The 1153433-nt window shown below is 35.2% G+C and overlaps 1 protein-coding gene, 1 long non-coding RNA gene and 1 pseudogene across 3 annotated transcripts; 1 reads left to right on the top strand and 2 right to left on the bottom strand.

The window, feature by feature from the left end:
* Positions 1 to 279847: 279847 nt before the first annotated feature.
* On the bottom strand, positions 279848 to 282910 carry LOC144334514 (uncharacterized). The gene is made up of 3 exons (XR_013404474.1): positions 282859 to 282910; positions 282159 to 282224; positions 279848 to 280685 (listed from the first exon to the last, which is right to left on the bottom strand). It is a non-coding gene; the product is annotated as an uncharacterized LOC144334514 (long non-coding RNA).
* Positions 282911 to 503133: 220223 nt separating this feature from the next.
* LUZP2 (leucine zipper protein 2) lies at positions 503134 to 1080887 on the top strand. Of its 2 annotated transcripts, none has more exons than XM_015114623.3 (12): positions 503134 to 503462; positions 747037 to 747150; positions 749130 to 749200; positions 755230 to 755311; positions 780274 to 780336; positions 913233 to 913295; positions 923099 to 923161; positions 984592 to 984666; positions 990011 to 990178; positions 1050400 to 1050492; positions 1075877 to 1075954; positions 1076780 to 1080887. In XM_015114623.3, the coding sequence occupies exons 4-12, from the start codon at positions 755237 to 755239 to the stop codon at positions 1076882 to 1076884; spliced, it is 783 nt and encodes a 260-aa protein (XP_014970109.2). In that variant the 5' UTR covers positions 503134 to 503462; positions 747037 to 747150; positions 749130 to 749200; positions 755230 to 755236; the 3' UTR covers positions 1076885 to 1080887. The 2 variants fall into 2 exon arrangements, with proteins under 2 accessions (XP_014970109.2, XP_014970108.3); XM_015114622.3 differs by having other exon boundaries at positions 747033 to 747150.
* A 65051-nt stretch (positions 1080888 to 1145938) lies between these two features.
* Positions 1145939 to 1146805, bottom strand: LOC702785 (N-acylneuraminate-9-phosphatase pseudogene; annotated as a pseudogene).
* Between the last annotated feature and the right edge of the window lie 6628 nt (positions 1146806 to 1153433).

The raw sequence follows: 1153433 nt of genomic DNA, 5'->3' as shown, positions 1-1153433 counted from the left end.
CCATGAAAGAACATATCTCAATATAATTACAGCCATATACAACAAATCCACAGCCAACATCATACTAAATAGGCAAAAGCTGGAAGCATTCCCGTTGAGAACAGGAACAAGATATAGATGCTCAGTCTAATCACAACTCTTTCACTACTTCCAGTCCTAGCCAGAGCCATTGGGCAAAAGAAGGAAATAAAAGGCCTTCAAATAGGAAGAGAGAATGTCAAGCTATCTCTCTTCACAGATGATATAATTCTATAACTAGGAAACTTCATAGTCTCTGCCCAAAGTCTCCTAGAATCAATAAACAACTTCAGCATGTTTCAGAATACAAAATCAATAACAATTCTATAGAATAATAATGATCAAGACAAGAGCAAAATCAAGAATGCAATCCCATTCACAATAGCTACAAAAGAAAAAAATACCAGGAATACCTAGGAATATAGCTATACCAGTCCATTTTCATACTACTATAAAGAAATACATGAGACTGGGTAATTTATAAAGTAAAAGAGGTTTAATAGACTCACAGTTCCATACGGCTAAGGAGGCCTCACATTCATAGTGGAAGGCAAAGGAAGAACAAAGGCACGTCTTACATGGTGGCAGGCAAGAAACCATGTGTAGGGGAACCGCCCTTTATTAAACCATCAGAACTCGTGAAACTTACTCACTATCATAAGAACAGCATGAGAAAACTCCACCCACATAATTCAATTACATACCACCAGGTCACTCCCACAACACATGGGGATTATGAGAGCTACATTTCAGGATGAGATTTCGGTGAAGACACAGCCAAACCACATAATTACACCTCAGTCCCTCCCAAATCTCATATTCTCACATTTCAAAACCAATCATGCCTTCCCAACAGTCCCACAAAGTCTTAACTCATTTCAGCATTAACCCAAAAGTCCAAGTTCAATGTCTCATATGAGACAAGGCAAGTCTCTTCCACCTATGAGACTGAAAAATCAAATGCAAGTTAGTTACTTCCTAGATACTATGGGGGTGCCAGCATTGGGTAAATAGACCCATTTGAAATGGTAGAAATTGGCCAAAACCAAGGTGCTACAGGGCCCATGCAAGTCAACAGGACAGTCAAATCTTAAAGTTTCAAAATGATCTCCTTTGACTCCATGCCTCATGTTCAGCTCATGCTGATGCAAGAGGTGGGTTCCCATGGTCTTGGGCAGCTCCACCCCTGTGGCTTTGTAGAGTACAGCCCTCCTCCTCACTGCTATCACAGGCTGGCACTGAGTGTCTGCAGCTTTTCCAGATGCACGGTGCAAGCTGTCAGTGGATCTAAAATTCTCAGGTCTGGAGGATGGTGGCCCTCTTCCCATAGCTCCACTAGGCAGTGCCCCAGTGGGGCTCTGTGTGACTACTCCCACCTCACATTTCCCTTCTGAACTTCCCTAGCAGAGCTTCTCCATGAGGGTCCTGCCACCGCAGCCAACTTCTGCCTGGTCATCCAGGCATTTTCATACATCCTCTGAAAACTAGGCAGAGGTTCCCAAACCTCAATTTTTGACCTCTGTGTACCCACAGGCCCAACACTATTAGTAAGCTGCCAAGGCTCGGGGCTTGTAACTTCTGAAACAATGGCCTGAGCTGTACCTTGACTCATTTTAGCCATGACTGGGACACAGGGCACCAAGTCCTGAGACTGCGCAAATAAGCAAGGCCCTGGATCCGCCCATGAAACCATTTTTTCCACTGAGGTCTTTAGGCCTGTAATGAGAGGGGCTGCTGTGAATATTTCTGACATGCCCTGGAGATATTTTCTCATTGCCTTGGTGGTTAACATTTGGCTGCTCGTTACTTATGCAAATTTCTGCAGCTGGCTTTAACTTCTCCTCAGAAAATGGGTTTTTCTTTTCTATCACATTGTCAGGCTGCACATTTTTTGAACTTTCATGCTCTGCTTCCCTTTTAAATATAAGTTTCAATTCCAAACCATATCTTTGTGAATACATAAAACTGAATGCTTTTAGGAGCACCCAAGTTATATCTTGAATGTTTTGCTGCTTACACATTTATTTTTTCACTAGATGCCCTAAATCATCTCTCTCAAGTTCAAAGTTCCACAGATCTCTAAGACAGGGGCAAAATGTCACCAGTCTCTTTACTAAAGCATATTGAGAATCACCTTTGCTTCAGTTCCCTATAAATTCCTCATCTCCTACTGAGACCACCTCAGCCTGGACTATTTGGTCAAATTATTCAACAAGTCTCTTGGAAGCTCCAAACTTTATGACATCTTATTGTCTTCTTCTGAACCCTCCAAACCATTCCAACCTCTTCCTCTTACTGAGTTCCAAAGTCACTTTCACATTTTCAGGTTACTTAATAGCAGTATCCCAGTCTACTGGTACCAATTTGCTGTATTAATCCATTTTCATACTGCTATAAAAAATGCTCGAGACTGGGTTATTCACAAAGAAAAAGAGGTTTAATGGACTCACAGTTCCACATGGCTAAGGAGGCTTCAAAATCTTGTTGGAAGGGGAAGGAGGAGCAAAGACACATCTTATATGGTGGCAGCCAAGAGAACATGTGCAAACATGTGCAGAGAAACTGCCCTTTATGAAACCATGAGATCCCATGAGACTTATTAACTATCATGAGAACAGCATGGGAAAACTCCACTCCCATCATTAAATTACCTCCCACCCCATCACTCCCATGACACATTCAAATTATGGGAGCTATAATTCAAGATGAGATTAGGGTGGGGACACAACCAAACCATATCAACAGCTAACCTGGGGGATGAAAGAGCTCTGTGAGAAGAATTATGAAACACTGCTGAAAGAAATCAGACACAAACAAATCGAAAAACATTCCATGGTCATGGATAGAAAGAATCAGTATTTTAAAAATGGCCATACTACCCAAAGTAATTTACCAGTTCAATGCTATTTCTATCAAAATACTGTCATTTTTCACATATGTAGAAAAACTGTTCTAAAATTTATGATGAATCAAATAAGTACCCCAATAGCCAAAGGAATCCTAATCAAAGAGAAGAAACCCAGATGCATCGCATTACCTGACTTTGAACTACACTTTAAGTCCACAGTACCAAAACATGATGCTGGTCCAAAAACAGATACATAGACAAATGGAACAAAATAGTACACTGAGAAATAAAGCTGCACACCTACAAAAATCTTATCTGCAACAAAGCCAACAATAAATAAAGATATGGAGAGGACTCTCTGTACGATAAATCGTGCTGGAATAACTGACTAGCCATATGCAGAAAATTGAAACTGAACTCCTTTATTTTTTCATATGCAAAAATTAACTCAAGATAGTTTAAAAACATAAACAAAAACCTAAAACTTTAAAAATTATAGAAGAAAACCTAGCAAATACCATTCTGGACTTGGCTATGGTAAATATTTCATGATGAAAATTCCAAAAAGAATAGCAACAAAATCAAAAATTGACAAGTGGGACCTAATGAAACTGAAAAACTTTTGCAAAGCAGGTATCAGCAAAGTAAACAGGACCAACAGAATGGGAGGAAAAAAACTTACAAACGATGCAACTGAGAAAGGTCTAATATCCAGAATCTATAAGAAACTTGAGCAAATTAACAGACAAAAAACAAAGAACCCTGTTAAAATACAGGCAAAGAATATGAAAAGACACTAAACCTAAAACAAAGTTAGAAAAAAAAAAGAAAACCGAAAAAAGAAAATATCAATGTTAAGACATTGATTTTCCTCAAACTGATCTATAAAGTCACTCTAATCTCAATTAAAATTTCATCAATGTTTGGTAAATATCAACAATCCGATTTTAAAATCTACATGGAAAGGGAAAGAAACTAGAATAGTTTAAATAGCTTTTAAAGGAAGATATATGAAGGATTTGTACTGATTGCTTGCAAGGTTCACTCTAAAGTTACAGAAATCAAGACTATGGGTAATTGGTGAAATGCTAGACATATTAATCAAAGAAAAATAAAAGAACGTACAGAAACAGATTCACAAAAACATGAACATGTAATTTTGACAAGCATGAAGAGGCAATTCAATAGAGAAAAGATTAAAAAAACACACATGGCATTTGGACTAATGGATATACATATGCAAAATTAAAAACTTTGTCACATATTGATATGATTTGGCTATGTCCCCACCTAAATCTCATCTTGATATGTAGCTCCCATAAGTCTCACATGTTGCAGGAGGGACCCAGTGGGAGATAACTGAATCATGAGGGCAGTTTCCCCCATACTGTTTTCATGGTAGTGAATAAGTCTCATGAGATCTGATGGTTTTTTAAGGGAAAACCTTTTTCGCTTGATTCTCATTTTCTCTCTTGCCTTCTGCCATGTAAGACGTGCCTTCTGCCATGATTTTGAGGCCTCCCCAGCCACATGGAACTGAGTCCATTAAACCTCTTATTATTTATAAATTACCCAGCCTCGAGTATGTCTTTATCAGCAGTATGAAAACAGACTAATACACATATAAAACTTAACTCAAAATCAATTATAAGCCTAAATGTAAAAAGTGTATAACATCTCACATCCATTATGATTGCTACTTTAAAAAAAAACAAGCAAAAAATTACACAAGAAACACAAACAGAAAACTGAGCAATAATGAAAACAACCAGAAGATAGCAAGTATTGAAGATGATGTAGAAAATTTAGAACCCTTGTATACTGTTGGTGGGAATGTAAAATTGTATAGCCACCGTGGAAAACATTAGGGTGGTTCCTTGAGAAATTAAAAATACAATTACCATATGACCCAGCAATTCCACTTCTAATTATATACCTCAAATAATTAAAACCAGGGTCTCAAAGAGATGTTTCTACACCCGTGTTCATAGAAGCATTATTCACAATAGACAAAAGGAAGAGGAAATCAGGTGTATATGGACAGGTGAATGGAGTAACAAAGTGTGGTATACGCATACATACAGGCAATGTAAAACTGCCTTAACAAGGAAGGAAATTCTGACATATACTACAATATGGAGGAATCCTGACATTTTTCTGAGTGGAATTTCAGACACAAATTACACTATAGGATTCTATTTGTATGAGGTGCTTGGATTAATCAAATTTATAGAGACAAAAAGGAAAATGGTGACTTTCAGGAACTTTTGGAATGGGAAATGGGGAGTCACCATTTAATGAATACAGAGTTTCAATATTGCAAGAGGAGGAAAGATTTCTGGAGATGGATGAATGCTACTGTGGATGGTTGCACAACATTGTGAAGGTATTTTTTTGCACTTAATTGTACACTTACAAATAATTAAAATTGTGATATTTGTGTTATGTATATTTTACCACGACTAAAAAAATTAGAAAAGTTAAGAAACAGAAATTGTAAAATTTCCTGAAGAAGGTATAGGAGAACATTTTTGTGACCTTGAGCAAAATGTTCTTACGTTCTTAGATATGATATTGAAAGCACAATTTATACATTTAAAAAGATAATTTATATTTATTTAAAATTAAAACTTTAAAATTAAAATTAAAATTTCCTGAAGAAGGTGTAGGAGAACATTTTTGTGATCCTAAGAAAAATGTTCTTATGCTCTTAGATATGATATTGAAAGCACAATTTATACATTAAAAAATATAATTTGTATTTATTTAAAATTAAAACTTCAGTCATGCATAAGATATACTGAAATAATATTTTCCCAGAACTTATGAGAATAGTTTTTTTTTCACTCCTGGCAAAGAAAATCTATGCAGAATATAAAAAGAACTCTCAAAAACTTAATAACAACAACAACAAAAAAAACAATATAACATTAGGATTCCTGGGAGACTTCAGGGGTAGGAAATAAACAATAGTCATTTTTGTAGCTCACACTTTTTTGCCAATTGTCTGACTTACCTCCATTAGCATAAAGCAGCAACTGAGTTTGCAAAGGCCCTTGCCTGTCCCCTGATGCTCCTTGAACTTCCCTGAATCTTCAGCCAGATATATGTATTTGGCTTTAACAAATGGTGCCAACTTCTGCAAGATAGCTTTGCCACCAAGAACACACAATAAAAAGTAACATGAGTTTCAGTTTGTTGTGGAATTTCAGGTCATGCTTATGGTTTCTAGCATGGCCTTGATCTCCTCAGCTTTGCCTCTGTAGTTCACTCCTGATTGGCTGCTCTGTGAACTTCAAGCTCCAGCATCAGATAAAAGCCCTGCGGTGACTTCTTAGCTCCCACAATTGCAGGGAGCCAATTTCTATAACTAAACTGGCTTTCCAATTTGCTTTCACATATTCAACTCTGCCCTATTTACACAACAGATGCTTTGCACATCTGTCTTGACAATGATACATTTCTAAACACTAAACCATGACAAATAAAAGTTCTCAAAGAAAGTGAAAAAATAACTTCACTTTGGTGAATTAATTTATCATAATGAACCCTCATCTCTGTGTGCAGTTCTGGTCATCTTCAGTTCACTAATTATCATATGTCCTTTGGAATAAATTGATACCAGTTGCCCTTAATAAAGAGAAGCGCATACCTGGGTCTTTTTATATCAGTGACACATGACAAAATCCATTTCCACCATTATGTTGGCTTTGTCCCATCATCTGGCCTTGAATAAAATGCTGTCATGACTTTTCTTATTATTGAGCTGGATAGAGTAACATGAAAGCAAAAGTACACAGCCAGAAATCTAATCGTGAAAGTACTTCTACCATAATGGATAGGTGTTTCATCAGCAATTTCTGAGCCTTTCTAATATGAGCAAAAAAGACCTGCTAATAGAACAAGCAAGACAAATAACAAAGAAGGAATGATGTTCAAACCTCATTAACACTGTGAAAGACTCTTAGCTGCTCAGGCACCAAAAGCGGTAATTAGTTCACACTTTTCTACTTAAACTTCTTCACATTTTCTGTAAACATGATGGTCAAAAGTTTCCTTAAGTTAACTGGGTCATTTGCATGAGTGTCCTTGTTCTAAAGAGACACAGAGCTCTGGGATCCCTAGAGGCAAGAGAACTTAATAAAGGCTAAAGTGTAAAACATCTTGACAGTTACCACTGCAGAATCAACTGTGAGTGTTCAGATTCCCAGGGATAATACACCACCCTCTTCAGCTCAATTACCTAAATGCATTTTGAGGGTTTGTAATTTTCCTGGAGTGTAATTTTATATTGGCAGACTTTGGTACTCGCCTCAGTTCTGCAATTTATCACCTATGCAAACTTTGGTATGTTATTTCACCTCAAGTTTCAGTTCCCTTCTCTTTAAAGCAGTTTTAACTGCTTGACTACCTACTGAACTGATTTATTATAAAATTTCATAAAGATAATACACTTTTAAAGTAATTTATAGACATTCAATGATAAGCAATTATGAAGGATTGTATTATTCCTAGAAGAGATCTATGGGGTTTTGATAGATGCCAAATTGAGGCACAGGAAGAATATAAGGATCAAAATGTTTGCTGTTATAATTGAACTGCAGAACATGAAATGACTCAGGGGCAGAATGGACTTTTGACAGCTTCTCTGAATTGAAATTGTATTCCCATTCACACGTAAGACAGCAGAAGAAATTGCTAGCTCCTGCTGTGAGAAACTCCCAGTGGACTTATTTCATGGACCATCAAAAATAATTTCAGGTTGAAAAATAGGATGATCCCAAAAGATACACTCTAAAGTAGGCTACACTATCACTTTTTCCCACGGATTTAATAATCAGATAAATACAAGTGATAAAGTTAAAAAAAAAAAAAAAGATAGAAGCGCTCTTCTCAATGTTACCAAGAGGATGGAAGTTTACATTTTTTAACCAAGGTACAAATTCAAGGAAAGAGAATAAAATGCCCTAAGCCCTGACCAACATGGTATATTTTAGAACTGATTACAATTTTAATAATGCAAAAGTGATAGATTGTGTCAGTGAATTGATAAAGGGAACAAGCTACCCTTATTTTATAGAATATGACTAATTTTCTTTGATTAAAGGAAACCTGATTGAAATTATAAACATAAAATATAAATGGAGGATATAAAATTTGTGCATGTAACTCTCTAGGAATCAGGTTTGCTCATGAATTCAAATAATTTACTGTAAAAAAGGCTTTAGTTTCAGAATATAAAACAAGACTAATAGATAAGTGAGTGTGAAAACAAGAAAGAGAGAAGAACAAGGAAGGGAAGAAAGAATGAAGGAGAGAGAGGTCAGTTGATCTGGAGACTCAATAGGTATTTTTTAAATATAAGTATCTTAGTGGTTAAGGGGAGGATAAACATAGACAAGAAAATTAGGTGTATTTAAAGCCAACTACTATTAAAGATAGAAATAAGAAAGTGGATGCTAATTGAACTGCCCCTGGGTTACTGAGAGTCAAAGTTATTAAATGGAGGAAAATTGGTAGGAATTTAAAAACCAAATTGAATGCTTTTTTTTTCCTGAGGAAAACTCATAACCAGGAAGATATTGAAAATTTGCCCTCTTAAAACTAAGGAATTAATAATAGAAGTAACTGAGATGGCTGGAATGGCAACATTCTATTGTTACAGAAAACTTTGTCAATTTTGAAAGGAAAGATTAAATTAAACATATCACACTTTATCAGATCAAATTCAAGGTGATTGTTATTTCTGCTAGTGTTTAGGTAAGGCAATTATACAAAATTCTTCTCCAGTACTTACATCAAGTTAAATATCTAAGGAAAACTCAGGAAAGATAAGTCATATGAAAGAAATAAAAAGGCTTACTGAGAAATAGAAATCAACGAAGATATTTCCTGGGTAGAATTATGGTACTTGAGACGGTGGTGAGTCAAATTTGTATGAACAGATGAACTCTCATTTACTTCATTTTTCTTGCACTTGAGAATACTCATAAATCTGAATGTGAGAAAAGTACGTTATCAAAACAAATAGTTTGGCCTTAAGGAAAACAAACAAACAAAATGCAAAATGAATGAAGGCGCACCACTCTAATTCAATCGGTAATGATAATGCTAAATGAAGTAAGAGAGTCAGCATAAACAGCAGGCTAAAATGTTAGAAACGAAATAGAGCTACCAGAATAGGAGTAGAAGTTAAAAATAGAGAGAAATGAAAAAATAGGCCCACATTCCATAGCTTCACGGAAATATGTGGCAGAAAGCGATGCTTTTAATGACCTCAAGGTAGTAGTATTGCTTACAGAAAGAAACTATATTGGTCTTCATCGGGACCCTTGAGAATAAACAAAAATTTTGCAGGTGTAGAATGTGGAGATTACAAGCTAAGACACATTGACATTTCAGACATCTCAGTTATTCTCCACATTCTGCACCTCCAAAGTTCTTGCTCAGTCTTCAGGGGCCCAGTAAAGACCAATACACTTTCTTTCAGTAATCAATACTACCTTGAAGTCATTAAATGCACTGCTTTCTGCCACATTGCTTTCTGCCATATATATATATATATATATATATATATATATATATGAAATATATTAATATATATTATGCTATATATAATAAATATATTAAAAATATATATTATATATAATTGGAAGGAGTTACAATTATTAGAGAGAACACTCATTAATTTTAGAATTAAAACAGATTAACTAAGACAAGGAACAAATAACAAAATGGTGCTTCTAGTTGTTTAGCAAATGTATGTTCAGATAAACCATTTCTAATACAGCATCTCTAAAAAAGCAACATATAATAGGAAGCATTGCTTTTTAAATGCACTAAGATGGCATTCCAAGAAAGGCAAATTTCACAAAATAGATTTCATCTAGAGGTACAAGTCAAACTGGATCCAGCTTTTGGCTTTGGGGCCTTCACTGATCCTAGAGTCTGAATGTTTCCAAAAGACACTTTAACACAGTGATGGGCACTTACTGTGGATGAGCCCCTGAACCCAGGCTGCTTATAATGCAGGCAGGAGAGCCTGTGCCTGTAGGTAGAAAGACACAAAATCTGAGGCTAAAAAGATGGTGGTCAGATTCGAGAAAACTATATAAAGTGGAGATGGATAATACAGTGATATCCATAGTGGATATAACAGAGAAGAAGGAGAAGGCGAAGAAAGAAAAGTAAAAGAGGAGAGGGAGAAGGGAGAGCTACTTGAAGGTCCCTAAATTCAGACCTTCCCTCAAGTAGGTTTCGGTGAAGAATTCATGTCATCTTTGTACCCTCCCTTTCCTCCATCAATAAAATAAAATAAAATAAAATAAGCAGAAAACTAAGTTAACCTTGCATAGATAGTTAATGTTGTAGAAGCACAATAGAAACAAATATGCTTTCTCTCTAATACATTGGGTTAAAATAATTCCACAGCAATGATATTACAGAATAATTTCATTAAACCCTGAAAGGAACAAGTCATGAGAGGCAGCAAAACCAAAAAACTACTGAACCAGACCAGCAAAATGGATGACTTTACCTCATCAGTTATCAAACTTAAATACATTGGCCAGGCACGGTGGCTCATGCCTGTAATCCCAGCACTTTGGGAGGCTGAGGCTGGTGGATCATGAGGTCAGGAGATGAAGACTAGCCTGACCAATGTGGTGAAACCCTGTCTCTACTAAAAATACAAAAATTAGCTGGGCTTGGTGGCACGAGCCTATAGTCCCAGCTACTCAGGAGGCTAAGGCAGGAGAATCGTTGAACCTGGGAGACAGAGGTTGCAGTGAGTCCAGATTGCGCCACTGCACTCCAGCCTGGGCAACAGAGTGAGACTCTGTCTCAAAAAAAAAAAAAAAAAAAAAAATACATTTAATATGAATAAGAAATAAAGGAGTAGAAAGTATTATGAAATAATATGAAATCATTACAATTGAAGAGAAATATAAAGCTGGGCATGGTGGGTCATGCCTGTAATCTCAGCATTTTGTGAGGCTGAAGCAGGTGGATCACTTGAGCTCAGGCTAGACTTACAGATGAATACAACAAAATAGAGAACCAAAAATACAAAAAAAGATACTTTTGAATTGTGCACTTCAAAAAGAAGGGTAATGACTCAAGAAGAAAGGTTTTAGGTAAAATCTTTGACGATAATACGTGACTTGGAAAATTAGATGTATAGTATATTGTAGTTTTGAAAAATGTCTCAGCAATATTTTTGGTCCTTTATGCTTTTTGAGAATTTTGCCACTTCCTAATCAAGAGATAGTACCTATAATACCTATTTATAATGCCAATTTCTCTTTGTATTGCACGTGGACAGGCCTTATGACTGCTTCAACAAATAGAATGTGATGGAAATGATGTTTTTTATGCCTTTTGATATTAGGGTGTAAAAACTGATGTAGTTTCTGTCTGGCTTTGAAGAGACTATACAAAAAGACCAGATAAAGCCAGAAAGAAGTGCACAAGAAGTCCCAGTTATTCCTGTCCTCAACTGTTTGAGTTTCTAAGTTTAGGCAATTGATGGGTAATTCAGAGAGACTTCAGAAGATTTAAGGCATGGCCATGGTATCACTGTAACTGCCTGAGAGAATTTAAGCAAGAATCACCTAGCTAAACCAACCAGTTCTTAGAACGATGACAGGTAATAAATATGTATTTGTTTTGCACTAAGTTCTGTGGTGGTGTTACACAGCAATAATAACTGGAAAATATCTTGATATCTGACAGAGGAGTAATGCCATAACAAAAACATAAACATGTAGAAGTAATGTTAGGACAAGGAAGCAGAGAAAAATTAGAAGGGCCTTGAAGAAACTATTAGCAAAAGCTTGATGACCCTTGAGGAAACTGTCAATGGAAGCTTAAAGAAAACTGAAGAAAAAGGTACTAGAAGCTATTGGAAATAGATTCTTGTCCTACAGAGACAAAAAGTTTAGCTACATTGTTACCTGCAGTGACACGGAAAATAGAATAGAAATGTACCTATTAACCTAAGTGGTCTCAGGAAAGAGATAATCAGACAGACTGTTGAAGGTGTTGGTTGTCTTCTTCTTGTCTATAATAAAATATGAGAGAGGAGAAATAAACTAGTGAGATAGCTGCTAATTTTAAAGGTGCAAGAATCTTCATAAATCTAATATAAAATTGAGTATTATTTTGATTATCTTTTTCCTGATGGTAAAATTGATAAACGGTATCTGGCCAGAAACAAAATCCAGAGTGTGGTGAAGAAAAATGGTTTAAACATGGTGTGGGACAAGTGTACAACTATATAATCTTTTGTTAATATCCCATAAAGATTTAAACAAGTGGCACAAACAGACAGATCTCCATCTCAGGATCTTACGGGCATGCCTTGCAAATATTCTCTCCTAAAACCATAGAAATGTACAAGTCTTAAGGACATTGTTTCATAGCAACTTTATATAAAACCTAAGACTGAAAAGGCTTATTTTGGAGAGATTTGTGGATGTCTAATTGAGAGAATCACAATGTTCAAGGGAATCACCCTTGTTTTAAAAAATTGTATTGGCAAAGCAGAAGTAGAACAAAAAATCACAGAGGAAGTATGAAAGTCAGAAAAAAACTTTTGAATCCTAGATTTATTTTTGGCAAGAACTGGCTCAGCTTCATACGCTTGTTCATACTCTTGCTACTTTTTGTGGAAAAGAAAGGATGGCTCAGCGAGAAGAACCTGGAGTCCAGAGAGTGAAGCCAAGAACCATTACAAATCATTCCCAAGTATGAGTCTGAGCTCTAATTAAGAAAATGTTTAAATGATGCATTTCAAATTACTATACATGAGTGACTTCTAGTACTGCTTTTTTTTTTTTTTTTCTATTTTGAGTAGAATGGTCTATACTTGTTATGACTGTTCCATTATGTGTCTGTTTTTATGACAATATTATCCTGTTTTGGTTACAACTGCTGTGTAGCATATTTTGAAGTCACATAATGTAATATCTCCAGCTTTGTTCCTTCTGCTCAGTGATCTAAAGACCAGTGTACAAAACATAAGTTATTTTCGCCCTGCAGTTAGCCCCAACATACAACAGTGGATATATAGCTAAAGGAAATGAAATCAGTATGTTGAAGAGATATCTGCACTCTCATGTTCATTGCAGCACTATTTACAATAGCAAAGATATGAAATCAACCCATGTTCCTTAACAAATAAATGGATTTGAAAAGATATAATCTATTTAGGATGAAATAATAAAATTCTACCACTTGTGACAACATGAATGAATCTTGAGGACACTGTGATAAGTGAAATAAATCAAGCAGAGAAGGACACTAATAAAGTTTGGATATTTGTCCTTATCCACATCTCATGCTGAAATGTAATCTCCAGTGTTGAAGGTAGGGCCTGGTGGGAGGTTTTTGGGTTATGCAAATGGATTCTTCATGGATTGGTGCCATGCTCTCAATAGTGAGTTCTCACAAGATCTGGTTGTTTAATGTGTAAGGCATCTCCCCAACTCTCTCTTGCTCCTGCTTTCACCATGTGATATGACTGTCACTACTTTACCTTATGCCATGAATAAAAGTACCCTGAGGCCTCTCCAGAAGCTGAGAAGATGTCAAACCATGTTTATAAAGCTTACAGAACTATGAGGCCTCAAGCCTAAAGACCAATAAGTCAATTAAACCTCTTTTCTTTATAAAGTACCCAGTCTCAGGCATTCCTGTAGAGCAATGTGAGAATGGCCAAATACAGAAAATTTGTACTGGGAGTGGAGTATTTATATGAAGATACCTGAAAATGTGGAAGAAGCTTTGGAACTGGATAAGAAGAAGAGTTTGGAAAAATTTGGAGGTCTCAGAAGAAGACAGAATGAAGAGTGAATGTTTGGAACTCCTTAGAGACTTGTTAAGTGGTTATGACCAAAATGCTGATAGTGATACGGACAGTGAAGTCCTGGCTGATGAAGTCTCAAATGAAATTCCGGAGATTATTGAAAACTGGGGCAAAGGTCATGCATGTTGTGCCTTAGCAAAGAACTTGGCTGCATTGTGCCCCTGCTCTAGGGATCTGTGGAAGTTTGAACTTCAGAGTTATGATTTAGGTATCTGGAAGAAGAAATTTCTAACTGCTGCTGCGTCTGACAACCTATGTTCAGATATGGGAGAAAAGGAATGACTTAAATTTGGAATTTACATTTAAGCAGGAAGCAGAGCATACAGGCTTAGAAAATTTGCAGCCTGGCCATGTGGCAGAGAAACAAAAAGTTTTTTGGGGGAAGAGGAATTCAGATGAGCTATAGAACAACCACTTGCTAGAGAAAATTGCATAACTAAAAGGGAGCTGATTGCTAATATCCAAGACAATGGGCAAAAGGTCTGAAAAGAATTTCAGAAGTCTTCTAGGCTGCTCCTCCCATTTCAGTGCCAGAGGCCTATGAGAAAAAAAAAATGATTTTATGGGCCAGATCCAGAATGCCAAAACCCTGTACCACCTCAGGTTGGTGAGGTGCTTCCAGCTTCCCCACTGCTTCAACTCCAGCCATGGCTCAAAGGAGCCCAGTTACAGCTTGGGCTACTGCTCCAGAGGACACAAGCCATAAGCCTTGGTGGTCTCCACATGGTGTTAAGCCTTGCATGAATGCAAGGTGGAAGAGCAAAAGAGGCTTGGCAGCTTTCACCTAGAATTGAGAGGATGTAGATATGAGAAAGCCTGGGTGCCCTGGCAGAAGCTTGCCACAGTGGTGGAGCCCTGACAGAGAATCTCTACTGGGGAAATGCCAAAAGGAAATATGGAGTAGGAGACCCCACATGGAGTCTTCACTGAGGCCCTTCCTAGTGGAGACATGGGAAGGGCCTACTGTCCTCCAGACCCTAGAATGGTAGATCCACAAAGAGCTTGCATCTTGTGCCTGAAAAAGTCTTAGGCACTCAACTTCAACCCAAGAGAGAGCAGCCACATGGTCTGTGCCTCGGAAAGCCACAGATGTGGGGCTGCCCAAGGCCTTGAAAGCCCACACCTCACACCAGGATGCCAGACATGGAGCCAAGGATTATTTTGGAGCTTTGAGATTTAATGATTGCCCTGCTGGGTTTTGAACTTCCATGGGGCCTGTGTAGCCTCTTTCTTTTGACTCATTTCTCCCTTTTATAATGAGAATGTTTACCTTGCCTATATTCCCATTGTATCTTGGAAGTAGATAACTCGTTTTTGATTTTACAGGCTCATAGGTGGAAGGAACTCATCTTCAGATGAGACTTTTGAATTAGACCTGGGACATTTGAGTTAATGCTGAAATTAGTTAAGATTTTGGTGGAGTATTGGGAAGGCATAATTGTATTTTGTGACGTGAGAGGGATATGAGACTTGGGAGGGGGCAGGTGCAAAATGATGTAGTTAATATATTCGTCCCCAACCAAATCTCATGTTGAATTGTAATCTCCAGTGTTCAAGGTGAGGCCTGGTGGGAGGCATTTGAGTCATGGAGGCAGATCCCTCATGGCTTGATGCTATCCTCCCAATAGTGAGTTCTCACAAGATCTGGCTGTTCATAGTATATGGTACTTCCCCCATTCTCACTTTTCTCTGCTGTTGCCCATGTGCCTGCCCCCATTTCATGTTCTCCCATGAGTAAAAGCTCCCTAAGGCCTCCCCCAAAGCTGAGCAGATGCCAACACCATGCATATACAGCCTAAAGACCCATGAGCCAATTAAAACTCTTTTCTTTATAAATTACCCAGTCTCAGGTGTTCCTTTATAGCAATGGAAGAATGACTTAATCCAGACACCTACAGCATGAACTCACTAATATAAAATCTAAAAGAGTGCGTCTTATAGAAGTAGACAGTTGAATATTGGTTACCACAGGCTGAGGAAGATAAGGGGCACTGGGTGGTTGGGGATAGGTTAGTCTATAGTCAACCAGTACAAAATTACAGCTAGATTAGAAGGAATAAGTTCTGGTGTTCTATTAACAGCAGGATGACTATAGCTTACAATAATGTAGTACATATTTCAAAACAGCTAGAAGAGAGGATTTTGAGTATTCTCATCACAAAGAAATGACAAATATTTGAAGTAATGAATGAGCTAATTACTCTGATTTGATTATATAATGTATACACATGTATCAAAACATCATAGTATATCCCACAAATATATAAAGTTATTATGTGTCAAGTAAAAACAAAATGAAACTTTAAAAAAATGAACCATTGATCTAAATGTAAAAACTAACACTAGAAAACTTTTAGAAGAAACCTAGGAGTAAAGCTTTGTGACCTTGGGTTAAGCACTTTCTTCAACACTGAAGCTCAAGTGTCAAAATTTAAAAATAGATAAGTTTCATTTCATCAAAATAACATACTTTTCTGCATCAAAGAACATTGTCAAAGAGCAAAAAGATTGCCGAAAGAATAAGAGAAACTGTTTGCCAATCACATATCAAAATAGATATTTGTACCTCAGGTATATAAAAAACTATTCCACGTAAGTTAGATCAGTAACCCAATTTAATACATGAACAAGGCATATTTACAGAAATTTCTTTAAAGAAGGTATAAAAATGACCAACATGCACATGAAATGATATGTATTATCATTATCCATTTGGAAAATGCCACCACATCACACTCATTAGAATATAATAAAAAAGAAAATAACAAGTGTTGGCAAAGATATCGAGAAACCGAAAGTCTTATTCATTCCTGTCTGGAATGTAAAACAGTGCAGTCTCTTTGGAAAATAATTGGGAGGTTCTTTAAATTGTTAAACATAGACCTCCCATATGACCCAGCCATTCCACTTGTAGGTATATAGCCAAGAATAAGGAAATTCATAAACATACTTGGATAAAAATTTCTATAGAAATGTTATTTATATGAGCTCAAAAGTAAAAAAAATACACATCTCCATCAACTGATGGATGCATAAATAAAATGTAGTGTATCCTTACAATGTAATATGATTTTGCAGTACAAGGGAATGAAGTATTGACACACGCTATGATAGATAAACCTTGAAAACATGCTAAATGAAAGAAACCACAGGCTGTATGACTCCATTTATATTAGTTGTCCAAAACAGGCAAATTTATAGAGACAAAGAAGGTTCATTGTATCCCAGGACTGGTGGCAGAATGGTTATGGAAGAAATTGGGGAATCACAGCTAATAGTTATAGGGTTTCTCTTTGCTGAAATTAAAGTGATCTAAAATTGGTTGTGGTGATGATGTGTGAATATACTAGAAACTATTGAATTGTGTACTTTAAATATGTCTTTTTTTTTTTTTTTTTTTTTGCTGTGTGAATTATATGCCAATAAAGATATTTTTAAATGTCAAATAAAAAATTAAAACAAACTGTGATGGTGTTCAATTCATTAAGCTTGTTGAAGGATGCAGATTCTTTAAACATTTTATAAATGTTTTATTTACACCTTTTGATGTGTACAGCATTCCATAATTAGAATATAAAAACATTTTAAAAGTAGAAATCCTATGCAAAACAAAAATCTCAGTTAAAAAAAAAAGATAGGTGCCACCTATCTCTTTGGATTAGAGTAGGTGGGCTGCTCATGCAAGAGAGATAAATCCTCATATGTCATGCCAGACAGCCAACACAGAATATCAAAATCTCCAACATAAATAATTTAAGAAAGAACATTGTCATAATTCTACCAAAGAAATAGTTATAATCTGCAAAAAGGTGGAAGCCTTTGAAATAGAAATGTATGTGGTATTAAGAAGTGGGACAGAAATTTTCATAAGCTCTTTTGCATAATTCAAATATTTAATATTCATTATATTATTCTAATAGTACTATAGAGAATAAATATTAATTTTAAAAGGGGAAAGTAGAAATTAATGTACATTAAAAAAGGGGGATTTCAATAAAATTGGAGTGTGGATTTGAGCATAGCAATGTTTAGAATTTGAGGAAAACAAAATTTGTCTCAAGTACTATTCTGTCAAAGGAAGCTCTCTGAATAATTGTATTGTTGACCTGAATACAGTAAATATAACACAACAATCGATCTCTCATTCAAAATTTTCTATTTAGTTTAGTTTCATAAGTAAAAATAACAAAAAGTTGGAATTTAAGTTAAAATTACAAATTTGGAATTCTAGAAAGCTATCAAAGGCTTATTATCTCATGTCTTGGCAAGGATTATCTAAGAAATTCTATTTCTATTCCTATGATTTTGCTGAATATGTTCTACCGTCAGATACATCAAGCCTACATACAGTATTTGATATTCAAAACATAGTAACATAATTCTAAATTACTGTATGTTTGAGGTTTTGGAAACATCATTTTCTTGGAAAAACTGTATTAGGGGTTGAAGATGTGCCTGTTTGTGTTTGGCTTTCTTTTAATAAAAATATCTTATTGTGACACAGACTCATTTAAAAGATGAGAGAAGCTTTTACATACGATGGAAATTCTTGGATTAGAACATAGCATGCATGACAGATAATTTTTTAAAATCTGTTGGGAAAATAATGGATTTTTTTATATTCTGTGCTGATTGAGATTATCACGTGGTTTCTTTTATTCTATTAATATCATGTGTTATATTAATTAAGCTTTAGATGTAAAACATACATTTTATTCCTAGAGTAAACTTCATTTGGTTATGAGCAGAAAGATGCAATGTTGCTGGCTTTGACATGAGGAGAAGGACTGCTAGCCGACGAACGTGGGCATCTTCTAGAGTCTGGAAAAAGCAAGTAAATGGGTTTTGTCTTATACTGTCCAATAAGGAACTCAGCCAGGCTGGCAACTTGATTTTACTTCATGAGACTTATGTCAGACTTTGACCTGAAAAACAGTAAGATTAGAAATTCTTGTTTTTAGCCACTAAGTTTGTGCTAATGTTACAGAAGCATAGAAAATAGGCTGAGTGTGGTGGTTCACGCCTGCAATCCAGCACTTTGGGAGTCCAAGATGGGAGGACTGTTTGAGCTCAGGAGTTTGAGAACAGCATGAGTAATAGCAAGACCTTGTCTCTACAAAAGAGATTTAAAAATTAGCTGGGCATGGTGGCATATGTCTGTGGTCCCAGCTAGTCAGGAGATTGAGGTGAGAGGACCCCTTGAGCCCAGGAGGTCAAGACTGCAGAAAACAGTAAATACACCACTGCACTCTACTCTAGGTGACAGGGAGGAATACCTGGCTAAAAAAAAAAAAAAAAAAGAAGAGGAAAGACAACATTTCTGAGATATTCCCCAGGAAATGGCAATGATATAAAGTTATAATACCCCTATAAAAGGGGAAATAAAGTGATAAAAACTATCTTGCCTAAATGCAGCATTTTTTCATGGCAATTTAGATGCGCTCTCACTGGGAAATTGATAATGGTCTTTATGCATGATTACCTTGAAAAGTATAACTGCAAGCACATTACTGTTTATACCTTTTTAGTTTCTACTTTATTCACTTGGCTTTAAGCTTCTATTCTGAGTCTACATAAGGATCAAATCCAAGTTTATCCTCAGCAATTTATAAAGCACCATGACATAGGCATTTTAAACATTATAATTTAGTAGAGCCCGACTTAAGGGCATTTCTCTCACTTTTCTTTAGCCTGTTACAAGATAATATTATCAAAGATTAGAAAATCAATGTGCCAAATTTAAGGAATACATATTGCAGTGTACATTTCCAGTAAATCTATTCTTATAAGAACAATGTTAGGAAGGCACAGAGTAAATCACAGTGGTATGCCCCTTATATTTAAAATAGTTACTGAACTCTTACTGTGTGCTAGAACTTGCATGTACAAAAATGAATAAGATAAAGTCCTAACCATTAAGTAAATCACAGACTGGTCTAGCAACTTAGAGAAATCTAGATAAATGAAGTTTATTGTGATAGTGTATATAGAGCATGTAAACATATACTGGATGGGAATAACAAGGGAGTAGTGTAGGCAGCAAAAGGAAACGTGACAAGAACTAAAGCAGGTTAGGTAGTCCAATTATGAGATAAGGTTATGAATTACCTTGCATCCTATGCCACTAGGCTTGGGCTTTACCACGAAAAGTGTATTTCCCAAGTGTTGATCATTTATATGTTGTTCTCAGGATTTGTATCATTTCCACACATCTACTAGGAAGAAGCTCTTATTCCATGATCTCTCTGTAGGATGTACATAATGGAGCTATCTACTTCTGTCCCATTGCAAATAAAAATAATCATGGGTTCATATATCACACACATACATTGTAAACACACGTGCACACACATATGCACACACATGCATGCTGAGTGAGATTTTATTACATGCTTTTATGTGTTTAAGTAACAATTCAGACATCATTATTATTCTGGTTCTATTTTAACATTTGCCCCCATCTATTTTTTTATATTATTGTAATATATGTGTATTTTGTTATCTTCCTAAAGTTATTTTATAAATAAAATTGAAAAATTGACTGAAAGTGCAGCTCTTGTTCTTCCACTTACCACACTAGTGAGATAGTGATGAGGACATAAGGGCTGAAAGTTAGGAAACCGAAACACTGAGATTAAGTTTTCTGAGCAAAGATGGCAGACAAATGATGTTCTGGGATTGCTGTTGGAGGAAAGAAATAGGATGGCATAGACACAGAAGGTTAATAACCTATTCAGAAAAATGAAGAAGCTAAGGGCCGGGACCCGTATGTAAGACCTAGGATTATCTATGGTCAGGAAGAACATTGCTTAGAAGTGAATGAGGGTTTCATCACACATAAATCCCCTTACTTCAGGTCTGAGAATAATTGTAAAATTTTCTTAATAAAATTGAATACAAAAATGAAGGAAAAAAAGCCTGGCCAATGTCCAATTACAATTGATCCAGTGAAAGTGGCCATTTGACCTAAAAATATTAACACCACCATGGAAGCAACAGAAGTGAAAGTGGTAAGGCAGAAAATTGACTGCAAAAGAGGAAACAATGCTTGCGGAAAAGTGGAGAAAAGATGCCCCCAGGATGTTGAGATATGACAGTAGGACTAGACAGTTAACAAAGTGGCACTTGCTCAATACCACCACTTAAAAGAGATAAGATCTGGCAAAGACACATTTAGAATAGATAGATTATAGAATGGGCAAAATACATCTCATGGTAGAATGTTTCTGTACCAGGTTAAGAATATTGATGTGATCTGGATTCAAATCTCTGCTGTTTTTCTGCATACAAGCTATGAGATCGCCTATACATTGTATAATCTCTCAAATTTTATTTTTTTTCCTTTAACCTATAAAGTGGTCACATTAATTACATAGATCTCAAATATAACAATGCAGATTAAACAAGTTATACATTTAAAGCAGCTAGCACAATTTTTGTGACATAGCCAATAGTAAATGTCAGGGATAATTGATGATGATGATTTGATGATGAGGTTGATGATGGTAATTAAAAACAATGATTATAATGACAGAGGGGCGTTTACTTGATTGGGTTGGTAAGCACAAAATCCCAGAATAAGAAGTATTGATAATACATCATGAGACTGTTCTAAGTCTCGGGTAGTATTTGATTTTTTTATGTATATTAACTCTTTTAACCCATAGAACACCTTTGTAGTAGTTGCCATTGTGGTACTTAAGAATTTGAGTAGCTGAAAGTTGCAGCTAGGTTTCATATCCAGGCACTCTGTTTACAGAATTCACATACCCATTCATGATGGTGAATTGCCTTCACAGAGTCAATGTTGAGTGAGAACTTAAACATTCTGGTGATCATTACTCAAGAACCTTAATCATGATGAGTCTTGAAGAAACAAGGGTTATAAAAAGTTTCCAAGGAAAGTAGTCATTTCTCTTTAATGTGAAGTAAAGTGGTCAAGTTTTCAAAAATCAAACTTTTGCAAAAGAAACAAACAAACAAACAAAAACTTTACACAGTTAAATAGATTATCTATTATAAATCCATCAACATTATCCATAGCATCCAGCTAATGACACTATACCTATTAAATAATTTATTCTCCTGAGACACAGAACATGACCTAATTTTAAAATAAAATGAAAATCCCTGATTGATAAAAATTCTCATATACGGAGCTAAAATGAGCAGACCCTTATTTTATCAAGACTTTCATATTTTTTTCATTTTTCATGTATCATTCTCAGAAGATACAACTTAAGCGTAAAAAGTATAGAGGTGTAATTTTAGCATCAATTTTCACATAGGAAAATTAATGAATTGGGTCTCCAAAGAACATTTCCTCCCTATTTCTGTGAAGTAAATGTCTGTCTTTTTAAAAAGCCTGTAAAAATAAGGAGAGAAGGCCTTAATTCAAACATATATCATCCCCAAATCTAAACTTATTGTATTTCTCCACATATATTTTTTCTGAAAGTAATTTTGTTCTAATAAGTCTAGGTTTACATCAGCTGCTAGAAATAAAACTCTTCACTTAAATACAATTTTACGAAACTTTCTATTGTACCAAAAAAAAAAAAAAAAATCTATAGGTGTGGCTTCCCTAATTAAAGTAGTGGTATGAATTCTGAATTCCTGCCTCCTACACGCATAGGATGACCTACTGTCATCCAGTAGGTCACAGGATAAGAACACAGATGGGAGTTTCAAACCCATCAAGATACTATTAAAATAAATGTAATAGAATTATGTGGTCTGACATACAGGTTACTTGAAACATTTAAAAGAAAAATACATTTTGCATAAGAATATATATAATATGTGCTTTAAAATAGCAAGATTATACGTGAAGGTTTATTTGTGCATGTGTGCCCTGGAAAATGTCTGGAAAAACATTAACTATAATGGTAACGGTGACTCAAGAAAGTAACATACAGAGTTAGTAGGGCACACTTCTGTATTGCTTCAGCTGTTTACAGTGGAAAATAAATTATTTTTACAATAAATACATATTTAAAAATGAAAACAATGCTCCATTATGTCACAGTGAAAACTTTAAAATCTAGAATTTCTTGTATTTTTGTTCAATATAAGTGAAACTAAAATAACCATGAAGTCTTAGTGAGAAATGTTGTGTAGATTCCAGTCGTGCCTAATGCCCTGCCTTTTTAGATAATAGTGTTGAAAATCTAGGTTCAGCTCTGTTTGACCTAAGAGATAAGACTTTTGGTGCTGATGACAATTTCTGAGATCAATCATAATCATTTTTCTCATGTGGAGAACAGCATCCTTCAGACACACATGAATTACATGAACAGCTGCAATTTGTTGCTGTCAGCCCTCATCAGACATTTTCCAGAACAATATCTTTCTCTCTGCCAGTTTAGGATGAACTTAGTAATAACAAGATAAATAGCTAATAAAATAGTAAATTTAAGAAAATGGTAACAGACCACATTTAAGTAAGAGTTGGAATGTTATAAAAACACTTTTGTGGTTTTTAGTTTTTCTTCTTTCAACTTTTAAGTTCAGTGGCATATGTGCAGCATGTACAGGTTTGTTACATAGGTAAAGCTGTGCCATGGTGGTTTACTGTGCAGACCATGCCATCACCAGGTATTAAGCCCAGCATCCATAAGCTATACTTCCTGATATTTTCCCTCTCCCGATGCCTTCTGACAGGTGCTCAGTGTGTGTTGTTTACCCCCACTTGTCTATGTGTTCTCATCAATCAGCTCCCACTTATAAGTGAGAACATGTGGTATTTGTTTTCCTGTTACTGTGTTAGTTTGCTAAGAATAATGCTTTCCAACTTCACCCATGTCACTGCAAAGGACATGATCTTATTCCTTTTTATGGCTTCATAGTATTCCATGGTATATATGTATCACATTTTCTTTATCCAATCTATCATTGATGGGCACTTAGGTTGATCCAATGACTTTGCTATTGCAAATGGTGCTGCAATGAACATACACATGCATGTATCTTTATAATAGAATGATTTATATTCTTTTGAGTATATACCCAGTAACAGGATTTCTGAGTCAAATGATAGTTCTGCTTCTAGGTCTTTGAGGAATCACCACACCATCTTCTGCAATGGTTGAACTAATTTACACTCTCAACAACAGTGTAAAAGTGTCATTTTTTTTTTCCCCACAACCTCACCAGCATCTGTTGTTTTTTGACTTTTAAATAATAGCCATTCTGATCAGTGTGAGATGGTATCTCATTATGGGTTTGATTTACATTTCTCTGATGATCAGTGATGTTGAGCTTTTTAAAATATTTTTTTGGCTGAACATATGTCTTATTTTGAGAAGTGTCTGTTCATGTTCTTTGCCCACTTATTAATGAGGTTGCTTGGGTTTTTTTCTTGTAAATTTAAATTCCTTATCGAGTCTGGATACTTGGCCAATGTCAGATAAATAGATTGCAAATTTTTTCTCCCATTGTCTAGGTTGTCTGTTTATTCTGATTAACATTTATTTCACTGTGCAGAAGCTCTTTCGTTTAATTAAATCCCAAATGTCAATTTTTGTTTGTGTTGCAATTGCTTTGGCGTTTTTGTCATGAGATCTTTGCCCTGCCCATGCCTATATCCTTAATGGTATCGCCTAGATTTTCTTCTAGGGTTTTTATAGTTTGGAGTTTTACATTTCAGTTTTTAACCTGTCTTGAGTTGATTTTTGTATATGGTGTAAGGAAGTGTTCCAGTTTCAATTTTCTGCATGTTGCTAGCTGGTTCTCCCAGAACCATTTATTAAATAGAGAATCCTTTCCCCATTGCTTGCTTTTATCAGGTTTGTCAAAGATCAGATGGCCATAGGTGTGAGGTCTTATTTCTGGCTTCTCTATTCTGTCATGTGTCTGTTTTGTACTAGTATCATCCTGTTTTGATTACTTTAGCCTTGGTATGAAGTCAGGTAGTATGATGGCTCCAACTTTGTTCTTTTTGCTTAGAATTGACTTTGCTATTCAGTCTTTCATTTTTTCCATTTCGATTTTTAAAGTGTTTTTTTTTTTTTTTTTTTTTTTTTTTTTTTTTAATTCTGTGAAGAATGTAAGTGGTAGTTTAATGGGAATAGCATTGAATCTATAAATTACTTTGGTCAGTACGGCCACTTTCACAATGTTGATTTTTCCTATCCATGAACATGGAATGTGTCTCCATTTGTCTGCATCTTCTCTAATTTCCTTCAGCAGTGATTTGTAGTTCTCCTTAAAGAGGCCCTTCACTTTCCTTGTTAGCTGTATTCCCATGTATTTTATTCTTTTTGTAGCCATTGTGAATGGGAGTCCATTCATGATTTGGCTCTCTGTGTGCCTGTTGTTGATGAATAGGAATGCTAGTGATTTTGGCAAATTGAGTTTATATCTTGAGATTTTGCTGAAGTTCCTTATCAGCTTAAGAAGTTTTTAGGTTGAGATGATGGGATTTTCTAGATATAAGATGATATCATCTGCATACAAAGATAATTTGACTTCCTCTCTTCTCATTTCAATACCCTTTAACCTTCCTCTTGCCACATCGCCCTGGCCAAGATTTCTAGCTAGCATCATGATGACAGGATCAAATTCACAAATGGCAATATTTACCTTAAATATAAATGGGCTAAATGCCCCAATTAAAAGACACAGAATGGCAAGCTGGATAAATACTCAAGGCCCATCAGTATGCTGTCTTCAAGAGAACCATCTCACATGCAAAGACACACATAGGCTACCAAGCAAATGGAAAACAGAATAAAGCAGGCAGGGATAGCAATTCTAGTTTCTGACAAAACACACTTTAAACCAACAAAGCTAAAAAATGACAAAGAAGGGCATTACATAATAGTAAATGGTTCAATTCATTAAGAAGCGCTGGCCAAGCATGGTGGCTCATGCCTGTAGACCCAGCACTTTGGGAGGCCGAGGCAGGGGGATCACGAGTTCAGGAGATTGAGACCATCCTGGCGAACAAGGTGAAACTCTGTCTCTACTAAAAAATGCAAAAACAGCCGAGCATGGTGGCAGGCACCTATAGTCCCAGCTACTCAGGAGGCTGAGGCAGGAGAATGGTGTGAACCTGGGAGGCGGAGCTTGCAGCGAGCTGAGATCACACCACTGCACTCCAGCCTGGGTGACAGAGTGAGACTCCATCTCAAATAAAAAAAAAAAAGGTGCTAACTATCCTAAATATATATATGTGCATCCAATACAAGAGCACTCAGATTTATAAAGCAAGTTCTTAGAGAACTACAAAGAGATTTAGACTCCCACACAATAATAGTGGGAGACCTTAGCACCCCTTAGACAATATTAGATCATTAAGACTGAAAATTAGCAAAGATATTCAGGACCTGAACTCAGCTCTGGATCAAGTGGACCGGATAGATCTACAGAACTCTTCACTCAAAAACAACAGAATATACATTCTTCTCATCACCACACAATACTTACTCTAAAATTGATAGCATAATAGGAAATACAACACTCCTCAGCAAATGCAATCGAATTGAAATTATAAAAAAAGAGCTCTCAGACCACAGCACAATCAAATTAGAACTCAGGTTTAAGAATTAACTCAAAACCACACAACTACATGGAAGTTGAACAACCTACTCCTGAATGACTCTTGGTTAATTATGAAATTAAGGCAGAAATCAAGAAGTTCCTTTAAACTAATGTAAACAAAGAGACAACATATCAGAATCTCTGGGACATGGCTAAAGCAGTGTTAAGAGGGAAATTGATAACACTAACTCTCCACAGCAAAAAGCTGGAAACAACTCAATTTACCAACCTAGTGTCTCAACTGAAAGAACTAGAGAAACAAAAGCAAACAAACCCTAAAGCTAGAAAAAGACAGGAAATAGCCAATATCAGAGCCAAGCTGAAGGAAACAGAGGGAGGGAAAAAAAAAAAAAAAAAAACCTTCAAAAAATCAACAAATCCAGGAGCTGGCATTTTGGAAAAAAAAGATAAAATAGATTGCTAACTAGACAAGTAAAGAAGAAAAGAGAGATGTATCAAATGGACACAGTCAGAAATGATAAGGGGGATATAACCACTGACCCCACAGAAATAAAAACAACCATCAGAGAATACTATAAACACCTCTATGCACATAAACTAGAAAATCTAGAAGAAATGGACAATTTCCTGGACAAATACATACCCTTCCAAGGCTGAACCAGGAAAAAAATGAATCCCTGAAGAGACCAATAATATGTTCTGAAATTGAGGCAATAATAAATTACCTACCAACCAAAATAAGCTCAGGACGAGACCAATTTACAGCTGAATTTTACCAGTGCTACAAAGAAGAGGTGGTACCACTTCTACTGAAACTATTCCACACAACTGTAAAGGAGGGACTCCTCCCCTACTCATTTTATGAGACCAGCATCATCCTGATATCAAAACCTGCAGAGATACAACAAAATAGAAAACTTCAGGCCAACATCCCTAATGAACATCAGTGCAAAAATCCTCTATAAAGTACTAGCAAATCAAATCCAGCAGCACATCAAAAAACTTATCTACCATCATCAAATTGGCTTCATCCCTGGGATGTAAGGTTGGTTCAACATATGCAAATCAATAAATATAATCCATCACATAAACAGAACTAAAGATGAAAATCACATGATTATCTCAATAGTTGCAGAAAAGACCTTTGATAAAATTCAGCATTGCTTCATATTTAAAACTCTCAATAAACTAAGTATTGAAGGAACATACCTCAAAATAGTATAAGCTATATACAACAAACTCACAGCCAATACCATACTGAATGGGCAAAAGCTGGAAGGACTCCCCTTCAAGGAGAAGCATTCCCCTTGGAAACTGCACAAGACAAAGATGCCCTCTTTCACCACTCCTATTCAACATAACTTTTTGGGGTTTTTTAAACTTTAAATATTTAATTTTTATGAATACATAGTTGTACATATTTATGGGGTGCATGTGATATTTTGATACAAGTATACAATTTATAATGACCAAACATGGGTAATTAGTATTTCTGTCACCTCAACTATTTATCATTTCTTTGTGTTGGGAACATTTCAATTCTACTGTTCTAGTAATTTTGAAATGTACAACAAATTATTGTCAAGTATAGTTGCTCTATTTTGCTACCAAACACTAAACCTCATTCCTTCTATCTAACTATACTTTTTGTACCCATTAGCCAACTCCTCTGTATCCCACCTCCCAACTATATTTCCAGGTTCTGGTAACCATAATTCTCTCTACCTCCATAAAATTAAGTTTTTATCTCCCACATATGAGAGAAAACAGACAATATTTGTCTTTCTGTGCCTGGTTTATTTCACCTAATATAATGTTTTCTAGTCCCATTTATGTTGTTGCAAATAACAGGATTTCATTTTTTATGGCTGGGTAATATTGCATTGTGTATATGTACCAAATTTTCTTTATTAATTCATCAACTTACAGACACTTAGTTTGGAACAGGAATTAAAAGAAATTAAAAAATGTATAAGCAAAAACTCAGTTGTATGTAAGAAAAACCAATTCCCCCTGAGGAAGAGAAAGAGCTGAAGTCCTTTAAAAATTGACTGTCTGTTTTTCTGTGGCTAGTGAGCCTTATCGCTCCCTTTCCCAGGCGTTGTGAAGACTCTGCTTCTCTAGCTGTGCAGCTGCAAGGTCACTAAACAGATAATCTCAAGTCATAAGACATGTTGTTCCTTGAAAAGTAAGAAATAATGTAATGCATGTCTTAATTGAATAACTGCCTTTGTTTCTCGCTTCTGTAATACGCTTCCCCCTGCACAAATCTCCCCTCGCCCCACAAAAAGCTTAAAAGGTAGCTTGACTCTTTGTTCCGGGCTCAGTCCTGTGGGTGTTAATCCTACTGTGTCGGTGCGCCTAAATAATTAAATAATCCCTCCTCAACTCCTCGGTTTCTGATTCCTTAATTATTCCACTGCAAGGTTGATTCCATATTTTTAGTTATTGTGAACAGTGCTGCAATTACATGAAAGAGCAGGTATCTCTTCATTACATAGATTTTCTTTATTATTATTATTATTATTATTATTATTATTATACTTTAAGTTCTAGGGTACATGTGCATAACATGCAGGTTTGTTACATATGTATACTTGTGCCATGTTGGTGTGCTGCATCCATCAACTCGTCAGCAGCCATCAACTCGTCATTTACATCAGGTATAACTCCCAATGCAATCCCTCCCCCCTCCCCCCTCCCCATGATAGGCCCCGGTGTGTGATGTTCCCCTTCCTGTGTCCAAGTGATCTCATTGTTCAGTTCCCACCTATGAGTGAGAACATGCAGTGTTTGGTTTTCTGTTCTTGTGATAGTTTGCTGAGAATGATGGTTTCCAGCTGCCTCTATGTCCCTACAAAGGACACAAACTCATCCTTTTTGATGGCTGCATAGTATTCCATGGTGTATATGTGCCACATTTTCTTAATCCAATCTGTCACTGATGGACATTTGGGTTGATTCCAAGTCTTTCCTATTGTGCATAGTGCTGCAATAAACATATGTGTGCATGTTTCTTTATAGCAGCATGATTTATAATCCTTTGGGTATATACCCAGTAATGGGATGGCTGGGTCATAAGGTACTTCTAGTTCTAGATCCTTGAGGAATCGCCATACTGTTTTCCATAATGGTTGAGCTAGTTTACAATCCTACCAACAGTGTAAAAGTGTTCCTATTTCTCCACATCCTCCCCAGCACCTGTTGTTTCCTGACTTTTTAATGATTGCTATTCTAACTGGTGTGAGATGGTATCTCATTGTGGTTTTGATTTGCATTTCTCTGATGGCCAGTGATGATGAGCATTTTTTCATGTGTCTGTTGGCTGTATGAATGTCTTCTTTTGAGAAGTGTCTGTTCATATCCTTTGCCCACTTTTTGATGGGGTTGTTTGTTTTCTTCTTGTAAATTTGTTTGAGTTCTTTGTAGGTTCTAGATATTAGCCCTTTGTCAGATGAGTAGATTGCAAAAATTTTCTCCCATTTTGTAGGTTGCCTGTTCACTCTGATGGTAGTTCTTTTGCTGTGCAGAAGCTCTTTAGTTTAATGAGATCCCCTTTGTCAATTTTGGCTTTTGTTGCCGTTGCTTTTGGTGTTTTATACATGAAGTCCTTGCCCATGCCTATGTCCTGAATGGTATTACCTAGGTTTTCATCTAGGGTTTTTATGGTATTAGGTCTAACATTTAAGTCTCTAATCCATCTTGAATTAATAGGGATCTAGTTTTATTTTTCTGCATATGAATATGTGGTTTTCTGTAGGATCCAGCAGTTCCACTGATGGATGTATATTCACAAGAAAGAAAATCCATATAATTGAGCTTCAGGAACCAACTCGATTATATAGATTCTCTTTCTTGTGAATATACATCCATCAGTGGAACTGCTGGATCCTACAGAAAACCACACATTCATATGCAGAAAAATAAAACTAGATCCCTGTATCTCACAATATACAATATTAAATCAAAATGAATTGAAGAAGTAAATATATAATGTAAAACAATGAAACTACTAGATAAAAGCATCGACAAAATGTTCCAGGACATTGGGCAAAGGTTTCTTGATAGGACCTCAAAAGTACAGGCAATCAAAGGAAAAATGGAGAAATGGGATCAAATCAAGCAAAAAATCTTCTGTTCAAGAAAGGTAAAAGTTAACAAAATGAGCAGACCATCTAAAAAATGGGAGAATGCAAAGTATTCAATTGACAAGCAATTAATAACCAGAATATATAAGGAACTCAAATAACCCAATAGCAACAAAACCCAAAAAATCCACATTGAAAAAATGGGCAAATGATCTGCATGAACATTTCTCAAAATAAGACATGGCCAACAGATATGTGAAAAATGCCCAACATCACTAATCGTCAAAAAAATGCAAATCATAATCACAATGAGGTACCATCTCACCCCTACTAAAATGGCTTATGTCAAACAGATACAAAATAATGGATGCTGGTGAAGATGCAGAGAAAGGAAAATGCTCACACTGTTGGTGAGAGTGTATGTTTGTACAGCTACTATGGGGAAGAGTATGGAGGTTTCCCAAAATAACTTAAAATACTACTCTTATTTGATGATTTTACTTTCTAATTAGCAGCTTATGATATCTCTATGGGATACTTAACATAGAATATTACACAAAAATCCTGTTTATGTCTACATGTTCATTCTTCAGCTTCAAGTCACTATAATAAACCAATTCAAAAGAAGTGTGAGTACAACAATCTTACACTTACAAAAGCAATATATTTTATGTATGCCACAATCAGAATGTTAACTTTTTCCCTTTGAAATTATAGCTCTTAATTTACTAATAAATTCATAAATAGCACCCTTTCAACCTAGCTGCAAATTATTGTGTCTTCACAAAAGTAATATAAAATAAGACAGAAGTGTCACAACTAGTGAAACTGGCTAATTTTGATGCAAATCTACCAAAGTAAAACACATGGTCTAATTCACTAATTTGATGATTCATTTCTAATTATGCACCCACTAGATGGGATATATGCTATGCTATGCTAATTATTGTGTTTATCTGTGTGGTAGATGTCCACATGCAAAAATAACCTGGCTTTTTAATTTCTGTTTCCAGTAGCTAATATTGTTTCTAAGCTTTGTTATCTATTACACTATTTTATACTGTTGTGCCAAATTAAATTTAACGAAATGTATTTGAATAAAATGAATATGTCATAGCTACTGTCTCAGTTTGTTTGATATGCTATAATAAAGTGCCATAAACTGGGTAGCTTATAAACAGTAAAAATTTCTCACAGTTTTGAAGGCTAGGAAGTCTAAAATCAAGGAGCCAGAAGATTCTGTGTCTGGTAGGGTCCACTTTCTGATTCACAGAGTACACCCTTTTGCTGTGTCTTCACATGGTAGAAGGGACAAGGCAGACTTCTGGGCTCTTTTATAAAGGAACAAATATCAAAGGTTCCACCTCCGGATACCATCACCTTGGTGATTTCATGATTAGGTTTCAAGATATAAATTCTTAGCAGACACAAACATTCAGATCACAGCAGCTGCAGATCTTCAATATCTAAAAACTTAGAAAGTCAATAATATATTTAATGTAACAACTAGTAGTTTCAATTAAACATGTTTGGACACAAGATCTCAGAAAATCAGACTAGGATACTGATGACACCTTATTTATGTTGCCACCCTCTTAGACTAGATTATCATCAATTATTGCTCACACCTTTATTGCGGTTCCTGCCTCTTTATTTCTCAGTCTGTATAGTTAAGTAATTAGATGAAACCTACCACCTAAATTCATAGACCTCCTATGTAGCTAAAATTATGATTTATGTCTCTTTGCTTTAGCTCACAGGTTGTTTTCTTGGCCACTAAGTCTGAATTTCTGAGAGATGTCAAGCAGAGCCCAATCTCATATAAAAGTTCTGGTTGCATAGCTGTACCCACTATAATTATATTTCAAAATATGTATAGTATGATAGACTTGGGATTTGGAGGATAAAGGAGAAAGAATTTGGCAACCCCTCCATCAACACAACGAGAAATAATAAAGAGAAACACAAAAGGTAAGGTAATATTTTTTCTACATAGTCTGAAGGATTACTTTGAAGACAACTGGGTGCGGTGGCTCAAACCTGTAATCCCAACACTTTGGGAGGCTGAGGTGGGTGAATCACTTGAGGTCAGGAGTTTGAGACCAGCCTGGCCAATATGGTGAAACTCTGTCTCTATTTAAAATACAAAAAAATAGCTCAGTGTGGTGGCGGGCACCTGTAATCCCAGCTACTCAGGAGGCTGAGGCAGGATAATTCCTTGAACCTGGAAGGTAGAGGTTGCGGTGAGCTCATATGATTGCACCACTGAACTCCAGCCTGGGCAACCAGAGTGAAACTCTGTCTCAAAAAAAAAAAAAAGAAAAGAAAAGAAAAGAAAAGAAAAAGAAAAAGAAAAGAAAAAGATTACTTTGAAGCAGTCTAGAAAAGAAATATCATAACCGGAACCTAAAGAAGATAAACCAATAAAACTGTTTCTGAGATTCACTATAAACTGTGCTGTCATTTCAGGATGGCTTTACTCTATAGAGCAATATTTCTACGAGACACTTACAGCAGAGGCAGCAGCAGTTGTCACAGCTTGATGAGTAGACCAGAGGGAAAAAATGTGACTTGACTGTTTTTTGGCTTTTGTGATTCCAAGTCCATGGATTTTCCTGAGTGAACCAAGGAAAATGCTAACGATTATGATGGAGTAGGAAGGCTGAGGCCTGCCCTTAGCAGATGAGAGTTGTGTTCACGTGATCTAATCTTCATCATGAGCTAGAGCGCAGGGACATTTACCCACCTACTCCTGCTTCCTCTGCACATTAGCTATTCCTTATGTCTTAGCACATTTATTACATCATGTCCAGTTCCTGCTCATGTCTTTGCACATTTATTTTGAGCAAAAATATCCTTGGAAAAAATTTTAGAGAGGTTATTGGAAAAAAAAAAAGATTAATCAATTTCATTGCTCAGTAGTTTTGAGTCATCATTTATTTATATGCTGGGTTTTGTAATAAAAGGAAAATATAGAGCGTCCTTGGAGTACGCAGAAGCTTACACAGGTATTTAGGCCATTTGTAGATTATTAACTTTGCAAAATTCTGAGGATAAAATAGATTTCAGGTTGATAGAATACAAATGTTACAAGGGAAAGAACCATAACAAGCTTAGAAGTGGGTGTTCAGTCTGTTTATTTAGCCATTCTATTTTTCTTTATACTGAAAAAAACATAGAGACAATGAATCTACATGGGATAAAATCATATGTAACGATATAACATTCAGCACACCTAGGTTAGCTATTATGCTACATTTACAGATGATTCATTCATGCTATTCAAGAATGATTTGGGTGGCTATATTTTAGCCATGCCCATGGTAGAAGGAACAAAACAGATGTTCTCTTCTACACATGGAATTTATAATCTAAAGAGAGAGCTAAACTTCAAATAACCACACTTGAATTATCAATTAGAACTATGACTGTTTCAAAAAGCGATGATATATAATGCTCTGAGTTACAGGGAATTTGATTTATTTGTAGGGATAGGTTTATAAAAAGAATGTGATGCTACAGCTAAAATATAGGGGTACCTATTGCAGATAGTTGAAAAGGAGAAGAAAGAGCATCCTTGGCAGAGATCAGAATGTGCAGAGCCCCTGTGGATATAACCAAGACAGTTGACAAAAGAAAACTAGAATGCGAAAATTGAGACATTGATTCAGGGATTATTCTCCTGCCACTGATTGAGACTAGGGGAGCTGGTATTGTCAAAAAAAAGAGTAGATAATATCAATTTATCCTTCTGAGTTTCCTGGACACGTTTTGTGACATTGACAATGCCAGTAATCTTTTTGTCAACTTTTAATTTCACTCACAGCAAAAGTCCCATTATATCACAAACAGCAAAATAACCCCAAGGAGGAAAAATGTGAGTGCTTTTTCTCACTCATGAAATTTCTAAGAACCATATAAACAATAGAGCATGTCAGCTTTCAAGAACTTGAGGCATGTGCTCTCTCTGAAACCAGAAAAATAATTTGCATTATTTCTCATTGCACTATGAGAAAGATAACAATCTAGTCTGGGTGCATGGCCAGCACTGATTTGATTCCATGATGGTCACCTCCACAGTAAAGTGGGAAGCTTCCATTAGTGGTCATTCTCAGTATCACCAAATAGGTCGCCTTGGTGAATGCATTTTGATATTAAACCCACTATCTGAGACCTTTCTTATACATTTTACTAGTTTTTCTTATGATACTGGCTTTAAAAAGGTGTGTGAGGTTTTTGTTTAGTTTTGTTTTCTTGTTTATGTGTTTGACATGAGATATGACTACTCTTTCATGAATTTAACTTACCCCTGTAGGATTTCATTGACATGGTGGAATACCAGAATCTAACATAATCTAACTGTTAAACATAATCAAACACACATGTAGACTAACTAGTGGTCTTTTTCTTATACAAATGCCACGTTCTTTTTCTTGCTAATGATGATCCTTACATCTTCGATCACTTTTCTCTAACATAAACTGATCTTGGATTTTTCCCATCTGTCATGTCAATAACTGATTTGGTTTTATTTACATGCAAGCATATTTAAATATGTAAACTAAAGGCATGTAAAGCTAAAAATTAATTTCAAGGCTTTTTTCTTTTCAGTCCAAAGGGAAGGTACTGAAGGCCTAGAAAGTCACACCATTATCACACAGTAAGCAAGATCTCTGTCTCTACATAGATCTAGTCTTGAAACACACACACACACACACACACACACACACACAAACACACGACAAGAATCTTATGGAGCTATGAAAACTCTTACAGTATTTGAGACACACAGACAGAGAATGCCAGAGATTGATAGACCTTCATATATTGTCTAGTACAAGCTTGTGCAACCTGCACCCGCAGGCTGCATTGACCCAGAATGGCTTTCTTTTCTTTTCTCTTTCCTTTTCTTTTCTTTTCCTTTCTTTCTTCCTTTCTTCCTTCCTTTTTCTTCAACTTTTATTTTAATTTCCAGGGTACATGTGCAGGATGTAAAGGTTTATTACATAGTTAAATGTGTACCATGGTGGTTTACTGCTCAGATCAAACCATCACCTTGGTATTAAGCCCAGCATGCATTAGTTATTCTTCCTAGTGCTCCCCCTCCTCCACCTTCCCCTACAAAAGACCCCAGTATGTGTTGTCTGCGCCATGTGTTAACATGTTCTCATCAATAAGCTCCCACTTACAAGTGATAACTTTTGGTGTTTGGTTTTCTATTCCTGCATTAGTTTGCTGATGATAATGACTTCTAGCTCCATCCCTGTCTCTGCAAAGGACATGATCTTGTTCCATTTTATGGCTGCATAGAATTCCATGGTGTATTGTACCACATTTTCTTTATCCAGTCTATCACAGATGGGCATTTGGGTTGATTCCATGTCTTTACTATTGTAAATAGTGCTGAAATGAACATAAGTGTATAATTATATTTATAACAGAACAATCTATATTCCCTTGGATATATACCCAGTAATGGGGTTGCTGGATTGAATGGTATTTCTGCTTCTAGGTCTTTGAGAAATTACCACACCATCTTGCAAAATGTTTGAACTAACTTACACTCTCAGCAATGGTGTAAAAGTGTTCCTTTTCCTCTGCAACCTCATCAACATCTGTTGTTTCATGACTTTTTAATTATCACCATTCTGACTGGTGTGAGATGGCATCTCACCATGGTTTAGATTTGCATTTCTCTAATGAACCATAATACTGAGCTTTTCTTCATATGTTTGTTGGCAGCATAAATATCTTTTTTTTGAGATGTGTCTGTTAGTGACATTTGCCCACTTCTTAATGGGGTTGTCTCTTTTTTTCTTGTAAATGTGTTTAAGTTCCTTATATACTCTGGGTATTAGACCTTTGTCAGACAGATAGATTGCCAAAATTTTCTCCTATTCTTCAGGTTGTCTGTTCCCTTTGATGATAGTTCCTTTTGCTGTGTAAAAGCTCTTTTGTTAAATTAGATCCCATTTTTCAAGTCTTGCTTTTCTTGCAAATGCTTTTGATGTTTTCATGATGAAATTTTTGCCTGTGCCCATCACCTGAGTACTATTATTGTCTATATTTTCTTCTAGGATTTTTATTGTATTGAGCTATTCATTTAAATCTTTAATCAATTTAAAGTTTGTATAAGGTGTAAGGAATGGGTCCAGTCTTTTTTTTTTTTTTTGCATATGAATGGCCGGTTCACCCTGCATGATTTATCAAATAGGTAGTTCTTTTCCCATTGCATGTTTTGCAATGTTTGTTGAAGATCAGATGGTTGTAGGTGCATGGTTTTATTTCTGAGTTTTCTATTTTGTTTCATTGGTCTATTTGATTATTTTTGTACCAGTACCATGCTGTTTTGGTTACTGTAGCCTTGTTATACAGTTTGAAGTACAGTAGCATGATGCCTCCAGCTTTGTTCCTTTTGCATATGATTGTCTTCGCTGTTTGGGCTCTGTTTTCTGTTTGTTTTTTTTTTGGTTTTTTTTTTTGGTTTCATATGAAGTTTGAAATAGTTTTTCTAATACTGTGAAGAACATCAATGGTAGTTTAATGGGAATAGCATAAAATCTATAAATTACTTTGGGCAGTATGGCCATGATCACGATAGTGAATATAGATGAGCATGGACTATTTTTCCATTTGTTTGTGTCCTCTCTGATTTTTTTGAACAGTGGTTTACAGTTCTCCTTGAAGAGGTCCTTCTCTTCCCTTGCTAGCTGTATTCCTAGGTATTTTATTCTCTTTATAGCAATTGTGAATAGGAGTTCATTAATGATTTGGCTCTCTGGTTGCCTGTTGTTGGTGTATAGTAATGCAGCAATTTTTGCATGTTGATTTTTTTTTTTTTTATCCTGAGACTGTTGAAGTAGGTTACCAGGTTAAGAAGCTTTTGGGCTGAGATGATCAGGTTTTCTAGATGCAGGATCATGTCATCCTCAAACAAAGATAATTTGACTTCCTCTTATCCTATTTAAATACACTTTATTTCTTTCTCTTGCTGATTGCCTGGCCAGAACTTCTAACACTATGTTGAATGGGAGTGGTGAAAGAGGGCATCTTTGTCTTGTGCTGGTTTTCAAGGGGAATGCTTCCAGCTTTTGTCCATTCAGCCTGATACTGGCTGTGAGTTTTCCATATGTGTCTCTTATTATTTTGAGGTATGTTAATTTTTTCAGAAAACCAGCTCCTGGGTTTGTTGATTTTTTGGTGTGTTTTTTGTGTCTCTATCACCTTCAATTCTGCTCTGATCTTAGTTATTCCTTGTCTTTTGAGAGCTTTCAGATTAGTTTGCTCTTGCCTCTCTAGCTCTTTTCATTGTGATGTTAATGTGTTGATTTGAGGTCTTTCTAGCTTTCTGATACGAGCATTTAGTGCTATAAATTTCCCTCTTTACACTGCTATAGCTGTGTCCCAGGGATTCCGATGCATGGTCTCTTTTTTCTCATTGGTTTCAAAGAACTTCTTAGTTTCTATTTTAATTTCATATTTACCCAGGAGTCATTCAAGAGAAAGTTGTTCAATTTCCATGTAGTTGTGTAGTTTTGAGTGAGTTTCTTAATCTTGAGTACTAAATTGAATGCACTGAAGTCTGAGACACTTGATTGTTATGATTCCAGTTCTTTTTCATTTGCTGAAGAGTGTTTTACCTCCTATTATGTGATCAATTTTAGAATAAGTGCCATGTGGAGATAAGAAGAATGTACATTCTATTGGTTTGGGGTGAAGAGTTCCACAGATGTCTATCCAGTAAATATAATGCAGAGCTGAGTTCAGATCCTGAATATCTGTTATTTTTCTATCTTAATAATCTGTCTAATATTGTCAGAGGGGTGTTAAAGTCTCTCACTATTATTGTGTTGGACCCTAAGTGTCTTTGTAGCTTTCTAAGAATTTGCTTTATGAATCTGGGTACTCCTGTGTTGGGTGCATATGTATTTAGGATAGTTAAGATATTCTTGTTGAATGGAACCCTTTACCATTATATAATGCCCTTCTTTGTCTTTTTAAATTTTTTTTGGTTTAAAGTGTGTTTTGTCAGAAACTAGGATTGCTACCTACCCTTGCTTTATTCTGTTTTTTATTTGCTTGGTAAAGTTTCCTCCATCCCTTTATTTTGAGCCTTTATGTGTCTTTACACATGAGATAGGTCTTTTAAAGACAGCATATCAATGAGTCTTAGTTCTTTATCCAGTTTGCCATTCTGTGTCTTTTAATTGAGGCATTCAGCACATTTACGTTTAGGTTAGTATTGTTATGTGTGAATTTAATTCTGTCATCATGATGTTAGCTGGTTATTTTGTAGAATTGTTTATACGGTTGCTTCATAGAGTCACTGGTCTGTATTCTTCAGTGTGTTTTTGTAGTGGCTGATAATGGTTTTTCCTTTCCACATTTAGTGCTTCCTTCAGGAACTCTTGCAAGGCAGGCCTGGTGGTGATGAATTCCCTCAGCTTTGCTTGTCTGTAAAGGATCTTATTTCTCCTTTGTTTTTAAGCTTAGTTTGGCTGGATGTAAAAGTCTGGGTTAGAAATTCTCTTCTTTAATAATGTTCAATACTGGCCCCCAATCTCTTCTGGCTTGTAGGGTTTATGCTGGGAGGTCCACTGTTAGTCTAATGGGCTTCCCTTTGTAAGTGAACTGGTCTTTATCTCTGCCTGCTCTTAGCATTTTTTTTTCTTTTATATTGACCTTAGAGAAGCTGATGATTATGTGTCTTGGTGTAAATCTTCTCATGGAGTATCTTACTGTGGTTATCTGCATTTTTCGAATTTGAATGTTGGCCTGTCTTACTGTGTTTGGGAAGTAGTCCTGGATGATATCTTGAAGTATATTTTCCAACTTGATTTTGTCCTCCCCATCTCTTTAAGGTATCCCAATCAGCCACAGGTTTATCCTTTTTACACAATCCCGCATTTCTCAGAGGGATTGTTTATTCCTTTCCTTTCATTATTTATTGTCTATTCTTGTCTGTCTGTCTTATTTCAGAAAGATAGTCTTCAGGCTGATTTTTTTTTTCTTTTGTTTGGTCTATTGTGCTCTTGATACTTGTGATTGTACTCTGAAGTTCTCGTACTTTTAGCTCCAGCAGGTCATTTATTTTCCTTTCTAAACTGGCTATTGTGGTTATCAGCTCCTGCATTGCTTTACTATAAATCTTAGCTTCTTTGAATTGGGTTAGAACATACTCTTTTAGCGCAACAAAATTTGTTACTACCCAAATTCTGAAGTCCACTTTTGTCAATTCAGCCCTCTGAGTCTTAGCCCATTTCTGTGCCCTTGCTGGAGAGATGTTGTGGTGATTTGGTAGACAAGAGGCACTTTGACTTTTTGATTTTTCAATGTTTTTGCTTTGATTTCTTCTCATCTTTGCGGACTTATCTACCTTCGATCTTTGAGATTGTTGACCTTCGAATGGAATCTTTTTTGTTGACGTTGTCACTTTCTGTTTGTTTGTTTTTCTTTTAACAGACCACTCTTTCATAGGGCTGCAATTTGCTGGGAGTCTGCTTCAGACACTAGTCACCTGGGTCCCTCCTGTCATCACCCCTCCACCCCCACCCCCACTCTTCCTCATTCTTTGTGGGTTGAACTGTCCACCTAGTCAGTCCCAACGTGATAACCTTGATACCTCAGTGGAAAGTGCAGAATTCATTCACCATTTTCATTACTCTCTGTGAGAGCAGGTGACTGCAGTGGCTTCTAATTGGCAATCTTGCCCCACTCCCTCCTGTACAAATATAACCAGGATGGCTTCTAATGCAGCCCAATACAAATTCACTAACTTTCTCAAAACATTATAAGACTATTTTGGTGATTTTTAAAATCACCTGTGAAGGCTGTAAAACAGCAAAAATGACAGCTTGCTCCTTCCTTTGGGAGCTCTATCTCAGGGGGACACTGGCCTGATGTCTATTCAAACACTCCTGTAGAAAGTATCTGAAGACACCATTGGAAGATCTCACCCCATCAAGAGGAATGGGATCAGGGACCCACTTAAAGAAGCAGTCTGGTTCCCAGTCTCAGATTTGTCTTTAACAGCAGTGTGAAAACGAATTAATATGGGAAATTGGTACCAGTAGAGTGGGGCACTGTTGAAAAGATAACCAAAAATGTGGAAGCAACTTTGGAACTGGGTAACAGGTAGAGGTTGGAACAGTTTGGAGGGTTCAGAAGAAGACAGGAAAATGCGGGAAAGTTTGCAACTTTCTAGAAACTTGTTAAATGGTTTTAGTCAAAATGCTGATAATGACGTGGACAATGATATCCAGGATGAGATGGTCTCACATGGAGATAAGGAACTTGTTGGGAACTGGAGCAAAGTTAACTCTTGTTATATTTTTGCAAAGAGACTGATGGCATTTTACCTTTGCCCTAGAGGTTTTGGAATTTTCAACTTAAGATGATTTAGGGTATATGGTGGAAGAAATTTCTAAGCAGCAAAACATTCAAGTTACTTGGGTGCTGTTAAAAGCATTCAGTTTTATAAGGAAAGCAGAACATAAAAGTTCAGATAATTTGCAGCATGATGATGCTATAAAGAAGAAAAACCCATTTTTGGAGGAGAAATTTAAGTTGGCTGCAGAAATTTGCACAAGTAAAAGATGATGAACGTTAATCCCCAAGAAAATGGGAAAAATGTCTCCAGGGCATGTCAGGGGTCTTCACAGCAGCCTCTGCCATCATATGCCCAGAGGACTAGTAGGAAAAAATGGTTTTGTGGGTCATGTGCAGCCTAAACACTTGGTGCCCTGCATCCCAGAAGCTTTAGCCATGGCTGAAAGGGCCAATATAGCACTTGGAACATGGCTTCTGAGGGTGCAAGCCCCAAGCCTTGACAGCTTTCACATGGTGTTGAGCCTGTGAAGGTACAGAAGTCAAAAATTGAGGTTTGGGAACCTCCAGCTAGATTTCAGAAGATGAATGAATATGCCTGAATGCCCAGAGAGAAGTTTGCTGCAGAGGTAAGGTGCTCATGGAAAACCTCTGCTAGGGTCGTGCAGAAAACAAATGTGAGTTTGAAGTTGCCACGTAGAATCCTCATTGGGGCAACACCTAGTGGAATTGTGAAAGAAGGCCACCGTCCTCCAGACCCCAGAATGGCAGATCCACTAACAGCTTGTACCTTGTGCCTGGAAAAGCTACAATCAACGTCAGCCTGCGAGAAAAGCTGAGAGGAGGCTGTACCCTGCAAAGACACAAGGGTGAAGGTGCCCAAGACCATGGAACCCACCATTTGTATCAGTGTGACCTGGATGTGAGACATAGAGTAAAAGAAGATCATCTGGGGGCTTTAAGATTTGACTACTGCACTGAATGTTGGACATGAAAGGGGCCTGTAGCCCCTTTGTTTTTGCCAATTTCTCCCATTTGGAATGGCTATATTTACTCAATGCCTATACCCCCATTGTATCTAGGAAGTAACTAACTTGCTTTCAGTTTCACAGGCTCATAGGTGGAAGGGACTTGCTTGTCTCAGATGAGACTTTGGACTGTTGACTTTTGCGTTAATGCTAAAGTGAGTTAAGACTTTGCGGGAATGTTGGGAAGGCATGATTAGTTTTGAAATTTGAGGACATGAAATTTGATAGGGGCCAGGGGTGGAATGATATGGTTTGACTATGCCCCTACCCAAGTCTCATTTTGAATTGTAACTCCCACAATCCCTAAATGCTATGGGAGGGACCTGGTGGGAGGTAATTGAATCATGGTGATGGATCATTTCCGTGCTGTTCTCATGATATTGAATAAGTCTCATGAGCTCTGATGGCTTTAAAAAAGGAAATTTCCCTGCACAAGCTTTCTTTCTTTGCCTACTGCCATCCATGTAAGATGTGACTTGCTCCTCCTTGCCTTCTGCCATGATTGTGAGGCCTTCCCAGACATGTGGAACTGAAAGTTCATTGTGATGGTTAATATGATTGTCATATTGATTGGATTGAAGGATGAAAAGTATTGATCCTGGGTGTGTCTGTGAGGGTGCTCAAAGGAGATTAACATTTGAGTCAGTAGGCTGGATGAGGCAGACCCACACTTAATCTGTGTGGGCACAATCTAATCAGCTCCCACTGTGGCTAGGATAAAAGCAAGCAGAAGAATGTGTAAAGACTAGCTGGCTAGGCCTCTCAGCCTACATCTTTCTTCTGTGTTGGATGCTTCCTGCCCTCAAACATCAGACTCTGGGTACTTCAGCTTTGGGACTCAGACTGGCTTCCTTGCTCCTCAGCTTCCAGATGGCCCATTATGGGACTTTGTGATCATGTTAGTTAATACTCCTTAATAAACTCCTCTTTGTATACACATATCTATCCTCTTAGTTCTGTTCCTCTAGAGAATCCTAATACATTCATTAAACCTCTTTCTTTTGTAAATTGCCCAGTCTCAGGTATGTCTTTATCAGTAACATGAAAATGGACTAATACAACAGTGTTTCGTATCTATATTAGTCTGTTCTGCTACTACTATAAAGAAATACCTGAGACCAGGTGTATTAGTTTATTCTCACACTGCTAATAAAGACATACCCAAGACAATTGACTCACAGTTCAGCATGGCTGGTGAGGCCTCAGGAAACTTACAATCATGGTGGAAGGGGAAGTAAACACATCCTTTCTCACATGGCAACAGGAAGGAGAAGAATGAGCAAAGGGGGAAAAGCCTCTTACAAAACTATCAGATCTCATGAGGACTTAGTCCCTATCAGGAGATCAGCAGCATGGGGGTAACCACCCCCATGATTCAATTACCTACCACCAGGTCCCTCTCATTACATAAGGGGATTATGGGAACTAAAGTTAAAGATGAGATTTGGGTGGGAACACAGCCCAACCATATCACTAGGTAATTTATAAAGAAAAGAGATTTAATTGACTCAGTGAAGCGTAGCAGCTTCTTCTTCTGGGGAAGTCTCAGGAAATTTGCAATCATGGTGGAAGACTAAAGGAAAGTAGGCACATTTTATATGGCCAGAGCAGGAGCAAGAGAGAGAGGGTGGAGATGCCACACACTTTTAACCAACCAGATCTCAGGAGAATTCACTCACTATCAAGAGAAAAGCACCAAGAGGGGAGCCCACCCCCATGATCCTATCACCTCCCACCAGGCCCCATCTTCAGCACTGGAAATTATAATTTGACATGAGATTTGGGCAGGTACAAAAATCCAAACCATATAAATATTGAATTATGTATAGAGAAGAAATTAGAATGCTGGTCTCCTGTACAGAATCCTTTGCAACTTTTCAATATTCTAAAAAAGAAACAAAGTCTTAAAACTCATACTATTCTAAAAATTGCAGTATAAATTTTACAATTAGAAATATAAATCTGGGAAGAACATTTAACACTGGATGATCAGAGAGGCACAGAATAGATATAGGCCCAAATGAAATAAAAATTAGTATTAAAGTATATTCACATTTTAAAACTTCTCTTCATGAACAAATACTTGTGCTTATTTGCAAAAGAAAAGTATAACTTGCAGTTCTTATCATCATAATTACATATGGTTCTTAAAAGTGTGGTGTCATTAAATAGAATATCAATTGTAATAGACTTTTTATTTATTAGACATTTTAGGATAATCAATTAATTTTCATGATTAATTTTAAAAATTGAATTCTAAAAGCTGTAGCCAATGTGTAATGACTGACTTAATGGATATCTTAAGACAATAATTTACCCAGAATCAAACTCTGTGAAAATAAAGCAGTTGACATGCAATATATTGTTAAGTAAAAAGGTAATTAGTTTAGTGAGTATATAGAAATAATAGAAAAGAAAGAGAGGATAATTTAGACTACCAAGCTCGGAAGGTTTCTTTCAAATATCTGTGTCTCATGTACCTTATATTTTGAAAAGTATTTTATTGTTTTTTGTCTAGTTTCTCAGCTACTCTGGGCTCTAGTATGTCCTTAAATTTATCCTATATACCAATAAACCAAATATATTCTTCTTTCTTCACTATAAAACATGTTAATAATTTTCTAACACATTCTTGAATTTTTAAAGAGGGCACTATTTAACGAAAAGAAATACATCTATACTAGCAGAATTCCAACTCTGTGTCAGGTATTGGGGAGGAAGAAAAGGAACTAAGATTTTTGAGCATCTGATATATATAAATGACAATCTATGATGTATGTATGATATGTTTAAAATTTTAATTAAGTATTATAATAATTTTGTGAGTTAAGCATTATTAACCTGCTTTATAGGTGAGGATATTGAGATTTCAACTTATGTTACCTACACAAAGTCATGATCTGAAATCAAAATTCATGATATTCTCCATATGAGAAAACCTAAATTACTGAGACTGGGTAATTTTTAAAGAAGGTTTAATTGGCTCATATTTCCATGTGACTGGGAAGCCTCAGGAAACTTACAATCACAGCAGAAGGGGACGCAGGCAACTTCTTCACAGGGCAGCAGTAGAGACAGACAGAAGAGTGACCGTGCAAGAGAGAACAGGGAAAACTGCCTCATAAAAGCATCAGATCTCCTGAGAACTCACTCACATCATGAAAACAGCATGGGGAAACTGTCCCCAGGATCTAATCACCTCCCACCAGGTCTCTCTCTCAATACTTGGGGATTACAATTCAAAATGACATTTGGATGGGAACACAAAGCCTAACCATACCAAGCTTATATTTGAAATATGCAAAACAGAAATCATAAATGACTGGTATTTATAAAAATTATGTTCAATATAAACAGATAAAATAAGCAGGCAAACTCTTTAGATTATTATTTTTTATTATTTATTTTACTTATGATTTAAAAATCACTTATGTTCACTGTAAAGACATGGAAAACAAAGAAAATACAGTTTATACAATCTAGTTCTCTCCATGTTTCCAATGTTAGAAAATGACACCAGTCAGAAACGAGAAACCTAGAAGTCATTCTTATTTCCTCCCATCTGCATCTCCATTATTCAGTAGAAGTTTAGTACATGGATCTTTAAAATATGTCCATAACCTGTCAACTTGTTTTCTTCTCTATTGTTACCATCCTCTAAGCCAAATGAAACTGATATCTTTCTGATATCTGTCATGTCTCCTCTAGGCCACTGTGCTCTCATCAGCTAGTCAGCTAGATTCATATTTTTAGAAACACAAAACAATCTGGGTAATTTGCTAATAAGAAATGTTAGGTATTTGGTTAAAAAAAAATTGTGCTCTTATTTGAATTGCATATTAAAAATTACAATTATTTTGTTGTGGTTTTCAGGTTCCTATCAGTATTGGCAAATCTCTATAAACTTAAAACATTATTTTACATAACTTGAATAGCTAATGCATAACTAAAAATCTAGGTAACAATTTTTTTTTTTTTTTTTTTTTTTTTTTTTTTTTTTTTTTTTTTAGATGGAGTCTCACTCTATCGCCCAGGTTGGAGTACAATGGAACGAACTCAGCTCACTGCAACCTCCGCCTCCTGGGCTCAAGTGATTCTCTCACCTCAGCCTCCCGAGTAGCTGTAGCTGGGGTTATAGGGGCATACCATTACATCTGGCTAATTTTTGTATTTTTAGTAGAGACAGGGTTTTACCATGTTGTCCAGGCTGGTATTGAACTCCTGACCTCATGTGATCCACTCACCTTGGCCTCCCAAAATACTGGTATTAAACACAATTTTTTAATCCATTAAGTAGACTATTGTGCATTATACATGATAAAACAGGGAGGTTCCAACCATTGAAAATTTAAAAAACAGATATAAGGGGATTAGTTACATGCTAACTCCACTTCTATTGTTTTGTTTGATAGGTTTTAAGTTTTATTCACCATAGCAGTTAGCAATACAGGTTGAAAGTTGCTATAAATGTGGACAGTGTTTAAGAAGGGCAATGCTGAAGATAAAATAGCTTATGATAAAAAAAGAAAGTCCATTACTTGGGTAAAATGTAAAGAAATCAAGTATAATTCAGTGAAGGATGCCTTAACTTTGTTGTTATACATAGAAAACTACTACAAAAATTCAACTTTTTACAAAAATGTCTGCAGGAAAATATTGTTTTTGTAGAATAAAATCTGAATTGTCAAGCCCATAGCCCTGTACTTTCTCACTGAATTAGTTGTATTTAATAATATATATTTGCATAAAGTTAGGTATGTTAGGAATACAACTGTACTGTTAACAGCATATTGAGGTAGTTTTTGCATACCTTTTTAATAGTCTATACAGCATAAATATTATATTCACTTTAAAAGTTTGACAGAAGTCAGCATTAAAATCTTGTAGGGTTATAGTTGGCCATTACTGGATAATTCTTGATAAGTTTTAAAATAATTCCATATTGTGTTTTCTCCATAGCACTTTATTTCTTCATTTGGTAATTTATTTTTCTGGAAATATTAGATATTATTTCTGTTTAATTTTTTAAAATTATTCCTAATAGTATTTCTTCTTCCCTCTTTCTTCATAAAATGTACCATTATATATATTTAACCAGATTTATCACAATATTGTTCTGTTATTTTTCAAAATGTTAATTTGTTACTGTTTACTTTTAGCTCTGTAATATCACTCTGTATATACTTATTTTTTGAAGTTTTAAAATTGTTTATCTTCTATTTTAGGTTAATGTTTATTTCATTTTTTAAGAAGTAACTCAATATATATTGACAGATTTGCTTCTGTTAATCTTTGTGTCTGTCAATGAACATCTGTGTTTCATTTTCCATAATAATTTTCCACTGTAATTTAATTCTCTTCAGTTTTTGATCCAAGAAAGGAGGACTGGCATATAAGCAAATGGCACTCTTCAGACTTAATGTGAGTGAGTTTTTTTAACTTTGTTATTTTTAAAGAAGAAAAAGGAAAAGATAAGCAATTTATCCCCACCCCTGTAAGTTTGTTTTGGTTGTGGTAAAATTTCTATATACAGACTCTGATTAGTTCATATGTAAATTTCCAAGATGAATTCCCAATGAATAAGAAGCATTTGCTTAAAATTTCTGTACTAATTTATAGTATATCTTTTCTAAATGCCATCGTTTGCCCCCTCTAACTATTTGAACTATTTCTTGAAAGCCTGGAAAATTACAAACTGGCAAAGACAGAATCTTGCTCATGCCAACTAAAATCATTCATGAGACTCTCTTCTGCTTGGAAGAGGCTACATTTTCTGTTGTGCATGCCATCATATAGAGGACCCTTGACAATAATTTTCAAATAAAAGGATTATAGACATTTCTTCTCCAATTTTTTTTTTTGGTGAGGGTATATATTTTTCTCATATCTTTTGTACTCACAGCAAGAATATTGTTAATTTTAGCTTTAATGGACCTGGGACTAGCAAAATGTGTTTAACACATGAGACTCTAGTACTTCTTAAATGAGTTAATAAATGCATTAATGGGGGACAGAGCAAGATGGCCGAATAGGAACAGCTCCAGTCTCCAACTCCCAGCGCGAGCGACACAGAAGACCGGTGATTTCTGCATTTTCAACTGAGGTACTGGGTTCATCTCACTGGGGAGTGCCGAACGATCGGTGCTGGTCAGCTGCTGCAGCCCGACCAGCGAGCTGAAGCAGGGCGAGGCATTGCCTCACCTGGGAAGCGCAAGGGGGAAGGGAATCCGTTTTCCTAGCCAGGGGAACTGAGACACACAACACCTGGAAAATCGGGTAACTCCCACCCCAATACTGCGCTTTAAGCAAACAGGCACACCAGGAGATCATATCCCACACCTGGCCAGGAGGGTCCCACACCCACGGAGCCTCCCTCACTGCTAGCACAGCAGTCTGTGATCTACCGGCAAGGCAGCAGTGAGGCTGGGGGAGGGGCGCCCGCCATTGCTGAGGCTTAAGTAGGTAAACAAAGCTGCTGGGAAGCTCGAACTGGGTGGAGCTCACAGTAGCTCAAGGAAACCTGTCTGTCTCTGTAGACTCCACCTCTGGGGACAGGGCAGAGTAAACAATAACAAACGCAGCAGAAACCCCTGCAGACGCAAACGACTCTGTCTGACAGCTTTGAAGAGAGCAGTGGATCTCCCAACACGGAGGTTGAGATCTGAGAAGGGACAGACTCCCTGCTCAAGTGGGTCCCTGACCCCTGAGTAGCCTAACTGGGAGACATCCCCCAATAGGGGCAGTCTGACACCCCACACCTCACAGGGTGGAGTACACCCCTGAGAGGAAGCTTCCAAAGCAAGAATTAGACAGGTACACTCACTGTTCAGAAATATTCTATCTTCTGCAGCCTCTGCTGCTGATACCCAGGCAAACAGGGTCTGGAGTGGACCTCAAGCAATCCCCAACAGACCTACAGCTGAGGGTCCTGACTGTTAGAAGGAAAACTATCAAACAGGAAGGACACCTACACCAAAACCCCATCAGTACATCACCATCATCAAAGACCAGAGGCAGATAAAACCACAAAGATGGGGAAAAAGCAGGGCAGAAAAGCTGGAAATTCAAAAAATAAGAGCGCATCTCCCCCGGCAAAGGAGCGCAGCTCATCGCCAGCAACGGATCAAAGCTGGACGGAGAATGACTTTGACGAGATGAGAGAAGAAGGCTTCAGTCCATCAAATTTCTCAGAGCTAAAGGAGGAATTACGTACCCAGCACAAAGAAATTAAAAATCTTGAAAAAAAAGTGGAAGAATTGATGGCTAGAGTAATTAATGCAGAGAAGGTCCTAAACGAAATGAAAGAGATGAAAACCATGACACGAGAAATACGTGACAAATGCACAACCTTCAGTAACCGACTCGATCAACTGGAAGAAAGAGTATCAGCGATTGAGGATCAAATGAATGAAATGAAGCGAGAAGAGAAACCAAAAGAAAAAAGAAGAATAGGAAATGAACAAAGCCTGCAAGAAGTATGGGATTATGTAAAAAGACCAAATCTACGTCTGATTGGGGTGCCTGAAAGCGAGGGGGAAAATGGAACCAAGTTGGAAAACACTCCTCAGGATATCATCCAGGAGAACTTCCCCAACCTAGTAGGGCAGGCCCACATTCAAATCCAGGAAATACAGAGAACGCCACAAAGATACTCCTCAAGAAGAGCAACTCCAAGACACATAATTGCCAGATTCACCAAAGTTGAAATGAAGGAAAAAATCTTAAGGGCAGCCAGAGAGAAAGGTCGGGTTACCCACAAAGGGAAGCCCATCAGACTAACAGCAGATCTCTCGGCAGAAACTCTACAAGGCAGAAGAGAGTGGGGGCCAATATTCAACATTCTTAAAGAAAAGAATTTTCAAACCAGAATTTCATATCCAGCCAAACTAAGTTTCATAAGTGAAGGAGAAATAAAATCCTTTACAGATAAGCAAATGCTTAGAGATTTTGTCACCACAAGGCCTGCCTTACAAGAGACCCTGAAGGAAGCACTAAACATGGAAAGGAACAACCGGTACCAGCCATTGCAAAAACATGCCAAAATGTAAAGACCATCGAGGCTAGGAAGAAACTGCATCAACTAACGAGCAAAATAACCAGTTAATATCATAATGGCAGGATCAAGTTCACACATAACAATCTTAACCTTAAATGTAAATGGACTAAATGCTCCAGTTAAAGACACAGACTGGCAAACTGGATAAAGAGTCAAGACCCATCAGTCTGCTGTATTCAGGAGACCCATCTCACACGCAGAGACATACATAGGCTCAAAATAAAGGGATGGAGGAAGATTTACCAAGCAAATGGAGAACAAAAAAAAGCGGGGGTTGCAATACTAGTCTCTGATAAAACAGACTTTAAACCATCAAAGATCAAAAGAGACAAAGAAGGCCATTACATAATGGTAAAGGGATCAATTCAACAGGAAGAGCTAACTATCCTAAATATATATGCATCCAATACAGGAGCACCCAGATTCATAAAGCAAGTCCTTAGAGACTTACAAAGAGACTTAGACTCCCATACAATAATAATGGGAGACTTCAACACTCCACGGTCAACATTAGACAGATCAACGAGACAGAAAGTTAACAAGGATATCCAGGAATTGAACTCATCTCTGCAGCAAGCAGACCTAATAGACATCTATAGAACTCTCCACCCCAAATCAACAGAATATACATTCTTCTCAGCACCACATTGTACTTACTCCAAAATTGACCACGTAATTGGAAGTAAAGCACTCCTCAGCAAATGTACTAGAACAGAAATTATAACAAACTGTCTCTCAGACCACAGTGCAATCAAACTAGAAATCAGGACTAAGAAACTCAATCAAAACCACTCAATTACATGGAAACTGAACAACCTGCTCCTGAATGACTACTGGGTACAGAACGAAATGAAGGCAGAAATAAAGATGTTCTTTGAAACCAATGAGAACAAAGATACAACATACCAGAATCTCTGGGACACATTTAAAGCAGTGTGTAGAGGGAAATTTATAGCACTAAATGCCCACAAGAGAAAGCAGGAAAGATCTAAAATTGACACTCTAACATCGCAATTAAAAGAATTAGAGAAGCAAGAGCAAACACATTCGAAAGCTAGCAGAAGGCAAGAAATAACTAAGATCAGAGCAGAACTGAAGAAGATAGAGACACAAAAAAACCCTCCAAAAAATCAATGAATCCAGGAGTTGGTTTTTTGAAAAGATCAACAAAATTGACAGACCACTAGCAAGACTAATAAAGAAGAAAAGAGAGAAGAATCAAATCGACGCAATAAAAAATGATAAAGGGGATATCACCACCGACCCCACAGAAATACAAACTACCATCAGAGAATACTATAAACACCTCTACGCAAATAAACTGGAAAATCTAGAAGAAATGGATAATTTCCTGGACACTTACACTCTTCCAAGACTAAATCAGGAAGAAGTTGAATCCCTGAATAGACCAATAGCAGGCTCTGAAATTGAGGCAATAATTAATAGCCTACCAACCAAAAAAAGTCCAAGACCAGATGGATTCACAGCTGAATTCTACCAGAGGTACAAGGAGGAGTTGGTACCATTCCTTCTGAAACTATTCCAATCAATAGAAAAAGAAGGAATCCTCCCTAACTCATTTTATGAGGCCAACATCATCCTGATACCAAAGCCTGGCAGAGACACAACAAAAAAACAGAATTTTAGACCAATATCCCTGATGAACATCGATACAAAAATCCTCAATAAAATACTGGCAAACCGGATTCAGCAACACATCAAAAAGCTTATCCACCATGATCAAGTGGGCTTCATCCCTGGGATGCAAGGCTGGTTCAACATTCGCAAATCAATAAACATAATCCAGCATATAAACAGAACCAAAGACAAGAACCACATGATTATCTCAATAGATGCAGAAAAGGCTTTTGACAAAATTCAACATCCCTTCATGCTAAAAACGCTCAGTAAATTTGGTATTGATGTAACGTACCTCAAAATAATAAGAGCTATTTATGACAAACCCACAGCCAATATCATACTGAATGGGCAAAAACTGGAAAAATTCCCTTTGAAAACTGGCACAAGACAGGGATGCCCTCTCTCACCACTCCTATTCAACATAGTGTTGGAAGTTCTGGCTAGGGCAATTAGGCAAGAGAAAGAAATCAAGGGTATACAGTTAGGAAAAGAAGAAGTCAAATTGTCCCTGTTTGCAGATGACATGATTGTATATTTAGAAAACCCCATTGTCTCAGCCCAAAATCTCCTTAAGCTGATAAGCAACTTCAGCAAAGTCTCAGGATACAAAATTAATGTGCAAAAATCACAAGCATTCTTATACACCAGTAACAGACAAACAGAGAGCCAAATCAGGAATGAACTTCCATTCACAATTGCTTCAAAGAGAATAAAATACCTAGGAATCCAACTTACAAGGGATGTAAAGGACCTCTTCAAGGAGAACTACAAACCACTGCTCAGTGAAATAAAAGAGGACACAAACAAATGGAAGAACATACCATGCTCATGGATAGGAAGAATCAATATCGTGAAAATGGCCATACTGCCCAAGGTAATTTATAGATTCAATGCCATCCCCATCAAGCTACCAATGAGTTTCTTCACAGAATTGGAAAAAACTGCTTTAAAGTTCATATGGAACCAAAAAAGAGCCCGCATCTCCAAGACAATCCTAAGTCAAAAGAACAAAGCTGGAGGCATCACGCTACCTGACTTCAAACTATACTACAAGGCTACAGTAACCAAAACAGCATGGTACTGGTACCAGAACAGAACAGAGTCCTCAGAAATAATACCACACATCTACAGCCATCTGATCTTTGACAAACCTGAGAGAAACAAGAAATGGGGAAAGGATTCCCTATTTAATCAATGGTGCTGGGAAAATTGGCTAGCCATAAGTAGAAAGCTGAAACTGGATCCTTTCCTTACTCCTTATACGAAAATTAATTCAAGATGGATTAGAGACTTAAATGTTAGACGTAATACCATAAAAATCCTAGAGGAAAACCTAGGTAGTACCATTCAGGACATAGGCATGGGCAAAGACTTCATGTCTAAAACACCAAAAGCAACAGCAGCAAAAGCCAAAATTGACAAATGGGATCTAATTAAACTAAAGAGCTTCTGCACAACAAAAGAAACTACCATCAGAGTGAACAGGCAACCTACAGAATGGGAGAAAATTTTTGCAATCTACTCATCTGACAAAGGGCTAATATCCAGAACCTACAAAGAACTCAAACAAATTTACAAGAAAAAAACAAACAACCCCATCAAAAAGTGGGCAGGCCGGGCGCGGTGGCTCAAGCCTGTAATCCCAGCACTTTGGGAGGCCGAGACGGGCGGATCACGAGGTCAGGAGATCGAGACCATCCTGGCTAACACAATGAAACCCCGTCTCTACTAAAAATACAAAAAAATTAGCCGGGCGAGGTGGCGGGCGCCTGTAGTCCCAGCTACTCGGGAGGCTGAGGCAGGAGAATGGCGGGAACCCGGGAGGCGGAGCTTGCAGTGAGCCGAGATAGCGCCACTGCACTCCAGCCTGGGACAGAGCGAGACTCCGTCTCAAAAAAAAAAAAAAAAAAAAAAAAAAAAAAGTGGGCAAAGGATATGAACAGACATTTCTCAAAAGAAGACTTTCATACAGCCAACAGACACATGAAAAAATGCTCATCATCTCTGGCCATCAGAGAAATACAAATCAAAACCACAATGAGATACCATCTCACACCAGTTAGAATGGCGATCATTCAAAAGTCAGGAAAAGACAGGTGCTGGAGAGGATGTGGAGAAATAGGAACACTTTTACACTGTTGGTGGGATTGTAAACTAGTTCAACCATTATGGAAAACAGTATGCAATTCCTCAAGGATCTAGAATTAGATGTACCTTATGACCCAGCCATCCCATTACTGGGTATATACCCAAAGGATTATAAATCATGCTGCTATAAAGACACATGCACACGTATGTTTATTGCAGCACTATTCACAATAGCAAAGACTTGGAATCAACCCAAATGTCCATCAGTGACAGACTGGATTAAGAAAATGTGGCACATATACACCATGGAATACTATGCAGCCATCAAAAAGGATGAGTTTGTGTCCTTTGTAGGGACATAGATGCAGCTGGAAACCATCATTCTTAGCAAACTATCACAAGAACAGAAAACCAAACACCACATGTTCTCACTCATAGGTGGGAACTGAACAATGAGATCACTTGGACTCAGGAAGGGGAACATCACACACCGGGGCCTATCATGGGGAGGGGGAAGGGGGGAGGGATTGCATTGGGAGTTATACCTGATGTAAATGACGAGTTGATGGGTACAGCACAGCAACATGGCACAAGTATACATATGTAACAAACCTGCACGTTATGCACATGTACCCTGCAACTTAAAGTATAATAATAAATAAATTTTAAAAATAAATAAATAAATGCATTAATAAATGACCATTCATTTAATCTGCCTTTTTACATTAACTATATCTTTTATACATAAATTATGTTAATGTTAATAATATTGGAGGCTTAAAATTTGCCTTAGAACCTCATATTGTTATGTATGAAAATGTTGCTTTTTAAAATTATTATCCACAAAATTTAATTCAGTATCCTTGCATGAAATATTTTATTTTTTTCAACAGATATTTTTGAGTTAGATTTGGTCTTAATATCAAAGAGCTCATGTTTTGCTTGTAAGAAAAGATTTGTACAAAAATAAACAGAAGTTAAAACATGTTAAAATAATTGTTTCAAAGAGTTACTTGGGATTTGAGAGAAAGAAGATGTAATAATTTCCTCAGAGTATGGCATATTTTCATCAATTTTATGCTGTAATAATTTCTTAGGAGAGCTCCTTGACTCATCTTGGAAGAAGAAAGTATTTATAAAAATTGTAATTCCCAGGTAATTGATTTTTTATAACCTTAGCACAGATACTGTAGGAGCTTATAGGAGATAATATCATCATCTGAACAAAGTTTCATTCTGACAATTCAATTGATGGTGGTAGATGACAATAGAGATTTCAGAGCACTTTTGGATCGGGTACTAATCCTTTTGATTTTTCATGGTGTAGTGTTATAAATGCAAGAGATTTCGACAGAAGATTTTTTCACTGTTTCTTGTATTCATGAAATATTTTTTAAAATGTAAAATGTATCCCCTTAAAATTAATGTTTCTTATGAGCAGAAGTGAGCATATCAAAGCAAAAACAACAACAACTAAGTGTACCAAATTTTAAAAAATGTATATAAAATAAATTTGGTTTTGCTGTTAGTTGCTTAAGAGTTATGTGGAGGGAGGTATTCTGGGAAGCTGGCAGCATCAGAAGCACCAGGATTTGTTTACTCACATAGACAACAGTCATACTGGCAAAATATTTCTGATGTAAGTATTTGGAGCTCAGAAGGCAAAGGCTTGGAAGGTAAGTTGCTGTAATTTTTGTCAATCTCAATTCAGAACAATAGTAGCTACCCATTACCCACCCTAGCCCTAAGGTAGGCAGCTGAACGTGTCTCCATGGAGCAGTTTGCACACAGTTTGCAGGAGCCAGGGTGGGGAAAAAAGGAATCTCTCCTCCAAATATCAGGGATCTGTGCCTGGATCTCTGACTGCTGTGTCTAATCACAGAGGTACAGACAAAGAAGCACATGGCCATTGTTTTTACACTTCCTGATATTATTGCAGCCCCTGTTTCTTTCAGATGAATTAACTTGCAGGCTATTTAAATGGCCATCACCTTTTTTTTTTTTTTTTTTTTGCCCCTTCATTTCCCTCTTTTCTGCCCTTTGGGACTGAGACATTAACATGTAGGACAACTAGCCTTTAATTCAGAAAATTACAAAGTAACTCCACATTCCCAGAGAATGATGCAGCCTTTAAAAAAACCGGAAAAGACGTTAAGTTTATACCCCATGCTGTCCTTTGGCACAGAAACAGACTACAACAATTAAGAAAAAAAAAAAAAAAAAGCAAACTCTAGAGAAGGGGTGGGAATCTAATTTCCAGAGGTAGCAAATAATTAGATTTAAAAACCTAGTTTTTAAACAAATAATCACTAGTGATACAAAGGAACTGGAAAGCATAACCCATTATTGAAGGAATAAATATAAGTGAATGAAAACTATCCTTGAAAAAGACACAATGACAGATCTACCAAAGATTTTAAAACAACTATCTTAAAGATGCTCAGAGAACTAAAGAAAGATGAGGGGAAAGTCAGGAAAATGATATATGAACTAAATAGACATCAATGAAGAGAGAGAAAACTTATAAAAACCCCCAAATTTTAGAACTGAATAGTATAATAACTGAAATGACGTTTGTAACACAGAGATTCAAGGGCAATTTTAAGTAGACAGAAGATGAACTTTAAGATAAGATTATTGAGTATGAGAAACACAAATCTTAAAAAGAGTAAAGGAAATGAACAGAGCCTAAAGGACCTGTGGGACAACATTAAGCAGATGAACATACACACTGTGCATATCCTACAAGAAAAAGAGAGAAAGAATGGGGTAGAGACAATATTGAAGAAATAAGGGCTGTAGACATCCCAAATTGGATGAAAGGCATAAACATAAACATTCAAGAAAATCAATGAAAACCAAGTAAAATGGACTCAAAGAGATCCACGCTGAAACACATTATAATCAAACTTCTCAAAGACAAAGAATCTTGAAAACAGTAAGAGAAACAATTCACATACAAGGAATTGTAGATAACATTATCAGCAAATTTGTTATTGACAATTGTGTAGGCCAGAAGGCAGTATGCCAATATACCCAAAATGCTGACAGAAAAAGATTGTCAATCAGGAATTATATACCCAGCAAAACTATCCTTCAAAAGTGAGAGCAAAACTTGACATTCCCAGGTAAACAAAAGCTAAGAGAGTTTATTGCCACTAAAACTTTCTGTCTCAAAGAAGTCCTGGAAAATGCTTGAAGTTTTACAAAAATAAATAAGTAAATAAAGAATTCAGTAAGTGTAAATACATGGGTAATTATAAAGGCTAGTATTATGGTTTCGAATTGCACTTTTAGTTTTCTACTAAATGTAAGAGATTTCTACACGATGTAAGAGATTATTACATTTTATAAAGAAAATTATTAGTCTAAAACAGTATTATTACAATTGGTTTGAAATTCCATATTTTCAATATAACTTAAGAAACCAATGGGTGTCAAAGAATTATTAGTTTAAGTTTTTGAGCACAGAATATATTAAGGTATAATTTTGTGACAATAACAACAAAAGGAGTCAGGGTTACAACTATTAAAGGAATATAATTTTTGTATATTATTAAAGTTAAACTGGCATAACTTCAAATTAGTGTGGTATAGCTTTAGTATGTTAAATATAATCCCCAAGTGCTATGGTATGAACATTTGTTCCACCTCCCCCCAAAATTCGGAAGTTGAAAACTTAACCCCAAATGTAATTGATTGTATTAGGAGGTGGCCTTTGGGAGATAATTAGGTCATGAAAATGAAGCTCTGATGAATGGGAATAGTGACATAATAAAAGTGGCCTGAGACAGCTCTTTCACCTCTTCCATTGTGTGAAGATACAGCCAGAATGTGATCCTCAAGATAAAATTAATTCCTGTCCTAAAATTTATTTGATAACTTGCAAGACATCATAATAGCATTAAATCATTATTAAAAGCCTAGCAACATAGACAATGAGAAGGCAGTTCTGGGTTACAAAATATTGACTAACAGTGTTTCTGAACTTAGAAAAAGCAAACAAACAAACAAAACACTAGAGTGAAGGCTATCATGAAATCTATTGAATTTTGCGTGACTTTCTACCTACTCCGAGAAAGGTTACTGTTATACCCTATCTAATTTTCCAGAGAAGGGTGTTGTGGTAGTATTTTCTCTAATTCCTATAAGGAACTACCTGAAACTAGATAATTTATGAAGAAAAGAAGTTTAATTGATGCACAGTTCCACAGGCTGTACAGGAAGCATGGCTAGGGAGGTCTCAGGAAACTTAAAATTACTGTGGAAGGCAAAGGAGAAGTGGGCATATCTTCACATGGTAGAGTGAGAGAGCGAGTGAAGGGGAAAGTACTACACACTTTTAAGCAAGCAGATCTCCTGAGAACTCATTTATTATCATGAGAAGATCAAGGGGTATGTCTGCCCCCATGATCCAGTCACCTCCCACCAGGTCCGTCCTCCAACAATGAGGATTGCAATTCGACATGAGATTTGGGAGCATATACAGAGCCAAACCATATCTAGTGTGATTCTAAATAGTAACTAGTTAAATAAAAACAAAGTAAGCTTTCAACCATAGGTTTTATCGGAATTGCTTTTTGATGGTAAATTTGAAAATTTCTTGGCATACACATGTAGTATTAGAATTGTAACATTTAGAGCTTAAAAGGGCATATTTTTATTTATTTGAACATTTAACAATTATACAAAGCTCTATTTTCCTATGTTAAGTAGTATATTGTGTCCTATTTATACTATTGAAATCACTTTGTAAATGGGATGAGTCACTTAGTACTTGGAATCATGCTGCTTAGATTAGCATCTTAGTTAATAATTTACTAGCTAGAAGGTCTTAGGCAAAACACTTAATCAATTTATATTTCAGTTTGCTAATCTTTCAAAGAGGATAACTATAGTAGTACTAACCCCATAAAGTTATTCACATAGAAGAATGTATGACATAGAGTAAGTGATCATTAATTGTTAGATCCTATCTCTAACCTTGTTAAACCAAATATTATAGGTGATTCCTAATTTTAACTAAAATTTCCTAAGAATTAAACTCTTCTTTGCCTTCCCTACCCCATATAAAGTAACTTTATGCTTTTCTAATGAAAAAGGAAAAAAAAAGAAAGATTTCAAATTTAGTTATAATTTTATCCTCATCTTTCTACCTACTTCTCTATTACTGGGGAGGAGAGAAGAAAAGGAAAAAGAAAATGAAAGAAGAGGATCAAAAGTCTTCTCCAATGACACATTTGGTATTTGGGATCCACCTGAAAGTGTCCAGGCAGATTTAAGCAGATTTAGATGGCTTGTAGCAGATGAACAATTCATAAGTGGATGAGTTTCAACTTTTTGTTTGTTTTTATTATTGTGTATTTCTTTTTTAGCCTTATGCTGTTGAGTATAACTCTACCATATGAATTTCCTTTAATTCAGCCATCAGAGTTTCTGTTCAGACTCAGAGGCCTCTCTTCTCTGTCAATAGGCCTTTATCAACCATCTTTTTATTGTCTTCTGAATCTCTTGTATGACCTTGTATTATAATCCTTTCTCCAGTTAATGTCTAAGCCCTCATTTAAAGAATTGAAAATTGTGCTGAAGCACCAGACTCTGAATATGAAAATATTTAAGAATATTTAGTCAATATTTTGCTTGCATTTTCCTTTTTATGTATAAACCAGTGTGTTATAGTAATGAAACTTCTATCAAATATGGATTAAAGGAACTCTTTCAATAAGTACAAAATAAGAAATTTGTTAAGGATAAAGTTTAGTTGACTTTTTTTTCCCTTAGATGTACACTAAGGATATAATGTCTTATAGGCAAAGATGTCTCAGAATAGATGACTTATTGTATTCCCATATTTCCTTTTTTTTTTCCTGAAGAAACTAGTGCTTAGTGAACTGCCACAATTTTTAATGAATGGTAAAGCTGAGATCTGAGTACAAATAGAGAATACTTAATATAAGCAAACTGTAAACATCCAATTGTTGATTCTTAAAGTAACAAAATTAAAACAATCAAGAATGAAGAGTTAGTTGCCACATCAGACAAATTATTTGAGACACCAAAGGTTTGCTCCTGGGGAAGAGATTCTCTAATTCTGTTTCTCTCCAACAAGAGGAAAGCAACAGCAAAAGAAATAGAAATACCCTGGGCTAGAGGACCTTACCCTACCCTCTAATCTTTGCCATTAATCTCAACTTAGGGCTTCTGAAAATTGGAAATAGCTCCAAATATTGTTTTTCTGCCATGTTTCCTGGGTCTGCCTCATTCTTCCCTTTCTGATCAGAAATGTGAACTACACGTACTATTACAAATGCACCATCTATGGCATTAAATTAGATTTGATTTAAAAATACTAAATGTTATGTTTTAAGAAGTTTTCAGTTTGAACTATTTTCTAAGCATGCTATACACTTTCATTGTGCCTTCAAATTTGCTTCCCCCTCTGCCAAAGTCACCCTTCTCTGATTCTATCCCTGCATTTTAAGCCTCAGCTCAAAAGACTATTTCTCTTTCTAGAAGTTTTCTTTGCCATGCCCTCTACTCACTTTGTTATGGTTACTTCCTCTTCTCTGTGTTTATATACTACTGTAATGGCCAGGAAAGAGCTTATATTTAAGCATTTCTCCTCCCATGCTAACCAGTGAGCTCTTCTGTGTAACCCTATGTGCCCATCATATTGTAGTCCTTGATATGTCATTATTGAATTTTAAATGAAAAGGAAAATACTAGAAGGTAATTGGAATTATAAATTTACCCTGCATGATTTTGCATAGTTCAGCAAGTCATATAATACAAAACTTAATGTAAATTTTGAAACAAATTGGCTAAAATAAAACCTTGATGAAGCACTAAGGAAGAGAAATGGTTTTGTCATTCTGAACACAATACAAATGCAAGGACTTAGCAGGAAGATGAGGGCATAGTCTTATCCAGGTAAGCAATTTCTGTAGAAAATAAATTTCACTTAAAAAAAAAAAATCAGGCCAAGAGCACAATACAATCACCTTAGTAACTTACCTTAGTAAAGGTTCCTGAGGGTCTATGATGCACTTTAGATTTTTACTGTAACTTGATTAAAACATATATTAAAAAACTGAGTGATAAAAATATTTATCTCCCTTATTCACAATATATGTTTATCAGAAATAATGAGATATTTCCTTCAAGAGAAAAGTAATGGAAGTAATCATTTGCATTACCACAGCCCTTAAATGGGTTTCTGTTGTTGGACTCCATATTTTCTGTTGTTCTTTGTAAATAGTACATAAAAGATAGTGAGATGTTCCGCAAAAATATCAGAAATAAAGAAAATAGAGTTGACCTCTGAGATTTAAACTAGACAAATACATAGACAATGGGAGGAGATATAAGTAGTTTGTTGAACTCACTGAAAAAATTTGCACTCGGCGCAGTGGCTCACTCCTGCTATCCCAGCACTTTGGAAGGCTGAGGCGGGCAGATCACGAGGTCAGGAGATTGAGATCATCCTGGCTAACATGGTGAAACCCCGTCTCTACCAAAAACACAAAAAATTAGCCAGGTGTGGTGGCGGGCGCCTGTAGTCCCAGCTACTCAGAAGGCTGAGGTAGAATGGCGTGAACCCAGGAGGTGGAGGTTGCAGTGAGCTGAGATTGCGCCACTGCACTCCAGCCTGGGTGACAGAGCGAGACTCCGTCTGAAAAAAAAAGAAGAAAAAAAAATCTAGATTATAAAAATTTAAGAAACATGGTATCAAAAGAAGAAAGTAACTGAATTAGAACATTAAATTTAGACTATTCCACATCCCTGTATTTGCTCTAATCCTTTACTCACCAGGAATGTATCTTCTTGCTATTTTGCCTTCCGAAAAGCTTACATAAAGTCTATGCTTATGAGTGTGGGTAGAGGTGATTCTAGTCAACCTTTTTCAATACAAGGATGAGAATCACTAGAGCTTTGGGAAATTCATTAAGTTAAAGTGCAGCTTTTGAAAAGCCATGATCCTAAGCAAATTAATGCAGGAACAGAAACCTAAATACTGCATGTTCTCATTTATAAGCGGGAGCTAAATATTGAACACAAACAAATATAAAGATGGGAACAAGAGATACTGGGGACTACTAAAGGAGAGGAGAAGAGAAGTGTGGATTGGAAAACTACCCATTGGGTACTATGCTCACTACCTGAGTGAAAGGATCCATACCCCAAACCTCAGCACTATGCAATATACCCATGTAACACACCTGCAAATGTAGCTCCTGCATCTAAAATAAAAGTTGAAATTAAAAGGAATTAATTCATTATTGTTTTCTTAAAGCCAAGCCACGAAAACTCCTTCAGTTGACCTTTTCTAAGAGGAAACACCACTTTTACCTCACTACTACTGTATCTGCTTTACCATCATTAGTTTTTCCTTTGATTTTTATCCTAACAATTTATATGACTATATCCTCTACATTAATTTCTTTTCTTTTCAAGACATAAAAGTAAGAAACTATCTACCTACAGCAGTTACACTTATTTCACCCTCCTAGAATCCAAGGCATGGGTGTGATATTACAAATGAGTCATAGAGTTCCACCTAAATTTTCAGCCATATATGATATCTTTATGTTGTAAAGTGAGACTTGACGACCTTGAGAAATAAATTATTCATCTTTTGGGGTAGTCCATTCCACCAACAGCTCTAACTGTAAAAATATATATTTCCCTAGAGCTTCCAACAACTATAACCAGATCATGACTTGGGCCATACAGAATGTTAGACCTTCTTGTACAAATCTACTTTCCCAGGCTGTACTTTATCCCTGTTTTTTCAATTTTTTCCTTAAACAGTTTTGACACATATAGTCAGTTTCCTTTCAATAAGTTCTGTTTTATCTATATAGTTCTTAGGGAGTAGTTCTCTCTAATGATTGTATCATCTTAAGGATATTCTGACAACTGCTACAGATTAGACTGGTACTTATTTGTTATGGACCAACTGTGTCTTCCCAAAATTTGTATGTTAGAATCACAACCATCAAGGTAATGGTATTAGAAGAGGAGGCCTTTGGAAGGTGATTACATTATAAAGGTGGAGACCTCATCAATGGGATCACTGAAACACAAGATATATGATTTCTTTTTTCAGCCATGTGAAGATACAATGAGAAGACAGCTGTGTGCAAACCAGGAAGAGTTCTCTCACAGATGCAAGATTTGCTGGCACCTTGACTTGGACTTCCCATCCTCCAGAACCATGTGAAACAAATGTTATTTAAGCCACCCAATCTATGGTATTCTGTTATAGCAGCCAGAACTTATTAAGATGCTATTTTTACATAGCATTCTCAACTATGATGTCATTTGCTATTTCAAAGGTGGGTGGGTATGGCATATCACCATTGAGAGATATTGCATATACTGCCAGATGAAACTCAGTGTTTTCACTTCCTAATGTGAAACATTTGACTCCTGTCTCCTACATCCTACAGTTATGCATCACTTAGATTGAATGAGGAATCCTGTTTTTCATCATTCATTTTACTTGACCCAACTGATCAGAGAAATCGTATTTCTGACTACTCCAGTGAAAATTATCCATATTGTTATTTTTTTGTTGTTGTTGTTAAATTATGTATGGACTCATGAAATATAATCCACCGAGATAATCCTAATTAAGAAGTGTTTTATTCAATTAGAGTTGTTTTGATTGTGACCTCTGGGCAAGAATATTATAAAACCCAATTTAAAATTATTTTTGTGAAACAACTTAGTTGAGCAGTGACTACATTTCAGTATCTGCTTCTCAAAGGAGTGGCTGAACTCCTGAAAATCTTTCATTACGTTCTTGCTTTCTTACTAGGAGTTTAATTCTCTCTGTAGGTAAGTTCAGTTTAGAATTTATTTTTTCAGAGGTGTCAGCAATTTATTTTGCATTATTTGATCTTTTAAGATAATCATGGAGTATTATTGTTGCATAAACATACAAATTCAAGAACAAGATGAGTGCACTTCTCAGTAAGGTTTTTGGTCTCTGCACTGTGCTTGGTGAAAGTGTTGTGTATATAGATGAAAGAGAGGTGACAGCATGACAGATCCTGAAGGTAAACTGACTGGGATTTCAAATTCTAGTTGTATCACTTGCTGATTTTTTAAACTTAGAGAATTTACTAACATTTATCTGCTTTGGTTTAATTACTTTCTAAATGGATTAGAAAATTCCCTGTGCCTCAATTTCTTCATCCATAACTCACAATGTAGGTTAATCTTTAAATTGTGAGTTAGTGATTGGTTTGTTGGGAAAAATAAATGAATTTTAAAAACAGTTGTTAAAATTGCTTGTCACATGGTAAGAACATGCATTATTCTCTATTTTATCTCTGTTGTAATTTTAGTATCTATGCCAAACCTATATCTGCAAAGTTATTTGATTTGTGTGTGTGTATGTACAGACACACTAAAAAAAGGCATTAGGTTGTTGAGTAGAAGCAAGGATGTTACAATGTTTTTGGGGATTGAAACACACACACACACAATCACGCACACAGATCATTATATATAGAAATACACAGCTTTGAGAAAATATTTTTCTATAATTTATCGGGAAGAAGACATCTAATTCTACGACCCAGTCCAAAATATTTTTGATGTTTACCTTCAAAACAGTGAGATATAGAGATGTCTTTATTTTTTTGAAGAAAGATAATTTTTCTATAATGTAATCATACTGGAAAGGTTGTATGAGCTTTTTGATTAATAAAATGAGCCTTAACAATATCAAAGCAAAAATTGCACTAGGCAAAGTAAAACAGGAAAGGAACACTTTATTTAAGGGTATTGCAAAGGGAGAGACCAGACACAGTCTGAACTCAACTCCACCAAAACAAAAAGCAGAAGGGTTTCTGAGAGCTGGGCAGGGAGAAATTGTAGGCCCACTGCATTGTTTGCTAATTGGCCTCACCGAAAGCAAAATTAAACTTTCTTGTATCTTCATTGCAGGTGAGTTGTACATCACGGAGGAAGTCACCCACCAAACATAGGCTCCTACCATCCTTCAGAGAGTGGGAGACGGGTACTGTCATCCTTAGTAATTACATTTCAAAAGAATGATTTCCTTGAGAAACATAGTCCTAAATTGTAAAACTGGCAAAAAGCTTTTAGAAACATTACCTTTTACAGGGCAGAGAAAGAATGTACAATCGCAGGTTTTATAAAGTAAATGCTCTAACGAAAAAGGAAGTCAGGGGCACACAGTCATGAAAAAGATTGTCCAACGTTTAGTCAAGCTGAGGGAAATGTTAAGACCATCTTTTGTTTATAATTTATAAATCTAACTATTTTAAAATTTAAACAAAACAATACAAAACCAGGATCATTTTGGACAAATAACCTCCCTTTACCTCAGCACACTTATCTGTGAAATGGAGATTTTAATATTTGATTCCTTTGATTAGTTGTGAGGTTTTAATTAAATGGTATAGCTAAACACTTCGCAGGCTGGAATATTATTTTTCAATCAATACAAAAGCTGTGACTTTTATCACTTGCATTATTTTTCCTCCATGGTATAATTTAATTCCTCTATACAATGTCAATCTACCACTCTGAAAAGCTGACGCAAGAAGTATTTTAAAGGAAAATGAAAAAAATATTAACCAGGTGTTCTGGCAATAAGCAATACCACTATTATCATCATACTAGTTAATTACTGAAACAGTGGAGGCTCTGTTCTGATAAAAAACAAAATTATTGACTTCAATAACATTAAAATCTGATTTGAACAAGGATATAAAAATCTGATGTCATAAACATTCTTTTCACATTTAAATATAGGTACGTGTTCCCATTCAAATGAAATCTGTTTTAATAAATAATTGTTATTTTCCTTATTATTATATTTTTGACACTGGGAGATACTGAATACCAAATCTTAAAATTGTTAAGGCAAATGAGGATTTTCTATATCACCATCTGCTCTTTGCAATGTTTGTAGTTTCAATGTTAATAGTCTAATTCGTTAAACAACAACAAAAACTCAATGTAAATGTGGTGTTAAATTAATGGTACCAGTCTTATGAGGTAACTAGATGAGTAAAATATGTTCTCTTTTTGAAAAATAGTGCTGGCTCTTTGCTGGAAATTACCTCTTTTAAGAAGCCAGATGGTGAGTGGAAAAAGTAATTTAATTTAAAAAGAATAAAGTGTATTTAAACATAGGATTGGAATGAATATTACATATATTTATATATATTTATATGGTTGAACATGTTCAAGAGCTTTTACACTACTTCTAGCTGAAAATTATACAGAATGGATCATTAAAGAAATATAATAAGGATCATCCTGATTATATAGATCTCCTGCTGGAAGTATATCATTTAGCCCAGGGTATATAAAGATCTATACAGACAAGTAATAAAATCTTATTATACTCAACTGGAAATCTTCGTTCTCTGAACATATTTTATGTGCTCATTTTACAGACCCTCCTAGAGATATTATTTCTAAGTATGTCAAATATAACCCACACATTTGTATGTCAAATGGTCATTGGTGACTACTCATATTTTTTCTGGGATTCAGTGCTTATGACATGTCAACCGTTAGTCTATGTCAGTGAATATTTTCCAAGAAATTTTCAAGTATCTACTAAGCTTTAAAGATTATTTTAATAAGACAACTATTTTCCGTACATTTAATTCTTTTCAGAATCGTATATTAGGTTATTTAGGAGGAACATATACTCGCTATGGTAGGTAAAATAATGACCTCCCAATGTTGTCCTAATGGCTGAAATATGTGAATAAGCAACTATATATGAAAAAAATATATCTTGTAGATGTGATTAATACCTTGAGATAAAACAATCTTTAATAATTTGGATGAGTCAGAGAAAGAAATGTGATGATGTGATATGAGCAGAGGTCAGATAACACACGGCCATGGGCCAAGTAATAAAAAAGGAAGCATCTGAAAGCTGGAAAAGACAAGGAATCACATATCCATTTAAAGCCTACAAAAGGGACAGTCCTACTGACACCCTGATTTTAACTGAATGATATATCTGATCTATAGAACTTAATATAGTTGTGTTGTTTTAAAGCACAATTTATTGGTAATTTACTATAACAACAATAGGGAAATAGTATAAACTATATCCCCCAAATTGTGTGGACTAGTCATGTAGACAGAAATTACAATCTGAGAAATGCATGAAACAAATTCTATAATATTCAATGGGGAAAGGGTTGTGATAAAAAGTCATTAAGGTCTTTTGAAATATACTGCTTGAATGAAATAGATTTTTAAGTCATAATGTGAAAAATTAAAATTAAAAATGTTTAAACTGAATATCTCTTCATATTAGCAAATTTCACCAAAACTTGCTACCTATTATGCCATTGCATTGCTGCCTCTTATGCCATTACATCTTCCAACTAGCCTGCTGGTGTCCCAAACTGTAACTTACAAGTGCTCATCAACATCCTTACTATAAATTTGGTGTCAGGAGTTCTCTTCAGTGCCTTCTGTCCAAAAAGCCACTTGAATGCTGAGTGCTACTCACAACTTGCACAATAGCCCTAATGCCATTGCTAAGGATTCTGGTCCTCAGTACTACCCAATCAAAACATAAAACAAAAAGCTACCATGACTGCCACCGCTGACAACAGGGATCGAGGAGCAAAAGTCAAGTTGTATTTCACTGAGTTCCTGCAGTGCCAGGGACACATAACCACCATTCTTTTCTAACTCCTGCACTTTGTCACTTGCCAAAAACTGAGTGAAAATACATCATTCAGCTTTTGGCTTCCATTCTATCTGTATAGTTAGGAGTTCACAGAGCAGGAAGAAAAGGAACTATCTAACATAAATCCCAGGTTCAAGCGATTCTTCTGCCTTAGCCTCCTGAGTAGCTGGGATTACAGGCATGTGACATCACGTCCAGCTAATTTTTGTATTTTTAGTGGAGACGGGGTTTTGCCATGTTTGCCAGGCTGCTCTTGAACTCCTAACCTCAGGTGATCCACACGCCTCTGCCTCCCAAAGTGCTGGGATTACATGCCTGTGCCACTGTGCCCAGCCTTAAACTCATATTTTTTATATAAATTAAATCACTGGTTTTCTAATTTTAATTATAATAAGTTTACCTGCAGAAAATCAATATTTTAAGAAGAAAAAAGAAGCTGAATATAGTACCAAATATTATGTATACATAATGTTTTAATATCACAGGAAGCTTTCAACACAATTGGAGCTTGTGCGTGGAAGAGCCCTGAGAAAAGGCAACTGCAGTAATGGAAAATGGCATTTTGAAAGCTTGGAGATTTGGCCAAGTATTAGAAAAGGGAGAGATACTGGCAGGATTTTTGGGAGAAAATTTCAGCTAGGAAGCAGAGAAGCTAGCATAGCTTTTGGCCATCTTACAGCCTGGAGAAATAATAAAAAGAGTTTGGGGCTACCAAGATAGCCAGGATTTCCAAGATTCCCAGAGAAAGAGAGTATAAATAAGTCAGCTCAGGACTGCATTTTCTTCCATTTGAGAAACTTGCTGAAGCCTTAAGCTGTACCAGAGACTAAGACATAGGTAAAAGGTTGGTAAAAGACAGTAGATTTTAGCAGAGGATTTTAGTATTCTAAAAATGAAATTGAAAGCCCACCAAGAATGAGAGTTTCTAGCAGATATAGCAGGTCTGCAGTTGGAGAGTGCAAACAGGAGGTAGTCATTGACTCTATAATGACTGTCACCACCTGCAACTTCTACAACTTGTTCTTTTTTTTTTTTTTTCTTATTGGATTATGTGACCTGACCTCACTCCTGACCCACTCCAGATCGCCACAATTTTTATGATATCTTCTTTCCCATTATAAATTTCTAAATGCAACAACAAACTGAATTAAGAAAAAAGAAACACATACACAGATGAGCTAGTTACTGCAGTTTTAAGAAATAAACATTAAAACATCTATAATTAAATGTTAAGAAAATATATAGTACAGTTGAGAAATTTCCCTCAAAGAACAGAAGTTATTTTTTAAAATAACTGAAGACATAAAATTGAAAAAAATGTGACAGTTGAAATTAAGGATTTAACAAAGAGAAGTTTAAAAGCAAACTAGAGACAACAAAGCAGAGGAGCAGTGAGCTACAAAACAAGAACACAGCCAGGTTAAAATATATATATTGGGCAAAAAAGATAGAAAAAAATAAAAAAGGAACAATGTTCTTACAGACAAAGGGCTCCATCAAGTGTAATTACAGTGCCTAAAAAGAAGAAAAAAGAAAATGAGGTAGAAGCACTATGTGAAGAGGTATACGATAATAATTTTCTAAAACATATGAAGTACTTCAAGCAAGGTATTCATAAATCAACAATATATTCAAGCAGTGTGAATTCAAAGAAATCAATATTCAGATCCATTATAATAAACATGCTGAAAATAAAAACCCAAAGAGAAAATTTTCAAGGCAGTTAAAAAAAATATTGTCTTAAATGTAGCAAAATAAGAAAGGGTAAGTGATTGATAAAAAAATGATATAGCCTGGGTGACAGAGGGGTGAGACTCTGTCTCGAAAAAGAAAAAAAAAAGAGAAACAGAAAGTATTGTTCAAATGATGAATAAACTTTAAGTGTAAAACGTTATAATCATCAAAAATAATCTTGAAAAGTGAATATGATAATGATGTCTTATTTAGTTTTAAATACAAAAAATAAAAAGAATAGATTAATAATTAGTTATGGGGTGAAAGGATAGAGAGGTAATATGATAAAGCAAATACAGTAAAATGTTCCTGATCATATCCAAGTAATGGCTATCTTTGATATCACTGTCAAAATCCGTTAACCTTTGCTTACATTTTAAAACATTAATAATAAAGTATTGAAAAAAGATGAAGCATAAATACCATCCCAAGAGATGAAAACATCTGAATATGAAAACATTATGAAAATAAAATATTTCAGTATATTTAGTTATCAAGAAAATATTTAAAATTCCAATGAGATACCACAGAACATTCCCACACTGCTAATTGAATTTTGAGTTAGTTCACCTAGTAGTAATATGGAGTTATGACTATTACATAGTACTTTCGCTTCTAGGTATGTGCAACATCAATATTATTCATATTAGTCAATACTGTAAACTAGCCAAATGAATATATATTTCATCACTAGTTGAGAGCAAATGGCCATGAGCTATAATTTCTCAATGAATATATATGTTCATGCACATGTATGTAGTAATGCCTTTTCAAAATACATTCCCTTCATAATATAAATCTTTTCCTCCTCCTCTTTTTGAATACTGGCAATAGTGAATTATTATTTCTCAATGGATCATGCTATTTTTTTATTACCCCATGTTTCTAGTGAGGAAACCAAGGCTTAGGGAGATTACATAATTTGCTCAAGTTTACATAAATTGGTCAGATGAGGTGGCTCACACCTGTAATCATAAAACTTTGGGAGACTGAGGCAGGATTTTCACTTGAGGTTAGGAGTTCAAGACCAGCCTGGTCAACATGGCAAAACCTTGCCTCTACTGAAAATACAAAAGTTGGTTGGGCATGGTGGCAGGTACCTGTAATCCCTACTACTCGGGAAGCTGAGGCACAAGAATTGCTTGAACCTGGGAGGCAGAGTTTTCAGTGAACTGAGATCCTGCCACTGCACTCCAGCCTGGGTGGCAGAGCAAGATCCTGTCAAAACAAAACAACAACAACAACTACAACCACAACAACAACAACACCAAAAAACTTATATAAATTACAGGTGGTTGTAAATCCATCTGGTTTCAGCTAGTGCTTACCATCTGCTATGCACCAAAACATTTTACGTTCATTAACTCATTATAAATCACAGAAAAACAGCTAATGATTTATCATAGTTTATATATTTAATAATGAATTGGTACCCAATCACAACTACACTACTTTTATCAAGCCCACATGTCAATAGCAATAGTAACAAAATGGCTCGACAGTATTTTGTGACAGGAAAGTTCAAGGTTCTTTTTTTTTTTTTTTTTTTTTGAGACGGAGTCTTTGCTCTGTCACCCAGGCTGGGGTGCAGTGGCGCGAACTCGGCTCACTACAAGCTCCGCCTCCTGGGTTTACGCCATTCTCCAACCTCAGCCTCCCGAGTAGCTGGGACTACAGGCGCCCGCCACCTCGCCCGCTAGTTTTTTTTGTACTTTTAGTAGAGACGGGGTTTCACCGTGTTAGCCAGGATGGTCTCGATCTCCTGACCTTGTGATCTGCCCGTCTCGGCCTCCCAAAGTGCTGGGATTACAGGCGTGAGCCACCGCGCCCGGCAGTTCAAGGTTCTTAATAAAGATAGAAACTCACAATGATTTCTACTTTTACCCACAAATGTCACAAAGCTTGTTAAATTTCCTCCTTTCAAGGGTCTAGTTTCTTTAATTTTTCCCCAGTACACGAAATAGCATCCTAATATAATATTTTGTTAATCTAAATGCCAATCAGATCATGTTTTATCTGACATTTAATCTAAATGCCAATCAGATCATGCTGTTAAATGTTATCCATTCAGTCTTCATTGTTGTTGTTGTTGTTTGGTTGTTGTTATTTTATCAAATGTGATTCCAAAACTCTATCTCAGTTCTTCTAAAACAACAGCTCTGTAGATGGTTGTTTATGTCATAAACTTAGCAATATATAATGGTATCTTATTTTTTTGCTGGTATAGTATCTCTTTCCTCTATTAAAAGCAAGAATATTGAGAATTTTGCCTATGTTGATTTATTTCACTTAGAAAAATATATAACCTAACCATTTTCAGGAAGAATAAATGAATGAGACCAATAATATGTATGTTACCCCATTCACCCAGGTGACTCATATGTATCTAGAAAGTTGCTGGTGAACATGCTGGAATTGAGAAATTATTGCTCTGGGTTTTGTGGTGGGCCACTTCTAAGGTGGCCTCCAAGACTCTTGCCCCCTTGGTGTATATTTCCCTCCCATTGACTGTGTTAAGGACCTACAAATAAGAGAGGATTTTACTTCCCTGACTAGCTTATGTTATATGACAACAGTGAAGAGATTTTGAAAATAAAATTGAGGTCTCAAATATGTTGATTTTGAATTAATCAAAAAGGAGATTATCCTGGGTAATCTTGACTCAAATAGGTAAAAACCCTTAAAAATTGGACTGGATGCCTACTCAAAAAGACCATAGAGAACTGAGATCCTTTTGCTTACTTTGAAAAATATAAGCTACCATATTGTGAAAGTATCTATAGAGGGCTACCTGCAAGCAACTCTGGGATCCTTAGGAGCTGAAATCAGCCTGTGAGTGACAGCCAACAAGAAAGTGAAGCCCTCAATGCTACAACCACATGAACCTGAATTCTACAAATAACCACATGAGCTTGGAGGAGGACTCAGAGATGCAGAAATAAACTCAGCCTGGTGGACGCTTATATTTAAGCCTTGAGAGATGCTGATGAAAGGCTTCTGCTAATTCACACCTGGAATCCTCACTAACAAAACTGAGATTTAAAAAGTATGCTCTTTTAAGCTTCTCAGTGTGTTGTAAATTGTTACATAGCATAGAACATGAATACAAGGTACTCAAGAATTGATCTTTGATTGATTGTGGTATTTTATAGAGTACCTTAGACTTAAGAATAAAAACCCTGTTCAAAGTCTTATATTTTTTCAACAGTAGACCACCATACATACTCTAAATTATTGAGCTACTCAGCTTTTTTTTTTTTTTTTAGATGGAGTTTCACTCTTGTCACCGAGGCTGGAGTGCAATGCTATGATCTTGGCTCACTGTAACCTCCGCCACAGGTTCAAGTGATTCTCCTGCCTCAGCCTCCTGAGTAACTGGGATTACAGGCACCCACCACCATGCCCTAGTTTTTGTATTTTTAGTAGAGATGGGGTTTCACCATGTTGGCCAGGCTGGTCTTGAACTCCTGACCTCAGGTAATCCACCTGCTTCAGCCTCCTAAAGTGCTGGGATTACAGACATCAGCCACCGTGCCCAGTCCAGCATTTTTTTTTTTTTTTTTTGAGACGGAGTCTCGCTCTGTCGCCCAGGCTGGAGTGCAGTGGCCAGATCTCAGCTCACTGCAAGCTCCGCCTCCCGGGTTCCCGCCATTCTCCTGTCTCAGCCTCCCGAGTAGCTGGGACCACAGGCGCCGCCACCTCGCCCGGCTAATTTTTTGTGTTTTTAGTAGAGACGGGGTTTCGCCGTGTTAGCCAGGATGGTCTCGATCTCCTGACCTTGTGATCCGCCCGTCTCGGCCTCCCAAAGTGCTGGGATTACAGGCTTGAGCCACCGCGCCCGGCCTATTTTTTATAAAAACATTTATGACTACTAAGTTTTTAGGATGCCAAATAGTCCTTGCCTCAGAGGCATATTCAATGCTTCCCCATTAAGTTCATTGACTCTCTAGTTAGGTTTTTGTTTAGTTTTGTTTGATTTGTTCGTGTCTCTCTCTCTCTGTGTGTGTGTGTGTGTGTGTGTGTGTGTGTGTATGTACGTGGTTAAAAAAAAATTCCTCAATTTCAATTTTGTTTAACTTGCTTATAAGAATTGTTAATTTTTGTACATGCTCAGTCTATATTTATTAAAATAATCATATTACTTTACTGTTATTGTGACAAATTACATTATAATGTAATGAGAAATTATCTTTGCATACCTGAAATAAACCCTCTTAGTCATTAATATATTATTGTTTATCATTATATTTGATTTGTTAATATTTTATTCAGAAATTTTGCATCTGCATTTAAGAAAAAAATTTGTCCCAATTTTTTTTTTTTTTTTTTTACTTCTATCTTTTTCAAGTTTTAAGAGCAACTTTGTTCTCGACATCATAAAATTAACTTGGAAAGTTTACCTCTTTTGTATTTCCTAGAACAGTTTCTGAGTTATTTCATTTTCTCTTAAAATATTTAGAATAAATTACTAACAAATCACCTGACCTTCCATGTTGGGAAGGTTTTAAAGAATGAATTACTACTTTGGGAGTCCGAGGCGGGCAGATCACCTGAGGTCAGGAGTTCGAGACCAGCCTGGCCAAAATGGTGAAACCCCATCTCTACAAAAGTAAGAAAATTAGCTGGGCATGAGGGAGACTGAGGCAAAAGAATCACTTGAACTTGGGAGGTAGAGGTTGCAGTGAGCCGAGATCATGCCATTTTCACTGCAGCCTGGTCAAGAAAGTGAGACTCCACCACACACACAAAAAAATAACTTTTTTTAAATTGAAATCAGATAATTCAGATTTTCCATATTTTCTATTTTTCTACTGTCATCTTTGTAAAGTTAGGCTTATCAATCAATCTAGTTGTGCTTATCAAATAGTCTATCCATACATATACAGAACAGCTTTTATTTAATATTTCATTGATTTTTAATATTTATTATTCTGTGCTTTCTAATTTTTTATTTTTATTTGCTGATTTTTATTAACTTCTGAGATAAAAGTTTAAATTGTTATTTTCAATTATTTTTTCTTTTATACTAAATATATTTATGGCATAATCAAGCAGGTGATAATCAAGCTGTAGCATAAAACAAGATATTTGCAATGAATATATTGAACAAAGCATTAATATCCAAAATATATAAAAAATAACTACAAACCAAAAAGGGAGTTATAGACAACTAATAGAAAAATGTGCAAAAATATGAATAGGTGATTCAAGAAATAGATTTTGCAAATAGGTAATATAAATAGAAAAAATTGCTCCATCTTATTAGCCTTCAGGAAAATGTAATTTAAAACCATAGTGGCTAACCTGGAAATTGAAAATACTACCCATGTGTCAGGACACACAACAACTGCAGTGCTCCTAAATTGATTGTGGAAGTATAGATTGGTGTAAACATTTTTTTAATACTATTTCCCAGTAATAAAGTTGAATATATGATCCATTTCTGAGCATATATAGAAAATATATCTCTACTTTTGATCATGCATATACACATACACATGTGCTCAGAGGAGAATTATTTTTATATCCCAAACTGTAAATACTCTAATGCTCATCTGAAGCAGAATGAATATAATACTGCAGTATATTAATAAATTCCTGTGGTATGTATCAACAAGAACAAATGAACTTAAACTATACAGCATAATATCAAAGACTCTCACAACTATAATATTGAGTCAAAGTAGCCAGGCACAAATAAGATGTAAACTGAAATGTATCTGAGACAAGTCTCAATCAATTTAGAAGTTTATTTTGCCAAAGTTAAGGACATGCCTGGAAGAAAGAAACATAGAATCATAGAAAGTCTCAGATCTGTGCCTTTTTATAAAGATGATTTTGAAGCCTTCAATATTTAAATATTCAATATTTAAATATTTAAATAAAGACGAAACGTTGCAAGAGAAAAGGAGCAGGCAGGCAAATAGTCAATTATGTAAACCTCTTGCTCTCAACGAATCCTCAATAAATCAGCACCTTGTTAAGGTAAAGGGAACACCTATGGAGTAGCTACCTATGGAGATATTTAACTTCGTATCTGTAGCTATCTGCTTAGGTAGAAAAGGAAAGGCACCTTCTTGATGACTTAGCTTTCAGCTTATTGTTTGTCTTTTGGCATAGTGGATTGTAGTCCCAAGTTTTTATTTTCCTTTGACAAGGACATGCTGTATTACTCCATTTGTATATAATTTAAATCATGCAAAATTGATGTACAGAGTTTAAAATTTGATAGTATTGCTCCCTTGGGTGTGAGTGAAAATTACTGAGAGAAGATCCAGGTGCTTTTGGAGAGATACCAAGGCATTTTGGTAACTTTGATTTTTCATCTTGGTACGAGTTACACGGTTGTGTTTTCTATGACAAAGTTAATTGAGGCCTACTATTATGATTTTTTTGTAGTTTTTAGTACATGAACTTAAGTAAAATGTATAAAATAAGAAATTTGTGGGATACAGGCAATGACATCAATAGAGTGAAATTTATATAGCTTATAAATGCAATTTTTAGGGAAAAAGAATAAGAAATTTATGACCTAAAAGACCACCTAAATAGTGGGAAAAAAAAAGAAGCAAACTAAATACACAATGATAATGGAGATAATGTTATGTATGTTCTAATTTAAAACAGAAACTAAAGAAAGAAAGAAACAGAATAGAGAAGATCAACAAGGCATTTTCTTTTTTCTTTTTTTTATTTAGAATTTTGTTTGTTATGAATATTGTGCATTTATAAAAGCTAAGCTAGGCTTATTTTGGAATAATTCCAAATCCACCCTTTATCAAATTCATTTGTTTGATACATAGAGAAAAACTCTCTTCTCCTAAATTGTCTATTACCACTCCAAGAAGTGGTTGTTAAATATTTCATAGTAGCGAGAGAGAGAGAGAGAGAGAGAGAGAGAGAGAGAGAGAGAGATAGAATTCTCCAGAATGGGATAATTGTATACTTATTCTACAACTTGTTTCTCATTTATTGATCCCATATAACCCCGTCACTATAAGTGGTGTATCTACATGTAAAGGAGATATATCACATTTAAAATTCTTATGGATTCTTAAGCACACAAAATGCATTTATCATCTTAGAGGTATAGATCAATAAATTATCACAAAGTCACCACACCTTTGGAAGTAACTATAGTTCACAAAACCTAAAACAGAGGAGATCTTATGTAAAATTTAATTACCAAATTATAGTTGGAAATTAGCAAGAAGGTATTTTCATATTTGATCTTGTAAAGACAAGAAGAAGTTCTCACAGAAAGATCATGCAATTAATTGCCCAGTCTGTTTTACGTACTTTCAAGATTAAGTTTTCTACAGCATTTTCTCAAGGATATAATAATGTCTTGTCTCTCTCCACAACTCTCTAGACATTCTGGAAAGACCATTCCAACCCAGCTCTACAAGACTGAATTGTTATTGATCTTGGAAGTTTTATAATCCAAATTCCTGTGAACTGTAAAATTCAAATCTTGTCACCTTGTGGACTTGAATTGCTTGTGAATGCAAGAGCATTTGAATGCAGCTAGCAGCAGTTGCTGAGAAAGTCATCCTTTTCAAGGTAAGCTTTGAATGATTAAAATTTTTCTGTCTCTTCGGATGCAAGGGGAACATCAGGAAGAATGTCTAGGAAGAAGCCACATCATTTACTAAGTCAGCATGGATTGATTCAGTTAGAGTGGTTGTAATTATCCTTTTAGGCTGAGTGAGGATAAAGCTTTCTCATTACAAAGAGCCTTAAGTTTCTAAACTAGAAGAGGAAAGCACTTGGCCCTGGGGAATGTATCAGTTCACCTGCGAGTGAGACTCAGCCATCTTACCTCTCCAATCAAATTTGCCAGACTCTTTTAGATTTTTTCACCCCTGTTACCAGAGTAACTATTCAGAGCCCCTGCTGTTTAGTTCACCAAAGAAAAGGCAACATTTCAACATTTTTCTGACACAAATTGGAAAGATGTGTAACTCCTGCCTGTACGATCTTAGCAGGAGGCCTGGTAAACCAGTAGGAAAACTGTGGTAGTGCAATCAAAAAACACTAGGAGATAACTGAAATTTTCTAATATAAGAAGCTGTCTTTAGAAGATGTGCTACAGTGATGCTACAGTTTGGAATGCACTGCATCACTGTGGTTCAGTAGCAACATTCAATTTGATGAGCATTTTTTTGTATATGCATACAGCCAATACACTGACTGTGAAAGTTATAAACAAATGAATTGACATGATCTTTTCACCTCAGGGAACTTGCCCTGCAAGGTGCACATAAGTTATATCCAATCACAGTTAAACTAATTTTTAGTGTGAAAGCACAAAGCATGGAGTAATCAGTTCTGAGAGAAAAATTCTAAGAAACTTCATAAATGAAATAAAATTCTAGGTGGCTCTCTCCCATCTCTTGCAGTAAATTTATGGGAAGGACACCAGAGACCGAGAAAGTAAATGAGTAAAATCAGAGACTTCCTTTTCCCAGATATGCTTACAGAAGGGAATAAAGCCTGAATGGCAGAAAATAAAACTGAAAAGGTAGACAGATAATCATTATTTTATACCAGTCTTTCGAATGATTTTATCATAAAGAGAACTAAATAAGTTTATTTGCAAATAGTCTTTCAATTCACAAAAAAGAAATGGATTTGCATTTACGTTGAAATAAAAATGCCATATTGGCATTAATAATATTGGCTTATTGCTATTATAAAATATTACATTAGATAAAACAATATAAAATTGGGATGTATAAAACAGTTCAATAACAGAATTTTACATCTTTAAATTAGTAATATTTTCATGGCATACACTTATTCATTGCTTACTTCATTAATTCATAATTTCTCAAATTTTTCACATTCATAGACACTTACAGAATTGCTTTTTCCTCTAAATAAGGGGATCCGAGAACAACACGTGCATTTACAGACATATTTCATATGTGACAGTTGAACATTTTGTGTACGAGGAAGTGGCTCTCAAGGAGCATTAGGATAGTTAATGTGTATCGTTTCTGAACATGAAGGTGTGCTTAGACATTTGGCTTTGAATAATTAGCATATCAACTCGTAAGCATCCAGGCCGCACGACATGTTCAAATGATACAAACAGTAATAGACCAGAAGACCTCCCGACTCTAATGGTTCCAGCTCGAAAATCGAAAGGTTCTGTTATAAAGTCATATCTTTCTTCTCCTTTTTAAGGACATGTTTCTTGTCATGAGATTATTCGAGCTTTGAATGAAGCTGATATTACTATTGATTTTGTTGTTGCTTGACTGATACTTTGTTTTCTGAGCCTGTGTGCAACTGATTATATTCTGCTTTGAAACTCAAGATAATTTATATTACTGATTGGTGCCTGTGAAGAAAGCAGAAAATGACATTTACGCTCATGAAAAGGCATTTCTTCTTTTGGCCTTAGTGAGAAGAAAGACTATTTCTGATCTAATGTCCTTACAGATTTTAGAAATTTTGAATTGTTTAAAATACAAGGATTTTGTCATATCTGGGGTTAAATATGTGTTTGGAGGGTTTTGTTTTTGTTGTTTAACTCTTTAAATGACAAATATTTCTGTAATAAAAACAAAATAACAGGAGGCTGAGGCGAGCGGATCATTTGAGGCCAGAGTTTGAGACCAGCCTGCCTGACATAGTGAAACCTGCCTCTACTAAAAATACAAAAAATTAGCTGAGCGTGGTGGCACAGGCCTGTAATCCCAGGTACTTGGGGGGCTGAGGTATAAGAATTGCTTGAAACCCGGAGGCGGAGGTTGAAGTGAGCCAAGATTGTGCCACTGCACTCCAGGCTAGGTGACAGAGGGAGGCTCTGTCTCAAAAAATAAAAAAGAATAACTGGTCACAATTTCTAGGACCTAATCAAAGATGTCAGAAGAAAAATAATGAGTATTCTTTTTTCCTAAGAACACTTTATAATGTCAGTTCCACAATAATTTTCTTCAGAAAATATTTTATAATTTTGTTTTTCACATGTTGAAACACAAAACAGAAAGAATATCAACACTCAGAAGGTACCATATCAGTAGAAATAAAATGTGGCCCAGCTAATATGAAGTTGATTATACTGGAGAGAGGCTATAATTTGTTCTCAAATCTAACTCTTCTTTTATTTCTACCACCCTTGTCCTCATAATGGCTGTCACCACCTCTTATCTGTACAATTTTAGTAGCCTTCTGATTATTATTCCTTCCATTAATAATAATGCATTAAGGTAAAGTGTTACAGTATATTTTATAATATATATCATTTGTTATATATTCATGCACATTAATATTATGCATATTTAAATGCATGCTTTCCTCTAAGGAATTTTAAAAATACGTGTGTATTTTATATAAAAAATTAAAACTAAAAATTGAATATTTTAGTTGTATTGATGCAGGATAGGCAAGCTCCCAAACTGGAGTTTAGCCCATGAAGGCTCTTGGCTTCGTCCAGGAAAGAATTCAAGGATGAACCAGTGGAATTATTGAAATGGACGTGTACAGCAACAACAGAAGTACTACAGAATAGGGTACCCTATAGGCAGTGTGCCCAGAGTAGTCACCGAAAAGCAATTCTAAAGTCATACCCATTTTTAATTATATGCACAATAAGGGGTAGTTTGTGCATTAATTCCTAGGATGACTGTGGTAACTTCCAGGTGTTCTCATAGCAATGGTAAATTGACATGGCACAATAGTGTGTGTGTCTTATGGAAAGCTGCTTTCATTCCAGATTTGCTTTAGCTAATCCCCAAATTGGTCCAGTGTTTGAACTCTGCCTCTGGAGTAGGGTCCCACCTCCTATCTCAGTTTTACAACAAAACAACTAAATGGTTTAAACCTGCTTCTTTAAGAAGCAATTTATTGATCATCAAGTCTTTAAAGCAAGATAGAAATCTATGTAGAACACTTTTAAAAAGCGTTTATGGGCAAATTACAAAGAGGTATTTACAGTAAATTTATAAAGAAGACACTAGAGACTTTTAAGAATCATGTATTTACAAAATATATGATTGTAAAATCATGTATTGAAATAATGTATTGGCATCTGGAAAAATTAATGAAGAAAATAATCTCACATTATATTCAGTTCCTGTAATGCCAAGTCCAGTTTGTGATCATAATGCCATGTTTCTTTATCAAATTTGATCTTCCCTTAAATATTCTGAGAAAATATTAAAGAGTCACTAAAGCAGATAATTTTAATATTTTTCAAAAATAGTCATTATAAAATGAGTGAAAAAGATTGGATGCAATTCCTTTAGGCCAACTAATCATTTGACAAATGTTTGAAATTTAGATGCCTGCCAAGGAGAAAAATATAGTACCTATTTGCTCATCTCAGATAGAATCATATCTATAAGACACTTTAGAGATAAAGAGATGAAAGAAGCAGTTCTTAGGGAGAGCTTTATGATAAATAAACCATCGTCATTCTCAAAACTCCATTTTTACCTAGCTCTGAAAGCATATGTGGGTTTATCTATACATTTTCATTGCACTTCTACTCTGAGCCAAGTAAAATGCTGGACTCTCTGGATTGGAAAAAAAAAAAAAAAAAAAAAAAAAAAAAGGACACAGTGCCTCCTCTCCAGAAGCCCATAATTTAACAGTCCAGGACATGTTTTCCTAATTGTTTATGGGCACTAGACTGGAAAGTATAATAACATGGCTTCCATCCAGGGTCTAGGCCAAATACAGAGCCAACATGCAAATTGATATTAAATCACCCATTGAACTCTCACCTTAACTTGGGTCTCTACGAAATACCTGTTGGTCAAGTTGTAGATTATGCAGGTGACATCTAAAGGGAATTTAGTTACTGAATTACAAAATGCAAATAACAACTACCAAAAAGTAAATAAGGGGGTAAAATTCCTCATTTCAACTATAAGGAAGTCAATTTTTTACTTTGAGTGTGGCAACTTATAGTGAAATGTAGGACCTTTTAAACTCTCTTTTTTACTATATCTTTTATTTCAATTATTTTCAAACTTTAATGTGCATATGGGTCACCTGGGGATCTTATGTATTCTGATTCAGTAGATTTCAGGTGTTATCTTAGATTCTGCATATTTTATAGACATCAGATGATAATAGTTGCTGCAGGCTCACAAACCATATACTTCATAATAAACATGTACAACTCCATGATAGTACCCATCTTATTATATTGAACATTATGTTTTTATGATAGCTGAAAATATCAGTGCCTGACATATAATAAGTGACTATTAAATGTTCATTGAATAAAAAAAATGTATCTGTGTGCACATTACTTTATTACCACAAATGATAATTTGGTTATTCTAATTTTTTAAAATGAGCCACTATTAGATTAATTATAGTTGAACTTAAACATTTTCTGTTTCATTTTGTGCATCTCCATCTTCCAAATTATTCTTTAATACTAGATAGCAAAAAGAAATTTAAGCCATATCAGTTATTACATTATTCAAATAAAAATGTAAAAAGATATAAAAACTGTCACTTCAATTACAATTATAATTTCATGTTACTTTTTAAAATTGAGTTTTAATTGAGACATCTGCTTCCTTTCAATTCTCACTGGAAGCACAGTGAGATATTTTTTCTGAATGCCTTGGTACTTAGCTAACCCCCAGAGAAAGCAGAATAATGCCTGATACTTTTTCTCTGGGAATGTTAAATAAAATAATGAAGGTTCATCATTGTATCTCCCAAATCCACATTGTTCTTATTGATTCTCCTGAGAGTATTATCGAGAGAAGGGAGTTTTGGTTTATTGTACAAGGCAGTTAAAATGAAATTTTTTTCTCTTAAAATATTGTGAAATGTGGTATTTACTTAGGTATTTACTTATTTTCTGCTTTCCAGAAAATCCTCTAGTCTGGTTGTATCAGGGCTTCCTAGTTCACTAATCTTGTGGACAATGGTCAAAATATAAGAACCCTTTCAAAAATAGAGGATTCTACTACTGTTGAAATTTTAACGCATTTTAAATGAAGTAGGTTTTCTTGAGTGTAGTTCAAACTTTCTGATTCTATTCTCCAGAGTTTTGGGAAAAACAAATAATCAAATATTACGCCCCTGAAACTGTAGCTTTTTTTCCCTTGTTCCTTTTTCTTTTTTTAGTTGAGCAGCCTAAGCATATTTAAGCATTTATTTATTTATTTATTTTTTGAGACGGGTCTCACTCTATCTCCCAGGCTGGAGTGCAGTGGCGTGATCTCAGCTCACTGCAAGCTCCGCCTCCCAGGTTCAGGCCATTCTTCTTCCTCAGCCTCCCGAGTAGATGGGACTACAGGTGCCCACCACCAAGCCCAGCTAATTTTTTGTATTTTTGGTAGGGACGGGGTTTCACCGTGTTAACCAGGATGGTCTCAATCTCCTGACCTTGTGATCCACCCTCCTCGGCCTCCCAAAGTGCTGGGATTACAGGCGTGAGCCACGGTGCCCAGCCAGCGTGTTTTTATATAGCATTTTATTCTTTATGTCACCTTTTGCTACACAGATATCCCTAATAGTGAATTTTCACATTACTCAACTATAAAAACAATTCCCCTTTTTCCTTAAACAATCATTCCATATGACAGCTGACTCAACAGGTAAATGATGGTCTCAAATTGATTTTTACCAATATACTAATGTTGATTTTAATACATCTCAGAAAGCTTCTGATTTTCATATTCTTTTAAGAATTTAAGTACATGAAAGTATTTAATGTATTTAAAGAGGAATACTCTCTTAATGAAAACATGTTTACCATTTAGAGCATGAACTGCATCCGTAAGGCAGCAAAAAAGCAGGGGGAGGAAGTAACGGACAAGGTAAAGCTTCAACATCCCTAATAAGTGGTGTTTATTTACTCCAGATAGCCAAGGAGTAGGAATGAAAAGGAAATGGTGTTGACAAAATTAACTAATGCAACTAGCAGAGTTAAAGAAGGTCAAGTATCAAGCTGTGGAGCTCATCATTGTTGGTGCTGATTCCTTTTTATGAACCTAATTAGTACTTCACTTGTACACACAAGGCCCCTTATTTTTATGCAAATGAATTTGTACCATCTGTTCGGTTTACTCCTAGATACATATGAAAAGGTTTTTCTCTCCCACTCAGTAGAACGGGGGAGAACATAGAGCTGCTCAAACATCTAGGCTGGTCAATAATAACCTCATGTGTATGCAAATAGTTTGTCTCACACAATACTAGCACAGAAAGCTCAACATGAATCATGTTACTATAGGATGTATAAGGCATAAATGCTCTTTTCAGTTTTCATTTAACTGTGATTTTCTGGTCTATGGCTAGAATGGCAGGAAAGAAATACATAATCAGTATGTCAGGAGTTTTCACACAGCATGAGTGATGAAAGACACTCATGTCTTGGCAGTCCCAACATAAAAATGTATTCAAAGAATGGGAATTAGGAATGGTGGTCATGATGACTTTGGACAATGAGGAACATCTTCTATCACAAACATGCAAGGATGCTGGCTCCTGGGAAAAAACAAACAAAAACTCAAACATTAAAAAGGCCTCCATAAGTCAGCAAAAAATGAGGGAGAAGAAATCACTGCCAACATAAAGCTTCAAAGGCAGTGAGGAGAGGAATATGTTAATTAGCTTGACTGTATTAATTAGTTCACTATGTATATATATATCAGAGCATCACGTTGTACTCCTTAAATATATACAATTTCATTTACAATGTTTAAAGAAACACAAAAGCACCATAAATTAAGTTGACTGAATGTGAATGAAAACACGAATAATGTCAGGGAAAATGATTTAAACAAGGATAATGAATGGTTAGCAATAACAGTAAAGATACAAGTGAAAAAGACGAGGATATTCTTCTCAGGACTGCCTGTTTGAAGTCAAGGATTTAAATTATATTGTGCAGTTGCAATAAGTGTTAGTGGACTCTGAATGACATAGTTGTCTATAGTTTCTGACTGACCAGAAATTACATGAGGCCAGCTGAAATGAGAAAGATGTGTTGACATCATATAAGTTAAATTATTATTTACTTATTTAATATAATTAAATATGAGAGCCTACAAATATGCCACTGAAATTTCAAGTTGATGCATGATATCAGCTAATATTATCGTGATTAATGAAACTTGGCTCTTTATAGTCTTGTCATCTTCAGTGTGGAACACAGAATTATTCTTTTCCATCTATAGCTGCACTGAGATTTCAAACATCAAACTACAAGTTCAGTTAGAGTTGAAATGGTCCAGCATAATTATCTGCAATCTATTTTCTCATTTGGAAACAAATAATTTAATCATTAAAGAGCAATATTAGAAGTCATTCCCCCATCATTAAATGATTTCTAAATAATAATTGTATGGGTTTTAATTACATTGATGGATCTGAAATAAGGAATATGCTTACAGCATAATATATTACAAATAACTAAATTGTTATGACATTTTAGGAGGCTACAACAATTTAAGTATAATTTTTAAAATCTACAATGAAATGAGAATGCAATTGCACATGCATAACTCCAACTAGCTGAAGCTTTTCTATACAACTACAAATATAACTATTTGTAAATAACATTAGTGGGAAAACTGATAGGGATAATATGCAGTAAAATTAGATTTAGGAAGCTTTTCCTAATGTGTAAATACAAAATACAAAGTGCCTAATTACTTAACTCATTAAAATTCTCATAAACCATGCTAACCCAGCATACAAATGAAAGAGATTAACTATACCTCTTTCAAGAGTAAAATTAAGTTAAAACAAAGAGCTGTCCTAATATTCATTTTCAAAGAGATTACATAATTGTACAGTAAGGTTTCAAGTAGAGAAATAGAAGTATTCTTGGAATTTGCAGAGAAAAAAATTAATAACTAGAATTGGCTATCCAGGTGATGAGAATTTGATTCCCTGGGATAAACAGCACAGCCAGGTAAGGGTTAGGATGAATCTAAAAACAACAATTCATAGGCACAACTGATGCCTCCCAATAGAGTTCTACGTCCTACAACATAGTGGACTAGATAAGGAGAGGACTAGAAGAAGCTCTGAAGCCCTTTCCAACCCCGAATTTCTGTGTTTTGACAACAGAAGTCTTCATAAAATATTGAATCATTTCATTTTCCTAGGATGTATTACTGTATACTGGTTAACATAAGGTATGTAGCTTAAATGTATAAGAGCTTCTTTTCTCTGTAATTGATACAGCCTGAGAAAGGAGGCATAACAACAAGAAATTCAAAAGATGTGTTTTCTTACTAGACTTCTTTGGGTAACTATATTTGTTAACGGTGGAGGATGTCCAGGTTCTTGGCGTTCTGAGGAAAGATTTGGAAAAAACGCACAAACAAAGTAAGGAAAGAATGAAGCAACAAAAGCAGAGATTTATCGAAAATGAAAGCACACTCCACAGGGTGGGAGCGGGCCCAAGCAAGCAGCTCAAGGGCCCAGTTACAGAATTTTCTGGGATTTAAATACCCGATTTAGTTACTTTGTGTACACCCTATGTAAATGAAGAGAATGAAGTAAAGTTACAAAGTCATCTACTAGGGTATGCCCTATCTAAAGGAAGAGGATATTTCCTGTCATAGCTGAAGTGTTTCCATTTGATTTAGTTCTAGGAAGTCCTTAGGTTCCCCGGCTCCAGGCCCTATTCTCCTGCCTCACATTCTGCAGTTTTCTATCCTCATTCAACTTGTTAATATTTTCACAGATAGTCATGTCTACATATATATCCAAAAATACACATGTGTATATCATCAATTGTCAGAAATTAAAATTTCCTGAAGATTTTGTTATTTTGTAAGCAGGGTTAAATTGTTCAGCAATCTTATGACAAAAAGTGATGTTTTATCAAAAATATTAATATATTGGGCTACTAGGAGCTTTACTACAGGATACTCAATTGACAACTGATTCTATAAAACCTGAAATACAATAGGCCTCTCGAAGTATCATCCTCCAGTGAAAAACAAAGTTCACAATAAATTTCTAGGAGCCTAGACTGTTATTCTGAGTCAGCCCTTTTTATGAAACTGAACCAAACAATGCAGGTATAGAGATTTTAGGAGTGTTCCTTCTATTGAACTCTCTGAGGGAATATTTGCCCCTAGAGAAAAGAGAAACCCCCCTTTCAAGCATAGCCCATCTTGGATGGATTTTGTTAGCTACTACATTATCGATGCTCTGATTATCTAAGTTATCATATTTCTTAATGTGTACATATAAGAAAAATGTACTTATTGAACTAATAGAAACAATTATTGTGCAAACAATTTTGTGTTGATGAAAAGCAAAATGAGTTGTCTAAGGTCCAAGGGCACATGGAAATTCAGGGACTGCCCCCATGAAAAAGATTTTTTTTTGAGACAAAGTCTCATTCTGTCACCCAGGCTGGAGTGCAGTGGCACGATCTCGGCTCACTGCAACCTCCGCTACCGGGTTCAAGTAATTCTCCTGCCTCAGCCTCCCTAGTAGCTGGGACTACAGGCACATGCCACCACGCCTGGCTAATTTTTTTTGCACTTTAGTAGAGACAGGGTTTCACCATGTTAGCCAGGATGGTCTTGATCTCCTGACCTCATGATCACACACACAATCTCCTTTGAATCTTATTATAGAGTCTCTCTTATTTGAGTTTTCCTCTTTTAACTTATTGACTGTTCCACAACTACAATGAACCTTCCCCTTCTGTGTGTTGCTTCTAAAAACTTTCCATTTTCCCTGTCTATAACATAGTCACTTTTATAAATTATTCCACAGACTTGTAAAATAGTATTATTCAAAATGTTTCTGTATTTAATTCACAGTGCATTTCTTTTTCCATGGTAGATGTGTCCTTTGATATATTGAAATATATTTAGCTATAAATGATCAGTTTGGTCAAGAAATGTTATTCTTTTAAAAGACTTCTAGATGCATATCTCATTAGAAAAGAAATGGAAGGTTTAAATGAGAAATATAGAAAGATATTTCCAAAATAATTCATAGACTAGAACTGCAATCCACACCTGTTTGAAAGAAGTAATTGTTATTTTAATAAGCAATCCTGGAACTCTGTGATTCAGAAGTGTGGTCGGTATGTTTTATTCATTTTCCAAATGGCTGTTTTGATGAATTATGGATGTGTGTATTCACACAAACATTACGGGAAAAAAAAATTCTTACTAGCGTCTTTCAACAAAGGGCATATGCACAGGGCAGACACCAGTAGACGAGCTCAGAAATCTAGCAGAATGGTAACAGCCTAATTTCTTAAGAGTCTATTTTGCTTTAGCTGAATAAACACTGTGGAAAGGTTACAGTTTTTTAGATACATAGTCACAGAATATTCAGTCTGGAAACATTTACAAGTTTGACCTTTTGGTGAAATGTGTGTCCATATGACCACACCATGGAAAGCTCAAAATATATATTTCAACCATTTACTAATAGCTGAGCAATCTTTAGGTTCCTAGTACAGTACACTTTCACACAAAAAGGTTCGTATCACTTTTTAAGGGCTGTAGCCCCATCCAATGTAATAAGAAAATGTTGCTTCTTGAATATTTTAACTTTTCAACAGTTTCCACAAACTCTTCTTGCAAATGTTGTGCAAAGTGTTTAACAGGAAATATCAGCATCACGTGTTAGTTTTTCAACTTCTGTATGATACTAGAAGTCCCATAATGCATGGGGTTTATCTCTATATCTTGTTGACACTTCTGAGTCCAGAGCAAACTCATTGAGGAGAATTATTCGCTGAGCCTTCGCTGAATATCTATTTCATGATTCTGGGCCAGAATCAACCAGTATGGGCTCAGAGTATAACCAAAAATTTCATCTTTTAATTGCATTTTGAAACCTTTTTTTTTTTTTCTTTCCTTCCTAATCTCAAATGTGGCCTTGTACTGTGAGACTCTGTGCACACCATGCACATCCATGCATAGTGCTTGCTTATCTAATTATGTGCTTGCTTAGAAATTACAAGGGCAGCCAGGTACAGGGGCTCACGCCTGCAATCCCAGCACTTTGGGAGGCTGATCCACTTTGTGGATCACTTGAGGTCAGGAGTTCGAGATCAGCCTGGCCAAGAAGGTGAAACCCCATCTCTATTAAAAAATACAAAAATTAGCTGGTCATGGTGACACGCACATGTAATCCCAGCTACTCAGGGGGGATGAGGCAGGAGAATAGTTTGAACCTGGGAGGTGGAGGCTGTAGTGGGCTGAGATTGTGCCACTGCACTCCAACCTGGGTTATAGAGCAAGACAGTGTCAAATAAACAAATTAATTAATTAAATTAAATTAAATTAATTATAAAGGCCAATTTCAAAACATGCCAAGTAGAGACACCCAGTTGTGGAATCCTCCAGCTCAGGGGGGAGTTACAGTTAGTCCGCCACTACTGGGCTGCAGTCAGAATGGTGCAAATTGGACCTCTGGATAAGCAATTATGTGAGATGACCATCATAACATGACATGCAGACCTGCACCCCCTTTTCACTACTAAATTTTTCTGACACATTTTTCTTATGGTTCATTTGAGGCTGGATCCTGGCCATTCTCCTATCTGCTGGTATTTGACCAATAAAAGCTGCTTTCCTTTTACCACACCTCACTTTCCATGCTTTGACTTTTGAGCATCAAGCATCCTGACTTGAGCAATTACAAAAGAGAACATACTCATGGTTGAGGTACGAAAGAAAAAATCTAGTTGAAGATGTATGGCTGAGTATAAAATCTGAAAAGTAAGACAAAACAAAGAATGGGAAGACAAGTTACAAGGTCGGTTGTCAGAAAGACCATGGATTGATGACAAAATAGAAGATGAATTATGGTAAGAAGCTGAAAGTCTTTTCTACATGATTTTGTGACACAGAATGAGTCTACCTATTGAAAGAGTTCATGAAGCACCAGACAGTCACTCATAGTCACCAAAGGGAGCTCAAAGATGCTTCCTCTTGACAAGCGACTGTCATCTCTAGGGCGGCACTGCTTAGTGTCCTCCCAACTAGCTGATGCTTTCTTCATACTTCATCCATTAGAAATTCCATTTGAATGCAATATTCTTTTGTCAGGGAAAAACATCTTTTGGTTTCTTTGTAGAACCATTACCATCTTAATTTTAAAAATCCTGAAACTTTAAAATCTCCCTGAAATCTAAAGAGAAAGGGCAGTCTCTTCTGGGTTATCTGCTTCACTTTTGCTATCATTCACTAGATCTGTACCTCACCCTTATTCAAGTGATGCTTCTCCATCACGGCCTAGCAGTTTGACATGCTACTTCACCTCTGAGTCTGTTCATTAAAAAATTCTATTATTGTGCAGTAGAATGATGTCTACTACACAGTAAGGTGTGGCACATAGCAGGTTCCTCAAAGTTATAAGCCTTTCTTCCCCTTTCCATATGGCACTTCATTTAAATGGAAAGTAAAATAGGGAGGAAAATGGAAATAAATTAGAAAGTGGATATAAAGAAAGCAAGGTATATGGAGAACAGTATTATGGAAAATAAGACATTTCAACAAAATGTCAGCATAAAAGAGTATTATACTGTGACAAAGGGAGGATGAAAACTAAAGAAAAATTGATAAAGAAATAAGAAAATAAAAGTGGTATATTGTATTCTTTCCTGAAACTGACAAAGCAATGTATAAGATCTAAATCTTTTCTCGTATATGGAGTCCTTGGAGAAGCGAATTAATCCATGATATATTTTATATGGAAAAATGAAGCCTCAACTTCAGATGTGTTCTACCAAAACTTTGATATGCCTAAGACACTTCTGTGAATACACAAAACACAGAGGAAAAACAGGGCTAAAGTTAAGACTAGAAAAGTATTAAGAAACTAACTCCATGACAAAAACAAATTCTAATATTCATAATCTTGTGGTTGCAAGGAAGACCAGTGCACTATAGCTCCCAGGAGACATATAAAAGTATTTATAGAATTGGACAGAAATAGTATTTTTGTAGCAACCTCAGAGAGTCAAGGTAAAGATGACTTTCATAAGCATCCAGACGAAACCTGCAAACCTAGTCTTTCCAGATTTCTGGGTCTGAGGTCCATCCCCTTTGACACCTGTTTCTTACTTCACTCATAATCAGAAATCAATAATTCAAAACTGTTCTTGAAAATTCTTGCTGGAACTGCCTGTCTCCTCTTCCCTTTAGTAGTGCATAAATAACATACCAAATTCCCAAATCCTGTGTGCCTTACATCTTGCTCAGAAGTATGCATAATAAGGAGTCCCTTTAATTAACACCTCATTAATAAAACAGTGCCTTCCCTGGCAAGTGGCTTAGAAGTAGAAGTTGGTTAGTTTTCCCCAAACATAGGAGGTGTGACTATGGAGAACATTAAAATGCTAATGAGAACGAGATAGTGAATGTAATGGAAAGTGATTTATCCAGAATATACAATGAAGAATCACAGTGATCTTACTGAATACTTTTGATGTACCCCATATTAGGAAAAGTCATCCTGCTTGTCTGAAGTTGAGATAGGATTTTAACCAATCTTATGATTGAAACATCTAATTTCTCAAATAATAAATGGAATATCTCACTAGAAGTACTTTTCTGAAAGTACCTGAAAAATATAGTTTTCAATATGCTGCAGATTAGGTTCATATCTGTTCCACATTTTCCTCATTTTTCTTGGATTAGCAGGATAACTGGGAAATTTTCTTATTTTAGTGATAGCAGAAATACAAGAGTATCTGTAAACACCATGCAACTCTTTAAAAAAAATCTAGAAATATAATCTTTTAAAAATTTTTTCATTGTATATATTTAATATATCAAATATGTATGTTTCTGGACCGGTTTTAGTTCAAGTTAGAAATTGAAGTTCTTCAGTCTGCAATTATCTTTAAACTGACTGTTCTAATGATTCCTGTTTTTTGTTTTGTTTTTTGCCCCCTCCCCCACCCCCGGACACCTATTATTTAGATACTACCTCTCCCAAAATGGATTTCTAATTATCTTATCTTTTTTTTTTCTTTCTATCATTTGGTATTAGTTTGTGCTCCAATATTTTGTTTCTGTTGTCATTTTTTTTTATACTTTCTTTCTTGGTGGATTTGTCTTTAAAAAATTTTCCTTTACTATAATTTTAGTGAGATTTGGAATCAGAAGCATATATATAGTTTTAGGACATTACATTTACCTAGCACTTGCCAATTAAAATTTCAAAAGTCTTATTGTAGCGTGAATCTTAGATTTAAAAGAGCCCTTACACACCAAAAATTTAGGTTGTATTTTGACTATTCAAGGTCTGTTTCTCTGTAATAGTACTCAATGAGCTAGTTCTTAAACTCTTTTCAAAAGCAACTCTTTATCTCCCATTTATACAGGATTTTAGTGTTTATAAGGAAATCTAGCTCCATGGCAACACTGCCAACTGATTTATTTTTGTTTATTGCATGTAAAAATATTTTAAATGTTTAAAAACAGCTAAGATATCCATTCAAAATTATACATGGTGGATGATCTCATCTTAACATAATTTCTTTTGACTGTTTCTCACACATCATGGCTTCCAGGGCCTTCATCTGCCCTAGACACGTTCTTGACTGGGCACATTCTATTTATGATTTTCTGGCAAGTAAGAAAATCAATAATCTATATATGAACTGACATGAAAAACACATCAAAATGCGGAACTATTTTTGTAGCACATTATGTTATCATATAGCTTTCCACTATCCAAAAGTTTAGCCACTTGGATCCTGAGTTTTATGCAATATTATTTTTGTAGTTTTGTCATAGTTAGCCATTCTTTTATTTAGTCTTTAATCACATTATTTATAGAGTCTGATGATATCAGATGGATACTGCAATCTGAACATTTGATAAGTATGCTTTCAAAGTCTGACATTAAAATGGGTAAAGCAGAGAACCAATAATAGAGTTAACTTTCTAAATGGGTCTATAATTACATGCTTTGAAAAAAACTGCCTGTTGAGGCCTCCTTTCCTTCACTCAGCCGAAACAACTATAATGACAGCCTCGCCTGGAGCAATGCAGTCTAAGAGGCAGGAGAGCCCTAACCTGGGACAGACAAGCCTGAAGTGCAGCTGTGTGAAACAGAACCACTCTCAGGAGGCTCAAGGTCCATTTGATTCAAGGCTCCAGGCTGATCTTTAGTCTGAAATGCAATGTCACAAGTAGTGACAGGTACTTTAGAGCCAGAAATGTTACTGAGCAATAAATTCCTCATGTACCTATGTGAGTGGAATGGGCATTAGCCCTACAGAAGCCTGAAGAGCTCACAAATGTCCTGTCGTAATTTATCAGAATTGTGTGGTGGTAGGGAATTCTTTTAACATCGAACTAGAAGATTGTAACTAAAATCAGAAATAAAACTGCCATTCACAATGCTAGGAAGGCATATACCAGCATTGGGTTGAAGTTATCAGAGTGGATTTGTACATACAGTAATTTTTCATTAAGACTGGGATTATACTATGAAAAATGTAAAATATGAGGAAGTAAGAGTGACTAGGTTGCTCTACATGGTATGCTGACAAAAAGGAATACACGGGTAGATGGCATAGAGGATAAAGAACTGGAATAGTTTAAGGCATTTATTTCTTGGAAACAGCCCTCTGTACCCTGACAGTATTTTAGGATTTCCCTGTTTCATTCTCATAGATTCAACACAGTGTCTTTGTAACATACTGCTTTGAGAGTCCAGTACTTACCAATAACAACAGTGGAATCATAACAATCATAAGAAATACATAACCTCAGTGTTAAGAAATCATATAATCCTACTGTTAATAAACTTTCTGTATTTAATTGACAAAAGCAATAGCATCTAAAGCAGTGACATTTAAAACCAAGTTCTGAAAATAATAAATTCCAAATGTTTATAATACCCTGTTGTATGTTTTTGTTAGTTTGTTAACAAATTTTGAATTGTCAAGATATGTTAAACATATTATTGGTTTTGATAACCTAAGAAGATTTTCTCACAAGAGTATCCATTTATTTATAAAATAAAAAAGCCAAGGTTTTTACTTTTTTATTTTAAATTAGTGTTTTTGCTTCTGTTTTGTCTAAAAAATGAGTACAGTCAATATAGAGTCCTACAATACTACAAACTGAAAAATCATTACCTGAAAGTAAGAATGTAGGATGAGATATAAGAAAATCCGTATTACATGATGCATGAATTGCCTATTATTACCAAAATCTATCCTATTGTGAAAGGAGAGTTTCTAACTTACTCAAACAGGTTTCCTTATCAGAAAGTAGCCACGACAAATCATAGTCAATTCAAATTAGCCTACAAATTGCTGAATTACATTGCCATTAAAATCTGTTAAAATAGAATGAGGAGTATTTTATTAATAAGAGCATACTAAATATATTACTTATCAAATTCATTCATATGTGGCCTCTACTTAAAGCTCCCTAAGATATGTGAAATTGTGTGGGCTGTAGGTCTGAATATAAAAGATAAAACTAAAATATTTGCATAAATATTTGCCCACAGAAACAATAAAGGTAAAGGAGATTATCTTTATGATTTTGAGTAGGCAAATGTTTCCTAAGCACAAGATAAAGTATAATAACTGTATGTAAAAGGATTGACAAGGTTGCACCAAATTAAAATTGAGAACTGCTGTTCACTAAAAGGCATTTTTAAAAGAGTGAAAAGGCAAGCTACATATTGGTAGAAGATTTTTCCCAACACGATTAAATGACAAAGGCCTTGTATCCAGAATATATCAAGAACACTTACAAAACAGTGAAAAGGAATAGTGAATACAATTAGAAAAATAGTCAAGAGATATGAACAGGCCATTACAAAACAGATTATTTAAATAGGCCGAAGAGAATATAACAACCACAGAGAACTATAATAAAAACAAAAAGCAACACCTTTAAACACCAATCACAGTAACTAAAATTAAAAGGCTAACCAGGTATGGTGACTTTCTGATGAATTTTGGTGGAGTGTATAGGACTCGTGTACTCTTTTTTTTTTTTTTTTTTTTTTTTTGAGACGGAGTCTCGCTCTGTCGCCCAGACTGGAGTGCAGTGGCGAGATCTCGGCTCACTGCAAGCTCCACCTCCCGGGTTCACGCCATTCTCCTGCCTCAGCCTCCCGAGTAGCTGGGACTACAGGCACCCGCCACCACGTGCAGCCAATTTTTTATATGTTTATTAGAGACAGGGTTTCACCATGTTAGCCCGGGTGGTCTCGATCTCCTGATCTTGTGATCTGCCGGCCTCGGCCTCCCAAAGTGTTGGGATTATAGGCGTGAGCCACCGCGCCCGGTCTGACTCGTGTACTCTTGTAATTGGATTATACATTGGTCTAGGCATTTTCTACCAAATAAGAACATACACATACTTTTTGTCCCACCCACTCCCATGATGTTTACTCGGGCTGTGACAGAGATAGTACATCTGAAACCCAGCCGGGACTTTTCCAGAACATGACAACTAAGCCACATGAACAAGTGGTCCAGACTCCAGTTTCACCTAGGCACAGTGAGCACAGTGAATGGAGTACCCATGATGCCAGAGTTGAAGGCTACACATGAGCCCAACTACATGGAATCCCTCTCACCAAAGATAATTTGCCCCTACTGAATGTCTGTGAAGTTAACAGTGGTGATGAATGCTGAACCCCAGGTCTGGATTCATACCTCAGAAGATTGCCAGTAACCTATTGTCAAGTTGGTTTCATCAGACTCCTTCCATCCTGCAAAGTTTGATCAGCCATCAATTCTGACCAGAATTGACAGAATTCCAGTGTTGATTTGCATTTCATGTAGAACCACTATCTGTGGGCTTTCTGACTACCTGGTTCACTTACATGGAATTCCACATAGCATCACGTCGGAACAAAGTGTACCTTATAGCAAAAAAGATGCCAACAATAACCATAAAATACACTGATTCTTCCACATACCACACCCACCAGTAGATGCTGGCTTATTACAGTAGTGTAATAGCCTCATAAAGATGAAGCTGAGGCATCAGCTTAACAATGACACCATCAAAAATAAGACACTCTTCTCCTGGATCAGCTATACTTCCTAAACCAATGACCATTAAATGAAACGTTTGACTCAGTAGGTAGATTGCATAAGTGTAAGAAGTAAAGACCGTAAGTAATAGTGGCATGGCTTAACATCACTTCCAGTGACTCAGGGAATTTGTACTTTTATCATTTGGGCAGAAAATCTTGGTTTTCTAAAGAGAGTGCTTCCACCAGAGGAAATAGTAAGAAGTTCACTGAACTTAAAATTTTGGATATTGCCTGGTCATTCACCTTGAGTCAGTAGAGCAGCAGATTTAAAAAGTGAAGAAATTACCACACTGACAAGGGTAATTAGCCCTGACACTCAGGACAGGATAAGGCTTTCACTGCATAATGCAGGCAGGGAGGAATATGTTTGCTATCGTTATCAACAGAGATGCTTTTTTTTTTTTTTTACCCCCATGATCGGTTGTAACTGAAAATTGGTGAATGTAGCAACATAATGCAAAGTGTATGATAATGGGGGTCCTTGACACTTCAGAGATGAGCACCCGGGTGACTACACCAGGCAAGCCACAGAAACTAGAAGTTCTAGCCAAGGGAGTGGGGAAAAGGGGTTGAGAGTATGTGGGGGTGGGGGAAAGAGGAGATAAGCAATAGCCAGAGCCTTGGAGGTAACTGCACAGCAGGATCTGGTAGGTCATATCACTCATGCTCCTCTCATTATTTTTTTTTAAAATTGTGACAAACTAGAATCCAGATACTGTTGTGAATAAAATATATTTAATGTGACATTCAAGTGGAAAGAGTGCTCCATGGTACACGAAATTAGTGCTTCCTCCTAGATCTCCCTGTGAGGACTGTAAATGCCCGCCCCATCCTCCCTCTCCAGATAGTGTGAGTATTGCCCCTATTGGTTCTCAATCACTTCTTTCTTTTGGAGAGTTGCCTTCCTTTACCTGACAGTAGACACCTCTGCAGGGAGGGTCTCTCTTGCTGCCAGTCCCCTCACCACACTCCATGCAGCAGACAACTCACAGAAGGTGATCAACTTATATATTACAGAATTCTGCCTCCCTTGTCTTGAAGGGGAGACAACTCTGCAATGCAACATATACTTCAGACGTTCCTGTGCATGAGTCCAAGGCATTACTTAATTTGTGATGACGTTCTAGATTGACTTTTACCCCTCCCTATTCTGCTTCCCTCACTACCTGGTAAGAGTTTCTAAAATGCACTCCCTACATAAATCAAATGTATTTGAATATTTGTTCCAGTCTCTGTTTTTCAGAACACAATCTGAAACATGCTATGACCCAGAAATTCCATTTCTAGGCTATCCTTACCAAAAAAATGTATACACTGTACAGCAAATGATAAGTATAAGAATCTTCATAACAGCATTACTCCTAATAGTTCATTTGAATACAGGATGTGGCAGATTGTATTTTCCAAAGACAGCTGCAAAAGTATCTTCTATCACACGTGCCCTTCTTACAACATGATCTTGACACACCTCCAATCTAATGTTGCTTTCTGTAAATCCTTCTCTTAAAATCTGGTTGTTCTTTTGTTGCTGTCTTTGAAAGTAAAGTACGGAGCAAGTGATGCTGTGTGACTTCTGAGGCTAGATCATAAAGATGTCATGGATTCAACTTGATTTCTTAGGAAATCACTCATGGAAAACAGTCACCCTGCCATGTGGAAACTCAAAGTAGCCTGCCCAAAGACCACATATAATATTTCAGACAAGTTCCCAATGCGAGCTCGAGCTGACTACCAGCATCAACTGTTGTTGTTGGTTTTTTTTTTTTTTTTTTGAGACGGAATCTCACTTAGTCGCCCAGGCTGGAGTGCAGTGCATTTTTAGTAGAGACAGGGTTTCACTGTGTTAGCCAGGATGGTCTCGGTCTCCTGACCTCATGGTCCGCCCACCTCGGCCTCCCAAAGTGCTGGGATTACAGGCGTGAGCCGCCGCGCCCAGCATCAACTGTTAAGCACATTTTGTGTGAAGAATCCTCCAAAGGGCTCCAACCCCAGCTATTCAGGCACCCTTGACCTTTAAGTATTCCCTGCTGAGGCCCTTGACATCTGTGCAGCAGAAACAAACTATCCTCAGTGTGACCTGTCTCTATTCCTCTACCACACAGAATCAGAAGTAATTAAATTATTGCTTTGTTCTGCTGAGTTTTTTGGAGTTTTGTTGCATAGCACTGATAAGTAGGATACAATGCATAGAATATTCACACAGTTGTGAAAGTGAGAAGCAACATATGGATGGGTCTCCCATAATGTTGAGTAAAAGATACAGAATATTTTCAGTGTGAGATTCAATTTATACAAACTGTCAGAAAACACAAAACTACACCATTAGAAAGCAGAATAGTAGTTACGTTGTGGGAGATGAAGGAGGGTAGTTATTTGAGTTATTCCTGACTTGAGCAGATGGGTTCCACTTTGTGACAAATTCATCAAGCTGAATATTGAAGATTAACAAAAAATAGGTATGAGTCATGCAGGCTAAAATGAAATTTATCTCAATAAATGTTAAGAATCAAACTTTAATTTTGTCATATTTTAGATAAATTCTCTGATATTTTGTTATTCAGTTTTACATATATCGTTTGTTTAGGTATTTTGAGTTTCTCATATATTTTTCTCAAAATTTCAATAGCAGAGTAGTGTACTTTCATCTGGTTATAAATCACACATTGCTTTAATAATTTTGAAGTGATAAGAAATTATTTGTTAACACTAATGTCTTTCATATTTATAATGTGATTTTTATTTTGAAATGTTTCTGCACTCTAGATATAGAATTCTATAACAGCTGTCTAAAATTTTATTACTATTTACAACCAATATACTATTTATTGTGCTTCTTCTAAGTTCTGAATGAACTATTGTTAATTATTTTTAGGTAGTTAATTTTTCCATTAGAACATAAGTAGTGTTTTAGAACCTCTATGGGAAAATTATTATTAAACTACAATGTACTAGTTCCAAATCTAGCAACAGAGAGATCAAGAGTTAAACTTTGTAATGTACATGAAGTTCAAACCAAAGAAAAATATATCTGTAAGAATGATATCTTATAAATCCTAGAAAAGCTTTATGTTGAATGGGATGAGAACTCTTGCTAGGAAAAAATAATCCCATATGGTCATTTATGTCCTAGAGAAAATTATTTCTAAGAGTATGCATTTAGTTTTACTTTTCAAGAACAGCCTCAGACCAATATTCATGACATTCTTTGAATTAAGCAGCTCCTTCAAATAGTCTTTGAGTTCTTTTCCTTTTCAGGGGTATCTCCCAATTTTAATTACATAGTTGCATTTACATGATATCTGCTTAGTGTGAATTAGACGTAAGACCTTACTAGGTGAGGGTCATAGCATGCCCTAAATAAATAAGTAATGGAATTACGGTACATTAAACTGAAATTTTATGACCTTTTACCAAACTAAGACCTCCAAAGCCAGAAGTTATGCCCATCATAATGCTGGATGAATTTAATGATAAATCTTTTCCAGATGTAACACAGGGAATACAATCTTTCTCAAATAAACAGTTCTTTTTTATTCTAGAATCCAAAGTCTAATTTAATTTTTATAAAATATCCTAAGTGACAATATAAAATTTTTTTGAGGCAGGTCAAGAATTAATTAATTAAATTAAACAAGCTGAGTGTTTACAGATTACTAAGCATTAAGAATTCTCACTCTTAGTGTAAACTTTCAGCCTAGAAATACTCAAGAAATAATAAGGAGTAAAGATTAAGTGTGTTAATATGATGCTTGTTGAGGTGTCTCTTATTGGAAACAGTTTGTCCTTTGCAATAACAACTGTTATTTGCATTATGTAAACATTAAAGAATTCCTGAAAATACTTTAGTCTCTTATAACATATCTTTATATGCTCTTTAATAAATTAATAATCTACTTCTTAGAGATTAGAGACCTATAGACTGAAAAGTTTTATTTTGCCTTGAAAAAAAAAAGCAAGCAATGAGAGAGAGTTTGATGTGATGGGAAAACTATAAAATATGGAATCACTCATTCTAGGTTTGATTATTAACTACCATTTATTATCATTTAAATAAACTTAGGCAAATCATTTAATCTCTCTAAACTTCAATTCTTTCTTGTGTAAAATATAATGTATGCTCTTTGTAATAACATATTGCATTTAAACCATGGGATTATGTCTTGGTAAAAAAATTTTGAGAACTCTATAATCTACTCAGTAGACTAAATTTGTAAAACATGAGGAAGGTTGTTGCACATTATAGTATAATTTTGGTCCTGTAGAATGTGGAATTTTGCTATTTGGAAATAAAAGCTATACTCTTCAATTTCCAAAACAAAACCATTTTACACTATTTTTTAATATCTCTGTGTAAAATCAGAAGTATATTAAACTCAGCCTCATGGATATGATTTTTCAGTGTCCTAAAACTTTTTATATGGTACTGAGTAACTGAAGCATCAATATCTAGTTTGTGTTATTAGCTCATTAAAAAATGAGTTATCCCATTGTTCAGTAAGAGAATCATAGAAATTGAGCTAGAAGAAACTTAGCAGTGATTAATTCAAATTATTCCTTCTTTTAAAATGTTAAAACCTGTCCAGAAAAAATTAAAACATATTAATGTGTATTCTTTGAACAAATTCTTACTTATTCTATTTTTCCTGTAATAAATACAGACCATGATAATTGTAATTATGGTTTCTCTCTCATCCTCAGACTTGCTGGTATAGTTCTCTTTTCTGGTGTAGTTCATTTCCATAAATTGAAGATAAAAAAAGTAATGATATCCTTCAGAATGACAAAGAAACCTGAAGACTTTTCTAATTTGAAAGACCAAACATCCTAATTAAAGACTAAGTTATCAACTACAAGACAGAAAAAAACTTGGTTGCTGTATTTTTGTGTTTCTATCCTTTTGTGAGTTAATTTGTTGTTTTAGAGTCTGGGGATTATTGTTGGGAGATATTGATGTTCTATGGAGTAGATAAGAACAAGTAAACCATACACTTTTAAAAGTAAACTTTTTTATAGCCTTTCTGAATTTGCTTTGGGGAAAGGAAAAAGACAAACAACCCATGGTCCTTACTCTTAAAAGAGTGAAAGAAGACAACATGTACATAAATATAACATAATGCTTCAGTTTTAGAATTTTGTTTTAAAACACCTGGATTATGATATAGGGGAAGCAACAATTTAAATTGAGTTCAAGCATTAAGATTGATAAATCACCCCTAGATAAGAAAACAGAAAAAAGAAACAAGAAAGAAAGAAAAGGTAAATGGAGAGATGTTTTATAGGAATTGCATTGCTTACCTATATTCTAAATCTTGAAACTGGAGATGTCTTCATTGCTAGATTCTCCAACAGAAAAACAAAGTACATGCTTAAATCACGTAAATAGGAGCACAAAACATTTGTTTGAAATAATTTGATACTTGATGTGTGTGTGTGTGTGCGCGCGCACGAGCGCTCATAGATGTGTACTTGTAAACATATCAATCTAGGCACTAAGGGAAAACCAAAACATTGTTATTTGTCATTAAGTTTTTATATAAAATATCATTGTATTGCTTCTCTATTAAGTATCATGCTTTATATAAAGTATTATATAAAGTATGCTAAGTTGAATAGCATATGGTTGGGCATTATATTATTATATGGTTAGGGCTTATAAAATCTTCAGTTGCTATATATCAGTTATCAGCTTATTGCCACTTGGCTACAAATCCACCCATTTTTGCCCTGCTTTTATGGTACTGTAGCTAGATACTGTAAACATCTCCGTTTTGCTAACTGACATAGAGTTAAGCTCTTAAAGGACCACTGAAAGTAGAATGGATTTTTCTAACTGATTCAGATCTTTTCTTACAGCTTCCTGGCTAGTGATGCATGGGAAAATCCATAGTCCATAACCTCAGTAGATTTTACCTGCAACACAAAACAGGCGCCTTCTCAGTGAGTTCTGCTTGCATCCTGAAAGGTAGTTTCTTTACCAGCTCATTTATGACATCTCAGAGAAATTCTCTACTATATAGTGGACTTCAGATACAATGTCTCCAATAAGGTAAATCTATTAGGCTTGGTGTGAGCAGAGGCTCTCTTTGTTTTTCCTTAGATTATCTCGTTGATGATATAAGGAAATGTAGATTTTAAATTCTTCATTTAGAATTCACTGCTCCCTGCATCTGTCATTCATTCCTATACTCTTTAGAGTTTTCCTTACTCCTCTTACTAAGTTAACCCCTCTTTATAGATAATTATTTATGTTAAAATTTCCCTATTCAAAATGCTGTTATCTGTCTCCTAATTGGACCCTGAATGAACATATTCCATTGCAAAAGTCTATATCCTTTTTTAAAGATATCTCCTTTCCATTTCACACAAAGAGAAAACAAAGGCATGGGAATTAGATTGCCTGAGTTTGAATTTTGATGCTGATACTTAATTTTGAGAAAATAACCTCTCTGGGCTTCTAGTTCTTCAGTTGAAAAATAAAAATGATAAAAGTAGTACTTGCTGCATAGCACTATTGTGAGGATTAAGTTAATTCACATAAGACCTATAGAACAGTGCCAGGCACATAAGAAAAAAATCAATTAATATTAGCTACCTGTATTATTACTATTATTTTTAAACTCCTTTTCATAGGGTTACAGTCACAGAAAAACATACAATTTCTTTCATAATTTTATCTTGTATATAAAAAGCAAAATGAAGAGGGTAACTTAAAAAATCATCTTTTGCAGGAAGCCTTTCCTCACTGTCTTCTCATCTTCCCACTTCTTTGTATCATCCAGAACTGTCATTACAATGATCACTCTTTACTGTAAATCATTTCTTTAGAAATCTGCTTTCTAGAGCAAAATGAGAGTCAGAGGCTACTCTCCCTCAAGCCTCACACCTTGTAAACACTCAGGAAATATTTAAGGAAGGAGGGAAAGAGGGAAAAAAAAAGTGAATTTATTTTGAAGGGAATGCATCATTCCCTTCAATTTTCAAGACACAAAACTAACCTGAAATGTAAAACTGATCCTGTCACCTTTAATCAGGGAAACTGTTTTATTTCCTGTGACACAAAAGTGAAAGAGGGAAATACTAATCTAAGAGGGTCAGGCACTGAGGGAGGTGAGGCAGAGATCTGTCTTATGCTTAACAGTTAAAGATCTTTGGGTTCTGTAACTGCATGCTGACTAAAGTTAACAATATCCTCTATCCTAAATCACCATTTTTTCTCTTCCGTAATTAGTGTGTTAATGATCTAATGTTTCCAATGGACTGTGAAATTAAAACAATGTGTTATCTTCTGTGATTGCTACATATTTTCACTGGACATCAAATGTGTTTCACCCACAAGGTGATTTTCTTTTCGCTGTTTATAAAAGAATCAAAAAGACAACATCAAAGAAGTGCAGGTGTCTGGTGGGTGAATAAATAAACACTTCCAACATGTGGAACAATTAAATAATCTCAAACAAAATGGGATCAGAGGCAGATGCAGTCACCACAGGAATAACACTTAGGCAAAGGGAAAGGCTCCAAGGGAATCTCTGACAAAGCCACTTGGCTCCACAGGCAAGGCAATCATGCGTTTGTCCTTTTGGCAATTACAAGTGCTCTGGACACTGTATGCACATGGCAGGGAGATCCTCAGGCAATTCTGAGGGAATAATGATTAAATTTAAACGTTGCCAAGTAATCAGAACACTGAAGTAGACTCACAAACACAGAATCTCTCTAGAAAAATCACAGCACTCCATATTCCTTAAACAAGTGCCACAACTTTCTGTGTCCAATCCCCTCTACCTGTAATATTTTTGTTTACTGCTTATGAGATTCTGTATTTTTATATTTAAATGATATTATTTCTAAAGTCCTTATTACTTTTTATGAAAGATTATCTATAACTCTATATGAATTAAAATAGCACCTCCCTCCTTTTAAAAAAAGCATTTCTAACAAAACAAAATTTGCTAGAAAATTAAGTGGTTTAGTGGAAACATGTATTTTATTTCATGTAAGGGCAAGGCATCTGTAGAAATTACAGGGCAGAATATAATGAGCAAATAAAATGGAAACTACAGCAGTTTGGGAGAGGAGCAGCTCATATCAGGTTTGGATGAGGAAAATAATTCACATGAAGAAAATCTGAGCCTTGAAGAAATAAAATGACTTTAATAGGCAAAAATGCAACTGGATGTTCTGGACAGAAGTGGACCCAGCAAGAAAGGCAGGAATAAGGAAAGTTATACTGGATTTGAGGGATTAGCAACTGAACCATTTTGATTCTTACGTAGAATAAATGAAAGAAGTTTCTTCTAAACAAGAAGATTAAGTCAAGAAATGAAAAATAATTGAATATTAACCATGAATTTATCAAATGTTTTAGGACCACTAAAGAAGATTTGAAGAGATTTGTCTGATCTGTGCCTACCTTAAAAGCTTGAAAAATAAGTTGCATATTTTACTTACAAAATGTATTTTAATAATGAAAGAAATGATGAAAATAAATATTCTAGGCCGGGTGCGGTGGCTCACACCTGTAATCCCAGCATTTTGGAAGTCCGAGGCAGGTGGATCACAAGGTCAGGAGATCGAGACCATCCTGGCTAACCCAATGAAACTCCGTCTCTACTAAAAATACAAAAAATTAACCGGGTGTGGCGGCATGCACCTGTAGTCCCAGCTACTAGGGAGGCTGAGGCAGGAGAATCGCTTGAATCTGGGAGGCAGAGGTTGCAGTGAGCCAAGATCACGCCACTGCACTCTAGCCTGGGAGACAGAGCAAGACTCCGTCTCAAAAAAAAAAAAAAAAAAAAAAAAAAAGGAAAATAAATATTCTATGCTTAGAGTTTATATGTGCAATTGAACTGTGTTGTTAAATTTTGGAAAAAAATATCTAAAATGGCTGATGAAATGCAACCGTTGTACATGTGCAAAAAATAATGATAATTCAGATTTGTAAAAAGCACACTTACATATAAAGAAACTCACAATGATTTATTTAAAAAGTTGGGGAAAACTTGCAAACAACAATGAAGTCCCTAAGAAACAAGTTGACCTGATGGAGAAGAGTAATAACAAGACAGGCATGTGTACAAGCATTCCATTAAAAGTTTTAGTCATATGGAAAAGCTGTTTTGTAATCTTATTTTCATTATCTTATGGAACTTTAAACTCTGTAAGACAAGACATCATCTAGACCTTAGAAAGAAACAAGACTCTGGCCTACAGGAGGGAAAACAGTTTATACCAGTTTAGTACCATGCATTGCTTATTGTAGAAACAAAGAAAAACAAGCTGTAGTTTCTAACTTATAATACAGTGCACTTGTAGGTAACAAAAACACAAAGTTACACTTTTTGTAGTATACCATAGCCTATGGTGAACAGTGATTTGGGCATGCATAAGGAGCCTTGAAAACACAATGTTGGAAACTTCCTCCAATTAGATTGAGGGGCAGGAAAAGTTTTCTGGAGGGAATGGTTTATATACTAAATTTCAGAGTATAACTAACTGTTGGGTTACAATGGATTTGCAAAGGCATTCCAGCCTGAGAAGAGCATGGAAAAAATGCACTGAAGTGCGAATTAGTGTGCTGCATGTTATCACCACCAGTTTACTATTTTACTGTATCATCTAAAGGGAAGAGCCTCCCATTAATTAAGAAAGTGGACTGAAGAATGAGATAGCTCTGAATTCACAGCTCAGTTTTGCTTTTTAAGAAACATAAATTGAATTTGATATTATTTTCTTCAATAATTCAAGGAACTTCAAGTAGTATATATTAGTGAGCATTTTTTTTTATCATTATTCTCCTTTTATTTAAACTGTGGTAAGAACATCAGATATATCCTCTTAACAAAGTTTGAAGTTCATAATACATATTGTACAATACTATAAGCACTATGTATGGCAGATCTCTAGAACTTACTCAACTGGCAAAACTGAAACTTTATACTCATTGAATAACAACTCTCCATTTTCTCCTTTCCTCAACTCCTGACAACCACAGTTCTACTGTCTGAGTCTATAATGTTGACAATTTTAGATACCTCATGTAAGTTAGATCATGTAGTGTTTGCCTTTCTGTGACTTTCTGATTTCATCTAGCATAGTAACCTCCAGGATTTTATATGTTATACCATATGACAGAGATTCTATTCTTTTTTTTTTTTTTTTTTTGAGACGGAGTCTCGCTGTGTCTCCCAGCCTGGAGTGCAGTGGCGCGATCTCGGCTCACTGCAAGCTCCGCCTCCCGGGTTCACGCCATTCTCCCGCCTCAGCCTCCGAGTAGCTGGGACTACAGGCGCCCGCCACCACGCCCGGCTAATTTTTTGTATTTTTAGTAGAGACGGGGTTTCACCGTGTTAGCCAGGATGGTCTTGATCTCCTGACCTCGTGATCCGCCCGTCTCGGCCTCCCAAAGTGCTGGGATTACAGGCTTGAGCCACCGCGCCCGGCCCAGAGATTCTATTCTTAATAAGGCCGAATAATATCCCATATAGTGTATGTGTGCATGTGTATATGTGTGTGTATGTACGTGTGCATCTATATACGCAACATTTTCTTTATCCATTTATCTATCTGTGGACAATTGAGTTACTTCCATACCTTTGCTATTGTGGATAATGCTGTAATGGCATGGGAATGGGGCATCTCTTCCAGATGCTGATTTTGTTTGCTTTGGTTACATATCCAGAAGTGGGATTGCTAGATCCCATGGTATTTCCATTTTTAAAATGTTTGAGGAACTTCTCTACCATTTTTTCATAATGGCTGCATCATTTTATATTCCCAACAACAATTTACAAAAGTCCCAATTTCTCCACATCCTCACCAGCGCTTGTTATCTTTTGATTTTTTTCATAGTAGCCACTCTAACAAGTATGGCGGGATATCTCACTGTGGTTTTCATTTGCACTGACCTGATAATGGCAATATTGAGCACCTGTTGATCATTTATCTGTCTTAACCAGCAACAAAAGCTAAAAAGGACAAATGGGACTGCATAAAACCAAAAGGTTTCTGCGCAGGAAAGGCAAAGTTAAAATGAAAAAGCAACCTATGAAATGGTAGAAAATATTTACAAACCATATATCAGATTAGAATTTAATATTCACAACGTATAAGGAACTCATACAACTCAACAGCAAAAAACAAAGTAATCCTATTTAAAAATAGGCAAAACACTTGAACAGGTCTTTCTCCAGCTCTGCTTTTTATATTTTAAATTAAAAATCACAGAAGTGCTATCTAGAGACTGGCAATTAAGACCCCCCCCCATTCATACCCCACTCTCTGTGGAGAGTCTTATAGCAAATTTTATGTCCCTCAGAAAGAACCAGTGCTTGACAAAGATGAGGACTGGGGTAAGGGCATTAACTGAGGGGAAGGAGGCTGCAAAAAGAATGTCTACCGGGAAACGTGCTTTCCTGAAAGGTTTGGAGGAACTGCATTTGAGACAGAGTTAGAAAGGATAAGGAAGAGAGTGGCACATATTTAAAAAATAATAAAGATACAATTATTCAGTAATGTTTTACTTAAGTAAATCAGTGAGAAAGGTATCCCTATAAATAAGTATTCCCTTTGACAGAGTCATTGACTTATAATAACAGCAACCTTTTGAATAACTTTATTAAGACCATGCTGCAACCTTATTTTGTGATGTGCAGGTTTAGATTGTGATCCAAACAAATGTGAAATCAGTCTAATTATTTCCTGATGTTACTTTGATTTTTATCTAAAATCACATTTCCTAGATTTATTATTCACCATATTTACTAGATTTGTATAATAATTTGCTTTTGGATATTAAAAGCAGTTACACAATTTTGTGGGTTGTTCTTTAAATAACTTTTCTCTCATCATTAATCTTTATATAGAGGCAGAGGAGAGGGAGAGATGAAGAAACAAAGCAGATAAAAAGATGAAAATAATAAAATACTTACTGAAAGAAACATAATTTAAAATAATTACCACTGAGATAATTTTGCCAATATTTGTAATAATGACACATGTGAATGAAACCCTATTCCCAGTTTATTAATGTTTTTTTCAAACAGTAAGGCAAAATAACTTAGCTATTACCATTCTACATGTTAGTATTAGCATTTCAAAACCTGCTGACGTTTATTTTTCTTCTCCTACGGTCATACAAATAAAGTACTCATGATAATTTTCTCAAAGAAAAAAATAGAATTGCAAAGAGGATAAAAGCTTTACAAAGATGACACAGCTGAGTATAAAAATTTAATTGGCACAGAAACTCAGCCTTATAACTCCCAGGTCATTGTTAATCTTTCTCCTACAAAAATACAGATAATTAAGCTATAGTTTTCCTGACTTCCTTCCACCCTTCCTCCCTCCTTACCTGCCTCCTCTTCTTTTTCCTTATTTTCTTTTGTAGTTGTTGTTTCACATTTATCAAACCAAAAATCTGCTTAAATATCTCTTTAATATTATTTTGTGTTTGTTTTTTATCTTAGAATTCTGGTAATTCCAATTAATCAACTTTGTAAGATGCAATATATATATATATATGCAAGTTTGCTGTAAGTAACAAGACCTGTTTTATTAGTGACATGTGAAAAATGATTCTATTACACTTTCATTAGTATAGAGAGACATATCTCATATTGTTCACTGCACATATCCCTGGCTGAGGATTTTAGTCCCTGGACGACAGGTAAAACACAAATTCAATTCAGGGATACTATTCAAATTGTGACTCTGAGATTACAACTCGCAGATGGGGTACTCAACCTGAAACCCAAAGGACCTCTTAATAATGAGACTATTTTTCATTGTTGATAAATAAGAGCCTTCTGCTTTATGGAGGAATGCACACTGAAGAGAGATATATTGGTAAATATCCTCAAGCTAAAATCAAGGTTATTATAGACCATTGGCTAGGATCATTCAATCTGGCTTGGTAATTAGATATCACTTTCTGGGAAGCATATACATTAGAAAAGGTTAAGTAAGTTACATTTTGGCTCAGGAGCTCTATTATGTAATGATACTATTGTGTATTCACGTTCTATGCTCTTGAAAAACTATCATAGTTTGCCCTTGGAAATACATCTATTGCTTCTTTATTATTTACATCTTTCCGCATTCAAAAATAGCTTCTTTATTAGTTTTTTTTTTCTTTAATCAGTCTCTTCCATAGGATCCTCCAATATATTCTCCACTATTTTGCCAAACAATAAGCTATATTGTCTTTCTGTCATATATAGTGATCAAATGATTGGATTTGGAAGTTACCATGTACTTTCAAATGTCTACTCATTTGTCTAATATGTTAATTATAACATTTAGCAGATAATATGTTTAAAACATTGGTCATTGTTATTACTAATACACAGTTAATGACCAATAGTTTGTATTAGTGATTGTAGTTTTCTTGTAGGAAAGCGAGTTTGTATTATTAAAACATTTTAGAAACTTATTTTATATTTAAAGTAAAGATTGCAAATTTACTATTCCCCAAAGACATTTTCATATAGATAAACTGATCACATCAATGTCTTTTTTTAATTCCTAGCATATCAGATGGTTTTGGTTATATGATCTTTTTCAATTATATATTGCTGCATAAAATACCAATCTGAAATCTAGTGGCTTAAAACAATAACAATATGCATTTTGCTCACAGATCTGCAATCTGGCCAGGTCTCAATAGAGACAGCTCAACCTGAAGGCTTAGTCACTCACATGTCTGGCCACTCACACTGGTTGTGGCCTGGGACTTTAGCTGGGACTATAAAAGAAACACTTAAAAATGGTTTTGTGATATGCCTACCTGGCTTCCTAACCGCATGGTAGCTGGTTTCCTCATGAAACATCTCAGGAAGACTAGGAGTAAATTTTGCCTCTTTTTAAAAACTTAACCTCAACAGTTACATAGTGTTCAATTCATTGCAGTCATAAGCCTACCCTTATTTAGATGTAAAGAAGAGATACCTCATATATCAGTAAAAAAGTATCAATATTACATTTTAAGAAGTGTATGGAGGATAAAATAAATGGTTGAAACCATCACTGGGAAATACAATTAGCTAGATTGCCCTCTAATCAAAACAGTTTATTTTCTTTTGATCACACAAAATGCATTCAGACTTTCTCCCCAGGAAACCTGTCAAATTATCATGTATTGTAGCACTAGGCCCAGGCTAGAGGCCTAGGAACTTACCATCAAAATTAGGTTCAAGAATAGTTTAGTCTCTTTAGGTCTGATTCCTTCATTACAGCTCTCCAAGTTCAATTTTCTTTCTTAGAGTTGGACTTTCATCTTGATCTTTAAAGAGCATATAGTAGCTGTTAAATTTACTTTAAAATAGATTCCAATAGACAAATGTCACATTCATGTAAATCTCATAATATTTTCTGAAACACCTATTCATTTTAGGGCATTACTACAGAATTGACTTATATTCTGAAGGAAATAAACACTCTAGTGTCTGTAGCCACAAAATATGTTTACACAGAACCAACTAGAGTTTTAAAGAGACTGATTAGCCTTATTTACAGAGGATAGTCCTCTGAAGTCAATATCTGTATTTCCTATTACCAGCTGATCTCATCTTTGTGGGAACTGTTACATAATGTATTAATGGAAAAGAAAACCAAGATTTAAATGATTAACAGTGTGAAATATAATAGTGTGCATTCTAAACAATATTGATTTTTGCCTTTCATATATTTATTGTCCCATAACATTCCTATAGGTAATTTTTTTTCTTACTAACTATAGTATAATTTTCTAAAGCTCTTTTTTATTTTAAAATTTGGTCTCCCATAAAGACTAAAAAAAGGAAACTCTATTGGACATACAATTTCATTTTCACATTGATTACCTAAAGGTATCTTTGCACATATTGGTACTGTCCCTTTTTACATTCTGAGCAAAGACCATGAGTTGCAATGTAGCAATATTAGGTTGAAAGCTTAAAATATCTTCAGAAATTAGAGCACATTTGAAAGGAATGAGGTACTAGTGGTAATCAAAATATGACAAAGGGTATACATCAAAATAATTCTGGGCAGAGGACATATTTTTTCCAACACAGCAGATTAGACGTTTTTGCGTGCCTCAGTCATTGGAAATAGCAAGACAGTACAAAAATATAAACTCTGTGAGATTTAATACAAGAAAGAAAATGTGAATCCACTGGAGTCGTGAAGGACACCTCAGACCCCAGAAAGGAGAACATGGAAAAGTTGCCCCTATGATGGCATCTGGCTGATAAAAGTGAGTGAAGAGCCAGTACCTGAGAGAGGCAGAGAGCCCCTCCTGCGACTCACCTTTCCACTGGGGATCCGAGTAACCTAGGCCAAGGAAGAGCACTTTGTCTCTCCCAAGCCCTGGAGGGAACTCCGGCAGAGGATTGGAGGGACTGAGATGGAAAGATACCAGGAAACGCTGCAGGCATTTTCTCAGACCCAGAACCGGGGCCAGGATGCCATTTTTAATTCAATTGTATACAAAATAAGTCATTCTTAGTGTGGCGACCTGACAATGTGGTCATACATTTCTGTCTTGGGGCAAAGATTGGGGCGCTTGATTTATATCAGGGCTGGAGCCTCCACAGCCAGAATTGTAGAAAGTACTTCAACAGTAGACACTGGAATTATTCTCTCCCTTGTCACAGGACTTGGGTGAGAGGAAAGCTATTAAAGCTGCAGTTTCTCCGAGGTGATGAGATTTGCAGCCAGAGACAATTTGGTGTCCAGGAACAGGTCTGTGTGTGTCACTGCTATAGGCTCCAGGCTGCACCCCTGAGGTCATAGTGCAACAGAGACCTCTCCACTCCACCCTCAGGCAGAACCCCAGGCATTCGGAGCACATATGTGTCTCGACCAGAGGCTTGAAGAGCCCTACTTTTCTTGTGCAGAGAGTTTGGTATAGTGGGATCTCCCATACTTCATCCCCAGGAAGATCTATAGGGATTCAAAACACATGCTCACCCAGATTGCCAGCCTGAGCCAATCTACACTTCTTGGGCAAAGATCCTGGTTCAGAAGTTCTCTCTCTGCTCCATGCTTAGGCATATCTCCAGGCATTTGGAGTACTCACTTGCACAGATTGGCAGCCTGAGCTGTCACGCCCTCCCTGTGCAGAAATCCAGGTGTAGCGGGACTCTCTCTGCTCCATGCCCAACCAGATTTCCAGGCATTCAGACATCTGCTTACCCAGATCAGCAGAGCTAAGTCACCCATTCTTTCTATGCAGAGATTGTGGCACAATCAGACCTCAGCTCCAAGCACAGGAAGATCTCCAAGCATCTGGAGCACCTACTCTCTGGGATTAGGAGTTTAGGCTTCCCAGCTATGTACAGAACATCGCTCCAAGGAGGTTTCCCAGCTGTATGCCTCGGCACACTTTTGGGTGCTTGGTGACTGCCCACTGGATTCTCTCTCAGTTCTGGTGCTTCTGTCTGCCTTCGGATAATCTGTAGCTTGGCCTGCCAGATCTGGTCCTGCCCATCTTGCAGCCTATATCCCCTGGGATGAGTAGGAGGTTCAGATCTCTGTGCACTCTACATATCAGGCCATTGCCTGAGACAACAAAGAGCTTCTCCCAGTAAATAAGGATCAAGTATATACCCAACCACATTGGCTAGCTCTTACCCATAAGTGGCACATACTGGCTTTTAGATCAAACTGCACAGCCCAATATAAAACCTAAAATAGACATTCATAAGTCTATAGAAGCAAAGCCAAAAGACCCTACCTAACATTATCTACAGTCACACTCTCCTAGGGAGGAAGGGAAAGGGAAAATTAAAGAAACATCGAACCAATAATATAATAGAAAAAGAAAAAAAAAAAAAGATATCATCCACATGAAAATAGTTTTCCAACTTAGAAGTGCCAGCATCTCTGGATGTGAGGAAACCAGTGCAAGAATTCTGGTACCATGAAAAATCTGAATATAATGACACCTCCAAAAGATCACACCAACTATCCAACAATGGTCTTTAACCAAAATGGAAACTCAGAAATGACAGATAAAGAATTCAAAGAAAGGACTGTAAGGAAGCTCAATAAGATTCAAGAAAATGTTGAAAATCAATACAAAGTAATGTCTAAGGCAACCCAGGAAATGAAGATATACACATATTAAAAATAAGTCAATCAGAGATTGAGGAATTGAAAAACTTTCTTAGGGAATTACAAACTACAATTGAGAGCTTTATCAATAGATAAGAAGAAGCAGAAAAAATAATTTAAGAGCTTGAAGACTGATCTTCTGAACTTGTTCAGATGAAATATTATAAAAATAAATTTAAAACATGAACAAAGTACTAAAGAAATATGAGATTATATAAAGTGACCCAAACCTATGAATTATTGACATTTTTAAGAGATAAGGAGGAAAGTACATAACTTGGAAAATATATTTGAAGAAATAATTCAATAATATTTCTCTAATCTTGCTAGAGAGGTAAACATTCAGAGATTAGAAATTCAGAGATAAGAAATCCAGAGAACATTTGTGATGTAGTATACAAAATGAACATCATTAAGGCATATAGTCACCAGAGTGTCCAAAGTCAACATTAAAGAAAAAAAATCAAAGACAGCTAGCAAAAAAGCTCAGATCATGGACAAAGGGAATTTCTTCTGCCTAACAGCAGACTTCTTAGCAAAGTTTGCAAGTCAGGAGAGATTGAAAACCTAATTTCAACATTGTTGAAGACAAATTGGAATTAAGAATTTCTTATCTTACTAAACTCTGTAAGTGAAGGAGACATAAAATCTTTCCAGCAAGTAAGTGTTAATGTAATATTTTTAATGACTAGACGGGCTTCTTCAAGAGATCCTTAAGGGAGTGTTAAACATGTTAACAAAAGAATGATATCTGCTACCACAAAAACACACTTAGGTACATAGCCTACTGACCCTGTAAGAAACAATACAATAGAAACTACAAAACCGCCATCTAAAAACATTATGATGGGATCAAAGCATCACATATCAGTATTAACTATGAATATAAATGATCTAAACACTCCACTGAAAAGGCACAGAGCTGCAAGTTGGATTAAAAAAAAAAATACATCTGCTGTCTACAAGAGACCCATATCACACACCATAATATCCACAGGTTCAAAGGGTAGAAGATCTATCACACAAATGAAAATCAAAAAAGAGTGGAAATCACTCTTTTTATATGAGATAAAACAGACATCGCATCAAACATCAACAACATTAAAAGAAGATGAAGAATAACATTACATAATTATAAAATATTCTATCCAAAAATATTACTTAATTATCCTAACTCCATACACATACAATGTTGGAGTACTCAGATTCATAAAACAACTACTTCTAAACCTGAAAGAAACAATCTTAGACATCCACACTGTAATAGTGGGGGACTTCAACAACCTGTTGTCAGCATTAGACAGATCACTGAGGCAGAAAACTAACAAAGAAAATATGGAATTACATTTGATGCTTGAACAAATGTACCTAATAGACATTTACAGAATACTCTGTCCATCAATCCCAGAATATACATTTTTCTCATCTGCACAAAGAATATACTCCAGGACCAACCATATGCTCAGCCATAAAGTGAGTCTCAGAACATTTAAAAATATTAAAATTGTAACAAACATTCTCAGACTACAGTGGAATAAAAATAGAAATCAATACCTCAAATTAATGATCTAACATTATATCTAGAGGAACTAGGAAAAAGAAGCAAACTAACCTCAAACCTAGAAAAAAAGAAATAACTAAAATCAAAGCAGAACCTAATGAAATTGAGATACAGAAATTCATACAAAGAATCAGTGAAATCAAAAGTTTGTTATTGAAAATGTGAACAAGTTTGATAGAGTGAGAGCCAGATTTAGAAAGAAAAAAAGAGAGAACATCCAAATAAGCACAAACAGAAATGACAAAGTGACATTACAACCAATCCCACAGAAAAACAAAAAATTCAGATACTATTATAAACACTTCTAAGAACACAAACCAGAAATCTATAGACAACTGATATATTTCTGAAAAGACACATCCTCCTGAAATTAAAACCCTGAACATACTAATATTGAGGGGAGAAATTGAATCAATAAGAAAACACCTGCCAAACATAAAAAGCTCAAGCCCAAATGTATTCACACCTGAATTCACAGACATACAAACAAGTGCTAGTACCAACTCTACTGAAGTTATTCCAAAAATTCAAGGAGGATGGACTCACTTCCTCATTTATTCTCTGTAGTAAAATTACCCTGATGCCACAACCAGGTAAACACACAACCAAAAAGGAACTACAGGCCAATATCTCTAATGAATATAGACACAAAATTTTTTAAGAAAATATTAACAAACCAAATTCAGTACCACATCAGAAAGTTAATTCACCACAATCAAGTAGACTTTATTCCTGCAAGGTTTGTTTAACATACACAAATTAATAAATGTGATTCAGAGCTAAAAACAAAAACAATATGATCATCTCAATAGATGTGATAAAAGCTTTTGATAATATCCCAAAGTGTTTTATGATATAAAATCTTCAACAAATTATGCATAGAAGAAGCATACTAAAATAATAAGACTCATCTGTGACAAACCCACAGCCAACATTATACTGAATGGCAAAAGCTGGAAGCATTCCCACCGAGAACTGGAACAAGACAAGGATACCCACTCTCCTCACTCATTTTCAACATAGTACTAGAAGGGATGGCCAGAACATTCAGGCAAGAGAAAAAAATAAAAGACATCCAAATAGGAAAAGAAGTCAAACTATCTCTCAATATGAATGATATTAAATTTCCTAAATTTCATATCATTTCCTGAAATTCCCAACAGAATCTAACAAAAAGCTCCTGGAAATGATAAAGGATTTGGTAAACTTTCAGGATATAAAATTGGTATACAAAAATTAGTAACATTTCCATGCACAAATACTATTCAAGCTGAGAGCCAAATCAAGAATTCAATCCCATTTACAATAACCAGAAACAAAAACTAAATTATTGAGGAATACATCTAACCCAGGATGTGAAATATTTCTAGAAGGTGAACTACAAAACATGGCTGAAAAAAAATCATAGATGACAATAACAAATGGAAAAAACACTCTAAGCTCATGAACTGAAAGAGTCAATATTCAACATTGTTCCTTTCAAACTAACAATATAATTCTAATTACAAATTTCATATGGAACCAAAGAGAGCCTCAATAGCCAAAGCAATCCTAAGCAAAAAGAAAAACGCCAGACATCACGACATGGTTTGACTCTGTGTTCCCATTCAAATCTTATCTCAAATTGTAATCCCTATGAGTTAGGGGAGGGACCAGGTGGGAGGTAATTGGATCATGGGGGTGGTTCCCCATGCTAGTCTTGTGATAGTGAGTACTCACAAAAATTGATGGTTTTAAATTATAGCATTTCCTCATGCTCGTGCAAACTCTCTCCTGCTCCCTTGTGAAGAAGGTACCTGCTTCCCCTTTGCCTTCTGTCATGATTGTAAGTTTCATGAGGCTTCCTATCCAAGATTCCTGTTAAGCCTGTGGAACAGTGAGTCAATTAGTCCTTTTTCTTTTATAATTACCCAGTCTCAGGTAGTATTCTTTATCAACGTGTGAGAATGGACTAATAAAGTAAATTGGTAACAGGAGTGGGATACTGATATAAAGCTAATATAGTAAATTGGTACCAGGAGTGGGATACTGATATAAAGATACTTGTAAATGTGGAATAAACTTTGGAACTTTGTAATCGGTAGAAGTTGGAACAGTTTGGAGGGCTCAGAAGAAGACAGAAAGATGTGGGAAAGTTTGGAACTTCCTAGAGACTTATTGAATGGTTTTGACCAAAATATAGATAATGATGTGGACAGTTTCCTCATTGTCTTAGTTATTAATGTTTGGCTCCTAGTTACATAAAGTGTTCTGCAGCTGGCTTGAATTTCTCCTCAGAAAATAAATTTTTCTTTTCTATCATATCATCAGGCTGCAAATTTTCCAAACCCTTATGCTTTGGTTCTCTTTTAAACATATTTTCCAATTCCAAATCATCTCTCTCAAGTTTGAAGTTCTACAAATCTCTAGGACAGGGGCAAAATGCTGCAGTCACTTTGCTAAAGCATAGTAAGAGTGACCTTTGCTCCAGCTCCCAAGAAATTCCTCATATCTATCTGAGACCACCTCAGTATGTACTGAGCAGTTGCCCCCATGATGTTTTCTTCACAGGGAGTGAGTTCTAATGAGAGTTGATGGTTTTAAAGTTGTCACTTTCTTGTTCTGGCACACACTCTCTCCTGTCACCTTGTCAAGAAAGTGCCTGCTTCCCCTTGCCTTCAGTCATGATTTTAAGTTTCCTAAGGCATCCTAACTGTGCTTCCTATTAAGCCTGCAAAACTGTGGTCAGTTAAACCTCTTTCTTTTATAATTACCCAGTCTCAGGTAGTATTCTTTATAGCAGTGTGAGAACAGACTAATATATATCACAATACTTGACTTTAAATTATACTATAGGTAACAGTAACCAAAACAGTATGGTACTGGTACCAAAAAATGACACATAGATCAATGGAGCAGAATAGACAATCCAGATACAAAGGCCACACACTGAAAAGCCATCTGATCATGGACAAATTTGACAAAAATCAGCAATGGGGAAAAGACTCCCTATTCAATACAATATTTGGTGCTGGAATAGCTGGCTAGCCATATGCAGAAAAAGGAAACTAGGCTCTGACATTTCGTGATACACAAAAATTAGCTCAGGATGGATTAATGATTTAAATGTAAAATCTCAAATTATAAGAATCCCAGAAACCTAGGAAACACCTTCCTGGACATTGTCCTTGGAAAAAAAAAAAAAAATATGCCTAAGTCCTCAGAAGCAATTGCAACCAAACCAAAATTGACGAGTGGGACCTAATGAAACTAAAGAGTTTCTGCACAGCAAAAGAAACCATCAATAGAGAAAATAGAAAACTTACAGAATGGGAGAAAATATTCATAAAGTCTGTATCCAACAAAGGTCAAATATCTAAAGCCCATAATGAACTTAAGTCAACAAGCAAAAAGCAAATAGCACATTTAAAAGTGGGCAAAAGATGTGAACAGAATCTCTTAAAAGAAGACATTTATGCAGCAAACACACATAAAAAAAGAGTTCAAGATTATTAATCATTAGAAAAATGGAAATGAAAACCTCAATGAGATACCATCTCACACCAGACAGAATGGCTATTATTAAAAAGTCAGAAAACAACAGATCTTGCCAACGCTATGGAGAAAAGAGAATGCTAATACACTATTAAGGAGAAGATAAATTAGTTCAGCCACTGTGGAAATCAGTTTAGAGATTTCTCCAAGATGTTGAAACAGAACTACTGGGTAAATATCCAAAAGGAAATAAATCGTCTATTGAAAAGACACGTGCACTCGCGGCACTAGGTTATGTATTCATGGTGGCACTATTCACCAATAACGAAGCCGTGGAATCAACCCAGGTGCCCATCATCAGTAGACTGTACAAAGAACTGGAAGCCATTATCCTAAGTGAATTAATGCTGGAACTGAGTCAAATATTGCACGTTATCACTTATAAGTGGCAGCTAAACACTGGGTACTCATGGATGTAAAGATGGCAACAATAGACACCGGGAACTACTAGAGGGGTGCTGGCTGGGAGGTAGCGGGCTAAATGTGGAAAACCTAACTGTTGAATACAAGGTTCACTACCTGGGTGACAGGATCATTAATATCCCAAACCTCAGCATTACACAATATACACATGTAACAAACTGGCAGATGTGGCCCCTGAATTTAAAATAAAATTTGAAATGATAAAAAATACAAAAATATCAAAATCAGAGTGTACTTTGGATTTATTCCAGTTTGAATTCTTATACTCCCTCTTATAAGTGATCTCATTCAATATACTTACCACCTCTCAGAGTCTCAGTTTTCTTATATGAAAATAATCAGACTTATCTCATTTCTTATGACTATTAAATCATATAAAGTACTTTGATTATTCTTGACACAATGAAGGCCCTCAGCAACTAATAATTAGTGTTATCATTAGCTTTGCTATTATTGTTTCCTGAGTGCCCAGAGCAGAGCCTGACTTGTGAAAGAACTGCAATAATTCATTGTTCGATGAACAATTTAATGAAATAATGAATACATACATAGATAAATAAATTATAGAAATAGCATTATAATAAATTGTGTTTACAGAATAGTGTGATTCTGGTAAATATCATAGAAGGAAAAGCAGACAGGCAAATAAATGTCCTTGGAGACAGTCAACGTGGATTCACAGAAAGCATAAGAATAAGTTGACTTTTAATGTAATATATCAGAAAATTAATCTGCATACATTGTATATATATTTGAAATCTCAGAAGTCATAGTTTCCATTTATTCTACTTAATCATATAAAATAGCTTTTTTTAATTATAATTTTTTTATTGTTCTGTGTTATCGGAGGTTGGATTAATTAGGATAGGCTAGATTGTGTTGCATTATAATTAACTACATAGCAAATAAAAATAGTAACATAAACGGGTTTTTTTATGTTCCACATGCATGATCATAGTTACATGGTAAATCAATTTGTATACCTTTAGTATTCTTTAATATTATTCCTTAATATTTTTATGTTCTTTAAAATAGTTTCTTTAAGAATTATATTGTATTTCCTCATGTTAAGTTACTCAAATTAGTTTCTTGGGGCAGCCATAGCAAATTACCATGAACTTCATGGCTTAAAACAACAGAAATTCATTCTTGCAGTTAAGGAGGTTAGAAGTCTGAAATCAAGGTGCTGAGAGTGGTACATTTCCTCTGAAATCTCTGAGAAAATATCCTTTCTTGCCTTTTTTAGATTCTGGTAGTTCCGGGCATTCCTTGACTTGTAGAAGCGTGGTTCCTATTTCTTCCTTCACCTTTACACAGATTTTCACATGGTCTTCTTCTCCAGGTTTCTCTGCTGTTCTTCTCTTACAAGGACACTTGCCACTACATTTACGGCCCACCCTAACTCAAGATGGTCTCATCCTTAACTTAGTTATATCTCTAAAAACACCTTTTCCAAATAAACATATTTCCAGGTTCTTGGTGGACTGATCTGCTTGGAGTGGAGGTAGGAGGCACCGTTCAAGCCACTATGGTACAACAGTTTACTACATCTAAGTATTTCTGGTTTAAATGTTAAATTTTATAAGGTACATAAAGAGTTCAGATCTGAGTAAAGATTGAATTATGGGAGAGAAAAGCCTGGAGATAGAAAACAAATAAGAATTCAAGTACAATAATGAAAACAATTCAAATATGGGAAACTAATAATATTTGTACTAGAAGGGGGTTAAATGTGAGCCATTTAACAAAAGTATTTTACAGGTTTAGAAAATGTTTGGGAAAGGGCCACTAACAAATCTATCACGGAGCATAAGCATATTTGTAAACAAAGCTAACTTTTGATTTTGAATATGCCAAATTTAACGTTTAAAGAGAAATGTTGACTTTTCACCTCTGTTCCCTACAGCTTTCATTATCAACGCATGTTTCTACCCACTCTCAGTCCCTGTTCATGAATTTTGGTGAAGGTTACTCTACATTTACAGGCATTGAATAAAGCAGCAGAATATTTTACCAATATATTCTAAACTTGAAAAATGTAGGTTCTCGCATTTTAGGATCCTTTTTTTAGGATGCTTCTTCAAGTCGAGTTTCTCAAAAGCTGAAAATAGAATGAGGATTTGAATCAAGTAATTCATGAAGGAAGTGTTCTCATAAGAAACTATTAGAGGAGTGAAGAAAGCAGGAAAGAAGAGAAATCTAAACACAGTTGCTATTTCAAGCAAAATCTTACCTCAGCTTCATCATGCTGGGGACTTCTGGGTGTACATTTTGTCTTAGGTTTAGTCCCAAATCCAAGACACTCTTGGCTAAGGACTTCTCTAGATTAGTACAAACTCAGATACTTCTGCATCTCTGCATGTATAATAAATGTGACTAGAATAGGTGAAAAGCAGACCTTCAAAGATAGTCACAAGTGTGAGTCTTCTATAGTTAACTCTGCACTTCTGTGATCCATTCCCCTGTTACATGAAGTTCACTGTGTCCTGTTAGAGTTTTCTCAAAGTGATGATTACTCACAATTTCTACAGAATAATTTTCAATACAATGTTTGGAATGATCAGCTATATCTAGCTACTGTAGTTTATCCTGACGTGATAACTGATATTGGTTAGGTTCCTCTTCGGTCAACCATCGTTGATTCCACTCACCCTACACTAGTTATTCTATGATAAAAGGAGTTTTTCTGATGAGAAGCATTGCAATTTCTAAGCATGCTCCCAATCGAAAGTTGTAAAAAAAGATATATTGAAAAATGGGTAGTGGCATTACTCAAAAACAAATAAAAGGAAGAAAAAAAAGTAAGAAAAGATGAAAAAATAAGAGAAAAGAAAAAGGAAAAAGTAACAACAAAAAGATCTTGAAAATATCCAGACGTCACTATATTTATGCAATAGAACAGTTTTTGTTAGTAACAATAAATATGTTACAGGTACCTGAATAACATTAATGCCATTTAATAATCTAATAAGGAGTAAGGAAATATGGGTATAACTATCATTTTATGAAGTTCAAAAGCAAGTAAAACAAAAACATGCATTTTTAGGCATATCAATGTACACATGTGTGAAAAATATATACAATCCAGAGGGTCGGTTTTGTGTGGAGGAAACAGAATTACTATAACAAAGGTATATGTATATACATATATATAATATAGGGGTAACGAAGGAGCTCACAAATGTTCATTATATTAACAAAGTGAACGAATAAATGTAGGCCAAACATGACTCTGTATCTAGTACCAGTGATTATCGCTAATCCATTCTGTGCACCTGTTTTCCAATTAAAAATAAAAATGTTTCAGGTTAACTTATTTGAAAGCACAGCTAAGATTGAGAACGATTATGTTACATGACCTGTAATGAAGCTCAATTTATTTTTCAATCCGCTGAGGCAAATACTAACGGGGAATATTTTATTTGTAAAGGAATTATGATTCAATATTCAGAGAAAAGAGGTTTTTTTTAAAATTAAATATTTTAAAGCATGTGATTTTGCTATATCATAAAGGCATGAAATAAAATATATAATATACTAAAAGTTTAAATTTTATCTCACAATGCCCATTCAAATGCTAAATGAAACACTTCAACAGGAGAGAAATAATGTGTCTGAGTAAAATGACTTCAACAGCCTGAAACAGAATTTGCTTCACAAAGTCACATAACCCAAGTAGTTCAATTACATATCTAATGGAGAGTGTTTAGAAATATGAAGTTTACCTTAAAACATGAAAAATCAAGAGGAGTTATGCATTTAATTTTATATGGAGTTGAGGATCTTCTTAACAATGTGCAAGTTCTGTTTTAACATTCTTATTTCAACAATACAAGAACCTGATAAATTGTTTATTCACATAGACACTTTGACCACTTTAACACAAAGATGGGCCATAGTATATTAATGTACCTGACATGAAGATAAATGACTGCAATTAGCTTTCTCATTAGTTTTAACTAACATTACTTCTTTAGCCATGACTGATTTATCTCCATTTCACTTCTCTAATGCTTCAGGAAATTGTCTGCTAGACATTGAAGGCAGGTAAAGAGAGTTAATTTGAAAATCCGGACAGCAAGTTTCTTTTTTTTTCTTTGGGTTTACTTGAGGCTGACACTCAAGGGAGGATGCATAGACATGTGCTTTTGCCATTAATCTATAGGAAAATGATCAATGATATAAAAAGTGAACATATGAAATATAGTCAGAGAGATATATATATGACATATTTAATGCGACGAAAAAAAGCTAAACGTTTTGAACAAGTATCTGAAGAACTCTTGAAAAATCTTGAATTTATGTTTCTGTCTCCCAACCAATGTGTGTAATAATACCACAGAGGGGAGGTATTAAACATAGGGATTGGCACATTGATAAGATGACCTAAATGAGTCCATCAAGAGTTTACAATTATTTTTGGGTGATCAGGTTGCCAAAGTGAGAGCAAAAATGAAATTGTATTTTTCTTCAGATTTACAGAAAGCCATAGAACAGTAGTAGAAAGAGAACTTTGCTTTACCTCAGATCTCAGATGAAGATTCCCCTTTCATGATTTTACGATGATGGCTTGTCTTACAGAAGCCTGTGAGTTCCTTCTGAAAAATCTGTGTGTGCCTGTGACCAGAGTATAGTCTAGAGAAGAATTTTCTATTTTCTCTTCCTCATACCTCCCTCATGTGAAGGTGGTATGGGATTTGTGCAATAAAGTGTTTTTAAACATGAATGTTGGAAAAGAGACAGGTGCTTTTACCCAAAAATCTGAGATCAGAGAGGCTCTCTCTGTCTCTGTGCCTAAGTGGACAATAAATGATTTGCTTATTTAGGTACTTCAATACCAGCTTTAGTTCTACAGTTGAGGAAACACCACCACAGAGGCAGGCAAAACAAAACAAAACAAAACAAAACAAAACATTAACAACAAAAGAAGCCACTTAGACTTGGAGCCTGAGAATAAAAGACCAAGATGTACAATTAGACCAGGGCATACCCTTTGAAATAGCGCTGACAGAAGAGTCACATCTAGAATTAGACATTTCTCTTAAGCAATTCTGGTTTCTTTTAGTGGAAGGAATTAGCAAAGAAAATGGTTAGGTTAGGGGTGCTCACTACTGCTGAAATGACATTGCTTCCAAGACATCTCAGAGGAAAAAAGGAGAAGAAATACATGTTTTAAACTGTGGAGTCCAAAGTCAGATTTGTAATCCAATTTGAATACTATAGTTTTTACCTCAATTTCTTTAATAGTAATTATGTCCTCTGTAGCAATGGAAGTTATTGATTCTAAAAACCATTAACATAATTTCGTTCTTGCTTTATTCTACTCTATGAAGAAAACAGTTTCAAAATAATGATGCTTATGACAGTATTAAGTGGTTCATGTAGTTATATACATATTATTATTATTTGCATCTTGTATAATAGTAGATTTGTAGAAAATAAAATCTGTCAAATACTCTCAGTAAAAGTATATAATAAGGAAAAAAGAAAATATAAACAAAAGGGAGAAAGAGAAGGAGGTCATGGTCTTACCTTGAAGTAACACACTTCATAATAAGAAAAACTTACACTAAACTAAGTATTGCACAAGGAAAAATGCAATAAGAAGATGGTAATAAAATATAGCCAAAATACTACGGGAGAAAAAGCAAGTCGTTTTGACTTGGAGTCTAGGGATATTTTTACATCATTGCGGCTTAGCATTAAATAATGAGAAGCACTTCTAAGACTAAGAAGAACTGAGACATCATTCTATACTGAAAGGATTCAGTTTATAATCAAAATAAAACTACATAATTTAGAAAGTAAATGTAATGGGACTATAACTTATTTTTATCCTGATATTAAGCATGAATTATGTTATGGTAGCCTTACTTCTACTTAATTGGAGATTCAGATAGTGGTTGTATTTAATTCCCATATTTTCCACATAGAATCCAGGGAAATTATTTGATATTGCTTAATGTGATTTTCTATTTATGTCATTCTATTAATAGTTCTATAATTGTCACTCCTTACCTTTCTCTATCAAAAATATTATTACATTCAAGATTGAAAAGTAAAGATATATTTAGAATGCATATTTTCTAAGAAGTTAGGTGATACTTTGAAAGTATGAAGTTATAGACAGGAAAATGCACAAATACGTCCTTTTGAAATGATACATTCCAAAATTGCGATGGTGAAATTGAAATGTGATGAAAAATAATGCAAATGATTGATTCTTAAGGCACAGACATTAACGATTCACAATGAGCTCTAGAATTCACAGAACTCAATGATATGCAGAAAACAAATACATGGTGGGTGTATAATTTCCTTTTCCAAGGAAGATAAGACCTATACATGAAAGTGATTCACCCCAAAAGAACAAATTGATTGCATTTTCTTGTATTTAAAATGTAATGTATGCTTTCTGAAATGATTTTATTCTTTGATAAATATACATCTAGCAAAAATCAAAATGTGTGAAGCTTTATGTATAATAACAGAACTCCAATTTTAGTCTCTAATGTTAAACCTGCAGCAATAGACTCCTTTATTCTAAATTACACTTCCATAAATAAGGCATTTACACCTACTTTGGTATGGCATAATAGAATGATGTTAGACATTTATTTCTTGTTCTTTCTTTCACATAATAATGAATGATTCCAATGATTCTCTAGATTGTATCCAAGGTGATTTTAGCTACTTGCAACAGAAAATATGTCTGTAGTGACTTTGACAATTGGTTTAGGTGGCTTCATGTGACAAGAATTAGAAAGACGTAAGTTAGGTTGATACAATCAATCATTTTATTAGGAACCCATATTCCTCTTATTTTCCCCCTTTTGATTTTTAGTAAACTGACTTATTCTTCAAAGTCACATGCTAATTCGTGTTTACCAAGCATTCATTATTCCCACCCAAAGAAGGGGGGCAGGCATATAAGGCAAAGTAATAGAGCCCTGATGACCACTTTTATTAAAAAAGAAAATCAGGAAGTCCAGAGTTTTTCCAGAAACTACATCTAAATATCTAATATATATCTTTGGTAAAAACTAGGGAAATTGGCTATACCTACCTACATTGGTGTCTTAGAAATGAAGTCTATAGCTGAGCACAATACTATCTAAAACAAAATCTAGGTTATACAAGTAAAAAAGGGAATACAAAGATATTCGATAGGCAACAAACAAACAAACAAAAAACAGACAAACAAAAAAACAATGCCCAAGTCAGCAACCTGAGTAATACTATGGACTCCATCAAGCTTGTGTGGAGAGATGTACTCTGTTGGTGGATCAAAATATTTCACATGACTAATATGCGAATTACCTCCAACTTGTCCTATAAATGTAATGCATATAAATTGAAATTTCAGTAGAATTGTAAAATATCACTTCACACCTGTTGGCTATTATCAAAGGGACAAGAGATAAATATTGGCAAAAGCATAGAAAAAAGGAAATTCTAGTACACTGTTGGCAGTACATTCATTATGGAAAACAGTATGGAAGTTCCTGAGGAAATTTAAACTAGTATTATCATATGACTCAGCAATCTCTTTTCTGTGTTTATCCCAAAACAGATGAAATCACAATCCTATACATATATCTAGACTCCCATGTTCATTGCAGCATTCTTCAAAATAGTCAAGATATGAAAACAACCTGAATGCTTACTGATGGAAAAATAGACAATAACACATGGTATATATAGAAAATGGAATATTATTTATCCTCAGAAAAGAAGATCTTGTCATTTGACACAGCATGAATGAAACCGAAGGACATTTAGCTTAGTGCTAAATGCAATAAGCCAAAAAGAGGAGAAAATTATTGCACAATTTGACTTATATGTGGAATTAAAGAGAGAGAGAGAGAGCGCTCAAATACACAGAGATGGAGAAAGAAATAATGGTTACCATGTGTAGAGGTTACTGTGAGTAGTGGCAGGAAATTTGGAAATGTAGGTCAAAGGATAAAAATATAGATATGTAAGTTGCACAATTTAGAGATCTAATGTACAACATGAGGACTAAAATTTATAAAACTATTGTTTTAGGGATTTTTGTTAAATAACTAGATTTTAGCTGCTCTTGTCAAAAAAAATAATAATAATAATTATAAGATGACAGACATGTTAATCTGTTTTACTATACAGGTTGAGTACCCAAAATGCTAGCAACCAGAAATATTTCAGATTTTGATCTTTTTGGCTTTTTGGAATATTTGCATTACACATACTGGTTAAGCATCCTATATCTGATAATGTGAAATAGGAAATGTTCTAAATGAGAATTTCCTTTAAATGTCATGTTAACACTAAACAAGTTTCAGATGTGACCAGGTTCAGTGGCATGAGCCTGTAGTCCCAGGCACTCAGGAAGCTGAAGCAAGAAGATCACTTGAGCCCAAGAGTTCAGGAAAGCAGTGAGCTATGATCGTGCCTGTCAGTAGCCACTGCACTACAGCTTGGACAATATAGCAAGACTCTATCCCTAAAAAGAGAGAAAAAAGCCAGGCTCAGTGGCTCATACCTATAATCCTAGTACTTTGGGTGGCTGAGATGGGAAAATCACGTGAGACCAGGAGTTTGAGACCAACCAGATCAATATAGTGAGACCCCAAAAATAAAGTAAAAAAAAAAAAAAAAAAAAAAAGCAAAAACAGGCTTTAAAAAAAGAAAGAAAGGAAAAAGTTTCAAATTTTGGAATAATGCAGATTTTAGATTTTTAGATTTCAGATGCTAAACCTGTAGTAACTATTTTTCTATCTACATGTATTTCATAATATCATGTTATAAACCTCAAATATACACAATAAAATTTATGTTAAAAAATAAGCTAATTCTATAATTTATATATGAAATGAAGGAACTCAAATTTCCTAAATTTTTCAAAAAGAATAAAGTTGGAGAACACATACTATTTTATTTCAAGAATAATCAAGTGTGATAGTTGTAAAAAAGTGATAAAATATTAGGTCTTATAGCCAATAATAATTTATTGTATATTTTATAATAATTCAAAGAGTGGAATTGGAATGTTCCTAACACAAAGAAATGAGAAATGGTATCTAGATGTAACAGATACCAATTACCTGGATTTGATAATTATACATTATATACTTGTATGAAAACATCACATGTACACTATAAATATATATAGCTAATTATTATGAACCCATAATAATAAAAACAAAAAGTTCAATTAAAAGTAGCAAAAAAATGCAGTTGATGACACATTATATGCTTGTATCAAAATATGACATGCATCCTATAAATATATATGCCTAATTATTATGAACCCATAATAATTACAAACAAAAATTTAATTAAAATATAGCAAGAAAATGGAGGCACAGACCAATGGAACAAAATTGAGTCAAAAAATGAAGCCTCACATATATAGTCAACTGATTTCCAACAAAGATGTCAAGGTTGACAAGAAAGGAAGATATTTTCAATGAAAAAAATGGACATGAACATGCAAAAAAAAGTGATCTTTGATCAAATACAAGTACAACAAAAACAAAAATTAACTCAAAATCAATGAGATCTAAATATAAGATTAAAATGATAAAATATCCAGAAATAAACATAGAAAAAATGTACAATGTCTTCAGGAAAGGATTGTTAAACAGGACATGAAAAGGTAATATATTTTTAAAAATAATACACTTGGCCTCATTAAAACTTAAAATTTCTGCTATTAAAAAATCACTGTAAGTAAAATATAAAGGAAAGCCACAGACTGGGAGGAAATATTTCAGACTGTATATATGACATAGTACTTACATCCAGAATACAAAATGAACTCTCGCTTCCCTTTTCCAGCTTCCAGCTTCCCATGCCTGGCAGTAGGTTTTGTAGATTACTCTATGATAGAAAGATACAGTGGGATTAGAACATTGTTCAGAGAATTAGGTCAACTGAGGAAAGCAGAATTAATTTAACCCATAACTTAATAAACTTCACTAGGACATACTTACAAGAAACTTCAAGTTCTGACTCCTAATTAACTTCAGCCTTATTTCTCACCATATCTCCATCAGACTACATGTGAGGAATTATCATTAGTGCAACAATTTGAACAGCAATTTTAGAACTGGATGCAAATTTACCTGTAGGCCAGTCTATCAGTGATTCAATATTCAACAGGTCTAGGGATCAACTTAATGTTATTTGTGAACTTTTGCCCTTGTTTTAGAATCTTTGGTTCTCTTGGTACCAAAAATATACCATCAAATTTAGTTAATTGTTGATCAGCATACTGCAAACAAAGACATCTGAGTAATTATCTGAAATGACTAAATGGTTTGGGATTTTATATATACAATCACTGTTAAGAATGGGTAATAGGATCAAAGAGCTATTAAAACACAACGAAGCGATGAATAAATAATCATGAACTTATTCACATTTACAAGTGAAACTGTAATTGTACATTAGAAAGGAACTGGGACTAACACTGATTAAGCATCTACTATATATCAAACATCTTGCTATTTAACTTGCAAATCTTATCCCTTTGAAGTAAACAATAAAATGTTCATTTTATCCACATATGGAAATGTAGGCCTGGGGAGAATGGAAACATTTGAGAAGATCACACAGTTATTAGAAAGTGATCTGGGATTTGAACCCAAGCCTATACCTGACTCCTAAGACCTGACTCCTAAGACTCTTCTATAAATTAAAAATTGCTTTAAAATGGGAGATAATTTTGCATTATCTGGGGAAAGGTCAATACTGAGAAAGAAAATATATAACAATTTGAGGTAGCATTTCGAATTTTATACCTTATGTCATATCTCATTTGGACTATATAATCCATCAACTGATATTTTGCCTATTCATAATTTAATGATTTCTATAATAGCTTTCTAACATTTCTATTTTAGTAAAAAATATATAATTTTCGAATCAAAGAAAACACAAATTATTCTGTTGGCATCTACTGTTGTGCATGTAATTCCTAGTAAAACCAAGCTTTTAAGATTGTATAATAATTTATTGTCATGGGAATAGTTTACAGAAAATCGCTAGTATAAATTTTCATTTATTTTTCACAGAAAAGTTTAATTGACATATGTTCTGAAAATGTTATTCCCTAAAGATAAATAAACACACAAAATTGATTTATCTCTGACCATTATTTAGAGAACATGGACATTTGAGATATATGAGGAAAACAAGAAAAATAATTTCACCACTAGCTAAATAACCCACATTGAGACCGACATAACACACTCCTCAGAATAATCTTCAGTATATGAACATTTTTTTCCCAGTTTTAAACAGTATCTTTTGCAGTCAAAGGACATTATAAAGATTATAAACAGTGTGAAAAGAAACATCAAGAAACTGTAGCGTACTGAAATGTTCTTTCTGAATGTATACTATAACCATTTTTAATGATTTTGCACAAGACATGAACAATATTAGAGAACAAAAACAAGTAATTATTGAGTTGACCATTTCAGCATATCAGCCAGTTCTTGTAGAGCACAGAGGCATATTTGGTCCTGGGATAGCAGCCTTTCACACCTCTGCTGTCCCAGGCAATCACATATTTTGCTGCATTTAGAATAAACTGCTAAATGAAAATTTGAAATGAAATATATATTCAAGGCCTTAAGTATTTCTGACATTACATATACTTCAGTGTAAAATTTAACTCCCCTAATATTGCTCCAGAAGTTATCTGATTTTTTATACAGATATTTAAATGTGTGGAATATAATTATGTAGAAACTACAAAACTATCATGATGATCAATAGAAATGTAAATAAAATGTGATTTAATGACTGTGCGAGTTGTTTATCTTGCCTGCCTACAGAGCTGCTTTGTGTCTTACCATTCACGTATAGAAAACATGATTTTATTAATCACTGTGAAATAGAACTGGCATATTTCTTCTTTCATATCTGTTTTATATACCAGTTGATAAAATCTATCCTTAAAACGACATGAGTTTTCAACATAAATAACAACTTAATAACAACTGTGGCATTTCTCCCAATTTGTAGGCATGCATGCACATATCTCTCTCTCTCTCTCTGTTTTTTTATTATTATTTTTTAACTTTTTTTTTTATTTTGAGCATTTCACTCTTTCACCCAGGCTGGAATGCAATAGTGTGATCTGGACTCATTGCAACCTCCACCTCCTGGGCTCAAGCAATTCTTATGTTTCAGCCTCCAGAGTAGCTGGAACTACAGTTTCACACTATGGACGCTCATAATTTTTGTTTTTTAGTAGAGACAGAGTTTCACTATGCTGCCCAGGCTGGTCTAGAACTCCTGACCTCAGGTGATCCGCCTACTTCTACCTCTCAAAGTGCTGGGATTACAGGTCTGAGCTACTGCATCTGACCAGGCATATATTTTTAAAGCAAACTCTCAAAATGCTGTAGAACTGTCAGCAAAGAGTTAAATGGTTGCTGATACAGGATATACTAATGAAACAGTTTGGATAACTGAACAGATCACTTCTAATATCAGATCTTGCTACAAGAATTTCAGATTAAAATATCTATGAGTTCATTGAGATTTTTAGGACAATAAAAACAGAAAAAATGCACTTATTGGCTTACTGTCCCTGTGCTCCTGTCATAATTCAAACCTGGAGGAGAAAATGTCACCTTAAATTGGAAAGATTATGGTAGCCAGGTACCAAATACATTACTTTACTATTCCTTAATATTTATCCCTGGGAGATACAGTTACATAAAGATAAGCAAAGCATATCCAACCATACGTGTTAAAAACAACAACAAAACTTGAAAGTATTTTGTTGTGAGGATTATTAGTCACAGTAGAATTCTTCAGATCTAATTACATTCTTTGAAATAAAATGTAAATAGAGATATGGAGAAATAATTTTTAATTTTTAAAAGAATTATTTAAAGACTTACTGAATATTCTTAATAAGAAACCATTTTTAAAAGGAAAAACTTGATTGTTTATTGTACGTTTAAAAAAATTATCACCCATATATGGTGAAAATGGTAAAATAAGTCTTCTTAAATGTTGGCAAAATGAAGTAATAGGTTTTTATCAATTTGAATCAGATTGTCTCCTACAGCTGTTGGATTGTCAAACTCGGTTGAATAATGACAAAATTCACAGTACTTTGAATGACTAATGAAAAATTAAAAAATACAAATTGAGTAGGGAATAATTACACAGTAATGTGCCAGAATAACAAAAATGCATCCCTGGTTTCCAAGAATTCCAACACTCGGCTAAAAATAAGAAAGTTTTCGTTCTCTGTCTCTGCCAGTACTTCACTGCGTGTCCTCTGATAACCCACTTAGTCTTCCAGAGCCTCATTTTCCTTCCTTGTAAAATGAGAGAAAATATCCTAAAGTCCTTCTAGTATCCAAGTTCTCCTATTTTGCATTATTATTCTCTCTACTCTATGTTTCTATCTTTTATCTTTACTTCTCTCTCCTCCTTTTTCTCTCTGAATCCCCTTTCCTCTCTTGTCCACTCTTTCTTCCACATCTGTTTGTGTATGTGAGGGTGAGAGATGTGTGTCTGTATCGATATCCATCTAGATAGAGAACTTGAGAGTGTGGAAAATTTCTTTTGTAACACATATACAATTTATTTTAAACAGATTGTATATTTTTGATAATTGAATTATTAACAAATTAAAGTTATGTTATATTCAGCCCTTAATATAAATGAAATGTGTTAAGGAAACATTTCTTTCTTTTTAAATTTTGTAAATTATTTTATTATCAAAATTAAGTAATAGAGCTGGTGAATGTTCTAAAATATAATTAGGAACTTTTTACATTTGGCTGGATAACCGGATAGAAACATACACAATGAAATTAACCAAACCTAAAGAATAAGTTAACTTTCATTCAGTTTAATGAGTAGCTAATTTAAAATATCAATGTTGGTAAAGAAGTGCTGAAAATGCAAATTTTTTGTGTATTTAATATTAGGATATTCTACATGCACTATTGACAGTGAACTGCTACCACCTCTTTATTCTGAGACTAACAGTTGTCCTGGAGGAGAACCCCTAGGACAGGCTTTTCTGCAGACATACTTCATCGACACTATCTCATCATCCATTGGTTCATTGTTCTCAGTTTTGTATGAAAAAAATGTCTTCTTGGTCCTTATTCACTTATCTGACACCACAGATGATGCCTTTGTGAATCAGTAACTTTTTGTTCATGACATCTCAGTTGGTGTCAATAGAAGTGATGGTAATTTCAGTTAGAGAAGAAACACTTGAAGAGAAATGGAAATAGAGATGAGATAGAAATTGAGATAGAGACAAGAGAAGAAAGTTTTTCCAGTGTAAATATCTTTAGAAATACATTCCCTAAAATTTATGTGCCCTAATTTTAATATTTAACCTGAGACTTTAAATCATTTGACCACTTTTAGAAGGGTCCAATTCTATGCTTCACTCTCACTTCAACTCTGTTATGTTGAAGCTGCTTGTTTTGCATTGTTTTCTCTGCTATTCCATAAAGTAAGAAGAGTAAGTTAGTCTTTTCGCTTATGCATAACCATGACCGGACCTGGGACACAGTAGGCACTTAAATATTCATTGAAGGAAGAATTTAAAGAAAATAATAGCGGATTACACTGCATCTATTATTTTCTATAATTTAATAGCTCAATAGCGACTGGTTTTGAATGGTGAATCCAACTTGGAAGATTACTGTAGCTTTGCACCATGTCTTTGCTTTAAAATAAAGTATTATCAGTATAGAAGGAACAGAATCATTGCAAAATTCTCACTAACGATATTTAGATAAAATATATAATGAGAACCAAGGAAACAGAACACATCTGGCAATTGCAGAGCACTTGCACTTCCATTCTTTTGTTTGTTCTTCATGTAATCACTCATCTTTCCATAAATCATGTATTTATTCAACATTTATTAAACAGTATTTCTCTGCCGCTTTTTAAATGTTATTTACTTATTTATTTTAATTTTGGGGGGGGCGGGGGGATGGAGTCCCACTCTGTCGCCCAGGCTGGAGTGCAATTGAGTGATCTCGACTCACTGTAACCTCCACCTCCCGAGTTCAAGTGATTCTCCCGCCTCAGCCTCCTGACTAGCTGGGATTACAGGCAACCACCACCATGCCCGGCTAATTTTAGTAGAGAGGGAGTTTTACTATGTTGGCCAGGCTGGTCTCAAACTCCTGACCTCAGGTGATCCACCCGTCTTGGCCTCCCAAATTGCTGGGATTACAGGCATGAGCCACCAAGTCCAGCTTACAACTTTTAATGATAGTTGGAGATATAGAAACAGTTAATACAACAATAATGTAAGACCTCTTAAAGGAAAACTATAAACAACAAAGAGTCAAAATAAAATTTAGCCTTTGGATCTCTATACTATATAAATGTATACATTATCTCCTAGAAAGTTAAGAACTACATGTAAGAGAGAAGTGTAGGATTTTAGAAAGGAATTCCTTTCTGATTCTTAAAATATACTAAATAGGACCATTTTCTTGTGAATCACCTGTATTTCCATTTCTTGAATATATATTTTACAGCTAAAATACCATGGTATAGGTATCTATGCTTAAGACCACATTAAACAAATATATCAAAAGAAAGTATAAATACACATTCCATTTTTTGTATACCTACCCAAGGCAGCTGCTTCTCTCCAGCCATGATCGAACCACAACCCATATGTATTCCTTCACTTTCCACTTCACTTAACTAGTTTCAGCTGCATTGACCATTCTCCAATGCTCATCAGTGCTCTAAATCTCTTTCCCATTAATCAACAATATGAGAAGGGAGGCCGTGTTCCCTAACTACTTTCAGTGGAAGGGAAAAATTGGATTGAGAAGGAATTGGCAGGAATTTTTATACACAGAAGTGGTGAAATCAGATGGGATCCACTCCTACCAGGATGGAAATCTCCCTCCAGCTGATACACTCCAGAATTTTACTTTATTAAATATACAGAAAACTTCCCTTGATTTTGGTAACTACTGATTGATTGATTTCACAAAAATATTTCTTTTGCTATATTTAAAACAAATCACCATGAACCAAACCACCCATGTTGTTGTATGACTCCTGTGGCTGGAAATTCTCATATCCAGAAACTGTGATGTGACTTAGGGGTATCTGCACTTTCCGTCTCTTGTGGTTCACAGAACATTTGAAAAAATGCACTTAGAGGGGACAACGGAAAAACATAAAGCCACTGTAGGCTTTACATGCACAGAGGATATGTAAGGCTAAATTAGTCAATAAGGAATTATTGCCTCTCTGCCCAGAATTAAACCCTCTGTAAATAGAAATTTCCCTTGGTTTAATCTTGCAGGGTCTTCATTTTTCTGATTATTTGCTGAGTATTTCCTGTATTAGTTACAACATTCTGCTCATGCCTGCTCTTAACTCATTCAATTAATAGTCTCAGGCTTCTCAGCAATTCATCCATTGAGGAAACAAATCCCTTCTCCCACGGCTCAGGGAAAGAAAAACTGAAAGGGTCTACTTTGAAATGAAAATGAGGGAGCAGAAAGATGAAGGAAATAAAATTAGTACTGAAGGCAGTGCTTTCCATATATTCCCCCTTGAAGTATTGCTAACAGCAGAGATGAGTGAAGCTGTACCCTCCTACTAAGTCCCTGGGCAGAGCCAGGAGTAACACATCTCTAACAGATTTTCTTTGAACTCTCGAGTTTAATCATTAAAAGTAAAATAATTTGCAGGCTACTATACAACATAGATGTTCATCTTAGTATCATATAATATAGGTTAATGTTTTATTAGAATTGATTTAACTGTAATATCACCTGGAAAACAATGGCATCTTTATGTCATTTCCTTCAGCTATTCACAAGTGTTACATATTTGTCCATTTGATAAACTTTTTTCTGAGTACTTCAGGAGTCTTTTATATTTTTGTCTCATATATGTTTTGCTATCCATATGTGTTTTATTTCCCTTCTATCATAAATGAAACTTTCTCTTCCATTATATCTCCTGATTTTCATTTGAATATAGAATGACTATTGATTGTATGCTAATTTTATTACCTTCTACTTTACTACATTCTCTTATTGTGAAAAGGATTAGCTTTTTTTTTTAAGATTGTTTTGGAGTTTCTACAAAATAAAATAAAATAAAATGTATAAATAAAATAACTAATAAATAATAATAAATAAAATAAAATACAAGTATCTGATTGTATCATCTGTAACTAAAGTAGTTTTTACTTTTTGTTTTCCTTCTAGGTTTTTACATTATTATTTGTTTTAGATGCCGGGCAATTTCTTCTAAAACAATGTTAAAAGGCCATGGAAATAATAGGTTTCCTTTTCTTCTTCCTGTGTTTGGTGAAAGATTATTTAATGTTTCTTCTTTAAGTAAGATACTGTGTTTTCAGCAGAGGCATATTATGTGTTAAAAGATAGTTTTCTTGTTAAAAAATTATTAGCTTCTATTTTAACTGTCTTTTACTTGAATGGATGCTGAATTTTGCCAAGTATCTGTTGTAATGCTATATAAATAATCATATTATTTTTTATTCTATTACAATGAAGAAGTTTATTAATTATAATATATTCACCTCACGGTACCCTTGTATTCTGCAATTAACTTCACTTGGTCATGATGTGTAATTTTTCAATTGTTCCTGAATTATCTTTGTTGATATTTAACATTTAACAATTATTTGATGTTATGGTTCTAATTTTTTATAGCATTTGTTTTGTGTTTTTTCAGTTTACTTTATTGTTTTTAATTGAAAGTTGTTAATTGAGCACTTATTAATGCTTCATTTTATTTTATTTTATGGACCCAATTATATTTTTCCTTGATAGTTCTTTAGCTTTACCCCATGATTCTGATATATTTGATTTTCATTATCACTTTTAACATAAATTTTGAAATTTAATTTTTGTACATTTTCATTAATATCTCCTTTTTAAGAAAACCTGCATGTGATTATTTTACTTCTATTATTATTTTTAGTTGTATCTTTACATGTGGAGAACAATTTTTTTTTTTACTTTTCTTCTAGGGAGTTCATTGGGGTTTAGTATGTGGCCTACAGTGCAGTCCATTTTTATGCATAGCCAAAGTACTTTGAAAGGGAGATATATCTTTTATTATCAAAGTTCAGAGTTTTATCTGATATGTATTTGTTCTGTGTTAGATTACAAGAGATGTGCTAAAGTCTTTCTTCTTAATAAATTTCACCAAGATTTGCCTGTCCATACCATAAAATCCAGGAATAATCCTCAATGCCTCTCAAATCCACATATATATCATAATTCTCACATTATTACTCCATTATAGGTAGCTACTGTTTTCTGCCTAGAATATCTCCTAATGACATTAATGGCTCTTCTCCCATTCTGCCCAAAGCCAGGAAATAAGATCAAACATTTCCTATCTAAATATCATTAATGTTAGCTTAAGATACAATTAAAATTTCTTCATGTGTTTTACAATGACCTGCCTGTTCACCATTCTCATTTTGCAGTGCCTTCCACATCTCTCAGTAGACATCAGCCTAGGCTAAAATTTTTCCATTTTCTCCAAAATGTTAAGAACTTTAAATTTCTAGAACTTTGCATGCGCTAGTCTCCTTAACTGAAATATTTTCCCCATCACTCTTCTCCTACTAAACACATATAGTTCCTTTGTCACTTAGGGAAAGAAGTCTTCCTGCCTTTTGTCTCCCAATGTTTCCCAATTTAACTTAATTCTTGAAGTTTTCTATCATTGCAGTTACATAAATTTGTAATTATACTTTATTTTGTAAGTATTTACTTAATGTGTTACTCTCCACTAGTCTGCAAATTTTTTGAAGGCAAGAACTATTTCTGGCTGGATTTTTTCCACATAATATCTCTACAATCTAGCGTAGTACTTACAAACCCTCAATAAATAATTGTGGAATAAAGATATACAAGTGTTTTTAATAATTTCAAAACAACATAAATGTTTTAACATAATGCTTTTGGACTTATAATGGGAGGTGCATTGTAACACATTGAGCAATTTAGAAATGGGCTGAATTTATCTAGTAGATTCCTTAGGTTGGATATCTGACAATAAAGTAGGAAAAGAAACTTTACACATGCATAATACCCCACCTGTAAAAAAAAATGACTAAAACAATAAAACTTTAGCATAATCAGCATAATCACCTGTGTATTAATTAGAGGCAGATAACTGTTGATTTGTCTTTAATTTATGGTGAAGATGTATCTGCTGAGTTTTTGTTATATTTAATAGCTACATGAGAAAAATGCCGAAAAATGTTCTGAATGAGATTCAAATTGTGACCTGTTGCATATCTAAAACAGATCTTGTTAGCTGTAAGTCTAATTAAAAGCGAAAAGTAAGTGTAATAAAAATATTCAAAGGTAATACTTTTTATCAAAACTACTTCTATAAAGTTTCCCCATGCTTCTGTGGGATCAACTACACATTACCCCAGAGATATGAAAATTGCAAAATTAATTACCATTTTAGAAAGATCAATCAAACTGTACTCTCAATTCCTGTAAAATATATGAAGAAGGTGACACCTAGAAGTAGAAGTTAATCACTGAACTTCCATCAGGTCTTGTCTTGCACTCTCAAGGTCCCTGCTATGGTTTGAATGTGTCCTCCAAAGATCCTGTTTTCAAAGCATGATCCCCAAAGTGAATGTGTTGAAATGGGGGATCTCTAAGAGCTATTTAGGTAATGACAGATGTGCCTTCGTGAATTGATTAGTGCCATTATTGTGAGAATATTCAAATCATTAATTCATCTAGAGTTAATTTTTGAATATGGTAAAGATAGTGGCCAGTTTTGTTCTTCTGCATATGCCTAGTCAATGTATCCAGCACAATTTTTTTGAATAGGGTGTCCTTTGCTCATTCTTTATTCTTGTCCACTTTGTCTAAGATTAGTTGATTGCAGTTATATGGCTTTATTTACAAATTCTTTATTCTGCTCCATTGATCTGTATGTCTGTTTTTGTACCAGTACCATGCTGAGTTTGTTACTATTGCCTTGTAGAATAGTTGGCAGTTGGATATGTGATTTCTCTGGCTTTGTTCTTTTCTGTTAGGATTACTTTGGTTTTTGGGCTCTTTTTTGGTTCCACATAAATTCTAGAATTGTTTCTTCTAATTCTTTGAGAAGTGACCTTTATAATTTGGTAGGAATTGCATTGAATCTGTAGGTTTCTTTGGCAGCATGATTGTTTTAATGATATTGATTCCTTTAATTCATGAGAATGTATTTTTTTTTTCCTTCTGTTTCTGTCATCTCTGATTTCTTTCATCAGTGTTTGTAGTTTTCTTCGTATAGATTTTGTAACCTCCTTGGTTAAAGGTATTCTTAGGTATTCTTTTTTTGACCCTTGCAAATGGTATTGAGTTATTGATTTGGTTCTCAGCTTGAGTGCTGTTGGCATTTAGAAATGCAAGTTATTACTATATGTTGATTTGCTGTTGTAAAACTTTACTAAAGTTGTTTATCAAATCTAGCATATTTTTTTTTGGAGAAATCTTTAGTGTTTTCTATGCATAATATCATATTATCAGCAAAACAAAAGATCATTTAACATCCTCTTTTCCTATTTGGATGCTTTTTATTTCTCTTCTTTTGCTTGATTGCTCTGACTGGAACTTCCAGTACTTTGTTGAATTGGAGTGGTGAGAGTGGGTATCCTTGTCTTGTTCCAGTTCTTAGTGACATGCTTTCAACTTTTCCCCTTCCATAAAATGTTGGTTGTGGGTTTTTCATAGACAGCTCTTATTATTTTAATAAATGTTCCTTCTATGTTTAGGGTTTGAGGGTTTTTATTATGAAGGTGAAAGGTGAAGCCAACTGGACTTCCTGGGTCGAGTGGGGACTTGGAGAACTTGTCTGTCTAGCAAAAGGTTTGTAAATGCACCAATCAGCACTCTGTAAAAATGCACCAATCAGTGCTCTGTGTCTAGCTAAAAGTTTGTAAATGCACCAATCAGCACTCTGTAAAAATGCACTAAACAGTGCTGTGTCTAAAGGTTTATAAATGCACCAATAAACATTCTGTAAAAATGGGTCAATCAGCACTCTGTAAAATGGACCAATCAGCAGGATGTGGGTGGGGCCAAATAAGGGAATAAAAGTTGGCCACTCCAGCTAGCAGTGGCAACCCATTTGGGTCTCCTTCCATGCTGTGGAAGTTTTGTTCTTTTGCTCTTCACAATAAATCTTGCTGCTGCTCACTCTTTGGGTTTGTGCCACCTTGAAGAGCTGTAACACTGTGAAAGTCTGTGACTTCACTCTTGAAGTCAGCAACACCACGAACCCACCAGAAGGAAGAAACTCTGGACACATCTGAACATCTGAAGGAACAAACTCTGGACACACCATGTTTAAGAACTGTAACCTTCACCATCAGGGTCCATGGCTTCCTTCTTGAAGTCAGTGAGACCAATAAACCACCAGAAGGAACCAATTCTGGACACAAAGGGATGTTGGATTTTATCAAATGCTTTTTAGTATCTAAAGAGATCATCATAGAGTTTTTGTTTTTAATTCTGTTCATGTGGTGAATAACATTTTTTGATTTACATATGTTGAACCATCCTTGCATCCCATTTGATAATGGATCAAGTGGATGAAATCTATTTTATTGTGATATCTTTTTGCTATGCTATTGAAATTAGTTGGCTAGTATTTCCTTAAGAACTTTTGTATCTATGTTCATCAGAAATATTGGCCTGCAGTTTTCTGTTTTTTTTTGTTGTTGTTGTTATTGTTGTTGTTGTGCCCTTACTAGATTTTGGTATCAGTATTATACTGGTTTTAAAGAATTAGTTAGGGAGTCACTAAAGAACTTATTCATGTAACCTAAACCACTTGTATCCCAAAAACTACTGGAATAAAACAAACAAACAAAAAACCCTCCAGGGAGCCAGGCATGCTAGTGCATGCCTGTAGTCCTAGGTACTCAGGAGTTTAGAGGGAAGAATAGCTTGAGGCCAGGACTTCAAGGTTACAGTGAGCTATGATTGCATACTGCACTCCAGATTGGGTGACAAAGCAAGACGTAGTTTCTGAAAATAAAAGTCAAAAAAAAAAAAAAAAAGAATTAGGGAGGAATTTCTGCTGCAAGAATGGTAAAGGCTCTTCACTATGTATCTCATAAAATTTGGCTGTGAATCTCTCTGGTGTTTGACTTTTATTTGTTGGTATATTTTAAATTACTGATTAAATTTTATTACTCACAACTGGTTTGTTCAGGATTTCAATTTCTTCCTGATTCAATCTTCAGGGATTGTATGTTTCCAGGAGATTAGCCATTTCCTCTATGTTTTCTAATTTGTGCTCATAGTTATGTTCATAGACGTCTCTGATAATCTTTTTTTTTTTTTTAATTTTGTGGTATGAGTGGCAATGTTTCCTTTTCCATTTCTGATTGTGCTTATTTGAATCTTTTCTCCTTTTTTATTCGTTAATTTAGTTAGTGCATTATCAATTTTGTTTAGCCTTGCAAAGGGTCAAGTTTTCATTTCATTGATTCTTTGTACATTTTTTTATCTCAATTTAATTTAGCTCTGCTTTGATCTTCATTGTTTCTTTTCTTCCACTAGCTTTGTGTTTTGTTTGTCCTTGTTTATCTAGATTCTTCATGTATGACATTGGGTTTTTAATTTGAGATCTTTCCAACTTTTTTATTCAGGATTTCGTGCTATAATCTTTCCTCTTAGCACAACTTTTGCTGTATTCCTAATATTTTGGTAGGTTATGTCTCTACTTTCATTTGGTCAAACTTTTTTTTTGGTTTCTGATTTAATTACGATGTTTTCCCAGAAATCAGCTCCAAATATATGTGTTTGTATTTGAGTATCTGGTTAGCTTATTTTGGGCTTCTGTTTTGTAGTTTTTTAGTAACTAAAATAAGGTTAGTTAGATTTAGTGACCCAACTATGCAAATACAATCTTAATTAGCGTGTTACTATTTATGTAGCATATGTAGATGAAGAAATAGAGAAAAGAAAGTTCATGGAAAGCCATCCAAACAAAATATTTTTATAATACTATTAACAGGCCAAAAACTTTTATGTTTAGAGTTGAAAAATCAGTGTGAGCAAGGAAGGAAAGCACAAATGTGTCACAGCAATTCCTCAACTCTATCAATTCTGCAGCCAGTTAAAGGTGGCTATCGGTTCCAATATTATTTTTAGGTTACTTTAGAAAGTTTTGGATAGGAATGCATGCATCTTTGTTAGATTAAAGGAAGATGAATCCTGGAAAAAATAGACAGAAAATTGTTTATAGAAAAGAGAAATGGAAATAGTGTAATGCCAAAAAACGTATTTCAAAATTTGCCTGTGTATTTAAGTTTAAATTTAAAATTTAAAATTATTGCAGCAATAATGTTTTTACATTATTGCTGTAAGGATGTTGGAGCTTCTATGGAATAAGAAGGCAGGGATTTCAATCTTGTTGGCCACTTAGTAGGTGTGTTACCTTGGACATGCAACATCTCCCTGAGCTTTTGTTTTCTTACAAATAAAATGGACGTGAGGACTATATTACTGTTTTACTATGAGAATTAGTTGAGATATTCAATATGAAAATATGTTTTATAAGTGTGATGCAAATGTGTAGCATTTTATTAGTTTTTATCATCATCAGGTAATATTTAATGATATAACTTTAAGTCTGAATTCTAATAACTATGTTATCATTTTATTTCTGCATGATACTCTTGAGAGATTGTAAGTAACCTGTTAAATAAATGTTAAATATTCCACTTCAATTGTAAATGAGATTTTGAACTTAATAACAGCTTAGGTTATATTTCAAATGAATTGCATTAATCACAGTTATAATAGATAATGTCATAATGATAGTCATAGTAACCACCCACATAGAAGGATTGAGGAAATTAAATATGCCAAGTAACTTTTTGCAGCATTTTTCCTCTGAACCACGTGCTAAAATCTGAGAGAAAGGAAAAGAAAAAGAGGGTAAATTTTTCTATTGGAACTTTCTTTTTCCTTGTTGAGTTTGACAAAATTGAATCCACAGAAGTAGAAGTATTTTAAGTTTGTATTAAAGTGTATAAACCATGTTTTATTTTCTATCAGTCTACAGTTAGGTTTTGAAGCAGCTCCAGACAAAAGACAAATTTTGCTGAACCACAGTGCACCTCTACTCTCCCTTGGCTCTTCCTTAGCTCTCTTTCCTTGTCCATTCCTTCTCCCAGCTCACAGATACTATAGATCTTTTATTATACTCTGTTGTCATCTACCCCAGAAGAGTACCAGGATATAGTTCAAGACACTCTCCAAACTTTCTTGCCTATGTTTTCATCAGAATATAATGATTTCAAACTCTTAGCCTAGCCTATGTTATTCAACAGCCCTTTTATAATCTGACTTAGCTTCTTCCCTGTGATCTTTGACATATTGCATCACAGGTCATATTGCATCAGAGTTTCTGCATTAGCTGCGAATATGTGCTTCCTTTGCTGAAAAGAAACTTCAACCATTTTATTGAGCAAATATTAAATTCCAAACTTCCTAGTTTATAATTTGAACATCATTATAAGCTACTCTCAGTAACAGTTTCTATTCCTATAAATCAAAATAGTAGATGCTCATATCAATTAGATATATTTCTTCAATTCAATTAAGACAAAAGAATCAAGCTACGCATTGTGCTAAGCAGTGGAATATAGGAAAAACAAAGGATCCATTAAATTTCTAAATTGACAAATATGCTGATGACATCTAATTAATTAAAGCTTACATACAAATTTATATGACATTGTAAGTCTTAAAGAGGCTTAAAGAGTATTATAACAACCCTTATATGCCAATCCTGTTAGCGTGTTATATTTCTTCTTTAGTCTATTATCTTATTTGTACCTACTGGCTTCACAGTACATGTGATTCAGATTCGTATGTTAACAAATTACAAATCCTTACCTGTGGTAGACATTTAGTGCTATTTTAAAATACAAAATTAAAATCATTAATTCTAAGATTGCTGGATATAGACTGAATTACCCTTAATATTTTTAACTGTGTCTAGAATTTTAAGCATTTTATTAGCATTACCATCCTCAAGAGCTTTACTATTTATGTAACATTTTTTATAGTTTATATATTTGTATTTATAGTGATTTTAGATAAATCCCTCCATCTACTTTCATTTACCATTGCCTTGTTAAAATCAATAGTATTAGTAACATTCTAATTTAGATTGGGTTTGAAATCACAGTTATTCATTGATTTTTAGTATACATTTTAATAAACACATAAACTTGAGTTAAAAATGGATAGCCATGTACCACTTAAAATCATCTCCTAAGGTGCTTGTGTTAATTTGGTAGGGATGTCTCAACAAAATACTATTGATCATGTGGTTTAATCATCATAAATTTATTTTCTTACAATTCTGGAGGTTAGAATCCTGAGACCAAATTGTTGCTAGGGTTATCTTATTCTGAGGGCTGCGAAGAAAGAATTTGTTTCCAGCCTTTCCTCTTGGCTTGTAAATGGCCATCTTTTCCCTGAAGTTCCTCTTCCTTCTGCTCATGTGTGTGTCCAAATATCCTCTTAAAGACACAAATCATATTGGATTAGGTCCTACAATAATGGCCTTGTTTTAACTTAATTACCACTGTAAAGACCCTATTTTCAAACATGGTCACATTCTGAGTTATTGGTGGTTAAGATTTCAGTGTAAGACTTGTTTGGGAGACATAATTCAACCCATAACAGTGCCTAATGGAATACTTCCTTGTATGTGACATGAACTTTTCCTTTATTTTGCCTTTTCTAGACTGATGGCTCTATTTGGAATGACCTTCCTTTTTCTATGTAGCAATCAATTTCTGCATATTTCAATTTTATTTTCCTTCAAGGAAAACCACTAATAATGCCCTTTTATACAATTTTTCTGATCTCCCTATTTCTTTCCCCACCATCCAAATAAATGACACCTCTCATTCTCTAAACCCTAAGAGTATATTAGTTGCATCTCTTCTTAGGATTATTTCCCTTTAACAGAAATGCATGGGTTTAATATTAAGGAAAAAATTGTTTTAAAGAAAATTTGTTTTATAAGAGACATATTGTGTTCTTTTCCCTTCATAGAACAATTATTTAAAGGTAATATTTCTAATATTTCAATAGAGGATAAGGAGAAATAACAACAACAAAAGAGAGAGTTGTAAAATAAGAGTGACAATAAGAAAGAGATAAGGAAAGAGATAAGGAAAAGAAGGCACTATTTTTTTTGAGACGGAATCTCACTCTGTCGCCCAGGCTGGAGAGCAGTGGCATGATCTTTGCTCACTGCAACCTTCTCCTCCTGGGTTCAGGTGATTCTCCTGCTTTAGCCTTCCAAGTAGCTGGGATTACAGATATGCACTACCATGCCTGGTAGCTTTGCTTGTGCAAATGGAAAGATTAACCACATTTCCAAATAATTTATTTTCTGGTTTTAGTCACTGATTATTCTCTCCATATTGGGTTTGTGATATAGCTGAATCCTTCCTTAAATCCACATCCCTCACTTTTCTTTTTTTCTTGTTGTTGGGGGGGAGACTTTTTACTCATCACTACTTCAGCCCCTTTGAAGGCGTATTTTAGTGTATTTAAAGTAATACTTCATAAAAGTTTCATGAGAAAATTCTTATGCTATTTTTAAGTTTACAATATCATGAGATCTGTGATTTTACCATCATAGGAAAAAAATGACATTTCTTTCCGCTTATTATAAGCATAAAGATTTCTGCCCTTGTTATACATCTAATCCACTAAACCACTATCCCTTAACTCTAGAGTACCTTAGGAATAAGGATGTCCCAAAAGTTAAAGTGATAAAAAATAAGAATTTGAGAGTTTAATGTTCCCACTCAAGTCCTTTTCATTAATGTGAATATTATATATGTTTTTAGAGACATTTTGTTTTTATTTATGGACATACTCATTTCTCCATCAGAAGAAAAATAAAACTATGTATTAGCTTCATCATCAGTAAATACTGGCCAAACACCAACTGTGTACAACGTCTACTGTTAGAATCTGAAAATATCACAGAGCTCTAAGACACATAGCATTGCAATTAAAAAAAAAAAAAAAAGCACATGTTAAGAAAAAGAGCTCACAAATATATATGTATTCATAAATTTATATACTTATATGTATATTTATAACAATATATATTCATAAAAGAGAACATGTGATAAATATCAAATAAGTGGCTTAGACACATAATGTTTACAGGAGTTTAGAAAATGGCTCAGAATTTGTAACAATTCAAATAGGTTTCATGAGTGAAACAACTCAAGTAGATCTTTGGATGAAAGGCAGTTTACAATTAAGATACAAACAGTAGTGAAAAGTGTGGTAGTATGCATATATCCCCTTAGTGCTTCAGCAGAATGTGTTATAACTGTATTTCAGTGCTCATTATTGCTATTTGTTCATATGACCTAGGTTCTGATTTATCACAGCACTTAAAGTACCCTTATCAAGTGTGCTGAATTCACATGCAAATTACTATATTCTTGCCTTCCTTGGGAGGGAAAAACAACAGGAGATAAAGCAAGAGAAGGCAAGTTCTATTGAAGTCTATAAATTCCAAGCTAAAAATTAAGTTGATGAGCAATAAAATTATTACAGATCTTGAGGAATAATGGAAAAAAATTTAAAGCATGCAGCACTCTCGGAAAGTCATTGCACATAATCTTGTTTTGAGTTAAAGGGTCTTTTAGAATGTTGTCAGTAGGAATACAAGGAGATGAATTTCAAAGTATTTTAACAACAAATCTGCAACTCTGTTTAATCTATTATTCATTAAAATACACAGAAAAATGATTTGATCAGAAGACAGTTTTGCAAAGATGATGATGTATAGCAGGTTGACAGCATTTATTTCCCTGAATATTTAATGTAATAAAGTAACTAAAACTAACCAAAATAGTAACAGTAATAATGAAATAATAAGAGCAAGAATATTATAAACTAAGAAATATTTATAAACCTATGCCTAAACTTCTTGCCAAGGAAAGAAGCAGAAAAATGTTAATGTATGTTAACCTTAAGGTTAACATATAGAAAAGCTGTGGTTTCAAACAAGCAGAAATTGGGAAAGAAGGTAAGTCAACAGAATCATCACATTTCCCCCATCAACATAGAAACTAGCACATAAGTCAAGGGCAAACCTTTGAGAACATTCTGCATACCTACATTGTACCTCATCAGGGATAAAAATGGCCATTAAGCTTTCCTTCTTTTAGGGAATAGCACTGAAGTGGAGAATCGGTAAACTCTATCATCAGATTTGTGAAGTTATTCCTAGTACACGGCATTTCAAAAATCAGGGACATCACAGAGCCCAGATTCCACAGCAAACTGCATTCTCCATCAGTGAATCTGTCAGCTCACATCATGCAGTCCTCAAACTTCACACTCAACTTGCAGTAAAAAGGACAGAAAAATAATATCCTGTTATTATGATTTTGGCAACATGTACATGGGTAGTAGTTTCAAAGAAGATGGAAAATATTTTAATACTAACTCGACTGGGCATGGTGGCTCACGCCTGTAATCCCAGTACTTTGGGAGGCTGAGGTGGGCAGATCACAGGGTCAAGCGTTCAAGACCATCCTGGCCAACATGGTGAAACCCTGTCTCTACTAAAAATACAAAAATTAGCTGGGCATGGTGGTGTGTTCCTGTAGTTCCAGCTATCCAGGAGGCTGAAGCAGGAGAATTGCTTAAACCCAGGAGGCCAAGTTTGCAGTGAGCCGAGATCGTGCCACTGCAACTCTGACTCAAAAAAATAATAATAATAATAACAATAATACTCACTGAAATCCATTATATCAAATGAAGAAATGAAGGTTATGATTGATGGGAAATTAAATACATAAGTGAATAATAAATTCTACACAAGATTTCTCAATATTGCCTTCTCCCTCCCTTGTATGAACATGATAAATATAAATGCCATGATGTTGCAGACACTGTTCATTGCCTATAATATTACCCTACACTTTTTCTTCCACTTTGCAGAAAAGCCCAATTTCACTCAGAACTGCCATGTCTCTAGGCCTAGAAAACGAATCACGATGGTTTTAAATCCTTTGATAAAGTCATTTTTTTCTGCTTACCTTGCACCTGGGAGTCACCATGTGAATGAAGATTACATTCCCATGGATAAAATCATAGCCCTTTTCCTATCATACCCCTGCAGAAAGAATATAAATAAAATTATAGTATTAAAAAGTACATATGAATGAAGACAAGAAATTCAATATACATTTTTTTTTAATTTCTTTCTTTTTTTTATTATTATTATACTTTGAGATCTAGGGTACATGTGCATAAGGTGCAGGTTTGTTACATATGTATACTTGTGCCATGTTGGTGTGCTGCAACCATCAACTCGTCAGCACCCATCAACTCGTCATTTACATCAGGTATAACTCCCAATGCAATCCCTCCCCCCTCCCCCCTCCCCATGATAGGCCCCTGTGTGTGATGTTCCCCTTCCTGAGTCCAAGTGATCTCATTGTTCAGTTCCCACCTATGAGTGAGAACATGCGGTGTTTGGTTTTCTGTTCTTGTGATAGTTTGCTAAGAATGATGGTTTCCAGCTGCATCCATGTCCCTACAAAGGACACAAACTCATCCTTTTTATGGCTGCATAGTATTCCATGGTGTATATGTGCCACATTTTCTTAATCCAGTCTGTCACTGATGGACATTTGGGTTGATTCCAAGTCTTTGCTATCGTGAATAGTGCTGCAATAAACATACGTGTGCATGTGTCTTTATAGCAGCATGATTTATAATCCTTTGGGTATATACCCAGTAATGGGATGGCTGGGTCATATGGTACATCTAATTCTAGATCCTTGAGGAATCTCCATACTGTTTTCCGTAATGGTTGAACTAATTTAATTTCTACAACCTCTTGTTGCTCACACAATTGCTGGACTTTAAGCCTAACATAGTCTGGGTATTAAAATGAAAATTATAGTAGATAAGTGAAAGATTATACCCCAAAGGCACTGGTCCATCTGTATTATCTACAATCTTGCAAATAGTATCCGAGTGTGCTGGACCAAGGAAGACTGAGTTTAATTTTGCTTCAGTCAGAATATATTGATACAGATGTCCTAACACAATGTTATGTTTGCAGCAATCTAGCTCTGGTAGACAATCTGCAGTTTTATTTTCTGGCTTAGCTAAAGCAAAGTTAGATCTAAATCTGTAACACAGATATTGCAGGACAGAAATGTGTTTACATAATATGGTAAAAGCTACTTTAAAAACTTGGGAGATGGAAATGTTTTGGATTCATCATGTGCTTATGCTCCCTCTAAACATGACTCATTTAAAAAAAGAGAGAGAGATTTGAAAGACTTGTCCTTCATTCTAATTTGGAGGAATTGTTTGTGTGTCAGAATCTTAATAGTCCTATGCTGTTTTACCATACTGTGTATGCTGGTGGGGAGATCTTCAATTAAAACATGGGCTCCCAATTTTCAATTGTACTGGAAGGGACTAAGGATTGCCAAGCAGAGGTGGCTACAGTTTTCCACCAAAAGGAAAGTAGTAACGGTACTTATCATAGTTAGCAGAAGAATCAGATATCTAAAATTGTTTTATTACATAGAAGAGTCAGGTTTTAACTTGTTAAATTAGTGATTCCAAATGATAAAGTCAATAGGCCAACTAATAAGAATATATGATTAACATAGCATACCTATGACATCAGTCCCTACGCTAGAGGGTTTGGTACCACCATCTTCTGTAATACCCAGAACAACTTGACTGAAGGTGGGTATTTCTGTTCTGGGGAAAGATTAAAACCCATAGCTATGTAGAACTATTGAGTACCTAATCCAGTTCCATATTAAGTCCAAAGAACATGGAATACTTGTCCCGACGGGTCCATAAAAGAAATTATAAGAGGACAAGAGATAAAAGTCTCAACTAAGTCTACTTTTGTCCCATTTAGAACTAAAAAAATTTATATTTATATCATCATTGTCTGAAAAAACACTCTCTGAATTGGGTTTTTAAATTTATAGAGAATCATAATACACATGAAATAATAAATATGATACCAAGTATGGTCATTGACCAGAACTTAATTTTATTAAAAATATTGTATTAACTGAACCTCAGGATCTCCCTTTATGCTCCCCTCCAATTACTTCTCCCTCCCTGTCTTAACTGATTTTCTCACTTATAATTAGTTATTCTAATTTATACTAGTTTTGCCTATTTTGTATTTTTTACCAATGTAACTATATAATATATACTATTTTGAGTTTGTCTCCTTTCACTACATATTATGTTTGTGAAGTTTAGCAAGATTGTTGTATATATTGTAAATTATTCTCTCTCGGTATACTATAGTATTTCCTTGTATGAGAATACCATTAATCCATTCTATGGTAGAGAATATTTGAGCAGTTTTGACAAACCCATTTTATAAATTGGTTATACTAATTTAAATTCCCACAAACCATGTATGAAAATTCAGAACATTTCATCTGTTCAACTCTGATGTTCATAGTAGGAATTTTCATTTAGTCATTTTTGTGTGATTGTACTGGTATATGTATAGCAGTTTGATTTTAATTTGCATTCTCTGGTGATTAATGAAATTGAACACTTTTTCTTATATTTATCACTAATTTGGAAACCTCTTTTTCAGTGAGTATTTTAAAACATTTTACCTGTTTAAGTTAGGTTTTCTTTTTTAATGCATTTTCTGAATGAATACAAGATCATTTTCCATGATAAAAGTGTTCTTACTAACCCAGTGGACAAGCTAACCCAATTTTCATATACTTGTGAGTATTCTTCTCCACTCAGCGCAGGACTTAATTTTCTCATGAGCAAAACAGCCAGCTGGCAGGAATGTAATCCAAACATAGTTTCAAACGTGAACTCCCTCAACAAGGCACGAGTTGATTTTGGTACCATCATTACTGAAAGTCTAATTTGCTATCCAAAATGATAAATATAAGTAATATCTGTGAGGCTGTTCGAAACTGTGTCTACACACTTTTCATGTCAGGCATTCTGTCACAAAGTGTTGCTGCCTCCTTGGGCCGTATTTAGGAAACAGCAGATAGGACTTGTCTCTTTTCATCTCTTTTCCCTTCTCTGTAGCTCTGTGCAGTCTTTTATTTTAAGGAAGTGGGGCATTAGAAGGAGGAGTCCAAGCTCGCTTCGGCAGCACATATAGAAGGAGGAGGAGTCCTATTTTCACTTTTTTTTTTTTTTTTTAATTGCCTCTAACTCTATTGGCCTGTTTTTTTCTTTTTTTTTTTTTTTAATTAATTAATTTATTATTATTATACTTTAAGTTGTAGGGTACAGGTGCATAACGTGCAGGTTTGTTACATATGTATACTTGTGCCATGTTGGTGTGCTGCACCCATCAACTCGTCATTTACATCAGGTATAACTCCCAATGCAATCCCTCCCCCCTCCCCATGATAGGCCCCGGTGTGTGATGTTCCCCTTCCTGAGTCCAAGTGATCTCATTGTTCAGTTCCCACCTATGAGTGAGAACATGCGGTGTTTGGTTTTGTGTTCTTGTGATAGTTTGCTAAGAATGATGGTTTCCAGCTGCATCCATGTCCCTACAAAGGACACAAGCTCATCCTTTTTGATGGCTGCATAGTATTCCATGGTGTATATGTGCCACATTTTCTTAATCCAATCTGTCACTGATGGACATTTGGGTTGATTCCAAGTCTTTGCTATTGTGAATAGTGCTGCAATAAACATACGTGTGCATGTGTCTTTATAGCAGCATAATTTATAATCCTTTGGGTATATACCCAGTAATGGGATGGCTGGGTTATGTTTCTCCCAAATCTCTCTCTTACCTAGAGTTTCTTAAGGCTTCAGGGCTTCAAACCCAAAACGAGAAAGACTCTTTATTTTTCTTTCTACCAAATCTCATTACTGAAGCCATGATCATGAGGCTGATAAAATCTTAGTTGGAGGAAAATAATAATTATATAAATATCATAAAAATGGTATTATTGTGATAACATTATCCCTACACAATGAATTTTTCACAGTAGTCTCAGTGTTTTGTTTTGTTTTGTTTTTTTCATTTTAACTGAGTGAACTTGAACAAGTTAACCTTTCTAAGCCTCATTTCCTTCAATTAGAAGGTCTGTAATAGCAATGTTTCAGCAATTTCCTGATTAGTAAGTGAGTCAGTACAGCATCTGGCTCCTTTTACACTTGTTCAATTCATGATAGCTATATATGAGCCATGTACTGTTATTCAAATAATTTATAGAAGGCAGCTTAGAAGAGAGAATTTATGTGAACTTTCCCTGCAGTGGTTCTTTAACTCAAATAGCTACAGTCATTATGTTTAGTACTATTCATATGCCACCAATAATTTCAGAAAACGTCTTGACAATAGCTCAAGTTCTAAGAGAAGGTCTAAAAGACCTTCAAGAATGAGGCTGTAGAAGTCAGGAAGAAAACCTAAAGAACTAGCAGAATTGACAGCATCCCCAAGGAAAAAGGGCCAGGCTAATGCTCACTGCCAGGAATTTTTGCTCCAGCATTTTCATAACTCACAGGAGCTCACAGAGGAGACAGGCTCTCAGAATCTCCCATGACTTCCTGATGTCGCAAGTGCCCTTGCGGTCCTGTCATGTCACAGGCCAAAAATACAATCTCTTCCTGTGCTCTTCCTTAGCAAAGCTCTGTGGTCTTCGTATTTCAGATATAAGAGGAGACGAGTGCAGCAATGTATATGCTGTGACTTGAGGATCAAAAGTCTTCTTAAAATCTTATTTAGAGATCACAAATAGTAATATTTGAGTGTAAAAGGGGGCCAAGATTTTAATGTTTCTTTTGCTATTTATTTTTATTTTTTTTTATTTTTATTTTTTGAGACGGAGTCTCGCTCTGTCGCCCAGGCTGGCGTGCAGTGGCCGGATCTCAGCTCACTGCAAGCTCCGCCTCCTGGGTTCACGCCATTCTCCTGCCTCAGCCTCCCCAGTAGCTGGGACTACAGGCGCCCGCCACCTCGCCCGGCTAGTTTTTTGTATTTTTTAGTAGAGACGGGGTTTCACCGTGTCAGCCAGGATGGTCTCGATCTCCTGACCTCGTGATCCGCCCGCCTCGGCCTCCCAAAGTGCTGGGATTACAGGCTTGAGCCACCGCACCCGGCCGCTATTTATTTTTTAGAAATAAGATATTTTAGTGCGGCAATACATGGGGGCGTGTGTGCATGTTGTGCACATGTGTGTGTTTGAGCCTGAAGGTATTTATTCATGTCCCTGCTATGACTGTTAAGCATCTTTAACAGAAATTAGACAACTGAGATAGGGGAAGCCTTTAAAGATTACTTATTAATTCTCAAAATTTTAGAGTGTAATGGGAAAATAGTGATGGAAAAATATTATAAGCAAAACAAGGATTGAAAATTAGATTTTTTATTTTCTCACTTGTATACATCAACAGAAAATAAGTAGCTCTTCTAGGTATATTCCCTTCCTATTGTATTTTGCCTATTGTCACTCGTTACATTATCTATCCTACCCTACGCCCATCATATACACACTTACAATAAATAAAGCTTTGTTTTCCATTCATACCTCAATAGTTTGCATCTGAAGGTTTTTATTTTAATGCTTTTCTCTCTTTGAATGAAATGTTGTTCCATATAACCACGTCTCTAAATAACTTACTCACAATGATTGGGAACATATTATGCCCTAAGCATTGGACTGGACCTTTGGAACATTTTGTAGAATAAACCATACTTAAGAAGTTATCTCATTTCTACTTGCTAAATAAAAACACTCTCTTATTTGAAGCTTCATAAAATTTAAACTGGATATTTCTTAGAGCCTACATTGTTTTCTGTTATATTATAATTAAATGAATTTATTCTAAAACTTTTTAAATCTATATAACTTTAGGTTGAACAATGTAAACATTTCATAAACATAAAAGTATCAATAGATAAGGGAATCAATACAATGAATTTATTCTTGCAATCAACCTATTTTCCTATAGAGCAGTCCACATTTAATCAGTTACAAATATTAAAGCAGTACCTTAATATTGAGGGTAATAAACAATTCTAAAAATTCCTGGTGTGCTTATTTTTAGTACAATAAAGCATTTATGATATGCCTACTATATGCATGGCTTCATATTAAATAATCAAGATACAGAAACAAATTAAAAAGAAATAATCCTTTTAAATAATTTGTTAGTTGAAATTATTATGCAAACAAATCGTAATACCTAATGACAGAATAATGAAATACTAATGTAAAAGATTATCAAAATAGCATTTTAAAAGACTGATTAACAGTATTTCACAGGGGAAATATTATTTAAGGAGATTACTTTAGCCTGGATATTCTTTATAGAATGTGCCTTGTTGATAAAGGTACAGTTAAAAAGAGAATCTGGAGTGATAAAGAAGCTGTATATTATCATTGAAACACAACTGAAGTGAGGGAAGTGTTTTCCTGCTTTGATGGGTAATTAGCTCTATGAGATAGGCATGGGCCATGATGTGAAAAATATTGCATTTCATGCTTAAGAATGTTATATCGTGAATATTGAAAACCATAATAGGATTTTCAGCAGTTTGGTGGCATGACCCTTGATGGAGTGGTGAAAATTATGGGCTCTGAATCTACACTGCCAGGATTTGGAAACCACGTTTGCCAATAACAAATTATCAGACCTTACTTTATATAATTTTTTTGTGCATCAATTTTAACATCTATAAATGATGAATAAAATATTGCCCAAATCATTGAGTTGTGAGAATCGAATTAATATATCAAAATCACTTAAAGTCTTTCATATAGAAAAGCTAATAAAAGTATGAGTCATTCTTCTGTTTTTGTTGGTATGTCAAAGTGTTAGCAGTGTCATAAATATAGGAAGAGTAAAGTTAGATTTAGTGAGATGGTTAGAGTAATATTGTTATAACATGTTACACAATGAAGCATATAATAATGCAGGCAGAAGATAATGAGAAACCAAAATCAAGCCACAGAAGCTGTAACAAGAAGTGAAATAATTGAAAACGCAAGTTTGCCTGTGTGTAGTTACTTTACTTTGGTTTTATTTACCTTCATCTTTTTGAAAGATGAATTTTTAAAAGAAATATATTACACTTATAAATATAAATATATGTATGTATACACATCCCCATTTTAAACAGAAGAAAATTATTCTCATATGCATCTTTTTTATTTAAAATATGATTTGAGAGCTGAGCTTCTATATTTATACATGTAGATATGCTTTCTATATTTTTATCTGTCTTATTCTCTTATTTCTGTATTATTATGATAGACAAATTCAGAAAATTTTATAATACATAAATGGTAGAACAATTTATGTTCCTTTGGGTAAATACCTAGTAATGAGATGGTTGGGTCATTACAATAAGATTGTTAGTTCTGTTTATGTTCTTTGAGAAATTTTCAAAACACTTTTCACAATGGCTGAACTAATTTTCATTCCAAACAGTAGTTTATAAGCATACCCTTGTCTCTGCATCCTTACCAACATCTGCTATACTATTTTTTGACTTTTTACTAATAGCTATTCTGACTGGTGTGACATGGTATCATATTGCAGTTTTGATTTACATTTCTCTAATAATTAGTGATTTTTTTCCCATGGGCTTTTTGGCTGCTTGTATGTTCTTTTAAGAAGTGTCTGTTCAAGCCCATTTTTAGATGTTTTTTTTTTTTTCTCTTTTTTGGTTTTTCTCTTGGTGATTTAAGTTCCTTATATATAGTAGGTATTACAATCTGTTGGATGTATAGTTTACAAATATTTTCTCCCTCTCTGTAGGTTGTCTATTTACTCTGTTGATAGTTTCTTTGTGCAGAAGCTCTGTAGTTTTATGAGATACTATTTGTCCATTTTTGTTTTTATTGCAATTGCTTTTGAAATCTTCATCGTGAAATCTTTGCCAAGGTCAATGACCAGAATGGAATTTCCTATGGTTTCTTCTAGGGTTTTTACAGTTTTAGATTTTACATTTAATCTTAAATTCATCATGTATTGATTTTTTTCATATAGTGAAAGGAAGGCATCCAGCTTCAGTCTTCCACATATGACTAGCCACTTATTCCAGCACCATTTGTTGAATAGGAAATCTTTTCTCCATTGCTTGATATTGTCAACTTCATCAATGATCAGATAATTAGAAGCACGTGGCTTTATTTCTGGTTTCTCTAAGCTGTCTATGTGTCTGTTTATATAGCAGTACCACGCTGTTTTGGAGACTGTAGCCTTGTAGTATAGTCTGAAGTTGAGTAATGCAATGTTTTCAGTTTAATTCTCTTTGCTTAGGATTGCTTTGGGTATTCAGGCTGTTTTGAGGAACCCTAAAATTCAAGTTCCATATGAATTTTAGAATGTGATTTTCTAATTCTTTGAAGAATGACATTGGTAATTTTAAAGGAATGGTACTAAATCTGTAAATTGCTTTGGTCTGTGTCACTATTTTTTAATGATATTAGTTCTTCCTAAGCATGAGCATGGGATATTTTTCCAACTTGCTGTATCATCTTGATTTCTTTCAGCAGTGTTTTGTAATTCTTATTCCAGAGATCTTCCAAATCCTTGGTTAGGTGTATTACTATGTGTTTTCTTATTTTTGTGGCTATTGCATATGGGATTGTGTTCTTGACTTGGCTCTCAGCTCAGATGTTACTGGTATTTAGAAATGCTACTGATTTATGCACATCGATTTTATATTCTGACATTTTATTGAAGTTGTTTATCAGGTCTAGGAGCCTTTGGAAAGAGATCAAGGGGTTTTCTTGATAGCTTTTAGGGTGTTTTATATTTCTGTGAGGTCAGTGGTAATGTTACCTTTGTCATTTCTTAATGTGTTTATTTGAATCTTCTCTCTTTCTTTATTAGCCCGAATAGCAGTCTATATATCTCATTTCTTATTTCAAAACATGAACTTTCACTGATCTTTTATATGGATTTTCTTGTCTCTATTTCACTCAGTTCAGCTCTGATTTTGGTTACTTCTTTTGTTCTATTAGTTTTGGGGTTGATTTACTCCTGCTTTTCTAGTTTGTCTAGGTATAATGTTCCGTTGTTAATTTGCAGTATTTCTAATTTCTTGATATAAGCATTTAGCACTATAAACTTCCTCTTAACACTGCTTCAGCCATGTCTCAGAGTTTCTAGTATGCTGTATCTTTATTTTAATTTTTTTCAAAATATTTTTTGACTTCTTCAATTTCATTCTTTGTCCAAAAGTGATTCAGGAGCAGGTTGTTTAATTTTCATGTAATTTTATGTTTTTGAGAGATCTTGGTATTGATTTCTGTTTTTACTATGCTGTGTTCCGGGACTGTGGGTTGATATGATTGCAGTTTGTTTGAATTTGTTGAAAATTGCTTTATGACTGCACGTGTGGTCAATCTTAGGGTATATGCCATGTGCAGATGAGAAAAAATGTTGTTGTATGGCATTGATATGGTTTGAATCTGTGTCCCCATCTAAGTCTCATACTGAATTGTAATCCTCAATGTGGGAGGTGCGGCCCTGTGGGTGGTGATTGGATTATGGGGGTGGTTTCTCATTAATGGGTTGGCACCATCCCCTTGGTGTTGTTCTCATGATAGTGAGTGAGTTATGATATTTGGTTGTTTAAAAGTGTGTAGCACCTCTTTCTCTCTCTTGGTCCTGCTCCTGCTCCTGCTTTGCGTTCCACTATGAGTAAAAGCTCCCTGAAGCCTCCCCAGAAGCAGATACTGCCATGCATCCTGTACAGCCTGCCGAACTATGAGGCAACTAAACCTCTTTTCTTTACAAATTACTGTGTCTCAGATTATTTATTCATAGGACTAGAGAATGGACTAATAGAGGCTTGTTTAGTAGATGTATGTTAGGTCCATTTGATAGTGTCAAGTTTAGGTGCCAAATGTCTTTGGTTAGTGTTCTGCCTTAATGATGTATCTGATACTGTTGGTGTGGTGTCGAAGATTCCCACTATACTTGTGTGATTATATAGGTCTTTTTCATGTTTCTAAGAATTTGTTTTATGAATCTGGGTTTTCCCGTGTTGGATGCATATATACCTAAGACAGTTAAGTCTTGTTGAAGTAAATCCTTTATCATTATGTAATACCCTTCTTTGTTTTTTAAATTGCTGTTGATTTAAAGGATTTTTTGTCTGAAATAAAAACAGTAATCTCTGCTCTTTTACATTTTCCAATTGCTTGATAGATCTCCATCTGCTTGATAGATCTCCATCCGTTTACTTTTAGCGTATGTGTGTCAATGCATGTGAAATGGGTGTTTGGAGACAGCATAAAGTTAGGTCTTGCTGCTTTATTCAACTTGCTATTCTGAGCCTTTTAAGTGGGGAATTTAGCCTGGTTCATTCAAAGTTAATATTGATATGGGATGATTTGACACTGTCATCATGTTGTTAGCTGGTTGTTATGTAAGCATGATTGTATGTTTGCTTTATAATGTCAGAGAGCTATGTACTTAAGTGTGTTTTTGTGGTGGCAGGTCTTTTATTATGACCACACACAGGTGTGGTGGTAACAAATTACCTTAACTTTTACTTTTCTGAAAAGGATTGTATTTCTCCTTCACTAATGAAGCCTAGTTTGGATGGATATGAAATTCTGGGTTAGAATTTCTTTTCTTAAACAATGGTGAGTATAGGCCCCCAAACTCTTCTGGCTTGTAAGGTTTGTTTCTGAAAGGCCAGCTATTAGCTTGATGGAGTTCCCTTTATAAGTAACCTTCCATATCTGTCTAGCTGCTATTAATTTTTTTTATAAGTAACCTTCCATATCTGTCTAGCTGCCATTAATATTTTTTTGTGTGTTGACCTTGGAAAATATGATGACAATGTGTCATGGGGATGATCATTTTGTACAGTATCTTGCAGGAGTTCTCTGAATTTTCTGAATTTGCATGTTGACCTCTCTGGTGAGATTGAGGAAATTTTTGTGGATAAATTTTCAGATATGTTTTCCAAGTTACTTGCTCTTTCTCTCTCTTTCTGGGGTGCCAGTGAGTTGTAGGTTTGGTCTCTTTACATAGTCAGATATTTCAAGGAGGTTTTGTTCATGCTTTAGATGCTTTTTAAAATTTTTTTTTCTGAATAAGTTGATTTGAAGAACCAGTCTTTGAGCTTTGAGGCTCTTTTTCTGCTTGGTCTATTCTTCTGTTAAAATTTACAATTCTATTAATAAATTTGTGTAGTGGGTTATTCAGTTCTAAGAAGTGAGTTTGGTTCTTTCTTAAAATGGCTATTTCAGTTTTCTGCTCTTATATTTTATTGGATTGCTTATACTCCTTAGATTGGGTTTTAGCTTTCTCCTGTATCTCAATGATATTCATGGACATCCAGATTCTGAATTTTACGTCTGTTATTTCAACCATTTTGGTTTGGTTAAGAACCATTTCTGAGGAGTTACTGTGGTCATCTGTAGGTAAGAAGACACTCTGGCTTTTCTGAGTTGCCAGAGTTCTTGCACTGATCCTTTCTCATGTGTGTGGGCTGATGTTCCTTTAAAGTTTGAAGTTGCTGTCCTATAAAGGGACCTTTTCACTTTTATATTCTTTGATGCCCCTGAGAGTTTGACTATGGTAAAAGTTAGGTTTTCAACTGGCTTTGTTTCTAACTGATTTCAGGGACTAAAGCTCAACTCAGCATTCCTTGGCTTCCTGATCTATCCCTAAGAGACTGTGACCAGGCCTGCAGTTTTTTGTTTTTTTTGTTGTTGTTGTTGTTTTTTCCCCTGGCCCCTCAAGGTTAAATACGTACTGCTCTGGAGGAGCTGAGGTGTTCCCAGACCACTGACAACAACACTGTGACGGGAGGCTGTTAGCAAAAGTGCCTCAGCGCAGCACTGGCAGAATGGCATGGGTCCTCCTGCAGGTGTGCACCACCAGTGGGGTGATGGTGGGTCCCACGTGTGCTTGCACTTCAGTGGTGGGACAGCAATGGGTTTAGTGTGTGTGTGCACCAGTAAAGCAGCAGGGACCAGCTGAGGGCAAGTGCCCCCTAGCAGACACTTGCCTGCAAAAGCTCTCAGACTGTTAAGCAGGGTCTGCTGGCAAAAGAGGTACGAGGGTGGCTACCAACAAGCTCCTCTCTGAGGCATCTGAGGTTTCACTGCAAGTGAATATGGCCAGGCAGGGACCCAGAGATAGACCAGCAGACAGGGATTGCTCAGATCAGACTTGCCCCATCTAACAGGCTATATAGCCCTACTCTGTCCAGGTCTGGCAATCAACAAACCCTAGTTTTCTAGAGGAGTATGGTAAGCCTTAGGGGATGGGCGCCCATGGCCTGATCAGCTGCAACTGTTCCTGCTAGTTGGCAATCCTGTGCAGGGTTTCCAGCCTCCTTCTCTTTCAGCCCAGGGTCTGTGTCTTCCTTCTGTCTACTCTCAACGTCTTCTTTCCAAAGATCTGTTCAGAGAATGCCCATCTTCTTAATGATCTGTTGTCTCAGTGGGTGAAGCTCTTCCTGGCTGTGTTAAATTGGCCATCTTGGTTCCTTCCATCCATTTAATCTTAATTAACTGCTAAAAGTCCTGTCTCCAAATAGTCACACTGGGGGTTAGGGTTTCAACATTGTAGAGACAAGATACCATCCAGAGTGCCTTTTCAATAAACAGAAACATTTATTCTATTTTTATTATAATTACAAAAATGTTCAATTAAAATATGTTATTAACACTTTTGTTTTCTTCTAAGATTCTTATGGTTTTAGCTCTTACATTTAGGTTTTAATTCATTTTGAGGTAACTTTTTGATATATTGTGAGCTATGCATTTTAAGTATGGCTATAGTAATCATTTACTGAAGTGAGGTCAAAGTGAAAATCCTTGAAGTTGAAGAGAACAAACGTATGTAAAACTAAACAATGGAACGAGTCATTATATTAAAATTGACCAAGCTATTAGGAAGGGAGAGGAATATCTCTACCTGGGATTCACAGTCTCATTTTCTGCAAAGAGTAAATTCATTTGCATTGTAGTTAATAACGAAGTCAATATCTCAATTCCTTTATGATTTTCTTCTGGTTGTCATATTTATCATGCAGTTCTGATTACTGTGTAAGTTAATTATCACACACTGCCTCTTTAAAATTCTACAAAAATTAATGAATACATGTTTTTTTCTAAGCTGAATATTGGAACTTGTTTTGTGATCAGGAATTAGTATTATACCTGCAGATTCTTTCTATCTATCTATCTATCTATCTATCTATCTATCTATCTATCTATCTATCTTCTTCCAATACCTTAAAACATGATTTAAATTCTAATTATATGAGATGAACAAAATACAAGAACCTGTGATGAGAATTTCATGCAATTTATTATGCATACTTAAGAGTAATACATTCTGAAGTTACTGTGTGCACATTGTAAGAACCTTTCTGAAGCACATAAGACTTTTTTTTTTTGGAGTCTCGCTCTGTCATTCAGACTGGAGTGCAGTGGCACAATCTTGGCTCACTGCAACATCTGCCTCCTGGGTCAAGTGATTCTCCTACCTCAGCCTCCTCAGTAGTTGGGATTACAGGCACCCGCTACCACACCTGGCTAATTTTTGTATTTTTAGTAAAGAAGGGTCTCACCATGTTGGTCAGGCTGGTCTCAAACTCCTGACCTCAGGTGATCCACCCAGCTTGGCCTCCCAAAGTGCTAGGATCATAGGCATGAGTCACCATCCCTAGCCAAGATAATACAATTTTAAGGAAAACTTTCATATAGTGTAACCACTGCAGGAGTCTTAGCCATACTCTGAGTGAGGACTACTTTGTTCACCACAGCTATCCACTCACATTCCCCACAAAATGCCAGTTTTTGCAATAGTGTAATCTGCCACAGGAATTCACAATGACCTCTAAATATTGAGAGTTTGCCTAGGATGCCAAGACCTGTCATTTCTTAAAAAATGAAGTAGGCGGCCGGGCACAGTGGATCACACCTGTAATCCCAGCACTTTGGGAGGCTGAGGCAGGCGGATCATGAGGTCAGGAGATGGAGAACATCCTGACTAACACGGTGAAACCCCGTCTCTACTAAAAATACAAACAAATTAGCCGGGCGTAGTGGTGGGAGCCTATAGTCCCAGCTACTCAGAAGGCTGAGGCAGGACAATGACATGAACCTCGGAGGTGGAGCTTGCAGTGAGCTGAGATTGCGCCACTGCACTCCAGCCTTGGCAACAGAGCGAGACTTCTTAAAAAAAAAAAAAAGAAAAAAAAGAAAAAAAAAAAGAAAAGAAGGCAAAATAATTGTTCTTCCAAAATGCTCACATGCTGATATTTAGAGTTGATGAATATGATATTTTACATGGCAAAGGGGGATTCTGGTTGCTGTTAGAAAAGTACGTTCCTAATCAGCAGATTTAAAAATAGGGAAAAAGATTATCCTGGATTATCTAGGTGAACGCAGTGCAATCACAAAGTACAAAGTGCCTTAAAGTGAAAGAAAATCAGAGAGACATGGGAGTATGACAAAAAGGGACAGAGAGAGGCAATATTACTCGCTTTGGAGATGAAAGAACTGAACCTTTAGAAGCTTGAAGAGACAAGGAAACAAAATTTGTTTCGATATCCCAGAAAGAAACACAGACCTGAAAACAAGAAACACAGACCTGAAAACACCTTGATATTTGCCCCTTAAGACCTTTGTCATACTCTAACCTACAACACACGAAGACAATTTGTGTTGCTTAGCTTTGTGATATTTGTCACAATAACAAATGAATACTAATACAAGGAGCCAATATACATTTTTTCTTATAAGCAATGTCCCCAGAATGACTTTATTTAAAAAAACGTTTAATTGAAAGGCACCTTTATTTATAGCTAGAAAGAAATAAAACAGCCAATCTAGTGCTATAGATGCCATGATCATATTCATTTTGCATTAAGTAATTAATACATCATGAATAGTGGGTCAATCATGAGAAAGCCAGGATTCAAACTAGGTGAACTCGTTTGAGAAAACATATTCCTAATAATTAAACTATCCTCTTTGTCACTACATTCTTTGGGATGTGTCCATGGTATGTGTAGCCTGAGAAGCTTACTAGGTAATTCTGATATTCATTCCTGATTGAAAAGTGCTACTCTAAGCACAAAACTCTGTGCATGATAACTGCTTGAGCAGCTTTGTACTCAAAGTGTCAGCTTTTTTCTACTTGATAAGAAAAGGGGATATAGAATTGAATTAAAAGCCCCATTCTGTTAGAAGTGTGAAGTTAAGCTAGATGCCATAATACTTCCTACAGTGTGCAATAAAACAGTTCTTGTGAAAATGTAGTTTAGCAACTTACTTTTAATCCCGTTCAATATTATGTAGATTCTTCAATAAATGTGATACTGTCACTTCATATATCTTAGTGTGCTATAACACTTCCAAGGACAGCATAAGGACACTGTACATATTTGGAGGCACCTGTAAAATACAGTTTGAGGTGCCCTTTCATATTATTCATATCACATTATTTAATTGTCAATCAGGTCTTTAAGGAATAGTGTTCTTGTTTTCTCTATTTAGTCCCCCAAAACTTGAATATCAGAGTGATGGTTATTACTGGTTCAAAAAATGCCTTCTGAATTCTTATTTTGTGACCTGCCTTTGTTTAAAAATGACTTTTCTCAGACTTATGAAATGCAGGGTCTCAATATTATTCAGGACAACAAATTATTTGTCTTGCATATGCATTTTTAATAACAATCATTTCACAAATAAGAAAGTCATATAAAAAGGAAGATACTATGTAATCAAGCATCTGGTAGGCATCAACCACGATTTATCAAACTCTATGTAAGAAAAGAGGGCCTTGGGCATAGCAAAAACAAATGCACTCCTTGTGTATCCAGTCACCTGAAAAAAAATTGGGACGAAGAAAGCATAAACACCTGCTTTACCATGTGTGGGGAAAAATCAAATGAACAGAACAGATGAAGCATCAGTAAAATTATTTGATGACTAGGGAAGAAAGAGAAAGCACAAAGTGAAAATAAGTGGCTTAATTAAAATGTTTGCCTGCACCTCTGTTATGAAATAAACACAAAATCTTTTTGTTTAATCAAATTTTCTTCATATTTAAATTATTCTCTGGAGTTCCACATTGGTGATTTAGGTCAAGCTCATTCTTCAGACGTTAAAAAGAAAAACATGCCCTTTGAAGAAGGACTATTATTTAGCTTTGAAAATCCATGCTGGATTGTACTTTCCCATCCTGCTTACATTGATATGACACTTAAAACCATACATTTTTCTTCTGGTATTTATTCTCATGACCTGATAATGAAATATGCATTTCAAAGAATGTCATAAGAGTGAAGAAAATTACATTAAACATTTATGAGTTTATTCCACATATTAAATCCAACAACAAGGCCTATAATTCTGCCTGTTAAATAATATTTCAAATATATCCAGTGATGAGAAAAGCTAAGGTGGTTGATTAGAAGCAGCTAGTGCATGCCGTTCTTACAGAGAAGAGACAGAATGACAAATAAGCACTAATTTTTCAAGTGGATCGCCCAGGAGGCTGTGTTGGAATTCATCAAGGAAGCAATAGTGACCCACAGAGAGCAGAAAAGAGAAAGGCAGGAGAACTGCCCACAGGTGTTGGCACAGAGCCCCGGGGAGCTCCCTGCTGTAGGGAAGGGGTGAGTGAGTGTCCCTGGGGACTCACACTTCTGCCAAGGAACTTTGTAATCCTTGGCTCAGAAGATCCCTCATGAATCCTCTGGTCTCTAGAACCACATGCAGGGCTGCCTGGAGTCTGGACAGAGCCACCGCTCAAGCCTCCATGGAGCCCCATTGACTTTGGATATCTAAGTATCCTGGTGCCAACAGCAATAGCTCTGGCAACAAGGGCGCCCAGGCTCTCGTGTGCACCTCCGGATAGGGGCTATATCTATGGTGCTGAGAAGCAGACGGACTACAGTTTGCTCCTCCTCTATATCTCTCCAGGCAGGGCCTCCTCGCCTAGGCCCCCAGTACAACTGCCCCATCACACTTGATTATTTAAATCAGTAGCAGTCCTGCATTTCTCTGGGATGGAGCTCCCAAAGACAACTAAAGGATCGTCTGTCATTGCTGCCACAGTGGTACTCATTGTTGCTTCCCCCAGCTAGAGAGGAAACAAACACCCTGTTTTTGTGCTCATATAGTGTGCTTTCACTGTCCTAAGGAGAGGAGGACAGACTGCTCTCCCCATGAGCTCCCAGACCCCCTGTTCTTCACCAGGCAGGGCCCCATGGCTTAGGCCCGCAGCGTAATTGTCCTATCCCAGCTGATCAAACTTTGATCAGCCATGAATCTGTTTCTATGGCACAGAACTCCCAGAGAAAACTCACAGGCCCACTGCCATTGCGATTGCTGAGGTCACTGCCCCGTTGCCTCAAACTTTGTGGTCGGGGGGAACAAAAAGTCTGAGCTCGTCCCAGGGCTGCAGCGCTGACATCTGTGGCCAGCACTCAAACATTCAAATGGGAGAGGAGCCCTCACTCTCAGTGCACTGAGATGGATGAGGCTCATGCGTCCACAGGCTGCTCCAAGAACCAGAATTGCCTCCCTCCACAGGACTGGCCCAGAAAAGGTATGGCTTATCTCCCTGCGGTGGCTTGTCGAGGGAGCTCCATAGCCTGGAACACCTAACAAAGGACACACAAGTGCAGTGCCAGTAACTGGAGGGGGCTCCTTTAAGGTCCAAGAGTGAACATGGTGAGGCGCGTCACCACTCTCTCTGCTGCACTCCAGAGCGCGCCCGCAAACACCAGAAATACAAAGGAGCTATGTGGCTAAGAACTATTATCCATTATTTTTAAGTGTCATCTAATGGATAAAAGTCCAAACTACAACCCCAAAGTCGCTTTGCTAATATTTTCCCCTGTGCAACCAATGGCAAGGATTCAAACACGAATAAAGACCCTGCACAAAGTCTTGGCTCTCTGAAAAATCCAGAAGCAAAGCCAAGTGACTATACTCAAGTTACAGCATAATTAAAAAAACACCAGTTCTCTCAGATGAGGAAGAATCAGCACAAGAACTCTGGTAATAAAAATAAAGAAATAAAAACAGTGTTCTTTTATCTTCAAATGAGTTAACTAGCTCCCTAGCAATGGTTCTTAACCAGGAAGAAGTGACTGAAGTGACAGACATTAAATTCAGAATCTGGATGGCAATGAAGTTCATTGAGATTCAGGAAAAAGTTGAAACCCAATTCAAGATATCCAGTAAAATGCCAAGAGCTGAAAGAAAAAAATAGCCACTTTAAAAAAGAGCTGAACTGATCTTCTAGAGTTAAAAAGTATACTAAAATAATTTCATGATACAATTAGAGCTAACAGCAGAATATACCAAAACAAAGAAAGAGAAGCTATGAACTTGAAGACAAGTGCTTTGAATTACCTCGATCAGACAAAAATCAAGAATAAAGAATTAAGAAATATGAACAAAACCTCCAAGAAATATGAGACTATGTAAAGAGTTCAAATCTAGGACTCATTGGCATTCCTGAGGAGAGAGGATAAACAATATTGAAATTACGTTTGAAAATATAGTCCATAAAAATGTTTACAATCTTGCTACAGTGATTGATACACAAACCTAAGCAATAGACAGAACCCTGGCTAGATACTATGCAAGATGATAATTTCAATGCATGTAGTCATCACATTCACCAAGGACAATGCAAAAACATAAAATTAAAAAAATAAAATTAAAGGCAGCTAGAGAGAAGGGTCAAGTCATGTACAGAGGGAATGCCATCAGGCTAGCAGCAGACTTCTCAGCAGAAACTTTATAAACCATTAGAGATTGGGAGTATATTTTCATCATATTTAAAGAAAAATTCTAACCAAGAATTTCATATCCTGCCAAACTAAACTTCATTAATGAAGGAGAATTAAAATCTTTATCAGACAAGAAGATGTAGAGGAAAATGATTTCAATTAGACCAGTCTTACAAGAGGTACTTAAGGGAATGCTAAACATGGAACTGAAAGACCACCAACTGTTAACACAAAAGCATACTTAAGCACATTTCCCAAAGGAAATATAAAGCCACGATACAGTCAATTCTACATAACAACCAGCTAACAATATCAAGAAAAAATCTCACATAGCAATTCTAACCCCGAATGTAAATGGACTAAACACCCCACTTAAAAGGCTTAGAGTGGTCAGCAGGATAAAAAGACAAGGCTCAACCATGTGTTACCTTAAAAAGACCAATCTCACATGGAATGACACAGATAAGCCCAAAGTACAGGGATAGAGGAAAATCTACCATGCAAATAAAAAACAACAAAGAGCAGGAGTTGTTATTCTTATATCAGATAAAACACACTTTAAACCAATAAATATGAAGAAGGACAAAGAATGACATTACTTAGTAATAGCCCAACAAGAGACATAACTATTCTAAATATATACACACCCCATGACAAGTTCTTCTGGGCCTACAAAAAGACACAGAGAACCACACAATAACAGTGGGAGACTTCATCTTCTCATTGACAGCATTAGACAGATCATCAAGGCAGAAAACTAACAAAATAATTGTGGACATAAATTAGGCACTTGGCCAATTGGACTTAATAGACATCTACAGAAAGCTCCACCCAACAAACAGAATATATATTCTTCTCACCTGCACACACAACGTATTCTAAAATCAACCACATACTCGGTCATAAAATAAGTCTGAATAAATTTAAAAAATTAAAATCAAGCACACTCTTAGACTACTCTGAAATAAAATTAGAAATCTGTATGAAGAATCTCTCTCAAAACTATCCAAATTCATGGAAATCAAACAGCTTATTCCTGAATAACTCCCTGTTAAACATAAAAATTAAGGTAGAAATAAAAAAATTCTTTGAAATTAAAGAAAATAAGAACACAACTTACCAAAATATCTGAGATGCAGCTAAAGCCAGTGTTAAGGGGAAGGTTAATACCACCAAATGCTGTCATCAAGAAGTTAGAAAAATTTCAATTAACAAACTCAATTTGGACGTAAAAGAACTAAGAGGGGGGAAAAAAATCAATCCCATAGCTAGTAGAAGAAAAGAAATGACTAAATTTAGAAAATAAATAAAATTTACATGCAAAAATCTCCACAGCATATCAATTAAATCAAAAGCTGATTCAAAATAAACAATGTTAATACACTGTTAGCTAGATTAAAACAAATCAAAATAAGTAAAATCAGAAATGACAATTATGATATTACAACAAATCCCACCAAAAGGCAAAAGATTCTTAGAAAAAACTATGAAGAATTCTATGCACGCAAATTAGAAAATCTAGTGGAAATAGACACATTTCTGGAAACACACATCTTCTAAGATTGAATCAAGAGGAGATTGAGACCCTGAATAGATCAATGTTGAGCCCTGAAATTGAATCAGTTATATATATGTATAATATATATAATATTACGTATATTATATATATTTTATATACACACACATACATATATATATATATCCCTACCATACAAAAAAAGCTCTGGACCAGATGGATGCACAGCTGAATTCTACAAGTTGTACTAAATTCTTACTGAAACTATTCCAAAAAGTTGAGGAGATACTCCTCCCTAGCTCACTCTGTGGAGCCAGCATCAGTCTAATACCCAAAACTGGTAGAGACACAGCAAAAAAGGCGAACTTCAGATCAATTCCCCTGGTTAACCTAAATGCAAAAATACTCAACAAAATACTAGCTAATGGAATCCAGATTTATATCATAAACATAACACATCACAATCAAGTAAGCTTTATTCCTGGGATGCAAGGATATTCCGACTTAACAGATCAATAAATGTAATTCACCACATAAACAGAATAAAAAACAAAAACGATATGCTCATCTCAATAGATATGGAAAATATTTTTGATAAAATCCACCATCCCTTCATAATAAAAACCCTCAACAGTATAGGCATTGAAGGAACATACCTCGAAATAATGAGCCATCTATCACAAACCCACAGCCAACATTATAACAAATGGACAAAAGTTGGAAGCATTCCCCTTGAGGACTAGTACAAGACAAGGGTGTCCACTCTCACTACTCCTATTTAACATTGCACTGAAGGTCCTAGCCAGGAAATTCAGGCAAGAGAAAGAAAAAGATGGCATACAAATAAGAAAAGAATATGTCAAATATCTCACTTCCCTAACAATATGATTCTATATGTAGAAAATCCTAAATACTCCAAACAGCTACTAGAACTGATAAATGATTTTAGTAAAGATTCAGGATACAAAATCAATGTACAAAAATCAATACCATTTCTATACATTAATAATGTCCAAGCTGAGAGTCAAATCGGGGACACAAAAGCATTTACAATAGCCACAAATAATATGAAATACCTGGGAACATAGCTAAACAAAGAGGTGAAATATCTTCACAAAGATAAATACAAACTTTGCTATAAAAGAAATCAGACACAACACAAATAAGTGGTAAAAAAATATTCTGTACTCATGTAGTAGAATAATAAATATGGTTAAATGGTCATATTGCCCAAAGCAATTTATAGACTCAATACTATTTATATCAAACTGCCAATGTCATTCTTCACAGAACTAGAACAATCTATTCTAACATTCATGTTTGTGATGGTTAATATTAAGTGCCAATTTGACAAGATTGAAGGATGCCTTGATAGCTGATAAAGTATAGTTTCTGGGTGTGTCTGTGAGGGTGTTACCAGAGGAGACTGACATTTGAGTCAGTGGATTGAGAGAGGAAGATCTACCCTCCTTGTGGGTGGGCACCATTCGATTGGTTGCCAGTGTGGATAGAACAAAGCAGGTGGAAGAAGGTGGGATGAGCTGGCTTGCTGAGTCTTCTGGGTTCATCCTTCTTCCTTTCTGGATGCTTCAGTCCATTCCTGCCACCCTTGGACATCAGACTCCAGGGTTTTTGGCCTTTAGAATCTTGGGCTTTCACCAGTGGTTTGCCGGGGACTCTCAGGCCTTCAGCCACAGACTGAAGACTACACTGTCAACTTTCCTGCTTTTGAAACTTTTGGACTCAGACTGAGCCACTACTGCTTTCTTCCTTCCACAGCTTGCAGACAGCCTATTGTGGGACTTCACCCTATGATTGTGCGAGCCAATTCTCCTTAATAAACTCCCTTTCATATAAATATATATCCTGTTAGTTCTGTCCCTCTGGATAACCCTAATACAATATAGAACACAAAATGAGCCTGAATAGTCAAAGCAATTCTAAGAAAAAGAACAAAGCCAGAGGCATCACACTATCCAACTTCAAGCTACTATAAAGCTATAGTAACCAAAACAGCATGGTACTGGTACAAAAACAGACTCATAGACCAATGGAACAGGTTACAAAACTCAGAAATAAAGTCACACACTTACAACCATCTGATCTTCAGCAAGACTGACAAAACAAGTAACAGGGAAAGGACTCCATATTCAATAATCTATGCTGGAATAACTGGTTAGCCATATAAAATAGAATGAAACTGGACCCTTAACTTTAAGCATATAAAAGATTAACTTATGATCAATTAAATATTTAAATGTAAGACTTCAAACTATAAAAATTCTAGAATAAATCCTAGGAACTACCCTTCCTGACATCAGCCTTAACTAAAAGCTTCAAAGTCCCCAAAGCAATTGTAACAAAAAACAAAATTGACAAGTGGGACCATCTAATTAAACTAAAAAGCTTCTGCAAAGCTGAAGAAATTATCAACAAACATGCATCTTCCAGAATGGGAGAAAATATTTGCAAACAATGAATGTCACAAAGGTCTAACATCCAGAATTTGTAATCAAATTAAACAAGTCAACATGCAAACGCTAATAACCTCATTAAAAATGAGCCAATGACATGAACAGACACTTCTCAAAGGAAGAGATTTGAGCAGCCAAGAAACATAGAAAACTGCTCAACATTACTAATCATCTGAGAAAAGCCAATAAAAACCACAATGAGATATCACACACAAGTCAAAATGGCTATCATCAAAAAGTCAGAAACAACAGATATTTGTGAAGATTCAGAGAAAAAGGAACACTTATACAAAGCTGGTAGGAATGTAAATTAGCTCAACCATTGTGAAAAACAGTGTAGAATTTCTTAATTTTAATTAATTAATTAATTAATTTGAGACAGAGTTTGGCTCTTTCGCCCAGGCTGGAGTGCAATGGCACGATCTCCACTCCCTGCAAACTCTGCCTTCTGGTTTCAAGCAATACAACTGGCTCAGCTTCCCGAGTAGCTGTGATTACAGACACCTGCCACCATGCCCAGCTAATTTTTGTATTTTTTGGTAGAGACAGGGTTTCACCATGTTGACCAGGCTGGTCTCCAACTCCTGACGTCAGGATCCACCCGCCTTGGCCTCCCAAAGTGCTGAGATTACAGGCGTGAGTCACTGCGCCCAGACAACAGTATAGAAATTTCTAAAAGAACTTAAGATAGAACTACCATTCAATCCAGCAATTTCATTAACTGGGTATATACCTAAAGGAAAATAAATCCTTATATGATAAAGACACATGCACTCATACGTTCATTTCTGCACTATTTACAATAGTAAAAACATGAAATTAACCTAGGTGCCCATCAATGGTAGCTTGGATAAAGAAAATGAGGTATGTATATACCATCAAATACTAGATAGCCATAAAAAATCACGGCTGTAATCCCAGCTCTCAGAGAAGTGGAAGCAGGAGGATAGCTTGAGCCCAGGAGTTTGAGACCTGCCTGGGCAATATAGCGAGACCCTGTTCTCCATAAATAAATAAATAAATAAAATAATTATATCCTTTGCAACAATACGTATGGGGTTGGAGGCCATAATCCTAAGGAAATTAACACAGGCACAGAAAACTAAATACCACATGTTCTCGCTTATAAATAGGAGTTCAACACTGAGCACACATGGATGTAAACATGGGAACAACAGACACTCTGGACTACTTTTGGGAGGAGGGAGCGAGAGGTGTATGAGATTAAAAACTACATTTTGTGTGCAATGCTCACTACCCACCTGCAATATACCAGTGTAACAAATCTGCACATATACTCTCTGTATCTAAAATTAAAATTGAATTAACAAAATTAAAATTGTAAAAAGTCCAGTTATCTTTTTCATATTAACTGCTATTTTCCTGAATCAGACCATTATCTCTTGTCTGGACAACAAACTCTTTCCAAATTGTCTTCCCATCTTGATTGTCCTCCCCCTTTAATTATCTAAACATAATTCCTAGAGCAATCTGCTTAAAAGATATGTTGAAAACTTCAGTAGGTTCCTGCTCTATGTCAAATACATTTCAAATATATTATGTCCCATATGTGAAGTGACAATATTTTTTATCCTTTCTTTTTATTATACTTTGAGTTCTTGGGTACATGTGCACAACATGCAACCATATTATTTTAATCCAAATTAGGGTACCCGTAAGACTAAAAAGAGGTGCTGTTTATAATTATGTCAGTAAACTAGCCATGACCTTGTAGTCTTAGTGACACAATGGATCATATAATCAATCTACTTGTAAGAGTTGGCCTGATCTGGTCTATATATTTAAACCTCTACCGCATCCTCATCTTCTTGCCCTTCTTCAACTATAGGGGTCTCTTTTTCACTGTTTAAAGATAAAATTTTTGTCTGTTGTTGCTTGTTTTCTTTTTATTCACATTGTTTACATGTCCCATCCTGATAGCTGTATTTCCTGAGCATCCCATCTAATACCATTTCACACCCAAAATAATGATCCAAGATTTCTATATGCATCTTTCATAGTAGAATTTGTGATTTAATTTGTTTAATTTTTCTCTTTTCTAATAAAATATATAATTAATTGAAAACAAAAACTATATTTTGCTTCTCTAGAACTTAAACAGATATCTGGCACATAGCAGACTCTGGGAAAAAAATCAGATAAAGAATGAGTTGCACAAGTGTTGCCTGATCTATGTGAAAGATGTGGCAAACTATGTAAGTGTGGTCTTGAGACACTGCTCTTCAGTGATGGAACCTGAATAACGAGTTAGGTCTTAACCCAATAACCTGTGATTCTAACCCTTGAGTAAATGAGCCACAAGAAATAGAACATTGCGGTTCACCTAGCCAAAGCATAGTATCCTCTGTGGACAGCTCCCGGTTTTTAAATAATTACCAGGCTTAAACTGAAGATGTCTTAATAGAAATGCACTTTATGTAATAAAAAAACAAGGATGGTAAATTTAATTTGTAAATACAAATAAGATTGTAATAGTAATATTTTACATCTTTTGCCAAATTATAACTGGAATACCACAAATCCACACAGCTATTAATTCACATTTGTGTTACTACAATTAGCTATTCATTTTTTTCTCTAAATCCATCTTTTCTATCGCATACAAATTAATCTTAAATAAGGAATACCTTTTGAAAACTAGAATTGAATCATCTAGTGTGTTATAGTTGCTAATCCACATTTATAGCACTTAGAATATCATTTCCAAATTTATCAGTGCGTATCTTTCTGTACCAAGCTAGAATGAGTGTTAGTGACAGAGAATGAGTCTTATTTTTGTTCCTTGCAACCAAACACAGACTCTGGTTAGTAGTGAGTTCCTCAGCTGGTTATAAGAGTAAATTTTTTTTTCCTGCCTTCTCCTCATCAAAATATTTCAAATCTCCCCATTGCCAACAACAACAAAAAAATGCATAACATTTCATAAACACTTTAGCTTGACATTCAAAACCCTCTGCAATCTGGCCCCACTCTAACTACTCACCAAATACACAGAACTCTAATATTGCAATGGAAATGTTATACCAGTCCCATTTTTAGGGTGATAAGCAGCAACCAAATGAATATTAGCCTCCTGGTTCATTTTACCTTGTGTCTACTCTTTGGAATTTCTGAATTTGAGAATGCATGCTTGTGTGCGAGTGTGAAGTTTAATTCTTTAAATCTGACCAATTAAAGAAAAAGTAGTGTTCGGAGAAATAGGAGTATTCCACGTTGCTATAACCTAAGACAGAATGTACGACTTGGGGTTGAATTGGTAAGATTTTATGGATTCAAGATCAAAGTCAATGCTCTATGGCTTTGAGTTTAGCCGTTATGCATAGAAAAGCTTTTGATGCATGTTTTCTTTTGTTTCTTCCCCTCCCTCCCTCCCTCCCTCCCTTCCTTCCTTCTTTCCTTCCTTCCGTCACATTTCTTTCTTTTCTCTCCTGCCTGCCTGCCTTCCTTCTCTCCTTCCTTCCTTCCTTCCTTCCTTCCTTCCCTCCTTCCTTCCATCCATCCATCAAGTAATAGTGCAGGGAATAAAGGGTTAGAAAATTTGTTGGAAGTGAAGGTTTGGTCCTTTATTTTAAAGGTGTTATCATAGCAGTGTAGACAAACTGATACTTTTTATGAGGATGAGATAACAGGAAAACAGAAGATAAAATTTCATAAGTAATTTTGTTGGTTGTGAGAATATTTTAATGTACTTTGCTTGCTGTGTGTTACTTTCAAAATAAAAAATAACAATGTAACCTTCAGTATATTTTATTGTATAAAAATGTACAAGTTAAAGAACAGAAAATACGTTTTGTTTTGTTTTTTCCAAACATCATTAATTTGTCCAATGTTTCCATGAAATTCTCTTAAAAGTTTAGCCAAAACATCATTTCCTGGTCTATTAAAAGTGCTTCTTTCTATTAAGTAAGTGGATGTGAGTAAAATAGATGTTTACACAAAGAGTTTAGAGCGTACTATTCTTAGTATGCTGTCATGTTTATAGCTATTGTGCTATAAATATTGTATGTGATTGTTTTCCTCTCTATTTGAATATTAGAAAGATTAATATTATTCATCTCACATAGACATCATTTATTACTAAAAAAGGAATTCTTATGATATTGGGAGATCAGACTCTGGACAAAAAAATTGCATTAACTACATAAATGTTTTGTTATCAGAGGATCTAATGGAATTAACACCTTTTTATGTAAATGCTTCCCTCTCCTTTTCCAAACATTTATTCACTTAAACCTGGAGAATAGCCTGTCTCTTTATAATATAACTCTTCTCATCATTATGAGGTCTTCTTCAAACTAAATTTACTACTATTCTTCAGAGATAGATATATACACACACATCTCTATGTTAGAGATAATGAGAAGATGACTTCACTAGACTAATTTCCTTAAGGGTTACTAATTGCAGGTCCTATGTAAATGACTTTCATATGTTTATCTTATTAAACTATCATAATTCAAAATGGAATAGATACTAGTTTTATTCCCCATTTTGTAACTAAAGAATGTGAAGACTAGATGATTTATATTGCCTATCCTTTATCACATTATTAAAAAATAAATGAAGGAACACAAAAACACGTAAGAATGTTCTTCACCTCTAGTTTACTTTGCTCTGTAACTATCTTTTGGTCATCCCCTCATTTTCTATCTTTACTAGGAAGCATTTATCTTTTACCATACCAAGCCATGCTTCTCTACCTATAATTTTAAAATGTTTGCCTGAGAAAAGCATAGCATTACTTATTTTTAAATTGTTTCATGAATGAAGGTTTATTCTTGCTAAGCATAAAGTAAACACTCAGTATGTTCTCACTAAATGTATCATGAGGCTGAACCAGTTTGTTGTTTCATTCAAATCAACAAAAAATTTTGGCTCCTTAAATCCAACATTTAAAATCAATTGATCATTCAAAATCAGAATCAAGATACATGATTTGACCCAGTTTAAATTTTGTGTGAAAAACTTAATACATAAATTATTCAGTATACCCAAACTGGAAATCAAAAATGAGAGTTATTACAACTATTACTATATTAAATAGAATCCCTCATCCCTGACTTTGCTAATAAACCAATGTTCTTCATATCCTCAGAAACACATACTAATTAATACGCACTACTCACTAAATGCTTATAACTAGCGGGCTACCTTTAAAATGGCTACAGTAGTTTGTTCACTGAGAATGAGAGATACTCTGCTGATTTTCAAACTACTATTATTTCAATGTTTCTGCTAATGACAACACTTTATACTGGTTGAGGAGACCTAAAACTTAAATAAATTTTAAAATATAGATTTTACTTAAAACATATGAACGACACATGGCACAAATCTTAAGTATGCAACTCAATAAACATCCCCAAATGAACATTCGTGTAACCAGTAAGCATATCTTGAATATAAATATTACCAGCATTCTGGAAGCTTTCAAGAATTAATATTGGCCAGATGCAGCGACTCACGCCTGTAATCTCAGCACTTTTGGAGGCCGAAGCAAGCGGATCACCTGAGGTGGACCAGCCTGGCCAACATGGTGAAACCCCATCTCTACTAAAATTACAAAAAATGGGCCGGGCGCGGTGGCTCACACCTGTAATCCCAGCACTTTGGGAGGCTGAGGCGGGCGGATCACAAGGTAAGGAGATCGAAACCACGGCGAAACCCCGTCTCTACTAAAAATACAAAAAAATTAGCCGGGCGTAGTGGCGGGCGCCTGTAGTCCCGGCTACTCAGGAGGCTGAGGCAGGAGAATGGCGTCATCCCCGGAGGCGGAGCTTGCAGTGAGCCAAGATCGCGACACTGCACTCCAGCCAGGGGGACAGAGCGAGACTCTGTCTCGAATAAAATAAAAAAATAAAATAAAATAAAATAAAATAAAAAATAGCTGGGTGTGGTGGCATGTGCCTGTAATCCCAGCTACTCAGGAAACTGAGGCAGGAGAATTACTTGAACCTGGGAGGCAGAGTTGCAGTGAGCCGAGATCGCACCACTGCCCTCCAGCCTGGGCGACAGAGACTCCCTCTCACACAAACAAAACAAAACAAAACAAAAAACAACAAAAAAAAAACTACTAACTAGTCTTCTAAATTGTAACATCATAGAATGCTATTAGCTTTTCTTGATATTTCTTTAATTGAAATGATAGAATGCTGATGTTGTGTGAAGCTTTCTTCATGTTATTTCAGGTAGTGGTAGTTCATTCATTCATTCATTCTCATTGCTGTACAGTATTATATAAGTATATGACAATGTAATAATTCATAAACTGTTGAAGAGCGTTTCATTGCCAGTTTGAGGCCATTACATGTAGTGCTGTTATTCAAAGGTATGTGTTTTGATGAACATACATATGCATTTTTGTTGGATATGTACCCTTTAGGTATAGAGTTCCAGGGCTCTGCCTTACGTGTACACTCAGTTTTAGTAGATACTGTCATATGCTTTCTCGTAGAGGTTGTACCACTTCTACAAGAAATCTATGAGAGGGCAAATTGCTTCACATCTTTAACAATGCTTGGCATCCTCTTTTGTTCTGTAGATGGTAGAGCAGCATCATACGATGATTTGATTTGCATTTTCCTGATGGTTAGTGAGTTAAAGCATATTCAAATAATTACTCATATTGATATCATATGGAAGATTATTATAGGAAGTGTCTATATAATCAGTTTTTGCTAGTGAATAATTTTCATTATTTTATAATTTTTTGATAAATTCTAAATAGGGGATATTGCAACTTATGTGATTTAATATGTTACTTGCTGACTCAGTTTATTGTTGGATATATTAGATGCAAAAATACCCCAAACCGAAAAGAAAACAAACAACAAAATGAACAACAAACAAGAACTTGACTGGGTCATTCCTCAAATCCCAGAGTCCCTAGACAGACTACCTTCTTCTCTGCATCTTTCAGAGTCATTTAATCATTTCTTCATGCATTATATCCAAGGATTTTTATAGGAAATATTAAGTGAAATGGTCTTCTTTTATTACTTTAAATGTAGAGTTCATGCATATTTTCTTAGATTAATTGTTAAGGATATTTCCAGTTCTTAGTCTTCTATTTCTAGTTGCCTCAGCAGTTCACACAGATTAAAAATTGTTTCTCCATATTTTTCTGAATGCTCTGTCTTTTTGACAGGATGGGTTCCTTTAGAGCATGTAAAAAACTATACAAGTCAAAATAATTTGCATTTAATGCTTATAAAATATCTACTCTAAAATATGAGAAAAAATGAACAAAACAAACAATCATAGTAAATATCATAGTAAAATGTGCTAAAATGAACACTGTCAAAATGAACACCCTAGGTAAATTACAATAACACATTTCAAGAGGCCATTATATATAATTATTTATATCAAGTCATTCAATTCAATTCTGCCAAAGCAAAGTGTGTATAAAATATACCAATATTCATAATTCTGAGAAGTACAAAGTGCCCAAATTATCTTCTTATATCCATTTTCTGAAAACAAATTTAAAATACATTAGTAAATTTCCATATAGATAGAATTAAAGAGCATCAAGGTAATCTAACAATTTATCTTCATCACAATGTAAAAATTATTTTTATGTTGGCATGAAAATTGAAAGCTTCAAAATAATCTCAGAAATATGCACACAAGATTGAAATGAATATGTTAACTTTGCACAAAATGGATCTAGATACAAACCTTTTATATCTCCTCAAATAAATAATTCCAAATAAATACTCTATCATGTTAAATTGTACATCATGCATTATTTAGTGTTTCTTTAGCTGTAAATTCTAGAGAAGGTGACTCAAAAAGCATTTTAAAAATGACCATTGTTTTGTGAAAACATCATTGTTTTTAAGGCATTAGGAGAGCAATTAAAATTTCATGTGTATTAGAAATATTTCCAAACCAGGTGAAATATTTAGCATTTGAATACAAATATTTTGTGGTTACCTGCAGTTCTCTTTTTCACTTATAGAAGACATAGATTTTAAACTTCAGTTATTATTGGAGAAAAACAATAATTTGTTTTTTGTCTAAAACCTTGATCTTCATCTAAAACACATAGATATTGGTAACATGAATATTTTATTTATAAAATATCCATATACAAATAGGAAGAAAGAATAGGCATTAGGATGCTGTCATCTCAGATGCAAAATAGAGTCAAGACCTTCTTTATTCCTCTGTATCTTCAATAATCGTAGAGGTATCTTTTTGTTATTTATTATTCTAAAGTGGTAGAAAACTCTTATTGCTGCACTGAACCATCAATGTTTACAAATCACTGTCTAAAGACAGATGGTAAACAAATGTTGACTGAAATACTTTCATTTATTCACACACATATAAACCTCTGCATTTCTCTATGAGAAGTAACAAGCTATTTGTCTTATACCTTTGTCTTCTGAAACATGTATGGTGAGATTAGTAGTTTTACTCTTGCTAACAGTACAATTTTCTCCCATTTACGTAGCTCAATCTGATACTAATAAAGGAAGAAAACAATTAAAGGGATATGTAGAATTTTGTCTGAACTCTACATGTAACAAACGTTTACAGAAAAGTGATGTTAGCTCCTAATACAAAATCAATATACTTGATGTTTGAAGAATAAATACCATATTTTCTACTCTCAAAATTCTGAGATAAAATCAGCATCTATTTTGTAAATTAATCATACGTTTTCTCCTTATATTAGTTGGCTGGAGCTGCCATAACAGCATACAACAGACTGAGTAATCTAAACTGAATAATTTTTTTCACACTCCTGGAGGCTGGAATTCTGAAATAAGGGTGTGCTAGATAGTTTATAGTGAGGCGTCTCTTTCTAGCTTGCAGATGGTCACCTTCTCATGGTGTCCTCACGTGGCCTTTCCTCTGTGAATGTGCCCGAACCTTTCTCTTCTTATAAAAACACCAATTCTATTGCATTAGGGACCTACTCTTAAAACCTTATTTAACCTTAATTTTTTAAGGCTCTAAATAGAAATATAATATTATTGAAGTTAGGAGTTCAACATATGAAGCTGAGAGGAGGGGGAGACATTTCCATCCCTGCTGCTCCCTAAGAAGCAGTAGTTTTCATTCATTAAAAATTATTCGAAAACATTCCTGTTTTCTCATTATGTGCCAGATACTATGTTCAGTGATTAGGATGCTAATGATGAAGGAAAAAGAGGCAGTCATGTCTTCAAAATGGTTAATCAAAAACATACCCTGAAAAACTATAATTTAAAATTTTGTTAAGTAATTTTAAAAAGATATACAATGCTACAACAGTATATAAAAGATAAATTGGTCTATTGATAGATACTAAGATCACCCAGACAAATTGACTATTATGTTGTTAAATTCTCTCTCTTCAACTTCTGCCTATAAGTTTCCTTCTTTTTGGAATATATTTGCCAAAAGAGATCACAATATTCAATATGCCACAGTAGTTAAGAGAAGTGCAATGGTCAAAGACAAAATGAAGACATATTTGCAGTAAAGAACCATTCCACTAACTTAGTGGCTTTTGCACATAAGCTTCTCGTGTTGGGCTCAAATTTGAATATCAGCAAAATAGCACATAGCTTAATTCTTATTACCAAAGAGCTATTTCACACTAGCTGAGTCACTTGGGTCTAATTGTAAGCTAAAAACACTACATAGTAAACCAGTGTCAAAAATGAGGCGAGATGTTTTTCATATTTGCCTTTTTAAATTTTGATATCTATAGCATCTATCCTTCTGAAAAACCATATAATTGTCCATATAAATTTACCTATGAAATTGTTTTTATTTTTAATATATTTTGTTACCTTTCAAAAAGATATATAATGGTTTAGAGAGTGCTTTTTATCTAATATATTTAAAAATAGATATACGTTACATATATTTAACAAAATTATAGTTTTTAATTTAGTTAATTTACTTTTGATAACTGCATTCACTTCTGTAGCTGTCACCCATAATAAAATATAATCTACTTTCAACTCATCAGGAGAGTTTCTCATGTCCCTTTGTAGTTGGGTACCCTTCCAAAAATCCTGATTTGTCTTGTTTTAGATTAATTTGGCTGCAGATAGGAGCCATATAAATGTACTGTAAGTATGTATTACTATTTTATGTTTGACATATTTTCCTTAATATACAGTTTTGAGATTTGTTCTTTTTTAATAATTACTGAAAAGTATGCTATAGAATGCACAAACCACTATTTCTCTACCCATTTTCCCCTTGAAAGACATTTAGATTGGTTCCAAGTTTGTGCTTTTATAAATAGGACTACTATAAATATTGTTGTGTGTTTTTTTGAGGGTATATGATACTTTTAAACCTTGGGTTAAAAACTACTAGTAGAACTAGTGTTATGATCAAATGTCTGTTTAAAAGCAGTTTTTACACTACCAAAAACTGATAAAAGTTCTAGTTGTTTTGCTATCTTTGCCAATATAGATGATACCAGATTTTAGTTTTTAAAATTTTAGCTATTCTAGCAGCTATAAAGTGCTTACTTATTAATGGTTTCATTTGCATTTTCCTAGTGACCAATGAGGTTAAGCAACTTTAAAGTTCACATAAGTCATATATGTGCCTACTTTTATAAAGTATCTATTTAAACCTTGCCCATTTTAAATTTTTATCCATTTTATACACGAGTTATTTATATTTTCTACATACAAGGTATCATATTTAAATACTGCAAAGATTTTCTTTCAGTATCTATTGTGTCTTTTACATACATAAATTCTAATTTTCAAGAAATCCAATTAATCACTACTTTGAAGTTTTGTGCTTTTTGTGTCTGACAAAAAACCCTGTGTATCTAATGTGTAAAAAACATACATATTCCAGAAACTTGATTTATGTTTAGGTCCATTGTTCTTCTCTAATGTATTTATGTGTATATCATAAGGTACAACTATAAGTTTACTCCTTCCTCCTACAACATTTTCGAGTCATTCTAGCAACATATATCTTTTTTGAAAGTTTTCCCATCGCCCTTGAAGTTGTTGCAGAACGTTCTCCTTAGTTCGGCTGAAACTGGGCTCTTGTCACACAACCAGGAAAGATTAGGCTCATGGACACATAGAAGGGTGAGGAAAATTGAATTTACTGGGCAAAAAGGAAAAAGAAAAAATAACTCTCAACAAAGCAAGAAAGAATCCTGCTAGCAGGTTTCCCACTTCAAAGATTGAATCCCAAGTGACCACCCAGGAACCAAAGAGGCCAGGATCCTCCCTGCTGCAAATGCTGCAAAATCCCCAATGCTTCACCTTGTCCTCCCAGACCCCAGGTGGGAAATGTTCAGAGAGAATTTAGCCGGGAAAAGGTGGGTTTCATCCCGGACCATCAGCTCAGTTTTTCAACCTTCAGAGTCTTTCAGGCTTGAAAGCCAGGATTCGCCGGGGAACCTTGACTGTCTCCTGTCTCATCAAAGTGACTTGGCAAATTGCTGAAAATGAAGCACCTGAGTCTATCTGTGGACTCTCTATGCTGTATCATTGATATATTTTTCTGTCTTTACTCCAGTATCACCTTTTTGCTGGTAACTGTAGCACTAGAGTGTGTCATGATACCAGGTAGTTTAAACTCTCCAACTTTATACTTCTCTTGCAGGATTACTTTGGTTATATTAGATCCTTTGCATATTCAAATAAACTTTGGAATTTTCTATTTCTTCAAATTATCCTCTTGGAATACCAATACTCTGTTGAATCTATACTGCATATTAATTGTTAAGTTTCTGTATTGTTGTTTTTTGCAAGCTGTCCTTTATCAGTTTGGAGAAATTCTCTTCTGTTCATAAATTTAATTATGAAATGGTAATAAATTTTGTCAAATTCTTATTGAAGTGGTTTGGATTTCTATTTTTTGTATTAATATCAGGTTTGTTATAATTAATTGTTTTTGAATGTTAATTAAGTCATTCATTCCTGATTTTAAAAAGCCAACTTGTTTATGATATTCTGTCTATCCTACAGTTGTAGTCAGTTTGCATCCATGCTTATGATTGGTTTAATTTTTTGAATATGATATGTGTCAGATTTCAGTATCAGGGTTATACAGCTGCATAAATACAATGGGTAGTTATTCTCACTTGTCAATTTTCTAAAATAATTTGGATAATTATTATTTATTTTTAAATATTTGGTAGAATTAACTGAGGCACTTATTTTGGCCTAGAATTTTATTTATGGAAAGATTTTATTATGAATTTATGTAATAAATATGATTTTATTTATATTTTATAGTAATTAGTGTTAATTTAGGTAAATTAACTTTTTAAAGAAACTTATTTGTCTTATAAAAGTTGTCTAAATTTTTGAAAAGATTGTTTATAACAATTTAACATACATAACATGACATAAACCATGTCAGTTACATTATTTTCCTAGCAAACATTACATAATTGCTGAACCTTTAAGACATACTATGAGTGCTCAGTAAACATTTGACTATCATTGCCAGTTATTGTATTTAACAAATATTATATATAATACATACACATAGATACCCACATACAATGTTTTATTATGTTAGTTATTATACTACATTACTATAAAGTTACTTTTTATCAATAATCTTAAGAAATTATACGTAGTATTTCCACTCCAAAATACATAGTAAACATAAATACATCTTTCTGATATAGATTATATTACAAACCTGTGATTGAGTGAACTACCTAGTTCTTTTACTCAGGATGAGAATTTTATTTCAATGACAGTCATTTTTTTCAGACAATAAATACATAGCAATTGACATATATAACTGGCATTGTGAAATGTATCCAACATACGTGATTTTGAGGCGAAAGTTATTCTTGATTTATCTATGTGGTAACATCTACATAAATATCAACTTTTATTTTACAAAGTGTCAAAGTTTTTGGCCATAAACATTGTTTTAATGGTAGAATTTAAGGATTACATATGTGTCCACACCATTTTTGTAAGAATTTGACATACTGGCTAAGAAGAAAATCTGCAGACATGTATCTACTTGAGGTTTATTTGTCATTAAAGATAAAAGCTAAATAGTTTTTTTTTTTAATTTTTATTGATGGTTTAAATCAAGAGAAAGCTAAATCACATTTAAAACGTTTTGTATGTTAGTCATGAGGGAAAAGTAGCCTGACAACCCCAAGTGTTGACAAGAATGCCAGTTAACTTGATCTGCTTTGAATGTTTTTCACTCATTACAATCAGGTTAATCATATATTGTGTGTGTGTGTGTTTTTGTTTTGTTTTGTTTTGTTTTTTTGAGATGGAGTCTTTTTGCTCCGTTACCCAGGCTGGAGTGCAGTGGTACGATCTCGGCTCACTGCAAGCTCCGCCTCCTGGGTTCATGCCATTCTCCTGCCTCAGCCTCCCGAGTAGCTGGGACTACAGGCGCCCGCCACCACGCCTGGCTAATTTTTTTTTTTTTTTTAAGTAGAGATGGGGTTTCACCGTGTTAGCCAGGATGGTCTCAATCTCTGGACCTCGTGATCCACCTGCCTCGGCCTCCCAAAGTGCTGGGATTACAGGCATGAGCTACTGCACCAGGCCAATCATATCTTTTAAAACTCTCTATATTATGTCTATTTTTGTTAATATTACTGATATGATTTTTCAAAGAGATTTTATCGTTTCAGGAAAGAATGACATGATAAAAATATTTGGCATTGTTTCTTGTGTTAATTACATTTATATTTAATTGAATTTATTTCTGATTTGAACAAACCCAAATAATCTAAAACAATATATCATTACATTTCATTGAAATAGAATAGCACATATTTTAGATGTACCTTAAAATGTAATAAAACATTTTCAGAAAGTAGGCTACATTGCATAATAGAATGTTCAAAGGGAAATAATTCAAGGTTTATTGCTATAATTCCTCTAACTTGCAGGTTTCATTTGTGGAGAGGAATCTCAGTCAACCCACTTATTAGACAAAATAAATAGGTGAAATCATGTCACAGATCATCTCCAATATTTTTACATTATATATTTTTATTTTATATTAAAGTTAAAAATAAAAATTATGTGATGTTTTGACATGTGTATACACTGTGAAATGGTTAAATCAAGCTAATTTGCACATCTATCACCTCACATACTTATAATTTTGTGTTGGTTGAAAACTTAAGATATATTTTCGTAGCACATTTTAAATACATAATAAATTACTATTAATGATAACCATCATGTTATATTTTTACATGATCCACAAAAATGTGAACACTAGGATTTTTCCATATTAACAATTTATGAAAATTTGACAACCCTTTACAAGAGGGCAATGTTGCAGTTCATTTGCTGTTCTTATTTTGCAAGGTTTATGATCAGAAACATTTAGCAGTATTTATGGTCAGATTTTCTCTATTCTACTGAAGATAACCTTTAAAAAGTTAATTTTTTTCCAATAAATGTATGTGCAGTGAAACAACTTTCAATTATAGCAAGCACTTATAAAGTGGCAGAGATAACTATTTCTGTGTTCCCAGGAGAAGCTGAGGCATATGCTGTTAATTTGTTTGCCTTCATATAGTTAAGCTTTTCTTTAGTTAAGCAGACAGCACAAATTTCAATAGAATCTATGTAAATGCTCATGTTTTCAGATATTTCTCTTGTGTGCATTAAACATATACAGCAAATCTAAGGGGGAAATTTAGTTAATAATTTAGATTTCTTATACTGCATAATTTAATTCAATAAAAGTCACATAAATCTTTAATTTTAGTGCCAGTAAACCATTGTGTAAATGAGATGAATCACTTATTTATGTAAGATAATACTTTCCTTTATTGAAATCTCATCTAATTTCTCACAAAAATTGAAGAAAGTGGCTTATTCATTTTAGTTACAAAGCTAGCTCAGCTCTTTAATGAAAATCATAATACGCTTTAACACATTTTCCCACACATTTTGACTTTTTGAAGTCTCAGTGTACATTTATATTGCCTCTTGATCAATTGTTGTAGTTACTTTCTTTAGTAGTTTGGTCTTTTAGTCTTCATACTAAAGATATTGGTGATTACACACACCCCTGTATTATGAGTATTTTGAATTTTTTGTATATTTACATTTACCAGTGGAGTTTACAACTTCAGATATTTTCTTGTTACAGGATATGATCCTTTTATTTCAGATTGGAGAACTTCCTTGTAGCATTTCACAGAAGACAGGTCTGGTGTTTATGAATTTCCTCAGATTCTGTTCCCACACCTGAGTTTTAGCGTAACTTGCAGGGAAGGAATTTGTTCTCTGTCATATTTGCAAGTGAGAATGGATTTGCAAGTGAGTAATGTTTCCTCATGGATAAAGATCCAAAAGCATTGATATCTGCAAAACATCTATTCAGTGGGCAGTCAGAGGTGTAAGCTTCAGCGGTATTTTCATAAATTTCTCTCCTCTTTCCCCAACTCCTGGCAGCTCTTATTTCTTCTTCCACATTACTCTAACATATGTGTAGTTTTGAGTGGCTGAGGTGAGAAGGAAAGTAATTTCTCATAGTCTTATTTTATTCTATAATGTTATAAAATACAGTTTTAATTACTTTTGATAAACTACTTTGTTTTAGAGAAACAAGTTTAATAATTCAAATATTTATAACTTAACTACTAAAAAGTATCCGTATTCATGAAATATTTTAAGTTGAAATAGTCTCTGAACCCTATCTGTATATGCTAAAAGTCTTACTTTTCAAACTTAAGAAAAAAGTTCATAATGATATTCTTGTAATATTTTATTAAGTTTCAGGAGAGATCTTTTGATACCGGAACAAAAATTGTTTTGATTGCAGATTGGACAACTTTAAGTTCTCAATTATGGGCTGAAATGACTGAATAATATAATCTCTGTCCCTCGTTAGTGCCTCAATAAATCTGTATTTCAATGTCTTTTTTTAGTTGTCAAATTAAACTATGAAGGACTTCTTTTAGAAGGTTGTATTTTCAGAGCTGGAACGAACTTTACAGATCATGCAGTTCAAATATCTGTTCAGTGTTTGATTTCCCAAAGTGCTTTTCTCTTCAAGTGGCTGTCCAACTTACTAATACCCCAGCAGACTTGAAAATCTCATTCTTACAATGCAATGCATTAGCTTGATGGATAACTGCAATTATTAGAATAGTCCTCTTTACAATTTCCCTGTGTCTCCCATCAAATTGTCTAAGTTATACCCTCTGCACACAAAACATGGCTCATTTCTCTTTCATAGAGCAAATTCTGCACATTTGAAAATAAACATCATTTCTCCTCTGTATATTCTCTGCAGGCTAAATATTTCCAGTTGCTTCAGAGTCTTTTTTTATGATGTAATTTTGTCAGACTTAACTGTGCTTAAATTCCAATTACTTTTCTTAGAGAAAGGTACTAGAATTAGGCACAAATTCAGTTGAGAGAGTGTAAAAATTCGGATACCAGGGCTCTATCCCTGGTTCTGGCACTATGTCGCTAACTTTCCCCATTGCCTAGACAAAGATCAACATCCAAAATTGAAAATTTCCAGTTCTTCATATTAAGATTAACTTTTTAGTTTAAAATGGAGACTAAAATTCTGAGTGGATGATAATATATACTATGTTTTACTAAAATATTTTTTAGTCTTGAAGCTGTAGATATTGTTCCACTTTATTCTACACTAAAGAAACCTGGAACTTTCTGCTGTACAGTATCACTTGTCTTTATCATATTTTTAAAATATTTGCCTCTTCAGGACTGGAAATTGTCCCACTGGCACCTGGGATGTACAGAAAAACAAAAAGCCATGTGAGGGCATAGCAAGAAGAGGACGATCAGCAACACAAGGATAGAGGCCTCTGAAGAACACCGACCTTGAACTTCCAGCCTCCAGAACGGTGAGAAAATAATTTTTTGTTTTTGTTTTTGAAGCCACCCAGTTTGGGTCATGTTTTAATAGTAGCCTCGCAGACTAATTTGGCACTTCAGGATCTTCTCTTCAGTTCACGACTACAAGACACCATCCTTGGTGAGTATTCTTCTGCCTGTTCACCTACCAACCTATCCCAGTTCTAAACTAACAATGTCAAGTAATGCGTATTTCTTAAATGAGACAAGGTAAAGTTTTTTGATGTTAGAATATGTTCATCTGTTACTTCTTAGAAAAGGGAGTTTGGAACATTATGATTTGAGCAATAAAATTATGTAAAGTGTCTCCAAAGTGTCCAGTGTTCTGTCCAGTTATGTTGTTTTTAGGTCTCCAGTTAGTATTGATACAAGCAAATTAAAACATACAGGAGAAAAAATAGAATGGTGTGAGAAACATGTCTTAAGATAAAGAGTAGAAGTAAGATCGATGGTAATGGGTCAAAACAAAACAAAACAAAAAACTTCCCATATGAAATGCTGCCACTCAGAAGAGATGTTAATCTTTATGACCCTAGTGCTAAAAGAGTAGATATAGAACAAATTGGATAGAAAACATTATGAGAGATATTTATCTCCTGTATCCCACATATATTTCAATCTTACATATCCAAACTGAACTTCAATTTTCTTCTTGATCAATAAAGTAATTTACTAAGAATGTCAACCCTTATCTTTGTAAATGGAATCAACATTCTTTTGCTCAAGTAAAAAACTTAAGAGCAAATTGCTTATGTTTTCCTTTTCCTTCTACATGCAATCTGTGAGCAAGCCCTGCGAGCTTTACTTCCAAAGCATGTTTTGTATCATTGACACATCATCGCTACTGCTGAAAATTTTGTCTAATAACACTGTCTAACTTCAACAGCCTCCTAACCAGTTTCTCTGTTCTCTTCTGGCCTGATAATGGCTCATCATTTTACATCCAGGGTGGTTTCTTAAAAATAAAAATCCGTTAATCTTACTACCTTGGCCGGGCGCGGTGGCTCAAGCCTGTAATCCCAGCACTTTGGGAGGCCGAGGCGGGCGGATCACAAGGTCAGGAGATCGAGACCACAGTGAAACCCCGTCTCTACTAAAAATACAAAAAATTAGCCGGGCGCGGTGGCGGGCGCCTGTAGTCCCAGCTACTCAGGAGGCTGAGGCAGGAGAATGGCGTGAACCCAGGAGGCGGAGCTTGCAGTGAGCCGAGATCGCGCCACTGCACTCCAGCCTGGGCAACAGCGTGAGACTCCGTCTCAAAAAAAAAAAAAAAAAAAAAAAAAAATCTTACTACCTTGTGTAAAATCATCTACTCTTGGAAAGAAACCCTACCTCTTCAAGATGTCAAAAGCCCCATATGCCCTTGCCCAGCCCTCACCCATCTCATATGGCTCCCTGACAGTCTCCTTTCTTCAGAAACACCCGTTTTCCTTTCCTACAATAGCTCATGCTTGTTTCCTGCCTTAGGAAATCTGCATGAATTGCTTTTGGGCTTTTGTTTTTGTTTTCCCACTGAATGGATTTTTTTTTAATTATCTTCATATACTAAGAATTTCCATATAATTCTGATTTAGCATAAACGTTCTTAGGCCTCTAACCAGCCAATTTAAAATAGAACCACACTCACTCTTTATTACATTATTTTTTTGGATTCTTCAAAGCCATTAGAAACATTGAGTATGTTGTTTCGTGATATGTTTTTAATATGAAAGTTTCATAAGAACGGCAACCTGACCTTTCCTGTTTGTCATTGAAACTTCTGGGCTGAAACTTTGTCTGGCTCTAATAGTAATGTCCCTCCCATTACAGTTAAGATGCTCAGAGGTGGAAAGGGCTACAGAAGGACCCCCATCTGTCCTTGGAAATATTCGTCCATCCTTTTAAGGGTATATGTTATTAGGTAAAATTCAAGCATGTATTTTGTAGCATTTCATCAGGTAAACATTAAGTTCACTTTTAAGTGTGTGAGTCTATGATTTAATGTCTCAACAATAAAGGATATTTTTCATGTAACGCTTTTTGTCAAGTGAATTCATTCTAAGGGTGAATACAGGCTTTGCAGATATACTGACCAGTGTTCTAGCACTCATTAACTGTGTGATCTTGGATTAACTTAATATATCTATATCCAAGAATCTTCATCAATAAAATGTGATAATAATATGTATCTTTTAGAATTTGAGGTACATCGAGTAAGATAATAAATACAATAAAGTACAATGTCTGACATGTAGTTAGGTCTCAAGAAAAGTATTAATTTTCTTATTGAATTGAAAAGCAGGTTTATAAGACCAAAGAAATTCTAAAAAAAAAAAAAAATCTCTATGTTATCATATGGTTATATGATTCTTGTGATGTTGAATATAACTGCTGGTAGCAATATTATTTCAAAGGCGTATTCCTGTATTTGTCCTCCACATTTTTTTTCTTATTTTAGTCAAGTTCTATATAACATAGAGCTTAAGGTATGTAAGTCAAGTTCTATATAACATAGAGCTTAAGGTATGTAATAGTTTTCCAACTATTTATACTGTTGAAAATACTAAGATTACTTTTATGTAGTCTGGATATAGTTTAAAATATTTCTAATGAACACTAATCTATAGGAAGATGAATAATAATTTGCATGTCATTTTTTTAAGAGACATGGTCTAACTTATTTGGCTTAGCTGGAGGGCTCACTTCAGCCTGAAACTCCTGGGCTCAAGCTGTCATCCTGCCTCAGTCTCCCAAGTAGCTAGGACTGCAAGTGTATGTCACTACACAGACTAGATAACACTTCCTTCCTTCCTTTCTTGCTTCTTTCCTTCCTTTTTCTTTCTTTCTCTTTATTTCCCTTTCTTTTTCTTTCTCTCTTTTACTTTCCTTCACTCCTTTCCTCCCTTCTTTCCTTCCCTCCCTCTCTTCCTCCCTCCCTTTTTCTTTCTCTTTCTCTTTTTTCTCTTTTCTTTCTTTTCTTTCTCTTCTCTTTCTCCTCTCTCTCTCTCTCTCTCTTTTTCTTCCTTCTTGCTTTCCTCTCTTTCTCTCTCTTTCAGTAGAGACAAGGTCTCACTATGTTGCCCAGGTTGGTCTCAAACTCCTGGTCTCAGCTGATCTTCCTACTTGAGCCTCCCAAAGTGGTGGGGTTATAGGCATGAGTCAACATGCCCAGCCCTAAGTCATTTTTTTTTTAATAATAAGTTGTAGAAACTAATTTAGAGATGAAGAAAAAAATTATATTTATAAGCTATACTCAAAGAAACTTATTTTTAATGGCTTGTTTTCTTCATGACTGATGGCTATATTGTGGAGGAAAAGGTTCTAAACACATTCTCTGAGCACATGCTACTCTCAATAAATACTTCCATCAGAAAAACTGTTTCAATGAAAAGAAGACATTAAAATTTACTCTAAAATTAATATGCATAATCTCTGGGTGGTTTTTTGCTTAGTCTTCCCAAAATTGATTATTTGGGAAAAGCAAACAGTGTACAAAGTTTAGAAAAATTAAGTATCTTTTTAAAATTGCTCTTGTTAGTGGGAACTGTGGTAAAACATTCAAATAAATTTTAATCAGCCTTAAAGATAGGTGTTTAATGCAGGTAATACACACTAATATAATTTAACATATTTAAGTCTTTAGCCACCAACATATTCTGGCATGTTTGAGTTCTACAAAGGAAAAATAGTTTTGTTAAATGTTGTTGAAAATTAGTTCATTTTAGTGATAATAAAATAGATAGCTTATAAAATTTAAAATATATGAGTAAAAGCAAAAATATTCTTCATGTGCACTCAAATGCCTTGCTTAATTAAATTAAGCAAATAAAAATGAAAGTGAAAGGTATTTTAAAATAAAAAATTATGTTACTAACATGAACTTTAAAGATCTAAAATTGCTGCTTCTGTTCTTTGGAAATAGTATTTTTTCACTCAACATAATCCTAGGCCCTAAAAATGTATATATGAATAGTTGCTTAGAGTTTGTTGATTTTTACCTCTTCAAAAACTATTAGGTTGGTGCAAAAGTAACTGTTTTTTGTCATTACTTTTAAACGGCAAAAATCACAATAACTTTTGTACTAACCACAAAAGGACACCACTAATGATTTAGTAGTTTAAGTCCAGGTGTAACTGATTCAAGTGCAGCTGCTTATTGCTTGGAAGCCACAACAAAAGAGAGGTGTGGTGAAAGAAAAGCAACTTTATTCAGATGTTAGCAGTTGAGAAATGGCCAGGCTCGTGTCAGTGAGAGACCATTCCAAACATTAGACTGGGAAGACGGGCTTAAAAAAGGGAACATGAAATGGGAGGCATGCGGGAGTAGTGCTGGGTACAAGGTCTGTGTTTTCTTCCAGTGGTTATTTGGACTCATGGTCCATCCAAAGCATGGACTGGTGTCATCTTAACAATGGCCAGGTTGTAGACTAACTGCTTTGAGGTAATTCCGTGAATTTTGCAGCTGGGTCTCCATGTCTGGTTTGTTTCAAAATTAGCCCCTTGAATTTCTAAGCAAGCCCATAATTAGACAAACAGAGTACACAAAAGCACCTGGTGGGAAAGGAGGGAAACAAAGGGCTTTTAAGAATGTTTCACGGGTAAAAGCAAGAAAGGGAAAAAAGTTTCAAAATGAATTTTGAATCTAAGCTACTTTGTTACACAGGGACTACCATATATGTAGCTTCAATATGTAGGGAAACAAAATGACAGAATAATGAGTTATCATGGAGATTCCATAAATCTGAATACTTATAAAAAATGTAATTGATTTTTAAGAACTAATGCTCTGGTAAGAGTTTGAAGACACTAATAGGAAGTGATTTGAAATGATTTCATTTCTCAATTTCATATATATTTTATAGATTCTCCTAACACTAAAATGCTAGAAAGCTTAAATTATAAAGTGGCATTGTGATCGAACAAAGCCTGACAAAATTACACTGCTGTCTTAACTTTTGAAAAATGTTTTTAGTATATTAATAGTCATAGATCAGTTGATGACAAATTTACATTCTGTGAAATGCATTGTTAGGCAATTTCATCATTATGCAAACATCATAGAGTTATATTTACACAAGCCTCAGCATTAAACCCTACTACACATCTAGGCTATATGATACAGCCTATCGCTCCTACGCTACAAACCTATACAGCATATTACTGTATTGAATACTGTAGGAAATTACAGCAAAATAATATTTGTGTATTTAAACATATCTCATCATAGAAAAGGTATAGTTAAAATATGACATAATAAGACAAAAAAATGGTACACCTGTACAGCTTATCACGAATGGAGTTTGCAAAAGTGATAGTTGCTTTGGTTGAGTCAGTGAGTAACAAGTGTATGTGAAGGCCTAGAGTATTATTGGACAGCAGTAGATTTTATAAACACTGTATACTTAGGCTGCATTACATTTGTTTAACAATTTTTTTTCTTTAACAATACATTAATATTAGCTTACTGTAACTTTTTTGCTTTTTAAACTATTTCACTGGCTTTAACTTTTTGGTTCTTTTATAATATTTACCTTAATACACAAATACCTTGTACAACTGCACAAAAAATATTTTCTTTCTTTATATTCTTGGTCTATGTATTTTTTTATATTTCTAATTGTTTTCATGTTAATTTTGTTGTTGTTGTTAAAGACTAAGACAAGGGCTGGGTGTGGTGGCTCACGCTTGTAATCCTAGCAATTTGGGAGGCCGAGGCAGGTGGATCACGAATCAGGAGATTGAGACCGTTCTGGCTGACATGGTGAAACCCTGTCTCTACTAAAAAACATACAAAAAAATTATCGAGGCGTGGTGGTGGGCACCTGTAGTCCTGGCTACTCGGGAGGCTGAGGTAGGAGAATGGCGTGAACCCGGGAGGCGGAGCTTGCAGTGAACCGAGACAGCGCCACTGCACTCCAGCCTGGGCGACAGAGCAAAGACTCCATTTCAAAAATAAAAAATTAAAAAAATAAGACACGACACATACATAAACCTAGACCTCTTCTAATAATCAAAATCACTGTCTTCTGCCTCCACATCCTGCTTTACTGGAGGTCTTCAGGTGCAATAACATACATGAGATGTCACTGCCTATGATAATAGCAACTTTATCTATAATGCCTCCTGAAGGACCTGAGGCTGTTTTACAGTTACTCCTTTTTTTGTGATAAGTTGAAAAAGTGCACTCTAAAATAACAAAAGGTATACTGTAGTAAATACATAAACCAGTGGCATAATCATTTATTACCATTATCAAGTATTATGTACTATATATAATTGTATGTGTTATATTTTATATAACTGATTAGGTTTGTTATACCAGTATACCACAAATGCATTAATAATGCCTGGTGCTATGACTACTCAGGTGTGGGAAAATAGATAGGTGGAGTCAATTCTACTTTATTTTTTTCACAAACCCTAATATATTGGACCCCTTTCCTTCTTGTAAGTAACTGACAAAAAGTGTCCCATCAAAACATAATGTGGGTGGATTATTCTGTTCTCACATTGCTAATAAAGACATATCTGAGAATAGTTAATTAATAAAGGAAAGAGATTTAATTGACTCATAGTTCCACATGACTGGGAAGTCCTCACAATCATGGCAGAAGGCAAAGGAGGAGCAAAGTCACATCTTATGTGGTGGGAGGCAAGAGGACATGTGCAGGGGAAATCCCCTTTATAAAACTGTCAGGTCTCATGAGACTTATCAACTCTCATGAGAACAGCACTATCAAGAGAACAGAAAGGAAAAACCTTCCCCCATGATTCAATTATCTCCCACCAGGTCTGTCCCACAATATGTGGGTATTACTACAATTCAGGTTGAGATTTGGGTGGAGAAACTGAACCAAATTATATCATTCTGCCCCTGGCCTCTCCCAAATCTCATGTCCTCACATTTCAAAATGAATCATGCCTTCCTACAGTCCCCAAAGTCTTAACTCATTCCCACATTCATCCAAAAGTCCTAGTGCAAAGTCTCATCTGAGACAAGGCAAGTCCCTTCTGCCTGTGAACCTGTAAAATCAAAAGCAAGTTAGTTACTTCTTAGATACAATGGGGGGAGCAAACATTGTGTAAATACATCTACTCCAAACAGGAGAAAGTGGCCAAATCAAAGGAATTACAGGCTCCATGCAAGTCCAAAATACACAGGGCGAAAAATCTTACAGCTCTGAAATAATCTCCTTTGTGTGTCACATAGTGTTTGTGATGATGCAAGAGGTGTGCTCCTACAGATTTGGGCAGCTCCATCCCTGTGGTTTTGTGGGGTACATCTCCCCTCCCAGCTACTTTCATTGACTGATGTCGAGTGTCTGGGGCTTTTCCAGGTGCACAGGGCAAGCTGTCAGTGGATCTACCATTGTGGGGTCTGGAAGATGGTAGCCCTCTTCTCATAGCTCCACTAGGTGGTACCCCAGTGGGGACTGTGTGTGGGGGCTCAGATCCCGTATTTCCTTCTGCACTGCCCAGACAGAGGTTCCCCATGAGGTCTCCACCCCTGAAGCAAACTTCTGCCTGGACATCCAGCTGTTTTCACATATCCTCTGAAATCTAAGCAGAAGTTTCCAAACCTCAGCTTTTACTTCTGTGCAACCACAGGCTCAACGTCACATGTAAGCTGCCAAGACTTAGGGCTTGCACCCTCTGGAGAAACATCCTGAAGTCTACGTTGGCCACTTTTAGCCATGGCTAGAGCTGAAGCAGCTAGGACACACGGTACCATGTCTGGAGGCGGCACAAAGAGCAGGGGGCCCTTGGCCCAGCCCACAAAACCATTTTTCCCTCATAGGTATTTAGGCCTTTGATGGGAGGGTCTGTTATGAGGGTCTGTGACACGCGCTGGAGACATTTTCCTCATTATCTTGGAGATTAACATTTGACTCCTCGTTACTCATGCAAACTTATGCAACTGACTCAAATTTCTCCCCAGAAAATGGAATTTTCTTTTTAACCTCATGGTCAGATTTCAAATTTTCCAAACTTGCATGCTTTGCTTCCCTTTTAAACACAAGTTTCAATTTCAAACCATCTCTTTGTGAATGCTTAAAACTGAATGCTTTTAACAGCACCCAAGTCACGTCTTGAACGTTTTTGATGCTTAGAAATTTCTTCTGCCAGATGCCCTAAATCATTTCTTAAGCTGAATATTCCACAGATCTCTAGGACAGGGGCAAAATGCTGCCAGTCTCTTTGCTAAAGTACAACAAGAGGTACCTTTGCTCCAGTTTCCTTCAAGTATCTCATCTCCATCAGAGACCACCTCAGCCTGGATTTTATTGTCAATATCATTATCATCATTTTGGTCAAAGACATTCCACAAGTCTCTAGGAAGTTCCAAACATTTCCACATCTTCCTGTCTTCTGAGCCCTCCAACCTCTAAGAAGTTCCAAACTTTCCCACATCTTCTTATGAGCCCTTCAAACTGTTCCAACCTCTGCCTGTTACCCAGTTTCAAAGTCACTCCCACATTTCCAGGTATCTAAGAGCAGCACCCCACTTTTGGTACCAATTTACTGGATTAGTCTGTTCTCATGCTGCTAATAAAGACATACCTGGGACTGAGTGATTTAAAAAGGAAAGAAGTTTAATGGCTTACAGTTCCCCATGGCTGGGGAGGCCTCACAATTATGGCAGAAGGCAAAGGAGGAACAAAGTCATGTCTTTCATGGTGGCAGGCAAAAGGGCATGTGCAGGGGAACTTCCCTTTAGGAAACCATCAGATCTTGTGAGACTTATTCACTATCATGAGAACAGCATGGGAAAACCTTCCCTCATGATTAAATTACCTTCCACCAAGTCCCTCTCGTGACACATAACAATTATTACAGTTCAAGGTGAGATTTGGATGGGAACACTGAGTCAAAACATGTAAGTGGGTTAAGGAATAGTGAAATTGGCTATGTTCGATTTTTGCATGTTCTTACTGAGTCTCTTCTAAAACATGACCCAGTGTCCTAGGACAATTCATTAAAGAGAAAATATGAGTTTTGTGATAGCCACCACTAAGCCTACCCCATTTACATTTTAAAACTTTCTTTTCATTTATCTTAATCAGATCTAGGAAGAGAATGCTTCCCAATACAGACTGTTTTTAACCTATAACATTTACTAAGTAACATTAGCTCAAAGGTTCATACATAAAATATAAAACCTTGTATTTACAAATATTGGGGGACAACTAGCTTACTTATTGTTTACTTACTTAGTGGTTCAACTTATTTTTTGTCCCCAGAATTCTGAAGCAGAAACTAATTGTCTAATTAATACCCAAATAACCTAATTAATATAAACTCTGATACTGTTTTGTTTTGTTCCTGTCAATATTTTTCTTTATAGAGTTCTATTTAAAAAAAAAAATTAGATTCAGAGGGTACATGTGCTTGTTTGCTACATCAGTATGTTCCACACTGTTGGGAATTAGGCTTCTAGTTTACTCATTATCCAAATAGTGAATATGATACTCAATAGGTAACTTTTTCACTCATTTCCCTCCTACCCTAACTCGCTTTTGCAGTCCCTAGAGTCTATTATTTTAATCTCTATGTCCATGTGTATCCATTGTGTAACTTCCACTTATAAATAGTATTTTTTGTTGTCATTTCTGCATTAGTTTATTTACAATAATTGCCTCCAGCTCCATCCATGTTTCTGCAAAGGGCATGATTTCATTCTTTCTATGGTTGCATAGTATTCCACAGTGTGTGTATGTATGTATATATGTAGATAGATAGGTAAATAGAGAAATAGATACCACATTTTGCATATTCAGTCAACCATTGATGGACACTTAGGTTGATTCTGTAACTCTGCTGCTGTAGATATTGCTTCAATAAATATGAGTAATGGTGTATTTTTAATATCTAATGATTTCTTTTGTGTAGATAGCCAGTAGTGGGATTTCTGGGTCAAATAGTAGTTCTATTTTTAGTTTTATGAGCAATTGTCACATTGTTTTTCATAGAGGTTGAACTAATTTATATACCTACCAACAATGTAGAAGTGTTTTCTTTTCTCTGAATCCACACAAACATCTGATGTTTTTTGATATCTTAGCAATAGCCATTTTGACTGATATAAGATAGTGTCTCATATTGCTAATTTTTATTTCTCTGATTACTGATATTGAGCTTTTTCATTTTTTTATGCAACTCACATTTTTCTAGAATACCAATATTTTATGAACCTTGAAAACATGCTAAGTAAAAGAGGCCAGACACAATAGACCACAGTCCAAACAAAAATGGATAATTTAGGCATTCCCGAACAATGAAAGAAATAGACCATAAGAATGCTTTTGTCATGGGGGGATAAAGGAGCCAAATTTTGTCCAATATAAGCAGTATACATATTCATTTATACATATTTAAATGTACAAATTTTATATTTAATTTTTGTGTTCAAATTAGTTTAACCATATAAATATGAACCAGGCTATGCAATTTCTTGGCCTTTAAAGAAAATATTTCACCCTTTATGCAAAATAAGTTTTTCTTTTCTTATCTCCTGTTATTACAACCCAAATAATTTAATGTATACAGTCTGTGCCACGTAACACAATGTTTTATATAATGGTGGTTCTAACAGATTACAATCCTAAATTTTTACTGAACCTTTTCTATGTTAAGGCATTTTAAATACACAAATACTCACCATTGTGTTACAATTGCCTATTGTCTTTAATAGCACAACATGCTACACAGATTTGTAGCCTAGAAGCAATCAGTTACACGATATAGCCTAGTTATGTAGTAATCTGTACTATCTACGTTTGTGTAAGTATACGCTATGATATTCGCACAATGACAAAATTGCCTAGCAGTGATGCACTTCTCATAACATATCCTTGTTGTTCAGCAACACCTGATTGTATTGTAATTCTCAAAGGAAAATATAAAGGCAAAGGCAAAAAAAATTTGTTAAACCTTTGATAAGTATATAAAAAATATGAATATATACAAATATGAGAAAATATGGGACCAAATATGTCTATATGAATATCAGAATAGTGTACACACACAAACATGTTTCAATGAAGTGCAATTATTCTGATAGGACAATGAACATTTAAGTAATTATGTAATAAATCAGAGTTGCCTCAAAGCAGTAATTAAAAATAACCATTATTTTTCCTGGGAATGTATTGGTGTGGGGAATTTTCTATTGGATGAGCATAGGGAGACAAAAACATTTTAAAAACTCACAAAGGTAATGAGATGAAGATTATTTTGCACAGTAGTGTGTTTAATAACCTGAGTAATAAACACCATAAATAAAGAAGATATTACTCAAAGCAATGTACTTTAACTGTTAAAATGTATTTCAAGATGTTTGACGAAATTACATTTTATACATGTTGTTTTAAAACTGCTCATTAAAAAAAGGAGACTGGGCATGGTGGCTAAAGGCTGTAATCCCAGCACTTTGGAAGGCCAAGGAGGATGGATCACTTGAGCCCAGGAGTTGAGACCAGCCTGTGCACCATGGTGAAACCCTGTCTCAACAATAACAACAAATATTAGCAGGGCTTGGTGGTGCATCCCTGTAGTCCCAGCTACTTGGGATGCTGAGGCTGGAGGATGACTTAAGCCCAGGAGGTCGAGGCTGCAGTGACTTCAGCCTGAGTGAGAGGGTGAGACCTTGTCTCAAAAAGAAAAAAAAGAAAAAAAAAGTCTTCTAGTTTTCCAACTACAAATTTTATTACTTCCTATTAAATAAAAAAATTATATGATATAGCTTTTCTTGTATGCTTATTTCAATCATTCAATACCTTTTTTATTACATGGAAGAATTGTAGTATTTTACCTATAAGGAAAGAACTGGACTGCATGATTGTATTGTCATTCAGAGTTTCACATTTAGGAAAGAAAATTTTAATCATTCACATAATGATAATGGCGGATTCTTCTACAGGATCTAACACTGTTGTGTGGTAATTATTCCCAGCTACTTCATACTAGGAAAACCTAACACATAAGTGAATTGCAGAATACATAGTTTTGTTGTAGTTTAAAAATCCATTTTGTTATGAAAGGTGGCAAAGATATTCTTATTCCAATATCCCAATTTATAAAAATTATAATTATCAAACTAATGACTATTGAAAACAATTTATAGAACACTTTTGCATATCTTTACATCAATTGATTCTCACAACAGCCTTCTGTGTTAGAAAGGTCAAGTATTATTTTCACCATTTTATAGATGAGAAAGCTAAGGCACAAGAGTCTGACCTAACTGTAGTTATATATCTAATAAAGGAATATTATCTACATTATGGTACATGACCCTAGATGCATGGTATGAAATTTATAATTGTTGGAGTTAAATTACACATACATTTAGGAGGAAAATCATTATGTTATAAAATACACTAGGCAAATAGTTACAAATAATCACCACTATCTCAAAAAACAAATAGGGGTTATTATTACTACTGTTTTTTTAACCATTCTCTCAAAATGGTTGATAATATTTTAGATGGGATAGCTGTCTGTGACTGAGTCATTTTCTTCACCTTTCTTCATGAATGTTTTTCTAAAGAAGTCCATGGTGAACTTAAGGAATGTGCTGTTCAAATTTTTTTTCACCTGGAAATGCATTGTCTGAAAGATTATGAATGCTATTTCCATTGCTGGTAACATCAGACCTTTATATTATCAGATCTTACTGCCTTTATTTTTTCAGTTGTTATCTCTAATTTTGAATTATCTTTGCATTTCCACATTCTCCAATATTTTTCCTAGGGTTTGTCTCTATTTAATTTATATACTTTCATTTAACGTTTTCAACACTTATACTGTATCTTCATTCTCTGTTATCCCAGCTTTCCAAACTCCCCTGGCTCTTTCATTCTCTCTTTACCACTTCTAATCTACACTGCTCAAAAACAGTGTGCCCTCCCACAGTCAGTCATGAACTCAAAGTAATGTTGCTTCCTTTTCTAGTGTTCCATGTCACCAATGACACTCCAATTACAAAATTGAATGGACACTACTCAGACTTCGTCTCTTTGCAACTCTCCGCTGAATTTAGCACTATTGACTATCCTGACCTTCTTGAAACTCTGCACTTACTTTGACTTTAAAACACTCTTGATCACCTTATCTTTAGTTGTTGTATCATTTTTTAGCTCCTTTTTATTTTTCTATTTCTTTGGCTTCTATACTCAGTTAACTGCTTTTTTCATCATACATATTCTGTGGGGATCCCTCCCTCATTCTCTAGACAGTAACCACAGGGATATTGATGAGGCCCAAATAGAGATCTCAAGTTTCAACATCTTCTCCAAGCTTCATAGCCATACATTCATTTTTTCTCTGGACATTTCCATTTGAATGGCACAGAGTCAGGTGTCTTCAACATGTTCAAGATAGAAATAATTTTCTTCTCTGAACTGCGTTTACTCTCGTTAGGATAACCACCATTCATCAGGCTTTCAACTTCATAGACATTGTTGACACTTTACTCTCCTTCACCAATCAACCAACCAATCAAGATTACTGATTTTGCCTGCCAAACTGTCAAAACTTAGACCTTCAGCATCATATCTGAGCTACAGTATTCGTATGATGCACCACATATTTTAAGGCTTGAAGACTACAATGTTACAACCTAGCTAAAGAATAATTTCTCTTGTCCACCTTATTTCCTTTTCCTCTTATACTGTGAGTAATGTAAAAAAAGAGATTATGTCTTTTTCCCTAGATCAAGTATGTTTCTTGACACAAATAGATACTCCATACATACATAATTTAAAATACACAATTTTTCTAACATTTTTATTAAGTTGGGGATAAATGTGCAGTATGTGCAAGTTTCCTGCACAGGTAAATGTGTGCAATGGTGGTTTGCTGCACCTATCAACCCATCACCTAGGTATTAAGCCCAGCATGCATTAACTATCTTTCCTAATGCTATTTCTCTCCGTACTCTACCCCCTGACAGGTCCCAGGGCGTGTTCTCCTCCCTGTGTCCATGTGTTTTCATTGTTCAGTTCCCACTTATAAGGGAGAACATGCAGCATTTGGTTTTCTGTTCCTGCATTAGTTTGCTGAGGATAATGGCTCCCAGCTCCATCCATGCTCCTGCAAAGGACATGATCTCATTGCTTTTTTTATGGCTACATAGTATTTCATGGGATATATGCAACATATTTTCATTATCCAGTCTATCACTGATGGACACCTGGGTTGATTCCATGTCTTTATTATTGTAAATAGGAGGTGCTGTAACACACACACACACACACACACACACCCCCACACACCCCTTTGTAATAGAATGATTTATATTCATTTGGGTATATACCCAGTAAAGGGATTGCTGGGCCAAATGGTATTTCTGGCTCTAGATTGAGGAATCGCAACATTGTCTTCCATAATGGTTGTAGTAGTTTACATTCCCACCCAACAGTGTAAAAGCATTCCTATTTCTCTGTAATCTCACCAGCATCTATTGTTTGACTTTTTTAATAATCGCCATTCTGACTTCATGAGATGGTATCTCATTGTGGTTTTGATTTGCATTTTTCTAATGATAAGTGATGTTGAACTTTTTTCATATGTTTGTTGGCTGTATATGTGAATGAACAGATAACACTCAAAAAAGACATTCATGGGCCGGGCGCGGTGGCTCAAGCCTGTAATCCCAGCACTTTGGGAGGCCGAGACGGGCGGATCACAAGGTCAGGAGATCGGGACCATCCTGGCTAACACAGTGAAACCCCGTCTCTACTAAAAATACAAAAACTTAGCCGGGCGAGGTGGCAGGCGCCTCTAGTCCCAGCTACTCGGGAGGCTGAGGCAGGAGAATGGTGTGAACCCGGGAGGCGGAGCTTGCAGTGAGCTGAGATCCGGCCACTGCACTCCAGCCTGTGTGACAGAGCAAGACTCCGTCTCAAAAAAAAAAAAAAAAAAAAAAAAACACATGCAGTGAACAAAACATTTTTTAGAGAAAAATTTTTTATCAAAGCATATAATTCACACAGAAATGTATATAAAACTTAAGTGTACTGCAGGATAATTTTTTTTACAAAGTGAATGTCTGTAATTTTATTAACCTGAAGATTAAGAAACAATGTTAGTACCCACCAAATATTTCCATTTAGACCCTTTTTCTTAGTGTCCCAAGGTCACCTCCAAATCTAATTTCTTAGAAAGGCTCACAGGACTCAGCAGTGGCTTTACTTATGGCTATGATTTTTTTTTTTTTTTTTTTTTTTTTTTTAACAGCAAAACAATACAGATTAAATCAGCAAAGTGAAAAGACACACAAAGTCCAGGAGGAACTAGGCTTAAGCTTACAGGTGTCTCCTCACAGTGGAGTCACAAAAAGACATGCTTAGTTCTCCTAAAAATGATGTGTAAAAACACATGCTAAGTGTTGTCAAACAGAAAAGCTCTAAGCCTTGATGTCTGGTTTCTATTGGGGGTCTGTCATATAGGCTTGCAATGCTGCATGACTCAGCAACTCCAACTCCAGCCTCCCTCTGCAACCACTCCCATCTCAGCAAAAGTAGGTGTTCACCATACATGTCACTATTCAGATAAGCTTATTTGGTCAAATTGGTGCATCATGGCTTAAGGCTTCAATTATCTAGAACCACAAATTCATTTTAAATACAGCCGATTTTCTTATCAGGCAGGATGTTCTTTGCATTTAGAACTTATATCCCAGAAGCCAACAGACCTATCATCAGCACTGAAGACAACTTTTCCTCAGAATGTGCTAGGTTTTACAGAAGCTACAAATACCGTACAGTTTGATTTCTTATAGGACTTTTATTAAGGGAACAATGGGTGATATTCATAAGATCCCTATAGTAATATAAAAGCATATTATTGCACACTAAGTTGCCAAATTCTCTGCTAACAATAGCCAACTTGAGAGATTGCACCAAAGGTAAATGTGAATACAGGGCTCTTAGATGGAGTCTTCAAACAAACTTCACAACTACTTAATAAAATATACCTCAAGACCAATCTTTCCAGTTGTCAAATTGACAGAAAGCACAGTGCTTGATATTGCCTACTATTAATAAAGGAATTGAAAAACATGTAAAATCAGACATTCTTCAACTTTTTAGAGTACAAATGATAATATCTTTAAAATTTTAAAATGCACATCCACATCTACTTCTTGAAATTTATTTTATGGATAAAAATTGAGAAAGTGCATGAAATCACAAAAAAAAAAAAATGGCTAGAAACAACTCAATGATTTTTCAGTGGATGACCAGTGAAATCAATTACATTAAATCTATACAATGGAATATTATGAAATTTAAGAAGAATGATATCAATCTCTGTCCTGGTATGAAAAGGCAATCTGACATGAGGAAGAATGATATCTATAATGTCAGTAAGCTTTCCAGCTATGTAGTAAACTAAGCTAGAAAGTTTTAAATTAACAATGTGCACTTTCTTTTCCTTCAGACACTCTTATGGGCATATTGTGCTGTATTTGAAAGATCATGACAGTAATAAAATCTGCTGTTCCTGGAAATCACAAATTTAAATGTCACCATTAACATCTAAGTTGTCTTAAATAGAACTGCATAGCTATCTAACTTGTTAATGTACTATATTGTAATTAATCCAGATAAGAATATAGAGTGACAGAAGTGTTAAATAGACAAATCCAAGACTACAAATGATAAAAGGACACTAAATTTTGCCTCAAGCTGTACTCTATGGTAGAAGGTGTCCTGTTCAAAACCGAGAAATGAACAACTTGCTCTTCAGCGAATTATTGATAATTCAAAAGTAAAAGCTTGTATTAAATTACCTTTAGGGCAACGGTGTTAAAACTAGAAGACTGAGCTATTTGGGGTTTGGGAATTGTATCTAAGATAAACTAAAAACAGTTTCTGTCATGTCTACTAGCTTTACAATGCTATATGTATGACTAATCCTTCTTATGTTTCAGTGGAAATCAAAATATAGGTGGCAGATGAGTTTAAATATTTGTAAAAAGAAAGTGAATGTATTAAAGTAATAAAGTCTGTAAGTTCTTGAAGAATTAGGCTTGTTAAGTCAAGGAAATGTTTTTTCTTCACCATTGCATATTCCCCACTATGCCTAGCCCGGTGAGCAGTTTTCAAAAATCACTTGCTGATTGCTTATGAGTTTCCTGCTGATTTTACCATTTATTTCTCTACTCTAAGCCTAGTGTAATCTCCTATTAGATGAGCCCTAGGGAGTATAAAAACAGTATTGTATATTATGGGTATTTACGTTTATAGAGTTTAATTTCAAAAATATTCTAGGGACATCATAGCAACAGTAAAAACAAAAAAAAATCAGTAGATGTTTTATCTCATTGCAAATCAATTTTTTTTTGCTTTTGTTTCAGTCTTTTTATATATGCATCTACAATTCTGCATAGCCATAATCACAAGTTGTATACCATTTTTAGTTCAATATATATGCATCTTAACTTGAAATATTAAAAGTTATTTTATGTACTATGTTGTGCACTAAAAGCTGACCCTGAGTATTTGAAAAGAGTATAGGTTTAAAAAAGTAATTAGTAGATTTAAAATTAGATTAAATTAATAGATTGTATTAAAATATTAGAAAGAAATTAGTAAATAGCTTTGAAGTGAACAATATAAAGTTGTTTTAAAGATTGAATAATATGCAATAGAAAATTCTGATTTTCTACAGACAATAAGCCCTTTATAAAGGAGGTTTTAAAAAATACATCAACTTGTTTCATTTTCTTTACAGTTAAGTTATTTGGATAAAATGTAGATCACAGATAAAGAGATAGGTTTATCTTAACATGGGTTAAGATACAAGGTTAAGCTTATCAGACTAAATGAGAAATGAATAAAACAATAGTCCCTTCCAACTCTGGCATGCATTAAATGAGGTGGCCTAAAAGATTAAATGGGGCCAGGTGCGGTGGCTCATGTCTGTAATCCCAGCACTTTGGGAGGCCAAGGCCGGCAGATCACCTGAGGTCAGGAGTTTGGGACCAGCTTGGCCAGGTGGCCAAGATGATGAAACTCCGTCTCTACTAAAAATATAAAAAATTAGCCAGGCTTGGTGGTGGCACCTTAATCTCAGCTACTTAGGAGGCTGAGGCAGAAGAATCTCTTGAACCCGGGAGGCAGAATTTGCAATGAGCTGAGATCGTACCACATGACTCCTGAGAAACTCAGTCTCAAAAAAAAAAAAAAAAAAAAGTTTAATGAATTGTGCCAAGTCTTAAACTCAAAATTTTGTCTTCTCCTTTGGCTATAGGTAGAAGAAATTAATATTTTAAAAATCACTAAAGATACTTACTGTACTTTATTTCACAAAGTAGAATAAAATATTCACTATATGATTTCTACAATGCAGTCAATGGAGGTTCCACTCTTTTCTTATCATCTACCTATCTATCTGCCTACCTATCTATCCTATCTGTCCATCTATATCTACAAATCATCCACTCTTTTTTACTTAATTACATACATGTTTTGAGCATCAAGGAAATGTTACTTGACTTAAATAATTGACACATTTGAAGAATATATTTGAAGTTTTAAGTAAACTGAATATATGTATTTCCAATTTAAGAAATAGTTGTCAGCCTTTGGGAAACAAAGGGTTAGCTGGTTCTAAGTTTCACATAAGGTCCTATAATAATTGCTGCTGAGATGAGATTTGCAATATGTAAATGCAAAAATCAAATTTACAACTGTACAACCATTAAGTTTATTGAGCATATATTATTTAAGGCTGAGCCCTCTTATAAATGGAGAAATTTATCTGTAAGATAAAAGTTATTTTTGTTTCATAGATCAGAGTGAGATTTATTGCTGTAAAATAACTTAGCAAAAATATCAAGCTTACAAATGTTGGAACTTTGTTGTAAATATCAGTCCGTTAAAATTCAAAACCATGCTTTTCAATGTTCATTTCTAGACCTAGTTGAGAACTGCATTTTTTTCTTCTGTCAACAAAGGAGCCCATATTAAAGGGAGCAGCACATGAATTTTGCTAATTAGTTAGCAGGAATTATTAAACCAGTACATATAACACTTAAGATTAATCTTCATCTTTTTTTGAACTCAAGTGATTAGCTCCCATAGACCAGAAGTTCAGCTCTGCCTTCAAATGTACCACTGATTTATATAGTAACTGTTCTACATGTCAAATAACTACATAGAATTTTGCAATTTATAAAGCACTTTTATATACCTTATCAGATTTCAACCACCTAACAATATTGAGATTAGAAAGAGTGAAAACTATTACCATAAATATTCATGAATAGTAATAGTAAATGAGACAGAACCTTAAGAATTGGATGACAGCTTTTCTGGCTTCACACATCATGTGTATATTTAAATTATATCACATTCATCTTGTATTTAACTAAAGAACATATCCAAGTGACTAGTTTTATGTTTTACAGGGGTTTAAATTAAAAAGAAAAACAACAGACAAATATATGAACTTTTCTACTTTTAGAAAATTTATTATAAATAAGGAGTTTTAAAAAAGATAAAAACTTTTTTTTATCTATTCAAGTACACCATGCTTCATTTATCCTGGAACAATGTCATGAAAAATCTTGTACCTCCTAACTCTCCAACTCCCTTCTCTCACTTAGGTATCTTCTATTCTGTGGGAATGCCTCAGCTTAGCTCTTAGCATTCAGCATGTTTGTTCTTGCATGACAGAAGTTTTGTTCCAGCAATTCTGACAGTTGCAATTTTACATTTTTTTATGTGGAATTAATTGATACAATGTCAATTAATCATTTTAAGTTCCATAAGACTTAGGGCCAAATTATTATATATTTAACAATTGTGATTAGATGCCTGTCATTAAATATTTTATGAAATGTATGATACAAAGAGTCTTTCACAATGACTTTAGAATTAAAAAGACAGTGTGGGCTAGAATATTCAAACAAAGCTTTTCTGATAAGAGAGACTAAAAACAGGCTTACAAGATGGGTAAGATGAGTACAGAAAAGACCAAATAAATTGACTTGACTGGATTTTGCTGTACTGAAAAATGTTACAGATGGAAAGCACAGCATTAAAAACAAGTTGCTTTAAAGAATTAAAAATGATGTTAAAACATAGCTGGCTAACTGGACAAGTTTATGTGGTTTTATTAAAAAGATCAGGTAGGCAAAATCTAGGTGGGATTATGTGTCTTTCATTACAAGGTTTAATTTCCTTTAGATATTAAGTAGAGCCAATAAATTATACATATCCCATTTTATGACCCCAAGATGCAAAATATTTGAGAGATAAAAATAGTCAAGTATTTAGGAATCAAAATAGTATATTTCCTCAAATCTAAAATGCCAAATTATAATATACAGCATTATAATTTGTTTTAGTAAAGCAATGGCAATCAAATTATGATACAATGTTTATAGCAGTTAGATTTTATGATACTTTTATTGAAACTCTTTTAGATAAACTTTGACAGAATTGCTTAACATACATTTAATATATATTCTATTATCAATCAGAATACTGGCAGAACATTTATTTTACCTCAAATTATTCCAGTGAAGATAATTAATAATAACCTACTGAGATAGTAAAAAGTAAAAAATAACCTATGGAGATAGTAAAAAAAAATAACCTATGGAAATAGTAAAAAGGTACAAACAAATGAAGCGACACCAAAGATAGTAGAAGCTAGAAAGTATTTCCACCCATAGCGATGAAAAGAGAAAGAAATAATGATGAAAGAGGTCAAAGAAAGCTAGAGCTCTGGAGGGAAGAGTGTCCACCATGAGATAGATAGGAGTGATTTAGTAATGGCATCTGAAAGCTGTGGACAAATACAGTCAAAAGGTGCTAATATGGTTTGGCTGTGTGCCTACCCAAATCTCATCTTGATATGTAATTCCCATAATCCCCACATGTCATGGGAGGGACCTGGTAGGAGGCTGATTAATCATGGAGGTGGTTACCTTCATGCTGTTCTCATGATGGTGAGTTCTTACAAGATCTGCTGGTTTTATAAGGGACTTTTCCTCTTTCTGTCTTGCGTGCTACCATATAAGACATGCTCCAGCTTTGCCTTCTGCCATGATTGCGTGGCCTCCACAGCAATGTGGAACTGTGAGTCCATTAAACCCCCTTTTCTTTATAAATTACTCAGTTGCAGGTAAGTCTTTATTAGCAGCTTGAGAACAGGCTGACAGATACCAAGCAAAGGAGTTCAGGTGATGTGATCACAGAAGTCAGCATTCCTGGGCGTGAAGAAGGGTAGAGAAGAATAGATAGTACATACAATTTGGTAGGAAAGCAGGACAGTAAAGGATGGCACATTTGCTCATGTGTGTATGAAATAAAATTGTTTTATTCTGAAATTTATTCATATTCAGAGTTCAACTTTTCTAGTTTTTTTTCTGACTCAAGGGCTATTGATGTCTACCCTTTCACATGATATCATCCTTTGTGTGGTCAAGAATATCGATATACCCTGCTTCCTGAAATAGTGTTGTTTCACTGTCATCTCCAGGATTACTTCCCAAGCTCTGGCAAGTTTTGATGCTGCTACTTTACTTATTTTACCAGAAGATGCCAATGGAAAATTTTCAGACCAATTTCACACATGTGCAGGCAACAACAACTACTTAACAATCACCACCTGTGTGAGAATAATTATGATTCTTGGGTGGTAAAATGAAATCCACTAAGTGTTGTTAAAATGTGAAAATATATAAATGTATTAAGGTCAGTAAAATGTGATATCAGTTGTCTTACAGATTTATTTTAGGTTGGAGGGCACGGTTTAGAGTGTGATAACAACAGACTTCATATTACTAAAATACAAAATTAAACTCACCATCCAGGCATAAGCAAGATGGAGCCACCACTGCCTACAAGGCTCTGCTCCTCATAACTTATATCTGGAAAGATTTAATAAGACGTAGGCTTCTGAACAATAATATTTCTAATTCCCCATTCAATTCTAGCTCTACATTTCCAATTTAAAAATATCTTAGTAAAAATGCTACAATTTTTTGTTGGCATGTATTAAACTTAATTGGATAAATGTTTAAAAAAAGACAATTCAAGGATATACCATAGAAATATTTGTTAAAATATGGAAGTGATTTATAATATTTTATTTATAATTTAAAATATTTAATTTACAATATTCTAATCAGAGTAGCATGTAGTGTGGAAACCATTAAATAATAAGAGGGTCACTTATTTTTGACAAAGGGAAAAACTCTACATTGAATATTGACATGCCAAGAGAAGTGTGTGCAGCAAACAGCATAGCATCAAAACAAAATAAACTATTAGAAATCTAAGAAGTTGTAATGGAAACAGTAGTAGTGGAAGACTATCTGAACAATAAAATACAAGCTAAAAGTTTGAGCATCTACCTTATACTTAGAGTCCAGAATCTTCTAAAATACTTTGGAAAATGTACTGTTGACTGTATCTCAGAAGAAAACTACTGGGGCACTCCCCATTTGGTCATATTATATACATTATTTTATATGTTGATGAATTCTATATTCTAAAAACGTGTAAAGAATTTTTGTATTTATATTCACGGTGAATATTACTCTGTATTTTATTATAGTCTTTTTTTTGGTTTGGGTTTGGTATTAGAATAATGTCTCAGATAAATTTGAAATTATTTACTTTTCTTCAAATTATGGGAATAATTTGTGTTGAATGCCTATTGTTCTTGCACGAGTGTTTGGTGGCACTTCCCAGTAAAATCACCTGGTCCTGAAATTTTCTTTTCAGGGAGATTTTTTAACTGTACATTCATATTTTGATAGCTAGATAAGAGATACATAGATACAGGATTATTCAGACTATCAATTTTTTCTTGAGTCAGTATTCACAATTTGTTATCTTTATGGTAGAACTAGGATTTGAAACCTGATTTGAGGGAGGTTGCCTCTAATCATAGATATGAATTACTGTTTCAGTTTATACCAGTTTAAAAGTTGCTAACACGTGTTAGGATCTTCATTGCAGAGAAGTATAGAGGAATAAACAAGAAGGTATTTAGTGTTCAAGTTTAGAGTATTCCTAATGTTCTCCCCATCATGTGCATTTTTAAAAGCCAAATGTGAAAAACTAAAACATATGAAATATGACATAAGAAAACAGATGACCAGGGTTGAAAGAACGTAGCATTAACCTACAGTTCTGAATACCAGATCCTTCTCATAATTTTTTCAAGTTGGAAAATTTGACACATTTTATAGTTTCACATGATATTATTTCTGCTAAATATCCATTTAACTTGTGAAACTGGCATTGGTTACATTTACATTCGCTATCTATTTTCTGCAAGTTGGTATATCAATCCATTTTACGAATGATATAAAGTGAAGTTCAGAGGAACACAAGCTAGTTTACAGAATATGGGAATATCCAAAATTATCCTCAGATTTGATGAATTGCATGTATAATGCCCAATCTTTGATGCAAAGAACACTTAAAAGATGGATAAATATCTTATCATAGTTTTTTTTGACGATCTTCAGGAGGAATTAAGTGGCTACTTTTTGGGGGAGTTTTCTTTTTATTTTTCTCCTAGATTATGTAAGTATACAATGTGTACATTGTTCTAATGTTAACATGATGAAAATATACACTGCTAGATTATAGTATTGGTCATATTGTGTTATATTCACAATAAATCTTTGTTTTAGGTAATTAATAGTTTTCTGCAAAATCACTGAGAAGAATCAGTAATAAAATTCTGATTCTATTTTTGATGTCTGAGAGGTAACAGTTTTACGACTCATTCCTCTCCTTTTCTCTTTGCTCACATCTAGCAAGCCAATAAAAAAGGCCAAAAGAACACCTAGTATTTGATATCCTAACAGAATGACTATAGTCAAAATAATTTAGTTGTACATTTTAAAATAACTAAAATATAATTGGATGGTTTATAACACCAAGGATAAATGCTTAAGCAGATGGATACCCCATTGACCATGATGTGATTATTATGCAATGCATGCCTGTATAAAATATTTCATGTACCTCAAAAATATATACACCTACTATGTACCCACAAAAATTAAAAATAAAAAAAATATTTTTTAGAAAAACATTTTAAAATTCAGGTACTTCCTTTCTTGACACAGATGGAGAAGTTCAAACCACATAAACCCTGGTTCTTACCTGGAAACTCACTTTATTTCTACAACTAATCACTAGTTTGAGTGCCTATTTGCTCTCTCCAGAAAATCTTAAAATGTGAGTAAGAAAACTCTAGAGGGTGCTCTGGGTATATATGTGGCAGCATAAGTCTTCATGCCTGTATCAGTTCTGAGTGTTGGGTGCTGATCATATCCTTCAAGGATCATTTTGTAAGACAAGTTATCCATATTTAAATTTGTGCAAAAATAATTGGGAATATAAAAACACATACTAGGATCAGAAGTAAAAATGCAACATGTCTTGGAATTCTTCAAAAGTAAAATGGCCAACTGTACACTATATGAGCAAGAAAATATGAAAGATTGTTATTCTTGAGAAATTAAGACCACTAACCCTTAGCAGGACTATCTTTGGAGTATGATCTCTTGAAATCTCGGCAGAAGGGGAAGAACTTGCAAATAAAGAATAAACTGGCTGGAGATCCAAGACTATTTGCTTTAGGTCAGGACATACTTCCTTTGTCAAACTCTTATGAAATCCATATCTCTTTAGTAAACTACACTGGAAATTACAGTGCAGCACTATCACCTCTTCAACCTTTAGTGTTCTTAGAATAAAACATGAATCCTCTGACCAGGGTATCCCAACTAATGATGAGCTGAAGAATTTTGTGTTGAAAACTCAAGTTTGTAAAATAACTGTCCGTAGACTAGAACACTTAATTTTAGTGTGATTTTAAGTTATATTTAGATCAAATATCTAGTAAAACGTGGCCAATTCAGTAGTAATGGATAATTGGTCCCATGAAACTAAAGCATACTGAACTATCCATAAATTTAAAAAAAAAAAAAGAACATGATCAAGTTGGCATATCAATTTAGTAGGGAAATGATCAACTATTTTATGTACCTTGCTGGGAAAGCTAACATATAGAAGTAAAAAATTATGAATACTAATTTATATCATCCACAAATGCTAAATGTGCAAGGATTAAATATCTAAAACTTCATTTTAAAAAGATATCCAAAACTAAATTTAGAAGCAAATATAAGAGACTTACAAAAGATATGGAATGAGTGAAAATTCATTCACTCAAAAAAAGGCCAAAATACTTCACTTTATATTTATCACTCTATTTTTGTAATGCAAAAAGTTACAATTTTAAAAGCAATGCAGACATATATGTAAAAATTTTAATACACATAAATTTTTAGAAGCAGTTTTACTTCTAGGAATTAGTGACCCTAAATGTTAATAGAAGGAGGGCTGACAATAGTTTGTTATGCATAAGCGGTTTACATTGGTTGTTTGTAGGTAGTGTCATCGTTTATAATTGGTTTGGCATCTTTTTTTTTTTTTTTTTTTTTTTTTTTTTTTTTTTTTTTGAGATGGAGTCTCGCTCTGTCACCCAGGCTGGAGTGCAGTGGCATGATCTCTGCTCACTACAAGCTCCGCCTCCCGGGTTCATGCCATTCTCCCGCCTCAGCCTCCCAAGTAGCTGGGACTACAGGCGCCCGCCACCATGCCCGGCTAATTTTTTGTATTTTTAGTAGAGACGGGGTTTCACTCTGTTAGCCGGGATGGTCTCGATCTTCTGACCTCGTGATCAACCCTCCTCGGCCTACCAAAGTGCTGGGATTACAGGCGTAAGCCACCGCGCCCGGCCTGGCATCTTTTCTAATAGTAAAGTGTATATTCTGATTGGTTGCTGTCCTTGTCTATTGATAATATTTTTAATACATATATGTTCAATCTATGTATATGGAAGTTGGGTGTGTCTAGATGAGTACATGTGGGTATGCACACCTGTGTTGCTTCCTTTCCACACTGATTGTAATGGTGAAAGACAAAACAGTTTTTTTTGTTTGTTTTTTTCTGAGACAGAATCTTACTTTGTTGCCTGGGGCTGGAGTGCATTGGCATGATCTCAGCTCACTGCAACCTCTGCCTCCACGGTTCAAGCTATTCTCTTGGCTTGAGTAGCCTCCCGAGTAGCTGGGACCACAAATGTGCCCCAACAAGCCCGAATAATTGTATTTTCAGTAGAGATGGGATTTTGCCATGTTGGTCAGGCTGGTCTCGAACTTCTGGCTTCAGGTGATCTGCCAGTCTTGGCCTCCCAAAGTTTTTAGATTACAGGTGTGAGTCACCACAATTGGCCTGAAAAATGAAATAATTTAAGCGCCCTATACTATATAAATTTCTAAATAACTCAATTTAAAAATTCTTCAATTTATTTATATTCATATGACTATACACACTTAAAGGAAATATGTGGAAGTACGAGATCAGAAAACTGTCAAGAGTGAGTACCTCTTGAATAGTGAGACTGAGTAGATGGAAAACATTTCTTATATAAAACTGTAGAGTTTGGGCGAGGTGCAGTGGCTCATGCATGTAATCCCAGCTACTTGGGAGGCTGAGGCGAACAGACCACCTGAGATTGGGAGTTTGAGACCAGCCAGGTCAACATGGTGAATCCCCTCATCTCTACCAACAATATAAAAATTAGCCGGGTGTGGTGGCACATGCCTGTAATCCCAGTTACTTGGGAGGCTGAGGCATAAGAATCATTTGATGCTGGGAGTTAGAGGTTGCAGCAGTCCATTGTGCTTCACATAGCATTTCTAATTAAGCATTTGTAACCTGATATTACAGGTTTTAGGATTTTGGGTGTGTATGTGTGTGTCTCTGTGTGCATTCATATGTATATATGACTGCATTTTATGGATGTTTCTTCTTTACTCATCTATGACATCCTTAAGTAACTCTAGAATATAACAAATGTAGAAAAATTAGAAAGCATTTAATAAATTTTGGTAAGAATGTACTCTATAGGATGCTCTAAATTTGATTAAATACATACTTTAGCTTGCATTCAAGAGTAAGTTTAGAACTACCATTTTACCCAGCAATCTCACTACTGCTTATCTACACAAAGTAAGATACATCAAAACATTAAAATGATACCTGCACTCCTATGTTTATCTCAGTACCATTCACACTAGCAAAGATATGGAATCAACCTAAACATCCATCAACAAGTGAATGAATAAAGAAAATGTGGAGGGGGCGGAGCAAGATGGCCGAATAGGAACAGCTCCAGTCTCCAACTCCCAGCGCGAGTGACACAGAAGACCGGTGATTTCTGCATTTTCAACTGAGGTACTGGGTTCATCTCACTGGGGAGTGCCGGACGATCGGTGCTGGTCAGCTGCTGCAACCCGACCAGTGAGAGCTGAAGCAGGGCGAGGCATTGCCTCACCTGGGAAGCGCAAGGGGGAAGGGAATCCCTTTTCCTAGCCAGGGGAACTGAGACACACAACACCTGGAAAATCGGGTAACTCCCACCCCAATACTGCGCTTTAAGCAAACAGGCACACCAGGAGATCATATCCCACACCTGGCCGGGAGGGTCCCACACCCAGGGAGCCTCCCTCATTGCTAGCACAGCAGTCTGTGATCTACCCGCAAGGCAGCAGCGAGGCTGGGGGAGGGGCGCCCACCATTGCTGAGGCTTAAGTAGGTAAACAAAGCTGCTGGGAAGCTCGAACTGGGTGGAGCTCACAGCAGCTCAAGGAAACCTGCCTGTCTCTGTAGACTCCACCTCTGGGGACAGGGCAGAGTAAACAATAACAAACGCAGCAGAAACCCCTGCAGACACAAACGACTCTGTCTGACAGCTTTGAAGAGAGCAGTGGATCTCCCAACACGGAGGTTGAGATCTGAGAAGGAACAGACTCCCTGCTCAAGTGGGTCCCTGACCCCTGAGTAGCCTAACTGGGAGACATCCCCCACTAGGGGCAGTCTGACACCCCACACCTCACAGGGTGGAGTACACCCCTGAGAGGAAGCTTCCAAAGCAAGAATCAGACAGGTACACTCGCTGTTCAGAAATATTCTATCTTCTGCAGCCTCTGCTGCTGATGCCCAGGCAAACAGGGTCTGGAGTGGACCTCAAGCAATCTCCAACAGACCTACAGCTGAGGGTCCTGACTGTTAGAAGGAAAACTATCAAACAGGAAGGACACCTACACCAAAACCCCATCAGTACATCACCATCATCAAAGACCAGAGGCAGATAAAACCACAAAGATGGGGAAAAAACAGGGCAGAAAAGCTGTAAATTCAAAAAATAAGAGCGCATCTCCCCCGGCAAAGGAGCGCAGCTCATCGCCAGCAACAGATCAAAGCTGGATGGAGAATGACTTTGACGAGATGAGAGAAGAAGGCTTCAGTCCACCAAATTTCTCAGAGCTAAAGGAGGAATTATGTACCCAGCGCAAAGAAACTAAAAATCTTGAAAAAAAAGCAGAAGAATTGATGGCTAGAGTAATTAATGCAGAGAAGGTCCTAAACGAAATGAAAGAGATGAAAACCATGACACAAGAAATACGTGACAAATGCACAAGCTTCAGTAACCGACTCGATCAACTGGAAGAAAGAGTATCAGCGATTGAGGATTAAATGAATGAAATGGAGCGAGAGGAGAAACCAAAAGAAAAAAGAAGAAAAAGAAATGAACAAAGCCTGCAAGAAGTATGGGATTATGTAAAAAGACCAAATCTACGTCTGATAGGGGTGCCTGAAAGTGAGGGGGAAAATGGAACCAAGTTGGAAAACACTCTTCAGGATATCATCCAGGAGAACTTCCCCAACCTAGTAGGGCAGGCCAACATTCAAATCCAGGAAATACAGAGAACGCCACAAAGATACTCCTCAAGAAGAGCAACTCCAAGACACATAATTGCCAGATTCACCAAAGTTGAAATGAAGGAAAAAATCCTAAGGGCAGCCAGAGAGAAAGGTCGGGTTACCCACAAAGGGAAGCCCATCAGACTAACAGCAGATCTCTCGGCAGAAACTCTACAAGCCAGAAGAGAGTGGGGGCCAATATTCAACATTCTTAAAGAAAAGAATTTTAAACCCAGAATTTCATATCCAGCCAAATTAAGTTTCATAAGTGAAGGAGAAATAAAATCCTTTACAGATAAGCAAATGCTTAGAGATTTTGTCACCACTAGGCCTGCCTTACAAGAGACCATGAAGGAAGCACTAAACATGGAAAGGAACAACCGGTACCAGCCATTGCAAAAACATGCCAAAATGTAAAGACCATCGAGGCTAGGAAGAAACTGCATCAACTAACGAGCAAAATAACCAGTTAATATCATAATGACAGGATCAAGTTCACACATAACAATATTAACCTTAAATGTAAATGGACTAAATGCTCCAATTAAAAGACACAGACTGGCAAACTGGATAAAGAGTCAAGACCCATCAGTCTGCTGTATTCAGGAGACCCATCTCACATGCAGAGACATACATAGGCTCAAAATAAAGGGATGGAGGAAGATTTACCAAGCAAATGGAGACCAAAAAAAAGCGGGGGTTGCAATACTAGTCTCTGATAAAACAGACTTTAAACCATCAAAGATCAAAAGAGACAAAGAAGGCCATTACATAATGGTAAAGGGATCAATTCAATAGGAAGAGCTAACTATCCTAAATATATATGCACCCAATACAAGAGCACCCACATTCATAAAGCAAGTCCTTAGAGACTTACAAAGAGACTTAGACTCCCATACAATAATAATGGCAGACTTCAACACTCCACTGTCAACATTAGACAGATCAACGAGACAGAAAGTTAACAAGGATATCCAGGAATTGAACTCATCTCTGCAGCAAGCAGACCTATTAGACATCTATAGAACTCTCCACCCCAAATCAACAGAATATACATTCTTCTCAGCACCACATCGTACTTACTCCAAAATTGACCACGTAATTGGAAGTAAAGCACTCCTCAGCAAATGTACAAGAACAGAAATTATAACAAACTGTCTCTCAGACCACAGTGCAATCAAACTAGAACTCAGGACTAAGAAACTCAATCAAAACCACTCAACTACATGGAAACTGAACAACCTGCTCCTGAATGACTACTGGGTACATAATGAAATGAAGGCAGAAATAAAGATGTTCTTTGAAACCAATGAGAAGAAAGATACAACATACCAGAATCTCTGGGACACATTTAAAGCAGTGTGTAGAGGGAAATTTATAGCACTAAATGCCCACAAGAGAAAGCAGGAAAGATCTAAAATTGACACTCTAACATCGCAATTAAAAGAACTAGAGAAGCAAGAGCAAACACATTCGAAAGCTAGCAGAAGGCAAGAAATAACTAAGATCAGAGCAGAACTGAAGGAGATAGAGACACAAAAAACCCTCCAAAAAATCAATGAATCCAGGAGTTGGTTTTTTGAAAAGATCAAGAAAATTGACAGACCGCTAGCAAGACTAATAAAGAAGAAAAGAGAGAAGAATCAAATTGACACAATAAAAAATGATAAAGGGGATATCACCACCGACCCCACAGAAATGCAAACTACCATCAGATAATACTATAAACACCTCTATGCAAATAAACTGGAAAATCTAGAAGAAATGGATAATTTCCTGGACACTTACACTCTTCCAAGACTAAACCAGGAAGAAGTTGAATCCCTGAATAGACCAATAGCAGGCTCTGAAATTGAGGCAATAATTAATAGCCTACCAACCAAAAAAAGTCCAGGACCAGATGGATTCACAGCTGAATTCTACCAGAGGTACAAGGAGGAGTTGGTACCATTCCTTCTGAAACCATTCCAATCAATAGAAAAAGAAGGAATCCTCCGTAACTCATTTTATGAGGCCAACATCATCCTGATACCAAAGCCTGGCAGAGACACAACAAAAAAAGAGAATTTTAGACCAATATCCCTGATGAACATCGATGCAAAAATCCTCAATAAAATACTGGCAAACTGGATTCAGCAACACATCAAAAAGCTTATCCACCATGATCAAGTGGGCTTCATCCCTGGGATGCAAGGCTGGTTTAACATTCACAAATCAATAAACATAATCCAGCATATAAACAGAACCAAAGACAAGAACCACATGATTATCTCAATAGATGCAGAAAAGGCCTCTGACAAAATTCAACAGTCCTTCATGCTAAAAACGCTCAATAAATTCGGTATTGATGGAACGTACCTCAAAATAATAAGAGCTATTTATGACAAACCCACAGCCAATATCATACTGAATGGGCAAAAACTGGAAAAATTTCCTTTGAAAACTGGCACAAGACAGGGATGCCCTCTCTCACCACTCCTATTCAACATAGTGTTGGAAGTTCTGGCTAGGGCAATCAGGCAAGAGAAAGAAATCAAGGGTATTCAGTTAGGAAAAGAAGAAATCAAATTGTCCCTCTTTGCAGATAACATGATTGTATATTTAGAAAACCCCATTGTCTCAGCCCAAAATCTCCTTAAGCTGATAAGCAACTTCAGCAAAGTCTCAGGATACAAAATTAATGTGCAAAAATCACAAGCATTCTTATACGCCAGTAACAGACAAACAGAGAGCCATATCAGGAATGAACTCCCATTCACAATAGCTTCAAAGAGAATAAAATACCTAGGAATCCAACTTACAAGGGATGTAAAGGACCTCTTCAAGGAGAACTACAAACCACTGCTCAGTGAAATCAAAGAGGACACAAACAAATGGAAGAACATACCATGCTCATGGATAGGAAGAATCAATATCGTGAAAATGGCCATACTGCCCAAGGTAATTTATAGATTCAATGCCATCCCCATCAAGCTACCAATGAGTTTCTTCACAGAATTGGAAAAAACTGCTTTAAAGTTCATATGGAACCAAAAAAGAGCCCGCATTGCCAAGACAATCCTAAGTCAAAAGAACAAAGCTGGAGGCATCACGCTACCTGACTTCAAACTATACTACAAGGCTACAGTAACCAAAACAGCATGGTACTGGTACCAAAACAGAGATATAGACCAATGGAACAGAACAGAGTCCTCAGAAATAATACCACACATCTACAGCCATCTGATCTTTGACAAACCTGAGAGAAACAACAAATGGGGAAAGGATCCCCTATTTAATAAATGGTGCTGGGAAAATTGGCTAGCCATAAGTAGAAAGCTGAAACTGGATCCTTTCCTTACTCCTTATACGAAAATTAATTCAAGATGGATTAGAGACTTAAATGTTAGACCTAATACCATAAAAATCCTAGAGGAAAACCTAGGTAGTACCATTCAGGACATAGGCATGGGCAAAGACTTCATGTCTAAAACACCAAAAGCAACAGCAGCAAAAGCCAAAATTGACAAATGGGATCTAATTAAACTAAAGAGCTTCTGCACAGCAAAAGAAACTACCATCAGAGTGAACAGGCAACCTACGGAATGGGAGAAAATTTTTGCAATCTACTCATCTGACAAAGGGCTAATATCCAGAACCTACTGAGTACTCAAACAAATTTACAAGAAAAAAATCAAACAACCCCATCAAAAAGTGGGCAAAGGATATGAACAGACATTTCTCAAAAGAAGACATTCATACAGCCAACAGACACATGAAAAAATGCTCATCATCTCTGGCTATCAGAGAAATGCAAATCAAAACCACAATGAGATACCACCTCACACCAGTTAGAATGGCGATCATTAAAAAGTCAGGAAACAACAGGTGCTGGAGAGGATGTGGAGAAATAGGAACACTTTTACACTGTTGGTGGGATTGTAAACTAGTTCAACCATTATGGAAAACAGTATGGCGATTCCTCACGGATCTAGAACTAGATGTACCATATGACCCAGCCATCCCATTACTGGGTATATACCCAAAGGATTATAAAGTATGCTGCTATAAAGACACATGCACACGTATGTTTATTGCAGCCCTATTCACAATAGCAAAGACTTGGAATCAACCCAAATGTCCATCAGTGACAGATTTGATTAAGAAAATGTGGCACATATACACCATGGAATACTATGCAGCCATCAAAAAGGATGAGTTTGTGTCCTTTGTAGGGACATGGATGCAGCTGGAAACCATCATTCTTAGCAAACTATCACAAGAACAGAAAACCAAACACCGCATGTTCTCACTCATAGGTGGGAACTGAACAATGAGATCACTTGGACTCGGGAAGGGGAACATCACACACCGGGGCCTATCATGGGGAGGGGGGAAGGGGGAGGGATTGCATTGGGAGTTATACCTGATGTAAATGACGAGTTGATGGGTGCAGCACACCAACATGGCACAAGGATACATATGTAACAAACCTGCACGTTATGCACATGTACCCTACAAAGTATAATAATAATAAATTAAGAAAAAAAGAAAATGTGGTATATATACACAATAGAATACTGTTCAGTCAATAAAAGAATGAAATCATGTCTTTTGCAGGAACATGAATGGAACTGAAGATCATCATTTTAAATGAAGCAAGCCAAGCACAGACAGACAAATACCTCATGTTCTCACTCGTAAATGGATGCTAAAATACGTGTTCAGATGTATGTAGAGAGTGGAATAACATATTGAAGACTTGGAAAAGTGAAGGTAGGGACTTGGAGGAGGAGAGGATGATTAGAAAATGGTTAATCAGTACAATGAATGTTATTTGGGAGATGGATGCCCTAAAAACCCTGACTTGACCACTATGCAATTATTGCATGTAAAAAACATAATGTATATACCTCATAGTTTTTTTTACAAATAAAAAAAAACGGAAAGAGCAAGATATCCAAAAATACTTTTGAATTTCACATCCACAGAGAACTGTAGTATAGTTGATGGCCTCAAAAATGCAGTGAAATTGAATAAAGAAAACAAGTAACCACTTTATGGACCCTTGAAATTCTACAAATATATGACAAGTCTGTATACATGTGTTTATCACTAGAATAATCTATTAACTGCTTTATAATACACATTTTATACTAATATAAATTATAAATTAATTGGCAATTATGTGTGATGATGGTTGCTGCTACCCAGTATGTACACTGTTTCATGGATATCTACAAGTTTTAAGTAATAATCAAGTCTCACATTTTTGGAGAGAGAAAATGAGAGAGGCTCAAAATGAATTCTACTTACAACCCAAATATTTTAATTAAATTTCCAACGTGAGAGTACAATATGTTTAATATTTTCCTTACTGCCTAGTTAATTCACATAATCATTGGAAATAAGGCTCAGTAAAACAGGCCTGCTATTGTACTATCATTGTGAAGTATTGGCTTTAATGTTGACCACCCCTTGATCAACCAGATTTTCTTTTTCTTCCCATTTCCACAAACAATGTTTAAAATATAATAGCAAAAATAATAGGATCTAACATGTGCTATTAATGATATGCTTTATAGTGCTAGGCACAGTATATACCATAACATGTACAATCTGAAACTTGGAAAAGTTTAAAATGTTCACCTGAAATCTTCCAGCCAGAAAATAGTAAGGTAGAACTTAAATATACTTGTCTAATCTTATACCCCATTCTCTTAAGTACTCTACTTCAGTGCCCCAAATAGGCCAATTAGTTCATACTGAACACACCTGTTGTCATAGGTTTCTCCAGAAATATGATGTTCTTTATGCTAATAGTCACTAGCTACAAGTGACTATTAAGCACTTGAAATGTATCTAATCAGAATTGAGATGATACATAAATGTGAAATACACATTGGATTTCAAAACTTATGAAAACATATCTATATTACATTGATTTTATATTAATTATATGTCAAAATCATATTTTGAATATTCAAATTTATATTAAATATGTTAAAACTAATTGAATTTTCTAAACTTTTTTTAAAAAATGAAGCTATAAGAAAATGTACGTTTGCACACGTGACTTGCATTTATGGCTCACATTATATCATTGAATAGCAGCATTGTTCTAGAACTTTCTGTTCAATAGAAATACTTTTGGGACACTGATTAGGCAATGTGACCTCTCCTGTAAAATTATATTTGTTAAAAATGATAACGAGGATGACCATCTCTTCATCTGCCCAAGACTAAGGAGCTTCCTGAGATCAACTTTCAGTAAGACAGTCTCTGGAAAATTAAGAGTTGTTTATCCTAAAAGTAAAACGTACTTTTTATCTTGGTAAGTAATGTTTGGTATCTTTATCTGGATGTTGCACAGATATGTAAGAATTAACAATTCCAGAAACAAACTCCTTTAGCATTCCCAACTCCAATTTCATGATTTCTAGTCTCAATTAATAGCATCACTATCCACTATCTTACAAATTAAAAGTAAAGTTGCTGCTTCCCTTCTGTCCTCACAGTCTTGTTAATATTTACCATGTGGCCAAATTTAACCTGGAAACATACAGGGAAGGTAATTGTGGGAAATGTAATTTATACAGTACAAAATTCCCACACGTTGTGCACTCTAATATTTCTTTTACTGTTATTGTAAGTAATATTAAAAATGGAAAAAACAAGCAAACACATAAACAAAAACCTATAGGGTTGTTCTTGACCTGTCAACATTAATATCTTAGCAGTCATAAAACTTGTGAATGAAGACCCTCCCCCTCTACTTTTACCACCATATCTGATTTCAAGTACTCATCACTAGTTAGCTATTTATGGGAAAAGACAAATTGTTTACTTTGTGGTATTTGTGAGGGAGTCAGTGGGGATGTATGGTTATGACAGAAGGTAGGAGGTAGGCAGGGGTACACATTCACAGAAGGGTTTGGTAACAATTATAGTGTTTGTATAGAGTAATGATAATTAGTAAACAAGTAAAAACTGGTGATAAAGAGAAAGTAGAATAACTATTAGTGTAACGTCGTTGAATAGTCAAGAGGACCAGATTAATTATAGCAGAATTTATGGGCTCCTCTGATGGCCTATATGGTCATCAGCTTAAATTCAAATCAGTTGGTAGGACTGTGTATTTTTCTAAGTCCATGGGGGAAAACAAGAGTACCACTACTGAACTGGGATTAGAGGTTTGTTAGGTGAATTTTCAGATAGAGTGAGGCAACAGAGTTAGAAAAATAGGTGAATATAATTCATGTTATTAAAGGATCATTGAATGTAAACCACAATATAAAATAAGATTATGAGGAAGATAATAGGCAATAGAAAAATCATTAACCAGAAAGTGCCAATCAAGAAACTTTTTAAGAATTGGGTTATTAAAACAAGTGCGATGAACTGAATGTTTCCATATCCCCAACATTAATATGTGGAAGACTAGCCCGTAATGTCATAATATAGTAGATGGGGTCTTTGAGAGGTGAGAGTGGAAGCCTCATATGAATGAAATTCGCACCTTTATAAAAGAAGCTAGAGAGAGCTTTCTTCCCATTCTACTATGTGAGGTTACAATGAAAGGACATCTGCCTGTGAACTAGAAAACAGACCCTCACTGGGACTGTGATACGGCTCCATGAAAACCATACTTTTCCCATGGATCCTTGCAGCCAGTAGATCAGGAGGTCCCCTCCTAAGCCCATGCCACTGGGCCTTGTGTCTCAAGAACAGAGTTGGGAAGACTTAGCAGCTGCTCAGGTGGGTGGCTGTTTGGGCAGGCACTGAGACACAGGAGTACTTGCATCCTCTAGCTCCGAGAACTTCTGTGAAGCAGGAGATTCATCCACTCCCATGGGAAGGGGGCTGAGGCCAAGGAGCCAAGTGGTCTTGCTCCCACCGAACTCCACAAGCTAAAAACGACTGGCTTGGAATCCTCACTGGCCAGCTCAGCAGGCTGGTGACTGCCTAAGAAGACCAAGTTCTCATGGGTGGGAGGGACAGCCACCATCACTGCAGCTCCAGTCAGCCATTTTCCCCTGCTGCTGGTCCAGTGACACTGGGTGGTCTGGACCAGGAGCAATTCCCCCTAAGCACAGCACAGAAGCTGGGCCCGTTTGTGGCCAGACTGCTTCTTTAAATGAGACCAGATCCATCCCTCCTCACCAAGCAGGCCCCACATGTGGGAATTTCAGCATCCCCAGCCAGGGATCTATGGGCAGAACTCTGATATAACTGAGAGGAGCCCCTAGGAGGGGTGGCTGCAGTATTGTATCCCAGGCAAGGGCACAGCACACCTGCTCTTGCCAAGGGACAGCCAGACTCCTGACTGGGTGAAACCTCCCAACAGCAGTCTCCAGATAACTCATACAGAAGCATTCCAGTGAGCATCAGATCAGTGCCCCTCTGAGACAGTCCCAGAGGAAGGAGCAGGCTGCCACCTTGCAGGTCTGCAACCTCCACTGGTGATACCTCCAGGGAAGGGAGGGACCCAGGCAAAAGAGACCCTGGAGTGGACCCCAGCAAATTGCAGCACCTAGGCTTAATACCTAGGTGATGCATTGATAGGTGCGGCAAACCACCATGGTTTACCTATGTAGCCAACCTGCACATCCTGCACATGTACTCCAGAACTTTAAAAAATCTACAGAAGAGGGTTCTGGCTGCTAAAAGAAAAACAAACAGAAAACAATAACAGCATCAATGAAAAATACCCCACATAAACCTCGTTTGAAGTTCAGCAGCCTCAATAATCAGGGTAGATGAACCCATGAAGATGAGAAACAATGCAAAAATGCTGAAAACTCAAAAAGCCAGAGTGTTACTTCTCCTCCAAATGATCACAACACGTCTCCAACCAGGGCACAGAACTGTGCTGAGGTTGAGATGGATGATTTAACAAAAGTCGTCCCCAGAAGATGGGTAATAATGAACTTTGCTGAGCTAAAGAATTATGTTCTAACTCATTGCAAAGAAGCTAAGAAGCATGATAAAACATTACGGGAGCTGTTAACCAGAATAACAAGTTTAGAGAGGAACATAAATGACCTGATGAAGCTAAAAAACACAACATGAGAATTTCACAACACAACCACAACTATCAATAGCCAAATAGACCAAGTGGAAGTAAGGAAATCAGAACTTGAAGACTATCTTGCTGAAATAAGACAGGCAGACAAAATTAGAGATAGAAGAATAAAAGGAAACCGAAAAAACCCTCTGAGAACTATGGGATTATGTTAAAAGACTGAACCTATGACTGATAGGAGTACCTGAAAGAGATGGGGAGAATGGAAACAAGTTTGAAAACACACTTCAGGATATCATCCAGGAGAACTTCCCCATCCTAGCAAGGCCAAAATTCAGATTCAGGAAATCCAGAAAACCCCAGTAACATATTCCATGAGTAGATCAACCCCAAGACACAATCTTCAGATTATCTAAGGTCAAAATGAAGGAAAAATGTTAAGGGAAGCCAGAGAGAAAGGCTACGTCACCTATAAAGGAAAGTCCATGAGACAAATAGCCTACTCAGTGGAAACCCTACAAGCCAGAAGAGGTTGGAAGCCAATATTTCTCATTCTTAAAAGAATTTCCAACCTAGAATTCTATATCTGGCTAAACTAAACTTCATAAGCATCAACAAGTCTGCAAAATAACCAGCTAGAATAATGATGACAGGATCAAATTCACACGTAATAATGTTAACCTTAAATGTAAATGGTCTAAATGCCTCAATTAAAAGACACAGAATGGCAAGTTGGATAAAAAGTCAAAATCCACCAGTGTTCTGTATTCAAGAGATTCATCTCACATGCAAGGACACACATAGTCTCAAAATAAAAGGACAGAAAAAGGTGTACCAAGCAATTTGAAAACAGAAAGGAGCAAGGGTTGCAATCCTAGTTTCTGATAAAACAGACTGAACCAACAATGATAAAAAAGGACAAAGAAGGGCATTACATAATGGTAAAAGGGCCAATTCAACAATGAAAGTTAACTGTTATGTGTGTGTGTGTGTATATATATGTGTGTGTGTATATATATGGATAGTTGGGTGTGTACGTGTGTGTGTGTGTGTAAACAAAGATATTCAGGAAAGTTAAAGATGTGCAAGAAAATTAACAGAGATATTCAGGACTTGACCTCAGCTTTAGATCAAGTGAAACTGATTCCACAGAACTCTCCTTGCCAAAACAAAAGAACATGCATTCTTCTCAGTGCCACATGACACTTACTCTAAAGTTAATCACATAATTGGAAATAAATCTCTCAGCAAATGCAAAACAACTAAAATCAGAAACAATCTCAGACCACAGTCCAATGAAATTAGAACTCAATATTTAAAAACTCACAAAACCACATAACTTGAAAATTGAGTAATCTACTCCTGAATGACTCCTGGGTGAACAATAAAATTAAGGCAGAAATCACGAAGTTATTTCAAACAAATATGAAAAAGAGATAGCATACCAGAATCTCTGGGATGTAGATAAAGCAACGTTAAGACAGAAAATTATAGCACTATATGCCCACATCAAAAAGCTAAGAAGATCTCAAATTGACACCCTACCATCACGACTAAAAACTAGAGAACCAAGATCAAACACCAAAGTTAGCAGAGGACAAGAAATAACCAAGAGCAGAGCAGAACTGAAAGAGATAGAGACATCCAAAACCCCTTAAGAAAACCAATGAATCCAGAAGACGATTTTATGAAAAAAATAGTAAAATAGATAGACGGCTAGCTAGACTAATAAGAAAAAAAGAAAAATCAAATAGACAATAGACAACGGTTAAGGGGATATCATCACTGACCCCACAGAAATACAAACCACCATTAGAGAATACTATAAAGACCTCTATGCAAATAAATTAAAGAAATCTAAAAGAAATAGATAAATTCCTGGACATATACAGTCATTCCCAAGACTGAACCAGGAATAAGTTGAATAGACTATAAAAGTGAATAGACTATAAAAAGGTCTGAAGTTGAGGCAGTAATAATTAAACTTCAAACCAAGAAAAACCCAGGACCAGATGGATACACAGCTGAATTCTACCGGAAATATAAAGAGGAGCTGGTACCTTTTTTTCTGAAACTATTCCCAACAATTGAAAAGGAAGGAGTCCAAAACTTGGCAGAGATACAACAACAACAACAACAACAATAACAACAACAACAACAAAAAATCTTGAGGCTAATATCCATGATGAACACTGAGACAAAAATTCTCAATAAAATACTGGAAAATCAAATATGGCAGCACATCAAAAAGCTTATCCACCATGATCAAATTAGCTTAACAGCCAGGATGCAAGACAGGTTCAACATATGCCAATCAAAAAATGAAATGTATCACATAAACAGATCTAAGGACAAAAACCACATGATTATTTTGATAGACACAGAAAAGGCCTTTGATAAAATTTAACATCCCTTCACGTTAAAAACTGTCAATAAACTATTGAAAGGAAATAAATCAATATAATAAGAGCCATTTATGATAAACCCACAGAAAGTATCATACTGAATGGGCAAAAGCTGGTAATATCATTCCCCTTGAAAACCAGCACAAGACAAGGATGCCCACTGTCAGCACTCCTATTCAAAATAGTAGTGGCAGTTTTGGCTAGGGCAATCAGGCAAGGGAAAGAAAGGGTATTCAAATAGGAAGAGAGGAAGCCAAATTGTCTTTGTTTGCAGATGACATGATCTTATATCTAGAAATCCCCATTGTCTCAACCCAAAAGCATCTTAAGCTGATAAGCAACCTCAGAAAAGTCTGAGGGTAAAAAATCAATTTGCAAAAGTCAAAAACATTGCTACACACCAACAACAGGCAAGCAGAGAGCCAAATCATGAATGAGCTCCCATTTACAATTGCTACAAAGAGAATAAAATACCTAGGACTTCAGCTAACAAGGGAAGTGAAGGACCTTTCCAAGAATAATTTCAAGCCACTGCTTAAGGAAATAAGAGGACACAAACAAATGGAAAAACTTTCCATGCTCATGGGTAGGCAGAATCTATATTGTGAAAATGGTCATACTGCCCAAAGTAATTTATTGATTCAGCACTATTCCCATTAAACTATTGTTGACATTTTTCACAGAATTAAAAGAAACTGCTTTAAAATTCATATGGAACCAAAAAAAAAAAAAAAAGCGTATATATCCAAGACAACTTTAAGCAAAAGGAACAAAACTGTAGGCATCACACTATCGAACTTCAATTATAGTGTAAGACTGCAATAACCAAAACCACATGGTACTGGTACAAAAACAGACACACAGAACAATGGAACAGAATAGAAAACTCAGCAATAAGACTGCACAGGTGCAACTATCTGAGCTTTGACAAACCTGATAAACACAAGCAATGGGGAAAGCATTCTGTATCTAATACATGATGCTTGGAGAACTGGCTAGTCATATTCAGAAAATTGAAACTGGACCCCTTCCTTACACCTTATATAAAAATTAACTCAAGATGGATTGAAGAGTTAAATGTAAAATTCAAAACTCTTAAAACTCGAAGAAAATCTAGGTAATACCATTCCTGACATAGGCACAGGAAAAGATTCCATGACAAAATTGCCAAAAGAAATTTCAACAAAAGCAAACACTGACAAATAGGATCCAATTAAACTAAAGAGCTTCTGCACAGCAAAAGAAACTATTATCAGAGCAAACAGGCAACCTACAGACTGGGAGAAAATTTTTGCAATGTAGTTATTGACAAAGTTCTAATATCCAGAATCTACAAGGAACTTAAACCAATTTGCAGTAATAAAACAAACAACCCCATTAAAAAGTGGGTGAATGATGTGAACAGGCACTTCTCAAAAGATATTCTTGCAGCCAACAAATATCTGAAAAAAAGCTCAGCATCACTGATCAGAGAAATGCAAATCAAAACCACAGTGAGATACCATCTCATGCCAGTCTAATGGTGATTACTAAAAAGTCAAGAAACAACAGACTCTGGAGAGGTTGCAGAGAAATAGGAACACTTTTGTCCTGTTGGTGGGAATGTAAACTAGTTCAACCATTGTGGAAGATGTGGTGATTTCTCAAAGATCTGGAATCAGAAATACCCGTTTGATGCAGAAATCCCATTACTAGGTATATACTCAAAGGAATATAAATCATTCTATTACAAAGATACATGCATGTGTATGCTCATTGATGCACTATTCACAATAGCAACATGCAGTCAACCCAAATGCCCATCAATGATAGACTGGATAAAGAAAATGTGGTAAATATATACCATGGAATACTATGCAGACAGAAAAAGCAACAATTTCACGTGTTTTACAAGGACATGGAGGGAGCAGAAAGCCATTACCTCAGCAATCTAATGCAGGAATAGGAAAACAAACACTGCATGTTCTCCTTTCTAAGTGGGAGCTGAACAATGAGAACACATGGACACAGGGAGGGGAACAGCACACACTGGGGCCTGTTGGAGGGTGTGGTTGTGGGAGGGAGAGCATTAAGAAAAATAGCTAATTAATGATGGACTTAATACCTAGGTGATGGGTTGATAGGTGCAACAAACCACCATGGCACACATTTACCTATGTAGCAAATCTGCACATCCTGCACATGTATCCCAGAACTTAAAATAAGAATTACAATGAAAAACAATAAAAAATAGGCTGGAAAAAACAACAAAAACAGACCCTCACCAACACTGAGTCTACTGGCATCCTGCTCTGACATTTCTTGACCTCCAGAATTATGAGAAAAAATTTTCTGTTGTTTATAAGTCATCTAGTCTGTGGTATTTTAACAGCCTAAATGAATTAAGGTAGTGAGTAAAATAAAATAAGCAATAGTTGGAAAACAGATAATTTAATATTTTGGAAGTTATAAAATAATTGGAAATAAAAAATGAAGCATGGTAGTTTGAGGAGAGGCAAGTGAAGTACATAAGAGGTGGAAAGCCTGAAGACCTAAAAGACCAAAGGATTGGAAAGAGAGGGAGATAAATATTCAGAAATTAAAGAGAAGCCAAAGTGGTCGCTATCCAGCAACAAGGTGGGATAGTAGGCGATATTGCCTGACAGAATGAGCTTGAAAGGAAGATGTTAGGGAGGAGAGAATAATGGTACTACACAAATGTAACTAAGGACAATATATGGCACTTTCCTTGCAGTAAAAGATTATCAAGTGTACCATTATGCAATGCAGTATTGTCACAGGACAGCTAGACTCCTGTTAGATAAAGTTAAGGAAAGCTTCAGAAAAGACATTAGGATACAGATAACTTTGATGAAGCTCTATTGTGAGTTCCAGGGGTCACATAGGAAAAGTTTGGGTCATCAGGAGATGGGATAGGAAAACAAAAAGTTTTTAAAGATGAATAAAGCATGAACTATAAGCAATGAATTTTCTGTGGCTACTATGATTAGCATGAATATAAAGCAGAATAAATTCACCTTTAAAGTCTCTTAGGGGCAATGATCCGTTTTAATTATAGCCTCCTTCCAGGAACTTGTCTTCTACAGATTGTAATGGTTATTTGTATAGTATGGGGAGGGAGAGGGAAGACTGCCAAAATTTGCAGAGCTTTGTGGGTTCTCTCTTTAAACTTGCCAATAACATTGTCAATGCCAAGCAATTAAAATATTTCTCAAATGCAGAAATAATGCATTTGCTATGTTTCTGTTTGTGTGCATATTTTGAACTAAACAATTTCAAGTATTTTACTGTTAGACCCCAGATTTCCTCTTAAATATTGTTGCATGTAAATATTTTAAAATAACACTATGAAACACTTAAACATGATAACAGTGCATTTGTTTGTCCATTGAGATAATTCATACCAATGTTTCTTGGCAAGAAAAATATGAAAGTTTCTTTCCTATTTTCATTTCTTCTACCTTCTTATCCTTTGAATTAGGTTGAAATAAAAATGATATCTCATCCAAGACCAGAAACTTCAAGCATTTATTGTATTATATATAATAAAAATTAAAAGGCCTACAGAGAACATAAGCTGTGTATACTAGATCAGATATCCTCAAAATGTAGCACCTAAAGCATCTTCATCAGAACCATCTAGTTTATTTAACATTCAGATGTTTCTACACCTCAAAGCCCTTCCTGAATCATATTCTCAATATAAGGGATGTTAAAAACCTAAATATGTGTGTGTGTGTGTATATATATATGTGTGTGTGTGTATATACACATCAAAATGTGTGTATATGTGTGTATATATACACATCTAACGCACATACACACACACACACATATATATATAAAATACATTCATTAAAATTTTTGTATGTGTCCTAAACGACATCCATCGCAGTTTCAGAAAAGTTAGTGTTTGGAAGATAAAGGACCACATACTTATTTTAACAATCATCAAGAAAGATTGCTCTATGATTTTTTTTTTTTCATTTTTACTACACCTTAGGTACTGTTACTTAAGCAGGCTCTACACTCGGAAACAAAGATTTCAGCACAAATAACTTATTTTGACAGCGAAAGAAATATTAGCCAGGGTAAACAAAGTGTGGTGATTTTGTACCATGTCAACAACACTTCCCATAATTATCTTCTGTGTGTTTCCATGTTAAAGTTGGCCACAAGGTAAATATTTACAAGATGGTGAAGGCAGAAGTGAAACTGCAGCTTTAATGCTTAGGGGTCAGGTTAGAATGCCAGAGATTTATGTCGCTCAAGCACATTTCATTGATCTTTTGACTGAGTGTGTGAAAACAGCCAGGTTTTTCCTGGATGAGCACATGTACACTTCCGTGGCAAATAGTTCCAACCTTTCTAAAGATAATGTGTGGCACTGGGGACAGAGACAATGAGAGACAAATGTGGGTTTCCATCTATATTCATGGGTTCCAATCAGCCTCTTTCTCTCACGTCCTATCAGGTTTCTTTTCCTGACTTCCAGACCTGCTGAACTAGGACAACTTCAGACCCATCACACAATGCAAAAGCAATAGTGTTCCATAGACTTTTCAACCAGTTTTCACAAGGTTGTAAATTTTAAAATAAAAAATCCCTTATTTCATATGAGAAGATAAGACTCAGAGTGGTCTTACCTTCTTAATGACACCCTAACTCATGAGACGGAAGGAAAGAAAGGCAGTGTATTAGTTCATTCTCACACTGCTACGAAGAAATGCTTGAGACTGCGTAATTTATAAAGAAAAAAGGTTTAATTGACTCACAGTTCTGCATGGCTGGGAGGCCTCAAGAAGGTTACAGTCATGGTGGAAGGCACTCCACCATGCCACTCCACTGTGGCAGGAGAGAGAATTAGTGCCCAGTGAAGGCAGAAGCCCCTTATAAAACCATCGGATCTCATGAGAACTCACTCACTTCACAAGAAGAGGATGGGGGCAACCACCCCCATGATTCAATTACCTCCACCTGGTCCCACCGCTGACCCATGGGGATTATTGCAACCACCCCCATGATTCAATTACCTCCACCTGGTCCCACCATTGACACATGGGGATTATTGCAACCACCCCCATGATTCAATTACCTCCACCTGGTCCCACCATTGACACATGGGGATTATTGCAACCACACCCATGATTCAATTACCTCCACCTGGTCCCATCATTGACACATGGGGATTATTGCAACCACCCCCATGATTCAGTTACCTCCACCTGGTCCCATCATTGACCCATGGGGATTATTACAATTTAAGGTGAGATTTAGGTTAGGACACAGAACCAAACAATATCATTCCACACCTGGCCCCTCCTAAATCTCATGTCCTCACATTTCAAACCACAATCATGCCCTTCCAACAGTCCCCCAAATCTTAACTCATTCCAGTGTTAACCCAAAAATTGAACTCCAAAGTCTCATCTGAGACAAGGCAAGTGCCTTCTCCCTATGAACCTGTAAAATCAAAAGCAAGCTGGATACAATGGAGGTATAAGCATTGGGTACATAGACCTGTTCCAAATGGGATAAATTGGCCAAAATGGCTACAGACCTCATTCAAGTCTGAAACTCAATAGGGTAGTCATTAAACCTTAAAGTTCCAAACGATCTCCTTTGACTCCATGTCTCACATCTAGGTCAAGTGATGCAAGAGGTGGGCTCCCATGGCCCTGGGCAGCTTCACCCCTATGGCTTTGCAGGGTAGAGCTCCCCTCCCAGCTGCTTTCATGGGCTGGTATTGAGTGTCTGAATCTTTTTCAGGTGCACAATGCAAGCTGTCAGTGGATCTACCATTCTGGGGTCTGGAGGATGGTCGCCTTCTTCTCACAGCTCCATTAGGCAGTAAGTAGAGCTAGAGCTAAGTAAGTAGAGCTAGAGACAAATAGAGATAGATAGGAGAAGACAGGGACAGATAGGGGTAGATGAAGACTCGCAATATAAGGGCAGTGCCCTAAAGAGGTACAAAAGTAGAGACTAGCAAAGACTAGAAGAGATTTGCAGGGACAAGAACATTCTGAATTATGGAAATCAGCTATGGCTCAAAGGGCAAATATAAAAGGAATAGAGGGGAGAGAGGTAAGGATAAAAATGCTCTTTCTTTTCTCTCCAACAGGACCTTTTGGTCCTTTAAACTTAATGGAAGGGAGGATGCACTGGTGTCTGCAGCTTTTGTTGAAGCACAAGCATTCCATTCTTTAACTCATAGTAATGCCACAGGCCTTAGAAAAAGATGTAGTCACATACAGAGAGCTGGGAAAAAGGAAACATAATTATATAGGGATGAGGATTTGCTTGTGACTCTCCAGGTGACCATCAGGCGCCTATATGGGTGCCCACCAAACATCTGAAGATCTATCACGAGCCACAGCATCTAGTGGACCCACAAATTGAGGCTTTCAATTTGCTTTCTCTGTGCCTTGTTAGAAGGGGCCTGTTTCTCATCAGTGGCCTCCCGGCTACAGCCACAAACATTTTTGCCTCTGTTTCAGTAGACTTACTAACATGGGGGTGGAGGTATGCTTGTGTTTTTGCAGGAGGTGAATGAACCGTGTGGATGCCCTCAAGATGTGCACAACTATGGAACAGGAGACTGGAGGGACCCATGGATCCCAATGATGACCTGGTTCCCCCAGTACAAGCCATGAGCCAGTTGAATCTGAATGTGAAGATGGAACGAAGACTGACCAGAGTCACGATGCTTAAAGGACCAGTACTTTTTGACTCAGCTCCTCTCTATCCTGAATACAAGAGACCCTAATAGTTAGGCAGGAATATCATCGCCCTTATCAGCATGAAGAAGTTACAGAAGACGGACCTTCATCCTTCTGCAACTCCTAGGATGAAGGGTCCTGTTGTAAAAGAGAAAGGGGAAATATGTGGGAAGCATTCAAACCAGAGCGACTCCAGTTTGAATAAGGGCTACGAAAAATGAAGCTGGATCACCAACCGGCAATTAAGGGCTTCACAGCCTGCAATCACCTTGCTCAGTTAAAAGGCCACCTTTTATGCTAGTAATAATATTAGCTAGTAATAATGATACCTTCTCTTTTACAAAAAAAGATAAGCAGGGGGCGTGTTGGGAGAAGCTGAGGCAGGACTTGCATGTCTGACATAATGTAAAAGAGTCTTGGAACATGTCCGGGGTCCAGGGTCTAAAACCTCTTGTGGCCTTTGGAACATCAAGCTCTGTGCTAAAGGGTGGAAGGCTACCCTGACGCACCGTAATCTAAGCCCAGGGCATAAAATCCCTCGTGGCTTGGATAGAATCCAGGGCTCGTGGCTCTGGAATGGGTCTAGACTTGCTGGCTCCTGCTCCTTGCTCTCCCAGGATTGATTGTATCTTGAGTTGAAAGAACCTGTTCTCCATAATCTCAAGTAACAGACCAAATGTTATACCATCATAGCTGTAAATCGTGTGCTTAATGTAACTTGCCCTTTGGACCTCTACATTCTCACCACCTGTTTCTGTTGGATTACCAATAAATAGCGTGCTCTCCTAGAACTTGGTGCCTTCGCAGCCTCCATACACTAGCGATGGCTCCCCGCATCCCACTTTACTTCTCAAAATGTCTTTTTCTCAATCCTTTGACTCCACCAGACTTCATCACCCTCACAACCTGGTGTTGGGTCTGATCACCCCAATAACTCCCAAGAATAATTCTCCAGGTCTTTTGACCTTCCACATCTATAGACAAAGATGCAAGATAAACACCTCTGGCAAAGAGACAAAACCGCTGGCAGATGGAAGTTAAGTGACCTGAACAGAAAGGGTGCAGTCACAAAGGTATATGGGTTATTGGCAGAATCATTTATGATAACTTAATAAGCACTATCTCATTTGTCCTCACAGCAGCTCTACAGGTATTCTGTATGATTTATACTTGTCTTAAAAGGATAAAGAAAACAGATTTAGAAATCCTTGGCGTATTTTCCAAAGTCACAAAGCTAACAAGTGGAAAAGTTGAGTTATTAGACTCAGGTGTGAATCATTTCAAAGTCGATGCATTTAGTGCACTACTGGAGCTGTCAAATAATATATTTGGATTCTTCAGTGCGGCAGCAGCTGTAGTTCTACCCAGTTGTGACAGAATGGCTTTCGCGTTGGGACTCATTGCAGATTATTTGGAGTTAATTAATTACTCTGACCCTGTCTACACTACAGAATCACACTGCAAAATATGTGGGCCTACCATTGAATATTTTGTCTAACGGGAGTCCAGAAAAAGGTGTGCCTAGAAAACCAGCCAATGCATAAAATACAGGACATAGAATATGTTTGAAGCAAATTACTTCTCCTTTTTATTAATACTTCTTTCGTTTCACCATAGGCTACATCTGCATCATGGGGACAAATGGAAGATAAAAGACTCTGATCAGAAGTTGAAAACAGCTGTGTGGTTGAACGAACCTTACAAGGTAGGACTAAGATATACAAAAAAGATAATAGGTGAAGACAAGGTTCATCAACAAAGGGAGAATTTGTAGGAACTAGTGAACCAGAAGTAAGTTCAGTAATTCAAGCAAGTTATGTTCAGCAATTAAGGCAGGGACTAAAAATAGGGACAATTCAAGTAAGTGAGTAGAGAGACTGTATAGGGAACAAATGCTGAAGCAGTCCCCTGATGTCTGGAAATATTGTTTGACCTCACATCTCTCCAATCCCTGCTTTATACTCTCTGCTCTGACTTTATTAGACCTTTTGAAGATTCACCAGCATAGTGTATTCTCTCTTACCTCTGAACTTCTGAATATATTAATTACTTTACCTGGAAAACACTTTTTCTACAACAAATAACAAAACCAGTGATAAAATGTTGGATGCTTTTCTCCTAATATTAGGAACAAAGTAAGATGTCCACACTATCTCTTCCATTTAATCATATAATGGAAGTTCTAGTCAGTGAATAAAGCAAATATATATATATATATATATATGAAATAAAGTTTAGAAAAATTAAAGTAATGCTAGCTTTATTTGAAGATGTTATGATTGTTTATAATATAAACTCATATTAAAATAATTACTACAACTAATAAGTAAATTTAGCAAGTTTGAATTTTCGATATTAAAAAGTCAATTATATCGCCTGCATGCCTGGAATACAGCCCACTTGATCATCGTGTATTAACTGTTTAATGTGCTGCTGTATTCAATTTGCTAGTACTCTGTTGAGGATTTTTGCATCTATGTTCATGAGGGATATTGGTCTCAAGTTTTCTTTTTTTGTTATGTCTGTTAGATTTTGATATCACATTAATGCTGGCTTCATTAAATGAGTTAAGGAAGAGCCCCTCCTCCTCAGGTTTTTGGAATCATAAAATAATATGGGCATCAGTTCGTGTAGAATTTGACTGTGAATCTATCTATCCTGAGCTTTTTTTGGTTGATTTTTTATTACTGATTTAATCGTGAAAGTTGATGTTGGTCTATTCAATGTTTCAATCTCTTCCCGATTCAAACTTGGGAGATTATGTGCTTCCAGTAATTTTTCCATTTAATGTATTTTTTTTTTTTATTTGGGGGCATAGAGTTGTTTATAGTAGTCTCTGAGGATCTTTTATATTTCTGTGGAATTAGCTGTAATATCACCTTTGTCATTTCTGCTAATTTGAATTTTCTCTTTGTTAATCTCACTAGGGGTCTATCTTATTTATTTTTTTAAAGAACAAAGTCTTGCTTTCATTGGTCCATTTAATGGATTTTTGTATCTCAAGTTCATTAAGTTATTATCTAATTTTAGGGTTTTTTTCTTCTACTTGCTTTGGGATTCGTTTGTTCTTTTATCCAAGTTTCTTTAGATGCAAAGTTCTATTGTTAATTTGACATCTTTCTAGCTTCAGGATTGAAGTCATTTAGGGCCATAAACTTTCTTCCTAACACTTACTTTGGCTGTATCCCAGATATTTTGATGTGTTGTGTTGTTATTTTCATTACTTTCAAATAATTTGTTATTTCTACATCTATTTTGATATTCACTAAGGAATTATTCAGGAGTAATTTGTTTAATTTCCATATATTTGTGTAGTTCTGAGAGATCTTCTTGGTATTGATTTCTATTTTTATTACACTGTGGTCTAAGCCTGTGCTTGGTATAATTTTAATTCTTTTGAATTTATTGAGTCTTGCTTTATGACCAAGCACGTGATCAATCTTAGAATATGCTCCATGTGCTTATGAGAAGAATGTATATACTGTAGGTGTTTGGTGGAATGTTATGTAGATGACTATTAGGTTCAATTTGTTACGTGTTCAGTTTAAGTCCAGAGTTTCTTTGTTAGTTTTTACCTCAACGATGTGTCTGACACTGTCAGTGGAATGTTAAAGTCTCTCACCATTACTGTGTAGTTGTCTGAGTCTTTTTGTAGGCCAAGAAGAAGTTGCTTTAGTAGTGTGGCTGCTCTAATGTTGGGTGCATATATATTTAGCATAGTTAAGGCTTCTTGTTGGGCTTGCATCCCTTATCATTATATAATAATCTTCATTACGTTTTTAAAACTTTCATTAGTTTTTAGTCTGTTTTATCTGATATAAGAATAGTGACCCTGCACATTCTTGTTTTTCATTTGCATAATAGATTTTACTCCACCCATTTACTTGAAGCTTGTGTATGTCATTCCATATGAGATGCGTCTCTTGAAGATAACAAATGGTTTGATCAGGTCTTTATATCTAACCTGCCACTCCATGGCTTTTAAGTGGGGAATTTAGCCCATTTATTTTAAAAGTTATTAATAGGTGCAGTTTTATTCCAGTCATCATGTTGTTAGCTGGTTGTTACATAGACATGATTGTGTGATTGCTTTATAGTGTCTGTGGGGTACGTGATTAAGTGTGCCTTTGTGGTCACAGGTGTCATTCTTTCAAATCCACATTTAGCACTCCATTAAGGACCTCATGTAAGGCTGATCTAGTTGAAATGTATTCCCTCAGCACTTCCTTGTCTGAGAAGGATTTTATTTTTCCCTCACTTATGAAACTTAGTTTGGCAGGTTATAAGATTTTTGGTTGGAATTTCTTTTTTAAGAACACTAAAAATAGGCCCCCAATCACTTCTGCCTTGTAAGATACCTGCTGGGAGGTCTTCTGCTAGCCTGATGGGGTTATCTCTGTATGTGACCTGCCCCCTTCTCTCTAGCTGCCTTTAAGATTCTTTTTTTGCACTGAAAAGAATCTGATGACTATGTGCCTTGGGCTCATTTTATGTAGTATTTGGCTGGGATTCTCTGTATTTCTTTAATTTGCATATTTACCTCTCTAGCAAGATTGGGGAAATTTTCATGGACTATATTCTCAAGTATATTTTTCAAGTTGCTTATTCTCTCTTCATCACTCTCAGCAATGGTGATGAGTCATAAATTTGGTCTCTTTATGAACCCATATTTCTTGGAGGTTTTGCTAATTTTCCTTATTTTTAAAAATTTTTGTCTATGTTGCATTGAAAAATTGGTCTTTGAGCTCTGAGATTCTTAGCTTGTTCTATTCTGTTGTTAATATTTCTGATCGTACTATGAAATTTTTGTAGTCAATATTTTACCTCAAGAAGTTCAATTTGAGTCTCTCTTAAAATGAGTATTTTGTCTTTCAGCTTTGAATAACTGTTCAGAATTGCTTAGATTGAGTTTCAACTTTCTCTTTGATCACAATGAGCTTTTTGCCATCCAGATTCTGAATTCCACGTCTGTCATTTCAGACAGTTCAGACTGGTTAAAAAAGCATTGTTTGGGGAGCTACTGAGCTCCTTTGGAGGTAAAGGGACATTCTGGCTTTTCGAGTTGCCAGAGTTTTTGTGCTGATTCTTTCTTATCTGGGATGGCTTGTATACCATTAATTGTGGTATAAATTGAATATTGTCAGTTGGCTTCATTTCTGGAAGTTTTCAGAGAGCAAAGGCTCTGCTCAGGGTCTTTGTTGTTGAATTATTGCTCATGGTTTCTCAGAGGGGCAAATTAGCACTTATTTTTTTGGTGTAATTTGGGCTGCGATCCAGTGGGTGGCGCTTGAGAGCAATGGGCTGTAGCTAGACTGTTAGCCAAGAGGTTCGTCTGTGTATCTTCCCCTTTGCAGCTGTGCTGCTCTGTGGTACAAAGGGGAGATAGGTGACCTGTTAAGTAGGTTTGTTCATGGACCTTGTGGAAGCCACCTGAGATCACTGGCACTGTTCCCACAGTTTGTTGTTGTTGTTAGGTCTTTTGGGCCCCGTGTCCTGTGGGAAGAGGTCTGGTAGGGAGATAGGCCACACTCTCACTAGACTAACGCTATGAAAGGAGGCATGCTAGGATCCCACACCAGCCTGTGAAACTGTGCAATTCAACCTTTTCAGTTTTCTGAGTGTGAGATCCTCATCCATTTCAGTGGGGAGCCAGATCCCAGCTCAGCACTCCTGAGCCACAGGCCATAGCCTTGGGGTTCCTCCTTCAGCTGCACAGGGTTGGGTTCCCGTGCAGTGAGATATCCAAATGCATTGAGGTGTGTAGCAAAGCACCCAGGCTGGGTAGCAGATGCTGTACTGTGTAAATGTTCCTAAGGGGTGGATGTACTGTGTACATGCTCCTAAGGCAGGATCCCTAAGAGGCTGCAATGAGAGAGCCAATGATGTACTGTGTACATGCACCCAAGGGGAGGCCAGGCAAGATCCCTAAGGGGGGCTGATGGGCAGGCAGTCCTGCAGGACAGATGCCCCAGTCCCATGGGGAAACAAGCTAGCTTTTTCCCTGTGGTTAGCTGAACCCAGAGCCTCTCAGAGTGAGAGGAGAAGTACTAGGGTGTGGACACTTAAGACTATGTTTCACTAGAGCTGACCTGTACTCAAAGGTCCCTGCCTCTGTGCCTGCTGCAGCTCCACCTCTGTCTAATCTCTTGGGAACTCTCCCTGCTAGCTCATACATCCATGGGCGTATGAGGTCCCTGCAGCTAGGATCCCAGAAGCCCTGCAGTGAGCATGAGCAGTCCCTCAAACTCTTCACTCACCCCTTCTCAAAGTGCTGTCTGGAGCCAAGAACCAGCTATAGGATTCAGGCACCGATTCTAAATTTTATATGTGCATACAGATTTTCCAGAAGTCCTAAAACAGTGTAAAAGAGAGCAAAATTGAAGAACTTGCACTTGATTTCAAGATTTAATAAAAACATACAAAAATCAAGGCTCTGTTAATGGTATAAAGATAGACCTATAAATCTATAGAGAAGAAAATAGACTCTAAACCCAGGTTCACATATACATGGTCAAATAATTTCCAACAAAGGTATCTAGTTAACTTAATGGGAAACAGAACATCTTTTTCACAAATTATGTTGGAATAATAGTCTTAATGGCAAAAATTAGAACTGTAAAATGTCTAGAGAAAAAAAATAGAAAATCTTTATGGCACTGATGAAAGCAAAGACTTCTTCGATGGGGCCACAGACACAGAGATCATAAACTGAAAACAAAAAATGCATGAATCTTGCCTTATTAAAATAAAAAAGTCTTCCAGAAACACTGTAAGGAAACAAAAATGACAATTCAGTTTAGAAAAAAATGTTTACAAAATATATACCTGACATGGGTTTTCTACACAGAATATCTGTGTGTATATATATATATATATATATATATATATATGTTTTACCACTCAGTAAGGCATATTAAACATGAAAAACAACCAAACATAGACAAAAAAATGTGCAAAATATGTGAACAGATCCTCTGCAAATTAGGATCTATGAATGAACAATTAGCATATAAGCACATACTCTAAATCCGTAGTTGTCAGAAAAATGCAAATTCAAACTCTTGAGTGAAAATATCCAGTGTTTATCAAAACTCGGAGCAACTGCAATTGTACATCATTGGTAAGAATATAAGATCATATCATTAGCTTCTTAAAGTTTTCAGACATATCTACACCACAGTTTAGGCTTTCCAGCTATTCTTAGCTATTTACCAAGAGAAATTATATATATATGTGTGTGCGTGTGTAGATATATATACATGTATATATACATGTGTGTATATATATATAGAGAGAGACATGTATTAATATTCTTTACAGTTTTATTTACAATAGCCCAAGGCTAGAAATTACTCAGATGTCCATCTAAAGGTGAATGATAAATTCAACTTGATTTGTCCATACAATTATCTGCTACTCAACAATTTGAATGGAAGACAATACTGATACAGAAACATAGATGAACCTCAAAATCATGATACAATATGAAAGACGTCACACATGAAAGAATATATACTGTATATTTTCACTTATATACATTTAAAAAAATGGAAAATATTATAATCTATGGTGACAAAATGCAGATTAGTAGTTTCTTGAGGCTGGAATGGGGAAACAACTGGATTTCAAAGTGGAATGAAGAATCTTTTGTAGATGATGTAATTATAGTATATCTTGATTGTGGTGGTAGTTTCATGAATATATACAAATGTCAAAATTCATCATGTCATCTACCTCAAGTGGATGTAATTCCTTACATGTAATTTATATTTAAAAACTTGTTTAACTCTCAGTCAATGAAATTTTTTATTTTCAATTCAGCTAAATTATTTTTGTAATAACAAATATCTTTTGGAAGTATCTACTTTGAAATTATAAGATATGTCATTATTTGGCATTATCAAGATCTATTTAGAATTAAACTTCATGTTATTAGTAGAAAGAGTAATACTCTACTCAGATGGTTTACTGTATCACACATGAACACAAAACAAATAAAAATCTCTCAAACACCTTACTAAATAATATTCTAACAATAAAAAATAGTAATATATAAATATACAGTGTATTATACTGAAATAACACTCTTAAATTTGCTGCACTCAATATCTATGAAATTATAATTATGCATACTAGGGTTGCTGAAGTTAATAAATACTTGTTAATTGCTAAAGGCAATTTTTCACGTTCTGCCTGGCAGTACCCTGTAGCTATGGCAGTACAGATTTTGCAGCATTAAAACCTCTTCTATAAAGAGCTGCTGAGCGTGTCATTTCAGTAATAATTTTTTTCCTCCATTTTCAAAATCTTTGAGGTTGAAGAAACATTTGCTAATAAATTCATGACACCATAGGTAGAGATCTTTTTGGATGTTATCATACGGACATCCTTTTAGACTTTATCTAAATAACTCCATGTATAATGTCTTATGTCTCTAGGAGATCTATATTTTAACATAATTTTCCTCAGTGTCAGAAAGTCAATTCTTGATTTTTATATATTTTTTAAGTAGCACTGATTACATTCTAAACTATTTACCACTTTTAAAGTAATTTCTGAATTTTCTCCTAACTTCTTCCAATAGTTTAAATGCGAGAACTCTGTGAATATTTAATTCATTTACCTTATAACTTTTGGGTTTACTGTTCTCCTGTGTCACCTCACAGTTTGTAATAATAGAACTAATTACACATGTTACAATAATTACACATATTTTAACTTTATATCCATGTTTTTGAGTTAATTTATTAAATTTTGTACATGATATTCAGTTCAATATAAAGGGATTTAAGACACAATTTATGCTGCAAAGTATTCTGATAAGGAGAAACCAAGACAAAATTGTATACGCAAAAGATATATTGGGGAAAATATTTTCAAAGATAAGGGAAGAAAGCTCAAAAACACAAGAGGAGCCTTCAGACCATTGTATATGTCTGACAATTCTGAAGAAGAAAGAAAAGGAAGAAAAATTGAATAGAAAGGATCACAGTCTGCTCCAGAGTTCTAAGAATGTTTGACCAGGCAAATGGATAGTTTTTGAGTCAGAGTTACATGTCAAAAGTACCCTACATATGCAGGAATGTCCAGAATTAGTATCGCTAACATGCTCAGTCCTCGAAGGATGATCCTGTCACAAATGCCATTCTGAATTTACATGGGAATCTTTTGGAGCTCTCAGTCAATGAAACTACTCATGTAGATCTAAAGAGTGTATTTTCATGACCACTGTCTTTTATCCCTTGAACTATGTAGATTATCTCCATATATTTGAGTGTAAAGCTCCTACATGATTTCTTTTGGCCTCTTCTTCTTAGGGGAAATTTGGAAAAGGGAGAGGAGAGAGTAATGGGGCAAATAGCTTTCATCACTGCTATTGGTCTTAAGGTACAAATTATTCTCATTCTCTCCAATCAATGGATTCTAGATCTAAAAATTTGGAAAAAGCCCATAATTGTGTACTGGAGCTATCCTCAAAGCCTCCTGTTTTATCATTCTTCTCTTTTTCTAATTGTAGATATTAAGTATGATCTTAGCTGGCTGCTCATTTATTTTGCCCCTAGGGAGGACATGCTGTATTAATCATTTCCACAATTTCTTGCAGATCAAGGCCCCTGAGCTGCTGCTTAACATTGCTGATAATTGAGGCCTCCAGGCTTCTGGCCTTTAAGCACTTCCATGTGACCTCTATTACATGGGGTCCCACAATTTCACTGGATATAAATGAGCCCAACTCTGAGCCACCTCTCCTGCTGTGAGCACTGGTCTACACTGGAGAGTTACCACTAAACATTCTTTTTTTTTTTTTTTTTGTCTGATGCTGATCCTCCTATCAACAGAGCATTCCTGATGGCTTCAGTGAAGGGTGTGTTCTTTGAACTCTTCAGTGGAATATACTACTCTGGTGCGTCTTCTCTTCTTGCATAATGTACTCATTCCAGCATGGCCACTCAGCCTCTTCATTTCTCCTTCTAGAGTATGCCAGGACGATTCAGATACTACTTCACTCATTGTTGGTCAGTTCTCCAGGCTTTTAAGATTCACTCAAGGAAAAAAAAATTCTCTGTTCCTTGAGGTTTTGCCAGGATGCTTAAATCCTGTATGCTGAGACATGCACAAAAGTCAGTGGCTTCTGGCTACTGCTGGCCCACTTAATTAAGCACTCGGAAAATCCAGACCTAGGATATTTTCCTGGTTCTGCCAAAGCACGCAAACTAATTTCTTCAGTTCCTTTGTTGTATATTGTATTTCTTCTCTAATTACAGCCAGCCTGTTCCTGGCCAGCTTATGCTGGGACTTTGCCCAGATCAGCCTGGTTGCAGGGAGTGGGGGAGATCTGGGCAGTTTCTGAGGGAGACATCTGTTACAATGGAGAGATTTCTGCAGAGGGGTCTCTCAGGGTCTCTCAGCAGAGAGTGGCACTAGTGGTTATTAGGGAAGGGTTGCCAGCCTCTCCATGCTGAGATTTCAAGGAGACCTGCTGAGCTAGCATCATCGGGATTCCACCCAGATATTTGTATGTTTCAGGGTCCTTGGTTTTCCCAAACAGAGTCCTGAACTTATAATAAAAGATCTACCCTGGCTGAACATTTATACATCTCTAGAGCGCTGGGACTCTATTAGATCCTTGATCTGCTGCTCACCTTTTCTGGATTTTCTACTTCAGGAAATAAAGAGTTACTTTAAGCTGTCAAAGAGCTCCTCTGGCTCTCGCATTTAGGTCTTGACTTCTTTTTAAATACCTCAGTCTCTTATCAAAACAATTTAGCAATAACCAGATAACTTTTTTGCCTTTGTCTGTATTGGTGTCTTCATATATTTTAACTGTAGGATACATCAAATGTATGTCATTCTTTTCCATGTCCCCAGCAGTGACTGCAATTGCTCTGTCACCTTGTTTCAGGGGCTATATGACTCAGGATGTTGCTCTCTTTGCATGGGGGTTGGTATGTAAGCAAGTCACCAAATCCCATCTTGTTGCCTATCTTCCTGTGTCACTCCTGGTTCCACTCATTTTACTTCAGGTCCTCTGAAAAGCCAATGATAAGATAAAATTATACAGGCAAGAACTATATTGAGGAAAAGGCTCATGAGGAATAAAGGGGAGCAAGCGTGAGAAGGAGGGGAAAATCTTTACACCATACTGCAGTGCTGATAGCTGTGAAGAAAAGGTGAGGTGAAGGAGGATTGTATAGGAAGAATCTTGGTCTGCAGCACAGTTCTGAGAAAGATTCAGAGAGGGCAGAATGTAGTTCTCCAGCTTGTTTCCTACCAGAACAGTTCCTCATCTTGCAGGAACAAACCTCTCTTAGTGCTCTGCCCAGTCAATGGTTGGGAAAAGAAGGTGGGAAGCACAGTCATTGCATGGACACATTGGTAAATTTAGGAGGGCAGCAGGTGGAGCCTTCAAATATTCTCCCTGCAGTAGATCTGAGTGACACATTTTCATGGTCGTCACATAGATGAAGTTATTTATGCAAATAAAGTTTCAACTACACAGTGAGGAAACCTAAGGGATGTACAGATGAAATGAAATGCCAGTTTAGAGAAGCAGAAATTATTTGATGATAGATCTGTGGGGAAGCAATAGTTTGGGAGGAAGTGAAGTCTACAGAATATTTCATGAAGTTGGTAGCACTGGAAATGGGACTTAATGTAAAGAGGGATGCGATTGAATGTGGAAGAAAAGAGTGAGCAGGCATTCCAATGGGAGGGAACAGTCAAAGCAAAACCTTAGTTTCTTTGGGAAATGGCCAGAAATAGGGCTTGAACTGTATGAAGTGGCATCCCACAGGATATGCATCAAAGAGAACTCGTGAGTAAAGTTTTTCATCTATTATTCATTCTAGGCTCTGAGAGCACTTCCTATATCAATCAATCACTTTAATTTTTGAGACTGTTCTTTCAACCAATCTTCTGCTGTCAACAGTTTAAGATAAAAAATCTGATTTAGGTATTTAAACTCTTGCACCTAAGGCAATACCTAACAATAAATAACATTCAATAAGTATGTGCTGACTGAATAAATGCTTACATATAAATGAGGATAAATGGTGTTGGAAGACAGGCTCAGTGTGTACTTTTTTGGTTGTGGCTACAATTTATTTTTATTTTTTTCTCTGAGTCCAATACTGAATTAAAGTTATTTAGATAAAAATATTCCAAGTAAATCTTCATCATAATTAATATTCCTAATTGTGAACTCAAAAAATAATGACTCATTTTAATTTTAATTCACTTCCTCCCATTACTGTACTGATATCTCTTAAATTAAAATCTTAGCTACTTCTTAAGTTTATATTTGATTTAAAATGTAATATTATTTTACTGATTACAAATGTAACACACTTATTTAAATGGGATCACCATAATATCACTACAGAAAAATAAGCATTAATATTTTAATGAAATTTATTTTAATATTTTATTGAAAAAATTAGTCTCTAATGACAATTAGTTCAAATGCATTTTTCATTATATTAAAAATATAGTACAAGTAGGAAGACACTATATTAAATATTTATGATACTTTTTCTAAAATTAATAAAAGGTAAATTACTGCATTTCCTTAAGTAACCTGTACAGTTCCTCCATTTTTATAAAAAGATGTATGTTAGCTTTAATATTTTCTTTATTCATATTGCCTTTTAACGAACCTCAGAAACAGATATGATGCCCAAATTATAGCATCTTCTGTTCCTTATTTTTGAATTTTTACCTAATTGGCCTTATGATAAAAGTCTCTTCCTTTGTGAAGGTGAAATACATAGAATAAAGGATCTTTAATGTGCTCAGTTTCCATTTGCCCAGGATTCATACTGGAATAGCTCTAGGCTAGTATCTATACAAGTTCAAATGGAAAAGCAAAACAGAGACTCTTAGCAAGTGTTCATAGTGTTAAGAAATATTTAGCTCTTTTACTTTTTACACATAATACATTTTATTAAATTATCTGGTTTTAGTAATTTCAGGTTAGAGTTAGTCACAAGAGCACATAGTTTTAACTCTTACAGTTAACTCTTGAACTCCTTTTATACAAAGTATTGAATTATCTCTGTCTCTGTATTGACTTTAACAAATTGTTAACATTTATTGAGTCTCCGGATCCACCATTAAAGCAATATCATTTAAATCAAGGACGTGTAAGATGCTCTTGACTTCTTGTGGTTAATCCCATTGAGAGGAAACATAATTAACACAACTGTAGAATACAATTTCCTAAGTATCATTAAAAGAGAACATGGCATTTGAGCTTATAAAGTGACTTCTGTTCACATCAATCAGAAAGCTCGAAGTTTAGTTGAAAGAATGCAAACAGAATTGTTTTAGATGTTTTCTCAAAACTATACAATCTGAACAATAGAGAACATTAAATTTTAGAATTAGGAAAGATCTTGGAAATATTTCAGTATTCGATGCCAAATACATTTTATCTCAAGTGACAAATCTACTTCACTGTTAGAGACCAGGTGAAGTTTTATGTTAAAAATGATTATAAAGCTGATACTTCAATGGAGGAAAAACTATATTATAGTTGTATAGCAAAACCATATATATAGTAAATAGAACTAACTAGATACCTGCTGGGTATTTGACAATTTTAATTAAATTTCCTTTAAACTCTGAAGTAGAGAAAATTTGAAGAGATAAAATTTAGGCCTCTCAATTCCCAGTTTACTCTTTTTTCTTTGCTGTATTTCCTTCTGATAACTTTCTGTCAAATTAGTTTGATAAAGTGCTTGCTTAAAACATCTATGTGTAAGGGAAGTGACGTTTTAACTATAATTTATGTGATTAAGAATCCAAAGCTAAGGTTTCCATAAATGTACTTATGAAACTTAAGTGTTGGATAAATTAGTGATGACATAATTAAATTAAATATTATAGCATTGAATTTTTTGGTGACTTATCTAAACTTAATATTTTTCAGTATTAAAACTGGGAAAAGTTTAAAATAAAGTGTTGCTTAAAGACCTTAAAATATTTTATAATTATTGATGACTAATTGGTGAGTGCAATTAAATCTATATATCAGTGAATAATGAGTAAGTTGTTAAATAAAACTTTGCTATGAAAATGTATTTCAAACTAATCAAGGTATTTTAGCTCTATTGATGTCTACAGAGGCTAGTGAGACATTTGCTATACTATTATATTAGCCCATTTTCATATTGCTATGATAAAATACCCAAGGCTAGGTATTTATAAGGAAAAAGAGGTTTAATGGACTCACAATTTTACATGACTGAGGAGGCCTCACAATCATGGTGGAAGGCAAAGGAAGAGCAAAGGTACATCTTATATGGTGGCAGACAAGAGAGTGTGTGCATGGGAACTGCCCTCTTAAAAGCCATCAGAGCTTGTGTGACTTATTCACTATCAAGAGAACAGCATGGGAAAAACCCTCCCTCATGATTCAGTTAGCTCCCACCAGATCCCTACCACGACACATGGGGATTATGGGAACTACAATTTGAGATGAGATTTGGGTGGGGACAGAGTCAAACCATGTTGAATATGTTTATAATGACTCACTTTAACATTAAAATTTTGGCACATCAATTTTTATTGACTTTGTTATTTCAAAACACTGCTTGCATCACTGAGCATTTTGAAATATATTGAAAAGTTAAAACTGCTATTATTGTACTTTTCAATTGTTCTGTTCTCTTTATAAATGAAGAGATATTAGGAAAGCCAATGTTTTTTGGTATACCTTGAAGTCAATTTTTCAGAGGAATCAGCAAATGTACTCCCTTTTGTTGGTATGTATTTTCTATAATAGGAACACATTATCTGGGAATTATTTTCAGTCCAAATCCACATTGATCTACTTCAGGACAGAAGTCACATCTTTTTCAAAGTTCATGACCCATAATAAGGTTAATTAATGACTAGTGATTGAACAAGAGAGAGACAAATTTTTAAAATTACATCTTTCTCTCTCCCTTTCCTTCCTCCCTCCCTCCCTCCCTCCCTCCCTCCCTCCCTCCCTTCCTTCCTTCCTTCCTTCCTTCCTTCCTTCCTTCCTTCCTTCCTTCCTTCCTTCCTTCCTTCCTTCCTTCCTTCCTTCCTTCCTTCCACCTTGCAGTATAAACCTGTGTGCTTTTATTTTACTCAACAGCTTTGTAGGTTTATTAATTTTTAAGGTCATATTGTCTCAGATTTGGCCATTGAAAATTCTGGGTCATCATGTCTATGCCTGTTTTTTTTTTTTTTTTTTTTTTAGTACTCTTTTAATTTTTAGTACTCCTTTAATACTTTTTAGAACTCCTTTAATTTCTAACATGACAAGATAGTCATCTTGTATTTTCCTTGTGTTAGCCTTGAAATTAATCATTTTTCAAAATAATTAATGACCCTTTAGAATGATATTTAGAAATATCTGGACTGTATTTTTAACCGAAAATAAATTATATCCACAATTCTGGGTGGAAACTAAGAATTTTATAGCAGAAAAAAAATGAAAATTATAGATTGTCTGAAGTCTTAAAAATAGTCAATGGCATATGAAGGATGTGACTCTTCATCTGATTTCAGGTGATTGTTACATTAAATCACAACTGTTTCCATTGCCATATTTCACAGTAAAGTTTGTTCATTCATTTAAATGTTTTTTTTTTTTTTTTTTTTTTGAGATGGAGTCTCACTCTGTGGCCCAGGCTGGAGTTCAGTGGCGAGATCTCGGCTCACTGCAAACTCCGCCTCCCGGGTTCATGCCATTCTCCTGCCTCAGCCTCCCGAGTAGCTGGGACTACAGGCGCCCGCCACTTCGCCCGGCTAGTTTTTTGTATTTTTTAGTAGAGACGGGGTTTCACTGGGTTAGCCAGGATGGTCTCGATCTCCTGACCTCGTGATCCACCCGTCTGGGCCTCCCAAAGTGCTGGGATTACAGGCTTGAGCCACCGCGCCCGGCCATTTAAATATGTTTTATTGAGCAACTTCAGGCATTCTTCTAAACAGAATAAATAAATCAAATAGAAATTCTTGCATTTATAAAACTTATTTTCCAATAAAGGAACACAGTTCATTAAAAAAAATCATGGTGAAAATTGCAAAAAAGAAACCCCAAAAAACAAAAACAGAATGAGGAATAGAATATATTATGTAGGATGTGAAGTATACCAGATGCAATTTTAAAGAGATTGGTCCAGGAAGGTATCACTAAGAGGTTTTCATTTGTGTAAGTCTGAAGCTGCTAAGGGAAATGCCAGGTGGATATTTGGGGCTAGAGCATTCCAGATAGGGAAATAGCATGTGCTAGACACTGATGTTGAACGTGCCTGGTGTGATTAAGGAAACCATTGTGGCTAGAATGATGTGGGAATAGAGGAAAATGGTACAATAGAAAGTTGAAAATATTCTTGTGTTTCTTTTGAGAAAAATATAATAAAAGGTCTTTTACACAGATACAAAAAACAAATTAGACTTAAGACAGCAAATTAATACTATGTTTTATGTGAAGGTTACAAAATTTTGTTCTAAAATTAGAAACCAAAATCAAATTTAAAATAAATACATTTTAAAGTTGTGAAAGGCTAAATGAGCACAGGGCCTTCTACATGGTGGTCACTTGGACTGAATTTTGGCCACAGAATATTTGAGAATAAAAGGGGCACACAGGCAACATAAACAACTTAAACAGAACAAAAGTTAGCATTAAGAAATAAATGAACACCTAACAGAAGACTGAAAGAATATAGTAGTAATTTGTAGAGTTTTGATTTCTTTTCTTATTCTCTTTTTCTGTGTAATTTTATTTAAGTAAATGTGCGTTGATATCTTCTTAGAGCCTGTGAAAAACAAAACGTAGAATTTAAGAGAAAATCAGAAGCCATCTCTGATGAGACATTTGTTGGCTAGCTGTTCTGACAATAAGACAAATAAAGGCTGTGCTTGGTGCTGCACTTACTCTATTTCCCAGAAATATTTGCAAGAGTCCCTTACTCATCACTTCAAATAGGCTAGCCAGGAAAATTACATTCTTACACTAATTTGGATGATGAATTTAAATGGCTTGTATTTTATCCATTTGTTACTGTGGCATGGCTTAGTATCATTTAGCACTATCTTCCTGACTTTTCTCCCTGAGTATATGTAGATGTTTCATTTTCATTTTTACCTTTTCCTTTTTTTTCTGCTATCACTTATTGAAAAACACAGAGAATGAACATTATAATAAATATATGTAGCAGTACAAATAATCCATACCCTTTAAATATTCTTTTAACTTAAATCTCATTGTATCATTTTTTATTTCTCCTTGGAAATAAATGAAAGCTCTGAAGGGCTATGCCTTCTCAATGTATTTCTTTGAAAAAACATAACTGTTTTCATAAATGATTACAAAAAATAATCTATTTGTTATAAAAACATGATATTTTAAATAGGGAAAATAAAACTAAGTTTTGACTACATGCCAATACTATCTCACATATTTTTACATTGCCTCTTTCTCTCTTTGTCTCTTTCTCCCTGATAATATAATCAAGATGCCCTAGATAATTTCTTCATGATTAAAAAAAGCCTATTATTTCTATTTTATGGTAATTCAAATACATTTTTAACAGTAAATATAAAATTTCCTCTTTCAAAGGAAGAAAAAATAAACTTTATATCTGTGTAGCTCATTTTAGATGAGGTAGTGTGCCTTTAAGGCACCTAATCCAGAGATGAAAATACAGACATATGGTAACCTTTTCTGAATAAGAAATATTAAAATTTGGTAGTTTTCAGCCAGAGAGAAAAGGTTCCCAACAATATCATAAGAGGCTAGAGCCTCTGGAGAAAGATGACTTCTGTGAACTTCCTGCTTCCTGGTAGAGTTCTAACTAGTTTGGGATTTATGTGACATTAAATGCATTTTAATCACAGTTTTGGGTTCTGAGCAAATCGAGCAGACTTCTTTTCTCTTATAAAGCCTACATTATTGTGCATGTTTTTGAGTGGGTTTGAAGGATGGAGGAGCAGAGAGAAGGTGAGAGTAAAATAGGTGATAAATAATGTTCATATAAAACAATAACAAATAAATAATTGGCAGATGCAAAATTATATCTCATTGCATTGATTGTCATTTTATTTTTGAGTATGATTTTTCAGAACCTGCCACTTCTTTGCAACTGTAATTGAATAAATGCTCTATTCTTGCTGATCTCAGTCCCAGCCCTGAAAATGCAACCCAGGAAGAGCACTACCTGACCCGTCTTTGTATCAAGCCAGCATTCAAATCTCTGAGTTCCTACATAACTCAGTGAAGCTCAGTCTGTTCCATCATAAATGGTCTCTCTGGGAATTTCCTAACATATTGAGAAGATGGTGATACAAAACTACACTCAATAAGCAAAAGTGCATTTGTTCTTTCCTTTTAAACTGAAATTCCTTTTTTCCTCTTAGTACAATTTGTTGCCCCTAATCTCTGCAATGATATGTTTAATTTCTTGCCTATTGAACATGAACTTCCTTTTATGCAAGCTTACCTCTAATTAAACTCTGATTTTTATGATGGAGATATTTTATCAGTTCTGTTAAATCACAAATGTTAACCACAAATGGAACTACATCTAAGGAGTACATTCTTTCCATACTAGAGAGTAGATAAACTAATATAATAATTAAAAACCTGTTTATTATTACTTCATCTATGCTTGTTTATCAATTTTCCTCATCACTGAGTAGCATTGCCTATGGACTTAAATTGTTATACTAAATAATTCTTAGTGGAGTCTGTCTTTAAAAGCTTGATTCCTGGTTTTACATATCTCACTTGTTATGAAACTGTTTTGTATACCAAATTATAACTTCAGATTAGAAAGCTAAACAAAACAAAATTATGATTCATGAATGCTATTAGCAATTTAGATAAAAGAACGCAACATTTGTTTTATTCACTATGGTTGGTATATTGTTAAAGAAACACTATAGAGTCAATTTCATGTTGTCCTTGTGTTATAGTTTCTTTTATATAGTGAGCTTGAGGTGACAGCCGTTACTGTACAATTGTGGATTGGTTGTATTTCAATTTTTAGTATAAACACACTTAAAATAACACTACCTCTAAAAATGACCCAAAAACTAATAATTCAGATTTTTACAAAAACATATGATAGAAAAAAGAAAAACATCACTAAAAAATCAGCTGAGTGAGTGAAATCTGATACTTATAATTTTTATATTAAAAATGTTATTACTATCTGTCATACATAAGATTTCTGACACAAATTTGATTTTATTGTCCTTTTTATTTTTCAACATGCTATTTTTCTTTGATTTATTTTATTTTACATATATATATATATATTTACCAACATATCAAATACATAAAAGGAAAAATAACTTCCCTTCTAAATGTACTCTTAACAACACGTGTTTCTTAACCTAACAACACATATTATCTTCCAGGCTTTTGTCAAAAAAGAGAAACATATTTTTACAAGACGTAATGTTGGCAATGGCTTAACTTTATATTTGTTTAATTTATTTATACATGTTATTTAATATTTTGTTGACATTATATGTATTAGTCAGAGTTCTTTAAAAAAAGAAAAGCAGAAACAATACATATGTAAGAGGAGATTTATTATGGGAATTGGGTCATGCAAGTAGGCCAAGAAATCTCACAATATGCCTTTTGCAATTTGAATAACCAGGTAAGGCATTGGTGCAATTCAGTCTGAGTCCAAAGGCTTGATTGCCATTGGGGCCCATGATATAACTCCCGGGCCCAAGAAGACAGTGGGATGAGGGTAAATTGGGATGAATCCCAGAGTCTCAAGTCTAAAAGCCCAAGAACCAGCAGCTCAAATATTTGAAGGTTTAGAAGAGTGAGAACTCACCCTTCCTTCATCTTTTTATTCTATTCAATATCCCTCAATGGATTGTATGCTGCGGTGCCTGCCCGCAATGATGAGGTTCTTCAAAGGCTTTCAGAAATACCCTTATAAGACACTCCCAGAAATGTTTTATTATTATTATCTGGACATCCCTTAGCCCAGTCAAGTTGATTCATAAGGTTTGCTATTACCTTAGCTTATAAATATCATGACTGAATTATCTTTCAACATAGTGTTAGAATAATTTATTTCACTGTTATCTAAATGCAACCTATAATAATTTAATAATTAAATAGCACTAAAATAAGTATCAAGTAGGCTATGATTTTTGTCTTTTTTCTTATGATTTCCTTAGGATAGATTCCTAAAGATGGAATTACAGTTATCCAGTAATTCAACTGGATTGAAGGATTCAACTAGATGAAGGATTACAATTTATCCAATTTGGTGCACACATGATCCATAAAATATTATTTGACAGATGAATAAATATATAGACTCAATCTAAATAAGTAAGCACTATGATATCTTTTAAAATTTATTTTTTACTCTAAAAATTATGTTATCTTAATATCTAATTTTATCACATTAAGGGAATTTTACTAATATTTTCAAAATAATCCTTAAAACAGCAGCTATACAACAAAATTGTATCTTTTGTTTTTGAATAGGCAATAAGATTTCTATTGCCTTAACATGATCATTCTATTTTCTCAATGACATTTTTGAGTAAAGTAAAATGTATTTAAGAATTAGAGAAGTTGTAACTTCTAGTTTATCTACTCCAGCACTTATCTGATAAATATTTTTCAGCATTTAGTATTTTTCATACTCTATAGTAAATATTGGAGATACAAAAGGAAATGACATAAAGCTCATGATGCAGGGGTGAGGTGATAAAACAGAAAAGTTCAAATTTCATTAGTGTAAATAGTCAGTAGAGTGGGAGTGGAAAAGCATTGAAACCTAGAGAAAAAGTTTCTGGCTATGCTATTTAATATGGTGGCCACCAACCAGGTGGATATATAAATTTAAATTCAAATTAAACTAAAATAACATTTAAAATTCAATTGTTTCATTATATTAGACAACTTTCAAGTGCTGTTAGACACATGTTACTAGAGTTTGTTACATTGGAGAGTACAGATTATAGAAGATTTTCATCAACACAAACATGTCTATTCTACATCTGGTCTAGTGTGTAGCAGATGCAGGGAGAAGGCAGGAAGTAGGATTGAAGGACACACAGCTGGACCGACTCGGGCTCCTGTCTCCTCCTTTCACTTACCTAGTTAGTTGCTGGAGGCTTTTCAAATGTAAGTGTAAATGTATGCTTTTCCTTTTTATTTACTTTGACTTTCTCTGTTCCTCTGTTTTCTTTATTTTTCTATTAAAAAAAAACTTCTATGAATTAAGCAAGTAAGCTGTTATTTTCAAGTTGTAATAGTCTGCTTTACTAGAGCTGGAGACTTCTCTTTGATGAAGGAATCAAAATTATTTATTTGATTTAGGTAACCCTTTGTATGAAAGCTTGAGGTATTTTATATGTAAAGCAAATAAGTGTCCAGGCATTGCTCTATGGGAAATGAGGAAAGTTAAATTATTTCTGGTGAAGTAAATCTATTTGTTCCATTGTACTGCACTGTTTCTTCCTCAGAGACTCTTTGGCTTGGTTTCATTCAAACACACCTCAGGCCTTCACTAGCATTTGTTCATATGCGACAGAGTGAAGTTAAAGGCCTGTTCTCAAAGGAGAAAAGACACTGATATGGATAGGTTAATTTAGTTTCTTGCATTTTCAGTGTTCGTTGTTATGGCCATCACAGGGGCCACAAGGCTCAGGGCTTTCCATAGTGGACTGTCAAATTTTACCCCAGATATTGTGGGACTCAAATCAGTCTAACATTTTTAGGACACTGACATCTTTGGACTTATATTTAAGAAAATCTCATGCTCATTTAGTAACTTAATAAGAATTTAATGAGTCGCCTCTATGTCAGTATATTTATTCTAGTGGCCAATTTGAGTGATAAAATATTTTCAAGGGTGGAACTAACAGTCCAGTGATAAAACAATTAAGACCGTAAACAGAAAATTAAAAATTAATTGATTTATTTAATTACAGTAATGGCAAATGTCTCATAAAGATTTATGAAATGCTACAAAGGTTTGTTACAAAAGAAGCTGGCCTAGTGAGTGTGATGGCAGTGATTGGAGTAAAGGGGGGGAGGTAAAAGAGGGAAGTTTTTCATAAAGAAAATTTCAGCTGAGAACTGAAAGTAAACCAGTTGAATTGCAGAGAAGGGAGACTAGCAATGTATACTCCAGGTCAAAAAAAAAAAAAAAAAATTGCATGCTAAAGGCCCTTAGGTAAGTTAAAGAAAAAAAAAACAAAAACAAAACTTGGTTTATTGGAGTATCTGAAAAAAGAAAAGTTTTCCTGGGGTATGCTGAACTAGAAAAAGCATGGCACTAATGTATCCTGTTATTACACAATTCCCTTCCTCTCCCTCTGCATGCAAATCCACACAATCGCTGAAGGTGAGTTTAAATTATTTCACTTTCAATCAGGTGTCTCTGTCCACTTCGGCCCAACATGATCAGTCCATCTTTACATTTTTCTAACAGTTTTTCTCTGTTCTTCTCGTTCTGAAGTGTTTGCATAGAAAGCCTCATATTTTTACTTACCTGTTTGTCTTAACTACATTTAGTTCCCCACTCATACTGTCACCAGAGGACTGGTGACAGTATGGTTTCCTGCATTTTCATGTACTACTCTCTGGCTTATGGCACATGTAATTCTTTGCAAACACTGGGTTTTCAACTATACTGGCCAGATTTGTGAATTGTCATTAATAACACATCTTAAATATATACAGTACACATTTGACTATTCTCTCAATAAATGTTTGTGAGCACCATCTCTGTTAGGCACTATGGTAGGCATTTGGGATGCAGTGAGTTTCTTCTCTTAGCAAGCAGATGTTCAACATCACAATTATAAGTGACCAGTTAGAGGAATTGCAAATATGTTTGCCTATCTAACAACAAAATAGATAGGGAGGGGCAATAACGTGCAGTAAGGAACTGTAAAACATGAAGCATGTAGTCAAAACAACCTCACTGTCTTATCATTGTGAGTTAAGGTTCTGTGAGTACACAAGGGTCTACCTACTTTCCTTTCTTCAACAGATACTTCTTGATATATAGTATGTGTCATTGTTTTAAAAATAAGGGCTATACAAGTGAATTAACAAGTCTCACCCATAGGGAATTTGCATTATAGTTGAAGAAATCCTTAGCTGTGCCAAAATTGTAAGAATCCACATTCTATTTCTTATTCATTGGGCCTATACTGGACCCGGCCAGCATCCACTGCAGAGGACTAAGAAATAATTCCAAAGAATAGAATAATGATAGCTACAGATTTCAAAGTATTATGACTTGGCATACTGTCTCCTTCTCAATGACTGCAAAAACTGAGATAGTTTAACACTGACCTGCAGAAAAGCAGAGTGCAGAATAGAAGGAAGAAGCAATCACTGAGTTGCTTTCTGTTTAGGGAAACCTCTCAAATGTCATTCCCCACATGTCACAGTGGCTGGAGTGTGTTTTCCAAGCTTGCCCTTTGGGGCTGTTCTTTGTGACCTGAGAGTAACTACTGTTCTGTGTTCCTGGAGCTTGTTTTGCCCCCGTAAGAGAACTATGACTCAAAGGCTTCTGTAACCTTTCTGTAACGGAAACAAAGGGTTTATCTCAGAAAGGTTAAGATGGCAGGTAGTTAGTACCGTATTTGCTTAACCTACTGAACTCCAGAAATGCCACAGAAGATGTGTGAGCCCTTAAGTAAACCTGAGCTTTTTCCAGTGTATGTGAGATGCCTCAAATGTAACATTTCATTAGGTAAAAAAAACAGTGAATGGTTTTGATTTCCCTGGAGCTATAAATGAAAATAGTCAATTTGGGTCATCATACTTAGTCTTTGAAAGTAAATATTTTCTATGTCTACTCTTCCCTCCATACGATCGATACCCACAAGACTGTTTTAGGAGTTACAAGTAAACTAAAGCTGATCTTGAGTTAGGCACAACTGAACTTGAATGTTAATGAGATGAAGTAACTAAAAATCATCTGATAATGATATTCAGAGTCCACAGAGCTTCTCCTCTTTCATGGCCTAGTTTTGTTCAGTTCACTTTAGGTATCTTGGAATCATTGTTACCTTGGTTCACCTTTGTCTCCTATTTTTGTATTTCCTTCGTTCTTTTTAGTTTTATCTTCTGGCTCATATCAAGCAGGCTCAGCAGCTATTCATTATCTATTTATTTACTTATTCATTCAATAAATATTGTATGGTCTGTGCTCTGAGTACACGGGATATGACAATGAAGAAACCAGACAGAAATCTTCACTGTAATAAACCTCGTTATGTTGATATCTGTATTGGTCATTACCTACATGGAATTTTATGTCCTTCTCCCTGTATCCAGAATGAGGCTTTCTCTTACTATTTTTTTTTAAATTTTCTTTTGATTTCTGCTATCTGCCAATACAACCTAAAAACTTAGACATTTAGACACTTGGTTTTTTTTGTCTTTATTTTCACATTACATAATCTATTGCTTTATCAAGTCCTATGAATAATTGGCCATCTGTGTATAGCACAAGATAACTAACAAAATACTTCTGAAAAAAAAGGTATTGCCATTGAAAAACACAACCTTATATTGGGATTTTCAAACTTCCTTTTCTGGAAAGCTGTTAAAAAATGTCCTTTCTTTGTTTATTTTTGAAATGCTGCAGCTAGAATAATAATGTCAGGATGACATAATGACCCTTCTTAAACAAAAATTAAAAAGTATTGGCCATCCTCAGAAACACTCTTCCATTTAGAATCTTTACTAAAAGCCTTTCTTATGAATAATTTAAAGCTCAAAACTTGAGAAAAACCACAAATAGTCATCAATGTCCATATAAGTACTATCTTCCTTTTTTATTTTGTTTTCTACTTCTAGATTTTGGTTTTGTGTTCCTTCAAATTTCTTTCACTAGCAAACATAAACATACTATTGTATTTCAATACAACCTGTGAAATGTTTTATGATCCATGTAAGTCCTCTTTTAAAATATGGGACTTATGAATTTGCAACTTCTGAATTTTTCTATTTTACTATTGGAAGACTGTATTTAAACTATGGTTAGAAAGCAGTAGGGTAATAAAAAGCAACACAAAAAGAAATGGAGGTATAAATGATTATATAACTTGATAAGTTAAAAATGAATAAAAAATGATAATGGTTGCAACTGTGATAATCATTATTTTGAAAATAAGAACTGTAATATAAAATATTTTTAAATTAGAAATATGCTTTTAATAAAAATTATATAAGTTCTTGTGTTTAAATTTCATGTACTATTTATCTTCTTTTGAGAACCTGAATATTTTACCGGCCATTAAACTGCTACACTTTCAAAATTCATGACACACATGTACAAGTAGGCATGAAAGAGCAAATAGTGTGTATTTTGTGACTGTTTTCACTGATGAAGAATGATTTAGGAAGTTATCAGAAGTTATGATTCTGTGAATTGATAGGGAAGAATATTTCATCTTGTCTCAGAGAGGCAATATTTCCCCTTTTGGGTGAAGAAGGAAATATTGGAAAACCATAGTCAGGGCAGAGAATGTGGCAGCGCTCAGAAAGAAATAGAATGAATTTCTTGTCGTTAGATGCATTAATATAGAGAGGAAGACAACGTCTGTTAATTTAAAGACAAATCTAAAAGATGCTTAATCCAAGTAATTAACGGTAAAGCAGAAAGAATTGTAACAGGAAATTTGACAAGATGAACTCTTAAGATTCCATTATTTTCCTGTACAATGGTTGAAAATGCTGAGTAGTTTGTCTAAAACCAATCAGAACAAAATATGTATTTGGATTTTATAAGATTTAAAGTGTGTAATACATATGTATTTCATGTATATTACACGTATATACAGAATGCTAACTTTTCTGTAGTATTATCACTCAGTCTATCAACAAAATATTTTAGGTATTATCTAGACTAATTTCAGGAAAGGGCAATACACCAGTCAATATACAATGAAATATTCCTAAATTGTGGGACCTATTGTATGTAGGTGAGAGCTATTTATTATATATTATTATCTACTAGAAAATATATTGTTTAATCGGAACCAAAATCACTCTGCTTTTCCCTGTGAGTTGAATACTAAAAAGTGTATTTTTTGGCCGTGCGCGGTGGCTCACGCCTGTAATCCCAGCACTTTGGGAGGCCGAGGGGGGCGGATCACCTGAGGTCGGAGTTGGAGACCAGCCCAGTTAGCATGGCGAAACCCCGTCTCTACTAAAAATACAAAAGAAAAGTAGCTGGGCATGGTGGCAGGCATCTGTAATTCCAGCTACTCGGGAGGCTGAGGCAGGAGAATCGCTTGAACCTGGGAGGCTGAGGTTGCAGTGAGCCGAGATCGCGCCATTGCACTTCAGTTTGGGAGCCAAAAGTGAAACTCCATCTCAAAAAAAAAAAAAAAAAAAACACACACAAAATAAAAATAAAACCACTTTGTTAACATTAAAGCAGGATGAACATATATTGGCCGTGTTGTAATTAGTAGAGTTTAAAGATACTCTACCTTTTTTACTACTTTCCTTTTCAGTGTGACAAACACCCACTCAAAGCAAATATTTCTTAAACTCCAGTGGAAACAGTGGTTTATTGAGGATGTCTGTGTATACCCAAATTCTCCATACAACATTTAAAATATCCTGCTTGTAAAAGGTTCACCACTTTTCTCTTTTAAGCTACTTCTTATCTATGTAAAATGATAAATATCATAAAGCTCTCAAACTAGGTATGATATGACTTTCAGGTGAGCCACAAATAATTAAATATAAATGTAGACTTTTATAGTAATATAATATTTTAAATGATTCTAAGAACCACCAAAATTTTGTAACAGTTATAATAATATTTGGACAATATTTTGTGCTTCCCTTTGTAAAATGTCTACATTGGATAATTTTTGTTTTATCTGGACATAAAAATTTAAGTCATAGCACTAGCATCTAGAAAACTCTCTTCTGTTTATTAAACTTAATGTTTATTTGAAAAAATATGTGAAAATGATTAATTTTAAAAATTTTCATAAAGAACCTTAACATCTCTAGAAGATTATTTTTTAAAATAATTGTAGCCATTATATGAACATAAAATATACATGATTTTAAACAACTTTAGTTTTTTAAGTACATTTTTAAAATATAAAATATTTTCTATCCTTCTAAGCAAGATAATGGTTCGATAAATGAGGAGCATCTCAAATTGGACTCATATTTCTCAGTGTGTTTTTCTTCCTCAGCCAAAATACTTTGTCTATATGATAAAGTTATAAAATAAAACAAGGGTGGCACCCAGACCACCAGCACCTGATCCTCTCAAAAAATTAGGGCTGAGATTATTTCAGGTTGTATTTTGTAAGCACAAATTTAAAACACTATAATTCTATGAGATCAGTTATGTCATTTTCAGATCAAATTCAAGAAGCTGTTTAGAAAATACTACAGTCAACAGAGAAATGTTTTGGCTGCAAAATTTCTTATTTATATATAAATAAGAAAATTTCATATATATGAAGCATATATACTATATATGAAATATATAATATATACACTATATATGAAATATATAATATATACAATATATGTGAAATATATAATATATACTATATATGAAATATATAATATATACAATATATATGAAATATATAATATACAATATATGAAATATATATGAAATATATAATGTACAATATATATGAAATATATATGAAATATAATATACAATATGTTATATATATTTTTTTCTCTTTTTTTTTTAAGATGGGGTCTCTCACTCTGTCACCAGGCTGGAGTGCAGTGGCACAATCTCGGCTCACTGTAACCTCCACCTCCCGGGTTGAATCTAATCTCTACAATCTCTGATTCTCCTGCCTCGGCCTGCTGAGTACATGGGACTACAGGCACGTGCCACCACGCCCAGCTAATTTTTTTTTTTTTGTATTTTTTTTTTTTAGTAGAGACAGGGTTTCACTATGTTGGCCAGGATGGTCTCGATTCCTTGACCTCATGATCTGCTCACCTTGGCCTCCCTAAATGCTGGGATTAGAGGCATGAGCCATTGTGGACAAATTTAGCAAAGAAACACATTTATTGTTGAAACAAACTCTTATAACATGGAGCAACAACATGGCAAATTATATAAAGACAACACAAATCCAGATGATTATGAGATTTAAAAAGCTTACATTGCATGTTGGTGAATCTACAGCTCTTAGCTCCTAAACACAGTTAATACTACTAGCTAGAATCCCAGAAAAGAAATATTTAAAATCAATGTGTTTGTTCTACAGAAATATGCCAAAAATTTTTAAGCAGTAAATAAATCCTTTAAAAATGAGTTATTATGAAAATCTGGATGTGTGTGTGTAATGACAGTGTTGCTGTAATGAGAGGACGGAGATATGTCTTTACAGTTTTATTCAGAAAACATGGAGTTGCAAATAAAACAAAGTTTTAGTCACAGAGAAGCTCTCATATGTAAATATAACCTTGTAGATATTAATAAATATATCAAATTGATTAATGTATAAAGCCAAAAGAGCTAGACTTGCCTCTTTTCAACTTTGGTGTCAGAAAATAAGCTCAAAATGAGCACTCTACTGCTTCATGCAAAGTGCTTGCTTCCAGAAGAAAGATACTCAAGAGTTATGTGCTCTATCTATTCATTTTAAATGGACATTTAGGCTACTTTCAAATCTTAACTATTCTGCATAATGTCACAGTAAACATGGTGTTGTGCAGATATCTCCTTAAGATTCTGATTCAAATAGATGGAGTAGTGGTTATGAGAAGTTGGAGAAAGGGGAAAATGAGTTGTTTTCAATGGTATAAAGTTTTATTATGCAAAGTGAATACATTCTAGAGGTCTGCTATACAACATAATGCCTACAGGTAACAGTACTTTCAAGTATTGCAAACTTAAAAATTTGTTAAAATGGTAGATTTTATGTTAATTGTTTTTACCATAAACAAACAAAAACAAAAAGGCATGAAGAAACTTTTGGAGATGATGAATATGTTTATTAACTTCATTGTGGTGATAGCTTTAGGAATATATCCACATGCCCAATCTCATAAAATTATATACATTAAGTATGTGTAGTTATTGTATATTAATTATACATCAATAAAGCTATTTTTTGCCGGGTGCGGTGGCTTACGCCTGTAATCCCAGCACTTTGGGAGGCCGAGGCGGGCGAATAACCTGAGGTCAGGAGTCCAAGACCAGCCTGACCAACATGGCGAAACCCCGTCTCTACCGAAAATACAAAAATTAGCCAGGAGTGGTGGTGAGTGCCTGTAATCCCAGCTACTCAGGAGACTGAGGCAGTAGAATCGCTTGAACCGGGGAGGTGGAGCTTGCAGTGAGCCAAGATCACTCCATTGCACTTCAGCCTGGGTGACAGAGTGAGACTCTGTCTCAAAAAAAAAAAAAAAAAAAAAAAAAAAAAAGTTTACTCAAATGACATGTTTGAATGCATGCATGAACTTAACAGAAATAAACAAGACCATGAGAATAGACTAACATATGCCAATGAAATTTATGAATTCAGATGTGGGGGAAATCTAACTTTGAAGAAGGGACTTTGAAATTGATTTTTTAAAAAGAGACTAGTAGAACAACTGTATGCTTTAGCAAAATCATAATTACTTTCAAATTATTGACGTGAAGAAGTTCAATTGATTCTGAAATCTATCTTCATAAAAAATTTCAACATAACATTTTAATGAAATATTACATATAAAGAAAAATTATAGCCTGACACATAATTTAAAGAAGTAAACTTAACCATATTTGGATTAATGGTAAGAAAGATATCCCCGACTATAAATAATCTGTTTTTCTTTTTGTTATTTTTACTACATGCTAGTGTTAAATTTATCACTGATGACAACTGGAAATAAAGTGAAAGGATTATTTAAACAACTTTGATCAGAACTATATTTAACCATTAAAAAAAATCTGTATAAAATTATGTTCATATAAACAAGCCCCAGTTTTTCCTTTCAAAAATAAAAAGATCTCATTTGGAAGTTTTATGTAAATCAATATTTAATGTCTTTAATATTTTTCTTATAATGGTATAAATTTTAAGAAAATGATAAATTATGTTATTAACTTTTAATTTATTTTTTATTATACTTTATGTTCTAGGGTACACATGCACAGTGTGCAGGTTTGTTACATATGCATACATGTGCCATATTGGTGTGCTGCACCCATTAACTCGTCATTTACATTAGGTATATCTCCTAATGCTATCCCTTCCCCCTCACCCCACACCACAACAGGCCCCAGTGTGTGATGTTCTCCTTCCTGTATCCAAGTGATCTCATTGTTCAATTCCCACCTATGAGTGAGAATATGCGGTGTTTGGTTTTCTGTTCTTGTGATAGCTTGCTGAGAATGATGGTTTCCAGCTGCATCCATGTCCCTACAAAGAACATGAACTCATCCTTTTTTATGGCTGCATAGTATTCCATGGTGTATATGTGCCACATTTTCTTAATGGATTAAGAAAATCTGTCACGGATGGACATTTGGGTTGATTCCAAGTCTTTGCTATTGTGAATAGTGCTGCAATAAACATACGTGTGCTTGTGTCTTTATAGCAGCATGATTTGTAATCCTTTGGGTATATACCCAGTTATGGGATGGCTGGGTCAAATGGTATTTCTAGTTCTAGATCCTTGAGGAATCGCCACACTGTTTTCCACAATGGTTGAACTAGTTTACACTCCCACCAACAGTGTAAAAGTGTTCCTATTTCTCCACATCCTCTCCAGCACCTGTTGTTTCCTGACTTTTTAATGATTGTCATTCTAACTGGTGTGAGATGGTATCTCATTGTGGTTTTGATTTGCATTTCTCTGATGGCTAGTGATGATGAGTATTTTTTCATGTGTCTGTTGGCTGCATAAATGTCTTCTTTTGAGAAGTGTCTGTTCATATCCTTTGCCCACTTTTTGATGGGGTTGTTTATGTCTTGTAATTTTGTTTGAGTTCTTTGTAGGTTCTGGATATTAGTCCTTTGTCAGATGAGTAGATTGCAAAAATGTTCTCCCATTCTGTAGGTTGCGTGTTCACTCTGATAGTAGTTTCTTGTGCTGTGCAGAAGCTCTTTAGTTTAATGAGATCCAATTTATCTATTTTGGCTTTTGTTGCCATTGCTTTTGGTGTTTTAGACATGACGTCCTTGCCCATGCCTATGTCCTGAATGGTATTGCCTAGGTTTTCTTCTAGGGTTTTTATGGTATTAGGTCTAACATTTAAGTCTCTAATCCATCTTTTATTAATTTTTGTATAAAGTGTAAGGAAGGGATCCAGTTTCAGCTTTCTACTTATGGCTAGCCAGTTTTCCCAGCACCATTTATTAAATAGGGAATCCTTTCCCCATTTCTTGTTTTTGTCGGGTTTGTCAAAGATCAGATGGCTGTAGATGTGTGGTATTATTTCTGAGGGTTCTGTTCTGTTCCACTGGTTTATATCTCTGTTTTAGTACCAGTACCATGCTGTTTTGGTTACTGTAGCCTTGTAGTATAGTTTGAAGTCAGGTAGCATGATGCCTCCAGCTTTGTTATTTTGGCTTAGGATTGTCTTGGCAATGCAGGCTCTTTTTTTGGTTCCATATGAACTTTAAAGCAGTTTTATCCAATTCTGTGAAGAAAGTCATTGTTAGCTTAATGGGGATGGCATTGAATCTATAAATTACCTTGGGCAGTATGGACATTTTCATGATGTTGATTCTTCCTATCCATGAGCATGGAATGTTCTTCCATTTGTTTGTGTCCTCTTTTGTTTCATTGAGTGGTGGTTTGTAGTTCTCCTTGAAGAGGTCATATCAGCTTTCTTATAAATGCCTCCAAATTCCTTTTATTTCAGTTAAATCTTCTATGCAAATATTACTTTTCATAGGGGTAATGATGTGAAAACTTTGAGTAATGCTGAAACAGTGTATCCTGTTTTTCAATTGTCTAGAAATGATATATGTGGGATACTAAATTGATCAGCAATGAAGAAATTATGTCAAAATACCTTTGTAGAGCCTTATAAAATAAGAATATGAATATTTTGGCAAAACCAAAAGCGACAATGGAAACAAACATTCACTTGCCCCAAGCCAAGTGAATATCTTTTTAGAAAATTGCTGTGTAATAGGCCATGCAGGCTTGGAGTCTGAATCTAAAGATACTGAGGTTTAAATAAAAGTAAAATACTGTATATTAAAGTTCTAAACAAATGAGCTAGCAAATTTATTTCAAACAGGCTTGAATAAATGGATTCAGAAAATGAAAAAGGTTGTTAACAATTTAATCAGGAAGACAGAAATAAACCAAGACTTGTCATGACCAAACCAAGAAATAAGGTCACCCCAGCATAAACCAAAATGACAATAACAGTTAATTTACATCATGCTATACAAGACTGTTTTGTAGCAGAGTATTAAAAGACACCAGTCACATAATATGCTGTGTTCCACCAGGCACAAATCACAAAGAATTCAACCCAAATGGTGCCCTATTGTGCAAAGTGATAGACCTGTGCTTACTGTAAGGCAGACACACTTCTGAGGGCTGTACATTAAATACTTTATTCTCAAAGCAATCCTAAGGTAGGTGCTATTCTTATCCCATTCTACAGATGCAGGAACAAATGGAGCTTGAATATCCTGCCAGAGACACACAGATAGTCGTGGTGCTGTGATTTGAATACGGGCAATATAACATTCTATGAATAAGCTATATTGACTCTCTATTAATATTTTTCTTCAGTATATTTTTTAGCAAAGGCCTGAGTATATGAAACTATGTGCTGTGCAGTGTCTCCCTAGAATTTATTCCTTTCAAATACTTTCCATGGCATTACTATGAAATATGCATGCAAAATATACTCAAGTGATTTGAGAACATTTTATAAAGACTAGTTTGAAGCAACAGGTTTTTTACCTATGAAAATTTTAGTTTGAAAGGTGAATAGAAATAAACAAATAACATGGTATATATTTTCTTCTATTTAGTATTCATGTTTTCTATTTCTACTCTCAATGAAGAAGAAAGGAACACTCATGATAAAAGATTCATACCCTCCCTCCTCCAGTCAGTTGAACAGACCATGCTTTTGAACTAATAGCACTCTCCACACGCTAAATGTACTTCCAATAAAGTAAGTCCCTGAAGGAAGATTTTAAGTCAATCTTAGTTTAAAACTCAGGCCAAATGTGAAGTAAACCGACTTGCTTATTAATCCTGAGCCTGTGTGTTTAAAACTCATATTCCCCATAATTTGTTTACTGGACTGTTCTCAGCCATAGATTAAATATGCAGATCACCCCAAGGGAAGAGTAAATGCACAATTGAAAGAAAGAATAACTGGTGAGAGAAGATGATCCTACGCAGAAAACAGCCAATACCTGAAATAAGAGTGAGCACGTTTATAATTTGGGATATTTTTGTGAAAGGTGTTGACTTCCCAAACCATTGTCATATTATTAAGACTTCAAGGTTATAAAGAAAGTATAATTTTATCTACTAGACATACTTCCTTTGAGTAAGGTACTTTGATTATTTAGAAAAACTTCTGTGATCCCTAACCTAAATAAAAGCATATCATTTCTGTCTGTATATAAATCCTTTTTGTATATAAATCAAATCAGATAACGAACAAATAAGTGTTTCTGTTTGTCCATTATTACATCACATAAAAAGGACAAGATGAATTTTTATAAACTCTGAGTGTACTTAGAATGGTTTGGCTTAGTATGTAGATTAGATAGAATACCAGATAATCACTTTGGATCTCTAAAGAAGTATCCTCAGGGCCTTGAGAGGGATTCGCAGTCACACTAATGAGTGCCTGGAGAAATCCAGGGACCTTGGATGCTTGTCAAAGAACAGGCCATCATCAATCTAGGTAACCTTGAAAGACAGAGTCAAACAAGAAAGATCCATGAAATTGCTTACTCCAGGAGACCTGACCTAGCATTAATATGTCATAAATAAAGAAGACCAAAGTGGTTCCAAATAAGAATGTCAAATAATTATAGCAGGAACTAATTCTTTGGATTTTCTGGGATCAATTTTGAAGTCATGTTGCTGCTTATTCAGCAGCTCTGTGTAGTGGGCACCAAAGTGACTCCCCTAAAGATGCTTAATGTCTCCACAGGAAAGGCCAGGAATCATCCAACCTGCCCATAAAGTTTTATTGGAAACCAGTGCTGTTTATTGTGTAGTAAAAGCACACAACCTCTTCTAGAAATTCTTTAGAAAGCACTTACCCCACTGATGGTGGTGGGTACAGTCTAGCAGACTCTGTGCTGTTACTGGGAGTTGTATTTCTTCAAAAGGCATTACTGTTTTTGGGTTGTGAAATGCCTATTTTTAAAACATGGAAAATTCAGACACAATATGCAAATAAAGAATGCTGAAAGCACCTTATACTAATAAAGAACAAATTCAATATTAGCACTTCTTCTCCAAGAGAAATAGAGCAATAGGACCTAATTTACATTTTATCCATTTTATTTAAATCATTATCTTTTTGCAAATACTTTGTGGGATTTTAACAAATTTTCAGTTGTAACCATAACAGGTAAATCTAGTAATAAATGTTATAATAAGGTAAGTTTTTCTACATTTATTAAATATACTAAATATGCCACATGATCTAATCTTAATACTTTTAAAATGTAGCCAGCCGTATACTTAAATCTGAGAGAACCCCTATTGAACATTGGCATACAATTAAAGGAAAAAACTATCATAAGAAAAAAAAATTAATAATATACTTGATATAGAAAGAAAACGTTTTTTAAAAAGTCAAAGTCCTAGCAGTCCTAGTAGGACAAGGATGCACCCAAGTGTGAGATTTTATATCTCACTCTAGATAACTATGGCTTTATAAGGAATAACAATATTAATGTTATTTTCCAAGCTTACCACAACTCATTAGCATGACAAATATCTGCTGACATAACTGATAACATTGAGATCATTTCTTATTGTCTTCTTAGTACAATCACATATTAGGACATACAAAATATATATATATATATACTTTTATAAATACAAGTTATATTTTATCAAATCCTAATGTTTTGAGAGCATAGAATGAATAATTTTGGGGCTATGTTTCTCAAGTAAAATTTCAAAGTTTGGTAGCTTGACATACATTTTGAATAATTTTATATGGTTACTGAACAAACACAAAACTTTTGTAAATATCCCTCTATTCCCAGGTGCTTCTTTTAGGAAAATTCCTTCATTGAATATTTGAATATTCTATTGCATCTCAGAATAGTTATATAGTCATCCCTGTGAATTTTCAGCTCTGAAGATAGATATCACATACGACAAGTTAACTGATGGGGTCCTACTTCAGGATCAATCATTTCACCCAAACTCTCCACAGTCTATATTGTGACAGAGAATCAGAAATGCATCTAAAGCCTACTATAACGTCTTTGAAAGAAGAAAGAAAAGACAAAAACATTTTTCAGCAGTGTTTTGCTTCAGAGACATGAAAGAGAACCATAAGCATGCCCATTGTAACAACAATATATGTGAGTTATGGTTCAGCCTGGGCTCACATTGCAGAATTATTAAGTACTTTCATAACCTAGAGGAAGGGGGGCAACGGTAGGCATAGTTTGCATAGGAACAAAATTGACAATAATAAAACTGTCTGAAGAAAACATGCGGGTATGAGAGTGCTAGTCTCTATATAAATATTATTAGATATGTTTAATTTTATATAATGTAGATAAAAATAAATATAAATAAAATATTCATCATACATCTTAAGGGATCATCATGTACACTCTCAATTAGGAAACCACTATATTACATGAGAGAAATGTATTCTTTAAACACTAGCAGATTTGTATATCTCGCTATGGAAAAAAAATATATATAATTATATATATATGTTATTTCAATCTAGCAGTATAAATCAGATTGACAACAAGATAATATTAGTGAACATCTTTAATTTGTAGTAAAAGGTTAATAATTCTAAGCGTCTGGATATTTCCATGGGTTTCAGAGAGCTTTGTTTTGTCTTCTAAATAGTCATTGAATTCTTTATTCATATCAGTTATACTTTAATCTGCAAGGCAATCACGAGGCAGTGGGAAGTGTAATAGACTGGGGCTGGGCCTAGGTTTTTACTCTAGCTTTGCAGTTATTTTACCATTTATTCAACAAAAGCTCCAGCCTAGACACTGAGATACAGTACTAAATAAAACATACCACTGTTCTGACATCACAAGGCAATGAGCAATTCACTTCACAGCATTTGGTCTTATTTCCTTCATGATTTTTTTTCTACTACATTCAGTATAGTTTTAGTGACATATTCTTGGCATTTCAATTCCTGACATCTTGAGAATAAATATTTTTTCAATGACTAAAATAATACAATGAAGTGGAGAACTTAAAATATGATTTTAACCACTGTCTTAGTCTATTCAAACTACCTTAACAAAGTATTTGACACTGAGTAATTAATAAACAACAGAAATTTACTTCTCCCAAATTCACAAATCTGGGAAGCCCCAAATCAAGTCTCCAGTAGATTCAGTGTTTAGTGAGGGATCATTTTGTAAAAACGGTGACTTCAACGTGCGTTCTCACATGGCAAAAGGTGGCAACAAACTCCCCCAGTCCCCTTTTAAAAGGGCATCAATACCATTCACAAGGACTCCACCGTTATGACCTAATCACCTTCCAAAGACCCCACCTCTTAATACCAACACTTTAGGAGATTAGTTTTCAACATAAAACTTTGGAGAAACACATTCAGACAGTAGCAATACACTTTCAGCACAAATGTTCTATAAAACCACTTTTCATAAGTAGAAACAAACTCAAAGATTGTAAGTAAATATGCTTTTCTGATGCTAGGGGAGTTACATGATGCATATATATTTATATATATATGACATATTAAAAGATAAGAGAGTTTCAAGGGATGTATATCTGCTCACTAAAAACATTCATAATAATTAAAATGTATTGAAAACCCAAACTGTATACAGCCTTGTAATTAGTAGATAATTTATAAAATAAAAACCCCTCATCTTAAGATATTATCAACAAATCCAGAGAGTTAAAGGAGAATAATTTCAGATGTTATGTTTTGAAAATCCATCATAATATAATTTTTGATTCACTTCCCTGGAAGAATTTTTATCAGGTTTGAGTAAACCTCTTTGTGGAAATCTGAATTGCTTTGCCAAATTAAAATTTTCAAGTTTAGTTCTAGAGGAATGCAATCAAGTAACAGCTCTAGTTTCAAAATAAACACTTTGGCTCAGTTTTTAAAAAAAAATTTCATTTGGATAGTTCTGAGTTAAAATAAATGATACAGAAATTCACAGAAAACTATGTATTTCTGAATTCTACAGTTAAACATGTGAAAAGCGTATAGGCCACTTATAATTAGGTTAACATTAATTTGTTTACTTATTGTTTTAAGAGGAGCTATAAGGCATGCAATAACCTTTGATGGTAGACTGACCATGATATAAATAGTAAAATTTTATTGAACAGCATGCTTAAATTTTATGTCAACAGGGAAGTCATGTATATTTATATTTGTGTGTGTGTTTGTGTCTATAGTAAGTACTGTCTTTCTCTGTTTAGGCATACCTATATATTTTACCGTCCGTATTTATAAATACAAGTAGAACTCTATTTGCCTATAAATACACATACATAAGGCTCTTCTATCCAGCACGTTTCTTGAAATTTCAAAGGAAATGCTACTGAGAATAGAATTTCAAAGTGAAATGCATCATAACACCAGTGGACCCATTTGGAAGCAAAAGTTGAAATAGTTCAACTTTGAGCAGAATTTCGATATTATATATGTCTTACATCTCACTTCTAATTTGTTCACCACCAGTTATTGAGATTTGCGTAATTCTCATTCCATTCTATAAAACCCAAGTGATTTTTTTTTTTTTTTAGTAAAGAAAGTATGCCTAATTTAACTTGATATAAACTATGACTCATAAACCTTTTGGGACAGAAGAATAACTTGTAGCTAGTATGTATGTGGGTGTGGATGGATGGATAGATTGACGGATGATTGATAGATTCCTTGACTACACCTCAGATATTCTACTGATTCTACTACTCAAGGAATCACTCTAGTCAAAAAAAAAAAAAAAAAAAAAAACCCACAAGGAGAGGAGATGTACAACTTTGTATGAAAAAAGAATTGTGTAATGCAGATAAAACAAAATTATGGTCAAATATTTTCAATTACTACATCATAAATACTCACTGAGTTTTCAAGAAAAGACTTTGAAAAGGAAGCTGTTTTTAAAAATTCAAATCTGTTTAATTAGATCCCATTTGTCAATTTTGGCTTTTTTTGCCATTGCTTTTGGTGTTTTAGACATGAAGTCCTTGCCCATGCCTATGTCCTGAATGGTATTACCTAGGTTTTCTTCTAGGGTTTTTATGGTATTAGGTCTAACATTTAAGTCTCTAATCCATCTTGAATTAATTTTCGTATAAGGAGTAAGGAAAGGATTCAGTTTCAGCTTTCTACTTATGGCTAGCCAATTTTCCAGCACCATTTATTAAATAGGGAATCCTTTCCCCATTTCTTGTTTTTGTCGGGTTTGTCAAAGATCAGATGGCTGTAGATGTGTGGTATTATTTCTGAGGGTTCTGTTCTGTTCCACTGGTTTATATCTCTGTTTTAGTACCAGTACCATGCTGTTTTGGTTACTGTAGCCTTGTAGTATAGTTTTAAGTCAGGTAGCATGATGCCTCCAGCTTTGTTCTTTTGACCTAGGATTGTCTTGGCAATGCTAAAGAGCTTCTGCACAGCAAAAGAAACTACCATCAGAGTGAACAGGTAACCTACAGAATGGGAGAACATTTTTGAAATCTACTCATCTGACAAAGGACTAATATCCAGAACCTACAAAGAACTCAAACAAAATTACAAGACATAAACAACCCCATCAAAAAGTGGGCAAGGGATATGAACAGACATTTCTCAAAAGAAGACATACATACAGCCAACAGACACATGAAAAAATGCTCATCATCACTGGCCATCAGAGAAATGCAAATCAAAACTACAATGAGATACCATCTCACACCAGTTAGAATGGCAATCATTCAAAAGTCAGGAAACAACAGGTGCTGGAGAGGATGTGGAGAAATAGGAACACTTTTACATTGTTGGTGGGATTGTAAACTAGTTCAAACATTATGGAAAACAGTATGGCGATTCCTCAAGGATCTAGAACTAGAAGTACCATATGACCCAGCCATCCCATTACTGGGTATATACCCAAAGGATCACAAATCATGCTGCTATAAAGACACAAGCACACGTATGTTTATTGCAGCACTATTCACAATAGCAAAGACTTGGAATCATCCCAAATGTCCATCCCATTACTGGGACAAATGTCCTTACTAAGGGCCCATATTACCTTTCCATTACTAATATTAATAAACTAGATTTTAAGGCTACTCTCAAATATGTACATAATAAAAATACAAAAGCTTAACAGAGTATGAAAATACATATGAGCACAAGAAAAAAATATATATGCTATACAAATAGACAAAATTGCGTTTGTCTGTTATCTACACATATCCTTCTGGGGAAAGCCCTGGGAGAATCACATATGTACCATTGTTTGACCTTCGCTGCTACTCATAAATGGTAGTACTTTTTACTATTACTAGTAAATGATTTACTATTACTAGTAAAAAGTGAATGTTTCTTCATCACCTCCTGGATTCCAGGAAAATACACACACATACACACACACACACACAAATGAAGAGAATTGTTTTAGTAGTGTAGACCACATTTTAAAAAGGTGTTTTACATTTCCTAGCAAATCAACTCTCTTGTGTTGAGATGGCACTAGAAGAGGAGGAAATGCACAATGATTTTAAAGAAAATAAAATCGTGTCCATGTGTTCCCAGAGGAATTATCTCCTATTTGATGAGATAATTTCCTCTAATTGAGAATAAAAGTTTACTTCCTTCATGATGAACCGAATCTAATGGCAAATTTTTAGCCTTCCTCTCTCCCCATAACTAGATCATAATCAGTATTTACCTAATAGAAATAGCAATAAAATTGAATCATCAAATGCTACAACAGCCCTGTAATATTTCTTAATATTCACAATGGACTTTGAATGTATAACACTTACATAAACAATTATGAAGACGTGGTTTAGAATAGTCAGTGAAACCCCAAAATAGAATCAAATGTGTTGTTCCTTAAATATAGTAAATTATACTATATTTTAAATTAATATCATTTACTAACACTGTTACGGGGCATGTTCTATCTCAATAGAACTATTTTATTTCTATTCACAGTAAGCAGGTAGCTTACTTTGTTCAATACATTATTTCAAAGAACTCTTTGAATATAGGGTAGAAAAAAATTATCTTGGCTTGGCTCGTATTTTGAGACCTTAATAGAACATTAATCTGATATTTAAAAACTGCCAAAGGAAGTTTCTAAAGATATCGCCTAAAGCTTGAGAATAAGACATTAATATTCTGAGTTTTAAAAAAATCATGATAATCTTTTTAAATACCTTCAGTATTCATTCAAATCTCTGTTTTTTGTTGGTTTTGTTTGGAGACCTAAGGAGAAAAGCATTAGAAGTAGTTTAATGCCTTAGATTCTCCCCAGACAAGACTCTCATAGGTAAGAGGCCCAGCAATGTTGCTGTTTCAAGTGAGATTGCCTAGCAACCAGCCACCCGTGCTCCACAATGCATTAGTGCCAAGATCAACTAGCCTGGAGATCAATTATAAAGACAAAAAAATGAAGACAAAAAATGAAAATGTTGGTGAAGTGCCCCATGGAGTAAAAGAGTATTTGGGTATTACAGGGTAAAACTACTGTAAAATACCTCTCCTTATATCTTTTCTTTCAGAAACACATGTATACAAAGATCTCAATAAAGAAAACTTTACCAGTTACAAAAGTCACAAGCATTTTTGGGCTATAAGTAAAAATTAGTGATCTTTTTATATTGTATCTAGCAACCTCTGATGTGACAAGGAAGATGTTTGGTTTTTTGTTTTGCTTCTTTTAAAATGCAGTTTTGTATGTTATGGAAACTTTGAAGAAATTATTTCTGTGATCATTAAGATATGGTTTAAACTGATATTGAGGAAGAAACCACTTAGTCTATGGATTAAACAGTTACTCCATTCCTTTGCTTCTTAAGTTTTTTAACCTCTCTTTGGAACTATTAAGCAAGGGACCATGGAAATTAAGTGGCAGTAAAGTAAAAACCAATCATATCCCAAGTCTGATTGCATATTTTATCTATAAAACAAGAAATTTGGAAGAGATGTTCTCCAGGTTCCTTCCAGCCCCATTTTCCACTCTTCCAGCCTACTATAATTTCTCATTTTACATTTTCCAGAAGTACTTTTTTTCTCATACCAGTAGTTCCCAAACTAAAAGATGGTCTCCATTTAATGATCATAAAAGAAATTATCACAATGTTCAGTGTTAATTTGAATTATGACCACAAAAGTAAATAAATATTAATATATATTAGATATATGTAATAGTTCACTAGAGTTGCCATAATAAATTATTATATACTTGGTGACTTAAAAGTAACATATATTTATTTTTTCACAGTTTTGAGGTCGGAAGTCTAAAATCAAGGTATTGACATTGTTAGTTTCTTCTAAAGGCTTTAAGAGAGAATGTGTTTTACACTTTTCTAATTGCTAATAGCTTTTACTATTCCTGGGTCCTTGGCTCATAGATACATCACTCCAATCTTCACCTGCATCTTCACATAGCTTTCTAATTTGTGTCCTGATTTGTCTCAAATATCTTTATTCTTTCTTTTATTAGGATTCTGCTTTTTAGATTTAGAGTCCACCCTAAATCCAAGATGATCACATATCAAGTTCTTTAATTATATCTGCAATGACTCTATTTCAAAATAAGGTTACATTCACAGGTATTGAGAGTTAAGGCTTGTAAATATGTTTCTGGGAGTAGAAAATTTAATTTACTACAGTATAATTTCCTTAACATTTTACCTATTATACAATTTTCATTAAAAATTCAGTATAAGAGGGAAGTACTAGAAAAACTAGCAGGGAATAAGCTTCATACTGATATTTTAATATGATAAACAATTTTGCTTTGCTTTAATATATAAACAAAGTCTCTGATGCTATTATATAGAAAACATATTTTTCTATTATGACTTCAATATGATGCAGAGAATAAGGTTTCTAATAATTATATTTTAGGAAGTGATAGCTCTCATACTTTAAAATCTCCCAGAGAGCAGTTGCAAATGCTTGTGTAAAGTAGACAAGTCTTGGTAACACTCTAAAGCTGTTTTTTTCAGTGAAGAGAAGGTTAGCATTACAACATATGTAACTGTCCATTGAGAACCAATAATAAAAAATAAATGTCTGCGTTGTTATCACAATTACTACAATTGATGGAGTAAAGCAAATTGTTAAATAAGAAGACAAAATCCGCATCTTTTTATACATTTAACATATCAACTTGTTCTGTTTGCTTTACAAATTCATGTGGTAGACATTATTATCCTTTGGAGGAAACTGAGGCATATAGAAATTATATAACTTGAACAAGATCTCAAAGCTTGTATTTGGCTTGAGTGCTATAGAACAAGAGAGTTGTCTTTGTTTTGTTTAATTGGGTATACATACACCTTTGCAATATCTAGCTCAACTGTTGTAAAATCATTGCCAATTGTATTGGTTAGGGATCTCCAAAGAGACACAACCAATAGAATATATACAGGACAGATAGAGAAATAGATAATAGATGATAGATAGGTAGATTGATTGATTGATAGATAAGAAGGGATTTATTGAGGGAATTCTCTCACAAAATTTTGAAGGCTGAGAAATCCCATGATATGTTATCTGCAAGCCAGAGAATCAGGAAAGCCAGTAGTGTGACTCAGTCCAAGTCTGAATGCTTCAAAACAAGGAAGGTGATGATCAAATTTTCAGTTTGAGGCTGAAGGCCTGAGAACTCTGCACGTCACTGGTATAAGTTGTGGATATCAAAGGCCAGAGAACCTGGAGTTCTAATTCTCAATGGCAGGGAAGAAAAGAGTCCCAGTTCCAGAGACAGATGGAGAATTAGCCTTTCCACTGCCTTTTTTGTTTTATTCAGTCTTTTTGTTCTATCAGAGCTCTCAGCTAATTGGATGGTACCCACCCACATAGGCCGAAGGTGGGTCTTCTACTCAGTTTGCTAGTTCAAATGACAATCGCTTTTGGAAAGACCCTCACAGACATACCCAGATATAATGCTTTGCCAACTGCTTGGGGGTACCTTAATAGAGTCCTAAAATTAGGACTCTAAAATTAACACCTAAAATTAGGACACCTAAAATTAACCATCACATAAATCATGATATATCTTAATATGAATGTAATCATGAATGTAAACAAAATGCCCACATTCTCTATTATTAGATATATTTACAAAATTCTAGCATATAATCTCTCTATAGATTATTGCACAAATAAAAATATAGAATTAACAATACACTTTATAGTGAATAAAAATTAAATAAAATTCATCTGTGGATATCATCAGGGGTTCATTGGTCTATTTTGGTGGCTCCCAAAGGCCAATGGGTCAATGGAGGATCAAAGATGTTTTCACCGACCTTTTGAAAAACAAAATATTTTTTAAATGTTACACACATTTGGTTATTTTATAGAAGAAAAAGTCTTCACTGTGTTTAACAACTCACATTAATAAGTAGATTACTGCAAGTTGGAATTTTAAGATGTATATGAAAATCTAACATTTATTGACATTTATTTAAATGTAATATATACTTTATGAGCTATTACTCATGAAATCTTCACAATTATAAAATGTGGGGGCTGCCTTTTTGGACTATGAGAATTGGAGTCACACACCAGGAATCAGAGCAGAGCTGCTATAATGTCTGATGATATACCTCTAGAAATTTGTAAATGAGAAAAATAAATTTCTGCATGCATGATCTCTGTTAATTTCACTATTATTTTACTGCAGTCTAAATTTATCATCCCTGAAAAAAAGTAGTTATCATTTATTTGACAAATAAAAAGCCTATGCAAAGAGTTGAAATGACCAAGATCACACAGCTGATAGATACACATCTGGGATGGAAATGCAGCTGTCTATAATGTTGAGACAACAGCACATATAGTCTTCTAATGGTTTGCCATTCTACACAAATAAAAATAGAAAGTAATAAAACACATGTTTGTACTGAGTGGAGTCATTTTTTATAGGTTAATATTTCCTTTTCTCTGCATTTTCCAGTTAATGCATCACTTACTGGATTACTATACAAGACCTATCATTATTTAGAAAAAAATATATTTCATATGCATTATTTTTTATTTTTACATCTCAATCTGAACAAATTTTAGTCCTACAATTTAAAACAAAAGTGAATTTTTGTATTAGTAAAAATAATGTTTCATATAAGCAAAATGTTTCAAATTTTTAGACAATGTCAACAGCAAATTCAGTCTTACATATGTTTTACCTATTACTCAAGCTTTCAAGCAATTTAATGATTTAGAAATGGTGTTTTGACATTAATATTTTAAACATAAAAATAAACATTCAAACATGTTTAGCAAATTATAAAAAATATATTCTGTGTATTTTTTTGCTGTCAAAACTGCTATAAAAGTAGCAACTTCTCATTTTTTCATATTCTTATAAGTATTCTGCAATAGATCTTCTAGAAAAGAGCTGAAGTTGTATTCATTGGTATGTTTGAGTCTAGGTCATGATTTCTTTGTACCAGAACTATTTTTTGGCATAGTTCACTAAGTTGCCATGACAATATGAATTTTAAAAATTAGACAAACACCTTTCTAGAGAGTGCTTTTATTGTTGTTGATACAATTATAGGGACTAAGAGAATTACATTGAAGTGAAATTGATTTATATTTTACTCCAAGTGTACTGGCTGTGTGGCTTTGGGCAAAGTATTAAGGCTCTTATATAAGCCTTATTTTCTTCATCTGTAAAATTGTGATAATAGGACAATTTACTACATATGATTGTACTGTGTGAATTAAATGAGAAAAATACACAAAAAGGTTTTGGCCAGGAACTTAATGAGCTCCTAGAATGTGCAGAGGCCCAAGAAACAGGGAATTCAAGACAGGGAGACATGAAGGATAAATTCTAGGAAGATGTAGAAAAGAAATCCAAGGACATCAGCTCTGAGGAGGATATTATCAGTCACCCATTCAGGTGAGAGTAGTCCGGAAACCTGGGTGAGGTCTTCATAAGAACGTCATTGGTAGAATAACTGATAGTTATGAAAATATTTCTATGTTTACAGTTCTGAGGGAGAGTCTGAGGAGGCTGAATAATGCACATATAAAAACCTAGGAGAATGGGACATGAGGGTGATAGTCATATTCTGATCTTGGGCAGGGATGGGGGAGAAAGGAAAGCAGGACAACCTTTCAGATGTACAGCTTGAAGGAAGGTTGTATGACCCCAGTGGGCTTGTTTGAGGGAAGCTGTATAAAAATTCACCCAGAACTTTTGTTTCTACTATCATAGCTAGTAAATTGAAACATCATATGATTTTTATAAAGCAGAGACAGTGTGCCTTTAGTTAAATAACAAAGCCTACTAGGTTGCTTTAATCTCAGCAGATACCATGATCTGGCAGAAATAAAGAATAAAGAAACCTGCTTTGCTACATAAAGAATTAAAATGCAATATAGCAGGTGCTGAAATAACATGTGTAAATCACAACAGAAATACCAAAGAGATTAAAACCAATTGCAAGTGATACAGAAATTTTCATGGTATAGATGCTTTGAAGTTAGGCCTTGGTATAGAAAAGTAAGATGGGTAGCAGGGCAGATAATCAGCATGTGCACAGGTAGCAATGAGGAAAGAGAGAGAGCAGGTGAGGGAAGGACACAGATTTAGTGAGAAGTAGGCAAATGACGGAATGAGAATAACACAGTAGATTGATTCCTGGTTTTAAAAGACTTTGCTCCAGAATAATGAACTTTGCTTTAAGAAATGAAATGCTTTTAAGTTAGATAAAGTTATTCTCAAAACAGATGTTCTAGAAAGACACTAACTTTTCTGACAGTGTTTAAATTGTATTGGGATATAAAGCATCATGAGTAGCAAAGGCAAAAAAAATTAACAACAGAATTAAAAACATATGTATTAGTTATTAGGATTACCGTAGCAAATTGCCACAAATAGTGGCTAAAAACAACAGAAGTCTATTCTCTCACAGTGTTGGAAGCTAGCTGTTTGAAATAAAGGTGTCCATGGACCATGCTCCCAATGAAGATTCTAGGGATGAATTCTTCCCTGTTTCTTTCTCACTTCTGCTGGTTCACAGCAATACCTGGCAACCATTAGCATTACTCCAATCTCTGTGTCAATCTGCACATGGCCTTCTCTCCTGTGTTTATGTCTGTGTCTCTTCTCCTCTTTTTGTAAGAACACTTGACATATTGGATGTAGGGCCTAATTTAGTCCAGTAAGACTCAATCTTAACTTGATTACATCTGCACAAACCTTACTTCTACATAAGATTATAGTCTAAGGTTCTGTGTGGACATAATATTTGGAGGAGTGTGCTATTCAACCTACTGTAGTCATCCCTATGTCTCTCCCAAAATTTATATTTGCTCGTGTGCCAAATTTATTCTCCTAATCCTAACATCCCCATTTTTTTTTAGCTAATTCCAAAATCTCATCTAAATATCATCAACTCAAAATGTTCCAAATCTCATTATCTAAATAAACCTAAGTCATAGGTGCTGGCCAAATTTCATCTGCACTTAATGATATAACTATTTTTGCTACTGGTCATTGTTGTTATAACTATATAACTTAAATTGTCAATAATTAATAAAAATAGTGCAAAAATAGATTTTTGGTGACTTATGTCTGGTGGGATAATACGCTAAACACAAAATAGTATCTGCTGTGTAATTCCATTTATATAAAGTTCAGAGCTAAAAATACTAACCTGTACTGATAGAAGTCAGAAGAGTGAGTACTTCTTTGGGACAAAGGCATAAAATGGAAATTATAAGAAATATAAGAGAGATTTCCGAAGTGAAAGAAATGTTTTTTGTTGTTGTTGTTGTTGTTGTTTTATCTTGAATTGGGTAATAGTTACAGAAGTGTATACATTTTTGAAAATATACCAAGCTACATAATTAAGCTTTGTGCATTTTCAGAAATTATTTAAAAATAAGTCAGCCAGGCACAGGGGTTCACGTCTGCGATCCCAGCACTTTGGGAGGCTGTGACAGGCAGATATCTTGAGCCCAAGAGTTCAAGACCAGTCTGAGCAATATGGCAAAACTGTGTCTCCACCAAAAAAAGAAAAATTAGCCAGACATGGTGGCACATGCCTGTAGTCCTAGATACTCAGGAGACTGAAGGGGGAGGATGACTTATCCCTGATGGCGGAGGTTGCAGTGAGCTGAAATCATGCTGCTGAACTTCATGCTGGGTGGCAGAGCCAGACCCTGTCTCAAAAAAAAAAAGAAAAAAAAAAAAAGAAAAAAAAAGTTTAATACATAAAGTTTTAAAAGTATAAATTTTCAATATGAAAACTTTTCTCAGTGCATTCAACAAACTTAACAAATAAGAGATGCATAAAAATTTGTGAAGCAAACAGAGGAGAAGCAAGTGTAAATGATTGGTAGAAAGTCATACTCTAGAAAAATTATTCTTCATATTGCTTCACAGAGCATTTATTTGCAGCAGAGCAAATATTATGTCTATGGTTTATGAAATAACTTCAGAACATCATTTATTAGAACCTAGTTCAAGTACCATTTACTGATATTGGAATACATATTTATCTGTTTAATATATTTTATTTCAGACATGTATGTCACTTTAAAATTATTTCTCGCTTATACAATTTTTCATTAACCCACAAACTTTCTGCAGTGATAGTATTAAAATGAGAACCTTTTTAGTATATATACTAACATCATTCCATTAATATGTATCAGAAAAATTCACTTAAAAAGTCTGACAGCATTTGTGCTAAGTGACAGTGAGGATGTAAATATAAAGTTAGATCCTTAAACTCTTCGTTCCTATGCTTTATTCCTTTTCAAAATTGATCTGATAACTTTAAGGAGGTCAGGATTGAGATATAGGATACAATTGGCCAATTCTATTAAATATATTTTGAAAACTCAATATTTATTCAAGTATATTTAATAAAGTAAACCTGGCTTTATTTAAAAATGTTACTTGTTAAGTGAGTTATTCAGTAAAACTTTTAAATAAGAAATTAATTTAAAATTTTTACAAGTGTAAATATAAAGCTGTGAAACAAGACAAAAATGGTAATGGTTAACTAAGATGATGCAATACATTCTAATGTGGAAAAAAATGATTTTCTTTTATTCCAGGGTAATGAATTAGAGGCCTTTAGCATGCATCAGTCACTTGGAAATAGCAAGATAGTGCATAAAGATTAATTATATGAAAAGGAAAATGGGAACCCACCAGAATTGTTGCAGGGAAGCACAAAGAGATCCAAGAAAAGGTTAAAAATGAACACAAAGAGATTTCTAAAGCAATTCAGGAAATGACAGAAGAAATAAACATCTTAACAGAAAAGATGAGCTTCTGGAATTAAAAAGTCAGAGCTTTCTAAACTCACTTAAGAAATTTCAAAATACAAATGAAAGCTTTATCAATAGACTAGGACAGGCAGAGGAAAGAATTGCAGAGCTTGAAGATTAATCTTTCAAACTAATCTAGTTAGGGAAATATAAAGAAAAAAGCATTTTAAAAAATTAAAGTCATTGAGAAATATGGGATTATGTAAAATGAACAAATCTATGAATTACTGGCATTTCTGACAGGAGGAGGAAATTGTAAAAAAGTTAGAAAACATATTTGAGGGAATCATTCAAAAAAAAAAAAAATCTTGTTAGACAAGTATACATCCAGATACAAAAAAATCCAGAGAACACCTTTGAGATATTATATATGGTGAACATCACCAAGGAATATGATCACCAGGCTGTCCAAGGTCAACACTGAAAAAAAAAATTTAAAGACATATATCAGATGATGCAAACTTTAAACCAACAATAGTAAAAAGGAACAGAGAAAGGTATTACATAATAATAAAATATTCAATTAAACAGGAAGACTTAACTATCTTAATACATACTTACCAAACACTGGAGAACCTAAATTCATAAAACAAGTACTTCTAGACCCCAGAAAAACTTAGAAAGCCATACAATAATAGTGAGGGATCTCAACACACTGATAGTGTTAAACATATTACTGAGGAAGAAAACTAACGACAAAACTCTAGACTTAAACTCAACACATGGCCAATTGCACATAATAAACATCTACAGAATACTTAACCCATCAACTGCAGAATATATATCTTCTCATCTGCACATGGAACATACTCCAAGGTCGACCACATGGACCATAAAATAAGTCTCAATAAATTTAAAAAATTGAAATTTTACCATTATATGCTCAGATCATAATGGAATTTAAATAGAAATCAATGCCAAGAAGATCTCTCAAAATCACACAATTACATGGAAATTAAACAACTTGCTTCAGAGTGACTTTTGGGTGAACAACACATTTAAGGAAGAAATACAAAAAGATTTTGAAATAAGTGAAAATAGAGAAACAACATACCAAAATCTCTGGGTTGTAGTCATAGCAGTGTTAAGAAGAAAGTTTATAGTAGTAAATACCTGTTGCAAAAAATTAGAAAGATCTCAAATTAATGATCTAAGATTGTTATGTAGAGAAACTATCAAAGATAAACCAACTCCAACGTTAGCAGAAGGAAATAAAAAAACTAAAATTAGAGAATAAGATAATGTAATTAAGACCAAAAATCCATACAAAGAGCCAATGAAATAAAACTTTCTTTTTTAAAAAGGATAAATTGACAGATCATTAGACACATTAACAAATAAAGAAGAGCCAAATAAGCACAATCAGAAACAACAAAGGTGACATTAAAACCAATCCCACAGAAATATAAAAGATCTTCAGATACTATTAACAACAACTCTATTCACACAAACTGGAAAATCTGGAGAAAAGTAAATAAATTTCTAAGATGGATTCAGATCCAAATTTTACAAGATACACACACACAAAAGAGCTGGTAACAATTCTAGTGAAACTATTTCAAAAAATTAAGGAGGAAGTATTCCTCCCAAACTCATTCTATGAAGCCAGCATCACTCTGATATGAAAACCTGGAAGAGAAATGACAAAAAAAAGAAAAAAAAAACAAAACTAGAGCTCAATATCTCCAATGAATATGGACACGAAAATCCTCAACAAAATACTAGCAAATCAAATCCAGTAGCACATCAAAAATTATTTCATAACAAATAGACTTTATTCCTAGGGTGTAAGGTTAGTTCCACATACACAAATCAATAAATATAATTCACCACATAAACAGAATTAATGCAAACCATGTTATCATCTCAATAGATGTGGAAAAACCTTTTGATTGAATCCAACATTTCTTGATGTTAAAAACTCTCAACAAACTAGACATTGAAGGAACATACACCAAAATAATAAAAGCCATTTATGACAAACCCATAGCCAATATCATATTGAATGGGCAAAAGCTGGAAGCATTCCCCTCATTCACTGGAACAAGACAAGTATGTTTAATTTCACCACTTCTATTCAACACACTACTAGAATTCCTTGCCACAGCAGTGAGTCAAGAGAAATAAATAAAAGGCAACCAAATAGGAAAAGAATTCAAACTATGTTCTTCACTGATGATATGATTTAATACATAGAAAATCCTACAATCTTCACCAAAGGCTCCTGGAATTGATAAAAGACTTCAGTAAAGTTTCTGGATAAAAAATCAATGTAAAACATCAGTTCTGTATAGGAATAACTTTCAAGCTAGGAACCAAATAAAGACACACACATACACACACACACACACACACACACACACACACACACACACACAAAAAAAAAAAAAAAAAACCTGGAAATATATCTAACCAAGGATCTACAAGAAGAGCTACAAAACACTGCTGAAAGAGATAATAGATTACACAAATAAATGGAAAAATATTTCATGCTCGTGGATTGGGAGAATCAATATCATTAAAATGGTCATACTTTCCAAAGCAATCTACAGATTCAATTCTATTCATATCAAATTACCGATGTCATTTTTATACAATTAGGAAAAAACTATTCTAAACTTCATGTGGAATCAAAAAGAGCTCGAATAACCAAAGCCTAAGGAAAACGAACAAAACTGGAGGCTATAATATCCAAAACAGCATGGTACTGGTCCAAAAACACATCAACCAATGAAACAAAATAGAGAATCTAGAAATAAAGTTGCACACCTACAGCCATCTGATCGTCCAGAAAGTCAACAAAAATAAGCTATGTGGAAAGAGTTCTCTATTGAATAAATGATACTGGGAGAGCTGGCCCAGCTGTATACAGAAAAATGAAGCTGGATTCTTACATTTTACCGTATACAAAAATTAACTCAAGATGGAGTAAAGATTTAAATGTAAGACCTTAAACTGTAAGAATCCTAGAAGAGAACCTAGGAAACACCATTCTGGGTATTGGCCTTGGGAAATAGGGCTAAGTCTTCAGAAGCAAATGCTATAAAGCAAGAATTGACCAGCGAAACCAAGTTAAACTAAAGAGCTTCTGCACATCAGAAGAAACAGAGCAAATAGACAATTTACAGAATGGGAGAAAATATTCACAAATTATGCATATGACAAGCGTCTAATATCCAGAATTGATTTATAAGGAACTTAAACAATTAAACAAGAAAAAAATCAACCCCATTAATTTGTGGGCAAAAGACATAAGCAGACACTTTTCAAAAGAAGACATACAAGTGACTGACGAACATATGAAGAAATTCTCCACATCACTAATCATTAGAGAAATGCAAATCAAAACCACAATGAGATAGCACCTCCTACCCATCAGAACATCTAAACCGTCAAAAAACACCAGATGCTGGCAAGTCTACAAAAGAAATGGAATGCTTATAAACTTCTGGTGGGAATGTAAATTAGCCTCTGTGGAAAGCAATTTGGAGATTTCTAAAAGAGCTTAAAATAGAACTATCACTGAACCCAGCAATCCCATTATTGAGTATATATATATATATATATGAAAATAAATTATTCTACCAAAAGGACACTTGCACCCATATGTTTCTAACGGCACTGTTCACAATAGCAAAGACATGTAAACAACCTTGGTATCCACCAAAGGTGGACTCGATGAAGAAAATGTGTTTCATAACACCATGGAACACCATGCAGCCATAAAGAGAATGAAATCATGTTCTTTGCATCAACATGGATGCAGCTACAGGCCATTATCCTAAGTGTATTAACACAGGAACAGAAAACCAAATACCACATATGTTCACTTATAAGTGGGAGCTGAACATTGGGTTCTCGTGGACATAAAGTTGCTAACAATAGCCACGAGGGAGCACTAGTAGGGAGAGAAGGAAAGGACAAGTGCTTAAAAACTTCCTATCTGGTACTGTGCTCACTCCTCAGCATCACACAATGTACCCATGTCAAGTGTTCCCTTTTAGTCAATGATTTATCATTCTGGGGCTTGTCAATAGAATGTGTTCACGCTTAGAATGTTGCATAATTCTGGCAGTTGCCTTATTGTGGATGCAATAACTTGAGTAATATACTAAATAAAGATCCAGAATAATAAAATTTTGGAGGATCATATAAAATATATAAGAATACACTTGTTTTCATCATTCCATAGAATTCATTTATTCTCATTAAGCTATTTTCTGTCTTCGTTTATTCTCTTTGCCACCTACAAGTTTCTGCAGCAGTATGTGTCTTTTTGCTAGATAATAGTTTCAATTTTCTTTGTTCTTAACTTTAATTAGAAATTTCTTTGAGATAGTTAAATGTCATTTTTTTTTGCCAATTTTCCCCTGAATTCAGCTAGCTTCTACGAAGCGATACACAGAAGGATAAAGCACTTGATAATTTCCTCAATATAAGAACTGTGATCTGCTCAATACTGATAGCTATAGTGAAAATGGTAAAGACCTGTAGAACTGATTTTCAGACTTTGATGTGCATCAGAATGCTTGAGAAGACTGAATGTTAGTTTTAGTTCTCCAAAACATCCATCCATACATCCTGTTTTCTTGCACCATTCCTTGCATTACTTGGGTTAATTAGGGTTTTCCAGTGAACTGATGTTAAAATGAAATTATAGGTACAAGATAGACATTGAAGGAAAGGGCTGTACAGATGAAGAACAGAGAGTCAAAGAGGGGCAGGAAGCATTCAGACTAAGATGTAAGAGTGACCCCAGTGAGGGGTAGAGGTGAAGTATTTGATATGAAGAGTCTCAGACTGCAGCACAGTTCTAAAAATGCTTTGGCCAAAGTATTACAGTGGGCCAAAATTGCCTGTTAAAGGTCTTGCATCTTGCAGAAATCTGCCTCCTTTAGTACACCTGCTCTACTCAGTCATTGGGTAGGAGTATCTTTACGCAAAAGTGAGTCCGGAAGAAAAAGCAGAACAGTTGAGGCCATCAGTTAACCTTGCTCCTACAGCAGGAGATCTGAGTGGAACATTTCCTTGGCCAACACAGCTTGTCAAAACACACATTTCTGGGCTCCACTCTGAAGAGTTCCTGATTTAGTAAGTCTGGAGGTGGGCCTTGGGATTTGCATTTTTAACAAATTGCATGTACCGCAGATCCAGAGACCATATTATGTTCAATGATTATAAAAAAAACATTCATTTGCTAAACTTACTTCTTAGGATATCTTGGGGTTGAGACTTTAATCTATATGCTAAAATAAAGTCTTTTTTGTACATAAAGTTTTTCTGGAGCTTGACCTCAGTAAAATATTGAATAGTTCAATGAGTGTGAATGTTAGTTTAGAAAAATGCATAAGTTCTGCTGAGATGAAACTGCTTTAACAGCATTTGTCTGGTGCAAAAGAAAAAACCTGGGACTCTTTTCTTGCTTTGACTTACTTCTCAGAAAAGAAAATCCAGGTTTTCTTTGTTACATTTTAATAGTTAACATCCTGTATATTGAAACAATACACTGAAAATTCAAAATGCATACAGGAACCATGGGTTGGAGTGAGATTATGCTTGGGGAAAAATTATTTAATTAATAAAATCTGCTAATCATGCAGACGAAAATTCCAATGTGTTGTGTTCACAGTTGGTAATAAATAAATAAATAAATAAAATAAAAATAAAACTCACAGGGATTCTCTTGCATAACAAAGAATTATAGGGAATAATTCAGATAATCAGTTATATTTAGGACTTTGGCAATAGGCAATGTAATTTTAGTCAGCAATATTGGGGTAGGAAAAATAAAGACCTAGCATCTGAGACAAGAGTGAGCACAAACAGGTTGAAAAACAATGAAACTTACCACCTATTAGGCAACACAGGTACTCAATGCTCCTCAACAGAAGATCAAGTCTCTTCTTACTGCTTAAACAAATGGAATATTAAAGCAAGTGTGCAGTCCATCCCCAGAATCAGTGGGGCACCCAGATGCTAGGTCCAGTAGAAGGACTTAGGCTAAGAGTACTATCTCAGAACTAGAATTGAGGGAAAGAGGGAAGGAAATGTGCTAGTAACATTAATTCAACCCTATTAACAAGCAAATCAGACAGTAAACAACGAGCAGAGGAGAAAAATCACCTGTAGAAAGTGGGCTCTTAAAAGCTTTCACTAGAAGCAAATACATAAGCAATAACTGAGACTATCCTACAATTAAGAAAAGGTTCCTAAGACTAACAGAAAATATAATAACAAAAAGATAACCAAAAAGTACAAATTTTATTCAAGGAAAAGATGAAGCATCAACCAGATATTATTCTATAATCACACAGTTTAAGGCTTATCAGTTTGTTCATTGATTTGTTTTTAGTGAATGAGTTTCAAAACTGTCTTCAAAACAAATTGCATATTTCCTGTGACTCATAACACAAAAATATGGGTAGTAAATGGTAAAGTTTTCACTATGGAATGTAGGAACGCTATTCTTAGTTTTGATTTATTTCAGAAAGTCTAAGTGAAGAAACTTCTGCATTATGGCTTTATGTGTGTAAGTTTATATCCAAGTTCATTCATGTAAATAAGATGATATTTTAATACAGAAATATAAACAAAGTAAATTCAACTGAACTCTCACCATAAAGTTTTTTAAATATTGAAATTATGAAAAGCCAAAGGCTGCTAGGAGCCATGAGTAGCTGAAGAGGAAACAGAGAATTCTTCCATAGGACTTACAGAAGGAGCTTGGCCATGCTGACATCTTGACTTAAGACTTCTAGTCTACCCTAATGTAACAGAATACACCTTTATTGTCTCAAACAATTTACTTTGTGGTACTTTGTTATGGAAACCCCAAGCAACAAATACAGATTTTGGTACCAGTCATGGGTACTATTGTAACAAATACCTAAACATGGTTAATTGGTTCTGGCATTTTGTAATAGCAAAGACTGAAAGAATTTTGAGATGCATGCTGGAAAAAGTATATATTGCCTTGAAGAAATTACTGTCAGAAATATAAGCATTGATTTATATGAACAATATATATATGAATAATATAATTTATATGAATAATATAACCAGCAATTTTGATGAGGCCTCAGTTGGAAGTGAAGATAGTAACGAAAGCTCCGATTTTCTTAGGAACTACATACATCATCAAGAACAGTATGTCTGTAGAAATACGAACATTAAGGATGCTTCTGGTGAGTTCTCAGAAAGAAATGAGTAGCATGTTATTGGACATCGGAAAAGAGGCAATCCTTGTTAAAAACTTTCAGAAAACTTGGCAGAATTAATAGACAGTTTTGGGTAAAAATTAAAATTTGAATATTTAGTTGACAAGATTTCCAAGCAATCTGTGAAAAATATGTTCTGTTTTCTCTTTGCTGCTATTAGTAAAATGTGAGCAGAAAGAGTCAAATTGAGGAACACACTATTTTAAATAAAAAGAAACAAGAATTTGATGATTTGAAAAATCTCCAGCCTATCCATATTACAAAAGATGTTAAAGCATACTCTACAGAGAATGCCTAGAACCTTCAGAGAGAGCATAATCCTGTTACAACTTTCTTTCAGACTTAGTCCCTAACATTTAAGTCTTTAATCCATCTTGAATTAATTTTTGTATAAGGTTTAAGGAAGGGATCCAGTTTCAGCTTTCTACATATGGCTAGCCAATTTTCCCAACATCATTTATTAAATAGGGAATCCTTTCCCCATTTCTTGTTTTTGTCAGGTTTGTCAAAGATCAGATGGTTGTAGATGTGTGGTATTATTTCTGAGGGTTCTGTTCTGTTCCACTGGTCTATATCTCTGTTTTGGTACCAGTACCATGCTCTTTTGGTTACTGTAGCCTTGAAGTCAGATAGCGTGATGCCTCCAGCTTTGATCTTTTGGCTTAGGATTGTCTTGGCAATGCAGGCCCTTTTTTTTGTTCCATATGAACTTTGAAGTAGCTTTTTCCAATTCTGTGAAGAAAGTCATTGGTAGTTTGATGGGGATAGCATTGAATCTATAAATTACCTTGGGCACTATGGCCATTTTCATGATACTGATTCTTCCTATCTATGAGCATGGAATGTTCTTCCATTTGTTTTTGTCCTCTTTTATTTCTTTGAGCAGTGGTTTGTAGTTCTCCTTGAAGAGGCCCTTCATGTCCCTTGTAAGTTGGATTCCTAGGTATTTTATTCTCTTTGAAGCAATTGTGAATAGGAGTTCACTCATGATTTGGCTCTCTGTTTGTCTGTTATTGGTGTATAGGAATGCTTCAGATTTTTGCACATTAATGCCAGAAAGTAGAACAAATTATGCAACAAAATTTTCACTGTAGAAAACGTTAAGCAATCTCCAGAAAATAAGGATTAACTAAAGGAGCATACACAAACTTTTACTCTTGAAAACAAATGGCACTAACATTCTTACTAATGGTCAGCGTTAACTCTGGAGATTATTTCCTTAATCGTTGCCAAGACGCTAACAATGAGGACTATGGACTTAGAAAAAAATATGCATTGATTAATAGGACTGAAGAGAGTTTGGAAAGCATTTAGTACACAAACATTTCTCCTCTTATATTGTATATGAAAAAGCAGAAGTTCAGAAACAGTAAGTGACATATCCAAGATGCAACAGTGAATTAGGGGCATGGCAAGAAAGAAACTGAAATCCATGACTTCAAGTGAGGCCTTTCCTTTTGAATAATATACTACATTTGGAAGAACAAAAGCTTTGGAGAAAGTTGCTATCATGGGAATAGCCATCTAACACTCATAAAATAAAATGAGTATAATACTGGAGTTGAATATGACTGATTAAGAAATTAGTAATGTTTGACTAATAATAGCACTACTGCCTCTATATACAACTTTATTTCAAAGATGCCTCACATATATTCAAAGAGCTATATTTAAAATAGCAAAAACATATTTATAGAAACTTTTAGGTACATAATTGTCAACAGTATTTTAATAAGAAAATCTTGTAGAATATTTCTCTACGCCAATTTATGTGATCAAGAAAACTAACAACCTTTATTTGCATGTGGTATGCAAACAAATTTGAAATTTTACTTCATATTTGCATATGGTATGTGAATGACATAAATTGAACAAATTCTAATGAATCAAGTTAAAAATAGCCTTTAATTATGTGATACACACTACTTCCTTTGACTAGCCCATGCATGAAAAATTAAAATTTACAATAGCATTGTAAATGTCTCATTCAATGGAGAAAAATAAACAACAGTTGAATTATATAAACTGGAATCATTTCTGGAATAGAAACATATTATCATTGAAAGTTTAGGTAGAGCTAGGTAATCTATGAATGAATTTCTAGTCTGCATTGTGAGTCAAAATGATTTGGGAATCTAGAATTTCATTCGCTTTTGTCTCTTCTGGCACAATATTGAGATTCATTTTTTAACCCAAAATTTCATCCAATAAACATTTAAATATATTCAAATCTCTACTAAATTAAACATACCCTGTATAGATGCAAATGCAGGCATACAGATCTTTCTCTTGAATGTGGTTTCTGCTCGATCTCTCTCAACAGGTGGAAAGGGTGTTCATTTTATTTCCTAACTCGGTGGTAATTTGAACCTTTTTCATGGCTTTGATTGTCATCTTATATAGTAATTACTCATAAATTTGATTTCCAGAATTTACCTCTGAGTTCCACAACCAGCCATCCAAAGATTCAATTGATACTTCCACTCCAGCATCAAATATTTCCACTTCAAAGGCATGTAAATCAAATGTTGTTTAACTAAACCACCTCCGTGAAAACCTGGTTCTCTTTCACTGTTTTATGTATCACTCAATGCCACTGTACAAATTAAAAGGCCAGGAGTCGACTTTGAAATCTCCATATCTAACGCACCATAAAATATCAGATACTTTAATTATTAAACATCTATCTGATTTTTTACTCCACTACCTCATTATTTTTTTTCATTTTTTTCATCAGTTTTACAAGATTTATAGAATACTCCACTACTTTAATACAAGAACTTGTCACCTCTCACCTGGATCATGGTACTATCATATTAAATAGTCTCACTCTTTTACTCTACAGCCTAATCAGCACAATTTCCACAGCGTTGCCAGCAATTTTTTTCTTTTCACTTAATAATTGCTGTTTTTAAAAAATGTGTAAACATATATGTAATTTTATTTTAATGTGTAATTACACCATATGATTTGATGTCTATTTTTCTTTCTTCTTTGCTTTTCTCCATACTCCCTCTCTTATTACATCGAAATCCACATCATTCCACTCTACTCATGTAGCCTATGTTAAAAAAGTAGTACATATTGCACCCTTCCATGTCATTTTCCAGCAAAAGTAAATATCTATACACACAAACATTCATGCATACTTTATAAGTATTTATATTTAATTTTAGTGTTCTTTTAAAATTTACCATATTAAATTATTTATTACATTTTTGCGTTTTCCTAAATAACATGTAGGTGTTGCTACAAATTAATTCATACATCTCTAATTCATTATTCTCAATGACTACAAAACATTTCCTAGGTTAAGTGAGCAGAAATTTATTCAGGCTTTTTTATTGACACATCTTCATGTTTTTCTACTTATTATCTACATTGTGATTTTTTCAAACCTGAACCCAATTATATCTACCTGAACTCAACCTCTGACCCCCAAAACGCAAGGCCTGTGTGTTTTACCTCTACCTACCTCTGAAGCCTCATTGACTCCTATATACCTTTGTACACTTTGAGTTACAGACACACACGTGCCTACACAATTCATTCGGTATCTTCCCTTCCTAAGAATTCAGCTTTTTGTTACATATCAAGGGATCTTTTGCTTCATTTTTCTAAATAACATATTATCTAGTTAAATGTCCCCCAGAGCACCAAACATCAGAGTATTGCAATTATTATTACTTATTATTAATGTAATATTACATTAACTTGTGGTTTTTGTCATTGTCAGTCTCCTTGATAAAACTGTAATTTTCACAAGTCCAGGAATTTTTTTCTGCCTTTTAGTTTTACATTTATTTCAATTTCTTTGTTTGCTTTTTTTTTTTATTTTGAGACAAAGTCTCACTCTGTCATCCAGCCTGGAGTGCAGTGGTGTGATCTCAGCTCACTGCAATCTCCCCTTCTTGAGTTCAAGCAATTCTCATGCTACAGTCTCCTGAGTAGCTGGGACTACAGGTGTGTGCCACCACACCCGGCTAATTTTTGTATTTTTGGTACAGATGGGTTTTCACCATGTTGGCCAGGCTGGCCCCAAACTCCTGACCTCAGGTGTTCTGCCCAACTCAGCCTCCCAAAGTCCTGGGATTACAGGCATGAGTTGCTGCGCTGGGTCCATTTTAATTTCTTTACATCTCTAGGACTTAGTACAAAACACTGAATATACTAGCAGTCAGTATATTTGATGAATAAATTATAATAAATACGGAAAATAAACACAAAATAAGAATTAAAATATGACTACTGAAAATATAAATTAATATTTGAAGAAAAGTTAGAAGAAATAGATTAGTTTCAATATTATATTGAATATTATAAGCATTTGCAATTACTAAACATAAATTGGATTTTGAAGTTTCTTAATAAAAAAGAAGCAGCTTGAAAAAAAAAATTAGTTCTTTAGACTAACCAGAGTGAACTTTATATTATAGTACTTAGATGTAAAATAAATGTTTCTATTTGGTACTTAATGAGTTACAATTTTCTTGAAATTTTTTAACACTCTTTTGAAATTAATATCCCTTGGAAATCATGACAATAATCATAATTACAACACTTATGAATTCCTACTTGATGGCTAATATTGTTTTATGCACTTCACATACATTATATTATAAACTCTTTACATACCTCAAGGGACAAGTCTATTATTTTCATTTCAATGATAGTGATATGATGGTACATAGAAATTAATGTGGCCAACTTCCTAGAGTTAACAACTAGAGAAGGCAAAATGTTTAATCTTCCATTTAATAAAATTTTAAAAAAATTAATAATAGCATAGAAAAATCTAAAGATGATTCTCAAATGGTTTATGCTCTATTTCAAATCTCCTCACTGCATATTTATTTTTCTGCTAAGTAGTTTAAGACACTGTTTCAGTATCTACTGCTGAATCATAGATCTTCCAAAACTTAATGGCATAAAACAAAACTATTTCTCATGATTTTATGCAATGACTATGGATAGCTGAGTGGTTCTCAGTTCCTTGCTTCATCAGATGGGGTTATTAATTCAGCTGCATTAAGGTGATGGCTAGACCAGACTGAAAGGTCCAAGAAGGCTTCACTTACAGAGCTATTCCACCTGGCCTTTCTACATGGGCGCTTTGTTTCTTTACAGCTTGTTGGTCTCAGGAAAGTTGAAGTTCTTCTGTGGCAGCTGGTTTCAAAAAAAGACCAAAAGTGAAAGCTGCCAGTCCTTGTAAGAGCTGAGCATGGACCTGAAGTTTCTATTGGATGAACCGCATCACAAGGTCGGTCTGGACTGCAGGCGAAGCCAGTCCAGATCCCAGGGAAGGGAAAATGAAATTTTCCACTCGATGAAAGTGGCAATGGTTGCGTGTGGAGAGGAAGATAACTGTGTATGGCTGTCTTCGGGGACTATAGCTCAGTTATACACCTATACTTTGTAATTATTTTTCACATATTTGTTTTCCTGCTCTTTTGTGGTAGAATTGGAAATAGTAGAATGTGAAAAAGAAAGTATTATGAAAGAACAGAAGTACACGGGAGGCTGTGTACCCAAACATTAGTATTTTAATGTGGAATTTGAAATGACCCTGAAAATCCTTATTTTTCTTTAGGTTTATACAAGGGCAAGGAAGATTGAGCAACTTATGCCATAGACTAGGGGCAAGAAAGAGGAATCTATGATTTTAGAGTACTGGTTGTAAACAATAAAGCTAAAAATAAAACAAATCAAAACAAAACAGAATCCAAGGTGCTTGATGAATATATGCAGGACAAGAATGGAAAGAAAAGGGAGGGACAAAATGTAAAGGACGTTGAATAACAGGCTGAGGATCCAAACTAGACATTTTTTGCCCAGAGCAAGCACTGGGCTTATTATATTAAACTAGTAGAGACAATATAACTAAGGGGGAATCATCCAGAGGTTACTTTGACTCACTCAGCGATGCCCAAATTTTGTCAAATGTTTAATTGTTTTTTAAACACATGTTTTTCTAACCTTGAAATATTATGACAAATGTTTCAGGCAAGGATGTTATTGATAGTGCCAGACAAAATATCTTAGTTTAAATGTTTAGAAAAGTGTCATGCTCAGGGAAAGGGATTAAATGATTTTTCTAAGACTTCTAAAAATATGTATCATTCAGTTAAAATAATATATGTAAAAATCTCTACAGAATAAATGTTATTAGTATCATTAACTAATAAAACTAATTTAGAGCCTAATATCTCTTACATGAAATCAGGATGAAACAATATTGTCCCATCCCCTATAAACACACTCAGTCAACCTAATCCTGAATAATAGCAGCAGTACATACGTCACTAAAACCAGAGAATTTGAAAGGTGAGGAATTGACTAACTTATTTGACCCAATTTTAAACTTGTTTTTCATTGCCACCTTCAAACATCTGCAGCTTCCTTACCTCTTTCAGTCTTCATAGAATTGAAGAGAGTTAGAGAGCCTTACTCTGGATTAGGCTTTGGAATGAGGGAAAGTCATTTATTAAAATTCTTATTTTTAAATTTTCATTTTTACCCTTTTAAACTTTATTTCTCTTTTGGTTGCTTATAGTCTTTTGGTATGAATGTGTGGTTATTATTATTCCCTTTTAATGAGGTCTTGTTTATTTAAATTTATTAATATATTGTAGTTAACTGTAATGTATGTATTGATATTAACTGTTTAATGTGTGATGTGACATTTTAAAAATATATTAGTTTCCATATTTATATACATATGCTATAGCACATATATTTTATGTTTTCTATATTTGTAATATGGTGTCCGTATGCTTTATTTTATGATAAAATTTGTTTTGTTTTTTTTTTTAATTCCATCCTCCCCAATTATTTTGGAGAGTAGTACATTGGTCTTTTTCATTCAACCAATGCTTACTTTTACTTGAAAGAAAGAAGAAAAAATAGAGAAATAATAAAATGGAGAAAGGCAGGTAGATAAAGAAGGAGATAAACAGGGAAAATGGAAAAGAAAGATGTTATGTTTAATACATAAACTTCTATTATTCAATTAATAAAATTAAGAAATATAACAAAATATTTTACTCCCCTCTGTAAAATTCTAGATACATCTTAATATTTAAAAATTCATAATATTTTATCAGAACTAGAATAATTATCTTCTTTTATAAACATTTGCTTAAGATGTTCTCATTTTTTCAGTCCTACATATTTGGCACAAATTATTTTTGTGACATATATCAACCTTCTTTTTACTCTCAAATGATTATTTTCTTGCTAATATTGTTTTATGTAATAGAAAATTGAAAAGGCAGCATATAGTTTCCTGGATCCCCACAGTCCACAGCTGGTATCCATCATGCTCTGGATCCCCAAGTTGAATAATTGATGATATGTGGCCTATTTGATTTTGAGGAAATTATATTCTACCTGTGGCCTATTTGCTTTTGCTTTAATAAAGCAAAGGGGGAATGTACTACAGTTTATTTGAGTTATTTGAAATATATAACTTGAATTTCTACTTATCATAATCTCTTAAAATGTATGTGTAGCCAGGCAATTTAAGCATTACCATCAATGGAGAACAGGCCTTGAATTTTAAATATCTCTAAAGGCACTATACTAAAGTTTTGTTATTATTTTGGGGTTCAGAAATCATATACCTGACAAAGAGTATCTTTAGATTTCAGAGGGTCGAAATGCAGATACTGATAAATAGGTATGATTATGAAAAGCCTAGAAATTGCCACCCACTGTGTTGAGCTAAAATTAAACAAAAGACAAATAAATCCTACTGGTCGTTGGCTAGCACAATAACATAAATTGATCATTTCAGTGATGCATGCTTTTATATAAGCATAAGAGTGACATAAGCATTTTTAAACAGCTCAAATTATTTGTCAACTGTTGAGAAATTTCAGCTAGGATTTAAAGGAGCACAACATAAGCAAATCACGGTACAGCCACACATTGGTGACAAACTGAAAATTAAATTAGCCTGGCAAAGAATTGCTTAAAATTGTTAAGTCATCAAATCATCAAATCTCTTCCCAGCAGGGATTTGCTCTGAATAACCCCATGCTTGCTATTCATTCTTCCTATTCGTAATTCTATCATTTCCTCTTTATCCTACTCCACTACCAAAAATAATTTCTACCTAGAGCACATGTATGGAAATCCATAACAAAGCAAGCAAGACACAGGGCAAAAACACAAAGCATTTTAAATTTATTCTGATTGCTCTTCTGATTACAAAGCCCATGTATCTAGTCACATTTTCATAACTATATTTAAAAGCTTTTAAAACCTTGTGTTGATATCTGAGAGTTACTTATAAATGAATCATATGTAAAAAGTTAAAATTAAAATGGCATTCTCTGGTTGTAGAAGGCAAGGAGGCCATTTTCTCTTCTCTCTTCTCACAAGGGTTTTCTTAGAGGCATAATGAATCCGAGTCCACATTTTAACATTTGGAATAGAGATACACTTCTCTAGGGACAGGGCCCATCATCAGTTTTTACAATGTAGAGATATCACTAAGGTCCAGGCCAGATGACTTCTAAAAATGTAAAAATGGACCTCTGGAATTAACTCATGAGATATACAAGTGACTGTCAACAAGGTGAAGTTCTCTGTCTCAAGAAGATAAGAAAAGTTGTGCTTTGCTTTATAAAACGTTCGGTTTTGGCTGAATTTCATAATCAGTTTCTCATACTAACTTACGTGCACATAAATCTGTTAATGCTTACTTTATCATAATTTTTGTTCTTTCTCTCTTCCATATTGGTACAGAGAGGTTTGTGTGTGGGTGTGTGTGTCTGTTGACAAGACTGTTTTATTTCCTCTGCATAGCCAAAGATGACATGACTCACAGAATTCCACATCAGTTAATTTTAAAAGTTGAACTTGGCTAGGCACGGTGGCTCACACCTGTAATCCCAGCATTTTGGGAGGCTGAAGGGGACTGATCACCTGAGGTCGGGAGTTCAAGACCAGCCTGACCAACATGGAGAAACCCCATCTCTACTAAAAATACCAAAAAAATTAGCTGGGCGTGGTAGCACATGCCTGTAACCCCAGCTACTCGGGACGTTGAGGCATGAGAATTGCCTGAACCTAGGAGGCAGAGGTTGCAGTGAGTCGAAATGGCACCATTGCACTCCAGCCTGGGCAACAAGAGCAAAACTCCATCTCAAAAAAAAAAAAAAAAAAGGTTGAACTTAAAGTTGGGGTAGTACAGCAAGTCCTCAGAAATTCTTTTTTTTTTTTTTTTTTTTTGAGACGGAGTCTCGCTGTGTCTCCCAGGCTGGAGTGCAGTGGCGTGATCTCGGCTCATTGCAAGCTCCGCCTCCCGGGTTCACGCCATTCTCCCGCCTCAGCCTCCCAAGTAGCTGAGACTACAGGCGCCCGCCACCACGCCCGGCTAGTTTTTTTGTATTTTTAGTAGAGACGGGGTTTCACCATGTTAGCCAGGATAGTCTCGATCTCCTGACCTCGTGATCCACCCCCCTTGGCCTCCCAAAGTGCTGGGATTACAGGCTTGAGCCACCGCGCCCGGCAGAAATTCTTACACAAACAATTCTGATAGATATATTGGTAGGACGCTTAGCTATAAATACATTCTAAAATAAGTCAGTAAGAAGACTATACAATCAGTCAAAACTTCAGATGGAGATTCAACATATTAAGAACATACATTCTTAAAGGCAGTTTACCTAGATGATCTGTAATCTACATTCTTACCTTCCATAATCTACTTTCTAGGAAATTTTCTCCTGAACTATGCAGCACTGTCCACAATTATTTATTGGAATTATTTATTCCTGTAACTGTCTCTTCTACATGATTCTAAAGTAGTGAAAGCCAAAATCTGTCTACCTCTACCCTCTGGATACTGAGAACCAAAACCATGCCATACTGTACATTAACATGACTTTGCTCTTCCACCATCTCCATTGACATGTCTTTGCTCTTTCCGGACTGTCCTAGTAAAGCAAGTAGTTTGGTTGTTTATTACGGGAACTTCATGAAAGGGCCGCCATCTCTTCAATGGTAAACATTAATAGACAGTTTGTTTTCCACAATTCTTTGAATTGCCTCAAGATCCTTACTTTATGGTTTCCATTAATCCTGGACTGTTGTATCGTAATTCTGAATCAATCCCAATCAAGCCTTTACTTTGAAAGATCCACATTGAATGAAACTTTTTTACCTCCAATTTGCAGCTAACTTTTGACCTTACAGTTTTCTTTCCCCATGAGACGTATTGTCAAAGCTTTGTGAGATACTGTTCTCAATCTATATATCTATATCTATATTTAGATATTCCTTTTCATCTGTTAAAATACATATTTGAATGGCTAGCATATCACGTTATCAAAAATGTGCATTGAACAATTTTATGCTTCATAAATGTACAATGATGATAATTATAACTATTCTGAGATCTTTCTGTTAAGTATCATGGGACAGCTGAGAAAACCACAAAAGGAATGCTTTTTTGTAGTTTCATAGTAACGTAGTAAACTTCACTATCATAGACAAGTGAAGAGTTTCTTCAAGGAAGAGCAATGTGAGTACTAAACTCATATTTACATGAATTATAAATATATTTACATGAATTACAAATATTTTTCCAATGTAAAGGAGGAGGGACAGATCTGACTCTGACCTGAGGGGCAGGTTTGATTCAAGAACAAGTTACTTTTGTAATATAGATTTTATCAATTTTACTTCATATATGAAACGCATGTGTATTGTTGTCTTAGGTTATTTTACAATGCTCTAGAAATTATAACTGAATAAAACTGAAAGTAAAGCAAACACATTCTATATATAGATATTTAAATTCTGCCCATTAGAAATTTAATTGATACCCAACCCAAGAAAAAGTCAGTTATATGCCTATTTGCAAATTCATTTTAATATTAAAATAAATTTAAAATTTAAGGATATTTATATACAAATGTAATATAAATTATATAATGTATCGATATATCTCATATTTATATGGATATTAAATATCTATATAGTTGAATATCTAATATTAAATATAATTTTTATATAATTAGACATATCACTATATCTATATATTTATCCAATTACATCTAATGTCTAAATTTTATATAAAATATAAATTTATATATAGCATGTATAAATATATAAGAATATGTATAACAATTTATATGTTATATAAACATATAACATGTTTATATGTATTATATATGCTTATATATGTAAAATTAGATCTTAGTAGATATAATTAACTTGTAATTCTCAGTTTCTGCATAAAACTCTAAGAAGTTAATTTGTCAAGATTCATTAATTAGGCTAAAAATGGAAATATCTAGGACCTACAAATGTTTTCTATATTGCCTTATTATATATAATAAATATTACATTTAGTAGTATATCTGAATGAATTGCTGCAGCATTACCAAAAATATTTATCATAAAATGTTTTCATTATATATCTATTAAACTCCATGGGCCGGGCGCGGTGGCTCAAGCCTGTAATCCCAGCACTTTGGGAGGCCAAGACGGGCGGATCACGAGGTCAGGATATCAAGACCATCCTGGCTAACACGGTGAAACCCCGTCTCTACTAAAAAATACAAAAAACTAGCCGGGCGAGGTAGCGGGCGTCTGTAGTCCCAGCTACTCGGGAGGCTGAGACAGGGGAATGGCGTGAACCCGGGAGGTGGCGCTTGCAGTGAGCTGAGATTCGGCCACTGCACTCCAGCCTGCGCTACAGAGCGAGACTCCGTCTCAAAAAAAAAAAAAAAAAAAAAAAAAAAATCCCATCAAGAAACTTATGAATGTCTTATTTTTCTGCATTAGTTGTTTTGTATTCCTCATATATTTCTCAGGTTCTACAGTTATTCAGATAACTCATCTTGTTATGCAAGTATGTATACCATATACTAAAGCCATCCAAGATAAAAATTATCAATAAATATCTCTCAATCTACAATCCAAGTATTTTATAATTATTGGATTCATTATCTAAAACTAAAAATATAACTATTTGAGGATATAAATTATATTTGATAAATAACTGTCTCATTTCGTGTTTCCAAGTCAAAATTATGATAAATAAACTTTAGTTATTTTTTTTTGTTTTTTTTTTTTTGAGACGGAGTCTCGCTCTGCCGCCCAGGCTGGAGTGCAGTGGCCGGATCTCAGCTCACTGCAAGCTCCGCCTCCCGGGTTCACGCCATTCTCCTGCCTCAGCCTCCCGAGTAGTTGGGACTACAGGCGCCTGCCACCGCGCCCGGCTAGTTTTTTGTATTTTTTAGTAGAGACGGGGTTTCACTGTGTTAGCTAGGATGGTCTCGATCTCCTGGCCTCGTGATCCGCCCGTCTCGGCCTCCCAAAGTACTGGGATTACAGGCTTGAGCCACCGCGCCCGGCCATAAACTTGAGTTATTAAGAGAACATTCCTAGTTGAAAACTTCAGGAAAAAATTAGGAAAGACTTTTCTTCTTCTAGAACCTTGATGTACTATCTGAAGCTCGTAATTCTGATTTTCTTCATTATTTAGTAACAGAAATATTATCATAATTTTGACTAATGCCTGATATTGAGTGTTAACATTAAGTTGTATGACTATTTTTCTGTGATAGATGAATTGTCTGTGTTGTGTAGAAAAATACACGTACCAGGAAGCATGTATATTGGTCCCATTGGAGCCCCTTTTGTTGGAGAAAATTCACGTCTTTTCCCCATTGACCCATCATTTGGGAGCAGTGTATAGTGATTGGTAGAGACAGAATCTAGAGAGGGGCCCTCATTCTTTATTTGTAGAACGTAACTGGGGAAGCATCAGCACATGCCATGATGTGGTAATAGCCATGATAAAACAGCAACGTGACATGACAGAACACTGGCTACAGCCTCAGCTGTTAACCTCAGCATTTACAATTGAAAACAGAGTCAGATTCTCTCTGGAATAATTAGGAGACAGAAAACCAAGCCTTGTGTTTGACCAAAATTGATTGCCTTAGGCATGGAGCCTGTTTTAATTAACCTTTTTAATAAGCCAAATTTTTGTTTTCTGGGAAGCCAATCTTTAGGGGACTATTCTTGGATAATTTAAATGTACCACTCCACTCAGAAATATACGTAACATGTAATGTTCATCCATTTAGAATATTTTAGAGTACCCTTTGCACAGAGTCAAATGTTTCACTTGGTATCAAATCATATTTCATTATATTAATTTAGTGACTAGTAGATTAAGCTGGCAAACTACTTCAGTTTACGGCCAAATAGTCATCTTTCACAGTGGTTACCATGCTTAAAAATTTGATGATGAGGAGAATCTTTCCACTTTTGTTTTATTCTTCTTGCAATAGGCCATTTTTGTTATAAATACCCCAAGTATTTTACAGACTGCAACCAGAGGTTCTATGTTCTATTCCTCTGGAATATACAATTGACTTAGTACTTACTAGTTCTCTTTAGCTATTGTGAATATACCTATTTATTCTTTAGTCCCTAATAACACAGAAAACAAATCTGGCAATAAGAAAGTTGAGGACTACGTTTATTTTATCTTACTGTATTTTTTTGTACTTTTTAGTTCTCAGATATCTGTTCTTGTATTGCTAGTACACAGAAAGAAACTTTGAGCCTCTCTAAGCAGCATGTTCACTCTTTTGTTACCTCCTGAAGTGCCTCCAATTCATCATGTATATTCTGGGCCAAGTCTGTGTATAAAAAAAGATAGGAGATGGTATCAGGAAGAACAAATCACAATTCTGTAATTTATTGGTTGTGTGACATTAAATGAGTCCCTTCACCATTCTGAGCCATGGTTTTCTTACCTAAAAAGTAAAAATAAGATCTACCTCTTGGGGTTTATGTGACAATTACATAAAGTTTGTGTGTGTCTGTGAATTTCTGAGTGGAATGACTGACAGTGCTACAGTACCTTGGTGATACCAAGAGGAGTGCTTTTTTTTTGTTTGTTTTGTTGTTGTTGTTGTTGTTTCATGTATCACAAGTGCTTTTTTAATAATTTTTTTCAAGGTACCTCATATAAAGGTATAGAATTAGGGATTTTTCAGGTAAAGTAAGAAATGCAACAGCCATTATGGGAAAAAAATCCATATGCCCACTTTTCATTTTTAGCTCAGGCACATCAGAACTGACTACATTTCTAATTAAACTTCAAGAAATAATGTTCACATTAAATAAATCCATAAAACCAAAGCACTGGAAGATTGTTTAAAATATTATTCATAATACTATATTCAAAATGAAAATGTATAAGGCCAATATTTATTGTATTTTCTAAATAATGTTTTCAGGGACAGGATTTGTGCTCCTTTCGTTTTGTTTTCGGGGTGAATATATTTGGAAAAATAACATGGTTTCTTATATCTAATATTTACAAACTGATAGAAATGAAAATCAAATGATTTCTCAACCAGTTGTCAATATTCTTAGAAAGTCCCTTTAAATGTATTGTAAAATACATTTTACAAGATATAAAAATATATTGTGAAATATATTTTTAATCTTCTGAATGTTCATAATACTGATAAGCTAAATAGTATATAATTGTCAAAAACATTCAAGGATATAAATTTGATTTTTTTTTTTTTTAACTTTTCCTGCTCCATTGTAGTTAGTCAAGAACCATTGAATCAAGACATATAGACACAGTACTCTAGTTTCCTGTGATTCTTAGAATATCTTCTTCAATAATTATTTGAAGTCTCTTTCTATTCTGTCTCCAACTTATTCTAGCCAAAATCCACATATAGTCACCAAAACACTCTATACTCTCATCTATGTTATTATTCTATAAACTTGTTAAAATCCATGCTATTGTTTAATAATCCAAAAAGATGATAATTGCCGAGTGCAATGGCTCACACCTATAATCCCAGCACTTTGGAAGGCTGAGGCAGGAGGATCACATTGAGACCATGAGTTCCATCTGGACCAGCTTGGGCAACATAGTAAGACCTTGACTTTATAAAAAAAATAATAATAATTAAGATATTAACCAGGCATTGTGGTGTACACCTGTAGCCCCAGCTTCTTGGAAGGCTGATGTGGAGGATCACGTGAGCTCAGAAGGTTGAAGCGTAAGAGAGCTATTATCATGCCACTGCACTCAACTCTTTAATTCTAATCCCCACATATCAAGTGAGGGACCTGGAGGCAGGTGACTGCATCATGGGGGTGGTTTCCCCCATGCTGTTCTTGTGGTAGTGAACGAATTCTCACAAGATCTGATAGTTTTAAAAGTGGCAGTTTACCCTGTGTTCTCTTCCTCCTGGCTCCTTGTGAAGAAGGTGCTTGCTTCCCCTTCATCTTTTGCAATGATTGTAAGTTTCCTAAGGTCTCTCTAGCCATGTGGATCTGTGAGTCAATTAAACCTCCTTTGTTATAAATTATCCAGTCCCAGGTAGTATCTTTATAGCAGTGTGAAAATTAACTAATACAGAGAATTGGTACCTGGAGTAAGATACTGCTATGAAGACAAACCAAAAATATAGAATCAATTTTGGAACTGGGTAACAGGCAGAGTTTGGAAGAGTTTGGAGGGCTTATAAGAGCATAGAAAGATGTGGGAAAGTTTGGAACTTCCTAGAGTTTTGTTAAATGGTTTTGAGCAAAATGCTGACGGTGATATGGACAGTGAAGTCCAGGCTGAGGTGGTCTCAGATGGAGATGAGGGAACTTATTGGGATCTGGAGCAAATTTCACCCTTGCTATGCTTTAGCAAAGAGACTGATCGTGCCCTAGAGATCTGTGGAATTTTGAACTTGAGAGAGATGATTTAGGATATCTGGCAGAAAAAAATGTCTAAGCAGCAAAGCATTCAAGAGGTAACCTGACTTATTCTGAAGGCATTCAGTTATGTGCATGCACAAATAGGTGGTTTAAAATCAGAACTTAAGTTTAAAAGGGAAGCAGAGAATGAAAGTTTGGAAAATTTACAGCCTGGTCATGTAGTAGAAAAAAAAAACCATATTTTCTGGTGAGGAATTCAAGCAGGCTGCAGAAATTTGCATAAGTAATGAGGAGCTGAATGTTAATAACGACGACTGGGGAAATTTGTGATATTTGCAAATACCAGAGATATTTGCAGCAGCTCCTCCCATCACAGGCCCAGAGGTCTAAGAGAAAAATGATTTTGTGAGGAGGGCCTGGGGCCTCACTGCTCTGTGCACCCCTAGGACATGGTGCCCTGCATCCTAGCTGCACCAGCTGTGGCTAAAATACGTCAAGGTACAGCTTGGGCCATTGCCTTAGAGGGTGCAAGCCCAAAACCTTGGTGGTTTCTATGTGGTGTTGGTTCTGTGGGTGCACAGATGAGAGTTGAGCTTTTGGAACCTCCACCTAGATTTCAGAGGATGTATGGAAACACCTGGATGTCCAGGCAGAAGTCAGTTGCAGGGGTGGAGCCCTCATGGACAACCTCTACTAGAGCAGTGCGGAGAGGAAATGTGGGGTTGGAACCCACACATAGAGTCCCCACTGGGGCACTGCCTGGTGGAGCTGCAAGAAGAGGGCCACCATCCTACAGATTGCAGAAAGGTAGACCCACCGACAGCTTGTAACATATACCTGGAAAAGTCACAGGCACTCAATACCAGCCCTTGAAAGCAGTCTCAGGGACTGTACCCTGCAGAACCACAGAAACAAATCTGCCTAAGGCCATGGGAGGCCACCACTTGCAACAGCGTGACCTGTAAAACAGGGAGTCAGAGCAAATTTGGGAGTTTGAAATTTTAATGATTCCCCAGCAGATTTCAGACTTGCATGGGGCCTGTAGCCCCTTTGCTTTGGCCAATTTATCCCATTTTGAATGGGAACATTTACCTAATACTTATACCCCCATTTTATTGTGTCTGGAATTGGTTCCTTCAGTGGGTTCTTGGTCTCGCTGACTTCACGAATTAAGCTGCTGACCCTCGCGGTGAGTGTTACGGTTCTTAAAGATGGTGTGTCCAGAGTTTGTTCCTTCAGATGTTCAGATGTGTCTGGAGTTTCTTCCTTCTGGTGGGTTCGTGGTCTTGCCTGACTTCAGGAGTGAAGCTGCAGACCTTCACAGTGAGTGTTACAGCTCTTAAATGTGGCATGTCTGGAGCTGTTTGTTCCTCCAGGTGGGTCCGTGGTCTCGCTGACCTCAGGAGTGAAGTCACAGACCTTCGCAGTGAGTGTTAGAGCTCTTAAAAGTAGTGCGGACCCAAAGAGTGAGCAGCAGCAAGATTTATTGTGAAGAGCAAAAGAACAAAGCTTCCACAGCATAGAAGGGGACCCCAGCAGGTTGCCGCTGCTGGCTCAGGTGGCCAGCTTTATTCCCTTATTTGCCCCCCCCACCCCACATCCTGCTGATTAGTCCATTTTACAGATTGCTGATTTGTCCGTTTTTACAGAGCGCTGATGGTACATTTACAAACCTTTAACTAGACACAGAGCACTGATTGGTGCGTTTTCACAGAGTCCTGATTGCTGCGTTTACAAACTTTTAGCTAGACACAGAACGCTGATTGGTGTGTTTACAATCCTTTACCTAGACAGAAAAGTTCTCCAAGTCTCCACCCGACCCAGAAGCCCAACCAGCTTCACCTCTCAGTATATTGGAAGTAACTCATTTGTTCTTGATTCTTCAGACTCATAGGCAGAAGAAACTTGCCTTGTCTCAGATGATGCTTGGGACTTGGACTTTTGGGTTAATACTGGAATGAGTAAAGACACTGGGGGACTGTTGCAAGGCATGATTGGTTTTGAAATAGAAAAAGGACATGAGATTTTGGGCAAGGGATAGAATGATATGGTTTTGTCTGTGTTCCCACCAAAATCTAATCTCAAATTTTAATCCCCCTGTGTCAAGGTAAGGACCAGGAGGGTGGTGATTGGATCACAGGAGCAGTTTCCCCCATGCTGTTCTGGTGATAGTGAGGGAGAGCTCAGGAGACTTGATGGTTTTAAAAGTGGGAGTTTCCTCTGCACTCTCTGTCTCTTCTGGCCCCTTGTGAAGAAGTTGTTTGCCTCCCCTTCATCTTCTGCCATGATTGTAAGTTTCCTGAGGCCTCTGCTACCATGTGGAACTGGATTCAATTAAAGCTCCTTGGTTTATAAATTATCTAGTATCAGATAGTATCTTTATAGCAATGTGAAAATGGACTAATATACTTATTCACTGATTTCTCAAATATTTATCAAGTTCTTGATATGTATCAGCCTCCATGACAAGCACTATATATATATATATATATGTATATACATATATATATATATATTCTTATTTAATCCTTATGAGAGTTCTAGAAACTGAGTTCTATTATTACTTCCTAGCATGTGCAAATTTCTCCACAGTCAGACTATTATTAAGGAAAGAAACCTTGATTTAATCAGCTGTATTTAATTATAAATCAGGAACATAAATTATGATATTGTGTTCTTAATTTACTGTTAAAAACTTGCATTATTTCACAACTGATATTCTTGCCTAAAGAAAAATAACACTAAATTTATAAAATAAATTAATGCAATCAATTTTTCATATAGCAAGATGCTTCTTAAGTCTCTATATCTTGGTTAAGAGAGTAGACACTAATCTATCTTTTAACTCAAATTTTAAACTAAAGTGGCTTGGAGTCTTTCTTCCTCTCCCATTTATTTCATCAATTGATTGATATTTAAGCTTTGTCCTAGCTCTGTTGCCACTTTCCTCTAATTAGTTGACATATACTCTGTGACAGGTATCATAAAGATATGTTCTTATATATATATATATTTTTTTTTCCCCAACTTTAAAAGTTCCTGTTTATTGGGACAATGTTTTATTTCCAGTTCTTGTGAAACAAAGATGCATCTTTATCGCTAAAATAAAAACACAATGACATTTATAAAATTTCCATGGATCTGGATAGTACTTGCAGCAAGAAAGAACATTTCAATGAAGGCATGGCATTTAACAGAATGTACTCATGAAACTACAATTTTAAATAGTATGAACTACAATATGTGTCTATTTACATCAGTATATAATATTAGAAAATTTATAACTTCTTTTTTTTAATTAATTTATTATTATTATACGTTAAGTTGTAGGGTACATGTGCATAACGTGCAGGTTTGTTACATATGTATACTTGTGCCATGTTGGTGTGCTGCAACCATCAACTCGTCATTTACATCAGGTATAACTCCCAATGCAATCCCTCCCCCCTCCCCCCTCCCCATGATAGGCCCCTGTGTGTGATGTTCCCCTTCCTGAGTCCAAGTGATCTCATTGTTCAGTTCCCACCTATGAGTGAGAACATGCGGTGTTTGGTTTTCTGTTCTTGTGATAGTTTGCTAAGAATGATGGTTTCCAGCTGCATCCATGTCCCTACAAAGGACACAAACTCATCCTTTTTGATGGCTGCATAGTATTCCATGGTGTATATGTGCCACATTTTCTTAATCCAATCTGTCACTGATGGACATTTGGGTTGATTCCAAGTCTTTGCTATTGTGAATAGTGCTGCAATAAACATACGTGTGCATGTGTCTTTATAGCAGCATAATTTATAATCCTTTGGGTATATACCCAGTAATGGGATGGCTGGGTCATATGGTACATCTAGTTCTAGATCCTTGAGGAATCGCCATACTGTTTTCCATAATGGTTGAACTAGCTTATTTATATTTTTATTTAGTGTTCATGCAATTTTGAAAGTGCGCTATAAATCCCCATTTTTAGATGTAGGAAAAAACTGAAGCTCAGAAAATGCTAAGTGTACTTTATGCAAATTAATAAATAATGAATCTATAATTCAAATTTGTATTTCTAAAGGTCCTGGATTCCCCCACGGGACTGTGCCACAGTTGAAAATAATCACGTTATTAATAACCATTTACTATTCAAATTCTGCCCTACTAAAATCTTCTTCATATCACAGCCAATAGTTTTCATACTTAGCAGAGAACAGTGGCTATTAATCATATGTTATTCTGCCATGTATTGCACAGTATGTTATATGTGCTAACGCCAGAACAAATGCTCTTTTTAAATAAATTCTAGAGAAGAGATAATTGTCACAAAGGTTCATAAGAATTCATGTCCTTAATGTCAACTAAGGAAAATAAACTCTGTCAGATTATCTGTACTCAGAGTCAATTCCATCCCCTTTAGTTTTCTCCATTCTATCACAGGGTCGGAACTATATTTTTCAAAATCTCCCTGCAGAGAGTTTCAAGTTAGAGTGCACCAATGATAGGCAATTTCACAAGGAAACGTGGGAAGCAGAAGTATTTCCTTTAGCAATAGCAGGCAGCCATGGGCTCTATCAGGCATGTGATTGTGGACCAGCTTCTGGGCCTTCCATGTGAATTTCATTTTCTGCAGTGTTTCAGATCACTGTGAACACTGTGGACAGCTTCTCCACCTATAACAGAAGCAACTTTCTGATTCTGTTACCAAGTCTGAGCTAGTGGTGAGATAACTTGACCACTCCTCCAGCATTTTCAGTTGTTTTGCAAGTAGCTCATTTCCTGTGTGAAATCTCTCATAGTTTAGACATTCCAGAGAGGCTTTTGTTTTCCTCAGTGTACTCTGACTGATATAGGAAGACAACAAAAGTGGCAAAATATAATATGTTAGTTTCCACTTATAAGAAGAAGTTTCAAGTCTAGAGAAAGAAACGTTTAACAATATTTTTATTTATTCAGTGGGCATCATCAACTGAGAAATGCTTCCCTCATGCATTCTGAGGTGGGACTCAACCTCTCTCCACACTAGACAAAATTATGTAAATGTAACACCACCAACCATGACTTCATACCAGGACCACACAACTTAACTACTTTCTAGACTCTCCATCAATTCTTCAAAAGTTTTGTCCTCCAAGAGGTGGCAATTGTACTTTTCTTTGAATTTTTGTCACCTCTATAAATGCTACATTGAAAAAAAGAAGAAAAACATCATGTTTTAACATCACTATCTCCTGCCATTTTCTTCTCATATTTGCTTCCTTATTTTCAATTATTTACCAACAATTGCCCAGCTCATATGATAAAACATACATTCAAGGAGTAGGATACAATTATCTAAGGGCTTATCAAATTATTTATATAAAATCTCAATAAAAGACATTTGTATCAGGACAGATAAAGTGAAGAACTGTCACATTTCCCCCCAAATCTTCAAAAAGTCATTTCCAAATAATAGACATGATATATTAATTTTATTGAAGTAAATGTTTTTCTTCTAGTTATTCCTTTTTTTTTTTTTTTTTTTGAGACGGAGTCTCGCTCTGTCGCCCAGGCTGGAGTGCATTGGCCTGATCTCAGCTCACTGCAAGCTCCGCCTCCCGGGTTCACGCCATTCTCCTGCCCCAGCCTCCCCAGTAGCTGGGACTACAGGCGCCCGCCACCTCGCCCTGCTAGTTTTTTGTATTTTTTAGTAGAGATGGGGTTTCACCGTGTTAGCCAGCATGGTCTTGATCTCCTGACCTCGTGATCTTTCCGTCCCGGCCTCCTAAAGTGCTGGGATTACACGCTTGAGCCACCACGCCCAGCCTCTTCTAGTTATTTCTTAAGTGAGACAGGACTTTTGGTGGTACTAATAGACAGTTCCCAGGTTTCAATATTAACTTAAAGCACTTGTAATCTGCTATTATATTATTAGTTGTTACTATCGTTATCTTTATTCTAAGGGATGTGTTTTTAATCCATTTCTAACGAAGGTTATTCTTATTCATTTTTAACTTTGAAAGAGCTTTTATAAAATAATATGCTTTGTATAGGAAAATCCAATTCAGTAGATCCTTTTCACTCTTTAATGTGATGCACTTAATTTTGATTTAATGTTGTGGAGCTTTCTATTATTTTCTCCTTACCTTCTGGGGGTAAAAACCAGGTCTGGAACTGGAAAAAATGTAGATATCTGATTACTTCTATATATTTCAAAGGAACAAGTAGGTTTACTTCTAAAGTTGCTGATGAAGGTTGTTCTGGCAAATAAGCTCTGACAGTTAATGGAACTAATGTACAAGTAAAGAGATGTGAGAAATAAATTGTTCCATATAGGAACTTTAAAATATTGGTGTCATGGAGGTGAACATCTAAAATTACTCTATCTTCATATTAGAAAATAGCCATTCAGAAAATATCATTTCTTTAAAGCTTAAGAAAAACATGTTCTATTCCTCATATAAGACTAATGGGGATGGGGAAAGAACATAATCTACTAGACTCTCCTTTGTATATCCAAGTACCTAGACAACTAGAATTCATTTAATCATATAAGCACAAAATTTAAATACCATCCTAGACATAAGGAAATAAGCAAATATGTCTGACTTGGGAATTTATTCATTGATCATATCTGTTATCTTCTTGAAATACCTTTGTTAATGGGGTTATGGGTTTATGAAAATGATAAGCAGTATTAAATAACCAAAAATGTATATTAAGGCAAGAGCCACACTTCAAGATGTCAACCTATCTAGAAATTATGAATTGAACCAAAATATATTTTGTTTCCTTCTATTTCTCTATATCCATTAAGATTGAGATTTCCAGTGATTAGAACAGGGATGTTGATGATTCTAAGAAATACACTGTGAAATTATTTTTGAAAACAATTAAGTTACTGTTGGGAAGTAAAATCTCATTTAAGAAATATAAAGAAGTCCCATGTTCTATTCGCAGGATAACACAATATTAAAGAACTCCTGAAAATGGACTAAGAAGACTATGTAGTAATTTTGAAAGCTAATTTACTTATTAGATTCCTTAGTTTTTTTTTTTTTTTTTTTCTTTTGAGACAAAGTCTTTCTCTGTTGCCTAGGCTAGAGTGCAGTCGTGCAATTTTGGCTCACTGCAGTCTCCACCTCCTGGGTTCAAGCTATTATCCTAACCTACCAAGTAGCTACCTACTGGAGTAACTGGGACTACTTGAGTAGTTAGGAGTCGCCTCCCGAGTAGCTGGGACTACAGGCGCCCACAACCAAGCCCGGGTAATTTTTGTAATTTTAATAGAGATGGGATTGGGCCATGTTGGCCAGGTTGGTCTCGAAGTGCTGACCTCAGGTGATCCGCCCCCTTCGGCCTCCCAATGTGTTGGGATTACAGGCATAAGCCATAGCACTCAGCCAAATATTTGTTAATAGGATACTTTTATCCAGTGTACTCAAAAAATTTCCAAAGGAAACTGTCTATCCACAAATGGACATACTTATCTGAAATTAATTTGATCTGATCCTCCCAAAATGATAGTATATATAAAGAGAATAAAGAGCATAAACTTGAATTTTCAAAAATATTAATGTTTTTGAAAAATGAAATATTTTTTAATTTTAAGCACATTTTAAAGTATTCATTATTGTTATTATTGTATCTAAGTAAGTATAGATTAGTTGACCAATCTGTGGCTATTTTCTAAATTATGCAAATTTATATTTAACGCCCTCCCAAAACACTTTGTTTCAATGCATTTTATGTTTAATAGCATTTATGGCACTGCTTAACACACAGATATTCTTATTCTCTGTAAGTTTATATTGAAAACGATTTTGTAGAGCTATTAAAGTATTTTGTAAAAATATCTGTTGAAAAAATAGTGAGCTCTTATCATAAGAATTCAAAAACATGGTAGCCAATGACTTCTCTGAGGCACTGTAATGATGATTGGGTTGGCAGATTGAGTTCCTGAAATGGTATCCTATGCTGGCAATACATTAGAGTTATCTGGTAAGCATCTAACAAATAAATATGTCTTTCAACTCAGATCTGATGAATACAAATATGTAGGGTGCAGGTTCCATGCATATGTATTGGTAATAAACTTTTTAGTGATCTGATCTACCTGGTTTAAAAACAATACTTAAGTATCACAGGATTCAATTTTTTAAAAGACACATATACATCAGATAGCTTTTACTCAGGTAAACAATCTACATCGAATAAGTCAAGTTTCAGATGCATCACTGAGTTGCAGAATCCTGAACTGTTAAGATTAATAGGAAATATAGTCTTTCCATTTCAGCCTAGTTCTCTATAAGCTGATGAAGTGATTTGAATTCTAGCCCTTCACAAAAAAATGAGCTCTATAGTTTCATTCTCACAATCCGATTTTCATATCTACATTCATTAAAAGTTTACTGAACACCTTCTGGGGGCAAGGCAATAGTCTCTTGAACTCCTTGACAACTTAGAGTTGTTGCTCTTAAATTCTGTCCACTACTCCTAGAATCCCCTCTACTCATCTCTTTTCTTGGCACTAAGCCTTTCAAAGAACTGATTACTTCAAGCTACCCATTTAATTTCAAAATTCCATGTTCAATGATGGGAGTTGCGGAGGAGGACAAATACACACAGGTAGCAGTTCTGCCTCTGTGAGACATCTTTTAGCATGACCTGTGACCTGGGACCTGTCCAATCACTGCACAACAGAATGAAACAAAAAACAATAGCTATTCTCAGGCTTTTTTAAAAATAATAATATTTAATTTTTATTGAACATAGTAGGTATGTATATTTATGAGACATTTTCATACAAGCATAAATGCATAATAATCACATAAAAGGAAATAGGGTATCCAACACCTCAAGCATTTACCCTTTCTTGTGTTATAAAAAATTCAATTATGTTCTTTTAGTTATTTCTCAATTCACAATTAAAGTATTGCCTACTGTAGTCACCTTGCTTTGCTATCAAATATTAGATTTTATTTATTATATCTAATGATATTTTCATTAACCATCCCCCACTTATACCCACCCTCACCCCCAGTACTCTTCACAGCCTCCGGCAGCCATCACTCTACTCTCTAAATCCATGAGTTCAATTGTTTTAATTTTTAGCTCCCACAAATAAGTGAGAAAATGTGAAATTTGTGTTTCAGTACCTGGCTTATTTCACTTAACATAATGGACTCCAGTTACATTCATGTTGTTGCAATTGACAGAATTGCATTCTTTTTTATGGCTGAATAGTAATCCATTGTGTATGTGTACCACATTTTCTTTATCCATTCATCTGTTTATGGACACTTAGGTTGCTTCTAAATCTTATAATGAATTCTTGCTAATATGAATAGTGCTGCAATAAATACAGAAGTACAGCAATCTCTTCAGGATACTGATTTACTTTCTTTTGGGTACATAACTAACAGTGGAATATCTGTTAGTTTCTGTTAGGATCATATGGAAACTCTATTTTTAGCTTTCTGGTGAAACTGCAAATTGCTCTCCATAATGGTTGTACTAATTTGTATTTTTCGATTTGATGTTACCATAAAGGTTACAAATATATTATAACCCTTATTTTAAACTGATGGTAACATAACATTGATTGCATAAACAAAGAAATAAAGTAACAAGCAAAACTAAAACTAACAAAAACTCTACACTTTAATTCCATCCAAACCCCTGCTTTTTCCCTTTTTGTTGTTTCTACTTATATCTTATTATACTATGTCTTGAAAACTTGTATTTATTTTTGATTAGTTTATCTTTTAGCCTTTCCACCCAAGATATGAATAGTTTATATACCGCTATTACAGTGCTATAATAGTCTGTGTTTTTCCATGGATTTACTATTAGCAGTGAGATTTGTACCTTCATGTTATTTTTATTGCTCATTAATACACATTTCTTTCAGATTGAATAACTCCTTTTAGTATTTATTGTGGGACAGGTCTGGGGTTGATGAAATCCTTCAGTTTTTGTTTGTCTGGTAAAGTTTTTACTTCTCTTTTGTGTTTGAAGAATATTTTGGCTGAATATGCTACTCTAGGATTAAAGTTTCTCGATTTTGTTTCTGTTTTTGTTTTTGTTTTCTCTTTCTTTGGTCCTTTAAATATGTCTTGCCACTCTCTTCTGGCCTGTAAGGTGTCACGGATATTTCTGCTGCCAAACATGTTAGACTTCCATTGTATGTTATTTATTTATTTTTTCTCTTGCTGCTTTTAGGATCCTTTCTTCTTCCTTGACCTTTGAGTGTCTGTAAAGGTTTTGAGGTAGTCATCTTTGGGTAAAATCTGCTTGGTGTTCTATTGCATTCTTATAATTGAATACTGACATATTTCTCTAGGTTTAGAAAGCTCTGTTATTATCCCTTTGAATAAGTCCCTGTCTTTCTCTACCTCCTCTTTTAGGCCAATAATGCTTAAATTTGCCCTTTTGAGGCTATTTCTAGATTTTTATAGGCTTTTTTATCTTTTATTTTTTATCTTTTATTCTTTTTTCTTTTGTCTCCTCTTACTGTTTATTTTCAAATAACCTGTCTTCAAGCTTAATAATTCTTTCATCTGTTTGATTAATTCTGCTACTAAGGGATTCTAATGCATTCTTTAGTATGTCAATCGCATTTTTCAGCTCCAGAATTTTGGTTTGATTCTAATTATTCTACTCTCTTTGGTAAATTTATCTGATAGAATTCTGAGTTCCTTCTCTGTGTTATCTTAAATTTTATTTTGTTTCCTCAAAACAGCTATTTTAAATTATCTTTCTGAAAGGTCGCATATCTCTGTTTCCCTATGATTAGTCCCTGGTGGCTTATTTAGTTCATCTGGTGAGATCATGTTTTCCTGGATGGTCTTGATGCTTGTGGATGTTTGTCAGTATCTAGGCATTGAAGAGTTAGGTATTCATCATAGTCTTCACAGTCTAGTCTTATTTGTACCTATCCTTCTTGGGATGGCTTTCTAGGTATTTGAAGGGACTTACGGGTTGTGATCTAAGATTTTGGTCACTGCAGCTATATCTTCCTAAGAGGTCCCCCAGGCCCAGTAATAATGTGGTTATTACAGACTGTTATAGATATCCTGGTGGTCTTGGATAAAATTCAGCAGAATTCTCTGGATTATCAGGTAGAGACTCTTGTTTTCTTCCCTTATTTTCTCCCAAACAAATGGATATATCTTTCTCTTTTTGTTAAGATGCCTGTAGCTGGGGGAGGGCTGACCAAAACATTCCCTTGGCTGCCCTGGTTGGTGTCTAACTGGGTTACATGCACCCCAAGTCCACTGGCTTCAAGCCCAGCATAGCACCATGACTTTCCCAGGAATTGAAGTCCTTGTGACTTAGACTGGCTTTTGGGATAATTTAGGACCCCAGTGCACTTAATAGCACAGTAGTAAGGCTTTCCAGAACTCAGTTTCCAACTGCTGACATGGGCAATTCCCCTCTAGCTAGGGCTTGTCTAAATGCTGCCTCTGGTGGGCACTGGCTGAATTCTGCCCAGTATTACCTTCCACTGTGACAGAGTAGCACTAAGTTCCAATGCAAAATCCCACAATCCTTGCACTCTCCCTTCCTCAAGTGCACAGATTGTCTCTCTGTGCCATGCAGCCCCTCCTGGGGGATGAAGGAGAGTGATGTCAGCAGTTCAATTCTCAATTGACTCAGTAACATAAAATTAAAACTAGGTACTATAATTACTATTCTAATTTTTGGCCTTATAAAAATGTATGTGTGTGTGTGTGTGTGTGTGTGTGTGTGTGTGAGAATAGTTTTTCAATTTGGCATTCCTATGGGGAGGACAATCAGTGAAGGCTTCTATTTAGCCATCTTGCTCCACCTCCTTCTGTTCTCAGTCTCAGTTCAGTACTGCATCTACCTGACTTTAATGAATCTATGAAAACCATTTCCCGGTTCTTTACAGTTAGGAATATTTATGAGAAAAAAAAAATCAGAAGCATGCCAAACTACAGAGATGCTAAATCAACTAGAGAGCATTCACAATGGTTTGGTTCAGCTTCTGAGAGAAAAAAAAAAAAAAAATGAAGATATGCAAAACTTAATTGAATGCTTCCTTTGTATAAATATGGTAAACCACTTTTCATTTAATCATCTTTGCCCCAACATGTTTATTATAAAACCTGCATTTTAAACAGGATTTTCTTGATTTACTAAGACTAAAACCTGCATTTTAAACAGGATTTTCTTGATTTACTAAGACTTGAGTTTATGGTAACGAAAATGAGTTCTCATAACTACCTCAACCTGGGAAAGGGAAGGTTAGAAAATCTTCGTGGAGGAGCATTGGCCTTAGTGTTTAGAGTCTGTGGAAGCTGCTATGTTCATATTTAATATGTGGTGCCTTTGGAACATCCAGATGTATGTGGCAATTAATCATTTTCTGACAGGGTTGATCTACATTTTGAGAAGCCCACTTAAAGGGAAAAATATATAACTCTGATTACAAAATTAGATACACAGGGAATACTTATAAAGAACTGTAAAAAAAGGAATAATACATTGTCAAATTTAAAGATCTGGCAAGTGTCAGATTATTTTAAAATCCCCCAAAGTAACTTTTTCTTTCTTTCTTTCTTTATTATTATTATTATACTTTAAGTTCCAGGGTACATGTTAACAACATGCAGGTTTGTTACATATGTATACATGTGCCATGTTGGTGTGCTACACCCATTAACTCGTCTTTTACATGAGGTATATCTCCTAATGCTATCCCTTCCCCCTCCCCACCCCCACAATAGGCCCCAGTGTGTGATGTTCCCCTACCTGTGTCCAAGTGATCTCATTGTTCAATTCCCACCTATGAGTGAGAACATGGGATGTTTGGTTTTCTGTTCTTTTGATACTTTGCTGAGAATAATGGTTTTGAGCTGCATCCATATCCCTACAAAGGACACAAACTCATCCTTTTTTAGGGCTGCATAGTATTCCATGGTGTATATGTGCCACATTTTCTTAATCTAGTCTGTCATTAATGGACATTTAGGTTGGTTCCAAGTCTTTGCTATTGTGAATAGTGCCGCAATAAACATACGTGTGCATGTGTCTTTATAGCAGCATGATTTATAATCCTTTGGGTATATACCCAGTAATGGGATGGCTGGGTCATATGGTACATCTAGTTCTAGATCCTTGAGGAATCGCCATACTGTTTTCCATAATGGTTGAACTAGTTTACAATCCCACCAACAGTGTAAAAGTGTTCCTATTTCTCCACATCCTCTCCAGCACCTGTTGTTTCCTGACTTTTGAATGATAGCCATTCTAATTGGTGTGAGATGGTATCTCATTGTGGTTTTGATTTGCATTTCTCTGATGGCCAGTGATGATGAGCATTTTTTCATGTGTCTGTTGGCTGTATGAATGTCTTCTTTTGAGAAATGTCTGTTCATATCCTTTGCCCACTTTTTGATGGGGTTGTTTGTTTTTTTCTTGTAAATTTGTTTGCGTTCTCTGTAGGTTCTGGATATTAGTCCTTTGTCAGATGAGTAGATTGCAAAAATGTTCTCCCATTCTGTAGGTTGCCTGTTCACTCTGATGGTAGTTTCTTTTGCTGTGCAGAAGCTCTTTAGTTTAATTAGATCCCATTGGTCAATTTTGGCTTTTGTTGCCATTGCTTTTGGCGTTTTAGACATGAAGTCCTTGCCCATGCCTATATCCTGAATGGTATTCCCTAGGTTTTCTACTAGGGTTTTTATAGTTTTAGGTCCAACATTTAAGTCTCTAATCCATCTTGAATTAATTTTCGTATAAGGAGTAAGGAAAGGATCCAGTTTCAGCTTTCTACTTATGACTAACCAATTTTCCGAGCACTATTTATTAAATAGGGAATCCTATCCCCATTTCTTTTTCTTTCTTTTTTTGTCAGATTTGTCAAATATCAGATGGCTGTAGATGTGTGGTATTATTTCTGAGGACTCTGTTCTGTTCCATTGGTCTATATCTCTGATTTGGTACCAGTACCATGCTGTTTTGGTTACTGTAGCCTTGTAGTATAGTTTGAAGTCAGGTAGCATGAAGCCTCCAGCTTTGCTCTTTTGGCTTAGGAATGTCTTGGCAATGCAGGATCTTTTTTGGTTACATATGGACTTTAAAGCAGTTTTTTCCAGTTCTGTGAAGAAACTCATTGGTCGCTTAATGGGGATGGCATTGAATCTATAAATTACCTTGGGCAGTATGGCCATTTTCACAATATTGATTCTTCCTATCCATGAGCATGGTATGTTCTTCCATTTGTTTGTGTCTTCTTTTATTTCACTGATTTGTAGTTCTCCTTGAAGAGGTCCTTTACATCCCTTGTAAGTTGGATTCCTAGGTATTTTATTCTCTTTGAAGCTATTGTGAATGGGAGTTCATTCCTGATTTGGCTCTCTGTTTGTCTGTTACTGGTGTATAAGAATGCTTGTGATTTTTGCACATTGATTTTGTATCCTGAGACTTTGCTGAAGTTGCTTATCAGCTTTAGGAGATTTTGGGCTGAGACTATGGGGTTTTCTAAATATTACAGTCATGTCATCTGCAAACAGGGACAATTTGACTTCTTCTTTTCCTAACTGAATACCCTTGATTTCTTTTTCTTGCCTGATTGCCCTAGCCAGAACTTCCAACACTATGTTGAATAGGAGTGGTGAGAGAGGGCATCCCTGTCTTGTGCCAGTTTTCAAAGGGAATGCTTCCAGTTTTTGCCCATTCAGTATGATATCGACTGTGGGTTTGTCATAAATAGCTCTTATTATTTTGAGATACATTCCATCAATACCAAATTTATTGAGAGCTTTTAGCATGAAGGGCTGTTGAATTTTGTCAGAGGCCTTTTCTGCATCTATTGAGATAATCATGTGGTTTTTGTCTTTGGTTCTATTTATATGTTGGATTATGTGTATTGATTTGCGTACGTTGAACCAGCCTTGCATCCCAGGGATGAAGCCCACTTGATCATGGTGGAGAAGCTTTTTGATGTGCTGCTGGATTTGATTTGCCAGTATTTTATTGAGGATTTTTGCATCGATGTTCATCAGGGATATTGGTCTGAAATTCTCTTTTTTTGTTGTGTCTCTGCCAGTTAGGGTGGATTCTCTCTTTTTCTATTGATCAGAATAGTTTCAGAAAGAATGGTGTCAGCTCCTCCTTTTACCTCTGGTAGAATTCAGCTGTGAATATGTCTGGTCCTGGACTTTTTTTGGTTGGTTGGCTATTAACTATTGCCTCAATTTCAGAGCCTGCTATTGGTCTATTCAGGGATTCAACTTCTTCCTGGATTCAACTTACTTACACTTCTCTTGGGAGAGTGTAAGTGTCCAGGAAATTATCCATTTCTTTTAGGTTTTCTAGTTTATTTGAGTAGAGGTGTTTATAGTATCCTCTGACGGTAGTTTGTATTCCTGTGGGGTCGGTGATGATATCCCATTTATCATTTTTTTATTGCATCTATTTGGTTCTTCTCTCTTTTCTTCTTTATTAGTCTTGCTAGTGGTCTATCAATTTTGTTGATCTTCAAAAACCAGCTCCTGGATTCATTGATTTTTTGAAGGGTCTGTGTCTCTATCTCCTTCAGTTCTTCTCAGATCTTAGTTATTTCTTGCCTTCTGCTAGCTTTTGAATGTGTTTGCTCTTGTTTCTCTAGTTCTTTTAATTGTGATGTTAGGGTGTCAATTTTAGATCTTTCCTGCTTTCTCTTGTGGGCATTTAGTACTAAAAATTTCCCTCTACAGACTGCTTTAAATGTGTCCCAGAGATTCTGGTACGTTGTGTCTTTGTTCTCATTTGTTTCAAAGAACATCTTTACTTCTGCCTTCATTTCGTTATGTACCCACTCGTCATTCAGTATCAGGTTGTTCCGTTTCCATGTAGTTCAGTGGTTTTGATTGAGTTTCTTTATCCTGAGTTCTAATTTAATTTCACTGTGGTCTGAGAGACAGTTTATTATAATTTCTGTTCTTTTACATTTGCTGAGGAGTGCCTTACCTCCAACTAGGTGGTCAATTTTGGAATAAGTGGGAAGTGGTGCTGAGAAGAATGTATATTCTGTTGATTGGGGGTGTAGAGTCCTGTAGATGTCTATTAGGTTCGCTTGGTGCAGAGTGAGTTATATTCCTGGATATCCTTGTTAACTTTCTGTCTCGTTGATCTGTCTAATGTTGACAGTGGGGTGTTAAAGTATGCCATTATTATTGTATGGGAGTGTAAGTCTCTTTGTAAGTCTCTAAGGACTTGCTTTATGAATCTGGGTGCTCCTGTATTGGGCGCATATATATTTAGGATAGTTAGCTCTTCCTGATTAATTGATCCCTTTACCATTATGTAATGGCCTTCTTTGTCTCTTTTGATCTTTGATGGTTTAAAGTCTGTTTTATCAGAGACTAGAATTGCAACCCCTACTTTTTTTGTTCTCCATTTGCTTGGTAGATTTTCCTCCATCCCTTTATTTTGAGCCTATGTGTGTCTCTGCATGTGAGATAAGTCTCCTAAATACAGCAAACTAATGGGTCTTGACTCTTTATCCAATTTTCCAGTCTGTGTCTTTTAATCAGACCATTTAGTCCATTTACATTTAAGGTTAATATTGTTATGTGTGAACTTGATCTTGTAATTATGATATTAGCTGGTTATTTTGCTCACTAGTTGATGCAGTTTCTTCCTAGCATTGATGGACTTTACATTTTGGCATGTTTTTGCAATGGCTGGTACCAGTTGTTCCTTTCCATGTTTAGTGCTTCCTTCAGGTTCTCTTGTAGGGCAGGCCTGGTGGTGACAAAATCTCTCAGCATTTGCTTGTCTGTAAAGGATTTTATTTCTCCTTCACTTATGAAACTTAGTTTGGCTGGATATGAAATTCTGGGTTGAAAATTCTTTTCTTTAAGAATGTTGAATATTAGCCCCCACTCTCTTCTGGCTTGTAGAGTTTCTGCCAAGAGATCTGCTGTTAGTCTGATGGGTTTCCCTTTGTGGGTAACCTGACTTTTCTCTCTGGCTGCCCTTAACAGTTTTTCCTTCATTTCACCTTTGGTGAATCTGACAATTATGTGTCTTGGAATTGCTCTTCTCAAGGAGTATCTTTGTGGCATTCTCTGTATTTCCTGAATTTGAATGTTGGCCTGCCTTACTAGGTTGGGGAAGTTCTCCTGGATGATATCCTGCAGAGTGTTTTCCAACTTGGTTCCATTCTCCCCATCACTTTCAGGCACACCAATCAGATGTAGGTTTGGTCTTTTCACATAATCTCATATTCATTGGAGGCTTTGTTCATTTCTTTTTCTTCTTTTTTCTTTTGGTTTCTCTTCTCGCTTCATTTCATTCATTTGATCTTCAATCACTGATACTCTTTCTTCCAGCTGATCGAGTCAGTTACTGAAGCTTGTGCATTTGTCACATAGTTCTTGTGTCATGGTTTTCATCTTTATCAGTTCTTTCATGGTCTTCTCTGCACTGATTATTCTAGTTATCCATTCATCCATTTTTTTTCAAGATTTTTAGTTTTTTTGTGCTGGGTACGTAGTTCCTCCTTTAGCTCTGAGAAGTTTGATCGACCGAAGCCTTCTTCTCTCAACTTGTCAAAGTCGTTCTCCATCCAGCTTTGTTCCATTGCTGGCGATGAGCTGCATTCCTTTGGAGGGGGAGATGTGCTCTGATTTTTTTAATTTCCAGCTCTTCTGCCTGCTTTTTCCCCATCTTTGTGGTTTTATTTGCCTTTGGTCTTTGATGGTGGTGCTGTCCTGATGGGGTTTTGGTGTGGGTGTCCTTTCTGTTTGTTAGTTTTCCTTCTAACAGTCAGGACCCTCAGCTGCAGGTCTGTTGGAGATTGCTTGAGGTCCACTCCAGACACTGTTTGCCTGGGTATCAGCAGCTGAGCCTGCAGAAGATAGAATATTGCTGAACAGCGACTGTTGCTGTCTGATTCTTGCTCTGGAAGCTTCGTCTCAGAGGTGTACCCAGCCGTGTAAGGTGTGATGTGTTGGACTGCATCTAGTGGGGAAGTCTCCCAGTTAGGCTACTGAGGGGTCAGGGACCCACTTGAACAGGCAGTGTGTCCGTTCTCAGATCTCAACCTCCATGCTGGGAGAACCACTGCTCTCTTCAAACCTGTCAGACAGGGACATTTACATCTGCAGAGGTTTCTGCTCCTTTTTGTTTAGCTATACCCTGTCCCCAGAGGTGGAGTCTACAGAGGCAGGCAGGCCTCCTTGAGCTGCGGTGGGGTCCACCCAATTTGAGCTTCCCAGGAACTTTGTTTACCTACTTAAGCCTCAGCAATGGCAAGCACCCCTCTACCAGCCTTGCTGCCGCCTTGCAGTTAGATCTCAGACTGCTGTGCTAGCAATGAGGGAGGCTCTGTGGGCATGAGACCCTCCGGGCCAGGTGTGGGATATAATCACCTTGTGTGCCATTTGCTAAGACCCTTGGTAAAGTGCAGTATTAGAGTGGGAGTTACCCAATTTTCCAGGTGTTGAGTGTCTCAGTTTCCTTTGACTAGGAAAAGGAATTCCCTTCCCCCTTGCACTTCCCAGGTGAGGCAATGCCTCACCCTGCTTCAGCTCTCACTGGTCAGACTGCATCAGCTGATCAGCTCCGACTGTCCTACACAGCCCAGTGAGATGAACCCAGTACCTCAGTTGAAAATGCAGAAATCACCTATCTTCTGTGTCACTCACACTGGGGGCTGGAGGCTAGAGCTGTTCCTACTCAGCCATCTTGGGCACCTTCCTCCCCCAAAGTAACTTAATTGAAGCATTTAATTAGAGGAATGACTTACCTCTATAACACTGTTTGGCTTACATTTTTAGTGGTATATTGTTAGGCCACCTCACTCACAACAATTCTGTAATAAGATTCTCTATAGAGAAGAAAGAAAGATGATCCAGTCTTTCCTCTAAGTAGTTGATTGAAATTTAATTTTTATCATTATAGTTTAGAAAAGTTGTTTTCCAAGTTCACAACCTTTTATTGAAAACTTGTCCATAGTTCTCTTTGTAGTTTCTAATGCAGGTTGTGCTTCTTGCCCAGGGAAATGTCTATGGAGCACTAGCCTTTTCTTTTCTTTTCTTTTCTTTTCTTTTCTTTTCTTTTCTTTTTTTTTTTTTGAGAAGGAATCTCACTCTGTGGCCCAGGCTGGAGTGCAGTGGTGTGATCTCAGCTCACTGCAACCTCTGCCTCATGGGTTTAAACAATTCTCCTGCCTCAGCCTCCTGAGTAGCTGGGACTACAGGTGCTCACCACCATGCCCGGCCAATTTTTATTTTTAGTAGAGATGGGGTTTCACCATGTTGGCCAGGATGGTCTAGATCTCCTGACCTCATGATCCACCTATCTCAGCCTCCCAAAGTGCTGAGATTACAGGTGTAAGCCACCACACCCAGCCAATTCTAGCCTTTTCAATTCACTTGGAATGATTCTCATTTGGCTAAACCAGAACTCCCCCACTTTTATTCTATTTCCTGAGCTCCTAGAGCATGTGGAGTATAGAAAAGCAGGTCATGATGCCTGGGTTTAGTGGCTTTCAAACAGAGTAGAGCAGTGTCTAACATAAGCCTTTTCTGTAAGTTCAAATGTAGGGTTCAGAAGATTGATGAGATGGAATGAGGCAAGTTTTTACTGGAGCAAGGAGGGGACTGGGTGAGCAAGATTATAACAAAGATAATGCTGCCAGCTCATTAACCTTACCACAGCTGCAAAATAAGGGTAAAGAGAGAGAAGGTCTCTAGCACTCTACGTCTCTAGCATGGGGTTTGTCTAATTTTTTTTTGTTTGTTTTTCCATAAAGAACCAAATAGTAAATGTAATTTGTTTTGGTGGCCATATGATCTTTGTTGTAACTACTGAACTCTGCCAGCAACAAAGCAGCCATAGAGTCAGTAAACAAATAGATGTGTGTTCCAATAAATCTTTATTTATGAAAAAAAGAAGCATTCAACAAGATTTCACACATGAAATGTGATTTCCCAGCCCATGTTTCAGCCTGTGATTGGAGCTGGAATACTTGGCAGAGGCCCAAGCAAGAACAAGGTCTTCTAGTGGACTCTGGATCTAAGAATAGGGATGACTACTTTCCATATATGTCATATGATTCTGTTTTAGAAGAGTTGACAAGCTCATTGGGAGTATTACATACAATAACCAAATGCATATTTGCTGAGGCAGGAAGTTATACATTTTAAAAGAAAGTCACAGAGAGCATATGCTATAGAAAGGAGCAAGATATTATTATTTTATATCCAGCAGTAAAGGAAGACTATGGAGTAGATGAGGTTTTACCAATATCTTAAATCACAAATAGAATTTGTGTAAATGTAGGGAGTGAAAAATCACTTCAAGTGTGAAAAAATGTGAGCAAAGATGTGAAATTTTGAATCTAGTACCATTATTCCAAGGGACTAATAAAAAATTGGCTATTGGATGTAGTCACTGTTTATGAGGAAATTGTCTTCTAGACTACAGTTGTACAGGAAATAGAATCTGTTAAACTTTTATCTCCAAGACAAGTAGAAATGAAGGATCCTTTTTCCCTGGTGATCTATTCTGCAGACACTATAATTTACAGAATCAGAAGAAATAAGTACAAAGTCAAGTTTCCCTCTAATAAATCTGCTTGGACTATGTTGGCAGTGAAAGTTAGCACTGTTTTGTAGTGGACAGGATTTGTAACCTCCATCCCCTAAGACATTCTGCAAAATAGAGACAATTCTGCACATCCCTTGTGGGACTTTGCAATGATAATGAAGAAGAAAAAAAGTAATGTTTTGCCTCCTGCATGCCTAGCTAGATTATAAAATAAAACCCAGAGCTGCATTCACTCCCTTATCTGTATTTTCAAGCTGTTCACAAATGGTAGGCTGAATTATGCTAGGTTTGCACATTCAGTGCAATTGTATTGAAACAGGAATAATAGTTAGCTATTCAAATATATAGTGACTATGTTCTCTCAAAACATAATTCTCTAGTAGTAAGCAAAACAAAACAAAATTAACGACATTTTTTTTGGAAAATAAATAGCAGAATAAGTTCCAGCATAAGATTTATTCTATAAACACTGTAACTCTATCACATCATCCACAACTTTACTGGCAAGTTTTATATTCCTTCCCCATTCATTTTAAGTGTATGTTTAAGTGAGAAATGTAATCTATCTCAAAGGGAAAGAATCTGTGCAGGTTGTTTTAATAGTCCAACATCTTCTCCCTAAGGACCAAAAATTTAAATATAGAATTGCTACTCAACCCAAATTCATCTAAGTCTGTCAATCTACAGTTTCTCTCTCCTATACTCTTCTTACTCTGACTGCATTGTCTAGAGAAAGAAGAACTGATCAAGAGGGCTGATATGGCTGCACTACAATTTTACCTTGATGTGTTAAAAAAAATTCTTCTGTGTTCTTTACAATAATTCAAAGGATAAACCATAAAGCAATACATTTCTGCCAAATAACCCATTTAAAGTGTTTACTTCAGCTACAACAGTAAATTTTAGCCCCTCATATGACGTAAACTTTCTTAACAGTTGCTTTTTATGAAGTGTATATCTGGACAGAGCTTTTCTTGCGTAATAAACTTTCTTCTTATACTAATTACAGCTAAGTACTAGTTGCACTTGTTATGTCAGATATTTTGCTACATTCTATATGCTTTAATTTGCCTAATTGAAATAACAACCATATGTACTACATGTTAATTTGTTCTATGTTTTATTAAACTGAAGTACGAGGAGTCTTAACAATTCAAAACCAATCCATCTGACATCAGAGCTTATGCTCTTAAACATTATTATTTTTATATACTTTTATGTACATGAATATGTTTGTTGACATCATGTATATATGAAGATATTTGTTGCACAGCATATGTTCATTAAATTGAAATATTTAAGTAAATTGAACATTTGTACTGGAAAATCAGTTCCTTGTAGAAAAGTAATTTTTCAAGTTTTTAGGAAATATTTAACCATTGATTCCATTTTCATCTCCAAAAAAACAAAAACACTAGTATTTAATCAAGTAATACTTACTAAATGCCAACTAAATGCAAATAATTTTGTAATAGGAAACCTTGGATCCCATGATTTCTGGAGGAAATAGACCCAGAACACTTAAGAGGCCCCGTGTGTGGGCTCAAAGTGGGTCAGGAACTGCCTGAAATTGCACGGAAAGTTTTGAGTGGCTACGTGTGCTTTTCTAAGTTGGGAATTCAGGCTTTTATCACATTTTCAAAGAGACATTGACAACCAAAATTAATCACCACTGTTCTGAAGGAAATGCACTAAGGGGGTCCACTTTTGAACTAGGCACTTAAGATGCCCAAGAGTCAAGAAAAATCCTCCACACATACCCGAAGAACTCACTAAAATCTGTGGTTCACACAAGAATGGAACTTTCAAATTCTATTGTGCTGCAAATAACAAGTTTTCCCATAGTCTCTGTAATATAAATGAGTATTCTAGAACCTGGGTACAACCACCTCTTTAACTCTTTCCACCTTAAAGACTCCACTAACCCAACAACTACTTGACCACGAATCACGGAGTAACAGGAAAACCACTGCCATCAACACAATTAGCACTGATATTAACTATCCTCCCTGAACCTTGTGATAAAGATTCTTCCTTCTCTACTAAAAATAATAATTAAAAAAGTTAACTGGGCATGGTGGCACGAATCTGTAGTCCCAGCTACTTGTGAGGCTGAGGCAGGAGAATCGCTTGAACCCAGGAGGCAGAGGTTGCAGTGAGCCAAGATCATGCCACTGCGCTCCAGCTTGGCGACAGAGTGAGACGCCATCTCAAATATATATATATGTATGTGTGTGTGTTTGTGTGTGTGTGTGTGTGTGTGTGTTATTGTGGTTAAAAAGTCAAAACAATACCTATTGGATGAAAAGTTAATGAAAAATTGGAGTTTTTGGCCTCTCAATTAAATGAGTTTCTCTTCCCTCCCCCTCACAACCTTAGGTACAGCAGTTTTAAGACAAATCGATGTTAATGTGTTTGGCATTCTCTTTAAGATATTCCTTCATTTGTCATCATTCTCATGTTTATTTAGTCTGTGATTCACAGTGTGGATGAACAAGTGTTCGGAAAAAAAAAAAATTCTGGAGTTTCAGCCTGCATTCTTCACGGGTAGATGAAAAACAAAAGGATAATGCCATTTGAAAACCAGGCTTCTACATTTCCACTTCCAGGTCCTAGTTCGAATGCTCTTCCCATTTCCTTCCTCCTGCTCTTTTTATGACACGGTGATCAAAGGATTTCCAGAGCAGTGGTGGTGTAAGCTTTAGCTTAAAGATATGCAAATCTTATTTAAAGGAAGTCTATTACTCCTATTGTTTGAAATGTCTCATTAGCAGCATTAAATTCACAGTTTAGCAGAATTATTTCAGGTACTTGAAGTACATGGAGTATTACACATGGCAAATGGTTGTGTACATTTTATTTAGTTGCTTGACAATTCTATAATACAGTACTTTAATACATGAAGTCTTTTGAAGAAGGTTGATAATATAAGTATTATATTGCTTTTCCTTGTAAGAAAAAGTATTCCTATTCATGTTTTGCCCTAATTTATAGCTATGTTAAAAGTAAAAATGCATATATAATATTCACTTCTTCAATAATTCATTTTAGTTTGCAAGATAATGTTCAAATTATGATAATTATAAGGCCATGGGTCCATTGCTTTGGAGGGCATCATTCCAGCTCTCTTCTGGTTACATCCTTACCCAAGTGATGAGAAATCTGTGTGGCAAAGGAGCTATAGTTTAGGAATATGTATGCGGCTCCTGTTTTAGGGAGGTATGGTTTGGCTTGTGGGCCAGGGTGGCTGCAGGCATCAGTGACAGGTTTTTTATTGTGCAAGGCTGAGCTAGGTATGGCAAAAGAGGAGAGGCAGACCAAGAGGCCAGCTGTCTTCTTACTGGCATTCTGGTAAAGAAGTTTAAGAAGTTTTCTAAATTTGAGTCTATCCTGCCAGACAATTATAAAGGTATATGTCATGTCATTAACAGTTTAATTTATAACTTCTAAAACTTTAGATGTAAAGCATATAGGCATTCATGTGTCCTGTGCATGGGTAACATTTAAGGATAGGCCCACTTCCTGATCTAACATTTGACTTTATGTAGCTTCATTGCTTCCATTGTGATGGTAATTGAAAACATAAATTACTACACATAGCTTTGTGTTTCAACTTTTCGTCTTTCATCTGCCTTTCTACTTAGGCATTTCCTTTTGTACATGGTTTTCTCCATTTACCCTGTGACCCTGTACTTTACTCTGCCTTGTCTAAAAAGCAAATACTCTTTCAAAATATAGCTCGGACGTTATGTCTTTGGTGAGTTCTTTGCTATAATGTCCCTGTCCTCCTACTCTCGCTCTCCCAGGTGATCCTTCCTTTGTGACTCCACTTGCACTGTATCTTCACGTGTGAGACTCTATTCCTGTTGTTAGTTGATAAAGATAGCTACCTTTTCTTTTTTCTGAGATATCGTTTATAACATTTCAATCTCACTCTTGCTCAACATTCCTAGGTTGATAAGTATTTCAGCTTTATGTACTAAACACAACACATATGCATTAGTAACTATTAGGACACAGAGAATTAAAATAACAACACCCATTGAGGGGGAAAGGATAGCAGTGAATCAAGGAAAGGTTTGCTGTTAAAGCCTGTGAACTAAGTCCAGTGCCAAATAAGTTCTTGTTATACTTATTTGAGTCTTATGTTGATGCATTTAAAAAACATATTTTATATTCTTTATCATAGTGCAAGGGATAAACCACAAAAGGAAACCAATACGTGGGGGTTGACATAGGAATATATGATCTAAATTAAACAAAGTAATATTTATTTTGTGACTACCAAAGAGGTAATGTTTAAAAATATATTAATGTAGAAAGTGTTGTCTATATTCATTCTAGAACGTTGTATGTTCTCTTTAGAAAACCTACAAGCTTATTCCTTCATACTCAGCCATTACAGCATAAGCATGCTGAGACAGATCAATATAGATAAACTACATATTTACCTAGATATGACATTACTGAAACAAATAATGCTGCAAATAAAAAACATATTACTGTAGGTGAATGGATAAGTAAACAGTGTTATATCCAGATAATGGAATATTAGTCAGTGCTAGAAAGAAATGAGCTACCTACCATGTCATGGAAAGACATGGAGAGACCTTAAATAGACACTACTAAATGAAAAAAAAAAAAATCTGAAAAGCTGGCATACTGTATGATTCCAACTATATGACACTCTGGAGAAGGCAAAACGGTGGAGACAATGAAAAAAAATTAGTGATTGCCAGTGGATGAGAGAGAAAAGGAGGGATATATAGGCAGAACAAGAGGATTTTTAGTGTAGTGAAAATATACTGTGTGATACTATAATAATGGGTTCATGTCATTATACACTCGTCCAAGGCAATAGAATCTACAACACCAACAGTGAACTCAAATATTAAACTATAGACTTTTAGTGATTATGGTGTGTCAATGTAGGTTCATCATTTGTATTATAACAAATGTGCCATTCTGTTGGGTACATGTTGATAATAGGGAAGGCTACGTATTTGTGAAATTAGGGAGTATATGGAAAATCTCTGTACCTTCCTCTAAATTTTGGTGTGAAACAAAACTGCTCTAAAAATTACCTTAACACAAGTATCAGTTTTTGCCTTATATAGTCAAAGATATAAGCATCTAATACCTAATTTTAATTGATAGAACAATGCATACAAAATTTAATCCTCTGTAAATGGTGTATTGTATAAATTTATTATCAAGTTTACAGAAAGAAAGGAATGCGGTTTCAGTACAGGAGCTCACTAAATATATTGTGTTACCTACATATTTTTTTTTCATTTTACTGCAGCAAGAGTGAAGAAATAGACAATTATATGTTATACAAGTACACTCTAAAAGTTAGATGGGAAAGTGAAGAGGTTCAAAAGGAAGATAAGCTGGATACAGTTTATTACTTTTAAATAAGTAATTTTACTACTTTTAAGTAGTAAAATGGTAACACCTGTAGGGTATGACATCTGTATATTTTATCATGCACATACACACAGAGAGTAATCACTAAGAAATCTATAGAAGGAATATATACATCAATTGAAATGGTACTCTAAAAAATGTTCAAGTAATCCACAAGAAGCCAAAGAAAAATAAGCAGTGCAATAAGCAATAGAAGACGAAAGATAAAATAGATAATAAAATGCCAGTTTTAATCTGTAACTTATGATTACATTAAATGGTAATTATATATATTATGTATAATTACATTAGTCTAAAAACACCATTTGCAAGGTAGAGATTTCATAGAGTGGATAAAAACAGAACCCAATTCTACAATGTCTACAAAAATTAAATTCAAACATAAAAATATAGGTGGGTTGAAAGGAAAAGAAAATAGAAAAATGACAAACATTATCAAAACAATCATGAGAAGCTGTATTTATGTTACATAATGTGGGCTGCAGGCAAAGAAAATTGCAACAGACAAAAAGGTACATTACATAATGATAAAAGGATCAATACACCAAAAATCTCATTAGTTTTAAATGTCTATGCAGCAAACAACAGCTTCAAAATAAAGCAAAAATGTATAGAAATCAAAGAAGAAATAGATCCACATTTATTTTTGGCTACTTCAAAACTAGTTTTAGCAACTGACAGAACTACTAGACAGAAATGCCACAATGTTATAAAAAAAATTAAATAACAAACAGGTGCTAACTGTCACTTATGGAACACTCCAACTAACAAAAATGGAATACATGTCCATTTGAAGCACTCACAGAATGTTCACCAAAATAGAGCAGAAAACCTTAACAAACTGAAAAGAATAAAAATCATACAGAGTATATTTTCTGAACATGATAGTTAGTATATGTCGGAAACAGTTAGTCAGTAGGACTGTGTTGTTCAATTTTCAAGAAGGGCTTGTTTTCATCACTGGCCTTTGGCTGGCACTTGGAACTAAACTCTTGTAATATTGTAATAATAGTGGTTTGCATACTGAGGGTCTTGAACACTCTGTACTAGTTTGTCTGAATAGTTCATATGTCCTACAGCCATATCACACTGAATCCATCCAATCTTGTCTGAATAGTTCATATGCTGCAATTTATGGTGAAAACCTCCTTTCCTTATTAGAGTCTGGAGCTTGAGCAACTGTTTTAGTGCTATGTACCTACAAGCCTAAAAACAACTACCATGAAATTTCCTAGTAGAAAACATTTATCGGGTGTTGTCATGATTTGTTGCTGGAAGAAGTAAGTTTTTCCAAATGACTGTACTGGTGAAGACTTGGGAGTTTATGCTGGTTTCTCCAGAATCTGAGGCCACGTTTCTCATCACTGCAAATAATTTTTTAGGGAATTTTATTTTATTTTATACTTGTTTTATCAATCTCTAGCCTCATTATCATCATGTTTATGGGAACTCTGCTGGTATTGGAACAGAGGTTGGGGTCAGTAGTGGCTTTAGGAGCAATATGTAGGTTGTCATGGAGCCTAATTTTTGGAACCACATAGAATGTGTTCTGAACAGATTAAAAACTCATCTCTGAAGCAACCACCACCACCAAATTCTGGTTTGTAGTACTCACAAATGCCTGTAGTGTAAATACAGCAACCAGGACTAATTTCAGCTACCAATGTGACATCAGCGAATGTGGGTTTGGGAAGAAATATGCAGTAGCACATCATTTTAAGCTGTGCTTACATACAGATACAGATACAAAAGACATAAACAACCTCAAGAGCATATATGATGGAATCATAGATTAAAATAATTAGAAAGGGATATCTCAAGTAGTTATCTTTGCTTTTATTATATTTTATTGTAAGTTTTTGTAAAATAATAGTAACAGCTGTTCTTTTTTTTTTTTTATAATTGTCTCACAAAATTCCTAAAAATTGAACAATTTCCTCCTCTGGACCAGTATGAGCCAGTTCTACCATGCACCATTGTAGAATCTCATTTCATTTCTACAGAGTTGTAATTTCCAAACATTTCATTAAAGTAACACTAAAGGAATGAGAGGAGAGTAAATTAGTACTCAGTGGGTCTATAATAAAGCCCAAAGAGGTATGCTGCAATGAGGAGCATGGGGTACAGGTCCCTGCCCTCCTGTCCCCTGCCCTTCCCCCTCCTTCCCCTTCCCTCTCCCCTCCCCTCCCTCCCTCCCTTCCTCCCTCCCTCCCTTCCTTCCTTCCTTCCTCTTTCCTCCCTCCCTCCCCTTCCTTCCTTCCTTCCTTCCTTCCTTCCTTCCTTCCTTCCTTCCTTCCTTCCTTCCTTCCTTCCTTCTTTTCTTTCTTTCTTTCTTTCTTTCTTTCTTTCTTTCTTTCTTTCTTTCTTTCTTTCTTTCTTTCTTTCTTTCTTTCTTTCTTTCTTTCTTTCTTTCTCTCTCTCTCTCTCTCTTTCTTTCTTTCTTTCTTTCTTTCTTTCTTTCTTTCTTTCTTCTTTCTTTCCTTCCTTCCCTCCCTCCCTCCCTCCCTCTCTTTCTTTTTCTTTCCTTTCTTTCTTTCTTTCTTTCTTTCTTTCTTTCTTTCTTTCTTTCTTTCTTTCTTTCTTTCTTTCTTTTTCTTTCTTTCTTTTTCTTTCTCTTTCTTTCTTTCTTTTTTCTTTTCTTTTCTTTTCTTTCTTTCTTCTCTCTTCCTCTTCTCCCCTTCCTTCCTTCCTTCTTTCCTTCCTTGCCGTTGCTGTCTCCTCCTCCTCCTTCTTTTTCTTCTTCTTCCTCTTCTTTTCCTTCTCCTTCTCCTTCTTCTTCTTCTTCTCCTCCTTCTCCTTCTCACTCTTTCTTTCTCTTTCCCTTCCTCCCTTACCTCCTTTCCTCCCTCCTTCCCTCCCTCCTTCCCTCCCTCACCCTTGCCTTGCCTTGCCTTACCTTGCCTTGCCTTTCTTCTGCCTCAGCTTCTTGAATAGTTGGCATAAAAGGAGTGTGCCACCACCCCAAGCTAATTTTTGTATTTTGAGTAGAGACAGGGATTCATCATGTTGACCAGGCTTGTCTCAAACTTTTGATCTCAAGTGGTCTGCCCACCTCAGCCTCGCAAATTGCTGAGAATTACAGGGATGAGCCCCCCATACCTGGCCAGTATCTTAATTTATTTTGATTTTCATTCTCCCTCCCTGTCTTCCTCTTTACTGTCATTCTCGCTGTCTCCCTCCTTTCTTTCTCTCTCTAACACTCTTATAATTTTACATACTCATTCCATAATATCAATGTTGATGTTTATTTTAATGAGGAATTGCTTTATTAAAAGACAGTATTTCAAATTTGCACGTCATTTTCTTGAGTGTCTTTTTAAACCAACCTTGAGAAGCACACTTTTCAATGGTCTAAAGTTTATCTATAAAATAATCAAACCATCTGAGAATTATACATTAAAACATGCATTGTTTTGCTCTTTTATATAATAGAATTGACTTAGCTGGACCCCCTGAATTGTTTTCTCTTGAGAAACAACTAGGAAATTTATTAATGTCTTTACTGTATTTATTAAGGATCGATTCCAAAACAACTCATTATGTCCACTTTTATTTTAATAACAATTAAGATTCCTCAGGTTTCAATATCAAGAATGTTTGTCATCCTCTTTATCTAACACTGAAATTATTGATAACAATTCCCTTTTGCTCTGGCAAGAAAAAAATACAAAAGCAAAAGCAAAAACAAAACAAAGAAACAACTCTGCATTTCTTTTGCTTTAGAGAAAAACAAAAACAAAACACCTGCAGTCTTGCCTTCTTCAAGACTTATACAAGCTTTTATACAAGAATTACACAATAGCATGTGTCTCACGTATATATTTTATGAGTTCATCCTTTTATACGTTATTTTTTTAGAATTTAACTTTTAATACTGTTGTATTGGATACAAACAAATCATTTCAAATTATATTTTAATTGAGGTAGAATTCCACACATTGGTTTTCCTAAAGTCATGCAACTAAGTACGTGCTTCCTAAACAGTTTTAAAGGGTATACGTGGTCAGAGATAAAAATAGAAACAAGTCTCTATAATAAAGTTGGAATCTCCAACACAAATATCACCATGATATAAAAAAAAAATTCTGGTTTTTGGAAAGCAGTGTTTCCGGTGTCAATAATGTAGGTCTGTATATTCTCTTCTTCAGATGACAGCAGAAGTTACAGAATGTTTAAAAGATAGTATGGCAATATAAACTTAGTAATACAGAGATATCTCCAAATTGCTATCTGTTTTCCTTTTTTTTTTCCATTTTTCACATTATTTCTTAGGAAACAAAACACTGAAGTCATCACAGAATGATTTGTTTTCAAGAAAATTGAAATAAGATAACAAAAGGGTAGTGTTTTGTAAAAGTTTGTATTATATGCAAAATACCTACTCTAAAATTTAGTAAAACGGAAAACGGATGACAATGAACTAGTATGAATACAGGAATTTTGTTTGTAATATGGGGGTTAGTGGTTAAGTGCAAGGTTAATAGTGCCAAGGCAAAGGCATTTTCCTTCTAGATTTTACTTGCAAAGTGAAGCCACCTCTGTGGAGTCCCTCACTTCAGAGCCAGTCACAGCACTCACCAAATTAGCTTCTGCATGAATTAGTGGATAATAGACATACTAATGGTTGACACTGGAGAGAACCAATAACCAAAATGAAAGATATTTGCTAAAGATTTTCATCTAGAAATAGTTACTATTGAAATATTTTCTCACTATAATTAGGAATGTGCCTGTGGTGCTCACTCATACATCATAAAAAGATAATCTGTGTCTAGGAGGATTCATGCTTTCTTCCTCACCTCCCTTGCCCCTTTATTGTTAGTTGATAGTAGTAATTGTACATATTTATGGGCTAGAGAGTGGTATTTCAGTATGTGTACACAATGTATAATGATCAAATTAGCATAATTGGTATAACCATCACCTCAAACATTTATCATTTCTTTGTGCTGTGAACACTCAAAATTCTGTCTTCTAGCTCTTTGGAAGTATATAATAAATTATAGTTAACCATAGTCATCCTACAGTTCTGCAAAACATCAGACTTCATTCCTCCTATCTAGCACAATTTTTTTTTTTTTTTTTTTTTTGAGACATAGTCTAGCTGTCACCCAGGCTGGAGTGCAGTAGCGCAATCTCAGCTCACTGCAACCTCCTCCTCCTGGGTCCAAGCAATTCACGTGCCTCAGTCTCCCAACTATATGGGACCACAGGAATGCACCACCACACCCAGCTAATTTTTGTATTTTTTGGGGGGAGAGATGGGGTTTTATCCTATTGGCAAGGCTGGTCTCAAACTCCAGACTTGAAGTGATCTACCTGCCTCAGTCCCCCAAAGTACTAGGATTATAGGCATGAGCCACAGTGCCCAATCCTAGTGATACAGGACTAGCTGGTTTGCCTAGGCCGACTAAGAATTCCTAAGCCTAGCTGGGGAAGGTGACTGCACCCACTTTTAAACACGGGGCTTGTAACTCAGCTCACACCTGACCAATCAGGTAGTAAAGAGGGCGCATTAAAATACCAATTAGGCTAAAGACAGGAGGTAAAGAAACAGTCAAATCATCTATCACCTGAGAGCATAGGGGAGGGACAGTGATTGGGATATAAACCCAGGAATGTAAGCGGGCAGTGGCAACCCCTTTTGAGTCCCCTCCCATTGTATGGGAGCTCTGTTTTCACTCTATTAAATCTTGCAACTGCACACTCTTCTGGTCCATGTTTGTTCTGGCTGGAGCTGAGCTATCCCTAGCAGTCCACCACTGCTGATTGCTGCCATCGCACACCTGCCACTGACTTCCACCCTTTTGAACCCGGCAGGGTGTCTGCTGAGCTCCTGATCCAGGGAGGCGCCCATTGCCGCTCCTGATTGGGCTAGAGGCTTGCCATTGTTCCTGAGTGGCTAAGTGCCTGGGTTCCTTCCTAATGGAGCTGAACACTAGTCGCTGGGTTCCATGGTTCTCTTTTGTGACCCACTGCTTCTAATAGAGCTATACACTCACCACATGACCCAAAGTTACATTCCTTGAACTCCCTGAGGCCAAGAACCCCAGATCAGAGAACAAAGGGCTTGCCACCATCTTGTGAGAGGCCCGCCCCATCTTGGGAGCTCTAAGATGTCACTCATATGTGGGAACTCAAAAACAGTTTGGCTTCACAAAAGTAGAGAGCAGAACTGTGGGTATTAGAGACTGGGAAGGGGTAGCAGAGAGGGTAGGATACATTAGTTAGCATATCTGTTTTTCTAATCAGTTTTCATCTGCCTATATTTTACTTAAATCCTGAAAACAATTTATTTCATTTTGGTTCTATATCTTTTTTATGTATTATGAATAGTAATTGTGAAATATTTGTTCTACTTACTTCAAATGATTGCTGCATCTGAAAACCGTGTATCAGTTAGGAACCTTGAAAAAGTTATAAACATTTATAAAGCATCATTTCTGTTCTCAGATCATTAAGCTTGGTTAGCTTCCCCACCACTTCATAAAACAGCCATTATTGATTCCTGGCAATTTGTAAATCATCCTTCTAGTTCATGCCTGACCATCACCATGAAACTCAACCTTCTCAAAGCCAGATTCCTTACTGCAGATACTCAAATTATTTTGTTCTTCAGGCATCCATCAAATTATTTGTTCTCAAAATCCGCTTATGAAGTTCATTTTTTTTCCCCCTACACTTAGAAAGGGGAAGTAGGATTGCTATGTATTAAATTGGATTTGGAAGTTTTTTTAATAATAGTTTTTGTGGAAAATTTCCTATTCTGATTCTTGACTCTGCACATTTTGGGACCAGCACCCTCCAGTAAAAGTAGGGACTATGGAGAGAGATTCAGATATCAGGGAGGAAGAATTTAACAAATTCTTAAGAGAATAGAACTATTAAATTCATTTGTATGTATCTCATATTTCTCATCACCTCTTCATTTGTTCATTCTTTATTTTTAAAATGTATTTGAGTAAAAATTGGACTCAATAAAATGTACACATTTAAAGTATAGAATTCACCAAGTTTTGAAAGGTGAACGCACTCAAGCAATCACCATCCTAATCAAGATACAACACATTTTCATCACTCTAAAATGTTCTGTCATAGCCCTTTGCTGCTTTTCCTCACCCACTAAATAAAAAAATTATTGCTCTCATTTCTGTTATTAATATCTCCTGTTGTGGAATATCATGTGAAAATGCCGTACAATGTATACTTTTTGAGTTCATCTTCCTTGGCACAGAACATTGTTTTTATTAAACAAACTATTTTGAGATACAAACATTTTGTTGCATTAAAATATCTTATTCTTTTATTTGCCGTGCCATGTTCCATTGTTTGAAAGTGCCCATATTAGTCAGGGTTCTCTAAAGGGACAGAACTAATAGAATAGATGTATATATGAAAGCGAGTTTATTGATGAGTATTGACTCACATGATCACAAGGTGAAGTGCCACAATGGGCCATCTGCAAGCTGAGGATCAGGGAAGCCAGCCCGAGTTCCAAAACCTCAAAAGTAGGGATCCCCACAGTGCTCCCTTCAGTCTGTGACCAAATACCCAAGCATCCCTGGAAAACCACTGTTGTAAGTCCAAGAATCCAAAAGCTGAAGCACTTGGAGTCTGATGTTCAAGGGCAGAAAGCGTCCAGCATGGGAGAAAGATGAAGGCTGGAAGATTCAGCAAGTCGAGTCCTTCCAAGTTCTTCTGCCTGCTTATATTCTGGCCGTGCTGGCAGCTGATTAGATGGTGTCCACCGAGATTGAGGGTGGGTCTGCCTCTTCCAGTCCACCAACTCAAATGTCAATCTCCTTTGGTAACACCCTCACAGACACACCTAGGAACAAAACTTTGCATCCTTCTATCCAATCAAGTTGACACTCAATATTAACCATCACGGTACCTAAACTTGCATATTTATTCATTTGATGATGATAATGTAGTTTGTTTCTAATATTAGATTTTTACAAATTAAAGCGCTATATTTTTGCGAAAGCATTTTGATGAAAATATATTTTTGTAGATGAATAAGACTAAGTCATGTAGTCAGTGTATGTTTAACTCCAAAAGAAACAAATTTTATCCACAGTATTCGTACAATTTTAACTCTGATAAGCAATGTATTAGACATTCCTGTTGCTTCTTAATTGTGGTTTTATTCTGTATTTCCTTAATAACTGTCTTATTATCCATTTTTATGTATTCTTTTAAAAAAGACCTGTTCAAGTTTTTAAAATTATTTTTAGTTTTTGACTGGTATGTTTATCTTCTTAGATTATTCGAGTTGTAATTTTTAAATGTATTCTGGATACAAATAGCTTTTAAAATATATATACAGCAAGTGTTTTTATGACTTTGGGATTTTCATTTTATTTGCAATTACTTTGAAGATGAAGTTTTTAAAAATAAAGTTCTCATCCAGGCGCAGTGGCTCACACCTGTAATCCCAGCACTTTGTGAGGCCAAGGCAGGCTGATCATGAGGTCAGGGGTCAAAACCAGTCTGGCCCATATGGTAAAATCCCATCTCTACTAAAAATGCAAAAATTAGCCAGGTGCGGTGGTGTGTGCCTGTAATCCCAGCTACTCGAGAGGCTGATGCAGAAGAATCATTTGAATCCAGGAGGCAGAGGTGGCAGTGAGCCGAGACTACGCCACTGCACTCCAGCCTGGGAAATAGAATGAAACTCCTTCTCAAAATAAATAAATAAATAAAGTTCTCAATCATTTTAATTATACACTTATTGATTTTGTTTGCCTTCCCCAAAATCACAATTTTTTTTTCTTTTTTTTCCTAGAAATTGTAAAATGTTACCTTTATATTGTGTTTACAGTAGATTTAGAATTTTTTTATGGCATGAGTCAAGATTTATTCCATTCACATGGATATTTAATTATCCTAGTACTATTTGTTAAACAGACTTTTCTTTTTCCACTTAATTACTTTGGCATTGTACAGTAGAGAATTAAGTACAACAGAGAAAAGGTTTCTTCTTGCCCAAAGACTCAAGGGTAACCACTAAGCACTTGGTATATACTACCAATGATAGTATCTTTGTTTACCTAGGGATACTACCTTTGTTTACCTGCAGAACTTAGATCATGCCAGATAGTCCATACAATGTGATTTATGGTGGAAGTCTTGGGACACATGATATCAAGTAGACCTTTAAAGTAATTGAAGACTAAAATCAGTCCTGCCGGTGGTCAGTCATGTATGCATAAAAAGACCTCTAATAAAATAAAATTTGTGGACATGAAGGCTTGGCTGAGCTTTTCTGTTTGACAAAACTTCATCCTGATAGAAGTAAACACAGTCTCTGTGTCTCCATTGGAAGAAGATCATGGAAAGCTTGCACTTGGAACTCTCTTGGACCCTGCCCTGTGTACCTTTTCCCATTGCTGATTTAAATCTGTGTCCTTTCATTGTCATAAACCATATTCCAATGTATAACAGTTTTGCTGGGTTCTATGGGTCCATGTAGCAAATTATTATATCTGAAGGCAGACTTGGGATCCACCCAAACTGTAAGGCACTTACTATAAATTTGGAAATTAATTGACCATAAATGCTGTCAATTGGCTTCTTTATTTTTATTGATATATGTTTTCTGTCTTCAGCTCATATTGTCTTAATTATTATAGGATAATCTACTTTTATACCAGTAATTATAAGCCTTACATGTTTGCCTTATAAAATAGTCTTAGGTAGTCAAGCTATTTTGCATTTCCATACATATCATTATCTAGTAAAAAATCCTGCTGATATATTGAATGGGATTATGTTAAACCTAAAACCAATTTGAATAAAATAGATATCTTAAAAATACTGAAATTTCTCATTCATGAACATGGATATCCTTCTATTTATCTAGGTCTTTTTCACTTTTTCTCACCACTATATTCTCACTTCAGACTCTTTCTAAATATGTGTCTTTCTCTTTTTAATGAAGAAGCCACCATGAGTGCTCAAACTGTATGAATACCAGACTTCTGTTGCCAGGACAAAAGAGCTCAGAACTCAGGCTAAAGGCCTGATTGATCCGCTGACCAGACAAATGGGCGCCTCTGTCCAAATCCAAAGTAATTTCTCAATATAAAATTTTTTGTTAACCCCCCAGTAACCATTAAATATTAGGAAGAAGAAGAAATAGAAACAGGAAAGGAAGAAAGGAAAGAAATCAAGAAAGAAAATGCATTTTCTCTGCCACTTCACTATAATCTTTTAGGGAATAGAGTCTGTGTGTTTTACTATTCTGTGTCAAATACAATTACACACACACACACACATACACACACACTATAAACACTCCGGAGCTATTAAATGCAATCTGAAGTGAAATCACTAGTATATGTATAACTTTTATTTGTACCCTTTATTTGTCATTTGCCAGGTTTTCAGTATATTTATTTATTTATTTTTTTAATTAATTTATTATTATTATACTTTAAGTTGTAGGGTACATGTGCATAACGTGCAGGTTTGTTACATATGTATACTTGTGCCATGTTGGTGTGCTGCACCCATCAACTCATCATTTACATCAGGTATAACTCCCAATGCAATCCCTCCCCCCTCCCCCCTCCCCATGACAGGCCCCTGTGTGTGATGTTCCCCTTCCTGAGTCCAAGTGATCTTATTCTTCAGTTCCCAGTATATTTAATATTTATATTTTTAAAGTGCTAAAATCATAGCTTCAAATCATGTAACAATTTAATGTAAGTTATAGCAACGGTTACAACTCTAAGACTATGTAAAAAACATACAGAGAATGCTGAAACTGGATCCTTTCCTTACTCCTTATATGAAAATTAATTCAAGATGGATTAGAGACTTTAATGTTAGGCCTAAAACCATAAAAACCCTAGAAGAAAACCTAGGGAATACCATTCAGGACATAGGCATGGGCAAGGACTTCATGTCTAAAACGCCAAAAGCAATGGCAACAAAAGCCAAAATTGACAAATGGGATCTAATTAAACTAAAGAGCTTCTGCACAGCAAAAGAAACTACCATCAGAATGAACAGGCAACCTACAGAATGGGAGAAAATTTTTGCACTCTACTCATCTGACAAAGGGCTAATATCCAGAACCTACAAGGAACTCAAACAGATTTACAAGAAGAAAACAACCCCATTAAAAAGTGGGCAAAGGATATGAATAGACACTTCTCAAAAGAAGACATTCATACAGCCAACAGACACATGAAAAAATGCTCATCATCACTGGCCATCAGAGAAATGCAAATCAAAACCACAATGAGATACCATCTCACACCAGTTAGAATGGCAATCATTAAAAAGTCAGGAAACAACAGGTGCTGGAGAGGATATGGAGAAATAGGAACACTTTTACACTGTTGGTGGGATTGTAAACTAGTTCAACCATTATGGAAAACAGTGTGGCGATTCCTCAAGGATCTAGAACTAGATGTACCATATGACCCAGCCATCCCATTACTGAGTATATACCCAAAGGATTATAAATCATGCTGCTATAAAGACACATGCACATGTATGTTTATTGCGGCACTATTCACAATAGCAAAGACTTGGAATCAACCCAAATGTCCATCAGTGACAGACTGGATTAAGAAAATGTGGCACATATACACCATGGGATACTATGCAGCCATAAAAAAGGATGAGTTCATGTCCTTTGTAGGGACATGGATGAAGCTGGAAACCATCATTCTCAGCAAACTATTGTAAGAACAGAAAATGAAACACCGCATGTTCTCACTCATAGGTGGGAATTGAACAATGACATCACTTGGACACAGGAAGGGGAACATCACACACCAGGGCCTATTTTGGGGGTGGGGAGGGGGAAGGGATAGCATTAGGAGATATACCTAATGTAAAAGACTAGTTAATGGGTGCAACACACCAACACGGCACATGTATACATATGTAACAAATCTGCACGTTGTGCACATGTACCCTAGAACATAAAGTATAATGATAATAAGGAAAAAGCTCTAGTCAGTGAAGGGCCATTGTCTAGAGAAGGAAGGACACTGGGAGCCATCAGAAGCTGACAGCAACTGGGGAATGGGCAGTGGCCGGATTTCAGCTCACTGCAAGCTCCGCCTCCCCGGTTCAGGCCATTCTCCTGCCTCAGCCTCTCGAGTAGCTGGGACTACAGGCGCCCGCCACCTCGTCCTGCTAATTTTTTTGTATTTTTAGTAGAGACAGGGTTTCACCGTGTTAGCCAGAATGGTCTCGATCTCCTGACCTCGTGATCCGCCTGCCTCGGCCTCCCAATGTGCTGGGATTACAGGCGTGAACCACCGCGCCCGGCCCAAAAGCACATTTTTAACAAATCCACCCTTATGAGCAAAGTAGGTCAAAAACATCAAGTCTATATTAAAACTTACTCTAAAAATTATCTGAGTTCTATTATATAGAAATTCATAATTTTCATTGTACTCGATAATTTTCTGACAACTGCCTGTAATGATTATCTTTTCAGAAATGAAATTTATATAAAGTATTTCATAAGATTGATAATTACATGTTAATTCAAAACATGGATTGCAAATATTTTCTAAAGCCAAAATGTTTAGTCTTATTTCTTCCCCAGAGCACCCTTCTGTTTAGTATTGTATTATCATATTTACTGTAATTATTAAAGTGAAAAATTTGAAAATAAGATTAGTTTTAGTATTAAAACTTGAGATTTTAACCATAAATGTTTAAAACACCAGTGTGTTTCTATAGACTCTTTGGGTAGGGTTGGAGACCTTGAAAACTCAGAGAAATGTTTTTCAATTTCTCCATCTCTTCCTCTACAATAACTTTCTGTTCCCTGAGTAAAGTACCACAGTAGGTCGGATAGGCAGATACAAATTATTCTGGCTGTGATTTTTTTTCTGTTGCACCATATGGCGTAAAATGGTATCTGTGAGACAGAGTGTGCACAAAAGATTCAGCTGCTATTTAATCAAATAGTTCACAGTGCAGGCCAATTAGGAGGATATTCAAAGCAATTCTGTCTACTCGGTCCACAGCATTAAAATCAGGACTTAAAGAAAATACAGTTGAGCAAAGCCAAACAAATTTTAAAACTTGTATAAGTTGAAGTCAGTGCATCCATTGGTGCATTCAGAACTGGTAATTGCACACACAAGTAGCTATTCTGTACCAATGAGCATATGCTTGCAGAAGAAAATGTTCTAGTTAATGGAAAATAAAATTGCAGAGAAATGGCAACATCTGTCAATGAAGATTTAGCTCCCAGAATTAATATAGAATAAGCCTTTTAAAACTTTCCACTGCAACCTAAGCATATTTTCTGTGTCCCAAAAATGTCCCCTACATTAAAATCTAAGTAAGAATAGCCAGGGACTTGTATTATTGAGCATCTACTATAGTCTTATTTCACAGGAATGTACCTGAAGACGGTATGTATATATTTATATGTATTGTCCACCCTAAGAAAGTAACATTAGAAAGGCAAATGTATATTTATAACAATAATAAACAGATAATGAGGAGTGTTTTAGGGCAAAGGGCTCTAATGAAAAGATGAGATGACTTAGAATTAGACAATCTAGGTTTGAACCTCATATTATTAGCAGTAACAAGGTAAACTCAGACACGTTCTATAGACCCTCTCATGATCAGTTTCCTCACCTGTATGTTAAGCAGATAATATTACCATATTCACAAATGTCTATCAAGCATCCCTGTTGAGGGAAGTACATGAGTGAAGATCTCAGGGCTCAGAGAGACACAAATACTCCATTTATTGCAGTATGAACTTCTACCATGTCCTCTGTTTAGGAAGTATAACTGTTGTAGGGATGAAAACTCAAACCTATATCCATATGAGAAGCAAGCTCAACTACGTTATGGTTTGGCTTCCTTGCCTTCCCCAGCTTCCTAGCTATTGTGTAAGTTACAGGAGGTCAGGAATCTTTGTCTATTTTGTTCACTGAAAAGAACCAAGAACTTGACACATAGTATTATTATTTCTTAAAGGAATGGATAAAAGTGTTAGCTGATGTTAAACAGAAACCCTGTTTATCATCTTGGGCAGATTTTAGAAGTAAAGACCACACCATAGAATATTGTTTGAAACTATAATATGTTTGCAGTTTGGGAATGCAACTTATAAAACCAGGTCCGATAGGACTATTCAGGGATCCCCAAAACGAAAGGAACAGAGCTACTGCTAGATATATAAGCCTTATCAAAATGAGTAAGAATGTTGGATCCCCAGAGTAGAACTTAGGAAATACATAACAAGAGCACTGACTGTTCATCCAAAATAGGTTACTGTTGGATCAAGTAGAAGTCACATAGGGTTCAAAGTGATTAAACTGAAATTATTTGTCATTGTTATATGTTAATTGGAATAGTACAAATCTCAAACTTTATCAGAATCCAGAAGAAGCCTAAGATTTTGGTTAGAGTGTGGATGGATAGAAGAGAAGAAAAAAAGGTTCTGATCATTTTATAACTAACAAGTCTGACTGAAGACAAAAGCCAGGATAAGCTTGATAATTTGTAAGAAACTGTAGGTAGAGCAAAAGAAGGCTGTCTCATAGCTTCTCTCCTTTACTCTGTTACTTGTGTGCTGCAGTAAAGTCTACAAAGGTGTTCTGGGCCAAATTCAGACAACGATTTGGGAATGGAATTAGTGTTGGAAAAATCATTCCACAAAAGGATTGCCTTCCACAAGGGAAGTGGATACATGTGAATTAACTGAAATATCTTTATCCAGGCCCACAAATTCATAATTATTAACTGAAAACATAACTAGGCATTGAGCCATTAGGAACCACAGTGCTACTGAGGGTCATTGATCAGGGAAGTAAAATTACAAAAGCAATGTTTGATGAAGTTTAATTGATGGCGATACCCAGCAGAAACACAATAAGTTGAAGAAAATGGGGATTTAGAGAAATAAGGCATAAAGATAGGAAGGCTAGATACTCCAGGTCTGAAGAATTTAATCAAGCTGGGAGGAATAAAAAAAAATAGAATATTATGAAAATAGATAGGTTTAAGAAAATACCACTACTTTCGTTATGTGACTAAATATGAAAGAAAAAAAGTATGAAAATAACTCCATTATTTTGGTTCTGAATAAAACGAGGGTACATTTCCACTAAAGAAATTCAGAATTGAGAGAGCTGACATCCGTTACACATCTATCATCTACATGGCATTAAAGAAAACATTTTGCATTCATTGATTCATTGTTTTACTTAATACCTACAGCAGCTCTTTGAGGCACACAATTTCCCTGTCACAGATAAAGAAACAGGCTTTTAGAGTTTGGATAATTGGGCCATTTTTTAATAAGAAATACGTTTGGAGTGGCAGGATTGAAGCTCATATCAGTCTAACTCTAAAACCCATATTTTTCTCTAATATCATGCTACAAGATACCTTTTACTACAAAAACTTAATGTAAAAAAAAGGAAAAATAATAGTCAAGTTTGAGAAAGAATATTGGCAAAGGTTATTAAACTTTTTGAAGATACAAAGTTTTCAATGTAGAATCTCATATTAAATAAGTGGGAGTTAATATACATACATATATAATAAAGTGGCAATTTGGTGGGCTGAAATTAATGGTCCTCCTACCTATCATAACATAGAGGTTGTACCAGTTAACATTCCCACCAGCAGCGTATAAGCATTCCCTTTTCACCGTATACACACCAACATCTATCATATTTTGACTATTTAATAATTACAATTCTGGCAGGAGTAAGGTGGTATCTCATTGTGGCTTTAATTTGAATTTCTCTGATGATGAGTGCTGTGGAGTATTTTTTTGTATGTTTGTCGGCCATTTGTATATCTTCTTTGAGAAATGTCTATTCATGTCATTTGCCCACTTTTTGATGGGATTTTTTTTTCTTGCTGACTTGCATTTTTTTATAGATTCCGGATATTAGTTCTGTGTCAGATTTATAGCTTGCAAATATTTTCTCCTATTCTGTGAGTTGTCTGTTTATTCTGATGATTATTTCTTTTGCTATGCAGGAGTTTTTAAAGTTTAATTAGGTCCCATTGATTTTTTGTTTCTGTTGCACTTGCTTTTGGGGTCTTAGTCATAAATTGTTTGCCTAGACCATTATCCATAGAGCTTTTCCTACGTTTTCTTCTAGAATTTATATGGTTTCAGGTCATAGATTTAAGTCTTTCATTTATTGAGATGATTTTTGCAAGGTGAAATGTAGGAATCCGGGTTCATTTTTCTACATGTGGCTATCCAGTTTTCCCAGCACCATTTATTGATTCTATTGTTAACTCACAAATATTTCAGAAACAAGTTGTTTAATTTGCATGTATTTCTATAGTTTTGATGATTCCTTTTTGCAATAGATTTCTAGTTGTATTTCACTATGATCTGAGAAGATATGTTATATGATTTTGATTTTTTTTTAAATGTATTGAGACTTGTTTTGTGGTCTATTATACGGCTTATCTTAAACAACATTCCATGTGCTGATCTGAAGAATGTATATTCTGCAGTAGAGTATATTCTTGGATAGAGTATTTTGTAAATATCTTTTAAGTTCAAATTGTTCTAGAATACAGTTTACAGCCATTGTTTTTTTGCTGACTTTCTGCCTCGGTGATCTGTCTAGTGATACCAGTGAAGTGTTGAAGTCTCTCACTATTATTGTGTTGCTGCCTATACCTTTCTTAGGACTAGTAGTTATTGTTTATTGAATCTGGAAGCTCCAGAGTTAGGTGCACATATATTTAGGATTGTAATATATTCTTGATGGATTGATCTTTTTATTATGTAATGACCTTCTATGTCCTTTTACTTTATAATGTTTTTGCTTTAAAGTCTGGTTTATCTGATAAAAGAATAGTTACTACTGCTTGCTTTTGGTATCCATTTGCATGGTACATCATTTTCTAGTTCTGTACCTTGAGTCTGTACAAATCCCTACATGTTAGGTAAGTATGTTGAAGACAGCAGATTTTGTTTTGTGATTATTTTAATCATTTCTGTAATTCTGTATCTTTTAATTGAAGCGTGTAGATCATTTATATTCAACATTCATATTGAGATGTGAAGTACTGTTCTAGCCATTATGATGATTGCTACCTAAAAACTTTATTTTCTTCATTGTGTTATAGTTTTATCATTCCTGTGAGTTTTATTATTTCAAGATGTTCTATTCTGGTGCATATCAACCTTTTATTTTAAGATTTAGAACTTTTAAAACCATTTCTTATAATGCTAGTCTGGTAGTAACAATAACCTTCAGCATTTGCTTTTCTGAAAAATACTTTATTTTTTCTTCGTTTATGAAACTTAGTATTGCTGGATACAAAATTGTTGGTTGACAGTTATTCTGCTTAAGAAGGCCAAAGATAGAACCCCAGTCCCTTCTGAGGTTGTAAAGTTTGTAAGGTTTCTGCTGAGAAATCTTCTGTTAATCTGATAGGTTTTCCTTTATATGTTACCAGATGTTTTTGTCTCACTGCTCTTAGAATTCTTTTCTTCAGGTTGACTTTAGATAGTTCAATATACTATATTGTGATGTCCTTGGAGATGTCTTTTTGCAATGAATTTCCCAGGACTTCTTTGAGTTTGTTGTATTTGGATGTCTAAATCTTGCAAGACCAGGGAAGTTTTCCTCCATTATTATCTCAGATAAGTTTTCCAAACTTTTTTTCTTTTAGGAACAGCAATGGTTCTATGGTTTGGCCATGTAACATAATCCCATGTTTTTTGGAGGCTTTGTTCATTTATTTTAATTAATTCTTTTTTCATTTTTATCTGAGTAGGTTAATTCAAAAGCCTTGTCTTTGAGCTCCGATATTCTTTCTTCTACTTTGTCTAGTGTGTTGTTCAAATTTTCCACTGCATTTTGTAACTTTCTAAATGTGCCTTCCACTGTCAAGAGTTATAATTAGTTTTCCTTTAAAATATTTATCTCTTTAGAAAATTTTTTATTCATATCCTAAATTATTTTTAATTTTTTTAAGGTTGGTTTTCATACTTCTCTTGTATCTCTTTGAATAACTTAATAATCAACCTTCTGAATTCTTTATGTGGTATTACAAAGACTCCATTTTGATTTGGATCCATTGCTGGCGATCTGGTGAGATTTTTGGGGGGTGTTAGAAAACCTTGTTTTGTCATATTTTTCAAATTAATTTTCTGATTTATTCTCATTTGGATAGGCTATTTTAATTATTTTTTAATTTATTTGTGATTCAACTGTGTTTCTTTATTTCCATTTTTTTTTCTCTTGAGGAAATGACTTTAATGTTTACTGTTTATTGTACCCTGATTTGGCTCTGGATATTTTCATAGGTGAAGACTCTGTATGAGTTCCTTCATTATAGAGAATCTTGGTATGATGGCTTTCTCAGATGATAATTGTAGTAGCAATGTGCTCAGTGTGTGAGCAGGTTCACTGTCTCCTGTGGAGTTTGACTGGCAGAAGTGTCCTGAAGCTTATCTCATTCCTCAGTGCTATGCACATTTTTATTTACTTATTTTTCCTCCAGTATTTAATTTACTAGGTTGAACAGTTCAGGATTTAGGCCAGTAAGGAAGGTGTCTACAGGTAAAGGCCAGCTGTGGCTAAAGCAGGTAGGTGGCTGAGTGCAGTGGCTCATGGTTGTAATCCTAGCACTTTGGGAGGCCAAGGCAGGCAGCTCACCTAAGGTCAGGAGTTTGAGACCAGCCTGGCCAACATGGTGAAACCCCATCACTACTAAAAATACAAAAATTAGCTGGGCATGGTGGTGAGTGCCTATAATCCCAGCTACTTGGGAGGCTGAGGCAGGAGAATTGCTTGAATCCAGGAGGCGGAGGTTGCAGTGAGCCGAGATCGTGGCACTGCACTTCGCCTGGGCGACAGAGCGAGACTCCATCTCAAAAAAAAAAAAAAAAAGTAGGTAAATGCAACACTCACTGGTGGGCAGGGGTCTCATCCCTGACAGATATGGCTTGGAAGCTCTCAGTGAAATACACTGAAGTCTTTTCAGGGAGAAGGGAGGCAACTACCACAGCTGACCTGCCAGGCCAGCAGGAAAGTGATCCACCTTCCAGTCACAGTCTTGACTCAGTGTTCCAGCCATTCAGATTAGACAGGCACCTCTTTTCCTCTACAAGAATGCTAATGCTTGATGTAGCACTGAAACTCTACCTCTTGTACAAGCCTGAATCAGGAGGGCCCTCCTCCTGTGGGGATTCAGTCCCACTGAAGTGTTCCAGTAAGGCTGTCTACAGGTGCACCCGTGCCAAGTTCCTGTGGGAGAAGTCCCAGCTCTGTCTGTACTGGTGAGTGAGGGGAAGAAGAAATCCCCTTCTCCAAGACCCTTTACAAGCCTGCTTGACTGTTGGGGTAGAGCAGCAGATTTCCCTGCTGAGACTGGCACTGCACTATGCCTCTGCTGAAAGAAACCTCCCACAAGCAGAAAGTTTTGGGACTCGAGACCACACACCTGGATTCTTTGATGTGGTGCATTCCATTTTCCTTAGGAGTAGGAGTACCTGAGGGCCAGAGTACTCTGAATCCTGCTGCTCCTCTAGGTTTAGCCAGCTAGTGGAACTGCCACACTCCAGGCTGCTCCTGAGGAATGTCTCTAAGGAGTCCAGTTATGTGACTTGTCATCAAGACTCCCAGCAGTGGATACGAGCACCAGCTGTGATGGGGGTAGCAGAGGAGTAAAATAGACTCTGTGTTTCCTTGGTATAAACAGCCTTAGTGTGTGGGCTCTCTTAAATGCCAGTTATAGTAATAATGAACTATTCATGCGGACAGACTCAGGACCTCCTGGTTAGGCAGGGCGATGCAGGCAATGGTGATAGCTGAGATCATGAAAAAGTTTTCTCCTTCCTGAGCACTGTGTTATTCTGCCTGCAGATGTTGTAATGCAGTGGTCCCAACCTTTTTGGCACCAGGGACCTGTTTTATGGAAGACAACTTTTCCACAGACTGGGGACATGAATGGTTTCAGGATGAAACTATTCTACCTCTGATCATGAGGCATTAGCTTCTCATAAGAGCATGCAACTGAGATCCCTCACATGCACAGCTCACAGTGGTGTCCGTGCTCCTGTGAGAATCTAATGCCACCACTGATCTGATAGGAGCTGGAGCTCAGGCAATAATACTTGCTCACCTCCTTCTGTGAAGTCTGGTTCCTAACAGGCCAGGGACCTGTACCAGTCCATGTCCTGGGGGTTGGGGATCTCTGTTGTAATAGACCTCATCAGTTGGACTCCATCTAGGAGGTGATGCTTCCAATAAAGCACCAGCTGTGGCAGTAGTAATGGGATTTCCGCTTGCTTTATATTACCCAAGGAAGGTGCTCTGGCATCTCAGCCAATGAGTGGGGCCATAGAGCTCCCAGAAACTTCTGTCCTTTGTGTTTAGCTACCAGGGTGAGTAGAGGAGCAAAAGTAGGTGGGGCCTGAGCCAGGCAAGACTTTTCTCTGGCTCTTCATGTGTGGCACAAGCAGTGGCTCCAGTGGGGATTGGTGGGCAGTTCTCTGCCCACTGAGGTAATGTTTCAGAGAGGAGCAGCTCTGCCTCCGCTGAAGCAGAAGAGTCTGCATGGGTAGTAGGGGATCACAGGGGGCAGTTAGCCTCACCCAGCTTCCACACACTTGGCAAGGCAGGTGTGACATTCATCGTGTTTCACTAGCAGCACCTAGCTAAGTTCCGGGCATTCTGTAGTCAGAACTCAAAACTGCCACAGACCATAGATTTTCTTGCAGAGACAGAAACCATGGCTTTCAGGCCATGCCCCTCCCAGTCTACCAGTGAAGCAGGGGCACCCAGCTCCTGTGCCCTTGACTACAGCACACTTCTTACTTGCCCTTGAGTTCTGGCCAAGGGGGTTTGTCCCTACTCAAAATTATATTGCAAATGTTAGTTGGAAGTTTTTTTCAACCTTTGGCAGCTGCCTGAGTTAGTTGGCAGACTTCTGTGAGCCCCCTGTGAGGTAAGATCGGGAGTGACTTCCTTCTATGCCTGCTGGAAACTGGGTTTGCATACAGAACATGCCCCAATGACACTCCTTCTCATATACTTCCTACCGCTAACTCAATCAACTCCAGCACTAGGTAGGGTTAAGGCCTGGATTGCCAGGTTCCCCAGTGGCAGTGTATACCCTGGAGGCAGTTTATTCCCTTCTCACATTCTGGAGTCTTACAGTTTTCTGCCTGGTTCACAGCGTAGGCTTCAGCCTATCACTTCTTTCAAAACATCTATGGTTTCCTTTGGTTTTCCCGTTGATTTTCTATGTCACTTCTTAGAAAAATGTTCACCGCATGAATCTCTACACACTATTTTGCCCTTCTAACTGGGAAAGGCATACTCACAATGTCTCCAATCCACTGTCTTGGAAAAAAAAAATCAATCAACTGAACAAACAAAAACTCTGACCTTTGTTTTAACCACACTATGTGTAAAGGTTTTTCTTTCTGAGTTTTCTTTTTTTTTTTTTTTTTTTTTTTAAGTTTAGTGTGATCAGTTCAATTATCTACTTGGATTTCTATTGCATTTCTACCAATAGTAGAATCTTCCCCAGAACAATTATTGTCCCTTATACTATTATAGTCTTTCCCAATCACTGTGATAATCTTTCTAGTATATTCTTTTGTCTGTTTATAAAAATATCATTACTTTTCAAATTACTACCCCTAAATCATGGATATAACTTTTGTTATCACTGTTTATTTTTATTTTCACTGACCTGTACTTTTCACTGACCTTTTCATTGACCTGTACTCAGGAAAACTATTAGGCCATCTTTATGTAGCTCACTAACAATCATTTTCATTTAACAGTACGTTTTTACCTTAAAATATCCTGTTGGGAGGCCAAAGCGGGCAGATGATTTGAGGTCAAGAGTTTGAAACCATCCTGGCCAACATGGTGAAACCTCATCTCTACTGAAAAAAAAACAAAAATTAGCTGGGTGTGGTGGCACACGCCTGTAATCCCAGCTACTCAGAAGGCTGAGGCAGAAGACTCGCTTGAGCCCAGGAGGTGGAGGTTGTAGTGAGCAGAGACTGTGCCATTGCACTCCTGCTTGGGCAACAGACCAAAACTCCATCTCAAAAAATAAAAAATAAAATAAAAATAAAATATCCTGAGGGGTTTTTTTTTCAATGCCAATAAAACTCAACGCCTTTCTTCGTCTTCCTGGACACACAGCTAAATTCCATTACGCATCCTCTTCTGCAGTTCGGTATGGCAATGTGATTGAATTCTAAACAGTGGACTATGAGAACATTGATTGAGGCACTTACAGCCCTGGCTGGTGAAAACTTCCAAAATTGTCATATTATTCCCAATCACTAATTTAATACAAACTTATACTTTAAGAGTATAAGCCACTTAAAGACAGTGACATGACAAATTGCAGAATTGCTAGCTGAAGAATCATTTCTATTTTCTGTGAGTAAAAAATGCACATTCATTACATTTAAGTTATTATATATCTGGGGGTTGTTTTTACAGATACTGGCATTATCTTAATAGGCAACTATTATTTTACATTAGAAAATAAAGCAGGCATCTTTCTTTGAAAATGAGCAGACATTTTCTTTATTATTATTATTATTATTATTATTATACTTTAAGTTCTAGGGTACATGTGCACAACGTGCAGGTTTGTTACATATGTACACAGGTGCCATGTTGGTGTGCTGCACCCATTAACTCGTCATTTACGTTAGGTATATCTCTCAATGCTATCCCTTCCCCTTCCCCCCACCCCATAACAGGCCCTGGTGTGTGATGTTCCCCTTCCTGTTTCTAAACAATGATAGTGTAAGTTTTATACGAATCAAGATTTAATTGGGAGACTATTTCTGTTTCATATGTTTGTGTGCACATATAAATTATGTATTCTGAATATTTATAATATATATTATATGCAGAACATATCTAATATATAATGAATAATATAACATAATATAGTAATATATTCTGCATCATATTTTATACGTGTGATATGTGGGTATCTATATATTTTGTATATATTTTGCTAGATCTTATATGTATATGTATCTATATACAATTAAATTTTTTTTCATTAAGAAAGAGAAAGACAGAGAGAGAGAAAGCACAAGCATATGAGTACTTAAACATTGAGAAAAGGTGGTTCTACTAGAAAGTGGACAGATTAGAAGGAGTAGAGGGAATTAGCATTTTATTTAGGCATGTATTAGGTTTGGGTGTTTTAAACTTTTATATTTAATTGGTATAAGATATATTGTAGAAATATTGCAATCATATTTTGCCAATGAGAAATGCGACACTTAACATTTTTTCTTACCTGTGTGATACCACATTTTATTGATAAAATTATATTTAGAAATACTATACAATCAGATATTAGAGAGCTGTTTAAGTCTCAAAGTAACTAAAAGTTTAAAAGATTGTTTAAATATTTTCCTGAAACCCTTGAAGATTAACTTTTTATAAAGTACTATATTGAGATCCAAACAAATCCGTATTTGTCAAACACAGATCTTTCGTCTCAAATTTATCTTTGTCACTTTAGAGGTCTTTATATTTCAATTGTTATTCATGTGCTTTTTGATAAATGACATTCAAAGGAAGTTGAAGTTTGCTCTATGTACAGGTTCCATATCAGGGACAAGGTTATAAGGGTCTTAAGAAATCGTTTGGCATCAAGACTACTATACTGTGAATAGTTAGAAAATACTTTAAGTGTAAAAGCATAGTCATATTTATATAGATCCCCAATGAATAATTTAAACAAGCTTACTAATAATTTACAGAGCTGAATCATTTAAACACATCAGAAACCATTGGACATATGCATAACTCATTTTTATGGTTATGCTTTGTTAAAAAATATCTTTTAAGTGGGAATATAATACCTCTATCTCTGTCAAATAAATTATGTATTTTAATTTAATCTTAAGATTTTCAGTAATGTGAGTATATTTCCAAAATCACATGTATCTTTACAAATTATATTATGAGTATTCATTTTAAAATGAACAGAAAATGTTGAAAGTTTTCAGGTGACTGATTGCCATCTTCTGTTGTATTAGATTGGTGCAAAAATAATTTTGGTTTTTGTCATTACTTTTAAAGGTGAAAACCACAATTGCATTATGTTTGCAGCAACTGATATGGTTTGGCTGTGTCCCCACCCAAATCTCATCTTGAATTGTAACTCCCACAATTCCCACTTGCCACGGGAAGAACATAGTGGGGGTGATTGAATTATGGGGGCACGTCTTTCCTGCGCTATTCTTCTTAGGGTGAATGAGTCTCTCAAGGTATAATGGTTTTAAAAATGGGAGTTTCCCTGCACAAGCTTTCTCTTTTCCTGCTGCCATTCATGTAAGATGTGACTTGCTCCTCCTTGCCTTCCTTCATGATTGTGAGGGCTCTCCAGTCATATGGAACTATAAGTCCAATGAACCTCAAACCTCTTTCTTTGTAAATTGCCCAGTCTCATGTATATCCTTATCAGCAGCATGAAAACAGACTAATACACCAATCTAACATTAAATCTGGGATAATTTCTCTTCAGTTTTAATACAATAAATAAATACATAAAACAAGAAACTTATTCATTTTCAAGTTCTAATCTAAAGTAACTTTCAGGAAAATACAGTAGACATGTGCTTTAATATATTACTTTAACATGACTTACATTTATTTTATGAAGATAACATTAATTAATTACATATTTGTCACTCTGACTAGAATGTTGCTTCGGACAAAAATACAAGTCTTAATGAACAACTTTATTGAAAAAAAAAGGAAAATCTAAAGAAAGTAAATAAAGTATGGAAATATACAATCTACCAAAATTGAATCAAAAAGACATAGAAAACCTGAACAGATGTATAGTTAGTAACGAATTGAATCAGTAATAAAAGTCTCTCCCCAACCCCCACAAGAAGTCCAGGATGGACCCACTGGATCCACAAGACAGGTTGAGTTCATTGCTAAATTCTACTAAACTTTCAAAGAAGCACTAGAACCAGTTCTCAAACCTTACCACAAAATTGAAAGTGAAGGGATTATTCCAAGCTCATTCTATGAGGCCATCAATGCCCTAATACCCACACCAGATAAGGATGTAATAACAACAACAAAATACAGCCAATATGCTAATGAACACAGATGAAAAATTAACAAACTACTAGCAAACCACTTCCAAAAGCACATCAAAAGTATTGATGTAATAACAACAACAAAATACAGCCAATATGTTGATGAACATAGGTGAAAAAATTAACAAGATACTAACAAACCACTTCCAACAGCACATCAAAAATATTATAAACCATAATCAAGTGGGATTTATCCCAGAGATACAAGGATGGTTTAATATATGCAGAACAATAAACATGATGCGTCACATCAATAGAATGAAGGAAAAACATATGATCATTTCAATAGATGCAGAAAAAACATTTGACAAAATTCAACATCCCTTTATAAATAATATTTTCAGTTAAGTATATATAAAAGAAACATACCTCAACACAATAAAAACCATAGATGACAAACCCACAGCTAACATCATACTGGATAGGGAAAAGCTAAAAGTTTTTACTAAAAGCTAGAACAATACAAGTATGCCTAATCTCATGACTCTTAGGCAACATGATACTAGATGTTGTAGCCAGAGCAATTAAGCAAGAAAAAGAAATAAATGGCTTCAAAGAGAAAAGGAGAAAGTCAAATTTTCTCTGTTTGCAGATGACATGATTTTTATATTTAAAAAACCTAGCCTCCCCCAAAAATACTCATAGAAATGATCATTTACTAAAGTTACAAAATACAAAATCAACATTCAAAAATCAGTCATAATAATAATGAGCTAACTGAAAAAGAAATCAGAAAAGCAATTCTATCTCCACTGACTACAAAAAAAAATCTAAGAATAAATTTAACAAACAAGATAAAATATTTCTACCAGGAAAACTATAAAACACTAGTAAAATAAATTGAAACAGACAAGAAAAATGGAAAGACATCTCTTGTTCATAAATTGGATGAATTAATATTGTTAAAATGACCATGCTACCCTAAGTGATCTATGGATTCAATGCCATATCTGTCAAAGTAAAAATGATATTTATCACAAGAAGAGACAAAAAGAATCTAAAATATGTTTGAAGCTACAAAAAAACTGTGAATAGCCAAAACAATTTTTCATAGCAAAGGGAACAGACTGGAAAAAAAAAAAAAAAAAAAAAAAAACTTGAGAGAAAACATTTCCAAACCTTTCATCTGAATAGACAAGAAACTCAAACAGCTCAACAGCAAAAACTCAAATAACCTAATTGAAAATGGACATATGTTCTGAATAGACAACTCTCAAAAGAAGACATGGCCAGCAGTTACATGAAAAAATGCTCAGCATCACTAATCATCATAGAAATGCAAATCAAAGTAACAATGAGATATCATCTTAACCCAGTTAGAATGGCAATTATCAAAAAGACAGAAAGTTACAAATGTAGGTTAGAATGTGGAGAAAGGAGAACTCTTAAACACCATTAGTGGAATTGTAAATCAGTAGAGTCATGATGGTATGGAGGTTCCTCGCAAAACTAAAGATAGAACTGTCATATGATTCAGAAATCCCACGAACGAGTACATATCCAAAGGAAATCAGTGTATTGAAGAGATATTTGCACTGCCATGTTTATTGTAGCACTATTCACAATACCCAAGATATGGAATCAACCTAAATGTTCATCAATAGATGAAGGGTAAAGAAAATGTGACATATATCATAATGCCAAACTGTTAGCCAAGGAAATAATGGAATCCTGTCATTCATGGAAACATGAATGATTCTGAAGGAAATTAAGTGAAATAATTCAGGCACAGAAATATAAACAGCACATGTTCTTACTCATATGTCTGTGGAAGCTAAAACAGTTGATCTTATAGGAGTAGAGAGTAGAATAGTGCTTACTAAAGGCTGGGAAAAATATGGGGAAGAAGATAGAAAGAGGTTGGTTCATGGAAACAAAATTACAGCTAGACAGGAGGAATAAGTTCTAGTGTTCCAAAGCACTGTAGGGTGGCTATGGTTAACAATTTATAGTATATTTTCAAATAGCTAGAAGTGAGTATCTTGAATGTCACCAATACAAAGAAATGATAAATGTTTGAGGTGATGAATTTGCTAATTACATTTATTTTATTACATGGTGTACACATGAATCAAAATACCATTTTGATGAAAGGCCAGGTGCGGTGATTCATGCCTTTAATCCCAGCATATTGGAAGCCTGAGGCAGGAGGATCACTTTAGCTCAGGAGTTCAAGACCAGACTGTTCAACATAAAGAAACCCCATTTATAAAAAATAAAATAAAATAAAAATAGCTGGGAACTGTGGCATGGGCTTGTAGTACCAGCTACTTGGGAGGCTGAGGTGAGAGAATTGCTTGAGCCAGGAGTTTGAGGCTGCAATGAACTATGATCACATCACTCCAGCCTGGGAAACAGCATGAGACCTTGTTTCTAAGAACTATTTATTAATACATTTCTGTTTATTGATATATATCACACCATACCTCATAGATATGTATAATTATTATGTTTGCATTAATAAAAATTAAAATCAATTTAAAAAATCTGACTCATATATTTAACTTGTGCTATTCTAAACTTCATCATACCTTTGCCCTAATTTGAATATATGCTAAATGTTCACACTGAATAAGTGGATTGGATTCCAGTGAAAAGATTAATAAGGGCTTCCCATTCACTCAGATTAATGTTCAAGAAAAACAATGTATATTAAGTATAAGGAAAGTATCACATCTTGTAACTTACCAGCAAGCCCAAGGTAAAATGCAGTATCATTGACTATTAAAGTAATAAATCAATATACAATTAAGCTACACAACAGTAAAAATATAAAAAAAAAACCCTATGATTTTTATTCTTATAATGCATATTTTATGTACAGTGTTTTATTTACTTTTAATCTTTGGAACTATCTCAAGAGAAATATAAGATTATGTTCAGGTATAAAACTTTTTTTTAAACAAATACTTATAATGCTATTGTGTACAAGTCACTATTTGTGCACTTCATAAATATGATTTTAATCTTATTGCAACCTTCTATGTAAATGTGATTGTCAACCACTTCTTGTAGATGGAATCTGAAGCTAAGGGAAAAAAAAATGCTCAAACTTTCACCATTTTAAGTGGTGGAGTAAGAATTCAAATGCAATCATCCTGGCTTTAAAGTAGGTATCAGAATGGTTAAGACATTAACCAAGGACAAGCAGTTAATAATTTAAAATAAAGAAATACTAATATGAGGTCTATTTGTAATATTGCCCTCAGACTCAGTCAAGAAAGTACCCTGTCCTGACTTCCAAATTTCACAAGGTTCTCTTATGACCCTGCTTCCGTTGTATTCTTCTCCATGGATAAATAAATCCATAGAGTAAAGGGCACATTTCACCTAGGAGCCATGCCCAAACCTCATGGATCCCCCACACCGGTACTCAGACTTACAAGGTTCTGCACACAAGGTTCATGCCTGCTTATATAGCCTGCTCAAGCCTATTCCCCAGCTCCCAAAAGTTGATCACACCTATGGTGTGCAAAACCTTAGGCCCAAGGAATTACCAAAGCTGGCTTTTGAGGGTATGCAAGTTGAACTTGAATATGCAAGCTGAAAGACTTACAAATGTCCTCTTGAGGCCATTCCTGGTCAGTATGGAATAGACAACTAGGAAGAAATGGATGGGCCATGACTTAGAGGACTGCAATCAATTTTTCTGTTTTTCACCATGACCCTGGGAAGAACACTATGGTTTCCAGGAACTGATCATTAAAACCCAGGTCATTATGAAGACATTTGTCATGGTAGAAGGAAAGACAACATTTTATTTATTGTCTTTTCTTGCCCTGTACTTGGAAATATTGGGGGTTCATCATTTTTGACAAACACATTTCTATCCTTTATGATATACTATTTCTATAAATACAGTATAAAGTATATGGATTAAAATAACAGAACACACAATTTTAGCATTAATATAGCTGAGGAAATAAATGCTTTATCTTATCCCCTCAACTATATTTTATTTATATTTTATTGTACAGGTATTTTATGAGTTAACGTCACGCAGGAGAGTCTCAAAGCTGAGAATGGAGATGCAAGCTCATGATCAAAGAATGATGAGGTAACTCTTGTGTCATTTAGCTGGTAGTGCATCTAAAATCAGTAGATCTAACTGTAATTGACTTCTGGTTTCTCAGCCTTTCTTCACCTACTACCATTGTCTCAAACCTTTTGTTAAATGTAAGGAAACACATTGATACAAGTTTCTTTGGAAGTTTTTAATTATTGATTTGAAACTTTTCCTTCTGAAATACCCTCCATATATTTTTTGGTTTCATTATATTTTTATAAAAGGAAGCAAAAGTTTTTCTAGTGATGCCACCAGGTTAGAAATTTCTCTTATACTGTGTCTCACAGTGAAGAAACAATATAACGATTGGGCCAAAAATGCTTCCAACTTCAAAATAAGCATAACTGTTAACAAATCAATATTATATTAGTTTTTATGTTAGCAGGCAGATATGAAGACTAGGAAACAAATATACTACACTAAGACTAACCTGAAAAAATAAGAAGGAAGATGCAATCATAAAAATCGTAATTTCTTACCAAAAGTAGAACTTCCAGTACAAAAATAATTATTTTTTAATTAAAAGTTAAAATACTTCCATTTTAAAAACTGAGTTTTGAAAATCCTCGTCATGCATGAGTATAAACAGTGTACTACTTTACAGATCCAACCAGAAGATGAATGCTGTATGCCTTGGGAAGAGGAAAAGCTAATACAGAAAAAAATTAGCAGCCTTTTATATTCCATTAAAAACTTTGCTATGTGATAATTTCTGATAGCTTTTTTATTTGAAAATCATTATTTTATAACAGTGAAATTGAAGCAGTTGTCATAGCTAGCTAAGTCTCTTAAAAACATCCCAATCGTCTAGGGAGAAGCCAGACTGGAATGCTTAATCAGAATTCAACTTTTTGTGCCTTTTAAGTGCGCTTTTCAGCAAGTTGTTATTACAAGGTTCAGCTCAGCTGTCTAGTTAGAGACCACCGCATTGACATGCAAGGACACCTGTCTTCCTAAATCTCAATCTTTGTAACTCATCCTTTCTAGTAGGTCAGAAGATATTTAATTGATGATATATCTCCTCAAAAAACTCTCTGTTTTTTATCAAAAACAGGCAATGAATATTTATTGCCATTTGGCACTGCAAACAAAAAAAGAAGTAGAAAACCAACAATGGTACCTAAATAAAAATAAACTTCTGTAGGGGAAAGGGGAAACACAGTCTATCACTTCATGGCATGTGCATACAGTCCCTAGAATGAGGATGTTTAGATAAACAGAAGATGATCTGTATGTTTCAGTTTTATGTCAAGTAAAAGACGAAAGAGAACAATATATGTGGGCCATATTCAGTTATTCAAAGAAACATTTAGGAAAACAGAGAGTTGTAGAATTTTAACATCAATTTCTGAAATTCTTCTTATTTATATTGTTTTATTGTGTAAGCTGTGATTAATGGCAGAAACAATTACAAAGTAAAAAATTTCAACAAATATTTGATTTGTTGGATATAATGGTATGACTAATGTTTCACCACCACCATTACCCACCAAATGAATAAATTTGGAAACTTACTAGTTTCATCACAGCAACCTCAAAACTGATGTGGCTAAATGCTAATCAAAAGACCATTTTTGAAATGTTTGTTTTCAGTGGTCAAAATAGATTTTTCTTCCAGTGTGAGATATTACACTTCGTAGTACCATGAACACAATTTGATGGCAACATTTAGAAGGTCTATTTATATGCTTGAAAAGAAAAGAATAGTTAACAGTATCAAATTTGTTTCTATAATTTTGTCAAAAATTCATTTAAAGTTTTTTGTTGTTTTTGTTTTTTTTTTTTTAGCTTCAAACAAAACTTTGATCCCATATTGGGATTTGCTAAATCTGACTCTTAAGAGAAAATGCAGTAAGAGTGCAATTTAGACAAGCTTCAAAGAGCAATTTATCAAGGAAAAAATAGGAAAAAATTAGAAATAAATGTACAAAGCAACACACTTCAAGAATCTGTATATCCTTTTTTTTTTCTGGGCTATTTAGCCTTTTGGCCAATTCTTGCTAGATAGCATATTTATAAATATTAATGTCTTATTTATGTCTACACCATTCAACAAATGATATCAGGGTACACTTTCTATGAGAATGCAAATAGATATGAGAATTGATGGTGCTGGATACTGAGATAAAACAGTAAGTATAGCATAACTTATTTCTTTCCAGAAATTAACAATGTTATCTTTATACTGATGCTGTTTTGATAGAGAAACAAGTATGGGGGCACAGGATATCACCATTAAATGATACAGACTCTGTTGTGTAGGAAATATTCAGATTATGGGTTAGAGAGTCATCTCTGGACCAGGCCCATAGATTTCGGTGATTTTACCTAATCACACTCAGTAAAGTTAACAATTTTATCATGGTTTCCCTTATAAGTGTGCCAACTAAGAAGATTAACAGTTGTTTTGGGTTAATTTGATGTTAGTATCAAGATTACAGAAGTGGAAAGCAGATTTTGTTCATATCTATATGTTTCTAATTCATTAGTTAACATCATCTGGTATCTTCACCTTGAGTCCAGAATTTCTAAATCTAAATGTATATTCTGTAATAATTCTTAATGTTCCATATTCTTAATTTTAATACTCATTTTGAAAAATAGCATTTATACAAGGTTTATACTGTATAACATACTGCTCTCAAAATTTGTCCCATGTTAACTTATTAAATCCTTGTAAGATTTTATATTCTATGAGGCAGGTAGTATAATTATGTGCCAATTTACAGGTGAGGTCTTTATTATTGGATTAATAAATCCCCACTTAGTTGATTATATCATTTCCTTATCTATAAATGTTTAGTATCCATTATGTTCTAGGCATTAAAATGGACAAGAGGGCACAACCCCCAATAAACCATTCTCTCTTTTCACAGAGCTTATACTCCAGTAATGTAGCAGTGAAATTAACCAACAGCTACATTGTAGTTAGTTCTAATAAGTGTATGTAGAGAGTACCTTCAGGTCACCAAAAGGGGCCATCTAAGATGACAGTGATGGTCTTGAAACACTATCTAGTGTATGGACCTCTGGTGGTTGATTGTATGTGTCAACTTCATTTTGTCATGAGATTCTCAGTTTAAATATTATTTCTGCATGTGTCTGTGAGAGTGTTTCTAAATTAGATCAGCATTTGAATCAGTGGACTCAGTAGATTGCCTTCGCCAATATGAGTAAACATCATCCAATCTGTGGAGGCCAGGAATAGAACTGAAAGGCCAAGAAAGCAGGAATTTAACTCTTCTTTCTGACTGCCTGCTTGAGCTGAGACATCAGTCTTCTGCCCTTGGACTGTAATTTACACTGTTCACTCACCTGGTTCTCAGGCCTTCAGAATCAGATTGAATCACACCACAGGCTTTCCTCCATCTCCAGCTAGCAGATTGCAGACTGTGGGACTTTTTGTCCTTTTTAATTGTGTGAGCCAATTTCTCATAATTAAATCTTTATATCTAAAATAGGATTTATACATATCTCCTCAATGAAGTAGTAGCTGTGTTGAAAAGGGTTTATTTGGGGAGCAAAAGTCATTCCAGGCAAAAGGAATACTTTCTATGAACATAATTTGATTATTTGCAAGCAGTCTTTGCCTGTAGCCATTTGAATTTTTTATTTCATTTTATTTTAATTTCTAGAACATATATGCAGGATGTGCAGATTTGTTACATAAGTAAATGTGTGCCATGATGCTTTACAGTACCTATCAACCCATCACATAGGTATTAAGCCCAGCCTGCATTAGCTGTTTATCCTGATGCCCTCCCTCCCTCTGCTCTCACCTACAGGCTCCAGTGTGTGTTGCTCCCCTCCCTGTGTCCATGCATTCTCATTATTCAGCTCCCACTTATAAGTGAGAACATGCTGTATTTGGTTTTCTGTTTCTGTGTTAGTTTGCTGAGGATAACGGCTTCCAGATCCATCCATGTGCCTGCAAAGGACATAATTTCCATTCCTTTTTGTAGCTGCATATTATTCCATGGGGTGTATATACCACATTTTCTTTATTCAATCTATCATTGTTGGGCATTTCGGTTGATTGCATGTCTTTGCTATTGTGAATAGTGCTGCAGTGAACATATGTGTGCATATATCATTATAATAAAATAACTTATATTCCTTTGGGATATACCCAGTAATGGGATTGCTAGGTCAAATGGTATTTCTGATTCTAGGTCTTTGAGGAATTGCCACACTTTCTTCCACAATGGTTGAACTAATTTATATTCCTACCAACAGTAAAAGCATTCCCATTTCTCCACAGCCTCACCAGCATCTGTTGATTCTTGACTTTTTAATAATCACCATTCTGACTGGTGTGAGATGTTACCTCATTGTGGTTTCAATTTGCATTTCTCTAATAATCAGTGATGAGCTTTTTCTCACATTTGTTGGCTGCATGAATGTCTTCTTCTAAGAAGTGTCTGGTTTTGTCCTTTGCACAGTTTTTGATGGGATTGTTTGTTTTATCCTTGTAAATTTGCTTAAATTCTTTATAGATTCTGGATATCAGACTTTTGTCATTTGAATAGATTGCCAAAATTTTCTCCCATTCTGTAGGTTGTCTGTTCACTTGGATGATAGTTCCTTTTGCTGTGCAGAAGCTCTTTAGATTAATTAGAACCCATTTGTTAATTTTACTTTTGCTGGGATTGCTTTTGATATTTTCATCATGAAATATTAGGCTGTGTCTATGTCCTGAATGATATTGCCTAGATTTTCTTCTAGAAATTTTATAGCTTTGGGTTTTACATTTAAGTCTTTAATCCATCTTGAGTTAATTTTTGTATAAAGTGTAAAGAAGGGGTACAGTTTCAATTTTCTGCATATGGCTAGTCAGTTTTCCCAGCACCATTTATTAAATAAGGAATCCGCTCCCCATTACTTGTTTTTGTCAGGTTTATTAAAGATTAGATGGTTGTAGATGGGCAGTCTTATTTCTGAGTTCTCTATTCTGTTCCATTAATCTGTGTCTTTTTTGTACCAGTACTAAGCTGTTTTTCACTGTAGGCTTGTAGTATAGTTTGAAGTCAGGAAGCATGATGCCTACAGTTTTGTTCTTTTTGCTTAGGATTGTCTTGGCTATACAGACTTTTAGTTTCACATAGATTTTAAAGTAGTTTTCTTTTGTTGTTGTTGTTGTTAGTGTTTGTTTTTGAGACAAGGTGTCACTCTTGTCTCCCAGGCTATAGTGCAATGGTGTGTTCTCAGCACACTGCAACCTCCACCCTCCAGGCTCAAGTGATCCTCCCACCTCAGCCTCCTGAGTAGCAGGGATTACAGATGTGTGCTACCATGCCCAGCTAATTTTTGTATTTTAGTAGCAACTAATTTTCATATTTTAGTAGAGATGAGGTTTCACCATGTTGGACAGGCTGGAAACTTAGTCTTTTTCTAATTCAGTGAAGAATGTCAGTGGTAGTTTAATGGGAATAGCATTGAATATTTAAATTACTTTGGGAAGTATGGACATTTCCACGATATTAATTCTTCCTATCCATGAGCATGGAATGTTTTTCCAATTGTTTGTTTCCGCTCTGATTTCTGTGAGCAGTGGTTTGTTGTTCTCCTTGAAAGTGTCCTTTACTTCCCCCTTTAGCTGTATTCCTATTTTATTTTCCTCATAGCAATTGTGCATGGGAGTTTATTTATGATTTGGCTCTCTGCTTATCTATTGTTGGTGTATAGAAATGTTTGTGATTCTTGTACATTGATTTTGTATCCTGAGACCTTGATGAAGTTGCTTATCAGCTTAAGAAGCTTTTGGGCTAAGGTGATGGGGTTTTCTAGATATAGAATTATGTCATCTGCAAACAGAGATAGTTTGACTTTGTCTCCTTCTATTTGAATTCCTCTGATTTCTTTCTCTTGCTTAATTGTTCTGCCAGAACTTCCAATATTATATTGAATAGGAGTGCTGAGAGAGGGCATCTTTGTCTTGTGTTGTTCTCTAAGGGGAACACTTCCAGCTTTTGCTCATTCAGTATGATATTGGCTATGGGTTTGTCACAAATGACTCATTATTTTGGGGTATATTCCATCAAGACCTCGTTTATTGAGAGTTTTTAATATGAACGGATGTTAAATTTTATTGAAGGCCTTTACTGCCTCTACTGAGATAATCATGTGGTTTTTGTCTTTAGTTCTGTTTATGTGATTAATTACATTTATTGATTTGGGTATGTTGAACCAGCCTTACATTCCAGGGATAAGCCAACTTGATTGTGGCAGATAAGCTTTTTGACGTGCTGCTGGATTCAGTTCGTCAGTATTTTATTGAGGATTTTGCATCAATATTCATCAGAGATATCGGCCTAAAGTTTGTTGTTGTTGTTGTTGTTGTATCTCTGCAAAGTTTTGGTATCAGGATAATGCTGGCTTACAGAGGAGTCCCACCTTTTCAGTCATTTGAAATAGTTTCAGAAGAAATGGTACTAGCTGTTTTTTGAACCTCTGGTAGAATTCAACTGTAAATTTGTCTGGTTCTGGGCTTTTTTTAGTTGGTAGGCTATTTACTACTGCTTCAATTTCAGAACTTGTTATTCGTTTATTCAGGGATTCAACTTCTTCGTGGTTCAGTCAAGGAAGGGTGTAGTGTCCAGGAATTTATCCATTTCTTTTAGATTTTCTCATTTATTTGCATAAAGGTGTTAATAGTATCCTTTGATGGTTTTTCTTTTAATCTGGAGTCAGTGGTGATACACCCTTTATCATTTCTGTGTATCTATCTGATTCTTCTCTCTTTTCTTCATTAGTCTAGCTTGCAGTCTATCTATTTCATTAATTTAAAAAAAACAGCTCATGGATTTATTGATTTATTAATTTTTTTTAATATCTCTATCTCCTTCAGTTCTGCTCTGATCTTAGTTGTTTCTTGTCTTCTGCTAGCTTTGGGGTTTGCTTGCTCTTGGTTTTCTAGTTCAATTTCAGATCTTTCTGGCTTTTTGGTGTGAGCATTCAGTGCTACAAATTTCCCTCTTAACACTACTTTAGCTAGATCCTAGAGATTCTGGTACATTGTCTCTTTGTTCTAATTGGTTTCAAAAAACTTGTTGATTTCTACCTTAATTTCATTATTTACCCAGGAGTCATTCAGGAGCAGGTTGTTCAATTTTCATGTAGTTGTGTTGTTATGAGTGATTGTCTTAATTTTGAGTTCTAGTTTGATTCTGCTGTGGTCTGAGAGACTGTTATAATTTCAGTTACTTTGCAATGCTGAGGAGTGTTTTACTTCCAATTACGTGATCAATTGTGGAATAAGTGCCATGTGGCACTGAAGAGTTCTGTAGATATCAGGTCCACTTGATCCAGAGCTGAGTTCAAGTCCTATATATCTTTGTTAATTTTCTGTCTTGATGATCTAATATTTAATGTAAGGTATTAAAATCTCCCACTATTATACTGTGAGAGTCTAAGTCTCTTTACAGGTCTCTAAGAACTTGTTTTATGAATCTGTGTTTTCCTGTATTGGAGGCATATATATTTAGAATAGTTAGCTCTTCTTGTTGAATTGAACCCTTTCCCGTTAGGTAATGCCCTCCTTTGTCTTTTGTTAATCTCTGTTGGTTTAAAATCTGTTTTGTCAGAAACTAAGATTGCAACCCCTGCTTTTTTCTGCTTTTCATTTGCTTGGTAAATATTCCTCCATCCTTTTATTTTGAGCCTATGTGTGTCTTTACATGTGAAATGGGTCTCCTGAATACAGCACATGGGTGGATCTTGACTCTTTATTCAATTTGCAAGTCTGTGTATTTTAATTGGGGCATTTAGCCCATTTACTTTTAAGGTTATATTGTTATGTGTGGATTTAATCCTGTCATCATGATGCTGGCTGGCTATTTTGCAGACTTGTTGATGTAGTTCCTTTCTATTAGCATTAGTCTCTGTACTTCACTATGCTTCTGTAGTGGCTAGTAATGGTTTTTCCTACTATTTAGTGCTTCCTTCAGGAGCTCTTTCAAGGAAGACCTGGTGGTGATAAATTCCCCTTAGCATTTGTTTATCTGGAAAGGATTTTATTTCTCCCTCACTCGTGAATCTTAGTTTGGCTGAATATGAAATTCTGGATTGAAAATTATTTTCTTCACGAATATTGAATATTGGCCCCAATCTTTTCTGGCTTGTGGATTTTCTGCTGAGTGGTCCACTCTTAGCCTAATGGGCTTCACTTTGTAGGACCCTTCCTTTCTTTTTGGCTGCATTTAATATTTTTTCCTTCATTTCAACCTTGGGGAATCTGATGATTATGTGTCTTGGGGTTGATCCTCCTATGGAATATCTTACTGGCATTCTCTGGATTTTCTGAATTTGAATGTTGGCCTGTCTTGCTAGGTTGGGTAAGTTCTGGATGATCTCCTGAAGTAAGTTTTCCCACTTGATTCCTTTCCCTCCATCTCTTTCAGTTACCCCAATCAGTCATAGGTTCAGTCTTTTTACATAATCGCAAGGTCTCAGAGGTTTTGTTTGTTCCTTTGCATTTGTTTTCCTCTAATCTTCTTGGCCTGTCTAATTTGAGCAAGATAGTCTTCAAGTTTTCAATTCTGTTCTCTATTTTGTCTGTTCAGCTATTGATACTTGTGGTTGCATTGTAAAGTTCTCATGTTGTGTTTTACATCTCCATTGTCTCATTTATGTTCCTAAACTGGATTTTCCAGTTAACAATTCCAGTAATGTTTTATCTTAATTCTTAGTTTCTTTACATTTGGTTAGAAAGATGCTCCTTTACCTCAGTTAAGTTCATTATTACCCAACTTTGAAATCTATTTCTATCAGTTCATCCATCTCAGCCTCAGCCCAGTTCTGTGCCCTTTCTGGAGAGGTGTTGCAATCATTTGGAGGAGAAGAGGCACTCTGGCTTTTTGAGTTTTCAGCATTTTTTCATTTATTTTTTTGTGATTTTTGTGAGTTTATCTAGCTTCAATCTTTGAAGGTGTTGACTTTGAATGTGGTTTTTATGGGGACATTTTTGTTGATGCTGTTGTTGTTGCTTTCTGTTTGTTTTTCTTTTAACAGTCACTCCCTCTTCTGTAGAGCTGTTGCAGTTTGCTGGGGGTCCACTCAAGACCCTACTCACCTTGGTCCTTTCCATACCTGCAGTTGAGCAAATGTGGCTGTCTGCCCCTTGCTCTGGGAGCTCTATCTCCAAAGGGCACCGACCTGATGCCAGCGGGAATGCTCCTGTATAAAGTGTCTGGAGACCCCTGTTGGGGGTCTTACCCAGTCAGGAGGCACTGGATCAGGGACCCCATTAATGAAGCACTCTGGCTGCTCCTTGGCAGAGGGGGTGTGCTGTGCTGGAGGGGAATGCCACCGGTCCGGACTGTAGAGACTCCTCACAGCCAGCAGGGGGAAAGACTAAGTCTGCTGATCTGCAGAGACCATGGCTGCTCCTCTCCGCAGGGGCTCTGTCCCTAGGAAATCAGAGTTCTGTCCATAAACCCCTAGCTCTAGGGAGTTGCTGAAATTCCTGTAGGGAGACCCCACACAGTGAGTAGAGATGGCTCTGGGTCTGGCCTAAAGAGGCAGTCTGGCAATGATCTGCCACAGCTGCTGTGCTGTGCTGTGGGGAATTCCTCCTGGGTCCAAACTTCTCAGTCTCCCTGACACCAGCAGGGGAAAATGGCAGACTGAAGCTGCAGTGATGGCAGCCAGTACTCTCCTCAGGAGCTAAGTCATCTTAGGCATCAGGCAGCCACCGTAATGGCTGCCACCCATTCTCTAGGGAGCACAGTCATCTTACCCAGCAGGCAGCTGCAGTGATGGCAGCCACCCCTCACCCTGGGAAGTCAGTAGTCTTAGGCTGTCTCCAGCATAGCATCCACTGAGAATATGCACAGCATTGTGTTTAGGACCCACGGCCTTTGTGGCATGGGCTCACGAGGGGATCTCCTGATCTGTGGGTTGCACAGATCCAAGGAAAAAGCATGGCTTCCCAAGCAGGGTAGCACAATCACTCTCTGCCTCCCTTGGTTAGGGGTGGAAACTCCTCTTGCCCCACGCAGCTCCTGGGTGGGCTCTTGTGCCACCTTGCTTTTCCTCTCTCTCTGGGGGTCACGCCAACCACCCAGTCAGTACCAGCGAGAGAACCTAGATACCTGAGTTGCCAGTGCAGGATTCTCTCACTGTTTTTGTTCTTCTCAGTGGGAGCCTCTGAGCATAGCTGTTTTTAATCAGCCATCTTGGCCAAGCCCAACCATAATTTGAATTTTTGATGAGTTAGGCATTTTAATCATATGCTCTAAAGATGGTAGAGGGAGTGGATCTTTAAACAATGAGACAGCCTAGGTAAATGACCAGCAACCAGATTTGAAAGATTTTATTTCCTGTTTAATTCACAGCAAATCTCATGACCGGATAAAAACTGTGTCTGCTTATTTTTTTAAAAAAGATATAATTAAACTTCTGTGTAAGTATATAATATTTAATTTTTTGAGGGGAGAAAGAGGAAATTAGATCCTAAAGAAAGCTGGAAACACTGTAAAATGTCTCTATCAAAAAGGTCTTGCAAAATTCCCATGTTGATTGTACTCTAAACTGTTAATTTTGTAGCTTAATCCAGCTCTGTGTACATGTATGTCAATTCCCCCAAATGTCTCTTACTACTAAAATTGTTACAAATATGCTCCCGAAGTTTAACAGACAGAACATGTTGTTTTGATTATGAATTTACATAATTTATTTGTGTAGTTTAATCTGTCCATGATCTTAACATTGTTTCACACCCAACACTTCAAATAGGCAAGATAGCATAGCATTTAGAGTGCTAAATCTGGAGGCAAACAAACCTTGCCTTCTCTAATTCAGGCAATGCAGGTAATCCTAACACAGCCTTACTTTCTAGGAACTATTACTAAAATGTTTGCCTTCTTGATTTATCAGGGCTGAAGGTAAATCAAGTTCCTGTTTTAATTTTTTTTCAGATGTGTGTCAGTCATCAGTTCTTGTGAGTCTCACTGTAGGAAACACATTTTACATATCTGAACTCCTTACTTCTTTAAGCCTTGTCACTAAACTTGTGGCCAGCTCCTTTATGACTCTTCCTCTTTAGAGACTTACAGCACAAAAACAGCTTTTTTTTTTTTTTTTTTTTTTTTTTTTTTTTGAGACTGAGTCTGGCTCTGTCGCCCAGTCTGGAGTGCAGTGGCCGGATCTCAGCTCACTGCAAGCTCCGCCTCCCGGGTTTACGCCATTCTCCTGCCTCAGCCTCCGGAGTAGCTGGGACCACAGGCGCCCGCCACCTCGCCCGGCTAGTTTTTTGTATTTTTTAGTAGAGACGGGGTTTCACCATGTTAGCCAGGATGGTCTCGATCTCCTGACCTTGTGATCCGCCCGTCTCAGCCTCCCAAAGTGCTGGGATTACAGGCTTGAGCCACCGTGCCCGGCTAAAAACAGCTTTCTAAATAAATCTCTCACTACTATCCTTGTCTTCTGTCTTAATCCATTAATATTGTAGAAGTCGATCAAAGGATTCAAGTGGTACAAAACAGATACCCCTTCATTCTCTTTATGAAATATATATGGGGTCAGAGATTCATTGTTTTACTTTCACTTTTATATTCATAAAAAATGCAAAATGGTGGCCAGAACACCGTTCTAACATATTACCTGAGGGTTTGAAATTAAATTCAATCTCTTCAGTAGTTCTTTTGTAATATATGTTTTACATATAATTTAAAAAGTGGAAAACTAAAAGCTTTGAACCCACTTTCAAAGATTGGGATTTGTAAATATGATTCTAAAAAGATAAATTATGTAAGAGCAAAATTTTAACAAACACTTCTGTAGCTTTCTAATATGCTAACAGTGAGCCAGAGTCTCAGATTATATATATGAACAAAATGATTTTTATATGCTCTTGATATCTCCAGCATTATATAAGTTTTTAAAGATACTATTTAAATTAATGTAATCTCTTAAGAAAAAAATTAGAAAATATTCAGCCAAGCCATGTGGACACATACTATTATTGGTTCTGGATTTTGTATTTTGGTGTATGAGTATGAAATGTGCTGCAAGTTTATTATAAGCTTATTTTTCAATACAAAACAATGATAAACAGGTATACATATTAATAGGAAACAACATAAATAAATAAGAGAATGGCATAATGAATTATGGAATATCAATAAAGAAAATACAATATTAAAAATTACAGTTTCACAGACACAGAGGAAAGTCTTATTCATTTTATAAAACAGAAATATACAAGGTGGCTACAAATATGTAAATAGCATATGCATATGCATGTGTGTGTCTGTTTTCTATTGCTATTGTAAAACATTACCACAATATAAGTCATCTAAAACAATATAAATTTATTACTTCCCAGTTCTGAATATCAGAATTTCTACACCAGTCTCATTGGTTTAAAAGCATGAAACCACAGGACTGTTTTCCTTACTGACATCTCTAGAGAGCATCAGCATTTAAGCTCATTCAAATTGTTGGCTGAAAACAGTTCCACATGGTTCTAGGACTAAGGTCCTCATTTCCTTGCATGCTGTTTTCTGGAGATTGTTTTCAATCTCCAGAAGCCATCGACATTCCTTGGTTCATTGTCTCTTCTTCTCTCTTCAAAAGCAGAAACATTAATAGAGTCTTTCTCATTAACCAGAATTATAATATCTTTTAAAGCCCTATAACATTATCTGGTCAAGAGTGTATTTTATAGCTAAACAAAATAGTGAATGAAATCTTATCCAGGCAAAGAAATAAAGAGCAAGGTACTGTTTAACTACTTTCGTCTAAACTCTAATGTTCTATAAACTCTGAGAGATTAACTATAATCCTGTCACAAAACTTTGTGAAGCAACACTTACGTATGCAGAAGCGCAAAATAAAGTTCAGAGATTATGTAACATTTGTGAAAAAAACAAGGAAATCAATGAAATATAATAATGTATTTAGAAACTCATAAAGTAAAACCCTAAAGTCCCAGTGAAACTCAAAATCATATCTGGATGTCTAGTCATACTCAATGTTTCTTCCTGTATTATTTCTGCAGTTGCTAAAAAAGGTTTATTGCTATGGATGTATTTAGCATATTTTGGAAATTTTGTATCCCCAGAGGTTGTACTAGCCACACAAACCATAATTTCTAGAACTTAAATAATATAGTCCACAGATAAAAGTAAACCACCGTCTCCTAGTTAATTATGTTTTGGTGTGAGACATCCTAACAACAGATCCGTTTAAATGATCTAGTCTGAAGCCCTTTGTAAATGAGGGAGAGAGAGATTACTTCAGGGAGAGATGAGAAGTAATTGTTTACCTGAGCACATGTGACCAGACACAAAAGAGAATAAGTCAACTAGCATAGTTAATTAATTACTGTAAGACAAGATGTGAGCTGGTTAATGCAGAGTTCTTGGGCCGAAGATATAGGAGAGATTTATGTATTTTATTAAAAATGTATATATTTCTTCCCCAAAACATGCTCACAGAAAAATGAGTGACAAGAATCCTAAGCACATATACCCCTACAACAGAGGGAAACAGCAATCACTGAAGGGGCACACAGTCCTGCTTAGATTTTTTGTTTTGTTTTGTTTTGTTTTGTTTTGTTTTGTTTTGTTTAAAACTGTGGACCAAAGCTTCATTGTGGGATGAGAATACAGTTAGGAAAGCCAAAATCAACAGCTGATGCTGACAAGTTGGGTGTTCAGCAGTGACAATAGATAGATCAGTTTGGATGAGAGGGGTTCCGTGCAGTTGAGATAATGTATCACCTCTGTATTTGCCACCAGGACAGCCTCATTCATTATCCCATTGCACAATTACAGAATCTCCCATACTAAATTGGCTGATGTCAACTGGAGGAGTAATCTTTTCCACTTAATTATGTGGTAACTTTGCCACAATGGATGTTCTCTACTAGGAAGAGTTATGATCCAAAGATGCACATCCTTTTGGCCAACTCTCATAGATCCATTCATATGCCTCTTTCACCAGCGTTTTTGTCCCTAATCTAACTTTCCTTCTCTTTGGCTCTAGAACAATCAACAAAATCATTTTTTCCCATCCATGAATTCATGTTATATCATGAACTTTAGCTACTTTTTTTCTACATGAGGTGTACAATCAATTACAGTAAACAAGTATGTCTATAGGAAGACTTTTTCCTTATTATCTTCTTTAGTATCATCCACAGTAAGAGTTTAGTGATACAGCAGCTCATTTTGGGACTTGTACCTTCGTATGGTAGATAATTCATGTCTGAACCAACTTTGGGATTTACTTCTGAAAGAGAATTATAAGAAACATCTTATTATAAAATAGGTAAGAGCTGAGGAAGAGACGTTGACCCCGGGGTTATAGGTGACATAGGGAACTGAGCAACTTGTTCATGGAACTTCCTTATGACTTGAAGATCCGTTCAAGCTCAATTTCATATGTACCACTTTTATTTTACAATCTGCTGCAGTAGGGCTGTTTAGACCTTATGAGTTGGTGGTAACAAAAGTCAGCTCATAATGGCCTATTCAGACTACATAGTCATTTGAGGTGTTAGGACAGGCACTCAATCTCTATCAAAGTACAGTCTCATACAAGAGCAACAATCCTTTTTTTCTACCTACATTTTTCCTAGATCCATTATTTTCTCCATATTTTATTAACAATCTCCAAAAAACCCTGTGGCTGAGGATACTTGGCTGCCATTCTGATCTTGCTGAATATTGCATTAATTGTACCCCATATAATGCAGTAGCTTACCGGATATAAAACTACCTAAGAGTTGAATATTCTCAAGTTTCTCTGTACACATTCTCCACCATCTGAAGTTTCAAGGTCCCACTATTTCCCTACTACTTTTCTGATTTTGCCATCTTGTATATGCCCCAACTAAGAATCCATCTTTGATACCTTGACAATCTTCCATTAGGTTGTGTTTCTGGGTTTTTAGATCTATCTTATCTGAAGCTGAAGAAGATGAGTGTGTCTTTAAATGTTACAGATGAGGCTCTCCAATTCTCACACTTTACTTTAAATTGTGAATCAGCAGGGCTGAGACTCTCATTTTCTCTTCAGTGAATTAATTGCACTTATTAAGAATCACTAAATCCTAGACTACATCATAGTTACGAATTCTCCCTTGCTCTCAGTTTCCAGGGACAATAGCTAACCAGGCACTCCCTTAACTCTTTATGTGATCTAAGCTCACTACAGGTAAACATCTTGGCAAATACATTGCTATAGCTTTCCAGGGACTTACAAAACTCCATTTACTGCCAATAATGATACCCTCATTACCACTGTTTGTTGAATGATTTACTTATTTGATCTTATCCTTAGAATCTGTTTCATGGGGCCACAAGTGGCATCAACTCTTTTATAATAAAGTTCCTAGAGACAGAGGTAAAGATCAGATTTTTTAAAAAGTTCTTTATAAATAGAGGTATCTGGGGGGTGGGAGGATTGAAAAACAAAACCATAAGTTAGAGAGCAAAACAAAACAAGAAAGTAAAACAAACAACAACAACAAAGAAAAAATGCTGGGAAACAATACAATGTCAGGAAATGCTTACCTTTGTCTTAATTCGCAGGGGGAGACATCTGTAAATAAATTAACCACCAGTATTTTTCTCTTTGAAGGCATGGAAGTCCCCTTTATGTACCTGTAGCAATCAATCACTGGCTCTGGGTCATTCAAAGAAAGGAGGACATTGTAACTTCCAGGGTTAGAAGCAAGAGCAAACACATTCAAAAGCTAGCAGAAGGCAAGAAATAAATAAGATCAGAACAGAACTGAAGGAGATAAAGACACAAAAAATCCTTCAAAAAATCAATGTACCCAGGAGCTGCTTTTGAAAAGAACAACAAAATTGATAGACCGCTAACAAGACCAGTAAAGAAGAAAAGAGAGAAGAATCAAATACATGCAATATAAAAAGTGATAAAGGGGATATCACCACCGATCCTACAGAAATACAAACTACCACCACAGAATACTATAAACACCTCTATGCAAATAAACTAGAAAATCTAGGAGAAATGGGTAAATTCCTGGACACATACACCCTCCCAAGATTAAACCAGGAAGAAGTTGAATCCCTGAATAGACCAATAGCAGGCTCTGAAATTGAGGCAATAGTTAATAGCCTACCAACTAAAGAAAGTCCAGGACCAGACGGATACACAGCCGAATTCTACCAGAGGTACAAAGAGGAGCTGGTACCATTCCTTCTGAAACTATTCCAATCAATAGAAAAAGAGGAAACCCTCCCTAACTCATTTTATGAGGCCAGCATCATCCTGATACCAAAGCCTGGCGGAGACACAACAAAAAAAGAGAATTTTAGACCAATATCCCTGATGAACATCAATGTAAAAATCCTCAATAAAATACTGGCAAACCAAATCCAGCAGCACATCAAAAAGCTTATACACCATGATCAAGAGAGTTTCATCCCTGGGATGCAAGGCTGGTTCAACAAACGCAAATCAATAAACATAATCCAACATATAAATAGAACCAAAGACAAAAACCACATGATTATCTCAATAGAGTAGAAAAGCCTTTGACAAAATTCCACAGTCCTTCATGCTAAAAACTCTCAATAAATTAGGTACTGACGGGATGTATCTCAAAATAATAAGAGCTATTGATGACAGACCCACAGCCGATATCATACTGAATGGGAAAAAAGGGAAGCATTCCCTTTGAAAACTGGCACAAGACAGGGATGCCCTCTGTCACCACTCCTATTCAACATAGTGTTGGAAGCTCTGGCCAGGGCAATCAGGCAAGAAAAAGAAATAAAGAGTATTCAATTAGAAAAAGAGGAATTCAAATTGTTCCTGTTTGCAGATGTCATGATTGTATATTTAGAAAATCCCATCATCTCAGCCCCAAATCCCCTTAAGCTGATAAGCAACTTCAGCAAAGTCTCAGGATACAAAATCAATGTGCAAGAATCGCAAGCGTTCTTATACACTAATAACAGACAGAGAGCCAAATCATGAATGAACTCCCATTCACAATAGCTTCAAAGAGAATAAAATACCTAGGAATCCAACTTACAAGGGATGTGAAGGATCTCTTCAAGGGGAACTGCAAACCACTGCTCAACAAAATAAAAGAGGACACAAACAAATGGAAGAACCTTCCATGCTCATGGATAGGAAGAATCAATATTGTGAAAATGGCCATACTGCCCAAGGTAATTTATAGATTCAATGCCTTCCCCATCAAGCTACTAATGACTTTCTTCACAGAATTGGAAAAAACTACTTTACAGTTCGTATGGAACCAAAAAAGGGCCCGCATCGCCAAATCAATCCTAAGGCAAAAGAACAAAGCTAGAGGCATCATGCTACCTGACTTCAAACTATACTACAAGGCTATAGTAACCAAAACATCATGGTACTGGTACCAAAACAGAGATATAGACCAATGGAACAGAACAGAGCCGTCAGAAATAATACCACACATTTACAACCAACTGATTTTTGACAAACTTGACAAAAACAAGAAATGGGGAAAGCATTCCCTATTTAATAAATGGTGCTGGGAAAATTGGCTAGCCATATGTAGAAAGCTGAAACTGGATCCCTTCCTTACACCTTATACAAAAATTAATTCAAGATGGATTAAAGACTTAAATGTTAGACCTAAAACCACAAAAACCCTAGAAGAAAATCTAGGCAATACCATTCAGGACATAGGCATGGGCAAGGATTTCATGTCTAAAACACCAAAAGCAATAGCAACAAAAGCCAAAATTGACAAATGGGATCTCATTGAACTAAAGAGCTTCTGCACAGCTAAAGAAACTACCATCAGAGTGAACAGGCAACCTACAGAATGGGAAAAAATTTTTGCAATCTACTCATCTGATAAAGGGCTAATATCCAGGATCTACAAAGAACTCAAACAAATTTACAAGAAAAAAACAAACAACCCCATCAAAAAGTGAACAAAGGATATGAACAGACACTTCTCAAAAGAAGCCATTTATGCAGCCAACAGGCATATGATAAAATGCTCATCATCACTGGCCATCAGAGAAATGCAAATCAAAACCACAATGAGATACCATCTCACACCAGTTAGAATGGCAATCATTAAAAAGTCAGGAAACAACAGGTGCTGAAGAGGATGTGGAGAAATAGGAACAGTTTTACACTGTTGGTGGGACTGTAAACTAGTTCAACCATTGTGGAAGACAGTCTGGCGATTCCTCAAGGATCTAGAAGTGGAAATACCATTTGACCCAGCCATCCCCGTACTGGGTACATACCCAAAGGATTATAAATCATGCTGCTATAAAGACACATGCACACATATGTTTATTGCAGCACTAATCACAATAGCAAAGACTTGGAACCAACCCAAATGTCCATAAATGATAGACTGGATTAAGAAAATGCACATATACACCATGGAATACTATGCAGCCATAAAAAGGATGAGTTCATGTCCTTTGTAGGGACATGGCTGAAACTGGAAACCATCATTCTCAGCAACCTATTGCAAGGACAAAAAAACAAACACCGCATGTTCTCACTCATAGGTGGGAATTGAACAATGAGAACACTTCGGCACAGGAAGGGGAACATCACACACCAGGGTCTGTCATGGGGTGGGGGTAGGGGAGAAGGATAGCTTTAGAAGATAAACGTAATGTAAAGGATGAGTTAATGGGTGCAGCACACCAACATGGCACATGTATACATATGTAACAAACCTGCACGTTTGTGCACATGTACCCTAGAACTTAAAGTATAACAATAATAATAATAATAATAATAATAATGAAGAAAAAGCTCTAGTCAGTGAAGGGCCATTGTCTAGAGAAGGAAGGACACTGTGAGCCATCAGAAGCTGACAGCAACTGGGGAATGGGCATGGACATGCCAGCCAGGAAGGGGACAGTTTTAGCACAGGGGTATACGTGGGCAGTATGTCTCTCTCTCTCTCTCTTTCTCTCTCTCTCTCTTTTTCTCTCTTTCTCTTTCTCTCTCTCTCCCTCTCTCTCTATTTCTACCCTACCCTTTTATGAAAACCGTTCACACACACACCCACAGTCTTGCTTCTTGTTTTGAATAAGAGCCAGCTATTATTGAGGCAGTGACAAATAAAATATAAATATAATGACAAGAACTCACTGATATACCAACTTAGTGGTTTTAAATTTTGAAGTGTCTAGGAGACAAGTTCTAAAAGTGATATAGAGAAAGACACAAGGATAAGGTTTGAAGGAAGTACAAATTTGACCTTATCCTGCCCTCACAGTGATTGACTGTCAAGAAGACTGGATCAGACAATTTAATAGACCATCTTAAACTTAATTATTAACTCTTTCTGAGAGTTCTGTGCCAGATCTCCAACAAATAAACAACAGTTCGAGGAAATCCACATAGATAAATTCCCAGTACATCCATGAGGCATTCTCGCATAAAATGGATATTTCAAAATATAGCAGTGGTGAGTTAATCACTGAAAGTAAAATGAAAGATGAGATAGATTTATCCACATAGACTAGATGCCCGTAGTCACCAAAAAGTTTAATGCTCTACTATAGGAGTCAGCAAATTACAACCATAGGTTAAGTTCAGCTCATGACCTGGTTTGTTTTTGCTTTTTTTTTTCTTTTGACAGCACATGAGATAAGAATGATTTTTTACATTTCAAAAGGTCATGAAAGAAGAAACTCAATACACTGTCTAGGACAGGACTGTATATGGCTTTCAAAGCCTAAAGTATTTACTATCTGGCCTTCATAGAGAACATGTTTTGAAGCTGGTTCTGTAATTCAGGTGTGATTCAGGTCTCTGTAAAAATTTCTTTCACCAAAATTTCTTTCACTGTAAGAAAGCAGAGCAAAAAACACTCTTTAGTAGCAGAACATAATCCATATCCTCAGCTTCTACTGATATTGCTTTTGGACCATGAGTAGTGAGAATAAATACTTTTATATGTTATTCCTTCTTGGATCTGTTATGGCCACAAATGCTCAATAAAATATTACAAAAAATGTGTTACCCATAATTTCTGTATAGTTCATTGTTTGTCACACTTCTGAATGCAAAAGAATCACCTGGAATTTTTATTAAAATGTGGATTTCTAAATTATATCCCAAGAAATTTCAAATGTGTTATATATTATGTAGGTCACAAATATTGACATTTTAAGCACACCCTGGTTATCCTAATGCAGCTGGATCATAAACCACAATTTGAAGACTACACACAGAATAGAAAGAACATAGGTTTTCAAGTCAGAAAGATTTAGATTTAATAGTTTACTCGTTAAGTAAAACAATAATTTGAGCCTATTGAATACTTAAACATTATGTTTCAGCTACTCTTGTAAGTGTTGAGCACTGAACAAATCCAAACAAAAAATCTCTACTCTCATTTCACTTATATGTGAATTGGTATAAACAGATTAAAAGCACTTAAGTAAAATATATAGAATGTCAGTTAGATGAGTGCTCTGGAGTAGAAGTAATCAAAGAAATGTAAAAGGAACTGCTGGGGATGAGGCTGGGGAGGGAGATCTCAGTAAATTCTCATTCTGGCAAAGGCCTGAAGAAGGTGAGAGAAACAAACATCATAGAAATACCTGGGACAAGTAAGATCCCAGGTGAGAAAATAGCCAATATGGAGTTTGGCACATTCAAGAAATAAAATGGTAAAGAAGCACTGAGGATACAAAGGAACCTCAGACTGCTGTGTGAAGAATAAACTGTAGGGACTCTGTAAGCAGAATAATGCCCCCCACACACACGTGTTACCTTAAATGGAAAAAAAAAAAAATTAAAGATGCAATTAAGTTAAAGATCTTCAGATGTGGAGATTAGCCTGGATTACCCAGGTGTGTCCAATGTAATCATAAGGGTACTTATAAGTGAATGGTGGAGGCAGGAGGGTAGGAATCAAAGAGAGATCTGAAGATGCTATGCTGTTGGCTTTGAGAATGGAGGAGGGAGCCACAGACAAAACATGCAGGTGACATTTAGAAGTTTAAAAAGGCAAGGAACAGATTCTTCCGTAGAGCACCAGGAGAAACTGTGAGACCTGCCGATGCCATGATTTTAGCCCACTTAGACCTATTTTGACTTCTGGCCTTCAGACATGTAGGATTAAAAATTTATGTTTGTGTAAACCATGAAGTATGTGACAGTTTGCTACAGCAGCCACCGGAAGCTGGTGCAGGAAGTAAAGACATTAACATGGAAGACAAGTTTGGAGGTTATCACATTACTTCAAAAAATAAGGATTGACACTTAACATGATAATAAACTATTGATATAACGTTATTGAATTGTAGATACTCTGCTAATTTGAATGAAGGATCAAAACGATTTGTAAATGAATTTCATGTTAGTTGTAAGAGAGAAAGATGAAGGTCAATGATGACACTGAGTAAGATACTGGAAAGAAGTTGTTGCCAATTATTGAAATGGAGAAAATGTGCAAGAAGCAGGTGGAGGACATGCCTATTAGACATCCAAATGAGTATGTCAAATAACCATTCAAATCTGTGATTGTAGGGATGATATCTGGGCTTGACAGACAAATTTGTAACCATTTTAAATAGCATTTAAGGCCAGGACAGTGAAGAAAACCATGAAATGGAGTGAGTGAAGATAGAAATGAGATCCAAAACCTGAGGTCTGGGTCATTCCAACTTTTGGATATTGTAAAAGTAGCAAAGAACTGGCGAAGTAAACTAAGAAGCAGCAACACAGGAGGTAAGATTAATGAAACAGGTGACTGTGATGACAAGCCTGGTGAAGGATCTCAGACAGCAAAAGTGAACAAGTGCATGGAATGTTCATGAGAAGTCAATGTGGGGACTGAGAATTAAATATTGGTTTTAGCAATGTGTGGGTCAATGGACCTTGGCAACGTTAATTCCCGTGAAATGTTAGAGAAAAAAAATCTGATGAGAGTGGGTGTGAGCAGCTCTTTGCTAATTTTAAACCCATGGACACATTTTTTAACCTCTATAAATGTCAGCTTCCTCCTCCATAATATGAGATAATTATTCATATGTTAAAACAATTTCTGTGAAGATTAAATGATGTAGTGCTTATAAAGTATGTCTTAAAACTTCTGGCACATAGTGCTAAAAACATGCTAGCTATTTTCCTTTCCTTTCTGTCCTCCTACTGTATTCCAGTGAAATAAATATCTTTTTTATTATGTATATTTCATAAAATGAATATGGAATAAACTGCAAATATGTATAACCCAGATAAGAGGTATATTTACTCTACACTTTAAGACATCAACATACTCAACTTATCTTCCATTGCTTGGTTTTGGAAAGTCCAGTGACCACTGAGGAATTTCTATAAATTTCCATGAGTTCACGTTTTCAGAGTTACCACTGGTCTGAATATTTAGCTGTCTCTTGATCAACTCATCCTATGGATAGTCATTCTCTGTATCAGGTATGGATGTGCTCAGCTGCTGCAGATACCTTAAAATCCAACAAATAGTATCTTAACATTAAAAAAAAAAATGTTTAACTCTCTTTTTGAGAAAATCAAGGGTAAGGAGTCTAGCCCAGTAAAGAAGTACGGTCATGACATAGGGAACCAAACAAAAGCACACTAGACTTTAGCCTTATCATGCAGGTTTTCATTTTCAAGATTTTTACCTCATAATCACAAAATGACTGTTGTGCCTCCAGAGCCAGATATTACACAGACAGGAGAAAGCAGAGGAAAAAAGGAAAAATGAGCCTCTCAGCTGAATTTAGTATGTTTTTTACTGTTTCTTTTTATTTTTATTTGACATATAATAATTGTACATACATATTTATGGGTACAAAGTAATATTTTGATATGTATAATGTAAAGCGATTAGATCAGGATAATTAGCATATCCATCATCTCAAATATTTATCATTTCTTTGTGTTGAGAACATTCAGTATACTCCTCTGAAAATACATAGTATTATTACTGCTAACTGTAGTCATCCTGCAGTGGTATAGAACACCAGAACTTACTCCTCCAATCTAGTTTTAATTTTGCATCTTTTAAGAAAACCTCTCCCTAAAAGAACATTCTTGTAAGTAGATTTTTTTTCCTTTCCTTTAATAACAGTTTTTCTTAAAGCTATTACCAGGGCATATAGTGCATGATGCCACAGATTGGACCAATGTTTACTAAGATGTGTTGGATGTACAACTGGGTATAAAAAAAAGATGGTTTTGCTTTTTTTTTCCAACTTGCTACTCTGTGCCTTTTAGTTGAGGACCATAACTGACATATCAAATAATTATGCTATGAATATGACTGCTTAAGCCTAAGCTATATTAAACCATTCATTTTAAAGACTAGTTAGTAAATAATAGTTTGAGTGGTATTTTGTAACGTTTAAACTATAAAGTTAACATGAGAATGGCTAAATCTGAGGAATATTAGGACATTCTAGATCTCCCTAGAGTCATAAGGGTGCAACCTCAGAGGTACCCTGGCCCTTACCAAGTAGGAAAGACCAGGTCTTGCAGATCCACAAAAGGGTTTACATAAGAATATGGCAGAAATGTGGAATTGAAGAAAGTGACCTGAGAATTCAGCAAAGAAGATGTAAGCTACATAACTGTTCATGGGATCCAGGGTAAAGCTTATGTAGGGTCCCCTCTGTCCTCCCGCCAAATCCTCTGCTTCCTTCTTTTTGCACTTTTTTGAAAGATCAGTCCATCTGTGGTCAAAGGATTTTTTTCTTGTCTCTGACTAGGTATCGTGCTATTGGTTTAAAAAGCAGGGTCATGTTCTCTTTGGACCAGAATCAGGAGAGATGTCCATATAACCTGAGAGCTTGGACTTTGGTCTGGGAGGCAGAACAGAAAGTTATTTCTCCCTTCAAAAGCATCCCGGGGCTTGGTTTCAAGAACATCAATACCCTACATGCCACAGCCACTTCAAACTACTATGTTGTTCCAGACATCTTCAAATATAGTGCAATACTGGATATTAGACTTTTCTAAGAATCCACTTGATAATGTCAAAAAACTTCAATGACAGTGAAATAAAATTTATTTTATTTTATTGTATTTTATTTTTGAGACAGAGACTTACTCTGTCAACCAGGCTGGAGTGCAGTGGCACAATCTCAGCTCACTGCAGCCTCTACCTCCTGGGTTCAAGCAGTTCTCATACCTCAGCCTCCCACGTGGCTGGGACGATAGGCATGCACAACCACACCCAGCGAATTTTTGTATTTTTAGTAAAGATGGGGTTTCACCATGTTTGCCATGCTGGTCTCGAACTCCTGGCCTCAAGTGATCTGCCTGCCTCAGCCTCCCAGAGTGCTGGGATTATAGGCATGAGCCACTGCATCTGGCCCAGAATTTGTTTTTAATGATGACTTCTGAAATGATGGCTCCCTTGACTAAAACCTTATATTTTCAGCTCCAAAACAAATGAGCATACATATATGTATATACATAAATATCAATATTCATGTATACACAACACAGACATACATGCACACACACACATGCACACACACACACATGCACACATCTTTATGTGATATCCAGAATAAAATTAATGTCGTTATTGTTTTCGACGTAGGGATTATGTAGTTGAACATACTTGGAAGCATATTGAAATTAAACAGGCTAATTGTTTTGTATAACATTCAATACAATTGTTATACAAATAAACTCATTTAGTATACTGATACTGTTTGGCTCTGTGTCCCCTCTCAGATCTCATCCCGAATTGTAATCCCCACGTGTCAAGTGAGGGACCCAGTGGGATGTGATTAGACCATAAGGATGGTTGTTCCCATGCTGTTCTTACGATAGTGAGGGAGTTATCATGCAGTCTGATGATTTTAAAAGCAGCAGTTTCCCCTGCGCTCTCTCTCTTCTGGGCACCTTGCGAAGAAGGTGCTTGCTTCTTCTTTGCCTTCTGCATGATTGTACATTTCTTGAGGCCTCCCCAGTCATGCAGAACTGTGACTCAATTAAACCTCTTTCCTTTATAAATTATTCAGTCCCTGGTAGTATCTTTATAGCTGTGTGAAAACGGACTAATACATATACTCATGTAAATGTGTTGAAAGGAATATACCCTGTCTATGTTTAGAAAACAAAACAAACCAGGCATCTCTGGAAGCCTAGACTGAAGGTTTAGTTCTGTAGTTTTCCATAAGGCACAATGAAGCCCTCCACCAACTGGGGACATTTGAGAATCTCTGGAGACATACTGGTCATCACAACTGAGCAGGTGTGAGGCACCACTGACGTCCAAAGGGTAGAGGCCAGGGCTTCTGTTCCCATTGTACAATGTGCAGGAACGTTTCAACAACCAAGAACTAACCTACCCAAAATATCAACAGTGTGGAAGTTAAGAAACTGCTCTAGAAGGATATTTTGGTTTTGGTCATTCAATTCAGCATCTTAGCCCCTGCGACTGCTGGCTCTAAGCAGACTTTTACAGAAAGTGATTTTGTTAAGGCTTTTGTTCTAACATCTCTTCTGATACTGTCTTTTCCAAAGTCAAACATTACAGAAATAAATTAGCTTAGTTTTCTATTTTTGATTTTCATTTTGTTTTGTTTTATATCTCATTGGCTCACAACTGAAGTCATCGCTATGGAACTAAAATGCAAATGAACCATTGCTTTGCCTAATTCAGCTTTTTGTTATTGACAGAAAATTTACTTGTTGCATTCAAGGAATCGCAACTCGGCCTGGGTGGGCTTTGAACATGTTTCTGGCGTATGTGTGTGCGTGTATGCCAGTATCTTCTGCTTGCGGATTTGGATCTGCCTCCACACTTTGCTGCCTCCCTCTCTGCCCTGGTGTGCTGATTTGCATCAATACATTCAGATTTTCTTGGAATCTCACCAATAGGATCCAAAAATGAAGTCTGTAAGGAGAAAGAGGAGTAAGGTTAATGTATTTCTTCTCCAACTCCTTCTGTATAAAGTAAACCTTCTTGAGTTACATTACTTTGAGTGTCTCATCTCTTTCCTGATAGAGGTCAGAGGAATTCAGATTTTGAGTATCTGTGTATCTTTGTGTATATAGTGCATAGCTTTTCCTTTATATTATGCCCATCTAAATGTTCTAACATCACCACAAGAAGTAGTCCCAAAGAGAAAAAAAGAAATAAAAATACAAACAACAGTTCAAACACAATACAGCAAGAAAGATAACAGTGCATACAATCAGTTGTATAACTCTTGTAATGCAATTCTCAATTATCCTTATTGTGTTAACATGTAAGCATTTGCAATATTTTTTCAAGTTAGAAAACTGAAATTAAACACAAACTATGAATATCCCCTTGTGGTAAAATTCAGCGCTGCTATATCAAATTGCCCTTTTGTCCTATCGTATACTTGGCATATGTCTCCTCCAGTCTTTTTGCACCCTGCATCTGGAATAGCAGTAGCCTTCTAATTCATGACCCAATCTTCAACATTTCCATACTATCATATTCAGCAGTAAGTTGCTATTCTAAAACATCTAGTGGATTATATATCTTCCCTGATAAAAATATTTTTTTTTCATGTTTTCCTACTGAGTACTGTAATCTCCTCCATCTGATCAGCAAGGTTTTGCGTAATCTGACCTCAAACTTCCTTTCCTTTCTTTGTCTGACACGTACATGTATCTTTAGGAATATACTCTACCCACATTAGACATGACACAGTCAGTTTATAATACCTTGAGTCATGTCCACTGAACATTCAATTCTTTTTTTTTTTTTTTTTTTTTTTTTTTGTTGAGAGGGAGTCTCACTCTGTTGTCCAGGCTGGAGTGCAGTGGTGTGATCTTGGTTCACTGCAATCTCTGCCTCCCAGGTTCAAGCAATTCTCCTGGCTCAGCCTCCCTAGTAGCTAAGACTGCAGATGTGTGTCATCATGCTCTGCTAAGTTTTTGTATTTTTAGTAAAGACAGCGTTTCCCTGTGTTAGCCAGGCTGGTCTTGATCTGCTGACCTCGTGATCCACCCACCTCGGCCTCCCAAAGTGCTGGTGTTATAGATGTGAGCCATCGCACCCAGCCACATTCAATTTTTAATAATCATAGTTATCTGTTAATGGTTTTTTCAAGTAAAAATGTTGTGAATTTTTAGCAAGAAAATGTGGCTAGTCCAACTGGATATGTTTCCATCATAGTCTGATTTGTAATAGAAGTATTTTTCGCATACTTTGTATTTTAATACACAAGTATATATAAAAGAGTCAAGAATTAATAGGATTAATATTTTTACTGCTTCTTAAGCAAAGCATAAGTGAAGTATACCATGACTGTTAGTATAATCTGGTGCCATTATCTTGACTGAAGCTGAAGCACCAACAGTTTCCCCATTATTATTTTTATATCATCAGTGGAAATATAAGCATGGACAAAAAGGTAAATAACATCTTAATATTACCAAGGAAAATTGTTTTAACTTAAAGGCCCCCTTACAAGATTCTCAGGGGTCTATTAACCAATTTTTTTAAACCCTGCTCTAAAAGCTAAATAGATATTTGATTCTTCAAGCTGCTTCCTACTGTCTCCAAAATCATGGATGGTTTCTAACAAAACATAAGAAGTTACTAGTTGAGGAAAATAAAAGTAAAACCAGAAACCTTATGTTCTGGTCTTCCACCTTGTTTGCTCAGGGTTTTCATTGTGTGTCTTCAATTCCATGTGTGCATGTGGAAGTGGAGCCAAGATGTTGCTGCTCTCTGGAGCTTTAAGTTTTCCATCTGTGTTCACACAGTGTTTTACATGACATATGTGAGTTTCTGTCACACTGATTACAGCTATGCATTTGCATGTCTTTCTCCTTTGGTAGAAAGTGAGCTCCTGAAAGATAGGAAGTTTGTTTGATTCATACTTTCACCCCAATACCTAGAATTGGCATGCAGTAGATGTACAAAAATAAATAAGCAAACAAAATGTACAAAAAGATGTACAAAAATAAATAAGCAAACAAAAAATGAATTAAAAAGTTCCAAAGCATTGGGGTTTACGGCTGTGATTATGTTCTCATTGTAATTACTACAGAATGGAATAATAAAGGTAGAAATCTTCTATTGAGGACTTACTATATTTCAAGCATGGTCCTAGGTCTTTGCATGGATGTCACTTAATCTCTACATGAATTCTTTGCATTCATAAATTGTTATTCCCAAATGCTCCCCATCTGCATTTTGTAGAAACTAAAGCTGAGAATTAAAAGGTGAAGTGATTTTTTTTTAAATCATTCATTCACCCAATATTGGAGTCAGTATTCAGTGATATGGTATCTTAATGTCACAGATTTCACATGTAAGAAGAAAAGCATGCTTCTGTGTCTTCACTTGTTGGTAGATGACATCATCATGCATGTTGATCTGATAGCATTAGGTGATTTCATTCCATGCTGGCAGGGGACTGCTAAACATTAGACAGCTGTAAGTTGATTTTCATGATTTTTCTATGGCTCTGACTTGTGCTCTTGTGATTTTTATTGAAATGTGTGTATATATATATATATATATATGTGTGTGTGTGTGTGTGTGTGTGTATCTGTATGAAACCACCTTTTTCCTGATCCTTTTACCCTCTTTCTGGAAAGCATGTCTAAACTTGTATCATGTAGCCTGTCTTGTAATGTTTTGTTTGGGGATCTTACAGAGTAACAGTCAGTGACCAGGGTTGAGGAAGAGAGAGAAAAAAAAGCCCTAAGTGTAGCATCTCAGCTGATTAATGGGAATTACAACCTGAATGAGCTTCTCCTGCTCAGAAACTATGATGTTCTTATTCTCCACATGCAATACATTATCTTCTAGTAGTAGACTTCCCCAAAGTAAACTCATCAGAGAAACAAATAAGCCAGGATTCCACTTTTTGCTAACTGTAATGGGAATCATTCCTTCTTAATAATCATAAAATCTGAGGCCCTGATGCAGGCCATATCTTTTCATGAGGGAGATACTTAAGTGGGCAGATTTTCTATCAGACATGTATTCAGTAACCCCAAGTTATAATGGTTTGGGAATAATATTTCTCCTAAGGTCAAAGAGAATCAATCATCTTCTAGTAGACTGGCACAGAATTCCTTGCTAGCCTACAGAATACTGAGGGTTATTTGTTTGTTTGTATATTTATTAGTTTTGCTTCTTTGTTTTGTTTTTTCCAAAAACGATATTCTCCTTACTAGAGTATTGGATTCCATGACAAAGTTTATTCTTTCTACACTACTGTCCTAAGATGACCACTCCCTCTATGTTCCCCTCACCCTACTCAGCTGAAGCAATGCTGAGGGAATATTGTATGTTGTTGAGAGTATATCTCACTAGCTTTCAAACCATACAATGGCTTTTTGACCATGGCCCACAGTATGATATACATTGTACCTCATGACCCATTTAAAACAAACTTTCACAAAGAAACTTTCTCTCTTACTAAAAGTAGTATGTTCTGTCATTCTCATCTGTGTTCTTTCTATGGGTCCATCGAATTGATTTTGTGATTCACGAATAAGTCCTGGCTCTCAATTTGAGACAATGATCTATTCTAGGGTTGTGGCTCTCACAGTGTGGGAATTTTAATTAATAATCTAATATTCCTGAACAACAACAAAAAAACATATTTACTGTAAGAAAACCAAGAATTCAATGGTTCTAAAACTTTGTTATGCATCAGAATACCCTGGAAGACTTAAAACCCAGATTACTGGATTCTACCGCCAGAGATTTGATTCAGTATATCCTCTGAGCAACTCAATAATTTTTACTTTAAACAAGTTTTCAGGTAGTGCCGGTGCTGCTTGTTCTGGGGATACCCTTTGGGAACCACGGGTCTAAAGGGAAAAGCTTGGATTTCCTCCCACTAAGAGTTAATTTTATTAGATCGTTTCTTAGAGTTCTAAGGATGCCCCCTTGTGGAAATCTAAGGTAAAAGTTAGGAAGACAATCCTCCCAAAATACCACTGAGAGACAAAGGCAGTAGATACAACACTCAAATTTGAGACATTCCCTCCATGTCCCTTAGGACAAAGAACAATGATGGTTGGGTAGCAGTAAAACAAGGTGGTTAAAAGGTCAGAACTTAAAGACAGATGAACCTGGGTTCAAAGCTACCACTTTTGCGTATAATGTTGGGCCTGTTACTGAACTTCTCTAATTTAAAGCTTCATCATCTGTAAAGCAATATAATAATAGTACTTTATGCATCACATAAAATTTTAGTGAAAATTAAGTACATTATACATGAAGACTGAAACATCTGACTTATAATTTAGGATGTGAATAGCAGTCTTCTGTTTAACATTCTGAAGTGCAGCACTTGAAACCACTCAAACTCACACCCACATTGTTAGCCCTTTCACCTAGTGCATCTTTCCCTAGATTATTCAAAGATAAGTGCTTATTCATGAAAAAGAACCAGTATTGACTCAGAACTCAAATATGTCCCTTTACTATGCAGGTTTCTAAAACTTCTCCTGCCACCTGAATTTGTTTTTTTTTCCGGAAAAAAACACTATGTATGCTACATAGACCCTGACTAGTGACAGAAGCAAAGGTTGCATGAAACAGCTGCCACCACGATATTCCAAGGGATTTTATTCTACTGCTGCAGAAATGTCTGAAGTCTGTAGTTAGAACTAAGTCTTGTGCCTTGGGATCTGCCACTTTCATAAATGCAGGTGCCTGCTCCAGGCTGTAAGGGTCATTGAGATTTGAGATTAAAAGCACTTTCCTCTCAGTGCTGTGTTCAGCCACAGCTACATATCAGCAAGATGGGCCTGTGTCCACAGCATGCAACTCTTTAGATGCATTCAGCCAATATATTTCAGATTCACGGGAAATTGAACCAAAAACAGCCATTCAATAAAATCCAAAACTAAAAGCCACCAGAAACCAAACCAAGATAAAATCATTTTTTAAAAAATCAGTGCATATATCTTTAATTAGTAATGATTTATCCACTTTCTCACTCTCTGAAAATAATGAAAGGAAATTAAAATAGTCATTTTTTTTTGCCTCAAGGTGCTCACTGAGGAGATAAACATGTATTAAATGTTTTGAATTTAAGAATAGTCATTCTTTTCCACATTTGAATATTTCTAAAATCTAAATGAGATTTTCAGTGTAGTAATGTTTATTTTCTCTGAAAGTAAAACCTGTTAATAAATCAGTGCTGTTTTTACAGCTTGTGGCATATTGGAATCAAAACAAAGACAAAATTTATCATGCAATATGAGGGCTTATGTAAAGGTATGGTTGGATATTTTTAGGTTATGTATCTAATGGAAGATAATTTTGAAAAATATAAATCTTGGGAATTAAAAATGTAAAATACTTCTGTTCAAACACACACACATACAAACATGCATATTTTCAAGCATACCCAATACCACCACCATTATTACTGACACCACCACCAGCACTGTTAGCATTCAAAACTATGGGTCTTAAAGTGTTTTGATGTGGATGGTGTCTATTTTTCATCTCTAAGAACCAATCTCTTTCAAAAGTATTGTTAATAAACATAAAATAATCTTTTAAGTATTTTGAAATAGGAATATGACAATAAATCTCAGCAAAATGCTCATAAATTCTAAAATGCAACATTAAGCATGTTAAGAAAATATAAAACTTGACTCTGTACTTTTCAATATTCTGTTTCTTGATACAAATAAATAAACATCACTAACATGTGAAGTTTCAAAACTGAATTTTGAAATTTTAATTGCAGGACTGAAAATGAAAAAAAAAGAGTATATATTTGGTTAGACTGAGAAGGCGAGAAAAACCAACTAAAAAAAAAAAAGCAAAACTTTACAAATAAGCCTACATTTGCCTAAAAAATGATAGCAAAAAATGAATGATACTGTCTGAAAAACTCTGTCATTTGTGTACAAAGGCTGGCATCTGGACTTGCTTTCAATCAGGCAGCTCTGAACCATGCAAACTGTAGTCTTCTGTTGTGGTTTCAAATATCCATTTTCAAATGCATTCATACTTTTAGAAATTTGCAATGATTCTCTGAAATAGATGCCCTAAATTTATCCATACATTTTCAAATATGTTACATCTATCAGAAGAAAAATAAAACTTTGTCAGTAGAAGCATTTTCCTTTACAATGTATCTATTATTTCTATCACAATCACATTTGTGATATTAAAAATGCTTGTGAATGATGCTCAGTTTTCTATCAGAATAACTCATTCAATGTACATAAGATGCAAAATGCATTAGACCTATTTACAGAAATACAACAACGAAGAAATATAGTACAGACTGAGACTTTAGGTGTGGCATTATGAGAGCTGAGTAGGATGAGTATCACTTATTTGTGCGACTTTGCAAAATCACTTAAACCATGTAAGCCTTGGTTTTTCATCTTGAAACTGGAGATAATATCTACCTCATTAGATATTGAAAGTGTATAATTAATAATCTACGCAATATGTTGTGTATGGCACCTGTTAAAACTCAACAACTTGTAACTACAACCCTTATTATAAATATGAAAAGTGTTGTAAAAGATAGACATAGTATAAATTATGTTTTGCTTATTTTAAAAATTATGTACATAAAAATCTCTATAAATTTAAATTGCAAATGCCCAAGGAGAGTGAATCAGAAAATGATCCTTATCACTTTACAAAGTAATGCACTAAAGAATTTTTTTTTTTTTTTGAGACAAAGTCTTGCTTTATCACCCAGGTTGGAGTGCAGTGGTGTGATCTCGGCTCACTGCAACATCTGCCTCCAGGATTCAAGCAATTATCCTGCCTCGGCCTCCCAAGTAGCTGGGATTACAGGCACCCGCCAACACACCCAGCTAATTTTTGTATTTTTAGTAGAGATGGGATTTCACCATGTTGGCCAGGTTGGTCTTGAACTCCTGACCTCGTGATCCACCTGTCTCGACCTCTCAAAGTGCTGGGATTACAGGCGTGAACACATTTCTTGAATTCATTTCAAACCAGATTTGTAAAATTTTGCTTTGTGTGGAACTTTGCCAGAGCACACATCGTATGTGTCTCTTCAAGATGCCAAAATTAGTATGTGCTATAGACCCATAAATTAAAAGTTATCTTCTAGTCTAAAAATTTCTGTGTTTTAGAAAAATTGGTTATTTTATGTAATAAAAATTGTACAGAAAATATCTATGAGATAAGTGAAATCTAGGCAAATAAGTAGCCATGTAAATGACATATATATACACACACACACACACGTTATTTATATATGTATACACACATGTATATTTGTCATTTTATATATGTATGTGTCTGTGTGTGTGTTTCTGTGTGTATATATATAGTATACATATATATGTGTACTATATTATAAATATTAAAGTATAGTAAAAGATACACATAGTATAAATTATGTTTTGCTTATTTTAAAAATTATGTACATAAAAATCTCTATAAATTTAAATTGCAAATGCCCAAGGAGAGTGTATTAGAAAATGATCCTTATCATTTTACAAAGAAATATATGTACTCTATATATAGTACACATATCTAATATATACATAATACATAATATATATTTTATAGAGAGAGTACACATATCTAATCTTGACTGTGACTGTGGGCCTGACGAGGGAGGCAGAGAAGAGAACCAGAGTGAAGAGAGCTCCCTGTCTTCTACAGATCTGCAGCACATCAGGGAATTTATAGAATTCTGGCTGGCTGAGTCTTCTGAGGGTTTCTTAGTAAGAGATACCAAGGAGATACTGAGAGTTTAAAAATATGCTTTTAATCTTATATATCATATAAGCTTTGGCCAAAACTGGAGTTGATGTGAGAGAAGAGCATGATTTTTGCAGACTCAAGAGAATCTGTTGTTTTCACTATTTTCTAGTTCTTCCTGATTTTCCTCCCCACCATTTTCCCCATCCAAGAACTTATGTCAGTGTGATCTATATGAGGAAGAGAGACACAGGGAAAGGGGAGCATTAAATACATTGCTAATATATCAGTACAATAACGTGAACACAAAACCTCCTGCCTTGGGAGTCTCCTACAGACGTGTCACAGCCAGCTTTGTGTGGAAGAGCACACGTTCCACACTCAGAAGGACCTGCAACTTGATTCATTGCTCTGTCATTGCCATCTTGAAACTTTTAGTACAACTTTCTTTGAATTTGTATTTTTTTTCCCTGAAGTAGGATGAAGCAATAGGACATGCACGTGGGCAGAGGAGATATGCACGATATGTGTGACCCCCTGCCCTACTTTCTTGTTGCTTTCCTTTGCCTATGTAAGTCATGATGCTCATAAGCCCGGAATTATACAAGATCCACAAGTTTTTGGGTGATACCCGAAGCCAGTTCAAAGTAAATGTGTTATGTTATACTTATGTAAGGAGTGGGGAAACTTGCTTCAAACCCAGGAAGAAAGCAATGTCATTCAAAGAAATAAGAATGACCAAATAACCCTGTCATAGCTATTTCTACTTACCTTCTTCTCCTGCATTAGACAATTAGTGGTGGAGAAATGATGACGGAAAAAGAAAAGAGAAAGATTGGGCAAAATGTGGTCTATTTTCTTTTCAGTACTTCTTTATTCATTAGTGAGCTGAAGGTAGACAGTATTGGCAAATGTGCCTTTATTGAGAATTAAAATAAAAACAGCCTAGTTAAATTTGTGCATTTCTGCTGTTCTGGTAAGAAAAAAATACATATTCATGCAGGAGCTATGAAATATCAGTTATGTAATGTCACTGATTCTGCATATAAGGTAATTGTTCTTATTTAAAACTAGTATTTGAATTTTTAACATTAAAATATCTAAAATTAAATGTAAGGCACTTAAAACTGACATTGTACAATATAAGAGTTAATGGTAAATTTCAGTACTATAATTTAAAATTTTAGTTTTTCTTTAATTAGAATACAACTAAATAGAAATTTAAAAGTGAGGGGAAAGAGAGACGATACAGAAAGAAAAACATTCCATATTTTAATATCATTAGCCACACATTTTCCTTGCTTTGTGAACTCAGAGCCCTGCATTTTCATTTTGCACTGTCTCCAACAAGTTATGTAGCCAACCCTGTACAGAATTAGTGTAAGATGTAAAGGAGAGAGAAGAGAGGGGGCATTTTACTTACATCAGCAAAGCAAGAAAAGGAGTACTATGCCATAACCAAAAACACTGTGAGAAAGCCTTTCTTATTACACCCTAGTTTAGAAAGTCTCTGACTACTCTTACATATGGGTTCTCAAATGCAGTCTTCCGGACTATCTCATAACCTCTTCTACCTCTCACTGACATTGATTGACCTAATGGATTTCCATATCTTACTGCAGTGGTATCCCATTCTGAATGTCACTGCTGCTTCAGTCCCTGGTCTGGAGAAACACAACCTACCCTATAATGATAAGCTATTCCTTCTACTCAACTCATTACTATCAGCTGCATGTGAATCTCTGGCTGGGGTTCTTCTGGAAGAGGGCTGAGAAATTAGCTGGAGGAAAGAAATCGAGATTTAGTATCCACTTAACTCATCCAGTTATCAGTGTGAGGTTAACAAACTTAGGATACAGGTTCATTGCCTATTTGTTGTATATTATATCTAGGCCTTATTCATTATCATAATCAGTAATCTTAAATGTGTTTCTTAAATTTCAAATGTCATAAAAGGCAATGTGGAAATAACATAAGTTTGGAGGCCTCCCATCAATTGGAATCAAGGTTCTACTGCTTATTGAATAAATTAACCACGCTCTGAATATGTTTCCTTATTAATACTCAGTTGGTTATATCAAATTTATATATTCATGTTATTTTTTTTAAAAAAAGACAAAATTTGAATTGAAACAAATGATCAACAATGATGGAACAATGACAATAAAAGGAAGTAGAAAAGATAATCAACTGCTATATGGTATTTGCCATTCTTTTGGCCATCCAATCTGAGTTTCAATCCAGAATTGGATTTCTTTGTGACATATAGGAAATAGTCTAAGACAAAGCCCTCTATTAAAATATGAAACATCAGATATTCACTCTCCTGGTATCCCTGGGAATAAAACCAATTAATATAACCCAGGGTCCCCCAGTCACATGTCTCCACCTCAAAATTTGAATAATATGCTGTTGATGCAAATAATTAAGAACTATCCAGAATCTTTTCTGCTGAGTCTGACATCAGCAGCCCTAGCTTTATTGGGTTCCAGAAGCAAAAGTTGTGACCATTCCAAGGGTGGCATCATGGTCTACATCAGTAGAGTTAAGTGCCGGTGTGCATGCCCAGTGGCAACAATAGTGGTGTCTACAATGGGGCCACACTGAACCATAATTTGGAGCTTTGTTCCTCTGCTGCATTTTTTCCTACCTTGGTTCTATGTCCTTCATAGAGATTCTGAGAGCTGCCTGATACCCTTTGAATAAATGTTCTATTTATATTAGCTAGAGTTGTTTCCTGTTGCTTAAACTAATAACCCTGGCTGATGCAGCAGTTAATGTATATGTTAAGCTATTCCAAGGGGTCTTGAAAAAAATGTAGAGATATTATTAATATATTTCTGAGAGAAGACTTTAATGCTTTACTTTGGAAAGGCCAACCAAACTTTAATAATGACTACACTCTGAAAAAAAAAAAAAAGATAGAAGTTTATTTCATATCAAGTAAAAGATACAACTAGTGAATCTGAATGCACAAAATCATCTTTAAAGGGATAAGGAGCCTAAGGGAAAGAGTGTCCTTTACTTCACATCTGTATGGATTATATAAAAATAAACATAAACTATAACATTGTTATTCCGTAAAGATGGTAACAAATCTAGGGCTAAGCTCATAGAAGACTCTCAGGAAAGATTTTTTTTTTTTTTAACTCAACTCTCTAAAGCCAAGAGGAATTAAAAGGATGGTGGGATTTTAGAATATGAATTCACCATATCTCTTAATCTGTGCATCTAAAGCAGATTTATTTTAATGATACCAGGCTTGAGCATCCTAGCCATTTTGTGGAATTCATGTAACTTTCTTTCGTGCCTCCTGCTCTGGCATCTCCTCTTCTTTCAGGATGTTTCCTGAGATTTTTTGTCTCAGAATATTAGTTGGCTTGGGCTGCTATAACCAAATATTTTAGTCTCGGTAATGTATAAAAGCAGGAATTTATTGCTCATAATTCTGAAGGATGGGAAGTCTAAAATGAAGTCCCCAGCATAGTGGGTGTCTGATGAGAGCCCATTCCTCAAAGGTGGCACCTTCTGTGGCAGAGGCAAAAAGGCTTCCTGAAACCTCATTTATAAGAGCACCAATCTCATTCATGACCCAGTTCACCCTCATGACTTAATTACCTCCTAAAGCTCTTAATTGTACCACAATTGGGATGAAGTTTCAACATCAGTTGTGGAGGGGACACAGTAATTCAGATTATACCACAGAGTATATGAAAATATCATTGGTATATTCTTGGTATCATATTTTGCACATCAAGAAGGCTGATTTGGCTGATTTTCTTAGAAAATAAATCAGAAAATGACATATTTGGAGCTATCAGTGCTTATAAGTCTCTCTCTAACACAAGATGATGTGTGTAGCATGGAACTTGGGCAAAAAGGCATAGAAATGATGGTGGGATTTTAAAAACGAGCCCACCCATAGCTCTTAATCCGGGCTTTTAAGGCAGATTGATTCTAAAAACACTAGCTATGAGCACCCTAGCCACTTCATGGCATTTGTTTAACCTTCTTACTTGACCCTTGTTCTGGGAGTCTTTTGGGAGGTTCTCTGAAGTTCTTTGGTTTGCCTCTTATACATAGACTCAAATGTACCCTTTGGACTTTAAGACATAGTTTTCCCTTTGCTTACAATTTTGAAATTTCTATGATTTAAGATGACACTTATTTTCCAATAATTTTTTTCTGACTTTTGCACTTTAGATTTTCACTTATTCCTCACTCAGCACTTTCTGACTAAGCTACGTATCAATCCACAGCCAATTCCCCTTTCCTTTACAAAGTACAAGGAGGGAGGGAACCAGATCCCATACTTACCAGCAAAAACCATTCAGCTGCAAGGAATACAATCTCCAACTAAAACAGTCCTGAAAAATAGATACTATATTATTGAATATGAAATCTGTATGTAGTGCATTCAGCTTCAAGGAATACAATCTCCAACTAAAATAGCCTGAAAAATAGGTGCTATATTATTGAATATGAAATCTGTATGCAGAATGTTTCAGATTTTGTGCAGTCAACTAACAGTATCAGGAATAAACTAGATACATCATATCTATCCACAGTGTGGAAAGAAGGTTGGCAATATCTTTTCTCATAATTCCAATATTTCAGTCCTATCTCCAGGCATTACAGCCTCACACGGACAGAATATCAAATAGGAAATAAGAGAACAGGGATTAAATGGACTTCTCTTTGTATGACTCTCCATTGCAAACAGGAAAGGAAATCTTTCTTAGATGTCTTAAGAAAATGTTCCTTCATCTCACTTTGTGTCCCACCCCCTCTAGAAAAATCACTAGTAAATGCCGTGGAACTGACCTCTTGGAACCCAAACGAGATCTGTATTTATTTAGCAAGAAAGACAGTGCTGATTTAAAAGAAGAAGAAGAAGAAGAAGAAGAAGAAGAAGAAGAAGAAGAAGAAGAAGAAGAAGAAGAAGAGGAGGAGGAGGAGGAGGAGGAGGAGGAGGAGGAGGAGGAGGAGGAGGAGGAGGAGGAAGAGGAAGAGGAAGAGGAAGAGGAAGAGGAAAAAGAAAGACAGTGCTTATTATCTTTTGGATAGGTAGCATGACTTCCTTAAGGTTGAGAGAAGCAAATTCTTTCCAAAACAGTGCCAGAAATAGTGATAAAAGTTTAGGAACATAATTCAAATTTCAGAAAATAGGTTATATTTGTTGTGACTAATGACATAAATTGTAATGATTCAATCTTGAAGGTAAAGCTCTTTAATATCTGAGATAAATGTCTTTGGTCCTGCTTCTTTTCATCATATTCAGTCCATAATATGAGGCAGGGGTTATCACAGCAGCAGCAGAGCTGAGACATCCACATGAAGGAGATGAATCATACCAGTGTATTTTTCTGCAGGCTCTTGGATCATGGCGGGTGAAGGGGTGGGCACACATGTGGAAACGAATGAGCCAAAGGCAAATATAAACGTTGCTTTGTCTGGGCCACTTTGCACTGACGAGCCTGTGGAGATGTGGCCCACAGTAATAAATGTTAAAGAATAAGAAAGAGGGATTCAGCTGAAAACTATTCTGACTGAAACATGGAAAGTGCTGCTGACTTGCTGGGATATCTGCTAAAATAGATGGCTTCAGGATAACATCTAAAACGGAATTTACCACAGTGCAGGAAGTCCTCAGTCAATACCAATGCCCATAACATAGTTTGTAACTCATTACTTGGCAAATGGCATTGGTTGGACAGAAGTAATTCCTACCCAGTGGAAACTTCTTCGTGATATTTTACTCTTCTGGCATATTATCTGCTGCAAGAAATAATCTTAAACTTGAGTTACCAATCTTATTTTGTCTTTAATAAATACATTTGAAAAAATGTCAATGTAAAATCAACCAGCAATGTTAGTAGCAATCGATTTTTAGCAAGTATATCTGTAGCAGTATTAATAAAACACAAGAAAATATTTCATTGACATTTTATTTTCTTAACTGGGTGAAATGGCTAATAATAATATTGATCATTTTTTAACCTTGTGCTAAGGACTTTATCTCCCATGCATTACCTTTACTTTCATAAATAACTGAACTGAGGCTTATTTTACTCAGGGCTATGCTACTAGTGAGTGAGAGAGCTGGTCTTCAAATTCTGATCTGTTTTATTTAAAATAGAGTACTTTGGAGAATACAATCCCTTCATACCTATTACACTATGGGAAAATAAAAGATAGATTTTTTTTTTCAGGATTACAGGCATACTAAAGAGGAAAGAAACAGGTATAATGATAGAATTACTACCCCTGTCCCAAATGAAGGGCAAAGAAAGAACTTGGCTTAAGGTTAATAAAATATTTCCGGGGCAGAGCAAGATGGCCGAATAGGAACAGCTCCAGTCTCCAACTCCCAGCGCCAGCGACACAGAAGACCAGTGATTTCTGCATTTTCAACTGAGGTACTGGGTTCATCTCACTGGGGAGTGCCAGACGATCGGTGCTGGTCAGCTGCTGCAGCCCAACCAGCGAGAGCTGAAGCAGGGCAAGGCATTGCCTCACCTGGGAAGCGCAAGGGGGAAGGGAATCCCTTTTCCTAGCCAGGGGAACTGAGACACACAACACCTGGAAAATCGGGTAACTCCCACCCCAATACTGCGCCTTAAGCAAACAGGCACACCAGGAGATCATATCCCACTCCTGGCGGGGAGGGTCCCACACCCACGGAGCCTCCCTCATTGCTAGCACAGCAGTCTGTGATCTACCGGCAAGGCAGCAACGAGGCTGGGGGAGGGGCGCCCGCCATTGCTGAGGCTTAAGTAGGTAAACAAAGCCGCTGGGAAGCTCGAACTGGGTGGAGCTCACAGCAGCTCAAGGAAACCTGCCTGTCTCTGTAGACTCCACCTCTGGGGACAGGGCACAGTAAACTATAACAAACGCAGCAGAAAACTCTGCAGACGCAAACGACTCTGTCTGACAGCTTTGAAGAGAGCAGTGGATCTCCCAACACGGAGGCTGAGATCTGAGAAGGGACAGACTCCCTGCTCAAGTGGGTCCCTGACCCCTGAGCAGCCTAACTGGGAGACATCCCCCTCTAGGGGTAGTCTGACATCCCACACCTCACAGGGTGGAGTACACCCCTGAGAGGAAGCTTCCAAAGCAAGAATCAGACAGGTACACTCGCTGTTCAGAAATATTCTATCTTCTGCAGCCTCTGCTGCTGACACCCTGGCAAACAGGGTCTGGAGTGGACCTCAAGCAATCTCCAACAGACCTACAGCTGAGGGTCCTGACTGTTAGAAGGAAAACTATCAAACAGGAAGGACACCTACACCAAAACCCCATCAGTACATCACCATCATCAAAGACCAGAGGCAGATAAAACCACAAAGATGGGGAAAAAGCAGGGCAGAAAAGCTGGAAATTCCAAAAATAAGAGCGCATCTCCCCCGGCAAAGGAGCGCAGCTCATCGCCAGCAATGGATCAAAGCTGGACGGAGAATGACTTTGACGAGATGAGAGAAGAAGGCTTCAGTCCATCAAATTTCTCAGAGCTAAAGGAGGAATTACGTACCCAGCGCAAAGAAACTAAAAATCTTGAAAAAAAAGTGGAAGAATTGATGGCTAGAGTAATTAATGCAGAGAAGGTCATAAACGAAATGAAAGAGATGAAAACCATGACACGAGAAATACGTGACAAATGCACAAGCTTCAGTAACCGACTCGATCAACTGGAAGAAAGAGTATCAGCGATTGAAGATCAAATGAATGAAATGAAGCGAGAAGAGAAACCAAAAGAAAAAAGAAGAAAAAGAAATGAACAAAGCCTGCAAGAAGTATGGGATTATGTAAAAAGACCAAATCTACGTCTGATTGGGGTGCCTGAAAGTGAGGGGGAAAATGGAACCAAGTTGGAAAACACTCTTCAGGATATCATCCAGGAGAACTTCCCCAACCTAGTAGGGCAGGCCAACATTCAAATCCAAGAAATACAGAGAACGCCACAAAGATACTCCTCGAGAAGAGCAACTCCAAGACACATAATTGCCAGATTCACCAAAGTTGAAATGAAGGAAAAAATCTTAAGGGCAGCCAGAGAGAAAGGTCGGGTTACCCACAAAGGGAAGCCCATCAGACTAACAGCAGATCTCTCGGCAGAAACTCTCCAAGCCAGAAGAGAGTGGGGGCCAATATTCAACATTCTTAAAGAAAAGAATTTTAAACCCAGAATTTCATATCCAGCCAAACTAAGTTTCATAAGTGAAGAAGAAATAAAATCCTTTACAGATAAGCAAATGCTTAGAGATTTTGTCACCACTAGGCCTGCCTTACAAGAGATCCTGAAGGAAGCACTAAACATGGAAAGGAACAACCGGTACCAGCCATTGCAAAAACATGCCAAAATGTAAAGACCATCGAGGCAAGGAAGTAACTGCATCAACTAACGAGCAAAATAACCAGTTAATATCATAATGGCAGGATCAAGTTCACACATAAGAATCTTAACCTTAAATGTAAATGGACTAAATGCTCCAATTAAAAGACACAGACTGGCAAACTGGATAAAGAGTCAAGACCCATCAGTCTGCTGTATTCAGGAGACCCATCTCACACGCAGAGACATACATAGGCTCAAAATAAAGGGATGGAGGAAGATCTACCAAGCAAATGGAGAACAAAAAAAAGTGGGGGTTGCAATACTAGTCTCTGATAAAACAGACTTTAAACCATCAAAGTTCAAAAGAGACAAAGAAGGCCATTACATAATGGTAAAGGGATCAATTCAACAGGAAGAGCAAACTATCCTAAATATATATGCACCCAATACAGGAGCACCCAGATTCATAAAGCAAGTCCTTTGAGACTTACAAAGAGACTTAGACTCCCATACAATAATAATGGGAGACTTCAACACTCCACTGTCAACATTAGACAGATCAACGAGACAGAAAGTTAACAAGGATATCCAGGAATTGAACTCATCTCTGCAGCAAGCAGACCTAATAGACATCTATAGAACTCTCCACCCCAAATCAACAGAATATACATTCTTCTCAGCACCACATCGTACTTACTCCAAAATTGACCACGTAATTGGAATTAAAGCACTCCTCAGCAAATGTACAAGAACAGAAATTATAACAAACTGTCTCTCAGACCACAGTGCAATCAAACTAGAACTCAGGACTAAGAAACTCAATCAAAACCACTCAACTACGTGGAAACGGAACAACCTGCTCCTTAATGACTACTGGGTACATAATGAAATGAAGGCAGAAATAAAGATGTTCTTTGAAACCAATGAGAACAAAGATACAACATACGAGAATCTCTGGGACACATTTAAAGCAGTGTGTAGAGGGAAATTTATAGCACTAAATGCCCACAAGAGAAAGCAGGAAAGATCTAAAATTGACACTCTAACATCACAATTAAAAGAACTAGAGAAGCAAGAGCAAACACATTCGAAAGCTAGCAGAAGGCAAGAAATAACTAAGATCAGAGCAGAACTGAAGGAGATAGAAACACAAAAAAGCCTCCAAAAAATCAATGAATCCAGGAGTTGGTTTTTTGAAAAGATCAACAAAATTGACAGACCACTAGCAAGACTAATAAAGAAGAAAAGAGAGAAGAATCAAATCGACGCAATTAAAAATGATAAAGGGGATATCACCACTGACCCCACAGAAATACAAACTACCATCAGATAATACTATAAACACCTCTACGCAAATAAACTGGAAAATCTAGAAGAAATGGATAATTTCCTGGGCACTTACACTCTTCAAAGACTAAACCAGGAAGAAGTTGAATCCCTGAATAGACCAATAGCAGGCTCTGAAATTGAGGCAATAATTAATAGCCTACCAACCAAAAAAATTCCAGGACCAGATGGATTCACAGCTGAATTCTACCAGAGGTACAAGGAGGAGTTGGTACCATTCCTTCTGAAACTATTCCAATCAATAGAAAAAGAGGGAATCCTCCCTAACTCATTTTATGAGGCCAACATCATCCTGATACCAAAGCCTGGCAGAGACACAACAAAAAAAGAGAATTTTAGACCAATATCCCTGATGAACATCGATGCAAAAATCCTCAATAAAGTACTGGCAAACCGGATTCAGCAACACATCAAAAAGCTTATCCACCATGATCAAGTGGGCTTCATCCCTGGGATGCAAGGCTGGTTCAACATTCGCAAATCAATAAACATAATCCAGCATATAAACAGAACCAAAGACAAGAACCACATGATTATCTCAATAGATGCAGAAAAGGCTTTTGACAAAATTCAACAGCCCTTCATGCTAAAAACGCTCAATAAATTCGGTATTGATGGAACGTACCTCAAAATAATAAGAGCTATCTATGACAAACCCACAGCCAATATCATACTGAATGGGCAAAAACTGGAAAAATTCCCTTTGAAAACTGGCACAAGACAGGGATGCCCTCTCTCACCACTCTTATTCAACATAGTGTTGGAAGTTCTGGCTAGGGCAATTAGGCAAGAGAAAGAAATCAAGGGTATTCAGTTAGGAAAAGAAGAAGTCAAATTGTCCCTGTTTGCAGATGACATGATTGTATATTTAGAAAACCCCATTGTCTCAGCCCAAAATCTCCTTAAGCTGATAAGCAACTTCAGCAAAGTCTCAGGATACAAAATTAATGTGCAAAAATCACAAGCATTCTTATACACCAGTAACAGACAAACAGAGAGCCAAATCAGGAATGAACTTCCATTCACAATTGCTTCAAAGAGAATCAAATACCTAGGAATCCAACTTACAAGGGATGTAAAGGACCTCTTCAAGGAGAACTACAAACCACTGCTCAGTGAAATCAAAGAGGACACAAACAAATGGAAGAACATACCATGCTCATGGATGGGAAGAATCAATATCGTGAAAATGGCCATACTGCCCAAGGTAATTTATAGATTCAATGCCATCCCCATTAAGCTACCAACGAGTTTCTTCACAGAATTGGGAAAAACTGCTTTAAAGTTCATATGGAACCAGAAAAGAGCCCGCATCTCCAAGACAATCCTAAGTCAAAAGAACAAAGCTGGAGGCATCACGCTACCTGACTTCAAACTATACTACAAGGCTACAGTAACCAAAACAGCATGGTACTGGTACCAAAACAGAGATATAGACCAATGGAACAGAACAGAGTCCTCAGAAATAATACCACACATCCACAGCCATCTGATCTTTGACAAACCTGAGAGAAACAAGAAATGGGGAAAGGATTCCCTATTTAATAAATGGTGCTGGGAAAATTGGCTAGCCGTAAGTAGAAAGCTGAAACTGGATCCTTTCCTTACTCCTTATATGAAAATTAATTCAAGATGGATTAGAGACTTAAATGTTAGACCTAATACCATAAAAACCCTAGAGGAAAACCTAGGTAGTACCATTCAGGACATAGGCATGGGCAAAGACTTCATGTCTAAAACACCAAAAGCAACAGCAGCAAAAGCCAAAATTGACAAATGGGATCTCATTAAACTAAAGAGCTTCTGCACAGCAAAAGAAACTACCATCAGAGTGAACAGGCAACCTACAGAATGGGAGAAAATTTTTGCAATCTACTCATCTGACAAAGGGCTAATATCCAGAACCTACAAAGAACTCAAACAAATTTACAAGAAAAAAACAAACAACCCCATCAAAACGTGGGCAAAGGATATGAACAGACATTTCTCAAAAGACATTCATACAGCCAACAGACACATGAAAAAATGCTCATCATCACTGGCCATCAGAGAAATGCAAATCAAAACCACAATGAGATACCATCTCACACCAGTTAGAATGGCGATCATTAAAAAGTCAGGAAACAACAGGTGCTGGAGAGGATGTGGAGAAATAGGAACACTTTTACACTGTTGGTGGGATTGTAATCTAGTTCAACCATTATGGAAAACAGTATGGCGATTCCTCAAGGATCTAGAACTAGATGTACCATATGACCCAGCCATCCCATTACTGGGTATATACCCAAAGGATTATAAATTATGCTGCTATAAAGACACATGCACACGTATGTTTATTGCGGCACTATTCACAATAGCAAAGTCTTGGAATCAACCCAAATGTCCATCAGTGACAGATTGGATTAAGAAAATGTGGCACATATACACCATGGAATACTATGCAGCCATCAAAAAAGATGAGTTTGTGTCCTTTGTAGGGACATGGATGCAGCTGGAAACCATCATTCTTAGCAAACTATCACAAGAACAGAAAACCAAACACCGCATGTTCTCACTCATAGGTGGGAACTGAACAATGAGATCACTTGGATTCAGGAAGGGGAACATCACACACAGGGGCCTATCATGGGGAGGGGGGAGGGGGGAGGGATTGCATTGGGAGTTATACCTGATGTAAATGACGAGTTGATGGGTGCAGCACACCAACATGGCACAAGTATACATATGTAACAAACCTGCACGTTATGCACCTGTACCCTACAACTTAAAGTATAATAATAATAAATAAATTTAAAAAAAAAAAAGAAAAGAAAAGAAATGGGCAGTTATCTAAAATCACAGAAATTCATAATTAAATAAATAAAATGCAGGATCACAATTCAAAAAAATAAAATAAAATAAAATAAAATAAAATATTTCCTCCACAGCAGGTGTATTTCTCAGAGTTCTCCAGAGAAAAACAGAATCACTGGGATCTATCTATCTACCTACATAGACAGAAAGAGATAGATTTTAAGGGATTGGCTCCTGTGATGTGGAGGCTGGCAAATCCAAACTCTACAAGTCAGGTGCATAGACTGGAGACCCATGAAGAGTTGATGCTGCAGCTCCAGTCTGAAGGTAGTCTAGAAGCAGACATTTTTCTTTCTCAGGGACCTCAGTCTTTTTCACTGAAGACCTTCAATTGATTGGTTGAGGCCTACATACATTATAGAGGGAAACGTACTTTTCTCAAAGTCCGGGATTTAAATGTTTATCATATTTTTAAAAATACCTTCACGGTAACATCTAGATGTGTTTGTCCAAAAATTGGGTACCATGAGTACCATAACCTAGACAAACTGAGGCATAAAATTAACCATCACAGCAGGGAAGTGGCAACTGAAAAATGCTGCACAGAACAATGGGAAACTATAAACCAAATAAAATTAAATTATCACCTAATATTTTATTTTGCTACTAAGTCTTAATATTGGCTACTTTCACAATACTAATCCTTATCATTACATAGAGTAACATAATGTTCCCTCAATCAAGTTAATGTATGAAACTATCTCAGGAATATCTTTTTAGTCATCATGTATCTATTAGACATCTAAGATATTCCATGCAATGTTCAAGCACATAGGCCAAAAAGAGAAAAGAAACATAGTCTCTGTCTTTGAGGGGCTTACAGTTTGATGAGGGGTGTAGGGAAACAGAGTGCTTGTATCAAAACAATTAGATTTTTGTTGTACTACTAGCTCAATTGTCAATATCAGTGCTATCACAATATTTCTTAGAGCTGGGAAAGTCAGTCTTACCTGATATGTTGATAAAGGTAAGCATTTCACTTCCAAGAATATGTCTTCTCTTCACAGATAATTTTCTAGCACAAAAAGGAATATTATCCAAGTTTTCAGATCAAAAATGACAACTTGTTGGAATTACAGTGTGTGCTCATTAGGTATAAAGGAAATATATAATGCATTGATTTAAGAAATAGTTTCAATGGAAGTTATTATACTAATTATTTACATTAAACTTTTTAATATTAAAATTTCACTTAGGGACTACTAAAAATAATATGAACAGGGCCCTGTGTAGTGAATTAAAGTTGGTGAGCTGCTTCCATGTTCAGTGGGAAAGCAGGTACTTTTGATTCAGACCTGAGTTCAAGAAACTGTTGTCACTACCAATTGTGACCTCAGGAAAGGTACTTACACTGCAGAGCTTTACATTGTTTTTCTTGGTAATAATATTAACTGGTTTTTAGATTTATAAAGAGAGTAGCAGACTCTCTTTAAGGACTATTTCCTTATTTGTATTAGATTCAAAACTTATGAGAACATGAGAGAATAGCTCATCACCTTATGATTTTATGAGACTATCTGTTGTATTTTGCATCACTCATATCAATTATTTGGTACATACATTTCTAATGTCTTGTCAAATATTACTGTTTTTGCTCTCCCTCTGCATAATTGCTGCTGACATACAGAGATATGGGCACAAGCATATGTATACACACCCACATATATCCCTCTCAGTAAAATGTGACATGCAATTCTACACTATGAAATTATCGGCCGGGCATGGTGGCTCATGCCTGTAACCCAGCACTTTGGGAGGCTGAGGTGGGTGGATCACCTGAGGTCAGGAGTTTGAGACTAGCCTTGCCAACATTGTGAAACCCCCTCTCTACTAATAATACAAAAAATTAGCTGGGCATTGTGGCTCATGTCTGTAATCCCAGCTACTTGGGAGGCTGAGTCACAAGAATCACTTGAACCCGGGAGGCAGAGGTTGTAGTGAGCCGAGATCATGTCACTGAACTCCAGCCTGAGGGACAGAGCAATACTGTGTCTCAAAAAAGAAAAAGAAAAAGGAAAAAAAGAAAGAAAGAAAGACGTGATCATGGTTAGAGATGCCTACAATGATGTCTTGCTCTAACTGAAAGTTGTCTCACGTTATGCAAAAGGCAAAGTATGACTGAAATACAGTGCCTTGCACAGGAATAACTAGTAGGCCCATATATATATATATTTTTATATATATAATATATACATTATATATATATATGATGCTATTGAAAATACGAGACTAAGAAGATGAAGGGAATAAACATAGACATGAATTGTGAGCCTGACCTTTGCTCTAGTCACTCTCTGGCTATTCAATTTCTCCAGCTAATGAACTAAAGAAGACATTTACATCAGTACGAAATGTGGTTGGAGAACATTATGTCACCTGGAGCTATGCAATGATGGTATTTGGTTCCTTCTGGAAAGCAGGGCTTAAACATTGATAAATATTTCCATAAAACATTGCATCAACATGCAGAGAGAGTGAAAGACCAAATATCAAATTGGGAACTTTTCCAGCATACAACATAAAACTTTAGAAATGAACGAACTCTATTACCCAACTTTCTGTTTTTAAAAATATAATAATTGGAAGTCAGAGAACTTGAGTTATTTCTGAAATCAAACTGTTTTCAGAGCTAAAAGCTTAATTCTGTGTCTTTACATCTGCTGTTCATTTTATTAATTATTAATAAAGAAATTACAACTTTGCTTTTAGAAGAAATATAAAGATAGTTTTGAAAGTAAAAACTGAAGCATGTAAAAAGGAAGCATGTTTTTTCATATGTACAGTACATTTTTGTGATTTCTTACTTTTTTTGTTGTTACATGGACAAAAATCTCCAATACATAGAAATTAAGCTTCTCTTTAATTTTATGACACTGAAACACAAGTAATATTGATAAATAAAAGGTTAATTTAGATGTAATTTTTGAGCCTCCAGATTAGAAATTTCCTGAGCAAATGTATATGTCATTAAAGTATCTTTTCATTATTATAGTGTGTATTGATGCACAGATAATTTTTGATCATGTTTTAATTTTATGTATATAATTTGTTACCTTTAATTATAAAATATTATCAAAATAATACATTTACTAAGAAAACAAATTGCATCGGTGTCACTTACATATATATATAAATATGCATAGCTATACATAATTGATACATGTTATAATTAAAAAGGCATTTGTGAGCCACTACCTAATTTAAGAAAGAATATTCCAAAAAGCACCCTGATCCCATCTTGTCCTATTGACTTCTTCATTCAGAAAGTAGTCATTATCCTGAATTTGCTTTTCACTTTTTTAATAAATCTTTTTTCTACTTAAAACAGATTTACTATACATATATGTCCATGAAAACTAAAAATCTTTTTTTCTTATTTTTAAGTCTGTACATAAACGGTTCTATATTGTATATATGAGTAGTTGTGCCTTGACGTTGTTACTCAACATTACCTGCAGTATGTTTTTAAAATTCCTCTGCAGGGATATGTTACATGATACTAAAATGTAACTTGATTAACAGCAGCACTCTTTGGTATATTTGCCAGCCAAAAGAAAAATATTTTATGAGTAATATTTTCTCTATGAAAACTAAATAAAAATCTCCAGTGTCTACTATTTCCATCTTTTTGTACATGTTTACTCATTGTTTAGCTCCCACTTATAAGTAAGTATATGTGGTATTTGGTTTTCTACTTCTGAGTTAGTTCACTCAGGATGTTTGCCTCCAGCTCCATTTATGCTGCTTTAAAATACATGATTTCATTTTCTTTTATGGCTGTGCAGTATTTCATGGTGTATATATACCACATTTTTTTATCCAGTCAAACATTCACAAATACTTTGCTTGATTCCGTGACTTTGCTATTGTGAGTAGCACAATGAATGCACAATTGCAGGTGTCTGTCTGTCTTTCTTTCTTTCTTTCTTTCTTTCTTTCTTTCTTTCTTTCTTTCTTTCTTTCTTTCTTTCTTTCTTTCTTTCTGTCTCTCTCTCTCTCTCTCTCTTTCTCTCTTTCTCTCTTTCTCTCTTTCTTTCTTGCAGGTGTCTTTTTAATATAATGATTTCTTTTCTTTGGGTAGATACCTAGTAAGAAGGTTACTGAGTTAAATGGTAGTTATATTTTTAGTTCTTTGAGAAATCTCCATACTCTTTTCCATAGAGGTTGAACTAGTTTACATTCCAATCAACAATGTATAAGTATTTCCTTTTCTCCATATCCATACCAGTATCTGTTGTTTTATGACTCTTTAGTAATAGCCATTCTGACTGGAGCAAGGCAATATCTCATTGTGGCTTTGATATGCATTTCTCTGATGATTAGTGATGTTGAGCATTTTTCATGTGCTTCTTAGCCACTTGTATTTCTTCTTTTGAGAAATATCTGTTTATGTCATTTGTCCAGTTTTTAATAGGATTTTTTTTCTTGTTGTGTTGTTTTAGTTCTTTGTAGATTTGGTGTGTTATTCCTTTGACAGAGGCATAATTATTTTTATTATGACACCAAATGTGTGGGCAGGAAAAGTAAAAACAACAACAACAAAATTAAAAACAAAACCAGAAACAAGTGAGGCTACATCAAATTTAACTTTCATACCACAAAGGAAATAGTAAACAAGATGAAAAGGCTACCTATGAAATGCGAGAAGCTATTTGCAAAGCATATATTATATATCTATTAAGGGGTAAAATCCCAAATATGTAGGGAATTCATAAAACTTAACAGCAAACAAAGCCAATAACCAGAATAAAAAACGAGCAAAGGATCTCAATAGACATTTTTCCAAGGAAGATTTTAAAATAGTCAATAGATATATTAAAAGGTACTCAACATCACTAATCAATGGGAAAATAAAAATCAAAACCACAACATGCATAGATATAACTCACACCTGTTATTATGGCTGTTATCAAAGAGATAAAAGATAACAAATATTGGTGAGGGTATGGAGAAAAGAGATCCCTTGCACGCTTTTGGTGGGAATGTAAATTGTTAAAACCTTTATGGAAAATAGCCGGCAGGTTTCTTTAAAAAGCTAAAAATAGAACTATCATGTCATCCAGAAATCTCATTACTTGTCATATAGACAAAGAAAGAAATCATTATCTCAAGATATATCTGAACTCCCATGTTCAATCTGGCATTATTTACAATACCCACGATATGAAAACAATGTTAAGCATCTGTTTACAGACAAATGAATAAAGGAATGGTTATTCTTACACAAAGAAATAGCATTTTGTCTTAAAAAGTAAAGGGAATTCTGTCACTTGTGACAAAATGAATGAGCCTGGAGGACATAACATGTTATATTAAATGAAACAAAACAAACACAGAAAGACAAATACTGTATACTCTGACTGATATAAGGAATCTTAAAAAATTCAACTCAAAGAAGCAGAGAGTAGAGCGATGATTGCCAGGAACTGGAGCTGGAGGAAATGGGGTAATATTGAACAAAGAGTACAGACATTCAGTTGTAAGAGGAATAAGTTCTGGGGATTTAACTTGACGCATGGTGATTATAACAAATGATACTATATTGCATACTTGAAATTTGCTAAGAGAGTAGCTCGTAAGTGTTCTCAACACACACGCACACACACACACGCACACGATGTGAAGTGGTGGGTGTGTTGATTAACTTGATTTTGGTAATCATTTCACAATGTACACATGTATCAAATTATCATATTGTATACCTTTGATATATACAATATTTGTCAGTTATACCTCAATAAAGCTGAAAAATAAGTAAGCAGAAAACAATAACAATAACAGCAACAAAACAAAAAAGATGAATGATACCAAAGAATCTGAAATTGAAACACAAAAGTATGAATATCTGCTGGCAGCAAGCAGGGCTAAGATCCAGGGAGAAGATTTTTTAAATGTTTTCCAAATTTGGAAATGTTCTCTTTAGTTTCATGTGATTTGGGTCAAAAATTATATTTATTCTAAACTTTAGAATAATTTTATTTTATCACATATATACTGTGCATGCATAGAAAGTGAAGAAAATAATTGAAGCAATTTCCAAATGATTGATCTAAAAAGTTTTTTCCTGAAAACAATTAGACATTTCAAAGATTGTTATGCATGAATAGTCACTTACAAACTTCACTCTTTATTATTGTGATGCTACACTAACTAAATTTCATTCTCACTTTTGCTCTAACTACTTCACAATAACACACCTCATATTCTGATTGCCTTTTAGGTGTCAGGCACCATTATTGGAGTAAGGAATAAGCAATAATGAAGAAGGCAGAATCATCAACTGCCATTGCCCAAAATCAAGGAGATACTGGCTTACCTGGGTTTCACTGGAACTAGAAAGTTTTATCCTCAGTTTACCTAAACATTAATAAAGGATACTCTATAGTTAGATTTTAAAGCTTGAAATATAAGTCTAATAGGCAAGCCACTAGTCCTTTTGGTCTTCCTTAAAATTATACTTTTGAAAATGTGTATATGATTTATAAGCAAACGGCACACTATGTTGGGATGGTAGAGGGCATATGCTCCAGTGAAAGCCCATTGCAGGCAGAACTTAAACTACTCTTCTCTTGTCCTGAGTAATTCACCTCAGACTCCAAAATTGAAGGCCAAGAACTTATTATTTTTTCAAAAAGTTACAATTAACCAGGCTGGCCCTCTTTTTTTAATTTTTCTTAATAATGTTAAACCTCTTTATACATATTGTTTAATTATCACTGTATGAGGTTGGTTCAAACTAACTGTGGTTTTTGCATTGTTGAAATTTGCCATTTGATATTGGAATACATTCTTAAATAAATGTGGTTATGTTATTCATTTTAGTGGGCATTTCCAGCTTTATGTTTCTGAGAATTACATTTTACTTCCTGTTTATTTTATGTTTATTTTAGATAATGGAAATGATGTTAGACAAAAAGCAAATTGAAGTGATTTTCTTATTCAAGGGTCGTAAAGCACCGAGGTCAACTCGCAACATCAACAACACATTTGACTCAGGAACTGCTAAGGAACATACAGTACAGTGGTGATTCAATAAGTTTTGCAAAGGAGATGAGAGCCTTGAAGATGAGTAGGATAGTGGCTGGCGATTGGAAGTTGACAAGGACCAAATGATATGGGAGGGGGACAGGGAAGTGCTGGGTAGAAAAAGGGGGGGGTTCCCGACCTGTTATCATGCCCAAGTGTTGCATTTTTCAAGACCACCTTGGCCCGGCATAACTCCATCCTGTTCCTATAAAAATCCCGAGACCCTAGAGGGCACAGACACAAGTGGCTGGATGTCGAGAGGAACACACCGGCAGAAGAGCACACAGGCGGCTGGACATCGAGAGGAATGGAAGAGCAGAAGGGCACACTGACAGGCCCCAGCAGACACCAGCAGGCCATCTACCAGTGGGACGATGTGGATGCCAAGAGGAACTGGCCAAGGCAGTCAGAAAAGATCCCGGCAACTAAGTGTCCCAACTGCAGAGAAAAACCAACTTCCTCCTTAATCCCCCTCTGGCTCTTCATCCATCTACTGAGAGCTCCTTCCACCGTGCAATAAAACCTCACACTCATTCTCCAAGCCCATGTGCGATCCAGGTTTTCCAGTACACTAGGGGAAGAACCAGGGATACAGAAAACCCTTTGTCCTTGCTATAAAAGAGAGGGTCTAATTAAACTGATGAATACAAACTGCCTACAGAGAGCAAAAGTAAAAGAGCACACTGTAACAAACTCCCTCTGGGGCTCTAAACATTCACCCCTAGACACTGTCCTGGGGTTGGAGCCTGCAACCACAACCTGCCCATCTGCATGCTCCCACCAGAGGTTTTAGCAGCAGGGCACCTAAGAAGCAAGCCACACCCCCACTGCATGAGCTGTGAGGGAGATAAGGGAACTTTTCCTGTTTCACAGTGGAGAGCAATTATGGAAGCTGATCCTCTTACAACTACACGAGAAGTTGCGAAGAACTCAACGTCGTCCATTCTATGGTCATTCAGCATTTGAAGCAAATTGGTAAGGTGAAAATGCTTAATAAGTGGGTGCCTCATAAGCTGAGAGAAAATCCAAAACATTGTCCTTTTGAAGTGTCAACTTCTCTTATTCTATGCAACAACAACGAACCATTTCTCAATCAGACTGTGTTGTGTGACTTAAAGTGGATTCTATACAACAACCAGCGACAGCCAGCACAGTGGTTGGACCAACAAGAAGCTCCAAAGCACTTCCCAAAGCCAAAATTACACCAAAAAATGTGGTCACATTTTGGTGGTCAGCTGCTGGTCTCATCCACTACAGTTTTCTGAATTCCAGCAAAACCATTACATCTGAGAAGTATGTTCAGCACATCTTCTCATTGCACTGAAATCTGCAATGCCTGCAGGCAGCATTGGTCAACAGAAAGGGCCCAATTCTCCTCTACAACAATGCCCGACTGCACATCCCACAACCAGTGTTTCAAAACTTGAACATATTGGGCTATGAAGTTTTCCTCATTGCCATATTCACCTGACCTCTCACCAACCTACTACTACTTCTTCAAGTATCTCTGCAACTTTTTTTGCAGGGAAAACGCTTCCACAACCAATGGATGCAGACAATGCTTTCCAAGAGTTTGTCGAGTCCCGAAGCAAGGATTTTTATGCTACAGGAATAAACAAACATTTCTTGGTGGCAAAAATGCAATGATTGTAATATTTTTATTTTCATTAATAAATATTTGAACCTATTTATAATGATTTAAAATTCATAACCTGAAGCCATAGTTACATTTGAACCAACCTAATATTATTAAGTGCACTGTGCAAGGCAAACATTTATTTGGATTTTTGCACTGTACTTTACCAGGCAGTTTCCACTTGGAGTGTCTATAATGTTCCTTTATTTTTCTTTTCTATTGGGCATTCAATTCATGTAATAGCAAGGATGGGCCATCTCTATTGCCCTAGACTGCCCTTTGAGCCTAAAAAGTGTGGTACAGACAGCAAACAGAATGAACTGCAGATAAAAATGAAGATACTCTGTATTTAAAGCTTGCTATTAAGAGACCAGTAAATGGTTCGAGGGACTAGTAATCTAGGCTTCAATAATACGGGCGGCTCTGTAACATAAATTCTCTTCAGAGCCAGGCTAATGCAGAGTGTGGCAGAACAAAGTCATCACATCTGTAGCTCATCAGGTTAGCACAGGGTGTGAAAACAATAAAACAAACAGGTGTCATCTGAGACCAGAAAGTGTTTATGAGGTTCCAAAAATGCAGATAACTTGTAAAAAAGAGGATAGCAATTATAGGAAACTATTCCAAATAAACATCTCCCTGAGTTACTTCCCCAAGTAACAAATACCATTTTAAGAGATAACATTTAAAAATATGATTAATATTACTGCTATTATCAACCACTATTACAAACAATACCTTACTACCTGCATTCTTTAAGGTCCTAATATGTACCAACCTACAATGCTGACCTCCCACATGCTATTTTTTTTCTAATCCATAGAACTAGTTCACAAAGTAGGTATTATTATTCCAAATTTACAGGGAAAGAAACATAATCATTTTGTTCAGTTCATAGAGCTGACTTCACATCATTCAGATATTATCTCAAAAGAAATCTGCCTTTACTCAATGATACACATTTTATGTGCGGTTCCATTATATTGCCTCATATGCTGCCTACCCAATTTTCTATATATTGCTTCCTTCCACCACATGCATCAATGTCTATCACATTATCATTTGTATTCAAAATTATTATTTTCTGAAATTATTTTTAAACTGCTCGTTATCTATCGTTTTTACACCAGAATGTAAGCTCCTTGAAGGCAAAGAGTATGCCAGTTTTGTTTGTTACTGCATGTCTACAAAATAGAGTGGCACATGGCACTTAGTTGGCCTTCAGGAAATATTTGGTGAATGAACAAGTGAATATCTAATGATAATCTGGTAAGTGGCAGAACCAGGATATAAGCAAACCCAGGTTTTCAGCAGCCCACACTTACATGTTATTTCTAGTACATCTCATAACCTCTTATATCAAAGTCATCAGGTTGTACACACCAAGGCATCAAATTCCCCAATTATTACAAAGTCTTGTCTGATTGTAACAAACCCAGGCCTCCAGCTGCGAGGGAATTGCTAATAACTTCTGGCTTTTATGTTGAAGGTACAGTCACATCATTTAGGTGAGTTTTATTCTTGGCAAGCAGGGAACTTATGACCTCTTTGAAATCTATGAGTTTGTATCCCAGATTAGACAGTGCTGGAAACACAGCAAAGACACCAGTCTCCCCATTGACACTTGCAATGCAATAATTCTTGAACAGTTAAGATTGGAGCTGATCAGTGATTGGCAAGTATCACCTTAAAGAGAAATATTAAAGTCATTAATGTTGTGCTGTAATTGATTATAAGCTTAATATAATTGAAAGGATAATGTAGTTATCAAAGTGGCTAACATAATTATCAGTTGCATTTAAAAAAAAAACTGTATACTTCAGAATGTTGACAACTTTCTACAGTTTGCAGAAAACATCTGGGCCACCAGACTCATTCAGTCATGTGTTCTTTCATTTTTCAAATATTTATTGAGCAAATACTATGTATTTTATAACACTCTGAACTATGTACAGTTACAAGGACCACATATCAGAAGAAATGTTAATTAATCCATATGAAAAATTTGTTTTAATTTTCTGTCCCACATAGAATTATAAGAATCACCAAACAGTCCATATTAACAAAGTACTTGCATTGTGCATTTTAGTAACTCTTTATAAGGTATCCTTTGTGTCTAATTTTGTGCGGTCGTTTATCCATGACACTGTTTGAAAGACTGACCAAAATTTCTTCCACTCTGGTTTACTGGTTTGCATATTTTTCATTTAGTTACAGAATGGAACTTAAGTCTAATTGCCCATAGCTGTTTTCTAGGCTTGGAGTTTTCCATTTAAATCTACTTGTTAACTTCAATAACAATTTTCCAGTAGAATGGACTAAGGAATCTGGAGAAAGTTAGTCTGGCCTCACTTATTTCTAAGGTCTTTTTTATTAACCTATCTCATCTGCTCTGTAAATATAATCCCTGAGGTCCTGAATTACAATGTCACCAACAATTTGGGCTTGACCTCAACACTATCTTTACTTCTATTCTCTCCCATTATCCCCACGTATAAAAAATGTCCATTATCAAAATCAACTCAAATCCTGTCCTTTATTTCTCTTATGAGTATTAAATTAGTATTTCTAGAATTGACCTGAAGCAAGGCACCCAAGACCCTTCACAACCTGGCTCCAACGTAACTTCTCAGTTCTTTTGATGCTTTCAAAAGAAAGCATCAGTTCCTTCTTTTGATGCTTTGAAGCATACATGTGCACAGGCACACATACACAAACACACAGTTTGTGCTATCCTTAACGTGTCATTCATTTTTATCTCTCCTTAACATCATTGCCATTTTGCTTGCTTAGGACTGTCTAATGATCTCTTATTCATGCATCAAGCTTGGCACAGATGTTTCCTCAGTGAAGGGACTTTTTCTAAACTAAGTATTCTTGTGGCAATCTGTGCACTTATCTATTACAAAAGTTATCACGTTTATCATAATTGCATTTTATTTTTCCTTTGTCTTTTTATGATACAATGTGTTTCTTTTTCTCATTCTAACTCTATAATAATTAGAAGATAGACTTGTATATATCAGACAAGAAATGTCACACAAGTGAATTAGATTTTAACACAATAATGCCATAGTTCTTTCAACTACACATTGCTTTAAAGGAATTCAATGTGAAATGAATTTTAACGTAACAGCTATCACAAATATCAAAGGGTAAATGATTTAATTTTCTTAACATACCGTTTTGTCTTGTTTTATATTGGCAGCCAGAATAGATATTTTATTTTGGGATATTTCACCACAGAAATATCTATGTTTACCAATAAAACTTTACTTTCATATGTATCCTGTTGCTTAATAAAAAGTAAGTGCTTACTGTATGCTTATATCCAAAACAGGATTTGTTTTCAAAATCTTTGTGATAAATATATGAAGAAAAATCTATCTCCATGAAGATTAATCAAATCAATGAACAGAAACAAACCATATGCCCTAGAATTTTAAAGGCTTAAATTTACAATTAAACTGTGAAAAGTAGTATAAAATTGTGAACTGATAAAGCACTCTAGATAAAGTTCCAAAGAACTTTTTGGAACAATTTGGAACTCCAGGCAAATTATAAATTTATATAACTCCATATCTATCCATGTATTTCACTAGAGAGATAAAATTGGTTTGATTGTGCTGTCCACATACTTCAAGTAAATGGTGTTTGGCGTTTGAGGCTAGACGCAGTAGCTACTCTTGCCCACCCTTAAATTCACTATAAATATACTTTTCTTCACACAATATTTGATCCTGTCACTTTCCTGATTATAGTTGCTCAGTGCCTCCTCATCAGCATATAGACATAAATGAAAACTCCTTAATGTGATATAGGAAGCCTTTCAAAAAAAGAATTCCTATCACCTATCTAAAGTCATGTCCTAGCCATCTACAACTCACATGTTATGCGTCAGCCACGTTCCACGGCATGTAGTGGCACAACTCACTATTATTTCAGACCTTCATTCCTTGGTACATGCTCTTATACCTACTAGGCCTTGCTTGTCTTCCAGCAAATCAAATTTCATATTGATCTTCTATTCCACATGAATACTTTTCTATTAAATTTATTTTAAAGTTTCACTCAAATAATAATCATTATTTTTCATTAGTTTCCACATACTACTTTTTAAAAATGAAAACCTTCTACATGTTAGCCATGACACTAGAAATAAGGGAAACAGTGATGAATAAAACGTATTCATTTATGGCCCTTGATCTTAAGACGTTCATTAGTAATTCCAGATGAACATGTGCTATATCAGGTAATGTCCCTCTAGTCGGGTTTATGAACAGGTTTGTGCACATTACTAAAGCAAACACTTCTAAGTGATTCTTTTCCACTTAGGTAATAATTTGAGAAAACAAATTTCCATTTTTGCCTATAGAAAAAGCAGTCGCTTGTGGCATCTGCCTTATAAATGTCGAGACACTGAAAAGCACCCATCTGAAAGCCAGATCATGATCATCCTTTTAGTCCTCAACTTGGCAGAATTTTTTTTAATGTTTTTTGTGACAGATGACTCTATTTTGTCAATCTATGTGGTAGAAAATGGAGCCAGCATCAGTTTAGACAGTTAAGTTTTAAACATTGGAGAGCTTTTGAATCAAACATTTTAGTATGGTCTCAGTGTGTCCCATGTCTGCCATTCACTAAAGCACTAACTCAGTGAGAGTTTATAATCTGTAAATGGGGACCAAAAATACAATGATAAATTGAATTATCCACACATTTGCAAAAATGAGCTGGAAGATGTATCCACTATCCACGAAAATTTTTACAAAGTGTATCCAGCAGCTCTCTGGAATTGGATAAACAACCACTGAAGTAATTGTTATATATTTGTTAATTTTCTTTGCATAGCAATAGCCTTTACTACATTGTACTCTGTATCCCTAAATCACAGGGATAAAGAATACTTTATACTACCAATGACTTTTTTTTTTTTTTTTTTTTTTTTTTTTTTTTTTTTTTTTTTAGTAATGGCGTATACCTGTTTTACTTGCAGCAAACTCAAACAAAGTTACAATCCCTCACTTCATGGCAAGCCACATTTTATCAATCTCAGATTAAGAAGTCCAGAAAAATGAAAATAGTTCAGCTTTTCGGTTTCTTAAATTAGCCACTCTACTTCTAGCTTTTATTTATAATCCCAATTTTTCTTACATAACACATTTCCTCTAAAAAAAAATAATGATAAGATAAAAAAGAACAAACTTGACTTTAACTTAAACTTTGCTTGTGAAGTGTCTCAACCCTTGCAGGAAACTACAGTGAAAATCATCACTATGAAGATCAAAGCACTGTGTCCAAGCCCCTTTACATAAGACACTAGAAAGGTGTTGCAAAAAGATCCAGAAAGAAGTTGCTATTGCAAATATCTGCAGACTTTAGTAGTAACAATCCCTTCAGTGGATACACCAATTGTATGCCAATATAGTGCATTGTAGACTAGGAACATGGACACTATCCTCAGTCTATTTCGGGAACAATTTCCAGAAGGTAATCTGTTCTGGTAGTACAAAGTTCTGGGTATCATATCCAAAGGTATAATAATACACAGTTCAATGGATGACAATAAACATTTAATTATATTTTATTGTTTCCCACATCAAGAGTGCACTGCAATATCTAAGAAAGACTCAATATCTAAGAAAGACCCTACAGTCTATAGGCCTGTACATGAACAAATGCCAGTGTTTAATGACAAGACATCAGGGCACTCCAATGGCGTGCTCTGAACTTAGTCTTTTCTCTTATCAGAAGCCATTGCCACATAGCTTTGACAGATTTATCTTTCCATGTATCAAAGTTTATATTGAGAGGAACAGCATGAAATAGGCAACAGAGCAAAGGTTTTAAGTTTAAGCAGTGGGAATGTAATTCTTATTTAACCTTGGGCAACTCACTTAATTTGTTTGTGCCTTAGTTGCTGCCTCTATAAATGGGAATCATAATGCCTAAGATCCCTTGAATTACAGAGAGAGTTTTATATGGTATAAAATATTTAAAATCATGACATTTGTTGATTTTACAAAATATTAAATCCCTTATCTTTTTATTACAAACCACAGTCAGAAAATGAGATCATCTGCTAATATTAGGCAAGCTCTCTGTGAAAAAGTCTTCAAATCAAATGAGAGGAATTGTGTGTGAATAGATACATTAAGATAACCATTTTTATAACTTATCTGTATGATGCACTTACTCAATTCCAGATTCCAAAGGAAAGTCCAATTCATCACTTGTGAATGTTGAGGGTAAAGGACTTTAAAGATACCCTTAAAAATCAACTTTTAAAATTACAGATAAAGAGAAAACAGCTTTGGGGAAACATGACCTCTGCTTTTAATTTTTGAACGAAAAGTGAAACTAAAAGATTGCACTTTTGATACATTTAAAAAGGCAATGACCAAAAATATATAAACTGTGAAATTATTATTTTTCAACCTTTTTATTCCAAATGTTGCTTGAATTAAGGTAGATCTGCTAAACTGGCTTTCTCCTGACTGAATTATTCTAGACTAATTATTCAAGATTTGCCATAACCATGAGAGAAACTATATCCTGATTTGCTATTACTTTAAACACACTAAATACATTTTAAATTTTTAAATATATTGATTGTTTAAAAATGTATTTTGCCAGTCTCCCGGAATTTCAAAGCAATCAGTGGTTACATTAATTGAAATACCAATATTCTTAAATGCAATCATTCTTAAGACAATTTGAGGCTGCAGTAAATAACTTCTTTGAGCAGGAATACTTATGTGTCACATAAAATATCTCACAACTTAAAGCCAAGTCCCATAATTATCAGTCATTGACTTGATACATTAACTGTAGCAAAAATGGAAAATCAGGTTATTCAAAAGATGTTTGCCAGACTTTTCTACTCTTGTGGTGAGTAAAATTCATGACTAGCCTCTGATTTTGCTTTCTACAATCTCATTTCCCTCCATGACTTTTTACTACTAGTTGTGAGAATTTTTTCCTATCACCTTTCTCTACCTTGCCCACCTATAAAGCAGACATTTAAAAACAAAACTCTCTCTGAGAAGCAGTGCAATCTTCTCAGCTTGTCTTTCTTGCTTAAAGAAAATTTGGGACTGAAGAGTCTGTTTTGTCTAAGTGAGTTCCCAGAGTTTTTATTATGGACTCGTGATTTTTTTTTAACATAAAACTAAGTGGGTTTTGTTTGTTTGTTTGTTTGTTTTTACTTTTTTTCTTGCCTTTTTACCTTGTAATTCTCTCCCCTTCTCTTATTTATTAGAGAGATGCTTTAAGACTGTCTGACATATGTTGAACGGTTACACCCTTAATTTAATCTTTGTCTTGAGACTTCTTGACTCTCAGTTCCTCTCCATTTGATCATCTTTTAAGGGTTGCTAAGTGTCCTCATGGAAGGGTAGCCAGCTTTTCCAAAAACAAGCTGTCCAAAAGTCAAAGACAGAAAGTGCTATTGCTTTTATGGCCTCTGAAGTCACACAGCATCATTTTTGCTGTATTATAATGGTAACACATGCTGCTTCTGATTTAATGTTGGAGAGTGTGAGTACTAGATGATATGGTTTAGCTTTGTGTCCTTACCCAAATCTCATCTCAAATTGTAATCTCTGTGTGTCATGTGAGGGACCTGTAATCTCCATGTGTAGAGGGAAGGAAGTGATTGGATCATGGGAGTGGTTTCCTCCATGCTATTCTCATGATACTGAGTGAGTTCTCACCAGATCTGATGGTTTTATGAACATATAGTATTTCTCCTGCTTGAACTTCTCTCTCCTGCTGCCATGTGAAGAGGTCCTTGCTTCCTCTTTGCTTTCTGCCATTATTGTAAGTTTCCTGAGGCCTCCTCAGCCATGTGGAAGTGTGAGTCAATTAAATCTCTTTTCTTTATAAATTACCCTATCTCAAGCAGTGTGAGAATTGACTAACCCACTAGGAGACAAGGATTATTTATGGCCATTTTGTTGGCTATCATAAGGACTGATCTTGATGCTGGAAGAGTCTATTTCAAGACTGTGTCACTACAGACATAGTTTCCTTGGCAAGGTTGTTCTGCTTCAGGAACATTAGATGAGAAGGGCTCATCAAGAGTGATTTCGAAGCCAAATGTGGACAGGACTGTACCATACGCAGGAATCCACACCAGCATATCATCATCAGTAGAGTAGAAAGTGCTGGCATTAGGCATTGAATGTATCAACATGACTCAAAGTGGCAAAAACAAAGTGGGATGGAGTTACTATCAAGAACCTGGTATTTGAAGGAAAAGAGATGAGAAAGGGTAACAGCTTCCTGTCCACATATAGAGAAGATGATTGTCTTGAAACCTTGACAGTTTTATAGCCAAGGACCAAGGGAATTCTAAGGGCACACATAATTAGAGTCTTTCAATTTATGTTAGTTCTGAGACATCTGCCTTTTATTAAGAAACCTGAGATTTGATAACATTTTTTATACAAATAGATTTTATACAACAGCATAGTAAAGTTCTGTATTCTCTTGATTTTATGCTTATTATAGGTGCAATGTTATAGAAAAAATTAAATTTGTATATTTCTAGAATTATGTGTTCCTACGTGAGGTAATAGAGTTGATATAATTATTAGTAACATAAGTGTCATGATGGTCACCAAAATATCATCGATCTGAGTATGATTTAAACTTTATATGAGTTGCCAATTGAGTGCTAAATGTTGGATTACTTTTTAATTCTTTATTTTAAATTCAAACAATTTTCACTGAAAGAAAGGCCTTCTGTAGAACCCATTCATAGGCAAATGGCCTGAAGCTACTGATTTCAGAAATAATTTATCTCTTATACCAAAATAAGAGGTGATAATGTGATATCAGATTATTTGTATTTTATTCTGATTCTGAGTAAAATAAAGAGTGTAAGACATATATTTTTGAAGTTCCAAACTTATAGAATTTCTAGGACACTTTCAGGATTCATGGAGAAATAGGAGAGCTATTTAAGACAGGAGATTTACCACAGAATTAAAGATATATGATGGTAGTATACTTAGAAAGAGTATTGTTGTGAAGTATCAAAATCCCATAATCATTATGATTTTATATTTATTTCAAAATATTTTAAAAAATTGTAACTACTTTTAATGTCTTGAAATACATATGGGAAGTGTGTTTCTCAGATAATACAAAACATTATTTAAATACCACTTCACAGTGGTATTTGTCTTGTGATAGTTACCTCTCCAGTGACTAAAGGTGTAAGGTTTGGACATGGTGTGGAATGGGCAGAGGAACTTGGACTCCCTTGTGTACAATGTGAAAACAGTGGGCATTCATTAACAGAACAGAGAGAAAAGAATCCCAATTTCATGGCTTTTATATCCTATCATATAATAGATCTGAAGGGCTTATTTTTTGGAGACAACTGAGAGACATCAATGACTGTGACTGGTAGTAGAGAACACTACAAATGTACAGAATTGATTATTTACATATTACCCTGGAAAAATCAGAATATATTTTATTATGATAATACAGAGTGACATATTTGGTTTGGTATTTATTGAGCTATATGGCAGATGGGATATGCATTTTTGTTCCCAGACTGCACTTTTCCTTTCCCAAAAGTAACTAACACATGCTGTGACACCATTTTCTAAATACTGGCTTCTGATTACTTCCAAAAATCATGAAATATTTTTGTGTTTAAGTTATTAAAAGAAGTAATGGTATTTTTCCAAGATATGTTTTTGTAACGATTCATAATCTAGTCATTTAAGGATATTTTGTTGAAAATAGAAACTCTTCGAAGACCCCAAATGTTTCTAACATAGAGATCAGATCTGAGTACGGATTATTTATTTTAGTTAACAATTGAGCATTCAAAACCTACCTCAAATGTAGTGGCTTCATAACCATCATTGTTGTTTTGCTTATGAGTCTTAGTTTTGAGCTGGATTCAGTGGACATAGTTTATCAGTTCTCTATGCTGTATCATTTGGGGTGGCCCAACTAGCCTAGAAAATCTCGTTCTAAGATCACTTACTCACATGACTGGTAAATCAGTGCTGGGTGTTGATTTCTTTCCATCTAAGTATCTCCCTAGATTTGATTTCTCATAGTATTGTAGACAGGTTCCAAGAGAGATTGTCCCAAAATACAGGAAAAAGAAACTACCAGTTTCATAAGAGCTTGGCCAAGAAATTGCCCTAGAATCAGTTTTATCATATTCTATTGATCAAGCAATCATACAGCCAAGGCAATAGGGGAGAAGATATAGTCCCATCTCACAATGAGAGCAATTTCAAAGAATTTGGGGGCCATAGTGTAATGCTACCACATGACTCCTTCATTTACACACTAAATTTATCATGACTATCCAGTGAATTAGTTTTTAAATATTATATAAAGCTTAATACTTCTTATTCTTAGAGTGTCTTAAAATTAATATCTCTTTGGGACCATTGGTTGAATATAGGAAGAAAAATAAAGCCTGCTATTGTATTCAACAAAATAACAGTAAATTTTGTAATAATAATTTGGCAAATTTATATCAGGATGACTCTATTCGTTTCTTATTGCTGAAAACAATGCAAGTTTTATATTTCAGAGCTCTGAAGGCCAGAAGTCAAAATCAGTCTCACTGAGCTAAAATTAAGGTATCAAGAGAGCCGCATTCCTTTTTAATGAATCTGAGAAAGAATCCGCCTCCATAACTTTGCAGCTCCTAGACGTTGCCTATATTCCCTGCTTACTACAAGGCAGAAATGTAGCAACTTCCATTCTCTCTTTGACTCTCTCTCTATGACCCCTGCTTCTGTCGTCTCCAGTCCTTTTTTGACTTTGACCCTCTTGTTTTCCCTTAAAAAGACTCTTGTGATTACATTAGTTCCCTCAGTAGAATCCCCCATGCCAAGGCCTTCAACCTAATCAGATCTACAAAATCCAATTTGCCATATAAGTTAGTACAGTGAAAGGATTTGGGGTCAAAACATGGACATTCTGTTGGGGTGGGGAGGTTAATTATACAGTCTAGCATATTGTTTTGCCCAAAACAAGTCATTAATGTAATCAGATAAAAATTATTTTAGCATATCAAACACTGAAATTAAAAGTAGAAAATAAAGATTATGTTTTATTTACTCTTAAAATTTTTTATATACAAACTTCTAATTTTTTTTTATTGTTGAGAAACATTCACAACTAAAGCCTGAAGGGAAAGGATAGCACACATAAAATATCTCAACTTTGGGATACTTTATCAAATCAGTATCAAAACACACAAAATACTAAATAAAATTAACTCATTTATTATTTTAACCAAAGTATGAAAAATGTTCAAACATAAGTCAATGTTATAGAAGATATTTGGGTCTATTTTTTATTATTCAAAATTTTGATTCTATTGAAATTTTATATTTTAATTGCTCAGTAAAACTCTCACAAATAAGCTCCTTTTAATGACATGTCTTTCATAAGTCAACAAATATTCGAACATGTATAGGCAGTCACAATTCTACACATTTTTATTTTTAATTTTATTACCAGCTTGTCTGTTGCTAAAATAAAGTTTTGGCAGAAATCAGAATGTGATATTTCCTTCTTTTATTAATTCACCTTATAGGAAGCACATGTGGCTTTTATTTGATCTTCAGGTATTTGTATTACAATATTTTCAAAGAAATTCTAAGATCTCCAGTTGATACCAAACCTTATATTTACTATTTATTCTCCAATGCATACATACCTACGATAAAGTTTAATTTATAAATTAGACACAGTAAGAAGTTAATACAAATTAATAATAAAACAGAACAATTGTGACAATATGCTGTAAAAAATTATGTGAACATGGATCCCCTCTCTCTCTCAAAAAGTTATATGATTGTGTTATCCTTCTCTTTCTTTCAAAATATGTTATTGGTGTTTACTCACCTTTCTTCTTCTTGTTATTTGTCAATCTGATAACCAAGAGGTCTCCTAAATGACTAACAGGCAGGTAGCAACTACAGTGTGGATAGGCTGAACCAAGGGATGACTACATTGCCAGAAGAAGAGATTGGACAGTGTGAGATTTCATCGTTACTCAGAATAGCATGCAACTTACAACTTATGAACTGTCTATATCTGAAATTTTCCATTTAATATTTTTAGATCATAGTTGACTTTAGGTAACTGAATCTACAGAAAACAAAACCACTGATAACAAGGGAGCTACTGCACTGTCTGTCCCTAGAAAGATCTTTATCGAATTATTAATATAGTTCATTCTAGATCATTGTCCTTGAACTTGTCTGTACTCTACTTGAAATTGCTGTGTATCTGAGTACATCTATGCAGATTGAATACATGTTTCAATTAAGGCAAAATGATAATGTAGGCAGTTTTTTAATCTGCGCTACCCTCCTGACATTCTCTATCAATTTTCTTCAGAGTCCTCTGCACCCTAAAGTGTGAATAAATCCAAGAGCTCAAATTTACATTTCTTAGATGTATTTGTGTTTTAAGATGAATCAAAAGATATCCTCTGTGGATTTTAGTAAGACAAGCAAGCACCAGCCCAACGATGTGTTAGAATGTAAGAAGTGGAGATCGGAAAGTTCTGGGTGTGAGCAGAACCCCAGTCAAGATCCAGTGCTCTTAAATCATCTTAAAGGGATTAAGACTTTAAAAAAAAGAACTCAGGCATGAGTGAATACAGTGGTTATTTTTTTCTTTCTCTTTTCTTACTGTCTTTTTCTGAAGGCAGGCCCAAATTTCATAGTTGCGCAGTTGTGTGGGCAGTGAAATCTTCAAGACAAACCTTCCTTTTCTCAGCAGGAGACAGGAGAATAAGTTCTGTAAAGCTGGAGGTTGTGGGAGAAATTCTAGTAGAAAAAAAGACTGAATAAAGAAACCCCCAGTTCTGAGTATCAGCCAGCACAAAAGCTTGGCTTACCCTTAGTTATGTCGTGGGTAGGGGACAGAGAGACCCTGAGCAGCACAGCAAATAATCCAGGACTTGTCAATGCAAAACACTTCCCATGAGTCAGAGTAAATCCTGAGTCACGTATGTGCTGGTTTGTCACCTGCTGAACAAGCAAAACAAAAAAGAAAACATAGTATATTCCAAAAGTATTAGCATACTGTAAACAGTGTCTCATGACAAAATAAAGCATCTAAGATCAAATTAAAAATTAATAGACATTTAAAAAAGTGACCAATTCTCTAAGGAATAGGAAATAAACATATCATTATCCTTAGATGATCTGAATGATAAGATTATTAGGCAAAATTTTAAAATTGCTATTATGATGTAGAAATAATAAGATAACTTAAATATAAGTATTTTTTTTTTTTTTTTTTTTTTTTGAGACGGAGTCTCGCTCTGTCGCCCAGGCTGGAGTGCAGTGGCCTGATCTGAGCTCACTGCAAGCTCCGCCTCCCGGGTTCATGCCATTCTCCTGCCTCAGCCTCCCGAGTAGCTGGGACTACAGGCTCCTGCCACCTCGCCCGGCTAGTTTTTTGTAGTTTTAGTAGAGACGGGGTTTCACTGTGTTCACCAGGATGGTCTCGATCTCCTGACCTCGTGATCCACCCGTCTCGGCCTCCCAAAGTGCTGGGATTACAGGCTTGAGCCACCGCGCCCGGCCAAATATAAGTATTTATTGTTATTTTAATTCAATCATTTATTATTATTAAATATAGTAAGATAGTAAACACACTTTAAATGAGTGAAAATATAGAAGTGTTAAAAAGTGAAATATAAGAACAAACCAAATGTAACTGTAGGAATAATAAAATTACAATATCTGGGGGAAAAATCACTGCATGTACTCATAGCAGAATAAAGATCAAAAAGTAAAAATGAAATAAAATGTAGATAAATAAAAATTATTCAATCTTATAAAGAGAAAACAACAAAGATTGAAAAGAATGTACACAGACAGCCTCGGGGATAAGTGAACCAGGTCTGGTATTTATGGTATGGCTATCGCAGATGGAGACAATAAAGAAATTGGTGCAGAAAAAACATTTGAAGTAGAAACAAAAATTTCCCCAAATCTGTAAAGTCCTATAAACTTAGGAATTCCAGAAGCTCAGGGATTCTCAAATAGGATAAATGAACACACAAAAAAATCCTAGATACATCGTAATAAACTACTGAAAACAAAAAAGAAAGGAAAATAAAACAAATCATGTAAGTATTTATGGAAAATAGCATATTACATGTAGGAAAACAATGATTGAAATGACTGTCAATTTCTCACCAGAGATGGTTGGATGTAGAAGATAGTGCTATGTCATCTTTAAAGTACTTAAAAAATATAACTTTTAATTCAGAACTCTATAACAAAAATATACTTCAGAAATTAAACTGAATAAATTTTTTTGATGAATGGAAAATAAAATAATTCTTCATCGCCAGTCCTATTGTAAAAGAAATACTAAAGGTACTTATTCAAGCAAAGGAAAATAATATCATAAGGTCTTATAGGCAGCATGGAATTGGATTTTGTATTTTCTTATTTCATTCAGTCACCCTGTTTTTTTGATTAAATAATGTAATTAATTTACATTCAAAGTAACTGTTGATGTATAAGGATTGACTATCGACATTCTGTTAATTATTTCTGTTTTTTGTCGTATCCTTCATTCCTTTGTTCCTCTTTTTCATCTTTGTGATTGGTTATTTTCCATACTGCTACTTTGGTGTCCTGCTCTTTAACATTTGTGTATCTCCTGTAGATTGTTTGCTTTGTGGTTATTATGAGGAATAAAAAGTGATGAATGAATCAAAAGCAGAGAATAGGAAAATGATATACCATGTGATTACTAACCAGAGGAAGGCTGGAGTGTCTATATTAATATCAGACAAAATAAGCTTCAAAAGAAGAAATATTGCAAGGAATGAAGAAGGCCATAATATGATGATGAAACAGATAATTCACAGAGGACATTATGATCTTAAATATGAATGCATCTAACAACAATGATTCAAAATAGATGAAAAAAATGGATAGACTTGGATGAAGAAATAGCAAAATTCACAGTATCCAACCAAATTCCCGTAAGAAAATTATATGTAAATTATGTTATATGGATATATGTTAAGTAGACATTAACGACCTAATTCAAAACTGCCTGTGGAAGAGCCATAAAGTGACACTAGACAACTTCGAAAAGAAAAAAAAAAAACTAATTTGGAAGATAAATGGAACACACTATAGAATCTACAAATAGAAGAACACAATAGATTTAATTAATTTTTGACACAGACGCAAAGGCAGTTCAATGGATAAAGGACAATTTTTTCAACAATGAAATGATGTTGAAACATTTGAATATGTTTATTCAAAAAACAACAAACCCCAACCTAAATATTGTACCTTATATTGAAATAGTAACTCAAAATAGATCATAGACATAAGTGAACAATGAACAACTGAAAAACACCTGGGAGGATACATAGAAAAAATCTTTGTGACCTTGACTCAGGCAAAAAGTTCTTAGATAAAACATCTAAATCCACTAAATTAAAAAAAAAAACTGATAAAGTGAACTTTATCAAAATCAAAAGCTTCTAATTTTTAAGAGACACTGTTAAGAAAAGTAAAAGACATGTAACAGACTTAGGGAAACATTGGCAAGTAAAAAGTCTCAACAAATATTTGTATCCAAAATATATAAGGAACCCACAAAGCTCAATAAGAAAACAAACAATTTAGTAAAAATTTGCAAAATATTTGACTATATAACCATACAGATAGCAAATAAGCATATGAATATATATAACTACATACCTAATAGAGTAGTTAAAACAAAACAAAGAAAAAACTGGATAAACAAGTGTTGACAAGGATATGTATGTTGATGTGGGGAATAAAAAAAAAAAATCATACAGGTATCCTGAAAAACAGTTTGGTAGTTTCTTACACCATTAAACATATACTTACCACACTTCCAAGTAATCCTATTTAGAGGTATTTACTTAATAGAATTGAAAATGTATGTTCACCCAAAAACATGGACATGAAAGTTTATATGTGTATAGATACTATATTCAAAATTACCCCAAACTGGAAACAAGCCAAATGTCACTCACTAGGGAATAGGCAAACAAAATGAGGTATATCAATAAAATAAAAGACATTTGAACTGTTTGATCCATTACACAGCAATCAAAAAGAAGAAACCATTGATGTATGCAATGGCATAGGTGGATCTCAATCATATTTTGCTAAATAAAATAAGCCAAATTCAGTGGGCTGCATGCTATATGCTTTCATTTCTATGAAATTTTGGGGAAGAAAATGATGAAATTGTGGAGAGGCAGAATCAAAAAACAGAAAATAATCAGTGGCTGCTTGGTTAAATGTGGAGGGGAGTAGTTGATTACAAAGGGGTAGCATTAGAGACTATTACTGGAAGGTGATGAAATATCTTTTTGGTTGTTTTTGGATATCAGTAGGTGTTTTTTTTCCTAGATAAAGAAAAACCTATACACTAAAAAGAGTAAATTATACCGCATGCAATTTTTTTAACTGGAAAAAATACTATGTAGGTATCTTTGGAGATAATAACATGATACTGCAACCCACATTCACTCAATCACTTCTATCCTTACCTGATCATTGCAATCACAGCCTAAAACTTAAGGGGCAAAGCAGGAATGCTTACTCTAAGTAAAGAATGACAAAGGAGGAAAATGATTAGTCCTGGGTATCAGATACTGAAAATATGGTTCCATAGATTAGAATTGGCCATAAGAAACAAACTGGGAAGGGTGAGATTCAAGTCTTTCTTAAATGATAGAGTTATCTAGGGCTTACGTATATATCTTCCAAAGTTTCTTAAACCTTGCCTTTTCAAGTTGTTATGATTCTCCTATATGCAGATTGCATTCTGACTCATATGTGCATCACTGCTTAGATTTGACATCTGTTTACTTGATTATTAAAAGCTTATTACATTTCAATTTTAAAGATCCAAATTTATGTCCTGTAATCTGACATTCTGAAATTTTGCGGTCCCAATTTTATGTTGATAGGTCCAAGAGTGCCATTTGAAACACAAGGCACTTCTGCTTTTATTTACCTTTAACCTGTTTGTGATGGGTTATGTCCTCAGCTGCCTGCTTCACTTACTCATTTTGTCCAGCCCAGTAAAGTTTATTTGTGTATTTTCTTTTAAACATGACCAAGTATGCATTTCACTAGCTTCGATCAATCATTTTGTCATTAATTCAAACTACTGTCCTCTGTTTTGGGTGGTAATTTTCAGGCTGACAACTGCCTTGGGACAAAGGTATTTTCATCTGTGATCTATGAGAGTGATTGGCAGGAACTGAAGTCTTGCATATCTCTGTTCCTTAATCACAGCACAAGGTGCACTTGGGAATGTCATCACCATCTACAGCAATCTTATTTGAGAAAGACTGCTGCTTAGCATGTCTTGTAATGCAAAGAGTCTGAAGAAAAAAAATCAATAACAAGGTACATGGTTAAATAAAGTCAATAAAACAACAGAGAACACTCCATTTTTATAAATTAAATACCTTCTGACTATAAATTAGACTATGTTTTTCTTGCCTTTGTACACAAGAGAAAGCAAATTTTTTAAGCAGAGAGGTAATATAATGTTAGAATTTAACTCTTCTTTAAGTTCCAAATAAAAGTAAATGCAACAGAAAGAGGCTTAAACAATAGAGAAAACTAACTAGTCCATGTGACTTGCATATTTAGAAGTATGATTACTGTCAGCATCAGTATGATCCAGAACTGGTGACATTTAAGAACCCAGTTTCATTCTTTCTACTGCTCTGCTTTCTTCATTGTCAGCTTGTTCCTTTTTGCTTCCATTGACAGCTCACATCAGCTGGGACAGGACATTGTTCTCTGTTCATATTCTGAGAAATTGAAAGAATCTCTTTCTTGAACAGTAAATGAAGAGTCCTGACTCCCACCCTCACTGAACAACGTAGGTGACTACTCTTAGGCCAGTCACTGTGGCAATTGATTTACTGGAGCCAGAGTTAGAAGCCCTTCCCTGAAGCACGAACAATCAAAAGGGAGAAGAGATTTTGCTGATTGGAAAGGCCAATCAGTGCAATTACTGGAGCTAGGCGTAGGTTCAGTGCCACCACTTACGTTTGCTACAAAAAAAAGGTGGGTAGATGAATTGACAACTAATTGTTTACCACATCTGACGTGCACATAGTAGGTGTTAGGCAATTTTTTGTTGTTGTTAGATGAATGAATTATTGATTATAAATTAAAGGCAATTCTAGGCTTGTCAGTGGTAACATTATGGGCAAAACTCACTACTCGACTTCTATTTCGTAATCTATAATGCAAATATATTAACTTCCATATAGAGTTGTTATGAGAATTGGAAGAGTTAATATATGCAAAAGTCCTTAGCCAAACAAAAGTACTTATTTATTTATTTATTTATTTTTATTTTTAGGGATAGGGCCTGCTATGATGCCTAGTTCTGGCTTCAAACTTCTGGGCTCAAGTCATACTTCTGTCTCAATTCAAGAATTAACTCCTATAATTCTTGAATTACAGAAATTACGGGCACACGCCATACAACTTTTGAAAGTATTTTTTTAAGTATCACATGTTTTAAGTATCAAGATACCATTTAAAAAGATAATTTGCAATATAACACAGCTTCAAATTTTGTTAAAATTGAAACATTTTCATTCAACGGATTTTACTTCTTATGACAAAACTTTTAGATCTCAATACTTGAAAGCCAAATGCTATAAAATAGAACAAAATATCAAATTAATTTTTAGAGATTTTCTCCTCAAGTACCTGGTGCACCAAAAATTCAAGAAAGTTATGGCAAGCTCTGTGTATTTTTTTTTTGTTAGAGATAAATAATTCTGGAGAAACACATCAAGAACAAATAGATCATTGTTTTTTAAAAAAATTATTGAAACTTGTATAAAATAAGCCCACTTATTAAGTATTTTATTGACTCTTTCTTTGTTCTTCTAGCTAACTTTTCTTTAATTTGTAAATTCTAGATCTTAACTAAAAGTTACAACTTGCAAAAAAAAAAATCCTGGAAAAAAAATGGTTATCTCAGATCATAGGCAAACCATTATTGTAATGGTCATTTATATTTTTTACCAGTTTAAATAATCTTTGACTACTGTACCACTGAAAATAGATGAGGTAAGATTTACTTCTACATGCACTCTGTGTGTGTGTATGTGTGTATATATATACGCACACACACATATGAGTTAACATATATAAATTATATGAGTTAATATACATAAATACAAGTGAGTTGTATATATTTCAGTTATAAATACATGTTATATAGATTTGTTATATATGACAGTTTTGTATTTGTGTGTATCCATATACATATAGAGAGATTTAAACAATCTTTAGCTAGTATTTCTTTCATCTCATCTTTTAAAAAGGATACAGCTTAATTCATTTGCTCTTTTAGAATTGTGAGAGAGCACAATGTACCACCTCACAATATGAAGTTGAGTTAAAGGCAATTTAGAAGAAGCAGCAGGTGCAGAAAAGCTCTTTGCCTTTTGTACATAGCTTTACAAGGACAAAAGGTACTCTGCCTTCATTCTCTACCAGGGAGAACAAAGGTTAACCACTGAAGACAACTGTTAGACCCTTATTGGCCTGGGGAATTGTACCAGAGCAATCTACATGAACAATCTTTACCACCTCCCATTTCTCTGCCATTTATTTACCTTCCCACAACTTGCCGCCCCTAGAGATTTAAAGTCCATTTCCTTTGTCTTGTCACTTTTCTAAAAATGTACCTTTCTTTGTTACTATATAAATTGGAATTCAAAGCCACCTTTCTGAGAACTACTCATTTCCTGTTTCCCATTTATGTATGAAACAAACATGTTAATAAACTTCTATTTGTTTTTCTCTTGTTGATCTGTCTTTGTTTCGGGGTCTGTTACAACTTAGAACATATAAGGATTGAAAAAAAGATTTTTCTTCTGCTACAAAATCAGTTTCAAAGAAAAAAGTTGCCGTGCATATAAATCATGATATTTCAGAATGAATAGGCAATTTATTAGGTTGCTTATCCAGATAGGTTTTCCTTCAACCAACCAACCAAACAAATAAGAGTGCACTGAATATACAATAATTAAAAGCATGCTGATGTTCATTTCTCATAATTAGAATTCTAAGTTTAATTTAGCAAGAGCAGTGATTACAAATGGCTTTGAGAATAAACTTGATGAGAACAGCAGAAGCCTGATTAATTAACAAATATGAAAGTTTTTTTTTTTTTTTTTTTTTTCCTGTGATGATGTCTGAGATACTTGAACCACTGGATAGAAAAAAAGAAAAACATGCTTTGAGAGTCCAAGAAAAAAATACTCTTGGAGGCCAAGGCTGGTGGATCATTTGAGGCCAGGAGTTTGAAACCAGCCTGGCCAACATGATGAAGCCCTGTCTCTATTAAAAATACAAAAATTAACCGGTCATGGTGGCAGGTGCCTATAATCCCAGCTACTTGGGTGCCTGAAGCATCAGCTGAGGCAGAAGAATTGCTTGAGCCCAGGAGGCGGAGGTTGCAGTGAGCAGAGATGCCACCATTGCACTCCATCCTGAGTGACAGAGAGAGACTCTATTTGAAAAAAAAAAAAAAGAATACAAGAAGAAATGATCTATGAAACTTAAGATAGCAAGTATATAGTAGCTCATAACTTGAAAATCCAATACTTTTGCTTTTTAAAAAAATAAAAGTATTTAAAATATCAGCAAACAACTGTATAACTGAGAACTCTTCTATTTAGCGTGATGATTGTCAAATTAATAAAGAAAAGGTTTACATCTCAGCACTAACTCTTACTAGCTATGTGAACTAGGGAAATGTGCTACTTAACCTACCTGCATTTCTGTTTTCTTGCCTAAAAATTAAAAAAAGAAAATCATACCTGCCCCATAACTTTGACAGGAAAATTATATAGCATCTATAAATAATTTTGTAACTCAGGCCCTGGAATATCCTGGGTGCTTACACAAGTAGTTGTTACAATTTTAATGTTACATTAATAAACACAAATAGCAAAGTATCTTTTGGCTAAAAATTCAGAAAATCTTTAGGAAAAGGACCAAAAGAAAAAATGATCTTGCAATATCTATACCACAAGGTACGGTTCCTTAGTACATAAAAATTTCATGCTTTTTGAACTTCTGTTATGCATCAAGGCTATAGACAGTAATGGGCAATTTGAAAAGTAGTAGCGAAAAACCTCCTCCCTCAAAGCACTCAATGTAATCTATAAACTAGATTTGTTTAATATCAATATTCTAATTCACAATAATTGAAGTATTTGGTATGGAAAAATTAATTCTGATTGGAAAATTTGGTATACAAATGCTTTTCAAAGCACTTAACCAGCTGGTTGAAGGGTATTTGTGATTGAACCACTCCTGTACTAAGCGCTATGCTTTATTTACAAGAAAAATCAATATAAGAAGGCAAGTCTGTTCTTTTAAACCATTATCAAAGCTTCAGTCATCGTATTATTTAATGAGAAATATTTGTGGTAGCTTTGACTACATTTTCTATTCAACAGGGGAAAAGTACAGGAACATAGAAGACAGTTTATAACTCCAGTAAGTCCAGGCAGAACCTTAGTCTCATTCATATTATTTAAAACATTCGATCTAATTATGCTTTGAAGATATCCCATGTGGAGACGTAGCTCTTACCAATGTTGGTACGACGCATCATCTGCTGGTGCAAACACAAATTTGAAAATGCTATTTTATGTTCAGAGAAGTTGCAACACTCACATTTTATTCCAAATGTACATGATTTCCGAAGCAAATATTATGATTTTTGAAATAAGTACACGCTTTAAAATGACAGCAAACAAATCTTGGAAGATTAGGTAATAATTTTAGTACTTTATAATACCAGAATGTATAGAGGTTGACATGTTTTATATATTTCAATATGAGTTTCATTTATAAGAATTATAATCATTGAATTATTCAAGTCATTCATTTTCAATCATGTGTGGCCTTGGACAAATACCAGTCTTCTTTCTATGTGTCAGTGATTCACTTATAAAATGAGGAAAATTTTGTTTTGTCTTCCTCCCTTGTGGAAGTTTTATAAAAATCAGAAGAAACTTTTGCATTAAATCAAGGTTTTCTACTGCAAATATTGTCCTCTCTTGAGTCCCAAAGTCCTGAAGAAAGTTTTCCAAGGAGATGAGTGAAAATTGAGCCTATCAATTCAGAATTTTATTATTATTTTTCTTTACTTTTTTTGTGCCACCTCAATATGATCGAAATTTTCAAAAACATTTTCTTGTAAAAGTTGAGAAGTTTTGTTCATCATATTTAGCTTATATAAGTTCTGGGATTTATTTATGAATGCTGTGTGATAGAGATGTAATTTTCCATCATGTTTTCTATTGACAAATAATTTTACTAGCACTGTTTATTAAAGTGCATTCTCTTCTGCTGATTTGTAAGGCTACCACTTTCCTATACAAGATTCCTTATATACTAGGTTTTTTTCTAGGCTTCCTCTTCAGTTTCATCATTAAATTACTCTGTCTTTGTGCCTACCCTCATACCCTTTTAACTTTTCTAGTTTTATAATTATTCTTAATGTTAAGCGCTGAGTCTTCTTTTTAATCTTCATTAAAACTGGTGTGGCTTTTTGGTCTTTTAAACATTTCTATGAATTCTAGAAGCAACTAGGTAAAATTTTTACTTAGAATTCCATTGAATTATTGATGAATTTGGGGAAAATCAGTTTCTTTGCCACATTAATTTTTCACACATATGAAAGTTGTATATCTTTCCATTTGTTCAGATCTTTTATTTTCTCTACTCATATTTTGAACTTTTCCGCCACAAAGTTCTCTTGTATTGCTATTGACAGTGACGTATTTGCATCTTGAATATGTAATAACATATAGTTCAACAATTTATTCTGGATTTTTCCAGAACATATTATGTTCTTCACTTTTCAGTAACCATATTTATTTTGAGATTTTGGCTTCTATTAGTATATGTCAGAAATTGCTGAGATTATATCATGGCATTTAGCTTCTTTTATAATGCATTTATTTTAAATAGATAATATTTACAAAGAGTAACATAGCCATAAAACTGATAAAAGGCAAGCCATAGAGAATAAGTTTTCCTCTGATTCTGTTTTACAAGGTTGGTTTTGTTATTATTCAGTTATGGTGAGTCTACAGAACAGGAGATGACCCATATTAGAAGGCTAGTTCGTTTCTCACAGTTCTCAAGAGGAGAGGGCACATCACACCAGAAAGACTCACACAGGGAAACACCAGGGTAGGTCAAGAGGCAGAGGGAACAGGAGTAATGCATAGGCAAGAACCTTTATTGTGATTTCCATGGGAAGGAGGTGGGGTAAGCAGGTTTAGGATGGACTAGTTTGAATAATTTCGGGGGACTTTTGTGAATAAAAATTGCCCCGATTGTCCTGTACTTAACCTTGGACTACTTAGGGTAAGGGAATAGTGGCCAAGAGTATAAAAGCCCCCAAGATAAAGTAGGTAGTTGGGGCATAGGCTCTGGATTGGTTGGTTTGCATATGAAAGGTGGGCTCACAGGCAAATCATTTACTGGCTCTAGGAATTAGATAGCCTTAGGAGGGGCTGTCTTTCCAGAGTCTGCAAAACCCTACATGGCAAAGCATTAGAAATACAGAAAATATAAAGGCACCATTAATATTCTATCTCCCTTCTCTAACCACACATTTCTCTTCTCAAGAGGTGAAAATTAATAATTTTACTTTCAGAAGTAATCTATACATTTTCAAGTATATGTAACTGTACGTGCATTTGCACAAACAGTTGCATACTGTACATAATAATGCATTTCGCCTTTTAGTAAACAATATATATTAAGATTTTTAAAATAGTGGTAAATCTAAATTAACTTATTCATTTTACTAGTTCTTCAGAATTCCATTCGATTGCTATATTACAATTTACTTGACCTTGATTTTTGCTGAAGAACATATAGCTTATTTAAATATTTTATCATAAATAATCCTGCTTTATTTATTTTTTGTTTATTTCATGTAATTAACACCTCTATAAGTCTTTATTGGAAAAGAGATAAAAATGCTTATTGAAGGGGTGATGCATTTGGAATAATGATATTTATTGACAAACTGTCCTCCATAAAGATTGCTCCAATTTATACTCCTAGGATGTTTGAGAATGGCAGTTTCTCTCACTATCAGGGTCCCTAAAAAGTATTTATCAAATTCTTTTTGTGTGTGTATGTATTCATAGATACAGAACACATATACATATATTAATTTCATGATAGTTATTTCCTGGGTATTTTATTTAGAATTTTTGTAATTATTATCAAAATATTTTCTATAATGTCTCTTCATCATAGTCTCCTTTTATGGTTTTGATATCAATATTCTAATCATTTCCTAAAATAGTTTTGGAAATCTCTCTTTTACATTTTTTGGAATATATAATATGAATTATTTGTTTCTTGAATATGTTGTAGAATTTGACTTAAACATTTTTGTAGCTTTTTTCTTAAATGTACAAATTAGGATTCGTAGATCTCACCTCTAATTTTTATCTATACAATTCTGCTTGTAGTGTGACTTCACAAAAGTTGTAATGATGTTGAAAGTTTAGAATTATCTAAGCAGCCAATTCATTGTATTTGTGATTTTTTAAAAAGGTGTTTAAATTAGAGAAATAAGTTCCCAATTAGAAATAGAGTGTAATTGCTTTAAAAAACAAACCTACAATCTCTTAGGTTTTTACACAAAAAATAAAGAAGATTTTGGCATTGCAAATATACTCATGGCATTAACTTCGACCTCCTAAGCATATTTTTCTTGGTGTATTCTTTCAATCTTTTTCCATTAATTTATTGGTCTTTGAGAGATGGATGACACAACTAGGGTATAGCCTCAGTCTGTTAGAAATATCTACAAGATATCAAAGAATACAACATTACAAGTAAGCATATTCTCTTTTTTTACTTTTTTTTTTTCTTGTTGTTGGTTGTTTTCTTTTTGAGATGGCGTCTTGCTCTGTCGCCCAGGCTGGAGTGCAGTGGTGAGATCTCGGCTCACTTCCACCTCCGCCTGCCGTGTTCAAGCAATTCTCCTGCCTCAGCCTCCTGAGTACCTGGGACTATAGACACCCGCCACCAAGCCCAGCTAATTTTTGTATTTTTAGTGGAGATGGGGTTTTGCCATGTTGCCCAGGCTGGTCTCTAATTCCTGACCTCAGGTGATCTGCCCGTCTTGGCCTCCCAAAGTGCAGGGAAGGCATACTCCTTTTAATATAGAAAAATAACTTTATAACCCTCCCTAGCTTGCTTTGGTTACTGACCTTTTTCCATTTCACCAGGGCTCAAGAGGAGCAACAAGCACCCGCATGGAATGTATTCTTTACCTCCGTTCTGTTTTGTTTTTAAACGTGAGTCCTAAATTTTGCTAATAAATGAGGGAGAAAAAAAAACCAAAAAAACCCTTTCTGCAGATGACTGACAGCAGGCATGACGGATGTGATCCTTCATGTAACACTTTGTTCCCTGTCTTAAGTTAGCCTTCTCTTTGATACAGGTGCATTCACATAGCAATAGCTTTAACCCATAAAGCTGTCACAGAGCTTTCAAAATATTTTACACTAGATCAAAAGAAGAAAGTTTCAGGAATTGCAACAAAAAAATCTCTTAAATAATAATTTTAAAATGCCTGTACTTGCACTGTTGATATCTATTATAGTGTGATTACCAGAAGGTTAAAAAATATTTGTTCTTTTAATTTTTATTTAACTTTCTTCAGATAATAATATGAGACTCCAAACGGTTTACAATGATACCATTTAAAGACTGTGCACTTTTTGACCACCATAGCAGATATTCTTCTGAGCACACCACAGTTGCGTTGGCATTATTGAACTTTTCCCCACGTGTAAGAAAACAGGGTGCTTAGCTGCATTCATAATCAAACATCAGCTGCAAAAAATGTTCTCGTTTCTGACAGTTCCATCATGAATATTACCTAAGCAAACCAAGACCAGTCAAAAGGATAGCAAGAATACATCAGATATGATTAAGCTTCATATTTGAATACCTTTTTCTCAAGACTCGTTCCAGAGCATGACACTATATTTGTGGAAAGTTAATAGATACAAATTTATATTTAATGTGACATGTCATAGTTTATTTATTCTTTGATCCTGAAATTATTTTCCCTAGACAGTGTGAATTTAGTAAGATACGAAAAGCAAGCATTGGCCTTCTTTTGGAATTTAAATGGATTTAATGTGTGATTAAACAGCGAATTAATTATATAACAATTCCAGAGATCATTAATGAATGCATTGCTAGTGTGGGAATTTTTAAAAAAGAAAAGTGCTATAGTAGTGCCAGTCAGATTTACTTAGTTTGATTTCAAAAGCTAAGTTTCAAAATAGTTTGGCCACCAAATGTTGTCTTTATGAGAACATTCTTCTGTTTGCAATTGTTTTCAGATGCCAAATTTCAAGGACTGTTTGCAGGCTCAATTTAGGGGTCAAGTACTTAATACCCAGTCTGGTTAATTGCACCCATTGTTACTTAGCCAATGAAATTATAGTAGCGTATCCGAATAAGAAAGCACTACTGAAACTGAGTCCTCATAAATTTCTCCTAGGACCTCCTACATTGAAAATGACATTACTTTTATTTTAATAAGTGGGATAAGTTGGAATTAGAATAATCTTTTCATTTTCTTCATTTCCATTAGCACAAAGATTTTTTTTTTAATGTCACAAGTAAAAGGAGCCATTTGGCTCCAATTTCAGTACCATGGGAGACCACTTCAGTGGCTTTTAACACAGAATTGGCTAGACCAGAATGAGTGAAAATGTCAATGTATTCAGATCCACTGAGCCATGAAACCAAATGTGGTGCCACTTTGCTATTAGATTACAAGGGAAAAAAAAACAAACTTTCAAATTTGTCCTTCTTTTAAAAGATTTGATTAATATATGTTTGTAAATAACAGTTTACGTAAGTAAAAGCAAGTATTAATACTGGCTCAGAGTTTCTTAAATAAGCTATGAATATAGCATAAATTTATGTAATTTCTATTGAACAGAAATATATCTTTATAACCACTGAATCCAAACCATTTGCTTTAGAGAAATAGAAAATGAGGCTTAGAGATAGGAAGGCACTTGCCCGTTGTCAAACAACTGAGACTCTACAAGTCTCAAGTTTTGCTGCATCCTGTTTTCTGATGCTGCAGTGCAGGCCTTTGAATTCCGTCTGTAACTGCCATGCAGTTCCGTATACCTAGAGCTCACCATGTCCCTTGCACCATTGCTTTCAAATATCCTTTTAAAGGAAATTTTTCCTACCTCTACTCTAATAACAAAATGATATAATCTTTCCTTGCTCCGTATTCCCATAACCCATTGTTATCGAACCTTCAGGATCTAAAATAGATTTACTTTTCTTATTGTTATATATGTGCTTGCCTTAACCCTTTTTTTTCCTACCTTCATTATGCCACAAGTTTTTTCGAGAGCTGAACATTATTTTACTTAACTTTGGTAGTCTATATAGTATTTAATATGTAATCCAGCGTGGGTGACAGAGTGAGACTCTGTCTCAAACAATAACATCAACAACGAAATTCAATTCTCTAAAAATCTAAAGATCTGGAGCCTGTAGTCAGAAAGAATGCTGTCTAAAGTTGAGTCAATCTGATGGGAATATTAAGGCTATTTAATCCCCATTTAGTATATTATATTTACTCTGATACTGTATCATGTATAATGCTGTTGATTGCAAGTAATGGAAAACATATTAAAATAGCTTATTAATAAAGACATTTTATTATTTAAACAGAATTTTCTAGGCAGTGTCGTTTCATGGTTATTTAACTGAGTAGCTCAATAAGCCATTTAAAATTGCTTTTTTCCAATGTACTATTTTGCCATTCCCTTTACACTGTCCTCATGGTTGCAAAATTGGAACTGTATTTTCAGGCACTTCTTACAAAAATAACAATATATGCCAGCAAATTGAGTCTATTAATCATCAATTCTTAAAAAAGTTCTCTCACCTTTCATTGGCTAGTATTCTATCATATGCTCCTTTTAGTCTATACCTACAATGATGAATCAGAATCTTTTGGTTTGCTTAACTTTAACAGGATTTATTCCTGAATTCCTTGAGGAAAAATTGGGAATTTTTTTGCAAGAAAAAAATAAAAATAATTATTGAGAAGACAATCAACAATGTTAGAGAAAATACTAAAAACAAAACAAAACAAAACAAAAAAGCTGTTAAGGGATAAAACTTTTTATCGTAATATTCACATTTTATTATCATCAAATAATTGATTAGAATAATTCAATTTATAAGTTCTATAAGCATGTTAAACTACATATTCTTCCTAAATTTATGAGTCTTTCAAAACATATGTCCAATAATAATCTAGTTTCTACATTTTCTACATTTAGTGAAGAGAGACTAAGCAGTTAGGAATCTGAGTGGAAAAATCATACTCAAAAAGTTCTTTTTTGTCTTTCCTCACTCAACGGCAATTAACGCAGAAGACTTCTAGAACCAAATATGTGAAAGTTTCTCCCCATCAAAAAGCAAGCAATCAATTCTGCAGTGAACACAGCAACTGGGTATCCTTCCATTCAATTATGACCCTATCTACCTGGAGCTGGCAGCATCATATCCCACAGGCTGAGGGCTCCATCCTTCAAGATCATCTCTCACTTCTGATTCCAATCGCAAGTCCCAAATTGGTTTATATGTGCTTCTGACCTACTGGATATAAATCTAGAATCACATGAACCCCTGTTCAGGTTTGATTAATTTGTAAGAGTGGCTCATGGAACTCAGGGAAACACGTACTTATGTTTTCTAGTTTATTGCAAAGGATATTACAAAGGATATACATAAAGATATACATAGGACTGGATTATGGAGAAGAGTGGGGAGTTTCTGTATCCACCCTGGGTGTGCTACCCTCCAGGAACCTTCACATACATGTTCAGCTATCTGGAAGCTCTCCCTGCCCTGTCCTTTTGGGGACATATGAAGGCTTTATTACTGAGGTACAATTGACAACCATGTAGAAATGTGACTGGACAAAAAGGGTACAATCTAATACTAATAGACTGAGTGGGGGAAACCCAGCAAGGCCTGTCTGTTCAGATACTTCTTTGCCACTCTGTATAGCATATCATTCTCCAGGGTTGGGGGCAGAACTTCTTCTGAAACGGAAGTCTTATGACATACAATCAGACAAGGCAGGTCAGGGAATTTGTTTATGACCAGCTCCAAGACAGAAAGGTATAAAAAGAGTCCTGCTTTGAGGACAAAAAGGAACTGGTAAAAGGCAGGCAGGAGAAGGTCAGAGAGAAGCATTCTATTTTCTGAGGCCTGATTTTCAGGTCGGAAGTACCTTAACATTATAACAAAAGACTGTAACAAGGGCTGTGGGACACTGCCCTCGTTACAAGCAAGAAACTGCATGCAAAAACTGCATGCAAAAATCAATACAAGGGGTCTTCAACAAGTTCATGGAATATGTGCCATATGAAAAAACTGCATGAATTTTATTTTTTTTTTTTTTTACTGCCATATAAACTCATAGTCATTTGCTATATCTGAAGAGGATCTAGTTTGAGGCACTAAAAAGCATGAGACATTAGTTTGAAAAGAGACTTTATCAGTGTATTAGTCAATTTTCACACTAGTGAAAAAGACATACCTGAGACTGGGTAATTTATAAGAAAAAAGAGGACTCACAGTTTCACACGGGGAGGCCTCACAATCACGGTGAAAGGTGAAAGGCACATCTTACATAGCGGTGGACAAAAGAGAATGAGAGAGATCCGAAAGCAGAAACCCCTTATAAAACCATCAGATCTTGTGAGACTAATCCACTACCAGGAAAACAGTATGGGGGAAACTGCCCTTATGATTCAATTATCTCCCATCAGGTTCCTCCCACAACATGTGGGAATTATGGGAGGTACAGTTCAAGATGAGATTTGGGTGGGGACAAACAGCAAAACCATATCACATATTTCTGTTGCTCACACAAATCCTTTAAAATGGAAGCAAGAGCATACATAAAATTCATGGTGAAGCTTGGATGGAAGAATGGTGAAATCATTGATGCTTTACAAAAAGTGTATAAGGATAAGGACCCAATGAAATCAACAGTTTACAAATGAATAACTCATCTTAAGAAGGGAAAAGACTATATCAAAGATGAAGTCCATAGCATCAGATCATCCACATCAATTTTCAAAGACAAAAAAAATCTTGTTTATTCCCTAATTGTAGTGGACCAATGATTAATGGCACAAATCAGTTTCACACAAGAGAAGTTTCAATGGCAAATTTCAGTGAGTGGGATCAAGCTCCTGAAGTACTTCTTCAAATAATGTAATAAGACATGGAACATGACTCTAACAGTATGATCCTGAAGACAAAGCACAGTCAAAGCAATGGCTTCCAAGAGATGGAAATAATCCAGTAAAAGCAAGAGCAGAAGAGTCAAGAACAAAGGTAATGGCAACAGTTTTGGGAGGATGCTCAAGGAATTTTGCTTATTGATTTTCTGGAGGGCCAAAGAACAATAAAATCTGTTTATGAGAGTGTTTGAGAAAGTTAGCCAAAGCTTTAGCAGAAAAACATCCAAGAAAGCTTTAGTCTTCCTCCAGTACAACAATGTTCCTACTCATTAATCTCTCATCAAACAAAGGCATTTTGGTGAGATTTTTGATGGGAAATCATTAAGCTTCTATCTTACATTCTGATTTGGCTCTGAATCCTTTTCATTTCCTAATCTTAGAAAGTCTTTAAAGGGCTTCCATTTCTCTTCAGTTAGTAACGTAAAAAGATAGTATTAACATGTTTAAATTTCTAGGGCCCTCAGCTCTTTAGGGCCAGACTAAATGGCTGTTGTCATCACTTAAAATTGTGTCTTGATCTTATGGAGCTTGTGTTGAAAAATATTTTTATTTTATTTAAAATATTTATTTTAATCTTTTCATTTCAATTTTCCTTGAAATCCACTAGTGTGTGTATGTATGTGTACATAAAATATTACAAGAATAATTCAGCACCCCTCCTCAACAATGACATACTTCTCTTTCCCATACCTTTCTTACCCATACCTTGTCTTTATTAGTTTGCTATACGTGCATTTCTCTGACTGTTATATATAATTACTTAATATATTTTCCTTTTTTTCAGATGAACTATTATATGATGTATGTTTTTGTAGTCTGCTATTTTCTTAAATAATTTTCTTAGTTCAGTTATGTTAATACATTTTATCCATGTTAATTTGTTGTTAATCCATCTGGAATTGTTATTTGTGGATAGTAAATATAAGAGTTACATTATTTTTTATGACTGATTTTCTCAAACTATTTATTAAATAAATTTTAATAATCTTAATTGTATTCCTTTGATATGTATTATTTCTCTACAGTATATAATGATAGCCATATCATATAGTATACCCATATCTACAAGAGTATTTTTAAGAACTCCCTGTTGTATTGATTTCTCCATCTCAGAGATGGTAATTTTTCAATTCATGTAGCTTTAGAATAAATCTCAATATTGACAAACAAAAGTGACTCACCTTGATTTTCTTCAAAACTGTCCTCAAGAACTAGGAAAATCAATAATTCGGTCTTCTGTAATGCCTCTGATTAATATTTAAATATTTCTTCAAAATAGTCATCCACATGTTAAATTTATTTCTAAGGATTGCATTTTTCATTGTTATTATAAACAATATATTTTATATATTTTTTTGTTTTCTTTTTTTGCTGATATAAAGTATGTAGCTGATCTGTGTGTTAATTTCACACACGGAAACTTTAAGAACTCAATAATGAATTCTAATCACTTTTCTATGGATTTTCTTATTCTATGCTATCATAGCTTCTTCACATACAGTTTTACTTGTTTTCCAATCTTTAGATATTTTGGCTCTTTTCTTGTATTACTGACCTGCTTACATCTTTGATTCATTGTTGCATTGAATCGGTGATACTGGGCTTCCTCTTTTTATTCCTGATCTAAAAGTGAAAATTTTGACTCTGTAGTTTGCATTGTTTTTTTTTAGGATAATTCTTATGAAGTTAAGGTAGTTTCCTTTTTCTAAAAGTATTTATTATTAGTCTTAATTGATTTAAAGTTTTAAAGTTTTTATTTTACTAATTTTTTATTGAATTACGAAATTCATTTTTTAATGAATTACCACATTCATGCAATCATCACCTAAATCAAGAAACAGAACATTTAGCAATACCCATAAAAGAATCCCTTGTACTCTCTTTCCGTCACTTTATCTTTCCTTTCCCTCCTATAAAATAAAAGGTGACTATTGTAATTTTCTAAAATCATAAATCAATAATGCCTGTTTTTAATCTTTATATAAATGGTAATAATTTTTGAATGTTAATTATATAAATATTACTATTAAATATATTTAATAATATATTAAATATATAATTAATTAATATATAATATATAAATAGGAATATGCCAGAGGTACTCTTTTGTCTTAGACTTCTGGTGCTCAGAATATATTTATGATAGCCACGTTGTTATGTGTGGTTGTAATTACTCTAATTTCATTGATAAATAATATTCAGTGTTTTAAATACTATAAATTTATCCATTCTAGTGCTGATGGATGTTTGTGATTTTCTGATTTTGCATATCATGAATAATATTCCTCTGAATACCGGTGTACTTGTATTGTTGAGAACATGTGTGCACTTGTATTGGACACATTTCTTTTTCCTTTTTTTTTTTTTTTGTTTTGAGATAGAGTCTTAGTCTTGTAACCCAGCCTGTAGTGCAATGGTGTGATCATGGCTCACTTTAGCCTCAACCTCCTCGACTCAAGTGATTCTCCTGCCTCAGCCTCCCAAGTAGCCAGGAGTACAGATGAGTGCCACCATGCCCCATTAATCAATACAGTCCTAAGAATGAAAATGTTGAAACATAAAGTATGCATATTCTCAGCTTCAGTAGATATTGACAAATAATTTTTCAAAGTGGTTGCACCAAGTTACTTATCCATCAGCTCTCTATGAGAGTAAAGATTGCTCTGTATTTTCACAAAAGTTTGTATCTACGTATGCCCAGTTATGACATTTACTGAAGATTCCTTATGCCTAAGTAATGCTTCCAGGGGAAAAGTGACTTCAGATGATCAGTTGATTTCTGTGGTACAACTCTCTCTAGACTCTAGCTCTTAGTATTTAAACTTAGAAATTCAACAGTTTTCTGATTCTGTTAAACAGAAGAGTTTAGTATTTTATCTGGCTTTTGTAGTTGTCTGCTCTCCATTCTATGTGAAAGTGGATATGGCATATTGGATTTTATACAATTATTTATGTAAATATATTTAAAAGAGCATGTGATTTTTCTTCCTTAATCTAGAGTTTCTAATGCCAAAATATATTTTTGTTACCTCAATAAACCCATTTTGATCATTATTATTATTATTTTCTTTTGAAATGGAGTCTCGCTCTGTTAGTGGTGCGATCTTGGCTCACTGCAACCTCCGACTCCCACGTTCAAGCAATACTCCTGCCTCAGCCTCCACAGTAGCTGGGATTACAGGCATGTGCCACCATGCCCAGCTAATTTTTGTATTTTTAGCAGACAGGGGTTTTCACCATGTTGGCCAGGATGGTCTTGATCTCCTGACCTCGTAATCTATCTGCCTTGGCTTCCCAAAGTGCTGGGATTACAGATGTGAGCCACTGCACCAGGCCTATCATTAATTTTTAATAAAATTTATCTTTATTTCTTCTATAATTTCTTCTATTATTTCTTCTATATTGTTTTAATTGTTTAACTTAGAATTTTGGTTTGCTAATATTTAGCTTTTCTTTCTTTCAAATATAAATATTTATATATACAAGTTTAGCTATAATCACCATTCATGTATCTCAAAGTATTAAAACTGAGTATTTGAATTAACTACAATGTTAATATTTTAATATGTATTTGAATATCTATTGTGAATAATTTTTTCAACTCACAATATTTAGAATTGTGTTTATAACTTTGAAAATATATGGGGTGTTTTGTGTATGATATTATTGAATTCTAACAAAATTGAATCATGCTTAAAAACAAGATCTTTATAATACAAGTTGTGTGAATTCTTCTGAAGTTTGTTTTTGACCTAATATTTGGTTCATTGTTTAAAAAATATTTCTTATGTGCTTGAGAAGAATATAGACTCTATATTTTGGATATGAATTTCTATATATTTCTTGCTTTGCAAATAGTGGTATTATTTAAGTCTTCCATACCTTATTATTTGTTACTCCTGAAGGCTGATTTTTTCTTTTTTTTAAATTTTCTTTGTGAGTTTCTGCTTGTTATGCTTTGTCTCTGTGTCCTCACCCAAATCTCATCTGGAATTATAATCCCTATGTGTCAGAGGAGGGGTCTGCTAGGAAGTGATTGGATCATGGGGGTGGATTTCCCCCTTGCTTGTGCTCATGATAGTGAGTGAATTCTTACAAAATCTGATGGTTTTAAAGTGTAGCACTTCCTGCTTTACTCTCTGTCTCTCCTCTCCTGCCACCATATAAGATGAGCCTTGCTTACCCTTTGCCTTTCACCATGATTGTAAGTTTCCTGAGGCCTCCCCAGTAATGCAGAACTGTGAATCATTTAAACTTCTTTTCTTCATAAATCACCTAGTATTGGGTAGTTCTTTATAGCAGTGTGAGAATGAACTAATACATAAAATTGGTGCCAGGAGTATGGCACTGCTATAAAGATACCTGAAAATGTGAAAGCAACTTTGGAACCAGGTAACAAACAGAGGCTGGAACAGTTTGGAGGGCTCAGAAGAAGACAGGAAGATATGGGAAAGTTTGGAACTTCCTAGAGATTTGTTGAATGGTTTTGACAATGAAGTCCAGGCTGATGGAGTCTCAAATGGAGATGAGGAACTTATTGGAAACTGGAGCAAAGGTCACTGTTGCTATGCTTTGACCAAGACTGGTGACATTGTGTACCTCCTCTTAGGATCTGTGGAAGTTTTAACTTGAGAGAGATGATTTAGGGTATCTGGTGGAAGAAATTTCTAAGCAGCCAAGCATTCAAGATATTGCCTGACTGCTCCTAACAGTGTACAGCCATATGCATTTGAAAGAAATGATCTGAAATTGGAATTTATGTTTAAAAGGGAAGCAGAGCATAAAAGTTTAGAAAATTTGCAGCCTGACCATGCGGTAGAAAAGAAAATCCCATTTTCTGTGGAGAAATTAAAACTGGTTGCAGAAATTTGTATAAGTAAAGAGGAGCCAAATATTAATATTCAAGGCAATGGGGGAAAATAACTCCAGGAAATTTCAGAGAGCTTCACAGCAACGTCTCCCATCACAGATTCAGAGACCTAGGAGGGAAAAGTGGTTTCCTGGGCTGGGCCCAGGACCCTGCTTTTCTGTGCAGCCTTGGGACATAGCACCCTGTGTCCCAGTTCTCCAACTTTAGCCATGGTTAAAAGGGGCCAAGGTACAGCTCAGGCCATTGCTTCATAGAATGCAAGCCCCAAGCCTTGTTGGCTTCCATGTGGTGTTGAGCCTTCAGGTGCACAGAAGGCAAGAGTTTGGGAACCTCTGCCTGGATTTCAGATGATGTATAGAAATGCCTGAATATCCAGACAGAACTCTGCTGCAGGGATGAAGCCCTTATGGAGAACCTGTATTAGGACAGAACAGAGGAAAAACATGGTGTTGGAGTACCCATACAGATTCCCTACTGGGACACTACCTAGTGGAGGTGTGAGAAGAGGGCCAGCATCCTCCCAGCTCTAGAATGGTAGATCCACTGACAGCTTGCACAATGCACCTGGAAAAGCCACAATCACTCAACATCAGCTTGTGAATGCAGCCACAGGAGCTGCACCCTGCAGAGCCACAGTGGTAGAGCTGCCCAAGGTCATGGGAGGTTACCCTTGCATCAGCTTTCCCTGGATGTGAGACATGGAGTCAAATGAGATTACTTTGGAGCTTTAAGATTTAATGACTGCCTTGTTGGGTTTCAGACTTGCATGGTTTCTGTAGCCTTTTTGTTTTGGCCAATTTCTTCCATTTGGAATGGGAATATTTATCCACTGCCTATACCCACATTGTATCTTGGAAGAAACTAACTTTTTGTTTTTGATTTTACAGGTTTCATGGATGGAAGGGGCTTGTCTTATATCAGATGAGACTTTGGGCTTGTCTTGTATCAGATGAGACTTTTAAGTTAATGTTAGAATGAGTTAATATTTTGGGAGACTGTTGGGAAGGCATGATTAATTTTGAAATGTGCAAATGACATGAGATTTGAGAGGGGCAAGGGAGAGGATGATATGATTTGGCACTGTGTGCCCACTCAAATCCCATTTTAAATTACAATCCCCATGCGTCTTAGGAGGGACCTGAGGGGAGGTGTTTGGATCATGGGAGCAGATTTCCCCCTTGCTGTTCTTGTAATAGTGAGTAAGTTCTCATGAGATCGGATGGTTTTAAAGTGTGGCACTTCCCACCTCACTCTCTCTGTCTCCTGCTGCCAGGTAAGACATGCCTTGCATCCTCTTTGCCTTCTGCCATGACTGTAAGATTTCTGAGGCCTCTCCAGCTGTGTGGAGCTGTGAATCAATTAAACCCCTTTTCTTTATAAATTACCCAATCTCAGGCAGTTTTTTACAGAAGTGTGAAAATAGACGAATATAGTGTTCGTCTGAGCTTTCACTGTGAGAATTTTGTAAATATAAGGTCTTATCTGAGGGTTTGTCTTTTCATACAGGGTGTGGACTGGCTTCTTTCAGAATTCAAAGTGTTACTGTCAATCTGATCTTAGATTTCCAACTAAATTATTTGTATGAGACTGCATTTTTTATATTTTGCTCTGTAGCAAATTACCATCAATCAGCAATTCTAAGCAAAAAATATTTATTATAATTTATTATAACATTTGTAAATGTTGAGGTTTGTTTCTTTGTTGTGTGTCATAAATTTAGGAGCCCCTTAGCTAGGTGGTTCTGGCTCAGGATCTCTCATGAGGTTATAGATAAGCCTTTGGTCAAAGATGTAGTCTTCCAAAGGCCTTAGTGGGGCAGGATGATCTGCTTCCCTCAAATTGCTGTAAGGAGAAGACCTTGAATCCTTGCTAGCTGTTGGCAGGATGCTTCAGTTTGTCTTCATACGGACCTTTCCACAGGACTGTTTGATGTGTCCTCACAACATAGCAGGAGATTTCCCCATGATGAATGACTATGAAGAGAGAGAACAAGAAGGAAGCTGAAATGAATTTTGTGACCTAGCCTCAAAAGCCACGCCTTGCACTTCTGATATATCCTGTTCATTATGAGTGAGTCAGTAAGCCTAGCCCACAGGCAAATGAAGAGCATTAACTGCAGCTTCTAAAAAGAAGCAATATCCAATATTAGAGAGCCTGTTTTAAATCCACCCCAGCAATTTTTACAGAATTTACACAGTATATAAATTAAACTTTGATGACTAATTAGGGGAGATATTTAAAAATATTTCTTAGGGGAAACTTTTTTTTCCTACTCAGCCTCAGGGTACAGACAATCTATCTTTTCTCCCTCTATAGAGGTGCAAGTATTTTATTACTTCACCCTTTTCATTGAGACCTTCAAGGTGGAGGCTATATGAAGAAACGTCAGTTCCAAATCTCCTTTATGTAACTACAAGGCTATGATTTATTCTATCCACAAGGCTTATCCAGTAAAACTAAAGCTGTTTGATCACTAAGACTGCCACATGGATTTAGGCCACCCAGCGCATTTTTGCTCTAAGTTTTAGCCTATTTTTTACATTTTATCCTCTGGGAATTTTCCTTACTTTTTTGAAAACAAAAGTATAAACTTAGAGATCTGTTTACTTTACATTAAACAGAATTTTTAGAATTTTGTTTTAAAAGATAGTACAGAGCAATCATTTACTCCTAGAAATGGAAATCTCTGAAAAGAGATTTACAGTGCAGACGTGCACTACGTTTCAACTGGATTGCTAGGTACTACCAATGTACAATAAGCTTTCACCCACCCCTCTGGTGGTGATTCTCAAAACCAATTCTATCCATTGATTCCTTTCAAGAATACGTTTCTCCTGATCTCTCTTTTGTTAATTATATTACCTTTGGTGATGCACCTTGTTCTTTCACTGGCTTCATACTTTCTGATGCTGGCTGACTCAAGCCTTCTTATCCCACCTTGTACCCCCAAAACACTTCAAGTTGTCTTCTTAAACAAACTTTCCTCATTCTCAAAGAGAAATTCTGGTGAAAGCTATTAATATAATATTTCCACTTATATAAATACATGAATTTCAGGTATCTATCAATCCATCTTTTTAGTTATTATCATTCTGATAATAAAACATTATTTCTGTTACTATTCAGCAAAACAACTTTAACTCATTAATAATTATCTGATTTTTAATATTAACTAAGCATTAAATTAGGCACTGGAAGAATAAATATAGAAAATAATCCAGCTCTGTTTTTCACAGAGCTCAAATCAGAAACAAAAACATAATAGAAAAAGACTATTGGGGGCACAATGCACTAGAATAAACATGTGAATGGAATAATGAGAAGAGGGAATGTTTTATGTAAATTGAAAAGGGAGAGGATAATTAAGAGAGAATGCTTAGTAGAGACAAACTTTGAGCTAGGCCTTGAATAATGAAAAGAAGCTCTTCAGCTGAAAATGTGAGCTGGTAGTGGCAAGAGGGATGTGTGAAATGAAGCAAAGGAAAATATAGACAGAAAGGGAAAGTCTCTAGGCAGAGAAATATGAAAAAGGATGTGGAGACACATGAGCACAAGAAACATTCAGACAACAGCTGAGATTCAGATGGTTGGAATGTAGGGCGCACAGTGGTAGAATGGCAGACTGGTTTGCGATTTTAAGCTGGCTTTTATTATAGAAGGGCAGAGATAAAAAAATACTCAAAATAGTTCTTGCATAAATTATTTTATATTAAATAAATTCATGAAAGATCCAGAAGTTTGATTGCACAACTGATTTCTCAGCAAGGCTTTTAACTATTTCACTAGATTCATGAGTTTCCCCTCTAAATTCTAGGAAAAGAAAGTTTCTGAAATAGGATTTCTTAGACATATATCACTCTGTGAGTAAGAATTCCTATAACAAGATGTTTGTTTTTATATGGAAAGTGTCCTTGGTGTGACTCCTCTGAGGATCAATTTTTCTCTTAACTCTATCCATCTCAGTAAACTTAGCAAAGTCTACGTTGACTAAACAAAAGAAACATTCAATTGATAAGAAATAATTTCCTGACTCCAGACATTCTCCCAAGCCATGTAGTATTCATCTCTTAAGCAATCGTAAATAAAACTTCATACTTAAATTCAATTTCTAGGATCTCCCAAGAGAGCAAATGAAAGGGAGAAACAGGCTCTCATTCACATGAGTCTCAAATAATGAGAATTTGAGATATGAACTTCACATCAACTTTGTTTTAGTTTTTTCCTTTGCCATTTACTAATGCTGAAATCTTATATAAGACATTTAAATTATTTGTGCTTCAATTGCTTCACCTTATAATAAGGATGAGGGCAGGACACTTGCTTTGATTTGTTCACTGTTGTAGCTTCAACAACTAGGGCAGTATATGTTGTATAAGACCAATAATATTGAATGGATGAATGAATAATCTAACATGGTTGATTCTAGGATTGAGTGAAACAATGTGTATAAATTTGTCTTCATGCAGTAAAGTTATATTTCAGTAAAATAACAAAGCAACTGCAAAAACAGAAAACAAGTGAGAAGCCTTATAATTAGTGAATATGTAAAAACCACAGTTTGAACAGCAGCAGTAAATCTGGATGTGGGATTGTAGGAGTCTTTGAAACAGGAATTTTAAATAAAAAATGCCTCTTCTAAATCTGTTTTCTCTGAATGTTGTCTTCGTTCTATCAGACAAAATTCTCCATTATGTAAGAGAGCTGGCTGCCTAATCCCAGACATAGATAGCTGCATGATCAGAGAGGGAAAAGGTTTTTTTCTGTCAGCTCCAATATAAAATAAAAATTTAAAAAATGCTGGGGAAGTATTTTGATTGGAATGAAGGCATACATTTTTTATTATCTTAAGGAGGGCAAAGATTTTTCTGCAAAAAACAAAAAGTAAAACATTAGCCAAAAAAAAAAAAAAAAAAACCCTTAAAGCAATGCTTGACACATATCAAATATTCAACATATATTAGATTATATTGCCACTGTTTCTACTTAGCAGTGGGAACAATACAGGTTTTTGGAACTGGTAGTCAGAAAGTGTAAATTTAAATTCCAATTCTCATGGTAGAAAAACGTCCTCTGGTAAGCTGATTTGTCCCTCTGAGTCACAAATTCTTTATGTATGAGCTAAGTATGGACAACACTAGCCCCTGGGCTTTTGCTTTGGTAAAATGAGATAAAATTTGTTTCTAGTATTTACCACAGTGGCTGACTTATGGTAGATAGCCAATAAATGCCTGTTTCCTCCCCTGTCTTCTACATAAGACTATAGTTTTCTGCCAAATTCTGACATTCGCTGTTAGACCTTAGAGATTAAGGAATCCTCTCTCTAGCTCAGTTCCCCATTCATCACCTATCAAAGGTGATGACTAATTCCTTTCTGGTAAAACTGGTTTTTGTTTGTTTGTTTGTTTGTTGGTTTTTTGGAGAAGAAATAAAACACTATAAATGATAAAACTCTGAGAAGTTATATTTAATATTTAGACATAGGGGATTATTAGGCTAAATTTGAAAAAAATTGCGACATTTTAAAAGTTAACGATAACTCACCTATTGCCTGGGAAAAACAAAGTGAAAAAAAAAAGCATCCTAATGTCATATAACTAAGTATTATCTGACTATATTTGAAATTGATAACAAATTTTAATGTTATTATATAAATTACTTATGTTGCATAAGCCAATGGTTATCACGGTGATAGCTACTTGGTGAAGAATAAAAGTAACTAGAAGTAAGTATATCTTAAAGAAAGTCAACTGTTGCTACTTCTGCTGGACTCAGGAAAATTTGTCTCCTCAAAGTGAGATGTGTTAGTAGGTTTTTGAGTATAATCAAGTCCTTCATCCCCCTCAATGTTTCTATTCATATGGTAGATTCTTAATATGTTTCTTTTTATATGTGTATGCATGCAACTTTGAAGAATTATTCTTTCCTTAGGCTAAAAGAAAGAAGAGCCCCCTTTTCAAAAACAAAGAATGTCCCAACTGTCACAATAAGGGGAGGTCTAGAGACAGATTAATTGAACAGTACTTGGGGTGAGGTGGGATGGGAGAATTTAACACTTTTTGTCAGAAAGAAGATCCAATTACACCCACTAAAACTTCCAGGAACTCTTACTTCTAGTCTATGACATTCCTTTTTTTATTTTATTTTATTTTTTGAGATAGAGTCTTGCTCTTGTCACCCAGGCTAGAGTGCAGTGATGTGATCTCGGCTCACTGCAACCTCTGCCTCCCGGGTTCAAATAATTCTCCTGCCTCGGCCTCCCCAGTAGCTGGGATTACAGGCGCATGCCACCATGTCCGGCTAATTTTTATATTTTTCGTAGAGATAAGATTTTACCATGTTGGCCAGGCTGTTCTTGAACTCCTGACCTCAGGTGATCTGTCTGCCTCAGCCTCCCAGAGAGCTGGGATTACAGGTGTGAGCCACTGCATCCTACCTAGTTAATGAGATTCTTAAGGTAAAATGTTTATGATCACATGTCATGATGAAGTGTTACTGAATGAGACTGTTAGAGATTTGGGATTTTGAGAATATTCTGGAAGGTGAATGAGATGCTGAAGTTCTTATTGGATGAATGATGAGACTTTGGAAAGCAACTGATACTTCACACAAAAATTTATATCCTAATTTGGTAAACCGTGGCAGAAAAATAAGGTGCATACTTTAGGTTGGATGGTTTGATTTATGATGTATTCATCCAGCCAGTTATTGCTACGCAATGACCCAATATGTCACACCACATGCCAAGCACATCGCTGTTTCTGTGTGTTCGCCAGTTATGTCCCTCTACCTGGGATGCATTTCATCCCTGATTTTTGTTTTAAAGTGACTTACCCTTCAAGATTTTATTTCCCCTTCCTGTGGATCACTAAAGGACAGAAGGTCTGTCCAAATTTGGTAATAAATTCATTCTTTGCATTTCTATTTTATTTATTTGATAACTTTCTTATTTATGTTGTTTTGTAGTACTTTTGCATGGTATTTGTTTTAATTAAAATTTTTATTTTGAGATTACTGTAGATTCACATGAAGTTTTAATAAATAATGCAATGAAATTGTGTGTACCATTATCCTAGTTTCTTCCAAAAGGCAACTTCTTGAAAAACTACAACATGAGAAAGTACAATATAAAGACTAAAATACTGATATTAATACAGCAAAGATTCAGAACATTTCCATCACCAGAAAAATTCCTCGTGTTGCTCTTTGATAGCCACACTCACTTTCCTCCCACCTGCGACCCTGGAAAGCCCTTGGCAACGATAAATCTGTTCTCCATTTTGATAATCTTGTTATTTCAGTAATGTTATGTAAATAGAATCATACAACCTTTTGAAATTTGCTCTTTTCACTGTGCACTTTTTTGCAGGTTTATTCAAGATATTGTGTATATGAATTTTTTTTATACTGAGTAGTATTCCATGGTGTAGATCTTCCACAGTTTAAACATTTATCTCTTGAAAAATATCTGGTTTGTTGCCAGTTAAGTCTATTAAGAAGAAAACCCTTTCTTAAACACGTGTGCACAAGTTTTTATGTGAACAGAAGTCTTCATTTATCTGGAATAAATGTCTAGAATAAATGCAACTTCTGGGCCATACAGTAGTTGAACATTGAGTTTTTTAACAACCTGCCAACTGTTTTCTAGACTCGCTATACCATTTCACATTCTCACCAGCCTGCGGTTCATGAGTGATTCATATTCTTTAAATCCTGCTAAGGGATGGTCTGAGTGCAGAGGTTTTTACAACTAACTGATCACAACCGGTTACAGATTTCTTTGTCTTTCTCCACTCCCACTGCTTCATCTGACTAGCCTTAAAGTAAAATTAGAAATACAAGTAAATATATCCTGCTAGGATTAGATTTTTGTACTTAAAAAAATTTCAACAATTCTTACACATATGTAGTAATATTTCATTATGTTTTCATTTGCATTTCTGTAATAGCCAATAATGTTGAGCATTTTTTATGTGCTTATTTGCTATCCATATATTCTAGTGGAAAAAAGGTATTTTCCTGTCTCTGGTCAATTTTCTAATTGATTTTTTTTATTGTTGAGTTTTGAGAAATCTTTAAATATACTAGATGCTAATTTGTTGTGGTACTTGGTCTGCAAATATTTTCTTGCAGTCTGTATCTTGTCTTTTCATCTTCTTAACAAAAATTTCATAAAGCAAAACTTGAAACAAAATTTTTACAAAGTCAAATTAGCCAGTTTTTCATTGTATATATCATGTTATTGATTTCAAGTCTAAGAGCTCTTGACTAAATCTTAAATCCTAAAGATTTCCTATTTTTTTCAAAAAGTTCCATAGATTGTTTTATATTGAAGTCCATCATCCATTCTTAGTTAATTCTTGTGTGAGTTTTGAGACTTTGACAAGGTTTACTTTGTGTCAATAGATGCCTAATTATACCTGCATCATTTGCTGAAAAGGGTATCTTTTCAATAATTATTTAATTTTGTCAAAAATAAGTTGGGCATATTTGTGTGCATCTATGTCTGCTAAATCCATTCTGTTTTTTCAAGCTATACATTTAACTCTTCACCAACACCACACAGTCTTTATTGCTATTGCTGTATAATGAATTTTAACAACAGGTAGACGCAGTCCACCCTTTGTTGTTGTCTTTCAAAAACCTTTTAGTTCTTCTACTTTATTTACTTTTTAAATAAAATTTTTTAATAATTTTGTCTATATCTATAGAAAGCTTGCTTAGATTCTAATAGCCATTGTGTTAAACTTGAATATTAGTTTGGAAATAATTTACATCTTCACTAGATTGTGTCTTCTAGTTCCTGAACACAATATATCTTTCTATTTACTTGTATCTTCTTTGATCTGTTTCATTTCTGTTTTGTAGGTTTACGTTTTGTAGTTGAGATCTGAACTTGGGTGCTGTGGTGCAACCATCAGTTCTTAAGTACCTATACGTATATGTAATTTAAAACATAGGAAAACCAAGAAAAAAAAATCCAGAAACCCACAAAAGAGAAACACTTTACTAAAAAGGGAAAAACTATTTAAATGAAAGTGAATTTCTCATGAGAAGTTATAGCGACCTGAAAGAAGTAGAACAATATTTTTCAAGGGCTGAAATAATATCAATGTGAACCCAGAAACTTGTATCTAGAGAAAATACCCTTCAGAATCAAAGAGGAAATAAGGACATTCTGAAATGAAGAAAAATGAAAATTTCCTTTGCTGGTGAAATGACTAAAAGAAGCTCTTTAAATGTAAAGGAAACAATAAAGAATAGGTCTTGAAACCTTAGAAAAAAACAAAACATGCTCAACAATAATATGAATAAAAAAATAGGCTCCCTTCTCCTCTTGTGTTTTCTAATTTATATTTGACAGTTGAAGCAAGATTATATCACTGTTCATGTTTCAAAATGTGGGTACAGAAAATGTTTAAGAAAATTATATATGTATGGAGAGATAGTCCTTAGTGTTACTCCTCTAAGGATCAGTTTTCTCCCTGATTCTATTCATCTTAATATTAGCAATGTCTAATTTTTTTTTTCTCTTGTGAGGCTGCCCCTTCCTAGTCTTGTTAGGCCTTTTCCCCCTATGGTTATTGGCATTTGTGAGTTACCAACTTCTCCTGTTCCAAGTGTAGAATAAATTAGACAAAAAGAAAACCCACTGCACTCGCCAGCCAATTGTTCCTTGGGTTCCCAGGTCCCTGGTTAGTTTGCCTTCTTCTCTCCACTTTTCAGATCCTTCTTATATTTGTTTTATGTCTAATGTCTAAAATTTTTAGTTATACTTAGAGCAATAGTAAAAAAAAGTATATTTTACTAATTTTTTTCAGGATAAGTGAATGGTACTTCAAATTATGTATATATATAGGTTTTTGGAAACTGATAGTTACACCACAACCCCTGAGTTCATTGTTGTGGAGATCTTATTGGTTTTGACAGTTTTGCCTTGCCCCTTGAGGACTGTTGACAAAGGTGTCCCTCTACAGTCACACCATTGCTGCCAGATACTGTTTGTCTAATGATGAGTAGACACCTCACTCAAGCTGGTTCATTTGAAGTCCAGTCTCTGAGAGATTTAAATAAAAGACAGGGGTATGTAAAGGGGATGAGGCCAAAGATTTACAGACAGGGATTAAAAAATGTAAAAAGATGGTTATGATCTCCTCCTCGCATAATAAGAACTCTTTTTTTTTTTTTTTTTTTTTTTTTTGAGACAGAGTCTCGCTGTGTCTCCCAGGCTGGAGTGCAGTGGCGTGATCTCGGCTCACTGCAAGCTCCGCCTCCCGGGTTCACGCCATTCTCCCGCCTCAGCCTCCCAAGTAGCTGGGACTACAGGCGCCCGCCACCACGCCCTGCTAGTTTTTTTGTATTTTTAGTAGAGACGGGGTTTCACCATGTTAGCCAGGATGGTCTCGATCTCCTGACCTCGTGATCCACCCGCCTCGGCCTCCCAAAGTGCTGGGATTACAGGCTTGAGCCACCGCGCCCGGCCTAATAAGAACTCTTTAGAACTGAGTGTGGCTATATTCTCCCATGTAGGCTGAAGAGACTGGCCATTTATCTTTCTTCTGCTTCCCTCTTGTCTCTTACTTTGTACTGACAACAGAAGAGTAGCAGAGTTATGGGTGGAGTGCTAGAAGGAGAATATTTTAGTCTATTTTTCCCACAACTTTGACTCTCTAGACTGAGAATATGCTTATAAACCTGGACCACTTCTGGGAATGGCTAACAGAAAACAATACATTAAAAGGTATCCATTACTTAAAAGCAGTCGAAGAAGATTACTGTTCGTTCAGTCTGACAATAGTATTTGTCATTCACTTAAGAGTGCAATAATACTGTAGATCCTTTACAGCCATAAAATATTTACACAGAAAGGTTTCTAACTCATAATTTTAAATAGCTGCACCAGATATGTTTTGAAGGAACTTTGACATTTAGATTTTTATCATTATTTACTTCATTCAGAGAAGAGAGGTTAAAAGGTGCCTTTTGAAAGTTGCAAGAAAGGGTGCTTATTCCTGCAAGTGTGATGGCTCTGTAAGATGAGAAATTGCTCTTCTGACAAAAGATTTGGGAAGAATATAGATACCAAGATCCTGGAAGTTGTAGGTAAAATAAGATTCTTAGTTAATGTGAACTTAAGTTGTTTCTTAAAATAAGAAAGTTAATTGAGCAGAGGTGCTTTTAAAGCCTGTTTAGCAAATTATCCCTGCTTCTTTTTATTGTTTTTCTCCATTTTTAACACCTCCTTAACACTTCCAGCTACATGACTAACTTACTAAAATCAACAGTGATAATATTACTGCCCTGAAAACATTCAGAAAATTAAAGCTGAGAGGTAAAAAGAATAAAACAAAACATAGGGCAAACATTATGGAACATAACTTCATTGACTCTCTATACTTTGGTTACTGTGATTTGATTTCCTTATGAAATATAGTAGGATTGGCAGAGTATTTGAAAAAGGTTTAGAAAAAATGCCTTTATCTAGAAATAAAATTGAGCGGCACTTAAAATTGTAATCCTAATGACAATACATGTCATAGATCTCGTTTATTTTAAATAAGTTCACAAGACAAAGGATATACAGATATAACTGATAGAAAAACAATAATTTATAGAATAGTAACTATGTGACTATACCGGAAAATGAGTTCTCCATATTCACTGTCTCCCCTAATCCCACAGACACCAATTGAACGTGCTAATCAGTTCATTTATGGGGCATCTAGGGGTTTGAAAGAGATTTGGTGACTTGTCCAGTTCCATATTCAGCAAGCAGCACAGTCAAGATCTGAACTCAGATCCAACAGTGAAATCTGTTTTATTAATCAAAATACTATATTGTATCTCCCTGCTTCCCCCCATTCTTAATTTTCATTCTCAACAAAGAGGGTTTTAGGAGTTAATAGGAGGGTCACTTGTTCTTTTGTTTCTCTTTAATTCCAGTATTCTGAAATTCCCTCATTGTCTTTTAGGGAAAAAAAAAATTGAAGAATCAACAAAGGATAGGAAATGAGTCTAGTTGATCTTAAGTATTGATCAAGAATATGGAGCTGAATTTATCCATAACATTTAAGCCACCATGCCATTTAAATAACTGAATCTATATATTTCTTCCTCACCCAAACTGTAATTTTTAATCATAAATGTTGAACTTCAAAAGATGCCTTCTTTACAAACCTTGTATTTTGCTTGGCTTTGTAAGATATGGTAATGAAGTTAGTCCAGCTGATTGGAAACTAAACAGTATGATTTTGCCACCTTGTTCCAGGGAAATAATTTTAACAAAGTCAATAGAAACACACTCAATTCAATTGAACACATATTAAATTTGCAAATAATATTTGTGTAACCCAAAGAAGAAAAAGACCCAGTGTATTAGTCTGTTCTCACACTGCTATAAAAAAATACCTAAGACTGAGTAGTTTATAAAGAAAAGAGATTTAATTGACTCACAGTTTTGCAGGCTGTACAGAAAGCATAGCTGCCTCTGCTTCTGTGGAAGCCTCAGGAAACTTACAGTCATGGTGGAAAGTGAAGGGGAAGCAGGCACATCTTACATGTCCAGAACAGGAGGAAGACAGAGAGAGAGCAGGGAGGTACTACTCTTTTTAAACAACCAGATCTCATGAGAACCCACTTACTATATAGTGACAAAGGGGGATGGTGCTAAACCATTCATGAGAACTCCATCCCCATGATCCAGTCACCTTCCACCAGGTCCCACCTCCAACAGTGGATATTACAATTTGACATGAGATCTGGTGATGACACAGATCCAAACCATATCACCCAGGCCTTGTCTTCCACAAGAAAAAATTCATATAGTAAATTGGGATTACATGCTATTACACCAAGTGTTACAAATAAGAAATTACCAGATTTCATAACTGAGTAAGCTCACATCTGGTGGGAAGATTGAGGAGGAAGCAAGAACGCTCCATTTAGGAGATAATCTGATGTGAGACTTGAAAAATGACTGTTTTAGTCTGTTTGAGCTGTCGTAGCAAAATACTATATACTGGGTGGTTTAAACTACAGACATTTATTTTCTCACAATTCTGGAGGCTGGAAGTCCAAGATTAGGATGCCAGTATGGTTGGGTTCGGGTAAGGACTTTTTTTAGAGTTGTAGAGTGCCAATTTCTCATTGTATCCTCACATGGCCTTTCCTCTGTGTGTGTGCATGGAGAAAGAGAGAGAAAGAAAGAGATTGCTCTTCCTCCTCTAATAAGGGCATCACACCCATTTTGAGTGTCTTGTCTTTGTGATCTAATCTAAATCTAGTTTTCTCTCAAAAGATGAACTTCCAAATACCATCACATTGTGTGTAAGGGCTTCGGCGTGTGAATTTGGGGGTGATACAAATATTCAGTTCAAAACAATGGTTGTGGTTTTAGCAAAAGTACAACGGTTCATGGGATAATAGAAGACATTCTTGGCAGTGGGATAAACACAAGCAAAGACAGAGATATAGGAGAGGCTCCAAAATGAGGCATTGTTGACTATAGGTCTAGAGCAGGTGAACATGATGATTAGTGTGAATTAAGGCTATGATGAATGTGAGACTGAAGTTTTTGGGTATAATTTTTCAGAAAGTGTTGAGGAATGTCTTTGGCTTTTTGTTAGTTTGGAGATGGAGTAGCTCAACATTAAAAAAGTACAGAGTCATTTCTATAGAATAAACAACGCTAAACCAAGTGGGAATAATGCAACATTTTCTAGGTCCATAAAACATCAAAGAAGGTATGGTGTCTGGGGTGACACACGAGGTTCTTTGTCTTACGGCCACGGAGATCAAGTATGCAGACACACAAAGGGTGAGGTTAAGAGCAGAGAATTAATTGGTGAAAGAAAGAGAATAGCACTCTACTACAGAGAGAGGTCCCAGAAAAATGGGTTGCTGATCTGAGGTGAAATGCAGGGGTTTTTACCGATGAGCTAGTGGGGAGGAAATGCCTGATCTACATAGGGTGCAAAAAACTGGATAGGACCAGAAGTGCTATCTGCACAGGACACAAATCTCTGCCAGTTCCCACTCCAATCTTGTATTATGCAGGCGGGTAGCTACACTATGTTGATTATTTCTTTCTTATTGTACACATGCTAACAACAACAACAAAAAGGAATGAGAATCCCCCATGGTGGACATGCCTGGCACCCAGGTAGCCCTTTTCTATTGGCGCAGCTGCCAGGATCTCCCCGTGCAAGCTTCCAACTTCCTTATCTATGTTTGCTGTTCAATCTTTCAGGCTGCTCTTTGTTAGAAAAGAGATGTTTTCTTGGGCTGCTTCTTGTCAGAAGGGAAGTTCTGCCAAGTACTCTTTTGCCCTCATTATCTGCTTAAATAATTTTTTTCCATGTCCTGTATCAGCATGACCTTGACATTGATGTGGAGGGGTAAGGTATTAGGAAGAATCAATGTCAAACATTTAGGCAGCAGACAGTGAGTATCTGATTAGAGTTTATCTCAACAGAAGTGGAAAAAAGGGATATGTTCTGGAAATACTATGACGTTAGAGTCTTCAGTCTTGACAGACGATTATATGGAGAAGACAGAGTAACTAGGTGCATTCATCAGCACTCTAAAAAAGCCATGAAAAGAAAACAGTATGTGCGAAGAACCTGTTGTTCTTAGATTTTCTCCTGCAATTGAAGGTTTATCATAATAATATACAGGGTGGTAAGAAAGTTTGCAATCTAACAAATCTTTTTTGATCAGGCTGGAGTGCAGTGGTGCTATCACAGCTCACAAGAAACTCAAAGTGATTCTACTGCCCGACTAACTTATTTTTTATTTCTATTTTTATTTTTTTTTAGTGACAGAGTCTTCCTATGTTGCCCAGGCTACCCTTAAACTCTTGACCTCACGTGATCCTCCCTCCTCAGCCTCTAACACGCCAGGACTACAGGTGTTTGCTACCTTGTCCGTCCGAGGAACTAACATCTAACAAGACTCCAGGGATTTTCATACTTTCAGGTTTTATCAAAATCGGAATATTCACGATCCAATGCTGTGCATCAGCATTGGACCTGATGCATCAGGAGGTTGTTGATACTCATTTTAGGACTCTGATTTAACATGACACAGACATTATGTTATTGCATGTCTTAGTGCAGCTTTTATTACAGTTGCTACTGCAAGCCAATGATCCTCCGCCCAAAATTACACCAGAAAATGAGGGAATCATTTTGTACTTCACCATCTTTGCTGTCACTTTTGCCTCCCAGGCAACTAGCCAATAATATTTGTTAGATTAATTTTAGACTGAGAATAGTAGAGTCTCAAAAAATGATGACCTGAGGTAGAAATTTATTTATTTCCTGTTAAAGACATTGGGGGTAAAACAGTCTAGAAAATGTTCTAAGGAAGCGGTACTTCTCTCAGTGTGGCTTCTTTTTCCAGGGTCACATCATGGTTTTAATACTTCAGCTATTGTGTTTAAATTCCAGCCGTCAGAGGGAAGACATAAAAAAGCAATGTTTAGAAGTTTTATGAATTTTTTTTCTTCTTTTTGTTAGCCAGTACTTAGTAACTTAGTAGTGATGCTAAACTGCAAAAGAAATGTAATCATTTAATAGGGTAACAAGGTTCCTAGTTAAAAACTGAGGTTTTTTCTTTTCTTTTTTTTTTTTTTTTTTTTTTGAGACGGAGTCTCGCTCTGTCGCCCAGGCTGGAGTGCAGTGGCCGGATCTCAGCTCACTGCAAGCTCCGCCTCCCGGGTTCACGCCATTCTCCTGCCTCAGCCTCCCGAGTAGCTGGGACCACAGGCGCCCGCCACCTCGCCTGGCTAGTTTTTTGTATTTTTTAGTAGAGACGGGGTTTCACCGTGTTAGCCAGGATAGTCTCGATCTCCTGACCTCGTGATCCACCCGTCTCGGCCTCCCAAAGTGCTGGGATTACAGGCTTGAGCCACCGCGCCCGGCCTCTTTTCTTTTCTTTTCTTTCTTTTTTTTAATATATGAAGGAAGAAACATAACAGATATTGGGAGGCAAATAGTACATGCTGGCTCAATTTTATAATAGCTTGGTTATCATTGTGTTAAATGTCCTCCACTGGTCCAAGATGTCGTATTTGTTGTTAAGAGGTAAGTCAGCAAAAGATGTGTATGTGCTATTCCCTCACCTAGGGATATAGCCTGGAAATTTTCCTCTGAAAAAAACTTCAGGCAAAACCGGCATCGTGATTGGTCCTCCCAGGAAAGAAAGTTATTAAAGAGCAGCTTTTGGATATAGTGAGCTGAGTAGTGATGGTAAATTGATGAGATCAATTTTGTCCTCATTAAGATTTTACTGATGGTGAGGAACAACTGCCCATAATACGGTTTCTGCAGGCCAAATAAAATTACTGCGAACTAGGCTGTAATAAATATTATAATAGAAACTTGAAGATTTTGCAATCATAGTCTATTTCCCAAAGGGGACAGATGGCCTACTATGATATGTGTAGGCACAGAATTATTTGCACTTTTATTCTAGCCATAGGCCTTTCCTGCACTTTCACCCCTGAAATCATCTTTAACAAGAATCCCACATTTACTTAAAAATGGCAAATGGTATTCAGTCAGAGGGTTTTAGCCTTGTTGCTTTCCAATGCATATTTCCACTTCACAAATAATGTGATAGTGGTCAAGACCATAGCTCATCTGTGTCTTCAAATGAGCTAACAAGGAAAATGAGTTTCCTAGAGAAGAATTCAGAAGTCATTTGTTTATTTTTTATCTAGGAGCTCCTGTCAGAGAGGCTAATAATCAAGGCCTCCTAGAGTGGAGAGGTACCATCTTCTCCCATAAGATTCTCTTGGAATATGTCAAAACTTGGAAACATCATCTCCAACAAATGAGTTGGGTGAGTGCATTAGGCTATACCCAGAAAGACACAGGAGCACTTGGAAGGAATTTCAGAATATCCTGGCAGATTTACACTTGAGGATTTTTGTTTGGAATTTTATCTTTTTAATATAAGTGTTACACTGTTTTTATGTTACACACACATACACACACACACAGTACATATTCATTGTGCCTTCCAAACTTCCAAACTTCTATTCATTCTGAACACAAACTATTCACTGCAGTAAGAGTGTCCAGTGATTACCATAAATGGCAACTCCTTTGTGCTTATGTTTAGGTTTATATCTATCAAATGAATAACTCAGCATGGGAATTCCTCATCTTAATTGTCAGTTAATCCAAAATCTACCCAACCTCTTGTTTTCAAAGCTCTACTTCTTTACTTTGCTGAATTTGACTTGTTGATATGTTAATTTCTTCTTGGTATTCTTATCTCTCTTATTATAAACTTTGCATGATTTACATTTTTCTTAATCTAGAGCAGGCACTTCCATACACTGGGAATATTGTCTAGTACAAATGATTCTTATTATGAATGGAAAAATTATTTTCAGTAATTTTGACAAGAAATATGATGCATTACATCTCAGCCTAAGAAATTCAAACACTTCTTTTGTAAATAGAATAATGTAACAAGCACACAATAAAAAAACAGTTTATATGGGGAATAATATTACTTTATCAATATGGACAGTTGTAAAGAAGATGCGGTATAATGGAGTATAAATATTTTATTGCTCAAGAAGGAAGAAGAGAATGTGTCATTGGTGGTAGAAGCAGAATTGAGGGATAATCTATGGAATGGGCATTTTTTAATGAACAATTTTCTTTACCTGTTTTTTAAACTTGTTAGAACTAAAAATTATAATGCATTCAGACTACACTTAAAAAGAGTCATTGCATAGAAAACATTTTAGGAAAAAATAAAGGCTAAGTACAATTACACCCTTACTAATTAATTATTTACACAATAAAGTATCCAAAAAAGCTATTTCATCATCTTTGTACCTTTGTGTATGTGTACAAAGTAAACAACTTTGATTTCACCCAAACATGGTACACTTTAAATTGTTTCGACATAATGTTCTGTGACTAGACATTGCTGGGTCAGGTAGATGAATGAATATATTTTACCTAAAACTATGTCAACATACCAATTCTTACAGTATAATTATTTACTGTGTTTTGGGGTGCTTGACTTTCTTTTGATTGCCATTAATAAGACTCAACCATTCTCCATCTTCCCAGTGATTTACTGGATTCTTAGTCTTGTGTCAGAGAAGTTGGATTTAAGGTAATGAGCTAGCAGACAATGTTCTGTGCATCACAACCAGATTCTCCTAATTAAATAGTATCTCTGTTTCATTAGTCCTCTCAGGTATTGAGGTATAATTGACAAATAAAAATTGTATGTATTCAAAGTACACAATGTGATGATATGATTATACATATACATTGTATAATGATTACCATAATCAAGTCAATTAACACAGCATGACCATTCATAGTTGCTATTTGTGCATGTGTGTTTGTGTGTGAGTCTGTGTGTGGTGAAGACACTTCAAATCTCACTTATCAAATGTCAAGCAAGCAATACAGTACTGTTAACTAAAGTCACCATGCTGTACATTAGCTCTCTAGAACATATCTTGTAACTAATGCTTGCACCTTTTAACCTACATCCCCTCATTTCCATTACCCCAGCCTCTGGTAACCACCATTCTACTCTCTGTTTGTATGAGTTTGATTTTTTAATATTCCATCTACAGATAAGTTTGAATTCTTAGTCTTGTGTCATGGAAGTTAGATTTAAGGTAATGAGCTGACAGACAATGATCTGTGCATCATAACCAGATTCTCCTAATTAAATAGTATCTCTGTTTCATACAAAGTATTTGCCTTTCTGTGTTTGGCTTATTTCTCTTAGCATAATGTCCTCCACATTCATTTACATTGTCACAAAGGGTAAGATTTCCTTTTTTAATTGTGGAATCATACTATTTTGTGCACACACACACACGCACACATAAATATACCACTACACCATATTTTCTTTAACAATTGGACAGCTAGGTGTTTCCATATATTGACTATTGTGAATAATGCTGCAACAAACATGAGAGTACAGATATGTCGTCAAGATACTTACTTCAATTTCTTTGGATGTATACCTGGAAATGAGATTGCTGAGCTGCATGGTTGTTCTATTTTTTAATTTTTGAGGAATCTCCATACTATTTTCCATCATGCCTGTATCTATTTACATTTCTACTAACATTGTACAAAGGTTCCATTTATCCATACTTTTAGTGTTGGTAAAATTTCCATTGTGAAAAGGTTCCATTTCTCCACACCTTTACTAACACCTTTTCAATGTACAAAGGTTCATACATCAATGTATAAAGGTTTATATATCATGTTTAATGTACAATGTACAATCCATTTTCTTTTGGATAATATCTATTGTAACTAGTATGAGGTAATATCTCCTTGTGATTTTAATTTGCATTTCCCTGATGATTTGTGATGTTAACCCCTTTTCACGTACCTGTTGGCCATTTTTATATTTTCTTCTGAAAATATCTTTTCAGGCCTTTGGAGCTCATTTAATTGAGTTATTTGGTTTAATGTTTATTTTGTTTATTTGCTGTGCAGATTTTTGTTGTTGTTGTTGTTGTTGTTTTAGTTTGATGCAGTATCACTTGTATATTTTGCTTTTGCTGGCTGTACATTTGTTGTTATAGCCAATAAAATATTGCCAAGACCAATATGAAGGTGTTTTTCTCTGTTTTCTGTTAGGAGTTTTATGTTTTCAGACCTTATATTTAGTCTTTGAAGTTAATTATTGTATACAATATTAGACAAGGATTCAGTTTTATTCTTGTGCATGTGGATATTCAGTTTCCCCAGCACAATTTATTGAGAAGATTATCCTTTTCTTGTGTGTACTCTTTGTGCCCTTCTGAAAGATTAGCTGACCATATATGCGTGTATATATTTCTTAGCTCTCTACTCAGTTCCATTGAATGTGTATCATTTTTGTGCAAATACAATACAGTTTTGATTACTGTAACTTTGTAACATACTTTGAAATTAGAAAGGGTAATATCTCTAGCTTTGTTTTTCTTAAGATTACTTTCAATATTGTGTTTCATTCAACTTTTATTATTTTTAAAATTATTTCTGTAGAAACTGTTATTGGAATTTTAATAGGGATTGCATTAATTCTATGAATTGCTCCGTGCTATATGGACATTTTAAAAATATTAATTTTCCAATCTATGAACATGGGATATCTTTCCATTTATGTCTCTTCTTCATCTTTTTTCTTTGACAGCTTTCAGTGTACAGATCTTTCACCTTATTGGCTATCTGTATTCCCAATTTTTTATTATTTTGTTATTGTAAATTAGATTGCTTTCTTAATTCATTTTTTGGAAAGTTTGTTGTCAATAAAGAGAAACAAAACTGAGTTCTGTATACTGATTTTGTATCCTGCAAGCTTACTGAATCTTTTTTTTTTTTTTCCATTCTAACAGTTTTTTGGTGTAGTCTTTAGGGTTTTCCATAGATAAGATTATGCTATCTGCAAACAGAGGCAGTTTAAATTCTTCCTTTCCAATTTGGATGCCTTTTCTTGCTCTTTCCTTGTCTAATTGCTCAGGCTAGGACTTCCAATCCTATATAGAGGAGTAGAAATGGTGAGAGTGGGCACTCTGGTTTTGTTCTTGAACTTTGAGAAAAAGGTTGCAGCTTTGCACTGTTGAGTGTGATATCAGCTGTGGACTTTTCAAATATAATTTTTATTATATTGAAATACAGTCATGCTGTATGTAGTTTGTTAAGAAGTTTTAGCAGGAAAAAATTTGAATTTTATTAAATGCTTTTCTGGATCCATTGAAATGATCATATTATTTAAATATTTCATTCTGTTAATGTAGTGTTGTGTATCTTATTTATTGATTTGCATGTGTTGAAACATTCTTGCATCCCAAGGATAAATCCTACTTGATCATGGTAAGTGACTCTTTCATGTGCTGTTGAATTTGGTTTGCTAGTATTTTGTTGAGAATTTTTGCATTGATGTTCATCAGAGATAGTACCCTGTAATTTCCTTTGCTTACAGTGTTCTTATCCAACTTTGGTTTTAGAATAATTCTGGTCTCATAAAATGAGTTTTGATTTTTTCTTTCTCTTTAATTTTTTGAATAGTTTGAAAAAGATTGGTGTAAAATATTGTTTAAATGCTTGGCAAAATTTACCAGAAAAGCCATCTCGTCTCCAGCTTTACTTGTTTGGAGGATTTTAATTACTGATTCAATCTTCTTATGCATTATTGGTCTGTATAGATTTTCTATTTATTCATAATACAATCTTTCAAGTAGTATGTTTCTAGGACTCTATACATTTCTTTTATAATATTTGTTGGCATATAATTTTTATAGTATTCTTGAATGATGCTTTGTATTTCTGTAGGATTAGTTGAAATGTCTCTTTTCCCGTTTTATTTATTTGAATCCTCTCTCTTGTATTCATGATTAGTCTAGGTAAAGGTCTATCTGTCCATTTTGGTTATATTTTTATAAAAACAGCTTTGAGTTGTTTTTATATTTTCGATTATCTTTCTAATTTCTAGTTCATTTATTTCTGATCTTCATTACTTTCTTTAGTCTGCTGACTTTGGAGTTAATTTGTTTCTCTTTTCCTTGTTGCTTGAGGTGTGATTTTAGGTTGTTTATTTGAGATTTTAGTTTTTTCTTTTTATTTTAATGTAGCATTCATTGCTATAAACTTTCCTCCTAGAACAGCCTTTGCTACATTTCATAAATTTTGGCATGTTGTGTTTGTTTGCCTCAAAATACATTTTTCATTTTCTATTTAAACTTTTAACCACAGGTTTTTCAGGAGTGTGCTGTTTAATTTCCACACAATTGGAAATTTCCCAGTACTCCTCTTGTTATTGATTTCTAGTTTTATACCATTATGGTCAGAAAAGATATTGAGATGATGTCTATCTTCTTAAATTTGTTAATACTTGTTTTGTGGCCCAACATGTGATTTATTCTGAAGAGTGTTCTGTGTGCACTTGAGAAAAATGTGAGTCTGCTGCTGTTGAAATAAATATTCTGTACATCTGTTAGGTACATTTGGTCTGTGGCATTCTACAAGTCTGCTGTTTTCATTTTTATTTTCTGTCTGGATAACTATTCACTTGTGAATATGCTTCAGTGTCTCTGCTTAGTTTTTTGTTTTTGTTTTTTGAGACAGATTCTTGCTCTGTTGACAGGCTGTTCCCAAACCCCTGTCCTCAGTTAGTCCTCCTGCCTCCTGCTTCAGCCTCCCAACATGCCGGGATTATGGTTTCTGCTTAATTTTAACCCTCCCCATAGTTTTATCTATTTCTCTATTTGCCAGGCACCAAATGTAAGTGGCCCATCCTGATCAATCATTCTCATTCAGCCATGTCTAACGTAAAATATTATCTCTCTGTGTTAAAATTTAGAATAACGAATATGCATAATATATTTGGTTGGGGTCCACCCCATTGCAGTTAACAATGAGGAAGAGGATTTAAGGGTGCAGATCCAAGTATTCCAATATATAAGCCGTCCCCTTCTGAAGCCATGGAGGGAACTAAGAAGGAGAGATGGAGATGAGAAAGAAAGATCGAAATTGATTCATGAAACATTTTGTTTAGAGGTCATCTTATTTGTCAGGCTTTTGTGAGTCTAAAATCCAATAGATGTTTAATGTTTGTGTTGCATTGTGTAATGGTAGTGGCAGTTACAAATGCACTGGACTAGTGATAAAAAGGCACTGCTATTAGGTGAATTTCTGCCAATGAATAGTTCTGTGACCTTGAGCAAATCAGCTGTTCACTCAGAAACCCACTTGTCTTATCCATAAAATAGGAACATTGAGTTGAATAAAAGCTTTAAGTCTCTTCTTCATCTAAAATTCAGTAAGCTTCTTTGTGTGATATTATTCATTGGTAAAATGAGAAGGTTTGCAAGGGTGGCATACTTCACTGATGGTAAAAATATGTTTTTCAAATATATTGAGTGTTATGTAAATGCAAAGCAGTTACAGGCAAGTTTAGACAATGTTTAGTGCTTTGCTGTTAGCTTTCATAAAACCACTACAACATTTGAGTGTTATTTTTTTGCCCTATGCATATATATTATTTTTTTAAAGAACTTGGTTTATGAGCGTTTGTTTCCTAGAACAGGTCTGAAACATTTGTTCACTTTTCCTGGAAATAAAGACTTTTAAAATGTAAATAAAAAGCTGATGATATGTGTCATTCTTCTTTTAAACTTATTTCTTTTCATTTTTCTCTTTGATTTCCTGCTACCCTACTAAAGTCCTGAGGAAACATAAGACTTGCTTTTTACTTTGTGGTAGAAGCCTTCCTACCATCTAGACACTGACTTTATCGCTGCTCTTGAAAAGTTTTCTATCTCTCTTCCTTTCCATCTGCACTCTTGGTTTCAGTTCATTAGTGATATTGGAGCCCTTGAGTTGTACTTATAGGGAATAGTAAAATGGACTAAAAATTCATGGGAAACAAAATTGCAGAATTGAAAAGTTTTTTTTTTTTTTTTTTTTTTTGCAATGGTCTTGGGTTTTGGCCTAGGAATATCTAGTATTTACTGCAATATCCACCAGTAACTTCCTGTGTGATTAGACAGTTTCACAACATTTCTGAATTTCAAAGATCATGTAAGAAAAATATTTTAAACATTTACTATGTTTTTCTAAAGTTTAATAAAATAGTTATTACCTAGATTACTTGGTATATTATGTATGTGATCAATAAATATGAAGTTGTACATTAGTTCCTTCAGTCTCATGCCCCTTGTCATATTTTACTTTCACTATCAATTATTTTATACATGAGGTAAATATATATGACATATATATTTGTTTACTTTCATTTGTTGGATTCTTTCATTGAGTTTCCAGGAACATAGATATGTCTTGTTCATTGACAACATTCTAGCGTTGAGGACAGTGAATAGAGCAAACTATGATCTAGATGTACATGTTTTAAGGGAAAGCATGATCTATATTTGTATTGCAGTTATAGTTTATCAAGACTATTGCAGAAAATATCTAGATGTTAGAGTTTATGCTGACCTACATACATAAAGCAAACACACAAAAATAATGAGGATCAGAAAAAGGCACTGCTAGTTCTTGAAACACAAGCATCCCATACTCACTGGTGTTTTAAATTATAGGCCAGTTTTAGAGTTGCAATGCAGAGAAAAATCAAACTAAAATTAAAAATAGAAATATAGAGGAACAAGGCTCTTTTCCAGTTTTCCACTAGTTTTCCTCTCTAACTGTACTGATATGTAAAATTAATGAACTCTTGCATTTCATGACTGGTAGGAACCAGGAAATCTTCAAGCCGTTACAATTTTTATCAATACTGCTGAAGATTCATTTCTTGATTGAGCACTTATATCTAGTTAAACGAAGCTTGTCATAGAAAGACTGTCTCGTCTTTGTCCTCTTTCAGTTTGCACTATTATGACAGACATATTTAAACATTCATTTAACTTGTGTTCATTGTGTGGTTAAAAGTCTCTTTGGGGCTGGGCTAAGTGGCTCACGCCTGTAATCCCAGCACTTTGGGAGGCTGAGGCGGGCAGGTCACGAGGTGAGGAGATCGACACCATCCTGGCTAATGCGGTGCATGGTGAAACCCTGTCTCTACTAAAAATACAAAAAAAATTAGCCGGGCAAGGTGGCGGGTGCCTGTAGTCCCAGCTACTCGGGACGCTGAGGCGAGAGAATGGCGTGAACCCGGGAGGAGGAGCTTGCAGTGAGCCGAGAATGCGCCACCGCACTCCAGCCTGGGAGACAGAGCAAAACTCCGTCTCAAAAACAAACAAACAAACAAACAAAAGTCTCTTTGGTGCCAGATATCTTGATATATGTTTGAAACATAGAGAAAGAGTTCCCAATCTGGAGGAAGTTCCAAATATGTGAACTAGCAATTATTATACAGTTTAATATAAACTATTAAAAGATACATACAAAATAATAAGGAGGCAGGAATAAAGGATGCGTTTATCAGCAAAGGCATAATGGATGATATAATACATGAGCTTAATCTTTTTATTATTATTATTATACTTTAAGTTCTAGGGTATATGTGCATAACGTGCAGGTTTGTTACATATGTATAGTTGTGCCATGTTGATGTGCTGCACCCATCAACTCATCAGCACCCATCAACTCATCATTTACATCAGGTATAACTCCCAGTGCAATCCCTCCCCCCTCCCCCCTGCCCATAATAGGCCCTGGGGTGTGATGTTCCCCTTCCTGAGTCCAAGTGATCTCATTGTTCAGTTCCCACCTATTAGTGAGAACATGCGGTGTTTGGTTTTCTGTTCTTGCGATGGTTTTCTGTTCTTGCCATAGTTTTCTGAGAATGATGGTTTCCAGCTGCATCCATGTCCCTACAAAGGACACAAACTCATCCTTTTTTATGGCTGCATAGTATTCCATGGTGTATATGTGCCACATTTTCTTAATCCAGTCTGTCACTGATGGACATTTGGGTTGATTCCAAGTCTTTGCTATTGTGAATAGTGCCACAATAAACATATGTGTGCATGTGTCTTTATACAAGCATGATTTATAATCCTTTGGGTATATACCCAGTAAAGGGTTGGCTGGGTCATGTGGTACTTCTAGTTCTAGATCATTGAGGAATCGCCATACTGTTTTCCATAATGGTTGAACTAGTTTACAATCCCACCAACAGTGTAAATGTGTTCCTATTTTTCCAGCACCTGTTGTTTCCTGACTTTTTAATGATTGCCATTCTAGCTGGTGTGAGATAGTATCTCATTGTGGTTTTGATTTGCATTTCTCTGATGGCAAGTGATGACGAGTATTTTTTCATGTGTCTGTTGGCTGTATGCATGTCTTCTTTTTTGAAATGTCTGTTCATATCCTTTGCCCACTTTTTGATGGGGTTGTTTGTTTTTTTCTTGTAAATTTGTTTGAGTTCATTGTAGGTTCTGGATATTAGCCCTTTGTCAGATTAGTAGATTGCAAAAATATTCTCCCATTCTGTAGGTTGCCTGTTCACTATGATGGTAGTTTCTTTTGCTGTGCAGAAGCTCTTTAGTTTAATTAGATCACATTTGTCAATTTTGGCTTTTTTACTGTTGCTTTTGGTATTTTAGACATGAAGTCCTTGCCCATGCCTATGTCCTGAATGGTATTATCCAGGTTTTCTTCTAGGGTTTTTATGGTATTAGGTCTAACATTTAAGTCTCTAATTCATCTTGAATTAATTTGCATATAAGGAGTAAGGAAAGGATCCAGTTTCAGCTTTCTACTTATAGCTAGCCAATTTTCCCAGCACTATTTATTAAATAGAGAATCCTTTCCCCATTTCTTGTTTCTCTCAGGTTTGTCAAAAATCAGATGGTTATAGATGTGTGGTATTATTTCTGAGGACTCTGTTCTGTTCCATTGGTCTATATCTCTGTTATGGTACCAGTACCATGCTGTTTTGGTTACTGTAGCCTTGTAGTATAGTTTGAAGTAAGGTAGCGTGATGCCGCCAGCTTTGTTCTTTTGACTTAGGATTGTCTTGGCAATGCGGGCTCTTTTTTAGTTCCATATGAACTTTAAAGCAGTTTTTTCCAATTCTGTGAAGAAACTCATTGGTAACTTGATGGGGATGGCATTGAATCTATAAATTACCTTGGGCAGTATGGCCATTTTCACGATATTGATTCTTCCTATCCATGAGCATGGTGTGTTCTTCCATTTGTTTGTGTCCTCTTTGATTTCACTGAGCAGTGGTTTGTAGTTCTCCTTGAAGAGGTCCTTTACATCCCTTGTAAGTTGGGTTCCCAAGTATTTTATTCTCTTTGAAGCAATTGTGAATGGAAGTTCATTCCTGATTTGGCTCTCTGTTTGTCTGTTACTGGTGTATAAGAATGCTTGTGATTTTTGCAATTAATTTAGTATCCTGAGACTTTGCTGAAGTTGCTTATCAGCTTAAGGAGATTTTGGGCTGAGACAATGGGATTTACTAAATATACAATCATGTCATCTGCAAACAGGGACAATTTGACTTTTCTTTTCCTAACTGAATACCCTTGATTTCTTTCTCTTGCTTGATTTCCCTAGCCAAAACTTCCAACACTATGTTGAATAGGAGAGGTGAGAGAGGGCACCCCTGTCTTGTGCCAGTTTTCAAAGGGAATGCTTCCAGTTTTTGCTCATTCAGTATGATATTGGCTGTAGGTTTGTCATAAATAGCTCTTATGATTTTGAGATACGTTCCATCAATACCGAATTTATTGAGCGTTTTTAGCATGAAGGGCTGTTGAATTTTGTCAAAAGCCTTTTCTGCATCTATTGAGATAATCATGTGGTTTTTGTCTTTGGTTCTGTTTATATGCTGGATTATGTTTATTGATTTGCGTATGTTGAACCAGCCTTGCATCCCAGGGATGAAGCCCACTTGATCATGGTAGATAAGCTTTTTGATGTGCTGCTGGATCCGGTTTGCCAGTATTTTATTGAGGATTTTTGCATCGATGTTCATCAGGGATATTGGTCTAAAATTCTCTTTTTTTGTTGTGTCTCTGCCAGGCTTTGGTATCTGGATGATGTTGGCCTCATAAATTGAGTTAGGGAGGATTCCCTCTTTTTCTACTGATTGGAATAGTTTCAGAAGGAATGGTACCAGCTCCTCCTTGTACCTCTGGTAGAATTCAGCTGTGAATCCATCTGGTCCTGGACATTTTTTGGTTGGTAGGCTATTATTTATTGCTTCAATTTCAGAGCCTGCTATTGGTCTATTCAGGGATTCCCCTTCTTCCTGGATTAGTCTTGGGAGAGTGTAAGTGTCCAGGAAATTATCCATTTCTTCTAGATTTTCTAGTTTATTTACGTAGAGGTGTTTATAGTATTCTATGGTGGTAGTTTGTATTTCTCTGGGGTCGGTGGTGATATCCCCTTTATCATTTTTTATTGCATCTATTTGATTCTTCTATCTTTTCTTCTTTATTAGTCTTGCTAGAGGTCTATCAATTTTGTTGATCTTTTCAAAAAACCAACTCCTGGATTCATTGATTTTTTGGAGGGTTTTTTGTGTCTCTATCTCCTTCAGTTCTGCTCTGATCTTAGTTATTTCTTGCCTTCTGCTAGCTTTTGAATGTGTTTGCTCTTGCTTCTCTAATTCTTTTAATTGTGATGTTAGAGTGTCCACTTTAGATCTTTCCAGCTTTCTCTTGTGGGCATTTAGTGCTATAAATTTCCCTCTACACACTGCTTTAAATGTGTCCCAGAGATTCTGGTATGTTGTATCTTTGTTCTCATTGGTTTCAAAGAACATCTTTATTTCTGCCTTCCTTTTGTTATGTACCCAGTAGTCATTCAGGAGCAGGTTGTTCAGTTTTCATGTAGTTGAGCGGTTTTGATTGAGTTTCTTAGTCCTGAGTTCTAGTTTGATTGCACTGTGGTCTGAGAGACAGTTTGTTATAATTTCTGTTCTTGTACATTTGCTGCGGAGTGCTTTACTTCCAATTATGTGGTCAGTTTTGGAATAAGTGTTATGTGGTGCTGAGAAGAATGTATATTCTGTTGATTTGGGGTGGAGAGTTCTCTAGATGTCTATTAGGTCTGCTTGCTGCAGAGCTGAGTTCAATTCCTGGATATCCTTGTTAACTTTCTGTCTCGTAGATCTGTCTAATGTTGACAGTGGAGTGTTGAAGTCTCCCATTATTATTGTATGGGAGTCTAAGTCTCTTTGTAAGTCTCTAAGGACTTGCTTTATGAATCTGGGTGCTCCTGTATTGGGTGCATATATATTTAGGATAGTTAGCTCTTCCTGTTGAATTGATCCCTTTACCATTATGTAATGGCCTTCTTTGTCTCTTTTGATCTTTGATGGTTTAAAGTCTGTTTTATCAGAGACTAGTATTGCAACCCCTGCTTTTTTTTGTTCTCCATTTGCTTGGTAGATCTTCCTCCATCCCTTTATTTTGAGCCTATGTGTGTCTCTGCATGTGAGATGGGTTTCCTGAATACAGCAAACTGATGGGTCTTGACTCTTTATCCAGTTTGCCAGTCTGTGTCTTTTAATTGGACCATTTAGCCCTTTTACAGTTAAGGTTAAGATTGTTATGTGTGAACTTGATCCTGTCATTATGATATTAACTGGTTATTTTGCTCGTTAGTTGATGCAGTTTCTTCCTAGCCTCAATGGTCTACATTTTGGCATGTTTTTGCAATGGCTGGTACCTGTTGTTCCTTTCCATGTTTAGTGCTTCCTTCAGGATCTCTTGTAAGGAGGCCTGGTGGTGACAAAATCTCTAAGCATTTGCTTATCTGTAAAGGATTTTATTTCTCCTTCACTTATTTATCTGTAAAGGATTTTATTTCTCCTTCACTTATGAAACTTAGTTTGGCTGGATATGAAATTCTGGGTTTAAAATTCTTTTCTTTAAGAATGTTGAATATTGGCCCCCACTCTCTTCTGGCTTGTAGAGTTTCTGCTGAGAGATATGCTGTTAATCTGATGGGCTTCCCTTTGTGGGTAACCTGACCTTTCTCTCTGGCTGCCCTTAAGATTTTTTCCTTCATTTCAACTTTGGAAAATCTGACAATTATGTGTCTTGGAGTTGCTCTTCTCGAGGAGTATCTTTGTGGCGTTCTCTGTATTTCCTGAATTTGAATGTTGGCTTGCCCTACTAGGTTGGGGAATTCTCCTGGATGATATCCTGAAGAGTGTTTTCCAACTTGGTTCCATTTTCCCCCTCACTTTCAGGCACTGTAATTAGATGTAGATTTGGTCTTTTTACATAATCCCATACTTCGTGAAGGCTTTGTTCATTTCTTTTTCTTCTTTTTTGTTTAGACTTCTCTTCTTGCTTCATTTCATTAATTTGATCCTCAATTGCTGATACTCTTTCTTCCAGTTGATCAAGTCGGTTACTGAAGCTTGTGCATTTGTCATGTATTTCTCGTGTCATGGTTTTCATCTCTGTCAGTTCGTTTAAGGCCTTCTCTGCATTAATTTTTCTAGTTATCAATTCTTCCACTCTTTTTTCAAGATTTTTAGTTTCTTTGTGCAGAGTATGTAATTCTTCCTTTAGCTCTGAGAAATTTGATGGACTGAAGCCTTCTTCTCTCATCTTGTCAAAGTCATTCTCCATCTAGCTTTGATCCGTTGCTGGTGATGAGCTGTGTTCCTTTGGAGGAGGAGATGTGCTCTTACTTTTTGAATTTCCAGCTTTTCTGCCCTGCTTTTTCCCCATCTTTGTGGTTTTATCTGCCTCTGGTCTTTGATGATGGTGATGTACTGATGGGGTTTTGGTGCAGGTGTCCTTCCTGTTTGTTAGTTTTCCTTCTAACAGTCAGGACCCTTAGCTGTAGGTCTGTTGGAGATTGCTTGAGGTCCACTCCAGACCCTGTTTGCCTGGGTATCAGCAGCAGAGGCTGCAGAAGATAGAGTACTGCTGAACAGCGAGTGTACCTGTCTAATTCTTGCTTTGGAAGCTTCCTCTCAGGGGTGTACCCCACCGTGTGAGGTGTGGGGTGTCGGTCTGCCCCTAGTGGGTGATGTCTCCCAGTTAGGCTACTCTGGGGTCGGGACCCACTTGAGCAGGCAGTCTGTCCCTTCTCAGATCTCAACCTCTGTGTTGGGAGATCCACTGCTCTCTTCAAAGCTGTCAGACAGTCGTTTGCGTCTGCATAGGTTTCTGATGCTTTTTGTTGTTGTTGTTTAGCTGTGCCCTGTCCCCAGAGGTGGAGTCTACTGAGACAGGCAGGCCTCCTTGAGCTGCTGTGGGCTCCACCGATTTCGAGCTTCCCAGCGGCTTTGTTTACCTACTTAAGCCTGAGCAATGGTGGGCACCCCTCCCCCAGCCTGGCTGCTGCCTTGCAGTTAGATTGCAGACTGCTGTGCTAGCAATGAAGGAGGCTCCATGGGCATGGGACCCTCCTGGCCAGGTGTGGGATATAATCTCCTGGTGTGCCTGTTTGCTAAGACCCTTGGTAAAGAGCAGTATTGGGGTGGGAGTTACCCGATTTTCCAGGTGTTGTGTGCCTCAGTTCCCCTGGCTAGGAAAAGGGATTCTCTTCCCCCTTGCCCTTCCCAGGTGAGGCGATGCCTCGCCCTGCTTCAGCTCTTGCTGGTCGGGCTGCAGCAGCTGACCAGCACCGATTGTCCAGCACTCCCTAGTGAGATGAACCCAGTACCTCAGTTGAAAATGCAGAAATCACCTGTCTTCTGTGTCACTTGCGCTGAGAGCTGGAGACTGGAGCTGTTCCTATTCGGCCATCTTGCTCTGCAAAAAATCCCATGAGCTTAATCTTAACATATATGTAAGGTTTTATTAGGCTGCAAAAAAGAGAAGTGGTCAGTCAGAGAAACCTGAATATGTGAAGACAGAAAAGTTAGAGTACACATGTTGTGTTTCATGATCCACAAGTAGTTCTGTAGACCTGAGAGATATTTCATCCTGAGAGGACAGGTCATGAAGCTATAAAGGAGGACAAGATTAATAGTTTCAAGCATACAAGGTGCCAGACTGAACTCCAGGTTTATATTTCAGACTGAGTACATGTAGTTGATAATATGATAAAACAATATAGGGGATAGAATGAAGAAGGGAAAGGCAAGTCGTTACTGGGCTAGATTTTGACAGAACGAGTAGATAATTCAAAAACTAAAACAACAGATGAAAGAACATTTACAATTGAACATAAAAATTTCAAAGACTCCATCTTGGAAGTACAATATAAACATGGTAAATGATATAATATGTTGCCAAGATCCACCTTCCAGAATGAAGATGGGTCATGACAGCTATTTGGAGCGCTGCTGGCTGACAGCTCTCAGTTGTCAACCCCCTTAGGGATTGCTCTAGTTCTGAAGTAAGCCGCTACCTTGGCTAAGATCAGGTTCCCTATCCTATGTGTCTTGCATGCAAAGACTGATTGATAGGTAGTGTATAAAAGACTCTCCTCACTCAATATTGAAAAAAGCCCTGAAAAATTTTGAAGGATCATACTATCTGTGTTTGTCTGTTTGTATTGGTATAAAGAAGTACCTTGGTATAAAGAAGCTCGGTAATTTATAAAGAAAAAAGGGTAATTTGTCTCATTGTTCTGCAAACTGTACACAAAGCATAGTGACAGCATCTGCTTCTAGTGAGGGTCCTAGAAAATTTACAGTCATGGTAGAAGCTGAAGGGAGCCAGTGTGTCACATGTGAGATAGGGAGTAAGACAGCAAGCGGGGAGGTGGCAGGCCCTTTAAACACCTAGATCTCACGTGAATGCACAGAGCAAGAACTCACTTATTATCCCAGGATAGCACAAAGCCATTCAAAAGTAATTAGTCCCTATGACAAAAACACCTCCTACTAGGTCCACCTCCAACACTGAAGTCAAATTTCAACATGGGATTTGCATGAAAGAAAACATCCAAACTATATTATTTCATCCCTGCCCCCTGCCCAAATCTCATACTTTTTCTCACATTGCAGGATATAATTATCCCTTCCTAATATTTCCCAAAAGTCTTAACTCATTCCAGCGTCACTCAAAATTCTAAAGTCCAAAGTCTTATCTGACATTCAAGGCAATTTTCTTCCACCCATGAGCCTGCGAAATCAAATCAAGTTATTTACTTTCAAGATATAGTGGCAATAGAAGCACTGGGTATATATTACCTTTCCAAATAGAGAAATCAGTCAAAAGAAAGAGGCAAAAGCCCTCAGGCAAGTCCAAAACCCAGGAGCGAAGTCATTAAATTTTAAAGCTCTACGGTAATCTTGTTTGACTCCATGTCCCATATCCAGGGCACACTGGGTCAAGGGGTGAGCTTAAAAGGCATTGGGCAGCTCTGTGCTGTGGCTTTATAGGGTACAGCCACCATAGCTACTCTCACAGGTTGAAGTTGAGTGCCACAGCTTTTCCAGGTGCAGAGTACAAGCTGTTTCCTATTTTCAAATCTGGAAGTCAATGGCCCCATTCCCACGACTCCACTAGGCAGTGCCCTATGGGGACTCTGTATGGAGGCTCCAATTATACATTTCCCCTTGGTACTGTCTTAGGAGCATCTCACAGGGGAGGCACCCTTGTAGCAGCCTTCTGCCTGGGTGCCCAGGCTTTCTGATACATCCACTTAAATCTAGGTAGAAGTTGCCAAGAACCTCCTTTAATCTTGCATTCTGCACACCTGCAGACTTAACAGCATATGGAAATCATCAAAGCTTATAGCTTGTACCCTCAAGAACAGTGGTGCAGGCTGTACTCATGGCCCTTTGAGCCATGGTTAGAGTTGAAGTGGTGGGGATGCAGGGAGCAGTGTCTTGATGCTGTGTAGTGCAGTGAGGCCCAAGGCCTGTTCCTCAAACCATTTCTTCCTCCTAGGCCTCTGGGAAATGTGATGAGAAGTGCTGTTCTGAAGACCTCTGACATTATTTCAAAGCACTATTCTCATTGTCTTGGATATTAGCACTTGGCTCCTTTTCGTCACACAAATCTCTCTAGCAAGTGATTACTCCACAGCTCCCTGGAATTTCTATCCTGAAAATATGTTTTCTTTCTCTACCATATGTCCATGCTGCAAATTTTTCAGATATTTACACTCTGCTTTTCTTGTTTATATAAGTTCCAACTTCAAAGTCATTTCTTTTTGCCCACATTTGATCATAAGCTGTTGTTAGAAGCAGCCATGCCATATCTTGAATGGTTTGCTGCTTAGAAATTTCCTCTGACATACACTGTAAGTAATAATTCTTCAGTTCACTCTTCCACAAAGTGCTGGGATATGGACACAATGTAGCGAAACTCTTTCCTAGGGCATAATAGAGATGACATTTACTCCAGTTCTGAATAAATTCATCATTTTCTTCTAATATTTTATCAGCCGGCCTTCACTATTCATATGTCAATCATCATTATGGTCACAACTACTTTACAAGTCTCTAAGAAGTTCCAAACTTTCTCTTATCTTCCGATGTCATCTCCTGAGACCCCCAAGCTCTTTCAACCTCTGACTGTTACCTAGTTCCAAAGCTGCTCCCATATTTTCAAGTATCTTTATAGCAACACTTCACCCCTTAGTACCAATTTTCTATGTTAGTTTGTGTTGTTATAAAGAAGTACCTGAGGGTGGGTAATTTATTAAACATTTTAAAAAGGGGTTTATTTGGCTCATGGTTATGCAAGTTGTACATGAAACATACTGCCAGCATCTGCTTCTGGTGTAGGCCTCAGGAAGCTTACAGTCATGCCAGAAGGTGAAGGGAAGCTGGTATGTCACATTGTGAGAGGGAGTAAGAGAGCAGGGGAGGAGCTGCCAGGCTTTTTTAAACAACCAGATCTAGGCCAGGCGGGTGACTCCTGCCTGTAATCCTAGCATTTTAGGAGGCCAAAGCAGGCAGATCACCTGAGGTCAGGAGTTTTGAGACCAATCTAGCCAACACAGTGAAAACCCTTCTCAACGAAAAATACAAAAATTAGCTTGGCATGGTGGTACGTGCCTGTAATCCCAGCTACTTGAGGGCTGAGGCAGGAGAATTGCCTGAACCCAGGAGGCAGAGGCTGTGGTGAGCCGAGATCACACCACTGCAATCCAGAGGGAAACTCTGTCTCAAAACAAACAAGCAAACAAACAAACAAACAAAACAGAAAAAAAAAACAAAAACACAAAAACCCAACAGATCTAGTGTAAACTCACAGAGTGAGAATTTACTCACTACCATGAGGACAGTACCAAGTCATTCATGAGGGATCCACCTCAATGACCCAAACACTTCCCAGTAGGCCCACTTCTAGCACGAGAGGTCTCATTTCAACATGAGATTTGGAGGAGATAAAACATCCAAACCACGTCGGTATCTTCAAAACTCCCCACAGGGTTCCATTAAACTGCATCATGGCTCTACTTCTCCCCCTGCTGAACCATGCTCTCTCCCTTTCCTTTCATAATTTTAATTCTGAGCATACTTTTTAATCAATCTCTTGCACCCTAACTTCCATCTCAACGTTTGTATTTGGTGGTCATTTTGCTACAGTAACTTAGCATGTACCTCACATAAATCCAAACTTTGAGTTTAGGAAGCTTAAGCCCTAAAGAAAAATAATTAGTCAAGCGATTCTGAAGTAAAGCCAGAAATAAAGAGTTTATTGAAAAACTGTCCCTAAGGATCTAGAATGGCATCTGTGTCTAACACCCTACTGGGTAAGGACATGTTGGTTCTCTTAGATTTTTCAATCACTGAAGGCATCTAATGAATTCCTATGTAGTATAGTATGGTGTTCTCACCTATGTACTAGGGAGAACTGAACTAGCAGTACCATTATATTAGCTATTAGAGAAAATGCTGTATAAAGAGACTCAAGCAATTTTTGCTTTTTTAGTGTATTTCAGTGTTTTTTATATATATATATATATATATATATATATATATGATTTAAGATAAATTAGATTAATGCTAAGGTTGAGAAGAATTGAAAAAATTCCTGAAAGAATTGAGGAAGACAGACTGGGCACATATATATATATATATTTTTTTTATATAGATAAATTAGATTAATGCTAAGGTTTAGGATAATTACTAGGATTACTTTGATATATATATATTCTAATTTATATATATAATCTGCATATAATATATAATCTAATTTATATATATAACTATATATATATAATCTAATTTATATAGATAAATTAGATTAATGCTAAGGTTTAGGATAATTGCTCCCTAGGATTACTTTCCCTAGAAACAGATCTTAATTTGTTGAAGAATTTAGGCAGTAGTTCTCATTTGCTTCTGGCATCATCATAGTTTTCTAGTACAATTTTCTGTGTGGAATTTATTTATTTCTTTTGAAAGAGATAGCTACTATAGATCAGAAGGAATATGGTTCTTGTCTTGAAAATGTCTAGTTTTGTGAGAAACTAAGTGGTATCTTTAAGTCAACTTTTGATAGAAGTTTACATAAATATATGAGGTACATTAAATACTGCTTCAGATGACAGATAAGGCCCAGTAGATCTAAGCCATGACCCTGCGCTAGCCATCTGATTGCATTAGTTGTATTGAAATCATGGGTGCCTGCTTTGACTATGACTTCTAGACATCATTTGGGCAGGCTCTTCATGAGAGAAACTGATATTCCCTTTCATAATACTGAATCTTGACTCTGTTGCAGTATTGTGCAACCCTCTTCTGTCTTGAAAATATTACGCTATTTGTCGAAGGCTGTTTGACCTTTGTCAACTTTCAGACCCCATGAGGCTACATGTAGTAAGAATCACTAACCTACAGTAAGTAATTTTTATATGTGCAAGAGTTTTAATTATTTTATTTAACCCCCACCTCTTTATAAAGCTTATGATATTATTGTTCCTATTTTACCAATAAATAAACAAAGGCAAAGAGAAAGGGGTGAGTAATTTACTCAAGGTTACATGGCTAATATATTTTAGAGCCAGAGTTTGATAGCAATTGGCACCAAATTGTGAGCTTTTAGCTATAATTCTATGTTTATATTGCAACTATAAAATAAGCTACAAATACAAAGTCTTTATGATCAGTGCAGTTTCTCTTTATGTACTTCCAGCTTACATGGGTGCTTAGTCAAAACTGCTCTACGAGTTTTTAGAAAGGGCCAGAGATTGTGTTACTTGACTATACAGAAAAAGTCGAGAAAATTAATATAATACCTTGATTTTATTTTCTACACTTAGGTGTTCTGACTGAGCAGCCAACTTATACTATTTTTTGCTAAATAAATAACAGTGACATCATGCCTTTTTTTCATGTGACATCTTTTATCAAAGACTCTCAAAGAGTTCCACAAATGTTATACCATTAACTATCTCAGCACCTCTTTATTATACAATCTGGGACTGCAGTAGATAGCAAATAATTAAAGTTCAGTAGGGTTAGGTGACTTATGCAAGGTCGCAGACCCAGCCCATCATAGATCTCCCTCTCTCTCTCTCTCTCTCTCTCTCTCTCACACACACACACACACACACACACACAGATTTGAGTTAATTTATTTTCAGTTTTCTTGCCATATGATTTTATATCAGACAAGATCCCTTCTCAATTACTGTCCTTGAACCAGGGTTGTACTCTCATTTAAACAAGTCCTAAGACAAAAAGTTAGGTCCTAGTTTGGCACCTTTCTGTGTGATACAGTAATGACCAGAAAAATACTTTATAATTATGCTGTTGTTAGTAACAATTTGGTCACTTATATTGCATCATTTGATCTCCCAGAAGTCTAGAAGGTAGTATAATTATTCTCATCTTTCAAGTAAATGTACTGAGACTTAGAATAATGATTAATAGCTTAACTTAGTATTTAATACAGGAATTTTTAAAATTTGTATCTCTTTATTTCTAAAAATGAAGTAAAAAACCTTCAGGTATTAGGAACTAATAGTATCCCCATTCTACAGATCAGGAAACTGTGACTCAAGTAGTTTGCTGCAATTACAGGCAGCCTGTGTTTTCCAATACTATGCATTTAATTCCCATGCTGTGTGACCTGGGATCCTTGATAGGAATTAGTGGAGGTAACTTTAGAGTAAGTTTCATCACATCACACACACAACACTATTATCATCATTATCAGTGTCTTAGAATTCCTGAAAACAGACCCTGAGACAAAGTGTTGCATGTAGGTTTATTGGAAAGAGCTCTCAGAAGATATACCTGAAAGAATTGAGGAAGACAGACTGGGCAGGAAGAGAAGGTGACCTGCAATGCAGCTGAAGCTGAAGCCTCAGCAGGTCTTTTGGTGGGCTTTGTTGTTAAGAGATGGACCTTCAGGGTTTTCCAATTAAGTAAGAAGGTAGAGCCTTTGTATCTGCACATGAGCCTCTCATTAAGAAAAACACAATCCCTAGAATGGGGAATAACTTTGCACAAGGCAGTTCTCTGTAGTAGAGGGGAGTTCCACCTGAAAGAAATCATCATCAGACAGTGGCAACTGACATTTCCAGCAGAGATGGTGAATACGTGGGCCTTGATGAAGGGTTCTCAGCAAAGCACGCTAGCGTCCAATACCATCAATAACATTCATTAGACATGTACCCTGTATCAGGAACTACACTTGGTACTTTACATGTATCCTCCCATTCAGCCGCTGAAACTTTAAGAGGTGAATATTAATATTGACCTCATTTTGTAATTGATTAATTTGAGTATATTTACCCATGACTACACAAGTGTCACTTGCATTCCATCACCGTTCTATATTGCCTGTCTACACTCAACTTCCTATTCCCAAGATGAGTAAAATTGGACAAGTACCTTAATTTCTCTGAAACTTTACAGATGTAGCCTCATCTTCAAATTGGCTGTTGGACAGAATACAGAAAGCTAACTGCAACATTAAATATAGAGAATTTTATATACTGCCTGATGCATTGAATGCAGTTTATTTTTATAGTTGTCTAACTCAAAGAGATTAGTTCTAGCTGTGCCTCCTTAAAACATAGTATTTTCTTTCTAAAAAATGTAAAATGAAGATCTCCAATCAATTTAAAACAAAAAAGTGATACTCTATTAAATCAGTGACTTTGGGCATACTTCATGTTGTCTAAAACTACCAGATTACCTTTCATGCCTGAGATAAAATTCTGGAAGAGGGCTTATGAATAGTAAATAGCCATTTCTCCTTTCCTAGCCTTTCTATCCTGTATAAAACTGAAATTATCTCATCCTGTATGAGCAAATAACCTAAACTCAAATTCTTTAGCACCCCTTATCCTACATTAAGAACTTTCAATGTCACTTTGAGAAAAGGATATTTTTCTGTTATTATCAGAAGATTCTGAAATCCATTGCTTAAAATAATGTGCTATTTCTTAAATTGAATTAGAGGATGAGAGACCTTTCAATAAAGTAGGCAACTTTATTTTTCAGTTTTTTTTTTTAAATGGTACTCAATACACATTAAAATTCGCAAAGGAAGAAAACAAGCAAGAGATTCTAGGCTCCATCTAGCATGTGAGATGCTACGTCTTATCAATCCTTGGATTCTTCACCATACCCAACAAAATGCCTAGCAGAGCCAGTTCTCAATTACAAATAACTGGGGGATGACAATAAAAATTAGGATAATAGACTGGTATTTTATGTCCTGTATCAAAAATTTCAGATAGTTTATTAGCATCCAGGGTGACCTTGGATGTCACTTACCTCCCTGTGCTTCATTTCTTTATTCACTATAATAGTACTACTTGTTTTTATTTCTTCCATGCTTTGAGAGTTTCAGAGCACTACAACGACCAAGTTTTATTATCCAATTACATTTTTATGCAATTGTAACCAAAAACTTATGCAATCAGTTTCTTTCAAAAAGGTACATTCTCCATTTGAATCTGATTGATTTTGCAGTGAATGGCTGAGATCTCAGCATAAATCCATGTTGCTGTTTATTGAGCAGCCTGATTTCCACAGACAACAGGAGAATGAAGTACAGTGGATGTGAGCTTAAGATAAATTATTAAATGAAAAAGAGAGACCTGAACCAAATACAGACTTAAATGTTACATGGATTTTACAAGTTACCTTAACATTCAGAAGCTGACGTGCTAAAATACAGGGAAGGAAAATATGCCTCAGATAATTCCAATGAGGCAATGCATAGCACAGAAATCTCAATTTTTCTAACCTTAAAACAAAAAGCAAGAAAACATAAGTGAAAGTTTAGGGAGCCAGTATGGCAAATAAATTTTAAGAGCTGTTGAAAGTGAATGTAAACAAGATCTTCCACAAAAGATGAGTCAAACCATTTGCTAACAGCAGAGGGGAACCACAACGAAATTGGCAATAACCATTACTTTTGAATGTCACAGAAGGCAGAAAAATAAAGTAAAATAAATGTTAAAATGTAGTCTGGAAAGACTAAAAAACTGATGTTTGAAATAGGCTGGTCTGTTATAAATTTATATACATGGTGTCTTTGTACTCATTATAGCCCATCCTCAAGCCAACGTTGTGACCAGAGTAAAGAATATGCTAGTTAGCAGCCTTGAGGTGCGCGCTCACTTCTGAAACTAGGACATAGTATCAGCCCAATTTATACCAAAACTGAGAAAAGACAGAGGTGTTTCTCCAAAGGAAAATCAATGTGTATTTACAGCAGTAGGAAAATGGAGGCAGAGCAGGCAGGCAAAACAGTAAATGTCCACTAAGTATGAAAATGATTCCAAAATTGAAATATGAATATATAATATAAACATATATATAAAATATAGAGAGAGACACATATATATACACACATGTATGTATCTTCACATATGGATTTATGTTTGTCTTTACATATGAATTTACATATAAACATATATGTATTATACACTCTTATATATTGCATACTTTATTTAATGAATGTAATATCTACAGTCACTTATTTCCTATTCAGAAAAAGTATTGGAGCAACACTATTTGATGGTCATTAACTCTACTCAAAATCACGTTCAGTTCAGAATTTTTGTTTTTAATTTTTGTTTTGAGATGAAGTGTCACTGTGTTGCCCAGGCTGGAGTGCAGTGGCTAGTCAAAATAGCGATCATAGCTCACTGCAGCCTCAAACTCTTCGCCTCAAGCAATCCTCCCCATCTTTACCTCCAGAGTAGCTGGAACACATGCCACTGTACCCTACCAGTGAGGTTTTAATATGAAATTCATATTTGATTTCAGTAGTATGTAATGAGGCCTATTGTCTATCTGATTTGATGAGATGTCATATTTAGCCAAAATGACTGAGAACTGATAAAAGTTTTGGTCTAGCTTTTTGGGGAAAAAAATGCCATAAACAATGGTAAAGTTCACGACTAAAAGAGTCTTATGGAAAAGAAACAAGAAAGACTGAGACAAGTAGGAAACAGGAAATTGGGAACTTCCTAGCAATAGGAAGATAAAATAGCATGCAATTTCAATACTTTGGGTTTTTCACCACTATATTTTCCCCCCAAATCATCCAAAATAGTCAGTTTTAATAAAATTGATAACAGACAGAATGGAGAAAATGCTCTGTGAATGTTTTTCACTACAAACATTTTAATTTAGACACATTTAAATTAATTTATGACAATCAAACCTTTTATGATACTGATTCTTCCTACCTTTCCAGTCTTATATCTCACATCCTATCACCCACTTAAACATGTTCTTCTAACCACTACTACAGTATTCTTCACTTTAGAACATAAAGTATTCATTGTTTCTTAATTATAATAGTATAATAAAGACAAAATCATTCCATTATTATCACATCTAATATTTATTGAGCACTTCCTATGTCCTTTTGTGTGAAGAAATTTAATCTTCATGGTAATTCTATGATACAGGTACTATTATTTTGTAGAGAATCATGTTAGTGTTTAAGGTCTTAAGATGGAAAAGAATAAACAGCAGTTATGGTTACTCAATCCTTGCCTGCTTCGAGGGCAAACTAGAATCATGATTTACCCTTGGCTGATGCTTGTGAATGTGGTCCTCAAATTTTCTTTATGTTGGTGATTGATGATATTATATTCTATGCCTGGGTAACAATGGGACCCGATGTACCTGCTTGTCAGGAGTGCTTAGCAAGACTTATGATGTACATCTGGCATCTAAGCTAAGGTCCTGAGTTTCACTAATCATGGCTGACTGCATAATGAAAAAAGTGCCTATATGACCAGTCTACCATAAAAGCCTTAACCCTTGAGACTCAGTGCACTTCAATAGGCAAAGATTTCTCACTTGTATTTTGTAGTTCTCTACTAGAGAGAAAGTGGGTCCTATGGGACTCTGGAGAGGGAAGGAATTGAAAGCCTTCACCTTACCCATTTTAACTTTCATCAATAAATATGTTTTTCCTGTTGCTATTACTTTTTGTTCTTTGCTGTAATAAATCTTAGCCATGAATACGTAATCTACTGTGGAGGTCTGTGAGTCCTGGCAAATCAGTGAACTTGAAAATAGTCATAGAATGGACCACCAAAACAATATTTAATCCTCCTAGTTATTAAATAGTGTAAGTACTACTATTTTCCAGAAAATCAGGTTGCTTCACAAAGTCTTAGAACGAATGACAGGAAATGTGCTATTCAAATAGAAGCAGTTTGTTTCTAGAACCAGAGCTCTATTTTGTCCATGAATCAATGCTGACAGTCTATTTAGCCTAGTAAACACCCTCTTGTGTTATTTGATACATACATGTGTTAATTTTGCCAAGAAGGTCCCTTAAATCCAAAAGTGGAATAGTATCTTTCACTTGCCCTTTCATAGTAAATATACAATTATTTTGTAATATCCTGTTTACATCAATTTTAGCTTCACTAGAATCCTCTTATCATCAGTGATTAATGGAAGACAGAACAAGACCTTGTGTCTAAGAAGAAAGAAAACCAATGAAATTTTCTGAACTATTATTTAAATTACTTTGGTAGGACTATATGCATTTTATAGTTCCTTTTGGGTTATTTTTGGTAAGTTATATTTTTAATTTTTCATGAATTATTACATTTAATCCAAGTTGTCAAATATATTAGTGTAATATACCCCTACCATGTATTTAATATCTGTGAGATCTATATTACTGTCTATTATTCATGATATTGGTATTACATGTTTTCTATTTTGTATCCTTAAACTTGCTATGGATTTATCAATATTATTAAATTTTCCAAAGAGCCATTTTTGGCTGTGTTTATTTTCTTTCTTTGTTTCTATTTTCTATGTTATTGATTTTTCTCTTACTCTGATTATTTCCTTCCCTGCAATTACTTTCAGTCCATTTTGCTCCTGTTTTCCAGCTTCTTATGATAAATATTAGATAAATCTTTTTAAATATCTATTATTTCTAATATAAACATTTATCTTTTAATCATCACTCTAATTGTATCATAGTTATTTACCTATTATATTGTCATTATCATCCAATTAGAAATCATTTCCAATTTCATTATGATTTCTTCTTTGATTCATTGGTTATTTAAAATATCAGGAAATTTAGACATAAAATTTTTAATATAATTCTGCTTAGGACAGAGTAAATATTTTGGAAGTTGCAATTTTTTTAAATGCATTGAGAGTTATATTATAAACATTTTATCTGTTGTAGTTAATGTTCCACTTACAACTAGAAAAATGTGTTTACTGAATTTTGGATGAGTTAGTTTATAAATGTTAATTATATCAGATTAGTTAATAGTATTTTTCAAATATTTTATATTCTAACTATTTTGTATAATTATATATTAATTATGAAAATAACATTTTGAAATATTCATCTATAACTGCATTTATTTTTATTATTTTAATGGTCCCAAATAGTTTATTTATTACGTATTTTGAATTTTTGTGGGCATATAGTAGGTGTATATATTTATGTGGCACATGAGATGTCTTGATATAGGCATGCAATGTGAAATAAGCACATCATAGAGAATGAGGTATCCATCCCCTCAAGCATTTGTCATTTGAGTTACAAACAATCTAATTACTCTCTTTATTTAAAAATGTACAATTATCATTGACTGTAGTCAACTTGTTGTTCTGTCAGACAGTAGGTCTTATGCATTCTTTCTGCCTTTTCTTTTTTCACCCATTAACCATTCTCACCTTTCCCCACCAACCTTCCCACTACCCTACCCAGTCTCTGATAAGCATCCTTCTACTCTCTATTTCCATGAGTTTAATTATTTTGATTTTTAGATCCAACAAATAAGTGAGAACGTGCTGTGTTTGTGTTTCTGGCTGGCTGATTTCACTTAACACAATGATCTCCAGTTCCATACATGCTGTTGCAAATGACTAGATATTCTTTCGTATGACTGAGTGTAGCTATATTATGTATATCCACTACATTTTCTTTATCCAGTCGTCTGTTGATGGACACTTAAGTGGCTTCCAAAACTTAGCTTTTGTAAACAGTGCTGAAATAAACATAGGAGTGCAGACATCTCTTCAATATACTGGTTTCCTTTTCATTGAATTCTCTGAGGATTTTCTTTTAAAATTTTGTTTTTAAGTATATAGACAGTTAAGATTGTATGGCTTTCTGATAATTTAACATTTTTGTCATTATAAAATGTCCCTTTTTATCACAAGTAACATTGTGTCATGAAATCTTTTTTCCACTTATAATTTATCCATTCAATCTTTCTTATGGAAAGCTGCCTTGCTTGTTTTCATATGTAAAATATATCTCATGTAGATAGACTTTAGTTGCATATTTACCTAATCTGACAGTCTTTCATTTATAATTGACACTTTAGGTTCATTTAATTTAATTATTGATATGGTTCATTTATATCTACTATTTTACCATTCACCTTCTATTTTCTTTATTCTGTTGTTCTGCTGTTCCTCTTTTCTTAGTTTGGATCAATGTGGGTTTTTTTTAATTCTTTTTTTTTCCCCTCCACTTTGGAATATTTGCTGTATGATTTTTGCAATTTGTTTTAGTGTTTACTCTAGTGAATATATTATACATTCACATTTTTCATATTCTGCCTAGGGTTCATGTTTTACAACTGTAACAGAGCAAAGATTATTTCAAGCATAATTCAATTTATTCCTATCCTTTGTGCTACTGCTGTCCTATATTAATTCTACATATTTAGTACCAATAATATAAAGTTTCTTTTTTTACTTTTGTCTTTAAAAAAAGGAAAAAAGATGGCCAATATGTACTACTTTTTGAACTCCTTATTTTATTCTAGAAATTTGCATTGTCATGTATGTATCACTCGTCTTCAGCCTGAACATTAGCTATCATCTGTGCCAGGGCAAATTTGCTGTTAATAAATTCTTTCAGACTTTATTTATTGGAAATATATTTATTTTATCCTTATTCTTGGAGAATATATTTGATCAATATAAACTTCTGGATTAACAGTTTCACATTACTTTAAATATTCTATTTTATTGTCTTTTGTACTTTCTTGTTTCTGTTGAGAATCTAGTTGTCATGAAGATTGAAAGCCCCCAGTATATAATATCCTTATTTAAGATTTTCACTTTATCTTTTATTTTCAGCAGTTTGAGTATGATATGTTTAACTTTGAATCTGTTGTGTTCATTCCTGCTTAAGTTGGTGGAACTTCTTGAAAATGAAAATTTTTGTGTTTTAAGCATATTTGGTGTTTTTCTCAATGTTTCTTTTTATAATTTTAAGTCCTCATATTTTCCTCTTATCCCCCTGGAAATTCAGACATGTGCTTATTAGATAAATTTATATGATATCATAGTTGATTAAATCCCTATCTATATATTTCCTCAATTATTTTCTTTTTCCTTAAGATAGGATTATTTATATTTGTTTGTCTTTAACTTCTTTCTTCAGTATTCAAGCTGGGCATTTTTAATTTCATATATTGTACTCTCCAGTTCTAGAATTTTCATTTGTTTATTTTTTTCTAGTTTCAATTTCTCAGTGGTCTTTGTCTGCTAATTTAAAACTCTGTGTTACTTTGGGTTCTATTGTCATTAACTTTTTTTTTAATTGATTATGAGTATAATCCATTCTTCATGTGTCTCATACTTTGATTGCATGCTTGACATTGTGCTGGGTACACTGCAGATTTTTGAATATACCACTGTCTTTTAATGAATGTTGAATTCTCTTCTGTAGGCAGTTAAAATACTGAAACTTTTTTGATGTTGTCAGACTTTAAAAATAAATATTTTTATGATAAGTCTATATCATTTGTAAGCTTAGTTCTAAGATACATCTCTTACATTAAAGCATAGCTCTTATTCTAAAAGCCTGAGTTATCTCTTTTTAGTCTCAGCCAAATGCTTGAGGTGTTTGCAAAGTGTTCTTGAGGCTACTCTACTCTAGCTAAATGAGAATAACAGTATTTCATAGTAGTGGAAGAACTCTGGTACCGCTACTCTACTCTCAGCCTCACTGCAACCACAGGTTGACCAAACTAAGTCTTTCAGAGTCTTCCTTTCTGTATAGTGCAGTCTTCGGCCAGGGACTCATAGTGAACGCCCATGCATGTGTTTGTGGGGTTTCTGGAAAGTTTCTTCTTCTCTGTTACCTTTTCCCACAAATCCTGGGCACTCTAGCAGTTCAAACTTCAGACTTCTGCCTCCTCAGCTCAGGAAGACTATGGTTTGCTTTGGGCTTTGCCGTCTAGTACCATGGTAGTCAATAATGGTCCTGTTTAGAAAGTTGGTATAATGTATAATGTATACAAAAAAAAGCATGAGATTTTTTTCTTTTTTTTCCCCTATGACCCTGTTATTTTTATTCCCCAATTTTTGAAAACAGTCACCATTTTTTTTTCAAAATTTTTGTTTATAGAAAAAGGGCAAATCTGGCACTAATTGTTTTTATTCATGCTCAGAAACAGAAATTTTATTACTAATTATATTTGGAGCTGAATATAATGGTGGATAAGAAGTGGTCTTCGAAAATCGTATGTCTAATGTCAGGTATAGTGAGCAAGAAGAAGCTATGCACTAAAAATTTTGGTTTAGTTGTAGTCCTATAATGATAAATAATTATAGAAGAGGGACTAATTTGGGTCTTAAATTTTTGTTCCAATAGATTCACTGAGATACAAACATATGTGGCAAAGGGAAGCCTACACTAAATCCCAGAAAAAAAAGAGATGTCATTAAGTTTAGAAGTTAGGTGGAATTTAACTGATCCAGTGAATGAATCAGTTGGACAGACCGGATTCGTTTGTAAATATACTGAAAAGTATGAAAATACTAAGAATGGAAAAAGAAAGGCTTGAAAACACAGGTATAAAATGATTCACTGAAATTTCAATACCCTGGTGGGTTCCCGGTATGAATGTTCTCTGAAAGCATATTTACAATGTATCTCCTGCCTCTGGATAAAAAGAAGGAGAACAATTTGTATGAAATGTCAAGAATAAGGCAAATCCATACAGATATTGCTATGTTTGCCTATTTCTTTTTCCAAGAGAATAGACCCAGTCCCAGGATACCTGACACATGATGATGTTAACAAAGAAAGAACGTGGAACTCTTTCCCCAGTAATATGTATTAAAAAAAAAAAAAAAAAAAAAAGAGCGAGATCCTTTAGCCTATATTTCTTCCTAAAAAAGTCCCGTCCCAGAGATCTTGCATAAACTTCTAACCATCATGTAAACAGGTAGCATGACTTACAAAGAAGGTAGTAGGGAATTTAATGGGTCAAATTCATTCAATGGAGAGAGCTCAGCTCAAAATAATTAGTGAGTACCATGTTCATGAGATCACATTTTTATATTTCATATGTGAGTAAGAACACATTATATTTGTCCTTCTGTCCCTGGCTTATTTTACTTAACATAGTGTCCTCCAGTTTCACCTATGTTACAGAAAATGACAGGATTTTATTCATTTTTATTGCTGAATGTGTGTGTGTATCACATTTATTTTATGCATTCATCTTTTGATTGAACTTTAGTTTGATTCCATATCTTGGCTATTCTGAATAGTGCTGCAGTAAAATGGAGTTGCAGACATCTCTTCATTGAGAAAACATGAATGGAAAAGGGTTTGATTAATGTATACAAAAATACAGTTAAATGGAAGGGATAAGTTAAAGTATTAAACAGTATAATGGAGAAATTATAGTTAACAATAATTTATTTCATGTTTCAAAATAGCCAGAAGAGAAGATCTGGAATCTTCCCAATACGAAGAAATGATAAATGTTTGAGGTGATGGACATCCCAATCATCCTGCTTTGGTCATTACACATTACATGCTTATATCAAAATATTACATTTATCCCATAAATATGTACAGCTATTATTTATTAATAAAAATTAAAAATTATAAAACCTGGAAGGTATTTTGTTTAACATTTTTTTACTTTCGTATGAAGCACAGTTACTAGTATTAGTCTATATTTATCTTTTTTCTTTTAGGAGGCAGCTGTCTTTTAAATAATGAATAATTGGCCTTACTAGAAGAAACTACCTCGTAAATAGTTTTAACCGGCAATGAGCAAACAGTGAGTATGAAAAAAGGAAACACATTTTTAACAAATCACATAAATTATCTTTTTCTGTTCTTATTCTTTAATGCCTAGATCTATAGGTATCTGAATAAAATTAATAATTATCCTAGGAAATATATAAATAAGAATATAATTTTAAATAATACCCTTACTATCTTTAGCACAAAGAAAAGTAAAAAATATCTATAGTGTGGTGGAAAACATAAAAATTTACTTGCAATATAATGTTATCAGTGCAACTCAAGGCAATCCACCACAGGTCATGAAATTCAGAAAAGAAAGATCTCACCAAGTTTGTGGTGGCAGATGGACTCAAGAAAGCATTCTAGAAAGAAGTGATGTCCTTGATGAGTCTTAAATGATTAAAGTAAATATCTGACTATATTGAGTAAGACAACACTTCATAAAGAAGGAATAACATGAAAAATTATAAAGACACACCAAGGGAAACTTCCATTAATGTGTTTACAGTGCAACATGAAAGTTAAACAGAGAAAAAAGGAGGCATGTATTCGTTTTCTTATTTGAGAGTAATTTTCTAGGAGAGTTAAGGTTATAAAGATATTTGCAGTTTAGATAGATTATACAAGGGGGATGGTTTTTAGGAAAATCCATCTTAAAGTAAAAAGTACACTCGGAATCAAGAGATGGTTACCTGTAATTAAAGCCCAGGTGACAGGTGTCATATAGAGGTGGGACAATTGTTATAAATAAATACTTAGTAAGTAAAATCTCTAGGACATGGTGATTGACTATATGTGGGAGAAGCTGGAGGTGAAAGTAATAAACAACTGTCAGGTTTAAACTTGTGTGACTGAGCTAATGGAAGTATAAGGAGATATACCGAAGAATGGTCAGACAGAGGAAGAATGAAGAAGTGTTCAGTGTGATTGAATTTGACTTTGAGGTATTCATATAGAACTCAGGTAAAGTCTCAGTGAGGAAGTCTAGGCTGGGGTAAATTTTAAGATTCCTACCATACTGAAGATTGTAAACACCATAAAAATAATAAGTTTAGCTTGGGAAGAAAATACAGAATTTTAAAAGAGGAGGATCAAGGATGAAACTCTAGGGGACATGAGAGTTTAGCATATGAGGGCAGAAAAGAAACAGAAATGAGAAAAAATGTATTACTGTGTGAGGAATGAAATAGGAAGGCCATTAAATTATGGAAACATAACCTTTCTAACAAATATTGCTAGGAGAACTTGATACCCACATGCAAACAATGGAGCTGAGCCCCTCCTTCACAAATATGCGAAAGTTGGATCACAGACCTATCTTTAAGATCTAAAACAGTGAAAATCTTAGAAGAAAACAAAGGCATACATATTCATAACCTAGTGTGAGGCAAAGCTGTCTTGGATACAACCTCAGGAGCATAATCCTAAAATTAAAAGGAGGTGAATTGACCTTTATCAAAATTAAAAATATTTGTGTTGCAAATGACACGAACAGGAAAGTAAAAAGACAATCCATGGATTAGGAAACATTTGCAAATCACATATCTAAGCGGGATTTATACCCATTATATAGACAGAACTCTTACTATACAAAAATAAAACTCAAAAATTAATTGAAAAAAACAATTTAATAAATGTATCTTCAAAAATGTATTTGAATAGCTGGTACACACATGAAAATATGTTGATCATGATTATCAGATAGATGCAAATAAAAACAATAAGACTTCATATCAGCTAAGATGACTATAATAATAAAATGATAGATAAATAATTGTAACTAACAAGCTTAAGGTTGTAAAGAAATCAATACTTTCATATATTACTAATGAAAATGTAGAATGGTGCAACTATCTTGAAGAAGAGTTTGGCAGTTTCTCAAAATGTTAAACATAGAGTTATTGTATGATCCAGGAATTCCACTTCTAGGTATATACCTAAGAGAATTGAAAACAGATGTTCACACAGAAACTTTTATGTGAATGATCATAGCAGAGTTTTTCATAATAGCAAAAGTATGAAAACAACCATAATATACATTAACTGATGGATGGATAAACAAAATGTTGAATATCCATACAACGGAATATTATTCAGCAATAAAAAGAAATGAAGTAAAGATATGTGCTATAATACAGATGAATTTTAAAACATGAATGTGAAAGAGAGTAGTCATATGAAACCAGATACAGTATGATTTAATTTATATGAAATGTCAAGATTTGGGTCCATCCATAAAGAGAGAAATTAGATTGGTGTCTGCGGAGGGTCAGGAGAAGGGATAAAGTGGGGACAAGTGAGTGATTACTCTTAGGTACAGGATTTCTTCTGGGGATGATGAAAATGTTCTGGAATTATACAATGATGATGATTTCATAATCTGTGGATGTGTATAAAAACACTAAATTACACACTTTAAAATGGTGAAGTTTTTAGTACCTGAATTAAATATAAATAAAGCTGTTTTTAAAATAGCTTCTATATCTGCTAATCCTAGCACTTTATAGAGACTCGGCACAACTGCTTGGCTTTTCTTGATATTCTTTATCAGACTTGGGTACAGTTACTACAAACAATGTTTGCTGACTCCAGTGTTAGGGCTCAGCATAGGATAAGTAGTTTAAGATAAAGAGAATAGCTCTCCGTACTGCTGTATCTTTAAAATTCATTTACCAATTCTCCAAAGCCACAAAATTTATTCTGAATTTAAGCTTTTATGTGACAATGTGGACAGAATGTCATGGGTGATGGAGATTCCTAGTGTGTAAGTTTCCTAGAAGAAAAGACTTCTGCTGAGAGACACGTCTGTACTTGAATTCAAAATAATACTTCAGTTCTCTAAATCTGTGGGAGTTTCCAGAATCTCAGTTATGCTCACCTTTAAAGATGTACTTCCCTACTATATTACTCTCATGCCCTTCCAAGTTAGATGTCTTTTGGGGAGATTTTTTTTCCTTTGTGGCTTGCAGTAAATGCACAAAGGTCAACAAACTTTGTGGTTCTTTACAGATATACAATATAGATACAGTGTAAAGAAAGTTCATTCTGATTTTTAAGAAAGTTCATTCTGATTTTTTTCATTGATATTAGGTAATTTGATTGTTTTATGCTATATGTCTAGTTGAAAGTAATAAAACTTAGGTTGGGGAAAGTTTTTTCTTACAGGTGTATAATATTTTTTTTTCTCAAATAAGAATACATTTTGAAGTACTGTAGACTGAATTTGAATGCCATCACCACTATATAAGTCTCTGAGTGACCTTGAGCAAGTTACTTAACCCCTCTGAACCTATCACCTTAAATGGAAAAGATAAAAATAATAGAAATAACTACCACGTTTGGTTTCTATGATTAGGACATAAGATAATGGTGCAAAGTTGTTATATAAAAATGTGTTCTACAAATATGAGTGTTATTTCCTGTTGTACACAGTTAAAAAAAAAAAGTACCAAGTAGCCTTATGTCTTTGTTGAGTGTACAACTCAAGTAATCTCCTTCAAAGTGAGCAGGGAATCTATTTTTAGAAAACCCTGGCAGGAGCAAACTAGAGTTTACATTTTACTTGGAATCAGAGTTCTGTTTTAGAAAAGTGTGGTGTCGTTTTTTTTCTTTGTAAATGATATGCAATTCACATGTTAGTTTATTTGTATATGCCTACTTATTAGGCATATACAAGATCCAGAATGTTGTGGATCTTATTATTATTGCCCAAGGGGCTAATATTCACTTTTCAAAACTTATTACCCATCTAGTTTAGCAGCTCAAGATTTTGAAGCAAATCTATATTATATGCATGTGTTAACCTTCAATCCCATTAAAAAAAAAAAAAAACAAAACAGTAAACTAGATGGTTAACCTTTTAGATTTGCATCCCCTTTAAAATAAAGCTTTACAGCAAACGCATTTTTCCTACAAATGTCTTCGAAAATGAGATTGAAGAGGATGTATCATCTAAATTTTTCTATAAAGAACTTGCCCCTGAAATAATTGGAACATGATCTGAACCCTTTGGATAGGAATTCCTGGACACAGCTGTCCATTATCTTTTGGGACTTTGGTGCACCTCACCCTTTACTGAACACAACTTTGTGTCAAACACCGGGCTAGGAGTGCTAGGTGTGATGTTTGAGGCATTTTTTCTTAGGACTTAGTAGAACCAATTCTTTGTTTTTGTTTTTATATATAGAGAGTCAGATTTTGATGATATTCAGTCTGCTCATATCTATAATAGTGATATTAACATCTATTTCACTAGGATGGCTCTTGTGAAGATTAAATTAAATAATGTATGAAGATTGCTTTATACATAGTTATATAACCAGGATAATATCCCGATGGAATTCTCATTCTCTCTCTCTCTCTCTCTCTCTCTCTCTCTCTCTCTCTCTCACACACACACACACACACACACACACACATGCGATATCATGTTATAAAGATCCTAGAATTGAATATCTCAGTAGCAGAGATAGTAGTTCTATTTCTCAGAATTGCTTTTGCAAAATGGTTTTTTGGATTAGAATTGTGCTATTTAATTTTTCTAATTAAATTTTCTAAATAGAGCCTATTAAATATTGGATGTTTATGCTAGAACGTTTAAAAATATAGAAAACAAAATGACCTACAAAACCTCTACCTTCCAGAACCATCATTCCGAGTTGATTATTGTTAACATTTTAATGATTTTTGTCCGCTAGGTCTCCTTGATGAGTTTCACCTGAGGAAAAGGACTCCTTCAGGTGTGTGAACTTGAGCCACTAGGTCCAACCCCATTGGCAGTTGCTGGCACAGACGACTGAAATCAGAGGAAGATCAGAAATCTTCAAAACCCAGAGCAGCAGATGTCTTAACGGTCCCGAAACGTTCTTAGGTTCTTTGCAGTCAACATTCACGGGTTAAGAAGCTTGCAATGCCATGACGGGCTGAGGGTGCATTTCTGGACGCTCCTTACTCCCGCTTCCTTCCATCTGTTTCAGGCAAATCATTATGCAGTTCTAATTAGAACAATCTTCTAAACACTCTCTCCAGAGCGACATTCTTCCAAACACGGTTTAAGCAGGCGAGAGACACCTGCCTAGGACCCTAAGCGTCTGGAAGTCTCTCCCAGTGAATTGGGTCTCATCTCCTGCCGAGTACGCAAGTTCAATTATTGGCAGATTTGGTTTCTACTCTCCGCGCCCCGCCCCGCGCCATCCTGGGGAGCAGCGGGAATAAATGATCCGCCCCTGGCCGGTGCTCACCCGACTGGCCAGAGCGCAGCGCGGTGACCGAAGCGCGCGGGGCGATCGCGAGGCGCCCCCTCCCTCTCCCCGCGCCGCCTCCAGCGCGAGTGACAGCGCGCCCTCCGGGCTCCGGAGCGGCGACGCCGAACAATCCCGGGCAGGGCTCGCCTCGCCGGTGACATCACTCCTGAAGATACTCCTCGCTCCCAGCGCCTGCCTTCCCCAGGCGTCGTCCGTGTGTCCGTCTCCGCCTTTTCGCTGCCGAAGAGCGCTCATCACTGGCTGGGGACAGAGCCGGGCACCGAGGAGCGACAGGATCCCGAGGAGGAGAGAGAGCGAAGGCAGCGAGGGAAGGAGGACCCCGGCAGGCAGCAGCATGAAATTCAGCCCAGCGCACTACCTGCTGCCTCTCCTGCCCGCGCTGGTCCTCAGCACCAGGTGAGTCCAGGAGCGTGAGTGACCCGAGCCCAGGGGCGCTGCCGGGGCGAGGTTGGTCCTACTGTGGGTCACCAGTGGGAGCTAAGGCACTTCAGCTGTTTGCATCTCCCGCCTAAGCAAGAGGGACGCTGTATGGTTTGGGCTCTGACATCCTTCTGAGAGAGCAGAGCCCTTTTCTAGTTATCCCAGCCCCTGGAGAAAGTCTTAGGATTGCTCTCAGTAAGGGATCAAAAGCTTTCTCTTCAGAAGGAGAGAAAAGACATTTTACCCTCCGGTCCTATTAGTAGCCAACAGATAACACGCGGTAAAAGAACAAAATAAAGAACGGAGATAGACAAGGAGGGAATTGCCACCAGGCAGTGTCTTTACATTGAAGTTGTCTTAATAGCCATAGAGCTTCTCCCTTCCCCCAAGTGTGCCTGATTTAAGGAAGTGGAAACCAGAGAAAACAGGTTAATCCTGAAAGATGCTAAGACTTGTACAAAAGTTCCTGGACTCCTAAAATGGCCTGTTTCAACGTCTTAGATAAGCCTAGTGATAGGCGTTTTCTTTTGACTGTCTTGTGAACAGGTCTAATTAAAGAGCACAGAAGGCGATTAAAAGTTAGAAGACACTCCCAGAGTGCTGATGCAGAGACCCTAGTCAGAAACAATTAAGTACTGTACTCCGTCACTGGGCATGGATGGGACTTTAAGCCCCATTACAGAGGAGCCATTTTTAGTGGAGATTTAAAATGCAGAGATTGAGAAGAGTTTTGTGACTCCCCACTGTTGATCAAGTCCCAAAGTTGTGATGGGTTTGCTTTTTTCTTCCACAAGCGCAGCACAACGGTGGACTGTTTAGTTGCCCAGGACTGAGTCTTTATTCTGCACGCCCTTAGCATCATATTGGCAGCAACCTCTTTCCCTTGGCTACTATAAAATAAAATAACGCACACAGGATGAAGATCCTTTCAAATCTACATGAATAGAAACATTATTTGATTGTGCATCTGATGGCAAATAACGTGGTCATATAGGGTTGTTTCTAATTCTGAAATGGAAGAGGATGAAGAAAACTTTCTCTTACAAACCAAGTCTGTAAAATTCTTGATTCCATTCCTCATCTACGCACCTTCTTTCAGGCCTGTGTAACCAAACTTTCCTTTTAATGTAGAGCCTAATTCATTTACCCTCAATAATTGATAAATTTAGTCTTTCCTTGCAAACAAAGCCCAGGTGACTTTTTCAGATTAAAATGAAATGTGAGCTTGATTCTTCATTTTCTCTAAGGTTTGCTTGTCACTTCAAGTCATGAAGTGCAGATGGTTTTAAAGAAAGCCAGTTTGTTTCCCAGTATTATGATTAGTTGCTCTAAATACAGAGCCCATTTTAATATTTGTGGTTAGCTCTCAACAGTTCAATACAAATTATGCATCACAGTTATTTAAATTCTTGCTATTCACTCTTATGTTTTGATTTATTCTACCAGAGAAAGGAAATTTTCTAACTTTGGACACTTAAGTCAATGCCGGTCAACATATGCATAAAACAGTAAATATTTAAACAATAAAAATCCAGCCCACAGTGATTTTAGACTGTGAACATCGCTAGAGTTCCAAAAGTACATTTGCTTTTTTAGGATACTATAATTATGAAAAAGCTATATAGTCTCTAGCTTCCAAAGTTTTCATGTTCATTATCTAATGCGGGGTCAAAAAGCCATTATCTTTTCCTTGCATGAAAGTGTTGATTTCGATAGGGATAAATTTCTTTAAAAATAGTTAACACACTTATTACAACAAAACCTGGAATAATCATCTAGTTCACTTTAGTTTTGAAACTTCTGCAATGCTTGTGGTATGTGAAAATTATGACTGGTTATTAAATTTTACCAGAAGAGAATGCTGGGTTTGAAAAAAGTGAAATGTTCATAATAAGTAGCATATCTTATTAGTGTGATTACTCTGTAGCAATTCATTTTACTGGATACCCAGAGTACCCTGTGATATTGAACAAATCTGAAAAGGAATACGATACTATCAGTGTCATTCTGCAAAGAAGAGAATATGTTTTAAAGATCTCTAACAGAAGGTCATTCTCTGTATAATTTATCAGTTCTTATAGGCACATGGTTAAAGTGTAGATTAGAATCTAAACTGAGCAGCTTTGCAAGGACAGTTGTGTTAGTAGGGATGAGCTTATTGTCCTGCTGGGAAAAGCTGAGTGGTTCAGCCATGGCCACCTGTGACAGTGGGTTTTCTCGCCAAAGACTTCTGTTAACTTCGTTTCTTAGTCAGTAGTCGTGTATGTGAAGCAAATGGTTTTTCACAGGTTTAGATCATGCTGGACGCATTAGCAGGGGGTGGCAATTGCTAGTTTTTCCTATAGCCTTTGAGTAATCTCACCTGCCTTTTATTGTCAAACTCTTTCCAAAGTGTAGGTAATACAGAGCAGAGACTCTTAATGCAAAAAAAGAGATTTGTTTCATTCTATCTTTCTCTGATTGTATTGCCTTAATACTTTGCTACCTTATTTCCAATAGGTCTGAAGTTCAGTTGTATTTTAAAGTAACCTGTTCACTGAAACTAACGCTGCAGGTGAAAAGGTAGTCTTTTGACTGTGTTGTGAACAGGTCTAATGGTATCTAGCCCACAGCAACTATCCTGTCTTTTAAATCGACATTTTTGAATAGAAAATAATCCTGCCTTTTTAATAGACATTTTTGAATAGCTTTCTCTTTTTGTTTGTTCCTCCTCCTCACCTTTTCTGAAGCAACTTTAGATGCTGAAGCACAAATCCCATAATTTAATCACAGCAAACATCAATGGCCCCCAATCAGACTTAATGTATTTGTCCTGAAAGAAAACGAAATGTTCACTTTACACAAAAGCCAAGTATTTTTCTCTCTTTTACTGGTAAACCTCATAGAGTTTAAAAAAGCAAAGAAAAAGAGCTGTTTAATTTCCTGGCATATGGTCTCTCCTGTTTAGAAAGTGCATATAAATTACAAAAAAAATCAAGTTAATGATATGAATAATGTAACTAATACAGAAACTCATTTAAACTGTACACAAATAAATGTGGTCAAAGAAAGCAAACATGTTGGTTTAATAGCTTTGGAGAAGAATGACTGTACTTTTAAGATAGCCTTGTTGTATAGAATTAAATTGCTATTCCAAGATAGCCAGTAATTCACTTCAGAAAGAAGTAGTATAGGTATTGAAAGTAATGGTAGGGTGAAAAATTCTTTAGAAGTTCTTGGTGAAAAGGAACCCATGGAGTGCTGGAGAAGGTTTGTGCTTTATTCTGCTGAACCTCTGTTCCTTTATGCTGTGGTTATACTCTCGATGCCTTTGGATTGTTAACTTTTAAATGACTTAATAGGGAGAGAGACATGGCAGGGGAGGAGTGAAGGTCTACTGACTTCTGGTGGTTTTCCGTGAAGCAAGAACTTTGAGCAGATGATCGGTTATAGTCCTCCCAATAGGAGTCACCTTAGAGGTCTCTCCTGGGCCCTGTGATCAGCAGTCACACTACATGTTTATTTTGGAATCTTTTTAGATGACACTATATATTGAAGATGCCCCAGACTATTTGTTCCATGAATTAAACTAACCTCAAGATCAACTTGATTTGTAGAATAAAGGACAAGAATCACAATAAACACAATGAGAACACACAACAAATATTTCTACCCAAATAAATTTGATGCAAGAAGCAGTCTTACCTTAACCCTCCTGAAGTAGTTTGAGACAATATGAGTTTGTTTCCTAAGTCCTGTGCCCAGTGTCTGCCACACATGACATTTTATAGGATGCTACCTACATTTCTTTATTTGTGATAAAAATTGTACCTTCCATGTAAATGAGATAGAGGAATGGCTTTCTTAAGAAGATATTAACACACAAATATTCTGACTTCCCAAATTGCAGTTTTGGACCTTAGTTGCCTATTTCCAATAGCAGTTTTAAAAAATGACTTATCTGGTTGTTATCTTTGTGGATTGAATTTTCTCCATGATTAATGATAGGGACACCTCAAATATTTGATTTGTCTGTACAGTTGTACTTAACCAAACTCCATGTAATTGAAAGGAAGAACTTGACCTTCTAACCAGGAAGTAAAGATCACTGAAACCACTGAGGAATGCGTGATTCTAATGAAATAATGTTTTCTCATGTGTGTTATAAGAAACTATGTGTGCAGCTGTTTCTCAGTGACTTCTAGAAGATTTGCTAAAATCCCTTTTACAAATGGTGCTAAATCATTTAAGTAACCTGATTAAATAGGTACTGTTTAAAATTATGGTTCCTTTTCTGAGAAATCCAAAAAGACTCTCTGAACTTGTCTTCATCCCTGTAAACATGTCTTTGATGTTTCATTATCATGCATTAAGAATGTGTCTGCTATCAGTCAGTTATCGCATGAACCATCAGGGCAACAAAACAATAGATTAGTTGTATATATCCATAATCTAGTCATATACACAAATCATTGTATGTAAAACAAAATTGGGTAAATAAAATTTTACACAAATTTCTAAGTGTGAATGAAGGAAAGAGTAATTAATGCCAATTAAGGGGTGTCCAAGGCAACTTCTACTTTCCAAGGATATTGAGAAGAAAAATATTTTGTAATCAACCTCAATATCCTGCCACACTTACTATATGTTATTAGGTAAGCTTCTTATCCTCTCTATCCAGTTTTCTGATGTAGAGCACAGACCTTCTCATAACATCTACTTGAGAAGGTAACAGCCTTCAATTGTAAGGACTGAATGAGTTCATCCATGGAAAGAGTTTAGCATATTCCCAGGAACACAGTAAATACTCAAGAGAGGTTAGCCTGTACAGTTATTATGGTGCTATTAATATTCATGAACTCTTTGTTTTTGATTTGGCCATAGCAGAAAAAAGAAAAAATACATAGTTACAAATCAATTAGGTGACAAGAAATTAACAAGAAGCATAGTCATCATCCAAAAAAAAAAAAAAAAAAGAATGATTGGTAGAGAAGAGAGGAAGTCAGAGGTGTAATGGGGGTTATTTGATTATTAGGCTAGTTCTTCTCCACAGTGTTTGTTTGTTTGTTTGTTTTTGAGATGGAGTCTTGCTCTGTCACCAGGCTGGAGTGCAGTGGCATGATCTCGGCTCACTGCAATCTCCACCTCCTGGGCTCAAGCAGTTCTCTGCCTCAACCTCCTGAGTAGCTGGGATTGCAGGCACCTACCACCATGCCCAACTGATTTTTTTGTATTTTCAGTAAAGATGGGGTTTCACCGTCTTGGCCAGACTGGTCTGGAATCCATGATCCACCCTCCTTGGCCTCCCAAAGTGCTAGGATTACAGGCATAAGCCACCATGCCTGTTCCCTCCAAAGTGTTTTTGATGGTGCTGTGCACTTTGGTGAACACCATGAAGATCTGGAATATTTAACTTAATGACTTAGAATGAGATTTAGCATAAAAGTGAATGTTTGTCCATTTGTATACCTAATTAAAATGTAATTGCTATAAATTTTGATATGAAATCCAACCTATGAGTACAAGTGTCAATGAATAAAAGTGGAAATTTTCAAACTATATAGGTAGGGTAGATTTGAAAGTTTTTATGACTTTATTTTCTACTTCTTCATTGATTTCATCATTTACCAGCAACATTTAAAAAGTACAAATGTTTAGAAAAAAATAAAGGAATAAAAGATAGTATTGACATTTTTTTCTACTATAGAGAACAAATTAAGAACCACTGATATAGAGGAAGCCCAGCTATTATGGTTTTTGAAATGACCATATTAAAGGGACCTTATACTAAGTCAGTTTTTAAATAGCTTTAGTGGTTGTTGAGCATCAACTTGTTGGTACATACATTATCATAAACTTTTCACAGTTATGTAATAAAATTCTGGCTATTACATGAAAAATATATTTCTCTTTGTTTTGCTATAGATTACTGTGTGAATGTGAATATGTTGACAATGACATCTATCAACTGAGTGGATCATAGAAAAGAGTGTACTTTACCGCTAAGAGTAGATGAAAGGTACAGATCATGTCAAGCTTGCATCAGAGAAAGTGCAAATATTTACTAAGACTTCTAAGAACTTTGCTTCATGAGTATGAAGACACAAGGTGAAGGTCACCCAAGTAAACAGTGTACTCTTAGGATTCTTTCATAAACCCTAGGAGACATAATTATGCCGTAGGTAGTGATTGCATTGCAATTATGTCTGAATTGTTTGGTGTTGCTTTCTAGTGTTTTAATCTCTTTAAGTGTACTTTAAAAAGCCTACTATTGGGAAACATACTGTGAACACAAGATTGTGTTCTAGTCCAAAGCCTTACAATTTAGAGGTGAGAAAACTGAAACCCAGGGTCACTGAGACTTGCCCAAGGTCGTAAAGGGAAACAAACTAGAACCCAGAACTTTCCACTATATTCATTCTCTTCTGTTATGTGAATGTTCTCATGATATAGCTCTTCTGTAATTAAGCAACATGTGTCTAGTTGGTACCTACAAAGCATCCAGAAGTATTCTAGTTATTATGGAGTATAAGGTAACTTAAAAATAAATTACCTCACCACATACAATCATCATAGAACAACAGGCCATAAGACAAAGGGAATTACAGTAATAAGAAGTTGAACATCTTGTATTCAGTAGATTTTTGAAGAATAAGCTGGCCTAAATAAGATTCCAGGTCATTTTCAAAACTCAAAGCAGAGTCATTAATGAGTTCTCATCATTGCACATAATTTACCTCCCAAAAGATACATCTATCATGGTTCCTGCTGACCTTTCAGTTGTATTGTAAGGTGATATTTTTGGTGCCTTTGAGATCTTTCCATTGAAAGTATTTCCTATAACTATAGTTCTCAGACATTTGCTCATATAAATCTCACTTGTTAAATCTATGCTGAAACTGTGCTATTTCTCAATGGGCAGTGTGCTAACTATCTTGGAAAGATGTGTTCCTTAATATGTTCATACCCAGCTTTAATATAAGATGACATTACATTTTCTTTGGTTTACATTTCTCTACAATTTCGTCATAGCTTATGTGAGGACGATATAGTTATAGCTATATAATATTTTTAGGTTCAGATGGTTGTAGATTATTCTACCTGCATATGTTATAAGCTCTTCAACTTTGCATATGTTCTTTAACCATTCTGAAACTTAATTTTCTCCTCTATAAAAAGTAAAATAATAACATGTAATATTTAGGGCCATTAAGATTAAATCAATTGTATTTAAGTTGTGTCTCAGGGTACATAACTGTGCCTTGTAGTCCCTCAGAAAATTCTAAGACATGTTTGTTGTTACTATACATAGATGTGACAATTTATTTACTTTATATAGAATACCTCAAGCAATCAACATGTAATTTAATAATTGTATTAAAATTCAAAATAAATGAAGTTCTTTAATTTCATAGTTCTAGACTAATATAGCCAAAATTATAAAAGTATAATTTTGTTCTAATAAGATTCTCCTGGGGCCAGGGCAAGTAGGGAACTAACCCAATGAATGACTTTCATGAAGATGTGAAACATTACCCATTTCTGTGACAGAATGCACTTTAGAGAGTACCAAAAGAGAAAATGCTTTACTCTAATTTCTAATCCTTGCTGATAATTAAATAAGTGAAGGTCATAAGCATTTGGCATCTCATCTTCAGTTTCCTCTTTTCATTTTTCCCTTTCTTGTTTAGAAAATAAATGAGACTAAAAGTGTGCAGTGACTCACTGTCTTCCAAACTAGTTCTCAGAGACGAGTTAAGGTATCGGTAAGGGCTAAATTAGGTCCTGGGACATTCATCTCATGTCCCCTGTGAAGGATGTGACTTCTTCTGACTTCCTCCTGCCTGTCCTCCAGAGGGTTATGATGTTTCTGGCCATCAGATTCTGATTCATAACATATTGCTACCATCTAGAATCACTTACTCAGTGAGTGCTGATAAATGGAGTCAGGGAGTGTAGGGGAGGAATGGAGATGACAAGAGGTGTTTGTCGTGTTGCATGAGGTTAATTCCAAAAGAATGTGAGCTTAAATGGAGACTCTGAATCAGACTTACTTGTTATATGCATTTAGAAATGTCAGTGAACATCTTTTAGCCATATTTAACAGTGCCTCCCTTATAGAAACGTCAAGAGGATTGAATAAGCTAATGTATAAAGAGTAGCATCCAGCACAGAGAAATACAGCTCACTATATTGACAGTCTTACATTATCTAATTAAAGTTTTACCCTATCAGATTGTACACGCATGTCAGCAAGAGAGATCATTGAGAAAAGCTCATGTGGCATAGGCAAGTTAGAATTGTTGATGAAGAGATTGTGGAGCTCACTCCTTTATGACAAACTGAAAAACCAAATAAAATGGTGTTTTTCCTTCAAGAACATGCAGCTAATTTGGGGCTAATGTGGAAGCCAATTCTCTATTATCTTAACCAATTCCAGTTGGGAACACTAATTTAAACACCTGTAACACTTCTAAGAGAAAAAAATAAGGAAAGTCAGTATTACCTGACCTGGTTTCTATCTGGTGCCTGAAGCTCCAAATTATGTTGCTAATATGGTTAAATATTAAATATAGGTATAAAATAATTATTACAATTATATTTCCATATTCATTATTTTAAAGAGGGTTCATTGTTCAAGTTTACCTACAGGTGGCAGGACTAAATGTATAAATCATAAAACAAGGGCAGCATAACATTAACAAGACAATTGACAAGTTGAAGCTCCTGGACTTCTAAAATTAAGTAATCCTACAATGGGGTAAGTCTGGTCATGACCTGCAGAGAATGGTCCAGAAGAGGGAATAGGATGGTAGAAGGGAAGGAGACACTTAGCACACTTGAGCTACTGGAATGTAGTGTGCTTGGAAAGAGACTATAAGAGTGGAAGGAAAAGCCCCACTCACTAGCCTTCCTGCTTGTACTTTATATATAATTTTCTCTTTTTTTAACACTTGCAGTCATTTATTGCTGGCCTTTGCAGTAAACTAAGCATTGGGCAGGAAAAGGTGGGAAAGTCTCTGAATTATAAAAGAAACAAGAAAATGTATGAAAAATTGGAGTAACATCTTAGGAAGACACAGATATGGGCTGCAACTTGATATTGTAGTTTTAGCCTTCAGATGCCACAGAGAAAACTGTGAGCTACTTCTGCATGTAAGTTCACATAAAAAGTGAGGGGAATTTTTTTTTTCTTTTTCTGACATGACAGTTTAGAAAGATATTGAAATATATCAAATCCCTTTTGTGTGTTCCCTATATATCTTTATTTCAGTTGGCCATTTTATGGAATTCCACAGGTTAGACCAAGATTTCTGAAGACTGAGCATGTCTCTAGAAGTGCTAGCTACTTTCTCTTTGTCACTTAATCCTTACCTATGACAACATATTATATTCATATATGACTCATCACTAGGGACATCTAAGTTTTGCACTAATTAAATGACTATCCTATATTCCCCCAGGTAGAAATTGGTCAGATGCTAGGTTATTATTCTGAGAATGGCTTTATGAATGAAACTATAGGGCTGCCTATATAGAATCTAATCTCTGTATAAAGGTACAGGGAAGAAAAGTAATAATCAGTACTACAAATAAGAAAGCAGAAGCTAAACCATACTGGCAAATGGCTGCATGTTTTCAATAGGTGAGACAGAGTACATTAAACATTTTCTTAAAATAAATCAGCTAAAATATTCATTAGTTTGAAGACCAGCCAGGTAAAGCCTTTATTATAAATACAAAAGTTTGACAGGTGACACATGTTCTCAATTTAGAGTTTCTCCAAGTATGCGCCTCATTCTAATTGAATGAGAATTACCTGTGAGGATCCTTAAAAAGACAGGTTTCAGTTCCTACCCTAGACATTGAATTTTCACTTTAATATGGAACTTGGGGTGCTTCCTATGTATATGAGAGCTTAGAAACCACAGCTCTAGTATTTCAGAACTATAAAGTCTAGTATACTTTCATCTCTTTGCCATTTACTCAACATGCAAACTGTAGCTGAAGTCAGGAGAATGGGAAGACGCTGATGTTTTGGCAAAAGTCACACTTGTACACGTGTGTATAACTACGTTTAGTAAATGAGGATATCACTGTGCACCAGGCTGCTTTTATCAGTCAATTTAAATGAAAATAAATACCTGCCTCACATACCTTTCTTTAAAGGGCTGAGAAAATGCTCAAATAAATTGTGTAAAATATTTACATGGATTTATCAGGGGGCATACTGTATTTAGAAAATATATAACAAAAGGTGAAATGTCTGAGATAAACTACAAATAATTCAAACCACTTTATCTCCCTCCTTAGCTTTCATCACTGCAAGTTGTATAATAAACAGGCAAAAAAACGAGAGCTACACATGAAGCCAAATAAATGTTTGTTCTAGTCTACTTAGGATGGGAAATCTGAACTTTCAAAATGAGGAGAAGTAATATTTACCTGGCAAAAATTAAAGTTTTGATCATCTTCTCTCTACTCTCCATAAATGGTGGCTAGTTTTGCATGATGTTAAACTTTTTTTTCAGAGAAATGTGTGCATTAAATAGAATATGCAACTATGCCAGTCACATTTCCCTAGTGACTAACCTCTGTATCATTAGTTAATTCTCCTAGAGTGAAAAAAGGCTCAAAAGGTAATATAAATAATAATATATTTATAATAATATAAATGAATAATACTTAGCAATTATATAATACCATCAACCAGGTTAATCTTTACAATAAACCTTGAGGTGATGATTGATGTTGCCCTAATTTTATAGCTGTAGAAACTAAGGCATATGAGATTAGATTACTTGGCCAACATTATAAATGGTAAGCAGTGGAGTCTAAATTCAAAGGCCAAGTGGCCCTAGAACATTCATTCTTAATCACTGTACTACAGTGCCTCCTACGATGTAAAGTGAAGTTCTGGAATGGCCTTAAATTTTGGTATTGGCTTCATTTATGGGTTCTAGTTGCATGCCTTTCCACAAATAAATAAGTAGCCAACATTTTATATACAGTTAAAGAAGGAAGGCAAAATATTACTTTTTTTCAGGTAAGCTCACAACTAAAGGTGACAGAAGATCCTTTCTTTAAAGTTCTAAGTAAAATGTTTATTTTGTTTTTGTTATGAAAGAAAAATAATCATATATTAGCGTGTTAATATCTTTATGTGTGGAGGTTGTTTTCTAAAAAAATACCAGTGAACTACAGTTTTCTACTGCCTGGCTCCAGATGTCTTCCAACTGTTAATTGTGGGGCTTAGGAACAAGTGTGTAGAATCAGGCTGACCTGTGGTCTAATTATAGCTTGGTATCTTCTACTTGTGTCATTCCAGGTAGCTGTCTCAATTCCTCAGACTCATAATTTAATTTTTAAAAATAATTTATAACAGTAGCTAAAAGTTACTGCTTGTTTTCCATGTGGAAGAATTGTACTACGAATTTGTCTAAGTTTACTTTAATGCTTTTCAGTGCCCAATGAAGTGCTTGCCTTACAGAATGAAACATTAAGGATTACAGAAGTTAACATATCTAAGGTCATAAAATTAAAAAGGGGTAGAGATGAGACTTGAGCCCATGATTTAATAGACATAAGACTCAGAATTCTAATTCCAGATCAGAATCCTGAGACAATAAATGTTAGCAATAAAATTTTTGATGGCCAGACATTTGGGAAGTAACTCAGAAACTAAGGAGCTATTGGGACTACGTGTAGACTGATGGGACAAAAAATTTGTGTCATACACGCGTGATGTGTGCCATGAGTGCAGGGTACAGTGCACGGTAGGTTCTTGCCCCCTGTTTGCATGCTGACTGTCAAGACGTTCCATGTAGGTAACAGTATCATCTTTGGTTTTAGAGATGTGAAAAGCAAGAAATTCAACATTCACATTTGGTCTGTCCTGAGAGCCTCACCATATAATAATAACACCCAGATTTTTCTTAGGAAGTTGTTTGGCTGGAACTGTTCTTCCACTGGTAATCAGAAGATGGCACTGTGAAGTATAGTATAGTTATAACTGTTCTAGAATTAACTTATTCATAGACTGATACATTCACCTTGAAATTTGTATCTAAAAAGAGTATATAATATGTACTACATGATATATATAGTATATAAAACATATGGTATATATTGTATACGTGGTATAGTATATATTATGTAGTGTATATAGTATATATAATGTATATATGTATTATGTAGCATATATTATATGCATATTTTAATAAATACATTTATTACTCATAGACATCTTACATTTTTCTGAATACTTATCCTTAAAAATAGGGTTACATATAACATTTTATATGTTATATATGCATAATATATACATATATTCTGTAGTATATATAGTATGCATATTTTAATAAATATTTTAAACATATTGCTCATAGATATCTTGCATTTTTCTGAATACTTATCCTTGAAAGTAGGCTTATTTGATGACACACTATCATTAGCTTGTTCCAGTAATCACTACAGTGTTTCCTCTATGTCTACCTTTTTCTCGAAGGAGCATAGACTTGCAAGTTTAATAATGTATACATTTCCCCTATATATTCTTTTACTCAAGTGACATAACATTAAGTTAATTCTCAAAGACGGCCTTGACAGGTAGTGGGCAATGTGTGAGGGAGACATAATATCTGGCATTTTTATAGTATTTTAATTTTAATTGTTATTCATGCTCATAACTCCTCACAACATCTTATGTAGCAATTCGTAATAACCTCGTTTTATAGATGAAAAGAATTTTAGTAATGGCAGCCAGGTAGCTTAATCCCAGGGCTCTGAATTCCACATTCACAAGACCAAAGTTGCTTTGGAACCTTAAAAGTTGGGGTGCAAAGGAGGCAAAGTTACCCGATGGCTAACTCTTATGCCTTAAAGAAATAAAAGGAAAGAGCAGAGTGTACTGAGGATTCAAATTGTGATGCTACCCATTTATATATTTGGAAGATGAAGCCACAGTTACCAGCCTGGCAGGACTAAAGAAGATAGTGCCTATGCAATGTTTGGCATGTTTTGCCATGTTGGCTTTGGTTCTATATTGGCTTGGGTGCATTTCAGAAGTTCCTGTAAGAAACTACCTGTAACCCTTGCCACCTTAATCAGCTGAGATTCAGGTTTTTTGGTATGCATGACAAAATCCCAAATTACAATGCCTTAAACAAGATATAAATTTATTTCTCTCACACACGAGGTATATAACAGGCAGGAAATTCAGGACTGGCTGGTTCTCCACGGTCAGCAAGTGAGCAAACAGAGCTGCATTCTAACTTTCATGGGCTTCAGGTATTTTAAACTTCATCAACCCTTACTCTGTTAAATATATATACATATACCACATCTATATTATATAACATATTGTTTTGTGACTGTGTTGATATAAAGATTAAAATATTAATATTACATATCTACTTCAAGCTAAAATTCATTTTTTAGTTCTAATTTTTAAAAAATAAATATTTGTGGGCCAAAAAATGTATTGTAGACCATTGGCCATTGACTCTGTGCTGCTGTGCCAAGTGGATAAATCAGCCATGTCAGCAAGGACCCCAGCTCCTTCCAGCTTGTTGCTCAGTTGAGGTCTTTGCCCTCATGATCCAAGGTGACCACGAGATCTCAAATCATCCTTCTAAAGAGCAGCATGGAGGAAGGGCACACTGCTTTCCTTTTATGAACACTCCCCATTTGCTAGTCTTAGTAGAGTAGCTATTCCCATATAAAAGGGAGTCTGGGACTTGTAACCTTCTTACCTCTGCCGTATATTCAGTTAAGAATATATTGGAAGCTCTGTCATACAGTCTGTGGCTTCTCTTCTGATTGTTTATGTAATTCTCTGCTATGTAATTCGATTCAATTGCTCCAAAAGAAGTTGTCTTTTTTGTGTATAGTAAGTCCTTATTGAATGTCTTTCATAGATTTTTGGAAACTGTAACTTATGTGAAATGATGTGTAGCAAGTTTCCTCCAAAGTCCTTTCTGATGTTGGTGAGAAAAAATATCATTTTGTTCTACATGACAACTTACTGTACAGTGATGTGAAAGCTGGTGCCTGTCACTAGAACTTTTTAAAATAATTAAAAAATAAACAGAAAACAATACAATGGCAAGTTTTTTGGATTAGAATCATTATTTTAGCTTACAAGGATGGTAAAAGTTTGTATCAGTTGAATATTTGATAGGAGATAGGGACAGATAGGGACAGAGCTAGGGAATAGCACTTAAAAGGAGTATTTATAAGTAATAATCTTTATGTGACTAGATATTTACCAATGATAAAATAGTATCAGTAAGTGGTTAAATGTTGAACTTAGGGCATGCTTTCTGGAGGTGACTAAAGGCAAAGTTCATATGTATTTTATGATTTATATTGTGGTTTAGACATATGAAGTACTTAACTATGTGCTTAAATATTTACCAAAGATTAAATCATACATTTTGCTTTGTTGTTCTTTCTTGACATTTTTCTGATGAGTGAAAAGAAAATACTTAAATAATACGATATAGATGATTTTTAAGAATTTAAGCGAATTATGCAAAGTCTTAGCGAAGTGTGTCTGTTATTTAGGCTAACCTCAGAATCGCACTGTGATAATATTCACTAGCATCCACATATATTTAGGTTTGGATCTTATATTATCAGAGACTAGCATTTTCCAAAATACTCTTCCTTGGAAGGAAACGTCTGTCAGGGGGATAGTGAATAAAGAAAGTTGAAGGAATTTCTCTGTATACTTTTGTCCAACTGGGAGAGGGATGCCATGATTATGATAACAGAGTGATTAATAGATGATGTATATTAGGCTGACCAGGGGAAGAAGTGAAACCGAGGTGGTGCTGGAGGCAAAGGAAGAAGTGAAGGGGCTGAAGAATGTGGTGGTGGTCACAGGCTGAAAAAACAAAAACAAATAGCGGTGGTGGTAGAATATTGGTAGTAAACCTTAAGAACGATCTTAGAATTCTAACATTTCAGATCTCAGTAAGTCTTTAATATCTACTCCAAACCTTCATTTTTTTTTTTTTAATAAATTGAGGCTCATAGATGTCAGATAACTCATCAAAGTGATACAAATATTTAATAGGACAACCAAGACAAGGGATAAAAAGCAAATATAATAATACATTACATGTTTTATTGCTGAAGCAGCATCAGTCTTTCATAAAAACGGAGAGAACTTCATCACAATCATGAAGTTACCTAACTATGTAAAACCTTTTGGAAAAATTACAAAGGAAAAATTATGATGGTTTTCATTTCAAATATCTAAATCATTCTTAATGTAAATTTAAATGTTAAAGGAGTGGTTTTTTTTTTTTCATATTTCTGAACCTAATTCCTCTTCTTTATTTTTTTATTTTTTTAATTATACTTTATGTTGTAGGGTACATGTGCACAACGTGCAGGTTTGTTACATATGTATACATGTGCCATGTTGGTGTGCTGCAGCCATGATTTTACATTGTTATTTGATCCCTAACACTTAATACAAAGTTCAACATTACTTTTTGTATACGAAATATAGTTTGGCTTGTTGAAATAGGTCTTTTAATCTCTGAATTTAATGTTTTTTTTCTTTCTTTCTTCTTTTTTTTTGGAGGCGGAGTCTTGCTGTGTCGCCCAGGCTGGAGTGCAGTGACACAATCTCAGCTCACTGCAACCTTCTCCTCCTGTGTTCAAACAATTCTCCTTGATATTTTAATGTTTTCATAATATCTGAAAATCAGCCTCCCTCGTAGCTGGGACTACAGGCGCACACCACCACGCCCAGCTAATTTTGTTGTTGTTGTATTTTTTGTAGAGACCAGGTTTCACCATGTTGGCTAGACCGGTCTCGAACTCCTGACCTCAGGTGATCCACTTGCCTTGGCCTCCCAAAATGCTAGGGTTACAGGCATGAACCACCACACCTGGCAAATTTTTTTCTATATGAAAGTAAAAACATAGTTTTACTTTCAGTCTCTGTTTTTTAATTACTATTATTTTAAGAAAATAAATGGTATTGATGTTTTCAAATTATGTTTCTTTCAAATCATGGAAACAAGCTAATATCACAAATTTCTCCTAAAAATAAAATAATTAAAATTATATTTGCTAACATGCAAAATAGCTAAAAATTAAGTCCCCTTTGCCTGTTTTTGGATTCACAAAAGACTCGATCATATCTCCTCTAAAAAATCTATATTTGAAAGAAAAGCTACAGAGTCATATGATTGTTAGCCTTCATCCTTTAGCAGTCATTGGTAAGGATTTATTTCATTTTTATAATCAGTGAAGCAAGAGAATGATATAGATGAGATTTGTCATGGGAAAATGACTATGTCTTAAACTATTTTCAGATATAAAAATATTAAAATATCAATAGCCACTTTAAAATTGTGTTACTATTTTGACTGTCTCTCTAAATAATTAGGAGGGTAAGTATTATTCTTTTTGAATATTCTTAGGATCTATATGATACATGATTCATATGGTTTTTCCTGTGTCTACTTTCTGACTGTCATTATTTATAGCTATAGCAAGTGTAAAGGTCATGCTTTGGGCGCTATACTCTGATTCTAAAGGCTGGGGTGTACCATGGAAGATCAGTCAATGAATTCCATTAACAGCAAGCAATCACTAAATGCTGGTAGAAATGAATAAATTACTCTTTTGGGAGATCACCACCTTTTGTCTCCCTTTGACCTTTCAGAGGCTGAATGTAGACAGTCTTTATCTCAAAGAAGTGATGAAAGGTGATAGGCTGGGAAAATAGGAGTTGCCAAACAGAATGCTAAGTGGAGGACCACATAAGCATGGAACTGATTTAATGTTTTGAAGTGTCCAAGTGTAGTACATTCTGCTAGCATAGTTAGGATTCCCTGGCTATGTTCTGTAAGAAGAAGCTGATCTGGCTGGGGACACAAGCAGACCTTTGGAAAATAAAATGTTTTAAAGATGAGTAGCGCCCCCTAAACAGTGCCCATAAACAGACACATGTGACATATGCCTGGCATTTGGCAAGGGGCTGTGGAAGAGCAGTCTTACTTGGTACATCCTCCACTGAATGCGGAGGGTAACTAGTTTGTTTTGTGTGTGTGTGTGTGTGTGTGTGTGTGTGTGTGTGTGTGTGTGTGTTTCCTTTCTCGCAATAAAAAATTTCAAGACAAAATGGCACAGAGAAAAAGAGAGAGAGAGAGAGAGAAATAGATGGTGATGATCAGTCTTTGGTTCCTCATCCATGATGAAACTGAGAGCATTCTAGCATAAGAATGGTTTCAGAATAAGTAATTTGCTTTACAACTCAGTGACCCTGAAAAAATAAGCTGTATTCACGTCTCAGAGCAGCTGAGAAGGAGAGTATCCCTGAGGGATTATAGCAAGGAATGAGGAAGGTATATTGTAGTATTAAGGGAAAACACATAATAAGATCGTGCCTCTCCTTCTGTCAAGCCTACTTGTCAATGGAATGATTATAAATTTCACTTTATGGGGAATTGCAGGGTACCATCTTCATATACAACCAACCGAATGTATGTTCTTTGTTCATGTAAATAAACTTTATTAACATAATTTTCTTAATTTATTAGTTTTTTTTTTCTTTTTGATATTTCCAAGTATGACGAAAGAAGGTTATGACAACACAGCAATAAGATTATATGAATCTATTTATCAGGGCAATTGTTAAAAGAATTCTCCCCATTGGTGTTGAGGAAAGAAATCTACTAAGAATTAGTCCTTGAGGTGAGGGCTGTTCTGTAAAAGGGGCCTAGTTCAAGGAAAGCTAAATTCGCAAAACTGCTGGTTGATAGAGAATCAAGCTCTTTAGGGTAGGTGACTTTTTACGTGACTTTAGGTCAGCAGTCCTAAAGAGCAGAGTAAATGAATTATTGTGAGTAAGACCAAAGGCTGTGATGAACAATCATTGACATTAAAACCTCTGCTGATTTGAGCTCTTAGTGTTTGCAAGTGAAGGACGCTAGAAGGTCTATTATTTACCATTTCCCCAATTTCAGGGCAGAGATTAGAACCAGAAAATTCATAATAACTTCTTGGAAATTAACCAAGTCCTCTGTTGTAGGAGTTACACATTCATCTAGAATATTATTTTTATTTTTTCCTAAGGCAGATTATAAAACCATATACTGTGCCTAGCATGTGTGAAGTAAGTAAGAGGAGGGAAGTGGCATTCTAGGGAGACTACACATCCGCTGCGACTTACTCCCTTCCTACAGAAGTTTAGTCTCCTGAGCTGAAAGATCCCATCCTGAGCTGAAAGAAAAGTGTAAATAACACTTTTTACAACCAGCAAGAAGGATAACTTGGCAATTGGTTGATTTATAGCAATTAAGGACATATACATTAATTCAATTAATATTCACTAAAAACTTGATATCTATCAGGAAATATGCCAAGAAATAATGTTAAGTGCTTGGTAGCCCAGATGCATTAATAAAATATATCCTTCATAGAAGGAGAGGTAGACAGAAGATGCAAAGAGTAAAGTTTCCCAGCTCTGGGAATAGCTGTGTAAGGTGTCACAGAAGTAATGACTTTCCTATGGGTTTCAAAACGTAGAGGGAATTTTTTAGCCAAAAATTTTTGCTTGGGAAAACAAATTCCAGGAAGAGAATAGCAATGTGAAAGGTGCTAAAATAAAATAATAATGACAGAACTAACCAGTAGTGAACAAGTACTGGCTAATATGCATGTAAAAACAGCAGGCTCTGTGCCTCAGGGTGGGTTTACCTCTGGGGTACAACCTGTGTTCCAGAGCTCCCCTAGGGACAGGGTAAAGCTATTCTTCTGCTGGGACCACTTCCTTGCTGAACTTTTTGGTTCTATCATGTTTTTTTTCCTTTCTTATGAAAGTTCTCATTTATCTCTGATAAATCAACTTTCCAAAGGAGGCCCTGATTATGCTCTGCTTCTGTGAAAACTGACCTGAGACAGAGGCTGATCCACCTGGATTTGAATCCCAGTCTTCCACATGACTATGTGATCTTGGATGGGCTGTTGAAAATTTCTTATAGTAGATAGCTTTTTTCAGTTTAATTGGGAAAATAATCAATCTTGAAGTCCTGTTTTGAAGATTAACAGATAACACACTTTAAAGACCTGACACTTATACTTGATTAATATATGCTATTTTTCTTTACTGTTAATTTATGGAAATGAATGTAAAACCTAAAATTATTTGTATGGGTTTTGAGTAGGTCTTACATGAATATGAAATTCTATGACCACTTGTCAATCAGAAATAATTGAAATAATCAGAATCCAGTTTTAATTAGTTCATTCAAGTAAAAGTCTGGGAATAGCCACCCAGATTACAGGGACTCCAGAGAAATGGGATAAGTGCTCCGAAGCTAAAGGTTAAAGTTGTGCTTACGTAGGAAGAAAACAAAGATATAAAACAGGATTACAGCATTTTCGACACAAGGCTGATTTATGAGTAACAACAATTTAGTTGGTTAAAGTTTGTTTTCTTTTTTGTGTGGCTTGTTCTCTTTACAATTTAAAAGTGTAAATTTAACATTCCATCTTAAGACAATATGACAGCATGAAGTTTTTGCGTGAAAAGGTAAGAGGGAAGTTAATCTAAAATGAAGATCAACGGTGAAGAGGAAAGAGGTCTTTCCTGGTGCTGTTTAGTCATTTGCAATATTTTACAAAACAATGTAGGTAAGGAAGAAGGCAAATCTATAATCAGAGAAACAAAAATTACAGCTTCCTAGGTTACAGCTGCCTAGGTAACAGCTGCCTGTTTATGTGACTTATGTCCCATAATCACATTCTCTTAAGGCTATAACATTTAGTTTTAACAGCTTAGATTGTGAGTTACTTATTTTTACATACCCAAGGAATAAACTCTGTGATGCAATCTATGTGCCAAGCTCTGTGTGTGGCTTTATTTCCAGGTTCGATAATTTCTTATTACCATCTGTTATTTTTCTCTTTTAACCTTTCCTAATACAAAATGTGAAGATTTTTATCATATTTTTTGTGTTCTAAATGGAAACATATGCATGAAATCTTATTTGAGATCTTAATTGAAGTATGAATAAGATAATCTTATATGACCTGTCCAAGAAACTACTACTAAATGTTAAGAATATTGTAGGTACATATTAAATTTTATATAAATTTTTTATATTTAAAAAATGTTCTTTTTTTTTTCCATATATCTAAATAATGACTCCAAAAACATTAATCACTTCAGTGAGGGCATCAGTCACATCACTGATTATGGTAAATTGTGGAGCCAATATCCATAATTTGCTTTCTTAAAAATCTATTTTAGAAGGTTGAATTTATCAGGTAGTCTGAAGTGTTAAATGAGAGTATAATCTTGACTTATTGAAAAATGACATCATTTTGCTTCCCATGGTTATTTTTATATTATGTCTGAAGAAAGAAAAATACTTTGGTTTCTAATGTTTATGGTATATAACAGACTCTTTTTAATTATAGAAAATTCCTGTCTTTTAATCACTGAGAAAATAATTTTCCTCCCATAAAATAATACATTTTTTCATTATTTGATTTTTAAAATGACATATTCCAGGGATTATTTTTGAAATATTGGATGCTCATCTAACACTATCCATTAAGTTTCTATTCATGTGGAAAATGAAATGGAAATGTAGGAGAAATTATTTTTTGAGAGGGAGAGGCTAAAAGGCCTATAATTCATCAGCTGTTACTAATGAATAAAATAATGTTGAATTCATACAAATAAAAAAAATTAGTTCTTATGTGTTAGGTATGACCTCAATTAAGTTAGATAATTTATATAAATGAGATAATTTAACTTATTTAAAGCTTAGCTAAGAGACTTGCTTCATCTAATCCATGAGCCAATGGTGAAATCAGAATTTAAGCTCAGAGCTGCATGAAACTAACATCTAGGTTCTTATAACGTTAGCCATGTTTGTTAATCTTTGATTTTTTTTTTTTTTTTTAATCTGATATGCCTATTTTCCCCTTGTAGCATTGTATATTTACAGTCTGGACTAACAAGATAACTAGCTATCTGAGGGTGTATTATTCTTTCTATAAATGTTAAATGAGAAATCTCTTCCTCCTCCTTAAAACAAATGGAAGAGAAACTGTTACAAATTATTAAGGAGTATAGTTACTGAGTGTCCTTAATATATAAAGAGTTTTTAGAATGTTAAGATGATGGCTGAAATATCAGAAGATGATAGTGGGTTTTTATGCACATTTATTAGGGTTGTTTTCTTCTTGTTTTTTTTCACTGTTTGTGCCTAATTCAAAGTTAGTCAATAAGCAGAACATGTCTTTGTGACCAAAAGTTCTCTGAAAAAGAATTTGGAGGAAAGAGACTTTATTCTGGTCAACAGTTTGCAAACTGGAAGACTGCATAAGACAAAAGGGCATTCCAGAGAGCAAAGAGGGTTTGGTTTTTATAGATAAAGTTTCTATTCAAGTTCCCAATCAAGCCTGTTTATGCAAATGAAGGATTCAAACTTGCTTAGTGCTGATTGACTGACACAGCTGAGTTCCAATTATTTTGATGCAGGTAACAGTCTATTCAGTGGTTCAGGTGACGTGAACAAGGACAGTCAGCTATGAAAGTCCCAAGTTAAGTAGACATGTGGGTTTTCTGGAACTGAGCACATGTGTGAGCTCTAGGTAGCAAATGGCCTTTGGGCTCTATTTTAAACTTAGACACTGTTATCCACTCAGGATTCATGTTGAGGGATTGACTCTTTCAGGTTTACAGTTTCATTAACCAGTTTGCTCTCACAGTCATACCATCCTCCTTGTATTTTGACTACAAACCTTATTTTCTACTTTGACTTCCGACCATTAGGATTGTATGTAAGGACTTGTAACAGTACCCCTCAACCCAACTTTGTCTAGAATGAGTCTTGAGCTTTGGAGACTCCTGTACTTGAATGGAGAATACAGCAGGCCACCTGGAACTATCTGGGAAACTGAATGTAGTTTTAGGGAGAAGGACAGAGTTTTGAATGTAAGATTCATTCCTTGAGATTTTATTGTTTAGTTATATTTATAATATTTTGTGCTTAACTCAATTAAACAATTGAAGAAAAGAAGTATAAGATCTCCAGAAATGAAATTGTATTGTGAACACATTAGAAGAGCAGATCTACTGTATCTTCCTCCAAAACTATCTTAGTGAATAGTCCTTGGGAAAGAGTTTTGCCAGTCATCCAGGATACAGCTTCAGTGAGGCAGTTCTACACATGTACTGGAATTTGCTGTCTTCTCATGTCTTGGTTAACTTGGATGTCATTTTATTTACTATTTTGATGTGAAAAATTGCACTACAGATTTTAGTAAATTATTGCCATCTCAACATAGTTGCATTCTAATGATAATATGCATTTTTTTAAAAAAGCCTTTTTTCCAAATAATTTTGCTTCATGATTAATTTGTGTTTGCACATAATTTTCATAATTTTAGTTCAGACAATCTTTAGATGTGAAGATACTTGTTGACAGCACAGTACCTTCGTTTCTCTCTAGTAACTCAGTATAACAACATCAGCAAATATTGGTATGAGTTACTATTATAAATGATTTATTTTCATTATCTGATTTCTTTTATTTCATTAGTTTCCTTGGGTTTTTATCTGATTTCAGACGCTACATAGTTTTGTGATTTTAAAATAGCATAATAAAGCATAAAATCCCTAAGATCTTTAATTTTGGAGAATTTTGAATGGGAGGATTTTGAAGATTGACCTGTGTACTCTTAAAAGGGGAAATCAAGTAGAAAGACAGCTGTCAAGATGCAATGGAATTATTACCAACAGAATTGAATAACGCACATTTTATAATAAAAGTTAATATCTACTCTAAAACTCAATAGTTGATGACCAAAAAGCAATATTTGGAAATTGAACTGTTATCAACATGAAAAACAGGGAAGGATTTAAAAAATGACTGGAATACTTATATCTATAATTGCATTTGGACATCATTTTGAAGGAACCCCTTCCATAGAAACCAGATGTGATTTCTGTTTTTCTGTCTGGAGAAAGCACACATATAATAAAAAGGTTGTATAATTATTGCATTTGTACAGAAGAATCTTCTCATGTAAATTTAAATTTCAATAAGTTGCTGAATTAAACTTTAGCAAGGGAAAGGAAATTGTAAAATGTGGTCTTTCATTCCCATGTTTGTGTTAGTATGTTAATTATCCTTTTTGGGGGCAGGAGAAGTACAATGATGCATAGGCCAGCATAATTGCTACTTACACAGGAATCAATACCCGAGCCAGACTAGGCTTAGGAAACCTTAATGGTACATTTACATAGACAATTGCCATAGCAGTGAAACAGTAGAAACTTATTTTTTGTCAGTGTAAAGCAGGTTTACTGATTACCAGTCCCAAGAGAGGACTCCCATTGCATGGGGAATAGCAAGGATCATCCTTAGACTAACCACCAAAAACTCAACCAAGGGTTTTCCAGGGTTGCAGTCAAGTCAAGAGAGTGGATATGATGCCTCAGTCTGCACCATCATTAGCTCCAGAGGGAAACAGGACAGTGCTTGTTTTTAGTTCCCTAGATATGTGTTTCTATACTTAAATATTTCTGTGAATGGGTGTTGCCATTTGGTGTAATCTTTTAGGAAAACAAATTGTGTCGCCGGGCGTGGTGGCTGATGCCTGTAATCCCAACACTTTAGGAGGCTGAGGTGGGCGGATCACCTGAGGTCAGAATTCGCGACCAGCCTGGCCAACGTGGTAAAACCCCGTCTCTACTAGAAATGCAAAAATTAGTCGGGCATGGTGGCACATGCCTGTAATTCCAGCTGCTAGGGAGACTGAGGCAGGAGAATTGCTTGAACCTGGGAGGTGGAGATTGCAGTGAGCCAAGATCACACCATTGCACTTCAACCTCGGTGACAGAGCGAGACTCCATCTAAAAAACAAAAACAAAAACAAAAACAAAAAAAAAAAACGAGGTAGGGGGAGAAAACACATTGTTTTATAGTAATATAATTGTATCTGATGACCCCAGAGGAATAAAAAGAAGCAGGACTGAGTCCCTAAAGCAATGTTTCTTAGGGAGAGAAATTTTAAGGACCTAGCATTTCAAGGTTAAGGAAAAAAAAAACTTGGTTACAAGCTCTGGAGACTTATAGAATACCTACTTCATGAATCAATATGGCATTGCCCACTTTACTTTTCACAGGGTAATGAGACAACTTTCATAGAAGTTACCACATTTAGCTTAATTAAGAGGAAATATATTTGGGATTAGAAGTTTAATAACTAGATACAGTGAAGCAGATCACAGTGAAGGGGCAGCTCCTTTGCAATTCAAAACAGATGGTGCCTTTCTTTTTCCATTTAGATTCCCTGTTTTGAAAAAAAGGCATATTCATTGAATACCAGCAATGCTATGACGTTAAGACTTCTATGTCATAAAACATGTTTATGGAGGAATGATGTTAGAAATGTTTCATAGCAAACATGCATTTTTTTCTTTGACCACTGATTTGTAACCATCACTAAGTGAAATCCTGGAAATATGTATATATATATATATTTCTTTTGAATCAGTGGAAAGAATTAGAAACTATAGGGAAACCTGTTTTGAATAGCTTAACATTTGGCAATAACTGACCAGGAGATTCTCTAACAAATAAAAATGGATGCCTTTCATAAGAGGATATATTGAGAACATACAGAGAGAAACTTAAATAAAGTACTATGGTAGAAAGCTATAGAACCGATTTGGTGTCCCTGATGCTTTCGCAGTAGGATTTACCTTCTTTGTGTCTTTTTCTTTAAATTCGTAACAATATTTAGCACCTTGTGTCAGAAGACAGGCATTTGGCATAAATAGACACATAATTTCTGAAACTAATTCTAAAAGCCACCTCTTTTTTAAGTTTCTGTCTTAGATTGCTGTTTTTTTTTTTTTTTCTTTTCTTTTTGTTTTTTTGCTTTTTTGGGCATATTTTCCTGAAAGAAGCAAAATCTGTTTCATTCATCGAATTATGCAATGCAAAGATATGAATATAGCTTTGGAGTCTAAGTGCATCTGTAAGCAAGTCTTGCATGTGTGAACAAACAGAGGCTTCTCAGTTAGTCTGAAAGTCCTTTGAGGACAGGATGTGAGTCTCAGGCTTCTTAGTATCCCGCATAGCTCATTGTCAAAAGCTCAGGCCATGTGCTGAATCAGTATGTAGTTTGATAAATTGTCAGGTTTTCTGCATGTGAGGTGACCTTAAAATCTTATTGCCAATCCTAAAGCACCCTATATTGGCTTTGACATAATCCACTCAGAAAAAGTGTGAAATTAAATATACAATCATCTTTTTGACAATAAGAAACCTGGTATTTTATATCAGATTTGGGGTATTGATGTTACTCAGAATGACTATGAATAAAAAAAGATTTACATAGTAAAGATATTCTATATTGATGATTTGAAGTAGTCAGTAAAAACCCTTTAAAACGTTTAATCTTTCTACTTCCAATATCTACATTCAAAAAAAAAAAAATACTGTTCTAACACGAACTACTCTAAACTTTTGTACCTTACCTTGTTCACTTACCCATATGGTAATATTAATGTGAAAATCTTTCCTTAAATTTCTCTCCATGAATTCACATTTGTTGTTTCAACAATTATTTTATCTTATGGTCTCAAAAAAAAAATCCTTGACAAGTTATTCCAAGATTAACCTTCCCTGATTGCTTTCTGTCGGCATCTGGTTCTACAGTGAGAATTCTTCTGAAATGTGCTTTTATTATATCCTACCATTTAATTGCTTTTCAGGATAAGAAATCTAAATGTTCTTCACATTCTTTGTCTTTATATACAATGCTTAATTTTGCCCAGTCTGCTCAAATTTGGGACTCAAAGAAGTAGCTTATTTTTATGTAAAGTTTAATGTAAAAAGAAAAATATTTATAGACAATGTAGAAAATGTTAAAAAAAATGCAAAGAAAAATCCTCTACTCAATTATACCTTTAACATTTTTGGTAAATTCTTTTTTTAAAATTATTATGCTTTAAGTTCTAGGGTACATGTGCACAACGTGCAGGTTTGTTACATATGTATACATGTGCCATGTTGGTGTGCTGCACCCGTTAACTCGTCATTTACATTAGTTATATCTCCTAATGCTATCCCTCCCCCCTGCCCCCGTCCCACAACAGGCCCCGGTGTGTGATGTTCCCCTTCCTGTGTCTAAGTGTTGTCATTGTTCAGTTCTCATCTATGAGTGAGAACATGCAGTGTTTTTTTTTTTTTTTTTTGTCCTTGGGATAGTTTTAGTTTGTGGAGAATGATGGTTTCCAGCTTCATCCATGTCCCTGTAAAGGACATGAACTCATCCTTTTTTATGGCTGCATAGTATTCCATGGTGTATATATGCCACATTTTCTTAATCCAGTCTATCATTGATGGACATTTGGGTTGATTCCAAGTCTTTACTATTGTGAATAGTGCCACAATAAACGTATGCGTGCATGTGTCTTTATAGCAGCATGATTTATAATCCTTTATATGTCAGAGATCATGTATAGTAAGTTTTAATTGTGTTTAGTGAATAAACTAATCCATGCTAATTCACTTAAAATATCAAGATTTTTTTTTTTACAAAAAAAGAATACTTAGTTGATTTTCTTAATTCACAAATAAGAATGTATTATATATATATTTGATAAATATATACATTGGTAATGGTTCTCATTTTGTCAGGTAGCACATTTAGATTGAATATTTAGCTCTAAATCAAGATCCCAATAACAATAATCAAAGGTAAATGAGCCATAGGAGATAACAATCTTATTTTAATTGAGGTCCTACCTAATCTCTCTGGATAGGTAAGGATTCAATGATCTTGGCTTTTATTACAAGCCCGCATCATTATGTTGTAATATATTAATTTCGATCCCAACAAATTATCTTTAATCTTAGGCCTTAGAGGCATTGGGGCATGAAGCATTAGATAAAAGTGAAAATGTTATTTTTATATTTAAATAAGGAGAAAATAAGGATATCTTATTATATTCTTTCTGTGTCCAGACTCTCTGAAAAACTTGAGGTCAGGTGAGGCCTAAGGGCAGTGAAAGGTTGAATTGATCTTCCCATTCATTTATCTCCTGAATGAGTCTGAGTTTAATTTACCTTAAACTAGGATGTTGAATGGATACTTGATATGGAATAAGAGTCTAGTCTTCAAATTAATTTTTTTGGATACTGGAAGTGTTTCAGAAATTGAGCTGGCCAGTTTTATCATTTTCTGATAGATGATAAAGAAGTTAAATGTTATGTTTCACTACAGAAAATAATGTATTAAAATATTTTTAATAAAATAGTTTTTATTGCCTACACATTGTAATTCAAGTCATAATCAACTGCTAGCCTCTTGCACTGGTTATCTAAAGGTGGTAAAATGTGACTGAAGTAAAAATGAATGGTCTAATTATAGGAATGACATATCCTCATGAGAATGTAAGTTTTGGTAAAACATGCTGACTGCAAATGCTTTCCTTTTTAAATAAGTGCTCTTCTTTACAAATATTCCATTACATTGACTCTGAGGCATGTAGTTGAAAAAGTTATTTTTCTTCTAATTCAGAGCTCACATTTCTTAGAGAAAGTTTATGTAAAGACAAACCTTTCCCTGAAGTCTTTTGAAAACCGTAGAAAATTTTACTGAGCAAGAGCATCATTGTTTATAATTTAGTCCATTAACTCTTTTAGATCCCTTGACACAGTGTCTGTGACAGAAGCAACCAATAGTACAGTTCTAATGAGGTGAAATGAATCACTTAATTATGAGATATTGAATAGCAATTTTTTAAAATGAGAATAGTGTGCTAGGACACTGAGACATATTTGAATGTTCTGTCCTTGAACGTCATCTCATTTAAATTCATTCCAAATCAACTTACAGGACCAAAATCTCAGTCATTACTATTTCCACTTCCTCTCTCTAAGTTATGAATGAGGCTTAAGGGGAATGTACTACAGACGAAATGACAGAACAGTGGGACTTGGTCAGACTCTCTATCACAATCACTGCCTAAGACAGACTGTGAGTAGAAATTGCAGGGAGGGAACTGGGAAAAGAATTAGAGAAACTTAAAGAAAGTGAACAAACATATTTGCCACTAATGGATTTCTCTTTCATCAATGTTCAGGACTATGATTCTCCAATTTTTCAGATATTGTCTTGTCTCAGGGCTGGCTCTGCCTGTTGAATATTTTTCTTCACCATTATTGAGCATTTTGCTTTATTTATCATTTCTCATTATGTCCTGCTCTGTCTGAAATACTCATTTTCCATATACATATTTTTCCCTATATTTATTTTTTAAAATAGTGCCAATGGGTTAAATGCTTCATGGAGAAAAGCGTTAGGCACGTATGAAAATGATGCCACATTTTGTTTACAAAGGTACAGAAATTGCCTACTTCACATAATCCTAGAAGGTATGTAGCAGGCTTACTTGAAAAATCTAATTTCATAATAGTTTTGTTATAATGTATTTTTGCAGACATGACTTTAACTCTGAGCTAACTTCCAGGGAGAGAGATCAGTTTGTAACAACATTGGCTTTCATGTCTGGAAGCAAAATTAAGTTCAAATTGCTGTAGCATGAAGAAAATGTATGTTGTCACAGGGGTAGGATCAGATTAGAGGTCCTTCAATGTGATGCAGAGAAACTGGAATTTAGGTTGGTATTAGTGAAACCAGGGACAGATAATAACAATAGATTTTAATACACTGCTTTTGTATGATTTTCACACAATTAGAATAAGATTTTCTTCTGCAAATTCTCTAATATGTTCTGTATATATACACAGATATATGCACACACAGTCCTCCTAAGCATAAGATGTGTATTTGAGAAAGGCCTTTAGAAAATCCTATTTATGTTATCTTTTTTGTGACTATATTAGTTGAACATGTACAAAGTAAAAACTTGGATTTAAAAAGGAAGGAAGTGGTTGGAATACAAGCATGTAAGGGAGATGCTTTGAAACTATGAAAGCCAGTCTTACTTACTCTTTAATTTTGCTTTTGTGATACATCTATAGAATATTCTTCTTCTTTTTTGTGATGCTATTTATTACAAATTTGGTTACTTTGATTAGTGTCGTAGAGCCACAAGGTTTTAACAAGGTAACTGAAACAGGAGATAAGACAGTGTAAAAATCAGTATATATAGGGTCATTGAAGTTTATCACTGTATTTTCAACAATTCTCTTAGTGTCCAGAAAACAGCAGTTATTATAGATATTGAATATGTACAAATGAATAAGATAGGGCACTTAAACTATTTAGACTTCAGCTACAAAACCATTACTGGGGGCATGATGCATTGTTAATGGTATTAGGAGGCCCCTGTTATGATGTCCTAATACAGACAAAAATCAAAAGAAATGTTCATCACAGCACTATTTATAATAGTAAAGACATGGAATCAACCTAAATGCCTATCATTAATAGAATGGATAAAGGAAATGTTCTAGATAGATAGATAGATAGATAGATAGATAGATAGATAGATAGACCTATAGAATATTCTTCTTATAATCCATGATTTTAGTGAAGAAACCAGACCAAAATAGCATACATTACCAAATATTGAGGTCATTTCAATATTTTCTACTTAAAATTTGCTTTCTTTGTTCATTCACTCTTTCTGCAGAGTATGAATGACATTTTAAGATAAATGTCTGTCTGTTATTATCTGTTTCTCTTTCTGTTTGCTAAAGCAATCATTCTGCTATGAAGTACTCCACTATCTGCAGGGCTCCAAAGTTAATAAATCAATTAGCACCAATTAATCATTTATATAACTCATGACACTAGGGGGCAAAAAAACAAAACAAAAAAAAAGCTCAAGAGTGCATGTTACTTCTGGTACTGACAAAGCATTTCTAACTGAAACCTAATTCATTCAAATTTTATTCAGTTGTGATTTATTGACCAAATGTTATGATTTTGGCACAGTTAATGATTAAAGTACAGGATCAAACTTTGGATTTGGGATGCAATTTTAATCCTACGCCCTACTCTTGTTTTTATATATCTAATGTAGTATAATGTGGAAAGGCAACTGAGATATCAATTATAATTATCAATGTTTATTTAGTCTGGATCTACGATCACAAAATTATGTTTCTTTTCATTTAACTATGTTCCATGGGACGTTGTTAAAACATCTGATGCTTTAAGAGCATTCAGCCAGATTATTATAATATGTGCTAGTGCTTGACAGTTACTATAATATATTAAATGCTCATTTTTAACCTGAGTTTTATTTCTATTTAAGAACCTGTCAAAATTAAGTACACTATTCATTTTTTCTGTGCTAGACCTTTCTTTGATCTTGTTTTGGTCCTATTGATGCAGAAGTTTCCCTTCCACAAGGAAATTGGACCAGTCTAGAGTTTACTCTGTCCCATTGCTCTCATGACCAAGCAGAAATATTCAGAAAATGCAGAGTTCATACTCTCTGTTTGAAGGTGGTGCACTAATAGGTCTTAAACACGAACTATCCTAGCTTACTTGAAGAAGAGGGAGGTAATCCCAGAGATTTTTGCCCATAGTTAAACTCTGTGAGGAATCCAATTTTGATGCTTTTTATTATCTTTATTCCAATCCAAACAGTGAGTCAGTGGTGACCCTCCATTATAACTCATCACATTTGGGATTCTTTTAGCCAAGTTTCTTTTCTTTGACACTGGGAAGAACTAGCATAATTGCCATTCAGATAGGCTTTTAGCAATATATTTTGAAGATATTTCTTTTTTTTTTTCCTTTCTCAATATGGTTTATCTTCTTAAAAGAGGCACATATGTTGATGAAAAAGAACAGACAATAGTGGGAACTTTTCTGATTGTCTCCATAAATGTATAGATTGTAATGAATTTCTATAAGGGAAGTCAAAATGGCACTGATTTTGTTTGTTATAAATAGTTCAAAAGTAATTTTATTTATTAAAATATTGCAGTTCTAAGAGTCAAGAGTAAAGACATACAATCACTTTCTCTCTGACAAGTAGTTGTACATCTGGATAATGTTTTTAAATATTTCAGGCCATAGTAAGTTAATGCTAACTAAAGTGTGAGAATCTCCTTTTGGTATTGTTAAATAAGAATCTCTCTCTGTCTCACACACACACACACACACACACACACACACACACACACACAAACACACAGAGTTTATTTTTTGGCATCTTCTAGTGTTCTTTCAATTTCTTTATTCTTTAGTTCCATCCCTGCTTCCCATACACAAACCCCACTTAATCCAGCCTTGAGAAAATCAGACTTTACACGGAGCATGTTCTTTCTTATAAATTGGGTCACTCAACAGTCAGCTTCTGGGCCATCGCCTCATTTTCTTTGCAAATGCTTTACTCTCCTTTAAAGCTTAAAAATTTCCCAGAGAAGTGTCCTAAAAATCTTTCAAACCCAAAGCTCAGGATACAAATGGAGCTGAATAGAGTGCGATTTATAATTGGTAGTGCTAAAGGATTTGGTTTTGTGACCATAGACATCAGCATCCTAACAAGGAGGAAACTGCAAATTCACAGGGCTGGACATCCGTTCCTGGTTAGATGTCTTTGCAGAGGTCTTTCCAAATGACTATTTTTGAGAATATGGCTCAATCCTCTATTCATAGTAGATGTAGGCATTTTTTTGATGAAGTATAAAAGTTCCCTTTGATAAAATTTCATGGATAATTGAAAATACAAAAGGAAGTAAATAATTATTTATAATCAAAAGCAGATTTCCCATGATGTTTCAAGGGATACTAGGTTCAGTAGACATTAATAGGCAATCAACAAACAAAATGATCCTCTTGGGAGAAGCACTGGCTTTAAAAAAAGTTAAACAAGTTTCCTTACTGCAGGAATTTCTGTAATCTTGGATATACTCATGTATAAGAGTGGATAAATTTACAAAAATCACCAAATTTGTCACCAAAGAACATCTCAGGGGAGCAGGATTATTTGGATTATATTGGATTATATTTTAGAAAGTGCTGATGTAAATGCTGATGGCACAGATACTTTTTAAAATGGTGATTCTCACCAGGAGAAGCATCTCTTTTCCAGACATAGGTAGTGATTTGTCTGAGGACATGCTCACTCTTCATTAATCCTCATCAAAATATTCCAGTTCATTTGCCTTTACCAGCTGATCATTTTCTATGGAGTGGCCATAACAAAGGAACTTGGAGATTCTTCTATTCTACAGAGACAAACTAAAATTTGTTGAGGACGTCACCCACTTATTCAAACCCCTAAATGCTGACAAATTATCTTACAAGGCTTTTCTGGTTGTGCTTCTCTAGCTGCTTAAAATCATTAATTCATAATTGCTGTCAGTATAAAATCCTGAAAGATAGAAGTGTTATCTCATATTACTAATATTCTCTTTATTGAGTTTAGTGTTATATATATATATATATATATATATATATATGTGTGTGTGTGTGTGTGTATATATATATATGTATATATATATAGGTGATCAGTTGGTAGAATGCTGGGTTAAATCTAAATTAAGCTTCAAAACATCCTAACCAGTCTTCTTAGATTTAGCACAAAATCTATCCTCTGTCTCATCCCTTCCAAACTTGCAATGCAAATCAGGCATTTTCTGTCCTTTTCTTTAATCATAACATAGTCATCCTCCACATCATAGAACTTATTCCAGTCTCTAAGTGTGTATTTGTTTATTGATGTGCTTCCCATCACCCTCTATTGGACAGTAAGTTGCATAAGACAGGGTCTATATCTGTTTTGATCATTTTATCCTTATACAAAAAAACCTGGCACAGTAACAGGTGCATTGTAGCTATCAAATCATGAAAATTAATGAATAAATACATGTATCCATGTACATATTGTCTTAATCCGGGTATGTCATTCATGAGATCAACCATGTAGCAACAAACCCATGATGTATTTGTTTTCCAAGGGGAAAACGTAAGTACTAATCATGAGTACTAATCATGGTCCTCCTGAAAGTGTATGCTATAGAGAAAAAAATCTGTAAGTATGTATTTCTGAGAAAGAGTCACATTAGAGTATAAAGACAAATATTTAGCATTCATCATTAGGAAGATATGTTATTTCTGACAATAAATTGCTTTCTTCAAACAAATGCTAATATGTACATGATCAGGGTTAGGAATCAATAAGAATAAGACATTTAAATACCTAATATTAAATTATAAGCAAATAAAAATATTTTGTTTAAGATCACTGGTGACACTCTAGCATTTCTCCCTAAGTAGTGAAATTTCCCCCCATTTAATAGAGCAAAAGAATATGATTGTTTTATTAAGTTAGCCTATAATACAAAATTAGATGTCAATCATTAAGTATAGATATACTGTCAAAAACTATATAAACAAAATCTATCAAACATTTTAAAGTTTTGGATTTTTTATCTTCTTTTTAATAATTAACAATATTTGTTTGCATATATCTAACAGGTAATATAGGTTATTAATAGACATCTCTATTTTATGTTATAACTAACAATCCCCAAAGTATTTAGGGAAGAGAAGCCAAATTTGAGGTTTTAAAGTTTGCCCTGAAAAGAAAATAAACACTTTGTTTTTAGGTTAGACTTTAGTTATTGTGGAGGCTTTGGTGGAAATGTCCTATAAAACTTGGGTATTAACATTCTTTATTTTTTGTGTTTTTCATTTCCATGTTCTGGTTGCAAATTTTCATACTAATACCTTTATTTAATTCAATCAAAAGCACTCTGTTCCTAATATTAAAATATCCAAAAATTTTTAATGCGATGTACATGATTATGAATTCACTGAGGAGATTTACATTATTCTCATTACTTTGGGGATTCAGGGAAAGTTAAATGCATAACTTCAATATTAGCATATTTGACTTGACAATTTTCTGCTTGACATCTGTAATAATTGTTAAGTTCACAATTTGATTTTTGATTAAATTATCAGAAATATGCTAAGCTGCAGACTGATCATCATATATACATATACCCACACACACTTATATACACACCTATGTATACATATATGAAATCTACATGTTTTATTATCTGTAGTAAATATAAACACCCTGCTTTGATCTCAACAGTCTGTGTAGCTATTGTCACCATTTTACAACACTAAAAATTATTGTTAAAAATGAGAATCTGTATTTGATCTTATAAACTGTATCTCTCCTTTCTTTTCTACCAACTCCAATATGGCTTGTCTCACTTTCATTTTATACAATTTTCTGTTTTCAAGTTTGTCAGTTGTTTACATTTTGCCTTTTTATTTTCATTTTTTGATCGTCATATTGACATGTATCTCAGCAGTAGTTAACCTATTTGACTGATTCCTTCTTTTTCCTTTTTTTTTTTTTTTTTTTTGGTGGAGTTTGGGGTTGACTTTCATGACTCCACACTCTCCTGGTTTTGCCCCTAAATGTCTGGCTTCTCTCGTTTCACTGCTGGTTCCTCCTTTTTCATTTGGTCTTTCAATGTCTCAGCATTTTTCTTAGTTGAATTAATCCAATGAATCCAATTACATGTCCCTTTATAACATCTGTGTTCTAATTATTTCCAAATTTAATTTTACCTGAAACTTTCCCTTAGCCACAGATGGCTTATCACCTTAGCCTCTTTTATTATTATTGTTATTATTTTGCCAATGAAATTAACTTTAATATTACCATAAAAGAGCAACTTCATAATGCAGTGTGTTTCACATTACCCTTGTTTCTCTCTCTATAAGATGAAGGGCAGTATTCACAATTTTAAAATATGATAACCTGGTAATGAAGCCTAAACAATGTGCATTCTGGTAATTGAAGTCTAATTTTATAGTTGGTCTAAAGTATGTCACTTTTATGTTAATTTTTAAGATATTTTATTATAATTATTTTAATTCACACATAAAAATTCTACATATCTGAGTACAGTGTGATATTTCAATATATGTATATAACATGTAAATAGCAAATCAAGATAATTAGCAAATATATCATCTCAAACACATCGTTTATTTGTGCTGACAACATTCAAAATTCATTCTCCTAGTTTTGAAGATATATAATAAATTGTTGTTTATTGTAGTCACCCTATAGTGCTATAGAGAACGAGAATGCATTTCTCCTATTCAGCTGTACTTGTGTCTCTATTAGCCCACCTCTGGCTAACCTCCCTTCCCTCTCACTTTCCAACTTCTAGTAATCACCATCCTACTCTTTACCTCTGTGAGTAGAACTTTTCAGCTCTCACACATGAGTGAGAACATGCAGTATGTATCTTTCTATGCTGGCTTATTTCATTTAACATACCACAACTTCTTAACATCTCAACTTGGATGCCCACAAGAAATTTCAAAATTATCATGGCCAAGATAGTGGTCCTTTCAGTAAATTGAAATGACATGTACAGATGAGCTTAAGACAAAAACTTGGAAGTCATCCTTGGTAACTTTCTTTGCCTCATTCTCACCTTTATATTTAATCCATAAATAAATCTCTTTAACCTAACTCCCCAAAATCACTCCAATACATATAGTTCTCTTAATTCCATCTGCTACCACCCTAATCCAAGCCACTGCAATTTTGTTAACTGAAGAATTCTGTTTTTAATATTGATTATGAACACTATCAAAAAATCATATCTGGAGAGAAAATAATATAATTCATTATGACCACCATTCTTTTTAATCATTATTAATATTCAGCATTTTTTAAATTTTTTCCATCATTTTCTGTGTACTACCCTTTCTTCCCCACTGCAATATTTTATACTAATTTCTAGACATACTATGATTCTAACCATTAACACTTCAGAACTTCAACAGAGCATACTGTAATTACTAATTTAAAAAAAATTAACAATAATTCATTTATATTATTTAATATATGATCTGTGTTTAAGTTCCCTGATTGTCTGAGAAATATCACTAATGATTTATTTAAATCAAAGTCTAAACATTAAAATTAGCTGACATTTGTCACATATTCTTTAAACTGTAAGAGTTCCACCACAGCTCTTGGGTTTTCATAAAGATAAGCTATTGAAGAAATAACTGCCAGTGAGATGCTAAGATTCTAAAAGCAATCTCAATTATATGCACCATGAACCCTTTTTCCCTCACTTCCATCCTTCATCAAAACCAAAAAAGTCACTACAACTAGTATATAGTTCTATTGCTGTATTTATATTTTATTATAACTTCTTTGCTTACATAGTAATTTTCTATAATATAGTATAAATTGCTTAGAAGGCAATTAAGGTGGGGTGGTACTTGCATGACAGGCAGTTAAAATGTAATAACTGATCTCCTATAGTTTCAAGATGAATAATAGGAGACATGACTCTGTTCTAGAAGTTAAAATAGTAAAGTTTCCTAATTATATAAATACTTCAGATTATTAAATTATGCCTTTGAATTTTTAACTATAATTATATTATCAAGTAAATTATATGATAAAACCTTTTGTCAAGAAACAACATCAGACAAATTTTGATAAATGTATATCTTAATATAGTCTTAATTATGCTGACATTTTACTTTCTTAATAAAACTATTTTCCTGAGAGCTACATTTTCTAGTCAATTTGTTCTGTATATCTAACTTGAAAAATACTAACATCACCAGACAGAAAAGACAGTGCTATATAATCAGAGCTTTCCAGTTTAAATTCCAGAGTTCATATTACCTGTATGTGTAGAATATGTATACTCAATGATTTTCTCCTGTCTGTGAATTTCCATTGGATACCGCCTCCCTCACACACACCAAAAGCAGGATTTTTCCCTATGGCCTTGCCAGGTTGTTAATTGTCTTTTAAGAAGCTTGATTCAATTCTGCACGTGGGAAGTTCCTCATATTTTTCTCTTGTCTTCTCAGGCATTGATCAGCCACTCTAAAAGTATTGAATCTTTTATAACTTTGCACTAAAGAGGTATATCTTACCCATTCAACTCCCTTTACTTTGCTGTAAAATTGATATTTTCATATTCACTTATTTATTTACCAAAGTAATACTTGCATGGTTGTCTTATCCTTGATTTCACTTAAACATGGAAACTCCAAGGTCCTAAATCATTTTATTTGCCTTTCAAACTGCTTTCTTATATTGTTTTTCTGATGTACTTTCAAAAGAATATGCTTGGAATTGAAAATATTTTGTTCTCCTGATATAAAGGATGTGAAAATAAAACTTGTCCTCGCTACTTCTGTTATATATCCTATTTATCTATTCCCTCCTTTATTCTCTTAGGTCCCCTTGCAAGAGTCTCTTTTAATACTTTGTAAAACAGTAATAATTTGCTTTTGTATGAGTTCTTGTGCTGCCACTTACCAGCTATTTGGGACAATTTATTTTAAATTATTTGTCTCATTCCCCGTGTGCACATATAAAAAATCTAGCATAATATCTTCTCTGCTGAATATTAGGATTTATTGAATAATAGATATATAACCCAGTCATTTAACATATCTGTGCCCCTCTTCTCTATCTCCCCAACATGAACCCTGTATCTTTCTGCTGCACTGTGTTGTAAAAGCCACAAGGACCATAATCACTCCTTAGGCTCCTTTAAAATAGGCACTTATTCAGATAAAATACAGCAATAAATCTTCTCTAAGTCTAAATAAATAAGCTCTGTGGAAATGATAAATAAATTGTTTCCCTTTGTATTTACAATTTGTTGAATCCAGGTCTCCAAATCTTTTCAGTGTCTTAATGCCAGGCGAGTGTTGGAGTTTTAACATCAAGTTGATGTTTAGAATAGATATATTCCTGTTTTTCCACCACTTTCTTGAACACTTCTGAGATGAAAAACTAATTAAACTATGTATACATATACATGCATATAAAGAGAGATATATATGCATAAATATGCATACATAGAGGGCACAAAAATTCATGTATATTTCCATATATAGAGAGAGCAACAAACTCTCTCTATATATGGAAATATACATGTATTTTTGTAACATATAGAAAGATTACATATACATTTCTCTACATATAGAAAGATTTCTACATATAGAAAGATTACATATACATTTCTCTACATATAGAAAGATTACATATACATTTCTCTACATATAGAAAGATTATATATACATTTCTCTAGAACGATAGAGCATAAGATATTATGTAGGTATGTACATATATAGAAAGCATATACATATAGAAAGCATGTCTATAGAGAGATGTATGTAAATATATAGAAGGCATATATATAGAGAGAGAGTGTAAAGACTTTTAAAAGGATAAAGTAAATAGTCTCCAGTAAGAAGATAATTTAATATTGAATATGTTTCTAAAGTTTCTTGCATGTAGGAAAAATAGAGACTCCACCTAAATTCCTTAGCAGAATTACCAAAAGGAGGAACACATCATTCTCTGAAGAGGAAGAGAATTTTCTACAGCATTTAGTTAGAAAAACAATTGTCATATAAGACTTCCTTTAGTTGTTTTGAATGATGCCGTGCACAACGTCCTTAAAAAAATATTTACAATGATAATGTGACTATTTTATGGTCCTTGGCAATGCAGGTCCTTTGTTGAAACTTTTAAAACTTGAATTTCCAAGAGCCCATTTAGAAATTTTCCACCATAAACATAGAGGCCTGTCTTGGAGATATTGTGGGCTGGGTTCAGACCACTTCAATAAAATGAATATTGACATAAAGTAAATCACATGAACATTTTACTTTCCCACTACATATAGAACTTGTATTAATGCTCTACTATAGTCTGTTAAGTCTGCAATATTATTATGTCTAAAATGTCTATGCTTAATTAAGAAATACTTCATTGCTAAAAAAAAAAAAAAAAAGAAAAAGAAAAAAAAGGTAGTGATCATCTAGACTTTAGCAATTCCTAAATCCTGTTTTGCTAGTGGAAAGTTTTGCCTCAATATTGATGGCTGTTGACTCATCAGGGTGGTGGTTGCTAAAGGTTGAGGTAGCTGTGGCAATTTCTTAAAATAAAAGAACAGTAAAGTTTGTTTTGTCAGTTTACCGTTGATGTAACAAAAGATTTCTCTTTAACATGAAGTGTTATTTTATAGCGTTTTACCCATAGTAAAGACTCTTTCAAAATTAGTTAACTCTCAAACTCTGCCTCTTCGTTATCAACTAAGTTATGTAATATTGTAAATCATTTACCATCATCTCAAAATACTCATAATATCTTTAACAGGAGTAGATTCCACCTCAAGAAATGGCTTGCTTTGCTCATGTATTAGAAGCAACTCTTCATTCAAATTTTATCATAAAGATGCAAATTCAGTTGCATCTTTAGGCTCCACTTCTAATTTTAGTTTTCTTGCAATTTTCACCACATCTGACACATCTTCCTTCATTAAATCTCAAATTCCTCAAAGACATCCCTGAGGGTTGGAATAAACTTCTCCCAAACTCCTGTATATTTTGTATTTTACAGAATTCCTGATAATTTGACCTCCCCACTGTGAATTATAAATGTTCTTAAAGGCATCCAGAATAGTGAATCCTTTCAAGATTTAAAATTTCCTTTGCTCATATCTATCAGAGGAGTCACTGTCTATGGCAATTATAGTCTTATAAAATGTATTTATTAACTAATAAGACTCAAAAGTCAAAATTACCCCCTTGATCCATGGGTTACAGAATGAATGTTGTGTTAGCAGACATAAAAGCTATGTTAATCTCCTTGTCCATCTCCATCAGAGTTCTTGGGTGACTAAGCAGTAATATTTTGCTAGAAACCTTTTGTTCTGAACAGTAGTTCACAACGCAAGTCTTAACATATTCAGGAAATCATTCTATAAAGAGATGTGCTGTCATTTGTGTTTTATTGTTGTATTTTTAGAATGCAGGCAGAGTAGACTTAGCATACTTCTTAAGGGCCATACGATTTTTGAAAAGGTCAGTGAACACTGGCTTCAACTTAAAGTCACGTAATGTGTTATTTAGTGTAGCCACATTCATCAATGGTCTTACTTAGATCTTATGGATAACTTCCGCACCTACTCGAACAGCACTTGCTGCTTCACCTTGCACTTTTATGATAATGAAGATGGCTTCTTTCCTTAAACCTTATGAACCAACCTCTGCTAGCTTTCCTATGAAGCTTCAGCACCTCTCTCAGCTTTCATAGAATTGAAGACAGTGGGCATTGCTATGAATTAGATTTAGATTTAATAGAACATTGTGACTGGTTTGATCTTCTCTCCAGATCATTAAAACTTTTTCCATATCAGCAATAAGGTTGTTTCACTTTCTTATCATTAGTGTATTCACTGGAGTAGCACTTTTAATTTCCTTCAAGAACATTTCTTTTGCATTCACAACTTTGCTATCTCTTTGACACAAGTAGCCTTTCAGTCTAACTAGGCTTTTGACATGCCTTCCTCACTAAGCTTGCTTATGTTTAGGTTTCAATTTAAAGTGAGATACATGGGACACTTCCTTTCATTTGAACATTTAGATGCTTTTGTTGGATTACTAGTTGGTCTAATTTCAATATTATTGCTTCTGAGGGAATAGGAAGGCTCAAGGAGGGAGAGGAAGACAAGGGAACAGCTAGTTGATCAAACAGTCAGAAACCCACGTTTGTTAGTTGATTTCGCATTCAGTTTTCTATGGTGTGGTTTGCAGCAACCCAAAATAATTACAATAGTAACATCAAAGATCACTGACTACAGATCACTATAATGGATGTAATAATCATGAATAAATTTGAAATATTGTGAGAATTAACCAAAGTGTGACACAAACAGAAGTGAGCATATACTCTTGGTAAAATGGCACTGATAGGCTTGCTTGATGCATAGTTGCTATAAACTTTCAATTTTTAAAAAATGCAACACTTGTGAAGTACAATAAAGCAAAATGAAATAAAATGAGGTATGCCTGTATTTGAGAATAAAACTGGTATCTTTGTACAAAGCTTCTTCAAACAAGTTAATATGTTGACATATACAAGTCTACTATTTTAAATACAATAAAACACTTGAATCTCATAAGAATGTTTAGAAATTCTTGTAGTGTTTTCTAAACAAACTTGAAACTATATAATGAACTGAATTCAAGATTTCTATACTAAAATGTATGTGCTACATTTAAATAAAACACATATGTATTCAAATCAAAGGTTCTTTTATCTTTTAGAACTATAGACTAGGAATGACTAGTAGAGACCCCCTTTTTATAGCTTTTTACCATTTATGAAGCAAAACATGTGTTAAATTTTGTAAAGTTAATTTTAGAAATTAGTTTCAGTCTAGCCTGTGAAACTAAAAAGGCTTTTACACATTTTTACAGATACTTTTTGCATATATTAATTATCATGACATTTTAATGCAAGAATCTGGATATTTGCTATGACAAAAACTACCAAAAAGAGCTTTATATTTAAATAAATGTTTTACCTTTTTATGTACATATGCTATATTTTACCATCTTGCTTTCATAAAAAAAGTAAATAGGCCAAGCTCTGTTAGCTGGCAGAGTCACAGTATTGAGCTATTTGTGTTGCTTGTTTTTCTTAAGACTAATTACTTATAATCAATGAGGTTTTTATAGGGCCACTTCTTTGAAGAGAAGGTCTTTGAAGAGAAGGAACTAGTACATTTCCTCCATGAGCTCAAACTTTACACAAACACACATGCACACACCACAAGACATGAATAGGCAATTCATAGACGAAGATATTAAAGATGAAATTAAACTTATATACATAAACTTATTCAATCTATATTGACCAAATGAAAGGAATAAGGTCATAATTTTTCAACTATTAAGGTGAGAAAATTAAAATAGTAATAATGGACTACTAGATACATACCTATAAAAGAATGGATTTGGCCTATATAACACTATATTGAAAATTAGCTCCAAATGTTAATAAGCATAAATATAAGTGATAAAACTATAAAATTATAAGAAGAAAACATGGAAATAAATCTTCACGACCTTGGGTTAGGTACTGGTTTCTTAGCACATAAAAAGCATAAGTGAGAGTGACTGCTATTTGAAATGTACTTTCTTCCTGGGTGATAAAAGTTTTCTAAATATTACTATACTAATTGTATACTTTAAAAATGTTACTTTTTGATATGTATATTTTATTTTAATAAAGTTGTTTGGTACGCTAAAATGAACTATTCTACAAAATTTTGAGGGACCAGAAATAAGTATGACATGGAGGGGGTAGTTTGCTAATTGATAATGTATCTTTATGTTTTATGTGTGTGTATATATATGTATTTATGTGTGTTTTATATATATGTGCGTGTATGTGTATATATATATAAATGTATAAATATATATATACACATAAAACTTTGAAGAAATAAGTCCACTTCTGATAATTTATTTTGTAAAAGTAATTGTGAGAAAGCAAAATCACATAAGTAAAAGATTTCACAGCACTTTTAGCAAACGAAAAGAAATAGATTAAATATTCATCAGTGGAAATTGATTAAATACATGGTGTTGTTCACATTCAAAGGACATAACAATTTCACAAAATCAGTAACTCTAAAGGTTCTCACCTAGATGGTGTTCAGGAGACATATTAAAGAAAGAAAACAATTTGAAGATTATATATAATTTTTCATTAAAAATGAATGTATACGGTAGACATATAGACATGCACTTACCCATAATATCCAGAAGTATATGCCATAGTCTGTTAATGGCATTTATCTCAGTATAATATTAGTTTTATGAGGGGAAAATATTTTACTTTTTACTTTTTATGTTATATGTTCTATACATTTATTTTTTAAATGTGCACATATCTGCTTTTGTATAATTTTAAAACATTGAATCAGGAACAAAAAATGTTCTTCTCTTGTTAGAACACAAGTCTTTGCTGTTCTAGAATTGATTACTCATTTCTACCTGTAAGTCTTTTATTCCAATTATTTGTGATAATAGAACAGAGCTTTAACGGTGCTAATAAGTCCTCATTGCCACAGATAATTTGAATTTATATGTGCTATCTGCTATAATTATGAATAACTCTCCATTTCACTCTCAAAATTATTTTAGTTTTGATAGTAAATTACATGGTAATGCTAATTATAATAACTAAAATCCACATCCTATCTGATCTTCTCTAAGTGCAGATGTATAAGGCAGGAGGATCAGATAGTTTAAGCAGTATCAAATGAAGCGTACGCTTTGCTTTTGTAAGTACTCTCCTCCTCCCCTTACCAATTGTGAGGAAAATATTGGCCAGGAAGTAAATATTCCTGCATCACTCTCAAAAACTCATTGAATATTATTTAAACTATCTATGGACATAAGGGGAAAAACAAGTAATCAATAGTGACAAAAGTATATATATATAGGAAGCAAGTCAATATATTTATTAGCCTACAATGCCTTTTGCTGTTACTTAAGCCACCATTTTGGGGGATAAATGATTACTTTGATCACCAGCTAAATGCCTAAACATTTAGAAACTACCTTCTGAAAATTGCTCAATTCAGATTCATTCATATAAATATGTTAAAAGCTGTATCTGACACATATTAAATTAATCAATAAATACTAGTTTCTGCTGTCACTTTCTTTCATTGTCTCAGCTTCATCTTCATCACCATTAGTATGACATGTATATATACATGTGTGTACATAGACAACATATATATATACATACATATATATATATATATATAAAATCATTACATGAATTCTTTAACATTTCCCAAGTTAGGGTGATGTGTATGGTTTAAAATAACTATTTAGAAAAATTTAATAGAAACCTACCATAAGTCTGAAAGTTTTATTAATATTACCATATGTAACTTGCATTGTGGGGAAAAATATACCATTTTGGATTTTCTTATTTTTAAAGGAAACATAAAAGCATATCACAGCACAAAACTAATTAAACCATGTCTCTCTTTACAATTATGACTCTTCAGATACATTAGAAGCCCATAAGTAGGGGGGTGAAATGTTATGGATTGAATGTTTGTTATGTCCCTTTCAAATTTACTTACTGAAACTCTATCCCTTTGATATGATGGTATTCGGAGATGGGACTTTTGGGAGGCAATTAGGGTTAGATAAGGTCATTAGAGGGGAATCTCTCATGATAGGATTGATACCCTAATAAGAATAGACTTTGGAGAGATCGCTTGCTCTCTCTCTGTCTGCGATGTGCAGATGCAGCAAGAACCAAGACGCCAACAAACCAGGAAGTGCGCTCTCGCCTGAAACCAAATCAGCCTGCAGCTTGATCCTGGACCTCCCAGCATCCAGAATTGTGAGAAAATAAATTTCTGTTGTTTGAACCACTCAATAAAATAAAATAAAATAATGGTATTTTATTATGGTAGCTTGAGCAGACTAATATAGCGTGCCAACGGTCCTTTAGAAGAATCCTAAAATAATTTTTACCTTGGTACTAATTTAACTCAGGAAAGATGGAAAATGGAGGAGGATATGCTTGCAGATTAAAATTATTCAGCCACCAGCAGTATCTTTTATATGCTGATACTTATGGAATAATGGTTATTGATAATGGATGCAGTTATGACAGACTTTTAATATAATCATATCCCTAAATAACACAAAACAAAAAAAAAATTGAAACAAAATAAACAAAACATAATTTAAATAATTGCTTAGCTATTCCAAGGAGTTAAACATGACACTTTAAGAGGTGAGGTGATGGCCGGCTGAGCGCGGTGGCTCACCTCTGTAATCCCAGAACTTTGGGAGGCTGAGGCGGGTGGATCACCTGAGGTCAGGAGTTTGAGACCAGCCTGGCCAACACGGTGAAATCCCATCTCTACTAAAAATACAAAAATTAGCCGGGTGTGGTGGCAGGCGCTGTAATCCCAGCTACTCGGGAGACTGAGGCAGGAAAATTGCTTGAACCCAGGAGGCAGGGGTTGCAGGAGCGGAGACTGCACCTTTGCACTCCAGCCTGGGGGATAAGAGAGAGACTTTGTCTCAAAAAAGAAAAAAAAAAAAAAAAAAGTGAAGTGATGGCATCCGCCTACAGCTTCTTCAGCCCAAAGGATTAGATATCACATCATTGCTGGCTGCTTGAAGGAGAAATATTAAGTAAGTACATCTTAATCATAATTTGGCACTGTGTCCCTGACAGTTAACCTGGTGACAATTGGCATCCTATATTCTATTTAGAAACTTAATTTAGATCCACTGCGAGAACATCCTTGGGGCTGAGAAAAAGAAGTAGTCACTTTCTCATCTTTTACCATCTTCATTTTCAGTCTAAACTTTATGTTTAATGTGTCTGGGTGTTTTGTTTAATTCTCAGCTTGAGGTTTCCACATGCCTATATATTTGTTCACAAACAATTGATGTTGATTACTGAAGACATGGAAACTATGCTTTGGATGCAGGTTCGGGGGAGACTATTAAGACTAAAAGCAAAACATTTATTATTCAAATGCTTCCTTATGCCACGTAATATCAGATGTCAAGTGATTACTGATACTACAGTGACAAGAATAAGGATAAGAACTATGCTTTCAGGAAGGCAAAGCATGAAGATAAGTAAAGCCTCAAATTCCAAAAATTCTAAAATTAAGCAACATAACCACCCTTGGCATAACTTTTTACTTCTGTTTATATAAGAAAAAAACACCTGTTAGTTTGGTGCCATAATAAGAATTTCTGTTATTTGTAATCACATATTTCTGAGACAGAGTGGATTTATGTTTTATGGAATTAATAGTGTACCAAAAAGATGAATTTCTATTGAGCTTAGTGTCATAAACATGTCAGATGTCCATGCCAAAAAAATGTGTTCCTCACAGTGATGTATATTGGAAAGAGAGTCTACTAGGAAACTAGAGATAACCTGAACATAAATTAAAATTAATAAGGGAAAGAGTGAGGACAGAGAAAATTAAAGATGAGATACAGCAAAGGAACTACAGTATTACCATCCCCACCCCCCATACACACACTGAGTGTTCTCTTTGGTAGAAGAGAAAGGTTCTGAGTTACATTTCAGAATCATGGAGGAGCCCAGCACACATCAGAAAAAGGAACATATATGACAGTCACTGCTGGATTTCAGAAGTCATGAGGTCATGAGGTTATGCCCACACCTGATGCTTTAGACAAGATCAGCCCTTAAGACACAAGAAAAAGGCAAAGAATGTCTTCAGGAATTAATTTTTTTTTTGTATAACATATACCCAACTTAGTTATTACTGAATATTAAATGAATTTGGGGAATTTTCCAGTGTGTGAAAAAAAAAAAAAAAAGCTACTTCTTCCTATTGTGAGGAATATATTGGGGCAGAGATAGTAGAGTAGACCTTCAATTGTCATAATCAATGAAACAAAATAATATGGGTGAAAACTGGGGAAAAGTCTTTATTTGAATGCTAGCCATAATTACATAGACAATTTTGGCAGTATGCTAGTTTGCTAGTTTAACAATAAATGACAATCACTTTTATTCAGAAAAATAGATGTTCTTTTATGCTTATGAATGACTGTCACTTTTTTGGTGACAATCAATGCAAAAGACTACATTTATTTATCAATGACACTCCAGAAAGTAAATCTGTAGCTATAGTTTCCAAAGTATTATGGGGTTTCTTTTCTTTGAAATAATGAATAAAAGAACAGTGAGCACACACACACACACACACACACACACACACACACACAAGCACACACAGAAAAAAAAACTAGAAAAATTTAGAATGGAATTGAAGGTGAAATGAGGACATTTGAAGCACCAAGGTTTACTACAAATAAATTAAAATAAATAAAAGAAGGAATTTCTATTACCAGTGTGTTCATAACACTTTGGGGAAAATATTACGTTAAATATTGGGGGAGATTTGGTTTATTTATTTTTAGATGTGCATATGTTTAATTGCAGGATAGATAATTATAGTAGGTGGTTTCGATTTGTATATAAGAAAATGGATACTTTAAGAACCAGAAAATGTGTTTGGTGTATTTAAAATATAAATAATGCATCTGTGAAAGGTATACCTTGACTTACTCCAGATAACTTAGCAACCCTGTGATATTTCTATGGGAGAACAACTATAGAACATAGGTTCCTTGAAAGAATACTGTGCCATTTTTAAAACTGAATGCAATTTTATTTTATTCTCAAATTGGCATGATTGTGTCTATGTGACCTGCTCTCTGAAAAAAACTGTCTCAGACTCTGTGCATTATCCCAAAACTTTATGGTGGCTTCCCAAAAGATGCAGGGCTTCTCAACATTCCATTTGAAATATGGCCATGAGCCATACAGATAGTTTGTATTGCTATGAGCGAGCACATAGAGACAAATGGAATCAATGCCCTGAACTTTGCGAGGCTGAGGCGGACAGATCACCTGAGGTCAGGAGTTCAAGGCCCGCCTGGTCAGCATAGTGAAATTCCATCTCTACTAAAAATACAAAAATTAGCCAGGCATGGTGGTGTGTGACTGTAATCCCAGCTACTCAGTAGGCTGAGCCAGGAGAATCTCTTGGACTAAGGAGGTGGAGGTTTGCAGTGAGCCGAGATCGCACCATTGCACTCCAGCCTAGGTGACAGAGTAAGACTCTGTCTCAAAAAAAAAAAAAAAAAAAAAAAAAGGATCAAGAGACTGCAATATTTCTAGGTAGCTATACTTTGGTATTGTTAAAGTGTTTCACATAAAGATGAAGATATGTCATGAGAAGTGCATCATTAAGCAGTTTGGTCATTGTATAACTGGCTCAAGTCTGACTGCTTGCCGCTCAGAGACTGAAAACCCAAGAAGTGAGGTGTGATGGAAAAAATGCAACCTTAGCCAACTGGTAGCAGTTGAGATATGGCCAGGCTCATGCCTTTAAAAGATAATTCCAACTTTTGGTGCTGAGGGAAGGGATCTAAGAAGGAAAATTTGGTGTGAGAAACAACTTGGGGTGATACAGGAGTGTACAGGTCTGTGTGTCTTGTTCCGATGACCATCTTCAGTAATTGCTTGTCTGGAAGTCCAGTTTGCATCATCCTGATTTCAGCCTGATAGTGATGGGCTAACATTCTAAATAAAAATAAACCTTTATGCTAAGTTTAGAGGTACATGTGCAGGTTTGTTATATAGGTAAACTTGTGTCATGGGGGTATGTTGTACAGATTATTTCATCACTCAGATATAATTAAGCCTAGTGCCCATTAGTCATTTTTCCTGATCCACTCTCTTCTCCCACACTCCACCTTCCAGTAGGTCCCAGCATCTCTTGTACCCTACTATGTGTCCATGAGTTCTCATCATTTAGCTCCCTAGTATAAGTAAGAATATGTGGAATTTGGTTAACTGTTCTTACGTTAATTTGCTAAGGAAAATGGCCTCCAGTTCCATCCATGTCCCTGCAAAGGACATGATCTCACTTTTTATGGCTGTGCAGTAATCGATGGTAAATACATACCATATTTCCTTTATCTAGTCTACCTCTGATAAGCATTAAGTTTGATTCCATGTCTTTGCTATTGTGAATAGTGCTGCAATAAGCACTATATTCCTGCATGTGTCTTTATGGTAGAACAATTTATATTCCTTTGGATATATAACCAGTAATGGGATTGCTAGGTCAAATGGTAGTCCTGTTTTTTAGGTCTTTAAGGAATCACCGCACTGTTTTCCTCAATGGCTGAACTAATTTACACTCCCACTAACAGTGTATAAGCGTCCCCTTTGCTCTGCAAACCCAACAGCACCTGTTATTTTTTGGCTTTTTGATAGTAGTAATTCTGACTGGTGTGAGATGATATCTCATGGTGGTTTTGATTTGCATTTCTCTAATGATCAGTGATGCTCAACATTTTTATGACTTTTGGACACATGTATGTCTTCTTTTGAAAAACGTCTGTTCATGTCCTTTGCCCACTCTAATGTTTCATTTTTTTTTTCTTGCTGATGTAAGTTTCTAATACAAGTTGGATACTAGATTAGGTCTTTGCCACGTGCATACTTTGCAAATTTTTTCTCACATTCTGTAGGTTGTCTGTTTACTCTCTTGACAGTTTCTTTTGCTGTGCAGAAGCTCTTTAATTAGATATCATTTGTCAATTTTTGCTTTTGTTGCAATTGCTTTTGAAACCTTTATCGTGAATTATTTGCTCATTTTTATTTCTGGAATGGTATTGCGTAGGTTGTCTTCCAGGGTTTCTTTGGTTTTGGTTTTACATTTAAATATTTAATCTATCTTGAGTTGATGCTTGTTTAATATGTGGTGTAAGAAAGGGGTCCAGTTTCAATCTTCTGCATATGGCTAGCCAGCAATCCCAGCATTATTTACTGAATGGGGAGTCCTTTCCTTGTTGCTTGTCTTTTTGTTTGTTTTTTTTTGTTTTTTTGACAGCTTTGTAAAAGATCAGATAGGTGTGCAATCTTATTTCTGGGTTCTCTATTCTGTTCCATTGTCTACATGACTGTTTTTGTATCAGTACCATGCTGTTTTGGTTGCTGTAGCACCATAGTACAGTTTGAAGTTGGGTAGTGTAATGCATCTACTTTGTTGTTATTACTTAGGATTGCCTTTGTTATTAGGGCTCTTGTTTGGTTTCTTATGAACTTTAAAATAGTTATTTCTAATTCTATGAAGAATGCCATTGGTAGTTTGACAATGAATTAATTAGCAGTGAATTAATAAACTGCTGTAGGCAGTATGATCATATTAATTGACTCTTCCTATCCATGAGCATAGATTTTTCATTTGTTTGTGTTACTTCTGATTTCTTTGAGCAGTGTTTTGCAGTTCTCCTTGTAGAGATTTTTCACGTCCCTGGTTAGCTGTACATCTAGGTATTTTATGCTTTTTGTTCAATTGTGAAATGGAACTGCATTCATGATTTGACTCTTGGCTTGACTGTTGTTGGTGTATAGGAATGTTATGATTTTTTTTTACATTAATTTTGTATCTTTAGACTTTTTTGAAGTTGTTTATCAGCTTAAGGAGCTTTTGGTCCAAGACTATGGGGTTTCTTAGATGTAGGATTATATTGTCTACAAATAAGGATAGTTTGACTTCTTCTCTTCCTACTTGGATGCCCTTTATTTCTTTATCCTGCCTGATTACTCTGGCCAAAACTTACCAACACAATGTTGAATAAGAATGGTGAGAGAAAGAATCCTTGTCTGGTGCCAGTTTTCAAGGAAAATGCTTCCAGCTCTTCCCTGTTTAGTATGAGGATGACTGTGGGTTTGCCATAAATGACACCTATTATTTTGAAATGTGTTCCTTTTAATGACTAGTTTCTTGAGGGTTTTTAACATAAAAAAAATTGTATTTTATCAAAAGCTTTTTTTTTTTTGCACCTATTAACATGATCTTGTGGGTTTTGTTTTTAGCTCTGTTTATGTGGTGTGAATCACATTTATTGATTTGCTTATGTTGAACCAACTTTGCATCCCAGGGATAAAGCCTACTTTACTGTGGTGAATAAGCTTTTGATATGTTGCTGGATTCAGTTTGCCAGTATTTTGTTGAAGATTTTTACGTCAATGTTCATCGAAGATATTGGCCAGAAGTTTCCTATTATTGTTGTGTCTTTGCCAGGTTTTTGTATCAGAATGATGCTGGCCTCATAGAAAGAGTTAGGGAGGAGTGTTTCCTCCTCAATTTTTTAAAATAGTTTCAGTAGGAATGGTATCTGCTCTTCTTTGTACATCTGGTATACTATTCAGTTGTGAATCTGTCTGGTCCTGTTTGTTTGTTTGTGTTTTTGTTGTTGTTGTTTTTGGTTGGTAGGCTACTTATTGCTTATTCAATTCCAGAACTCAGAATTGGTCTGTTCGGGGATTCTTCAGTTTCTTTCTTTCTTGTTCAGTCTTCAGAGAGTGTATGTGCCCAGGAATTAATCAGTTTCTTCTAGATTTCCTCCTGTGTGTTCCTAAATGTGTTCATAAGATTATCTGGTTATTTATATTTCTGTTCAAAAACATTCTTTACAGAATTAGGGGAAAAAAAAAAAACTACCCTAAAATTCACTTGGAACTAAAAAAGAGTACAAATTGCCAAAGTCCAAAATGTCAAAACAATCCTAAACAAAAAGAACAAAGCTGGAGACACTACACTACCTGACTGTACTACAAGGTAGCAGTAACTAAAACAACAAGGTACTGGTGCAAAAACAGACACATAGACCAACTGAACAGGTTAGAGAACCCAGAAATAAAGCTTTACGCCTACAAACAGCTGATCTTTGACAAATCCAACAATAACAAGCAATGGGTAAAGGATTATTTATTCAATAAATGATGATGAGATAACTAGTTAGTCATATGTAAAAGATTGAAATGGGACCCCTTCCTTTTACCATATATAATACAAAAATCTACTCAAGGTGGATTAAATACTTAAATGTAAAGCCTAAAACTATTAAAAACCCTAGAAGAAAACATAGGAAATATCATTCTGGACATAGACCCTGGTAAAGCCTTCACGATAATTTCAAAAGCAATTGCAACAAAAGCAAACATTTACAAGAGAGGCCTAATTAAACTAAAGACCATTGCACAGCAAAAGAAACTATCAACAGAGTAAACTGACAACCTACAAAGCGGGAGTAAATATTTGCAAACTATGTATTTGATAAAGGTCTAATATTCAGAATCTAAAGTAACTTAAATCAATAAGCAAAAGAATAAGCTACCTTATTAAAAAATGGACAGACCCTTTTTAATAGAAGACATCTGTGTGGCCAATAAGCATATTTAAAGATTCTCAACATCACTAATCATTGGAGAAGTGCAAATTAATACCACAATGAGATATCATCTCACATAAGTCGAAAGGGCAATTATTAAAAGATCAAAAAATAATACATGCTGGCAAGGTTGCAGACAAAGGGGAATGCATATTCATTGCTGGTGGAAATGTAAATTAACTCAGCCACTGTGAAAAGCAGCCTGGAGGTTTCACAAGGAACTTAAAATAGAACTACCATTTGACCCAGCGATTTCATTACCAAGTATATCCCCAGAAGATTATAAATCATTCTACCATAAAGACACACACATGTATATGTTCATTGCAGCACTGTTCATAATAACAAATACATGGAATCAACCTAAGTGCCTATCAATAGTGGGCTGGATAAAGAAAATGTGATACATACATACCATGGAATACTATGCAGCCAACAAAAAAATGAGATCATGTCCTTTGCAGCAATGTGGATGGCACTGGAATTAATGGATGAAGAGAATTAATGCAGGAAGAGAAAACCAAGTAACACATGTTCTCACTTATAAGTGGGAGCTAAACATTGAGTACACAGGAACACAAAGAAGGGAACAATAGACATAGGTGACTACTTGAGGGTGGGAGGTGCGAGGACAGTGAGAACTGAAAAACTACCTGTCAGGTATTATGCTTATTATCTGGGTGACAAAATTATCCTAGTGCCGAACTCACAGGACACACAATTTATTCATGTAACAAACTTGACCAGTTATCCCCTCAGCCAAAAATAAAAGTAGAAATAAAAAATAAAATAAAATAAAAATAAGAAAACAACATGAAAGGAGAAGTCTTTAAAATATACTAAAATGTCTGTTAAAATTTTGTAAAATATAAAAACATGGAAAATGCCCAAAATTAAATATCAAATGATACGAGAGGTATTTCATATTCTAGAACTAGATTTTTGCTAATTGGTTAATTTATTGCATATATTTCATGGTAAATATTTTTCTTCTCAGTTTTAAAGGCCTAAAACATTAATGTATACTGCTTTATACTTTACCAGTACTTAGTACAGTACTTGTAAAGTCTATAGCAGTATATATTAAATTTATTACAAAATTTGTTCTTTGATAAGAAATTAACCTGACTTACTGTGACTTTTTTTTACTGTAAACACTTTTAATTTTAATTTTTTGATTCTTTTGTTATAAAATTTAGCTTAAAACGCAACTATATTGTACAGCTGTACAGAAATTTTTTATATCCCTTATTTTATAACCTTTTCCCATTTTAAAATTTATTATGTATTACTTACATTTTAAAATTTTAAATTAAAAACAAAGACACTAACACAGCATTGGCCTAGACCCTCACTGTGTGAGGATTATCAATATCACTGTCTTGCATCTTTACGTCTTGTCCTACTGGAAGGTCTCCATGGGCGTCAGCACACACGGAGCTCCTATGATAACAATGCCTTCTTCTGGAATACCTACTGAAGGGCCTGCCTGAGGTCATTTTACTTTTGACTATTTTTTAAAAGTAAGTCTACGGAGCACAATATAAAATAACACTAACAAGTATAATGTAGCAAATACATAAACTAGCAGCATAGTCATTTATTATCAAGTATTATGTACTATACATAACTGTACGTGCAATACTTTTATACAAGTAGAAGCAAGCAGGTGTGTTTATACCAGCCTCACCACAAACATGTAAATAATGTGTTACACCATGAAGTTACAAAGGCTACATTTTCTCTAGACAATAGGAATTATTCAGCTCCATTGTAATCTTATGAGACCACCATCATACATTCCACCTGTTATTGGCTAAAATGTCATTTTGTTGTGAATGACTATAGATAATTTTGAATGAGACAAATTGTATAAATTTAAATATCCCCAACTTTAACTAAAGCCACCAAAATGTTCATGTTGCTTTCTATGGTCCTTTATGGACATGAATTGGAAAATTCAGTAAAATGTAAAGAAACAAAACCACTGCTCTTTAGAATGGAGGAATGAGAGGCGGCCATCATGTCCTAGGCTAGAAAAACCTTGTTAGTACATATAAACAGGAAAAAACCCACCACCCTCTTCTGAAATGGGATTCTAAAAATATGTCCTGAGTGATTATTCTTAGAAATATTCCTACAATTATGTGAAATCTTTACATGGCTTGAGATTTGAGAACATTTATGAATCTGTTTTACTATTGTATAGAGTAACATGTCAATCTCACTATAATGACTCAAATGTGCTAGCTCTTCTGATACTAATTGCTATAAATGACAGTGTGTTAGAAATATTTTAAAATAGAAGCTGCCACATTTATGTATTAAAAACATAAAACTAAGGCATAATTTGAAGAATAATTTTGAAGTTTCGTTTTGAACTTGAAACTATTTCAAGTTTGACTAATACAATTATAAAAGAGAGACTCAATCTATTAACTGGATTGGTTGTTAGAACTGCTTAACAAAATATTATATTCTACAATGGTAAAAGTAATTAAATATCTTAGAGTTCAAATTTCCACCTGTTTTTTGAAGTATTTTAATGTATACCAGATGACCAGGCAGACCAATCGCTTATAGAGGCGGGAAATATATTCTATTATTGAAAACTTCCAGATATTAGCAACTTGAATCTTTCTAATGGGTTAAAACAGGTCACCACTGTAGATGTCCTTCCTTAATGGACCTATTTTTGTCTTTTGGAACAGGAATGGATGTACCTTATTCTCAATGTAACATTCTTTTTTTGTCGTTGTCTAAATGTTTACAATTGAAAGGAACATTGACCTTCCAAATGATTTAACTCTCTGCCAAAAATGCATAGTACTTGTCCAGGAACAGTGGTTTATTCCTATAATCCCAACAGTTTGAGAGGCCGAGGTAGGAGAATCAATTGAGCCCAGGAGTTCAAGGCTGCAGTGAGTTATGATAGATGGGGCCACTGCACTCCATTCTGGGCAAGACAGCAAGATCCTGTCTCAAAAACAGACAAACACACACACACACACACACACACAGACACAATGTATGTTTTTTATAATTTAATTACAGAATAACAGGTATGCTTGTATGTAAATTTGGAGGTCAATAAAATACATTTAGAAGAGAGGAAAAATATCTTCATGTACATTCAAATATTACATATGAGTATACATTTATTCCTAAGAAAACAGTGTTTTAAGCCTATGTTTGGAAACTATAACATATGTTAAATAACTTTTAGATAAAAGTCATAAAAATTTGAAATTTTAAAACTCAATGATAAACTGTAATATATACATACTACAAAATATTATTTGTTCATTTAGAGAATAAAATACTAACGTATATTACAACATGGATGAACCTGAACACATTATGCTAAGTGAAAGAAGCTAGTAATAGAAGACAATATATTGTATTACTCATTTTTGAAAATATCTACAATAGCCAAGTCCATAAAAATATAAAAAGATGATTTGTTCAGCAGCAGTGGCTTGAGTGGGGGAAGGAGAATGGGGAATAACTGTTTAAGGGGACAGGGTATCTTTTAGTGGCGTTGAAAATATTATATCATTAGATTATGGTAATGATTGTGCAACTCTGATTGTGCTAAATACTACCATTATACTTCAAATGAGTGAATACAATGGTGTGTTAAATGTATTTCAAAAATCTTTTTAAAAACCCAAATGACAAGGACAACAAAAGCAATATATATCAAAATTTGACACAGTCATAGTAACACATCATTGGAAATATATAGGAAAATCAAAGAAACAAACCTAAAATATAAAATAGTCTGGAAGAAATAAAGTAGGTAATAGCAACAACAAAATAGGTTATTTTTTTAAATTGCTAAGTTCCTACAAAAACATGCAATACTAGAATTAGCTCAAAGAGAATTAAAAATCTTGAATAAATACATTTGTAATTTTTAAAATAGGAATCACATGTGTCACCTCCCCATACCCATTAAACACACACACATACACACACACAAACAGAACAACTACGACATAAACAAAACTCAGACAACAGGCCCAACTGGCTCTACACATAAATTCTATAATACTATAGAAAAGTAATTCTTATATAAGCCCCTCCAGAGAATAGAAAAAACACAAAAACTAATCAGTTTAATTTTTGAGGCTAGTGTGATATGGTGAACAAAACATGACATAGAGACCTGAAGAAAGAAAAACCGTGGCCTATTTTCTTCCAAATGTAGATGCAGTATCTTGAATAATACATCAGCTAAACTTATAAAAAATGAGAAAGTATCACAATCCAATTAGTGTTTAACCTAGATATGTGAAACTATTTTGTCATGTAAGTATATATCATGTGCAGAAACATAATTTGATACATCTCAAAAATGTTTTAATGATAAAAATTCTCACAAAATTAAGAATAGAGGAACACTTCCTTAATTTGATAAAACTTTGTCAAAACATTCTAATAAGCATTAAATAAGCAAATATATAAGGCCACCATCATGGCTACTGTTTTATATAGCTTTAGAAGATACAGTCAAAGCTATAAATAAACAATATTATCTAGACTTTCAGTACTTTAAGAGAAGAAGCAAAGCTGTCATTATTTGCAGCTGAAAAGATCATCTACCTATAAATTCTAAAGCAATAAACTATAAGAACTACTAAATGCATTCAGCAAAGTTCGCATATACAACATCAGCTGGATATAAGAGCAATTCTCTGTAACAGCAAACATAAAATGCAATAGAAATAATAAACCGCTCTCAATGGCAACATAAACTATAATGTCTAGGAAATAAACAATCAAATAAAACAAACAAGAAAACAAAGCCTTCTGGGTAAACATTTAAATCCCTGACAAGGACCATAAATGATCTATATGCTGTCAGATAATATGACAGATGAAAAAGCCTTTTATACTAATATTCTATAAATTATATGAAATACCAATACGTATGTCATTGTATTTTGAAAATTAATACTTTATTTTAAATTATAAATAAATATGAAAATGAAGAAAAATATTTTAAATTATATATAAAAGAAAAATACTTAGTTAAAATATCTAGCTATATTAAAGAAATGTGCCTTAACAGACACTAAGACATACACATACTGTAGACCTTGAAGTCACGATAATAACTGTTATGTTATTTTCACAAAGACAATTGAGTCAATGGGAAATAAGAAAGAATTTAGACAGTGTATCTGTATATATAATTATATGTATATATGTGTATGTATACACACACATTTCTGTGTGTGTTAAATAATTCAAAATACAAGAAGGGGCCAAAAACAATGTGAAAGTGATATTCTTTATAAGTTTGTTAGAAAAAGTAGCTTCCGTGAAGATAAATAACACTGAATTCCTTTCTAATACAACATAATAATTCAGAACCTACATGGATTAAAAACTAATGGGTAAAAGGTAAATGTAGAGGAGTATTTTGTAATGTAAGAGCATAAAATATTTCTTTTTTTTTTAATTTATTTATTATTATTATACTTTAAGTTGTAGGGTACATGTGCATAACGTGCAGGTTTGTTACATATGTATACTTGTGCCATGTTGGTGTGCTGCACCCATCAACTCGTCATTTACATCAGGTATAACTCCCAATGCAATCCCTCCACCCTCCCCCCTCCCCATGATAGGCCCCGGTGTGTGATGTTCCCCTTCCTGAGTCCAAGTGATCTCATTGTTCAGTTCCCACCTATGAGTGAGAACATGCAGTGTTTGGTTTTCTGTTCTGTGATAGTTTGCTAAGAATGATGGTTTCCAGTTGCATCCATGTCCCTACAAAGGACACAGACTCATCCTTTTTGATGGCTGCATAGTATTCCATGGTGTATATGTGCCACATTTTCTTAATCCAATCTGTCACTGATGGACATTTGGGTTGATTCCAAGTCTTTGCTATTGTGAATAGTGCTGCAATAAACATACGTGTGCATGTGTCTTTATAGCAGCATAATTTAGAATCCTTTGGGTATATACCCAGTAATGGGATGGCTGGGTCATATGGTACATCTAGTTCTAGATCCTTGAGGAATCGCCATACTGTTTTCCATAATGGTTGAACTAGTTTACAATCCCACCAACAGTGTAAAAGTGTTCCTATTTCTCCACATCCTCTCCAGCACCTGTTGTTTCCTGACTTTTTAATGATCGCCATTCTAACTGGTGTGAGATGGTATCTCATTGTGGTTTTGATTTGCATTTCTGGCCATAAAATATTTCTTTAAGAAAAGCTGAAAAAAGGCTAAACCAGTTATGAGTATTTGACAGCTGATAGAACGGAAAAAGGTATTTTGAATGTTCAAAATCAATTAGAAATGTATATCTGGAATAGAAGGGTACATATTGAATATACATTGGCAAATTAGATAAATCATAGCCACAGGACCTATGAGGAAGAATCCATATAAAGCCACTTCTCAAATGATAAGCTGATGTGTAAAATAGGACCCTTCTCTCTTCCTTCTTGAGGGTTCAATTTTTCCCTTGGAGTGAGTTTTGTTATAGAACAGAGACGCAGGAGAAAAAGCTCACTCTTGAGCCAAGCTATGGTACATATCTGTGCCCACATCATCTTTGGCATGCGTTTTTCCTTTGTATTTTTGTAATTAAATTTTATTTTCATACATGCTTTCCATGGGCAGGACAATCTTTTTAGAGGCAACTTCCCTATTTGTGAGAAAAGACGACTAAAACGGCCATTTTCACGAGTGTCCTCGAGCTCTCTTGGAGCTAAAAAGACTTTAAAAGTATTTATCTCTAGAGTTCCGAGAAAGAATGCCTTTGTGCAGCCTACGCGAGGGCCGGGAAACGGATTTTCCTCCTGGCACATTTTCTCTCTGCTGTAAGGAAGACTGGGAGTTTGATGTTTGCTTTTCTTTGTAAATGTGAAGCTGAAAAGCTGATGGCTGAGTTTTAGCTTCCATATCCATCTCTGGTGCTAAGAGAGAAGATGTGAAAAGCATAATTTGAAAATTGCAACTTCAGAAAACTGAAATCTCCTAGGTAGACACATTCTGATTTTCTAAGGAGCTGCTTTCTTACCTCGTTGTTCTGAGAATACATGTATGATATGATTTTAAACCTGTAGGGTACATTGCTGAACTAAAGAGAATATTGTCTTATGTGTTCAGAATAAAATGTGTAATTTTATTAAGTGTCTTTAGCATGAAAGTAATAAAATGTTAGTTTTCATATTTATACATGCTAATATTTAACATGACTTTCTGAAATATACTATGAGTTGTACCTATAATTTTAAAACTTCAATTTCGATTTTATAACATAATTATAAGAAAATTAATTTTTCCCCACTTTCAATGCAGCTTGTTGTAAAATTCTTTGCAAATAATATATAATCTCTAGATGTTCTCTCTATCTGATAAAATTCTCAACCTTTTTGTTAAAATGTATTTCATGAGTGAATGGTCATTATTGATTAATTATATGAAACCCCACTAAGACATATGTGGTTGTATGGTAGAAGGCAGTAGACTTATCCTTGGTTATTTAAGTTTTGTTTTGTTTTGTTTGGTAAGGACTACCAGATTAAAACCTAGAAAGTGTACAACAGTCTATATTGAAAATGGGCCAATTGTAAAGTTATCCCTAAAGTTTATTTCATTCAAGTCCTGTAATGGTGGTGTAAACAGTAACTCAATTAGAAAATTGGGAAGATGCAACTTTGCAAGTGGAAGGTTACAGGAACCATCCTTATAATCTTAGTCATAAATGTAGTAAGATATCAATACAATTTGGTTTCCCAAAAAGCTGCTATGGTGTCATGAGGCATGAAGACATGAAGTACTACATTCATGTCAAGGGAAATAAAACCCCTACTTGCCTGGCCATCTATCACTGATGCACTATGTAGATCTGACTGCTTGTTTGTAAGGCTGATAACCCAAAATCGAGCCCAGTGAAGACCACCAGGCAATTTTAAACAGCTTATTTTGAGAAATATTTGATGAAAAAGTTGAGCATGTTTAGCCTAGAATATGGAAGATTTAGAAGTGATATGGAAGAAAGCTGCAAGTATTAGAAGATAGTATGCAGAAGTGGATTTTTCTCATCTTCAGAAGTGGAATAGTAAAGATACATAATTCAGGGCTTCTGTATGAAAGAAGAATGACATAAAACACTTAAAGGGTTATCATGGAGTAAATCCTCAATACATACTCTTATTGTTTCTGGCTTTTATAACAAACTTACAATTTCATGAAGGAAAAATCTCTAGCAAATTTCTGCAACACCTATCAGCCATCTTTATTATACAAATATGCTGTGTTCACATTGCAGATGAAGTAATAAGCAGAAGTTTTAGAGAACTGAACTCAACCTCTCTCTGATACCTCTGCTAACTGTCATGGACTAGTTTAGTTCTTAGCGTGTAATTACACAGAAGGACCAAACTCAGAGACATTGCATGAAATCAATACACTCAGTCCAAAGATATTCATTCAAATAACTGGCTTCAATCATTGTTCTAAGAAGTAAATGCTATCCAAGGCTGGGCATGGTGGCTTATACCTGTAATCCCAGCATGTTGGGAGGCCAGGTGGGAGGATGGCTTGAGTACAGGATTTCAAGACCAGCTTGGGCAACATAGTGAGACCCTGTCTCTACAAATAAAGAATAATAATTAAAAAATTAGCTGGGCATAATGGTGTATGCCTGTAGTCCCAGCTACTCAGGAGGCTAACTGGGAGGACTGCTTGAGCACAGGAGGTCAAGTCTTTAGTGAGCCATGATTGTGCCACTGCACTCCAGTGTGGGCAACAGAGCAAGATCCTGTCTCAAAAAAAAAAAAAAAAAAAAAAGCTCTCTGAATTTAGTTTCCACTACCCCCTTCTGATCCTGTTTTTATGGTTGATTCACCTACCAGTTAGTATAATGTTTTTTAGTCTCTACATGAGTGACTGATGATGCTTTTTCAACTGAAAAACATCTGAATTGTAGTTTCAGTGGCATCAGCTAAATACTAAAAATTTTGTGGATATACTTCCACTCTGCCAACTCAGACAGGATTGAAAATTGGGGAAACAATACTTCATTGTGTATATGTTTTTATTATGTTGAAAGTTTTGTGAAGAACCATGCCATTCACTTTCTTAATTTTCCATTGTGGCATATAATACTCTTACATTTAACAACTTAATGAAACTGTGTCATAAAGGATGCTAAAATTATTATCTAATTACTTTCCCTCAAAGATCTGGTCCAGTGAGAGAAGCTAGGTTTACAAATATCTGTATGTCAAGGAAGATTCTGACATATTATGTCAGTGGAAAATAACATTATAGAGATTTAGAAAAAGGAGAAACTGTATTTACTTAGTGATGAAAAAAAAAAAGACTTCATGAAGGATGTGGTATATGTGAAGAAAAGAAATCAAGGAAGGTGTGGAGTAAGGCAGAGCATGAGAGGTCATTCCAGAAAGGTAGAAGAGTATATAGTATTCCCACCAAATGTTCTTCCTTGAGTAGACTACAGGTCATTTATTTGCCTGGAAAATGAATAGCACAGTGGCAATTATCAGATCTCTTCAATAATATTTAGATCATGATCATCTCTGTCCTATACATATTTTCCAAAGCCCAGAAGGGTTTTTCTCCAACCCTATTTTTTACCTCTTTTTTTTCTTGCACCCTCAACACTAACATACCCAGAAACATTCAAGCATACATGACACACACATAGGCTCTTTGGCCATATGGTACTAATTTCACTTCCCTAAATCTTCCAAGATCATTTTGGCCTCTGGGCTTTTCGATGGGTTAATCTGTTACCCTGAAATGTTCAGTATTTCATCCAGGCCGTGCACTCTACCATTTATTAATTAATTTCCTCTCTTTCCATGTCTTATTCTAGCTACCACTTCTCTCAAAAAGCCTTCTCTCATGTCCTACCTAACGAATCTTCAAGTATTTCCATACTATCCTGAATTTCCACAATAGCACATTGACTCCATTGTGTTACAGTTGACTTGTCTTTATTTGCCTTCATACTGTAGGTGCTGTGATAACCTGAGTCCCATCTCTCTTGCCTCCAGAATTCAGCATTATGGTTGCTAAAAAACTAATAATAATATACATTATTGAATCAATGAATAGAAGAGTTAATATGTAATAGAGATGTCAGCATCTTGCCAAAATGTGAATTAATAGAATGTAAATATATCCTATTCAAGACCAGTGGCATAGGAGCAGGATAATTATGGTTTTGAGTAATATTATTGCCATATGTAAAGCAGTTGCTCGGTTATGATTATGCTTAGATTGACTGAATAGACATCTCTTATGAATTTCAGTCAAATAGAAGCAAATAGAAGGCAAAAATAAGTGGACAAATAATAAGTAAGTAATGCAAATGGTAGGGAAAGAGTTATTTTGTATTAAGTACTAAAAAAGGCATAATAAAATTCCGAATCTTGATCAGAAAAAGTCAAAATCAAAACCTGAGAAGAAAACAAGGCTGTCACTTTATTTTATTCCATTAGGGTATCAAATTATAACGTCTATGTCTAAGTTACATCTGATATTTATAAGTAAATTTTCAAATAAATCTGTTGCATTTTTCATGGTAGTTTGTACTGCATATTTAGATAGTGCAAGGGGTGAATCTGAATGTCAACCTTATGGGATTAGGGATATTCAAATAGCTAATAAAACACTATTATGCTTGATTCTTCAGTATGTTCTGAGCCCGTTTCTCTTCTACTGAAAGGAAAACCCAAGGCGTTTGACATTTCATTCAAATAATTAAGCTGCCCCATGTGTGTTTGTGATGGTGTTTGCAGAGGAGATTGGTGTGTGAGTTGGTAAACTTAGTGGGGGAAAATCTTCCCTCAATATGCATAGGAAACATTCAAACAGCTGGGAGTCAAGAGAACAAAAAAGCAGAGGAAGGGTGAATTGTTGCTCTCTCTTCTGGAACAGGAGTATCCTTCTCCTGCTCTTGGATGTCAAAACTCCAGGTTCGCCACCTGTTAGACTCTGGGGCTTACACCAGTGGCTCCTAGGATTCTAGGGATTTCAGCTTCAGACTGAGCCTAACACTGTCAGCTTGCTTGGTTCTGAGGCCTTTGGACTTGAGCTGAGCCATGCTATTGGCTAAGTTACCTACAAGTGATTTTTTTTTTTTTTTATGATAAATTGCCGTGATAACCTAAAGTACATAAAATAGGTTTAAATACGTGAGAGAAGCTATGCAATTATCTTGTGACTTTTCTGAAAAATGAATATGGAAAGTCAAAATTTTCTCCTTAGAGCAGAATAAATAAAAAATCAGAGTTACAGTGTTAGATGATAGTTGAATTTAGTGTGAGCAATGTTATGTCTCTAAACTTATGGCAAAGGATAAACATTTGGATTTTACTGTGTAAGTCACTGCAAAATGCTTGGGAAACAGTGAAGAATGAGACATAGTAGTTGTTTCCAAGACCAGTGTTTTTCTCAGAGAGGTAGACCACTTAGACTGACTCTTTAGGGAGGTAGATACATCACACACTGGGGCCTGTTGGGGGTGGCGGGATAGGGTATGGGTAGCATTAGGAGAAATAGCTAATATAGATCATGGGTTGATGGATGCAGCAAACCACCATGGCACGTGTATACCTATGTAATAAACCTTCCTGTTCTGCACATGCACCCCAGTGTGATGAGTGCTATGATTAACTCTATGCAGACAGTCCCGCTGGACTACATAAAAGAAGCTCTTAACCTGGTATAGGATGATGGGCCATAGTGAAGGATGGTACAGCAGTTAGTCAAGAAATAGTTTCTGTGTTGAGTTACAATGGATGAAAAGGTTGTATGGAGGTCCAGAGAAGTGATCCAATGAAATAAGCAAAATTTCTGATTATGATTCTACTTTTAAAACATATTGTATAAAGCGAATACAAATGACGCTTGATGTGAAGGGTTAAGCTGGGGCCAAACAATTAAATATGTGACATATCATGATTTATTCTGAGAGCAAAGAACCCCATTAAAAGAATATAGAAGGAGACAAGGTGAGCTTTATATTATAGAAAACTCACTATGGTTGTGTAAAGAAAACATGAGAGGCAAGAAAAACAGGCAGCACGACAAGTCAGATTCAACTCTAGGTGCACTAAAGAACACATAGGTAGTTTGAAAATTATAGAGTTTCTTCGCCCCATCCCCGGAGACTCGCTTTTAAATTGTTTGGTATAGGGTTATCTTTTAAATAGTTTGGTGTAGGATTCTGGAATAGGTATAATGAAAAGCTCTCCCATATGTTTCTCAAGCATAGCCACAGCTGAAAAATACTAATTTAAGGGAGCATTACAACAGTCTTGTTGAAAAACTGATGGTGTCCTGAACTAAGGTAACTGTAGTTAAGCTAGAGAGATCAAGACCAGTTAAGGTATAGTTTGCAGCTTAATTGGTTATTGAGGATAGCATAGGGATGGAGTCCAGGATGCTAGCTTAGGCACATCTATAACTGGTAAGAGTATTCCCTGAATCACAGAAAATAGGAAGAGTGTAGAGTTGGGATATGAGCTTATTAGAACTATCTGGAGTAGAGTCATTTTTCCAAAGGAAAAAATAAACTGCACCACTCTAAAGGAAATACACTCACTTCAAATGTGACAAACAATGTTGAAAAATTCTAAAACCTTTTGTTGAAAGCCTATTATATATTTCAGGTACTGTGCTAGACTCTGGAGATATTCAGATGGATAGCACACATTCCCTGTCTTGAAAAGCTTATAACATTATTAGGAAAGCAGACATTAAGTTAGGTCATTTTAATATGTCATGTTAATTGACAATAATTATTGCAGGTATCATATCAAAGATATTTTAAAAACTGCATTAGAGCCACAAGTTGACAACTTTCCTTTTTTGTCCACAGTGTTCTAATAACTTATGAGAAATATTTTATTAATCATTTTATACAATTTTTATGAAATTGGTATTAGAATCTCATTTCACATATAAGGAAACTGAAGCCCAGCATCTCAGTACAAGAACAGAATTCAAACTCTGCTACTTTTCGCTCTTCTTAAGAATTACAAGTTCATGTCCTTTTCAGGGACATGGATAAAGCTGGAAACCATCATTCTCAGCAAACTAACACAAGAACAGAAAACCAAACACTGCATGTTCTCATGTTCTCACTTATAACTGGGAGTTGAACAATGAGAACACATGGACATGGGGAGAGGAACATCACACACTGGAGCCTGTCAAGGGGTGGTGGGATAGGGGAGGGATAGCATTAGGAGAAATACCTAATGTAGATGACAGGTTAATGGCTGCAGCAAACCACCATGGCACTTGTATACATATGTAACAAACCTGCACGTTCTGCACATGCACCCCAGAACTTAAAATATAACAACAACAACAACAACAACAACGACAACAACAACAATAATAATAATAATAAAAGAATTACATTAAGGAAAGCACTAGATGCAGATAAAAGCACTTAAAAAAATCTTAATTTTGTTTTGGAAGATGCATAAAATTTGTCAAATGAAGACAGATAGGAAAGGCAACCTAGAAGATGCAAGAAAGTAGATTTTTTTATATGAACTAATTTGAACTATGTGTGGCTGGAAAGCAATGTAAGTGGGACAATGCTCAAAAATGATGAGTGGAGATGTGAGGGAATGTTAGGCGATGAAGACTTTATGTGAGGTATCTACGTTAGTTTTTGACAATGAATAATGGAAAAAGGTTTAAAAATGCAAAGATTAACAATGGTACCAGAAAAAATTAAAAATATGGACAATAAATATTTTCTTGTTAGCCTTTTGAAACGCAGTGAGACATTGCCCTTATATATGTACGTTGGAAGGGCTTCCTTTATACCACAATGTAAAATATGGTAAAGAACAGAGAATTGAAACTGTAACATCTTGTCTTATGGGTCAAGATTCTAGACTGTAACTTAATGATAATTTCTGAATGAAAGTATTACTTGTTTGATAAGAAAGGCACCCCAAGGAATATAGTTCACTCTAATTTTTATTTCAATAGTAGATTCTGTTCCCAAAAATGAGTCCTAGGGAAAAAAAAGAAAACCCAGGTATAAGAGAATTTCAAGACAGACGTAAGTGTATCAGGGCAAGGACCCATTAAATAGGGGCAATACAGAAAGTTTATAGGCCAGGCGCGGTGGCTCATGTCTGTAATCCCAGCACTTTGGGAGGCCGAGGCGAGCAGATCACAAGGTCAGCAGATCGAGACCATCCTGGTTAACACAGTGAAACCCCGTCTCTGCAAAACAAAACAAACAAACAAACTTCAGCCAGGCATGGTGGCGGGTGCCTGTAGTTACAGCTACTCGGGAGGCAGAGGCAGTAGAATGACAGGAACCCGGGAGGCAGAGCTTGCAGTGAGTCGATATCCTGCCACTGAACTCCAGCCTGGGTAACAGAACGAGACTCCATCTCAAAAAAAAAAAAAAAAAAAAAAGGGAAAGTTTATAATTGCTAACTGGGTCATGAGATAAGGAATGATGAAAGGATAAGATTGTAGGGCCTAGGAAGTAGGTAAGCAACTAGGCTTCTTTCATTCCTGCAAATTACTTGCAAAAATGGCTTGAATAGAAGGCGGACATATTGACTGTAGCTGATGAATCAGCTTTGAATAAAACATTTGTGTTTGGAAAAGTGAAATGTGATGAAACTACATATGCAAATGAACTAGCTTCACCCATGCAGAGGACAAGGCATTTGGAAGCTACGAACAAGAATGGGTCTAACAATTTCCTCTTTCTATTTGAAACTGGGAATCATTGAGAAGTCAGAATAGCAAGTGAAGAATGTATAGCGACCACCAAAACACAATTTATAAAACATGCATTATATTAAGAACCAAGCAGTTTATTTCCATGAAAGAGGACAAAATGTTGGCTTATGTTTTATGACATTGAGAATTTTCATGTAAAATCAATTTATTAAATATATATATTAATTGATTATTACTATTTGCAAGGGTTTTTAAATTCAAAATTTAATACAAAGACAACCTTAAGAGACCCTGCTTTCATAGATCTTGCATGTTAGTATGTTTTCATTTCCTCTATTGTTAATTAAGAATAAAATTACTATGTTATTGGATATATTAGGTAGGATTCTGTCAGATTTCGTATAGTTTAGTTACATCATGCTTTCTTTATTTTGTAGTCCCTTCTATCCTTTTGATTGTCGACACAGTCAAATGTTAACATGGATTCCTGGTAGTTATTTGATCTCAACCACAATTTTAGAGAAACTAATTCATCTTTCTTAGCATAGGAAAGTGGGAGAAGATGAGGAAAAAAAAAATAGTATGTGAACATATAAACATTAAAAAAAAACTAGCATAGTAATCAAGGCAAATCACTCCTGCTATATAATTTTGCTTTTCATTTTATGTCATTTTATTTTATTTTTATCACTTTATTATGTGTTTTGTAACTACACTGTAATTAGAGGGATTTTTGAAGCAGAGTAATAATTAAATGAAATACATCTTAGTCTCAAATCAACTCTACTTTTTTCTCAGAAGTTAAAATTAAAACCTAGGAAATGTAAGTTAGCTGCCTAAGGTCAGAGTTACAGTTAAAGCCAAGAAATATTTCAGTTAACTTGTCTCTTAGTTCACTGAAGTGCCCCATCACCTGCTTGACACTCTTGTGATTTTACTGCATGATTTTAAAGTGTATGGGCTTGATGTTGTTTGACTATATAATCTTCCTTCTCAAACACATGTATTCAAATAAAAACCAAGCTTTGTATTCTAGCTGTGAACTCCTTGCCATGCACTCTGAAGACTTTAAAATACAAATATCTCGGTTCTGAAAGTTTTTTTTCTACCTCTTTTAAAGAGTAAAACCGATATTGTATGACCTCTGGTGATCTGGTTTTAGGATGTTAGCTCAAAATATATCACTAATACAGTTAAATTTGTTTTTAATATAACTGAAATTATAATTTAGGCTTGTAGAAATAAGACAAATTACTATCACAAAAATAACATCATTCCTCTTAAACTATTAAGATAATGCAAAAATAATCTTAATGGAGCATACAAATTATTCATTTTTCAAGGTGATATTTTCAGGCACATTTTGATATGGAATCTTTCACTATAGTTTTATGTAAGCCATCAAAAAGAACAGCACATTTGCATGCCCCAAGCCAGAAGCCCAAGTGAAATTGGGACAATTTTCCATAGCTGGTCAGTCTTACATTTCTAGAAGCTACTGTTGATAAAGTGTTTGAGGGGAGCACGAGCTTTGCCTTTAGGTAACAAGCAGATCAACAATTTTATTTGTAATCAGCAGAAAGTCTCTCACAGTTTTTTAAAAAATAACATTTGATCTAGTCAGCTAATAATATCCTCTGAAACTGAGTAATCAAGAGTCACTTTAAAATTTTTGTTACCACAGATAACCTTGTTAGTTTATTCTTATGAGTTTGAAAAAGTGTATATTTGAGATAAATTAGGTCTAGTAATCCAAAAAGGGATGGATCCCTTAAAGAACCCCGGAAAAACTGTACTAAAACCATCTACTTTAGTGATCCCAGATCTGGGGATAGACACAGGCATGGAGTAATTAATGGGGATATCCTTAGTGCATTAGTAAGATCAATTATTTAAATGACAAGGAATTCCACTCCTACCAAAAAACTGGGATTGTCACTGATGTACCAGGCAGATGAACATGAGGAAGGCTGGATAGAGTCACCCTCAGGACTTTGTGTGTAGGACTGGCTGTAAAGAAGCCTTGCTGTATATACTGGCCCCCAGAAAAGCAGATACATTAAATAGAAGAAATGGCCTCAAGACAGGAACTATTTTTGAATTGTCCTTTATATTTAGTAATACCCAAAAGAGAACCAAAACACACCTTGCAGACAGTGAGTGCAAATGAGAAAATTCTACTCAACGTCCTATGAGCATATAAGGGATATGAAGGTAAATATTTGCCTGGCAGGGACAAAACAAAGTCTAATCTGAGAAAATTTATGGTTGCTAGAAGGAACACTTGTGTTCAGTACCAAAAAAGCATCTGTTATGACCATTTATTCTTGAAAAGGGCACTAAAACAAAGGAAATAGAAAGCATTATCACATGTGTAATAAAATCTGACATTACTGAGTTAAAGCTGTGATTCCAAAAGTTTCACCGGTTGCCACATAAATATTTTTAAATGACCAAACTGGTAATATAGCTGGAAGAAGTTTTAATATCAAGAATACACAAGATTACAAATACATAGAAAAGAAAATGCCAACAGCAAGATAATACTAAAAATGACTTTATCACAAAACAAAAGTAAACAGAAAAGTAAACATCTTATCTTCTTATAGGTGAAGAAGCAACAATCTAATATTAGGTGGTTTCTTTATACCATTAAAACACAGAATGTTTGTAAATTATGGTTCTTAAGGTGAAGAGTTTTTAAAACAATAATTCTGTAGCTAGTGAAATTGTTCAATAACATTTTAAAAATTGTATTAATAGTACAATTCAGCTATCAGTATCCAGAAATATAATACACAATAATTGTAATGTAAATGATAGAAAACATCCAGTTTTTAACAATAATAAAAAAATTATAAGACATGTACAAAAGGGACTAGATTATTATATTAACATGAGACAAAATAGACTTTTTAAGACAATCACTGTAACATGAGAGGAAGAATATTTAAAAATGATAAAAAATTAATCTATTAGGCAGATATAACAATGAAAAATATGTATGCACCTAAAAACAGAGCCCTAAAATTTATGAGGTAAAAATGAACAGAACTAATGGGAGAACTTTACCGTTCAGAAATATGCTGTAATGGGCAAAATAAAATAAGCATAAAATAAGAATAGGAAAATTATTATAATGTAATTATTTTACCAGGATGAAAAGTATTACTCAAGCATTTACAAATAGGTTTTATTCTAAGTTATTATGCAAATGTTTCTTAAATTATTAAAAAGAAAGATTTGTAACATTTTCTGTGTCCAAAATTTAAACCTATGCAAATTCAGCTGGAGGGTAGGATGACTTTAAAGTTGTTAATTTTCTTTATTTGGTGGAGATGGTAAATAGCCATTGCTTCTTTGAAATTTTGACCTAAGAGAAATAGTAATACATATGTTTTCTTTTAAATTTAATGACAGCCATAATTAGAAATAAAAGCAATGTGTAAACCTTAAGTGAAAAATAAATAAAATCAAATATAACATGCATAGCAGTGGAGGTTTTAAAAAGACAAAACAGAAGTCAAAACTTCTAAAATCAATAAACAAAATGACAGAAAAGCATTAACTATTACAATAAAAGTAAAATGGTTAAATGTCATATTAAAGGACCTTTGGGTTAAATTATTCAACCTTATGCTTTCTTTAAGGGAGCCTGTTAAAGCATGATTAAGGTTAAATGCAAAAAGGAAATCTGCTTTCATATCTATATCTACATTTAATCTATCTATATAAATACCCTGTTATACAAAATAAAACACAAAAGCAAAAATTAATTCAGCATATAGTCTTTCAAGCAGGAACTCAAAATAAAAATGATATATTAAATCCTATTTATATTGACAAATAATCTAATGGTAATTTCTGAAATGTTACTGTTGATATAAATCACACAGATACCTTTTAAAATGTAGACTTCTATTCAGTAAGTCTAGGAAGGAGCCTGAGATCCTGTGTGTTCAGGAAGTTGCTAGGTAATGTTGATGCTGCTACTCTGACACCACATGTTGAATAGCAAACCTATAAACAATTCTTTTTCATCAGATAACTCACTTCTCCACATGCCAATGAAAACAGGAAAATAGGTAAAATAGCATATTATATAAAATGTAGCAGAAGAAAATAGTTGTTTGTAATGCTGATCATAGACATGTTTACTTATTTTCTTTTTCTAATTTCACATTCTATATCGAGACTATTAATTGCATACATATGCTGAAAAAATATTAGAATGTAGCTTATAAACAAACAATAGATGCTGAATGAGCACCTAAACTGCTGACAGAACTACTTCACTTAGAAAAAGAAAAATGGAATAGTATGGGGAGTCAGTATAAATAATGACTTTTTAAAAAAATTTAAAATATTTACAAGTCATTATTTTATGGTTTTGGAAGACATCAAAATAAATGTTTTACCCTATCCATAAGTATGATATTTTACACAAATTTTCAGTGTTTCAAAATTTTCTCACATCATTTACATCCTGACAAATTATTAAAGCATAACTAAAATAACCACCCTGATACAACTCTATCTGGACACTACTACACTTCTTCACAATAAGAAGAACATAACTTTTGTTGTATTCAAATTACTCTTTATTCAGATATTTTGAAACATATCAGATAAGGAAAAACAAACTAGGGCAAAATTCCATGTATATACTTTTCTTATTGAATCATAGATGAGAAGATGGTGATGGTACATGGTTCATTCAATAACACTGAAGGATCTATAAAAAGATGTGTTGATATTTCATAGAATTTTCTGAGATTTGAGGAGGAAAGTGCTTGTCTTCAAAGTTATCTTTTATATGCAAAAATAAATGTTTTGATGAGTCTGATATTTGCATCAGTCATAGCTCAGGTAATTGAACAGGTAACATTTACTGTATTATTAAGGCATTAACCATGTATCATAGATTTATTTATTTATTTCCTGTAACAAAAGTAGCAAAATAGCCTTCATGGTAAAATAGCTTGTATATCTTGATTCCAATTTTGAAGTTGACTGATTTTTTAAATTGGGAAATTTATTGAAGACTAATCCTCCATTTCAACACACTGGGGCATGTCCAGAAGAGAGTGAGCAGAATTACAGTCATCTTTAGCAATAGCTTTAATAAACAGGTATTCCACTTTAAGAAATAGTACAGAAATGTACAGATGGAAGAATATGCAGCATCCACATATTCTTATGATTTGCAGTCTCTTTTTCTATGGAGTTTTAACTTCCATAGATGTTATGTGTCTAAGACAGCTAAGGGGGAAGCCAAGAGGTGGATTTCTAAATTTTCTACCTACTTTTCATATATAAAACATTCTATGAATAAATGCTTTTAAACTTTTCTTTTCATAAATTAGAAAACTTAAGGCCAGAGAAGAAATGATTTATCTGAAATCATACAGCTAGCAGAGAAATGAAGGGTAATATGGAAAACAAATACCTATGTTCAAATATTGAAAAAGTTAACGTGAAAGTATTAGAAGTTGTTCAATGAAATATCCTAAGACAACAATGCTGTGTGGATGGAAGATGAATGTTATAGAAAAATAGACTACTATTCCATAAAAATAACCTTGCAACTTAAGCTGCCTGAAGTTCAGATGGGTTGCCACAAGAAGCAGCAATTTCTCCAGCTATAGGGATATTGAGAAAGAATCCAGAAAGGCAGTGTTGCTGGTGATGCAGAGGAGATGAAAGCACTTGATCAAAGGAAAAATGGAGTGTCTCTTAAGAACATTCCAGCTCTAAGAGGTTGTAATTTATTAGGTATAAGAAAGTGACTTTTTTCTTTTCTTTTCTTTTTCTTTTTTTTTTTTTTTTTTTTTTTTTAGTTTTTGCTTTCCTGGCTTTGGAAGATGTTGCTAAAAGCAAATTAGAATGTGTCCTTGTGCTCCTTGTCCAGACAGCTCTTTCAGGTTTTCTTCTGGTGAATATATTTTACCCTCCCACAATGTCCTAGGAAAAGGATGTACGTATCATAAATATTAGTATCTTTATATTTTCCCTGCCTAAATCTTGTGTTTCTCATAGCAACTAAATTTAACTCAAATGCCAGCTCCAAATTAGAGTTAGTGGATGCCTTGAGGGTTGTATTATTAATAATTCTCATTATTTACTCTCTTTTTGAGTTCAAAAAGAAGAGTAAAATTCCTTAATCCAGTTATTAAATATCACTGATGTAAATCAATAAAGAAATTAATAGGTAATTTGGTGTGTGGAAAAAGCAACATGGTCAAATGACTTAATCGCTTAAGAATATCTAAAATTGCCTTAGAAATGTATTTGTTTTAACTCTGTGATTTTTGAACTTTAAAATTCTCTTTTTAATTTCTTGAGAAGGGATGACTACTACGTCTATTTGTATCTTCTGATTTTTACCAGGTTTAGGTTGTCTTTCTCCACCTATTTATTTATATAGGGAAATTAAAGCTTGTGATTACTATGATATTATATAACCCCAAACTTTCCTAGTAAGATGATGTACTTCTACATTCTCTATTTGTGTTACTCTTTCCATGTTTCTCTGTGAAATTGTGCAATATTATCTTATAATTTTATGTGAATAAGCTGGAAAAAAATGATATACATTTTCACTCTGGATTCTCGAGATTTATGTGTATGTGGAGCATAAAATAATCATTGGATGAAATAAAAAACCATAATCAAGAGCAGATATATGGGATGGAAACCCAATAAATAGTAAAGTGATGATGTCAGGCCATCATGCTCACTCTGCCTAGAATAAGCATATAGTAAGATTTATTGTCAAATTCCAACTATCTTAAATAAACTGAATTATTCCAATTTTTAGAACATTGTAAACATTTATTTCTATTCTTATTAATTTATTTAAGATATAATCTACAGATTCCGTTTGTTAGTTTAGACTTTACCAACCTTCTTGCTATTTCAATCCTATTGTATAAACCATGATAGTAATACAGGTCACAAGCAATTCAGTTTATATATTTTTTTGGTCACAGAAGACATTTTACTCTAGAGACTCATTAGAGTTTGGCTTTGCCATATCTACATATGGAGTTCATTACTCTTCATGTAAATATAGTACTACTCAATGTAGAATGGAAAAAGAGAATTCTATTTCTAATGTGACAATGCACAAACCATGGACAGCCAATTTTCTTTTCACAGTTTATCACCACATATGTAAACCTATTCTGTGTAAGGATAGTGGCATGCAAAAGCTGGAAACAAAACTGAGGGGTGAAGCCTGGGAACTGTGAGAGAGCTTGATGTCGCTCTGCATCAGGGATTTTGGATTAAAATATCCTCAGTGCCTAATCATTCATAATTTAGACTGGGTAGTTTTTAAAAAGGTCTAATTGCTCATCTGCACAATAATTTTACATTATCTAAAGACGAAATATTCTGTTTTTCAGAAACTTGTAATGTGCAGAAAATTTTATTTTTTTTATTTTTTCTGAGTAAAGAAGAAAAATCTGTTTTTTTCATTCTGGATTCTGAGTGATTCAGTCCCAGAGATGCAACTGAACTTGAGGAATTCAAGTTTAGATATCACGTACAATTTTCATAAGTAGTTAATTCTAAATGAAAGACTGTAATATTCTTTGATTTCCAGCTGATATGTAACCAGAAAACAGCATGAGACCATGATAGGTAGGTAAAAAATAAACAGATAAATGAAGGACATTATTGCAAATTAAAAAGGAACGATTTTTTTTAAGTATAGCATTTAAAGCAGGAAGATGCCAAAGTAATAAACATTGGTATATAGGAATAAAGCAGTCCAATTAACACCTCATATTTTGCAAATGCTCATTCTTTCACACTTCTCCAGCACCTAAGAGTATCAAATATGCTTCTTCATGCTTCTTACAAGGATTGCAAAGCCAGTATATTAACTCAGAGCTTGTACATCACTGTCACCTGGATTTTAATTACAGCTTTACAAATTACTAGCTCTTTGCCCGTTTCTAAACTTTTATTTAAAGTTTTAAAATGTTGATGATAATCAGGGCTTCCCAAAGTTTTCATGAGGAGTACCTTTTAAAAATGCATTTAGACTCCGTCTCAAAAAAAAAAAAAAATGCATTTAAAGTACTTACTATGGAAAGAATACTGCAAGTGGTCCTCAGCAGATATTATTATTATCTGGCAGTTGCCTATTATTATACTAATAGGAATAATAGGTTTACTCCATATTTAGAGTAGTTGAATTCTGGTACTTTACATACTCAGTGCCCAATTAGTGTGTGCTGTTAGGATTAGGAAGCATTGAGAATTTTCATTAAATAATTTAGCATAAAATAAAAGACACATGGTATAAGCCATGTAAGACAAAATAATTTTTGCTTCCTTATGAATATTCCAAACGATACATATTCACCAGGCCTAGACACTTTAAAAAGCACACAGATTACCTATTCCAATATTTTATTACACAAGAGAATATTTTTAAAAAATCTAATTGAATTATTGTTTTAATTTGTGCTTGAGCTCTTTTCTTTTTCTTTCCTTCTCTCCTTTGCTTATCTCTCCTTTCTTTCCTTCCTCTGTCCTTTGCTTGATCCCTTCCTTCCTTCTTCCTTTCCTTTTTCTTTCCTTCCTTCTCTCTTTCCTCCTTTCCATTTTCTCTTCTTTCTTTCTTTGTTTCTTTCTCCTTCCTTCCTTCCTTCCTTCCTTCCTTCCTTCCTTCCTTCCTTCCTTTCTTTCTTTCTTTCTTTCTTTCTTTCTTTCTTTCTTTCTTTCTTTCTTTCTTTCTTTCTTTCTTCCTTCCTTCCTTTCTTTCTTTCCTTTCTTTCTTTCTTTCTTTCTTTCTTTCTTTCTTTCTTTTTTTCTTTCTTTTTCTTTCTTTCTTTCTTTCATCTCCCTTCCTTCCTTCCTTCCTTCCTTCCTTCCTTCCTTCCTTCCTTCCTTCCTTCCTTCCTTCCTTCCTTCCTTTCTTCCTTCCTTCCTTCCTTTTTATCTTTCTTTCATCTCTCTCTCTCTGGTGTGTATGTATTTGTGTGTTTGTTAGTATATTTGTGTGAGTATGTGTGTGACTTAGAAACTAAGCAAACACTTTGCTATCCAGGAAAATCAATAATGCTAAGAATAATGCAAAGAAAAATTGCACTATACAAGTTAAACAGGCAAGGGAGACTATTTAAAACTATAGCAATAGAGGAGAGACTGAACAGAACTCCCTCTAAAACAAAAGACAGGCATTTCTATTTATTTATTTATTTATTTATTTTACTTTAAGTCGTAGGGTACATGTACACAACGTGCAGGTTTGTTACATGTGTATACGTGTGCCATGTTGGTGTGCTGCACCCATTAAGTCATCATTTACATTAGGTATATCTCCTAATGCCATCCCTCCCCCCTCCCCTCACCCCACGACAGGCCCCGTTGTGTGATGTTCCCCTTCCTGTGTCCAAATGTTCTCATTGTTCAGTTCCCACCTATGAGTGAGAACATGCGATGTTTGGTTTTCTGTTCCTGTGATAGTTTGCTGAGAATTACGGTTTCCAGCTGCAACCACGTCCCTACAAAGGACATGAACTCATCCTTTTTTATGGCTGCATAGTATTTCATGGTGTATATGTGCCACAGTTTCTTAATCCAGTCAAAGCCAGGCATTTCTTAAGCACTGGGGTGAGTAAGTAAAAAAGTACTGGAGAATGTTAGCAGGGAGATTGATCAATGTAATTAAACAATATGTGTTTATTAAAGTTATCCTATCCTCTCACAGACACTGGGAGTTGGGGATTTTGTCTTTCTTGATCATTGCATTTCAAAACGACGGCTTCCAATTCTTTGGTAAAGACTTCGCTGAGTTGTAACAGCGACTAGATGCTGATAGAAAATTTATATCTTAAAAGGGTAGAGAAATAATGTTAAATTGCAAGTTTGTAAAGTAATCCTCTTAAGGGGAGATCAAGTGAATATAGTGAGAAAGAAACTGATGTAATGTTTAGTCAATTTGAGAGGAGAGTTGAGGTTGTCTTGCTCACTACTTTATAGATTACTCTTTGCAAAGTAAAACAACTTGAAATATTTCTGTCATTTTCTCATAAACTTCTTTCCATTATTCTCTTACCTTTTTAAGCTTTGACCATTTCAAATTTCACTTCATTTTAAAATTCAGTTGACCAAATAGGAAACAGAATTTTATTGAAGCATGACTATATTTAAAAAGAAAGAAAGAAAAATGACAGAAGAAAAGAAGGAAGAGTAAATTTTCAGGACATTTTCTTAGTCCTTTCTAATTCTGTTTTTCTTATTGCCCATGAAGACTCTGTGTGTTTCCTTCTAGATATCTTTGGTCAGTTGTTTCTTTTCCTATATTTGCCTGGTCGCTTCCCTATGTTAGAAATCATTATTTGGTCTACATATTTTAGGTGAAATTATGTGGCATTTATAACAATAAGCTCACTTAATGTGACATCATTGCCATATTTCACTGGCTTGGTCTAGATTTATTTATTCATGTTATCAGCATAGATTTAGAATGGAATGTGCATCAAGATTCATGATTCCTATGATATATTCTGCCAAATGTTAGCAATTGCTATGTGTTTTTTCTTTTTCAAACACTATATTAAGCACTTTAGCTTGATAATCTATTTAATCACTGAAGTCTTCAATGAAGCACATTCTGTTATTAGTCATACGCATGAGAAAATGAGACACTGAGATGTAAAGATCACATAGTTTCTTAATATGAGAGGCTACATTCCAGATCAGGCTTCTTTTCAACCACATACCATGCTTCTAATCACCATACAACAACCACATCTTTGCTTGCCCCACTTTTTGCCTTTCTCTCATCTCTGAAGTGCTGCCTCCCTCTTTATTTCCTTCTATTTTCCTCCATTCTTTTCTCTGTAACCTTTTTTTCTTTCCCCGTAATATTCTAGAAGTTGGAGATTTAAAGTTCATTTGGACAGATAGCCTGCATTCGAATAATTGAAAATCTTCATCTTTATTTTAGCACAATATCATATATGTAATTTGTTACATATGTATGTAACAAATCTTTAAAGATTTGTTAAAGAAAACACACATGGGTACAGGCAGTGCCTAATTGCCAATGCCAAACATTCTCTTTTTGGAGGTAATTGACAAAGTGAAAATTTAAAAGTATTAAATTGCATTGGAAACTAGTTGTCCAAATAGACCAAGGATAATAATATTCTTTTATAATGAATTGCAGATAATTAATTTTTAGAGTGTATATGTAAAAATAGAGGAATTGATAGAACAGTTGAAATAAAAGGAAAATGTGGTAAATGCACAAAACCACCAAGTTACTTGTTATATATGAGAAATTGTTTGACATATTAGATATAAGTATTACAATAAACTTACTTTTAACTTCCATGGCTACTTATAAATATAATTGAAATAAATATAGTTTTTTAAAAGAATTGTATATTCAATTAGAAGAAATTGATGGGTCTCTTTAAAGAAAAACATCCTGTAAGCAATGAATAGATGCTTTATCTTTTCACAGAACATTTAAGTGTCCATGCTTTTGCTATTTATTTGCTTAAGTCGTTTTTACTTAAATTTGCATCTTGAAATCATTAACAATGTTACTATGGTGAATATTATAATTAACTGTTTATCTGACAAAAATCAGCTGCTGCCTAAAATGATAACACTTCTGTCCTTTCTCAGAGTCTTACACAAATCAAAGTGTTATTCATTTATAAGTATGAATTCTTACATTACTTTTATATTTTTTAAAATTATGATTTCATGAAAACTGTAGTGTGCCTTATTTAAATGCAAACATTATTTTATATCTTTAAAAATGAACAGAGATGTTGATTTGTGGTTTTTCAAGGTTGTAGAATCAGAGCAATTTCTAGAAGAAACAATTCTTTCAAGCAAATGCATTCTGTGTTCCTCCCCATATACTAGAGGCACAACATGCCCTGTAAATTCTGTATTTCATGATTAGATGTATTACTAGAGTTAAAAATAAGAGAAAGATGCAACAATACAGGATTAATGCTATATTTGAATTAAATTATCATTATCTGAATGTTTACTTTGTTCTGTCAGGCGTAAAATAAAAAGAGGAAAAAGAAAAAAAAAAGACCCTCACTTTTAAGTAACACATAAGAAGAAATAAATTTAAATTCTGTGACAGGCATTATAATAAGTGTCTTAATTTAATTTAATTTAATAATTATCTTAATTTAACACTTAATTTAGGAGAGCTAAATAATTAAACATGAGGCCAAAGTACATAAGAAAACGGCAGTCTTTTATTGCAAATATGCACACACTCTTGGGCGAGGTTCTCCGGTCCTCAGGTATGGGGCCAGGGAAGTCGCCCCGGGGCTCTTGGGTGAGGTTCTCCGGTCCACAAGTAGGAGGGGCCGAAGAAGTCACGCTGGCTCCTGCCGGGGGCAGACTTTTATGCATTGGTACTGAAAGGGGGAGGGCAGTGGGCAGGATAAGGGCGTGATAGGGGTATCTCCATAGGCGTGGCCGGGTAAGTTTCGATCTCTTCGGATTGACGTCACCTGGTGCATGCTCGGTTGATCTGCATCTTCCCAGGCGCGGGCTGCATTTTCCCACGCACGGGAAAGTTGGTGAGGAAGAACCCGGAAGCAACATGGATTGTGACTTCTTGTTCACCTTCCTCCATTTTGTCCCTTCTCCCTCACCCAAACAATAAGTAATTTACTTATATGTATATATATGTTTATTCTAATTTAACCCCCCCACCAGATTTATGAACTAATTATTGCTATTACAGCTACTTTATAGATAATGGAACTGAAATTTAGAGGTATTTTAATTCATGGGCATGCTGTGATGATACAGTTAGTGTATCAGAAATTGCATTCAGTTGCAAGTAAGAAATTTAAGAAATGATGGCTTTAACAAAAGGGGTTTTATTCTGTTCAGATGATGATAAGTCTGGAGAAGGTCATTTCAGTCCCAGGATGATGGCTTCATGATGCCACCAGCATTCTGGCCTTCTTTCTTTCTAAGAGTTCAGCCACCCCCAGCATGTGTTTTTATGCTCAGAATAAAACCTTTCATACAGTGTTTTCCTTCTAGACCAGAAGAAAGAAAATGGAAAAACTCAAAACATAAATGCTGTTATTTTACTCCTTAATTTTAAAAAGCTTTCTCAGCTTACTTTTTAATTTTAAGCTTTTTAAAATTACTTCTTAAGGAGTAAAAATCTTCTTAAAATTAAAGAGTTTCTTACTTCTAAGAAGCTTTCTCAGAAATTCTAAGCAATATCTTCCTTTTACATCTTATTGTCCAGAAATATTTCATATGGTTCATAATATACTTTTTGTTTTCATAATTTGCTATTAGCAACAATATCATAATACTTTATGATAAAGAAAAATGTGAATGTATATTATTCTGGTAACCAGAATTCTTATCTATAGTTATTAAGAAGCAAAAGTTGGCTTTGAAACTTGGTTTGTCTAATTCCAGATGCATGCATATGTTTATTGCAGCACCACCCACAATAGCAAAGACATGGAATCACCCTAGATGCCCACTGATGGTAGCCTGGATTAAAAAAAAAAAAAAGAAAGAAATCCTACACAGTCACGAAATTTGCAGCAACCTGGATGCAGCTGGAGGCCTTATCCTAAACAAATTAATGCAGAAACAGAAAACCAAATACTGTATGTTCTCATTTATAAGTGGGAGCTAAATATTGGGTACTCACTGACATAGAGACGGCAACAATAGAAACTAGAAACTACTAGAAGGCTGAAGGAGGGAGGGGGACAAGGTTTTAAAAACTAACTATTGAAAATTTGTTTGAGTTCTTTGTAGGTTCTGGATATTAGCCCTTTGTCAGATGAGTAGATTGCAAAAATTTTCTCCCATTCTGTAGGTTGCCTGTTCACTCTGATGGTAGTTTCTTTTGCTGTGCAGAAGCTCTTTAGTTTAATGAGATCCCATTTGTCAATTTTGGCTTTTGCTGCTGTTGCTTTTGGTGTTTTAGACATGAAGTCTTTGCCCATGCCTATGTCCTGAATGGTACTACCTAGGTTTTCCTCTAGGATTTTTATGGTATTAGGTCTAACATTTAAGTCTCTAATCCATCTTGAATTAATTTTCGTATAAGGAGTAAGGAAAGGATCCAGTTTCAGCTTTCTACTTACGGCAAGCCAATTTTCCCAGCACCATTTATTAAATAGGGAATCCTTTCCCCATTTCTTGTTCCTCTCAGGTTTGTCAAAGATCAGATGGCTGTAGATGTGTGGTATTATTTCTGAGGACTCTGTTCTGTTCCATTGGTCTATATCTCTGTTTTGGTACCAGTACCATGCTGTTTTGGTTACTGTAGCCTTGTAGTATAGTTTGAAGTCAGGTAGCGTGATGCCTCCAGCTTTGTTCTTTTGACTTAGGATTGTCTTGGAGATGCGGGCTCTTTTTTGGTTCCATATGAACTTTAAAGCAGTTTTTTCCAATTCTGTGAAGAAACTCGTTGGTAGCTTGATGGGGATGGCATTGAATCTATAAATGACCTTGGGCAGTATGGCCATTTTCACGAAAAAAACAAACAACCCCATGAAAAAGTGGGCAAAGGATATGAACAGACATTTCTCAAAAGAAGACATTCATACAGCCAACAGACACATGAAAAAATGCTCATCATCACTGGCCATCAGAGAAATGCAAATCAAAACCACAATGAGATACCATCTCACACCAGTTAGAATGGCAATCATTAAAAAGTCAGGAAACAACAGGTGCTGGAGAGGATGTGGAGAAATAGGAACACTTTTACACTGTTTGTGGGATTGTAAACTAGTTCAACCATTATGGAAAACAGTATGGCGATTCCTCAAGGATCTAGAACTAGATGTACCATATGACCCAGCCATCCCATTACTGGGTATATACCCAAAGGATTATAAATTATGCTGCTATAAAGACACATGCACACGTATGTTTATTGCGGCACTATTCACAATAGCAAAGACTTGGAATCAACCCAAATGTCCATCAGTGACAGATTGGATTAAGAAAATGTGGCACATATACACCATGGAATACTATGCAGCCATCAAAAAGGATGAGTTTGTGTCCTTTGTAGGGACATGGATGCAGCTGGAAACCATCATTCTTAGCAAACTATCACAAGAACAGAAAACCAAACACCGCATGTTCTCACTCATAGGTGGGAACTGAACAATGAGATCACTCGGACTCAGGAAGGGGAACATCACACACCGGGGCCTATCATGGGGAGGGGGGAGGGGGGAGGGGGGAGGGATTGCATTGGGAGTTATACCTGATGTAAATGACGAGTTGATGGGTGCAGCACACCAACAAGGCACAAGTATACATATGTAACAAACCTGCACGTTATGCACATGTACCCTACAACTTAAAGTATAATAATAATAAATAAATTTTAAAAAAAAAAATAAATAAATAAATTAAAAAAAAAAAAAAAAAAAAAAAACTAACTATTGGGTACTATGCTCAGTAGTTTCTTGATGGGCTCAATCACACCTCAAACTTTAGCATCATGCAATATACCCAGGTAACAAACCTGCACATATACCCCTGAATCTAAAATAAAAGTTGATAATATTTAAAAAAGAAAGAAATTCGACTTGTCTGATTTCTAATCCAGAAATCTTAATCTCTATTTTATAGAAAAATTTTTTATTTTCTTGGTATATCGTGCCATTTAAAACCTTAAATATAATTAATACAGTACAGTGCCCACAAAATATTTACAATTAATTTAAACAATTAGTTTAAAAAAGATATTAACTTTTCTTGAGTTAATTGTAATTTATTATAAATAGAACCTATTTTGAAACCTCAAGAATATGAGATATATACACTATTGGTATGAGACAGTTGATTTCAGGTTTTGAATAATGTTAAATACTACTACAGCAACTTTTATTTCTGATGATTTCCATTCTTCTACTTTTATAGAGCATAGAAGCCCACCTCTGCACAATTGCAAAGGACAAAATTGTTGTTACTACTCAAATTGCTTATAGTTTCAACATTTGATTCTTTGCTCTACAAATACCTGTTCTATAAACCAATTTACTTGACTACTGATTTATGGTAAAAATAAAATAATTCTGTGATCATGATCATATGAATTGTAGTTCTTAATCCATGTCTGAAAATCAAGTGGCTCAGATAATACACTGATGAGGTATATTGAGTAGTAGTTAAGAGTCATTTAGAAATGAGTTGGTAATTTACACAGAATACAAAGATATATACATTAAAAACCTTAAAAAATTATCAAATCGTATATTATATCTATTCATGTCCAATACTAACTGACTACATATTTTATACTAGGCAGTAGTGTTTTAACTTGATAAAGACTGTCTTTATCCCAGAAACTGCTAAAAATATTTGCTGCAAAGTATATCTAAGCAAGAACTATGGTAATTGTACTATGTTCATGGAATTTACCTTAGTGGTCAGTGTCAAACAGGGATAAAATAAGTGTGAATGAATTAGTTAACAAATTTAGTAAAATGAATTGATTAAAGACTATTTAAAAATCCAGGTTTTTTATGATTCTTAAAAGGAGTACAGGGTAGCCTTGTTGTTATTTTCTGTGTAATAGGATTAAGATATCCCTAGTTCCCTGATGTTTAAAGATGTTACAATGTAATCCACAGATGTTTATGCACACATCTGCAAGTCTTTTTTAAATTCAGTTCTGGGAGACCAGTTAACTTACTGAAAAGGAACTTTAGATTTTATTACATTCTGGTGGTGTTTAAGGACAACAATGTTTAAATCCTTTCTAATTGTTTCAAAAGTTGTAGATCAGGCAATTAGAAGTAAAACAGCTGTGTATCAGTTGCCTACAATACTGAAAACATTCCTTTTCCTTCTCTGTTGCTGTCATGTCAAATAGGCTGAGAGTTTATCTGGGATAAAGGCACTCTATTTAATACAATGGGACAGTCCTTTAATTTGAGCACCTAGCATAGTGTCAACCTAAATCTTCTGCTGATTTAATTAGCAAAAGCTCCATGTTAATCACTTTGCAATTAAACTTTTGGAGTCTCACATTGAAAAAAGTATAATCCTTTCACAAAACAATAAAAAAATGAAAACGAGCTCAATAATAAAAGTAATTTGCATTTTTTTGCAAATGTGTTAAATAGTTGATGAATTATTCAATACTTAATGTTAATTCTGCAGACTTAATGAGCCTCTCTAATTTGACTTCCATACCTCATAATAAATTGTATTCCATGTTTATGAATTGAAAAGTGTTCATTAGCAAAAGGCATTCATCAATATACTATATGTCATTAATAAGGAAAGCTCTTTTTTAATTTAGCAGGAAATTTTGTTCTAGCATTATAAACAGAATTTCTTCCACTATAAAAAGAGTTTTATCTCTATTATTCATTTTACTGCCATATATATTACGAACCAAATATAAGAAAAAAAGTAATTATTTTGTTATAATGATTTGAGATTTTTTCCTAGATTGCATTTGTTGAACAATCTCATAGAATCCAGTTATACATATTTCTTTCTTAAAGCCCTGAGGCAGTTTTGGTCCACCTCAATCTTGTACAGCATAATCTAAAGTTCTAGCAAGTTAGATCCCTATCTATACAAAGCCTAGCACCATAATATTTCTTCAAAAGAAAGAAAGAATTTCTCAATCCTTGGATGTATACTCTTTCACTGGCCAAACGAGAAAAAACCAACCAACCAAAGTTCTCCCCATTTATTATTGAATAAAATTCTGTCATAAAAGGAACAAACAACAACAAAACAAAAACAGTGATCCTAGTTTGTGCATTTCCAAAACTCTACATTTCATTTAAATGGCAACAGGTACACTAATCTAATGTCAAAGGGAATATGCAAATATTTGCTGACCTGGTGCGGTGGCTCAGGTCTGTAATCCCAGCACTTTGGGAGGCCAAGGCCAGAGGATCACTTGAGGTCAGGAGTTTGAGATCAGGCTGTCCAACATGGTGAAACACCATCTCGATTAAAAATACAAAAATTAGCCTGGTGTGGTAGTACTCTCCTGTAATCCCAGGTACTCAGGAGGCTGAGGTGGGAGGATCACTTGAACCTGGGAAGTGGAGGCATCAATGAGCCGTGGACATGCCACTGCACTCCAGCCTGGGTGACAGAGTGAGACTCTGTCTAAAATGTAAATATAAATATGAGTATAAATATAAATGTGCTGACCTTCACTGAGGATTTATTATCTACTTGATTTTATTTATATGCTTAATGCACATTTCTTATTTAACTCTCACCACAAAGTTAGAAGTTCTGTGCTATCGTATCATCTCATTAAGAGGAAGCAGAGGCTCAGAGAGTCGATTCACGTTCCCGGATAGTCATCAAGTCATTGATGGAGCAAATATTTGAGCTTTGTTCAGTTTGACTCCAAAGCCCACGTTGGTCCTCCTAAGCACTGCTGCCCTCTCTAAACCATGCTGGACATGCTTCCTTCTGTGCTGCAGCCATGATACTATTTTGAATAATTTCATTTTGGGCGATACAAAATTTGTGCCCTTCTACCACCTAATGTTAGTGAAATGGTTCATAAAGAATAAGCAACTTCTGATTTCTTCTAACTACAATCATGTGAGAATTATGTGGTTGTCTAACATAATCTGGTTATAGTTTATTTGTATGTAATAAAAATATTCTTTTTGCAAGAATCTTTTCCAGATGTGTCTGAGACAGACAGTTCTCACATTTTTTTTAAAAGCAGGAGTGTGGCTTTCTGTAATCCCTAGCTGATTTTTTTAGCTGAGGGAGACATTTGAGAACTGAATAGAAATGCAAACCTATTAAAGCCACAGCACATAGGAGGATGTATGTTACACAGTTTACTGTAAAATTTAAACTTAAGATTTTCAAAAATGAATTAGACTAATCAAAATATCTTCTACTTTCTCAACTTTATGTTTTATGTAAAGTAAAAAAAAATAACTCTTAAGAATATATCTCAAGTTTTTTCATATAATAGGAGCTCAATAAATATTATTTCCTCCTGCCCTCATTTAAAACCTTATAAATGGTACCGAGCAGCAGTGTATACAGTTCAATTATGTTTTTTCTATGAAATGTGCAACTATTACTCATCACATAGGTCTAGAAGAAATGTGTGTCTGGTTCCAGCAGGGGTTTTTTTTGGCTACAGTGGTAATGCGTAATTTAAAAATTTTTTGAACATGTGTCTCATCTTGTATGAAGAGTTATAAGTATGAAAATCAGGCTAATTATGTCTTTTTAAATGAGAGAATAAAAAGGAATATACACAACTAGGGTAGATACTGCAAGTGGATTTACATTTGGGACAAGGGTCTAGAAGAGAGAATAGGACAAATTATATGCAGCAAACCATATGCAGCCATTTCTTAGCCTAGATATTAACAAGGTGCTTTCATGGATTGTTCTGTAGCAAACCCTTCGTTAACATTCAGCCCTTTTCTTGGTCTTTCATAGAGTTTTTGTAATGAATTATGTATAGTTTTTGTAATGATTTACATATAATCATTCTAACATATACATATATATACATACACATAATATCACATATCATTATATGTAATATACAAGAATATTATATGAATATATATATTCATATTATATATATTTATATTATGGCTATTTTAACATTCAAACAAGCCAGCAAACAATGTGATTTCTTAGCCAGTTGCCAGGAACCTACGTACACTCTGTTCCTTTATTCTCTACTAGTCCAATGGACTCTGTTCTTTTTACACAGGGATGTGGATTCTGAAAAGAAGGTCAACTTTAAGAGACAGTGTAGCTTATTGGTTAAGAGCAGGGACATTGAGAGGTGGCTGGGTTGTGTGAGGAACCTCTCAGTAAGTAAATGCTATCACTTGTTGTCATAACATAACTTTTAATATTCCAAATAACCAGACTATTTGGCACCCCATGCCCAACACACCCAAACCCTAATTCTAAATCTTGTTTCCCTCCTAAGAGAAAGTAGACACTTTTCATCTTTTTCATATTCAGTCTTGTTTAGAAGAAAAATAAAGCAGATTGTAATTTTAAGTGAAGTAACCAGGGGAGGTCAAGGTATATCTTGTTTTTAAATTGTTTTTAATTTTGTTATTTTATTCTTTCATTAATTCAAACACGTATCTATATAGAGTGCCTATCATATTCTAGACATTAATGATTAAAGATGAGTTAGTGAAAAAACAAAAGTCCTGCCGTTGTTGCAGTGGCCTTATCAAGATACCAACCTCTGCACTTGTATGGACAGACCAAATGAAGCCTGCCAGCTTCTTTGTATCTGTTCTACCCCCACGCATAAACCTCACACCCTCTGTGGTCTTCTCTTCAACCCCACCTCCACTCCACCTCAATCACTTAGTAGTCTAAATTCTGGCATAACTTCTAATTATCCTCCAGTATTGGAGATGTTTGAGAGTTGTTCTTTTTATTTAATTACCAGTTCTTGTGCTGAAATTGTCAACCATTTATTTCTGTTCACCAAAGAAATCAACAGTTGGATACTTTCCATTCTGTAATTATATATCTGATCTGTTGCTTCTCAAAGTGGTTAAATATAGATAAATGACTTCATACCTCACGTTCAGAGAGCCCTCAGTAGAGTTTTGTTGCAGTAGTGGGTTTTTCCCAGGTGTTTAGGTCTCCGAAGATAAGTTACTAAATGAAATTATCTTTATATTGGTAATTTATTGTGCTCTGGTGTGTGTGTGAATGTGAGCTCCTTGATGACAAGGTTGGTGGTGACATTAGTATCCATGGCACCTACCCTCCAACCTGCAATTACAGAAAGGTGAAAATGGCTTTAAAACAAGTACAACTTTTAAGAAAAACTTAGAGAATTCAAAACTATGATTGAGAAGACCAAGAAAGTACATAAATACTTGATCCTAACTGGCCAGTAACTTCAAAACCACATTGAGAGTTCCAGATAGAAAAATAGCGACCACTAACAGAAAACTAAAATGAGCTAAGCACTTGGGTGCCTTCCACCTACATAACCTCACTTCATTCTTCTGAAAGCTCTTTGAAGTGGATGCTATCATTCCCTTTTATCAATAAGGAATTATTTTCTCACAGTCATGACCAGAAAGTAGTAGGGCCTGGGTGTGGAGGTTGATGACTCCTGCTTTCTGTGTTCAGTACCTACATGGAACATTTAGATGTTCTCTCTGGGTATCCTCAGTGCCAAAAAATTACGATGACAGAATAAACATAGGTAAATTTATGAAAAATGGAGAAAATATGTGACTCTTTCCCTGCCTTGTCTTCTATTCAGTGTTTATTTAACTGACTTACATGCTTTTAAACATAGTAAGAGGATCTCACTATTGTTTTTAATGAAAAAGTTCTCAAGCATACATCCAATGAAGCTGCACTTGGCTGGACTTGTCCAGCTGCCATCAGCCATAATTCAGAACTGAGACTTGCTTGTAAATCAATATCTGGTGTCAAGTCCGACGTGAATTTTATATCTTTTAGTTTTGTGAATCATCACTTTGTGTTTCAGTGCATTGCTTAAACCAAAACAAAATATTTTTCCAGCTTAGCTTTTTTTTTGTCTGCTCTCATGTTTGCACTTCATATGTTGTTTTACTTATCACACTCTGTTTTAAATCAATGATACATATTTTTCTACTTTAAAATTTAAAATGTTAAAAAACAAACCAACCCACAACGAGAACAACAACAATTTCTGTTCTTTTGTGTTCCCTGGGTCTGCTGAAGAAAAAACATTTCTTAAGAGACGGACTGATGAACATAGCAGTGACATACAGGTAAGGGGAGAACAAAACTCTGAATGAGCCGCTCTCAGAAAAATCTATGCCTATTTTATTCAAGGTTTTGTCTTACTCTTACAAGAAATTAAACCAATGTAATATTATTTTAGAATGATTATTCTAACACTGAATATTAGATAGTTAATGAAGACAAAAATTAGCCAAATTATAATTAGTCTTGTTCGGGGGCAGAGAAATGAACCACAGGGAATTTATAAATGCATTTTTTGTATTGACCTATATTTTACCATGTGTATTAAATTTTCCTTTCATTTTTTTTTAAATATGCCCCCTAATCCAACAATATTAGCTCCAATCACTTTTCTTTCTTGATTACCATTTGTGGAGATGTAAAAGAAAGGCCAAACCACAGAGAATTAACGTGAGAAGGAGGCAAAGTTTTAAAGCAGTTCTCTGTACTTTAAATGGAATAGCGAGTCAACAGAAGCTATGTTCCATCATAGTCTGTAGAAGCAAAGAATCTACATTTTTCCTATTCAATTTCAAACACAAAATTACATATCACATTACCCCATCTCTCTCACCTTTGCTATCTGCTCTTGAGGCCATTATGGTTCTGTTTTAGTTTTTCATTTTGTTGTGTTTTTTAGAGTTGCATTTTTTATTTTTAGAAAATTCACATACATGTTTGCTTTCTACTAAGACACCTGAAAAGTTTAATTTTCTAAATAAATTCTAAGGAAAATATATCTTTTTCTCAGAAATAACAAGACTCTTTTTCAGATGCATTCAGATCACCTCCCAATCAACTTATTATCTTAGTTTTTGTTACCTAAATTTCAAAAAGTCATGACCATTAAAAAGTCATACATTTTAATAAAATAAATCTTGATTTTCTCATGCTTAATAAAATACAAGTGACCTTATTTTGGATTATTAAGTTTAAGCACTCCATTTTGAATTAGATGGAAAACTGCAAATGGGACAAGCATGATGCCTTTGGTGTTAAAATTCAAATGCATGAAATTTACAGACAATAATAAACCCAATTCTGTATTATCTACATAGACTGAATTACAAAAATGTTTTTGGGGTCTGTGATTTTTATATTTCTTTTCTAGAATATTATTAATGCCAGAACAGATTCTTCATTATATAATAAAACTCATTATATTAACTTAAAGACAAATTATGTGTTAGGTTTGTACTATCAAAAGTTTCTACTCTTAGGTAGGTAGCTTAAATAGAAATCAGAACATAGTTTTATTAACTGTCCCAAATAATTTTTTAAAAAATTACTAGGGAGATTTTCCTCTGTTGTAAGTCAAACAATTGTTATTATGACTACTTTCCTTGCAGAAAATTGGCTAAATAGGCAACACATATACAGTCTGATTCTTTAATTTGTACCTTGTAATCCAATTAGCATAAACATAGACATTTGTAGGATCTCTACTCAAGCTCAGATGTATTTGCTCATGGCCCTGTCATTGACAGTATATACAAAATATTTTCCTAGTGAAAGGACTCAGACAGTCTTGGAGAGAGATTCAGTGGTAAGTATTAATTTGGGATTGTACAAAGGAGAATCCAGTGATGATTTCACCCAAATATCTCAATTCAGAATTCCCTATCTGGAATTATTTTTATTATTTTTGCTAGGAACAACCACTCTTCCAAGGTGAGAGATGGGGAGGGATCAACGAGCCCAAGAGAGCATGAGCACAATGTCTGGATGGAAAATTTTCTTCTTAGGCTTCTGATTCTTAGAGAAAGTTTGTGATCAACCTATGCCACGGGCTTTTCCATCTATAAGTCCTATCACTGGTGGTGATAGTCTCCTTCAGTTTCATGAAGCCAACTGTGAGATACAACAATATGAAGGTTACTGGAAATTTTTTAGAATCGTTTTGAAAACTCAAGACATCTTGTAATGACTACATATTCAATAACTATTTTTTGAGTGCCTAGTCGTTGCCTAGCACTGGGATTAACGTTTGAGATATAGAAACAACTATGGCACAATCTCTGCCTTTAAGAGTTTTTCAGTCTAGACAGTTTTTTTTTTTTTTTAAGTAAATGAAAAATATGTGTTTAAGACAAACAGCTGTGGGGAGAGAGGAAAAAAAACAAGGCATATTGTACAGATGTGTCAGAGGGGGTGGGTTTCAAAATGTTCCATGGATGCTGGACATTATAGATTCATTTTATTTTCCTTTTAGAAAATGAGGAGAGATCATCCAGTAGAGATGATCACCCCTGACAACCCCTGTTAGTTCAAGGTCTGATATGTAGAGAAACACAGAAAACTTTAGTATGGTAAGATAGAGGAAACATTTTTATTTAATTTTTAACCAATTTATTATTTTGGTATTTTTAAATAAATCTATTTACATCTTTGTTTTTTCTTGTCTTTAATTATATTTTTATTCTAGTCACTTACTTTACCTTGAAGGAAGAAAAATCACCTTATTAGATGACTCAACATTTATCCCTTAGTTTTCTGAGTCATCCTTGACTCATAGATAACGCAGTTTACACAGAAGAGAAAGTCAGGCATTATAGAAGTAAATGAGAGCCTCCTGCTTGTCAGTGAATTATAAATCTTGCCATGGGCAATGGCAGTTTCTCTGAAACTGAGATTGACCACAATGCACGGGCTGAGTGGTCACTTGTGTCTTCATTTTACTAGCCCTTTGAAAGTGTCAAGAGCAATGGAATTTTTTTTTTTTTTTTTTTTTACTTAAAAAATGATTGCAAAGAAATGTTGATAAAGGCAAAAGTATAGGTTTGGAAGAAAGAACCTGACTTCCTAGTCTGTCTCTAATGACCTTGGATAAAACAATTAAACCATCAGGGAAATATCTCAGCCTATTACCCATCTCTAAACTCCAAGCTTAGGCTCATTTAGAAACAAACAAAGAAATAATTTTTTTCAAAAAGAGATTATATTTTAAAATAATAGTAATACTAATATGAATAATAGCTTCTTTGTGTTGAGCATTTATGGGAGTCTAGGCCCTCCTTAATAACAATTTTACTTTTCTTATTGAAGTCTTACCATTCGGTGAGGGGGCTACTCTTACAGATGAAAAACTGAGGCCTAGAGAGATTAAGTAACTTTCCTAAAGTCTCAATCATTTAAAAAAATGAAGATCCTCACTTCATATTCCATGTTATTCTTGCTTCGAAATGCATGTAATGACTGTTTCATAGCCACCTCGGGTCTCAGCTAAGGTTCAAGTAGCAAGCAACTCTGCTTCTCTTCTTGCTGGTGGGGTATTTCCAGGCTAACCTGGATGTCAATGATCAGTTTGGCAATGTATCTGTCTCATTCTGCTCTCCCACTGGGTGTGAACGAATGTATACCCCCAGCAATTTCAGAGCTCACAATGTCATAGCTATTGGACAATCCCACTGACTGCTTTCTGGGAGTGTTCTCTAGCTTTCTAATCATCTCTAGATCTCTAATTCATCACCAAAGACACCTGCATTTTCTGTTCCTGTCTTTGAGATCTCAGTCGCCCCACGTCTTCTGCTTCCTCCACTGACCTATCACAAAATACCTCCTCTGTGTGGTTTCCCTAGTTACCTTGTTCCTATCTCACAAAGTGGCTGTGAGAATAAGTGAGATGATGTGTACAAAGTGCTTTAGAAATTTAACACCCTTAATTTCCTCCTCACTGAAAGAGGTTTGAACTAGATATTCTTTAAAGTTCCTGTGGCTCCATGACTTCATTATCTTTGATTTATTAACTTGCAATTTAAGTGCAAAGTATTTCTGATATCAGACTTCTAATATCTTAGATTATTGCTAAGGCAGATTCTAGCAGGCATTGTATAAACTGAAGGGAGCACAGAATACACTCAAAGGAATTCAAAAGACTCTAACTTACTCTCAAACTGGTGCTTAGGTTACAATTTTTTAAGGAATTCTTTTAATTTTCTTCAAACCATGTGTGGTAGATACATAATTATAGGTTAGCATTAAAGAAGTCAGGCCACTGCTTGAAATTATATATAACAGAGAAATTCTCTCTTCTCATTCTGACCTTGACCTGTTGCCTCATTTCTTTTTCTTCAATTTGGCTTATAATTGGATGTTGAACAAAGACCTTTTCAGCTCATCTGATCCCAAATGGAACATTTTCAATTCTAACACACTGAATCTCAGGCAGGAAGTGACAGCAACTATGTTCACAACTGAAGTAATTGGGGTTTGAAAAAAAAAAGTTGAATGCTTTATCCCAAAGTTTAATATTACAGTTATGGTTTCAATATATGGACTATTTTTCATGTAATGTATGTGCATTTAAAATTATTCTATTTTCTCTTTTGATTCACAAGTATAAAAACTTAACGCTTCTGGTATGTGTACTTGGTATTCAACCTTTCTTCAAGACATGTCAATGTTTTATATAATATTATTACAGTAGAATCATTTCCTCACACCTTTGAATCAATACTTAAAGGTGCATAACTGTCACAGTTTCTGATTGTGACTTGTCATTCTTAATATGAAAATATAAATTATGCTTATACAAACATTTGTATTTCTCCACCAAGTATAGTGTTTTGAAATTATTTATTTACTTTTTAAATGTATACATTGCAGTTGTACATATTTATGGAGTACAGTTTGATGTCTTTGTACATATCTGTGTTGTATAATTAATCTGGGTAGTTAGTTTATCTATCACCTGATGCATTTATCATTTCTCTGCAGTGAGAACATTCAAAAGCCTCTCTGCTAGCAATTTTGTTGCATATCCTCAATTAGAAATGGGATTGCTCATTTTTATTAGTGGTTTTAATTGAACTTTATAACAATGATACTATTATCACTTTTAGAGATACAGATAAAGTATGATGACTAATAATTTTTTACTAATCTGTAAAGATTTGTCCTCTTTCACTTTATAAAATGCTGCTTAAAAGATATCCATGGTGTTAAAAAATTAAGTGTGTTGCCTTAATACTAAATGTAGGTATCATTAAGGCAGCACTTCAAAAAGACAGCAAATCCAGAATAGGAAGTACATTAATCATTTCCACGCCTTCTAAAATCAATCTCAGGAAATATGTGGTTTTTTTCCCCCATGAATATCTTGTCACTACCTTCCCTTGTTTTCATCATGGATTGCACATGTAGAGTTTTGTAGTAACAACCCTCCTTTGATTTATGTACAGATATGACATGTAAGAAATATTAAACGTAACTGTTTTCTGAAAACTGATACTATTTGCCCTAGCAAATAGATTTACAAGATCCTGGCCTAGCAAGGTGGCTCACACCTGTACTCTCAGTGCTTTGGAGGCTGAGACGGGAAATCACTTGACCCCAGGAGGTTGAGGTTACAGTGAGCTATAATTGCGCCACTGCACTACAGTGTGGGTGACAGCCAAGCCCCAATGCCTTAAAAAATAGTGAGAATAAAATGTTTTTAAAACACAAAAACAATATCCTTTGTTCTTCATAATTGTCAGTGTTGCAATATTTTCATGTGGAAACATCCAAGTGGATAAAAAACAAGTTCATTAGGAAGATCACACACCAGTTGAAGGGCAGAGCCATGCCCTTGGGTGGGAGATCACTTGAGCCCAGGAGGTTGAGGTTACAGTGAGACCCTAGTCCACCCAACACCAAAGGTCAAGCTCTCCTCATATCCCACCACTGATGCCTTTTGGAAGTCAAGGATTGTGTATTGATAGTTTTGGATAACAGTGGATTCAATTATCTTCTACTTCTCTAACTTCTGAAGTTATTATATCATGGTTATAATTGCTTTTTCCCTGCATTCCTTTGGGCAGACAAATACAAATATCTTATGGTAGCAGAAAGCTGCAGTGAGAATGGCCTTCAGAGTCAACTTTGCTCAAAGTCTGACTTTGCCTGTTAATTTACTTCTTGAAGCAGAATAAATGTGAAATCTTTTAAAACCTAGAGCCTGGCCACAGTTTCAGATCAATTTTACGACCTTGAGCAAGTCATGTAACCTGGCAGAATTACTGTTTTGCCATCTGAAAAATTGTGATAATAATAGATAACATCTGAACACCATTCTGTGAAGTTGAATGCAGTCACCTTCATAAGGCAGGCTGTGCTCTGGGAAAGAGAGTTATGGCATTCAATAAAATGAAAAGTAATAATAACTTCTTAAAATAGGCATTTCCAAGATATTCACTACAAATATTTGGAGCAATTATTGTCCACGGTATATTGTCCTTTAATTAAAAACAAACGTCTGCCAGGTTTTATTATAGTTCATCTCAGCCAAGGATGACTTTCCTATAATAGATCTATTATATTTTGTGCAGATTAACAAAGAGCCATTGGGGAAAATGAACTGTATGGTTAGGGTGTTGGCAGGAAATGGAAAAACCCACCAGGGCACATTCTGTATGTGGGTGCTTTTCAGATGACAGCACTTTTCACTGTGAGTTGTACTGGTTTTACTCTAAGCAAATACTACCTACCTTAATTGGAATGTTGTTCCAGGATCTTTAGATTTCTCTGCCTGACAACTGGCATTCCTAATATGCCATGCTATAATTTTCTTCGTGTTTCATTCAATTAGATCTACTCTTTTCATGAATCTTGGTAATTAGAATTTGAGGAACATTCCACATTTGATTTGAATTTTTGATTTTTTCAGCAACCTGGTAGCAGGGGTACTGTCAGAATTAAAGTGTTTTTAATACTTTATGCAATTGTTTATTTAAAAGACGGATTGTTTATCTAAAAGACAGATTGTTTTTGCAATTGTTTATTTAAAAATGATATGAGCAAAATCAGCATGTGGCATGCTGACTAATGGAAGTTGCCCGTTACATGACATTTTTCTAGTTACATTTTCCTTAGTTCTCATAGTCTCAATATGGTTGTTTACTTTACGAATGACCTAATATATAACTAGAAGACTTTCCCCAGCCTTATTTATTTTCCCTGAATAGTCTTCTGAATGCTGAACCCTAACAGGAGATCCATTATACAGCACAGCCTGTGTAATCCTACTGATGTAATAGGTGTGTGTTGGAGAAAAGGGGAAAAAAAAAAAAAAACTTGTCTGAATGTCTGGGTATCACTCTCTTGATTGAAATAGAACACAACTGAAATGACATAAATTTATTGGCAGTGAAGGTATTACCTAATGTCAAGAGAGATACTAAAATATTTTATTTAAAAGTCAGAGCCATATAATTACAGGAATAGGCAATAAAAACTAAAATTACAAAGAAAAAAGGCCAGTCTTTAAGTAGAATGCTCTGTAACTGTAAGAACAGAATCCATTACAGACATCTATTGGTGATACACATAAGTTAAATAATAACTATTCCTTAATGTCTCCCTGAAGGGATACAAAATGGTTTAGTTTATTCCTCAAATAAACTTCCACTTTTATCCTGTAAGACTTAAACACTGTTGAATACGCAACTGCTTTAATAGGCTAGTTTTCTTAGTTTCAAAATGTAATGGAAAAGATAGAATAGATATGGAATTGTCTTTGGGACAGCAGGCCTGTGCAGAGTTCTAAAGGATAGCTCACACTCAGCAAGTGTCAGGGAGAGATGGTGGCGATGCTCTGCCAGTAAGACTCTGCTTCTCTCTTGGTTCCCATCCACACTATACACTGCTGTTAGAGTAACCTTTCTAAAACTGGCCTGCCTCCCAATTGCTTTCTAAATAAGGGCATTCAAGGTCTTTCATTGTATGATTCTCAAATTAATTTACAGACTTATTTTGCAGCTCCTTTATTCCTACCATGTTCTTATTTATTTTGACACCTCAATTCTTTCTTTCCCTGTACACTATACCTGCAATATTTTACATTCTTTGTCTGTTCTCATTTTCCACACATTAGGCCTTTAGGAGAGTATGACTCCTCTCAAAAGCTTAGACAGTCCATTTTTGGCCCATAAGTAAAAATCAACTTTTTCTCTGTTCCAAACTCCCTAACACTGTATTTCTGTCTTTAATACAGAATTTTATTACTCGCTATCTTATATTGTAAATGTCTTACATTATAAATGTAAACTTCGATCACTAATTTTTGTCATTGTGTGTCACTATTCTTGTTGTCTTTAGCTGAGTGACAAACTTCCCCAACAATAATGTATTATTAATATTACGCTTGATGATTAAATTGCATAGTACTTCCCTAAGGCCTTTCACAGGATTTCTATCAGACGTCCACTGAAGGCTGTTCAAGAGAGCCCGAGCTCACTCACATAGCTGTCAGTTGGCTGAGAACTCAGCTAAGCCTCGTGTCCAGAGTACTACAATTGGCTTTTCCTTTAGGGTGACCAATTTGTCTTGGCTTGCCCAGGACATCTCAAATTTAGCCCTCAAAATCACATGTCCTGGCAACCCTCAGAGTTTGGGACACAATTTGCTGCTTAGTCACCCAATGCAGCTTAGGCTTCCCACAGCTTAGAGTTTAAGTTCCTTAGAACAGTACCTACAGTGAGGATGTTCCAAGAGGCTCTTACAGAAGCTCCAGGGCTTTTTATTACCTAAATTTAGACATGACATGACATCTCTTCTGCTGCGTGTTATTAGGCAAACAAATTCCTAAGGCCAGCTTCAACTCAAGAGGAGAACTACAGTCCACCTTGAGGGAGTGGCAAGGTCACATTTCAGGAGAGTAATTGGAATGAGAAATATTGTTGCGGCCACCTTTGGAAGACACATCCTGCCAAACCATGTATTACATAATCTTCCAGAGGGCAGGATTTAATTAACATTGCATTGCTGTGGTATATACCTGCCAGAGTACCTTGCACTTAGTAAACACTGGATAAGTGCTAAAAAATAAAGACAACAAAAATATATTTACCCTAAATGCACTATCATTTCTTACTTGGATTAAAAAAATATATATTTTGCTTGATTTGTGAAGGATTACTGCCTAATTTACATGGTTGAAAGTGAAAAATTTGAATCAAGACAGAAAGAAAGTCAAAGGGAAAATAGCCCAGAGAAAATCCATGTTTGTTGCTCCAAGATCCGTGCTGAGCATTCAGGAATCTGTTAATGACTTCAGATCTTGGGCAGTGTTTTTATAGAATAATAGGTAGTGTTTGGAAGGGCAGTAACTAATAGCGCTCTTAAGAAACTCAGGCAGTAAACTATCTATGCATCTACAGCTATAGGAATCAATAAAAATTAGACTAACAGGGAGCCACCATTTTTGTTTTAGAATTTTGTTTCACTCTTTTGATGCCCTGCGAAAAAGCATACTCTCAAGTTATTCAGGGATCCATACTTTGATGACCCAGTAAGACATGTCATTCCTGTAGATAAACGGCTTTCCTCTGCCTTACTCAACATATATTGGATGTTATTTTTCCAAATGAACTGAAATAAATCCAAGGCCAAATTCTATAAACAAAATATTACTTAGTTGTCAATGATTCACAATTATATCATGTGTTTATGTCTCCTAAGTAAATACTCATACTGAAACGTTGACCTTGATATTTTTTTAACATAGAAAATTGGCATTCAATATAGCAATTTCTTGCTCTGTCGCCTAGGCTGGAGTGCAGTGGTGTGATCTCAGCTCACTGCAACCTCTGCCTCCCTGGTTCAAGCAATTTGCCTGCCTCAGCCTCCTGAGTAGCTGAGATTACAGGCATGCACCACTGTGCCCAGCTAATTTTTTTGTATTTTTAGTAGAGACAGGATTTCACCATATTGGTCAGGCTGGTCTCGAACTTCTGACCTTGTGATCCGCACACCTCGGCTTTCCAAAGTGCTGGGATTACAGGCATGAGCCACCATGCCCGTTGGCTACTCTTACAGATCCTTAGAAGATATTTTTCAGGCCTGAGAATTGCTGTGCTTCTCAAATTCTTACATAGAGGCAATTTTAATCTTTGTCAATATATAAGTCCAACTCTATTCGATTCTGAAAAAAAAAAAAAGTGGAGGTCACAGTTTGCAAGCAGCTCTGATGGTTTTTATTACATGGGCCAAAGCACAGAAGTTCAGCTCTGTTGAGTATCAACATAACGTATATTTTACAGATCCAGATGCCCTCTAATTGCTTTAAAATGTCAGGTGTTCCAAGCAGGAGCAAAGGAGCACAGGCACTGGGGAGCTAATTGGTATTGGGACATGAAGCTTTTCTAGATTAGCAGTTTACATTAGTCTCAGGTCAGTAGTAACTCAAATTCATTCTCTTCAGGGGCGAAGTGCTTTATGAGAAATCAGGACTGGATGCAGTCCAGGTTCTGCTGGATGGTATGTGCACATCAAAACCAAAGTGCAACTGTCAACTTTTTTACCTTAGAGGTTATTCATCATTGAGATATTTAACTTCAGTGTTCAAATACCGCATTTTAGGAAATGAGTTTATGCCTCACAATAGCCAGTTACAAAAGCAAGATCGTGGCTATTTATAAACAAATGAAGCTAGGATCAGAACATTCCAGAGACCTCTGTAGAGATGATGCAGGACTGTAAAACAGTCATTGAAGAGATGGCAAGTGAGACCAGACACTGAAATTTAAGCCAGTCAATATTTATTGCTTTTGCTTTCAAGAAGTTTACAGTCAACATAGGACAAGGCTCTGCTCCTGGGGCACCCTGGCTCCAGACGGAGATATGAAGTCAATTTGATAAGTTTGATTGTTAAGAATGTTGAGAAATGTTTAGTAACGTGTTTATCTCAGTTTATCTAAGACAGCAAGCTCCGTGTGCATATGGAAGTGTTACTCATACCTCCTCCTCTATATGCCAAAGTGACTCAGCTTTATCCATTTCATGGAGAAGTTTTAGGCTACAGTAGTAGAACCTTATGGGATACTGGGAAATATCTCCCTTTTATCCATTGCAGCTTCAAATGTTACAACAGACAGGAATACAATCTCAAGGCACCAGTTTTATATTTCTCAAAGTGTCAATTCAGTAACCTCCCACCTGTCTTGCACGTTACTTTTCCTCTCTATGTCAAACAATATAGTACTTTAAAACTATTTCCTAGGTTTCTACAAATAAAGAAAGAATAAGCTGTAAAATCAGCATTCAAGTTTTGTGGGTAAATTAAGAAAAGATTAATGCTGCGGAAGAATAGGTAAAATTCATAGTGTTTCATTTGAACTAAACCTAATGAGAGATTTGTAGGACTTTTATGCAATAATAAGATCGAAGGAGGGTATTTCCAGTTTAGGGAACAGCAGCGCTGTAATCAACGATAATAGAATATAGTGAATATATAGGCAAATATACTGTTTATTACTGAGACCGAGTGGTTTATTAGCAAGTTAATGGAGTTTGGTTAAAGTAGACAGGTGCCTTATAGCAGAGTGCCTAAAATGACATCTAGACATTTAGTCAGGAATCCATAAAGACAGTGGCTGTAAGCAATAGGTTCTAAATCTGTGTTAATCAAAAACAGAATTTTTTGGTAGGATTTTAGTGCCTCAGAGAGTCTAACAAAACTACAGTTCTTGGCTCAGGAATCATCAAGGAGCAGGTGAGCTCCAAGGAGTGGAATGTAGGAACCAAAACTATATACCGTTATAGGAATGGTCTGCTATTGATTGCTACAATATGCTGCAAAAATTTAAGGTATACCTTTTCGGAGTAAGTGGAACTCCAGCAATTTTTTAATCTGTTTTTCAGCTAAAATGTCAAAATATGAAGAGGTTATGTCCAGTTGGTCTATGTGATCATGCTATGCTGTGATTAAGGAGAAATGAGACCATGGTTTATAGCTTGTTTCAGGGATGAAGTGGTAATTTCAATAAAAGAGTGTCATTATTATGAGTGCTATGAGAAAGATAAAATGGTTAGAGTCAAAAACAACACTTGTGCATTACCAAAGAGTCATTAAGGGCAGACATAAAGTGAGGTGTAAAAATATTAAATAGGTAGACTATATGTATAAGCATGTGTATAGATATATGCATAAGTCTATCTTTTTAAAATTTTAGTTATTAGCATTTGTCTTAACCGTTTATACAGTAAATTGTTCATATGTGCATTTGACTTTATGATTCAATGCATACAGGAATCTCCTGCACAGTGATACATACACTCTATTGCTATATAGTAACTCTTCCCTCAAAGTAGTTCCATATGGGATAAAACACATCTTAATTTGCTCTAATCCAAACTCTCAGTCAGCATACAGCCTATATTTTCAAAGGTTAAGTGTTGCCCAAAGTATGTTGGGTGCTGTGGTTTTAAAGATTGTTGAGTGCATATAAGTTATACATGCAAATATGATTAGATTTTTGAAAAGAATAAGACATGATATGCTTCCAAAAGAGAATAATTACCTTTTGTGACAAAAATTAGCTAAACATCAGATTCTAGATAAATGATAAGATTGCCCTTGTAGTTCATGGTTAGATCCTATGATAAATAAAGCAATAAAAGTGCATTTTTCTTGCAGTGTTACTTAAGTGTTAAACTCCTGCATCTGTCTCCCATCGGCCTTATATGGTACCACATTAGAAATCAGTTTGCAGTGTAAGGAGTTATACTCACTTATTCTTTAGTCACATAAGAGATACTTATCACCAGCCACCATGACTCACTCCTGTAATCCTAGCAATTTTGGAGGCCAAGGCGGGTGAAACACTTGAGGTCAGGAGTTCAAGACCAGCCTTGCCAACATGGTGAAAACCAGTCTCTACTAAAAATACAAAAATTAGTCAGGTGTGGTGGCAGGCGCCTGTAATCCCAGCTGCTTGAGAGGCTGGGGCAGGAGAATCACTTGAACCCAGGAGGCAGAGGTTGCAGTGAGCAGAGATTACACCATTGCACTACAGCCTGGGTGACAGAGTAAGAGTCCATCTCAAAAAAAAAAAAAAAAAAAAAAAAAAAAAGAGAGAGAGAGAGATACTTATCAAGCATCTACTTTGTGCCCTGTAGATAACAAAATTGTTGGATTGTGCCCTGTAGATGACAGAATTGTTGGACCATCCCCTAAGAATGAGAAAAGGAAAATGAGAGTTATTTCCCCCAAGAAGTGAGAGACAATTACATAAATAAGACTCATTAGTAAAATATAAGCAATGGAAATGTTTTTTGTACAAGCTTCTGTACAATAAAAGAAAAGCTTCTGTACAATATAAAGAAAAATAAGAGCCTTATTTTGTCAGAAACCTTTATCTGTCGAAACTCCCTAAATGTAGGAGAGTTTCCTAAAAGTAGGGGAAGAAAAGGCAGAAGATGTACTAGATTGCTTTTATAGAAGCTGCTGCATGAATTAGATTTTTAAGCAAAATTAGATGGATAAAAAATATAAGTACATCAGCAGGTTAGGTGTAAGTGAAGATGAGGAGGGACTATGTGCAGATATCTGTATCTCACTGTGTTCAGAAAAAAACAAAAATGATACTTTCATTTGGTCCCTGAAAACAAGCTAATCATATCCAGAGAAAAGAGATATTATTAATAAAGACTCCAAGGCATATTATTATGCCATCTTCAAAAATAGAGGCTTGCAATAGTCAGGAATCAGTTTAGTTTAGTGTCTATCTAAAGCAAATCTTTATGGCAGATGGAAAGGCTGCAGCTGTTGACAGCACAATGGGACGTCTTTGCTTCCAGAAAAACAATTCCAAAGATAGGCTTGTTGCCAACACTACAAGCATGCTGACACCAGAGAGTCAGGGACAAATGAGAGGTTGGTGTAATAATTATGGTGAAATCTCTGCATCTTTTCAAATGGCCAAATGTTGTTGTTTTTGTTGTTGTTTTCATTCTCTAAGCCATTCAGTACATGTGGGAACTTTCTTCTAAGTCAGTAATCTAGGTAGATAACAGAGGGCAAAATTTCCTTGGTGCTCTACTAATTGGATTATGTACTGTATGCTTAACTGTTAAATGCTGAACCTCCGTAGGAGCTAGAAAATGTTTTCTTCATCAACAAAGCGATGAAGACATGAAGATAGTCATGTTTTAGGTCTTGAGGCACTTGGGTTTAAGAAAAGATATTAACAAAGAGATTCTAAACAGAAACTACTTCTCTAGAGTCAAACCAGGAAGATGATTTGTTATAAATGTTACAGATTCTCAAGTGTGAAATGTATCATCATCCCAGTTCTGACTCAATTTGTGAGTGAATTCCCACCATACCGTCACTGCCCTGAGATCATCTGACCATCATTCTTGAGAGTTTACTCTTCACTCATGCTCAAGTAGAATTCCTTCATATTTGGGCCAATTCAATTGTCAGAAAATTCTTACTTTATTTGCAACTGACAACCCTTGTATGTATCCTCTGCATCCCCACCTATTTCCTAGTCATTGTTCTACCACATTATCTTCCTCAATTCAAGTCTAGCAATCATAGATAATCAATCACACCTGTCCAAACTAAGCAACTAATGATCAATTGACCTTATTCACGTCTGTAGTATTTTTGTTGTCATTTTGTTTATTGTCTTTTCTTTCTCCTCAGTTCTCATATTTCACAGGTTTTTTTTTTTTTTTTTTTTTTTTTTTTTTTTTTGCTGTGTTGCCTTTAAAATACAGAAACATCTTAGAGTCTCATCGAATAGCTGAGATATACTGAGATATTCGTCAATAATATTCTTACTATTTTGGTGAAACTAGTAAATTTGAAAAGTACATTTAAAAACAAGATTGTCTTCATTCATACGGCTTGTGTAACACTGAATTTTTCACGACTCAAAGTTCTTTGCATCTCATTTTCACACATAAGCATGGGTTACATTTTGTTGGTGGGGAACACATTTCAGTGCTCTCTTCTTTGTTTTCAAGTAAACTCATATTATTAAAAACAGCAGCTATAAAATGTTCCTTGTAAAGATATGTTGAATTCCTCACACCTGGTACCTGTGACTGTGACCTTACTTGAAAACAGTGTCTTCATGTAAATTAAGATGGGTCCTACTGAAGTAAAGTGGGCTCTTAATCCAATGACTGGTGTCTTTATTAAATGAGAGGATATATAATGCAGATTAGATCACACACACCACACACACAATGGGGTAACATCATGTGAAGTCACAGATACACACAAGGAAGAAAGCCCTGTTGCAGCCTAGGCAGAGATCAGGATTATGCAGCTGCAAGAAGAGAAACACCAAGGAATGCTGGCCACCACCACAAGTTAGGAGAGAGCTTGATTTCAGACTTCCAGCCTCCAGAACTTTGAGAGAATAAATTTCTGTTGTTTTAAGTCACCTAGTCTGTGGTACTTTATTATGGAGCAATAGGAAACTAACAGAGGGGCAAGGAAATTTACAGGTTAAAAAAGTTTCGCTGCCATTTCTGGTTATTTTTCCAAAGAGAGGAAAGCTTGGGACTCAGAGACTACCCTAGTTCAAATTCTAGTAATTTCACTTGGACGATTTGTACTTTTCAGCAAATTATCAAACTCTAACTAAAAATTAGCTCACTTCTGTTCGTAAAGATCATGGTTGCTTCCTAGCATTTTTAGTATTAAGTAAGATTATGTGTCTTAAAGGCCTAGTGCTTTAGCTAGGCCTAAGGAAAGTTAGTATAAATGTAAGCACAGGAGCAAAGAGAAGGATGTGCTCATGATATGCATTTGCATTACCTATTGTACCTGTTTGAAAATAAAGTAGACACTCTAGACTCAGTGAAAAAAAAATCCAAAAAGTGAAATTACTGTGGTTATACAATGTCACTGGAAGGATTTTCACCTTGGTGTTACTCATATGAATATGTTACCTGAAATGGCAAAAGAGACTTCACAAATGTAATTAAGAGTTCTAATCAGTTCAGTTTAAAAGAAAGAGATTATTTAGATGACCTGATTGAACCCAATCTAACCAAATAAACCTTTTTCTTAGGTGAAAAGCAGAGCTTTTCCTCAGGTGAAGACATAAAGGGAAGTCAGAAAGACTTAAAGTATGAGAAAAAGTGAATTTGTCATTGCTGACTTGAAAATGAAGAGGTACAAATATCAAAGACGTAGAGACCTCTGTCCTACAAACTTGAGACATCAAATTCTACCCACAAATGGAATGAATTTGGAAATAGGTCCTTCTCATACTACTCTTATTCATTTCTTATTGTTCATATTTTGAGACCCCATACAGAAATGTCAGCAGTGTGGTACTCAATTTCCAATCTATAGAATTGTAGATAACAAACGTATGTTATTTTAAGCCACTAAATTGGTGAAGTTAATAATTTTGTTAGGCAGAAGTAGAAAACTAATGCATATAACTATGTAAAGATAGAATAAAGATGATAGTTCCGATTCTCTGTATCTTTTTACTTTACCAGCTTTCTTAATTGATTAAATCCACACTTTGAGTTGATTTAAACAAATATATTTCTAATGAATTTGAATATGAAAAGTCATATATTATTTTATCAGGTAGCCTATCCAAATTAATTTGAATTTTATCTGCCCAATATATTTTATGGAAACACTATTTAAAATTTTAAATTGTTTCAGTGCCAAATATAAGCAAAAATTAAATAAATTCCATTTACTGCTAACATTTATCAGTAACCAAGATGCAACACCTCAGAATCTCTTAGAATTTCTCTGAATTAACCAAGTATATTAATTCTCGACCATGACAGCAATACAAGACTGTTTAGATATAGTTTCTCACAAATAAACCGGTATATATATACACACACACACATGCTGTATACATATGTGTATATATGTATGTATGTGTGTATATATGTATATATATGTGTGTATATATGTGTGTATATGTGTGTGTATATACATATACATATATACATATCTCTACAAATATGGGGAAAAGAAATAAATGCACTATGGGCACATGTGATTTTTAATAAAGTTAAAATTGGACCTAATCTGAATAAATTGAAATGCTAAATGAGCATTTTCCTATTAGAAGATTTAGACTCAGAATTTTGAAAGGGGATTTTTGTCTCACAGGTGCTTTATTTCAGATATCATGTGTTGAATTTTGAGAGTGACAATTTCATTCCCCTAACCTAGAATCAAGTAAAATATATAAGCAGAAAATGCAAATATCAACTTATTTCTATTATTATTAGATTATTATTGAAAATGCCAAACTGTAAAGCACCTTGGATGTATGGGTACAATCAGGTTCTTTTTCGTTTCCTCTGTTGTCATGGTTGCTCACTGATACGGCTTCCCCTTTGATAACTTTTTTCTTTATTCCTGCAGGGAAGAAGTAAAGTGAGATTAAGGGAAGGTGGAAGTCTATTCCTGTTATTTCACAAAGAATGAAAATTACTATTGTATGGCAGAATAACTATCTAGGGTGGAACATATAAATGTATTTATATTAAAATCTTTAACATTGGCAGAATATCTAAGTTTCATAATGTATACGTTACTGTGATTTCCAAATTTTTAAAGTGAAATGTAGTTATTATCTATTTTTGTATAGGTTCTCTATGGCTATGGCACATTCAGGTCCCAACAGTCTATAAAAAGCAGTATATTTGGTTTCAAATGATATGAGAGGTAGCTTCTTTTAGGAAAAAACAAGGTTTTGAGAATTAATGGGAAACCCCAAGATGAGGATGAAGCGGAGAGGCTATCAAGCTTTCATGAGGTAAGATTTTCCATCCTGCCATTGCATCTGAATCCACAATGTATTATTTCAAAACTTATTTCTGAATGACCCAAAAAGACTCAGCTTGACTCATTTTTTGAAGAGAAGACAATTTTCTAGGAGAAGGTTTAATTCATTAACTTCCATGTCAAAGAAATATTTATCTAAGCCTTCCAGATGTTAATGCTCTTTTGAAATATTTGAATATCATCCAAGTGAGAACCAGAAATTTGACACAGAAATGACAACAGTAAATTCAGGAGAAATTTTATGTTTCTGAAAATACAGAACACCGTTTTTCTCATAACCATACTTTTCCAAAGAAATATTTTATAAAATGTAGAGATATAGAAGGGAAAAATTCAAATATCTAGATACATATAACTATACAATCCTGTATGTATATTTGCATTGTTGTTCTTAGCTTAATAAAATAAATGTGTGATCTAATTTACAAAATACTTTATTAGCAGAACATGTGGATAAGTATTGCCTAAGTAAAGAATTTATGTTCTTGTCCACCTTACATGTTTTGTACAAAACCTTCTTGTGAGGCAGTAAAAGAAAAAATAATACAGGAATACAAGGTTTATAATCACGTAAAACTCATATACTGTTATTGTCATTTATTTTTATTATTGTGATATTATCCACATTACTATATTATATAGCCTCTTCAGGCCTGAGTTTTAAAAATTTTAGAGGAAGATTCAAAAGATATTATCTACAGCACATTCAATTGTGGGCATAAATTAGATCTGTATTTGCAAAATTCTGTGTAAATTACAATGCAATAATTGAATGTTAGTTTAGCTTTCCCTCCAGTTTAGGATCAAATAAAATTAGAACTATCGCTCTGGCTACCCCCAGCATACAATATTCTGTGTTATTTTGCATTTTCTACCATATCTTAACAGTGTAGTCTGCTTTTTTACTAAAATGTAAGTAGAAAGCATAAATTATTTGATTCATATTTTTGTCCTTCATCGCCCACCGCATATTATCCTGCAAGCACATTACTATGTGATGGATAAATTTGTTCATTCAACAGATATTTCTTGAAGATATAATATGATCCAAGTTGTGATATGTGCTAATAATACAAGGTTAAGCAATGCAGAAGTCATTCTTTCTACTCCTGAGTTGAGAGCTTCAAGATATAATGAGACAAAAATAAATTAATGATAATATTAAAACATCTTTTAGTTTTCTCTCATAGTATGCAATTTTTTCTTCTATGGAAATAGAAAATATGAATTACATGTTATTCTATTGAGAAGGTAAAGACACTAGAAAAAAACAAAACAAAACAAAATAAAAACGGTGGCCTAGAGTGAAAGCATAGGGGACAACAGTATGATCTCTGACACTGACCGCCTGGATTTCAGTTTTAGCTCTGTCATTTACCGTTTCTTTGACTTTGTCTGGTGTATTTAACTTTACAGTCTTTTAGTTTTCTCAAAGTAATGAAATGAATGCAAACAAGGAGTAACTTAACATATTTCTCAGATTATCAGTCATGAGAATGTTCACTTGTTTGACTTTTTTCTTCAAGAATTCCATGTACTAATATTTAGAGAGATCTGCTCCAAATACCCGCTGTGATTTGGTGGAAGCAGCACCCAGTTGGTGTGCTATGTCTAATATGCAAAAGAACTATTTTATGAGATTAAAAAAATTCATATTTACCTCTTTCGAGGGGAGTGGTTTCTTTATAGAAATTCCATCACGATCAAGCTGGAAAGATCAAGATCTTCCAAATACAGCTGGATATACTGAACATCATATGTGTAATAATAATTATTATTATGAATCATCCCCCAAACCAGCCTATACATTTGTCATTGGTGCAAAGAAGAAATTAGGCCTCTTCATTGTAAAAGTTTCCTAATGAGTTCTGATTATTAATGGTGACTTTGAAATTATATTTCACAGAGAGTGGCATCAATGTTTTAGGACCATGCTGAGTTTTAGAGATTTCTGATGTAGATATTAATCTGAGCTATTTTACAGAAAGAGCTCCTTTTTAAAAGTAAACATGTTCTCTAATTAAACTCAAGAAATTAAATACAAATAAAAGAATGATAAACATTCTGAAAATATTAACTTTGTTACATAAAACTTTTGAGGATATATTATTTGGGGTATTACAATGTCCTGAATCTGAGCTCTTTAAAAAGAAAACAAAACCCCCCAAATTTGTTTCCTTTTTAAAAAATGTGACAATAAAGTTATATAACACAATGAAGATATCTCAATGTTTTATTTTCTTATGTTTTTTATTTCTCTTAAGAATTATGGCATAAAATAAAAATAGTTATTTTACTGAACGGACAATGACAGTTTTCGTACAGTATTTTTCAACTTTATTGAAATAAAATTGACAAAATACAATTGTGTATATTCAAGGAATTTAAAGTGAAGTTTTGAATTTTGAATTCCTTGTAAAATGAGTTCCACAATCAAGATAATTAAAACATTTGCATACTTAAGATATTCTCTCTTAGGAAATTTCAAGTGTGCATTACATTTTTATTATCATGCAGTATGTTAGGTCTCCAGAACTTATTCATCTTATAAATGCAATTGTGTACCCTTTGACCAATATCTCCCCATTTTTTTCACCCTTGACCCCTGATCCACCTTTCTACTTTCTTTTTCTGTTAATTCAAGTGTTTTAGATTGCATATTAAGTGAGGTCATGCTGTATTTGTCTATGTCTGTCTTATTCCACTTAGCATAATGTCTTCCAGTTGAATTTATATTGTCACAAATGACAGAATTCATATTTCGATAGCTGAATAATACTCTACTGTGTACATATAAGTATATGTATATATATTTATACATATATGTGCATATGTATACATATATACACACACACCACATATTTTTGTGTATGTGTATGTGGGTACACACACACATAAAGATGATCCTTGACTTATAGTGGTTCGGCTTACAATTTTTGGACTTTATGATACTGCAAAAGCAATGCCCATTCAGTAGAAGCTATACTTCAATATAGTATTATTATATATTACTATAAAATAGGCTTTGGGTTAAATGATCTTTCCCAGCTGTAGGATAATGTAAGTGTTCTGAGCACATTTAAAGTAAGCTATGCTAAGCTATGAAGTTTTGTAAAAATGCATTTTTGTCTTGGATTATTTTCAGCTTAGGATGGGTGTATCCCCATTGTAAGTTGAGGAACCTATAGGTGTGTGTGTATATATACACACAGATACTATCATATGCGTGACATTTCTTTATTCATTCATCTTTCCAAAGACACTTAGGTGTTTTCATATTTTGGCTATTATAAATAGTGCTGCAGTGAACATGGGGGTGAGGATATCTCTGATATTTCTCTGGGATAGTGATTTTATTTCCTTGGTATATATACCCAGAAGTGGAGATGCTAGATCATATAATAGTTGTATTTTAAATTTTTGAGGAAACTTCATACTGTTTTTCATATTGATTGTACCAGTTTACACTTGCATAAACAATGTAAAAGTTCTTTTTTCTCCACATATGTCATCTTTTGACTTTTTATTAATAACCTAAGGGATGTGAGGTAATATCTTATTGACGTTTTGGCTTGCTTTTCCCTAGTGATGACTGATATTGAGTAGATATTTATATATCTATTGGCCATTTGTATGTTTTCTTACAAAAATGTGAGTTCAGGTCCTTTAATCATTCTTTATTAGGTTTTGTAGTTGTTGTTTTGGTCCTGAATTGTATGACTTCCTTATATATTTTGGATGTGAATCCCTTATCAATTAAAATATGGTTTTTTTTTGTATTCTATAGGCTTACACTTTACTTTGCTGAATGTTTCCCTTACTGTACAGAAACATTTTAGTTTAATGTACTTCCAATCTCTTTTTTTTTTTTTTTAATTTTCTTACCTAGGCTTTTGATGTCAAATCAAAAAAAAAAAAAAAAACATCATTGCCAAAAACAATGTTAAGTAGTTTATCTCCTATGTTTTCTTCCAATTATTTTATAGCTCCATGTCTTATGTTTGAACCTTTAATACATTTTCAGATGATTTTGTGTGTGGTGTAAAATGAGGATTTTTTTTTTTTTTTTTTTTTTTTTTTTTTTTTTGCATGTGGATATAGTTTTTCCAGCACCATTTATTGAAGAGATTATCTTTTACCCATTATGCAGTCCTGGCACTTTTGTCAAAAATTAGTTAAACATATATGCATGGCTTTACTCTGGACTTTATTTTTTATTCCATTGATCTATGTGTCTGCTTTTATGCCAGTGTGATACTGTTTTGATTTCTATCACATTTAAATATAACTTGAAATCAGAAAGTATGGTGCCTTGACCTTTGTTATTCTTGTTGAAAATTGCTTTAAGGGCTCAGATATGTTGTGATTCCATACGAAGTTTAGGATTTGTGTGTGTGTGTGAAAAATGCCATTAGAGCTTGATAAGGATTGCATTGGATCTGTAGATTGGTTTGGGTAGTATGGATTTTTTCATAGCATTGATTCTGTTTTTTTCAAATTTCTCTTTTAATTAAAATACATCTACTTAATTTATTGTGGTACATCTGTTGGTACATCTATCTCTATTTTATTTAGTAGAGGTATTAAGGTACAGCCAGCAAATACAACGTTTAATAATCTGTGTCCTGTATTCACCTCCCAACCCAACCGCAACACCCACTTACAGAACTCATAGCATTGACTACCAATTTAACACAAAGTGAGTATAATTCTACAAGGCAGACACAGAAGGTCATCAGACACTATAAAATTATATGGCATAGAAATAGTGGTTTTAATAAAACTTTTGATTTCTGTGATGTTTAAAGTAATAATTTAACGAACCATGAATTGTAATAGTTTAGTAAATTATTTTGGGTAGACTTTTATTTCTCCTGGTAAAGATCAATGACACGAACTAAAACAATAACAAACACTCTTTAAACGTAGACAATCTTGTGAATACATTTTGAAAGACATAGAGAAGTAAGAAGAAAAAGTTAAGATTTTTAGAGTTGGGGCATGAACTGCTTCTCCAAGGAAGAGTTGGGATTGTACATTTACTCAAGGGGAAATAACCTGAAGTGAGGATGTTCAATTTACACATATGCACACACACAAAAATTTGATTTTTTGTATACTTTTGTGAACCTTGATCAACAAACATTATAATAAAACTATAGACTTAAATTTTTTAAAAAAGTATTTCAGTATGATACAATTATCTTCCAAGTAATTAGATTATAGAATAGTAAAAATTTTGAGGAGGGAAAGCGGTCAAACTTCTTTCAGATTTTCATTTTTCAAATATATATATGTACAGGAGTTCTCCAACCAAATACTTTGGGTTTAGATATCTAGTGGTATTTGCTGCCATCGATGGAAGACTTTCATAGGTGAGAGAGGAGATTATTAAAAATTCAAAGTGGAGATGACTTCTGAAATGGTAACGTAACATCCGGGTAACATCATCTAGGAGGGCTCCCTACCATCCTACCCAGCCTCGACTTGTAGGTTGGAAACTATCCCATTTGTGATAGGCTTAGTAGACGACCGAGGCACTGACCACCATAGCCTCACTTAATACGTAAGGCAGAATTTGTATGATACAAGCAAGCTTTTTTTTTTTAAAGAAAAAAACTTTTGATAAAAACTTAAAAAAAAAAAAAGGCTACCTTACCAGTCTAGTGCCCACTTGTAAAGAAGGAGTCATTCTGAGAGATGAACCCCAATCCTAGCTCTGTAGCAGTGGTGTAGTGTGTTTGCCAAGTTGACAGACTGTGAAAACAAAGAACTCTGAAACTGTCCACAATTGGAGAAGCAGCAGCTGCTTTTATTTGGAATAGTGTGGGAGGAAGGCTACAACTGAGTGCTCTAGGAAACATAAATTGTAGCAATTAATAAAAGACTGGGGTGGTGGCTCATTTCTGTAATCCCAGCACTTTGGGAGGCTGAGGCAGGTGGATCACTTGAGGTTAGGAGTTCAAAACCAGCCTGGCCAACATAGTGAAAAACCCCTGTCTCTACTAAAAATACAAAAAAAATTAGTGGGATGTGGTGGCATGTACCTGTAATCCCAGCTACTTGGAAGGGTGAGGCACAAGAATTGCTTTAACCCAGGGAGTGGAGGTTACAATGAGCTGAGATCATGCCACTGCACTCCAGCCTGGATGACAGAGCAAGACTCTATCTCAAAAAAAAAAAAAAAAAAAAAAGCAAAAACAAAAAAAGAAAGATGGTAGCATCGTTTGAGCAGCAAGCTAAATTGTAAACCAGCTAGAAATTCATCAGAGAACTAAGGAATATGCATGGCAAAGAGCCCATTGGAGGTCACAGCAAACCAAAAAGACTGGCATTAAAGATTATCCCTTTAAAGGGGCCCAGATTTCACTGGATCAGACTATAGAGCAATTTATGCCCCAGGAAACTAAAACCATATAATGCAATCAGCTGGCAATTAGCCAAGGCTATCACCTGGGAGTAACAACAACTGAGGCTGACAACAGAAAGATCAAGAAAGAGACAGTCAAAGAAACAATCACTCAAATAAACTCACTTGTCATTCCAACGGAACTGTGTAAATACCCAAGTCTGCACTGACTGAAGAATGGCGTTAGAAGAGGAATGTGATGGGGAAAAACAGACTTTGCTAGAATAGTCCAGCAAAGTTGCTAAATGAATAGAGACACAAATAATGACTTTAATCAGTGCTGGAGGTTGTGGGGGTAAATCAGTATCCAAAGTTGCTACAGTAAATTATTTTAAACCTCTAGGACTGAACAAAACATTATGACACATGCAAAGAAACAGAAAAAGGTAACTTACACAGAAAAAAAAAAAAGCTGTAGGCAGCAGAAACTGCCTTTTGAGAGGGCCCAGATGTCAGATTTAACAAAGACATTTTCCATTAAGGAACTTTAATTAGAAAACATTGCTGAATAAGTAAGCATTTGATGAATGATTGAATGAACAAGTGAATGAAGCCATCCAGCCATGCATTTTGGCCCTACAAGATCCTTGTTTATGGTGGCTCAAAGAGAATATTCAAGAAAATAACACCCCACAGAATCCAGTGGTTCTAATTATGCTCTATGAGTGGTTCCATTTAAAGAGTAAACTTTTCTACATTCTTAGTTTTCAAGAATTTGCGGGCATGCCGCAGTGGCACATGTCTATAATCTCAGCACTTTGGGAGGGTGAGGCAGATGGTACACTTGAGGCCAGAAGTTCCAGACCAGCCTAGCCAACATGGTGAAACCCCATCTCTATTGAAAATACAAAATGAGCTGGGCTTGGGGGCAAGGACTTCTAGTCCCAGCTACTCAAGGGACTGAGGCAGAAGAATCATTTGAACCCAGGAGGTGAAGGTTGCAGTGAGTTGAGGTTGCACCATTGCATTCTAGCTTGGGCCAGGAAGAATAACTTCTAATGATATTTTGGGGATTTAAGACTCCTTTTTAATATGATTAAACCAGGATTACACCTACATGATATGTTTTAGGTCTTAAATTACTATAATGTCCCTTACTTGACATAGCTTTTTTTTTTTTTTTTTGGCTATCTGAAGTAATATATGAGTGACTTTTATTTATATTACATGTCTAAATCTTTTGAAGTAAAAATGTTTATATTATTCATTCAAAAATATTCAACTTTTACTGTGTGCCCAGGTTGTGCTAGCTGCTAAGACTGTAATGATACCTATATTCACCCTCAAGCAACTCAAAGCTTAAGGGAGCAAAATAATAACAAAAATCCTTCTATAGTCCACTATTCAAAGGAATGTATATATCTAATTCACTTGATCTTCATAAAATTCACTGAGATAAGTACCATTTACCTCATTATATACATACATAGAGATATAAGATATACATATTTTGCACACTAATAAAAGCATAAATACTCATGTTGCAATGTGATATACACTCTAATAGATGTAGGTGATCTCAGACAGGACTCGTTAGATTGCATGAAAGATACATTGAGTCAGAGTTTGACAATTACGGAACTATGGTGGAAAGGAAGGCAGTTACTGGAAAGTAAAAATGGAATTTATGAGACTATGGAGATATTTTTATTCATCATAATCATTCATCATCATCATCATCATACCTCGAATTTATTGAGCCCACCTTCAACACATGTCCTGCATATTATTAAGTGCCAGATATTAACACTTTCACTCCTCACACCCAGCCAAGATATAGCTACCACATTTATCACCATTATACAAATAAGAAAGGGGATACAAAGAGACATAACTGTAATTTATATAAACTGACTCTCACAGGAGCATGGCATATCTAGGAAGTGGTTGGAATATTAAAATAATCACAGGAGGTAATATAAATGTAGTCTTGAGTCAGACAATGTATGTTATGCCAAGAAGTTTAAACTTTGAAAAACATGTCATTGATAATTTCAGGAAGAAGCATTTTAGGATTTATGTTTTCAAAAGATCATGTACTAAAATAATGTGAGCAAGAGAGACCAATTAGGAGAAAATTATAAAATTCTAAGGAAGGAAGGGAGTTGAAATAGTGAGTAGCTATGAAGCTAGAAAGAAATAAAGTCAAACCCAATTAAATTTAGCAGAGAATTGACAGATGTAATGATCATTTAGATGGCACTGGGTTAAAGAGAAAGAAAGAGAAATTAATGTGGAATATATAGTTTTTCACTTGGACAAATTAGTGATGGGGTAGTTATCAGAGATAGAAAATGCAGTGGAGGAACAGGTTTGATGGAAGTTAATTTTAGTTTTGAAAACGTTGCATTTTAAGTATTTGTGGTATAGGAATAAAACAAAATTCTAGAGTTGACTAAAGATTTCTTTATTTGAAAAATTAGACCAAATCATGACTTTATAAATTGATACTCTTTGGAATGAAGAATCATTTTGCCATGATATGCTCCCATTAAATGTGATTTACTTTAATTTCTATTAGAATTGTGTTTATATTGAAAGTAAGCTATTGGTACCAGTTTTTTCTTTTTGAAGTGTGGTTTGGACTTAGATCTCGACTTAGCTCACACACTCTTACAATTTTGTGAATAGGGCTAGCCTCACCCTACTTTTAAAGATAATTGATGATTAGCAGAATATAAATAGATGAACATTTGATTCATACGTTTTCTACTGGGTATAAAATGGATAATAACATTGTTCATAACCTAATCCATTTTCTTTACATGGTTAGTTGTGTTTAATTTCCCCTGTGCAGGCAGATTATAAGAGACACTTTAAGTCATTGTTGTAAAGATAGATAAGTGTCCATTGGACACATTTCTTTAATTTTTTTCAGGGAGGTCCATCTTTTCCTTTCTCCAATAGACATCTACCCACTTTTGAAGTTCTTTCACATGATCTTTGCTTCCTGCTCTTAGGGAACCCTAGTGGTACTAACAAATGTTTAGCAAACAAGCAGTTACAACATCTTTGTGAAGAATCCACAGGAAACAAATGCCCATGCCAATTCTTATGTAGAACTTCACAATACACATTTAGAGAGAAGATCTTCTTCAGTAGCTATTTCTTCCTCTCTAACTTCCTTTTTCGTTACCTGGAAACCCTTTCCTGTATCTCAACACCAAAACAGCTACTGGATAGTGAATCTACTTGCATTGTTGGTAGTGTTTTCCTGTCCTACAGATTCTAAAGAACAAATGAAATTTCAGATACTTGGTAAAGGGGTGAATTCTATCTAACATGAAGGTGATGCTTTTATATTTGACCAGGAAAGGATGTTAAAACATACACAGATTATACTCGTGAATGCAGGTGTGTGTGGATGTGCATGGGTGCACACACTCTCTCACACACTTCTTTCTCTCTTTCTTTTCCTACTCTATTTAAAACTACCATAAGTAAAACATACCATACAATAAGAAATGACATAGGGTAAAATAAAATAATGAGTATATGCAGTTAAATTTTAAAAGCCACTACATTTAACTTTTATTATTATTATTATTTCAGCTTGGAATGTGGGAACATTTTGTAATTAATAAGTCCCAGTTCACATTCTTCTGGAAGAAATAAGACCTGGGCATGTTGAATTGGAAACGTACGAGGGAAGAAGCAACAAAAGCCTAGAATTAGCTGAATCTCCATTTCTTTGAAAAAAAAAAATCCAAATATAGAAAACGTGATGATGAACAATAAGTATTAATGACTTAAAATTTTGAAAGATAACATGATGTTATTATTTTTAAAAAAGGAAGCAATGAAAGAGACATTCAAAGAGGATAATGCTCACTCATTGGACTATCATTCAAAAATATTTCTTATTCTGCCAGAATAACTAGCTGTATATTAAATCTTTCAAAAATGCCCTCTCTGCATATGCAAAACAGCTGTGCATCTTAAATATCCAATAAAAACATTTTATCAGTGAATTTAGAAGTGATCCTAATCTCCTAGGCACAGTTAACTGCCAACTCTTTGATGTGTGTTCTATTTACATTTGTGGTAAGTTTCCATCAGCTGTGTTTATGAGCTTGTTCCTCTTGCTACTCTAAACTCATTCATTGTCCAGTACCAGAGCACTTGTCATATGATTGACTTAATAACTCATAATAGATGCTTGGTGAACAGATTTTTGAATGAATTCTACCTTTAAAACTTCTTTCTTTTAAAATAACTATTATACAGCTGTCTAAAAACAAAAATGAAGGAATTATCTTTGAATCCTCCTTCTTCCTACCATCCAGTCCATTCCATTTTTGGTAAGTCTTCTCTATTCTAGAAAACATATTGGTAATCAACTTATTTCCATCTCTGCTCTTTCTCCTACTATGATTCAAACTATAACCATCTTTTTCTGAATTTCTATATTACTTTAACTGGTGCTCCCACTTTCACTCTTGAGTCACCTATAATCTTCATATATTTTGAAATATTCAATTTATAGCATTTCATTTAACCCCCTAAAAGTTATTTGAAAAGCCTTTCATTATCACTAATAGAAAAATTTAAATTTCTAAGTCTGGAAAATAGGGCTCTGCATATTCATTATGGCTTATCTCTCAGATGTTGCCTTTTACCAATTTCTTCTGTGTTCTCTCTATTATAGCCACAGTGACCTTTCTATGTCTCAAATGCATAAAAGTTATTCCTGATTTAGATCTTTGTACTGCATTTTCCCTCTCTAGGGAAAACTCTTCCACGAGAAGGACACATAGCCCAGTCTTCTGTATTTTCAGAAAGTCATTACTTGACTCATCTTAAAGAAGATTCTCCATAAGCATCTAGAACAGTACTAATGGAATATAATCTTACTAGAGATTTTTATGTTAAACCTCTTCCAGGTTCAAGAATTAAAGTTTACAGCCTGTCATTAAGAAAGAAGGTTGAAATTTCAATTTTGAAATCACAGGTAATTTTGTTATTGATTTTAAAACACATTTTATGGATTTAGTTATTTAATTAAATCTTATTTTTAATTTTGAGGTAATTGTAAATATACATATATGCAGAAGTAATACAGAGGAATTCCATGTACCTTCACCCAGTTTCTCTAATAATGACATCTCACAAAACTATGACATCACAAGGATATTAACACTGAGACCATCAAGATACAGAACAGTTTCATCATCACAATGATCCTGTGTTGCTTTTTTATAGCCATACCCACTTACCTTACCCATTTCTTGATCCCTAGCAACCTCTAATCTCTTCTCAATGCCTACATTTTGGTCATTTAAAGAATGCTTTATAAATACAATAATAGACTATGTAAGCTTTTGAATTTGACATTGTATTTTATCCAGCGTAATTCTCTGGAGACTCATCCAAATTGTTGCTTGAATCATAGTTTATTCTTTTTATTGCTGAGAATTTGGATGCACTAGTTTGTTTAACCATTCATCTGTTGAAAGATATATGTTTTTTAATCCAGTTTTGGAGTTATTACCAATACAAATGCTATGAACATTTCTGAACAAGTTTCTATGTGAACATAAGTTTTCACTTACTTGGGATAGATGCCCAGGAGTATGTAATGTTGGTTGTACAGTGGTAGCATGTTTAGTTTCATCAGAATTGTCAGGCATTTTCCAGAGCAGTTGTAATATTTTACCTTTCCATCAACAATGTATTTGTGATTCAGTTTCTGCACATCCTTGCCATTTTGAATTTATATATATATATACAAATATGTATATTGTATATATAATATTTCAGCCATTCTGACATATAGTGATACCTCATTATGCTTCGAATTTGCATTTTCCTGATGGATAATGATGAACATTTTGTCATGTGCTTAACTGCCATCTGTATATCTTCACTAGTGAAGTGTCTTTTTGGGTCTTTCTTCTGTGCATTTCCTAGTTTGGTTGCCCTTTTTTTTCTTTTATTGTAGTGTTTTGAGAGCTCTATATACTCTTGGTACAAGTCCTTTGTGGCATATGTGGTTAGCAAATATTTTATACCAGTATATAGTTTCACCCCTCTATACCACTATGTAGTTTTCACCCCTCTTCATCCCTTTAACAAGGTCTTTCGCAGAGGTAAAATTTTTCAATATTTGTTAAAGAGAACTTAACCATTTTTTTCTTTTATGGATAATAGTTTTGGTGCCAATTCTTTGCCTAGCCATAGATCCAGAAGATTCCCCCTACTTTTTCCCTATGTTTTTGTTTGTTTATCCCAGCAGCTGTATTGTTTTACATATTGCACTTAGTCTGTGACCCATTGTGAGTTAATTTTTGAGTAAAGTATGGGCTTTAAGTTGACAGTTTTTAATGTTTTTTTGTTGCTGTTTGGTGGTATTTTGTGTGTGTGTGTGTGTGTGTGTATGTGTGTTAATGTTTTGACCATGGATGTTAAATTCCCTCAATACCATTTCTTGAAAAGACTATCTTTCCACCATAGAAATTCATTTCCACCTTTGTCAAAATGCAGTTGGACATATTTGTTTGCATCTATTTCTGAGTTGTCTATGCTGTTACACAGATCTATGTGTCTGTACTTCTACTAATACCACACATTATTTATTACATAGCTGTATATTAAGTCTGGAAATCTGGTAGACTGATACCTCTGACCTTATTCTTATTCTTATTTTCAGTATCATTTGTTCTAGTTTACATCTCTTGCCTTTCCATATGCATGTCTACATCTATAAAAATGTTCCTCAGATTTTGATAGGGATTTTGTTAAATTGGTATATTAATTTGGAGAGAACTGAAACCTTTCGTTGAGGTTTGTTTTATGGCACACTGCATGGTAAATCTTGGTATATATTCCATGGGCACTTGAAAATAATGTATTCTGCTTTTGTTAGGTAAAGTGTCATATAAATATTGATTTGTTCCTGTTGGTTGGTTAATAGCATTGAACTATGTTATATTCTTGTAAATTTTCTGTGTACTAATTCTATCAATTGTTAAACAGAGGTAGTAAATGTTTAATCATATGCTGAGGTGTTCCTGATGTTCATGGTGAGGCTATGCTATTTTTTCATTCTGTTTTTGTGTAGTTTAAATTGGATAATTTCTATCAATCTTCATGTTCACTGATTTTTTTCCATCTGTACTTTCTATTCTGCATGAGCCTATTTGTTGAGTTTTTAACTTTGTTTTTTCTGTATATTTAGTTATAAAAATCCAATTTTTCCATATTTTTCACCTAATTTGCGGTTACCTCCTCTCTTTTCATTTGTTTAGAGTGTGTTCATCACTATTCATTGAAGCATTTTAGTGATGACTTCTTTAAAATCTTTGTGAGATATTTCTAACATCTGTTATGTTGATGTTGGCATTAATTCTTTTTCTGATTCAGTTGAGATTTCAGTGATTCTTAGTACGATAGTGATTTGGTATTAAAACTTGGGTAGTTGGGCCAGGGGCCATGGCTCATGCCTGTAATCCTAGCACTTTGGGAGGCCGAGGCGGGCGGATTGTCTGAGTTCAGGAGTTTGACACCAGCCTGGGCAACACAGTGAAACCTCATCTCTATTAAAATACAAAAATTAGCTGGGCATAGTGACTGTCACCTGTAGTTCCAGCTACCCAGGAGGCTGAGGCAGGGTAATCGCTTGAACCCAGGAGGCGGAGGTTGCAGTGCAGTGAGCAGAGATTGAGCCACTGTACTCCAGCCTGGGTGACAGAGTGAGACTCTGCCCCCAAAACAAATAAAAATAAAATAAAATAAAATAAAATAAAATAAAATAAAATAAAATAAAATAAAATAAAAACAAATACAAAAAACAAAACAACAACAAAAAACCTGGATATTTATATTTAGGTATTATGTTATGAAACTCTAGTCTTATTTAAGCCATCTGTTTTAACAGCCTTCCTCTGATACTGCTCTGGCAGGGTAAGAGAAAATGCCTTATTCCTACTGCCAGATAGTGGAAGAGGTACCAGTTTGCCAGCAGATTTCTGTTGACACCCTAGGGAAGAGCGGAACTCCTCATTATTGCTGGACATGTGTGAGGGTTTTCACTATCAATGTGGCCTACACTGATAACACTCAGGGGATGGGGGAATGTAACTTTTTAACCTGTGGGCAGTGGTGAAAGTCCCGAATCTCCACTAGGCCACATGTGGAAGCCACACAGCCAAGAATAGAAATGTTTCGTTAGTGCTGGATAGGATGTAAGTCCAGGCTCTCCAGAAAGTCCTCACTAACACCTTGAGGAGAGGTTATCAGTGCCTATAGGGGTGAAAGTCCCAACTCTCTACTTAGCCTTCTCTGATATCTAGGGTGCCTCATGAGAGTAGAGGTCAGACTGCCCACTGGGCCTTTGTTGGCATGAGTTGGAGTGGAGCCACCATTTTTTATTTGCTATGCTTGACTAGAGAGGTGGTTGCCTATGTTTTTGGCATTGCTAGACTTTCCTCTTGTTTCTAATCCTTTGATAGGAGACACTATGCTTCTGTTGGAGCTTCTATTTGTCTGTATATTACCAGTTTCTAAGTTGTGTCTTCTCCAGCTGCAAGTCTGAGATACGTGAGACAAAAAGAAAGCTTAAACAACTACGCAGCATTTACTTCCTTGAGTTCCAGATTCATCAGTCAGTCTGCTTTCCTCCCTTCACCTTTCAGAGTTTTGTGTTTGTGTTATATATAATGTCCAGGGCTTTTAGTTGTATTTACTGGGAGAAACAGGGACAAGGACATCTATTCCAATATTTTAGAAACGGAATATACCCAATTTTATACCACTGATTATTGAGCATCCTTGGGTTATCTATGCAATTTTTCATTTCATAAAATGAAAATTTCTCCATGAAACTTGCCATCATACTTAGCTAGAAATTTTCATTATATTATTGAAAAAATTCTTATTTATTTTTGTAATTCTAACCACTTAGCATTAATTTTTTTTTTTTTTTTTTTTTGAGATAGGTCTTGCTTTTTTACCCAAGTTGGAGTGGAATGGCATGATCATAGCTCACTGTAACCTCAAACTCCTGGGTTCAGGCTATCCCCCTGCCTCAGCTTCCTGAGTAACTGAGACTACAGATGTGCACCACCCCTTCCTGGCTAATTGTTTTTTTTATTTCTTGTAGAGACAGTATCTTGCTATGTTGCCCAAGCTGGTCTCAAACTCCCAGCTTCATGCAATCCTCCTGCCTCAGCCTCCCAAAATACTGGGACTGTGGGTGTATGTCACCCTGCTGGAGGCCAATTTAGCATTTTAAGTGAGATTTATTTTACATACATTTGTAGCATCTGCTGTACTGGACTCCCAGCTCCTTGAGAAAGGAGACCAGAATTTGCTTATCCTTAAAATATCTATCCCAGTGCCTTATACTTGAAAGACACTGGCACATTTGTTTTGAATAAATAAGTTATTTGGGCTTCCTGACATTTAATCTCATGAAAAGAATGCTAGCGCTTTTTAGACCACATTATACGAAAAAGTAGTAGTATAAAAATTGTAGTTAGTACAGTTGTCTCTCGGTATTTATATATGATTGGTTCCAGTACCTTCCACAGAAACCAATATCAGAGGATGCATGTAGTATTTGCATATATCTATGTATATTATCGTTTATACTTTAAATCATCCCTAGATTACATAATACCTAATACAGTATAAATATTTGTTATACTGCATTGTTTACGGAATAATGATAAGAAAAAAAGTGTATACGTGTTCAGTACGGATGCAATTTTTTAAATGTTTTTTTTAATCCTCATCTAGTTGAATCCATGGATATAGAACCTACAGATAAGGAAGGCCAACAGTGTATTCAAAATAGGTAGAAATTCTTAAAAATTGTTTAAGCATTTTGGAGCTGTACATGCTAACATAAGCATTATTTCTATTTCTATTCTTCTCTCTCTCATTTGGAAGGCTTGCCATTGTTTTCTCTAATGCCAGAGGTACTTTGTGGATTCCAGTTTCAAGCTTAATCAAATATATACATTTTAGTCAGTGAGTCTAAAGCCAAAATCTAATTATCTGTAGTTCCACAGAAAACAGTCAACTGAAGTAAATTTTTTAGGATGAGAATTTCATTCCGTTATTTGTGTACTTTGCCACTGTTAGGGAAGAATATTTTACAGATTTTTGCCATAAAAATTGCAATAAGAATTTTTAACTCAACAAATGAAAGATCTTTTATTTTAAAATGTTATGTTCAAGTAAACTTCTTTTTGTTTTTTCAGTACAGGAGTATCGAGCCTCATTTTAAGATTTGTCAAGGTATTATATCTTTCTACTTCTAAATTTTCTAATATTTAAGGAAGAGGTAATTCTCATCCCTGCTCCTTTTTTCTCAGTGGTAATATTTGCAACTGAGGAAAATCACCTGAAAATAATTAATAAGTTATCAGCTTCCTACACTGCTTACTTTTTTATGTTATTCCGTAGATCAAATACTGCAAAAGTACTTTGAACATGTCAAAATCCTAAAGCATGTTGTTGAAGGGCGGTTCCTTTTTAAAATGTCATGTTGCCAGACGTGGTACAAGAATGTGGTGCCAGAATCACTAAATTCTTGTACATTTCATTTCATTATGTAGCATACACTGTTTGAACATTTGACCTATTTGTGGGTGGCTGCAAAGTAAGTCCTGTTAGGAACACCCATAAGTACATGCTCAGAAATGCACATATGCACATATGTGCATACACTCACGGTAGGAGTGCGGAGGTTGAATTGCTACAATGTAAGTAAAGCAATTAAGTCATGACTTGATTTACCAGTCAGTTCACATAAATCCAGACTTAATGTTCATTGAGAACATACAAGATTATCATTCTTGCTCCAAAATGTTAAAAAATGTCTTTACCAGTTGAAAATAGCCTTCTACATGTTGATCCTCCCTGGGCACCTGTACCCTGTCCCTGGATTTCTTCCCCTTAAAACTCCCAAGGGTTAACACATGTGTCATGAGAAGCTACCGTGAGCCTGCTGCTCCCATGCTAAGGTAGCTACTAATCTGATACTGGTGCTTTGCACTCTCTCTAAATTTTGTCATCCTTAGAGTAGGAACTGTCCCTTGAGTTTATTACACAGTGTCACAAATGAATGCATAAGCAAAATTAGTGCATTGAAGTTTAATTTGTAACAGTTTCTGTGTTTGACTCTTAACATTTTATCTTGGTTAATTCTTTGTTTTTAGAAGACAAAGGTTTGAGAGTCAGAAAAAGACACTAACCTGCCAAGGTCACATACCAATACTGCCTGTAGTTGAACTGGAGTCTGTTTAACTTTGAGGACCTATGCTTGCAGCAATATCACACTGCATTTGTAAAGACAGGTAAATCTATTCTTTCCATTAAGTCAGTGAGTACTAATGACTCACTGAGCAGGTCCTATTAATCTCTGATTTGGTTCTTTCAATTGAAGAGCTCATCTCATGAGAACATTAGCAACTAAGATTCTCTTGTGGACCTAGCAATCAAATTCAAATGTCACTGAATTCCTAAATTCTTTCTGTCATTAGTTGAAAAGCCTGAGATTCTTACTTGTGAAAGCTTTATGATTCTGTCTTCACTTTAACTAGCTATTTTCTGAATTTATGTTATATTTTTCCCTAAAGTTTTGCTGTTTCAAGCATTTTATGATTCCCATTATTCTCATAGCAGAATTACAAATACAGTGATTTGGTATCTGCTTTCTCTTCCTCTTAATAGAACATTGTCTTCAAAACTCTTGTTCTTAAATGCCTCAATGTTGCTTAAGTTTGCAAAAAGAAAAATACATGTTAATTCATTCTGATATGTCTTGTAGTCTCCTTTTCTTATATTTTTTTTTTTTATAATTTCTCTTCTTTTTCTCTTTACATACAGGTTCTTGTCAACACCACAAAACACTCTTTTCCACACACATCTTTAAAAAAAAAAAAAAAAAAACGGTCTCACTCTGTCACTGAGACTGGAGTACAGAGGCACAGTCTCAACTCACTGCAACCTCTGCCTTCTGGGCTCAAGCTATCCTTCCACCTCGGTGTCCCAAGCAGCTGGGACTGCAGGCAAGTGCCATCAGGCCCAGATAATTTTTGTATTTTTTTTTAGAGATGAGGTTTCACCATGTTTCCAAGGCTGATCTTGAATTTCAGAGCTCAAGCAGTCTGCCTGTCTCGGTCGTAGCCTCCTAAAGTGCAAGATTTACAGGCCTGAGACACCACACCAGACCCCCTCACAAACTTTAGTCAGCTAGATTTTTTAGGTTGGGAAACCACAGGGTCTTATCACAATGATAATCTCAGGGTCTTATCTCTAAGTTAAAAACTAACAAAATTCTCAGTTTAAAATCTGACTACAGTGCTTATTTACAGTTTAGCCTTGGACAATTAATTTTATCCAACTGAGCCTCCGTTTACTCATCTGGTAATAAAAATTAAGAAGAATAATACAACCCACTTCCTAGGATTGTTTTGAAGACAGAGTTTGGAAATATGTGTAATTTACTTGATCAAGTTTTTGAGAAAATAGTTATCCTCTCCACACACACCTTTCACTTTACAAAACTACCCATCTCTGTCCTCAAATAATTTTTAGGCAAACTGTCTTTTTCACTTTCTAAATATACGTGGAACTGTTTTAAAATCAGCATTGCACTTTAGAAGAAAATAGAAGCAAAACTGTTTTGCAAAGTTTTGGTGATGCAAATGTTACATTTCATCAATTTCCATTCCGCTCCAATGGTATGGAGGAAAGAATGTTCAGGCTTCATACTGTAAATGTGCTTTAAAGAGAGAGAGAAACACACACACACACACACACACACACACACAGACTGAGAGAGAGAGAGAACTCCCCCCAAAACAATGTAAAATCTATTCCTTCTATTAATGAAAAGTCCCACCACATTCTCAGTATAGGCTGTACTCGTAAAAACTCATAGGAAAAGGAAAAAACAAAGTTTACAAGATTTACAGAGGATTGCAAAACTCTAAGCCAATGGTGGCTTAAAATAACAAAATCAGGATTACTTGAGGAAGAATGTCAGTAGGCTTAACTACTCATAGTAAAAGTATTTTTTTAAGTTTTCTTTTTGTCATTTTTTTGACATGACACAGATTCTTATAGAAGTTGAATGGAATTTTGCAGGCTTTAGTGACAAGAACACAAGGATCTACTTTGTGTAGATGGTCCACTTCCTGTGAGCTGGAAATGTTTTATCACAGCTATGTCCCCATCACTTAGAAAATTGCCAAACACGTCAGGCACAGTGGCTCACATCTGTAATCCCAGCATTTTGGGAGGCCAAGGCAGGCAGATTATCTAAGGTCAGGAGTTGGAGACCAGCCTGGCCAACATGGTGAAACCCCCTCTCTACTAAAAATACAAAAAATTAGCCAGGAGCGGTGGCGCGTGCCTGTAGACCCAGCTACTTGGGAGGCTGAGGCAGGAAAATCACTTGAATCCAGGAGGCGGAGGGTGCAGTGAGCCAAGATCGCGCCACTGTACTCCAGTCTGGGGGACAGAGTGAGACTCCATCTCAAAAATTAAAGAAAATTTTGAAAAACTATTTAATGTTCAATAATTACTTGTTAAACATTTGCTGTCTTACATTCATCCATATGTTTTTGCCTCTATATGATGATAGAGACAAATTTATCTAATACTAGCTGCTGATCATCTTAGAAGTATTTATTGTTCATATAGTATGCTTATAATCATGACTTGATTTCATCTTATACATATCTTTTAAATACCCTTAATCTTAAGAATAACAATAGGGTGATATTATTTTTAATTTACAGAGAGGAAAACTGAGAATCAGATAAATAAGATGAATTTTCCAGGTTCTCTCAGCTCGTATAAGAAAAATAGTAATCACAATGCCAGAATTTCACACTTAATAACCTGATCAGTAAACATTCATTAATATGTGATGTGTATCTATTCATAACTAATAGTAAATAATGGTCATGAGTATCCTGTGTGTACTTGGTTCTGGCAATAAAAATAATAATGATTTTTTTTTGTCCTCAGAACTCATATTTTAGAGGCTTTTCAAAAATGATAGTATTATTATAATTGTGCTTATTTTTATTATTGTTATGATTAGGCTGTATTTGAGACGTAAAATTGATAAAGTAGATGACAGACCATAGTTAAATGAAGAGATCAAGGATAGGAGGATAGGAGAAAAAGAATAAACATGAAGAAGGAGTGAGAAAGAGAGGGAGCAATTAGTACACATGCTGAGCACAGAAGGAAATCCTGTCATTCCCAAATGACACTGACATGGATGAAACTGGATGACATAATGCTAAGTGAAATAAGCCACACACAGAAAGACAAATACTGCATAACCTCACTTACACATGAAAATTAAAATAATTACTCTTGTGAAAATAGAGTAGAATAGTGATTTCCAGGGGTGGGTTGGGGAAGGGGAAATGAGATTATGTTGGTCAAAGGGTACGAAATGTCACATATGCAAAATGAATACATTCTGAAGAGCTAGTGTACAGAATGGTTACTATAGTTTCAGTACTGTATTGTATACTTGAAATTTGATAAGAGGAGAGATTTTATGTGTTCTCATTTCAAAAAGAGGAAAGGAAGGAAGGAAAAGAAACAAAGGAAAGGGAGAAAGAAAATGCTAACTATATAAGGTGAAAATATGTTAATTAGCTTCATTGTGGTGATTTATTATTATGTATACATACAAAAATCAATTTGTACACCTTAAATATAATTCTTTTTATTTTCAGTTATACCTCCAATAAAACCGAAAAATAAATTTAGAACTTATTTAATAAGTGGAGTATTTACAGGAAATTACAAAGTTCAAATGCGTTCTCTGTTTGTTGAGGTGAAGAAAAAAGTCCTTGAGGAAAAGTTTAAGAAATATTAGTTTGAAAAATGACTTATCTAAAAATAAAAAAAAAATAAAAAAAATAAATCAAAGTTTTCCTACTCCAGAAACCAGAATCAGAGCCTTCAATTGAAGTAAGGGAATAACTAGACCCACAAAAGACATTGATAAAGAAATAGAGTAGACTAGCTGAATGGCATGATATTCAAAGAATATATTTGTACAGGACGGTGGAAATGTGGTGACCAACAGGAGTCCAGCATGTTTCCAGAAAACATCTGGGAAAAAATAAATGTTTCTAATCCATTGGTCTTAAAGTGTACGGGGAGTAGGAACATAAATAGTTATGAACTAGAGATTTGTAATATAAGGGCTGCCACTTACTAACTCTTTAACTTTAAATGATTTAATTAAGGTTTTCTGAGTCTCTGTGTCTTCTAATATAAAGTGTCAACCTCAGAGGGTTATTGTCCTGATAAATGAGTCAATTTCCATGAAATGCCAAACAGAGAAGTGAATACTGGTGAGTCATCAACAAATGGCAGCCAGCTCAACTGTCTTCTTCCAGTGAGAAAAGCTGGGAATGAAAATGGTCCTGAGAGAGAATCAGGTTTCACTAAGGCAAGGAGTATCAGGGAAGAACCTATATTGTCTCAATTGTGCCATCCTATTACCTGCAAAACAAAAATGCAAAACTATCATTGCAGCATCCTTAGCAAGCAGCAGGCTTCAAAACACCTGCTTACAATCAGGAGAAAATAAATTAAACTACTGCTCAACTGTGAAGTCTTAAAATACATTCCCAAGTGTAATTTCACAATGAATCACAATTACATTTTCCTCCTTTAGATATTCCGTCAATAGTTCCTATTGCCTTGTCTGCTCGTTGACTTTCATCAATGACAAGGTAACCTTTCAGCCAGTTGTAAGGATGAGATGGGAGACCAGCAATCAATGAAACACACAGACTTTGTAAATGACATAGCCAATTTGATAATCTCCATCTAACTGTTACTGAACTTCAGCCAATTATTTGTCAGGAAAATACTATTGTGAATCAATTCTGTGGGCTAACATAACGATGAAGGCTAATCAATGTCAAAATGACTTAAAATCAATACTGAGAAGATAGTATTATTTTTCTGAACCTGATCAACATTAAACTAATTAATAGATATTATAAAATTGAGAATCCGCTTCACTTTATAACGGCTAAAACAAAAATCAGGTCTTGCTTCATAGTCCAAGATGGTATGTCACAAAATACTACAGAAAGTACGATGCTACTCCATGTGACATTTGAAATGACATGTTCCAGTTTTCATTATATTAGGGATCTGCCAACTCCAATCTACAGGGCAAGTCTGTATGCTTTGGAATGCCTTTGGTCTTTATGCTATTAAACTAAAACAAGGAGAAAATGTTAATAAAAACTTTTGATTGAGTAGAAAGACAATAATAAATCAGCCTGTTTAAAACTCTTCTAACACAAGATGTGAGTACACAGGTAATACAGGGAGATGCTCCTTTAGTACAAAAATATGTAAGATGTTTCTTTATGAGAAACACACTGTGGAATTAATATTTAATACCTCAAAGCAGACATAGGCAAAGATTTGTTAAATATATCCTAAGTCAACAAGATTTGACCATAATCAGATAATTGAATATTGGCAAAATGTACCCAGAAAAAGGAGAAGGTTTTTCAGCTCTGAAAAGAAAGCTTATTGATGGCCAGAAATGTCAGTGCTCATTCAGGCACTGTTGTGGGGGACAAGTCTTTTTATTTAGTACTAGCTTGTCTCCCCAGAGTGGCAAGTCTATTGACATACCAAAAATGGAGATCCAAATTCATTTTTTTAGAAATCAGATATTTAACTATTATAACCGACTTTCTTTCTGTGATCCTAGGAAGGCCAAGGACATTCAGATAGCAATTTGCTTTACCATGTAGAGGCAGAACATGAAATCCAGATATTCGCTTGCAGTATGTGAATAACTAGTGTTCTGTTTGCAAAACCCACCTCTGAGAGGATTCTCAACTTGAATTTTCCCTGCAAAATGGAACCTCTCTGAAGTACTGACAATTCCAGTGTTTGAAGCTGCAGGCCTGAGAGACAGCCTTTAGAATAAGGTAGCCTTACAAGGTAATGCCACATATGACACCCACTGGATGACAGGAAGTGTTTCTTGTCACTATTCAGAGCATCTCCAGCTTACTCTTCTCCAAATGTAATACGATGACACCCCTCCCTTCAATGTGTGCATATATTTAACTGACATTTACTAATTATTATCACATATTTTAAATAGGTTAATCATAATCGGAGCTAGCCAAACAAATTAGACCCTGAAATATTTACCCTCTGGGGCATTTTCAGTCTTTGGCACCATGTTGAGCTGGTGACAATTCATCCATGATGAAGCAGTTATAAAGTAAATTATTCTCTGGAAGGAGCCGGGTTGCATGGAACATTGTTTTAACTTGCATGCTTTTAACTTTTGGAACACAGATAATTCTTGTAAAATTATGACTCACTTGCATGCACACACACACACACACCCCACACACACACCTGGGAAACATGTCTATCTATGCCTGTAGCTTATGTTTATCATTAAAAAACATGCTGATCTTTGATCATTTATGCTGTTTTGCTTTGTTCAAAACATTGCAAAAATGTAACAATGTCCTATGAATTGCCATGGGAATGAGAATTGGTTCCTTCTCTGTTATTTATAGAGGCCCCACAGATCTAAGACTTCAAATGAGATCACAGCTTTAATCCTTAAGGTGCTTTTTTTCTTTTCTCAAGTTAGGTATAATTGAGTCCTGATTTATTAGTTTCAAAAGCATTTTCTAAGTAATTACCTCATACTGCTTGGTCCTTTATTTTATTTATTTATTTATTTTTTGAGATAGAGTCTCACTCTGTCTCCCAAACTGGAGTGCAGTGGTGCCATCTTGGCTCACTGCAATCTCCACCTTCCTGGTTTAAGTGATTCTTGTGCCTCAGCCTCCCAAGTAGCTGGGATTAAAGCAGCATGCCACCATGCCCGGCTATTTTTTTGTATTTTTAGTAGACTTAGGGTTTCACCATGTGGCCAGGCTGTGCTGGAACTCCTGACCTCAAGTGATCCACTCATTTCGCCCTCCCAAAGTGCTGGGATTACAGGCATGAGGCCTCGTGCCTGGCCTGCTTGGTCCTTTATATAGGTGAATAAAGATAAGAGAATCTGTGTGTGTGAATACGTACATATACACATATAGATATGCATGTTGCAGAATTAATGTAAAAGATTATATATATAATGTACATAATATATGGTATATTATATATTAAAAAGCAATGTAATATACAAGGTAGTTAATGCAAAGCTTTCTATGATAACTTTATCTTATCAGCTGATAATAGAAATTAGATATTTTTATTTGTATAAATTTATGGGATACAAGTGCAATTTTGTTACATGCTTAGATTTGTTGTGGTCAAGTCAGAGCTTTAAGGGTATCCATCAACCAAATAACACACATTGTACCCATTAAATATTTGTCATCACTCACTGCACCACTCTGTGACAATTCTGAGTCTCTATTATTTATTATTACATACTCTATGTTCATATGTACACATTATTTTGCTCCAAATTATGAATGAGAACATGCCATATGTGTCTTTCCGTGTCTGAATTGTTCCACTTAAAATGATGGCATCCAGCACCATTTATATTGCTGCAAAATACATTTATTCTTTTTTATGGCTAAACAGTATTCCATTGCATATATATACCATATTTTCTTTAATCATCCATTGATGAACACTTAGGTCGATTCTATATCTTTGCTATTGTCAAGAGTGCTACAATAAACATAAAAGTGCAAGTATCTTTTTGATAAAATGATTTCTTTTCCTTTGGATAGATACCCAGTAGTGGGACTGCTGGGTTGAATGGTAGTTCTATTTTTAGTTCCTTGAGCAATCTTCATACTGTTTGCCACAGAGGCTGTATTAATTTATATTCCCCAAAATATGGTATAAGTGTTCCCTTTTCTCCACATTCTCACTAACATCTGTTATCTATTGTCTTTAATAATAACCTTTCTGATTTGGGTAAGATGATGTACCATTGTGGTTTTAATATGCATTTCTCTGATGAGTAGTGATGTTAAGCATGTTTTCATATACCTGTTGGCCATTTGTATGTCTTATTTTGAAAAATGTCTATTTTTTTGCCCACTGTTTAATGGGATTACTTTTTGTTGTTTTTACTGAGTTGTTGAAGTTTCTTATATATTCCATATATTATCCCTTTGGTGGGTATAGATTGTAAATATTTTCTTGCATCCTGTAAGTTGTCTGTTTACTCTTTTAATTATTTATTTTTGGTACAGAAGCTTTTTAGTTGAATTAAGTCCCACTTATCTATCTTTGTCTTTGTTGTTAGCGCTTTTCAGGTCTTAGTCATTAATTCTTTGTCTTGGCCAAGGTCCAGAAAAGTTGTTCCTATGTTTTCTTCTTGGACTTTTATAATTTCAGGACTTCCATTTGTCTTTAATTCATTTTAAACTGATTTTTGTTTATGGTGAGAAATAAGGGTCCAGTTTTATTCTTCTGCATAAAGCATCCCAATATTCCTAACACCATTTATTATAAAGGGTGTCTTTTCTGCAATGTATGTTCTTGTGGACCTTGTCAAAGATTAGTTGGCTTTAAATATGTTGCTTTATTTCTGGGTGCTGTATTCTGTTTTATTAATCTATGTGTCTGCATTAATTCCAGTACCATACTGTTTAGGTTACTATAGCCTTGTAACATAATTTGAGGTTAGGTAATATGATGCCTCTAGCTTTGTTTTTTTTTTCCTTATAATGGCATTGGCTATTCAGACTATATTTTTGTTGTTGTTGTTCCATACTAACTTTAAGATTTTTTAAAATTCCATGAAAATGATATTGTTATTTTGATAGAGGTTGCACTGAATCTGTAGGTTGTTTTGAGTACTGTGGTTATTTTAGTAAGATTATTTCTTCTGATCCATAAGCATGGGGTGTTTTTCATTTGTTGCTGTCACCTACAATTTTTTTCATTAGTGCTTTATAAGTTTCTTTTTGCAGAGATATTTCCTCTACTTGGTTAAATATATATCTAGGTATCTTTTTGTAGCTATTGTAAGTGGAATTGCCTTCTTAATTTCATTCTCAGCTAGATCATTATTGGTGTATAAAAGTACTACTATTTTTGTACATTGATTTTGTATCCTGCAATTTTATCAAATTCTTTCATTAAATCTAAAAAGTTTTCTGGTGCCATCTTTAGGTTTTTCTAAATATGAGGTCACATCATCAGGGAACATTGATAATCTGACTTTCTCTTCTGATTTGGAAGCTTTTCTTTGTTTCTCTTTCCTGATTGTTGTGGCTGGGATTTCCATTATTATGTTGAAAATGAATGGTGAAAGTGGGCATTCCTGTCTTGTTCTAGATCTTAGAAAAAGTGTTTTCAGCTTTTATCCATTTACTGTGATGTTGACTGTAGGTTTGTTGTATATGGCCGTTATCATTTTGAGGTACTTTCCTTAAATGCCTAGTAGGTTCAGGTGTCCTTTTTTTAATTTTATATTTGTTGTTGTTGTTGTTGTTTTCTTTTCTTATCATGAGATGGTGCTGAATTTTATAAAATGTTTTTTCTGTGTCTATAGAGAGATCAGATAGTTTTTATCCTTAATCATGTTTATGTGATGCATAATATTCATTCATTTACGTATGTTGAAATATCCTTGCATCCCTTCATTTTAGTGTGTTACCTTTTTGATGTGCTATTGGTTCAGTTTGCTGGTATTTTATTGAGGATTTTCACATGTATGTTCATCAGGGATATTGGTCTGTAATTGTGTGTCTGTGTGCTTGTCTGGTTGGGTCTCAGGGTGATACTAGCCTCATGGAATAAACTAGAAATAATTTTCTCTTTCTTGATTTTTGGGAGCCTTAGGATGCTTGGTATTAGTTATTCTTTATGTGTTTTGTAGAATGCAGCTGTGAATCTATCTAGTCCTGGCTTTTCTTTTTTGAGAAATATTTTATTACTGATTCAATCCCTCTAGTCATTAGTGGTCTGTTCAGGTTTTGGAGAATGCAAATTAATACAAGAAAGAGGGCATATGAATATAATGTACCAATTACCAAACCTGATCAAACCGCCTGCTCCTGCTGCGTATTTCTGGCATTGGAAGTGACCCATAATAAAAATGTAATATGGATAGGCTTTTGCTTTTTACTATGGAAGTGGGGCATTTATAGGTATTTAGGATTCTATATTAATTTTCAGAATAATGGTGTAAAGTCATTTCACATTTGAGAATATGTTAATACTTACCAACTCACTAAACAACTAAAAGATAGGTATGTCACTATTAAACACAAAACTGGAGGAACTTGTGTGGGTATCAGGATGCCATTGTGTAAACTAAAATAGAATATTTATTCATATATTTGGGTATATTGAGGGACATAAAACTTAGGCATTTGATAGCATTGTGAAAGATCTTGCTGTTTTCTGATCCAATATGTATTTTTTACATAAATAATTTGAAATAATCTAGAGCAAATGTCACCTAGAAAATTGAATAGGAGTCTAATAACGTTTGCATATAGATGAAAAGGTTTTTAATTTTTAACTAGCTTCCCCTATATTACAATTGGTGCACTGCAAGAAGTGAGTTCTATTATCAGCACAGGTATTACGAGTATGCTTTTTAATGTATGGCTTTAGGAATCTCATGTAGCAATCACAGAGTTTTTCATATGTAAATGTTCATTAATTGGCATGTGAAAATTACTGTTGGCTCATCAGGGCAATCCTAACAGCATCTCCAACAAACATTTAAAATAAATGTGCCCTAAAATCTCAAGTCCTCCCTCGCATATGTGAAAAACATAAACAATTACAGTGGACTGAACTTAATCTCAAAAGGAGATTGGATTGTTCCAACATATAAGGAAATGCAAAATACTATGCAGAATATGAACGAAGCTGATGAGATAGCCTGAAGTTTTCAGATATATGTATCTTGCAGGCATTATGGGGATATTAGTACTCACCCAATCTTGTTTGAGAGAATACCATTTCAAACTCCTTTAACCAAGTAATGTATTAAGAAATGATATGTACTGCAACCAATGGATATCAAAGGAGTAAAACATGCTGAGCTCCTGTTTGTTAAGGAAAGATGGGACCTTGAAGAATGATAAGATATAGAAAGGAAATCTGAACAAAGGGAGTAAAAGAGTATCTTGTTTTGACATGAATTGCCTTTTCTAGTCTGGGAGATTTTCTTGTTCCCTTGATGATGACCATATGTAAAATTACCTTCATAGGTATGTGGCATTTTTGCACATTTATTTACACTTATTTTGCACTCACATTCAAAGGTATTCAGGAATAGAGAACATGAAAAAACATTACATCCAAAAACAATGAAACAATGAAACAGATCTGCCACAATGCTTTCAAGTATTTAAAAATAAGATGAGGATATGTTGGTTATTTTGAACCAAATCCAGATATATAAAGGTTGACTTTAGCTGCCACTTTGTTCTTAGCAAAAGATATACAAATTAGGCCAAACATTTTTAAATAATTTTCTAAAAGGTCAAGTTCACATGTGAGTTACTTAGCCACTCCATGAAAATTAATAAGAATCTTTAAAAGTTTACAATAATTGAGAAAAAAAGCAGTGGAAAAAATGATGTGTTTTTCTCAGTTGCATTTCAGTATATTTTATCATTGCAAATAAATTCTTGATGGTATAAGCTCAAAATTTTAGGCAAGTAATACAATTCAGAATAAAACATATTTAAAATAATAACAATTTACTTTTATAAAAAGTTTTATAGAGAAAATATATATTGTTAATCTTGACCTATTTTATATATTTGAGTATGATGTTTTCTATCTCAAAATGAATGAATTAATATCTTAAGAGGTGGTTGCTTATATTTATACAATTATATAGCAACTACATGAATTTATTTTCTGCTCACAAAATGAACCATTTACTTTATATAAAAGATATACATTAATTACAATCTTACGCTTTGGAATCATCAGTTTTGACATCCTTCAAATTTGAAAAAATATTAAAATTTATTTTTTATGTTACTCTAACACACATGTGTGTGTGTATATATATAGTCTATATATATATGGTCTGTCTATTAAAGGACAATAAAGTCCAAACCTGTTTAACTATTAAAGCAAATAAATGAAGAACTCAGACTCTGGAGATAGAATTATTTCTATAGCAATCAAACTTACTAGAAGCATGATCTTGGGCAAATTACTTAACTCTCTACTTGAGTCATCTTGTATGTAAATTTTCACTCCAGTCCGTGCGAAGGGACCACCAAACAGGCGTTGTGTGAGTAACAAGGCTGTTTATTTCACCCGTGTGCAGGAGGACCGAGTCTAAAAAGAGAGTCAGCAAAGGGAGATGGAGGTGGGGTTGTTGTATAAGATTTGGGTGAGTAGTGGGAAATTACAGTCAAAGGGGATTGTTTTCTGAAGGGCAGGGGTGGGGGCCACAACGTGCTCAGTGGGGGAGCTTTTGAGCCAGGATGAGCCAGGAGAAGGAATTTCACAAGGTAATGTCATCAGTTAAGGCAGGAACAGGCCATTTTCACTTCTTTTGTGATTCTTCAGTTACTTCAGGCCATCTGGATGTATACGTGCAGGTCACAGGGGATATGATGGCTTAGCTTGGGCTCAGAGGCCTGACATTCCTGTCTTCTTATATTTATAAGAAAAACAAAACAAAATAGTGGTAAAGTGTTGGGGCAGCGAAAATTTTTGGGGGTGATATGGAGAGATAATGGGCGATGTCTCTCAGGGCTGCTTCGAGCGAGATTAGGGATGGCGTGGGAACCTAGAGTGGGAGAGATTAAGCTGAAGGAAGATTTTGTGGTAAGGGGTGATATTGTGGGGTTGTTAAAAGGAGCATTTGTCATATAGAATGATTGGTGATGGCCTGGATGCGGTTTTGTATGAATTGAGAGTCTAAATGGAGGACACAAGGTCTGAATAAGAGAAGGAGAAAAACAAGTATTTAAAGGACTAAGAATTGGGAGGACCCAGGACATTCAATTAGAGAGTGCCCAAGGAGATTCAGCATGGCCCTGCCAGCAAAGATTATTTATTTACTTTAAGAGTTAAGAGTGGCGGTTTGGGATAGCACCAGGAGATATCAGCTGCGATGGCTTGGAAAACCATGTAAGCCGGCAGTGTAAACAAGAGCAGGGCATTTATGAGTAGTTGAGAACAGTGAATAGGAGTATGACTCGACAGAAGATAGTAGGGATGACAAGTTTTTTTGGATGCAGTCCAAGTTGGTCTGGGGCTAATAAAAGGAATGTCCATACAGGAGCTCAAATGGGCTGTACCCTGTAGCATTCCGAGGACAGGACCAAATTCTGAGAAGGGCAAGTGGTAAAAGTATTGTCCAATCCTTTTTAAGTTGGAGACTGAGTTTGGTGAGGTGTGTTTTTAAAAGACCATTCGTCCGTTCTACCTTTCCTGAAGATTGAGGATGGTAAGGGATATGAAGGTTCCACTGAATACCAAGAGCCTGAGAAACTGCTTGGGTGATTTGACTAGTAAAGGCTGGTCTATTATCAGACTGTATACATGTGGGAAGGCCAACCCGAGGAATTATGTCTGACGAAAGGGAAGAAATGACCACGGTGGCCTTCTCATACCCTGTGGGAAAGGCCTCTACCCATCCAGTGAAACTGTCTACGCAGACCAAGAGGTATTTTAGTTTCTGATTCGAGGCATGTGAGTAAAGTCAATTTGCCAGTCCTGGGTGGGGGCAAATCCCTGAGCTTGATGTGTAGGGAAGGGTGGGGGCCTGAACAACCCCTGAGGAGTAGAATAGAAGATGGAACACTGAGAAGTGATTTTTTGAGGATAGATTTCCATGATGGAAAGGAAATGAGAAATTCTAAGAGGCAGGCTAGCGGCTTGTAATCTGCATGGAAGAGGTTATGAAATGATGACAGAATAGAATGGGCCTGTGAGGCTGGAAGGAGATATTTTCCTTGGTCTAATAACCATTTGCCTTGTGTGGGAAGAGACTGATAGGTGGAAGTTTCAGTGGGGGAGTATGTGGGAATGGCCAGATGAGAAGGAGAAAAATTGCCGTGAGGGATAGAAGTTGGAAGCTAGCTGCTTTTTTAGCTACGTTATCAGCAGAAGCATTGTCCTGAGTGATGGGATCTGATGCCTTTTGATGGCTGCTTTTTTAACTACCTTATCAGCATAAGTGTTGTCCTGAGTGATGGGATCTGATGCCTTTTCATGGCCTTTGCAGTGAATGACTCCAGCTTCCTTTGGAAGTAAAGCGGCCTTGAGAAGAGTTTTTATTAAAGAGACATTAATGATGAAGGATCCTGGCATAGTGAGGAGACCTCTGTTTGCCCATGTAACAGCATGGTGGTACAGGATATGGAAGGCATATTTAGAATCAGTATCAATATTGACACGTAGTCCTTTTGCGAGAGTGAGGATTTGAGTTTAGGCAATGAATTCGGCTTGCTGAGAGGTAGTGGAGGGGTCAGAAAGTATATGCATCAGGTGAGGAAGAAAATAGATTTTGCAAGTTATGAGAGCTGTAGAGAGTTAGTTGAGCATAGTTTGTGATTTTTACAGCCTCTAAAAGTATTAAGGCAGTGGCAGTCACCACACGCAGACATGAGGGCTAGGCTAAAACAGCAAGGTAAAGTTGTTTGGATAAAAAGGCCACAGGGCACAGTGCCATTCCTTGTGTAAGAATTTCAACTGCACAGCCCTGTACTTGGGCTGTGTGTAATGAAAAGGGTTGCGATGAGTCAGGGAGAACTAGTGTGGGAGCAGTCTCTAAAGCTGTCTTCAAGGAATGGAAAGAGGGGTGGGGAAAGGATTTAGGATCTATGGAGTCAGCTAGGTTTCCTTTTGTGAGTTTATATAACGGTTTTGTTAGGATGGCAAAACCAGGTATCCAAAGGCGAAAGTATCCAACCATGCCTTGGAAGGAAAGGAGTTGTTGTTTTGCAGAAGGTGTTGGGGTTTGAGAGATCAGTCAGACACGATCTGCAGGGAGACCACGTGTGTTTTTGTGAAGAATTATGCCGAGGTAGGTAACCGATGGAGAAGAAATTTGAGCTTTGGAGAGGGATACCTGATATCCTTGGGAGAATAAATATTGAAGGAGCAGGAGGGTGTCTTGTTGAGAAAATTCAAAGGAGGGGCTACAAAGTAGAAGATCACCAATATATTGAATAAAGTGAAAAACAGAGGGGTGGAAAGAAAATAAATCATGAGAAAGAACTTGGCTGAAGTAATGAGAGCTGTCCCTGAAGCCTTGTGGCAGCACAGCCCAGGTAAGCTGCTGGGACTGATGGGTGTAAGGGTCAGTCCAGGTAAAAGCAATGAGAGGCTGGGATGAGGGAGGCAGGGGAATAGTGAAAAATGCATCCTTAAGATCAAGAATGGAACAGTGAGTTGTGGAGGAAGGTATTGAGGACAAAGAGTATACGGGTTGGGCACTACAGGGTGGATAAGCAAAACAATTTGGTTGATGAGGCACAGATCCTGAACTAACCTGTAAGACTTGTCCGGTTTTTGAACAGGTAAAATGGGGGAATTGTAAGGAGAGTTTATAGGTTTTAGAAGTCCATGCTGTAGCAGGCGAGTGATAACAAGCTTTAATCCTTTATAGCATGCTACGAGATTGGATATTGGTGTGAGCAGGGTAAGGGTGATTAGGTTTTGGCCGGGCTCGGTGGCTCACACCTGTAATCCCAGCACTTTGAGAGGCCGAGGCGGGCGGATCACAAGGTCAGGAGATCAAGACCTTCCTGGGTAACATGGTGAAACCCTGTCTCTACTAAAAATACAAAAAATTAGCCAGGCATGGTGGCGGGCGCCTGTGGTCCCAGCTACTCGAGAGGCTGAGGCAGGAGAATGGCATGAACCCAGGAGGCTGAGCTTGCAGTGAGCCGAGATTACGCCACTGTACTCCAGCCTGGGTGACAGCGAGACTCCATCTCAAAAAAAAAAAAAAAAAAGAATGCCTGGACATCAGGTACCTCAGACCATTTTCCCATTTTACGACAATAATTATCTAGATCTTGTAGGAGGGAAAAATCGAAAGTGCTGTTTTCTGGCTATTTGGAACCATTGTTGAGTGTGTATTGGGGTTAAGCAGCATTGCAGAAGAATATAAGGCATTTAGGTTTTAAGTCAGGTGTGAGTTGAAGAGGTTTTAAGTTCTTGAGAACACAGGCTAAGGGAGAAGAAGGAGGAGTGGAGGGTGCAAGGTCGCCTAGAGTGAAGGAGACAAGTCCAGAGAAAAGAGAGGATAGAGACACAAAGAGAAGGGGTAGGAGGTGCTTGCCCCCCAGGAAAGTGGAGAAGGGGTGGGAGGTGCTTCCCCCCCCAGGAAAGTGGACAGAAGAGAGGGTAGACACATGGAGAGAAGGGGTTGGGTGAGCAGCCCTGGGCTGCAATGTGGGTGACCAGCCAAAGCAGGCGTCCCCACAGTTGATTTGCCACCAAGGGAATGTGAGTGAATGACCAAGGCAGGCGTCCCTGCAGTGATCAGACACCAATGAAACGTGGGTGAATAATCAGGCAGGCGTCCGCGCGTGATTAAACACCAAAGGAAGACTGTCTTCCCGAGTCCGTGACAGGTGCTGGAGTTTTGGGTCCACGGATAAAACACATCTCCTTTGTCTCTACCAGAAAAGGAAAGGAACTGAAATTAAGAGAAGGGAAAGATTGAAGTGTGATGCTGAGATTGAAAGGAGAAAGATGTTGAGGGATAGTGACAGAGGTTGGAAAAGAGAGTAAAAAGAGGCCGCTTACCGGATTTAAAATTGGTGAGATGTTCCTTGGGCTGGTTGGTCTGAGGACCAGAGGTCATAGGTGGATCTTTCTCACGGAGGAAGGAGCAGGAGGACAGGGGATTGATCTTCCAAGGGAGGTCCCCCGATCCGAGTCACGGCACCAAATGTCATGTGCGTCCGTGTGAAGAGACCACCAAACAGGCCTTGTGTGAGCAATAAGGCTGTTTATTTCACCTGGGTGCAGGCGGGCCGAGTCCGAAAAGAGAGTCAGTGAAGGGAGATAGGGGTGGGGCCGTTTTATAGGATTTGCGTACCTAGTGGAAAATTACAGTCAAAGGGGATTGTTTTCTGAAGGGCAGGGGTGGGGGTCACAAGGTGCTCAGTCGGGGAGCTTTTGAGCTAGGATGAGCCAGGAGAAGGAATTTCACAAGGTAATGTCATCAGTTAAGGCAGGAACAGGCCATTTTCCCTTCTTTTGTGATTCTTCAGTTACTTCAGGCCATCTGGATGTATACATGCGGGTCACAGGGGATATGATGGCTTAGCTTGGACCCAGAGGCCTGACATAAATGAGTTTTTGTGAGAATTATATGAGTTCATGTATGACTTAGGAAAACAAAATCTAAGAACTTAAAGATAAAATATTGATGAAACATGGCAATAAAAACAGCATAATTTTCAAAATGTGGCACAGATACCCTGGAAGTGCTATGCCATATTAAAAGAGTGGTAATATATACAATAATCAGATACAGACATTATGGTAGAGGTAAGCTGGTAGCTCCCATCTAGATATGCTTTGTTTGGCAATCACAGAATTGGTCCACATAGTTTATTTTAATTGATGTAGTAGCTAAAAATTACATATCAGAAGATAACCAAGATATGCCGGCTATCAATAACACAGAAAGATCAAGCATTTGCTTTCTGGTTTTTCAAGATCTCATTCCCTATTATTTCCCCCATACTATAAGTATCATCTTTAAGTTTTCCTAGTGTTTTGCATTACTACTTTTTTAAAGTTTTTTTTTTCTGGATTTATAACTTCAAAAAACTAGTGAATGAGCCATAAACTGATGATAGAGCTGTTTGTTTTGCAGCTGATTCTGTTTACTCGTTTGCATTAAGAGCCTGGCCAAGGCATTTGAGTTTGCAAGTGCAAGCTGAAAGCATTTGAGTTCACAAAATTAAAGGCGGTACTGGATTTTGTTACCATTTTTTAAAAACACAACATCAAATAGAATAATTGCTTTATTTATTTATTTTTTCTTTGACTTGGAACAGATACAAGCTTCTCAGTATGAATGTAGTAAGCATGGATGACCTGTACTGGAGATTAGATGAACACACTTGTTACTCAGCTCAAAATAAATCAGTCTCTCATTTGATCTCTGTTAGTAATAATAATAACGTTAAACATAACCTGAAGATACCCTTGTTACCTTTTACCAGGAAGCTTGGGATGGGGGTGAGGGATGAGAAATTACTTAATGGGTACATTATACAATATTAACGAGATGGTTACACTAAAAGTCAAGATTTCACCACTGGTCAACATATCCATGTAACAAAACTGCACTTGTACTCCTTAAATTTATACAAATAAAAAATAATTCTAAAAGATAATGAAATAATTCTACCAATTTTACTTTTTATTTTTGTAAATAAAAAGAAATATGGCACTATTTATAATTTGTATAGGAGCATTACCAAGAAAATGCAAACACTTGATCTCATCTTGATATTAAAATGATAAAAATAATTGGCATTAAAAATTGATTTTTGAATAGTATGTAACATTTTAAACACCAAATTAGAGAAGAGTGTGGGTGTGTGTATTCACAAGCCATAAGAAATAAACTCATTTCAATCTACATTAACTTATCTTTTGTCATCAAACTAAATACAGTCAAATGTCATTTACAGTACATTTCCATGCAAAGTATGCTGTTTCTCCTTAAGTAATCAATTTAAATTAAATTAAATTAAACTAAAAATAACTTGGATAAAGATGTCAGAATACAGGCATTTCTATCTCACTGTCTTCTATAAAACAATTGAAAACAAAGTTATATATTTTAAAAACTCATCTTTAATGAAATTTGAGGAGAAGAGAAGCTGTCAGACACTGTGAAACTTGGAAGAAATCAATGCAGAGGGCCGGGTAGAACATTTGAGGCCTACAGGCAGCGCTGACTAAAAGTGGATCTCAATGCCTTAAGAGACCCCACAGCAATACTTTACTTGAAATACAAGACCTGCGGTGCAGGTAGGCTTTGCAAGCCGATCTAAGCACAAGGTGACTCTGCGGAATATAGGAAAAGGGGAACTGGGGAAAAATACCGCAGACACATGCCATCCTTACATGTTATCAGTGAGGTGGCTTGAAGAAATCACACTGGGTGGCAGTCTACTCTGGAACTTCTAATTCCTGTCAGTTGAGAAAAAATAAATGGACTCAATCACCTGTAAAAAATAAATAACCTGAAAGAAGTGGGGTCTGTCTGGGAACCAGGAAGATTTTTTTGTTTGTCTAATGGGACTACACACTGTAAGAGTACACTGGTCATGATCTGCCTCATTTATGGCATGATGGCATTCTGAGTCACATCATCATCCCAAATTGGAGACAGGTTCAGCCACAGCATATTTCTCAGTTCTCTATCAATACTACTTTTCAACAAATACCTAGACTGGTAAAAACATTCCCTATTCAAAAGCAGTAAGTAATTACATAGAACCAACCTGGAGCTAAGGCATAGGCGGCATGCTTATGTATAATACAGGGGTTAAGAAGGTGGATTCTGAACCTAGACTGCTGAGGCTCAAATTCAGAGCAGTCTGTTATAAAGTGAGTGATTTCTCTGCACATCAGTTTTTCCCATTGATAAAATGGGGGCAAAAATTAGCTCATATCATTGTGGGAGTATAAAATGTGATAATATATGTTAAGTATTTTAAACAATGACCACCACAGGGTGTTATTCATCCTTAGTTGATTTACACACATAAATGCATATCATATTTTCTACATTGGCACAACTAATATTGTCCACAACTAACATTAATCCAGCCCACAATCTTCACTTGCCTGGCATACTTTAAAAACTATTAAAATGGTCTCTACACTTCTTGCCTATCACCCTTCAAATAATTCATCAGAGCTCAGCTTACATACACATAACCAGAGACATAAGAAAATATAGAAAATAAAGCAATATTAAAAATAAAATTGTTTACATGAGGTAACACGAAAGAACAGAGGGCAAACATACATGAAATTTCAACAAATAAAATGATATAAGCCAATTTTTGCTTATAAAAAAGATGCTTCAATTGAATTTTTAAATCTAAAAATTACAGAATACATATTAAAAACTATCAAAGTGTTAAGGTGATAAAATAGAAAGCTAAAAATATTGACTAATAGTTTAAAAAGGGGAAATTTTGATATTACATTAACATATAATCTTTTGGTATAAAATGCAAAATCTTAAAAATCTATAAAACAAAAATTGTAGAGGATTAACAGAGTGTTAGAAATATAAAAGTATTAATAAAATCTTGCTATTTAACTTAGCTCATGACAAAACAAAACTATATGAAAGTAACATTTTAAAAAATAGATCTCTAATATGCAATGTATTAACTTCCGGAACCTACAATCAAATATAGACTTTCTTTAAAATTGTCAATAAAATACTTACAAATTCTCTTATAATTTATAGCCTTTAAAAAGGATTAACTTGGAAATTTAAAAAATCATGTATTTTGTTAAGAAAGTAGGGCATATAGTGAAAAGAAATAATTTCTGATACTGAAAGTGGAAATTAATGAGATATAAAGTAGAAATAATTAAAAATAATTTTAAAATAGGAGCTGATTGTTAAAAAAATAAAATTAATAGATACATTAACTAGCCTAATCAATAAAACAAATCTCAATATAATATTAGGGATGAGAATGGGAAATCAATCACAGATACCAAATCAAATGAATATTAACAAAAGAAAATTAATTATAATAAATTTATGAAAAACAGATAATTTTCCCAGAAAAAAATATTTTTAATAATTAACATAAAGATTGTAAAAATCTAAACACACCAAATGCCACAAGGAAAAAGATAAAATTTTCAAAAACTTGTCAAAGACCTGTTATACTAAAAGCTCTAGACTCTTACCTTGTCTACAAATCTTCAGTCTTTTTGGACATTTCTTCATTTATTGAAATATTATGAAACTTTTTCTCTATAGCAATAAATTAATTTTCAATCATGTCACTAGTTGCTTATTTTAATTTATATATTTTCACTAAAGTAGAATCATTTTCTCTATTTGTTTTCTTGCTTTTGCATTCTACATTTTCATATTTCTTCCTGTTTTTACCTTTGCATTTCTGTGATGGGTCATAGTGATTTTCTCATTACATTTTTATAGCAACATTTTGTAATACGTTATATTTTTCTATTGTGGTGTATATTTTCCAGCTTCAATTTTTTTTCAGCTCATAGATACGTAGTTCTGTCTATTTTATGTTTTCTCTTATATTTTATTTACCTTTTACTTGTCTGTTTTACATTTTGTTTTGTTTGTTTGTTTGTTTGTTTTGAGATGGAGTTTCACTCTTGTTTCCAAGGCTGGAGTGCAGTGGTGAGATCTCAGCTCATGGCAACCTCCGCCTCCTGGGTTCAAGCAAGTCTCCTGCCTCAGCCTCCTGAGTAGAAGGAATTACAGGCACCGGCCACCACGCCCGGCTATTTTTGTATTTTTAGTAGAGATGGGGTTTCGCCATGTTGGTTAGGCTGGTCGCCAACTCACAACCTCAGGTGATCCGCCTTCCTCGGCCTCCCAAAGTGCTGGGATTACAGGCGTGAGCCACTGCGCCTGGCCTTATGTTTTGTTTTATATGAGCAGTTCTGCAAGAACCATCTCTTTCCTCTCCTGTAATATGTGTGCATTCTCTCTCACTGCATTTGCGCTTTCTTGAACCCTCTCTACCTTCCTCTCCTCACTATCCTATGTGTCCTTTCTTTTGCACCTTAATGCAATCAGGGAGTGGAAGAGTTCGGTTCCAGCTCTGTGAAGACTTTATTTAAAGGAATAGGTCTGCTTTTTGTTCTGATTCTATGTTAAATATCTTATTAAAAAGTTATCCATTGTTTTTGCTAATGTTGCTTATTGAAGACAGGCTCCTACCCTCCCATAGAGAAGGGGCATAAGAAAGTTATCTTTTTGACATCTGTATTTCAAAGGGATGATTCCCAAGTCCTTAAGAAAGTCACCTCCAGGTTATAAGTGTAAATCTCAAAGAGCTAAAGAAAGAATTTACAACTGGTCCTTTTCGAAAGTACATGTTCTAAAAGAAATAAAAAAGACTCCTGTATATGTTTAGTCAAGCTGGGGGGGAAGTTAAGGGTATCTTGATCGTTACTATGTAAACAAATAAATGTGCAATATTATACAGTACAACAGATGACTGGTACCAACAAGATGACTAGTTGGGGGAAGCTGTGAATTTATATAAGGGACCTCTGTCCCAAGAGAAAGACAATGACCAAACATTAAATAGATTCGGTTGTGCATCTAACATATCTGACGGTTTGGTTTGAGCACTTAGATTTTTGTGAGATTTATCTGATTAAATCGGGATTTACATGACTTTTTTCTATCTATAAAAACATGAAAAGATAAAATACTTGCATTTATTTAGATAAATATTTGACACATAAACTAAATTGTGAAAAATATCATGTTAGTTGTATCAATGGTGTAAAAGCATGTTAGAAAATCTTAGGATTGCTGGGTCATATTAAAATCCTTATTGAAATTTGCTTGAGGAGTCATGGAATGTTGTGTAGATAAGCATTAGGAGTTATGACGATGACAGTAATAAACTATTAAATAACAGCACATTGTGAATTTTACTTTTTTAAAATTGCTGACATTCCTAAATTTATTTCTAGCAAAATGAAACATAGTTTACAGAATTTCCTTTTTTTATATTAAAGTACACTCTTTGTCCTAAGGAAAGCTGGTGCTTAAAAGTTTATATATATATATATAGTTTTTTTCAACTTGCCTCAGCCTCCCAAGTAGCTAGCAGTACAGGTCTGTGCCACCATGTCCAGCCATTTATTTTTATTTTTATTTTTTGTGAAGGTGAGCATCTTATTGTTTGGCCCAGGTTAGTCTCCAACTTCTGGCTTCAAGAGATCCTCCCACCTCAGCCTCCCGCAGTGCTAAAATCGTAGACATAAGCCACCTCACCCTACCAACGTTCTCTAATTAGATTTTTTTTCTAATGTCACCATATTTTTCTTATTAAAAAAATCACTGCTTAAACAATTCTAAAATATAATATGATATCAACAACTTGCTGTTGATATTTTTAACAATCTGAATGACATTAATTTAATTATTCTTATTGCAATGTTACCATCTTTGCATAGGGGTACACAATCCCTTCAGGCCATTAAAAGAATGTGTAGTCTCAATGAACAATTTGACTTTTAAAACTGTGTATTAATTTATGAAAAAGACAAAAATGTAGTATCTGAGATTTTTTAAAATATTACTGTTGGACATCAAAAGGTGATAAGATGCATTTAGAAAGGTACCTCATCTAAATTCGTTGAAGAATTCATTCTTCAACCCCCTTCAAATTGAATATTTACTAATTAGAGAAAACTAGTAAAGCAACATTGACATATAAAAAGACATATTTTTTAAACTTCCAGATTAGTCTAATTAAAGGCCATCTTGCTATTTCCAGCTTACAAATGCCATAAGTATTATCATTCACAACGATTTATCTTTGAAAATCTGGGTTTTCTTGAAGATACATACAAATTGCATTGAATAAATAAATTGGCATAAAATTGCAATTGCAATTGTTATCTGGGATAACACATTTCAAAATGTCAAAATCAAATAGTTCTCAAATGAATAATTCAGTAGTTTTATAATCAAATAGAAGTTTTGTTGTTGTTGTTGTTGTTTAGAGACGGAGTCTCACTCTGTCACCAGGATGGAGTGCAGTGGCACGATCTTGGCTCACTGCAACCTCCTCCTCCCCCAAGTGATTCTCCTGCCTCAGCCTCCCGAGTAGCTGGGACTACAGGTGTGCACCATCACACCCAGCTAATTTTTGTATTTTTAGTAGAGACGGAGTTTCACCAGGTTGGCCAGGATGCTCTCGATCTCTTGACCTCACAATCCGCCAGCCTTGGCCTCCAAAAGTGCTGGGATTACAGGCCTGAGCCAACCTCGCCCGGCCAGAACTTAATATTTTAAGATATATGATTTTTAGCTAATAAATGTTCATCTTTAGCAGAGTTAACACTACAATTAGACTGTTTTGTCACATTCTGAATTTTGTCCTGGGATCTCCTGATTTTTTTTTTCAAAAGCTGTCTATATTAAGGTTAACTCTTTACACTATAAAACTATGAGTTTTGACAAATTCACTGTATCATATGTATACCATTGTAGTATCATACTTAATATCATATCCCCCAAAATTATCCTTTGTCCTACATGTTCAGTCCTCCCCCAACCCACTAAACTTCCCAATCCTTTTTTACTTCAATAACTTATTTTACATCTAGAAAGGTTTAGAATCCATCTTGGAAAGTGGGGAAACTTACAAAATTTTATGTGAAAGCATTATATACATAGATTTGAGTTTAAATATTTCATTTGGTTTACACAGTGAGGATGTCAAAGAAAAATTATTCTGTCATTTATTAAAGAGAGTGTAAGGAGGACTTTATTAAAGGGACTACCGCAATGAAATTTTGCAATAGGGGAGACAGGCTGGGCTCAACTTTGCATATAAGAGAAAGTGGGCTTTTTTGGTCAAGTAGCAGGGTAGAAGTTATTGAATGGAAAATTACTAAGAGGAAATATCGGGGTAAGAGAGGATTCTGGATAAATCAACTTGACAAGATTCTTGCTCGAGGCAGGTCAGGATGATCTGAGTGGGAGATTCTTACTAAACTGAATTAGCAGGATTATTGTCCTGGAAGATAAGACCTAAGGAGAGAGCCTAGTTGAGAAAGCACGTAGAGGAGCCTGACTAAAGTATAGTGAAGAAGAGAGTCTCTTTCAAGAGGTAGAAAAAATTGTGAAGGCTAAACTCTAGACAAAATGTGATGAGAGCGTCAATTATCAGAGTTGAAAATAGAGATTAAGAAGAGATTAAGGCTGGGTGCAGTGGCTCATACTTGCAATCCCAGCACCTTGGGGGGCCGAGGGAGGCAGATCAATTGAGGTCAGGTGTTCAAGACCAGCCTGAGCCAACATGGTGAAACCCTGTCTGTACTAAAAGTACAAAAAAACAAAAAATTAGCTAGGCATGGTGGCACATCTGTCTGGGGGGTTGGAGGGTAGAGAAGAGATTAAGGAGTGGAAGAGTTAAGAAATACTTCAAAAGTTATACCAGGATGATTTCATGGCTGATTAAGACTGGAGAAAGCAAAATAAATATAGGAATTATTTGTAGAACAAGAACTAGGGATCAGTTCTTTCCAGAAGATCACAAAATATGGCTACTTATCCCATGTAACTATTGTTAGGGAAATGTTAATTTCCTTGCCAATGTGCAGTACAAATTTTGTTTCCCCTTTAAAACTTCTTCCTGCTTCATGCCGACTACATAAGACCTACACATCAGTTAATTGAATTTGAATTACAGTGATTAATCAATAATAAGTTGTGTTAAATTATCCTGAATGCCCTCAAGCACTTGCTTTGTAAGGCAAGTAGGAGAAGGTGGGTTAGTGGCATCATCTTTAATTAATATTTAATGCACAAATTAGTCACTACCTATTGAAAAAGAAAGATACACCAAAAATGAAATAGTTTGTACACTATCTTTATATGAGTTGCTTCATAAAGACTTCCAGTGTTGGGAAATTCCCTGTTTTCCTTGACTACGTGACTATACACTTCATCCTGGGATAATTCTAATTAATATTCTTCCTTTATTCATAATGTAATGATGTTGATACAATTAATGCCAGGTCAGCCTAAACTTGAGAGCCACACAGAACAAGTTATATTCTCTCTTTCACATGACACCACTTCCAAATATACAGGAAGTTTTCACATATATCTTCCATGACTATTAATTGCTTCTGTAGGTTGAATAATCCCCATCCTAGGACCGAGTATTCAGGTAACTAATTTTTCTCTCTGTTGTTTTCCATTGAAAGTGCTACAGTTAGTCTACCACACTTCTAGAAAGTCACACTCTTTAGCCAGCACTCTCATTATCCTGTTTGAATGGAAAGGGTGCTTGGGGTGCTTGACTCTTTCTTATGTTTCTATAATGTCAATTGCTGCCAGCTGGATCTGCATGCACATCGCTATGTTGGAGCTTTTGGTTATGGCCTACAAGAACAGCGTAATGGGGAGTCCTTCAAAGTCTGCTTTCCCTACAAATCAGTACAGCCCACTCTGATGCTGTTTACAACTGTGCAATGAAGAGTACATCCTCATCTGCTTTCCTCCTGTCCATGCTGCATCAAGTAGAATGATATACACACTCTCCTTTCCAACCTCTCTTTTTTTTCACAGCTCCCCAACTATAGCTAGAATAAATGTCTAAAATAATAACAAGCTTATTTGCTGTGGATCATTTGTTTTATGCACATGTTTACCCTCCATGTAGATCACAAAGCAAATGAAAGAGCAATCAAATAGAGGACTCAAGCAGGGGCAGGTATGCAACATCAACGCTGATGCCAGTGTTGGAGGCAGCTAAGTCAACAAGTCACAGATCACAGGAAACTCAATCAGAAATGAAGACAACGGACTTCTTAACTATGTTAGCATATAGATTTCTTTAGTTTTAAAATTAGTTTGTTTTGGGTTCTTAATTTTGTTTTTTATTTGAATGGAATTTTGCTACAACTAAGTACAAACAGAACCACAAAAGTGAAGATCATAATTGTTGGCAAAGCATTTCAAATAAAAAAACACAAGTGGGGAAAAAATACAGCACATATTTATATTTATGAGGCTGAAGTTTCAGCAGTGACTAATCTAAATCACTTTATAGACCCTGATTCTAATGCCCTTTTTGTTATTTTTCTTTGTGTCTTTTTGTCTAACTTAATTTAAATGTTTATTTTACATTCCAACCCTGTTTATGTAAAATAGTAAGTTATTGTGAAACCTTCTGGCATTGTGTCTAATAATGACTTGAATTATCAGTTTGCTATCAGACTATTTTGCCTATTGCAAATTTGAGAAAGAAAGGAAATATGTTTTTAAAAAGAGAGACCAGAGACAATACAATCAGGTCTTTAACAATCCCCACCTCCCTTTCCATTGAAGAAAAAGAGAAAGAGGGAGAGAAAGATAGTTTTATTTTTATTTTTATTTTTTTATTTTTTATTTTTTATTTTTATTTTTATTATTTTTTTTTGAGACGGAGTCTCGCTCTGTCGCCCAGGCTGGAGCGCAGTGGCCGGATCTCAGCTCACTGCAAGCTCCGCCTCCTGGGTTTACGCCATTCTCCTGCCTCAGCCTCCCAAGTAGCTGGGACTACAGGCACCCGCCACCTTGCCCAGCTAGTTTTTTTTGTTTTTTGTTTGTTTGTTTGTTTGTTTTTGTATTTTTTAGTAGAGACGGGGTTTCACCATGTTAGCCAGGATGGTCTCGATCTCCTGACCTCGTGATCCACCCATCTCGGCCTCCCAAAGTGCTGGGATTACAGGCTTGAGCCACCGCGCCCGGCCAGTTTTATTTTTAATATATTGTAGTCCAACTAACTCATTTGTTTAAAGGCCCTTTTCTATCAAATTAGTGCTTTGCATAATTATATGGTATTGAATTATATGGTATTGAACATGCAGTCCTATAGCCACTCATGTTCCTTTTAAATATAGATTGTCATCAGTTTCTTGAGTATGAAAGACACTAGAATTATGCCATAGCAATGGAGAAACCACTAACTCAAGAGGAGCACTTGACAGCTGTCATCCTCATGTTCAAATGTTTCTACAAATTTTGGTTCCAAAACAAACAGAAGCATGCTGTGTCCAATTTATCTAATTAGCAGAGTACCTGCTAGTTTGCTGTTAACAATCTGCCAGTAATTTTTATCTTAAAATAGCTTTCACAAAAAATTAAACATGTATCTTACTTGGCCATTTTCAGTTTCAAATGCAGTAATATTTGGCATGTTGTTACAGTGTTATAGTTATATCCTGAGTGAGTAATTATTATGTAGACAGCTACAAAAAGTAAACTAAAATACTTAACTTGGACATATACATTAAGAGTGTGTGCATGTGTGTATCCTTAAGATGTACATAAAATCTCATTAGCTTGTTTCATCAATCCTTGTGTAATCAAATAGGTCATTCATTTTAGGAATCAAAGTCTTCTGAACAATGATAGAAATAGGGGTCCCGGAAGTTGGCAAACCTCTGTTCAAACCTCACTCTACCTCTCATGAGTTGTATGGTCTGAGGTTGGTTACAGTTCTGAATTTCAGATTCTTTATAAAATTTGAATGTTGATAACACCAGCTTCAAAGAGTTGTTAGGGTGATTATTTGACCATCTTTAAGGGCTTAACCTGACTACTCATAAGAACTCAATGAGTGTTGCTTTCTGTGTTTATGTACACTGAGCAAAAGTACAGTGTGCATGTAAAAATGAGAATGTAAAACTGATATTAGATATTTGATTTTCAAAAAATCAAATTCTTTATTTTCTACAAATGCTTATAACAGTTGTTCTTGTTCAAAATATAAGAGAATTTTAAATTTAACATCAAAGAAATTCCAGACAACAAAGTTTAACACATATGGTTTAGTTTGCCTACATAAACAAGAAGTCAGGGGAAATACTATTATTGACATTGGTTTAGTTGCTCAGTGACACTGTCAAAGACTCAGAGTTTCCTATCTTAAGAAAAAAAGGAAAAGAAAAGAAAAAGAAACTTCCTACTGAATACAGACCACAAAAATGAATAGCACTGCTTTTTCGAAAAGTGTTTACCTAGACAGTATATTATCTCAAATAATTTCTGGAAATTATTTCCTTTCATGAGAAAGTAGTCTGCTCAACTTGATGAAATAAAGTGAAATGTAATTATACACTAAACATTTTACTAATTGGAAATCACTCACACACAGAGAAACAAAAATCAACACCACTTTGGGTATATGGCTTTATACTATTAGCTAACTTTCTCAAACAGAATTATTGATCTACTTCTTTTTTTGTTTAATTTATCTCAAGGTTGATAGCCCTCATCAAGATTATCTCTCATTTCTGAAATACTTGATTTTTGTTTTTGTAATTTTTACTTGCTTCAATTATTTTGTTCCTATGTTTTTATTATAGCATATTATCAAATAACTATATCCATTTTAATATCACCCTCTCTCTTTTTGAATATCCTGGTATTCAAGAGCTATATAGTACCTCCCACCCCTACCACCAATTATTTTAATGAAATAAGGTGCCTGGATGAAACTAATGATCTTACCAAGCCATTTGTACTCTTTTCTATCATTACTCACTGGAGTCTTCCCTTTGAACTTTCTTTCTTCACCTGCTGTGCTAGTCCCTGTTTTCCTCTAGCCTGACTTTAATTCTGTAAAATTTTGATCTCTTTCTAAGTGTTAGATTCATGTTCACCACTGATGCAAAAAAAATAAAAATAAAAATAAAAATAAAAATAAAAAAAGCTGTTTAAATACATATCCATCTTTAATTCAACATTCCTAAAGTTTGCCTTGCCTTATCTTTATAAATTAGATACCTCCCTGGCTCTTAAATTTCTATCAGCAGATCTATTCATGTAGGTATTTAAGCATACAACCTAGTAATTATAAGTATCTCATCTCTTCTGTCTATCTTGACTGCAAATTGTTTCTAGTTTCTCAGACTTCTAGCTCTTAATATCTTTTTCCCTAACCTCTCTCTTACCCCTGTCTACCCTCTCTAATATATACTGCATATTTAGGGAATTCATTGTAAAATTCACCTGCTCGGGTTTGTCTAGCCAATGGCCTCTTTTCCTACTATGCATCAAATACTTTGTGTAAACATATTTAACATCTTGTAAAACTGATACATGAGCTATTTAACACATAAATTCTGACTTACATGTTTAACCTGGGATGGAGTATTTCTTCCAGTAGGTAAAGTACAAGTGGAACTGTAAGCCACTGCACATCAATGAACCATGGCAAAGAGGACAGATCCAAGAGTAGGAGTCCACAGTGGAGGCTGTGAATCAGAATGGAGTAATGATCCTGAGAACTGTGTGAATACTAGAAAGGAAACTATAAGGGCTATATGCATACATTTAAATGACTATGTTACTAAATTATTCTACTCTACAAACTCAGATGAGCAGGAAATATTTCACAATTTGTTTATTAGATTGGTGCAAAAGTAATTGCGGTTTGCTTTAAAAGTAACGGCAAAACCTGCAATTACTTTTGCACTAACCTAATATTTTCTTTAGTGGACCCCTCTAAATATTTTCTATCAAGTCAGTAAGGAATTAATTTTCAGTTACTGTTGGGATTTTCTTTTTCCAATAAGGGTATTCTAGTGCATGTGCTTCCCGTCCTATAACTATTCTTCCCTACAAAAAGCAAACATAAAGCCTAAACTTCTGCTTAAATTAGAGAAAGACAAAATATGGAGAAAACATGCACAATTTAATGCTTTGCCTTTTTAAAAAAGCAAAGCAAATGGAGGGCCTTACCCTCTCTATTGGAAATCATGGTCTTGGTGGGTGGCCGGAGGGAGGCTCCTCAGTAGAATCTGTCCCATAAATGTTGAAGATCTCAACTAAGTGGGTAATGGTTTTCCAGTTATCCCAAAGAAGTAAGTAGGAACAATCTGAATCTTGGCTCTTTCACCTTCTTTGTTAAACTATTTCCCTTGAAGGGGGTAATTTTTATTAGTGCTGCTCATTCAAACTTGGAACATATTTTCAGTCTGTACAAACCTCCTGAATGGTTAGGGAGTAAGGGAGGCTTTTAATCAATGAAGTCCACGTGAGTTTTAAATTTGTAATTGAAATTGGTCAGATGTGTAGGACCCCCCAGCATGAATTTTAAGTCATTTTCTCTTTCTAACAAAGTTGTCACTGAAGCACTATTTAGGAGCATTAATGACATTGAAGTCTGATCTTTTCTGGTGTTCAAAAAGTCACTAATAAATTTTGGCTTTAGGTGATTTCCATCAATACCCTTTGTACTGTGCCTTCAGTAATAGTCATAGGTGTTATAACCTCAGTCAGGAGTTTAATTTCTGGGGGCCAGGTGGTGGGACTACAGCTCCAATAAGAGACCATTTCTATCACAGGCAAAAGGCCATCCTCATATATCATCTCAAGTTGCTAATGATATTTTCAAGATGTGATAATAGGATTATTATTAATTTCTGGCTTGCTGAAATCTTGGGCCACTGTCTGTGTTTCTTCAGAATTAAGTTCATTTATTTTTAGAAATTTGTAACATTAAAGAATTACAAAAATCACCTCTAAGCTTTATACACACACACACACACACACACACACACACACACACACACACAGAGAGAGAGAGAGAGAGAGAGAGAGAGAGAGAAATTTTGATGTTTTTTTACTTCTGCTGATCATCCTATATCTGTTCCAAGCTACTAAGGCCTTCTTGAAACAATGCAAAATTCCATCTATTCAAAATCCGTTGCTGTTCCCCAAACTGTAGTAGTGTAGATGTGGTAATGTTTCCACATACAGATAAATACTGTACACAGATTTTTAGTCATCCCAGACAGCTTCCTCATGAACAGAAATGTGAGTCAAACATATCTGGTGATCCAAAAATATCCATATTATTTTATTTAAATTACCTAAAATCCTCCTGTAGGATCATATCCCATCAAAAACTAGCAAAATTCTAATGATTTTCTAAAGCATCAAACTACATTTCTTATACTTTTGGGTGTCTTAGCACTACACCAACATATGTGTGCACACACACAGACACACACGCATACTAATAACAGACAACTGATCAAAGTAAAGTGGACAACTATTTCATTTACATTTTAAAAGATTCCGAAGAGCCATCATAACAGTAATTGGAGGGAGATCTTCTGTGGTACAAAATTGAAGCGACAGAAGCCAGCTGTGGCAGAATCCAGATTCATGAGGCCAGAAGCAATGCATCCCACCATGATTAATGAACATTCACCAATTATCTCTTAGTGGTTTAAGAAATACTCAAATTTTCTTTGTAAAGGACTGGAATTCCTACATAACCCCATGAGATTTAGAGTTAACAAAATTTGTTTAACTGTTGAAGTAAAGTAACCTGATATTTTTGACTCATATTTCTGTTTTTGAGGAAGCTGATAAAGTGAGAGCTTGTTTCTTTGTAAGTTGGAGTTCTGGAAACTTTTGCATTAATATGCATCATAAGTTGTTCATGGACTTTTTAAATGTATTACCTTAGGCAAATTTCTGAACTTTTGTAAGTCTCAATTTCTTCATATCTTACAAAAATAAAAATAACTTGTGAAGTACCCAGCACAGTTTCTACAGGTACTTAATAACTGTTAGTGCCTTCCCCTACTTCTTGTTGTCATACACCAAAGCCATTTCACCTTCAGGCTTTGTCCTCAGTTTTTTGCCTTTGTATTAATACTTTCCTTTCCCATTCTGCTTTCCAACAATTCCAATTGTATAAGCCCAGGCGGGTTTTGCTTCATTTATTTTGTAAGCTGTACTTTAGTAACATTACTCAGCTGATACTAACCAACTGGCCCATAAACTATACCCTTGAATAAGAAGCAATCATGTTCAACCTGGCATATTTTTATAGATTGTTTTTTATATGCAGCATATTAGTTCATTCCTTGAGAACTCATTAGCTAACTGACAGTAGGAATTTTATCTTCTGCTAAAGTGCCCAGCACTGAGATGAACAGTTAGCAAAGAGCTTAAACACATATGAACACAAATACACACAGATATACACACAGAGACACCAAGCAATACTTGTTGCCTAAAGGGAGAAGGGGCAGGTGATTTTTGTTGAGTGCCTGTTCTATTACCGAGCCAGATAATTTGCATGTGCTTCATATTAAAATATTCCCAGTAACAAGGGAAAATAAGGTTTGAAGAAGCAGAAAACTAAAACTTTTAATTAGCTGGTAACCAAAGTCATATAGTATTTGTGATGATTAATTTTAAATATCAACTTGGCTAGGCCAGATATTTGCTCAAACATTTTTCTATATTTCCACAAAGATATTTTTAGTTGAGATGAACATTTAAATCAGTAGACTTTGAATAAAGCAGATTATTCTCCATAATGTGGGTAGGCCTCATCCAATCGGTTGAAGGCTTTAATAGAAAAAGACTGAGGTCTCCTGAGGAAGAGGAAATGCTGCCAGCAGACTGTCTTTGGACTTGAATGAGAACTCTTCCCTATGTCTTCAGCCTATAGTCTATCCTGCAAATTTTGGATGTGCCAGGCCTTTGCAATTCCCTCGATCAGTTCTTTAATATTTTTCTCTTCTCTCTCTCTCTCTCTGTGTGTTTGTGTATATGTGTGTGTATGAGTGTATATATAGATATATGTGTGTACATATTGCACATGTGTGTTTATGTGTTTGTGTGTGTGTATGTATATTTCCTGTTGATTCTATTCTTCTGGAGAATGCTGACTACTAGGGTACTTTACCTGCAAAGAAGAGATTTGAACTGAAGTGTTTTTTGGAAACAAAGTTCAAGCTCTTTGCATTACACCTTCTGTCATAGAGATTCCTTTAAAACATCCCATTGTTTTCTGAGAGCTATGAATATACATAGCTATAATTTAAGAAGATACATGTTAAATACTTATCAATTTTAACAAAGGGGTCATAAGAAGAAAGGTTATTCGAAATTGGAGAATTCAGTAGAGAAGCTACAATCGTAGATGGACCATGAAGAATGTTTAGGTTCACATATATGTAGAGAGAAATAATATTTCATTTGTAGGAAAATAGTGAGAAAAGATTAAATGTGAAAATCTATAGATAACATTTAAGAAACTATGTATATGTCCTCATGCAAAGTGAAAGACAAATGAAAAAACATTTACTTTAGTAGGAAATAATGCTAGAATAATATTCAGTATTCTAGATGAAGGTCAATTGATACCTAAACTAAGAGATTCATAATAATCTCATAAGAAACAGTTGAAGTGATTGATTTTTCATGAAAAATAATTCAGATGTCAACAATACCTTCACATTTATTCCTATATAATACATTGTAGTATATATTTATGTTTTGAATGATGCTGTATGCATTTTGACAGTTTTTATGTCTGCCACATTGATAGGTAGCAAGTAATCTAGTATCAGAAACTTTAATAAGTAATAGAGTTCAAGCCAGTTGGTGGGAAAAGAGCAAAAATATCAAAAATTTAAGTAACTTTTGTTACCATATTTTTGCTACAATAGAAATACATGTTTAATGTGGAAAATTTGGAATTCTGTCAAAGGTTGGAATTAAGGTGCTAAGTCAGAATGGCAGTAGTGGTGGGGAACAAAGTATGTGGGGCCTTAGTGACAAATAAGGAGTTGGTTTTTACTCTAAGATGGTAAGCACTTATCTGAGAATAGACTCTCAGTGGGACAAGTGAAGGAGCACAGAGGCCAGTTACGAGGTTAGAGCAATATGGCAGGCAAGAATCAGTGACGCTGGCTTGGTCCATGGTGGTAGCAGGCAATATTTGTCATGTTCTAGATGTATTTTTAAAGTGACTTTAATACTATTTTTTGCCAAATTGAATGTTGGGAGTGAGAGAAGAAAAGTCATAGGAAACTATAAAATTTCTTTTTGGGTCTGGGTAGTTAAAAAAGAAATTTTCATTTTACCCAAAAAAGGACTGTTGAGCAAAAAGCAGGCAGGTTTGGGGAAGGCAGAACATTCAGGGATTTGATTTTGGATATGTAATGTTTTGTATGTCTATAGCATATCCCCGTGTTAGGTAGGCACTTCCCTATCTAAGTCTGAATTCAGTGAAGAGATCCTATTTATACTAACTTGGGTGTCTTTAGCTTAGCTATGGCATTTATAGCCCATGAGATTAGCTGAGATAGTCAAGAGAATAAGAGTGAACAGAATAGAGATGAATTCCTCTAGCTGATACCTGGGGCATTCCTCCTACACCTACCACTGGGTTGAGTATGTGAGAAGAAAATACAATAGAGGTTCAAAAGTAAAGCACACTGAGACAGAAAGAGGCACAAAAGTGGTCAGTTCCCATAAGGGAAGTGAAGAATTGCAAGAAGAGTCTACAAATGTGTGGGATACTGCCCACGTGTTAAGATATAACTGAAAACTGACCACTGGTTTTAGTAGTCAAGAGGTCACTAGTAACTTTAACAAAACTTATTTCAAAAGAGCAGTGTCGATAAAAGTGCAAACTATGTAAGTATAAAAGAGAGTAGGAAAAAAGTTATTGGAGTATAGATAACTCTTTGAAGAAATATTGTTGGAAAAGGAACCAGAGATACTAGACAATAGCCACATGATTATGTGAGTCCAAGAGAGTTTTTAATGACAAATATTTTATGATAAGCTTGCGTATCCAGAAAAATCTTGACATGGAAGAAATTGGATAATTAAGCTCCATAAAAACAGAACAGAATATCAGATACTAAGGCATTTACCTACTTCGTTTTGAAATGTAACTATGTTAATTGGAGTTTGAATAAAGACTTTTAAACAATTATAGTAATTTCTGGATATAATCTTATCTCTATTACTTAGTAATTATGTGTCACTGAACAAAATGTAGAAAGATATACATACAAAGAGGTCAGCACCAAGATAGAAAGCCAGAAAGTTCACACATGGTAACTGGAAGGATGACAATATAAAGATATAGAAGCCAACTGGTAAGAACTTATGAGAATCCCCTGAATCTCAGTGTCTGCTTAATATTCAGTAAAATATCCCCAATATTTTATTTACATAAATAATTTCATATTTTGCCCTATTATAAAATGTTCTGTTAAATATTCTGTTAGCTGAAACTTTGTCCTCACCCTTAGTAATTTCCTAGAAGTGATGGTTTAACTTATTAAACAAACACATTTTCTTTTCTTTTTTTTTTTTGTTTTGTTTTGCTTGTTTGTTCATTTTTTTTGTTTTGTTTTGCTTGTTGTCTCACTCTCTGCCCAAAGTCAAGTGCAGTGGCACGCTCTCTGCTCACTGGAGCCTTCACCCCTGGGCTCAAGTGTTTCTCCTGCCTCAGCCTCTGTTTCCCAGGCTGGAGCACAGTGGAGTGATCTCGGCTCACTGCAACCTCCACCTCCTGAATTCAAGGGATTCTTCTGCCTCAGCCTCCCACCCCCACCCCACCCACCTCTGAGTAGCTGGGATTACAGGCGTGCACCACCAGGCCTGGCTAATTTTTGTATTTTTAGTAGAGGCGGGGTTTCAAGAGGCCAGGCTGGTCTTGAGCTCCCGGCCTTAGGTGAGCCACCGCGCCCAGCCTACTTTTTTTCATAACTTTTTGAATGTTATGTGAGTGGAGAATTTCATGGAAAGATTTTTTTCCAGAAAAATAAAGATGTTCCTTGGCATTTACCCTACTTTTTTTTCTTATTTTGTTTGGATTCTTAGACTAAGTTCCTATAATAAACATAAAATGGGCCCAAAACTAAACTTTAAAAATCTAGGCCCTATATAATCTTATTGCATTGAAAGCACAGTGTGCTGCAGAAAAAATAAGGTTTATGATTCATTTGGACATCAGTTGTTTCATTGTGAAGTGACAATTAACCATGCAAAAGAAAAGATGCTTTCATTGAAACATCTTTGTTTCTATTTTACACTAGTGTAATTAAGACTTTAGGCTTATTTGTGCCAACAGGGACTTTTGTTACAAGTTAAGACAAAAATTGGTCATTTGTTAAAGATATGAAAATGATTAGAATTAGAATTATACATGGTTTTATTACTTCAAGCACCTTAAAAACCAGAAGGTTTAGAAACAGCTGTCTATTTATATCCTGATGTAGTGATGTCAAGAGTTCAGCTTTTTAAATATACAGTTTTTTTAATAACTAGAAGTGCAGGGAATATTTTGGATCATTTGGGAAATAAACTGCAACTGAGGGATGGATTGAATGGTGATTTTGAACATTCAGAGGCTAGAGATCATAATCTCTTTAGATTGTAGGTACTTAAGAGGGTATTATAAATGGTAATAACATGAAAATTGACAAAATAGTAGGTAAAATGTTGTACATTTCAGATCATAAAGAAATGCATGCAGAGTGGATTAATACCTTGCTGAGTTTATATATTACGTAGGACATCTCAAAAGAAAACAAATATATGGTATGAAAAGCTGGAGGGAATTGTCAGTGTTTGGAATTTAGTGTCCAGCCTGTTTGTCCACTGGAGTCTGCTGTATCTAAGTGATATTTTCATCCTGTGACTTTTTACAACCCTTTACTATGTTTCTTACCAATCTATGGGATAAGGATAGAAAAACTAGCACTCTGTGAGTGCTTCCTAGATGTTAGGTATTGTGGTAAGTGAGATATGAGTATGATAGCTCTGTTTTTCCCTAACTACTTCCCTCGTTAAAGATTATCCTTGTTTTACAAATGAGGTTAGTGACACTGGAATATTAAAGGGTTTGCCTACTGTTACAAAATTTCAATTTGAACAAAGTTCTGTTGGACTTCAAAGTCTTTATTCCTTTCTCTAAGGGATGAAGGCAAATATCTAAGAACTTAACATACTCGTTTGAAAGTTTCTATTATTCCTCAAAGAGAAATAGATTAAAATGAAGTTTAATCTATTAGTATCAGATTCTTAGTGCTGCTTAGGAATGTCTTAACTGTCTAGGACAAATACATTGTTAAGTATTTATTGGCTACTAGATAATGTCAAAACAAATATCTCCATTGTATCAATTTTCTATTGCTATGTAATACATTAACCCTTATTTATAGGCTTAAGAGGAAAAAAGACCCACGTGGCTCAGCAGAGTAAGTGAGGAATAAATGAGTTGGTAATCAGTTTAGATTGGTAGATAGAGGCTTGGTTACCTAAGCCATAGGCAGATAGAGGCTTGGTTACCTAAGCCCATATGGATTATTATATCGGTTTTCTATTGCTTCTGTAACAAATTACCACAAACTTAGTATCTCAAAGTAACACCAATTTGTTTTCTCACAGTTGTGAGAAAGTCTGGCACATATGTCACAGTGAGCTAAAATCAAGGTGTCTGCAGGGACTCATTCCTTCCAGGAGGCTCTGGGAAAGAATCTTCTTCCAAGCTCCTTCAGGGTTTAGGTATATTTAAGTTTTATGCTATTGTAGAACTGCGGTCCTTGTTTCCTTGATGGAAGTTGGCTGAGTGCCATTTTAAAGGGCACCTGTATTCCTCCGCTTAAGGCTCCTTTTCTCCATCTTTAAACCCAGCAACAGCAGGCCAAGTCCTCCCTGCACTCTGAGCCCCTCTGATCTCCTCCTTTGCGTGTCTGCCTCATCTCTCCTCAGCCAGAGGAAGTTTTCTGTCAGTAAATGCTCATGATTAGATTGAGCTCACCCGGATAATTCAGGCTAATCTCTTTAACTTAATGTCTGTAACTTTATTGCATTTATAAAGTCCCTTTTGCCATGTAACGAGGATTAAGGCATGGAAACTAAGAGCTGGGGGGCAGGATGGAGGTAATGTTCTGATAATAAAAGTCTTTGCTCCTCAGATTTGATATCCCGGGACCTGAATTGATTTACATTATTTAGAAAGACAATCATATGTGGAGAAAAAACAAGAATAAAAGCAAGAAACCTACTTAGAAGGCTATTGTAATAGTCATGTAGAGAGATAATGGGGGAATGATTTGAAATAGATGTTAGAAATTATAGCAGGGCTTGAATTTAAGACATATTTTGAAGGGAGAGCTGACAGGACACACTGATATATTAAATGCAGATTATTAGAAAACGTAGAGACCAAATGAGTTCTAAATTTGGACTGAGAAATTGAGTAAATGGTGTACTTTTAGAACTAGGATTTAAATCTTCTTATATTCTAAACATCATTTTGGCAGCTCATTCAAGCCTATGGTACTCCTTTCACAATATATTTTTAAATACATAAAATATGCATAAGATTTTAAAAGTTGATCTATTAAAATAAAATTATTGAAATATTTTTAAAATTGTGATGTTGTAATATATGTGCTTCTTTATTAGTGTACTGCATATAATATGGTAGGAAGGATTTTAACATGGTCCCAAGATTCCTGCCCCCGATATAAACTTGTTCTCCTTGAATATGAGCAAAGTCTATGAAATATGATGAATGTCATTCCTGTGATTAGATTAGATTAGATGGCAAATGTGAGAGGGAGTTTTGCAGTTGTGATTAGGTCCATAATCAGTTCACTGTGAGTAATCAAAAAGATCCTAGGTTGACCTGGTCTAATCAAACAAACCCTTTGAAAGAGGATCTAAAGGTCAGAGACCGGAAGCAGCAGAGACACTCTCTTGCCAGCCTTAAAGAAGGAAGCGACCACGCATTCTACAACTGCAAGAAGGTGAATTTTGCCAACACCCTACAAACTTGGAAAAGGATCCAGAGGAACCTAGTTTGATGACAACCTTGTGAGCATAGAGTCCAGTAAAAGCGTGCCAGGACATCTGACCCGCATAGTTGTAAACCAATAAGTTTGTACTAAATGTATTATGTAGCAAAATAAATCAAATAATGGGGCTGACAACTTTCATGATTTTAAGGTACTGAGGAGCATAAGCTACATTTCTAGATTATCTGCTAAAACTATAATGTGATGTGAAATATTTGTGTTTTCTATTTGTAATGAAGTCACAAGAACTTTTATAATGACTTATTTCTGGCATTTTTGATGGATAAAAATACCAACTTTAGTTATGGATTAATAAAAATAATGATATGTTTTCTCCAACTGAATTCACTGATATCGTAAATTCTACCCATAGATTTCCTGGGGAGAGGGTCTGGATTAAAGTGAAGAACCCCTGATCATAAATGTTCTTCCAGAGTAAAGAAAGATGTGCATGAAATATTTTTAGAAAGACTTTGTACAAAGTATCAGAAAATGCATTCACCATGATCCTCAGTTACCCCAAAACATTCAATTAAGCAGAGTTACTTTTAGTCAGTATTTTTTTTTTTAACCTGTTGGATGTAAAAAGTGAAACAATTAGGTGATTTTTCCAAACCTTATTGTTTTTTTCCTTAGTCCACTTTCATAAAACACTGGGCTTCTTATGATAAAATATATGAAATAATACTACTTATGTAATGACTTAAATTGTACATTTATATGTTTGGGAGATGTGGGTCACAGATTTATCAGAAATCTAGACACTTAAAAGTTACATTCTTGTATCTTGAAGAAATGTATTTTCTGCATGGATGACAGCCATACATTGCTCAGTAATTTTACTCTCTCAAAAGGATTGAAGCCATATCATTATGAAAGAAGTATGTGACCTTTAGAGATAACATTGACTTTAGCTACCAATTCATATATGTAGGTGGGTTTTAAACCAGAAATATTTAACATTGTTCTTTTTACATTTTTTTTTGTGAAATTTCGTGCTCTAATACTCTAAAAATACAATATGTATTTTTACCTTATGTGTTCAGAAATGTTCTTTTCTATCTATTAATACATTCAATAATAAAATGTTAAATCCCAGGAGAAATGCAACTTGAGCTATTCTGCCTCATTGCTATGTGATTGCTAGTTGGAAAAAAAATCCAATGTTGGCATACAAGGTAGAACAAAACTTGGTGAGGATTGTGCCAACTTAGAAACACACACAGCACCTGCTGCCTTTTGAAAACAATTATCATCTTTGTTAGATTCTGTGGGATCTGTTCAACGGGCTGCAGACAGATGCTTGGATCAGATGTCGCCCTTGAACAGCTGGGGCTGCAGAGTCAGCATGAACCTTTCTGCTCCATTCTTGTCTACTTGTCAGCACAGCTGTAATTTTCAGTACATTGAATTTGAGTGTTTCTAGGACCACTGAGCTCAGTTTTTCTTTGTATTGAAATCCATCTTATTCTAGATATTCTATTTCTTGGTTGATGAAATATAGGTTCAGATTTCCGTATGATTTGGGATTTAGCCATAACATTTTAAAATAAAGCTTTTACAAATATGGTGAAATAGTAACCATTCATGAACCTAGGTAGAGGGCATTTGCAGATTCATTATACGGTTCTGAAATAAAGCTTTTATAAATATGGTCAAATAGTAACCATTCGTTAAATTAGGTAGCGAGCATTTGCAGATTCATTGCACTGTTCTGTTAACTTTTCTTTGCAGTTGGTTAATAAATTAAAAGTCATATTAATGCGCTTGAGAGAAAGAGTAATGCCTGGAGTAAACATATACCACAAAGGAGAGAGGAGGCAGTCTATTTCTAAGAGAAAACCTTAATTTATGGAATACCTGCTTTTTAATTCTCCACAGTAATTTACGCACATTTTCCACAATTACCAGATGCATTTGATAGTAAAGTGAGACAATGCCACCGATAGGCAAACAGGGAATTTCAAATACAAAAGCAAGCAGAAAACCAACCATCACCAAACATTTCTGGGAAATGAAAATAAAAATTAGAACAATATATGAGAAGCATCAACATGATAAACCAAAATATAAATACTTAAGGAGTTACTAAGCAAATAAGAGACTTTAAAACAAGCACTATTCTTGGCTTCAGAGGCATGAGAAAACATCACATCCATAAAACAAAAGTTTTCTGTGAAAAAAAAGCAACAATTGTAGACCACGAAAATTTCTTAAATCATTCTTTGAAAAGTATGTAAAGAAATATTAAAAGGCCTGCATTGAATTATATAGATTTCAAAATAAATAGATATTGTATAAAAATTTCTAAATAGCTAAAAGAATTAAAATATAATATAATTTATAAAATAATGTCCAGATTAATATCTCTCCCATTAGTTAACAAAAATGAAAAATCTTTGAGATAAGTGATGGATATTGAAATCAAAACATAATTTTATAAAGTTTTCTAGAGAAAAAAAGATAATGAGGATGTAAAATAGTCCACAAATAATGTTTTTAAAATTTCCAATAATGATGAAAAACCCTAATCTTTGTAAATTAAGAATTCATACACAGCTAAGCAAGATGATGATTATGACTCATTTGTAGATAACAGGAAACATTTCTGAAAAATAAAATTATACAAAATCTTAAACATTACTGGGAAAATAAAAACAAAGTGGCTTCAGGAAAAATTAGTTAAAATTATTTGTCAAAATGGTAATCTTTGGCAAAAGATAATGCTGAAGTGTATTCAGTGGCAAGCAAAAATTATTTTTACCTAAAATTCTAAATACATATCAAGGTACAAGTGTGAGACAGTTAATCCTTTAAATAAATACAAAAAATCCATTAAAATGATTAAGTTGCTTAGAAAAATAGGAAAGGAAAAAATCATCTAAACTAACTAAATAATAATAATATAAATAATAAAATTTTAGTTTTGCATTCCACAGATAATCATTTTTAACATGTTGATGGATTTTATCTAACCATCTACCTATGCCCTATGCATATATTTATTATATTAGTAATTATATTTTATAGGTAACAGATATGGTTTGGATTTGTGTCCCTGCAAAAATCTCATGTTAAATTGGAGGAGGTCTCTGGTGGGAGGGGATTAGATCATGGGGGCAAATTTTCCCCTTGATGTTCTCGTGATAGTGAGTGAGTGCTCATGAGATCTGATGGTTTAAAAGTTTGTGGCACTTCCCCCTTTGTTCTCTCTTTCTCCTGCTCCATCATTGTAAGACATGTTTGCTTCCCCTTTGCTTTCCATCATGACTGCAAGTTTCCTGAGGCATCCTACCCATGCTTCCTATATAGCCTGTGGAACTGTGAGTCAATTAAACTTTTTTTCTTCATCAATTACCCAGTCCGAGGTAGTTCTTTATAGCAGTGTGAGAATGACTAATACAATAACTGTGTAGTATGACTTTCTTCTCAAGATTATATTTTTTCCCATCGTAAATGCATTTTACAATTTTTAAAAATCTTTTTTCTTTCAAATCTTTGTAACATTTAATTCTCATTTCTCTGAGTAGCTATGTAGTTGATATGATTTGGATGTGTCTCCACCCAAATCTCATCTTAAATTGTAGTTTCCATGATCCCCATGTGTCCTGGGAGGGACCCAGTGGGAAGTAATTGAATCTTAGGGGCAGTTTCCTCTATGCTATTCTCATGATAGTAAGTTCTTGGAGATCTGATGGTTTTACATGAGGTTTCCCCCTTCACTTGGCTCTCATTCGTTTCTTTCCTGATGCCTTGTGAAGAAGGACATGTTTGTTTTTCTTTCCACCATGACTGTATGTTCCTGAAGGCTTCCCCAGCCATGTGGAACTGTGAGGATATTAAACCTCTTTTCCTTATAAATTACCCAGTCTTGGGTATGTCTTCATTGCAACGTAAAAATGAAGTAATACAGTAAATTGGTACCAGGTAGCACGGTGCTGCTATAAGGATACTAAAAATGTGGAAGTGATTTTGGAACAGGAACAGGAAGTGAAGTGAAGTGGTAACAGGCAGAGATTGGAACAGCTTGGATAACTCACAAGAACACAGGAAAATGTGGGAAAGTTTGGAACTTCCTAGAGACTTGGAGGGCTCAGAAGACAGGAAGATGTGGGAAAGTTTGGAACTTCCTAGAGACTTGTTGAATGGCTTTAGCAAAGAGACTGGCAGCACTTTGCCCCTGCCCTAGAGATCTGTAGAACTTTGAACTTGAAAGAGATGATTTAGGGTATCTTGTGTAAGAAATTTCTAAGCAGCAAAGCATTCAAGAGGAAACAGAGCATAAAAATTTGGAAAATTTGCAGCCTGACAATGAGATAAAGGACAAAAACCCATTTTCTGGGGAGAAATTCAAGCCAGCTGGAGAAATTTGAGGAGCCACATGTTAATCACCATGACAAGGAAGAAAATGTCTCCAAGGCATGCCAGAATCCTTCATGGCAGCACCCCCTCCATCACAGGTCTAAGGCCTAGGAGGGGCAAAATGGTTTTCTGGGCTGCTCCCAGGGCCCCCCTGCTCTGTGCAGCCTCTGGACATGGTGCCCTCAATCCCAGCTGCTTCAGTTCCAGCCATGGCAAAAACGGGTCAACATATAGCTTACATCATTGCCTCAGATGATAAAAGCCCTAAGCATTGGCACTTATATGTGGTGTTGGGCCTGTGGGTACACAGAAGTACAAAATTGTGTTTTGGGAACCTCCACCTAGATTTCAGAGGAGGTATGGCAATGCCTGGATATTCAGGCAGGAGTTTGCTGCAGGGGCAGAGCCTTCAAGGAGAACCTCTGTTAGGGCAGTGCAGACGGGAAGTATGGGGTTGGAACTTCACAGAGAGTCCCCATGGGAGCACTGCCTGGCGGAACTATGAGAAGAGGCCTACCATCCTCCAGACCCCAGAATGGTACATCCACTGATAACTTGCACCATGTACCTGGAAAAGTCAAAGACACTCAACGTCAACCTGAGAAAGTAATCAGGAGCATGGCTGTATCCTGAAAAGCCACAGGGGCAGAGCTGCTAAAGGCAGTGAGAGCCCACTTCTTGCATCAGCACGATCTGGATGTGAGATATAGAGTCAAAGGAGATCATTTTGGAACTTTAAGTTTTAATAACTGCTTCATTGGATTTTGGACTTGCATGGGGCCTGTAGCCCCTTTGTTTTGGCCAATTTCTCCCATTTGGAATGGGTGTATTTACCTATTGCCTGTACTCCATCATACCTAGAAAGTAACTAACTTGCTTTTGATTTTACAGACTCATAGGTGGAAAGGATTTTCTTGTCGCAGATGAAACTTTGGACTTGGACTTTTGAGTTAATGCTGGGATAAGTTAAGACTTTGGAAGACTGTTGAAAGGACAGGATTGTGTTTTGAAATGTGAGGACTTGAGATTTGGTAGGGGTCAGGGGCAGAATAATATACTTTGGCTATGCCTCCTCCCCAAAAGAAATCTCATCTTGAATAGTAGCTCTCATAATACCCAAATGTTATGGGAGGGACCTGGTAATTGAATCATGGGTGCATTTCCCCCCATGCTATTCTCATGATAGTGAAAAATTTCTCATGAGCTCTGATGGTTTCACAAGAGGCTTCCCTCTTTGCTTTGCTCTCATTCTTCTCTCTCCTGCCACCTTGTGAAGAAGGACCTGATTGCTTTGTCTTCTGCCATGATTATAAATTTATTGAGTACCCCCGCCCCGACACCACGTGGAACTATGAGTCAATTAAACCTCTTTCCTTTATAAATTACCTAGTCTCTGGTATTTCTTTATAGCAGTGTGAAAGTGAACTAATACAGTAGTAATTCATTATAGTCTTATCATTTGTTAGTTCCTTTGCTTCCATTTTTTTACTACTACATGTATGTAATTATCATCATTATACATAATTTTTCAAGTCATTTTTAGATAGATTTCTGTGCGTAATTTTACTGATGCAGGTTGTCTGATCATTTATCAAACATTTGAAACTCAAAAAATTATTTTCCAGAAGAATTTTACTAACTTATATTCAGAGCAAATATGAAGTATTCATACCTCACAAACAGGAGGAGCTAGAAATGGGGGAAGTCTGCTTATAAAATACGGTGGAAGCTGAACTCAGGAGCTGAGACAATATATTATTAATAAGGAAAATTGATCAATGGGAACTATCAAAGGCTGAGAACTACAGATAGAGATGGGGAACTACAGGGAAAGAAAATCCTCTTAACCAGTGGCAGAGCACAGAAGAAATATATGGGTGCCTATAGTTAACTCCTTTCTCATTAGCTTTTAGTCATTGATTTTATAAAGAGAAAACATGAACCATTGAGGAGAAAATTATACTATATCCTTTATATTAGAGAAGTGAAAGTTTCTAAAGAAATATTTAATCATTGGAAAAGATGGAAAGAAACAAATAGATAAGACCTCCATTGAAAATAGCTCCTGAGATTCAAACATGAAATCAGAATGAATTCAGGTGCTATTCTGAGACAATTTCATTTTCTAGCATTATCTATAAAAGCTGTGAAATTAAGAGAAAGTTATATAATTGAATCTTTTTTTCTCACCTGGAAGAGAGGTTGCTCCAGAGATAACCTCAGACTTTAATCATGGGGAGGGCAGTACCCACAGAAAGAGAGTTCATTATTAAAAGAAGTTTTATCTTCAAAGTTTGGAAGTTAAGATGATTTTTAGTGTTATTATTAAATAGGTAATGAAGGATTGTTTTACCCCAAAACCCAAACGAAAGAAAAACCAGGTTCTTGCTGAAAAATCTGGAAAAGAAGCAAAGCATGGTGGACAGAATATATCAACTGACTTATAATTCTGTTTTTATTTTTCTTATCTCCCTCCATTATTCGCTTATTCTTTTGCATTGTATATGTCACTTCACCCTCTCACCCCATCATCAGTTTTCATGTGAAATAGTTTGTGGGAATATAGTAATTTAGAGAATTGTTCCTTAATAACAGTACAGTGCTACATACATGTTAAACATTACTAATAATGGCCATGAAACCTCCTGACTTTTTATTTTATGCTCAAAATACACAGTCCTCCAACAGCCCAAATATACAATTTCTTCCTTTTTTTTTTTTTTTTTTTTTGAGATGGAGTCTCACTATGTCACCCAGGCTGGAATGCAGTGGCGTGATCTCAGATCATTACAACCTCCAACTCCCGGATCGAAGCGATTCTCCTGCCTCAGTCTCTCGAGTAGCTGGGATTACAGACACGTGCCACCACGCTAGGCTAATTTCTGTTGTATTTGTAGTAGAAATGGGGTTTCACCATGTTGGTCAGGCTGGTCTCAAACTTCTGACCTCATGATCCGCTGTCCTCAGCCTCCCAAACTGCTGAGATTACAGGCGTGAGCCACGGCGCCCAGCCACATGTTCTTAAATGTGTAGATTTAAACATGCAATTTGAATGCAAATATGTTAAAGGGATTAAACTATGCACTCTGTGTAAAAGGGAGCTGAGTGGGGAGAAAGCAGAGTTTGTACATTGAAAGAGCTGATGTTTATTCCTGAGATTTCTGACTTGCAATTCAGATTTCTAAGAACATTCAACTCCCCAAAACCCAAGGACAAGAGCAAATATAGCAAGCGATAAATAGGCTTAGTCAGAAATATAAAATATACCATCTGGGTAAACAGAATTTTATGGACTCTTGGAATTCAGCAACGACGTGGAGAATGCCTCTATTTGCATTGCCTTTGCAGAATTGAACCCTCAGCAATGCAAGTCCCCCAAAACTTAAGTCTTCTGACTCCTTTCAGAGACATAAATTATCTAATGCAAAAGCTAAAAGAATGAGGGTAATTATGTGATAGATCTTTTTCTCTTGGAGTTTATTGATTCACTTTTATAGAAATGAGAACTATAAAGCAGTAAAACTGGCAATAACTGATATCATCGACAGGATAGCAAATGCTGTAATAAGGACTATAGCAGACTGGAAAGAAAATCTTGCCCTCAAAAGTTGACAGTGCAAATTTGATTGCATTATTGCATAGTGCAAAGTGAAAGTGATTGCATAGTGCATAGTGAAAATTTGAATTATTACAGAAAAAGTGTGGTTTTCTTACTTCTTTAATCTGGTTTCACATGCTGGTACTTATCTGGAATATTTGTTTGCAAGTAAAACAAACTAATCTCCAACACTGAAGCATAAAGGGAATTTACGAGTTTCATTGAAGATTCCAGGGTAAATGTTGGGTTTTCAGGCATGGCTAGATGCAGGATGTCAAATAATGTCCTTGGAATTTGATACATGTTTCTTTATGTATGATCGTTCCCCATATAGTTTTATTCTCGATGTCGTTTTCTCTATATGGAGACAAATGACATGCTCAAAAGTCTAGAAATATATATTCAGAAACTAGCAACCCATGTAAAGAGAATACCATTTTACTCTACTATTGCTTGAAAAACTTTGGGATACTCTGAGTAAATTGGGACCATGTATCCATCACTGAATGAATCACTGTGGCCAAAAGTATGAAATCCTCCAAATGATCAACTTTCCACATGGCAAAGAGTCATACAAGAGTGACTTCCCTAAATAAAGAAATGTGTTTTTTTTTTTCCTAGAAGGAGAATAGATAAAAAAAAAAAAAAAAAATGTCTATTACACTGCACATCCCTCGCTTTCTATTATTTATAAAGAGTTTAATTCTGAAACTCAACTTCTCTCGTAAGAAATGAAATATACAAAAAGTAGATTAGAAGAAAATGGAGGCAAGGATTGAAGTGTGGCTTTACCCAGGTAGAACCTAAGTAAATACTAGATTTTCCTGGCCATTTAAATGTTTATTATGCACCATTTTCCAAACATAGGTTTGAAAATGTTGCAGAAAATGTCAAACTTGCACTAGAATTTCTGTATTTTTCATTAAACTGCTTTTTCCTTCAACCAGAAAGTCTGGGTTTAAGCACCTAGTAAAACAAAATCTTACTAACCTGCTACTAGACAGGCAGCAGGGTGCAACACCAAAAAGGGAAATCAAAAGAACCAAGTTAAAGATTCAGCTCTGACAGTAACTACCTTGTGGCATTGGAAAAATGTTCTTTTTACTTTAGCTTTCTCATCAGTAAAATGAGAAAATTAGGAAAAGGAATGTGTGTGCTCCCAGGTTTATCCAGAAGTGAAATGAGCAGTTTGTTCCTTTCTACAAATGAATTATTTTTTTGTCTTCCAAATTAATTATTTATTATTCTTGTGCCTAGTTGTATTCAGTGTTACTCAAGCATACTTTATCACCCGGTACTTTTTGATCTTATTCTTGGAATAAAAAATAAATTCTGTCTGGACCTACTGAATGCTTTCTTAATTGGTATTAATGATTTGCTTTTAAATGAGCTGTGCATTTTTATAGAACAAACCTTTGGGGATTACAATTAATGCTACAATTGTTTTAAACCATTAGAGGAAACTGCCAATGAATCTTTTCTATTTGTTTTTCTTCTCTGTGTTCTGGGCTGTGAAAATGGTCACTCTCAGATATTTAAACATATTTAGATTTGTGGAGGAGAAGGTAGCACATTGTTTGGATTATTTTAAGCAGGCACAATTTGTAGAAACTTCCAGTAGCTACACTTCATTGGTTTTCTTGACAGGATGTTCACGTGCAGTATTTGAGGAACTGTGCTTTGGTACTGTGATGTAAAATAGGCACCTGGTCTCTTTCTAGGTTTTTTAAAGGTGCATTATTTTGACTTCGGTCATGAATCTTGAAAAATCTTGTCCTGAAGCAAAGAGAGGAGAAATAGAATTTCTATTCATTACCTTATGATCAAATTTCCTTTAACTATCTTTGGCTATGAACATTTCACTTCAAATAGCTAATGGTAGGACTCTACACATCTAGGGATGACAATAAACTGTATGTTTATCTGGCTATATTCTGAATAAAAAAAAAAAACTAAAACATATTTCACTATGGTGATATATTTCCAATGAATAACTTCAGGTAAAATCAATGTAATAAATTTACATTGAAGGAGTATAATGTAGTCTAGTTAATGCTCCTTAGGTAAGCTGCTTAATGTAGTCTTATTTTCTAGTTAAAAATAATAGTGTTCGGCCGGGCGCGGTGGCTCACGCCTGTAATCCCAGCACTTTGGGAGGCCGAGGCGGGCGGATCACAAGGTCAGGAGATCGAGACCACAGTGAAACCCCGTCTCTACTAAAAAAAAAAAAAAAAAAAAATACAAAAAATTAGCCGGGCGCGGTGGCGGGCGCCTGTAGTCCCAGCTATTCAGGAGGCTGAGGCAGGAGAATGGCGTGAACCCAGGAGGCGGAGCTTGCAGTGAGCCAAGATCGCGCCACTGCACTCCAACCTGGGCGACAGCGTGAGACTCCGTCTCAAAAAATAAAAAAAATAAAAAAAAAAAATAAAAATAAATAAAAATAATAGTGTTCATAGAAGCAACACCTGAGCTTGGAGTGAGAACAAGACTCAAGTTGCAGCTCTGGTATTGACAGCTCTGTGACCATGGATAAGTCACTTCACTCTCTTTAGCACTGAGTATTTTTTTAAATGGCAATTATTTTATCTTTTCTTGTGTAAGGATTATTATGGTCATAATCACAGTCACAGCCACTACAAGTTAACCCTATAATGTTGTCATTCATCCATTTTATGAATGAAATAAAGCTTCAAATAGTTAAATATTAAAGATTAGTTAGATAAGTATATAAACTTAGGCCCAGTTTACTTCAGGATGTGAGTTTTGTACCTGTCCTATTTATCACACCAAATGGCAATTCTTTTAGTTGCATTTACATCACCTACCAAATTGCTGCCTTGGAGTTCTTTCTGTATTGATATCTATATTGGTATCTATATTGATAAATTTCTAACCAGTTTTGACTTCTAGAGTTTTTAATTAATTTACAAGAAATTATATTGACTTATATATTATTTTTTAATTCCCCAAATTTTAGATTTTCTTTTATTTCATCAGAAAACCCAATTAAGTATTCATTTTAGTTTATGTAAAGTTGGTATTTAGATTTATATTTTTATCAAAAAGAGAAACCTTTTCTAGAATTCCTGACAAAATAATCCAGATTTCTCCTATTGATTTTTAATAAGTTAGTTTCTATGTAGCTATCTATCTGTAATTAATCTGATAATGATGTGAATGAGTGCAGTTTCATAATGCATTTTTATTTTCTTTTAAAGCTAATTTTCTTGTATTATTATTCTTTCTCAAAGATGTCCTCGGTATTGTGTATATTTCTATCCTAATGAGCATTAGAATATTTTTTTTGAATTATTTTCAAAAAGTTTGGTAATTTTTGAATTATCAAATGGTAATTAATATCAATTCAATTTATATTATTAATTTAGGTTTGATATATAAATGACATATTTGTGAGTCTCATTCAAGAAAGAAATTTGTATTTGCATACCTTAAGAACTCTTCTATATCTGTGTAGATTTTTTCTTCCTATAGATCGTATTATTGTTTTACCTATTTATAGCAGTTTTAGCAATTTTTGTAAATTTTATCTAAAGGTTTTCTCCTTGAACTGAAAATATTCCCTTCCCACAACTTTTTAATTCCCATAGCTGCCATTTTATTCATATATTAACTTCTAAATTTTGTTCTTGCAAATAACACTGCCATGAACATATTTGCTCATTTAAACTTGAGTTTAAAATAGTTGTTATTCAAACAGCTATAACAAAATGCTGGGTGTTAAAGTCTGCAGGATTTCTCTCTCTTTCTTGGCCAAATAATCTTTCATCTAAGTATTTTTCTCACATACACACACACACTTCCACACATATTTCAGATACACACACTTCCACAAATATTTCAGATATTGGATACTGCTTACAAGTAGACTCTGATGTTCCCCCATGAATGTCTTATTCAAAATGGGATAACTTTAACAGACACACTAGAGAGATGGCATTTTTATGCAAGAGAATCTACGAAGAGTCCCATTCCTTGAACATTACACCAACCTAGTTGAAACGTGTACTAAATCTTCCAAAACAGTATGGCCTTACCAATGGTTGTAAAATATAAAGGTAGCCCACGTCATCAATAGGCTAAATGAGTACGGGACAAATATTTTAATTTAGTTTTCAAAGTAATATTCAGGGACTTTTATTTCCTTTTCTTTTTCTTTTTGGTTGCTCTCAGTAGGAAAGAAAACACTCAATTTGCCACACATAGAGCTTATTAATAGACTGACAATAAATGTAGTGAGGGAATGGGCTCCAGCACAGCTGCATTAGCAACTGAGAGACGTCTCTCATAGTGTATGATTTATTAAATGCTGCACAACTTAGTTCTATGTAAGTATTGAACCCACTTCCACACTGCTAGGAAAAAAAAATTATATTATTGTGTATTCTGAATTGTGCTATAATCTCAACTTTTGCTTGCTTACTGAAGTAAATTTTCTACTGAAAAATTTAGTTCCTTTGGAAATAGTTACAAATTGACCAGTATTGTAAAATTAGACTCCCTGAGTACAATATAGCACTAAACATCAAAAGATACTTAAAATTGTAATTTTTTGTGTATTTAGTTTATTTGCTATTATTTTGGGAAAGTCACAGTAAATTAATTTTAATCTTTGGACAAATGAATTTATATTTATTATAAAACTACTATGTCCATTAGCATATGCTATTATATTTAATTCATTGTATTGTATAAATTCAACAGATTAGAAAACATTTTTGAGATAAGGCTCCTTAAGATGAAAAGCGTAATCCAAGATTCTATTGAAAACCCCACTAGATACCACTAAAAGAAAAAAAAAAAAAAAACTATTGTCTTCACTTTCTGTGTTCAATGAAATATGGTCATACATCCTTAACTACGAGGATATGTTCTGAGAAATGCATTGTCATGGGAATTCGTCCTTGCGCAAAACTTGTAGACTGTACTTACACAAACATAGAAGGTATAGTCAACTACACATCTAAGCTATATGGTGTATCTTAATGGCTCCTAGGCCACAAACCTGTGCAGCATGTTGCTTTATTGAATACTTTAGGCCTCAGGTCCCCAATTCCTGGACCGCAGACCAGTACCAATCCATGGCCTGTTAGGAACCAGGCTTCATGGCAGGAGGTGAGCAGTGGGTGAGTAAGAATTATTGCCTGAGCTCTGTCTCCTGTCAGATCAGCCGTGGCATTAGATTCTCATAAGAGCGTGAACCTTACTGTGAACGGCACATGCAAGGGATGCAAGGGATGCTCCTTATAAGAATCTAATACCTGCTGATCTAAGGTGATACAATTTAATACCAAAACCATCCTCCCAACACCACCCCACCACCGCTCCGTCTGTGGAAAAACTGTCTTCCATGAGACCAATCCCTGGTGCCAAAAAGGTTGGGGACCACTGCTTTAGGCAATTATAACATGATGATCAATATTTGTGAATATAAGCATAGAAAAGGCAGAGTAGAAATACAGTATTATAATATGATGGAATCACTGTCAGACATCTGGTTATATCTGGTCTGTTGTTGACCAAAATGTCATGTGGTACATGACTATATATCCTATTTTTGACTTTGTGAAGTCCAATGTGGCTTCAGAAACCAGTCCATATCCCTTCTCTACACCAGCTTTATTCCTTACATCTGGTTCTAGAAGGGCCCTCGATAGTCCTTGCAGGGTGGAGGGGTGGTGGCGGGTGTTAGGAGATTTATACTTTGATTTGTTTCTTCAGCTAAACTTTCTCTCTTCTGTATTTGTAATTTAGAAGACACCTTCATTTTCTTTGCTTCTTAAAATTGACAAACTGTCTTGAATGTTTTAGCTCAGGGTTTCTAAACTCAGCAATATTGACATTGGGTCAGATAATTATTTTTGGGGGAAGCCTGTCCAGTGCATTGCTGGATGTTTAACAGATGTGACATGTACACATGTCAGCTGTATCAAAAATGATTTAGACATTACCAAATGTCCCCTGTAGGGCAAAATTGCCCACAGTTGAGGGCAAGGCATTAGCTCTTTCTTTTTAAAGCAAAGGTTCTTGAAATCTAGGATTATTTTACTGTTCTCATTTTCTTAACACACATTCACTTCCTAAACCATCTAAATTTGGTTTCTATGACTATGTTAGTACTGACATTTCTCATTAACATTGCCATTTAACTTCAAATGGATAAATCCCTTGAATGCCTCTGTCTTTTGAATTCTGAAGTATTTAACATTGCTAATCATCTTCCAATTAATGAAACTATTTTATATACAGCCACAGCTTATAAGATAATTTAGGAATGAGAACTGCCATTTATCATTAACTTACTATGTATTGGTTACTGTCCTGGACATTGTTTTCTATGTATTTTTAAGCTTTTTAATAACTGTGGAGTGGGAATTATTAGACTCATTTTACCATGGGCCTCTTGAAATCTACTCGACCTTTTCTCAGTTCAAATGCTTGTCATGGGTCCAGCCTCTCTGATTCCCCTCTTATTTCCCTTTGCCACTTTCAGGAGACAGCCTGTGACCTTCTGCTAGCCCCAACGTCTCTTTCATCCTTTGGATACTTTTATGCTCTGGTTACAGGATGAAATACAGTCACTTCATTTGCTCCTTCCATGAAGCTCTCCCAGACAAGTGTCCCACCTTTTCATTTTGTTACTTTACTGGGAATCACCAGGAGAATAACAACAACCAACAACATAAAAATATGGCAAAGGAAAAAACTAAAGTAAATGGGAAGTCATGGCAATTGCCATGATCTTTGTTTTCCTACTAATTTAAGATATTCACAGTGAAATTTCTTCCCTTCTATTGTCTTATTTAGTGCATATTTAAGGTCACATGTTTATATGCAACCTTTGTCCCAACCTTTATTCCCCCATATTCCTAAACAACAAAATGCTACTGCCCATGGACACAGAGGAAAAAAAAAAAGTCTGTTAGGTTTCCTATCTACATCTTTGTTCCTCCTTCTTCCTTTTTCTTCCTCTCCTGCCTCCTCCCTGCCCATTTAACAATTCCATATGTAATATGCAATGGCATTTCCTCTTATGCCATTTCCCCACAGATGGAGTTGGGTAAGAGGAATTTCAGAAATTTTAGATATCTTCACATTTTCCCAATGTGCAAGGAAACTATAATGTTGCAATTTCAACTTGAAAATCTAAACTCAGTTTTTACCTAGAAATGTTGTTTGTGTAGCACATATATCATGGCCTGACTGTACTTTTAAACTAGTTTTAGGAAGTTAGCCAATCTTTTGAAACCTGGTTAGAAATTGTGATTCAGTCCCATTTTTACAGTAGATGTGATGTTGAAGTTTAGAAAAGTAGACTGTGGCTCAAATCAGACTGTGGTTCGGGTATGAGATAAATCAACAAACCCCTTGAAGTGGAATTGGGTTGTTTGAACACTAATTTTAAACTGGGGACAAACATCTAGGTGAAAATTAGACCCCATTTTCTCTCTAACAGACCTACAGAATCAAACACATTGGGCATTTCTCAACTTTGTAGTAGGATGCTTTTAAAATCTCTTTGCTATTAAAGGAACAGAAAAATCTCAATTTTCCTGATAATTTTTATGGCAATTTTAGAGACCACAGATGATGCTGGGTTTTTGGTACGAACTAGATGGTCAAATTTTTGCTTATTTGTTAAATTTTAGAGCTTTCACATTATGCAAAGTGTAAGTGCAGAATTGCTCAACAGAAAATTAGCTTGCCATAGAGTACTTTCAAAATAGAACCATCATGGGTAAAAATGGAATATTATTTCCTTACTCAACCTCTATATTTGAATAAGATTTGCTGTGCATTTGAATAAAGTAAGCCCTACATTTGAATAAAAATGGTTCTATTAATGCTCTCTAGTGAACATCAGCGGTAACAATAAGAAAAAACAATTTCACTATTTGAATGATATATTCAAGAAAAACCTGGTTGGTCCTTATTATTACTATTAATATTTCTGCCCTACAAATCGCCTAATTATTTTTCATATTTCTTTTTTTTTTTTTTTTTTTTTGAGACAGGGTCTTGCTCTGTTGCCCAGGCTGGAGTGCAGTGGTGTGATCTCGGCTCACTGCAACCTCCCCCTCCTGGGTTGGAGTGATTCTCATGCCTCAGCTTCCTGAGAAGCTGGGACTACAGGTGTGTGCCACAACACCTGGCTAATTTTTGTATTTTTAGTAGAAATGGAGTTTCACCATATTGGTCAAGCTAGCCTCAAACTCCTAACCTCAAGTGATCCGCCCACCTCAGCCTCCCAAAGTGCTGGGATTACAGGCGTGAGCCACTATGCCCAACCTCATATTTCTTAAAGCATAGAAAAATCAATACAATGATAATGGCAGATTTTACTCTTCCTTATCTTATGTGGCAAAATTGAAAGAGAAGATTAGAAATCCACGAAATAATATTAGATCATGAAAAAGCTTTGAAAGAGAGGTCATGTTTATAGGCTGAAATTTTTTCTATAAAGCCCAAATGACTCCATTGATGTAGCTTCTGAAAAATCAGATGAATAATGTATACGTGGTTAATTGAAGATACCCTTCGACAGCAGGTATATTTACAAATTTCTTCTCCATATCTCAAAGCATTAGTTAGAATATAATCCAAATGTTTCCAATAAAAGCTGTTTAACACTATCATTAAAGTGCAGCAGTCCAGAGATTGTAACATAAATTAAAATGAGAAAAGTGAGAAAAATGTGAATAAACCTGGCTGTTACAAATAGGATCAGACAATTTTTATTTAATGCAGAAATGGCACTAAACTCTTCTTAGTGGTATGTAATATTCTAATATCCTTGATTAAGCCTCTCATAGTTTATTTTTGTTTGTTTGTTTGTTTTTGAGACAGAGCCTTGCTCTGTCATACAGGCTGGAACGTAGTGGTGTGATCTCGGCTCACTGCAACCTCAGCCTCCCAGGTTCAAGTGATTCTCCTGCTTCAGCCTCCCAAGTAGCTGAGACTACTTGGCACTCACTGTCATGTCTGGCTAATGTTTTTATATTTATAGTAGAGATGGGGTATCTCCATGTTGCCTAGGCTGGTCTCGAACTCCTGAACTCAGGTGATCAGCCCGCCTCGGCCTCCCAAAGTTCTGGGATTACAGGCCTGAGCCGCCATGCCCAGCCAAGCCTCTCATAGCTTTTGCAGAACTTAAACTCCACAAAAAATTCTAAATAATAAAATTTAAAAATCTCATGATGAATATAAGCAACGGACTAATAAAATGTGTAGTTTTACCTTTTCTGCCTCCTAATGTATATATCAAATATATATATATATCAGTTTTTGTCTATTTCCACCTTGACAATTGTTATGAAAACCTTCATCTGTAGCTGCCTGGCACTACTGTAACAGTCTCCCTTATGCTTCCACTCTATTTCCTCTGAACCATTCTTCACTTGTAATCCATCAAAATCTTTGAAATAATAAATTTCTCTCTATATTAACATTTTTGCACTTATAATAACAGAATAATTATGAAATGATAATAGGTACGAATAATTTTCCTTTTCTTATAAAGCCCTGCATGACCCTGTTCTTGTCTGACCTTCCAACTCATCTTGTACTACTTCTCTCTTTCTGTAGGTATGGTAGATCTTTTAATGTCCATGAATACCCAAGATTGTTCTGATCTCAGAGCTTTTCACATATTCTCGTCCCTCTATCAGGAATTCCAAAGCTCCTACTCTTTGCAAATTAGGCATTTTCATATTCTTTGAGATTCCTTATGTCACTTTTACGCAACATCTTCCCTGACTATTCTAGGTAGGTCTGTCTATATATTTTTCTCATTGTTCTTTATCCATTTTCTTTAGATTATTTATCACAATTTGTAAATACATAGAAACATGTACATGTTACACACATTCATACATATGTGTGTATATCTTTCTCTCTATCTAAAAAGAGAAATAGAGAAAGAAAGACAGAGAGAGGGCTGGGTGTGGTGACTCACGCCGGTAATCCCAGCACTTTGGGAGGCCGAGGAGGGTGGATCACAAGGTCAGGAGAAGGAGACCATCCTGGCTAACACGGTGAAACCCTGTCTCCACTAAAAATACAGAAAATTAGCCGGGCATGGTGGCAGGCACCTGTAGTCCCAGCTACTCGGGAGGCTGAGGTAAGAGAATGGCATGAACCTGGGAGGTGGAGCTTGCAGTGAGTGGAGGTCGCGCCACTGCACTCCAGCCTGGGTGAGACAGCAAGATTCTATCAAAAAAAAAAAAAAAGAGAGAGAGCGACAGGGTTGGGGGAGAGAGAGAGAGAGAGGGAGAGAGAGAGAGAGAAAGAAAAGGGAGGGAAGGAGAAAGGGCAGGGGGTGGATTACTACGTAGCTATGTATATTATTTTTTGTTGTTTTTGACTTTTTTCATTTGACCATTGCTAACTCCATAAAGGCAAGGACCACACTGGATATTTTAATCACTAAAATGTATCCAGTGTCCAGGACAATCAATGGCCCATGGAAACCATTCAATACATTTTTGTATTATCTATAGATGAATGAATGAAAGGAATGAATAAAATAATGCATATTTAATTTACACCATTAGGTGATGATAAACCAACCCTTGGGAATTTCAATCCAAACCTTTCTGCTAGGCAAGGATGGGCCACAAACCCCAGCAGAATTTCCATATCCTTGTATAGCATTTCCTTAGTCTCTCCCTTTTGCTGTGTTCCCAGTGTGCTTGTTATGTGTCCTAAATCAAATATTTAATTAGACACTCTGAATTAAACACCTGTGAAAACAAGGAAAAAAGATTGAAAACAACAACAAAAAAAACTGAGATTGTGTCTTGCGTTTTATGTTCCCAACTACTTCTAAGCTACTCAATAGCAGCCTTCGATTTTAGACATAATTTATTTTTAAGAAAAATATCCCAGGTATCTGACATAAAAGCAGGTCCTTAGGTAGATTCTCACTTTAATAAATGCCTATTAAATTTGGAATGTATCAGAAGAGAACAAGGTTGTCTCAAAGGCATGACTTTCAGTCCCCCTGGAAAGCACAGCACGTCGCCCAATGTTAATTTAAGCTTGACAAATGAGGGGTGAATTTATTTGTAAGAGAGTTCATATCATCATTGAGAAGCATTTATTCTTTCTTGAAAGGTTATTTTCTGCAAAATAAGATATAGTGCTGCGTCCAGGCATCCAAGCCTGCACCGCAAGAGAACAATCCTTGGCACTTAGACTAAGTGTTATGTCCTCTAGCTAGGAAATGAGTTGTGAGAGGTATTTTTCATTTCTAACTTCTGATTATAATAGCATTGTCAGTAAGCTTATATGGAGACAGCCACTGCTATGCAGGTTTATATTCACTGGGTCATAAAGTAAAATATGTGTAGAAATAATTCAGTTAGTTCCTTAAAGAAACTTTATGTCATAGGAATATGGTAAGCCTCATCAATGTCAAATAGATAAGAGTTCGTATCTCAGCTCTGACCTTTATTGCTTTATTTAGTCATACATTAGGGCATAACTTTCTCATAATGTGTTAAAATTTGTCATTGCATGTTAGGTATTCAACACATGGTTACTTCAAGTGACAAAAATAATAATAATGTAGAGAAGTTACATTTCACAAAACACCACAGAACTGAGATATGAAAATGTAAACATTTCAGTATATTTTCTTAATTATTTTTTATTTTATTTATTGTTTACTTAAAAAATATTAACTAGACCTTACTGTATGACAGACACTAAGCTAGGTACAAATTGTTGAATAAAACCACAGCATTATTTTCCTTTTTGGAGTTTACTTTCTGTTGCTTCCACTTTAATATTTTTTAAATTAAGTATTAAAAGTCCTTTATTTTTAAAAGATGTGGTAAGATTAATATTTAACTTTTCCGATATTATCATTCTCATTCTTTTTCAAGTGTTACAATAGTTAGAATTTATCCCCTACCTTTAAGAAAATCATGGGACATGTAGGAAAAGTGTGGAATATAGGTTTCTCTCCAATGTGTTCCTGTTGGGACCTGTAATTACTCACCATAATCCTTACCTACTAAGACTTCAATCCTTAGTTCAGTTGTATCTGCCACTAGAATATAAACTGCTAGCTATAGGAATTGTGTCTGCCTTATTTGCTGTTACATACTCATAATACACACTCATTGGATAACTATTAAATGAATGGATTGCTGTTCACTGTGCTGAGCAATGAAGTGCTATTCCTTGGATACCCTGTCTTCTACCAGAAGATGCTGACAGGAGAAAAGGGAAACTAACACCCCCATTCTTTGTAGACACTGACATTTACAAACAGTAGGTGATCAATTCATATCTCTTGACTGGTAGTGGAGGAGCAAGGAGAAAAGGACAAAAGGTAAGGGAGAGAAAATATTAAAACGTTATATAAAAGAAAATAAAAGGAGAAAAATAGTGGCCAGTGTAAATTCTCCCCTTGAGCCATGCAAAAAGAAAGGCATAGAGTAGCTAATGTCCTTCTGGCGGAAGAGGAGCAAGGCTCATTACTTTCACACTTTCTAAAGTTGCTCCTAACTTCTCTGTGCTGCTTCTGTAGAAGCACTAGACTTGCTTAGATAGCAAACATGTCAGAAGGTTTTTACATTTTTAAAAAAAAGATTGCCCAAGGTCCTCTCCACAAAACACGATTAACAATATCCTGAATGTGCTTCCTCAGTGGGAAGGCTTTGTCTAATCCAACACAGACTTCTCAGTGTCCCAATGTCCCTTTAACCACTTCATTTCCTACAAGAGGAAAGAAATGATCAATGGACTGAAGGTAGGTGTCTCAATGTCATACAGGGAATGACAGAAACATCTTCAGTTCCTCTATTTTCTGTCTGCAGAACTGATGAGTTAGATTTCTTCATTGTGATTAGAGATCATTAGCTGGAAAAATTTTGTTGTGGGGCCAGTAATAACAGTCCTTTATACTCAATACAATTATAATGACTGGCCAGAAAATTCATACACCTGATCCCAAATATTACTAACAAATTCCTTATGAAATATATTATTATCTTCATTTTATACATATGGGAATCAAGGCTCAGAATCTAAACACAATTGACTTGCTCAAGGTCAACGGAAAATCTACCTGACTTCAAAGTCCATATGTTTTCCATTTGTAAAGATGCGTCTCAAACTTTGGACTGTTATAACAACAGCTGTCATGAAAAATAAAGGAACTGAACTTGTACAGTCTTTATGCGTCTTTAATTTCCTTATTTCTCTAAGATCATGTTTCTAATGTTCTGTGATCTTGGGAGCCTTCTCAGATATTCATTCATAGAGACATTCTAAGAAAGACTTAAGAGGTTAATAATTACACAAGTTAGAAGTGTAAGAGGAGATATTTCTTTTGAGCTTTTCAAATCTTAGGAATTCTCACTCTCTTATGGCTGCCGTAGTTTCTATTTATAATGTCCTTACCTTTCTCTCCTCATGCACAGGAGATAGTGGTAGGAACAAACTAGATATTAGATTTTCAGTATAACATATCGTTAAATTGTCTAACATATCTGTTCTAATTGTAGTCTTAAATGTATTTTGGATTCATTGATGTCTTTCCTTCATCATAAAGAAATGAGCTATCTAGTTTACAACCAGGATAATTAGCTTCATTTTTAACACATCTTGAATTAATAGACTGGATATTTGCAATGCTTACATTAATATGAAATGTTACAAACTTCACTTTTCTCTCTTCAAAATTCAGTTTATTTTGTACTATACACTATTTACATTAGTTCAGCAAGTATCACAAATCTAATTTAATTAGATTTTATGGCATTTTTCCAGGAATAAATTGCATTTCTGAAATAAAAAAAAACATCACCCCAAGCTAACAGGTACTTTGGTTAAAATGCAAAACATCTACATGCATGCAGAAACATTTGTAGGTTTTCTTTAGCCAGACAGAAGCGTTATTGTACTATTACAAATTATTTCCATGGATTTTCCTTATCTACATAACATTTTAAGAAGTTTGTCTCAGAATAAGCAAAGGTGTCTATCTCAGCATATCTGAAAAACAGTTTTGAGTTAATGACGATTGAGTATAGTTCTAAGATATTCCACCTTCACCAACTTTTACTGTAAATGTGGTAATGACTGTGCAACTAATACGTTAAATGTTAAAAGAGTAGAGTGAGGCCGGGCGCCGTGGTTGACACCTGTAATCCCAGCACTTTGGGAGACATAGGTGGGCAGATCACTTGAGGTCAGGAGTGTGAGATCAGCCTGGCCAACATGCTGAAACAGTGTCTCTACTAAAAATGCAAAAATTAGCCGGGTATGTTGGCAGGTGCCTGTAATCTTAGCTACTCAGGAGGCTGAGGCAGGAGAATGGCTTGGACCTGGGAGCAAAGGTTGCAGTGAGCTGAGATTGTGCCATTGCACTCCAGCCTGGGCTACAGAGTAAGACTCCACCTCGGAAAAAAACAAATAGAGCAAAAATGCAAATTTAGTAGGGTTCAGTATATGTGTGTGTGTGCATATAAAATTCATATTAAGGAAGGTGTATGATGACTAAGAACTAAGAATAAGAATGTTACTGGCTGGGTGCGATTGCTCATGCCTGTAATCCCAGCATGTTGGGAGGCCAAGGCGGGTGGATCATGAGGTCAAGAGATCGAGATCATCCTGGCCAACATGATGAAACCCTATCTCTACTAAAAATAAAAAATTAGCTGGGCATGATGATATGCGCCTCTAGTCCCCACTACTTGGGAGGCTGAGGCAGGAGAATCGCTTGAACTCAGGAGGCACAGGTTGCAGTGAGCTGAGATCAGCTTGGGTGACAGAGTGAGACTGTCTCAAAGAAAAAAAAAAAAAAGAATGTTAGTGATTGTGGGAAAGCCAAGTATGTGCTCTCATTTCACATCATACCAGCTCTTAACTACTCCAGAGATGGCCGATTAAAGATTTTTCTAAGCTTTTCAGTTTTCCTAATTTGGTTTTGTAACCAATATTTACAGAATTGTCTTCACTTACTAGAAGATGGGCCGGCAGGCTAGACAAAGAGAAGTGTTGAACCTTATGCTGCTTCATTTCACTACATACTTTAGTCATTTCTAAACTTCTTGAGCAAAGACTAAATTAAAGACTGTGAGTACTTAAAGGATTATTTTGGAGTTGAATTAATGACATGATTCTCATCACACATCAGTAGGTAGTACAGAAGGTCAGCTTGACTGATTTAGGGGGCTTGTTTATTTAGGAATGTTGATTTCCTAAAAGTCCTTTGATAATCTGACAATTTACTGAAAATATGTTAATCTAATTTCACTTTGTATTTCAATATTCATTTCTACTCACTTTTACTGGTAATAATTTTAAGATGTCATTAATAAAGATTTATAAATTTGTATAATTTATTTTTCTGCTCTTTTTACATCAGTCTTCAAAATTAGATGATAGCTTCCAGACCATTCTTTACATAGCATATATAATCATGATACTCATTAATCCATCAATTCATTCATTAGAGATATTTGCCTTTAACTAGGGAGATTTGGTTTATCTGTCCTCATGGACATAATTTATATTTCTCCTCAGTGGCACCTCCACATCACCTACTCACCAGGAGTGCCTCTTGTACATACCACTGCCCCTAAACTGACTCAGCTCACTTCCTTTAATAGGTCTATTAGGATAAATCTCAGTTCATGCTGTTTGTCTGAAGGTTCAACTGGCATTGCAAACACAGAAAACCAAAACATAACCCACCATCCCTTTATTGTTACCTCCAATAAGTATGTAAGATCCCATACTGAGCTCTTGATCTCAGGGGACAGACTTACATAGCAATCATTTATTTTGCCTTATGTTCTATGTCAAAATATTAGTCAAACCTTGTGAAATATACCTGTATAATACCTCTTCTTTATTATCCTCCCCTCAATTTCTACTGCTTCAATCTCAAGTCCAATCTTCAAAACTTCTCTTTACAGTGTTTACAATAGCCTTCTAATAAGCCTCCTAATCAGACCCCTTTTCCTTCTATTAAATTCATCACCTAATCAACAATCTGAGCTTTATGAATATTTAATTTGTTTGCATCACTTTACTCCTGAAAACTATCTTTTGATCCTAATTGCCCATAGGAAAAAAAATAAACTTTTTAACCTAGACATCTAGATGATCATTTTTCAATCCTGTTTCATCTGAACTTTCCTTTACTTCCTTTAGCCTTCATAACAACTAATTTGCATATTGTCCCTGGTTTCTCCCAAGCTATTTCATGGATGTGCATTTGCTTCTAATGTTCCTTCTGTCCTATAGAGTTCTCCCTCTGGTTTCCTTAGGCCTAGTCCAAATTTTGTGGCTGTGGCAGATAATGTTTCTTCTGTGCCCTGAACACTTATTCACATACTGCATGCTGATGGTGTGCTGTAAGCTTCAGGGCTTCAGGGAGTTGAGGCCATAGGAACAGTGCTCAACCAATAACAGATAAAAATTGGAGGGAAAGGTATCCTGGTATTCTTGCCCTTATGGGAAGACAACTCTGTTGTGCCTGTTTTGCCATCTAATTGAGGTCTCCAGCTGTCTTGCTCTCCAGTTGCTCACAATGTCAATCTTCTCCTTAAGTCAACTTAATCAATTTCCTTTTCCTTCCTGTCTCACTTCCCAGCTCCCCAACTGGGAATTTATGGGATCACCACTCAAATAAATGATTCATATCAGATCCTGTATCAGGGCTAACATAAAGCAATAGTTATTCTTAAAAGTCACCTCCATGCAGCCTTCCTGGATATCAGTAGCTGGGAGTGTTTTCCCCCATTTTGGATGCTTATGTGCTTCTCTTAAAAGGGATGCTTATGTGCTTCTCTTAAAGTGTCACCACTTACTGTATTTTTTGCTCTGTGTGTGTGTGTGTGTTTTCCCTATATATCCAAGTTTTCTCTATGGGAGAGAGTTGTATAATTGTTGGGTCACTAATTGGCTGCCTTTTCTCCTAGGGTCCTGGCCTCTTGTCACAGTTTCTAGGACCCATCCTTAACTTAAGCTTACATATCTTCCAAAACCAACTTTTTTTTAACCTAGGCTGCCATTGAGAAAACCAAATTTATCTGATTTTCTTTTGAAAAGCACTTTGCACATTACAAATTGATGCCGAGGATGAATTCTCGGGACATGGCAAGTGACTACCTGCCACAAAAAACAAATGTTAAATGTTACAGGAAGTCAGGGACACCGAACAGAGGGACCTGCTGAAGCCACGACAGAAGAACTTAAATTGTGAAGATTTCATGGACATTTATTAGTTCTCAAAATTAATACTTTTATAATTTCTTATGCCTGTCTTTTTTTTTTTTTTTTTTTTTTTTTTTTTGAGACAGAGTCTCGCTCCGTTGCCCAGGCTGGAGTGCAGTGGCCGGATCTCAGCCTGTCTTTATTGCAGTCTTTGAACATAAATTGTGAAGATTTCATGGACATTTATCACTTCCCCAATCAATACTCTTATAATTTCCTATGCCTGTCTTTACTTTAATCTCTTAATCCTGTCATATTCATAAACTGAGGATGCATGTCACCTCAGGACCCTGTGATGATTGCATTAACTGCACAAATTGTTTGTAAAACATGTGTGTTTGAACAACATGAAATCTGGGCATCCTAAAAAAGAACAGGATAACAGCGATTTTCAGGGAACAAGGGAGATAACCATAAGTTCTGACTGCCTGAGGGGCTGAGCAGAACAGAGTTATATTTCTCTTCTTGCAGAAAGCAAATCGGAGAAATATCGCTGAATTCTTTTCCCAGCAATGAATAAGCCTGGGAAAGGAATGCATTCCCAGGGAAAGGTCGCTAGAATGGCCGCTCTGGGAGTGTCTGTCTTATGTGGTTGAAGATAAGGGATGAAATACACCCTGGTCTCCTGCAGTGCCCTCAGGCTTGCTAGGATTGAGAAATTCCAGCCTGGCTAATTCTAGTTGTCTGCTCTCGAACCCTGTTTCCTGTCAAGATGTTTATCAAGACAATGAGTGCCCAGTGGGACATGAAACCTCATCAGTAATTCTAATTTCGCCCTGGCCTTGTGATCTTTTATTGCCCTTTCAAGCATGTGATCTTTGTGACTTACTCCCTGTTCATAATCTCTAATAAATTCCTAATAGAAACTTGCTGGTTTTGCAGCTCAGGGGACATCATGGAACCTGCTGACATGTGATGTCACCCCCAGAGGCCCAGCTGTAAAATTTCTGTCTTTGTATTCTTTCTCTTTATTTCTCAGACCAGCTGACACTTAGGGAAAATAGAAAAGAACCTATGTTGAAATATTGGGGGCTTGGTCCCCCAACAGTTAAAGCCCGTAGATCTTCATGATCTTGCACCTGTCTAATTATTATCTCTTCTCATCTCTTACCTCTACTCCACATACACCCTCCTCACACAGCACACTGAAATGTTAGCATGACCCTGCAAACCTGCAAATACCATGTGTTCTTCCTGCTGTTCCTCTGCATGTACTATGTCTTCTGGCTATGACAAGGTGAACATTTATGTACTCCTCTCCCACACTGTTACTAATATCAAACATTCTCCTCCTAGAAATCCCTGTAACTGCCCACCCAACAAAGCCTATATGAGAATCTACTCATTCCACTCCTGCAGTATCTGGGTTATGCCTCAATCATTGCATTTATCATGATAAATGACTTCTTGTCATGGTTTTCCCATGAAATATCATAAACTAAGAAATATTTCAGGACAGAGATTACGATGTGTTCACTAATGTGTCATTGGTGCTACAACAATTGTTTATGTTATTTATGGTAGAGAAAAATACATGCTTGTTGAATGAATAAATAAATTGTTTCCTAAGAAATTTAACTGTGAGTCTTGGCCACCTAATGTCCTTCTTTTCCTACTCCCAGATATTTTTGAAGAAGCATCAAGGCAATATTTGATCATCCTATATTTAGTTGAACTAGAAATGAGGAGTATCATGCTTGATTGACACTCTTATATAGTGTTATAATCACTCCTCCCAAATTTAAGAAGTCATTTCACTCTTCTTTCTTGAAGGACTAAGTAAGTCAAACATGCTGGCAATTACTGAGACTGGGAAATCTATCTTAAGCTGTATTTTCAGTATGTAGTAAAGTACTGTGAATGGATATCTTGTAAGGCATTTATAGTCATGTTTTTGATAGAATTTGAAGGAAAAAGTGAACTATGCAAAAAAAAATTTGGCTAAGTTGCTTACTTTATCATTTGTAGTGTATTGTGGCAGTTTCTAACATTCTCTCCTCTAGGTCATATTCTCCATGTCACTGTAATGACAACTAGTGCTTGGAGCATGTTGCTCACAAGGCAGTGCCATGATATAAGCAATTCATAGCTATCTTTGGGATACTTCCATGCCAGTAATAGAATACAATGAAAAGGCCACCTTAAATATGTCCTCAGAAGACCCTGTCCCCCATTGGTACACTTAAACATCCCAGCAAATGCATCTTTTAAGATCACTCTCTTACTGTGTTTTTATTCTAAATGTGTAAGTATATCTGTTCAAGATTCATCTACATTTGCCATACCATTCAATCTCTTCTATGCAGCCCACCTAAATAGCTTCACATCTGTTATTTATAAAGGGAATACCTACTAATTCTTAGGAGTTTGTTTTCTCTCATGCTTGTGTCTATTTCTGTTGGCAGTAGAAATTTTCCAGTGCTAATAAGGACAGCAACTTTCAAAATTCAGCCACTTTTAGGTGAATACTATATCATTCTTATTAACTTACCTATGCTTTAACTTTCTCACCTCATGACTGCCCTTCAACATTTTATGTTAAAGGTTTGAACCTGCTCATGCTGCTTCCCCCAGAGTTGCTTGTTAACTTAACATGAAAATTTATGTTTGAAACTTCCCAGCTTACTTTTAGCAATCATTTGACCACTGGTCACCCAAAGACCACTTGGTCACAGGTGCCCCAAGGCGATCAGCAGTGTTGTGCCACATAAAATGAATTATGATTAAGATTTTAAGTGTCTGAGATATTATTAGGAAAGAAAAGAAAAACATTACACTATAGAGTTGTCCATGCAGCTAAATTTGGTCTGTTTAAAAAAAAAAAATCTTTATATAGAGATATCTGTTCTTACTGTAGTTTTAGGTTCCTAACATTTTGATTTAAAGTGTCCTTTTTATAGACATATGTATAAAATGATCATTGATTTTTAAATGCTGTTGTGTTACAAAATAGAAAATTATGAAACTTACACTGAGTACTAAATATACTTTTAGGGAATTGTATCGGTCTTTGAATTTCAAAAGTAGGAAAATCATTGTCACAGGCAAAAATCATTGTTGAGAAACAATGTATGAGGTAGAATTACATAGAATTTATTATGTGCTGGATCTTGTTTTAAATATGAGGATTAAATGAATTTATTCCTTGCAATAAACCTGTGAGAGTGGTAACTTTATCAGGTCCATTTTACACACTAAGGTTTAGAGAGGTGGTGTCACTTGTCCTAGGTCACAGAGCTGCTGAGAAGCAGAGACAGAGTTCGAACTGGTAGGGTTTAACTGTGATCATGAGATCTTTGTTAAGGTAAAATGTTAAAAAGGCAGAACTTACTTGCAAACTTGGCACCCCTACTTGGAGTAATTGTGCCAGTTTAGTCTTGATTTACCCCACTCTATTTCCTGGCATCATTGACTTTCTCCACTCATGCTCAGGCATAATGAAGACTCAGTAACATGTGAATGCCTTTTCCCCAGAGCTGGTCTGAAGGTTTAAATATATTTTAATCAATTAGATTAGTGCTTGAGATAAGAAATCACTAAAAAACTGGTAAGCATTAACATATTTTTTCAAAAGAAGAGCTTACCCAAGCCTCACTTCTCTAAGCTCTCTTCCTGGGCACAGCACCCACTTGATTTTCTGCCTGGAGATAAGCTTCTGCTTGGAGACTGATTTCACTAAGTCTCCCTTTCTCTCTTTCTCTCTCTCTCTCTCTCTCTCTCTCTCTCTCTCTCTCTCTCTCCTCCTCCCTCCCTCTCTCTGTCTCTGCCAAACAATGTCATTCTCCCCTTGGGCTATTCACTGGTCAAGGTCAGGTATATTCTCTTTTTAAGGAAATTAAGTTTATAATGATAATAACAAGAGAAACATTCTGAAAGATAAACAACAAAGGGCATTCAATGATGTTTACAAAGTGTCACATGCTGTCTTACACTGTCTTAATGCTTTGTATAAATAATCTCATTTAGTCTTCACAAGAACCCAGTTACCATTGTGATCGTCATTTTGCTAATAAGAGAAACAAATACAGAGAAATTAAGCACTGGACCAGTGCTATGTTGCTAGAGAATTGTATGGTCAGGATTTACCCTCAGAAAGACTGTTTTCGAAGCACTGGGCAACTACTGTGAGAAGGTCGAGAATACCATTCTATTATTTATTCTGTGCCTCTCCTGAAAGTCTGATAATTGGAGTTCAAGTAGACATTTGAGATTCTTGTCTTTGCATTATAATTGATTTTGACAAGTGGATCTCCGTCATAAATATCGTGATAAGCAGGCTACTATCCAACTCCCACGTTATGACCTTTGCATTCACTTTTTGATGGATCTGTTAAAATCGTATTTCAGGCTCAGAAACTGGCACTTACCACTTGCTGACACTTTTACCACTATTGACTCAATGGTCTGGTAGATCACTGCATATAGTTAATACCTGGTTTCCTGCTTTGCTTATTTATTGAGAAATCTGTAGCCACATAAGAGAGTCCTAATATCATTTATATTACTGGGAGTTCATCTCTCACGTGTCATCACACCTCTTGGGTACCACTCTTTGTAGCCATTTATACAACCTGAGGTAGGCTCTGCTATCCCATTCTGAGATCTAACCCTTCTCCTAGCTAGAAGATTTAGTTAGAGATCTCAGCCCTTGCCTCCCTGTATTGTCTCACTGTAGTCAACATACTACCAGTGGTGAATCTGTACAAGTCTGTAGCAACTCAATTCTTGTCTCCTTAGAGGGAGGAATTGTGCCAAGGGGCATAAGGCAGAGGGAGAGACCGATGCAAGTTTTAGGGCAGGAGTGAACGTTTATTAAAACATTTTAGAGCAGAAATGAAAGGAAGTAAAGTACACTTAGAAGAGAGCCAAGTGTGTGACTTGAGAGATCCAAGTCCTGTCCAAACCTTGACTTGGGGACTTTTTATACAGAACTTGAGAGATCCAAGTCCTGTCCAAACCTTGACTTGGGGACTTTTGGCATGGTTCCCCCCTAATTCTTCCCTTGGAGCAGGCTGTCCACATGTGCAGTGGCCTGCAAGCATTTGGAAGGGACTGCAGGCACAGTGTATTTACTCAAGTTGTGTGCATCCTTACTTGAAGCACTTTTCTCTTACCACTTGAGCATTGAGGGTTCTATACCCATTAGATGCTGTTATTTTTTCTTTTAGTGTGTATGCCTGAGCCTGCTCACCCAGCTCCTGAGTGCTTATTGGGAGGGTGCCAACTCCAGCAGCTTTCTATCTGTTGGGAGACTGTTTTCTCCTGGCGCCAGCTGTGACCAATTTGTATTTTAGAGAGTTAATTTAACAACTACTTGACCATCACTTGATGGTTGCCTGACATTCATGAGACTGGGTGGGGTGGGGGAGGTCTCTCTTATCTTGCTCATGTCTGAATTGCTACCTACTTTAACAAACAGACCTTTATCTAACTTTATTTTTAATTTTCCCCATGTTATATACTTATAGACATTATTTTATCTTTAACAGTTTAGAACTGAGTTGTGTTCCTGACCCAAAATTGTTCTTTCTTAAGCATTTACTCCTTTTTCATAATGCTTTCCATTGCTACTTGATTTTAAAAATATTTCTCTCTGTATCCAATGTAGACCATTCTTACTTCTAAACCCCTTGACTAATTTTCTTTCCAGAATTTTATAAACTGTAAAAATAGGGGTAGTGAGTATTCTTAGAGAATATCTAAGAATGTCTGGAAAAGATGTTTAACTATTTTCTTACACATGTATTTCTCTATTTTTAGCAAGGATGCAAAGACACTGGCCTAATGGGAGAAATAGATTGGATGAGAAATCAATTATCGTATCTCTGTGATGTGGGATTCCTCTCACTATAATAACTATGTTTAATTTTTATAAGATTTTAATTTTGTAGTGCATCATCATATTACATTAAATTAATAACCACATTATTATTTTTAATTAAAATGTCAGCTACCTCAAACTTTTGAGAAAAAAAAGTCTCTTCTCCAAGAACTTGCTACAAGTCTTCAAGATATGAAGGCTTTTAATTAATAGACTCTACATACCAGGATTTATCTGTTTGTTGAAAGCAGTTTTGTTTCTAGATTTTGTTTAAATTCCACTTTTACAAAAGCTCATAGAAGGTGATGTCCAGTGAAATTAATGATATTTAAACTCTGGATCCTCCTGTTGCACAAACTTATTTTACGGTCCGGAGAAGTATCCTATCAATGTGTTCATATGTTCTTGGATTTTTGTAATATTTGCAAAAGTAAAATATTTAAACTTCATTTGGTTAAGATTACAATTTATTTCCACTCTGATATCCTTCAAAGTTGTTTCCTTTTGTGTCTAATACTATTTTTGTAATAGAATTTTGGTGATCCATCTAAAAGAAGTTGAGTTGAGGCTATATAATGGGATATGTGTATCTAGCTCACAGTCAATTATGTTACTCTCTACCAACTGTAGCGAGAATGGTATACTACTATCACCAACGGTACCAGCTTCTGGGGTTACAATTGAAAGGTACAAGGCTAGTAGACTAACCAGTAACTGAACATGTTCTAGATGCTCAACAGTTAAAATTTCTCATAATGGGAGAGAAATAATTTTTGAAAGATACAGCACTAGAAAATGGCCTTTGTAAGTTGTTTCATTTAAGAGCAAAAATCTTAAGATGATAATTCAGTTTTTGTCAATGCCTAGACAACATAGATGTTGTTTTCTGTTTAAAAATAATGCAGTTTTCATAATTATTAACATATCATAGACTTTCTTAAATTTTTTAAATGGGAATGTCAGGAAATAGAATTTATTAGAATTTCTATGTATTTTACAGCAAAAAATCTGTAACAATACAACAAACAGCATGTGTATTGCCACATGTTCTAAGCAGTCCATTGTTTCAGATCATTTTGTTCAGTACCTGATACATTTTATCCTAAAGATATCTGGAAATCTCAGTCAAAACTGTAGAGAAATTACCTAAAATGCAAAGATATTACCTCACAAAAGTAGTGTTCCCTTAAAAAATTTACATATTCATATCTAAGCTAATATTAATAGCAAAAATAGTGATATATTAGGTAATTTATTAATAAAATATTATCTACATTTATAAATTTGAAAATGCTTGTGGTTTTATTACCTTTGTAAAACTGGTGAATGATTGTTTTTCTCTTTCAAATGAATACCCATTTTTCCCTCATATGCTATTTTTTTTAATGTAACCCCTGTATTTCAATACCCACCAAATCTGAACTTGCTCCTACAATACACAGATAGGAAGGTAAATTGTCTCCTTCAGGTATATAAAGCCTAGAATTTGGAATATTTCAAGATTTTCTGGAATAAGATTTTTTTATGAGAGCAATATTATGAACAAATAAGAAAAAAGAGCAAAGAGTACCATTATATTAGAAACATGGACTGGTAGAAGGAGGCTTAACAAGTTGTTATTTGGGAACTTGTATACCTTTGGGAAAAAAAAATATATATATTTTATTATTATACTTTAAGTTCTATGGTACATGTGTACAACATGCAGGTATGTTACATATGTATACATGTGTCATGTTGGTGTGCTGCACCTGTTAACTCGTCATTTACATTAAGTATATCTCCTAATGCTATCCATCCGCCCCCCCCCCCCACGCCCTGGTAGGCCCTGGTGTGTGATGTTCCCCACCCTGTGTCCAAGTGTTCTCGTTTTTCAATTCCCACCTATGAGTGAGAACATGTGGTGTTTGGTTTTCTGTCCTTGCAAGAGTTTGCTCAGAATGATGGTTTCCAGCTTCATCCATGTCCCAACAAATGACATGAACTCATCCTTTTTTATGGCTGCATAGTATTCCATGGTATATATGTGCCACATTTTCTTAATCCAGTCTATCATTGATGGACATTTGGGTTGGTTCCAAGTCTTTGCTATTGTGAATAGTGCTGCGATAAACATACGTGTGCATGTGTCTTTATGGAAGCATGATTTATAGTCCTTCAGGTATATACCCAGTAATGGGATGGCTGTGTCAAATGGTATTTCTAGTTCTAGATCCTTGAGGAATTGCCACACTGTCTTTCACAATGGTTGAACTAGTTTACAGTCCCCCCAACAGTGTAAAAGCGTTCCCATTTCTCCAAATCCTCTCCAGCACCTATTGTTTCCTGACTTTTTAATGATTGCCATTCTAACTGGTGTGAGATGGTATCTCATTGTGGTTTTGATTTGCATTTCTCTGATGGCCAGTGATGATGAGCATTTTTTCATGTGTCTGTTGGCTGCATCAATGTCTTCTTTTGAGAAGTGCCTGTTCATATCCTTTGCCCACTTTTTGATGGGGTTATTTGATTTTTTTCTTGTAAATTTTTAAAATTCTTTGTAGATTCTGGATATTAGCCCTTTGTCAGATGGATAGATTGTAAAAATTTTCTCCCATTCTGTAGGTTGCCTATTCTATCTGATGGTAGTTTCTTTTGTTGTGCAGAAGCTCTTTAGTTTAATTAGATCCCATTTGTCAATTTTGGCTTTTGTTGCCATTACTTTTGGTGTTTTAGTCATGAAGTCCTTGCCCATGCCTATGACCTGAATGATATTGCCTAGGTTTTCTTCTAGAGTTTTTATTGTTTTAGGTCTAACATTTAAATTTCTAATCCATCTTGAATTAATCTTTGTATAAGGTGTAAGGAAGGGATCCAGTTTCAGCTTTCTACATATGGCTAACCAGTTTTCCCAGTACCATTTATTACATACGGAATCTTTTCCCTATTTCATGTTTTTATCAGGTTTGTCAAAGATCAGATGGTTGTAGATATGTGGTATTATTTCTGAGGGCTCTATTCTGTTCCATTGTCCTGTATCTCTGTTTTGGTACCAGTACCATGCTGTTTTGGTTACTGTAGCCTTGTAGTATAGTTTGAAGTCAGGTAGCATCATGCCTGCAGCTTTGTTGTTTTGGCTTAGTATTGTCTTAGCAATGCAGGCTCTTTTTTGGTTCCATATGAACTTTAAAGTAGTTTTTTTCCAATTCTGTGAAGAAAGTCATTGGTGGCTTGATGGGGATGGCATTGAATCTACAAATTACACTGGGCAGTATGGCCATTTTCACAATATTGATTCTTCCTATCCATGAGCATGGAATGTTCTTCCATTTGTTTGTGTCCTCTTTTATTTCGTTGAGAAGTGGTTTGTAGTTCTCCCTGAAGAGGTCCTTCACATCCTTTGTAAGTTGGATTCCTAGGTATTTTATTCTCTTTGAAGCAGTTGTGAATGGGAGTTCACTCATGATTTGGCCCTCTGTTTGTCTGTTATTGGTGTATAAGAATGCTTGTGATTTTTGCACATTGATTTTGTATCCTGAGACTTTGCTGAAGTTGCTTATCAATTTAAAGAGATTTTGGGCTGAGATGATGGGTTTTCTAAATATACAATCATGTCATCTGCAAAGAGGGACAATTTAATTTCCTCATTTCCTAGTTGAATACCCTTTATTCTTTCTCCTGCCTTATTGCCCTGGCCAGAACTTCCAACACTATGTTGAATAGGAGTGGTGAGAGAGTGCATCCCTGTCTTGTGTCAGTTTTCAAAGGGAATCTTTCCAATTTTTGCCCATTCAGTATGATATTAGCTGTGGGTTTGTCATAAATAGTTCTTATTATTTTGAGATACCTCCCATCAATACTTAGTTTATTGAGAGTTTTTAGCATGAAGGGCTGTTGAATTTTGTCAGCGGCCTTTTCTGCATCTATCGAGATAATCATGTGGTTTTTGTCCTTGATTCTGTTTATATGCTGGATTACATTTATTGATTTGCATATGTTGAACCAGTCTTGCATTCCAGGGTTTAAGCCAACTTGATCATGGTGGATAAGCTTTTTGATGTGCTGCTGGATTCGGTTTGCCAGTATTTTATTGAGAATCTTTACATCGATATTCATCAGGGATATTGGTCTAAAATTCTCTTTTGTTGTTGTTGTTGCGTCTCTGCCAGGCTTTGGTCTCAGGATGATGCTGGCTTCATAAAATGAATTAGGGAGGATTCCCTCTTTTTCTATTGATTGGAATAGTTTCAGAAGGAATGGTACCAGCTCCTCTTTGTACCTCTGGTAGAACTCGGCTGTGAATCCATCTGGTCCTGGAGTTTTTTTGGTTGGTAGGCTATAAATTATTGCTTCAATTTCATAACCTGTTATTGGTCTATTCAGGGATTCAACTTCTTCCTGGTTTAGTCTTGGGAGAGCGTATGTGTCCAGGAATTCATCCATGTCTTTTAGATTTTCTAGTTTATTTGCATAGAAGTGTTTTTAGTGTTGTCTGATGGTAGTTTGTATTTCCATGGGATTGGTGGTGATATCCCCTTTATCATTTTTTATTGTGTCTATTTGATTCTTCTCTATTTTCTTCTTTATTAGTCTTGCTAGCAGTCTATCAATTTTGTTGATCTTTTCAAAAAGCAGCTTCTGGATTCATTGATTTTTTGAAGGGTTTTTTGTGTCTCTATCTCCTTCAGTTCTGCTCTGATCTTAGTTATTTCTTGCCTTCTGCTAGTTTTGAATGTGTTTGCTCTTGCTTCTCTAATTCTTTTAATTGTGTTGTTAGTGTGTCAATTTTAGATCTTTCCTGCTGTCTCTTATGGGAATTTAGTGCTATAAATTTCCCTCTACACATTGCTTTAAAGGTGTCCGAGAGATTGTGGTATGTTGCGTCTTTGTTCTAATTGGTTTCAAAGAAATTATTTATTTCTGCCTTCTTTTCGTTATGTACCCAGTAGTCATTTAGGAGCAGGTTGTTCAGTTTCCATGTAGTTGAGCGGTTTTGAGGGAGTTTCTTAATCCTGAGTTCTAGTTTGATTGCACTGTGGTCTGAGAGACAGTTTGCTATAATATCTGTTCTTTTACATTTGCCGAGGAGTGCTTTACTTCCAACTATGTGGTCGATTTTGGAATAAGTGTGATGTGGTACTGAGAAGAATGTCTATTCTGTTCATTTGGGGTGGACAGTTCTGTAAGTGTCTATTAGGTCTGGTTGGTGCAGAGCTGAGTTCAATTTCTGGATATCCTTGTTAACTTTCTGTCTTGTTTATCTGTCTAATGTTGACAGTGGGGTGTTAAAGTCTCCCATTATTATTGTGTGGGAGTCTAAGTCTCTTTGTAGGTCTCTGAGGACTTGTTTTATGAATCTGGGTGCTCCTGTATTGGGTGCATATATATTTAGTATAATTAGCTCTCCTTGTTGAATTGATCCCTTTACCATTATGTAATGGCCTTCTTTGTCTCTTCTGATCTTTGTTGGTTTAAAGTCTGTTTTATCAGACTAGGATTGCAACACCTGCTTTTTTTTTTGTTTTCCATTTGCTTGGTAGATCTTCCTCCATCCCCTTTTTTTGAGCCTATGTGTGTCTCTGCATGTGAGATGGGTCTCCTGAATACAGCACACTGATGGGCCTTGAATCTTTCTGCAATTGGCCTGCCCGTGTCTTTTAGTTGGAGCATTTAGCCCATTTACATTTAAGGTTAACGTGATTATGTGTGAATTTGATCCTGTCATTATGATGTTAGCTGGTTATTTTGCTTGTTAGTTGATGTAGTTTCTTCCTAGCATCGATGGTCTTTACATTTTGGGATGTTTTTGCAGTGGTTGCTACCAGTTGTTCCTTTGCATGTTTACTGCTTCCTCCAGGAGCTCTTGTAAGGCAGGCCTGGTGGTGACAAAATCTCTCAGCATTTGTTTGTCTGTAAAGGATTTTATTTCTCCTTCACTTATGACCTTAGTTTAGCTGGATATGAAATTCTGGGTTGAAAATTTTTTTATTTAAGAATGTTGAATATTGACCCCCACTCTCTTCTGGCTAGTAGAGTTTCTGCTGAGAGATCTGCTGTTACTCTGATGGGCTTCCCTTTGTGGCTAACCCGACCTTTCTCTCTGGCTGCCCTCAAGATTTTTTCCTTCATTTCAACTTTGCTGAATCTGACAATTATATGTCTTGGAGTTGCTCTTCTTGAGGAGTATCTTTGTGGCGTTCTCTGTATTTCCTGAATTTGAATGTTGGCCTGCCTTGCTAGGTTTGGGAAGTTCTCCTGGACAGTATCCTGAAGAGTGTTTTCCAGCTTGGTTCCATTCTCCCCATCACTTTCAGGTACACCAATCAGATGTAGATTTGGTCTTTTCACATAGTCCCCTGTTTCTTGGAGGCTTTGTTTGTTTCTTTTTACTCTTTTTTCTCTAAGCTTCTATTTTCACTTCATTTCATTCATTTGATCTTCAATCACTGATACCTTTTCTTTCACTTGATCAAATAGGCTACAGAAGCTTTGCATGTGTCACTTAGTTCTCGTGCCATGGTTTTCAGCTCCATCAGGTCATTTAAGGACTTGTCTATACTGTTTATTCTAGTTAGCCATTCATCTAATCTTTTTTCAAGGTTTATGGCTTCTTTGTAATGGGTTCAAACATCCTCCTTTAGCTTGGAGAAGTTTGTTATTACCAATCTTCTGAAGCCTTCTTCTCTCAACTCATCAAAGTCATTCTCTCTCCAGCTTTGTTCCGTTGCTGGTGAGAAGCTGCGTTCCTTTAGAGGAGAAGAGGCGCTCTGATTTTTAGAATTTTCAGCTTTTCTGCTCTGGTTTCTCCCCATCTTTGTGGTTTTATCTACCTCTGGTCTTTGATGATGGTGACATACCGATGGGGTTTTGGTGTGGATGTCCTTTCTGTTTTTTACTGTTCATTCTAACAGTCAGGACCTTCAGCTGCAGGTCTGTTGGAGTTTGCTGGGGGTCCACTCCAGACCCTGTTTGCCTGGGTATCACCAGCAGAGGCTGCAGAATGGCAGATGTTTCTGCCTGATCCTTCCTCTGGAAGCTTCATCTCAGAGGGGCACCCAGCCATATGAGGTGTCAGTCACCCCCTACTGGGAGGTGCCTCCCAGTTAGGCTACTTGGGGGTCAGGGACCCACTTGAGGAGGCAGTCTGTCCATTCTCAGATCTCAAACTCCGTGCTGGGAGAACCCCTACTCTCTTCAAAGCTGTCAGGCAGAGTCGTTTAAGTCTGCAAAAGTTTCTGCTGCCTTTCGTTCAGCTATGCCCTGCCCCCAGAGGTGGAGTCTACAGAAGCAGGCAGGCCTCCTTGAGCTGTGATGGACTCCAGTCAGTTCAAGCTTCCCGGTAGCTCTGTTTAGCTACTCAAGCCTCAGCAATGGCAGGCCCCCCTCTCCCAGCCTCACTGGCACCTTGCAGTTTGATCTCAGAGTGCTGTGCTAGCAGTGAGCGAGGCTCCGTGGGCATGGGACCCTCCAAGCCAGGCGCAGGATATAATCTCCTGGTGTGCCATTTGCTAAGGCCATTGGAAAAGCACAGTATTAGAGTGGGAGTCTCCCAATTTTCCAGGCACCCTCTGTCGCAGCTACCCTTTGCTAGGAAAGGGAATTCCCCCACCCCTTGCACTTCCAGGTGAGGTGATGCCCTTCCCTGCTTTGGCTCACACTCCCTGGGCTGCACCCACGTCTGACAAGCCCCTGTGAGATGAACCCGGTACCTCAGATGGAAATGCAGCAATCACTCGTCTTCTGCATCATTCACACTGGGAGCTGCAGACTGGAGCTGTTCCTATTCGACCATCCTGGAAAAATATTTGTATGTGTGATGTCTGGCCCGGAACACTCTTTGATGTTAACTCTATGGGTAGCAACCTGTGAGCAACCAAATGGAACTCTTTTACTCATGTATTTTTTGTGACTTGGGATCATGATTCATAAGGCCAGCATTCACAAGAATAAAGAGTCCAAAGATTCATTTAGTAGATTCGTGATAAAATAGGAATATCTTACTACATTAATTATAAAATTATTTTTATATAGGAAAAGTAACTAAAATATTATATATTTTCTAAACTTTACAGATACATATAGATTATTTCTAAGTAGGTTATATGTATGCTTACATGGCATTTTATGTTTTTTTCCTATTCTTATTTATTGATATCTGGTATCACCCACTTGTGCATTAGCTTCTTCAGGGATGGTGGAATTCCAAAGCAATCTAATATTTTACTGAGATCGAAAGAGTTTTGTTGTAAATAAATAATTGTTGTTACAGAGCTTTACAGGTTACCCAAATGGTCCCAACTCATCCTATGCAGAACCACAAAATGCTGAAAAATGGCCCTATCAGATTCTACCTTCCTGCAACTTGGTAATAAGTGCCAGCAAAACAAACAAATCACAAGCAGGTGATACAAGTAAAAACAAGGAAAGTAGTAAAGGCCATCCCAAGAATATACAGTCTTTTTAGCATGAAATTAAGCTTTTCAAACCCTAGTTTTCAAAGTAAGAAAAATTACCAAAATATGAGTTTTCAGTTCACTGTAAAAAACAAAAAAGCAAACACTTTTTTGTTACACTGTAACATTAAGTGTAGTACCAAAAAATTGAAATAAATGTGATGTCTCTGCAATATATTTAGTGGCATTATTTTACATTCAGCCCACTTTCTTCATCATAAAAGTACATAGCTAAAAAGTCAACAAGTTTTTTCAGGCACATATTGTGCCATTTGGCTACATATTGAGAAAAAAATGCAAGATTTTTTTCTTATACCATACAGAAGTAAGTAAAAGTTGACCCAAATTAAACTGTTACTCTTAATTCCTAATTTAGGAGAATATTAAATTATTACCTTAAAAATCACAAACAAGGAAAATACATTTAAGGATAAAAACATATGGCATTTTCCCTTCAAATAACTGCATATGGGAGTCTATTTGATTTTCACAGCTGCTATTTCATTTTTTTTCTTTGACATTACCTCACTTTTGACTGACAGATTTTTTTTTTTTTTTATGTTTCTCCCTGGATTTTGCAAACTGAGCCTAGATTATATGTTCTTCACTAAAAGTGAGCAAAAATGCATTTTTGCTACCGTAACAGATACCATTGAAATAACTGATTAAGAATTCATAGTCTTGGCTCTCTCTTATTTAGTATATTGTTTAATTTTTACAGTTTGATTTTTCTTCCAGTTTTCTTCATTCCTCTGTATTCCTGCATTCTTTATTCTTGTTCAATAATATCATTTTGTTGTTGTTGTTGTTGTTGTTTTTAAGTGTGTTTTTTATACAGCATTGAGTGATTTATTGCACTACTTTGCCACTAGAATGGCAATATTTTCTGTGAATTTTAACATAATAGATCATAGAGGCAGCTGATCTTTTTCACAGGACTATCGAAGGAATAAACCTGCATAAATGATAGGATAGAGTGTTTTAAAGATGATTACTTAAGAAGAACCAATATATGGTTTAAGAGATTGAGTTACTGTTTAATTAAGATATATTTTATCTTAATTAAAATAAATGATTATTGCTATAAATAAAAGGAAATTAAATCTATGTTTATTAAAAAGACACAAACAGGAAGTTTTATTTTCACACAAAGAAAGTTTAAAACCAAACAACAAAATAGTGAAAGCTAAAGGTCTTTGTTTTTCATAAAAAGAAACTATGTAGTTCATTTATAAATCCTTTGAACAAAGACTTATTTTTTCTGTACTGCATATAAGCAGCTTAGACTTTAGTGGAGTGTAGAACTTATCAAAGAAAAGCAGGGACAAAAGACACAATCACTGTACTTTATACCTATAAATGTTTCAGAGTTGATGTATGAATACATTTAAAAGCTGAATAGTAAAAATATGAAAGAGGTGTTCCGATGGAGCAGATATAACAATGACCAATAATTGTACAAAATCATGCCTATCCTCTCCAATTATCAGAAAAAGGCAATGCAGAGCTATCAGATTTGAAGAAAAAAAAAAAGAAAAAATAATAAAATGATTAATAATAACCCAAATCCATTTAGGATGAGGAAAATGAGATGCTTTCATATATATCATTGGTGGACATGTAAAATGATGTAAAATTCAGAGAGCAATTTGGAAAAACATAGAGTGTCCATAAGGAAATTTCAATTATTTTTGTTTCTTTTCAAAACTTTGCAGTGGATTCAGATTTCACTCTTAGTAAAAGGCACCGGTTTTTAAATATTCTAAAAGCTCTAAGCTTCTTGAACCTTCTGACATTTTCTCCTCCTACTTGTCCGTTGCTCACTGCTTGGCCTATGTAGATCTCTTTGATATTCTTCTAATACATTATGTGTAGTTCCAGTTTAAGGATTTGTTTTGTTTTCTCAGTTTAGAATGTTCTTTCCCCATATATCTATCTGTTCAGCTAACTTCTTCACCTCCTTTGGCCTTTGCTTAAATCTTACTGTCTCAAAGAGACTTACCTTGACTACCTTACTCAACACTGTAATGTCAGGCTTTTGTGTTTGTTGTTTTCAATGATTTATCTCAGGTGTCTAGAACTCACTTTAGCAAATATTTATCAAATTAATAGATGTACTTGGAAGACAGTGTGGTGATTTCTCAAGGATCTAGAACTGGAAATATCATTTCACCCAGCAACCCCTTTACTGGGTATGTACCCAAACGATTATAAATCATTCTGCTATAATGCACACATATGCTTATTTTAGCACTATTTACAATAGCAAAGACTTAGAACAAACCCAAATGCCCTTCAATGATACACTAAATAAAGAAAATGTGGCATATATACACCATGGAATACTATGAAGCCATAAAAAAGAAAGACTTCATGTCCTTTTCAGGGGCATGGATGAAGCATGAAGCTGGAAACCTTTATCTTCAGTAAATTACCACAGGAACAGAAAACCAAACACCGCATGTTCTCACTTATCAGTGGGAGTTGACCAGTGAAATCACATGGAGACAGGGAGGGGAACATCACATACTGGGTCCTATCGGGGTGGGGTGTAGGAGGCAAGGGGAGGGAGAGCATTAGGACAAATACCTAATGCATGTGGGGCTTAAAACATAGACGACAGGTTGATAAGTGCAGCAAACCAGCATGGCACATGTATACCTATGTAACAAACCTGTATGTTCAGTATATATATCCCAAAATTAAAAAAAAAAAAAAAAGAAGTACTATGTCCAAAAAGTTTTCTCTATTTCAACATTGCTTAGCAATAAAAAAAATGTGGATACATTCTAAATGTCTATCAGTACAAGCCATTGTTATATCAATTCTAGGAAATATTATGCAAGATTTAAATAAATGTAGAATATTTATACATTCTCACATGAAATAATACCAAAGACATGTAGGTAAGTGACTAAAGCAAATTTTAGAATAAATAAAATGTGATCTTTAAATTTTGTTCTTAATTGACACATAATAATTATACATATATATGAGATACAATATGATGTTTTGATATATGTATACATTGTGTAATGATAAAATTATGGTATTGAGCATATCATTTACCTCAAAGATTGATTATTTCTTTGTGGTGAGAACATTTAGAATTCTCTCTTCTAATTACTTTGAAATATGCACTATAATACTGTTGACTATAATCACCTTACTGAAAACCAGAACTTATCCATCTATCTAACTGTAATTTTTTATCCATTTTCTTAATTTGTACGAAGAGATGGGAGTATCTTCCTTTCAACTTTATGCTTTCTAAAAATGTGGTCCAAATTAATGAGTCATTCATTGCCTTTTGGGACAGGAGAGAAAGTAAATATGAAGGAGAATGCATACATTATATGACTTATTTTCAATAAGAATACCATGATGTATGATTTTTAAATGCTAAAATAAATAATAAATGAGTGATTTTGACAGGTTCAGAGGAAAGCCAAATTTCTTTGGGGTGAGATAACATTTGAGTGAAAATTTAAAATATCCATACACTTTTCTAAAAAATAAAGTTTTTGTGCTGGGGAAAGAATGGGAAAATAGGGCATTTAAGATAGAAGGATATATTGCAATATATGTTCAGAAGTAGAGATTACTTGGGGATCTGTATATGTATGGGTTCAACAGGGAACAGAAACTTTTTTTACTACTGTGGAGAGGTTATATCTGGGAAAAACAGTAATAGACCTTGCACACAAAGCTTAGGATTTGATATTTCAGTTTGTGTTAAAGGAAAGCCATGGAGAAAGTGGTCTTGGTATTTAAACAGGCCAGTGTCTTGCCAAATATGGTGTTTAAAGAAAATCAGATTGACCATTTGGGGAAGGACAAGGCTAAATCATTTTCCCTATTTCAACCAGATGTGGTTAGAATTTTTCAATAAAATCCTCTGACAATGATGTGTCTCTGAAGTTATTGAGTCACCAGACAGAAAGGGTTTCTTCAAACTCATTAAACAAAGATTTCTGCTCATTTGTTATTTGTCTCCTTTATAGCTTATCATACGTTAATTCAATTATCTTTACAATAGAATGTGAACAAGCAAAATGTTGGGAGTCAACACAATTACTTATACGTAATCAAACTCCAATGCTTTCAAAAATTGTATCCTTCCTCCCTCTCATATATAATGTTATTTCTCATTACTTAATAATAACATGCTCATCCATTTTTTTGTTTATATATTTAACAAAAATTACTGTGCACCTGCTATGAATTCTTGACTCTGGAAGAGGATTGGAATGAAATGGCAAAAAAAAAAAAAAAGTATAAATTTGGAATTCATTTGGGAAGATACAAAATGTAACAATGAAAAAACAAATCAGGTTTGATATGTGTTTTGAACAATCTGAATGCAGAAAACTAAAAAAGAAAGTTTAGATTATAAAAATTTTTATAAACAACATTAACAGGATCTTGAGAAAAAAACAAAACAAAACAAAACATGAGATTGGGTAAGTTGTAGATGATCTCTTTGATGAGATAATTCCCAAACTATTATCTAAAATATATGAGAGAACTAGCTATGCGTGGATGAAGAAAATCATTTCCAGATATATAAACAACAGTAAAGAATTTGAGTAAAAGAAAAACCTGTTACCTCGGGTTTGGTAAATATTAGTATGGCTAGAGTTACATAAACTAGGATAAATATATGGATTAAATATGAAATCAGGCAAGGTCTAAATGATTAAGCTCTGTTAAGGTCAAGGAAAATACTTAGGTTTTGTTTTCCACGGATTGTGATACCATCATATACTATTAATAAACTAACAAAAGGAAACAAATTAACATTAACATTTCTGAAAGAAATTAATCAGGCTACTTGTGAAAAATTGATTGAAGGGGTTGTCATTATCGTAAGCAGAAAAACCAGTTAGGAAGTTATGGCTTTATCGAAGGTGAATTAGAGTGTAAATAGGCCAAGTTAAGAGATCTATGTATATGAGGGAGCTTTAAAAAGTTTGTAGAAAAATGGAATGACAAGATTAAAAATAAGTATAACTTCATTTTTTAACATATGCTCCATGAAGTTCAAGACACTGAAACTTCCTTTGCAAAAATTGTTACAGTATAAAAAATCTGACATAGTGGACTCTATCTTGCCTCTAACCTCACAAGCTAACTACCTTAGCCCACTTTTAGGCCTAGGCCAAGCTAACCATGGAAGAAATTTAGTTTGTAGCTTAATCTTAAAGCAAGGATGATAATAGCTCCTTTTCAAAACTACCTCCCTCTTCATTTGGGAACCAAAACTGTCTTGGTAAAACTAATAAAAGATGACAAGATTAGAATTCTGAGAGGGGTCTGAATTCTGCTAATGCAGTTCAGCAATAACCAGCCATTGTTTCTTAGTTTGCTTACTGCTCTAGAGTCATGTGGCTGGAAGTCGTAAGATTTGTAACTTCCCTGGTTGTTCCTATAGATAACATCACTATTATAAAGACTAAGATTGGTCTTGAGATATTTCTCAGACTTTTGCATTCTGGTAAACTGAATGACACCACTTGGTGTCACGGATCCACTTGGATCCGTGACTCAGTCTAAGGAACTGACTCAACTGGTTCTGTGACCCCCACCCAGAAGCTGACTCAGTGCACAAAGACAGTTCTGATGCTCCTATGATTTCATCCCCAACCAATCAGGAACACTCATTCCCTAGACCCCTTCCTGCCAAATTGTCCTTAAAAAATCCTAACCTCCAAGGCTAGGGATGAAGGTAAATTTGAGAAATATCTCCTGTCCTTCCATTTGGCAGTCTTGGGATAATTAAACTCTTTCTTTGGTGCAACACTGCTGTCTCAGTGTATTGGCTTAACTGTGCAGTAGGCAAGAAGAACCAGGGGGCTGTAAAAACACTTTTGTAAGTAATAAAACCAGAAATTTAGCAGACTCTCCAAAAATGAGGGTGCTGAAATTTTATCCATATGAATGCCGTATTTTTACATTATAAATTAAATGAAATACTTTGAGCATCCCAGAAAACTGTTGCCAGGACCTTTGTTCCTAACTGATGTACTTTTTCTTTGACCTGAACACTTCAACCTTTTGGTTGCCATTGCTGTTATTGTGCTTTGTCTTCAGCATCACACTGGCAAAGCCATGATTTATCTCCTTTTACAGTTCTTCAAAAAAGTGCTTCAAGATTTTAATCTCTTTTGTTTAAAATATTCATTGAAAGCTTGGCTCTTGTCTGCAATGGTTTTGATATCCATTGCATAAAAATTTGCTCAGCTTTCAATTTTTAGTCAGAATTGTGTAAGCTAGTGTTGGCTAGGGTTTCTGCTGTATAATTGTTGGTTCTCTTCAACTAGGACACAAATAGAGAATTTTTTTCTTCTAGCAACTTGATGCAGTGGTCTGCCGCTGCCAGCTTCATCCTCAACATCATCTCATCCCTTCTTAAAACTAGTTATCCGGGCCAGGTGTGGTGGCTCACACCTGTAATCCTCTCACTTTGGAAGGCTGAGGCAGGTGAATTCCTTGAGCTCAGGACTTGAGATCAGCCTGGGAAACATGGGGAGACCCAGTCTCTACAAAAAAAATACAAAAATTAGCTGAGTGTGGTGGTGCACACCAGTAGTCCCAGTTATTTTAGAAACTGAGATGAGAGGATTGATTGAGTCTGGGAGGTCAGGCTGCAACGAGCAGTGATTGCCCCATTGCACTCTATCCTGGGTGGCAGAGAAAGACAGTGTCTGAAAATAAATAAATGAAAACAAACCACACACACACATACACACACAAAACAAACAAACAAACAAACAAACAAAAAAACCATAACTATTCATTTGCAAATTGCTGATTTCTTTGAAGCATTGTCCCCTAAGCTTTCTATAAAGCATCAATGATTTAACCATTCTTCTACTCAAGTTTCACCATAAATTTTATGTGTGTTCTTGCTTCAATTTTACTAGAATTCATGTTGCTTTGATAGGGGACCTTTTCAAACTGAGGTCAACACATTTTTGGTGCAAAAACTTTTGAATTCCCTGCATAGTTGTTTTCATAATTCATAATTTTTATGAACTTTTTTAAGTTCCTTCATATTTGAAATAAATTTTGGAATTAAAATTGACAGAAATTACTGATGCATTGAATAATAAAGGTAGAAAAATGAGTATATCAGATATGAGTATCTTGTTTGAGAACTAGGAAGGTTGTTTTACTGATAAGATAAGGAAAGCACACAGAAGTTTTTTTGGGGGGCATGGTAAGTCTAAGATACAGATAAAAATGTGAAGGTAGATGGATGTATAGATATGGAGCTGAGAAGAATAGCTTTTGCTCTCTCTATATATATAATGTATCTACACACACACCCATACATATACACATACATATATATCATATAATATATTTAGGTGCTATATATATTCATACATATAATTTATATATATATATATCATATATAAATATATAATTTGGGTGTTAATAGAACAGAGATGATATTTCATAGGAATGTATGATGCCACCAAGGGAGAAAGCAAAGGTGAAATGAAGAGTTTTGAACACAGAGGAATTATAATATACAGAGTCTGTTTGGAGTAAGAGCCAACAACAACGGAAGAGGGTAGGACCTGTCATGGAGGGAGGATAGAGCCAGGAACAATTTTACTTTTCAAATTTGTACTTGTCACTCCCTCTCCCAAGAAAACTCTTTTTCAGATTACTTTATGCCTATTTTCCTCAACTTTTTTTTTTTTTTTTTTGAGATAGACTCCTGCTCTATAGCCTAGGCTAGAGTTTAGTTGTGCAATCTCCGCTCACTGAAACCTCTGCCTCCCAGGTTCAAGCAAGTCTCTTGCCTCAGCCTCCCCAGTAGCTGTGATTACAGGCACATACCACCATTCCCGGCAAATTATTTTGTATTTTCAGTAGAGACAGGGTTTCACCATGTTGGCCAGTCTGGTCTCAAACACCTGATCTCAGGTGATGTACCCACCTCCGCCTCCCAAAGTGCTAGGATTACAGGCATGAGCCACCGTGCCCAGCTTATTTTCCTGAACTTTTTAAGTCATAATTCAAGCATTAGCATCTTAGGGATACTTTCCTAGACAACTTAATTTCAAATCAACCACACTCAATAATTACACTTCCTGTGCCTTTCTCTTTCTAGCACTTAGCAAAATCTAACATATGTATTTTACTGAGTTATTTATAAAATGTTCTGCTGCCATAAGAATATATGACCAAGGAAAGAAGAAATTGTGGTTTTCTTTTAAATACTATATCCCCCAAACTTAAAATCAATTCTAAATATACTGATAATGTACAGTAATTTTGTTTTTTGTGAAGCTGAATAGAGCAATTTTATTGGACTATTGGATATTGATGCAAGATTAAAATGGTTTTATGAAAGAATGGGAGCTGGGGAAATGACTGTGCATTTGGTTGGGGTTAATTCTGCCATTACAATCAGTGGAGGCACTAACTTTGACAGGAGTAATAAAATATCTTTATAATAAAAATTAGAAGATATATATATATATATATATATATGAGATGAGTGTAAGGGTTGTAGATTTGACTTGAGGAAGATGAGGAATTTTCTTCATATCTTTAATTTCCTCAATGAGGCTTTCAACTTTGTGTGAGTAAAGCAAGAGTTAGGTTTGTGGTGAAAAAGAAGAAAAAAATCCGATTTACCAGTCAATCCAGTGAATAATACTTAAAAGGAAAATGTGGTACTATGACTGTAGTAGTTTGTTTTTGTATTGCTATAAAGAAATACCACAGGCTGGGTAATTTATAAAGAACAGAGATTAAATCCTGTTCCACCTGGTTATCTCCCCTCCGTGGATCTCAGGAGCTTGGTTGGCAGAAGGAACGGCAGAGACCAGGCAGTCCAGCTTTGCAAAGGCTCTTGGTGTGCTGTGACAGGCAGGCATCTGCCAGTCACCATCCCTGCTGCCCATATGCCCCAGAGGAAGGTCAGTTCAGCTGAAAGGGCAGTAAAGAAATAACTCAAGAGGAGATCTTCATGGTTGTCAGCTTAATCTGCTCCTGCAAAAGTGGAAATGAAGCCAAAAAAGGCAGCAGGAAAGGATAAATCTTTGACAAAAGAGTGTAACGGAGAAAAGGGGAAGAGCAAAGAGAAAATAGGCAAAAGTGGCTAAGAAACTAAAAAAGATTTACCAGCAGAAAACGAAGAGAGTAAAACCATGGAGAACCCAGCGTCTGATGCAACCTGAGACAAAGAAACCAAGTCTGATTAATATTATACATAGTGTCTCAACAGTGTTTCCTGTATTCCTTCTTGTACAATCCAGAAGAATATTTTTATCAACTATTTTGTAAACGCAAGTTTGTTAGTAGCTCTCATTTTTAGGAAGGAGGGAATCCTGCCTCATCCCATTCTTTAAGTGATTTTTTTAAGAGGTGAAATTACTTGTCAATTGTTTACTTTTTGGTACAACCAGAAAATACTGTGGAATATTGAATTATGGGAGGCTTTGACTGTCTTAGGTGTCACCTTAACATTCCATAGAAGGGATTAGTTTTTATAACCTAATACAAAGCATACTAAATGGCAACATGGAGTCACAGTTCTGCATTTAATTGTCTTGAACATTTTAAATTACTTCTATACCCATTGTGTTTTTCAGTTGAATTGTTTCCTAAAGAAAAGCGCTCCTTAACCTTGGTTCTCCCTGTCAGAATCGTGCACCCTCTGTAACATCTTTGGTTTTGGTAGTCATGTTTTCCTAATAATATTGTTAACGTGCTGTGAAATCTTGAAAATCTGAGTGTGTAGTGTATATACTATCCAGTTGTGAATTGTTGGTAGTTATGTAACAGTTTATCAACATGCGAAGATGTTGGAATTTGATAGTAAAGTTTGACTGCAAATTTTAACCTGGAAAATCACTGGAATAACTTTAAAAAATAATTACAATACATGGCTTTTTAGACTTTTGCTATGTGTGTTAAGAATTGTGTACAAATTGAAATGTCCGTGGACTGATCATCAACATAACCAATAAAATTTCAATTATGAATGAAGAAATAAAAAGGAAAAGAAGAGGAAAGGAAAGGAAAGGAAGAGAAAGGAAAGGAAGAGAAAGGAAAGGAAAGAGGTTTAATTAGCTCATGGTTCTTCAGGCTGCAGAGGAAACATGGCACTGGCATCTGCTCATCTTCTGGTGAGGTCCCAGTAAGCTTACTGAGGCAGAAGGCAAAGCAGGAACAGACATTGTCATGTGGTGAGAGTGGGAACCAGAGACAAAAGTGGGAGGCCCCATACACTTTTAAGCAACCAAATTTTGAAGGAACTAAATGAGTGAGGCCTCACTTATCACCAAGGGGATGGTGCTCCTACAAACTAATACCTCCCATCATGCCCCACCTCCAACATGGGTATTACATTTTAACATGAGATTTGGAATGGACAAGCATTCAAATCATATCAATGGCCAAGCAGTGTGGATTTTCTATGTGAGTATTGTCATTTCACATTTAAAATGTGAAGAGCCAATCTGTTTATGTCAGTATTACCAATTTTGCTATGTTGCTTGAGTGCAATCAAAGAGAAGGTAATGCCTGTTCAACTAGATGGATTTTGCTAGTTAAATGGGGAAAACTTGAGGGATGTTAAAAGCATTTACATATATATCTTTTCTTCACAAGTAATTTTAATGGTAAAAAAAAAAAAAAAAAAAAAAAAAACAACATGGAATCTGTGTTAGTCAAGGAGTCAAGTTAAGACAGAGGGGACTGAAAGACTGAAAAAGTTATGAGTGTCAAGAATGATACCTTGCTATAAAGTCAAAGAATTGTGGCAGTGAAAAGACAAAATACATTATTTTCATGTACTGAATCTCTAGCCGTTATCTTACTGTTCATCATCTCTTTTTATCACATTCCTAAGAAGATTCCTCCTATTGGCCTCTGTATCAGTTCATAAGCTTGCAGTGTATCCAATTAACCTGGGAGTAGCCAGGCAAAACAACCAATGGTTGCAAAGTACATCTTAAATGTCTGTGCATATGTTATGGGTGGTCTGGGTAGACTCTTACTTCTGAAGGTTATTCTCAGAGACATAGCAGTTTAATATAGAATTAGAGAGAAAGTGATATGGCATTTGGAAGGGAAACATCAAGTCTGAAGAGCCTGATTTTAGATTTCATTCAGAACAGTGATGATAAATATTACTAAAATTATTGCGGGAAGTCAGGGATCCTAAATGGAGGGAACAGCTGGAGCCGCGGCAGAGGAACATAAATTGTGAAGATTTCATGGACATTTACCAGTTCCCAAATAATACTTTCATGATTTCTTACACCTATCTTACTTTAATCTCTTATTCTATTATCTTTGTAAGCTGAAGATGTATTTCACCTCAGGGCCACTATGATAATTGTGTTAACTGTACAAATTGATTGTAAAACATGTATGTTTGAACAATATGAAATCCATGTACCTTGGAAAAGAACAGAATAACAGCAACTTTCAGGGAACAAGGGAAGACAACCATGAGGTCTGACTGCCTGCAGGGTCAGGCAAAATAGAGCCATATTTTTCTTCTTGCAGAAAGCCTATAAATGGACGTGCCAGTAGGGAAGATATCACTAAAGTCTTTTCCTAGCAAGGAATATTAATAATTAATACCCTGGGGAAGGAATGCATTCCTGGAGGGAGGTCTATAAACGGCCGCTCTGGGAGTGTCTGTCTTATGTGGTTGAGATAGGACTGAAATACACCCTGATCTCCTAAAGTACCCTCAGGCTTACTAGGGTGGAGAAAAACCCTGCCCCAGTAAATTTGAGGTCAGACCAGTTCTCTGCTCTCAAACCCTGTTTTCTATTGTTTAAGATGTTTATCAAGACAATACATGCACCACTGAACATAGACCCTTATCAGTAATTCTGCTTTTGTTGTTTGCCTTGTGATCTTTGCTTTTGCCCTTTGCCTTGTGATCTTTGTTGGACCCTTATCAGGAGTTTCTAATTTTGCCCTTGTCCTGTTTCCTCAGAAGCATGTGATCTCTGTTCTCCTTTGTGCCCTTTGAAGCGTGTGATCTTGTGACCTACTCCCTGTTCTTGCACCCCCTCCCCTTTTGAAATTCTTAATAAAACTTGCTGGTTTTGCGGCTCAGGTGGGCATCATGTTCCTAACAATATGTGATGTCAACCCTGGTGGCCCAGCTGTGAAATTCCTCTCTTTGGACTCTTTCTCTTTATTACTGAGTAGGCTGACACTTATGGAAAATAGAAAGAACCTATGTTGAAATGCTGGGGGTGGGTTCCCTGATATAAAATAGACACTGTCAGGGAGTTTTCAGGCTTCATCATGCTTGAGTAAAGAATAATTCACATGGCCAAGCACAGTGGCTCATGCCTGCAATCCCAGCACTTTGGGCGGCCAAGGCGGGTGGATCACCTGAGGTCAGGAGTTCGAGACCAGCCTGGTCAACATGGTGAAACTCTGTCTCTACTAAAAATACAAAAAAAAAAACTAGTTGAGTGTTGTGGTGTGTGCTTCTAATCCCACCTACTCGGGAGGCTAAGACAGGAGAATCACTTGACTCTGGAATGTGGAGGTTGCAGTGAGCCGAGTTCATGCCTCTGCACTCCAGCCTGGGCAACAGAGTGAGACTCCATCTCAAAAAAAAAAAAAAAAAAAAAAAGAATGATTCACAAAATATTTTAATGTGTCTAGCTATAACTATAAAGTTAAATCCCTTGGGAAGAGCCACATAGATGTAAGTATGCTTACATAATTTGAATTATAGAAAAAAGAATGATTTGATTTTCTAAACCAACTGACATTTTAGAACTAATATAAAACTTAATAAAATAAAAAATCTTAATCTAGATAAGTGTTTGTCTAATCCACACATATACATATACACATTCATTCTCTCTCTCTCTCTCATATGTTAACACAAGAACACTAGATCATCAGGGATATTTCTCTGCTTTAGCATCTTTGGAGGGGAAAGGGACAACATATGAAGCAAACATGATATGGTCATTTTTGAACAAGCACAGAGTTAAACTTACATTTAACTATATTTTGCTAAAAATAGGATAATAATCAATGCAATATTGAACAATTTTCTCTTTTCTACAAATTAAAAATGTTTCTTTCCTTAGCTACTTTTTCTCTTATGTGTTAAAGCATTATCCAAATTATAGTTTCCATGTGTATCTGGACAAAGTTCCTAAACATACTAAATAAGAAAAAAAGAAAAAAATGGGTTATGGAGGAGTAACATGCTTCAACATGTTTTTGTGTGTATATGTGTCATGGCATTAATTAATTTGCACTTATATTACCTTAATTAGAGTCAGGAATATGTCAGTGAGTAGAATTTAAATTCTCTCATGTATATACATATATATGCAAAAATACATATTTGAGATAAGTAAGTGCGCCGTGATATTATAACTGTTGTTACATAAACATAAGTTCAAATTCATACATATACTAACATTTCAAAAAGCTGTATTTGCAGAATTGCAGTCTATCAAATTTTATGTTGAATAGAGAGACATAAGAATCATCTAATTCTGTAAACTTTCTGAAAACGAAAAGTTAAAGCTGACTCTAAAGTAGCACTCATAGTACAGATGTGACTTATCTGTAGTCCCAGGATCTTTACAAACGTATTAAACTTGAAATAAAACCTTCAGGCAGATTTACTGCTTACATTGTTTGATTACCAGAGATTCCTTGGTCTCACACATCTTTAGAATGAGCAGCCATGTCTGTCTACAAATATGAACACACACACACACACACACACACATTTACTTTAACAATAAATCTTGAAAGTAAAAGCTCTCAGTGTACATCCAAGGCACTTTTGTTTTTGTTTTTGGTTTTTTTTTGTTCCTTTTCTTCTTGAAAAAACAGTTAATTTAGTAAGAAAATCTTCACTTGAGTTCCATTACCAAAGAGTTTTTTAAAACCTACCTTCCTACAACTACATTTGTTCTCTTTATATTTTTTATTTGTAAAAGGTTCTTGTTTCTTTAAAAAAAAATCATGAAAGAGAAATGAAAAAAGAAAAAAAGAAGGAGAAAGAAAGAGGATGTGTAGGGAAACATTTCAAAATCACCTTTTATTTTCCTTTAATTTTTTCCCCAACCTTGATTATTATTTGGTAGAAAACAAAATCAATCCAGATGTTAAGATTAACAGTCAGGTAATAAGATTTGTGAAATTCCATAACAGTGTATAGTGTTCTAAGAAGATGTGAGGATGGGGGATTTGATTTCAATGCTATTGAAATTAGACTTTCCTCTGTACATTTATTGATGCACATTGATAATAAAGAAAGCAGCTGTGCCTGTTGAAAACCAATTTGAAGTAGCAATTTGGTGACACAAGATGACATGTGTATTTCCCAGGCTTCAGAACAGGAAGTTGGGGACAGAAGCTGAACAATTGCAATTACCATATTGCAAATGACCTCTGCTAGTTGGAATGCTGCCCACAGTCACTACAACTCACCTTGATGAATAAACATTTCCTACAGTGCCTGGACTGCTAAAAAGTGACATTTTACATTTTCAAGATTGGCTATTAATTTAATCTGTGTAAACATAATTCATAATCTGTGATAGACATTTTATATTTCAAATAAAAATGACATGCAAATTGAAAATATGACAAACCAACTACTCAAAATTCCAGCAACGGAAAATATGTGCTCATAGTGCAAAAAAAAAAAAAAAAAAAAAAAAAAAAAAAAAAAAAAAGATGTGTCTGAAACTTCTCCCTGCCTATTTAGAAAGCACTGAGTGACAGCTTAAACTAGGGTTTGTAATGCCGAGGGTGAGACTACCTATGAGGGCAATGAAAAAATTTTCACCGTGAGCTGTGCAGTGACTTGTACTTGACACTTCTTTCCCAGATCAAGGAAAGAATAATCATATTCTAAGGTGCATAATACTACCTTGAAGCTGATGCCTCCGTTTTATAATGTGCTTTTAAGAAGATAATAATGAAGATGATAATTACAATCTTTTCTCATATTTTGGCTAGGTGTGGGGGTGGATAAAAATGATGAAATTGTGTAACATTTATTGAATGCCAGGAGCTTGTTACTTATGTTGTTATAGCAGAAATGCCAGCTATGTGGGACGTGACAAGACCTCTCATCTTGTCTTTCACATGTATTTTTTAAAACGTTTTTAGTCTCTATCTCACCCTCTGGGAAGAAGCAAATCCAGTGTCTATTTCCTTTTAGTAGCACCTGCATTCCTTAAGGTCTTCCATCTCGGCTAAGAATGTTTGTTAAAATTCCTTTTTCCAACCAAATGCTGCATTCTGCCCTTGTTTCCATTCTCTCCCTGTGTGGCCTTCTCTCAGTTGTCTACTGTCTCCTGTGTAGAGAGCCCAGATTAAAGCGCAGCCTAAAACTACCACAAAATGGCTGTAGGAATTGATGGATAATGATGAGAGTGGGACACGAAGGTGCAACTTGAGATCCCGTTTAAAATGTAATACTTTAGGAGCCAGCCTTATTTTTGAACGTTTCTATCTTAATCTACTGGTAGATATTTCCCATGTCCCAAGCTTCTTTTCATTAATATCTGGTTTTCGCCATTTGCTGAGTAATATATTTCCCTCCTCAGATCTCTTTATTTTTTGTTCCCTTTTCTCTCATCCCCACCATAATAACTCCTTCCGGGAACCTTTGTCTTCTCCTTCTTGATTTCTGTAAATACGTAAATGGGTTAAAGTACTATTTGTTTATTTAGCACTGTGAACTGGGGTTCATCTTTACACGTCCAAATACTTAAAGCATTTGCAAAAAAAGAGAGAGCTGAAGAAAAGAGAGAAGAAAAAATATATATAACTACTTACTCATTCTTCTTCTTTGTCTCATTTTACTAAAGTATTTACAACAGTCGTTTGATTTTTATATTTGAAATTTAGAAATATCTCTAAATTTCAAATATAAAAATAAGCCTCTAAGATGTTAATTATGCAACCTAAGTCACAGAGCTAGTAAGTTCCAAAGCTTATATTCAAATCTATTCTGTAAAGCCAAAGTTCACTCTCTCTCTCTCATTCTCTGTGTGTGTGTCTTTATAATATTTTAGACCAAATGCACCATGAAGACTACCAGTCTTACAGATATCAGGTGAAAAACACAGAAAAGCTTAACAGTTATCAAATGCTGTTAGATGGACAACTAAAAAAAAAAATTAGGGGGTATTAGGGTACTCCAGAGACGCCAGAACTCTTAGATATGATGAGAATTGTCTCACATGGTTCTGGTGTCTGAGAAGTCTCACAGTTTGCCATGTACAAGCTGGAGAATCAAGAAATCCAGCGGTGTAATTTAGTCTGAGTCCAAAGGCAAGACAACCAGAAGTACCAGAGTCCAAGGGCAGGAGAAGGCGGACCTCTCAGCTCAAAAAGAGAGTGAATTTGCCTTTCTGCCTTTTTGTTCTATTAGCCCTCAGTGAATTTGATGATACTCACCAACATTGGTAAGCGTTGTTATATATAAAGTTTCAGTACTGCAAAAGAAATAGTACTCAAATATAAAATTGTCTTTTTAATTCTCGGCAAGGCAAGGTACTTCTATATAGAAGAGTGCACCCTTACAGATGGAACAATGGTGAGTGCATACTTGGACAAGAGAGGGGAAGGGGTTCTTATCTCTGATGCACATGGCCCCTGCTACTGTGTCATTCCCCTATTGGCTAGGGTTAAACCACACAGGCTAAGCTAATTCCAGTTGACTAATTTGAAGAGAATGACGGGGTGAGTGCTTTGGCAGGAGTCAGGGCAGAGCAGGTAGCAGGTAATTGGAATGACTTAGGGTGGAGCAGGTGATTGGAATGTAGGGTGGAGCAGGTGATCAGAATGAGTCAGGATGGAGCAGGTGATCAGAATGAGTAAGGGTGGAGCAGGTAATCGAAAAAGGTTACTTTATGAGGAAGTTAAGTTCAAAAGTAGAAGGCAAAGAACTGGACATACTGACATACTATTTCTTTGAAAAGAAATTTGGAACTCATATCTAACAGGGTGAATCTTCTTTACTCATTCTACTGATTCAAATATTAATCTCTTCCACAAAAAAAACCTCATAGTCACACCCAATGATAATGTTTCATCAGCTATCTGGGCATCACTTGGCCCAGCCAAATCAACACACAAAATCAACTATTACAAAGAGTCATCTGGATTGATGAAATTCCCTTATTTATCAAAATTTTTATAATCTTTTCTCCCCACATTTTTAACAAATGCCTCTTGTGTATCATCATTGCCAATGTAGCCCTGAAAAGCAGACTCTTCAGTTTTGGTTCAATTCAACTTATGCTGACAGACTCTGTGTGCCTGGGTTATACTAGGCACAGAGAGTACAGTGCAAAGGTAAAACACACTCTCACAAACCCACTTCTTGTAGGCCTTTAAGAATCACCTGAAATGCTTATGAAAACCTGGATTTCTTGGTTCTTCATCACCACAAGAGATCCTTATTCAGAAGCCCTAAGTATGATTCAAGAGTTTTTATTTCTGCCAAGTTCCCAGACAAGGATGGTACTGCTGGAACTCAGAACGCATGATGAATGACAGTGCTCTAGAGGATGTTCTTTGCAATAATTAGGATGAGTTCAGATGTAATTACCTGAAAGCCTGACAGAATTAAAATTAACAACCCTGTATAAGATCACATAACAAAAAGTCTGCATGTTGGAGCTTTTAGAGCTGGTCCACAGCCCAGCTCTATCATTAATTACCAAAGCTGTTTTCATACTTTAAATTACCCAGCTCCATCAAGCTATCACGTCTCTTAGGGATTGGTGTGTCATGTTTCTCAAATGATTGTCATATCTAGAAGTAGAAAGAGTTAAGCAAAGAAGAGGATTTTCAGGTCAGCAAAATATTTCCTTCATCTCTATTTGTGATAGAGAATAAAACATTCCTGAACACATGGGAAACTTCTTCTTATCTTTTATGGTCTGGATTTATCACATGACATGACTGTCTCCTGCTGCAATGGAAGATGAGAAATTATATATGTGACATTTGCAAATAGTAATGTGTACAGTTTCTACCAGTAAGGGAGAAGAATAAGGCTAAAGATTAGGTTACCAACCATATTCAGAATATTATAGAAAAATAAAAAGAGTATGTTTGTTTAAATTGGGCCTAAACATCATTCTCAAGGAGTGTGTATACAAAGACATGGGGTTATAAAAGAGTACAGAGTATTCAGAAAATGGAATAAAAGATTTTTTTTTTTTTTTGAGACGGAGTCTTGCTCCGTCGCCCAGGCCGGAGTGCAGTGGCCGGATCTCGGCTCACTGCAAGTTCCACCTCCGGGTTTACGCCATTCTCCTGCCTCAGCCTCCCAAGTAGCTGGGACTACAGGCGCCCGCCACCTCGCCTGGCTAGTTTTGTTATTTTTTGTATTTTTTAGTAGAGACGGGGTTTCACTGTGTTAGCCAGGATGGTCTCGATCTCCTGACCTCGTGATCTGCCCGTCTCGGCCTCCCAAAGTGCTGGGATTACAGGCTTGAGCCACCGTGCTCGGCCAAAAGATATTTTTTAAACGTGTGGATTTGATAGAACTATAGAATATATGGGAGGAAATTGTCAAGAAGCTAAAGAGAAAAGGCAAATACAATTTCTGGCAATTGTATTTATATTTTGTACTTATATGCCTATTTAGTACAAAATTACTGGGGTTTTTTTTGTTTCGTTTCGTTTTGTTTTTGAGATGGAGTCTCTATGGCCCACGCTGGAGTGCAGTGGTGCCATCTAGGCTCACTGCAAGCTCCGCCTCCTGGGTTCACGCCATTCTCCTGCTTCTGCCTCCGGAGTAGCTGGGACTACAGGAATCCGCCACCGCACCCGGCTAATTTTTTGCATTTTTTACTAGAGACGGGGTTTCACCGTGTTAGCCAGGATGGTCTTGATCTCCTGATCTCGTGGTCTCTCCGCCTCGCCTCCCAAAGTGCTGAGATTACAGGCATGAGCTACCGGGCCCGGCTAAAATTATTATTTAAGGCTATGATTGAGGAATTCCATTTCAAAATTTCCAAGAATAATTAGAACTCTTTTTGGATATAAACTTTATTTGCTAATGGAATCTCAATAAATAATAATTATTTGATATAGCACATAACTCTACTGATAAAAAGGTACGCATACAGCCTTTCATTGCGCCTTTATTCTTTCTGCAAGTGTCATCGTTTTCGTATTTGGGGCCTCAAAAGCAATCAAAAAAGAGAAACCAGGAATTGCAGGGATAATATAATCAGGTGGTTCTTTCTGTTCACCAGCAGTGAGTTTGTAGACAGGAGCTCATCGATGAAAAACTTACTGTGGTGTCTTCCTTTCTCAGCTGTTTATCAGATCCTTAGAACATGAGAAATTTAGATAAATATGAACCAGGATTCAATCTTCCTGTTATATGTTCCTATTTTGGAAAGTAATAGAAATGTGCTCCTCTGATGAGATCCTTTTTATTTGACCTCAACTTAACTATCATCATTTGCAGGAACCAGACCCACTTAACATTTTAATAAGCCCTTGTCAGTGTCTTTAGTAGTGAAAGTGAAAATCAGTGGGGTGGAATTTCTGAACCACGGTGACATCCTCAAAGGAAAAAAATTAACATGAATGAGAGGTGGTGATTTTATTATTCTAAAGGTGCCTCTGGAGTTGCCCTCTGTAGAATCAGAGATGTTATGTAGGTCTTAGAGCTTTTCCCCCTTGTTTTAGAGTTTTTATCTGACTAGATATAGTTTGCAGAATGGCAGAATCTGAAACCACTCAGCATAAAAGGCTTGCAAAATCAATATAACTCCTATCAGTCACCAAGCACAAGATTCATTTCACACATCAAACAGAATGCAAAGCCATGGATTCTTGTACCCCTAGTGAAATGGGTTTCTGTACAGATATATGAAGTTAATTAGAAACCTAACACATTGATGGTATATTGACAGGGCTATTTTTCTCTGTGATTAATGGTCTCACATTCTGTGCCAATACAATAGCAAGCTCTTCTGAAATTTCCCACTACTTTCTGAAAGTAGCCTAGACGCAATTTCTCTGGCATCAATTTCTTTAATCACAACAAATTTCTACGACTTCAGTTATCCATTAAGAGTATTATATATCACAACCCCCCATCCTGTAACCAATGAACTTAATACATGTCTTCAGTGTAAATGTATCACATTTTATTGAAATTATGTATTTGTTTCTATCATACTTTAAACAAAAACCTCTATGAAGTAAGGAACAATGTTTTAGTCATTTCTGATATTCAAGCATAGCTCAAAAGCTGGTAAAAAGAAATAAGAGAGAAAGAGAAAGGAAGGACGGAAGAACGGAAGGAAGGAAGGGAGGGAGGGAGGGAGGGAGGGAGGGACGGAGGGAGGGAGGGGAGGGGAGGGGAGAGAAGGGAAGGTGGGGAGGGGAGGGAGAAACGGTGGATTTAAAGGGGGAACCGGCAATAAAATAGTTACATATCCTTTAAAGGCAAGCCGGAATTCCAATTATTCTTAAATAACTGGTGGTATTTTATTTTCTTCCTAAAGAATTAGATAGTTGTTAACTTCTTCCACTTTGGTCATTAAGTAACATTCATTACATTGCAATGAAATCATAAGCAAGGGAAACCTTTCTACTTTGTGAGCATTTAAACAATCTAGATCAAAACGGGACCATTCTCTCTTCTCCTTGGATACACTGTATCTGCATGTCACAGACTTTTAGACTCTCTGCCACTATGTTTCTGAACCTACTGTGGAAAAAATAAGTGTAAGCATTTTTTTTTTTCCTTCTATGCTAAATCATCACTGACTCCAAGAATCATTTTATATCTAAAGATAATTTGGAAAAGAAAGAGCAGCTAAAAATTCTAAATGACTCTCTCCTTTTAGAGCAGAGATTCTTTACAAGGAGACTTTAGCTTGTTAGTAAGTGTCCATATTGTCTTCAAGAGGTCTATTTCCGGCAGTGGGTTCTTGTGCCTTGTGAAATTTTATATAAATTTTTTTTTTTTTTTTTTTTTTTTGAGACGGAGTCTCGCTCTGTGGCCCAGGCTGGAGTGCAGTGGCGCGATCTCGGCTCACTGAAAGCTCCGCCTTCCGGGTTCCCGCCATTCTCCTGGCTCAGCCTCCCGAGTAGCTGGGACTACAGGCGCCCGCCACCACGCCCGGCTAATTTTTTTTTTGTATTTTTAGTAGAGACGGGGTTTCACCGTGGTCTCGATCTCCTGACCTTGTGATCCGCCCGCCTCGGCCTCCCAAAGTGCTGGGATTACAGGTGTGAGCCACCGTGCCCGGCTAATATTTTAAGTATATAAGTATGTGGACATTTTTCTGGGTAGAGTTTGTAATTTCATAAAAATATCACAGTGGCTGTTAACCCCCAAATGTTGAACAACTGCTACTTGTGAACTACCGTAGTGAAGAGAAGCATTCAAACTCTGAAGTCAGGACGTAAAGCAAAATGTAGGCATTTTTTTTCCCTTGAGTTTCCCTGAAACTTTCATACAAATAGAATGCCTCTTTTAACTAGTTTAATAGAGATAGCTTTTTTTTCTTTATTCTCAGTTTTGGTTTCAAAAGATAACCATTTATTTGATGGATTAACAAATTAATTTGATGTCTTGTGTTTAGAACTCTTACCATTGGATGGGGGGAGGTTGTTTTTATTTTAAAAGGCACACATAGCATGACATAATGTTTACATTGTAAGAGTCATAAAGCTTCCCATTTCACACTTCTACCAAGTCATACCCTTAATAAATGGCAGGAATAATTACTAGCACTATTAAATTCTCTCTCACGCTGTCTTTTTCCTATTTTAAAACAGTTATGGCTGGGTGCAGTGGCTCATACCTGTAATCCCAGCACTTTGGGAGACCAAGGCGGGCAGATTACGAGGTCAGTAGTTCGAGACCATCCTGGCCAACATAATGAAACCCCATCTCTACTAAAAAAATACAAAAATTAGCCAAGCTTGATGGCGCGCACCTGTAATCCCAGCTACTCAGGAGGCTGAGGCAGGAGACTCACTTGAACCCAGGAGGCAGAGGTTGTAGTAAGCTGAGATTGCACCACTGCACTGTAACCTGGGTGATAGAGCAAGACTCCATCTCAAAGAATAAATAAATAAATAAATAAATAAATAAATAAATAAATAAATAAAATTATGTGACTATTATTGGGAAAATATAATTATAAATGACATATTCTCTCAACCCAGAAAATATCTGTACAAAGATAAAAGAATAAGAAGACAATTTTATTACTAAATGGATATTGAGCCAAAATGTGACATGCATCACAGGCAATCCAGCATTAGTTTGAAAAGACAGAAAGAAACTTTACACAAATATATATATAGCCAAGCAACCCCTATCTCAGTATGTCCTCAATGTAAACGATAACTAGTCCTCAAGTAAGAGGACTTGAGGGCACCATTTGTTACACACCATAGTTTATTATAAATTTATTTGGTATTTGGGGTGACTATCTATGTTTATTATTTGGCTTTGGCTTTATCCAAACGAAAAATAAACTTCTCCTGTCTTTATGACAAGAGACAGTTTTGTTATATTAAATGAAGTGCCCTTGAAGTTAGGCTTTTACTGTCCCTCAGAAATAGGGAGATAGGAGTGCTATCCTCCAGCATGATTATGTTTTCAAAAAATGGATCAGAGGTCACTGAGAAAGAAATTCTTGGGTGTTAAAGTTGGCAAGAGACTTACTTAGCTTATATACATTTGTAAAATACAGAGAAAGAACTTAAAATTTTCTAAAGTAAGTACTTTAAGAAAGAGGAAAGACGATCTCTTCCCTATATTCTCAGGAAAAATGACGCCTCTTACTTTTAACTTCTATTTGACTTTACACTAAAAAACATCTACTTTCATAAATTTTATCAATTTGTAAAATTAAATTTAATCTATTAGTTCATTGATTGTAGAACTGAAGCCTAGAAAGCTACAATGACTTTCCTGATATCTGACTAGCAGGTTAGTGGCAAAATCTGGAACTCAAATTTTAATTTTTAAATATCCTATTTAATTAATATCTTAAAACATGCATCAGCACAGTCTATTTTTTTGGAAAAGAAAACAACAACAAAAAAACACCTTTCCCACATGTTTGATACAGAAAGCATTGCTTTAATAAGGATTTTCTTTTTTAGGTATAGACACCAGGGGAGTCATGTAGTGGCTGCCTCGCTGTGAAAGATGATTATGCAGATGGAATTGTCCCGCTCAACATATCTCTTCTTGAGCATGTTTACTTTTAAAAATCGAGAAATTCCCTTTTTAGTTAATATTTAAAGTTTGTAATTTGATTTCTTTATACACACACCATCACACATACAACACGTAACTTTTTATGAAGGCAGCATAGCTTTTTCCCTTATTTGTTTGCCTTTCCCGCTCATAAATTCTCTCTATTTACAGCCCTTCTCCGCCCCCATTAAATCATTCTCTTTCAAATTTCTCTCCTTACTAACATAATTCTATATAGGCATAAACATACACAAACACAAATTTGTATACTCATAGAACCTTATTCATTATGACTAGTTTTTATAAATGCATCACACTTTTGATTCTTTTTCTTCTCTCTCAAAAGTGCCACATAGAAATTCCTCCAAGTCATGTGGTGTACTCTGATTGATGTATTATTTAACCTTAGTATACCATGCCATGTTGTCAAAGAAAATCAGAGCAGAATAGTAGTTAAAGAGGTAAAAACAAATGATATTCAGGAACTATTGAAATAGGAGAAAAGAGACCTTGTTATGAACTGTGCTTAATTTGGCTGGACTCAGTGGCTCACACCTGTAATCCAAACACTTTGGGAGGCTGAGGCAGGTGGATTGCTTGAGCTCAGGAGTTCAAGACCAGCTTGGGCAACATGGTGAGACCCCATCTCTACAAAGTTAGTCAGGCATGGTGGGATGCACTGTGGTCTCAGTTAGGAGGCGAAGGCATGAGGACAGCTTGAGCCCAGAAAGTCGAGGCTATATAACTCCACTGCACTTCAGCCTGAGTGACAGAGCAAAATCTTGTCTCAAAAAAAAAAAAAAAAAAAAAAAAGGTATTGAGATTAATTTCCAACACATCATCATCAAGTGAGGATTTGTAGCTAAGGAACAGGCTGAGGATCTGTGGTACAAAATTACAAGGAGAAAGCATCGGGATTAAAAGGGATTCTGGCTAACCTACCAGGGCACTTAGATATGCCCTGGGTGACGTGGGGAATAAGAAATTTGATCAGATATGGAGGGTGATCAAATATTGAGGGTGGAGGTTCTGGTTAATGACTTAGCAAGATTTTTTTTACGACTAGGAAATGCTGGCCATGGACGGATAGATTACCATATTTGGGGCGTAACTGAGAAGGGGACTTAGAGGAGCCTGACTCAAATTTGGCCAAGAAGACAGTCTTTGTCAATGTATTCAGTATAATTTATTCAAGCCTCTTATTTTCTTTCCAGATATTTTTATCTATGATTAATGCTGCTTTAAACTTATTGTATTAAGGGCTAGAACTTCTACAGATAGATTCCTAGGTATGGGATTGGTAGGGGAAGAGTTATATTTTTTTTAATTTGAAAACCAGGTGGCTCAAGCCTGTAATCCCAGCACTTTGGGAGGCTGAGACGGGCGGATCACGAGGTCAGGAGATCGAGACCATCCTGGCTAATACGGTGAAACCCCGTCTCTACTAAAAAAATACAAAAAATTAGCCGGGCGAGGTGGCAGACGCCTGTAGTCCCAGCTACTCGGGAGGCTGAGGCAGGAGAATGACGTAAACCCGGGAGTCAGAGCTTGCAGTGAGCTGAAATCCGGCCACTGCACTCCAGCCTGGGCGACAGAGCGAGACTCCGTCTCAAAAAAATAAAATAAAATAAAATAAAAGTCCTCTAATGCCACAGTCTTTGACTGTACGTATGTGAGAGACCTTACTTCCCCAGTAGATACTTTTCTAGACGTCTTTACCTAGGGACACAACTAATTCTGCCACACATCTACACTGTCTCTGGGAGATTCTCTTAGTTTGCATTAGTAGACCTTGAAAGAAAAATATACAAATATCCAGGTGGTCACATTGAGTGTTGGCTTTGAAACAAAGAAATGTATCAGAAATGTATCTGAAAAAGAGTGACTTCAGATAGCACTCTTATGGCTTTGTTCCAAGTCACAGAAATTTTGTACTTTTGTGATTTTCTTGTGGGCAGGTATTGCAAATATTTCCCAGGAAACAACTACCTTTGTCACCATTTTAATATCCTAGCGAAACCGAATTAAAATCACTCTTATTCAGTCTCCTTGATTCTAAATTAATAGGATTCTACACCTGGGAATACCTTTGTCAATTGTGGGGAGAACAATTTAAATCTTTCTTTTTGATGTGTATTCAGATTGAAAATGTGCTTACATAGTGAATCCTTCATATCTATGGGTTCAACCATCCAAAGATCAGAACTATGGCAGAAATAGAAAATAAAAATTAATACAGGCCAGATGCTGTGGCTCACTCTGCAATCCCAGCACTTTGGGAGCCCAAGTTGGAAAGATCACCTGAGGGCAGGATTTCGAGTTACAATGAACTACTATACACCACTACACTTTATCCTGGATGACAGAGTGAGAACCTGTCTTTTATATTTTTATTATTATTATTATTATTATTATTTGAGATAGAGTCTTGCTCTACCACCCAGGCTGGAGTACAATAGCGTGATCTCCACTCACTGCAACCTCCATCTCTTGGGTTCAAGCGATTCTTCTACCTCAGTCTCCTGAGTAGCTGGGATTACAGGCGTGCAGCACGACGCCTGGCAATTTTTTTTTTTTTTTTTTTTTTTTTTTTTTTTTTTTTTACTGGAGACAGGGTTTCACCATGTTGGCTAGGCTGGTCTTTAACTCCTGACCTCAGGTGATCTGCCTTCCTCTGCCTCCCAAAGTGCTGGGATTACAGGCATGAGCCACCGCACCTGGCCAAATCTGTCTTTTTTAAAAAAGAAGAAAAAATTACAACCATAAAAAATCATACAAAAGTCAATACAGTATAAAAACTACTTACATAGCATTTACACATTGTATTGCATATTATAATGATGATATAAAGTATATAAGACATATGTCAAGGGACAGGAGCAAGAGGAGGGAGCGCATTAGGACAAATACCTAATGCATACAGGGTTAAAACCTCAATGACGGGTTGATAGATGCAGCAAACCACCATGACACATGTATACTGATGTAACAAACCTGCATGTTCTGTATACCAGAACTTAAATAAAGTAAAATAAAGAAAGGAAAAAGAAAGAAAATATGCTTTTCTTTATATTTGAAGAAATACATGATTTTTGACTTGCATTGCCTCCTCATAGCCACATGACAAAATACACCTCCAGACATCCGAATCAATTGATCTGCTTGGGGATGGTGGGAAACTGTATGCCAAGAACAAAGATTTGGTACTGAGTAATATTAAACTGCTTATTCTACCCATAATTAGAAATGGAAAACTTTGTTTTCTGAAACTCTTTCAGATAAATGATAATAAAAATCTTCATCAGCATGGGTTGCATGCACCCCCCACCCACAACCCATACATTCATCTACAACAGCAGAAGTATGTGCATGGAGTTTATCTAAAATATTTGTAGCCGGATTTTGACATGCTCATGATTCCTCCAGTTTTCTGCCAAAATGATTCAATTATTCAAACATTAAGAGACAATCATGCAACCTAAGGGGCAGCCTGAGAAAATTGATAGGCTGGCTACTAGAGATGGAGTGCCCTTGGAGGCATCACCTTCTGTGCACAGCCCTGATGAAGTTTTAGATCTCCACCAGAGAGACTGACGCAGAAAGTTGTGCCCTTGCCATAAGATCAACAGTTTACATTAACTGTCAGAAGAGCCTAAAGAGTCTACAGGCCCCTCTGCGCACTTTAACTAAAGCCTCTCAGCCTTTTGAGAAATAGAGTATCTCCTATCTTCTAAACATCTGAGAGACACAAGCAGGACCTGAGGAGTTGCTTAGGTAACTTACATTTACTTACCTCTACTGACAGTGCTGGTATATCTGTGCGTACATGGACAGGGTGAACAATGAAAAATGATGTGTAACCAATGAAAGTAAGTGCTTGAAAAAAATGCATAAATTACATGCAAATACTAGTCATTTTTATATAAAGCACGTGAGCATCTGCAGATTATGGTATCCAATCCAAGGAACAACTCTGTGTGTGTGTGTGTGTGTGTGTGTGTGTGTGTGTGTGTGTGTATTTCTAAATATAGCTTGGTTGATGAAGAGCAATTCATAGAGAAATCCATATTCTGTAGAAAGTAGTTCAAATTTCTGACTATGTCCTTCAAGAGTTTTGATAATTTGAACCTCACCAACTTCTCCAGATTTTACCTTACTTAGTAGAACTCAGGGAGTATTCTATATGCAACTTAGACTATATTGCTTGCTGATTTATAATTTGCATGAACACAGCACTTTCACATTTACACTGTCATTACTTATATATTGTCATCTGTGCTTAGACTTACTTTGCCTTTGCGATATTTAATCATCCTATGCATCATTCAAGGCCCAACACAAAGATATTTTCTTCCATGAAATTTTCTGTGACTGTTTAACTTGATGGTAATTTCTTCTAACGTCTTACTCTTATCACATTTTGTCATATATTATCCTCAGTTCAATCTTTGTTCTATATTACAGAAATAAAATTTTGAGCCACTTGATTATGGATAATTCATTCCCTAATGTTTATATATATATTTCCAAAGAGCCCTCCATGTAGGAGGATCCAATAAAATATATACTACTTCATTATTTATAGAGGGACTGCATAATCTAGTATTTTTTCGTCAGTGATATCTAGGGTTGAAGACTATTTTCATCATTTACTATCTCTGTCTTTGGAAAAATTACTTAAATTATGAATCTACTTTCGTGCTCGTAGAATGCCCACTACACTTATATTTCTGAATGATTATGAGAATTAAATGATATTGTAAAATGTCTACCACCTGTCTGATATATACTAGTATATATTAGATATTGTTTAAAAATAAAAAATAAAATGAAGCTATAGTTATTCTTGCTATAATAAGTAATTATTTAAAAGTAGGCAGAAATGTTGAAGACAGGCTGAATGGAAGTTTGTGTTTCTACAATTATTGTTGTTGATATTCTATTTCTTTGGGAAAACTAAATCTTGAGATGTCACGGCACTACTCCAGAGCTTTGAATTTTATGAAATTTCTATTCAAAGAAGGCATTCAACATACTCTTGGAGGATCTTTTCATTAAAAAAAAAAAAATTCAAATGAAATTGAAACATTGAAACACTATTCCGTGATAAGCAAGTCTATTGTATCTGCATTTAAAATAAACAGTTAGAAATATCAGTTATGGCAGGACAGACATCAAAGGAGTGAAAAGAGTCAGGAAGGATTCCAAGAATGAGGAGGACAAGTCACAGGATACAGGAGCCTGTTTTTCAATGCTTCTGCTAGTCCAAACAAAGACAATGTAAACATCAAATTAAATAGTAACTACTAGAAGCTGGGGGCGGTGGTTCACGCCTGTAATCCCAGAACTTTAGGAGGCCAAGGTGGACGGATCACCTGAGGTCAGGAGTTCGAGACCAACCAGCCAACATGGTGAAACCCTATCTGTACTAAAAACACAAAAATGTTCTGGGCGTGATGGTGGGCACCTGTAATCCCAGCTGCTTGGGACACTGAGGCAGGAGAATCTCTTGAACCCAGGAGGCGGAGGTTGCAGTGAGCCTACATTGCGCCATTGCACTCCAGTCTGGGTGACAGAGTGAGACTACATCTAAAAAAATTTTTTTTAATATAAAATAACAATTATTACTAGAAAAAATGAAGAAGTACATGTTTTTAAAAACTCATTTTCTATAAAGGCTGTTGTGCAATCATTTTTTAAAAAGTAAAACTAATGATTAATTATAAAATAAAGTAGAGTGAATATATGACACCCTTATTAAGAAGAGACATGAACTTTATAGTTCTAGGAGGAGATTTCATGGAAGAGGTGAAATGAAGTACTTTCTCTAACTAGATTGATAAAGAGAGTAGGTAAAGGAATTCTAGGCTGATGTAACCAAGCAAAGATTAGTAGTGAAAATTTATTCTGCTAACCTACATTTATTAAGCATCTCACAATGTGCTATCAAATAAAAACAATATAGTCTTATTTTCTTTTTCTAATTTTAAAAAACTTTTCTTTTAGGTTCAGCAGTACATGTGGAGGTTTGTTACATAGATGAACTCATGCAATGGGGGTTTGTTGTACAGATTATTTCATTACCCAGGTATTAGAACGCAATAGTTATCTTTTCTATTCCTCTCCCTCCTGCCTCCCTCCACCCTCCAGCAGACCCAAGTGTCCGTTTTCCCTTCTTTGTGTTCATGAGTTCTCATCATTTACCTCCCACTTATAAAGGAGAGCATGTGGTATTTGGTTTTCTGTTCCTGTGTTAGTTTGCTAAGGATAATAACTTCCAGCTCCATCCAAGTTCCCATAAAAGATATGATCTCATTCTTTTTTATGACCTCATAGTATTCTATGGTGTTTATATACCACATTTTTGCTATCCAATCTGTCATAATGTACTCTTAAGTAAGAAAATAATTTATTCAAAAAGCTGTTACAGTAGAAAGAAAATGTCAACCACACAATCTTTAAGCATCATAGACTAAAGGTTTTCTTTTATAGAGAGAATGGAAACAGGACTATCAAGACCTGGCTGTGGGGAAAAGAGTGAGCAGGTTGTGTGGCCAAACAATTGAACAGGAAATGTTTTTAAACCATAAGCCAATTAATTAATGGTGTAAAAGCTAATCTCAGAGTGGTTGTTAAGGTGGTGTTCCATTTTCCAATACTTCCTTAAGTTCATAATGCTTGTTGAAACCCAAGGTGAGACAGCATTCACAGGCGTGAGAGAAGGTGAGAAGCTAGACCAAAAAGCTTGACCACTCTGGTCAAATGAAGCTAGCAGTCCTTTTGTGCAGATTAATCAGTGAAGCAAAAGTTTAGCTAATCATTATGAGAGGAAGAGTGGGAAGTTGGAGTGTCTGTGAGTGACATCATAACAGGTAAATAAGGATGTCATCCATGAATCTTATCCAACTCATATGGGAAGGACAGTATTTTGCACTGTCACATTTTTGGGGACATAAAAGGTTTGGGGAATTTCTGAACCATTGGTGATTTCTGGAAGCAGAGGGCTCAGAGATACAGTTCAACATTATGAGTACAAAACACTGTGCTAGTGTCAAACAACATTTCTGCAGTCAAAGCATTCAATTTTGTGATGAGGCACATACACATAATATAATATTATAATACTAGAAAGCTTTAAAGAGAGATGGAGAATACAGAAAACCTTGACAGAAGACTAAGGATTGAAGAGACTGACTTGACGTATTTGGAGATTTTGTGCTGTGAAATCAAGTGTTAAGGCTATACAGAGTACAATGGTGTGTGGGAAGTTCTTAAATACTAGGAATAATTTAAACAAATGATTCCTCAGGGAATTCATTTTAATCTTAGATCTAGTTTATCCACAGGAATTAAAATAGTCAAAACACATTTAAATATCTTCAAGAAATTCACTTTGATAATTAATTAACTGAGTACAGGTTATATAAGAGGAAATAGACGAAAGCTGAACAAAGGAAACTGAAGGAGAATAAAGATAGATTCAAGCCCCAGGGCAGATGGCCTTTAGCTTGACATGGCCGAAGGGGCCACTGATGTTTTGAACTGTAAGTTGATCCAGTTAGAATTTTAAGTTAAAAAGTATAATTTGAATTAAATGGATTAGAAAAGCAAAAAAAAAAAAAAAAAAAAAAAAAAAAGAAAATCAATTCATATAATGCTATTATATAAACATTCAAATAGTGAGAACCTGAACTAGGACAGTGAGATGGGGTAGAGTCAAATAAAAATGTTCAAATATTTAGAATTGGGAGAAGAGATGGGATTTGATTGAGCGAAGGTCTATCTTTGAGAGCCAAAGAAAATAATTAGTTAAATCATGGCCCCAAAATGTCCATCTTTAGTCAAATTGAACAAACTTGTCAGTCTTACTGCTGACCAATCTTCCTGCTGAAAGCAACAGAAAAATTTGATAAAATTCAAAATAATAATTCCTTTTAAGGCATTGGAGAACATCAATGCACAAGGTAACAAGTACTCAAATGGCCAATCGCTGAGAAATAAAATATAGAGAAGTTAACACAGCATTTGGCACTATGTAGTACATTGTTTGCAAATATGTCCATAACTATTCTCCTTATATCCATGTACACTTACTGTATGACTTTGAAGCTTTTCCCATCAAGACGTAAAGTATATTTATCTGACTCTTCAATCTGACCTGAACTTGTGACTTGCTTTGTAACTGATACTGTATGGTTGACAGGATGTTATTCTAAATCTCAGTCTAAACCTGAAAAATACTTCCTGACCTCTGCTAATTCTCTTAGATCCCTGACCAACTGGTAGATGATCCACTCTAGGCTAGCTTGCTGATAAAGTGAGATCCAGCTGCTTTCACTGCTAAACTGACAGCAAGTCAACCACAGAAGTAGAGTCATTGGCTGACCAACAAAAGATCACAAATACAACAATAAGCCCAACCAAGTGAGTGGCCCAACTAAGCTCAGACTAACACACAGAATCATGAAGTAAATAAATGAAAATAAAATAGACATATTCTTAAAAATTATGTAATTTATTGGCATTGAAATGGTAACAATTGGAATATTTGAATATTTACATATCTATTAAAGCATTGACTAACTAAACGATTTCCCACAAAGGATTTGCAGGCCATATTATTTTAGTTCTGAATTCTTCTCATTCAAGGAAGAAAGCTTACCAATCTTACACAAATTCTTTCAGATAATAGAAAAAAAAATACTATCCAATTTTTTTAATGAGTTAAGCATAACTTAGATATCAAGCTTTACAAGGATATGAGACATTTACAAAAGATTTTTTCTATAAAAATAAATATAAAAATGATAAACAAAATATTAGCAAACTGAATCTAGCAGAACTATACATGAAATTATTTTGATAGTGTGAGATTAATATAATGTAATCATTGATCATACATGTAAGACGGATCAATGCAATGAAGTACATTAATAGTATAAAAGAAAAATATATGTGATCACTTGAACTAATGCATTTATTAGACAAAATTTTGCTATACTGATAGTACATCACAAATTACTCCAAAAGCCTGATGACTTACAAAAACGAGCACTTATTTTTCAAGCTCATGTTGGGAGCTTACTGCAAATGTTTCTGCTTCAGAGTATGGATCAAATTCAGACCTGTTCTCTTTATTTTCTTACTGAAGAAGCCTGAGTTGAAGCAGTTACCTATGGTTATTTTTTCACATGGCCCATAGCAGGACAACAAAAAGCTAAGAAAAATAACGTAAACAACGTTTAAAGTCTCTGATAAGTCATGTCCCCTAGCATGCCTTTGGAGCTTCACATGACCAAATGAATGACATAGGGATTTCTACTCTGCTTATATTTGCAGCATAGTAAATGTGGGAAGGGAGAAAGGAATTGTAAGCAAATAATAACACCTACCACAACGAAGCAAACAACATTTTGTAACATTCAAATTGTATTCATGATTAAATGATTAAGAAACTAGAAAGGGAACATTTTACATCTGATCATGTAAAAGAAAAAGAATAATAATATTAATTATAAAAATCCAATAGGAAATACCATATTTGGGGTGAAATATTGAAAGCTTTTCTCCTACAACCTGGAATAAGACAAAGACGTTTATATTATCAATTCTGTTGAGCACTGTAGAATAGGTTTTTAACTCTTGATAATAAATTAGGATGTAAAAGCAAAACTATCATTCTTGCAGAAAGTATTATTATGTATATAGTAAATTCAAAAGATTCTAAATGTAAGTGATGCACAAATGTAAGTGATTCACAAAGGGATTTTGCACTGAAAACGATACAATATTATTAAGATAAAATGTTACAATCTCTAAATAAATTGTAGTATATGAAATATTTATGAAGTGGAAAACTCAACATTTTTAAAATGTCAATAGAGTCGCCCAAAACCCAAACAAGTTTTTATTCTTGTTGAAATTGACAAACCAATTCTAAAATGTATATGAAAATGCATTCAACCATGAAGAGGCAAAACAATCTTGAAGAAAATAACAAAATTTAAATTTTTAGATTGTTGGATGTATATATATTTTTTATAAAGCTGTAATAAATAAGAAACAGTGACCTTAATAAAATGTTAAGCAAATATTTCAATTTGATGGGTTAAATAATATAAAAACAGATACCTTTTTATTGAGAAACTTTATAAAAATGGCATTGCAAAATATTAGGATTTAATTATATGTTCCCATGTAATACAGAATAAAACAATTCCAAGTTGTTTGCATATCTAACATGTGAACAGTGAAATAAGTGAATTATTTATATGTATTACTACTTAATACATAGGCTCCTAGAAAATACAGTACGCCAGCTTACATTTCTTAAACTAGGTCTAAAAAGGACAAATCTTGATATAAATATTAATTTGGTCTATATTTGTATTATTCTGTTTTCATGCTGCTGATAAAGACATACCTGAGACTGGGTAATTTATACAGGAAAAGGGGTTTATTGGACTTACAGTTCCACAGGCTGGCGAGGCCTCACAATCATTGTGGAAGGCAAGGAGGAGCAAGTCACGTCTTACATGAATGGCAGCAGGCAAAGAAAGAGATCCATTAGATCCCATGAGACTCATTCACTATCACAAAAACAGCATGGAAAAGACCTGCCCCCATAATTCAACTACATCCCACCAGATTCCTCCCACGACATGTGGGAATCATGGGAGTTACAATTAAAGATGAGATTTGGAAGAGGACACAGCCAAACCATATCAATATTTTTATTATCAGCAACTCTTCATTAAAAGATACCATTAAGAGACTGAAAATTCAGGGCCAGGCACAGTGGTTCATGCTTGTAATCCCAGCACTTTGGGAGGCCAAGGTGGGCGAATAATTTGAGGTCAGGAATTCGAAATCAGCCTGGCCAACATGGTGAAAACCCATCTCTACTACAAATACAAAAATTGGCTGGGCGTGGGGGTTCATGCCTGTAATCCTAGCTACTTGGGAGGCTGAGGCAAGAGAATTGCATGAACCCAGGATACGGAGGTTGCAGTGAGCCCATATTATGCCACTGCACTCCAAGTTGGGCAACAGAGTTACACCTCATATCAAAAAAAAAGTAAATAAATAAAAATAAAAATAAATAAACAATAAAGAGAGAGACAGAGATTGAAAATTCAAGCAGCAGAATAGGAAATTATATTTTAATCCATTTTATCATAAAAGGGCTCATGTGTGGAATGTATAAATACATTAACAAGCAGCGGACAAACTAATGGAAAAAGGGCAAAAGTCATGAGCAGTCATTTTATAAAGGATATATAAAAATCACCTTTAATAACATCCTCCTTTTATGAGTCACCAACCAGGAAAATTCAAATTATAACTAAAATGAGACACTATTACACCACTACCAGAGTTACTGAATTAAAAACAAGTACTAATGACACCAGTGTGGATAAGAATATGAAGCAACTGGAATTCTCTACCTCTCCTACTCTGCAACTAATTTGAAAAATTTTTTGGCTGTTATTTGCTAAAGTAGAACATACGCGTGCTTTATGATACAGCAATTCCATTCTTAGATATATACCCAGCATAAATGTGTTTATATGTTAACCACAAAGCATATGAAATATTCATTGCAACATTACTCATAATAGTCAAAAACTGGAAAAAGACACAAGAGTATATCAACACTAGAAAAAAATTCTGTACAGTTATTCACCACTACACTATGCAGTGTTATAAATTAATAAACTGGCTGGACATGGCAGCCCATGCCTATAATCCCAGCACTTTGGGAGACTGAGGCAGGAGAATTATTTGAAGTCCAGAGTTCAAGACCCTGCTGGGAAACATCATGAGACCACCATATCTACAAAAAAATTGTAAAAATTTAGCCCTGAGTGTGGTGATGTGTGCCTATAGTTCCAGCTACCTGGGAGGCTGAGCTGGGAGGATGGTTTGAGCCAAGAAGCAGAGGTGGCAGTGAGCCGAGATCATGTCACTGTACTCCAGCCTGGGTGGCAAAGCCAGACCCTCTCTCAAAAAATCAATCCATCAATTAATTAAATTAAATCAAGTCTAGGACAAAATAGAAGGGATTCTATCACCTCCTCTATTCAACATTGTTTTGAATGTCTTAGGTAACATGATTAGTAAACAAAAAGAAAGAAAATTGTAGCTCTTAGAAAAAGAGATGATTGGTCAACTCAAAGAAGTTATTGCTACCACTTTAAAAAGCCAACAGAATAAACTGAATAACTATGACAACTAATAAAGATGATCAATGAGGTATCTGGAATAAAAATCAACTTACAGACAGTAACTTTAAAGATGACTAGCAATATCTATTTAGACAATTAAATGGAGAAACCCATCCACAATAATAGCGAGAGGTGAAACCGCTAGGCTTCTGGGTAGGGTGGGGACTTGGAGAACTTTTCTGTCTAGCTAAAGGATTATAAATGCTCCATTCAGCACTCTGTGTCTAGCTAAAAGTTTGTAAATGCACCAATCAGCACTCTGTAAAAACGCACCAATCAGCGTTCTGTGTCTAGCTAAAGGTTTGTAAACACACCAATCAGCACTCAGTAAAAACACACCAATCAGCGCTCTGTAAAATGGACCAGTCAGCACTCTGTAAAATGGACCGATCAGCAGGACTTGAGCAGGGACAAATAAGGGAATAAAAGCTTGCCACCCCAGCCAGTCACAGCAACCGACTTGGATCCCCTTTCACAGTATGGAAGCTTTGTTCTTTCACTCTTCACAATAAATCTTGCTGTTCCCACTTTTGGAGTCCACACTACCTTTATGAGCTGTAACGCTCACCATGAAGGTCTGCGGCTTCATTCCTGAAGTCAGTGAGACCAAGAACCCATGGGGAAGAATGAACAACTCCCAACATGCCACCTTTAAGAGATGTAACACTCCCTGCGAAGGTCTGTGGCTTCACTCCTAAAGTCAGTCACGAACCCACTAGAAGGAAGAAACTCTGGACACATCTGAACATCTGAAGGAACAAAGTCCAGATACACCATCTTTAAGAACTGTAACACTGACTGCGAGGGTAGGTGGCTTTGTTCTTGAAGTCAGCCAGACCAAGGACCCACCTTAAGGAACCAATAAGTCTAACAAAAAAGGAGTAAATGTAGAGAATTTCTGAATTATAAAAAGGTACTGGCATAATAAATGAGATTATGTTTCTGGATGGAAAAATATGTGATTGTTATCTATGTCCCTAAATATAATTATAATGCAAATGCAATTTCAGTTAAGTTCCCTGCAGGAATTTTCAGAAAATTGACATGCTCATTTTAAAATTCATTCAGAAGAAATAAAAGAGAACATTTGCCAATGAAACTATGAACAAAAACAACGGGGGATGAATCTAAGAGGTATCAAAATGTTGTACACAGTTTTAATACTTAAATCATGATATGTCATGAAGACAGCAAATGAATCCAAATACAGAATTTAAAAACATTTAGTAAAAATAATTTGTTACATCAAAAAGTGCAATATTAAAATCAGTGGGGAATGTATTGTATCCAATTGTGTTAGGACAACCCGCTCACCATATTTAAGTTATAGTCTTATAATACATATATATTTGTATATATGTATACATGTAGATACAAAAATCAATTGGGTAATTTATTAAAAATTAAAAACTGATACATTTTTATAAATGTACATAAACTTTTAAATTACATGGGTTGGAGAAACCTGTTTAAGAATAGTCCAGATGCCATAAAGAAAAAAGGATTTATCTACATAAACTGTTTAAAAGAAATTGGAGAGGGATAAATGTAAGTACCAATAAGAGGTATGAAAAAAAATTCCATATAATGACAATGAACTAAAACCCATAGTGGACAAGAGTCTTCCAAATAAATTAGGTAAATGTAATGGGTTGGAGTATATGCCCCCAAATTTGTGTGTTGAAGTCCTAATCTCTAGTACCTTAGATGTAACTTCATTTGGAGATAGTTTTTTCAGAGGTAATAAAGTTAAAATAAGGTCATTAGGACAGACTTTAAACCAATATGACTAGTGTTCTTATGTGAAGGGGGAATTTAGAACCAGAGATACACCTGGAAGGAAGATGCTGTGCAGAGACATAAGGAGAAGACAGCCATCTGCAAACCAATGAGAGGGGCCTGAGACAGATCCTTCTCTCACAGCCCTCACAGGAAACGGCCCTACAAACAACTTGATTTTGGATTTCTAGCCTCCACAATTGTGAGACAAAATATCTATTGTTTGAGCTACCTAGTCTTAGTTAATTTGTTATGGAAGCCCTAGAAAACTAATAAGTAATTAACTCAAAATTTAAATGGGCAAAAGACATAGATAATTTATAGAGAAAGAAATACAAGTGGTAATATTATGAAAATATAATCAATCTCTAATAAAGCAAATACAAATTACATCAGAAAGAGAGTACCATTTTTCACTCATGCCATTAGCAAATTTTCTTTTAAGAAAAAGGGAGAGAAGACAATGTCTGGTTCAGGTGAAGGTGTGAAGAACATAACAATATACTAAGAAAATTATAGGCTAGAATAGCCGATAGGCAATTTACCAGCACGTATTGAAACTAACACAAAATATCTCATGTACCCCGTAAATACATGTACCTACTAAATACCCACAAAAATTAAAAATTAAAATAAATAAATACAAGATATGGACACTGAAGCCAGACCTCCCACCCCACCCCCCCAAAAAAAATTAACATGTTGACTTTTAATGAAATATTTACACTTTTAGAAACTTGTATCACAGAAGTACTCAGGGAATTCTTTTGTGCCCACAAATATACACTTTATTACTTTTTAAGAGAGAAAGAAAAACATTGGAAACACCATAAAGTCTCAGTGGTAAAATATATTCAAGTACAACCAAAATGGATAGTAACATATATAGACATGGAAAGTGCCCTAAGACATATGAAGCCAGTTACAGAACATGAGTGTAGGAGAGTCATGTTTACTTTTCATGTATGCAAGAGAAAATTATTAGAAGATGAGCATGCACTCATTTGAAAATGGAAGAAAATCCAGTAAAATGTTAGTCAATACTTTCATTATGGTTACTTCTGCAGTATAATTTGGTTTCCTCTTACATAAGGACCTTAAATGTTTGAATCTAAACTAGTGCTGTTAATTAACAATTCTGCCAATATTTTTCTGATAATTTGTGTCCTCTTCATGGTTCCTAATGTATTTACCAGAAAATAGAGAGATTTAAATTGGTTTTGTTTTCCTCATAACATTATTTGAAAATCAAATATGAAGATGAAATTAAATGATGTTATATATTATAAAAAAGGAAATGTTATTTATATTTAATTTAATTAAAAATAAATATAGTAAATAAAGTCAACATTTAAAACGTATTTGTGTAATAGAGAAGAAAGAAATAATATATAATAAGTTCTTGAAGGACGCAGTGAATATTTATCTGATAAACTCATAGCCAAGTCAGTATGTTCTTTCAAAATTGTGGTTAAGATATTAGGCTTTGGAGACCGATGTACCACTTTCTTAATAGCATGTCCTTAGAAGTTATTTACCACTCTTGTGACTCAATCTCCATACCTATAAAATAGGGTTAATAATAGTGCTTTTCTTATGAATTTCTTCTGCAGAGTAAATGAAATGGCGTGCATAACACCATCTTGCATATAATATGCTGTCAATACATATAATCTACTATTATGATTTATTATGGTCACTTAAGATGATTCTGGAGATGTCTTTATTGTTCAGGAGAAACAAACGGAGGCATAAAATAAGGTTATAAAATTGGAAGAAATTAAAAATGTGACTTGCTGTTTAGTATTTAACTTTGCCAGTGAGACTGAATGGAAATTTGGGGCATTAATAATTGTCTAATTACTGGCTGATTACTGTTCATCAGTGAAATTCAGAAGGCCAACAAGAAATATTGTAGTTCTTAGCAATGGGCCATTCCAATTTCCTTTTAATGAGAAGAATGTGAAGAGTGCTAGAGACCTACATTTAGCAAATGAGAAAAAGAAAAAAAAAAGTAATAGAAGTCTATTCTAGATGAGATGCACTTATTAATCATCACTAAGGCCATTAGGAGACTCAGTTCCTTTATATTTCTGCAGAATGACTATAAATTCATGATATTTCTTAGTTATAGAATTACATATGTATATATTTTCAATTAATTACCTGTCATGGGTTCAATACTTTACATAAATTACTCTATTTAACACATGAAAATGTGGGTAAGTTCAATGTAAAATTTTATAGATTCTCAACCAAAGCTGAGAGAATTTGAGCCATTTTCCTACAATTTTACAATTGAACTTGTCGACCCATCTTTTACTAAAAGCACTGTTCTTCCTGACTTCCCTCTCAGTGAAGGGCTATGTCGAAAAATTTCCTAAGCCAGCAACATGGCATCATTACTAAATAGCTCCCTCCCACCCTTATTTCACAGCATGCAGGCAAAAGAATTAAATGTAAACACACACACACACACAGATACAGATACAGACACAGTATACTATTAATTCCATTTTGTATGTTTTGCTGAAATCAATCCAAGTTTCCCTACCTCCACTGCTTCTGCTCCAGATAGGCCAGCATAATCTTTTGTCTGGACTATTGCAATGGTAACTTTCTTAACAGGCACCTGTTTTCCTGTTTTTTTTTCCCTTCTCCAATTCACTCCTGAGTTTTCAGCCAGGAATAATTTTCCAAAACATAAATCTGATCTTGTCATTTACTGCCTAAAACCTCTCATTTACTTTCATTTGTCCTCAAAATAATGCCCAAATTCCTAATCATCACTTAACGGTCTTATGAAATGAGTAGTCATTTCACATTTCAGCAACAAATCTCCTACTCCCCAATTAGAACACCAAGCCTTCTGACATTTATTCACTTTTTGAAAAATTCAACATTTATTTTCATTAGTATTTGTATGAGTCCATTTCACGCTGCTGATAAAGACATACCCGAGACTGGGTAATTTACAAAGAAAAAGAGGTTTAATAGATTCACAGTTTCACGTGGCTGAGGAGGCCTCCCAATCATGGAAGGAGATGAAAGGCATGTGTTGCCTGCAGCAAGGAAGAGAGAATGAGAGCTCAGCCAAACAGAAAGCCCCTTATAAAATCATCAGATCTCATTAGTCTTATTCACTACCACAAGAACAGTATGGTGGAACCCGCTCCCAGGATTCAATTATCTCCCACGGGGACGCACCCACAACAGGTGGGAATAATGGGAACTACAATTCAAGATGAGGTTAGGGTGAGACACAGCCAGACCATATCAGTATCTACACGTGTTTTCTCTTTTCATATGACTAATTTCTATTTCTCTTTCAAAGCACTTCTTATACATTTTATATTTATTTTCCTAGAAGTCTTTCCTGGATTAGCAGCTCTGCTATGTGTCCAATTCATCATTTTAATTAATACTTCCCCATCAGTTACAGTGTTAGGCTGCGCTGGAAATTGTCAATTTCCTCATCCTGCCACCAAACCACCTACCTCCCACTGGCCAAATACACATATACACAAAGGTGCACACACTCACTGCTTGCTAATTGTTTCTTTTAATAAGAAGGACTTTAGGGCAGTAACTTAATCTCCCAGATTATTATTTTTTTACATTTGCACAACACAAATTACAATATCTTTCTCAAATTCCTGGAAAGATGATATGAAAAAAATAGGGGAAAAAAAAGGATGTGCACATGCGTGACACAGATAATGAAGTCTTTCTTTCATGGTGCTTATTAACAAGTTTGTTCAAAATTCACTGAAATTACTGTATTTTTTTCACTGATTGTCATAGAGATTTTGCTCCTCCCAATACCTCTTTAATAGCAATAGGGATAGGGGTTCTTAGCTAAGTTTGGAAAGTGTTGCATTTTCGATGGGCTGCCTTCTCTATAAACCAGAGAAGATGCAAACCTCTGACTTTATGTTCTAGCTCTACCTCAAAGTTTGTTCCCCCAATATGAGAACCTATGTTTCTTAGATGTATTTTTCCAAAATATATCTCTTGCTGTAAAATTGTAAGGACCTGAGGGGAAAAGTGTGGTATCAATAAACATACCTATTTTCAAATATGTACCTGATAAACTATATTATACATACAGAAGAGGTACAATATTGTCCTGGAACCTCTCTCTGGCCTGGAGATCTATGCTGTCTCCAATGAGCCTAGATAGTCCTCATTGGGAAACAAAACTTTTGTTATAAAATGGGGTTTTCAATTTTCCCTTTTTATATGAAATCATGACAACAAAACCATCTTAGTAATTGAGGTTTTAATTTCCCTAGATTTTACTAAAACTGTGAGTGTTACTGATTATGACTGATGCCAAGTGGAACCATTTAGGGGGCTCTCATGCCTGTTCTTTCTGTGTTAGACAGGACCATGAAGAGCTAGAAAAGCAGCTGAAAGAAGTCTTTAAGGAGCGGAGCACCATTCTTCGTCAGCTGACAAAGACATCAAGAGAACTTGATGGAATTAAAGTCAACCTTCAGGTGAGATGAAAACTCATTTTCTGAGCAGTGAAAGATGAGCAGTCGTCTGATTTTCTGAGTGGATTAACATGCATTTTTAAACAGTTTTTAATGTGTTTCTGGGCTGGACCATGGTAGTTATTACTTACTATTATATGCACTTTAAACAGAAATGTCATTTGAAATATTTTCTAGGAATCTGTGTTTAACAAATACAGAAATGAGAAAATTGTGTGCTTGGCAGAGCCATCAGTTCCTCAAGCTTCTAAGATCAGTTTGACCCCTGTGCTTTTCATATTATAAAATGACAAAGTAATTATGCTCAAGAGTTAAATGAATATAGGAATGACACCTACAAGATAATTTTAAATTCCCCTCGGGATAATTCTAAAGATTCTTTAATAAATCGTATTACCAAAATAGGTAAATACTTTTAAAAGACAACTGTAAAAAAAAAAAAAAAGGCTTCACATACTGAAATCTTCAAAAAATTCTACACGGGGTAAAAATAGTTTCAAAAATATTTGGTAACATATTGCAATATTTGACATAAACATTGCATTTATTATCTCCTGTATGCTAGAAGCTTTGTATGTATTATATGGTTTAATTCTTATAACATATCTATGAGGTGGATCCTATTGTGACATCCCTTGTTACACATGAGAGCTAACGTTTAAGAAAGATATGTTATTTTTGAATGTTACAAAAGAAGCCAGAGTTTATATGTAGACAGTCTGGCTCCAGAGACCATTAGTTACTGAACTGAATCATGTTTTTAAACCACGTGGAGTTGCTTCTGTCTACACTCTTCTCCTTAGGTTCCTAATCCCATTAAGATGATAATAATGATAATGAAGATGATGATGATGGTGGTGGTGGTGGTGGTGGTATTAGTAACCACTGAGGCTTACTGAACATGGTCAAGGTGTAGTGCTAGATACTCTTTCTCTAATTTGTATTTAATTTTCACATGAAGACTATTTGTCACATTTCATAGTTGAGAAAACGGAGTTAGAGAAAGGTTAAGAAACTAAGAACATGCAGATAGTCAAGGGACAGAGCTAGTATTTAAAGTCAACATCTAAGCTTTTCTTCCAGAAGATGTGTTACATGTGGAGAAGATGGAAACAAGAGCAAAAACAAACAAACCAAAAACACACATAGGCATAGGCAACCCAGCAGGACACAGAGATGGTAGCGGGATGATAACAGTGCGGGAATCATAGTGTTATGATGGAAGCATGCACAGAGCATCAGGGAAACAGTCACAAGGATGAAAAGAAGTGCAGATTGATTTCTGGTGAAGCCAATGCCTGACCTGTGGTTAAGTGGAAATTCACCAAGTGAATAGACTGGGAAGTAAGAAACCTGCACCTTCTTAGAGGCATATAAACACTAAGGACTGAAGTAGTAAACATAACTTATTGTTTATATTCTGTCTGTAGAGACCAGTTACAGTTTCACATGGCCCAGTTTTTTTTTTTTTTTTTGTATGTCTTAATGCATTACTCATAAATAAGAAATCAACAAAACCTAACAGGTGCATGCCCTTTGACTGTTTTAATCTTGAATTGTGTTATTATTTCCTGGCGTATGCAGGGAGGTTTGCTATGTTCCCTAGTATTTGTAGAAGCTATACCAGACCTGGTTTAACATGCCTGCAGAGAACACAGTAAAACTTCAAAGAATGAATAGAAGATATATTTTATATTCACTTATAAATAAACATTTATTTCTTTACATTTTGATATTTGGAGAGTAGTTTCTCCCCCATCAAACCTCTAAAAGCCAAGACTGCTCAATTCCTTTCACCTATTGTGTAGTTGGTGTCATAAATTTCTGTTTACATCCTTAGAGCCGTGAGGACCATCATGAACTTATTTTTAATTCTTGTTCCAGGGCATGTGTGCAGTCCTATCTAGTATCTAAAACCAAAGTTAAAGTGAGCCTCAATTTATCATCTGAATAAAACTTCCTTTTTCCACTTTTCTTATCAGTCTTTAAAAAATGATGAGCAATCTGCCAAAACTGATGTTAAGAAACTTCTGGAATTAGGACAGCAACAAAGGTAAGACTTTTCTTTTTTATTTAGTTACTTCTGCCATAGTGTCAAGCAACATTCAGAAACTTCACAGAATTTATTGATTCTAAATGCATGAACCTATTTATCTTTTCACTTATACTTAAATGTGCATGTGATTCACTTGGGAATCTTGTTCAAATGCAGATTCTTACACAACTGGGGTGGGCTTGAGATTCTGCATGTCTAACAAGCTCTTTGGTGATGGTGATGCTTTTACCTTTTGTCTGCAAATCACAGTTTGAATGTTAGGGAGCTATAATACTTTCCTCAGTTAGTAAGATGGACCCTAGTAAGTCTGCCCATCAATAGACATATTTGATAATATTGACCTCAGTGGACCATATTTAATAAAATCAAAACTTGATTATGGTAATGATGATGTGGTGGTAAGGAATGGAATAATCTTATTAACAATACAAGTAGAATCAGTACAATATTATTAGTATGGGTTTGCTTGTTTTTGAGGGAAGTATTTTATGAAATATACTTGTGTACATTATAAAAAGCCATGTGATTTTTAAATTGCTTTTCCAAGTAAAAAAAAGAAAAGTATTTTAATATAGAAACAACCTTACATCTGCCACACACTTACTAGCAGCTCTTCTAGTAGATTTGTACATATTTTCTTGTTTCATCTTCACAATAACCTTGTGAAGTGGCTATTAGTTCCATTTTGTAGATGGCAAATTGTTGCTCAGAGTGCTTAGTGGAATTGCCGAGAATCATGTTAATTGAAATTTAGATGTAAAATCTGCTCCGTCTTACCCCGCAGCCCTACCTTTCCAGTCTGGCTCACTGATCACAACGCAAAAAACTGTTTAAAAGTTTACACACAAGATAGCATGTGGAGTTGATTCTAAGTCCCTTCTCATCAGCCTATATGTCCTCCACTGACCTTGGTTCTTAATTCGAAACTCTATTATTGACATGCCTTTGGATTGAGTTGATAATATCTATTAAAAATATAAAATCAATTGTTTTACATTGACTCTTATTATTTATAGTGATGTGTTTATTATTTCTTGAATGTGAAATTCTCTTCAAAGTCTAATATTAAGAAAAACTTGAAAAAAGCAAGCCAAACACATTTCCAAAACCATATTATTTTAATGATTGATTTGGTTTGAAATAAATCATGCTCAGTATTACATAAGTATTTGTGTCTCTGTGAAGTAGTGATAGAGGACATAAGCAACATTTGGAATAGAAATAGTAGAACATTATTGAGTCAGAAAATAGAAAATCTTGTCATTTGTGACAACATGGATGAACCTGGAGGACATTATGTTAAGGAAACTAAGCAAGACACAGAAAAACAAATACCACCTGATCTCACTTTTATTTGGAATCTAAAAAAGTTGATGTAAAAGAAATGGAGATTACAGTGGTCGTTACCAGGGTCAGAGGTAGCTGGAGAGAGTGTTGCTGGTGAAATATTGGCTAAAGAATACTAAATTTCAGTTGGAGAAGAGAAGTAAGTTAGATGAAGTGAGTACATGATTACTATAGTTAATAATATACTATATTCTTTAAAAAATAAAATTAAAAAATAACCCATCAAAAGAGACCAAGAGATGCTGAAAATGATTATTTTTATAGAGTATTTCAGGTTAGGAATGGAGAATGAACAAAAGTAGAAAAACAAAAACTGATTTCTACTCAATATATGTGCAGCACCCAGTGAGAGACTGAAGACGATATAGTGAGTTTGAGAAGATTAGAAAATAGATCTGTATGTAAAGACAAAAATAAAAATGGCTAAAGGGTGGCACATACTGGGTTTCAGTGATAATAAATAGGGAACCTCTTTTTGGTAGCGCTATAAGAAATAATATAATTAAATAAATCTTTTAGGGGAAATACTGTGTTATTTCCTGGCTTTTAGAGAAATCGTTCTGTCAAAACTATTCAGAGTAGAAAGAAAACTGTAGACCAGGGCAAGAAAACACTACTTAGAGACAAGGACAGGGAGATCTCAAGAGTGAGGACCATGGAGTAAAAGAAAATAAAGTCAGCCTTTATCACTGGAGGGACACAGATAGGGAGACAGACTTGTGCATGATGTGAATGAAAACCTATTCCCTTAGTTTGCTGATATTTTCTTACAATATCTATGGCTGATTCACATGACACCAAAAACACCGCAAAAATCAGGAAAAAAATGTGAATAGGTATTTAAGAATTTTAATCATCAAGTATACATGTGGTAAAGTATATAAACTACCAGATGATAGAACAAGCTTTTCAAAGAGAGGATAAAATGGAGAATATTTTGGTCTTACTAATTCATAGCTTTATCTAAAATTAAAAACTTGTTTAAAATGCCTAACTTGTATTATATGTACAATCAAAGTTAGAATGGAAGACTCAATAAATTATAATAAAAGGTAACTTCTCAAAAGGATATAAGATGTGTTGCATTTGATTTTTGCTGTTTACTTAAAAAGAGAAATATAAACATTATGTGTATATTATGGTAAAAGAGACTGTGTATCTCATTTAAAAATCTGACTTATTAGTAAACATTAAAAGAGAAAAAGTATCACCTGTGGTTATCAAAAATACTAATTTATTGCAAATTTAAACATCTTCTCTGAGTTTGAAAGAGTGCAGTGTGCTTATAGGTGCCATTTGGTCACATCTCCAGCTCTCAATTATTACCTTGTTTTCTGGATCCTTTGTCCTCAGATCTTTGTCATCTGGCTTCATCTGGACTAGTGATCCCTGGAAGCCATGCCTCTTTTATGTGACTCTGAAACCACTGGTCATAGCTAATGATTCAGAGGTGGCCACCCAAACAAAACGAATCAACTAGTTTCTCCCTCTGGAACTGTAATATAGAGGCAACTAATAAGTCTTTCTGTGTAGCTGGAACTAGGTTGTAAGTAAATTCAGGGGATATGCTGTGGCCACATACAACTATGTGGAGAGGCAGCAGAGTGTCTTTTGAGCAAGACAGGCAGAGAAAGGTGTGTGTGTTTGTGTGCGTGCATTTATGTGAGAGAAAGAGTGAGAAAATGAGATTTGTGTTGGCTTGAGCATCACGTTTCAGGAATATTTACACAGCTTAGATAATATTCACAAGAGAGTCCCTAGGTGGATGGAGAGATTTTAAACCATACCATGTCAGGACTGAGAATATGTAACCACAACAAGGAGAATAGGGAATAGGACAGGACCCTGAAATGTCTGAAAATTTGAAAATGTCCTTGAGCAAAAGAGAATAAAACCTTTTATTCTTTAAGGTGGTGGGTTGGTAGAGATTCCCGGAAGGCAGTTTTGGACTCAGTGTACTAAAGTACTTTACGATAATGTTCTCTGAAAACTAAAAAAAAAAAAAAAAAAAAAGTTGCTAGAATTGTGGCACATTCTCCATCTCTAATATAAGCAGATAGTCACTAGAAAGAAATAGCTTTCTGTAGAGTGATTAAGTTGAGAGTGTTTTTATAGCTATAATTTGGGATGAAAGAGGTGTGAAATGATGGCCCTTTGAAATTCCTTGTAACACAAAATGTTATGCTAAAATATTTCAATATTGGAGCTATCTATTACAGGTGTCACTTGAGCCATGAATTTTTTAGAATTAAAGTTTCAGTTTAGTACCAAATAGAGCCCTAGAGTAGCAGATATAGATTGAGTAAATCTCAGTTGGTGTTGAGAAGTGGTGCAGAGGCAAGTCAGGAATCACCTCCCTAGGAGGATAACTTAGTAAGTCTGTGAAGCAGAAATCTATAGCTAGCTAAAGCACTGGAGCAGTGAGCATGTGACGACATAAGCTTAGAAGGAAGGCAGAAGAAATGAGATATAGAAGACAAAAAATCTACTTTACCTTTCTGCCTGATAGTGTTCTTTGGCAGGAAAATATTCAGAATTCTCTACCTTTTCCATATTTTACAATTTGTTTTTTGTTCTGTTCCCTAGATTGCCTCTAGATGTCAGAATCGGGGATTTTTTTTGGAAGAAACATATAGATAGATACCTACTCCCACACATACATTATCTATCTATCTATCTATCTATCTATCTATCTATCTATCTATCTAAATATATATACTCATGTTTTTAATAAAACATACTTTATTATTTAATTTTTGTTAAGTCTTTTACAACCATCTTTTACAAATAAAAATAGGAATTTTAAATTAAAATATATTAAAAATTATTACATTGTCATTTTAATTATAACTTACTTTTCAGTAGGAAATATAATTTTATTGTGCTTCACTCAGTGCTTGTTGAAAATTTGACTGTTTGGGATAGCATGTAGGTCCTTTCTTCCTTCCTTCCTTCCTTCCTTCCTTCCTTCCTTCCTTCCTTCCTTCCTTCTCAGTAGAGATAGTATAGTAACTATAGTTTGAGCATATAGACACTAAAACACAATTTCACTACCCCTCTATACATTAGTTATCTATCATAATATGATGTCATAGTTTGGTGTGGGTTTTATAAAAGTGTCTTGCACATTGTAAGCCTACAATATATGTAGGTTTATATTATATTATATTATATTATATTATATTATATTATATTACAAACACTCTGTGGAAAATATCAGAAATAATAATGGAAGCCCAGATTTTATATGTCCATATATGGAACAAGTCTGATAAATGAAACCAGTTTGAGACAGTGATGGAAGCTGTCACTTAGAATCCACTTCAAGCACATTAAAAGCATCACCCAAGAAGCATAAATCATTTAAAAACCAAAGTGACTGTAATTATTCTATAACTTGTTCTCACTATATTTTGATTTATCAACCAAAGTCCAAAATGATTCCAAAAAACAGACAGACTTTCTTTCTAATTCTTGAAATTGGGACTGGTACATCAGTCTCAAGACTAATTAATCTGGCTGCCCCATTAAGTCCTGCTGGGTGAAAGAGCAGCTTGTGGTTGTACAGAATTTTGTGGTCAGAGAATGAACATAGGAGTGTGGAGTGGTGTCAGTGGTTATTGCCATGACCTAACATTTGTTAAGTAATTATTTTACAGGCATTGTTTTAAGCACTTTGTTTACATTATGTCATCTTAATATGAGCACAAATCTATTAGTTAGTTCTACCATTGTGCCCTTTTTTTGGATGAAGAAATTGAGTATGAGATGGTATGTCACTTGCCCAAATATCCAGAGCTAGTCTTTTGGCGCTAGATTGGAAGTTTTAAATTAGTTTAGGTACTGGTAAGACTCAAACAGGTTTCTATTTTTTTGTACACTAGCCTTTATCTAATATCTGATCTGTTTGAGGTGATAGCTTGAGTTAAAAAAAAAAAATCAAGGCACAGAAAGATAATATGATGTGTTATAAATAAATAAATATAAATAATATGATGAGTTATAAATCAATAAATCCTAAATCCTTAAGAGAAATGCAAATTTAGGGAAAGATCACTCCTTTTAAAAAGGGATACAGGATCCTTATGTACTATTGAGCTTGAGACACAATGAGTATATATGCATATGCATGCATTTTTTAATTACCTTCATTAAATGAGAGAGGCCTTAAGTTAGAAAAAGTTTCTTTTCCCTGTTTTTACAAAAGGTCTCAGGCCTTACAAAGGATGTATAAAGCACAATACTTTAGAATTAATTAATTAAGAGCATCAGAAGGGAACAGTAATTTTATCCTATCAGCAAGTCTATGGTGACTTTTTCTAACCAGCATGTTCACATCCCAGTATGCTGTTAGTGGAATTATCTTTTCAACTTGAATTATATATCGCTTTACTTTAACACATCATGTAGCTCACAGATGATTCAAACAGTGGGATATTTATAAAGCATAATAGTAAGGTAATTTTAAAAAATTCCACTTGCTTTTAGTATTTGCATGGAAGAAAAAGACTTTTATTACCAGAATCTTTAGACACATCCTGTATGCTTAACTGTGACTTTATGGAATTCTAGTTGTCTGTGTCCTAAATGTATACAGCAAAGCCTCCTTTTATAATGTACACAGAAAATAATGGAACTGTATTATTTTCTCTCTTATGCTCTGTTTTCTACTAAACTAGAGAAGAAATGAAATCTCTTCAGGAGGCCCTGCAAAATCAACTTAAAGAGACATCGGAGAAAGCAGAAAAACACCAGGCTACTGTAAGTGTGTTTCTACTTTGTGCCCTTTGCTTTAGGGCTGGGAGATTGCTACTTTCTTTTTCCAAAATCACTATGGAACAAACACACCTATAAAAATAAAAGTGAAAAGACAATAAAAGAAGCATCAGTCAATGTCATCAGAATAGTACTTGGTCAGCATTCATTTCTGGAAAAGGTTAATGTTTTATTTCATTATTAGGGGATCATCTCATTCCCAGCCTACTTTTAAGAATGAGAAATGGAAGGACAGAATGGGGTAAAGGTTCTGGTGTCAGGGCCTCATCAGTGGCTCTCAGATCGTGGGTTGTCACTGACTGGGAAGTAAATTAAGCTAAGTGATGGTTAAGTCGCACCCCACATCCACTGAATAAGGATCTCTCAGGAGCAGGGCCAAGGCGTCTGCCTATTTAATCCATCCCATGGGTTATTCTAATGCACTCCAAAATTGATGAATCAAACTCCTCTCATGACAGCGAGAACTGTGAGAAATAAACTGTGAAACAAACTTTCTCACCAGAAATGATGTTCCCTTGACCCCACCGTTTCAGCTCTTACTATGAATATTTACTATAGGCAGGAGGGATGGTGTTCCTGAGAGCCGTGTTGAAAACTGGGTTTCTACTGTATTCCCCAAAGCCACCTTATGCATCATGTATAGGGATTGGACCTTATATCTTGTTTTCAGGATCTGAGTCTGTTTTAAAATATAGTGTGTTAATTGAACGTATGAGGTATGGTAAAGTCAACAGATCAGGAAAAGACTACCACTGAAAACATAGCTTCTTTCTCACAGTTCTAGCTGTAGACCACAGAGGGGCCACACGAGAAGGTACCCAGGCTGTTCATGAGGCAGAGGGAGAGGAGGAAACTGCGGGTAAGAGGTTTATTGTGGTTTCTGGGGCAATGAACAAGTGAGGCAGGATACGTAGGGTTGGGATGGATAAGTGGGCTTGGGATTGGCCAGTTTGAGTGATTTTTGGCTGACTCTGGGGCATAGCAGCTGTCCTGACTTATGACCTATCCCTAAGGTGATTAGGGCAAATCCACAGTGGCCTGGGATAATAAAAGGGGGGAAATTACTAGTGTTGTTTTTTGATTGGTTGTTGTATTTGAAAAGTGTGTCTCTGGGAGGAGGACTTCCTTCTGACACGGTGGAGCAGCAATGGGAGACTCCCAGAGCTAAGGCAGGGTGGCTCAAGCATATGATTGGATTGTTCTGAACAAGGCTGATCCAGCACATCCTTGAAGAACAAATGTTAAAGCATCAAGTTTACAGACGCTAAAACCGTGGTGAAGCCTGAATCTCCATTTAGGTCAATTACCTGGAATCCTAGGCTCTCTAAACACAGTCAGCCTGCCTTTCTTTTACAAAACTTCCTTTAACAACCTTGATTGAAATGTGGAGTTTTGCTTCTGAAACTCAGGCCAGTCTGTCATCTGCAACACCGGATTTCAGGAACAGCCTTTCTAATAATGATTGCTGACTTCTCAAAGTACAGAACAGTTTCATGTTAAGGATTCACTGTTATCTGTTCTGTTCACCTGTTAGAACGGGCATGTTGGTTCATTGTTATGCCATGGCAACTCTCACTGCTCACCTGAAATGTGGTCTGAAGTCTGGCTCACTGGATACCAAATGTTACATAAAAGAATAGACATATTTTTATCATCAGCTTGTTGATTCCTCCCCCCAACACCTGACCTAGCTTACTGAATGGTCCTAATTGCAATCACATATCTGCCATGACTAATCATATTTAATCTGGGTTTCTTCATAGCCTAATGACAAACAATGGTAGAGAAGAATAGAAGTGCTCACACAGACTATTTTCTCTGGTTCTCATAATAAAACTACATTGTTTTTTTTCTTTACTGAAAAATGGTAGCTCAAATAAGGTGTTTCTAGCTTGCATTTGCACAGCTGTAAGGCAGAGGATCTAAGGCATGAACTCATAATTATTTCAGTAGATTATGCAAACTGTCTGAGATCCAAAAAGAAGAGAGTTACAACTTTTGAAAGAGCACAAACCAAAGTTAGAATATCTAAGTATGAAAAATGTCATGGGCAAATAACGTAGACTGAGTCACCTTTGCCTTCATCTCAGCACGCTGGCTGTGTGTTCCTTATGGCTGAAAATTGAATCTTGAGGGAAGGTTTCTGTTTTCCCCCAAAAGTCTTCACTAAACCAGAAACTTCCTAAAGAAGCTGAAAATTGAATCTTGAGGGAAGGTTTCTGTTTTCCCCCAAAAGTCTTCACTAAACCAGAAACTTCCTAAAGAAACTCATAACTTAGTATGTGCTTCAGAGTAGGAGTGTTTGGGGTTTACATTTCCAGTAGGCCATTTACTAGTTCTGTAAATTTACTAGCTCATTACCAGACTTGATCAAGCTTTTGAACTTGTGCAAGTTTCCTCATTATCACATTTAAGGGGTTATTCACATTAAATTAATGCACATAATCTCTCTAAAATTATATCTGGCATGTAGTAGATAGTAGACATTAAACTAAAGTCATTTCCCTTCCTTCTGTGCTTCCCATTTTAATTTCATCTTCATCGCTTAGCTGAGTGAATATAAGCAAGTCATTTGATTTATCTGAGGCTTTTTCATTTTAAAAAGTATGACAGTGGTACTTATATGACAGGTTATTTGGTGATTATATGAGATGATGCATACACTATTGAGCAGAAGATATAATCAATTGTGAGCAACCTCTAAATTGTATGATATCATCATCATCATCATTATTAGTATTTTTTCTTTCTAACCATTTAAAACCTTTGTTATATGATAATATCATGGTAAGAATTATCAGAGATTACATAAGAATGCATACCTAGTAAAAGGAATATTAAATAAATCTATTCCATTGTTCATAATTTAAGATATTCTATTTCCTCACTCTGTTTACATTACTATTCAAAATAGTTTTGTTTTGCAATTTCTGGATACTGCCACATGGATTTTCAATGGCTATTCTTAAAAGCTGGCATGGAAATGTTTGATAGTGACCTCAGGTTCCCAGAGACTTACAAATGGTGTCTTTATGGGAATCAGACATATTACCTGTGTATCAGTGATCAGGGGTAACACAGTGATATTTTTCCATTATTAAAAACTACTAGATGGTGAGGTTTCTCACCAATGGCTTGCATTTTCTTAATTGCAGACTATTTCTTTTTTATTAACTGTTCTTGTTAATTACTTTTTTTTTTTCCATAGGTCATTAGGGTACAGATGGTATTTGGTTACATGAGCAAATTCTTTAGTGGTGATTTGTGAGATTTTGGTGCACCCATCACCCGAGAAGTATACACTGCACCCTATTTGTAGTCTTTTATCCCTTGCCCCCGACTCACCCTTTCCCCCAAGTCCCCAAAGTCCATTGTATCATTCTTATGCCTTTGCGTCCTCATAGCTTAGCTCCCACATACCAGTGAGAACATACAATGTTTGGTTTTCCATTCCTGAGTTACTTCACTTAGAATAATAGTCTGCAATCTCATCCAGGTCAATGGAAATGCTGTTATTTCATTCCTTTTTATGGATGAGTAGTATTCCATTATATACATATATATATTCATATATATATATATGAATTAACTATATATATCTCTCTCTCACCATTTTTTTATCCACTTGTTGATTGATGGGCATTTGGGTTGGTTCCACAATTTTGCAATTGTGAATTGTGCACTATAAACATGAGTGTACAAGTATCTTTTTCATATAATGACTTATTTTCCTCTGGGTACATACCCAGTAGTGGGATTGATGGATCAAATGATAGTTCTACTTTTATTTATTTAAGGAATCACCACATTCTTTTCTACAGTGGCTGTACTAGCTTACATTCCCACCAACAGTGTGGAAGTGTTCCCTGATCACTGCGTTTATGCCAACATCTACTGTTTATTGATTTTTTTAATTATCGCCATTCTTGCAGGAGTAAGGTGGTATCATATTTTGATTTACATTTCCCTGACTATTAATGCTATTGAGTGTTTTTTCATATGTTTGTTTGCAATTTGTATATCTTCTTTTGAGAATTGTCTATTCATGTTCTTAGCCCACTTTTTGATGGGATTTTTTTTAACTGATTTGTTTGAGTTTGTTGTACATTCTGGATATTAGTCCTTTGTCAGATGTATAGATTATGAAGATTTTCTTCCAATCTGTGAGTTGTCTGTTTCCTCTGCCGACTGTTTCTTTTGCTGTGCAAAAGCTCTTTAGTCTAATTAAGTCCCAACTATTTATCTTTGTTTTTATTGCATTTGCTTTTGGGTTCTTTGTCAAGAGAGACTTGCCTAAGCCAATGTCAAGAAGGGTTTTTCCAATGTTATCCACTAGAATTTTTATAGTTTCAGGTCTTAGATTTAAGTCCTAATCTATCTTGAGTAGATTTTTGTATAAGGTGAGAGATGAAAATGGTTTCATTATCCTATATGTGGCTAGCCAATTATTCCAGCACCATTTGTTGAAAAGTGTGTCCTTTCCCCACTTTATATTTTTGTTTGCTTTGCCAAAGATCAGTTGGCTGTAAGTATTTGGGTTTATTTCTGGGTTCACTATTATAGTGATAATGGAACCAATGTTCCATATAATGGAACCAATGTTCCATTGGTCTATATGCCTATTTTTATACCAGTGCTATGCTATTTTGGTGACTATAGCCTTATAGTTTGCAATCAGATAGTGTGATACCTCCAGATTTGTTCTCTTTGCTCAGTCTTGCTTTGGCTATGTAGGCTCTTTTTTGTTTCAATATAAATTTTAGAATTGTTTTTTCTAGTTCTGTGAAGAATGATGGTGGTATTTTGATGGGGATTGTGTTGAATTTGTAGATTGCTTTTGGCAGCATGGTCATTTTCACAATATTGCTTCTACCCATTCATGAACATGAGATGTGTTTCTGTTTGTGTCATCTGTGATTTCTTTCAACAATGTTTTGTAGTTTTTCTTGTAGAAGTCTTTTGCCTCCTTGGTTAGGTGTATTCCTAAGTATGTTACTTTTTTGCAGCTATTGTAGAAGGGGTTGAATCCTTGATTTGATTCTTCACTTGGTCGCTGTTGGTGTATAGAAGAGCTACTAATTTGTGTACAGTAATCTTCTATCCAGAAACTTTACTGAATTATTTTATCAGTTCTAAGAGCTTTTCAGAGGAGTTTTCAGGGTTTTCGAGGTAAATGATAATATCATCAGCAAACAATGACAGTTTGACTTCCTCTTTACCAATTTGGATGCCATTTATTTCTTTCTCTTGTCTGATTGCTCTAGCTAGGACTTCCAGCACTATGTTGAAGAGGAGTGGTGAAAGTGGGCATCCTTTTCTTGTTCCAGTTCTCAGAGGGAATGCTTTCAACTTTTCCCCATTTAGTATTATGTTAGCTGTGGGTTTGTCATAGATAGTTTTTATTACATTGAGGTATGTGCCTTGTATGCTAATTTTGCTGAGAGCTTTAATCATAAAGGGATGCTGGGTTTTGGCAAATGCTTGTTCTGCATCTGTTGAGATGATCATGTGATTTTTGTTTTTAATTCTGTTTATGTGGTGCATCCCATTTATTGACTTGTGTATGTTAAAACATCCCTGCATCCCTGATATAAAACCCACTTGATCATGGTAGATTATCTTTTTGATATGTTGGGTTTGGTTATTTCACATTTTGTTAAGGAGGTTAGTGTCTATGTTCATGAAGGATATTGGTCTGTAGTTTTCTTTTTGGTTATGTTCTTACCTGGTTTTGGTGTTAGGGTGATGCTGAATTCATAGAATAAATTAGGGAGGGTTCCCTCTTTTTCCATCTTGTGGAATAGTGCCAAAAGAATTGTTACCAATTCTTCTTTCAATGTCTGGTGGAATTCTGCTGTGAATCTATCTGGTCCTAGACTTTTTTTGCTAGTAATTTTTTAATTACCGTTTCAATCTCTCTGCTTGTTATTGGTCTGTTTGGGGTTTCTAGTTCTTCTTGATTTCAGTTAGGAGGGTTGTATTTTTCCAGGAATTTATCCATCTCTTCTAGGTTTTCTAGTTTATGTGCATAAAGGTATTCATAGTAGACTTGAGTCATCTTTTTGTATTTCAGTGGTGTCAGTTGTAATATCTCCTGTTTCATTTCTTGGTGAGGTTGTTTGGATTTTCTCTCTTCTTTTCTTGGTTAATCTTGCTAATATTCTATCAATTTTATTTATCTTTTCAAAGAATCAGCTTTTTGTTTCATTTAACTTTTGTATTGGTTGTTTTTTGTTTCAGTTTCACTTAGTCCTGCTCTGATCTTGGTTATTTCCTTTCTTCTTCTGGGTTTGGGTTTGGTTTGTTTTTGTTTCTCTAGTTCGTTGAGGTGTGACCTTAGAGTGTCAGTTTGTGCTCTTTCAGCCATTCTGATGTAGGCATTTAGGGCTATGAACTTTCCTCATAGCACCACCTTTGCCGTATCCCAGAGGTTTTGATAGGTTGTGTCATTATTGTCATTCAGTCTGAAGATTTTTTAAATTTCCATCTTGATTTCATTTTTGACCTAATGCTCCTTTGGGAGCAGGTTATTTAATTTTCATGTATTTGCATGGTTTTGAAGGTTTCTTATGGAGTTGATTTCCAGTTTGTTTGTTTTTTTTTTTTCCATTGTAGTCTGAGAGAGTGTTTGATATAATTTCAAATTGTTTAAACCTGTTGAGACTCATTTTATGGCCTATCATATGGTCTATCTTAGAGAAAGTTACATGTGCTGTTGAATAGAATGTATATTCTGTGGTTGTTGGATGAAACGTTCTGTATATATCTGTTAAGTCCATTTGTGTCAATGTATAGTTTAAATTCATTGTTTCTTTGTTGACGTTCTGTCTTGACTTTTTAGTACTGTCAGTGGAGTATTGAAGTCCCCCACTATTATTATGTTGTTGTCTATCTCATTTGTTAGGTCTATCAGTAATTATTTAAAAAATTTGAGAACTCCAGTGTTAGGTGTATATATATTTAGGATTGTGATATTTTCTTGTTGGACAAGGCCTTCTACCATTATATAATATCCCACTTTGTCTCTATTAACCACTGTTGCTTTAAAGTTTGTTTTGTCTGATATAAGAATAGCTACCCCTGCTTGCTTTTGGTGTCTATTTGAATGAAATACCTCTTTCTACCACTTTACTTTAAGTTTATGTGAGTTCTTATGTGTTAGGTGAGTCTCCTGAAAGCAGCAGATAGTTGGTTGACAAGTTTTTTGTTCTTGTTGTTTGTTTTGTTTTGAGATGGAGTCTTGCTCTGTCACTAAGGCTGGAGTGCAATGGCACAATCTTGACTCACTGCAACCTCCACCTCCTGAGTTCAAGCGATTTTCCTATCTCAGCCTCCTGAGTAGCTGGGATTACAGGCACATGTCACCACACCCGGCTAATTTTTGCATTTTTAATAGAGACGGGATTTCACCATGTTGGCCAGGATGGTCTTGAACTCCTGCCCTCAGGTGATCCGCCCGCCTTGACCTCCCAAAGTGCTGGGATTACAGGCATGAGCCACTGCGCCCGGCCAGTTCTTATCCATTCTGCAGTTCTGTATCTTTTAAGTGGAGCATTTAGACCCTTTACAATCAATGTTCATACTGAGATGCGAGGTACCATTTCATTCATTGTGCTATTATGTACTTGGTGTTTTTTGTTTTATGTTTTTGGTTTTTAATTTGTATTTTTGTTTTATAGGTCCTCTGTGATTTATACTTTAAAGAGATTCTGTTTTGATCGTTTTCAGGATTTGTTTCAAGATTTAACATTCCTTTTAATAGTTCTTATAGTGGTGGCTTGGTAGTAGCGAATTCACTCAGCATTTGTTTGTCCAAAAAAGACTGTATCTTTCCTTCATACATGATGCTTAGTTTTACTGGATACAAAATTCTTAGCTGATAATTGTTTTGTTTGAGGAGGCTGAAGATAGGGCCCCAATCCTTCTAGCTTGTGGGTTTCTTCTGAGAAACGTGCTGTTAAAATAATAGGTTTTCCTTTATAGGATTCCTGGTGCTTTTGTCTCACAAAAGCAAAGTTAAGATTCTTTGCTTCATCTTAACTTTAGATAACCTGATTACAATGTGTGTAGTCGATGATCTTTTTGTGATGAATTTCCCACGTGTTCTTTGTGCTTCTTGTATTTGGATGTCTAGGTCTTTAGCAAGGCTGGGGAAGTTTTCTTCAATTATTCCTCCAAATATGTTTTCCAAACTTTTAGATTTATCTTCTTTCACAGGAACACTGATTATTCTTAGGTTTGGTTGTTAACATAATCCCTGACTTCTTGGAGGCTTGGTTCATATTTTCTTATTTTTTTATTTTCTTTGACTTTGTTGGATTGAGTTAATTGGAAGACCTTTTCTTCGAACTGCGGATTTCTTTCCTCTACGTGTTCAATTCTATTGTGAGACTTTCCAGAACATTTGCATTTCTATAAGTGTGTCCAATGTTTCCTGAAGTTTTGATTGTTTCTTCTTTATGCTATCTATTTCTTGAATATTTCTCCCTTCACTTCTTGTATCGCTTTTTGAATTTCCTCGCATTGGGCTCTGCCTTTCTCTGGTGCCTTCCTGATTAGCTTAATAACTAACCGCCTGAATTCTTTTTCAGGTAAATCAGGGATATCTTCTTGGATCCTGGTGAGCTAGTGTGATTTTTTGGGGGCGTTAAAGAGCTTTGCTTTGTCATATTACTAGTGTTGGTTTTCTGGTTCCTTCTCATTTGGTAGACTCTGTCAGAGGGAAGGTCTAGGGTTGAAAGTTATTGTTCAGATTCTTTTGTTCCATGGGGTGTTCCCTTGATGTGGTACTCTTCTTGTTTTCCTATGGATGTGGCTTCCTATGAGCCTAGCTGCAGTTATTGTTATCTCTCTTCTGGGTCTAGCCACCCAGCAAGTCTACCCAGCTCCAGTCCGCTACTGGGGGTTGACTGTGCAGAGTCCTGTGATATAAGCCATCTATGGGTCTCCCAGCTGTGGATACCAGCACCTGTTCTGGTGGAGGGGGCAGTTGGGGGTGAAATGCACTCTGTGAGGGTTCTTAGCTCTGGTGGTTTCATGTTCCATTTTTGTACTGGTTAGCCTCCTGCCAGGACTTGGCGCTTTCCAGAGAGCATCAGCTGTGGTAGTGCCGAGAGGAACCAGCGGTGAGCAGGGCCCTAAAACTCCCAAGAGTATATGCCCTTTGTCTTCTGCTACCAGGCTACCAGGGTGGATAGGGAAGGACCCTCAGGTTGCTTCAGGGCTAGGCTTGTCTGAGCTCACATTCTCCTTGGGTGGGTCTTGTTGTGGCTGCTGTCGGATATGGGGATGTGGTTCCCAGGTCCCTGGAGTTGTGTACCTAGGAGGAATATGACTGCCTCGGCTGAGTCATGCAGGTTTTCGGGGAAGTGGGAAAAAGCCAGTAGTCACAGGCCTTGCCCAGCTTCCACGCAATCTGTAGGGCTGGTCTCACTCCCACCATGTCCCCTCTAACAGCCCTAAGTCTATTTCCAGGTGGTAGGCTAGCAGGGTTTGAGAAATTACCCCAGGCTACCCACCTTCCAGCTTCGAAAAAAAAAAAAAAAGGTTTGGTTCTTCCCCTGCCTGTGAAGTCTGCAAGCTGGATTTGCACCTTTCCCTATGTTCTGGCCAGGAGGCTTCTCACCGGATTCTAATTATTACAGAGTTCAACTGGAGACTTCCTACTTCCTGTGGTGTTTTCCGCTGACACCCCTCCTGAAGGTTCCCTGTGATGCCAGGCAGGAATGGCCTGCTTGGGAACCAAGTGAGCTCTCAGGGCCTTTCACACTGCTTCCTCTATCCCTGTATTTTACTCAGCAATCTAAATTGACTCAGCTCCAGGTAAGGTTGGAAACCTTTCCTGAAAACTGCTCCTTCAGTTTCCCCAGTCGGGGGTGTGTGTTCAGTAGCCGAGGGTCTCCCTTTCCCACTTCAGCAATTTGGGTACTCACAGTATTTGGGGTGTCTCCCAGGTTATGCAGGAGCACTTTGCTTCCTTCAGAGGGTGTGTCTATTCTTGTTAACTTCCTATTTTTTTTTTTTTTTTTTTTTGAGACAGAGTCTTGCTCTGTTGCCAGGCTGGAGTGCAGTGGCACCATCTCAGCTCCCTGCAACCTCCACCTCCCAGGTTCAAGCAATTCTCCTTCCTCAGCCTCCCTAGTAACCTGGGACTACTGGTGTGCGCCACCATGCCCAGCTAATTTTGTATTTTTAGAAGAGACGGGGTTTCACCATGTTGGCTAGGATGGTCGTGATCTCTTGACCTTGTGATCCGCACCCCTTGGACTCCCAAAGTGCTGGGATTATAGGCATGAGCCACCGCACCCGGCCAACTTCTAAAAACAATTTAAAAATCGCCTGTCAGTATATATTTATATATGTAGGTATCTATCAATATACACACATACACACACATAAGGGAATATTTGTGTATGTTTTTAGGTGAGGAAAATGAGAGAGGAAAAGAATAATAATATATCAGGAGTCTTCTTTTCCCATTATACTTTTTAGAAAATTAAAACATTTAAAAAATTACATATAATTTGTAACCCTTCAATTAGAAATGGAAATCTTGATATAAATAGTTGATATGAAGTAATACCAGAGGGCACATCTCACTCCTTTCCTGAAGTGAACAAATGTACATAGCCATACCCCCTTTGGATGATGTAGTTAGAAAATGTATGTATTACTATAGAAACAGCTTACAGTAGAGTCCAAAACTTCCAACTGACCAACTTCAAAGGTAATTGGACCTGGGCTAGCACAAGGTGCAAATCCGAAGAGACCACTTTGGTGGTCTTTGGTCTTTGCCGTAAGAAGATAAAAAAGGAGATGAGAGAATGAAGAAGGAAGAGCAGAAGCGAGCACATTTAAACAGCTTTAAAGTGAAAAGCCTTGTTTTCCCACTAGGAGTCTCTTCTTGTTATGTGGTTATAGGCCCCTGTGATGGCTAATATTAGGTGTCAACTTGATTGGATTGAAGGATACGTAGATAGCTGGTTTAAGTATTGTTTCTGGGTGTGTCTATGAGGGTGTTGCCAGAGGAGGCTGCCATTTTAGTCAGTGGACTAGGGGAGAAAGACCTACCCTCAGTGTAGGCAGCACCATCCAATGAGCTGTCAGCATAGCTGGACCAAAGCAGGCAAAGGAAGGTAGGATAAGCTGGCTTACAGATATCTACATATATAAATATGGACTGATAAGTGATTTCAAAATTATTTTTAGAAGTTAACAGGAATAGACAGACCCTTGAGCCTTCTAGCTTTCATCTCCTCCTAGGCTGGATTCTTCCTCCCTTTTCTCCTGCCCTTGGACATCAGACTGCAGGTTCTTTGGCCTTTGGACTCTTGGACTTATACCAGTGGTTCGCCGGGGGCTCTCAGGCCATCAGCCGCAGACTGAAGGCTGCACTGTCTGCTTCCCAGCTTTTGAGGCTTTTGGACTCTGACTGAGCCGCTACTGCTTCTGTCTTCCCCAGCTTGCAGATGGCCTATCATGGGAATTCGCCTTGTGATCCTGTAAGCCAATTCTCCCTAGTAAACTCCCTTTCGTATGCACATGTATCCTGTTCTGTCCCTCTGGAGAACCCTAATACAGCCTCTTAAAATAATTATCTACTTGGAATCTTCTAGACCCAGAGACTGTAAAAATTTTATCTGACTTGTCAGAATACTCTGAGTGTTATTCAGAACCTGGGAAAGTGAACATCAGAACTAGAAAATAGATTGTTATCCCTTTCTTACCCAGACGAATGCCCACTCTTCTACTTAATACTGGGTCATTTAATGAGACTTTTCTTAAAGACTTCACAGAGATCTCTTGGGTCTCCTTCTTGACTTCCAGAGACTAGGATCTTCCTGGGAGGACCTTTGTGTATGGTGGCCAAGATTGTCATGATTGCTTGACCTTGTGATCCGCCCCCTTGGCCTTCCAAAGTGCTGGGATTATAGGCATGTGCCACTGCACCCAGCCAACTTCTAAAAATAATTTAAAAATTACTTATCAGTATATATTTATATATGTAGGTATCTATAAATATACACACATACATACACATAAGGAAATATTTGTGTATGTGACACAGACATCCCCATGAATACTACATCATTTGCGTTATAATTGCCTCTTTATATCTTCCAGTAGGGGAAAGAAAGAAGAATGAACTAAATTTTTAAAATTTGTTGTAGAAGCAAAATCTTTTGACCATAGTGTATCTTCATATTATAAAACACAGCTGATATTAAACAAATTTTTTAAAAAATAGAATTATCATTATAATTACTCAAATATTCTGCCAGTTGACAACTTATAATAACATATTCACAAACCAATTTGAAGACAAAATATCAAATAGGCTCACTTTGGAGTCATTCCTCGAAAAGGCTATTTAAATAAAATGTATTTTCAGTTGTTTGACAATATTTTATTATGAGTAGAAGTTAAAAATATCCCTCAACTTTCTCTTCTCTTTACTTAAGTCTTGCGTACCTACTAGAACCATGTATTGTAGAAATGTATTTTAATCACATCCAGTACAATATACACATACTTATATAAGTATATTAATGTTTCTATATACTGTCAACTGAGAAAAAGGTAAGTGACATATAGTGTTCTTGTGAATGATATGCATTCATAATTTCTACTCTAATCTATTTTTAAATGATATTCTCGACTTCCTACACTTTTATGATAAAAATTTATGGAAAGTGACCATGTTTGATGCTATGATTCTACAGAAACTTATAGCTTATCATCCATTCCATGAATACCTATTTACCCTCACTAAGAACTAGAAATTCTGGAATAAAGCATTTTCTTTTTTGACTTATCATCATCAGAATCATTTATTAAATGCATATTTGTAGAATTACTACCAAGATGACAAACTGATGCCATTGCTAACTCATTCCTCCAAAATCAACTCCAAAAAATGATAGCAGTTAAAGGAAGATATGAACTAAAGTATTAAAAAGGAAGCATGTGAAAAACCCAACAAATAAAATAATGAGCGATTCCTGGGAAGAAAGATGACTCACAGAAATGGAAGAGGCCGTTGTTATTAGCCGAGTCAGATGGCTGCAGTACAAGGCATGCAAGACTAGGCTGAAGGTCATCTATAGATTCTGCTCTCCTTTTCTGCACTCTTTCTTGAGAGTATTACTGTCTGTCTCTTCCCCTTAGAAATCAATAGCAACAGCTCAGGCCTCTACTGTCATCACGGTAACATCAGCACAGTGCAAAAGCCCTGCTAGAGTTAGAAGTAATGGGAGTGAGGAAGGGAGGAGTCATATTCCCCACCCAATCTCCCTCAGATCCCCTAAGATCATTTTGTGCTTTCAAGGTTCTCTGTCCTGGGTTTTTTTCTTTTTCTCCCCAGGGAGCAGCCATCACTGACCCTTTTCCTGCAGCCATTACCATAAAGAGCAATTAAAAATTCAAAGAAAAAAATGAGATAAGGGCCAAAATAACAAGATATTTGAGGTATAGAGCTACTAAAAAGAAAGACTACACATTGGACTACACACACATTCTCAAGCAGAATTACTGGAGTAGATAAACTAACAATTTAGTTAAACATGTTAAATATACCCAAGCAGTTAACATATACATTAATAACACGTAGAAAAACAAAACAAAAAATCATATAAAAGAGCTACTTGAAAATATTAACTGTAGACAATACCTAGTACCTGATAGGTAAAATAAAGAATATACTAAATGGTGTAAGTATAGGAAAGAAAATAGTAATAATGACAAATTTATAGAAAGCATCAGGGAACAACAAAAAAATGAGATAGAAAATATAAAATATGCATTAAAAGCTATGGAGAATTAAAGTAACATTGCCAAGTATGTGAGTCACAAAATAAAAGCACACATATAAATACATAGGAATTTTATCGTGCCATTGTGAAATTTTAAAATATCAAAAAAAAGATACAATTACAAAATTTTCCAAAGGAAAGAATAGATCACCCACAAAAGGGCAATAATCAGATAGATATCAGACTTCTTAGGAGTGTTAATGAGTTTAAGAAGACAATAAGGCAATGTTTTAGTACACTGCTTCCAAATTGTTCTATACATATATACTGGCATTCAAACGTTAAAGCCTATAAGGTATTGGAAGTGTTGCCAGAGAAAGCTCCATTTTGAAAATCCTTTTGGAGGAAATACTGTACCTGAAAAGCAGAATAAACAGCAGACTGCAAGTGATGTGGGGATTGATAGTGAACAAATACCTTGGCAAATTTAGTTTTTCCTTTAGGAAACAGAACCAAAGGAGAGAAAATACGATTGGGGTGAGGCAGTGCAAGAAGCAGACATATAGTAAATAAGCAAGGCTATTATAAATTTTCTATATTTTAACTTAGAAACAATTATGATGAGAACAAAATTAGAGTGTATAATATTGAAACTCACATGCAGAAAAACTTGATTTACTCAATTAAAAAATAAGATGGAAAAATTAATTTATACAATAGAAAGGAACAAAAGGCAAAAAAGTCAAGATGGCTAAAGTTCCAATGTATTAGAAATCAAAAATAAATTAAAATGGGTTAAATTTAATAATTTAATTCTTTAAATGGGACAGAATATCTAAAATCAAAAGAATAGGAATATATTCAAATGTTCTAAGCTTAAAAATTAAAAATATTGCCTATGTAACATAAGCAAGATGGGAAAATATATGCGAAAGAATAAGAAAGAAAGAATTGTCAACCACATTAATGTCTGCCACATAGAATTTAAGAAACAGATATAGTAAGGGAAGACATTATATACAAAATAAAATAAAGTAAAAGCATCATAAATAAGTATATACCTAACAGCGTAGCTTCAGTATTCATCAATCAATAAGCAATAGAACATTAACATAAGCAGATAAACAGAATATCTTAAAAAACAATTGATAATTTTATTTTCTGTTACATCTACCAGTTTGTTATAAAAGAGTTAATGAAGGATACTGAGGAAGAGATGACTAAGGCTAGGAATAGTGGAAGGGGCAAGAAGCTTCCATGCACTCCCCAGACATGCCACCCTCCAGGAATCTTCAGTGTTCATCCATGAAGGAACCCAGTCCTAGGTTTTTATGGAAGCTTCATGACTTCAGAATTATGCCCCCCAGGGTATAGGGCAAGATTCTCTTTAGAATGAGAGTTTTATGACCCACAAACAGCAAGACAGGGAAAGATTAGAGTCCCATTTAGTACAGGTTATTAAAATTGCTTGAGGGGCAGATGTACATGCCTTCTGTTTTACAGTACTAGGTCGGTGAATTTCCCAATCAGATACAATGCTCATTCCCATAATACAATCGGATAAAAGTGATCAAACTGCTTCACATGAAGTGTGTTCCAATATATCAACTTTTATAATCCTATCCATTTTTCCATTTTTAAGTTCTCATCCCAGGAACTTCTCTTCTTCTCCTGCAGACCATTTTACTGTCTCTTGTGCAAAAGACTTTGGGCCCTCAGCTAGGAATTAAGTAAAGGGAACCTGGCCCTGCTGTCAATCTTTATCTTCACTAATAAGTATAGCCATTACCCCAGACAATGCCAGGGATGGGTTTCTCTTTGTAATCTTTTAAAATATTCTGACTTTTTAAATTTATTCAGACTGGGGGAAAGAGAGCAAACTGGTTTAGGGCCCTCTAATGTTGGTGGACCAGCCGAGTCTCCCTTTGGTCTACTCAGCCTTTTATTATGCTGTATTTAGACTTTTGTTTTAACCCCATTAATTACCATTTTATTCATTCAGTATTTTAATAATCATCTAAAGATTTCCACCTTGCTGAGATGAATCCCATGACTCTCTCTTCTTTTTCTTTATAGTTTCACCTCATCAGTGTTTTTTTTGTTTGTTTATTTTAAATTTTTTGTAGAGATGAGGTCTCACTATGTTACCCAGACTGGTCTTGAAATTCCGGCCTCAAGCAACCCTTCTATCTTGGCCGGCCAAAGTACTAGGATTACAGGTGTGAGCCATCATGCTCTGCCAATGTTTTCTTTGTTCATCTTATTTGTTAATTATTTAAAAAATTTCAACTTTATGAGATGAGTTATTTCACTCTCCCCACTACCCTTCACTGTTCTCTGGTTAATTTACCTGATGTTTTATTAGCATCTGTAGTGACCTATGAGGAGAAGTTGAGACAACAAATTTGATAAGGCTTCTCTGACTGTCTCTGTTTTGTATCAACAGCATTATATGAGGTGTTCATGAAAATGGGGCTCCCTTAACCACAGCACTTGCCGTGACCTGAGTAACAAGCATATATAGCCAGTGACTATCCCTGTCATCATAAAAGCAATCCCATATGGCTTGCATATGAAGCATATCAACTGCTTTATGTGGGGTGCTCCACTTGACACTTATAGGTGGAGTCAGACAGTCCCCTTCAGAATTTTACAGTGGCTTTTATACACCCCACTAGACTGGACATTTCTTCAGGAACAAATTCCTATGTATCTAGATGATGATATATACACATCTGCAATATTCAATAGTGAGCAGTAGATCCTGGATCAATGCAAACGTGTTCTTCTACTCTGCATCATTTAAAACGAAAGACACTGGCTGGGCGCGATGGTGTGCGATGGCTCATACCTGTAATCCCAGCACTTTGAGGGGGCGAGGTGGGTGGATCGCCTGTGGTCAGGAGTTCAAGACCAGCCCGACCAACATGGTGAAACCCTGTCCTACTAAAAATACAAAATTTAGCTGGGCATGGTGGTGGGAACCTGTAATCCCAGCTACTAGGGAGGCTGAGGCAGAAGAATCACTTGAAGCTGGGAGGCAGAGGTTGCAGTGAGCCAAGATCACCCCACTGCACTCTAGCATGGGCAACAAGAGCAAAACTCTATCTCAAAAGAAAACAAACCAACAAACAAACAGAAAAAGAAAAAACAAAGACACTACTCTCAAATTAGTTACTTTCACTATCCATTTTAGTAAAGGTTCCTCAGAGAGCTGATGATACCAATGTACAAAGTGAACCATTCCTTCATATTATACTAAGTTTCAATAGTTACTTGTTTTTGTCCTTCTCCCACATTGACCGCCTTCTTGGTGATCAAAAGTCTCAGAAGTGCTTTCTGTTTTCCTGACATAATTTTCCCCTTTGTGGGTAGCTTTGAGGCTAGTGGTCTGAGCTCAAACAGACGCGTATCTGAGCTTGGTTTAGCCTAAAGGCTTCAGCACTCTTTTTAAATTTTATTTTAGCTATTATAGATAACAATAACTAAGGGTTTGAACATGGTGCTTTTCTCTTATTAGTTTCATAAACCAAAAATGAAATTCTAAGCCCCTCAGTAGATTGAATGGACTCCCCTCTCAGCCAACAGGATTCCAAAGAAACCTGAAAAACTAGTTCAGGAAGAGGGTGACACACATGCCTCATTATACTCTCTTTCTTTTGGATTTTAATCACAACCGACTAGCATTAACATTAAAACTGAGATCTTAAGACTGAAAAAACAGATTCTTTGTAGCAATTAAGAAACAAAATTCCAGCTTGACTCTAGTGTAACATCGCATGGCATATAAAGAAGGAAATCAAATGATTTCGCATCAAAATTTGTTTTCTTACCATACTTCGAAATGGCTCTTTTTATCTGTAAAGAATCTTTATTAATATAACTCAATCTTTCCCCTTCCAAGCCTTCCAATCCTGAGGAGATTGACTGCGGCCCTGGCATATTTTAAGGCCTGATAAGAGACCTTTGCCATCTATTCTCTGTAGAGTCAGCATCTGTGGAGGCTTCATCTATATAGTAAAAACCTTGGCTTTCACCATCCCCCTTATTTTAACACCAAGCATTTCTTTTTGCTGGCTTCAATCATAGACAAAGCTTAATTGTTTTACCAATTAGCAATTTTTAATTGTTTTACCAATTGCCAATCAGCAAAATTTTAAATTCACCTGTGACCAGAAAGCCACATCTTCTCCCACCTTTGAGATATCTTACATTTTCAGGCCGAACCAATGTGTATCTCACATGTATTGATTGATTCCATATGTCTTCCTAAAATGTGTAAAAGCAAGCTGTAACCCAACCACCTCAGGCATATGCTCTTAGGATCTCCTGAGACTGCGTCAAGAACCATTGTCCTCACAGTTGTCTCCAAATAAATCTTTTCAAATATTTTACGAACTTTGGCTTTTGTCGTCAACAGTTTGCATTTCCCTATGCATCCGTATCTAAATTCCACTGGTAGCTTTTACCTTGAGTAACCAAATGCAGCATAACTGCAATTATATACCATGGGGGACCATGTGGCCACCCAGGAATCAAAGGTTCTTCACCCCCTGCTCTTTTATTCTTTCTCTTCCCGAACTGTATGTTTCCCTGAGCCTAAGCAGTGCTAGCAGATCTCATTCCCCTGACACCAATTGTTGTAGGAAATATTGTCAAACTGTGTTTTTCTTCTGCTCCCATACCACAACAATGAACACAGACCAAATGTGTGGGGATTTGTTCCACTAAAAGTAGCAGAGACCAGCTGAGTCTCTTTCAATTTAATTCTGACACTACCTAGCTGGAGATAGTGTCAGATCCCACAGGTTGAAGGCTCAGTCACTAAGATTGCCTCTGCTGCTGAGACACCAGTCTCAAGTCGGGGCCTATAGAGCTTCCGACCCACCGGCTTCAAGTTGAGGTTCCATAACCACCTCTTTGGTTTTGATGAGTTTTCTGAAGTGGTTTACAGAACTTGAGGAAACATCTACATTTACTAGTTTATTATAGAAGTAATGAAAAAGTATACAAAGAGATGGGTAAGGCAAGGTATAGAGGAAGGGGCATGGGGCTTCCATGCCATCCCTGGGTATGCGACCCTCCAGGAACATCTGCATGCTCAGCTCAGGAGGGCCTGAGAACAAGTGTTTGTGTGTATATCATGAAGCTCTGTAATTGACAGTTTTAAACTATTAGTATATAGTGAGAAATCTCCAACAAACTGCCTATATTTTTTACCACACCCAGAAGATTTACAGAAATGATATACAAATAAAATATGTATTGAAACATAAATGAAGTTCTATAAATTCAAAAATATTAATAGCATGTTATTAAACTCTATTTTAATAAAAGTAAAAATAATTTTTATAAGCAGTCAAATAATTTATTGTTTAAAAATATGTTCTAATAACCATTGGATTAATGAGAAATGATCAAACACTGTCATACTTGGCACTTAATAATAATGAAAATCGTACATGTTAAAGTAATATTTAGTGGGTAATTATTAGCTTTAAATGCATTTTTCAGGTAAATGAAAGATAGATGATATTAATTCAAGAAGTTGGTTAAAAAGCAAAAAGTCGATCTCAATGTACTAAGGAAGGAAAATTATAAAGACCAGACAACAAACAATAAACTATGAAAGAAACAAAAATCCCCTAAATCCTTAGCTCTTTGAAAAGATTATGCAAAGAGAAAAGATTATGATAAAAATTGAATAAAAATAAAAGACTCAAGTGTTAAAACGTAAAATAAAAAAGAGAAAAAGGCCATATTGACAATTTAAAGTATTATCAGCAACTGTCCACTAATTAATTTTAAATTCTTAACAGAAGTCCTAAGTTAGATTAATATGAAATTCCAAAATTTCTGCAATAGGAAATACAATACTTGAACAGACCAATGCATTTGGAATTTTATTATACTAAAAGACATCTATTACCCCAAATTGCAAAGAAGGATTTTAATGATGACGTTTATCTAATTTTCAATGACCAATTAATTCCTAATAAATGCAAGTATTTTCTGGAAAATAAATAACTCTCATCTCATTATGTGAGCATATGCATTTATTATTGAAAATCAATTCATAACAATATGACTAAATAAACTTATAGGCGTATTTCATTAATGAATGTAGATGTAAAAATTCTGAATAAACAAATCGAAGAGTATATTAACAAAATATGCAGCATGATCAATGAATGCAAACATGTCTTATCTCTTCAGGAAAATGTGTTCTATGTTTTGAATTGAAAGAGTGATACGTTCTAAGTCAGAAACTATAAAGAGATGACAGAATCTTTAACTAATGTGGGAATGACGTGTGTGTGTGTGTATATGCATATGTGTGTGTACATGTGTTTGTGTGTATATCATGAATATTTTATTTTATAATGTGCATCTGGTTGATATTGGAATGTAGGGAAAGATTAATATCACTAGGGTCAACACTTACAAATTTTGGTAAACATTCAGATAAAATCCTTTGTAATTTTTCTCCCTATTTGAAGAGTATAGGTTAAATAAGGATTAAATTAACACATATTTATAGCCTTTTTATTGTATAAATCATCCACTAATTATTTTCACTGAAAAGAAGACTATGGTTGTAAATGAAGTTTGGATAAATAAGGGAGATTAAGATCTCAAATTAGGGCAAATTTTGGATTTGATTAGAGAAATATTGTTGTGCTATTTTAGATTTAAAAGCAGATAATCTTATGTATTGTCTTTGACTAAACATCAAATTACTAAGGCTTTTTTTCCATCAAAATAAGAGATTGTTTATTTATGCACATATGTTGCAAATACCCACAACATTTGGTAAGTCTATAGTAAAATGCTAAGAAACATTGATTTATTTATCATTTTTTCATTGATTCAAAAAAGATGATCTTTCTCACTGAATTTGTAAAAATATGAAAAAAGATATATATCTGAAAAATTAAATTAAAAAACAGTATATCTTTCTTGATCTAATTCTGTTTAAAAATACTCTTTATGGAAATACAAACATTTATGTTTACACCTAAGCAAATAATGAAATGGCAAATATTTCAAACCTGTGACCCTAATGGAAAACCCTAACAGGCAGCAATGAAGAATGAACTCTCAGGTGTGACCAGGCTAATTAAAGATTTTAATGATTATTGAATGCATTTACCTACACTTGTTAATTTTTATGGCTTAACTTGTCCTGAGACATCATTAGTCTAATGCAAGAATTTTAGCTTCAAGCTTTGAATCTCATTAAAAATAAAGAGTTGCTATGTTCTTTCAATCGTATTCACAGTAAATAGAATGCATTTTCTGTTTCTGAGAATTATTTCGTAACTATCAGTAAGAATGCTTATTGTTTCAGGGGTATGAAAAATCTGTTGGAATTCTAAACCCATGACCTAAAATGCTAATACATTTTAAATGTTCAGAATATATTTTATGTCTTGAATATTGAAGTATTGCATTCTCAAGTTTGTCTGTCCTTGTTTAACATTTAATAATTGTAGTCTTGACATGGTAATGTATTTTCATTATACTTTAATTAAAGTTAATTGTTAAGTATGAACAACATGTGCAGTACCCATATATGGGGATTTGGGGGAAATAATGGTATCAGTGAAAGAACAGGTTATTAATATAAGTAATATGGCTTTAAGTAGTTCGTGACATAACTAAAGACAAATGTGTACAAAGCAAAATTTTCTGGGGCTAATAAAATGCTTGTGTAGAAAAGAATGTAAAAGCTGTTTTGTGGGGGATACATTGTTACTCTGCATAGGTGTTTAATTTTGAATGGGGTTAAGTTCTACTTGGTGTAAATCAAGAAGTATCTGAGACAGATCTCAATCAATTTCAAAGCTTATTTCACCAAGGTTAAGGACATGCCCGTGACACAGCCTCAGGAGGGCCTGAGAACATGTGCCCATGGTGGTCGGGCTACAGCTTGATTTTTTATGTTTTAGGGAGACATAAGACATCAGTGAATACATGTAAGATGTACATTGGCTTGGTCCAGAAAGGTAGGACAACTTGAAGTGGTGGGGAGCCAGTAGGGTGGTGGGATGTCCAACTTCCAGGTCATAGTTGATTTCAAAGATTTTCTGATTGGCAAATGGCAAAGATTTTCTGATTGGCAATTGGTTATCTAAGATTTAGAATCAATAGTAGGGAGTGTCTGGGTTAAGATAAGTAGTTGTGTTATGGAGACCGAGGTTTTTATTATGCAGATAAAGCCTCCAGGTTTCAGAGCAAATAGATTATCTTTAAGTCTCTGTTTTAACGTTATATTACCATAATGGCCTGAACTTGTGTTTCAGGTTAACTTTGGAATGTTGTTGGTGAGTGGAGGAGTCCATTCAATTGATTATGAGGACTTAGAATTTTACTTTTAGGTTCCAGTGGTGATAGCTTGGTTTTTCTATCAACTTCAACTATCTACCTAATGAACAATGAGGACTAGTGTTTTGGGGTTACTGTCAGTAGGTTCAAAATTCAAGCTTACTTTGAAAGTTAATATGGCTAAAACACTGGACATGCTAATTCTCAAGTTTCTCTTTCTGTACTATGTGTTCTTTTGCCATAAAAATTGTTTGGTTTGGGTTTTCAGTAACAACTGAGGAAATGGTAATGCCTGGAAGCTTTCACAGGCCTGAAAGAAGAAAGTGTTAACAGGTGTTGTAAAACTTCTGATGGACTTTATGGAAAGTCAAGCCCAGGAGTCAGATGTGATGAGGCTGTTGTTAGGTGGTACTGGAACTATTGCAGCTCTTGAAGATGTCAAAAAGAGGAATCTATGGATTTTCGTTCTGTAGTCCTCTAGGTAAATGACTCAGCTGGCTTCCCATTGACTTTTTCTATTTCTGTAACAACTGACTTCCTCTGCATATTATTTATGCAACACTTAACACAACCTTAATAGTACCTTATGACATCCTTAATCGATCTCAGCTGAGAACTAGCCAGTTTTCTCTGGAGGTTCCCAGTTCAAATCTCCCAAGGAAGATCCAACAGCCCAGATTTTATTTTAGAGTCAGAATTATTTAGTTATACTTATTCTTTACCCTGGACTTTCCATATCCCGTGTATTAATCTGTTCTTGCGTTGTTATAAAGAAATACCTGAGACTGGGTAATTTGTAGGGAAAAAGGGTTTAATTGGCTCACGGTTCCACAGGCTGTACAGGAAGCTTGGCTGGGGAGGCCTCAGGGCGCTTTTACTCATGGCAGAAGGCAAAGCTGGAGTAGGCATCTTCACATGGGCAGAACAGGAGGAAGAGAGAGAAGGGAGAGAGATGCTACATAATTTTAAACAATCATATCTCACAATAATTCTATTACAAAAACAGCACTAGGATGACGCTAAACCATTAGAAACCAGCCCCATGATCCAATCACCTGCCACCAGGCCCTACCTCCAGCATTAAGGATTACAGTTCAGCATGAGATGAGGGTGGGAACACAGACCCAAGACATATCATCCAGTAACTGGGAAATGATGATAATGGGAAGAATCATTCAAAGGATGATTGCTAATGCCAGAGCTGTATCCAGGCTGTGGGCCACTCACCATTAGGCTCTAGGCTGCAGACACCTATATACAGCTCTATGAAAGAAAAATCTATCTCATTTAAACCACTGTATTTAGGGATATGTCAGTTATAGTGCCTTATTCTTCACCTTGATTAATTTAGTAATTGTTTAGCTTCAACTGTGGTTACTAACTACAATAAATTAACTGGTATTACATAAAATAAAGATGAATAAATCTCATAAAGTTGATCTTCTCATAATTTAGGCAAACTTTAACATAAAGTGATAGTATTTATTTTTCATGAGAGCATACACAATAAATAAAATGTATCAAAATATGCATGAGACAAATATGTAAGTTCAGTATAGTGATTACCTAGGGGGTGGGGGGGAAGAAAGGACTAGAAGTTAGCTGAAGCTTTAATAATAAATAATGATAAATAAAAATACATTATTTATAAAAGGGTCTGAAGAAAATTGGACAAAACATTAATATCTGGTTAATGTTTAGGGTTAGCCCATAGGCATTTTACGTATTACTTCTTGTTCTTTTCTTCATGTTTGAAATGTTTCAGAACTAAATATTTTTTAAAGTGTGTATATGATAAAAATTAACCTTACTCCTAAATTTGATTTCCAACCCAAAGACTCAGTCTATCTTTAGAGACAACCTGGATCATGAGTCTCTTTTGTCATTTCAAGAAACTTCTAAGAATATATTGTTCAATGTATGAAGCTATTGAGCATTAGAAATATGACTAATCCAAACTGAGATGTTCTGTAAGTGTAAAAAACACACATTGAAATCTAAAGGCATATAACACAAAAAGAATGTAAATTATATCATGAATAATGCATTTCCAAATAATATTTTCAATATATTGAATTAAGAGTATTAGAAAAATTAAATTTACCTTGTATCATTACTTTATTAAAAACCTTGACTAAAAGAAAATTGAAAATGTGATAAATGTTTCATTCACTATCACAGTTATCTTCTTATTATAGGGTACCCTCAGTGACTATAAAGTCTCAGTGACTAGTATACTCTCAGGGATTATAAAGACTATAAATTCTATAAAAGTTACTTACTTTTATAGTAAGTAAAACTTACTATACTACCTTTTTTTACAAAGTACTTGGGGCAGGTAATGCTATTTTTAGGAAATACAGTTGGAATAAGTGGCATAAGGTGATAGATCCTGACAATATCTTGTTTAGAAGGAAACATCATGGTGTCTTCGGTAACCTATTTTTAATGTCCCATAGTTCTGAGATAAGGGATATTATTATGCAATTGCTCTCAAACTTGGCCACAGGTCATAATTACCTGGAGTGTTTTAGAAATAGAGATTCCTAGGTTCAACTCTAGAATCTATTTTTTCTTTTTTTAAAGAACCACATTTTTAAAAGGAAATGAAGTTTATCCAGGTAAGAGAATCACAGTCATAAAGTGTAGGGTTTCTCAATTAAATAGTTTGTTAAATGAAAAAAGAATATTTTAATATAATCACTGAATATATGTATAAATTTAGTAATGAAGGTCCTGATTAAGGAACAGTGTAATTCTTTGTTCTTTTTCAATATTTGTTAATAAATAATGCATTGTTTTTCAAAATAATGAAAGCCATGGTAATGAGTTTGGAATGTTTCTACATAATAGTCTATTCATTTTCAGATTAATTTTTTAAAGACTGAAGTTGAAAGAAAGAGCAAAATGATCCGAGACCTCCAGAATGAGGTAAGATTTATTACATCTTAGATACATTTTATATAAATCAAATAATATACATAAATGCACATATAAATTTGCCACTAGTTAGGAGTATTAAACACATGCACATATAATTTTCAGTTATAAACTGATGTAGAGAAATTGTAAGGTTAAGAATTCCAAAAAGTAGATAATCCTTACATTTATATATATTCAATAATTTCATTAGTCCAAACTTCTCTAGTTCATTTTTCTTTCTAATTATATTTTGCTTAGGATGATATTAAAAATCAATTTTCATTGAATAAATTTACTTGTTTAATAAATGACATTACAGGAACTAAAGAAGAAAGCTAGCTAGAAATTGGCTGCATGTTAGAAAGGGCCAATCTAGAATGAAAAATGTGTTTAAGGATAATCTCAAAGTAATGCAAATTTAAACATAAACAAGTTGTAATTATTTTCATGATAGCCTTTAAAATGTAAGAATCCTATTAAATACTGCGTACATTTTTCTTGTTTGATTCTTTATCTTGTTATACAGCTACTTTAATTTTTTATAATTTCTCCATTACCTATTTCCACCTTTTCATTTCCTTTTTATTAAATGCAATTAATTAAGACCATTGAGGCATGACTAATTCATAAGTCTTCCTTGATCAATCTCACTAATTATGGTTTATTTTGAATCCTGATTATGATGTAAAATATCAACAGACTAGAGTTATCAGACTACTGGGTGTAATGGATAATATTTGTTTGTTGGGGTCATTTAGGGCTCAGTGAAAAAGCCAGATTGCTCAAATCAAAAAATGTTCACCTACCATTTAAAACAAGGAAAACATTTTGGACAAGATTAAAGTCAGTTTTAAAATAGGATAGGGAGTACATTTATATATGCACACGCACACCACACACACACACACACACAATCAGCATTGTGAACCCAGTTGTATGTATAAGAGACTTTCAACTTTATTTTTATCTTTATATAAGTATCATCAGTTCACTTTTAATATTAGATAACTTCTTAAAATCTAGAATTCAGCTAAGGAGAAAGTTGTTTCAAAAAACCACTAAGCTGGGCACAGAGGCTCATAACTATAATCCCAGCACTTAGGGAGGCTGAGGTGGGAGGATCGCTTGGGCCCAGGAATTCAAGACCTGTCTGGACAACGTGGGAAGATCTCATCTCTTAAAAAAAAAAAAAAAAAAAATTAGCTGGGAGTGGTGGCTCAACTGTAGTCTCAGCTTTTAACAAGGCTAAGGCAAGAGGATTGCTTGAGCCTGAGAGGTCAAGGTTGCAGTGAGCAGTGATCATGTCACTGCATTTCAGCCTGGGTGACAGAGCAATACCCTGTCTCTATTAAAAATAAATTAAAAAAAATAAAAATTAAAACAACAGCAAAAACCTACTAAGCAGGCTCATGCCTGTAATCCCAGTGCTTTGGGAGACCAAGGTGGAAGGGTTGCTTAAGGCCAAGAGTTCCAAGTCAGCCTAAGCAACATAGTGAGATTCCATCTCTACCAAATAAATAAATAAATGCAAAATTATGAATTATTTATAACAAATAACAAAATACTTTGTCTTTGGAAGTTATTTTCATAGTGAAATTGTACTTTGGTAACTGCGCAGACTAGAATAATTCAGAAAGAAATACAACCCTACAGAAGTAAGATCTGCTAAATATAAGTTTTATAATTAAATTTGCTACTATTCACTTTTATACTATTGAGAACTTATGAAATGAAAGTTGATAACCAAAAAAGCTTTTGCCTTTTACAAACCCTAATGGTGAATATATATTAGCAATTCAATGTTTTCAATTTTACTCCTTTATATTAATTTATTTAATTTTTAACAAATAATCAGTATGTATGTAGAGCAGTATGTATGTAGAGATTAAGGCAGATTTATTTAACGAAATAACTGGCGTATGCACTGTACAGTGAAGTTATATGGGCACTATTTGGAAGATTTTTAGTTCAAGCATAAGAAAAAAACAGGTAAATTGATTAAACAAAATACAGTGGTGAAGGAGATAAAACAAATACAAATAAATTTCTGGAAGAAGTTTGAAATCCTCTAAGTGGTAACTTTTGAGTGAGGGAATTAGGGAAGTATCAAAAGATGAAGGCTAAGTCCCTTCTATGCCTATTTTGTTGAAGGTTTTTATCATAAAAGGATGCTGGATTTTATGAAATGCTTTTTCTGCATCTATTGAGATAACCCTATGGGTTTTGTTTCTAATTCTGCTTAGGTGGTCTGCCACATTTATTGACCACATATATTAAGAAATGAGATAGACAGCAGTGCAAAAATTTTTGCATTTTTCTGTAGAGAAGAGATTTCTCTATGTTTCCCAGGTGGGTCTTGCATTCTTGGGTTCAAGAGATCCACTCACTTCAGCCTCCTAAAATGTTGGGATTACAGGTGTAAATCACCATACCTTGCCAATCAGAGTATTTCAAGCACTTTTATTTCATCTATCTCCAGCTACCTATATCTTCTCATGGGCGCCACTTTTAACCTCTGAATTGTACTGTTGTGACTTACAAAAGCTCTATTGTGATTGATGTGGTCTCTAAGTTTCAGTTTTTGGCCCTCTGCTTTTCTCTTTATATTCTTTTTTTATGAAACGTTCAAGTCAAATCTATTCTGCAACAGTGTGTATTTCCTTGCATCAAATGATCATATTAACAATTAACAAGGGGTGAAATAATGTTAGCAAAGCTTTAAAAATCATTTTGCTTTTCTTTCCAATATGTTGGGTTTTGAAGCAGTCAGGCAAAGGACTTTTCAAATTTTAAAGAAATCGTTATCAATACAAGGACATAAGAAAAAGATTGAAAACTTACGAAAGGGCTTCCTTTTAGTGGTTGTAGTGATAGGTATTGTGTTAAAACTCTTACGCTTTTTGCTAGGTAAGATATGAATACAGAAGTTTCTGTTAAGACTTTTCCTTTGCATTGAAACAAGAGATTTATGAAAAATCTGCATCAAATATTAATTTTGATTATAGTGTGCTTTATTAGAAGTCAATTCCCTCCAGGATCTGCATCCCAAAAGAAGAACACTAAATCCTGAATATAAAGCTGCAAAGAATCAAATGACTATGATGTTTGAGATAAATGCAAAAAAAATTGTATTTACACTTTTATTAGTTTCGTTATTGTTTTTCTTAGTCTCTCTCTGTCACCCAGGCTAGAGTGCAGTGGCGTGATCTCAGCTTACTGCAACCTCCACCTCGTGGGTTCAAGTGATACCCCCGGCTCAGCCTCCTGAGTAGCTGGGACTACAGGCATGTGCCACCAAACCCAGCTAATTTTTTTATTTTTAGTACAGATGGGCTATCACTGTGTTGGCCAGGTTGGTCTGTAACTCCTGATCTCAGCTGTGATCCATCCACATCAGCCTCCCAAAGTGCTGAAATTACAGGTGTGAATCACTATACCCAGCTTGTTGGTTTTTTTTGCTCTGGTAACAATGTTACAAGTAAGTGGTCTTCCCCAATCCCATTTTCCCTCCAAAACTTATATTTTTAGTGTGTAATTTGTAGAATGTAAGATTTCCTATATGCAAAATTGGACTTATAATTGATATATCACCAGTTTTTCAGTAACTTTCTGATCTAAATCTCTAGTTCTAATCTCTCTTGTGTAATCTTTCTGTTTAAAAGGTTAACTGAGATATAGTACTATTTTCAAAGAGTTTATTTGAGCAAACAACAGTGCGTAAATTGGGCTGTTCTGAACTAGAAGTGGCTCAGGAGCTTCACTAAGGAAATATAGTGGAAGGTTTTTATGTGACTAAAATCGAAGGGAAGCAAAGAAAATATTTGTTTAGTTACAGTTAGACAGTTGCTGTATTTGGTCTATCCCATTGGAAAATCTCTAGTTATAAAATTACAAATTTGTTTCTTCTGTGTGGTTAAGCTCAAGATCTGTTTTTCTTTAATACAGGCATTTATTTACAGTGGCCCACATTAAGTTTTTCACACATTTGCAAATCAAACAACTTTAGGTCACTTACAAAGCCCAACTGGCTTTGTCTGCTCAAGGATTCTTCAGGGCTCATCTCCATTTTAATTTACTTTAAAACATGCTTGTGCTTTCAATGTTTATTTTGCATTTTGTGTTTGAATACGGTTTGGTCGCAAAAAAAAATATACAATTTTGCACCATAAAATAAATCACAACAAGGAAACAAATGAAAAATTCAACCTCCCTTCTCTAACTTCCATACATATGGCAGCTGCCTCATCATGTAGTCAATCTCGCACGCTTCAAAGTTCAGAATTTATTCTGACTTTCACTTTCAAAAAAGCCTTTCTACATTATCATTTCGTTTTTTTTTTTTTTTAATTTTATTTATTTTACCCCTAAGATAAAATCAATTTGTCTGTAATGGTCTGAGATATAAGACAGGCTCAAGAATGAGTAGCATAATATGTAAGTCTAGGAAATATTAAGCAAATCAGGCCCTGGTACAAGCATTTTTAATTGTCGAATTTTTTTTTTTCTTTTTTTGAGACAGGGTCTCACTCTGTCACCCAGGCTGGAGTGCAGTGGTGCCATCTCAGCTCACTGCAACCTCTGCCTCCTGGGTTCAAACGATTCTCCTGCCTCCCAAGTAGCTGGGACTACAGGCATTATATTTTTAGTGGAGATGGGGTTTTGTCATGTTAGCCAGGCTGGTCTTAATTCCTGACAAGGTGATCCACCCGCTTTGGCCTCCTAAAGTGCTGGGATTACAGGCATGAGCCACTGCGCCCTGCCATAATTTTTAAATAAAGGTGCTAGTTGGATAATGTTCAGGGCTTTTTAAAGAATTATATAGCTGGAAATACTTGATGGACGCTAGTATTTAAACAGTCTATGCTCAAGGGGTTAATATTTAAAATATGTAAGAAACTCAAGCAATTAAGTAGCAAATGAATAATCTGATAAAATGGGCAAAATATCTGCATAGACATTTATCAGAAGAAGATTTACAAATGCTCAACAGATAAATAAGAAAATACCCTCAACATCACTAATCATCAGGAAAATGCCAGTTAAAGCTGTGATAAAATACCAACTTACCTCAGTTAAAATGGCTAATATCAAAAAGAGAAGTAAGGAAAGCTGGCAAGGATGTGGAGAAAGAACTGTTAGACACTAGTGATGGGACTTCAGTTAGTACAGCCATTATGAATAACAATATGAAAATTTCTCAAAAAATTAAAAATAGAACTACCATATGATCCAATAACGTAACTACTTGGTATATATCCAAAGGAAACGAAATCGATATGTTGAAGAGACGTCTACGCACTCATGTTTATTGCAGCACTATCACAATAGCTAAAACATGGAATCAATGTGTTTATAGATGAATGGATAAAAATGTGGTATATAAAACAATGAAATACTATTCAGCTATTTAAAATAGTGAAATCCTGTCATTTGTGCAAACATGGATGAACCTAGAGGACATTGTGTTAGAGGAAATTAGCCAAGCACAGAAGGACAAATACTGTATGATGTCACTCATATGAGGAATCTACAAAAGTTGATCTCAAAGAAGTAGAGAGAATAGTGGTTATCAGAAGCTGGAGAAAGTAGGGAGTAGAAGGAGATGGAAAAAAGATTGGTCAACAGGTACAAAGTTAAAGTTAGGTGGGAGAATTAAGTTCTGTGTCTTATTGCACAGTAGGATCACTGTAGTCACCAACAGTGTGTTATGTATTTCAAAATAGTTAGAAAAGAGGATTTTGAATGTTCTCACCACAGGGAAATAACAAGTGTTTGAGGTGGTAGATATGTTAATTACCCTGACTTGATAATTACACAGTCTATGCATGTATTGAACATCACATTGCACCTGATAAATATGTACAATTATGTGTCAATTAAAAACCTAATAAAACAAAAAACTTTAAAAAATTTGAACTTGTTTTTGATAAAATAATGAAAAACACATTCTGTCTTGATTTAGTGAGTAGATAGACATGGAAGAGAAGGGAAAGATAGAAAAGATGGGGCAGATGTATTTTCCTTACTTTCTTCTATGGTATTCTGTGGTTTTTTCTTTTCTTTTTTTTTTGGATTATAATTGATTTCCTGAGACTCATTCGATAGCTCAAGGTAAGGATGAAATAGAGAATCACACTAAATTCTCTCTCTCTCTCTCTCTCTCTTTTTTTTTTTTTTTTTTTTTTTTTGAGACAGAGTCTTGCTGTTTCACCCAGGCTGGAGTGCAGTGGCACGATCTTGGCTCACTGTAATCTCTGCTTCCTGGGTTCAGGCGATTCTCCTGTCTTAGCCTCCTGAGTTTCTGAGACTATAGACGTGCACCACCACTCCTGCCTACTTTTTTTGTATTTTCAGTAGAGATAGGGTTTTGCCATATTGGCCAGGCTGGTCTCGAACTCCTGACCTCAAGTGATCTGCCTGCTTCAGGCTCCCTAAGTTCTGGGATTACAGGTGTGAGCCATCGCACCTGGACACTAAATTCTCAAAGTTCAGAATTTATTCTTTCACTTCCAAAATACCCTTTCTGTACTATCATTTGCAATGTTCTTGAATTGTAATTATTTTTCTTCTAGGATAAAATCAGTTTGTCTGTAATGGTCTGAGATATAAAAGAGGCTCAGGAATGGGTAGGATAATATAAGTCTAGGAATTATTAGACAAATCAGGCACTGGAACAAATATCTTTAGTTTAAATTGGATCAGTAATCATAAAAGTGGGTTTGATTCTGCTCAGTGGTGGAAATCAGAAATTAATCCAGCTACTCTATGTTGGTGGCATCCTTTTCCTTTTATTATTTCATGTCTCTATTTTCCGCTCTTTCAGTCTCTCAGTTATCTTGCTCATCTGTTTGTTATATGGACCGTATAGTTTACCGAATTCTGGCTTATTAATACGTCTTCTTCAGCTCCTGTTATCAACTGTTTTAATGTCCTTTTATATTTTGTTTTAATGTCATTGCTATAAATGCCTGGGAGAAAAATCTTGTATAATTCAAGTCACTGGCCAATTTCTGGATTCTCAAATAGTTCCAAATAGCCATTGACACATATCCAGGAATATGATTAATAAAAAAATTGTTTTTGGGGGCAGTGAAGCAGTTATTATTCTTGGTTATGACAAAATTTGTTCTTTAGAGAAAGGAATGTATTAATTCCTATAGATACCTTACGAAATTGTTGGAAGAGCTAAAAATACAGCTTCTAGGTTGTACTTTAGAAACAACTCAACAAACACACCACTGATTTGGCTGTCTTGAAAAAGTGCTGCCTCTGCCTGAATCAGGAAGATGCCAGCCTGACTGCTGCCCTGCCACTGCAGGCTCCAGCAACACACCACCCTGGACCTTCTGCAACAGAGGATGGATAACATTTAGTCTATTTTCTCAAGTAACAGATTTCTCTATCCACGTATTGCAGGGATCATGTCTGAATAATGAAGCCTGAGTCATATCTGCCCTAGAGCCTCAATGAATTTTCAGATTTTGTTTATTTTTATTTGTCTGCTTTACTTTTTCACAGGAAATATAGATTTGATACTATAGAAAGCTTTCACATTGTAGAAAGAAGGCCTCATAAATTAGTAACCTGTGTATTAAAGGTAACTTTTCTTAATAAAGAGTTACAGTCCATGATAACCAGCTTTAGTATATAGTAGGTCGTCATTGAAGGCTATTGAATCAGTGAGAAACAAGTTCTGAGTACCAATGATGGAGTACTCAATACTGTGTGAATGTATGTTATAGTATCTTATGTATGTACATGACATCTTATCTATTCTTGTGATTTTTAACTTTGCGTTTGTATTATTTTCTTAACATGATTCAAATTCCTTGAAGTTAGAAACCTACTTTCCATACATCATAATTCATATTTTTCACAAAAACAACACAGGGCCAGGACTTTGCATATATTGGGAATGTATTAAGACCACATTCAAGTCTGTTCTTACTAGTACTAATGAATTACATGAATTAAAAAATAATAAAAAAAAGACAATAGCTCCAAAATAGGAGCTAAAAGCTTAAATACTGGTAAGATGTGGCTGTGTCCCTACCCAAATCTCACCTTAAATTGTAATAATCTCCATGTGTCAAGGGTGTGGGACAGGTGGAGATGATTGAATCATGAGGGCAGTTTTCCCCACTTTGTTCTCCTGGTAGTGAATAAGTCTCATGAGATCTGATGGTTTTATAAATGAGACTTCCCCTGCACAAGCTCTTCTTGCCTGACCTGACACCATGTAAGACATGACTGTGCTCCTCATTCACCTTCCGTCATGATTGTCGGAACTTCCCAGCCATGTGGAGCTGTGAGGCAAGTAAACCTCTTGCCTTTATAAATTACCCAGTCTCAGTTATGTCTTTATTAGCAGCACGAGAAGAGGAGAATACAATTCCTAATTAGCAACTGTCCCTCATAGGGATGCTTAAAGATCCCACAATATATAAAGATTGATATCTAAGAATCACCTACCATCCTGAAATGATACAGAAAAATGGTATATGTGTGGTATTTTTCAAGGAAGAGGGTCTAGATTCTCAGAAGGAGTCCTTGATTAAACCAAAAACACAATAAAGGTCAATAATCAATGATCTAAAGTTAATAAAACTCTAAATTTTAAGAAGAAAACTCACTTTGGTTCAATTCTTGTGGTTGTAAATCTTTCTTAAATAAATTATTCTACCTTCTTGCCTCAGTAAACACACTGAAGTGAAGATGATGGGATATTTCATAACATGATAGAGTGGTTCAGGGTCACCATTCTGAAAATGAATTCTTATGCCTGTCAGCAGATGAATAGGTGTAAGAGTTTGAGTCAAATATTTACTGAGTACAGGACCCAAGAGGTTTTTAAGTCATTTAATTATAACTTTTTTTTTCACTTTATTCCTGGTGATTTGCCTCTTAAGCAATGATTTCTGTGAAATGTTGGTCAACTGATTGTTCTGGTTAATTTCATATCCAGCACGTGAAGCTTCCTATGAACTATCCATATAAGGTACTAAGGTTACTGTTAAAAACTATAAAAAAAGTATGTGTCTTAAAACAACAGGAATTTCCTGTCTCTCAATTCTGGAGGCTACAAGTCTCAATCTACAGTGTCAACAGTGCCTCTTCTTGGCTTCTAGCATCTCCTGGCAATCCATGACGCCCTTTGGCTTGTAGTGGTATCACTCCAATCTCTGCTTTAGTATTCATATGACCTTCTTATTCATGTGTCTTTGTGTGTCTTCTCTTCTTATAACGACATCAGTTATTAGATTTTGAACACACTCTAATCCAGTATGACCTTGTTTTAACATAATTTCATGTGCAAAGACCTGATTTCCAAATAAGTTCATATTCTGAAGTTCTAGGTAGACATGAATTTTGGGGTGATACTATTAAACCACTCCACCATCTGTGGCATTTTGTATATTCCTCACAAAGAGCGTAGTTTTATGTATTTTTGGTTTTTTGGTTTTTTTTTGAAAGGCAAGCAGAAAGCATTTTATTAGGTATAAATGTATCTATGGAAGTATCCTAAAATTGCTTATTTAAATGCATATTGTAATATTTATCTGTATATTTATTTCTGGAATATATTACTTAATTCCCAATATTGTCCCAACATTGTGCTAGATTCCAGAGGCATACAAGTATTATTAAAATCAAATTAAGTAAAACAATCTCTAACTATGAGAAATGTAAAGATTTAATGTCATACATTTAATATTGTTACTGAGAAGTACAGAAATCCTTGGTTCTTGTCTAACTTGGAAGAAAGAATTCAGCCAAGAGATGAATAGCAAACTTTAAGTAGCAAAGTTTATTGGAGGAAGATAAAGTATACTCCTAGAGAGGTGTAGAAAATAGCTCCAGGCTGGTCTAGTTGGAAAAATAGTCATAACAGTGTTTACTTACAGGTAGTACACTGTGAAGGATGAGGCAGTGTGGGCTGCTCAAAAGAATGAGCCATCAGCAGCCAGAGTTGGAAGACTTACTTTATTATGAGAATATTATATAATTATTCACGAAGGGGTGTGAATTATTCGTGGTTTAGGAGGTCCCTCAGGGTGCACACGTTCTGTGGTTGTACACGCTAGTACACGTCTCATGTCTCAGCAGCATTTAAAATCTCCACCTAGAAGTAAGTTCTTTAGTATTATAATCAGCAAAAGGCTACTCTCTGGTGAGTTTTGGAGGAGTGCACATGCTTGTCACGAAGGAAAATCTCTAGCATGGTTATCTCCCACTAGGGCCTGTTAAGCCCCCTTCAGTGCCTGAGGACCCTAACCACAAGGCCACATGTAGCCAATGTAGCTGTAGCCATTGTCCTTCTTTCTGTCAGTGGGAAGCATCTGTGATGGTTAATACTGAGTGTCAACTTGATTGGATTGAAGGATACAAAGTATTGATCCTGGGTATGTCTGTGAGGATGTTGCCAAAGGAGATTAACATTTGAGCCAGTGGACTGGGAGAGGTAGACCCACCCTTAATCTGGGTGGGCACAATCGAATCAGCTGCCAGCATGGCCAGAATATAAGCAGGCAGAAAAATGTGAAAAGAGAGACTGGACTAGCCTCTCAACCTATATCTTTCTCTCGTGCTGGATGCTTCTTGCCCTCAAACATTAGACTTCAAATTATTTGGTTTTGGAGCTCAGACTCTGCCCCTCAGCCTATAGATGGCCTATTGTGGGGCCCTGTGATTGTGTGAGTTAATGAGTTAATACTTAGTAAATTCTCTCTCTCTCTCTCTCTCTCTCTCTCTCTCTCTCTATATATATATATATATATATATACACACATAAAAAGAATATATATAGAAAAAATATATATGAAGAACATATATATAGAGAAAATATATATGAAGAATATATATAGAGAAATATATATGAAGAATATATATAGAAAAAATATATATGTCTCAGTAGCATTTAAAATCTCCACCTAGAAGTATGTTCTTTACTACTATAATCAGCAAAAGGCTACTCTCCAGTGAGTTTTGGAGGAGTGCACAGGGGGATCTTTTCCCAGGGGGATCCCTTGCCTGCTCATTTCTGGCTATCTACCTACTCTAGCAATATTACATAACTGGTGAGATATTTGCCATATAATATAAAATACAATAATAATTACTAAAATTGCACAAAACAACTACAACGAAAATCATTGAAATGAGAGTTTTATAATATAACATGGAAATGGGGAAGATGATGACAATAACCTAGAAACGTGTAATGGCTACTGAAGGCTTCATCTAAGGGATAGCTTTTGAAAAGTATAAAATAATTTGAATTTATGACTATTTGCTCACTACAAAGAAAGTAAACATGAAAATGTTGATACCTCACAAGTCGCCTTGTAGGTGAAGAAATTGTTAGTTGTTTATTAATGTGCATAAAGTAGTTCATTTTGATAGTGCATTGTAGTGGAATCCAATTTCAGGCCATCTTACTTGAAAAGAAAATATCTGCAGTTCCCAAATCAATGCTGTAAGTATCTGTTATAAAAGGACATTGGGACAGCCAATCCAATTGTTACAGCCAAAGCATAATATAAAGAAACATAAATCTGAAAAGTTATCTTAGCTGATACATCAGCCAACTTTCTCCTTCTCAAAGATGTTGTAGACTTTTAGTATTCCAGCGGTAAGGCAGGATGGCTGTCTTATGGAAGTTTGCAGCCTACTTTAAATTTCATTTTATTTACTGCTTTTATTAATTAATTTCACTCAGTAATTTCCTACAGCAGAATGTTAGCTAGGATAACTACATTGCATTCAGTCTTAGACGTGACTTGGTTGAAACCATGCTACTTATACCCCTGGTTGCATCTGGGTCGCTTTTTCTGCTCTCTGATGGAGAGATAGCTAGTGTTCCCTGAACAGGCTTCAAGTAAAGGGGAAAGTTTAGCTCTTTACTCTTGTGTCTTTTGTAAACATTATTTTATGTACCTCAAAATGTGGTTGATTTAGTACATGAGAAAACTATGCACGTTAGACATTTAGTACATATTAAGCTGTCAACAAATGGAAGCTATCATCATCCTCCATTATTGTTATTGGGTTCTGAGGTAAAATTAGTTCATCAATAAGCAGTGTTACATACAGATAAATGTTTGCTTAGCAGTGGTTCTAAAAATCAAACAACCAGTCAAAAGCTTCTTAAGTTCTAAAAATCAATCAACAACTTTATAACTTAGAACTATAAGTTAAACTTATTAATAAAAATACCAAGATAAGACAGGACTCTATTTCTCACTTTTAGACAGTCTCATTTCGTCTCTCGAAGTATTTCTTTCCACATGTCAGACAAGAAGACTAACAACTGCACAATTCATATTTTACTTAGAAACAATAGCCTATGGAGAAAACCTTTTCAAATTGGACTAGCAGAAAAATCCCAGAGAAGATACTGAATTGATCACATTCCTGAGTCAACCACCATGGTCAGGGAAATGGGCCGTTTAATTGCTAAACCTGAGTCACATTTCTGCTCTTATGTTGGATGAAACTTACCCTACTGAAAACACAGATTTCCCACAGGAAAGAAGAGTTCATTATAGAAGAGTACCTGGACTGATAACTAAATATATCCAGAAAACTATCAAATATTTTTACTACTCCCTGCCATTCTCAATCCTTTTCTTAATATCCTTCAGATCATAGAATGCAGTAATAATGTAATTGTTTCTGGTCCCAAGTGATATGTGATGTATTCACATTGCCATATATTTGTTAGTAATGTACCCTTGGCTATAATTCTACCATTGTTCTAAACATATTGAGGATCTTCATTCTTCATCTTTTATATTTACTTACTACATTCAGATACTCCATAAAATGGCACTAAAGAAGCTCTAGTCATATGATGGTAGGTAAATGATCATCTCCATTTCTGTACCTGGAAGGAAATGGAAGAATGGCTTTCTTTTCAGTCCTCAGAGATTCATCATTTCATTGCATGTACTTGACACCCCCCTTTGTGCTTCTTGTATCCAGCATTATGACTGGAACTTCTATGCCTATACAGCCTTCATTCCCAACAGGACATGGGTTCCATCCCCTTGGTGACACTGTAAGTAGTCTTTACTTAAGCATAGGGATTGGATTTGGGAAGTGTAAGGAGCTACAACTTGTTAAAGGTGTGAAAAAGGTAAATTCTTGGGGGGCTCCATTTAAACAAGTTGGAAAAATAGAAAGAATACTGCTTTCATGACAGACAGAGAAGAAACAAATTCAGACAATATACTTAAGACTTACTATTAAAAACTATAAAAATAAAATACACATATATTATCCTAGTGGATTCCTAATGAAAATCTAATGTATCAAAATTGGTAACTGTTTCAATGACGAAATAGTAAACATATTTATATTAATCCTAAGTATAAAAGTTATACTTTTGTTTAACTTCTATATAAAATTTATACATTTTTTTACAACTTATAGTCTTATTCTAAAAGCCATGTGTAATAGAAAAATTGAACACTTCATTTTACTTTATTTTCTTTACAGCAGTTACTAATCCTTGATATTATAGTATATAACTAATTGATATACTTGTTCATTTTCATTCTTCTCTTCTGTTTGGTTTTTAATTATTTTGTGTATGGTAATGAGCATATAACATGAAATCTCTCCCATTAGTGTATTTAAAGTACATAATACACTATACAAACATTATTTTCTTAAAGTTACAAGAACAAAGGCTTTATCTTTTTCTAATATTATATCTTCTCCACATTTTCTGTAACATAGTAGACACCTGATAACTATTTGTTGAGTGAATGATAAATATTCATTGAATATGTTATATTTCTATCAGTATCATATAATGGACCACTATCCATAACTCATAGAAATGAGAGTTCTCAAAATGGTGAGAAGTTTTTCTTAAATCAAATGTATAATAAGCTGGGTACAGTGGCTTTTGTCTGGAATCCCAGCACTTTTGGAGGCTGAGGTGACAGGAATGCTTGAGTCCAAGAATTTGAGACTACCTGGGCAACATAGTGAGACTTTGTCTCTGCAAAAAATAAAAAAAAAAACATAAAAGATAAAAAAATCAGCTGGGCATCGTGATGCATGCCTGTAGTCCTAGCTATTTAGAGGCTGAAGTGAAGGGGTCTCTTGAGCCTAAGAGTATGAGACCACAATGAGTTGTGGTCACACCACTGCATTCCAGCCTGGGCAACAGAGCAAGATCCTTTCTCAAAAATAAATAAATAAACAAATAAATAAAATGTATAATAACCTTAAAAATATAGAAATTAGAAAATCTCATATTGATTAGAACCAGCTAAAACATGAATTCTTAGATTTTTACAGAAGGGGCTGAAAGGCAAGATATTTTACTCCTGGTTACTGTGACATGCTGCACTGAGAGAAAGGATAAAAGCATGTAAGAAACAAAAAATAAAAGAAGAAAGAAAGTAAATGAAGGAACATAAAAAGAAAGAAAGGAAGGAAAGATGAGAAAAGAAACTTGGCTTGGATTGAGAATGAAGAGCAGATTTCTTTCTAGCATTTAAGACTTATTTACTGTGTCATCAGGGAAAAGTCACAACTTTGGTGAATATCACTGGTAAAATAAGAGGTTTGTATAAAATGATCCCCATGATTTTTTAAATTTCACCTTCACAATTCCACAAGTATAAATAGCACATCAACTGATACCATCAGTAATACCTGAGTACCAAACTCAATGTAAATTCCAACTGAATGGTCATTAGTATTTCAAACAAGTGACTCTCAAATGTGTTTGGATTTGCCCAGAGATTTTCTGAGCATTTCAGAAATATGTGTGTATATATGTGTGTGTATTTTTAAATGTCAAAGTATGCTATTCTCTAGTACATGCCATAGAAAAATACACCATGAAGAGTTAACCAAGATTATTTGAAGAAATTTTCACCATTACACCTATATTTATGATGGTAAAATGTTAACTTTGAAAGAAGTTGATTTTTTAAAAGTAAAACATTATTTTCTGGGTTATTTCTAGCAAGTGTGCACATTTACAAAGTGTTGGAAGTATTCTTGAAACAATCACTTAAGCAGTTATCAACTATTTTCTCCCTCAGACATAAGAAAATGCCAGTGCTTAGAAGACAAAAAGCAAATGTCATGGGTAGTAAGAAAGTTGACATAGTTTGCAAAAAATCTGTGTATCTGTACCAGTTTTTCATCACATGGGTCACACTTAACATTTGAGATACTTAAATGTTATCATTGAAATAGAAACATCAATACTGACCATCACAGTTGTGAGGGTAAAAAGAGATAATAATTACAAGAATAACTATCGTTGTGCCCCTCCTTGTTCTTTCATAATAAATGTAAAGTGTTAATTAATGGCCGGTCAAGGCTAAACATTACTCATGGCATATTCTTTAATCAGCTCTTCCATGGAAAATACATGTAGTAGGCTGAAAAGTAGCCCAGAGAAATCATATCCTCATTCCTGAAATGACCATGCAACCTTATAAGGCAAAAATGTATTTGTATATGTGATACAGTTAAGGATCTTGAGGTGATGAGATTATCCTGGGTAATTTCTGTAGACCCTAAATGTAATCACAAGTGTCTTTATAAGAGAAAGGCAGAGAGAGATTTGACACACACATAGGAGAGGAACTGATATGAAGACAGGGCGATAGAAATTTGAAGATGCTGACTTTGATAATGGGAGGGATGTGGATGTGGGTGTAAATCCAAGGTATTACACTAGCCGTGGGAAAATGGAAGAGGCAAGGGATATATACTCCCCCAGGACATCTGGAGGGAGCTCAACACTGCTTGCTCCTGATTCTGGGCTGGTTACTTCTGACGTTTGGCTTTCAAAATTATTAAATAATACATTTTTGTTGTTCTGCAACACTCAATTTGTGGTAATTTAATTAGGAAACTAACACAGATGGGGAAGAAATAGGCCAGGTATTCAGGTTATCATTAGCATTAATTACTTAAGTGTGTTTTATGATGGTGGATTCCATTTCCAGGCATTAATTCTGAAACTGAACTGAAACTCTGACAAGCATTCCCTTTTGACCATTGGATAGAATTTATAGATGATTGCAAAGCACCCAAGTGTTTTATCTTCAACTGTTACTTATCACACTACTTCTGAGTCCTGAGCACCATGTTACGCAGGGAGGAAATAAGATCAATAAGATCTTCCATGCCTTGTTTTCAACCTTTGCTTTGTGTGGAAAAGACCTCTTAAACATGTAATAAACATATGGTAGTTGTACAATGTATACAAGGAGCCAAGCATCATATTCATTTACTTCACACAAAAACTATTGAGCAGGAAATTTGCTAGCACTGGAATATATTAACAACAACGTACCAATCATGATGTAGGTGATAATGATGGTTGATGATGATGATGATCGTAATAACAACAGCTAACACTTTACCAGTATTTACTCTGTGATACCAGACAGGGCCAGGCTCCATATTACCATATTACCAAAAGTTTTACATGCATTATGTCACTCAATTTGAACAACTGTTTTGTTTATCTGTTCATTTTTAATGGAATTCCTACAGGTGCACAGAATTTAATCAGTCATTATCTATGGTTCTGTGGTTTATATCACATCTTCATCATATAATATTGGTTTTGCACAGTCTTTAATCTTTTAAAAAGTTATTTTTAAGAACACTAGTAAAGGCAGCAACTTAAATGTGAGCTAGTTAGACCTTGCCAAAAATCCCTTTTCAGCATCCTCATTCACAAGTTTTATGTGAAGAAATAGATGGAAAGAGAAATAAAAGTCATACAGTCAATCATACAGTTGGAGTGTGATGCCAGACTGTCTAACACAAGAGCTAATATTCTCTCCTTTTAACCAAATCTTGTAAAGTGGATTCAAGTTACCATGTTCAATCTTTATCACTTTGCATTAAGCCTAATTGAAGATTTAAACTTTCTACCTCTTTTTTTAAAATTTTATTATACTTTAAGTTCTAGGGTACATGTGCAGAAAGTGCAAGTTTGTTACATAGGTATACATGTGCCATGGTGGTTTACTTTCTACCTCTTTCAAATGTATTTTCAACCATCAACTGAGACATTTCACCTTTTGTCCCCTTTTTCTTCCCCCTCTCTCCTATAAATAATCTATTCGTGTTGATATCATTAAAATAGATTGACAATATGATCTATGATAATATAATCATAGGTTTGGTTTAACCTCAGAGATATTTCTTACTGCACTATTTACCATTATTGAAATATGTTGACTCTGCACTAGTTGGCCCCTCAAAACAGTATTAGGTCCTTTCCTACCTTATATCTGAAAGCTGCAGAAGGCAACACTAGATGGCGTAATTTTCTCCATCAGTTATGAAGACCTGTGTTTCATGATATTTTACAGCCACGGGTAAGAGAAACTTTCATTTCCATTGCCATTTTCCATTTTCTTTAAAAAAATAGACCTCATAACACATCATAGTGATATTAGAAATCTAAAACTGATATTAAGAAATTGCAAATGAGCTGCAATTTTATAGAAAGGAGGTTTTATTAATATACATTAAAGAACACTTCTGCCTCTAGAAACCACATGATTTATATTTAGCATTTCACATTGACTTATAATATCTTCCTTACCCAATACATTAAAAAAAAAAAAGATGTCTGCCCCCATGATTTTGAAACTTTAATATGTATGAGAAGCACCTGGAGTTCTTACAAAAAATGAATATTCTGATTAAGAATGGGGCCTGAGAGTCTAACAAGTTCCCAAGTGATGCCAACAAAACCAATGCATATGCCACAGTTTGGATAACAAGACTCTTAAGTAAGTGCTTGTCAAATGTTGCTGAATGGGCAGGTGCTGACTGGCTACTAACAATCATTCAGAGAGCATCTTTAATATGTAGATTTCTAATAGCTGTTTAGAGATTCAGAATCAGGTGTGACTTGAGGTTGGCAATCTGCATTCCTTAAATTTAGGTAAAAGAGATTTGATTGTACAACTGAGGAGTTAACAGAAGAGTCTGGCAATCTGTTGACTGAGTAACTTTAAAGTGCTGGTGAAGGAATTTTTCAAGAGTAACCTTTGTAGCATTAGAAGTATGGTCAGAGGGCAGCTGTGAAGATATAGCACAGTCTATATTGGGCCTCATGCACATTTATTAGACAAGGAAGAGCAGGACTACTGATTAAATGGTGTGCTCAAACTCTGTACTATGAGCAAGAGATAATTTCCCAAATACTAAATTTGGGGGTGCTGCCAGGACTCAATGATGGATTGCAAAGCAACCAATGGTCCTGGTATACTATAACAGAGATTTAATTTTATAACCACAGAAAATAGAGCATCTGAAAAAAAAAATCAGATTTGGTAAGCACTGCTCTGAAACACATAAGCTCCTGGTCCCCTACTATACAACTGTCTTGCTTTAATATTTTCTCACTTTCTCCTCTTCCTCTTCCTCCTCCTTTCCCTATTTTTCCTTTTCTGTCATCACCATCACTATCATTGAGGAACACAATGCCTACCAAATAGTAGGTACTCAGCAAGTACTTGTTGACTAATTGCTAGCTTGATATATTTTTACAATAAAAATAGCTCATCAAAAAGGGAATGAAAGCTCTGCCTCTGCCATTCTTGTCCTAAAATGTTACCTGTGTAATTTCACTTCTTAATGACGAGTCTTTTATATATATATAATTTCAGTTATCTTTGCACAATTCAGTAAATCAGTCAGAACACATTCTGAAATGAAATGGAAGGAAGAGATAAAGAAAACGAAATCTTAGGGGCTCTCCAATTTGCTTACTTGCAAAGAGCCAGACGAGACTAGAGAATGAATGAGACACTCATATTTTCCTCTGTTTTTCAGGTGCTTTTTATTATACCTACTGTTCCCCAACCCTCATGACTATAGACTTTGAAGTAAATGTGACATCAACCACATAAATAACTCTCTTTTCATCTTTGTAACTATCACAAGCACATGTCCACTGTCTAAGTTCACTATTCTTGTCAGAGCTGCAAGAAAATAAACTTCTCTTTGTATTCTTTGTAAAGCATTTTGTGAAGTTGGATGTTACAGCTCTCATATTTCCATGCATTTCTTCTTTTCTAGATATGATTATGCCTTTGCTGAGAGAGTAGAAAACTGCGACTAGGGGCTTTCAATATAAATATTCTTTTTTTTTTTTTTCCTAACCAAGACAACACAATTTTATAAATTTGCTCACAACTCAAGCTTACCTGGTAAATGTATTTGCTAATTGTAATTTAAAAATTAAACCTATTTTTATTTTTAAGAGATAAAAGGTTTTTCTTAACCTCAGTTATCAATTTGTTTCTTCCAAGTAAGGTTCTAAAATTTTCCAAATTGGAGGAACATGAATTTAAATCAAAACGATTACTCTGGTATGCATTTTAAATTCTTTTACCACTAATAATTGGGTACTTGGCTACTGAAAGATAACTTGTTTAGAACAAATTTGATTTCATAAACTGTGTATCTCAAACTAATGCTTCTAGATAATCTCAGAGACTCATATATTTCATACATCTTTGAGGTTTAAGGTCACAAATATAATGTATTGTACTTTTAATGTATGTATGCCATTTACATATTGTCTGCCACTCACTGTCTTCCCTGGTCTCCAGTTGAGTTTAAAATATGTTAGCTTGATAGAAACAGCCATATGTTGACTACTTCCAGTCTTCCTTTTGGTAATATAACATGAGTTTTGGCTTGAGATTTATATCTACCTAGCTAGAGACTGTATTTACTAGCCTCCTAGTATATTTTGCAATTGGTCAGGGCTACATGATTATATTCTTGCAAATAGGTGTGGGCAAAACTCTGAGTAAGTGTCTGTACAAACCAGCAAAATTTTAGGTGCTGCATATATTTAATTATTTTCCACTAAGTTATGAATTAACTGGTAACTGATAACTAATGAACTGATGAACTATGTAACAGGTAACTGCTGTTAACATTTATTCGCTATGATTAAATATATATATATTTTTTAGTGTGGAAAATCTTTACATCCAAAATTTTTCTTTTAAGATTTGTCCCATGCCTTAAGAAGTTTTATTATCTTTATTGTTTCTTATGCTTTTGCTTAAATAAGGCAAAGTATAGCCTTCATATACTCCACCCTTCATAGCCTCCACCCTTCAACTTTTTTGGAGCACTATGATCTTTTCTTGTAGCAACTGAAAACTCCTTGTCAGAGCTAGAGAACTGACTTCTTCTGTTTGCTCCAGCAATGCGCTTCCCTTCTTATAACTCAAAAGTTATCACACTGCAATGCATTTCTCTGTTGACGAGGGGAAAGAGTACTTATTTGTTCTCTGTTTACTCCAAGTTTTAAACAGTAGTGCATGATACATAGTAAGTTCTTACGGAGTAACCAAACTAATACCTAATCTGAGTTCTCAAGGTCTATCTTTGTTGTTGTTGTTGTTGTTGTTGTTGTTGGGAAATGAATGATGACGCCTATTTGGGTAGAAAGGAGACTTCCTGAATTACTAAGAATTTCAATTGAACCTAGTGTCATTTGTGCAACTCCTAGGCCTTTCTTGTGTGACTTCATTAAATATACCCCTAGACACTGAGTTTGGACTATTGATGCATCACTTCATGTTCAATATCTTATGAATTAACAGAATATAGCATAACTATTATGTAAACAGATACAGAACTTCCTTTTTTCAGTAATGTCAGAAACAAACATTTTAAGAGTTAAATCCCTTAAGTGAAAATGAAATTTATCATGTTTTTATTCTACTTTGTTTTCTTCTTATATAGCTAATAAGCTTAGATCTTATTATTTTTTATTATTAATGTTGAAAAATACTACCAACACTTACTGTACAATTAAGAATCATTAAAATTTTTTTTTGAAAAAAAATTGGTGATGATACCCAATAAATTATAAGGGTACATTGTCATCAGTGTGTTTATTTAATGGTGTTAGTTCTATTAGAAGATTTTTGTAAATCCTCTTTTCTTCCATCCTTTGGAAGCTGCTTATTGATTCTGTCACGAAAAGGTAAATCACTTACCTATTTCTTTTCAAAAACAAGATGTATTCATTGTCTAGCAATAATTACTCGAATTTCCAATCTGTTTTTGTTTTCATTTTTGTTTGTTTTGCAAGGGAAGTATGTTTCCCAAATGCTATGGAGTCCAATTCATGTTCACTCAAAGAGTGAGTCCTCCAGTAAAACAAGTCAATAGTGAGTTGGTGACAATATGAAAGGAATGCTTCTTGCTGTACATGCTGCTAACGATAGCAAGGTAGAATCTGCACGAAAGTTTAATTTTGTGTCACTCCTATTTTCTAATGTATTATTGTTGATGGGAACATATATTGTTTATGATTAGACATATAATGTATACGATATACATTTATGCACATATGTTCTATGCCTAAACACATGCTGTACATGTAAATACATGCATTCACATATATAAGTATCCAGATATTAGAATTCACTTGGGATTAGCCTTTTGGGAAACCAATTAAACTTGATCCCAATATTAATTCCACAGTCTTGTGGAAGTGTAAAGCCCCATCCACATTTCTGTGGATCCATACCTCACACATAGCTTCTTCCCTGCAGTTACACCATTTATGCTAATTCCTCTTTGAAAGACATCTCTTCTGTGATGCCTTTTCCGACCTCTCTTGCATAAGCTGATCGACTTTATCATCTGCTCCCATCATATTTAGTACACATATCTATATTGTGGCTTTCACCAGATTGCTGGCTAGTTTCTACTAATGAGGCTGTCTTATCTATTACACTCTAAGTTCTTCAGAGGAATTACTATACTCTAAGTTCTTCAGAGGAAAAAGGAGAGGAGGAAAGAAGAAACTAACAATCTAAGGCTTAAATACAAAGTAACAGGTGGATTTTTGATTAATGGTGTGTTAAAAAGGTATGTCATCTTCTATTGCAAGTGTCAAAATGTGAATTACTAAATCAAGTATGGACCTTGCTTGGAAATGTTTAACTGAGTCATTTAAATAGCCTGTGACCTGTAAAGACATTGTTATTTACTTGGGAGTATTAATGGCATATTTATAGAAGAGTCTGACATTTCATTAGGAAGTTTAATGAGCTTGACAAGATGACTCTGGTAGTCAATTCCAATAATAACATGTTATCATAATATGATTAACATGAAGGAGAACAAAAAACCCAGTTAAGATAAATCGTTATATCAAACAATAAAATTATGGCTAGGATGCTACATATGTGCTATTATATAAACTGTTAGAGAAAGAAGAGATTTCAGACAGCATTTAACCTGCACTTCTCCTCTCACAGATGAAAAGTTCCAGGCTTCAAGAGGCTGTGCTGACTCCGGGAAATTGTTCTGTTTCTCCCTAAAAATACTTTGTTCCAAATTGGCACCAGTTATAACTAGCGGGAACTATAGATCTGACTTCCTATAAGCAGTCACCAAATGTAATTATTTGAGTTTGTACTTACAAGCTTTACATTTGACCCTTCAAGTGGTACCCAGAGTTGGGGCACAGAGTACATCAATGTATAAACTCGTCTTTGCTGGTGGGCACATTTGTCATCAGCTGGCACCTGGTATATGACTGCTTTTTTAATTTAGGCTATCACAAATCCCTCAAAGTTATGAAGGAGTTGTAAAATGTATGTCTTGGGGAAGCCTAAAACCAAGAAGCATGTTATATATTTTATAATTTTATATTTTTAGGTTAATTTAATTTCCCTTTGTAATTGCATGCATGCATGTTTGATATAAAAATTATAAAATACAGGAGCAGAGAAAATAGTATGTTTTATTATTTTACCATGGGAAAAATGTAGTCAGAATTTATGGGCATATCTAATAAATATAGTCCTGACCCTTCTGTGTAAATAATATGGGATGTTTTTCTTTCCATTTACTATACATATACAAGTTTTCATGGTACCAAAAATTCTGAGTAAATATCATATTAACGGCTGCCTATTTGTAACACCTACCCCTAATGTGAATAATAAAATATGTCTATATTTGTATATATGCAAATATATAATATATAACCATGTAATTATATAATATATAAAATACATATTTGCATTATATTATATAATAGTAAATATTATAAATTATACCATATAAATATATAATAGATAAATATGTATATTATGTATTTATATACATATATATGCCATTGTTTTGTGTTGTTTTATTTTCCCACCTTTGCTTTAATGATTAAAAAGACTATCTTGTTCCAGGAATGAATTAAATAGTTGCCTATGTTTTCTTTCAGGTATTTTTATATGAAGCCAAATTTTCAATAAGAAAGTCCTGTGTCGGTAAATAGAATGATGCTATCTGTGAATTCTTTAGTAGGTATTGTACACTTGAAAAATAATAACTACCACTAAAACAGCAGGATTGACAACTTTTCTTAGCCAATTCAGGCCCAGTTATCAATTTAATTGAGGAATGAGTGTTTGAGTTAATTGAATGTTTCTGTTTAGTCAAGTGACAAAGTCTCTGTTCCCTGCTCCTTGATCTCCTGAAATGATTTAAAAAGACTTTATTATTTCAACAGTTACATTTGGGTACCCTTCTGAAACACTGGACAATTAATTTCTTTAAGTTAAAATAAGCTTATTTAAATGTTTCAAATAATCAAAAGCCTGAAGCTGAACACTGAAGTATCAGTTGTATTGTGCTCATGATGTTAAAAAAGGATTGAGCTGAATGTCAACTGATTTTATAAGTTCAAAAATTTGGGGCAGAATATTCTTATTTCCTGCAGTTACAACAAAGACATAATCATAAAATCTACTACATAGATTTATTGTGAAAACTAAGAGGTCAGAATAGTCACTAGCACAGTGTTAGAATCTCATTAATGTTAGTTGCAATGACCATCATTATTATTATCATTGGTAATTAATAGTAAACTGGATAAAATTGTTTCCTATTGTCAGGTGATTGTTTTTCATTTACACCTAGTAAAGCAATCGGCAGAGGCAGTGATGGACTGTAGAATTAAACTCAATTTGTATTTCTGCTATATTTGTTTTCACTTAGTCACAGTTTTCATGATTCTACCTCCAGCACTCACCTCCATTTATTTTCTATGCAAGATTTTTTATTCTCCCACGTTAATTTTCTTTATGGTATGTTAAAAACCGACAGAAGCATCAGGTTCATATTTAATAGTCATTCTTATAATTCACAAAACTAGGTCCTCAATGCAATATACACGATTATTATTTCTTTTTTGAAAGAAGTTACACAATGTTGACCTATGATAGTCTTGAATTTCTGAGTTCAAGGAATCCTGCCTCAGCATCTTGAGTCACTGGGACTACAGGTCTGTGCCACTAAGCCTGGCTGTCTTATCCTTTCTTAAAGCAAGTTTTCTATTTGAAGACTGCTAATTTCTTTGGGGCATTGTCCCCATAGACTTTTTTGTAAAACATCGTTGGCTTGTGAAACTCAGATAAACATGATAATCCATCTCTATTTAAATTCATGATCAGCGGGGGCGCCGTGGCTTGCACCTGTAATCCCAGCACTTTGGGAGGCCGAGGCGGGTAGATCACGAGGTCAGGAGGTCGAGACCATCCTGGCTAACACGGTGAAACCCCATCTCTACTAAAAATACAAAAAATTAGCTGGGTGTGGTGGCGGACACCTGTAATCCCATCTACTCGGGAGGCTGAGGCAGGAGAATGGTGTGAACCCGGGAGGTGGAGCTTGCAATGAGCCGAGATGGCACCACTGCACTCCAGCCTGGGCGACAAAGCAAGACTGTCTCAAAAAACCAAAAAACAAAAAAACAAAAAGCAAAACAAAACAAAAAATTCATGATCAATAATCTTAATTGGGCCCTTACTACTTCTAAGCAATCCTGATATTTTGTACCTTTAACAGTACCTTAATTCTCTCACTGTTACAGATGCCTATTTCTTTCTTATTTTTCTCTCTCTCTCTTTTTTTTTTTTTTTTTTTTTTGAGACTGAGTCTCACTCTGTCGCTCAGGCTGGAGTGCAGTGGTGCAGTCTAGGCTCACTGCAACTCTGCCTCCCAGGTACAAGTGAGTATCCTGCCTCAGCCTCCTGAGTAGCTGGGACTACAGGTGCACGCCATCACACCCAGCTAATTTTTGTATTTGTAGTAGGGATGGGGTTTCACCATATTGGCCTGGCAGGTCTTGAATTCCTGACCTCGTGATCCACCCACCTTGGCCTCCCAAAGTGCTGGGATTACAGGCATGAGCCCCCACGCCCAGCCCAGATGCCTATTTCATACCTCCTCAAACTGAAAACTCTGCCTTGCCTTCTAAAGCCACACTATCAGTTGATATTCCTGTGTATTAATCAGAATTATCCAGAGAAACCGAACCAACTGGAAATATATATTCATATAAATATATTATAACATTCACAACATATATATATATATACACACACACTATTTATTTTCAATAATTGCTTCTTTGATTTTGGAGGCTGACGATTCCATAATCTATATGGCAGGCAGGCAAGCTGAAGACCCAGAGAAAAGCTAATACGCAGTTCAGCTCTGAAGTCCATCTGCTGCTGAACTCCCTCTTGCTCTTGCTCCAGGAAGGTCTGTCTTTTATTCTATTCAGGCCTTTGAGTGCTTGGACAAGGCCCACCCACATTATGAAGGGCAATCTCTTTACTTACAAGCCACCAATTCAAATGCAAATCTCATCAAAAAACGCCCTCATAGGAACATCCAGAAAAATGTTTGATCAAACATCTGGGCACTGTGGCCAGCCAAATTGATGCATAAACCTATCCATTACACCCTGCTTTTTATTTCATCAAGAAAATGGAAGGCTTCCATGCTGCATAGTGTTCATGGACCCTTTGTGGTATGCATTTCACCCATTATTACTCTGCTGTGTGCCCAGGAATTAGTACGATCTATGGACAACATCAATTTATTCTTCCGTCATTTGGCTTTCATTTGAGTTTCTTCAATGCTAATCTTTGGCAACAGATGGAAGAGGGCTGGTAAGTGAGGTCAGTGTACATTTAACTTCTGTATATGGTCAACTAGGGATGCCGGGATTTTCAGCCAAAGTGCATAGCTTCTCTCAAGCTATGTCTCTTTGTGTAACTTTCTTCTCTTGAATTCATGTCTATTCCCTTCATTACTTAAGTAATCCAAGCTACTGGATTACCTCTTGTAGTTTCTCTTTACTCGCTACATGTGAGCAAATAGTTTTTCAATAAAATTTGCTCAAATTGGTCTTATTTTGATTGCTTCATCTGTTTCCTGATGGAGTGCTGATTAAATCATATGAGGTAATTTTTCACATGCTTCTAGCCACATCTCCCAATCCATCAGCATTGCTACCCGTCTTAGTCTATTCAGGCTACCATAACAAAATGTTATAAACTGGGTGGCTTATAAACAACAGAAATTTATTTCTCACAGTTCTGGAAGCTGGGAATTCCAAGATCAAGATGCCAGCAGTGAGGTCTGATGAGGAGTCACTCTCTGGCTCAAAGATGTCACCTCTTGCTGTGTCCCCACATGGTGGAAGGAGCAAATGAACTTCCTTGGGATTCTTTGATAAGGGCACTATTCCCATTCATGAGGGCTCTATCCTCAGGACCTAATCATCTTTCAAAGTCTGCGCCTTCTAATACCATGACATTGTGGGGTTAGAATTTCAACATATAAATTTTGAGGGTATATAGACTTTTCAACCATAGCACTACCCATTTACTCTGCTTCCTCAACTTATACTGGATGAGTTATTCATGTTCTTATCTGAAGTCAGTCTCTCCACTTGTGCTTTGAATTTATACTCCACTCATATGCAAGAATATCTAATAACCATTCTTTCTCTCGTGTATCATAAATTTCCCTCTCTTTCATGACTATATACTGTTGTAACACTCATCTTTGAAATATCAGTACTCAAGCCGACATTGCACACAGCTACTACCTTTTTCTGTGTTCCTTTTTTATAGTAAAATGCTTTGAAATACAGTATGTATTCTTATATATATTTTTATTCTCCAAATTCATATTTGCATTGAATGTGAATTTTAAAAAGAAGACTTTTTTTCTGTTTAAGATCAGTAACTCCCTACTGCCAAGTCAAAATGATAGTTCCCAGTTTTCATGTTAAATTATTAGCAGTATTTGAAACAGTTGATTATGTTCACATTTTTTAAACACTTGCTTTACTTGTCTTTCATAACTCCATATTTCTAGGGTCTTTTCCTATCTATCTCACTGATCATTCTTCTTTAATTCTTCTTCTTCTTTTTTTTTTTTTTCTGAGACAGAGTCTTGCTCTGTCATCCAGGCTGGAGTGCAGTGGCACGAACTCACTCACTGCAACCTCTGCCTCTGGGGTTCAAGCGATTCTCCTGCCTCAGCCTCCTGAACTGGGATTACAGGCATGTACCAGCATGCCCAGCTAATTTTTATATTTTTAGTAGAATCGGGGTTTCACCATGTTGGCTAGGTTAGTCTCATACTCCTGACCTCAGGTGATCCACCTGCCTCGGCCTTCCAAAATGCTGGGATTACAGACGTGAGCCACCACACCCAGCTGATCCTTTTATTCATTGTCTTTGTTAGATATTTCTTAAATTTGTAGCTATTTATTGTTCAAGCGTTCCAGACCTCAGTCGTCAAACCTTTCACTTTTCTATTTATGCATACTGTGAAAGTGATCCTTTTTGTCTTAAGTTTGTGTCATTGATCAATGTATACATTTCATATGTGTGTATTCTGCTGAGACCACTCCAGATACTTATGTGGAGGTGCTTATTCAATATATCTACCTGTATGTTTAAATGATATCTCAAACTAATGACATCCAACATCAGCGTTTCTGATTCTCTCATATATGGAAGTTATTGAGACAAAACACTTTGTAATCATCGTTGACACCTTTCTTTCTCTCATACCCCACATTTGAAATTCTTCTTAATGTTACAAAAGAAATAATAAAATATTACAGATGCAAGCTATCTTGATGACTTTTTGTGCTATCTACCATTTTCATTATTGTTAATGTTAGTTGAATAAGCAAATTTTATTCAAAGTCAGATAAATCTGACCTATGCATTTGAATATCATATTTTCAACAATTTTTCCCATTATAAATTTAGCTTTAAAGTTATACCTTTTATGGAATAGGAGAACATTCTGAGTGGAGCTCTGATGGAGTGGAGTAGCTTTAGTACATATATATGATAATTTGTAGGAGTCGCTGATATATATATATATATATATATATGTTAACAATATTAAATGTTTTGTTTGTTTCAATCTGTACGACTTCTATTTAAAGTGTATGAGAGTTTAAAAGCTTTTATTCTTTTTCTGAATATAGCTACTTGCATGTCAAGTGGCTTGTATATTTTATTTTCATCTCTTCAACATGTTGTATAATTAATATAATTATAAACTAAATTTTTATTGGCTATCAAAAAGGGTTAAATTAGTTCTTTGATTATTTTGAATAAATAACTTACCAGTTATTTTCTTTTATAGAACAGAAGGAAATTATTTAAGAATTAACATTTTGATCTTTCCAAATTGTAGACCTGTTATTTACAGTTTTGCAATTATCAGAAACATTTGAACAGAAACTTTGAACTTTCTTTCTGCAGTACAAATTTCAAACAGTGAAAGCAGTAAACAAAGTGAGCAGACTCTGATACTGTAAATGTCAAGAATTTTCTCCAGTTCCTCAGGCCCCTTTCTTAGTGAGAGTCTTTTTTTTTTTTTCCATTCAATCCAAATAGCTGTTTCTTTCTTCCTTTTCTTTTTAAACTTTGAGAGCTTTGAAATGGAATTCTTCATTTAAAAATTATCCAATCATTTCTTCCATGTATAGAAAAATGCATTTAGCTCTTGTGACCTACCTATCTTTCATTTCTATTTTCAAAGATTTACAACTATATGGTCAGGCGCGGTGGCTCACGTCTATAATCCCAGCACTTTGGGAGGTGGAGGCCAGTGGGTCACGAGGTCAGGAAATTGAAATCATGCTGCCAACATGGTGAAACCCTGTCTCTACTAAAATACAAAAAATTAGCTGGACATGGTGGCACACACCTGTAGTCCCAGCTACTTGGGAGGCTAAGGCAGGGGAATCTCTTGAGCCCGTGAGGTAGAGATTGCAATGAGCCAAGATCACACCACTGCACTCCAGCACTCCAGCCTGGCGACAGAGTGAGACTCTGACTCAAAAAACCGAAAAAAAAAAAAAAAAAAAAAAAGAAATACAACTTTATGTAATATGATGAAACTGTTTTTTGTATCATTTATTGGACACGTACTCTGTGGAATGCTGTGTTAGTTTTTTTTTTTTTTTTTTTTTTTTCGTATATTATCACATCTCTTTATAGGAACTTAGTACAGCAATGTTATAATCTCTGACCTACAGGAAAATGTAATGAAGTTCATTGAAGTTCATATGCCTAATTTTATCCAAGTAGTAAGAAGGAGAGACTGCATTTGAGGTAAGGTTCATTGGGATTTACAATCCAGATATACCACTAAGCAAAAATCTTCTTTTGTGAATTTTTCTTATGCCCTGAATTTCCTCCCTCCCATTCACAACGAAAGCTCTACTGTTGTTGTTCTTACTCAGTCCACACCCTGGTTCTCCCTGCCTGAACTTGGTGTCAGGATTGAGATTTGTTCCTGATTCAACCAAAGATGTACACGAACTGGAATGGAAAGCTTCCCTTTAGGCAGTTTCTATGACTTGTACTTTTTATTCATTTTCCCCCATTTTCTCACCAAAAGGTCTTCTAGCTTCCTGGAAACCTGATTTATTTTCTGGATTCATTGTCTCTCTTTGCTATAACTGGTGGATTTTTGTTAGATCTGCATTTTAATTTTAACTGAGCAAATTATTAACTATGGATTTGTTTCTTCATATACTTTACTTAGATGTTTAGTAGAGAATTTAGTGTCCCATATTCATCTAATTTCCATGTTGGAACAGGTCAGGTTACCTTTTTTGGAATTTCCCTGTATGATTGCCGATGAACTAATTCTTGTTATTTCAACCTTTCCTTGTGTCAAAGTTCAGCGTTAAAATATGGCACTATTCCGCTTTGTAGATGCATCATAAATGATATGTTTATTTGATGTAGAATTTTTTGTTGTGACTTATTTCTAAACAATTCTGGGTAATCCCATGGGCCTGAGTCTGCACTCTATGGATCTTTCCTTCACAAATAAACACACTCCGTTAATGTCACCACCTGCAAACATCTGTGGATGTACTCTGCTCTCAGATGGGTTTGAAGTGAAAAGACTTTTATGGATCCTCCTGATGCTCAGCTGTAAAGGAAAAAAGAAAAGTCTGACTAAATCTTGCCAAAGAAAAATTGCACCAGACAAAATTATACTGCTCTTTATATGAGGCTACCACAATAAGGGAGAGAGGACAGAACAAAGTTGATCTCAACTCTACTGAAACAAAAGATAGGCGGCTTTTTAGTCATGAGGGAAATATTAAGGCAGTCTTGGTCAATGTTTTTGTCTGTAAGAGACTAGCAATTACTCATAAGTCTTTTTCTGTATCATTCCCTCAATCTCACCTATTAAACCGTTCTTAGAAAACAGCAACTGCTTTAACATGCTTCTGTTAGCTGTCTTGAGAGATTTTATCTTTTTCAAAACCTACTCACAAAAGAGTTATATTTACATACATTTTTCTTTATCTTTTGTATTCTGACTAACCAATTGTTAATAGAAAGTCAGAAAAGTAATCTTTCTAATATTGAGTCTGAGAAGATACTAGGATCTATTTTCCCTAGCCTGACCTTGTGTTTCTCATTTCAAGTAACAGGTAGATAAATATAATGCCTTTAAAATGTAAAAATCTCCAGCTGATCCTAAATAGAACATTAAGAATCTAACTAAAGAGCCTGGCCTTGTTAGACTTGTCAGATCTGCTTATCTAACTTATACAGATTTTAGAAGGAAGTGCCATTAAACCTTGACCAAGCAGATAACAAAAATCCGAGGGTTCATTGCACAATGTAAGACTCCACATTTTCTACTGTGATATTCTATGTACTGCACGTACTTCGCACATGGCATACTACTCTTTATGTGCAGAGATGAGTTTCTTACTTTTTAAAGTTTGTGTTCCAATAGTGGAGAATGAGTGTGTGCAGTCTCTGCTCATCTTTACTCCTAATCCCGATGGTGTCCAATAGCATGCATTTGAGAATGGCTGTGATTGCCATTCCTGTGATTGTCATTCCTTGATGTGGAATCAAGAGATATAGCAAACAAAAGGAAAATTAAAACCCCAACCTCAGACTCCTAAGCCATTAAATATTTAGCTTATTAAAACACATAAGCTAAGTATTTGTATATATTTTGATATCTGACACTTTAGAATGAGACAGAAGCTGTGGCTATATAAATTGGTTATGGATTAAAATGATTTTGTGTGCTACAAGTGGACAAATGAAAGGTTTCCTTTTGCGGATTGTGTCAAGTTTGCCTTTCTTTTACATATAATACAAATAATATTTTCTAATTTGTTTTCTCATAAGTTTCTTTCAAGACTGAAATGAAGTGTGTACTTGCAAATAAAGATATAAGATACCATATCATCAGTCAAATAGAAGAATAAATATGACATTCAAAATAACCTTGTTAACAAGGTAGTTAATTTTAAGAATTATAAGCTTTCATGTTTAAGTGAATTTGAGATCATTTGGCCATGAATAACATCTTAATTTGGTATTTATTTGTGTTGAAGGTAGAGGGCAGATGGAAGTTAAATACTGTTGAAACTCACTTGCAAAGTAGAATTCAAACATAGTTCCTTAACTTCTTAACCCACTTCACTTTCCAAAATGTTCTATTTTACTGATAAGACAGCTCATAATTATTTATGTTTGTTTCATAACCACTAACATAGTAATCATATGGACAATATACATGTATTGATTAAAACATTATTAATGACCTTTTTCATTTTGTACAATTTGTCATTATTCTTATTATATATCAATGATTTTAGATCTTCAGAAACACTTTTTTTCCTTTCTGTTTACTTTTTACTCCACCTAGAGAAAAACTGGCAAATTGTCAACATTGCAATATTTATCTTCATGTTTGGAAAGTTCACTATTTATTCACTGACTATATCTGATTCCTACAGCATTAAAACAGTATGAGAAATAAAAAGGAAAATAGCAATAATAATGAACAACTGTGAAGGGAATGCATTTTAGAGTATTTTAATGAGTTTTATTACATATGATTCTCCTAATATCCAAAAATTAAGGTACTGGGCTCATTTCACTGATGAAGAAACAAAGGCCCTGAGAATTTATGGAAATTAGTACAAATCTCACAACTAAAGCAGATGTAACTCCCAAACCTGAGCGTTTTACAAGGTTCTCCTCTGTTGCTTTGTTAGCATGTCAGTATCCCACAGTTCCTCTCTTCTGTTTTTAGAGTGTGCTTGTGTAATTTGGGTTTAGTCTTGAGATTAGAGAGCTAAAGGAAAACACAGAACCCTAGTTTATAGTAAGATGATATGACTTGCTATCAATCTCTTGTTTCCAAGTACTTCACTGTTATGCACCTCACTGAGATGTGCACTTGCCTGCTAATCCTAGCTGTCAATAGAGAGCACTGGTGTGTAGTAACTGTGATCTTGTTTCAGTGACTGTAAGTGGTTATGAACCAAACTCCCTACTCCACTGTCCAAGAACTTCTCAGGTGATCCGTTTCCTTCCACAGATGAGAGTTTCATCTTTAGATACTGTATAAACTTATTTTGAGTGTTCTCAAATGTAGCATAAATTAATAATAAATAAATAAACAATCAACTTTGCTTTTTGAGTGCAAATTTGAATTTTGGACCCAGCCGGAATTTATCTGAAGCACAATTTGGTGAATAACCTGCTGAACAAGCAAGGGTATATGTTTTAGGGGTAAAATTGCTCTGGGGCTTTCAAGACCTTAAGCAAATGGCATATGCAGAGCAAGTTCTGTTCTTCTGAAATCACATGGGTTAGTCCTATTGAATAACCTGATTAGAGTTTTCTATGTTTAGCATGTTCTACTTTCCTCTATTCTCCGCCACTCTTCCAACTATAGTGTGTTCTTGGTTTTGTTGGCAAGAGGCGTAACATTATTATTAACCACAAACAACTTGTAATTGCCTTTTCAATTTATATAGGTTGCTCATAAAAAAGTCATATAAACTACAATTATAATTTTGTGTTGTAATAATAATCTCTGTGTGTGTGTGTGTGTGTGTGTGTGTGTGTGCGTGCGCGCGCATGTGTATGTATGCCGGAGCAAGGGATAGAGGAAAAAGCCAAAGAGAAAACAATAATAAAGTGAGAGAAGAGGTTCAGAAGGTTTATACCAGGGCTGGCTTGTGATAAGACTACTGGTGAACTCTGGTCAGATTCAATGTTCTTATGGTCTAATTGGACTGAACGTCTTTAAAAATTAAAAATGCAGATCATATAATAAGTTTTTTTTTTTGTCTTTTTTTTTTTTTACTTTTTGTGGAGAACGGGGTCTCGCTATATTACCCAGGCAGGTCTCGAACTCCTGGGCTCAAGCTATCCTCCCGCCTCTGCCTCCCTGAGAGCTGGGATTACAGGCGTGAGCCACCGCGCCCGGCCCATATAATAAATTTTTAAGTGAAGTATTGCTTCACCCTTGGTGTAATTTAGATAGTACACAAGTTTTTTGTTGGTTTTGAAGTACAAATTTAGCAAAGCTTAGCTTAATGTATTACGTGGATACACAGATAAAATAAATCGCCCTTATTAACAGTGGAAACTCTCTGCATATTCATGTTTTATTTTGTTCAGTGAACAATCCCTATATTAAGGAAGGAGGGCTAGGTTTGGAGACAACAAAGCAAGGTGGACAGGGGTTCAGGCTTTCCAGTCAGAACATCTATTTTCAAATTTTGGCTCATCATTCCCTAGCTGTGTGACCTTGTGCAAGTAATTCAAATACTGCCAGCGTCAATCCTGCATGAATAACAGGGAGAAAGTAAGAGTGCTAAATCTGTAGGGTTGTGGTCAGAATTAAATGAATTAATATGTATCAAACACATAAGATAGTAAGAACTGAATAACTGTTAGCCCTTATCACTATCACATTATGATATGTAATAGAGAAGCATTCTGAATAGTCAAACACATGATATCCTGCAATAAGAGTGATTTGACTCAGGATTTATAATTAGGTTTGATTATCCAAGGGTGGTAGAAATTCCGAAAACCACAATTGATGTGATGTCAGGAAGATGATGATGGCAATAACCTTTTCTGGAATACCTAATGTTTGGCAAACACTATGAATTTGCTTTTATGTCAATAATCTCATTTTCCTAGAAACAATTTTGCAAGGGACATAATTATCCCTCCCATTTTACATGTGGAGAAACTGTAACTCAAGGACTTTAAGAATGATGTACAAGGTCACAGAGCAAATGAGTATCTAAGCCAGATTCAGACCACAGAAAACCTGCCTCCTGGTGATACACCTGCCAGTCTACAATAAAGATGCTCCCCATCTATTCATACAGGATAGCTTAGGGAAAAACACTTTGTCACTAGCATCTCCATTTCCTATTGCTAAGATAACAACTTTTAGGATTCATGCCAGAAAAATCTATGAAACAGCTGACATCGTTTAGGAGTTCTATTTATTGACAAAGTTCTTTTATAAATCTGCTGGCAAGATGCTAATGTGGGTTATGGGCAGAAGTTGAGTACACTTTACCAAGCTGCAATTTCTCCTCATTTACTGTTTTCAAGGAATTTTAAAACCTTCACTATTTGTGAGAGAAAATAATTAGAGGCCATGTCTGACGTGATACTAAGAAAAATACAAGGAAACATTTTTTCTTGAAATTTTTTTTTTCTTGAAATTCTTTTTCTTGAAAGTTTTCAAGAAAAGGAAAAATTTTCCAAATATATAATGATCGAGTTTGGTTTTAATTTTCTTTTGTTTTGTGTTTTAAAAAAGAAGTCCTTTTTTTGGCTCTTATGCTCTGTAAAATGCACAATACTATGTTTTGTGTGCTTGGTTTCTTATGTATTTATTTTAAATTTGAAATATAATTAGCTGCTTTCTTTCAAGCTAGGGACATCTTATATTTCATGGTTTTTTTTGTTTGTTTTTTTTCCAATGTATTTATCTGTTGGAAGGTGGGGTCTCACTCTTTTGCCCAAGTTGGAGTTCAGTGGTAAGATCATAGCTCACTGCGGTCTTGATTCCTCCACCTCATTCCGAAGTAGTTGGGACTACAAGCACACACCACCATGCCAAGTTATGTTTTCATTGCTTTTAGAGATAGAGAAGCACTATTGTTGCTCAGCATGATCTCTAATTCCTGGCCTCAGGCCATCTTCCTACCTCAGCCTCCCAAGTCTTTGGGATTACAGGCGTGAGCCACTACAATCCTTTTATATTAGGTTAATTTGAAAAACTAGCAATATATTTTTGCCACAAGGGGGAGGAGCCCACTAAGTTCCCATCTGCCTTGTGTGCAATACCAAATCAGAGTGCATAAGGGGCATTTAGTCTAGAGACATCAGATGGAAAGCGCAGAATTATCTTTGCAGAATAGGCGTATAGGCTGTAGGAGACTAGGACTGTCTATCTTGCATGCTCAACTTCCTGCTTCCCCTTGCTTGCCATTAAGAGAGGAGAAGGGATTCCCTAGAGCCAGTGGGAGAGTTGACATACGGGAAAGGAGCAGCCGCAGGTCTGGCTTTTGGAGTGAACTCAAGATGTATTTCCTGCAGAAACAATGCTGTGTGCATTGGGCAATCGTGGCCAAAGCAGTGCCACCAGCGCAAAGAGTTCACAGAATAGTTGGATTTCTTTTGGCTGGGTGAGCTTCCTTACTGTGTATTCAACATTGGTACTAAGAGAAAAGGAGTTTTTGAGGCACACAAAATTTACAAGCTCAGTTTTATTACGGTAGTGGAAGCTTCACTCACTGTAGAGAAAGCTGTTTGATACTAGAAGCACTGTGTCTCACTGTCATTTTCTCTTTCTGCTCCTCCATTATCATTGTCATCATCTGAACATAAGTGACGCTAAATAAAAGTTTTGATGTTCTAGGCCAGGCGCGGTGACTCACGCCTGTAATCTCCGCACTTTGGGAGGCCGAGGCGGGTGGATCACAAGGTCAGGAGATCGAGACCATCCCGGCTAACACGGTGAAATCCCGTCTCTACTAAAAATAGAAAAAAATTAGCCGGGCGAGGTGGGGAGCGACTGTGGTCCCAGATGCTCGGGAGGTTGAGGCAAGAGAATGGCGTGAACCCGGGAGGCGGAGCTTGCAGTGAGCCGAGATGCCGCCACTGCACTCCAACCTGGGGGACAGAGTGAGACTCCTTCTCAAAAAACAAACAAACAAGAAAACCTTTTGATGTTCTAGCACATTATTCATTATGTGCTGATGAATAGACATGCACTCATTCCGTTATCAAAGGATTCCCATGGGTAAGAAAGTACTACCTTAATATGTAGAGAAAACTGAGTAACACATAGGAGGAAGAAACCAGTACAACTTCTACAGCTATTAAATTCAAACGGGCTGGGCGTGGTGGCTTATGCCTGTAATCCCTTTGGGAGTCCGAGACAGGGGGATCACGAGGTCAGGAGTTCGAGACCAGCCTGGCCAATATGGTGAAACCCCGTCCCTACTAAAAAATAAAAATAAAAAAAAAAATAACCAGGCGTGGTGGCAGGCACCTGTAATCCCAGCTACTTGGAGGCTGAGGCAGGAGAATTGCTTGAACTTGGGAGACGGAGGTTGTAGTGAGCCGAGGCCACACCATTGCAGTCCAGTCCGGGTGACAGGGCGAGACTCCATCTCAAAAAAAAAAAAAAAAAAAAAAAAGGCAAACCAGGACATCTGACTTCACATTTTTTCCCTGGAGAGGTTCTAGCTCTTTGTTCTAGGTCTGGCAAAAGTGAGTTCATGTGTTAGGTCTGCTAAACACCAACTTCATAACTAGCGTAAACTCACCTAGCATCTTGAGCTTCAGTTTCCTCATCTGAAAAAGGTGATAAATAATAATAGCTATCTCCTAGTAATGTTGTAGATATTAAGTCAAATATGGGGAAATGATTTTAGTTCCTGGCAGTGGAAATTACTACTAGAATAGAAAAGTAATACTTCAGTAGTAGTAATATTTTTTCTATCAGAAAAATAATTAATCACAATTAATATTCCCTTAAGTTTAGGCATTGAGAATATCTTGCTGATTGGTTGCTGCAATAAATGATAATTTTAATAAAAGTGCTTAATTCTTTTAGCTAAAGGACAAAACAATCCTAAACATCATTGGAAGTAAAGCAAGGCAAAGTGTAGATTTGATCTCTTTAATTACATTTTAGAGCATTTCAGCAGCTCTCTCAGTCCTTTGTCTTCCTCCCCATAATTTGCTATTCACCCACCCCTACCCTTGTCTTTTTAGGCTTGAATGCTGGGAAGAGAGAGTATTTCATTTTCCTTCTCCTATACACTCTCTATACACACAAGTGATTATCTGAAGGTGATAATGGACAAGCTTTTTCTCTTGCAGAATTCTTGGCGAGACTTAGTTGGGAGAGTGTCGTGAAAAGCGCTGTGGCCCTCTCCTCCTGCCTTGCCATGCTAGACTGTGTGTCACATTGTGTAGGACTGTGGTGTCAGTGATATAGCTTAGCACAAACTTGAAACTTGATACAGTCAACAAAACCACCTGGGTATATGAAATTGTCACTATTGAGAATTGCAAAACAGATTAGATGCAGGACAACAGTTTGAGCAGAGTTTACTGAGTTCCCTGTATAAGCATGTGCAGAGATACAGTGAATGTCAGGTCAACCTCCCGCATTACATTCACATGGGTATCATTTAACTCAAAAAAAAAAAAAAAAATACCATAAAACTCAGGGAGGGCGAAATGCTTTCCAGGTCATATCCTCACTCATCTTCCTCATGCATCTCTAATTTGTTGTGTCTAATGGGAGACTGAGCAGCGCTGGGCGAGATTTTTTTCTCTGGAACTTTATTTAAAACACACTAGGAAAATCATGTAAATTTTGCTATAAGGTCAGGTTGAAAGTTAAGAAAGCATAAGAAAGATAAACAAATTCCTCCTTCGCATTTGCTTGCCCTAGAATTTTTTCTAAAACCCTGCAAATGGCATTTTTTTTGTTTGTTTTGTTTGTTTTGTTTCATTGGAACCTATTTTATTTGTACACTTTTGTGGCAAATATATGTCCAAAAGTTATTATGTTCCATTTGAGTTTTCCACCAGAACAAACTATTTTAATTTGTAGCAAAAGTGCAAAGTAGATTAACCTCCCTAAACTTCTTCCATTTCATGTTACATCATGAAGTCTGTTTTTGTTTCAGTCTTAATTGTGCCTAGCTCAAAAGTGGAAATTTGCTAAGATGACCTTAATTTTGAAAACAATTTTCCCTGAGGGTTCAAGTAGGATGGGGGAATGCGGATCCTGCTGAATCAACGTATAACCCATCACTTTAAAGAGGTGCCAATAAAAGAATTTCTACAAATATTCTCAGCAGGGGTAAATTTAAAAATCATTGTCGGTGAGGGAATATCATCTCCTTTTTCTGGGAATCAAGCTGCCTGACTCTGCAACCCCAACATTCAATTCATTCTCAAAGCTTTCTGAGTGCTCCATTAAAGACATGTTTTATTCAGGTTTTCCAGCGGTCAGATGTTCGCTAATAATAGTAATTTCCAGGTTTTGGTGATATATTGTGTTCGGAGGAAATAGTGTTAATCATTTTAAAGATATTTATTTATATGAATACTATAATATTATGAAATACATGACATTACTACTACTTTATTGCGATTATTATTTTATAAACGAGGCTTAGTATTGATCCAAAGAAACAAAGTTAATGAAAAAGAGATCTAGGAAAATTCTTATCATGACTCCATATTGCTTCACTAAGGAGATTAGGAAAATGCTAACTTGAATGTTTGTTAAAAGAAATTTATAAGGATTTAGACAATAATAGTCTGACAGTATTATCATTTAGACAATAATAGCCTAGTGTGGGATGTAGGCAAAAGTTTCCTAACTTTATTTATTGTTTTTTCTTAATATAAGGAAGAGTGTAATCTAATGACAGCATCCTAGATTTTAGGTACACACCTGGCTCTACCACTTAATAGCTGTCCCAATTTTGAAAAATTACTGAACAGTTATGAGCTTGTTCTCTCATTTGCAAGTGGGCTTAATAACATCTATCCCAAAATTTTTAAACTGATTTTTTGAATAAAACATGTATTATGAAGAGTACATATATGTACATATGTTTAATGATTTTCTGAAACTGAGGACATTCATGTACTGTGCATATATTCCAAACGTTACTACATTACCAAAATAAGACATCTCCCTAATCCTCCCTTCAGCCATTACCCATCAAAGGTAACCACTATCTTTACTTCTAACAGTATAGGTTAATTTTGCCTATTTCAAATTTTATTTAATTAGACTCATACAATATGCAGTACTTTATATCTGGCTCTTTTCACTCAGCATTTATATTTGTGTGATCCAGCCATATGGTTAGCTATGATATAGTTTGCTTGTTCTCCTTGCTGCATAGCATTTTATCCTGTGTGTATACCATATTTACCCATTCCTCTATTGATAGGTATTTGGGTAGCTTCCAGTTTGGGACTATGAAAGATACTGCCATGAAGAACATTCTACTACATGAGTTTTGGTGACTGTATAGACACATTTATGTTGGATTTCTATGGTCTGTTTTAACAGATATCACTGCCACTTTTTTTTTTTTAATTTAAAAAATTTGCTAAAATACACATAAGATAAAATTTACCTTGTATATCATTTTTAATTGCACAGTTCATAAATATTAAATATACTCATAATGTTGTGAACCCATCACAACCATTCATTTTCATCATTTCCTACATGTTGCAAAACTGAAACTCTAAGCGTATTAACAGTAACTCCCCATTCCCCGTCTCCCCTAGGTCCCTGGCAACCACCACTCTTCTATTTGTCTCTATGATTTTGACTATTGTATGTACCTTGCTATGGCTTGAATGTGTGAGTCTGTAAAATTCACATGTTGAAACTTAATACCCAGTATGATAGTTTTAAGAGTTGGGGCCTTTTGGACAGTGATTAAGTCGTGAGTACTCCTCCATTAATGGGATCATCCTCATCCTTTTTCCTTCTTCTACCAGACACTGAATCTCCCAGATCCTTTACCTTAGACTTCCCAGCTTTTAGAACTCTGAGGAATAACTTTCTATCATTTATAAATTACCCAGTCTGTGGTATTTGTTATAGCATCAAAAACAGACTAAGACATATCACATATAAGACAATATCATCAGAGTAAAAAAGTAACCCACAGAATGGGAGAAAATATTGGCAAATTATATATTTGACAAGGGATTAATATCTAGAATATAAAGAACTCTCTAAACTCAAACAACCAAAATCTGATTTAAAAATAGGCAAAAGACATGAATTGATATTTCCCCAAATAAGATATATAATGGCTAAGTAGCTAGCTGGTGAGAAGATGCTTATCATTATGGGAACGCAAATCAAAATGAGATACTACTTCACACCCATTAGCCATCCCTTAGGATGGCTACTACCAAAAACAAAAAGGAACAACAGAAAACACATAAAATAACAAGTTTTAGCCAAGATGTGGAGAAACTGGAGTCCTTGCACACTCTAAAGTGGTACAGCTGCTGTGGAAAATATTCTAAAAATAGAGTTTCCAAATGATCCAAATTTTCTGCAAGCAGAGTCTCAAAAAGATATTCATACACCAACGTTTATAGCACATTATTCACAGCAGCTACATGTGAAAACAACCCAAGTGTCCACTGACAGATGAATGGATAAACAAAATGTGGCATATCATACAGTGGAATATTATCTAGCCTTAAGAAGAAAAGAAATTCTGACATATGCTGCAGCATGATGAACTTAGAGAACATTATGCTAAGTTAAATAAGCCAGTTATGAAAAGACAAACCCAGTATGATCCCAAACTTTTCATATGCACTAAATTAAATAATATATGGAAGACTGACACATTGTATGGTAACTTGTCAGTAAGTGGCACAATAACTGGATTTATATAAAAGTATTTCTTTCTTATGTTGAAGGTGAATTGGAAGAACTTATGGTAAGTGAGTTTTTCTTAGATAGTGATCAAACCGGAAACATCAAGAGATTAGAATAAGACAGTGAGGCTTTGAAGTACAAACAAGCAAGCGCCAGAAAGGAAACAAAACAAAACAAAACTAGGAATAACTGTTTCTTTACTCCTAACACTTGCGAAACCAAATATATGGGGTTTCCACTAGCAATTTTCTAATTTTCTGTGGACACTAAGTGTCTACAATTTATTTCAATGTTCACACTAATTTATCTCTTAGATGCTCTGTGCCAGGAATCAGGCACAAAGACCAAATACATTTTTCTTATTATATCACAAATTCACTGAGACAAAAAAACAGGCTAAGTATTTGCAAATTGAGGAGGCAGTAGCCATCTAGGAAATTCAGATAAAGCCTACATTTCTAGTTACTCCATCAAAGGTAGGAATGTTATAGAAATTTCAGGGGAGAAAACATATCTTTTCCTAACCCATCCTGAAGTTCATGGAAGGTACTCCTATAATAAAAGACATATTAACAAGAGAAAAACACACCAATTTATTTAATAAGTTTTACTGACACAGGAACCTTCATAAACAAAGAACCAAAGAAAAAGAGAGGTTTGTTTACTTGTATAGACAGCCCTGCAGAAGTATGATTGGAAGACAAATATAGATGATCTAATGGTAACAAATTGGAGTAAACTTAGACAGGCCTGTTTGTTCAGATTCACTTTAGCATCTCCGTATCTTAGAGAATAAAGATATTCATTTCCTCCAGATATAGGAGGGCTACTTCTGAAATGAGTCTCATGCCCTGTTTTAGAGAAAGGTCAGAAAATTCTTTTATAGCCTGCTTCAGGGGAGAAGGGAGGGTGAAGGTCAGAGGGACCTTCTTGCTTCTGCTGTCTCTTCAGATGCCATGAGATATATTTTGGGGTAGCATGTCCTGAATCTTCTGAGAAGAACCTTCTTTATTTATTTACTTATTTTTGAGATGGAGTCTCACTTTGTTGCCCAGGCTGGAGTGCAATGGTGCAATCTTGGCTCACTGCAACTCCTCTGCCTCCTGGGTTCAATCAATTGTCCTGCTTCAGGCTGCTGAGTAGCTGGGATTACAGGCATGTGCCACCACACCCAACTAATTTTATTTATTTTTATTTTTTTAAAGTAGAGACAGGGTATATTAGTCTGTTTTCATGCTGCTGATAAAGACACATCCAATATTGGGAAGAAAAAGAGTTTAATTGACTTACAGTTCCACATGGCTAGAGAGGCCTCACGATCATGGCAGAAGGCAGGGAGGAGCAAGTCACATCTTACATGGATGGTGGCAGGCAAAGAAAGAGAGCTTGTGCAGGCGAACTCTGATTTTTAAAGTCATAAGATCTAGTGAGACTTATTCATTATCACGAGAACAGCACGGGAAAGACCCACCCTCATGACTCAATTACTTCTCACCGGGTTCCTCCCACAACACGTGGGAACTGTGGGAGTTACAATTCAATATGAGATTTGGGTGGGGAAACAGCCAAACCATATCACAGGGTTTCACCGTGTTGGCCAGGCTGGTCTCAAAGTCCTAACCTCAAGTGATCTGCCTGCCTCAGCCTCCTAAAGTGCTGGGATTACAGGCGTAAGCCATTGTGCCTGGCCAGAAGCACCCTCTTTACTTCATACTCTTTCCTTGGCCATCATTCTCTTGGATTTGCCCTAAAAGTTTGTTCAGCAGAAATCTGTGTGTTGACTTACATAAGCTAAGCATCATAAATGGTACTGGAGGTTTTCAGCCTGAAAATGTCAGAAATATCACTGGAAGTATTTTAATCTTTGAAAATTAGAGCCCTGCGTGGTCATTGAGATTTTCTAGCCCATCGTTTTCTCAACTGTTTGTTTTAGGTTGGATTTCACCTGAGACAAAAAATTCAAACTAAGTAGTTTGGGAAAAGGAATTCACGGCAGCGGAGTAATGGAGAAGTAAAACAAGAAAGGGAAGGCAGCCAGTTAAGGATGATGGAGGTTAATCATCCTACAGAAATTTTTGGATGACATTGTAAGACTCCTCTTAAATATTGGCCAAAGGCTTATTGCAGGAGTTTTGATTCCACATTTCTGTCCTGCAACATAAGCAAGAAAAGTGTGTCTTGGCAGAAAGCCTGTTGCAAAGAAATGCAGGAGCTAGATGTTGGCCTGGCTTGCTTTGAAATACTAGGGTTGGAAGACATGAAGAGACCAGGAATATTACTTGTAAAAGTATATTGTATTGATGTTAGTCTATAAAAAGTATTTAATGGTCAAAAATCTTGGGGATAAAAAGTCAGGTTACATTCCAGGACTTTTCTTATTTTATCATTGGTAAATGTGTAGCTTCAGGGTAGGAACATACAGTGATGTGTTGAAGTTGGCTTTTACCACTCGGTAAATGTTAATTGTTAAATATTTGGGAATTTTGTGAATCAGTTGTTAAGTTGATGGTAGCTTGAAATTCGGCATTGTAATATTTACATCACGGAATTTGATATATGTTACTAATCAGCCTTCACTATTGCCAGTTTGTTTATGACTTCATCATCAACGTTGTGCACATTTTTGTAAACTGTACTCACCATTTTTGTAAACTATACTCACCATCAACCCTTAAATTACTGAAGCATTTTATAGGATCAGTGCTCTATGTGGGATTCACCAATAAAACTCAATTGCTTATTTTTACAAATGAGAGCATTCAGTTCATGTTGGTAGTAAATTTATAAAAATAAAATTCTCACTGTAAAGAAAAAGGAGATTGGGAAGGTAAACTTGGAATCTGTATGTGAAAAGAGGTAAGTCAAAGTGGACTCAAATAGTTAGTTCCCAGTTATTTACAATCCTGTTGATAAAGTTCTCCTGTTATTTCTATCAGTTATTCCAAGAGTTTTTATTCTTTTTGCTTCCTGAAACAAGACTTTTGAATAGAGAAGAGTTTACCTCAGACAGTCTTTAACTATTAAAAGCCTTAGTTCTCTCCTCAGAGGGATAACTCTGATAAAATAATCTCCTTTTACTGACTTCTATGGAATCACATATAAGTTGGTTGGAGAAGAGGGGTTGCCAACAAAAAAAAATCAAAAAATCAGAAAATGAAGTAGAAAGGGTTAGTTTATTAACAGTTTTATCAATCACATCAGAGGGCAAACCAATTTATTTACTATCCCTCAAAGAACATCCACAAAAAAAAAAAAAAAAAAAAAAAAAGAGCAATATGGTCTAGATACTTCAGACCATGGCACCCTCTGATTATAGGTCGTTACAATGGGAGGAAAAAGTAATATCTTTTCCTCACTCATTGTAAGGATCATGGCTGATTTTTTAAAAAAACTGGTTAAGGCCGGTTGCAGTAGTTCACACCTGTAATCCCAACACTTTGGTAGGCCAAGGCAGGCGTATCACCTGAAGTGAGGAGTTTGAGACCAGCCTGACTAACATGGTGAAACACCGTCTCTACTAAAAATACAAATGAGCCAGGCATAGTGGCAGGCACCTGTAATCCCAGCTACTTGGGTAGCTGAGGCTGGAGAGTCACTTGAACCCGGGAGGCAGAGGTTGCAGTGAGCTGAGATCGCAGCATTGCAGTCCAGCTTGGGTGACAGAGCTAGACTCCATGTCAAGAAAAAAAAGAAAAGGCAGGTCAAACAAATTATTTAACAAAGTTTTGCATAGCACAAGAGGCTACAGAAATAAAGATCCAGGGACAGCTGTTTTTGTGCTCGGGTTTGACAAAGAATGGATAGTTGTGTAGAAATGTGATTGGACAAAAAAGAAAGGGTAGTTTATGATAATGAATTATGGGTGTGTGGAGAGATTCAGCAAATCCTGTTCATTCAGATTCATACTGGCCTCTCTGTGTAGCATTAAGTCTTTCCAAGTAAGGGAAAGAACTCCTCTAGAATGAGGGTCTTATGACCTACTTTCAGGCAAGCTAGGTCAGAGAATTTTTTTTATGACCATGCTTCCCATAAAAAAGTAGAGGAAGGTCAGGGAGACCATCTTGCTCTTTGGCTTTCTCAGTTGCCATAGTAACATATTTTGGGGATATTGTACTCTGTGTTGTGATAGAACTGAGATCAGAAGAGAAATAAAAGCATCACTGTCAAATAGAATCCAAGTCATTTCTTAATTATTTTGGGGTGTGATTCTGTTGGAGACTTACATTCTGCATTGTCAGATTGCTAGGAATTGTGAAACATTGATCACAATGGAAATAAAATGTAAATAATAGCAATAGAAATAAAAACAATAAGGTATATTTTAGAGTTTATACAGCACTTTGACTTATAAGATTACTTCCAATTTTAAATTGATGAGTTAGTTGTTAATTTAAATAATTAATTTAAGCAGATCATAACAATATAGGTGCTAGCATCATGTCCTTAAGCCCAACAACTTCAAATAATATTTTGGGTTTTAGACAGTGTAAATTCTAATAAAGTTTAGCTCATGCTTCTGTGAAGGTCACTAACATGTTTTCTTTTATTTGTTTAAGCTTCTGACTGGATTTGCAATGAACTCGATTCTGAAGGTTGGCAAATTCCAATACTTACACAACCTTTCCTGTAGATGTTCTCTGATAAAATGGGGCTGAGAAAATTTAATCTTTTCTCTGCCAATCTGTAGAACTGAAGAAACAAGTTTTTGAATCCAACTTCATATTCCAAAGCCCAATGTTATATTCTCCAGTATAGATAAACTATAAGATTCAAAGTTAAAATTTTTATACTTTGATTTATTTAAAGTTCTTATATAGAATTATTTTATAGTGCACATTGCAGGAATAAATCTATCTGGCCCATAGGCTAATTGTAAAATTTAATTATGTTTACTGTACAAGTTGGTCTCTACCTTTTGCACTACGCAACATGTAGTTAAATATCTATAGTCCTTAACCCCTGGTGTACTACAGTCACATGTAACAAATCCCAGCTATCAACTCTAAAATTAGGAAAAATATTTTTAGCTTAAATTCTATGTGTGTGTTTCAAGATTAGGTAACTCATTATATAAAATGACAATAGTTATAATATAACCAATTCATCAAATACTATTAAAATATAAAAACAAATAGTTTATATCAATATAGAATTACTGTGGCTTAAATTAGAGTTAAACATTTAAATAACTTATAGTTATTTAATTTTCTTTTGGAAGATAGGTGAAGTCAGTTCATTTGGAAAACAAGAATTGTTAATATGCTATTAATATGTGTTCACTGTCATATTTTCATATTAAGAACATATGACATGGCTCACCTGGCAATATGGAAATGTATAATATATAACAAAAGAGATCTGTATTCCAATGTGAGCTCTATAATTGATTAAATGTATGATTCTAAAACTGTTTCATATCACTTTGCCAAAATAAATAATATAAATTAACAAATAGTATAAGTTAACAAATGAATAAATAATAAATACAATGTATATTAGCTTGGGTAATTTTATTAATCTCAAGTTATTCACATGTGGAGTGGGAAGAGATAACCTTATCTTGCAGAATTCCTGCAGAAACAAACTTGTTGAAATGTCACAGATGATCATTGAGTTAGTTTCCTTTTTACTGCATGCTCGTTCAGCATCCCATTCTATTCTCATTTCAGCATCTCACCTAAATCTGTCACCTCAGATTCCAAGGACATGTTTCCTCCTTCATCATACCTCCTATAAGTGCAAGTCTCACTTTGCCTTAGTGTGAACACTCTTTAAGTCTCTGGAGAAATAGACTTCATAAGAATGGCATAGCCAAGTCTTAAGGTATATAGGGAAGGAGTGGGTAATGGAAGAGAAGTGTGTGAGAATGAACTTTCTGAAAATGAGGGAGTTTTTAAACCCTAATTTAAACAATGTTTTTAAATAACTTTTTTTCTCTATTTTCACCTATAAAAAGGGATAGATTTTTTTTCCTTATGCATTTGTGTGTGTGTGTGTGTGCGCGCACGTGTGTGTGTGTTCTATTAGGAAGTGGTTGGATTTGCTTAGGAGACCACTATATAAATGAATTATGATGATACAAAGGAATAAATGAAAAACTTTACTCACTACTGAAAAATACTTGGCACATTATCTAGAATTTTCTTTATATAGTTTTATAATAGGTAAATATAGCTATTAAATAATTATCTTCTCATAATGCTACAGAAGTGTAGTGAAATCCAGAGCTGTGTTTTCCCCACTAAAAGAGTGAGTAACAGCATTCAACCTGCATGTAGCTGCAGAGGAATGGTTAGGTTTATGAGTAGTTGTGGTCCAGGTAGTTAACAGCCTTGTTTTTGTTTGTTTTACTGAAGTTACTGGTATCCATTTAGTTTGTGGATTTCAGAATTTGGAACTATAGTTGTAAACCTGAGGAAGTCAAAGAAGAAATGAAATCAGTATACCCAGACACACATATACATACATACGCACACACAGGTAAATTTTATACACATATTTACCCAGATTACTATGCATTTTTCCTGTCATATTTAGCATATAAGTTGAGCCATAGAATATTGCCATTTTTGTAGGTTAGAAAGAATAAAAGATTAACAATTACATATGGCTCAACCTAATTGAAGAAATAAACACATCTGTTGTCAAGGATCTGTATAGAGATAATAGCCACTCTTTCTGGAAGGTATTCCACATAACCGGGTTAAAAAAAATTAAAATATTAGGCCATTTTATTTAATTGCAAAACTGGAATTTGTCCATTCAGTCCGGCAAATATTATTGTCTATCATGTGAAACAATATTTAACAGCACAGTTAATGTACCTGCTCTCATAAAGCTTACTTCCTCATGGGTGAGATAGAAGTTAAGATACACAAGTAAGATAGGTATATAGTGTGTTGTAAGATAAAAGGTGGTATGGACAAAAATAAAGCAGGGAAAAATGATTTACTGTCAAGAGCAGAGTTATAATTTTAAAAGATAATCTGGGAATTCCTTAAAAGAATAAATAAGTTCATAAAGGAAGTGAAAGGTAAGCCGTGAGACCGTCTGTAGAAAAACAGCCACCATTATGCTCTGAAGAGGTACCAAGTGTTGCTGTTACAGTGTATGCTCAGTGTCACTGATTTGCCCTCATCCTTTGGAGATACGTCAGTAACAAGGTTGTAGCTCCTACAGCTCCCATTAGGTCTTCTCTTTAACTTCTCTGAGTCCTCAACTGAGAGTTGATGACGAACTGTTGAGGTTACGGAAAATAAGAAATAAACTTGGGCCTCAGTTTGTCCCCATGTCTTCTAGTTTGTTTTCATAGATTTCAGGTTGTTATTGAAGATTCTATCTTATTCTTGCTTCACTCTGTTTTGCTTCCAGTTTTTCTTACTGACTGCCAGCCCTTCTGCCCTACTGTGATTTGAGGTTAGCCACCGAATTTAGAAGTGATAGACTTCCACAGATGTCTCCACTAGCCCTCAGAATCCTGAAAAGCTTAATCCACACAATTCATTCCATATTCCATATCACTTGTACTGGTTTTGCTCTTTAAATTCAATATGATACACGAATCCTCACCTTTAATAGCCTCTGAAATGTAACATATCCAAACTGAGTTTCTGATATCGCTTCTAGCACGGATTTGCTAATCGCGGTCTTATCTGACACAGTTAATGTCAACTTTATCTTCCTTCTTTTTCAGCCAAAAATCATGGAGTAATCCTTTTTTTTTCCTTTTCTGTTTCTTTTTTTTTGCTTTTATTTTTAGTTTCAGGAGTACATGTGCAAGTTTGTTACATAGATAAATTATGTGTTGCAGAGGTTTGATGTATAGATTATTTTGTCGCTGAGGTAATAAACATAGTATCTGATAGGTAGTTTTTTCAATCTTGCTGGTTATCTGAGGCACATCCCATATTCTATCTTTCTGGAAATTCTGCTGTTCTACCTTTAAAATACATTCAGTATGCAGCATTCCAAGGCATTTCACTCTAGCCCAAACTATCTTGTCCTGCCTAGATTAGATAAGATATCATGTCCTTCCTAGATTAGATTAGATAAGATTATCTGTAGGAAGTAAGTATAGATAAAACAGAGAAGAAATCCAAGGGCTACCCTAGTTTTCAAAGGTCAGCCAATGGAGCCAAGGAAACTGAGAAGGAATAGCCAGAGGGTAGGAAGAAATTCAAGTGAGTTTGGGAACCTGAGAAACTATGTAAAACTAACAAACAAAAAAGGTGGTTGAAGGAAGACAAAGTGATCATTTGCCATCTCACCCTAAGATTGAAAAATTATTTCATCAACAATATGGGCTGTTGCGTTTCATCAGAATTTCTCACCTGGGTATAAAAATCAATATATATTAGACCCTTTCCCTATGGTATTTGATGGTAGAAATGTATAAAATATTTTTTTGTGTGTTATGAGGATGCGTTGCAGAATGATATTTGATGTAAACATAAAATTTTACACAACAAACATTTTCAACCATATTTCTATGAATACCCCAATGATGTTCAATATCACCTTGAGATCCTTATTTATTGAAAACACAGATCAGTCGAAAAGCTAACAGTGAATTAAGAAACACATGGGCCTATCTTGTAAAAAAAAAAAAAAAAAAAAAAAAAACTTCTTCAATTCCACTTCCGCTTCTCAGCTCACTGTTTACTAGTAAATATATATTCTAACAACTCAAGCCACCTGAAACATCAATAACAATTTGCCAGTTGCTCTATACATAAAGAACTGATTTTCGACTAAGCTTTTCTTTCCAGATTCCCCAGAAGAGCCACTTAACCTCTCTTCGCCCTTTAAAAATAGGGCTAAATTATTCTTTAGCACATACCATAATGTAAATATTGGTAAGATAGCATAAATAAAGCTATTTAAATGTCTTAGAAAAAGATGAAAATAGATTCTTCCTGTGAGTTTGCAAGGATTAGGTATGAAGGGAGATATTATGTGTGTTTTGCTTTGTGTTTTTTGTTTGTTTGTTTTATTTCTTGGACTGCAAAAGAGAACCAAATGATATATTGTTGCCTAACCAAGGAATTAAGGAAAGTGGCAGCCACTGTCACAGAAATGTCTAGTACACAGATGATGCTTTCATTCAGGCTCACTAGGCATATTCACATCTTAAAGATGCACATGGAATTCTTAAGTGCAGAAAACCTGAGGATCTGGCTCCTTGGAAAACAACTTTCATTTTTGCCCTGGTTTGTGGTGCACTTAATACCATGCCACTCATGCCGTATGCATGGGGGTCATACTCTAGTCTTTTCCCTCTTTACTCATCACATTCAGTCTTTCTCTAAAATTTATCTGCTCTTCCTCTTAAGAATCTTGGTAATTACTTTTGTCCACATTGATACTGTTTTATTTCAGACTGACACCATTCTCTCATGTTAAATTAAGTGATCATCTCCCATCTGATCTCCTGAACAAGAGTCTTATAATTTCCTGTTCTTTCCTCATTATGCACAGAATACAAATTCCTTCTTGTCTGGTACTTCTCTCTTCTCTTCAGTTATATTCCTGCCACTTCCTAAATAGAGCCTGTATTAGGCTGTTGTTGCATTGTTGTAAAGAACTATCTGAAATGAGGTAACTTATAAAGAAAAGAGGTTTAATTGGCTCATGGTTCTGCAGCCTGTACAGAAAGCATAGTGGCATCTGCTTCTGGGGAGGCCTCAGGAAGCTTCCAGTCATGGCAGAAGGCAAAGGGGGAGCAGGCGCATCACATGGCAAGAATGGAGCATAGAGAGAGAGAGACAGAAAGAGAGAAAAAGAGAGTCGGGGGTCGTGCCACACACTTTGAAACAACCAGATCTCGTGTGAACTCAGAGCAAGAGCTCACTTATCAATAAGAGGATGGCCCAAGCCATTCATGAGGGATCCACCCCCATGATCCAAACAACTCCCACCAGGTCCCACCTCCAAGATTGGAGATACATTTCAATAGGAGATTTGGGTGAGGACAAATATCCAAACTATATCAGAGTCTTTGTTCCAGACATGCTAAATTACTCAATGTGGTGATGTACCTCTAGCTTTTGAATGTTTGTTGTCTGAGATGCCCCTCCCTTCTCTACCTGGGAGGCAGGATAGAATAGTGATCAATGATCACACAAGCTTATGTTCAAACCCTAACCATCTGGTACATGATGATGAGCAAAGTTCAGAACTTCCCTGGGCCTCATTTTGTCATGTGCAAACTGGAAATAATAACAACACCCTTCTTCAGTGGCTGTTATGAGAATTAAGTGAGATTATTAATGTTTGTAAAGCACTTAACACAGTGCCTTGTACACAGTGAGCAACTGGTAGTGTTAGCAATCATTATTATATTTGCCTAATTCCAATTTATACATTGTGTAAGTTAAAACTTGCTTATTTTCTGTAGAAACTTTCCCACCATCTTTCTCTTCTTATCTTCAGGAGAATTAATAACTTCCTCTTTTGCCCTATCTTTTCCATTGTAGAAAATAATTCTGACACATAATAGAAATGATTTGTTTATGTATCTGCCTTGTTCACTGACTGTGAAAAATTATTTCTTCATCCTTGTTTTTCCTGTGTAGATCCTAGAACACAAGAGGTACTTCATGAATATGTATTGAAGGGATGAATGACAAGTGAGATCAAGTGGTTTCTACCATTAAAAAAAAGAAAGATAAAAGAGAAGCCTTCATCTTTATTCCTAGAGAGTATGTATGTGGTCCTTGAGGGCTTTATGAAAGAGTTTTCCATCTGATATATGTAAATGCTTTCTTTCCTTGTGCTGTGAAATGAATTTTCTATGGAGAACAGCTCTTTTTCTTTAAGTTTTACTTCTAGAGAAAGTCCTCCCTCTCTAGCAAATGGTTTCTTTATTGACCCACAGAGCTAAAGTCCCAGATGGCTTATGGTAGTTACAGCTTAGTATGCTCACAAGAAGAGATTTAAATCCTAGTGTGCTAGGAGTTTCTCAGTGTTATTAAAGACTCAATATGAAAGTAAAATTGATTATTATTATATTATTATTAAGTAGAATGTCCTATACTGTATTGATTTGCTAGGTTGAGAATGGGAAACTGAATCTGTGTCGTAAAAATGTTGGCTTTAATTTAAAGTAGAAAGGTGTTCAATTCTTCATAATTAAACCCCCATACACAAATTTTCCTATAAATGAATCTGTATCTTTATTTTTGTAATGTAATTGCAAAATGCAAATTTATTACAAATTTAAATAATAGTACTGTGAATGAATCATCTATTTTAATTCTTATATACAATATTGATCTTAATCTTTCTAAAATGTTTTTATGTTTTTATATTGACTGTGATGCATACCAAAAGAAATTACAAATTAAATCTCAGATGATAATCAAAAGCTTAGATAAGGAGTTTAGATTTAGGCATTTTGAAAAGTGGCTATGGAATTGGTTGTTTTAATACCTAATACTTGTCTTTAGTGAGGAATTTTAAGATGTTACCAATAAAAACCATTTACCGTAATAACTCTCCAAGCCACTGGGGACATATAAATAAGAGTTGAAAGTAGACGGATTCTAGAAGATACTTGCTTTTTCCTGACCAGCCTTTAGCAGCTTAAAGCAGTAGGATCTCTCCTGAAGTAAGAACAGACGGGTCAGGTTTGTTTTCAGACTCCAGACCTCTCAACCTCCACTTTGCTCAGAGAATCAACTTCCTCGGAAAGCTGACGTATCTCTTCATCGTGGGTTTTCAAGAGTAAAATGCTCTGAGTGTCATTAAAGTAGCTTGTCAAAATGTTCCTTATGAAAGAGAGTAGTGATCTCAGTCTCCGTCCCAGAATGAGCAACAATCAGGGCCACAGGATGAAGTTCAGATGTACTTAAACTGTTTAATCACTGAATGAAATGCAACAGAGCATGTGCCAGGTGGGAATACTGAAGTCTTGATTCAGGAGTGGGTTTGGTTTGTATTAGTGCATCTCTTTCATCTCTTATCTTCTTTTTTTAAAAAAACAAATAATGAGTTTTATGACCCTGCCATTTTTTCATGGTTGGTAACTCAAGTAAACTTTATAAGCCTTAGTTTTCTTTATATAAGAAGGACATTATATTTAGCTTTTATAATGATAAAAATAATTTTGTGAATCTCCTAGTCCCATGCCTGGCTTGCAGTAAGCACATCCCACATGGTAGTTAGAATGATCTGAACAAATCATTTTTCTCAATGAGACTTTTCTTCCTCTGTAATATGGTGACTAGACCATCTTATCTCTAAAACCTCTTTTTTTTCAGCTTTAATATTCTGTATCTCTCTGATAGTGTCACCTCAACAGTAAAAGTTTAGATTATAGCAATGCATGATAAATTAGGTGGTAAAAAGTGTTTTTAAGCTCCTTAAAGCACAATTAGGATGTGAAAAAATATAGTCATGCTTATCCAGGATAAGAGCTCAAGTGAGATTTAGTGGCACTTACAGAATTGAGATGTTGGAAAAATATTTTGATATCATTTAACAATACTAATTACATATACAAATATATTAATATATAATCTTGCCCCAGAAAAATATTTATTTTGATTGATTCTATAAGGTCAGATATCTGGATTCAGGATTTTCTTTGTCATTCAGTAATCTGGTAAGCACCATGTTAAGTGATTTAAAAACATTAGTTATTTCACTTAATTCTCATGCCAGCCACTGAGATAGGTACAATTATTGTTTCCATTTTGCAGATGACAAGTGACATACTAGACACATAGGTAACACAGTTTTTGGAGTGATGTTCACATTCTTTTTCTGGGCGGTATATTTCAAACTTTTTTTAGTATTTGATATTCAGTTTATTTACATTTTGGCCAAAACTAAGTAAGAAAGAATTCATTTTTTCATGTTCCATTTCATATTTTAAGACATAACTCATGACCCTCAGGGATTCAATTTAGAAGGATAAATTCTTAAAATGAATAATTTGAGAACAGTAAATTCAGTGGTTTTGTCCTGTGGAGTCAGACATCTGGATTCAGAGTAGGCATCGTTCTTTGGTAATTTGATCATTAACAATGTTCCTCTAAGGATCATTTTCATCATCTGTAAAATGGAAATAATAATAATATATCAATTGCACCTGCTTTATTATGAGCAATAAATGAATGCTATCATTAGTAACAACAAACATGTATCTAGAGATGCATCAAAGTGTAATAATAACTAAGATATTTCAGACCAGGTGTTAGAAAGATTTATGCACAAACTCTAATTTGTATACTACTCTTGAAACTTACACCAAAAGCATATAGTATTTCTAGTTGGCTCATGAATGAGTTGATGTTGAAGGTATATAACATCCCTAATTTACAAATGAGGAGCAGTCTCAGAGAGATACAAAAGCCCAGTGAAAATTATTCAATTGATGAATGAGTTGGAATCTGAAATCTGAATTTCAACAGATCTGTTGGACTTCAGTGGTCACATATTTTCCAAATAATCTACAAAAATGAGGAATACAAGTTTTTGAAAAACAGAATTAATTTTCCAAATTCTCTGATAGTGAGAATTTACTTTCCTCAAAGTAGATGAATGAAAAGAGGGATCGGTATTTTTTTCTAATCTATGGTTCAAGATGCAGATCTGTCCTCAGCCAAGACAAGACATGACAGTCATGTCCAATTGCACAGTGAAATGCAGTAAAAATAATTGTTCGGGAAATGGAATTACCAAGTGTATCACAATTTCTTGTACCAGTTACTCTTCTCTTTCCCAGCGGTAGCCCGTCATACACTGTGTAATATTTTCCTGTGTTATAAATATATCTTCCAGCTCATTTTTGCAAATATGTAGATAATACAATTTATTAGTTTTTTCTGTTGCCACTGGCAGATTACATGTGCTTATGAATTAGTTCTTTAGAAATATAGCAGGCATGGGCTGTCTTATAATCAAATAAAATATTTAGATACTAGGCTAGAAAATTCTCCAAGCTCTTTGAGTTGCAGCAACTTGATTTTTTTAAAAACAACTTTGGTTCTGTATCTTTAAATAGATTGGCAAAATAAAGTAAGCTGTCAGTGGAAATGTTTTCAAAAAATATCTTTGCAGATGGATCACAAGATGGATGATCTGTCTTTTAGGTAGATGATGTTTAGGTTTCTTGCATCGAGAAGGAAGACAACAAAAATGATTTCCTCTGTAAGAAGGTTTAAATAAGAAAATTTTCTTTGCTTTTATGAGAATGTCTAATTATTAGCCCAGTTGAAAACTGCTGGGCACATTTTGTTTCTGTACCGTAGCTAAGAAATTGGTTTTTAGACATTGGCATGGTCCTGGAAACTTGACATGTCACTTATTCTTCTGACGTTAATAAGCAGTGTCCTAGAGGTGGAATGTGAAGCACGGCAGGGCTGCAATTCTAATAAATTATCTATGTTGAAAGCATGTGTATTAATCTTTCAAGCAAAAATAGGAGGCTTTAAACTTTAAATTTCTTTAAAAATATATCAGAAGTTTGCAGAAATTATATGAAAAATTATGGGTAGTTTTACTTTGTCATTTGTTTGTTCAACAAATATTTACTGTGAGATTATTATATATAATGTTCTGTGTTATGCAAAGGACATTTCTTCTGCCTATCTATACAGGTTCAACTTAAACACCACTTTCACAGAGAAGCCTTCATGACCCCTTACTTGTCTTGATCCCGTGCAATATATTTTTATATATTTTTAACTCTTAATTATTCATTGCATTGTTGTTACTTACATAATGTCCATCTTATCCAATTGTCTGTAAATTTGCAGAGACCAAAAGCCATACCTATTCTGCTAATTACTTTAACTACAATGTTCATAGAAGGAGCTCAATATTTTTTGAATACATTAAACAGGCATCCATGAAAATGATTTTTTAAAAACTTGAAATATTATTAATCTTATGGTTAATGATATTTTGTTTAAAAGTATAATAGATATACAGGGAAGACACAATCTGGGTGCCTGGGAATATCAAGACTTCATGGGGTTGGTGACTCTGAGAAAGCATTTGTTTGTTACTGAGAAGAAAAGGGAAGGGAGGCAAATATAATGGGAAGTGAAAGAAAGTCACCTAGCACAGCATGTTTGGAAAATTGCAAGCTGTAACAGAGAGTGAGGTATAGCTTGCCAGGAAATAATTTTAGACAAGTGTTAGGAACCAGCTTTTGAAAAGCCCTCCGTCATACCTAAGGGATTTTCATTTGTGTTTTGTTGATGGGAAGATATTGAGGAATCGTAAGCAAGAGAATGATACGATTTAATTTCCATGTGAGGAAAAACACTAGTAGTAGACCTTTGAGTGAACAGTTACTTGTAGCCTCAAATATCCACATTATATGCCTGGGATATTTGGATGACTTAGTGATTTAGACATTTCTGTTGACATATATGCCCAGAAATCTGTATAGGAATATACATTTATAATTATGCCTGAAGTTTAAAACTTTTCTGTTTTTTGAAATGTATTTTTTACTGCTTTATCAATTCACCATTCTGAATTAGTTTTCACATTTTACATTTTACAGACCATAAAACATTCATGGTATACAGTATGATTCCATCTGTTAATCAAATTTGTATCACCTGCCTGAAGGCTGGGTTTTCCACTCACACCTTCATCAAAGAATTTTTTTTCTCACAATAACTTATAATAGGCTAGTTATTTTTTAGGAAGCAATAGTATACATTGGAGAGTTAAGTTTTACAGTTGTGTACATTTAAATGTTTCTATAGTAATAATTTTTCTCACAATGAGGCTCTTCATTTTATGAGAAAAGACACTAGGCACAGAAAATGAAAGTGACAATTCCTTACTTTATGTTATAGGCATTACATTTCAATTATTCATGCATTTTATTCATTGGAGAGGAAAGCTGTATGAAGGAGTCATGGCAGTTGAGAGTGAGAGTGAATCTAATTCACTCTTTGACATTTACTGAGTGTTTGATATACACAAGAAAAGTAACAATCTGTATGTACTCTCAAGGAATTTTTAGCCTAGTGAGACAAAGGGAAAAATATTTGAAATAACGTGTGGAAATTGTTATAATAGATGAATGCATACAGTGACAAAAGAGCATTTAGTCTGTGGACTTTAGATAACATTTCCTTAGGGAGGTGGCACTGGTGCCATGTCAAAGGCACTCATAGGATCTCATTATTCAGAGCCTGAAAGGAAACAACAGAGAAGAGCATGTTTGACACTATGGGCAAGTGAAAATCCATGTCACTTTTAAGGAAGCTTTGAGGATGTATTTGTGTGGATGTGTATGGTGGGGAAAGACACCGGTTCAAGGAGTCTCAGGAAAGAAATAAGAAATGAGAACACGGAGTTAATTTTGAGCCAGAGTTTATGTAAATCCACCAGACATTTCAGCATAAAGGATGCCCTTGTTTAGATTTATTTTAGAAAGGGTAATTTCATACTCATGTTGAATAAGGGGTAAAGAAACTACTGATGAGACCTGAAAAATGATAAATGTAGATAACTGACAGTAGGATTAGTGAAAAATATAAGGACTTGAAAGTCATGTCCAAGACTACTTTAATGACTCTCTGGAAAAGGAAATGTGGAAAATGGGGGCAAAAATGATTCAGAGATTGCTCAAATCTTTGGATTTGGGTGGTATGGTGTTATGTCACAATCGAAGACCCTAGGAAGCATATTAAGATGAGCCTGCCTGATGATGTGGAAGGCATAGTATAAGAAGAAGACTTGGAAGTCACTTAGACAGGTCTCCTCTTCACATGCTGTAGTCTATTCCATGATAGAGAGACTTTTTTGAGGTTCAACAATTAGTGGTGACATCAGTGGATGATTTGAGCGTGGGCAACATATGTGAACAGTCAGAATCATGTTTCACATTGCAGATAATCAATGGATCTGAAAAACAACAAATTGGAATATAGAATATTTTGGAATGTCTTTTTCAAGAGTGTAATTTGGAAAAATGATTTATCAAAATCACTGTCTCATATTTTAAGAATATGCAGTCTTAAAAATTAGTAAAATTTAAAATGCAACTATAACACAGATAGCATATAGTTTGCTTTATATAACTGTCTGCTTGTGGGGTAAGGAGCTATATACCAAATATTTAGCTAGTTTAATTGTCCTGTTAATTAGCATTTTTGTGATATGTGGTACCCACAAATATACACATTCCTCAACTTTAGACTAGTGCCTGGAACACAGTGCATATACAATTACTACCTGTAGAATGAATGGATGCATGTATAAAGGAGTAAGTACATTCAGTTCTCCAGATGCTATCTTCAAATCAGTTAGTCAATAGCATTTTGAGTTCTAAACATTAACACCTTATTAATTTAAGATATATATCTGTTAACTATTTTACCCACTTCATTATAGCTTCAGCTGATAGTGAGCTTGTACATTACCTTCTTATCACATTATTCTCTAACCCATCTTGACCCTAGATCTTGCCTCATGCTGTTAAGTAAGATTCATGTTAGTAAACATAACTTTGAGTAGTTTTTATGTGGAAATAGCTGATTTCTGTCTTCTATCAGTTACTGGCCTCCTTGGGGGTAAAAGTACTTTCAGTGCAGACTTTCTTCTTGCACAGTTTAAAAAACATGATGAAAGGTTTAAAAAAAAGAACATATTTTCAGATACTTTGAATATGTAAATGAAAAACAGTTAAGAAAATGATGGGAACTGTAGATGAGGTATAAAAAGGTATAGTAAACTGCAGTCCTTCCAAACCTTTTTCACTAGATGATACATATTTAAAATGATGACATTATATGCCAGAAATATTAATATATATATAGAAAAGCTTTTGATATATTAATAATAGCAAAATAGAATATGAATTCTGTAGTAAAACTAAACTTCTGTTCATAACCTGGTATAGTGGTGATTTCGTTGTGTTACTTTTGACAGTTTACTTAATATTATGCAGGGTTTTCTTTTGGCCTTTGAATAATTGGGTTAGCATATGTTCTTTATGAAACTGTCATGAGAATTAAATGTAAAAGCATTGTACAGATGCCTTGTGCAGTGTAGCATAGAGTGAATCTTCAGTGGATAATATTTCTCTACTGAAAGATTATTTCCCCTACTATAGAAGTCTAAAGTCAAATGATAGTCTTTTTTATTCTATTTTTCATTTCTGTGATCTGCTAATATTTATCACTGACTGTCATTTTCTCTTCCATCCTGAGCTGAATGGATCCTTTCGTTGCTACTTTTAGCCTTCTGAGCACCAGATATCCCATAAGTAGGTGAACCACTCTCTTAGATTTCCCGCTTTGCATATTTTGCATATATCCTTTTGTGACGTATTCTCATCACTGGCGTGTGGGTGTGGATGTGTGTTCATTGTGTGTGAACATTAGGTGAAAGACCTTCTTTAAATGACATTCATTTTACTTAAGAGTGTTAGCTTTTACTTTGTTTTATAAGAATGTCATTTACACATTTCCCCATTCTTTGTGATGGTTATTGTTCTTTTAGGGTCTTAAATTGCAGGAATCCAGTGCTGCCTTCTCTTCCTTAATGACGTTTATTTGTGGATGACCTTTTTGGTCCAGGGTCTCAGCATTTCTGCCTCCCTGACTTGTTTACCTAGTGTTTGGATTTCCATCTAGGGTAGTATGCTTTTCATTCATTTTGAGATATAATTCTGTAATATGTTTTAAAAAATAAATTCCTATATTTAGGTGAATGATGTTTTCAGTAGCACTAATGGTGGTTAATATGACATTTGTAATTATTGTTTGCCTATATGCAAGCTTTAAAATTTATACCACAAAATTCATTTTCTTCATTTTTTCTATAAGTGAAGAAAACTTGAAATTAAACATTACTCGTTTGTTGCACGAATGTAGTAATAATCATTCACATATTCAGCAAATATTTGTATGTATTTCCAGTATGTATCAGGCACTATTATGGAGCTGGAAATACAATGAAGAACTAGCCAGACAATGTCTCTGTTCTCATGGGGCTTATATTATAACAGGAATTTCAGGTGTTGATAAATGCAATGAGGTTAATACAGTAAGGTTATGTGATACACAATAGTCAGTGGGACCAGTGGTTGTAGCAGGTTTCTCTAAAATGCAGCAACATTTTAGCTGAATCCCAAATAATGAAAAGTAGGTAAACATATTGAAATTTGTGGCATGAGAGTTTCAGGAAGAATTAAAAGCAAGTCCAAAGGCACTGAGGTTTCAAGTCTTGGTGTGTTTTAGGAATGTCTTTGTGATTGGAGAGTAGTGGACAAAAAGGGAATAGGAAATAAATTAATTCAGAGAAAAAAAAAAAAGATTTAGGCCATAGAAGGCCTTGGAGGTCATAGAAAGAAATTTTGCCTTATATTGAGTGTAATATAATGTATTCAAGAATTGTAAGGAGGCCTGTACTATAATCAGATTTACATTAACAAAATGATTCACTTCATTTGTGAAGAATGGATTATGGAGGGGCAGTAGGGGAAGCAATAGGTCCAAGTTGTTAACTTCAGCAATATTCCAGGTGAGAAAGACTGTGCCTTAGGCTATGTCAGCCATAGTGAAGATGAAGAAAACTGGCAATATTATTGAGATCGAATCCATAGTTATAATGCAGATATTGAAGGGATATATAAAATAAATTAACGATTTTCACTAAGTTTGTAGGCTTAGAAAATGAATGGTACCTGGGCCGGGTGCGGTGGATCACGCCTGTAATCCCAGCACTTTGGGAGGCCAAGGTGGGCGGATCACCTGAGGTCAGGAGTTCGAGACCAGCCTGACCAACATGGAGAAACCCTATCTCTACTAAAAATACAAAAAAAAAAAAAAAAAATAGCTGGGCATGGTGGCACATGTCTGTAATCCCAGCTACTAGGGAGGCTGAGGCAGGAGAACTGCTTGAACCCGGGAGATGGAGGTTGCGGTGAGCCCAGATCATGCCATTGCACTGCAGCCTCGGCAACAAGAGCGAAACTCTGTCTCAAAAAAAAAAAAAAAAAAAAATGAGTGGTACCATTTACTGTGATAGGAAGAACTTGGAGGTACTTTTCTTAGGGAAAATATGTAATATTTGAGAAGGAACCATCAAGACAACTAGGAAGATATTAGTTATGGTTCTTATTCTGTCTTAATAAACAGTGAGCTAAGAAGTAAGTCACAAAAGTATACGGACCTTAGTTTCATTATGTGAACTTGTTTACATGGTTGTAGAATTTGCTTCCAAATCTAAAGTCTTATAATATTAAAAAAGTGAATAAATTACAAATTCCCCTAATAAAGCCCTACAAATATTTATTTTACATAATCATCCATTTCTTAGAAATTAAAAATATGCTTTTTCTGATATTTTAATGCATGAGTTGTGTGCTTTCAAAAATCTCATTTTGTGTTCATGCATGGTAGCGTGTTATTGAACAATACATCACTATCAAAATTAACTAAAATTTTGACAAAATAAATTACAATCTGTTTTATATTTTTATGCCAAATAGAATTTTTGCTTACTATATATTAACCATCTGTTAATGAAACTATAGGCTCTATATTTCACATGAGTTTTATCTAGTGAAACAATGTTAGATCTGATGCTTGGAAAATATAAACACAAACATATATGCAAATCTACATTTGTGCATACAAATGTGTATACACACACCCACTTCAAGGCAGAATGTTTATGTTTATTAATTTTATCCAAGATATTTAGTCTAAGGTGACATCTAGTGTTTCAATGTATTAAATTCTAATGTAAATACTCAGTTTTTAAAAAAATTATGTTTCTATGAACTGTCTGTTAAAAAGAGTGTGAGAAACTGTATATTCTTACTCCATTAAAGGTAACAATTTAGTAAGAAAACTTGTATTGTTACAATATTGCTTTCCCAAGATTATCCCAATATCAATATCAACTCTCCCAAATTGAAAGCCCAATCACTTTCTATTCCATTTTCCTCCCTTCCCCATTTTCCCATCTTCTGATCCTCTCTCCTCCTGCTTTCCCCACTTGCTCCCTCAGAAAACTGCATTTACTTTGGTCTTCAGTGTCTTTGTACACAATGATCTTTTTATAAACACGCTAGACTTGACAATGTTCTTGGTCTTGAAATAACATTAGTCAAAACTATTTCGGATAAAGTAAGTAGAGTCTCAAGGTGAAAGAAAGTAGACTTTTATCTAGTTCAAAAAATAAGCAGAATATTTAAGAAAAACTATAAATTTGTCTTGGGTGAGGACTTTTTGACTTTTTCCATGCTCATGAAGTTTAAAATATGATAGTTTTTTTATTTACTTATTTCACAGAAATCCCGCAAGATTCCCTTATTTCCTGATTTTTCTCCCTCTTGGATGGGATCGATATTTTGGAAGACTGCTACATATTTTCGAATAGATTCCATTTTCCTTATTGATTAGAAAAATAGTTTGCAAGTTTGCAACTCCACTATTAGTAAAGTGAATTTTTAAAAATTATGAAGAAGTTAATTTTAGGGAACAGTTTAGGACTTTTGGATCTTTCATTACATCTTGCTTGTGTTACTAAACTGACACTCTGTAATTATTGTCTTATAGATCTTGACTGTGATATGGTAGTTGTGCCTCTGAGACTCAGGGATGGCTTAAAAGAAAATGAAACCAAATTGACCATCGGTGAATTGGGAGATTATCCTACTTCTATTCTATCAAATGTCATACAGAAGACACACACTATGTCAGACCTTCCTCAGAGTTGTAAATTCACAGAACACTAGAAAGCTCTTCTTCTTAGAGAGTATTAAACTTCTTTTCTTCCCCCTAATTTCACTGCCCTTCCAAAACAGTGTTAACAGCACCCTCACCAGATGACTGGTATATCAGCAGCAACTTAAATAATAAAGCAAGACAAACCAATTTGCCACTGCAGTATTCACGGTTTTGAATTCACTCTAAACACTTCCCTGCCCACAAATGGAAAGCTCTAGAGTTTCACTGAAGATATACTGCAGTGAATAGACCCAACTCTTAAATAATTGAACAGTAAAAAGTATTCTAAGGCGGTAAATGAAAAATCTTTTCTGAGAAGTTTACCTTGTTTATTTTAAAATTAAAGGCAAAATAATACAGCCTGATTTAAAGTAGAACTAAAGAAAGCTGCAGTATTCTCAGTCCTAGGCCACCAAGATTTCTCATGCTGGTGTTTAAATGAGGAGTTCATAATATGCAACACAGATTGATTAAAAACATCCAGACGTAAAAACAAACAAACAAACAAACAAACAATCAACATCTCATAGAATCCTTCACATTAAAATTTTAATGGCATTGGGTTTTCAATAAAAAAAATAAGACAGATAAAAATCTCCAATAAGGACACAGCTATGCAAAAGAAATACATAGTATGGGTTTTGTTACTTTCTACAACCAATTATGTATAAGATTGAATGGCCAATTTTAAATCTATGCAGTATGGCATATTCAGTTGAGGGACCTTGGATTTGTAGCATTTATTACCAATGAGTGTAACTTTGCTAGGAGTTACAGTTACTTGTCAAACCAGAGTGGGTCAGAATTCAGGGATTATCCCTAGGAACAAGGCATATTTCTTCTTTCTTCAGGCACAAGATAACTTATAATATCTTTTCAAAGTCTTATTTGTAGATAAACTACAAAAAGATTACTAAGGAATCTTAAGCAATATTCTTTTTTATTATTAATTTATTACCAACATTTATTGAACACTGATGACACAATGAGGAGGGCAAAATTTCTACCTGAAAGGTCACTGCAATCTTGCAGTGAAATCAGATGTTAACTAAATAATAACATACCATGCTATTCTTAAGGAACAGCACATTCAAAGGTCTTGAAACCTGAGGGAACATTTTAAGTGAAAAGAATTATAGCAGGACAATATGACTAAAATAGAAGGGAAGTGGGGACATGATGGAAGTTGAGGCTGAAGAGGTAGGTGGAGAGTCGACCAGGCAAGGGCTTGAGGTCATATCGTCAACTCTGTCTTTGAATCAGTAATCTCTGAGGATGAGACCTGGGGCTCTGCATTTATGAAAACATTCCAGTGGTTCTTAAGCATATTAATGTTTGAGAGTACTGGCCTATGAACAACTCTTAGTGACTGTCTTTAGAAGCCCAGGATTCATTGTGGATAACCCATGATCATAAGGCACAACCAGAGAGGGATGGAAATGAATGTCACTCTAGACAACAGAAAATTTCCACAGAGATACATGCATTAGACTTGACCAAGCTGAATAATATTTAGAGTTGGCTGTAGATCTGCAACTTACAGGTTTTATCCCAGCTCCACAAACTTTAGGAGACACACACACACACACACACACACACACACACGAAGAAAAAAGAATTAAAGAAGGAAAATATAGAAAAAACAATGGAAGATGGGTAAGTGAGGGATATTCTGGTGACTTATTTTGAAGACGTCGAAGGATAAAACTTACCAAAAGGCCAGAATTTAATACTGACTTTTTCACTTTGGCTTTTCTATGAGATCACATTTCCTTTTAATCTCTCACAGTGATAGGGTATTTGGGTCTTAACACATAAATATTACTGAAATGACTGATTTCATTAATGTTCAAAGACAGAAGCAACTTAGAGCCCACTTTAGATAGTTTAAACCTATTTTAAATTGCATTTGTAAAAATTCACTATATTTACTACCCATTGAACATGCAAAAATTCCTATGCAAAGATATTTAGAATTAAAAAGTATAATAAAATTCTGAGTTAGTGATTGAAAAAAAATCACAGATATCCCAGTTATTGATCTCCTGCACTACAAATTCGTTGCACAGCTACTACCCCTGTGGCAGAAAAAAAAAAAAACAAAAAACACAAAAAAACATATCTACTAATATTACCCGTATTGCTCAGTGGATTCTTTTTTTTAATCAACTTCTGAATGATATGTCATAACCTGGGTGAATGACAAGGCAAAATTTCGAAACTGTGATGTCTCAGTGCTGGCCCAGTCTTATATTCTGTAAGCTGGCAGTGGAGGAGTGGCAGCTTCTCAGAGACCTTCAAGCTGGGCTGGAAAAAATGTGGACAGGCATCAAAGTCAAGAGGGCCACAAAGAAAAGTCAATTTGCTTTTAGTTTCTTCTTAGTTGGCTGTGTGCAGTTTTAACTTAGGATTTCCAAAGAGCCACAAGTAGGAGAGACATGGAACTCTGAGATCTCTGCAGGTAAGAGAGAGACCAGGGAGTGACCCTGGGTTCCAGCTTTAAATCACAGAGAGAGGACAAGGACGTTGAAATGTCCTCCTGTGCCTTTTTCAAATGGAGGCATTGGCATGATGAAACTCTGTTAGTTTCCTTCAGGAAAAACTAGCCAACTGCTGAGAGAAGAACAGTTCTGCTGCCAACTATTTTATTCCCTCTGAAAAAATAAACAGGAGGAGGCAGATATGCCTGAATAACCTGCTTCAGAGGACAAACAAAAAAGAAATGAAGGAATGCCAAAGGAGAGAAGGGACTGAAGTAAGACAGATGAAGGGAAGAGAGAATGCTTAACAAGACCTTAGCCAAAAATAAAGAGTTTTGGGTATGGGCAGGGATCATTACAAAATGAAGTCAGAAGAGAAGTAAATGAAAAACTCCAGAGTAGGAAAGTGTGCGTGCACACACACACACACACACACACACACACACACAGAAGATGAAGCACAGCTTTCTGCAAACACACATAGAACTTTACTTTCAGAAGTTAGTATTTTGAAATTGCTCATCTTGTAGTGATATGTAACAAGTGCTCAAAGATTGTGGGAGAAATATATATGATTATATATGTATATACGCATGTATACATCTTAACATTAATTGGCTATAGCCATTGCTGCATTGCTGTGATAAGGGTGCTGGAATAAATGTGTATCTATCAAGGTAAATTGTTGATAAATTGCACAAATAAAATGGAAGGAAAATGTTAAATTGATGTCTTTTTTAAATTTTCCAGAGAGAAACTTGAGTATGTTGTGAGGTTCTATAAAGTATGTGTGTTACTTGACTGGGAAGTTGACTTTGAAAAGATTATTTCCTGATTTCTAAGTGACTGTGATTTGATAAGTCCAGGGTTAACAGCTGACAATGCCTTCTTGCAAAACATGATTGTGGATAAAAGAAACTTGTATCTACTTTTAAGTATTTTTACTCATAGTATTCCCTGCTATCTGTGTTGCTCCATCCATGAAAGATAGGGTAACAATGATGTTTAATGCGAAGTAGATTTAAAGACTTAGTGAAATAGTTACAAACCTAAACACAAGGGAAGAAAATCTTGTTTGTCAAGGATTATTGACACTACTTAAATAATTGAAATACAAATTTTGTCAGAGAAAAAAAAAACACTTAAAGCCTTCATAATCGCTTTAGTTTCTAAATTACTATCTAAACTACCAGAACTAGTATCTGTATTGAAACTACCATCACATAAACTTTCGAGTTATATTTCACATTTAAAGCACTTTGGTTCATCCTTCAGGTCACATATCAGTTGTCACTTCTTTCTCAAAAATTTCCTGGTAGCCAACTTACCTCCCCATTTTTCAGCTAAGTTTCCTTCTTTTATATCTTTATTATCTATATAATTCTCCTCATATACAATATGCCCTATCAGGTTGTAAGCAGCTGTTTATTTGCTTATAATGCCAACTTACCTGAAGGCCAGAAGCCAACTAGGCCTCACTGGTCTGTCTCCAAAATGTGGCACCATGAGTGACACACAAAAGACACACACAAAATGCTTAATGAATGGCAATAGCTAATATGAATAGAAAGCTTATTAAATGTCAGATATTAATATGAGATATTTAGATATATTAAATTACTTAATACAATAAATCTATAAAATAGGTAGTATTATTACCCCAATTTTAGAGATGAAAAAGTAGAATTTAGTGATTTTTTAGAATCTTGCTGTTTGTAAGAAGCAAGACTAAGAGTCAAACTCAAGAGTTCTGCTTCCAGATGAGTGTTCCTAACGATTAAGTTGTACCATCTCTCAAATGAAAAACACAAACAGCTGACTATCTAGCAGTTATCGTATTACATTGACCTTGTTTATGTATCATCTCTAGCAGTAGAAACTTTTCAAGAACAATGTCTTGTTCATATCTCTTGTTCCATTGGAGCACAATGTGTAGCTCATGATTTGAGCTCTTTACGTCAAAGAGTAGAGATAGTCAACCATACACTTTGTCCAGGGAAGTTTTACAGAGAGATACAGGCAACTCATGTAATCAGTATGTAGTCACTGCTGTAGGCCTTCTTCTTGAAAAAGATTAGGGTCTTACATTAACATTTTGGAAGCAGAAGCTCTCTTTAGAAAATCAGAATGAGATGCTTTTAAAGAAGCTTTGAAAGAAGGCACAGGCAATATAGTACAAATAATCTTTAGAAAAGAAAGAAAAGAAAAGAAAATGTATGAAATATATTATGAATGATCTTCACTATTCTAGAAACTTACAGTTACTAACTGTCTCTTAAAATTACATATAATGAAGAGCTTAAGAATAGGAGTCAAACACAAACTTGATTGCTATGAACGTTGTAGCATGCCATTTAATGAATATCAGAAAGTGTTTAATTTATGTAGACTTAAAATATCATCTTTTAAACAAGGAAAGCAAAGCACACCAGCAGTAGTGAGAAGAGAAAATCTTTTAAAATCTTGGAAAGGTCAAAGTAAAAGGGACAATTTCTGTTTTCTTTTTTTTCCTGTCTGCTAAAGGACTATTTGTAATAAATAAATCTCTCATACAAATGTGTGTGTGTTTTGTGATGCTGATCTCTAGGATTCAAGGAAGAGACCAAGAGATCTCCAGTGGAAGATAGTCTTCATGAGGACCATGTCAATATACTTATTGATATATCTCTAGTATCTAGAATAGTGGCAGATTCATATTAGATACAAAATAAATATGTGTAGAATTAATAAATGAATTCAAGAGTAAAATATGAAAGTATCTATCCCCCCAAACTTTTACTTCTATAGAATTGTATATAATAAAGCGGGGTACTTGCTATAATGGAAGAAAAGAGAAATCAAATCTATCTGTAAAATAATGAAATCCATTATTGAGAAAATGGACCTTGAAAAATGAATAGAACAAAATATGAGAAGAGATTTCATACTGAAAAATTTTAATGTTATCACTTGACTTGGCCTATATTTATTAAATGATTACATTATCTTCTGTAACAGCCCTGATCATCGAGCAAGAAAGAAATAAAATAAAATAATAGTCTTGCCTGCTTACAGGGGACTGATATGGTTTTAAGGTAATAAAATAGATATTATTATAAATATAACAGGTTTTATTTTTCCAAGTGGGTGTATTTTATTTCAAAAAAGTTGCTTTATAAATATAAAATATATTATTAATACCAGAATGTAGTTTTCTATAATATATTGTTAATGATCCATTCTTTTGTCATTCTGAAACTATGAAATAAAACTTAGAAAATATGCAAAAATTACAAATCATGCAAAAATCACTAGTATCCTTAGTAACTAAAGTTTCAGACATACTTTAACAAAATTATGTGTGTGTGTATATATATATGTATAAATGTAGTTAGAAATAAAAAAAAATTAGAATACTTTTGTGTCTTTGCAAATGCCTTACTGTAATTTCTAAGAGAAGTTTTTAAATATTCACAATAACATTAATGTCAGAGCTGAAGGAAAACAACATTTAATGGAATATATGTTTTACTTCATATTTTTATTATAAATAAATAATAAATAAATGGATGGATAGATAAAATGGATACTTTCTACTTTAATCCCCTGTATAATGAGCATGATTTATTACATAACTTGGAGGCCAGAGGTCTGGATTTCAATTCCATGTTTAGTCTGACAAACTTTGTGGGTACTTTTGGACTAATCAACCAACCTCTTTGGGCTTCCCTGACTTTAAAATGATGTAAAATTAAGCAGTTGATGAAGGGGTTTCCTAAATGAGATTCTGTCAAAATCTACTTTGATTTTGTATTTACAACCATAGTCAGCAATAGAGGAATGCATGCAATGGCATAGAATACTTTGAAACAAATTATAGTTACTTAAAATAGAAAAGTAATAAAAGACATACCGTCTAGAATGGTAATAACTGAACTCTGCTGTAAACCGATTTCTATCTCTGTAACAATTTTTCAAATTGGAGAACTGGGAAACACTCAGTAATGGTAGAACTCTGAAAGATAACATTCAAAAAAACCATTGGGATTGCTAAAATCAGAACATCACCACTATTAATTTTGCTGAGAAATAAATTGGTTTCTCATAAGTGTTATTGTTTGTTGAGAAAAATATGTGTGCATTTTCTCTCTTGGGGCTTTGCAACATTGTAAGAATTCCCCTCAGGCTGAGACTCTTAGTCAGGATTACAAGTTAGACATACCCAAGGAGAGATCTTTAGCTGTAACCCAGAGGTTCTCAACCTTGGCTGTCAATCAGAATTATCAGGTCAAATTTTATTTAAAAATGCTCATTCTTGAGCTCCACTCAGATTAATTGAATCAGAATTTCAGTGTAGTGGAGCTCAGACACCCACAGCTTTTACACACATCATGTCCCCCACCCCCACCACCACGCACACACACACACACACACACACACACACACACACTTGATTCCATTGTGCAGACAAATAGGAAAACCTGCAAGCTTATTGCCTCCTCCTCATGTAAGCATTTAATGTATTCAGAGGAAAAGGTTAAATTTAGGTATAAACTGACCCATCTCACTTCCTTCCCCAAACTCAGGAAGTTGGAGACAGCTATTGTGTTCTACCTCAGCATTTCCTTGTGGTGAGAAACATAGGAGAATGTCTGGCTTATTATCCAATAAAGAAGGAAAGCTCATTATTTGCATTAATAATGCACATTTATAATTCTTAAGAGAGCCACCTCTTTTATAATTACTAAACTGTTACATTTTATTGAAAGTTGGATTTTTTTTTTTTTTTTTTTTGTATTTTTCTATATGGTATTTTTTTTTCTTTAAGTTCCGGTACACATGTGTAGAATGTGCAGGTTTGTTACATAGGTATACATGTGCCATGTGGTTTGCTGCACCCATCAACCTGTCATCAAGGTTCGAAGCACGGCATGCATTAGGTATTTGTCCTAATGCTCTCCCTCCCCTTGCCCCTCACCCCCCAACAGGCCCAGGGGTGTGTTGTTGCCTTCCCTGTGTAGGTGTGTTCTCATTGTTCAATTCCCACTTATGAGTGAGAATATGCAATGCTTGGTTTTCTGTTCCTGTGTTTGCTGAGAATGATGGTTTCCAGCTCCATCCACGTCCCTGCAAAGGACATGATCTCATTCTTTTTTATGGCTGCATAGTATTCCATGGTGTATATGTGCCACATTTTCTTTATCCAGTCTATCACTGATATGCATTTGGGTTGGTTTGAAGTCTTTGCTATAGTGCTACAATAAGACAAAAAGACACACACATGTGCGTGTGTCTTTATAGTAGAATGATTTATAATCCTTTAGGAATATACCCAGCAATGGGATTGCTGGGTCAAATGGTATTTCTGGTTATAGATCCTTGAGAAATTGCCACACTGTCTCCCACAATGGTTGAACTAATTTGCACTCACACCAACAGTGCAAAAGCATTCCTATTTCTCTACAGCCTTGCCAGCATCTACTGTTTTCTGACTTTCATAATTGCCATTCTGACTGGCGTGAGATGGTATCTCACTGTGGTTTTGATTTGCATTTCTCTAATGACCAGTGATGATGAACTTTTTGTCATATGTTTGTTGGCCGCACAAATGTCTTCTTTTGAGAAGTGTCTGTTCAGATCCTTTGCCCACTTTTTGACGGGGTTGTTTGTTTTTTTTTCTTACAAATTTGTTTAAGTTCCTTGTAGATTCTGGATATTAGACACCTGTCAGATGGTCAGATTGCAAAAATTTTCTCCCATTCTGTAGGTTGCTTGTTCACTCTATACTACAGGGCTACAGTAACTAAAACAGCATGATACTGGTTCCAAAACAGATATATAGACCAATGGAATAGAACAGAGAACAGAGACTTCAGAAATAACGCCACACATTTATAACCATCTGATCTTCCACAAACCTGACAAAAACAAGGAATGAGTAAAGAATTCCTTGTTTAATAAATGGTGCTGAGAAAACTAGCCAGCCATATGCAGAATACAGAAACTGGACCCTTTCCTTATACCTTATACAAAAACTAATTCAAGATAGATTAAAGACTTAATGAAAAGCCCCAAACCATAAAAACCCTAGATGAAAACCTTGGCAATACCATTCAGGACGTAGGCATGGGCAAAGAATTTATGACTAAAACACCAAAAGAAATTGTAACAAAGCCAAAATTGACAAATGGGATCTAATTAAACTAAAGAGCTTCTGCACAGCAAAAGAAACTAGCATCAGAATGAACAGGCAACCTACAGAAAAGTTGGATTTTTAAAGCTACAGTATACTCTCATAATCTATTTCAAATATTTCAGATTACAGATAAGATAATCAAGGATTAGAGGAAAAAATGGCTTGTTTAATGTAAGAGACAAAAATAGACAGAGCTAGATGAAATTTCAAGTTTCCTGATGCCTATTTCATTTCATATTGTATTCTTGGCATAGAAGGGGATGAGAAATGTTGTAATTATTAAGAAATTTGATATTAGCAATCTCAGTCTCCTTAATTCCTCAATATAGAATGTATATTCTTATAATATTTCTACATATTGAACTGCCAAAGTAATGTTTAATTTGTTGATGTTTATTTCTTTTAAGCTATCATAAATCGTACCATTTTGTGTTTGTCAAGGATTTTCATGAGTTATCAAGAAACTACTCGTAAAAAAATTTTGCTGCAAAATTCTGAAGGAAGATAAACAAATTTAATCAAGTCATACTGATTTCCTGATGGAAATGCAGATGCTGTATGGTACCCAGTATTTCAGTGGTTAATAGCATAGACTATGGAGTCAAAGTGAGAAGAAATTCTGACTGTTTCACTTTCAAAGTTTGGGCTATAATGATCATGCATAAATCTCTTGACCTGAATTTTCTCATTAGCACATGCACAGTAATGATAGTGATAGCAATGACAGCAACAATATCTGATTTGAGCAAGTGAGAAAAATTCATAGATAAAAAATTCATTGCAAGAGTCTAGCTCTTTTTCAAGAACAGAGCAAGTACTCATTAAGTCATCACTGTTTTTAATATTATCAATAATTATCAAGTCTTTAAAATTTGCTTATCCCAAATGGGATTTAAAGGAATATTAAACACATTGAAAATGTAGTTATTTAAAAAAAAAATCCTGATTTTCCAACTAGAGAAATGGAAATATATCACACTTGGTAGAAATAAAGGAGGTTGAAGCTGGTTATACTAATTCAGCATATGAATATTGGAGGAGACACATTTAGTTTATAACAACCAATAAGGGGATAGATAAAAATCATGTGCCATTTGATAACATACGGTGAGAAAAACACAGAATGATCTCTCTGGTATTTATCTCAAAGTTGCATAACTTGAACCTTATCAGGAAGATACATCACAGCAGCCAAAGATAAGAGATACTATACAAATGAACTGATTTGGAATCTTCAAAAATATCAAGGTTATGAAAACCACACACACACAAGGGCTTAGAATGACTGAGGGAGACTAAAGAATCTTGACAACCAAAAGCAAAATATAGCTCTAGTCTGGAACATTTAACAATAATAAACATTATTGAGACACATGAAAAGTTGAATAGAGTCCAAGTTTAGCTGGTAGCACTGTATCAGTGTTGATTTCTTGATTTTGATGCTTTCAATAAAATCAAAGTATTAAAGTTGAGGAGATCCTCATTAGCATGTTAACAAATCTCAAGTGGCTCAAGAAAAATAAAAATTTCTTTTAATTCTACTTGTTAATTTTCCTCACCCTTTAAAGTCTCAGTCAGTAATAACAAAAACAACAAAAACACGAGCTATTGACAACCTTGGAACTGTTCAAGAATGGTCAGTAGAATTTATGTCCTTCAATGTTCATCCCATGTAATTTCCTCTGTGTCCTACCCTTTTACCCTTTTCTCTGTCATTTCTGACATATATTAGAAGATATGTGGTAATTTATATGTCCTATTCAATATTTTTTGTACTTTCCTTTTACAGGAATAAACATATAAAACTCCAATTCATGGACTTGTTAAACGACGTTAAATAAGAGATTGATGTCTAAGAACACAAAACAGATTTGAAGGTTTACTTGGACAAGAGGTAGTTACTCAAGATGAATAGGGTGTTGTCTAAAGCCTCTGAACAGATAGAACCCAACATGAACCTTCATTTTTTTTTTTTTTTTTTTTTTTCACTGATTGAGCCCTGAAGAAGCTTCTGAATGGTGGAATCTTTAACTAAAGGGATTCAGAATCCAGAAAACACTAAATTTTATGAGATAGTAATTATGGCTAGAGATAAAATGTATCAGAATGACAACTGTTCTGCATTTTTAAAATGACTTGTGGAAAAGTAATATCTAATTCAGGAAAAACAATCGACGTGGAAAACATGCAGTGTTTTCTTTCACATTGGATAGAATCGGCTTTGAGGACAGAAAGACAGACTTATGAAGATTTAGATTGATAAAGTTGTTTCACTTGTCATCATTATGATGTCCTTCTCTGTAAAATGGATATATATGTATATATTTGGCGTTGTTTTAAGGCTAAAAGATTTAGCGTGTGGAATCATTTTGGAATTTGTGGTTCTACATGCTTAATATACTATAATTCCCTTTACTATCCCCCATCTTAGTATTGTACTTTCTAGTTATCACTGTGACTGAGTTGGATCTTCACAATACTCTTGTGAGTAGAAACCTGACTTCTCCCAGATAAACAAATTATATTTCACATATGGTCGCATGATGGTTCTGTATTAGGACAATCTAATAACAGTTAATATGTATTAAACATGTGTATATATATCAGGCATTGTTGTTAGCCCTTCGTATTCTACAACTCTATTTGTTGTATGTTACTATTTTTCTCATTTAATATGTGGTCCAACTAAGGCCTAGAAGAAAGTCTAAGTAATTTTCCCAGGATCACATTGCTGATATGTAGTACAGCCAAGATAAAATTACATTTATCTGATACCCACAAATCAAGGAAATATTACACACTACTGGCTTTACTGTAAATACATGGGTATATTTTGCCATTAATAGTCATAGCAATAATTCCTATTTTACTGCATCTAGTCTTTTAATAAAATATTCACATATGTTCTCTTTTTGTATACTTAACAACCTTGTGAAGGAGATGTGTCTCAGTTTATCTTAACTTTGTTTTCTAAAGATACACTTAGACTCAAATAAGTCACTTGTTGATGATTATAGATTAGCTGGGAAACAGAAAAGTTTGTCTGACTCTAAACACAGCGTTCTTTACATTGCACTTTTCTCTCTGCATATATTGATTATCAATGTTTTTCTTGCTAAAACCTCACATATTGTACACTGTGGGAGTAATAACATAGCATTTGACTATTGTCCTTAGGGAACAATCTAAGAGCATTTCAGTTCATTTCTGTCTCTAATAATTTTAAGCTTTATTTGGCCTTCAGATGTTTTTAAAAAAGATTTTCTCCAAGTTATGATATTAAACAGTTTAAGTATGTATTTATTTTCTATTTTCAACGGCATTCATATAGTATCATGAGATAGCATATCAAGGAATTTTTAATATTTTGGGACCACTGGCACTTTGAGCATGATGAAAGATTTGGACTCTCTCGTTGAAAAATACTATATATGGAAAAAAATGGATTTTATACATACTCAGGCATTTTGAAGTCTTAATTCATGGATTTTGAATACTCCATGAAGCTCACGTTTCATTCCCAAGTTAAGAACCACTTTCCTTTCACAACCTTATCACTGTTGCTGCCACTAACTGTTAGCATTTACATTCCAGGAACTTTATACTTGGCATTTTATTCTAATAACAGCCATATGAGATTGTTATAATTATAAATTCAAATTTATATATGAGGAAATAAAGTTGTAGGTTGTATACTCATGAGCATTTTCCCCAAAATTACAATATCTGCATTCTCTCTGTAATAGTTTTTCACGTTTTGTACATATTGTTTCATATAATTTTTTAAAAAGTTGACCCCAATTAGTCTAGAAATAATACTCTAGGAACCCCATATGTGTATTTTCCTACCCATGGAAAAGTCTCCTTTATTGCAAGTCTGGTTTTCAATCATTAATCTGATTTCACTGATAGTGTTCTAGTTTTAGAACTAGGTCCATGTCAATGGTTAAATCTCTTTGTTCTTTTTTTTAAAATCATTTTTGTTAGAAAACAATCTATTTTGTGTAGAGGTTAAAACTTCTAGATTGTAATGACTGAGAAAGCATAAAAATAGTGCTAAATATAATCAAGTCAATTTATCACATATTATCCAAAATTGCATGTGCTACTGAATTTAGTACTTTAATACAATTCAATATTGATGAGGAGAAAAATCCCTAGCCTTTTATTTTTATGGAATCCTTTGTCACTGCTAAATGATCATTGCAAATGTTCCTAAAGAAAGCCTGATGACTTATCTGCTCATGGGCATCTTACTGTTAAAACACATTTCCTTTCGAAGAATATAGAAAACCATGAAAATAGCAAAATAGTTAAGATACAGAACACTCTCGGGGTGCATTTGTCAAAGTGAAGTTATAGCTGTCTCAGTTTATTCTTATCTGGTCTTTCATAATCCACAGGAACTAATCAAAATGATAGTGAGTCAGAATATAAGTGGAAATAAGGCTTAACTCTCACTCTTGATACTGATATGCAGTCTGGTAATGCAATTAGAATATTCCTGCACATAAGTAATACCCTAACATTTCTGTATTGATTATTGGCTCACATATCATGGCATCCAGCCCTGGTCATATTTTGCCATGAAGAGGAAAAGTGGTTTGCTGCTCCCCTTTAATAATACCAATTAATTGGTAAAGAATACAAAAGTTTTTAAATTTTATTTAAGAGCACCTTGTGTGGGGACAAATTCTCTGTATTTAAATGGCAATCTTATTTTTAAGCATCAAGTGCTAAGAGCTCAGGGGCTGTAGACTGTGTGCTTACTGATTATTTTAAACTCAATTAATACCTTCCTTTCTTATTCTCCTCAACCCTTTCTTCTTATGTCTACACCTCCCACTCTTAGGCTTAAAATATAGTAACATTTATCCTAGTTTAAGACTAATGTCAGCAGGTTCTGCAACAGAAATACACTAGAAAAAGGCATAGCCTTATAAAGGAAACATTTGACAGGTTCCAGATGGTTCTTTGACATCAGATAATCTCTTATTCTGATCTTTGTTCATATTATAAAACATCTGCAAGGACTGGAAATAAATCTTCATATACCATGCTTATGGTCCTCTTTTGTAGATGGGAAAGCACTACATAAGTTTCTTAAGTCTGTAGTTTTAAGTCTTGCTGACAAAAGAATAATTTGTGAAACTTGTACATATATGTATACTCAGCACTCTCCCATAGAGATTCTGATCCATAACTCTACTGAAAAAATGAATTGCAATATCTGGAGATAGGGGCTTTAGAATTATTTTTTAAGATCCACAAGTGATTCAAATGGGTAAAGTTAAGCCGATAGCGTTAAGTAACTTTCCAAGGTTACCAAAGTATTACATAAATGACAATACACAAAGTATGTCTCCATATTTAGGGCACTAGATACTTAGGTCAAGGCTCATTTTATGTTATTTTAATGCATTGAGTTATCAGCATCATTCTTTCTAAGAAGAGCCACAAATTTACCATCTAAAATGTGCAATGCTAGCAAAAAGGCTCAACATTTCTCCAACTTTATAAGAGACGTTATATAACCTGAATATGATTGTTGAAATAAATAGAAGTGTATGGATTACTTATTTAGAATTAATCATTTAATTTAATATGCCATTGTATGTTCTCATTGTTAACCATGTAGTATGCAGTAATGAAATAACTTTGGGGTGATGTTATAGACTACATGTTTCTGTCCCCCAAAATTCATATGTTAAAACCCTAATGTCCAATGGGATGGTATTAGGAGGTGAGGCCTTTGGGAGGTAATTAGGTCTAGTTGGAGTAGTGAGGGTGAAGCTTCCATGGTGGAATTAGTGCCCTAATAAGAAGAAAAAGAGGCTAAAAAGCCCTTTTCCTTTCTCTGCCATGTGAGGATAGAGCTAGAAGGTGGCTGCCTACGAGCAAAAAGAAGGGCCCTTTCTAGACAGTGATCTGTAAGAACTCTGATCTTGGACTTTTCAGCCTCCAGAACAGTGAGAAATAAATGTTTGTTGCTTACGCCACCTAGTCTATGGTATTTTTGTTATACCAGCCCAAACTAGGGCAGGTGGTAAGGATCTTTATATGGAGCAGGTATGGTAGGTAAGAAGAATTCAAAGAAAGGTAAAGTGGTAGTGGTAGAATTCTACTTCTTGCTGAGTGACAAGTTATATATGCAATAAAATTTTCTCAATACATTTAAATTTTCAGAAATTATACACATATAGCTTTAAATGCTTTCCAATTTCTCAAAAAAGAAAATCAATTCCAAAGGGCAAAGAAATAATTGAAATAAAATTGTTAAGTGAACTTAAAGTCAAGTATATCCTAGGAGAAAATGCCACACACAAGATTAACTGGCACATAGATATTCTTGGCCTTGGGCCCTAGCAAGTTAGAGTTGCTAAATTTAACTCCCTGCCAAAACGATCTGTACACATGGTGCAAGTATATAGACTGACAGCGAGCAAAGGGACAAATAAGACATTTTTTTCTGCCTCCACAGTGTCTCTGGATTACAACAAATGTTATAATAATAATAATAAAAATGTCTCCCATAAGATTTTGTAGCATATAAATATTAGCATAGTATGAGAAAACTCACATACATCACAATGAGTGTAAATAGACCAAAACATCCATTTTAATTATCTAAGGTATTGTTAGTTCAGTTTAAAAATTAGCATAGTATGAGAAAACTCACATACATCACAATGAGTGTAAAGAGAACAAAACATCCATTTTAATTATCTAAGGTATTTTTAGTTCAATTTGAAAACAAAAATACATAAATATGCAAAAATATTGAAAGTAAAAATATGAATTGAAGATATACTGACACTTATTTTTAAAAGTCATGGTAATGTATTAATATTAGACAAAATAATATTTAAGACAAAAATTATTATTAACACAGTGGAGCATTATTTAATATAAAAACTTTCAATTATATTTATATTATTAGTTCATAATTTAAATATGTTCTATATTATAAAGAATATGTTATATAATACATAATATATAATTTATTAAATAATTTATATAGTAAATTAAATATATTGCCTCCCAAGATGATGTAATAGTTCTAAACATACATGAATTAATAAGATAGTTTTGAGATTTATGAAGCAGAACAGCTATTGGAGCTTGAGAAGCATCATGTGAACCTAAGTATTTAATAGGTCAGTCAGCGAAAAAAATCTTTACCATTGTACACTATATAATTACACAACCAACAAGGTTAATTCAGTAAGCAAATGTTGACTTCTGAACTCAACAATTATACAATACATCCTCTTTTAAACTACAAAATAAAACTGATAGCCTGCTGACAATGTTCTCTGACCCTTAAGCTAGAAATCAATAATATTTCTTTTTCTTGTGGTTTAGAAGCAAATACTTCTAAATAACTCTTTGGTCAAGGAAGAAATAATAATAAAAATTTTAATTACCTAAACTTAACTGTAATGAAAATACTACTTTAAGATTATATGTAAGTCTTATTATATATAATGTACTTAAAATGACAATTCAGTGGAAAAGTGACTTTACATTCTTATATGAAAAAGAACAGCTAAAGTATTAATGATCCAAGGATCTGAATTCAAAAGGAAAGAAAAGCAAATTAAACCCAAGCAAAGAAGTAATAGAGAAAAAAATAAATTGTTGAAACAGAAAGCAAGGAAAATAAGCATCAATAAATTTAAAAGCTTAATAAAGTATATTCTGAATCTATTGAACAAAAGAAAAATGACTAAAATAAGTAATATTATAAATGAAAAAGAGGATGTAAGTACAAATGTCGAAATCTATTTAAAATATAAAACAAGAGAATACTGTGAAAAAACTGTATGATAATATATCTTACAACTTATACAAACATATATATATATTCATATAATTACCAAAACTGACTAAATAATACAATTATTTAACTGAGCCATTAAAGAAACAGAGTTATTAGTTAGAATGCTCCCAAAGATAAAAAACAAAACAAAACAGGGGCATTTGATTTTAGAAGTATGTGTTACCAAAACGTATTATGACAAACCTACAGCAAAACCCATAACCTAAATGGGGAAGGTGTAAAGCCATCTCTCTACGAACCTGAACAAGAAAATGATGCCAATTCTCACCACACTTCTTTTTTGGCTACTTAGTTTTTTTATTTTTATTTAAAAATATTATTAAAAATTTGTTTCTGTGACAGGATACTCCTTTGATATATCTATTTTATTATATTTAAGTTCTGGTATATATGTGCAGACGTGCAGCTTTGTTACATATATATACACCTGCCATTGTGGTTTGCTGCACCCATCAACCTGTCAAATACATTAGGTATTTCTCCTAATGCTATCCCTCCCCTAGTCCTCCAGCTCTCAACAGGCCCTGGTGTGTGATGTTCCCCTCCCTGTGTCCATGTGTCGTTCTCATTGTTCAACTCTCACTTATGAGTGAAAACATGTGGTGTTTGGTTTTCTATTCCTGTGTTAGTTTGCTGAGAATAATGGTTTCCAGCTTCATCCATGTCCCTGCAGAGGACATGAACTTGTCCTTTTATGTATTTGTGTATTTATAGTATTTATATTATTTATGTATTTATAGTATTCCATGGTGTATATGTGCTACATTTTCTTTATACAGTCTATCATTCATGGGCATTTGGGTTGGTTCCAAGTCTTTGCTATTGTGAGCAATGCTGCAATAAACATACATGTGCATGCGTCTTTATAGTAGAATGATTTATAATCCTTTGGGTATATACCCAGTAATGGGATGCTGGGTAAAATGGTATTTCTTGTTCTAGATCCTTGAGGAATTACCACACTGTCTTCCACAATGTTTGATGTAATTTACACTCCCATCAACAGTGTAAAAGTGATCCTATTTCTCCTTATCCTCTCCAGCATCTGTTGTTTCCTGACTTTTTAATGATCATCATTTTAACTGACGATGTAAGATGGTATCTCATTGCGGTTTTCATTTGCATTTCTCTAATGACCAGTGATGCTGAGCTTTTTTTCATATGTTTATTGACTGCATTAGTGTCTTGTTTTGAAAAGTGTCTGTTTATATCCTTTGCCCACTTTTTGATAGGGTTGTTTGTTTTTTTCTTGTAAATTTGTTTTAGTTCTTCGTAGATTCTGGATATTAGCCCTTTGTTAGATAGATTGCAAAATTTTCCTCCCATTCTGTAAGTTGCCTGTACACTTTGATGATAGGGTCTTTTGCTGTGCAGAAGCTCTTTAGTTTAATTAGATCCCATTTGTCAATGTTGGCTTTTGCTGCCATTGCTTTTAGTGTTTAATTCATGAAGTCGTTGCCCATGCCTATGTCCTGAATGGTATTGCCTAGGTTTTCTAGGAGGAGTTTTATGGTTTTAGGTCTTACGTTTAAGTGTTTATTCCATTTCCAGTTAATTTTTGTATAAGGTGTAAGGAAGGGGTCCAGTTTCAGTTTTCTGCGTGTGACTAGGCAGTTTTTCCAGCACCATTCATTAAATAGAGAATCCATTCCCCATTGCTTGTGTTTGTCAGGTTTGTCAAAGATCTGATGATTGTAGATTTTTAGAGTTATTTCTGAGGCCCTGTTCTGTTCCATTGGTGTATATATCTGTTTTGGTTACTGTACCATGCTGTTTTGGTTACTGTAGCCTTGTAGTATAGTTAGAAGTCAGGTAACATGATGCCTCCAGCTTTGTTCTTTTTTCTTAGGATTGTCTTGGCGATATGGGCTCTTTTTTCATTCCATATGAAATTTAAAGTAGTTTTTTCTAATTCTGTGAAGAAATTCAATGGTGGCTTGATGGAGATAGCCTTGAATCTATAAATTATTGTGGGCCATATGTCCATTGTCACAATATTGATTCTTCCTATCCATGAGCATGGAATATTCTTCCATTTGTTTGTGCCTTCTCTTATTTCCTTGAGCAGTGGTTTGTAGTTCTCCTGAAAGAGGTTCTTCACATACCTTGTAAGTTGTATTCCTAGGTATTTTAATCTCTTTGTAGCAAATGTGAATGGGAGTTCACTCATGATTTGGCTATCTGTCTATTAATGGTATATAGAAACACTTGTGATTTTTGCACATTGATTTTTTTATCCGTAGACTTTGCTGAAGTTGCTTATCAGCTTAAGGACATTTTGGACTGAGACAATGGGGTTTTCTAAATATACAGTCGTCATCTGCAGAGACAATTTGACTTACTCTAATTGCCCTGGCCAGAACTTCCAATATTGTGTTGAATAGAAGTGGTGAGAGAGGGCATCCTTGTCTTGTGCCAGTTTTCAAAGGGAATGCTTCCAGTTTCTGCTCATTCAGTATGGTGTTGGCTGTGGGTTTGTAATAAATAACTCTTATTATTTTGATATATGTTCCATCAATACCTACTTTATTGAGAGTTATTATCCTTGTGTTTTAATTGAAGGCCTTTTCTGCATCTATTGAGATAATCATGTGGTTTCTGTCATTGGTTCTTTTATGTGATGGATTACATTTATTGATTTGCATATATTAAAGCAGCCTTGCATCCCAGGGATAAAGCCAACTTGATCATGGTGGATAAGCTTTTTGATATGCTGCTGGATTCAGTTTGCCAATATTTTATTGAGGATTTTTGCATTAATGTTCATCAGGGATATTGGCCTGAAATTTTCTCTTTGTTGTTGTTGTTGTGTCTTTGACAGGTTTTGGTGTCAGTACGATACTAGCCTCATAAAATGAGTTAGGGAGGAGTCCCTCTTTTTCTATTGTGTGGAATAGTTTCAGAAAAAAATGGTACCAGCTCCTCTTTGTACCTCTGATAGAATTTGGCTGTGAATCCATCTTGTCGTGAGCTTTTTTTGGTTGGTAGGCTATTAATTACTGCCTCAATTTCAGAACTTCTTATTGGTCTCTTCAGGGATTCAACTTCTTCCTCGTGTAGTCTTGGGAGGGTGTAAGTGTCCAGGAATTTATCCATTTCTTTTAGATTTTCTAGTTTATTTGCGTAGAGGTGTTTATAGTATTATCTGAAGGTAGTTTATATTTCTGTGGGATCAGTGGTGATGTCTCCTTCATCATTTTTTATTGTTTCTATTTGATTCTTCTCTCTTTTCTTCTTTATTAGTCTGGCTAATGGTATGTCTATCTTGTTAATCTTTTCAAAACCAGCTTCTGGATTCACTGATTTTTTAAAAGATTTTTCATGTTGCTATCTCCTTCAGTTCTGCTCTTAGTTATTTCTTAGTTATTTCTTACCTTCTGCTAGCTTTTGAGTTTGTTTGCCCTTGCTTCTCTAGTTCTTTTAATTGTGATGTTAGGGTGTCAATTTTAGCTCTTTCCCACTTTCTCCTGTGGGCATTTAGTGATATAAATTTCCCTCTATACACTGCTTTAGCTGTGTTCCAGAGATTCCGGTATGTTGTGTCTTTGTTCTCATTGGTTTCAAATAACTTATTTATTTCTGCCTTCACTTCGTTATTTACCCAGTAGTCATTCAGGAGCAGGTTGTTCAGTTTCCACGTATTTGTGCAGTTTTGAGTGAGTTTCTTCATCCTGAGTTCTAATTTTATTGCACTGTGGTCTGAGAGACGGTTTGTTACGATTTCCATTCTTTTGCATTTGCTGAGGAGTGTTTTACTTCCAATTATGTGGTCAATTTTAGAATAAGTTCAATGTGGTGCTGAGAAGAATGTATATTCTGTTGATGTGGGGTGGAGAGTTCTGTAGATATCTATGAGGTCTACTTGGTCCAGAGCTGAGTTCAAGTCCTGAATATCTTTGTTAATTTTCTGTTTTGTTGATCTCTCTATTATTGTTTGGGAGTCTAAGTCTTTTTGTAGGTCTCTAAGAACTTGCTTTATTAATTTGGGTGCTCCTGTGTTGGGTGCAAATATATTTAGGATAGTTAGCTCTTTTTGTTGCATTGATCCCTTTACCATTTTGTAATGCCCTTCTTTGTCTTTTTTGGTCTTTATTGGATTAAAATCTTTTTTCAGAGACTAGGATTGCAGACTCCTGCTTTTTTTTTTTTTTTTTCCTTTCCATTTGCTTGGTAAATATTCCTCCATCCCTTTATTTTGAACCTCTGTGTGTCTTTGCATGTGAGATGGGTCTCCTGAATATAGCACACCGATGGGTCTTGACTATCCAATTTGGCAGTCTATGTCTTTTAATTGGGGCATTTATCCCACTTACATTTAAGGTTAAGATTGTTATGTGTGAATTTGATCCTGTCATTATGATGCTGGCTGGTTATTTTGCCCGTTAGTTGATGCAGTTTCTTCATAGTGTTGATGGTCTTTACAATTTGATATGTTTCTACAGTGGCTGGCACCGGTTTTTCCTTTCCATATTTAGTGCTCCCTTCAGGAGCTCTTGTAACACAGGCCTGTTGGTGTTACAAAATCTCTCTGCATTTGCTTTTCTGTAAAGGATTTAGTTTTTCCTTTACCTATGAAGCTTAGTTTGGCTGGATATAAAAATTCTGGATTGAAAATTCTTTTTTTTTTTTTTTTTTTTTTTTTTTTTTTAGAATATTAAATATTGGCCCCCAATCTCTTCTGGCTTGTAGGGTTTCTGCAGAGATCCACTGTTAGTCTTATCAGCTTTCCTTTGTGGGTAACACAACCTTTCTCTCTGGCTGCACTTAACATTTTTTCCTACATTTCAATCTTGGTGAATCTGATGATTATGTGTCTTGGGGTTGCTATTCTCAAGGAGTATCTTCGTGGTATTCTCTGTGTTTTCTGAATTTGAATATTGGCCTGTCTTGCTAGGTTGGGGAAGTTCTCCTGGATAATATCCTGAAGAGTGTTTTCCAACTTGGTTCCATTCTCCCCGTCACTTTCAGGTACACCAATCAAATGTAAGTTTGGTCTTTTCATTTAGTCCCATATTTCTATCCATTCTTTCTCCTCTAACCTTGTCTTCATGCTTTATTTCCTTAAGTTGATTTTCAATTGCTGATATCCTTTCTTCTGCTTAATCAGTTCAGCTATTGATAGTTGTGTATGCTTCCCAAAGTTCTTGTGCTGTGTTTTTCAGCTCTATCAGGTTATTTATGTTCTTCTATACATTGGTTACTTTAGTTAACAGTTCTTCTAACCTTTTTTCAAGGTGCTTAGCTTCCTTGCATTGGGTTACAACATGCTCCTTTAGCTTTGAGGAGTTTGTTATTACCCACCTTCTGAAGCCTACTTCTTTCAATTTGTCAAACTCATTCTGTGTTCAGTTTTGTTCCCTTGGTGGTAAGGAGTTGAGATCCTTTGGAGGAGAAGAGGCTTTCTGGTTTTTGGAATTTTTAGCCTTTTTGCTCTATGTTTTCCTCATCTTCATGGATTTATCTACCTTTGGTCTTTGATGTTGGTGACCTTCGGATGGGGTTTTGGTGTGGACATCCTTTTGTTGATGTTGATGCTATTCCTTTCTGTTTGTTAGTTTTTCTTCTAACAGTCAAGCCCCTCAGCTATGGGTCTGTTGGAGTTTGCTGGACATGCACTCCAGAGCCTTTTTGCCTGGATATCACCAGCAGAGGCTGCAGAACAGCAAAGATTGCTGCCTGTTCCTCCCTCTGGAAGCTTTGTCTCAGAGGGGTACCTGCCAGATGCCAGCCAGAGCTCTCCTTTATGAGATGTCTGTTGACCCCTGCTGGAAGATATCTCCCAGTCAGGAGTCACGGGTATCAGGAACCCATTTGAGGAGGCAGTCTGTCCCTTGGTAGAGCTCAAGCACTGTGCTGAGATCTGATGCCCTGCCCAGAGAGGAGGAATCTAGAGAGGCAGTCTGGCTACAGCAGCTGTGCTGAGCTGTGGTGGACTCCACTCAGTTCAAACTTCCCAGCAGCTTTATTTACACTGTGAGGGGAAAACCACCTACTCAAGCCTCAGTAATGGTGGACGCCCCTTCCATCAAGCTCAAGGATACCAGGTTGTCTTCAGACTGCTGTGCTGGCAGCGAGAATTTCAAGCCAGTGGATCTTAGCTTGCTGGGCTCCATAGGGGTGGGATCCACTGAGCTAGGCCATTTGGCTCCCTGGCTTCAGTCCCCTTTCCAGGGCAGTGAATGATTCTGTCTTGCTGGCATTCCAGGTGTCACTGGGGTATGAAAAAAAATCAAACAAACAAACAAAAAAATTCCTGCAGCTAGCTTGGCATCTGCCCAAATGGCCACCCACTTTTGCGTTTGAAACCCAGTGCCCTGGTGGTATAGGCACCTGGGGGAATCTCTGGGTCTGCAGGTTGCAAAGCCCATGAGAAAAACATAATATCCAGGCTGGAATGCACTGTTCCTCATGGCACAGTCCCTCACAGCTTCCCTTGGTTAGGGGCAGGAGTTTCTTGACCCCTTTCACTTCCCAGGTGAGACAATGCTCCATCCTGCTTTGGCTCACCCTCTGTGAGCCACACCCACTGTCTAACCAGTCCCAATGAGATGAGCTGGGTACCTCAGCTGGAAATGGAGAAATCACCCACTTTCTGTGTTGATCTTGCTTGGAGCTACAGACCGGAGCTGTTGCTATTCGGCCATCTTCCATTCTTACTACTCTTATTCAATATGCTACTGAAAGTCCTAGCCAGAGCAATCAGACAAGAGAAAGAAATAAAAGGGATCTAAATTAGAAAAGAGGAAGTCAAATTTTCTCTGTTTTCTGTGAAATTAAACCTAGGGAACTCTAGAGACTCTTCCAAAAGACTCCTAGATGTGATCAATGAATTGAGTAAAATTTCAGGATACAAAATAAACCTGCAAAAATCAGTGGCATTTCTATACACCAATAACAAACAAGCTGAGAAACAACTCAAGAAAGCAATTCCATTTATAATACCTACAAAAAATATCTAGGAATATATTTAACCCAGGAAGTGAAATATCTCTGTAAGGAAACTACAAAACTAATGAAAGAAATTGTAGATTATGCAAACAAATGGGAAAGCATTTCAAGCTCATGGACAGGAAGAATCAAATTGTTAAAATAGCAATAGTGTCCAAAGTAATTTACAGATTCAATACTATTTTTATCAAACTACCAAGATTATTCTTCACAGAATTAGAAAATACTATTTTAATATTTATATGGAACCTAAAGGAAGAGTTGGCCCAAGAAGGACAAAGTGGAAGACATCACATTACCTGATCTCAAATTACAATACAAGGCTATAGTAATTTAAACAGCATGGTACTGGTGTACAAATAGACACATAAATCAATGGAGAAGAGAAAACTCAGAAATAAAGCCACATATCTACAGCAAACTAATCTTTGACAAAGTAATTTAGAGCATACACAGGAGAAAGGACAACCTTTTCAATAAATGCTGCTGGGAAAATTGGATTGTCATACGTAGAAAAATGAAACTATGTATCTTATCATATACAAAAATTGACTCAAAATAGACTAAAGACTTAAATATAAAACCTGTAACTATTAAAATCCTAGGAAGCCGGGCGCGGTGGCTCACCCCTGTAATCCCAGCACTTTGGGCGGCTGAGGCAGGTGGATCACGAGGTCAGGAGATCAAGACCATCCTGGATAACACGATGAAACCCTGTCTCTACTAAAAATACAAAAAAATTAGCCGGATGTGGTGGTGGGCACCTGTAGTCCAGGCTACTCGGGAGGCTGAGGCAGGAGAATGGCATGAATCCGGGAGACGGAGGTTGCAGTGATCTGAGGTGGCGCCACTGCACTCCAGCCTGGGTGACAGAGCGAGACTCTGTCTCAAAAAAATAAAATAAAATAAAATCCTAGGAAAGAAATCTAGGAAAACTCTTTTGGATATTGGCGTAGGCAAATAATTCATGGCTAAGACTCAAAAGCACAAGTAAGAAAAACAAAAACTGACAAATGGAAATTAATTTAACTAAAAGCTTTTGCACAGAAAAGAAAAAAAAAAAAACCCTAAGCAGTGACAGACACCTGCAGAATGAAAGAAAATATTTGCAAACTATGCATCTAACAGGGACTAATATCTAGAATTTACAAGGAACTTAACAACAACAAGAAACAACTCCATTTAAAAGGGAGCAAATGATATGAATAGATGTTTTTCAAAGAAGACATACAAATGTACGAAAAGCATATGAAAAAATGTTCAACATTACTAAACATCAAGAAATGTGAATTTAAACCAAAATGAGATACCATCTCATGCCAGTCAGAATGGCTATTATTAAAAAGTCAATAAAAGTTATTGGCAGGGATGTAGAGAAAAGGTAATGCTTACATGCTTTTATTGGGAATGTAAATTAGTATACCCTCTATAGAAAACTTAAAATATTTTGCAAAGAATTGAAAATAGAACTGTCATTCGATCCAGCTACACTTGGATATCTACCCAAAGGGAATAAATCATTATATCAAAAAGATACTTGTACTCGTGTGTTTATCATAGTACTATTCACAATAGCAAAGATATGGATCAATAGAAGTGTCCATCAATGGATAATTGTATAAAGAAAATGTGTTATGTACACACCATGGAATACATAACTTAATGTCTTAAACCACAAATATAATGAAATTATGTCTTTTGCAGCAACATTAATGGAACTAGAGGAAATAAGTTACCTGAAATAAGTCAGAAACAGAAAGTTGTATACTGCATGTTCTCACTTATAAGTGGGAGCTAAACAATGTATACACATGGACACAGAGTGTGGAACAATAGTAGAGACTCAGAAGGGTGGGAGGGTGAGAGGGGGTTGAGGAATGAGAAATTGCTTAGTGGTTACAACATTCATTATTCAGGTGATGGTTACACAAAAGCTAGACCTCACCACTATGCAATATATCGACATAACAAACTGCCCTTGTACCTCTTACGTTTATACAAATAATTAAAAGGACCATCCATTCTAAGCAGATTCTCATATTGAAACCATAATTAGTTACCACTGCAATTTGTTTGTTTTCTTCATTGGAGGTAACAAGGTTGTTCATTATTTTTCATATTCCTTACTTGTTTATGGTCCACATATCCCCACCAGAAGAATATAAGGTTCACAGGGTTATATACATATATATACACACACACACACACACACATATATAATATATGTTTTTCACAAAATTATGTCAAGTACTGAGTATAGTGGAAGATACATTATAGACATGTAATAAACATTTTTATATAAATAACATTCATTTGTTATTTAATTTAATTATACAAAGATTCACAGTGCCACAATATTTTAGTCTCTTTAACCCAAATTCTTTTGCTCAGAATCCTAGCAAAGCCCTTTTTCAGGTGCATATCCAAAATAAGTCTTTTTTAAAAATTATTTTTAGAATTTCTGTGAATGTTGAATCAGTGCTAATATATGTAAAACACTTAGAGTAGTACCTGGTACAGTGTGAACACTAGAAAAAGTGAGCCATGGTTATTTACCATCTTGATCTGCAGTCAGAGGGTGAACTTACTTTCATTCCATTTAGCAGGTTTTTATCTTTTAAAACTATTTTAGCATGCTCCCAGCCACCTCCACCCCCGATTCCTACTCCTTCACTATAAGTCTGACATTTTTTAAGCTAAGGTTTTCAATATACTTCACTGATCTTCATGTAATCTTGCTTAGATGCAGTAATATTACAGTTATCTTCATTAGGGTGCACTCAGTTCATGTATTTTGAATCTAGAATTCACACATGGAATTCAAATGATTTCTTCAGCCCCTATAGTTATATGCATATTTTTTTGTGCAGCTTCTTTATTTTAAGTTTTTAATCTGGGATGGGGACTCTGATAGCTATCGTCACACTTACTAGGGTGTCTTTGGCATCCAATGACCGGAATTGTCCACCCCCTCAAAATAAAGCACAAACGTTCACATATGCTGTGTCTAAAGTAGCTTCAGCAAACCCTCTGAGGACTCATTCTTCAGGAATAATTGTTGAGCATATTTGTAAGAGCCTTTCCTTAATAAAGCATCTTTTTCTGGACTTCCTGAAACTTAATTTTGTGATCTGAGCCTTGTTCTCATCACAGAATAGAAAACATAATTATTTTTCTGTTTTTCTTCTTTTTTCCTGATAAATTGTAGCCACTATATTGAGATATGCTATTTCTCTTTAAAGATAAAACTATTCTATTCCAACAACACAGTGGTTTCCAAGGCAACCCAAGTAACTTACTTGAACACAGTTGTTCTTCTTTCTCACTGGGAGAGAAAGTTTCTAAGCAGTTGCTAACATGACACCTAGAGAAAATGGAATGTAAAATAATGTTACGTTTCTCTGCATTTCTACCGGTGTTGAGTCTCTCAGCAGGAGCATTTGGGACAATAAAAGAACTATTGCCAAAGAAACCTAGTGATCCATAAAGAGTTAGAAAATATTGCTATATCATTGCCTTCTGAATGATAAGTCTATGAACAATGTAGTTCTTTAGTACAGAAGAACATTTATATGCAAAGCAGGACAAGGTGTAGTTTCAGTGGTGCTGAGCTGGCACTATTTGAAGAAAGGGTGCAAATAACCAACAGCAACAGCCACAAATACAAGAAATAAACAAATCCTTGCAAGATAGGCTCTGCTAAAATCTTCATATTTATATTTGGGGATTATTCTTTAGTCCCACCTCCACTTTGAAATCCAGTGTTCTTCAGAGATATAACACATTTAATCAATCATAACAGCTGAACTCAATCACATTTCCACAGTTTGTTATCATTTACTGATATATTGTATCTACCTCTGCTCCAAGTCCACAAATTAGCCAGTATAGGGCAGGAAAGATTTGTTTACTCACCCATTATTAGGTTAGTGGCTGAGGCACTCAAAACAAAAGAGAAATTAATAGAAGAAGATGACTTAATGTAAGTTATGTGACAATATAGGAACAGTGTAGTATAACAATAGTTATATTGTCACATACAACTTACATTAAGTCATCTTATTTTATTCAAATTATTCAAATTTTAATAAGTTCATTAAGCATAAAATAATATTGAAAGAGTAAGAAATTGAGCTTGTCCTGACTTATTGTAGTAGCTCATCATTATTTATGAAGCCCAAATTTGTCATTCATCCTACACTGAAAAGAGCCACCACATTTCATCCAGTTAGACCATATACAAATATTGAGTCACAATGAATCACAGATGTAAATGTAAGATCTAAAACTATATAATTTTAAAAATGGAGTAAATATTTGTGAATTTTGTTGAGTCAACAGTTTCTTAGTTACATCACTAAAAGCACAATTGATAAAAGAAAAATAGACAAACTGGAGGGGTGGGGCCAAAATGGCAACTAGAAGCATGGTGCTCGGAGGCTTCCATTGAAAAAACCATAACAAGTGCGGGAATCCTTCACTGGCAATCAAGGTATCCAGGTTCTCTCATCAAAATGAACTAAGAAGGCTACTATGACCCAAGGAGAGAAGGAAGAGCAGTGTGGTACCGCAGCCCACCTGTGAGCCACAAGGGACAGGGGAACCCCCTCCCCCAAGTCAAGGGAGGCGATGAGTGAGCACACTACCCAGCCGGGAAACTGTGCTTTTTCCACTGAACTATGCAACCCATGGATCGGAAGATCCCACTCGTAAACCCAAGCCACTGGGGCCCTGTGTCCCAACCCTAGAACATGGAGTCTTAAGCCTCTCAGCTGGAAACTGATTTAGCCTACTCACCTCCCAGAGCGAAGGGCAACAAGAAATAGCTGCGGCTACCTACTGTCCAAGTCATTTAAGCTCCTAGGGCAGGGGTAGCAACCAGCAATGGGACTCACAACTGCCTAAATCCCCATGTAGGGGAAGGGCAGCACCCATCTCTATAGCTCCAGGCTGTACTTTTCCCCTGCTGGAGCCAGGGAGGCAGAAAGGCTTGGTCCCAAGACTTGTCCTCACAGTCCAACATACTGGCTGTCGTCGTCTGTGACCAGAGTGCCTCATCAGGCCAGACCCTGTCCCATCTTTCCTCACTGGGTGGGGCTTCCCTGCAGGAACTCCAATAACTCCAGGCAGAGGTTCAGGGACAGAATCTGATCTCCCTGGGTCTGAGCTCCTAGTGAGAGTGGTGGCTACAGCCTCTGCAGACCAGCAGACTTAACCTCTTCTACTGGTAGTTCTGAGGAATTTGGGCAGCCCAGGCGAGTGGATTTTCCCCCCAGTGAAGCACAGCCCCACCACTGAAGGACAAAGTGCTTCATTAAATGGGTCCTGTTCCCTGTGGCACCAAACTATGTGAGAACCTCCAACAGCGGTTGTCAGACACCTTATACAGGGACGATCCTACTGGCAACAGGATGGTGCCCTTCAGGATCAGAGGTCTCAAAAGAAGGAGGAGGAACCCATCTTTGCTACTCTCCAGCCTCTTTTAGTAACCTCTCTAGGTGTGGGAGTGAATCAGATGAATAGGGCCTGAAGTGAACCCGCAGGAAGTTGCAGCAGCCATACAAAAGAAGGACCTGACTATTGAAAGAAAGACAAACAGGCAGAAAAAAACAACAACAGCATCAACAATGACAACAAAAGGACCCCGCAAAAACCCCATCCAAGGGTCAGCAGCCTCAAAGACTGAAGCTAGACAAACTCTCAAAGATAAGAAAGAATCAATTTTTAAAATGCTGGAAACCCAAAAGGCCGGAGTGAGTTTTCTCCTCCAAATGATCACAACATTTCACCAGCAAGGGTGCAGAACTGGACAGAGGATCAGATGGACGAATTAACAGAAGTAGGCTTCAGAAGATGGGTAACAAAAAACTATGCTGAGCTAAAGGAGCGTGTTCTAACCCAATGAAAAGAAGCTAAGAACATCAATAAAAGGTTAGAGGAATTGCTAACTAGAATAACTAGTTTAGAGAGGAACATAAATGACCTGATGGATCTGAAAAACACAGCACGAGAACTTCATGAAGCATATACAAGTATCAACAGTCAAATCAACCAGGCGGAAGAAAGGATATCAGAGTTTGAAGACCACCTTGCTGAAATAAGATATGCAGACAAGAATAGGGAAAAAAGAATGAAAAGGAATGAACAAAGCCTTCAAGAAAGATAGGACTTCATGAAAGGACCAAACTTACAATTGATCAGAGTACCAGAAGGAGATGGGGAGAATGTAAACAAGCTAGAAAATGTAAGGATGTAAGAATGTAAGGAAATGTAAGACTGTAAACAAGCTAGCAAACACACTTCAGGATATTATTCAGGGGACCTTCCCCAACCTAGCAAGACAGGCCAACATGCCAATTCAGAAAATACAGAGAACAGCATTAAGCTACTCCATGAGATGATCAACCCCAAGACACATAATTGCTGGGTCTGTCCCACAGACCCTGGCTGAGCAACGGATGAAAGGAGTACTCAGACACAGGTATGCAGTGTAAGAGCAGCTAGGGGACTGCCCGCCACTAGTGGCCAAAGAATGAGCAGTCTCAAACAGTTGGAGCTGCTTGCTTTTACTCAGTACAGGCATAATGCTGCAAGTCTGGAGCAAACACAGTCTGTGGGTAATTAACATTATTGTTTCCCTTTCAGGGAGCAGTCACAATAGGATTGCTCCTGTATAGGGTGTCTGACAACCCTGTTGGAGGTTCTCGCATAGTTTGGTGCCACAGGGAACAGGACCCATGATCAAAGGTCAGCTTCTGGTCAACATAAGTAAACAAGCCTGTTTATGATAAATTCCCCTACACTTCCTTGTACCTACTCCTTGCCCTCTGCCTCAGGGTCAGAGAACAGCTGCCTTCAGCTTATTCTCCCCCAAAGCTATTCAGCAGCTTCTGACCTTTCAGAAGGCCTGCTCTTTTCCCTATAGTTTCTCCCATCACTCTGACTGATCTCCTACACATAATCATCAGATTCTCCAAGGTCAAAATGAAGGAAAAGCTGTTAAGTTCAGCTAGAGATAGAGGCCACATCACCTACAAAGGGAAGCCCATCAGACTAATAGCAGACCTCTCAGCAGAAACTCTACAAGCCAGAAGAGATTGGGGGCCAAAATTCAACATTCTTAAAGAAAAGAATTTTCAACCCAGAATTTTATATCCAGCCAAAATAAGCTTCATAAGCAAAAGAGAAATAAAATCCTATCCAGACAAGCAAATGCTGAGGCATTTCATTACCACCAGGCATGCCCTGCAAGAGCTCCTGAAGGAAGCACTAAATATGAAAGAAAAAACTGGTATCAGCCACTGCAAAAACACACCAAAATATAAACATCAATGACACTATGAAGAAAGTGCATCAACTAGAGTTCAAAATAACCAAATAGCATCATGATAAAAGGATCAAATTCACACAAAACAATACTAGACTTAAATATAAATGGGCTAAATGTCTCAACTGAAAGACACAGACTGGCAAATTGGATAGAGTCAAGATCCATTGGTGTGCTGTATTCAGGAGACCCATCTTCAATGCAAAGACACATATAGGCTCAAAATTATGGGATGGAGGAAAATTTAAGAAATAGAGAGAAAAATAAACTGGATTTCATCAGAAGTAAATTTTATCTTTAAAGTAAACATAAAGTAGGAAGACAACCTGCCAAATGGAATAAACTATTTCAAATTGTATCCAATAAAGAACTTGAATTTAGAATATATAAAGAAATCTTCCAATCCAAAAATACAAATAACCAAAATAGCAATGGGCAATAAATAAGGCTTTCTTCGAATAAGATTTTTTAAGAAAACAATTGATAAGCACAAGGAAAGGTGCTAATATAATTTTCAATAGAGAAATGCAGATTGAAACCACATTGAGAAACCACTTTACACTCACAGGGAGAGCTGAGATTAGAAAGACAAACAATACTAGCTGTAGGTAAGGATGTGAGGAAGTAGGAACCCTCATTTATTGCTGATGGAAATTTAAACTGGTTCAGCTGATTTGGAGAATAGTTTATCACTTCCTCAAAATGTTAAACTTAGAATGACCATAAGGCCCAACAACTCTATTCCTAAATATATATGCAAAATAAATCAAAACCCATTTCCATACCAAAACTTGTACATGAATTATTCATGGTGGCATTTTTCAAAATAGCCTAAAAGTGGAAGAAAACAAAATGTCCAACAACAGATAAATAGGCAAGAAAAATGTTGTTTGTCCATAAAATGAAATAGTATTCAACAATAAAAAAGAAAAGAAAAAAACTAGACTTGCTACAATATGGATGAACCTTGAAAACATGATCCAAGTGAAGGAATCCATTCATATAAGACAATATATTTTATTACTCCATTCATATGAAATCTCCAGAGTAGTCAAGTGCATACAGACAAAAAGTATATTTGAAGTTTCCAAATACTGGGGGGAAAGGAAGAATAGGAAATGACTGCTGATGAATACAGAGATTTTTTGGTGGGAGAGGCAGTGATAAAACAATTCTAAAAGTAGATAATGATGAAAATTGTTTAATTGCAAATATACTAAAACCTGCTGAATTGTACTCTTTAAATGATTAAACTTCATGTTATATAAATGACATCTAAATAAAGCTGTTATAAAAACATGTCCCAAGAAAGATTGGAGAAAAACATTGATGTTCATTCTTCACTCAACCTCAGCAGCCTGAGATTGCTAGTCATTTTTGCACATAAAAGACTGAGTGCCTTGAAGATTATTTATCTGTCATAATTGAGATTCATAATGATACCTCACATCTGAATTGTTGAATATTCTTTTAAGACAATCAAACAAATTGTAATTATAACAGGATTATTTTCTGAAATTTTTAAGTATATTTTAGTGGAAAAAATAATCAAAATTAGTGTACAATGGGTAACTTAAAGAGTGTCGAAGTAAGAAATAATGGCGTATCACAAAATAATGATTTCACTTTAATTTCTCTATACTGTAATTAAGAAAATTAATAATTTTCAAATGTTTGTTCCCCAATAATGATAATAGTGCTAGTAATGATAAGCGTAATTATAGTGTACTTATGTGTTGGTTATTACACTAAGCCTGATACACACATGTTTGAAGTACCTATGAAGTAGACTCCATAATGTCTTCATCAGGATGGAGGATTATTGACATGGAACAATATTTAATGAAAAGCCAAATTAATAATCGATGACAAAGACATTCTAGAATGTTGAGCTCAAAGAGAAATCAGGGATTTTTTGTGCCTATATAATTATAGTATTTACAGTATTTATAATTGTGGCAAAACATTCTAACAGACTTAGAAATAAATAAAGGCTGTGATAATCAACTTCAGGCAATAGATTTGTTGTTAAGTTTATCTAGGCATATAGCTCAATAATCACATTTGAATTGGTTTCTTTCTTTCATTGCTGGACTTGGCTTTCTGTGTGGTGACTCCATTTTCAAACAGGCTGTGTTGCAAGTTGTTTGATCAGATACGTTAGGTGATTATTTTACATTCCATGTTAGCGAAAAAGAACAAAGGCCATTATTTATAAAGTCTGGAAATTCACACGAATGATGAGTTTGCTCATAAATCTATGATTCTATCCATGGCAATGTGGTATGTGAATTGGTTTATGCTGATTCATAAGTCCCACTCCTCAAGATAGGGAGAACTAAGAGTCATAAAGATGTGATGCCACAATCTAAAATTGGAGCTGCTTCCACAGGAAAGGGAGTTGAATATGGGATCCATAAACAACAAATGTTGACTCTCCTTTATTTAAAAAGTTGATATTCTCAGAATTGTGGATTTATTCAGCATCCCACAGTTGCATATTGGTAGAACAAGAACTTGAATACAGCACTTTGCACCCCTGTCTTGTCTACTTCCTCTATTCTACATTTATTACTGTGAAGTATTGATGCTGGTAGATATGGTCACGATGAGTGCTGAGGTAAACGTCACACTAAGGTTAGTTTATAGCATGAGATTAAAAAGTCAATTTTCAGAGTCAGAACAAGTTGAGTTTGAAAAACAGCTGTGCCATGTACTACTTTAGTGGCTTCAAAAATGTGGCTTATCCCCTCTTAGGTAATGTCAGCTGAAAACTAATGTTTCATGCTTAGCATGATTCATAGAATTTGGAAAGTGCTTAGTAAATGTTAACCACTTTTTTGTGTGTTTGTTAATACTATTGCCTCTGTTTTCTTATGTACAAGTGGGATAATTGAATCTATCTAAATATTTGTTGAGAAGTTCAAGTAGTCTTGTACAGATAAATCCTTGTCCTGGTTAATTTGCCTATGGCAAAGATTTAGTAAATGATTTCTTAAGATTGAAATTTAAAGAGGCCAAGTTTTGTGTTGCTTCTTTTCAGTCCTTTTAAAAATCCCTGGCTTGCCTATCCAGCACAGGCTATGTGAGCATAGCAGGAATGGCATGGGTTAGCATTATGGGATTACCAAAGTCATCTCCTGCTGCTAGTGTCTGTCTCACTCCCTCTTTCGTTTTTCCCTCAGATGGTTATTTGACAGCATTCCCCTTAAATGTCTTCACCAAATACATATGTGTGTGTGTGTTGTGTGTATATGTTATGTTTGTATGTATATATGTGTGTCTACACATATATATATTTATATGTGTGTATATGTGTGTGTGTATGATTTATGTATTTATTTATTTTTGAGATGGAGTCTCACTCTGTTGCCCAGGCTGGAGTGCAGTGGCGCAATCTTGGCTCACTGCAACCTCTGCCTCCCGGGTTCAAGCAATTCTCCTGCCGCAGCCTCTGGAGTAGCTAAAACTAAAGATGTGCACCACCTTGCCCAGCTAATTTTTGTATTTTTAGTAGAGACAGGGTTTCTTCATGTTGGCCAGGTTGGTCTTGAACTCTTGACCTCAAGTGATCCGTCCGCCTCAGCTTCCCAAAGCGCTGGGATTACAGGTGTGAGCCACTGCAGGCCATATATGAAATGGCCTGCATTTCATATATATGTATATGTGTGTGTGTGTATACATATAATGATACACACGTATATATTTCATTTCTTTTTAATTGTCCCTAATATTCTTCTTTACAAATAGTCATGAACATTCCTTAGTCTACTTATCTCCACTGATATCTTTATAAAATGATAACTAAAGAGCTCAACATAGTATCTATGAGTATGGCTGACAGAAAAAGACTGAATAATCTCATGGGCATAATTTTCTGTATAACTACCCCATCAGGGAGGAAAACTGAACACATTTCTTGTTGAAATCCACAGTGACTATCTCAATATTCTTTGACCACGACAACCAGACTGCAATAAGATTTTCTAAGGGGAAATTGCTCAAGTTTCCTTCAGAAACAAAATGACATCTGCAAATTTACTGACACATTTAGTAACATATATAAAACTCTTTTTTTTTTTTTTTTGTAATATAGCAATCCTATTTGAAAAAGGAAATGTGGTAGAAAAAGGTGATCAAATACTATAATGTGCAAAGCACTGTGCTACATGCAGAGAGGAACAGAACAAAAAAAAACCCTACTATCTCTCTTTAACATATATAGCAGATTGGTCTGCCAACATAGTACGCAGCATGATAAACTTAAGAAAGTTGTTTGGAACTTTGAAAATACAGAAAGACCTCATAAAAATGGTGACATTTGTGCTAGACTTTGCAGACTTGGTAGGATTTTAATTAGTGCTGAAGTGTAGAATGGGAGGAAATGGCAAAAATGTAATCACCAGGCTTGAGAAATATTCAGATTAATCAGAAAATGAGATAGTCACCATAACAGGAGTTCAGTGGGAAATGAGTCTGGAGATAGACTGAGGCCATGCAGAGGTAAGCAGGGACTGCTAAAGGCGTCCATTCCAGTCTTAAAAGCTGTTTCCCAGGAAAGCAGGACATTGATAAAAGCTGAGTAATTCAACTTGACTTCAAAAGGCCTTTTGAAGCATTAGCAGGCAACCCAATTAAGTGATAGGGTATAAATTATGGACCAGAGTCTTTCTTCTTTTTCTTCAAGAGATAAATTAATAAAAGGGTGTACTCCCACCAGAGCAAGGAGGAAGGATTCCTTTCATGATCCTACAGTAACTCCTTGTATTCTCATCTTATGGTAAGACAAGACTCCAGAGTAGGATTTTACATTTGGAGCCCTCCAGGGATATACAAGGCATAATTTTTACCTGCATGGTGGTCTGGGTTAATAGTTGTGCTTAAACTTTGCCATGTTTTTCCTTTGGCAGCGTTTCAAAAAGGCATTAAGTTTAATGTGTATCTTGCCTCTGAAGTTGCTTCTCTGGCTGTCTTTCTCTCCCTTCTCTTTCTCCCAGTCATTTTGCTATTGATCACACTCTGCCTCTGGTTCTCTTGTTCAGAAACTGCTGCAGTTGGCCTACCCTTGCCATTGATGTTTAAGTTTATTTTAAGTGTGGCTTCAGGCTGCAAGTTCCTTGGAGTTCCTTCTCATGGAGACCTACAAATGCTTTTGTTATTTTCAGATGTCCTATGAAACAGGGTCTCACTGCTTCTGATTATCCTTATGTTTGCTTGTCAAGAAACTTGGAACAAGTTCACAGTGGAAAGTTCCCAGAAATTTGATGTTTTTGTACTCAGAAGTTGTTTTCACACTTATACTTAGAGGGAGGAAAGGCATCATTTGTTTCTCTACTTACCGGTATCAGTAGTTGTCAAACTATGGTGCAAATGAATCCACTTAAGAGTTCTTTTTAAGACATAAATTTTTTCCAATATTTCCTAATATTACAAATCGTGAGTACTGATGTAAAAATTTAGTTGAATATCAGTGTAAACAAAAACCTGGATGATTTTTTAAAGGTGATGTATTTTGAGAAATACATACATAGAATGTAAGTTTTCTTGTTCTGATCTGTGACCAGCATCTTCACAGTTTTCATTAGACCTTGTTCAACCATCTCTTGAAAAACACATTTCTTATTGTACCCCTACTACATCTCTGAGACCACTGAAGAAAACCAGCATTTTTCACCTCAAAATATGACTTGTTGACATAAATATTGCTAAGGTGGAAACAATTAAGAAGCAGTAGAGGAAGGGCTGTTTCTATCCTCACCTTCCTTTCCTGTGTAAAGACAGAGATACAAATTCTTCCTTACTGGAGACAACTCTTAGCTGTGATATGGCACAAAAGAAACAAACCTCACCTCATTAGTTCATTCCTGTGTATTTACCTTCCTACAATTTTCTGATTTTGGAAGCATAAGACTGCATTCCTTATTCTTGTCACCTCTCTAAAATATATTGTTCTTTGTCAAAGATGCTATATAAGCCCAAGTTATAAGTCGCTACTTTTGAGTCATCCATCATTAATTTTTTTCCTGTGTGATGTGCACTGCATGTGCTAATAAACTTGCTTGCTTTTCTCTTGTTAGTCTGTCTTTTGTTGCAGGAGTCTGTCCAAACTACAAACTTACAAGGGCTAAGAAGAAATCATATTTCCTCCCTGACACCATCCTCATAATTTAACAAAACAAAATAATCTATAGTGAAATACTAAAGATATTGTGGCATCATGAGTACCTGCTTTAGGCCATGTGTAGCAATTTTAACATAAATTAAAAATCTCCCCCAAAAGGATTTTATGCTTTAGTATTACTTGTGGCAGAGAGTTACAAGCCACATTTAAACCTCTCTGCCTCCAACTCTTGCTATATGAGGACTCATCCCAAGCATATTTACATAATCCATATCAAAGACAATCAGGTATTAAAAATCATGACTTCCTAATCAAAGATTCTTCCTATATGTAACCAATAGTATGGAAGAGCAACAAAATAGAATTGTAGAGAGAGAACAAGCAGACTTCCAAGAATATTCGCATTGTAATGAATATATTTTGGCTATGTATCTTTTGGATCTTTGTCAGGCATTTTTGGAACTTACCAGCCTCAGAGAAGGGAGAGATTTTTCATTCTGTGACAGAGTCTTCCTTCAGGGGTTTTGAGAGCCAGTGGGATGACTTGAGCAGATATACAATGAAAAACACTCTGCTTGATATATACCAGCAAAGCAAATGAGAAGACATTTTAGATCACAGAAAGAGAAATGGTATTGATGCTGAACAGGAGCAAATAATTAGACAGAGTGTTTGAAGCAGAAGAGTACAGACATAGCCTCGTTTTATTGCACTTAGCTTCATTGAGCTTCACAGATACTGCATTTTTAAGAAATTGAAGGTTTGTGGAAACCTTGTGTCTGATAAGTATTTTAGCACCACTTTTTCAACAGCATTTGCTCACTTTATATCCCTGTGTCACATTTTGGGAATCCTCACATTATTTCAAACTTTTCCATTATTATTATTATTATTATTATTATTTAGATGGAGTCTCGCTCTGTTACCCAGACTGGAGTGCAGTGGCATGAATTCGGCTCACTGTAACCTCTGCCTCCCGGATTCAAGTGATTCTCCTGCCTCAGCCTCCCAAATAGCTGGGATTACAGCCTCCATTATTGTTATATCTGTTATACTGATCTGTGATTAGTGAACTTTGATGATATTATTGTAACTGTTTTGGGAAGCCATGAATTGTACACAGAGAAGATGGCAAACAATAAATAACGTTGTCCGTGATGGCCACTGCCCCATCTCTCTCCCTCTCATCAGGGGTCCCTATTACCAGAGACACAACAATACTGAAATTAAGCCAATTATAGTAATACCCTATGATGAAAGAAAGAGTTGCAAGTCTCTTACTTTAAATCAAAAGCTAGGAATGATTAAGCTTAGTGGGAAAATGAAGACAAAAGCTGAGATAGGCTAAAAGCTAGACTTCTTGCATTAAATAGGTAGCCAAGTTGTGAATGTAAAGGAAAAGCTCTTAAAGAAAATTAAAAGTGCTACTACAGCATGAATGATAAGAAAGTTGAAACAGCCTTATTGCTGATACGGAGAAATTTTTAGTGGTCTGTGTAGAAGATCTAACTCACCAAAACATTCCCTTAAGCCAAAGCCTACTCTAAATTAAGGCCCTAACTCTCTTCAATTCTGTAAAGACTAAGAAAGAGAATGAAACTGTAAAGGAAAAGTTTGAGCTATCAGAGGTGAATTCATGAGGTGAAGGAAAGCTGAGAGAGTTCCAAAATTTCTGTCCCTTTTCCTCTTGCACAACCACATTGCCTAAGCCTCCCAATCATACATTTTTTGCCAGAATTCTGAATGCTTAAGAAATGTTTTGGAGGACCCATTAATAGCAGCTTCAGTGTAATCCTAAGTATTGTTTCTCTGCCCAGCCTCCTGAGTTTCCATGAGTCCTTCCTGTTTTCCAATCCTGGTTCTCCAGTCATTCTGTATGTATTGAAATCTATGAGCACACCAGTTCCTACACACACAAACACACACACACTTTCTTGTGAGACTGACAGCATTATTTCTATTACTTGTGACAAAGAAATCTGTCTCTTAAATGTGTAATTCCCAGGTTTTAGAGTAAGGACTTGAGTAAAGAAACTTGCAATAAATCCTGCAAAAGTATCCTAAAGTCTCTGGGCTTCTGATGCTGCTAGCTTGAAAATTACTCAAGAAATTTGGCCTATTTTTCTTTCTGCCACAGACTATTACTTATATAAAAGCCTTAAGGGGGTTTCTCCTGGCTAAATATTTTATTGAAAACACAAGATTCATTCTACTATGATCTTCATCCTAATCATTTTGTTGTAAGAAATCCAGGAGCTGTTGTTCTCTACTGACGTCCCAGATCAAAAGCTAAATGTAAGCAGAACAGTGAGGATATAAAATGTCCATTGGGAGAATGTTTATATATTCAGTTAACCACTTTTTTGGTAGAACATATTTTTGCTTCCATATTTTGAAGTAGTATAAAATACTTCATAACATTTTTCTGGAATTCTTGCTTTCTACATTATATTAAGGTCCATTCTTAAGAAGTGGTAACTCTGAGCTATCTGAGGGCAATTCAAAATATTTAAATATGTTGTAAAATTATTTTCCAAAAGGTTTATACAGATTTATAATTTTTTAGTGGTGTTTAAAAAATTCATTTCAATATCCCATCACTTTTCCTGTATATTTACTTGATTTTTTAAAAATGAATTTGGTATAACTTTGTATCTCTTTGAATTTGAATTACTTTTATCACTAATGAAGTTGTCAACCATCACAATTTCCTCTATGGAAATGGTTAATTAATGATCTTAAATCACTAAGATAGTTTTCCTTCATCTGGTTTTCCAATCCTAGTTTTTCCAATTCTATAATCTCTCCTACCAACTTGCTACCATCAGCCAGTTATCACGTTTACATGATTCCAGAAATCCCTCTTCTGTACATTTTGCTGTAAACCTGAATTCTTCCCCCCTGACCACTTCAGTCTTGATTTAATTGAGAAAGGCTTTTCCGGGGACTGTGAGTCCTATTATAAGTTACACAACTTCTGGTCTGCCTCTGAAGACTCATCAGGCTGTCTTTAAGTCAAGTTCTGAGATATCCTTCAGCAAAGAGCAAGGGTCCCCAAATGTATTTAATCACAGAATTGTTTGTGATGTTATTTCTATGAATCTTTCATAGAGCCAGTATTCTCTATAACCTACAGTAAAAAAAAAATGTTTACCAGCATCTGGAGAAAAATCTTTAATACCAAATTTGATAAAGTCAGTGTAAAAACATTTCTCTAAGAACGACTGACCCACATTTGGAATGAGCCATATGTACAACATGCCATGCAGTTACCTTAGGAAATAATTTCCCCAAACCATAATAGTATACAGTGATGTCTGAATAAGATTATCTTTCCAATTGTAATCTAACCTTGCTAAGGAACTAATGTAAAATATTAGTTCCATTTGACTCTGGTCATATATGGTTATCTTCTTTTACGTGTCTCTCATTCCCTCTATTTTCATCCCCACACCACCTGTTATCCCCATTCTCTGACTTCTCCCTACATGTTAAGTATATGTTGTTCTGATTTCCTTGTATGTGTCAGACACTATCCTTCTCAGTATCTCTCTACATTGGGCTCTCCATTTCTTATATTAGTTATTCTTATTTTTGAACTTTTCTCAGTCTTTACTTATAATTACTGCAAACTCACCTTATATACCAGTGCTAGTCTAATTCAGTAGTGTGCTGAAGGAGATTTGTTCCTCTAATATGCTCTGCGCAGTATTTGCTACTAATTATGGGTACTTATATCCATCTGGAATGATTTCACGCTGTATTTGCCTGCTCTATTTGCTGCAATCTCAGCTGTATTCCCTAATCTAAAAGCTTTGTTCCCTGCCCTGGTTATAGCCGCTCAGTAGTACAACTATTAAACCATTCAAGGGGATTAAAATATTTTGGAAGATTAAAGAGCATATTTAAAATGTTAATTACCTATCAATTCTTCAATAGTCCTCTCTTCCTGTGTGTTTTCATCCACTATTTTAAACTCAACAAAATGGAGAGCAATTTAGGCATATGGAAGGAGTAGAAGCACATATGGATTTTTTTAAAAGCAAGTGACAAACCTAATGTTTTTAGGAAAATCCTGCACCTTGTGGGTTTTAGTTTAAATTCCAATATCAGTGACATATGACTATATGGCATATGAAAAATTTTGCTTTCTGTTTTATTTACAAAGCATTTGCACATTCTTTGTTTCCTCTTATTCCCACAGCAACATAGTCAAGAAGCATACATTGCAGATGGAGAAACCAAGGCTTGGAAATGTCACGGTACAGATATGCCCATGGTGACAGCTTGTAAATGGGAGACTTTAGACTAGAACATACATCTTGTGAATTCTATTTTACATTTTACCCTCTATAACACTCTATCAAACAAAAATTGAAAATGCCTTGATTTTGACTGTAAGGAGAAACACTATTAGAAAAAAATATTTCTCTTGCTCTTGTCTAATCAGCAATGTACAGGTGCACACCACAGGAGCAGATGGAAATGCAATTAAGACAGATGTGATAACAACGCATTCACAGACTCTAATGCTTTCAAACCCCAGGGCTAGCCTAAAAGCACAGATCACAGCAGGCATACACAAGAAGAATCAAATGTGGTCACAAGAATTCAGCAAGTTGTAAGTCTTGCAGAACTTTGAAAGTGAAATAGTATTTAGTCATTTCCATATCCTATATCTATCATGAATTCCTTATGTAGTAAATTTTTTTTAATTTTTGAAATAATTAGAAGAAAATTCATTCAGGATCACAGATAATTTATACATAATAAGCCCAGCATAAGTCAGAATGGTAGGGTGACAAAAATGTTGCTCTTTGGAGTCTCTGTGAATTGTTGCATTGGCATTATATGAAAAGCCTTACTCAGTGTTTGGAGCAGTCATTTGCTGAGTATGCTTTTCCTCTCTTTTTCCTTTGGATAACCCTTTGACTTCAGATATTATTTGATTCATTAAAAATAGCTTAGTGGACCTTCTCTGATAAATTGCAGGCACTGAGGAGAAACGTGTCAAAATAAACATCCTCATGGGTCAGAGGTGGCCAGCTGAAACTGAATGCTGGAGACCATGCTCTCACACTCCTTATTATTTGGGAGGCAATTGCAAGAAGATGAGAAAGAGCGCAGGGCCTTGGTTTAGGTAATGATCTGCATTTTATCTCTGCCTTTGAAAAGCTGTGTGACATTGAACAAGTCCCTTGACTTCTCTGAGTGTCAGTTTAGGTAATTTGTTTGTTAAATAGAAAAACTACCTCTTGCTAGCTTTCTTGCAGGGCTGTTAAGAAGATTGTATAAGATAGTAACTGTGAAAGCTTAACTGGTTTTAATGATTCTGTAGATCTTCCTCTTGAGCTCTAACACCTGATAGGGATCAGCAACCATAGGAAAAAAAAAAAAAGATCAACCAACCTGCACATACTGTAGAATAACTATTAATGGGAAGAGATACAGTAAGATAGACTCTGAGATAATTAATTTTTCTCCATTTATTCTTCCAGCTTTACAGTAGTTTTAAAGCTTGTGTGTGCATAAGACTCATCTGGGAACAATGCTAAAATGAAGGTTTTGGGGCTTCATGGCTAGAGATTCTCATTTGCCCAATCTGGCCTGGGACCAAGATTCTGATTTATTAACAAGTACCTTAGTTGCTTCCTGGGAAGGTGATTTGGGGGCCCCTGTCAGTTTCCAGTCTGAACTGGGGTCCAAGGGGAGTTGGTAGATGGGTGGTGGGTAGTTGAAAGAACACTCAGGGGGTTGTAGGCAGGTGAGACATGGCTTTATTATATGCTACCTCTCACAGTATCGGTGATACATTTATGGACCTCACAGGCAATAGTGGCTCAGAGTCAGGTGATGAGCCCACCCATAACATGGTTACATAACTGACTACATAATGCACGGGACTATGCGCCTGCACCCCAATCCTGCTGTGCCATGCCGCACTGGATGTTTACCTCAGTCTATACTTGACTGCAGCACAGCCATTTCCCTAACAGAACTAGAATAAGAAATATTGACTAAGTCCTTCATCTGTGATACAAGTACTTTCTCATCACATGGATAAGTGCCTTGGAAACAACACAAGAGTTCTTAACTGATTCCTTGCAGGCTCATGGAGTGTGGGGCACTTGTTGAACTAATGTTAGCTGCTGAAAAAGATGCTTCTCGTGCATTCTGCTAATTAACGTTATTACTGAAAATTTGTTATTTACCCCTTTTCATTTTCTATTTTAAGAGTTAAGATCCAGGTCCTGAATTGGGATGAGAAAAAAGAGATGAACTGTGGCAAAGATTGATAGTTTTTCCCAAAATAGCTCTTCTCTCTATTCTAAAAAGATATTTTACTTTTTTCTGAGCAAATTATCATCCATGATAAATATTTCCCAGCTTCCTTTGAAGCTTGCTGGTGTCATGTTCCTAAGTTCTGGCTACTGATATATAAACATACGAGACTCTAGCCCCTTCTAGTTTGTATCCATAAAGAAAAAGCATTTACACTCCTCTTTTTCTTTTCTCCCTCCCTGATAGTAGAGCATGGACATAGAGATGAGGGTATCATGGACCCAACAGGAAAGGACAACATCACAGAGGTAGCAATGCATCAGTTGAGAAGGGGTTCTTAACATCTTCAAGTAACAGAGTCACAACGCCTGGCTTTTATGTCAGAAATTCAGAGAAAGAAAGAAAGTCCTATTTAGTGTAACACTCTGCTGTTTGGAGTTTCTATCACACATAGCTAAATCCATTTCATTCTAACTAATAAAAGCATCAAATAAACATCCAGGATTAGATATATGCAATACTATAATGTGAAGTGCAGAGCCCTAGCTATCATATTTGCAAAATGATCATTGTACTATCTCTTTCTTAAGATATTTAGAAGAAGTACAAGGGATAAATATGCATGAAAATTGTCTGATAAAAATTCCTGCAACTTTTCAAGTAAACAGTCTTGTATTTATTTATATTACTAGTGAGTATTTTATAAATCATTATTCATGAGAGTAGTCATTAACTCTCTGATAAAGATCTTTTTATATCCTAAGGTATGTAGAGGAAGTTGTGTAAGAAAAAAGTCAACCTCCAACTCTAAGCTTTAAGCGAGACTCTTAAAAACATGTACTTTTTCACTTTATGTTTTAAATTTTTATGGGTACATAGTAAGTATATACGTTTATAGGGTGCACAAAATGTTTTAATAGAGTCATGCAACGTAAATTAATCACATCATGGAGAATGGAGCATCCACCTCCTCAAGCATTTGTCCTTTGTGTTACAAACAAACCAATTGTACTCTTAGTTATTTGAAAGTATACAATTATTTTGTTATTGATCATAGTCACCCCATTGTGCTATCAAGTATTAAGTCTCATTCAATTTTTCTAACTATATTTTTGTGCTTATTAACCATCCCGCCTCCCTCTCACATCACTCCCCCATCCCTAACTACTCTTCTCAGGCTGTGGTAAGCATCCTTTTACTGTCAATCTCCATGAGTTCAATTGTTTTGATTTTTAGTTCTCACAAATAAATGAGAACATGTGATACTTGTCTTTCAGTGCCTGGCTTATTTTACTTAATATAGTGACTTCCAGCACCATCCATGTTGCTGCAAATAACAGGATCTCATATTTTTTACGGCTAAACAGTACTCCATTGTGTATACCTACCACATTTTCATTATCTCTTCATCTGTTGATGGACACTTAAGTTGTAATTTATCTTTTAGTCTTTCTACCTGATAAGAGTAACTTACACATGATAGTTACAGTGTTATAATATTCTATGTGGGTTTTTTTTTTTTTTTTTTTTTTGGTGAACTTAGAATTACCAGTCAGTTTTGTACTTTCAGGTAATTATTGTACATTAATGCCCTTTTCTTTCAGATTGAACAACTCTCTTTAGCCTTTCTTGTAGGACAGGTCTGGTGTTGATGAAATCCCTCAGCTTTTATTTGTCTGGGGAAGTCTTAATTTTCCCTTCATATTTGAAAGATATTTTTCACTGGGTATATTTTCTAGGGTAGAAAGTTATGTTCTCTCAGCTCTTTAAGTATGTCATACCACTCTCTCCTATCCTGTAAGGTTTACCCTGAAAAATCTGCCACCAGATTTATTGGAGCTCCTTTGTATATTATTTGCTTCTTTTCTCTTGCTGCTTTTAGGATCCTTTGTATTTTCCTTGACCTTTGGGAGTTTGATTATTAAATACATTGTGATAGTCTTCTTCAGGTTTACTTTACATGGTGTTCTATAACCTTCTTGTACTTAGCTATTGATATCTTTCCTTATGTTTGCGCAGTTCTCTGTTATTATCCCTTTTATTTTTTATTTTATTTTATTTTTAGTTTTTATTTTAGTTTCAGTTCCGGGACACATGTGCAGAAAGTACAGGTTTGTTACATAGGTATATCTGTGCCATGGTGCTTTGCTGCACCTATTGACCCATCCTCTAAGTTCCCTCCTTTTGCCCCCCACACCCTAATAGGCTCTGGTGTGTGTTGTTCCCCTCCCTCTGTCCATGTGTTCTCATTGTTCAACTACCAATTTTGAGTGAGAACGTGTCGTGTTTGGTTTTCCATTCCTGTGTTAGTTTGCTGAGGATGATAGCTTGCAGTTTCATCCATGTCCTTGCAAAGGACATGATCTTATTTATTTATTTATATTTTTATTTATTTATTTATTTTTGAGACAGAGTTTTGCTCTGTCACCCAGGCTGGAATGCAGTGGTACAGTCTCGGCTCATTGTAAGCTCCTCCTCCTGGGTTCACGCCGTTCTCCTGCCTCAGCCTCCCAAGTAGCTGGGACTACAGGTGCCCAAGACCATGCCCGGCTGATTTTTTGTATTTTTAGTAGAGATGGGGTTTCGCCATGTTAGCCAGGATGGTCTCGATCTCCTGACCTTGTCAACCGCCTTGACCTCCAAAAGTACTGGAATTACAGGTGTCAGACACTATGCCTGGCCGATCTCATTTATTTTTATGGCTGTGTGGTATTCCATGGTGTATATGTACCATGTCTTCTTTATCCATTCTATCATTGATTGGCATTTTAGTTGATTCCATGACTTTGCTATTGTAAACAGTGCTGCAATAAATATGCATGTACATATGTCTTTATAGTAGAACGATTTATATTCATTTCGCTATATACTCAATAATGGGATTGTTGTGCCAAATGGTATTTCTGGTTCTGGATCCTTGAGGAATCCCCACACTGTATTCCACAATAGTTGAACTAATTTGCATTCCCACCAACAATGTAAAAGCATTCCTATTTCTCCACAGCCTCACCAGCATCTATTGTTTCCTGACATTTTAATAATTGCCATTCTGATTGGCATGAGATGGTATCTTATTCTGGTTTTGATTTGCATTTCTCTAATGATTAGTGATGTTGAGCTTTTTTTTTTCATATGTTTGTTGGTCATGACTATGTCTTGTTTTGAGAAGTGTTTGTTCACATCCTTTGCCCACTTTTTGGTGGGACTGGAAAGGGGGCCTCACAATTTTTACTGGTGCCCTCTTCTGAGCTTGTATCCAGTTGCAAGACAAAGTCCTATTTAATCTACCCTTTCCTCTCCTCTCCTCATACAGAAGGAAGGGTCTCTTTTCAACTCCTGAACTGTGAAGCCTGTGGTTGAGAGAGGAATGGTACAAGCACTTTCTCAGCTACCCCAGCTGGTGTCTCAGTATGTCACATGCTCCCCATGTCCACTGTCTCTGAGTCCAGCTCAGCAATAGGGCTCACCTAGGAGTTGTAGTCCTTGTGCCCCAGACTTCCTTCCCAATTTATTTAGAGCTCCGAAGGGCTTTAGCCCATGGTGGTGATGCCTGACAAAACTCAAGGTTAGACTGCTGGCATAGGCAATTCCCCTCTGGCTAGGAGTGGTTTAATATTTCCCCCTTGGGTGAACATCTGCTGAGTTCAGCCCAGTATTGCTTTCTGCTGTGACAGGGCAGCACTGAGTTCAGTGCATTGTCTTACAATTGCTGCGCCATCCCTCTCCCAAGTTTACAGACTCTCTCCACGCCATGAGGCTGCTGCCAGGGAATGGGAGAGGGGTGGCATTGGTAATTCAACACTGTTTTTCCTACTTCATTGCCGCTTTCAGTGATATGAAGTTAAAACTAGGTTCTGTGAATGCTCACCTGATTTTTGGTAAGAAAGTGAATTTCTGTGTAAGAGAGTTGCTAAACTGGTGTCTTTGTTAGGGGGACAGTTGGTGGAGCATCCTGTTTGGCTATCTTGCTCTGTCCCTTTTCTAGAACTTGCATTTCTGAGTACTGAGGTGATACTTATGCTATTTGCCCAGAGAACACATTTTGAGATCCACTGGCTTACAGGAAGAAACTCTCTGTAGAATTTATTAGATAAGCAAACTTGCTGTGGGTTAAGATATCTTTAAGGCTGTAGGCTGTCTCCAATTCTCTTCACATGTGTTAGATTATAAATTCCTAGATGGCAAAGAGTGTGTGTGTGTGTGTGTGTGTGTGTGTGTGTGTATGTGTGTTTGTGTTTTGGAACTTGGATGTTTTACCCAATGCAGCTATTAGCTGCTTCAAATTTACTTATTTATTTATTTTATTTTCTTCTTCTTCCCTCTGGAACTATTGCAGGCAGTAATATGTCCTTTCAAATGTATCTGTACTATGGAAAGCACTTTGTAGACTCATAGCATGGCAATAATTGCTGCATAGATGCAATTTTGGGTAGAAGATAAGAATTCAATTTGTATGAACCTGGGCCTTGGAGACAGAAGATCTGATGTGGGTCGAGAACAGGGTTTGAAATTTGGCTTTGTTTTTTGGTTGCCATGTAAGCTTAAGAGATTCACTTAATCTTTCTATGTTATATGAGTTTAATTATTTGAAGTAATCATAACGTATTAGGTTATTTCAAGTTTTAGCAAGCCAGTGCATTTAAAGTGAAATTATATTATTTTTCACTCAACTGAGAGACCTTTGGTTTAGTTGAAGGAAAGTAGAGTCATGCTTGATAAAGATATTTTAATAAAAAGAGAGACTGAGTAATTGCCAAAAGAAAATAGAGACAGAACATTCATCTTAGCAAGAGAAGTTTGATAATGAAATAGAGAGAAAGTTAGGTCTGAGTATTTCTCTGCATCTGCAAGGATGGATGAATCATGTCTAAAGGGGGACAATAGATGTATGCCTTTTCATGAGATCTTTATGCTCAAAGTTAAGGCTCATGACTTTGTCTACCTGAGATGTAAATGATGAATAGTCACTCGAATAATCAGAGGAAGTTGAAAGTATTCTGATTACTCAAATATTCAGAGAAAAGTAACATTTACTCATCACTTCTTGCTGGGAACACAATGTTAGTAGTAGAAGTCCAAATGTTGGATCATATAATGCAAATAATCATCAAAAATTTCAATAGAAATACAAATTCAAATGGAATAAAGTGTTTGTTAATAATCATGATATTTTCAATAAAACAAAATATTTTTGCAAGCATAATATTAAAATTGCTGTGAATAGATTTTATAAAAATTTTCTAAAGACCAAAAAAGAAAAATACAATCATATAAATTTTACTTTTTAAAAATATATATACTTGTAAAAATATGTGCATATAAAATATCATTTCTAATAACCTATTTATTTAATGTGTTTATTTGTTTTATTATAGCAAACAACAAAATGAATATTCATAGCTTTATTTGTGATCTGTTACTCGATTCATTATTTAATTAGATCTTAAATTCTCAGCCATGAATCTGCCCTTTTAGGAGCTTTCAGATAGTTCTCATTGGTATGAGGTCACTTCATGTAATTAAAGGTAGTTTTATTATAATTTTTTAAAAATATTTTTATTAATATCCACCTCTATATTCAGTCATAGTGATATCACTTCTCAATGAATACATATTTTACATGAGAGGTCCAACATACTTTAAATAGTGAATAGGTTGTCTATTGTTCTGTAGATTTTGAGATGAGAATTTTTTAAAGTTCACAAGGTTTGTATATTTATTTTTAGTAATCTTTTAAAAACATTTTTGGAGCAGTTTTAGGTTCACAGAAAAATCAAGTACGGAGTTCTTATATGCTCCTTTCTGTCACACACTCACATCTTCTTCACTCAACATCCCACACCAGAGTGGTACATGTGTTACAATCAATAAATCAATATTGAAACGTCATTATCACCCGAAAACCATAGTTTACATTAGGATATGCTCTTGGTGTTCTACATTCTGTACATCCTGTGTGTTTGGATTAATGTATAACGACATGTATCCATCATTGTAGTAGTATGCATAGTAGTTTCACTAACACAAAAATTCCTTGCTATATCTATTCCTTCTCCCTCTTAATCTTTGGTAAGTTTTGCTGTTTTCAAAATGTTGTATAGTTAGATTATTATAAGCATGTACCCTTTCAGATTGGCTTCTTTCACTTAGTAATATGCATTTATAATCCATCCATGTCTTCTCATAACTAGGTAACTCTGCTTTTTAGTGCAATGGGAGGAAGGAAGAAAGGAAGGAAGGGAGGGAGGGAGGGAATGAGAAGGGAGAGAGAGAGAAACAAGGAGAAAAGGAGGAAAGAAAAGAGAAAGAAAGAAGAGAAAGAAAGAAAGAGAAAGAGAGAAAGAGAAAGAAAAAAGAAAGAAAAGAAAAGAAAGAAAGAAAAAGAAAGAAAGAAGAAAGAAAGAAAAAGAAAAAGAAAAAGAAAGAGAAAAGAAAGAAAGAAAGAAAGAAAGAAGGAAAGAAGGAAAGAAGGAAAGAAGGAAGGAAGGAGGGAGGGAGGGAGGGAAGGAAAGAAGGAAGGAAGGAGGGAGGGAGGGAGGGAAGGAAGGAAGGAAGGAAGGAAGGAGGGAAGGAAAGGAGAAAGAAAGGGAAGAAAGAGAAAATATGTCTTCTAAGACAAGTGGGAAAATATCTCAAGAATGATCAACTGTGTCAAATGCTGATGGCAAGACAAGAAACACAAGAACCAAGGATTTCCCCTGGATTTAACAATGAGGTCATTATTCAAAGTTAGCAAACATTTTTTACAAGTACGTTTTGTTTTTTACGGATACATACATGCGCAGAATCTCATACTAAATGTAGGCTAAGAACGTATGAAACAAATTTTGTCTCTTTTTTCACTGTGACAAGACATGCCCCTTATTAGTGGAGTCAGATTTATGATAACAATAAAATGTTTATTCTATCAATGCCCCAGTCAACTCAAAATGACTATCAGCAGGGATAACTTACCTGCACTTGGAACAAAAAGCAAATCATGAGCATATTCTTCTTTCTGCCACTCCATGGGAATTTTCTAATGATCCTGGGATTAAAACAACAACAACAACAAGTATTAAAGAAATTATCTTTCTTTGAAATTTATAGCAGCTAAACTTTATTGTTTGGCTTGAACTGCAATATGAAATTTTCATTAGCAATAATTTAAGAAGAAGTTTCTCACTACAGTCAATATTTGGCAAGCTTCAATTAATTCATAAGCAAGAAGTTAGGTCTAAATTTATTCTTATAAGAAAGCATTTATGTCTTTCAGTCATTATGTATGTTTTATTTACTGACTAGCAAACATTGAATGAAACAGTTTTTAAAGTTAATAGCGTTTGTCTTAAATGACAACTCTGCTATGTCTTATGTACCTGTAGAACTTATAGTTGAATTTGGAAATATGTAGAACTCTTTTATATCCTGTGCCTAAAGAATGTTAACACACACTTGGGTGAAACTCCATAAGTAGAATTTGGTTCTGTCACGAAGTGGAAAATAGTGGGAGATCTGCTCTTAATTACTGTAGTCCCTCAACTGTGTTTCTAGAATCAAGTGGCTTTATTGATGCTGGCAATTCCCAGTAGAATTGCAAAGAGAGAGTGGCAGGTGTTCAAGCCTTAGCTGGGTAGATCAGGGTGAGAATATCCTTAGGAGTAATTACAGGTGAATTAACTGATCTTTCCTAATGATTTTATAGCAAATTTATTTTGCGCAGTTGGAACTCTAAGGGAAAAGCTATTTTATAAACCATAAATTATTTTCTTGCCTGGTGGTATTGGACTGGCTGTTGAAATGTACATGTATCTGGGATTAGACACTCAAAGCCAAATTTTATGTGTATGCATATTTTGACCATAAACAGATTAAATAAAGGAAACTACAAGTCTGTCATTTCTAAAATGGAGCTGGTTAAGAAATTTGCCTTATGGTACTGCATTGAGGATTTAATGAATTCATTTATATAAAGTATACTGTAGAATACCTGACACAAGGTAAACACTCCATAAATGCTAGTTGAAACAGACATACATTTGACACCTAGTCATTTTTTCTCCCTATAAAATATTGCCTAAAACTAAACTCACTTACCCTATATTGGAGTGAACTTTTCATAATTCATGTGAATTACATAACACATCTTATGGTCCTATATGGCTGGTCTCAATGCGTCTTTTGAGTTTAATCTCTCATCGTTCATCAGTCCCTTATGCATGATTTCATTGAATATCTTGTAGAACTACAAGAACTAGAACTACTAGAACTAGTACAAACTTTTCCCTCTCTTGCCATTTCCTATGATTTGCCCAGCTCCTTTACACAACTAAAGACAGCTCAGTGTCACTTCTTGAATAAGTGCCTCTCCAGAGATGTTTAGTGTTACTGTCAGGCTCCTTCATAGATTGTGAACTCCTTGAAGAAACGGGTTGTTTTTGCCCCATTCCCAGAACATAGAAGGTGTTTATAAATGTTGACAGGAATATTAGTATTTTTCTCACAAAATTGATTTTAGGGTGATTATTATTCCATATCTTTAGCCACATTTTTAACCTATCAGAATTAGAGCTCTCTGATAAAGGGGGAGGGGGAATTATTAATAACAGAAGAAGCAGATTCTATTTCGAAGAGAAGTGCCTGTTTTAGAGGAAGAACAAATCAGACAGAGAGAAGTATCGTCATGTGAAATGACTTTTATGATAAACTCTTCTTTATAAGAGAAATTAGAGGACTCATTAATAGAAACTTGCCTGCAGTCTACTAAAATATTAATGCCTTATAAATTGTGATGTCAAAGCCCTCAACCTTCTTGAGAAGTTGTCCTAATCATCAAAAAAGATGACTCTTCTTTATTTTTACAAAATGAAGTGAATTTTATTGTAATAATAAGAGCTAAAATTTATTGAGTGTTTACATTGTGGCAGCTTCTGATATACATGTTTTACTTGTTTAATACAACCACCCCTTGAAGTTGGTCATATTTTCCTCATTTTATGAAAGAGAAAACAGGGGCTCAGGATGTTAAAAAATGAGTTGAAAGTCATAGAGATTATAGGAAATCATACCTAAGTCTAGTTGTCCTGATCCAAGAAGCCAGCCACTGTGCTGGATTATATGCCTACTATTTGGAAAGTGATATTGTATGGGTGAGATGAGACTAATTAACACACACAGAATATCTAATCAGTTTACTCAGTGTATTGAAATGTGTTGCAATTTTATCTTACCTGACATCAGGAAAAGTCATGATCTCATGTTTCTCATGCTCCTAAATGGTAGTACAATAATCATGAAGCTGTAAGTAGTCTAAGAGATTATCTAAACATGTTCCATTTTTTCACACACATGGAGGCTGAGTGTCTATGGGAGACAAGGAACTAACACTAGATATTTGAGCTGATTTGATTCTAAGCGAAGAAACCTCATAAAGCATGCTTAAAATTTCCTATAAAACAGAACCAAGTTCATATTCTATTCCCTGTCTGAGATAACTTCATTAAACAAATATTTGAGCAGCTGTAAAACTTTTGTTACATCTGCAACCAATTTAAAATTTAAGTTGGCAAGGTCTACACTCAACTGGGACATCTGCCACCAGTAGGATAATGTGATGGCTGTCTGGTGGTGGCTTTAGTTAATATTTATAGAATTAAATTATTATTCATGTGTGCTCAATTCTATATCTTTCTGTAAAAATATGACTATTAAAGTAGAAAATAATCTGTATGTGTATTAAAAACATAATTTGTTAAAACAAAGGAATGATTTGAAAAATAATTTTTAGTAAAAATATTTGGTTTCAACTAATTATCTTTCTCATAACTTACATATTATGTTTTTCTATAATTTTAAAGATAATATATTTTAGTCTTTGACCAAAGGCATTTCAGTTGTCAAAAGCTCTGAACGTATTCTAGATGGCTGATTCAGCTTGGTCTTTTTCTCTATTATTAACTCGAAACAATTCTATAGATAATTTAAGCTCCTTTCATGTTGGAAGTCTACTTTTTATTTTGATGTAGCTAAGAAAATATAGAAATGCCATGTATATGTTTCTCATTTTTCCCCTAGTTTGTCTACTGCCAATCCCTTCTAGCTGGGAGAAAAAAATATTTTCATTGTTTTACCTTTTTGCCTTTTATTTTGTGAGGACATTCTTTAAATTATGAGGATATATCAATTTTAAAATGCATTAGTCTGATTTATTAAATTTCTTAAGGGGAAGAAACCGTAAATACTAAAAGAAATATATGTAAGTCTGGAGAACACATCCTGATTCCTGAAACATTAAAAAGTAAAAAATTGTGCATCTAAGAATTGTTGAAATAAACACACATGTTTTAGATTTAGTCTAGAATGCCATCCATTTTCCTAAGATTTCTTTAGTAAGGGATGCTTTAACCTGAAAGTTTGTGTTCTCTTAAAATTCACATGTAGAAACCTAACCACCAGTGTGAGGGTATTAGGAGGCAGGGAACTTTGAGAGGTGATTAGGTCACTAATGGAAAATGAAGGGGTGCTGAATGTGGGTGTTTAGTGTCTCTTTAACAGAAAACTTCTTTTACCTCTTGGATGTCCTAATGCATATTTCCCTGACCTGTGACCAGGGGTTTCCTCCCATGGGAGCTGGTTATACTAGCAGGTGCCCTGTTGGCTCTTCTCTGAACTGTTTATGGCTTCCTGACCTCCTTTACTGTGCTGCTGGGAACCCTATGGACCTTGTGTTTTCCTGGCGTCCTGGGGAAAACCCAGCCTGGGAAGCCCCTAGTTTATTTTATTTTATTTTTCTTATTTTTTCAGAAGGAAGGCACAAATATAACACACCATCAAAGCATAAACAATTCAAAAGATTTTCTACTTACATATCCTTGACAGGGATGTGCAATGAGTTTGGAGGACAATCTTCTGTTTCTGGTCAAGACAGGAATGAAAGGTCAGACAGAGAGCAAGCACATGGCAACTGGCACTAATGTATATACAAGCACGTGGCAACAGGTACTAATGTATATATAAGGGAATAAGGTGTGGGTCATTTTAAGTTTGTTGGCAATGAATGATCTCTTTAAAGGAGGTAGTAGAAAAGCAGGCAGCCCAGTCTGCTGGGCAAAATGGTGCCTATAAGTTGTTATCTCTGGCCACTGATTTGAACCATTTGGGTGGCGTATAGAACTGGAAATTGTGCCAAAGGTAATGGAGCCCTAGTTCTGATATGAGAAAGTTAAACTTCTATTCAAAATGGATGCAGAGGCAGCATAAAATTATGAGAATTCACTACGTTCTAAATCCTATTGCTCTCTTTAGTACAGGATATAAGATTTCCCATTGTAAAATGATATATTTAAAAGGGCAAATTCATTTTCTAGTCATTTAAAAAACACATTTAAACTGAAACAAATGTGGACCTCAAGCAGTCATATAAAGTGGTGCACAGTCAGTTTTAGGAAGTTCTAAAATAGTAGATGCTTTCCACAGTGAGACACAGTGATCTCTGGTTTTATTTTGGGTACTGCTGCAGGTGTTTTTTCTCTTGGTTTAAATTTAATTGCACTTTGGACAAATTAATGCATGTTTTCAGCTGCCTGGCCACAATGGTATATTTTATTTAAGTCTACAAAATGTAATTAAGCACATTTACATACTTTATTGTATTTGGCAATTTTAAATGGTCCCAGATCATTACTTTCACCTTGAAAAATCATTGAGGCCTTATCATTCCACTTTATAATTAAGCACAGTGATTTACAGCCTTCATTCAGTTGTCATAAGAACTGTATTCCCATCTTATGACTGCAGATGCCTCCCCCTACTTGGTTCTTGCCTATTTTCTGAGCCTTATTCATAGGCTTTTTCTTTATTCTGTACAAAGTTCTTCCAATAAATTTATTTACCCATGATTTTGTCATTATTGGGTATGATTATATTCCAGTTAATATATAGTAAGATTATGAAAGTATGCTGGATTTATTATCTTTTAGGTTTTACAGTTAAAAGGTTTTTGTTTTTGGATTTGAGCTAATGTGTAAGCTATGCTGCAAATATGATATTTTAAGTTTCCAGTCAAAAATCAAAATGAGATTAAGAGGATAAAATTATATTAAATATTTTGTCATTCTCTGACTTAAATTTGGGTTTTATCGCACATGCAGTGGGAAATATTACACGACATTTTAAGGCAGATCTGACACATACGCATGCTGAGTTCCCTAGAAGTTGTAGGAATATTTGTTTTTAAACTACTCAACACCTGAACACCATTTGTCATTGTTAGGCTTTGTGTCCCCCCCCCACACAAATCTCATCTTGAATTGTAATCCCCATAATCCCCACGTGTCAAGGGAGAGACCAGGTGGAGGTAATTGAACCATGGGGGATGGTTTCCCCCATGTTGTTCTCATTATGGTAAGTTCTCACGAGATCTGATGGTTTTGTAAGGGGCTCTTCCCACTTCACTCAGCACTGCTCCTTCCTGGCGCCTTGTTAAGAAGGTGCCTTGCTTCCTCTCCATCTTCAGCCATGATTGTAAGTCTCTGAGGCCTCGCCAGCCATGCTGAACTGTAAGTCAGTTAAAACTCTTTCCTTTAAAAATTACCCAGTCTCAGACAGTTCTTTGTAGCATCATGAAAACAGACTAATACACCATCCATTTGAGAGGTATTCCCTAAATAGGTGGTATGCAGGGTCTACCTTCCACTTACAGAAGCTAAAAGGGGGTGGATATTTTCTCACTCACACCCTGGTAAAATATGGCATTAGCCTAAAATATAAGTTTAGTTACTTGAATGTTCTTCTTTGCTGTTCTTAACCATAAGAAAGCGACAAAACTATGTGATTATGTATAACATGTGGGTGGGGGGCAAAAATATTTAAGCATGATATCAATCACATACTGGAGGCATATAACTAAAGAAACTAGGCTATACTAGCACTAAGACAAGGCTTTATCAAGGTGAGGAGGTGAGGCAAACATCATTACCAGATTCCAAATTTTTCTCTACATATTCAGGTCTTCTTTTTCTAAAATCTATTCTCATATAAACTATGTGATTTGTTTCAATACCTAAGTAATGTCAAATGATAATTGTTTCAGAAATAAGAATGATCACGTATTGTAAGTGAAAAGGTTAAATTGGTAAATTGTTTGAGGATCAGAATTCCCTTTGCAGTGTCTGGTGCCATCATGTTTATGAAGAACATGCCATCTGAGAACAATTTCAGTATGGTCTTTGGGGAGAGTCTCCCCTGTGCCCCACAGTTGGCTCAGCTGAGGCCGCTTGTAATTAATTATCCCCAGATTCTGGACACATTTCAAAATACTGAAATGTTCTAATTTTTAAACTCTGGCAATGACATTTAGCTTTATGGAAACATTTCTTTACACTGTTGCCCAGAATTACCAACTGCCAGAATAAATTATGGACACACATTATAATCACTGCCCATTTATGGATGGCCACAAAGATATCTATGTTGTGGAGTGACAGTCTTTCCGATGCTCATCCAGGTGCATTGTGGAAGTATATCATAAATGTTTTAAGTAAAATGATGTTCATTTCTCTGCTTTAACACCTTAGCATTGGACAGAATAAACAAAAGGAAATTCAAGTGAAATTTTCTTTGCTATAATGAAGAAATAGTTGTTCTCCCCCACCCCCATGGAAATCAATATATTCAGATAGAGATTAGATTACATGATACACAAATTTCCCTCTAAGAAGTGTATAATACAATTGTGAATTAATACATGAGCAAATATATTATAAAAATTGTAACCAAGCATATACTCAGGGAGAAAAGATATGGAGTCTCAAATTCTGTTAATACAGAGGTGATAACAAACTAATTATATGTAGTTATCAAAATAATTATTCTACTGTTTATCAAACTTAATTACAAGACAAAAAGAAGCACGTGACAATAATGACATGATTAATGCAAATTCTAGCAGAACCTTTAAAAAATCTAGAATATAGATGTTTTCAGATATTCTGGCAGTATTCAGCTATGCAGATACAATCTCTTAAACAAGTGATATCACCGTTTAAAACTAGTTATTTGCTTGGGGTAACTGACTAGCAGTCATTGACTCTAATCAATCTTGTAGGCTTGATTTATGAATAAGAATTTTGCAGCTGTGAAAGCTGAAGTTAAGGAGGTGGGGAAGCATTAAAGAGGATCATCCAAAGCTGTCATACATGAATTCCTAATGTATTAGGAACTCTACTTACTGGCATCATAAAATGAATTGGTTCTTTGAGATAGTCACATAATCTGGATTTATTCATCTTTATCCTGAAATACATTATTTCATAGATGGTAAGATTCACATGTTTAATAATACATAATGACAAATTGTGCAAATAAGAAAATATAGGTACATATTTATATGAATATGCTAACAGAAATTTCTAAAATCACATATAGAAAAATATAAAGTATTTTGGGGCCATTTACAGGAGTAGTGAAAGTTCTTACAACTCTCAGTTATACCCAATGATGTCTCGATTAGTACCTATTATAAAAATAAAATTTATAATAGAATGTTTATACCATCCAGAAAAAGTTAAAATATATTAAGAATAGCCTATTTCTCTTTAATAAAGCATATATATAAAACTCTATTTGCTAATATTTCTATTCTCTAAAACATTCTGTTTATAGATAAGTCCTCTGCTATTTCTAGTCAAATGCTAATCTTTTGAGTGAAGCTGAATTAGGTAGACAACTACTGGATGTATCCTGAGAAACAAGTAATGTGTATATTTCATTTATTTTATAAGTAAGAGCTACGGACTGAGGTCACAATCTTTTCAAGGGTTATTAAATTCATTATTTTAACTAACACTTTTGAACATCTACCTTATGTTGTTAATTGAGGACATTTCTGAGTATATAACAACATAAGAATGATCGTTTTTAAACTTGAAAGAGATGACAGGTTAATGAGTAAAGGAGAAATATGAAATATCACAGAATTCCTTGACACTAAATGATGTTTTGCAAATACTGAACAGAATGATGTTTGTAAACTTTCTACTGGTTTTCAGGAGTCCCAAGACTATAGGAAAATGTACATCACCTAATTTTGTCACATATGAATAATTGTTTTTCCTTTTTGTTTCCAAGAAGCACAATGTAGACCAAGAGGTAGAAAAAATATTTTTAAAGATACATATTTAAGATGTTCAGCTTTTGTCAAATGAAGCAATAGGTCACAATAATGTCACAGAGACAATGAATTTCCAGCTTAATCCTCAGCAATAACATAATACTCATTATCAGGCATATATTCATTTATTCATTCATGAATGTTACTCATTCACATTCATTAAATAATAACTACAAGTTGAATGATGTTTTCAGTACTGGACGCACAGAAAAGTCAGATTCATTTTTTTATTTAGATGAAGAAGAAGGAACAGAATATAAATAGCAAAAAAAAAAAAAAAATCAAAACACAGAAAAAAACAAAAGTAGCAAAACTCAGTACTCAGAAATTCTGCAGAGTATTTATATACACATGCACACATACACACTCACATTCACACCTTATAATACCATTTTTATTATGCTATTTTGCATAGAAAACTCTTTAGGAATATTACATTTTATTAAAATAACAACGGAGATCCTTGGAGAAGATTACACATAATACATCACCTAATAGCATGAAGGTTTTTATCTGCTTATCTTGTCTCCAAGTTTTAAATATACACATTTAAGCTTTACACATTTAGACTCACAATATGGGTAACATTTTATTTTCCATATTTTCAGTTAATATTACAATACTTCTTTAAAGGCCTGGCATGTATTTTTTTCACTGCCATCCAATTTCATGCTGACATACAAACACATGAACAAACACACGCACACACACGGATTATTACTTTTTAAAATTTTGGCCATAGTTTTAGACATTTCCCTGCAAATTGTTTTCCTCTAAGAACAATTTAATATGCACATCCATCCAGGAGACTAATTATAAATCTGCTTTACAATTAGTAGAGATTTTTGATAGCTATATAATTTTCATTGTACATTCTGTGTTTCAATTGTTTATTTTCGTATCTGTAGCCCACTCTAACTCAGAAGGTGAGCTCTTCAAAAGCAGATAACTCCTGTTTTATGTTTGTATTCTCAAGATTTAACACTGAGTCTAGCACAGAGAAGTCAATGAATATCTGTGAGTGAATAGAATATGCACAAATAAATGAACATTTTTAATGAATCTTTAAAAAAATCATTCCTTTTTGTGTGTGTGTATATGTGACAAAGTTTCATTCTTGTGCCCAGGCTGGAGTGCAATGACATGGTATTGACTCACTACAACCTCTGCCTCCTAGGTTCAAGCAATTCTCCTGCCTCAGCCTCCTGAGTAGCTGGGATTACAGGTGCCTGCCACCATGCCTGGCTAATTTTTGTATTTTTAGTAGAGATGGTGTTTCACCATGGTAGTCAGCCTTGTATGGAATTCCTCACCTCAGGTGATTCACCCACTTTGGCCTCCCAAAGTGCTGGGATTACAGGCATAAGCCACTTCACCCAGCCAAGTAATTTCAACTTTTATTATAGATTAAAGGGTATATGTGCAGATTTGTTATATAGGTATATTGTGTGATGCTGAAGTTGAGCATAGTACCCAGTATTTTTTTTTTTCAGCCCATGCCTCACTCTCTGCCTACCCTATCTAATAGTCCCTGGTCTCTATTTTCCTTATCTTTATGTCTATGTGTATTCAATGTTTAACTCCCCCTCATACATGAGAACATGTGACATTTGGTTTCCTGTTCCATTTAGCCACTGTGGAAAGCAGTTTGGAGCTTTCTGAAGAATGAATCTTTTCATTAAAAAAAATTATACTCTCTAGACTTTACATACGATAGAGGTTAACTGGGGACAATTGAGAATGGGATGTCAATTAGAGTAAGTAGGAAGATTACAAAAAACTTTCAGAAGCAAACAGTCACTACAATTAAAATAGTTATTGGACACATAGAACATGAGGAGGAGAAAACACAAACCAGGATAATGGCTGGGTGAAGTCAAGTTCTTGGGACTTAGGAAAAAATAACCAATCAATCTTGGTTGCAGCAAAGCGTTTATATAGGTAAGACAGAAGACTGGTGAGAGATTCTCAAATTTTTAATCCGTTGAAAGTCAGTCTGTTTGTAATGTATAAAACTCCATGAGAGATTTTCAGTGGGGTGGCGTAAGATTCTCACCAGATTTTAGGAAGTTGAGGAAGATTATCCTGAAATAAATGTGTTAAGTAGGTTGAGTTACAGTGAACCTTAGAGTAGGCTAGAAAATTAGCTCTTCAAAGAACCCAGCAAGTGGGAGTCAAGCTAGAGGAAGAACAAGAGGATAAAAACTTTACGAATGATAATATATATTAAAAAAAAAACTGCAAGAAAAACAAACAGATTTTATTTTTTTAAAATGTATCCTTTTTTTAACTTTTATTTTAGAATCAGGGGGTGCAGGTGTAGGTTTGTTTCCTGTATAGACTGCATGATTCTGAGGTTTGGAGCATGAATGATCCTATCACCCAGGTACTGAGCATAGTACCTAAGAGTTTTTAAACCCTTGCCTGCCTCCCTCGCTCCTCACTCTTGTAGTCCTCATTTTCCATTGTTGCCATCTTCTATCCATGAGTACCCAATATTTGGCTCCCATTTATAAGTGAGAACATGTGGTATTTGATTTTCTGTTCATGTGTTAATTTGTTTAGGATAACAATCTCCAGTTGCATCTATGTTGCTGCAAAGGACTAACTTTCCTCCTTTTTATGGCTGGATAGTATTCCATGGTATATATGTACCACATTTTTTCTTTATTCAATCCACCGTTGTTGGGCACCTAAGATGATGCCATGTCTTTGCTAATGTGCTGCAATGAACATGTGAGTGCATGTGCCTTTTGGTAGAAAGATTTGTTTTCTTTTGGATCTTTGGCCAGTAATGGGATTGCTGAGTCAAATAGTAGTTCTCTTTTAAGTTCTTTGAGAAATCTTCAAACTGCTTTCCACAGTGGCTTCACCAATTTACATTCCCACCAATATTGTATAGGTGTTCCCTATTCTCCACACCCTCATCAGCATCTGTTGTTTTTGACTATTTAACTATAGCCACTCTGACTGGTGTGAAATGAGATCTCATTGTGATTTTGATTTGCATTTCTCTGAAGATTAGTGATGTTGAACATTTTCTCCATATGATTGTTGGTTGCTTGTATGACTTCTTTAGAAAATTATTTGCTTATGTTTTTGTCCATTTTTTAATGGGGTTATTTATTTTTTGCTTGTTTAATTGTTTTTCTTATAGATTCTCAAACAGATTTTACATCTTTGTCCCCTTCCTTTTGCCTTGCCTTTAACATGGATTCCTCCCCTTTTTGAAAGAGAGTGACATAGTGAAATTTGCAGTTCAAAAAAAGAAAAAATACATTGGCAATTGAAATTTGTGTAACACTCTATGATATGCATTTATATATAAATATGTTCAGTTTTAACAGATGCCTATTAACATATAGTTGAATGGATCTAGGAGATTCTGCTATTGAGAAAAAAAAAAAAAACTGGAATGTATTTTCAAAATTGTACAACTCCTATTCATACTATTTTATACTTGACATATCTATGAGAAAATATCCATGAAGAGAAATGTAAGAGCTTACATAAATTGAAAGGGTCAAGCATATCTAAGACATCCAGTTTACTTATGAGTGACAATTATAAAAAAAAAAATTCAAGTAAGTATGTCAGATCCTTGGATCTGCTTTCAGGTACTCTGGCCAAATAGCAGTAACATCATCTTTAAAAACTGAATTTAAGGCTGGATGTGGTGTCTCATGCCTACAATTCCAGCACTTCGGGAGGCCGAGGTGGGCGGATCACGAGGTCAGGAGATCAAGACCATCCTGGCTAACACGGTGAAACCCCGTCTCTACTAAAAATACAAAAAATTAGCCAGGCATGGTGGCGGGAGCCTGTAGTCCCAGCTACTCGGGCAGGAGAATGGCGTGAACCCGGGAGGTGGAGCTTGCAGTGAACCGAGATCTTGCCACTGCACTCCAGCCTGGGCGACAGAGCTAGACTCCATCTCAAAAAAAAAAAAAAAATAGGAAAAAGAATTGAAAACCAGGATGGGTCAGAGGGATGCACATATACCCATGAAACGTGACAATTTCTTGTGTAAAAAGTAAGCTTTTAAAAACACATTTCCAGTCTCCTATGAAAACTACAAATTTTTATTTGCCAGCGTTTTTGGGGTGAAACCCAAAAACCCTTGTGAGGTACTTGGAAATGGACTGGAATTCTGAAAACAGTAGGTGGAAAATGAAGGCAAAATAGTACAGTTTTCTATTAGATGGGACCAATGTTAAACTCTGAGTCAGGAGACATTTATCACATCATTTCCTGAAACAGAATAAAAGCAAACAAACCAAAGATTGTCTTTTCTACCTGTTTAAGAGATTGGTAGTTTTATTAACTTATTTTTCTCTGAAAATAACATACACATATTGGCAATTTTCTTTCACTTTCTCTAAACTAGATACAGTGATGTAATAAGAAATTTATCAAATTTTCATACTTTGAAAGATTGAAAAGTTTAGAAATGTCTAAACTTACTCACTTGCATTTATAGATCCCTCATCAGGGATACCTTTTTTTTATTCATTTACTCCAAATTATGTATGTATCCATTATAATTTTATAATTGTTCACTCATCTTCAGATTTATTATATATCTTATAGCATGTGATTTAGTAATTATGTATGACTGAGTGTGATCTTTTGTTTCAAATGTAGGCTATTTGAATTGATATTATGCCACTTCTACATTTGAAGTGGTACAATATCAATTCTAAATAGACTTCTAAATATACTAAATAGAGGCTAGAAAAACAAGAAGGTGAAAGAAAAACAAATTGTGAGATTGTAAACAAAACCTGGCTCTATATATTGATTATATTAAATTTCATGTAAATACTTTGAGAGAAAGCTATTGCCAGACTGTATAAAAATATACAATCAAATTATACTTGACAATTATTAAAATGCACTTTAAATACAAAGACACAAGAAAGATGAAAGTAAAATATGAAAATATATGCTATGCAAACTCCAAGAGAAAAGACTTTAGCAAGTCTAATATCAGATAAATTAGCCATGACAAAACAAATTGCCAGAGAAAAAGAGAGGCATATTATAATGTTAAAAGGGGCAATCCTTTATTCTAAAAGACGTAACAATTCTTAAATTTGTAAGCACCTAAAAAAGCTTCAGATTTCATGAAGCAATAATTGACAGACTTAAACAAAGGAATAGACAAATCCACAATGACTTTTGGATATTTTAATATTCCTTTCAAGCTAATAGATAGAACAAAGAGAAAATTCCGTGAAGATGTAGAAATTGGAAATCTAATGACTTTCAAGTTCTTTATATGTCAATGCTGAAAATGAAAGTCTCTTTTGTAATATATACTTAATGTTATTTCTTTTTTTTTTTTTTTTTTTTTTGAGACGTAGTCTCACTCTGTCGCCCAGGCTGGAGTGCAGTGGCCGGATCTCGGCTCACTGCAAGCTCTGCCTCCCGGGTTTATGCCATTCTCCTGCCTCAGCCTCCCGAGTAGCTGGGACTACAGGCGCCCGCCACCTCGCCCGGCTAGTTTTTTTGTATTTTTTAGTAGAGACGGGGTTTCACCGTGTTAGCCAGGATGGTCTCCATCTCCTGACCTCGTGATCCGCCCGCCTGGGCCTCCCAAAGTGCTGGGATTACAGGCTTAAGCCACCGCGCCCGGCCACTTAATGTTATTTCTAAATGAACTTCACCATCTTTGCCAATGATAGCTATTTCTATTGACTGATTTCCTCCTCCTCTGTCTTAAGGCTCTCATTTTCCTGATTCTTATGTTTAATGATTTTGACTGAATGCTGAATTATTAATGTTACATTATTCGGCACCTGGATTTTGTTATCTTCTAAGAGTATTACAGTTTATTCTAGTAGATACTAATTGTTTAGGTTGGTTATTTTGAGTTTTGTTTTTAAGCTTTATAAGTTTGGTCTAAATGAGCCTTTACAGGACTGTTCTGACCCTGCTTGTAAGACAGATCTTTCTAAGGTTTTTACTAAATATCGTAGTGGTTAAGTCTTTCCATTCTGACTTGTTGGAAATTGAATGTCTAGGTGAGCTCTAGTAATTTTTCACCTTGCAGTTCTTTTCTGGTGATTCTTTAGCTGGCCTTGCAGCATGTTTGCTTATGCATATGCAGATTTCCATTCATCTGAAGACATAAGGGAACACCCCTGAAAATCCTCTGTACTCTTTTTCTACATTGCATTCTTAAATTAAGTTTAGCCCAAAGTTGCCTTCTTACACATTTTAAGTTTGGCCTAAAGGTTTCTCTATACATAGTGAAGTATAACCTAACTTATATGTTAAGCAGAATGTAACCTACACTTGTGCCAGCCACTGAGTTTTTGCCAATCAAGAGAAGCCGACTGTTAAAACCATGTTCAAACAAAGCAAACACCAAGCTGTAACCAATGCATGGCTGTTTTTGTATCTCACTTTCATTTTCTGTATGTCATTTTCCTTTTTCTGTGCATAAATCTTTGATCACATAGCTGCATTGGAGTGTCTCTGAACTTATTCTGGTTAAGGGGTTGCCTGATTTGCAAATCATTCTTTGCTCAAGCTGTTAAATTTAATTTGTCTAAGGTTTTCCTTTTAACAGCTTCAAAGCCTCTGCTGTTTTGTAACATAAATTCTACCTGATCATCTTCCCCTAATCTTAAACTCTTCTCAACTAACCAAAACTTCTGCATTTTGCTTGGGTTTTTCTTCTGTATGATACTTCATAAATTGCCTCCAGAGAAAAACAAACAAACAAACAAAAAAACCCAGACAAATAAAGAAGAGCAACTGCAGGGATTTCTTGCCTACTTCTCCTCTCTTTAGTACGATAGTCTGGCAGTAGTGGTTGTCTACTGTCTTAAACATTTGTTTTATTATATTCTGTCTAGTTATCTTGTTCTTTATGGCAAGAGGGCTTGTCTGAGGCCAGATGCTTCATATTGGCTAAAAGAGTTATTTTCTCAATTGATTTTTGACAAAGGCTCTTATATATTTCAATGTACAAAGGAGCACTTCTTCAACAATTGGTGCACAAGCAACTGGATGTTTGCAATAAAAGCTAAAAGTGAACCTTGACCCTTACCTCACTTCATTTAAAAAAAAAAAAAAAGGTAACTTGAAGAAGATTACACAAAAGAGTATACCCCAAAACTATAAAACTTTAAGAAAACTATTTGAGAAAAAAATTCTTCATGACTTTGAAGTAAACAAACATTTCTTAGGGCACAGAAAGCACTATTCCCAAAGACTTCTCGACCAAACTTTAGAAAGACTCCTCTGAGTTCGCTTATAAAATGGGCCTTGTCCTCAAGTCTTGTTTTAGACTCTTCTAGTCCAATTGTAGCAGGGATCCTGCTAAGTCAGTTTTGGGAGACTCCCTTCATCCTTGGTATCTAAATCTGATCAAATGGCTTTCAGCAAGGATTCTATTAGGCAGCTTTAGCAAGAATCCCTCTACCCATGATTGCTCCTATTAGTAATTGTCTATCCATTGACCTCCATAATTCTGCTCGTCGGCTAGAAATTCCAGCTGTCTTTGCTGTATTTTTGCTATTTTTAGAGTTGAGCCCCATCTCTCTCCCTTACTTCAATAGCCTTGACATTTTTTCAAAAGTCCTGAGTCAAACCTTGCTTATCATTTTACTAGTGAACATGAAAAATAGAACTTCAGTAGAATATAGTAGTGTAATATTTTGGTCTCCCTTAATAAAATCAAACATAGATTAATACTTGCAGCTTTATTTCTCAAATTCTAGTAATGAGATAAGTTATTTAGTCCAAAATGTTTTATTGTCAATCAAATTTAGGAAAACCATTTATATTAAACACAATTTTATTATTATTAAAACATCTAATAATAGTAATTAAGTTCAGGAGTACATGTTCAGAGGTACATGTGCAGGTTTTTATAAAAGTAAACTGATAAACTCATGTCATAGAGGTTTGTTGTACAGATTATTTTGGCACCCAGGTACTAACACTTGTACCCAATAGTTATTTATATATTTTTTTGATCCTCTCCCTCCTCCTACCCTCAACCCTCAGGTAGACCCCAGTGTCTCTTTTTCCCCTCTTTGTGTCCATGAAGCACAATATTCTAATAAAAGACTCTGAGAAGTCCAGAGAAAATAAATCTTTTTAACATCGTTCAACTCATATTATCATAGCATTAATCTTTTAGGGGAGAGTGAAGAGTAAATATTATTGAAGAAAGTTAAATGGTTCTATGGAACGTCTTTGTCAAAACTCTAGCTTCACTAATGGTGTGGAATGTTTAGCACTGCTTGCTATTCTATAAACTTGACAGACACATCCTGATCATTGAAAAGCCTACTCCAAGTAATTAAGGAATAATCTATTCTGAGAAATCAGTGTGATAAGCAGAGATAACAGGTCACTGAAATAAACAGTATGCTAAAAAATCTTGTGTTGTATATATTAGTTAACAGGTATGTTTCCTTCTCAGAAAATAATATAAAATAATATCATTTTTGAAGGGTAATAATATTTGTTTAATTTATATCATTCAGATCAACATTCAAAATTTCCCGAGTGTTAGCAGCATTAATAAATGAACAAATAATAATAAAAATAAATGAATATAAACATAGATACATAAATGAACAGAAGAAAAAATAGCTTTAAGTGGAGATGCAAATTTTAAATAGTATATACTACAGACACCAACTTTTAAATGTGCTATTTATTAATTTATAGTTAATTCTAATAATGTTTCTCAGTTGTGAGTGGTTTTTGGTAGGACATAAATACTCCTATCCAATGTACATCCCCTATTTTGTCTCCATTTTAAAGAGTTTTATTTTGCTACAATCTGAGCAACACTGCAGAGCCAGAACATATCAGTATACATCCCTTTATTAGGGATACACATCTCTTCAAATATGAAATTAATGTATATCAGATTCGCTTTACAAAAAGAACCCTAATATTGTACCTTGTATGATCAGTGCAAATATTTGCAAAAAGACATTACTTGAATAAATCAGAATAACTTCCTCCCATTTGTGTAAAACATTTCATGGTATTGAAATTCTAACTGAGCTTTTTAGATTTCCAAATTTTAGCTAAACAGGAAAAAACCAAGTATTCTTTCAAACTGGAACAACTGTACCCCCTCGCTCCATGATAGGAAAACAAAATAAAAAACCCTGTTCAAAATTAGCTTGGAATTCTAAGTGAGGAACTCTTAAACTTGATGTATTTGTTCATTCGCTCTGCGTTAAATGCTCATTTTGCTCCTGGTGCTTATCCAGTTGGCCCTCCTTAGAGTCATCATGTATAATATGTACTTGTACCAAGACATTGTCTACTCCTAGAGAGTCAGTATGATGTCTGAATCCTGTGCGTTTTACAGTTATCTGCTCTCCTTTAGTCTGCCCAACTAAAGACAGTCCACGTTCTTCAGTTATTGGGGTAAAAGACAGAAAAGCCTGAGTGCAATAAACCAGATACAACTAAATAGCCATGAGGAGTTAGACTCAGATGGTTAAGAAGTGTCAGAGGAACAAGCATTTGTCTTTGAATTATGTCAATTATGAGATACTTAAAGGGTAACAGATCTGTATGTACTCGCCACAGAAAGAGTATACCTCTCAGGCCTGGAAGAAGAAATGGCTTCTGAGAATCAAGGAGTTCAACATACTGATTTCATTTATTTGTTTTTATATAACCAGCAATGGGATTGCTGGATTACATAGTAACCCATTTTTAATTTTTTGATACACTTCCATACTGTTTTCCATAATGGCTCTACCAATTTACATTCCCAGCACCTGTACATAAGAGTTCCCCTTTCTCCGCATCCTCATTAGTACTTGTTATTTTTTGTCTTTTTGATAATAAGCATCCTAACCTGAGTGCGGTAGTATTTCATTGCTTCATTGCACTTTCCTGATGATTAGTAATGTTTAACATTTTTAGTATATCTATTGGCAGTTATTTGTCTTCCTTTGAGAAATGTTTATTCAGATATATTGCTAATTTTTTTTTTTTTTTTTTTTTTTTTGAGATGGAGTCTCGCTCTGCCAACCAGGCTGGAGTGCAGTGGTGCGATCTCGGCTCACTGCAAACTCCGTCTCCTGGGTTCACACCATTCTCCTGCCTCAGCCTCCCAAGTAGCTGGGACTACAGGCACACGCCACCAGGCCTGGCTAACTTTTTTGTATTTTTAGTAGAGATGGGGTTTCACTGTGTTAGCCAGGATGGTTTCGATCTCCTGACCTTGTGATATCTCACCTCGGCCTCCCAAAGTGCTGGAATTACAGGCATGAGCCACAGCATCTGGCCTATTTTGCCAGTTTTTAGTAAGTCATATTATTGGATTTTTGCTTTTGATTTGTGTTCTTGGTTTGTTCTAGATAGTAACCCTTTGTCAGCTGAGTAGTTTACAAATACTTTCTCCCATCCTTCAGGTTGTCTCTTCACTGTATTTTCTTCTGCTGTGCAGAAGTAGTAAATCCTTACCTATCAATAGTAACCTTGACTATAAATAAACTAAATAATATAATTAAAGTATATAAAGTGGTTAAATGGACTAAAAAAAGACTCAAATATATGCTGCTTATAAGAAACTTACTTCACCTATAAAGACATGCACAGGCTAAAAGTGAATGAATGGAAAAAGATATTCCATGCAAATGGAAACCAAAGCAGATTAGAAGTAGCTATACTTACATCAGACAAAATAGACTTTCAGTAAAAAAAAAAAGATATAAAAAATGACAAATAAGGCCATTATATAATGATAACAGAGTCATTACAGTAGGAGGATATAGCAATTGCAATTACATAAGCATCCTACACTGGAGCATCTTTATGTGTATATATAATAACAGATCTAAATGGAGATATTTATTGTGATGTAAGAATAGTAAGGTACTTTAATACCCCACTTTCATACCTAGACATATTATTCAAACAAAAAATCAACAAAGAAACATCAGAGTAAGGCCAGGTGCGGTGGCTGATACCTGTAATCCCAGCACTTCGGGAGGCCAAGGCAGGCAGATCACCTGAGGTCAGAGTTCAAGACCAGCCTGGTCAACATGGTGAAACCTCATCTCTACTTAAAATATAAAAAAATTGTATTTTAACAGGCATGGTGCCAGGCATGGTGATGCATATCTGTAATCCCAGCTACCTGAGAGGCTGAGGCAGGAGAATAACTTCAACCCTGGGAGGCAGAGGTTGCAGGGATCTGAGATTGTACCATTGCACTCCAGTCTGGACAATGGAGTGAGACTCCATCTCAAAAAAATAAATAAAAAGAAAGAAACATCAGAGTTTAGCTGTACTCTAGACCAAACTCTAGTTAAACTTCATGGACATTGACAGAACATTTTGCCCAACAGTTATAGCATACACATGGAATGTTCTCCAGGATAGACTATATTTTAGGTCACAAATATATATATATAAATAACATTTTTAAAAAAATAAAATTACATCGATTCTCTTTTCTGCCCACAATAGAATAAAACTGGAAATTACCTTTTTAAATGAATGTGTTAATGCTAATATGCCAAATTTTAATTGAATAAAAAACAATCTTTTACATTACAGATTTGATTCAGTTTTACACCAATCCATTACATTTTACATTATGAAGGTCTAATTTTGGGACAGAACATAAAGCAGTAGTGCTGACATAATTGAAGAAATCCTTAATATTTTGTCTCTTCTTTGCAATAAAACTATGTTTTCTTCCTCAGAATAAAAGCTTGAAAAACAAACTCTTGTCAGGAAACAAGCTCTGTGGCATTCATGCAGAAGAGGTGAGTACATTTTTGCTTCTTCTAACTTTAACCGGATAAAAACAGTATTATTGCCAGTTTTTTGTTCAACTCAGACATCTGGTAACTCTTTTTCCTCCTAATACAAATGCAAATTTTTAAATAGAAAAAATATATTTTAAACCTTTGAGTATCTTTGTGTTTTAACATTGCAATAACCAAAAGGGAAAAAAAAAATTAACAAAGGTAGGTAATGGTCACTTTTGTAGATTTTTTTTTTTTCTGGATTTCTTCCTTATCTGGACTAGCAGAATTTCCTTAATAGCAAATTACTGGAAGTCCATAAAATTTCCCTTTTTGTTTCCTCTCTTGTACCTTCTATGTGATGTCTATAAAGTTTTGCGGTGGCAATTGACTGTCAGAGTGAAGATTCTGGGGTTGACCATAAACCATACGAAATAAATACATTCATTGGTTCTATTTGCTGTGTAGGCTGTGTAGTAAAATCATCTCATATATTTCTCAGGGGGACATATGTCATTCTGCTTAATATAGATTTAACTAAAATAATCAATTTTCTATATTTCTCATCTCCAAATCTATTCTTATATCTCTGTAATGTGAAAATGTAGCTCATATAAACCTTAGTAATAGCAATGAAATAGTAATGATACTGTCATGCTAAATAGTTGTTGATGCCTCAAGGAGAGGAGACAAGATTCACTGTTTTAGTTGCATCCTCCAAGAAGCACACACAAAGATATATTAAATGTGTAAGAAATCTATTCAAGAAATAGCCTATGAATGATAAGAGACAGTCATGAGTGGCTTCATATCATGACGAATGTCTTATACCTATGAAGCAGAGGGAAGGAAGGAAGTTTAGATGCAATGAGAAAAGTTGCTTACACAAGTTAAGACAAGTTTACCCTTTGTCTCAGAGTTGTCTAGAAGTAAGGCAAAGAGCTTCTAAAACAGCTCTATTGTCTTTAAATTATGGAACAACCCTTGGTTCAAAAATATCTTTTTCTGCCACTATCCTCTTCCAGCAGGAGGGAAAGGGAAGATAACCTGGTGAAGCACGAGCATTGCTTTTCAGGAGTCCACCCAGGAAATAGTCTCTTCTATCTCATTGTACCCTATTTGCTAACACTAGGTCACATGCTGAGCTAAGTCGAAGAGATTCTGGAAAATGTCACTAGGTCAATAGTCCTGTGTTCACCCCAAACTGAGATTTGTTAAAGAAAGTGAAAACTCTCCTTGAAAAACAAGAAAAAATCATTAACACAAATACAAACATTCAAGTCTAATATGCAATATAACAATCAATTTTATAATATCTTTCCTATAGTATTATATATGGCATTATTAGAAATGTTTAATACAGAAAAACTAAAAGATGATGTTACAGAAGATGAAAAACTAGCCTAAATGGTTTGTAGATCTAATCTAGTGTAATGTTTCATTTCTTTGTATTTTTCTATTTGAACACAAATAGACTTGTACATTGTTTATATTTTAGGTTTTAGAAATAATATAAATGTGGTTTGTGCAGGTTGTATTACAAGAGGGTAACCAGGTAGAATGATGTTTTGAAAAAGAAATATTTAGGTTGAAGTTATATTGAGATAATTTATATGTGTTCAGGATTCACATGACATTCATGTATATGAAAGAGAGGAAGCTCCTGTGAGAAATATCTGTGGTGCACGGAAGTAAAAATGGGCTTACCTTTATTGTTTAGTCTGTCAATTCAAGAATAATTCATATTTTTTCTTCATCTCAATGCCTTGGAGAATATATTATCCCTGAATTGTTAGATACTTCACGTATTAGTGTTGCCTAATATTGAAATGTATTGTAATAGGTTCATTGCAATTTATTTGCTATATGTCATTATGTATTTATAGAATAAATTTAGAGCTTAACATTCTTGGTAATGGGGCAGGCGTGTGTTTTTGTCTGTCACAATACAACTTCAAAACAATATGGTGGCAAATTTAATTATTTGATTCACCATCACTACCAAAAACAAAATACGAATATATTGTCTTGGTTAGGAGCTAACATGGAGATTGCCTGTTAGATCAGTGACCCTCAACTGTCAGTGTTCATAGAAGAATAAAATATCTAAATCCCGTTGACACCCAGAAGATTGCCATTGTTTTCATTTGCCAGAGGATAACATTAACAAGAGAAGCTACTATAAACACCATCTACCAAAATCATCATTCCTATTTCATCGAAGAAATGCTGTTTGAACATGAAATTATAGGAAGCAAAAATCTCAGTCTGAAAGATAATCCCCTAAATGGGATAAAAAAACAGATAAAATATCCTATCATGGCTGCCTACTTTTTCATCTTCCTTGTCATTTTATTACAGACAACATTATCATTATTAGCAACTTTAATTTTGCTGTGAAATCTTACGAAAACTTTATGACTCACAGGCACCAACATCTGGAACTGTATATAAAATCACTAATTGTTTGAAGATTCTCCTTTTGATAATTTTAACTTTTCAAAATGTTGCTAACAAGGTAAATAAAAGTCTAAGTTTTAGCTGGGTTTTGAATTAATATACATTATAAAAAAGAGATGTACCCACTCAGAATGCATTTATTCTTTGCGTAATCTTGCCTGAAATCCTCAGAATTTATTTATTTATTTTTTTTGAGATGGAGTCTTGCTCTGTCTCCGAGGCTGGAGTGCAGTGGCACCATCTAGGCTCACCGCAAGCTCCACCTCCCGGGTTCACCCCGTTCTCCTGCCTCAGGCTCCTGAGTAGCTGGGACTACAGGCGCCCACCACCACGCCCGGCTAATTTTTTGTATTTTTAGTAGAGACGGGGTTTCACCTTGTTAGCCAGGATGGTCTCGATCTCCTCACCTTGTGAGATGCCCACCTTGGCCTCCCAAAGTGCTGGGATTACAGGCATGAGCCACCGCATCCAGCAAGGATTTTGCTTTTTAACTGAAAATTACCAGAGTGCTGGAAACAAAGAGATGAATAACTGTGAGGAAAACTCCTAAAACATATTTTTAATATATATATTATGATAGCAAAGCTCAAAAAATCTAGTCATTCAAGGCCCTCAAATGCAGAAGGTTTTATTGCAGTTCCTGAATGAATCATTGAATAATTGATGTTTTGATAATAATTCTAACTTATGTGGAAAATTTTAAATGATATTCTGTACATTCAGAATATGCACTTTAATTATGTTTTAAAAATGAACACCTCAAATAGCTAAAAGGCAACCATTCTGACACTTGAAAGAGAGCATCAATTATGTGGAAGAATTGACATGCAATTTGCCAAATCACGTGCACCATGTGTGGTAGTAATCTCCCACTCTCCATTGATATTCACCAACTTTAGTATGAGGGGGAAAAAAAAAAAGAAGAAAGTCTGTTTTCCTGAGAAACCTGGTTGCAAATGAGTCCTGGACAGCAGATTGGAACAGCAGTCAGAAAATGCCAATCAACTGTGCATTTGAAATTGTGAGAGATATCATAAATTATTCTTTACTCAAGTCAGCAGCACGAAATGATGATGACCATGTAAAGCAGAATTATCTTAGAGGGCCTCCCCAGCCATGTGGAATTGTGAGTCAATTAAGCTCTTACCTTTGTAAATTGCACAGTCTCAGGTATTTCTTTGTAGCAGTGTGAGATCAGACTAATACAGTAAATTGGCACCACAGGGAATGGGGTGCTGCTGTAAAGATACCTGAAAATGTGGAAGCGACTTTGGAACTGGGTAACAGGCAGAGGTTGGAACACTTTGGAGAGCTCAGAAAAAAACAGGAAGATGTGGGGTGGTTTGGAACCTCCTAGAGACTTGTCAAATGGTTTCGATCAAAATGCTGATAATGATATGGACAATGAAGTCCAGGCTGAGGTAGTCTCAGATGGAGATGAGGAACTTGTTAGGAACTAGAGCAAAGGTGACTCTTGCTATGTTATAGAAAAGAGACTGTCAGCATTTTGCCCCTGCCCTAGAATTCTGTGGAACTTTGAACTTGAGAGAGATAATTTAGGGTATCTGGTGGAAGAAATTCCTAAGCAGCAAAGTGTTCAAGAGGAAGTGGAGCATGAAAGTTTGGAAAATTTGAAGACTGACAACGCAATTTAAAAAAAAAAAAAAAATTCTGAAGAGAAATTCAAGCCAAAGGCAGAAATTTGCATAAATAATGAGGAGCCCAACGTTAATCACCAAGACAATAGGGAAAATGTCTGCAAGAGATGTGGAGACTTTCATGGCAGCCCCTCCCATCATATGCCCAGAGGCCTAGGAGGGAAAAATGGTGTCATGGTCTGGGTCCAGGGCCTCCCAGATCTGTGCAGTCTCTGGACATGGTGCCCTGAATCCCAGCTGCTTCAGCTCCAGCTGTGGCTTAAAGGGGCCAAGGAACAGCTCAGACCATTACTTCAGAGTGTGCAAGCTCCAAGCCTTGGTGGCTTCCATGTGGTTTTGAGCCTGTGGGTGCACAGAAGTCAAGAATTGAGGTTTGGGAACCTCCGCCTATATTTCAGAGGATGTATGGAAATGCCTGGATGTCCAGGCAGAAATTGCCTGCAGAGGCAGAAGCTACATGGATAGTCTCTTCTAGGGAAGAGCAGAAGGGAAATGTGAGTTTGGAGCTCCACACAGAGTCACCACTGCATCACTGCGTAGTGGATCTGTGAGAAGAGAGTCACCATCCCCCAGACCCCAGAATGGTAGATCAACGGCCAGCTTGCACTGTGCACCTGGAAAAGGCATGGGCACTCAATGCTAGCCCATGAAAGCAGCCAGGAGGGGGGCTGTACCTTGCAAATCCACAGGGTGGCGCTGTGCAAGGCTATGGGAGTCCACCTTTCATATCAGCGTGACCTGGATGTGAGACATGGAGTCAAAGGAGATCATTTTGTAACTTTAAGGTTTAATGACTGCCCTATTGACTTTCAGAATTGCATGCAGCCTGTGGCCCCTTTGTTTTGGCCAATTTCTTCCATTTGTAATGGGTATATTTACCAAATGCCTGTACCCCCATTGTATCTAGGAAGTAACTAACTTGCTTTTGGTTTTACAGGCTCATAGGCAGAAGGGAATTGTGTTGTCTCAGATGAGATGTTGGACTTGGACTTTTGGGTTAATGCTGGAATGAGTTAAGACTTTTGGGGCCTGTTGGAAGGGCATGGTTGTTTTGAAATGTGAGGACATGAGATTTGGGAGGGGCTGGGGCAGAATGGTATGGTTTGACTTTTTGTTCCTACCCAAATCTCACCTTGAATTGTAATACCATAATCTGCACATTTCATAGGAGGGACCTGGTGGGAGGTAATTGCATTATGGAGGCAGTTTCTCCCATGCTGTTCTCTTGATAGTGCGTCCTCAGGAGATCCAATGGTTTTATAAGCATCTGGCATTTCCCCTGCTGGCACTCACTTTCTCTTCTGCTGCCCTGTGAAGAGGTGCCTTCCACCATGATTGTAAGTGTCCTGAGGCCTCCCCAGCCATGCAGAACTGAATCAATTAAGCTTCTTTCCTTTATAAATTACACAGTCTCAGCTATTTCTTTATAGCAGTGTGAGAACAGACTAATACAGAGAGTAAATTAACATAATAAGACATAGATGCTGTACTTGAAATATTGTCTTGAGTCACATGGGAAGCTGTGTGAGGACAGACAATGATGTAATAAATGTGATTCTGAAGTGGAAGAATAAAGTCAAGGTACTGAGGGCTCAATGTGAGTTTGCATTCATAAAAGCCATTAACAAGTAGATATACTAAATCATGTCTTTTTGTTGTTCTTATGCATCATGCATTTCACCTTCACTATCCATATAAAAAGAAAGGTGACTTTCTGTGGAAATGAAAAAAGTCAACTACCCTGTGAGAAACCATAAATTCTTGCTGCTGCTTTGTACAGAGTTAAGTGATACAGAATTATTAACATATCTCACTCTCACTCTTAACTTACCCTCCCTCCTTCCCTCCTTTCTTTCCTTCACTGCCCTTCCCTTCCCTTCCCTTTCCTCTCTTCCTTCCTCTCTTTCCTCCCTTTTCCTTCTTTTCCTCTCTCCCACTTCCTCTTTACCTCCCCCTTTCCCTTTCCTTCTCTTCCTGTCTCCTTTTCTTTTCTAAATTTTATTTCATTTTGTTCTTTTTGTTCTTTCTTATTAACTTCCTGATTCAATAGATCACTAAATGCAGCTGACTTATAATAGAAATATCTGTGAAAAACTGTGTTTCTGATATTAGAACCTTGTAGTAGTGTATCATTGACAACACATTCAAGTTTCCACTTAAATCAGTCGTACTTATAGCATTGAACAAAAATTGAAAAATTATTGTGCCATTATAACACAGCTACCACTTCACAAATCAAGTACATTGCATAATTAGAAATATTCTGGGCCTGGGTGTTGTGGCTCACCTCTGTAATCCAAGCACTTTGGGATGCCAAGGTGGACAGATTACCTGAGCTCAGGAGTTTGAGACAAGCCTGGACAACACAGTAAAACCCCGTCCTACGAAAATACAAAAAATTAGCCTAACATGGTGGTGTGCGCCTGTAGTCCCAGCTACTCAGGAGGCTGAGGCAGGAGAATTGATTGAACCCAGGAGGCGGAGTTTGCAGTGAGCTGAGAATGTGCCCCTGCGCCCCAGCCTAGGCAACAGAACAAGACTCCATCTCAAAAAAAAAAAAAAAAAAAAAAAAAATTCTGAATATTTTAGAAAACCAAATCACAATAAACTTGCAGTTGGTTTAGTGGACAACTCATATTCCATTGTAAGCTTGGAAAATTATATTTCTACAGTATAGGCAGATGTTCTTTATTAAAGAGGACTTTTATATCAACACAGTTTACTAGGATGTAATAGTGACATAAGGATCATGGGTTCATTACCTACCATAGCCAGCTTCTTTTAAAATTTAATTTTATTGAGATATAATTTACAGTACAATATAATTTATCTAGTTTAAGTGTACAGTTTGATGGATTTGACCAATGTATAGATTCAAAACATACAATTTTTTCATTACCCTCCAAAATGTCTTCTTGTTATATTACGCTGAATCTTTACCCCAACTCTTAGTCCATGTCAACTACTAAACTGATTTCTATCACTGTTTGTTTGCCTTCTGGAATGTTATCCAAATTGAATTATACAAAATATAGCTTCTAGTTACTGGATTCTTTCACATTGTATAATGCTTTTGAAATTTGTCTGTGTTGTTCCATGATTCAGTACTTCATTCCTTTTCAGTTGCTCAACAGTATTCTAGTACTCCATGTCATGGATATCCTACAATTTATCTCTTCATTGCTTATTAAACATATGTGCTCTTTCTAGCTTTTGGCTATTATGAATAAACATGGCTTAAGTATTTTTGTATATGTTATAGTTCCTCTTGGGTAATTACCTAGGACATATTGCAGTGTAATGCAGTGTACATATGTTTAATTTTATCAGAAAATGCCACTTTCCCCAAGTGATGATACTAATTTATAATTCCACTCAAATACATTTTAATTATTAATTTTTCCTTCTCGTGATCATGCTAATTTATTTGTTTGTGTGTGTGTGTGTGTGTGTGTGTTATTGGTTATTGGTGGTGGTGGTTTTCTTTTTTTGTTTGTTTTTTGCCTGAGTAAAGAATCAGAACCTATAATTTTAGGTATAGAAATACAATAATCTGAAGTCCTTATATTATAATTTTAGTAATTGGGACTGTCCTGAAAAATTCAAAATACATGATCATCATTCAGTGACTTAAGGGAACATAATTAAATGTGGTAGTCAAAGCATACTACTGAGAAAGATTTTCTTTTTAAGTATTTTCCTATTTGCGATGGCCCTCTTAAAAAAGTGTATTACTCTAAAGTGCAAACAACATTCAGCTCAGCATTAGTATTGTAGCAACTTTTCTTGCTTCCAGTCACATTTGCTTCTACTTTGGACATATATCAAATTCAAATTTACTCCCATTTAATTTAAAAAAAGTAATTGAAAATAAGTAGTAAAAAATGAGGCATACATATGCACAGATGTAATTAGCATCTACAATTAGAGTGTTGGTCATGCCTGGGTGATAGAAATTCTGTGTGTTTAGTTGTGGATTGGGGGAAGAACAATACTCAACTTTCTTTAAATAACATATTTTAAACAAGCTCTGGTTTTTCTCTTTCTGCCTAGGATGTCTGGAGGTCTGACTCTCAAAGTTAAGGTTTAACTCACCAATAACCAATAACAACACACACACACAAACACACACACACACACAAATAACATGATCACATGAAGGAAAAATTGATAATTAAAATGTATTTGAACAGAACAGAGCCCTAAGAAATAATACCACACATCTACAACCATCTGATCTTTGACAAACCTGACAAAAACAAGAAATGGGGAAAGGATTCCCTATTTAATAAATGGTGCTAGGAAAACTGGCTAGCCACATGTAGAAAGCTGAAACGGGATCTCTTCCTTACCCCTTATACGAAAATTAATTCAAGATGGATTAGAGACTTACATGTTAGACCTAAAACCATAAAAACTCTGGAAGAAAACCTAGGTAATACCATTCAGGACATAGGTATGGGCAAGGACTTAATGTCTAAAATACCAAAAGCAACAAAAGCCAAAACTGACAAATGGGATCTAATTAAACTAAAGAGCTTCTGCACAACAAAGGAAACTACCATCAGAGTGAACAGGCAACCTACAGAATGGGAGAAAATTTTTGCAATCTACTCATCTGACAAAGGGCTAATATCCAGAGCCTACAAAGAACTCAAACAAATTTACAAGAAAAAACAACCCCACCAAAAAGTGGGTGAAGGATGAGGACAGACACTTCTCAAAAGAAGACATTTATGCAGCCAACAGACACATGACAAAATGCTCATCATCACTGGCCATCAGAGAAATGCAAATCAAAACCACAATGAGATACCATCTCACACCAGTTAGAATGGTGATCATTAAAAAGTCAGGAAACAACAGATGCTGGAGAGGATGTGGAGAAATAGGAACACTTTTACACTGTTGGTGGGACTGTGAACTAGTTCAACCATTGTGGAAGACAGTGTGGCAATTCCTCAAGGATCTAGAACTAGAAGTACCATTTGACCCAGCCATCCCATTACTGGATATATACCCAAAGGACTGTAAATCATTCTACTGTAAAGACACATGCACACGTATGTTTATTGTGGCACTATTCACAATAACAAAGACTTGGAACCAACCCAAATGTCCATCAATGATAGACTGGATTAAGAAAATGTGTCACATATACACCATGGAATACTATGCAGCCATAAAAAAGCATGAGTTCATGTCCTTTGTAGGGATATGGATGCAGCTGGAAACCATCATTCTCAGCAAACTATCGCAAGAACAGAAAACCAGACACCACTTGTTCTCACTCATAGGTGGGAACTGAACAATGAGAACACTTGGACACAGGAAGGGGAACATCACACACAGGGGCCTGTCGTGGGGTCAGGGGAGGGGGGAGGGATAACATTAGGAGATATACCTAATGTAAATGACGAGTCAATGAATGCAGCACACCAACATGGCAGTGTATACATATGTAACAAACCTGCACAATGTGCACATGTACCCTAGAACTTAAAGTATAATAAAACTTTTTTAAAAATATATTTGAGTGGAATTTAACTCTCAGAGTTAAGGTTTTCTGTTTTACTTCAAAACTAGTTGGACTGTACTTTGCTTGGCTGCAAAATGTATTCCTGTGAAGTCTGAAAGTATTTTAGTCTTCAAGTTTGAAAATACAAATGAGTTACACAACCTATCCATGTTTTTGTCTTACAGTCCAAAAAAATCCAAGCCCAGCTGAAGGAGCTTCGTTATGGGAAGAAGGATTTATTATTTAAGGTGAGAATCTTTTCTCTTTTCCCTGAAACTTTCTATCCCAATACCAAAAATCTCAAGAACATTATTTTGCTTAAATTTGATTTCTGGAATTTCTCATGAATTTGAGTTGCATTTGACTGCTTTAGAAATACTTTTATTTTCTTGCCTACTTAGAGATAAGTGGAAATATTATTTCCTACATTCATTCTTAATCAAAAGCATGCCTCATTCCAGCAGGTTAGGAGTCTATAAAACAAATCCTGCTTCCCCAGAGTTCATGAGTTGCAGATATTAAGCTGAGAGACTTATGTGAAGTACATCATACAAGGACTTTTGAATCTTTTAAATTTATTTTTCAGATCAGAGTTTTAGAAATAAATGTTAGTGGAAGACAACAGACAGTTCAGCAATATTCAGTGTTTTACTTCTATGTAATATACCAGTTGAATATAGATTAGTAAAACGTCAACTTTCAGATATTACCAAGATCAGGACTTGTTGAAAATTTTTATGACTTAAAATATGAGATCTATTATATGTAAACCTTGTTATTTCATGTCATTTTACATTTTATGAAATCAGGAGACCTGAATACAAAGAGACTATGAAGTTGCATGAATTAGAATTCCTTTAGCATATACAATACCCCCAAAAACTGTACCACCGTAGGACTTTTATTAATTCAAATAACAAAAGGCCCAGAAGCATGACAATGTTATAGTTTATTTCATAGCTCAACAATGTCAACAAGACTCAGGTTTGTTTTGCATTGTCCTCCACATCACTCCATGTGACAACCCTCAACTTAAAGATTTATTCTAAGTCTTGGTTCCTCATAGAATCATGATGGTCACTAAAGATATATATATATCTGTGATAAGATATCAGTATATATATATATATAGTGTCTTCATCCAACTATGTACACAGTCAAAGCAGAAAAAGGAGGCGTTTGTCCTCCAAAGTCATTATTTTTTCTGAAGGAGGAGACTTTTTTGAGAAAGTTCTCCAAACTAGGTTATGCATCCAGGCAAAGGTAAAACCTTAGCATTTTTAGATTCTATTGTGAAAGACTGTTTCTTTTGCAGATAAGTAATAGAAAGGGAGTTGCTGTGGGAGGCAGCCAAGGTTTCTGCTGTAATGTATTCATGCACTCATCCTGATGGCAGCACACTTATCTGATTTACCTGCTAATATATCAGCAGTGCACGGTTTAAGTCTTGAATAAACATATGTTGATGATTGATAAATAGATAGATAGATAGACAGACAGATAGATAGATGTGTCAAGGAAGTAGACAGTAGAAACTCAACTATTAGGTTGGTGCAAGAGTAACTGAGGTTCTTGCCATTAAAAAAAAAAAAAAAAGGCAAAAACCACCATTACTCTTGCACCAACCTGATAGCACTGAAGTACCTGTTACCACAGACATTCACCCACGCACCTTTGAAAAGGAGTCTACGAACTGGTGAGCCCTGAGATGAGTAGTAGATTCTATTTCAGGTACTTTCCTCTTAGGAAATGTTCAATTTTGAATAGATTTGATTTTTTTTTTTTAAAGTAAATGTAGACTTTGAAGAAGTAATGCTTGCTGTCAAAGCATTTACATCTCATCCTAAAAATAATGACACATGCTGGCAATTGCAGAGCATAATGATGAATTTGGTGCCCTTATTAATGCTTGAGAGCTGCTTTTAACTTGGGGGAGGCTGCTAGCTGAAGTAGAAATCCTCCACTAAAGATAGAAGTGAGGCCTAACTGACTGTTAGTTGCCCAGAGACTTGAGTTACTTTATATCCTCCTTGATTCCACTTGGAGCTGATACATTCTCTAGAATACCTAATCTCCATTTTAGTGCTCTTTTTAGATTTGACAAATGTACTTCTTTAAAAAAAAAAACCTAAGTATTACTTATTCATTGAAGAAAAATTTCAAAACAGTGTCAAAAAATATAAAGCCAAAGGAAAACTTAAAATCCCATCACTCAGAACAAATGCAAACAATATTTTGACATACTTCATATTTCTGTCTAAATCCCTTTGTATGAATTATATCTGCCTGGTGATTGATATATATGCACATATATCTCAGTTACAATACATCTCTCTCTCTCTCTATATATATATATCCTTTATGTATATTCATAATTTGTAATTTAAAAACACAAAGATAGCTTTTAATCTTTATTGTTTTATCTAAATTTAAATGAATAATCTATTATATAGATATGCCAAAGATTACTTAACTTTTCACTTATGTGCAGGTATGCATATACATACATATATATAATGATTTAAATTTACATTATGATGAAAAATACTTTCTTATTTTTAACTTGAGTTAGTTTTTTTAAATATATCTATCAAGTAGTTCATGAAAATTGTTTTAAAATATTAATTATTGCTACCTAGTACAGATGATTTTCAAAAGAGATATAACAGTTTACTCTCCCATCAGTACAATAATAACAAGAAAAATGTTGAATTTAAGAATCATTTTGTACTGGATGATTTATTAAACAAACAAAAATAAATAAGTTGGTTAGCTAAGAAATTATGTGAATGAATAATGGCTACACAACAGTAACAAATTTTGTTGCTTTAAGAGATTATAAAGTAAAATGATTATTTTGATTATAATTTTTATTATTGGATGGTTTAAAGATTTAAGTCATTTAATTTTCTTTGCTTACTTTTATGGGGAGGTGGAGGTAAATTAAAAACAATGCTTACAATACTCCCAAATCACTAAAAATTCAGTCTATCAATTTCTCTATTGAGATAGATAATGGCAGACATTTTGATAGTTTTGTGATTGTTTTTGTTGTTTATTGAATAAAAACAATTTTAAAATACTACATGTCATTCAATGTTTCAAATAAAATGGTGGCTTAGTTAAATTACTGCTTAAGGGAGTTGGTAGTCCAGTTATTAAAAATATACTGTAGTGGTACATTTGGCCCTGTGTATTGGTGGTTTCTGTATCCATACAACTGTGAATCAAAAATATTTGAAGAAAATTTCATTCAGCAATCTCACTATTGTGTCTCTACTCCCCAAAAAAGAAATAATTAAATGAAAAGTTATCTGCACTCATAGGTTTCACGGTACTATTCACAGTACGAAATACACAGAACCAATTGTAATATTCATCAACAGATAATTAGTTAAAGAAAATGTGGCGTATGCACACATATGGAATGCTATTCAACTATAAAAAATAAAATCATGTCTTCTGCAGCAATATGGGTGGAGCTGGAGGCCATTATCTTAATTAAGTGAAACAACCCAGATACAGAAAAAAAAAAAAAAACCCTGCATGTTCTCACTTACAAATGGAAGTTAAATAATGTGTACACATGGACACAGAGTATGGAATGATAGATAATGAATCATTATCTATTCCATAGAGTATGGAATGATAGATAATGAATACTCAGAAGGGTTGTGGGGAAGGAAGGGACTGGAAGATGAGAAAGTATTTAATATGCATCATGAACATTATTTGACTGATGGATACACTGAAAGCCCAGACATCACCACAATGCAATATATTCATGTAACAAAATTGCACTTGCACCCCTTAAATGTATACAAATAAAAAAAGAAAATAGTTTTAAAAACCCATAAAAATGATATATCCATTGAAAATAATACAGTAAAAAGACAATAGTTACATAGCACTTACATTGTATTAGGTATTGATATGGCTTTGATGACTGGAGGAACACCAGGGTTCTTGGTCTCGCACTGATAGGATTAACGCCATGGACACAGGTGGAGTGGTTTTAGGAATGAAAAGTTTAATAGGCAAGAAAGAAGAAAGAAGAAAACAGTTCCCCCATACAGAGACAGAGGGAGGGGGGCTCAGAACAAAGAGGAACCCCATGTGCGGCAGAAAAGTGGTTGCTTATATTGGGATGCTGGAGGAGGCGGTGTTTGGTTTGCACAGGGCCCAGGGGATTGGTTTGACCAGGTATGTCATTTACGTAGCTTCCAGAAACCTGACCCTCCCACCTTAGTCCTTTAATATGCAAATGAGGGTCGCTATGATGTTCCGAACACCTGGTGTTATCTGGAGGTAGCCATTACACTTGGCACAGGTGGTGACCAGGAGAAGATGGCGGGAATTGCCGTGTTGACCATGTTGAGTGGACCTAGTTTCTAATGGTCAGCATTTGCATATTAAAGCTTGCCAGCCTGGCTTTTAAAGCTGACTTTTTGTTAGAAAAGAAATGGTTTGGGAGTTGCCTTTTATTACAGGAAAATTTCCACTGAGAACCTTTACCCTTACTTTCTCCCTAAAACGTATTCCTTAATAAGTCCTATATTAGTAGTATATTCAATCTAGACATTAAAACATATACAGGAAGATGTGCATATATTAAATGCATATAATATATCATTTTAAATATGAGATTTGAATGTCTACAGATTCTGCTGTTCATGGAGTTCCTGGAATCAATTCCCTGTGGAACCAAAGGAGCACTGTATATATTTAGTGTTTTTACTTTATTCAGGTCTATAACGTGTCACTTCCTTTGACCCTCACCACAACCCCTATGAGACAGGAAAATTTGTGTGATCTCTTTCACAATGAAAGAATTGAAATCTAAAGAAATTTGATATTTGTGGCCACCAAAATGTTTACCTGTAAAGCATTTTTACTAGCAGAGTGAAGTTATCGCCATGGATATTAATTATATATATTTTTAAGTAGAGCTGACCCGTTGGGACATCATGAATTAAGTACATTTGCAGGGTTTTATAGTTTTTCCTTTGATAACTATCCCTATAGCATATGTTTAGATCATTGGATCAAAATGCTGACTTAATTTCTGGAATGTGTGGTGATAGACTTGATGTACTCATTCCTGCTGAAATTCAGATACCACAGTGGCTTGTTATCGTTATTATTTTCTCTAAATCTAGATGTATTTAACTTGGTACCTCTATTGTCATCTGCTCTTGAAGAGAGGGGCATTGCAACCTGAATTTCCATGTATGTATAACAGAGTGTCAGATTATTTCCTGATGATTCCAGGTATCTATAAGGGAATTTTGTAAATTTGTTTCTCCTTAATTTTTAAACTCTTAAGTAATTTAATTTTTGTGCATCTGTCTCATTAATTTAAAATTATGTCATCCACATGTTAAACTAATTTTTAATGAGCAAAATGCTTTTCAGTGCCATTTACTTGTATTTGGTGCCAAAATGTAGGCATCTTACAAAAGCGGTATGAGGGGTTAAAAATATTATTTTCTTGCATGATTCCAGAAGCTGTAAGCTTGTCAAATCACATTCATTTGTGCCTCAAAATAATTATATGAGTCAGACAGGGAAGATAATATTGTTCTCTTATGAATTAGAAAACCAAGACCCAGAGAAGTTATAAGAGTTTTCTGAAATTACGGGACTAGTAAGTGGCACAGTTATATCTTAATAGAAGTATTTTAATTCCATGATATCACATTTTTCCCAGCTGTATTTCTACTTTGTATTTTGAGGTGATTTACAGATTATATCTTTTAGAAGTCATTTCTTCTAATGTACTCAAACATCTGTAAAAGAAAAATCAAAATCTTCGGTCCCCAAACTCAACTTGCCAAAGGAGAAAGTCAAACTTGAAAACTGAGTCACTCCAAACTGCCTCCCATTTTGTCTTGAAGCGATAGCTACAAAGACAGGAGATGGCTGGGTGCGGTGGCTCAGTGGCTCACGCCTGTAATCCTGGCACTTTGGGAGGTCGAGGCGCGGGGATGACCCGAGGTCAGGAGATTGAGACCATCCTGGTCAACATGGTGAAACCTCGTCTCTATTAAAAATACAAAAATTAGCTGGGCATGGTGGCGCACGCCTGTAGTCCCAACTACTTGGGAGGCTGAGGCAGGAAAATCACTTGAATCCGGGAGGTAGAGGTTGCAGTGAGCCGACTTCGTGCCACTGCACTCCAGCCTGGCACAGATAGAGACTCCGTCTCAAAAGAAAAAAAAAAAAAAAAGCTGCAAACTTCCTCAGGGGATTCCCTCACAATGTGCTGACAAGATAATTCCTTGTGGGCCCCAAGGTCTTTATCCTAAAATGGTTGAAATTCACTCTGACAATGTAAATGAATAGCTTATCTTCACAGGTAAGGGACAAAAATAAGACTGGGAGTCATCTCTCAGCTCACTTGAGATGAATTCATATTTTGCTGCTTCCTCCACTCTGTGTTTACTTTATCTTAAATAAAAATGCAGGTTCACTAAGGAAGTGAATACCTCATTAACTGTTATTCTACCCTCTCTGTCTTCGTATAAAATATGGATTCAATGAGGGCTGATCAAAGCCTCAAAACAATGCAACTGCTTGCCCCCACCCCACCCCGACTCCCCTGGCTTTTTTTTTTTTTTTTTTTTTTTTTTTTTTTTTTTTTTTTGTCACCAGGCTGGAGTGCAGTGGTGAGATCTCGGCTCACTGCAACCTCCGCCTCCCGGGTTCAAGTGATTCTCCTGCCTCAGTCTCCCGAGTAGCTGGGACTACAGGCAGGCGCCACCACGGCCATCAAATTTTTGTATTTTTAGTAGAGATGGGGTTTCACCATTTTGGCAGGGATGGTCTTGATCTGCTGACCTCAGGTGAGCCACCCACCTCCGCCTCCCAAAGTGCTAGGATTACAGGTGTGAATCACTGCACCCAGCCTGCTTGCCTCTTTTATTTACTCTCCCCTTTTTACTTTCTTCTTTATCTATTGCTCGTTCCTGCCCTTAGAATGCTGAAATCCCCCAAATGCTGTTTGGAAAAAGCACAGATCACAGACGTTCCTGTGATTTTATGATCCTTTTTCTTGGACCTGTACTCAACCTTGGCAAAATCCACCTGTACGTCAAAAAGTATATGAGACTGGTTTCAATTAATTTAGAAGTTAATTTTGCCAAGGTTAAGGACATACCTGTGACACAGCCTCAGAAAATCCTGAGAATGTATGCTCAAGGTGGTTGGGCTACAGCTTGGTTTTATACATTTTAAGGAGATATAATACACTGATGTAAGATGTTCATTGGTTCAGTTCAGAAAGGTGGAACAGGTTGAAGCTTAGGCTAGGGAGATGATAGGTGGATTTAAAGATTTTCTGATTGGCAGTTGGTTAAAAGAGTTTATCTAAAGACCTGGAATCAATAGAAGTCAGTGTCAAGGTTAAGATAAGGGGTGGTGGATACTAAATTTTTTAATATGCAGTTGAAGCCTCTATGTAGCAGGATTCAGAGAGAATAGATTGTAAAAGTCTATCAGACTTATGGTGCCAAACTCTTAGTTAATTCTCTCCTGGCTCAGAAAAAAAACCTGGAAAAGGAAAAGGATTCTTTACAGAATATAGATTTTTCCCACAATAGACAGCTTTGCATGGCCATTTCAAAATATTTCAAAGAAATACATTTTGTGGTAAAATATTTTAATTTATTTCAGGGCCACCTATTTATCATGTTGGTATCTTTTATTGCTACAAAGAGTCTGCTTTGCCAGTCTTAAGGCTTCTATTTTAGTGGTAAATGCTCGACAGCTGTGCCTGGATTTCAACAGGAAGAGAGGATAATGAGACATGTCTGACCCCCACCTTCTCATCTTGGTCTGAACTAGTTTTTCAGGTTCATTTAGGAATGCCCTTGGCCAAAAGGAAAAGTCCATTCAGTTGGTCAGGGGGCTTAGAGTTTTATTTTTGGCTCCTATGCTCTACCAGTTTAATAGAACCAACAGCTTAGAAGTAAATTCTGTGCATAAGAAACAAGAGAAAGTAAATTGCCTTGTCAAAATCGACCCGAATTTGTAGCCTTATTCCTTGTATGCTTAAAGCACAAAATCCTACTATTCTTACTTATTTTTTTCATTATTTGCTAGCTAATGGAGAAGAGATGCAGGTTTTAAAAGATCACACATTTCTTATCAGAAAAAATGACAAATTAAATTCTAATAAACATGAATTTTTTCTCCAAAATGTGAGAATTTTTCAAACAGAATCACTGAAAGTATCAAAATTTATTTTTAAATTATTTTAATTATCATCATTATTATTTTTTTCAATAGGATTTTGAGGATCAGATGGTGTTTGGTTATATGAACTAGTTTGTTAGTAGTGATTTCTGAGATTTTGGTGCACCCATCACACAAGCAGAGTACACTGTACCCAGTGTGTTGTCATTTATTCCTCACCTCCCTCCCACTTTTGAGTCCCCAAAGTCCATTGTATTATTCTTATGCATTTGCATCCTCCTAGCTTAGCTCCCACTTATGAGTGAGAATATATGATGTTTGGTTTCCATTCCTGAGTTACTTCACTTAGAATAATGATCTCCAAATCCATCCAGGTTGCTGCAAATGCCATTATTTTGTTCCTTTTTATGGCTGATGAGTATCCCATGGTGTGTGTATACACACATATGGAACCAGCCCAAAGGCCCATAAATCAATAAGTAGATAAAGAAAATGTGATATATATGTGTATATATATGTGTGTGTGTATATATATATGCATTTGCATCGCATATGTGTGTGTATGTTGCTGCTGTAAACATATGTGTGCAAGTATCTTTTTTGCATAATGACTTCTTTTCCTGTGGTTAGATACCCAGGGGTGGGCTTGCTGGATCAAATGGTAGATCTACATTTAGTTCCTTTAAGGAATCTCCACACTGTTTCTCATAGTGGTTGTAGTAGTTTACATTCCCACCAGCAGTGTAAAAAGTGTTCCCTTTTCACCACATTCACACCAACATCTATTATTATTTTTTTATTTTTTTGATTATGACCATTCTTGCAGGAATAAGGTAGTATCACAGTATCACGTTATGGTTTTAATTTATATTTATCTGGTTTTTAGAAATGTTGAGTATTTTCTTATATGTTTGTTGGCCATTTGTATATCTCCTTTTGAGAATTTTCTATTCATGTTCTTAGTCAAATTTTTATGGGATCTTTGTTTTTTCTTTTTTCTTGTTGATTTGCTTGAGTTCTTCATAGATTCTGCATATTAATCCTTTGTCAAAAATATAGATGGTGAAGATATTTTCTTACTCTGTGGGTTATCTGTTTGCTAATTGTTTCTTTTGCTGTGCTGAAGCTTTTTATTTGAATTAAGTTCTATCTATTTATCTTTGTTTTTGTTGTATTTGCTTTTGGTTTCTGGGTCATGAAGTCTTTGCCTAAACCAGTGTCTAGAAGGGTTTGTCCAATGTTATCCTCTAGAATTTTTATGGCTTCAGGTCTTAGATTTAACTATTTGATCCATCTCGAGTTGATTCTTGTATAGAGTGAGAAGAGTATCTAGTTTCATTCTTCTGTGTGTGGCTTATTTGTCTATTAGGGTGTCCTTTACCCACTTTATGTTTTGTTTGTTTCGTCAAAGGTCAGTTGGCTGTAAGTATTTGGCTTTATTTCTTAGTTTTCTGTTCTGTTCCATTGGTCTACATGACTATTTTTATACCAGTACTATGTTGTTTTGGTGACTATGGCCTTAGAGTGTAGTTTGAAGTCAGGTAATGTGGTGCCTCCAGATTTGTTCTTTTTGCTTAGTCTTGCTTTGGGTATGTAGGCTTCTTTTGGTTCCATATAAATTCCAGAAATGTTTTGTCTACTTTTGTGAAGAATAATGGCAGTATTTTGATGAGAAATTACACTGAATTTGTAATTTGCTTTTGGCGGTATAGTCATTTTCACAATATTGATTCTACCCATTCATGAGCATGGGATGTGTTTTCATTTGTTTGTCTTGTCTATGATTTCTTTCAGCACTGCTTTGTAGTTTTCCTTGTAAAGACCTTTCACCTCCTTGGTTAGGTATATTCCTAAGTATTTCATTTTTCTCGCAGATATTGTAAAAGAAGTTGAGTTCTTGATTTATCAGTTTGATCACTGTTGATGTATGGCAGAGCTACTGATTTGTGTACATTAATTTTGTATCCTGAAACTTTGCTGAATTTAATTATCTATCTAACTTTTTGGAGGAGTCCTTAGGGTTTTTTATAAAATCATATCATCAGCAAACAGAAACAGTTTGACTTCCTCTTTAGCAGTTTGGATGCCCTCTATTTCTTTCTCTTGTCTGATTGCCCTAGCTAGAACTTCCAGTACTATGTTCAATAGAAATGGTGAAAGTGGACATCCTTGTTTTGTTCCAGTTCTCAGGGGGAATGCTTTCAACTTCTCCTTGTTCAGTATAATACTGATTGTGTGTTCGTTGTCATAGATGACTTTTATTACATTAAGGTATGTTCCTTCTGTGCTGATTTTGCTTAGGGTTATAATCATAAAGGGATACTGGATTTTGTCAAATGCTTTTTCTGTGTCTATTAAGATTATCATGTAATTTCAAAAAAAATTCTCCCTGTGTATTTTATCACATTTATTAACTTGCATGTGTTAAACCATCCCTGCATCCCTGGTATGAAACCCAGTTTGTCATGGTGAGTTATCTTTTTGATACGCTGTTGGATTTGGTTAGCTAGTATTTTGTTAAGGATTTTTGCATTTGTGTTCATCAAGGATTTTGGTCTGTAGCTTTTTAAATTTTATGTCCTTTGCTGGTCGTGGTAGTACTGTGATACTAGCTTCATAAAATGGTTTAGGGTAGATTTCTTCTTTCTTAATCTTTTGGAATAGTGCAAATAAGATTGGTACCAATTCTTTGAATGTCTAATAGAATTCAGCTGTGAATCTGTCTGGATTTTGTTGTGTTGTTTGCAATATTTTATTACAATTTCAGTTTCACTGCTTGTTATTGGTGTCTTCAGAGATTCTATTTTTTCCCGATTTAAACTCAGAAGGTTGTATATTTCCAGAAATTTAAGTATCTCCTGTAGGTTTTCTAGTTTATGCATGTCAAGGTGTTCATAGTAGCCTAGAATGAATGATCTTTTGTATTTCTGTGGTATCAGTTATAATATATCCCGTTTCATTTCTAATTAAGCTTATTTGAATTGTCTCTCTTCTTGGTTAACCTCGCTAATGGTCTATCAATTTTATTTATGTTTTCAAAGAATCAGCTTTTTGTTTTATTTATCTTTTGTATTGTTTGTTTGTTTTAATTTCATTTAACTCCGTTTTGTTCTTTGTTATTTCTTTTCTTCTGCTGGATGCAAGTTTTATTTGTTCTTGTTTCTCTAGTTCCTTGAGGTGTGACCTTAGATTATCTATTTGTGCTTTTTCAAACTTTTTAATGTAAGCATTTAATGCTGTGAACTTTGCTCTTATCACTGCCTTTGCTGTATCCCAGATGTTTTTGTTGGTTGTATTCTATTATCATTCAGTTCAAAGAATGTTTTAATTTCCATCTTGATATCATTGTTTACCCAGTGATCATTGAGGAGCAGGTTATTTATTTTCCTTGTAATCGTATAGTATTGAGGGTTCCTTCTGGAGTTGATTTCCAATTTCATTCCGCTGTTGTCTGAGAGAGTATTTGACATAATTTTGATTTTCTTAAATTGATTGACACTTGTTTTGTGGCCCGTCATATGGTCTATCTTGGAGAATGTTCCATATGCCACCGAATAGAGTATATATTCTACAGTGGTTTGATACAATGTTCTGTAAATACCTGTTAAGTCCATTTGTTCTAGGGTATAGTTTAAGTTTATTTGTTATTTGTTGACTTTCTCTCCTGATAAGCTGTCTAGTGCTGTCAGTGGGGTATTGAAGTCCTCTGCTATTATTTTGATGCTGTCTATATTATTTATGAGGCATAATACTTATCAGTAGTTATTATCTTATAAATTTTGGTAGCTCCAGTGTTAGGTGCATATATATTTAGAATTGTGATATTTCCCTGTAAGGCAAGTCCTTTTATCATGAGATAATGTCTGTCTTTGACTTTTTTCATTGCTGTTACTTTAAAGTTTGTTTTGTCTGATATAAGAATAGCTACTGCTGTTCACTTTTGGTGTTCATTTGCATGGAATATCTTATTCCACCTCCTTACCTTAAGTTTATTTGAGTCTTTTTTGTGTTGGGTGAGTCTCTTGAAAATAGTAGATACTAGGTTGGTGAATGATTGTGCATTCTGCCATTCTATGTCTTTTAAGTGAAGCATTTAGGCCATTTACATTCGACGTTACTATGGAGATGTGAGGTACTATTGTAGTCATCATGCTATTTGTCGCCCGAATACCTTTTTTTTTTTTCATTGTGTTATTGTTTTATGAGTCCTGTGAAATTTATGCTTTAAGGAGGTTCTATTTTGATGTATTCTGAGTATTTATTTCAAGGTTTAGAACTTCTTTTAGCAATTCTTATAGAGCTGGCTTGGCATTGGCAAAATCACTCAGTATTGTTTGTCTGAAAAAGATTCATCTTTTATTCACTTATGAAGCTTAGTTTCGCTGGATACAAAAGTCTTGTTTGATAATTGTTTTGTTTAAGGAGGCTAAAGATAGGACCCCAATCCTTTCTAGGTTGTAGGGTTTCTGCTAAGAAATCTATTGTTAATCTGGTAGGTTTTCTTTTGTAGGTTACCTGATGCTTTTGCCTCATAGCTCCTAAAATACTTTCCTTCATCTCGACTTTAGATAACTTGATGACTATGTGCCTAGGTGATCATCTTTTTGCAATGAGTTTCCCGGGTGTTCTTTGAGCTTCTTGTATTTGGATATCTAGATCTCTAGCAAGGTTGGGGAAATTTTCCTCAATTATTCTCTTAAATATGTTTTCTAAACTTATAGATTTTTTTCTTCCTCAGGAACACTACTTATTCTTAAGTTTGGCCATTTAATATAATCCCAAACTTCTTGGAAGCTTTGTTCATTTTTAAAAAATTCATGATTGGGCACAGTGGCTCATGCCTGTAATCCCAGCACTTTGGAAAGCCAAGGTGGGTGGATCATGAGGTCAGGAGATCAAGACCATCCTGGCCAACATGGTCAAAAGCCATCTCTACTAAAACTACAAAAATTAGCTGAGCATGGTGGCACGTGCCTGTAATCCCAGCTACTTGGGAGGCTGAGAATCGCTTGAACACAGGAGGCAGAGGTTGCAGGGAGCCGAGATCATGCCACTGCACTCCAGCCTGATGACAGAGTGAGACTCTGTCTCAAAATAAAATTAAATAAAATAAAAAATTCTTTTTTATTTATCTTTTTTGGATGATTAATTCAAAAGCCTTTACTTTGAGCTCTGAAGTGCTTTCTTCTTCTTGTTTGATTCTATTCCTGAGACTTTCTAGTGTCTTTTGTATTTCTCTAAGTGTGTCCTTCACTTCCAGAAGTTGTGGTTATTTGTATTTGTGCTATCTTTTTCTCTGGAGATTTCTTTGCCCATATCCTGAAACTTGTTGTTGTTGTTGTTGTTTTAAATTTCTTTAAGTTGGTGTTCACCTCTCTGGTACTTCCTTGAGTAGCTTAACAATTGACCTTCTGAATTCTTTTTCTGGCAATTAAGAGATTTTTGTCTTGGTTTGGATCCATTGCTGGTGAGCTAGTGTGGACTTTTGATGGTGTTACAGAAATTTGCTTTGTCATATTACTGGAGTTGTTTACCTGTTTTGTTTGTTTGTTTGTTTGTTTTTCTTGTTTTTCTCATTTGGATATACTATATCAGAGAGAAGATCTGGGGCTCAAGGGTTACTGTTCAGATTGTTTTGTTCCATGGGGTACTCCCTTGATGGGGTGCTCCCTTGATGTGGTGCTCATCTCTTCCCATAGGGATGTGGCTTCCTGAGAGCTGAGCTGCAGTGATTGTTATTTCTCTTCGGGTCTAGCCACCCACCAGAGCTACTGAGCTCCTGTCTGCTGTTAGGGAGTGTCTGTAAAGAGTCCTGTGATGTGATCCATCTTCGGCTCTCTGAGTCAATGGATACCAGCACCTTCTCCAATGGAGGTAGCGTGAAGTGAAGTGAATTCTGTGAGGGTTCTTAGTTATAGTTTTGTTTATTACACTGCTTTTGTGTTGATTGGCAGCCAGCCAGGAGATGGCACATTCAAGAGAACATCAGCTGCAGTAGTATATGGAGGATACAAGCTTGCCCTAGGGTGTCCTGGAGAATATTTGGGTGTCTCAGGCAGTGGGTGGGGCCATAGCACTCCCACGAGATTATGTACTTTGGCTACCACAGTGGATAGAGAAAGACCTTCAGGTGGGGGGCAGGGTTGGGCATGTTTGAGCTCTGGCTCTTCTTGGGTGATTCTTGCTGCAGCTGCTATAAGGGATAGGGGTGTGATTATCAGACCAATTGAATTATGTTCCCAGAAGAATTATAGCTGCCTCTGCTGTCATGCAGGCTGCCAGGGAAATGGGGAAAAGTCGGCAGTGAAACCAGCCTCACCCAACTCCCACACAGCTCAAAAGGCTACTCTCACTCCCACCATGCCTCCTCAACATCACCAAATTTATATCCAGGCAGCAAGTAAGCAGGACTGCCCCAGGCTACTGGCCTCCCCACTGAAAAGGCAATCAGGACTTTCAGGTTTCATGCCTCCCTGCCTGCTGCAGCTTCTGTGTTGTGGCTGCACTTGCTGTTTGCCCCTCTCTAGGGTTCTGTCTAGGAAAGTTTGTATTCAGTCAAAATTGTACAAAGTACAGCTGGAAGTTTCCTTCTCCCTGTGGTCTTTTCCCAATTCCTTTGGCAGACCTCCCCAAGGACCCCTGTGAGACCATGTCAGAAATGGCTTCCCTGGGGACTGAGTGTGCCCACAGAGCTCTTCCTGCTGCTTCCCCTACCCCTATATTTCACTCAGTTCACTAAATTTGTCTCAGCTCCAGGTAAGGTCAAATCATTCTCCCATGATCTAGACCTCCTCCAGTCAGGATGTATGTTTGGGGGTGCACAATCCCCCTTTCATACTTTCACACTTTGGGCACTCATAGTTTTTTGACTGTCTCTTGGAGCCTGCAGGAATGATGGGCTTCCTTCAAAGCATCTATGGATTCTCTTCACTTTCCTGTTATGTTCCTGTGGCAGTTTGTGGAGGAAAATTGCGTGATATGAGTCTCCACACGGAGCTCTGATCGTCTGAGTGGGAGCTGCAAGTTCATCCTGCCTCCTATCCACCATTTTCTCTGGAAAATCAAAGTATTGAAATTTTAAAAAGAATTTGGGTAAAGAACCTAAGCTCAGAATTGTAAAATAACTTATTTATGACTACAAAGCTTCAATATAAGTCTCCTGACTTCAGGTTTATTCATTTGCTCAAAAGTATTTATTGTGCATGTATTATCTACCAGGCACTGAGAAAAGTGTTTTTTCTATTTGACCACAATGCCTTCCTGCTTTAGGAAGGGCTTCAGAGTCAATGGATGCATTTCAGGAAGATATTAATTCTTCAGAATTTGTTCATAATATTTATAGGTTTACATAAGGCATTTTTAGGAGAAGAGTTCGTAAAATGTTTCAGATATTTAAATGGCTTTCATACTGTCATGCACGTCTGTGTGAAGAGACCACAAACAGGCTTTGTGTGAGCAATAAATCTTTTTAATCACCTGGGTGCAAGCGGACTGAGTCCAAAAAGAGGGTCAGCAAAGGGTGGTGGGATTATCACTAGTTCTGATAGGTTTGGGATAGGTGGTGGAATTAGGAGCAATTTTTTGTGGGCAGGGGGTGGATCTTACAAAGTACATTCTCAAGTGGGGAGAATATTACAAAGTACCTTCTTAAGGGTGGGAGGTTGAGAGGATATTACAATGTACCTTCTCAAGGGTGGGGAGGGTGTATTGTACAAAGTACATTCATAAGGGTGGGGGAATATCACAGAGTACATTATCCTTAGGGCAGAGAGGGTATATTGTTACAAAGTCGATTGATGAGTTAGGGTGGGGCAGGAACAAATCACAATGGTGGAATGTCATCAGTTAAGGCAGGAACTGCCTATTTTCACTTCTTTTGTGGATATTCAGTTGCTTCAGGCCATCTGGGTGTATACATGCAGGTCACAAGGGATATGATGGCGTAGCTTGGGCTACCTTTCTTACTCTGTTCATTTACTTGAAAACTGAATGTGTTCTGTAACTGCCAGGGTGTGGTTTAGGTTTAGTACTAATTTTAAGAAAATATTTTTATAACTTTAATAACATATTTAAATTTTACCTTTCTTATTTTAAGTTTTTCCATTCTCACCAAATTTTACCATTAAATCAGGATTTGAAAAACATGTTGTGACATATTACATAAGAAAACAAAACATTTAAAATGTTACGTGCCAGGACTTGTAAATACATTTAAAATTATGAATATATTTGTGTGTCCCCAATCTGACACCCTGTGCCTATTTCAGTCCTTGCTAATAGGTTATATGATGCTCTACACCTTTGTTTCGATCTAGCCTCAAACTCTTTCTCATTCTCATATTTGAAGTAGATCCTAAAAGTCTGTCAGCGTTGGTAATCAAGATACAACCTATTGGCCTTCTGAATGAGTTTTTAAATATTTAGCCTGTGGCCAGTCTTCAACCTCCAGAAAGCTACTCCACCAGAATTTGTTTACTATTGTCTTACTATGGCAGTGAATGCTATTTGTTATTTTTGAAAAAAAGTTTGTAGAGCAGTATATGTAAGCTAAATAATGTACGAGAATAAGGCACAAGTCAGGATGCTTGTGTAGAAAATCAAAACAGAGTAATTCTAGAACATTTCTCCTTGTTTCTGAGAGGGTGTGTTGAGCATTGGATTGCTGACCTTCTTGACATATTCTTTTCTTATGCATCATGTCGTACAGGTTGTGCATGTGTGTCTTGGCTTAGCAAGCTGTACTCACAGTGAGAGGGGCCCTTAACCTTATTCTAGGAAGAGCTGATTTGCATATTTGCTTGCTTAAAGTAAATATAGAACAGTGATGCAATCATGAGTCCTTTGGGGAAAATCATTCCCTTTGTGAAATTGCGTGGGCTACTGATATTTCAGTGAACCGGTTTATTGAAATACTAAATAGTTTGTTATTGAGTACCTTTTTAAAAAATACTTTTTCAGTTTTGAGATGTTTGTTTCTTCTGAGCACAAAGAAAGTATAACACATGTTTCTGATCAGATGACATTTTAGGTTATAAAATTATGGATTAAAAATTATGGATTTTGGTAAAATTGTATTTGAGTGCCCTGGAATTACTTCTCAGGGATTTACTACATCTTCAAGTAGCTCTCATCTCTATTAAAATATAAAGCAGTTACAGTAGTATTGTTCTTCTAAAAAAAATTTCATTATGAAAGTAAGATAAAAAAAGAAAGATTAGTGAAAAAAAAGTAATTCACTAATACATTTACAAGTCCTGATGTAGATAATATTAAATGTTTTATGTAACATATCATAACATTTTTTTAAAATCATGAGTTAATGATAAAATTTGGAAAGAATGGTAAAATGGTTACCAAGTTATAAAATGTTATAATTTTTAAAAGTACCTTTTTGTATCTTTTATCCTAATGGTGATGCCAATATAATTTTAGAGGACAAGAGCAAATTATTATTCTCTTTTGAATACTTCTTCTTTGGGCAACATGTTTAGATGTTCTCTTTTTGTCATGAACGGAGACATTTCCAAAGGATATTTGTGAATTTATTTGATTTATTTCACTTTATTTCATTACTGTTATTGAGTTACAAGGGTTTTGGTTAACCTAGTCAAAGAGAAGAAGACATTTAACTTTTATGATACTGAATAGAAAGTTGCTACAATAGATACAGTTCAGAACAACTTTGTAAAAACTTAACAAATTTTATAGTTTATGAAAAGAAATGTACAGCTCATGGAATCAAGGGCTGATCTCGTAAGTGGTATAAACTTGTGGAGTTTTTTTTACCAGTGACAACACTACCAATTAAATCATTATACTTGTACATATTTTTAAATAAAAGATTTATGGTATCTTAGTGCCTACCATTGTCATTTGGACACAGCAAATCCCATTTGAGGAACAAGTCAGATTAATTTATTATATAAAGTTTCAAGGACTTAGAACCTTCACATTGGAAAGCTGGCAAATAGCTGCAATTTCAGTCTCTTACTCAACAGAGGCTTATCTCCTCAACAACATTGCCTCTGATTGTAAATATTCAGTGTTTAAGGTTCACAAAAGACTAAGACATTTTTTTTTTTCCTTATACAATAATGACTGTTGGAGAACTCCCCCCCACACTCCTGATTGTAGCTGTTTTATATACTACCTGCTTCCCACAGAGATGCCAGCCCTCAGTCTATAAAGCAATGTGTGTTTTCCCCCCACGGTCCTCTTGTATTCGTTTTTCCTATAGTCTTTGTTTCTATCTGTGTGGTGCAGGATTAGAGTGGGCAATGAAATCATTTCAGTACTCTGAACTCGTGAAATTTAGTCAGAGGCCAAAATTTACAATCACCAACATATAGTTTTAATTTTTCATTCCAATTTAATAATCTTGCCTCTTGTCAAGCTCACACCTAGCATATCTTCCCGCCCTGCTTCTGTTGGAACCGAACTGTCGATTCCTTCCTGGGCAGGGGTCGCCGCGAAGGATCACCGACACGAGTTTCACAGCAGAGAGTTGTTTATTACGAGCGCGCTAGGGTCCCAAGCTCTAAGTTGGCCCTGGGACCCCGAGTGCTTGTTACAGGTTGTTTATATAGGCAAACACAAGTTCAAACACAGCTTAGGGCGCGAAATTCAAACAAAGCTTTAGGCGCGTGGTAATTGGGTCTGTCTATGGCCTGAGCGAGGTATCTTGTTCTGATTGGTTGGGGCGGGACCTTAGGAGGTTCTTTCCTGGAATTGCTGATTCCGGGAACATCGGGGACATTGAGTCAGGGTGGGACCCCATGAGGTTATCAGGGTGGGACCTCATGAGGCTATCAGGGTGGGACCTCATGAGGCTATTTCCCGGAATTGTCTTTCTGTTTGGGTTCTGGGAACATCGGGGGGCTATCCGTGGCCATCTGGGGTTTAAGTTTCATGATGGCCAAGCTTTCTAAATTTTATGAGGCTTAGGAATTACGAGGCCTAGTTTCATTCCCTCCTCTTTTTGTGTTAGAGGCTCAATCTTGAACCTCTTCTTCAGTCCTGAGGGTCTGGTATTGTTGGGTCAGAACCATAGCATGTACTATGTTTAATCTATTTTTAATAAGGGCGAGTAAACGGTTAAGTATGCACGGCCCGAAAGTCAAGATGAGCGTGAGCAGGATGAGGGGTCCTAAGATGGTGGAGATTAGGGTGCTAAACCAAGGGGATTGGTTGTACCAATTTTCAAACCAACTTTGCTGAGATTCTCTCTCTTTTTTTCTCTTGTCTAATCTTTCTCTTAGTTTTGCCATAGAATCTTTAACTACTCCTGAATGATCTGCATAAAAACAACATTGCTCTTTCAGGGCTGCACAGAGCCCGCCCTCTTTCAGAAAGACAATTTCTAGTCCTCGTCGGTTTTGTAATACAACTTCAGACAGAGAAGTCAAGGACTCTTCAAGTTTTGTGATAGATTGTTCTATGGCTCTAAGGTCTTCATCTATGGCTACTCTAAGTTGTTGCAGATGATGGTTACCATGCACTAGGGCTGCTGTCCTGGTCCCAACTCCAGCCGCTACCCCAATTCCTAACATGACGGCGAGGGTGAGGGAGATAGGTTCTCTCTTTGGTCTAGTATGAGTTTTTTGCTCATACCGGAGATCAAAGGAGTCTCCAGAGTGATAGTATACTCGGGGAACAACTTGTACCAATACGCAATAGTGGGTGCCGCTGCTAAAAACGGCTGTGGATACACAGGGGGTGAGCCCAGTGTTGCAAGCCCACCAGTCCGTCTCGGAGGGGACCAAATAGTGATTGGAGCTGGGTACTGTCAAGGTTACATTACAAAGATGCTGATGACTAGGGGGCACTTGGCCTATGCAGGTTCCCGACCCAGAAACCTCAGCCAGGGTTAGTTTTCTTTGTTGTTCCCACGCGCATCCAGTAGGATTGGCGGAGTTAGTGAAATTATTAGTGGAGACGATGCCTTCATAGTAAGGGGGGCCTGTTGCCAGACATAGCCAGCAAGAGGAGGTAAATTCTGGCTTTGTCTGGTTTAAAGCGAAATAGGAGCCCTTTATGAGATTTAGGAGCCTGTCACCTATTCCCAGGTCAAGGGGCCCGCGGGTGACGTTTTGGGCTGAGGGTGTGTATTTAGAGGAGGTGGAGATTAAGGGCAGGGAAGTGCTTTTAGGAGCTCTTGGTTGGGGCTCTCTCGGTGCAGGAACCAGGGGCTTCCTTGTTTCTGATAAAACTTGGTTTGGTCCTACTGCGACAGGGGCTGTGATAGGGTTGACTATTAATTTGATTTGGATAGGGATTCCATACAGTGGCTTTTGGTATAAATATAGGCCCCATGTTAACCCGGATATCCAACGGTTATCAGATTTTGCTGCATCTTCAAACTTGATGCGGACCAGATTGCAAGTTTTTGAATATCGGGTTCTGGTGCAGCGCTGGACAAAGGACATGGTTATATACCAGGGTTTCGTGGCCCATTTCCATTCTCCATCATTAGTAGTTATACAGGACCAACTAGCGCAAAACAGGGCATCTATTTCTCCACAAGTTTTTCTCATTTCTCCTGTCCTGAATCCGGGACAGGCATAAAACCCGTTCCAGCTTACGGACACCCTTCTAGCCTGTTTTCTCCATTCTCCCCCTTCCATGTCATCTATCCTTGCTATTTTGTCTAGGTTGAAATAGAGGTCAGGGAACCAAGTCCCCATAGGAGCAATTTTTGAGGTTTTACCTAAGACCTCATGAGTACTAAAATCAGTTACTTGCCAGGTCAGGTTATATGGCCGGTGGGGGTTATTACTGCCAGCGACGCAGGGAAGGAGGGCTAGTAATAAGCAAGGGGCTAGATACGAGAGAGTCTTATCTTGAGCAGGTCCTCGGAGCGTCAGAGTCTCCATGTCTCAGGTGGTGTTGGTCCGGGCGTCCCTGGAGCGACCTTGGCGTGGGATGCGTGGATCCAAGTGGAGATTCCGTCAACCTTTATGGCTGTGGGCGTGGTCAGGAGAACAATGTAGGGTCCTTTCCATTGAGGCTCTAGTCCTTGAGTGCGGTGCCGTCTAACGTAGACAGAGTCTCCCACCTGGAAGGGGTGACTGGTCTGTGTATGTCCTGGTTGGTACAGTTCTGCCAAGGGGGCCCAGATTTGGGCCTGTACTGCTTGGAATCCTTTTAGCCGGGCCTGTAGGTCAGTCTTAGGATCGGAGGGGGAGAAGGAGTTAAGCAAGGTTGACAAAGGCGGAGGTCCTCCGTAGAGGGTTTCATATGGAGTGAGCCCAAAACGGTTAGGCGTATTTCGGGCCCTTAACAGAGCTAAGGATAGGAGGCGTCTCCAATCTTTTAAACCAGTCTCTAAGGTCAATTTAGTAAGGGTCTCTTTTATTGTTCTATTCATTCTTTCTACCTGTCCTGAGCTCTGGGGTCTATAGGCACAATGTAATTTCCAATTAATCCTTAATATCCTGGCGAGCCCCTGACTTACCTGAGAAACGAAGGCCGGCCCGTTATCTGACCTAATTACCTTGGGAAGTCCGAATCTAGGAAAGATTTCTTCCAGAATTTTCTTGGCTACTATGTGTGCCGTTTCTTGCCGGGTGGGGTAGGCTTCTACCCATCCTGAAAAGGTATCTATAAACACCAGTAAGTACTTATATCCAGCATAGTGAGGTTTTACTTCAGTGAAGTCTATTTCCCAATAGACTCCTGGGCGATTACCACGAGTTCGTTTCCCTTCTGGCACTCGGGTAGCCCCAGCGTTTACCTGCTGACAGACCTTACAGGCAGATGTCACTTGTTCTACGAGGGTACTTGCCTTTGGGATTAGAAAGTCAGTTTTTTCAATCAGTAATTTTAGCTTTCGATTACTCAAGTGTGTCCAGGCATGCATCTGCTGGATCATTGCCAGGGCCTCCTTTTGGGGAAGGACTATTTTTCCTCCTTTTTCCCAGTTTTTAGTGTCTTTGTTTTCTATAGTCCCTATGGCTTTTGCTTCTTCCTGGTCTTCTGGGGTATAAGTATGTTCAATAGTTATGTGGCTGGTTTCGTCAGGTTCTGTGGCTAGGGTCAGTACTTCCGCCATGGCGGCTTGCCTGGCCACTTGGTCAGCCTGTCTGTTTCCTACTGCGACTGGATCCTGTCCTTTCTGATGCCCGGGGCAGTGAATTATAGCCACTTCTTGAGGAAGAAAAAGGGCTTTCAATAAGGCAATTATTTCAGCTTTGTTCTTGATTTCCTTTCCTTCTGAGGTTAGGAGACCTCTTCTTTCATAAATACTTCCATGAGTATGAGCCGTTGCAAAGGCATACCGGCTATCAGTATAAATGTTAGCTTTCTTTCCCTTGGACAGCTCTAGGGCCTTGGTTAGTGCTATTAACTCAGCCTTCTGTGCAGACGTGCCAGGAGGTAGTGATTGTGCCCAAATGGTGTTGTGGCCATCTACTACCGCCGCTCCCGCCTTCCGGGTACCTGAGTCAAGGTAACTGCTGCCGTCTGTGTACCAAGTGTGATCCGCGTCTGGGAGTTCTTGGTCTTTAAGGTCTTCCCGCGTTCCATGGGTCTCAGCCAGTATTTGCCGACAATCGTGTGGGCTTAGTTGGTCTTCTGGTACCGGCAGCAGCGTGGCAGGGCTTAAGGTGACCGGAGGGCCAAACTGGACGCGGTCCGTGTCCAGTAGGAGGGCCTGGTAGTGAGTTAGGCGTGCGTTGGTTATCCACCGGTCCGGGGGCTGCCGCACTATGGCCTCTAGGGCATGTGGGGTAATAACAGTTAGTGGCTGCCCAAGGGTTAACTTAGCAGAGTCCTTGACCAGCATAGCGGTGGCTGCCATGATGCGAAGACACGGGGGCCAGCCGGCCGCCACAGGGTCCAGCTTTTTAGACAGGTACGCTACCGGTCTTTTCCAAGGCCCTAATTTTTGGGTCAGGACTCCTTTGGCAATCCCTTGCCTCTCATCCAGGAAGAGGGTAAAGGGCTTTGAGGTGTCTGGTAACCGAAGGGCTGGAGCAGACAAGAGGGCCTTTTTTAGTGCCTCAAAAGCCCATTGATGCTCTGCCCGCCAGGTGAAAGGGGTGCTCTCCTTGGTGAGTGCATAAAGGGGGGCGGCCAGTTCAGCAAAACCGGGTATCCACAAGCGACAGAACCCAGCAGTTCCCAAGAATTCACGTACCTCCCTGGGATTTCGTGGTGGTGGAAGGTGAGCCACTGTCTCTATGCGCCCAGGGGTGAGCCACCTTTTTCCTTCACTCAGGATATACCCCAGATATGTTACCTTGGTCTGACAGAGCTGTGCTTTCTTGGCGGATGCCCGGTATCCTTTTTCACCCAGTGCTTGGAGTAGATGCCTGGTACCTTGTATACAGGTTTCTTTTGTAGGAGCAGCCAAGAGGAGGTCATCCACATACTGGTGTAGGGTTACTTCTGGATTTTGGGTCCGGAAGTCGGTCAGGTCTCGATGAAGAGCCTCATCGAAGAGAGTGGGAGAGTTCTTGAATCCTTGGGGAAGCCGGGTCCAGGTCAATTGGCCCGAAATTCCATTCTCAGGATCCTTCCACTCAAAGGCAAAGAGTTCTTGGCTTTGGGGGGCCAGAGGTAACCAGAAGAAAGCATCTTTTAAATCTAATACTGTATACCAGTTATAGCCTGGTTTTAAGGTGCTGAGTAAGTTGTAAGGATTGGGGACCGTGGGATGGATGTCCATGGTTCTTTTGTTAATTTCTCTCAAGTCTTGGACAGGCCTGTAATCCTGAGTACCAGGCTTTTTTACTGGCAGAAGAGGAGTGTTCCAAGGCGAGCGACAAGGTCGCAACACTCCGAGTTCTAGAAATTTGTTAATGTGCTGCCGAATTCCTATATGAGCCTCTCGGCTCATGGGATATTGCTTGATAGACACGGGCACCGCTGTGGGCTTTAAATCAATTATGATTGGGGCTTGATACTTGGCCCGTCCGAGTCCTCCCGTTTCCGCCCAAGCTTGGGGAAAATCTTGCAACCAAACATCAGGGAGGCTAGTGATGACCGGAGCGTCAAAAAGCCGATATTCATCTTGCAGAGACACAGTTAAGATTTGGATGGGCTGACCGTCCTGATCTAATACCTGGGCCCCTGTCTCGGAGAAATGGATTTGGGCTCCGAGCTTGGTCAGAAGATCTCGCCCAAGGAGGGGGTACGGGCATTCAGGTACCACCAAGAAGGAATGTGTCACCATTCCTCGTCCAAGATTAACTGTCTGGTGGTTAGTCCACTTGTGCAATTTTCCCCCTGTTGCCCCCTGGACCCAGGATGTGCGGGAAGACAGGGGCCCGTCTGCCTTTGTCAAAACTGAATGTTGGGCCCCTGTGTCCACCAAGAAGGTGGTGGGGTGCCCCCCTACAGAGAGAGTTAGCCGGGGCTCGGGGGGGGGCTCCAGAGCCTTGACACCCCTATTCGCTATCTTCACCTAGGGTGAGGACAGCGGCAGGTTTCTTTTGGTCTTTAGGACGCTTGGGGCAATCTTTGATCCAATGTCCCTGTTCTTTGCAGTAGGCACACTGGTCTTTTTCCACTTTTGGCTGCCTCCGCTTCTCTCCCTCTCTTCCTGGTCCTTTCTCTCTCACAACTACCGCCAGGATTTTTGTTAAATGCTTATCCCTCACTTGGTCCCTACGATCCTCTCGCTCCATCTGTTCCTTCGCTAACCTGGCTTCCCTTTCCTCAGGGGTTTCTCTCTTATTATACACTTTTTCTGCCTCCCTAACCAATTCCTGTAATCCATAGGTTTGGATCCCATCTAGCCTTTGGAGTTTTCCTTTGATATCTAATGCAGCTTGGTCTATGAATGCCATAGCTACGGTAGCCTTATGTTCTAGGGCCTCTGGATCGAATGGGGTATACATTCGGAACCCTTCCAGAAGCCTTTCCATGAAGGCTGCCGGGCTTTCGTCCCTTTCCTGAGTTATGGTCCTTACCTTGGCCAAATTTGTGGGGCGCTTTCCTGCCCCTTTGAGACCCGCCAACAGAGCCTAGCGATAGATTCGGAGACTCTCCCTACCTGGTGCCGTTTCATAGTCCCAGTCCAGGTGGGTGAGGGGAAATCCCTCGTCTATTTCATTGGGAAGTTGGGTTGGGAGGCCTCCTGTTCCTGGCACATTTTTCCGGGCCTCCAGGAGGACTCGCTGCCTTTCTTCAGTGGTTAGGAGGACCTGCAAGAGTTGCTGGCAATCATCCCAAGTGGGCTGGTGAGTGAGGAGAATGGATTCTATCAATGAGGTTAGGGCCTGGGGGTCTTGGGAAAAGGAAGGGTTATGGGTTTTCCAGTTGTAGAGGTCAGAGGCAGAGAAGGGCCAGTACTGGACCGTGCGATTGACAGTACGGAGGGGAAAAAGGGAGGATTGCCAAGTAGAAGGGCCCTCTGGGTCCTCAGTCCGCCGCAAGCGGAGACGAGGAGGTGTCGGTGGCGGCGTCCGAGGGGTGAGTTTGGGCGGGGCTGGAGAAGGAGACGGGGTGGAGGGAGGGGCCGAGGGAGAAGTTGGAGAAAGGGTAGGGGCCGAGGCGGTAGAGGAAAGAGCTGGGGACAAGACAGGGGGCAAGGGTGAAGCGTAAGGTAGAGGTCTCAGAAGGGGGTTTTGAGGTGGAGGAGGCAGGGGGTCAAGAAGGAGGAGATCCCTCTGGGGTTCATCTGGGAGGACTGGCTTATGCGGGTCCGGATTCCGATTCTTCGGGGCTTCTAAGGCAAGGAGGGTAGATTGGGATGGGGAAGGGGAATGGAGGAAGGGTTTCACCCAAGAGGGAAGACTTCGGACCAGATCCTCCCAAGTAATTATGTAGGCCACCTGGTCTGGGTGTCCGAGTGGCCCAGGATCCATCACTTTTGCTTTAACCTGCAAGATAATTGAGAGGTTAAATGTTCCGTCCCGGGGCCACTCTCCATGGAGGGTTGGCCATTAGGACGAGCAGAATGTTTTCCATTGTCCCTTACGGACTTCTACAGAGAGGTGGTGGGCTCGAGCCTGGACATCAGGGAAGTGAGTCAGGGTCAGAGACAAAGGAGTCGTCAATGTTTGTACCATTTCGTCCACGTATAACAAGGACAAAACGAAAGTAACAAAAACAAAGACCAGACAAGTAAGGAGAAGCCACGCGGCCAGAGAGTGGCGCCACAAGATCACAAAATATTCAGACGGCAGGGGCGACCTGCCTACAGGTTTAAGGAGGCTGACTGAGTCGTCAGCCTTCTCCCAGACTACCGCCAGGGCGTCCCCCGGGGCATAAGTGGGAAGGTGCCGGACACGTCTGTCCCTCTTCCCCACTTAATTCAGAAGGAGTACTCCCCAGAGTTCAGAGTTAGCCGGCAAGACAGACAGAACAAAACAAAAGTACCTGGTAGATCCGTTCAGTCAGCAGTCCGTGGCCCGGGCCAGATGGGTCTCCGCCGGATGGGTCAGGGGTCCTCGGATGACCCCACTTCCCGGCCAATACACCAAATGTTGGAACCGAACTGTCGATTCCTTCCTGGGCAGGGGTCGCCGCGAAGGATCACCGACACGAGTTTCACAGCAGAGAGTTGTTTATTACGAGCGCGCTAGGGTCCCAAGCTCTAAGTTGGCCCTGGGACCCCGAGTGCTTGTTACAGGTTGTTTATATAGGCAAACACAAGTTCAAACACAGCTTAGGGCGCGAAATTCAAACAAAGCTTTAGGCGCGTGGTAATTGGGTCTGTCTATGGCCTGAGCAAGGTATCTTGTTCTGATTGGTTGGGGTGGGACCTTAGGAGGTTCTTTCCTGGAATTGCTGATTCCAGGAACATCAGGGACATTGAGTCAGGGTGGGACCCCATGAGGTTATCAGGGTGGGACCTCATGAGGCTATCAGGGTGGGACCTCATGAGGCTATTTCCCGGAATTGTCTTTCTGTTTGGGTTCTGGGAACATCGGGGGGCTATCCATGGCCATCTGGGGTTTAAGTTTCATGATGGCCAAGCTTTCTAAATTTTATGAGGCTTAGGAATTATGAGGCCTAGTTTCACTTCAATCATTGCTACTACTCCTCCACAAATGGAAGTATAAAACTTCATTAAGTTTGCAAATACCTATATGGTATATACATTATATCATGTATGAAAACTGCTTTCGTATTTTTGGTAAATCCTTTTGTTCCATCAGTGTCTCCTGCAATGAGAAACATACACACACAGACACGAATACAAGTCAGAAGCACTTACCATGGGGTCTAGGACTGCATTACATGCTTCAAGGGACAAAGAAAAGCAATTCTAAGACAAACTGTTTTACAACTTTGATTAATTGACATATAAAAGTTATTATTTATATTAAACAGAAGCATTGTCTACTGAATATTTTGTTCATTCCTTCTTGCTTAGTAGATGTAGCTTGATGTGGTAAAAATAAAATGTAGTCGAAAAGAGGGGATCTAATTTATTTAGTAAGTCTTTCACTTACCTGGAAACTAAGTTCGAGGAAAGTCACTTTATTTGTTGGATATCAACTCCTGTCAGTAAAATATGAATGAGATGAAAAAAACACACACTTTCAAGTTATGTAGCAGAATCAAATGAGATTGCAGATGCAAATAGATTGTACGAAGTATTTTAGACACACTGAATTATCAATGAATTGTTTCATTTTTTCCTCAGGGAAATTTACTTAACAAAGAATTACCAGCTTATTTTTTTAGAGTCTAAACAATTATTGGTGTTAGTCTCATTTAAGAAATACATCATATGTTCTTAACTCAGGCCTTCATAGTTTCTGTCTTCTGAGATACCTAAAGCTACATTGCACGCCTTTTCTTCTTCTTCAAGATATGTAACCACTTTGGAAACCAGGGGAAAATCAGTTTATCTTTTTCACTTTAGGCAAATTTATTTGTTTAATTTATTTATTAATAAGAACAAAAAAATCTCAAGAACATTCTTGAGAAAACACAAGTTCTAATTTTTAGTATTTTTGTGGGAATCAAGGACTAAAGGCATAATATCATTTTTAGAAATGAATTATTGGGATATATATATATTTTAATAAAGTTGTTTAATCGATTTTTTAATTAAAGAAAAGAAATAAATGCAGACGCCAATGGCTAAATATCATTTCTTAACACAGTTGCAGTTGACCATTTGTCTGGAAACAGAGATCTGAAAGAGTACATTGTCCTTCTCAACTGCCTTTAGCATATATATTATTTGTGGGAATAATAGTCAGAAATTCTCTTTAATCTTAGATGCATCAGATACCTTTGCTATAATAATTTGGTTTTATACTTTATTCTATCTTGGGCAAATTTGATATGCTGATATACTGATAATTTATTCATTAAAATATGTGAAGTCTAAAATAATATTGAAAATAGCTCTGTGGATTTTTTTTTCTAATTGAGCAGAAACTGTGTTAACTCAATGTTACACCACTTCCTCCTTCTTCATGTATTAACTTTGTTTTTAATTTAGGTGGATTGAGGAAAATGATGAGACCATATTAATATTTTCACTTGTTTTAACCCTTTTATTTGCTTGTGGCTTGGATTTTAATGTTAGTCTGCAAGAGTACAGTAGCAATCTAACATAGTCTTACGGGTTGCCTGTTCAATTCTGACTGTTTTAATAACAGTACTTAGCTTTAGCTACTTGGAATGAAGATGCTTTGTTGGTGTTTGACAATTTTAATATGTGTAGGAAGCACCTGTATATCTTGTTGAAAGGAAATGCTGATTTAGTAGGTCTGGGAGAGGGCTTGAGATTCTACATTTCAAACAAGCCCCACCAAGGTGCTGAGTCTAATGGTCTAGCCACACTTTAAATTGGAAGGCCTAGCAATCTGATTAATCAGATTTGAAAGGATTTTTTTCTTTTCTCTCTCTGTCTTTTTTTTTTTTTTTTTTTTTTTTTGAAACGGAGTCTCACTCTGTTGCCCAGGCTGGAGTGTAGTGGCACGATCTCGACTCACTGCAAACTCTGCCTCCAGGGTTCATGCCATTCTCCTGTCTCAGCCTCCCAAGTAGCTGTGACTACAGGTGTCTGACAGGCACCTGCCACCACGCCTGGCTAATGTTTTGTATTTTTAGTAGAGACAGAGTTTCACCATGTTGGCTAGGATGGTCTCGATCTCTGTTTTTTTTTTTGTTTGTTTGTTTGTTTTTAATTTTAAAATTCTATAGACATTGGTGTGGTAGGAAGAACCAGCATTTGGAAATCAAATTATCTCAGTTCTCTTTTAGTCATTTCACTAGCTTCCTAGTATTTCTAATAGAAATATAGAAGTATATGGACTTCTAAAAAAGGGCACTTGTACTTGTTTAACTTTTTTTGTTCACTCAACACACACAGTTGACATTTTCTGGTAGGCGCAGAAAAAACAAAGTTGAATGACAAATTTTCAGATTCTCGGTCTAGTAAGGGAGAGGGACTAGTTTGCAATCAATCTGAATACAACATGATAAGTGTTTTACAAGTATTTATCTACCACTCTTGGGGGAAGGGATCATTAAGGGGAGGATCAAAGTTCAGTAAAACTATTAGTATCTTCCTGCTAGATTTATGGAAGACTGAGTTGGATTAGACCTTGAAGTCATTGCACCAGTGTTTGGTAGGTATTTACTAAATATTTGTGGGAAGGAAGGAAGAAAAAATCCAGAGATTAAGTGAGGAATGCAGTATTTATTAATAAAATAGTCTAACCAAATGGACTGGCATTCAGACATGAATCACTATTCAATAAATTGTCATAGGAACTTGCTGAAATATGTGGTACCTATGGAGAGAGGCAAGAGAAGAGACTGGGGAGATTAGGCTGTTGTCAAATCATGAGAGTCAATGATGGTGATATTAACAAGGTTTGGAAAAAAGTGCCAGTAATTTTATATATAGTGCTTCTTTTTGTTGGTCGGGAAAAAATGTTCAAGCTCCTGTTAGCTTGTAAATATGAACATCAGCTTTCTTTTCAGATTTGCCCTTCTCCTCCTGTGCTTCCTGGGCATGATTTACCCTTTCAGCCAATGAGGCCTGGCCAGTGACAACTTGGTATCATGGAGGTGCTTCTGACTGATCAGCAGGTCCACCGGTTCTGGGTCCTATTTTTATTTTTATTTTTTTCTTTTACTAGTTACCACCTTAAATGTCTTTTGACTTTAAGGTGAATATAGAAAAAAAAAAAAAAAAAAAAAAGAAAAAAGGAGAAAGAATGGGAGGCTAATGATACAGATAGTATTTTATCCAGAAAACAGAGTCCCCCACAAAAACACACACACATTGAAATCTACTACTTTCATATTTTTCTTTAATAAGCAATTTAATGAGAATGGAAACTATATTGCTGCTTAATGGAGTATAAAACTTTTTTAATATAAAGTTATCTAATTGGCTGTGACGGGCAAAGTAGACTCACATATTCTGGGTAGTGAGGAAAAAAATGGGAGCACTTTGATGGTTCTTCCATATTTTAGGCACTCATTAAGCCTGCGTTTTATTCACAACTGGGCTCATTCTCTTTATCTTCAACCCATATAAAAGGCAGGAAGGTGTAGCATTTAAAAGTAGAGATTCTGGATCCAAGCCTGCTGTGTTTAATACTTTGTCAATTACAATATTAATTTGAGCAAGGTAAGTAAACCTTATGTTTCTTTTTTTTCTCATTTGTAAGATGAAATTAATGATAGCTTCTATGTTATACAGTCATTTTGCAAATTTAATGTGTTAATACAAATAAATTATCAACTTATAATAGCTTCTGGCACATATTAAGTGCACAGTAATATTAGCTATTATTGTTCAAACAAAGGAGACAGTTTTACTTTCTTTTGATTTTAATATTGCTAACCAATTCTTTTGGGTTCTGATAAAATCTTGAACTCTAGACTTTTCCTATTCTTGAGTGAGCTGCATAACCTCTGAGCTATTTTCCCAATTGCAAAATAGAAATAATCACTACTCTACAGAAGTGGTGTGTGTAGAGATAAGGTATGTGAATCTATAACCTAAAAGGCCCTCATCCAATGTAGTTGCCTTCAACTTCTCTTTCACTTTTGTTTTGTTTTGTTTTGCATATTTAGTATATGCAGACAGAAATAGGAAAATAAAATATTTTTCCCTCTTTTTCATTTTGTTCTTAGGCAAGCTGGAAATAGGATGAGATTTACTGTTGCATTTAGATAGAAGGGGCGTGAATAGAATTCTCGGGGTAATACACTGGGCATAGCCATCATGAGTCCCCTCATTATCTAGAAAGTGTGGAAAGTCAATTTCTTTTCAGCATGCAAATATGAAGGTGCTGTGGCATCTAAAGGTTTTGGCTATCAATGCTTTATACTTCGTAACTCTAACACACATTAACTCATTTCATAGTTGGGTTTCACTTATTTTTAATACTAAGTATATTTTTCCAAAACATAGTAGATTTTTGTTGAAAGTTTTATAAAATATACCATGTCATCATTGTTTGTTTATGCTTCACCTCTTTAATGTGTCCATTTAGAGAATAATATATAAATCACAAACTTTAAATACACAAATATAAAAAAGCAAAATTATTCTGCAAGTTAGAGTTTATCAGTTGGGTCAAACAGAAATCAATTCATTCAACAGATGAATTCAACAGATGACACAACTTCAATGTGTCAGACACTGTGTTGGATGCCGTTCATATATCAAGAAGCAATTCAAATATAACAACACTTTCTACAGGGCATTTATAGTCTAATGTAGCTAGGTAGAAACTTTGAATAGTTTGGGTGGTGTCCCACTCTCCAAAGCACCATCACTGGCACTCTATGTTTTCATAGTCTAACATCTCACATAATCTGAATCCCCATCAGGAAGAAAAAAATTAATGTATTTAAATTGAATGTATTTAAAAATTTAATGTATTTATTGTCAGCTATATTTAAGTATAATTTATGTTCAATAAAATTCATCATTTTAGTTGGACAATTTATTGAGTTTTGATTAATATATATAGTGTGTTACTGTCACCACAATCAAGATATATAACTATGCCATCATTTAAAAAAATTGACCATGGAGCACTTTGCAGTCAATTCCCTCTCCATGCCCTGCTTTCTTTAACTGTTGTTTTGCCTCTTCTAGAACATCATGAAATAAAAACACTTAGCATAATATGCTTGAGTTCATATATATTGTTTGATGTGTCATTTTTTTCCCTTTTTAATGCTAATTTCATTTCATAGATAGAGACACCACAGTTTTTTTCCCTACTAGCTAGTCGATTGGCATTTTCTTCCTTTAGGTTTGGGACTGTTATAAATAATGCTGCTATGAACACTCACATAGAGATCTTTGTATAAACACAAATTTTTATTTTGTTCTGGGGAAAAACTAAGAGTAGAATAGTTAGAGCACATGTAATTTTTTAAAATTTTATAAAAAATTGCCAATTATCATTTAATTGAATGTACCATTGCATTCCCACCAGCAATGTATGAAAAATTCACATATTCCGCTTTCCCGGCAATACTTGGATTGGTCAGTCCTGAGTTTCAGTCTTTCCAGTGCATGAGTCGTGACGAGTGTATGGTTATATCCTATATTTTCCTAAGAATAATGTTGTTGAATACTTTTCATGTGCCTGGTTTTCATCTGAGTATCCTCTTTGTTGAAGTGACTGTTCACATGTTTTGCTCCTTAATGAGAACATGTGGTTTATTTTTATATTGGATTTTTTATTTTCTAATAACTAAGTTATAATCATCCTTCATGTGTTCTAAATACTAGTTCTTTATGAGATATATATTTCACAAATATTTTTTGCCACTGTGGCTTGGCTGTTCATTTTCTTAAATGTAGCTTTCAAAGGGAAAAAAAAAACTTTTGATAAAGTCAAAATGATAACTGTTTCTTTGATGTTAGAACTTTCTGTGTCTATTTAAAGATCTTCTAACACAAGGTCATAAAGTTTGTTCTTGTGTTTTCTTTTGGATGTTTTATGTGTTGGCTATTGTGTTTGCATCTATGATTTACCTGAATTTATGTTTTATATAAAATATGAGTTGATGGTTTCAAATTTTTTTATATTAATACTTAATGAAGTCAGTTACATCATAATTTATTTTTAACATAGTAATAATTGAGCTGAAACGACCAAATGATGGTATAGTAAAATATCCTGAACTGTGTACAACTTCTTATGCTATCTATTTCATGGATTTCTGCATGAGAAGTCCATATAAAGTTGCTTTGATTGGAGGTGTGTGGTGATTCTTTGTTTTTGCAATTCAGGACAATATTTAAGCACTCTGAATATGACATGTAAAAAATCAAAAATTTATTCTGGGTTTGCCACTGAATAGAGTAATTTTTGAGCAAATTTTTCAAATTCAGGGTTTCAGCTTCTTCATCTTAGATTGGGGTAATTCATAGTTTTGTGCAAAGCTAGCAGAGAAGCAAATGCTTTATAAATGTAAGCCCTTGTTACTGTTTTTTTTTTTTTTTTTTCTCTCTCTCTCTCTGTCTCCCTTTCATTTTCTTCATTAGCTCTTTGGTTCTATTAGGAAAAAACTGTATTTGCTCAATTAATTCTTCTCTGTACTGCCATAGTGCTCTGAGCTTAGTGTCCCATGCTGGGATCTACTGTGGTTATCTGAATGTCAGTCTCCTTTTCCTATAGGACTATAAGCTGCTATTATGGGGGAAGTCCATCTAATAATAATTTATTCTAACTTATTTTATCAGTAAAATATTCATGGCTGGGTATGGTGGCTCATGCCCGTAATCCTAGCACTTTGGGAGGCCTAGGCGGGTAGATCACTTGAGGTCAGTAGTTCGAGACCAGCCTGGCCAACATGGTGAAACTTCGTCTCTGCTAAAAATACAAAAATTAGCTGGGTGTCATGGTGCATGCCTGTAATCTCAGCTACTTGGGAGGCTGAGGCATGAGAATCGCTTGAACCCAGGAGGCAGAGGTTGTCGTGAGCCGAGATTGGACCACAACACTCCAGCCTGGGTGATAGAGCGAGACTCCATCTCAAAAAAAAAAAAAAAAAAAGAAAAGAAAAGAAAATTCATTAAGTGCCACAGTCTATTAAGTATCTTACTTGTGCACTGTGGACAAAATATAAGTAAGGTATGGTATGGTTTCTGCTTTCAAGAAGTCTACAAATATTAATGTCAAGTATTATTTTAAATGTACGTAGTCAGGCAATGTGCTGCTAACTCACACACACACGATCACCTTTAATACTCACCATAACTATTTAAAGCAATGGTATCTGCATTTGTCTGCATTTTAGAATCATCGGAAGATCTTTAAAAAGTTTTGAAACCCAGGCAACACCCCAGACCAATTAGATAAAAATGTCTGAGAAGAGGTCAAAGGCATAAACATTTTTTGAAGCTCCTCAGTTAACCTAATGTGCAACAGTTTTGGGAACCACCACTCTAAGGTCAGTTGTAATATTACCAACCCCAGTATTCCGATGAGGTAACCATGGCTCTGAGAGGTTAAGGCACTCTGACTCTAGGACCCCATGCTCCCAAACAATACATTATAAAACTTTCAATTAAATAAAAATTCTAAACATATGCATATAATTTTTGTATGCACAAATATATATTTACACATAAAGCATATTCATAAAATATGCAGAGAAAAAGAGAGACTGGAAATATGTGTGAGAATTGATACCCAGTTAAGAGCAGAAAAAATGGAAAACCTATATAACTTTTAGAGGTATTTGGGGACATGGTGTTGTTGTTGGGTTACTTAAGAAATATTTTGAAGACGAGTTGAGATTTGAACTCAGTTTGGAAAGAGAAGTAGCAATGAAGTAGCAAGGATTGGGGAAGGTTCTTTGGGAGCAGATGGAGTAGCATGGTCAAACAACTCAAGACATGAGAGAGCATGGGGAGTTTCAGTTTGACAAATAGTGGAAGGAACTAGTGGTGACCTGGCAACAGCTGAGACCTGGAGTCAGAGCTGAAAGATACGCCTAAGTCAAGTATTAGAATGCCTTCTATTGCAGGATAAAGGCTTTAAACTGTGCTAGTTTTTAAAAGGTGTGGTGAATTTAATTAAAGATTATTATGAATAAATTTATCTTCAATGCACATTATATGCTCATACATACATTTATGCATAATTTTGAGTTTGAATACATTGAGGTAGAGTAGTGAGTGCCAATTCTCTTTAAATCTGTGCAGCGAAATTGTAAGTTCTTTGCAAGCTGGAAACCACATATCATCATTAATTGCCAGATGCTACTGGCAAGAAGCGCATTTCCCTGAATAGACTCCTATTTGCCAGTTCCAGAGATTAGCAATATAATTGGATGTCAAAATGCATCCTTTCTGCATCTTTCTCTGCTCCTCCCTGCTGTTTTCATAATGGCAAAACCTGAAAAAAGTAAAGTAGGTGATCTTACTTATTCTGGAACTCAGAAGCCCACAATAAGGTACAGAGAGATGTTTCCAAAAGGAATGCACATTTATTTATAACCACACAGAAAAGTGATTGTGACATTTTTCTTCTAAATATTTTCTACATTCTTACATTCATTGTGTTAACTCAGGCTCTCTTCACCTCTTCTGAATCACGCACAGGGCTCCCTGAATTCAGTCTTCTCCTCCAAGCTGTCTTCCACACTATCAAAAGAAGCATTGCCTGTTTAAATTTCAAATTTGCCTGTTTTTTTTTTTTTTCCTACTCCTACCTTTATCTTTATCATCTTTCCAGTATTTATAGAAATAGTTTCAACCTCCCTAGTATAGCTTACTAGGCTCTCTATGAACAACCTCTGTCTATATCTTCAGTCTTATCAACATTGAACACTGGATAATAGAGGTCTTACATTTCTCATAGTTTTCCATTTCTCATCTCTGTTGTTTCCTAATATTTGTGTTTTCTTTTTTCTCCCATGTCTTTACGAGTGTTCTTCACATTGCTAGTTCTTACTGTTTTAAATAAGTTTTATTGAGATATACTTTATATAACATAAAATCAATTCATTTAAAATGTACAATTCTATGTTTTAATTATATCACAGGCTTGCACAACCATCACTAGAAGTCAATTTTAGAAAATTGTCTTCATCACAAGAAGATGTTCATATTCATTAGCAGTCACTGCCTGTTCCCGTTTTTCCCTAGAACCAGGGACTTTTCATTTATAAGTAGAAACATGCAATATTGGCATTTTGTGACTAGCTTCTTTCACTTAGGGTGATATTGTCAAAGTTCATTCATGTTATATATTAATACTTCATTTTGTTTAAATGTCATATAATATTAAATTGGGTGGATGTACACATCTTGTTTATCCGTTTGTTAGAATATGAACATTAGGTTGCCTCTACTTTTTAGATATAAATAGATATAAATAGTGCCAAGACAAATATCATTGAGTTTTGTTGTATTCGGTCTGATAATTGCTGCTTCCTGATTGTTTAGCCCATTCACATTTGATGCAATTATTGCTATAATTAGATTTGTGTGTCGTTTTTCTTTTTGATATATCTCATGACTGTTTTGTTCCCCCGATGCTCATTTATTGTCTTTTTTTGTATAATGTGATGCTTTCTAACATTTTTAATTTTTTTTTTTTTGAGACGGAGTCTCACTCTGTCGCCCAGGCTGGAGTGCAGTGGAGCGATCTCCGCTCACTGCAAGCTCTGCCTGCCGGGTTCACGCCATTCGCCTGCCTCAACCTCCTATCAGCTGGGACTACAGGCGCCTGCCACCTCGTCCAGCTAAATTTTTTTTTTCTTTTTTTTTTTTTTTAAGTAGAGAGGAGGTTTCACCGTGTTAGCCAGGATGGTCTCGATCTCTTGACCTCGTGATCCACCCGCCTTGGCCTCCCAAAGTGCTGGGATTACAGATGTGAGCCATTGTGCCCAGCCTTAATTCTTTTTAATTATATGTTTTGAGCTGTGTTCTTATTGCTTCCTCTAAGGCTTATAATAAACTTCTTAAATTGTTAGATTCTACTTCAGATTTGTACTAATTTATTTCTAGTGAAGAATAGAAATTTTATACCTATATAGCTTCTTTGCCCCAACCCTTCTTTTTTTTCTAATATTTTATACATACCATGACCACGTATGTTATCTTTTCTCTTCTAATGAAGCTGAGAAAATATAGAGTAAGTACATAATTTTAGAATGTGCTCTATTAACCTCATTTACAATTTCTGCTTCTCCTATTTCTTCCTGTGAATTCAAATGACAAATTATTGTCATTTTGTTACTCCAATTTAGCTACTTTTCTGTCTTCTGTGTGCTATTGTCATATATATTAGATTTCTATATATCACAATTACATATATATCTATATATTCATACATGCATACTTATGCATGTATAATTTGATGCAGTTATTTTTAAAGCAGACAGCAGGAGAGATATACAATTACAGTTAACCCTTGAACAATGTGGAAGATAGGGGCCCCGATCCCATGGATGGTCAAAAATCCGCATATAACTTTTGGCTCCCCAAGTAGTTACTAGTAATAACCTATTATTGACTGAAAGCCTTACCAATAATATAAACAGTCAATTAATATATATTTTGTATATTACATGTATTAAAGACTGTATTTTTCTAATAAAGTAATTTAGAAAAATGAACATATTATTAAGAAAGTCAGGGAAGAGAAAATATAGTTACCCTTATTCATTAAGTGGAAGTGAATCATCACAAAGGTCTTTCTCCTCGTCCTCTTCACATTGAATAGGATGAGTAGGTGGAGAATGAGGAGCGGTTGGTCTTCCTATCTCCTACAGGCAGAGATGGAAGAGGAGGAAGAGGTAGAAGGGGAGGCAGTAGAGACAGACACATTGATTAGCTTACATTAGAAAAATATCCGCATAGAAGTGAACCTGTGAAGTTCAAACCAATGTTGTTCAAGTGTTAACTGTATAATCTTGTATATATTACTTATTTTATTACTTTCGCTGGTGCTCTTTTTTTCCCCAAGTGTATTTGAATTATTGTCTTTCATCACTTGGTTTAGTCTAAATAAATTATTTTAATGTTTCTTGTGAGGCAGACCTGCTCATAACAAATTCTCAGTGTTTGTTCATCTGGGAATATCTTTTCTTTGGCCTCGATTTTTGAAAAATTTGCCGGATATAAAATCGTTGGGTGACATCTGCTTTATCCTTCAATACTTTTTTTTTTAATAAATAAAGTTTATTGAGTTTCTTAGATCTATATGTTTATGTTCTTCAACAAATCTGGAAAAATTTTGGCCATATTTCTTCAAACTTTGTTCCTGTCCTCTCTTCTCTCTCATCTTGGAGACCACATTTACATTTAGAACAGCTGTCTTCTCATGATAAACAATGGAGAGCAGAAGGTAGTGTGTTAAGATATTCAAAGTATTGAAGGATAAATACTTTGAATATCTTAACACACTACCTTCTGCTCTCCATTGTTTATCATGAGAAGGCAGCTGTTGTTACTCTTGGTGTGGTCTCTTGTCCATGCTGAGTTGTTTTCCTCTTGCTGCTTTCTAAAAGTTCTTTTAATGATTGCCTTTCAACACTTTGACTGTTATATGTCTGAGCATCAATTCTTTGCATTTCTCTTATGTGAAGATTGTTGATCTTGTTGGATATGTGTGAATTTTTCAGCTATTATTTCTTAAAATATTTTCTGTTCCTTTCTTTCGATATTCCATAATTCTTAAGTTAGTGTGCTTAACAGTGTCCCCAAATTTTTTGAGGCATTGCTCATTTTTCTTAATTCTTTTTTCTCTGTTTCCTCAATTGCATTATCTCTATTCATCTATTATTAATTTTCCATATTACTTTTTCCTCCAGGTCAAATATAGTGTTGAGCATCATTAGTAATTTTTTTTTCATTTGGTTATTGTACTTTTAACTCCAAAATTTTCATAGTGTCCTTTTCAGTAATGACAACTTCTTTATTGCTGTTCTCTATTTGCTAAGACATTGTCATCATACCTTCATTTAATTACATAAACATTATTTTCTTTAGTACTTTGAACATATTTATAATAACTCTTTTAAATTCTTTATTTTCAATATCCACCATGGGGCTTTCTCAAAGGTAATTTATATGCCCTGCTACAATGTCAGCTATATCTTAAACATGTATAGAGTCTGAAAAGCAGGGCAGGGTTAGCACCAGAATTGTTTCTTAAAGGCAGGCCCTGGGCCCTAATTTCCCTAAAGCACGCTATTCACAGGCTAAAGTTATTGTTGTTGTTATTTGAAAATATATGATATGACAACAGGAAACACTTCTTGATCCTGCTGAATATAGATAATATAACTCATAGGATTTTAGAACCTTGTGAATCCACCGCTTATAAAATTTCCTCTTCTCTGAATGAAAAACAGGGGCATGGAGATCCAGAAGTATTTCTTCCACATTGTTGACTCTTGGAGAATGAAGTAGCAACTTCCTCTTGAAACTCTATCTATCTACCTATCTATCTATCTAGCTAGCTAGCTATCCATCCATCCATCCGTCCATCTAGATATATTTAGATAGATCAGCAGAACCATATAAACAGAGCCAATAGAAAATATATGTTTACATAAAAGCCAGTGGTGTAATTCCACCCCATAAATATATACACCTACTATGTACCCACAAAAATTAAAATAATTAAAACTAGAAAACAAACAAACAAAAAAGCAACTTGAAGAAAACTCAGTGTTGTATTTCCAGTGTGAATCCAAACATCTGAAAACCAGGAGAGCCAGTGGTATAAATCCCAGTGAAATGGCAGGAAAAGACAGATTTTAGCTCAGAAGCCAGGCAAGATGCAAAAAGGGTAAATTCCTCTTTTCCCATCTTTGTTTTGTTTAGGTCTTAATGGATTGGATGATGTCTACCTGCATCCTCTATTTCTTCCTACCTATTAGTTATCTCTATCTATCTATCTATCTATGATCTAAATGATTTAAACCTAAATGATTTCTATGACATACATAATTTCAAATTGTATTTTTATTCTCTTCACTAACACCATTGGTTGCATTAGTTTAATTTAAGCAAGTAATTTAAGCAAGAAAATTTATAAAACATTTTGAGTATACTTATTTTGACTTTTCTTTTGTTCTTGGAATATATGGAGTGTGTACTATTTGCTATGCATAAATGAACATGTGTGTATTCTATTGAGTCATGTCAGAGTAAACATTATCTTCAATAAAAACTATACTGTGTGCTTCCTCAGAGGCACTGGTTCGTAATACTGGATTTGCATGAAATTTTATATATAGATATTTTGAAACACTGAAGCCAGGCTAAGTCACTTGAGATTCTGTCTCAGAAGGTTCGAGTTGGAGAGTGGATATTTTCACACACAGTGACAATGATATAAGGATTAATGATTGAAATGTGTAGAAACACACAGGCGAAAAATGATCAGAACTCTTTGGCATTAGTTTGCAAACTTTTTTGAATTCTCTGACAAAGAAGAAATCAAGCTTTTTTTCTTTCTTGCCTGAGGTAAGCTTAATGTAACTCTTCTTTGTAACTCAAATGTCCACTTTTTTTTTTTTTTTTTTTTTTTTTGAGATGGAGTCTTTAAGCTATTTGGCCAGCTTACTAGAAGGGGCAGTAATGGGTCGATACCCATGATGGATGGGTAAATGGAGGGAGAGATGAATGGATGGAAAGGTAGATAAGTAGGCAGATGTATGAGTAAGTAAGTGGAGGAATGCATGGATAATAGAATGTAGGGTAGTGAGTAGACAGATCAATGATGAATGGATGCGTTGACTAGGAGCTAGATTGATGAATGGTGAAGTAAATAAATGAATGGATGGATGAAGGAATAAAAGACATACAAAAAAGAGGGAAACTAAATGTTAACACCTTGCAATGTTTAATCTACCAAATTAACCCCCAAAAATGATTTCCTGTGTTCAGTAAAAAAATGTGTAGTTTAGAAGAGATTTAATTTATTTATTATCCAGTTGTGAATTCTTCATAATTAGGTCATAGGAATATACACTAAGCCCTGTGGGGGCTAGGTAGAAGAAGCAAAGTGACAGCTCCAAGCCAAGTGAAATAAATATTTGACCTCTATTTTCACAGATACAATTATAAGGCATGCAATCTCTCTAACCGTAAGGATAAGCTAGTGACATGTGAGACAGACCAACAGAAATTTAGCAGTTCTTTTTGTGTTTAGAGAAGCAATACAGCTAATGAATTGCATTATAAGGACTTTTTTTTTTTTTTTCTGAAACAAAAGTTATAGATCAAACTTCCCAATAATTACCCCAAATTAAAAAAAAAAGTATGCATCAGTTCTTTTTTTTTGCTGTTGTTTTTATTCTTTTGCATTTATTGCCTCATTTAAGCTTGAGAACAACCCTTTGCCATAGTGAAATATTTTAGTACTTTTTTTAGAAGGAAATCTCAGTGAGGAATTAGGTTAATTATCTTTCTAAGGTTTCTAAGATGATGATACATCTGTCACATGAAAAATCCATTAATCAAGACATTGATAAGAACATTTTTTAGTTTCTTTTTGTGTTATATGTGGTAGCTTCTTAAAATATCTCAACTGAAATCCTCAATTTGTCTTTCAACATTTTTTGTTCATTTTTGTCTTTCTTCAATAAGAGAGGGAAGATACAAGTTTCATGTCTCATTTGAGTTTACTCTCATTTGGGAGGCAATGAAGCCCTGAGCAGCATAATAACTGGGAATAAAATGTGCATTATCTTATGCAGATTTGCAGGAGTAGACTTGATTAGTGAAAGCTGGGTATCAGGTGTATGGGTACCAACTGCCAAATACTATTAAAGCAACGTTGGGTCACACAGACTCTTTAGCCTTTTCAAGTTTCTCTTGCCTTCTTTGTTAAATTATTATAACAGTATTAATTATTACTGCAGATAATACACTCAAATGTCAGCACAATTCTTGGCATGTGATAAATATTTCATAAACTTACAATGATACTATTATTCCTATTTTGTTGCAGTTGAAAAACTGAAGATTTGAGAAAATAAGGACCTTGTCCATTGGCTTAAAGCTAATAAATAGAAAAAGAAAAATACTTTTAAGTTATATTTTAGGGTTCTTTTTCTAATACCCCTCATTATAAGAATTTAATTAATTATAAGCATTTAAGATTGTATACATGAGTTAACAAAGTTTATGTGGTTGTTCCATGTTTGTGCTTAGGAGCCAATTATATTTTATCCTCACTTGTGGCTTTAGTCATTATCCCAATTAGCTAAAGTAAAATACATTTAAGCATATATAAAAAAATGTGCTACTAGAGATCAGTAGGTTTTCAATTAGCCTTTCCCTTCCAGTTGTACAATTTGGGAGGCAGATTTTTGTTGAAGAGAAAGAAAATCTACATCCTTCTTGCCACTCTAAATGTAATAAAAGTATGTCAAAGTTGAAAACTCTTGCAAAAACTTGACACCATCCTTGATCATAGCACATATTCTATTTACAATGGGAAATAATGGTTAGTTCATTATATTCTCCAATGCAGCATACATCCTTGGAGGATGAGGTCTCTATTTTGTGTGTCTTTATCACTATCACAATTTGCATATTGACTGGCACATGGTAGATAATTGATACATATTTTTGGAATCAACATAAATTGATTTGAATACGAGTCATTATTTTGCTAACAATTCAACAGATGTATTTATTGGCAACTGAGGTTGGGGGGAATCATAGATCTGGTAATAAGATGAACAAATATTAAATAATGTGAAAGCAGCCTTATTATAAAAAAAGAACATCTTTCTTTAATTATAATATAAATTTTTGTTGTTATTGTCATTATTATTATCTTTCCACCATCTATGTATCTTGATCACATTTAAAAGTGTTTCTAAATCATATTATAATATAAAAATGATATATTCAACCAACATTTTTTAGAGAATATAATGTTGACACATGTTTTTGCAGGCACCTATATGATTTATCAGTAACCAAAAGTTCCCTACTTTGGTAGAATTTATATCGAAGTGAATGGGATGAGCAATATTCAATAAATAGAGAAAGAATATATGTAGTATATTAGAAAGTTAAATGTTATAGGAAAAAGAATATGTAGAAAGGAATGGGGAACTGGGATTTCCAGGTGGGAAATGAGGCAATTTACAATGCTAAGAGTCTAGAATGGACCTCTTTAAATGAGCAACAGGAGCCAAGAATTGAAAGAGGTGACGAGTTTGAGAAGTGAGAGATTCCAAAATGTGGTCTTGAAGTCATCAGTACCTGAGTTTTACTTTTATTTCCTTTAGTTACGTGTATATATGTTTCTTTGACTTGGTAGACTTTTGTTTGCACACCTAATAAGTAAGGAAAATAATACTTTTTGTCCTACTGTTTGACTTTTATAAATTGATCAGAACTTGCTGTGTAACACTAATTGTTATTTAATGCACGTTAAGAATACAATGTGCTAAGAAATATATTGACATGGGTTGAAGAGTTCTTTGGCCCATCTTTGTGGGCCTCACATTTCTAGGGCTTCAATATTTCTTAGAGTTTTGCTTTCTCCTGTAAGCAACTTTACCAGATTCTGTGCCATTTGGCTCCACTTATGCATTCAAATGAAAATATCAAAAAAGTCTGTTGAGAAATAGACTACGGAAATGCATTAAACATCTCTACTAAAGTGCATTAAAATAAATTTAAGAAAAAAATACACATTTAGAGTAGTAGGGAATTAACAAGCTGATATGTAGATGTTTCACTATCTGCTGCTTTCAACAAAGTTCAGTTAGTAGAAAACAATTTTTGAAAGGCTTTTTGGAATAAGCATCTAGTGCAGCTGCTGTACTTTGACAGTAACAAAATTAAACACTTGGTTTAATCCAGCCTTCAAATGGCAGAAAGATTGGCACAAATAGCCCTAGGGGACCATAATATTCAAGCAGATTCACACAGGAAAAATAAATACCTGTGGGAAATACTTCCACTGACTTAATCCTGACATCTACAAAATTTTATGCTGGATTGTATCCACTGTCTTCTCAGCACACTTGTCATTAAAATTATTAAACCACCAATTCCTGTGCCTGTTGGAAGGAAATGCAGCCATTGTCTGTCATGTCAATTAACTGTCAGAAAAAAGAGATTTAGAGGATGGACTGAAAAGGCTCCTAAAGTAACACTTCTTAGACTTTAAAAGAGAGGACTTGAAACCTCAAAACATTAAAGTAGATATAGAGTACTTGTAAATACAGAGACTTTTCAGTACAAATCCAGGAACAAAAACTTAAAGTGCTTTGGAAGAATATAAGAATCCCGTTTTCTTTGTACAGTATGTGGAACCTACATCAAACTCATTCACTTGCTAATTTGTTCATCCAATGTTGATTTAGAATCCACTATATACCTGACACTATTCTGGTAATTATTTATTCAATGACTGGCAAAACAGATGTAAATCCCTATTGTCTAGTGAGGGAATGAGATATTAAACAGACAAATAAATAGATAAATGACAACTATAATAAGTAGGAATGGAAGTTAAACAGTATTTATTAATATAACCGTAAGAATAAATGGTTGTGTAATCCCAGCACTTTGGGAGGCCAAGATGGGTGGATCACGAGGTCAGGAGATCGAGACCATCCTGGCTAACATGGTGAAATCCCGTCTCTAGTAAAAAAAAAAAAAAAACACAAAAAAACTAGCCGTGCGAGGTGGCGGGTGCCTGTAGTCCCAGCTACTTGGGAGGCTGAGGCAGGAGAATGGCATGAACCTGGGAGGCGGAGCTTGCAGTGAGCTGAGATCCGGCCACTGCACTCCAGCCTGGGCGACAGAGCGAGACTCCGTCTTAAAAAAAAAAAAAAAAAAAAAAAAAAAAAAAAAAAAAAAGAATATATGGTTGAACTGTTAAAGCACTACTGTACCAACTGGTAAAGAACCATCTTTTTTTTCTTCCTGGCCCATCTCTTGGAACCTTTCACTTTTCCCTGCCACTCTGTAATACATGGCAAACACCTGTTACAGCACAATGGCTTTGCCATAACACTCTGATAACCTTGCAGGACTCCACATAGGTCAATAGCAAGGATAACCTCTACTTTAACACAAGTCTTTGTACAGTGTTCTGTGATCCTCCAGGAAAAAAAAGGAGGACAGGTATTTTGTTATGAGATGTTACAAGACTGTTTTTCTTCTACCTCCCTGTCTCGCAGGAGGTTGCCATGAAGCAATATTTTATCTGTCTACTGTACCAGTGAAGCATGAGACTTTCCACAGTGCACTTCTTCCCCTTCTTGGGCACAGCTATAGACTGAAATTGTTTGGTTGTAATTTAGAGTTTGATCCAGAATGCCAGAGAGACCTACCACTTGTGTTGTCTGTCATCTGGCACCCCTGGTCTGATGTCATCCAGAGACTGGGAGTGTGAATTGCCAACACCATGCTGATCTTCCTTATGTAGTCATTGTGAGTAATAAACTGTCCAAATATATTTGGACTCATTGCCTCCTTTCTGGCTGAATCTATGAGACTGTGTCAAGTCAGCTTAGGAGCTTCCACCGTGCTGCTGCTTGGGGACTGCTTAACTGCTTGAAACCTGCCAAAGCAGGAATCTGACAGGACCCTGCTCCAGCATTCAGGGAAGAGTAGGATTCTATTGGTGTACATCCACACCATACCAATCATTGTATATTTTGAATATCACAATGTGTGCAAGTACTAGGAAGAAAAATATGATATTCCTCAAGATAATATGACATAGATGCTAAAATTATATTTGTAGTGAAAAATGAATTTCTGTGGGAATTAGCATTTCAGCTAGGATCTGAGGAAGGAGTAGGAATGGACCAGAAAGAATAGGATAGCACATAATTTTCTACAACTCTAGGAAGAAAGATCAGGTACATGTGAAGATGGTGAGGAATGTAAGAATATGTCTCATTCAGTGAACTATAAAGAAAATCAAAGAGAAATTATACTGCACACGTGGGTCAAAATATCTCCCTGACAACTTAGCAAAACACCAGTACTTACACCCATAAAGACAGAATTTTGAGGCTTCCTAAATAGAATGCCCATATAATTTTGTTGTCTCATTATTTAAGAGATATATTGATAGTCTTAGGAATACAAAAAATATTTGAAGACCATTTTGTCTATAAGTTTCATAAAGATAGGGATGTTGCTTTATGTTGAATTGCATTTGTAACTGATTTTATACTGAGTGTTAAAAACATCTGGTAAATGAAGATGTGAGAGAAGGAAAGAAGGAAACAAGTAACTCAAAGAGGAAGGAAAAGAAAAAGAGAGAAGGAGGTCTTTTATTTTAGAGGAGTATAAAATTGATAAAATGGCTGGGATTTATTAGGCCTGCAGTAAATACCTTTCAAAAGATCAAATGAGAGAGGAGAAAGGTGTAATAAACATTTCATGTAATGAAAAATAAAATAAAAATAATTTATAGTCTTAAATAATTAACCCTGATAATATATAAATTCCAAAGTACCAACACGCACTTGTGATATGACTTGACACAATCCTCCTGGAATAATTCATCTCTTGTTGGCTTGCCCAGGGGAATTTGAACAAAGAACGTGGGTGCATTCTACACTAATTTCATGACCAGGAATATAAAGCAACATTATTATTGGCATACCTTGGGTGGTGTGGATTGTGTAGACAGACAAACATAATGACCTCTAAAGATGATATTGTGACAAACTATGTAAAATCTCAAACTGAAGATAAGGGAGTTTGCGTTTTACTGTAAAGACAATAAGAAATCACTAAAGTTGTTTTGTCAAGAGGAAATGTGTTAAAATACAGTTTCATGAAAAACAAATATGTTGGATCATGCAGAATGACTTTGTGAAGGGGAAAGGAGAGACAGAGAGAGAGAAAATGCACAAAACTCTGAGATAGTTGCAGCAATCTAGGCAAGGGTGGAAACAGAGACCTAACTTTATGTTAGTCTTAAAAACAGCAAAGAAGAAACAAATGGAATTTATGACTGAATGGACATGAGCATAAAACTACTTTTGACGTTAGAATAGAGATCACGTGTGTGGGACACACAAGAATGACGCCTGAGAGCTGTCCACATTCTAATTCCTAGAACATGTGAATATGTTATTGGGTCATTGCAAGCAGAGGTGGAATAATGTGGCCACAAGCAAGGAATGCAGGCAGCCACTATAAGTTGGGAAAGGCAAGGAGTAGATTTTTCCCTGGAACTTCCAGAAGGAACCAGGATTGCCAACACCTTGACTTTAGCCCAGTAAGATATATTTTGGATTTCTGACTTCTAGAATTTTAAGGCAACACATTTTCAATGTTTTAAGTCAGTAAGCTTGACGATTTGTTACAGCAGCCATAGGAAACTAATATAATCTGCTATTGATAGTAACATCAAGAGTGAGAAAGTCCTGACTTCAATTTTACACATGCTGCCTTGGAGGAATCAGAAACACGTGATGAGTGAAAATATTTTTCAAAAAATAAAACAATGGAGTTCTGTTCATGGAAAAAATGCAGATAACACTGATAAATAAGTCATAGGTGTAACCGGAAATAAAGATTTTGGTGATTTCTTATGTTTGGGTAGAAAACAAGAAAGAAGAATAAGAGAAGGCTGGGGAGTAGTGAGAAAAAGATGAACAGAGATGAAAAATGAAAGAAGGTGGGATTTGGTTGAGAAATCTTAATGGGAAAATTACCAGAAGAGTTGATGATCAGCTATTTCACATGCTACACAAATTTCCAGGGTGGTGAGGCCTGTGGTTTTTCCATACTTGAAGAAGTTCTAGTTTAAAGTGATTTCCAATTCATGGAATTAAAAAAAAAAATAGAACACAAACGCCAACATTTTTGCTAAAGTAATATTCCACAGAAGTCAGAAAAATAATTCTTCCTTGGGGTAAGGTAGCATTACAATGGGAGACAATGTAAAGATGTTAGAAGTGTGCCATGGACTGAAGTTGTTTAATTCGTAGGTATACTAAAGGCCCATCTTGTTGTCTTGTTCAACTTGGCTTTTAAACCATTGGAGTGAAAGTAGCCTGGTATAGTAAGTTTGGATTCAGATAAATGTGGTACCAAAACCCAGCTGTTATCTTTTGCTTATTCTCTTTGATCCTAATTCTTTTTTAAATTGCAAATTGGCAAATTATAGTTGTATATATGTATGAGATACAAAGTCATGTTAGTATTTATGAATGCAATGTAGAATAATTAAATCAGGTTAGTTGATATATCAGTTTCTCTAAATATTTATCATTTTTTATAGTAAGAACATTTGAAATTACTTTTAGCAAATTTGATGTGTATCATAATATTTACCACATTCATCATATTGTGCAACAGACCTCCCAGAAAAAAAAAAAATCATATTCCTTCTAATTGAGGCTTTGTATCCTTTGATTTCATCTCTCCATCCCCTCTATGCTTCCCAGCCTGTTTACTGCCCTCCAACTCTCTGCTTTGTTTCAGAGACTACATATAAGTGAGAACATGTGGTATTTGACTTTCTTACCCAGCTTATTTCACTTAGCATAATGCTCTCCAATTCCATCCATGTTGTTACAAATGACAAAATTTATTTCTTTTTAAAGGCTGAATAATATTTCGTTGTTTACATATAACACATTTTCTTTATTTGATGGTGAACACAGGTTGATTTCTTAACTTGACTACTGTAAATAGTGCTTCAATAAACATGGGAATGCAGATATCTGTTGGGCATACTGATTTCAAATCTCTTGGATAAATGCCCAGAAGCAGGATTGCTGGATCACACAGGAATTCTATTTTCAGTGTTTTGAGAAACCTCCATATGTGTTTCTTCAGTGGCTGTACTAATTTACTCTACTACCAACGGTGTGCCAGGATTCCCTTTTCACCGCATTCCTGCCAATGTTTGTTATCTGTCAAATGAGGATAATTACTTATCTCTTAGGATTAATGAGAATATTTAGATGTTAATTCATGGTAACTGGCACATTTACCTGCTACATGCTGGTAATTACAGAATGGTGGTGATTATTTTATATAATCTCAGCAAAAGAGGCAGAGAAAATGAGAATAAAAGTCAAGTTAAAAGCATTATTAGATAACAGAATGTATGTGGGAAAACCATAGATGTAGTAATATAGAAACAGCAAGATTTTCACTTTATTTATACCCAACCCAACATTAGTTAAGGCAGTATTAATTTTCATAATTGATCAGCACACTACCTATGTAGTTTGCAGGACCACATCTCATCCAGGATTTTAAAAGATGCATATGTATATTGAGCTGATAATATCTGCCTAAGTAAGGAACAATCAGATAATCTTCATTTCTTCCAAATCTCTTTCAAACTACAGGGTATATTATACTATGAGGCTATTCCTCCAAGCAATTACTACCTCCTAGAACACTTGAAGTAGACAAAGGCAAAATGGATTAATGGTAACTTTCGATAGAATTTTGTCCTCGTGAAGTCAATAAATTCTATAGTAAAGAAATATTAGATGCTTCTAGATTATATCTCAAAGCATCTTTTTTTTTTTCCCCCACTGTATTTCTTTACCTAGATAGTCAATCCAGGTTCAAATATATCACAGAAATTTCTTGTTATCAATGCACAGTATAAAAGGAAATGCCTGATATCCATTTTCATGAAGACAAACATATTTTTAATTATAGAGTAAGTAAAAGTTTCAGACATTTTCAGAAAGTACATTTCTAGATGTGTAGTTCAGAGTCTAGAACCTATTTATTAAGATTTAAAAGCTATGTAGATTATCAGTAAAGTAGCTGAGAAGTCCCATTAAGATTCCCAAGACTAATATAAGGAACAAAAGTCTGTATAGGAAGACGTCTAAACAAAATAATTCTCAAAGAACAATCATCTAATTTCTAATCATAAAGAGTGGACGTGTGAAAATTGTCATTCTTCCTTTCTGTTGGCATAATTTTCACCATTTTTCTTTGTTATGAATTCTAGACATGTAATTCAAGTTTATGAATTGCATACTAAATGTTTGGTGAAATTCACCTGGCCTAAAAGTAAATTTTAAAGAGATAGTTTTCTGCTGAAAGCTCCATTTCTTCAGTTTTCTCCACAGAAAACTCTCTCTGCCAACGAATCTCTTGATTCATAATCAAAGCATCTCTGGAATATCTCTGTCTTCAAAGAAAGGATATCAACAAAATTCGATAGCCATTGAAATCAATATGTTTGTGCTTTAATAATTCACAAAAAGGCTGAATAAATTATTTGTTTTTAAAACATTCTTTGGATGAAATATAAAACATGAGATTATAAGCTTTGAAAGCAATTTTGAAGAAAAGTTATAGGTTAATAAAATTTAAAAAGTGTCTAGTCATTAAAATGATTAATAAACTAGTATAATTTTACATATAATTTTTTAAATTAACACCTACTGTTTTGAAGAGAAGTTTAACAAGAGAGTTTAAAGAAGGAACGATATTAAATGCATGTAGAATATTAAATGGCTCATTTAAAACATAAATATTAGGAAATAAAATCACATGTTATTGTGTCTACTCTGGTACATTAACTGGATGTGTCTATTACTATAGAAAACATCCGAGGAGTTATAAATTCCTTTAGATAGAGCATTTAAAAATCATCTACTCAAAAATTCTTACTTTGCACACAGGGAATTTGAGATCAAACAGTAAGTTGCAAAGATCATGCAGTAACTGTGACTCATGGATCATTAATCTCTCCTGGAGTAATTTTTAGATATTCTTAAAGATAAATCAAGATAGTACATTTAGGTCTTCTAGTGGAAGTGGTGTTTTATTATTGTTTTACTTGCTTTATCTGATAAGTAATTACGTTGAACATATTTTCATGAGCATTTTTGTATTTTGAATATAGCCATTTTATGTATGAAAAACCACTTTTCATTTATTCAATTATTTGACCAATTTTTTAAAAATGTGGTTGTTTGTATTTTTAATTTATTTACTACCTAAGTCTATTTAACTTTTTTAATGGTTGTCTTCTTATTGTTGAACTGTAAGTTTCATTTGTATATTTTGGATTCTAGTTCTTTCACTGATACATATTTTCTCTTGTTTATGACTTGGCTTTTCATTCTCTCTGCAGTGTCTATTGAAGAACAACATTTTATATATAATAAATTATATTTATATTTTTCTAATGTTTGGGCTTTTTTGTCTGTTTAAGAAATATTTATCTATCTCAAAGTCACAGCGATTTTCTTCTAGAGGATTTGTGTTTGAGCTTTTACACTTAGGTCTATAATTCATTTCTCATTTTTGTTTGTGAATAGTGTGAGGAAAAGATCAGGGTTGATTTTACACATGCACACACACATTATGTTTATATATAATAGATTATATATTATATATAAGATATATATAATATACATATATACATATATACATATGCAATGTGTGTGCATGTGCAAAATATATATTTTATACTATATGTTGTATATACATAGTGAATATAATATATTCCTTATATCAATTGGATATATCCATTATATAATGTAAAAATATATATTTATATTATATAGTGGATATAATGGATGTATACATATATAATGTGCATGCATGTATAAAGTATGTATAACATATATATTTATATATATGATAAAATCTCCAATTGCTTTCTCACTATTTATTAAATTTAGTATTTTTATACATTGAATTATACTTTGACTTTCTCAACAATCAAATAACTATGTATGTTTTCAACTGACCATATATTTGGGTCAATTTCCAGATTCTGTCCTGATCCGTTGTCATATATGTCTATGCTTATACCAATGACACACTGCCATTAATGTAGCTTTAGAGTTAGTCTTAAAATCAAATAGTGTTAGTCCTACAGCTAGTGCTTTTCTAAAGATTTTGGATACACATTTCAGAAATAGCTTGGCAAATTTACCAAAAATTATCCTGTGGGAATTACAGTCTGTTTGTATTTTATCTGTATATTAATTTAGGGAGACCAGACATCATAAGAATAGTAAATATCTCATTCAATTGCAAACAATATTTTAATTCATAATCATTGGACATCTTTCTGATTATTTAAAATTTTTGTTATTATTCTTAGTAATGTTTTGTAATTTTCAACACAAATGTTTTTCACATTCTTCATTAAATTTTTTCCTAACAATTCGAAATTCATTTTTTCTCTTTATTCACTCTTTTCTTTCTAGTATTCCAATATACATATATTAAAGTGTTTAATATTATTCTGAGCATTTTTGAGACCCTGTTCATCTTTCTTCAAGCTTTTTTCTCTTCACCATTCTCCAGAATGAATCGTTTCTATTAATATCACGTCATATTTACTGACTCTTTTTCTGTCATCTTCATTTTTTAATGTGCATCCAATTCATTTTTCTTTTTAGAATTTTCATTTGCTTTTTAAAATAATGGTATGCAACTTTTATGTTAAGATTTCCTCTTTTATCAAGAACATATTAGCTATAAGTTCTTAATCCTATTTTTAATAGCTGCCTTAAAGTGTTTTTCTGCTATATTCAACATATAGACTATCTAGATATTGGTTATAATTCTTTACTCTTGTGTGTGACTTTGGAACATATATATATATATATATTATATTAATAACTAGTGAGATTTTATGTTATGATGGAGATTTTGGTTGATATAGAGACTCTGGATTTTATCTTGTGAATATTTTCAATTTTTTTTTCTAGAATGCTGTTAAAGTACTGGTAATCAACTTGATTCATGTAGGGTTTGTTTTATACTTTGCCTAGTGCCAGTACTTAAAAAGTGCAAGGTAGTACCCAAGCTCCTCTAATTTAATTGAGCTAAACCTCCAAAGATGTGTCCCCACCCCTCCAAAATCCTGTCCAGGTTTGATTTACATTTTTTTAAGGTATGTTCGAAATAAGCCTTATTCTAGGGCAGGGATCAAAAAACATTTGCTGTAGGTGAACACACAGTAAATATTTTAGTCTGAACAGTAAATATTTTAGTCTGAACAGGCCATATGGTTAACTACTGAATTCCACCATTGTAGCACAAAAACAACTAGACAATAGTTAAACAAATAAAGGTGGTTGTGTTTTAATAAAACTTATATACAAAATCAGTCAGTAAGCAAGATTTTGACTGTGGGCTGTAGTTTGCCAACAACTCTTTAGTGTTTAGCTATTAATCTAAAGATGGCTGTTTTGATTGCCTGTGGTGTTAAGAGTTTATGGGTGTCTTTGGAGCTCTTATCCTTCTACAGTGCTTAACCTTGAGTTTTTCTCCTCTCCTCTCCTCTCAGCCGTGTAGAATTTGTTCTATTATTGCCTTTGTATAATTTATTACCCTGGTATGTGTAGACCAACTCTCAGCCAAGGATGTCCAGGAACACTCCTCCATTACCCAAGCTGATTTTTGGGAGCCCCACCCCTGCTCACTTCATACTTCTCTGATGCCCTGTACCACATGTTGTAGCCATTTGATCTGTTCTAAACTCTGCTTTCCACCTCAATAGCTCAGTACAATTACAGTGATCTTCTTGGGCCATTGCTCTTTGCACTTTGGTTAAGAAATTGTCATCAGGCAGAAAGCTGATGCAGTCATGGGTCTTACCTAGTCAGTTTCCTATATTTCAAGGTTCATTGCCTGGCACAATTGTTCATAGTTGTTTATAGGAGGAGAGCTAGTCCAATATTGATCACCTGTCATCTCTGTCATGTCTAGAGGCAGATAATTTGAATCCTTTTTTTAAAGTTATATTTTAGGTTTGAGAGTACATGTGAATGTATGTTTCATTGGTAAACCCTTGTTGTCCTGGGTGTTTGTTGCACATATTATTTTCTCACCCAGGTATTAATCCCAGTACCCACTAGTTATCTTTTCTGCTCCTTTCCCTCCTTTCTACTCCTCCTCCCCACTCAAGTAGACTCTAGTGTCTGTTGTTTCCTTCTTTGTGTTCCTAAGTTCTTATCATTTAGCTCCCACTTATAAGTGAGAACATGCAGTATTTGGTTTTCTGTTCTTGTTTTAGTTTGCTAAGGATAATAGCCTAATCTTTCTTTAAATATCAGGAAATATAAATATCTAACTCGAATTTAAGAAAAAAAAATTTCTTTACATTAACTGAAAATGCAAGGTTCACTTATTTCAGGCACAGTTTGAATGAGTTTTTCACCAAAGCCTGTCACCAAAGCCTGCTCTATATGTATTTCTTATTTTTTTGTTTTATTTTATTCTATAGGACAGTATAGCCTCCTGCTGTTCTCTTTTATTCTAGCAATAATGTATATTTGAGTTTAGGCCTAAACATCTTCATATTACTCTGCAAAGAGAAATAATATACTGTATCTTCCCTTAGATGAAGAAAAGAGACAATTTTTATTCCAGAAAACATCAGTAAATATATTCTAGTTTCTGCATAAAGTCATTTAAGTGCCTAAATATAATTTCAATTATTTAACTAGAAAGTTAAGAATTGAGATAGAGTGATTGCTTTAAGAAATTACATCTCCATCTTTGCAACTGAGCACTGAGATCTCACCTGGCATGTATGGCTGCAAAAGAATGTGAGGCAGAATGGATGAGAAAGAGTGGAGTTATTACTCACGTCTTAGGAGGCAAGTTCATCTTATGACTTGTTCATCTGGTTTTCTGTGTTTTTGTGGGAACACACACACACACACACACACACACACACACACACACACACACTTTCTCTTTCTTGAGGAATTCTAGGAATTATCTTAGGAATTAAGATGAACCATGCATTTGTACTTTATGTTCTTAGCGCCTTAAAAATGGTGTGCTGAGTTGCATTATAAAATCTGTTAGAAGTTTATTTTAGAACCTACTACTCGGAAAACTTCTGAATCTTCTGTGTCTCTGGTAGGTTTACTATCTTTGATAATGAGAATTTTGGAGCCAAGAGCATTACTTTTTACAAGTGGCTGCCAGAAGTCTGGGAACAAAATTTTCAGCTAAGCCAAAACTCAGCCAAGACAGATAGAAGTTTTATGGCTCCACTATCAGTGCTTTTTTCTGCTGTTGCATCCCCTACCCTACCTTTGCATCACATTCATGCAGCATATTATCATATATTTTTTTCCATAAACCTGATATGATTTACTTGTCTTTAAGATTTTATTACTTTTAATGTGAAATTGTCTCACATCCTTTTTAGAGGAGAGCATGGTATAGTTTTATATTCTATAAACCTCAGTAAGATTTATCAGAAAAAATAAAGACAACTGGATAATTTTACCTGCAGGGAAAGGGGTGAAGGAATAATGTTTAAAAATTTTATCAATAAAAAGTTATTTCAGAATTTTTGAATTACAAATCTTATGTATGACTGATGAGTTAGAACTTCGCAAATTTAGCTAGTTGCCAAAATTTTATAAAATGAATCACTGAAATTTCAGATAAAATGTAATCATCTAGCATCAAATCCCTTTTCTTTTCTGCTTCATCCAACACAGTTATACCTTAATGTTTCCCAGAAGAAAACAGAGTTTATGCACCGAACACATTACTGGTGCTATCCTTTAGAATCTAGCCCTACTTAAGGTCCATTCTGAGAAAAAAATAACAAGTAACACTCCCTTGGAGCACTACACTTAGTGTAACTGAGCCAGAAACAAAACCAAGCTCCAGCATTTTATGGTCTATAAAAACTTGAGGTTCTACATTTTCATAATTGTTAAAAAGTATATTAAGAATTTACATTAAGAATGTGGTGGCCGGGCGCGGTGGCTCAAGCCTGTAATCCCAGCACTTTGGGAGGCCGAGGCGGGCGGATCACGAGGTCAGGAGATCGAGACCATCCTGGCTAACACGGTGAAACCCCGTCTCTACTAAAAATACAAAAAACTAGCCGGGCACGGTGGCGGGCGCCTGTAGTCCCAGCTACTCGGGAGGCTGAGGCAGGAGAATGGCGTAAACCCGGGAGGCGGAGCTTGCAGTGAGCTGAGATCCGGCCACTGCACTCCAGCCTGGGTGACAGAGCAAGACTCCGTCTCAAAAAAAAAAAAAAAAAAAAAAGAATGTGGTACATATACACCACGGAATAATAGGCAGCCATAAAAAGAATGAAATTATGTCCTTTGCAGCAACATGGATGAAAATGGAGGCCATAATCCTAAGCACATTAATACAGGAACATAAAACTAAATGCTACATGTTCTCACTTATAAGAAAGAGATAAGCATGGAATACACATAGACATAAATATGGAAACAGTGGACACTGTCGTCTACTAGAGCAATTACCCTCAACCTGTGTGGTACCAGTGACCAGTATCATGGAAGACCATTTTTCCACGTACCTGAGATGGGCCCAGAGAGTGGTTTCATGATTATTCAAGTGCATTACATTTGTCATTAGATTCTCATAAAGAGCACACAGCTGAGATCCCTTGCATGCACAGTTCACAATAGGGTTCATGCCCCTATGAAAATCTAATGCTGCTGCTGACCTGACAGGAGGTAGAGTTCCGCTTTGCCCACTTGCCAGCTGCTTACCTCCTGCTGTGCTGCCCAGTTCCTAACAAACCACAGAACAGTACTGGTCTGTGGCATAGGGGCTGGGGACCACCGTACTAGAGCGTGGAAGGAGGGTGTTGGGTTGAAAAACTATATACTGGGTACTATAGTCACTATTGGCATGATGGTATCTATATGGCAAACCTCAGCATCATGCAATAGCCCCATATAACAAATCTTCACATGTACTCTCTGTATCTAAAATAAGAGTTGAAATATTTTTTAAAAATTATGAAAAAAAATTATGACTACTCTGTATGATTTAATCCAGTATCCTTTCCAAACTAGGATCAAAGTATTACAATATGGGATGATATCTACAAGTCCTTTTATTACTTTTTCTTATCCTTTTTTTTTCAACTCTGGTTTCCTAACATCTCTTGGCTGGATTTTTACCAGGTTGAATGACTTCCTAGAAAAGGTAAATTATTAAAACCCTGGGCATGGCCGGGTGTGGTGGCTTATGCTTGTAATTCCAGCACTTTGGGAGGCTGAGGCAGGCAGATCGTCTGAGGTCACAAGATCGAGACTAGCCTGATCACAATGGCAAGACTCTATTTTTACTAAAACAATACAAAAATTAGCTGGGTGTGGTGGCATGCACCTGTAATCCCAACTACTTGGGAGGCTGAGGCACGAGAATCACTTGAACCCAGGTGGCAGAGGTTGCAGTGAGCCAAGATCACGCCACTGCACTCCAGCCTGAGTGACAGCAAAGTGAGACTCCTTAAAACAAACAAACAAACAAACAAACCTGGGCATGAATGGCAATAAAACTTTCAAATGCAAATTTGCTATTTTTCTTGGAATTTCTTCTTTCTGCCCTGATACAAGTTTCCTGAATTGTTATTTTTATTACCTTTATGATGAATTTATGGCAGGTAATATAGACTATATTATCATATAGTCATGTATTACTATTGACCTGGTACTACTATAAATATTTTAAAGATATTGACTAATTTAATTCCCCCAATAAGCCTATATGTTAAGTACTATTATTCATCTTTAAAGAAGAGGAAACTGAAACATGGGAATATTAAATATTTAAGTGTTGAAAATTAGTAAGGGGTAAAAACTAGTACTCCAGTTTCAGTGTGAGCTCCAAAGTTCATCTCCTACCATCTTTGTTCTGCTGTCTCTCTAAAGCGAAAGACAACAGCATTGTCCTTATTATTTTTAAGTATGTTCCCTCAATACCTAGTTTAATGAGAGTGTTGAACATGAAGGGATGCTGAATTATATCAAAGGCCTTTTCTGTGCCTATTGAGATAATCATGTGGATTTTTTTCTTTAGTTCTGTTTATGTGATGAATAACATTTATTGATTTGCGTATGTTGAACCAGACTTGCATTCTGGGTGTAAATCCAACTTGATTGTGATGGATAAACTTTTTGATGTGCTTCTGGATTCGGTCTGCCAGCATTTTATTGAGGGTTTTTGCATTGATGTTCATCAAGGATATTTGCCTAAAGTTTTCTTTTTGTTGTTGTTGTATGTCTGCCAGGTTTTGGTGTCAGAATGATGCTGACCTCATAAAATGCATTGGGGAGGAGTCCTTACTTTTCAACTGTTTGTAATAGTTTTAGTAAAAATGGTCCCAGCTCTTCTTTGTACCTCTGGTATATTTCAGCTGTAAGTCTGTCTGATCCTGGGCTTTTCTGGTTGGTAGGCTATTTATTACTGCTTCAATTTTAGAACACATTATTGGACTATTTATGGATTCAGTTTCTTCCTGGTTCAGTCTTGGGAGGCTGTTTGTTTCCAAGAACTTACTCATTTCTTCTAGATTTTCTAGTTTATGTGTATAGAAGTGTTTATAGTATTCTCTGATTTTTTTTTTTTTTTTTTTTTGTATTCCTGTGATGGTCAATGGCGATATCTCCATGATCATTTCTGATTGTGTCTATTTGTGTCTTCTCTCTTTTCTTCTTTATTAGTCTAGCTAGCATTCTGTATATTTATTAGTTTTTTTCAGAAAAACAGCTCCTGTGTTCATTGATTTTTTGTAGGTTATTTTGTGTTCAGCTCTGATATGGTTATTTCTTGCCTTTTGCTAGATTTGGGGTTTGCTCTTGATTCTCTAGTTCTTTAAGTTGTGTTGTTAGGTTGTTAATTTGAGATTCTTCTAGTTTTTTGATGTGGGTTTTTGGTGCTATAAATTTCCTTCTTAACACTGTTTTAGCTGCATCCCAGAGATTTTGGTATGTTGTCTCTTTGTTCTCATTAGTTTTAAATAACTTCTTCATTTTTGTCTTAATTTTATTATTCAGCCAGAAGTCATTCAGCAGCAGGTTGTTCAATTTCCATGTACTTTTGTGGTTTTGAATGAATTTCTTAGTCTTCAATCTGGGAGACTGTTTGTTATGATTTTAGTTCCTTTGCATTTACCAAGGAGTGTTTTACTTCCAATTATGTGATCAATTTTAGAGTGAAAGCCATGCAGCAATGAGAAGAATGTATCTTACGCTGTTTTTTGATGGAGAGTTCTGTAGATATCTATCAGGTCTGCTTGATCCAGAGTTCAGTTAAGTTCCTAATTATCTTTGTTTGGCTAATATTGTCCATGGGGTCTTAACATCTCTCACTATTATCATGTGGGAGTATAAGTCTCTTTGTAGGTCTCTAAGGACTTACTTTAAGAATCTGGGACCTCCTGTATTGGGTGCATATATATTTAGAATAGTTAGCTCTTCTTGTTGAATTGAACCCTTTACCATTATGTAATGCCGCCCTTTATCTTTTTTGATCTTTGTTGATTTAATGTCTATTTTGTCAGAAACTAGGATTGTGACCTCTGCTTTTTTGTGTTTTTCATTTGCTTGGTAAATTTTCCTCCATCCCTTTATTTTGAACCTATGTGTGTCTTTGCACATGAGATGGATCTCTTGAAGATAGCATACAGACGGGTCTTGACTCTACCAACCTTGGCATTCTGTTTCTTTTAATTGGGGCATTTAGTCCATTTACCTTTAAGATTAATATTGTTATATGTGAATTTGATTCTGTCATGATGCTGGAACTAACATTTTCTTACACACATTAAAAAAGGGAATTTTACATAAGTAGTTCTATGTATTTATGACAGATAATGTTTCTACCAATACAATGAAATACATGTGATTTAAATATAAAATTTATAAATTCTTATTTCTTTGAGCCTCTGAGTTTGGGTTTCTGTTTCACAATAGTAGCTAATTAACCCGTATAGATATGAGTTATCAGGAATACTGTTACGATTAAATAAATTTTAGCAGACATCTAAATGATGAGAAGAAGAAAATAATGCTAGGAATTTTTAAGACCTTGCAATATAGATAAACTTAGCACTTTTGAGGTAAAATAAGGCCAGTATATCAAGAAAGATTGAGAAGGAGAAAATAATGTAGTGCATTGTTATGGTAAAACATATTATTTTTAAATCAACGAATAAATAGGGAAAATGTTCATATGTGAGTTTCCTGGGGCCAGTGATCTTGGCTGGACTGAAGTATTATTCTAGGGATCTGCCAGCAGTTTGACTGTAAGCTGGGTTTATTGTAACTATTTACAATATTAATATGTTGATTAATGTAACCTCTCACTCTATTCCTTTTTTTAGCTTCATTTTCTTTGTAGCAACTGTCACTATCTGATTTTATATATGTATATTCTGTGTCTTTTTAAAGACAAGGGTTTCTTTTTCTTCATTCTACAATTAGTTCAGAGAATAGTTTTTGATTTATATTAAAACATATGTAATATTTGCTGAATTACACAATTATTGAATGAATTTTGATACCTAATAAAATGGCAGCTTCCATATAGAAAATTAAATGCATTTTATTTTTCTTGCTCTCAACAGATACCACAATCAACTGTAAGATGTAAACAATTTAAAAATATAAGTTTGTAGGTTATTTAGAGAAAATATTTGTTATGGCTGTTGTTGTGGTGGTTGTGGTTGTGGTTGTTGTTTTAACTAATCTCAGCAATTCTCATGGCCCAGCACCAAGCCTGAAATAGTGGAGAACACAGAGATTAATCAAAGGATGAATGGGTAAATGGAACAATAATGGAATAAAGCAAGGCGGTGCAAATGCTATATGTATGCAGATAATGGAACTTCCAATTCTTCATATTCCTAATTTGAGCCTGGCTAGTGTGGTGTAGAATAAGTATTGCCATTTCCAGTTTAGAAAAGTCAAGGGCTTTGCCAAAGATCACATAGCTGGGAAATGGTAGAGGCAAGATTTGAATATATAACTTTCAAATCTGAGGGTACTGCTTTTCTCTTCTAATAGCACAATAATGACACTTGTAATGGTATAGAGATATGGTAGGATAGAGTAGTGTATGGGATTAAAAAACAAAAAATAATAATAAAACTAGAGTACATACTAGCACATTTGTCTACTTGGGCTGCCATAATAAAATACCATTGACTAAGTGTCTTAAACAATAAAAATCTCTTATCTCACAGTTCTGCATGCTAGAAGTCCCAGAGCGAGGTGTCCATATGTTTAATTTCTGACGAAGGCTCTTCCTGGCTTGTAGACTGTGCCTTCTCTGTGTGTCTTCACTTGGCCCATACCTGTGAGCGCAAAGAAGTATCTCTGTTGTTTTTTCCCTCTGTTTACATTAACATGTGTCCTATGGAACTAGGGCCTCACTCTTGTGACTTCATTTAATTTAAATTAACCCCAGAGTGCTCTGTCTCCAAATACAGTGAGAAGGGGTTGAGGCTTCAACATATACATTTTGGGGGGATAAAATTCAGTCTATACTAACTAGAAATATAAGTGATGGATTTAAATCACAAGTATTCCTAGAGACTTGAATTGGGTCCTTGAAACTAGATGTTTTGGTCTAGTGAAGCATTTAGTGCATATTCATCCGAACTACTATTTTCTGCATATTCTTCACATCAAATTATCATGATATATAGTATTTTTAACCTGAATTCTAAATGAATCTTATAGGACACTGTTTTTTTTTTCTCTCTTCTCTCTTTTTACAATTTTTTGGTGATATATGACAGATGCCTAAAATACATAGGGAAATTGCAGAATTTATCTAGAAGGTTTATCTCTTATTTTACAGGCGCAGCAGCTTACTGATCTGGAACAAAAATTAGCTGTAGCCAAAAATGAATTGGAGAAAGCAGCTCTTGACAGGGTAAGTCTACATTCATGAACCATTAAAACTTTAGTTTTAGCAAAAAAAAAAAAAAAAGTTAAAGTATGTCCATTGCTTTTCTTGATTTATTAATGTGATTCCAGATGCTGTGTATATAAGATAGTTACAGAATTCAGGAAGGTTTGATATCTTCTTTGGAATCCAATTATTTATTTGTTTTGCTGCTACAGTAAATTGACTGATGGTTCAGTCTTTGTGAGTTCATGGCTCCATTTTTCACCTCACTAATATGTTTATTCCATAATACCATGAATAAACATGCTTTAAAACATCAACTAAGGCACTATATATTAACTCTGGGTGATGAGTTATGAAGCAAAAGGAACTAATTAGTGGCATCAAATTGTTATAACCAGTTTTTGAATGTGTATATCTTATCATTTGTATTTATCTATATTTGCTTGGAAACATGAACAATAACACTGAGTACAGCAATGTTTATATTAATAATAAATGGAAGTAATTTAACTGTTTACTGTAGGATAATTAATGCACCTATTTTTATATATTTTCTATACTCAAATTTGGAAATAGTAATTAAAACATAATATTAACAAATATACATAAATGGATGCACAATCGCTGCAATATGGTTTAAATCCTAGAAGATCATTAGATTCCCATGATTCTGAAGCAGGCTGGTCTTCTCTGAGTTGTTACCCTCTCTGACTCTTGGAATAGTCTTCATGATATTAGATGTTTTCCCATTTGACTTCACATAATCCTTTTAGTCAATCAATGACTAAGTAGTTTTGAAGTGCCTTTTTTGTTGTGGCCATCCTATGCTAGGTACAATGGAAAATAGAAAATATATGAGACAAGGTCTTGGGTCCCATATCTCTCACAATTTTGTTTAGCACTAACAATTAGGAAATAATTGTATGCTAGGACATGAGGCAACAGAAGCACAGAGAATACATATGTATTCTGTAAGTACCTGTGGGTCATAGGGCATGGTATAGTCACAAAACACTTTATTTTGCAACTAGAATTTGGCCTGAGTCACAGAGCTCGGGGTTATTGTAGAGTTGTTCCTCCATCTTTAGTTGTACATATTCTTACCCATTCGATGCTCTTCTCCTCCCAATTCCACCTCCTAACCCCTGTCATTATGTCCCTAAATTTCAGGATGAGAGCCTGATGTTGCAGTGGTTAAATAATGGTCTCCAGAGATAGTTTACTTGTGTTCAAATCATGACTCTTTGACTGAATGGTCATGTTCAAATTCCTCAAAAATCTTCATGTCTCACTGGGAATAACAATAAACTGTATTTATAATGGTGATGAGAAAATTACACATAGTCAAAAATTACAGTACTAGGTACAATGCCTGGAAAACATTCAGTAAGTAAACTTAGAAGTTATTATTGTTACTGAGTGAGATCACAGATGACTTCTCTGTGATAAAAATTCCCTCTTTAACCTTGAGATCTTGTCACACCTTTTGGTAAATGTAAATGCCTTTTATATTACTGGAGGCTGATTTTAACAAATCACATGTAAGATACATATGAGGCTCATAAACTGTAGCCATAAAGTCAGATAGAAATGCTAGCTGACTTCAAAAGGGATAAAAACTACAGTTTAATGAAATGGATTTTCACCTCTCTCCATCATCTTTATATGAGGTTTTTAAAATACTCTTAGAGTATCTAGTTCCCAAGAACATAATATCTGGAATTCAAATAATCTTAACTACTTCATACATATTATGAAAAACTCTTAACACTTCAACTTGATTTGTATGACATATTTAATGAAAGAAGTCTCAGTTTAGTATCTCAGTATAAACAATAATATTATCAAGAGCTAAGAATCAACCTTGAGTTTCCAATCAATTATTTATTTGGCAATATCTTATGAATTATATATGGTTGGCCTCAGCTACTGGAATATAAAAGAAGCCTTATGCTAAGAAAATCTCTCAAACTTTTACATTAAAAGTATTTGTATAGTTTCTGTCCCATACAAAATTTCACCCAGGAAAGCATACATTATTACATCCATATTACAGATGACATAGGTAAAATAGGTGACCTGCATAGACTCCAATGACTGAGTAATAACAGAATGAGAAATCTTTTTGCCACCACACAGTGTCTGGCACATCACAGGAATATAACAAATACTTCTTAATTAAAAATAAAGACCTGACCTAAATGAATAAGCATTCTACTCATCCTACATACACGGGACCTGAATATCACTGGAGCAGAGGTCCCAAAATATTGAATGACTTTCCCAGGCTCTCTGAGCTGATTTCATGGCAGAAATAAAGTTAGGGAGAAAACGTTTGGCCTCACAGCCTCTCATGGTCTTTCCAAAGCCTGCAGTTGAGGACTTGGTGTCTGGATGCAAAAGAATTAAGGTAACATGAAAAATATCTTGTAAAGTTTCATTTGGGTAGAGATTAGATATTAGGGGCACAGTTGTCTTTGCAATGTATATCTTCTTGTCCCCAGACAAAATGCATTTTCTTCTGAGAAAAGTACTAACACACACCCCCCTCCAAAAAAAAAAAAAAAAAAACTGTCTCTTAAATCTTCCACCATCTTAGGATCACATATGAGAAATAATTTCTTATAAACTTTTCATATTATACAGTGTAAGTGGTAGTATTTTTTAATATATGAAATAAGTTTATTTTCTAATATACAAGATAAAATGAGAAATATTTCATTATTTTCTCTTGTAACAGAGCACTAACCTATATTCTCTGGAGGGTTTGTTTAATTTTTTATATAAAAACATGTGTTGTGTTAGAAAGTGATGATGCCACAAAAAGGATATAAGCCTTCAAAAAAGTTTGTTAAAAGTGAACATTAAACATATAAACAACAAGATAATTTGAAATGATGGTAAGGATTCAATAAGATATGAAATTAGAAAATATAATAACAATTTTAAGAAAGACGCATTCCTGGAAAGGGTGACAGGGGCTGTTTCCATGAAAATAGTGTGTGAGCTCATACATATAGTTTAAGTGGTAGTTTCTATATGGGTATTTGGAAGAAGGGTTCTGCAAGCAGAGGAAGCAGCATTTGTAAAGGCTGTAATATGGAAATGAGTTTGGGATGCTTGAGGGTCTATATACAAAGGATATTGTGATAAACAGGGCATTTTAGTTAAGGAACTTGCATTTTACTATCACATTTTGAAACAAGTGGGAAAAGTGGTGTGCTTCAGGGAGTGGAAAGACAGAGCAAAAACAAGACTGGCTGTACATGGTTTATATCAGATTTCATTAGGTGACAGCTTGTTTTAGCAAACTTCAAAGTGAACAGTAGCCTGCAGTTTAAAACAAGTGACACCTAACAGTATAAATAAAAATGTAATGCCATCGTGGTATAAAATCATCCTCTGGGTTTTGCTCATGGAACTGAGTCAAGCCAAACCTGAGTATGAGTAATAGGCTCTGTTAAGTTAAAGGAACTTAATAGGCATTAGGTAAGTGGTGGGCAATTCGGACCTGAGGGTTTCTTCGATTTTTAGGCCATATAGGGTAACTTTGTGACCTTGTCATGGCATTTGTAAAATGTCATGGTTCAGGTGGGGGTGTCTTTTAGCATGCTAATGCATTATAATTAGTATATAATGAGCAGTGAGGATGAGCAGCGGTCACCCTCATTGCCTTCTTGGTTTTGGGGGTTTTGGCTGGATTCTTGACTGTAATCTGTTTTATCAGCAAGGTCTTTATGACCTGTATCTTGTGTTGACCTCCTGTCTCACCCTGTGACTTTTAATGCCTAATCCGGGAATGCAGCCCAGTAGGTCTAAGCCCAGCCCCTATTCAAAATGGAGTTGCTCTGGTTCAAACGCCCCTGACACTATTATCTAACAAGGCCCATAGGAATTGAGAGTTTTATCAGAGACAAATTTGTTTTTTCCATTATGTGGGGAAGTCAAGTAGAGGTATAGGCTAATCTGAGAAACGTAAGAATCTACATTGCTATGGCAATGATTCTAAATATAGAAAGTAGATGCAGAAAGAAAGATGGCAAGTTTCATCAACAGAATAAACAGACAACCTATAGAATAGGTAGAAATATTTGCAAATTATGCATCTGACAAAGGTCTAATATCTAGCATATATAAGGAACTTAAATTTATAAGAGAAAAACAAACAACCTCATTAAAAAGTAGGTGAAGGACATGAATAGACACTTTTCAAAAGAAGACATACATGTGGCCAACAAGCATATGAAAAAAGCTCAATATCACTAATTATTAGAAAAATGCAAATCAAAATCACAATGAGATACCATCTCACACTAGTCAAAATGACTGTTATTAAAACGTTAAAAAATAACAGATGGTTGTGAGGTTGCAGAGAAAAGGGAAGACTTATGTAGTTAGTGGGAGTGTAAATTAGTTCATCCATCGTGGAAAGCAGTATAGCAATTCCTCAAAGAACTAAAAGCAGAACAATAATTTGACCCAGCCGTCCCATTACTGGGTACACACCAAGAGTAATAAACATTTTTCTTCCATAAAGACACATGCATATGAGTGTTCATTGCAGCAATATTCACAATAACAAAGGTATAGAATCAACCTAAATACCCTTCAATGACAGATTGGATAAATAATGTGTGATACATATACACTATGGAATAGTATCCAGTCATAAAAAAGAATGAGATCATATCTTTTGCAGGAACATGGATGGAGCTAGAGGCTATTATCCTTAGAAAGCTAATGCAAGTACAGAAAACTAAATACCCACCACTCCCACAAGGGAGCTAAATGATGAAAACTTAGGAACACAAAGAAGAAAACAACAGATACTGGGGTCTACTTGAGGGTGGAGGATGGGAGAAAGGAGAAGAGTAGAGAGGAGTAGAAAGGATAACTGCTGGGTACTGGGCTGAAGACCTGGGAGATGAAATAATCTGTATAACAAACCCTCATGACACACATTTACCTATTTAACGAACCTTCATATGTGCCCCCAAACCTAAAATAAAAGTTAAATAAAGATGGTAACTTTCAAAAAATGATATTTTCTACATCAGAGTAACCTAGAGTATATTTCCTTTCCTGCAAACTATCGTGATGGAAATCATGTTAGTTCAAGAGAAAGTAGTAAGATATATCTTTGTATTTTGGTGTTCAAAATATGTCATGAAATGCATTAGCTCCTAGAAACAGACCGAGTGTGGATAAAAAAGTATGTCATAATGAAATTTATATATTAGGCAATTACATTTGAAAACCGATATATATTTTTGTGGGGAGTCTAGGCTAAGAGGAAAGGGAGAACGCAAACAGATAATCGATGAGCATAGCTAAATGTAAATATGTTAATGCCTCTTTTTTGTAGGAGTCACAGATGAAAGCAATGAAAGAGACTGTGCAGCTCTGCTTGACATCCGTTTTCCGTGATCAGCCTCCTCCCCCTTTAAGTTTAATTGCGTCAAATCCCACTCAGATGTTACTCCCACCCAGGAATATTGCCTCTAAGCTTCCAGATGCAGGGGCCAAAAGCAAGGTACCTACCTTTTATTTGTGCTTTGTAAAGTAACAGCAAGTAATGCGTTGTCTTTTAAGTCCAGTGTATATAATCACCAGAGTGGATTCAAGTATGATAACAAATCTATTGAAAGATTAGGAGGAAAATGGAAGCTAGTAACCCAGCTTGTAAAATTTCCAGTCACTAGAAGACTGTTGGAAGGGAACTTGTCTTTCATAGAGAACCTAGCTGTTTCTTAGGCAGAATCATCTAACTGTTTAATACAAAACAAAAACTAATAATGTTGGAGTAAGTTAAAAGAAAATATCTTGTATTACATTGCAATAAACATAAGAGGTTTGATATGGAGAATATTTTCTTCTGGGGTGTAAGTATCTTCAGAAAAGTATTTATTTTTTTCTTAAGTTCACAACTCTCAACACTGGCTGCACATTAGAATCTTAGTGTAAATATTTTTTTGAAGTGTGCTTAGGTGTATTTACATTTAAAAAGCCTGACTCCTGGGATTTTTTTCCTCAGACCTATTAAATTAGATTTTTTTTGGGGGGGGGGGTTAGACTCCAGTTATCAGTAATTTTTCAAAGTCCCAGGGGACTTTAAGGTGCATTTAACAAATTTGAACAAATCTTCCTCCAAATTCAACTCATTTGAACAAATCTTCCTCCAAATTCCCTCCACCAACCTAGTTTAGACAAAACAAAGACTATTTAATGGTGCTTTTGTTTCAATCTTCAAAAACTTAAATTTGTAGGTCCTACACTGAAATAAATCCTGACAGCCAGAAATCATCTTTGGAGAAAGGAGTTTTGTTTTGGGCACTATGTTGGAAAGATCTAGTTCTCTGATCACTTGTCTGAGCATCACTTGTTATTTAAATGAGTGCTATGGATACCAGCCTGACTTCTAAACGCAAATCCCAAGGGTTGAGCGCAGAAAAACTTAAGAACCACTAATGCAAATACCTAATGATGTGTTACATCTGACTTTCTTACTGCTTATTTCTGAGATTTCCTATTTTTGAATTAAAGTGGGTCGATTAGGGAAATGCTACTTTCAGGATGGAGAGTCAGAAATAAGTAGAATGAAATAAATCTTCTGACGTACTGTTTTTATCTGTAACTAGTCAACTTATGAACTACAAAGATTTAATCTGTGAGATCCTTATGTAATATTAATGTTTCTCTTTTAAAAATTATTCAAAACAACATAATTTAACTTTATTATATTATTGTCTGTGTTTTTATATGTACTGAAGGACCTCTAAGAATTTCAAAGCCAATATTTTTCTCATTAGTTTTGTTCTGCCTTTTCACTGAAAAGTAGAGATTCAAAGTGTTTGTTTACCTAACAAAACTCAGGCAAAATAAGTACATGATAATGTAGTTTTTAAATGTTCGTCATGAAACATTCCAGGTAAGTTCTTTGAAACTGGTCATTGGTGAAATGCACAGCTGCAGACAGCCTTACCCATCTGTCAGGAAACCACACCCTTAGTCCACTTAGTGTTAAACCTCCAAAGGATGAGGAAAGGTTCAGTCTCATTAAGACTCATGACTTTGGACAAAACAGCTTTGTAATTCTATGGGCACATTATATTTGTTTCCAACTCAAAATATATCTGTTTAAAGTCATTATTAAAACTAGACTGTTTTTGACACTGAATGTGTGGAGGAAATTACTAGTTGTTGCTATAACTGGTTTTCTATGAATAAATGTATGCCTTGTCTTTGAAATAAATAATAAATTTTTATTATTTATCTTGGCTTATCACAGAAAAAAAGATAGAAAATCATTTAGAAGACCATAGTTTGGTGATTGCCTATTTTTAAAAAAATAACAAGAAAGTCAATTGTTTAAGATAGTATTTAGTAAGTCTAATTTAATGTACTATAGAATGTTCTGTTTTACAAAGATGTCCATTAAAAGTTTGGATGCTGTTTAAGTTTTGCTCATATTATTTATCTTTTTAATAGTGGTAAAATTGTAATTTTTGTATGCTTGGGACTTAATCCCTAAGCAGTACCCTCACAAATAATATTTTTAAAATCTTGAATAATATAATGTGATACAGGTGTGTATAATAAAACAAACATTTCAGCCATGGAATAATTATTCTCTATATCCAAAAAGACGACTCGTAAATGAGGATATTTGACTGGTTTCAAGTTCTTCAGAATTGGCTAAAAATCGCCACAGTGATATGCAGTGCCTGGTGAGAGTTGTAAGACAATCCTATCACAGGACCTCTTGGTGCCTCAGTTTCCTTAATGCCAAACTCAGTGTTATTGTGATGTGAGTACTCAGAATAATAATTCTTCTAATTTTCCATAATATCTGGCCATCTTCATCTAATTTCATTTGATTTTTACTTAGAGAGGTCTTATTTTTTCCTAATATAAATCCTTACATTTCCCAGTATGCAGTTTTAAGCAATTTTCAGCTCACGTATAGAAAGACAACATAGTGACCAAAATATGTTATTCGTTTTTTCTTCTAGGAGATTGGGTAATGCAGCCAAATTTTTTATTCCTGAGCATGAATGAGTCAATATTTATATGTGTGTGTGTGTGTCTATATATTTATATATGTACATATATATGCAAATATTTTATATATAATTTTATATAACATATTATGATATATATTTGATATGTATGATATATTTTATATTATATCTAATATATTATTATATTATACATAATATATAGATAATATATTTAATTAATATATAATTATATATTTATATAATATAATATTATATATTATATACAAAATATATAATATAAAATATGTTTTATATAATATATTACATATACTATATAATTTTATATAACATATATGTAAAGTATGTTATATATCAAATATATATTTATAGTATATATTATATACATACTATATTATGTATTGTAAATATAATACATATAAATATATATTTGATTATATATAAAATTATATAATATACATATATATATAATTGTGAATTTTAAAAGTCACAGGTTCAAGAAGGGAGGAGTACAAAATTGCAAGGGTTTATTAGAAAAAGGTTAAAAATAATTAATGTCTTAGTACCCACACCATTTAAATTTATTGTTTTTATTATGGTGCATACCTGTTACATTCACTGTTAGAACTACAGCTTAAGTTTCTGCGGAGAATCTTCAACCAAGCCCATCAGATACCCTTTCATCATTGCCCTTTGTAAAATCGAGGTGCCGGTTTCTCTCTAATTGGAGTGAATTATTTCTTACCCTCCCAGTTAGAATTATTTTTTCTTTCCTCAGTGCTTGCTTTGACAGCTGAGTGTTTCCTACTCTTGGCCCTTGGTCATCCCTTGAATGTTATGTCTGCATATGTCTTCCTTCTTCAGAGAGATGACTGTGCTGAGCTCATTTATCTGTTTAACATTATTTAGTGTCCAGAATGATGTTTCTAGAATATTCATTTGAAATACTTGTGGTATGCCCTTCTTCTTCTTATAAATTGTCTTATAAATTTCAAATGACACTTGTTATATGCCCTTCTTCTTATAAATTTTCTTATAAATTCTTCTTAGAAATTTTACTTATTTGGAATTTAGAAAATTATATATTATTGTTTGTTTAGTGCTTCGTATTCAACTACATTGTTTTTCTTCTATGTACCAGTACTCTGCTGGTAACTAAGACAGCAAGCACATTTGAAGTGACACAGCCCTCAACTTTTGGAGATTGTAGCCTAATTTTCTGTAAGAGACAACAAGAAAACTGCAGGATTTATTCTTAGTAGTAGATCAGGTTATTTTTTGTTCGTTTCCTTTTTTGTTTTCTAGATACCTGGATACAAATACACAGGAGATGATGTATCTTTTATGTCTTTGTTATGATAATATATGTTTGTTATGTAGAAAATAATATTCTTTCAAATATATAAAATGCCAAGATAGAAACCAGGGGATCCAATGTGCATTTTGCATGAAATGACCCCAACTAAAGTAGAAACAAACAAACCATGTGACAATCTTGTAACCTATGTAGGAGAGGATGGTGACCTACTTTATGTCACCGACACTGGAAATAGGATTCAAAATGTTATTGAGTCATAAAATTGTCATGACCTAGTGACTAAATGGAAAGCATGAAGGGAGGAAATCAAGAATAATAGTCCTTGCATTCATTCACTGTGATGTAAAAGGCAAGAGGGGGGTTTAAAAGGGAAACCAAACTGATTTGTTTTTAACCTGCTGTGTTTTGAGTTTCTGTCATAATACCAAGAGCCCATATCCAGTAGATGATTATGTATTTAAATCTGGAAGTGAGGTAAGACATCTGAATAAAGATATAAGATTAGATATCATCACAATGAATAGGGTTAAATATTGGAAATAAATAAAATTACCTGAAAAGACGGTATGGAGTGAAAAGAGGTGAGGGCTGCAAAGATACTCAGCATAAGAAATAACATGAGTATGGATTTATGTGTAAGCTAACAGATGGAATGTTTATGACAAAAGTGCATTTATTCCCATTATTTTGCTGAGATACTCTCTAATGTATATTTAAACTGAGAGTCATGATTTTTCTATGCCTATTTTGCTAGTGCAAAAAATAGAGCATGCATGTGTATATTTAGAATGATAAATACTCCAGTGGTCTGTTGGAGGTGGCTCATATGTGCTTGCAAATGTTGACTGTTAAATTTACAGAATTTGTACTATTTAACTGTTTAATACAGTCATTATTAAATGTTATATATACTTACAATTAAATAAATTCTACCAATGGCAGTGTGGTAAATACCAAAGCTACTACGTAGTACTATAATCTATGCTGTTAAGGATATTGTATATTTTGGATCTGTATAGTGGAAATACTATATAATAGTATATTACTGCATATCTCTTTGCAATTTGTGTTCAATGACATCATGTTAGTAGATTCAAATTCATAGTATTTATACTGTAGAAATTGACAAACACTATAAATTGGGATCCTCCTAACCCACAGAGCTAGTGAATAGCATGCCTGTGTGTGTGTGTGTGTGTGTCTTTGTGTAACATTTAAGACAGGATTATAAATAACATACAAAAAAAAGTGACTAACATTTTTTCTACTGCTGTGTGGTAGAGCTAGATGCATAGCAGTGCTCAGAAAAGGCAAATTAATAAACAAAAAGCTTGTGTAATTAATGGCATTCTGAAAAAACTCATTTTGTGTAACTATTACAATACTTAATTATATTTATTTTTTATAAAATATATACTTTATAGAATTTGGAAAAAAATCAATATAGGAGGAAGAACAGAAAACATATCACCAAGAATCCTACTACTTTTAGTTTAAAAATATGAATTAATACACAGCAATATGTTTGGTGTTTATATTTGCATAATGGAATGTTTAAGAGGTAGGATTCATTAGTCAGACTAAGTAAAAATCTCTTTTCTGCTACTTTTTAATTTTAATGCCTCGATCAGATTACTTAACTTTTCTGAGACTCATCTTTCATGTCTATTAAATGGAGATAATTACAACACCAACCTGAGAAAGTTGTCGAGGAGATCAAATACAAAAATTCACATAAAACATTAGCATATGTTGTGGTGCCTGACATATATAAAGCAGTCAATAAATATGTGAAACAAGTATTAGGATCTCTTAAAGCCAAGATAACATGAAAACACTTGAAGAAAATTTTTAGTAGGATGTTACTTTAACTTTAAATAAAGTTACACTGTTTACATTGTATTATTTTTCAAGTGTTAGAATACATTAATTCAAATAAGTGTAGCTTCAATTTTTAGCATAAAAGTATAGCAGAATCCTTACAATCCATTTAGTGTCAGGGATCATAACAGTACATGTCATAAAGAAAGGAGAATGTTTAAAGACACCAGAAATGGAAAGCAATTCAGATAAGCAATGCAGACAAACAGCAATAAAACTGTGCTACGAAAACCCATATATCACCCCATCCCAGGCTATTACCGTTTCTTTTCTTTTTCTTTTCAACTCACTGCCTTAGTTGCAGTTTATATCGTTGAAGGTCACAACTGTGAGGTCTACTTAATTGGAAAAGGATGATTTATTAATTTTTGTTTAAATTTGTTGGAAATGCCGAAGTCATTCCAGGGCAGCAGGATGTAGCTCTCTTTAGGAGCTTAAAGACACGCAAGTGAAAGCTGAATTTTTCTTAGTGTCTGGAAGTTTAGATAGGTCAAGGTACATTTTTCTTTTCCTCTTTTCTGCCAAAAATCTGTTACAAAGTAGTTTTTAAGGAACCTCAAAACAATGCACCTGGAATCATCATAAGCCAAGGTTCTGAGCCTAGGCTGCATCTTCAAATGATTATGGGCTTCAAAAATGCTTACACCTGGGTGTCAATACTCCCAATTCTGATACAATTTAGCAGGCATTTAGGCTAGTTTTGGAGACTTTTTAAAAACCTCAGATGATTCTAATTTACAGCCAAGGTTGAACATGAGTAAGATCCTTAGTTTAGAAATGAGAGAGGACTCTAAGAAGTAAGCTTGCCCCATCTCTCTAGTTCTCTGCTTCTAGAAGAGATTTCTCAGGTAATACAGAGGTGATCAATTTTAAACAGTTCTCTTTTTCCACCTGCTGTCTGTCAATAGCTAACCATTTAGTTATCTCCAATATTTACCACCTGTTGACATTCTTTCAGTGCTACAAATGTATATTTTATATCTTCATTGATCAGAATTATTGTGAAGATAAAAGTAAAGGTGTCAGTCTAAAACATTTTTGCAAAATAACATTACATTTGAGAAATTTTGTTTGTATTTTCTTTGAGGCCTTGGAAGTTTGAATGCCTGGTTTAATTACTCCCGAATATATGTGGCATTTCCATGGCAATTAAAATTTTAAGTAGAAATGTGTAATATTTTACATGTTGCTATATAAAAATGTATATTATATGTGCACATAAGTATTTGTATTCTTATATTATGAATTATAAAAATATATTTAAACTGGTAAATACAAAAATTGAGCTCATGAGGACTCTATTGTTTTATATTTAGTAATGGTATACAGGTTTGTATCTAGGAATGGTCTGAAATAACCTTCTAAGTTTTCATTTACTCATCATTCCTGATACATATTTAATTTTTAAAAAAAGCTAGTCATGGAACTTGATTACATGCATATATCTATGAATGTCTTCCAAAGACATTTGTTAGAGAACTGAGGATACAATTTATTTAATCCTTCTAAAATTAAAATAAATTTAAACAAAACATTCTTGGTGGGAATGTTATTTTATGTAAGTCTAGGAAGTCATATTTATAATTCAGAGAAAATGTCATTACTTGCTATCTTCTATGTCACAAAAGAATGTTCACCAGGTTCTATTTTTATTTCCCATATTTTTGTTAGAATCTCCTGGACACTCATCAAGTAGCAATTACTTTTATGGTACCTCCATTGTAACAAAGATTAAGTTTTTTTTAAATGTATTTTATTTACTACTTGTATTCATAGGTAAGAAGCCCAACATCCCTTCCATTAATTATCAGTAAAAGCAGCATTTTGGTTTTGACACTAGAAATTCTTACTCAACTCTTCTTTTTGTCTCTTCAAATGTAAATGTTCTGAACCTGAAAAACTCCATCTACAGCAGATGTATTTCCTTTTATACTTGCAAAAAAAGTCTATAAGAAATTTAATAAACTTAATATTGTCATTGTAAATTTTCAGTATTTCTTTTCTCTCCAGATACCTACTTTTTAAATTTTCGTATATTGAAGCTACTAAGAATCTACTAAAATTCTTTAAACAATGAAAGGCTGACAAGATTAAAGTTTTAAGAAGATAAATCCAGCAGTATATAGAGAAAAGGGCTAGGTGAACAGCATCTATAAACAAACACAATTTGGGGGAAAGTAGTATATTCTTGGTGAGAGACAGTGAGTGGCAGTGGGGAAGGAGAGAGAAATGCAAATGACATGAAATTTGGAGATATTTGTGAGGAAGTGGAGATAAGAAAACTGCATTTTTTTTTTCTTTTGAGATGGAGTCTTGCTGTCACCCAGGCTGAAGTGCCGTGGAGCGATCTTGGCTCAATGCAACCTCTGTCTCCTGGGTTCAAGAGGTACTCCTGTCTCAGCCTCCTGGGTGCCTGGGACTAGGTGCCACCATGCCCAGCTATTTTATTTTATTTTATTTTATTTTATTTTATTTTATTTTATTTTAGTAGAGATGGGGTTTCACCATATTGGCCAGGCTGGTCTCAAACTCCTGACCCTGTGATCCACCCACCTCTGCCTCCCAAAGTGCTGGGATTACAGCCGTGAGGCACGACACCCAGCCAGAAAACTGCATAATTGTTTTTAAGGAAATTGGCTATGAAGAGAAGAGTGGGAAAATGCAGTGGGGGAGGTTCTTTGTAGAATGGAAAGAGATTTGAGTATAATTTTAGAAATAAGAAAGGTAATGAATAAAAAAATATATTGACCATATTGAAGGCGTAAAATAGAGATATATGATAAGGATGCAAATTTTCAGAAGCAGCAGCAAGAAATATGAAGAGTATAAGATGATGGCTGGGTGCGGAGGCTCACACCTGTAATCCCAGCACTTTGGGAGGCCGAGGTGTGTGAATCAGCTGAGGTCAGGAATTCGAGACCACCCTGAAAAACCCCGTCTCTACTAAAAATACAAAAATTCGCTGGGCGTGGTGGTGCATGCCTGTAGTCCCAGCTACTCAGGAGGCTGAGGCAGGAGAATGTCTTGAATCTGGGAAGCAGAGGTTGCAGTGAGCTGTGATTGCATCACTACACTCTAGCCTGGGCAACAGAGTGAGACTCTGTCTAAAAAAGAAAATAAAAAAGTATAAGGTGAGGAGTTGGACATCAAAAAGAGTAGGGACATATCAACTTTTGAGATGAAGACAAGTTGGTAAAGATGAATGAAGATACAGAGAGATTTAGATGCAGATGGAGGAAAGGTCTAAATGATACCACATGACCTGTAGTTTATCAGTCAACATTAGGGTTTTCCTGACTCTGGAGAAGAAACCTGACATGCTCCACAAATGTCTTTGCAAACCTTGATTTCTCTCTGTCACATTCACCCTAATCCAATTTCTAAATCCCCTCTATAGCGTGCCTGTGAGCATCCTGCTTTGTTCTGCAATCCAAGGAGGAGGGGGTAGGAATATGAGAACATACATTCCCTCAACTGCTTCAAGAGATGGGCTTAGGAGACATGAGATCCAATCAAATGAAGGGTTGCTTCAAACAAAATTTACCAAAAGAAAAGCAAAAAAGTATACAAAATGATGATATGGATTAAAACTTAAAAATAATTTCAAAACACAGTTAATACATTCATGTATGTTTAAGGAAATTTAAATTTGTAAACAAAATTAACTATGGGATTGAACTCACATATAGTTCAGTAGTGCCTCATATTCCAAAACTATCTTCGTAAAGACAGGGGTAGGCTCTGATCTTTTCTGCCTTATAGGATTGTAGCAGATGTAGAGAGAAGCTGAAAATACTTCTTTCAGTTATTGGTTTATGCTGATTTCGTTTTTTTTTTTCTGTTAGTGTGTATTACTTTTTAATTTTTTTTAATTTTTATTTTTTACGATACTTTATGTTCTAGGGTACATGTGCACAACGTGCAGGTTTGTTACATATGTATACATGTGCCATGTTGGTGTGCTGCACCCATTAACTCGTTATTTACATTAGGTATATCTCCTAATGCTATCCCTCCCTCTTCTCCTACCCCACAACAGGCCCTGGTGTGTGATGTTCCCCTTCCTGTGTCCAAGTGTTCTCATTGTTCAGTTCCCACCTATGAGTGAGAACATGCAGTGTTTGATTTTCTGTTTTTGCGATAGTTTGCTGAGAATGATGGTTTCCAGCTGCATCCATGTCCCTACAAAGGACATGAACTCATTCTTTTTTATGGCTGTATAGTATTCCATGGTGTATATGTGCCACATTTCTTAATCCAGTCTGTCAATGATGGACATTTGAGTTGATTCCAAATCTTTGCTATTGTGAATAGTGCTGCAATAAACACACATGTGCATGTGTCTTTATAGCAGCATGGTTTATAATCCTTTGGGCATATACCCAGTAATGGGATGGCTGGGTCAAATGGTATTTCTAGTACCAGATCCTTGAGGAATCACCACACTGTCTTCCACAATGGTTGAAGTAGTTTACAGTCCCACCAACAGTGTAAAAGTGTTCCTATTTCTCCACATCCTCTCCAGCACCTGCTGTTTCCTGACTTTTTAATGATCACCATTCTAACTGGTGTGAGATGGTATCTCATGGTGGTTTTGATTTGCATTTCTCTGATGGCCAGTGATGATGAGCATTTTATTATGTGTCTGTTGGCTGCATAAATGTCTTCTTTTGAGAAGTGTCTGTTCATATCCTTTGCCCACTTTTTTGATGGGGTTGTTTGTTATTTTTCTTGTAAATTTGTTTGAGTTCTTTGTAGGTTCTGGATATTAGCCCTTTGTCAGATGAGAAAACAGAGATATAGACTAATGGAACAGAACAAAGCCCTCAGAAATAATACCACACATCTACCAAAACAGAGATATGGTACTGGCTTATGCTGATTTGCAATGGTCCTTGTGAGGTATTAGCAAGTGCCATTAGGTGGGCACCCTGAGTATGTTGAGTTCCCTCTTTAACACCACTGTCTTGGAGAACTGTGTTAAAATCTGTTGCAAAATATCTGATACCCAGTGCCAAGAATTATTTGTAAGAGCACTAATTTGGATTTCAGCAGACCAGTTGCAAATCCTGATTTCTGCTAATTATTCAATACACATATGATGCCTTGAACAATTGTACTAGAAATTTTGATTATTCATTTGTGGAACAGAGCAAGCAATACAAAACAGTGAGCCTAAGAAACCAAAATGAATGTGTGCTAAATTTATAGTATGATTGAAGATATGTAGTATGTCCAGCATTTAAGAGCATAGACTCTAAGGGCAAACTGCCTGAGTTTGAACCTGTACTCTGCCACTCATCAGCTGTGTAAAAGGGGAAACTTTTTGAACCAGTTCCTCACCAGTAATGTGGGGATAATACCGTTTTTCTCAAAGTGCTCTTATGAGGATGAACTGAATATTATTATTTTGGACTTATTTGGCTTAATATTATATGATTATGTGATCATCTCTAGGGAAGTGTCATCAAAAAGATCTAAATAAAGTTTGACAATAAGAAAATAATTTGAACATTCACCCAAATAATTTTCATAGCCAGGCGCGGAGGCTAATGCCTGTAATCTCAGCACTTTGGGAGCCTGAGACAGGTGGATCACCTGAGGTCAGGAGTTCGAGACCAGCCTGACCAACATGGTGAAACCCTGTCTTTTAAAAATGCCAAATTAGCTGGGCACGGTGGTGCCTGCCTGTAATCCCAGCAACTCGCAAGGCTGAGGCAGGAGAATCGCTTGAACCCGGGAGGTGGAGAGGTTGCAGTGAGCCGAGATCGTGCCATTGCACTCCAGCCTGGGTAACAGGAGCAAAACTCTATCTCATTTAAAAAAAAAATTGAATTTTCATAAAAGAACTTCCAAAAACAATTGGAAACATATGGAAACATAAGATCTTTATAGTTTCTAAAAAGGAATAATATCATTTATACTATAACTGATGAAAGACCAGATAATTCTTTATTATATTGATCCACTCTCAGTGTACTATGAGTTGGATTTAAATGTTCCAGAGAAAATTGGAAGCAGTAGCCTTGCTTTCATCACCATATGGAACATATTGATATTTAGAAATTTGTGAAATCACAACAGTGTGTGTGAGTCTTCTACAGTGCTGGTATTAGGCTTTCCTATGACGTATGTGGTTCTCTTTGATCTCCACTTTATAAAAACAAGAATATTCTGAGTTTTTGTAGCTACCTAACCTAAGAATTTATCCACATCTATTATAATCTAAAAGCAAACTTTTCTCTTTTTCAGGATATTGTTCAGTTTTTTTTTAAGAACTGAGATATAGGCATACAATTTTAAGTTTCTCACTGTTTTTTATTGTCGTACGATAAGAGAGGAGGGATAGATAGATGATTTATATATAGATAAATAGGAAGACAATTTAATGTAACATTCATAAGAGGCTGTCAGCATATAGTCACTCATAGAATAATCAATTATAATCTATTTACAATTGCTCTGATACGAATTTAGAAGGATTCTCTTTTTCCAGTATCTCACGGAAGTAATTAGTGATTTATTTATTTTTTATGTAACTCTAGCATATGGTTTATCAGATTGGTTATAAAGACTGAACAACTTGAACTTTTAAAAAACTGACTATTCAACTCAATATGCCAAATATTGAGCAGAATGCCTGAAACACATAGTAGGTATGTGAGAGGACTATTCCAGACATATGCCAAGGGAAGGACAAATGCAAAGAAATTCAACTATAAACTTGTTCAAAAAACCAGTTAGTCATGATTTAAGACTACGCATCTCATCTCATAAGTAAGATTGATTTCAGGATAAAAAAGTTATCTTGGAGAATTTGAAGAGCCTAATTAACTAGATTTCAAATACATTCTTGGATTATCTGTTTTTTTTTTTTTTTTTTTAAGTGCAAGCAATATTTTTAGAATGTTAATACCATATATTCTTACATACACTTTGTATTTTATAGTTTATCTCCTCCCAATTGCTCAATAACAATAATAATATATTTCATTTACATAGTTTTTTGTGAAAATTGCTATGTGATGTTTTGTATCATCACAGTGTACCCAGCAGGTCTTACTCTAATGATTTTAATTAAATAAGAAACTAGAACTGAGTGCAGGTTTCTTTCCTTTTTTTTTTTTTTTTTTTGAGATGGAATCTCTCCTGCCTCAGCCTCCCAAGTAGCTGAGACAACAGGTGTGCACCACCACACCTGGCTAATTTTTTTTGTATTTTTAGTAGAGACAGGGTTTCACCATGTTAGCCAGGATGGTCTCAGTCTCCTGACCTTGTGATCTGCCTGCCTTGGCCTCCCAAAGTGCTGGGATTACTGGTGTGAGCCACCGCGCACAGTCGAGCCCAGGTTTCTTAAATCACTCTCAAAATGAATATTAATTAGACTCTCAAAAATTTCCTAATCAAATGGAGTGAACACAAATATGCAGTGTTTCTTACACTCTCATAACACTGTTAAAATTTATAGAGCCCTTATTTTATGCCTTGCTCACTGCTAATGGCTTTGCACAAGTTTTCTCAGTTAAAATCAAGAACATTGGGAGATAACACTGATAGTACTCTGACAGTATAAGCAAGAAAACCAAGGCTTACAGAAGCTAGAATCCATACTAGCTCTCAAAACAAGATGAATGGCAACTTAACTCTTGGAGTCAGATATATCTGGCTTTGGAATCTAAGCATCTAATCATCACTTCATGTCTTCTGATGTGGTTCCTACATCAACTCACTTGTGCTTGGAAAGACATGTGAAACACATTAGAACATTTTTCTTTAGTATTCATTCCATTAAAATTGTCTCCAAAAATAAGTAATCACAATTTTAAAAGGTAACATTTATTTTAACTCCAAGAAAGTACTAACCAAGAGAACAGAGTACATCTCCAAATTCTTCAAGGGTTTAAGGGTCAAAGTTAATTATACAAATCTGCTTCATTTTTTAACATCCCCTGAACTATCCTCCATGTGAAAGGATACATGAGGGAGGTAAGATCTCACAGTGTGTGTTAAAGCCAATATTTCTTCTTCAACCTCCTTTTAATAGGCAAAGTTTATAACATGATTCTGGAAGAAAGAACATGAATAGTATTAGAAGGTAACATTTTTATTCAATGGGAAACAAGAGAGTCTATGTCTAGATATCCCTAATCAAAATCTATTTCCTAGGTTTCTGCAAAGGAAGTTGTAGTTCAGAGATAAAATCATGTTTTCTCACAACTTTATAAAGGCCTCACAGCCAATGTTCTTGTTACTTTATTAAAAGACATGTTACCGAATGATAGAAGAATCCATGGATGCAAAATCCCCATGACTATATGCAAAGAGTAATTTAATTAACTATATAAAATATGACTCTGTAATGTGGTCCTTTATGAAATAGGTTAAAAAGGACACGATTATGCATTTTATTATCATAAGATTCTCTTTACAACCCTGATAAGCATCAGCATGGCCTTAAACTTGAATATGTTTTTCCTGAATCATACATTTAATAACTATATATTAAGTACTTTGAGTATACAAACCATTGCTTAGGGATTTGTGTGCTATATTTCTTTTAGTTATTGTAACTGTCTGTAAGGATAATATCTTTTTACATCCAAGAAGCTGGATAGCAGAGTTTTAGAAGTTATCTTCTAGGCTTTTTGTATTGTGTTGTGTCCTCCAAGAAGACAAAAAATAGAATTAGATTTGTAAGAGGTTTATTTGGGAAAATGCCTGTGAGAGAAAATAGGGAGGCAGACATAGGAGGCTGGAAGAGCCATAAGGTCCCAGTGCAGATCTAATCACTCTGGAGCAGTGAGGGAAGAAAGAGGGTCTGGATATGAGAAGGCTTAGATTCCTGTGCAGTTAACAAAAAAAAAAAAAAAAAAAGAAAGAGAAAAGAAAAACAACTTTGGCAAATGTCAACGGGAAGTCATTGAATAAAAGCGACCCATCAGAAGAGTCCCCATATTTTATGGGAATGGGCTACCTTACTAGCCCCATTACGTCACATGCTGGGGAAGTCACAGCTTAGCAAATGAGGCTTTCAGTCATTTATGTTCCCTGAAGTGGGAAATCTGAGAGGTTCCGTGTTGGTGGACCGTATTTTGCTCATTATGCTGGAACAAATCTCACATTCCTAAAGACTGTCAGTTTCTTGCTAAACTATGGCTTCTAAATCTCAGGGAAATTTAGGATATCTTCCAAGGATGTCTTTCAAATTTAGGATATCTTCATTATTTATTTTATTTAATAGCTGAAGAAGCTAATGTTATGGGAGACTAACAGAATAGTAAAACTCTGACGCTCATGATATCAATCCAAAGGTGTAGCATTAACTGCAGACAGTATAGCTTGCTTCCTGTGTGGAGATACAACAGACAAATATGGATTCTGTGAAAGCCATCCTGATGCTGACACTTTTTTCCTATATCTTTCAGTCAGGAACAAAGCAGAATGAATTATATGAACAACTGGGATATGGTGAAACTGAGCTTCTCAAATTTCTAGATGTCCAGCATTTAGGTTATATTAAAAGAGATACGCTGGCCCATTTGTTCAAGTCACTAAGCTAAACAATGTAAGGTTAAGATATTTGACTTATGTCATCCAACTAATAGAAAACAAGATTTAGACTAAGGTCTGGTAGTTATAAAATCAGTTTTGTTTTTTTTTTTCTAGTATTGCTAATCATATGTGATATATACACAACTATGTCTGGTGATACTCAACCTAGTTACTCTGATGTCTTCAAAATGTAGAGTTTGGTCCTCTGGAAAATGCAGGCTTTCAGCTCTTTATCAAAAGGAAGAATAATTGTTAGGCTTTAGAATTGTGTTCTTTTCTCCATTCCTCCCTCAGTTTCACTTTTCTTCCCCTTTTTCAGTATTTATCAGGTGTCACCATGTGTAAGACACATGGGAAAAAAGGGAAGAAAATGTTACAAATCATATGCAATCCATAAAAATATATATCTCTCTCTATAATCCTTTCAATAATTTTATCTATGTACATATATGAAACAAAATATATATTTATATTTTAATAAAATTCTGAAATATTTTCTATTTTAGTAAAAATACATTTAAAATAATGTATTTTTTCAAATGTGAGACATTTGAATGACTGCAAAGAATTCTTCTCAATATTCATATTTTTATGTGAACATAGACTTCTCTTCCTGTAGTTTTTATCTCACATACCTATCTTTGCCCTGGGGTGCATGTACTTTGACATCTTTATATCAGTAAAAAAATTATAGTAGATAATGAAGCAGATAGAGAGAAAGTGTGACAGCCTTAATTAAAATTGCTTGGAAATGTAACAGTCTCTGTGTATTAGTCTGTTCTCATGCTGCTAATAAAGACATACCTGAGACTCGGTAATTTATAAAGAAAAGAGGTTTAATAGTCTCACAGTTTCACGTGGCTGAGGAGGCCTCACATTCATGGCAGAAGATGAAGGAAGAACAAAGGGATGTCTTACATAGTGGCAGGCAAGAGAGTGTGTGCAGGGGAGCTCCCTTTTATGAAACCATCAGATCTCCTGAGACTTACTCACTGTCATGAGAACAGCATAGGAAAGACCTGTCCTCATGATTCAATTACTTCTCACCAGTTCCCTCTCATGACACGTGGGAATTAAGGGAGCTACAATTCAAGATAAGATATGGGACACAACCAAACCATATCATCCCACTCCTGGCTCCTCCCAAATCTCATGTCCTCACATTGCAAAACCAATCATGCCTTCCCAACAGTCCCCCAAAGTCTTAACTCATTTCAGCATTAGCTCAAAGGTCCATGGTCCAAAGTCTCATCTGAGACAAAGCAAGTCCCTTCCACCTATAAGCCTGTAAAACGAAAACATGTTAGATACTTTCTAGATACAAAAGGGATACATTTGGTAAATATACCCATTCCAAATGGGACAAATTGGCCAAAATGAATCAGATACAGGCCCCATGCAAGTCCAAAATTCAGCAGGGCAGTCAAATCTTAAAGCTCCAAAATGATCTCCTTTGAATCCATGTCTCACGTTCAGGTCACACTGATGCAAGAGGTGGACTGCCATGGCCTTGGGCAGCTCTACCCTGGTGAATTTGCCACCCTCCTAGCTGCTTTAACAGCTGGTGTTGAGTGTCTGTGACTTTTCCATGTGCACAGTGCAAGCTGCTGATGGATCTACCATTCTGGGGGCTGGAGGATGGTGGCCCTCTTCTCACAGCTCTACTAGACAGTACCCCAGAGGGGACTCTGTGTCCCCCCTGGGGGACACATTTTCCTTCCACACTGCACTGGCATAGGTTCTCCATGAGGGCCCCTCCCCTGCAACAAACTTCTGCCTGGACATTGAAGCATTTCCAAATACCCTCTGAAATCTAGGTGGAGGTTCCCAAAATTCATTTTTTACTTCTATGTACCCACAGGCCTAACACCACATGGAAGCCACCACGGTATGAGACTTCACCATCTGAGGCAATGACCTGAGCTATACGTTGGCCCCTTTTAACCATAGGTGGAGCTGAAATAGCTGGGAGGCAGGGCACCATGTTCAGAGCCTTCAAAGAGCAGGGGACCCTGAGACTAGCCCATGAAACCATTTTTCCCTCCTAGGCCTCCAGGCCTGTGATGGGAGGGGCTGCCACGAAGGTGTCTGACATGCCCTGTAGACATTTTCCTCTTTGTCTTGGTGATTAACATTTGGTCCTTCATTATTTATGCAAATTTCTACAGCCAGCTTGAATTTCTCCTCAGAAAATGGGATTTTCTTTGCTATTGCATTGTCAGGCTGTAATTTTTTCAAAATTTTATGCTGTGTCATCTCTTGAATACTTTGCTGCTTAGAAATTTTTTCCACCAGATACCCCAAATCATCTCTCTCAGGTTCAAAGTTCCACATCTATCTAGGGCAGGGGCAAAATGCCACCAGTCTCTTTGCATAGCCAGAGTGACCTTTACTCCACTTCACAACAAGTTTCTCATCTCCATCTGAGACTACCTCAGCCTGGATTTTATTGTCCATATTACTATCAGCATTTTGGTCAAAGCCACTCAACAAGTGTCTAGGAAGTTCCAAACTTTCCCACATCTTCCTATCTTCTGAGCACTCCAAACTGTTCCAACTTCTACCAGTTCCAAAGTCACTTTCACATTTTTGAGTATCTTTAGAGTAGTGCCTCACTACTTGGTATTGATTTATTGTATTAGTCCATTTTCACACTGTTATTAAAGACATACTTCAGACTGGATAATTTATAAAAGAAGGAAGTTTAATTGACTCAGTTCCACATGGCTGGAGAAGTCTTACAATCATGGCTGAAGATGAAAGAGGATCAAAGTCACATTTTAAATGGTGGCAGGCAAAGAGAGCATGTGCATGGGAACTCGCCGTATAAAATCATCAGATGTTTTGAGACTGATTCATTATCACAAAAACAGCATGGGAAAAACCCGCCACCATGATTAAATTACCTCCCACCAAATCCCTCCCACAACATGTGGGAATTATGGGAGTCACAATTCAAGATGAAATTTGAGTGAGGACACAACCAAACCATGTTTCCATAATGTACTTTATGAGGTTTTTGACTCTAATGAGGGTTAATCTATTATAAAAAAGCATATTAACATATATTTGTATGCAAGTATATTCATTAGAAAATTATAAGAACAAATAGCTAATAATCAAGCATTTGTCTAATTAAAAAGGTATATTTGCACAGTGGAATTCCAGGAGATATTTTTTAAAAGGCTTTAAAAAGATTTCTAAGGGCATGAAGATATGCTAAAAAATTAACTATATAGAAGAACATAGATTCCTACTAAACAGGATGTAGATATGATGACATTCTTGGCATATCTATAATACTGCAAAAAACTCATTTTTAAATTCTTCTCATTTATTAATGAAAATTATGTTGTTTTATTATATAGTAGAAAATGTTTTATAATATTCTTCATTGATTTAAAATTGACATTGTTACACCAAAGTTTGGTAAGTATTACCAGTTTCCCCCCCAAAAAACACTCAAAGTTTTTTTTTATCATATTAAAATGAACTATAATTCATGTACATTGGAATTCAAAATCATGTTTCTCTTTTTTATTATTATATTGTTACTTCTTGAAACTATTATTTTTTAATTATTGAATTTATGTTTTTGAAAATACAAAGCTCTGGTCATAAGAAATGAATTCAGTAAAGATTTCCATTAATTTCCTGATAAATATTATTTTGTAGATATTCTGTGATGTGCAACTGGAAATTAAGGATAGTCACAAATAACTCAGAACACAAAATATTTTCACAAATTAATGTGAACAAAAATTGTTTGTGTCTCTAAATGTCCATAATCACCTTATTTCAAATTTTGCTATTGTCTGTATAAAGAAGATGATAAGTTATATTGCTGTTTTTGTATTTATTAAGCAAGAAATCAATGACTCCTACTATGTGAAAGGAACTATTTCAAGCTCTCTAGGGAACCAAAGGTAATTGAATCACTGTCACATATCTCCTCTACTTATTAAGCTTCAAAGTCAGGTCCACTAGAATACATTGAACAAGTCAAACAAAACCAATGTTGGATCCAATTATTAGTAGAATGCATTAACTTTTTCATCATTATGAATATTTTACCACTTGAAGGGAAAGTGCTAAATGTTAAATATGGATGTATCCCATTTATTTATCCAACATCTTTTTTTTAGGGACTACCCATTAACCTCATTTTACAGCAGAAAATCTCAGGCTTATTTCTTTACATAAACTTTTCTGGGTTACAGGGTTGGTTATTGGTAAAGCCAGGATCTTCTAATTACCCAGAAACTATACCTTGGATATTGTTGATTTTTTCCCCTCCAACAACCATGTTAAAACTGTATCCCTTCTGCAACAGTATTAAGAGATGTGGTATTTTGGAGGTAATCTAGTCCTGACAGCTACCATCTCATGGATAGGATTAAGTGTCCTCTGAAAAGGGCTTAACAAAGTGAGTTTTTCACTTTCCATCCCTTTTGTCATGTGAAGATACAGCATTCCTCCCTTTCAAAGGGTGAAGCAACAAGGCACCGTCTTGGAAGCAGAGAGACCAGGTCCTCTCCAGCTGGTGCCTTGATCTTAGAATTCTCAACCTCCAGAACTCAGAGAAATAATTTTTTATTATTTATACATTACCCAGTCTGTGTTATATTTATATCAGCTCAAATGTACTTAGACATCAGTTCTGGTTTTCTATGTTGTGTCACAAACAACCCCATATTTACAGGTATAAAAAAATTAATATACTGAAGGATTCTGAAGGTTAGGAATTTGAACTTGGCTTGTCTTTAATCCACAGTGACTAGGGCCCTGGTTAGGAAGACTTGAATGACTGACTGGTAGCTGGAATTATCTGGAGGTTTCTTCATTTACATGTGTGGTGACTGGGCTGAGATGACCCAAAGACTAGACTTTCTGGGGCTATTGACTAGGACACTTTCACCGATACTCTCTATGCAACCTGGACTTAGTCACATAATAACATCCTCAGGTTAGTCAGACTACTTTTATGACAAACTCATGGTTCCAAAAGGGATATTTCAGAAAACAGGCATCAATGGCATGGCATGTACTTTTACTACTTTTTCTTAAAAGTCAGGTAGTGTCCCTTTTATTATTTCTAATGGTCAAAATTACCACAAACTTGCCCAGATTGAAAGAAAGGGGACATAGACCCCATATATTGATGGACGAATATCAGAGAACGTGTGGCAATATTTTAAATGATCTCACCTAAAAGTAGGATTAAATGGAGACAGATAACAATTGCAATTTAGGTGCCCATTGATTAGGAACTGATAGAGAAATAATGAATCAATTTAGTTTGTATATTTATAAAACTACTATGGCTACATTCCTCCAAGTTTACTTTTATTGACATCTCCTTTGGCAGAAATATAATTCAGAATATTGTCAGTAGAAATCACTATATGTTGGCTTCAATTCATCAGATATTTTGACCTTTACAACATGATGACAACAGTATATAATTATCTGACAATGCTAGCAAAATTACAGATTGTTCATCTCCTATAAACCTAAATGAATGCACTCAAAGTTTGCTCCCTCTTTTGAGGTGGTTCAGGTTGCTAATGTCTAGCATGACTCAGAAAACTATTGAATAGATTATCCTGAAGTTTTCCAACTGTTTAAACATACACACACATACACATACAAACATATGTTCTATAAATTAAATATGCTTAGATCTTTATAATGTTTGTATATGTTTTATAAATTTTATATGTAAAATTTAAACTTCATTTTGTTTTTTCAGCAAAGGTTAATTTGAGTCAAGAACAAATCTCTATATTTTGAACATAATCTTTTCTTACTGATAGGGAAAATATATGACTAAACATTGGTAATATATGGTTCAAATATTTACTATTTGTATATAGTGCAAAATGATGAATTGAAAGGTAAGGCCGGGCACAGTGGCTCACGCCTGTAATCCCAGCACTCTGGGAGGTCAAGGCGGGCAGATTACAAGGTCAGGAGATCCAGACCATCCTGGCTAACAAGGTGAAATCCCGTCTCTAATAAAAATACAAAAAATTAGCCTGATGTGGTGGTGGGTGCCTGTAGTCCCAGCTACTGGGGAGGCTGAGGCAGCAGAATGGCGTGAACCCAGGAGGCGGAGCTTGCAGTGAGCTGAGATCGCGCCACTGCACTCCAATCTAGGTGACAGAGCGAGACTCTGTCTCAAAAAAAAAAAAAAAAAAAAAAAAGGTAAATGCAATGATGAAGACTGCAAAACCATTTATATGGGATTTCTTCGTTAATCCCATGGAAAGATTACAAAACTTCCATTAAAACAGCAATTGGTGAGAATATAAAAGCTGAAAGAAAGTAAATAGAGTTGGCACATATTTGGTGATCTTATTAGACAACCTGAGAGTTCAAGATTTTAAAAGACTCATTCGAGTTGGAAGTATAAAAAATCTAAATAAAAGTCAAGAATGTATATTTTTCAAATCCTTGCATAATTCTAGGCTTTTTATTCTATGTGTATTTTTTACTCCCACCCAAGTGTCACCCATAATAGAACGTCTACACCCCTTTCATGGGTTCATCTCAAATGTCAACGTTTTTTGACTACTTTTTTGAGTTCCTATTGTGTATAAGCATTTATTTTATTTATTTTTCCTTTTTTAATTTTTTATTTCCATAGGTTATTGGGGAACAGGTGGTGTTTGGTTACATGAGTAAGTTCTTTAGTGATTTGTGAGATTTTGGTGCCCCTATCAACCAAGCAGTATACACTGCACACTATTTGTAGTCTTTTATCTTTTACCAGCTTCCTACCCTTTCTACCTCAGTCCCCAAAGTCCTTTGTGTCATTCATATGCCTTTGCATCCTCATAGTTTAACTCCCACTCGTGAATGAGAACATACGATGTTTGGTTTTCCGTTCCTGAGTTACTTCACTTAGAATGACAGTCTCCATTCTCAGTCAGGTTGCTGCAAATGCCATTAATTTATTCCTTTTTATGGCTGAGTTATATTCCATCATATATATATATGATGGAATATATATATATATATCACAGTTTCTTTATCCACTTGTTGATTGATGGGAATTTGGGTTAGTTCCACAGCTTGCAACTGCAAATTATTCTTCTATAAACATGCGTGTGTAAGTATGTTTTGTTTAGTAACTTTTTTCCTCTGTGTAGGTAGCCAGTAATGGAATTGCTGGATCGAATTATAGTTCTACTTTTAGTTCTTTAAGGAATCTCCACACTGTTTTCCATAGTGATTGTAGTAGTTTACATTCTCGCCAGCAGTGTAGAAGTGTTCCCTGTTCACTGCAACCATACCAACATCTATTATTTTTTGATTTTTTGATTATGGCCATTCTTGCAGAAGTAAGTTGGTATTGCATTGTGGTTTTGATTCGCACTTCCCTGATCATTAGTGATGTTGAGCATTTTTTCATGTTTGTTGGCCATTTGTATATCTTCTTTTGAGAATTGTCTATTTATGTTCTTAACCCACTTTTTGATGGGATGGGTTTTTTTTTTTTTTTTTCTTGCTAATTTGTTTGAGTTCATTGTAGAGTCTGGATATTAGTCCTTTGTCAGATTTATAGATTGTGAAGATTAGCTCCCACTTTGTGAGTTGTCTATTTACTCTGCTGACTGTTCCTTTTGTGGTGCAAAAGCTCTTATCTATTGTGTTTAAGCATTTTTATTGTATTTATATGGCATTTGTGAAAAACTTAACCTTGAGACTCTGCCCTAAATTCCCTGGCTAGCCTGTGAGCTCCTCATAAATACATACACTGGCAAGTTTCCATTGCGTCACCAATATTCCAAAAACAGGCTCTAAGAAAATCACTCTTAATGATTTGTAACTTGAATTGAACTACTAGAATTGGTGAACTAGTCCAGAAAACAGTAGGCAAACATTTATTGTCCTCTATTTTGGAAAAGATAATTGTATGTGTATGTGTCTGTGTTTATGTGTGATGGGAGATGGGTGAACCATTTTACCATGATTTTCTTAGGATTGTAAATATGATAAAATACAATAAGGTGGTATTGGTTGCTGGCTGTTTTAATGGAATTAAATTGAATTACCTGAGGCATAAGCTCCATGAAAATAGGCAACTAAGTTTCTTTTTCTCATTAATATATAGCAAACTTTCAAAACTATGTGATATACAGAAACTGTTCAATTAATATTTGTTGAATGAATAAATGAATTATTTAAAAGGACATGTCAGAGTTACTTCCAGGTGTCATTGCTCACAATACATTTTCCAACTGAAATACAAGTATTTCTTTATTTTCCCTGTCATCTGCATTTATAATTTATTTTGATGTATAATATTGCTTCCAAGACATTGTGACATACAAATTGTACTATCTATTTGATGACTTCCCTATTGAATTTCTTGCATATCTGTGTTATTACATTTTTTGTGAAGTAAAGCACAAATTTAAGCATGTTTAATTTAAGTATACATAATGCCAGTTCACAGTTCTGGAGCTTCTTTCTCCTTTATCCAGAAATCTTTTCACTATTTGAATTTGAAAATTACCTCAAGTGAAAAAATTCAAAATATATAATTACCTTTTAAGTTTCAAGGAAAATTCTCTGCTTCAGAACAATATTTTATTTATATTTACAACCAATTGAACTCAATATTCTGTTGATGGATAAATTATCTGAATTTTCAGGGAAATTAGACTCTTGCTAAAAGTTAGAAATATGATAAATTGTAAAGTTAGAATTTGGTATTAGCATTATCTGTCTGGAAATCTACAGTTCTTGTCTCTATGCCCCACTACATTGACTTATCTGGCCTGAAAACTTAGGTGATATATAATAGGAGAAAATCAATCCCAGTAAATCTGTTTTACTTTGTTTTCATTTATAAGGAAATTAGCAACTATTACATAAAAAAGAAAAGGTTAAAATGTCATAATGTAAGCAGTCAGTACCAAAACCCTATCAATGTCATCATTTGGGTTATTTGCATCTTTCCTCTAGGTATTCTTCCTCTTGGGAAGAAGTAGTTTAATCTATTAGGGAAATCATAGTTACTGCCAGTCTTGTTTTGTCTTTTAATAAAACATACTCTCATTTGCTTTTGTATCTTCCAGTTATTGTTAGGTAGATAAAACTGTATGATTAGTCACATACATGATTAGAAATATTATGTATTCTTAATGAATTCACCCTTTACCATTATGCGATGACTTTTTTGTGGCTTTTAATGTTTCTTGTCCTGATATCTATTTTGCCTGATTTTACAATAGCCACACAAGTTTTTACATCAATAATACTACATCCTTTTCAAATTATTATATTTTATTTTTAAGCTATGTCTTTGTGCAAATATTTTCTTCCATTCTGTGGGTTGTACTTTTACTGTATTGAAGATTTCATTTGCAGCACAGAAGACAAAAGTTTTTAAATGTGATAAGGTCCAATATATTTTCCACTTCTGTTTTTTGGGAGGGAGTGGGATAGAGTCTTGCTCTGTTGTCCAGGCTGGAGTGCAGTGTCGCCATCTCAGGCTGGAGTGCAGTGTCGCCATCTCTGCTCACTGCAATCTCCGCCTCCCGGGTTCAAGTGATTCTCCTGCCTCAGCCTCCTCAGTAGCTGGGATTACAATCACGTGCCACCACTCCCGGCTAATTTTTGTATTTTTAGTTAAGACAGGGTTTCACCATGTTGGTCAGTCTGGTCTCAAACTCCTGACCTCGTGATCTGCCTGCCTCGGCCTCCCAAAATTCTGGGATTACAGGCTTGAACCACTGTGCCCAGCCCATTTTTTCCCTTTTTTTGGCACTTGTGATATTGCTATGTTTAATAAGGCTTTGCCTAGTGTGAGGTCATAAAGATTATCTCCTATGTTTTCTATTCAGAGACTTAATCTTAACTCTTGCATTTAGGCATATGATTTAATTTGAGTTCACTTCTATATGTGGTATTTGGTAGTGATCAAACTTCATTTGTCTGCATGTGGCATCTTGTTGTTTAAACACCATTTGTTGAAAAGACTTGTTTTATTTCACTGAGTTGACATGATGCCCTGTCTAAATACAGTTGACCATGATGCAAGGGACTGGACTCTCAATTCAGTTCCATGAATCTATATGCCTATCTATCTGACAGTGTTTGCAGTGACAATGGTAGATTTGTAGTGTATTTTAAAATAAGGAAGTGAATTCCTCCAGCTTTGTTCTTTGTATTTAAAGTTTGCTTTGGCTATTCTTGGTCATTGCATTTTTCAAATAAATTTTAGAATTACTTTTTCAATTTCTAAAATAACAAATAAGGCTGAGATTTTAAAGGGATGACATTGAATCTTTAGATAACTTAGGGACTGTTATCATCTTAACAGTATTAAATCTTTGAATATTCTATTATTTTCACGGTGGTAATTTAATCTTTCAAATGTCATTGCTAGTGTATACAAATACAATTCTTATCACATTTTTAATAAATTGAATATATTGCTTTTCATTTCATCTACACTGTCATTGTCATTCCTCTATGTAATATTCTATTTTTTAGGTGTCGTTCTAGGATTTCCCAATAAACACCTTTGGCTTAGCACAATCTACTTTGAAATTATATTATACTGTTATACATTACACAAATGAGAGTACCATAATACATTTTATTTTCATTTTTCATTGTCATACATTTCAATTGTATAACTGTTATAACCACAAAAGACGCTGATATAGATTTTGCTTTTAAAAACGGATTACAAGCTGGATGTGGTGGCTCACATCTGTAATTTCAGCACTTTAGAAGGCTGAGGTAGATGAGCCTCATCCTTGAGCTCAAGAGTTTGAGACCAGCCTGGGCAACATGGCTCAATCCCATGTCTACACAAAATACAGAAATTAGCTGGGCGTGGTGGTGCATGCCTATAGTCCCAGCTACTCAGGAGGCTGAGTTAGAAGGATGGCTTCAGCAAGAGGGGCAGAGATTGCAGTGAGCAGAGATTGCACCGCTGCACTCCAGCCTGGGTGACAGAGCAAGACCTTGTCCCCAAAAAGTAAAAATAAAAAGCTAATAATATTATGTATATGCAATTGAAAAAAAAATACCCTTTTAAAGGGACTCATATTTATCATTTCTGGACTCATCTTTCATCAGTATAAATTTAACTTCCCATATTGCCTCATTTTTTATACTTGAAAATATTTAATTTTACTTTTTAAAGTTTTTTTTTTTCTGAATTTAGTAAGATAGGTTGACAGATTTTTAAACTTAGCACATTAAAAATGTCACCCCATTGTCTTGTAGCTGGCATAGCTCTGACAATAAATTACATGATTATCTTTTCCTTTTTACCTTATATTTAATGTGTATTTTTTCACTGAATGCTTTAAATTTTGTTTTCTTTTCTTGATGGTTATCAGCGTGCTCTAAATTCAGCTCATAATTGAAAGCTCAATGGTTTGGTTTTTACTTGCTTTTTAGTTGTTTCCAGAATTTTCTAGAAAGTCAATTCCAACTCTGGTAAAGGAGAAAAAAAATCATTCTAAATTCAGTATTAGTGCTACATGACTAATATTTTTTTCTGCATTACTTATTATTTAAAAATCCAGTAAAATTTTTGTATAATTGAGTTTTAATATTATATTCTTCTATCTATTGGTTCTATTTTATTATTTTTTATATATTTTATTTCTCTTTTTAATTTGTTCTTGGTTTCCTCTGAATGTTGACTATAAAAATATTATCTGTTGCAATATATTTAACTACAAATTTTATATCTGAGTTTTTTTCAGGTCATATTTTATGGAGTGACTGTTCTCCCGGTTATCAATCATATTTTTCTTCTTCTTGACATGTTTCATGTTTTTTTCTTGTCATTATTTTATTTAAACCTGGATTTCATTGTTTTCCATTAAATAAATAATACGTTTCTCTCTCTCCCTGTTCATATTTCCACTATCTTTCTCTCTAATTAACTACTTGCAAAACAGATTCAACTGTCAAGGCATATTTTTAAATTTTCTAGAATGGATCTAATATGGCCTTCACTTCATGAGAAATTCTTACATTCTATTAAATTATGAACTTTCTGGGGTTTCCACAAAATTCCACAGATTAGAATTAAGGATTTTCCATTGTAATTGTCTTCCCACCTGTGCAACTTCTAAAAATTCACACCTTACAATTATTCAGATATTGTTTTTCTAGTTTTGTGGAGTTCCATGTATTTCTATACAACATGATATTCAGCAAAAACTTAGTGAAATAAAAATCAGACTTTGGAAATCTTTCTGCTTAATCCTCTGCTTTTCAGAAATATTCCACAAGAGTCAGTGGTTCAGCTTTTTTGAAATCCTGTCTACCTATAGCCAACTTAATAGGATTTCTGCACTCTCTTTCAGGTATTCAAACCTGGACTTTCAGCCAAAGAACTGCCTCCAGGCATAAAATCTTGATGATAATAAGACTCACCTTTCAGGGTTTTTTTTTTTTTTTTTCCCTTATCTCAGGGATCACAATACTGTCATGCCTGTAGTTGATATCTAAAAACGGTTACTTCATAAATTTTGTGTGATTTTTTAAACTATTTTTTTGTGTGAAATTTACTTTCTGTTAGAAGTCATCACCACCATTTTCTTTCAGGTTATTACTAGCTCGACAAAGGACTTTAATCTCTTAACTGCCTCATCATATATAATGATTTAATGCAACACATGGCCATTGAGCCTTTATCACATTTCATTTAGTGATGCACAAAATTTGAATGTTACATGTCATTTAATGATGTTCAAAATTTGAATGTCTCACACCTAAGAATTTTCACTTTATATAGCCTCCAACTCTACTTCTGAATAATTACATTTAGTTCTTTACAGACCTTCAATTATAGTTCTAAAAACCAGGAGTAATGTTAATATCCAGATTTATAGTAAACCATGGGCAGATATAGATATTACAATGAGAGAAGGGAAGAAGAAGGGGAAGAAGAGGAAAAAGAAGGAGGAGGAGGAAGAGGATGAAGGAGGAGCACGAGGAGGAAGAAGGACGAAGAAGGAGGAGGAGGAGGAGGAAGGAGATGGAGCAGGCAAAGAAGAAGAAGAAGAGGAAGAGGAGAGAAGAAGAAGAGGACGAGGAAGAGAAGATAAAGAAGAGTGGTAACACTCTTTCTAGTATAGTTTTACCATGTTGACCAGGATGGTCTGAATCCCTTGACTTCATGATCCACCCATCTCGGCCTCCCAAAGTGCTGGGATTACAGGCATGAGCCACTGTGCCCGAAATAGTAGCTACATTTTAACACATGCATTATAACTACATTATAACACATGCAATGTTATATATATTTGTAAGCACTGCTTACAAATAAATTGTTTTAAACTCACAACCTTGTTAATTAAGTCCTATTATTGTTATTCTACAAATTATTGAAACAACCAAAACAACAAAGAACCTGAAATCCTATACAAGTTGTACAACTATTAAATGTGCCAGATTTGGTGACTCACACCTGTAATCCCAGCACTTTGGGAGACTGAGGTGGGCAAATCACTTGAGGTCAGGAGTTCAAGACCAGCCTGGCTAACATAGTGAAACCCCATCTCTACTAAAAATACAAAAATAAGCTGGTCATGGTGGCATTTGCCTGTAATCCCAGCTACTCAGGAGGCTGAGGTAGGAGAATCACTTGAACCCGGAAGGTGAAGGTTGCAGTGGGCCAAGTTCACATCACTATACTCTATCCTGGTTAACAAAGCAAGACTTCATCTCAAGAAAACAAAACAAAACAAAACAACTAAATGGTGAATCCAGGGTTTGAATCTGTAATCTGGTTTCAGAGTTGGTGTTTACTGTTATCATAAACTAATCCTCAAATATACCTACATCTGTAATCTGGTTTCAGAGTTGGTGTTTACTGTTATCATAAACTAATCCTCAAACATACCTACATCTGTAATCTGGTTTCAGAGTTGGTGTTTACTGTTACCATAAACTAATCCTCAAACATACCTACATCTGTAATCTGGTTTCAGAGTTGGTGTTTACTGTTATCATAAACTAATCCACAAACATACCTACATTGTTTAATTAGGAGGAAGGGCAATGTTTACTATTATATACATATATATTTACTGCAAGGTATGGACTTAATCATGAATATATAAAATATGATTATTAAAATTTTGGTATGAAATATTTAAAAAGTACTATAAGTTGGTACAACTAAAATTGGTCAGAAACTACTATAATTTATGTTATAACTAATTTGCCCTAATAATGACTTGTAAATAGAAACAGTTTCTTTGGAATATCCAATGATGCTGGATAATTAATACAGGTCTTCACATCTATAATAATTTAATAAATGTTATTTAAATAGAAATGACACAGGATCCTTTTGGTGCCGCTTTGCAAACTGGAAATCTCTGTGACCAGTAGTGCCCTTACCTGGGCTTTTCTCAGTTCTGGGTTCACTACTGAGCTTGCTCTGCCCACTCGGCCTATTGGGCTGCACTCAGCTCATGCTAGTGGTCTGGATTCTGCATGTGCACAGGGACTCTGTGTCCAGTCTGCGGCTAAGATGGGTGTGCTGCAGGTGGTCTTCCTGTTGGTCACTGGTGGGTAGACGAGGGGAAAGTGGTGGTACCCCAAAACTCAGCCCCAAGGTGTGTTACTGCTTTTGCTTGGGCAGTCCCAAGGCCTGAGACCCCAAGAAATAACATCTCTCTCTTTCCTTCCCACCACCCACAGTGGGGCAACTGGAATGTGGGGGAGAGGGAGTGTGTGTTACAGCTTGTTTGTGTTAGAGTTTGTTTGTTCCCCCCACCTGCAGTGCAGTGAACGATAGCATATCACAGCTCATTTGGTTCCTCCATTCGCAGCTTGGTGAACTGGGGCATGTGGCACCCCAGCAGCTGTTTCTTCCCTGTTGCTCAGCAAGTGGGAGGGAGGGTTACAGTGTTACATATCTTTTTGCAGCTGCTATTTGTCGGGTTCCAGGTTCCTGGGGACAAAGAAGAAAGGTTATGTGGACATGAGAGAAAGTAAGGCAATGAAGAAGTTTATTGAGTCAGAGAAAAGCTCCCCACCATGAGAAGGGAAGCCCTCTTTGGGAAACCCTCTTGTTAGGGGGCCCAGAATCAGGAAGCCCAACGTGTGACTGAGTCCAGGGTATTTATGGGCTCAGAATGGGGGACTGTGTGCTGATTGGTCTATGGGCGAGCTTGGGAAAAACATCATTCAATTGGCTAAAAGGCATCAAGGAAGTTCTCATTCTGGTAGTAGGGTCTACTGGAATTGACTGCTCAAGTTTTCAGGCTTTAAATTGTCTTTGGCTTGAAAGTGGGATTTCACCAGGGATCACCCCTTTGTCTGCTTAGGAATTTATCTGCCTCTTGGCCCTATCATAAACACTAATATAGAAAATGGTAAAACCTTTTCAGTCTTTGCCTTAATGTGAAAGTCCAGAATAATTTGTCCAAATACCATTTTAAGACTGTGTACATTACAACAATTTTGAAGAGGGAGGAACAGAGGACATTGTTATGTTAAAGCGTCCATATAGCTCATCATAATTTATTTGTTTGTGATTACATACAAACCAGAAAGAAAGTGAGATATGTGCTTTAAATGACCTTTTCTTTAACTTCAACAAAAATATTGTCATTTTTTAAATTCTCTAAAATTAAATGATAGTTTCTATGACCCTTGACTATGAGTTTTGTCCATTATTAATTATTTGCATTGCATATATATTGTGGTAATATGCTCTCAAATATCTAATCAATGTGTAATAAATTAAAATATGTATTTATTGGAATATTAGTGTTAGTACTTCATAATTTCATAGTAACTTTTATCCAGTAACTAAGGAAAACATAAGAGTATCAATTTTATGGAGTTTTATTTTCTTTTAAATATGTATAGGAAGGGATCACCATGTCATTATAACTCACTAGAGATTAGAGACACTCAAATAATTTTTTAAAAACTTTCTATTTTCCCTTTTACCTCATTTTGAGATTATCTGAAATGTCTATGACTCATCAAAGGCATTATGATTTTAACACATGCTCTGCATTTAAGAGTCAAGTATTTGAGATTTGATGAAAATAAAATGAATGTTTTATCTTCATGCAATAAAAATAACATGATGTTAGTGTCTCCGTCTCTGATAAATTGGTCGATTAACTTAGTAGTTAGTACTACTCCTTGTTTTCTTCATCCTCACATATGATCTTTCCCTTCCCCTTCATCTTTTCTTTCACTTTGAGCCAATTAAGGACATTTTGATCTACTTTGGCTTAAATTTTTTTTTTAAATTTCTTCCTCAAATATTATTGGAACAATATTGAAAATACAGTAAAGTGTGATTTTTAAAGTACATTAGTTTGTTAACATTCCTCTTTGGCAATCCCCATGTGGTGCCATTCCAGATTTCCTAGCTTACACTGTTTTTTAAAACTGTCCGGCAGACTAGCATAGTTAAGACCAATAATTTCTATTCAGATAACACTAAGTTCAAGCATCTGCTGCTATTTCCTAGTGATACAATCATTGGTAAGTATTTTAACATCTTTAAGAATCTATGCTCTCCAAAATAGGTGTATTAATAACATTACAGGCCAGGTGCAGAGGCTCATGACTGTAATCCCAGCACTTTGGGAGGCTGAGGCAGGCGGATCCCTCGAGGTCAGGAGTTTGAGACCAGCCTGGCCAATATGGTGAAACCCTGTCTCTACTAAAAACTACAAAATTGGCCAAGGGGATTCACCTGTCATCCCAGCTGCTCAGGAAGCTGAGGCAGGAGAGTCACTTGAACCAGGGAGGCAGAGGTTACAGTGACCTAAGATCATAGCAATGCACTCCAACCTGGATGACAGATCAAGAGTTCATCTCAGTAATAATAATAACAATAAGGCCAGGAGTGGTGGCTCACACTTGTAATCACAGCACTTTGGGAGGCTGAGGGAGGTGGATTGCTTGAGGCCCAGTAGTTCAAGACCAGCCTGGCCAACATGGTGAAACCCTGTCTCTACTAAAAATACAAAACTTAGCCAGGCATGAGGGGGCACACCTGTAGTCCCAGCTACTCAGGTGGCTGAGGTGGGAGCATCGCTTGAACTTGGGACGTGGAGGTTGCAGTGAGCCGATATCGCACCATTGCCCTCCAGCCTGGGTGACAGAGTGAGATTCCATCCAAATAATAATAATAACAACAACAACAACAACAACATTGCAAAGCGGTAGGAAGAATGAAATAATACATGTTCAGCAAAGTCACAAGTACTCAATAGGAGCTTCTTATACGTAGATAGATAAGTGAATATCAATTGAGCCTGTCTTTCCATTAGAGGCTAAAATTAGAGTCACTGATGTTTCTGGGGATCCAATATTGATGTCATCAGACAGACACTTCATAGTTAATGGGTTAATCCTGAACAGCAAACCTCAAGGTCATGGGGCATATATTTTTTATTTTGGTTTCCTTAATTTTTAGCACAATAGATTGTGACTATCAGTTAATGCTCAATGAATGAACAAATTACTAAGTTAATGAATGAATGATCTGAGAAAAGGAATGGCTTCACAGTAGACAAATTATAATGTGTACGTGAGCATCTGTATCTCTGTTTATATCCATAAACTTATTCTATCACGTTGAGTAAACATATTCATTATAGTGACAGCATGGCTTTGAACTTTCACATTAGACACAAGAACATTTTTATGTTCTTCCCATATTTCATCACTAGTCATGTATATGCTATGAATTTCAGTGCCCATAATAGGGACAGCTTTGCTTTAATCCATCCTCTTACTCTTGTAAGTTATCCCCTCTAAGAGTAGACTACAGTGAATAGAAAAGCGAACATAAGGTTCAGGCCATTTAGTTTTCTATAGGGTATGTACAATATTCTAATTTTTATATTAAAGCAAGACATAAAATTCATGAAATTCTATGAGTGCCTTTTTATGGAAGGTGGTACAATTACTATATTTAAATAATTGAAGACACACCAAACAGTTTTCAATTTTGTTTTATTTTTTATTGATGCATAATATTTTACATATTTCTGAGGCACATGTGATATTTTGTTGCAAACATAGATTGTGTAATGATCAAGTCAGTGTATTCAGAGCATTTTTCACCTTGTATATTTATTATTTATATCTGTTGGGAATATTTCAAGTTCTCTCTTCTAGAGAGAGAATATATATGTTTTTATTTTAAAATTTAAATATATATATATATTTTAATAACTTTAGCAAAATTATCTAGACCTTGATTAAAATACAGAATGGGGATGGTTAATAACAGGAAAGTTTTCTGAAGGCTTATGTATGGACACAAAGGGCAGCATTTCCTACCCTTTTCGAACAAAATGGGCCATTTATAGGACACACATACACCTATTTTTGTTGGTTAGCAATGTGTTTCCTATTATTATTAGAATTAGGTCATTCTAATTAGCGGCCTTGAATGGTAATTGGCTTTGCTGAGCATTTAATAAACACTGAGTGACACTTTCCCAGGTCTCTCACTTAGGCAAAATATAATATCCTCTTACTCTCTACACCTTTATGAGTCGCTGATGTGAATAACCAGGTAGTATAAATATTCAAGATGCTTTTATTATTAAACTGCTGCCTGTAAAACTAACTTCCATCTCCCTGACTTAAATCTCTTTCTCCCAAACTGCCCACACTGTTTCCCAAGTATGGCTAAACATGCCAAACCCATTAGACATTGTAAATATTGGACTTCTATCTACATCTATTCTTTAGAACTCAGAAGGTGTTCCTATCTCCCTGATGCATTTTCACTTCCTTCTTTGCCCTTTTGCTGATGCTGCTGAAGTCCTCAAAACCCATTAAAGTCCTAAATTTGATGACACCATTAACTACTGAGGCAGTCAGAAGCATGCCCTTAGTCTTATTAAGCTTTTATTTCAACGGCATTATGAAAAAAATGCTCAACATTTTTAATGATCAGAGAAATGCAAATGTGAACTCCAAGGAGATATCATCTTATGCCAGTCAGAATGACTATTATGAAAAATACAAAAAATAACTAATAGATGTTGGTGAGGATGTAGAGAAAAGGTAATTCATATATTGTTAGTGGGAATGTGAACTATTACATCCACTGTGAAGACACTAAGGAGACTTCTCAAAAAACTAAAAGTAGAATTACCCTTCAATACAGTCATCCCACTACTGGGTATCTACCCAAAAGAAAAGGAAGAGATATATCAAATGGATACCTGTACTCAGATGTGTATGCAGCACTCTTCACAATAGCAAATATATGGAATCAACCTAAGTGTCCATCAATGGATGAGTGGATCAAGAAAATGTACTTTGTATACCTAAATGGAATACTCTACAGGTACAAACAAAAATGAAACAATGTCATTTTCAGCAACATGGATGGAACCAGTTGTCATTATCTTAAGTGAAATAAGCCAGGCACTAAAAGTCAAATATTTCGTGACCTCACTTATATGTGGGAGCTAAAAGTTTGATGACAGGGAAGTAGAGAGTGGATAAACAGAATGTGAAGGCTGAGTGGTGGGAGGGGAGGAGGATGAAGAGAAGTGGGTTAATGGGTACAAACATACACTTAACATAAAAAAAAAAAAAAAAGAATGTTTACCAGAAGAGTAGGGTAACTGTAGTTACACAAAAGTGTAGTGTACTTGGGTGAGGAATAAATTCTCACAAAATGCTAAAAGAAAGAAACATTATTATCCTAATTTTTAAAAATAAACTTTTATTTTGGAATGCTTCTACACTTACAAAATGTTACGATAGTACAGAGAATTCCTGTATAACATTCACTCAGCTTCCCCTAATGTTAACGTCTTATATAATCATGCTACATATATCAAAACAAAGAAGTTAGCATTTGTACAATACTATTACCAGACTACAGCCCCTATTTGGGTTTTATCAGTTTTTTTTTTTCACTAATATCCTTTTCCTATTTTAGTATCTAACCCAGGATTCCACATTGTGTTAAGTCATCCTGTCTCCTTAGTCTCCTCGCATCTTTGACAGTTTTTAGATTTTTCCTTGTTTTTCATGGCCTGATACATTTGAGGGGTAGTAGTGAGATATTTTATAGAGCATTCCTAATACAGGTCTGTTAAATGGGTTTTCATGCTTGGACTGGAGTTATAGATTTTTGTAAATAACACTACAGAGGTGTGGTACATTTGCCATCATCCAACCAGAAATACATGATATCTATATGCATTCCTACATGGGTCTGTTAAACCTCATCTCTTGGTTAAGATAGTGTCTACTGAAAATTTATTCACAAAGTTACTATTATGCTTGTCCAGTTATTTTTCATTTACTATGTATTCAATAGTTTTAGGGATATAAGTTGGTTTTGGTTACATGAATGAATTGTATAGTAGTGAAGTGTGAAATTTTAATGCCCCTATCATTCAAGCTGTATATATTTTACCCAACATATAATTGCTTATCCCTCACCCTTCTTCCAACCTTCCCCCTTCTGAGTCTCTAATCTCCATTATACCACTCTCTATGGCTTTGTGTACTCATAGATTAGCTCTCAGCTACAATTGAGAACATAAGGTATTTGGTTTTCCATTCCTGGGGTACTTCACTTAGAGTAATGACCTCCAGTTTCTCCCAAGTTGCTGCAAAATATATTATTCTATTCTTTTTAAGGCTGGGTAGTATTCCATTATATATATATATATACACACACACACACACACACATATGTGTATATATACACATAGATACCATGGTGTGGGTGTACATATATATGGTGGTATATGTGTATATATACACAAACACACGTGTTACATATGTGTATGTGTTTGTGTGTGTGTGTACCACATTTTCTTTATCCACTTGTCAGTTGATGTTCACTTAGTTTGGTTCCATAGCTTTGGAATTGTGAATTGTGCTGCTATAAACATACATATGCGTGTGTCTTTTTCATATGATAACTTTATTTCCCGTGAGTAGATAAACGGTAATGAGATTGCTGGATTGAATGGTATATCTACTTTTAGTTCTCTGAGAAATTTTCACACTGTTTTTCATAGAGGTTATATTAATTTTCATTCCCACCAGCAATGTATAAGCATTCCCTTTTCATCACATCCATGCCAACATCTTTTTTTTTTTTTTTTGACTTTTTAATAATGGGCATTATGGCTGTGGTAAGGTGGTATCTCATTGTGGTTTTAATTTGCATTTCCCTAATGATTAGTGATGTTGAGCATTTCTACATATGTTTGTTGACCATTTGTATATCTTATTTTAAGAACTATCTGTTCGTGCCACTTGCCCACTTTTCACAGGGATTATTTGTTTTTTCTTGCTCATTTGTTTAAGTTCCTTGTAGATTCTGGATATTAGTCTTATGACAGAGGCATAGTTTATAAATATTTCTCCCACTGTTTGGGTTTTATGTTTACTCTGATGATGATTTCTTTTTCTACGAACAAGCTTTTTTAGTTTACTTATATCTCATTTATTTATTTATTTTTGTTCTTGTTGCATTTGCCTTTGGGGTCTTAGTCATAAACAATTTGCCTACAATGTCCAGAAGAGTTTTTCCTAGATTTTCTTTTAGTGTCTTTATGGTTTTAGGTTTAAGTCTTTAATTTATCTTGAGTCGAATTTTGTATTTGGTGAGAGATAAGGAATCAGTATCATTCTTCTACTTGTGGCTATCCAGTTTTCTTAGCACCATTTATTGAATAGGGTGTTGTTTCTCCAGTTTGTTTTCATATGCTTTGTTGAAGATTAGTTGGTTTTACATATTCGTCTCTATTTCTGGGTTCTCTATTCTGTTTCCTTCATTTATGTATCTTTTATACCAGTACCAGGATGTTTTGGTGACTATAGCCTTATAGCATAATTTGAAGTCAGGTCTTGTGTTACCTCCAGGTTTGTTTATTGTTGTTGTTGCTGTTGTTGTTGTTGTGTGTGTGTGTTTTGCTTAGGACTGCTTTGGCTATTCTGGCTCTATTTTTGTTCCATGTGAATTTTAGGATTGTTTTTCCTAATCGTATAAAAAATGATGTGGTACCTTGATAGGAATTGCACTGCATCTGTAAATTGTTTTGGAAAGTATGGTTATCTTCGTGATAATGATTCTTCCAATACATGAGGATGGAATGTGTTTCCATTAGCTTGTGTCATTCATAATTTCTTTCAGAATTGTTTTGTAGTTCTCCTTGTAGAGATTTTTTACCTTCTTGGTTAAGTATATCCCTGGGCAGTTTTTTTGTTTTGTGTGTGTGTGTGTGTGTGTGTGTTTTTCTTTTCAGCTATTTTAAAAGGGATTGAGTTCTTGACCTCTTGATTTGATGTTCAGCTTTGTGGCTGTTGGTATATGGCATTGCTACTGATTTGTGTACATTGATTCTTGAGACTTCACAAATTCATTGATCAAACCTAGGAGTCTTTTGGAGGCATCGTTAGGATATTCTAGGTAAGAAATCATGGCACTGACAAACAGGTAGTTTGACTTCCTCTTTTCCAATTTAGATGCCCTCTATTTATTTTTCTTGCTTGATTGTTCTAGCTAGGACTTCCTCCTTTCCAAACTTTATTCTTTGGAACAGAATTACTAAGTTCAGCCTATAATCAAGGGAAAATAATTTAAGCTCCACTTTCTGAAAAACGGAGTGTCAGCATGCATTATTCAGAATTCTCTTATAAGGAATATTTATCTCTTCTCCTCCATTTATTTATTATTTATTCAATCATTTATTCTCCTCCATTCATTTATTCAACACATATTAGCATGGACTTATAGTTACTTTTACTTTAGTCTTTGAGCTGTAATACAATACTATCATTATTAATTCCTTTTTCCTTTTTTTTTTTTTTTTTTTTTTTTTGAGACACTCTCACTTTGTTGCCCAGACTGGAGTACAGGGCCATGATCTCAGCTCACTGTAATCTCCACCTCCTGAGTTCAAGTGATTCTCATGCCTCAGCCCCTCAAGTAGCTGGGACTACAGGCGCATGCCACCATGCCTGGCTAAGTTTCGTATTTTTAGTAGAGGAGGAGTTTTGCCATGTTGGCCAGGCTTGTCTTGAACTTGTGGACTCAAGTGATCTGCCTGTCTCGGCCACCCAAAATGCTGGGATTACAGAAGTAAGCCAGTAAGTCAGGCCTTATCTTCCCTTTAAATGACTTTATTTTTTAGAACAGTTTTAGACTTACAGCAAAACTGAGCAAAAAGTAAAGAGAGTTATCAAAATTTTGCTGCCCTCCTCCCAACATGCAGCCTCCCACATTATCAACATCTTGCGCCAGAGTGGCACATTTGTTACACACAATGAACTACCTTGACACATCACTATGGTCATGAAAGTCTATATTTCACATTAGCATTTGCTCTTGGTGTTGTACATTGTATGACTTTTGATAATTTTGACATGTGTCCCACATTATAGCATCATATAGAATTTATCTTCATTTTACATGACAGTAAACAATCTATCATATAGAATATTATATACAATATCATATAGAATATAGAATTCTATCACATGAATCTATCATATAGAATATCATACATCATCTAACATATAGAATTTATCTCATTTTACATGAGAGTTTACTAATACATTTATGTATTTACTAATAAATTGTGATCATTCATCTCCCCATTTACCCTGTTGTCTTCCAGAAAAGCCAGCTACACCCTAGCCTATTTTGTGAAGCTGGACTTGTAGCTTATTTCAGCATGGACTGCATCTGAATGAAGATTTTAGGACAAAGCTCCATTCTTAATTTGAGGAATCATTCATTCATTCTTGCAGCACTATGCATCCTCTTATGTTTCACTAGTCACATCTTTCTGTTGTCATTTTTGTAGAGTTATATTCTTGGTGTCATTGTATATAGCAATAAATCGATTCTGTTCAGCTTTGATTCTACATTTAATCACCTGAAAACACTATTTGCTTTCCTGCTACTCTAGCACAAAATTATCTCTTAAGAATAATTTGAATTTTTAGATTTTTTTTGATGCCTCGTACATCTCTGTAAAATATTAGGGTCCTCTAATAAATAATTTTACTTGGGGTCTAATTTTAATAACTTTTAAAATTATTCAATTGATTGTATTCTGCTATCTATGATAGATAAAAGTTGTAATAGGCACATGATAATGTATATTCAAGATGATAATTTGGAAAGTTATTAAATTAGAAATACACACATTTTATAATTATGAGGGGGCATTCTGAGTACAGCAGAACAGAAAGATGAAAAGTTCCTCCATTCTGGTGACATTGTTGAATTGCAAAATTAAACAACTCTAGAGCTCCTCTGCTTGAAGATTTTATATGTGAGATGATAAACACTTTGTGTTCAACCTCTTCTTAGTTGGGACTGATATAACTTGCAGCTAAATAGTTTCTAACCGTTAAAGATGTTTTATCACAGTAGGAAAAATATAACTAAACTGATTAAAAATAAATGATAACCATGACAAAATCTATGAAAGCACAAAAGGTGAAGAGAATCTTGATGGGCGAGCATTCTATGAGAGGCTTATTAATGCAGGTTATATTCAAATGGTGTTTTCAGGGATAATTGGGAATTTGTCAGAAAAAAAAGGATGTTTTGGGAAATAGAAGAGATAGCCATGCACAGAAAAACAAGATCAGGAAGAAACTGTTATAAGTAGTGCAGGACACAAAAATATTGTCATGCATGTGCACACAGGTGTGTGTGTGTGTGTGTGTGTGTACACATGCAGGTGAGAAAGAATGAGAGGGAGAGGAAGAGGTAGAAAAACACACACAGAGAAACATAGACAAAGACATAGGGACAGTAGGTGTTTGAGATCATGATTAGCATGTGTTTGAGGTGTTAATGGTGAGAAGAATAATTGAGCTACTGGGCAGGGATAGAAAGAGAGATTACAGAGAAAGTTTTGAAACAGCTTCTGTTCCAAGACTCGGGAATTTTCATGTTAACTGAATGTGGAAGGGAGCCAGTATAGGAAGAGTATCATGAACAGCTTTAGTTGTATCTTTTATTATGTTGTTCTGTCAGCATTTGAAGAATGCAGTATAGAGGAATATCGAGAGTGTGAAGGGCAGTGACAGAAGAATGATGGAACTGGAGGCCATGGAGATCAGATATGAAGCTACTGCTCTCTAATGTGAATGACTCTGGGGTAGGACTAAAATTCAAAGTGAAGAGAGATGATTAAGGAGGCATTAATGAGACATTCACGTCTTCCACTCCAACTGTATTTTTCACCACTCTTCATCCTTCTCCAGGCATATTGCCATCTTTTGGGTCATTAACTTTAGAAATGTTTCCCCTCCTCAGTCCAGAACCTATTCTTCTCTTTCATCCTGGAATGCTCTCCCTGGACTCCTTATCTAGGAAACAAATGCTTATCTACTGGGTCTCATTTTTAATGCCCTTGTTTGGGGGAAACTTGGCCCCAGATGGGTCAGCTAACTGTATTAATATGCTGTGTCCTCAGAGTATTGTAAAATGTTCTTTCATTAGAATTATTCAAGTTGTATCTAAATAAAGCTTTATGAACGTACCTCTTTTACATGTAGTTCATCCACTAGACTGGGTATTCCATGAACACATGGACCATGTCTGTTTTGTCACCTGCCATGTTCTGACCATATCATGCTTACAATAAGTAGTTTGTGAAAAAGTAAACAAATAAATGTAACATTTGTTACTAGCCTGAAATGTAAAAGTATGTATAAAGCATTAGGGTTGTGGAAATACTTAAATAGGGAATGTGATTTACATGCATTGTCCTTCATCATTTGGGATTTTGCAGACTAATAATTTTATAAAAGCAACGGGATCTCTTCACCAAAAAAATCTGTAATTTAGTATCAGTTAACATCAGTTTCAGAAATCTCATTTTAAAGACTATTATTATTAGAAAATTATCCAATCATGTTTAGAGTGTGGGAAGATAAAAGTTATTTAGGAAATCTATGTTCCTAAATAAATAGTACTGGACAGAGGATTACAGATTCTCTATATTTCTATTAAAATAAGATGAGAGGCCCATTCAGTATGATATTGGCTGTGGGTTTGTCACAAATAGCTCTTATTATTTTGAGATATGTCCCATCAATACCTAGTTTATTGAGAGTTTTTAGCATGAAGGGCAGTTGAATTTTGTTGAAGGCCTTTTCTGTATCTATTGAGATAATCATGTGGTTTCTGTCTTTGGTTCTGTTTACATGATGGATTACGTTTATTGATTTGCACATGTTGAACCAGCCTTGCATCCCAGGGATGAAGCCCACTTGATCGTGGTGGATCAGCTTTTTGATGTGCTGCTGGATTCGGTTTGCCGGTATTTTATTGAGGATATTTGCATCGATGTTCATCAGGGATATTGGTCTTAAATTCTCTTTTTTTTGGTGTGTCTCTGCCAGGCTTTGGTATCAGAATGATGCTGGCCTCATAAAATGAGTTAGGGAGGATTCCCTCTTTTTCTATTGATTGGAATAATTTCAGAAGGAATGGTACCAGCTCCTCTGTGAATCTGTCTAGTCCTGGATTTTTTTTTCGTTGGTAGGCTATTATTGCCTCAATTTCAGAACCTGTTATTGGTTTATTCAGGGATTCAACTTCTTCCTGATTTAGTCTTGGGAAGGTGTATGTGTCCAGGAATTTATCCATTTCTTCTAGATTCTCTAGTTTATTTGCATAGAGGTGTTTATAGTATTCTCTGATAGTAGTTTGTATTTCTGTGGGATTGGTGGTGATATCCCCTTTATCATTTTTTATTGCATCTATTTGATTCTTCTCTCTTTTCTTCTTTATTAATCTTGCTAGTGGTCTATCAATTTTGTTGATCTTTTAAAAAATCAACTCCTAGATTCATTGATTTTTTTGAAGGATTTTTTGTGTCTCTATCTCCTTCAGTTCTGCTCTGATCTTAGTTATGTCTTGTCTTCTGCTAGCTTTTGAATGTGTTTGCTCTTGCTTCTCTAGCTCTTTTAATTGTGATGTTAGGGTGTCAATTTTAGATCTTTCCAGCTTTCTCTTGTGGGCATTTAGTGCTATAAATTTCCCTCTACACACTGCTTTAAATGTGTCCCAGAGATTCTGGTATGTTGTATCTTTGTTCTCACTGGTTTCAAAGAACATCTTTATTTCTGCCTTCATTTTATTACGTACTAAGTAGTCACTCAGGAGCAGGTTGTCCAGTTTCCATGTAGCTGAGTGGTTTTGAGTGAGTTTCTTAATCTAGAGTTCTAGTTTGATTGTGCTGTGGTCTGAGAGAGAGTTTGTTAAAATTTATGTTCTTTTACATTTGCTGAGGAGTGTTTTACTGCCAACTATGTGTTCAATTTTGGAATAAGTGTGATGTGGTGCTGAAAAGAATTTATATTCTGTTGATTTGGGGTGAAGACTCCTGTAGATGCCTATTAGGTCCACTTGGTGCAGAACGGAGTTCAATTCCCGGATATCCTTGTTAACTTTCCATCTCGTTGATCTGCATTTCCTTTGAAAACTGGCACAAGACAGGGATGCCCTCTCCAACCACTCCTATTCAACATAGTGTTGGAAGTTCTGGCCAGGGCAATCAGGCAGGAGAAAGAAACAAAGGATATTCAGTTAGGAAAAGAAGAAGTCAAATTGTCCCTGTTTGCATATGACATGATTGTCTATTTAGAAAACCCCATTGTCTCAGCCCAAAATCTCCGTAAGCTGATAAGCAACTTCAGCAAAGTCTCAGCATACAAAATCAATGTGCAAAAATCATAAGCATTCTTATACACCAATAACAGACAGACAGAGAGCCAAATAATAGGTGAAATCCCATTCACAATTGCTTCAAAGAGATAAAATATCTAGGAATCCAGCTTCCAAGGGATATGAAGACCTCTTCAAGGAGAACTACAAACCACTGTTCAACAAAATAAAAGAGACCAAAAACAAATGGAAGAACATTCCATGCTCATGGATAGGAAAAATCAATATTGTGAAAATGTCCATACTGCCCAAGGTAATTTACAGATTCAATGCCATTCGCATCAAGCTACCAAGGTCTTTCTTCACAGAATCGGAAAAAAACTACTTTAAAGTTCACATGGAACCAAAAAAGAGCCTACATTGCCAATACAATCCTAAGCCAAAAGAACAAAGCTGGAGGCATCATGCTACCTGACTTCAAACTATACTACAAGGCTACAGTAACCAAAACAGGATGGTACTGGTACAGGAACCAAAACAGAGATATATATCAATGGAACAGAACAGAGCCCTCAGAAATAATACCACACATCTACAACCATCTGATCTTTGACAAACCTGACAAAAACAAGAAATGGAGAGAGGATTCCCTATTTAATGAATGGTGCTGGGAAAACCGGCTAACCATATGTAGAAAGCTGAAACTGGATCTCTTCCTTATACCTTATACAAAAATTAAATCAAGATGGATTAAAGACTTAAATGTTAGACCTAAAACCATAAAAACCCTAGAAGAAAACCTAGACAATACCATTCAGGTCATAGGCTTGGGCAAGGACTTCATGTCTAAAACACCAAAAGCAACGGCAACAAAAGCCAAAATTGACAAATGGGATCTAATTAAACCAAAGAGCTTCTGCACAGCAAAAGTAACTACCATCAGAGTGAACAGGCAACCTACAGAATGAGAGAAAATTTTTACAATCTACCCATCTGACAAAGGGCTAATATCCAGAATCTACAAATAATTTAAACAAATTTACAAGAAAAAAATCAAACAACCCCATCAAAAAGTGGGCAAAGGATATGAACAGACACTTCTCAAAAGAAGACATTTATGCAGCCAACAGACACATGAAAAAATGCTCATCATCACTGGCCATCAGAGAAATGCAAATCAAAACCACAATGAGATACCATCTCACACCAATTAGATGGCAATCATTAAAAAGTCAGGAAACAACAGGTGCTGGAGAAGATGTGGAGAAATAGAAACACTTTTACACTGTTGGTGGAACTGTAAACTAGTTCAACCATTGTGGAAGACAGTGTTGCAATTCCTCAAGGATCTAGAACTAGAAATACCATTTGATCCAGCCATCCCATTACTGAGTATATACTGAAAGGATTTTAAATCATGCTGCTATAAACACACATGAACACATATATTTATTGCGGCACTATTCACAATAGCAAAGACATGGAACCAATCCAAATGTCCATCAATGATGGACTGGCTTAAGACAATGTAGGACATATACACTGTGGAATACTATGCAGCCATAAAAAAGGATAAGTTCGTGACTTTTGCAGGGACATGGATGAAGCTGGAAACCATCATTCAGAGCAAACTTTCGGAAGGACAGAAAACCAAACACCGCATGTTCTCACTCATAGGTGGGAATTGAAAAATGAGAACACTTGGACACAGGGTGAACATCACACACCAGGGCCTGTCATGGTTTGGGAGGAGGGGGGAGGGATAGCATTAGGAGATATATCTAATGTAAATGACAAGTTAATGGGTGTTACATATGTAACAAACCTGCACGTTGTGTACGTGTGCCCTAGAACTTAAAGTATAATAAAAAATAAAAGTAAAGTTAAATAAGATGAGAGGCAATCACTTGAAGTTATAACAGAACATTTTAGAATATGTATGAAAATTGAATGCTTAACATTTGGTATTTACAAACTATCCTCTAGAGATAAATTATTACATTGTGAATACTGTTCTTTCTTATATGCTTCATAGATGCTGTGTTTGGAAAGTAGAGTGTAAGAAATGTAGGTTAAAAGAACTTAACCTTATTGCCTTAAAATGTGATTTTTTTTTTCTAATTAATTTTTACCAATGTCCGGTGTTAACATTGACTAATTAAGGGGTGCTTATTTGAATGGGCTCTACTATTTACTTGCTTTGTTAAATTTGGACAAATTTCTTAAACTCTGTGTTGTAGTTCCCTCATTTTTAAAAGGTAGCATGATTGGTTGCTATGATACAGTGTACATAATGAACTTATATTTTTCTGACACATGACAAGAGTTCTGTATGTAACAGCTATCATTGCCATCTGCCCTATCCCCCGAGAAAAGAAGAAACAGTAATTCAGAGGATTTTTGTACTATTTCACCTTTTTAAACCAGTAAAATTTTGACCCTCTCCTAAATTAAATTCACTGTCCCAGATTTTAATTAAACATTTGCCTGTGTTCTTCCATTTGCAAATAATTCACCTATGAATACAGATCACAACCATCCACAAACATACTATCAACTGAGTTCCTTAATTATTATAGGATCTTAAGTTTTTTAACAATACCATTGTATGCAAGCAATATATTTACTGATCATTTCTCAGAGATTATTAGCAAAAGAAAATAAATTATTGCTAAATTAGCTCCTGTAATGTAAGCAAGGATTTGTTATTTTGAAATATTAATATATACATTTATTAATAATAGGGTAATTATTAATACAGCTTAATACAGTGATATTTATCTTCAAAACACTTTGGGAGTGCTAGTATTCTATTTCTCATGATTAATTTAGAATAATTCTCCTCTTGAATAAATAATATGTGACATCAGTTATATTATTTATACTTTATTTATTATCAACTTTATGTTAGTTAAAAATTAAGTTTAGAAGCACCCATGAAGTTCTTCATTGTTCTTTTCTCTGTCTTCATAGTTTTTATTTTTAGTCTATATAAAATTTTAACTGAATCATCTGGCAATTACTGAAGTTATCAGTATTAACTCTATAAGTTATTATTTCTATAGCTGTTGCAAAGTTAAAAATTAGCATTTAGGCTGGACGCAGTGGCTTATGCCTGTAATCCCAGCACTTTGGAAAGCCAAGGCAGGTGGATCCCGAGGTCAGGAGTTCAAGATCAGCCTGACCAAGACTGTGAAAGCCCATCTCTACTAAAAAATACAAAAAATTAGCTGGGCATGGTGGTGGGTGCCTGCAATCCCAGCGACTCGGGAGGCTGAGGCAGAGAATTGCTTGAACCCAGGAGGCAGAGGTTGTAGTGAGCTGAGATCACGCCACTCACTCCAGCCTGGGCGATAGAACAAAATTCCGTCTCAAAAAAAAAAAAAAAAAGTGTTTAGATTTAGGTACTATCAGTGTTTTCCATTGGTTAGTGGATAAAATCTAAGTTCCTCAGTTTGGAGGTCAAATCTATCAACTAGTGTTTGATATAATATACTTTCCTTCTATTGGAACTTGCTACTTGGAGAATATTCATATCCTAGTTTTAATTTTTAACTTATTTTTCATTATTTTTTTAAATTTTTGGGTTCTAGTAGGTGTGTATACTTATAGGTTATATGAGACATTTTGATACAAGCATACAATGCTTAATAATCACATCAGGGTAAATGGAGTATTCATCATTTCAAGCATTTATCATTTCTTAGTGTTATTAACATTCAAGTTATACTCTTTCATTTATTTTTAAGTGTCCAATAAATTATTGTCGACCATAATTACCCTGTTGTGCTGTCAAATACTAGCTCTTATTCATTATATCTGACTATATTGTTGTACCCATTACTCTTCCCCGCTCCCTCTGTCCATTACCCTTCCCTCCTTATGGTAACCATCATTCTGAGTGTCCATCAACAGACAAATGGATAAAGACAATGTGGTGTATATAATAATGAAGGATCATTCAGCCATAAAAAAGAATGAGATTTTTTCATCTGTAACAACATAGAACTGAAGAATATTATATTAAGTGAAATAAGCTGGGCACAGAAAGACAAACTTTGCATGTTCTCATTTATTTCTGGGAGCTAATAATTAAAATAATTGAACTCTATGTGCTGTTTTTAATTAAAAAGTAGAATCATGTACCATTTTTTTAAATTTCAGTAGAGTTGAATTATGTACCATTTTTAATTTACATTATTTTCTTTTTTTTTTTTCCCCACTTTCTCTCCATTTTATATTAAGTGAGATCTGTCTCATTTGAAAATCCAGTTCATCCATAAGATAGTCCTAGGGTCTAGTTTCTAGCCTCAATTCCTCTGTCATATTCCTAAAATTTTTCTTGACTAGAATTAGTCTTGTTCTTACACACAGTATTTTATATTTTTTAAATCATTTTTCTTATTTGGAAACAAACTATACCATATCAGGCAAAAACTAAACAAAAGGCAACAAAGAACTTAAAAGATCATTAAGTGAAATAAGCCAGGCAAGGAAAGACAAAGATCACATGTTCTCACATATTTGTGGGATCTAAAAATGAAACAATTGAACTCATGGACATAAGAGTAGAAAAATGGTTACCAGAGGCTGGGAAGGGTAATGGGGACTTGGGGAGTAGGTGGAGACGGTTAATGGCTACAAAAAGAAAATAGAAAGAATAAATAAGACCTTCTATTTGATAGCACAAGAAAGTGACAATACTCAATCATAACTTAATTGTACATCTTTAAATAATAACTTAAAGAGTGTAAGGGGATTCTTTGTTATTCGAAGGATAAATGCTTGAGGAGATGGAAACCGCATTTGTCATGATGTGATTAGTACACATTGCATACCTGAATCAAAATATCTCATCTACCCCATAAATGTGTACACCTACTATGTACTCACACAATTTTAAAAAATAAATTAAGAAGAAATAAAAAACAATACTTCAAATGTGAACGCTTAAAATAAAAAGAAATAAAGAATGTATAATCAGCTGGGTGCGGAGGCTCACACGTGTAATCCCAGCACTTTGGGAGGAGAGGCAGGCAGATCACTAGAGATCAGTAGTTCGAAACCAGCCTGCCAATATGGTGAAACCCCATCTGTACTAAATTTACAAAAATTAGCCTTGCATGGTGGCGGGTACCTGTAATCCCAGCTACTTGGGAGGCTGAGGCAGGAGAATCATTTGAACCCGGGAGGCGGAGGTTGCAGTGAGCCAAGATTTAGCCACTGCCTTCCAAACTGGATGACAGAGAGAGACTCTGTCAAAAAAAAAAAAAAAAAAAAGTATAATTATTTCAAGAAGGAAAAAAGTATCTTATATTTCATTTTTTCTCTCATAAAATTTGCTTTACATACACACATTTTTACAGGATACTATTGTGTATGTTGTTTTGTGATACATTTTATTTTATAGAAGTATAAATAATTGCCATTTTGTAACTACGAAGTATTTATTTTTTTTGTTTTGTTTTTGTGTAAGGTGTGTACATAATACAATAATAAAACAAGCACACATAGATTTACCAACCAACACAACCCCGTTGGGGCATTACCAAGATTACTGACATTAGTTGGGAATTCATGCGAAATGCTTGTCCTAAATTTTGTGTTTATCATTCCCAACCCTTGTGTGTTTGTGTATTTGTGTGCATTTTCTCCCATGTATGTTTGTCTTTAAGAAATATAGCTAGTATTGATTATCCTGAATTTTATAGAATCAGTAATATTCTCTAATTTTTGGAACTCACATTTTTCACTGAATATTTATTTCAAGGATATCTTTGTTACTTGTAGTTGTAGTTCAATTAAGTCTCATTAACAAATTCAAGTATGAGCTAATACTATAATTTATTTCTCTCTATTCTCCTATTGATAGAAAGGATAATTCAGCTTTTGCTCTTATTAACAAAGGACCTAAAAGTGTTATATTTCATATCTCTACAGAGATAGCCTAGAATATATAACTAGAAGTGAGTTGTAAGATCAAAGACCATGTGTCTATCAATGTTAAAGAAAATTGTCAATTTTTTTCCAAAAATATTTAAAATTTATCTATATAAATATTGTGGATGATCACTCTTATTCCATTCCACATACTCAACAATACTTGTTATTTTAAGCCTTAAATTTTGCTTAATTTTGATCTGCTATAACATGGTAGCTCACTGGGTCTTAAGTTGCACGTTCTTAACTACATAAGAGATAAAGGTGGTGATTGCTCTGGGCAAATAGCATTGATAAAATTCATGATTATAGTCAGGAAAGAAAGCAAATTGGAAGAGAAATATCAAATTGAATAAAAGCACAGAAAGGATGGTGTAGGGTTTATTCAGGAAATCAGAAATTCCCATAGTTGGTTGCAAGGGGGCCTTATACAATACATTAATTTATGATAATTTTGATGGTACTTATCTTACTATATACCACTATTTATCCTGAAGTTAGACCAAAGAAAAAATTGAGAAAAATCCAAGATTTTGCTAAGAATCAAGACAGCTATTCAACTTTTCGGGAATTATTTGTTGTCTCTAATTTAGAAATAACTCTATTAGTGAGCTCATTAGGAGGTAAGGGGACACTGGCTTTTTGAATTTCCAGAGTCCTTGCTCTGACTATTTCACTTCTAGAACAAGTGGTATTTCTTTAACTGTGGTGTAAATTGAATATAGTCAGTTGGCTTTATTTCTGGAAGCTTTCATAGGGCTAAAGCTCTGTACAGAGTCTTTGTTGCTGAATTCTTGCTCTTGGTTTTGCAGGGAGTAGAATTAGTAAAGTGTTTTTTGGTGTTATATTTGGACTGTAATCAAATAGATGATACTTGAGAGCAATGGGTGGTTGATACGCTCTTAGCTGCACAGCATCTTTGCATATCCTCGCATTCGCAGCTGTGTTCTGTGGTGTAAATGGGAGAGAGGTGACCCCCTCACCAGGTCCACTCCTTGGTCTTGAGGTTTGAGAAAGACACCTCTGGTCACTAGAAATGTGCTTGCAATTTTTGTTATTGTTGTTGTTAGGTTTTTCAGGCCATGGGGCTCCCTTGGGGATTGGACCTGAGCTGGTGGCCACAGCCCTGGGGTTCTAGGATCTGTTTGCAGCTCCCTTCTTTGGATACTTGAGGTTGAATTTTGGGTGCACTGGGGGATCCAAAGGGCTTTCAGGTTGCCAAAACGCAGTCAGGTGGAGCAAAGGACCCAGGGTGTGCGGTTGAGGTTGCACTGTGTACATGCACCTTGGGATACAGTTGAGGTTGCACTGTATACATGCACCTTGGGATAGCCAAGCAGAGGCCCTAGGTGGTCCTGGTACGCAGGTAGGCCTATAGGACTGATGGGCCCCAGTCCTGCAGGGAATCAGGCCCTGTTTTACCCCTGGCAGTTAGCTGGGGCTAAAGCCTCTCAGAGGGAGATAGGAGCTCTGGTGGGAGGGGACTTATGGCCCAGCTCTGCCGGTGCTGACCCATACTGAAAGGTCCCCAAATCCATGTGTGCTGCAGCTCCATCTCTGTCTCATCTCTGGGGAGATCCCCCTGCCAGCTCACATGTCCATGGGGGTATGGAGACTCCTGCAATTAAGATCCTAGAGGTCCACAGTGAGGTGAGTAGTCCCCCAGTTCCTTCACTCCTATCTTCCCCAGGCACCATTCAGAGTTGGAACAGTTTTTTTTTTTTTTTTTTTTTTGTAATTAAAAAAAAAAATTTATTGTAGCAAATCTCTATTCCCTGAGAATAGAGAGACAGGTAGAGCAAGGACAAGTATTGTCCCTTTTTTTTTTTTTCAAACTCTGTAGGTCATTTTTTTTTTTAAAAAAAATATTTTTAGATATCACTACAGACGCTTTCTCTGATCACACTTTTTCTCACTTTATGTGCATGAATTAAAGTCAAAGAAGGGATGATTTTGGGAGGATCATGGGTGGACCACATTCATAACCCCTCTATATGACTTAATTTTATCTAGTAACAACCTATAAATATATAAAACTAACAGAAATTTCTAGAAGACCAAAATTAGTAAATCTATAGGAGAATCAAATAATATATTTGGCAAACTTAATTCGATAAATGCATATGAGCATATGCATTCTCCACACAGGACTTGATTTTCATGCCCATTAAATGTGTGTTTTATATTCTCAAAGCAATTACTTACTTGGCTATAAAGCAAGCTTTAATAAAATTAAAGTATATGTTAGCAAACTGTACTCTATATGCATAGTTCTCTGTAGAGAGCCACTTTTCTTTCTTTTCCAATTTTTTTTTTTCTGCTAATAGCACAGAATACCCTGGGGAAGTCATTACATAAATCTGATTTCAAGAGGGAACTTAGGGTGAACAGTAACAAATTCTGTCAACCACTTTCAGACAAGTAGAAAATCACAGTACCTGGTAAGGTGCAAGTCAAAGAACAAATAGATCGGAATCTGACAGCATGGGTTAAATAATTAGCTGTATAATCCAAATGTATTTGATTTTCCTCACTCGGTGGACCTCTCAGTCTGTTTTTATACCCTGAATATGGAGCTAATAATACCTGTCTCATAGAGTTCAGTTGCAGTATCCCAAGAGTTCTGTGATGTTTTAAGCATCTTCTTTTTGTCAGCCTTAATGCTCAATGTGATGAGTTGTAGAGATGTAAGGGGCATTGTCTTTGCCTTTAAAAAAGTTCATCATCTCATTTCTGTCAGGGCTCCAGGAAATTAAATGAAGTCAGTTAAACAAAATGACTATTCCAATCATTTCATTCATCTGCATGATCCTTGCTATATAGCCCATGGTTTGACTTCTGAGGAGTCCATTCCATTTGTGGACTTTGGAAGAATTGTATTGCTACCAAAGTTGGTCTTTGGTACCCATCATTTCTCACTGTTTTAGCTCTTGACTGCCCTCATTCTGGCATCTAGTTGCTACAGGCTATGTGCCCTTCATTTGTGTCCTTTCTCTCTGGAACCACTGTTCCTCCTTACCTGTTGTCAGTTTTCTTAATACCATCGTTTATATTTTGTTCATTTTTTTCATGGTTTCCGGTGAAACAGAACAGTACTCTCTCCTTATCTGCAGGGGATATGTTCCAAGATCTCAACTGGATACCTGAATAGTACTGAATCCTCTATACACTGTATTTTTTCTATACATACTTATGATAAAGTTTAACTTATAAATTAGGCACAATAAGATATTAACAGCAATAATTAATAATAAAATAGAACAATTAATATACTATAATAAAAGTTAAGTGAATGTGGTCTTTTTCCTTCTTTCTCTCTCTCTCTTAAAATATCTTAATATTTTCAGAACTTCGTTGACCTCAGGTGAATGAAATCATAAAAAGTGAAACCACATATAAAGGGTATTACTGTAAATGTGATTATTGTAACTTCATCTTGGTCAGAAATAGAATCCATCTCATTCTGTTTTAAGACAATTAAATAAAATGTTGCATTTAAAGTGCTTACCAATCAGGTGAAATATACAAATTGATTATATATGTATATAAAGTGATATATATCTTATATATGTAATATGTATTGTTTTATACACACACACACACACACACACACACACACACACAATTTATTATCACTTTGAAGACCCCTGTGGGTCCAGGATCAAAAAATTTTTCTCTGTTAGCCGCTTTTACTCTCCTTGAGTATTCTTCAGTGCAGGGGTTCCCAGCCATGGACCAGTACTGTTTCGTGGCCTGTTAGGAAGCTGGCCGCACAGCAAGAGGTGAGCAGCAGGTGAGCAAGCATTAACACCTGAGCTCTGCCTCCTGTCAGATCAGTGGCAGCATTAGATTCTCACAGGAGGGGAACCCCTATTGTGAACGGTACATGCAAGGGGTCTGGGTTATGTGCTTTTTATGAAAATCTAATTCCTAATGATGTGAAGTGGAACAGTTCCATCCCGAAATCATCATCTCCCCATTCCTGGAAAAATCGTCTTCCACAAAACCAGTCCCTGGTGCCAAATGGTTGGGGACCACCACTTGAGTATATTTGCACCGCTAAGGAAAAAAACTTCATATATCAGTTTTTAAAAATGTCCCCATGTTATATATTAAAAATATGCACAGACTATAGAAAAAACTCAAGTTAAATTAGAAAAAAAGCCACTTATGTAATATGCATGCTATTTTTTTTTAATGGCACAAGAAAAAGACTAATATATTTCATTTATTCTGGAATTCTGGATTTTACAGTTATCCTCTTAGGGATTTTTATTTCATCCATTTATAGAACAGTTAATTTAATTGAAGTTTTCATAATGTTTAACGTGAATTCTGAGTACTATTTAAAAGATGTAGGCTTCAAACTTTTTATCACAAAAGGTAAGAGAAAGTTTGGATATTTTAATGAGGGAATATGAAAGTATTTTGCCTTGCGTAGGATTATGAAATATAATCAAGAGCTAGGAAAATGAGTCTCTAGTACATTAGAAATTACTGAAAGAAGTAGTTGTTTTAGTTTTGTATTGCTATTGCAACAAATACCACAAACTTGCTGACTTAAAACAACAGAAATATTTTCTCTCACATATCTAAAGGCTAGAAATGTGAAATCTGGCAGGACTAGACTTCCTCTAGAGGTTCTAGAGGATAATCCCTTCTATGCCGCTCACAGCTTCTGGTGGTTGTCTGGGGATACCTGGGCTTGTGGCTGTCTATATCTGCCCCATTACCACCTTGCCTTCTATTCTATGTTTCTGTGTGAAATCTCCCTCTTCTTCTGTCTTATAAGGACACTTGTGATAGCATTTAGGGCCAACATAATAATCCAGGATCCTATGGAGTAAAATCTGTTCTCTCAAAATTAATACGGTGAAGCTATAACCAACACGGTATAGGGCCTTTGTGAAAGTAATTAATGTTAAATGAAGTCATAATGGTGGGAGCATGATCTAGTAGAATTAGTGTTCTTGTAAGAAACTAAACCAGAGAACATATTTCCTCTGTGCTGTGGGGATAGTTCTAAGATGGCCATCTGCAGGCTCGGAGGAGAGTCTTCATGAAAACTGATCCTGCTGGACCTCGATTCGGGGTTTCTAGCTTTCAGAACTGGGAGAAAATAGATTTCTGTTGTTTTAAGTCACCCCGTCTGATTTTTGTGTGGTAGACGAAGCTGACTAATACAAAGGGTATTCTATTCATCTTAATAGCCTTAATGTCATCTATCCTTTGCCATATAAAGTAGAACATTGACATATCTTTTGGGGGCCTCCACATTCTACCATTTAACCCACTACAGTGGTCAATCTCTTTTTATCCACACCTCCCTAGAGTAGAGTCAAGTAAATGGTACATCTTCAAATGAAAGCTGTGTAACAGATGCCAGACACTACTTCATATTCAATTTCTCCCTTCCTAAAAACAAACAAACAAATAACAACAACAAAAGCAAAAAGCACTCTGCAATTTAGCTACTTTTACATCATGTGACAGAGCTTCAGAAAACAGAGGTTCTGCAAATATATATATCTCTCTCTCTGAGACAATGTATATATGTATAAATATATATCAGACTGTATATAATATTTATCATGTATATATATATTTTTCACATGATGTAAAAAGTACATAAATTGCAGTGTGCTTTTTGCTTTTGTTGTTGTTGTCATTTGATTGTTTTTGTAAAATGTTTTTCAGAGTATGTATATGTGTATAGTCTATATATCAGATATATAGACAAAATATATGGTCAGAGATAAAATCCATCTCATTCTGTTTTAAGACAATTAAATAAAATGTTACATTTAAAGTGCTTACCAATCAGCTGAAATATACAAATTGATTATATATGTATATAAAGTGATATATATCTTATATATGTAATATGTATTGTTTTATACACACACACAATTTATTATCACTTTGAAGACCCCTGTGGGTCCAGGATATATATGTATCAATATATATATTGTTAAGCCTATTATTGCTCTTTTGAGCTTTCCTAACTGGTTTAGGTTTTCCTTCTGGAAGGTTTTATGGTGAAACACTATCTCAGAACTTTTGTTGTCAGTTTCACTTTAGTGATTTGATTCCCTGTATCATCCAGGCCTCTGTGGTTATATACAAAAAATACTGATCTTTACCAATTTTAGTAAAGGGAATTTCTTGGTTGACCATCATAACTCATAGTATTAGCAACAAGATGGGAGAAACAAGCCGGGGCACAGGCAGAAATAAACTTTGCTTCATTAGATTGGGACACATGAATCACAAAAATGGTTTTATTGTAGAAACAGCCTGTAGAAGACACCCTGCTGAAATTAACAGATTATATATTAACAGTCTATATGTATATATGTATAGTCTATATATCTGATCTATAGATTGTTAATCTATCTATAGATCTATAGATAGTCTGAGGCATATTTTATTTAAATACTGATCCAGAATTGAAATCCACATTCCTTTGACTCCAAAATACATCATCTTTCCCTAAATTCAGTTCTCATTCTGGTGTTAATCAGTTTCAATAAAGCTTCTTTCCACAAGGAGCCATCTCACTGATGGCAAAGGCATGTATGAAGGATGGTATTTATCATTTTTGAAAACAAGCAGTTAATTAATTAAATATTAGGTTTTTGAATGAGAAAAATTAACTTTTATGCTTTGGTGCTCACACTGGTGAAGAAATGTGTATTTTCTTCCTATTGTTAAAAGTAATTAATGTATGTACATGATTTAAAGCAAAATTAAGTGAGATAACATTAGTATTTATAAAAAAAGTAGTAAACCAGACAATCCAGTTTTCTGATAGATGAACACAAGGGCAGCCTTTCATTAATTTATGGAATTGGAAAGTTACATTGTCATTCTTTTCTGCTTGCTCTTTATGAACTTAATAGTGAATGAAGCCCCTTTTGTCTTCCATCTAAAACATCAAAGACCCACAAGAATAAATTATAGATAGATGATAATTAATTTATTTTCAATATATTATTTGCCTCAGCCTTACCTTCAGAATCTGGGCACATTTTAATAAATGCACAATATTTGCATGAGAAAACATAATTAAATGAGCATGAAAAGAATCCATCTGCTACATAGTTTTATTTTTAAGACTTTATTGAATACCTATGCTAAAATAAAATTTCCATCATTGTTGAGCCTGTTATTACTCTTTTGAGTTTTCCTAACTGGTTTAGGTTTTCCTTCTGGAAGTTTTTATGGTGAAACACTGTCTCAGAACTTGTGTTGTCAGTTTCACTTTAGTGATTTGATTCCCTGTATCATCCAGGCCTCTGTGGTTATATACAAAAAATACTGATCTTTACCAATTTAATAAAGGGGATTTCTTGGTTGACTATCATAACTCATGGTATTAGCAAGAAGATGGGAGAAACAAGCCTGGGCACAGGCAGAAATAAACTTTGCTTCATTAGATTGGGACACATGAATCACAAAAATGGTTTTATTGTAGAAACAACCTGTAGAAGACACCCTGCTGAAATTAACATATCTAACCATTGGTAGCCCGCCTTGAATCTGGTCAGCTAAGTTTCAAGGCTTCTAATGACCTAACTTGGATTATGTATGTGCCCATATCTTGAATTGGTCAGGAAATTAGATGCACGAAACAATGCTTGGTATGTGCCATACCATGAGAGAAAAGTAATTCTCCAAAAAAAAAAAAAAAAAAAAATGAGTCAAGGATTATAAGGAAAATAGAAGGAAAGATGAGCAGCTACTGAGGAGCAAATGGGAGCTCTTTGAGATACAGAGCTGTTTCAAATATTTGATTCCATTCTAAACATAATACTGTTGTACAGCAGATGCATAATAAATGTTTGTTTATTCATATTGGGAAACACAATTTAAATTGCTACCTTTTAGAAAGATTTCTCTCACAATAAACATGCCCACTACCCTTGCTTCACTACGGACCCTAATTTTTACCTTCTCTTAATCCTAAAAGAAATCGTAAATAAATGGTGAAAAGGAAAAAGGAAAAAAACAAAAAATTATGAATAAAAAATAGGTACTAACTCCCAAGATGCAACAATGAATAACACATGATATCTTCCTTTAAGGAGCCCGAAGCCTAGGATAGCCTGATGTTTGGATCAGTGATTAGAATGATAGGAGTTATGCAGGCTGGTACCAGGAACGTTAATGTTCACCAAAATATTATCTATAAAACTCCAAACAGAAAATTTCAAAAATCTTCAACTATAATACACATTAAAAAAAAAAACCTTATAATTTTTTAGACCTGTAAAGTATAGCTACAAATCATATATACCATCATTTCATGTTATATGTCACAGCAGAATAAAAATGGCATGGACCCAATTGTGACTGTGTAAGATATTCATGCATGTGGATATTAACAACTCTGGGAGGGTTACAGGAATAAAAGTAGATTTGCTAGAATAATGGATGTGTTTTATTTTTTAATTTCCTTTAATGCCACTATATGTGAAAGGAAATTTACAAGGAAATTATGGGACTATTTCTTCTGTCATCTGATTGTTTAGAAACAAAATACATTGAAAATGTCCCCTGCCTGTTAGTGTGATTCAATCCATTCTTCATGATTTTGCAGCTGTGGTTCTGGCTGTGACTGCCAGGGGAGACTTCCAGTATTATTATTTATTACTCTTGCTCTTTTTAACCTGTTTCCTCAAAGCATCTGCAAGTTGGTGGTTATGGGAAGACAGGTGGTGGATGTTCAGTATATCTTAGCTAGAATAAATAGCTGTTTTGACTCTTGTTAAGGATAGTATTGTTTTTAACACTGATATCCAATAACACTTACCTATTTAGGAGTTGCAAGTGCTTTAAACTCTTGATTAGGAATATAAAATCGCCCTTCTTGCTAAAGACATACATTTTCTTCAGTTTCTATATTTCAGAATTCTGTATTACATAGAATTCTTCAAATGGCATATGTTCTAACCCTTGTTCAGAACATATGATTACTATTCAATCTCTTCTATCACCAGGATTGACATCTCGGTTCAGCTGTTGTTGCCATATACCTGGTCATTTTAATTGCTTCTGTATTAGTTTCCCCACTCTCATGTTCTTCTGTTTCATTTTTGCCTATGTACTGTTGCCATATCATTCTGACAGGGGCTCTAGCCACATCATACCTCTGATTTGAAATATCCAAGGGACCCCCCCCACCCCCACTTTGTGTGTTTTTTTTAAGTTGGAGTCTATGCCAAGCAAGAATGCAGTGACACAATTACAGCTCACTGTAGCCTAGAATTTCCGGACTCAAGCCATCTTCCAGCCTCAGCCTCCTCATTAACTAGGATTATAGGTGTAAACTACCACATTTAAAAAAAAAAAAATGTAGAGACAGGAGAGTCATGGTGTTCTCCAGGCTAGTCTTGCACTCCTGACCTCAAGAGATCCTCCTGCCTCTGTCTCCCAATGTGCTGGAAATACAGGCCTGAGGCAATGCACCGAGCCCTCCTTTGGCTGCTAAATTAAGTATAAATTTTGTAGCTCAATTTTGGGATCTCCTCTCTACTTTTTAGTATTTTTAATCATGCTTATTGCCCCTTCTGCCCTATAGAACAACAAATAAACAACTGAGTCTCGTTCTGTTTGTTTCCTTAAATGTTTTCCTTCACCTGGATGTCCTCCGTCATTCTTGCCGTAGTTATTCAGCAACCCACTTTAAAAATAACCCTCTTCACTAGAACTTTTCTTATGACCCCAAATGGAATTGACCATCATTCTTTTAAAATATATACAAGTCTGTTCTGCCTCCCTGTGTTTAATAAGTTTTATATTAGAGTTATGTGACTAACAATCAGATTAGGTGAATTCTATGAAGACCCATATGCTACTTTTGTCATCTTTGTATTTACTAAAGGCATCTGACACAGAACACTGGCTTGTTCATTGGCTTGATTTAAAGGGCACCTCCAAAGCTTATTGAATAAATTTAATAGGATTAGAAAGAAGAACTTTTGTTTTCCTGTTTAATTTTTTTTTTAATCCTAGAGAAGTTAGAGGGGAGGTCAGACGTAGGATTCCTAAACAAAGGAAAGATAGGAAAGAAAAAGGGAGTATGGGAGGTGGAAAACACTAAATGCCTTCTGGATTTCACCCAATGAAGTTAAACTTCTTTAGGTATAAATAAAGAAGAATGTATTTACTTTTTATTTATTTATTTATTGTTATGCCCAGAGCCCAGCATTTGGGTGACTTTATATAGGATCAATTTTAGTGAACTTAGTTACTTTATTTTCTACTGTTTTTCTAATATTCTATTTGCTTTATTCATGTTCTTTTTTACATTTAATATTCTATCAGCTTTGTTAACTATTCTTGGATTTTAATTTTATAAAGATACTGTTTTTGTAAAAATGTTCTCCTGCTAAAGAATGTACTTGCCTGTGAAAAACCAGGAGAGTGCTGTGTAGAAAGTAGTACAGGTAAAAAAAACCTGGGTGAAATTTGAGTACTCTCTCCCGACTGTGTCTTAGTTTTCCTTCACTCCTAATGGTTGGAAACCCAATTTCTTCCTCTCCTGTGATGTATTGTGATCAAAGTCTCAGACTCAGGCAAATTAGCATTTACTAGTTTATTTTTTGTGCCCTAAAACAGTACCCTCATGGATTGAGGAGCTGAGTGTAATGCTAATATTCAAATCAGCTCTTCCCAAGAAACACATGCAGGTTTGAATGGATAATCTTAAACCTACCTATAGTGGTACTTATATACAGCAATTAGGGCATACCCTTCTCTGACCAGAAGTAGGAAACAGCTTTTTCTTTTCTTTTCTTTTCTTTTCTTTAATTTTCTTTTCTTCTTCTCTTTTCAATTGTGTTTCTAGAGAGATGAATTCCACAATAATATTTAGAGTTTCCAGAAATATAAAGTAGAGTTTGATTAGTTAGTAAAGAATTTGAGTTAATATAATCCACTATGTAAATTATGAAGTGTTACGAGTCATTTTCTTCCTATCGAGAAAAACAGGTTATTTTCATTCTCATGTATTATTTCCACATATCCTGGGGGTTAAAATAAAAAGAAAGGACAGGATATATACTTTGTGAGGGACTAGAATCCTTAAAATAAAATCTTACCATGGAAGAAATAAATATTTTCAGTAAGAAAATAATCCCAATGGACATCACTAATGCAAAATTAAATATAATTTATTTAATTTCAAAGTTGAGAATATTTCAAGGTATATTTTATGGTCTCTGATATATACAAATTTCCATTTTATTGTTTTATTTTGATTGCAATGTTACTACAATATTATATCATGTGTTACAATAATGATTTGGATCTATTTGTTCAAACTATTTCTCTTGTATTTAATGATCTCTTTCTTTCTATCTCCTTTCGTCTCTTCTAAGCCTCAACAAAGTGCTTCTGGAAACAATGAGAGCTCTCAAGTTGAGTCAACAAAGGAAGGAAATCCGCGTACCACTGCCTGTGACTCTCAAGATGTAAGAAAAACTTAAGATGGTTTTTACAGTATTAGACATGAGAACAAAGCATAAGCATTTTAAGAATTCTAATCCATGCTACCATGAAACTTACTACTTACATGTAATATCTACTATCTAAGGATTGTACTTTTAAATATAAGAAGGTAAATGTTCTTTTGGTCTGAATCAAGTAGGTGTTCCAGTAAGCATTGCAACCAGATTCTTAGGACAACTATGAATATGAGTTGTTAGAGAGGTAAGAGGATGACCACAGGCTAAGCAAGGTGGTCATTCCCACAGTTACATGATAGAAAGCTGTTAAAATGTAAAAAACAAAAACCAACAAAAAAACCTTATAGGATGTATTTCTCCATGTAAAGCAAATACACTCAGCATACAGAGACATCATGGTAGAGGAAGGGAGATTCATTTCCTTCAAATGATAGGAAATATGGAATTTGTTCAATGAGTCTTTTCACTCATTAAAAGTGTGATGGAATTTTATTTGTTTTGAACTTTGGCAAAATTAAGCTAATGGATCTATTATATTTAGATTTGAGAACCAGCAAATGACAGCAATTGTGTTGAACAGATTCAAAATTAGGCTTCAATCCAACTTGAAAAGTTTCTGATGAAACTATTTATGCTTGAAAGAAATCAGGCTCCAGCTAAAAATATATGATAATGATAAGGAGGAACAGAAAAGTAAGTTAAACAAGTGATCTCTGGCTGCCAAAGTGGATTAAGAAAAATGAATTACTCAACAGTTTTACCTTCAGTTCTTTGTTTATTTAAACATGTATCCAAACCGTACAATTTAGAAAATAAAGTTAATAAGAAGTATAAACAAAATGCTTGAATTTTACTTCCAAAGGAGGAGAGAGTCAAAAAGGCTTTGGGCAGGAAGGAAGATTTTTACTGTAGTTTGAAGCATGGATAGGTCTTTGACAGTGAGCAAATTTGCAGAGGTAGGAAAATATCACAGCAGTATGGCTAAAAAAACATAGTACCCAAAATGGTGGGATATGTGCCTACAATCACTGAAGACTAGAGAGTGAGGGGCCTTGGATTCCTAAGCTGAGATTGATTTGGACTAGGGAGCTAGTTCAGGTTTTCAAATGCTTGTATTCAATCGAGTGATAAGACCATGATGTTAATTTTAAGGATGGTATTTTTATTTCTTGATATATATTCCTGAAACTCCATAAAAACATGTTCTCACTGGAGGCAAAATGGAAAATTTATGTGTGGTTTGCTAGGATTCCCCAAAGCAACATTCTGGTCTACTTTTCTTATTGAAGCCTGCTTCAATTCATAAATTGTTTTATTCATACATGATTTGTTTCTCTCTTCTACTTTTGTTGTTCTCCTTTGTCAGTGATAATTCTTCTGTCCTCAGTAAGTTCCAGAAGCAGCTACTGTCTTGTTCTGGTCTCAGTCTGGATCTGGAGCTCTTCAAAAAGCTGCCTCCACCAACACAAACATAAATGTTCTTTCACTAACCTGACTTCTGTCCTCTAGACTTGTGTTATTGGAGTCTCTACTCCTAAGAAGCTACACCTTTTAGTACATAGAGTGTTCAGTATTCAGAGCCTGCAGATTCAATTATAGATAATAAAGAAGAAAGTAATACAATGAGTGACATAAACCAGGTGTGAGTAATAGGAATTAGTGGGACATGCATGAGCATCAGTTTTCAAGTTCTAGACCAGTACTTCTTAGCTCTGTCTCCAGAATGGTATCAAGTGAAGAGTACTTACAAAATACTAATGCCCACGACCCATTGCAGAAAAATTACCTCAGCACCTCAGTGGGTAAGGTCTAGACATTAGTTGTGTCATTCCTCCAGATGATTCAAAGATATAGGTTATTTTTCACTAATAATAGATTTACCCATTCATAAGAACCATCTGGGGAGCTTTTAGAAAGTCAGATTCTGAGCAATTAATCTGGACATTTTAAATAAATAAAACTAGAGAGACTTTATTTTTTACCTTGTCTAAATTTAGCCATAATATTCTGATTTGCATTAAATATCGTGAAATGTATTGCTTCCATTTAATGTAGCAATATAAAAATATTGACTCTACCAACCTAGAGACTTAAGCTCCAATTTGGGTTGCTTTATTGAATGTTCAAACTGAATAAGAAAGCAGAACTTAATTTCATTTTTCAAAATCACAAAATAAAATTATTTATCATATTCCTACCTTTATATTTTATTTTGGGGTGTGTTTAGAATCTTAGCCTATGCCTTTATGTGACTTTCCTTTAATCAGATATTGAATGAATGCTATTTAGTTTTATACAAAGACAAAAAGTAGGATATAATGTAGTTTTACTTTGTTTTTAATGTCCTTACTTAACAATTAATTGATAGTAGCTTTATTCCTATTTCTTGTTTTAATTCGATTTTCAGTTGTAATGAATTCAGAAATCCAAAAACCACTGAATTAGCAAATTTTAAAAATAATTAAAGTGAGATTAAATAGGAACCTGAATTTAGACAATCAAGGGAACAACTGGGAGCAAGCAATGAAAAGTCTACTTCAAAGAGAGAGCCACAGGATTCTGTGATCAAATGAAGATATAGGTAACATGAGCCCCAAATATATGTTTTATTGACTGAAATAATTGCATCATCATTATCAAGAAAGAAAACTGGAGTAGGTGATATTTTTGGTTAATATTTTTCTGTTTACTTCTGAACAGAAGAGATGGGTACTCTGTTAATAATTAGAATGGGTAAAAGGCACAATGAAGCTAACTGTTTTTGAAAAATATAATTTTAAAAATAGCTTTATTGAGATATAACTTACATACCATAAAAATTCACCCATATAAGTGCATGTTTCAATCATTCATCACATTTGCTGAGTCCAGGACTGTAATCCAGTTTCAGAACATTTTCATCTCCCTAATATGATCCCACATGCCTTTTTTTTTTTTTTTTTAAACAATGAGTCCCTGTCCCTACTAAGCCTCAGGCAACCACAAACACAGTTTCTTTTTGTATTTGTTTGTACCTTTTTATTGCTGAAAAACATTTTATTGTATGGTGTACCACAGTTCTTTATCCATTCACCAGTTGATGTATTTTGGCTTTTTTAAATTTGTAGCTATTATGAAAAAATGATGCTATGAACATTTGCATAAACCACTTTGTATATGTTTTAATCTCTGTTGAGTAGACACCTAGATGTAGAATTGCTGGATTTGATTATAAGTTTATGCTTATACTGAAAAATGGGTACATTCTTTCCCCCTTTGAACAAACACAAGTGGTGCTTCTCTATTCTCGCATCTTCACTATTAAAACCTCATGGTTCTCCGAAAGGTAAAATTCTCAGTAGTGAGGGTTCACCCTACCTTAAACTAAGCCTCTAGGAGTTTTTATATTTCATGGTAGTCCATACATGGCCTCCAGAAATGTATTAAAGGTATTACAGCAATGTTCCCATCAACTACTGGCTCCAGCAGCTTTCACTCAGGTAGCTTGTCTGTGTTTTCTGTATTCACTGTCTCCCCAGTTTTTGGGGTAGTAGTTTTTCTGCAACATTAACTCTTTGATACATCTAAGAAAAGTTATTATCAGACTGTTCAGCCTTTTGCTTGTTGTGAAGGTGCAAGTGGAGACTTCCAAGACCTTTATGTGTCAGAGCAGTACCTGAAGTCCTAATTCGTGTCTTCTGAAACACAGAAGCTTTTAATTTCAATAAATTTCAATTTGTCATTTTATTCTTCATGTTTTTGATATATCTAAAGAATTATTTACCTATTTAAGCACACAGGTTTTTTGTTGTTGTTGTTTTCTCTTGGTTTCTTATATAATGTGTTTGCTTTTATTTCTTACATTTAGATCAATATTCTACTTCAATTTGTGTGTGTGTGTGTGTGTGTGTGTGTGTGTGTGTGTGTGGATGGTGATGGTGTTAGGTAAGGTTTTGCATTTATTATTTGCATGTTGTAATTCAGTTGTCCCCGTCTTTATAACATGTTTTTAAGGAATACCTTTTTTTTTAATTGAACTTCTCTAACATCTTTGTCCAAAAATAACTGACCACAACATTTCACCATGTTGGCCAGGATGGTCTCGATCTCTTGACCTTGTGATCCACCCGCCTTGGCCTCCCAAAGTGCTGGAATTACAGGCATAAGCCACTGCGCCTGGCCTACTCTAATCTTTTAAAATTTCTTTCGGCAATGTTTGATAGTTTTTCAGGGTGCAAGTCTTGCATTTCTTTTGTCTTTATTTTTCTGAAGTACTTTTCTCTTTCTCATACTATTGCAAATGTAGTATTTTAATTGCATTTCCAGATTGTTAACTGCTAGTATATATAAATGCAAGTAATTTGTGTATACTGATCCATCAGAATGAGGAGTTTTAAGTGACTGTGAGCTCTGAGTAAAACTGTGATGAGATTTGCACATCACCTATAGGTAGTTGCAGTGTTGATTTTAAGCAGTTATGATGCTACATCCAGAATAAAGGAGACATATCTCTTATCAAATTTTGCTTATCAGTCTACACTGATAAATTCTGTCCCATTTTAGAAGTAACACTTTGAGGTTCAATAATGATGAATGGAAAGTGTTTTCTAATGCTTGAGGTAGAAGGCGGAAGAAAAAAATTAGAATTGAAGGTTTGTGTTAATTTATGTTTCAACCAGTTTCCAGCAGTGTAATCATGAATATTTAACCCTTTTAAGACTGCTTTTTCTCCTCTGAAAAAGAGAGATGAATATCTGTTGCTTAATATAGCTCGTCCAAAGGATCCAGTGAGATAGCACAGCTTAACAATTAGCATATGACTAGCATAGCAAGCTCTCAATAATTACTACTTTCCATTCCCTTATGCAAAGCTATACCTCTCACACAAAACCTCAATAAATATTTTGAATTATGTACTTTAATTAATTTATCAAATGAAAAAACTTAAAATATGACCAAAGCAAGCTTAAATACTGTAATTGTATTTGCAATGTATTTGTAATGAGTAGCCTTATTCAGTGCTACTGTACACAGCAGAACCAGATGCAGTTAGTAGGAACAGCTATAGGAAGAATAACATTTTAGTCAAATATAAAAATGAACTCTTTATGAAAAGTATCTGAAACTAGAATTAGCAGTTGGCAGAAGTACCATCATACGTGATAGAATAATGAAAAACAGCCATTCTGGAATATAGTCAGGAATTGAGGCATTAGTGTGGAAGAATAGACTGATCATGTTAGCATCTCTTTCAATTTCAGGATTCTATAATTATCAGCAACCTCACTTCCCTGACAGCTGATAGGACCCCATGCAGTCTCTCAGTAAATAGATAAGAAAGATTATGCATTTTGATTCCTGTTGGTCATACCTGAGACTGAATAACATAGAAGATAAGGCATGGGAACTACATAAAATCTAGATGTGGATACTGACTTTGCTGTTTCCTAACATTGTTGCTCTGGGAAGGGACTTTGTATTCAGATCCCTTTATCAATATTAGGTAGATGAAGATTTTTCAAATTTTAGCATACTAAGAATCACCAAGTCAACTGGTAAAACTGCTTATGCTCAAGATCCATTCCCATGTATTATTAATCCATTGGTCAGGGAAAGAGCCCAGGAATGTGTATTATTGTAATAATCCCACATAGATTTTCTTCTGTCAATATTTTTTAATGTTAAACACTTTGAGAAATTGCCAGGCACCATGGCTTATGCCTGTAATTCCGGTGCTTTGGGAAGCCAAGGTGAGCGGATCACAAGGTCAGGATAGAGACCATCCTGGCTAATATGGTGAAACCCCATCTCTTTTTGTATTTTTGTAAAAATACAAAAAATTAGCTGGCCGTGGTGGCAGGCACCTGTAATCCCAGCTACTCGGGAGGCTGAGGCAGGGCAGTCGCTTGAACCTGGGAGGCAGAGGTTGCAGTCAGCTGAGATTGTGATACTGTAATTTGAGAAATTTTGTTATTCATTTATTACAGGTTTATTATGATTATTATATAAATATATAGATATTAAATATGTCATGTTCAACAACATAGATATCCTTATTAGTTCCTTTTAAGAAGTAGCTCTGAAGTTTTAATACTCAAAGTCTCAAAATATTCTGTGGCCAAAGAATCAAACTTGAAATGATAAAACATGCTTATTTTTAGATATCTTTGTTGCTTTGTTCCACTTCCTGCCTATGCCCTATGTAAACCAGGCAGGGTCACTTAGGAAATGGCCCTCAGATTCCTTGTTCCTTTTTAAAGAAGACTTAAGAAACTTGAAATGGATCACTAAATTCTTAGCAGCGTATTTGACTATCAGTTTGGGGTATGTACAAGTTACTCTAAAAGCTGCTTTATTTAAATTATAATATTGGAGTCACATTGAGAAAGCAAAGGATGTATCTACTCCATCCCATTTTCCTGCAGCTTGCAAATGTGCCTCATATTGTTTAATAGCATATCAAGAATTAAAGACATTGAACATTGTATTTTAATTTTCCTTTAGGAATTAAGAGTTAATACTCAATGTAAATGTGTTTTGCAATATTTCTGACTTCTATAAGTAGCAAACATTTAATTTTTCTTACTGTGCTGAGGAAATGAAAAACAAGGATGGCTTATGTTTAGCACTGGGAGCACTAGCTCAATTTCCTGCCGTTACATCTGCTTGCAAGTCCCTTACCAAAGGGAGTCTATTCAACAGAAAAATATTGCCTAGGGAAATGAGAGGAGAAAATGTGCAGAAAATAAATTCTAGGGCTGCAAGTAGAAAATTATGCCAGCTTTTTCATGTTAAAACAATTTTGGCTGAGATATAAGAAATCTAGTTCGCTATTATATCCAACATGCATTTTGCAGCATTTGATGGTCTGGATGAGTTGTTGGTGGATCCAATGCTTGGTTAACATAATTTTCTAGGCAAGTCATGCCCTGCTGTAATTGGACTTAGAGACCACACACCATTGTTATTCTGGGCTACATTCCATCAGACCATCTGAAGAGGTTGGCTTCTTTAAAAGCATTTTTTTATTGTCCTACTGTGCTATTTTTTTCAAGAAGCAGCAGGAATCCCTCCAAATAGTATAGGAATGATAGATAGCTTCCAATGGTCTTTGGAAAAATGTTATATTTTATTCATATAAATCTCCATGTTTACTTTTCTATAACACTTTAATTTAAGCATCCAAACATGTTAACCTAATTTGGTATATTTCCATAAATAGTATGGAAAGCTTAAGAAAAATGGTTAATCTATTAATATGGTAAATGAAAATAACCCAGTAACCATGTTAATATTTATTATAAAAATCACTGGCCAAACAATAACGTGAAAACACAAAGCATAATCTGATAAATAATTATTTTACCCCTCCCATTTACCTATGAGACACATAAGGACTTCCTTCTCTGGGTTTCAGTAATCCTTGCTGGATGAATGTATTTTGTCCATTATCACAGTACACCTTGTATTTTGATTATTTGTATAAGGTTCTCATTTTGAATTAGATAGTAAGTAATTTGAGGGCAAAGGCTATAATAATATTTGTATTGTAAATTAAGGTTCAGAGAGGGAGTGTGACTTGCCCAGAGGCACCTGCTTGGGGGACATTGATGTCAGAACTTGCCTCACTTCCAGTCGACCACTCCTACCATTGGCTCCATCAACTGAATGTGGAGTCATTGTCTTGATTTAATGTTACATTCTCAATCTTTTGACTTCTTGCTTTTCCATTTAATATTAACTTATAAATATTAAACCAGCACTAAAATATTTTTCTGTAATGAATGTAAAAAATCAATTTCCTACATAAATTGGCATCACAGAAAAATTCAGCCAAAACACATTGGTGTCTCTAATATTGAGTAGCATGGTACTCAATTTTACTTTTTTTCTCTTTTGTAATATTATAAAAATTTTGCTTACTTTTAGCCTATAGCTTGTCCCGTCTCTTATTTAAATATGGAGAATGAACTGGATTTTTGTATTTGTCAAAAATAGTTTTTGTTGGTATAATTTCAAGTTTACCAGTTGTATATTTGCATTAATTATTCTGAGTTATTTTAATCTTTTAGAGTAAGAGCATAAGAGATATGACTAATCTCTTTAGTGAAGTAAAAAGAAGTGTTTAATAACTATAACAAAGTCATAGCAATTGGCAAGGTCAGCGATACAAAGTAAATGAAAATTTGACAATGAATTTCTGAAAACGTATTCCATCTACTTTAATTCTTAAAGTTTTATTCTTTATTTCTGAGGGCAGGAATAGAGTATAATTAAAAATAAAAATAAAAAATAAAATAAAGCAAAAGAGAACATTATCTTTTTGTAATCATTTCAGTGATTGTAAATTCAGTCATCATGACCTTTTGAAAAAGTCATTCTAAATATACTACTTTATTTCCATAAATAATTCCCAAATGGGATATCTGCACTGAAGGCAAACACATACATGTATCATAATGAAAACCTTCTGAAGCATTTGAATGCCATAGTTAAATTAGATGGGCTGACTGAGCTGATGTTTCTGCTTTCAGTGGGGAAAAAAAGAATAAAAGTCATCCTTCAAGGTAAAAGTTACTCAAGGCAGGATGAATGCTTGGTTACTGACACGATTTTCTTACCCTGTTAAATCATAAACACAAATGGAGGAGAGGAAGAGAAACAGAGAACTGGGGGGAAAAACTCCAGCAATAAATTCTTTGGCAATATCAAGATTTTGTAATGATCAGAATTAATATGTTGACCACAGAAGTGTAAACTTAAGTGAATATCAGTTCCTTCTAAGATAGGAATCAAACTTACTGCCAATATAGAGAAATTTTGATTGAAGGAAGGGAAAACTGAAAAAGGGAGATGAAAGATAGAACCTAAATTGAGCACCTAATATATGCACCTAATATATGCAAGATATTCCATTAGGAACCTTGGCATGTTTTTTTAAAAATGTAATCAACTCTTCTAGCATCTGATTGAGGTGGGTATTATTTTGTCTAGCTTACAGATAAAAAATCAGAACCTCAGTAAGTTGAAATAACTTTCCCAAGTTCATACAATAAATGAAGGTAAAAATAATTTGTCTTCATTCATTAGAGTTGCTATAACAAAATACCATAGACTGGGTGGTTTATAAACAATAGAAAATTTATTTCTCGCAGTTCTAGAGGCTAGGAAATTTTCATTCAAGGCACTGACAGATTTGGTGTTCGGTAAGGCCCACTTGCTTAGGGAAAGCCATCTTCTCACTGTAATTTCACGTGGCAGAAGAGGTGAGATGATGTCTCCGAAGCCTCTTTTGTAAGGGCGCTAGTACCATTCATGAGGCTCTACCCTCATGACCTAATCACCTCCCCAGGGCTCCAGTGCCTCATCCCGCCACCTTGTGAGTTAGGATCTCAACATATAAATTTTGGGGGGACATAAGTATTCAGATAGTAGCAAATTTTAACCTAATATGGACTATCTCTTTATTCACATTGCTGTGATTACCTTTATTATCTCATTTCACTGTGATATAAACATTTTGAAGGTAACTATCATTATCATCATCTAACAAATGAGGTAAAATGAGATTAAATTGGTATTTCTCACTTTGCCATAGGCAAATGCTGTTCTGTGATGAAGTTTTCAACAGTATAAATAAAAAGAAAAATGATATAGACTAAAAAGCCAAATAACTAACATATTAGTGGATTTACCATTAATCTTTTATCTTCTATCTTATCCTCATCCTCCTCTTTTTCCCATTCCTCTTCTTGTTTCTTCCTCTTCTTTTTTCTATTTCTCCCTCACTCTATCTCAGGATGATTTATTTTGCCATTGGATGTTTTGTCTGTTCTGCAAATTAAACTTTTTATCTGAAATATTGCTGAAATATAGTAATCTATTTTTTGTTGATTTATTTTCTGCAATGTCAAAATTTGACTTTTTCTATTTCATTGTTATTGGTATCTAATTTTATTTTCCAATAAGATACCAATGTTCATGAACTTACCCACATTATCACAAATAGTAGGAAATAGAGTTTGGACTCAAGTTCATTTGTCCATGACTCCAAAGCTTATTCTTGCTGCCTTACTGTGACTAGAGACATCACAGGATTAGAGTCTCTTGCACTACGTTGTGATTGTGTGTTCGTTTTCACACACAGAGATTATGTAATTAGCAAAGTTTGTCTCAACTACATACTTTTGTTGTTACAATGATTGCTTTTGTGGTTATATGATAATATTGTGTCCGTTGGCGGTTTATTGCCGGAAATCACAGAAACAAACAGGTTATTCTAGAGGTGTTGGTGAAGATGTGTATCTGAGAGGCAGTGTTTAATCATTTTAATAGATGTATTTGTGGCTTATCCCACTTTATAATTTACAGACCCAGCTGTGTTTCTCCCTAGGTCTCCTGTATAATTGAATGGGTGAACTGCATATTGAAGCAGTTGAATTTGTGCGTGCTTTCCTGATTAATTTTCATATTTTATTACTTGAATTTCCAGATCTTAGGTACTTTACTAATTAGGTTGAATTTTACTTAATTGAGATGATGAAGGTATGTTGAAGACTTATACTACTCTTTGTATTGTTTTAAATAATTCTCCGGACTAATATTTGATATTTTTTTCTTTTTTTAGACAGAAAATGATTCTTTTGAATAATTAATCCATAATTCACTACAACTTATTACATCTCTATCCATTCTTTCCCAAGTAAAATTATATTCTTTAATTATACATGCATAAAGAGAAATGATATCTGAACTTTTGCTTTAGTTCAAGAAAAAGAATTTGAGTTTGAAATGGATATGGAATGAAGACCTTAAGTTTTTAGGCTCTTTTCAAATTTAAATGTTATATTTTTATGAACCTGTATATTACCCCATATGCCAGCTGTACACAGATATGCAGTTATTATTATAGATGGTAATATATCATTGGAAAGTGACATATCAGTCATGCCCCTCAAGAAAAGGGAAAAAGAAGAAAGGAAAAACAAAAAAAAGAAAAACAGAGGGATGGGAGAAGAAAAAGGAGGGAGACAGGAGAAAGGAAGGGAAAAAGGGAGGGGGAAGAAGGGAGAGGAGGAGGAAGGGAATGAGGGAGAGGTAGTAATAGTGGATATAGAAATGATAAAGACAGACATAGACAGTTACAAGAATGGCCAAACAGATAGGTAGGCTTTATGTGTTATTTTGAAACCAACCTCCAGGGCCAAGCACGGTGGCTCATAACTGTAATTCCAGCACTCTGGGAGGCCTAGGTAGGCAGATCACTTGAGTACAGGAGTTTGAGACCAGCCTGGGAAACATGTCGAAGCATTGCCTCTATAATACAAAAAAAAAAAAAAAAAAAAATTATCTGCATGTGGTGGCATTTGCCAGAACTCCCAGATACCTGAAGGGCTGAGGTGGGAGGATCACTGGAGCCGGGGAGGTTGAGGCTAGAGTGAGCTATCATCACACCAGTGCACTCCAGCCTGTGTGACAGAGCAAGACCTTGAAAAAAAAAAAAAAAAGAAAGGAATAAAGAAAGAAAGAAAGAAAGAAAGAAAGAAAGAAAGAAAGAAAGAAAAGAAAAGAAAACCAACAAAAAAGTCAAAGCACACCAATAAAGTTGTGTGCCTTTCCCTCTCCAACTTTATCATTGTGCTATGACATTTGACAATACTGAGTTTAATGTATTTTATTTTTGTCAGTCTTATATACATTTCTTGCTTTGTATTAGTGTAATATTTTCTATATAATTTCATATTATATGATACCAGATTAAGCATTTTTATATTAATAAACATTCTAAAAACATTGTCTTCATGACCACAAAATATTTTATCATTATTTAATCAGCATATTTTTATTTGACCAATATCTTGTTTTATTTCTGTTATACAAATCCCCATAATGAATACTTCTTTGTGCTCAGTTTATTTTCTTTTTTTGTTTGTTCATTTAGTTTTGTTTTAAATTTTGTATTTTTTTTTTTTTCAGAGAGAAAAGACCCCAAATTAAAATAAAATTGGCCTTCTGTTTGCCTGGGTTTTACATCTGTGGATTTAACCAACCATGAATCAAAAATATTTGGAAAAACATACAATAGAAAACAAAACAAATAAAATGTAGTATACCAACTATTTACATCACATTCCTGTTATATTAGATGTTATAATTAATCGAGAGATGATTTAAGGTATATAGGAAGGCATGTGTAGATTATATATAAATATAACATCTTTTTATTTAAGGGACTTGAGCATCCATGGATGTTGGTATCTGTCTGGGATGATGAAAGAAATACCCAGATATATTGAGGGATGGCTGTACACTGAATTGTGAAAATATTTAAAGCCATTTATCAGTTTTCCAAAATATCTACGTGAATATATTTTCACACCAACATAGTAAAAGAGAGAAAGGGAAAGAGAAGAGAGAGGAGTCTCCTTCAGCATGTTATAGCCAACAGTAATATATAGTTATTGTTTATTTATATGTTTTATAAGAAAAATAGTTTATCATTTTAATTATTATTTATATTTGTGTACAATTTGATCATATCATTTTATTCAGTGTCATGTGGATGGCATTGCATTAATGCAAATACATCTGAGTAAGTTAATGTAGAACAGCATTTCTTCCAAAACTGAATGGACCACATTAATCGTTATATAAACAATCACCACTTGTTCAATATATAATTTCAGAGAGTGTTCCATGATAATAAAAATACATATGATTTATTGAACATGTAATGTGTATCTGGAGCTTTATTCCAGGTTGTCTTTATTTAACCCTCACAAAAATTCCATGAATACAATTCCCTTTCCCTATTAAATAAATGATAAACATGAAGGACAGTCAGACAAAGAACAGGTGAAGAAACCAGATTCAATATTAAACTTTCTTAATGCAGATCCTGTACCTCTCACTGCCTAGGGACTCAATTTATCTTCAAATATCTTGTAAGATGAACATTATTACTTCAACTTTATATATCTTAAACATGAAGAAAATGTAGCCTGAATATACTCCCATGTCTCCCTGTTTACAAAGCACATGTTCTTTCCACTAGGTTATACATTTTCAATTCACATACCATATAGTTTATTTTATTGTTTCTTATCATGCCACCTGTATTGATTTCCTTGATGAAAAAGAAACATATACAATTATTATTTCCTGATAATATCTATATTGGCATTCATATGTAAAACACCATTAATATTATGCACCCTACAGAATTGTGTTGACAATTAAATAGATGGTGTATATTAAATTATGTATCTACTGCTTTATAATTACTTGTTAAATACAGATTTCCTGTGTGATTAATTTTATTATCTCTTTATGTGTTAATGATGACTCTTAAAAAACATGAGCAGCATGTAAACTTCGTTATTCAAATTTTCAACAACTTCTCATGTAGACTTAAAAAATAAAGCATCATTGTCAAGCATTAGAAAATATACCTAACTTGTGAAACTTGAACACTAAATTGGCATACCTACTCTATTTCATAAAATCTCATGGAATTTCAAATTTGGTGTAGGTCTCAGAGGTGACTGAACCCATCCATTTCATGAAAATAGCCTAAGATTGTGGCTGTTTTGGTTTAATATCAACATTTCCAGTTCATTTTATTTTGGACGTCTCTCAATTTAAGACATGTTGTTCTTTCCATTGTCCCAGTCTGACCTCTCTCTTGTCCTAGGCACATCATTCAAGGAATAGATATGCCTAGCCCTTCTCCCTGCATGATAGCCCTTGAAACATTTGATAGTACATCTTAATTCTCCATTTGTTGAAATTTATGACCTCACAAATTTCTAATGTTCATCTGAAAGATAAAAATCTCAAAATCTCTAGATATTGAGATTTAATATATTAGCATTTAAAACCATAATCATAACCAACTACTCAGACCAATCTCTAAATCAGTGCTTTGTTTGGAGATAACATTGACAGGCATACTAACAAAGAGAAACATGTTCTGACTTCCTACAAAACATAATTCACTTAGTGAATTTTTTCTTAAATATTTGAGATCAAAATATGTGTCTTAAACTATGGGAAAGCTGCTTGAAAGAGCCAAATGTTCTTGTAGTCAGTGATGATTTTGGTCTGCATTGTCTCTGGGTTGTTCTCTACCATGTACCTGGGTCCCACAAAGCACCTGGCACACAGTCATCACCTGGTACATCTTTATTAAGGGCAAAGTGAATGAACCTTGTTAACATGCCTGCTGCTGTCATTATTGCCTATATATTGATCCTTATGTTCATCATTATCATTGCTGCTACAATATCTAATACAGATCACAGTGGGTTGAGTGGCACTGAGATAGGTGCTTTAAATATATTTCCTCATTTATTCCTTACAAATATTGATGAGCAAACTTGTTCCTCGTTTTAAAAATATGAAAATTGAGATTAAGGAAAATTGAGTCATCCAAGGCCACAAAGCTAGTAGATTTAAGAATTTAAATATTGACTAAACATAGATTCCTTCACCCATGGGTTTTAACTTTATTCTTCTTTGTCATGAAATCTCTTATGTGAAACAGCACTATTTATCTCTTTCCAAGAGTCACAATTCCATTTCAGGTTTTGCCAGGAAGAATTAAAAGAACGAAATTTCAATAATTAATCCAGGAAGAGGAATGAGGCAAAGAATACATCAGTGTGATAAAACTTTTTGTGTTTGTGTATGTATTTGACAACCATAGTCAAAAGATTATCTATGAGTCAGAGAAGGTGACAAGCAAAGATTCATTATTTTCATGCTCACTCATACACCTTCACTATGATTCATCAAAGTTAATCTGTTGACCACGTTCTATGACACATCTTATTTGTTTAAGAAAACAGTCTCCAGCCTTCTAATTTCATCCATCTTCTCTGTCTGCCTCTTCATTTGTCATGCTTAGCACACAAATAGTAAGAGGAACAACAATGAAAATTTGGCAGAATCTGCTTTTTTATAGTAACCATAAAAACCTTCCAGATTTCCAAATGAGCATTTGTTGGAAGGAGGATTTCTAGGGAAGCTAGTTCAGAATGTTATACAACATTTTGTCTTCTTGGGGGATGTTATTTCTTTTATTTTGTGGCTGGAAAATCTCCCAGCTCTTCCTATTAGTTATGCATAACCAAAAGGCTATTTGAAGATGAGTCAAATTTTCATTCACTCTGGCATTGTCCAGTGATGTTCTCAGTGGAAAGGGGAGGCAGGAGAATTGGGAGTATAAAATAATTGCATAGAGCTTTTCAACACAAGATTTATCATCTTTGGGGATTTATAACTTGAACTGCTTATTAAATGATACTTGGGAGTTTAGAAAATAATGTTTTATGATCATTTGGGGGCAAAAAGAAGCCTGAGCAAAGATTTAAAGTTATCCACTTGCTCATCAAGTTTGAAGAATAAGTAAAAACCTGTGACAATGACATTTGCTAAGGGACTTTAAGTGTAGCCACATTATGAATGATCTTGAGTACTATTTAACTAAATTCATGCTTTATTCTATAGGCAATGGGAAGTCACATATTTGTGTGTGGGAGATATTTTTTTCTTGTTTGTTTCAATTGATTTTTATGCAGTGAGTTAGAATGATAAAATCCATTTTAGGAAGACATTTCTGATGCCTGATCTGTTTGGGTTGGAAAAAGATGAGGTTAGAGAGAGTTTAAAGTCTAATTCAACAATCCAGCAATGAAATAAAGGGGTAAATGCCATTATCTTTGAAAGAGAAAGGGAGACTATGACGTGCTGAATTGTGTTCATGAAAAATAGTTTACAGCTTACCCACAAAAAGGTTGTCTGTTTCTATCATCTGCAAGTTTCGTTTTCAAAGCTGAGATACCATAATCCTCAAAATCCTCTGAGTTGAGATATTGAACCTACATATGGCAATTAAAAGTACAAAAGGTATTGTCCTTGTTGTTGTTTCTGGTGAGTACATGTAAAGGGAAAACTCTGAACGTCTATTATCCTTTGGGTTGAGATTCATTATCATTAAGTAATAAAATTATGGTTTTGGTATGGGAAGTTAATTATATTCTGATTACATGTAGTTTTAGGCACAGAGAGACTGAGTCATTTTAAAAAGGAACTTGAGAGAAATGTCTGTTCATATCCTTTGCCCACTTTTTGATGAGGTTATTTTTTTCTTGTAAATTTGTTAAGTTCTTTTTAGATTCTGGATATTAGCCCTTTGTCAGATGAATAGATTGCAAAAATTTTCTCCCATTCCGTCAATTACCTGTTCACTCTGATGGTAGTTTATTTTGCTCTGAAGAAGCTCTTTAGTTTAATTAGGTCCCATTTGTCAATTTTGGCTTTTGTCGTCATTGTTTTTGGTGTTTTAGTCATGAAGTCTTTGTCCATGCCTAAGTCCCGAATGGTATGGCCTTGGTTTTCTTCTAGGGTTTTTATGGTTTTAGGTCTTATGTTTAAGTTTTTAATCCAATAAGACATTTATGTGGCCAACAAACATAGGAAAAAAAGCTCATCACCATTGGTCATTAGAGAAATGCAAATAAAAACCACAATGAGATGCCATCTCACACCAGTTAGAATGGTGATCATGAGAAAGTCAGGAAACAACAAATGCTGGAGAGGATGTGGAGAAATAGGAACAATTTTACACTGTTGGTGGGACTGTAAATTAGTTCAACTATTGTGAAAGACAGTGTGGAGATTCCTTAAGGATCTAGAACCAGAAATAAAATTTGACCAAGCAATCTCATTACTGAGTATATCCCCAAACGATTGTAAATCATTCTACTGTAAAGACACATGCACAAGTATGTTTATTTCAGCACTGTTCACAATAGCAAAGTATTGGAACCAACCCGAGTGCCCATCAATGATAGACTGGATAAAGAAAATGTGACACATATACACCATGGAATACTATACAGCCATAAAAAGGATGAGTTCATATCCTTTGCAGGAACATGGATGAAGTTGGAAGCTATCATTCTTAGCAAATTATCACAAGGACAGAAAATCAAAAACCACATGTTCTCACTCATAAGTGGAAGTTGAGCAATGAGAACACATGGACACAGGGAGGGGAACATCACACACTGGACCTGTTGTGGGGTGGCATCTATGGGAGGGATAGCATTAGGAGAAATACCCAATGTAGGTGACGAATTTATGGGTGCAGCAAACCACTATGGCACGTGTATACCTGTCTAACACACCTGGACAGTCTGTGCATGTATCCCAGAAGTTATAGTATGATAAAAAATAAAAAAGGAACTTTTATGCATTTTTCTTTCAGTTTTGTAATTTAATTTAGTAATAGAGTCATGAAATAATCTTGGGAACTCTAGCTCCAAATATTTGAGTATTAAAACCTAACTTCTAGCAAAAGTAGCCAAGTTTCAACTTCTTGTCAGCCATGTGGGAGAAGAAAAATGATGCCACCTTGACAAGATCTGGAAGTCAGAGAGGGATACTTAAAAATCATATAGATTACAAATCTTTCGCTGGAGGAAGAGAGTCGTACTGATGACATGTTTGGACAAGTATTGTATGTAATGATCACTGTAGAGTGCTGTTCATAAATCTCTTTAGATTCCAACATAGAGAAAGCATTGACTTCTTAGAAACATAGGCATGTTACTGCAGGATATTTACAATGTAATTGTCACTTAATGTCTGCCAGATTCTGTATAAACATTGCTGCTTGAGCTGCCTCAGAGTTCCTGAACTGTACCTACTCTAATCATCTCAGTATTTCCCATTTCAGCTTACCTCAAAATTGCTACCTTTCATGCATCCCCCTCACTTACAGAATGTTTACTTCTGCTTTTTTGTCCTCATGACTTTACCTCAAAAAACTTTATTCATCACTCAAGCCTCAGTTCCTCCTTCATGAAGAAATCAATGATTGTCCTAATTAGCCATGAGTGATATTGTCTTCTTTTCTGGATAATACATCTCAGTGATCCATCAGGCCCAAATGTGTACCAACCATTTACTTAGGGATCTTGGTAGAATATTGCAAAAGTATATTATGAGAAACATTTTTTGGTTTTGTCACAAACTGTCTTGTTACCTGAGACTGCAACCTGTGAGGTGCTGTCAAAATCTAAAATATTGTATAGTTAAATAATAAAATGGGAGAAAGAAAATATGAATCTTTGCAAGATCCCAAATTTGCAGCAAGAGACTTTGCCTCAATTGTAACAGCAATAGCTTTATGACTTTGAGGATGTTATGTAGCTCTGTTGATCTTGTTGTCCTCATGTGTAAAAAAGACAAAAATATCTGAGTATTGTTATGAGGATTAAATCACATGAAATATATATCAAATCAATTACAGCATCTGGTACATAACAGATACCTGATAAGTTATACTGTACTAATTCATAAATTAACATTTATTTATTTTCAATTTTCATACTCCAGCTACACATGCAACACCTGGAAATAATAACAACTTTGATCACTTGAGCATGCTATCCCAGTGGGTAATACACAATATATGTATTTTATGTATATATTAGTTTATACACCCACACACACAGTATGTCAGGCAATTATAAATTATAAATCACCTGGCAGTATGTGTGTGTGGGTGTATAAACTAATATATACATAAAATAGCAGAAAATATATATTCTGAAAAACATTAACAAAGGAAAATAAAAAGTGATGGTATACATGTCTATATGTCAATATCTAAAATCTAAAATAATATCTAATATCTAAAATCTAAAATTGCATACCTATGCAAACATCCAAATGGGAATCTACTCATTTAATGATTCAGTTGAATGAGAACTAAAGTGATTAGATAATAAAACATTAAGAGAAGAGCATTAAGAAACACAGAATTTTAAGAAATGAAAGAGCCAGCAGTATATGTAGCAAAAAGAAGTTAAGGAGAAAGACAAATGAGGAAAAGATTAACTTATCCTTTCACCTAAATTTATCTATATATTATGTTCACAAAATTATTTAAATATTACCTATCTCCCAGAAGTGTATTTGTTTACAAAATTATCCAGTGTCCACCTTCAAAAAATGTGGAGCCAGTAAATAGACTGCAGTTTAATAATCAAAGCAAAGGCAAAGCAAAAATAAGATATTTATTATCTTTCTAGGTTCAACTGACAAACCGAGTCCATCTAGATAATCTCCATTTCTATTAAAATGCCAACCAACTACCTGATCACAGGAGTTATATATACCATCATATTCATAGGGTCTGCCTGTGAGAACCTTTGAAGAGGAGGGTGTTATATAATGTTTGCACACCAGCGGATGAGAAACATGGGGACTATCTTAGAATCCTGCCTGTCAAAATATCCCAGTTAAGTCCATAACTAGCATTTGAAATTTTTAGAATATGTGTTGTAAAATAATTGTTTTTCCATAGATTAAACAATTTAAAGATCATATGTTTCAGATATGTAATTTCATATATAAGTTTGATAATAATGGCATTGTGAGTGACTATGAATGGTGTGTGTGTATGTGGGTGTGTGTGTGTTACTGAAGACTAAAGTTATAAATTGCCTGACAAAATAAAAAAGAATAAACTTTCCTACTGCTCTTCAAACTTTTCTATTTCCCTTCAAACTTTCCTATTGCCCTTCAGTTCACATCATGGAAAGTTTCCCTTCTTTTGAATCACCTTTAGCTGTGACCTTAAAGTTTTTTCTTGTGGCAGGGTCCAAAAATTCCACTGATGAAACACAGAGCCCTATTCATGTAAACTGACACTGAACCATTCAGGTAAAACAGATGTGTATATCTTACATTTTCAGCACAATTAACAATGGCCATGTCATGCAATTTTATAAGTTATGAACCTACTGAAGTATGATCAATGTGTTTTATGAAACATACCTCTTTTGTATTCTGATATCACTTGACACAGTAACAATCTATAGTAAATATGTAAACAGCAATTAAGTTGAAACAGAATTATCATCCTTAATTTACTTCACATATATTTATGTGTCTATTTTACATGTTAGATCACACATGATGGAAAAGCATATAAACGTAAAAGCAATGGAAAGAAAAAAATGTAACTGGTTTTAGGCACCTGAAATAATTAAACAAATGATTCTTATGCATCTAAAATATGTCACGCAAATACACTAACATATTGAATTTATGTTTTTAATGTATAGAAATTGTCTGTGATGTATATTAATATCCCTATTTTCAGTTGATGAAATTAAAGTCCAAGGAGGTTGCAGAACTTCCCCTGATAAATAATTAGTAGGTGAAAGAACTGGAGCTTGAACATAGATATGCCTGACCTCAAAGCCTGTGCTCTCATCTTACAGAGGTTACCTGCAGGCATCTTCCAACATTATACTTAAATCTCTCTGATACTCTCTTTTATATATTCTTGTTTATGTATGTATTTATGCTTTCTCCACTAGAATATAACCTCCACTGACATCAAAGTCCTTGACTGTTTTTATTGTTCTATTTTCTGTCAGTGCCTGACTCATAATAGAAACTCAGTAAATGTTTGTGGAATGAATGATTAAAGTATAGAACCATTTTAGAAGCTCAATTTGACTGTCAGTGTTGAGGTAATTTAAGGATAACAAAGATAATTTATTAGATTGTCTAGGTTTCATTTGTGTGGCCATAAAGGGAAAAACAAAATTATATTTGCATAAGCAAAAGTTATTGCAATAGTTGTCTAAAAAATTATATTTACTCTTTAGATAACATTGGCTACTCTCTTTAGATCTTAGCTATAGTTGCAGTAAATGCCTGTTTTCTCTCAGTGACCCCACCTCGTACTGTGTAATGTAGTGTAGCTTTTTTGAATGAAGAGGTTTTCTTTTAAGAATTAAATTCTGTTGTTTCCAAGGGAACTTCCCTAGAAGTAAGTCCATTGGTTTAATTCTATATTCAATGATTCACATTATAACTCTAAACCCATGTTTTATTGGATAAATCTTTAAATATATAAACACAATTTGGTATCATCTTGAAACCTATATTTTCTCAAACATTTTTTCTTTCCAAAGCAAAACATTAGTATCAAAAATTTGTTGCAGAATCAGGAGGATCAGAGAGACCTTGGGATACAGCAGGATCTTTATTGAGTGCACTCAGACCCAGTAGATTTAACATACAAACACTAGGCCCAGAACAAAGACAGCACTTGACTTTTATACACACTTTAAAAAGAGGGTGGGCTAACTTGAAGCAAGCTTACAGTTACAGTTGAGCAAAAACAAGGATACAGACGCAGAACAATTAATTAAATTGTGACAAGTTCATAACTTAGGATTACACATGACCATTGCCAAGCAAACCAGATGTCTGTTATCTAGGTTTTACTTTAAAGAGCCTTGCACTGGTTTATCTTATAACCTTCACTATGGTGCCTAGACAGCTGTAGTTCAGGCCTGCTCAGGCTTCATGTGACATTCTCTGTACTTTTTATATAAAACAAAATACTTGAAGTTACTAGTTACAGAGAACAAGAATCTATAAACTCATATTATAAAACAAAGGAAAATTTGTTTTTCTTCTCGCTATGTTGAGAGAGTGCTGGGAGAGTCTCCAGAGCACTTTCCTTTGTGTCCTGGCTTCTTAGATAGTATTATCAAGACGTTCCCTGGGTCTGGGCTGTGCCCGTTGCTGTGTCTCAAACAAGTTAGCCTAATACAGGAAAGCTTATTTCTCTTTTTAATTTTGTTTTTTTTTTTCTTTCTTTAATTTCCCACCTAATTTTTTTTTGTTATATTTTACCTTCATTGTTAAAGAGAAGCATTAGTAAGAAATGTTTTTCAGTACCTCTACTCAGCACTTTCTTTATTTCCTTTCCTTCTCTTCTCTCTACCTTTCCTCTTATTTTTCTATATTTGGTAATTGCATCGCTGTTGATTCTGTGACATAAAATAATGTCAGTATCAACTGATCATAAGTATTGTTTTGTAATCATTAATGATAGTGATAACAATAATCAAATGAGGAGAAAAAAAAAAGGAGTGATTATTATTTGTTAATCTATGCTGAATACTTGTTTATGTTTTCTAATTTTACCCTTAAATCAACTCCATAAAGAAATAGATCCATTTTACAGCCAAAGAACCTGAAGCCCAGAGAAAAATAACTTGGTCATCAATGGATAAGTATCAGAGCTAAAACATAAACCAAAGTCTACTTCACTCCAAAGCACTTTTAACCAATAGTCAAAACTACTTTTATACTACAGTGTTGGTAATAGGCCAAATTTGTCCTGCCTTCCTTCACAACAGTTCTCTGGAATTTTTGATATCCCAGGTCCTGTTTGCAACAGAGTGAGGGAACTCTATGAGAAACCCACCCTTTGTGTCTCACCAAATTGAGCTCTATTTCAGCAAAGGTTTAAGTGTAGTAAAAGGCTTTATTAAAGCACAAAACCTATGCAGTATAGTACTGTGGCCTTATCTCTGGTGTGTCTCTGAGACTCACTAACAATTTTATGAACCATCTTATGAAATTTCCACAATGCCTATGAAGCACAGAAAGAGTAAATTTAGAGATACTATTCATTATGAGATAAAAAAAGCTACAGCTGTCTTCTAGCCACAAAATATTTTCTTTAATGTTGAAATGTAGTAGGTTTTCATTGTTCAGATGATCAAAGACTTATCTCAAATAGTTGGTTGTGCTAACATTAATGAAATATATTCCATAGCAAATCCCATAGTGTCTTCCTCATGACAATGACCTCAGTGAAGCTTTATACATAAAGAGTTTTAAGTCAAAGATATTCAAGAAATATGTACATTATATCTCCTTCTTAGAGATTTATAACATTGTGCATTATGAAGTGAAAATCAAATTTCATAGGTATATTTGAATTGCTAGCATGCCGATTAAAAATGCAAACCCCATATTTGTAGGACAGAATTATCACCCTGGAGTGGTTTTTTAGCAGCCACCTCCTGTGATTATGTGATCAGATCATTCAAGATCAAAACTTTAAGATATTGTATGTTGAGGTTTCTGAGAAGAACTACAATAAATACAACTGTTTAATGTTGAAATCAATTTTTCCCTAAACTTAAATGACATGAACTCCAATCTTACCAAGTGCATTTTGGGAAATCCTACACTATTCAAATGGCTTTCTCTATGAACTACATTTTTTGAGCTTGATTTCTTACAATTAGTTAATTTTCCAAAGGGTAAATGCAAGAATAATAAAAACAACAGCCAGTTGGTTTATTACAGCAAAACAGAGTAATTATAATATTCCCTGAGAAATGTGAGGCTCCAATTATAAATTATACCATACCACAAGAAAAAATAAAAATATTTTTCCTTAGGCAGGGTAGAAGACTCCTCTATGTATATAAAGGAATACATAGTATTTAGAATACTTAAAAATATTTAGAATTAGGTAGTTAAAAAGTATTTAGAATAAGCTAGTTAAGAATTCAGCTATTTTTAGTCTTATCGTGACAATCTCACTTTTTCTGCATACCGTAGGCTTATTTAGAAGGACCAATTGTGTATAAAATGTGCCTAACTATGGCCAAAGAAAGCAGGCATTTGTGAAAATTGCTGCAGCACACCAACATGGCACATGTATACATATGTAACAAACCTGCATGTTGTGCACATGTACCGTAGAACGTAAAGTATAATAAAAAAAAGAAAATTCTAAAGTATTGAACTATTACATCGCCAATATTTTAAAATTATTTATTATTTATTTAGAGATTACATATTGACCACTTTTTGGTAGGCATCTAGCTGTGATCTAGTGGTGATAAATGTTGTCTCTGTCTTAAAGTTATTCACAATATATTGGGGAGGCAGGCATGATTACATATATAAAAACAAAGGTAAGTGCTAAAGTTGTTATAAGCATTACTTTTAGAGCCCAGAAGGGTGACTGAGTCTGTCTAGCAGTAGAAAAGATGAAATATGGCAGAAATGAGTAGTTGGTTTTCAGGGGCCTGCAGTAAAGGAAGTGGGGTAGCACACACATGGGCAAAGAAATGTACAGATACATGGTTTGTGTTCAATTAAGAGCAATATAATATGAGAATAGAGGGAGCATGTAAAATAACCTTTAAAATCTGAATTAGAGTAGGTTTAATCTCCTCTAGGCCTTTTTATCTTCTACTCAGAATTTTCAGAGTTTAAAGTCAATTTAGCTCTCTATCCCCTGGTTCATTGCTTGGAAAGAAACTTATTTTTTTGATATCAGTGGGCCAGTGGTCTTGAATTTTATGTATAATTATATATATATATATATTCTTTTTTGATACATCGTAGCCCAGGTTGGAGTGCAGTGGCATGATCACAGCTCATTGCAGCCTCAACCTCCCAGGCAGAGGTGATCTTCCCCCTTCAGCCTCCCAAGTAGCTGGGACCACAGGCATGTGCCACCACCACACCCAGCTGCTTTTGTTTTTGTTTTTGGAAAGAGGACGTTTCACCATGTTGCCCAGGCTGGTCTCAAACTCCCGGGCTTAAGCAATCCACCCACCTCAGCCTTGCAAAGTGCTGCGATTACAAGTATGAGCCATTTCACCTGGCCTAGTGTTCACAAATTATTAAACTGTTAGGCTCTGTCTTGCACATGGAAAAGATTATGAGAAATCTAACACACACACACACACACACACACACACACACACACACACAAATGCAGATTCTTACACCACGTATGTTGCTGTTAATTTAAAAGTATGTATATAATAAAGAAGAAGAAAGACAGGAAGAGAGGAAGGAGGAAAATTATCAGTAAGTGAAAAAAAGAAAGAGAGGAAGGAAGAGAGGAGGGAGGGAGGGAGGGAGGGAGGATTGAATATTTTAACCCTGGTTAAAATGGAAGTGAAGCCCAAGTGGATCTTTTTTTTTTTTTTTTTTTTCATTGCTAACACTTCATCTTCCTTTAAACTGTTGAAGCTAATAAGTAAGATCAGATATTCTGGCCAGTAAAATTCCTGGGATCTTAGTTCCAGAAATACTATCTTTCAAAAAAGATGAGGAGGATTTTATGCAAGACAGATTGGTGGTCATATTAGTTACATTGCTTCCTAGCTTGCAATACTGATGTTCCTGCAGGCACTCAAATAATTGACATGTATGAATCACAGAGTCTGGATTCATTGCAGATATAGTAGTTTTATAATCTTTTACTTCTTTTTAAATGTTTTCCAGGGAAATAATTTTCCACTGGAATCGTACTTCTTTGTCGTAGCTGACTGCCATAAGCACCATTGTGATCCCCACACCAGCCAGGAATGTTTGATCTCTCCTTGAAATCCCACTGCTGTGGTGAAGATTTTTGTCCGTAGCTTTTGATTTTTCAGTATGGATCAAAGTGATAGAATCTTCTCAACAGGAAGAATTCAAGAGAGTGTTTTTACCCCCCCGCTTTCTTTATTTAACTTCACTGATATATTTTCAATTACTATTTTTGTAGGAAGGCAGAACCTGTTCAATGACGCACAAAGAAAGTCCTCCAAGTAATGCCACTGCAGAAACTGAGCCTATCCCACAGGTATGTGTTTGTTTCATTTTGATTATGTCAAAAAGCACTTCTTGAATCCATTGTATTTAACACTCTTCTCTCTTGCTCTAGCTGGGGCAGGATGTTGTACTTGCTAATACTATATAGCTAATACTATATACTATATAGTGTCTTCACCTGGGGGCTTTTCCAAGCCTGCTCTGCTTTCTACTAAGCTTTTGGCTTGACTATGTGAGGCCTTCAGAAGGTCAAGGGAGAAGGGAGTTCTCCCTCACTTGCACCCTCCCTCTCACAGACCAGGAAATAAAACAAAACAAAAATAAACAGGGATGATCAAACAGGCATATATTTCTTTTTGGACAAAGTAGATTAAAGAGGATTTGAGGAAGCAGACGAGGTGAAAAGAAGTACATATTGCTTACAAAAGCAAACAAAATAAACACAAGTCGAGAGCTTAATTCTGAATTTTTATTTGTAATTTATTATACTTGACCAAAAATATTATATCATTGACATTCTTAATATTTATTTCACTTAATACTAAAATGTTGAGTTAGATTTAACTTATTCTCAAACTTTGAATTAGATTAAAACAGAATTGAATGGTTTGGGCAAAGTTTTCTCAAAATAGTTTTTGAAACATTTTGCTCTTTTTAGACAAAATTTTGTTTTGTAGTTTTATGAAATATAATTAACATCTTTACATTTGTTTCATTTCTGTCCAGTGTTCATTTTCTCTAAGATATTTGTTGAGATCTATGAATTTTCATTCTTATTCTGTTAGACTTTTCAATTTTTACCTTACCATGTATTTATTTTGATTCTTTTAATTGTCTTTTCTGTATTGTTTAACAGAAATTGCAAATGCCTCCTTGTTCTGAATGTGAGGTGAAAAAAGCCCCAGAGAAACCATTGACCAGCTTTGAAGGGATGGCAGCTAGAGAAGAAAAAATACTGTAAATACTAAGAAACTGTGTTAAAAACGTCCATTTGCTATTGTCTTCATACTCTTTTTAGACCACAAGCTTGATGGAAATACTGTTTCTAATGCATGCAACTTTTTCACAATTTTATGTAACTTTATAAAGTAGTCTACAAATTTTCAAAGATTCCAGACCAATTATGATCCTTAAGCAATAACCTAATTGAAATGAATATCCACAGTCATAAAAATTTTGTTGTCATCGGTAAATTGCCCCATATAAATTGGTCTGGTTTAACTCAAATGCTATCTAACATGTAATTCTCCTGGTTCGTTTGGATATCTAGCACTTCTATGATGTAGTTGTCAAAATCAACTGGAGGATAATAAAATATTGTGGGTTCTCAGCATTCTTAGAATCCAAATTACAATCATATCTATAAGGGTTTAGTCCACATGAGCCAACTGAAGTCACTTTCCTCAAGGTTGGAATTTGTGCCAACCTAAATACGTTGTTTCTTTGATGGTGTTTATTGCTATTGGTATTATTTTGAACTACTAACAATTATTTTGTCTAAACAATGCTAAGACAATTCTGGGTCAAGAATTTTGTCAGCTAACATAATTCACTAAGTATTTTTGGCATCATATAGACAAAATATTTGGATGAATGACTAAATTTCTGACACGATTAAATATTTTGGCATTCTATAGACACATCTCTTATGTATGTCTACTGCAATTACTCCAAGTTAATAACCAAGTTGTCTGAAATACTTGGCAGGATTTTTGGTATGAAGTTGGGTAGTGGAGTAGGGAATGAAGAGTGAGTTCTAAAATACAAATATGAAAGCAGGTAATACCTATTACAAAGCAGGGGTTTGATGAAAGTACAATAGCCATGTTGATTCAATAAACCCAGTTGCATATTTTTTGAAAACAAATGTGTTATTGAAATAAATCAATGGCAGTGTTAATCCTTAAGAGTTCTGATTTTCTATAGGAATATCACTAATCAAATAAATGCACTCATGAATAATTGGAAAGTAGCTCACAAGCAAGTGGAATTGACCCTTGAATAATTATCTGGTTAATAGGTTTCATAGGACATTCAAAGTTGCAGACTCAGTTAATGACTACAGTTAAGTTGTCTGAACTGAAAAATCATTTCTTTTGTTTAGAACCTTTTTGCAACTGTAGAATGTATATTAAACCATTGGTTTTACAGGATGGATCTGTCAAACCACAATATATACATTTGGATCAGTGTATCCTAGAAGATAATTAATAAAAATATATTAAAGGAAATGTGTAATCAATAGATGAACTTAGATTCTGAGATTTAATGGCATGCCTCTGATCAAAATGGCATATTGAAATAAATTTAAAGTTTTGGAGAATTGGAAAATATCATTAGCTGTAAAAGTAACATTATCATGTATTTATGTAGCAATTCTATTTTCAGAATGGTTCAGTGTCATTTATTAGCACAGACAGATGCCAACCACAGTGGTTCAACTTAACGATTTTTTGATGATTCCGTGAAAACTTCATAATTTCTACATACTTTGAATTTTGAATTTTTTTTGTTTGTTTTTTTGGAGGGCTAGTGATACATGGTCCACGAGATATTCAACATTTTATTATAAAATAGGGTTTGTGTTAGACAATTTGCCCAACTGTAGGATGAGGTATATGTTCTGAGCACATTTAAGCAGGTTTAAGTTAGGGTGGGCTATGATTTTCCATAGGTTAGGTATCTTAAATGCATTTTAGACTTACAATGTTTTCAACTTTGGATTTGTTTATCTGTATGTAACCCTATTGTAAATCAAGGGGCATTTACATTTTTCATAAAACCAGCTACCCAAGAAAAAAAGATAATTAGCTTTATGGATGATCTATAGAGCTTTCAGATGAAGTCACTAGGATAAAATAAAAGATCAAGGTCTGAAGTTTCTGCTGACTCCTTCATATTTCTAAAAATAATTTAATTATAGAAACTAGAATACTGCTAGTCTCGCAAGTCCTGTTCCTTGTAATTTTCCCACTGTGCTCAGTGGCCCTAACCATCTCCATAGTTTCATGACAGGGAAGCAGATCATTTATTTTTAATTTATATTCAGTCTCCCACCTCCACCCTGGGGCCCAACTTCCCTTGTAGGCCCTGTGGGTCCTATGGAAAGTTATTCACCATGTCATCTAGCACAGCATGTTTTGAAGCATCTTTGGAATGAAAAAAAAGGAAAATCAGGCTGTTATTTTCTGAAATTGTCATGAGAGATAACATGTTGAACGGTAAGAACTCAGGTTGATATTAATCACGTTTTTATCAAGCTTCATTTTAAAGTTGTTTATTTTCTCTATGTCCTAAATTTCTTTTATTAATTCCTGGCTTGATCAAGTGGGCTTTGGATCCATATGATTTTTTTTTTTTTTTTTTTTGAAATGAAGTCTCGCTCTTGTTACCCAGGCTGGACCGCAATGGTGCGATCTCGGCTCACTGCAACCTCTGCCTCCCGGGTTCAAGTGATTCTCCTGCCTCAGCCTCCCGAGTAGCTGGGATTACAGGTACCTGCCACCATGCCTGGCTAATTTTTATGTTTTTAGTAGAGACGGGGTTTCACCACGTTGGCCAGGCTGGTCTTGAACTCCTGACCTCAGGCGATCCACCTGCCTCAACCTCCTCCCAAAGGGCTGGGATTATAGGTGTGAGCCACCGCACCCGGCCAATGTATTTTTTCCCTTTAAATATATATGGCATTATACATCCAGCAAAGTTTACTATGTTATATTCATTGCATCATTTGTTTTAAAAAACAAAAAGAAACTTGTAGCACGAGACCTTTAAAAATATTTTTAGGAGTTCCTTTTAATAGCTAAGTTTGAGATTCTTTTTTAGTATATTCTATGACTGTACCTTAATGAATACATTTTATTTATCTCAGTTTCTAATTGCTTTAAAATATAATCAGATAAGTTAAAAATGTTTCTCTTACATTTGTGAATTTGTGTATGAGAAAGGGGCCATTTGTTACATCTTTTAATTAACAACTGAATAAACAGATGTTGTTTTAAAGGAATTAACGCTTAAATCCCGACCGTCCTTATATGGGATAAAATATCAACCTAAATGTTGATTATAGAGAGTATAATTCTATTATGTACCTGTAATGATAAGCAGTGAAAGATTATTTACATTTTGAAAAATATGGAATTGATTCTTATTAAGAAAAAAGATATTTTCCAATGGAATAACTTGCTTTAATAGAGATACAACCAGAACCAACAATTGTATTTATCTATAGTTATTTTAAAATAGTAATCAATGCTATGTATTTGATGTATTTGTTTCCAAATTAGAAATTTCTTTTGGCTTTGTGTTTTCTTTTATGTGCATTAAATACGTAAACTGAACCTGTTCCTAAAATGCATTAAACTTAAATGAGTGCTGTGTCTTATCCAATGCCAAAATTCTCAGAAGAAAAGTGAATAATTCAGTCATTCATCTGGATGTGGTTTTCTGTGTAATCTCAAGTATCTGAATATTGAAAAAACTAGGTGGCTAACTTTTTTTCATTCCTTATGCAGATGTTTAGCATCATAGTGCTGTTTCAGATACAGATCTGTTTCATAAAATATCCTCAATTACAAGTCTAAGACAGTTATATGTAAAGAAAATGTACTATTTTAGATGAGCAATGTGGATTACCGAACTAAAACAATATTTGTGAACTTTGCTATAATGAAATCTTTTATTTTTATAGCTCAGGTATTGTAATTAGCACTAATTGCAGCAGAGGCTGAAATAATTATTGACACCATAGCGTACCATAGAATAGGTTGAACTGGCCAGACCTAGAGAGTGAAGAAAACACATACTGTTTACTTAGGAGACATTTTCTTAGTCGTGTGTATAGTCCTAAACTTCCCCAAACTATGTGTTCATTTGGATTGTGTTATATAATATTAACAGTCGAATGATGAAGAATAAAAGATGCTGAAAGATGGCCTATTTTTTTTCAATAAAGATTGTTACAAGAATACAATGTATATTATCTTACATAAACTAATTGAAAAAGCAGATATGAACATTAAAAATGGTACTTGCTTCTGTGTATCAGGATCTAAGAACTTTTCTTAAATAGCATCTTAAAATTTTCTTTAATCTTTCTTTGCCGGTGCCCCCAAAATCTTTTATTTTGCATGTGCTTTCTTTAAAAAATATAGAGTTCCATGGTGACAGGGATTTTGTCTTTTTTTAATTTAAATTTTTATTTTTAATTTATGAATTATTATTGTGATATATAATAGGTACAATGTGATGTATCTCTATATATGAACACACAAGTAGTGGAATGATTATATCAAGTTAATTAACATATCCATCACCTCACAAATTAATCTCAAGTGCTTAGACCTAGCTGCCTCATAGAAGATGCTCAAACATTTGTTGAATAAATTAATTTAGATGCTGAAACAGCAAGGGAACAAGCAGGCGAGCAGCAAGGGAGCATGTATTGGCATGAGAACAAAGAACCATAAGAAACAAAAATACGCATTTTGTTTTGTTTGTTGTGTTGTTTTGTTCTTAGATTATCTTTTTTTTAACTTTTTTTTTTTTTTTTTTTTTTTTTTTCCTGAAAGATTTAGCAATAGGCCTGTGGCTGGGACTTTCTAAGCAGAGTAGATAAGGCACTCCTGGGTAAATTTTGAAATGTAGGTCAATGCAATCGAAATATTTCACGTGGACTTTATGAGTCTTTAATTGACACCCACTTCTGACACACACTTGGACATGCACAGGTTACTTCTTTTAGCATTCGTTTCCTAACCTATTGGGTCTTAAGCAATTGGCTTAAAACAGAGATTTTCTTCTACTTTCTGAAGAGACCTAGCCCTAACTCTTTAGTAGAAATAACTCTAGGGCTGCCGAGAGGTAAATGAATATCAAGAGGATAGGACTCTGGATTTTTTTTTTTTTGAGACGGAGTCTCGCTCTGTCGCCCAGACTGGAGTGCAGTGGCGCGATCTTGGCTCACCACAAGCTCTGCCTCCCGGGTTCACGCCATTCTCCTGCCTCAGCCCCCCAAGTAGCTGGGACTACAGGCACCTGCCACCATGCCCATTTTTTGTATTTTTAGTAGAGACGGGGTTTCACCTTGTTAGCCAGGATGGTCTCGATCTCCTGATCTGGTGATCTGCCCATCTCGGCCTTTCGAAGTGCTGGGATTACAGGCGTGAGCCACCGCACCCAGCCCAGGACTATGGATTCTATAATCCCTTCATCTTCAACTAAAATATTTATTATTTTACATAATTTATTTGTTGGGCTTATATAATGTGCATATACTTTTATTGGAGAAAGGGTGTCCAAGTCTAAAGTAATTTGAAAGTCACAGATCAAGAGGATCTCTATGATCCCTCCTTCCTATTTGTTCATTCAGTCAGCCATTCAATCATTCAATAAATATTCTTTGAGATTCTGATATGTGCCTGGCATTCTACTTGTTACTGAGGATCCAAATGTAAGCAAAAGTAATAGTTATGAATACCAGTATGTTTCAGTTACACCATTCATTCTTTTAGGTGATTTTAAAAAATGTATTAAATATTCTCAGGATTCTTTGAAATAGACATTACAGTTATTATTATTTCACAGTTGAGGAAATTGAGATAGAGAAGTAGCAATTAAATTACCCCAAATCATACAGCTAGTAAGAGGAAGAGGAGAGATATGGACCTGGAAATGAGTTACTGGAATCCATGCATTTAACAACTTCAACATGCAGGCTCTCCTGGGGCCCTGCCCTGATGGAATTTCAAGTTTTAAAAAAGAGAGACAATGATTAATGAAGGAAGCATACAGATAAATGCATTACTGCAACAAATACAAACGTGAGTTCTCTTTATAGCATACCATAGCATAGAGTCAGGAATATCTGAATGTCTTAGCTGTGCACAGGCTTGATGGAGAAAATGATATTAAGCTAATTTTAATAAAAATAGGATATTTGTATGGATGTTCAAACCTTCAAAAAGGAAATTTTCTGGTATTAGATACTAGCTAACAATATTTGAAAGTGCAAACTTGAATTCACATAATTAGATATTTGCTAATTAGTGCTGTGCAAAAAAAGGAAAGCATCATATGGTAGAATCATTGCTTCCTATTTCCTGCAAGCTATAATATCTGGCTCTATTAGGTATAAATGATCCTGAAATGTAGGATTCTTCCATAAACCTTAATTTCTAGGGCTTAAACTTGTAGTATTCTCTCTCCCTGTCTTTGAAAAGCCCTGAGTTTAATATTAAAATTATTGATTGAAGTTGTCTGTGGAGTGGTTATAGCATTTGCATCATCAATCAGTGTGGTGTGAATGCATTTCCCTTTTCTCCCTTTCTTAGCACTCTCCCACTGGTAAATTCCTTAGTTATTTAGAGAACACCATTTCCTTTCTTGGCTTGTAGACACAGTAGCATCTTGGGAAAAACATAGAATGTATTTGTTCACAGAAAATGCAGGATGATTTGAATGAAGCTCCTGGAAGAAGCGGTTGACCTCTATACCTGGTTAACTGCGGAATGAGCATGCCTTCCTGGGCCACATCTCTATCCAGGATGATCACAAGAGAAGGCACCCTGTAGTGGGTCATGAGTAAAATGTGATGCTGACACTCTGCACATAAGAACCACTAAGAATGACAAGTCTGGGTGATTTTGACAGATCTTGCTGAAGTAGATGGGTCATAAATAAAAATGAATTATTTACTAGATGTGTTTCCAGTCATTACTCATTGACCATGTAGGTGCTCTAATGAATATTAGCCGAATTAATAACTACAAGTTTGAAAAAGTATGAGATAGATTATAAATGTTCTTCAAATCATCAGAACTTGAGATCAGCTAGGTGTGTCCAAAAAGTAAATTAGATTATTAAGTTGACATAATTAATTCTAATACCCTTGAAAGAGAATACGCCTTCTCACATTTTATTCTCTTTGGAGGAAAAACAGCCTGTTTGTAAGTATTCGACTTAATATGAGTAAGGGAATAAGAAGGTGGTTGAGGTTTGGGGCAGTATAAACACTGAGATACCCTCACTTTCCACAATGAATACATAGACTGGTTTTTGAATGAGGAATTAGAGCAGATCTTTCTCTACAACATTAAAAAAAAAAAAAAAAAAAAAACACTGTCATTTCCTCTTTCATTATCACTTCATTTAGGGAGTTTGCACCTAAAGGCTTTTTGGTATTTGAGTCTCCAAATAAGTTTTAGATATTCCTATGATGCATTTGTTTTACCCATTGACATGGCATCTATTAACTGAAACCTAATAACTTTTCATGTATGTTCCTATGGACAAATATGTGCATTGTTTGTGCTTGTGCATATTCTTGTTTGTATAGGCCTGTTGTAGGCATTATTATAGGAATTCCATACACATTTGTGCTCTCTGGCATTTGTACACATTCTTATTTGTGGATGGGTAAATTTAGCATATAAATAACCTCATATGTTCACATCTCTCCACATGGATGTACATGCCTTCATGATGTTCATTAATATTAATTCATCAAAATATACACTATATGTATATTTATGATATGTTATATGTGTTGAATACATTTCATATATAGATCAGTTGAGTACCTTTTTATACCCTGATTCCATTTACATGTTTCATAGTATTTGAACATAGGAATTCTAAGAGCATAGTAGATAACTGCATATTTATAGTTAAGTGAGAGTCCAATGCTGTTGCAGTGAGCACACTGTGCTAATTCATGCTGTGGAAGTGAACACACTAAATTAGCATACCACTTCAGTTATTTGATAGGGTAGCCATCCTCAGTTCTCAAGTACAAAGGCTTGGTTCATATGCCTCTTTATGTTTTCTCATTCATCTACACTTAGACCTAGACCAGAGAGTTATATTTGGAACTATTTGCTGGATGCACTAAAGCGGGGGATTCCTTTTGGCATGGTTCTGCATGCATGTAACCTCAAATGGATTTTGTAGATGATCTTCATTGTTACCAAAACATTTTTTATTTGAGGAAAATTTTGCAAGTATTTACACTAGATAATATCCACTGTGACTATACTGGAACAAAGGTATTCTGATAGAGAAAAAAAAGAATGTAATCATAAGATCCAGGAAAGAGAGGTATTTTATTTATCTTAACTGATAAGAAGAGAATGTTCTAATGACAGGTATTTGCTGTAGAAGTTTCTAGGCATAGCTTACCCTGAAATCAATACACTTTTGAAAATGTCTGTTTATGAGGAAATACATTGCTAAGGTTTTGTCTTATTGTCTTTATAAAAAATAAAATTATGTTACTTTGTTTTCTGTGTTTTATTTGAAATTTGGGTTAATTACAATAAAATCCATGTTTATAATGTACAGAATAAAACACTAATTAATCCATGGTGGAATTGCTAAGGTTAATGGGCTTTTACTTAAGATGTGATGTGCTTTATATAATTTTATTTTCACAGATAAACAGAAGATAGATATGTCTGTTTGATTCAAATTATCTATTTTCTATCAACTTCAACTTTACCAGGTGACCTGGTACATAATTCCTTTTTTCCAACACATCGTAAGATTTAATATCTCCTACTAGTCCATGAAATATGAATAAACAATGCAAACTCACAAATTATTTTTTCTAAAGGTTGATGCATGTACTTAGGCCAAAGGCTAGAGTGGATATTGTGGTGGTAGACTTTTAAATGAAATACTCATAGCAGCATAATTTATAATCCTTTGGGTATATACCCAGTAATGGGATGGCTGGGTCATATGGTACATCTAGTTCTAGATCCTTGAGGAATCGCCATACTGTTTTCCATAATGGTTGAACTAGTTTACAATCCCACCAACAGTGTAAAAGTGTTCCTATTTCTCCACATCCTCTCCAGCACCTGTTGTTTCCTGACTTTTTAATGATCGCCATTCTAACTGGTGTGAGATGGTATCTCATTGTGGTTTTGATTTGCATTTCTCTGATGGCCAGTGATGATGAGCATTTTTTCATGTGTCTGTTGGCTGTATGAATGTCTTCTTTTGAGAAATGTCTGTTCATATCCTTTGCCCACTTTTTGATGGGGTGGTTTGTTTTTTTCTTGTAAATTTGTTTGAGTTCTTTGTAGGTTCTGGATATTAGCCCTTTGTCAGATGAGTAGCTTGCAAAAATTTTCTCCCATTCTTATGCTGCTATAAAGACACATGCACACGTATGTTTATTGCAGCACTATTCACAATAGCAAAGACTTGGATTCAACCCAAATGTCCATCAGTGACAGATTGGATTAAGAAAATGTGGCACATATACACCATGGAATACTATGCAGCCATCAAAAAGGATGAGTTTGTGTCCTTTGTAGGGACATGGATGCAGCTGGAAACCATCATTCTTAGCAAACTATCACAAGAACAGAAAACCAAACACCGCATGTTCTCACTCATAGGTGGGAACTGAACAATGAGATCACTTGGACTCGGGAAGGGGAACATCACACACCGGGGCCTATCATGGGGAGGGGGGAGGGGGGAGGGATTGCAATGGGAGTTATACCTTATGTAAATGACGAGTTGATGGGTGCTGACGAGTTGATGGGTGCAGCACAGCAACATGGCACAAGTATACATATGTAACAAACCTGCACATTATGCACATGTACCCTACAACTTAAAGTATAATAATAATAAATAAATTTAAAAAAAATAATAAAATAAAAAATAAAAAAAATAAAAATAAAAATAAAAATAAAAATAAATACTCAGAAGACTTCCTGAACTTGGCTCTCAATTCTGTGTCTTGAAATACACTATTTTAGGCCAGATTTTCTAAAGGTTACTTTGCTGCATACACGTGTCTCAACCTTGAGGAGTGTACACATAACTGTCCATAGAAGTGGTAAAATATGTTTATAAGCAAATGCTTTGGAGGTAGACTGTTAGCATTACATTTTTAAATCAGTTTTTTATGTTTGTGTTCTCAATTAGCTAATCTCTGTGTGTTTCAGTGCTTCCATCAGTAGATTGGGAATAATAAGATAGCATACCTCAAGATAATAACTATTTCATTTAAATATTAAATGAGATTATATGAATAAGACACACAGGAAACATTTAATAAATGATAATTATTTATATTTTAAGGGTATTTACACATATAGAAATGCATTTGCAAATGCATAATAAGAAAATTATCATGCATTTGGAATTGGATATGTGTTCAGTCTGTCTCTGTGTGTGTGTGTGTGTGTGTTGGAGGGTGTCTATATGTAGTGAGCAGGAGATATGATGTGTCTTATTTCTAAAGAAACTATATTAATGTTATTATCTAAAGTAAAAGACTGGAGTTATCTAGTTATGTTGAACTCATATTTCTTAAGAGTAAAGAGCTTAGATATGATGATAATCTTCTTAAAATCCCTGAGTAGTAGCATGAAGTGACTCTCCATCTTATATACTCAATATTGTCACACTTTTTTTTCTTCTAAAAACATCTAATTTTGTCTCCTGTTGTGAGTCACAAATACTAATTAGGAGAACAGAATTCTGTTTACTTCTTTCCCAAGATTTTATAAGAATGTTTCATTTCCTTTACCTTCCAGCATAAATTATTTTCTAAATTTTGTTTTCTTATCTAATCTTAAGTGATAATAAATAACATCTGTGGAAAAATGACAAATTGATTTATCCTTATTTGCAATGATATAATTTTAGTAAGATGTAGTATAGGCTATAATCTAAAGTGATTTGCAACAGTTCATTCTAGAAATTGAGTAGATATAGAAATAAAAATGTTATAAGATTTAATGATATTTTTATTAATAGAAAATTCCAAATTGTTTTTTTGCTTTTCCAAGTTTTAAACATGCATTGATCTAGTATTAATTCTACAGAGACCTTTAAAACACTAATAAAACATTAATCAAAACCAAGCTTCATTTCAGGTTTTATGGTGGAAATAATTTTACACACATTCATTACTTTTTGAAATGAGATTCTGATTCTCAATAGGGAAATAGAAGCATCAATTTTCCTTTTCAATCTTTCTTCATCCCTACTTCAAAGCCTCATGGACTTCTTTATGCTTTCCCTTTTTCCCATTTTTTCTTTATTAAAGAAAAATGTGTGAAAAGACTTCTTCCGGATATGCCCGGAAATTCTTTTTGAGAGTGTAAATGAGATGAGGTCTTTGTGGAACTGAAAGCCCCCAGAAAGTTTGAGATTTATATATCCAATATACTTTTTAAATACAAAGTTTTTACACTTTTGAACTACCCTAATATTCTGCTCAACTGTCATTCTGTGACACCTTTGTCCACGCAGTCTATTCACCACATGGTGTCCATACTGATTCAAAAAAAAAAAAAAAAAAAAAAAGTTACATCATGACAATCCACTGTTTAAAATTATCAAATGGTTTCTAATCTCATGAGAACTATGCTTAAAATAATGAAATCCTCATCATGGCCTACCAGGCCATACTGTGCTTGACTTCTCTCTCGGCCTCATTTTCCGCCACTCTCCCAGTGGTTTATTTTCCTCTAAGTACACTGGCCTCCTTGCTGTACCTTACATTTGCTGAAAAGCTCTTATTTCAGGGTCTTAGTACTTGCACACTGACTGGGATGCTGTTTCTTTAAATATTTATGCAGCTTACCCTTCTCTGTTCTCTACTGAAATGTCACTGCATTAGAAGGATTATTCTTGATTATTTAAAATGGTACCATTATCCCCACCACTCTGCCCTTACTTTGTTTAAAATTACTTTGTGGCATTATGTCATATATAATGACATGGCAACTTTTAGCAAAATAAATTTATTTTTACAGTAGATTGGTTTGCCAGATTAATAATGCAATCACCCCAATACTTTAGGTGACTTATCCAAAGTACATGATACCAGAACTGGGATACAAATTTGGAAGACAGTGCATCCTTACTCATCTAGTGTGTAGTGTATACCCTGAACCTTATCTTAGCAGGGTTAGGATAACAACAATAGAGTTCCTGGACCATACGCTAGAATCACTAAAACAGATTTTCTCATATTGGATCAAAGGAGTCTACTTTTTATAAGAATTAAGATGAACCTACACAAACTTAGGTTTAAAAGCACTGAAGAATGCCTGACTTACTGCTTATATAACTACTATTAACATCTATAGCTGTCCAATTCTTCTCTTATATGAAATCTACCTCATGAGGCAAATTTTCCGTGTTCCAATGTTCCTCATTATACTACACAGATATTATGACAGATTTTTCTACCACATCCCAAATACTGCAGCTTTTCAGCCTGTAGTGAAGCAAAGATGCTTTTTTCTCCATTTCTGACTATTTCTTATACAGCAATCAGCATGTCAGACCAGAATCTCTCACTAAATTGGCAAGGTAATGGCTTTGTTTTCCCTCTCCACTGGATGTATTAATATAATGAACATGGTAATTGGTGGCTAATAATACTTATAATTACTCTAACAATAATTATGTAAGTGACTGTCATGCAGACTGATGGTAATAGGAACTCTATAATTTTAATTTCCTTTAAAAGTAATGGCAAAAAACACAATTACTTTTGTACCAAACCTAATAGCCCCTTTTGGAAGCTATTGGTTTCATTATTTTTATGCCATTGTTCCATTTCTTTTGAATTGTAATTTTATCTCGCTGCCTATCAGGATAAGGTGCTTTCGAGTTTGGTGATAGATTTTCGATGTGACTGGAACCTTCATACATCTTTTAGTAGAGAAACAAATCTATGGTGATAGTCAGGAAAAGAGGGATAAAGGAGCTAGAAACTATTGGAGCTAGAACTTTGCCTCCACCATCATCCGATAAATGATGTGAAGTAACAAGTTGGTTATTATCAATGATTTTAAAAGAGGTTATAAAGTAATAATTTTCAACAAGTTTGCTCCTGGGTAGGTCATTAAGGAACCTGACTTACCCATATCTCGAATATATTATAGTGTTAGCCTCAGGCCGTTACATGCTTTCAAAGATCACAGAGTAAAGTTGGCCTGATTCAGGGAAGCTGCTATTTTGCATCCCTCAACAAGCAGCAAGAATTCAAGCATTTACTTTTATTTATTTTTTCTGTGTAGTCTCTAAGTCAAGATAATAGCTTAAATTTTTAATAAGGAGATGGGAGCTAAGGGAATTAAATGCAAATCAGAAAATTTCACTCTTTGTTCTCAACTTTTCCATTACTTAGTCTCTAAACTGCTCACCAAGGTTCGCAATGCCATACATGATCTGGCTTCTGGCTCAACAGCTGTGTATCAGGTACAAAGATTCAAAAGTAAAATAACATCAATTCTGCACAATTTCAGAAAAGGGGCAGAACCATTTGCCAAGTCATTTTATGAGGCCATTACAACACTAATTCAATAACAAGATGAAAACAATACAAAAAAGCCAACTACAAACAAATGTCCCAAATTATTATACCCAAAAACCCCTAAAATATGGAAACAAATAAAATGTAACAATATATACAGACAAGAATATACCATATTCAAATGGAATTTACCTCAGATATACAGTGACGATTGAATATAAGAAAAGCAGCCAATTTAATATTGTATAATAAAGTCTAAAAAGAAAAAAAAAGATTATATCAATTGATACATAAAAGACATTTCACAAAATACAATATCTATTTATGATAAAACTCTCAGCAACTGGGAAGACAAGGAAACGATTATTTTATAGATAAATGTCATCTACAAAATGCTACAACTAACATCACACTTAATAATTAAGAAGTGAATTGTTTATTCTAAATTTGGGAGCAAGAGAAGAATGTCCATATTTACCACTCTAACATTATACTGGAAATCTTCACGAGTCAAATAAAACAAAACAACAACAAAGTTAAGCAGATTAAAAAGAAAAAAATGATAGTAACTCTATTTACAGATATTATGAGTGTCTGTGTAGGCAATTCAAACCAAATGAAAGAACAACAAAAAATCTCCCAGTAATAAGTGAAAATTATAGAAAACAATGTCAACACAGAAAAGTTAATTTTATTTTTGTATATGTAAATGGAAATAGAATGTTTAAAACAACATTTCCAATGAAACCAAGATAAATTGGGCAAAAATCTAAGTATGTACAGGATTTCTATGCTGAAAAATGTAATGTCAATGAAAGAAATTAAATAGCATTGAAGTACACAGAGAAACATACTCTGTTCAATTGCAAATCTCAATATAATATAAATATCAATTTTCTCCAAATTCATTCATAAATCCATATTTGTGGCTACCACAGTATCCATGAACAAATGAATTAGCTTCTTTCCCTGTTCAAATGCAGCAGCTAGAAATCCTATTTCCTTTCAAAACACAGAGGGATACAAACGTAACCTGAATGCATGGCAATGTCATGCCAGAGCTCACTAGTGCTTACAAAAATGCTATAACCTGATAAAATTAGCCTTCTCTTAGACAAATGTAGATTTATTATACCCTCTAACATTCTGATAGTCAACTCAAACTTTCTCTGAATTCCAAAATGTTTTTGTTTCAACTTCCTTTCAGCTCTCCACATATCCAATATATGTGTCCTATCTTCCATATTGTCTTTATAATACACAATTCCCTTCTTGTATTTATTCCCAAGAGTAGCTTAAGAATTTTAAGAGTATGTAAGAAGATGTGATATTAGTTGCTTATCGAAATAATTCTTTTTTAAGTATATTTTTATAAATTCACCCAGTGAAGGCAAGGGCACTATTTGGCATGTAATATTCATTAACCATATGTTGGATGAAAGAGTGAATTAATATATATTTTGTGACTACTGACTCCATAGAAAGGTAAATTTATTATGCAGCAACTCTTATGGGTCAAGCATCATTGATACTATTCACATTATAATTATGTTTTATTATTTATATTTGTAGATATTATATTTCAACATTAATATCCTTAAAAATATTTGAAATGCATAGAGAGTAACTAACTTGTCCAATGTCACAATACCTGTAAATGACAGGACAGTAACTTGAATGCAGAACATCTTGTTCCAATTTTCAGTTTAGTTTTAACGGAACTCACAGTTTAACTGTGCATGTATTATTGTCTGCTGTTCTTCCAATTCATGTGTATAATAAAATTTTATATCTTAAGAAAAACTTTTAATACTTAAATTCTACTTGGAAAGTGATATGATGATTTAGTATGGAATCGTGGGGCTGGTACACATTGCTATGTTGTGATTAAGGGTTATGTTAGAATGAGGGTCTTGAATCATGATAATTCCCCAAAAAGGAGACTGAATTTCCTGAAACTGAAGGTCTAATAAGCGGGAGATGCTATAAATGTCATTTCACAGGTGAGCCAATAAAAAAGGCAAGTGTAATGGTTAAACTCTGTATTTTTAAAATTATGCTTAAGCTAATTTGTTGCAAATTATAGTCACTTCTTCTGAGAACTATTTTTAAGGAACTCATTCTTTTGAAAATTTCAGCTGAGAAAATGGCATATGTGTGACATTACATTATCCATTTTTAAATTGAAGTTTTAAAGATGAATATTATTTGGGAAGAAAGTCATTAAAAGAAAATTGTTCTTCAGAGTAATTTCAGCCTGAATTTCATAGGCATTTCAAAAGCAAATGTTACTTCTGGATTGGACAACCTGAGGCAAATAGGGTGCAGGCAAACAGAATCGTAATGATTTATATTTATTAAGTGAGTTTCATTTACTTATTAATGTATTTCCTTGACTCTACATATTCAGGATTTCTCGTAACATACATACTTCAAATTCACAGACCAGATCACCTAGGGAAATAAATGTGGGTAAATTACTAGGCCACAGATCAATAAAACGAAGTTCTGGGGAGATACTGCCTTATACTCAGTAGCTTTGGGTGCTCAGAGAACTAAAGATTTTTGGCAGCTGTCTAGTGCCCCGTATTCGGTAGGTCAGCATCAACCAGGCAACTGCGTGTCATAGAAGCTCTGTGAGTGAATCTATCAGAAAGACGCAACTCTGCCCACACAAGAAAAATAAGCGAGGAGTTTATTTCTTACCTTATCAGCAAACAGAAGGAAAAAGAGGTGCTAACTCAGCAGCTAATTTCCTAAAGTGATGATACAAAAATCGCCCCAATGATAATAATGAATAAATAATATAAAATGCTATCTGTGTCCTTGGCACAGCGCAATCATAACATCTCCGTGACGGGGTGCATTATTTTCCAAATTTTATGTATAATAGAAATAAGGGCACGGTGTACCTGACAATATTGAACATTACCTGAACCCTATTCTTCTGAAAAATGATAGTTATGAAATCCCCCACCATTGTGTGTTTCAGGAAATAGCTCTCCAGATGATTTATACAACAGGTGGACACACTTTCTCATGACTCTTATAAGATTCACAAATGACTCCACTGTTTACCTGTGACAAGACAGAACAGACTTTTCCCATTTTGCCTGATCTGATAAATACAGCCAGCTGAATCAGCTGAACACAGCAATAAATGTTTTCTCTTTAGTGACTGAAATTTCTCCTGCGCATCACTCTTCCTTTAACTTGTACACTCATTTCTATAAAAGCATAAGGCGAAACCACCCCCAGAAACACTCTGTTTCAGATATTGGATCCTCACCCTATTGCAATAGCCATAATAAAGTCAATTCCCTTAGGTTTTTTGTTTGTTTTTGTCTTTGACATGCTATATTAATCTGTTCTCACATTGCTATAAAGAACTACCTGACACTGGGTAATTTATAAAAATAAGAGGTTTAATTGACTCACAGTTCAACCGACTTAACAGAAATCATGACGGGAAGGCCTACAGGAAACTTACAATCATGATGGAATGTGAAGGGGAAGCAAGAAACTTCTTTGTAGGCAAGAGGAGAGAGAGTGAGTGAACAGGGACGTGCCATACACTTTTAAACCATCAGATGTCCTGAGAACTCACTCACTATCATGAGAACAGCAAGGGGGTATCCCACGCCCACAATTCAATTACCTCCCACGAGGTCCCTCCTCCAACTCAACATGATATTTGGGCAGGGACACAAATCCAAATCATATCACATATCTAATGTTATTTTTCACTTTGATATGAATTATAATTCTATCTGCAGTTCTGTAGTATATCTCATTTAAGCCTTAAGTTACTCTTTCTAAAGTCACAGAAACTGGGTGATCTGGTTTGGCTATGTCCCCACCAAAATCTCAATCTTGAATTGTAGTGTCCATAATCCCCAGGTGTTGTGGGAGGGAGCTGGTGGGAGATAATTGAATCAGCAGGGAGATTACTCTAATGGTTTTCTGCTGATGGTGAGTGAGTTCTCATGAGATCTGATGGTTTTATAAGGGATTTCTGCTTCAATCAGCTCTCATTCTTCTCTCTTCTGCCACCTTGTGAAGGTGGATGTGTTTGCTTCCTTTTCCACCAGGATTGTAAGTTTCCTGATGCTTCTCTAGCTCTGCAAAACTGTGAGTCATTTAATCCTCTTTCCTTTATAAATTACCCAGTTTCAGGTATTTCTTCAGAGCAGCATGAGAACAGAATAATACACTGGGTTCAAAGAAGTTCTGTACTTGTGGAAAAGTATTTCTCATTTCTAATAACTGCACAGAATTTTTTTTTCTGAAATATGTTTGAGGAGATTCCCAAGCCTTATCCCATCTGTAGATTGGTTCATTTCTCTAAAAACAGAGGCTATTAACTTCAAATCTAACTTATGCATGAAAAAGAACAAAACCTCTTAATCTTCAGATTTTGAATGCTTGGTTAGTTGTCACAGAAATGGCAGATTTGAGTGGTGTGAAGGATTTTTATTAGCGGTTCAATTGTTCATCAGAATCTATCATTATTACTTATAGGGTGTGGTTTAAGAATAATTACAGTCTTTACGTTTGGCCAACTGGCTTGAGTAAACTTATATGTTGTGTTTAGCAATACAAATAATGGTATCTGTTTTATTCTGCATTAATAATTCAGTGTAAAATAAGAAGTTCATCTTGGCTTGTGACCTAGGATAGACTACATCCTGCATGTCATGGAGGAGGGATAGGACCATGCTCTGTGTGATTTACACTTTAATTATTGTGAACTAGGTAAAAGAAATATCAATAAATTACAATTTAGTCTCTTTAAGAGAGCAGACACTTTTCACAAGGGTTTCTCTTTAACTGGCACAGAACCAGAACTTAGAACATCTCATAAGTAGTAGTTTTGGCACGTAATGAAATCTTAATGTAACACCTTATTTCTTAGGACCCGTAGAAATCAAGCTACTGAATCAGGTGAGTACCTTAATTATAAAACACCAGGAATGTGTAGAAGAAATGACAATTTTAATGGCAATGTCTTTAAAAAGTGTATTATTACACAACACAGAATACCAACACATTCTTACTATATTTTAATACCATGATATATATTTAAGATACTAATTATTAATTCAATTAAAAAATATTTTTTCTAATGTTAAATGTAGGCTTCACCAAGGATCACTGGTGCAAGACCATTTTTAAATTAAACAGGCAGCTGATTCCTGTCTCATAAAGTTGCATATGTATCAGAGGTATAAAGTGGTTATAATATTACAAAATGATAGGTTTTTATTATTACTTTCCCTTATAAATTATTTATTTAAAATTTTTAAATTCCATGTTAACCTAATTCATTTTCTTCCATTAATTTATTTCAAATAGCAATATGTAATATAGCCAAAATGAGCTTATTATTCAGCATACTGAAGCATAACAGAAATACTTTAAAATGTTAATTAATTTATTCACATACCTTCCATTGGTTCATTCAACATCTACCTAACACTTGATAAATGCAAGTCATACCAGACACTGCTAACTGGGTATACACTAATGGAAATAATAGTCACAATCTTTTGATGTCAATGGTTTCATGGAGTTTACAATCTTTGGTGAATGTTAAGAAATAGGGAGGAACACACAGCAAGTACGTAAGTTAAAAATAGCAGCTCAAACAGTGGTAAGCAATATGTGGAAACTGAAGTTGGAAATGCAGATAGGAAGTATGGGGGTGGAATTTGATACAGTAGAATGAGTGAGTTGGAGAGCCGTAAAGATAAGAGTCCAAGACTATGATGAGTGCAATAATGCATGGCCACATAGGCTGTTTATTATGACTTTTGGTCTTTTATTCTGAGTGAAATAGAAAACTGTAGATGTTTTTGAGCAAAGGGTTGCATGATATAACTACATTTAAAAGCATTACTTTGATTGCCTTCTCATTCTGTTATTTTCTTTACTGTGCAGAAGTTTTAAAGTTGGATCTGGTCCTATTTGTCTATTTGGTATTTTGAGAAGGCTATTGTAATAATCTAAGTGGTAGATTATAGTGAAACTTAATCCAATCAGTAGTAAAAACTGTCAACACCTTTCATTCTTTATTTTTAAAATGTGTATATATACAATTATAAATATATATGTTATAAATGTATAAACATATAAGTTCTTTATATAAAATCAATAATAAAACTTTTTGAGAAGTATACTCTTTCATGTTGAATATTTTTAAACAATAGAAGTCATCCAGATATATCCAACTATATTAAGATATGTGATCAAGCTGAATAAAATATAAAACAGGGAAATAAGAACTACTATGAGTTAATGAATACAGTGCCCATATACATACATATGTACACACACACACACACACATATATATATAATATATATATATAAATGTCCATATATATATATGTTTTTTTTCTTTTTTTGGAAACAGGGTCTCACTCTTGTCATCCATGATGGAGTGCAATAGTGTGATCATAGCTCACTGTAACCTCAAATTCCAGAGATCCTCCTACCTCAGTCTCCAAAGTAGCTAGGACTACAGGTGTATGCCACCACGCTTAGCTAATATTCTAATATGTTATATTTGTTGCTGAGATGGGGTTTCCCTGTGTTTACCATTCTGGTCTTGAACTCCTGGCCTCAAGAGATCCTCCTTCCTCAGTCTCCCAAAGTACTGAGATTACAAGTATGAGCCACCATGCCTGGCCAGTGCCCATATCGTTTAGAGGCCAATTTGCAAAATAATTTTAAAAGATTGAAAAAATAGATTTGTGAATATAATTTTGCTACATTAGATTAAAATATGAAATACATCTTTATAATCATAGTTGTTGATCTTAAAATTAACTCTGATCACAATAATGTAATTTGTAATGAAAGTACATAGAAAGTTATGGCTATGGACTGAATGTTCATGTCTCTCCAAAATTCATATGTTGAAATCTAATCCCCAACTTCATTGTGTTTAGAGGTAGGGCCTTTGAAAGGCAGTTTCTCTCCCTGTCTTTATATAGAGAATATGTGTGTGTGTGTGTGTATAATATAACATATAGCAAATGTATATTTATTTCTTTATGATACACATACAAATATATATTCTGTACTAGAAAATGGAAACATTTGCCAAGAGCAGAGAACAACATATGCTTTCTATGACAACAAATACAACCAAAAACATTTACCAACCAATTTGTTAATAGATTTAAATGAATGCAGAGGCATATTTCTCAGCAATACCACTGAAAACACATCCTACTTTCCTTACCTCTTGCACAGATCCACTCTAATTCTGTTCCACTACTCTAGTGCATTTTTTAAAATGTCACCTCCACAAGACGTTCAAAAGAAGGGAGCAGAGTAATTTTGGAGGGATCTTTCTTTAAAGAACTAAAATTAGTTTGTGTGCATGTGTGTGATATGTTTGTTTTTTTCCCTTTGAAGTATATTAGTAGAGAACAAATATGAGCACCTACATTTAATCCTGGCTCTCAGAGTAGACAGTTAGAACTTGTTACAGTTTTTCTTGGCACTATCCATTTTTATGTGAAGAAGAAAACACTTTTTCCTACTGTTTTCTGTAGTATGAACTTATTATAATTAAATGGACGAGTTAGGGAATTCAATTTGCAATATCTCTGCCAATATTAATTAAAGTACAATCTGAGTGATATTAAAGCTTTCAGAGATACATAATATATATCAGGAACAAAACAATTGTACTCTTTTTGTAGCTTTATGCTTTCTTTGCTTTGACAGTGAGTGATAAAATATTAAGAATGTTTAAACATATGCCAACAAAACCGTAATTGTGATAGGAAAGTAACAGTAATTATTCTTATACAAAAGCTGGATGCAACCAAAATCTGTATAGTGCAAGGTGTGGTTAGGTATTATAAATGTCCATTAAAAACATTTTTATTATGAAGTACTTGAATCACTGTGAGATCCATAATGTCTCTATAGCAGGGATGTTCTCAGGGACATGGATCTATTTAGGAGAATTATTTTGTCTATCTTTTACAGAATAAATTTACTACATTTGATTAAATCATAGTTTTAATTAGGATAAACTGGCAAGAAACCTGATGGAGATGGAAAAGTAAAAGCCTCCTGAGGTCACGCTTTGCTGCAGCCTGTGACATGTGGAAAAAATAATATAATTATTGTAATACTCCAAAGCTTTACAGGTTTCAAAAACTCACATGACTTCAGCTGCTAAAGTGATAGAATACATGTGTAAATTTATGAGGGTTAAATTCAACAAGAAATAGTGAGTACTTCAGGTAACGGAATATTATGTACTCTAAGGAGTAAAAGTTAGTGGTTAAGAGAAACTTTTGTTAACAAATGAGCACTCAATAAAAACTATGTTAAATATTATTTTTTTTTTACAAAATATTGTGAGAAAAAAAGTAAAATATGTTTATTAGATTTTCCAGATAGAATTTAGTCAATCATGCATTCTTTCTAATCTGCAATCTCTAAATAAACTGTTTCAACAACATAGTATTTGTGTGTGCCAGCAAGAGTGAGCCTGTGTGCGTGTGTATTTGTATGTATATAGTTTGAAACCCGATGATTGTGTGATAAATTTTATACCTTCATACAGAAGTATATTTTAAAAATGTATTTGTGCTTTAGTTCTGATATTTGTTTTAAAAATATTTTAAATTTTCTAGGTTAGTACTTATTTTTCTTTAGTGATTGATGAATATGTCATTGACAAGTTTACCTGTTATGAACTTTATATCAAGCTTGTCCAACACACCGCCCAGGACTGCTTTTAATGCAGTCCAACACAAATTTGTAAACTTTCTTAAAATGTTATGAGAGTTTTGAGATTTCTTTTTTCACGTTAGCTCATCAGCTATCATTAGCGTTAGTGTATTTTATGTGTGGCGGAAGACAATTCTTCAATGTCGCACAGGGAAGACAAGAGATTGAACATGCCTGCTTTAGATTGCTTCTAATTTCCTTTATCTTTTTCTAAAATTGAAATGCTAATGCACCTTATGATACACATGTCTTGCCTAATCATTTGTTTTGTACAGATTTCTAGAAATGAGATTTCAAATCATAGCATACACATTTTCAAAATTTTGAAAGATTTTACTGAATTATCTACTAATATGTCTGCACTAATTTATATTTCCAATATATTTTTATGTATTTTCTGTCCTGTTATCCCAAAAGGATGTGAATCAGTAAAACTACTGATAATTTCATGGAAAATATTAGATTATTTGGATTTATATATATAAATTATTCATGATAGTTAAAAAATTTTTATAATTTTATTGGACTTCTTGCTTGTGTACTTCCTCTTACATGAATAATATAATTTAGTTATTTTTTTCATTTTTTGCCATGAAGAGTTTGAAAATGTATTCCTTCTTTGATTTAAGGACTTTCTTGGTGAACATTGAGCATATAATTTGCCATTTAGTTTGATTCTTGTAATCTTTAAACATGCTCATCCATGTAAAGTGTAGAAACAACTTATGTAAAGTAATAATAAAACTTAAGAAAACTAATCATAAGAATTAGTATACTCAACTACATTTCACACATAGTTTTAATTGGAATGTTCTGATATATATAAAACATAGGTGGGGTATGGTGACTCATGTCTGTAATCTCAGCTCTTTGGGAGGCCCAAGAAGGAGGATTGCTTAAGGCCAGGAGTTCTAGACCAGTCTGGGCAACATGGTGAGACATCATCTCTGAAAAATAAAAATAAAAAAGTAGTTGTGCATAGTGGAGCTTGCCTGTAGTCCTAGCTACTGGAGAAGCTGAAGCAGAAGGATCACTCGAACCCAGGTGCTACAGTGAGCTATGTACTCCAGCCTAAGCAACAGAGTGAGAACCTATCTCTAAAATAATAAATTAACTTAAAAATAAAAATAAAACAGACCAGGCACAGTGGCTCACACCTGTAATACCAGAACTTTTGGAGATCAAGGCAGGACAATCTCTTGAGCCCGGGAGTTCCAGACCAGCTTGGCAATGTGGCAAAACTCCATCTCAAAAAATAAGTGAAATAAAGTAAATAGTAAAATGTAAACTATTTCCATTCTGTAATAAGGATATAACTGACATATTTCTATATAGATCTTTCAAATTTTATCAACTATATTCATAGATGTTTTATAATTTTGTTCTTTTGAATTCAGGCATTCTCCTTTTATATTTTGAATATATTTATTTGAGATATTTACTGTTCATTAATGACTTCACAGTTTTGCAATTGTCTTTCTTGACTAGTTAGGGCAAGTGTACATTCTATAACTCATTATCTCATTTCCAATGTTACATAATTCATTTTTGTTGTTGTTGTTGCGTTATTTAAAACCTTTAAAATACAGGTGAGAAGGGCTGATATAAAAGTCATTTTTCTGTTACTTTTCTTTGTTGGTACTTTCTTTACTAGATAGACTTTTAATGTGTTTACTCTCTTTTCTAGTTAACATTTTGTTTTAGAAGTTATAATCTATCAGATATTATTAAATGTATAAATGATACCTTGCTTTCAATATTATAATTCATATGATTGATATTAAATATCTATAAAAATTAATAATCTGCTATTAATAGATAGCAGATAATATTTATGGTTGAACTATAAGTCATTTTACTCTCATAATTTAATAGGAAAAGTATTGTGTTTCTCGTTCAGTTATGTGTGTTTGCATTTCTGAAGTAATTTCTAATGTCAAATTTTGTGTTTTTAACAGATTTAACTGAGATATAATTCATATACCATACAATTCACTCATTTAAACTGTAATTCAATGGTTTTTGGTATATTCACAGATAAATGTAGCAGTAACATCATCAATTCTAGAACACTTAATCACCTTAAAAAACAAAGGACTTTATTTCGTTTAACTATTATAATTTTCCCTTCACCCCCATCTTGTACTTCAGCTTCAAGCAAACATCTATTTCGTGTCTCCTTAGATTTTCCTATAGAGGATATTTTATATAAAGGTAATCATACAGTATGTAGTCTTTTGTGATTGGTTTCCTTTGACTTAACAATGTTTTCAAGGATCATCCATGTTGTAGAATGTATCCATACTTTATTTTCTTTTTATGGCCAAATAATATTCCATTTTAGGGTTATACTACATTTTATTTATCCATTAATCAGCTGATGGACATGACATTTATTTCTATCTTTGGCTTTTATGTATCACGCAGCTTTAACATTTATATACAAGTGCTAGTACAAGAATGTTTTCTTTTCCCTTGGGCATGTATATATGAGTAGAATTGCTGGGTCATATTTTGATAGAGCATAATTGCTCTGTCATATTTTGAGTACCTCAGAGACTCTTCCCCAAATTGTCTAGCATTTTGAATTCCCATCAGCAGTGATCAAGGGCTGTAATGTCCCCATATCATTATCAATCTGTTTAGTTTTGTTTTACTATCACTCATTCTAGTGAGTGTGAAGTGGTATCTCACTGAGGTGTGAGTTGTATTTCCATCCAGGTTAATGACGTTAAGCTTCTTTTCTCATGTGTGTCTGAGTGTTGTTGCTGTTTTTCATTTCATATCTTCTTTGAGAAATGCGTGTTTAGATTCTTGGTCCATTGTTTAAAAATTGGGTTGTCTTTTTAGCATTCAGTTTTAAGTATTCTTTATATATTCTGAACAAAAGTCCTCTATCATACAAGTTACAGTATTTTCACCCATTCTGTAGGTTATCTTTTCATTTTCTTGATACTGCCTCTGAGCATAGATTTTAATTTTAATTTTGATATTTATATAGACACTAAAGTTTTCTCATGCGAATTATTTGTATAATACATATAATAATACATACATTTTTTCTCCTTACTCTTAACTTACCCTCGAATTTATATTCAAGTGCCTCTCTCTTAGACAACATATAGTTGCGTTACATTTTTATGCAGTTTGTTGTTACAGGTAGCTAATGCATCCTTGCCAAAATTCAGGCATTGCCAATATGGTAGTGTTAAGAAGTGAGGTCTTTAAGAAGTGATTAAGCCATAAGGACTCCTCGGTTGTAAATGGGATTAGGTACGCTTTGAAAAGAACTTCACTGAAGAAGATAATCTATTTTGCTCTACCACCTTCTTCAATGTGAGGAAACAGGGCTCCTCCTCTCAGAGGATGCAGCATCAAGGCACCATCTAGGAAGCAGATTACTGCCCTCAGTAGACAACTACATCTGCTGGCACCCTGACCTTGCACTTCGCAGGCATCAGAACTGTGAGAAATACATTTCTGTTCTTTTTAAATTTTCCAGTCGTAGGTATTCTGTTATAGCAGCACAGAAACATATGTTGTGTTTAGACAACTTAGAATTACTATAAATATTGATTTTTGTTTAAATCTTAGTCCCGTTATTTGTTTTTTAAATTCATCTCGTTTGTTTTTTTCCCATTTCATCTAATTTTGAATTAATTGCATCAATCGAGAATTTTTATCTTTCTTCTACCCTATTAGTTTATTAGCTATAAATTTTATGCTATTGTCCAGCTCTTTCTCTAGGATTTAAATAAAACATCCACCTTTATCTTACCACAGCCTACTTTTAAACTACATTACACCATTTAATGTATGATGTAAGAACCTAATAATATAGTTAATTTATTTTATCTTTTCATCCTTTGAGTATGATTTATCAAACTTCTAAATTCCGTATGACATAAATTCTCAAAAATATTTATATTAATTTGAAATGGTTGCATTATATTTTGAATACATTTAATGAAATAAAAATATACATATTTAAATTGTTATATGTTTTTCTATTTCCAGTGTTAAATTTCTTAATTCCTTTACATACATTAATGGTTACAACTGATTTATATTTTGCAGTCTGAGATTCTTTCTTTAAAATCTATTAATGTGCAAATCTTATAGCAACATATTCCCTCAGCAGTGTTTAAATTAGTATTTTTTCAACTTTATTTGTGAATGCTATTTTTAATTGGAGAAAAATTCCATACGGACATTTTTCTTCTTTCAGCAAGTTAAAGAAATTTTGTTTCATTTCCCCTTGCATTGCTTTACATATGTGAGCAATAATTCTTACATTTGTCCCCTTGAATATAATTTACTTTTTTGATCTTATGATATTATTTTTATGATTGGATTCTAACGATGTAATACTTTTGGCTTGTGTATTAGTCTGTTCTTGCATTGCTGTAAAGAACTACCTAAGAGTGAGTAATTTATTTTTTTTAATTATTTTTTATTATTATACTTTAAGTTCTAGGGTACATGTGCATAACGTGCAGGTTTGTTACATATGTATACTTGTGCCATGTTGCTGTGCTGCACCCATCAACTCGTCAGCACCCATCAACTCGTCATTTACATAAGGTATAACTCCCATTGCAATCCCTCCCCCCTCCCCCCTCCCCATGATAGGCCCCGGTGTGTGATGTTCCCCTTCCCGAGTCCAAGTGATCTCATTGTTCAGTTCCCACCTATGAGTGAGAACATGCGGTGTTTGGTTTTCCGTTCTTGTGATAGTTTGCTAAGAATGATGGATTCCAGCTGCATCCAAGTCCCTACAAAGGACACAAACTCATCCTTATTTATGGCTGCATAGTATTCCATGGTGTATATGTGCCACATTTTCTTAATCCAATCTGTCACTGATGGACATTTGGGTTGAATCCAAGTCTTTGCTATTGTGAATAGTGCTGCAATAAACAAACGTGTGCATGTGTCTTTATAGCAGCATAATTTATAATCCTTTGGGTATATACCCAGTAATGGGATGGCTGGGTCATATGGTACATCTAGTTCTAGATCCCTGAGGAATCGCCATACTGTTTTCCATAATGGTTGAACTAGTTTACAATCCCACCAACAGTGTAAAAGTGTTCCTGTTTCTCCACATCCTCTCCAGCACCTGTTGTTTCCTGACTTTTTAATGATTGCCATTCTAACTGGTGTGAGATGGTATCTCATTGTGGTTTTGATTTGCATTTCTCTGATGGCCAGTGATGATGAGCATTTTTTCATGTGTCTGTTGGCTGTATGAATGTCCTCTTTTGAGAAATGTCTGTTCATATACTTTGCGCACTTTTTGATAGGGTTGTTTGTTTTTTTCTTGTAAATTTGTTTGAGTTCTTTGTAGGTTCTGGATATTAGCCCTTTGTCAGATGAGTAGATTGCAAAAATTTTCTCCCATTCTCTAGGTTGCCTATTCACTCTGATGGTAGTTTCTTTTGCAGTGCAGAAGCTCTTTAGTTTAATGAGATCCCATTTGTCAATTTTGGCTTTTGCTGCCATTGCTTTTGGTGTTTTAGACATGAAGTCTTTGCCCATGCCTATGTCCTGAATGGTACTACCTAGGTTTTCCTCTAGGGTTTTTATGGTATTAGGTCTAACATTTAAGTCTCTAATCCATCTTGAATTAATTTTCATATAAGGAGTAAGGAAAGGATCCAGTTTCAGCTTTCTACTTATGGCTAGCCAATTTTCCCAGCACAATTTATTAAATAGGGAATCCTTTCCCCATTTCTTGTTTCTCTCAGGTTTGTCAAAGATCAGATGGCTGTAGATGTGTGGTATTATTTCTGAGGACTCTGTTGTGTTCCATTGGTCTATATCTCTGTTTTGGTACCAGTACCATGCTGTTTTGGTTACTGTAGCCTTGTAGTATAGTTTGAAGTCAGGTAGCGTGATGCCTCCAGCTTTGTTCTTTTGACTTAGGATTGTCTTGGAGATGCGGGCTCTTTTTTCGTTCCATATGAACTTTAAAGCAGTTTTTTGTAATTCTGTGAAGAAACTCGTTGGTAGCTTGATGGGGATGGCATTGAATCTATAAATAACCTTGGGCAGTATGGCCATTTTCACGATATTGATTCTTCCTATCCATGAGCATGGTATGTTCTTCCATTTGTTTGTGTCCTCTTTTATTTCACTGAGCAGTGGTTTGTAGTTCTCCTTGAAGAGGTCCTTTACATCCCTTGTAAGTTGGATTCCTAGGTATTTGATTCTCTTTGAAGCAATTGTGAATGGAAGTTCATTCATGATTTGGCTCTCTGTTTGTCTGTTACTGGTGTATACGAATGCTTGTGATTTTTGCACATTGATTTTGTATCCTGAGACTTTGCTGAGGTTGCTTATCAGCTTAAGGAGAATTTGGGCTGAGACAATGGGGTTTTCTAAATATACAATCATGTCATCTGCAAACAGGGACAATTTGACTTCTTCTTTTCCTAACTGAATACCCTTGATTTCTTTCTCTTGCCTGATTGCCCTAGCCAGAACTTCCAACACTATGTTGAATAGGAGTGGTGAGAGAGGGAATCCCTGTCTTGTGCCAGTTTTCAAAGGGAATTTTTCCAGTTTTTGCCCATTCAGTATGATATTGGCTGTGGGTTTGTCATAAATAGCTCTTATGATTTTGAGGTACGTTCCATCAATACCGAATTTATTGAGCGTTTTTAGCATGAAGGGCTGTTGAATTTTGTCAAAAGCCTTTTCTGCATCTATGGAGATAATCATGTGGTTCTTGTCTTTGGTTCTGTTTATATGCTGGATTATGTTTATTGATTTGCGAATGTTGAACCAGCCTTGCATCCCAGGGATGAAGCCGACTTGATCATGGTAGATAAGCTTTTTGATGTGCTGCTGAATCTGGTTTGCCAGTATTTTATTGAGGATTTTTGCATCAATGTTCATCAGGGATATTGGTCTAAAATTCTCTTTTTTTGTTGTGTCTCTGCCAGGCTTTGGTATCATGATGATGTTGGCCTCATAAAATGAGTTAGGGAGGATTCCCTCTTTTTCTATTGATTGGAATAGTTTCAGAAGGAATGGTACCAGCTCCTCCTTGTACCTCTGGTAGAATTCAGCTGTGAATCCATCTGGTCCTGGACTTTTTTTGGTTGGTAGGCTATTAATTATTGCCTCAATTTCAGAGCCTTCTATTGGTCTATTCAGGGATTCAACTTCTTCCTGGTTTAGTCTTGGAAGAGTGTAAGTGTCCAGGAAATTATCCATTTCTTCTAGATTTTCCAGTTTATTTGCGTAGAGGTGTTTAGAGTATTCTCTGATGGTAGTTTGTATTTCTGTGGGGTCGGTGGTGATATCCCCTTCATCATTTTTAATTGCGTCGATTTGATTCTACTCTCTTTTCTTCTTTATTAGTCTTGCTAGTGGTCTGTCAATTTTGTTGATCTTTTCAAAAAACCAACTCCTGGATTCATTGATTTTTTGGAGAGTTTTTTGTGTCTCTATCTCCTTCAGTTCTGCTCTGATCTTAGTTATTTCTAGCCTTCTGCTAGCTTTCGAATGTGTTTGCTCTTGCTTCTCTAGTTCTTTTAATTGTGATGTTAGAGTGTCAATTTTAGATCTTTCCTGCTTTCTCTTGTGGGCATTTAGTGCTATAAATTTCCCTCTACACACTGCTTTAAATGTGTCCCAGAGATTCTGGTATGTTGTATCTTTGTTCTCATTGGTTTCAAAGAACATCTTTATTTCTGCCTTCATTTCGTTATGTACCCAGTAGTCATTCAGGAGCAGGTTGTTCAGTTTCCATGTAGTTGAGTGGTTTTGATTGAGTTTCTTAGTCCTGAGTTCTAGTTTGATTGCACTGTGGTCTGAGAGACATTTTGTTACAATTTCTGTTCTTGTACATTTGCTGAGGAGTGCTTTACTTCCAATTATGTGGTTAATTTTGGAATAAGTGCGATGTGGTGCTGAGAAGAATGTATATTCTGTTGATTTGGGGTGGAGAGTTCTATAGATGTCTATTAGGTCTGCTTGCTGCAGAGATGAGTTCAATTCCTGGATATCCTTGTTAACTTTCTGTCTCGTTGATCTGTCTAATGTTGACAGTGCTGAAGTCTCCCATGATTATTGTATGGGAGTCTAATTCTCTTTGTAAGTCTCTAAAGACTTGCTTTATGAATCTGGGTGCTCCTGTATTGGGTGCATATGTATTTAGCATAGTTAGCTCTTCCTGTTGAATTGATCCTTTTACCGTTATGTAATGGCCTTCTTTGTCTCTTTTGATCTTTGATGGTTTAAAGTCTGTTTTATCAGAGACTAGTATTGCAACCCCTGCTTTTTTTTGTTCTCCATTTGCTTGGTAAATCTTCCTCTATCCCTTTATTTTGAGCCTATGTATATCTCTGCGTGTGAGATGGGTCTCCTGAATACAGCAGACTGATGGGTCTTGACTCTTTATCCAGTTTGCCAGTCTGTGTCTTTTAATTGGAGCATTTAGTCCATTTACATTTAAGGTTAAGATTGTTATGTGTGAACTTGATCCTGCCATTATGATATTAACTGGTTATTTTGCTCGTTAGTTGATGCAGTTTCTTCCTAGCCTCGATGGTCTTTACAGTTTGGCATGTTTTTGCAATGGCTGGTACCGGTTGTTCCTTTCCATGTTGAGTGCTTCCTTCAGGGTCTCTTGTAAGGCAGGCCTAGTGGTGACAAAATCTCTAAGCATTTGCTTATCTGTAAAGGATTTTATTTCTCCTTCACTTATGAAACTTAGTTTGGCTGGATATGAAATTCTGGGTTTAAAATTCTTTTCTTTAAGAATGTTGAATATTGGCCCCCATTCTCTTCTGGCTTGTAGAGTTTCTGCTGAGAGATCTGCTGTTAGTCTGATGGGCTTCCTTTTGTGGGTAACCCGACCTTTCTGTCTGGCTGCCCTTAAGATTTTTTCCTTCATTTCAACTTTGGTGAATCTGGCAATTATGTGTCTTGGAGTTGTTCTTCTCGAGGAGTATCTTTGTGGCGTTCTCTGTATTTCCTGGATTTGAATGTTGGCCTGCCCTACTAGGCTGGGGAAGTTCTCCTGGATGATATCCTGAAGAGTGTTTTCCAACTTGGTTCCATTTTCCCCCTCACTTTCAGGCACCCCAATCAGACGTAGTTTTGGTCTTTTTACATAATCCCATACTTCTTGCAGGCTTTGTTCATTTCTTTTTCTTCTTTTTTCTTTTGGTTTCTCTTCTCGCTTCATTTCGTTCATTTGATCCTCAATCGCTGATACTCTTTCTTCCAGTTGATCGAGTCAGTTACTGAAGCTTATGCATTTGTCACGTATTTCTCGTGTCATGGTTTTCATCTCTTTCATTTCGTTTATGACCTTCTCTGCAATAATTACTCTAGCCATCAATTCTTCCACTTTTTTTTCAAGATTTTTAGTTTCTTTGTGCTGGGTACCTAATTCCTTCTTTAGCTCTGAGAAGTTTGATGGACTGAAGCCTTCTTCTCTCATCTCGTCAAAGTCATTCTCCGTCCAGCTTTGATCCGTTGCTGGCGATGAGCTGCGCTCCTTTGCCGGGGGAGATGCGCTCTTATTTTTTGAATTTCCAGCTTTTCTGCCCTGCTTTTTCCCCATCTTTGTGGTTTTATCTGCCTCTGGTCTTTGATGATGGTGATGTACTGATGGGGTTTTGGTGTAGGTGTCCTTCCTGTTTGATAGTTTTCCTTCTAACAGTCAGGACCCTCAGCTGTAGGTCTGTTGGAGATTGCTTGAGGTCCACTCCAGACCCTGTTTGCCTGGGTGTCAGCAGCAGATGCTGCAGAAGATAGAATATTTCTGAACAGCGAGTGTACCTGTCTGATTCTTGCTTTGGAGGCTTCCTCTCAGGGGTGTACTCCACCCTGTGAGGTGTGGGATGTCAGACTGCCCCTAGTGGGGGATGTCTCCCAGTTAGGCTGCTCAGGGGTCAGGGACCCACTTGAGCAGGGAGTCTGTCCCTTCTCAGATCTCAACCTCCGTGTTGGGAGATCCACTGCTCTTTTCAAAGCTGTCAGACAGAGTCATTTGCGTCTGCAGAGGTTTCTGCTGCTTTTGGCTTTTGTTGTTGTTTACTGTGCCCTGTCCCCAGAGGTGGAGTCTACAGAGACAGGCAGGTTTCCTTGAGCTGCTGTGAGCTCCACCCAGTTTGAGCTTCCCAGCGGCTTTGTTTACCTACTTAAGCCTCAGCAATGGCGGGCGCCCCTACCCCAGCCTCGCTGCTGCCTTGCCGCGAGATCGCAGACTGCTGTGCTAGCAATGAGGGAGGCTCCGTGGGCGTGGGACCCTCCCGGCCAGGTGTGGGATGTAATCTCCTGGTGTGCCTGTTTGCTTAAAGCACAGTATTGGGGTGGGAGTTACCCGATTTTCCAGGTGTTGTGTGTCTCAGTTCCCCTGGCTAGGAAAAGGGATTCCCTTTCCCCTTGCGCTTCCCAGGTGAGGCGATGCCTCGCCCTGCTTCAGTTCTCACTGGTCGGGCTGCAGCGGCTGACCAGCACCGATTGTCCGGCACTCCCTAGTGAGATTAACCCAGTACCTCAGTTGAAAATGCAGAAATCACTGGTCGTCTGTGTCGCTGGCACTGGGAGTTGGAGACTGGAGCTGTTCCTATTTGGCCATCTTGCTCCGCCCCCCCCAGAGTGAGTAATTTATAAAGAGAAATGATTTAATTGACTCACAGTTCCACAGGCTGCATAGGAATCATGGCTGGGGAAGACTCAGGGAACTTAAAATCATGGTAGAAGGCAAAAGGGAAGCAGGAACATCTTTACCTGGCACAGCAGGAGACAGACTGTGAAGGGGGAAGTGCTATACACTTTAAAACAACCAGATACTGTGAGAACCCACTCACTCAGTATCATGATAACAGCAAGGGAGAAGTTTACTCCCATGATCCAATCACCTCCCAGCAGGTCCCTTCTCCAACATTTGAGATTACAGTTTGACATGTAATTTGTGGGAGGACACAGAGACAAACCATGTTATTCCATCCCTGGACCCTCCCAAATCTCATGTCCTTTTCACATTTTGAAACACAATCATGCCTTCCCAACAGTCCCCCAACATCTTAACTCATTCCAGCATTAACTCAAAAGTGCAAAGATCAGTCTTATCTGAGACAAGGCAAGTTCCTTCTACCTGTGAGCCTATAAAGTCGAAAACAACTTAGTTACTTCTATGATACCATGGGAGTACAGGAATTGGCTAAATACACCCATTTTACAGGTGAAAAATCAGCAAAAACAGAAGGACTACAGGCACCACACAACTATAAAACCCAGGAGGGCAGTCATTAAATCTTAAAGCTCTGAAATACTCTCCTTTGACTCCATGTTTCACATTCAGGTCACACTGATGAAAAGGGTGGGCCCTCAAGGCCTTGAGTACCTCTGCCCCATGGCTCTATAGGGTATAGCTCCCTTGGCTGTTACACGGACTGGCATTAAGTGCTTGTGGCTTTTTCAGGTGCATAGTGCAAGCTGTTGATGGATATATGATTCTGGGGTTTGGAGAATGGTGGCAGTCTTCTCAAAGCTCCACTAGGAAGTGCCTCAGTGGGAACTCTGTGTGGAGGCTCCAACCCCACATTTCCTATCCACACTGCACTAGCAGAAATTTTCCATGAGGTCTCCATCCTTGCAGAAGACTGCTGCCTGGACATCTAGACATTTCCATACATCCTCTGAAATCTAGATGGAGTCTTCCAAGCCTCAATTCTTGCCCTGTATAATTGACTCACAGTTCCACAGGCTGCATAGGAATCATGGCTGGAGAAGCCTCAGGGAACTTATAATCATGATAGAAGGCAAAGGGGAAGCAGGCACATCTTTAGCACAGCAGGAGACAGACTGCTGACACACCCACAGGCTTAACACCACAGGAAACCTGCCAAGACTTCTGGCTTGCACCCCCTGGGACAGCGGCCTGATATGAATTTAGGGCCCTTTTAGCCGTGGCTGGAGCTGGAAGGGACACAGGGAGCTGTGTCCTAAGGCTTCACAAGACGGCAGGGCCCTGAGTCTGGCCAAAAAAAAGAAAATATTTTTTTTTCCTCCTAGATCTTTGGGCCTATGATGAGAGGGGCTGCCTTGAAGGTCTCTGAAATGGCTTTGAGGCATTTTCCCTACTGTCTTGGCTATTAATATTTGGCTTCTCTGTACTTTTGCACATTTTTACAGCTGGCTTGAATTATTGCTCTGAAAATGAGTTTTTCTTTTCTTTCATGACCAGTCTGCAAATTTTCCACACTTTTATGCCCTGCTTCTCTCTTTTTTTTTTTTTTTTTTTTTTTTTTGAGACAGAGTCTTGCTCTGTCACCCAGGCTGGAGTGCAGTGGCCAGATCTCAGCTCACTGCAAGCTCCGCCTCCCAGGTTTACACCATTCTCCTGCCTCAGCCTCCCGAGTAGATGGGACTACAGGCACCTGCCACCTCGCCCGGCTAGTTTTTTTTTATTTTTTAGTAGAGAAGGGGTTTCACCATGTTAGCCAGGATGGTCTTGATCTCCTGACCTCGTGATCTGCCCATCTTAGCCTCCCAAAGTGCTGGGATTACAGGCTTGAGCCACCGCGCCGGGCCGTCCTGCTTCTCTTTTAATTTAAGTTCCAGTTTCAGAGCATATCTTTGCTCATGCATACGACCATATGCTGTTAGAAGCATCCAGGTAAATTCTTGAATGCTTTGCGACATAGAAATTTCTTCCATCAGATACTCTAAATTATCACTCTCAAGTTCAAAGTTCCACAGATCCTACAGCAGGGGCACCATGCCACCAGTCTCTTTGCTAAAGCATAGCAAGAGTGACCTTTACTCCAGTTCCCAATAAGCTCCTCTTCTCCATCTGAGACCACTTCAGCCTGGGCTTCATTGTCCTTATCACTATCAACATTTTGATTACAATAATTTAGCAAGTCTCTAGGAAGTTTCAAACTTTCCTTCATCTTGCTGTCTTCTTCTGAACCCTCCAAACTGTTCCTACCTCTGCCCATTACCCAGTTCCAAAGGTGCTTCCATATTTTTAGGTATCTTTATACCAATACTCCTCTCCCGGTACTATTTTCTGTATTAGCTCATTCTCACATTACTATAAATAACTACCTGAGACTGGGTAATTTATGAAGCAAAAACAATTTAATAGGCATAGTTATGCAGACTGTACAGGAATCATGTCTGCTAAAGCCTCAGGAAAATTAAAATCATGGTGGAAAACGAAGAGGAAACTGGCACATCTTCACGTGGTGGAACAGGTAAGCAAAGGTTAAGGGGAAAGTGCTACACACTTAAAAAAAAAATCTCATGATAACTCACTCAGTATTACGAGACCAGCAAAAGTGAGGTCCACTGCTCTGATGCAATCACCTCCCACCAGACCCCTCCTCCAGCAATGGGGTTTATAATTTAATATGCAATTTGGTCAGGGACATGGAGTCAAACCATATCACCCTGCTTCAATTTGTTGAATATTTTTAGATTTGCGATTTTATAGTTTTGATTAAATTTGAAAAAAAAGTAAATGAATGTTATTTTTTCATTTTTTTGTTATTCTTACTCTGTCATATCCTTCTGTGACTCCAGTTACCTATGTTTTATAGGGCTTAATATTACCTGACAATTGTTTGTTTATTTTTTAATCTTTGAATTCACTAATCTTTTGTTCTGCAGGTTTCTATTCATTGATAAGAACATCCAGTGAATAAAAACATGCATTTTTAAAGTAATTTCTTTTAGTATTTGTTCCCTTTCTGCATATTACGTTTCTCTTCTTTGTATCTTCATGTATTTATTTGCATTCTTGAGCAAATTTATGGCATTTGTTTTAAAAGATATGAACTAGTTGAGCCCTATAATCAAGATGTGACCATTCTGGGGTTTGGACCACCACTTTACCTACATGAGATGTGAACATCTTCTAGCCTTGTATATTCTAAGAATTGGTCATTTTAGAGGAATCTAGTAGTTGATATTTGATTGGCCTTGTGTAATCTTAATCTATAAGTGTGTAATGTATAATTCAGCTAAAACTCAAGAGATATCATGAAAATATTTGGAGTTATTTCTCCCTGAAGCTTCCTCCTCTTAGTATTTTCTCTACAAATTCTAGCGCCCTTGAATGTTAGTCACCTTACTTCAGCAAGACTGCCAAACTAATGTACCTCCCACTGAATAACAAAATGCCTACATTCAGAAAGACAGTGATAATAAACATCAGATAATTTAATTTCACTCAATACTTTCTCTTGTCTAATGCCTAAACAATGAACATTTTCTATATTTTGCCTGTTTATTTCAATTGTTTAAGATGGGTGTATATGTCCTGCATTTGATATTTCTTCATAACTGATGTTTTGAAATCGTGCACAGGGCCTTGTTTATTTATATTAGAGTAACTCTAGATTTTGTTTCTTTCTTCTGAACAGGGTTGGTTTTGTGATGATATGCAGTTCTTTTACTGGCTGATCACCTTGAGCTTGTGTATACTTGATTTTCAGTTTTGTTATCATACATTTCTAGAAGCCTAGATTATTATCCAAGGCCCTCTATCTTGGGAAGATTCAACATGCAAATTCTAGTTCTCCTTGGACATTTTAAGAGTTTGGTATTATTGTCCAATTTATTAAAATCTTTGTCTCATTTCTCATTTTTTATACAGTTTTGTGGGCACTTATAATGGGAGGGCTACTTCAGTATCAATGGTTGCAGGCTGAGCACAGTAACTCATATCTGTAATCCTAGTATTTTGGAAAGCCAAGGCAGGAGAATCCTTTAAACCCAGGAGTTCCAGACCATCCTAGGCAACATGGTGAGACCTTGTATCTATGAAAAGTGAAAATAATACTAAAATACAATTTTTAAAAGTTTAATATCAACAGTTCCATCATAGACAGAAATATAAATTAAGGCATAGGGTTTTGTGGTGGTTTGTTATTCAGTATTATTTTAGCAAGAGTGAACTAATTTCAGTTCCCATCCTATGTACTATCACAATACAATATATTTTGTGTACCGGAGTATAAATTATATTACATTGTAACCAATTGTTGTGTTAGTGTATGATCCCTACTAGACTTTACAGTCTAAGCGGGCAGATGTTCTGTTTAAATTGCTCTCTATTACACCTCTACCAATTAGCACATTTATTGACACAAAAATAAATCCTTAGATACATGTGTTTTAATATTAATTGAGAAATTAAAATATTTTTGTCAGTTTAGGCAAAGAGTAGCAACCAAAATCTTACAATTATATCTCCCATAAGAGCACAGAATGCTTTAAATATTAGATTATTGAAAAAGAAGTCAGTGCTGACAGTTAACCTCACTGTTCTCCTTTATGAACAAAACGAATTTATCTTTCTCAGCCTTAGACCCTTTCTAATTTGCATAAATCAAAAACAGTATATTTAACACTTGCTATTTCTAAAATAAAATCTCAACTTTTATATCCGTTATTCAGAAAATGTAAAATAAGTCCTAAACCAAGCTGGACAGATAGAATATCTATTGACTTACAAAATTTGGACAAGGAAAGGACACGATGAAAATCTTTGGAAAGCATTATTATAATAGAAATATTATTTTGCATGATATGACAGGCCAACATTTCTAACGTCCATCTAGGTACATTAGTAAACCTTTTCTGAGTGTGTTTCTTTTCTGCAAATTCAAAGTGATTGAGATGACATACAAGGTTCCTTTCACCTCTAAAATGCTGTGACTATTAAGACAGTTTAATTTATTACTAGTAACACATAGCTAACCCTTTGGCTAAATAATTCATTCTTATTAGAACATATCTTGAGGTTAGACTTTTTGCACTTGGCCTAAGCATGCTTTCTTATAAAGATCATATTCAGGCTCCCTTTAGAGTAGAAATTATTTTCTAATTCAATGTTTATACTTTTTTAAAAAAATTTAAACTTTTATTTTAGATACAGGAAGTAACATGCAGATTTGTTACATAGGAATATTGCTTGATACTAAGGTTTGGAATATAGATCGCATCATCAAGTTAGTAAGCATATTACCCAACAGATAGATTTTTTAGCCCACCTTCATCTCCCTTCACCCTCTAATAGTCCACAGTGTCTACTGTTCCCACAGAACATGATTTCATTATTTTTATGCCTGTATAATATTTCACAGTATATATATGCTACATTTTCTTTATCCAATCTACCACTCATGGACACCTGGGATTGATTCCATGTCTTTGCTATTGTGAATCGTGCTGTGATGAACATGCAAGCGTGTGTGTCTTTTTGGTAGAAGGATTTATTTCCTTTGGGGTATATATTCAGTAATGGGACCATTGTATCAAATGGTAGCTCTGTTTTTAAGTCCTTTGCAGAATCTCCAGACTGCTTTATATAGTGGCTGGACTAATTTACATTTCTACCAACAGTGTGTAAGCATTCCCTTTTCTCCACAGCCTCACCAGCATCTGCTGTTTTTTGACGTTTTAGTAATCATCGTTCTGAGAGGTGTGAGATGATATCTCATTGCGGTTTTGATTTGCATTTCTCTAATGATGAGTAATGCTGAATATTTTTTCATGTTTGTTGAACACTTGTATATCTTCTCTTGAAAAGTGTCTGTTCATGTCCTTTTCCCATTTTTTAATGGGATTATCTGTTTTTCACATTTTGATGTGTTTAACCTGTCTACAGATTCTGGAAATTCAGCCTTTGTCAGATGAGTTAGGATATTTTCTCCCATTTTATATTTCTCACAAATACCAGTATAAACATTAAAGAAGAAAATACTTTTTACTCCGTTGATGGTTTCTTTGGTTGTGAAGAAGTTCTTTAGTTTAAATAGGTCCCACTTATCTATTTTGTGTTGCTTTTGGAGACTTAGCCAAACATTATTTTCCAAGACTGATGTCAAGAAGAGTATTTCCTAGGTTGTCTTCTAGGACTTTTGAAGTTTGAGGTCTTACATTTAAATCTCTAGTCCGTTTTGAGTGTATTTTTGTATATGGTGAAAAATAGTGGTCCAGCTTCAATCTTCTGAATATGGCTATCCAGTAATCCCAGCATAATTTATTGAATTGGGAGTCCCTCCCCCATTGTTTCTTTGAGTTGGCGTTGTCAAAGATCAGAGGTTTGTAGGTGTGGCTTTATTTCCAAATTTTCTATTCTGTTCCATTAATCTATTTGTCTACTTTTCTACCAGTAGCAAGCTGTATTGATTGCTGTGGCTTTATAGTATAGTTTGAGGTGAGGTAATGTGCTGCCTTCAGCTTTGCTCTTTTTGCTTAGGATTGTTTTGGTTGTTTTGGCTCTTTTTTGGTTCCATACGAATTTTATATATTTTTTTTCTAATTCTATTATAAATGCTATTAGTAGTTTGATAAAAATAATACTGACTCTATAAACTGCTTGGGCAATATGGCCATTTTTATAATACTGATTCTTTTGATACATGAGCATTAAGTGTTTTTCAATTTATTTGTGTCACATCTGATTTCTATCGGAAGTGTTTTGTGGTTTTTGTTGTACAAATCTTTCTCCTACTTGGTTAGCTGTATTCCTAGCTACTTCATTTTCTTTGGGGTTATTGTAAGTGTTATCATGTTCTTGATTACTCTCTGCCTGGACTTTGTTGGTATATAGAAGTTCTACTAATTTTTGTACATTAATTTTGTGTCCTGAAACTTTACTAAAGTTATTTTTCAATTCTACGAGCCTTTTGGCAGAGTCTCCAGGATGTTCTAGGTAAAGAATCATATTTTCAGCAAAGAGAGATAGTTTGACTTCTTTTTTTTTTTTTTCCCTCCTATTTGGAGGCGTTTTATTTTTTTCTCTTCCCTGATTGCTCTAGCAATGAATTCCGGTACTACGTTGAATAGGAGTGGTGAGAGTGGACACCCTTGTATTGTCCTAGTTCTCAAGGAGGATGGTTTGAGCTTTTGCCCATTCAATATAATATTGGTTTTGGGTTTGTCATATATGGCTCTTATTTATTTTGAGGTATGTTCCTTTGACGGACAGTATGTTGAGAGTTTTTGTCATGAGGGGATGTCGTGTATACTAGTATTTTTAAATTAATTTTATTATTCCTTACGAAACCATTGTGGATGTCAAGTAATTCATCCTAAATAAAATTTACAACACACCAATTGTTCGAGAAGAATATGAAAATCTTATCGAGAAAAATGTTTTCCCAGTGCTTTTATAGTTCTTAAATATCACACACCATTAAAAATTATATCACTAGCACAATATTTGTATTTTGCAAATCTAAAATTGAGCAAAGATTTTGATTGCTTGCAAAATAGCATTTTTTCTAATTAAAAGTTTGAGAAAATGACTCATGTTATCTAAATTAATCAATATATGTCTGATAAATATATTAGTGGTAGAATTCTTGAAATAAGCAGTTTATTTCCAGTTTATTTGACTTTCTTGGTCCTTAGTATATTTTATTCTAACTTTGTAATGAATGTAAAAAATGACATTATCCCTGGAAACTTCCTTAAATAGGAAAAAATAATTTGATATAAATCTATATAACTACTTTTAATGTTACATTTTGAGGTGATCTTAGCTAAAAGGAGATAGAGATAATAACAAAAATTTGCACTACTGTGATATATATGCTAATGATTTTTTTAGACAGAGGCAAATAATAATTTAATATACAAAATGCATTATAAATTCAAACCCTTTCTGAAAATATACTTTGTTTTTTTATTGTATCTAAACATTGTGCACCAGTACTACTTTGCCTTTATCTCTCTTTATCCATAATATACTCACATGCATATATCTAATCAATTAACATTTTAATTCATAATTTAATACTGTGTATTATGACTTTGTTTCTATTAGGTTAACTATTGTTTGCATCTAAAAACTACAAAGACCACAAAATGACAATTTTTTTTATTTTAAAATAATTCAAACTTACAAAAAAGGTACAAAAAATAGCTTAAATATTACATCTTACATAAGCATAGAATAATTATCAAAAGCAGATAACTATTGCTGACACAATACTATTAACACATCCACAGGCCTCATTCAAATTTTACTAATTATCCCATTCATGTCATTTTTCTGGTCCAGGATTTTATTCAAGGTCCCACTCCTTAAGTATAGTTATTTGTGTCTCTAGCTTCCTCCTATGTAGGGAAGTTTGTAATTTTTTAATCTATCTTTACCTTGAAACTTTTGAAAAATGCTGGTCTAACATGTCTTAGAATGCCTCTCAGTTTGAGTTTTTCTGGTGGTTATTCATGTTGAAATGTGTATTTGGCAAAAAATGTCACAAAATATATTGTGAGGCCTTAGTGCATCTTATCTGAAGGTACATAGTGCTGATATATCTCATAACAGAGGAAATCACCATCAATTACTTGGTTGAGTTGATGGCTTCTAGGATTTTGAATTGTAAACTTAAAATTTCTATTTATGATCAAAAAGTATTTTATGAGAATATACTTGAAGAATATGTGGTTATCCTGTATATTAAGGTAATTTTTTTCTATCTTTCAAAGAGGTGTTTTGTAAATTGTGAATTTCTATATTAATCATTTCACCTAACTTTATTAGTTAGAATTCTATGAAAAACTATCTTTTCTCTCAATTTATTTATTATTTATTTGTTTATATCATTCTGTACTATTTATTTTTTATGTTTCATAATTTGTTATTATAGTTAACATTAATTTTATTTCTCAGTTTATTCCAGATAGGCATGGATCTCTTCTCAATTGGTTAACATGCTCCATTGACACCTTTTTTGTTTGTTTGTTTGTTTGTTTTTGTTTTTGTTTTTTTAAAGCATGTTTTTACATTTCTAGTTCTAGGAGAGCTTCTAGGATAATCTTTTCATTTTCCTTCTCAGGTCTTGCAGTCAACAATTTCTTTAAGGAAATCATCTGTTTAGAAAGTACTTTTTTTAAATGACTGATATTTAGAAAACAGTATCTATGTCCTAACTCTGCTTGTTCATTGATACTGGTGTCTGTCTTTACTTTGAATCTCTCTCAGAAGAGAGTAGGAGAGAACATATGTGTGAATAGACAGACACAAATATATATATTCTTCTATATCAGCATGTGTATGTGTATTTTAAACCTTGTTTTCATACTGATACTTCCAATTTAAATTCAACACTATACAGTTTGCTAACCTGCTTTTCCTATGTGTAACTCTTCTCCAATAGTGAGAAATATGACTTTCATTATTTATGATATTTAATTTGCTCAATCCTAGAATAAACATATATTAGTTTTAGAACTGAAGATCAATATTTCTGTGATAAACAAATTTCCAACTAGAGTACAATATTTGTATAGTTTTTTTCTTATATGTTAGAATTTATAGCCAAAATACTCTTTTGCATGATGAAAGAAAGCTTATCTTGTAAAAAAAAATTTTAGCTGAAACCTGTAAGATAAATAGTTAATGTATGAAAAGAGAAGACAGTGTTCCAGGCAAGGGGAAAATATGAGGTGGAGATAAACTTTGTGAGTTTCAGAAACAGACAAACGGTCAGTATAGACTTTGTGAATCTTTTTGCAGTTCAATAAAATATATGCCCTGTAGAGACAGGATCTCCTCATAATACAGGTAGAAGTGTGACAGTGATATTAAGGTCACAGACATTGTTTTATTTGAGGAGTTACAAATCATTTCAGCTTCTTTCTCTTCTAGACATTTCTAAAGTAGAAATACTGTGAACATTGAAAGAACATTGCCAGTCTGTAACTGGGAAAAGCCAGTGGAACACCTTCAAAATAGAAAAAACAAATCTACCTACAAAATAGATGTTGTATTTCTCCACATTTCTTCCATACTCATTATCATCACCTTAATATCAATTTTTCAAGTGATCTTCCTGTTGCCTATGATGCTATTCTGCTACCCTCAGACCTAGATAATTAGAAGAGTAGAAGTTAACTCCCTGATGCTTTTCCTTGTCATAAGCATGTCTTTTTATCAAACAATGTTTTACATTATATTTATTTAATTATGAGACATGTGAGACTAAACATTATTTGAAGCATCTATAATAATAGGTTGAAATGCTTGAGAAAAATCGAATTATAATTCTATTTAAGGGCAGGAAGAGAAAATAATCAACTTTTAGATAGTAACTAACAAGTAATTAAAATAAACACATTAATAAACTTGAATTCCTCTTGTTAAAAAAAATTGTGATCAAGTAAATTTCTACTTTTTAGTAAGTTTTTAACATAAAAGTAAATGATGTGTGGCTTTTGTATTCCTTTGTTCCTACTCCTCTACCAACTCTATCCCTGAGTTAAATTCATTATCACTACTTTGTTGTAAACTATCATGTGTTGAGCCCAGATCTCCTTTAATTGCTTCATCTTTTATACTAAATTCTGGTTTTCCTCTCATTGACAGGTAGGCATGTTGATTCTAATTTTAAGAAGTAAGATTGAAGAAAAGGTTTTGAATTCAAGGATTTAGAGTAAATTATGCAAAACATTTTTTATAAATTCTGAGTGAAATAGGAGTGTGAACAAACATTGGAATGAATGATGGCCAGTAATATTATTTTATAAAACACCGTGTTCTCAGCACTATGTAGAGAATGCCTCTCAACAGGAAATAAGACAGATTCCTTACAACCAAGCATCGTTGACAGTTTCTGGATATCGTGGTGTTTGAATCACCTGTGCTTGTTTTTCTTTCCTTGCCTTTCTAATTTCTTACTTAAACAGAGTAATTACTGGTACTAGCTATGGCCATTTTAGTTTGCTGTCTTAGTTATGCTTTGGAGAAGTAAAAGTATAATTAACTGGAAAAAATGTTAATGTTCATATTTTCCATGCCAAAATTTGGGGTGCAAGGACAAAGCCAATGGAAATGTCCAACTACTGCATAAACTGAGTATAGTCCAAGGACCTCAAAACAAAGTGTGTTCTTTATTAACCCTGCAGATAGATCTTTGTACAGTGAAGGTAAACACGCTCTTCTTAAAAGCTCTCTACTGGAAAGGAAGCTGTGTGTGTGTGTGTGTGTGAGAGAGAGAGAGAAAGAGAGAGAGAGAGAGAGAGAGAGAGAGACAGAGAGAAACAGAGAGAGTTGTGAATTGTGAGTTTTCTTGGGAGGGTGTAAAGGTAGATAATATGCGGGCATGTATTTGGTAAAAGGAAGTCTTCCCTTTTATCTGTAAAGAAGGGGATCTCTCCTTAAGAGTCTCTCTTTTGTCAAAAACTGTGGGCACTACCTAGACTAAGAAAAATGGGACTGAACGACATCTTAAATTGTTCCCAGAAGGCCTTGAGATGGCTTGTTCAAGCATCTTTGGGACCCTCCAGACTCTTGTTACAAATTGAAATAAAAACCCTTCAGAGAATTTGCTGGTTGCTCCACAATTCCCTTTTTTCCCCGTAAAATTGCTGATTATATTGGTTTAAAGAACTTGCTTAGAGAAAAATATTAATAACTGAATAAAAATGAAATTCTGTGGATTTTGATTTTACTGAATGGCACATAGAGATTATTTATTCTTTAAAAATGTGTCAATAGGCACTTCAGTTAATATATGGAAAGTATATATTTTGTAAGTGAATTTGCAATTACACAATTAGCAAACACATTATAATGTAGTCCTTAATACATCAGATACGTTTTTGTACCTCTTCATATTTTTCAATAGTTCATCTAATGTATTCTAAATTTATTATTGCTTTCATCAAGTTGAAAATAATTTTGAGTAAGCCCTTCTTTGCCCAAATAAATTGTAGGTCCTTGAACATTAAAATGACAATTGAAATAAAATAAAACTAGGCATTTAATATCTTTTGTTTCAATTTTCTGACTCAATCATGAAAGAAATATAATAACTTACATTTACATTTTTTAGATAGCGTTTATATTTACAGTTTGCAAACCAACATAGAGGCAGTGTCATATAGAGAAGAGAATACTGAATTTGGAGTCAGAGTTGATTTACAAACCATCTCTACCATTTACTGCCTTTGGATAAGTTACTTACTTAAATTCTTTGGGTGACAGATTCTCCTTTTGTAAAATGGCAATACTCACTATTGCACAGGATTATTGTGGCAAGCAATGACAGTGCACCTGAAAACATATTAGAAAACTTTTTAATGCTGTCAGAAAGTGGTAAAAGGACTTCATTGTTTTTCAGTGTATGCAATCTTTAGGAAAGCTGTAACATAGATACATTCTAAGCTTTTTAAGCATGGTAGGTAAAAATGAATGAGCAGGACTGGAATTTCTGCTTTATTTATTGGGGGATTCTAAAGTAAGAAACAATATGGTCAACTCTACTTGTAAGTGCTAAGGGCAAATGTCATGGCAGTCACAAATGGTCTATGCTACCAAAAGGGTTCACATCTATGAAATATTTTAATCAGGTGATATCTGGTTCATCTTAGATAACTGAATGCTACAAAAACAATCAAATGAATAAAAATATATTTAAAATCTGAGGCATTCAAACTATTTAAATTTCAAAGTAAAAATGGTTCTATTTCATTATTTCATCCCCCAAATATTTTCTGAGGATTTGGCTTATTTTCTAAGGATAACTCCATTATTATCATTGTTGGTGCTGTTAATCAGGATAGAGTGTCACATAAGAAAGATATTTATGGATAAAAATTACTGAGATGTGGGTGAGGACACAGCCAAACCATATCACAGACATTGAGAGTAAGCATTTAAACACTCATATAGCAACTTGACATTTCCTTAATAACCAAGTTTGTGAATCCACCTTGTTGGACAGGAAATAGACAAGTGTGGTACCAGCAGACTCAGTGGTGGGTCACTTGTGACATGAGTGTGTATGACTCATGAGAAATTGTACAGCATTTAAAACTTTGGTATCTTAATGTTATTTTGTCAACTACAGTCCAACTGTGCATAAACATCTGAAATTCCCATATTACCTGCTTGTAAAATAATAACAAATAATTATGAAATTTGCAGGATAACTTGTTGGAAATAGTTATTGATGATTTATGAAAATAAAATTTGAAAACAAGGAAAAAAATTACCTTAATTAAGCAGTGGTACCATGGAACAAATGAATCCCTGTAGGGATTATGTAGGTAATTCCATACTTGAAATACTCCTGTATTATGAAGAAGCTTGGTTTCTGCTTTGTTCCTGTTTTATGTCTTTAGTGTATTTTTTGTTAGTTCTCCACTTTTTAAATTATAGCTCTTATTTCATCTTTATATGTTCTGAGTATTTAGGGGGAAAATCATATCACATACATTCTGGAATTGTTGTTCAAATCCTGCCTCTGTCACTGACTAGCTGGGAGACACTGGTCCATTCTTTCAACCTTGCTGGGATTCAATGTTCTCATCTGTGTGAATAGAAGGTTTGAGTCAATAATCTTCCCAGGACTGCCAGAGCCAAAGTGATTATTACCTCTGTTTCACTGCAGTTGAAACTGATGCTCAAGAATAAAGTTATTCATCCACTAGCCCATTTACTTTCCAACAGTGGAACTTAGAGAGACCTGTAACAGCTTTTTGTATTTCCCTTTTGATGTCTGTATCGGCATCTTTTTTGAATGTTAACAAAAATATGAGCTCATATGGAGATTCTTATTAGCTTTGTTTATGTAACTGTTTCAATGAAAACATTCTTGCAAAATAGAAAATGAATGATCATTATTTCAAATAATTAAGTTTATGAAACATTTCATATATATTGTAATTAAGCAAGGTAGGTGGTTTTGTTCTCATCTTGAAAATGAAAGAAAATAATTTTCAAGAGTTGTTGGGTTGTGTTTATTTTACTAGAATGAAAAAAATCGTTAGTTGTCCCCAATATCAAAGTATTGGAAGATACATGTAAGACTTCAACCGAGATCTGTATGGTGGTTATGTATATATTGTATCATAAAATGTCTCCTAAGAAATTAGGTCAATAATAAGTTCCCTAAACTATGACTGTAATTTGTAGTTGGATTTTAGGAGAAATCCCATCCCATCCATCTCCCTCATTTGCCCCTGAGTTTTCTACTTTATGTCATGTATTACTTTTTTCATCTTCTGGGGACCTTGTGTCAGCCATATAATGCCTAGTAGAAACAAAAAAGAACTACTTGACATACCTAGTAATCACTAAAATGTAGTGAAACATGGAATTTCAGAGTGGTTAAGTGCAACAAAGCTGGTATTTTTGCATTTGAATCTAAGTTCCAAGGCTTATATAGGTTTGTGGTCTTTACAAATTAGGTCAACTCTCTATGCCTTAATTACCTTGCTTGTACAGTGTTGATAATAAGAGTAGCATCAGACTTCACGTTTTGATGGTTTGGTGAAATTAGTTAACTTTTCATGGGAAAGCATTAGATACAAACAGCTAGGTAAAAATCTCAGGCATTCTTGTATCACTGGAAGCATAAGTCTTTAAAATCTTTCACCTAATTTGAGCTTTCCATATTTATCTTAATAATAATTTATGCATTTGATGATTCATATGATTTCTAAATTCTTCCCCTTCTTTTAGTTTACTGACTTTGACTTTCTCTGATACCATAGCCATACTTTAAACACTGATCTCAAAATCTCTAATCTCAAATGGTAATCAGACCTATACTTGCATTGATTCACTTTATAGCATGAGTTTGGAGTTCTTAATGTCTGGACTATATCCAATATCTTACTGACCTGGCCATGATTGCTGTGAAAGAAATGCTTGAGCCATTTCCTTTATACCATTTAGTTTTATCATTATTGATTCCATGTATAACTGCACAGAACTCTAGAAAACTGGGCCTGTGTGTTTACAGTTGGATGAGAGAGATTGGAAGTAAAATCCAGGACAAAGGTTACTTCTCAGGCGATATCCTGAACCATTGTTCAAAATGTTGGGAATGAAAGTACAATCTGCTGAGTTAATGGGAATTTCATCCACAAGATGGTTCACAGTGCTTATCTTTGTCAGTTTGCCATCTAGAATAAAAATATTAGATGTTGTATTTTCACTGAATGAATATAATAGTAGCTTTGTTAAATGACTTATTTAATGTCATGTGTTGTAATCTGTCATATTTTGTGTTTCAAACTTGATTATGTTTTGGACATTTAGTGTCATGTGCGTGTGTGTGTGTGTATTCAGTTCTACAGTATAAGCATCTAACCCATATTACAAAGAAAATATAGACTTGCAAAATTGGAGGAGAAGATGAGTGACATATATACTATAAGAAAAAAAGACTACTGTCTTTCTGTGAGCATTTTGCCACAAGTAGAACAACAAGGATGTAGGTTGACTATTGTGAAACACTCATTCAGTATAAAGGAATATGGGTTACTTTGTATATTCTTCATATGCTTAATTTATAATTAGGTCTGTTGAATAAACAGGGTGTGCACCTTGTGTTTCGTCTGCAGTGCTCTCACAAGCTTTCCGTAAGTTCTCTTCACAGTTATCATTTAGATGTGATTGACAACCTAGATTAGAACAGCAGTAGCTACAGTTGAAGACAGGTTAGAGACATAAATGTTATAGGCTTCAAGTGCAAAGAGTGTATATGATGCAGCAGGAATAGCAACCATAGAAATGCAGCCAGTGGCTAATGTATGTGGGACCTGCTCAAGCATGAACTCATTTACACCACTTTCATTAGGTCAAATATTGCTGGGCCCTGTGCAACATAACATCTTCATAGATCAGATGTCACCTGCTTAGACATCTCAAGTCACATGATAACTTAATGGACCATGGAAAGCTTTCCATCCTTGCCTAAGTCCAGATAAGCCAGAAACTGCTGCTCCATAGAATAGATATCTGTAAAGAATGACATAGAATTTCTCCAAAATCCTGTGCTGTTATTACTCAATACAGTCCTGGGAAAAGTTCCACACAATGCCCCTATTAATCATAGACCCTTCAAAAGCCATTATTGCCTCCTGGGTCAATATGGTTCATGTACTGGAATAGCTTACCCAGAAGCCAGGACCTATTACTAAGAATTTTCTCGCTTTGAGCCCTGCTTATATGTGACAGTCATTTGGGTTTCTTGGAAAATGGGCTTGAATAGCATGCTCAAATAGGGTATACAGTCCTTCAAATTTGAAAAGGTTTACTAAGCATGGTGCTGTTTTTCACCTTAGATGATATATCTATAAAATACATGTATAATATTTATATATGACATATATATACAGGCATGTGTTTTTTGAGAAATTTTATCAATGTGGAAAAACCATTAATTTTCTCTGTATTTATTTTCCACCCTTCAGTACACACATGTCTTATCAATATATCTAGACTGGTTATTACTTCTATTTATCAGCACTAATATATATGAAATAATCAATCTAATGAGTACATATAATATGAGGAATGGAAAAGGGATCAATTCCCTGTGGGACAGATTATGACGTAGTTAGCTAATACAGCTCTTTGGTAAGAAAATGAAACTGTATTACTGGATCTGCCAGAAACATGCAAACTGTTTCTGGTGTCCTTACTAAAGTGCAGAAAATAAAAAAGAACACATTGCCAGATCAATACCCGAATATCAGGTGCCAGGGTATGTGTTCATTTGTTCCATCAAAGAAATTACATCTGGAGCAGCAGTTGAAATTGAAGTTACCACAGGATTAAGTTTACAATAACCCACTTTCTTTAAGACCCATTTCTCTTTGGCACAAGAAAATAAGCAAGTGGAATTGGGGTGTGATTGGAATCACTAACCCTGCATAATTCAAGTGTGTGATTGTGGAACTAATCTCCTAGTCTTTCTAAGAAAGCAACATGTCCTTTGTTGACATACAGTTTCTTTATTTCGCTGTCAGATAGCCAGTGTGGGGTGTCTGCCAGTTGTTGGGTTTGTCTCTTTCAACTATGCATGTAAGAATTAAGAAAATAATTATACCAAGGGTTTGGAGTTTCGCTATTCCCACTGTGAGATGGACCTGAGGCAACTCCATTAATTACGTGACTCTCATTACACCCTGCACTGAGGTTGGACCACAGTGGCAATTTTATTTTCAGGAATTAGTGTTAGTTCAGGTATATGTAAAATAATCTCTGAAGCTCTGGTTATTTGCCCTTTACCAATTCAAAATAACTCTACTATATAATGAAGATTCACTGGGGGAAAAACTAGAAGGAAGATTTATAAAATATACTTTTGACAGGATTTCTCCACACTTTTTTCCGAAGGGAATCATCCTCCCTTTTTTAGTAAGGGTTATGACTATGTAAACTGATTCAAGCCTGGAAAATAATCAACAGTCCAGAAGTCTCTACCCTGGCCATTAAAATAAGACTTGTGTTCATTAGACCATGCATTTCCAAGTTAAAAAAAATAATAATAGACTGATCACTGATTTCAGTCCCAAGGACACCATCATAAATTAGCCAGAATCAAAAATCTCTGTAGTTCTATGCTGCCAGTTACAGTAAACATTACAAAATTTGTATTTGGCAGTTAAATGCAAGCTACCTTCCTCCTTCAACTCCAGGAATTCATTTGATGACAACCATTTCTACTGTCACTCCTGGCCTTACACCCATTGCAGAGTTCTTTAAGAATGCTAGTGATCCACTTATCACTGTATGCTTTAAAGCTTCAGTGAAAAGATTGTCCTCCTCCAAGAGACAAAGTTAGGGGTTGAGTAAGCAGATGTTTCCTAATATATTAATGTATTAATCCATTCTCATGCTGCTATAAAAAAAATACCCAAGCCTGGGTAATTATAAAAGAAAGAGGTTTAATTGACTCAGAGTTCTGCATTGCTGGGGAGGCTTCAAGAAACTTACAATCATGGTGGAAGGCAAAGGAGAAGCAAGGCAGCAAAATGGAGAGTGCAAGCAGGGGAAATACCAGACACTTATAAAACCATCAGATCTCCTGATACTCACTCATTATCATAAGAACAGCATGGGGGGAAACCACCCCATGATTCAATTACCTCCACCTTGTCCCTCCTTTGACATGTGGGGTTAGGGGTATTACAATTCAAGGTGAGATTTAGTTGGGGACACAAGGCCAAACCATATCAATCCATCTCAGGATCTCGATCTCAATATGCCTGTGGATCCTTTCCTCTAAAATAGGACAGTCCAAAAGAACTTCTTGCAATGATGGAGTTATTTTATATCTATGTTACTGTGGTGACCACTAGTTAGAAAAGACTTGTAAGTCCTTATAATATGGCTAGTACACTAAACAAATGAATTTAACTTAATTTAACCCTAATTAATTCAAATAACCACATATATCCAATACCATCACTTTGTAAAGCACAGATATATAGGTTAGTAAGATAGTTCTGGCATCACAACTTCATTTGGCATCAATTATATTTTTTCTGTGTTTTAGGCAGCCAACCAAGCAAACTGCTATAGGTCACCCAGCTACTTGAGCAAACACATGGAATCAGACACTGATTAGTGCAATTATATCAACAACATTAGTTTGATCTAAGATTATATTACTACTGATCCAGCACTCTTAGAATCTATTATGTCTTTGAATCTGGTTAAACCAAGAAGCCAATTCCAGATTCCAGTAACTGAAGTTCTATTTTCTGGGGAGCACTTCTGCAGTTACAATAACATTTTTTTTCTTTTTTCTTTTTTTTTTTTAAGATGGAGTCTTGCACTGTCGCCCAGGCTGGAGTGTGGCGCCATCTCGGCTCACTGCAAGCTCCGCCTCCCAGGTTCATGCCATTCTCTTGCCTCAACCTCCTGAGTAGCTGGGACTACAGGTGCCCACCACCGCACCTGGCTAATTTTTTGTATTTTTAGTAGAGACGGGGTTTCACCAATAATAACTGTTTTAGTCAAACTCCAGTCAGGGAGCCAGGATCACAGGGTCACTGTGAGTGTTATGTAATGACACATTTACTTATAAAAATTAGTTTTTACAAAATTGTTTAAAGAGCTCTGGAAGGAGAAGTTGGAGATTCAGAAAAAGAGTAAGTAACCTGACTGCCTTGAGCACAGGCTTGGATTGACAGAACTTCCCAGGAAATCTAATCAGCTAAGCTAATTCAGCTAATGAAATGGAACTGGATGGGTGGACTTTGGAAAGGTGTATGAGAAGATGTTGACTTTGGCTAACTCCACCTCTGTGGATCTGCATGCAAATGTCTGGTTGTGGAATTGGGGCCATTGTTCATCAATAAGGCCAACAAATGGGTAGATGAGCTGTACATCAGCACAGAAGAGAAAGGATAGGCTACGACCTGGTGGGAGCCCTTAGCATCTGCCTGTCATGACATCTGGTGGTGAAAACCTGAGATTATTGACCACTGCTTTATTTGTATCTTCCACGTCTTATGGTAGCTTCTATTTTGGCCAACTACAAAATGAGAACATACAGGGAAGTTATTCTGGAACATACAATTCCAAGCTTAACCAAGCTGACATTGGTAAAATACAGCCCACTTCCCAATTTGATTACATACTTCTCAGATTAGCAACGATGTATCAGAAACAATATCTGTCCCAGAGTTTGGATGAGTAATTGATGGTAGTGACAGAATTTGAGGAAGGATCATGAGAATGCAGTGGTAAAAACACAAGATTAGGTTTTTCTTTAAGTACATTGATATGGCACAGCTCTCTGCTCCCTGCTATGATGAGGGAGACAACACACAGACTCTGTGTTGAAGAATTATGCCACACTAATGGCGCCTGCTAATACAATAATAGCACTAGTCTGAAAATATTTTACAAACTCATGTTTATAGAAATCACCTCCTATAGCCATATTTTTACTCAATAAACTCTTATTATAGCTTATTGGATTAGGTATGTACCCTAAGTCAAATTAGGCCAATGGCAGTCTGTCTTCTGGGACTGCAATTAGGACTGAGAGAGGATGCTTCATTTTCCCTGTGAATTGAAAACTCAAGAGCTGTTAGACATCATGATTTGTCCTGTGGACCAGAATAGCAAAGTAAATCAATCCAGCCTAAGTATCAGAAAAATAGGTCTAAAACTGATTTGTTGTGAGATGCGATGTCTAGAGAAAAAGAAATATTTTTCATCACTTATTCTCTAACATCATTTTTTTGAGGTTTATTTCTGCTCTGACTTCATGCAAAACTCCTTTTTTGTTGTTTTCTGTTTTTATCTTTCAAAGAACTTCCCTGATATGCTTAAGCTAGCTTGAATCTATTTATATTAAAATTGTCCTGAATAATATTAGACCCATATTTGAATTGCTTCAGATAGCAATACAACCTAGGAAGTAACCAGGAAGTAATTCATCAACTTATTTCTTTTCTAGTAGGTAGGACAACAATACCTATTTCCCAGGATTGCCTGTGTATTATGGCTTCATGAAGATGGGTGATAAATATTAAATACCAAAAAGAGCAGGATTAAAATATTCCATGTCAGTGAGTCAAAGTAATGTAGTGGATGAAACAGCCCATTTTAGAGACAGATGGGTTTTGTCCACATCCTAATTCCTCCTTATGATACGTAAAACCTTAGACAACTAATCTTTGGTTCTTATTTCTCTTATATGTAAAATGAGAATGATAATAGCACTAATATGATACGGTGGTTGCTTCAATTGCTTGAGTTAATATATGTAACATATAAAATATATACTTCAACATTTTGTTAAATAGTATAATTCCTATCAATTATAGAAAACTGTACCCCCAATATGAGTATTTTTCATATTTGGTGGAATAAATTTACTAATTTTGATATAGCACCATTATTAGAAAACTGTATATGCATGGGGTTTCAGGCTCAGTATTTTGCGAGAGATGATGGCATTTCTCCAGATGGACAAAAGCTACTTTTTAATATTTCTTGTGCTGGTTGCCAGTAATTTTCCAGCAAAGATATTATCATAAATCCCCTCCTGGATCATGAGTCCAAATTATGCTGACACAAAAGTATTTGAAGATGGGAAAATATTAACAATCATTTTCCAGTTTGTTTACTGGACCAACCATGTTCCTTTGTTATCAAGTATTATTGATATGATACTTGAAACCTTTGATATTATCAAGTAAATTGGAGCAGATGGAAATACAGAAGGATTAGCACCTAACCCTAAAGAGAGAGAGAGAGAGAGCAGTTTATTTCAAAGATGTGACATAGTAGATGTTAAAGGAGAATGATGTTGAATCAGACTATGATCTTTGGGTAGTTACATGAAAGTCACATGTATGCAGAATAAACAGAAGCAATGAAATACTCAAGACAATATAGTTACATATTTGCATTGCTTGCAAAATAATATCTGTCCTATATCTCAAGTGATTTGACAGTTTGTTTTTAATTCTCTCTAGCCTAGAAACCAGTGATGCTTCTAAATTCAATGATACACGATCATTTTTCCGTAACTCAATTTTCCCATAAACTAGTAATGTAGGTATGCCATATGTCTGTAAACACTTCTAATATAGACTGATTTACTCAACAAAAGGCTTTTGCTGTTTGTTGTAGTTCTACATTTCTATGTGCTTCTACAAACCCTATATTTTTAGTATGGCTTTGTCAATAACTCCATTTAAGTACTTAGCCCTCTTCTCTCTAGAAATGATAAAGTCTGAGAGACCTTACAAAAGGAAAGAACAGATTAGCTCAGAATTATATATTTCAATAGTTTTCTAGAATCTCTAAAAGCAATGATGTACTTTTCATCTCCACAATACACCTTTTGCAAGACTCTTTTCCCATATGGGTCCTAGAATCAATTTCCAGAAGTAGAAGGAGCTTTAGAGTTTGGATTAAAACCTGAGGCTGGAGTTTGGACCTGATTTAACACAAATCAGAAAGCTGAGACTAACCCCAGGCTTCTAGTTCCCATTCTGTGCCCTATATTGTCACTGTTATTCATTTTATTGCCTTCTCAATAAGTAACCACATTTGTTCACTTGTGATGGTATATTTAGAAGGATAAAATAAAGAAAAAATATTCATTGATAATATGCTGCTACTACGTTTTCATTTAAATTGATGAGCTCATGGCTGCTTAATGCTGAAGGCTAGAAGTTCAGGATCAAGCTGTTAACAATGTTTATATCAATCAGAGACATCTGTCCTTGATTTATAGATGACCATCTTTTATTTTATTTTATTTTACTTTATTTTCATCAGATGCTCCAGATGCTCTTTCCTCCATATTGATCTGTTCTAATCTCTTTTTCTTATAAGGACAATAGCTGTCTTAGGACCCACTTTAGCAACTCCATTTAAACTTTACCTTGTAAAAATCTATGTTCAAATATGGTTACATTCTGAGGTACTAGGGGTTAGAATTCAATGTATACATTTTGAAGAACACAGTCTGGTATGATCTTCCCTTTAAAGAAATTCCTTCATTGTTGCACATAGCAGTGATACTTACATTCTATTGATTAGAATTTAGTCATATACGCATGTAGTCATGTGACTTACTATACAGATTTCTATTTCAAAGAAAGAGTAAACAGTTATTAAAGTATGAACAAAAATCTCAATCATACATGTTCTCATTAGTTCAATGTGCCACAAGTTGGATTGATCTGACCCACGGTTTTCAATGTATTCAACATTCAAATTTCCAGATTAAAAATTCTGATTATATAGAACATGACAGACATCTATGTCTAAGTGAAGGGATGGCTGGAGACATTGAGAGAAGTAATACAAATGAATGCAATAATGGGTTATATAAGAAAACAAGGATTATTAATACAAAATCACTGTACAAATTATTCTGTCACCTGGGGCCTGGGATAGAGGCAATGGATGCTGGATAGGAACAAATACAAACTTACAAAAATCACCACCCAAATCTAGAGATTTCAAAGTGTGTATCTCTATAAATATGAGATAACGAAATACTAAATCAAAATGTAAATGACTCTAATACTATGCAGCCATAAAAAATGAGTTCATGTCCTTTGCAGGGACATGGATGAAGCTGGAAACCATCATTCTCAGCAAACTAACACAGGAACACAAAACCAAACACTGAATGTTCTCACTCATAAGTGCAAGTTGAACAATGAGAACACATGGACACAGGGAGGGGAACGTCGCACACTGGGGGCCTGTCGGAGGTTTGGGGAATAGGGGAGGGATAGCATTAGGAGAAATACCTAATGTAGACGATGGGTTAATGGGTGCAGCAAACCACCATGACACGTGTATGCCTATGTAACAAACCTATACGTTCTGCACATGTATCCCAGAACTTAAAGTATAATTTTTAAAAAATGAGAAATGAAGCTGATGAGAAAAGGAATTTAAACTTTGATCTGAAACTAATGAATGGGAACTAGATGCAAGAAAATAAAAATTATATTACATGAATTTATAATTAAGTTACTTATTTAAATCAAAGCATGCAAAATAAAGTACACTAATCAAATATATCAGTTAAAATATTTTGAAAATTATAAATATAATTAAATGCGTAGTGTTGAGTCAAAGACATTATTTCTAAGAGATATAAAACTTAAAAAATAAAAATAAGTGGATTTACAGTGTAAAAATAGAAAAGTCTATACAGTGAACAAATTATGTATTCTGACCTCATTACAATTTTCTCTGACAAATCTATAGTTTGTTTTTTCCAGAGGTCAAGTTTTATTTTATTTTTCTTTACAATTTTATAATTTTTGATATTTTTCAACATTTTAATTTTTTGTTTTTTTTTTTTACTATTTTATATCACTCAAAATCTGTGATTATGTTAGTATTCAGTCTTGGTGTCATGTATTCTATGCATTTGGACAAATGCATCTTATGTGTCCACAGTTATAGTATCACACATAGTATTTTCATTGCCCTAAAGTCTACTGTACTCTGCCTGTTCATCCCTCACTACCCCCTAATCTCTGGCACCACTGATTTTTTTACTGTCTCCATAGTTGTACCTTTTCCTGAGTGTCAATAGTTGGAATAATATAGTATGTAGCTATTTCAAATTGTCTTTCTTAACTTAATAATATGTATTTAAGTTGTCTCCATGTCTTTTTATGTCTTCATATCCCATTTCTTTTTAGCATTGGATAATATGATTACATTTATACACTATCATTTATTTATCCAGTCATCAACTGAGAACATGTTGGTTGATTCCAAGTGATGGCAATTATGAATAAAGCTGCTATAAGCATCCATCTGCTAATTTTTGTGTGGACATACATTTTCAACTCTTTTGGTTAAATACCAAGGAACATAACTCTTGGTTTATATGTAAAAGTATGTTTACTTTTGTAAGGGATCAAGTTAACTACCAACGTGGCCGGGCATTCTGACCAGTAATAAATGAGAATTCCTGCTACTCCATATCCTTAACAGCATTTGGCATTGTCATTGGTCTGAATTTTGGCCTTTCTAAATGGTGCATAGTGGTATCTCACTGTTTTAATCTTAATTTCTCTGATAACATATGTCATGGAACATCTTTTCATATGCTTACTTGCCATCTGTATATCTTCTCTGGTGAGGTGTTTTAAGGACTGCGGCCCATTTTTTAATCAGATTGTGATCTTATTTAATTTTAGGAGAGTTTTTTTCATATTTTGGATAACAGTTGTTTACTATATATATCTTTTGTAAATATTTTCTCCTAGTTTGTGACTTCTCTTTGATTCATTTGACATTGTCTTTTGAAGAGAAGAAAATTTTGATTTGAATGAAATCCAGCTTACAATATTTCTTCCATGAATCCTGTCTTTGGTGTCATATGCAAAAAGTCAGCATTAAACCCAAGGTTATCTAGATTTTCTTTTATGTTATTTTCTAGGAATTTTATAGGTTTACATTTTAAATTTAGGTCTGCCTTCTGTTTTGTATGTATGTATGTGTGTGTGTGTGTGTGTTTAAGTATATAAAGTCCGTGTTTAAACTCTTTTTTTTTTTTTTGCATGTTAATATCTAGTAGTTCCAGTGCCATTTTTGAAAAGACTATCTTTTCTCTGTTTTGTTGCCTTTGCTTTTTTTGTCAAAGATCATTTGGCGATATTTATGTTTGTTTATTTAGGGACCCTTTATTCTTTTCTATTCATCAATTTGTCCACACTTTCACCAATATCAGAGTCTTGACTTACTGTTTTTTCTGAGACGGAGTCTCGCTCCATTGCACAGGCTGGAATGCAGTGGCGCCATCTCTGCTCACTGCAAGCTCTGCCTCCCGGGTTCACGCCATTCTCCTGCCTCAGCCTCCTGAGTAGCTGCGACTACAGGCGCCTGCCACCGCGCCCGGCTAATTTTTTGTATTTTTAGTAGAGATGGGTTTCACCCTGTTAGCTAGGATGATCTCTATCTCTTGACCTCGTGACCCACCCGCCTCAGCCTCCCAAAGTGCTGGGATTACAGGCGTGAGCCACCGCACCCAGCGACTACTGTTCTTTTTAAGACATTCTTAAAGTTGAGTAATATCAGTATTCCAACTTTGTTCTTCCTTTCTAATAATGTGTTGGCTATTCTGGGTATATTTCCTATCTATATATTTAATTCCCAATACCTGCACTAATATTTTGTTGTGCATTTCACTATGTCATGGCATATAATTCTTTTTATACATTGTTAGATTTAATTTGCTAATATTTTGTTGAGAAGTTTTGCATCTATGTTCATGAGTGATATTGATCTGTAGTTTTCTTTATACATACTGTCTTTGTCTGATTTTTATATAAAGGCAATGCTGGACTCACAGAATACATCTGAAAGTATTGTCTCAGATTCTATCTTCTGAAAATGTTTGTAAAGAATTTGTATAATTTCTTTCTTACAACTACTTGGTAGAATTCACAAGTGGACTCAACTAGGCCTGCTACTTTCCATTTCGAAGGTTAACCATTTAATAGACATAGGTCTATTCAGATTGTCTATTTCTTCTTATGTTAATTTTGGCAGATCATGTCTTTGAAGGAATTAGTCAATTTTATCTAGGTAACACATTGGTAGGCATAGCACTGTTTAGAGTGTTCTTTTATTGTCATTTTAATATCCATAGTATCTGTAGTGATGTTCCCTCTTTTATTTCTAATATTAATAATTGTGTCTACACTGTTTTTTCTTTGTTAGCATGCCTAGAGTTTTATCAATTTATGTATCTTCTTGAAGAACCAGCTTTTGGTTCTATTGATTTTCTTTATTAATTTCCTGTTTTCAATTTTATTGATTTCTGCTTTAATTTTTATTCTACTAATTACTTTGGATTTAATTTGCTTTTCTTTTTGTCATTTCCCAATGTGAAAGCTTAGTTTATATATTATAGATACTTATTTTTAATATATGCATTTGATGCTATAAATTTCTTGTAAATATTGCTTTCACTGCATTGACAAATTTTAATCATGTTTTCATTTTCATTTTGTTTAAAATATATTTTACATTTGTCTTCATATTTCTTATTTGAGCTCCATATTTTGTTCAGAAATATATTGTTTACTCTCCACATCTTTTGGATTTTTTTATTTTTAGTGCATAGAAATACTTGCAATTTTATTTTATTTTATTTTTAATTTAATTTTAAGTTCTGGGATGCATGTGCAGGATGTGCAGGTTTGTTACATAGGTAAAAGTGTGCCTTGGTGGTTTGCTGAACCTATCAACCCATCACCTAGGTATTAAGCTCCAAATGCATTAGCTATTTATCCTGAAGGTGTTAGTTTGCTGAGGATAATGCCTTCCATTGGATTTTTCAATTACCTTTTTGTTATTGTTACCTAGTTTAATTCCACTGAGATCTGAGGGCACACATCATATGATTTTTATTGTTTAAAATGTGTTAAGGTGTATTTTATGGCACAGAATAAGATCATCATTTTTCTCTCACCCAGTCCCTGGCAACAACCATATGACTTTTTGTCTCTATGATTTTGAAAACTCTAATTACCTCATAAAAATGCAATCATACGTTAATTGTCCTTTTTGACTAGCTTATTTCATTCAATGTAACGTCCTCAAGATTCATTCATTTTGTAGCATATGTCAATTTTTTTTTCATTTTCAAGGATGAATAATATTTAATTGTACATGCACATTGCAATTCGCTTATCCATTTTTCTGTTGATGGACACTTGAGTTCCTTCCACGTTTTTGCTATTGTGAATAATGCAGCTATAAACATGGATGAATGGAAATCTCTTCAAGACCCAGTTTTCAATTCATAGGATATACATTTAGAACTGGAGTTGCTGCATCACGTAGAAATGTATTTTTAATATTTTAAGGAACATTTTCATGATTTTTTTTTCTGGAAGTTATACTATTTTACATTTTCACCAATAATGCATAAGTTCCAATTTCTCTACATCCTTAAAAATTCTTGTTATTTTTTGATTGTTCTTATATTAGCAATCCTAGTGGGTGAGAGGTTATAGATCATTGTAATTTTGATTTACATTTCTCTATTGATTGGTAATATTGAGCATCTTTTCACATGTTTATTGGTCTTTTGTGTATATTCTTTGAAGAAATGTCTATTCAAGTCTTTTACCCAATGTTTAATAAGGTGGTTTGTTTTATTGTTGTTGAGTTTCAATTCTCCATATATTCTGGATATCAATCCTTTACTAGATACATGATTTGCAAACATTTCACTCATTCTTTGTGTTCCCTTTTTACTTTGTTGATATCTTTAGATGCAAATTTTATAAAAATGTTCAAGAAGTCCAATCTGTCTATTCTTTCTTTCATTGCTTGTACCTGTGGTGTCATATCTAAGAAATCACTGCCAAATCCAAAGTCCCGTAGCTTTTGCCATATATTGTCTTCTAAGAGATTTATAGTTTTATATCTTATATTTTGGTTTTTGATCCACTTTAATTTTTATATATGATGTTAGGGCAGGATCCAATGTTGTTCTTTTACATATGGATATGCTGTTTTCCCAACACCATTTGTTGAAAAGGTTATTATTTTTCTTCTCCATTGAATGCTATTTTCAGTCTTGTCAAAATCATTTGACCATATATGTAAGGTTTTACTTTTGAGATTTCTATTCTATTTCATTGATCTATATGTCTGTATTTATGTATTTATGCAATTACCACATTTTTTTATTACTCTAGCTTTCAGTAAGTTTTGAATTCAGGACGTGTTAGTCTTTCAGCTTTACGTTTTTTCAAGATAGTATTGGCCCTTTGAGATTCCACATAAATGTTAGAAAAGCCTTTTCCATTTCTGCAGAATATGTCTTTGGGAATTTTATAAATATTTCATTGAAACTGTAGATCTCTTTGATTAGTATTGCCATCTTATTATTGTCACTCAATCCATGAACAGGGGGTGTTTTTCCAATTATTTACACCTTCACTAATTTCTTTCAGCAATGTTTTATAGTTTTTATTGTGCAAGTCTTCAGTTCACTGGTTAAGATAATTTACAAATATTTTATTTTTGGGATGCCATTGTAGATGGAATTGTTATCATAAATTCCATTTCAACATTATTAGTTGTTACTATATAAAATGCAACTGAATCCTGCTACTTTGCTGAATACACTTATAATATTTTTTGCATGTGTGTATGTATACTCAATAGCTTTTGTACATACAAGATCAGAAATAATTTTATTCCATTCTTTCCAATTTGGTTGCCTTTTATTTATTTTTCTTGCCAAACTGCTCAGCTAATACTTCCAATACTATGTTAAATAGAAGTAGCAAAATAAGCGTTATTGCCTTATCTCTGATCTTAGGGAAAAAACTTTGATTCATTCACCACTGTGTATGATGTTCACTACATGATTTTTATATACTATTTTTATTTTGTTCAGGTAGTTTCCTTCTATTCCTAATTTGATGAGAGTTTTTATTATGAAGAATGTCAACTTTTTCCAAGTACCTTTTCTGCATTAATTAAAATAAGCTTCTTAAAATCTTGTTAATATTGTGTATTACATTAATTTATTTTTATAACTTCAACCATTCTTGCATCCTAAGAATAAATTTCACACCGTCATGGTGTATATTCCTGTTAATATGGCGTTGAATTTGGTTTGTTAGTATTTTGAATTTGTATTTCATTTTATTTATTTATTTTAATTGGCAAATAATTATTGTGTATGTTTATGGGGTATCATGTGATGCTTTCATCTATACATACATTGTAGAAAGCACAGGGTGCTAGTTTTATGGATAATTTTGGATTTATATTAACCAAGGGCATTGGACTGTGTTTTTATTTTCTTGTAGTGCTTTTATTTGGCTTTGGTATCAGGACAAAGCTAACCTTATAAATACATTTGAAAACATTATCTTTTCTTCAATTATTTGGAAGGCTTTGAGAAAGAAAGACTGATGTGTATTTTTTAAATGCTGGGGAAAATTCAACAGTGAAGTAATCAGATTCAGGGCTTTTCTTTATTGTGAGATTTTTGGGTTTTGAATCAGTCTCCTTCCAGTTACAGGTCTATACTTATCTAAGTAGGTTTCTTTTTTATTTATTTATTTTTTTTTCTTTGAGACAGAGTATCCTGTCACTCAGCCTGGAGTGCAATGGCACGATCATGGCTCACTGCAACCTCTACTTCTCAGGTTCAAGTGACTCTCCTGCCTCAGCCTCCCAAGTAGCTGTGATTACAGGCATACCCCACTATGCTCAGCAAATTTTTGTATTTTTAGTAGAGACAAGGTTTCACCATGTTGGCCAGGCTGGTCTCCAACTCCTGCCCTGAGGTGATATCCTCTTTACTTTGGCCTCCCAAAGTACTGGGATTACAGGTGTGAGTCACCATATCTAAGTACGTTTCTCGAGTCTGGAAATGTGTCTGTTTATGTAGGTTAACCAGGTTTTTGGCAAACGACTTTCTATAGGAGTTTAGTATATTCCTTTTTATTCCTATAGAATTGGGATTAGTCACCACTTTGATTTCTGATTTCAGGAATTTGAGTCTTCTCTTTTTTGTTTGATCATCTAGTTAAAAATGTGCCAATTTTGTTTATATTTTTAAATAACCAACTTTTATTTCCATTAATATTCCTTAATCTCTGCTCTGCTCTGGTTTTTGTTAATTTCTTCTTTCTTCTAGCCTTGTGTGTAGTTTGCTATCCTCTTTCTAATTCTTTAAGTTGTAAATTTAAATTGTTAATTTGGGATCTTTCTTGTTTTCTAAGGTGTTTATGATTATAAATTTCTGCTAAGTACTGATTTGCTACATCTCATAACTTTTACGTTGTGTTTTTGTTTTCAGTCATCTTTAAGTATTTTTAAATTTTTCTTTGATTTCTATTTTAATTCATTGGTTAAGCGTGTATGGCTTAATTTTCACAAATCATTGATTTTTGTGGTTTTGCTTCTGTTGTTGTTTTCTGACCTTATTTATTGGGGTTGAACAAGATACTTTTCCTAATACCTATCTTCTTACATTTACTGAGTCTTAATTTGTAGCCTGACATATGGTCCCTCCTGGAAAATGTTCCATGTACACTTGAAAATAATAAGTATAATGTTATTTGGGATATAGTGCTGTTAGGTACCTCTGTTCAGTTACTAATAAGCTCATCAAATTTTTTGTTATTGTTTCTGTTACAGTATTTTTTGTTTTTGTTTTTGTTTTGTTTTTTATTTCTAGCATTTCTTCTTATTGCATTCTTAGTATTTCCACCTCTCTTCTTACATTGCACATCTATTTCTTCATACTGTTGATTCATTAGGTACCTTAGTATATTAATCATACTGTTTTCTATCATTTGTCAGATATTTCCAATATCCTTGGGTTATAGGGTTTGGCTGTGTCCCCACTGAAATCTTATCTTGAATTGTAGCTCCCATAATCCCCAAGTGTTGGGGAAGGACCTGGTGGTAGGTAATTGAATAATGGGGGCAGTTACCTCCATGTTGTTCTCATGATAGTGAGTGCATTCTCATAAGATCTGATGATTTTATAAAGAGCATTTCCCCTGTACGTATTATCTTGCCTGCCACCATGTAAGATGTGCCTTTTCTCCTCCTTTGCCTTCCATCATGATTGTGAGGCCTCCCTAGCCATATGAATCTGTGAGTCCATTAAATCTCTTTTTCTTTATAAATTACCCAGTCTCAGGTATGTTCTTATAGCAGCATGAGAATGAACTAATACAGTAAACTGATACTTGAAGTGGGATGCTGCTGTACATATACCTGAAAATGTGGAAGTGACTTTGGAACTAGGTAACAGGGAGAGGTTGGAACAGTTTGGAGGGATCCGAAGAAGAAAGAAAAATAGGGGACAGTTTGGAACTTCGTAGAGACTTGTTGAATGGCTTTGACAAAAATGCTGACAGTGATATGAACAGTGAAGTACAGACTGAGGTGGTCTCAGATGGATAATGAGAAGCTTGTTGGGAACTGGAATTCTGGAATGTGTCAAAATGATTCCTTCCTCCTACCATTTGTTAGAAGGAGATGGGAATTTTTCTCCCATATTTACTGTGAGTACTTGGTCAAGCTCTTGAATATGACTCTGTCCTCCTACAGTTTTTAACTCTAAGACTTGTCCAACCTTTCCTCCAGTAATTTGACAATTACATTTAAAACTTTTCTACCCTGGTACTGATTCTTCTGGAGGTGTCTACTCTGGTATGTGATAATTCTCTTTTATCTACATGGTGAGCATCTCGAATTTTTGTGCTTCCAGTTTGCCCTGTGACATCACTTCTCTTGTGGATTTTTATAAAACATATTGATTTCTTGACTTTGTTTGCCTTTTTCCTTTTTATAAGGATGAAGAGGCAAAATTGAAGCTGTTCCCATGAGGAATTGAAAATAAGAACTCAGTTCTATAATTTTTAAGAGTAAATAGCTAGCAGAAAAAATAGCCAAAAATTTATATCATCCTACATTTTATCCTATGTAAAATTACAAACTCCATATTTCTCAGGCTATTGAATATAGATATTCAACTTGTATTTGGTACCAGTTATATAACAACCTATAGTTGTTCCCCAGGGCCAAGTCTGAGGAGGCTTTGCTATTTGCATTGAGCATTAGGTATAGTTCTAAGTAAGCCATTCTGCCTTCTGAGTGTCACCTTTTTAACAGCAGTCTCTACCTTTTAGTTAGTCCTAAGCAGTAAAAACAGAGATCAGGCATGCTTTGCAATGGATGTTAGGTTGAGTAAAATGAATTAATTACAGGCTAATGCTGAATTTAAAACATTTTTGAGATAACAGACTTTTAAAATATAAAGTGGAGACATAACAATAAACTGATGTTTAAGTGTGTCATTATTGTATTTGATCCAAACACAAGTAACACAGGATTTCGATCAAAAATATAAGTTGTGTTACCCCTGAATAATTTAATATTTTGACTGGCATTGAGTACCAATACTTGGCCAATCTCTACATTCTGCTTTTTAACTTTTTAATTAAAAATCAAGTTAATAATTCCTACTATCTATTCACAAACACATTTGTGTACATATATGTGTGCGTGTGTGTTTAACAGCAGTCCCTACCTTTCAGTTTGTCTTAAGCAATACAAACAGGCACCAGGCAAGCTGTGCAATGGGTGTTATGCATTGCAAACATTTAAAACAAATGTTTTAAATTCAGGCGTGTGTGTGTGTGTATATACATGTGGGTATACATGTATATATGGATGAATGTATGTGTCTGTGTTTATGTTTGTATATATATATATATATAAAAACACATACACACACAGTCATACATCACTTAATGAAGGGGATGTATGGTAAGAAATGTGAGATATTTTTGCCATTTTATGAACATTATAGAGTGTACCTACACAACCCTTGATTATATAGCCTACTACACATCTAGGCTATCCTTGAGTAGCATGTTACTGTACTGACTACCGTAAGCAACTGTAACACAAGGGTAAGTATTTTTGTATCTAAACAGATTTATCATAGCAAAAGATATAGTAAAAATAGGAGACTCTAATACAATGGGGCCATAATTGAATATGTGGTCCATTGTTGGCCAAAATGTCATTATGTGGCACATGACCATATGTATATATGGAAATACAGTCTTATTCATTTTTCAGAATATCTATGTTTTTTTCTCTTGTTTCTTTGAAAATTATTTTCCCAAGCTTTATAATAAGGCTTAAACCGGTTCTGCTACAAAATCTGTTTTTGAGGGACTATTGTGTGCTTCTGATTCACAAGCCTGGTCTCTGATTGGTCATCTAAAATGGTTTTGTGGCAGTATCCTTCTAAAGCATGCAAATAAATAGATGAGATTATGCAACACTATTTATTTACTAAGATTCCATCTCCACTGATTGACAGCTGAACCTATAGGAAATATGGTTTTATTTTCTGCCAACACGGCGAGTTAAGTCTGTCACCTACATTCTCCCAAGTCAAATATCCTTTTTATCATATCAAAAGTAGGAAAATGATTTTCATTAATCAGAGCAGGGAGCCTAAAGCTTAATTCCTTGCTTCAATTTATCATGATTTGTATGTAGTTGAAAGGCAGCCGATTAATGTACTTTCTCTTTTTGCTCTTATTAATTAGTAGACATGCTGAAAACTTCTGTCAGAATTAAAATCTTTCTTAGATTATTTTTCTCCTTTTAACTTTCTGGAAATAATGGTAGAGATTTTTTCTTTGAAGTTACCTGGAATTGTCAGTTTGTATACTAGCACCAACAGTCAAAAACTACACTATAGAAATAAAAACTTCCATCAAGTATTATTTGAAGTCTTAGTACTGAGAACGAAAAAATAATTGGTTGTTATGTCTATTCTCTGTCAGGTTTAGAAAACTATTTTAAGTGTTTATTTTTTATTCCTTGATGTTCCTTCTATAAAGGTAAAATAAACAACTAAAATCAATCATGTAGAGGAAAGAACAACCATTAATTTTCTTGAGGGAACTCAAATATATAATTATGACCAAACTAAGTAATGTTTAAAATTTTCCATGTTTAAAGGAAGATATTGTGCCCAGACATTTTTATCCTGAAGATTTATACAAGTCAGCTGCCATCTAGAGCCAAGCGTTTGAAGTTTTAATTGGTCCTTATTATATTTGGATCATAAAAGTAAAAAATAAAAATCTCAGTGAAAGACTTTGGGTGTTAAAAATATTTGAGCCTTTCAGCTGTCACATGCAATTTTCTGTAATCCATATGAAAATTCAGCATGTCTCTAATGCAAATACATTGGTAAATGGTTTCACTTACAACAATATTAAAGAATTTAATAGAGGACTAATGGAAAATAAAAGAATACTGCTACATGACTAGGAACAGGTTATATTAACCTTTTTTGGGGAGTCATAAACCTCAATATAAAAGGCAGAAATTATGTAGGATGTGTGTTAACATATAATGAGCTGGAGATTTCCTCCTCTTTAAACAAGGCAATCATTTTCACTGGCTGACTCCTTAAAAGCTACTCTTTTTCTATTTTTATTTTAAAATCAGGGTGAGAAGGAAGTGAGATAATCATTAATCATATAGGAGCTTTGTTTATAGCATGCTCAGATGCTATTAGACAATATTAGACATACATTAGACAATACAGTATCAGGGCTGAAAGAAAATTTGTTTCTTGATTCAAGATACAAATAAGTATATTGAATAGCTCTACAAACTTGCTGTTCTAATTTTGGGCAATTGACCAGCAAAGTGGACATCACCTAGGAGCTTGTTACAAGTGTAAAGTTGGCCAGGCATGGTGGCTCATGCCTGTAATCCTAGTACTTTGGGAGGCCGAGATGGGTAAATCACTTGAGGTCAGGAGTTCAAAACCAGCCTGGCTAACATGATGAAACTCTGTCTCTACTAAAAATACAAAAAAATAATAATAATAATTAACAGGACTTGGTGGCATGCACCTGGAATCCCAGCTGCTCAGGAGGCTGAGGCAGGAGAATCCCTTGAACCTGGCAGGCAGAGGTTGCAGTGAGCCGAGATCATGCCACTGCACTCCAGCCTGTATGACAGAGCGAGACTCCATCTCAAAAAAAAAAAAAAAAAAAAAAAAAAAAAAAAAAAAAAAGGTAAAATTATATAACCTACTCTCACATAAGTTTTCAGAATCTTCATTTAAACAAGATCTTCAGGTGATACATGCACATATTGGAGTCTAAAAATTCTGTCCTGACAACATCTCCCCTAAATGCTAATCCAGGTCCAACATCTTCAGTTACTGGGTAATTAATAAGGGTAAGCTATATTATAGTGGATAACTTCAATGTTTGTGATCTTCCTCATAAGAAGGGGAAAATCTGCTTCTTGCATCCAATTAGACCAAATTCTTGTCCTAGGGCCAATTAAAGTGAGTTTTATTCCTTTTTCAGAATAGTCTACTACATACTTCAAAACTTGTTCTACATTCTTACTCTTCTCTTCCTCCAATTCCTTTAGTCAGTCCTCAATTTATAAAGGAATTATTCTTCTATGTTGGATGTTCTATCTAAACCCCATTCTGATGATTGGGAATCAGATATAATTTCTCAATTTGAAATGTGATATTCCAGTAATGAAAGCAGAATTGAGTGGCATCATTGTCTCTCACATTCTGCACATACTTTCTCTATTCTGCCTAAAGATTACATTTATCATACTTGAGAGAGTGGGGACATAACATGAAGTGGGGGACTCATATTGAGTCTGTAATTTTCCGAGGTTATGTCTCCATTTTTAATTCTTTTAATTCAGTATGTGTATGTCAAATCAATTCTTTGATGCCCAAAACATAACTCTAAAAAGTTGAATATGCATTGCTACACACATTTTTTAAATATCTGAAGCAATTTTCCTCTAAATTTACCATATTAGAGTGCATCCATGTGTAAGCAATCCTGCTTTGTATCATGGAGCCAAGATACTAAAAGATTAATAAAATAATTTGTAAAAGCTCCATTCACAGACTAACAAATAATATATTTCCTCAAATGTTCTGGAATATACTACTGGCTTGTATTAATGTATTCTGAATTTTCAGAAATAAATACCAGTCAATGGTTTGTCGTTACAACTTAAAAGGAATCTGGTTGGGAAGACCTTCAAAATATTGGTCATTAAATCATAAATAAAATTTTTCTTACAACTGGACCTTGGTAAGTGGAGTGTCTTAACTTTTCTTAGTTCAAACTCTGCAAATTAACTCTCACGTTTATAATCATGCTCTTTTATGTGATTTAAGCAGAGATGCTGTTGGTCTATACTTTGTAAGAGAACAGGTAACTCTAGCACAGAAGAAACTATATAACATGGAACTGGGTAGGACTTCAATGGCACTACTCCATTTTTATTGATCCAGACTGTTGCTTTCAACCCTGCTTTCAATCCCCAGGTTGTACTCTGATAGGATTGCAGCAGTAATAAAACATGGACGGTACTGGCTTCTCCTCCCTCTGTTTTCCACCTACAACGGTGTCGAAGTAGGACTCACAGCCACAAGCCTCAGTCTTCTCCCTCTGAGTCCGTCTGTCCCCATTCGTTAATAGAAGTAGGCGGACCTCCTTTTGAAGTTCAGTGAACACGGCTTTGACATCTTCTGCTAGTGTCATATGCTGTCACCTTTTAGATTTCCAAAGGAAGTAGCATTCTTCAGCCGATTTTCTACTGGCTGCACCACCTTTTGTTTCCGGGATTGCTTTTTCCCAATGTGAAGTCCTTAGATCACTAATGCATGTATGTAAGGATGAACCGTTCCTTGCTGAGTTTAACTTGAACTTTATCATAGATGGTGTTAGCCTCTTCCTTTTAATGGTATTTTAATTGTAGAAGCTTTATCATCTTCAGCACACTTCTTTGGCTCGCCCAGGTGGTGTCGATGGGCGTGTTGTCCAGGTCAGAGTAAACGGCCTGCAGGCGGCTCAGCCCCTTAACACCACATGCGCTGGGCTGGTGACCCCTGAATTTACTTAAAACAAACAAACAAACTTTGCATTCCAATCACCTAACTTATTTAATTGAGATATAAAGCATTATAAAGGCCTAAAACACTACATGAACTGACCTCATTACCTTTTAACTTTATCTTCTATTTTTCTAACTTTCCCTCATATCCCCTTTACTCAAAAACTCTCTTATAAATAATGGCTGCTCTGACCACCCAGATGTTTACCAACTCGATTTTCTTATTATTTATTTATTCAAATCTCTTAACTTCCTCTAGTTACTAAACTTTACTTGCTTTCTTCATTTATTGCATGCCCCCCACCGCCACCCCCATACCGTCAAATGCATGCTTGTGTGTTTTTTTCACATATTATTCCCATAATTGAGACTGCTGCATGGCACTCTGCAGGCAGTCAAAAATGTTTGCCAGCTGAATGAATATGTAACCTGTTTTCACTTTAAACCCATCCGAGCGCGTTTATAGACTGAGAAAAACAGCACTTACTTTATAGGATGTTGGTATGTGTGAAGTTCCCAGTCCCAAGTAAACCCTAACTATAGCTGCTTAAATGATTTAGAACACATTTTTCTTCAGTCCACAATTCCCAATAGAACAAATTTTTGAAGATTATTAAACAAAGCTCATAATCTTTTTTGTCTTATTTCTTTACAATAGTACCATTGCCAATAGTTATAACAAGTATTAGAGTTTTTCTAACTTAAATAAATATTTGTTAGATTTTGGCTTTTTTCTCTGTTTACCAGAAGTCATATTTGAATTGATTGGTTTTGGCTCACATGTTAATGATTAGAAGGTGATGAGAAATAGTGCTAGCTCTTACCTGGAGGAGTAATGAGCCTTGGAAAAATCTGCAGACACGAATGTAACAGCTTTTGATAGGACGTCTGCTCACTAGCTTTCCCTATGTAGTCAATGATATTTACCTGAAAACATTGCCTGTCATGTACCAAAACAAACCAAAAGAAGAAAAAAGTGGGGAGGGGAGTTAATTTATATGTGAATGTAGATCTAGAAACTGTGTTAGAAAAAAAGAAGAAAAAACTTCTATTGGGTGTCTTGCATTTAAACAATCCCTTGTGTATCATGCAAAATCGATGGTTATCTGCATTTTTTCTCTGCTAACTCCAGACTAAAATGACAGCCAATGAAAGTGAACTCCTCCCTTAGAAATAGCTAGAGGTTATACCTATCTATAATGTTTAATACTTATTATTTTAGTAATACTGCCAGTGTTCATCTCCAAGACACCAATGCTATCTTAGAAAATTTAGTAAAAAGTGAGCATGTATAAGAAAAAAGTTTGGTACAATAATCCATTCAAAAAGGAGATAGGTGTTAATAACAGGTTTATAAATAGGTATATCTATTTATAATAGGCATAGATATACCTATTTATAAACCTGTTATTAACAGGAAGGAAGGAAGGAAGGAAGGAAGGAAGGAAGGAAGGAAGGAAGGAAGGAAGGAAGAAAGAAAGAAAGAAAGAAAGAAAGAAAGAAAGAAAGAAAGAAAGAAAGAAAGAAAGAAAGAGAGAGAGAGAGAGAGAGAGAGGGAGGGAGGGAGGGAGGGAGGGAGGGAGGGAGGGAGGGAGGGAGGGAGGGAGGGAGGAAGGAAGGAAGGAAAAAAGGGAGGGAGGGAGGAAGAAGTTGGAAGGGAAGGAAGGAGGGAGGGAAGGAAGGAAGAAAGGAGGGAAAAAAGAAAGCGGGAAAAGAAGGAAGGAGGGAAGGAGGGAGGCAGAGAGGGGAAGGAGGGAAGGGCATGACGAGAAGGGAAAGGATGGAGGGAGGAGACTGTTAAAGCAAAACATATAACCATTGTATTCATTACTTGCAAAGGGGATGTCTGAATATTCATTTCTGTGAATGTATTTATATTTATAAAGGTTTTTTGTGTATCTGCGGGCTTCCAAACACTAGAAACAAGAGTTAACCACTGCAGTGTCAAACTTCTCTTTCCATAGTAAGCCAAAATTGTTAATAACATTTTGTTTTCTTTGTTTCTCATCTTGTAGTACATTTTTGTACTGTGTTAGAGATTTTCATATTTTCTCATGTATGCCAGATATTCAGAATATTTATATTTCCCATCACTGAATTATCAAAAGAAGAAAAAAATATTTTTAGTGTCATGGCTAATGAGGATGAGTGTGGTAGTGGGAGAGAAGATCGAAAGGAGGTAACTCAAAAGGTGATGAAAATGTCTAAATTTAAAGGTCATTTTCAGGTACTAGTTTTACTTGAGCAAATATTCCTACCAATTATTGCATTTTCATCCTTATTGAAAAAAAAGCTTTATGTCTTTTCCTGACAAAAATTATGTTGTTTTTGTTTCTATTTTCTTTTTTTTTCATTTTTAAACAAATGGACAGTTTATTTGCAGATTCTTCTTTGATAGATAGTATAGTAAAACAAAATTGATAGACCTGGTCATTTTGTTTCTGTACTATATTTCTTTTAGGGAAGTCTATTTTTCAACATTGTGATACATATATGAAATTTAAACCTGGCACCAATCTGATGTGTACTGATAGGGAGTGAATAATTCAGGGACAAGCAGCATCAGCATCAAGAAACTTGCTAGAAACTCAAGTTACCAGCATCCCTTCAGATGCACAGAATCACACTCTTTGTGAATGAGATTATCCAATATCTTCCAGACAATCCTTAGGCATAATAATATCTGAAAACAACTCCTCTAAACAGAGAATCTTAGACTTCAACATCCGTGAAAAACAGCTGGGGTTCTAAGAAGAAATTCACAGTTGGGGGCATAAATCCTAAAGCATTGAATGTACTAAACTTGGTCTAGTACCCAGCAATCTGCATCACTTCTACGTTACTCTAAAGTCTATAGTCTGAAAACTAAGCTGGAGTTGCTCAAGATTAATCTTTAGTTATAGCAGCTATTCGCACTGGAGTTTCCCTAAAGTCCTGCATCTTTATTTCCATAAGTTGATCCTGATCAGAGCAAAACACAAGCAAACTAACAAGCAAACAACACTCTTACCTTACAGAAGAATGTTCAAAGTCTTCACAGTGGCATGGTCCTCCTATCACAGTCTGTTCCCAGCTTACCTAACTAACCTCATCTTCAGCCACTTCTTGTAAACTGTGTGTGTTCTCACCATTGTGTTACGTGCTTTCTTCACCTTCATATATTTGTTTATATTTCTTTTGCACAGAATGGTCTTCTTCCCTAATCTTCCTGTTAAATATCTGTGTACTACTCAAATGTCACCATTTTTTTTTTCAAATAATTCCCTGAATATTTATTTTGTGGCATAAATGATTATTTATTCCCAGATCACTTTATGTATATATATATTTCAGAAACTATATGGATAAATATTTCATATTGTGTTGTAAGTAATTTTTCATATCACATCTTTTTGGAAACACTAAGAAAACTCCATTAGACTATGTTGGTAGGAACTTTTTGACAACTAGATACAGGTCTCACTTATCATTCTGGCTACCCATCATAACTTCTATTACATATGAGAGTCACAATAAATACTTTCCCAGGCCGGGCGTGGTGGCTCAAGCCTGTAATCCCAGCACTTTGGGAGGCCGAGATGGGCGGATCACAAGGTCAGGAGATCGAGACCATCCTGGCTAACATGGTGAAACCCCGTCTCTACTAAAAATACAAAAAATTAGCTGGGCGTGGTGGCGGGCACCTGTAGTCCCAGCTACTCGGGAGGCTGAGGCAGGAGAATGGTGTAAACCCGGGAGGCGGAGCTTGCAGTGAGCTGAGATCTGGCCACTGCACTCCAGCCTGGGTGACAGAGCGAGACTCCATCTCAAAAAAAAAAAAATAAATAAATAAAAAATAAAAAATAAAAAATAAATAAAAAATTAAAAAAAAACTTTTCCAAATGTTTTGTTCAACTTTGTTTCAGTAGAAAAAGTGAAATCACATATATATAGAAAACATTTGAATAGCTGAAGATTCTGAGTTGAGGTTCAACCTCAATTTGCCAACTAAGGGACTTTGAGTAAGTTCTAAGCCTCTCTGGTCTTTATATCACTCATCTGGTTAAAGAAAAGACCAGAATACAGTAAGTTTCCATCATTAAAAAATATAAAAATAAGTATTTTTTTCTTCTTTAAAGGTAATCTTACGTGAACCTTACTTGAAATTCTATCACATAATATAATAAAAGCTAAGCTACTCCATTTGAAGAGGGAGATTGAGGAGGAGGACAAAACCTTCCAGGAAAAAAATGAAAGGATATGTACCCTAAATTAATATATGTTTGATTATTTCTATGGGTATTATGAGAAGCAAAACTCTAGTATGTGTTATAAAATCAGGATTAAGCGTCGTATTTCTACCATGTGTATCTTATATTAATATAACCTTTTTATTTTATAATATGTCACTACATTTTTAATGTTTAGAAAGTTGGGAGGAGACTGATTTGCGGGAAAACTCAATCTCCCACGTGGAATGGCCTTGCAACAATTAAATTCTTTCTTTACTGCAATACCATGGTCTCAGTGAATTGGCTTTGTCTGTGCAATGGGCAAGAAGAACCCATTGTATAATTACAAATTTGAGGGCTTATCTTGGATTTGCCCTTTCAGGTGCCTACCCACAGTTTCTCAGCCCCCGACTGGTACAACAGATCTGGAGGTAAACTCTGGTGGCCACTTACTGTTTTTGAGAGACTCTTCTGGCACCATCTCTATTGGTGAGATGCTGTTGAGTCATAGTGCCTGGGCCTACTTGCGATGGAGAAATATTTTTTAAAAATGTTCATCTTAGCAGATATGAGGTGATATCTCATTGCAGTTTTGATTTGCATTTTCCTCATGATTAGTGTTTCAAGAATATTTTATATACATGCTGGCAATTTGTATGTCTTATTTTAGAGAAATATTTCTTCAAGTTCTTTACCCATTTTTTTTTTTTTTAAATCAGGTAGGTCTTTCATTAAAGTCTTGAATTCATTTTGAGTTTATTTTTGTACATGGCATAAGATACAGGTTTAATTATATTCCTTTACATGCGAATATCTGGTTTTCCCAACATTATTTGTAAAAGAAACTATATATTCACAATTATGTAGTCTTGGCTCCCATGTTGAATATTATTTGATCAACCCTTTCCTTTCTCAGGAAGAAGTTAGGAGTAGGAGGTTATCTCCTACTTGTTTCATGCTGAGCCAGGGAGAAGGACTATGAAAGTAAAGTCAGTGCTCTACACTATGACCTTTGTTCTCAGTGGCCATCAACAGGTATACTTCCTGTTAATGCTTAGATTCAGGCAAGACAAAAATCATTTTATTGGGAAATGCTTCAAAAAGTCTTAATATTGGAAACATATTTTAATCTCCTCTTTTCCTTCCTGGGAAAAAGAGATGGGCTAGGAATTTTCCTCTAATTGCAATAGACTTAGTTGGAGGGAGGAACTATGATAAGTGATTGCCATAATTTTTTTACAGGCTTTGATGTTGCTAATTTTTTGTTTGTTTGTTTTTTGAGACAAGGTCTTACCTTGTCACTCAGTCTAGAAAGCAGTGGTGTGATCTTAGCTGCCTGTAGCCTGGACATTCCCAAGCTCAGTTGATCCTCCCACCTCAGCCTCCCAAGTAGCTGGGACTACAGGCACACACCACCATCCACACTCAGCTTTTTTTTTTTTTTTTTTTTTTTTTTAAGATGGGGGTTTGCAATGTTGCCCAGGCTGCTCTTGAACTCCTGGGCTCAAGCCATCTGCCTGCCTTGGTCTCCTAAAGTGCTAGACTTACAGGCATGAGCCACCATGCCCAGCCTGATATTGTGATTTTATGTTCACCTGAGGTACATAAGCTTCTTAACTTTTTTCAGGATTTTGTATAGATAAAATTGGTTCTTGTATTAATGTTGAGTTTGTGCCTCTATGGGGAGTGGAGGGTTTCAGGCATCTTGTTCTGTCTTCTTACTGCTGTGATTTTTATAATAGAAACACTCATTCACCTTCACTCCACATTAGTATTCATTAAAGTGTTAATTATTTTAGTTAATTAGTTCTTTATATACATAAAGTTTGTTACCCAGTGATTATGGTCACTGAGCCACTAAAGCTAGCAGGGTCACTCTATCCCTGCACTTTTGCACTAATGGACTAGGTTGTTTTCAAAAATGTATATGCTATTTATGCTCTTTGCTGTAATTATATAATTAATTTAAATATAATATTTTTGTGAAAATTTTATTGTGAAAAGAAAGTTCTACTATAATACAAAAAAAGATGCTAAAATAATTTTGTTTGGTTGTAGAAAATACAATTTTATAATTTTAAAATTATGAAAATACACATTTTTTTTCTGTAGAAATATCACTATTTTATTTCATTATTTGATTTATTTTATTATTTTACTTGATTTTGTATAGATTCTGTGTGGATATTTGTACAAATCCATAATATGTACACATGTTTATAGCATACATGTAATATTCTGATAAAATTATACACTGTGTAATGACCAAATCAGAGTATTTATGATATTCATCATCTTAAATATTTACGGTTTATTTGTGTTTGGATCATTTTAAATCTTCTCTTCTAGCTATTTTGAAATATTAAAATAAATTATTGTGAACTATATTCACCACAATCAGTTATAAAATGCTAGAACTTATTTCTTCTAATTGTATGTTTGTACCCATTAACCAGCCTCTCTCCATGCCTATCCCATCCTAAATCCTTTAAAACTTTGAACAACCACCATTCTGCTTTTTA

This window comes from Macaca mulatta, chromosome 14 (genome assembly GCF_049350105.2).
Source record: "Macaca mulatta isolate MMU2019108-1 chromosome 14, T2T-MMU8v2.0, whole genome shotgun sequence".
Lineage (NCBI taxonomy): Eukaryota > Metazoa > Chordata > Mammalia > Primates > Cercopithecidae > Macaca > Macaca mulatta.
The sequence above is the reverse complement of the archived record's forward strand: the minus strand, read 5'-3'. Positions and strand labels throughout refer to the sequence as shown.

What these genes read in the sequence shown, in the direction of transcription:
- LUZP2 (XM_015114622.3), top strand. Translation starts at nt 503,401, where the DNA reads ATGAAATTCAGCCCAGCGCACTACCTGCTGCCTCTCCTGCCCGCGCTG. An exon ending in AGAAGGATTTATTATTTAAG is followed by an intron (nt 923,162 to 984,591) that starts GTGAGAATCTTT and finishes CTTATTTTACAG; the next exon opens with GCGCAGCAGCTTACTGATCT. An exon ending in CTGCCTGTGACTCTCAAGAT is followed by an intron (nt 1,050,493 to 1,075,876) that starts GTAAGAAAAACT and finishes CTATTTTTGTAG; the next exon opens with GAAGGCAGAACCTGTTCAAT.